This window comes from Achroia grisella, unplaced genomic scaffold (genome assembly GCF_030625045.1).
Source record: "Achroia grisella isolate CSIRO2021 unplaced genomic scaffold, CSIRO_AGI_Agris_v1 utg504, whole genome shotgun sequence".
NCBI lineage: Eukaryota > Metazoa > Arthropoda > Insecta > Lepidoptera > Pyralidae > Achroia > Achroia grisella.
In genome coordinates this window covers 23,522-1,144,754 of record NW_026712899.1, presented here as the reverse complement: position 1 = coordinate 1,144,754, position 1,121,233 = coordinate 23,522, and the positions used below count along the sequence as shown (strand labels likewise).

Genomic DNA, 1,121,233 nt, shown 5'->3' with positions numbered 1-1,121,233 from the left:
GTACAAGTGATGAGGCCAAAGGCCAATTCTTATGTATGTTTATTCATTATGCTTTCATTCGTGTTCTAAATTTAAATCTTATCCATAGTCCATATCATTGCGTAATTTCTTATTGAGTGACATTAAAAAATCATAGATACTTTATTTTTTATTTTAACAAATTTAAATGGCCAGAAAGGTACTATAACTTCACGTATCTATTTTAGATGGTACAAACTAATAAAAATAATGTTCCACATATATTTCTTAACATTAATATAACATAGCCAATTTAAATTAGCCATTAGCCCGAAGCGGCAATTTGCGTTTTTTTTTTATATTACGATGGTGGCAAACAAGCATATGACCCATCTGATGGTAAATGGCAATAGCAACACAAATTGTCATTTTGGTCTACACAATCTATAAGTACTAATAGTATTAATATACTTACTCGTAATAACACTTTTTCTGTGTTAACCTATAATAATATTAGAAATACGTAAAGTATAAGATTTTTTTATACTACGTAGGTGACAAACAAGTATAGGGCCCATCTGATGGTAAACGGTTACAGTAACTATGTAATATTATCCATTCTGTTAGCCTATGGACGCCTGAATTATTAGAGGTATCACGTCCGCGTTGCTGACCTTTAAGAAACCTTAATATACGGTAGTTTTTGACATATCATAAGAGTCTATAATAGACTTATATGAATAAAGATATTAGATTAGATTGATACCCATAATAAAAAACCTCATGCAGTAGTTTCATGAGAAAATCTCAGAACAAATGTTGGGGGTAATCTGAACAAATTTAGTGTCAAATAGGGTATTTATCGATAAATCTTATAAGCTATATAACATCACGCTATGACTTATAGTAACCGAAATGCTATGAAAACTTTTTCGTAAAACGGGGAAAATGTGATACAGACAAAATTGACAGCTAGTTGCTAACACACATATTGTTATTAAAAAGATTAATGATTAGATATTATTTTGTAATTAATACAATACGACAAAAATACAAAATAGTTGACTTGCATTAGCAACTAAAACTTTCTACATGAATGAATATTTTTAGAAGTTACTCTATATGCTTATATAAGTTTTAATATTAAAAAAATGTTTTCGTTCTACTTAATTTTTAAAATTCTCTACATAGTTAGGTATATTATCAGCGAATATCAGACATCTCCTCGGGATACAATTAGTTAATTATATTCTACTTATATATTATAAAACGTAGGATTTAAATACGATATTTTTTGTTTATATACATATATAAGGTAAAAAATATATTGTATTTAAATGTCTACTCTACAAGATATGCACAGCCAACATTCTCTCTTCTAGTAGTCTAAATTACATATATTATTTAATTATATAACAGATTACTAATAATTCTCATTAGAACCAGATTAATGTTTGTCACAATTTTGTGACTATGCTACGTCACAAACTATACATCGTCACAAAATGTTAACATTAAGGACTATTTTGTAACTACTATCATCATATCATTTGACAGTTGCAATTGCTAACTACAATAGCAAATTTTCGTTTTAATGTTACAATATTGTGACTATTTCACGTACATAGTCACAAAATGCTAACATTAACGACTATTTTCTAACTACTACCATCATATCATATGACAGTTGCAATTGCTAACCGTAATAGCAAAATTTCGTTTTAATGTTACAATATTGTGACTGTGTTACGTACGTACACGGTCACAAAATTTTAACATTAATTACTCTGTGACTACTACCACTATATCATTTGACAGTTGCAATTGCAAACCGTAATGTCAAAATTTCGATTGAAACTATTGCCATTCCACTCGTGTAAGTGGAAATGAAAGAAGAACAGAGATAGAACGAGTACTGAAGAACCTACATTGTAAGTTTATTGCGGACACACTACTCTGAATACATTACAATTTAGAAATGTTAATAACATTATAAACGCGTAAGTTTGTGAGTACCTACTCACAAACTAATAGATGTTTGTTACTCTTTTACGCAAAAATTACTGAACGAATTTTGATGATACTTTACAGTAATATAGCTTATGCATCAGAATAACACATAGGCTATATTTTTTATTGAACGCTCACAGCTAGTCATTATATAATTAGACCCCTGTTACAATTGAGAATTGTTAGTAATAAACAGCGTTATATAATTAAAACTAAGTTTGTTTTCTTACAATAAACAAATTATCACAAAATGTTATCTTATACATACATATATTAATATAAAAATATTCTTATATATTGTATAAAAAATAGCTTTTCATTCTAATATAGTACATTTTATTAAAATTTTACCAATATTAGTTATACATATGTTGTTACTAACATATAGACCAGTATGTAGTCGTGATTAAAAAGTATTGTTATATGTATTTATTAATAGTTATTAATAAATATAATAATATTTTTTATTCAATCACTGAGGCCGATTATAATCAGCCTATTAGATCCTACATAAATCGAATAAAGCACCAGGTTTAGCACATAGCCTTACTTCCTAGGTTAAGTTAAATACCTAAGTTAGGGAATTATAATAAATTACATTTATTTAAATTCAATATAAGGTAACCAATTTCCACCCAGTCTAATTCTTTCAAACGATAATTAAGACAGTTGTTTTATAAAGATTAGTGAATATGTAATTAGAAAAAATAATGTTCTTTTTTCTAATTACATACATAACCAATACAAGCAATCAAACATACTTGAATACAAATGTTTGTACTGTGCGAGGAATCGAACCCATAAACGTCGGAAGTAAGGCGGTGTACTAAACCACAAGACCACCAAAGCCATCGACATATATGTATATTACCATTATTTAAAAAATCATTTTTATCTGTAACATTTATTTTATCATAAGACATTTGGACAAAACAACGCATGAAGTGGACGCATGAATTTTGTACAAAGTATAATTTAAAAAAATGTTGAAAATGGAATATTACTTAGGAGTAAAGGCACTATTCAATTATATGAATGAGAAAAATATAATAATTATTAAATACTTTTTTCAAGAATAGAGTATTTAGTCGGGATTCATAAATACGCGGCATTGTTTATGATTTTGATTGATTCTCAAAATGATTTGGGCGCGAATATGTGCATACTGAAGATTATAGATGTTTTAGTTATATTTTGTTATAACACAGTGGACAAACGAGCTTGCGGCTCACCTGATGGTAAGTGATTACTGCCGCCCATGAGCACCCGCAACACCAGAGGAATTGCAAGTACGTTTTCGGCCTTTTAAAAAGGAATAAACTCTTTTCTTAAAGGTTTCAATATCGTATCGGTTCGGAAATACCACTGCTGGAAGGTGATTCCACAATGTGTTATATTATTTTATTTTATTTAGTTACGATGAGCATTTGTGAGATCACAAATATAGTGCGTAAACCTGACCACCGCTACTGGAAGTGTTATCTTCTCCATTGCTGATCAAATGAGATGAGTCTACACCCATAATGCGACACGTGCGCGAATTTGCAGGCAGTTCAGACCATGTGATCTCACCAAAGAGTAAAGTAAATATACCAAAAGGGTCTCACACATATTAATGGTAGTGGAATTTAAAAAAAATATATAAATCCATTAAGTAGTGAAATAGACTTCCGCAAAATGACACCTAATTTGATAAAATATATATTTTAACTAGTTTATACTTTTGAATATTGTATCATCATTATGTATTGTTACCATCACTACCTACTTTAATTTTGTTGTTATGCAGTTCATCGTCTTAATTTTTTTATTAATCTATTATACAACTATGTTATTTAATATAAATTGACTACAAATAATTAAAAACTTTATATTAGAAAGATTTAAGAGTAATGTTTCTCTTCTTTTATTATTTAATTATTCAGAGCATCAACCAACATGGCTGCTATAATATAATTGCAGAAATGGTCGTTATTACATTCATCAAAACTTATAAATACGTTAACAGAAGTAGAAAAAAATACCTAATGATTGTCATACATCTTAATATATAACGGCGTAATACATCGCCCTTTGCCTGCCTATTGAGAAAGAGAAAAAATATATAACAATTATAATTCTCTAAAAATATTATCTCATGAAATATACTTATCACAGATCACAGTACGTAATCACGTTGTCACTTCACAGCTTTGTCACAAAGATTTCTTGTAAAAATTGTAAATTTGGCAATTGCCGTTTGCCCCATTTGTCTGCTATGAGACGAGCGCAGAAGTCAGGCGCGAGGCAAGCCGCCACCACCAGCATGTTCAGTAACCAGAAAGTCAGCGAGGATAATAATCTTGTGTACGTTCCCAGTGGATCCGCGTCTGATGGTCTGGAAATAAAAATAAATAAAACTAAATTACATCGAAGATAATCAACTTGTTGGGAAATAACTTTTATTGCAAAAAATCTTTTACAAAACTGAAGAATTTATGAAACATATTCTTCCACGCGCAATTGTGAGTTCTTCGCGCGTTCTATTGCGCTGATTTTCCCGTAACTATTTTTTGTATTCATCTTTCTTAATTTTTTTTAATTTAGTTAGTTATTGCACATTTTTAATTTTCCAAAGACACGTTTAAAGTTTATAAAATATTAATAACGCTCTAATTTTGTCTTTGCTCCATAGTGTAATGTCGGCCATTTTGCAATGATAATTAATTGTTACAAAATGGCGCTAAAAGACGTACTCTTGAAAAACGTGGGAATGCGTGCTCTTGCTCGTTCTCTTTGTCTACATTTACATGCTCCTTCTATCCTGCTCATTCTTCTTATGATAAGTTTGCTTTTTTTTAGTCTTTCTTCTTTTTAGCGGTAGACTAAAAAAATATTACAATTCTAACGTGCTTACAGTAAGTTTATTTGCTTAAACATTATTTCTATTTCTACTATACTAACTTTTCTTACAGTTTATTAATTACATTCCGGGGCGTTCTATATTATTAAATATATAGAAATTCCATATGATTATCATTTTCCATTAAATGGCTAGTCAGCTAGTAGTAATTTAAATCTTAATAATATTATAATCGCGAAAGTTTGTAAGTATGGATGTTTGTTACTGTAAAAACTACTGAACTTTGATGCAACTTTACAGTAATATAGCTTATGCATCAGAATTTTTTATTGAAATTTAATGCGGATAAAACCGCGGGCACAGTTAGTTTAATATTAAGTTAGTACTTACATGCGCGGTACTGTTGCATATACAATGTCGAATGCTGCATACACGACTATAGAGAGCAATGTGGTGGCAATGAAGAAGGCGGTGTGGTAGCGAGCCTGAAGCCACAGTTTCAGGCTTACCACCACAATGGTCAGGTGGAACAGTGCTGCGCCGTATGACCTGCAACCACACTCAATTACATACCACATTGCAGTTTCACCACACGTAGGTTGTAAAAATTACTTTGTATCTTTAGAAAAAGTCAATGGGGTTTTTATAGAAATATGTATTCAATTTTACAATAAGACACAAAAGGAAAAACTGGAATTACCTTTGCAGTACACCACAAGTAGACTGTAAACATTAGTTTGTATGTATCGTCTAGAGAAAGTGGGGTCTTTTATGGGAATAGATATACAATTTTACAAAAAGATACCAAAGGTTATACTGGATAAATTCATAATATCTGTTAAATCATATTTATTGAGTAAAGCCTATTATTCACTAAATGAATTCTTAATGACAAATGTGCGTGACAATGTTTTCATTTAATTTTAGACATAGACACCTATATAAATACAAAGTGTAAATGAAAAAAAAAGAAACTCATTTGAGTTTAATGCCAGTTCTTCTCAATTGACTCTGTATACTGAACTGTTCACTAAATTTCACAATTTTGAGGTTAAAATGCCGCTAAAGTAGGGAGTCGGCTCTGTTAACTTTATAGGCTCGCTATTTGACGTTTTAACTTTATCGGACCGCTATAGAGTGTTTATGAATAACGTTTTTCATTATCAGAGGTATATCATAGGTTTATAGAGGGTTTATAGAACTGATTGCTAATGAACAGTTATAAGAGCTTTATAGAGCGTATATAAATAGAGATTTTTATAAAGCCTTTATAGCACTGTTATAGTGGGCTTATAAAGGCTTCTTAAGTTTTATGAATAACACCGTAATTCATTATCATCTATAAATATCTGTGGGGGGATGGAGGGTACACAAACAAATGAAGAATAAAAAAAAAATACTTACGTTAAATCTATGGTTTTTGCATCAGCACTGATGACCGAACCAATGAACACTAGCCACGTGAACGTGTATATAATTACTGAGTGATAACACGCGGCTACGACCCACGAGAAGAAATTGGTCCACGTCATCAGACTGTTCCTACTGATCTCTCTGTATAATGTCGGATTCCTGCAACATTAGTATTATTTTCAACACACTTGCTCGTAATCAATCGATAAAATCGATCGAAAACCAGTGAAATTAGATCCACTGATCTAATTTCATCGGTTTTCGATATATACACATAAAGCGGTTCATTAAACACGGGTGCGTTATAAATGCAAATAGTGAAGTTATATTCCATAACCAATCGCACTATTTTTTTTTTTTATCAAATTTCGAAACAGCCAATAGGCAGCGCACTCATTTAAAAAAAGTGAAACGGCGGGAAGTTTAAAGCCGGAACGCGGAAAACTTGAACGCGGAAATTGAAAAACATCGTACGATATACGTGCGTATTTAACACACTCGGTTGTATTACGCCCTTGCCTTCGGCTTGGTCTGAAATTCCGCTTCGTGTGTTATAACCACCATAACACACTTATATTGTAATATACTATTTTATTGGTTGCCATTGATGACTCCAGGTAAACTAGTGCAGTACTAAATTAATATTAGCACTCACTACAGATAATATAATATTACATAATAGTAGCTATTGGCCGTCCAATGGTCGAAATTTGACCATAATAAATTTAAGTACACAATTTATAAATTTAAATTAATTAATAAGTTCCACTGTAAAATCAGCGTTTGGGCATTGCAACCTAGACACAAAGCTGAGTGAAAACTCATTTGGTCGCAGCTGTATTATTTAAATTCATAAACATATAACATCATAAACTTATAATTCTCTCTATTATGAATTAGAAGTTTATGTAATATTATGTATGTTATTTACTTGTTATATGTTTTGATATGAATGTTTTGTATACGCCAAATAATTATATATTTTTTCTTGCTATTCTATTCTACAAATTGAAGTACGTACTCTAGTAGTAAAGCTGCAGGCCACCTCTGTTCCGTGACCGAGAGAATTAGGCACGGGACCGATGTGAAAAACAAATTATAAAGCGTCAGGTACATAGAGTTGTATATCGATTGCGTTGAGAACATACTGTATATTTGAAAAAATACCTGTGGACAAAGAATTATGTGTTTATTTATTCATTAATTTCACTAGTAACTAGTAGGGATTTGTCTGTTCCAGCTCGCTGCTCTCGCTGCTGAGTTTTCGACGCTTCGTCTGCTTCAGCTATATAAAAAAATTTTTGGAGGTCATTGAATCCATATCTCGCATCCATTTTGCTGTATCTCTTCCCGTTTCATAGATAGCCCCAACGCTACGTTGTCTCTACGCTCACTTCAATGTGCCATTATACCTTATCATTAATCACTTACTATGACTCACAATGTGCGCCCTCATTATCAACTCAAACTCAGGATTGGGTCCATAAATTACACCACTTATTATTTTCAATTCTTTTATTGTTATAATTATATCAAAAACAAACGAACATACCACACGAAAGTGAATCACTAGTTATCATTACACAGTGGGTTGTCGCTGAATGTATTAATGAATTCTGACATGACATCTGAGTACGTAGCGTTGGGGTGACATTTGCAACGGGAAGAGATGCAGCAAAATGGATGCGACAGATGGTTTCAGCGACCCCCAAAATTTTTATTTTAAGCTGAAGGAGGACGAGTCGAAAAGCCAGCAGCGAGAACAGCGAGCTGGAGCAGACTAATCCTTACTACTGGGAGCGTTATTGTTACTTGTTTACTACACTTATGCCTGTTTTCTCCAATGACCATCTAAATTTAGGGGTCACTTAACGTTAGTTTAGGGTCTTTAGGTAACACCTAACATTCTAGTAGACCTCGATTCATCTAGTAGACCCCAACTGTTTCTTGTTAAGAGTTGTCACCCTGTTTACTCTCTTACTATAGGGGTAATGGACATGAAACTAATCGAGTGGTTGTTTTAGGAGAAGAAATACAAGGTAAAATTACTTCATTGGAGGTTGGTGAAGGTTTCATATGCTTAACCGCGCAGACTTTATAATTTAGGTTTTTAGAGGGGGCGCTCTCAACATTAAAACCAACCATGCAACAATGACAAACAATTGTACAGAAGCAAAACATACAGAGTACACTGAGCTGTTTCTTATAACAGACATAAATACGATTACTGTGACCCTAATGGGTAAACTAACTACGTAAAATTATGGTAGGGAGGGATGGTAGGGAAAAATGGCAATAGGAAAAACTAAATCAAATGGAAATAGAAATAGAAATAATCTTTATTCAAATAAACTCATTACAAGCACAATAGTCATATTTTGATTCTATCACTCATTCGGAATGCAGATTCATCACAAGAAGAATGAGCAAGAAACCTATGTGTTGCTCTTTTGAATAGTTTCTTTTTTTAATAATAATTACAGTATAACAAGTAAGAGGCATACGATAATCAACATAGAAATCGTTACGCACTCATTATTAATGTAATCACATAATATTGTCAGTGCTATGGATTTTAAATTTTTCTATAAAAACATTATTGTCATTAACGATTTCTTCAATTTTATAGTAAGCTTTTTTGTAAAGACATTTAAATCTTTTTTCTGGCAGATTTATAACAGACTCTGGTATTTTGTTGTAAAACCTTACGCAATTGCTATAAAACGAATTACTAACTTTAGTTAAACGACATTTAGGTAAAATCAGTTTGTTATTGTTGCGTAAGCTTTTATTAGTGAAGTCACTAACTCTTTTGAAATTGTCTATATTAAATAATTGTATATAAATGGAAATTTAAAAAAGTATATTTCCACGCGGAGAACCAATACGGCTACTAATGCACGTACAGTGGAAATGGCTGGAGTCGAAAATGATTATTAAATATGTATGGGAACGAAGGCTGACTTTTGGCTAGGCATGGACGGAACCCACTAGTACTTCTGGGTTTCTGATGTCTCGTCTGACCGTCCAAGGCCTTGCAGCACTTCGTCACTGCCAAGTCTCCGTTCTATCACAGGGAAGTGGACTGTTTTCCTCAAACCAAAATGATAAGGGTAGTAAGTAAGACGACTAGTATGTCACACATAAAAAAGGCCCAGCGTGGGTATTTTTTTATTATTTGAGGGTTTGGGCTGTTGTCAGGTGCTAAGACTGGTGACACTGCGACCTGCATCTATTGTACTGACCCTTTTTCAAAGTTCGCTACCTAGACCCGTCAGGGACAAGAATAAAGGATATTCTTGGAAGCGATGGTTTTTATCTCTTTAGGATAGAGTATACTTTCCAAAGAAGAAATTTTATTTATACATGAATTGGCTGCAACCATATATGGGATGTGTAGTGGCATTTCCTATTCTGCTTGGCAAAATCTGCAGATTATTGTAAAGCTAAGGCCTGATTTCGCCATATGTTTACTTATTTGCAGTGTCCAGTGAGGGCCCTAGTCATAATGCATGCGTAGGTATATATAAAAGGGCCCTCCCTCGCCTCAAAGACGTGGTCAAATTAAAAAATAATTTATTCATGTAGGACATTTTAGCCGCTCATGAACGTACATTTTTTTATATTATATTTTTGTTGCTACCGTCCAGTATATAAATCCAATTGAGAGGAACAGGTTAGAAACTCAATTGAATTACTTTTTCTTTTTAAATGACTGTTTATTGACAATGAATATTTATATAGGTTTCTATGTCTAACATTAAATGAAAAGTCCGTGCATGAACAAGTGGCAATAGTTCTTCATGCACGGGCTTTTCACTCACTATCATCATTCATATAATATGGAATGATGAGCGATTTAACAGATGTTTAACAGGTCTTAGCGGCTGATGAGAGCGGGGTGTAAGTATATAAGATGTGTAAGATAAAAAGATTAGGTTTCTATGTCTAACATTAAATGAAAAGTCCGTGCATGAACGACATGCAGTAGTTGTTCAATATTACATTTACGTAATATGGAACATTTACATAACAAACGTTGATATAAGATGTAACTATAAAGACAAAGAACGATAACTATAGACAACTGACATAAAACGATAACCACATGTCCGTCCACAGCGACACATCCAAGCAACATCAACTCACCATAATATTGCCGAAAACTAAATTCTTATAATTAAAAAAATGTATTAGAGTCGCTAATCTTTGATAGTACCAGTGACCAAGTACTAAGAGTATTTTCTTCACCATTGAGAACTTTGTGAACGCGAAATCGGCGCATCTGAAAATTTTGTTCACTTCTATTATGAACTAGTCGTGACTAGCTTTTACTATATTAAGAACTAGCGACCCGTCCTGACTTGCTTCGGATTTCTCGACTTACTCTATATTATAACACGCATATATTGTACATACGAACCTTCTTCTTGAATCACTCTATCTATTGCTGAAAACTGCATTAAAATCCGTTGCATAATTTAAAAGATATAAGTGCACAGACAGCGGCTGCGACATTAGATAAAGAATAATATCCCTGAACAATTTACACAGCGCCATCTAATCCCAAGCTATGCAAAGCTTGTGTTATGGGTACTAGACAACTGATATAAATACTTAGATCTTTTTTTAAATACATATATAATATATATAGAAAACAGCCAGACTGATACAAACAATCATATTCATGAATACAAATGTTTGTAGCGTGCGAGGAATCGAATCCGCGTCCATTAGAATTAAAGCAGTGTTCTAAACCGCTAGACCACCAAGGCTTTTTATGTAATACGCGACAGTTACAATTTCCATTAAGTAGGCCGTGACCATTGCTAACCGAGATAATATTTATTATATTAGACACGCACAACTCGTCCGCTCCGTTCGCCGGCTGCTTGTATAATGCCTTTTTTGTCCGAGTCACTGCTCAATGGCCGCCATCTTGTGCCCCCCTACTCTCGAAAAATCAGAAGTGATACCAATTGTGAGCTCACCTGGCAGCTTGGTGTCCTTCCTTCCCGAATATACCAAAGCCAACGTGCGCCTCCTGAATCATAGATATGTCGTTCGCGCCATCTCCAATAGCGGCCGTGATTGGCCGCGAAGGACTGTGTTTTATTAATTTTACTATCTGTGGACAACATTATGAAAGTACAGTGAAACATATTATTTATTCTAAGACCTAATCTGTACTTCACATTCAAGAATTAAAATTTGAATTTAAATAATCTACTATTTATTTTTAATTTCTTAATTCTAACCTATTAATCAAATTAGCAAACGTGTGACGATGCTCCACAATGGTGGATACGCATTTTTTTTGCTTTGTTATTATTGAATATGGGTTTAAATTTATCTCATTTTGTTTGATTTTCTTGTTCGCTTTTTTCTTTATGTAATGATTTGTATTGTGCTATTTCTATTTATGTTATAATAATTTATATGCTGCTGTGAGCATCATCATTATTGTGATGTGATGTGTGTTTGTAATTAATATTATTCTATACTATTAAAATTAATAAATTATGTTTCTCTCTTAAGACTAGCGAGATCCATAGCACAATCTCAATATTGAAAGGCGATCATAATATAAAGCACTATAAAAAAAATCTTTCTATGATATTAAAAATGTACAAATTGTTTAATTTGTCTAAAGTAATTTCATTCATAATGTTCAGTAGTCATTATCATTATTGTAGATAATATTAGCGTAACTTTGTGTAGAAATTGTATGGTAAAGACTATTAATATCACACAATAAAAAAAATCGTACATAATCCATTTATTTATGATGGAGTTTACAAGTAGACTAAGCTGTACGGTATAAGGATCTTTGCCTGTTCCATCATTGAAAAGGAGATGGACGAATATGGAAAAAAAAATATGATGGCGTGAGATGTGAGATGTATTTCACATTTGTAAGAAAAACAAAACAACATCACTGCTCTATGTTTGATTCCATATTCAAATTTTATAATTTTATTTTTAATAAACCTAATGGCCTTACTCGGTAACAAAATGTATAATTTTGTTTTAGCATCAAAAATAAATTAAATATTTAAGTTGCCTGCAAATAGATACAACGAGTAATATCGGCTGTATTATATAGTATTTCATGTAGCTAACGCAGCGGGATAAAGTTATATAAAAGATATATATAAACATAGTTTACCTCAGCCTTTTGTATAGGGGACAATCTACAACAAAGCACAGCATCGCACTTCACAGATATATCAGCGAAGATGGGAGCTGATGGCGTACCGAGTATGACGCTCATGCTCGTGCCGTCCACCACTAGCGTCAAGTCCTTATAGGTTTGTTCTTTTGTGATGCGTTTACATTGATCGAGTTGATCATGGAGGGATTCTGCTGTGACGCCGATGAGGAACATTCTTCTGTCATTTTCGGATATATGCCCGCAGGATTGGGCAACATTTATGGCTGTTTCCACCTGGTGAAAATGTAAAATAAAATCAAAAGTAATTTTTTAATGTAGGACATTTTAGCCGCTTATGAACGAAATGCTTTTTGTATTAATATTTTTCCCTACCGTCCAGTTCAGTATACAGATTCGATTAAGAAGAACTGGCAAGAAACTCAATTGATTTTTTTTTCAAAACCCAGTTTGTTTATATACACACTTATATAGGTATCTAACATTAAATTAAAGTAAACAAATGGGTATGTAATGGGTGAGCTGCGATTACTAGTACTACTAAAAAAGTAATATTAAAGTTACTTACCTTATCACCTGTGAGGACCCAGGTCTTGATGCCGGCTCTCTTGAGAGCGGCCAGCGTGTCGGCCACGTCGTCCTGCAGACAATCCTCGACGGCGGTGGCGCCTACCAGCGTCAGTTCCGCTTCAAACTTACTGAACCTTTTGGTTACTTGTTCCAGGTGACTAGCGCTCGACGATATATTTTGTCCCGCTGTCAAATGTTTATTTTTTAGTTCTATTGTATACTACCGGCCATTTCGGCCGCTTGATTTTGTGTATTTTTTTTAATAAAGTAAATAAATTTTCAAAAGTAAATGTTGCCTAAGTTACTCCTTATAACGTTATCTGCGTTTGAAAGTCCTGACAAAATTGGTTCAACCGTTTCGGATTAGCAAAAATAAACAAACAGAGAGACAGAAAATTAAAACATATATAAATGTAATTTAATAATGAGTGAATAAATACGGCTACGAGCAAAACAGTTGTCAGGTTACTTTCAATGTTCGCGGGTTTGATTCCTAGCACAATACAAACATTTGTATTCATAAGTATGATAGTTTGTATCGGTCTAGATGTTTTCGATATATTATGTATGTATTTGTAATAATAATATTTAAGTATTTATATTAGTTGTCTAGTACCCATAACACAACCTCTGTTTAGCTTGAGACTAGATGGCGCTTAATTGTACTGGCTTATTATTATCACTCAACTATTCAAACTAACAAACTCTTCAGCTTAACATTATTATCTATACATCTATACATATAAATAAAATTGGAGTGTCTGTTTGTAATATTGAAATAACCGTTTTTTACAACAAGCATATGAATATAAATATGGCACATACACCAAAATAATATTTTTTACAATTTTTGTCTGTCTGTCTGTCTGTCTATTTGTTCTAGCTAATCTCAGAAATGGCTGGACTGATTTTGACGGGACTTTTATTGGCAGGTAGCTTATATAATAAGGAGTAACTTAGGCTACTTATATTTTAGAAAAATGAAGTTAAATTCCACGCCTACTAAGTCGCGGTACAGCTAATGCATAATAAAAAGGTATAACTTACATTCAGCAACCTCAGCATATTCCTCGGGCGATATTTTCCTGTACGCGACAGCCAATGTTCTAAGACCTCTGTTTGCGAATGAATCTATATCTTTATTTACGTCTTCGATTATGACAGAGTCTTTGCACAGTGGCAGGATTGCACTTTCGGCACCCTTGCAATACAACCATATCTGTAACACGATTATTTGTATTATCCTATATATAAAATTCTCGTGTCACAGTTTTCGTTCCCATACTCCTCCGAAACGGCTTGACCGATTCTCATGAAATTTTGTGAGCGTATTGAGTAGGTCTGAGAATCGGCCAACATCTATTTTTAATCCCCCTAAATGTTAGGGGTAGTCCACCCATATTTTTTTTTTATTTTAAGGCAAAACAACGTTTTGCCGGGACAGCTAGTTATTATATAAATGCCAATTTGATATTATAAATTACTACGTTATACGTTATCATCATCTGCTTCTTCCTTATCCCATCCCATTCATTTGGGATTGTTTTCTTCTATTCATCTTTATTTATTTATTTATTCTTTATCGTACACAAAAAAATTACAAATATATAATTTATATTCATTCATTCATAATTTAAGAGCTACGCTCTTGTCGATGGAGCTCTTGCCACTTTCCGCGATCTTCCATCCATAATTTATATTAAGTAATAATAAATATATATGTACAACAGGCGAGCTTAACTCTATAAGAGTTCTGTTCTAGCAAACCCTGAATGGAATGGAGCATTAATTACCAGCGGGCAGTGTGTGTACAATACAATGATGTACGTACAATGATGATGATGATGATGAGTGTGTGTACAATAGTAGGAGGAAATAGTATAGTTGTTTCTATTAAGAAATAATGAATATGTTGACATATATACAAAGTAACTCATATAATTAAAATCAAAATACATACATATCTGTATATAACAATACATATGTATACATCTGTATATAATAATACATATGATAGATATGCATGTATTTTGATTTTAATTATATGAGTTACTTTGTATATATGACATACATCTTATTATTTTTTTCTATTCATCTTGCCGTGTAATCTTTAACACAGTCCATCCATCTCTTTTTCGGCTTACCTCTGCCCTCATACCCATCCACATTCATATAACACCTTCTTTAAAATTAGGTGAAGAATCTTCTATCTATATTCCTTTTAAAATACGCATCAACATTAACTGATTATTATAATTTAGTAATGATTTTTTTATATAGTTAATGTGAACACAAGTCTCCCTTGATCAATGAACGTCACATAATGTTATACACTGCGGCCACGTCATAAGACATGACAAGTATAGGATATACTCCAACTAATCCACCAAGGGAAAGTTTCTTGAAAAAAAATCTCCGCCAGTAGGTAGACGACAACTTTGGCCGAAGAACTTGCGAGAATGGTTTCGCTGCAGCAAAACGCTATTCAAAACAGCTTCAGAAATTAAAATTACCATAACGTTGCCCAACCTTCGGTAAGTGTGGAACGCAAAAAAGAAGAAAATCTAAAATATAAACACTTACATTTCCGTCTTTGTCTCTGACTATAATAGACATCCTCCTTCGTTCCGAAGTGAACTCTATTATTTGTAACTTCTCGTACATTTCTATATCTGTACCAATCTTTACCAACAAGTCGTTTCCGTGTTCACCCCAAAATGACACTCCGAACCTACTTGCTGCTTCAACTAAAGCCTTCTCATCAGGACTGCTACCTTGATATTCAAATTTATTATTCTCATTTAATTCTTCACTTTCAATATTATTAATTTCTACACTCTCTTGTATGTGGATTCCGTTTTTATTGGTCTTTTTCTTGCCTCCAAAGAACTTTACCTTCGGTTGGTTCTTGGCTGTAACGGTATCGGTAAATTGAGCCATGTTTTCGTTAGATATTTGCACGCAATGACAGAGAGCGAGTATCGTTAAGAAGAATTTGATGTCTGTCTGAAAATATGAAGTAGATATGAATTTCCTTACTAACATTATATCTATAAAACATATCTTAGATATAATAATAATATCTCAGAATAAATCACACAGCCCCATCTAGTCCCAAGCCAAGCAGAGCGTTGTGTTATGATTTAGTGGTTTAGGACGCCACTTTACTTCCAATGGGTTTTATTGGAAATAAAGTTCTAAAAGCGTCCTAAACGGTGCCAACATTTGTATTCATGAGTATGAAAGTTTGTACCAGCTTGGATGTTTACCTTGTATATATTTTGTTTTTAAAGGATGATAATGGAATGGTGCACCCGCTTGCGCTAACGGTTTACGCTGGCGGGGCACCAGTGGAGGATGATAAGATGAACATGAAGTCAGATCAGTTAGCCCAACGTGACAAATTCGCCGGGAATGTATCACAATGGTTTCAAGGGGGAACCGCGTGGAGGTCGATCTGACATGGTGCATTTTTAGCAATGGGATCATTAGTTACTAACAATCCACTTCCATCTACCTTGTATTAGGTTTGTCTTTGCAAAGAATATATCATAATACAATTAAAGAATTATATCATAATACAAGCTCTACTTAGCTTGGAACTGGAGGACGTTATTATTATTATTCAATATCACTAAATTTTTTACAACTGTAAATAAGATATCCAGTACATAAGCCATTAAAAGCTTTGTTGTTATAAAAATGCAAATAATTGCACATTACTCCGAATTGTGACTTATGTCCACAGATAAGATAACTGACAATACCAATGTAAATAACAAATATACAGAGATCTACAATTATTCATCAATATTATCTGTTGTACGACTATAATGCAAGCAATTCACTAAATATGTACCTATATAATGTTACAACATAAACACATTATGGTCTTGCTGAACCTGAATTCGAAATTAGTGGTAGAATAAAAAAAGAATAGTCATAACTACCTATTTAGTTTATTTGAATAGAGATTAGTTATATTTCTATTGTTATTATGATTTTATTTCTTAAAAATACTTCTTCTATATTAATATTATAAAGAGGAACGAGTTCATTTGAGTTTGCTCAGATTGAGTTTGATGGACATAGGCGAGAATAATTATCATATGAGAGAATATTTTTAAAAACGTTAGAAGATCTTTAACATTTTTGTAAATATTCTCTCTTAATATGTAAACTTTTATAATGCAACCCAACTTATGAAAAAAATACCAAAGAAAAATGTTCTTATATCTCGTAAGCTGCGGAAATTATTACATATCGAAGCCACACTGTCACTTTGCCCCTATAATAGTCTCTTAAACACTTCACTTCATCACAGTAATAGGTTTTGGGACTTCCACTCGCACATAGCTAATGTTGTAAAAAGTAATTTAGGTTATTTTTATTATTGAAATTTCATTTTTAATTCCACGCGGTCGATGTCGCAGTTAACAGCTAGTTTGCGTATAAATTTCAAACTTTAATGTGTATTAGATTGTAATATTAAGTTATCTGTGGTCGAGATAATGTAATCAATATAAATGATCATACAAGATTTTCCTTAATGACAATCTTTTGGACAACAAATAGATATGTTTAATGCAATATTTGGATTATCTATTGTTTTAAGCTTAACAAATTAATTATGCAGTTTTTCCTTATATGTATAGTACAAATATAAGTGCTACATCGTCGCTATAATCTGATATGTCTATATACATCAGTTGTCTAGTACTCATAACACAAGCTCTACTTAGCTTAGGTCTAGCGCAATCTAGAGGCTCCTACTCACTAAAAACTCCAAAGAGGATTTTCTCCAAGTAAAAAAAAGGCTACGTTGTGTGAATTATGTAAGAGTGTAATTTATATTAATTCGCTTTTTTTATAACATATGAGGCAAAGGGGCTTGAGGAATGGATGGTACGATATTACCGCCGCACATGAACACCCACAACATCAGGGGACTTGCAATTGAGTTAACAAATTTTACAGATTTGCATAGAGGAAGGAATTAGAAATGGTAACTCCTATTTCTAATTCCTTCCCGAGAATGGGTGGATGGTATGTTTGAAAGGTAAATTATTTCAGTGTGTTACACTAATCTGTATATAGGTATATTTCCGCCTTTTTGCGTATGGGCTATGTACACACACCGTTTTTTTTTGTAACTGTATTGTATTGTATTTTGTTGACAGACCAATGTAATAGTGTAACTTTTTTTTGTCGTTAACATTACAGTGCCTTGTGTGTTTGGCTTTAACGTAAATAAAAAAATAATCAATCTATTTGTAAGCAACACATTATCGTAATATCACGATAAGCATGCAATATAAAAAAAAACTGAATGTAATGTTACGGGAAATTTGATAAGGTGATAACACCAAATATTCATACCATAGAGTACATCATACGATCAGGAGCTGGCCAATTACGGTTTCTCATTTATTCAATTATTATCTGTACTTACGTCAACATGATGCAATAATCTAATACTAATAAAATCGGTAACAATATTCAGCCAAACCACTGTCTGAAGATAGAAGCCATGAGACCATGTGTATTGTATATTTGTTATAGTTTAATATTATATTTAACTAGCTTTTGCCCGCGGCTTCGCTGTCGTTAATTTATGTGGAATTTATCAAAATCCTTTCTTAGGGGATGCCTACGTCATAGTAGCTTTATGCATACAAAGTCTCAGCCCGATCGGCTTAAAATTGACAAAGTTTCATACAAAGTTTCATCCCCTATTTTATCCCCTTGGGGGTAGAATTAATCAAAATCCTTTCTTAGCGGATGCCTACGTCATAACATCTACTTGCATGCCAAATTTCAGCCCGATCCGTCCAGTGGTTTGGGGCTGTGCGTTGATAGATCACTACGTCAGTCAGTCACCTTTGAGTTATATATATATATAGACTAGCTGTACTCGCGACTTCGTCCGCGTGGAATTTTACTTTATTTTTGTAAAATAAAATCATTTTTCTAAAATAAATTATTATTATTAATTATTACGGAACAGCTAGTTATTAATATTATTTAAATATTTATCAGTAATATAGATTTTTTTTTTTATGGATGATAATGGAATGGTGCACCCGCCTGCGCTAACGGTTTACGCTGGCGGGGCACCAGTGGAGGATGATAAGATGAGCATGAGCTCAGGTCAGTTAACCCATCGTGACATATTCTCCAAGAATTTATCACGATGGTTTCTAGGGAGAACCACGTGGAGGTCAACCTGACATGGTACATTGCTAGCAATAAGATCATCAATCCACATTACTAACAATTACCGTTCCCCCTAAAACATATTGTTTTTTCTTTTTTTTTTAAATTCTAATATAATATTAGATAGATCGACAGATATATCTAGTATGATGTGATAATTCCTAGATCATGGTTGCCTACACAGCGTGGTTTTGCCAGAAAATAATTTCACCACCTGAAGCAAGATTAGATTACATTTTATTATATCATTGCACGTGACACAAGTACGTTTATCAGATAAAATAACAAGTATTCGGCATGTTTATCTTTTCGATCTATATATAAAGCTGCAGAGTTTGTTTGTTTGACGCGTTAATCATTGGAACCCCTAGTCGGATTAAAATAAATAACCCTGGACAATTAACACAGCGCCATCTAGTCTCAAGCTAAACAGAGCTTGTTTTATGGGTACTAGACAACTGATATAAATATTTAGATTTTTATAAATATCTAAATATATATAACTCAAAGGTGACTGACATAGTGATCTATAAACGTACAGCCCAAACCACTGGACGGATCGGGCTGAAATTTGGCATGCAGGTAGTTATGACGTAGGCTTCCGCTATAAATTCAACCCTAAGAAAATTAACGGATTTTGATTAATTCTATAACAAAATCTGCTGTCTCTCACATATGGGGATACTAACCTAATATAGATTACTATAGAAAATACAATATGGGATAAAAGTTTGTATGAAACTTTGTCAATTTTAAACCAATTGGGCTGAGACTTTGCATGCATAAACCAGACCGATACAAACAGTTATACTCAAGAATACAAATGTTTGCACTCTGAGAGAAATCGAACCCACGACCATCGGAATTAAAGCAGTGTGCTTAACCGCTAGACCAACGAGGCCCTCATATATTATTGTTTACTAGCAGAGCCGGCCACAGAACCGTAGCCACAGGCTAAAGTTCTTGAATGAAATAATATTGCAACTATAAATTGAGATGTAAGCTATCCAATCTTTCAAATTGGATCAAGTTGCACACAATGTGCAAATCAAATTTGCAACCGGTTTAGAAGTTTAGCTGTCCATCGCGGACAAACAACGTGACACGTAATTTTTTTATATAAAGATGTATATCGAGTAAACGTATTTTCTTTCTTCTTTCTAATTCTATATAGTAATGAAACAGACTACTACGAAATAGTACCTAATTTGATAGAGTATAAGAAATATTTTCAAATAATGATACCGACCTGAGCAACATTCGCTTCGTCTGACGTTTCCATGTCATACAGAACTGATTGCCTCTCTTCGTAAATGTGCCCTCTGATAGAGCACGCTTTGAAAATCATCTGGTTTTTAGTTAGGGTGCCGGTTTTGTCTGAGAACAGCACCTCGACCTGGCCCAACTCCTCGTTCAGGTCGGATGTGTTGGCTACAGCTGGATTACCAGTTTCGCTGCATTCAAGATCTTTATCCCAACCGATATAAAGAGAACCTGGGGAATAAGAAACTTATAAATAAGTAATTATTATTTATTTTAATACCACAGAAAACACATCATGTAAATTGGCCTGCATTAAAAACTTTATATATTAATTTGACGTCCAAGGTGGTATAGTGGTTTAACACACCGCTTTACTTTCGATTGTCGCGGGTTTGATTCTCGCACGGTGCAAATATTCGTACTCATGTATATGATTGTTTGTATCGGTCTGGTATTTACAAAAAAAAAATCTAAGTATCAGTTACCTAGTACCGATAACAGTAATACTGCTTGCCTTTGGAACTGGATGACATTGCCTGAATTGTCCAAGGATATTCTTATATAACTCATATATAAAACTAGCTTTTGCCCGCGGCTTAGCTCGCGTTAACTTATCCCCTTAGGGGTGGAATTTATCAAAATCCTTTCTTAGGGGATGCCTACGTCATAGTAGCTTTATGCATGCAAAGTCTCAGCCCGATCGATTTAAAATTGACAAAGTTTCATACAAACTTTCATCCCTTATATTATCCCCTTGGGGGTAGAATTAATCAAAATCCTTTCCTACGTCATAACATCTACCTGCATGCCAAATTTCAGCCCGATCCGTCCAGTGGTTTGGGCTGTGCGTTGATAGATCACTATGTCAGTCACCTTTGAGTTATATTTAGATTCTTGTATCACAATGTTAGTTACCGTACTCAGCCGAATCGGCTAGACCGATTTTTATAAAATTTTATATGCATATTCAGTTGCTGTGCTAATCGGCTACTATATATTTTTCATACCCCTAAGTGATAAGGGTTGTCCACCCCTAATTTTATTTTTTATTTTTGGGACTGCTATTATTATTTTTTATATTGTGCATTAAAAATACATACAACCCTAAATTTTCACCAACTCCTAATTTTTAATAGCGATTTAAATTAAAAAGCAAAAGAACGTTTGTGGGGTCAGGCAGTATTATATATAGTTATATAATTTGTTGGTTATACTTACCAAGAAACTTGTACAATTCAATAGTGACATATAAAGACATCGGTATGATGTAATAGTACAGCAAAAGGAACGAAAACAAATCCTGCAACACGAGCTTCACTTTTGAATAATCCACATATTCTCCCAAGTACAACGTGTGCTCAGGATTATTTCTCTCGATCAGTATCTTGGCGGTCATGGATGCTGCGATCTCAAGCAGCAGTAGCAATATGAAAAACGCAAGGAACGCGTTCACCGCCGACTCGCAAGATGAGAACTTGTTGCTTGTGAATTTTGAGTTTAACGCTAATTTCGTTTCCTCTCCTGAAAATAATTATTCAGATGAATATGATGATGATACTTTAACGCACAAATACAATATTAAAACTACTATATTCAAATGGCTTTTGGAAATGTAATAATACACTAGTAATTCACTTTAATATAGATTATTTAGTAAGTGCATTTCATGCCTGCTGAGTAGGCCAAATAAATGATTCTATTAGCTTTTGCCCGTGGCTTCGCTCGCGTTAATTTGTCCCCTTAGGGGTGGAATTTATCAAAATCCTTTCTATGGTGATGCCTACATCATAGTAGCTTTAGGCATGCGAAGTCTCAGCCCGATTAGTTTAAAATTAACAAAGTTTCATCCCCTATTTTATCCACTTGAGGGTAAAAGTAATAAAAATCCTTTCTTAGCGGATGCCCAAATTTCAGCCCGATCTGTCCAGTGGTTTGGGCTGTGCGTTGATAGATCACTATGTCAATTAGTCACCTTTGAGTTATATATATTTAGATATTGTGATGTTTAGATCAAATCAAATCAAAACAAACTTATTTACGATAAATATAGGTGTCCACTAGCTGTCTTTGTACAATATAATGTACCATTATGTTTTGGTTCTTTAGGCGTTCAAAATATAAAAATATAAAAAAAAAATCATTATTAAAAACATTTGTCGTCAAAGCTATATTGTGTTTAACAAGATATTATATCTACCATATTTGACACAATAAAGTATATTATAAATCTATATATAAAAAGGGAACTTAACACCAAAGGGCGTTTTCTACCAGTCAACCATAATGCAAACTGAGAAATTAGTAAGCCGCACATTTATAGTTCACAAACATACCTATGTGGAAACATTTCGTCATACATATATCATACACATAACACCTAATTTGTCAATAATACATATCATTTGATATACATAAAACAAAAATGATATACATTATAATAATAATAGAAATAATAAAAACACTCAGACTGACACGAATGTCTGTATTGCACGGGAATCGAACCCGCGACTCGGAATTAAGACTATCAAGTAATAAATCAACTAATGTTACCCGTAATTTCGGTTGCTTTTTTGAAATACATGATAATATATGTTTCATCAAATCAAATTACATTCAGCTGTTTATTCGTGAAAATATATCAACAAGACAGATAGACAGACACACGTGACAAAGGTTTAAAGGTTTACTTCCAAAGATAGTAGTCGGTAATATTTAACGTACATAGGTATATGTTATCTAGTTTATTTAGATAAACAGTTTCTACTGAATAGTTTTTCGGACAAGATAAAGTCCGTTAAGATCTGAGTACCTGACTATATATATATATATCATAATTTCAAGATTACAGAGACTATTTATAATCTTAGATCGATAAAATATAGTAGCCAAGAGTCTGCAAATATATTTTGGTAAAAGTGCTCAGAATTATCTATTGAAAACTGTTTGCTCAGTGGTCGAGTGGTTTACTCAAGATTTTTCATCCATGATAATGGAATGCACCCGTCAGCACTAACAGTTTACGGGGCACCAGTGGAGGATGATAAGATGAGCATGAGGTCAGGTCAGTTAGCACATCGTGACAAATTTACCAGTATGGTTCCAGAGGGAACCGCGTGGACATCAACCTGACATGGTACATTACTACTAATGGGGTTACTAGTACACATTCCATCCCTGAAGGTTTGATTCCTCTCAGTACACTAATATTTATATTAATGTGGTTTTGTTGGTATCGGTCTGATTTTTGTAGGTAGATAGTATTTTTGTATTTACTTAGAAGAAATGTATTTAAATATTTCTATCAATAGTCTAGTAATCATTATATGCTCAGTTAATTGATTATTTTTAAATGACTTTCAATTGTGCATGCCTAATTAGACAAAACGTATTACAATCTCAACATATGTAGACTTATGTTTGTCGCAAAATAAATTTGAATTGATTTGAATATACACTTATTTCAACATAAAAACTTAATGTATTTGTTAGCAAAGAAAATTAACACAGATAAAAAAAAATTCAATAATGTTGTGTAGGTACGCTGGGAGTGCCCTACACTACCGTTTTTTTACTACTATGGTGCCAAACAAGCATACGGCCCATCTGATGGAAAATGGGTACCCTAACCTATGGACGCCTGAGACACCAGGGGTGTCACGTGCGCGTTGACGTCCCTTAAGTAACCTTAATATATCCTTCTAGAAAACCCCATGCTGTAGTCTCGTGAGAAAATCTACACGGCGAACAGTCATCTCTTTATTTTCTCCCTTGCCTTATCATCTTTCACACAGTCCATTCATCTCTTTTTCGGCCTTCCTCTGCCCTTATAATCATATCTTATATAATACTTTCTTAAAAATATTCTCTTCATTTCTACGCATTACATAACTATACTAAAAAAAAGGTATATAGGTAAGCTAAAGTACAAGTCCTCCTTATTCAATGTCGGGTAAAAGTAAATTAAAAAAGTAATAGTTCAATAAATTTACATTACCTGTATAAACAGCGCACCCAATTGCCCATTCCGTGTTTTTAACTCTGGACCCTCGTAGCATTAGGTTGTCAGTAGAAAGGGCCATGGGTTCGTATCCCGGGATTGATAGAGATCCATGAAAAGAATATAAATTTGCTTCCGGATTTGGCACTGTTATGCTCATTCCTGGAGGCAACATGTCTAAAAAAACATTTTGATTATAAATTCTGCGATTATATTTAATATTAGGTATATTAAATATAATCGCAGAATAGTAGGGAATATAATTTAAAAAAAAATGGGATATTTGGCTCTTTTTAAAATTATTGTTTAACTAGCTTTTGCCCTCGGCTTAGCTCGCGTTAATTTATCCCCTTAGTGGTGGAATTTATCAAAATCATTTCTTAGGGGATGCCTATGTCATAACATCTACCTGCATGCCAAATTTCAGCCCGATTCGTCCAATGGTTTGGGCTGTGCGTTGATAGATCACTATGTCAGTCAGTCGCCTTTGAGTTATATACAGATTTCAATTAGATTTAGTCCTTTCGAAACAGAATTAAGAGAAACCGATTCAATCGATTACAATATCAATAGATTACAGATTACAACAATGTTATTGTGGAATACAGGTCACTTAGTTAGACTGCAATGGCCAACTTGGAAATCGCTTCACAGACTGCGAACCCAGATGGGCCGCTGCAGGTACAACTTGGTAAAATGGGGTGACGCTTCAAGGGAGGCTTGTGACTGTGGAGCGCCATCCCAGACTATGTGCCCAACATCCTGCACAAAGGAAGATCTAAAAAATGTGACAGAATGCGCAAAAGTCGTCGCAACGTTCTGGGGAAAATATATTTAGTTGCCGTTGAAACGAAAGAAGAAGAAGTTAAACTTATTATATTTATTTATAGAATAGAATAGAAGATTAGCTATATTTATATTGCGAATACTAAAGTCTAAAGTGTCACTTCGTTTTATTGTTTCTTTCGATTCCCTTCCTGGCCCTAGTGAGTAGTGTTCTCATAATATATATGATGTACCTACGTCCTACATGAATCACTGAATCACTGGCAAGAAATGCCAGGATTAACACATTCAAAAGACCTAATATCGGGTTTCTCGACCAAATACTCCAATAGATTACTGCTATTGAGTAAAAACAACATATGCATGATGACTAGGGCCCTCACAGGACACTGCAAATTAAACATATGGCAAACCTAGGCACAACAAAAGTCTGCAGATTCTGCCAAACTGAAGAGGAAACGCCGCTTCACATCCTATGTGGTTGTAGCCCACTCATGCATAAACGAAATATCTCCTTTGGAAAGTTTACACTCTTTCCCGAGAAGATAAAAACGATCGCTCCTAAGAATATCCTTCAATTCTTGTCCCTGACGGGTCTAGGTAGCGAACTCTGAAAAGGGCGAGCACAATAGATCTATGTAGGTCGCAGTGCTACAGGTGCTACACATCTGACAATAGCCCAAACAACCCAATAAAAAAATACGTCCTACATCTTACAACAATTCCTAGGTTTACTAACAATTACAACTTTGCTTCAGGAAAGGGTCTTATGAAAGCAAGCAATTTATTCCAAAAATCTAAATACCTGAACTACACCCGACCAGGGGCGGCGGCACCCTCAAGGTCTTCAGATTGGTTTCCCCATCCAAGTTAGCAGTGGTGACGTAGCATCGGCCCTTAGTGCCCGCAGCACAGAGCAGCACGAGATCAGCCGGCACCTCGCAGCCTCGCTTCACGCGGACCAGAGTGCCGGGACCAATTGTAGAGTTGCGAACCTCCTTTGCAACACCATTATGAATTACCTCCACTGTTGAAGACGAGAACATTATTAATTAGTGTTGGAATGTCATTTACTTTATAAAATAGAAATTGTAATTTAGCGTTAGGGTTGTCAAATACTACTTTTTTATAGTTCACAAAAGAAAAAAAAAGGGATTTATACTTTTTATGAGATACAATAATAATGGCCTATGTGTCTATTATAGACGATTTATGTCGTAATGGTCCGTGAACAGCTTCTTTCGTGGCTGTATACACCGATACGAGAACGGCATGGCCTACCACAGGCCCGACAAGGGAAACTATTGGCAGTAGTCTGTACTGAGCCGCCTAGGTGGCGCTTCCGTCTCTTGTCAGCAAGCCTTTGAAGCCAGGCATCATCGCAAACCCTTCGACCCTCCATTACGCGTTTGCGCCAATCTGATCTATTGGTTGCGAGCTTTTCCCAGCCACGGTGGTCTATTTGAAATGTGGCCATGTCACGTTTGGCGCAATCCTTAAAGCGAAGCAAAGGCCTCCCTACATCTCTCTTTGCATTCGCTATTGCACCGAGCAGAACGCGTCGTGGTAAACGAGAGGGTTCCATTCTGTGCACGTGCCCTAGCCAACGCAGACGCTTCTGTTTAAGAAATGCAGTCAAGCTAGGCAGCTGTGCGATTTCTAGAATCCTCTCGTTGGTTACCCTGTCACGCCATGAAATGCCCAAAATTTTGCGTAGACAACGCATGTAAACAGACCAACATGAGATACAATAGTTAGCACAAATTATATGACTAAAGAAAATATAAGAACAGCTAATCTTAATCTTAATAATATTATAAACGCGAAAGTTTGTGAGTATGGATGTTTGTTACTCTTTCACGCAAAAACTATCTACTGAACGGATTGTGATGAAACTTTAGTCATAAAGCTATATTCCTGTAAAGTTGCATACAAATAACATATAGGCTATATTATTTTTTATTTATATATTGAAATTTAACTCGAGTGAATCCACTGGCACAGCTAGTATATTAATACGTGAAGCAAAAACTTGATACCCTTTTATACGAACATTGCGCTGACGTAAGTGTATGAAATTTCTTATACATATAGTTTATATAGAGAAAGAATGCAAAATGCAAATATTTTTTTTTAATTATGAATAAAAATACATTAAATCAATAAAAAAACATTACATTTACTACAATGTATTTGACACACACATGCATATATATTCATTTATTTATTGTTAAAATCTGCGGTCAAATTGCGAATAGACAAATTTTTATTATATGGCCTTAAAAAATACATACAAGCCTAAATTTTCACACTTCTATAACCAACCCCAAATTTTTTATAGCGTTATTAATTTAGATGGTAAAACAACGTTTGCCGGGACAGCTAGTCGTAGTATAAAAAAAGGTACCAGCTGCCACTCACCGTTCTGATTGTTGACCTTGTTGTCGGCCTTGTGCCGCAGCCAGTCCTCGTAGCCTTGCTTCACAGCTGTCACCAGCACCATGAAGCTGAGGGGCGCCACGCTCGTCACCGGCGACACCGGGCTGTCTGCACCATACACACAACTCACACACTGTCGATTCACAACCTATTTATTATTTTGTAGTATTATAACAACGCAGTATCCACCCATCGGTGGCCATATGTCTTTTTTCATAACAATTAAATTCAAAGTTTGTTGTATATTGTATTGGCTAATCGGAAATGTATTTTTTATTCTAAATTTAGATTTAGAACTAGCTGTACTCGCGACTTCGTCCACGTGGAATTTAACTTTATTTTTCTAAAATAAAAGTAGCCTAAGTTACTCCTTATTACATCAGCTACCTGCCAATGAAAGTCCCGTCAAAATCGATCCATCCATTTCAGAGATTAGCCGGAACAAACAGACAGACAAAAGTTGTAAAAAATGTTATTTTGGTGTATGTAACCGTATTCATATGCATGTAGTAAGAAACGGTTATACATCAGCTACCTTCCAATAAAAATCCCGTCAAAATCGGTCCAGCCATTTCAGAGATTAGCCGGAACAAACAGACAGACAGGCAAAATTGGAAAAAATGTTATTTTGGTGAATGTAACCGTATTCCTATGCATGTAGTAAGAAACGGTTATTACAATATTACAAACAGACGCTCCAAATTTATTTATATGTATAGATTGTAGTTCTTTTATAGTACATTCTTTGTTTATACTTCAATGTCTTGACAACCGTTCCTAATATATATCTCCATATTTCTAGTTTTTTCTGCATTTTCTTTTTATCTATATACATTTTATTAATATTATAAACGTGAAAGTTTTTATGGATGGATGTTTGTTGCTCTTTCACGTAAAAACTACTGAATGAATTTTGATGAGACTTCACAGTAATATAGTTTATATATCAGAATAACACATAGGTTATAATTATAAAAGATATTATGTTAATTGGGAGAAATATAGTGATAAATATCAAGTAAGTGTTATACTATTGTTCAGCTATAAAAATGAATCTAAAGTTTCAACTTTTTACATCAGATTTTATTTCAATTTCCTGTTATTGTATTTTTGGCATTTACACGCATTTAATTATTATTTATCACCAGTTTGGCTGGCTACTTATCTTGAGAACTGGCAGGAATCTCACATGCTACATGTAAAGTGGTACGAAACCCGACTAGCACATTTTTTTTAATCAGTTATGTAACATCCAGACATCTCTATTTGTAGATTTGGAAGCAAGATAGGAGGCAAAGGGCCTCCTATCATACTTCCTTATTACCATGAAATATAATTTATAAAATAAAAAAAAAAATACTTATTTCATTATTTAATAATTTCCGAGATATTACATAAAAATATTGTGCGTAAACGGCTAAGCATTAGTTTCAGTTAGCTTTGTTATGATAAGATAGTATAGATAATGCTCTGTATGAAATTCGTGGAAGCGAATTAAGCAAGGACGCGGATGTATGTGGTTCATATAAGTGTGAGTTATTGAAATATTGCACCACCTGCATGACCTGTCACTTTTCAAAAACAAACCATCTTACTAATTATTTAACTATTTTCATACTGGTGAAACCGCGGGCACAGCTAGTTTTAAATAATAATCCTGAGTCTTAAGGTTAAGCTGAACTATAGAGTATATGTACACGTTTTTTTTTAAATGTTAAAGAAATTTATTATTCAAATGGCTCAAGTCAGTTTATATTTCGAGTTCTAGCAAGAATAATAATAATATCTCAGGACAATTTATACAGGGATTTTTTTATTTAGTCCCAAGCTAAGCAGAGCTTATGTTATGAATATTTGTGATACTAGACAACTCTCGGTTTGGAAGCATGACAGGAGGCTCTTTGCCTTTAAAAATAAACAAATGAATTTGTATATAGTTTGAAAAATTGTGCTGGTAGCAAAATAGATTATATACTTACTGTAAGGTTTCCTTTAAACTATTTTGCTAAATTAGTTATTATATTATCCAAATATTACTATTTTAACACTTAATAATATAAAACTACAAATATTTGGATACTAATAATTTACATAATTATGTTTAATATATCTTTATTTATATTTTTTAGAATTAGAAAACGTCTGTGTCATAGCACCAGAAACTTTTACGAGAAAATAAGTAAATATTATTCCAAGTTCCAGATCTTTAGCGCTAGCGCGGCTGTTGTGTAGCACATATATATAAAGTTTTCTTTTTGTATATATTATAAGAGATACATCATTATTACAATTCATATAGTTACATACATAATTACACTAGCGACCATCCGGCATGATCCGTGTGTAACATTTGTAGTGATTTCTATTTATTTCCAAAACAAAATAGTGCCTGATGTTACAAGCTGTTTTTGTATATTAGTCTAGAGCTAAGCTAAGATAATATTAATTTAAATTCACTATATGATAAAAAAACATTTATTTTGGTCATAAAATGAGATTTAAGTCTTAGACTTTTATACGAGTAGTTTAAGAGGAGAAATTCTGAGAACAGGAAATGTGCATTTCTACCTGTTAGTATGGCTGGCTTGAATTCTTCTAACTATACAACAGCTGTTTTGAATTTCCAAGTAGAATACAATTTCTACTATTTAAATAATATAAATCTTGGAAAAAAATTATAAAAAAAAATCCAATGTGATACTTCAGGGTTAAGTTAGAAATAAAAATTAACATCATAAAGTTCTACCAGGTTTGAACAGAAAAAAATATTTATATATTCTTCATTGCACTTTAAAATACATAATTAAAATATAAATTTGAAATATTTTTGCTAAGGAGACCCTATCTCTAAAAGAGATGTCTTCCATTCATCCTAAAACAGCGTGACCCAGGAAGTGGAGTGTGGGTCACAGAGCAAATAATTATTGTAAGAAAATATAAAGGTAAAATAACATATAATTATCATGAAATTTTTAAAACTGAATATTACAGCGTTTTTAATCTTTTTAATTTAATTTCATCATACAGAGATATTTTATTTTGTTTCAGTTTTTACATTGTTTTGTTATTGCTCGCTATATTTGTGTTTCGTGTTTGTTGAATGATTACCGAATAATCATATATATATACCATATATACTCGTATAACTCAAAGGTGACAGACATAGTGATCTATCAACGCACAGCCCAAACAGGGACGGATCGGGCTGAAATTTGGCATTTTAAACAATCGGTAGATGCTAAAAAAATAAATTCATTGATAGTATTGTTTGTTATTACATTTCCAAAAGCATCCAATTGAAATTCAAATAAGAACATTGTATTTGTGCGTTAAAGTATAAATAAAAAAATATTATTGATTTCTTCCGCTAAGAACAGATTTTGATTTCTTCTACCCCCAAGGAGATAAAATAGGGGATGAAAGTTTATATAAAACTTTGTTAATTTTACACTGATCGGGCTGAGACTTCGCATGCATAAAGCTACTATGACGTAGTAATCCCCTAAGAAAGGATTTTAATGAATTCCACCCCTAAGAGGATAAATTAACGCGAGCGAAGCCGCGGGCAAAAGCTAGTAAAATATAATTTAAAAATACTAAATCAGCGAGATACCAACTAAGGGAGCCCTTCTTTAAATAACAATTAATTATTAATGAAGATCATGTATATGTATATATTTGTATAAATTCACTATTACTGTTACTTTACTCTTGTTCATATATTAATTTTATATTATCTGTTAATTTTATAATGTGTTGCTTTTACGTGATATCAAATTGTTCAAAATTTGTTTGTTGTTATTTGTCAAAGCCTGTCAGTGGTTTAGTATGTCGATTATATTGATTCTATTTATGTATAGTCAGCCTTGGTTTTCCTTTAATAAATATAAAAATAAATGTTATTTTATTTTTTATTTTATTTACTTGGTGTAATCTATATTTTGAATAAAATTACAAAATACTTATATTCTATATTGAATTCTGTTGCTGAACAACCGGTGTCACGGCCGTCATTTAAGTATACGCTTTACGTAACATAAAATCATGAGACGCTGTAGATAAAATATAAAATTGAATACATCAATCATCAAAATCTATCAAGTACTTTGTCTGGGCGCTCCGGCCGTCTAATGACATACAGACACACATATCTATATCATGAAGGTTATATACAATACACTCCTTTTTTTATTGTTGTGCGTGCAGATAATCTATATATCTACTTATACCACTCCTTTACAAACTGATTCATGACGAAATATTAAAACTATAATACTTCTTATAGCATAGGGACAAACGAGCTTGCGGCTCACCTGATGGTAAGTGATTACCGCCGCCCATAAGCACCCGCAACACCAGAGGAACTGCAAGTGCGTTATCTACCTTTTAGGAAGGAATAAGCTCTTTTCTTTTCTTTTCTCGTTTCAGTATATTCGACACTATACTTTCATACTTTTTAGTTACGGGCCTTTTAAGATAAAAGAATAAGCTCTTTTCTTGAAAGTTTCAGTATATGTACACATACAATACATGTACTTTTTAGTACATATTAATATTTATGCATATATTTTATATTATTGCCTGTGTGATTACAGAAGTACAATCTTTGACTCATTTAATAATGTTTAAACTATAATTTATAGTAAGTATAGTTGAATTTCAACCACTGGACGACTACTAGTATATATATATATTGGAGTGTCTGTTTGTAATATTGAAATAATCGTTTTTTACTACATGCATATGAATATAAATATGGTACATACACCAAAATAACATTTTTTTTCAATTTTTGTCTGTCTGTTTGTTCCGACTAATCTCTGAAATGGCTGGACCGATTTTGACGGGACTATTATTGGCAGGTAGCTGATGTAATAAGGAGTAACTTGGGGTACTTTATTTTAGAAAAAATCTTTTTTTTTAGAAAAATAAATTAAATTCCAATATGACTGTGGATGGATGTAAAGGGAGGGGACGCCCTAAGAAAAGATGGATGGATTGTGTGAAATATGAATAAAAGAAGAGTATGCTCAGATATGACGACCGATAGAGAGCAGTGGAAGAGAATGACATACTGCGCCGACCACAAATAATGACAAGGCAATGATGATGAAATTTAATTCCACGTACATATATATAGATATTGTGCACTTTCATACCAATAACGATTGCGATGACTGTGACAATGAGGAAGTAGAAGTTGACCACTCTGCGGAACTGCTCGGAGAGGTTCTTCGGTATGAACATGAGGAGGCTGTACTTGGATGTTTTGATCTTGTTGTGCTTTCTCCTGTCTGCGAAGTCCACCTCACCCACTGTGATGAGGCGGGTCTCCGATTTGTTGGATACCTTATTTCCCTGTAAATAAGTGTACGGGTTAGTATGTAATTATAGAATAAACAATTTTGTATAGACCCACTTATTTCTTTAATCTACTGTTCATTCGGAAAGCTTATACTATAGAATAGAATAGAACATTCTTTATTCAAATATACTTTATTTATTTATTTATTTATTTTAGGTAATCAACAGTTATACAATTTATAGACAATTATTACTTAGTTAGTAAAGCCAATAACAGATACCTCATGAATTTATCTTTAATATTAAAGTTATATTTAAATTGGTTATATAAAACAGTTACACACTTAAACATTTAAACAGGTCAGAACCAAAGATACTTAACTATTCAAAAGTACTTAAATTTAAGTACTTTTGAATAGTCCTACTTATTTTTTTAATCTGCCGCTCATTCCGAAAACTGTCTCACAACAAAGACAACAATCAAGAATTGGCGCGGCGTGTTGCACTATTAAATAATTTTTAATGAATAAAAATAATCTAATTACATAAACTGAGTCTGAATACAAACTACCAATTAGCACTAATTTATTAGAGAAAAAATATTAAAACTTACTAATATTACTAATGCGAAAGTTAGTGAGTACGAATATATGAATGGTTGTTGCTATTTCTAACTACTGCACGGATTTCGATGAATCTTTACATCAGAATAACACATAGGCTATAATTATACACATATAATATAAGCTATAAATAGGCACAACTAGTAGACAAAAAGATTAAATTAGTAGTAGAGATTAGAGCAGACCAGTCCCTACAAACAGCGCCCGTTCACGAGTATGACGGTTGAGCCTGCCATCACTGCGCTCGACCATATTTTAGTAAGTATAATGACCCAGCCTACCACGCGTCTACATGTCTGGACTTTCAGTGAGCATGACTACTCAAGACACTCGACCACGTCATATAGTACATATTTAAATTAATATGTGGTTGTAAGCTGTACCACAGATAATATAATATTACATAACTGTACCAAGCCTGTAACTTTATATCCAGGGTCGTTGTAAAAAAAAGAAAAAAAAACACGTGATTGTTTTAAAATTATCATGACTTTAGATAACTAAGGCATTCAAAAGCATTTAACTACCCGTAGAACTCTTTGATCATGGAATAATCCACAATACATATACATTAAAAAACAAATCGCGTAGACCTACTATGTAATTACGTTACTACATTAATACTAATAAAATTGCATGCGCACAGCCGTGAGAATTTTTGCATGAGACATTGAAAACCAATGTGTTTTCTTTATAGAAATCAATATCAATTAATTACAATAGCAAGGTCTACAGCTGATGTCCCGTTTCCATCATTCAATATGAGGATATCTGTGACTGTCTGTGACTCACGGTGTCACTCACCGTTCAAAACAAATCAAAATATCTTTAGTCATGTACGTCTATCAAAATATCTTAGTCATGTAGGTCTATTACAGACTGTTATGATATGTCAAATCTATCGTCAATTCGGAGTGCTTTCGAGCTAAGAAGAATTGACAAGAAACTTAGCTCTTATTCTTTTCAAATGAGCTCGTACATGATTGCAAATATACAGATCCAATTTGAAATTAAAACAGAGATTATATTATTATAATGACAACCAGCACATGTTATTGCAATTTTCAAAAAAGTAAATAATTGTATCAGTAACCCTAACCCAAACAGACCAGTCCCCACAAGCAGCACTCGCTATAATTTTCACGCGGGTGAACCATGGGCACAGCTAGTACATAATATCTCACCAGGGGGGAAGGGAATTGTTAGTAATGGGAACTAGTAACTCCCATTGCTAGCAATGTACCATTTTAGGTCGACCTCCACGCGGTTCCCCCTGGAAACTATCGTGATAAATTCGTAGTGAATTTGTCACGATGGGCTAACTAACCTGACCTCATGCTCATCTTATCATCCTCCACTGGTGCCCCGCCAGCGTAAATCGTTAGCGCAGGCGGTTGCATCATTCCATTATCATCCATAAAAAAAAATACCTCACCACGCCTACCCAACGCGCTAGGCGGTGCCCTCAGTCTAAAGTCGTATCCGTCAGACGGGAGTTGGCTTTCAGCAGCTCCATAAATCCTTCCGCGTGTTTAGAGTGCCATCTACACTCGCCCCCTACCGTCCTATGAAGCTGTAAAGGCCAGCTGCGGCGAACAGCATTAGAGTAGTCCAAAAAATGCATCATTTCCCCCGGTTTTGCTACATTTTTTTACAGCTCCGCTCCTATCCGTCGTCTGTTATATACCTTTCTCGATAAGCATGCTATTCAATACTAAAATAACTTCCAAATCGGTTTAGTAAATCCAGAGATTACCCCTATCCTACCCCTCTTTATAATATTAGTATAGATAATTATATAGTTGTTATCAGGTTTAGTCTATAGATATAGATAGATATAGATAGCAGAAGATGGATATATTTGCTGACGGTACATTCATCGTATTTCCGGTAGATAAGACTCTTTAAAGCCTTATCCATTGATAAATTACATGTTATTTTACAGTTACAATTACTAGGCGTATCTTTTTTTATATATGATGTCGGAATAATGACTGTGTTGACGATATGTATGACCATCACTACGGAAATCACGTTATATGTGATACCGGATTAAGATGACATGCTTCTTATCCTGTAACTGCCCAATCGCACTTACAAAGCATGCTGTTTGGCGGCTGAAATCCAGGGATGTTAGGGCTCCATAACCGTAACCGAAACTATCGGATATCCGATATAAAAAAATATTCGTAACCGTAACCGAATCCGAAATAAAAGTTTCGGATAATATCGGATAGGGGCGAAGCGCAATTGAGACACGTTATGTAACCATTCTATTAGCTATTTGCATTTTGCTTTAGAAATTCCTAAAAAAATTATATCCGTAACCGAAATTATCCGAAACTAACGGATAATCCGAAATAATTTTATATCCGTATCCGTATCCGGTATAATAATGATTCCTATATCCGAAACCTATCCGTATCCGAAATTTCATATCCATAACAACCCTGCTGAAATCGGTAAAACTGAGGCACCGTACGCTGATGACTTTTTACAAAGTTTACGCTAGTTTAACTGTTGACATGAATATTACAAACGAGTTACTATATAAGAAAACTAGCTGTACCCGCGACTTCGTCCGCGTAAAATAGTGACCTTGAGCAAATAATAAAAAATATATATTAATAATCTAACCCAATAAAAAAATTTCATCGTTCTAGCTTCAAAAATGAAATTTCCATACATAATTCCATACAATTCAATCAACAGCCAAAAACTAAGTTTCAAACTACTATCTTTAAAATGAAGATACTTCCATACATACCATACATACATTACATCTTCAACCCCTTATAACCCTTTTTCTTGTTTTTTTTAATGCTACTTATATTAGTGTCATCATGTACCAATGATAAGATGTCGCTATACTGTAACCATTTATGGCTGAGTCCTGTGGCGGTAGGTACTAATATTATCTCAACAGCCTAAAAAATGGGTTTCAAGTTTCTAGCTTTAAAAAATGACAAACCATACAACATTTTAACTCCCCTTTTGACCCTTACAACCCATTTTCGTTAATTATATTTAATCAATACGCAAAAAAATAAGATTGAAGCTTAAACTTTTAAAAAATTCCTCTTTCAGTCTCTTATAACCCTTTTCAGCATTAAAAAGTTACCTATGTCCTATCTCAAGATCTAGACTTTAAAAATTTCATTTAAATCAGTTCAGAAGTTTTGGCTTTTAAGACAGACAGACAGAGTCACTTTCACTTTAATAATATTAGTAAGGTATTTATTAAATAAACTGACCCAAAAAAGCGTAAGAAAAAAGCTTCATCGTTCTAGCTTCAAATATGACGAATTTCTATAAAATCTTTTATCTGCTATTTTATTTTACCCCTTGAATGGAGACAATGTGATATTTACAAATTTAAATGTCATATTTATTTATATTTAATAAACAGTTTAAACATAATAAAATTGGTGGTCCAGTATGGCCAATAACATAATAAAATTTTGTTAAATCAAAATAATAGATATGATATTCTAAATTGCAAACTATCCCTCTACTTGAAAAAAATCTCTGACTCTACTGGCCAGAATGGAGAAAAGCGTATTCCGAACCTGAATAGCTCGGATGGAACGGTACAAAAACTGTTGTTCATAAATTACAACATTTTTAATATTATATGTTGTTTTATTCTTCAAAAATATTAATAATATGTTCTTACACTCTTGTAAATCTATTATAGGCTATACCAGGATTATAATTATGTATTTATAAAATAAAATTGCAGAGCAAACGTTTATTCATTTAAATTCAAAGGAAAAATTGACAAAATCAGTTGCGCTGCTTATACAAATGACATATATGTTTATTTATGACATATGAGCGTTAATAAGTCGCATATTTATACAAGTACTGGTGTATTCAGAGAAAAAATTTTTGGGATGATTTATCAAATCAATTGAACCCAAAACAATGGTTGTTAGAATTCTTGCCTGTTTGACTGTGCGTTTGTATGCGCTAACGTCAAAAAATACGGAAATGAAGAACCACTTCATTTCCGTATTGAAATCGCTCACGAATATCACATACGAGTGTGACAAAGTCACATTACAAAACTCTTCGTTTATACTAAACCAATGTCGAATCGATAACCATCTTTATTTGGAAATGGTCAAGAAAGTTCGCCACAGTTTGCCCGTATATCTATTCTAATCCATTTTATTGATATGTAAGGATGACCACTTAACAATTTTTGCTGAGAGAAACTAAAAAGGCGTCTGCGGAATATGCTCAGCTATTTCATCAACCAGTTTGAATAACAGTGGGATTATCAGAGCAGGATATTGTAGACTAAAAAATTAAAAGATGTAACTGATATAACATCGATATAATGTACAGTGCAATAAAAATAAATCTGTTAAACATATATCATTATAAAATTTCAAAATAATGTGTAAATTTATCAAATACTTCAATGACCGATTGCCAGAAAAGAAAAGAAGAAGAAGAAGAATCAAATAGTTCGCGGGGCAATTGCCGGTAAAAAATTGTCAAACAAATCTTATATATAAAATTCTCGTGTCACAGTTTTTGTTCCCATACTCCTCCGAAATGGCTTGACCGATTCTCATAAAATTTTGTGAGCGTATTGAGTAGGTCTGAGAATCGACATCAACCAACATCTATTTTTCATCCCCCTAAATGTTAGGGGTAGTCCACCCCTAAATGTTTTTATTTTATTTTTTAGACAAAATTATTAGTTTCTATTTTTTTTATGATACAACATACAAAAATACATACAATCCTAAATTTTCATCCTTCTATCATCAACAATTTTTATAGCGTTATTACTTTATATGGCAAAACAACGTTTGCCGGGACAGCTAGTACCATTATAAAAATTTTAAATAATATATGTATCAAATAGTTCGGGGGCAAAGCCGGTACACATTACGGTGATGTTCATGTCAGTAGACGGCTGTTACCAACTTGCTACATACCACCAGGTGAGGGATTACCAATATTTACTATTGTCTACCATATAACTAGTATAAAAAAACAAAATTTCATCACAGTTTCCATATTTTTTTAAGTTTAATAATTATGAATAACTAGAAACTTCGTCTGCGTAACACTTACTTGACATTTATCATTACATTTCGGCCAATTTAAATAACATCTTTTTAAATTATAACCTATATGTTATGCTGATATATGAGCTATATCACTGCAAACTTTCATCAAAATCCGTTCAATAGTTTTTGCGTGAAATAGTAACAAACATCCATCCATACTCACAAACTTTCGTTTATAATATTAATAAGATATAAAACACGGAATTTCATAACAATCCACGTTGTTTTTTATTGTTTAATAATTATGAGATGATATAATGAATCAACATTACCCTCATGTCCTCCTTGTAAAATTTACATGTCAAACGAATAATAAAATTACGTAGCGACTTCATAGTCAGTCGTTCAGGCTGATGGCCACGGCGCGGCGGACAGTAATGACAATACACATCATGTTGCCACCGTGCGAAGGCATGCATCTGGTCACGGTAACCAATAAGTGAAGGTAAATTAATGCTCAACATACGTATATATTATTATGTCACCTTTAATTATTTATACATTATGAAAAACGTACAAGTATAGGATCAGCATCGTTTACAATTATACGTTTACGAGCGGTCTACTGTATGAGGAGTCGTGACTCATTAAGAGAGAAAAGAGGTAAATATTCTCACCGTTGCTTCTCAATTTATATACTTAAATATTCAATATATATATAAAATTCTTCACTTATTCCCAAAAAACAGCAATATTCAATAAATTAATACTAGATTTAAAGACTAACTTGCTGTTCCTAAGTATGATTTAAAAAAGTCAATGGGTCTTTTATGGGAATGGGTATAAAAATTTACAATAAGATACCAAAGGATATACTGGAATCTGTTAAATCATATTTACTGAACAAAGCCTATTATTACTCACTAAACGATTACTTGAATGATGATCTTGCAGGACAATAGTTGTTCATGCACGGGATTTTCATGTCATGTTAGATATAGACACCTATATAAATAAACATTGTAAATAAGTTGTTTGTAAAAAAAAAATAGAAATTCAGTTGAGTTTCTTGCAAGTTGTTCTAATTGAATTTTTATACTAAAACGGACGGTAGAGAAAACATTATAACATAAAAAATTGGACGTTCATAAGCAGCTAAAATGTCCTACGTGAATAAATGATTTTTGAATTTGAATTTATAATACTATTTGTTTATTATCTTACTAATATCACAGATAACATAATATTACATATTAATATTATAAACGTTAAAGTTTGTGTGTAGTGATAGATGAATGTTTGTTACTCTTTCACGCAAAAACTACTAAACGGATTTTAATTAAACTTTACAGTAACATAGCTTATACATCAGAATAACATATAGGCTATAAATTTCACATGGTGAAACCGCGGCCACACCTTGTAATATTATATGTTAGTGGTCATTCTATTCTCTCAAATGAATCTGTATCTTGTAAACATACAAGTTCCATTTGAAAAGAATACGAGTTGAGTTTTTTATCAGTTCTTAACTCTAAAGCTCTCCGACCTGACGGTATTGGACGGACGGCCGGACGATTGGACATATCATAAGAGTCTATAATAAACCTATATGAATAACGATTTAAATTAATAATACTGAAACTAGTTAATTCGTGTGCACTACGTTGGACCGTAAATATTTCCGATATCCATTGAAACGTTTTTTTAAAAGTCTTTTCATTTCTCGGGTTAATATATAGCCTATGACATTGACAAATAAAAGGGGATAGGGTATTATTAAAAATGACGATAGTAACCCCATTGCCAGTATACTGTCTGGTCGAACTTCAATTGTCCGCCTTTGAAAACATCATGGTCAATTTCTGGTATATTCGGCAGGATGGGCATACTGACCTGACATTATCTTACCATCCTTCACTAATGCCACGCTGGTGTATGCCATCGAATAGCTAGCCATACTCGCCTGCGTATAGCGCAAGCGAATGCACCATACCATTATCATCCATAAAAATAAACCATTATATATGCTTCTTGAAAAACCCTATGATATATTCTCTAGAGAAACCTCAGCAGGTATTGTAATCCATTGCACAATTTGAGTGTACGGGTGAATAATACTAAATACCGTTCACATAGACATGGAAATTCATCCTAAACACTGTTTAAAATCACAAAATAATGCTCGCCATTAACAGTGAAATTCATCCCTACACCTTAGAATCATTGTGAGATTCTAAGGTTAGTCACCTTAGAACTTCATAATAATTCTAAGGTGAATAGAAACTATGTTTCATCCCTATACCTTTGTAGGTATAGAGATAAAACATAGTTTCTAGTAGGACTAACCTCACAATGGTTCTAAGGTGTAAGAATTCATTGCACAGTCTGAGTGTGCATTGGTGAATATTAATGAAAAATACACACCGTTCATCATAGACAGGGAAACTCATCCTAAACACTGCTTAAAATAACAAAATACTAAACGCTGCTCGCCATTAACAAGGAAATTCATCCCTACACCTTAGAACCTATTGAGATATAGGGATGAAACATAGGTTCTAAAGTGTGAGGATGAATTTCCTTGTTAATGGCGAGCAGTGATTAGTGTTTTGTGCAGCATAATACTGCATATCATTGATTATTTTATCTTATCAACATGTTATTGTTAACGATCGATGACCTCAATAAATTGATACCGGTTTAATGTATACAGATTGTGTATCTGTTTTGGATTATTAATAACCGATTTCAAAAAATTAAATGTTTACAAGTTGCCTGGATTTTATTACATTCGTTACTTAAATTCACCCTTCTAACATCAACCCCGATTATATAATAATAATCTCAGGACAATTCACACAGCGCCACCTAGACCCAAGTTAAGCCGTCCGAGGAATCGAACCCGCGACCATGTGTTAAACTGCTAGACCATATATCATATATAGTATTAGTATGTCATTTTGAATTGCAATAGAGAATTATTATTAAATAGTAATTTTGATTGATATTGTAAGATAAAAGCACATCTTGTATATAAGTGGGTCATGTCTCTTGACGTCGATCAGTATTATTTCCGGGAAATCCTTCAACGTGACATCCGAAGATAGTGACCTATCAACTTAAATGTGAGTATATGTTCAGGGCCGCACCGCCCATGTGCGAAGTGTGCAGCGCACAGACGCCAAGGCAATAGGGGTGCCGCACCATTCTTTTTTTTTAGTTGAAACTAACAAAGGTAGCAATAATTATTTCAGACCATATGCCATCTATTAAAGACATTTATGATATTATTGGTTTCAATTTTTAATTAAATAAATTCAGTAGCATAAACTATAGCAAATAGCAACACCAACTTTTAGATCAGTACTTTTTTCTTGAGGCAAGTGCTTAGTTATTTATTTAATATTATAATAATAAAAAATATATATTAATAATCAAAAATTTTCAAACTATTTCCATACATACCATACATACATTACATCTTCAACCCCTTATAACCCTTTTTCTTGTTTTTTTTAATGCTACTTATATTAGTGTCATCATGTACCAATGATAAGATGTCGCTATACTGTATTTTAATATTATCTCAACAGCCTAAAAAATGGGTTTCAAGTTTCTTTCAATTATTTTAATCAATACGCATTTTAAAAAATTCCTCTTTCAGTCTCTTATAAATTCAGTAGCATAAACTATAGCAAATAGCAACACCAACTTTTAGATCAGTACTTTTTTCTTGAGGCAAGTGCTTAGTTATTTATTTAATATTGTAATATTCTTTTGAAAATTGGTGGTCCAGTTATAGCCAATAACATAATAAAATTTTGTTAAATCAAAATAATAGATATGATATTCTAAATTGCAAAACCATTCTCTGAACAAATAATAAAATTTAATAATGTTGTTTCTTCCAAGGAAACGTATTGACAGATTTTTAATTGTGAAAAAATAATAGGCGCTCAGTGATAGGTATTTATAAAATAAAATTGCACACTTTATTCATTTAAATTCATGTATGTGGTCGTTTATTTATGCGCGCGTCTGTAGGTATATGTAAAAATGTAGATATATACACAATTATAAAGTAGACTTTCCAAAATATCTAATTTTTTAGTTAAGCCATTATTATAATAAGTGTGTATTCAACCGCATAAAGACCAATAAACTATTATGCTATTATCGTGAATACAAATATTTGCACTATGAAGAGATTGAACTCACGATGATTTAAATAGAAATAGAAATAATCTTTATACATATAAAATAATCTTTGTACTTATTATAAGCATTTTTGAATAGTCATAAAATATTTATATACACAACACTAATTTGGCAACACCGAGACCAATAAACTATTATGCTATTATCGTGAATACAAATATTTGCACTATGAAGAGATTGAACTCACGATGATTTAAATAGAAATAGAAATAATCTTTAGACATATTTGTACTTATTATAAGCATTTTTGAATAGTCATAAAATATTTTTAGTAATTTTATTTAAAAAAAATAAATAAAATTACTAAAATATTTGTAGACTGAGGTATTCCTTATGACATTAGCTATCTACTAGTGAAAGACTCGCCAAAATCGGTCAAGACATAACAGAGACTAGCAAGAACAAATAGAAAGACAATTTTTTATTTTTTTAAGTACCTAAGTACCATAGATATACACGTTATACGAAAGGTTGTTAATTTGAAATTACAAACAGCCATTTAAATTTTATTTATTTGTATATCTATCTAATAAATTTTACAAGGTAATATGATAATTTATGATCCTTCAATGTTCATAAAGTTTTAGGATTACACATATTATTATACCTATAGTTAGTAGGTATACACAGATAGTAGTAACGCTTATAGTTTTTTTTTTATGGAAATGGCAAACAATGAAATTGCCCATCTAATGGGCGGTAACCATCGTCTACATGAACAGGACTACGGACATTACGTTATCATGTGACACCCTTTATATCACTCATGCCTTGCCAGCCCAGAGAACTAAAATGTAATTTGTTACTATTCTACTTAATAATTACACTATTTAATCTAAATCCTACAACAATTATAGTTTTTTTCGTACTAGTCTAATGCTGTTGACCGCAGCTGGCCTTTACAGCTTCACCGGACAATAGGGGGCGAGTGCAGATGGCACTCCAAACCCGCGGAAGGACTTATGGAGCGGCTGGAGCCCAACTCCCGCCTGACGGATACGACTTTACTGTGAGGGCACCGCTAGGGGTTCGAACCTCGGCTCAGGCCGTCGTAATTTTGATCCCCGTTTGATTTGGACGGGGGATCGATCATAGCGTATAGTTTCAATGCAACCCAACATTTCCTGCGATTAAAACTTTCAAATAAACAAAGAATATTAGTACATACGATAAAATTATACACAGCTAAAAGATTTCTGAATTAAAGATTTATTTATTAGAATAATATATACCTTAGATATATGATAGAATAGATATATTTGGTGAAATCAACATGAATGACCACAAATGAAACCCCGTGCAGATCGTCCTGATATTGTACATAATTTGTTGGCAGTAGTCCTTTTACTAACAATTCCTTCTAGATATGATTTATGTTCATTGTAATAATAATTTTACAAACACTGTTGACGAATAATGAATACTAAACAAGAGGAAAGTGGACCTCTAATGTGGCTAACAGCATTAAAGTAGTCCGAAAAAAGACTAATAAAATTGGGGCATGAAAAAAGACTAATAAAATTGGGGCACGAATTGCGTTGGTAAGTTAGTCATAAAAAATATATATAGAATAATCATCGAAACAATTTCCGCGTGGTAACACTTGGAATTTCTTAAAATATAGGTAGTAACACTAGTAACTTACATTACAGCAAAAGAAAATGAATCCCAAACACGAACATATCCAGTGGAATAGCGTACGCGTGCCCTCGTATATTAGAACACCACAATCTCGCATTGTATCGAAAACACAGTCACATCACTACACCTGGATGCGCTGAAACCGGTAAACTTGAGTGTCACGACAATGAAACTGACTGCTCTCTCTGATAGCAAAATACAATATCTTATCAATATGATACCAATAAAACATAGATATTGACGGGGTGACGTAAACTTGGATATCAAAAAGATTTCAATATTTCGCGTTAACTATTTTTACAAATCTATACATATAAATAAAATTGGAGTGTCTGTTTGTAATATTGAAATAACCGTTTACTATATGCATATTAATATAAATACGGTACATACACCAAAATAATATTTTTTACAATTTTCGTCTGTCTGTCTGTTTGTTCCGCTAATCTCTGAAATGGCTGGACCGATTTTGACGGGACTTTTATTGGCAGGTAGCTGATGTAATAGGGAGTAACTTAAGCTACTTTTATTTTAGAAAAATTCTTTTAATTTAGAAAAAAAGTTAAATTGTACGCGGATGAAGTCGCGAGTATAGGTAGTTAGTAATAAGGCGCCAAACTTGCTGTACTATTCACTCCAGAAGCAGTATTAATCCATATTTAAAAAGTATTCGCTTTTAAATATTGACGGCCTCGGTGGTCTAGCGGTTTAGCACACCGCCTTACTACCGATGGTCGCGGGTTCGATTCCTCGCACGGCACAAACATTTGTATTCATGAGTATGATTGTTTGTATCGGTCTGGGTGTTTTCTATGTATGATATGTATGTATTTACGAAAAAAATCTATGTATTTGTATCAGTTGTCTAGTACCCATAACACAAACTTTAGCTACCTTAATTTGGGTCTAGATGGCGCTGTGTGAATTGTCCTGAGATTATTATTATTATTAAATATAGAACGCGTATATAGTTACCTACACATAGCTATTCTATTGTTCGGTATAGTAAATACTTTTAAACTGTTGTTCGGATATGGAGTAATAACCCCATTGCTAGCAATGCACCAAGTCAGATTGACCTCCATGCGGTTCCCCCTGGAAACAATCATGGTAAATTATCATCCTCCACTGGGGTCCAGTGGAGGATGATAAAGCCAGCGTAACGGTTAGCGCAGGCCCGTACCATACCATTATCAATAAAAAAAAGTGCTTTCTTCAAAAATCGCCTGAGCCCGAAAAGAAAAAATAGTGTTACTATTTTGAATATGGAACGCATAGACAGTTACATCACTCATGCGATGGACCGACCAAATCAAAGCAGCAATAGGCGGTCCACTCCACGAGTGTACCAGAATGGCAGACAGTAGAGACAAATTATATATATATTTTATTCTTATTATCATTATTTTTCCTTTTTTTTTTCTCCTGTAAGTAATATACTCACGCACATACACACAACACACACATTAATTAGATATTGGGAAACACGTTCTGGTATTTATTGCATGTATATATAATTCTAAAATAATTCACCACAAAATAATTAACCTAATTGTAAAATAGTCAAATGAAGTGTACATATACTGGATATATTTGGTATCCGCGCTCCCAGCCCTCAAGATACAGGCCTGACCTAGTTTGGGGACTACAGATAATAGAAATATATAAAAATTGTATTGTATTGTAAACATGTAAATGTAAATCTATATACAAATGTAAATGTTAATCTATGTAAATAAATAAATAAATAAATGGCGAGCTGTCTTACGGCGGATGACGTCAGCCTCACATCCCACTATATAATGACCACGACCGTTTTGTCAAGAACATAGGGCTACAGAGTAGCCGCTAGTCTAATGTTCGGTATAATAAAATTTAAACTGCCCGATTATCTTTCACGAAACTAAATTTCTCCTACTTTCATGATAAATGTCTATGGATATCCATATTTATAATAGTGCAGTAACTTGAAACAGTCATGCTCGCTATAAAGTTCAAACTTGTAGCGGCGCGGTGGGCTGCGTTAACCTGCCCTCTAATATGGTTGAGTGCAATGATGGCTGGCTCATCTGTTATACTCGTGACTGGGTACTGCTTGTGGGGACTGGTCTGTTCGGGTTACGAACACTGATTAGACTATTTGCTTTTGCAATAGCATATGCCAGTGGTCACTCTATTCTCCCAAATTTGAATTTAAAAATGAATCTGTATTATTGTAAACATGTACATTATTTTGAAAAGAATACTTGCTGAGTTTTTTGTCATTTCCAACTGATGGTAGATTTGTCATATCATAAGTCTGTAATTGACCCACATGAATAAAGATATTTTGAATTTTTGTAATTGTGTGTGATTAGTAATTTATCACGATGGTTTCTAGAGGGAACCATGTGGAGGTCAAACTGACATGGTGGTACATTGCTAGGTATCAGTTGTCAGTCCACATAACAACAATCTTCTACAGACCTCAGAGTAGACTTTGACAAAAAGTTAATATCAGTCTACTTAGGGTACAGGTAGGCGAAAAGGACTCTTTAGCATGACAGATGTTGGTAATAAATATGCTGTATTAATAATAATTTACAATGAAATTACATTAATAACTCTATTTTACAATTCACAAGCCATATTCAAGTGGTAATTCCAATCTTAACAAAGGTGTTATTAAACTAAGGAATGTAACAATAATATTCTTTGATTGACTTTTTAATGTTGACAGAAGTGTTGCCGTGTGACATGGGTGCATTATAAAGTATGGTCTTGATAATACAGGGTGTTCTTGTTGAGTGATCACAGAGTAGAAGTCCTCTTTTTTTATTCTGAAATAAAAAAATGAATTGTTTCATTGATATGTAATTGACTTTATTTATGATTCAAGAGCCCGGAATAGATTAAGGTGCCTATTTCCTTCTGGTAATAAGGACTCCAAACTTCTAAGATGGTTAAGATAATTGAATTATTAAGTTTAGTTTGAAAGTCTCAATTCTTTGAATTCTATTTTACATGTTTGTGAGGGTGCTCCTCCTCAACACACTCTTGGAACCACAGCTGACTTTCACTTCGTCATAACACAACATTCTTAAGCATCTTATAAGTTTGCATGATGGAGGAAGAAATTGAAGAAAAAAGCCTCTTGTATTTATACTGTTACTAGCGGCTTGTACTGTTACTAGCTCCTGTCTGTGACTTAATACATATAATCATAATTGACTGGGATAAAAAGTAGTCTATATCCTTCTCCATCATAAATAATATATGTATACCTAATTGGCCAATTTTATAATAAGTACTTAATCAGTTAAGGTTTGACAGTGTAACAAACTCACTTACACACTTATAGAAATATCAAATGGAAAAATAAAATGGATATTCAAAATAAATATTTTTTTGTTTGAGTATTTTACTCTTTTAGATTCATTAGATTCTTTGTTCAAGCTGCCATCTTGCAAGCATACACATGACTACTACCACCTGATTGGTAAAACATTGTCTTATGTGTTAGAACCTCGAAATTATGTCCCAAAGATTAATGATTAAACAATAACCATTCCAAGTTTTCCAATGCATTACTGGTAACTCACAGCCATCTCATTCAGTTTAAACGCTATATAAAAGGAATAAATTTCTAACTTACACAATAAAAGACATTGTTCTAATTTCTTCCAATGTTAAAAGAACTCCCGACGAATTCCAAATATTGAAACTAAAGGATGGTACACCATAGCTCAGGTTATAGAATATAATGAATACAGCTTTAAGTAAAGTGCTTGTATTCTCTCCTTCATGTGATATGTACGCTTCTTTTTTAATATAACATTTGTGTTTTTCTTCATCTTTACAAAATATCCATCCATCGCATAATTTTTCGGATATATCACAGAATTGTTTCGCTGAATAAACAAATTCTTCAGGAGTTATTGTAGCCGAATCCATTTAGTACCGAGTACTTTTTTCGATTTTATTTTTTACTAATGGTTGTAAATTGTACAAGGAAAACAGATTATAATGGCAATTAATATGTAGAGCTATAAACTTATAAATTACAAATATATAATAAAAATAATATTATTTAGTCATGAATTAAGAGAATTTAAATAAATTTACAATTTATACAAAGTAAACAACAACAAACAATTTATATTCAGCCATATTGACATTAAGTCATTACTAGACATTGGCATTGATAGTTACATATAAAAATTTGACAGCACACGACACGTGATGTATACAGAGGAAGTAAATAGTACTTGAAAGATTTGTAAATTGAGTAGTGACCTGTGACTACCAACGAAAGCAAGTGTGTTTTGTTTGAAATTTAATTTTATTTAATTTTATTTACTATAAAATAAACTATCATTGTAATTCCTCAGTTTACTAATTCAGTTGGTAATGTTTACAGAGTACCTTTTAAATTTGTTGTACGGTCGTTTATTGCTTCCGTGTCTAATTAAATATCTAATTTAATTACATTACTGCTACTTATTCGCAACCTAAATAGTAGAGGCACGTAATTTTTTTAGGGAGAGCACTGGCGTATTTTGTCTAGAAGCGACATATTACAATAATTTACGTTTTTTTAGAATAAGTTTGGTGTCAAATTAAGTAAAAATTCAAATTGAATTTTAAATATTCGACAGTGCTGTAACTATCTATAATTTTTAGTAAGTTTATATTGTAACTGATCATGTTCTCTAAGGCGGGAGTTCCAATCAATTTAATAGATTACACATAATTAGTATTTTTTTTAATAATTCGTACAAAGTTTTCGTGATCATTCCTCTAACATAAAGGTGAATACAAACTTGCAAAAGAGATTGGTAATAATGGGGACTATTGTCCCTATTGCTAGTAATATATAGTTAGATCTGGTCTCCACATGGTCCCTCCAGGAAACCATTGTGGTTAAATACAGAATTTGTCAGGATCGGCTAACTGCAACATAACCAGACTACAGTAATTCTAATTAGCCCTGCTAGCATATACGGTTAAAAAAGGCAGGTGCACCATCCCATCATTATGTATTACAAGAAAAAATAACAAAATTACCTTAAACCATATAACAACATATAACTGTTAGTTGACTTCAATAAATTAAAAATAAAAAACAAAAACAATTACTAAAAATATGTTAAGCATAATATTTTTTCTTACAACTTATTTCAAACCATTTTCATGCTGATTTAAATATAACTTCTTTAGACAAGATTGCATAACTTTATAAAAAATATAATATAAATTACAGCAATATGAACACACTGAAGCCAAACTGGTTCTCGGAGACGTGTGAGATGTGGCCCGGTGCCACCTTCTCATTTGAAGTTAAAGAGTTGCTGCACGAAGAAAAATCCCAGTATCAGCAGATCCATGTGTTTGATACCACACACCTGGGGAAGGTGTTGGTTCTGGATGGGATTATACAGTGTACCCAAAAAGATGAATACTCATATCAGGTTTGTATATCCTTACTAATATTATAAAGCTGAAAGTAGGGATGTTTTTAACGATTTTATGCAAAAACTACTGAAATTAAGACATTTTGTACACAGATTCTTGGAGGTATTAGAATGAACACAGGATACTTTTTATTTAAAAACTTGTATCTACATGTAAATGCTAATAAGATAAATAAAATTTAAGTGCCTATTTATAATGTCAAATTAACAGCATTCACTTACATTTCTTTTTATTTATAACACTTTATTGTACCAACATAGATTGGAATTTAATAAAATTAAAACATAAAAAAAACTAAGTACAAAAGGCAGTCATCATATTCTTCTTCCTTATCCCCTTTACTTGGGGTCAGCATAATATGTTTTTCAAATATCAAAAATCATTTACTCATGTACTTAAGTCATTTTAGCTGCTCTTGAACATATTTTTTTTTATTATATTTATTCTCTTCCATTCATGTATCCTGTATGCAGTTAATCACATTATTTACTTCCTTTCTTACCATATCATCTTTCACACAGTCCATTCATCACTTTTTCGTCTTACTCTGCCCTTATAATCACACATTCATATATAACATCTCTTCATTCCTACGCATTACATGCCCATACCATGATAGAGGATTACTCTTCGGCCTCTCTGACAAAGTACAAAAGGCAGTCTTATCGCTAATGCAATCTCTTCCAGACAACCTTTAGAAAGAGAGTATTTATAATATAAAAAATAGAGTATATGATGTATGTGTTAAAATATAAAATTATATACACTTATGTATTTGTTCTTGGTAATCTCTGAAATGGCTAGACCCATTATGACGGGACTTTCACTTACAAATAGCTAATTTTAGAAACAGTAGCTTAGGCTACATTTGTTTCAGAATTATTTGTTTTATAAAAGTTAAATTTAACACAGATAAAGTCATATGTATGTATTGCTAGCTTAGCTATGCAAGCTAAGCTAAGCTAGCAATACATACATATATAACATACAAATTACATTGTAACAATGTTGACTAACAATATTATCAAATCTATTGACAGAAAGCAAATATTTGAAATGGTGCTCCTTATTTGAAAAGTACTTAAAGAATCTGAACATATAATTGTTAATTAACAATTTAATGACAAACAAACACTCAAACAATACACTTAATTTTTCTATAATACTGTATGTGGTACTATAATAATAATGGTATTAATATTATAAATGCGGATGTTTGTTACTCTTTCATGTAAAAACTACTAAATAAATTTTAATTAAACTTTAGATACAGTATCATCATCTGCTTCTTCCTTATCCCATTTATTTGTCGTCGGCGTAATATGTTTTTCGCTTCCATTCATCCCTCTTCGCAGTCATCGCGTTATTTACTTCCTTTCTTACCATATCATCTTTCACACAGTCCATCCATCTCTTTTTTGGCCTTCCTCTGCCCTTATAACCATCCACATTCATTTGTAACATCTTTCTTAAAATATTATCCTCGTTCCTACGCATTACATGTCCATACCATGATAGACGATTACTCTTCAACCTCTCTGACACCGGTGCCACTTTCATACTTCCTCTAATGTATTCATTCTTTATCTTATCCATTCTTGTCACACCACACAAACAAACACAAACTTTAGATACAGTAATATAGCTTATACATCAGAATAACACATACGCTATAAATTTCAACAGGGTGAATCCGCCGGCCAATCTAGTTTATAATAATATTTTTATATTTCAAATTATAATGTACTTACTTGCTGTGCCTGAGGTTTCACTCGCATTAAATTTATAGCCTGTGTTGTTCTGATAACCTATATTACTGTAAAGTTTCATCAAAATCTGATCAGTTTGTTTTGCGTGAAACATTAAGAAATAAACATCCATCCATACTAACAAACTTTCGCATTTATAATATTAAAATGAGATAATGTAATATTAAATATTGTATTTACCTGTGCAGTACATTTATTACAGGAAATGATATCATTTCTGCCTTTGTGCTGCCACAAAAACCCTGAAAAGGTGCTCATAGTGGGAGGTGGCGACGGCGGCGTGGCGCGCGAGGTCGCCAAACATCCTAAAGTTAAAGAAATTGTTCAGGTAAAAGTCTTCTTTTATGTATTTTTTTAAAGATATTGAAGTATCTTATTGACTATTCCATTCATACTTGTTAACCTCGGGGAAAAGAACTGCTTGTAATATGGACATACCCCATTTCTACTATGTCAGGTTGACCACCACGTGGTTCCCCCTGGAAACATCGTAATAAATTCTTGGTGAAATGATAGGCTAACTGACCTGACTTTATGCTCATCTTATCCACTGATGTCCCGCCAGCGTAAACCGTTAGCGCAGACGGATGCACCATTCCATTATCTATACATCTATACATATAAATAAAATTGGAGTTTCTGTTTGTAATATTGAAATAACCGTTTTTTACTAAATGCATATGAATATATATAAGGTACATACAACAAAATAACATTCTTTATCATTTTTGTCTGTCTATCTGTCGATCTGTTTGTTCCGGCTAATCTCTGAAATGGCTGGACCGATTTTGACGGGACTTTTTTTGGCAGGTAGCTGATGTGATAAGGAGTAACTTAGTCTACTTTTATTTTAGAAAAATAAAGTTAAGTTCCACGCGGACGAAATCGCGTGTACGCTTAGTCATCCATAAGAAAAAATGTATTAGATAGATATGTAGTAGGTATTTACAAAAAATTAAATATGAACTTGCGTTATCAGTGAGTGAAGCGTCAATTAATGTCAAATATTGTTGCTATCTTATGAAGGCATTACAAGATAAGGACCCTACTTAATACTCGTGTACTGTGTCATTAAAATTATTAAAATGATAACATTATCATTTAGGGCTTAGTTAATAATTTGAATTTTTTTCTAATAGGTCCAGTTGGCTTCATAAAGATTTTATGTTTCAGGGTCAAATATATTTTTAGAATTATCTCAGCATATAAATTTTAATTTGTAACATACTTACGTTAATCTTCAATATATAAATTTCAATAAAAAAAATATGACCTATATGTTATTCTAAGTTTCATCAAAATCAGTAGATTTTGCGTGAAAAAGTAACAAACATCCATACTTAGAAACTTTCGCGTTTATAATATTACTAGCTTTTCCCCGCGGCTTTGCTCGCGTTAATTTATCCTTAGGGGTGGAATTTATCAAAATCCTTTCTTACGGCATGCCTACGTCATAGTAGATTTATGCATGCAAAGTCTCAGTACGATCGGTTTAAAATTGACAAACTTTCATACAAACTTCCATCCCCTATTTTATCCCCTTAGGGGGGAGGTTTAAACAAAATCCTTCCTTAGCGGATGCCTACGTCATAACATCTACCTGCATGCCAAATTTCAGCCCGATCCGTCCAGTGGTTTGGGCTGTGCGTTGATAGATCACTATGTCTGTCACCTTTGAGTTATATATATTTAGAAGATTAAGATTAAAACACTTGACATTTATCGTACGTATATCGTATATTTGGCGCAATTTACGTGATATACTTTTAAATAATAGCCTATATGATATTCTGATGTCTAAGTGTTGTATGAGTCTGCTGTGACCCACACGATCTGGATGCTGATGTATAAATTGTAAGCCCGGGCTGCTTTCCAACTTGATATATTGAGTACACGATGATTGAGTGTGGACTGACGCTTGCTTGTGAGTATTTGGTGTACTGAAGGGAAAATGGTATGTGTGGGCGTTATATGGACGCGGAGCCGTGTAAAATGTTGACAGCTGTACGGTGACGCACCGTACATGTGTATAAGCTATGTTACCGTAAACTTTCATCGAAATCCGTTCAGTAGTTTTTGCGTGAACGACAAACATCCATCCATCCATACTCATGCACTTTCGCTTTTATAAGATTTAAAATTTGTATGACCAATAATTGTGATCTTAGTATCAACTGCTTCCTGCAAATAAATTCATTTCACTTCACACATTTCATTTAAAAATCTTAATAATAAATAATAAGCGACTACATTTATTTTGAGATAAGAAATAACTGAACCGCACACTATATGCTACTCTTAACCGCACCTCTATGCATCGCACAAACGCTATGTACGAAATTAAAGATTTTATTTTTATTTCGTTAGGTTGAAATCGACGCAAAAGTTATTGAAGTTTCCAAGAAGTACTTACCGTTCATGGCAGTTGGTTTCGAGAGCGAGAAGCTCACACTCCACGTGGGGGACGGGTTCGAGTTCCTGAAAAGTCACGAAGCTGAATTCGACGTCATAATAACAGATAGTAGCGACCCCATAGGCCCGGCTGTCCACCTGTTCGAGGAGAACTATTTCACGCTTATGAAGAAAGCACTAAAACCGGGCGGCATTGTCTGCTCGCAAGCTGGTACTGTATGGAATGATCTAGAATTAGTGACGAGTACACTGAGGTACTGTAAGAACCAGTTCGCAGTAGCTGCCTACGCGTACGCCTCTGTACCAACGTATCCTTCAGGGCAGATAGGTTTCGTTGTCGGATCGTTGGATAAGGACGCGAAACTCGAAACGCCGCAGTTGGTGTTCTCGAGAGAGGACGAGAAGGCGATGAACCTGAGGTACTATAATAGCGAGGTACATAAAGCTGCATTTGTTCTACCAACGTTTGTTAAGTATCAGCTGGCCTGAACTGAAATCTTATTTTATCCTAGTACCTTATGGTGTACTTAAATATGCATTTTATTGTCAGTTATAGCTATATATCAAACTAGGTTATTCCTTAGAGCAAACAAAAAGTGTGTGGTGGCAAAAGTTGTATGTTGCAATAAATACATGTGATGAGAAAAAAATGTTAGGAAATTAATCATATTTAACTATATATTACTAACTTTTGCCCGCTCGCGTTAATTTATCCCCTTAGAGGTGGAATTTATCAAAATCCTTTCTTAGGGGATGCCTACGTCATAGTAGCTTTATGCATGCAAAGTCTCAGCCCGATCGGTTTAAAATTGACAAAGTTTCATACAAACTTTCATCCCCTATTTTCTCCCCTTGGGGGTAGAATTAATCAAAATCCTTTCTTAGCCAAATTTCAGCCCGATCCGTCCAGTGGTTTGGGCTGTGCGTGGATAGATCACTATGTCAGTTACCTTTGAGTTATATATATTTAGATAGACTAGCAACTCACCCCGTCTTCACAAGGATGCAATGCTGACACCAAATATACCTACCTACTAAAGGATGTCCTTATAAACAGTTTACAGGTTTTTTGTCATTAGTACAAACATGTCTTGTTTAGCAGCTCCGGCCGAGCCGGTACCGCCGCACCGCTATGTCTCTGCATTTTAAATCTATAATACCTTCGGAAATATTCATTTAAATTACATTCTACAAAGGACCATATTGATCGCGACAGCGACTTTGTTTTATACTATGTAGTGAAGAATATAAATCTCTTGTGACATTGAAAAAACTAATGATTACTAGCCGCGAGGAATCGTACCCGTGACCTCGACATCAGAAGTAGAGGGGTGTGGGAACTAGACCACAGAGGCCGTCGAATTTACCTCCAAAGTTTTAGAATTACATTCCAGAATTAGCTTTAGAAACGTTGCGGTTTCTCATTGCATGCTCTAAGGAATTCCCTGAATCTCTATACGTGCCTTTAAATTAAGACATAATATATATATTATTATGAAATACATTCCACTCTTATGTGTAATACCTGATAGTTTTAATATTATTAATGTAAAATAGACTGATTTTACAGGAAAATATGAAATTGATATTAAAATAATGTATCAACAAAATTTGTATACAATATATGTATTTAAAAATATAATTAAATTTTTAAAAGAGATTTGAATCTCGTCATTTTATCGGTTTATATGAAATACTTGTATAAAAAAATTATATTGTAATATTGTTAAATTGTTATTGTAATTGTTATCTAAAGTATATTGACATAGGGTTTACTGTAATCCCATTGAAATTTTATGTGCCTTTGTGAATTCAACTTCATTCCAATATTTGTTTTATTGGTGTATATGATATATAGTTTATTCGAAAATAGATTTAAACTGTCTATTTTCAAGGTTCTTTTTTTATTTTAAAATAACAGAAGTGTTTGCTCATTATTGTGATAAAAAGATTATAATTCCATATTTTTGTACAAGATTTTTTTTCATATTTTAAGATGTTGAATCGGGAACAATAAATTTATATTTTTTAAAGATATTGCTTTATTTCTTAATAATAATAATAATCATTATAATTATAATGATTAATCTCAGGACAATTCTCACAGCGCCGTCTAGACCTAAGTTAAGCTAGCTAAAGCTTCTGTTATGGTTACTAGATAAATGATACAAATACATAGTTTTTTTTATCGTAAATACATACATATTATAGATACATAGAAAACACCCAGACCGATGCAAACAATCATACTCATGAATACAAATGTTTATGCCGTGCGAGGAATCGAACTTGCAACCATCGGAAGTAAGGCGGTGTGTCGCCGCTTGACCACTGAGACCCTCATTTTAATAATACAAACTACAATACAATAAATCCAATGAATTGTTCAATTAGGTAGAAAAAAATTTTGTTTGTCTGATTCAAAATTAAGGTACGGATTAAAAGCATGTCAGTGGTGGGAACCGTCCTCGCAAACAGCATCTGTTCACTGTCCACGAGTATGACGGTTGAACCAGTCCAGATTTTATAAGCTGGTACACCTCATCAGTTATTTTTAAACTTTCGTGTTTAATATACATTATTTAAATTATTAACCGGGTCTTAACACGAATAATTTTATGGCAAGTAAAGGTGAAGCCTCTATTGATCGCCACTATCATCCACGAATGGTCCGGGAGGCGATTGAAATTAAAAAATGTCCCAATTTCAACAGAGAGGATGGCTTAAAATTATCTTCTGCGTGAATCCAGACATACATAAATTTAAGCAAAGTTCAGTAGCATCAACAGTCGATAAGTGTACGAATACCGTGAACGCTGAGTGTCGTGAACTTTTCTTAAACAATCTAGTGACGGTAGATGAAGAAAAAAACTGCTGTCACCTATCTACATTGACATCGCTGTTGCTCCAGTCAGCTCGTGACCACGGCTAGTGCAACCTAGTCGAAACGTCGAGAGGTAAATACCTTTATTTGCCATAAAATTATTCGTGTTAAGACCCGGTTAATAATTTAAATAATGTATATTAAACACGAAAGTTTAAAATTAACTCTTTTCTTGAAGGTTTCAATATCGTATCGGTTCGGAAATGCCATTGCTGGAAGGTGATTCCACAATGTAGTTGTGCGAGGCAAAAAGTTTCTAAAAAACCGCACTATGAGGTGTTACCTCATCAGTGTCATTCTTGACTCCCCTCCGATCGATCCCCCGTCACAACACAGCCAACGGTTTAGCAGCAGAAATAGATGAGACAGTACCTTCTTCGACAACTTTATACAAAGTGTAGCAGCACACATGATTAGTGGAATACAGCTACGCGCCAACTGCCGGCGCAACGCGATCGCCGTGCTTATAAACCCGGTGCGAGCAGGAGCGCACTAGCATTGCCTTCTCACTTCATGAATGGAATCGCCTGTTTGTATAGTATACTAGCTGTATTCCACTAATCATGTGTGCTGCTACAAAAGTATAACTTGGTAAAATTAATAATACAACGAATATAGAAGTATACTATTTAATTCTACTAATTATCTACACTGGACACGTATGCTCGTCTCTTTTGGTTGCCTTCTCGCTCCGCGTCCGTTAACGCTGAGAATACGGCGCCATTTTTCACTTTTTTTAATATCTTTTTGTCGTGGAACGGATGTGTGTGTACTGAGATCCTGAAATATTAATTACACTATTAAACCTGGTATTTTTTTAAGATTATTACACTATTTTTTTATTGCCGGTAGATTTGACATATCATAAGAGTCTGTAATGGACCTACATGAATAGATATTTTGAATTGAATTTGAATTTATTGAGGCTATTGTCAGGTTCTAAGACCTGTAAGACTGCGATCTGCCTAGATCTATTCTGCTCGTACTTTTTCAAATTACCTAGATTAGATTAGTTTGCTATTGTAAACATGTACAACATTTATTTCAAAAGAATACGAGCTGAGTTTCTTGTCAGTTCTATCTAAAAATCATTCCTAACTGACGGCAGATTTGATATCATAAGATTCTGTAATAGACCTACATGAATAAAGATATTTTGAATTGAAGATCGGTCAATGACAAGAATTTAAGTATATTTTGTTAAGTGAAGAATGTAATTATTTATTTATTTAACTTCAATGCACACAATATACAAAATATAGTAAAGTACATTTGGCGGACTTAATTTAATGGCATTTTCTATCAGTCAACCATAGGTGGTGCAGAGAATAATTATCTCTTTAGGATAGAGCGTATACTTTCCAAAGATATTTCGTTTGTGCATGAGTAGGCTACAACCACATAGCATGTGATTCTTCACTTCCATATCTTCTTATCTTATATCATACATTGACAATAGCATAATTGAGGGTAATGGGATTGTTAGTAATGTAGATTAATGCCCCATTGCTAGCAATGTACCATGTCAGGTTGACCTCCACGCGGCCTTGAAACCATCATGATAAATACTTGTGAATTTGTCACGATTTTCTGATAATAAATGTTATTATTGTATTGTATTGCCGCAAACTTTTATCATATATACATATGATAAAAGGTTTGTGGCTTCGCCCCCGGAAACACGTTATCTTATATTCCCGTGGGGAAAATATAGATATGGAACCACGGAGTGACATCACGTCGTCACGGGACGTGACTGGTGGCCCGACAGCGTAAACCGTTAGCGTAGGCGGGTACACCATTTCATTATCATCCATAAAAAACCGTTAACGCAGGTGGATGCAACATTCCATCATCATGTATTAAAAAATAGTGCACCTCTGTAGTACGATGTCTCCCCTGGTGACAACGTGCGCGGGACACTTGATGCTGCTGACGTAGTCCACGCAGCGCCACTGCCGCGTGTTGTTCCTGTTCGTGTGTTTCAGGTAGTACACGAACCGGTTCAGTATCATCTGCAACGAGCCCTGGTTCGACACCGTGTACTGCATCACGCTCACGTCTGTCGACCGTTCGTAACATCTATGAATATGAAGACAGATAGACAGACAGACACAGGTCATCCCCGTAGAGGGGTGAAGGTTAGGGCTTCGGGGCGGGCCCCTTTGCCCCGGCATCGACTTCAAGTGCAGCAACCCTCGGGTGACAAGGTATAACACCCTCTTCAGGAGGGTTACTAAATTAATTTATAGGGATTTAAAAGAAGTCGCCGGAGCCGTAGTAGTTACGGTAACGAATATGAAGACAGACAGGTAATTCTCACCCCCTAGGGGGGTAACGGTAGAAGTCTCCTAGAACAGGTTACTAAACTCACTTATGCTAGGGTCTTAAAAGAAGAGCAGGATATTATATAGCCTATAGACGTACTCGTTATATGCTCTATCCAACACTAAAAGAATGTTCTCAATCGACCATTCAAATTATTCACGAACATTCAAACTCACAAACTTTATCTCTTTATAATAATATAAATTGTTTAAGTAATAGATTATTTTAAGATATTACTAATTTATTTATTAGATTACTATGTTACAAAAATAATCTATTTGTGTATTCCTGAATTATTATGTGTATTTTTCCCAAAAATTTTCAACCCTCCTGATCCTATAATTCTGTTCCTAAATGACTAAATCATACTATAAAAAAAAACTAGAAAATGGCTAATGGGACCACAAATTTCCGGAGCCAAAGAGAAAAAAAATATCTATTTTATGTACAGAATGTCAGATCCCTGTATACTTTTTTGTTCTATTTATTTTTAGGACATGCAAAGAGAACTATGCCCATACAGCCAAATCTGTTTGAAACAGTGCCGGAATTCTATTTTTATGAGTGTAGGCCACTTTATTTCCGCCGCATTTCTACAATAATAATTTTCTCTAATTTAATTGTTTAACTTTTATCCTCTGAAATCTGCCGCCCCTAGGCCGCGGCCTATATGGCCTATTTATAAATCCAGGACTGGTTTGAAATTTATATGTACATTTAGTCATTAATAGGTATACTTACTGCTTGGGTCAACTTTTTTACAAGTAACAACATTCTCTATCTTGTCGCTGGTCGGTTCGTTCGTTGACATGATTGTGTCGTTAACGTTATATTCCTCTGCGCCGTCACCGTAATGCTCTTCAACTGTTATCTCTTCTAATTTAGTTGTGCTTACAATATCCGATACACTGAAACAATTAGTCCTTGATATTTGTATTTACAAATAAAATGTAACGGCGACTGTACCGAGTAATTTGAATAATAATAACTCTAATATACAATCTAATACTAATGACTATTCACACAGCGCCATCTAGTCCAAAGATAAGCAAAGCATGTCTTATGGGTACTAGACAACTGATAGATATATATTGTTCATACATACATAATATAGATCCAAAAATAAAATAAACCAGATCAGTATAAACAAAATAACTCTATGCATAGACAGGATTAGTAAAAGCCTTATTGCTTAAAACAATTCCTTATAAAAAACCTTGGAGTGCAAAAAGATGTCATATTTTTCTTTATTAGTTGTGTAAAAACATACTTAGATTTGGATTCCACACTTTTTGGTTCGGCTATTTCGAAATAACAAATCTCTTCATCCATTGAGTCCACGGTTGTATTGTTCAATAGGCGCTCTTTTGACTCCGAATTTGTGTGCATATTCTGAAAAATATTTCTCATAAATATTTAGCCATATACAATTAGGTGTCTATGTCAATCTCACTAAAAGAAAATAATGATCATGCAGACATGGCTGTATGGGACAACTTCTTTTGCCTATCCTTTAAAGAATAAACAGAACAAAAAAAAACCAAATAATAATAAAAATTCAAGGGACAACTGTCGACAAAAAATAGGATTCAAGATTACAATACGTTTTTTAATGACAAACAAGTTGACGGTTGACGGTAGATCTAGCATTTAGCTGGTACAGTATTAGAAATATACTTCAAAGAGTTTTAAAAAAATAATTTGTAAAAGAACGGAAATACCTCATGGGCACAACTAGTGCAACCTAGTCAAAACGTGGAGAGGTTAATAGCTTTATTTACCACACCCTTTTAATCATGTTAACATTATGTAGTCGGGCATTTTCCCGCCAAATAGCAGCTTAGCGCGGGTAATTTTTAAATTTTGCCGCTATAATTTTGGTTTGGACTTTCGGCAAAATATTGATATCTTACGATCTATTATATATTTTTTTGACATTTACAAGTTTCCTGCACGTTATCACTTTGTGGTACAGACCGAATAAACTCATCTCCCCATTTTGTTATAAAAAAAGGATATATTTCCATAAAAAAAAATATTTCAAAACAAAATGTATTTATAATAACTAAATGCGAAACTTCTCTTATTTTTAGTCAATGGTACAGTAATCAAGTTTATGCTTGCAAGATTTCAACATAAAGAATGAAACTGTAATTAATCTATAGAAAAAAAAGGCATGATTATTTACCATATCCTCAAGTCCTTTAATGTGTAGCTCCCGTCCAGCTTGTATTAACTCACTGAGGTGGTCGCAGGGCACCAGCACTTCTCCTGTATATATATATTCAAGTATGGACCTTAATGTTGTGTAGGATATTTTCTAAAACAAACACAAATGTTGTACATATAGTAGTTACTTCATTTGATGCCAAAAAAAAGAAAGTAAGTATAAAAATTATTCAATGTGTGTAGCTAACTCCTTGATAGGGTTTTATACTATTTTTAAATTTAATAATTATATTTTTTTTTTTTGCAAAATGCTAGTGTTGCCTATTATGAAACTAAAAAACAGGAAACGAGTGGGATAATGGAAAGGAACAACATATTATTGTTACTTTCTATTATATATCGCTGTCATATTAGTCGCATTTTATTTTATCTCCGTATTTTCCTTATTAAAACCCTCAGCACCTCTCACTCATCAGATACATTAGAAACAAACATAAAAAAATATATGTAAAATAACAATCTATACACATATATTAAAAAAAAATCCTGACATAAGGTAAACATAAACAAAAATATGTTCTATAATAATAGTATAACTTAATGAACAATTAAAAATATATGATTTATTTGGCTATTAACATATACCAAATAATATGCCAAATAAATTACTATTTTGTGTTTTGTGAAACTGTTTTTTACCCATTTCATTACTATTCTAAACAAAACAATATCAATACTGTTTAAATAAATGTGTAAATATATTTTTATATATAAATCAACAACCTTGACATGTCTCTTTATGTGAGCCAATATATACAATATTTAATATTTTATTTTGTATTAACTAATATAGTATATCAATATTAAATAGAAAAATTACATTTTTCAAAATTAGAAGCTAGAATTGCTTCCTTTTATATAAGTCAATTAAATTAACCGCGCCGTCTCAATCATTATCTAAATAATTTTAAAATGATATATAATACTTCTGTGTAGATTTAAAACATTAAAGGAGAAAATAATTTAAACAAATTAAAAAATCTTTAAATGCTGGTATTGTAAAAAATGTATATTTTGAATACTGCCTCATAATTTTTCTATTCAACCAATGATATGTCAGTATATATAAACCTTTTTTAATTTTGTAATTAGATGTTACCTTTGTCCTCATCTTGTTTGTATTCAAATTCGAAACCTTTATTAAATGACACATAATTACACAATTTAACAGAAATATTAAATTATAAGTTTAAAAGTGTGACTTCATGTATATGGAATTAAAATTTTGTTTCTAATTAAAATAAAAGTAGCCCAAGTAACTTTTTATAACATTACCTAACTGCGAGTGAAAGACCTGTCAAAATCAAGTGAGCCCTTTCAGAGATTAGCAAGAACATACAGACAGATAGACAAAATTTTGAAATTTATTTAAACACATCAATTTTATTTATTTGTGTAGATTTTGTTGATTTTTAAACAGGACATGCCAAGAATTTATATGTCGTTTATTTCCCATATAAATTAATATTGCTATTGAAAAATAGGGGTTGGTGATAGAAAGGTGAAAATTTACGGTTGTATGTATTTAGAGCCACCCTTAACCCTTAGGGGTATAATAATTAGTTATAAACCTATTCTCAGACCTACTGAATATACATATAAAATTTAATCAAAATTGGTAAAGCCATTTTGGAGGAGTATAAACACAAAACCTGTGACAAGTGAATTTTATATATTACTAGCTACTCCCTACTCCGGCTTCGCATGGATGTACATGTATTATACATATAAACCTTCCTCTTGAATCACTCTATCTATTTAAAAAACTGCTTCAAAATCCGTTATGTAGTTTTAAAGATTTAGGTATACATAAGGATGGACAGATAGAGACAGAATTTGTTTTATACTATGTAATTATATTAGATATAGCAGGATTGATGAAATAATCTTATATATAAAATTCTTGTGTCACAATGTTAGTTACCATACTCCTCTGAAACGGCTTGACCGATTATGAAATTTTATATGCATATTCAGTAGGTCTCAGAATTGGCTACTATCTATTTTTCATACCCCTAAGTGATAAGCGTTGTCCACCACATATTTTTTTTATTTATTGGACAAAATTTTTTATTTAATGTTTTTATTGGCCATAAGAACCAGTTAGCTTCAAAACTACAGGATATAAATAACTGTCCATCTAGATTAAAAAGAGCTCGCCTTGCCAACACCTAAAGAAAGTAAATGAGATGGCACCTTACTGGAGGGGCCTCATCTCAAAAAGCCAATAACTTCAAAAAATCTGATTATAGCCGGAAGGGCTGATCGCAGATAGAGAATAAAAAAAAAATATATTTTTATTGTGTCATTAAAAAATACATACAACCCTAAATTTTCACCCTTCTATCACCAACCCCTATTTCTTTATAGTGTTATTTATTTATATGGCAAAACAATGTGTGCTGGGACAGCTGGTCAGAATATAAATACTTACATTTAAAAATATGACAGGATGTGTACATGTCATAGAACTGAGAATATCTTTTATGAACGGACTAGCGAGGGCCATTATAACTTGATGCACTTTGACAAAATGGCCGTCCGCAGCCAGGGTCATATCCACAAAGTCTCCATTCTGAAATACAACAATAATGAATCTATAAATAGTATAAACAAGACACTGTTTTCGTATCTCTTTCTATGCTTCTTCTAGACCAATGATTCCCAAAGTGGTCTGTATCAACCCCCAGGAGTCTATGACAAACTGCAAAGGGTCTACGACAGTAGTCATCTTGTTGTTTTTACTTTATGTTTTTAACACTAAACTCAACTAAAGTTAGAAATTTCAATATATAACAATAATAACAAAAAAATCAATACCAGGTAAGAATGGGAGGGTCTACCCAAAACCGAAAAATATGGCAAAGGGTCTATGACAACAAAAAAATTTGGAAAGCTCTGTTCTAAAATATCCAATTAGTTATATAGTTCTCTGTTATTTCAAGGACTTCTTTAAGAAGGTTTATATGTATAACTACAGCAATAACTCGCACCGTTACTTCTAAATTTCTAAGTTTTGTATACATTAACATATTATAAATATATCCTATGTCTCTCTGAAATAGACTATGGATTTTCACTTTGTTTACACTAGAAGTGACGATTTCTGCCCTAACTATAAAAAAGAAGTTTTCTACAAATGCGAAATCTACAAGTAGTGTAGTACTAGTAATGTAAATCAGGATTTCAATGAACCTTCTTTTCTAACTTTACCCTATTTCAATCCCGCCTTTTTAAAGTTCCTCTCCGCAATTGAAATGTATAATTATATCTTAAATTAATACTTAATTTATAGGGTTTCCGACCAAAGCACTTTTATTTACATAAAGATTATGCTAATCTATCTTCATAATAAATTACAAATAAATACATTACGAATTTAAAAGAAATTAACCTGTTGAAGAGCACTCAAGCCGTTGCAAATATTCGTCGGAAACGCATCCCATGACAATGAAAAATGAGATTGAGCCATAATTAACACTATTTATAAATACTACAAGACTAAATAAAATTGTTATAATATTTTTAATTCTTTATTTACAAACATAAATAGAAATCATTTAAAGTATAAAACACAAAGTAAAGCCTAAAATTGACTCATAGACTGACAGTGGGTATTAACACTGACATCACAAATACAGAAGTCATTCTAATTACTATGTCAATCAAACAGTTAAAAGTATGGCTGTATGGGCACAGATAAACAGAAAAAAAACGGATGGTACTAAAGGTCAGTCTATGAGTCAATTTTAGGCTTTACTTTGTGTTTGCTTTACTAAAAATAAAATTATAATTTACGTTTATACCTAAACTATTGGAATTATATTACATACATCATTAATAAACAAATCACTGATATCGAAACCACTGAAATCGAATGTCTATTTATTTTGTGGCGAATTAATTATAATCGCGCGGTAACACCGTTGCCTAGTTACGACAGAAGAATAAAATAACAGGCCTGTCATTCGAGACCGAATCATCTTTCATATATATATATTCATTGTAAATACTTCTATATTATAAATATGTAAATAGTCACGACTGGTTTCTCTTAACCTCTTTCTTTCACGCTGTTGCTACAAGAACACAACATAAACACAAATAATAGCGGTAACAATATAGACGCTAAAATTTATTTATTCAATTAACACAATACAAACTTACAGCTAATTGCCGACACGATTATATTTTAAAACTATTAAACTTTACCATGTAACGACAAAAACATTCTTATTTTTTTTATTACAGAATTCAAATTTATTTCTATAAAATCGACAAACTGGAGGGGGCCGAGGAACAGAACTGCAGCTGATGGGTACATTACAAGTATTCTCCTGGAAAATCCTATTTTTCCAACATATAAGTTCAGACACCAATAATAAAAATAGTATTCATGGATATTAATAATGATGACATCTCATAAAAGCTGAAGTTTCTAGTTTTCATATGACATATTATTTTTAATAAAATGTTGTAGACTTTCACTTAAAACGTTCGAATGCAGCGGTAGCGCTCGAGTCGATTTGGTTTCCCGAGAGTGTATTTCCCCATTAGTTGGCCCTTTTTAGGGTTTGTAGGAATCTAAATTACAATTTGGCTTAGTTTTTTTCTCTTTATCTATAGGAATTGCTACAGCTGCCGATAATACATATACAACTGTAGGATAATACCTACATTTTGGAAGCATGAAACAGGGTAGAAATAAAGTAGATAACAGTAAATAAAAGTATATTTACAACTTAACAGTTTAGACGGGTATTTAAAAAACGTAATATTAATTTTTATAAAAATATATATACGAGATGTTTACAAGGTTCGACGTATGCTATAAAAGAATTGTAAGATTTCTTATTACATAAAATGCGCCACGCGTGAACGCACGTCATTTTATGTATTCAATACTGTACCGGTAGATGCAGTTTCGAGACCTTGTGATCAATGTCATCAAGTAAACATTATTTTCTTACAATATTATAAGTAGTTATTTCTAGAAAGAAATTTATAACGTAGTTTTTTATAACTTATATAATACAATTACTTTTTTGAGTATACAATTGTTAATTCTACGTGTTTATTTGTAAATGTCGGTGTTTCCCAATTAGTAGTACGCGTACCCCCAGGGGTACGTGGAGTAGCATCAAGGGGTACATGCTGCTATCAGTAAAAAAAAGAACAATCTCCAAAATATTATTTTATAATCATTCATCATTATCGTAAAAGCACGGAGCACCGAGCAGCGTGGCCCACCGAGCGCTATCCCGCATCTTGTCATTCGGCTGCTCCGCCACCGTTCCCAGTACGGTTTTTGTCGTCATTATGTGATTGCTACAATAAGGGGTACTCATGGTTTGAGGACTTTTTGAAGTGGTACGCAGCAAAAACTAATTGGGAACCACTGGTCTATGTAGTTACTTAAATCACAGAGTAATGCTTCATCAGCGAATTAATTCAGGTTCTCGAGAAGTCATTGCAGATATGAAGATACCCACATGAGCACTGATGTCTTCATAGACTATTTAGGTTCATCGTCATGTTCCATGAGCGTGTCTCCATAACTGTCTTGCTTATTTTTCTTTATATCTTCTCCTTTCTTCTCTGCATCTAATATAGCTGTGAAAACTGCACCGTTGCGCACTTTTTTCAAGATTCTCGAATCGTGAAAAGGATGTATATGCGCTGCTATCCTAAAAACAATAATAATGAGTATATTAAAGATCTTTATAACAGACTAGCTACTCGTCCCGTCTTCTACTACATACTATAAAATAAAGTCGCTATCGCTGTCTGTCCGTCCGTATGTATGCTTAAATCTTTAAGACTACGTAACGGATTTTGAAGCGTTTTCTTAAATATATAGTGATTCAAGAGGAAGGTTTATATATATATAACACATGTACACCCGGGCGAAGCCGGGGCGAGTAGCTAGTAATATAACAATCTCAGGACAATTCACACAGCGCCATCTCGACCCATGTTAAGCTAGTTAAAGTTTGTATTATGGGTACTAGATAACTGATATAAATACACTTTTTTCACAAAACTGATATAAGATTTTTTTTCGTAAATACATACATATTATAAATAGGACACTGATACCTGACTGATACAAACAATCATATTCATGAATATAAATGATTGTGCCGTGCGAGGAATCGTACCCGCGACCATGTGAAGCAGTGTGTTAAACCACTAGAACACTTAGGCCGTCAAAAGTGATGAAGTACCTTTGTACAACCACGTTGTCCGTGGTGACGATGGAGGCAGGACACCGCGACCGGATGTAGTCAACACAGCGCCACACACGCCGCGTCGAACTTCCGGTGCCCTTCCCGTTATATCGCAGGTAGTACAGGAACCGGTTCAGTATCAGTTGCAACGAGCCTTGGTTCGACAACGTGTACTGTAGCGTCACATTATCTACAACAAAATATAGTTAAACTAACCGAGCCCGCGGTTTCACTCGGTAAATAAACTAGCGTTAAAAAAAAAGTAATTCAATTGAGTTTCTTGCCAGTTCATCTCATTTAGATATATATACCGAACTGGACGGTAGGGAAAAAAATAAAATATTATCGTAAAAATTTGACGTTCATAAGCTGCTAAAATGTCCTACATTAATAAATATAAATAATTTTTTAACATAAATGATTTTTGAATTTTAATTTTAATTTGAACGTGTACTCAGGCCCTCATCACTGGGCGCACTGGACACATGCCCAGGGCCCCTCGATGGATTGGGGCCCCTTAATCTAGTACAGTCCCTACTCCATTACCAAACGATAACCGATAGCTACTCTACTCTCGCCTCAAAATCAATCTTCACAAATGCTTATCGACTATGGTCAATTTGTTCGTTTTTGTTATTTTTTTATAAATGTAGGAAGAACTTAAACCCCACATCACATAACTTTTTAAAATTATTTTTGCTTGGTTTGTTTTGAAGGTAGGGCATTCCTATGTACATCTCTAAAGAGTCATGTTCAAAAGTGACTTTGTCTATTCTAACAAAATAGTTTATTATTATGGCAATAGGACCCATTATCCTAAAGTGCCCAGGGCCTCTAATAGGTGAAACCTACAACAAAATATAGTTGAAATAGCAGAGCCCGCGGACCCCTCCGATCAATCTCCCGTCCAAATCAAACGGGGATCGAAATTACAATGGTCAAGGCCAAGGTTTACCCTCGAGGGGCACCGCTGGGGGTCAAACAGGATATAGCCTTCAGCCGCTCCATAAGTCTTTCCGCGGGTTTGGAGTGCCATCTGCACTCGCCCCCATCCGGTGAAGCTGTAAAGGCCAGCTCGCGGTTTCACCCGCGTCACATTTCTAGCCAAAGTATTATTCGACGTCGTATACTGTAGCGTCACATTATCTACAACAAAATATGGTTGAACTAGGTGCGGCCTGCGGTTTCACCCGCGTCACATTCATAGCCTACGTGTACATTAATAATGAGTGCGTAGCGACTTCTATGTTGATTATCGCAGGCCTCTTACTTGTTATACTGTAATTATTTATATAAAAAAAACATCTATTAAAAAGAGTCACTCATTCTTCTTGTGATGAATCTGCATTCCGAATGAGTGGTAGAATCAAAATATGACTACTCAAAAGTGCTTGTAATGAGTTTATTTGAATAAAGATTATTTCTATTTCTATTTCTATATACTTCCGATGGTCGCGGGTTCGATTCCTCATACAGATTTGTATTCATTAGTATGACTGTTTGTATTGATCTGCGTTCTGATCTGTTTCTATGTATATTATGTATTTACAAACAAAAATATTTATGTAGGTATATTTGTCAGCTGTCTCTGGATACTCTAGTACCCATAACTTTATTTATTTATTTATGAGTTTGGGACTAGAGAGTGATGTGTGAACTGTTCAGGGATGCTATTATTAATTATCTTTACATATAAATAAAATTGGAGTGTCTGTTAGTAATATTGAAATAACAGTTTTTACTGCATGCATATGAATATAAATACGGTACATAGGTATACCAAAATAACGTTTTTTACAATTTTGCCTCTCTGTGTGTCTGTCTGTTTGTTCCGGCTAATCTCTGAAATGGCTGGACCAATTTAGACGTTACTTTTTTTGGCAGGTAGCTGTTGTAACTTAGGCTACTTTTGTTTTAGAAAAATAAAGTTAAACTCCACGCGGCCGAAGTCGCGGGAATAACTAGTTATTTTTATAAATATAAAATAATTATTTATAATGGAATGATATAAATAAATTGGATTGTTTTAAAAAAAATAACTATAATATATATAATGGTATACCTAATTATCTACATTTATTTATCATATTTACCGTTATCTTCCTGCGTACTGCTCTTTGCCTTTTCGTGCACAGGTTTTGTTGTGGCTGCTCCCTTTTCAATATTGCTTGTTTCAAATGTCTCAGAATCTGATAGTTCATGTACACTTTCGTTGTCAACGTAAAACGTGTCATCATATAGGGTACTGAAAAGAATACGTACTTACCAGTATATTTAAAGATACATATATTTATTTATATACTCAGATATATTACAGAAATGACAATTAACAGTTATTAGGACTCAAAAGTTTGTCTTATTAATTATGCAATCTTTTCCAGACAAACTTTGGGTAGAGGAGAAAAGACAAAAGGTGGTAGGTGGCGCTAGAATAGTAAAACATTAATAATAATAGCAATATCGTTACATATACATGTATGTATTGTTAGCTGAAACTTCCGCTGGAGGCGCCACCGTCGTGCGACGCGTCTATAAAAGGCTGCAAAACCAGACGTACGGCTCCCCCTCCGATCGATCCCCAGTCCAATTCAAACGGGGACCGATGTTACGACGGCCTGAGCCGAGGTTCGAACCCCTAGCGGTGCCCTAAGACTAAAGTCGTACCCGTCAGGCGGGAGTTGGCCTTCAGCCGCTCCATAAGTCCTTCCATGGGTTTGGAGTACCATCTGCACTCGCTCTCTATCGTCCGGTGAAGCTGTAAAGCCCAGCTGCGACCAATAGCATTAGAGTAGTCCGAAAAAAAAAGCGTGCGGCTTAAACCGCGGGCACAGCTAGTGTTATATATGCCTGCTATATGTTCAAATTTTTAATTACTTTCATCTTATAAAATTTACTAAGTAAATACAAATAATTTAGATGAGAATTCAAGTCTGGGCTCGATTTTACTGCAAGAATAAATGACTTACTCATAATTATTGCCTTTCATAACACTGTCTTCAATTGCAGTCTCCTGTAGAGGGTTAGTTACTGTACATTCAATGTTTGTGGCTTCCCGTTCAGTCTTTCTACTCATATTTGGCATGACCAGTGATGTGTTTATACTGCTTCCCACATTCTGTAATATAGATAGGTAATTTTGTGAGATATAATAAGAACGAGAATCTTATACAACACCCTGTAACTGTACTAAGATAAAACCTAACCTAACCTAACCTAGACCCAAGCTAAGCAGACTACTAAGTTATGAATACTAAATATTTGATTCAAATACTTATATACATTTTTTTGTATAAACATACATCTGTATATAGAATAGAATAGAATATTCTATATACATTCTCACTTTCTGTAATATAGATAGACAATTTTGTGAGATATAATAAGAATGAGAATCTTATACAACACCCTGTAATCCCTACTAAGATAAAAAAAAAATAATAATCATAGACAGTTCACACAGCGCCACCTAGATCCAAGCTAAGCAGACTACTATGTTATGAATACTAAATATTTGATTCAAATACTTATATACATTTTTTTGTATAAACATACATCCTGTATATAGAAAACACCTAGACTGACACAAACAAATGTTTGCAAAATGCAAGGAATAGAACCTGCAACCATCAAATGTATAGTAAAACACCTAAACTGATATAAACATTTCAGTTTGGGTATTTTTATGTATATTATGTATAAAAATATAACTTATGGGTGTATATAGGTATGAGGATGTCAGGGTTTTTATGGTGTGAGTTAAAGGTTGTTTTATTTGGTAAACTACACAAAACTTTATGCCGAACAAATTGTGTGTACTAACTGCAAGGAACATACTACTTAACCTATTGGTTCAGTTGACATATTTATAAAATAGCGAGCGAGCGGACAGCCGCCAATACCCCAGATTGGTCGGCCTGTTCCTACAGTTGTGGCATTGTTTGTAGTGATTTCCACAAACTAAATATTTATATCAGACCTGTTGTACCCATAACACAAGCTCTGCTTAGCTTGGGACTAGATGGCGCTGTGTGAATTTTCCAGAGATATTATTACAGAAACTTGTCATACCATATTTTCAAGGCCCTTTATCTTCAATGCGGTCCCAGCCTCCATGAGGCTTTCAATATCCTCTTGTGCAACAACAACTTCTCCTGTGTACACATACTCTAGAATAGAGCATAGAGTTTTGTGTGATACATTCTGAAATGAGATATTAATAATGTATGAGTACCCTACAAATATCTTTAACAAAGGTTGTAAATTCTAGTTATATTCCACATTCATTTAAATGTACATAGTACAAATAAGCTTGCTGGCAACACCAGGGGAATTACAATTGTGTTGCCAGTCATTTAAGAGGGAATAAGCTCTTTTCTATGATGACATAAGGGTGGTAGCGAGACCATCATGCAGAAGGAAAGCAATGTACAGAACATGGAGTCTATTGGAGGAAACCTATGTTTTTAAATAAGCTGATGAACTGAGACAGTGAAATAGCAATAACAATATTAATTACACAATCAATGCAAAGGCTTATAAATAAATAAATAAAAATATAAAAGCTCTTTTCTTGAAGGTTTCAATATTTTATCAGTTCAGAAATACCATTACAAGAAGGTGGATCCACAATGTTGCTGTGCCTGGTATAAAATATAATGGTATTTATTTGGGAATTATGTATTTTTTTCTATTAAGTGTTAAGGACAAATAATTTTATTCTTAAATTTATTCAAGCTTTTAATAACAGCTATTATATATATAAAGCCAAAGAAGTCGAAGCAGGACATTATAGGCAATTTTCTTTGTAAATTCACCAATATACTTGCATTTTGGGGTCAGCCGTCTTAAGGGAAACCAGTCCTGTGCTATACTTGTCTAATTTTGCTCTCAATCAAATTATAGCAACAAGTAACAAGTAAATGTGAAATGAGCAATGACATAATGTACTTACATTTAAAAATATAACAGGGTGTTGACATTGTATTGATGTGATGAGTGCTTTAAGGTATGGACTGGCAAGTGACAGTACAAGCTGGTGGACCTTCACATGATGCCCGTCAGCTGCCATGGTCATGTCCACAAATTCTCCATTCTGAAACATGTAGTATAATTTTATCGTTGAATCTGGAGTGCCCTCTGTAGATAGTTAATGTAAGACCACATGTAAAATCTTTCAAGATGGTGTATCACTGCTTGGAAGGTCAGCCCCTGCATTTACAAAATTGTCATAAACAGTATTGTGACATGGTCTTGTGTGAAAAGTGGTCAAACTCAAAAATTATGGGGGGAATGGGATTGCTGGTAATATCACAGATAACACAATATGGTAATATGAACTATATACTGCATCATTAGCAAGGAAACATCAAATAAATTCCTGGGTAATTTCCAATGATGAACCGATTGACCTAATCTCATAATTATCCATTAAAAAAAACTCAGAAATCATTTATTCACATTTTATACCTTTATACCTTCTTGGCAAATTATATTACTATTTATTATCAAGAAACTCCACTGGTATATATTATTCTTTTACAGATTCATTCATTTTACATTTTTTTTTGTTTAATTTGGAATGCAAAATCATTTGGTAATTGTTCTTGCAGCATTTTCTGTACAGATGAATCATAAGATCTTAGGTGAACCTATTCCAGTCTTAAAATTCAGATAAATCATTGAAGGATAGATTTAAGTAGACCTTAGGATGAAGAATCTTACTTGCTGCAGTAAACCTAATCCCTTGCAAAAATTCTTTTGATACATATTCCATGATAGGGTAAACTTTGTTTGTGTCATCGCGCTTGCAGTTAATTTAGTACAATGTAAGAATATACGCCTATATTTCAAAATTACTGTAAGAATTTTTAAACTAATTATTGAAATATTTGAAAACATAAACTTCTATAACAGCACAGATTAGACTTCTGACATGTTTTCTTTACTCTTTGCTTTTGATCACAGATAACATAATATTACTTACATCTGACAAATTACCAGCTCAGAGTAGATTGTTTTATCGAGGACTAGAAAATGCTAGGACCAAGTATCAAAGAAATATCCAAGAGAAAATGTTATCTTTATATTATAGTTTATGCCATGAGCAAGTAATCACTATGTTACGATTACTTGTATAACTATACCGTCGTGTCGTGATACTCGTGGCCTAGTAGTTGCTACCAAGCTGCATTAAGGAGTATTGTTAAGACTACAGTGCCGACCGATACATTAAATAAAAATAAATTGATATTTGCAACTGTGGTGATGGAAATAACGAAACAAGGGTGGCATCTAACTCTCCACAGTCGCAGCTAATAATCTAATCATAAAAATAATGCCTTCTAAGGCGGTGGACTTAGAAACCGTACCTTACTCTGGGTGGATTCTTCACGATGGGTTGATTAATTTTATACTCATACTATCATTTTACAATGATGGCCCGCCAGAATAATTAGTTTTCGAAAACAGGAGGTACATTCCATCATCACACGATTAAAACCAACTAAAAAGCATGTTCAAATTATTTATTGTAATTAAAACACGTTATTTAATATTTATTTACATTAATAGAAATTTTCTTACTAAAACAACCGAGTCTATACTCACATAGAAAAATAATAAGTCAATTTTACAATTAACATCCATAAATATTACAACAGTTATGACTATTGCCAGATAATGATATCAATTTAAAAACATTTTAGATTAGAAAATAATGAATAAATAGTAATTTCACTGACAGTAGATTCTGAGGGCCATGTTAAGCGTACCTCTTTGGGGATAAATGGGAATCAGTCATGACTTTATTCTTAAATAACTTTAGTGTTTCAGTTATAGCACTATCAACATCCTCACAATGCATTGTTAGTGTTATTTATTCTTCGATGGCTTCTCGAGTTTCTAGACACATCAATTGTTCTGTGTTTTATGTGAGCACAGGAATTCCTTCCATACATTTATTCGGAATCTTGTTCCATTTCCGTTATTGTTTTAGGTCCCATATTAGTCTGCCTATTTTTCTTTAAATCTTCACCTTTCTTTTCTGCTTCCGGAATAGCTGTGAAAACTGCACCGCTGCGTACTTTTTTCAATATTTTGGAGTCATGGAATGGATGTATATGTGCTGATGCCCTAAAATATAATACCATTAATTAGACAATGTATAGTCAATAAGGACAAAAATTTCGAAAAAATGATTTTAGTGAATGTGAATAAAACAATTATATGATGAAGCTATCATGACAATAAATTAATATTTGTAAAATAACTAATTATAATTTATGGTTGCTTGCTGGTTTTTTACGCTTTGTGGCTTATACCACACTTACGGGCTGAACCAAGTAAGTGCTGTGTGTGTGTGTGTTATTATTACTAATATTATTATTATAATGTAAACATTGCTTTCTTAGGGGGATAGACAACAGATACAAAGTTTTTTTTTACCTTTGTACAACTACATTGTCTTTGGTGATGACGGAGGCCGGACAGCGTACTTCGTTGTAGTCTATGCAGCGCCAGCGACGAGGCGCCAGGTTGTCTTTACCCCTCTTGCCGATGTACCTCAGGCAGTACATGAAGCGGTTCAGTATCAGTTGCAGCGAGCCTTGGTTCGATAATGTGTAGAGTAGTGTGCCATCTATAATATAATACAAATAATCAGACTCAATAGCTGCCTTTGTACAAGTTCTTTCACACACAGGTTTATCTTCCCGCGCTAAAACGTTACATGTGAAAATCAACGCGCGCGTCTTAGCGCAGGAAAATCAACGTGCGCATTTTAGCGCGTGAAAACATCCCGCGCGTTTTAGCGCGGGAAAATCAATGAGTGCGTTGTAGCGCGGACAAAGCAACGCGTGCGTTATAGCGCGGGAAAATCAACGTGCGCGTTTTAGCGCGGGAAAACATGGCGCGCGTTTTAGCGCGGGAAAATCAATGAGTGCGTTGTAGCGCGGACAAAGCAACGCGTGCGTTATAGCGCGGGAAAATCAACGTGCGCGTTTTAGCGCGTGAAAACATCGCGCGCGTCTTAGCGCGGGAAAATCAATGAGTGCGTTGTAGCGCGGACAAAGCAACGCGTGCGTTATAGCGCGGGAAAATCAACGTGCGCGTTTTAGCGCGTGAAAACATCGCGCGCGTCTTAGCGCGGGAAAATCAATGAGTGCGTTGTAGCGCGGACAAAGCAACGCGTGCGTTATAGCGCGGGAAAATCAACGTGGGCGTTTTATCGCGGGAAACCAGCGCACGCACTCATGTGTGATTGCATTCATCTATTTTCTGTGCTCACACTTTCGCGCGTGACTATACTACGCATATGTGTCATGTTCTATTTTCTTCTTTCCTAATGTAAACACAATTTATTCGAGTTTGATATTTTATTAAGTTAATTATGGATATAATATACCTTTTATATTATATCCTTTCTTCTTGTCAATTTTACGTGGAGTTTTAAAATAATACTTCTCCTCCTGGCTTGTACTTGTGATTGAATCAAAAGTTGAAGGTTCATTGGCACTATCTTTATCTTCTATTTCATAAGTCTCTTCAAGCAGCGTTCTGAAATAGTTTACATAATAATCTTATATATAAAATTCTCGTGTCACAGTTTTCGTTCCCATACTACTCCGAAACGGCTTGACCGATTCTCATGAATTTTTGTGAGCGTATTGAGTAGGTCTGAGAATCGGCCAACATCTATTTTTCATCCCCCTAAATGTTAGGGGTAGTCCAGCCCTATTTTTTATTTTATTTTAAGGCAAAACAACGTTTGCTGGGACAGCTAGTATAGTATAAAAAGATTGGGCGGTAGATAAAGCTAGATGTATGTTTAAGAGATTTGTTAATGGGTGATAACGGTACAGTGAATCCGTTTGGATGACGAGGCACCAGTGGGAGATGATAAAATGATCATGAGGTCATGTCATTTAGCCGATTGTGACAAATTCACCAGGAATTTATAATGACGGCTTCCAGGGGGAACCGTGTGGAGGTCAGCCTGACATGGCGCATATTTTTGATAGTGGTTTATTGCTAGTAATAGAGTTATTAGTTCACATTACTAACAAACACGCTGGAACCTAAGTGGTCCAGAATAGTGCGGTTTTAGAGGAGTTTCCTGCTGCCTACACTTAGATTATGGAATGAACTTCCTGCCGAGGTTTTCCCACGAGACAACAGCATGGGGTTTTTCAAGAAGGGTATATTAAGGTGTCTTAAGGGTCGGCAACGCGCACGTGATACCCCTGCTGTTTCAGTGACAGTTGCAACTTACAATCAGGTGATCTGCTTGTTTATCATTCCTGTCAGATAATAATTCGATATAAATAACTTACTCTTCTTCACTCATCTCCTTGTCATCACAATCTTCATTTGCAGAATCAGATGCCTTTACATTAGTTGATATATGCGGCAGTACCAGAGATGTATTCATACTGCCCATCTGTAAGTTGATTTGCAGTTTTATCTAGTTATATTTACTTATACTTTTCTAATTATCTAGATATCTAGTTTTTAATGTACAAATCTATACATATAAATAAAATTGGAGTGTCTGTTTGTAATATTGAAATAACAGTTTTTTACTACATGCATATGAATATAAATATGGTACATACACCAAAATAATATTTTTTACATTTTTTTCTGTCTGTCTGTTTGTTCCGGCTAATCTCTGAAATGGCAGGACCGATTTTGACGCTACTTTTTTTGGCAGGTAGCTGATGTAATAAGGAGTAACTTGGACTAGTTTTATTCTAGAAAAATAAAGTTAAATTCCACGCGGACGAAGTCGCGGAGTCAGCTAGTATTAAATATGACAATTGCTCATTATTGTGTTGCCTTTATAATTGACAGCCTCGGTGGTCTAGCGGTTTAGCACACCGCCTTACTTCTGATAGTCGCGGGTTCGATTCCTCGTACGGCACAAACATTTGTATTCATGCAGCGTGCTAAACCGGTAGACTGCCGAGGCTCACATATAGATAAAAGTTTTGTGATATATTAATACATACCATATCTTCGAGGCCTTTTATCTTCAGCGCCTTGCCAGCTTCAATGACATTGCTGATGTCCTCCTGTGCCACAACCACTTCACCCGTGTATACATATTCCAAAATGGAACATAGTGTTTTGTATGATATATTCTGGAAAATAAAGTTTCAATATATTACCAACTAGCAGTTCCCGCGACTTCGTCCGCGTGAAATTTAACATTATTTTTCTAAAACAAAGTAGCCTAAGTTACTCCTTATTACATCAGCTACCTGCCAAAAAAAGTCCCGTCAAAATCGGTCCAGCCATTTCAGAGATTAGCCGGAACAAACAGACAGACAGACAAGTTTTGTAAAAAAAAGTTATTTTGGTGTAAAATATATGTCAAAACAACGCCAGGACAGCTCACTATATAATGTTGGATGTTTTTAGTGCACTAAGGTAATATTACTAAATTATTTCAAGTGTTTTTTATTAACATTGGATGTTTTATTAAATATCCATAACAACTTCTCCATTTAATAATTAAATGGAGAATAATTTAATCAATAATAGTTAGCATTATTAGAGATTTAGAATTATCAACAAACTGCTTAATATGTAATTTGTTGGCAAATGCCATAACTTTTTAAAAAAATCTTTTACATACACATAACTTAGTTATAAACAAAATAATATAGTCATTGTCTATAATGTAAGTGCATGCTATTGCTCAGTTCAGCCAGGGGCAGATCTACCTAAGGGCTTTTTGGGCTGCAGCTCAGGGTTCCGAGGGTACAAAGGGCCTCCAACCCACAGAAACAATATTTAGAATATAAAAAAAAATGTTAAAAAACCTATCATAAGGTTGGCAACCCTGAAATCATTAAACCAATGTAAGTGCGTATCTATCAAAAGAAACGAGGAATTTGTTTGAATAATCACTTGTTTTTGGTCAGTGTATTTTTCTAGTTGAGTAATGTAATTAAGTAGGCCCCTAAGTATATTTAGCCCAGGGCCCCACAAATTCACGATCTGCCCCTGAGTTCAGCTAATAATTGAGGTAAGGGTATAAAATAATAAGTATTCTCACATTTAAAAATATTACAGGATGCGGACATTGAATTGATGTGATGAGAGCTTTAAGGTATGGACTGACGAGGGACAGGACAAGCTGGTGGACCTTTACATGATGCCCGTCTGCTGCGAGGGTCATGTCCACAAACTCTTCATTCTGAAATAATACAAATTATTATAGGTATATTGGTAAGGAAGGACATCATCAGTATGTAATGTGATAAGAGCAAAAAATGGCACCAATATAGCCACAAATATTTTACTAACTAATGTCATATATAGAATAGAATAGAAAGTATTTTATTCAAGTATGTAAACTTAATTTAAGCATTGTTGAATAGTCATCACAAATTTTTTAATCCACCACTCATTCAGAAAGCTGTCATATTGCATGAAGAATAAACAAGAAACTTGTGTGTAGCTCGTTTAAATAACCATTGCAACTTTACATTTTTAAGTTGAAATATGTCAATATAACCAACTAGCACTAATTTATTAGGGTCAAATATAAATACACTAAGATTAAACCCATCATAGTGATTAGAGCAGACCAGTCCCTACAAGCAGCACTTGTTCACGAGTATGATGGATGAGCCAGCCATCACTGCGCTTGGCCATGTTTTAGTGTGCCCAATGACCCAGCCCACCACAACATTTTAGTGAGCATGACTACTCAAACCATTTGAACATGACATAGCTACTTAAAATTACCATATGGTAATTATAGTAATATATAAGGATATAAAGATGCATTTCCTTATTAGACATGTATTTATTTTACATATAATTAATTAATTAAAATTATTATTATGGATTAAAACACGTTTATACTTTAGAATCATGTTTATTAATATGAATGTTTGTATTGAGGTTTACATAGAATGATTATGTTTAAGTACCTCACATGTTTTACTTTTTTGATAATAAGTTATTTTGAGGGTGACAATAAAGGACACATACAATTATTGTTATACAACAATTATGATATGTAATAAAATTTAACATAATGTAAATTGTTATGAAGAAATGAAATAAAAAATGTGGCAATCAATACAAAACAGCTATCAGCTATATAAAACAATATAGTTATAATAAAAAACAAGGACTATAATAAAAGATATATAAAAGTTTCTAACATATATACATATCATATTACTGTCTCTAGCACTGAATCAAGTAGATCCTGTAATATAAGTTTATTTTGTATTGTTTAATATAGATATTCTAAAAAAAAAAATATTCACATTAGCAGATATAGTTGAAAACTATCTTTTGCCTGTGTCTTCGCTCGCGTTAATTTATCCCCTTAGGGGAGAAATTTATCAAAATCCTTTCTTAGGGGATGCCTACGTCATAGTAGATTTATGCATGCAAAGTCTCAGGCCGATCGGTTTAAAATTGACAAAGTTTCATACAAACTTTCATCCCCTTGTAATACTACCCATTAATCAAAATCCTTTCTTAGCGGATGCCTACATCATAACATCTACCTGCATGCTAAATTTCAGCCTGATCCGTCCAGTTGTTTGGGCAGTGAGTTGATAGATCACTATGTCACAGAAATGGCGCAAATGTTTTCGTCTTTTATAAAGTAAACAAAGGATTTAATATAAATAATAATAACAATGTTACTAGTGACTTTTTTTAAATTGGTATTATCACGATAATATAATAAAAATTCATATAGTAGATAGTTAATTATAATTTTATTGTATTATTAAATGAATTTGTTTGTTATTATTGGCGCCAATAGTTAACTTGATATTCGTGTTTGATATACTCATAATATTTTGATTGGAGGACACCTGTATTTTGTACCTTAAATTGTTGTCCTTATTCCGCCTGTTTGAAGATACTCCGTTATACAAAATTAAAAGCAAAAATCAATGATATAGGTTAACTTACTTGTTGTAGCGATCCTAATCCAGTGCAAAAGTTCGTCTGATACGCATCCCACGACAAAGTAAACTTTGTTTGTGACATAGCTGATAATTTAATTCATTAAATCGGGACACAATAATTTGATTTTCAAGTCAATAGTGGCAAAATATCAATTGTTGATTATAATTATGATTTTGTTTGGTTTCTTTAAAATGTACTCTATGGATTTTCGAAGTCCTTCAAAGAGTAGAGTAGTTTTATAGTTCAGAGACAATTTCTATACTCTATGTTTCAGAGTACTTTTTTAATTTATGTAGCTTAGTGATGTTGAATCAATATATTGAGAAATAAACGCAATCAAAAGCGTTCATTAACTGAATATCGCAATATGTACGTGGTATTTTGACTATAGACACTTTTAAAAAGATTTTTTGTAGTTGACTGTCATGTAATTTTTTAATTTTTCGTCTAGTATTATTAAGGCTTCTGATGCTAGCCTCTGTAAGTGTAATTAATTCTAAAATAATGGGGGTGTTAAATTGTGCAATAGTGATCCATTGATTCTTAATTCCTGGAGAATTCGCTAAAATGAGCTAACTGACCCAATTTCATGCTCAGACTATTGTCCTCCACTGGTGCTCCAGCGTATACAGCTAGTGCAAAGGACTATTGCATTTTTATCCGTTAAAAAAATAAATCAAATTAGAGGGATATATTCTTTTAGTTGCTGTATGATATTTGTATAATTAAAAGAACCAAAATAAACATGATCACATTTTATTTAATACTAACACCCTTTTGTGTCAATGTATTATCTTCATAAGTCTCAAGAACATCAGCCAAGTGCTCGTTGTCGCGCGGTTTCTTGAACTGCCGTCGTTTTTGTGAAACCTTTTTCCGTTTAGGGGCTATAGGTTTCCTAGGACCATGATCTTGCATAGACTTAATACCTTGTTTCTCTAAGTATTCCTCAATCTTTGCGTCATCCATGGCATCGACAGCTGTGGCGCGCCATAATTTTACGAATTCGTCATCTACCTGTGTGTTGAATGAAATGATTAAATTCTGTAAGTTTGAGAACAAATATATTATGCAAATTCATGAATTTCAACATACATAATTTCTTTCTATATTTATTAAGCTCACACGAACTTCATCTAAATTTAGACTGTTTAATTTTATTTTAAATTATGTGATAATATTGTCGTAATAAAAAAAAAATAAACAAATAAAATACCAACAGTGTTAATAGTACTTACATCTAATGTAGCAGTTTTGTCGTTATAAAATAATATCTTTTTCTTATCAGTAGATCTGGTTATGTATAATATTTCTTGTGCCAAATTCTTCAGGGCCCTCTCGCAGTGTGGCAGGGATTCCTGTACATCCTCTAACAGTATCCCTCCCAGGCCCTTTAGATCTTGTTGTTTCAACAACCTACAAATAGTAATAACGCGTCTATGTCAGTCAAAGACAGAATATTCCTAGAAATACTGATTCAGAGACAGACCGTCAAAACAAATATGTAATTATGTATAGAGACCTGATGTATTAAATCTACAATTACACTGTATGTGTGGTAATACATATTAATAATTTTAAAATATTTAGCAAAGACGATTCATTATTTGTTAATGTTGTTTAATTTTTTAATGTCCATATGTCACACATACAGTGTGTGGACACTAAAAAAATAATCCGTTACATAGTTCTGTTGAGTTTAGTAACTATTCAATTGATTAAATTCAAAGATTGGCCATACATTTACCTTAGTAATGATTTTTTGTCTTTAATTTTGTACACCGGTTTAAATATGTATTTCCCATCTTGTGTACATTCAATTTTAGGATTGTTCTGCAGGGCTTCTGATTGTAACCACTGAAATAAACAAGTGCCATTAATACATATAATAATAAAAAATTGTAATTGCTACTTTTGAATAGGAAATTATATTTTAACCAAGGTCAGAAAAGGATGATGCTACATATAAAGTGACAATAAAAAGCTCAGGACAATTCAAACAGCACCATCTAGTACCAAGCTAAGTAGAACTTAGTTATTGTATGTCCATCAATATATGTATATATTTTTTTATTATTAGTACACATTACATCAGTGGTTATAAACAAGACAATTAACAGCAATCCCTCCATTAAGCTCAAGGCTTGTGTCGCAGGAATCAATGAATGAATATATTTCCATAGTCGATAGATTTTCAAAACTATTATTACTTTATAATAATTTAGGTGAGATATTTATATATTATCCATACAATTGTCACAAATAGGAATCTTTAGAGAAATAATAGTACACCTTTATATTGGGGAGACATTATGATTGAATTGTCTACTAACTTCCATTCTAATAACAACTAGTTATTCGCCCCAGCTTCGCCCAGGTGTACATGTATTATATATATATAAACCTTCCTCTAGAATCACTCTATCTATTAAAAAAAGTGTTTCACAATCCGTAGCATTGTTTTAAAGATAAGCATACGTAGGAACGGACAGACAGTGAATTTGTTTTATACTATGTAATAATAATTAACATTAGATACTTGCCTGTTTTACTTTATTCCCAACATCCAATTGATTGGTCTCATCCAATACTTCATCTAAAGTTAACGGATGGTCATCACCATCCTGGTGCCTGGCTCGCATGTGTCTAACTATCCGGGCCAATACTCCAAAACGGTAGCTGGAGCTACCAGCCATTGTTTTGTAACTGGAATGATAAAGTATATATATATTGGGAGGCTTTTACTCGAGGGGGCCACATAATAAGAAAAATTAAATAAACTAAAAATAAAAGTTATATGTTTGAAAAATATGTGTTAAGTGGATGTTAAAGCTATAATAATAATAATAATATATATTTGGGTTTCAACAAAACTTTTGACAAAATTGCAATAGCATAGTTGGTAACTCTATTCTCCCTAATTTGAATTTAAAAATCAATCTGCATTTTTGTAAACCTCTAATAGCTCATTTGAAAAGAATAAGAGCAGAGTTTCTTGTCAGTTCTTTTCAGCTTGAAAGTACTCCGAACTGACGGTAGAGTTGACATATCATATGTCTGTAATAGACCTACATGAATAAAGATATTTTGATTTGAGTGGTGTTAGATTTAAGCCATAGTACTATACTGTAAAAGATTGCTTTAAGTGCCATTTATGTAAGAATTACATTGGTCTACAGTATTTATTATATCAATATAACTATGTTTCTAGAAGGTAACAATCAAATACGTAATAAATAATTAGTTTCTCTCAAAGTGTGTTTGAATGTAATAAAAAACTTACTTGGTGGCATCAAGTTTTGGTCCAGAGAGGACTGAACTCGATGATTTGGATTTCTTTTTGCTGTCATCTTTGAATTGGGAGTCATCCTTTGACTTTTTCTTCTCAACACTAGAACATAAACATATAAAGTAACAATTATAAGTGGTGCCAAAAATACAATTATTATGAAGAACTCTATTTTATGTGTATGCAGTAAATCAATAATTGTTATGATATATTAATTCAAATATAATATTACATTTAATAATCAGGTAAATAAACTTATTAAAAGAAAAAAGTAATAATATTTGAAGTAGTCTGAAATATATAAGTTTCAGACTGGTAACAAAATACAATGTACTAGTTATAAAGCTATAAATTGTAAAATTGAATTCAGTTTTAATGTTCTAACTCAGTTTTCTAAGTCCAAATGTTGCATTCATCGGTGATCGTAACACTGGTGCAGGAGAATACGACATCGGTATGAGTGAGGGAGACAGCGGTAATGGGTTCAAGGAGTCCACACCAAGAGGGACACGACGCGACAACTAGTACCCGAGCAGTATTCATAGAAGGATGTAGCTACGTACGTTGGTGTTGAAAGTGCCTTTTTCTTAAAAGCCTCCCGTTCCCGTAGCAAAGCTGGATCCATTTTTTATTTAAGAGAAGCTCAATCCAGTGTTATTTAAGGTCAGTTATTACACATTATTTATACAGAAATATAATTATGTTTTACATCGTTAGTAGCTTTCACTCCCAATCAATGCGTTTCACAATCAAAAACAAAACATTCACGCGCTGACATTGACAACACAGTAATGAGTGACATTTCATCTTTTTACTTTTAATATAAACATGTACCGGGCTGTGGATTCCTGCACTTTGAGTAGAAAGAATTCATATAATACGACCACAAACAACATATCGTCTACACATGAATACGATTCATGAGTCGGTATTCGTATTTTTTTAATGAAATGGTCCTCGTCGTCTCCTTCAACGGCATGCATTGGCGAACCAGTGGAAGATGACAGGATAAGCATGTATTCAGTCAGTCTATTATGGAGAATTCATCTAAAATTAACCACAATGGCTTCCAGGGTTATTATTTTATAACTGCAGGGAGGTCGACCAGACAAAGTACATTGCTAATAATGACTACTCTTGTTTCTAATAATGCCCCTTTCTCCCAAAGGGGCATTATGTTGTTTATTTAAATTTTTATCTTATACCTATATAAAATTCTCGTGTCACAGTTTTCGTTCCCATACTCCTCCGAAACGGCTTGACCGATTCTCATGAAATTTTGTGAGCGTATTGAGTAGGTCTGAGAATCGGCCAAAATCTATTTTTCATCCCCCTAAATAGTCCACCCCTAAATTTTTTTTTTATTTTAAGGCAAAACAACGTTTGCCGGGACAGCTAGTACATATATAGAATCCCTATTATACCATACGTTACCATAAGAAATAAACACTCGTGGACATAATTATACAGAACTAGCTAGTTTTAAGCTAAACAGAACATTGTAAGTACTATGGGTGCTACACAACTGAATGATACATTTAAATCCATTTAGGTGTTTTATTTACAACATAGACAATACGCATTTTTTTTTCTAAATGAATGAATATTGATGATGCTCCCGCCAGTGCATATACTGGCGAGGCACACAGGGGACGACTGAATAAATAATTCTCAATTGTAACCGATCAAAATAGGTGTAATGGCGATTTTCTATAAATCATTTGAGAGTTACAGATGCGTGTTAAGTTGCGCATTTCGAATGGCGGATACGTACGATACCCCCGAGGAAGTTTACCTGCAAGGAACATTGTTAGTCATGGATTCATTAGTTCGCATTACTAGCAATCCCTTTCCCTTAATACGCAGATCTAGACAAACATGACATTTTTAATATGTTCTACTTGTACAAAATAATTCAAATGTTTATATTGAGAGGAATAGAATCCGTGACTTGTGAAAAGTAATGCAGAGTTCTAATAAAAACTTTTCCATTTTTTAAATCGGTAAAAAATAAAATTTGAGATCAAGATCGCGGCGCGGCGGACTGTACTGGAGGCTGTTGAACAAGACAAGTTAGGCAACTTCGGACGCTGTCACATGTTACAATAATATATTCTGACCAGTCTAATAAGGCAAAGGCAGACATTTACACGGCTATACCATTGCACTAACCTTCGCAGAGCGTACGGACGTCGGTTAGGTATGTAATGTTATCTTATCTGTGGTAATCTATCTATTTATTGCCTTCAAATATATTTTTTTTGATAGTTTTTATATTTAATAATCTGTAGAATTATTTATTAGCAAATATAAAGATGCATTCGTGATTATACAAACTATTGTATAATAGATATTATGTAGTAAAAATTGTTTATCGGAAACATGTTGTAATGACTATATTATAGTGTTGTATTAATTTAGGCACATATATATATATTAAAAAACTTATAAACAATGCCGAAAGGATTAAGATGGTTCGATACTTGAAAAAATAATTGCAAAGTTGTTTTTTTTTTAAGTCTCGACTGTAAGAATTATTGTTGGAGTAAATGGTAGTATGTTTATGAACATATATATGTACATATTGTGAGATTGTTAGTATGCGCGACCAATTCGATGATCCATTGTGAATTATAATGAAGTAGTACATACTTATACTTACAGAAAAAATATTTTTACTTGTTGGAAAATCATTTTTATGTATAAGTTAATATTAATCTATACAATTGAAAAGTCCGTTTGTAATTTGACTTGACGGCTTCGGTGGTCTAGCGCTTCAGCGCACCGCTTTCCGATGGTCGTGGGTTCGATTTCTCGCACGGTGCAAACATTTGTATTCATGAGTATGATCGTTGGTATTAGTCTGGGTGTTTTCTATGTATATTATGTATGTATTAACAAAAAAAGATTCTAAGTATTTATATTAGTTATCTACTACCCATAACACAAGCTCTATTTACAGTGGGACTAGATGGCACTGTGTTAATCGTCCAGTCTTATTTATTTAATTTCTAATTAACAGCTATTCACTAAATGTATCTTGAAGAAAAAATTACTGTCTATCTGTGTTCTTGTAAATCTCTGACGCGTGTAGCGATCTAGGCGTCTATTTTGACAAGATGAAGATTTGTACTGTTTTCCCAGTTGAATAGTTATTTGGCAGTGTCCTGGGTTTTTAAAATATGCGCACCTCTTAATTACCTCGCGACCTCGACGGCGTGGAATTATAGAAAAATAAAATTGAGTAAATAAGTGTTTCTATAGATTCCAATAAGTGCAATTATGTTTAATAACTTTCGTGTTTAGGTAGATACTTCATACGATATTTTCCCCAGTTTTATACGGTATTTTTTTTTCATTCGACTAGTTTAATGTTTTTTATATTATTTTTATTTACAATAGTATCTGTGTTTTTAGTAACACGGAATTCCAATACAATTTTATTAATATAATTAAATATAAACGCAAAAGTTTGAGAGTATGGATGGTTACTCTTTGAATGGATTTTGTTGAAACTTTACAGTAATATAGCTTATAGGTACAATCACAATAACACAGCTTATAAATTTTGTGCGGGCACATCTAGTAATTTTATAATGGTTGTTACTAATGTTTATTGAAATAAAAATTCACACGAATAGATACGTCATTCATTGTATTGCAATTAGATTGCATTGCAGATAGACGATAGTTTATTATCGTTTATATATCCTCTATAAAAGTTTTAAAATTAAAATTCAAAAATCTTTTATTCATGTAGGACATCTTAGCCGCTTATGAACGTAAAATTTTTTACATTATAATTTTAATTTTTCCCCTACCGTCCAGTATATAGATCCAATTGAGAAGAACTGGCAAGAAACTCAATTGAATTACTTTTTTTTTAAAACCAGTTTATTTACAATGTATATTTCTATAGGTGTCTATGTCTAACATTAAATGAAAATCGCGTGCATGAACAACTATTACCATGCACACTCGTCATTCAAGTAATCGTTTAGTGAGTAAGGCTTTGCTCAGTAAATATGATTTTTTTACTAACTTAATATGACTTTAACTGAACGATATAAGAAAAATATTTATTTGGTGACATATGGACAATACCTTCAAAATTTAATCTATGTGAACAATTTCTTACGCATATGCCGGATAAAACTATTGTTAATACAGAATAATACGAAAATTATATTGTTCACAATAATAAAAATTATTATAGCTTTTTTTTTTCGTTTCACAAGTTCTTTTTACCTACTTACTCATATTTCTGTTCAATGCTTCTAACAGGGAAAACCGACGAGACTGGTTCATGTTCATTCTTAGCGTGTTTATATGAATAAATGCAGATTTGTTGAATGGATTCCAAATTCTTGAAACCCATGTTTTTTCAAGTCAGGTGTCAAATATTATTCTTTGACATCTGACTTGGAACTTATTCATCACGCTACGACTAATAGGAGCGGAGCAGCAATGAAAGTGTGGCAAATAATTTTCAGTATTTCCGCTGAGTGCGCTGCGTAAACGAAGAATAGAATAGAAAATCATTTATTCAAATAAACTTAATTTAAGCACTTTTGAATAGTCAACATTTTTTAAATCTACCGCTTATTCGAAAGCTGTCTCATCATAAGAAGAATAAGCAAGAAACTTGTGTGTTGCTCTTTTAAACAATCCTTGTAAGTTCACATTTTACAAGTCGAAACGTGTGAATACAAACTACCAACCAGCACTAATTTATTTAGGCTCAAATATAAAAATACAATAAGATTAACTAGACTAGTCGGTTTCGATTTAATAAAAGAAGAACCTCAAATATTGGTCGATTTGCTAGTAAAATATATTGGGAAGTGTCAGAGATTATATATAGATGCAGCGGTACTTTATTTTCGTTGTAAAGGTATTGTTGGTAATGTGACCTAATTACTCCATCATACATTGCTAATGTATTAAATCAGGTTGATCTCCACGCAGTTCCTCCTGTAAACCATCGTAATAAATTCTTACTGAATTTGTCACGGCGAGCTAAGTGACCTGACCTCATGCTCATCATATCAGCGCAGACGCACCAGTCCATAATAATCCATTAAAAAAACTGTATTCCACATCTGGTCGTCTCGGCTGCCTCGAACAGAAAGTAGACCGTTCCCTTTTTTTTCGAACTGCCCTAATGCTGTTGGCCGCAGCTGGCCCTTACAGCGTAATTTATTGGTCAATAAAGTTTAAATAAATAAATAAATTAGGTCAGAATAATGCTACTGCTAAATCAAGTAGTTACCTCAAAGGACTCATTGATTAATTGATACTACAACCGATTTTTTTATGTATGACCCGCTAGTGCACCCGCTTGCGCTAACGGTTTACACTGGCGGGGCACCAGTGGAGGATGATAAGATGAACATGAGGTCAGGTCAGTTAGCACATCGTGACTAATTCACCAAGAATTTATCACGATGGTTTCCAGGGGGAAGTCAACCTCACATGGTACATTGCTAGCAATAAAATCATCAATCCACATTACTAACAATCCCTTTCCCCCTTACTACAACCGATTTTTTTTTTCGAGGATGAGAATGGAATGGTGCACCCGCCTGCGCTAACGGTTTACGCTGGCGGGGCACCAGTGGTGGATTATAGGATAAACATGAAGTCAGATCGGTTAGCCCATCGTGACAAATTCACCAGGAATTTATCACGCTGGTTTCCAGGGGGAACCGCGTGGAGGTCGACCTGACATAGTATATTGCTAGCAATGGGATCATTAGTCCACATTACTAACAATCCCCTTCCCCCCACTACACTACAACCCCCTTCCCCCCCCTTACACTACAACCGATTCTCCGTGGGTACTTCTTTAGAGTTCCTAGTACGACTACGTACTCGTCGAATTAGTTCATGTGATTTGTCTAATTTATTAGGTTTAGGTATTTCTGTAACTGAAACTTGGAACATAATAATAAATCATTTAATTAATTTAAAATTAGATCCGGGAAGTATAGGAAACTATTGTTTACCAGTGTTATCGCGACCATGCCCCTCTTCCGCGAAGAACATACTGGGCACGTGCCCAGAACCCCGCGATGGTCTGGGGCCCCCTAGTCAAGTCTAATCTAGTCCCTACTCCATTAGAATAGAATAGAAAATCATTTATTCAAATAAACTTAATTTAAGCACCTTTGAATAGTCAACATTTTTTTAAATCTACCGCTCATTCGGAAAGCTGTCTCATCACAAGAAGAATAAGCAAGAAACTTGTGTGTTGCTCTTTTAAACAATCCTTTACTCATTTATCCTTTTACTCATTACCAAACGATAACCGATAGCTACTCTACTCTCGCCTGAAAAATGCTTACCGACTATCCGGTCAATTTGTTCGTTTTTGTTAAATTTTTTTATGGTCCGTGTGGAAATTAACATTATTTTTCTAAAATAAAAATAGCCTAAGATACTCCTTATTACATCAGCTACCTGCCAAAAAAGTCCCGCCACAATCGGTCCAGACATTTCAGAGATTAGCCGGAACAGACAGACAGACTGACAAAAAATGTTATTTTGGTGTATATACCGTATTTATATTCATATGCATGTAGTAAAAAATGGTTATTTCAATATTACAGAGACTCCAATTTTAATTATACCTCTGTATAGATAAAAATTGCGCTACAATTTGCCAAACTGAAGAGGAAACGCCACTACACATCCTATGTTGTTGTAGCCCTATCCTAAGGAATTAAAAACCATAACCACGCTCCTAAGAATATCCTTCAATTCTTGTCCCTGACCGGTCTAGGTAGCGAACTCTGAAACAGGGCGAGCACAATAGATCTATGTAAGTCGCAGTGCTACATGTCCAAGCTACTGACAATAGCCTAAACTATCCAATAAAAAACTACAGTGTGTTAATTTAACGGTGGATTAATACATATAGTTGATTATCTATACATTTCATCATCATTATCTCTACATATAAATAAAATTGAAGTGTCTGTTTGTAATATTGAAATAACCGTTTCCTACTACAAGCATATGAATATAAATACGGTACATACACCAAAAAAACACTTTTTTCAATTTTTCTGTCTGTCTGTCTGTCTGTCTGTTTGTTCCGGGTAATCTCTGAAATGGCTGGACCTATTTTGACTTTTATTGGCAGGTAGCTGATTTAATGAGGAGTAACTTACTCTACTTTTATTTTAGAAAATCAAGTAAAATTCCAAGCGGACGAAGTCGCGGGTGCAGCTAGTCTATCTTATATTCGTATCTAAACCGATTCGCAACGGATTTGTGTATAAAATTGTTATATTGTTTCAGATTACAATGCGGCGTCATGGCTGTTTTGTGTACGCTGTCCATTTATTAATATTAGTTAATTGGTAAGTTTTATAAATTATTTATCTAAATTACTAGCTGACGTCGCAAACGTTGTTTTACCATATAAATTAAAATCGCTATTAAAAAATAGGAGTTGGCGATAGAAAGTAAAAATTTAGGGTTGTTAATTCCACATAAAAATATAACAAAAAAGCACTTAGGGGTATGAAAAATAGAGCAGGCGAGATCACCATTCCATTATTCTAGAATAAGCTAGAATATGTTTAATATATTCGATTCAGACGAGCATGGCAATATTTGTTCATGTACGGGATTTTCTTTTAATGTTAGACATAGACACCTATATAAATATACATTTTGAATAAACTGGGTTGAAAAAATCAATTGAAATTCTTGCCAGTTCTTCTCAATTGGAGCTGAAACTGAACTGGACGGCATGGGAAGAATAATAATATAATTAACGTTCATAAACGGCTAAAATGTCCTACATGAATAAATTATTTTTTAATTTGAATTTCAATTTGTAAGTGTGGTGTGGGGCGATGAAGAGCCAGTATGGAGGTGGTCGTGTGACAATGGCAAGTGTGTGAAGACCAGGAACGGAGCCAATTCCGAAGCCACCCTCACTCTGGAGGCCTGCAAGATGTTCTGCGACGAATATGGTTCGTTTTAGGCTTACTTTAATTCTATTTCACTTTCATTTAAACTTTTATTTATTATAGCTGTGCCCGCGAATAACTTTTTCTATGGATAATTTTCCCCATTTGCAACATTTTTCAATGATGCTTCGCTTCTATTGGTCGAGCGTAATGTTATATAGCTTAAAGCCTTCCTCGAGAAATGGACTATCCAACGCAAAAATAATTCTTCAATTAGAACCAGTAGTTCCTGAGATTAGCGCGTTCAAACAAACAAACTCTTCAGCTATATAATATATAGATTCCACAGATTTCATTTTCCAAAGACTTGAGATTTGTATTTTACTAGATACTCGCCTATACTGACTACCTCGGTGGTTTAGCAGTTTAGCCTTTCCTCCATTGATCGCGGTTTCAATTCCTCGCACGATGCAAACATTTGTATGCATTTGTTGATGATTTTCAATATGTATAATAAATGTATCATTACATAGTATAAAACAAAGTCGCTGTCGCTGTCTGTCCGTCCCTGTTATGCTTAAATCTTTAAATCTACGCAACGGATTTTGAAGCGGTTTTTTAATAGATAGAGTGATTCAATAGGAAAGTTTATATATATAATACATGTACATCCAGGTCAAGCCGGGGTGAGTAGCTAGTTTACAATAACATGTAACGTATAGGTATATCTAAATATTTATATCGGTTGTTCAGTACCCATAACACAAACTCTTCTTAGCCTGGGACTAGATGATGCTGTGTGAATTGTACTGAGATATAATTTCTTATTTAATTGGCAGGTCTTCTGTGGCCCAGACCTACTGGTGACATAGATCTCGGCAACCTTCTGTCAAAAATAAATGTAGATAACATTAGAATCAACTCACTGAGTCGAGGAGCAAGCGATGATCTCACGGAGGCTGCAAAACAGGTACTAAATGCATACTAAGTACTGATTATAATTATTACTAGCGGTTCCCGCGGCTTCGTCCGCGTGGACTTTAACTTTCTTTTCCTAAAATAAAACTTACTTCTTAATAAAATAAAAGTTACTTCTTATCACATCAGCTACCTGTCAGAAAATATCCCGTCAAAATCGGTCCAGCCATTTCAGAGATTAGCCGGAACAAACAGACCGACAGATAGACAAAAATTTTTAAAAATGTTATTTTGGTGTATTTTATTGAACCGTATTTATATTCATATGCATGTAGTAAAATACGGTTATTTCAATATTACAAACAGACACTCCAATTTTATTTATATGTATAGATTGCTGTTCTGTATGTTGGCTAGAGTTGCCAACCGTCCTATTTTCCTACGACATGTCCTAGTTTTTGAAGTTTTTTTTTACTACTATGGTGGCAAACAAGCATACGGCGCATCTGATGGTGAATGGTTACCGTAGCCTATGGACGCCTGAAACACCAGGGGTGTCACGTTGCCGACCCTTAAGAAACCTTAATATACCCTTCTTGAAAAACCTCATGCTGTAGTCTTGTGAGAAAACCTCGGCAAGAAGTTCATTCTACAGTCTAAGTGTACGCGGGAGGAAGCTCCTCTGTCTGAGACCACTTAGGTTCCAACGTGTGGGGATGAATTCTCTGTCGATGGCGAGCGGTGCGATGGTAAAAGGTGGCCCTAGGCATCATGTCGAACAGACACACAATACAAACATTTGTATTCACGAGTAAGAATGGTTGTATTCATCTGGATGTTTTCTATGTATTTTGTGCATGTATTTACAAAGAAAATGTATCTATGTATTTATATCAGTTGTCTAGTACTCATAACACAAGCTTTGCTTAGCTTGGGACTACGTTGTGTCGTGTTGTGTGAATGATCCCAATGCTACGTTTACATTCAGCCGCTTCCCCTGCCACTCGCGCTGCCGGAAATATTGCCGGGCGACAACTAAGCGAGAGGGCTGAATGTAAAAACACGCTGCCACTCGCGCTGCCAGTCCTTTGACTCGCGCACGAAAAACCGACAATCAAGGGAGAGCCGGGCAGCGCGAGTGGCAGCGCCAATGGCATGGGAAGTGTTTCCACTCGTGTTTACACTCTCGCGCTGCTCACTTCCGTGCTTACTTCCCTGCCCACTCTGGCTGAGTGTAAATTGGGCATAAGGGATTATAATAAGTTAGTTAAATGAAATTTTCTTTACAGAGATTTATAAAACAAGTCTCCCTGGTTGCACCGAAAGGAGTCAAATTGAAAGCAAGTGGAAAATCTGTTAATATAAACCTTATTAATGAGCAACCCAACTTACGAGGTTTGTCAATTTTATATACTTAACTTATACATATATTTATTTGGTAGTTCGTAGAAATTTTTCTTTTTTTTTCATTTGTACGTGTTTTATTATTTTTGTTCATTTTTATGGCCGATTGTAATTGTGAGTCATTTAATTTTATATTAAAAAAGCCAGACAAAGTCGCATATATCAGCTAGTTTGTATTTCTCACAGCTTTTTCTCTCGATATGGACGAGAGCTACGACCTCAAAATCGGATCGCCTGCCAAGGACCAAATCAATGCAACGGTCACAGCAAAGACATTCTTCGGCCTCCGTCACGGGCTCGAGACACTGTCGCAGCTGTTCATATACAACGACCTCACCAATCACATGTTGGTGAGTGGACTCAGCATTATTTCTAACAGATATTATTTAAAATAGAATAGATTAGAATTTTTTTTTTTTAACAAACTTACGGCTCGAGACACTGTCGCAGCTGTTCATATACAACGACCTCACCAATCACATGTTGGTGAGTGGACTCAGCATTATTTTTGACAGACTTTAAAATAGAATAGATTAGAAAATGTTTTTTTTTAATAAACTTACGGCTCGAGACACTGTCGCAGCTGTTCATATACAACGACCTCACCAATCACATGTTGGTGAGTGGACTCAGCATTATTTCTAACAGATATTATTTAAAATAGAATAGAATAGAAAATTGATTTTTTAACAAAACTTAATAGAATAGAATAGAAGTAAGTTTTATTTTTAATTTGAATTTAAGCACTTTTGAATGGTCATATTTACCGTTACATTCGGAAAGCTGTCACAGAAAGTACGAACAAATAACGTGCGTGTTGCTCTTTTAAATAATTGTTGTAACTTTACATTTTTAACTTGAAATGTGTGAATACAAACTACCAATTAGAACTAATTTAACTTAGCTTGGGTCTAGATGGATTGAATTATCATGAGACATTATTATTGTAAGTTACTTCAATGATATTATTTGATATGATAATTGTAAAGTAACACCGTGATAAAGTTTTATTTCAATATCGGGGACCGCGCTCCGCACACCTCATGCGCCCCGTTAATTTTACGTGTTGGCGATCCAGTGCCAGGGCCGTCTTTCACCTATTAGAGGCCCTGGGCACATTAGGATAATGGGACCTCTATGACTATAGTAAAGCAAAGTTCGAATAGACAAAGTCATTTTTAAACATAGCTCTTTAGAGATGTATATGAGGATGCTTTACCTTCAAAAGAAACCAGGCAAAATTAATCTTAAAAAGTTGTTGTGATTGTAGTAATAATTTTATAATATTAATTTATGTGGGTATGTTGCACAGTTTGTGTTGCTTGAGTATATAGAATTACCTCATTAAAATAAAATCAGTTCGAGAATGATCTGACGTTTTACAACATGGTGACAGCGGTGGGATTCGAACCTACGCCCTTTCGGACTGGTGGCTAAAACCAGTTTTGACGTTTTACTACAATGATGAGGGGTCAAGTTCTTGTTAGACATTCGGACTGGTGGCTAAAACCAGTTTTGACGTTTTACTACAATGATGAGGGGTCAAGTTCTTGTTAAAGACATTCGGACTGGTGGCTAAAACCAGTTTTGACGTTTTACTACAATGATGAGGGGTCAAGTTCTTGTTAAAGACATTCGGACTGGTGGCTAAAACCAGTTTTGACGTTTTACTACAATGATGAGGGGTCAAGTTCTTGTTAAAGACATTCGGACTGGTGGCTAAAACCAGTTTTGACGTTTTACTACAATGATGAGGGGTCAAGTTCTTGTTACACATGTTAACTATCGTGTGACGCACCATTAATTAAAAATGGTAAAGTCAATAATCATGTAACCTGAAACGGAACGTCAGAGGCCAGAGCCAAAGTAATCTATGTGACATTGACAAGTGGATGACGGACGATTGAACGGAGGCAGCGGGAGTTTTGGAGCGAAAGTGTTGATATTATTATAAAAACAAATAAGAGATAGATAATTGTGAATATTGTAGGCATTGAGGTGTTTCTCTCCCTGACTAACCGGCATTACGCCTAAGTCGTCAGGATACTAGTGATTTTAAAACACATTTATAAAAAAATAACAAAAACGAACAAAATGACCATCGTCGGTAAGCAGTTGTTAAGACTGATTTTCAGGCGAGAGTAGAGTTGCTATCGGTTATCGTTTGGTAATAGAGTAGACTAGGGGGCCCCGATCCATCGCGGGGCCCTGGGTACGTGCCCAGTGTGCCCAGAGGGGAAGATGGGCCTGTCAACGGACAGTGCTCTCTAGCTCTCCCCGTACCACTTTAAAATCTAAATATTAAATACAGAATCAACTGCTTAACTAAAAAGGACTGTATAACAGCTTAATGTTACGATGTTATGGAAAGCAAGTCTCGAGCATCCGTTAAGGTCTTAATTATAGTATTTCAGTTAAGTACACGTATGTAATGTTTTCTAGGTTTGATGGGAGAAATCTCTTTTTAGAGATACGTTCTTGTACATTTGATTTACCTTATTACTGTTGTTTTTACCTATGTGTAGAATAAAAAAAGAATATTTAGTATTTATGTTCGTAATCGTTATGTATCTCTAAATTAGAGTACCAAGATCTGTAATACACAAGTTAGCAACTGCGCTTTTTCTCTTCACCACTGGATGGTCATCACTGGAGAATTATGTTAATATGAGTGTGTTTTATTCAGGGATGTTAGGGAGCTCCGTAACCGTAACCGAAACCATCGGATATCCGATATGAGAAAATATCCGTTAACCGTAACCGAATCTGAAATAAGTGTCGGATAGTGTCAGATAGGGGCGGAGCCTAATTGCGACACGTTATGTAACCTTTAAAATACACCTACACTTGTAATTCTTTAAAAAATTAATATCCGTAACAGAAATTATCCGAAACTAACGGATAATCCGAAATAATTTCATATCCGCATCCGTATCCGTATCCAGTATAGTAATCATTACTGTATCCGAAATCTATCCGTATCCGAAATATCATATCCACAACATCCCTGGTATTATTACAATACAGTTAAAAGATGACGAACAAACAAACATTTTACATCACCTAAGATCCACAATAAAGATACTTGTATATTTGTGTCCCAGATGGGATAGTCAGAGGCATTAGCAATAGTAGATTTTGTGGTGAATTCAAAACAAGATGACAAGTATTTCAATTGTTGAAGTTTTATGTACAATTCTTTTTTTCTATGTCCTTTTTTGGAAAGAGAGATTGTCGTATTTTCGTGTCATTATATATTTAGGAAAATTATGCATTAACAATTTTTTTCTGTTCAGCTTTTATGTTAGTTTTTTACTTTCCTAAAACAAGCCGTTCACACATATGTATGTACTTATTCTTTATCTTTTTTTTCTTGTTATATGGTACTAACACATAATACAAAATGAAGGCATGTTGCTAAAAGTACTCAAATTTCAATTATTCTTCTCGAAATCGATAGAATTTATTGTGTTAATTAAGTATTTCATTTTAAATATTTTTTTATAACAGATTTTTTTTAATTATCATATTCATATTTTAGTATTTTTTTAATGCCAGAGTTTATTTTTACCACAGATAACATAGTATTTTTACTAAAGTTCCTTGATTAAGTCGTATAATCGTGACCTCTGCAATAGCGATCTATGTTTTTATTTTATTAGATTTTTTTTATAAGTGCATTTTTGTATTGTAAATGTCAAGGATATTTAAACTAAGCATGACTTTTGTTGTAAAGGTTAAATAGAGTCCTCTACAATTGATACAATCAATATAAAAGGGTAACAGATATATTATTAAATATTTATGCTGTGGTAAAAACAAAAAAATGTAACTTTTTTTTTATAAAATGTTACGAAAGAAATATAACTCTAGAGAAGGCGGGAAACGTTAAACTTGGCGGGCGCGTTTTTTCTTTTGATTTAAATTTTATACATATTTTTCATTATTTAGTGATTGTGATACTGTATTTAGTTCTTTAATATCTATTATTTAGTTTGTTTATTGTAGTTAGTATAAATAGTTAGCTGTTTTATTGGTAAGTTTTTCGTTTTTTCATTTCTATGGACGATCCCCCCGACCCGGGGGGATTTGTCCCTCCGGCTTCTAACTATGTTACAATTTCATGCGAATCGGGTATGGAAACCGATACGTCTTGTTCAAACCGATCGATAAAACGCAGTCGGTTACAAAGATTTTGTAAAAGTTGTAATAAACGGAGAAGAAAAAATTCTTCAGATAAAATTACAGATTGCCACTGTACAGATGACATAAATGATGGCATTGAAATACAAAAACCTCTCACGGAAGTGATTTTCACTGCACAATCTGTAAATTTAGATCCCCCTCATCCACCCACATCTAAAGAAACAAATGAAAATAATAATATTTCTGAACCAGTAGCAAGGAAAATGTATGAACCCACAGACCATGCCCCATACTTAGTTCATGTAGTAAGACAAGAAAAGTCTCCAAATGACGGTACTACACTTCACCCTGTGACATTTGGTAAATTCCTCAAAAAACAGTATTTTAAAAACATTATTAATGGAAGTGTAAAACGCATTGGACGAAATAAAATTGCATTATCTTTCTCAGTTTACCATGATGCTAATACATTCATTAATCATAACAGTTTAAATGATTACAAATTACAGGCTTTTATACCAACATTTAATATTACACGTATGGGTCTGGTACGAGGTGTTCCGAGTGATTGGAGTCCAGATGAAATATTACAAAATATTTCTGTTCCTATCGGTTGTGGCAATATACTTAAAGTAAGACGGCTAAATTACAAAGTTGTTGTTGATGGCTCTCCCACTTGGAAACCTTCTCAGACAGTAGTAGTCACATTTGATGGTCAGGTACTACCAAAAAGAATATTCATGTGTTATAATGCATTACCAGTGGAATTATACACTTATCCAACTATACAATGTTTCAATTGCTGTCGTTATGGTCACACTAAAATTCAATGCAGGTCAAAGCCACGTTGTTTTAAATGTGGTCAAAATCATACAGGAGAAACATGTGATGTTGAAGATGCTTTTTGCTGTTTATGTTCAGGAAATCATTTTTCTACTAGCAAATCTTGTCCAGAATTCAATAGACAAAAACAAATAAAGTTATATATGGCTGAAAATTGTATTTCATATGCTGAGGCCTCAAAATTGCACCCTGCTGTTACAAAGCCTTTTGCTGAAGTCCTTTCCACGCCATCAGCACATGGAACATCATTCAGCACTTTAAAAAATATATCTGAATCAAAAACTTATAATGATACTGCTTTTAAACAATCTTATAAAAAAACCGTATTCTTAAAACCTAAATCTCCTCATCCATCCTATGTTGGGTATGATAAAGTTGCCCATGAGAATATTATAAAAGATTTTAATATGCCCTCCCCTTCTAATGGCTGTGCGCTTAACAGTCAGTATAAAAATGAAAGTCAATCTAATATTAAAGAAGTTATTATTTCATTAATCAACTTACTTGTAAGTTCTAATATAATACCGTCCCACGTTGCCCCATTTATAGAAATATTCAAAAATCTACTCCATAATGGATCAAGTAGTCCAATGGAATTGCAGAAGTGTACTTAGCAAAAAAAGTGATTTAATTCATTTAATCAATAAATATCAACAACCACTTGTTATTGCACTAACTGAAACTTGGCTTAAACCTGATTATAATTTCAAATTATCAGAATACTCTTGTATTCGAGATGATAGGCCAGATGGGTATGGTGGGGCTGCCTTACTCATCAATAAAGCTACTCATTTTTCTTCTATTTCTTTACCTCTTTTTGACAAAAACAATATTTCTATGGTTGCTGCTGTTGTCAGCGATATTTGTTTAGTCTCCCTTTATATACCTCGTCCTTCCTCTTCAATTATTGCATATTTAAATGAGTTATTTTCAATTCTTCCTAAACCTTTTTTAATTATGGGTGATTTCAATTGCCATCATCAAGCTTGGGGCAGCTCCTATTCTAATTACCATGGTGAGCAATTGTTAGGCCTTCTTGATTCCCATAATCTGTGTGTTTTAAATGACCCAGTACCTACTCGTATTACTGCTCCCACTGAAAGAAATAGTGCTGTAGATCTCTCTATTTGTTCTTCCAATTTATCTTCCTCTCTATCATGGTCTATCCTTTCATCTGCATATGGGAGTGACCATTTTCCTATTATCATTTCATTACCAATTCATAAAAAACATCCTCGAAAAAGAAATTATTTTTACAAACATAAGTTAAATAATAATAATAATTGGGATAAATTCCAAATTGGTGTACAAAATAAATTATCATCTCTCCCTCCTATTACTTCTGGTAATGAATCGGACTGTTCTGAAGCCCTCAGCAAAATTTTGATACAAGTCGCTGATGAAGTTTTTCCTGTAAACAAACATAATAATAATAAAATTCCTTCTCCACCTTGGTGGGACCATGAATGTACTACAGCTATTAAATCCAGGAAACTGGCAGAAAGATTATATTGTAATGATATGAGTTCAGAAAACTTCACCAATCTATCTGCCCTACTAGCCTCCACCCGGAAACTTTTAAAGAAAAAGAAGTCAGAAGGATGGAAACGTTTCTGTTCTTCTATTTCGCCTCATACTCATCCTTCCCTTGTATGGCGTAATATAAAAAGATACAGATCTGCTTTCCAAGATTCTCCTTTTTTTACATTATCAGAGACTACAGCTAACGAGTTTCTAGATCGTTTAGCACCACCCTACGTATCTCATATGGATCCCATAACGCGGCCACTTTCCACCAATAAAAATATAAACTCTTCAGCTCTTGACAGTCCTTTTACATTTACGGAACTTAAAACCGTTCTGTCTCATACGAAAGATTCATCTCCAGGAAATGACCACATTCCATATTCATTTTTAGCGAATATTAATGATGAATGTATGTTGTATTACCTTAATCTCATAAATTCAGTAATGTTAACTGGGAATATTCCGTCGTCATGGAAACATCACACGGTATTGCCAGTTAAAAAACCCAACAAACCTTCCGATGACAGTAGTTCATATCGTCCTATAGCTCTTTCCACAGTTCTTTTAAAAATTGCTGAAAATTTAGTAAAAACTCGTTTAGAGTGGTATGTCGAAAGTAAAAAACTATTAGCTGAAAGTCAGTATGGGTTTAGAAGGGGTAAAAGTACATTAGATGGAATCAGTCTGTTCGTTTCAGATATACGTTTGGCATTCTCTAAAAATCAGTCGGTAGTTTCAGTTTTCTTAGATATTAACTCTGCGTATGACAATGTCAATATTAACATATTATGGAAAAAGCTTTGCGATTTGAATGTTCCTCCCATACTTTCTAACTTTATTATTAATATTTTGACGGAAAGATCCATTAGCGTTATATTGTCTGATTCTAATATTTTGTCTCGAGTTGTATGGAAGGGTCTCCCGCAGGGATCACCACTCAGTCCTCTTTTATATAACATCTATACATACGACTTAGAGTCATATGTAAATCAAAACAGTGAGAAAGTCGTTGTACTTCAATATGCGGATGATTTATTGATGTATTTTATTGATCATTCTGTTCAAAAAGCGTGTTCTTTAATTTCCACTTCTTTAGAAAAATTAAAATTTTGGATGGATTGTAACGGTCTTGAATTGTCTGCGGCTAAGAGTGCAGTTGTTCTGTTTTCTAGAATGCGAGTTCCACCCCCTATAAATATCTGTTACAATAATCAGTGTATCCCAGTAAAGACAAAAATAAAATTTTTAGGCATAATTCTCGATTCTAAATTATCTGGTTTACCACATTGTGAATACGTTTCAGCTAAATGTGAACGACTTCTTAATATTCTAAGATGCCTTACGGGTGTGTGGTGGGGATCCCATCCATTTCAATTAAAACTAATATATAATGCTCTCATAAGGAGTGTTATGGATTATGGTACATTTATTTTGGAACCTGCTAATGCTACAGCCCTAAAAAAATTGGATAATATTCAAGCTAAAGCTCTAAGGATTATATTGGGCGCCATGAAATCTAGTCCCATTAATGCGATGCAAGTAGAATGTTGTGATCCTCCATTGTATTTAAGGCGTCAGTATTTATCTGATAAATTTTTATTTCGTATTTTACAGTTTTCTAATCATCCTCTGATCCCTAAATTGCAATCGCTCTCTGATCTTGTTTCTTCGTCATCCTATTGGTCTCATAAATCTCTACCTTGCTTAGTAAAAAGTTACAGAACTTTTACTGCCATCCGAGCTCCCACTCATCGATCTCCCTGTCTTCCATTATTTAGTTCAGCATATGAATCTTTAACTTTTACCCCTGATGTTCATTTTGATATTAACATAGAAAAAGAACATCCTAATGTAAATGCAATGTTTAATCAAGTAGTAAACTCTAAATGGGAAAGCCATCATCAAATTTATTGTGACGCATCGAAACACTCACATACAGGAAATGTTGGTGTAGGAATTTACCACTCACAATATCATATAATTCAGAAAATTAAATTTCCACCAGAGACCTCTGTTTTTACTGGTGAATGCTATGGAATTTTTAAAGCAGTAGAATATATTAAAATTTTTAATCTTAAGCAAACTGTTATATTTACGGACTCTAAAAGTGCTCTTCAAGCTCTAATTAAATGTCCATTCAAATCATCTAAACAGTATCCTCTAATTTTTGATATCCGAGATATGTTGAATAGCATTCGTCTCAAAGGACATATTGTATCTTTTGTTTGGATTCCGGGTCACTGTGGCATTCGGGGCAACGAAAAAGCAGATTTGCTTGCGAATGAAGCTATATTATCTGGAGATCTTTTTCCTTATAAAAACTTTTGCCATGATCTGACTGCCTTGTCTAAGTCTTGTCTTCATGATTCATGGAGTCAAGATTGGACAATAAGTAGCAAAATTAAAGGGAAACAGCACTGTTTAGTCCAACCGTTTATAGCTCTTAAACCGTGGTTTTTCAAATTACATCTTGATAAAAGATCAACTAGTGTTTTGATTCGTATGCGAATTGGTCATGTTTGCAGCCCTGAACATTTAACAAAACTACGTATAAAAGACAATAATATCTGTGAATGTGGAGAAGATGTGGGTGATCTAAATCATATTGTGTTTTCCTGCTCCTCTTACGATCGTTCTTCATTTATAGAGACACTCATCTCATTAGAAATTCCTTTTCCTTCATCCATTGTATGCCTATTAGCTCATCCTAATCCTATAATTTATAAATCTCTTGCGTCTTTTATTTCCCATAATAACATTAAACTTTAAAACCCATGATCACTAATTCCGAGTATATTCAAAATTTAACCCGTTCCTTTCCATTATCCCGTCTCGTTTCCTGTTTTTAGTGGCATAATAGGCAACACTAGCCTCTTGCCAAAGAAGAGAAAAAAAAGAAATATAACTCTAGTAAATTTATTTCTGATGCCAATATAGGTCAACAAACACTAAGACTATAAAAAAAGGTTATATTTTCAATGAGTGATGGGATCATTGACATTTTTAGGAATGTATTGGTACAGACAATATTGTACGGTTTAGAGAAACAGTGTGGCGAGATTATACCGATATAGATAACCGGTTCGAGTCCGTTAACCTTCCCGAATGCATATTTGACTCGCATAATGATAATGACATGATATTTGTAATCTTATTATTGTGGTCAATGTACTTTAAGATGTTCAGATCGAGTTTAATAACAACAAACTGGTTTTAACTATGTGTAATTTATGGGAATTGCGTAAGGTTTTACAACTAACTGCCCGAGTCTGTCCTCAATCTGCCAGAGAAATTAAAAAGTCTTATGAAACACTTTCTTTGTGTGTTTATAAATGACAATGTTTTTGTAGAAAAAAATGTAGTGCTGACAATATTATCTGATTGCACAAAGATTAAGTGCGTAGTGGTTTCTATATTAACTGTCGTATGCCTAATCCTTGTTAATTTATATATACTTAGAATAACCTAATTTATATCATCTTCCGAGTTATTCTTAAAGTTATTGAAGTTTTTAGTGACCAATATAGTTTTAAAGAATAATTGCAATTGCTGTTATCCGCTACTTTGATATATTATATAACTTTTTTTTATTAAAATAAATAACATTTCTAAAATATATGTATGTATTATTACAATCTTAAAGAAATTTGACCATAACTGAGTGAAGATTACATATACGCGTGTGTCAAATTCATGGTAGCGTGTGTTTTAGGGATTTTTTATGCATACTATATTTTTAAAATTATATCCTACACTCCTCAATATACCTATATTATATGTGTGCGAAATTTCATACTTCTCCGACCGCGCAATGTTCATAATAAGGGGTTTTTGATTCACGTATTGATATATATATATATAGATACCTAATTTTTAGTATATTTTTGTTATTTAATATAGGTACGATGTGATTGTCATCGTGACATTTGGTGTACAAAATATAAAAAATAAAATAAAGAAAAAAATATAGATATAAAAAAATATAGATAATTTAAATTGTTAATAGAACTTATTTACCGTATTTATGTATAATTATTGAGTCTTTTCTTTTAGCTTGTTCGTGATGTGACCATAACAGACAAACCCGTATATCCATACAGAGGCATCCTGCTGGATACAGCCAGGAATTATTACACACTGGATTCAATCAAGAGAACTATTGGTAATTGAATTAGTATGTTTTTTTTAATCATTTTAACGGCCTAGCGGTTTGGAACATAGCCTTGCTTTCGCGGGTTCGATTCTCCGCACGATACAAACATTTATATTCATGAATATGATTATATCGGTTTGAGTGTTTTATATGTATAATATGTATGTACTTATATATGTACACACACATACACACACATATACACATACATACATATATAAATAGAGCAGATATAGATAATACGACTTTTTTTTATTTTAATAATTTTTTTTATTACATTTGTAAATGAAACTTGACAGTTATACTTGGTTATATATCGTCGGTTAAATAGAAAAATGGCAGTATTCAAAATGTAAATTTTTTACAAGTCAAGCATTTAAAGTTTTTTTTTTTAATTTATTTAAATTATTTTCTCCTTTAATGTTTTAAATCTACACAGAAGTATTATATATCATTTTAAAAGTATTTAGATAATGATTAAGACGGCGTGGTTAATTTAATTGACTCATATAAAAGAAGGCAATTCTAGCTACTAATTCTGAAAAATGACATTTTTCTATTTAATCGACGATATATTATCTTATCTGTGGTTATATCTTCTCTTAACCTTCTACAGATGCCATGGCCGCCGTGAAACTCAACACCTTCCACTGGCATATCACTGATAGCCAAAGTTTCCCGTTCGTGTCTGGTAGACGCCCCAACTTGTCCAAACTTGGAGTTCTTAACCCGAGAAAGGTAAAGTAGTATTTTAGGAAAATATCTAAATTTTGAAATTGTTAATGATATGTTCTCTTATCTGTGGTTCATACGGATGCTAATGAATGAAAAAATGAATAAAATAATGAATGATTTTAGAAATAGAAATAGAAATAATCTATATTCAAATAAACTCATTACAAGCACTTTTGAATAGTCATATTTTGATTCTACCACTCATTCGGAATGCAGATTCATCACAAGAAGAATGAGCAAGAAACTTGTGTGTTACTCTTTTGAATAGATGTTTTTTATATATATAAATAATTACAGTATAACAAGTAGTATAATTTAGAAGTACGTATCATCCTCAACTATCTAACATTATCGGATTATCTTGCATCTTGATCTTGATCTTGATCTTGCAAGAAAGCTACACAGCTTTTGGTATAAGCGAATCTATTTATGACGATAATATTGTGTAAAATATTCCTCTGACAATATATTTTTAAACTAGTATATATTTATTGTAAGGTAGAATCGAACTTACTACTCTTTAGAATGTATGTTGTAATTAGGGTTCATGATTTCTCGAGCTTTTCAATTTCTCGGGTCTCGAGAATTCTCGAGGTCAATTTCTCGGGTCTTCTCGGGTTGTCGAGAAATTTACATTTACGTACGTTTTCTCATATTATTTGGTTCCAATAACGTCAAAAAATTCAGTGGTTTTCCTCTCAAATAAAAGTATCAAATTAAACTTTTATTTAAAAACTTTAATATTATGAATAAATTATTATTTTTTAAATAGAGAAATAATATTAGGTCCTTACATATAAAATTGGCGTTTTGTCGTACTGGCCACTTTGATCTCAAATATCCTCTTTTTTACGAATTCTATTTCCAAATTTATACAGCTATTCACTTTGGGTCACTCATCTACTCGTTGTACACCAACGACATCCCTAAATTCTCCGACTTAAAAGTCGAAATATCACTGTTTGCCGATGACATGCCGATGACTGGCTCTCTTTACATCCGCCAAGTCCCGTGCGACAATAGCCAGACGGCTTCAGAAAGCCGTAACGATACTGGGCGAATGGTTCCGTCGGTGGCGCATAGAAGTCAATCCCAAATAAAGTGCAGCAGTGTACTTTAGCAGGGAATTCGATTCTATGAATCACCCGATCGAACTATTCGGCCAAAACATCCCGTGCGTTTCGAAAACGAAATACCTCGGCGTTAGCCTAGATAGGAAACTAACGTTTCGTCCTCACATCAAGCGTGTCCGCGACCGAGCCGCCTTTATACTAGGGCGACTCTATCCTTTTATTAACAAGCACAGTAAAATGTCGCTTCGCAACAAGCTGACACTATACAAGGCTTGCATCCTTCCCATCATGACTTACGCTAGTCTCGTATTCGCCCACATACCCTACTGTTTAATCAACCGACTACAAATCATACAGAATAGGTTTCTGCGTCGAGCCACCGGTGCGCCGTGGCTCGTTCGCAGTGTAGACCTCCACCGCGATCTTAATCTGCCCTCCATCAAGCAGTTTATGAAGGAAGCGTCTCGACGCTACTTCGACTCTGCCCAATCCCACCCTAACCCGCTTATAGTCAGTGCGGTCGACTACGCACCAAGGAGTAATATCAGACATACGCGACAACGTCGCCCGAGGCACGTTCTCATTGACTCCGACGACCCCATAACGGCAGGTAACCTCTCCACCGGCCCACCCGTTCTACTCCGACCACACTTTTACACACACACACGATACCGTCCTCGCCGACGAAGACGACGACCTCAAACATATTCAACCGGGCGCCTGAAATTTTAACGGAAAATTACGATGGCCTGAGCCGAGGTTCGAACCCCTAGTGGAGCCCTCAGACTAAAGTCGTATCCGTCAGGCAGGAGTTGGCCTTCAGCCGCTCCATAAGTCTATCAGCGGGTTTGGAGTACCATCTGCACTCGCCCCTAACGTCCGGTGAAGCTGTAAAGGCCAGCTACGGCCAACAGCATCACAGTAGTCCGAAAAAAAAAAAAATGGGTCACTCACAGCATACAAAATGAAAAAACTTAAAGTATCACGTTATTTACGAATACGAGTTCCGCTGTGGCACCAGTGCTACACGGTGCTAAGTGGTCTCACAAAAGAAAACACGTGCATTTTTAGTTCCAACGTTTTCGTTCTGGAAATTTTGACCTGCAAAGCAATCTCGGTGGGCGGCCGGAATCCAAGGTTGATAATGAAGAATTGAAGGCTATTGTGGAAGCGGATCCATCGCAAACCCGTCCGAGTTAGCTGCAGGCTGCGGTGTTAGTGACAAAACTGTTTTAATCCTTTAGCAAATTGGGAAGGTGAAAAAGCTTGAAAAGTGGGTCCCTCATGAATTCAATGGAGTAAATCGACAAACGCGCGTAGCCTGCTGCGTTACATTAATCAACCGGCATAATAATGAAGGGATTTTAAATCAAATCATTTCCTGTGATGGAAAGTGGATCTTGTACGATAATCGGAAACGCTCATTGCAATGGCTAAACCCTGGCGAACCAACCAAATCCTGCCCCAAGCGAAAATTGGCTCAAAAAATGTTACTTGTGAACGTTTGGTGGACTATTTCCGGTGTTGTTCACTTCGGCGATGTGTATTGTCAGCAATTGAGAAACCATGATGGAAAAGCTAGCTGCTAAACAACCGAGGCTGGTCAAACGCCAAGAACGCTTGACCAGATACTGTACAACAGACAGTTACCAAATTAGAAGAGCTTCAATTGGAATGTCTAAGACATCTACCGTACTCCCTGGATCTTGCTCTAATAGATTACCATTTTTTTTTTCAAAATTTGGATAACTTCTTGCAAGGGGAAAAATTAAACTCCGATGGGGCAGTCCAAAGTGCAAAAACAAAAGGCAAAAGTGCATAAATAGAAATGGTACCTATGCACCTAGATTAAATAAATATATTATATTTTGAAAAAAAAATACTTCAGGTTATTCCCTTACAAAACGCCAATTTCAATTTTTCAGGACCTAATTGTTCTTTTAGACTTATTTATAATGACATATATTATATATTTATAGTGACAGCACCATTTTTGGCTGCTTATTTAGAATTTTTTTTCTAAATAAGCAGCCAAAATTGGTGCTGTCAACGTAAGCAAAAATAGTTTCTACAAAATAAAAAAAAAACATGAAAGAAAACAAAAACCTTTATATCTTAAATTATTGCGCCTCCACGCAACAGAACAAAGGGCAATTTAATTTCTATATAGGTACATGATTTCTCGAGTTCTCGACTTTTCTCGAGCTTGATTTCCCGGGAACAAAACCCATGAATTTCCCGGGAATTCTCGAACCGAGAATTCCCGGGAATGAACCCTAGTTGTAATAGTAAACTACTGGACTGCGATGCTCTCTTAAACATTTACGCGTATAGTGTTCCCAATAAAATGTAAAAGTTACGTATATTATATGCATACTTGCTGTGCCCTGTTTCACTCGTTAAATATCAATATAAAATATAATCTGTATGTTATTCTGATGTATAAGCTATATTACTGAAAAGTTTCATCAAAATCCGTTCAGTAGTTTTGGTGTGAAAGAGTAATAAACATTCATACTTACAAACACTCTCGTTTGTAATATTATTAAGGTATACAAAGAAAAAATATGTATTTATATCAGTTGTCTAGTACTCATAACACAAGTTCTGCTCACTTTAGGACTAGATGGCGCTGTGTATTGTTCACGGATATTATGATTATTGTTTTAGGTATACACGAAGGAAGATATTAGTGAAGTGGTACAATATGGTTTGGAGCGAGGCGTGAGGGTGCTACCCGAGTTCGATGCCCCGGCGCACGTAGGCGAGGGTTGGCAGGACACTAACCTTACCGTTTGCTTTAAGGTAAGACGACAAGTAACATTCATATAACAAAAAAGAAATAAGTTTCTTCAATTATTATATTTAACAAATAAATCTACCATGATTTCGAGATGAGAAGAATTAACAAGAAACTCAGCTCGTATTCTTTTCAAATAAATGTTGTACATGTTTACAATAATACATATTAATTTTTAATTCAAATTTGAGAGAATAGGGTGACCACAAAAACGTGCATATATGTAATTTTATCAGTTGTATACTACCCGTATTACAACAAGCTCCGCTGAGAATTTTTCCTTAGATATTGTTATAGTATATATAATGAATATATTTACAAAAGACTGTACTAATGTGTTCCCATTTCGATTTGAGGTAAATTCGATAGAGTGTTGGAATTGCTTAATTTGAATATAAGTATAAAAATCCTTACTTCCTTACATAATATAATATTATAAATGCGAGAAGAGAGTAATAAACAATAAATAGATTGAATGTTATAATATAAACATCACAAAACAACAAAATAAAAAAAATTAAAATCAAACCAAAAGTGACCAACCGTATTGCTATCAAATTTAGGCGCTTACCTGTTATGAAGATGCTGTAATAAACTAGTTAATTTATTGCGGCCTAAGAAAGTCGTTTCTTGAATTAAATATGCTGATAACTGTTGGACAAAATCTGGAGTTTATATCATTCATAATGACAAATAAGTTTTAATATTTGGGTACTAATACTAATTAACAAGTTGGGATATATAACCATAAATTTAATTAAATTGCTTATTAAGATTCACGTAAAATACTGCTTTCTCAAATACCTATGTAAATGTTCATACTGTTTCCATTTAACACGTGGTTTAAAACCCTTTTGAAACCTTTTGGAGTAAATGTTTTTATAAGGATTTCGTATAGTATACACACAAATTAATAATTAGTGTTTTATTAACTGTTTCTTAATTTTAGTCTTTTATCGAATGATAATTAGCAAATCCAAAATACATTTTTTTTCTTCTTCTTTCTTTCAAAACACATTGTTGGAAATTCGTTATGTATTTAGTAGTTATATGTTTTTAACTAGCTGTTTTCGGAACATCGTACGCGTTTTTTCTACTCGTAGAATAAAATATTATGACAATAATTTTGTCGTGAACTGATTTAAATGAAACAATACTTATATTATTATTTTTTCAATAATTTTGTATTTTTCGTGAATTTATAATGAAACGAATACTTAAGCAGCATATTAATCGGTTGATTAGTTTCTGAGATTAACATGCACTGACGTACCGACAAATAAATATATTTTTTTATAAACTACTTTCTTTGATAACATGTATAATGTACCGGCACGGCTCGAACGAATACTAAGCAGCATATCGGTTAATTAGTTTCTGAGATTAACTTGCATAGACGACATACGTACATATAGCGACAAAAAACAAAATTTCTAAATAGGTACTACTTTTTTGAAATAACCTATAATGTACATGTAAACGACCCGTGTCGTTGGTTTACTATTTTATAGTATTGGCGGGTTTTTGAATATTCTATGATTACATTTAAATAATTACCAATTGTTCGCCAGGCTGAGCCGTGGAAATATTATTGTGTGGAGCCGCCGTGTGGCCAACTGAACCCCACCAAAGAAGAATTGTATGAATATTTGGAGGACATATACAGCGACATGGCCGGTAAGATGACCTAAACGTATGTCTATATATATCTATACTTTATAGATATAGAGGTAATCTTCATTCAAATAAACTCTATACAAACACTTTTGAATAGTCATATTTTTTATTCTCCCACGCATTAGGAAGACAGATTCATCACAAGAAGAACGAGCAAGAAACTTGTGTGTGTTGCTCTTTTGACTAATTACACAATAACAAGTAAGAGGCATGTGATAACCAACATAGAAACCGCTACGCACTTATTTTTACTGCAATCAGATAATATTGTCAGTGCTATGTATTTTAAGTTTTTCTACAACAACATTATTATCGTTAACGATCTCTTCAATTTTATAATACGCTTTTTTTACAAAGGAAGTGTTTTATATCGTTCGTTCGGTCGTCATTTGAATCAATTTGATAAAATCAGTTTGTTATTGTTACGTAAGCTTTTATTAGTGTAATCACTAACTCATTTGAAATTGTTTATATATTGGTCATTGGGCTCCCTAAAATATGGTCGAGCGCAGTGATGGCTGCTGATCCGTCATACTCGTGAACGGGTGCTGCTTGTAGGGACTGGTCTGCTCTAATCACTATGACTGATTTCCTCTTATTAATTGTTTAACCAGTTGTGTATTCAGTATTTTTTCTATTTGAATATTTAATTAAATTAGTGCTAATCGGTAGTTTGTATTCACACACTTAAACTTAAATTGTAAAGTAAGAATAAAATTACTTAAAAGAGCAATACACAAGTTTCTTGGTTGTTCTTCTTGTGATGAGTCAGCTTTCCGAATGAGCGGTAGATTAAAAAAAATGTGATGACTATTCAAAAGTGCTTCAATGTAAGTTTGTTTGAATAAATAATTTTCTATTCTATTCTATATTTTCTGGCATACATGATATTGTCGTAAATATATTGAGTTGTATTATCTTATTGACATTAGATATTGGAAGCAACGAGAATATAATCAGTAGGTTGATAACCGATTTAGTTAAATAGTCACAAGCATTTAGTAACTGAACTCGTGTTATCCTACCCTTACCTATGTTTTTTGTAGACAGTTTAGTATACAACAAACACTAAGTTTTAAGTGAAGCTTATCACTTACACTTAGTAAAAACTGCACATAAATCAGTTAAGCCATTGTGTGCTGTGTGTGTGGTTTTTGAAATCACTATACACAGACAAACAGAAATTTAAGTAATAATTGTTTTAATTTCTATTATGTTTATAAAGTCTTACAGGTTTTTTTTATATATCTTAGGCGTTTAGACTTTATTAAAAACTGCACCCAGATCAGTGAAGACGTTTCTGAAATCAGCGCATTTAGTATATTTACTTTACTCTTTGAATCAGCGCGTACAAATGTACAGACATTTTATCTTTTTTTTTTATTAGGTCTACAAAACTGGATGTCTTACAGAGTACATAACTTAATTTTTACACACACAAAATGACACTACAATAATAAAGAATCTAAATATATATAACTCTAAGGTGACTGACATAGTGATCTATTAACGCACAGCCCAAATCACTGGACGGAACGGGCTGAAATTTGGCATGCAGATAGATGTTATGACGTAGGCATCTGCTAAGAAAGGATTTTAATTAATTCTGCCCCCAAGTGGATAAAATAGGGGATGAAAATTTGTATGAAACTGTCAATATTAAACCGATCGGGCTGAGACTTTGCATGCATAAAGCTACTATGACGTAAGCATCCCCTAAGAAAGGATTTTGATAAATTCCAACCCTAAGGGGATAAATTAACGCGAACGAAGCCGCGGGCAAAAGCTAGTTATGTTATAAAGCTTCTTGCTAAATTATTATTTTAAGTTGTATTATGTTAATAAAGTATCTTCGTAATAGGTTTTCTTGTCTAAATATATATTCTTCAATGAAAATACAGCGATAAAGTACCCAAACAATAGTTCTTCTCATATAACTATTATTTATAATCATGTATACTCGTAAGCTCATTGAAAAAGAATAAGAGTTGAATTTCTTGTCAGTTCTTCTTAGTTCAAAAGCAGTAATCTAATAATAATAATAATAATCTCAAGACAATTCACACAGCGCCATCTAGACCCGAGTTAAGCTAGCTAAAGCTTGTGTTATGGGTACTAGATAACTGATACAAATACATACATATATATATTTTTCGTAAATACATACATATTATACATAGAAATCACCCGGTCCGACACAAACAATCATACTCATGAATACAAATGTATATGCCGTGCGAGGAGTCGAACCCGCGACCATCGGACGTAAAGCGGTAAAAGCACTCGGAACTGATAGTAGATTTGACATATCATAAGAGTCTGTAACAGACCAACATGAACTAAGATATTTTGATTAGATATCAGTAATCAGTCTTATGTTCATAATAAACACAAACTACTATCTATCTATATTATATCTGCTCTCATTACTGTCGATCGATCCTTCGCTTGATGTTCAACTGATAAGAACTGATAAGAGTCGGTTGCAATATATCTAGTTTATTTTTTTTGTAGTAAACAAAACGCAAAATTTTTATCACAATTCGTGTGAAGAGATAGTAATCGAGAGATATACATTTTGTTTTGTATTTGTTATATATTAGATAGATACACTTGTTTATAAAAATTAACAATAAATGCACCTACATAATTATACAAGACTAGCTGTACCCTCGACTTCATCTGCGTGGAATTTAACTTTATTTTTCTAAAATAAAAGTAACCAAGTTACTCCTTATTACATCAGCTACCTGCGATTAAAAGTCCCGTCAAAATAGGTCCAGCCATTTCAGAGATTATCCGGAACTAACAGACCGACAGATAGACAGACAAAAATTGTAAAAATGGTATTTTAGTGTTACATACACCAAAATAACATATTTATATTCATGTGCATGTAGTGAAAACGGTTATTTCAATATTATATTACAAACAGACACTCCAATTTTGTATATATGTATAGATTAGTCATTTTATAAGACGATTGAAGTTTTGTTAATTAAAGGGTTTTTTTATGGATGATATTTGTGCACTCGCCTGCGCTAACGGGATACACTGGCATCAGTGTAGAATGATAAGATGAGAATGAGGTCAGGTTGGTTAGACCACCGTGACAAATTCACCGGGAATGTATCACGATGGTTTCCAGGGGGAACTGCGTGGAGGTCAACCTGACATGGTACATTGTTAACAATGGAGTTATTACTCCACATTACTAACAATCCCCTTCCCTTATAAAACAAAGGGGTTAGAAAACTCGACTCAGGGAAAGTTAGATATCAAAACATGTTGTCTGTTAAAATTCTTTATTCGACTGTTCTGTACACAAATATTATTAAAATTATAAAATTCTTAATAATAACAAATACAATTTATGAACTACAAAGGTATGTGGCTACTACGGCAAATTATATATTATAAACTATATATTGCAGATGTATTCCAACCCGATATGTTCCACATGGGCGGCGACGAGGTCAGCGAGAAGTGCTGGAACTCTTCCGAGGAGATCCAGCAGTTCATGATACAAAACAGATGGGGCCTCGAGAAATCATCATTCTTGAAACTTTGGAATTATTTCCAGAAGAAGGCACAGGATAAAGCTTATAAGGTAAGCAATATAAATATAGTCATAAAATATGTGAATATATGTTTAACGTTATCTGAACGACGATATTAATAACGAGCGTGCATGGCAATAGTTGCTCATGCACGGGATTTTCATTTAATGTTAAACATAGACACTTATATAAATATACATTGTAAATAAACTGGCTTTTAAAAAAAAGTAATTCAATTGAGTTTCTTGCCAGTTCTTCTCAATTGGAGCTATATACAAAACTGGACTGTATGGAAAATAAGATATATTAAAAAATTTGATGAATAAATGATTTTTGAATTTGATATTCAACTTAATGTCCATTAAGGAATTTTTATTCGAAGGGTTTTGGTACTAAGCATGTCAAATTGTCATTATGTGTATGCTGTATGTAGAATGTTACATGATGGTATGTAATGATTTTTTTGTTGTCTTTATGAATACAGGCCTTCGGTAAGAAACTGCCGCTTATATTATGGACCAGTACTCTTACTGATTACAGCTACGTCGATGATTACTTAGACAAAGACGAGTATATTATTCAGGTAATTTATACTAATTATTTAACTTCAGAACGATTACACCTCAATTAAGACATTGTGAGTGGCGCAGGTATTTGTACGTATCCGTATTAATAAATATATTATCTTATATATAAAATTCTCGTGTCACAGTTTTCGTTCCCGTACTCCTCCGAAACGGATTGACCGATTCTCATGAAATTTTGTGAGCGTATTGAGTAGGTCTGAGAATCGGTCAACATCTATTTTTCATCCCCCTAAATGTTAGGGGTAGTCCACCCCTAAATTTTTTTTCTTATATTAAGGCAAAACAACGTTTGCCGGGACAGCTAGTATGTATATATATTTTCCCTTGTGTCACTTAAATTATTATTTTAAACTGGTCTAATACCTGCCCGGTCATAATGTGTTAATAATAAATCTCAGGACAATTCACACAGCGCCATCTAAACCCAAGTTAAGCTAGCTAGAGCTTGTGTTATGGGTACTAGACAACTGACACTGACAACAAATATATATTTTTTTCGTCAATAAATACATAGAAAACACATAGACGATACAAAAAATGATACTCATGAATATAAATGTTGGTACCGTGAGAGGAATCGAACCCGCGACCATCGGAAGTAAGGCGGTATACTAAACTGCTAGACCATCGAGGTCTAATTAGATATTGTGTATGAATTAGGTATGTTTGTAAACTATAACGCTCCGCTTACTACCTTCTCAGTTTGCCTTATGGTTGACTGGTAGAGAACGCTCTTTGGTGTTAACTTCGCTATATACCAAATTATGTATTTTTACATTAAGGTTTAAATCTTTATACATAAAAATTACGTGTTACGTTGTTTGTCTGCGATGGACTCCTAAACTGCTGAACCGATTACAAATATGATTTGCACATTGTGTGCAATTTGATCCAACTTGAAAGATAGGATAGCTTACATCTCAATTTATAGTCATAATATTATTTTATTGCCTTAGCAACGGAAACGCGTGGCCGGGTCTGCTAGTAGAAAAATAAAAATTAAAGCATAAATTTATTGGTTTACAGGTATGGACGACAGGCGTGGACCCTCAAATTAAAGGGTTACTGAATAAGGGTTACCGCTTGATCATGTCCAACTACGACGCGCTGTACTTCGACTGCGGGTTCGGTGCTTGGGTTGGCAGTGGTACGTTATATATTATTATGCTAGCTGTATCCGCGACTTCGTCTACGTGGAATTTAACAAAACAGTTAATTAGAGACTTTTTCTAATGTAAAAGTAGCCTAAGTTATTCCTTATTACATCAGCTATCTGCAAATAAAAGTCCCGTCAAAATCGGTACAGCCATTTCAGAGATTAGCCGGTACAAACAGACAGACAGACACACAAAAACTGTAAAAAATGTTATTTTGGTGTATGTACCGTATTTATATTCATATGCATGTAGTAAAAAACGGTTCTTTCAATGTTACAAACAGACACTCCAATTGTATTTATATGTATAGATTGATATGTGTTATATTCAACTCAAACTGAAGAGCATTTGTTACTAACTTATGTCCGCAACTTTGTTTGGGTTTAAAAGTTAAACGAAAAGAATAGAAAATTATTTATTCAAGTCATTTTAAATTTAAGCACTTCTGAATAGTCACACATATTTTCTGTAATCAACCGTTCATTCGGAATGCTGTCTCATCACAAGAAGAACGAGCAAGAAACTTGAGTGTTGCTTTTCAATAAAAAAAATTACAAATACATGGTATTTGACACACGCAAATAAGTATAGCTTTTGACAATAGAACCTTAATAACTTTCAGCGACAATTAGTTATTTTCACAGGTTCTGGGATTATAGGAGAGTGAATACACACTTAGTGATTACTTACTTAGTGAGTTTCTCGGAACCCTCGCTATGAGAGATTAGTTACCAATTTACTACGTAATTTACATGTTTTTTTCTTTATCTCAGGAAACAACTGGTGTTCTCCATACATAGGATGGCAGAAAGTTTACGATAACAGTCCGGCTGTTGCCGCTATGGAATACAAGGACCAAATTCTGGGTAATAATTTATGTATAAGTTTTTTAAACACTAGCTATTATCCGCGATTTTGACGGCACGGAATTTTACTTTATCTTAATATAAAAAATAATTTTAATATACAATACTCCTTATTTTTCCTTCGTAGTAGTATGTAATATTATGTTATCTATGGTAGTAGTGATACAACAAATAAATTAAACATTTCATTTTCGAGAAAATTTGATAGCTTTTTTATAATTAGCTAAAACATTATTAATATATATAGAAATAGAAAAATAATAATAATAATAATCTCAGGACAATTCACTCAGCGCCATCTAGACCCGAGTTAAGCTATCTAAAGCTTGTGTTACGGGTACTAGATAACTGATACAAGTACATATATAATTTTTTTTTTCGTAAATACATACATAATATACATAGAAAACACCCAGACCGATACAAACAATCGTACTCATGAATACAAATGTTTGTGCCGTGCGAGGAATCGAACCCGCGACCATCGGACGTAAAGCGGTGTGCCGCTAGACCACCGAGGTCGTCAGTCAAAATATAACGCGACTCACGCAAAAACTACTGAACGGATGTTAATGAAACTTTACAGTAATATAGCTTGTGGCTACACTTGTAATATTTTTGTCAACACTCGACACCCTTCTATTAGTTTACGTCTTAACTTATGTTACTTACGTTAATATAGATTTAAATTCAGTGTGAAGTCAGTCCACGTTACTCCGCGTCGAATGTACGCGTTACTAATAAGCCATGTAGCACACTACCAAATAAACTTACTAATGTACAATAAATAGTACAATTATTATACCGGAATACTCATTACTTAGATACAACAATAAAAAAAATGTAGCAACACTTCATCACATCATAGATAACTATGGAATTACGCTTTTGTTATTTTTGGGACTATAATAATGAAACACTTTTTGAACTTCAACGGTCGGGCATTCATTCAAGAAGGAAGATGTCAAGATAGAACCGTACTGTGTTGTGTTTTTACCATAGAGAACAATATTCCACAGATATATATTTCGGATACTTATTGCTATAACTTAATAACCATCGACCTACAAGCTTATTGAATCGGGCGATGAATCCGGTGGTATGAACAGCAGTCTTATAATGATATGGTGTGGGCGCAGGAGGAGAAGCAGCGCTGTGGTCCGAGCAGTCGGACAGCGCCACGCTGGACGGGCGACTGTGGCCGCGCGCCGCCGCGCTCGCTGAGAGACTGTGGGCCGAGCCCGAGCACGACTGGCACCACGCGGAGTATCGCATGCTGCATACCAGGTACGTACGCACGCGACCAAGCTGCATGATAGGTACATACGCAGGCGACCATGCTGCATGTTAGGTAAGTACAAACGCGAGCATGCTGCATGCTAGGTAAGTACAAACGCGAGCATGCTGCGTACTAGGTATGTACGCAGGCGAGCATGCTGCGTACTAGGTATGTACGCACGCGAGCATGCTGCGTACTAGGTATGTACGCACGCGAGCATGCTGCATGCTAAGTAAGTACAAACACGAGCATGTTGCATGCTAGGAAAGTACACGTGCGAGCATGTTACACGACAGGTATGTACGCACGCGAGGTTGCTGCATGCTGCATGCTAGGTAAGTACAAACGCGAGCATGCTGCATGCTAGGTTTATATGCACGCGACCATGCTGCATGCCTGGTAAGTACGCGCGCGAGTAATCTGCATTCTAAAGAGTACACGCGAGCATGATTCAAGCTAGGTAAATATTCACGCAAGTATACTTGCTAGCTAGGTAAGTACGTATACGAGCATGTTGCACGCCAGGTATGTACGCACTCGATCATGCTGCATGCCTGGTAAGTACGCACGCGAGCATGCTGTATGCTAGGTCCGTACGCACGCGAGCATGCTGCATGCTACGCATGCTGTACATACGCACGCGAGCATGCTGCATGCTACACATGCTAGATATTCTCCCAAGCGACTTCGCTCTAAGTTTTCCGTTGGCATACAATGCCATTCAATCAGTCACCATTACGCTAATTTTATACTTGTCCCAATAAGTATATAATACTTACTGTAAAAATGAGTAATGAGAATATGATAAACCAAACTGGTTGAAAAATATCTTCGTACATGAAATATACAAATCAAATTTTAATTTTAATCTCTTTATACTACAGGGAACGCCTAATTCGTATGGACATTCAAGCAGAATCACTCCAGCCGGAGTGGTGCTACCAGAACGAAGGTTACTGCTACAACTGACAGTCTCAACAACTCAGCAATGACAGCCCTCGCCGTCATACTGGGCCAACCCGGTACAGCGTTCAATTCCCCGCCCAAACATCTCTCGCCATCTGTGCCATCCTGTACCGAAGAAATGTCGCAATAATCATGTAAAGTGCTTTCTGAAACAAAATTATGAGTCACTGTGATTACTTTAGATGAATAAGGTTTCTTTATAATTGAATGCACTAGTATAAAAAGTAATTTTGACTAAATATACAACAATATACAGCATATTAAATTACGTAAGGTGTTTTCGTTAATCTGTGTCGTTCATTATAGATGTAGTTACGGTATATTATATAATTCAAATTTGTGATTTCAAGAATGGCGGCGCGACTTAGATTTTTTTTAATAATGCTTTATTCATGACCATGGATACAAGTCCTTCAGTCGAATACATTTTTATAAACATCTATAATGTTGCCAGTTCTACTTGGAACTCGTATATATGTTTTTATGATGATAATACTATAATAGAAATCACCAGTGCAATAAAATAAGATAAGCATGAAGTCAGACCCAATAGAATAGAAATAATCATGTGCAGTTATGACTTCTTGGTACTATCACAAGTAAAAGTGTTTATATTTATCATGTAAGATCACAAATATTCAGTGCGGAAACGTGACTACAGTTTTATACCAGTGTTGATTATTCGGCGGTTTGTTGAATCGCGGTGTGGTCACGAAATTAAACAAAATAATTAAGCATTTCTTCCTTGTTTCCCGCACATTTCTTGAAATCACGCGAAGTGAAATAATTAAAAAAATATGGTCACACATTATGGTTGTGTCTCTTGAAATAGATATAGGTACTTTCTAGATCTATTATATTCTATAATTTGGAAAGCCTAAATGCCAATAATACTTATGCATTGTGTCTGGTTCACGATCAATATTTACTCGCTGCCTATTTCTATCGTATTTACAATTTCGCCATTTTTTATCTAAATCACTTTCTATTTTTATAGTATTATAGTAGAATCATGTTTTGAATCGATCTTGTAATTTTAATTATTAAAAAAATAAGTAAGAAACAAAACGTTGTAGTTTAATTTATCCTGTTCCGTATGTAGGTATATATAGAAGTGAATGTCTATGATTTACTTCTTTAGTCGTAAATACGTATATATTCACGACTGTAATAGATAGGGTGGACAATGTCGGCATTGTGCGCAAAGCACACATGGTCGTGTCCTTCAGGATATATTCTCAGGATATTACAGGCTCCACTGTGGAGATCTAAAGAGCGATTACGTCATTGCGAACGTACGGTCTGGCGTTTGTGCACAGACGGTGGGTTGGACCTGCAGTCTCTGCAGGCGGGGGCGGCATAAGTGATCTAGAAATGAATGTAGGTTTTGTCTATCCCTTTCCACTTTCGCCCGCAGCTGCATTATAGGATCTTGGCCTGGATCACGGCCGGTCCACTTACAGTGTCATATGCAGCGACCGGTCGATCTCTACTCCTAGGAAACGTACTGTGCGTTCCCATTTTATGGGCTGTCATTTTAGAGTGAGGGGCGTCGAATACAAGTCCCGGTGCTGGGACAGCAGCGCCACTGTTTTGTTGATGACAATATTCCTAGTAGTTCATACAGAAAACAAAAATGTGGTACCTATATAAAGATTCCTTGTCTCGCGTACGTTTGGTAACCCAGCTACAGAATACTTTGTGATTGATAATACGTGCTGATTTTTATATTTAGAAATAGAGTTAAGCCAAAAATTGTCATCTCTATTTTATTTATACCTAATTATCTACATCGTAATATATAAAAATCATTCATTTACACTGAAGTTCACGGAGTAACTTAAACAGAGCATAATTATTTCTGGCAACATTAACTACGGTATCTGTTGCCAGGGCCGTTACAATACTTACTAAATAGGTATCTGTTACACTGTTCTTGTCGGATGTCAAATTTGCGATTGTCATTTATGTCAATCTGTCACTAATACTTGATTACACAAACCTTGCACTTTTACTTTATTTACAAATTTTAATTATTTAGTTCATGTTAATTGCTGTAAAATTTCACAAATTTAATTATTCAAGATGAACTGCTGTGAGAATATTTCTATGCCGAGTTGTGTTTGGTTTGAGAGTGGAGAAAAACGTAATATCTTGGCATCTATATTCGCTGGACTTTTGGTTTGTTACATTTCTTTTCATCATTGATGATTCATAGATTTATTCTATATATATAATCAAAAATCTTTAATGATTGTTTTGAAACTTAGTTTTCATAGTTTAATAAACAGTACGAGGTAATATGTTTAATATTTATTCATGCACACATCAAAATACCAAGTGAATGAAGAGTTCTAATGTATACACTTTGTAGAACAATGATTGACATAATTACATATTATGAAAGATTTTATTCGTGTTATCCACATAAATCCAGCATTTTTTATACTTGTTACATCTTTTATTTATCGTTTTTTGTAGGTTTGAGTAATTTCACAAGTACTGCAAAATATTGAATAAAATTGTAGGCTGTAACCAGTGAATGAAGTTCTTTTTCTTTTGTTTGAACCTTTCTATTCAATAGTGGTATTGGTAGCACTTCCATAACTTATTCAAAAGTATAAAATTCGCAAAAGAATCTTTGTGTGAAGTAGAAACATGCTAGTTTCTCACTCATTTTTCTGGTAAAGAGTTTGCATTCCAAATGAGTGGTAGAAAAAAAAATACTATTCAAAAGTGCTTAGATTCAGCTTTAATAAAAATTATTTATATTCCTATTTAACAGTAACAGTACTAGAGAACCTTGCAATAATAAAATACAATTTTAAGGATGTGGTAATGCTTAAAATTGTATTTTTGCTCGGCTGAGTACCCACTATAATGAGCTAGCTTACTCAATAATAACCCCCAAAATGCATCAAAATAACACATATACTGAAGTTGAAAAACTCCAGTATATTCCTAAATTTACGCCAGAGCCCCTCATTAAACCAGAAGTCATGCACACAATGCAGCCAACTGCAGACTTGCATTGTCATCTGTCAACCAATCCGATTATAGTAAACATACTGATTGCAGATATACAAGGAACAAAAAAAAACTTCAGTTGTTCTGTTTGTGTTCCAGTTCTTCTCCGGTTGGTGGTTTATCATTGATGCAGCATCAGTGTACCGCGGCAACCTGCCAGATGCCGCTCATGTGTGTGGGGTGATGGCCACACTCTCGCTGATCATGGTCAATTCAGTATCTAATGCTCAGGTAATTGCTGTATTTCACATTTTGAGATGAACTTCTTAGCATTCCATGTGTGACCAGAGCGGGAACACAACTATTATTTCATTAAAAACTAGCTACTCGCCCCGGCTTCACTCGGGTGTACATGTATTATACATGTAAACCTACCTCTAGACTATTTATAAAAAAAACCGCTTCAAATTCCGTTGCGTAGTTTTAAAGATTTTAGCATACATAGGGACGGACAGACAGTGACCGCGACTTTGCTTTATACTATGTAATAATGAAGGGTCGGCAAAGTGCATGTAACAGCCATGGTGTCTCAGGCGTCCATTAGGTAACCATTTACCATCAGATGGGTTGTATGCTTGTTTGCCACTATATAATAATATAAAAAAAACATTGTTGCTGACAGCTGGTCTGCTATATTTGTTATTTTAAATAAATAATCGATCTCAATATTTACCATAACAATCATGCAAATTATAAGAAAGTTTTGATATTTGTAAGGGATATTCTTGAATGTTATAAAATTGTTAAATTTAAATAATGTATGTGACCTCCATTGTATTGTATATTGTAGGTGCGCGGCGAGACATACACAGGGGGCTGCATGGGGCCCCGCGGGGCGCGGCTGTGGCTGTTCCTCGGGTTCGTGGTCGGATTCGCCTCACTGATCGCCTCCTGCTGGATACTCTTTGCAAATTACGTCCATGCCGGTATGTGTACAGTATACAGTTTACACATTTTTTACACACTTACTATAATAATAGTAACCTAGAATATTCACACAACGTTATTTAATCTCAATCTAAGTAGTGTTATGGATACAACTGATATATATTTATATATATTTGTAAATATATATATATATATAAGATACATAAAAAACACTCAGAACAATACAAACATACTCAAAATACATATGTTTGTTCCGTCTGAGGAATCGAACCCATGACCGCCAGAATAAAGGCGGTATGCTAAACTACTAGACCACCGGGGCCATCAAGGTTGTGAAAGTGAAATTAATATTATTAATTGTTACCAGGCGGCAACAAAGCGTCATGGCCTGGAGTGAGTTTGTTCCTGCAGAACGCCCTCATCTTCGCCAGCTCCCTGGTCTACAAGTTTGGTCGCACCGAAGATCTCTGGGGTTAATCGCTCCATTCACAATCTCCTTAAAATTCAGTCCATTCTGTTTACAACAATGTTTTTTATACTACATTAGCAGTAACACTCCTCATATACTCCCGATGCCTCGACTAATTTAAACGAGTATCTAAATTACGACGATCTGAGCCGAGGTTCGAACTAACGGTGTCCTCAGGCAGCAGTTGGCCTTCAGCCTCTCCATAAGTCCTTCCGCGGGTGTGTAGTGCCATCTGCACTCGTCCCCTATCGTCCGGTGAAGCTGTAAAGCCCAGCTGCGGCCAAAGCATTAGAGTAATCCGAAAACCCGGACTCCTGATAACACTATGTACAACCAAACATATGTATAATGTCTACTCAAGTATTACCTTATGTAGGATCGTTCGATGAAGCTGTAAAGGCCAGCTGCAGCTAACAGCATTAGTATGGTTCTAAAACAGAAACTCCTAATGTAGTATAGAAATACCGGACATTGATTTAAAAATGTATTAATGAAAAGTATATAAAATTAATATATAAATACTGTGAAATTACATGTGAGGATGTGAGGCCTGATATCTTTGTCCTCTGGATGGACAATAGTATGATGTTCGTAGTGCTGTTCATGTACACAGGCTGTCCCAGAACTCAACGCACGCGTTTAAAAGGAGGGCCTTTCAAAGTCGACAAATTTTGAAAATTTTTCATAGTTTAACAAATAGTCTTAATTCTAGAAAACTTGGGGCAATTGTGTCATTATTTTTGACTGTGGTCCTAGAAATGTTATTTAGGGTTACGGTTCCAAAGTTTAAACGAACAAAAATAATAAAAATTAACCACAATAACCGAAAAATGGTTACATTTTGACCAAATTTCTAGGTTTTTCTTAAATGCCCATAATTTTCAAACTGCATGGATAGATTTTTTTATTTTTTTTCTCATGATGGTTGCAATCAATGCTCTCACCCCGTTTCGGCTTCACGTTGAGTTCTGGGACAGCCTGCATAGGCGACGGTTAACACTTACCATCAGACAATTCAACTTGTTTGCCATTTAAAAAAAAAAATATTTATAAAACTTATAAATTAATACTTCATAATATTCAGCAAGGTTTCGGAACAAATTTATGTGACTAGTTTTTAGAGCGTGTAATATTACATATACCAATATGTGGATATGATTTGTATTCTATCATTAATTGAAAATATATTTAACACGTTAAAGACATGCCCACCGGTGGGGTCACTCCGCAACGAAAATTTACACGTCGGGACCGCGAGATCACCCGTGCTCACTTTAATTGAAATAAATCTCGTGGCTAAATAATGTCCACCTCGAATTATTGTACACTAAAATAATATTAAAAAAACAATATACGTAATTAAAAAAAAAGCCGGTCCCTATGTGAGAAATAAGATTTTTCAATGAGGTCTTCAACGTGTTATATAGTAATAGGGTAGTGCGTTAGTGAAATTCAGCAGCTGGTATTATTCCGAACAATTCCTAACTCCTTTTCACACAGCGCCATCTAGTCCCAAGCTAAGCAGAGCTTGTGTTATGGGTACTAGACAACTGATATAAATCCATGGAAACATTTTTTTTTGTAAATAAATACATATTATATATAGAAAACACCCAGACCGATACAAACAATAATAATAATATAATACTAGTTAGTGAAGTCGGAGTGCAGAAACTTAATTTTGAATTATGAATCTCTTTTTAATTGTAACTAACGATAGAAACATTATGTGCAGTTACTGTCCTAATCGATAATGACAAGTAACTCCAACAATTGTGAAAACCCTTGAGTTAACTATATCAAAACATGAATTTGTAAACGCATCCTATCAGATATTATTGTTATAAAATTATTCATTGGTGAGATGTCAATCTGGTTTATAAAATATACCTTACTAGCTGTTCGTGAATCCGCCTACGTGGAATTTCACTTTTATTTTTTATTAAATATAATATAATATTTAAAATATAAGTTGCCTAAGTTACTCCTTATTATATTAGTTATCTGCGAGTGAAAGGTCTGTTAAAATCGGTCTAGCCGTTTCAGAGATTAGCAAAAACAGACAGACAGACAAAAAAAATGATTGATCTAATATGCTTATCTTATTGTCTCCCTTTGGTGCCCCTGGTGCCCCGCCAGCGTAAATCGTTAGCGCAGGTGGGTGCATTACATTATCTTCCATCAAAAAAAATGACTTCTCTATCTATCTATTTATAGGAGTTGAGATATTTCGTATATCAACATTTAGTTTATCATATACCGAGGGAAAAATATATGTTATTTTTATATATGCCTCTGCCTCCTCTATTTGTCTAGTGTTGTGATTGCTTTTAATTATTATTTTAGTAGGAATATGTATCTAAAGTTTTTCTAACTGTAGAATTATAAAAGATGATTGAAAATATGAGAAATTGGGAGAAAAGAAGAAAGTTCTATGTGTAGTTAACGAATTATTGTAATAAGTATTTAGATTTATATACTAACGATTATATATAAAAGCAAATAGACTTTTGTTAGACTACAGTTTTTTAATAAAAAATATGTTGAAACATACAACTTTAATAATTTTGTGTTAATAAAAAATGCAATCTATATATTGATGTATAGAATTCAGATTCATTTTTAAATAAATTATAAAAAAAAAAATACATAAAATTGCCCTTTAATATTTCGATACAAATAATGAATTTACCTTGAAGAAGCCACAATATAATAATAGCTGAAATAGTGTTATCGATTGATTTTTTAATTAAATTAATATTTTGTGCGTATGATTAGGAAAATCACGGGATCTTACCACATTAAAGAACTGCAGTGGGTTCTATACTAGAACGTGAATCTATTAATAGGCATCTACCAGATTTGTCTGGGCAGGAAACACGAGCGGTGATGGAGAGTGTCGAAGTATGTCAGCAAAGGCCTTAAACTTACACCCGGGTCACAGGTCCCGGGAACTGCTCAGAGTTTCCCTCTCTGCCACACGATGGACCTCGCACCCGCACAGTGAATGCATGGAATACTAAGAAGTTCGTCTCTCTTTTTAGATTTCCCGATATTTCGATAGAGTTGTAACTCTATCGGAATATCGGGAATTCTAAAAGTTGTAACTGTATCTGTGGTAAACTGATCGAATAAAAATAAATAAATCGTGGTAAGATTCTGTGTATTTACTTAATTTAAGTATAAATAATGACCGATTCAAAATTAGAAATTATATAACATTTTGTTATCTTTCATTACATATATGCAACAGTATGTTTTTTTTTATATAATTAATGAACCAAATAATGTAGGTACTGATGTTAAAACTGATTTTTATTATACAATAAAACACACTATATACAAAATCATTTAATTTAAATTCTCACACATTCCCAATAAGGATCATACATAAAAGAGATAGGCGTATATTTCCGTTTCTATTCTTTGCACACTGCTCGTATTTTGTATGTTAATTGAATAACGCCTGTTATATTCCTTATAACTAAATTATATGTATGGACAGTCATATGTCAAAAACATATCTAACATATTATAATTTATGTAATTCATTAGTAAATCTTTGGAATTGTTCAGTCAAAACAGACTTTATATAGTACTAAAATATTTAAGTACCTATTATTACATGTGACTGTATATTTAGGGTTTGCATAGACCTACTACAGTGCTTTCCGTGAGCGTACAGGGTGGAGAAATTTGGTGAGTGGAGAGGTATGACCATCCCCCTGAAATATTGTATGCGTTACAATATATTAGGTACTAACCCTGGAAAAATCACATCGAGGCTTAAAATATAACTAGTCTTCCTGGAACGAAGCAAATCTGACTACACCCCTACTCTCCAGGTAAGTTAAGTACCTACCCCCAGATGCCTTCTGTTTATATTCAAACCAAGGTCTGAATTTCAAAAATGCAATGTTCTTTTTAACAGAATGTACCCCAAGATATTGGTCTTTCGTCTGCGCAAACCCTATTTATTACCTAATTTGAAACTAAAAAACTATTTCATACAATTTGTGACTGAGTATATGACAAATATGAGTTTCGAAACTACAACAGAACTTTGTTACTACGCTATAATAAACTAGATGTTTTAATGTTAACTAAAGATAATAAAAACAAAATAAGTTAACTACAGATAAAAAAAAACAAAAACTGAATATGCTCCGTTCATATTGACTTGATGCGTGGAGTTAATGTTTTATAATCTATATCATATCATAATTTATTTGCAAGACATATATTTGTTTCATGTAATATATTGTATGCTACAATCTAAAATTTTATAAAGATCCAATCCAAATATTATGTTCAATATTATTTGAACATTGTTTAGATCAGTGATTCCCAAAGTGGTATATATCGACCCCCAGAGATCTATGACAAACTGCAAGGAGTCTACGACAGCGGTCATCTTGTTTTTACTTTATGTTTTTAATACTAAACTTACTACAGTTACTTTACTACAGTTAGAAATTTACAAAAATTCATTACCATGTAAGAATGGGGGTCTACCCAAAACCGAAAAATATGGCAAGGGGTCTACGACACAAAGTTTGGGAACCTCTGGTTTAGATGAATAATAATAATTACCAAATCTAGCTACAGTATTAATCATATATTATATTGTTGTTGGTAATGTACTAATATCATCTTATCTGTGGTAATATTAAATTGTCATCGATTTGTCATTCATTTCAAGTCTCATTAATCGAGTAGTAGCATTACTTCAATAAATAATGTTTAAATTTGTTTTGAAATTGCCTTTTGAAAAAGCATATATTTTAAATCGCTCGGTATTTTATTATATACTTTTCATATATTATCGGGATCTTTAATAATATTGTGGTAAATGTCTCGTTTTTTAATGTATATATAATCTGTGAATGTATTATATATAATCTGTGACGGTTTACAGTTGCGTTCATTTCAACGAATGCCACCAAAACGTGGCGTTAAAATAAAAATATTTACGTCTAAATGATTTGATTCTCCTCATAAAACCCATCTCCCGTGACACACGTTCTGCTGCCTTGTCCATTAGGCAGGCATAGTTCATTTGGCAGACACTGCCCGTTCCTGTACTGGCACACGTTGGAACCTGGTGGACAGGCGTCAGGAGCCACCGCCAGGCCGTACAACCTCGTCGGCTTCGATGTTTCAACCCGCCCCTTGATTTGGGTTGTAATGTCTATGTATTCTATCTGTAAACTAAAAAATAAAGGTAGTTATAGTGGTTTAGCAATATAGCACACCGCTTTAATTACAATGGTCGCGGGTTCGATTCCTCGCACAGTACAAACATTTGTATTCATGAGTACCTATTGTTGTTTGTATCGGTCTGAGTGTTTTTTATGTATATTGTGTGTATTTACAAAAAATGTATTGATGTAAGTATTTCTATCAGAAGTCTGGTACCCATAACACAAGTTCTGCTAAGTTTGAGACTATATAGTGCTGTATGAATTATCCTATTATTATTATTGATACCTTATTTCTCAGAAATGGTAACGCATGAGAGCTAATATGAGAGTAAAATAATATTTGGATGTCAACTGGGCCTCCCCAGGGAATATATGAAGCTTAGATGGAAGCACTATTCCATTATTATCCATAATTAATGAAATTGCAGGTACGCTCTTTCACTCATGAATCGACTTTCACGCAGGAAAGAACGTGCATGTAAATGTAGACAAAGAGAACGAGATAGATCGCACATTCCCGCTCGTGCGTGCTTTCGCGCCATTTTATTGTTATTAATTATCTATGCGCAAAATGGCGGATATCTGACTATATAAAACATGGCAAATAAAGACAAAATATTATTAGAGTTATTGATAATTTATAAATGTTTAAAGTGTCTTCGGAAAATAAAATCAGTGGATTAAAATTTTAAATTTTAAAAATTAACACGAATCATAAGCTCTATCACGCGCGAAAGACTGAACACAAATGATAGTAAAATGCAATCACTCGATTGTTCTCACACGCGCTAAATCGGGTCGGGTCGGTAAACGCGCATGTGACACCCCTGGTGTATCAGGCGTCCATAGGCCGTGGTAATCATTTACCATCAGATGGGCCGTATGCTTGTTTGCCACGTACGTGGTATAAAAAAAATCGTGCGTGAAAGGTGTCGTGTAAAGACAGCTATTGGCTGGTTTAATTTATACTATTACATAAAATAGGCATTAGATTAGTATTCCTTTGTAACCTGCGTTGGAGTCCGCCATAGACAACTTCATTAAAAGCGATCATTCAAATGAAAGGCACTTAAGCGTGCCGAGAAGCAGTAAATAAAAACTTGTAATAATCTAATTAGTGGGCGCGTCTTGTCTAATGATTCACAAAGAATTTATCCGATTGTCACGTTGAATTGTAATTATTAGATTGAAATGGCATTCAGGATTACTGTCTACCTGACGCCATATTTAAATAAAACTGACATCACGTTATCATGGATGAAAATTGCTTATATTTATTTATATTTTAAAAGTATAAATAATAGTGTGTTCACCCAATTTCAGAGACCTTTTTTTACGAGGACAAATGAAAAAACAATATATTATTAAACATTATAATTGTCTTGAATTGTTCATACGAATGAGCTAGAGATAGGTCCTTTTTTATTTTGGTGAAAATCGAGTTTTCTGTTGCATTACACTATAGTCAAAATTTCATCTATTTTAAATAGTTATTGTAGAAAACTATGAAAGTAGCACGTTTTCTACGTTGATAATGTTATTATTCGTTAAGGTTTTATTTTATTTAGCTATCTTTATGAATGCTGTCTCGTGCGTGGTGGTGGCCCCACTGAAAATCAACGTTGTGGTAATAGTACTATATGTTGAGTTCGAGTTACATTTAACATTACTAGGTTTAACTTTGAAGATAAATATAGTATAAAAATTCATGTTAAATTCTACTAATACTGATGTAATGTAATGTGTGTTAATCTGTGCTTAATTTGGGACGAGATATCACTATGTGAGTCTTTATTGTGATATTGTACTTACGTTCTCCAATCTGTCCAATAGAATTTATTTCCACTTATGGCCAGTCCGAAGGGATACGTGCAGTTTGTAGCAATTGTTACTCTTTCCAACGTATCGATCCCCACGCACTTGATAGCCGAAAGACCGGCATCAGCGTAGCACAACCGATCTCTCGACCAGTCGATGGCCAAGGAATTGGGCAGTTTTACATCACTCTGGTCGAGGAACACGCCTCGTTGTGAACCGTCCATGTTTGCCCACTCGATTTTAGCGCCCAAGCGGTTCCAATCAGACCAAAACACTTTGCTGAAAACAAACGAGTGATTTAATAATTGCACTATCCAATTTTCACTTCCGAATTTGTCGTTTTTTAAGTTACAGAGTTTCACTATCTGTTTGGTTTAATATAAATGGAGGACCCACCGCAACACATTATTCATCTGCGCTAATAATTCTTTTTCGATCATCATTAATTTTAACTTTTTCTTTGCTCGACTGATAAGAGTAGCAACGTGATATTTAATACCCTGTAACTTTCTTCAAGAATTTCGCTATATTATGTTAAAAGTTATTTCAAATTCTACCGGTGGTTTCAGAGATAAGCGCGTCCAAACAAATAGACTCTGTAAGTCTAAATATATTTGTGCAGTTTTGCAATACTTACCCTTTCTCCGGGTGTACGGCGATACCTCTAGGATTAGTGATACCGTTCCCAGAGAATAACACTTTTCTGACCTTCGTATCAATGTTAGCAACTTCAATGGTATATTTCTTTGAGTCAGTCCAAAATATATTTCTCGCTGTCCAATCTACTGATATACCTTCGGGTGCTTTAACATCTGCAAAAATTATAAGTTTTAAAGTAGGGGCAATAGGTACTTGTAACAATCTGACTTCTACTGTGTTCGAAAACATATTTTTTCCTATTTCTTCCCATTTCTTCTAACCACAAAGTATTCTTCCGCTAGCTTAGGTTACTGATACAATCAGTTGTCAGTCATTTGGCTTTTTAAGAACCACCCTCTTCGAAAGATGCGCTAATTGGAGTCCATCAAAACATTAGTTACATTCGGACAACCTGACGAACGACCTTAGAAGGTAGATGTACTTTGTTACAGAACAGACGATTTTCAACTTTTACACAATAGCAATTTGTTCGCTTATACATTTGCACAAATACACGCATTTAGGACCTTAGTCATAATTATAATTGTAAGACTTACCATTTGGTAGGAAATAATTGAATCCGGAACCATCGTAGGCTGCACTTTTTATGCTGTTGCCAATAACATCACCCCAATATATGGTTCCTCTTTCACAGTCTACGTCTACTCCGACCGCTGTTTGGTAGATAGCACTATTTATTGGGGTCGGATATTGTCTGGTGTTCGTATGGAATGGTACGCGATATACCGAGGCGCCATCGCTCACTACTAAGAAGTTGCCATTTTGTCTTGGGTTCAGTTGGCAAACACTTCCATTTCCATTGTATCCTGAGTTGCATACGCATTCGTATGCATCTCCTCGCTTCAGACACGACGCGTGACTGTCGCACCAATTCGGAATTGTTCTACAGTTCTCCTCCAGGGTGCAAGTATATCCATCTCCTATATAACCTTCTCTGCATTGGCATTGATATGTACTTTCGACTGGAGTGCATATAGCGTCAATGCTGCAATCGTTGAGTTCATTGCATGTCTCGAATCTTTGAGCTGGTGAACATTGAGTCACACCGTCACCATCGTATCCGTCGTCACAATGGCAGTAATGGACATCGATCTCCGCATCGTACAGGCACGTTGCGTACTGCACGCATTGCGCTCCGTTACATAACTGTCCGGGTATGCAAGCGTCGTTTTGATCCTTAACGTAGCCCTCGATGCATTGACAAATGTATGCATTACTGTTGACATCGAAGGTGCACCCTGCATTGTATTCGCAGTCGGAGTCGTTGGTACAGGTGAAGATTGGACTGCATTCGTAACCATCACCGCGGTAGCCGCTGTTACACATACACAAGTACTGTCCGTTCGGCGTGGCCACACAGTGGGAGTACGGTCCACATCTACACGTGTATCCTGTTCGCTCGATACATTCGTAAGCGTCTCCCTCGTATCCTTCAGGGCATACACAGTGTCGTGACTCTTCTGATGAGTCGTTGCTGGGGGAAGTACAAATCGCGTTTGGAGGGCAGTCGCCGTCATGTGAGCATCTAACTGAAATATACAATATATTGTTAAGAAAATAAAAATAATGTACACACAATTACTAGGTATATAATATTTTAAAGTAGTATATACCTAGTAATTGTGTGAATAGAGATTTATTCAGTAAATAAAATATAAAAATGTATTTAAATTATAATGGTTAACACTAGAAAATTACCGAGATAAAAAAGTGACATATTTTATAAAAATGTTTAGCTCATAAACAGTTATCTATAAATAACTAAACAAGCGACATAGTTTTTGAAGCTTCTTAATATTGTCTTATAGATAATAGCAGTCTTTAGGTTCTACACAAGCATCTCGTATAATAAAATTTTTCTTATTTCTAATCCGAAAGTTATAATAATTTCCAATTTAAGCTAAACACTCATTATTCTCACCTCAGTTTTGAGTCAATTATATCAATTAGGGAATACTAAATCTGTATGAAGTCGATGAAATTTGTGTGAACAATTAAATTAAGTATCTGTTTATAAATATTTCTAACATCCTGAAATAGTTAATATCAGAAATATCAGAACCATAGTGTGGTATTCATATTATATTATTTATGCATAAACACGTATGTTATTAAGTAAGTAATGGATGGATTTTCTACAATACATTTAAATAAACATGAACGCATATAAATTAAAATATAATGTTAATAAAATTGTTTAAATATCAATATGCGTTTATCTCTGCAAGAGATCTTTGCTAGCCATTTGACAAAGACATTAGAGGTAATTAGCTAGTAGACCACGAGTCTTCCAAAGACATAAATATTATAGAATATACTAAGACTGCATTGTTGTAACTACAGACGAAGTCACGGGCTTAGCTACTAATAAATACAATCGGTGATATTAAAAATAATACTTACGTGAGGAATCGTATCCATCTGATTTTTCTGTAGCTGGTACATAACTGTCAATCCGACACAGTTCGTTATTAAACTCGCGGAATCTTGTGTAACCCGTTGGGCATACGCAGCTGATGGAATCGCAGTGAGGAAGCACAAAAGTCTCATTGTAAAGTGATTCAGTCTCTGTATATATTGTAGGTGTTGTCGTACGTTGATCTTCAGTGCAATAATAACCGTCGCCAGAATATCCTGCGTGACATCTACATTCATAACTCCTCGTGTTTTCCGATATAACACAAGAAGCGTCAGGGGAGCACGCGTTGTTACATGGGATCACTGGCCAACACTGTATACCGTTACCGGTGTAACCAGCGTTACAAACACATGTAGGATCTCCTAAATAGTTTAATGTACACTGAGCATTAGCATTACAGTTCTTATCTTTGCACGGCGATGGCGCCTGACAACTGAAACCGTCGCCTTCGAAGCCATTTCGGCACTCACATTGAAATCCTCCATCCTCGTTTAAACAGTCTGCATTTACGTCACAGTTGTGAGATCCAGCAGCACATTCATCAATATCAATGCACGCAATGGTATCCTCGATGTAGATGTCTGAGTAACCTGATTGACATTCACAAGTGAACGTGTCGTCTTGTACCACACAAGTGCTATGCGGACCGCAAGTATTTTGTCCCCCTGTACATGGATTTTCTAGTCCTATGGGTGTTACTTTATTACTCGTCCCGTATCTAACTATATTTTCGGCGATCTCATAACCCAGATAATTCTTCGTGATTATCAGTGTGGTCTGCTTTTTGTCTTCCTGGCTAAAGGGCGCAAAACGACAAGGACTGTATGTAAAACTTTGGGACACTGTTTGCTCGTATTCCTGAGATGTACGTCTATCTTTGAATTTTCGAGTCGACTGCGAGTGAACGAGACCAGGTTCGTCAATCGTATATTGTTCTTGGAATTCAGATATATCCAGTTTCGTATCGTTTAAGAGAGGAGGTAGCGTTCCTTCAACAAATACTCTGATTGTGATCTGATCAAATACATCATGACCCAAGTATTCTTGATTAATTGTAACCAAATTATTTGTTCCAGGGAAATAAATATTAGCAGTGTGATTAAATAATGATCCTGTCAATTGGTAACCATTTTTAGCGCCTCCGATAGTTTTAGCGAATAGCCAACCGATCGTAGTATCTAAAACAGTTAAGAACAGTAGAGTATTTCCAATAATTGGTGGTACTTGGGTCAATGCAGTATAGGATCTGCCATCAGAGACCACTACGTAAGCCTGTATGTCAACATCTTCCAGGTTCACACCGTTTATGCGACCGTTCAATTTCCCATGTACTCTAAGGGGCACGTCATCTTTAACGCATGATTTTCCATTACCATAAAATCCTTCATTGCATTGACAGCAGATGCCGGCTTCATAGTCGACACATCGGGCTCGCGTGTGACATAGGCTCGGTCCACTCTGAGCACAAGTTTTAGATTCTTCCTCGAAATCGAAATCAGTTTGGTTGTATTGATCTGGAATTGCGATTTCGCCCTCAAGTGGTATATTTCCAACACGAAAGACGTATTTTCCAGGCTGTTGGGTGTTTGACCATCTGAAATAAAGAACCTGAATAAAATGATGACTATGGTGCTGTTTATGTATACAGGCTACAACTAAAACTTAACAATAAATGAGTCATTAGCTTGTTTGCCATTCCAATTACATAAACATAATAGTTAATTAAATATTTCTCTCTTATCATAGTCCCCTAAGTTACTTTCTATCCGGTTTATCCCGGTGTTAAGAATTTGCTGTGGCAATGAAGTGTTCACTATGTAATTTGTGATAATCGTAGATTGATATATGACTGTTCTTCGGGAACTTTTATTATTTCAGTTACTTTGCACAGATTTATTTAATAGTAAAGATACTTACGCGACTACATTGCGAACTTGATCACTCCCAGAATTTCTGATTGTATAAACGCGTCCATCTTCAGAAACGAAACCTACTTGCGCTTTAGCATCTGGCAGGCTCAACTCTTCGGGTTCTCTTTGTATCCACTGTATTTCCCGATCAGGGTACAATAGTTCCACGAAACTTTCCGTACCATTGCTGATCACAGCTATTTGGAAGCTGTTCGTCTGTTTTTGTATATCCGTACTCTTGAAAGTAACATCGAGCCAAGTGGCAATGAAAACGCTGGTAGGTTTGAAGTCGTAATAGTCGTGGAAATTGTCTTGTACGCTTTCTTCCGCTTTGGATAGTACATGAGATTCATCTGTTTCTCTATAATATACCGCGCCCGATTCTGAAGTGTCTACGTTAGTGTAGAATGCCGCTATGGACGGATATGGCAGTGGGAATTCTGCATTTAGAAACGATGGAATATCAGCTCTGAAGGAAATTATACCGAAGTTGTTTACCTGTAATTAACATACACAAATATTTCAGAATGAATAATCATTTTATATAGCTTAATAAAAGTTATGTCTGTCCTTAATATATTATATATAGATTGTCATTAATGAAGATAGAAAGATAAAAGTTTTTCTGTGGCTTTTTTGAGTTAGATTAATTAAACAGAAATTTGTATTTTGCTTTTACTTGGCACAGCTAATATAATTATATGTTCATTCACAATTTGGTGTTTTTAATGGTTTTCAACGATTACATCAATGGACAACATTTTTTTTTACCACGTAGGTGGTAAACAAGCATATGATGGTAAACGATTACCATAGCTTATGAATGCCTGAAACACCAGGGATGTTACGTGCGCGTTGCCGACCTTTAAGAAACTTTAATATGGCAGGTAGTACATTCCACAATCTAAGTGTACGCGGGAGGAGGCTCCTCTAAAACCGTACTGTCCGAGACCACTTAATTTCCAGCGTTTGAATGAATTCCCTGTCGATGGCGAACGGTGTGATGGTAAAAGGTAGCCGTGGCCATCATGTCAAACAATTCTTCAACGTTGAAATGTACATGTTAGAAATTTAGATCTATCATAAACACAATCGGGAGTTCAAGACCTTTTCGTGTATGATAAAAATGTCGGAATTAGATAATGCTATCAACTGGTCAGTTCTTACAGACGTTTACATAAATAACGATGTTTTACAACAATATATCCTGATCTGCTAATTCTGGTTGCTCTCCAATGACCTCTGGCTTGATGATTAGATAATTCAATAATAGTGTCCTATTATTTTAAACGACCAATTCTTATATTTTGTGAATCTCGGTAACTTATATATAAAATTCTAATGCTAGTTACCATACTCCTCCGAAATGGCTTAAGCGATTTTTATGAAATTTTATATATTCAGTAGGTCTGTGAATCGGCTACTATCTATTTTTCATACCCCTAAGTGATAAGGGTTGTCCACCATAACAATTTTTAATTTTTTTTATAATTTTTCACCTTTATACAAACAACATGTATTTTTAATAGTGATATTAGTACTTAAATTTATATGGCAAAACTACGTTTGCCGGATCACCTAGTGTTATATAAAGACGAAGTTATTGTATGTCACGTTTTTTTTACGTATAATAATGAAATGATGCACCCACCTGCGCTAACGTTATACGTTGGCGGGGCACCAGTGGAGGATGATAAGATGAACATGAGGTCAGGTCATTTAGCCCATCGTGACAAATTGACTAGGAATTTACCATGATGGTTTCCAGTTCCCTAACTGCATGGAGGTCAATCTGACATGGTACATTGCTAGTAATGGGGTCATGAGTACACATTACTGTCAATCCCCTTCCCCCGTCTCTCACGTTATTTTTATCATAACATATTGTTTTGAAGACGGTTAAATTAGGCTAAACATCTACGTGTAATCTTGTACTAAAATGCAGCGAAACAATATTTGCAAAAGATAGCGGCGCCGCGGCTCGGTGTTTCGGTGCAACGGACGCGTGTGGGTTGTATCCCCCGATACACTCGCGGTCACTGACAGCGAGACACCGAAACTAAATTTCGCGGCCGAAATTCAATTCGGTTTCGGACATATCCGATATTTCTTTTGACCTTCTAAAATGGACTTTCGTAGAATAGACTGACTTTTTGTCGTTTTTTCTCTACTTCGCCTTGTTTATTAAATGTGTGGTGCAATAATTTACAAAAATAATAATTGAATATTGCATTATGTTTACCTTTACGACTGGTATCTCAGTTGGGATTGGCAGAAAGTATTTTTAACTGATGACGTTGTGATGAAATAATTTGGTTTGTTACCGGTGTTTCCCATTACAGTAGAGTTACTTGAAAACTTCAATTACAACACAAAATATTAATTATAGTTAAAATTATTACATTATTTCGTTTGTAAATGCATATAAAATATATAAAGAAAACACTCAGACAATAATAGAAGCAGTAATATTTATGGATATAATATATTGTAACACGAATTTGTGAAGAATGTATGAATCAGGGACGTTAGCTCCGTAACAGTAACCGAAACTATCGGATATCCGATATAAAAGAATATTCGTAACCGTAACCGAATCCGAAATAAGTTTCGGATAATATCGGATAGGGGCCGAGCCTAATAGAGACACGTTATGTAACCATTTTATTAGCCATTTGCATTTTACTTTTGAAATTCCTTAAAAAAATAATATCCGTAATAAAATTATCCGAAACTAATGGATAATCCGAAATAATTTCATATCCGTATCCGGTATACTAATTATTCCTACATCCGAAACCTGTCCGTATCCGAAATGTCATATCCATAACATCTGTGGTATGAATATTTCTTACTCATGCAAAAACTACTGGACAGATTCGAAAAAAATTCAGCACACCGACAGGCTATTTTCTAGATGAACAGATACTAGAACATTTTAACCGATTCGCGCAAGTAGAGGGACATAACATGTATCTGATAGACCACTTTCCAGATCAATAGATACTAGGACATTTTAACCATAGCCATACACGCAAGGACAAAGCACGCAACGCATAGGAACATAACTAGTATAAAATATTATACATAAGTGATTGAAATGTAAAACGTAACGTCGATGGTTTAAAAAAAAAAATAAGGTGTGTACGTACTGGTGTGTGTGTAATGTACTGGTTTTAGCAGGCATTAAAATAACAATTGTTTACTACATGCATATGAACATAAATACGGCACATACACAGAAAAAACATTTTTTTACAATTTTTGTCTCTCTGTCTGTCTGTCTGTTTGTTCCGGCTATTCTCTGAAATGACTGGATCGATTTCGACGGGACTTTTTTTGGCAGGTAGCTGATGTAATAAGGAGTAGTTACTAAAATTTATCTTTGTCATCAAGTTGTGTCACGTAATAAATAAATATATCACCACAAAATATTCTCCTTCTCAGATAAACAAAAAGTGTTCAAATTAATGTTAATATATGTGTAAAATAAGAGATGGATTATCAAAAAAATTGTAGTGCAGTAGATGAATATAAACTTAGTTCTTATAATTACAGTTTTATTACTTAAATAATAGTTTTCTGCATCTCAATGGTAGATCTGTCACCAAATAAATCGATTATCGATCCCTGACTGCGACTCCTTTTTATTTCTTATTTTGTCCCAATACAGTAGTTACATTTTATTTCATTCAGTTACTAACCAATTTAATACATCCATTTATAATTTTAATGAAAATATGTTCAAAGAAGCGGAGACAAATCATCGCGCTCTTATAAATTGACCAGTCCGGCCTCAACGATGGAAATGCAACTGCCCTACGTTTTACAAAAAATATATGTGCAAATATATAATCGGATTAGCCATACGCTTAAAGCTGGCCAACCGCACCAGAAGCAAAAAAGGAGGCGCCCTTCAAAATCCAAACCAGCGCTGATTATTCAGTAATTATTATTTTTAACAATAAAGACTGCTAGAAATTTTATTAAAATATATTTATACTACCTGCAAAAATCCTTGGGGGAAGCATATCTCTAGTTAAGTAGTAGGAACTTTATGAAATTTTCTAGTGACTTCATATGATTTATTGGTGATCTCTTTATATTAGTTAGCTTAAATAATTATTAGGACAAACCTATTATAATGCATACAAAAACATTTATTTGGAACTAGACCCTATCATTATTTTAGATGATTGATTGTGGAATTGATTTTATATTGTTTGGTGACAAATCTACTATTTTGCGGGCAAACGCTATTATTTAAGAAACATAAAACTAATTAAATTGGCGATTGCTTAAATAAATACAACAATTACATTACTACTATAGTAATAATTACATTGAAATAAAATATTAACTTACGAAAACTGTCTCGTATGTTTCTCCATAGAAAACAATGGGCACTTTCAAGGGTATCTCTGGAGACGACACTTGGTTTCCTCTGGGCAATCTCTGGTCCAGTCCAGACCCGTAAGTGTAGAATTGGTCTCGCGTGATAGCGCAGGCGCATGTCGCCAGGAGAAATACTCCTGCGTACGTCCACATTGCGACACAACCCAACAGATACTATTGACGTTTACAATCTTGTGTTGCCCACACAGAACAAATAAGTCCACTAGGTGCACCTCCTAAAACCACCAAATAACCATCGAATCATCTCTTTAAAGATACCACTATTAAATTTGATTTAAAACATTTATTAAATTTTATTTGTTCACATTCACGTATTAAAAAGCTAAAAGTAAAACATCTTTACGTAGTACTAAATGCTTCCACTGTCTGTTCAAACTCAGCAACGGATTTTAATGCAGTTTTTAGCAATAGATAGAGTGATTCAGAGGAAGGTCTATGGTTTATATGTATAAAATATGTACACGTACACCCCTGGGAAGCCAGGGCGGGTAGCTAGTACCTATATATATATTTAAGTTTAGGAAACAACACAATATCAGAGCTGCAGAATTATCTGTAGCTTTATGCTTAGTTGGTTACCTATTCACCTTTGCGGTACATAATTCCACCTGCATTTTTTTGTACCATTTATTTTTTCTGTTGCTACATGTATACTATGTGTTTATAATTGGGGAGTAAAGAATTTATCTATCTAAATTAAACTTGTGTTTAAAAAAATGCTTATTTTTTATTAACAAAAAAATATACAAATACATTAAGAATTTACTTACATTATTTAAATTAATTACGTATAGCTCTTAAATTGTATGTTCATTTGAATACTAAATTAACCACGAAACTGTTCAAATGAATGATTTCTCTATCTATTTTTAATTTCTAATCATTTTTTGGTTTTCCAAGTGCACTAAAAATTCACAAACCACCAGATATCAAATTAGACCATCAATGGGGTCATCAAAACCACCAGTCTTAGTGGTAAATCCACTAAGGTGGCAACACTAATTGGATCCACTGGAGACACACATTTTGAATATAACGCCACTATAAAACAGAAATAGATGAAAACTCTCGTTCTCGCGTCCACTTTCAACAACTTTTGCTTTTAAATAACGTCGCGGCGTGTGCAACTGCTATTTAAGAGATATGCTATTGTTATCTATATTAATATATAAAAGCGGAAGAGTTTGTCTGTTAAAACACGCTATTCATTCGAACAATCATATGTCTGCTTGAAGCGATCTTCCACAATTCGTTTGTCCAGAATTTTTAGAACACAACGACTTTGGAAATCCCAGCATAAGTATTTTCTTGTGTATATAAGGTAAGAGGGTTTAAAAAATCGTCTACACACCTTCCTTGATATATGGGCTATTAAAAGTTTTTCAAATCTAACTATTCGTATTTTTTTTTATTTTTTCTCGAGTTTTGTGAGTTCGCTGTTCAAACAAACTCTTCAGATCTATTCCAAATTAAATTAATAGAAATTTAAAAAAAATCCTCTGTCTAACATTCTAGAGGTTCATTTCCTTCATTCATGCTCTTGCTCTCTCGGTGGAGCTCTTGCCACCTTCCACAATCTTCTGATAGAAGAACCTTTTAGCTGTTGATACGACACGACTCCAACTTTTTCCTTCATTTGCTTGATATAGCTGTGTCTTGGGCTTCCCCTTCCTCTCTTTCCATCTATTTTTCCTTCTATAATACTATTAATTAGTTCGTCATGTTCTATCAAGTGCCCCAACATGTTTCCCCGCCTATTCTCAATAATATTTATGATCTGCCTCTTTTCTTTAACTCCTTCCAAGTACTTCTTTCTAGAGGTATTTTTAAATAAGTAAGTATTTATGAGGCTATACATTACAAAGAATCCTTCCTCTTATAATCTTCAAAATCATTATCATAATTAAAATATTATTTATTGTTTTTTAGTATAATGTAGATTTGTCTTACATTTAAAATATAATAAAAATGGCACTCAAGTTACATAGATACAAGTACTAATTGTGTGTACTAATCTCAGAATACAAAATGTTTAATTGAAAATTAAAAAAATATTTCTAATGTTTTAAATTTCTAACTTACTAATATTATAAATGCGAAAGTTTGTGAGTACTGTTTCACAAAAGAACTGCTGAACGAATTTTGATGAAACTTTACAGTAAGTAGCAGTAGCTTATTTATCAGAATACCACATGGGCTATAATTTAAAAAGATATTATGGAAATTGGGAGATGTACAATAATAAGTGTGATACAGACGAAGTTACTAGGGTCAGCTAGTAAGAAATAATTTTTAACTTTCATTCAATGAATCATATTAGTAACGATGTAATCAACATCAAACTGAGACAACACAATTAGCAGGAATTACCGACCAGTGGTAATAATGAACAATGACCACCGGGTTCCCTTATCTGTGTGTTTGTCTGTGCCCATTAATATTGTTCCTAACACGTAAACTCTTGTATTGTTGATTATTCTTGTTATCTTTAATAATAACATAATTAGACTAACTGTTACTAGCAGTTTCATTCGTAGTTTAATTAATATATAAGCTGTGCCCGCAGTTTACCGCGTGAACTTTATAACCTATGTGTTATTATGTATAAGCTATATTATTGTAAAGTTTCAACAAAATCCGTTCAGTAGTTTCTGCGTAAAAGACTAACAAACATCCATCTATCTATGTATCTATGATGACCTCGGTGGTCTAGCGGTTTAGCACACCGCTTTACGTCCGATGGTCGCGAGTTCGATTCCTCACACGGCACAAACATTTGTATTCATGAGTACGATTGTTTGTATCAGTCTGGGTGTTTTCCATGTATGTATAATATGTATGTATTTATGAAAAAAAAATCTATGTATTTGTATCAGTCATCTAGTACCCATAACACAAGCTTTAGCTAGTTTAACTTGGGTCTAGATGGCGCTGTGTGAATTGTCCTGAGATTATTGATATTGATATCTATCTATACACACAAACATTCGCATTTATAATATAAATAACATAAGACTAGCGATACGTCCCGGCTTCGCACGGATCGCAAATCTTTGAATTTCTAGGCTCGCTATAGACTATAACACGCATATATTATACATATAGACCTTCCTCTTGAATCACTCTATCTATTGTTGGAAACTGCATTAAAATACGTTGCGTAGTTTAATAGATCTAAGCGAACAGACAACGAAGGCGACTTTATTACTATGATGGTTATTATAATAAAATAGTTAGAAGAATAAATAGCTACAAGAATTGTGTTGATGGTCCAGCTCGACCGCATTGCATCACCCACCAGGTCTATAATTTCTCTTTCTCTTAAAGTTAATTCTTCAGAATTGTTTATAATACTTTAAAATTCTGCTAGAGTTGGGGAATCAAACATAGAATAGAATAGAAAATCCTTTATTTAAATAAACTTGACACACTTGAGCACTTTTAAATCATCATCATCTCAGCCCGGAAGACGTCCACTGCTGAACAAAGGTCTCCCCCAAAGAACTTTTGAATAGTCATCACATTTTTTTCAATCTACCACTCATACCGCTTGTAACTTGCGTGTTATGAAAACGTAATAGAGTTTTTCAAATCCTAATATAAAACTGATAAATTCCAGTCTACGGAACACCGTACAATAATAAATCATATAATAAGTGTATAAATTATTTATTCAGCAGCATGTATCATTGTACATAATGGTTATTATAATAAAATAAGTTAGAAGATTAAATAGCTTCAAGGATTTAGTGTTGATGCTATGAGAAGTGGTGTCGACATGGCCACAGTCTCGACAGATCGAAGTGTGCTAAAGTTTCAGAACGCCATCAATTAATAGTGTACAAGGGAAAAGAAGAAAACCTACACCATCATACATACACATACTTAATATAATATTTTCGAGGAGATTCTAAAACACATACTCGTGAAGGAGTGCTGCTTGTAGGGACTGGTCTGCTCTTATCACTACGTCTGATTTAATCTTAATGTGTATTTATATTTGACCTTAATAAATTAGTGTTGATTGGTAGTTTGTATTCACACGTTTCGATCTGTAAATGTGGAACTTATAAGGATTATTTAAAAGAGCAACACACAAGTTTCTTTCTCGTTCTTCTTGTGATGAGACAGCTTTCCAAATGAGCGGTAGATAAAATTAAATAATTATGACTATTGAAAAGTGCTTAAATTAAGTTTATGACATAAATGTATATATTTCAATAAATTATTTTCTATTCTATTATAGTCTAAACTAACCGAAAAAGGGCGTGGACTTAATGTTCTGGAAATCATAATGTATGTATATAAAAAAAAGTATGTAACATAAAGTACTTACAACGGGATATATCTTTCATTTAATAATCATTGCATCATGAACAATACTATCAATTATCATTCTTATTATCATACTAGCTTTTGCCCGCGGCTTCGCTCGCGTTAATTTATCCCCTTAGGGGTGGAATTTATAAAAATCTTTTCTTAGCGGATGCCCACATTATAACATCTACCTGCATGCCAAATTTCAGTTCGATCCGTCCAGTGGTTTGGGCTGTGCGTTGATAGATCACTATGTCAGTCGCCTTTGAGTTATATATATTTAGATTAACTAAGTGTATAGAGCAAACAAGTGGTACATATTTGGTATTTTAATGAAAAAATCATAACAAATTATACACTTAAACCTTCTACAGAAAATACTCTGTTGATTGACGAAAATCCTTTCATTAGATTTTGAGATTATCGCATACATACAAACGTAACTTGTTTTAGAACAGATATAGATAGACAATTAATATATTCATATACAAGAACGTTTTTCCTTGCAGTAGTAATGTTCGATTGTTCTAATGTGATGGGCTGCATTCAAATTGATATAAATCATAGATTTAGATAGTGCGTGCGTCAGTAAAATTGTTATTATGTTCGTATATTTAAATTCTCATTTGGATCGGGTTTTTTTTATTTAGAACGCAATAATTCAGTAAGTAAGACGGAGTATTGACACGATTTGGAGCCGTTCTTGTTTTTTTTTATACTACGATTGTGGCAAACAAGTATACGGCCCACCTGATGGTAAATGGTTACAGTAGCTTATGGACGCCTGAGACACAAATATGTTAGCGCTTTAATGACACCCTCGGTGGTCTAGTGGTTTAGCACACCGCTTTACTTTCGATGGTAAAGGGTTCCATTCCTCGCAGGGTATAAACATTCATGAGTATGATTGTATCGGGTTGGGTGTTTTCTATGTATATTATGTACTTATTTACAAAAAGAAATATCTATGTCAGTTGTTATTTATTTATATCAGTTGTCTAGTATCCATAACACAAGCTCAGCTTAAATTGGGACTAGATGACGCTGTGTGAATTGTTCTGAGATTATTATTATTAGTATTATTATATTATGTATTTATTTACAAAAAAATATCTATATATTTATATCAGTTGTCTAGTATCCATAACACAAGCTCAGCTTAAATTGGGACTAGATGACGCAGTGCGAATTGTCCAGAAGTATTATTATTATTATTAGAATCAAAAGAGTCACTTTTTGAAATATGACAAAAAATGCAGAAATAGAAATAATCTTTTTCCGAATAAAGTTCATATTTGAATATTTTTTTATTGGTATGTGAATAGTGCTACTCATTCGGAAAGCTGTCTCATCACAAGAGGAACGAGCAAGAAACTTGCGTGTTTCTCGGTTCAATAATTTGAATGTAGGTATATTATTATTATATTTGTGCCATTTGCTATCACCGTAGCTACAGACGGTGTCTGCATCTCCGCGTCTCGGCCTGCTCCGAGTTATGGCTCCTAGTTCTACAAATAACATACAATTTGCACGTTCCAACGATTCCGTTGCCGCTGCATCGCTGTTATTTTCAGAACATTGGGTTATTCAAAACATTCACATGACACAGAGTGCGTTACTTGTGCGCTAAGAATCTGTGATCATTTTATTTTAGTTGTTGCAGATGTTTCTCGCCGATAAACAGTATTGTTACGCTCTAGATTTGTTTCTATTTTTTTTTTCGGACTACTCTAATGCTGTTGGCCGCAGCTGGCCTTTACAGCTTCACCGGACGTTAGGGGGTGAGTGCAGATGGCACTCCAAACCCGCGGAAGGACTTATGGAGCGGCTGAAGGCCAACTCCTGCCTGACGGATACGTTGTTTCTAGTATACTAACTTCGCAAACGTTGTTTCGTCATATAAATTTAAATCGCTATTTGAAAAATAGGGGTTGATGGTAGTAGGGTGAAAGTTTAGGATTCAGTGTTTATAAATGTGTAAAAAAATGTTAGGGGTGGACAACCCTTATTACTTAGAGGTATGAAATATAGATAGTAGCCTATTCTCAGACCTACTGATTATGCATATAAAATTTCATAAAAATCGGTCAAGCCATTTCGGAGGAGAGGAGGAGGTAACTAACATTGTGACATGAGAATTTTATATATAAGATTCTTTTATCTTTTGTTTGTGTGGTTTAGTGATTTTACTTTAGATGGTCGCGGGTTCGATTTCTCGCTCAGTGCAAATAAGTATTCATGAGTATGATTGATTTTATCGGTCTGGGTGTTTACTATGTATGTATTAAGTTTACAACAAAAATATATATGTAAGTATTTGTATCAGTTGTCTAGTACCCATAACATAAGCTCTCCTTACCGTTAAACTAGATGGCGCTGTGTTAATTGTCCAGAATTATTTATTTATAAAGAAACCTATTCATTTTTAATATTGCCAACAATATCTTAAACCTTTCAATTGTCACGCCATTGGTTTCTAATAAAAATAAAATCGAAATTAAAATAACGTAGCACAAGATTGCAATTTCACTTGAAATTCCCCTGGTGTCGCCGGTGCTTATGGGCGGCGGTAATCACTTACCATCAGGTGGGCCGCAAGCTCGTTTGCTCTCGATACTATAAATAAAAGATTGTACATTGATCAAAAATGATAAATATACATCTACAGTAAATATAATTTATAAAGGGACTCTTTTTTAATAATATATTTCAGTTGTTATATTATATTTTTTAAGGTTTTTAATTTTAGGTTCTTTGTTGTATAATTAAGTTATGTATGTGTAGTATGATTTGTTTCAAAGGTTTTTATTTATACAAGAATATAAATATATCATAATAGCTCTGCCTCCGACTTCGTCCGCGTGGAACAGTGATCTTAAAAAAATATATTGATAAATGTAACCCAAAAACTCAAAGAAGAAAGATTCACTGTTCTAGCTTCAAAAGACTTAAGGGTCTTTTGAAGCTAGAACAGGGTAAATTTTTTACAAATTTTGAATGTCATATTTATTTATATTTAATCAACAGTTGAATAAATATCGAGCTTCTGGCTTTAAAAATGGCGATACCTTCATACAATCTTTTATCTCTCCTTTCAACCACTTATAAATCCATTTTTCGCATAAAAAAGTAGCCTATATCCTTTCTCAGGGTCTAGACTATCTGTGTACCAAATTTGATTTAAATCGGTTCAGTAGTTTTGGCGTGAAAGCGAGACAAATCGATAGAGTTACTTTCGCATTTAAATGTTTAGTAACGATACTCATATAATTGTAAGATGTAATAGATTTGTTACTAAAATAACAATGAACTAATAAATAACTATAAAAATATGTGTATGATTTTAGTATTGCATTTATAGAGTGATTGTGGAGCAACGACCTGTTTACAATCGAAAACAATTCGTGACAAAAATACATACAGTGCGGACAAATTAATACACATTTTGAGTCTTTCGCTAATATTATAAAATGCATGTGACAGGTTCACTTTGGCAAGTTGCCTTCTCGAAGTAATTCATATTGTGTACTAGCTGTGCCCATGGTTTCACCTGGAATGCTTCTTTCAAATAAAACTCTTCAGGCATCTCTATACTACGTGTTATTATCTCCGACGGCTTCGGTGGTCTAGCGGTTTAAGGCAAAACTTTACTTCCGATGGTCGCGGGTTCGATTCCTCGCACGGTGCATTTTATGTTTTCTACGTATATTATGAATGTTATATATTTACAAAAAAATCAAAGTATTTATATCAGAGGTCTAGTACCCATACCACAAGCTATGCTTACCGTAGGACTATATGGCGTTGTGTTAATTATCTAGGGTTATTTATTCTCATGTATAAGCTATATTACTGCAAAGTTATATCAAAATCCGTTCAGTAGTTTTTGTGCTAAAGACTAATAAACCTACATCCTATCTGTGTACCAAATTTGATTTAAATCGAAGTATTTATATCAGAGGTCTAGTACCCATAACACAAGCTATGCTTACCGTAGGACTATGGCGTTGTGTTAATTGTCTAGGGTTATTTATTCTCATGTATAAGCTATATTACTGCAAAGTTATATCAAAATCCGTTCAGTATTTTTTGTGCTAAAGACTAATAAACCTACATCCGTCCAACAACAGTAAATACATTTACATACACAAACTTTCGCGTTAAGAATATTAGGTAAGATGTGGTCACATTTTTTCTCTACATATCTTATAAATAGAGTAGGTTTACTTTTTAACTATATACAGATAACCTTTTTATCAATACTATACAAGTAATTTACGACATCCACATGACATGTATTAGAAGAGTTTATGTACGCACTCGCACTGGTTTTTTTATATAATTGGAATAGAAAATAATTGGACCACCTGACAGCAATCTGCCACGTCACATGTGGCTTCATGTCAATTTAGTTTCCAGGAATGGCATATGGCGAATTACAGTAGGCATCCAGCCGGCAAAAAACAAATGTTTTTAAATTACATTTAAGTTATTAATAAAATAATCTATTTTGAGTTACTTAGTATATTAAACTATATACATAACTGTACTTACTATACTAAAGACGGATGACACCATTCGAAGCTAGAACTAAAATGTCTCAGAAATCGTAATGCTAACTACAGTTGCCCTAACAACTTATTTAGCAATAAAATATTGTTATATTCATATTAAAACTGTACAGTTTTAATATGAATATAACAATATTTTTTTATACTATGTTACTACAAAAATCAAATAAAAGAACAAGGTAAACAAAAAAAAAACTTCTGTTTAAGTTAAGCAATAAAAATAATTATTTGGTTTTCAATAAAAATAATGTAAAAAGACTGAAAAACCGGACATCGTTTCTCTTTGGCCGGACACGCATTCAAAAAGATTGACTATGTCCGGCTTTATGTAGACTCCTACACTTTATACAATAATACGTATGTATAATGTCTACACTTGCTTTACTTCTGATTTTCGCGGGTTCGATTCCTCGCACAGCACAAACATTTGTATTCATGAGTATGATTGTTTGTATCGGTCTGGGTGATTTCTATGTATAATATGTATGTAAAAAAAATCTATTTATTTGTATCTGTTGTCTGGTATCCATGACACAAGCTCTGCTTACGTGGGATTAGATGGCTCTGTGTTGATTGTCCAGGATTTATACACAATTATTACCAAGTACAGCAATTTTCAACCAAATTTTTTTCATAATTCGGCATAAAAAATACATTAGTATTTTTGCCTGAATTTCACTCTTCTACCATTAATTTCTAGGTTTAATAGCCATATTAATATATATGGCAAAACAACGAGTGCCGGTCCAGCTAGTATACCTCTTAAAAAGTGATATTATAAATTACATTTTGAAACAAATTCCAAACGTTAACATTTTCTAAGTATGTATTAAAAGATTTCATCTTTAGATATTTCATGCCTACTTTAGTATACGGTTTTGGTCGGTACAGAGATACCATAAAATGTGGTCAGAGTGCCTCCAGAATAGACTGCACAAGTACTTCGCAGGCCGCTGCGGTTCTCACAAATAAACACGGCTTAGCTGCTTTAGAATATGTTCATTAGTTAAGTTGCCTACGAAACATTTGTCTAAAACTAAGAAAATTAAATGAATAATAATAATAATATTTCAGGACAATTAACACAGCGCCATCTAGTCCCAAGCTAAGCAGAGCTTATATATATTATTATAAATACGGTATTTAAACTAAAATAACATTTTTTACCATTTTTGACTGTCAAACAATCATGTATGTTACAAATCTCTGAAATAGCTAGACGAATTTCGACGGGACTGTTTTTGGTAGGTAGCTGATGTAATAAGGAATAACTTAGGGTCCTTTTATTTTAGATAAATATTTTATTATAAATACATGATCGAATGATTATAAATTGATTAAATTACAGCTAGTCGACAATAAAAATATAACGAAAGAAACAATTTAAAACGTATATATACAAAAAATATAATAGAAGTTTTTCATATATACTTTAGTTTGGCTTTTTGTATATATTATATTTTAGCTGTATTACGTACACAAGCATGTAGTGACTGCAATTTTTAATTAAAGTTAGTACTTAATAATAGTTTTAAACCTACCACCATATAAGTTGAAATTTATTGTGTCGTAGCGGTCAGGAGGAGCGAAATAAGCCCGTTTATTTATAGGTATCTAATGATGACAAAGTGCCGTCTTCATCTTAATAGTTACTAATAACTTCACGATGGTCAGCCACTTTTATATTCTTGTAGTTATATTAAACAATGATAATAGTATCTATATAATTATTTTTATAATAATCTTTAAAAAGAATACAATAACAGAGGTAAAATATTTTAAATTCACATCAAAATATATATAAAAAGTCTAAAAGTTCCAACCAATATTATCAACAGAATCTGAACGAACGGTAGATATAGTCATATAAAATAATTTCACAATGGTCAGCTCACTGTTTAGTGTCATTTTATTTTTCGAGTTTGGAAACTAAGGTCGCTGACTTGTTCATGCATATATAATTGTATTTCAAAATGACAATAAAATCGTAGAACATGTGTTTATAAATAATTTAAAACGGATGGATACATATAAATAAATGATTTCACGATAGTCAGTCATTTTTATAACCTTTTTTACTATATGCATATGAATATAAATACGGAAACCTAAAATATTGTAGCAATTTAAGTTTTTATAATAATCTGAACGAATGGAATAGTCATATAAATGATTTCACCGATAGTTTGAGCCATTTTCCTCTTGTAGTATCGAGTTTGGAAACCTCTCTGATTGTAGCAATTCAAGGTTTTTATAAGAATCTAAACGGACGGTTTCGATGGGATTTTTTTAAAAAACTGATTCCAAAAATAAAGATTTGTCTGCCACTTTTATACTCTTCTAGTTTAGACTTTAGAAGTCGCGGGGACCTCCTCCAAGAGCAACAAAAATATAACTTGAAACAATTTAAAACGTATATATACAAAAAATATAAGGAGACAGCTTTAAGCTGCGAACGAGCAACATTATTATCTGATAAAAAACAAATTGTTATGACTTTTTAAAAAGTGCTTAAATAATTTATTTGAATAAATGATTTTCTATTTATTGTATTCTATTCTTAATTGTAGCAATTCAAGGTTTTTATAAGAATCTAAACGATGACAAAGGGATTATCATAAAAGTTACTAATGATTCCACGATGGTCAGCCACTTTTATATTCTTGTAGTTTCGAGTTTGGAAACCTCCCTAATAGTAGCTATATAAGATTTTTATAATAATCTGTTAAAAAGACGGTAGGGATCGAGGTAAAAATGATTTTAAATGCTCACCACTTTCAAATATATATAGTGTCGAGTTTGGAAACCAATATTATCAGTAGAATTTAACTATTTTATAAGAATTTTAACGGACGGTACTTTCGTCATAAAAATGATTTCAGATGCTCAGCCACTTGTCATGCTGTTGTAACTTGTAGTTTCGAATTTAGAAACCTCCCTGATCGTAGCAATTCATGTTTTTATAATAATCTGAACGGATGGAAGGGATAGTCATATAAATGATTTCACGATAGTCAGCCATTTTTATCCTCTTGTAGTATCGAGTTTGGAAACCTCTCTGATTGTAGCAATTCAAGGTTTTTATAAGAATCTAAACGGACGATAGGGATCGTCATATAAATTATTTTACGATGATTAGCCACTTTCATCCTCTTGTAGTTTCGAGTTTGGAAACCTCCCTGATTGTAGCAATTCAAGGTTTTTATAGGAATCTGAACAGAGGGTAGGTATAGTCATAAAAATGATTTCACGATGCTCAGCCACTATCATCCTCTTGTAGTGTCGAGTTTGGAAACCTCCCTGATAGTAGCAATTCAAGGTTTTTATAAGAATTTTAAGGAATGGTAGGGACAGTCATAAAAGATGACGTGCACAAGAAGTCGCTAGATGAAAAGATTTTTAGTATTCTTTTGAAAACATCATGTTTGCTAAAATACTATCCTGATCATCTGGATGAATAAGGATCTTCGTGCGTTGGTTTTAGAAGCACTTTACCACGCGATTCCACACTGTGGTTGTCCACAGTGTGGAATCACCTTCCAGCTATGGTATTTCCGAATCGATACGATATTGAAACCTCTAACAAGAGAGGTTATTCCTCCTTAAAAGGCAGACAACGTATTTGCAATTCCCCTGGTGTTGCAGGTGCTCATGGGCGGCGGTAATCACTTACCATCAGGTGAGACGCGAGCTCGTTTGTCTCTTATGCTATAAAAAAGAATTGAAACTCAATTTGAATGGAAATTTATGGTTGTTATGTGACTATTGTTATTACATACACGTACGTACATACATAACTAATATATACCATTTCATATATTAAAAACTGAATATATTCAGTTAAGTATTAAAAAATGCTATATATAAGTATTTTTGAATAAATAGAAACAACATACACTGAGACCGATACAAACAATCATACTCACGAATTTTATAATAATGTTACGCAAAGCTAGTATGCGAGAATCGCTGACAAACATTGTTTATATCTTATATTTTATATAATAAATTTATATTAAAAAAAGGTTAGATAGTTTTACAAATTCCGACTGTAGAATCCGTAATTGGAAAACATTTAAACCAATAACAAATCTATACATATAAATAAAATTGGTGTCTCTGTTTGTAATATTGAAATAACTGTTTTTTACTACATGCATGTGAATATAAATACAGTACATATAACAAAATAACATTTAAAAAAATTTTTGTATGTCTGTTGTACCGGCAAATCTCTGAAATGGCTGCACCGATTTTGACGGGACTTTTTTTATTGTAATAAGGAGTAACTTAAGCTACTTTTATTGCTATATAAATTGCAAGCGGAAGTCGCATGTACAGCTAGTAATATATATGTAAGTGTGTAGTTTTATTCATCGAAAGAATCAGAAAAGGCACTTTAATTAAATTAAATTAGTTAAGTATTAATTATTTAAACATGAGTATAAATGGTAGTGGTAAATACTACGACTTGTTCGCTTGACCTCCTAGCTCGCAGGCTCTGCTCGTGAGATCTAATCTCTTGCCAGCAGACGCCATTCTCCGGGGTAAAAATTCTTTAGAACCTCTCTGGTCTATATATTGCATATATCTTTACGTTTATTTACTAGTAACATTACTTATATGTAGTATGTGATATATATGATTGTTTTTCCATTAAAATAGTAGTCAGATTTCTGTTTGTTTAATACATGATTTTATAACAACATGTCACGAAACTTTGCAACTGTTGTTGTTTGTGTCATGTTTTACAAATGAGTTCACAAAATGGTTTATTTAATAAATATGTTTTAATTCTCCAATGTTTTCCTATAAAACTTCGACACGAGTTTTAGATTATGCAATCATTTAATAATAATGATAATAATCACAGGACAATTCACACAGCGCCATCTAGACCCAAGTTAAGCTAGCTAAAGCTTGTGTTATGGGTACTAGACAACTGATACAAATACATAAATATAATTTTTTTTCGTAAATACATTCAGTATTATACATAGAAAACACCCAAACCGATACAAACAATCATACTCATGAATACAAATATCTGTGCCGTGCGAGGAACCGAACCCGCGACCATCGGAAGTGTGTTAAATCGCTAGACCACCGAGGCCGTCAAATATACTACATAAATTTCTGTTAACAAAATCTACCCAAAATTACTCATAGTATTACCACAGATAACATAATATTGTATTACTATGTAATGTAACATTATCTGTGGTATTACATACTTCCATTTTACTTTCTACTGCACTTTTTATTGTCTAGCCTTATCTAGCGTATATTGTATGCATCTATATAACTTAGATTCTAAACAAATGCTTGTAGTACTGGTAATCTATTTTGTTTGTTATTAAAAAATAATTAAACCTTTTCTATTTTTCCCAAATACATGTGGCATATGTATTTGGGAAAAATATATTTATATGACATGACATGTGGATGGTAAGTAGTTGTTCATACACGGTATTTTCATTGAAAGACAGATTTAGACATAGACTCAGACACCTACATATATAAGTATACAACATAAAAAAAACAGGCTTATAAAAAAAAGAAATTCAGTTGAGTTTCTAGCCAGTCTTTCTCAATTGAATGTATATAGTGAACTGGACGGTATGGAAAAATGTTAATACAAAAACTTGACTTTCACGACGTACATGAATAAATTATTTTTGATTATTTTGATTTGATAAATGTTATCGCACATTTATGATAATTCTTTTAGAATAGAACATGTTCTGCATGCCACAAAAATTGCAACATATGTTCAGTGGTAACAATAATAATAAGTTGAAATTAATAACAATAATATCTCAGGACAATTCACTCAACACCACCTAGTTCCAAGCTAAGCATAGCTTGTGTTATGGGTACTAGACAACTGATATGGATGCATTTTTTTTAAATGTATACATATCATACATAGAAAACACTCAGACCAATACAAACAATCATACTCACGAATACAAATATTTGTACCGTGCGAGGAATCGAATAGAAGAATAGAATAGACAATCATTTATTCAAATAAACATACATTGAAGCACTTTTGAATAGTCATCACATTTTTTTTAATCTACCGCTCATTCGGAAAGCTGTCTCGTCACAAGAAGAACGAGTGAGAAACCTGAACTTGCTCTTTTAAATAATTTTATTGTTACTTTACAATTTAAGTTTAAGTGTGTGAATACAAACTACCGATTAGTACTAATTCAACCCCCCTCCGATTGGTCCCCCCGGTCCAATTCAAACGGAGATCAAAATTACGACGGCCTGAGCTGAGGTTCGAACCCCTAGTGGTGCCCTCAGACTGTCGTAAAGTCGTATCCGTCAGGCAGGAGGTAGGTTGGCCTTCAGCCGCTCCATAAGTCCTTCCGCGGGTGCGAAGTGCCATCTGCACTCGCTCCCTAACGTCCGGTGAAGCTGTAAAGGCCAGCTGCGGCCAACAGTATTAGAGTAGTCCGAAAAAAAAGCTAATTCAATTAAATAATGAAATAGAAAAAATATCGAACTCGCGACCATCGGATAGTAACGCGGTATGTTACCACTAGACCATCGAGAGTAACAATTAACATCCAAGAATGCTCTCAAAATATGCCACGCATAAAAATAAAACAGCATAGATATTTTTTCTTTTAAAGTATAATTAAATGTGCCAAGTATTTGGCAGTTGCAGAGAAATAAAGTTTGTCAAAAATAAACGTACAGGCGCACGCCATCAGACAAAGAGACGGCGTCGCGCTGCTGTCAAATGAACTGCCGAATTATCCATTTTTCTTGAAACAAAAAACATCTTTCATTACTTGCCTTCCTTCTGGAAATAATAGCGTTTAATTTATTTCAATTTGCGGCTCTGTTTCCACAGAGACACCAAGAGTGGGTGACATTCGATATTTATATTTATTAATCCACTAGCTGTACTCGCGACTTCGTCCGAATCGAAATTAACTTTGTTTTTCTAAAATTAAAGAATTTTTCTATATTTAGCGGATGCCTACGTCATAACATCTACCTGCATGCCAAATTTCAGCCCGATCCGTCCAGTGGTTTGGGTTGTGCATTGATAGATTACTATGTCAGTCACCTTTGAGTTACATGTATGTACTAGCTTTTGCCCGCGGCTTCGCTTGCGTTAATTAATCTCCTTAGGGGTGGAATTTATCAAAACTCTTTCTTAGGGGATGCAAACGTCATAGTAGCTTTATGCATGCAAAGTCTCAGCCCGATCGGTTTAAAATTGACAAAGTTTCATATAAACTTTCATCTCCTATTTTATCCTTTTGGGGGTAGAATTAATCAAAATCCTTTCTTAGCGGATGCCTACGTCATAACATCTACCTGCATGCCAAATTTCAGCCCGATCCCTCCAGGATCCCTCCAGATCCAATAATAGCGTGAAATATCTTATCACGTGTACAATTTGTTCCAGTATTTTAAAAAATTGTAATAAATCTATATATCTAAATGTGAGTTCTTCTCATCTCGAAATCATTCCGAACTGACTGTAGATTTGACATATCATAAGAGTCTGTAACAGAGCTACATGAATAAAGATATTCTGATAATGATAATAATATTTACTTTCATGAATTTCCGACTTCCCGTGAACATACAGTGAATCCATAATTTCTCTTGTATAAATACAGTGCATGTAGAGTTTAGTAGGTAACAGTAATCAACGCACAACATTCCAGTAGCAGTGTTACTTAGCACATAAAACGCAAATCGCATTAGTGAAGGGTTGTGCGATGCGACATTTGACGCACGACGTCGTTGCGGTGTCGTGTATATAGTCTAGGTGACGAGCGGTAGCGTTTATTATATTGAATTTGTTTTGATATTTTTTAATAATGCCAGTTGCCTGCGAATTTAGCGAAATATCACTATTTTAAATGTCTGTAGGCATAGCATATTTGTTTTTTTTCCGTACTACTTCAATGCTGCAACTGGCGTTTACAGCTTCACCGGACGATCGGGGGCGAGTGCAGATGCACTCCAAACCCGCGGAATGAGTTATGGAGCGACTGAAGGTCAATTCCCGTCTAAGGGATACGACTTTAGTCTGAGGGCACCGATGGGGGTTCGAACTTCGGCACAGGTTGTTGTAATTTCGATCCCTGTTGAAATTGGACGGGGGATCGATCGTAGACGAATTGTTATGATATCAAAATATACTACTGCTACCTGTGGTCTGTACGAATGTTTAATCTATATTGTTTGTAATCACGAATGTTTAATATTCTCATCCGTCATACTCGTGAACGGGTGCTGCTTGTGGGGACTGGTCTGTTCAGGTTGTGAACACTGATTAAATTTTTTGTTCTTTGCGATAGCATATGCTGGTGGTCACTCTGTTCTCCCAAATTTGAATTTTAATAATTATGTATTATTATAAATATGTTCCACTATTATTTGAAAAAAATACGAGCTGAGTTTCTTGTCAGTTCTTCTCATCTCGATATCACTCCGAACTGACGGTAGATTTGACATATCATAAGAGTCTGTAATAGACCTACATGAATAAAGATATTTTGAATTTGAATTTGAATTGTCTATGTAATTCTCTGTTCTCTATGTAGGTAATTAAAAATAATAAATTTGACATCCGTTATTAACTGCGCAAATATCTTTTAATATTATTGTATATACCTATGTTAGACACTATTTTCCGTACTTAGCCTCTTATCAGTATTTTTTTATATTCTCTACACAAATAAATAAACCTGTTCGTAATTTCAAATTAACAGCTTTGCACTAAACGCATATGAAGGTATATAAAGTACATGAAATTTATTTAAAAAAAGTGCCTGTCTGTCTAACTGTCTGTTCTTGTAAATCTTTGAAATGGCGGGACCGATTTTGACAGGACTTTCACTCGCAAATAGTTTATAGATAAACTCGAATCGAATTTTGTTCTGTCATGGAACACTTCAAACATATGTTCTTCTAATCTACAATTCTATTCTATTCTATTTGAGATTTTTTTATAGCACCCAAACCCATCTGCGGCTTACCTGATGGTAAGTACCGCCGCCCATGAGCACCCGCAGCACCAGGGGAATTGCAAGTGCGTTGCCGGCCTTTTAAGAAGGAATAAGCTCTTTTCTTGAACGTTTCAATATCGTATCGGTTCTGAAATACCATTGCTGGAAGGTGACTCCACAATGTGGTTGTGCGAGACAAAAAGTTTCATTCATTCATCCAGATGATCAGGATGGTATTTTAGTTCCTGGCGGGTGGTACGGTGGTGAAACTCAGCAGCTGGTAATCCTCGGAAAATACGAACAATTCCTCAGAACACTCTCCGTGATATATGCGGTAGAAAATGCACAGAGATGCAATATCTCGCCAATAGTCTGTCTGTCTGTAACAAAGACGTTGATTAAAAATGATTCAGGCTGCTCGGTTCTGAATGTTATTCTAAAAATTTTTTTGTGAATAACATTGCGACCTGTCGCCGCTTATGACTTGGACAGCATCGTAAGTGGCCGCTCGTAAACAGTTTACGACGCGCCATGAGCGGTCGAGATTAAAATCATGCATTTATTTTATTCGTCATTATTCTGAAATTGTACCGGGATACGCGTGGCGAGCTCTCTGACTACAATGGCGGACGTTATAACATAGTTGCTCTGTTTATAGCTCTCGTGATGATCTGGTTTACATGTTGTTAGTACTTTCATATCGTATTCATAATAGACATTAAAGTTACAATTTATTATTCTGAAATTGCATACTGACCGTATAATCATTGTTGTAAAGTTCGGTGATCTAGTGGTTTTAGGTAATAAGGGACCGCTTTATGTCCGATAGTGGCATGTTCGATTCTGACATGAGAGAAGTTTGTATTTATGACTATTCTGAACAAGATAGCACTATCTGAATGGTCTGATTTTTTATTGATGATAATGTCATGGTGCACTCGTCTGCGCTAACGGTATACTCTGGCGGGGCACCAGATGGGTATGATAATATTAATGAGATCAGCTTATTTAAACCATGGTGACAAATTCACATACATCAGGAACATATCATGATGGTTTTCTGGGGGAAAAGCGTTATGGTATATTGCTAGCAATAAGTTCATTAGTCTACATTACTAACAAGCTCATTCTTCCGGATTGTTCACGATTGTATTCGATTGTAGTTATTGACGACCTCGGTGGTATAGCGGTCTAGCGCACCGCTTTACGACCGATGGTCGCGGGTTCGATTCCTCGCACGACACAAATATTTGTATTCATGAGTATGATTGTTTGTATCAGTCTGGGTGTTTTCTATGTATAATATGTATGTATTTACAAAAAAAAAGTATCTATGTATATGTATCAGCTGTATAGTACCCATAACACAAGCTTTAGCTAGCTTAATTGGGGTCTACATGACGCTGTGTGAATTGTCCTGAGATTATTATTATTATTATGCAAAAATTCTAATCTGGCTTCTGTCATACAGTTGACGCTAGTTCAAAAGTCATTATTACCCAAAAATTGTAAATATTGTAATAATTAGTAAATTGAAACTGCAAATAACGTAGATATTAGACAGCGTACATTAGACGACGGTCTCGATGGTCTAGTTTAGCACACCGCTTTTCTTACCATAATGGCGGGTTCGATTCCTCATTTTAATTTTTAGTTCATGACTATGATTGTTTGTATCGGTCTGGGTCTTTTCTATATATATTATGTAAGTATTAAAAAAAATGTACCTATGTAATTATATCAGTTATCTAGTACTTATAATACAAGCTCTGATTATCTTGAGATAACATGGCGCTGTGTGAATTGTCCTGAGACATATCATATAAATTATTATTAATAATAACTTATTTAGTAATAATAATAAAGATATAAATGACTATAATATAATAATAATATAATAATATCTTTATTGTCTAATATTTTTACAAATACAAATAATTTATGAAGAATTACCTACCTCTGAATTCAGGGAGAATTCAGAGGTAGGTATAGAAAATACCTGTGTTTCAGAAGTCAGTGTCCTCTTCCAAATTCTATGCCGTCTTCTCTGGAATTCATTATGTTTATTTTAATATTTCCTGCTGGATTCATCCCGACTGACTTCTTGCTTATGTTATCATTCCCCAGCGTATATCAGAAGGTTGAAATACCATGTCATCATCATTCATAAAAATTGTATAGTAAATTTACTTCTCTCAATCAATAATGCAAGGTTCATGACCTGGCGAAATTCTGATAACAGTGCGATCGTTCAACTTTTAAGTTAATATAAGATATTTTTTTAACTATAAAGGTCAACACATTACTGATAAGTCTAACGTTTTGGTCATATTACGTAAGTTAATGCGTTAGTTTCATCTTTATAATTTCGAGTGGCTTGGTAGTCTTGCGGTGTAGACACTCTGCATTAATAATAATAATGATAATCATTTATTCAGCATAAAAAAGAGTACAGAGTAAAAAAGAAAACTTAAAAACTAATAATTCGCTGCTGAAAAGGCTTCCACTCAGCTGGTGCCGCAGCGTGTCACTACAGCGCTGATTTTCAGTGGAGCCACTTGAAAAAATAAATAGCTTTCGTAATTTAAATACAGTGGACCCGCGGTAATCCGGCCTCTGTCTAATCCGGCCCCCCTTGTAATCCGACATTGTCTATTATTTGTTATTGAATATTACTTTGACAATATACTTCAGAGTGCATATACATACATACATATATAACATAGAATCTTATCACTGGATCTGTAATTTGTCGGATTACAAGATACTCTTTTGTAAAAAATTCCGGACTATAAGCAGAGGACCCTTAAGCAGCACTCTATAATCCGACAAATACGATGGTCCGACACTGCCCCGCAAAACGTTTGTCGGATAACCGGGGGTCCACTGTATATGTATATAATATAAAGAATCATCATTGGATCTATAATTTGTCGGATTACAAGGTACTCTTTTGTAAAAAAATTCGGACTATAAGGGGTCTTAGGCAGTACTCTATAATCCGACAAATTCGATAGTCCGACACTGCCCTGCAAAATGATTGTCGGACTACCGGGGGTCCACTGTATATAAAATGAAAAATCAGTTACATGGATGAATTATAAGTATGTGTGATAAATAGAAGAAAAATATATAAGGATAAAAAAGTGTTGATAGAAACACTTTTGTGTAATATAATATAGATTGAATATATTTATTTAATCAATATATATGTATATATAACTACTGTATTTATTTGCCACGTTTAAGATTTTTGTACTTTTAGTAAATATTTTTTAAAATGATGATGTTTATCATTACTTTCAGATGGTCGCGATTTCGATTCTTCGCACCGTGCAAACATTCATGAACATTATTGTTTGTAATGGTCTGGCTGTTCTATGTGTATTAAGTACGTATTTACCAAAAAATTAAACGAAAAACATAAATATGATTTTCATTATACCGGTTATATAGTTACCTAATATAGTATTCGTCATACTTGAGAAAGGGTGATGCTTGATTATTTCCTTTAAAAAAAAAATGCAAAATGACACGCTGGTGGTATATTATACATAAATGGATTTAAAAATGAATCTACATTTTTCTAAACATGTAGAAGCTCATTTGAAAAAATAGAGCTGTGTTTCTTGTCAGTTCGGAAGCGTTCCGAAGTATAGTCCGGTAAAAAAAAAAAATAATAAAAAAAAAATACCCGAATTACGACAAAAATTGAACTGTGAAATTAAACAATCAACAATAATTAAACAAAACCTGGACTATAACAAATAGTGAACTTTGAAAATAGTGTTAAAATAAGATTTCATATAATTGTATATGCAGTGTAAGAATTCATAATGTAACAATACAACACAATGTAATGTAAACTGTGAAATTAGTAGTAGTGTAAGATTTATATAATTGTATATGCATATTGGTAAATGTAACTGGCTCCTAATAAAGATAGGTGACACTGCATGTTGTCAACTCACCCGGCCGGCCAGCGGTGGTTCTGGGCCAGACGGATAAGGTCTGCCTCGGTGCCACTGTTAGGTAAATTGTAACATCTCGGCTGGAGACTCTTCTGGAGTTGTACAAAAGTGGAAATTAAAGAAATATAATAATATTAAAGTAAATTAAAAAAAGGCACGGACGTCTATGGAAAATTTAATTTAATTTAAAAAAAATAGACCTACATGAATAAATATATTTTGAATCTGATTTTTATACCCATTCAGCAATTTCTAACAATATTCACGCCATCTACCGTCTGTTATGATAATGTATTCTTTTAAATCTGCAGATAACTGGACGTTTGATAGCACACCGTAATCTCGTCTCGCTGTGAGCGGAGATATGACTGTCATAAAACTGTTTACTGCCAGGGTCCACTCCACGCGGGGTTGCCAACTTCAAATTATTAGGAGGGGAAAGTGGATTGTTAGTAATGTGGATGATCTTATGTACCACGTCAGGTTGACCTACATGCGGTTCCCCTTGGAAACCACGTGATAAATTGATGGTGAATTTACCACGAAGAGCTAATTGACCTGACCTTATGCTCATCTTATCATCCTCCACTCATTTTTTCGGACGGTACAAACATTTGCATTCCTAAGTGAAAATATGTATTGATATGCGTGTTTCCTATGGTAAGTATGTATTTATAAGTAAAAACTGTATCTACGTATTTATATCAGTTGTCTAGTATCCATAACAGAAACTCGGCTTGGCTTGAACTAGAGGGCGCAGTGTGAGTTATTCTGGGAAAAAATATTTATTTAAATTTTTTTAAGTTTTAATAGTTTAATTTTTTTTAAAGGTAGCTCTTCGTTTCTTGACCCGGTCGACTTTTAAGTATACTGGTTTCCTACTTTGTTAATCCTTTACTAGTAATCCATTTAAAAGATTTTTAAAAGAGCAACACACAAGTTTCTTGCTCATTCTTCTTGTGGTAGAATAAAAAAATGTGACAATTTCGATTAAAACAAAGATTATACAGTTTCAAATAGATAAAGAAATAGATTCTATATCTATTTGAAACTACCTCATGTCAGTTCATTGTCTAATATTGAGCCAGTTATGGCTTACAGAGGTCAAATAATTTGACCCTTACAATAAATATTGATCAAACTGGACCCCAAGACGCCCATCCCAGATTAAAACTAAGATGGTTAATTGAAAAGGGCCATGTAATAACATTAAGTTTCATAGTCGGTCTGCTTCACCTCTGCTGACTGCCCGGGGACTAGTTGGCCAGTCGTAATGATAATGTCAATGACCCCACAACCTACTTCATTCGTTAATGGGTGCAGTGTTTATTTATATTATGATTGTTGTCTCAAAATAAACTCTTTGTCGGTAGAAATTCTTTTATATTCCGAGTTCCACATTCAGCGGCTTTAGTGACATAAGAGATTTATTTATTCAATTAACACAATATAAACTTGCAGCCAATTGCCAACACGTTTATATTTTAAAACTATTATACCTAACTATATACACTACTTAACTATAGAATGATAAAAACATTCTTGTTTTATTTATTACTAGTTGTACACGCGACTTCGTCCGCGTGGAATTTAACTTAATTTTCTAAACTTAAAGTAGCCTAAGTTACTCCTTATTACATCGGCTACCTGTCAAAATAGGTCCAGCCATTTCAGAGATTAGTGGCAACAAAAAGACAGAAAGACAGACAAAAATTGTAAGAAGTAATTTTGGTGTATGTACCGTATCTACATTCACATGCATGTAGTAAGAAACGGTTATCTCAATATTACAAACAGACACTCCAATTTTATTTATATGTAAAGATGTAACTGTTAATTATATCGTACGTACGTCAAGATATATATAATATTGTATAATCAATCCAATCATCCACGTTTGGAATGAAAAGCAAATATAATTTGAGCAAACGTAAATAATGTAATTTCAACACGGAATCGTAAAAGAGAAGTGAAGAGTAATTTACTCTGTTCCTCTGTGTTTTATATCATTACTAGCTGTCTTGGTAAACGTTACGTTAATGTAAATTAAAATCGCTATTAAAAAATAGGGGTTCATGATGGAAGGGTGAAAATTTAGGATTGTATGGACTTTTAAGCTACCTTATAAAAGTGAATCCTAAATTAAAATTTAGGGTTGTATGTATTTTTGAAGCCTCAATATAAAAAAAATCAATATATATTATATATATATAAATCAATATATCGTTAATTTTATTTTTTGGACAATGTCCAAAAAATAAAATTAACGTTAGGGGTACCTCTATCACTTAAGGGTATTAATAATAGAGAGAAGCCGATTCTCAGATCTACTGAATATGTCTATAAAGTTTCATAAAAATCGGTTTTTCGGAGGAGTATGGTAACAACAAATGGTACAAAGTGTATCTCGGTGAAAAGAAATTTAATTTAAAGGAATATAATCGATTTAGAAGCAACCTTTATTCCCATTCCATTGCACTTGTGTTTTAGTTGCAAAGCTTATTGCTAAGTAAATAAGATCGTATTTGATTTGAGAGCATTGATAAGAATACCTGCGCTGATATTTGCACCAACGCCTGATGAAATTGACGGACTCCCGTCCTAAACAAACGAACAAAACACACCAGACGGGGAAAAATTCGAAACAAACGGCGTATGAACAAAAGTTTGGCTGACCCAAATACTAAACGCGATGTCCCTATAGACAAGCGATGCGATGCGATATCAAGCGACTTCAAGACAAATGTTTTGTACTTTAATGATACCCATTTGTTTATTAAGCAATATTGAAAGGTGTTTTAGACATGTAGCAAAACATACTGCAATCTTACCCTTTCTCAATTCGCTACCAGGGCACATCAGAAACAAAAATTTAAGGTTATTCTTAGGAGCGATTATTTTTATCTCCTCAGGATAGAGTGTGTAGTTTTTAAAGGAGATTGATGTATCTTTCTAACTTAAATGATATCACGGACATCACATAATAACGTGATGTCCCTGCTTCTGTTCATGTATGTATATTACCTAAATGCCGTTTAACTAAAGTTAGTAATTCGTTTTATGGCAATTACTTTAGATTTTATAACAAACTAACAGAGTTTGTTCAAAATCTGAAAAAATATTCAAATATCGTATAATATATTTCCTTTATAAAAAAAAGCATATTATAAAGTTAAAGAGTTTGTAGACGATAATAATGTTTTTGTAGAAAAAACTTTAAATTTATAGCGCTAACAATATTATCTGATTGCACTAAGAATGAGTGCGTAGCGGTTTCTATATTGAATATCGCGTGTCTATTACTTGTTACTATATAATTATTAATTTTAAATAATATCTATTCAAAAGAGCAATACACAAGTTTCTTGAGCATTCTTCGTGGGATTTGCGTTCGAATAAAAAAAAATGACTATTCAAAAGTGCTTGTACTGAGTTTATTTGAATAAAGATTATTTCTATATAGGCCACGGTTATCATTTACCATTTATATGGACCGTCAGCTTGTTATTCCTGTTATATAAAATATGTTGCATAAAGTATGATTCTAAATGAATTGTAGTTTGTGAACGTATAGTTCTTCTACACGATATGTCATATATAAATATTGCATGTAATATGTATGTAAAGACTAAATGCAAGACAAGTGTTTGGGACTTCTTTGCAAGTTGCTTTATCTGGTGATATATCAAACCTTTTTATACTTTTTGTGCGACTTTTTGATCGTTCCCTCACTGCTGAGGATCGCGATTTTATACGGTCTTGTCGCGCTTCACAACAGTCGCGCGTCGCGTCGCGTCGCGTCGTATAGCATCGCCTTGCCAGTCCACGTGGGACAAGCGATTTTACCGAAGTTTCATCGGTCATTTGTACCGTAGGTACTTGTTTATTTGGCCCGATAAAGTATTTTTCATTTAAACAAAATTACCTTTTGATCTAAAATTGTTTTTTCTACATTTCCCTACAGTTGTCTGTTGAATATTTATTTTATTTATATTAATCTTCTCAATAGCATATTTTATCGTTCGTAACGAGGTAAAAATATTACCAACACGTGCAATAAATACGCGCATATTATTTTCACATAGAAGAAACGTTTTAATAAAACATGTAGATAATTTAGGATAATTACGTTGATACCGTTATGGTCTAATGGTTTACTATTCCTATTTAGACCATGGGTTCTAATCAGGATTATATATCTTATATATAAAATTCTCATGTCACAGTTTTCGTTCCCATACTCCTCCGAAACGGCTTGACCGATTCTCATGAAATTTTGTGAGCGTATTGAGTAGGTCTGAGAATCGGCCAGCATCTATTTTTCATCCCCCTAAATGGTAGGGGTAGTCCACCCCTAATTTTTTTTTTATTTTAAGGCAAAACAACGTTTGCCGGGACAGCTAGTATTTTATATTTTAATAATAGTAATTCATACAGTGTCATTTAGTAAATGTAGAAATATAAATATATTTCATTTATTTATTTTACTTATAGGTTTATATATAGAGTGTGGCCCACCTCTAAATAGATTTGTATTTATTTGACTTCTATTTTATGATGCGGAGTTAAAAATACAAATTTTCACCCTTCTATCATCAACCCTTGTTTTTAATATCGATTTTAATTTATATGGCAAAACGTTTACGGGGTCAGATAGTCAAATATACCAAATATTTAATTATCCGCATCGAAATTCAATTTAGAGCATAAACTTGATTTAAATACATACATTTGCTACATGTATTATCTGTGGAAATCATCCAACACTGGATGATACTCTGTCTCCGTCATATGCCAAGATCTGTGGTGCTGACTTGGAGAGGTGCTGAGACCACTTGTAGTCACTCGACTGTACCGTTTGATGTGAAGTGCTCGCGAACTAATAGATTGAATGTTACATATGAAGTACGAGGTATTACAGTTTAATAAACACGAGTATTTAAAGCAAGTGCACTTGAGAATTTATTTATATGTCAAAGACAGTAGTTAGTAAATTGTATTATTAATATTATAAACGCGAAAGTTTATGAGTATGGATGGATAGATGAATAGATGTTTGTTACTTTTTCACGCGGATACTACTGAACGGATTTTTATGAAACTTTACAGTAATAGATAGATAGATAGATAGATAATTGATTTATTGCCAACATAACACAAATAATACAATTTACAATAAGACACAAAACAAGAAATAAATTGGATGTTTGTTACTCTTTCACGCAAAAACTACTGAACGGATTTTTATGAAACTTTACAGTAATAGATAGATAGATAATTGGTTTGTTGCCAACATAACACAAATAATACAATTTACAATAACACAAAATAAGAAATAAATAATAACACGGAAGTTGGCAATAGGAGCTGCCTCAGCTGTTGCTGATATAAGCACAACCTTAGTGAGGTGCACCTATACAGCTATGGTTTTCAGGCAGCCCCCATTACTCATAAAAAAATATATAGTCTATACATCAGAATAACTCATAAGCCATAAATTCCGAGCGAGTGAAACCGCGGGCACAGCTAGTAATAATAGCAGGTAATAAACAGTTTATAGCGTATAGTGGGAGATACGGCATAATAATAGAATAGAATAGAATAGAATAGAATAGAATAGAAAATCATTTATTCAAATAAACTTAATTTAAGCACTTTTGAATAGTCAACATTTTTTTAAAACTACCGCTTATTCGGAAAGCTGTCTTGTCACAAGAAGAATAAACAAGAAACTGGTGTGTTGCTCTTTTAAACATTCCTTGTAAGTTCACATTTTACAAGTCGAAACGTGTGAATACAAACTGCCAACCAGCACTAATTTATTTAGGCTCAAATATAAAAACACAACAAGATTAAATCAGTCGTAGTGATAAGAGCAGACCAGTCCCTACAAGCAGCACTCGTTCACGAGTATGACGGATGAGCCAGCCATCACTGCGCTCGACCATATTTTAGGGAGCCCAATGATAATAATAATAATACCCCTGGACAATTCACACTACGTCATCTAATCCCTAGGTAAACAAAGCTTGTGTTATAGGTACTAGATAATTGATATAAATACTTAGATTTTTTTTTTAAATACTATAATTTTTTATTTTTTATTATGTGGCATCAAAAATACATACAACCCGAAATTTTCACCCTTCTATCACCAACTCAAATTTTTAATAGTGATTTTAATTTATATATTAAGATTTATATTACTTTGTGTCTGATGATGGAATCACTGATAACAAACATAACAAAATTACAATATTGTCGTACGAGTTCATTCGACAAAGTTAGATAACTAATACATTCACAAATAAACAGACATTCACTAATAATGCGACCTCCGTCAAGACTCGAACCCCTGTCATATATACCCGGGGCGGTAATTTGGGGAATTATTCATGCGACACACAGATCAGCTGTTAATGACCCCCTCAATGTTTGAACCCCTGATACAGTGGCATTAAGACCCGCTAAATGACTACGCATCATTGTAGTTCATTTATAAGTTGAGTATTTACTAATTGATCTGATTTGACGGCCTCGCTGGTTCAGCAGGCTTACTACCGATGGTCATGGGTTCGATTCCTCGTACGGTACAAATATTTTTATTCATGAGATTCTTTGTATCAAGCAAGCTTTAGCTAGCTTAACTTGGGTCTAGATGGCGTTAGAAAATTAATAAAAAGAGGTCTAAGTTCGGTCCTAAGTCCGTACTTAGGACTGAACTTAGACCGAACTTAGAAAATATTTTTCCTGTATTAATTTAATTAATACAGGAAAAACATTTTCTCTCCTTTCTGGACGGAGCTCTGACTACAAAGATATTGTTTTGAAATTGTGTGTAGTCAGAAACGACACATTGTTGTTTAGGACCCATGATATAAACTCTGATTTTGCTTGGGACTGAGAGTGCGCTGTGTCAATAGGTCTGGGTGATTATTATAATTTTATTATGGTTTTTAGGAACAAATACTATATTTAACATGTATCGAAAGAAAAGACAAAAAAAGAAAGTGAGTAAATATTTTTTTTTCTATATAATACTAGACAATAAAACATACACAAAAGGTGCGTTCTGACCGATATATCTATATATAATTAATCGTGAGATATATTATAATGAGATTGATTGGCAGTTTTGTATATTCATTTATTCTTATTTATATTTAAATAGAAGTATTTTTTACCTATTGTTTTTATGTACATTTCTGTAAATGCGCTCTGCTATATTAAAATTCTAAAAACATATATATTTTCTGCAATTAATAATTACTTTATTATTATAAATTACTGTTAGTTTATAATTAAATTTCGCAAAAACAAACTGTAGCCGCAATATTCCACGGCAAGCGCCTGATGCTATCTACCAGGCAAATAGTTGGGCTTACATTTTCAATTTACGTATGAAAGGTGACGTCGAGACATCGCCTGCGGCGAATGGAAATTAACCCGGTCTCGCGAGCTTTAAATCCTTAAATATCTGCTGTCTCTATCACACGTATACAGTTTGAATCTATTGAAAAAGGATGGGACTATTAAAATTTTCCTCAATTGGAAAATGGGAGGATTCAAGAGTAATTGGAAATACCTTTGCATCGAGTGCGCCTGAGGTTCAGCAATGGAGATCGCTGCCTCGACTTGTATTTACTAGTCTTTTGTATGAATTTAATCAGATTCTCTTTTCGTAGTACAGCACGGTTAATTGGAATTTATATTGGAGTATTCATTGTGCTTTGATTGATATCATTTCTATATTGGAAGAAGTTATTTTGTTGTTCAAATCGGCGTCTTTTACATTCTATTGTGAGCCCCTCGGTATAACTTATATATTAGAATACTAAGAATATAGTAACATTGGGGGAAAGACTACTGTTAATAATATAGTTTAACGATTTTATAGCTAACAATGTACCATGTCAGGTTGAACTCCACGCGATTCTTCCTGGAAACCATCTAGATACATTCCTGGTGAATTTAGCACGATGAGCTAATTGATCTGACCCCATGCTCATCTTATCGTCCTCTGGTGCCTTGCTACCGTAAACCACAGGCGGGAGCTCAAGTCCATTATGATCTATTAAAATAAATACTAGTAACAGCTAATATGCTGTTGTTCTGGAGACGATACGATTTTAGGATACTGTTTCTGCTGCTTGTTGAATTTTATACTACAACATATATTTACACACGTGTAGTATACCTATATATATTCCCCTCCGATCGATTCCCCGTCAAATTCAAACGGGGTTCGATATTACGACGGCCTGGGCCGAGGTTCGAACCCCTAGCGGTGTCCTCAAACTAAAGTCGTATCTGTCAGGCGGGAGTTGGCCTTCAGCCGTTTCATAAGTCCTTCCGCGGGTTTGGAGTGCCATCTGCACTTGCCCCATATCGTCCGGTGAAGCTGTAAAGGCCAGCTACGACCTTAGAGTAGTCCGAATAAAAAAACCAATTTCATATGTTTTTAATGAAAAAAATATTATCTAATGATTTGGTTCTGTTTTAACATTATTTATTGCAAAGAAGTTGTATCAAACAGTTATATAGATCCTTTTTTAAGTAGAAAAATTCGCAACAAAGTTGAGATTTCGTTGAAGTTATGAAATGCAAATGGAAGGTCTGCAATACCTAAGGGTCCATTGATAATTATTACGGCTTTCCCGTCTTACTTCGAAGCAGTTGAGCTCAACTTCGGAGCAGCAACGATATATAACTCACTGAAAACCAGATATGTTCACATAGAACAATAAATCTGAGTCGAACCAATCCAGTGCCTATATGTATATGTATGTAAAAAAATGATTATTTTTAATTACCTAAATGTTAAATTAAGTTCAATTATCATCGTCTGCTTCTTCCTTATCCCACTCTTTTATTAGGTAGAGTGATTCAAGAGGAAGGTTTATATGTATAATACATGTACACCCGTGCTAAACCGGGGCGAGTAGCTAGTATGTATATAAAATATGATTATTTTTAATTATCTAAATGTTAAATTAAGTTTAATTATATATACTTTTTATTTTATTTTGTTTGTTTTTGTTTATATTGTAACACATTTTTTCTTTCTTCATATAGCGTTTTGCATTGCAGAGCGCTTACGGCCCGCTAAGAAAATGTTTGGACAGCACTGTGTAGAAATATCCACAGGGAGTAAGGGATTATGGGCGTATTAATTAAATGTTGAAAGTATGCCCCACGTGAGGCAGGTACGCATTCGTTTCTGTGCTCCCCGAATTATGTGTTATACCTACTTTATGCTTTGTACGTGTGTTACATTAATTTTCCTTTTGTGAGTGAGGATGCAGTATTTACAATAGTTACGATCTGTCTGATGATACGGTGATAATAATATTAAGGTGATATGGCAATAATAATGATAAGGTGATACGGTAATAATAATAATAGGTGATACGGTAATAATAATAAGGTTTCGGCCGGTAAATGTGGTATTACGGCTGGCAACGGCAGTGAAATAGGGTAATATAAATAAAATTACTTACCAAAATTATAGTGATGTATTTAGTGGTAGCGTATATGACACAATGTAGCAAAAAAACAATATAATAAAAAATATATGTCAAAAATTGTATATAAAAATATATGGTTTAAAAATAGAAATATCTATAAAAAGAGGTCTGTCGCCAACATGGCACGCCCCGGTGCAGAGCACCAATCTACAGTGGCGACTGTGCGCAGTTTTCTTGGGTGCCCTGGCCAGCATATTTTTCATCCCCCTAAAATGGTAGGGTAGTCTCTAGGAGTAAGGGCAACACTTTGCGCACTGGTCTTTTCAAGATTCCCATGCTTCCCCGGATCTCCACCACCCTGACCACTCCGTCAGGACCGGTGAATATCTATAGAAATACGGCCTTTGGGCCAGGTTCCTCGCGGAAGATTTGGATCCGCCACCAGAACTGGATCTCCCACTTTGAATTTGGCTTGCGTCGATCCGGCCTTTCGTGGAATCAACGTGGGTAGGTATTCATGAAGCCATCTAGCCCAAAACAGCTCCGCTAACCGCAGTACCTTCCTGTGGTCTAAGCGACGGCAAAGATCTGCATCGGTGCGGGGACGGACCAACTCGGTTGATGGTGTGCCCAATAAAAAATGGAAGGGTGTGAGGGCCTGTAGTGTCTCCGGCTCTACTGGTACGTGTGTCAGCGGGCGAGAATTGACTACTGCTTCCGCTTCCAGAAGTAGGGTACTCAATACTTCCTCTCTTGGAGCTTGTTCTTTCAGGGTTACGGAAAGCGCAGACTTTATTGATCGCACTAAGCGTTCCCACGCACCTCCCATTGATGGTGCCGCTGGACAAATGAAGACCCACTCTATTTTATGGTTGGCCGCGAAGTCGAAAACGTCTGTGAGTTGGTTGGCTGCGCCGACAAAAGCCGTGCCGTTATCTGAGATGATTCTCGCTGGACATCCTCTACGGGCAATAAATCTTCTTAGGGCCATGATAGCAGCATCTGCGGAAAGGCTTCCTACGATCTCCAAATGAACGGCTCTGATGGTAAGGCATGTGAATAGGGCTACCCAGCGTTTTTCTCGTCTGCGCCCAACGGCAACTTCGACTGGGCCGAAGTAATCAAGACCGCAGAAAGAAAACGCGCGCTGATGATGGGATAACCTGTCTTCAGGAAGATCACCAAATTGAGGCGTAGATGGGAGAAGCTTGTTAATCCTACAGAAACTGCATTGTTTGGCAACAGACCTGACACTTGGGCGTAAAGCTATTATATAAAATTTGCCGCGCAGGAAGTTAACGACGGTCTCGATATTACCATGACCAAATTTCCGATGATAGTGATCGAGAAGGAGTTTTACAATTGGATGTCGACCGTCTAAAACAATAGGGTTAATGTCCTGCGCGGGAGCATCTAATACAGCACGAATTCTTCCATTTAAACGGATATAACCGTCTTCTCCCAACATCAACACAAGGCCTCTAAGCCTCCCTTGATTAGTTGGGAGAAGACCCGCGGTAAGACTCAAGAATTCGTGTTTAAATGATTCCATTGAGTATATAAAAATAGGTGCCTCTCGGCCTCCAAGATTTCTGCGGCCGAAAGAGGTTTCAAAACTTTGAAGGAGACCTTGGAGGCAGCACTCTTTAATTTTGAATTTGGAGGTTTTTTCAAAAGCGACCGAAATATTTTAGCACAATGATGTGCACGAGCGGTTGCTCTAACCAACCGAACCCAACGACCGAAATGATCGTGATTCGCTACGATCGGAGATGACATTTCCGGATGTTCGGTTAGCTAAAATGTTAACGCGTGTTCGGGTTTTAGTTCCTCAATTACTAGTGGAGCAATGAGCGCAGGCTCGCGAGGCCATTCGTCTGGTGGAGACAAAGGAAAATCTGGGCCAGTATACCATCGAGAGGAAGAGGAAAGAGAGTATAGACCGCGTGTAGCATCATCTGCTACATTTAAGGCCGATGGAACATAACGCCAATTGGCAACGTTTGTAGTCTCTAATATTTCTCCTACACGGTGAGCAACCAACGGCTTAAACGTGCGGGCATCGCTACGCAACCACTTTAAAACCGTTAGGGAATCCGTCCAGAAGAAACTTTTTCTTTCGGGGGTGGTATACTCCGAAGTAAACTCTGGATAATGCTAATTTATAACTGTTTGGAATTGAGATGATATCAGGTCACCAGAGCAAACCAGTCTCAAACCTACCTGACGGAAGACGTTGGGTGGTTTCATTTAAAATAGCCAAAGCCCGCTCATCGTTTATGCTGTGGAAGTCCTTTTTTGTAATGCCAATCGAATCGAGATGATAATGTTCTTTTATTAAAGATTCTAAATCGGAAACCGAGCTATGATGGATAAACTCCGCGGATTTACCCGGAAGCCTACCGAACATTGTCCATCCTAGAACGGTTTGGACAGCCACAGGTTGGTTACGAGAACCGCGTCGGATGCCATGCGGTAATGACAAATGCCAATTGTCAATACCAATTATTAAGAGAGGCTTGGCTTCCTCGTAAGACAGTTCTTTTACCAAATCCTGAAGATGTGAGAACTTTACAACATCTACAGTACGAATTGTTTGGCATGCTACACCCAAATTAGGTATTGAGCGAACCCGTTCTAAATTAAAGATTTTGTCAGAGTGTTTGCCTTTGATGTTAATATCAATGTAGGTTACTACAGAATCTTTCGCCAAGCCGCCCACACAATTATACTTGAATAGTGCCTTTCGGCCCTTGTGCACCGATTGTGTCGGCTACTATTTGGTCAATCAGAGTAACTGTAGACCCGTCATCCAATAAAGCGTAAATATCCATCTCACCCTTTGGTCCAGTTACAGTTACCGGCAGCACTTTAAGAAGTGAGCGCGAAGGAGAAGGCGTCTCGCATGGTATCGCACTGCTGTCGTGAGCGTGGGCCACAATTACTGGTGCGACTTCACTCTCCGAACTTACTTCACGTTCGCCAGTTGTTGTTGAACTGTAATGAACAGAATTTGTTAACTGTTTGTGAAGTTAATCATGATGGTAATATCCACCTTTGCAATTTATTACCCTGCAGTTACCTTTGCAAGTCCTATAATAATGTTTGCCCCGCTTGAGACATCTTTGACAAACTTTATTATTTTTAACCCAATCCCATCTATCATTAACAGAAATATTTTTAAATAAATCACAATTTGAGACTTCATGACCATTCTTTTTACAGTATAAACAATAAGCAATAGAGGGAGAATTTGAGGGCCTATTGTTATTAACTGCGGCCGTAGATGGAGTAACTTTGCCTTTTGACAACTTACGAGCTATGGAGTTTGAGGCGGTGGCATAACATATGTCAGTCGGACTTTCGTCTGAGCTGATATTAGTCGTGACATGCATGCGAGCCTTTTCTATGGGCTTAGGGCGCGAAATGTCATCGACAATGCCAAACCTCAAATGAACTCGAGACTGATGTGTGAGAAAGGCGGAAAGCAATTCTAATTTATATTGGAACCCGGTATCGGCATTTATGAATGCATAATCAACCCATTTCTCACGTATCAGTGGAGTTAATTTAAGTAGCACACTATGCAACAACTCTGGAGAGGCGAGGTACTCCACAGAACCCAACATCTTTATGGTGTGGACACAGTTGCGTACCACACAAGCTAACTGGTGGAGTTCCTTGCCACCGTCAGATGCCGACAGCTTGGACATGGCCTTAACTTCTGATACTAAGTGACGAATCAGAAGCTCAGGTTGACCAAACTGCTCCTGCAGAGCCTCCATGATTTCCTCTGGGTCTTGCGACAAGGCCAGGAGGGAAATGACAGCATCACGGGCGGCTCCTCGGAGTATTATTTAATCGACCTATATTTTCCGTCGCCGAAAACATATTTTTGGAATTTAGATATGAACTTCTAAATGTTAACCAATGAGTGGGTGACGTGCCGGAAAATATAGGCAAGCTATACCGTACCTGGGTTAATTTTTCCACTGCTACAACGGGCGAGGTCACTTATGACTTCAGCCAACTTCAGGAAGTCACTGGGTTGGTTTTGTAAAGTGGTAGGTACATGTGAGCGGTCATTTTTATTTTGGTTACAAATAAATTCGTTTTGTGTACCTAACGTGTGTGTCTGTGTACAAGGATTATGAACGTGAGAGGGCGGCTTAGATTGAAACGCGCCAGCTTCATTTGTAGCTCCCAGTGTCGCAGTAATGCCTGGCTGAGGCACACCGTAGCTGTAGTTTTGGGTGGAGGTTACGCCGTGGGCACTTGATGCTGCCACTGCGTACGGTGCGGGCGCAGAAGGAAGCGCGTGCTCGCGCGTCGCAAATAATATATTTGCAACGCCTGGCGAGGCAGCGCGCTTGCGGCCGCATCGTAATGATGCTTCCGGTACTTCCAATGACGGTTGGACAGATGCGATGTGGGGCGCGTGCTCGCGCGTCACGGCACCGGCACTGATGCCAGTGACACAGACGCCAGGCGAGACCACACGCTCGCAGTCTGTGGCCAGCATTGGGCAGGAAACACCAGGCACTTGTGGCGCAGGTGTGTGCTGGGACGGCATAATCTGTCTCTCAGACAAAGATGCGTTAGTATGAGATACCCAATTTTCTACTTTAGAGCTTCTAAACGACTGTGAGTGCAAGCTGGCAGCTTCATCAATAGCCGCTAATTCAGCCTCTAATTCTAAGTTAGCTACCATACGGTCCCGATCGGCGGCGGCTCGCTCGCGCTCGGCGGCAGCGCACTCCCGCTCTGCGGCGGCACGCTCTCGCTCAGCGGCGGCGCGGTCTCGGTCGGCCTCAAGTTCGGCTAAGCGACGTGCATGTAGTGCTTTTGCCGCAAGACGTTGAGCTCGGAGTGAGGTCGATGAGTGATGGGAGCCGCGATGTAAACCTTGGGGATTAATAACACGTGAAGCGCTAGCGGATACCTCTGAAGGAGGGATATCTAGATCCGTTGGGGCGCTTTGTGCCGCTGCCATACCTCTTGTCAACACCATTTGTTGAAATATTCGGAAATAAATTATATAAATTTTTGTTGTATATAAAATATTTGATATTAGCTGGTAATTACACCGGTAGAAGGACCAATATTACGGCTGGCAACGGCAGTGAAATAGGGTAATATAAATAAAATTACTTACCAAAATTATAGTGATGTATTTAGTGGTAGCGTATATGACACAATGTAGCAAAAAAACAATATTATAAAAAATATATGTCAAAAATTGTATATAAAAATATATGGTTTAAAAATAGAAATATCTATAAAAAGAGGTCTGTCGCCAACATGTGGTATACGCCATAAAGCTAAAAACAACAACCTAAAGTTGTGAAAATGAATGAATGAATACTAAGAATAATAATAATAAAAATCTTGGACAATTCACGCAGCGCCATCTAGTCCCAAGCTAAGTAGATCTTGTGTTATGGGTATACTACAATTGATATAAATACATACATACATTTTTTTAAATTCATACATATTATACACAGGAAACGCAGAGGTCAATATAATAATCATAGTAAAGAATGCACGCAATATCACTTCGTTGCCGTTTGACCTCCTAATATGACATGTAATTTATGAACCTATTAATGGAGTTATGAATTTTTTTTTATCACAAGAAATAATCCTGAACAACTCATACTCGACATTTGTCCTAGAAATTTTGCTCACTCAATCTGCTTTAAAATTATTAATGGAATAAAAAATATGACTATTCAAAAGTGCTTATAGAAATAATAGAAATATAAATAGAAATAATCTTTATTCAAATAAACTCATTACAAGCACTTTTGAATAGTCATATTTTGATTCTACCACTCATTCGGAATGCAGATTCATCACAAGAAGAATGAGCAAGAAACTTGTGTGTTGCTCTTTTTAATAGATGTTTTTTTTTATATAAATAATTACAGTATAACAAGTAAGAGGCATGCGATAATCAACATAGAAGTCGCTGCGCACTCATTATTAATGTAATCAGATAATATTGTCAGTGCTATGGATTTAAAGTTTTTCTATAAAAACATTATTATCGTTAACGAATTCTTCAATTTTATAGTAAGCTTTTTTGCAAAGGAACTGTTTTATTTGACATTTAAATCTTTTTTCTGGCAGATTTATAACATACTCTGGTATTTTATTGTAAAACCTTACGCAATTGCCATAAAACGAATTACTAACTTTAGCCAAACGACATTTAGGTAAAATCAGTTTGTTATTGTTACGTAAGCTTTTATTAGTGCAATCACTAACTCTTTTGAAACTGTCTATATTCATTCAGTTTATTTGATTAGAAATACTATTTCTATTAAACAGAACTTATAAGTGATAGAAATATTTTAATATTTTACTTCTATGCAAAACACCCATTACTAGCATAAACATACTCATCGTTTTTATTACATGGTTTGTACCCTGCAAGAATTAAACTCGCGACCATCGGAAGTAAGGCCGTATTTAAACCGCAAGACCACTAAGGCCACGTCAAAATTGACAATGTTCTGATGGTGTTTGAGTTAACACTACACCATAAAGTTAGTGTTAATATGGCATAAGTCGCAGATAAAGCTCTGGTCACTACATTAATCGAGTACAACTTGTAATATAGAGCGATGTAAACACATCTGATGGCCGAAATTTACATCTAAAACAGTAGATTTCGTTTGTATGTCCCAAGTTGTGAGTTATCCTCAGCTGATGTCCAAATAATAAGCTGTAGCGGAAGCGATTTTCAATATGGTAATATTGTTTTTACACTTGTATTAAATGTCACACTATTGTGTCAACCGGTAGAGATCTGAATATATTTTTGGATATTTTTGTTGCAATTGTCTTTAGTTAGTATTTTTTTATTTACAGACAATAGAATGGTGTATCACCATTCTATTATATATATATATTATTAAATTCAATTCAATTTTAAGCGGATAAAGAAATCTTTTAAAAAAGAATCATAAACAATATTGTAACTCTATATTCCATGTTCCATATTTAAAATTTGTAAATTTATTTTTAAACAATACCTAATGGTTGCAATTGCAAACAGATCTTAATTATTTACTAATGAAATTAAATAACGATCAAGAATATTGAATTTAAGGCTGAAGAAAAAATATCGAATAATTCGTTTGTACTTTTGCTGAAAATGAAAACTTTCAGTTTAAAATAAAATTATTTTTATTTACTGACGTTAACGTCACTTAATAAATAACAATAAAATACATATATATTGTATGCATTGCTTTCTTGATTTAATTATTTTAGAAATATGAAAGCGTAGCGGTTTTTGTATTGACTGACGCATGCATTCTTATGTAAAATGTGAATACTATAACTATCAGATGGCAATTGTAAGTAGCTATGACGTAGTCTAGTGTTTTGAGTAGTCATGCTCACTAAAATGTCAGTACTTGTGGCGGCGTTGTGGGCCGGGTCATTGGGCTCCCTAAAATATGGTCGAGCGCAGTGATGGCTGGCTCATCCGTCATACTCTTGAACAGGTGCTGCTTAAAAGGGACAGGTCTGCTCTAATCACTATGACTGATTTCCTCTTATTAATTGTTTAACCAGTTGGTTATATATTCATTCATTCATCATTTGAGTATTTATTTGAATTAGTGCTAATTGGTGGTTTGTATTCACACACTTAAACTTAAAAATGTAAAGTAATAATAAAATTATTTAAAAGAGCAACACGCAAGTTTCTTGCTCGTTCTTCTTGTGATGAGACAGCTTTCCGAATGAGCGGTAGATTAAAAAAATGTAATGACTATTCAAAAGTGCTTCAATGTAAGTTAATTTGAATAAATGATTTTCTATTCTATTCTATTCTTCATATAAAATTATTATTAATTAACAAGAGGCTAATGGAGGGATAATGGAAAGGAACCGGTTAAATTTTGAATATACTCGGAATTAGTGATCATGTGTTTAAAAGTCTATTTTTGAAGTGTCAACAATTTTGCTTTTTTATATGTGTATTATTGTATCCGCTATCGCTACAGCCTTTTATTTGACCCACAGGATTATAGGGTCAAAACATCCACGTCATTAAGTTGGTCACCGGAGTCCGCAGCGACATAAACGCGGTATCAAACTGTTTTATTGCACTGGAGGCATGATTTAATGAAATCTTTAATATTGAAGATAAGACGCCCCGCGACGCCGCTCGTAAATTGCCCCCGGGCAATCTGTTTAATGCTTTCTGTACCAAACAATGCCAGTTGCCTGCGAATTTAGAGAAATATCACTATTTCAGACGACTGTAGGCTATGACAAACATTTAACGCTATATAGACTATATATATGAAGAACTAGGTCTTGGTAAAGTGTCATGATCATCTGCTTCTTCCTTATCCCATTTATTTAGGGTCGTAATATGTTTTTTACCGAGAGTCGTTGGTTCAATTCTCACACGGTCCAAACCATACTAATAAAAGTATGTTTGTATCGATATGGATGTTTTGTTTGTAGATATATTATGCATTTACAAAAAAAAAAAAAAAGTATTTCTATCAGTTGTATTGTCGAGGGTTCGATTCCCCGCTCAATGCAAATATTTTGTATTCATGAGTATGATTGTTTGCATCAGTCATGATTCATGACTATGCAGGTACATTTTTTTAAATGATAATGTAATTTACAGACAAAAGTTTGCGCTGGCGGGGCATCAGTGGAGGACGATAAGATGAGCATGAGGTCAGGTCAGTTAGCCCATCTTGCTCTTTCTTCTTGTGATGAGACAGATTTCCGAATGAGCGGTAGATTAAAAAAAAAGATAACTATAATTATTCAAAAGTGCTCAAATTAAGTTTACTTGAATAAAGGATTTTCTATTCTATTCTAATATGTTGTCTGAAAAGCGGTTATTTGAAAATAAACATAAGCTGACAAATGACAGCCAATTTTTTTTATTTATAAGATATAACCAACTTTATATGGTAGGTAGTTGTGACGATGGTGATTCCCTCCCATGTCATTGTTTTGCACATCAATATTAATATAAACAACAGCTAACCCCAGGAACCTCTCAATATTCATAAGTGGGATCCCTGTACGGCAATTCAAACTAATTATAAATAGAGTTAGGGTTTGTACATTTATGAGTGACGGGACGTGGATCGCAACCGGCGCGGCGGTCGTAAACTATACTGACTGGGGTTCTGAGTCCTGACGACTCGGGGGTTGATAGCTCTGGCTTGAGTGACAGCGTTTCTTATGATTTAATATATGATGGCCCCAGTAGTGCAGCGGTTTAGCATACTGCCTCATTTCCATTGGTCGCGGGTTCGATTTGTCGCACGGTACAAACATTTTTATTCGGACTATTCTAATTCTGTTCGCCGCAGCTGGCCTTTATAGCTTCATCGGACGATAGGCGAGTGCAGATGGCAATCCATACCCGCGGATATGGAGCGGCTGAAGGCCAACTCCCGCCTGACGGATACGACTTTGGCCTGAGGTCACCGCTAGGGGTTCGAACCTCGACTCAGGCAGTCATAATTTCGATCCCCGTTTTAATTGGACGGGGGATCGGGTATAGTTGTAGTATTGGGCTGGTTATTTTCTATGTACAAAATTCAAAATTCACAATATCTTTTTTCATGTAGGTCTATTACAGACTCTTATGATATGTCAAATCTACCGTCAGTTCGGAATGATATCGAGATGAGAAGAACTGACAAGAAACTCAGCTCGTATTTTTTTCAAATAATAGTGGAACATGTTTATAATAATACACAGTCATTAAAATTCAAATTTGAGAGAATAGAGTGACTACCAGCATATGCTATCGCAAAGAACAAAAAAAAAATCCTGAACAGATCATATTTTATAAAGCATATTATTATTACATACGAAACCAAATTCTTATAACTTGCACCATCTCTAAATCTGCATGACGAAGCTGCTAAGATAACGTCCATTCAAAAGGGCTATAGGTGAACCTCAGCCAAATGTCACCACACCTGGATTTGCGTGGCCATCGTAACTAGATCTACGAAACTTAGATGGTATACCCTTATGACATGTTCACCCTTTAAAGGGCATGTTCACATTTATACCTACATTTAATTCCGTAATTTTACAGTAGTTGTTAGGTTATATGAATAAACTAGCTTTTGCCCGCGGCTTCGCACGCGTTTATTTATCCTCTTAGGGGTGGAATTTATCAAAATCCTTTCTTAGGGGATGCCTACGTCATAGCTTTATGCATGCAAAGTCTCAGCTCGATCAGTAAAATTGACAAAGTTTTATACAAACTTTCATCCCCTATTTTATTCCCTTGGGGGTAGAATTAATCAAAATCCTTTCTTAGCGGATGCCTACGCCATAACATCTACCTGCATGCCAAATTTCAGCCCGATCCGTCCAGTGGTTTGGGCTGTGCGTTGATAGATCATAGATCACTATGTCAGTCAGGCACCTTTGAGTTATATATATTTAGACATTATTATAAAATTGAAGAGTTTGTAAATGATAAAAATGTTTGTGTTGAATAAACTTAAAATTCGTTACATTATTATCTGGTTGCACAATACTGCTGATATTATTATATGACAAAGAATCAGTGCGTAGTGGTTTCTATGTTGATCATCGCATGCCTCCTACTTGTTACTGTGTATTTATTTCAAATAACTTTTATCAAAAGAGCAACACGTGTATTTATTTCTTGACCTTCTTGTGATGAGTCTGCGTTCTGAATGTCTGGTAGAACAAAAAATATGACTAATTAAAAGTGCTTATATTGAGTTTATTTGAATAAAGTTTGTTTCTATTTTTTTAGATTAGGTGAATCTAGATAAATAATTACGAAAAGAAGTATACTTTTCTTTTATACTATGATGGTGGCAATCAAATATACGGCCCATCTGATGGTAAACGGCAGAAGTAGCTTAATTCTCGTTACTAAATAGATTTTTATTATTACATTTGTTTTAGTCTTCAGTAATTATTAACTAGCTGACACGAACATATACGTTTGCGTCACATTTTCCACGTTTTACTATACTTTTCATTGCAGCTCCGGTCCCAATAGTCATAACGTGATGTTATATAGATTATAGCCTATGATAAATGGTCTATCTAATACTAAAAGAAGTTGCAAAATCGGTTCTGTTATTTCACAAAATTTACCTCTTTATAATGTTATATCCACAAGGACATACTGAAAATCTGTGTTTTGGTCCTTGACTCATTCTCCACATTGAGATATGTGCAATTTTGTATTACTGCAGCACACACATGCAGGTTTGTTCTTATTGTATTGTTTAAATAATCTGTATTGTATACTATTTGTAATTATATGTATATACTATATGTGTATCTACCAATATAGATGATTTCTAAGTATATTTTATTTACGAGCGCAGTAGTATTTTAATATAAAATAAAATATATTCAATGTGAACGTGCCTTTACAGTGGTGTCAAGTCCCACTGGTGGGTCGGAAGTAAATCATGATGTTGGGATTGGTTCTCTCGCAGATATCAATTTTTAAACATGTTTGGGTCCGCAGTTGCTGGTCTCTGTCGATGTGTAAGCACTTTATAGTGAGTTTTGCCCACCTGTTCGTATAAAGACTTTTTGCTTATATAGCAATATTACAAGTCGAGGAAAATCACGTTTTATTTTTAAACCAGCTATACATGCGACTTCGTCCGCGTGGAATTTGACTTTACTTTTCTAAAATAAAAGTAGGCTAAGTTACTCCTTATTACATCAGCTACCTGCCAATAAAAGTCCCATCAAAATCGGTCCAGCCACTTCAGAGATTAACCGGAACAAGCAGACAAACAGACAAAATTGTAATAAATATTATTTTGGTGCATGTACCGTATTTATATTCATATGCATGTAGTAAAAAACGGTTATTTCAATATTACAAACAGACACTCCAATTTTATTTATATGTATGGATTATGAATAGTTTTATCTTGCAAAGTAAGGGCATGTTTAGGGATCCGTGTTTTGGAATTACAAATTGAAGTGGAATGTTCTGAAATGGAATCAAACATGCGCCTAAAGTAGCATTTTGTTTATTCGGTTGTTTGGGCTATTTCGGTTGTCAGGTGCTTGTACCTGTAGCACAGATAATATAATATTACCTACCTGTAGCATACCAACTTACATAGATCTATTGTGTTCACCCAAAAGTAGCAATTACAAATAGAAATATTCTTTATTCAAATAAACTTATTATAAGCACTTTTGATTAGTCATACTTTTTATTCATTCTACGACTCATACGAAACGCATAGTCATCACAAAAATATTTTCATATTTAAGATTTTTTTTGTGAATACAAACTGCCAAATGCCAGTATTAGTTAACAGAAGTTCTAATTAGATTGAATTTGAAAAAAGTAGATCGAAAACATATATACATAGTATAAAATAAAGTCACGTTACATAGTAAAAAATAAAGAGTGTTTCATGAGTAAGGTTTATATATATGATACAAGTACACCCGCGCGAAGCCAGGGCGAGTATCTAGTAATTTATAAATATGTTTCGATAATTTTTTTTCAATCTGAACCTCAAATTAACATATATATGTAATTATATAGTTTTTAATGAGCTATAAATGAAATGAAATGAAATGAAAGTAGCTATTATTGATAGGCAAGTATAAGTAAATGAACTGTGAATATATTCGAATATACATTTCGGCTTTGTTTCTATTTAAAGTGGCGACGGTGGAGGCATGACAAATATAGCTACATCAGATCGATCGCTGCTTGCATCCAATGTGCGATAGTGGTCGTATTCTGTGATAAAATCAACATTAATACCTCACGGATATTACTATTAATGTTTTTTTTTTATTTTTTACATTTATTTATAGACTTATTTTTTATTTTTTTATTTAATATTTTACGGCTCTGGATACAAGTCCTTTTTAGCCCAACATAAAATACAAAACCTTAAAAAAAAATTATCATTTCTTCCCAGTGTTGGAAATACATTTATATAAAGTCTTGAATAGTGGCCTTGATAAGATCTCTTCTAGAGACTTCGGTACTTCATTAATATGCTCTTGAACATAATACGATAATGCCAGTTCCATCGTATTAATGTTGCTATCTATTATTATTGCTATTAATATTAATCTTATTAACATTATAAATGCGTATATTTAGAGGTATGGATCTTTGTTACTCGTTCACGCAAAAACTACTGAACGGATTTTGATGAAATTTTACAGTATATATAGCTTATGCATCAGAATAACAAAGGCTATATTTCATATTGAAAGTTAACGCGAGTGAAAGCGCGGGCACAGCTAGTATATTATATAGTATATATATATTAGTATGTAGTACTAATAGTAATATTACTACCGAGCATTAAGGCTTTATAACTATGCCCAAAAGATTAAGACAATACACAATTGGAAACTTTTTGAGGGCAGATTGCGTTCGTTTCTATTGGAACAGTTTTTTTTAATGTTGATGAATATGTTAGCAGTAAAGATTGTATAATTTCAAACACAATATATGTATATTGTGTTACTGAATAAATAAATATCTCTTTATTAAAAAGAGCAACACACAAGTTTCTTGCTCATTCTTCTTGTGATGAATCTGCATTCCGAATGAGTGGTAGAGTCAAAATATGACTATTCAAAAGTGCTTGTAATGAGTTTATTTGAATAAAGATTATTTCTATTTCTATTTCAAAAAATAATAACCATCATTATTTCAGCCCGGAAGACGTCCACTGCTGAACAAAGGCCTCTCCCAATTAAATAATAAATATTACTAGTTACTGTGTTGCGACTACTGCAGGATATCACGTGATCATGTGACCCCATGATATGCAAATGCAAATTCAAAATATCTTTATTCATGTAGGTCTATTATAGACTCTTATGATGTGTCAAATCTACCGTCAGTTTGGAGTGCTTTCGAGCTGAGAAGAACACACAAGAAACTTAAACGTATTCTGTTCAAATAAATGTTGTACATGTTTACAGTAATACAGAGTAATTTTAAATTCAAATTTGGTAGAATAGAGTGACCACCAGCATATGCTCTAAACCTCCACTGGTACTCCGCCAGCGTAAACCGTTAGCGCAGGCGGGTGCACATCCGACCTGAACGAGGAGTTGGGCCAGGTCGAGGTGCTGTTCTTCGACAATACCGGCACCAGATGCGGCCAACAGCATTGGAGTAGTCCGAAAAAAAACTTGAACAGTTCAGAATACTGCCGCCCACTCGTCCTAGTGTCAATTAGCATTAGTCAGTCGTGCGCCGTGTTAATGCACCTTTATGGAGAGTTCGAGATCGCGCCACTATGTTTCTGAATACAAATTTAATCATTTTGTTTAACATTCTAGAAGTATTATACATATAAAAGACTTGCCAAAGTTAATTGACAATTTAATTTTTGCATTACAATTAATATATGTAATGACCAAAACGAAACTATAGCGCGTTTTAGAATTGACACAGCGCCATCTAGTATTTCATACTGTAAACTATTACGGCCAATACTTATTACAATTTATACACATTTATACTGGTCTAGCGGTCTACCGCCTTGCTTCCGATAGTCATGGGTTCGATTCCTCGCACGGCCTGTTTTCTGGTTAATTCGTAGTGAATACGGCACGACGGGCTGACTGACCTGATTTTAGCCCATTACCTTCCACTAACGTCAATCCAGTATAGAGACTCAGTGGTCTAGCAGATTAACGCATTGCCTTACTTCCGATGGTCGCGGGTTCGATTCCTCGCACGGCTCAAACATTTGTATTCATGAGTATCATTGTTTGTGTCGGTCTGAGTGTTTTCTATGTATAATATGTATGTAATTACGAAAAATATATATCTATGTACTTGTATCAGTTATCTTGTACTCGTAACACAATCTTCAGATAGCTTAACTTGGTACTAGATGGCGCTGTGTGAATTGTCCTGAGATTATTATTATTATTATTCTCGTTGTACATTATAATAAACAATATTAGTGAGAAGTAAGGATATTAGTAAGGAAGTAAGGATATTCTATGTATATGTATGAATTTACAAAAAAATATCTAAGTATTTATATCAGTTGTCTAGTACCCATAACACAAGCTCTGCTTACAGTGGCGTTGTGTTAATTGTCCAAGGTTATATATCTAAATATATATAACTTAAAGGCGACTGACATAGTGATCTATCAACGCACAGCCCAAACCACTGGACGGATCGAACTGAAATTTGGCATGCAGGTAAACGTTATGACGTAGGCATCCGCTAAGAATTTTGATTAATTCTACTCCTAAGGGCATGAAATAGGGGATGAAAGTTTATATGAAACTTTGTCAATTTTAAACCCATCGGGCTGAGACTTTGCATGCGTAAAGCTACTATGACGTAGCCATCCCCTAAGAAAACATTTTGATAAATTCCACCCCTAAGGGGATAAATTAACGCGAGCGAAGCTGTGGCCAAAGCTAGTAATTTATATATTATTAGCTGTGCTCGTGGTTTTACTCGCATTCAATTTATAGCCTACATCTTATTCTTATGTATAAGCTATGTTATTGTAAAGTTTCATCAAAATCCGTTTTTGAGTGAAAAAGTAAAAAACATCCACATATTAAAACGTACGCGTTTATATTATTAATAAGATATATTTTTCAGGTATATAAATATAAAAAACATTGACCTTCCAACACAATTATACACAGTCATTGAGTCTGTATGGTACAGGTAATAAGTCTAAAGGGACACACGTCCAGACAAATTGTTACACATCGTTGCACGCAGGATGTGCGTCATATGCATTCTCTATATACAGGTTTAGTTATAACAACTAATTAAATACATATATATATATATAATATATGTCATTATATATTTTTTGTGGTTTGACATATAAATTAAAATAGCTATTAAAAAATAGGGGTTGATGGTAGAAGGGTGAAAATTTCAGGTTGTATGAATATTATAATGCTCCTAAAAAAAAAAATTTGACCGTAAAGTAAAAAAAATGGACAACCTATATCACTTAAGGGTATGATAAATAGATAGTAGTCGATTCTCAGACCTACTGGATATGCATATAAAATTTCTTAAAAATCGGTCAAGCCGTTTCGAAGGAGTATGGTAACTAACATTGTGACACGAGAATTTTATATATATAATTATATGTTTACTAAAAGATGTGACGTCGTCGTTCTGCTCGAAAATGCAGCGCCACCTATTTTTAACCATCTTAGAACTTATTAATATATACGAGTACACACAAAATTTCATCTAAATCAATCCAGCCGATGGAATGAAATATAAAATAGAAATAATCTTTATTCAAATAAACTCAATACAAGCACTTTTGAATAGTCATACTTTTTTATTCTACCACTCATCACAAGAAGAATGAGCTGAGTTAAGTAACAAATACATGAACAACGAAACATACACATACAATATACTTATGTAAACATAATAAAGAGGAGAGATATGATTTTAAAATAGAATATGAATTCTTTAAATTTGTGCTAAAAAATAAAACCAATCTAGGTCAGATTAATATAAAAATATAGGCTGACAAATCACAATTTAGTTTAGATAAGTCTTGTCAGTTCTTCTCAGCTCGAAAGCACTCCGAACTGACGGTAGATTTGACTACTTACTCTTATCATATTGTTCCGTATTCCGAACCTCCTTAGTCTAAGCAGGTTGTATCACCGGATTGCTTACTGGAGCAAAGGGCGCTCGGTAATACTGGCCACATATAAAAACATGTGGCCACTTAAATTTCATAAAAAGAATAAAAAAAACAATTGAAAATAAGAACTGGAATTAAAAGGACGCTCCGTATTTTTATCTATATAAAACAAGATAATTAAGTAATTATTTAACACAATATAATTGTTTTTGATGAAAATATACACTGTAGAGTGCGTGCCACTAAACAGTACTACACATCGGGACGTTCCTGAGCAAAGGTGAGTAAGTTTGGTGTTACATTGCTTACTTTGGGGTGTTCGGAGTGTGGAAGACGTTCTTCCAGGTCGAAATCGTATTTTACTTCCTTTTCCATTAATTATTTTCTTTTCAATAAATACAGTCCACTCTCTCTTTTATATATTAATTTATAAGGATTCGTAATCCAACACATATCATAAGATTCTATAACAGACCTATATAAATAAAAATAGTATAATTTAATTTATAACGGTCAGAAAATAACTTAGATGTGAAAATCAACGGGCCGAATAAAAAGTCTAGTAAAAATTACATTTACGAAGCAATAACTGAATGCATTCTCCACTAACAAATCTAATTTACTCGATACTACGATGTAGGGTGTGAACTGGGGACCGTCATTCAGCACGTCATTCCGGTTCACTACGCACTTGAACGAGTGAAAAATTTCACTTCAAGTATCATTTGATGACCGAAAAATGAAAGGCTCTCTATATATAATGTTGGGATTTTTGTAACGTTGAAGTATTTTGTATGACATCTGGGCTGAACATGTCGGATAATTTATGCAGTATGTTTTATTTATAGTTAAACAATTCAATAATATTAAACAACAAACAAATGAAACTAATATAATAATTAACAAAATTTCAAATTAATAGGTTTTCACTAAATGCATGAACGTATGTATGGTAGTTACATCAAAAATTTTATTAAAATAAATGTTTTGTTTGTTTGTCTGTCTGTTGATTTATATTATTTTGTATAATTCCGCTACGATTTATCATGTAAGATCTAGTGGTGGCCCGTGAAGAACTGGTGACCCGTGACACAGATTCTTCGGATACCTAGTACAGGCACCAGTTCTCCACAAAACTGCATTTTTGCATGGAAATTTACATAACTTAATCAGCATGTGTGAGACCACAAATATTCGGTGTGGGAACTTGACTACCATTACCACCTTCTCTAATGGTGATCAAATTCCGACCGTTATTGAGTCTATACCCATATCGCGACACGTGTTTCGCCTCTCAACGAGACATCTTCAGACGTTGAACGTTCGGGTACAGCTCGGAAGCCTAGTGAAGCGGAGTTATCAAATGTGTCTGATGAGTGAGAGGTGCTGAGGGTTTTAATGAGGAAAATACGGAGATAAAATAAAATGCGACTAGTATGACAGCGATATATAATAGAAAGTAACAAAAGGAATATGTCAAAGAATATTATTATAAAATTTAAAAATAGTATAAGAACCTATCAAGGAGTTCGCTACACCTAGTGTTGACTCATCGGTGACAAAACCGCCACTCACCTCCCTAATTACCTAATATCTTTTAATATTAATATTTTATTAGACGTATAGTACAGTATTGTAAGCCTCGGAGAGAGCCTGGAGATGTGTAAGTCAGACTCCAGACTCTCAGAAGGAATAATAAAAAGTTAAAACATCATTTACATTGTAAGTACCTTTTTTATTAAGTTCCTGATATTTCGGCAGTGTTTCAACCGCCATGATCACGGGTAAACTGAAGAGCAGCGGGTAGATGGAAAATAAAATATTTTATATTCGTCTACCTCTACATGAAGTCGTTTATCTCCAATTTTATTTATATGTATTTATCTATACATATAAATAAAATTGTGGTGTCTGTTTGTAATATTGAAATAACCGTTTTTTACTACATGCATATTACTATAAATACGATACTTACACCAAAATAACATTTTTTACAATTATTATCTGTCTGTCTGTTTGTTCCGGCTAATCTCTGAAATGGCTGGACCGATTTTGATGGGACTTTTATTGGCAGGTAGCTGATGTAATAACGAGTAACTTAGGCTACTTTTATTTTAGAAAAATAAAGTTAAATTCCACGCGGACGAAGTCGCGGGTACAGCTAGTAAATAAATAATTTCCACTCAATTCGGTCGAAAATTTTTCATCCATCTAAAGAAAATAAACAAGTATCCTTAACTTCCTGTAACAAAGCTCTAAATATTCCGACGACTGCCTAGTGTCATTGTGTGCCCAGAGGAGAGGAGGGTATTTGATTTAGATAAGCAGTGCAGATAAGGTACTATAGCGTCGCAGACGTCTGCTCCCACGTGGGGAGCTTTGGTAGCGCATAAAATAGAAACCTCGTGTCGAATCAATATTAACTGCGTGTATTTTAGGACTCTTCTTATTTTTACAGATTCATGCTTGAATAATTTTAGATTTAAGTATAAAATGGACTTGATGGGAAGTTGGAATGGTTTAGTAAGTCAGTGAAGAGATTGTACGTCTATTAGATATGTTAACAAAATATATTATATTAAACTATTTTAAAGATTTAATTAGTCCTCTTGTAAATCATTACATAAAATAAAACAGAGTCGCTGTCGCTGTCAGTCTGTCCCTATGTATGCTTAAATCATTAAAACTACACTATGGATTTTGAAGCGGTCTTTTTAATAGATAGAGTGATTCAAGAGGAAGTGTCTGTTGCACACTTGACATCTTCAAAATCAACGAAATTCCTATAGAGCTATAAAAAAATATTTATGTGAATATTCAAGGGGAATATAATTGGGTTCACATATTAGTGAATAATGACATTAAACAATATTGGCACTAGTTTAAAGTATGATGTAGATGGAGCTCTTATACCGAGGATATCTGGCGAGCGGCCAATTCACGTCTGACCTGACTTGCAACCTCCTCAAGTTTGAATATATTAACTTTATTAGTGTATTTAACAAGTTTTTGTGGATAGAAAATGCTTGGAGAGTTAAATTGAGTGCTTCTTATTTATGGCTAGTAATTCGTTTCACCAGTGCAAATCACACTGGTGAAACAATAAAATAATAATGTTGAAACAACAAAGAAAATTTCTCTATGTTTCTTTTAAAATGTTATATCTAATACATTACTATTATGACCTCGTTGGTCAAGTGATTCAGCACGCCGTCTTACTTTCCGATGGTCGCGGGTTAGATTACTTGCATGGTGGAAACATTTATATTAATGAGTATGATATAGTATAATTTTGTCCCATTCGGTGTTAAGACCCTTGGTCCATGGAGTACTAGCGTTAGAAGGCTTTTTCTGGAAATAGCAAAAAGGTTAGTCGACATCACAGGAGACCGAAGAGCTGGCAGCTACCTCGGACAAAGAAGTCTAGCTATTCAAAAGAGGAACGCTGCCAGTATCTTCGAAACCTAGCCTAAAGCTGCCTTGCCTATTATTAAACTCCTTTTAATAAAAATTTTAGTTATTTTATTAAAAATTTAAGGTTTTTTCATTTTAGGTTAATAATGTTAGTTAGTTGTAAAATTTTACTTACGATTATGATTGTTTATATTATTCTAGATATTTTTAATGTATAAAACAATATCTTAATATGAAAAAAAATTATCTAAGTAGTTATGGCAGTTGTCTAGTACACATAACACATGCTCTGTATAGTTTGGACCTTGGGTTGTCTCTAGCACTACGCACATCATGTTATCATGTCATCCCTATACCCATAACACCCCTTATCCGTTCCAATTCCACAGGACTGAAATGTGATGCCTCTTTTCCTTTAATTAAAAGAACTACAACCAAAACAAACATAACATTGCTACTGTTTTCATCATCATCTGCTTCTTCTTTATCCCATTTTTTGTGGTCGGCGTAATATGTTGTTCTATTTCATTCATCCCTGTTGGGAGTCATCTTGTTATTTACTCCCTTTCTTGCCATATTATCCTTCAAATAGTCCATCCGTATCTCTGTCCTTGTCCATCTACATTAATGTATAACATATTCCTTAAAATATTATCTTCCTTCTTGCATCATTTCTGTTCGTAGTCATTTCGTTATTTATTTCCTTTCTTGCTATATCATCTTTCAAATAGTTCACCATTATCATTACATAGTATAAAATAAAGTCGCTGTCGCTGTCTATTTGTCCCTATGTATGCTTAAATCTTTAAAACTACGCAACGGATTTTGAAGCGGTTTTTTTTAATAGATAGTGCGATTCAAGAGGAATGTTTATATATATATATATATATATGTATATATATATATATATATATATATAGAGCGAGTAGCTAGTATATTCATATATAACACTTTCATTGAAATATTCTTTTCATTCTTGCATTACACGCCTCAATCCATACTCCACTGTTGTATAAAAAATGTTAGAGTTATATAAATGGCATCTGAAAGTGTAAACCACTGAATAAATTCGTCGGAGTCCATTAAAGTGTCAGTCAGGGTGAGCGGAGGCGAGCTCCGTGCGGATTCTGCGAAGACATAGATATTAGGACCCTTTTTATTTCGTGAAATTTAAGCGTGTCAGCTGACGGCCGGCCCCGGACCAATGGACACCGTTACAATACGAGCGAACCGTGGAATATTTAGTTATACTTTAGGTGATGAGGGTTATGTATAACGTCGACTATTCTATACTTTGACAGCCTCGGTGGTAGCGGTTTAGCACACCGCTTTACTTCCAATGGTCGCGGGTTCGATTCCTCGCACGGTGCAAACATTTGTCTTCATGAGTATGATTATTTGTAAAGGTCTGGGTGTTTTCTATGTATAGTATGTATGTATCTACAAAATATATCTAAATATTTATATCAGTTGTCTCGTATCCATAACTAACTCTGCTTGCCTTGAGACTAGATGGCGCTATGTCAATTATCCAGGATTATTTATTTATTTGAAGTGCTTAAATAATAAATATATGTAATATACATACTTTTCATATAGACTAAGCAAACATTATGCTCCAGAGACATAGAGTCCATTTTTATTGAACATGTTTTATTTAATATTAACTGACCCCGTGACTTCATCCGCGTGGAATTTAACTACATTTTTTAAATAAAAATAGCCTAAGTTACTCCTTATTACATAAACTACCTGCCAAAAAAAGTCCCTTAAAATCGGTCCAGCCATTTCAGAGATTAGCCGGAACAAATAGCCAGACAGACAAAAATTGTAAAAAAAATATTTTGGTGTATGTAGTCATATTTATATTCATATGAATGTAGTAAAAACCGGTTATTTCAATATTACAAACAGACACTCCAATTTCATTTATATGTATAGATGTACCAAACATTTATGATTCAAAGTTCTAGAGACGTTTTATATTGAACATGTTTTAAATTAATCTACGAAACTTTTTCAACAGCGATACTAACACAGCTCCGATGAATATCCCGAGACTTTTATGAACTTTTTGATTAAATACAATATTGAAAATATCTAAAGGTGCCCGTTCAGAGATCTAACATTTTTAATCAACATTGCGGGCACATAAACCGCGACACCGTCAAAGTAACCGCCTCTCGCCGCAATATACTATTTTTCCATCAGCATTTCACCTATAAAAGTTTAATATTAACTTATACCAGGGTTGCCAAGCCCGAATTTAAAAAACCAGGATGGAAAGTTTAAAACACCAGACATATCCAGTTTAAAAACAACGCAGTAATAGTGTTGCAATAGTTATATTAAAATGTGGTAAAATTCAAATATTTTCTTTTTTAATAAAAAGTATTTGATAAAATTATATTGTAGACAATCAGTAATCAAGAGGCGTGTATTTTAAAAACCAAGGACGCTGACAAATAACTATTCAGGACTTCTCAGGACACTTCAAAAACTAGGATATGTCCCGGGAAAACAGGACGGTTGGCAACTCTATCTTATACGAAAGTAGTCCTGTGGTTTTATTAAATAGTTTACGAATTCGGTGCTCTGTCGCTGAACTTTCTATCAGTTACATCATAATTATCTACCTGCTGTACTCGATGTTTAACTTATATTAAAATGTGTTTAACTTTTAGCATACCGGTTAAATTTTAAAGTGACTGCCTCGGTAGTCTAGCTGTTTAGTACACCGCCGTATTTCCGATGGTTATGGGTTCGATTTCTCGTACAAATATGATAAATAAATAGTACTAATATTTGACTTTTTGAGTATGATTGTTCCCTTGATTGTTGAGTGTTTCCTATGTATATTATGTATGTATATATGAATAAGAATAATTCATTTCTGCTAATAAAATTATATTTAAAGAATGATTAATTAAAGATGGACATTTTTCAGCGTATACCGACAGGATGCTCCTGTGCGGCGCTGGTTATCAACCGGATACTTTTCTATAATTTTTGAAGGTAAAATAGAATAGAATATAATAGAAAATGATTTATTCAAATAAACTTAATTTAAGCACTTTTGAATAGTCATAACATATGTTTTGTATCTACCACTCGTTCGAAAGCTGTCTCATCACAAGAAGAACGAGCAAGAAACTTGTGTGTTGCTATTTTAAATAATCCTTGTAAGTTTACATTTAGAAGTCGAAACGTGTGAATACAAACTGCCAACCAGCACTGATTTTTTTTGGGTGAAATATAAATATACAATAAGATTAAATCAGTCGTAGTGATAAGAGCAGACCAGTCCTTACAAGCAGCACTCGTTAACGAGTATGACGGATGAGCCAGTCATCACTGCGCTCGACCATATTTTAGAGAGCCCAATGACGCCCACCACGCCACGCTACATGTCTGGACATTTCAGTAAGCATGACTACTCATTCCACTCGAAGAAAATAAATATAAACTAGGGTAGTACAACACATATAATCTATAAAAAAATATAATTCTCATCTTATACTATAATTACATAACAGATAAAATACTGTGCTATGTTAAATTGTTTAGTACCCATAATACAAGGTCTATTTTGTCTGGGACTAGATGGCGCTGTGTGAACTGCCTTGACTTACTGCTATATCATTATTCATGGTTATTTATGTGTGTATAATATACATATAATGGTATTCCGTTATGTTATGTGTATAACATATATCCTCAGATATATGTTATACACATGACAAATAATATATATATATATATATGGGATAGTCAACTGAAATTTGCATCGTGGTGAAAACATTACGTATCTTAATTTCAATCTAATGCACAAACCCCAGATTCAATCAGAAAAATAATATGCCGTACAAAATATTGCTTACATTAGACAAGTTCGAACTCACGACCTTTGTGGTAAACCATGACTATAGGGGGAAAAGGATTGTTAGTAATGTGGGTTGATAACACCATTGCTAGCAATGTACCATGTCAGATTGGCCTCCACGCGGCTTCCCCTGGAAACCACGATGGGCTAACTGACCTGGCCTCATGCTCATCTTATCATCCTCCACTGGTGCCCCGTCAGCGTAAACCGTTAGCGCAGGCAGGTAAACCATCCATTTCATTCCATTATCATCCATAAAAAAAAACTATCACTATATATTATTACTATCGGTAAATACATCGTTCTTGTCTCATTTTCACTATTAAATAAAACTGTACCGTACAATATCGTTTAAGGAAGCGGGAATTTGTAATAGTCAATTGTACAAGCAATTTGGGCTCTATGCCAACTCTATGCGTTTTTCTATGACCAATTCATGTAAATGGAACAATTTTCTTCCGTGATATATGATTGTGGTTTATTATTTATAGTAATGTCCTCTTTATTTGTATATATATTTATTTAAACTGGTAGTCGCCGAGTGTTCTAAATATTTGACAGTCGGTAGCCATCTTGTTTTCCTGTCAAACTTCAGTCATTCTTGACTGTATATGGGTGTATGGGCAGTTTCCTTTGCCTTTGCTTTAAAACATAAAAAGAACAAAAAAAAATGACTTTAACATAGTCAAAAGTATGTGATTCAAAATGTTGCCTAGGCGATTTATAAAAAAAAAATAGTTTTTTTAATTATTTCTTTAGTTAAATTGTGCCAAATTTCATAGTCATTCGTTTGCGTAATTTTCGTACTAGGGAATAGAATCTTTTAATTTATGATTGATTTATTAAAATATATTGATAACAACATACCAAGGAGTGATATGTGAACTGTAGTTACTATATCTCAATTTAGAGCAGTATTTTATTTTCAAATTAATGGAGTAACAGCTATTTGTCAATATATAATTTTTATGCTTATATTTAAAATTATTTTTATAAAGTACAACTTCACTCGGTGATTTATTAAATAGAATATACTCTTCATCTCCCTTTTCCTGATGCTGCTACAAAGAAACATCCATATAAATAATTATGGCCGTCATAGCTGCTAAAAACCTAAACAAAGTCGCCTTTTAAAATAAGCTACAGGCCCGTAGTGACTATATATTTTAAGTAAAAGTATGAGTGAAAACTATTAACTCTCTCAAGTGAGTAATAACCACCTTTTTTATCTACTTAACGATAGTTCCAACAAATATAAAAGCCACAAACTTGGGGTTACTGTATGTTCCTATAGTTTTCCACTTTTTTTTTACGTCCCTTTTGTTTTATTATGTAAATAGAATGGTGCTCACTTCGACAGCGGGATTGGAATCTAGTTGGCACATTACGTATCTATTTGAAGGATACAATGTACCTTACTTTACATTATATCTCATGTTTTTTTATATTTGATATCTATATTAATAATAATAAAGTAAAACACCCAGTAAGCCACTTTATAAAACATTTATATACTTATTGAGTGCACAGAATCAACAGAATTAGCTTTAACTATTGTGCATTGCGTTAGTTTTAGTGTATTTATCTATATTTAACGTATATATATCTTATATATAAAATTCTCGTGTCACAGTTTTCGTTCCCATACTCCTCCGAAACGGCTTGACCGATTCTCATGAAATTTTGTGAGCGTATTGAGTAGGTCTGAGAATTGGCCAACATCTATTTTTTCATCCCCCTAAATGTTAGGGGTAGTCCCCCCCTAATTTTTGTTTTTATTTTAAGGCAAAACAACGTTTGCCGGGACAGCTAGTATATATATATATATCTGTTCAGGCGCGGTTGTACTATATTTGGCCCAATTCATTATTTTAATATAGCAACGTCCTGTAACGTCGGGTTTTCAGCGGACCAAAGACAATATGGCAATCGTTAACTTTAATATTCGAAATTCGTCAACATCGTATACATATTATCATACGCAACTACAGTAAACTACTGTAAATTAAAAACTAGCCAGAAACTTCGATTTTTAATACACCATCAAGACCCTTCTCCTTCTTCTTACTAAAAGGCGCAAACAATATCTATATATTAATTTATTCAATATATGTCTTACATATTTGTGTGTATAAGAGGTATATAATTTCATTATATATTGAATACATATATACAAATAAGCTTATTTAACGCTTGTGTTATGGGTACTAGACAAATGATATTTATAAGTACTTAAATACATTTTTTTTAATACATACGTCATATATGTATAGAAGACCAGACTGATACAAAGAAATTCATCAATACAAATACAAATAAAATATGTACCATGCTAGACATTGAACCCATTGATAATAAGGCTAAACTGCTAGATCACAGAGGACTATAATTTAACTTTAAAAATATTTTTAAAGATATTGCTCTAAAAATATTTTTTTTCAAAAAAATCTTCAAAAAGAGTGTTGTTATAAGTTTGACGTCTGTAACATCACAGCTCCTAAATGAATTTACTGATTATAATAAGTTTTTTTTAAACTGACACAATTGATACGGTTCTGAGTACAATTTACTAGAGTTTATTTAATGGGGTTTAATTAAAATGAATTAGTATATTCATAACGTACATAGTTTGAAGCATAAAATAAAAGATGTCAGATGTCTTTAGAAAAAATGAAGGAGGAAAATCACTATCGAGTTGGGAATTGAACACGTAATAGGCTACGTATAGGTAGACAGCCACGCGGGTTACGGGGGATTTCGCCCACATAATGCAGTGGGGCGGATAAACGCGGTAATGTTACCACTTAACTACCACATTCTTACCTAAACGTTTCGTTTTTTTTCTATCGATTAGAAATAATAATAATAATAATAATCTCAGGACAATTCACACAGTTACTGAAGAAACCTATTTATTAACTAATTGGCAGCCCGTATTCACTTAAAAATGTAAATCACAAAATCTATAAAGAAAAACACGCAAGTTTCTTACTCGTTGTGATAAGTCGGCTTTTCTACTGATATGTATATATATATAGAATAGAACAGAATAGAAAATCATTTATTCAAATAAACTTCATTTAAGCACTTTTGAATAGTCATAACAATTTTTGTTTATCTACCTCTCGTTCGGAAAGCTGTCTCATCACAAGAAGAACGAGCAATGACTATCCAAAAGTAATTATAGTAAGTTCATTTGAAGTAACATTGTTTCTATATCGAGTATGCTATTGTTATAAGAATGCGAACTATGTAATAAATCTATTTCTGTCTATCCTTTTCTTTCACGCTATTTTCTACATGTCAAAGAGAGAGAGAAAACACTGTAACAGTTGAAATAGATATGTGAATTTTAGTTTATATGAATAAGATGGGGATGGGATGGGGATGGTTTTGTGGTCTTCTTTAGCACTTGCATCACGTGTCACACAATCACCCTCCGCATATCGCATTTCGATGGGTTGGTTTACGTGCTTCGAGTGGCCGGTACCAGATAGTTTCATCATTGGTTTTATAACCAAAACTATACTCTTTATAATCGAATTTTTAAAAAAACTGTACTTTTGTTATAATGTTGTGGGCGATAGAATCAAAGGACTGTATATAATAATAATAATAATCTCAGGACAATTCACACAGCGCCATCTAGACCCGAGTTAAGCTATTTAAAGCTTGTGTTATAGGTACTAGATATCCTATACAAGTACATAGATAATTTATAAATTTATAAAAAAATTATGTTTTCGTATATTCGTACATATTATACATAGAAAACACCCAGACCGATACAAACAATCATACTCATGAATACAAATGTTTTTGCCGTGCGAGGAATCGAACCCGCGACCATTGGACGTAAAGCGGTGTGCTAGACCGCTAGACCACCGAGGTATGTGTGATATAAATTAAACAATGGGTAGAAAATAGTAAATACTTATAATGAAGGTAACAATAGTAGCCAAGGCAAAAGTGACAATAAAAAACATGACAACTCTATAGAGAAAATACATTTAAAATTGGTAGAAAAACAAATATAGTATATAAAAATGTGTAGAGTTTGCAATACATGTACAAGCTCATTTGATAACAATAACAGCTGAGTTTCTTGTCAGTTGTTTGTTTGTCTACGTAGCTGGAAAACGTCGAGATAAGCTATCAAATAGACGGACAGACAGACAAACTTTCGGCTTTATAATGTTAGTTAGAAATTACATATTGATATATTCTTAAAGATAAAAAAAAGTTTATTATATACATCAAAATATGGGTATAACAAGTGTTACATTAACCACGACGTTGGTTGACAGAAACAATCTGATATCTTTAAATAAAATTGTCTTGACCCGTGCCTCTCTATATATTATTATGCCCAATTTACACTCAGCCCGAGTGGGCAGGGAAGTGAGCAGCGCGAGAGTGGAAACACTTTCCATGCGGGGGGAGGGGATTGTTAGTAATGTGGATTGATAACCCCATTGCTAGCAATGTACCATGTCAGGTCGACCTCCACGCGGTTCCCCCTGGAAACCATCGTGTTAAATTCCTGATGAATTTGCACGATGGGCTAACTGACCTGACCTCATGGTCATCTTATCATCCTGCACTGGTGCCCCCTGGTGCAAGCGTAAACCGTTAGCGCAGGCGGGTGTACCATTTCATTATCAACACAAAAAAAACACTTCCCATGCCATTGGCGCTGCCACTCGCCTTGCCCGGCGCTCCCTCGATTGTAGGTATTTGCGCGAGTCAAAGGACTGGCAGTGCGAGTGGTAGCGTGTTTTTACATTCAGCCCTCTCGCTCAGTAGTCGCTCGGCAATATTTCCAGCAGCGCGAGTGGCAGGGGAAGCGGCTAAATGTAAACGTAGCATTAAAAAAATAATAAAAAAAATTGCTAAGCCCATAAAATATAACTTTATATTTAACTTTTAAAGGATACATACTTATCGTTGCCAAGGACTATGTACGAGAGTAAAGTTAACGGATGAAATAAGAGTTATAGAAATGTTCAAGGATCACGGCACGTGGCACAGGGTCCACAGACCCTAGATAAGGAGATCGGCGGATAGGGTTGCAGGGTCTAAGTACGGCCGCCGCTAGGGTGTCCACACTCACATTAATAATATCTCAGGACAATTCGCACAGTGCTAGTGTATCATTTAGCGAAAGCTAAGCTAAGCATTAGAATAAAAAAAACTGCCGACGCGACACTTACATCGCTGAACTTCAGTTAACCCGTGATCATGAATTAATTAAGTCTAGTAAGATAAACTAAACATTGTATACTTTTGTTTTATTTGACAACCTCGGTGGTCTAGCGGTCTAGCACACCGCTTTCTGTCCGATGGTCGTGGGTTCGATTCCTCGCACGGCTCAAACATTTGTATTCATGAGTATGATTGTTTGTAGCGGTATAGGTATTTTCTATGTATAATATGTATGTATTTACGACAAAAAAACTATATATTTGTATCAGTTATCTAGTACCCATAACACAAGCTTTAGCTAGCTTAACTTGGGTCTAGATGTGAATTGTCCTGAGATTATTATTATTATACTAATAACTGTACAAACTGTGTCACTCCACCTTACATTTTACTATTGTTATTTAGTATATAAGATCAATATGCGAATGTACATTTCGTTAGTTCACATGTATCCGTTAATATATTGTCTCAACCTGCGTCTTCATAGGAGTAAGGGATTGTTAGTAATGTGGATTATTGAACCAATAACTAGCAATGTACTTTGTCATGTTGACCTACCCGCGCTTACCTCCGGAAACCATTGTGATAAGTTCCTGGTTAATTTGTCACGATGGGCTAACTGACCTTACCTCATGCTCATCTTATTATCCTTCACTGGTGCCCCGCCAGCGTAAACCGTCAGCGCAGGCGGGTGCACCATTCCATTATCACCTGTTGTAACTGGCTGATTAGCCAATCAGATATGTATTTTATATTCTAAATTTACATTTGAATTTATAGTTCTTTTATATTACATTCTTGTTTTCTGATACTTCAATTCCTTCTTTCTATTCCTAATTGTCAGTATATTAATATATTAATATATTTTCACCGTTTACCTAGTCTTTTTTCTTATTACTACAACATCATCCATTAAAAATAATACATCGTCTAAACTCAATATTGTATTACCATTCCACAATACTGATAATAAAATATTTACTCAACGGATACATAACTCTGTCTAAATAATTTAATAATAACTTGACAGGACAGAGAAAAATTTACTTTGGCCGTTTTTCATCTGAGATCTGAATTTAAAATATTTAAAAGAAGAAGTGAAGTTGGTACAAACTCTTCGATTCGTAAAATTGCAATGAAACTCGAAATTAGCCCCTCGCGACATTTAATTGCCCGAAAGTTTTCGCTCCACGTTTTTCCATAGAGAATTATGGACACATTACGGTCGCAAGCTGCCGCCTCTCTTTTCCTTGACGTGGGGCACCTCTATTTTAAAAAGATATAAACTCAAAGGGGGAATTTCATTCTGCTATTTTCCGAGTTACTGGCGTTTCGGCAGAAATGTTTCAGTTTCGGTTTTGCCGCTATTATTTTTAACGTTTTTGTTATTTATTCTAATGGCGTTTAAGTTTTATGCATACCTACACTTGTTGGCAATATTTCAGACGGCATGGATACGTTTGGTTTATTTAATAATGAAATGTATAGCGTATTGCATTTTGAAATATGTTTTGTTTGTGAATGCAAAGTGAAATAAACATATTCACAGTTATTGTTGAACTAAATAAAGCATATTTAAATTTGAATGAAAATAGTATTCATACAAAAATAATACTTATTGATAGTTTTATGTTAGTTTATGTTATGTACGTTTATTTAAAAGATATTTTTTTTATATTGTAGACTAGCCCGCGACTTCGTCTGCGTGGATTTTAACGTAATTTTTCTAAAATAAATGTAGCCTAAGTTACTCCTTATTACATCTGCTACCTGCCAAAAAAAGTCCCGTCAAAATCGGCCCAGCCATTTCAGAGATTAACCGGAAAAAACAGGCGGACAAACAAAATTCTGAAAAATGTTGTTTTGGTGTATGTACCGTGTTTATATTCATAGGCGTAAAAAACGGCTATTTCAATATTACAAACAGACACTCCAATTTTATTTATAAGTATTTATATATAAGATTATATTTATTTATACATAAGAGAATAAGAAAGGAATAGAAGTACGTAAATACAATCTCTTGAAACGTAATGTTTATTTGACCTCTGCGGCTCAGTGAATAGAATGACACATTCGAGTCTGACCAAAGTCACTACGCAAGTCATCGCGCGATATCCCACTGAACACAGTATAATGGAGTTGGCCAGATGATTTGTCGGATCAATCCCTATTTTAGGAAATTGGATTTGTAGATGGTCCCCGATAGCGCCCGGCCCGGGGGTAGGACAGGGGGGTGAAATAAACGGTAAAAGTTTACTGGCCCCGTTATCACTGATTTGCCTATATCGATTTTGTTGCGTCTTACGGATCTGGGCTTATCTCTTTTTTGTTGACGATAAAAGTGGATTATCGTATAAAGATTTTATGAGGCTGTTCGGTGGAAGCTTCAATTATAACAGTGTGAGTGTTTAAGTAGAAGTATTTAATACCTTAGACTGGTGCTCCTCACAGCAAATCGATTAAAATAATAAATTTAAGTATTTTACTATAAAAAATACTACATGACATTGTTGCCATCATGTTTGTGAGGAGAAATAAATAAATCATATTAAAAAAAAAATCATATTTGTACTTATTTCTTTTGTAATTAGAATCAATCCTTAGTAATAATATAAATGCGAAAGTAACTCTGTCTGTCTGTCCGTCTGTCTCGCTTTCACGCCAAAATCACTAAACCAATTTAAATGAAATTTGGTACACGTTTGGTATACTCTAGACCCTGAGAAACGACATAGGCTACATTTTTATGCCAAAAATGGGCCCCTTACAAATAATTTTTTTTTTAATGGGAGATAAAAGTTTGTATGGAAATATTGTATTATTTAAAGCTAGGAGCCTGAAACTTATTTTCTATGCTGTTGATTAAATATAAATAAATATGACATTCAGAATTTGTAATAATCTGACCCTTAAAAAAAAAAAATATACGTAAAATAAAATAGGGGATGAAAGTTTGTATGGAAAATCGTTACTTTTACAGCTGTCTGTCTGTCTGTTCTTGCGAATGTCTGAAACGGCTGGTCTGATTTTGACGACACTTTCACTCGCAGGTAGCTAATATTATAAGTAATAACGTAGGCTACTTTTATTGTAGAAATTTTTATTTATTCTAATTCCACACAAAAAATATTTGTGAAATGTCTGTCTGACTGTCTGTTCTTGCTAATGTCTGAAACGGCTGGACTGATTTTGACCAAACTTTCACTCGCGTATAGCTAGTGTTATATAATAATAATAATAAATTTATTTCATTAACATAGATGTTTTACAATTTTTTTTTACATAGCAATAATCACATATTCTTATTTATATATTTCCTTAAGCTGCATAATTAAATACTTGTGATAGGAGATCACGCGTGTGTGTGTGTGTGTATGTATGTGAGTGTATATGTGTGTGTGGAGATATAATAACTTAGAATTAGGAATAACTTAGGCCACTTTTAGAAATTTTATTTATTCTGATGCCACGCGGGCAAAGTTATTTAGTACAACATATAACAATATATCTATGTTTGGTAAAATAACATGTAATTACGGGCGTATTGTTACTCAGTATCTAAAATTGGTAACAAATACTCATATAATAACGTATCAGTGACACAAATAGGCCATTTGCCCTGGCATACTGCTGGTTTGTACAATATAAGCTGTTATGTTGCCCCAATTATTGGGGACGTATGATGGCAATGATCGGGTTAAATTCTAGCCATCACAACAGTGATTCCCAAAGTGGTCTATATGGACACCAGGGGTCTATGACGAACTACAAGGGGTCTACGACAGCTGTCATCTTGTTGTTTTTCTGTTTTTAACACTAAACTCTATTACAGTTAGAAATTTACAAAAATCAATACCAGGTAAGAATGGGGTCTACCCAAAATCGAAAAATATGGCAAGGGGTCTAAGACACAAACAAGTTTGGGAACCTCTGAGATACAACAGCTGTAGCTATGACGACCTCGGTGCTGGACCACCGAATAATAAGTCTGTAATATTTTTTTTTATGGATGATAATGGAATGGTGCACCCGCTTGCGCTAACGGTTTACGGCTGGGCATCAGTGGAGGATGATAAGATGAACATGACGTCAGGACAGGTAACCCATCGTGACAAATTTATCACACCAGAAATTTATCACGATGGTTTCCAGGAACCGCGTGGAGGTCAACCTGACGTGGTACATTGCTAGTAATGGGGTCATGAGTTTTTTTTTTCTCTCTCTGGCAACACTGCCGATAACAGTCTTTGTCAGTTGGCTCTTAGTTATTTATTGTTTTTAAATTATTATTTGTGAAATAACGATACTAGTGTATAAAATCAGTGAGTTTTGGTCATAAGTAACGTCGATTATTGTTGGTGTGCAAATCTGTGATTTACAATACAATTAACAATACTATTAAAGTCAAATATTATTGAATATTTGACTTTAATATTATTGTTTATTTATAAACGGATATAGTAATAGTGAAGATCGGTTGTTGTTGTTGAGGAGAGTTTGAATTTGAATTTAATAATAATAATAATAAAGCCTTTTATTTCCATAACCATCCAGAAGTTTGTACAAATAAAAAAAAAATAAAAATAAATTTATGTATTTTTTTTTTATCTCTTTGTTAGTATTATAGTATTGTATTATAATTATAATTATATTATTTGTGGATATGGACCCCTCTTTGGGTGAAGGCCTCCTCCATCTTTTTCCAATATACTCTCGTCTCGTTTTTTCCTATAGCTAACCAGTCTTTTCCTATATAGTCTACAATATCAATATCATATCATAATTTGTATTTACCATTCAATTATTCGTGTTAAGCCCGGTTAAGAATATAAACTAATTACCAACAATTGCCTTCCCTCTTATGTAGATCACATAGGAGGTAAGGGGATTGAACCCCATTGCTAGCAATGTCAGGTAATCTCCTATCAGGTTGACTTCCATGCGGTTCTTGGAAATCATCGTGATACATTCATACTGAATTTGCCACGATGGGTGAACTGACCTGAAATAGAAATAGAAACAGAAGCAGAGGCAGAAGCAGAAGCAGAAGTAGAAGCAGAAGCAGACGCTGAAGCAGAAGCAGAAGCAGAAATAATCTTTATTCAAATAAACTCATTACCAGCAATTTTGAAAAGTCATATTTTGATTCTACCACTCATTTGGAATGTAGATTCATCACAAGAAGAATGAGCAAGAAACTTGTGTGTTGCTCTTTTGAATAGATGTTTTTTTTTATATAATAATTACAGTATAAGAAGTAAGAGGCATGCGATAATCAATATAGAAATGATGAGCCTGATCTCATGTTCATCTTAATATCCTCCACTGGTGCTCCGTCAGCATATACCGTTAGCGGCGGCGGGTCCACCATTCCATTATTATTCATAAGAAAAATATATATACCTACATATCCCCTGGGAACTGAGGCGCTCGAGTATTTATTCGGAAAGCACAAAACATTTAAGAATAACCAAGTTACAGTAACCGGTAGCCATATGTTACCAACTGAAATGTATTGTAATACACTTATATCATACCCCAAGACAGAGGGACCCCTTAAAATTACCCGGGTACGTGACGCGACAGCAAATTGTGCCCGGGTTTTTAATAGTTTCCGTTTCCCGAAACGGCTGAGTTACGGGTACAAATAGTGTGAGAGCCAGAGCCTAATTTCGTCAATTGTTTTCTCTCGGATGAAAATTTCTAAGTGGTTATGATAGTTATATTATAAAGCCATTGAAAGTCAGCTGCTGTTCCGAGAGTAGGTTGAGTTGGTTGCCACAATTTTACATGTATATAAACCAATGCTAGTAATAGTATTAATGAAAATAAACAATTATCCCAAAGTAGTGAAGGGAAAAATGGCAAATACATATTAAAACCTTTGAAAAAGGGTTGTAAGGGGTTGAAAGAGAAAAGTTTGTGTCTTTTCTCTTTCAACCCCTTACAACCCTTTTTCGCATTAAAAAGTAACCTATGTCATTCCTCGGAGTCTAGAATATCAAATTTCATTTAAATCGGTTCCGTAGTTTAGACGTGAAAGCGACACAGACAGACAGAGTTACTTTCGCAATTATAATATTAGTAAGGATTAAGATTACAGCTCTTTTATCTAGTAATTTAGGTTAAGAAAAAAAAAACAAGGATTATTGTATTATATTGCATATTATTTTAAATAAAAGAATAGAGTGACAATTTTTTAATAGAGTGACATAGACAAAAATGCCATAGAGTGGTCTGTTCAGAAAAAGTTTCATAAAAAAAAAACAATACCTATAGCACGCAACATGATTAACATTAATCAGTAATTCCATCAGCCATTTTTAATTAAGATATTATAATTCCCGTAATTCTGATTCACAAATGACGTTCTCACTAATTAAATAAACTGGCCGCGACATCAACTTTTGAACATTAAAAAAAAGGGAAACGCATAGTCGACTCCTTGGGGTGGCGTAAAGTTGACTTTTGTTTCTCTTTAATTGCACCCCGGTGGACGCGGGGGTGAGCACAGTTAAAAAGTTAATTAGCTTTAATTTTAACTGCGGGGGATGTTTGGATCTAGATAATAACGATCGCCACAAGAGAAACGCAAGTTCTAAGTTTTGGAGGTAATCTACTATAAAGTATGACAGTAGTCCGTAATAATTAATTACTTGTCCCTAGTGTTCTTAATTTAAATAAAAATAATGGAAAATATTTAATTCCTAATTTAAATAAATTACGAATCTACCACGAAGTGTGGTAGTAGTCTGCAATAATTATTTACATATGTCCTATGCTCGTTGCTCATTTTATTGTAGAAAAAAAAAAAAAATTCTCAATTTAAATAAATTACAAATTTACCAAAAACTATGGCAGTAGTCTGCAATAATCATTAACTTATGTCCCATACTCGTATGCACAATATAGATATTGCTGAAAAAATATTAGTGTCCTTTATTTGAAAAAAGACTGGAAAATATTTAATTATTAATTTAAACAAATTTCGAATCTGTCACGAAGTATGGCAGTATTTGACAACAATTTTTTACCTGTGCTCCATATTCGTTTGCAGATTATATAGAAAAAAAAATTGTGTTCCTAATTTGAATAAAAAGTAATAAAATATTTAATTCTTAATTTAAACAAATTACGAATCTGTCACAAAGTATGGGAGTAGTTTACAACAATTTTTTTACCTGTGCTCCATACTCGTTTGCACATTATATAGAAAAAAAAAATTGTGTTCCTAATTTGAATAAAAAGTAATAAAATATTTAATTCTTAATTTAAACAAATTACGAATCTGTCACGAAGTATGGCAGTATTTGACAAAAATTTTTTACCTGTGCTCCATATTCGTTTGCAGATTATATAGAAAAAAAAAAATGTGTTCCTAATTTGAATAAAAAGTAATAAAATATTTAATTCTTAATTTAAACAAATTACGAATCTGTCACAAAGTATGGGAGCAGTTTACAACAATTTTTTTACCTGTGCTCCATACACGTTTGCACATTATATAGAAAAAAAAATTGTGTTCCTAATTTGAATAAAAAGTAATAAAATATTTAATTCTTAATTTAAACGAATTCTAAATTAACACAATTTTTTTCTACAACATACTTTGCAAGCTGTATTTTAGTTTGAAAGATCAAATTGCTGAGAACAGTGAAGAATCTCATGCGTAGGCAACGCATAATATGAAGGCAACTCATAATGACGTCATATCGGTATTTCTATTCGTGTACTAAAAAATCTATACCAGTTTTTTTTTTAATTACAGAAAAATGTTGCTAACTTTATTTTTAATTCTAAAGTAATTGAACAAGAAAAATGCGCATTGTTTTATAAGCTCTACATTCCAGTGCAATAGCTTCCTTGTTTTCATTCTCAGTAAATTTTAATTAATATGCAAAGGAATATTGGTATAAATAAAAATGGTCTTCCTCTTTGGGCGGGAATTTTGCTTTTGTATAACTGCATATTTGTTTTAACTGTTCAAATCCACTTAACTGAATAAATTAAATATCATAATACAGCGCAGAGTAGAATTCTGTTAGGTTAGGTCGCTTTGTACCTGTTTGTTTTAACAACACCCTCGTGTGGTAAATGGATACACTCCGTTTCTGCTGGTCGCGGATTCGATAAGTAGAATGCAAATATTAGACTGTTTGTGCTAGGTGGAACGATGACATACGTAGGGTAGTGGGTAGTAACTGGATGAGAAGGGCTGAAGATCGTGCCCAGTGGCGTGCCGTGGGAGGGTCCATGTCCAGCAGTGGACTGCAGTGGACTGATGATGATAATTGTTTGTATTAATCTGGGTGTTTATTATGTATTAGTGGTTGCCAAGTGGATTAAATTACAATTTTGAACATTACTAAGATTCTAATGTCAAAGACTTCTAATCAAATCAAAGTGATAAGGATGACCCACCACAGCAAATAGAAAGAAGAAAAAGAAAGAAAGAAAAACATTTATTGACAACCATTATTGATATGAATATACATTTACACATTTTGACATTGGTACATTTAACATAATATATGTATGCACACATACACACATACATATATACATACACATACGTAGAACAATGATAAAAAAACATCTATAATATTTATATACACACATGTGTGTTGGTTGGTTGGTTGGTTGGTAGGTTGGCCACGTGGCTGACACTCAGCATTTGCCGTGACAGCTAACTGTCACGGCGCTGGTATTCTGTGCCTGCCATTAGTTTTGCAATTTTTTTATGACGATGAAAATTTTCATACACTCCTAAATTTTCACCCTTCTATCACCAACCCCTATTTTTTAATAGCGACATTAATTTATATGGCAATACAACGTTTGTTGGGTTAACTAGTAGACATATAAGTACTACATTCATACACTTTTCTATGTAGGTACTTTAAATCACCCTTTTCAATGTCGGCTAAAAACGTACGTTTGAATATACTGGAAGTGGTCGTATTTTTTAGAAAAGTAAAGTTACATATATACAATGTGATTGTGAAGGTTTTATTCTTCTGAATATTGAGTAGGCACCGGAAACAGTTTGCGTTCGTCTTCCTTGTCTGTGGTCCAATGTATCCAAGCGGAGCGACAGCGATAAGCGGAGCGACCTTTTAGCGGTTTAACACGGTTCAGTTATTGTTATATGATATTTTGTTAAATTGTATTAAATTTTAATATACATTTTATATCTTAGTTACTTAAATGAGAGAAATAAATACAGGAACAATAACATCGTTGGTACAAAGATAAAAAAGTCGTATCGTATATTCTGAAATTAATTTAATTATTGTCTATATAATTACTATCTATAAATTATAATTATAATTAATTATCTAATTATGGATATAATTTATTGGACGATACTTCTACTTGATTTCACACAATTGGTACAAGTCATTTATGAAATATTTGACTTCTGAAGGCTAAATAAAACAATTGTGTTTCAAAAGTCAATGTCCTCTTCCATATTATGATGTATTTATGAGTGAATTCAAAACTATTGTGAAATAGTAATTGCATATCAGCACGTTGGATAGTAGATAGCAGATGCCAGTGTACGTTAGCTAAGTCATTTATCTAACGATACGTAAGTCACGCAGTTGTTAATATATATATGTTAGAGTTCACATCTATATTGTAGAAAAAAATCGATATTTTAAAAATATAATAAAAGAAGATAGTTTGTGTTTAGTACTAATGAAGTATCCAATGTAAAGATTATTACAACTATTGTAAATAGCGTCATCTAGTATTTATAGACCGACCTACTACACTGACTTCGGTCTATAGACACTGAGGTCGGTAGTTGAATAATCCTCTTTGGTTGGGTGAGTCGCGGCATTCAGTCGACGAGCGCAGAGCGTACCGGTTGTGATTTGGATACTAAAGTGAATTGTATTAGGAATGAGTTCATCTCTGTCTTAGTTGGGCCTGGGGGGAAGCTGCAAGTAGTGAAGGTGAGTGTTAATGCATTCTAAAAGGGCCTTTTAAACCTACACTCGTGTCACAAGTCACGGGCGCTACTTGGGGTTTCCCTTCCGGTAGCCGGCTTCAAAGGCTAAGTCGTTATCTTTTATTAGTGCTTCTTACATATAGTCTTAGTAATTAGTCTAAGGTAGAGTAAATCAAGATGTAACAGTCAATATACAAGTTCCAACCTACTGTGTATGTTTACACTCACCACCGCTGCTGCTATATCACACTATATATATACTACTGTAGTATATGTAAAATTTTAAAAAGTTAATATATTTCTGTAAGCCTCTTGTAACTTGCGCCGCAGTGCGAGGGGGTTGGCACCAGATGTCGCATGGGTGACAATAAATTTTATCGCCTCTGTGCGTATTCTCTGCACTACAAAACCGTAAGCTCAGATCTGATACATAAACGGAATGGTATACTTTATTTAAATCGATATACCGCACCCTTATACTCAACTGACACAACTCATACTCATACCATCCTGATCATCTGGATGAATGGCGGTTTTCTATAGTGCAGTTTTCTAGAAACTTTTTGCCTCGCACAACCACATTGGGGAATCACCTTCCAGCAATGGTATTTCCGAACCGATACGATATTGAAACCTTCAAGAAAAGAGTTTCTTTTAAACTTTCGTGTTTAATATACATTATTTAAATTATTAACCGGTCTTACGAATATTTTATGGCAAATAAAGGTATTTACCTCTTTCGACGTTTCGACTAGCTTGCACTATGGACATGAGCTGACTGGAGTAACAGCGATGTTGATGTAGATAGGTGACAGCTGTTTTTTCTTCATCTACCGTCACTAGATTGATTAATTATGCATTGTAAATAAACTGGATTTAAAAAAAAGTAATTCAATTGAGTTTCTTGCCAGTTCTTCTCAATTGGATCTATATACCGAATTGGACGGTAGGGAAAAAAATTATAAGGTAAAAACTTGACGTTCATAAGCGGCTGAAATGTCCTACATGAATAAATGATTTTTGAATTTGAATTTAACGAAAGTTCGCGACACACAGCACTCACGGTGTCCGTACACTTATTGAGCTTATTCCTTTTTAAAAGGCCGACAACGTACTTGCAATTCCCCTGATATTGCGGGTGCTCATGGGCGGCGGTAATCACTTACCATCAGGTGAGTCGCATGCTCGTTTGTCCCATGTGCTATAAAAATACAATTTTTTTTAAATATTTTTGCTTCATTGACCACTAAAATTCTTACAAAAACCTTCTCTCCCAGTCAACCTTTGGGATGTGCAGAGATACGGCTAAATTTAGTGCAATCGACTCGAAGTTAAAATTAAGTTCAAAATTATCTTCATATTTTGGGAATCCGAATTGAAATAGAAATAATCTTTATTCAAATAAACTTAATATGAACACTTTTGGAATAGTATTTTTTTTTATTCTACCACCTTAAGATTTTCAAAATGTTGTTTTTTTGGATGATAATGGAATGGTGCTCCCGCCTGCGTTAACAGTTTACGTTAGCGGGGCATCAGTATAGGATAAGATGCATGCAGCATGATCACGAGGTCAGGTCAGATCTAATAATTTCAGCCCGGAAGACGACGACTCTAAACAAAGGCCTCCCTTAAAATTCACCACGACGCGACGATCAGCCCTGCGCTGCTCGCAGCGCCAGCGATCATAAATAAATGATTTTCTATTCTATTCTATTCTTAATAAACTCTATTCTATACGCTAAGTACTCGTATGATGGTAATACACGGGTATAATAACACTCGGTATCATTAGACGGTCATAATTCGCAACAAACACCCAACGTAATCGGGTTCCGCACTGATTTACAACGGAATTTATCGCCGTAAGTCACTTTACTGCAAAACTGCCTACGTTAAATTTTTATAGGCTATCTTCTAGAATTTTTATTGGAGACAATAAGGGGGCATAATAAAATGAGAATGATGAGCTCGCCGCGAGTAACCGACTCCGGCATAACGACCGTAAAATTTTTTCCATAAACTTTTCTTTATAATTTATTATTACATATCTTTGAATATATTTCTAAGATTTGTATAAGTGGGTACTTGGTAGGCTTCTTTCGTGTTCCATCATATTGGCTTCTGAAGTATAAAACTTACTTTTACCTGCGACTATGTCTCGTCATCGACTGACAGGAATAAGAACTGTTATTTGTTTGTATATTTAAATACATAGGTATCTCAATTTACCCCAAAAAAAAGTTCAGTGAAGCAAAAGAAATGTTTGTATAAGTTTTGTCATCATTTGATTAGCAATAAAGCTCGTTTAATCATACATTAGTTTAACTATAATTCGCATATGTATCTAATAAGTCTGAATATGACTACTAAAGTGCTAGGAGTCAAATTTGGCACTGAGGATAGCGGTGGGACCTTTCGGCCCATTAAACCAGTCTCGGCCGTATCGATTGCGTGCCATAAAATATGTCCCTTGGAGGGTCATATTCAGCGTAGCGTCGAGATTACGAGTCGATATATGCATTACATCGGTGCATTTGCAAATGGATGCTGTTGGTTATAGATCTACACCTGACACTTCGGCTCACAGATCTGAAACTTTGTCTATTTTGTTAACAATTTAGTACTATACGTTAGAATAAATCTTAATCAAATTTGACTCAAAAGTACATCATAATAAACAAATATACCACTTTGATCAGATATTTTTCTCTAAAAAATGACAACCGAAGTCATAAGTAAGAGTTAGTTTGGTGTAAGATAAAATTGTTTGTATTACATTGATGTCAATGCAGATACAAATATCATAGATTAGGGGCGATTACGATTGGGTTGTTAGGAATGGGACCGCCAGGTCCCATTGCTAACAACCCTATTGTAAAGGCAGCTGGAGCTGGCAGCTACCTTGGACAAAGAATTTGTCTATTCAAAGCGGGAGCACTGCCAGTATCTTCAGAACCTAGACTGAAGGTACTTCTTTTAATAATATATTTTTAGGTTTATTATTCTAGTATATATTTTATTATTTCTGTATAAAAAATACCACAAAATCTAAATTGTAAAATACAGTGCCCAATATGAGCAAAACATTTCTTAATGCCCACGAGTTGAAAACGACACATTTGCATAACTTGCATCGAATGCGCATATACGCGAGTAATAACGTGATTATGCCAATAAAGTAGTGGTAATCCTAACAAAGTGAGGGTCGCAATAAAAAACACAGGCTAACACCACAGATAACATATATTGCTAACACTAATAAAGTGCGGGCCGTATCATTTGCAGCGATCTCACGCCGCTGAATAAAGTTGTACCACACTTGTACTGTATATTTAACCTTTTTAGACACTTTTTAAATAAAGTCATTATAACTCACTAGCTGACTAATAACTTCGTCTGCATCACACTTACTTGACATTTATATTGTACTAGCTACACGCCCCGGCTTCGCTCGGGTGTACATGTATTATATATATATCTATAATATATAAAGCTGCATTACGGTGACTCACTGATTGACATAGTTGTTCTCCCAGGAGTGCCGGGGGGTCGTGACGATGTATGGAGGAACCGTACCTCTCACTAGTATATATATATGTCTATATTTCTGTAATATATAATCTTATATAAAAAATTTTCGTGTCTCAATGTTACATACTCCTCCGAAACGGCTGGACCGATTTTTATGAAATTTTATATGCAATTTCAGTTGGTCTGAAAATCGGCTAATATCTATTTTTCATACTCCTCAATGATAAGGGTTGTCCATCCCTAAAATTTTTATTATTTTTTCGACAATTTATGTTTTTTATTATTTTTTTATAATGAGTCATTAAAAAATACAAACAAACCCAACTCCTATTTTTTAATGTATATGCCAAAACGACGTTTGCTGGGGCAGCTTATATATAAATATATATATATTTATCCGTGTAGTCACTTATGCCCTTCACAGAAGAACAGCGCTGTTGAAGCAAGTTATTTGGCGGTTTTTTTCTTCAAAATATAGTAAAAATATGTACAAAATGTGTGACAAGATTATTCGTGGTATACCCATTTAATATTCACCCTCGCTGATGCTGGAGCGAGGTTCAGGTGAGGCGAGGTAATACTTACCGGACTAACTATCCGGATAAATTGTCCAGCACGCACGCCCACCTCGGCCTCCGTAGGCGTTTTGTTTAGTTTTAAGATCGAACTGTCACAAGTATTTATTGTATCTTAGACGGCAGAGAAAAAAATTATAATGTAAAAAAAATTACGTTCATAGTCTGCTAAAATGTCCTACATGAATAATTTTTTTTTAATTTGAGTTTAGAGATACGAACTAGAATGTGTTATAGATAGATAAACGAAAAGATTTATTTTTCTGCAGGCACGTAGTTGTGAGTGCAGGAAAATTATAATATAAAAAAATTTACGTTCATAAGCGACTAAAATGTCCTACATGAATAAATTATTTTTGAATTTGAATTTGAATTTAGAGAAACTAGAATGTATTATAAATAGATAGATAAAAAGTTTATTTTTTCCAACTTCACATTATCTATAGTCACTGTCCTACAAAACTCCTGTCGGGGTTTATCTGCAGGCACGTAGTTGGAGGTGCAGGAAAATTATAATATAAAAAAAATGTCGTTCATAAGCGGCTAAAATGTCCTACATGAATAAACGATTCTTGAATTTTAATTTGAATTTAGAGATACGAACTAGAAGGTGTTATAGATAGATAGATAACAAGTTTTATTTTTTCTGCAGGCACGTAGTTGTGAGTGCAGGAAAATTATAATATAAAAAAAAATATCGTTGATAAGCGGCTAAAACGTCAGACATGAATAAATTATTTTTTTATTTGATTTTAGCGATACGAACTAGAATGTCTTATAGATAGATAGATAAATAGATAAAAAATTATTTTTTTCCAATTTTACATTATCTACATTCACTACCCTGCCAAAACTCTTGTCGGGGTTTGTCTGCAGGTACGTAATTCTCTTTTTATTTAGTAAATAAATAAATATAAAATAATATATAAATAACATTGGACAATTAACACAACGTCGTCTAGTCTCACGGTAAGTAGAGCTTGTGTTATGGGTACTAGACAACTGATATAAATACTTATATTTTTTTTTATAAATACCTACATAATATACATAGAAAACAAACAATCATACTCATAAATACAAATGTTTCCACCGTGCAAGAATCGAACCCGCGACCATCTGAAGTAAAGCGGTGTGCTAAATCGCTAGACCACCGAGGCCGTCGTTTACTAAGTAGGTATATATGTTATTTAAATAATATTTTAACATATAAAATATTATCGATGTAAATGTTCCTAATACCTGAATCAATTTGAGATTTTTTTTAAAAGTGGAAAGATATATTTTCCTAATTTTTTTGCCCTTTTGAGTACAATCTGTCCATATTTGGTTGTTTAGTAGTGTGTTTGTTCTCGTCATGCCATGCTCGGTATGTGTCAAACACATCCTACGTCAGATTTATTCATGAGATCCTGAGTTATTTTTTATTATTCAAATTCAATTCAATTTCAAAATATCTTTATTCATGTAGGTCTATTACAGACTCTCATGATATGTCAAATCTACCGTCAGTTCGGAATGATATCGAGATGAGAAGAACTGACAAGAAACTCAGCTCGTATTCCGTGTAGATCATAATAACTTGTAGACATTTTCCTAGAATAACATATAATATATTAATATACTAAACTCTAAATATAATTTAATAAATTTAAAAAATAATATACTTTTTATCCCGGTCAATCGCAGCACGGGCGAATTCGCACAAGTTGGCAGATAATAAATTGGACGTTTGGTATATCTAGTTATCTAGGATTATCTAGGATTGTTGGTTTTTGCGGAGAGCAGCTTTTAGGAGGCGGAGTGTAAACAGTGCGAGAGTGCGTGCGCTTTAAGTTGAGGCGAGCTTTCAAATCCTGAGAAATCGCGAAGGCTTTATGCATCTTTCGACACGTCTCGGTGATTGGTGCAAGTGATAGACTCTTTAGACTATGGATTTTAGAAAACGGTGTGAAAAATATTGAATTATCGTATATTGAGGGAGAGAACATAATATGTGCATCTTTCGACACGTCTTAGAGATTGGTGCAAGTAATAGACTTAAAGAGTCTATCGATTTAAGAAAAGGGTGTGAAAAAAATATGATTTATCCTATATTGATTGAGAGAACATATCATAATAATATTTGAAAGATTTTTAGCCCTCTCTGGCTAAAAATCTAAAGTAAGATTAAACATTTTTTTTTAAGTAGAACAGGCAAGTCTGTTTGTTTAGTTTAGTCTAGAAAAGAGGCTAGTACAATGAGTACTATATTATATTTATAATATTAATTCTATTAACTTCTTTTCTCAATCCGTCACCGTTTAGGATATTCATCTTTGGAACTCCTTTCTCCTTTCTATTAGATCGGTTCAATCCCATTCTATTTTCAAAAAAATTGTAATATCTCACTTTTTTTCTGAATAAAAATCTTTTTGAAATTCATAATTTGCTCTATAGTACATGTTGTTTATTGGAAAGTCTAACAAATACATATAGGTTCACTTCAATTATTTATTTCATAATATTTAAACATTGAACGCTGTATTCTGAATATATCGATTGTCATTTGTTTTCCTGATCTTCAATATTTTGTTACACCGCTAATTATATCGACATTTTAACAAATACATATATCTTATATATAAAATTCTCGTGTCACAGTTTTCGTTCCCATACTCCTCCGAAATGATCTTGACCGATTCTCATGAAATTTTGTGAGCGTATTGAGTAGGTCTGTATCTTTCATCCCCCTAAATTTAGTAGTCCACCCCTAATTTTTTTTTTTATTTTAAGGCAAAACAACGTTTGCTGGGACAGCTAGTATATATATAATTACGATTTAATTAACAAAATTGGTGTTTTTATAATTATTTACAACGAATACATCCACGCACCTCGTTGAGATTCACACACATGTTAATATTTTAATACTTATAACGTTGTAAAAAAATGTAATAGTAAGTTTAGTTATATATTTTACTAGCTTTTGCCCGCGGCTTCGCTCGCGTTTATTTATCTCCTTAGGGGTGGAATTTATCAAAATCCTTTCTTAGCGGATGTCTACGTCATAACATCTAACTACATGCCAAATTTTAGCCCGATCCGTCCAGTGGTTTGGGCTGTGCGTTGATAGATCACTATGTCAGTCAGTCACCTTTGAGTTATATATATTTTATTTATTTATGTATAATACACATTTGTATTTATATATAGATACATTCCATATTTCTGTTTCTATAGTGCGTCATCTATCTTTTCTTTACTCAAAGTTTCGATCTCCCATGTTGTCTGTAGGAAATTTCTTAAATAAATTTCTTATGTAAAGTTTTTTTTATTATGGTCGTGGTTGTCTGTGGTCTAACGGTTAAGCACATTCCGATAGTTGTAGATTCGATTCCTCACACGGTACAAACATTTGTATTCATGTATATGATTGTATTGGTCTGGCTGTTTTCTATGTATATTATGCATGTATTTATAAAAATCTAAGTATTTATATCAGTTGTCTAGTACCCATAACACAAGCTCTGCTTACCGTGGGACTAGATGACGCTGTGTTAATTGTCCAGGGTTGTTTATTATTTATATATTTTTCTCGTTCGGCTCTCCTAGTAATTTTTAACCAGGCACATCTGTCCAGGTAACCTGCTTATTCCAGTAACTCGTATATGAAAAACATATTCAATTCAATTAAATTTATTTACTGGAACATGTGTACATAATGGTCTTAAGATTATAATAGTTTCAAACATACCCTGCCGTTTCCGGCATGTAAAATCTTACAATAATATTTATAGAAATAGAAATAGAAATAGAAATAATCTTTATTCAAATAAACTCATTACAAGCACTTTTGAATAGTCATATTTTGATTCTACCACTCATTCGGAACGCAGATTCATCACAAGAAAAATGAGCAAGAAACTTGTGTGTTGCTCTTTTTAATAGATTGTTTTTATATAAATAATTACAGTATAACAAGTAAGAGGCATGCGATAATCAACATAGAAGTCGCTACGCACTCATTATTAATGTAATCAGATAATATTGTCAGTGCTATAGATTTAAAGTTTTTCTATAAAAACATTATTATCATTAGCGAATTCTTCAATTTATTTATCTTATATTACATTATTATATTTAAAATTATTAATAATATTCAACTTTAAGCGTATAATATCACAATACTAGACAATAAACAACAATTTGCATCAGAAGCTCGCCATCACAATAGCAATCAATGGCTTTAAGTTGTTTTTTTATTTTATTCATGGACCGCATAGCGGAATATATTTCACTTTGATTGGACATCAATGAATTAGCACTTGAACGGTTAAGTCCTTGTATTGAGCATGCTTTATTTGTGTCTATTTTGAAGGTTGTAAAATTTTATGGAGCCATATAATCGGTGTAAATAGAACTCTACATCCAACTATCTATTCGAATAAATGGAATAGAAGACCAGTGTTAACTAAATATCTATATAAATTAATAGAATTGATGTGTCTGTTTGTATTAATTCACATCACACTATATATATAAGATACTTCAAATCACATTTCGAGTTAACAACTTTTAAATAAATGTATATGAATATATATAGGGTATTTATATGGAATAGAATCGTGGAGTCCGTTGGGTGAGGGCTTTGTGCAGCAGTGGACGTCTTCCGGGCTGATGACATAGAACCGAACGAGTGGTAGATAAAAAACAAATTGTTATGACTATTCAAATGTGCTTAAATTAAGTTTATTTGAATAAATGATTTTCTATTCTATTCTATAGAAAAGTTAAAAAAAAAATGTTTTCTATCCGTTCGTTTCTCCTAATCTCGATAAGCAGCAAGCTCGTTTGTCTCCTAATATACTGGCTGTGCCCGCGGTTAGACCCACGTGAAATTTATAACCTATATGTTATTTCATGTATAAGTTAGCATATATTACTGTAAAGTTTCATCTAAATCCGTTCTGAATTTTTTGCGTGAGACAGTTACAGACATTATTAAGATAACATGTATTAATCAATTCAATAATATGTGTTTGGGAAACTACTCTGCTACCAAAATGTTAGGGAAAACGCTAGGTCACGTACCTGTATGGTTCTGCGGATTTATTGGGCTTCAGGGTCTCGAAGATATCTTCGCTAGCTTTCACACACTTTCACAGTAGGTTTCAAAGTTTCACAGTTCTAATTTATTTTAATTCACAACACAATGCGCGCGCGCGTCAAGGCCGCTGTACGGTCCGTTTGTTACTAGGTGAGGGAGGGGAAGGCAAAGCGCGGGAACACAAACTACCGGGTAGATTTTAAACAATATGTATCGGTGCCAAGCAGGGGCGGGCGACTAGTATGCGACAAATTTGTTGAACATATTAATAATTAGTTTTATACATAACATAGTTATATAAATATTGCTATCGACCCCCAATCTCTTAGTAATTTCGAAAAACTATAACATAGTAACTAATTTGATGCATGTATTATTTATATAATTAATTATTTGCTGTAAATATTTCTCTCGAACCCCAGCAATTTTCTTTTCACAATATTTTTATATCTATTTAAAGTATTACTTTATACATTTATAAAAAGTGTAAAAATGTTAATAAATTCGCCAACTGCCACGTTTGTTTCTGTTAAAATAGCCGCTGGCGTGGAGCTTTTAAAAGTTTTGAATGTGTAAAATATGTCTCTTTTAAAAAGGTATTTTTAATGTTACGAGTTAAAATATGGTACGTACATTTAAAATGGCCATTTCAAAGGTGGAAAATGTGTTAAATTAAAGTTGATGGATCGCAGGGATGAAGATCCTTCCTTGAGGCAGGGTAAAATAGCAGTCGTAGGTAACGAATATCTGAAATGGTAAAGTTATCTATACATATAAATAATAAGGTGTCTGTTTGTGATATTGAAATAACCGTTTAACGAAATAACCGTCCAGCCTTTTCAGAGATTAGCCGAAACAAACAGACAGACAGACAGTCAGACAAAAATTGTAAAAAAAAATATTTTGGTGTATGTCCCGTAGTTATATTCATATGCATGTAATATGACGGGACATACACCAAAATATTTTTTTTTACAATTTTTGTCTGACTGTCTGTCTGTCTGTTTGTTCCGGCTAATCTCTGAAAAGGCTGGACCGATTTTGATGGGAGTTTTTTTGCAGGTAGCTGATGTAATAAGGATTAATTGAGGATACTTTTATTTTTGAAAAATAAAGTTAAATTCCACGCAGACGAAGTCGCGGTTGCAGCTGTTTTTTAATATAATTGTAATATAGTATAATATATATCTTATATATAAAATTCTGCTGTCACAGTTTTCGTTCCCATACTCCTCCGAAACGGCTTGACCGATTCTCATGAAATTCTGTGAGCGTATTGAGTAGGTGTGAGAATCGGCCGACATCTATTTTTCATCCCCCTAAATGTTAGGGGTAGTCCACCCCTAAAATATTATTTTTTATTTTTTAGACAATTTTTTTAGTTTCTGTTTTTTTTATAAAAATACATACAATCCTAAATTTTCACCCTTCTATCATCAACCCCTATTTTTTATAGCGTTATTAATTTATTTGGCAAAACAACGTTTGCCGGGACAGCTAGTATATATATATAAAATTAATAAAAATTATTAATTGTATATTCTAATTTTTATTAATTTTATTTTTTTAAACATTAAATCACAGATTGATGTAGTCCCGCCTCCCAAACTACCGTGATCAGGAGTCAGTTCCTTCTCAAAACAAGGATTACAGTCCTTGTTTATAGGAATTTTAATTTATTAAAAATTATTTATTTTGAATTTTATTTGTGTGTATGTGTGGGTGGGTGTGTGTGTATGTTTGTGGTTATATGTGTGATGAGAGCGTATGTATTACAGGGTGTGTGTATGAAATTGTTAGTAGCCTAGAATGCCTGTAGAAGTGATATAGATATCTTGCCACATTTTTTTTTTAATCTAAATTTATTTTGGGGATTTTGTTTTTAAACATGTCAACCCCATTATAATAAACTTGCCGTAACATTTGTTAAAAATTATAAACACAATCAAATAATTACCAACTGAGTGGGATATATTCATCTTGCAACTTGGACCACAGCTTCATCCGGATAATGCAGATTGATTCGGCTCAACTCTAAAGAGACAAATTCGATTTGCGACCAAAGTCAGGTTCGAAGCGAGATATATGCGAGATTTCGCGTTACCGCCTAACACCGATTGTGGGTCGGTTACGTAGTGTCGTATGCTGGGGGAGAGTGAAATGAAAGGAAAATCTGCAGGAAAACCTCGTGATGTCATTTTTCGTTGGTGATTTTCTTTTTTCGTTCAAAATAAATGTCTTGATGTACAGTAAAAAGCTTTCTGTGTCTATTTATTTACAAACTAGCTGTACTCGCGACTTCGTCCGCGTGGAGTTTAACTTTATTTTTCTATAATAAAAGTAGCCTAGGTTACTCCTTGTTACATCAGCTACCTGCCAATAAAAGTCCCGTCAAAATCGGTCCAGCCATTTCAGAGATTAGTCGTAACAAACAGACAGACAGAAAAAATGGTAAAAAATGTTATTTTGGTGTATGTACCACCGTACTTATATTCATATGCAAGTAATAAAAAACGGTTATTTCAATATTACAAACAGACACTTCAATTTTATTTATATGTATAGAAAAGTGATAGGTATGAAAACGTATAAATAACAAAGAGATAAATAATTTACTTACCGTTTTTCTTCGATTACTTCTTAATTGAACGCTCGAGTTCTACCTTGGTTGTGATATGATGATGTGATGATGTGATGATGTCATGTGTACAGACGACGGGTACCACTAACCATCAGGTGGGCGGTCAGATTATTATATACAGGTACATAAAAAAAAAATCTCTTTATTATAGGAATATTTAACCTTCTATAATTTAGATAAATCTTGACTTATTTCCAAAAAACAGCAATATTCATAATATTAATACTAGATTTAAAGACAAACTTGCTGTCCCCAAGTATCGTTTAGAAAAAGTTAATAGGTCTTTTATGGGAATAGGTATAAAAATTTACAATAAGATACCAAAGGATTTGTTGGAATTATCCTTAAATAAATTCAAAACATCTGTTAAATCATATTTACTGAGCAAGGCCTATTACTCACTAAACGATTACTTGAATGACGAGTGTGCATGGTAATAGTTGTTCATGCACTGAATTTTCATTTAATGTTAGACATAGACACCTATATAAAAATACATTGTAAATAAACTGGCTTTAAAAAAAAAAAAGTAATTCAATTGAGTTACTTGCCAGTTCTTCTCAATTGGATCTATATACCGAACTGGACGGTAGGGAAAAAAAATAAAATTAGAATGTAAAAATTTGACGTTCATAAGCAGCTAAAATGTCCTACATGAATAAATGATTTTTGAATTTGAATTTGAATTTGATAGCGCAATATATTTTTTAATAATTTTATTTAATTCAGGCTACATGACCCTATATATCTATGTATTTTTATCAGTTATCTAGTACTTGGGTCTAGATGGCGACGTTTGTCCTGGTATTAATATTATAATAATAATAATCTCAGGACAATTTTCATTGCGCCCTCTTGGCCCAAGTTAAGCTAGCTAAAGCTTGTGTTATGGGTACTAGGTACTCGCCCTGGCTTCACACACCTGTACATGTATTATATATATAAACCTTATATCTATTAAAAAAACCGTAGCGTAGTCTTAAAAATTTAAGCATACATAGGGACAGACAGTGACAGCGACTTTATTTTATACTATGTAATGATATAATGATTGACGCGTAAAGATTTCGAATAATTGCTAAATGGACTTAAATACCTTACCCTAAATGAATTTAAAACGTTTGAGTTGAGTTTACCATTAACTTATGCACCAATAGATCACAATGCTCTTCAAGTAGAAAACAATATGGTTGCTTCACAAATATAGTTAGATATAAAAGAAGTGCCATTATCCGCTCAAACCGCGACGAACTCACCCAAATGCTGTGTAATCGATATACTTGTGCACGAGAGCATGCTAAATTCCGTTTTTGCGAACCGAATACAGTAACACGACATCCTATTTATTCGGTCCACGTACCTCTGTCGGAGTAATATTACCCGGATGGGCCTTAAAAACAAAACTTGGCCCACTACACTAACGTGCTTTCTATTACCCACTTTTGTACCGTGGGGGAGGCAATTGTTATTTGTGGGGGGAATGAGATTGTTAGTAATGTGGAGTAATGGCTCATTGCTGGGAATGCACCATTTTTTTTCGAATTATTCTAGTCCCACTACACTAACGTGCTTTCTATTACCCACTTTTGTACCGTGGGGGAGGCAATTGTTGTACGTGGGGGGATTGGGAAATAGAAATAGAAATAATCTTTATTCAATTAAACTCATTACAAGCACTTTTGAATAGTTATATTTTAATTCTACCACTCATTCGGAATGCAGATTCATCACAAGAAGAATGAGCAAGAAGCTTGTGTGTTGCTCTTTTTAATAGATGTATTTTTGTATAAATAATTACAGTATAACAAGTATGCCTCTCGCATGCCTCTTATGCGATTGTTAGTAATGTGGAGTAATGGCTCATTGCTAGGAATGCACCATTTTTTTTCGAATTATTCTAGTGATTTTGGCCGTAGGTTTTTCAGCTTCAGCAAACGATAGGAGGCGAGTGCAGATGGCACTCCAAACCCTCAGAAAGACTTACGGAGCGGCTGAAGGCTAACTCCTGCCTGACAGATACGATTTAGTCTGAGGGCACCGCTAGGGGTCCGAACCTAGACTCAGGTCGGTGTAATTTCCTTCCCCGTTTGAATACTTCGGGGGATCGATCGTAAGGGGCAATTTTAAACGTCAGTTGGTTGACCTCTATGCTCTGACTTCCTAGAAAATATCTGTTAAGTTTCTGGTGAATTTATCATATTGCGCTAACAGACCTTAACACAATCATTTTATGAATCTCCACTAGTCTCCCGTAAGCAAAAATTCGAACATTTTAAATTGAAGTCATATACAGACGTTTTTAAAATACAGTTATTTATAGTCGACTTTACTCAAATTATTACAATATATTGAATGTACTTAACAAATAATACTTTTAAATTTTTTGTTAAGTACATTCAAAATATTTTTACATGATACTACAAAATTAATCTTTTTCAATGGCTTACCGAGAGTTATTCAAATTCAAATTCAAAAATCATTTATTCATGTAGGACATTTTAGCCGCTTATTTTTTCCCTACCGTCTAGTTCGTTATATAGATCCAATTGAGAAGAACTGGCAAGAAACTTAATTGAATGACTTTTTTTTAAAAGCCAGTTTATTTATAATGTATAGGTGTCTCTGTCTAACATTAAATGAAAATCCCGTGCATGAACAATTATTGCCATGCACGCTCGTCATTCAAGAAATGAATGAAATGAATGAAATGAATGAAATGAATGAAATGAATGAAATGAATGAAATGAATGAAATGAATGAAATGAATGAAATGAATGAAATGAATGAAATGAATGAAATGAATGAAATGAATGAAATGAATGAAATGAATGAAATGAATGAAATGAATGAAATGAATGAAATGAATGAAATGAATGAAATGAATGAAATGAATGAAATGAATGAAATGAATGAAATGAATGAAATGAATGAAATGAATGAAATGAATGAAATGAATGAAATGAATGAAATGAATGAAATTAATGAAATTAATGAAATTAATGAAATGAATGAAATGAATGAAATGAATGAAATGAATGAAATGAATGAAATTAATGAAATTAATGAAATTAATGAAATTAATGAAATGAATGAAATGAATGAAATGAATGAAATGAATGAAATGAATGAAATTAATGAAATTAATGAAATTAATGAAATTAATGAAATTAATGAAATTAATGAAATGAATGAAATGAATGAAATGAATGAAATGAATGAAATTAATGAAATGAATGAAATGAATGAAATTAATGAAATGAATGAAATGAATGAAATGAATGAAATGAATGAAATGAATGAAATTAATGAAATGAATGAAATGAATGAAATGAATGAAATTAATGAAATTAATGAAATGAATGAAATGAATGAAATGAATGAAATGAATGAAATGAATGAAATGAATGAAATGAATGAAATGAATGAAATGAATGAAATTAATGAAATTAATGAAATTAATGAAATTAATGAAATGAATGAAATTAATGAAATTAATGAAATGAATGAAATGAATGAAATTAATGAAATGAATGAAATGAATGAAATTAATGAAATGAATGAAATTAATGAAATGAATGAAATGAATGAAATTAATGAAATGAATGAAATTAATGAAATGAATGAAACGAATGAAATTAATGAAATTAATGAAATTAATGAAATTAATGAAATGAATGAAATGAATGAAATGAATGAAATGAATGAAATGAATGAAATGAATGAAATGAATGAAATGAATGAAATGAATGAAATTAATGAAATGAATGAAATGAATGAAATGAATGAAATGAATGAAATGAATGAAATTAATGAAATTAATGAAATGAATGAAATGAATGAAATTAATGAAATTAATGAAATGAAATTAATGAAATGAAATGAAATGAAATGAATATTTATTGCTTAAAATGTGGTACATGTGTGGTTTTTAAGATCTTTAGAACTAGTTTCACACATTTTGTCATTTCTGACATGCAACAGACAAAACAGATGTCAATTTTGGTTATTATTCGTTAGTCAATATTAAGTACGTACATTATTTATAATATGAGTATGTCAACTTCGTATTAATGAAATATTTATAAATTATATTCATAGATATACATACAAGGCAAAGTCAATATGTTGAGTCTTTGAAACAATGGCTTACAACTTGTTCTAGGCGAAACGTCAAAAATAGCTCGTAGGCATTTTTTTTGACAGACAAAGGCTCTGTTTATTTCTACAGAGTTACCCCACAAAATCAATCCATATCTTAGCCTGGAAGCAACATAGCCGTGATAAGCAAGTATAGCCGTTTTGCTACCAGCAACCTTTGTTAACCGCAATAAAGCGTAACTGAATCTGTTTATTTTATTACAGACTGTTTCGACATGTTCTTTCCACGTACAATTTTTGTCTAAAACAATTCCCAGGAAGGTTATTGATTTTGTTTCATTAATAATTTGACCATTATGAGTAATGACGAGATCATGAGTATTATTTGCATATTGATTATGAAATTGTATCATATGTATTTTATTTACATTTACTTTTAAATTATTGTTTGTCAGCCAACTTATAATATCATTTATTGTATTATTTATGTCATTGTTATATAATGTCAGATTTTTCGGAGAGTCAGGAATTATTAAAGCAATGTCATCAGCATAGAGATTACACATATGTTTAGTTACATTTGGCAGATCATTTATATAAATCAGGAAAAGAAGTGGTCCCAATATACTACCTTGTGGTACTCCTACACTGTTTACTTTTATATTAGATTTATATGTCTTTTCCTCCTTATTTTGATTAATTGTCGTTATTTCTACATATTGGGTTCTGTTATTTAGGTAGTTTTGTAGCCATTTCTGGGCTAAACTCTTAATCCATATTTTTCACATTTTTCTAGTAATATTTTTACTTGTGACTTCGTTATTGTTTAAAATATTTATATTGAAATCACCTGTTATTATGACTTTTTTGTTTATTTTAGTTCTAAGTTTTGCCATTAATATGTCCAATTGTGTCAGAAATTTGTAGGGATTTGACATTTGATTATCCGGAATCCGGTATATGCAAAAAATTAATATATTATACTGTATCAATTCTATTCCACAACATTTAAATATGAATTCTTTAGTAATGTCTTTTAAGAATAGGATTTGTTTGTATTCTATATCATGTCTACATAAAATACATACACCACCACGTTTCTTTTGTCTAGAATAGTGATCGGCGAGTTGAAACCCATGAAGTTGAATATTTGCTTCTGTACCGCATTTAATAAAAGTTTCACTCAAACATAATACATCTACTTTTTTTTGCTTTTGTGCCAGTTCTTCGAGTGTAATCGTTAGTAATAGTCTTTGCTCAGTAAATATGATTTAACAGATGTTTTGAATTTATTTAAGGGTAATTCCAATATAACCTTTGGTATCTTATTGCAAATTTTTATACATATTCCCGTAAAAGACCTATTGACTTTTTCTAAACGATACGATAGTTGTTAATTATAAAACGTGTTACGGATATATTTAGAATTTTCCAAAACGAAACTTCTTTTGCAAGTATTTTACAACGCAAACTAAATGTTAAATAATTTTCAAACTCATTGTGAATAATAGAATCGCGGTCGGCTTCATTAGCCAACTTTCAGTGCGAGTTGAACTCTTAGTCGGCCGTTTTTTTATTAATTTCTACCGGAACTTTGGGAATTAAACACCTAACAGTAATGGAGGATGCGAGATCTTGCTCTTTTTCGTCTTAAAAGTTATTCCAGATTATTCACACGGGAATTAAACGGCTGTTACTACGGGACTTGTACTTGTATTTAACTGCAGTTGATTTATAACCTTTCTTGGAGCTAACTAACTCGAAAAAAGGAGCTTCTATGTTCAGTAAGGAGGAATTATGTTATTTTCTCATTAGTGTTCTTTAGGTTAATTTAAATGAAAATTTAAACGTTACAACGACATATTTATACTGTAAAATTGAACTTTATTTATTTCAGAAACTAAAATAATAATGAGAAATAAAAAATTTAATTTTTATATTATGATGTATTACAAAATATTGTATTATTTATTTAAGTAATTAAGTGGCTATAGTTATAATAAATACATATTTATTGTAAATGTATGCATAATATATCTATATAAAACACTTCGATCAAATCAAACAATTATACTCACGAATACAATATATTTGTATTCTGCAAGGAATCGTATCCGCGACTGTCGGAAGGAAGGCGGTGTGATAAGCCGTTAAACCACAATTTACATAGCGCACAAGTTAGGCAAAGCTTGTGTTATGGGTACTAGACAAACGATATCGAACCTTAAATACTTTTTTTGTGAATACTTACATAATATACATAGAAAACACCCAGACCGATACAAACAACCATACTCATGAATACAAATGTTTGCACCGTGCGAGGAATAGAACCCGCGACCATCGGAAGTAAGGCAGTAAACCACTGTATCATCGAGGTTATCAATAACAGAGCAACAGCAGCTTGAAAGTGAGTTGTTAATGTACAATATTTATCAACAGCAGTAATTGACTAAAAACACAATATATACAATTCTGAGATAAGCCATAATTAGGTACACGACAACATTACGACTGTCTCAAACTGAACAAGCAAAATGGCTGACTAAATCCAATTAATACGACCCATACATCAGGCTTAGTCCGATAGAGATCATATAACTACCACCAAACGAACCACATTTAATAATGTTGCCACGTCACATAATTCCCAAGCAATAAGTACAAAATGCGGATAAAAATAATACGAGCAATACAGGAGACACGCCCGGCCAGGGAGTCGAACCTGGCACGTGATGGGAAGACAAAACACCTATTGACTCGTAACTGATGTTGATGACTAAGTTAAAAGCAACTCTATTACCGAAGCGTAAGGTTACTAACTCACATGTAGGTGATATAGCTGAAACATTGGACGTGATACCAAAGAAAACTACGGAAATAATAACAAAACCAATACGTAAGGGTCGAAATAGTGTTTCAATCCGATTTGACGGGCCTTTGGCGCGGTGACACAACAAACAAGACCTTTTCTGGGTTCGATTCCTTCCGTTTGTACGCTTTATAAGTTTATTGGAATAAAGATTAGTTCTATTACTATTCTTCACACATACACAGGTCCTAACTGATTGTTAACTTATATTATATTGATTATATGAATATACCTAGCTGTCCTGACAAACCTTGTTTGACTATATAAATTAAAATCGCTATTAAAAATAGGGGTTGACGCTAGAAGAGAAAGAAAATTTAGAGATGTATGTATTTTTAATGCTACATTATAAAAAAATGTTAGGGGTGGACAACCCTTATCACCTAAGGGTATGAGAAATAGATAGTAGCCGATTCCCAGATCTACTGAATATATAAAATTTCATAAAAATCGGTCAATCCGTTTCGGAGGAGTATGGTAACTAACATTGTGACACGAGAATTTTTTATATAAGATGTTTAAAAAATAATAAAAAAAAAACTCTGTTCTGTTTGCAAACAGTTTTTTTAACTTAATCGCTAGTTCTTTATTTTTCCTGATGACTTAAAAAAAGGTGATACTTTACTGTTTTCTCTTTTTTTCACATTAGGAAAATCTTCATCCGACTTCACGTAACTCAGGAATTAGGGTCTCACGAATGAAAAAATGTTTTTTATTATCTGCCGTAGCTTCAAGAGAGTTAATAAAAATGTAATATTATATTACTAGCTGTGCCCGCGGTTTGCCTGCCTGAAATTTACGGCCTATATGTTATTCTGATGTATAAGCTATACCACCGTAAAGTTTCAACAAAATTCGTTTAGTAGTTTCTGCGTGAAAGAGTAACAAACACCCATCCATACTCACATACATAATTAATTATATATAAGCACTTATAATATCAATAAGATTACACCAATCTGGTTAGAAACCTCTAGGGTTTCTCACCCCGCCTTACACTCAAAAGGTAGTGAGATGAAAATCGAAAAACACAAAAAGAAACTTAATGTACTAATATCTCCGGTGAAAGAATCACAGATAATAAACCAAAAAAAGAGAAGGGCATTGTAAGTAATATGGACTAATGACCCCAATGTACCATGTCGAGTTGACCTCCACGCGGTTACCCTCGAAACCATCATAACAAATTCTTGGTAAATTTGTGTCGATAGGCGAACTGACCTGACCTCATGCTCATTCTATCATCCTCCACTGGTACCCCGCCAGCATAAACCGTTAGCTCTGATGAGAGCAACATTACATTATCTATACATATAAATAAAATTGGTGTGTCTGTTTGTAATATTGAAATAACAGTTTTTTACTAAATGCATATGAATATAAATACGGTACATATACCAAAATAACATTTTTTATAATTTTTGTCAGTCTGTCTGTCTGGACCGATTTTGACGGGACTTTTTTTGGCAGGTAGCTGATGTAATAAGGAGTAACTTAGGCTACTTTTATTTTAGAAAAATAATGTTAAATTCCACACGTACCAAGTCGCGGGAACAGCTAGTCATACATAAAGAACAAAGCAAAAATAAACTGAGAAATGGCGGAAGGTTTGTTTGGATGCCATATTGGAATACTTCATATTATATTAATCTTCGATTCCAGAACATGAAAGAGCAATACGCAAGTTTCTCGCTCGTTTTTCTTGTGATGAGACATTATTCCGAATAGGCGGTAGATTAAAAAAAAAAGTGATTAATTAAAAGTACTTAAATTTAAATGTATTTGAATAAAGAATGTTCTATTATTTTTTTTATATATAATACATATATTCTAAAGAAACAATATCCGTATTTATAGGGTTAACCCAATAAGTATTTCATAATGAAACTTTTTAAATCGCTGAAAGGTAAATCCAACCTATATATAAAGTAAAAGGGCAATCTTTTTACCACTCGATAAGCGTTATGAGCTAAGCAGCTGCCACTTTAACAAATTATTGGGAGATTTTCGTGGAAAAAAGTTGTCACCCCCAAAAAAAGAGGGTAAACGCTTTTGATAGCTTGATTTTCTTGGGGCGCGTGGAGAATGTTAAATTACAAGCGAAATGAAAGATAATAGCGCCCCTCTTAACGGGCCGAAGTTATTTTACTTTACATGGGGAAAAAAGTTTATATCCCAAGATTCTGAGATTGCACCTCTAGGGCGATGTGAAGTTGCCAGTTTCCGTTTATTTATTCATGGGTTTTGTATAATACTGAGTGTTATAGCTACGTATAACACTCCGAGTTCGGTTCTAAAACGCTTTGCGTAGATTACGTCGGTTCAATTCGGATAATGGTCTGGAAATTCAGTTACAATGTTGGTGCTCTTATAAATGTCAAAGTTAACCGTAGCCTGTTGTGTGTCATTGTTTACAGATCGTTCGATCCATGACGTACCCCACCATTTTCCTAATTGCTTACAGTGAAACTGCAGGTACGTGTGCTGTTGATTTCTGTTGCTACAAGTGCTGTGTAGTATTTATTGAAAGATTATCGGGATCTTACCACTTTTTATCTATTATCAACGAGTTGAGATATTTCGGCTGTGTCACAACCTCTATCTACACAAGTAAATTGGTGGTAATGCTGCGTTTTTTTTACTTTCTTAATTTTGCATATAACTAATGACCTCGTCAAATTAAAAAAAATATGTACAGTATGTATATAATATGTTTTGAGTTATTATTTGGTATAAAATGTATTCATTGAACCAAATTTTAACAAATAAAATTCGTTCTTATTTTAGACATACTATACATATAAATAAAATTGGAAGTCTGTTTGTAATATTGAAGTAATCGTTTTTTACTACATGCATATGAATATAAGTACGGTACATACACCAAAAGAACAATTACAATTTTTGTCTGTCTGTCTGTTTGTTCCGGCTAATCTCTGAAATGGCTGAACCGATTTTGACGGGACTTTTATTGGAGATTTACCGATTTTAACAAGGAGTAACTTAGGCTACTTTTATTTTAGAAAAATAAAGATAAATTCCACGCGGACGAAGTTGCGGATGCAGCTAGTCATGAACAAAAAACATTGAACTTTGTTTTTATTCTTGATTGGTCAAAATCACGTGTACAGAAGGAAAGCTACAAGTTAACCTTATGCAGTTATATGTTAGCTAATTTTATGTAGTGAATAAATTAAACTATTTAAAAACCTTGTAATAGATATAGGTCTCTCTTTATTACTAGAAACCGAATAACTCGAACTAACTTCTCTTATCCGTTATTTTTAAAGTCATAAAGTATATGTATTATACTTGGAACAATGGATAGAGAGATCGACAGCGACTTTATTTCATACTATAATAATAAAATAATAATAATGATGGAAACATTATTATGTATTATTATATTTATGATGATGGTGATGATGATGATGATTGTATTCCTGATACGTGTAGGTATAGTGACATTTTGTGATGAAATAAAATATCTAATTGAAATTGAACAATTTATTGTGAACTAATACAAACGCATAGTAGAATTTAGGATATATATTTATAATATTAATCTTACAATAACAAAACATTGACAATATAAAGCGATAACGTCTTCATTAACATTTGATAAAGCCATAATGATTGCAATCAAGTATTAATTAGTCAAATACAAACATACAGTTGGGCATACCGATCCAAAGTCACAATATTAAACATTAAAGCTATGACATGGCAAATCAGACAACAGTCTTAGATCTATAGTCGTTGAAACAGATATTAATATATCACCATGAATATTTAATAATATTTTACTTTCAGTAACGGCAACTCTTGACTTTCATTCTGGTGATCGTGTTTTCTACGAAATTTCATACTTAAATAATATACTTATAAACAATATTAGAAATTATGTAGATTTTGTTAAAAATTAAAATAAATTTATTAATTTTGATAATCTTAAAATGGAGTCATGTAGTAATCCAAATAGGACTGAGGTGATTCAATTATGGGCATAAGAAAATATAGTATATATTCCAGGATATGACGAAATTGTAGACGGGGAAGACCGAGGAAGACTCTTAATTGCTTTTGGAGTTTGCACAAAAGCATATCGACAGTGAAATTTAACGTCCTCTTACGAAAGTAAAGGCAGTCGATGATGATAGTATAAAAGTACAAAATGAGCGGAAGTACAAGTATTAACTCTAACGGTATGGCATTCGTTGCATCATACATTTGTATTTACAATAGTGTTACAATTATCTAACTTTTGCTAAGTTTATCTTAGACTTTTTAGAGCACAGAAGCTTCAGGTTTAGAAAAATACAGTGGTAACCTCATCGGATTAGTGCCAAGCTTATAATACGAGTACATCTAGAGTACAAAAGCAGTCTCCAGATTAAATTCGGTAACGTAGCTTATGATATTAAGGTTTTATATTACGTGATTATTATATTTTACAAATTTATCACATTAAAAGTCACTAATTTCAGGGTCTGTGTCAGCGTATTTACAAGTGAAAGGATTTCGAAGCCAAGAACAGAAGGAGCGATCGCTGTGTTGCTTGTATTTTGCTGTTGTGTGTTTCTTGGCGTGGGCTCGGGCCACCGCAGCACGTCTTGTAGGATAAGAATCCAAAGACGATGCATCGGAATCTCTTGGAACTGAGTCATATCCAGATTCTGCCCGTCTTGATGTTGCCGCAGGACTATGTTTTCCTGTCCTCGGCGTTGATTCATGACCGCTATCATAGCCATCTGGTTTCGAACTAGCAACCACCCTCGCAACGCTTTTATCTCCTTTTTCGTTCTTATCCATACGAGGTTCAGAAGTAACTACTGGGGGTGATACTTCAAGATGTAAGTTTGATTTTAATTCTCTAAATGTATCTGTAGAGGGCGCACCATTACCGGGTACCCTTTTTTCTTCACGTAGGTTAGGATCTGATGCCCCATCTGGATGTCTCAGTGAAGCTATACGAGCATCTGTTATGTCGTTTCCTCGATATCTCTCAAAAGGACCATAGGATTCATTATTGGTTGCCTCTAAGTCTTGATATGCACAATCGCCTACTGCACTACCTGGCCTAGACATAGTTCTTTTACAACTATCACATATTTTATCACTAGGTCTGTATGCGGGCTCGCTATATACAGAGCCATCGCCATGATATTCCTCTGTATCTCGAACATTCGAAAGCGATAAGGATTGAAAGTGAGGATTAATTCTTGAAATAGATAGGTCATCATCCAGTATATGCCGAGAACCATATAATTCGGTTAACCCCAAGAGTTCGTCAATCCTTGATTTAGATGATTCATGAGGATTTAAATCTACCAGAGGATGACCACATGTATAATTTTCTGGGTAATATCCGAATGTTTGTCTAAGAATAGCTTCTTTTCGAATCTGACGTTCGACTTCACTATATAATGATAACGTATCAGTGAATGTAGATGCTACAGTTAAGTTTTCTTGACTAAGAATTCTAAGTGGATGATCTTCAGAATCTTCTTGATCTACTTCAGGAAGAGGATTTTCAGAAAAACCCATGCAAAAAGCTATATCTTCTTCAGTTACTTGTAGACAACAATCTTGCATTGGTACTGGTTCTAACGGTTCTTCAACTTCAATAATTTCTAAAATTTCATCATCATCATCAACATGACCCTTACTTATACCACGTGAATCGATGTCTCTACTCCGATTAGAAACCATTTCGTCATCCATTCTCATTCGTTCCTTATACTTACTATCTAAACTTTCCATTGATACTTCTCTACTACTTAAACTACTAGGTTGTATAAGGGGAAGTGCAGGAGGAATTTCAGCTAATTCTTCGCTATCATCGTCTTCGTCGATTTCATTTTTAGATGTTTGTTTTGAACTGCTACCTTTTTTAGAATGATGTATATCAGGCGGTCCTACATTTTCTTCTTCAATGGTCATACCTTTGCAGCCAGTTTTTAAACCAGTTCTTATAGTAGATTCTTCGACATGGATACGTCTGGCATCTCTTACCAAAAGTTCCATCCTGTGAGGTGTATCGGTATCATCATGCGTTCGGACTCCAGGATCTTTATGGCTAGACTGTGACTTGTGACTTGGCGAATTATGTCTGGATTTATGTATTTGGGAAGTTTGATTCTCTACCCACTTTCTTATCATATTCTTTTTATGATTATCCATGTATCCATATCCCACAGTTTCGCTACCATGTGCCCCTAGTACACCTATTTGAAGGGGTATAGAATTCGATTGGACAGGTGAAGATTCAAATTGAAGAGGTAATTTACTTTCTTGCATTGGCCCATCAATCCAGGTTTCACGTTTTTTACACTGTGTTTCCTTTATAATGTGCCTAGCTTCGACCAACTTTGACTTCGATATACGTGGTCCATCGATCCATTGTTCATCGCTATTACTTTTTGTGTCTTCTTGAAATTGTTTCGGACAAGTTTTCTTTAAAGGTGTTGATTTCGATGTCGCAGAATGAACAGGAGAACTTTTTGGACTTTGACCTGTCGGTTGTATGGGAGTTTTTAAAGGCGATGATTTAGGAGATGAATGTAATTTATTAACAGGACTTTTTTCCTCAATTACTTTAGACAAAGATGATTTGTGCTTCTGTTCTGCTACTGATCCTCTCAACGCTTTACTCAAAACACATCTATTGTCTCCAGAATTTATATGTGGTATGTACACTGGTGGATGTTCTCCATCAGTTGCATCATCCATTGGACCAACATATATAACGGTATCTGCTGATAAATCACTACTTGATGGGTCAGGTTCACTGCTGCTTGGCTTCGAGGCATCTTCACCGGAACTACCTCCAGAACCAGCGTTATTGTTTGAAGAATATTTAACTTTTCGTCGTCGTAACCGATGTATTCTCGAGGCTAATTGTAGAGTTGTTAAAGTATCAGAGTAATTTTGAACATTTGGAGATACGTGCACTATCATAGCAGTGTGACAAGTAAGGGAACCTAAACATTCTTTTAAAACATGAGTAAGATTGTGATCTCTATATGGCAAGTGTCTTTGTCCATTGAATATAGCAAGTAAAATGTTTCCTAATCCTGATAATGGTATTCCTCCATTAGTTTTTCCTCTTTCTGAGTTTCCAAGATCAATTAGGTGTAGACGACTTCGCCCTCCAGCAACTGGAAAAAAGAGAAAAGGAATTAATATTAACAAATGTACCGGTGCCGTTTTTCTTTTACTCGTCGTCTTGGTCTCCATCCTTCACAAATATTATCCTTTATTTTACTAGAGAATGTAGAATCGTTTAGAATATGTGCAGAACCACATATTCTAAACGATTCAGCTTTTGTATCAGTGTCTGATTTTTAAATAATGTGAATAAGATGTTTGGTTTTCTCTAATATGTTAATGATTCATCACGGATTCAATTTCTTTAGATTTATAAATAAAGCATTTGGTTTTTCCGGACTAACCTGCTCCTTTACCACCAACGCTGTATTGATACACATGTAATGTGTATAGTAAATGACTGTCTTTTCCCTCTTCTCTTGCTCCTCTGGTAGATAAGGCCGCATCTAAGTAGAAGGCTGCTTTTTCAGCACTGTGCACGCGAAGTTCCGATTGATTTTGGAGATGCGTACCAAAAAGTGGGTCATCCCGAAGATATACTCCTGGTGACTGCTCAGTATCTGTTGATGAGGAAATATCATATTAATCTAATATCGCTTTGCTGATTTTTTAGATACAAATATTAAATTTTTTGTAACATAACACATTGTAATATTGTATTGGTAGATTTTGGAATGAATCATATTCTTTGGTGACTAAATTTCCACTACGTTGTCTATGGTAAATATTCTGTAATATAGATTATGTGGATTTATTAAAATACCCTTCATTAGAGAAATTTATAGAACTACATTTAGGGATCACGCGAATAATGATTTATTTATGTAGAATTTAGTATACCATTCTGATACGGTGCTAGTAGGTCTCTGATCTGGTTGGTGTTGGTGCAGAGCTCAACAGCGGAGACCCTCACTGAGAAGCGGGTGCCACATTTGTGTCTCTGTTCAGCTATGCCACGGAAGAGCCACGTAATGGCACACGGGATGGCTCCTAAAGATGCCGAAGAGTCCGGTCGCCCCAGCATTGTGTAGGATTTACCTGTAAATAAAGTACTTATTAAAACACTTGCTCACGACATTCTTGATTGATCTGAAGCCTTTTTATCAGTAGTCTTTAAACAGAACGTAATACGTCATTTGCTACCATATTTTAGACGGCCTCGGGGATTTAGCGGTTTGGCACAGTGTTTTATTTCCGATGATTGTGGGTTCAATTCGTAGCACCTTTATTTTAAATGTCATCTGAAGCCATGATATCGATAGACTTTAAACGGGACGTAATACGTCACATGCTAGTATATTTTAGACGGTCTCGGTGATTTAGCGGTTTAGCACAGTGCTTTATTTCCGATGGTTATCCGTTCGATTTGATTCGATTCGATTCTAACTTTTGTGTACATGTGTATGATTGTTCGTCTGGCTGTTTTTTATGTATTTATGAAAATATATATATAAGTGTATCTAGTATTTGTCTAGTATTCATAGCACAAGCTCTGCTTACTTTGGGACTAGATGGCGCTGATGAATTATCCAGAGACATTATTATTATTATTATTATACATTGCTTAGCGAAACTAACATAGATTAGCAATAAAGGAAACCATAAAGTATTTAGATTCAATATTCTGAATATCCAAAGAAATACGTAATCTTAGACTAAGTTTCATTTACTATCCAAATACCATCTATTGTAGAGATAATAGTATATATTGTTTTGTTAAATTTACTTTGAACATTTGAAATGTGGTATTAATTGAAAGTAGGTTTAAATTATTCAGCGGGTAGGATCAACAGTGTCTAAAATAAGCGGAATGTAGCACTAAGCTCGGTTTTAGTGAGATTTCAACCGCGTTCCCTGAAGTTTCGTTGGAGTACGGTACTCATTCAATTTGCATTTAAACCTCTAATCCACGAGGTAGGGGTAAGAAGTCCACAATACCAGTTAATAAGGAGAGTGACGTTGAAATTTATTTCACCTCAATATAAATGAATACCGCTGCTTTGATTTTATTTGATCATTACTTTAATTGCGACCTCGGTGGTCTAGCGGTCTAGCACACCGCTTTACGTCCGATGGTCGCGAGTTCTCGCACGACACAAACATTTGTATTCATGAGTATGATTGTCTGGGTGTTTTATGTGTATAATATGTATGTATTTACAAAAAAAATATATCAGTTATCGAGTACCCATAACACAAGCTCTAGCTAGCTTAACTTGGGTCTAGATGGCTCTGTGTGAATTGTCCTGAGATTATTATTATTAATTATAGTAAGATTAGTATTAGTGTATTATCAGTCAATTAAAGAAACTGCGTCACACTGCGATAATTATAGAAAACCATAGCCTATAAATGATATCACAGATTATAAATCTTCATAACCACCATTGTCTTTAGGAAGCATCTTATTTTCTTCTGTATATTAAATGTCATGACGAAACATAAGCCTATTTGGTTATTGTTTGTCAACGTTATTATCTCGATCTGTGGGATTAGAAACAACTTCGCCGTTCCCAGATTTGTCGCGGCTATATACACCACTGAGATCATTATGTTGAGAGACAACATCAAAATGATTGGCTATTACTGTTAAAATTAGATCACATGTAAATAGCTTGTTCATTATTTTTTATAATAATTTGAATTATGTATACTAACCATAATAATATAATATAATATAATACATCACAGAAGACCGAAGAGCTGGCAGCTACCTTGGACAAAGAATTAGTCTAGCTATTCAAAGAGGGAACGCTGCCTACTGGCAGCGTTCCTTCGGAACTTTTCCTAAAGGGACGCCTTTTAATAATATATTCTAGTTATTATATTATAATTTTTTATTTTAGGTTCTTAATTGTACAATTAAATTTGAATTTATTATTGCTTTTAATTCAAATAGTAAATATACAGACATTCCTTACTGTTTTTTTTCTTGAAATGGTAAATGTGATTGAATTTTCATTATTTTTTATAAGAATTTGAAAATGATTATTGTTTTTTTAACTGAAATAGTAAACATCTTAAGTTAAGTAATGGTCTATAGTAACCGTCATCTGCTTGTATGAACATCATTATTATCATTACCTATTTTTTTTAACTGAAATGGTAAACATATTAACGGTAAGTGAATGGTCAGTGGTAACCGTGGCAGCAGTTGACTGCCTATATGATTATTATATTGTCCTGAACATCGTATTATTATTAATAATAATTTATTTATATGTATTTGTCAAATCATAAACTTTCCTCTTGAATTACTCTATCTGTTAAAAAAACCGTTGCAAAATCCGTGGCGTAGTTTTAATTTAAGCATACATAGGGACAGACAGCGACAGCGACTTTGTTTTATACTATGTAATGATGATATACTAAATTAAAATTAACAAGTCTAGTGTTAATAAACTAAGAGTTAAGTTTAAACAAAGCCTACGGAAGATGAGTTTATCATGGACCACATTAAGTGAACGCTATAAAATATGTTGGAAGTTTTCATTGGGTACGCTGGGGAGCGAATTTGCATCGAAATGGAAGACTTGAAGAGTGGCGAGATCTTAATTGAAAGTTTGATAAACAACCGTAGTGCAGTCTCAAGGAAACCAAGAATTATCTATGGTATTGAATAACACTAGTACACAATCCTACTAGTCTGTACTGATAATATAAAACTGATGTTTGTATATTTGTTCTCTTGAACGTGATAGGATATACTAGTAAAAACTTAGTTTAAAATTAGAATAAAGTTTATACGTATATCTATCTTTTGCTCGCGGCTTCGCTCGCGTTATTTTATCCCCTTAGGGGTGGAATTTATCAAGATTCTTTCTTAGGGAATGCCTACGTCATAACATCTACCTGTATGCCAAATTTCAGCCCAATTCGTCCAGTGGTTTGGGCTGTGCGTTGATAGATTACTACGTCAGTCACCTTTGAGTTATATATATTTAGATTAGTAAAAATCACGGGAACTTACCACGTTTTAAAACAAAACAATTTACACGTGATCATGGTAGTTGAAACACAGCCGAAATATCCGGAACTCAGCAAATAAATATAAAACGTGGTAAGATCCCGTGATTTTTACTAATTATACATATAAATAATTTTGGGGCCACTCTTATCACTTAGGGGCATTACAAAAAGATAACAACCTATTAATCCATCGGTAGAAAGGTCAAAATCTATAAATGTATGTATTTTTATTTTATTAAAAAGATGAAAAATTAAAATTATGTTCAATAAATAAAATAATAATCTGGAGATTTAACTTTGGAGTATTAATAAAGACAAATAAGTACCAATTCTCAGATCTATCGAAAAAAAAAATATTCAATCAAAATCGGTCATGCCGTTTTGTAGGAGTATGGCAACCATAGACAAGATAACTAGGCAACTAACACTGTGACATGAGAATTTTATATATTAGATTATTATAAAGTTGAATAAAGTTAATAGATTATAAAGCTTCGTATGTTTGTTTGCTTGTACACAAGAGTTAAGATACAGATAAGACAAGACATAATCTTAGGCATGCTTTTGAACTGAAAACGGTCAGAGTACGTTATAACCATCGACTACTAAATTCTACCAAAGACAATAGTCACAATAATAATTATAAATATGTCCAGTGAATGCTTACCAAGGCCTGCGTGTCCAAAGCAGAAGAGGCAACCATCTGTGCCGTTAATGACGGCATGTATTACGTCAGTTAGCGCACTTGAGCAGATCTCCGTCTGTAACAATACATACATACATAAGCATTTCTTTTACATGTACAATAAACTCTACAAAGTCTTCTACCATACTGTCTCACTTACACCTGCCAAGTCGATTTTAGGCAGTAACTTTATTATCTATAACGTGTGTAAAGAAGAAAAAGTTGATTGTCTGTTTGCACTGAATAGGCACTTAAACTATTGCATCAATTTGAAAAATTCTTTTACCATTAGAATCGTACATTAAACCTGATGTACATAGGCGATAGAATAATTTCAAAATGTTAGGAATTTGTATGTAAACATCGATTGTTATAACCTAACTTGTGATCTAAACAATTCTTATATCGCGTACGCACTGAAAGAAACTATTGACAATAGAGCAAAGTGATGTATAGATACACTAGTTTTTATATCAAATGGATGGAAATCAATATCGAAGGCTGTATTTGTACAATTTATGAGTTTTGAAATTTTTGTTAAATACCCGAGCGAAGCCTGGGCAACCGCTAGTCATCCGGTATATACAGTACATTTCCTTATCCTTATGCTAAATCGTCATACCCACGAGGCCTTTATAGAAATAACAAATAATAACTTTTTAACTTTTATAAACATAATGAATGCATTACATCGCAGCGTTACTTTTTTAATGAAATATTTTCTTTTTATTTTATCATCTAAGAACATTCCAAACGGGGGTATAAAAGAGAGAAAAGTTTCCACGAAATACAACAAAGGTGAGTATAATACTCTGAATAATTTAGGCAAATCTGGCACTTACAGCGTGTTTACGTCGTAAGCCGGCGGAGGCGCGCCTTTCCACCGTCGCCACAGATAATTAAAGGGGCTTAAGGTGAGGCCCAGATTATATCTCAGAGTACCATGCTTTTGATTTCATACAGATTTCTATCGGGAAAAATTTACTTGCTAGTGGATAGGCGCGAATGACCTATAGCCACGGGTATACTCATGATGAAAAAGAAACGGACTATTTTATAATTAAAAGTCAATTGAAAAATATGCTCTTTGTCTTCTTTGCTTTGCGCCTCTTTACATAAGTCCACAGTCGGGTCTCCTAATTTTATTGTGCCAGAACTATATTTTGGTTTCCCAGGTTTGGCAATTTTTTCATCTGGGGTTTTATTTCCAACTATTCTAATGCAGTTGGCATGGACTTCAATCTAAGGGCAAGAGGTTCGAACCTCGACTCAGGCCGTTGTAAATTCGATCCTCGTTTGAATTGGACAGCTGTTGTAATCAGTCATATCAGCTATCTAGTATCCATAATACAGCTGCTTAGCTTGGGACAATATGGCGCTCTGTGAATTGTCCTTATTTATAAATATGTTGAACCAGAGTCTGCCCATGAAAAGTCTACAGCTTGGCGACCCTAACTTAAGGGCCGTTCACTCCACACGGAAACATTGAAATTGTTTTGAATGAAAATTTTAATGATCTTTTGAGTCGCTAATTGAAAAAGCTTAAGTCCAAAGTGGTGAGGGAGTGCGCGGTAAATCAATTCAGTTATGACGCCGCGCAGCATTTAATTGTCTGCGTAAATGTTTAATTTGTTTCTCCAGTTCAAATTAATGAATTGTCTATTAATTCCTCTCTAATTACTACAACTTGAGTTATTTTTAATTTGATATCGGAAACGAATCGAGTATAATTATTCAATTCTTAATTTGTTCAGCTCAGATTAAGATGTTCACTATAATCTGATTCTTTCTTATCCCATTCATTTGGTGTTGGCATAATATGTTTTCTCTTTTGTTTATCTATGTTCGCAGTCATCTTATTATTTATTCCCTTTCTCGCCAATTCATCTTTCACACAATCCATCTATCTCTTTTTCGGCCTTTCTCTGCCCTTATAACCATCCATATTATGCAATATATATAATATGCAATACTTTCTTTAAGTTATTAAGTTATGGGCCAGTAATTTGGTCCGTTATCTGTCGAATTAACTTGATCTGTTGTCGGTGTTGATTGGTTGATAATCGGAGAGTCAGTCAGAACTAGAAATAGCTACTGACTTTGTTTTAGTTATATTGATTTCAATAGAATAAAACGAGATATTATGAACAGGTGAAGTGGCATTTCCGCATAATAACAGAAATATAATAAGGTCTCAGGACAATTCATACAGCGCCATTTAGTCCCAAGCTAAAGCAGATCTTGTGTTATAGCTACTAGATAACTGATATAAACATATAGGCACATTTTTTGCTAAATTGCTAAATACATGCATAATATACAGACAAATAATCATACATATGAACACAAATCTTTATACCGTGGTAGGAATAGAATCTACGACCATCGGAAGGAAGTCAATTTGTGGAACCGCTAAGTCAGCTACGCCGTCAAGTAATAACAAAATTTACTCTTTCCTTTTATATGTTACTATACATCTATATGTCTATTACAAATTGTCATTAAAATCTGCAACGGGGAAGTTCATACAATAAATTTATCGCGAATTCTAACGCAGTGCACACCGCAATCCCATTAATATCGTGTAATCCCCATATGTAGTGCGACGCGGCCGTACATTACGATAGCGCGGCTTCATTTGGCCGTATTGTAATTACCCCAATTGTTTGGCATACGAGCGTTTGTCAAATATTTGGTACATTATGGTAATTTACACGAGACTACATTGTGTAGGGACAATACCTACATATGAACAGAGGGAAAGGGGATTGTTAGTGCACTGATGACACCATTGCTTGCAATGGACTATGTCAGACTGACCTCTACGCAGTTCCCCCTGGAAACCATCGTGATTCCTGGATAATTTGTCACGATAGCCTGATCTCATCCTCCACTGGTGCACCGCCAGCGTAAACCGTTAGCCCAGGCGGGTGCACTACTCCATTATCGAATAATTGAGCGTTTGTCAAATATTTGTCAAATCAGTGTTTTGCTCGTGTAGCAAATTGTTCACAGAGCTCAACCCTTTCGTATCCTTGTGGCACCTAATATGTATTTTAATGTTTATTTTTATGTTCTTATTTTATGTGTAAGTTAAAGTGTTGTGTTTTGATGTTCTTTTTTATTATTCTTATGTGTTATTTTCTTTCACCTGTTTATTTTATTTTATTTCTACTCGTAACATCTGGATACGAATAAAGATTTTATCTATTTGTTACATTATTATATACACGTTTCTACACTGCGTTTTTTAAGTATAAGTAATGTATTTTTTTATATTTTCCGAATATTCCGATAGTTTATTATATATTTTTATCGATATAGTACTAGATGAGTGCAATATTTGGAATATGACAGCATTAATATGTTTTAAAACGTACTGAATAATTTAGTTTTATACCTCCCCTTTTTTCATAGTAATCACGGTATTTGACGAAATTCCAGATCAAAATTCAATACATGAATATGTTAGTCATGTTAAATTCTATATTTAACGCGCAGCGGAAATTCTTCCTTATACGACTATGAATAATCCCCAACGAAAAACGGTACGGAATTTCAGTACGCCGAAGTTGGTGATACCCGGGTGCTGTATAAAGAAGGCGTTTAACAATTTAAACATGAAAACTGTAAATTCAGCTCGTCGCTCGTTGGAGACATTTTTCAGGCATCATTTTTATTTAACTAGGAATAGTTTAATGCGGAGTTATGACTGTTACCCGCAAGTTTATCGGAATTTATTATAGCTGTATATTTAGTTCTATTTCTCTTTTCTTTTCCAAAAATTGACCATACAAATTTCGTAAAAAGGGGAGTATGAAATTTCGCAAACATGTAGTTTATATAGAACTAGCTACTCGCCCCGGATTCGCACGGGTGTACATGTATTATACATATAAACCTTCCTCTTATATCACATTATCTATTAAAAAAAACGATCGATTTATCAAGATCTGACATTATTGTAATTCTCACACATCTGTTACACCGGGGATATACTGGTTATTATTTATATAAAAAAACATCTATTCAAAAAAGCAACACACAAGTTTCTTGCTCATTCTTCTTGTGATGAATCTACATTCCGAATGAGTGGTAGAATCAAAATATGACTATTCAAAAGTGCTTGTAATGAGTTTGAAACCGGTTTGAAACCGCACTGTCCGAAACCACTTAGGTTCCAGCGTGTGGGGATGAATTCCCTATCGATGGCGAGCGGTGCGATGGTAAAAGGTAGCCGTAGGCATCATGTCAAACAATTCATCAGAACACAGTCCGTTGTATATTCGGTATGTGAATCTATAATGATATATAGTAAGTACGTTTATGCAAGTAATAGTTACTCTGTGTCTTGGTAATTTAAGGCCAGCAAGAAATTTGTCAATTTGAGTTTACATTGAAAAAGTAGTAAAAAATAATGAACTATAAGTTACCTGTGAATCATCTTGTGAGAATATAGCGTCGAAAGCGAACATTTTCGGCGCCGCGACGCCAACTTTCCTATCCTCAGGAGCTGTGGCTGTGGTCAGAGCATTCTCGCACAGGCTCACTTGCTTCTTGCGCTTGTCCAGCGAGAATGTCTGGTTTCCACTCGTGAATGGACCTTCGCCCGGCGCTGCGACTCGTAGCATCACTTTCACCTGCAACAATCAGAAATGTAACTTTGAGTATTTTTTTTAAGTAAGGCTGGTAAGTATAATTGTGAAAAATATATATTAAGTACCTTACTAATATTATAAACGCGAAAGTTTGTGAATATGGATGGATCACTGGATGTTTATTACCCTTTCATATAAAAACTACTGAACGGTTTTGATGAAACTTTGCAGTAATATAGCTTATAAACCAGAATAACACATAGATCACAATTTAAAAAGATATGAAGTAAATTGGGCGAAATATAATGTCAAATAAGTGTGATGCAGAGAAAGTTGCGGAGTCAGCTAGTGATATATTTATAATAATTAATAATTATTATTATTAATTATAAATATATCACTTATTATATACTCATTATTAATTATAAATAAATAAGTTATGGAACTCGTCACCTGTATCTATCAGAACTGCAAAGTATGGACTTTATACACATACTATAGACATATTTTTAAACGACAAGTAAAAGACTTCTTCATCAATATTTAAATTTCAGTTTATATGGCATTTTAATTTATATTTAGTTTATTCTATTTAACTTTAAAATTATGTATATAGTTTATAATATGTATGTAGTTTATGTAAGTGTATCTAGTTTAATATATAATTATTTTTTATGTACATAAATATTATATCATATAATCATCATCATCATCATCATCGCAACCCGGAAGACGTCCACTGCTGGACATAGGCCTCACCCAAAGATCTCCACGACGATCGGTCCTACGCTGCTCGCATCCAATGCCTTCCAGCGATCTTGACCAGATCGTCGGTCCACCTTGCAGGAGGCCTTCCCACGCTGCGTCTTCCGGTTCGTGGTCGCCACTCGAGGACTTAACTGCCCCAACGGCCATCTGTCCTACGAGCTATGTGCCCTGCCCATTGCCACTTCAGAGTCGCAATTCTTCGGGCTATGTCGGTCACTATTGTTCTTCTGCGGATCTCCTCATTTCTCCTAATCATATAATATTTATCTTCCTTCATCATCATTATATATTTTTTACTTTTTATATATCCTACTCTCCTGTATAAGCTATATTACAGTAAAATTTAATTAAATAATTTTTGCGTGAAAGAGTAACCAACACCCATCCATACCCACAAACTTTCGCGTTTATAATATTAGTAAGATGTATGAAGTTGTTATGAAATATTTTACAACACCAATCTGGTGTTTGTAAACGGAGACAGGAATTACTTTAGTTCAGATATGGTTCGTTAAGTACAGATTTAGTGGCGTTCAGAAGCCGGGAGGCTGCGGCGCGGGATAATAGACATTTGTGCAGTTTGCGGGTTGGCAACACTCTCCTATAATTGTTATGGGCTTTAAAAAATCTCTTTAAAATAATACATTTCAGTAGTTATAATAAAAAAAAAAAATATCTCAAATTCGATATTTTTTTATCGGAAGACCATTCTTTATTCTTTTTCGGAAGACCATCTCGTTACTTAATGGACTTACATTATAATAATGATCTCAGGACAATTCTCACAGCGCCATCTAGATCCACGTTAAACTAGCTAAAGCATGTATTATGAGTACTAGAGAACCGATACAAATACATATTTTTTTTCTGTAAATACATACATATTATACATAGAAAACACTCAGACCGGTACAAATGATTATACTCATGAATACAAATGTTTGTGCCGTGCGAGGAATCGAACCCGCGACCATTGGAAGTAAGACGGTATGCTAGTCGATTATTTTATTTAATTCCGCTACCATTATACACATATATATATATATATATGTTTGTAAATACGTATATTACATATAAAAAAACACGATGCCGCCTATAAATAATCATCATCAAATGTAACTGTTTGAGGAATTGAACCTACAACCATTGGAAGTAAAGCGGTATCCTAAACCGCTAGACCATAATCTGTTCGTTTGACGGTTTTATGACCAATAAATCGTCCATTTGTCGCAGGACATGCAAGTAATCCGAATAATTGATGTACACAATAATATTATATGCAAATCAGAGAGAGCTTAAGTGGCTTAGCTACAGAACTGTCGACGCTTAAGTGCAATAACATAACCCCACTTAGCCGACTGCGTAATGAGCTGACGTGATCCGTGATGCGCATAATGGATACATTTCGAAGTTGTATGTTGTTTATGTATATGTATCAGTCATGTTGGTTACGCCATTTTTAGCATTTTATGCAGCCAGCGCAAGTGTGCATGTATTCACTTCGATAAATTAAAAACTGTTTGACAATCAGACAGTGGCGATTGTGGTGTGGAAATAATCAAATAGAAATAGAAATAATCTTTATTCAAATAAATTTAATATAAGCACTTTAGAAGTTTTTCTATTCTACTGCTTATTCGGAATGCAGATTCATCACAAGAAGAATAAGCAATAAACTTGTGTGTTGCTCTTTTAAATAAATATTGATTTAATTATATTTAATTAACAGCAAGGATTAGGCATGCGACAATCAATAGAAACTGCTACGCACTTAATCTCTGTTCAACCAGATAACATTGTCAGCGCTATGAATTTTAAGTTAGATACTTTCTATAAAAACATTATTATCATTTACAAATTCTTCAATTTTATAATAAGCTTTTTTATAAAGAAAATATTTTATGACACATATGATTTTTTTTTCTGGCAATTTGAGTACAGACTCTGGGAGTTTGTCGTAAAACCTTACGAAGTATTAACTTTCGTCAAACGTCACTTAGGTAAAACTAGTTTGTTGACAATCAAATCAAAATATCTTAATTCATGTAGGTATAGTTATTACAGACTCTTATGATATGTCAAATCTACCGTCAGTTCGGTTCGGTCAGTTGTTGTCAGTTTTTCTCATTCCGAACTGACGATAGATTTGACATATCATAAGAGTCTGTAATAGATCTACATGAATAAGAATTTTTGAATGAATGGCTACACTTATTTGGTAATTATTTGTTGTGTTTGCAATTGTCAGGGCAAGGTTTCAATGACAGTTGTGTTTCTAACATCATACTTGCTACACTTGATGTATAGAAAAATACACATTTAGACGGTTTCTTATATTAGTTACTAGCTGTGCCCGCGGTTTCACCCATATGTAATTTATAGCCTACATGTTATTCTGATGTATAAGCTATATTACTATAAATTTTAATCGAAATCTGTTTAGTAGTTTTTGCGTGAAAGAGTAACAAACATACATACTCACAAACTTTCGCATTTATAATTTTACTAGCTACTCGCCCCGACTTCGCACGGGTGTACATGTATTATATACATAAACCTTCCTCTTGAATCACTCTATTAAAAAAACCGCTTCAAAATCCGTTGCGTAGTTTTAAAGATTTGAGCATACATAGGGACGGATAGACAGCGACAGCGACTTTGTTTTATACTATGTAATGATTAAGATGTGATTAGTTTGTTTAATTAATTTAATACAAACAGTTTAGTAACACAAAGTATTTACTCTTTTGTTTTATATAATTGCTTGAAATTATATTTTAGTTTGAACTCATGCTTGGGAGAGATCACCTACAAATACTAGTTATTACAAGTCAAGGGGTGCTTCAAATCACGATCCCAGTAATTAGTTGGGAATTAATTACTCAAGTTGTCACTCGAAATGTTCACTAGAAGCAGACGCGTCACCCGATACAGTATTTTGAACTGTATTTACTGTCTACATAGAGTTTCTTTTCGTAAATCAAATGAAATTAGAAAATACTAGGTTACGCGTCGGTTACCTGATAAGGTATTTCCAGCTGTGTTTACTCTTTACATAGAGTTTCTTTTCGTAAATCAAATGAAAATAGAAAATACTAGGTTACGCGTCGGTTACCTGATAAGGTATTTCCAGCTGTGTTTACTCTTTACATAGTTTCTTTTCGTAAATCAAATGAAATTAGAAAATACTAGGTTACGCGTCGGTTACCTGATAAGGTATTTCCAGCTGTGTTTACTCTTTACATAGAGTTTCTTTTCGTAAATCAAATGAAATTAGAAAATACTAGGTTACGCGTCGGTTACCTGATAAGGTATTTCCAGCTGTGTTTACTCTTTACATAGAGTTTCTTTTCGTAAATCAAATGAAAATAGAAAATACTAGGTTACGCGTCGGTTACCTGATAAGGTATTTCCAGCTGTGTTTACTCTACATAGAGTTTCTTTTCGTAAAACAAATGAAAACCTTGGATCTTGGAAACCAACGTGATAATTTACTGGTGAATTTGTTACGATGGGCTAACTGACCTGACTTTGTGCTCATCTTATCATCCTCCACTGGTGCCCCGCCAGCGTAAACCGTTAGCGCAGGCGAGTGCAGTATTTTATTATCATTAATTAAAAAAAATCTGTGGCGATTTTCCGTTGGACAACCTAGTGACGGTAGTAGAAAAACTGCTAGCATTATCATAACTGATATCGCTGTTACTCCAGTCAGCTCATGATAATGGCTAGTGCAACATAGTCGATAGGTCGAGAGAGGAAAATACTTTTATTTATCATAAACTTATTAAGCAATAATTTTCCATTGATTATTAAACTAATTTTAGGTGTTTTATAATTTATATTTTTGACATAATGTAATTATTGACTTATTGTCAATAATTACATTATGTCAAAAATATAAATTATAAAACACCTAAAATTAGTTTAATAATAAAAAAAAATTGATTAATAAGTTTATGGTAAGTAAAAGTATTTTCCTCTCTCGACCTATCGACTATGTTATACTACAATTATACTACATTGACAATAAGTCAATTAATTATTGACGTTATACAATTATACTACAAATATACACAACAATTGTATTACAAACACAATACACAATACATAACAATTATATTACAAACTTTCATTTTTTATCTGAATAGCTGACCGGTCCTCAATACAAGAATAGTATTAAAAAACTAAAAAAATCGAACTGTTAGGCGTTACGAAGTTCACGGGGTCAGCTAGTTTCTAGTTTATAATAAAATCCCTAAATAATTTACACAGCGCCATCTAGTCCCAAGGTAAGCAGAGCTCGTGTTATGGCTACTAGACAACTCATTTTATTTTATTTTTACAACACAGGGGACAAACGAGCATCCGCAATACCAGAGGAATTGCAAGTACGTTGTCGGCCTTTTAAAAAGGAATAAACTCATAGATATACTTAGATTTTTTTGTAAATATAGACATAGGAAACACACAAACAAATACAAACACTCATGTTCAATGTTTGTACTGTGCAAGGTATCGGATCTGCGAACATTAGAAGTAAGGCGTCGTTTGACTATCCATTTATCCAACACAGAAAGAATTATTAATTCGAACCAATAGTTTCTGAGATTAGCGTGTCCAAACGAACAAACTCTTCAGCTTTATAATATTAGTATAGGTATATGGTAGGGTGGAAAGGGGGTAGTTCGCACGTGACATGATGGCGACATAACTGATGCGCGCACGTCAATAAACGTATTGTTAGTACTACCCCAAGTTGCATAGTTGATTATTGTGGAATTCCATTATGCCATTAGCTGGTTAGATGTGCTTCTAATTGGAGTGGCATCGTGATTTGAATCATTGATATACTTCTGTTATATTCAGTAAACTAGCTGTACTCGCGATTTCGTCTGCGTGGAATTTAACTTTATTTTTCTTAAATAAAAGTAGCTTAATTTAACTCATTATATCAGCTACCTGCCAAAAAAAGTCCTGTCAAAATAGGTCCAGCCATTTCAGTGATTAGCCGGAACAGACAGACAGTAGACAAACATTAAAAAAAATGCTATTTTGGTGTTTGTACCGTATTTATATTCATATGCATGAAGTAAAAATGGTTATTTCAATATTACAAACAGACACTGCAATTTTATTTATATGTATAGATTATACATTTCCATTGACGACCTCGGTGGCACACCGCTTTACGTCCGATGGTTGCGGGTTCGATTCCTTGCACGGCACAAACATGTATTAATGAGTATGATTGTTTATATCATATATGGGTCTGGGTATTTTCTATGTAGAATATGTATGTATTAACGAAAAAATATATATCTATGTACTTGTATCAGTTATCTAGTACCCGTAACACAAGCTTCAGATAGCTTAACTTGGTACTAGATGGCGCTGTGTGAATTGTCCTGAGATTATAATTATTATTATTCTCGTTGTACATTATCAAGTCTTGTTAAACATGTTTAGGTATTGAAGATCTAGGTGATCTAGCAGTAGTTTATGGTAATATGGACTCTATTCCCAGCAGTTAGCCGTTAATTTTGGCCATTTTGCGTGTAGAAGAGCCGAGATTACTAAAGTAGCCAGCCAAGCTCCTCCCAAAAGCGCAGAAACTTCCTGGTATCTTCACAGGCTTCACGGAGCGACCTCACCGTTCCGAGGATTTGTGTTCGTTGTGTGGCCTGCTGCATTCCAGGATTACGTGAGCAGCCGTTTCTTCGGCTTCAAAGCAGCCCCGACATAGAGGACTGTCTGTAGCACCTATTGTATACAGTGTTTGTTTTAGGGACAGTGGCCTGTAGTCTAGCGGTTAGAGTACACCGTTTTATGTCCGTTGTTCGCAGGTTGGAATCCTCGTACGGTGTAAACATTTGCATTCATGAGTATGACTGTTTGTATCGGTCTGGGTGTTTTCTATGTATATTATGTATACAAAAAATCTAAGTATTTGTATCAGTTGTCTAGTACCCATAACACAAGCTCCACTTACCGTGGGACTAGATGGAGCTGTATGAATTGTCTTGAGATATTATGGAGCACCCGCCTGCGTTACCGGTTTACACTGGCGATACACCAGTGGAGGATGATAAGATGAGCATGAGGTCAGGTCTGTTAGCCCAACGTGACAAATTCACCGGGAATTTATCACGATGATTTCCAAGGGGACCGCGTAGAGGTCAACTTGACATGGTACATTGCTAGCAATAAGATCATCAGTCCACATTACTAACAATCCACTTTCCCATTATTATTATATTAAACTTGTTGAAATACAGTGAGTATCACATAGGAGTTAATTATATTAGACTTCGTCCGCGTGAAAAGTAGAAAAATAAAGTTAAATTACTCTATTTTTCTAAAATAAAAATAGCCTAAGTTACTCTTTATTACATCAGCTACCTGCCAAAAAAAGTAATAAGCTGTGTTAATTGTCCTGGGGTATTTGAATTTATTTATTTAGATTTTGAAGAGACCCGAGTATATATTGATATTTGTAGAGGGTATTATGTTATCTGTGGTACTACTTACTAGATTTATATCGGTCACTGTAAATATAATATTAAGATACACAAACACACAAATAGATACACCTACTCCTTTAAACAAATACCTTTATTGTACAAGGATCGAACTCGAGACTTTTAGAAAGTAAACTGATATGCTAAACCCCAAAACTGAGGTCATCCCTAATTCCAGTCATGTGGCAAAAAGGGTGACGAAATATTAATAGCATAATTCCGCAAACAAATCGATATGTTGCAAATCCAAGGACTGTCAAAAACGCTTTTAAAATTCAATTAGGGAGAGGATTGGGAGGCAATGGTGCGTTGGATAGCAACTCACTTCGAAATCCTCTAAGCTGAGAGGCGGATGGTCGGCTAGCTGATACCGACTCGTCTGTCAGGACCCATATTGTGACAGGCATTAATAATTTAGGGCTGCGAACGGAAGATGTCGCTCTATCTGATAGAGTTTACAATGATATTGCGCGTGCTTCGTTGTAGTTTTAATATAAATTACTAGCTGTGCTGGTCGTTTTGACACGTGAACATAATAGCCCATGTTAATTTGATGTATTTTCTTATAGCACAGGGGGTAAACGAGCTTGCGGCTCACCTGATGGTAAGTGATTACCGTCGCCCATGAGCACCCGCAACACTAGGGGAATTGCAAGTGCGTTGCCGGCCTTTTAAGAAGGAATAAGCTCTTTTTTGAAGCTTCAATATTGAATTGGCGCGGATATACTATTGCGGGAAGATGATTTTAGAATGTGATTGTGCGAAGCAAAAAAATTCTCGTATAAGCTATATTATCGCAAAGTTTTATTAGAATACATTCAGTAGATCTTTCATTATACATACTGTGATAAACATTCATCCTTGCATATACACATAAAAACTTCCGTGTTTATATTATTAGTAAAATGTATAGTAATTCTTTTTTATACTATAACGGTGACAAATAACCATACGGCCCATCTGATGGTAAACTGTTACTACGGTAACGTCTATAGGCTCTATAGGCGTCTATAGGTTACGGCCTATAGACGCTAGAAACAGTTATGCCACGTGCTCGTTGCCGAATCCTTAAGAAATCTTATTGAGCTTCAAAAAGAAATATCTTTTAACTGACATATTTTTGCACAAACATATGTAATCATGAGTATGATTGTTTGTATTGGTCTGGGTGTTTTCTAAATATATTATGTAGGTATTCATAAAAAAAAGTATGCATGTATTTATGTATGTTGTCTAGTACCTATAACACAAGCTATGCTTAGCTTGGGACTAGATGGCGCTGTGAGAATTGTCCTGAGATATTATAGTCTTGGTGGTCTAGCGGTTTAATATACCGCTTTACTTCCGATGGTTGCGAGTTCGATTCCTCGCACGGCACAAACATTTGTTTTCATGAGTATCCTTGTTTGTGTCGATCTGGGTGATTTCTATGTACAATATGTATATATTTACAAAAAAAATATCTATGTATTTGTATCAGTTATCTAGTACCCATAACACAAGCTTAACTTGGGACTAGATGGCGCTATGTGTATAGTCCTGAGATATATTATAGTTAGAAATGATTGATAATATTAATAATAATAATAAAACTCTTTATTATGCATAGAAAAAAAAACAAATAATTACAAAAAGCGGCCTAATCACTCAAAGCATATTAGTGGATTGTAATATCTAGTTATTAGAAGACACAGCACTAGATCAGTGGTTGACTGCCTCTGTATCGAGCTCGGTTGACGAGTAAATCCGTTAAGCCTGATGGACGGACAGCCCTGCCGGTCCGGGAGATAACGCACGGTTGCACCCGTCGACAGTGCAGTGTACAAGTGCCTTTATAACTCCAAGGAATTCTGACATTTGTTACGTTTTAATTCTTATTGATGGCGGCAGTGATTTAGCGCACCGCCTAACTAACGATGGTCGCGAGTTCGATTCGACATCGCCAGTGCAGTGACCATAGAGGCATTTAAAATATAAATTAAAAAAGTAGGTGATTACTAATAAAAGCTTACGTAATGTCAACAAACTAGTTTTACCTAAGTGCCGTTTGACGAAAGTTAGTAATTCGTTTTATGGAAATTGCGTAAGGTTTTACAACAAACTGCCAGAGTCTGTACTCAATTTGCCAGAAAAAAAATCAAATGTGTCATAAAATATTTCTTTGTAAAAAAGTTTATTATAAAATTGAAGAATTTATAAATGATAATGTTTTTGTAGAAAATATCAAACTTAAAATTCATAGCGCTGATAATGTTATCTGATTGAACAGAGATTAAGTGCGTAGCGGTTTCTACGTTGATTGTCGCATGCCTAGTCCTTGTTGTTAATTAAATATAAGTAAATCAATATTTATTTAAAAGAGCAACACACAAGTTTCTTGCTTATTCTTCTTGTGATGAATCTGCATTCCGAATAAGCGGTAGAATAAATAAACTTAACTATTCAAAAGTGTTTATATTAAGTTTATTTGAATAAAGATTATTTCTATTTCTATTTCTTTTTATACTATTAATTTATATGTATGTTAGTGTATAAGGTGCATGAATGAATAGAAAATAGACGAGAAAAATTGTTGGGACACTTGATACGGCACGATGTTTTCATGAAAATTATTATTGAAGGAAACATAGAAGGAAAGAGGGGGAGGTGAAGACCAAGGCACAGCTACATCAAACAAATTAAGGAAACGATGGGAGTCGTGTCGTAGCAAGAATTAAAGAGCATGATGGAAGATCGCGGAAAGTGGCAAGAGCTCCACCGACAAGAGCGTATATATCTAAATATATATAACTCAAAGGTGACTGACATACTGATCTATCAACGCACAGCCCAAACCACTGGACGGATCGGGCTGAAATTTGGCATGCAGGTAGATGTTATGACGCATCCGCTAAGAAAGGATTTTGATTAATTCTACCCCCAAGGAGATAAAATAGGGATGAAAGTTTGTATGAAACTTTGTCAATTTTAAACCGATCGGGCTGAGACTTTGCATGCATAAAGCTACTATGACGTAGGCATCCCCTAAGATAGGATTTTGATAAATTCCACCCCTACGGGGATAAATTAACGCGAGCGAAGCCGCGGGCAACAGCTAGTATAAAATAAATATTATAATAGTATTCTGCACTCCTTTTCTATGTAAACTATAAATGTACGAAATCTCATACTCCTCCGTCCGCACACACACACATTTTCATAAACAAGGGTATAAAGTTTTTCTTCATGTATAGATATATAGATAAATAAAATAAAACATTCTGTATTTATGTGTAAGACTTATTGTATTGGCCTGAACCTTTATGTATGTGTGCATAAACGTGTAGATCTGTTCCTTAAGACATATCTATTTCTAAATAAGAGCGCATGCCATCAAAAGTAAAGCCATGTATAAAGTACAGGCAAAGTCGTAGTACACTCGCTAGTTCGTTATCCAAATTCATTATAACATGATTATGTAGATGTCATGCTATTTGTTACGGAATGACAAACGGTCTGTGAGATTTACAGAAAAAACAAATACAGTCGTCGGCGAAATGAGCCTTCGCGGCGGCCATTTTTCTTTCTTCTTCCGTTAACATAAACAACGCAAGGACAAAACTCATTTGGTGCTGTGATAGGGACTTAAATTATCTTGTTGCCAAATCTTATGCGAATATTTTTTTGTAAAAAAGTATAAATTATTTGGCGGGAATTCGAGGATCATTTGTTATGTCAAGATCGGTTTGCGGTTCTGCGGATTTGCGGTATATAACTGTAATTCAAAACTTTATGTTAAGATACGTGATATACGTGATACGGTTAAGGTAATTAAAGTACATACTTAAGTACTTTAATATATGTATGTTTGGTTTGGTTTGGTGTTATCTCCAAAAATACATATATGTTTTAATATATGTATTTATATTGGTGATATAATATCACCAATTAATTCAAACCAAACTTACCGATATTAATATTTATATAAATATATATTTATCATAAATATTTATTTCCCTTTATAAATAGTTTTACTACCTATTTCTACAACATTATATAAATAATAAAATAATCTGATTTCAGTAGTTTATTTAATATAATTAACCATTGAAATACTTTTATGAATGACTAGCTTTTGCCCGCGGCTTCGCTCGCGTTTATTTATCCCCTTGGGGGTCGAATTTATGAAAATACTTTCTTAGGGAATGCCTACGTCATAGTAGCTTTATGCATGCAAAATCTAGCCCAATCGGTTTAAAATTCACAAAGTTTCATACAAAATTTCATCCCTTGTTTTATCCCCTTGGAGGTAGAATTAATCAAAATCCTTTCTTAGCGGATGCCTACGTCATAACATCTACCTGCATGCCAAATTTCAGCCCGATACGTCCAGTGGTTTGGGCTGTGCGTTGATAGATCACTATGTCAGTCACCTTTGATTTATATATATTTAAAAAACCTCATAGCTATAGTTTCAGTTTGTCTCACCTGATCGACCGAATATATATAAAGGAGAAGAATCTGTTTGTATAAACGCGCTTATCTCTGGAACTACCAGTATGATGTGAATAAATAAATTTAATTTGATAGTTTAATTGATAAGCTGTACTTTTAAACATTTCGGTGTGACTTTTAGAAGCTGAACAAATACACAAGTCAGAACTAATGCTAGGAGTTGATGTAAGAAGTTGAGCGACTGATAAAAAGAGGTGACAAGATGGGCGGCAAGTGGTAGATTTTTCTTTTAATTTAAACATCAGGGCACAGCAAGTTTATCATAAACTAAAGTTAGCAAATATAATAAATCACTAAGTATATCCACAAACCCTAAACATTCCGGAAAACATATTACATAATAACCAACTAGAATTAAAGATATCGTAACTATTCGAATTAGACACTTGGGGACTGTTAATTAAACCGGTAATAACGTAAAACTTTTCCGGTATCTCATGACTATTGATATAGAAACACACGTTATCAAAGGGGAGGCGAAGTTACTCGTATATTTGCGGTTTGCCCCCAGCACTTCGGCAGTGTTCCCGTTTGGGCGATACTTTCATGAAAATTCTAAGTGCTTCGGCGTTCGGGGTGCATCGATCGCGATGCGCGGGCGTTCATGCATAAAATTAAACCGGTGTAATGAAATGGCTATGTGCTAAGCTGAGAAATTCCTATAATAAACTCGGGGCGCAGCCGCTACGCTGGGTTGTCGTGGAAAAATTAGGTGAAGCGAGGAATTATTAGCGCTTCAGGGGAGATATGCGTAGGTAAGTATAATATATTGCTAGCTAGCTGTATCGTTTAGATTGTTTTAAGATTTTGGTAATAATAATAATAATAATAATTTCGCAATAAGTCCGCAAATTTTTGTCTTCCACTTAAAAATTATCCATCCTCATCATTCATAATTTATACTGTCATTGTTTGGTGATTTTTACCCGCAATGATCAGTCTATTACCCCATCAATGGAGGATATATAATATATATATATATATAAAAAAATAATAATAATAATCTCAGGACAATTCACACAGCGCCATCTAGACCCAAGTTAAGCTAGCTAAAGCTTGTGTTATGGGTCCTAGACAACTGATACAAATACATAGATAATTTTTTTTTTCGTAAATACATACATATTATCCATAGAAAATACCCAGACCGATACAAACAGTAAAACTTTTTCGTATACTATATAACAATGAAATTTTAGTTTTAAACTAATTCAAATCTATTGATTTACAAAAATACTCGCTTACACTTCACTAAATAGGTTCAGTTTGTAGTAACAATAGTGTGCTTAGCTTAGTTATGTCCTCACTTATTTATAAGTATTACGACCTCGGTGGTCTAGCGGTCTAGCACACCGCTTTACGTCCGATGGTCGCGGGTTCGATTCCTCGCACGGCACAAACATTTGAATTCATGACTATGATTGTTTGTATCGGTCTGGGTGTTTTCTATCAATATTATGTATGTATTTACGAAAAAAATATCTATGTATTTGTATCAGTTATCTAGGACCCATAACACAAGCTTTAGCTAGCTTAACTTGGGTCTAGATGGCTCTGTGTAAATTGTCCTGAGATTATTATTATTTCCGCAGTTTCACAATATACATATATCGGTTATTTTATAGCGATCACACAGCTTATATCACCAAGTCACATGCTTACACAACTGTATTTTATTATTATTATATTGATTAAACTGTTGATTAGACATATAATAACATAAAAAAATAGAAATAGAAAAATGAATTTGCTTGTTTCAATAGATACGTTACTCAAACAGTTTCATCTAGTGAATAAATTAGGTCGGATGTGAAATTTGACACTATTATTATGTTATTCCACGATACGAAGACGTTGACTGTATCCTTTAGTATCCATAATAGTAATTACAAACTACTATACTGTATAATGACAAACATTTCAACCCTTATCAAGAAAGCTAACAAGCCAAAGTTGTAAAGCTATAATGAGCGGCCTCCTTATCCGTCGTGTTCCGACCCTGTTTACGATCTGTCAATCCATCAGGAAACGCTATAAAATATTCCGTTTTCTTATGGAAAATTGGGGACAAATTTGTCCCACAAAATGACGTTCTGTCACTAAAGCCCACTGGTTTATAACCTCACGCGGATTTATCGAGGCGCACAGCGTTTGCTTTGGCGTAAATCTAACATAAAATATGGGACAAATTCGGGTGGTTTACATTGGTGTTATCTGTTTAAGGGTGCCACCTGAGATGATGGGCATGCACAGTAAAATTGATACTTTGGAATTTACGGCGTGTAGTAATTTGATAGGAGTTTTGTATTAAGTGTTATGGTAGATAACAGAAAGTTTCATGTCAACAAAAGAGAGGAGTAAGTAAAGTAAGCTGGGCTAAAGTAATTTTAGTTTATAAAAAAAATATGACGTTTCTGATGACAATCAATCAGCACTATGGAGATCATGTTATCAAGTGATATGCATGCATGCAATGTTACGCATTGTCATTCCATAGGAGGATGAGGTCTTCATTTAAGGGGATGTGGATTTAAAGGATAAGTTCTGTAAATTCACTGCCTAATCTGCGTCCTACAACTAAAATACAGCTCGCAATTGAAGCTGCTGAAATAGGTGAAACTAAGGTACCTATGAAGATAACTTTTTACAGTCTAACTCAGTGTAGAGAGGAAGGAAATTGTTAGTAATGTGGCCTAAAAACTCATTAGCAATGTCAGTTTGCTCTCCACCTGGAAACCATCATGATAAATATTCCTCTACCCAAAGATAGTCTGGAAGAGATTCCTTAGCGATAAGACTGCCTTTTGTATCAGTTTATGTAATTTATCTCTCTCAATCTAATTGTTTTCTGTGTCTGGTGCAATAAAGAGTATAAATAAAAAAAATTACTACGATGTGCCAACTGACCTTCATCTTATCATCCTCCACTGGTACCCCGCCAGCGTAAACCGTTAGCTCAGTCGGTTACACCATTCCATTATCATTCATAAGATAAAAATAAACTTTAATATAAATTTCTAATAAAAAAACACAACCAACAATAGACACTTGGAATTCATAAAACAAAATACTATTTCGGGCGGGAAACTGTTACGCAAGTGCAAATATCCCATGGGACATAAACAAAGAGAGCTTGTTATAAACGTGCCATGCCGTGCATGTTTTTACGTTGCTATGTAGGGCTGTGAACACTGAAATAGATGGTGTAACAGCACCTATATTTGGGATGTCTATTTTTGTCATATAGATGAATTTATAGATGATAGCAATATATAGCAAGTATAAGTTTATTTGCGGACAACGTTATAATTTATTTTTCATACTGCTCTCTTGATATATGATAGCGTAGCGGCTTTTGTATTGATTGCCGCATGCATCCTCATGTAAAGTGCGAATACTGTAACTACCATATAGTAATTTTTGTAGCTGTGACGTGGTCGAGTGGAATGAGTAGTCATGCTCACTAAAATGTCTAGACGTGTGGCGGCGTGGTGGGCCTTCATTGGGCTCCCAAAAATATGGTCAAGCGCAGTGATGGCTGGCTCATCCGTCATACTCGTGAACGAGTGCTGCTTGTAGGGACTGGTCTGCTCTTATCACTACGACTGATTTAATCTTATTGTGTTTTTATATTTGAGCCTAAACAAATTAGTGCTGGTTGGTAGTTTGTATTCACACGTTTCGACTTGTAAAATGTGAACTTACAAGGATTGTTTAAAAGAGCAACACACAAGTTTCTTGCTTATTCTTCTTGTGATGAGACATCTTTCCGAATAAGCGGTAGATTTAAAAAAATGTTGACTATTCAAAAGTGTTTAAATTACGTTTATTAAATGATTTTCTATTCTATATTATGAGGATCTAGGACCCTATTTATTTACAATCACGTTTTTATTCTATATCATTCAAATGATAAACAGGCTGACAGTTCACATGATAGTAACTGGGAGCAGTCGTCTATCTTACTAATATTATAAACGCGAAAGTTTGTGAATATAGATGGATATTTGTTACTCTTACACGCAAAAACTACTGAACGGATTTTGATGAAACTTTACAGTAATATAGCTTATACATCAGAATAACACATACGCTATAAATTTCAACAGGCTGAACCGTGGACACATCTAGTTGATACATAATTTGTTGTAGTGTAAAAACTTATTAATTCTAATTACCAACTCTTGATGCTGGGCAACCACTAGGCAGTACTCTATTTGATGAAGTTCGCTTATTTATTTATTTTCGGAAAACCAAGGCTATTTGCAAACATAGTTATAAACATAATTAAATGATAACGGCCACTTATAGGTTTTCACGGATAGAAACGTAATATAAAATAAATTACAGTACTAACACGAGAGGCGTGTTTGTGTTATAAACACTCATAAAATCTTATATCAAACAATAACAATCCACTAAATTAAAACATATGCTGAAATTAACAAACAAACATTTTTGAATAATGGAAATGCATATAAGTAACATTAAATTCAATACTTATAACTCAAAGAATTGCCTGCTCATCACGGCCCTCGCTAAAGATATTCTATCGGAAAACAAATCAATATCTAATACCCTACTTAATCTATTGAAGTTATTACTTGCTCGCCACATATAATTGTTTTGCCTATAGTTATATAGTTAGATGATATAAAAAACAAAGAGTAATATTAAAGGAAAGAGTGTAAAAAACTGCCATCCCTGTTTACCAGGGAGGGTATTACTAAGTGCGAGGTGATCTATGAATTATGCATGCTTCGTTACTGTTATTTCGCACTTGAGGGATATCAGACAGTGTTAGATCAATGTACGGCCCATGTTTGACCTATTTTTGTGAAATTTATCACCAAAACGTAGCACAATTTTGGTGAAATTTGTAAGATTGTGAACTACATATTACAGTGGACCCCCGGTAGTCCGACAATCATTTTGCAGGGCAGTGTCGGACTATCGAATTTGTCGGATTATAGAGTACTGCCTAAGACCCCTTATAGTCCGAATTTTTTTACAAAAGAGTACCTTGTAATCCGACAAATTATAGATCCAATGATGATTCTTTATATTATATACATATACAGTGGACCCCCGGTTATCCGACAAACGTTTTGCGGGGCAGTGTCGGACCATCGTATTTGTCGGATTGTAGAGTGCTGCTTAAGGGTCCTCTGCTTATAGTCCGGATTTTTTTACAAAAGAGTATCTTGTAATCCGACAAATTACAGATCCAGTGATAAGATTCTATGTTATATATGTATGTATGTATATGCACTCTGAAGTATATTGTCAAAGTAATATTCAATAACAAATAATAGACAATGTCGGATTACAAGGGGGGCCGGATTAGACAGGGGCCGGATTACCGCGGGTCCACTGTATTTGATAATATTGGGTGTAAAATCTTTTTATTTAAATAATTTATAGGTACTTACACATATTGTGTCTATTATAAAGACTTGCTTTATGAGTTTGTTGTAAGTAAGTTTGTTCTTCTTTCACGCAGAATTAAAAGTCCTAAATTTCATTCAAATCGGTGCCGTATGCCGGTAGATCACAGTCTAGATTAGCACATATTATGCACAGTTAGTATATTATTTCTCACTACACTCTTCATTATTTCTTTTTAGCACCAGTTCAGTAGGTGAACAATGATTTTGTTTATATCACACCAATAACCAGACTAAAACCCAATGAATTTTTTTTTGTATTATTAAATTTTTGTAGTTAAATTTGCAACTTCTAATGACATAGTACATAAAATTGAACGTGATCGTGAAATTACACATATTTTGACGGCCTCTATGGTCTAGCGGTTTATCACACCTTACTACCGAAGATAGCGAGTTCGATTCCTTGCACGATGCCAAACATTTGTTTTCGTGAATATGATTGTTTGCATTGACCTGAGTGTTTTGTTTGTTTATTATTTCTATCAGTTATATAATACCCATAATACAAGCTTTGTTTACCTTAGGACTAGATGGCATTGTGTAAATTCAAACTCATTATTCTTATTATCGTTGTTATCCCATTAACACAGATTTTACTAGTTTTTTACGCTATATTGCGTATACCACACTTACGGGCCGAAACCAAGTAAGTGCAGTGTTATTATGATTATAATTATATAAGTTTTAATTAATGTACTTCAATAACGAAATTCACTTATTAATTGCGGTTAAATCATCTAAGAAATCCTCTTAAAGCCTTATGAGTCCAATTAACGTTTGGTTTATATTAAATCAGAGCATACGCCCCGATCGCTACCCGGAATGAATTATGTAAATCGTTCTTAGTGGTTAACGTCGTAATATTGTAAGCGACACTCTGCGCCCCTACCCTTATGGTATATGCTATAAAGCGAAGCTGGAAGCGACAGTAACTAGGGAACTGTAAATCAAAATACATATTGTGTTTAGTCAGGAACATAAAAATATTATTAATTATTAGACGAGTGAATGAATTATTTAATGAAAATCAATCAAGTGAAACAGATGAACGAATGAATGAAAGAATAATAAATTAATGCTTTAATGTAGATTAAATCATTAATTCAGTCAATCAGGAACACCTAGAAAGATATTACTAGGAGAGTGAGTGAATTATTTAATAAAGATCAATCAAGTGAAACAGATGAATGAATGAATGAAAGAATAACAAATTAATGATTTAAGATTTTAATTCATCTTAATTATGAATGAATGCACAAAAAACTTAGTCTTTACCTTGTTATTGAAGATTGCTTTGTATTAAATGAGTTACAACATTTACAATATTGGTAATAGTTTAGTGTACACTAGCTATGACTTCGTCTGTTTTTCGTTCTCATGATGCAGTCTATCTTCAAGTCAAATATCTTTCATTAATTAATTAACACATTTACTCATTTATCACTCATTTACTCATTCACTCAATTGTTCATTCATTCAGACCTATGGTAAGGCAATAATCAGACGTACTCGCATTTATAATATAAGTATCGATAGCCTGTTCCAGATAACATTACCCTTATGCTTCAAGTGTGGCCTGAATTCTTACGACTCGATGGTATCTCACGGTATAAATTCAGGGGACGCGGTGAGCGCCGCGGGGCGCCGGTTCAGGTGAAAATTATCAAAGGGGAGCGCCGCCAGATTTAAACCAAACATTGGTGTGGGGACTGCTCAACAGGGGGGGATGATGGATGTACCTTGTGACTGTGACTAACTATTGGCGTACGATTGTAGATTTGTTTTTAAGATCTGTAAAAACCTTGAACGCTTATGTGTACTATAGTATACATATATATAGTGTGGAATCTATAAAACATTTTGCGGATTATGGGACGGTACATTTCTGGTGCTTTGTTATTATTATGATTATAAGTAAGTAATAGTACAAGTATTTCTACGAGGATATGCGTGCGGGTTGGATTCTCTAGTTTAACGGTATATATGTAATTTTATTTTTTCTCTGAACGTCGTGGTCAATAGCCGGTTCGCTATTGACCATGGTCACTTATAGATTACACAGAATAACAACGTTGTGACAGTTAGCTGTCACAGCATATGCTGAGTGTGGGCCAGACTGCCAATTATTAACATACAAGTGTTATTTAATGTATTTTTAATTGTATGTAAGTAGTTGACAATAAATTTCTTTCTGCAGCAATAGTTAGCCGATTTTATAAAAAAACAATCAATCACTATCAGTAACTCACATAGGCTGTATTTTAATGTATTGTAAATTGTATTAACAATATAAATACATTTAAATTATATAAACAAACAAATATTACATTTACTAAAACAGCAGATCATATTATCATGTTAAACATCTCGTTTTAAAATGTATACATTTGTAAACAGCAAAAAAAAGCTTAAAAAATATAATACAATAACTAAAATATATTATTAAAAGGGGTCCCTTTAGGTAAAGTTCCGAAGATACTGGCAGCGTTCCCTCTTTGAATAGCTAGACTAATTCTTTGTCCAAGGTAGCTGCCAGCTCTTCGGTCTTCTGTGATGTCGACTAACCTTTTCGTTATTTCTTTGAAAAGTCTTATAGCGCTAGCGCTTTTTTTAATTTTAGGTTGTAGTAAGTATTATATAAATGTCAATAAAAGCAAAAATCTAATCACAGTATTTACCAGAATGTAATAATAATTTATAACACTACTAACCCTAAATATGCTACAGCAATAATACCAAACCCTCCCATCCAAATTCATCTAAATAGAGTGACGAAATTTTTCAATTCACGAAAATATTCGCGAAAGGGGCGCAATTTAATTACGATTTTCCCAAATGAAACGGGTTAAGTCTGGTGCAATAAAGAATTAAATCAGTGGGAGCCCGTGTTTCGGCAGCTAAGTCGTAGCTAGGAAATTGATAGTTGGAAGAGGTTGAATTTAAACAGCCTTGCATCGCCGCAAACGGCCCATAAAAAGTCGAGCAGGCTAGGCAGGCTCGAACGGTAATTCAATGGGCTGGTTCTGTGGTGGTGTAACTTTTAAATTATTATAAAATTAAAGAATAATGAAAGGCTTAAAAGACGCAAACGAAAGACACAAAAATGAAATATAAGAATATAGTTATTATAAATATTTAGATAATAAAAAGAAAAGAAAAAATATCTTTATACATGTAGGTCTTTTACAGACTCTTATGATATGTCAAATCTACCGTCAGTTCGGAATGATTTCGAGATGAGAAGAACTGACAACAAACTCAGCTCGTATTATTTTGAAATAAATATTGTACATGTTTACAATAATACAGATTCATTTTTAAATTCAAATTTGGTAGAATAGAGTGACCACCAGCATATGATATTGAAAAGCAAATAGTTTATATATATAATAATATTTTGTTTTATAAATAATATACATAGAAAATACCCAGACCGATCACCACATACAATAAAGGAATATATATGTTTGAATCGAACTCGCGACCATTAGAAGTGGGGCGGTGTGCTAAACTGCTAGATTTAGTATTTATTGAGCAGTAAACAAATATATTTATTTATTTGTTATAGGAAAACCAGTGAAGCTGTAAAGGCTAGCTGAACGATCAACAGCATATATATAGTATAACATATATAACACTGGCAACAAAAAAAGACTGATATTGTCCTTTTAGTTAAATGGCGAGTGAAACCGCGGCGACTGACTAGTGTTAAATTGGGATGGCGTGGACTGAATCCTAAATCGACACAGCACTAAGTAATCGTAAGCTGCTATCAACGAGATGACTCGGTATTCCTCAGATTTCTTTGGAGTGTTTACGGGCCATAAATTTAAAAGGGTCGCAGATATTTTTTAGCGTTCCCTATGGAAACTGCTAAAACAATTTCTTCAAATGTGGATGTGGTTTATGTACGGGTTGAATCCATAATGTACATATATGTATGTATATCTTTATATATAAAAATTACGTGTCACGTTGTTTGTCCGCGATGGAATCCGATTTTTTCCATTGTTTTGAAATGAATTGATTTGCACATTGTGTGCAATTTGATCCAACTTGAAAGATAGGATAGCTTACATGTCAATTTATAGTCGCAATATTATTTTATTCAAGAATCTTTGGATATTTGTTACTCTTTCACGCAAAAACTACTGAGCAGATTTTGATAAAATTGTATAATAATATAGCTTCTATATCAGAATAACATATAGGCTTTAAATTTCACGCGAGTGGACAGCTAGTATGTATATATTCGGTAATAATAATTTATATGGATACATTACTTCTTCATATAAATTTTGCATATTTGATGGTCGCGGGATCGATTCCTCGCACGATACAAATATTTGTATTCATGAGTATGATTGTTTGTATCGGTCTGGGTGTTTATTATGTATAATATGTATTTATTTAAAAAAACAAAATGCATCCATGTATTTATATCGGTTGTACAGTACCCATAACACAAGCTCTGCTTAGCTTGGGTCTTAGCGTTGTGAGTATTGTCCAAAAAAAATATATAAACACTTTGACAAGAGCCAAGTTTTTATATGTAAGTACGGATGGACATTTATTATGTATAATAATATAATAAAAAAAATACGCCACATTACAGGAGTAAAATGTTATTATACACTGAACATATAGATACTGAATCTCCAATTTTGTAAACATGTATAAGCTCATTTCAAAAGAAAAAAGAGCTGAGTTTCTTGTCAGTTCTTCTTAACTCGAATGCACTTCGAACTGACAGTAGTTTTAACATATCATAAGAGTCTGTAATAGACCTATATGAATAAGATATACTAATTATGATTTTCGATTTTGATACTGAGTTATTACCTCAATTTTGATCGTTTATATATGTCACTAGCTACTCGCCCCGGCTTCGCACGGTTGTACATGTATTATATACCTTCCTCTTGAATCACTCTATCTATTAAAAAAACCGCTTCAAAATCCGTTGCGTAGTTTTAAAGATTTAAGCATACATAGGGACGGACAGACAGCGACAGCGACTTTGTTTTATAATATGTAGTGAAGTAACATTAAAATGTACTCGATTTTTTAAATCAGATAATGCCGAACCCTTTTTCATGAACACGCCTCTTACTTGGCCGTTTCTCTAAATAGGTACGATAAAATTTTACTTCAGCATTTTACTTTAATGTGTTTAAAGAGAGCTCTCCACCTGTTTTTATTTTTGCAACGAACTGTGAAAGCTTGGAAAAAATCTTGCATTTAATGCAAGTCCTGTTAAGTGAAATAAGACTGAATACAAGTATTTAGTACTGGCTGTGCTCGCGTGAAATTTATAACCTACATATGTGTTATTCTGATGTATTTTATTACATGCATATGAATATAAATACGGTAAATACATCAAAATAACATTTTTTAAAATTTTTGTCTGTCTATCTGTTGTTCCGGCTAATCTCTGAAATGGCTGGACCGATTTTGACGAGACTATTTTTGCAGGTAGCTGATGTAATAAGGAGTAACTTAGGCTACTTTTATTTTAGAAAAATAAAGTTAAATTCCAAGCGGACGAAGTCGCTGATATAATCATAGTAGCCATAAGTTACAAAACTCCATCCAATATCTGTCATTCAGTGCCTTCATCACTTACAAACTTCAATTTGAAGTTCCCCTTACCACGGATAAAGTAGTAAAAATCACTATTACATAAAGTAAAGCCCGATTTGAAATAGTGACTCGTTAAAACTGCAAGTGTGGACTGACGGAGTTATAAATTTAAATCTGAGTCTGGCAAGTTGTGGCAACTTTGGCCCAACTTGCTGCAAATTGGATTACGTGGCTGTACCTACGTTAGTGGCTAGTTTGACACGTAGCCCGTTTAAGAATTTGTACACTGGCAAATATGCGACAATACTAAATTGTATTTAACTTTAAACTGTATATATTTATTAAGCTGTGCCAGCGACTTCGTCCACACGGAGCAGTCTTGACAGCCCCGGTTGTCTAGCCATTTACCACACCGCCTTAATTCCGATGGCCGCGGGTTCTATTAATATTTGTAATCATGAGAATGACTGTTTGTATCGGGGTGTTTTTTATGTATAATATGTATGTATTTCTATCAGTAATCTAGTACCAATTTTATAAATAACTAGCTGTCACGGCAAACGTTGTTTTGCCTTATAATAAAAAAAATCAAAAATTTCATGAGAATCGGTCGAGCCGTTTCGGAGGAGTATGGGAACGAAAACTGTGACACGAGAATTTTATATATAAGATGTTACTATGACTGTACGGCGTAATCATTGTTTTTTTTATATATTTTTAAAACAACATCGTGTATCAAATAATATGTTCTTAAAATTAAGACAAATAAAATGTTTATACACTATTAGTATATAACAAAGTCGCTCCTCCGAAACGTAGCTCGTTCCCATACTCCTCCGAAACGGCTTGACCGATTCTCATGAAATTTTGTGAGCGTATTGAGTAGGTGTGAGAATCGGCCAACTTCTATTTTTCATCCCCCTAAATGTTAGGGGTAGTCCACCCCTATTTTTTTCATTTTAAGGCAAAACAACGTTTACGAGGACAGCTAGTTTTATATATAAGATAATTAGACTATAGATTAATATAAGAATGACATTTTAACTTTATAAAAGAAGGCTTAACTTATGTCCAGTATAGTGGCTCTATGTTGGATGGGACAAGCTTGTGAAATTTAGTAATTTCACAAGCTTGTCTATATTGGCCTTTAGGAATACCAACACATACAGAAACAGAAGAAAGTGACTACTTTTCAGTTGTTCTTTATTTCAACAGATATATAAATAATTTTTATTCACATAAACTTGTTAATAGTTATATAATATACTAGCTGTGCCCGCGATTTAACCGTGTGGAATTTAACTTCATTTTCTAGGATAAAAGTAGCCTAAGTTACTCCTTATTACATCAGCTACCTGCCAAAACAAGTCCCGTCAAAATCGGTCCAGCCATTTCAGAGATTAGCCGGAACAAACAGACAGACAGACGACAATTGTAAAAAATATTATTTTGGTGTGTGCAACGCATTTATATTCATATGCATGTAGTAAAATACGATTCTTTCAATATTACAAACAGACATTCCAATTTTATTTATATGTATAGATTTGGAATTTACCACTCATTCGGAAAGCAGATGAATAAGAACGAGCGAGAAACTAATGTATCGCTATTTTAAATAAATGTTCAACATTAATTAATATATAGAGGAGTTTGTGTGGGAATTACATATAAAATAACGATAAAAAAATACCTATGTCCTTCCCCATGCCAAATACTACATAAGTGCGTAAATTTCATCATAAACGGTTGATCCGGGAAAGCGTAATAAATATAATATCTTGACGTTTATATTAACCAGACTTTAGCTTCCAGTGGTGAGTGGGCATGCTTAGTGCTGCAAATACTTTGAACTTAGTTTACAGGGAAACTAAGTTAATTCTGGTATTCAGTTAGTTACCATGAGGTGTACTGAGCTTGTCAAATGTAATTAAATTAAGTGAAAATACTATTTATATATCTATCTGCCTATCTTATCGCCAAAACTCTTAATAGCAACATCCACTGGTTGGGGGAAAGGGAATTGTTAGTAATGTGGATTGATATTGCTAGCAATGTACCATGTCAGGTTGATAATCACGCGGTTCCCCCTGGAAACCATCGTTGTGAGGTACATTGCTAGCAATGGGGGTTACTAGTTCTCATTACTAATCTCCTTCCCCCTCACGTTGTTTGTCCTCGATAAACTCCTAAACTACTGAACCGATTGCAAATTTGATTTGCACATTTTGTGCAATTTGATCCAACTTGGAAGGTAGGATACCTCACATGCTATTTATGTAGCTGTAACACTGTGAACTACATAGATCTACTGTGCTTGCCATTTTTTCATAGTTTGCTACACAGACCCGTCATGGACAAGAGTTGAAGGATATTCTTTGGTGCAATAGAAATAGAAATAATCTTTATTCAAATAAACTTAATATAAGCACTTTTGAATAGTCAAGTTTTTTTATTCTACCGCTACAATAGTGTATATTTATGTATATATAATGACTAGCTGCTCCCGCGACTTCGTCCGCATGGAATTTAACTTCATTTTTCTAAAATGAAAGTAGCCTAAGTTACTTCTCATTACATTACCTACCAAAAAAAGCTTCATTGATTTCCACTTCAGAGATTAGCCGGAACAAACAGACCGATAGACAGACAGACAAGAATTGTAAAAAATGTTATTTTGGTGTATATACTGTATTTAAATTCATATGCATGTACGGTTTTTCAATATTACAAACAGACACTCCAATTTTATTTATATGTATAGATTATTACAAATCCAGTTGCTTCATGACTGAAATGGGTAATATAGAGTTCATATTTTACTTTCTACTGTCTGATCCTTCCTTGGTATATATTGTATGGTGAGTATTTTATATTATATTTATAATAAAAGAAGAAATTTTCTTAATTATTTAAAAATAGTGTAAATTTTAACACTCATCTATAGACTTTAAATTCCAAGTGATCGTTATTCAAAATCGGAAGGAAAGAAAAGGCAAAACATTTAAATGGCGCAGGGAGGTGAGTGCCTCATTACGGCATCCCTTGCTTGAAGGGTGTTTGGAAAAACTCACCGTCTCAGAGCAGACAATCGTTAAGGACTGTGCATACTGTATGAGCATCTGACTCTTAGGACAATATTTACCACTTTTTTCATGTAGTCACAGCACACAAGCAAATGGCGGAACTCATAGTGTTAGAGTTCATATCAATATTGTAGAAAAAATCCGATATTTTAAAAAGATATTAAAAGAAGGTAGTTTGTGTTTAGTACTAATGAAGTACCCAATGTAAAGATTATTACAAATATTGTAAATAGCGCCATCTAGTATTTATAGACTGACCTATTACACTGACTTCGGTCTATAAATACGGAGGTCGGTAGTTGAATAATCCTCTTTCAATGGGTGAGCCGCGGCATTCAGTCAACGAGCGCAGAGCGCGCCGGTTGTGTTTTGGATACTAAAGTGAATTGTATTAGGAATGGGTTTATCTCGGTCTTAATTGGGCCTGGGGGGGAAGCTGGAAGTAGTGAAGGTGAGTGTTAATGCATTCTAAAAGGGCCTTATAAACCTACACCCGTGTCACAAGTCACGGGCGCTACTTGGGGTTTCCCTTGCGGTTGCCGGCTTCAAAAACTAAATTGTCACCATTAATTCGTGCTTCTTAAAATAGTACGAACCGTCTTTGAACCGATATTACTGTAAAGTTTCATCAAAATCCTTTCAGTAGTTTTTACGTGAAAGAGTAACAAACAACCATCCATACTCACAAACTTTCGCGTTTATAAGTAAGATATATTTCATTAATTGTTTAACCAGTTGGTTATATATTCAATATTTTTTCTTTTGGAGTATTTAATTGAATTAGTGCTAATTGGTGGTTTGTATTCACACACTTAAACTTAAAAATGTAAAATAATAATAAAATTATTTAAAAGAGCAACACGCAAGTTTCTTGTTCGTTCTTCTTGTGATGAGACAGCTTTCCGAACGAGCGGTAGATTAAAAAAAATGTAATGACTATTCAAAAGTGCTTCAATGTAAGTTTATTTGAATAAATGATTTTCTATTCTATTCTATTCTATTCTATTAACGTGCAATGAACCCGTACATCAACGATGGGTTGCTTTGAGCACACAGGTGTTTGCGCTAACAATCCATCCGTAATCTGTAATCAGTTCTATCCCACGTGCTGCCTAGTGCGTACAGCCTGTTACAGCAAGTTTTGAGAGCGATTACGTGACTAAGCACAAAATGGAGGACACTTCTTCAGCGCCGCAAATTAAACAAGTTTTCAATTTGAACTGCTCACTTCCAAAGTTAATTATTAGTTAAATGTTGTTCTAGTGCTTGCCACGGGCCAGAGGTTCGTTTTGTTTTGCACTGCAACCGTTTAGGGTTAGGCGGTTTTAGTTTACTGTTAAAATTGTTGGTTTAAATTTTACCACTTGCCTTAAGACCGTTGAAATTCAGCGCTGTATCTTTGGCTGCAGCAATATACTGAGCGGATTCTTTTAATAATAATGATAATATTATCTCTGGATAATGCACACAGCGCCATCTAGTTTCAAGGTAAGCAGAGTTTGTGTTATGGATACTAGACAACGGATATAAATACTTAGGTTTTTTTTTTGTAAATGCGTATTTAATATACATAGAAAATACCCAGACCGATCAAACAGTCATGCTCATGGATACAAATTTTTGTACCGAGCGAGGAATTGAACTCGCGACCTTTGGAAGTTGTGTGCTAAACCGCTAGACCATCGAGGTCGTCTTTATTTATTTAGCACATATTTTATAGTAGCATAATGGTTCTTAATTATTTTATGTTTGTATGGCTGTATGTGTGTATGTACGTGTATGTATGTATACATGCTGTCAAATTAATTTAATCTATGCTATTTGTACTGCATGTTAATATCAATAACATATATATATATATATATATATATATATATATATATATATATATATATATATATATATATATATATAATACTTTTCATTACATAGTATAAAACAAAGTCGCTGTCGCTGTCTGTCTATCCCTATGTATGCTTAAATCTTTAAAACTACGAACCAGATTTTGAAGTGGTTTTTTTAAATAGATAGAGTGATTCAAGAGGAAGGTTTATGTATATAATACATGTACACCCGTGCGAAGCCAGGGTCGGTAGCTAGTAAATAATAAACGGCAATACTTAAGGCCTTAGCCAGGCAAAAATGAGTTTAAAAGATGCATGAGGATCATGAATCTGATGGTGCATATATTTATTATTAGACAAGAATTCTAGTAAGAAGAATTACACTCAGAAAATCCCAAATGAACTTTGACGAGACTAAATTTGATTAGCCTGAAATGAATGGGGGCAGTTGTCAACTTTCCTTTCCTTCATTAAAGGAGTTATACTCCGTAACTCAGTAGTTGGGTAAGCTGGCATTGTGCAAGTTTCTGCAAAAAAACTACGTGACGTGAGTGGCGAGGACGTAAGTTTAGGGCGGCCGAATTAGGCGACAAGTTGTTACCGACCTTTTGACGGTAGTCCAAGTCACAAGTGGTTAGAGAGTTAACTATTCAACGTTTGTTTTATGTTTTAAAGAGTTTTACCGGATTTTAATATTGATTTAGTTGGCTTTTTATTTACTAAGTAAACAATAAGAGTGTATAGCAAAAATAACAATTTCAAAATTGAACTGAATTGAATGAAAAAATGCTTGTGAGTTGAGTTAATATTCATGAATTATCATGATTTTATGATGATATTTGATTTTTATTTCACTGTATATATTTTTATTTACTTATACTGCTTTACGTCCGATGGTCGCGGGATCGATTCCTCGCACGGCACAAGCATTTGTATTCATGAGTAGGATTGTTTGTATCGGTCTGGGTGTTTTCTATGTATAATATGTACGTATTTACGAAAAAATTATATATCTATGTACTTGTATCAGTTATCTAGTACCAATAACACAAGCTTAGCTAGCTTAACTTGGGTCTAGATGGCGCTGTGTGAATTGTCCTGAGATTATTATTATTGTTTGGTTTTATTTGTTGTTACAACGCCTTCCAATGCTCGAATCGAACTCGCCTCGAGTTCGATTCCTCGCACGATGTAAATTTGTATTCATGAATATAATTCTTATTCTTTTGCGTACAAAATTGGCGGACTTAATGCCTGATATAATTTTCTTCAAGAGTCATTTGTCGCGCTGATCAGAGATAAGTTGGTGCAATTTATTAAGTAATATTGAAATATAAAGTGGATTAATACTCAAAAATAATATGTGTATATATAACAAAGATTATCGTACAAATTAAATATATTAAACTATAAAAAATAATCATAAGATCCTACCAGGATTATTTATTATAGTTTAATATATTTAATTTTTTTTTTTATAACACAGGGGACAAACGAGCATGCGGCTCACCTGATGGTAAGTGATTACCCCCGCCCATGAGCACCCGCAACACCAGGGGAATTGCAAGTACGATGTCGGCCTTTTAAAAAGGAATAAGCTCTTTTCTTGAAAGTTTCAATATCGTATCGGTTCGGAAATACCATTGCTGGAAGGTGATTCCACAATGTGGTTGTGCGAGCCAAAAAGTTTCTAGAAAACCGCACTGTGGAGGACCGCCATTCATCCAGATGATCAGGATGGTATTTCAGTTTCTGGCGGGTTGTACGGTGGTGAAACTCAGCAGCTGGTATTAATCCGAACAATTCCTCAGAACACTCCCCGTGATATATGCGGTACAAAATGCACAGAGATGCAATATCATGCCGCAAAGCCAATGGGTCGAGTCTGTCAGATAGACGTTGATTACCAATGATTCTGGCTGCTCAGTTCTGAATGCGGTCATTTGCATGATAGTCTATGTTATGTATACACATTATGTCTCCAGAAAGTGGTTTGTCTGAATACTGTTACGGAGATTTCGAATCCTAATGGGTTTACTTTTTGTTACTTTACAAATAACCCTGTTTAACCCAACGTTAAAATGACGCTTACAGTTTGTGTTATAGACCAATATGTTATAACAAATGTTGTAAGGGAGTTGTTTATTAGCGTAGTTAGTTTCCAAACTTACGGCACTTACCTCAATATTTGTGACGACGTTATTGCATTCGCGTACGAGTTACGACTAAGTGATTTAGTTTAGTCATAAAAAAGTTTTAGTCATAAAAAATCATCGTTCATCGTTTGGCAGAAAACTCTCAAGTTCTAAGTGGGTGTAAAGCAGTTCTGACATTATTTACAATGTGTACAGTTTAGCTTTGTTTATTTATTAACTAGCTGTACTCGCGACTTCTTCCGCATGGAATTTAGCTTTATTATTCTAAAATAAAAATAGCCTAAACCTGTCTGTCTTTTTTTGGCAGGTACCTCATGTAATAAGGTACCTGCCAAAAATAGTCCCGTCAAAATCGGTCCAGCCATTTCAGAGATTAGCCGGAACAAACAGACAGACAGGCAGACAAAAATTATAAATAATGTTATTTTGGTATATGTATCGCATTTATATTCATATGCATGTAGTGAAAAACGGTTATTTCAATATTAGAAACAGACACTCCAATTTTGTTGATATGTATTAATTAATTGCATGCCGCTATTCACACAGCGCCATCTAGTTACATATTAAGCAGAGTTATAGGCACTAGACAAATGATAAGAAAATTTTGATCTATTTTTTTGTAAATACATAAATAACATTGTTGCATAAATTAACAGTTGTTTAATGGCTTTACTAATATACGTTCAAATGGAGGTTGAATGGAGTTAAACAGACTTTGTTGGCAACACTGATCCTTACGCACCGTGTGATTAATATATGTAAAAAAAATGTCTTTAATTTTATAGATTCAGGAGGTTTAGGTAGTGGACTTAAACAGGCTTTGTTGGCAACACTGATCCCTACTCACCGTATCATTAATATACGTTTAAAAATTTTCTGTTTTTTAGTTTCCGGAGGTCAGATAGGGGACTTAATCATTGGTTTGTTGGCAACACTGATATTTTTATTCAATTTAATTTATTTTCAAGTGGATCAGGTAGGAGGCATAATCATTCGTTTGTTGGCAACACTGAACCTTACGCACCATACACAAGTGGTGTAAGATTTACGCGACTAAAAACTTACGTCGTGTGTTTTTTAGTTTCAGAAGGTCAGATAGGGGACTTCATCATTGGTTTGTTGGCAACACTGATATATTTATTCTTTTTATAGTTTCAAGTGGATCAGGTACGGGGCTTAATTATTGGTTGTTGGCAACACTGATATATTTATTCTTTTTATAGTTTCAAGTGGATCAGGGAGGGGGCTTAATCATTCGTTTGTTGGCAACACTGAACCTTACGCACCATACACATGTGGTGTAAGATTTACGCGACTAAAAACTTACGTCGTGTGTTTTTTAGTTTCAGGAGGTCAGATAGGGGACTTAATCATTGGTTTGTTGGCAACACTGATATATTTATTCTTTTTATAGTTTCAAGTGGATCAGGTAGGGGGCTTAATCATTCGTTTGTTGGCAACACTGAACCTTACGCACCATACACATGTGGTGTAAGATTTACGCGACTAAAAACTTACGTCGTGTGTTTTTTAGTTTCAGGAGGTCAGATAGGGGACTTAATCATTGGTTTGTTGGCAACACTGATATATTTATTCTTTTTATAGTTTCAAGTGGATCAGGTACGGGGCTTAATTATTGGTTGTTGGCAACACTAATATATTTATTCTTTTTATAGTTTCAAGTGGATCAGGGAGGGGGCTTAATCATTCGTTTGTTGGCAACACTGAACCTTACGCACCATACACATGTCGTGTAAGATTTACGCGACTAAAAACTTACGTCGTGTCTTTTTTAGTTTCAGGAGGTCAGATAGGGGACTTAATCATTGGTTTGTTGGCAACACTGATATATTTATTCTTTTTATAGTTTCAAGTGGATCAGGTAGGGGGCTTAATTATTGGTTGTTGGCAACACTGAACCTTACGCACCATACACATGTGGTGTAAGATTTACGCGACTAAAAACTTACGTCGTTAATAAGTTGGCTCATACATTTGCGGGCGCAATTTGCAGGCTGCGTTGACACGCCTGTCGAGTAACGAGCTCTGTTCGCGTAACTTGTGACGAATACCAACCCTGTCGCCATATTGGGTACACTCATATGCAATATTTAATACTAGCTGTATGTTAGTAGCTAGTATCTTAAAAAAATCATCTTTTTTATAGTTTCAGGAGGTGCACCGTATAATTATATAGTATAAAACAAAGTCGCTGTCGCTGTCTGTCCCAATGTATGCTTAAATCTTTAAAAGTACACAACGGATTTTGAAGTGTTTTTTTAATAGATAGAGTGATTCAAGAGGAAGGTTTATATGTATAATACATGTACACCCGTGCGAAGCCGGGGCGAGTAGTTAGTCACTACATAGTATAAAACAAAGTCGCTGTCGCTATCTGTCCCTATGTATGCTTATATCTTTAAAAGTACACAACGGATTTTGAAGTGTTTTTTTAATAGATAGAGTGATTCAAGAGGAAGGTTTATATGTATAATACATGTACACCTGTGCGAAGCCGGGGCGAGTAGTTAGTCACTACATAGTATAAAACAAAGTCGCTGTCGCTGTCTGTCCCTATGTATGCTTAAATCTTTAAAACTACACAACGGATTTTGAAGTGGTTTTTTAATAGATAGAGTGATTCAAGAGGAAGGTTTATATGTATAATACATGTACACCCATGCGAAGCCGGGGCGAGTGTTAGTCACTACATAGTATAAAACAAAGTCGCTGTCGCTGTCTGTCCCTATGTATGCTTAAATCTTTAAAACTACACAACGGATTTTGAAGTGGTTTTTTAATAGATAGAGTGATTCAAGAGGAAGGTTTATATGTGTAATGTATGTACACCCGTGCGAACCGGGGTGAGTAGCTAGTTATTAATAAATTAGCTTCTAACATATGAAATTGGCGTATTGAAAGAAACGTCCAGAACGAAAACTTTGGAACCAAAAACGCACTGTTTTCTTTTGCGACTCCACCGCCATACACATCATTAATCCTTCGACCCGTTTCTGCAGCACTGGTGCCACGGCGGAACTCGTACTCGTAAATAACGCGATATTTTCAGTTTTCTATTTTGTAAACTGAGTGTTGCAAAGAAAAAACCAAAATGGAAAAAACATGTGGATTACGGTTTTCGAAAAATAAATGCATGAGTAAATGGCTGTATAAATTTGAAATTGGAATTCCTAACCAAAGAGGAGATATTTGAGATCAAAATGGCCAGTAAATGGCTGTATAAATTTGAAATTGGAATTCCTAACCAAAGAGGAGATCAAAATGGCCAGTACGACAAAACGCCAATCTAAATATATATAACTCAAAGGTGACTGACATAGTAATCTATCAATACACAGCCCAAACCACTGGACGGATCGGGCTGAAATTTGGTATGCAGGTAGATGTTTGGATGCGAGCAGCGCAGGACCGATCGTCGTGGAGATCTTTGGGGGAGGCCTATGTCCAGCAGTGGACGTCTTCCGGGCTGCGATGAAGTTGATGATTCTTATTCCCTATTCAAATTATATTAAATTTACGATATATATCGAAGAACACAAACAATAAATTAAATAATTCGTTGACATACGTTTTGATTTAGAAACAGCTAGTCATTTATATGTAGCCGACTGTACCATCGTTACAGTGGTTTATGCGGAGGGACCACTTTTATAACTGCACGGCGCCTGACCAATGAAGGCAGTAAAGTCATTTTCGCGGCATCCGCTGACCAACCTATTGTTAAACTTACATTCTGTCCTTTATACGAAGACCTCGGTGGTTTAGTGGTTTAGTATGTATACCGCTTTGCGTCCGATGGTCGCGGGTTCGATTCCTCGCATAGCACAAACATTTGTATTCATGAGGTATGATTATTTGTATCGGTTTATGTATAATATGTATGTATTTACGAAAAATATCTATGTATTTGTATCAGTTGGCTAGTCCTATAACATAAGCTTTAGCTAGCTTAACTTGGGTCTAGATGGCGCTGTGTGAATGTCCTGAGATTATTATACAGTAGAAGGGTTCAAATATATACCGCTATTGAAGTCTTGATGATCTAGCAGTTGAACACACCACTTCGCTTCTGATGGCCGGGTTCCATTCCTCGCACGGCACAAACATTTGCATTCATGAGTATGATTGTTTGTGTCAATCTATGTGTTCTATATATATTTATATATATATTGTGTGTATTTACAAAAAAATAGGGTTAATATTGGGTATGTATGGAATGTGAACATATGTATATTGGAGATGTAAGAAGTCATGCTTACGTACCCTAGAATTTAAATTATAAGCTTAATATAGCTTATAATTTAAATTCTAAAGTACAGTACATCAAACCCCGTTCAGTAGTTTTTACTTCAAAGAGTAACAAACAATCAATGAATACTCACAAACTTTCGCGTTTAATATTGTTACTGGAGCGGGAACAACTACTATTTTAATAAGAACCAAATACTAGTAAAAATGTGTATTCTTCCCAAAAGGGCTCACAGCGAGAAGTAACAAAACAATATTAGTTCGTCAAAAGTGACATATAAAAAATATAAAGTTTAATAAAAAGAATGGTAGACAAGCTGCCAGTAACAGATATAGTAAGATAACGTCGCTGCTTGAAACGTTCCTTCAGATAGTAAAAACTTATTGAATAACCTAACAATTGAATGAATAAACAAGGTTACTACAACATTAAAGTGCAGTGTCGCCATTAATAACTATAAACTGGCGGACACGAAAACTTCATAACTATGGTTTATTCAAATTTATCGTTCTGCAGTTTAATAAGCTTGCGTATCCTGCCCTCGGGAGAGTCCGTTGAACTTTGCGGTCACAGTTCGCTTTTGCTAACTAATAATGCACCTAGCTTTGTTACATTTATTTTCTTTCATGTTCACTTGTGGCACGTGGTGTAAATAGGCGGTATTTACGTGATGTTTAGTTTACGCATTTCGACGGTTTTATTGTTGCTTGGTGAGAGTTTTTGATGTCCTTTAATGTTGACTTTCATTGTACTCAAAATATGGTATCTATGAGAGAAGATTATTATCTGAAATCGCGGAGAGTATCACGGTCTAGTGGTTTACCATTCCCACTTATAGATCACAAAGGTAGTAAAATCAAAATTTGGCAACACTAAGAGAAGAATATTATCTGTAATCGCGGAGAGTATCACGGTCTAGTGGTTTACCATTCCCACTTATAGATCACAAAGGTAGTAAAATCAAAATTTGGCAACACTGAGAGAAGATTATTATCTGTAATCGCGGAGAGCATCATGGTCCAGTGGTTTACCATTCCTACTTATAGATCACAAAGGTCGTAAGATCAAAAACTGGCATGTAAATATAATTTTTAAACCAAACTGGCTTTTAGAATATTAATTCAGTTGAGGTTCTTACAAGTTCTTATATTGCATCTGTATACTAAACTAGGCACAGTGTAGAATCAAATAAAAAAAATACTGGTAGACTATAATAATGAAGCTTTCTACAGTTTAGTTCAGTTATAAATGTATAAACCATTTCCAAATACGAAGGGTCCGAACTGATATGATATCCCCGGCGCATCCCTTATCTGTCCCCGAACCCCCGACCCGACTCTGCGGGCGGTACATAAAAATGCACTCGGCCGCCAGCGACAGGCCGGCCTTATCGATTGCGACCCGCAATTGGCACGCATTGACAACCACTGAATGGTACAGAAATTATTATGCTATTGGTAAAATTATATTAGCTTTAATAAAAGCGCTGTGAAACTGAAAGTCGTATTGGTTAGACTTGGACAAGTGGAAAAGTTAATAGGTTCGAATCCGGCCGACACAAAAATGAGGTCGTGTGTCAATTTATATTTCTGACTTACTCTCTGGTGTTAGTAGAATCAATAACAAATAAAATTAATTTGTTTCCCAGAGACTAGCCTCCAATTAGGCTCGATATATATTATTCTACAGTAATAAAGACTATATTATGGTTAAATATTATTTTTTATAGTATTTTGGTTTTTATATAATTGGGGACGTTTGTCCCCTACAAACGAGCTTGCAGCACGCCTGATGGTAGATGATTAACTGCCTATGACCACAAGCAACACCAGGGGAGTTGCAAGTCCCTTGACGGCCTTTTGAGTAGAAATAAGCTCTTGAAGGTTTCAACACCGTATCAGTTCAGAAATACCATTGCTTGAAGGTGATTCCACAATGTGGTTATATGGCAAAAAGTTTCTAGGAAAATTGCACGGTTTAGGACCGCCACTTATGGAGATGATCAGGATGATATTCAGAACGAAATTATCAACACCCGAGCAAGATGAATCGGGCCTCTATCTATCTATCTATCTATATATATATATATATATATATATATATATAACTCAAAGATGACTGACGTAGTGATCTATCAACGCATAGCCCAAACCACTGGACGGATCGGGCTGAAATTTGGCATGTAGTTAGATGTTATGACGTAGGCATCCGTTAAGAAAGGATTTTGATTAATTCCACCCCTAAAGGGATACATTAACGCGAGCGAAGCCGCGGGCAAAAGCTAGTTTTTCTATATAACACCAGTAGACCCGGTCACGCATTGTTTTTTTTTTTTTCAGACTACTCTAATGCTGTTGGCCGTAGCTGGCCTTTACAGCTTCACCGGACGTTATGGGGCGAGTGCAGATGGCACGCCAAACCCGCGGAAGGACTTATGGAGCGGCTGAAGACCAACTCCCGCCTGACGGATACGACTTTAGTCTGAGGGCACCACTAGGGGTTCGAACCTCGGCTCAGGCCGTCGTAATTTCGATCGATCGGACTGCTGTGGCTAAGGTTCTTGTACAAAATAATATTGCGACTATAAATTGAGATGTAAGCCATCCTATCTTCCAAGTTGGATCAAATTGCACACAATGTGCAAATCAAATTTGCAATCGGTTCAGTAGTTTAGGAGTTTATCGAGGACATACAACGTGAGGGGGGAAGGGGATTGTTAGTAATGGAAACTAGTAACTCTAATTGCTAGCAATGTACCATATTAAGTTGTCCTTCACGCGGTTCCCCCTGGAAACAATCGCGATAAAATACTGGTAAATTTGCCACGATTGGTTAACTGACCTGACCTCATGCTCATATTATCCTCCACTGGTGCCACGCCAGCGTAAACCGTTAGCGCAGGGAGGTGCACCATTTCATTATACACAAAAAAAACCTGACACGTAATGTTTATCTATACGTCTATACATATAAATAAAATTGGACTGTCTGTTTGTAATATTGAAATAACCGTTTTTTACTACATGCATATGAATATATACACGGTACTTACACCGAAATAACATTTCTTACAATTTTTGTCTGTCTGTCTGCCTGTCTGTTTGTTCCGGCTAATCCCTGAAATGGCTGGACCGATTTTGACGGAACTTTTATTGGCCGGTAGCTGATGTAATAAGGAGTAACTTCATTTCATTCATAATTTAAGAGCTTCGCTCTTGTCGGTGGAGCTCTTGCCACTTTCCGCGATCTTCCATCATGCTCTTTAATTCTTGATACGACACGACTCCCATTTTGTCCTCAATTTCTTTGATGTAGCTATTCCTTGGTCTTCCCCTCCCCCTCTTTCCTTCTATTTTCCCCTCAATAATAATTTTCATGAAATCATCGTGCCGTATCAAGTGCCCTAACATTTTTCCTCGTCTATTTTATATGGTGTTCAATATTTGTCTTTTTTCTTTTACCCTGTGTAGTACTTCTTCGTTTCTTACTTTATCCTTCCAGCTAATTCTTTCCATCCTCCTCCAACACCACATTTCAAAAGCCTCCAGTTTGTCTCTTTCCTTTTGATTTAATGTCCACGTCTCACACGCATACAAGGCTATACTCCAGATATAGGTTTTAATAAATCGTTTCCGTGAGGTCTTTGATATTTTAGCGCGTAAAAGGTATTTTTTGTTGTTAAATGCTTTTTTTGCCATGGCTATTCTTGTTACAATATCTGTGGTACATCTGGAGTCGCTGGTGATTAAACTGCCTAGATATATGAATGTGTCTACCTGCTCGAACTGTGTTTTGGTATTTCTTGGATTATTTTTATTACGGGTCTTGACTTTTGTTATTCTCATTGATTTAGTTTTCTTTATATTTATTTTGAGCCCATATGTATATAAGGAGTAACTTAGGCTACTTTTATTTTAGAAAATAAAGTTATATCCACGCTAGTGTATAAATACAATTCGCACAGGCGTGTCACCCAGCACTTAACATTCAGAATAAACTACTGCCGTTTCGCGTTTAAAAATATTGTATATCAAATAATATACGATTATTGTAATGATTATTACTAGAACACCGTTGACTCCAAGCTATTTATTGGGCTAATTGAATTAATAGTAAGCAGTCACGAGACGGCCCTCGGAATCCACTCCCGGTAATGCACCCAATGGGTTATAAATATGGTGTTTAATGGGTCATGGGGTTTCCTTTATGGTGATATTGTCATCACTCCCCGTAAATAACGTTTGTAGGATACGTTGTGTATGAACTTTTTTTTTAATAATAATAGTGATGAGTGCGTAGCGACTTCTATGTTTATTATCGCATGCCTCTTGTTATACTGTAATTATTTATATAAAAAAAAACATCTATTAAAAAGAGCCACACACAAGTTTCTTGCTCATTCTTCTTGTGATGAATCTGCATTCCGAATGAGTGGTAGAATCAAAATATGACTATTCAAAAGTGATTGTAATGAGTTTATTTGAATAACGATTATTTCTATTTCTATTTCAATAATATATATATTTCTCCACAATTTCATACATAATATAAAGTGCTGCAGAGCCTTTGAGACATGTAAATTTCCATTCCAAAATGAACTATTGACAACATTAGCGGAGGTTACTTCAACTTTCTGAGTTTAAAGTGAATGTTATTATTATGAACTAGCTGTTCCCGCGACTTCGTCCGCGTGGAATTTAACTTAGTAGTACCATTTGAGTAGTAAATTGTAAGAGGAGGGAATTGGTACCTAAAATATAGGTTTTTAGTTAGTTTACGGTTATATATTTAAGGAACAATGTAAAACGTAAATATTTGATGAAAAATAAGTTTTTTATTGTTTATTTATTTTATTTGCCTTATATTCTGAGTTTTATCATTATTAATCATGTTACAAGCTCATTGAAAAATAATACGAGCTGAGTTTCTTGTTATTTCTTCTCATCTCGAAATCATTACGAACTGACGGTAGATTTGACATATCATAAGAGGCTGTAATAAACCTACATGAATAAAGATATTTTGATTTTATTTGTAGCTTATTTTTAAAAAATACGAGCCGAGTTTCTTGTTAGTTCTTCTCAGCTCGAAATCATTCCGAACTGACGGTAGATTTGACATATCATAAGAGCCTGTAATAGACCTACATGAATAAAGAAATTTTCGATTTTATTTGTAGCTTATTTTTAAAAAATACGAGCTGAGTTTCTTATTAGTTCTTCTCAGCTTGAAAGCACTTCGAACTGACGATGAATTTGACATATCATAGAATAGAATAGAATAGAATAGAAAATAATTTATTAAAATAAACTTAACTTAAGCACTTTGTATAGTCATAGTTATTATTCTTTTAATCTACCGCTCATTCGGAAAGCTGTCTCATCACAAGAAGAACGAGCAAGAAATTTGCGTGTTGCTCTTTTAAATAATCATTGTAACTTTACATTTCCAATTCGAAACGTGCGAACATACCACCAACTAGCACTACTTTATTGGTTTCAGATATTATGTACACAATAGGATTAAAAGTCGTACATAAGAGTCTGTAATAGACCTACACGAATAAAGATATTTTGATTTTATTTGTACAACGCCATCTAGTGATTACCGGAGTAAACGAAAAATGTGTGTATAAAATGAATTGTCCATATAAATGCAGTAGTAAAAACTTTTCACTTCAAACGTAATATGTGAGTAACATATTTAGAGGTGGCCAGTGCCACTAAAGTTTGTTGCTCCATTTGTTTTTCAGCAATAACCATAGTTTTTAATTAATATAATTATGACATGCCACCGTGCAGCGGGGCGGTGTAATGTGCTCTATAAATATGATAGCGTTACTGTTTATAGCTTGTATTAACTTAATTATTTAACTATTTTGTTTTTATTGAACGTATTACTAATTAAAGTGCTTAAATCTTGGTATTAAAGGGGCAGTTTTATATCATTTTTAGGGTTCAGGAAAATTAAAACGGAACGGTTTTGTCTGTATATCACAATGCTGGAGTTCAGAAACACTTATAAACATGTAATTTTGAATATTTTTAAATATTCTTAGTCCAATCATAGTGGAAATAAAAAAATATAAATAATATTTTGACAGTCCTGATAGTCTAGCGGTTCAATACACCGCTTTACTTCCATAGTCGCGGGTTCGATTCCTCGCACGGTACAAAACATTGGTATTTATCAACCTGGTAGTCTGGCGATTTATCACACTGCTTTACTTCCGATGGTCGCGGGTTCGATTCATCGCACGGTAGAAAAATTTGTATTCATGAGTATGATTGTTTGTATCGGTCTGTGTGTTTTCTATATATATTATATATGTATTTACAATCATCAGTATTTAAATCAATTTTCTAGTATCCATAACACAAGATCTGCTTAGCTTGGGACTAGATGGCGCTGTGTAAAATGTCCAAGTATTATTATTATAAGTTAAAAAACGAGATAGGGAGATACGAGATCTCTGTTTGTCCTATGGTTCACTGGGAGAAAGTGTCTTAAGGTGTTAAGTCCGACATGTGTACCTTTATTTATGTATTTGTGCATTAAAGTTTTAATAAATAAATAAATAAATAAGGCTTACATACTACGCAGACGCAATCTATAATATAGTTCCGAGCCACGTATCAAAAATAAACAATAATGGAATCATAAATATTTCTATGAATATATTTGATATATTACACACATACTCGGTATCGCGAAAGCTTAGCGTGAATATGAACTATTCAAAGGACAAAAGCGTCATTTATGTCGTATGTAAAAGTTGTATAAAGCTTTTATGTAAAGCTCAGTTTTTCTTCTGTATTCGTGCGCGGCGTCCGTAACCGACTAACGGATATTTTATCAACTTCACATTGATTTAAAAGGCCTTTTAGTTAACTTACAAACTTAACAGCAAACTCGATTGACTCAATTGGGTTTTATAAGCGGTGACGTATTTTTTTACTAAGAAATTTTTTTTTATGGATGATAATGGAAAGGTTCTTCTATCAGCTGGCGAGGCACCAGTAGAGTATGATAAGATATCAGGCCAGGCCAGTTAGACCATTATGGCAAATTCATCAGAAATGTATCACGATGGTTTCCCAGGGGAACCACATGGAGGCCATCCTGACAGTGTACTGCTAGCAATGGAATTATAGGTCCACATCGACGACCTCGGTGGTCTAGCGGTCTAGCACACCGCTTTACGTCTGATGGTCGCGGGTTCGATTCCTCGCACGGCACAAACATTTGTTTTCACGAGTATGATTGTTTGTATCGGTCTGGGTGTTTTCTATGTATAATATGTATGTATTTACGAAAAAAAAAATCTATGTATTTGTATCAGTTATCTAGTACCCATAACACAAGCTTTAGCTAGCTTAACTCGGGTCTAGATGGCGCTGTGTGAATTGTCCTGAGATTATTATTATTATTATTATTACTAACAAGGATATCCTTACCTTTATTAAGAGGTTCGGGCTGTTACTCGGTGTTGTAACTGGCTAATCAGAAATGTATTTTTCATTCTAAATTTGTATTTTAGTTCATAGTTCTTTTATATTACACTAGCTTTTGCCCGCGGCTTCGCTCGATTTAATTTATCCCCTTAGGGGTGGAATTTATCAAAATCCTTTCTTAGGGGATGCCTACGTCATAGTAGCTTTATTATTAGCTACAAAGTCTGTCTCAGCCCGGTTTAAAATTGACAAAGTTTCATACAAACTTTCATCCCCTATTTTATTCCTTTGGGGGTAGAATTAATCAAAATCCTTTCTTAGCGATTCCCACGTCATAACATCTACCTGCATGCCAAATTTCAGCCCGATCCGTCCAGTGGTTTGGGCTGTGCGTTGATAGATCACTATGTCAGTCACCTTTGAGTTATATGTATATAGATTCTTGTTCTGATGCATCATTCATATGTCAATACTTTCTAAATATTCATATTTTCTCCGTATACCTAGTTTTCTTCGTTTTAAATAAAATAAAATAAAAATATTCGATGTTTAGACCTGTAACACTGCGACCTGTAGATATATTATGCTCATCCTTTTTTAAAACGTGCTGCCTAGGCCTGTCAGGGACAAGAATAGAAGGATATTCTTTGAAACAGTGGTTTTTATCTCTTCACGGTAAAGTGTATACTTTCCTATAGAAATAGGTTTATTTATTTATTTATTTAACTTTAATACACAAAAACAATGTGTATATATGGCGGACTTAACACCATGCGGCGTTATCTACCAGTCAACCATGAGTGGTGCAGAGAAAGATTATTGGCGGTGAACTAATATGAGATGAGAAATGTTTATGGGCTAGAACTGTTAAGGATGTGATGTGAATCTCTAGATTTTGTATCTCTTACTTCTCTCTACTCTTACCTTCCTTATACGTTTGTCTCTCTTATTCTGGTATATGTGTCTGACTTGTTTCTGCTATCAAACAGCTTCTTTTGCACCCCTAAAGTTAAAAGAGTTCTAGCCAGCAAATCATTTTAAGGTTTACCATAAAATCATCAAATTTAAAATAAAATTATTTACTTCGCAACTTAATCGAAACGCCTAGAGTGGTAAATAGAAAATTTTATTCAATTTCGTAAATAAATTCTCTCGTTTAACTACCTTAATAATGTGTGCTAAACGTGAATTTATTTGAATACGCAGAACGGTGAGTAATTATGTAAAATAAAGGAAAAGGAATTAAAAATATACCATGTAACGATATAAAAAGCTTTATAAACAGACATACACAATTAGCTATAGTTAAATTTATTTGGTAATGTAGATTAAACCTCTATCGCTTATTGACTTGAGACTTTTAATGGAGAGATTTTTAACTATTTTTTTTTTATTTTATTCAGGGTTACCAACATTTTTCTTTTGATATTTGTACAAAAACATTTTTTTAGAATAGTATAAAGTGACGACTAATAGGTATATACGACTAATAGGTGAAGTGAGACGTTTAATGGGTATTTTTTTATATTTTATTTATTAGGGTTGCCAACATATATAGGTACATTTGGACAAATAAATAATCGCCTTTGTTTCAGAATAGTTTAAAGTAAGAATTAATTTAAGGTGACGTGACACGTTTAATGGATAGTTGTTTAACTATATATTTTTTTTATTTTATTTAGGGTCATCAACAATTTACATTGTATCAAAGAAAAAGAAATTAAAAATATACCATGTAACGATATAAAAAGCTTTATAAACAGACACACACAATTAATTAGCTATAGTTAAATTTATTTGGTAATGTAGTATTCCCCTTGGATTGAACCTCAATCGCTTATGACTTGCGCATAAATGTTAACCGTCAATTAGCCATTGTGGGTCGGCGGGACCCGGTCTAATTAATTTCGTGGACATTTGCGGCACTCATAAGCTTATCAAATGTACATTCGGTCGGACAATGGCGGTATTCGATTTAATGGATCCCAATATAGGTAATTTTCAACACAATAAAAGCTATTCTCTGAAGTTTAATTGTAGCTGGGTAAAGGTAAATATGGATTATTTGATTTGTAGGACAGTTCATATGCATTTTGGTTATCAGCGGGATGAACAATTCAATTTGGAAAACGTTTTGTTTACATTTAAAGTATACATTAGAGAAGACCGAAGAGCTGGCAGCTACGTTGGACAAAGAATTATTGGCTAGTAGTTGATGTAATAAGGAGTAACTTAGGCTACTTTTATTTTAGACAACAGTTGCCAATAATATTATTACCTGGACATATTATAATATCTAACTGTATAATACGCAAATAAATAAATTTCATTTCATTTCATTTCATTTCATAGAAAAATAAAGTTAAATTCCAAGCGGACGAAGTCGCTGATATAATCATAGTAGCCATAAGTTACAAAACTCCATCCAATATCTGTCATCCAGTGCCTTCATCACTTACAAACTTCAATTTGAAGTTCCCCTTACCACGGATAAAGTAGTAAAAATCACTATTACATAAAGTAAGGCCCGATTTGAAATGATGTTACACTGAATACAAACCAAAACATTAAAAATGGAGTCATTAAAAATCCATAAAGCATTATACGATAAATCAACGAAAAATTTAAACACGATAATTATAAAACTGATAAAAAAAGTCAAAGGGTTAAAACGAGTATGAAAATGCCGGAAACGCAAAACAAATTTCGATTGATTCAATCGACGCGCGTCGAAGCGGAAATCACTCAATCGGGTTATAAGCGGGAATCAATCGAGCGGCAATTAGAATAAAAAAAACAAGACTGAAAGTGTTCAATCTGAAAGCTGTGACCTGGAACATTAAGAGGTGGGGCTGCGAAAACGGCGATTTTAATTTTTAAATTTAAAATACATACATAGTGTTAATTGGTTTTTATTTTTTTATATATAGTTACTTACAGAGTTAAGTGTTTATAAACCACAGTAAACTCATTTATTTATAGTATCTCTTATACTAACAAACACACACAAACTACCACTACAGGGGAATTGCAAGTGGGTATAGCATCCTGTAAAGTAACATGTTCAATTCCTGGCGAAACTAAACTAACTAACCTGACTTGAAACACCTATCATCATATCATCTTCACTGGAGCCCCGCCTGCATGTACCATTAGCGGATACACCATTCCATATCAATCCATTAAAAACTGCTAAATAAAAAAAATAAAAATCCAAAATAATTTATTCATTGAAGTAGAATTAGTTGCTTAAAAACGTAAAGTATTTTGTATTAACATTTTTTTTATATATATAGGATAGTTCAGTGTCTAAATTCAATTGAGAAGAACGGTTAAGAAACTCAACTCAACTCATAAATACCGGGTGGATGAAATGGAGGGAGCTCTCTGGGGTACTCTGCGATAGAAGAATGCCCATTTGCACCAAGGGCAGAGTATATAAAGCGGCAGTGCATGCGGCCATGACGTACGGCTCTGAATGCTGGGCGCTGAAAAAGCACCAAGAGCAGAAACTCAATGTCGCAGAAATGAGAATGCTAAGATGGGCTGGTGGCATAACAATGCTGGATCACATCAAAAACATCCACGTTCGAGGTAGTTTTAAGGTGACTCCCATACAGGAGAAGATTTTAGAGAGCCGCCTAAGGTGGTACGATCATGTCATGCGGCGACCATCAGACCACATGACAAGAACAGTGCTTGACATAAGTACCCAGCCCAGAAGACGCGGCAGACCCCGTCTCACATGGATGTCCGTTATTGAGAGGGATATAAAAAGCGCCAAAATAATATCCCAGACGACACAGGGTAGAACGTCCTGGCGAAGACTGACCAGACGGGCCGACCCCAAATAAATGGGACCAAGGCCAGGCAAAAGAAAGAAGGGTAAGAAACTCAACTGAATTTGTTGTTCAAATAATCCGCTATTCGCTGGCTGTATGGCCACACACGTAAAACGAAGGAATGGCCGATAATTTGAATGAAAACAAGCGAGGGTAAATTGAGTAATGAGCCTGTGGTGGAGTCCTCGCGACTGGTTTACTAATTACCACCATTGTTTTAGTATAGTTTAAAGTGACGACTAATTTAAGACGACTTGAGACTTTTAATGGAGAGCTTTTTAACTATTTTTTTTTAATTATTCAGGGTTACCAACATTTTTGACATTTGTACAAAAACATTTTTTTAGAATAGTATAAAGTGACGACTAATGGGTATATACGACTAATAGGTGACCTGAGACGTTTAATGGGTAGTTTTTTTTATTTTATTTATTAGGGTTGCCAACATATATACATTTGGACAAATAAATAATCGTATTTGTTTCAGAATAGTTTAAAGTGACAATTAATTTAAGGTGACGCGTGGACGTGAGACGTTTAATGGATACTTGTTTAACTATGTTTTTTTAATTTTATTTAGGGTCATCAACAATTTATATTGCATCTATACAAATAAATAATATGGAAGTATTTTTTAGTAATTTCAAATCAACAGCTTTTTACTAAATCCATATGAAAGTATATACGGATTCATATAAAAAAACTAATTTTGAAATTTTTTGCTTGTCTGTCTATTTGTTCTTGCTAATCACTGAAACTGTTATATTGATTTTGACGAGAATTTTGTTTTTGACGCAGATAGCTAATAATGTGTGAGGAGTAACTTAAGGTACTTTTTAATTAGATTTTTTTAAAATTCTAAATTAGGTTAATTTCACCCATACACACATAGCAAAAACGTCACCATAAGAATTCGATCAGTTTTGGCTAACAACTAGACAAACCCTCTATTTGAAGTTGGTTACAAACTTAAATGTTAGTGTAATGTTCGGTTTTTGAATATTTTCGCATTCAGTTCGATAACTGCGATACGAACGGCGAACACTCTAATGGGGGGTTAAAATGCAGCAGACAAAAAAAATAAACGGCCCGCTGACAAAGTGCCCGCCATTGTTTGTAGTTAACCCGTCGCGCGCCGGACACAACGCCGCCACTGGCACTCGGGTTATGTTTATTTATTTATTTATTTATTTATTTTCGGAAAACCAAGGCTATTTACAAACATAGTTATAAACATAATTAAATTAAAATTCCACGGATAGAAATGTTGCAAATACATTTATATATTTTTTTATGGATGACTAGCTATGTCCGCGACTTTGCGTGGAATTATGACCTTGACCAATTAAAGAAAGAATATTCAGTAATCCAATCCAAAGACAAATGAAAAGTCTCATTGCTCTTTCAATGTTCGTTACAGATTCAAAAATGACGATACTTCCATACAAACTTTCATTTCCCCTGTCAATCACTTATAACCCTTTTTTCGCTTTTAAAAGTAGCCTATGTTCTTTCTCAGGGTCTTAACTAAATGTGTACCAAATTTCATTTAAATCGGTTCAGTAGTTTTGTCTTGAAAGCGAGATAGACAGACAGAGATACTTTCGCATTTTCATAGCAACGGAATGGTACACCCGCCTGTACCAACGGTTTACTCTGGTGGGGCACTAGGGGACAGTAGAGGATGATAAGATGAGCATGAGATGGTGGCAAACAAGCATACGGCCCATCTGATGGTAAACGGCTCCCGTAGTTTATGGACGCCTGGAACACCAGGGGTGTCACGTGCGCGTTGCCGACCCTTAAGAAACCTTAATATACTCTTCTTGAAAAACCTCATGCTGTAGTCTCTTGAGAAACCTCGGTCGGTAGTTTATTCCACAATGTAAGTGTACGCGGGAGGAAGCTCCTCTGAAACCGCACTGTCCGAGACCACTTAAGTTCTTGCATGTGGGGATGAATTCACTGTCGATGGCGAGCGGTGCGATGGTAAAAGGTAGCCTTGGGATACAGTCCTGGATTTATAAATAGGCCATATAGGCAGCGTTCTAGGGACGGCAGCGTCCTAGGGGCGGCAGCGTCCTAGGCGCGGCAGCGTCCTAGGGGCGGCAGATTTCAGAGAAAGGACGGTCACTCGATTTCAAAGGATAAAAGTCAAAATTAAATTAGAGATAGATATTATTTTAGAAAAGTGTATACAGGGGGCCCCGTAAATATAGTGCCCTACACTAATCTATACATATAAATAAAATTGGAGTGTCTGTTTGTAATATTTAATAACTATTTTTAAATTTTACGGAGCAAAAACTCCAAATTAATGGAAAGTAAAATGGCCGCCGTGTTGCAGAAACAGAAAAACTGATGGAACACGATAAAACCACAAATTACACGGCTCGGACGAAGTGAGAATAAGTGAAATACGAGTCACTACCGTCCGAACCGTCCGAACGCGCGTTATTTGCAACAAAAAGACGCAGCAAAAGCGACGTAACTTGTTGAAATTAACGCGACGCCAAATGGATTTCGTCAGACGCACTTTAGTGTTATGTTTCTTTGAGTTATTATTCATTAATGAAGTATTGACTTACATGATTATATATTAAAAAAATATATTGCTGGTCGCAATCCACGGACGGCCTCGGTTGTGTAGCGGTTTAGCTCACCGCGTTACTTCGGGTCGCGGGTTCGATACTTTGCATGATGCAAACGTTTGTATTCACAAGTATGATTGTTTACATCAGTTAGTACCTATGTATGATTTTTACATAAAAAAAATGTATTTAAATGTGTTTATCAGTTGTCTAGTACCCATAACACAACGTCGGTTTAGCCTGCCACTAGATGGCGCTGTGTAAGTTGTCATAGAGTGAGTAGTAATAGCTAGTATTATTATGTTTAACCACGAAACATTAAACTACTAAAAAGATACTACTAAGAAAATTTCGTCTGTCTGTCCGTTGTTTGCTAATCTCTAAAACGAATACGACTGGACCGATTTTGACGGGAGTTTCACTAAAATAGCTAATGTTATTAGATGCGATTTAGGCTACTTTTCTTTTAGGAATTCTAAATCTTTCAGTAATAGTACTGAAAGATTTAGAATTCCTATCAATTTCGAAAATCAATATCGAATTCCGTCAAAATCGGTCCAGTCGTATTCGTTTTAGAGATTAGCAAACAACGGACAGACAGACGAAATTTTCTTTTTAAGTACCATATATACTTTCCTATGGATTTAGTAAAAAGTTGTTAATTTCAAATTACAAACAGACCTTCAATTTTACATATTTGTATTTAAACTTTATTTTTCTAAAATAAAAGTTGCCTAAGTTACTCATTACATTAGCTACCTGCCAATAAAAGTCCCGTAAAAATCGGTATAGTCGTTTTAGAGATTAGCAAACAACGAACAGACAGACGAAATTTTCTTTTTAAGTACCATATATACTTTCCAATGCATTTAGTAAAAAGTTGTTAATTTCAAATTACAAAAACAGATGCTTCAATTTTATTTATTTGTATATATTATTACTAAATTGCTCGTTTAAAATATTAATAACATAGTTGTGTATTTAACAAACAGAGTGCGTAGCGACTTCTATGTTGATTATCGCATGCCTCTTACTTGTTATACTGTAATTATTTATATAAAAAAACATCTATAAAAAGAGCAACAAACAAGTTTCTTGCTCATTCTTCTTGTGATGAATCTGCATTCCGAATGAGTGGTAGAATCAAAATATGACTATTCAAAAGTGGTTGTAATGAGTTTATTTGAAATAAAGATTATTTCTATTTCTATTTCAAACATATAATAAACATGGCAGTATCGATTATCTTGACCCATTTATCGTCCCCAGCACTGGGGGTCCACAGAATGGGGTCCATTGTCTCACATTCCGGGCCGGCTGGAATTTCCATCTGTACAATGGTAGCCAGATATTTTCATAAAGAGGTGACCCGTATTGTTTTTATCACAAAAGGTATGATAATTTTGATGGTAGGCACTTTGGATTACAGTTTTAAAGGATTTTAGTATTTACTAGCTGTAGCCGCGACTTCGTCCGCGTGGATTTAAACTTTGTTTTTCTAAAATAAAAGTAGCCTAAGTTACTCTTTATTACATCAGCTACCTGCCAAAAAAAGTCCCGTCAAAATCGGTCCAGCTATTTCAGAGATTAGCCGGAACAAACAGACAGACAGAAAGACGGACAAAAATTGTAAATGTTGTTTTGGTGTATGTACCGTAATTATATTCATATCTATTCCAATTTTAGACACTCCAATTTTATTTATATGTATAGACAACGTTTATTACTAGTACTGGAGTTTGTACTGTGTGGGTGTCGCAAGTTTTATTTCGTTTATAAGTGTATGGTGATATTGCAACGCGAAGAAAGCTTTAATGTGAGCATGCATCGAGAATGTTGGAGAACTGAATGGCAAACGCGTCATTCCGAACTTGCAGAAGGTAAAAGAAAATGGGTTTCGCAAGCTTTGTTTTAAGCTTCGAGCTTTGTTTAAAATGGCGAGATAAGGTAGTGATATTCCAATGCGACGAAAGCTTCTATGATGTAAGCATGTATCGAGAATGTCGGAGAATTGAGTGGCAAAGCGCATCATTCTACCGAGCACTATTGTAATCTTATTTGTTTTTATATTTGACCCTAATAAATTAGTGCTGGTTGGTGGTTTGTATTCACACGTTTCGACTTGTAAAATGTGAACTTACAAAGATTATTTAAAAGAGCAACTCACGCGTTTCTTGCTCGTTCTTCTTGTGATGAGACAGCTTTCAAAATGAGCGGTAGATTAAAAAAAAAATTGTTAAGACTATTCAAAAGTGCTTAAATTAATTAGAATAGAAAATCATTTATTCAAATAAACTTATTATTTGAATAAATGATTTTCTTTTCTATTCTATTCTAAATGTGAAATTCATTGGGGAAGGCCTATATGCAATAGTGGATAGACACAGGTTTCTCTTCATCTCAGCCCGGTAGACGTCCACTGCTGAACAAAGGCCTGCCTCAAAGATCTCCACGACGATCGGTCCTGCGCTGCTCGCATCCAATGCCTCTCATGCAATCTTGACCAGATCGGTCCACCTTGCTGGGGGCCATCCCACAGGTTTTTACTGACGGTTAATATAGACGGATCGAGAATTCAATTTTTTAATTATATTGTTGTTATTAGTATAATAAATGATCGTCATATACAACAAAAATAACAGTTGGCTCGTACCCATAACACAAGCTCTGCTTAGCTTAATCTACTTTCTATAAAAACAGCAACAAAAAGGAACAAATAATAGTACAACACTAACAACTCACAAATTGATATGTTACCTCTCATTATGTGCACATCAAAGGGAAAAAACTAGGTCTGTAGTTCGTATCAATAACAGGACCCTTTCATGTAAAAATCATCTATACTTGAGGGATGTTCTGAGACAGCGGCGCGAGTCATAAGCGACGCGATAAGCGGACTATAACGCTGTAAGCGTATATATTTCAAATTCAAATTCAAAAATCATTTTAGCCGCTTATGGACGAAAATTTTTTTACATTATAAAATTTTCCCCACCGTCCAGTTCAGTATACAGATTCAATTGAGAAGAACTGACAAGGAACTGAATTGATTTTTTTTTAAAGGGAAACGTTATATTGTTTTAAAAATAGAAATAAGAGTGAAATATTAAAAAACAATTATGTTGCTTACAGAATGCTATTATTAGCGATTATTATTATATTATTAAAAACGGCCTGTATTTTATGTAGATATAGCCGCGGGATATAGCTAGTATGTAATATATAAATTCTTACAGAGAGAAACGGGTGTGTAATATTGGAATCTATAATTGTTGATTATAATCAAGATGAAGATAATCATTGAGCCACAGCACATTCATTTTTGTCCAATGTCCGAACATATATTACGACAAGTAAATTTCATTTTTTTTTTATTTCAGTACAATTCACACAATGGCATCTAAACCCAAGTTAAGCTAGCTAAAGCTTGTGTTATGGGTACTCGACAACTGATAAATATACATAGATATTTTTTTTTTGTAAATACATACATAATATATATAGAAAACACCCAGACAATACAAATGTTTGTGCCGTACAAGTGCTCATCCGTCATACTCATGAACGTGTGCTGCTTGTGTGGACTGGTCTGCTCTAATCACTATGACTTATTTTCTCTTATTAATTGTTTAACCAGTTGTTGTATATTGAATGTTTTTTCTATTTTATTATTTCATTGAATTAGTGCTAATCGGTGGTTTGTATTCACACACTTAAACTTAAATTGTAAGTAAGAATAAATTATTTAAAAGAGCAACACACAAGTTTCTTGCTTGTTCTTCTTGTGATGAGACAGCATTCCGAATGAGCGGTAGATTAAAAAAATGTTATGACTATTCAAAAGTGCTTCAATGTAAGTTTATTTGAATAAATGATTTTCTATTCTATTCTATTCTTTTATGTTACGTTAAACTTTGACCAAGAAAAATTAAATCATGACAATGAATGATCCATTTAATTATGAGATGGTAATACTGTAAGTCTACAAACCGCTGTGCGCTTATCACTTAGACCACAACGAGTAAAAAAGGGTCCAATAATCAATAAGGAGTTTAATCCCGCGGGCATCGGCCGCCGATCTCATTGGCCGGTACAAATAGACACCGAACAAGGTACGTAGTGGGGGGTACAGTATATTACTAGATACGAGTGGGCGACACAGTTCCCCTCCGATCGATCCCCCGTCCAATTCAACGGGGATCGATGTTACGACGGCCTGAGCCGAGGTTCGAACCCCTAGTGGTGCCCTCAGACTAAAGTCGTATCCGCTCCATAAGTCCTTCCGCGGGTTTGGAGTGCCATCTGAACTCGTCCCCTACCGTCCGGTGAAGCTGTAACGGCCAGCTGTGGCCAACAGCATTAGAGTAGTCCGAAAAAAAAGCAACACACTATATTGTACATTTTTCTGACAAACAGCTCAGGGCAGCAATGGCAGACAGTAATGATAGAGGAAATATTATTGGTTATATGTGGTAAATAGTTGGCGGGGTTAGAGAAATTGCTGACAATTTTCTTTAACTTTAAAACGGATAAGGTTAAATTGGACGGTATTTTGCAGTGGGTACTTGATTGCGATTGGAATCACTCAGATATTTGTAACGTTTAACACAGCTTACTTTTGAAAGAGTGTATAGTTTTTTAAATTTCCGTTTTTTTTTAATTTTGCTAATGTGTATAGATAGTAGTACTTATTTGTTTTCTATGGAATGATAAACATGAATAAAAATTCATTACTCAAATATACTTATATTTTTATGTCCGATTTTTTTTTATTGTTGCCAGTACGTATGGATATTAGTACTTTTTTTTTTCTCCGGTATGGTAAACAAGAATATAATAGAATAGAAAATTCCTAATTCAAATACATTTCAATTTAAGTATCTTTGAACAGTCGTAATTATTTTTTTAATTCACCGCTCTTTCGGAAAACTGTTTCATCGCAAGAACGAGCAATTTACGTGCGTTATTTAACTTTGTGTTTTAAATAATTATTGTAACTTTACATTTTTATATTGAATGTGTGAATTAATACAAATTGAATCAAAATATATTAATAATGCGTATTAAACTGGAAAGTTTAAGGAACATCGGTTCTAATTGCAAACATTTGTTTTTTTTTAGAAAAATGTTAGGATTAATATTTTGGATTAGTCTAGCTGTGCGTGCGGTTTCAGCCGCGTAAAATTTATAGCCTATGTGTTATTCTGAAATATAAGCTATATTACTGTAAAGTTTCATTAAAATCCGTTCAGTAGTTTTTGCGTGAAAGAGTAACAAACATCCATTCATATTCACAAACTTTCGCGTTTATAACATTAATAAGATATTGAAAAGAAAAAAATGATGACCTCGATAGTCTAGCGGTTTAGCACACCGCTTTACGTCCTATGTTCGCGGGTTCGATTCGCACGGTACAAACAATTATATTCATGAGTATGATTGTTTGTATTGGTCTGAGTGTTTTCTATGTATATTACTTATCTAATTACCAAAAAAAATTTTTAAGTTTTTATATCAGTTGTCTACTACCTATAACACAAGCAGAGCTTATTGACATGATGCTGTGTTAATTGTCCAGGATTATTTATTTATTATTTATATGACTTAGAATGGTATGACAGCGACACACAAGTTTCTTGCTCATTCTTCCTGTGATGAGTCTGCGTTCCGAATGAGTGGTAGAATTAAAAAAAATGTGACTATTCAAAAGTGCTTATATTAAGTTTATTTGAATAAAGATTATCTAGGTATAAAAATTTACAATAAGAAAAAAGGAAAATTGGAACAAAGGATATATTGGATTTACCCTTAAATACATTAAAAACATCTGTTAAATCATATTTACTGAGCAAAGCCTATTACTCACTAAAAGATTACTTGAATGACGAGCGTGCATGGCAATAGTTGTTCATGCACGGGATTTTCATTTAATGTTAGACATAGACACCTATATAAATACCTATACATTGTATATAAACTGGCTTTTACAAAAAAAAGTAATTCAATTGAGTTTCTTGCCAGTTCTTCTAAATTGGATCTATATACCGAACTGGACGGTAGGGGGAAAAAATATAATGTAAAAACTTGACGTTCATAAGCTGTTAAAATGTCCTACATGAATAAATGATGTTTTGAAATTTGAATTTGAATTTGAATTTGAATTTATGTTTGAAACCCAGTTCGCCACTTAGGTATAAAGGAATAGACTTTGAATTTATGACATGTTATGGAACCCATTAGGAATAATGGAAATATTGTTTCATACATGTCCGAGGATTCAGTAAATTAAGTATACATAAAGCTGACCAGTCGATAAAGTCCCAAATAATAGTAACCACGAGTACAATATCGTCCCTCGCACTCCTGGGACCGAGGCAATAGCATTAAGGCCTAATACAGGAGATTGTTTTGACGCACGCCCTGGGAACGTCACGTTGTTGTTCAAACTTTTATTGGATATATTCGTATTTTTATTAATAAAGATATATATAGAAAAAGATAATGTATTTTCATAACTATTTCTTTTTTATTTTGCTTTAAGAAACTCTAATATGTTATTCTTGAAAACCTTATGCGAGACTACATCTCGTGAATATCGAGGTAGATAGTTCAATATAGAATATAAGTGTACGCGGGAGGAAGCTCATAATACATATATAATATACATAAAAATATACCGTAGTATCGAATCCGCTACCAATGGAAATAAAGTGACGTGCTAAACCGCTACACTAGGCCGGTTCTTAGTAACTAAGACCGAAATGTTGCTTACAGTTTTTGAGACCACCATTTCACTTTATTAATACATACATAATATATATAAACACAAAGACCTATACAAACAATCATACTTATGTATACAAGTGTACCGTACGAGGAATCGAACACGCTATTATCCGAAGTAAAGCTGTACGCTAAACCGCTAAACTATCGAGACCGGTTCTTAGTAAATAATTACATTTCTCTTATCAATATACTCATGTATACAAGTGTACCAGACGAGGAATCGAACACGCTACTATACGAAGTAAAGCTGTATACTAAACCGCTGAACTACCGAGGCCGGTTTAAGACCATTTCACTTTATCAATACATACAAAAAAACACAGAGACCGATACAAACAATCATACTCATGAATACAAATGTACCGTACAAGGAGTCGAACCCACTACCATCGGAAGTGAAGCTGTATGCTCAACCACTGGACTACCAAGGCCGGTTCTTAGTACATAAGACCTAAATGTTGCTTTGCTTATCGTCGCATGCAGTTTTTGCGACCTCCATTCCACTTTATCTGCAACTGGATGGCTCCTTGAATTGCAAATTGTGTCCTCAACCACGTATACGGGGGCTGTTAATTTTTTACGACTGTATACAAAAGCGGCGAAGTTTCTAGAAATTCCCGTTGTATTGTACCAAACGTACTTAGGAACCGTGCGCCATGTGATTTTCAGTTAACTCGCCGGAGATTGCTTTTTTAACAGTTTACATAAAAACCAGGTATAGTTATCAGTTCGTTTGTACTTCTTTTATAACAACAACTAGTTTTTGCCCTCGGCTTCGCTCGCTTTAATTTATCCCTTAGGAGTGGAATTTAGCAAAATCCTTTCTTAGGGGAAGCCTACGTCATAGTAGCTTTATGCATGCAAAGTCTCAGCCCGATCGGTTTAAAATTGACAAAGTTTCATACAAAGTTTCATCCCCTATTTTATGCCCTTGGGGGAAGAATTAATCAAAATCCTTTCTTAGCGGATGCCTACGTCATAACATCTACCTGCATGCCAAATTTCAGCCCGATCCGTCCAGAGGTTTAGGCTGTGCGTTGATAAATCACTATGTCAGTCACCTTTGAGTTATATATGAAGTATAGTTATATGAGAAGATTAACGCAATGTTAAAGCTAATTCTGCTGATTCTGTGCACTCAATAAGTATTAATATAATTCTCGAATATATCATGCGAAGGGTAAATAAAATAAACAGTCATCGTATCTGATCATCATGATTTACATACGACCTTGCTCTTGATGGAAAAAAAAGCGTGATTATTATATTACGCTGATAAAATATTTTAATGTCCATTTTATCTCACTGCAGCTGCATCTTGTTAGCGTATCACTTATCACATTAACCCTGCCGCTGGCGCGCCGTGACTGCGACCACGCGTAAATAACAAGCGTTAAAGTATTAACCTGCAAAGTCCATCATTAACCGCATAACGAGCAAATAAAAGTAATTTTTTTATTTAAATAAGTTATTTACTTTTGTATGGCTTTAATTTTAGAGTCCTCAAGTTGTTATATTATTCAATTAATATAGAGTTTTTGTAGTACCATTTGACCAAGTTTGTAATGTATTCGGTAACATAAGAAGTAGCTCTAACTTTAAAAAAAGAATTATAAAAATCGGCGAATGTGATTATTATTAACTTCTTCTTCTAAATAAATAAAAATAAAAATAAAAGAGCCTTTTTATTTCTTGCTTATTACAAAATTATGGTGTTAGTAACTTAGAAATATATATTAATCACTATTTGTTAATTTATAATTATTCAAGTATTTTTATTATTATTATTATTATTATTTACTATATGTATTTATTATTATTTATCTATTTGTTACTAATATGTATTTGTATATTTACATATATTTAGTTATCAAGAACCCCACTTTGGGTAAAGGCCTCCTCCAAAGGTGTCCATTTGTCTCTGTTTTGTGCTACTAATAATATGAAAGCGTAGCGGTTTTTGTATTGATTGCCGCATGCATTCTTATGTAAAATGTGAATACTATAACTATCAGATGGCAATTGTAAGTAGCTTTGTCGTGATCTAGTGTTTTGAGTAGTCATGCTCACTAAAATGTCCATTCAAGGCGTGGTGGGCCGGGTATATATATAATATGGTCGAGCGCAGTGATGGCTGGCTCATCCGTCATACTCGTGCTGCTTGTAGGGACTGGTCTGCTCTAATCACTATGACTGATTTCCTCTTATTAATTGTTTAACCAGTTGGTTATACAATTAATAAGAGGAGACATATATTCAATATTTTTTCTATTTGAGTATTTAAATGAATTAGTGCTAATTGGTGGTTTGTATTCACACACTTAAACTTAAAAATGTAAAGTAATAATAAAATTATTTAAAAGAGCAACACGCAAGTTTCTTGCTCGTACTTCTTGTGATGAGACAGCTTTCCGAATGAGCGGTAGATTAAAAAAAAAATGTAATGACTATTCAAAAGTGCTTCAATGTAAGTTTATTTGAATAAATGATTTTCTATTCTATTCTATTTATTTTAATGTCCAGTTTGAGCTAGCTACTCGTTTGATATCATCTTCCCAGCGAGTCAAAGGTATTCTTTTACTTCTCTTGCCTGGTGGGCCACTCAGAAGAAGTTAATAGGTAAGTTTATATTTTAGTCTTCCAAGAATCATATTGCTGAATTAATATAGTGTTTATGTAGTACTGTTCGGAATAGCATTAGCTTTAAAATAAAAAAAGAATTATCACAATCGGTCAATGTAGAAAGAAGTTATGAGGTAACACATCATTACGTAGTATAAAATAAAGTCGCTGTCGCTGTCTGTCCCTATGTGCATACATAAAAATATAGTTATACTAGCTGACCCGTGCAACTTCGTTTGCATCACGCTTACCATCTATATTTCGCCCAATTTCTTTAATATGTCTTTAAATTATAGTATAAGCTATATTATTTTGAAGTTTCATTAAAATTCGACGAGTAGTATTTGCGTGAAAGGGTAACAAACATTCATCTATTCGTGCTCACAAACTTTCGCCTTTATTATATTCGCGATATAAGATTTAGTAATAATTCAACATTTTATTCGTGACTAGCTACTCGCCTCGGCTTCGCACGGGTGTACATGTATTATACATATAAACCTTCCTCTTGAATCACTCTATGTATTAAAAAAAACCGCTTCAAAATCCGTTACTTACTTTTAAAGATTTAAGTATACATAGGGACGGACAGACAGCGACAGCGACTTTGTTTTATACTATGTAATCAGCTACTCACCCCGGCTTCGCACGGGATATACATATATTATATATATAAACCTTCTTGAATCACTCTATCTATTAAAAAAACCGCTTCAAAACCGTTGCGTAGTTTTAAAGATTTAAGCATACATAGAGACGGACAGCGACAGCGACTTTGTTTTATACTATGTAATGATTAAGTAATTTATACAAATTATCTTTTTTTTATATATTTTGTGATTAAATATTATATTTTATATTCAAAGTAAATAACCTGAATACAAAACATAACTCAAATATAAGTAAATATTTTAAGTTGCCTATTGCAGTAGTGGACGTCTTCCGGGCTGCGATGATGATGATGATGATGATTGCAGTAGTTTCATCGTGATTAACCCTTTCCAAATTCTTTTTCTAGAATTACAGCCAGTCTATACTGATAAAATATTCAACCCTTCCATTACTATTCGAAATAACGGGAATACATAAGGAATAACTCAGTACGTGTCCGTTGTCGATATCCTGCTTGCGTCTGGTTCGTGTCTAGGGATTCCAGTCGTGATTCCCGCAGTGCGGCTCGTTAGTCCCTGTCTTATGACATTAGCGGTTGTCCGACGGGCACGTCCTGCGATCGAATGGTCTGTTCGACCGCCCTTGCCCATTTGTAGGGTTGTTACACAACTACTATTTTAATAAAAACCAAATACTAGTAAAAATGTGTATTCTTCCTCGGCTCACAGCGAGAAGTAACAAAACAATATTAGTTCGTCAAAAGTGACATATAAAATAGATATTGTAGTGTATGTGGAAACACCAGCAGTTTATTATCTATCGTCTCGAGCCGAGCGTACACGGACCGCCGTGCGCAAGAGGGGACAGATTCCCTGCGCAAGCGCCGCGGAGCAAAGACGTGGAGCTGTGGCTAACGAGCCGATATTATGTCGATAACAACTTACATACAAGAAGACATAAATAACAAATAAGTGAACACTACAGATATAATAAATATAAAGATTATAAAAAGAATGGTAGACAAGCTGCCAGTAACAAGAGTTATATACTATATAGTATGTTCAACGCTGTAGGGTTATATACATGTTCAACAAAGGACAATTATCTAATAGTTTGCGTATTCTTAAGTTTATTTTATAGAAATAAAACTAACTATTACGTAATGTATATATATTATCTAATTGACGGCATAGGTGGATTAGCAGTTTAGCACACCGCATTGCTGATGGTCGCGGGTTCGATTCCTCGAAGTTACAAATATTTATATTCATGATCTTAAAGTAAAATTAGTAACCTACTCTGAACAATTTTTATGTGTTCTCTGTTTTTATATTACCTATGATTTTTCACATCGAACTTCATTCTTCCGGTTTTTTGTCTATTATAGATCTCGTCTTTTCTGTTTACGTTTTTAAATAAATAAATTGATAAGTACAATGTATGTAAATCATTTCCACAATTGTCATCAATGAGTAATGAGTATTATGTGTATATCACTTTGGGTGTATTCTATGTATAATATATATATATATTTACATAAAAAATATATGTATTTGTATAAGTCATCTAGTACCCATAAAGCTTGTGTAGCTTTAGGTAGCTTCACCTGGGTCTAGATGGCGCTGTGTGTATTGTCCTCGAATTATTATTATTAAATAAATCATAGTGATATTGTAAAAGCAAAATTTATATAGGACGGATATAATTTTATTGTTATGTACGTGTTTAAATATATTATGATTTATTTTATCGAATTGGGTGTTACTTTTCGGTCGTCCATTTCACTATTATTTTGTTTAATTCAGTTATAATTTACATGTGTGAACTCAAAAATGTTCAAGTAAGGTTTCCGCACTGAATATTTGTGGTATCACATGTTAATTGTAGCGAAATTAAACAATCTAAATATATATAACTCAAAGGTGACTGACATAGTGATCTATCAACGCACAGTCCAGCACACTGGACGGATCGGGCTGAAATTTGGCATGCAGGTAAATGTTATGACGTAGGCATCCGCTAAGAAAGTATTTTGATTAATTCTACCCCCAAAGGGATAAAATAGGGGATGACAGTTTATATGAAACTTTGTCAATTTTAAACTGATCGGGCTGAGACTTTGCATACATAAAGCTACTATGACGTAGGCATCTCCTAAGAAAGGATTTTGATAAATTCCACCTCTAAGGGGGGGGATACATCTGTGTACATGTGAACCCAGTACCGCTGAGGCCATCTATGCGCGGTAAGCAACCAATAAATGTTATCATTTATGCAGGTAGTTACTGCGTAGACTTTGTTACTGCACCGTCCGCATTATATATGTACACCTTCTTTTGTATTTCCACTAATATTTAATTTTGTATAAGTTTATGCTTTTAGTTCTCATGTTAAGTGAATTATTTGTAATTCTTAATGAGAATAAATATCTAAAACCTAAAAAAAAAAAAAAAAGGGGATAAATTAACGCGAGCGAAGCCGCGGGCAAAAGCTAGTATAATATAAATCCATTAAGTAGTGATATTATGATTTGATTTGGATTAAGATTAGGATTTGATAGTCATTAGAATTTGGGCTCTGAAGTTTATATTCTGTACGGATTAGTTAGTTCCAACTTAGATGCTATATTTGCAGGTCGGACTCTCCGCAACTCGATTAATAACAAATTAAATCACCAGCTAACTGCTCTCGGATATCGTCCAGCAAATTCACAAATTCAAATTCAAATATCTTTATTCATAGGTCTATTACAGACTCTCATGATATGTCAAATCTACCGTCAGTTCGGAATGAATAGAATAGAATAGAAAATCATTTATTCAAACAAACTTAAATTGAAGCTCTTTTGAATAGTCATCATATTTTTTTTAATCTACCGCTCATTCGGTAAGCTGTCTCATCACAAGAATAACGAGCAAGAAACTTGCGTGTTGCTCTTTTAAATAAGTTTATTATTACTTTACATTTTTAAGTTTAAGTGTGTGAATACAAACTACCAATTAGCACTAATTCAATTAAATATTCAAATAGAAAAAATATTAAGTATACAACCAATTGTCTGAACACTATCTGAACAACTGACTTTAAATAGGAGGTCCTTTATCTGAGGAATCTTTTTCAACGACCGAAGTCGGTAAGCTTGGACAGGAACAATAATGTCTGACTCACGGCGCGTTTAGCCAGCGATCTTATATATGCTAACAACACCTATTATTTATGTACGTAGTATGTATAGGTTAACAATATATGTATAACATAACACATCACATCATTTTTAATCTATTTATATATTGTATAATGTTTTGTAATTGTATAATTGTTTAAGAGCTCGATGTGTAATATATAAACATTCACGTATATATGTATGTAAGTATGTATTTAATTATAGGAGCCAACAGAATATCAGCGCTGCAGACTTATCTGTAGCTTCATGCTGAGTTGGTTGCCTCTTCATCATTGCGACACATAAAGCCACCTCCATTTTTATTTTATTTTGAAAATTATATTTCTGTATTATTTAATTTGTATACTTTATTTCTATTTATAAAATGTGTCTCATGTATGCTATGTGTTTGTAATTGTTGAATAAAGAACTTATCTATCAATTGGTTAAACAATTAATAAGAGGAAATCAGTCATAGTGTAATCACTATGACTGATTTCCTTCCAGCCGTGATGATTTCGACATGAGCAGAACTGACAAGAAACTCAGCTCGTATTCTTTTCAAATAAATGTACATGTTTACAATAATACAGATTCATTTTTAATTCAAATTTAGGATATATACCATACATATGAAAGTCTTTCTTAACTTATTCCATTATGTTCCTGTATAATGTGGGCAGAGTTTTACCGTGTCGCTAATTGGTAGAATCTAATGAGACAGCTGATGATCAGTAATGAGCTCGTACAGACCCAACCGGCTACCTGATCGTTATCGGACCCTCATTAACTTGACTTTCCGGCTTTACTCACTTGAAAGAATCTTTGCTATTTTAAAGCTTAAGTTTTCTTGTCAATTTACTAATATACTTAATATACTTGAATGACGAGTGTGCATGGCAATAGTTGTTCATGCACTGAATTTTCATTTAATGTTAGACATAGACACCTATATAAAAATACATTGTAAATAAACTGGCTTTAAAAAAAAAAAGTAATTCAATTGAGTTTCTTGCCAGTTCTTCTCAATTGGATCTATATACCGAACTGGACGGTAGGGAAAAAATAAAATTATAATGTAAAAATTTGACGTTCATGAGCGGCTAAAATGTCCTACATCAATAAATGATTTTTGAATTTGAATTTGAATTTGAATGTATTTCGTAAGTGTGCGAGTGAGTATGCGAGTGATGTGAAATTATGTTCAATTCTATTGTAACAAGATCATATACACCTTATATATTTATTTTTCTATTAATTTTAATATCATTCATATGTATGTTAGTCTTTAAGGTATATTTTATGGGCCAATAGCAGCCAGAAATTAAATAAATAAATAAATAAAGTATATAGATACCGTAATTGATTATGAAATCATTCCGAACTAACGGTAGATTTGACATATCATAAGAGTCTGTACTAGACCTACATGAATAAAGATATTTTGAATTACGAATTTTATAAATATAGACGGCCGCGGTGGTTCAGTGGTTTAGCTCACCGCTTTATTTCTGATGGTCGCGAGTTCGATTCCTCGCACGTTGCAAATATTATTATTCATGAGTATGATTGTTTGTATTAGTATGTAATATTATATTATCTGTGGTATTAGTGTGGGTGTTTTCTATATATATTATGTATCTACAAAAACAAATATTTAAGTATCAAATCTGTTGTCTCCATAATTCAAGCTCTGTTATGCTAGGTGCTAGCGCTGTGTGAATTGTCCAGTGTGCAGGGTTATTATTAAATAATGAAGTTGCAGATGGTCGCGAGTTCTATTCCTCGCACTGTACGAAAATTTTTATTCATGAGCATGATTGTTTCTATCAGTGTGGGTGTTCTATATCTACAAAATCTATATTTACATTATGTATATATTTACAAAATAAAATATGTAAGTACTAAATAAGTTGTCTAATACCCATAATATATGCTCTGCTATGCTAGGGACTAGATAGCACTGTCTGAATTGTCCAGTATCAAGGGTTATTATTAACTAATGAAGATGCAGTACGAGACGTTTTGATATTACCCTGGGCGGTTTTATAGTGGTGCTGATATATTTTTGATAAAAATACTATCGTTATATGATTATGTAGCATATCGGAAAATATAATATGTCTCTTTCTATATCATTATCTCTTATCTATCACAGATGATTTGACTGTATCTGTGGTCCACCAGTATACTACTCTTCGTTACTTCCTTCAATTCAAAGTCAAATTTACAATATCTTTACATTTTAAATTTGACTTCATGTAGATCTATTACAGACTCTTATGATATGTCAAATCTACCGTCAGTTCGGAATGATTTCGAGATGAGAACTGATGAGAAACTCAGCTCGTATTCTTTTCAAATAAATGTTGTACATGTTTACAATAATAAAGATTCAGTTAAATTCAAATTTGGAAATTACTTACTTCATACAATGATTCGATACAATTGATATTTAATAGAATTATTTTCCGGAAGTCCATTTCACTACTCGATGGATTAGATTATTTTGTTTAATTCCGCTGCAATTAGCACGTGTGAGACCCCAAATATTCGGTGTGGAAACTTGACTACCGTTACGACCTTCTAATGGTGATCAAATTCCGACCGTTTTTAAGTCTACACCCATATTGCGACACATGTTTCGCCTTCCGCCTATTATTATTTCATTGAATTAGTGCTAATCGGTGGTTTGTATTCACACACTTAAACTTAAATTGTAACTAAGAATAAATTATTTAAAAGAGCAACACACAAGTTTCTTGCTCGTTCTTCTTGTGATGAGACAGCATTCCGAATGAGCGGTAGATTAAAAATAAAATTGTTATGACTATTCAAAAGTGCGTCAATGTAAGTTTATTTGAATAAATGATTTTCTATTTTATTCTATTCTATTCTGAACGAGGCATGATCAGGCGTTGAATAGAGTTCCGATATAGCTTGGACGCCGTGTTTAAACCTGCGTTCAAGGCTAGGCTTCCAAGCTTATGTACATAAACTTCATATCTCTCATGCTAATTATAGCGGAATTAAACAAAATAATATCAATCATCATCAAATTCAAATTCAAAAATCATTTATTCATGTAGGACATTTTAGCCGCTTATGAACGTCAAGTTTTTACATTATATTTTTTTTTCCCTACCGTCCAGTTCAGTATATAGATCCAATTGAGAAGAACTGGCAAGAAACTCAATTGAATTACTTTTTTTTTAAATCCAGTTTATTTACAATGCAGAGGTATATATATAGGTCATAATTATGTAGTGCAATACAATTGAATTAGAAATTCATAAGGTCAAAACGAAAGGTAAAAGTGGACTTACCTTCCCAACTCCAGTGGGTTCCTTCACACCCAATCTCCGCAGTAAAGCTGGTGGTGGAAGTGGCGGTGCCTTGTGTATCGCTGAGCTGAAGCCGCTTGATGCATCATCTTCTCGGCGTCGCCTCTCGCGGTGGGGTGACCCTCCGCTGCATTTCGTTGATGTTCTGCTGACAAATTACCATAATTAACAATCATTTTTCACTATTCGACTTCGTTGGATTCAAAGTTTTGACGACCTCGGTGGTCCAGCGGTTTAACATACCGCTTTACTTCCGATGGTCGCGGGTTCGATTCCTCGAACACAAACATTTATGTTCATGAGTATGATTGTTTGTCTGGGTGTTTTATATGTATAACATGTATTTACGAAAATGAATCTATGTATTTGTATCAGTTATCTGGTGTCCATAACACAAGCTTTAGCTAGCTTAACTTGGACTTGGCTAGCTGAAGTTGGCTCTGTGTGGATTTTTTAATAAATAACATTTATAAAATAAATGCCTTAGCCTTTTGAATAGCCTTAGAATTGCCTTTGCCTTAAAACAGAGGTACTGTTTTATTAATTCTTTTAATAATATTGATAACCCTGAACAATTCACACAGCGCCATCTAGTCCCAAGCTAAACTGAGTTTGCGTTTTAAATACTAAACAATTGATACAAATACTTATATACATTTTTTTTTTGTAAAGTAATACATAGTATACATAGAAAACAGCCAGACCAATACAAACAATCATACTCATGAATACAAATTTGTGCCGTACAAGGACTCGAACCCGCGACCATTATAAGTAAGGCGCAAGTAAAAAATAGCACGTAACGTTACAAAAGGCTTTTGTAATTGAAAAAAGAGCAGAAATACATTTATTTTAAAGTCAACGTCGTGCCCAAAACTGCCCGAAGCAGTCGAAGCAGGATGGATGAGTTTTACGTGACGTCCCCGAAGCAAAGGCCCTTTTACATTTTTCAAAAATTCGTCTCGCGTGCTTCGTGTAGAGATGTATAGGTTGGTTGCACGTTGGGTATTATTTCTCGACGTTACCCCAATGTATTGTTATGCAATGATATTTTTGTTATGTTGCAAATATTACAGCTTGCTCTGAAAATTAAGTAAGAATAATAGTTTTTTAGATCTGCTCAATTCGACGACCTCGATGGTCTGGCGGTCAAGCACACCGCTTTACGACCGATGGTCGCGGGTTCGATTCCTCGCACGGCACAAACATTGATTAACAAAAAACAACAATGATTACGTCGTACAGTCGTAGTAACATCTTATATATAAAATTCTCGTGTCACAGTTTTGTTCCCATACTCCTCCGAAACGGCTTGACCGATTCTCATGAAATTTTGTGAGCGTATTGAGTAGGTCTTAGAATCGGCCAACATCTATTTTTCATCCCTCTATATTACGGGTAGTCCACCCCTAATTTTTTTTTTTAATTTTAGGGCAATCGTTTTCCGGGACATCTAGTATTCTAATATAAAGACGTCTATAGACTGATATTGAACTCATCGGATCATTCATCATATTCGCGAGTAATAATATCAAAAATGCACTGCAGTATAGTCTGACTTTTCGTCGAGGCAGTCGACAGTGCTGAAGTAAGGGGGTGAACAGACGAGTGATGGATGGAGTTTACGTGAGGGGGCACCACGTCGTGCCGTATTTTATTTTAATGCCATCGACAACTCTTAAAATTGAAAATTCTCCCTGTATTGCAGATAGGGTTGACAACGAAAACAAACTTATTATCAACCAACTGTACTCGCGATTTCGTCCTCGTGGATATTAACAAAAAAGTTAATTAGAAAATTTTTCTGAAATAAAATTAGCCTAAGTCACTCCTTATTACATCAGCTACCTGCCAAAAAAAGTCCCATCAAAATCGGTCCAGCCATTTCAGAGATTAGCCGGAACAAACTGAGAGACAGAAAAAAATTGTAAAAAATGTTATTTTTGTATATGTCCCGTATTTATATTCATATGTATGTAGTAAAAAACGGTTATTTCAATATTACAAACAGACACTCCAATTTTATTTATATGTATAGATTTAAAAAAGACATGTTATAATTTAAATAATCTAAATTAAATATTGTAATGAGTGAAAATTGTGATTGGTACAGTTTATGCTGTAAATAATATAAATGATGTATTGGAGTAACTTGAAACAGTAATGCTCGCTATACAGTTCAAACTTGTGGCGGCGTGGTGGGCCGGGTCAAAATAGTTGAGTGCAATGATGGCTGGCTCATCCGTCATACTCGTGAATGACTGTTGCTTGTGGGGACTGGTCTGTTCGGGTTACGAACACTGATTAGACTATTTGCTTTTACAATAGCATATACTGGTAGTCTGCTCCCCCAAATTTGGACTTAACTGAATCTGTATTATTGTAAACATGTACAACATTTATTTGAAAAGAATACGAGCTGAGTTTCTTGTCAGTTCTTCTCATCTCCAAATCATTCCGAACTAACGGTAGATTTGACATATCATAAGAGTCTGTAATAGACCTACATGAATTTGATTTTAAATATATATTATATATACGAAAATAGGGGATTGTTAGTAATGTGGACTAATGACCCCATTGCTTGCACTGTATCATGTGAGGTTGACCTCCACGCGGCCTCCCCTGGATACAATTGTGATAAATTCCTTGTGAATTTATCACGATGCTGTCACTTTATTTTTACATAGTTCACTGGTACCCTGGTAAACTGTTAGCACAGACAGATGCACTATTCCATTATCATTTATAATATATATATTCTCTAATACTTTAGTAGATTAGTACTTAGACATATAACAAACAACTGCAAAAATATTTTCAACTTTTGCGATATCATACTCACTAATTTTAATTACTTATTTCCAATTAGATGCTTTGTAATATTATTCTAGTTTAACTAAATCATACGTGACGTGCTGGTTTTGACAACCCTATTGTAGGTGACATTCCGAAAGGTAGGATATACAGTGAAAGTATTACGTGATCACTAGTAATATTAAATTAAACTAGTTATTAGAAAAAATATAATAATAATAATAATCTCAGGACAATTCACACAGCGCCATCTAGACCCAAGTTAAGCTAGCTAAAGCTTGTGTTATGGGTACTAGACAACTGATACAAATACATAGAAATATGTATTTTTTTTCGTAAATACATACATATTGTAAATACATACCTTATGGTCGCGGGTTTGATTCCTAACATGACAAAAACATTTTGTTCTCATGAGTATTGTTTGTAACGCTCTAGGTGTTTTCTATGTATATTATATTTATATTACAAAAAAATTATTTATATCTATCAGATGCCTAGTACTTATTATTTCTATGTATATTATGTATGCATAGAAATAATGCGCACATGTTAATTTCAGTTGATAATATTATTATTAACTGAAATTAACATGTGCGCCATCATTATCATCATCACCATTTTTTATGGTTGTCATTGCTTGATGATTTTCACACGCAATGACGTCTATAACCCCATCAAAGGGAGATATAGAAAATATATACATAAAGAATAATAATCATCTCAGGGCAATCCACACAGTGCCATTTAGACCCAAGTTAAGCTAGCTAAAGCTTGTGTTTTGGGTACTAGATAACTGATACGAATACATAGATATATTTTTGTCGTAAATACATACATATTATACATAGCAAACACCCGGACCGATACAAATAATCATACTTATGAATACAAAAGTTTGGGCCGTCCGAGGAATTGAACCTGCGTCCATCGGAAGTAAGGCGGTGTGCTAGACTAAAAATCTAAGTAATATTTCAGTACTCTAGTACCAATAACACCTGCTTTGCTTACCTTAGCACTTGGTGACGCTGTGTAAATTGTATTGAGGGTATTATATCCTCCCTCCAACTCTCCCCCTCTCCCCCTAACTCCCCCCCCCCCTCTCGTGTACTACTTAGTACTTACACGCTAATAACATTGTAATTACTTGCAGGATTCCTATGAAACCGTTCCGATACAATGAACTTTCTATGCTGTACGAGCAAACGTTGCAGAATGCGAGTGGCGTGCACACCTCGCGTGCCAAGTCCCCCATGCTTTATGGGGGCAGAACTATTAACATTCTTATATGGGAATGTTTAGATAACTGTTAACTTTCGTTGTCGACTGTTTTCGGTTATTGTATACAACCATGGAAGAGTTTCGGTTGAAGTTCAGACGGGTATGGTAGGAATCGAAATTTGTTATCGCTGATAAATAGATATTTGTTTGTATTTGTAGTCGATGTAGTCGATGATGACCTCGGTGGTCTAGCGGTCAAGCACGCCGCTTTACGTTCCATGGTCGCGGGTTCGATTCCTCGCACGGCACAAACATCATGAATATGATTGTTTGTATCGGTCCGGGTGTTTTCTATGTATAATATGTATGTATTTACGAAAAAAAAAAATATCTATGTATTTGTATCAGTAATCTAGTACCCATAACACAAGCTTTAGCTTTAACTTGGGCCTAGTGTGAATTGTCCTGAGATAAAAAAAAATATATAATAATAATAATAATATTTGAATTTTGTTTACCTTTATTATCATCAAAAATGATTCATTTATCCGCAGAAAGAGTATATAAATACTTGTGTGCCACTGTTCTGGATTTACTGGAAGACATATCTTCCAGAGATAAGTCCACCTATGGCTACATTTTACCATCACACCGCTCGCCATCGACAGGGAATTCATTCCCACACACAAAACCTAAGTGGTCTCGAACAGAGTGGTTTAAGAAGAGTACACTTAGATTGTCTTGTTAGAACTTCCTGCCGACGTTTTCGCACGAGACTATAGCATGAGGGTTTTCAAAAGGGTATATTAAGGTTTTTAAAGGTCAGCAACGCACACGTGACACCCCTGGTGTTTCAGGTGTCCAAACCGCTTCAAAATCCGTTGCGTAGTCTCAAAGATTTAAGCACACATACGTACGGACAGACAACGACAGCGACTTTATTTTATGTAATGAAGAAGATACAATATTTTTGAATCACTCTATCTATTAAAAGGAACCGCTTCAAAATCCGTTGCGTAGTCTTAAAGATTTAAGCATACATAGGTACGGAGTACGGACAGACAGCGACAACGTCTTTTATACTATGCAATGAAGATAGAATTTTCCAAAAAATTCGATTAGATATGCAAGAATGCACAATAAAATTCCCGAAACAGTAAAACGAAAGTCACGAAACTTCAGAACGGATCGTTTGGCGTTCGTGAGGTGGCTACCGATCGAAACTTTCTAATTGTCATGACGGAATTATAATATTCTCCTTCTGACTTCCAGACAACATAATTGATGTCAAACTATATTCCATTAACTAGTAAATTAACTGTAGGTATACTGTTCACGTGTTAATTTCAGTTAATAATAATAATCATTATCATCATCACCATTTTTTATGGTTGTCATTGTTTTATGTTCTTCACCCGCAATGATAAGTCTATTAAAGTGAGAGAAACCAGTAAATTAACTATAGACTTTCTGTGCACATGTTAATTTCATTAATAATAATAATAATTATCATCATCACAATTTTTTATGGTTGTCATTGTTTAATCTTCTTCACCTCGCAATGATAAGTCTATTAAAGAGAGAGTGGCCAGTAAATTAACTATAGACTTTCTGTGCACATGTTAATATCCGTTAATAATAATAATCATTATCATCATCACCATTTTTTATGGTTGTCATTGTTTGATGATTTTCGACCGCAATGACAAGTCTATCACCCCATCAATGGGAGATATAGAAAATATATATATAAAGAATAATAATAATCTCAGGGCAATCCACACAGTGCCATCTAGACCCAAGTTAAGCTAGCTAAAGCTTGTGTTATGGGTACTAGATAACTGATACGAATACATAGATATATTTTTATCGTAAATACATACATATTATACATAGAAAACACCCGGACCGATACAAATAATCATACTTATGAATACAAAAGTTTGGGCCGTCCGAGGAATCGAACCTGCGATCATTGGAAGTAAGGCGGTGTGCTAGACTATTGACATCGTTAGCAATATTTTTTAGTCAGCGACCTCAGTGGTCTAGTGCTTTAGCAGACTTACTTCCGACGGTGGATGGGATCGACTCCCCGGAATGCTCGTATTCATGAGTATGATTGTTTGTATCGGTCTGGGTTTTTTCTATGTATATAGAAAAAAGTGTATTACTCTCATCATAAAGGCGAGAGATACAGCTTTATTTATTCAACAGATGAAGCCTTCTAGCTTCATACAAAAACTATCCCTGTTGTACATATGATTTCATGAAAGACATGCATAATATTCGTTTGGTATTAGTCAGCGTACGAAAACTGCTCGAATCCAGAAACGTAGCAATATCAAAGCACGCCAGTGTCTGTACGTCGGCTGATTTCACGGGCCGGTTGCTTCGCTGAAAACAACCCCGAAAAGGTCGAGTCTTGACATTTGATAGAATGTTCCTTGGGGCATGAGTGAGCCGCTTTTGGATCGTGTTTTATTATTTTCGATAGAATTATAAAGTGGAATGTTTCGGCTATGATCATTGAGATTGGTTGTGATACAACGAGGAGTCAAATTCAAAAATCATTTATTCATGTAGGACATTTTAGCCGCTTATGAACGTCAAGTTTTTACATTATAATTTTTTTCCCTACCGTCCAATTCGGTATATAGATCCAATTGAGAAGAACTGGCAAGAAACTCAATTGAATTACTTTTTTTTTAAAGCCAGTTTATTTACAATGCATAGGTATTTATATAGGTATCTATGTCTAACAGTAAATGAAAATCCCGAACATGAAAACTATTGCCATGCACGCTCGTCATTCAAGTAATCGTTTAGTGAGTAATAGGCTTTGCTCAGTAAATATGATTTAACAGATGTTTTGAATTTATTTAAGGGGTCTACCCTCTTTAGACGGGCAAAGATAAGGCTATTTTCACGAATTTTTTTGACCGGTATACGTCATAAATATGACATAAAAACTGTTAGGCCTAAAAAATACACTATTTGATTACACAAGTTTTTTTTTATATTTATTTTAATCATTTTTATACATAAAAATGAATATTGCTGTTTTCCAAAAAAAAAGATGAGTGTGCGCTGTTGATGAAATATCTGGAATGGATATTTGAATATATAAAAAAAATAATAGTTTTAGATTCAGTAAGTAAATGGCTATAGCGCATATCATACGATTTTTTTTTTAAAAAAATGACAAAATGGCAGCTATTTTTCGAAAAAGTACGAAAAATCACGTTTTTTTCGTCGTTCTTTGCCAAAAATAAATAGTTAAACTCAAAATTTCAAAAATCGTATGATATACGCTATAGCTATAGTCATCAAGAACATGTGGTTAAATTTGATGAAACTTCGGTTGAATAATATAGGAGATTTTATCATCAAGCTGCGTCCAAAAACATCATTCCGAGAAAAACGCGTTTAAAGTTTTCTGTAACGAAAAATCGTGAAAAAAATCTTACTTACGTCTAATCAGCGATGTCTGCACCATACATTATGCCTTCATCTTCTTCATAGTGCACATTTTCATCCAAAATAGCCTATGCCTTCGTTTCGTTCTGTTTGCTTACTAAGACATCATTTAAAACGGTTTGCAGTGATGCGCGTTCTGTCAAAGTCAGCAGCAAACTGTGCAGAGTCGGGCCGATTTTGACGCCCATTACTTCCAAGATTTTTAATACTGGATGAAATCCTTCGTTAAAAATACAAGCAGCTGTTTGACAAGCTATTTCAACAATTTTTTTTCCGCAAAAGTGTGTGTGGGATGCCATTGACCAGACACAGTTGTTGAAAGATTCGTTATTATTCTATTTGTACCGACATCTTTCAAGCAGTTCTTGTTTTGTGAAATCGTCGTAGATCGGTTTTAAAACTTCTCGCTGTCCATACTATATATATCTTTATCACAAGTTTTACACTTTAAATACTCTTGCAACGTAGAGAAAACCAGGAAAAACTGTATAATACTGTATTCTAGACGTTTGATCCATATTATCGAATACTGGTATCTTCCGATTGTTGTAACTTCGACGCAGATGCACTATATTAAAGCACATAACTTGTATTTGCCTTTTCAAGACAATCATGTAAGCACTCCATGAAATTTCCGCTTTTTCGGAGAGCTCGAACATGGACGTCTCCAAATATAGCAGTTTGATTAACACTTTTCTTGTCCATTTCGGTAATCACGAGCACAATAGATTTGAATTTTTCAAATACGACTAATATAGTTCTAATGGAACGTTATCTAAATGTTCCTAACAATAAGACAATTCGCGCCATCACTAATACATCGTCCAAAAGTACAGTTAGACTACATCTTTATAAATTTTCAGTATGATACTTTTAAATATGTATACTTTCGAAAAATAAAAAAAAAAAAAAAATTCGATTTTTTCAAAACAAAGAAACTGTAATTCCAATATATCCTTTGGTATCTTATTGTAAAATTTTATACCTATTCCCATAAAAGACCTATTGACTTTTTCTAAACGATATTTACATGAAAGTTTGTCTTAAAAGAGAACAATATTGAATAATATTGCTGTTTTTTTGAAATAAGTCAAGATTTTTAATGAACATATATTATTTGAATATATAAATTGAGAATCAATATATATTTGCCTCTTTGAATTTCTCTTTTAATGAGTCACGACTCTTCATACAATAGATTGCTCGTTAGTTAGAAGAGTAACAAGCATCCATCCATACTCACAGGATGGATGTTTGTTACTCTTTCACACAAAAATTACTTTTTGATGAAACTTTACAATAATATAGGTTGTACATCACTAGCTGCGCCCGCGATTTCATCCTGTAAAATGACGATACTTCCATGTAAACTTTCTTCTTCCCTTTCACACCTTACAACCCTTTTTTCGAATTAAAAAGTAGCCTATGTCCTTTGTCAGGGTCTAAACTATTTGCGTACTAAATTTCATTTAAATCGGTTCAGTGGTTTCGTCGTAAAAACGAGACAGACAGACAGACAGAGTTACTTTCGCATTTATAATATTAGTAAGGAGTAAGGATAATAACACATAAGCTGTAATTTACAAAGATATTATGTCAATTGGGTTGCAAGTGTGTGTGATGCAGGCGAAGCTGCACGGGTTGACTAGTATAGAATATACTTTATTTGTAACATATTGTATGTTAAAGAAAAGGCATCATTACATGGCATAAAATAAAGTCACTGTCGCTGTCTGTCCGTCCCTATATATACTTAAATCTTTAAAACTAAGCAACGGATTTTGAACTGGTTTTTTTTATAGATAAGAGTGATTCTAGAGGTAGGTTTATATTATAATACATGTCCACCCGGGCGAAGCCGGAGCGAGTAGCTAGTAAACAATATATTAAAGAACACATGTATATTTAGAATAAGGCGGCCTTATTGCTGAAAGCAATCTTTTCAATACAATCAATGTATATTTTAAAAACATGTAGCAGTGCTACAAATTCAGAGGATTTTCGTGGTGTTTTTTTACATGGAGCATTTTTAATATACCAAATGACCTTTTCTAAAGATTTACGTAAATATAGTTAATAGATGTACTTTAAAAGAAACAACAGTTCTTGCCAGTTCTTCTCAATGTTCCTAACAATAAGACAATTCCCCATCACTAATAATCCCCTACATTATCAGTGAGTAACGTGAACTGTATTACATGCAGGCAGCGCTGCGGTAGGAAACTAGTATTAATATAAACAACAAACTGTAAGCAAAGACAGCGTAATTAGTATTATAAGTCTTCTGCGAAGCTCTACAGCTGCGTATATTTAATGAAATTATGCTTTAATTAGACATAGAAAGAGAACAATATTGAATAATATTGTAATTTCTATTTGACCACAAAACTTTTAATTGGACTATATTTTGTGGATATATTTGGTATCAATATATATTCCTTTTAATTTTGAGCTTTTAAGGAAACTTGATTCTATTAATAATCAAATGTATTGTTATATTAATCTCTTACTTAATTTTTTTATTTATTTTTTTAATGTGTTGTTTGAGCTATTGTCAGGTGCATGTAGCACCTGTAGCACTGCGACCTATATAGATCTATTGCTCGCCCTTTTTTCAGAGTTCGCTACCTAGACCCGTCAGGGACAAGAATTGAAGGATATTCTTCTAGGTCAACAAATTTTATAGAAATAAATCGAATTTCATAAATAATAATTATTGTTTTTGATTGTTTAATAGATTTAGGAGTATAAAAAGTTAGTTTTAAATCAGTGACTTTGTACAAATTCAGAGGATTTTCGTGGTCGTTTCTTTTAATTAGGTTATTTTTATTTTAGATGTTTTTGTTTTAAATTTTTCCATTAACATTTTTGAAATTCATGTAATTAGCTATAGTTTTACCTTTAATGTCTTTGAATTAGATAATTGAAAATTTTTTTTTTGTCTTAATCACAATACTTTTCTTTAAAACAGCTGAATATTTTGGCTCCAGCGGTTTGTGTTGCCATTAGCCACGACTAATACTTACATAGATAATAAACATTACACCTTCTACAATAATAGATGACTTAAACAATCCACATGTTGAAAATATATTCACAACTGAGTAGCGTGACGCGTTATCAAAGTATCCATATTGAATTTTTTTAATTAATTACATTTTAATGGCGTTAAATGGCGGCAAAAACGTTTTATTTACGTTCGACTAATAATACCATAGACCATAATACTTACATACGTTACTCCTTCTATAACAATATACAACTATATACAATCCACATGTTGAAAATATATTCACAACCGTGTAGCGTGACGTTTACACTAGATTTACACAACAAAATTAACTCTCATAAAATATCAAAGCGTTCATATTGTAATTTTTTAATTCATTACACTTTAATGGCGGCAAAAACGTTTTATTTACGTTCGTGATTTGAATTATGTGGCATATTGTAATTGCGCGTTTTTTCGAGGGTTGTTCCCGTAACATATAAATTATGAGAAGTGGAACGGTAACGCGCTATAATACATATTTTAGCGCGATAAGCCAGCGATCTATGACGCGTGGTGCTTTTTAATTTTACTCAGTCATGGCTACCCGCCCCGGCATGCTTTTTTTCGGACTACTCTAATGCTGTTGGCTGCAGCTCGCCTTTACAGCTTCACTGGACGATAGGGGGCGAGTGCAGATGACACTCCAAACCAAGGAAGGACTTATGCGGCTGAAGGGCAACTCCCGCCTGGCGGATACGACTGTAGTCTGAGGACACCGCTAGGGGTTCGAACCTCGGCTCTGGCCGTCGTTTTATCGATACCCGTTTTACGTTACATCGATACCGGAGGGGGCTCCGGCACGTGTGTATATGTTGCCATTCAAGAGGACTAAGATTTTCATGCCTCTTATCCTCCGGCTTCGGTGGTCCAGTGGTTTAGCACACTGCTTGACTTCCAATGGTCGTGGGTTCGCACGGTACAAACATTTGTATTCATGATGTATTATTTGTATCGTTCTGGGTGTTTTTTATGTATGTATTTTGAAAAAAAAAGTCAAGGGACTTACATCAGCTACCTGCCAAAAATAGTCCCGTCAAAATCGGTCCAGCCATTTCAGAGATTAGCCGAAACAAAACAGACGGACAGACAAAAATTGTAAAAAATGTTACTTTGGTGTATATTATAATATATTTATATTCATATGCACGTAGTAATAAACGGTAATTTCAATATTACAAACAGACACTCCAGTTTAATTTATATATATAGATAAAAAATTATTACGCCACATGTAATGTCGCTCAAATATTACTTGAGCACCTTTTGTTTCTGTGACTAGACGATTTTTTATTAGCAACATTGTGGCAATGAGCCAAGTAGCTGAACATTTTAAATAAAATTTGGACCTTACGCTATTCGGTTTATAGTCCATTATGGAGGCGCATGTTGAGTTAACGGTAATGGCCATTGTTTGAAATGATGTCAATAAATGTACAAGCTTTCAAAACTGTCCAAATAACGCTTTGTCTAGTAACGGACACGTTCGAGTAAGTTGATTTTCCATTTGCCTTGTATGGGGCGTGTTCAATTTCGTACACATGTACCTGTACGATTTCGTACGTGTGTACGAAATCGACGTAAATTTTGTTTAGTTAAACAGATTAACAATACATAAGTGTACAACTTTTTATGATTAAATTTTGTATTGAAATATTAAATCTATTATATGCTTTAATATAATATTTTATGTATAATATATGTGTAATCATGAAACCATGTATGATATAATATATATCACTACAGTGAAAACTTCTATTAAAAGCCTTGCCGTGTATCAAATCGCAGCGGGAGCCTAAGAATTAAAATAAATCAAAATATATATATATAGTTAAAAAAAAACTGTGAAACGAAAAAAAAAATTGTTTAAATTGGAATTATACAGCACCATTATATATGCTAATAAATTATCTGTATAATGTACAGTTATCATTGCCTTGCCTTTACCCATTATTTGTGGTCCGCGCAGTATGTCATTCTCTTCCACTGCTCTCTATAAATTATTCTTTTGTTCATAATCTTTCACACAATCCATCCATCTTTTCTTAGTACATCCATCCATATTCAATATATTTCCAAAGACATCCTCATTCCTCCGCATAACGATAATCAATCTGTTACCTCATTTGTAATATACACATTCCTTCTTCTGTCCTTCCTGGTAACCCCATACATCCGTCTTAACATTCGCATTTCTGCCACATGCACTCGCCTTTCGTCCATCCCCTTTACGGCCCAATATTCAGATCCATACAAAATTACAGGTCTTATGATGGATTTATATACTTTACCCTTTAGTTTCAAGGGCATTCCGGGGTCGCATATATATGTATCGCATTATCTGTATAATGTACAGTACTTAATAATAATGAGATCCATAGATAATTCGTTTCATTTGTAAGTTGTGAATGATTTTGGTTGTAAGGCACGGATTGGAAGGGCAAACATAGCGCCATCTAGTCCCACGATAAGCAGAGATCGTGTTATATACCACACAACTGATATAAATACTTAGATATTTTTTTTAAATACTTACATAATAATGTATATTATTAAAAATAAAAATAAAATATATTAAACTATAATAAATAATCCTGGTAGATCTTATGATTATTTTTTATAGTTTAATATATGGTAGACTACTATGGTACTCACGGTAGACCATATGATTATTTATTATAGGTTAATATATTTAATTTGTACGATAATCTTTGTTATATATACACATATTATTTTTGAGTATTAATCCACTTTATATTTCAATATTACTTAATAAATTGAATACAAATGACTTTGAAGAAAATTATATCAGGCATTAAGTCCGCCAATTTAGTACGCAAAAGAATAAGAATTATATTCATGAATACAAATTTACTGCGAGGAATCGAACTCGAGGCGAGTTCGACCATCGGACAACAAATAAAACCAAACAATAATAATAATCTCAGTAAATCTAGCGGTGTGCTTGTGTTATGGGTACTAGATAACTGATACAACTACATAGTTAATTTTTTTTTTCGTACATACATACATATTATATATAGAAAACCACCGATGAATCATACTCATGAATACAAATGTTTGTCGTCGAATATATAAAATATAATTAGTACGTGCGCGTTGCTGACCCTTGAGAAACGTCTCTCGAGAAAACCTCGGCAGGTAGTTCATTCCATAATCTAAGTGTACCCGGGAGGAAGCTCCTCTAATACTGCACTGTCCGAGATTTAGGTTCCAGCGTATGGGGATGAATTCCCTGTCGATGGTAAAAGGTAGCCGTGAAAGTATATTCGCACACAAAGTAATGCGAAGTCTCGTCTCAAGCTAAGTGCCTTGATACCGCCAGAGTGATTAGGATCATCGACAATTCTCATATCACGTCTTTAAACCAAGTCAAAAAGAGCTGGTATCCAGGTACCACCTGCCCAAAGATGAAAGCATTCATCCTGATTATCTGGATGAATGGCGGCTCTCCACAAAGCGGTTTTCTTAGAAACTTTTTGCCACGCACAACCTAAATTACCAGAATCACCTTCCACCAATGATATTTCCGAACCGATACGATATTGAAACCTCCAAGAAAAGAGCTTATTCCTTCTTAAAAGGCCGACAAAGAACTAGCAATTTCCCTGGTGTATTTTCTGTATTTAGATTTGGATTAATACAAATCATTAGCAAATAATAGGGACATACGAGCATATAATTCGTTGTTCTCCCAATGGACGTCTACTATATATATATGTATACATATATATATATATATATATTACACGTGGACTGGTACATACCAACACGCAACATCCGTATGAATATTTTATATGAGAAATTGCTGACATCCTACGGAACCTCGCGTACTCGACGTGCGGCCTAAGGCTGTGGACACACGAGCTACTTTCACTGTATTTTAATATTTTGTTTTTGTATGAACATTTAAAGAGCATGATGGAAGATTGTTAAAAGCAGCAGTTCCACTGACGAGAGTGTAGCTCGTAAATTATGAATGAATGAATTTATTTATTCATTCATGAATATTGTACATTGTGTTTGTTGATATTAAGTACAGATTTTCAGGTTCGGCATCGGTAGTCTAGCGGTTTAGCTACCGTTTTACTTCCGATGGTCACAGGTTCGATTCCTCTCACGGTACAAATATTTGTATTCATGAGTATGATAGAGAGATAATAGTAATAATATCCAGGGACAATGTAGTTAAATAAAAATAAAAAAAATATTCATGAAATAATAAACACAAAAACAGACAAACTTTACATTTACCGCCACAATCGTAATGCAAAATTCACGTGTTTCAATGGACAATAAATTTAACGATATGTATCGTTTTTTAATTATCTAGACACAACGCCATCTAGATTTTAGCTAAATATACTGCAAACACTGTGTAAACACATTTTGTAAATAATAATACCAACTACAATAATACAAACAAAATGAATAATACAAATCATGAATACAAATGTTTGTGTCTAACATGGAATGGAACCCGCATAACAAAATAAAGATTTATTACAAATGTTTGTGTCTATTCTGGAGCCCGCATAAAAAAGAAGTGACTAAACAACGGATAAAAATATTTATACACATTTTGTAAATAATACATAGGAAACAAATGTTTGTGTCTATCGAATGAAACTTATACAATAATACAAACAAAATGAATAATATAGGTCGATAAATGAGAAGTGAATACAAATGTTTGTGTCTATCGTGGAATGGAAACTGCATAGGTCGATAAATGAGAAGTGAGTGAATACAAATGTTTGTGTCTATCGTGGAATGGAAACTGCATAGGTCGATAAATGAGAAGTGAGTGAATACAAATGTTTGTGTCCAATGGAACCTGCATACATCGAAATTAAAGCGGTGTATTAAACCGTTAGGCTTCCGAAGCCGTCAAAATAATCATCCGATAAAAAATATATGCGTCTCGTGTGTCCTAGCCTCAAGTCGAGTAAATGTTACCATCTAGCAAAGTGCCTGAACATGTAGTGTACTTACTAATGTAATATTGTATGATACGGTACATGAATATAGAATAACTGACATATTAAGTCCCACCGCTGGGATCTGTATCGTAAATAAACGTAAGAGTAGATTTATAAAAAAAAAAAAATTTTTTTATACTTCGATGGTGGCAAAGTCATATGGTCCTTCTTATAATAATAATAATATTTCAGGAGAATTCACACAGCGCCATCTAGTCCCAAGCTAAGCAGAGCTTGTGTTATGGGTACTAGACAACTGATATAAATACATGGATACAATTTTTTTGTAAATACATACATATTATACATAGAAAACACCCAGACCGATACAAACAATCATACTCATAAATACAAATGTTTGTACCGTGCGAGGAATCGAACCCGCGACCATCGGATAGTAAAGCAGTGTGCTAAACCAATAGACCACCGAGTCTGTCTGCTTTATGGTAAATGGTTAGCGTAGCCTATAGGGGTGTTACGTGCGCGTTGCTGACCTTTAAGAAACCTTAATATACCCTTGAAAAACCCCATGCTGTTGTCTCGTTACAAAACCTCGTCAGAAAATCACCGATCTTTTTGGACACGCTTCACCTTTCCTATGGAAGATAGATAGATAGATAAAAAATTTTTTCACGTTAAAGGCACACACACACACAAAAGGCACTGTAATAATAAGAACAAAAATAAAACAGATATACATGTGTATATCTCCACTTGGTTACCCCTGGATACCTTCATGATTAATTTCTTATGAATTTGTCACGATTGGCTAACTGACCTGACCTCATTCTCATCTTATCATCTTCCACTGGTACCCCGCCAGCGTAAACTCTCTCAGCGCAGTGATAGAGAAGTCTACACCGAGTATATCAATACTTAGTAATTTTAGTTTATTTACTTGAATGCTAATAAAAATAGATTTTTTTAGTGATGACAGAATGTCTTTCCAGTATACACTATACCACCAGGATGATAAGATGAAAAGACATTCAACTGGGTGACGACAAGATTCATTCATTGCTAGCAATGGGGTTCGAGTCACAACTATCCCTCTTGAGTTTTTTAAGGGATGTTTGTGACTATACGCTGGCCGGGCACCAGTGGAGGATGATAAGATGAACATGAGGTCAGGTCGATTAGCCAATTGTGACAAATTCATAAGAAATTAATCATGAAGGTATCCAGCCGTGACCACACAGACACATTCTTATATGTATATGAATATATATACTAGCTGTCCCGGCAAAAGTTGTTTTGACTTAAAACAAAAAAAAAATTTAGGGGTGGACTACCCCTAACATTTAGGGGGATGAAAAATAGATGTTGGCCGATTCTCAGACCTACTCAATACGCTCACAAAATTTCATAAGAATCGGTCAAGCCGTTTCGGAGGAGTATTGCAACGAAAACTGTGACACGAGAATTTTATATATAAGATATAGTATATGTATATATCAATAATAATTTCACTCGTGTGAGGCCTGAATGGCTCGCTAGTGACAATTAAATATTTATTTAAACATATACTGACCTCAATAAAAACACTTTATAAGGTCAAAAGGCATCATTTTATCATAAATAAAATGTCATTTCGATATTCTAACCAAAAAGATGAACTTTAAACTTGATCTGTTATTTTACATGTCTTATCTAAAATTGAATTATATGTAAAGAGAGGGGACGCTTATGGATTGATTGATCAATAAAAAAAATATCAATCATATACCGACAGAGAGCATCGAGATAAACGCAACCACGATATCGCCGGTCCAATAATACAGCGTATTAATAAAACATCTAAAGTATCATCATAACATCGTTGATATTGTGTTTTTTTGTTAAAACTCTTCATTAGACAGATCACAGTATTGTTGCGTGCCTCCTTTATGGAGAATCGCTTTTTTCAAACTTATCCGTTTGGTGCAAGTTACAAGAGATTGTAGTTTATTATTTCTGTTACTTATTTTTATCCCTAATCTCTTTTTTTTCGTTTGTTGTTTATATTGTATTTTTTACATTGCACTGAATAAAATATTTTTCTTTCTTTCTTTCTTTCTTTCTAATCACCTACTTGCAACCCATGATATATTTTTTGTAAGCACAGAGCAAGAATACACGAACATTACTTAGTTTAACTTTTGATCCTAAAATAATGTAATTTATTGAATCAAACAAGAAGATATTAGTGTAGTAATTTTTTTTGTCACACTTATTGTAAAGCAAAATACTGCGTAGTTAAATAGGAATCATTCGTGCGTTTTGCATGATTTTTGTGTAAAATATTCATCAGACATTTTATTCAAAAGTGCACGTATAACACAAGGCTGTATCAATGAAACTGGGTTAAAAGTATCCAACATATCAATCTGGGATATAATCTATTTATATATTTAAATTTAGTCACAACGATGTCTCCAGTTATTTTTGCGTCATCATAATCATCACCCACCTTCGGAAGACGTCCGAAGGGCGGACATAGGCGCTATCGTGGCAGATCTCCACGACGATCGGTGCCGTGACCACACAGACAATTTTTATATATTAGTACTAGCTGTCGAGGCAAACGTTGTTTTGACTTAAAACAAAAAAAAAATTTAGGGGCGAACTACCCCTAACATTGCGTCTTCCGATGTCCGATTCTCAGACCTACTCAATACTTTCACAAAATTTTAAGTTTTGCGTAAATGGGGACGATATGGATCCGAGAACGACTTATATATAAGATTATAAAATTAATTCATATGTATGTTAGTCTATAAGGTATTTATTGTATGGGTGTAGTAGCTTGAAGTAAATAAATAAAATAAATATACATGTACAAGCAAATATCATTTATCATGTGATGTGTTATCAATTATAAAATATATTTAATACAGATGGTTCTTGATCTATTCCTCATCTAAAATTGCTTATATTAAGTTTATTTGATTGATCAATTAAAAAAAATATCAATCATATACCATAAATATCGAGATAAACGCAACCACGATATCGCCGGTCCGTAATACACCGTATTAATAAAAGAGTTGGTCCGTCCGTCCCTTTGTGTACAAAACTCTTCATTAGACAGATCACAGTATTGTTGCGTGCCTCCTTTATGGAGAATCGCTTTTAATAATATATTTCAAGTTGTAGTTTATTATTATATTTTTATCCAATCTTTTTTTTATTAAATTTGTTGTTTATATTGTATTTTTTACATTTGATAAAATATTTTTAATCACCTACTTGCAACCCATGATATATTTTTTGTAACTTAAACAGAATACACGGACATTATTTTTTAACTATTGATCCTAAAATAATGTAATTTATTGAATCAAACAAGAAGATATTAGTGTAGTAATTGTTTTTTGTGCTTGATGGAAAATACTGCGTAGTTAAATAAAGGAATCATTCGTGCGTTTTGCATGATTTTTGTGTAAAATATTCATCAGACATTTTATTCAAAAGTGCACGTATAACACAAGGCTGTATCAATGAAACTGGGTTAAAAGTATCCAACACATCAATCTGGGATATAATCTATTTATATATTTAAATTTGGTCACATGTCTCCAGTTATTTTCGCGTCATTACTGTGAATAAGATGTGTAATGTCGCTATAAGTGCAGCCATTTTGACCAGATTATAGTGCTGGACGTTCCCACGCTGAATAATTCGTCCGTGGTCGCCCCTCGAGGACTTTACTGCCCCAACGGCCATCTAGTTTTGCGTAAATGAGTAATATATAGATCCTCATAAATTTATGTAAATTGGAAGAAATATTGATAAATGTCAGGTAAGTGTGATGCAGCCGAAGTTGCGAGGGTCAATGAACAATCAATATAATAACAAGAAATATCCCATTTATGTAATGTGTACAATTATAAAATGTATTTAATACAATTTGCCCGCTTCAAGTTTATAACTTAAATAGCTGCCATAGTAATTATTTATATAAAAAAACATCTATTAAAAAGACAAAAAATTAGTTTACAAAGTTTCGCTGCCATTCTTCTTGTGATGAATAATATATTTTAGTCATCATATTATATTTTACCAACATATTAATATTAAATATCTTGTTTAGCGAATGTGTACAATTATAAAATGTATTTAATACAATTTACCCGCTTCAAGTTTATAACTTAAACAGATACCGGATCAGGATTTTCGCTATAAACGTTATACGTAACGCACATGTATGACAGCCATTGTGTGCTTGATGGAAAACTTTTGGTAAAGGGTGAGCCGATTTTCGTATTGTGCTCGTCATAGCTACCCACCACAGACAAAGGAATAATTTGTTCAAGCTCCTACCGTTATGAATGAATGTTTTTATGTGTAGTTTGTGATAATATCAATTACTGTGAATAAGATGTATTATTCTATTTATTCATTTTATATTCGAAGTGAACAATTACGATTTTATAAAATTGAGGAATTCGTTAAGGATAATAAATTTTTTTATAGAAAAACTTATATATAGCACTGACAATATTATCTGATTATAATAATGAACGCGAAAGTTTGTTGATTATCGCATGTATTACTTGTTATACTGTAATTATTTATATAAAAAAACATCTATTAAAAAGATTTTGATGCTCATTCTTCTTGTGATGAATATAGCATTATATATTAGAATCAAAATATGACTATTCAAAAGTGCTTGTAATGAGTTTATATTTAGTATTTCGTACTAAGCGGACGTCGTAATAAAGCATTTTGCAAGAAATATACTAATCCTATTAATTTTCGGAAGGTAAAGGTAAGGTAAATCTATAGGACATGTCCAGCCTAGTGTATGAATGAATGTTAATGTGAACATATGAAACAATTTGGTAAATAAATTATTATTCTTATTTATTCATTTTATATTCTTGAATAGATTTTGATGAAACTCTACAGTAATATAGCTTATATATTAGAATAACATATTAATATTATAAACGCGAAAGTTTGTGAGTATGGATGTATGTTTGTTACTCTTTCACGCAAAAACTACTTAATAGATTTTGATGAAACTCTACAGTAATATAGCTTATATATCAGAATAACATATAGGTTTCATGCGGGTGAAATCGCTCAGCTAGTTATTATTAAATCACACAGGAGTGAAATTTACCATTCGCAATATGAGGGAATAGAATTCCATACATTACAGTAAGTGGTGTACAGTCGAGTTTACCCCACCTAGGGCCGGGCGATAATTTATTTCCTACAATCTTTTCCTCGACTCTCAGTTTGACATTTATAAAATAGGAATCGTAATCTAGCGTTAGGGTTGACAGATACGACTTTTCTATAGTTCACAATATAAAAAAAAAAATACATTTTATTAAAGAAAATATAAGATGTCAAAAACAGCTAATCTTAATGTTAAAAATATTATAAACGCGAAAGTTTGAGTATGGATGTTTGTTAGTGTTTCACGCAAAAACTACAGAACATACACATTTATATAACAATATATATATATATATTTCTTACAATCGTTTCCTCAACTCTCAGTTTGACATTTATAAAATAGGAATCGTAATCTAGCGTTAGGGTTGACAGATACGACTTTTTTATAGTTCACAAAATAAAAAAATATACCTTTTATTGAAGAAAATATAGAAACTATAGATGTTAATCTGGTATATAAAATGTTAAAAACAGCCAATCTTAATCTTAAAAACATTATAAACGCGAAAGTTTGTGAGTATGGATGTTTGTTAGTGTTTCACGCAAAAACTACTGAACGGTTTTTGATGAAACTTTACAGTAATATAGCTTATACATCAGAATAACATATAGGCTATACATTTATATAACAATATATATATAATCCCCTAAGTTACATTTTTACCCCCTTAAGGGTAACATTTTTACAAACTTTGAATGTCATATTTATTTGTATTTAATCAACAGCCTCAAAAATAAGTTTCAAGCTTCTAGCTTCAAAAATTACGATTCTTCCATACAACCTTTCATCCCCCTTTTTAACCCCTTACAACCCTTTTTTCGCATTAAAAAGTAGCCTATGTCCTTTCTCAGGGTTTAGACTATCTGTGTACCAAATTTCATTTAAATCGGTTCAGTCGTTTTGATGTAAAAGCGAGACAGACAAACAGACAGACAGAGTTACTTTCGCATTTACTTTTTTAATATTAGTAAGGAAGTAAGGATATAATACTCAATTTTTACTAGTAAAAGAACAATACTTCTATCTTCTTAAAATTATATTATATTTTCTATATAATACTTAAAATTATGCATTTTGAACGTATAATAAAGTAGACAATAGAAATTTCGTGTGGCAGCCCTGAATTTAAGGCATGGACCACTGAAAAGAGGTTGTAAAGAAGAGTTTCCACGTGCTACAAGGCTTAGTTTCCGAGTTACGTACGGTGCTTTTTATTCCGGACAGATTTAGTAGTCGACACGTGTATGTAATATTTACTATTTTGTGAAATATATATACGAAGGTAGGGCTGGCGTTTTGGTTTATTGTTAGGTTATATCGGACAGTACATCTATATGTTACAGTAATAAGCGTGAGAAGGGTGTTCATTATTTATTTTTAACTAACCATCCATCCCAGCTTTGTACAGATGCAATGCAAATCTTTGAAGTTGTTTTCTTCTTAATCTTTGAAGAACTGACAGCGCGTTGATTTAAAAAAGTAAAACGGCGGGAAAGCAACAGTGTGTATCACAGTTACAAATGAACAAAATATAATCTCATGATTTTTAATCTGTTCCCTCGCATTGAAAAACGTCGTACGATATATTTGAATTCCAAATTCAAATTTAAAAAGTATCTGTTCTCATTTGTAATCGAATTCGAGAAGCAGTTTCTAACGAGCATTTAAAATTGGAATGTACTTTTAAATAGTCTTGCGCATAATAATTTGCGACTGGGAACTGAACATTTAGTTCGCAGCTCTCTTTCTACGTTAGTTAATACTAGTTCATTGGCTCTCGCGTCAGATAAAAATAGTAGGCTGGTTTTTTTCCATTGTCATAGATGACAATAGTAAATAATTTCCATATAAATGGAATAAGGTAGAAGCAGTCATCATCATCTGCTTATATATTTTTTTAAATTAAGGATTTTAGAGTTTTATTAAATTAACTAATGAGCGAGAAATCTGCGAACTTGTTGGAGTGCTCTACCGAACTAGTTCGTTTGCGAACTAAACAAAAGTAGGTTACTTTTAAGGTATCGAGAGTTACACGTATATTGATTGAAAGGGAAACATTTCGCGCTCTTGTAATTGATAAAATAAAAAGTTCGCGAACATAACGTTCACGTATTCAACATTACCGAATAATGAGGGGTTCCGTACAAAGCCCGCGTGCCCGCGCGGGAGCGTCGCGAGAAAATATTGCGTTACAGGAAACGAATACAAATACGAATAAAAATAAATGTACGAGAGGAATTCCGTAGCGAGGAAATGAGAAAAACCATATTCCTGTTCAACCCCAATTCGGTAGGGTTGACACTTGCCAGATTCGGCTGGCGTGTGCTAAATCGAATCGATCTTTGTACTCGATAGTGATGTTAAATCGAGTAGTATATAATTACTTTTTTTTGTACAACTAAATATACTAATGGTTCAATGATTATACTTTACTGGCTACTTGCCCCGGCTTCGCACGGGTGTACATGTATTATACATATAAACCTTCCTCTTGAATCACTCTTTGTATTAAAAAAAAACTCTTCAAAATCCGTTGCGTAGTTTTAAAGATTTAAGCATACATAGGGACAGACAGACAGCGACATCGACTTTGTTTTATACTATGTAATGATGATTAAGCTATTATTGTAACACGGTATTTCGCTCCTTTATCAAAAACAGAGAAATCTAAATATATAACTCAAAGGTGACTGACCTTTATCAAAAATAGAGAAATTTGGCTATATATATATATATAAATATATATATGTTATATGAAACTCAAATCGGTGACTGACATAGTGATCTATCAACAGTACAGCCCAAACCACTAGACGGATCGGACTGAAATTTCATTTCACCCAGGGTCATTCATACTCCAAATCATACCTCAAACGGCAGGACAAATAGATGTTATGACGTCAGGTATCCGCTAAGAAAGGATCTTGATTAATTCTACCCATCAATCAAAGGATAACACATCATACATCATTCACAACCTCAAACATTTCAATCAAACATAATCATCATCACCAACATTCCCATACCTCTATCATCAAAATTCTCATACCATCATCATATCCATACCATCGTCATCCAAACCACCAACGTCTTTATTTTGTTTCCTTTTTTTCTTCGTTTTGTTATTTTGTTTAATCTTTCATTTGTTTATATGAAACTTTGTTTTGTCCAATTTTTATTTTGTTGTTACAAATTTGTTTTATTATACTAATAATGTTATATATCTATAAAAATGTATATATTACAAGAGAATTCAATTTTACTGAGACTTTGCATGCTTAAAGCTACTATGACGTAGGCATCCGCTAAGAAAGGATTTTGATAAATTCCACCCCTAAGGGGATAAATTAACGCGAGCGAAGTCGCGGTCAAAAGCTAGTACGTTTATAAAAGAAAAGCTTTTCATTTATAATAAGTACTAAATTTTTTTCTATCACATTGATATTATATAATTTATACAAAGTAATAAAAATAAGTAAGTATAAAAAAAAGTTACGTACTAGATTTTTTTTTGTTTATTTTAATTATTTATTTATTTAATTAACACAATATATGAGTTCCTTGCCACTTCTTAACTAAAGCAACAGCCGTAAGTATGGTGAAAAAAACAATTTTAAAGCGCATAAGTATTAATAAATCATCCAGGAAGTTCGTATAGTGTCATATAGTCCCAAATTAACCAGAGTTTGTATTGTGGGTAACAGACAACAGTTATAAATACATAAAAATAGAAATAGAAATAATCTTTATTCAAATAAACTTTCGAATAGTCGAACCCGCTTGTTCATCGGATTCAACACAAGAAGAATAAAGCGGTGTGTTGCTAAATAAATATTGATTTACCGCTACAATCAACATAGAAACCACCCACTTAATCTCTGTTCAATGAGTCGTCGATATTATTTTAATAATAATAATAATCTCAGGACAATTCCATCTAGACCCAAGTTAAGCTAGCTAAAGCTTGTGTTATGGGTACTAGATAACTGATTCAAATATATAGATATATTTTTTCGTAAATACATACATATTATACATAGAAAACACCCAGACCGACACAAACAATCATATTCATGAATACAAATGTTTGTGCCGAGTGAGGAATCGAACCCGCGACCATCGGACGTAAAGCGGTGTGCTAGATCGCTAGACCACCGAGGAATAACTGAGAATTACCATTTGTAATCGATAGATAAAATAATTCGATACTAATTTTTAATGGACGTGATTAAAATGTGTGGAATGGTACATGGTAGGGGTCGTATGAGTAACTGGGCTCAGCTCCCGGACTCCAGCTCTGCCTTATATCAGATTGTGGCGGCGTACTGGGATTAACTGGGGTGGTCGAGTCCCCGTTCAATTACATGTGGCAATGGCAATAAAGATGCCATTGCCATCGTCTTCTTGACGGCCGCAGTGGTGTAGTGGTTGAGCACACCGCTGTACTTACGGTGGTCGCAGGTTGGATTCCTAGTACGGTACAAACGTTTGTATTAATGAGTATGATTGTTTCTATCTGGGTGTTACTAAGAGTTAGCACATTTTTATATATTTACTAGCTGTCCCGGCAAACGTTGTATTGCCTTAAAATAAAAAAAAAATGTAGGGGTGGACTACTCCAAACATAACAGGGGATGAAAAATAGATGTTGGCCGGTTCTCAAACCTACTCAATACGCTTACAAAATTTCATGAGAATCGGTCAAGCGTTTCGGAGGAGTATGGGAACGAAAACTGTGACACGAGAATTTTATATATCAGATTCTTGTACTATATTGTGTTGTGTTTACAATTTTTAGAATTATCATATTTTTTATTATCACTTTTTCAATATTACCGTTCGTTAACTAAAACATAAGTATTTATCATTTTTTATCAGTTATTTGATTAATCTCACACATACAGTCCATTTATTCTATTGCCCACACTGGGTGTTTCCTATGTATATATTATATATGAATTTACAATAAAATGTATCTGTGAAAATCTGTGTGTATCAGTTGTAATCGAACCCACAACCATCTGTAATAAGGCGGTACGCTACCGCTCGACCACTGAGGTCGTAGAATGTCTACTACATTCATAGATATTTTTATACCATATATACAATATATATTATACTAGCAGATTAGCGCAACTTCGCCTGCGTTTAATTTCCCCACCTTTTGCAATATTTTTCATTGCTGCTCCGCTCCTATTGGTCGTAGCGTAATGTTATATAGCTTAAAGCCTTCCTCGACAAATGGACTATCCAACATAAAAAGAATTTTTCAATTCGAACTAGTAGTTTCTGAGATTAGCGCGCCCAAACAAACTCTTCAGCTTTATAATATAAGGATAATAATAAATATAGGTTTTTTTTTAAAACTACTATGGTGGCAAATAATCATACGGCCCATCTGATGGTAAATGGTCACCGTAGCCTATGGACGCCTGAAACACCAGGGGTATCACGTGCGCGTTGCCGACCCTTAAGAAACTTTAATATAGGATATATTAAGGAAAAACCCCATGCTGTACTCTCGTGAGGAAACCTCGGCAGGAAGTTCATTCCACAAACTAAATGTAAAATATCTTAATAACTACAGTTTTGCTTAACAATACGTAATAAGTTAGTTGTCGGAGCAGCTGAGAAGGGTTCTCTAACCACGATTTAAACAATAGCATCTGAGCTTATTACGTGTTCCGCCCAAACACGAGTGTTCTCTGTCAGTCTGTCATATCTCACGCAGCTCGAGAACTCGCGGCGCAAACAAATAAATACAATTTAATTGTTACCATTGTTCCAGTGGGAAGCTGTGAACGATGACGGCGCTACTCCATATGGTATTCGGGTAACTTCTACGGGTTTGTATTGTAATTGAATAGGTTTAATTCTAGGTAGTTATTTCAGTATAAGCAGTGAGAAATTTATACCAAAGTTACTTTGTTCACTTATTCATTCTTTTTGATAGTAATAGTTACTAATATATACCAATAATCATACTCAGGATAAAAATGTATGTATTGTCCGAAGAACCGAACCCGCGACTATGAATATAAAGCTGTGTGCTAACCCACTAGACCACCAAGGGCATCAACTATGAATTTATTAACCCTACAAGAGTGGGTGGAAAGGAGATTGTTATTAATGTGGACTGATGATCCTATTGCTAACAATGTACCACATCAGATTGACCTCCACGCGGTAAATTTCTGGTGAATTTGTCACGATGGGCTAACTGACCTGACCTCATGTTCATCTTATCATCCTCAACTGGTGCTCCGCCAGCATATACCGTTAGCGCAGGCGGGTGCACCATTTCATTATCATATACAAAAAACAAAAAAGTCCTGCTGCTTGGTGGTGTAGTGTAGACTGGACAGGTACATTGCCGTGGTCGGTGCAGCACGCAGCAGAAAGTTGGGCCCAGGGTGCAGTGCCACAACGGTTCCTAATGACCCTCTTTGTACGCCTTCTTCTTCTTTCTTTTCGTATATACAAGACGGTTACCACTAACAATCAGATTGGCCGTCAGCAACGACAGTTAGTCATGAATCTTTTGTCTGTTTTAACAAAAAAAAAACAAATATCAACGATTTTATGATGATACTTTAGATGTATTTATGTCAACGAAAATGTTGCACTGAGCACTGAGGGCGTCAATTTTGAAATTAGTTTTACTCGGGAATGTTTGTTTTTTAAATTCGCGATAACTAAGCGATTTTTAATCTCTCTTTTTAATGATTTTTAAATGTAAAATTTATTTATTTTTAATTATCAAAAGCATATAAGTATGTATTTATGTTTTTTATGTATAATATGTATTTATGTATTTACGAAAAAAATATCTATGTATCAGTTATGTAGTACCCATAATACAGGCTTTAGCTAGCTTAACTCGGGTCTAGATAGCTCTGTGTGAACTGTCCTGAGATTATTATTAGTAATTACTTTCGGTTCATATCTACAGGAGTTTATTTAAGTATTTTTTGTTTTCAACATATATAAAAAAAAAACTAAATCAAAAATAATTTATTAAAGTTATTATTTAGCCACTTATTCCACTTATTCCATTATCATCCATAAAAAACCCACTAGAGCACTGAGGGCGTCAATTTAGTTTTAGTTGCGAATGTTTGTTTTTTAAATTCTCGCTAACCCTACGAGAGTATAATTGTATATGCAGTGTAAGAATTCATAATGTGTATTGTTACATTATGAATTCTTACATTGCACAATGTAATGAAAACTGTGAAATTAGTAGTAGTGTAAGATTTATATAATTGTATATGCATATTGATAAATCTAATCCTCCAAATAAAGATGGGTGACACTGCATGTTGTCAACTCACCCGGCCGGCCAGCGGTTATTCTGGGCCCGACGGATAAGGTCTGCCTCGGTGTCACTGTTAGGCAAATTGTAACATCTCGGCTGGAGTTGTACAAAAATGGAAATTAAATAAATATTATAATATTAAAGTAAATTAAAAAAGGCACGGACGAATATGTCTGTGGAAAAATGTATTTAAATATTCATTCATAATTTAAGGCACGGACGAATATGTTTTTCTGTTATTATATAGGAAAAATGTATTTAAATATCTATGATCTGTCTCTTTTCTTTAATTCCATTCTATTCCATTTAAATATAAAAAAAAAACACCCTACGAGAGTGGGGTTATACCGCGATTGCAATTCAAAACGCTGGCGTTTTTATTTCTATGTAAATTTACATAATGATATTTTTGTCGTGCAACTTGCGGTGGAGATTTAGTGCCGCAAATCTCGCGGGGTGCACCGTCTCCGAAGGGTTTACGATTGTAAATCACATCTGCTGCAGCGCAGCCCTGAGGCGGATAGCTGACAATGTGCGGGATATAAGGAGAAACGCGTATCGATTCGTTTATTGGATACCCACCCGACCCGGCTTCGCTCGGGTGTATATGTTTTGTTGCAAATAAAAATGCGTTTTTTTTAAATCATCATCATTATTACATAGTATAAAACAAAGTCGGTGTCGCTGTCTGTCCGTCCCTATGTATGCTTAAATCTTTAAAACTACGCAACGGATTTTGAACCGGCATGTCCTGTATATCAATGATAAGTACTGAGCGTCAGATCATGTTTTACAATACGTGACAGAGCACTATACGTCTAGCATGAATCTTCATTTCTCGCGATAAACTTTTTGCTTCCAAATGGATTTTCGGCGAATTCTGAATTTAATAAAACATTGTTATGACTATTCAAAAGTTTATTGAATAAATGATTTTCTAAGAAAGGATATTGATACCACCCCTAAGGTGATAAATTAACGCGAGCGAAGCCGCGGGCAAAAGCTGGTTTATATATATATATATATAAGAAAATTATTACTGTATTTCCGTACAATATATAAAAATACATACATCAAGGTACATATGTGCATACAAAAAACTAGTGTTCAAACTGACTGAAAGCATTTTCACGCGGTGATTAAAACGAGACGAGGGAAAGCAATGACGTAGGCAAATACACTGCGGGACAAATTACTGGCGCAACGGACAATTTTTTACAACGCAAAGTTTGTTATTGTGTAATTATTTATATAAAAAAAACATCTATTCAAAAGAGCAACACACAAGTTGCTCTTTCTTCTTGTGATGAGTCTGCGTTCGGAATGAGTGGTAGAATCAAAAAGTTTGTTATTGTGTAATTATTTATATAAAAAAAAACATCTATTCAAAAGAGCAACACACAAGTTGCTCTTTCTTCTTGTGATGAGTCTGCGTTCGGAATGAGTGGTAGAATCAAAAATATGACTATTCAAAAGTGCTTGTATTGAGTTTATTTGAATAAAGATCATTTCTATTTCTATTTCTTACTATAGTTACTTCGGTTACAGTCACTAACGTTTGTTTACTGTATTCACTATATTCTCCCATCATGGAAATTAAAAATGAATCTGTATTATTGTAAACATGTACAGCATTTATTTGAAAAGAATACGAGCTGAGTTTCTTGTCAGTTTTTCTAATCTCGAAATCATTCCGAATTGACGCTAGATTTGAGATATCATAAGAGTCTGTAATGAATACATGAACAAAGATATTTTGAATTTAATTTGATCTGTCGGGCTCAGGGTTCGATTCCTCGCACGGCACAACGTATTATACGAGAAAATATGTACGTATTTGCGAGAAAAAAATATATTCTCTGTATTTGTATCAGTTCTATACCCATCTCATATATCTAGTACCCATAACACAAGCTTTAGCTAGCTTAACTTGGATCTAGATGGCGCTGTGTGAAATGTCCTAAGATATTATATATTATATTAGCTGTGCCCACGATCAAATATGAACAATTTTCCCCGTTTTTGCAACAGTTTTTACTTCTGCTTCGCTTCTATTGGTCCTATCGTAATGTTATATAGCCCAAATCCTTCCTCGACAAATGGACTAACCAACAAACAAAAAAAAACAAATCGAACCAGTACTTCCTGAGATTAGCGCGTTCAAACAAACAAACTATTCAGCTTTATAATTTTAGTATAGATAAAAAACTATGTACATTTAGGTACATACTCGTATCGTATATACATGTAAACAGCTAGTATTCAGTATTCAAACTGACTGTAAAATAGCTTTCATTTTTACACTGCGTAACAAATTATTGGAACACCCAACAATTTTTTTAAAACGCAAGCGTATAAACGTTGGTAAAAGCATATTTGGTTGCTTTTACCAACGTTTGTTTACTGTTATTGAGCCGTAAAAGTGTACGCGACTCGTTGTTCTAACGATTTCAACTATAAAGAACGTACATTTTGCACGGCTATAACGCCAGGTGCCAGTGTTTGTATTAAGCGATTTTTAATCTCTCTTTTTAATGATTTTTAAATGTAAAATTTATTTACTTTTAATTATCAAAAGCATTTAAGTATGTATCTATGTATTTACGAAAAAAATATCTATGTATCAGTTATGTAGTACCCATAATACAGGCTTTAGCTAGCTTAACTCGGGTCTAGATGGCTCTGTGTGAATTCTGAGATTATTATTAGTAATTACTTTCGGTTCATATCTACAGGAGTTTATTTAAGTATTTTTTGTTTTCAACAAATATAAAAAAAACTAAATAAAAATAATTTATTGAAGTTAAGTTTTTTTATATTAATATTTTTTCTTTACCGTTCAGTTCAGTATACAATTGAGAAGAACTAGCGTAAATACATACATAATATACCTAGAAAACACCCATCCGATACAAACAATCGTACTCATGAATACAAATGTTTGTGCCGTGCGAGGAATCGAACCCGCGACCATCGTAAAGCGGTGTGCCAGACCGCTAGACCACCGAGGTCGTCATCAATATTATTTTTATTCATGTATTTGTAAGTTCAATTTAAAATTTTACGGACTATAATACCTAAGAGACAACCTAAAAGACAAACGGATACGAAGCAATTTGCTAAGATTATCTAACTATTTAATCAAGATTTACTTGCTGGCTATGTTTCTTTCTTCATAAATAACTACTTTCCATTCTTTTATTTGCGTTTAATAAATGGTACAGCTTTGTATTCTTAATTTATTTGCTGTATAATATGCTATGTATATGTTTCTTCATAAATAATTACTTTCTATTCTTTTATTTTATTTCAGGACAATTCACACTGCGCCATCTTGTGTCAAGCTAAGCAGAGCTTGTGTTGTGATCTAGATCAGTAATTCCTAAAGTAGTCTATATCGACCCACAGGGGTGTATGACAAACTGCAAGGGGTCTATCACAGCGGTCATCTTGTTGTTACTTTCTGTTTTTAACACTGAACTTGACTACAGTTAGAAATTTACAAAAAAACAATTATAGGTAAGAATGGGGTCTATCCATAACCGAAAAATATAGCAAGGGGTCTACGAGATAAATAAGTTTGGGAACCTCTGATCTAGATACTAGACATTTAATAATAATAATAAATACTTACAATAAACATAAAAAACAACCAGAATATAAATGTTCCGTGCAAGGATTGAAACCCGCTACCATCGGAACTAAACCACTAGACTACCGAGGTCTTCAGACTAGAAAAATAAACTTAAGAGTTAACTAAATAAACTTAACATTAATACTAAAGAGTATCTCAAGTTTACTTATGAATAAGTGATAATACTGTGTGGAGTTCGAATCCACGGCGAAGCAAAGTGGCCGTATGTATAAACATAAATTATTCCAAAGATAAAAGCTGCAGTGCTAAGTTATTTACCGACATAACACAGAAGTTCTGTAGAGATGGCCTAATAGACATATTGATTGATGTGAACTTTCTGAAATATAACTGAAAAGTCAATCATTCAATATTAAGTAACTTGTGGGGTGGTACTATACGAGGGTTGATGGCAGTTTGATAGAGGTCGTACTGACTAAAGATATTTGAATATAACTGAAATAAACTCTATTATTATTAAAATTAAAGTTCAATTTTGAACAATTTTTTCATATAAATTTACTATGTTTTCAATTTTAAAATTAAAGTTTGTTTTGTCACTATATTATATAAAACTATCTATCCGCCCCGGTTTAGCACGGGTGTACATGTATTATATATATAAACCTTTCTCCACTAGAATCAATCTACCTATAAATAAAAATCGCTTCAAAATACGTTGAATAGTTTCAATGATTCAAGCATACATAGGGACAGACAGCGACAGCGACACATTAATGATAAATTAACTTACTTTGTTTTCGTCTTTCGCGACTATTGCATCTACTTCATACGGCTCGTTGGTTATAGGTAAATTAATGAACTTATTGAAATTTGATGAAGTTGATGAATTTAATGCAGTTTGATGAATTTAATGAAGTTTGATGAACTTAATGAAGTTTGATGAATTTAACGAAGTTTAATTAATTTAACGAAGTTTAATTAATTTAATGAAGTTTGATGAACTTAATGAAGTTTGATGAATTTAACGAAATTTAATTAATGTAATGATTTTTTAATAAATTTATGAAGTTAATGATATTTAATGAAATTCACGTCTTATCTATTCCGTATTATTTAGTACCCATAATACAAGCTTTAGCTAGCTTAACTTGGGTCTAGATGGCGCTGTGTGGATTATCCTGAGATTATTATTATCGGAAGTAACGGTGTGTTAAACCACTGGACCACCGAGGTCACCTTAAACACAATAAATAAATGCAAATATTTAAATAAACTAGTTTGTTACATAAAAAATATTGTAAAGACTAGTTAATGTTTTACACCATCACTTATGCCTTTCATAAATTATAAATGATGATTATGATGTTATCATTTATGTATTATTTATATTATTACCCGGGTCTTAATATTTGGTGAATATTTTTTATGGCAAATAAAGGTTAAGACCCGGCTAAAAATATACACGAAATTTTAAAAATAACTGTTATTTATGAAAAAAATATTTTAGCAGACTATTTAATGTTTTACATCACCACTCATAAAATTAATAAATTATAAGTGATGATGATGTTATCATTGATGTGATTAATCATAAACCGTTTCGCTTTTCAAACTTCATCCTATTCAAATAGTGATTTATTATACATATTAAGCCATAATTTACACAGCTTTTATAATATTCGACTTGTTGCTTTTGCGTAGTCATGCTGATTGGTAAACCGTTATCGGTCTGGCGGCGGAACTGATTCGTATATTTATTAAATACTGTTTTTATTCACCCTAAATAAACAGAATATAGAAAATACACTAGTTTAGAGTTCAATAAATGGACGAAGGAAACGAATACTCATTCAATCAATTAATTGTTAATTGATTAAAACTGTATAATATAAATGTAATAAATGTAAATATATATAATCCTTACATCCTTATATAAATATATATAACTCAAAGGTGACTGACACAGTGATCTATCAACACACAGCCCAAACCACTGGACGGATCGGGCTGAAATTTAGCATGCAGGTAGATGTTAAGACGTAGGCATCCGCTAAGAAAGCATTTTGATTAATTCTACCCCCAAAGGGGATAAATTAACGCGAGCAAAAGATAATTCATATTATAAATGCTAAAGTAACTCTGTCTATCTGACGCCATGCCAAAACTACTGAACTGATTTAAATAAAATTTGGTAGATAAATAGTCTGAGAAAACCCTGAGAAAGGACATAATCTGTCTATCTGTCGCGTTTTCACGCCTAAACTATTGAACCGATTTAAATGAAATTTGGTAGAGATATAGTAAGGACATACTATATGCTACTTTTTAATGCGATATAAGGGTTGTAAGGGTCTTAAACGGGATATAAGAGGTTGTATATTAGTATCGTCAGCTTAAACCCCAGAAAAAGGACATAGTCTACTTTTTAATACGATAAAAGGGTTGTAAAGGGTTTAAAGGGGAGGTGAAAGATTGTATGGAAGTATCGTAATATTTGAAGCTAAGCGTAAAAATATGTAATGCGATTAAATGTCACATGTGGATGGAGTCGCGGGCACAACTAGTAAAATATATTCACTAGAAGTATATTTTACAGATACATCAAGAAAATTGAAGACAAAACTGGAGTCGTGTTGTATTAACATTTAAAAAGAAAGATGGAAGATCGTATAAAGTGGCATGAGCTGCACCGAGCATGCTTCTTAAATTATGAATGAATGAATAAGTGCAATAAAAAATACTTACATATTTAATGCACTTGTTCATTCATTCATTATTTAAGTGTGAAACTATTTTTTCAGTTCACATTTAAAGAACTTGACGGACTTTTATAAGGTTCACTGAAAGATAGTTAGATATTTTTTAAAGAAATTAAGATTTACTGTACACCCAGATATGTTAATTACCTACGTATATATATCTAAATATTTTTCTCTTAGTGGCAAACTATTGTAAAACGTATTTCGACCATAACTTATCGACTGCTAAAACATGCTGAAATTTTTACTTTCTTTTATTATTCAAATAACCTTAATATAAACATTATTTTTCGGACTACTCTAATGCTACTCTAATGCCGCAGCTGACCTTCAGCTTCACTGGACGATAGGGGGCGAGTGCAGATGGCCCTCCAAACCCGCGGAAGGACTTATGAAACGACTGAAGGCCAACTCCTGCTTGACGGATACGACTAGTCTGAGGGCTACACCGCTAGGGGTTCGAACCTCGACTCAGGCCGTCGTAATATCGATCCCCGTTTGAATTGGACGGGGGATCGATAGGAGGTGAATATAAGCATTTTAGAACCTTCCTTTTTTAAATCTGCTATCACATTCGGAATAGTAGGGTTGAGCAAGAAACATGACGGGTTCTCTTTGAACCCTAACTTTGTTTATAAACCGTGTCAATCTAAATATATATAACTCAAAGGTGACTAACTGACATAGTGATCTATCAACGCACAGGCCAAACCCCTGGACGGATCGGGCTGAAATTTAGCATGCAGATGTTATGACGTAAGCATTCGCTAAGAAAGGAGTTTGATTAATTCTACCCCCAAAGGGATAAAATAGGGGATGAAAGTTTATATGAAACTTTGTCAATTTTAAACCGATCCGGCTGAGACTTTGCATGCATAAAGCTACTATGACGTAGGCATCTCCTAAGAAAGGATTTTGATAAATACCACCCCTAAGGGGATAAATTAACGCGAGCGAAGCCGCGGGCAAAAGCTAGTGTTACGTATAACTAATCTGTGCCGGATACGGATATAATACTTTCTCTTATTCTCGTTCTTTCCCTTGTGAAGTTTTTGTACTGTGTGACATGTGTTTTCAAGTAAATAAATTCTGCACGTGTATTATCTAAAAACTGCACGTTAATAACTGTTGAAAATAAGAAATTTAACTGTAACATTTCAGGACTTCAAGTACATACGTAGTTGCAGTGAATATACTGGAGTACGACAGCGGTGCTGCCCTGGAGTATTTGTCAAACAGTGTCACGGGCAAAGTCGGCAAACACGCTTGTCTAATGGGAATGCAAATTCGTCGTCCATTCGACGCTACTGTTGGCTTGCCTAGATCCTATAGGTATTTTCGAATGCAGATTTTATTTATTTATTCAATTAACACAATAGTAAAATATAAAATGTAAAAAAAAAATCTAACCTTAATATCTAGGCTCATTATGTCAACACTACTTATTAATATAATACTACTAAATACTTTTCGGTACTCGTTGTCTATCAACTATCTATATATATATATTTGTAATTATAATTGTAATGACTGTTTGTACCAAAATAAATTAAAAAAAAAAAAAACAATATAAACTTACAGCTAATTGCCGATACGTTTATATTTTAAAACTATTAAACTATATACACTACTTAACTATATAATGACAAAAGCTATCCTATTTTATTTATTACTAGTTGTACCCGCAAATTAGTCCGCATGGAATTTAACTTTATTTTTCTAAAATAAAAGTAGCCTAAGTTACTCTTTATTACATCAGCTATCTGCCAAAATAAGTACAAAGTCAAAATCGGTCCAGCCATTTCAAAGATTATAACAATGTATGTATTTAAAAAAAAAAAATGTTATTTTGGGTATATTCATATGCGTGTAGTAAAAACGCTTATTTTAATATTACAAACAGATACTTCAATTTTATCATTTATTATTACTGAAGTTATTATTATTATAAAAAATATTAATAATATATTTATATTGATTATATATTGATATATACTCTTATCTATATATAACTGCACAAAAGCTATCCTATTTTATTTATCTCTAATGTGGATGCAAATGTTCATCCGCGTTGTTTACGATTATATACAGCTCTAGAGTTAACGCCTCGTTGAAAACACATATATATACACACAGACACATATATATATATACATACACAGTATTAATAGGAGTTTTATTGGAATCACAAGTGTTTTATGTAACCAACAAACAGACAGACAAAAATTGCATAAAAATCTATACATATAAATAAAATTATATTCATGTTTGTAATATTGAAATAACCGTTTTTTCCTACATGCATATGAATATAAATACGGTACATACACTAAAATATTTTTTTTTTATAATTTTTGCCCGGAAACATCTAGTAAAATACATGTAAATCCTCGCAGCAGATTGATGTTTAACTGGTGGTGATACATTGTGACTGAACAACTCTTATCTGAACATATAACTGTACAACACACTCTCCGCTCCGCACATTGCATCTCTAATGTGGATGCAAATGTTACATACTACAACCGTTGTTTACGATTATATACATCTCTAGAGTTAACGCCTCGTTGAAAACACAACTATTAATAGGAGTATATGGGAATCACAAGTTTTTATGTAACTGGCAGACGAACTTACTTTAGGTATGTGAAAACCGTTGCATATATATATCGATATAAATAAATAACATTAGAGAATTAACACAACGCCATCTAGTTCCACGGTGCGCAGAGCCTATTTCAGGCGAACATTTATGTATCAACGTGCCATTTTTCCAAAAAAATGTTTAATGACCCTAGTCATTGACGTGCCATTAAATAAATATGACTTTTTGAAAAATCTAAAAGTATCCCACAGAGAAAATAATAATAATATAAATACTATCAAAACTCTCTTTAAAGTAGTGAAATAATATTGTTTTTTCATTACAAAATCTTCTATCATTTTTGATTGTTCATTCGTCTAATGTACGCATAAAATTTTACTGTCAAATTAGTGTGATGACACAGGTTCTTCGTTGCTGTACAGGCAATGACCACAAAAATTTTCGCATGGAAATTTACATCAAGACTTGTACGATGTTATAGTTTTATCATATATATGCATGCTGTCCCGGCAAACGTTGTTTTGCATTAAAATAAAAAAAAATTAAGGGTGACTACCCCTAACATTTAGGGGGATGAAAAATAGATGTTGGCCGATTCTCAGACCTACTCAATACGCTTACAAAATTTCATGAGAATCGGTCAAGCCGTTTTTGAGGAGTATGGGAACGAAAACTGTGACACGAGAATTTTATATATAAGATTATTATTATTATTGCCATTATAAAAAAAAAACTATTTGACTATTTACAAATAAGTTTATAACTATAATTAAATAGTTGAGAAATACGTATATTCTTGTAATCTGTAACTATCTCTATATAGGTACAGAATACAAGGTCTTTATAAAAAAATAAAACTGCAGAAAACTGTCAACGTGTACACGTAAGCGATTTTGAACTGTAAATCAAATGAATAAGCTCCATATTTAAATGCGGCACATCTAAGACTGCTCGCTTACAGTTCTGAGATGAAGCCAATATTTCAGGACGACAATACCTGTCAGCGGCACTCGCAACTCAATTACGACAATCCACCATCACTAATATGCATGAAAAATTCAATATAGAAAAAAATGGCGTTTATTTTGTCAGACAATACCAGTTTACAGGGGAGAAGGGGATCGGTAGTAATGTGAATTAATAACCCCATAGCTAGCAATGTTCCATATAAGGTTGACCTCCACACGGTTCCCCCTGGAAACCATCGTGATAAATTCTTCGTGAATTTGCCACAATGTAAATATTTATTTAATATTATGTATTATATATAATTATGGACTAGTTTATAATATTTTTATACATTGTTATTTTAAATGGTGTACCTACATTCAAATTTTTTATTTTTATAAAAAAATCTCTGTTTCATCTCTGTTTGCCCATTGCATCTATGTCCGCCATATGCATCTATATTTGTGTATTTAATAAATAAATAAATTTATACTTATATAATTAAATTGAAATTTGGTGCAAGCACATGGTATAAGGATATATGTAAGGAAAAGAGAAAGGGAGAGGCATCGACGGCCTGAGCCGAGGTTCGAACCCCTAGCGGTGCCCTCAGACTAAAGTCGTATCCGTCAGGCGGGAGTTGGCCTTCAGCTGCTCCATAAGTCCTTCCGCGGGTTTGGAGTGCCATCTGCACTCGCCCCCTATCGTCCAGTGAAGCTGTAAAGGCCAGCTGCGGCCAACAGCATTAGAGTAGTCCGAAAAAAAAAGGTAGAGGCATTCCGTGTGAGGCAGCCGAGATGACCAGACGTGGTACCCAAATTATAATAATTTTCTATAATTTTGTGACTATAAAACAAAATAAAAATCAATTACCGCTGTATCGGCGTTTGATGTTTTCTGAAACTTCCAAATAAAAATAACAGTCCGTACCCGTACATTTTACCTGTATCCAAAACCAAAAACTGCATTCGTTAAAATTACCTGTAACAAGAAATTATTGATAAGTAAATGTAATTCATGAAAGATAAGTAAATAATTTATGAACGCAGAATTAGGAACTGCTGAAGGTTTGTGGTAAACGCAGCAATACATATGTATCATATAATACATATAAACTTTTCTTTAGGAACCTGTACATATTACATATTGATAACAACGCCAAAGTAAGGTACATTTTCATAACTTAACTTAACTTAGATATGCCTGCAGTTGCGAACGCGTATTGGAATATTATGATGTATAAGATAACCTAAATGCCGTCTACACAAAGTTAGTAATTCATTTTATGGTAATTGCGTAAGATTCTATAATAAACTGCCAGAATCTACGCTAAATCTGACAGAGAGGCAATTCAAATTTGATATTAAACAAATGATATGAAAAAAAACCTATTATAGCATAGATCAATTTATAGATGATAGCAATATATAGTAAGAATAAGTTTATTTGCGGACAACGTTATAATTTATTTTTCATACTGCTTTCTTGATATATGATAGCGTAGCGGCTTTTATATTGATTGCCGCATGCATCCTCATGTAAAGTACGAATACTGTAACTACCATATAGTAATTTTTGTAGCTGTGACGTGGTCGAGTGGAATGAGTGGTGATGCTCATTAAAATGTCCACACATGTGGCGGCGTGGTGGGCCGGGACATTGGGCTCCCTAAAATATTTATCGAGCGCAATGATGGCTGGCTCATCCGTCATACTCGTAAACGAGTGCTGCTTGTAGGGACTGGTCTGCTCTTATCACTACGACTGATTTAATCTTATCACATTTTTTTTAATCTACTATTTTGTTTTATTCGGAAAGCTGTCTCATCACAAGAAGAACGAGCAAGAAACTTGTGTGTTGCTCTTTTAAATAATTTTATTCTTACTTTACAATTTAAGTTTAAGTGTGTGAATACACTATCGATTAGCACTACACATTCAATTAAATAAACAAATAGAAAAAATATTGAATACACAACAACTGGTTAAACAATTAATAAGAGGAAATCAGTCATAGTGATTAGAGCAGACCAGTCCCTACAAGCAGCATCCGTTCACGTGTGTGACGGATGAGCCATCCATCACTGGGCTCGACCATATTTTAGGGAGCCCAATAACCCGGCCCACCACGCCGTCACATATACATATCATACATAATAACCATTCAGACAAAGAATGATACAATTTTTTATACCGTGCCTGAAATCGAACTCGCAACCATCGAAAGTAAGGCAGTGTGCTAAACCACTGAACCACAGAGGGCGACAAATGAAAATGACTTCCAACCCTTAATAAAATATAAACATATTGGATGCCTAACATTGCTATTAAAGTGTATCCGTCAAAGCTGAGTTGTCTTTCATGACGCTCCATAAGTAAAATCCACGACAGGTTATGAGACAGCCATCTGCACTCGCCCCATTTTGTTACGTCTTTCCATTATGGTCTAAGAGGGTAAAGGTAGCGGCCAATTTTAGCATTTATAACTCAAAGTGTCTGAAAAAAACACACAGCCCACCACGGACGTCACATATACATATCATACATAATAACCATTCAGACAAAGAATGATACAATTTTTTATACCGTGCCTGAAATCGAACTCGCAACCATCGAAAGTAAGGCAGTGTGCTAAACCACTGAACCACAGAGGGCGACAAATGAAAATGACTCCCAAAAAACCACTTAATAAAATATAAACATTATTACGATTGCGCTAACATTGCTATTATTGTATATGTAATTTTCCTCAAAGCTCAGCTGTCTTTATGACGTTCATATTAAAATCCACGACAGCATTATGAGACAGTTCCGCACCTTGAGACTCATTTCTCTTCAGTTTTGTTACTCTTTCCATTATGGTCTAAGAGGGTAAAGGTAGCGGATACAATTTTACGATTTATAACTCAAAGGTGACTGACATAGTGATCTATCAACACACAGCCCAAACCACTGGATTTATCGGCGTAATATGTTTTTCTCTTACATTCAACTTCATTCGCAGTCATCCTGTTATTTACTCCCTTTCTCACCATATCATCTTTCACACAGTCCATCCATCTCTTTTTCAATCTTCCTCCTGGATATAAAAAATGATTATTTTATGTTTATTTTTATTTATCTACACGGTAAATTAAGTTTAATTATATGTACATTTTGTTTGCTCTTTTTTTTCGTTTGTTGTTTATTTTGTATATTGTATTTTTTACATTGCACTGAAAAAAAAATTTTTCTTTCTTTCTTTCTTTCCTCTACCCTTATAACCATTCTCATTCATGTGTAGCATCGTCCTTAGGATATGATCTTTATTTCTACTCATTACATGTCCATACCACGATAGACGATTACTCTTTCTCTCCGACACCGGCGCCACTTTCATACTTCCTCTAATGTATTCATTCTTTATCATATCCATTCTTGTCACACCACACATCCATTTCAATATTCGCATTTAAGTTGCATGCATTAAGGATCCGTAATGCACCTAATAATATAATTAAAATATTATAAATTAGAAAATGTAATATCGTATTAAATTCCAAATGTATCAAATGCAAAAATAAATTGTACAAAATTATCATAATAGAATAGAAAATCATTTATTCAAATAAACTTACATTGAAGCACTTTTGAATAGTCATTACATTTTTTTAATCTACCGCTCATTCGGAAAGTTGTCTCATCACAAGAAGAACAAGCAAGAAACTTGCGTGTTGCTCTTTTAAATAATTTTATTATTACTTTACATTTTTAAGTTTAAGTGTGTGAATACAAACCACCAATTAGCACTAATTCAATTAAATACTCAAATAGAAAAAATATTGAATATATAGCCAACTGGTTAAACAATTAATAAGAGGATCAAGAATCAAGATTCAAGATACATGATATCAAAACGCTAAACTTTTGTCACTCGAGCCCAGTAGAGTCTTATAAGATGACTTTCATTTGTCTTCAATCGGGCGGAAACGTTGACTGCTATTGCAAATGTTTTATTAAATGTCAGCTGATAATATCCAAGCACTTCTCAACAAGATTTATTTATTTGCTAGCTGTACCCGCGACTTCGTCCTCATGGAATTTAAACTTCATTTTTGCAAAATAAAAGTAGCCTAAGTTACTCATTACATCAGCTACCTGCCAATAAAAGTCCCGTCAAAATCGGTCCAGCCATTTCAGAGATAAACCGGAACAAACTGACAGACAGACAGGCAAAAATTGTAAAAAATGTTATTTTGGTATATGTACCGTATTTATATTCATATGCATGTAGTAAAAAACGGTTATTTCAATATTATAAACAGACTCTCCAATTTTATTTATATGTATAGATTTATTTATTCTTTATTGTACTTAAAATTGTACAATTTGACGAGCTTAATGCTATATGGCTTTCTATACCAGCTAACGATTAGGTAAGAACAGAAAGCGGTTGATGGACAGTATTGTGTATTTTTTAATGTATGATTATGGAATGGTGTAACCGTTCTGTAATGGTTTACGCTGGCGGGGCATCAGTGGAGGATGATAAGTTGAGTATGAGGTCAGGTCAGTTAGCCCATCGTGATAAATTCACCAAGAATTTATCACGATGGTTTCCAATGGAAACCGCGGTAAACTCGACATGGTACAATGCTAGCAATAATATCATCAGTCCACGTTACTAACTGCTCATTCTAATTACAGCAGATGACTTTATCACGATGGTTTTACTACATGGATTTCAACCTGACATGTACATTGTGATTATTATAATAAAATCATTAAAATCCGTCATACTCGTGAACGAGTGCTGCTTGTATAGACTGGTCTGCTCTTATCACTACGACTGATTTAATCTTATTGTATATTTATTTATATTTGACCCAAATAAATTAGTGCTGGTTGGTAGTTTGTATTCACACGTTTCGACTTGTAAAATGTAAACTTACAAGGATTATTTAAAAGAGCAACACACAAGTTTCTTGCTCGTTCTTCTTGTGTTGAGAGAGCTTTCCGAACGAGCGGTAGATAAAAAAAAATTGTTATGTTTATTAAAAAATGCTTATATTAAGTTTATTTGAATAAATGATTTTCTTTCCGAATGAGCGGTATATTAAAAAAATTGTGACTATTCAAAGGTGCTTAAATTAAGTTTATACGAATACAATTACTTAAAAAAAGTATTTCTAAAAGTCTACACTTTTTTTTCAAACATTAACACAAAATGTTAATTTTATTCGCAGCTAAACGATATAGCTGTATAAACGGATACACGAACAGACGGAATTCCCTTTTTTCGCTTCATCTGCGTTATCAGACGATTCTAATGCCGATAAAAGCGTTGCCAAGCAAAGATTCTCGCTGAGATACTTTCAAAAATGCCTCTCATTTGATTCCGATAAAAAGGAAACGATGTAAGTACCTATTTAAACAGACTAGTAGGAAGAGGGTTTCATGGCGTAATCACATTTTACCTATATATGTATTATGACAGCCTCGGTGGTCTAGTGGTTTAGCATACCGCTTTACTATCCGATGGTCGTGGGTTCGATTCCTCGCACGGTACTAACATTTGTATTCATGAGTATGATTGTTTGTATCGGTCTGGGTGTTTTCTATGTATAATATGTATTTATTTACAAAAAAAATGTATCCATGTATTTATATCAGTTGTCTAGTACCCATAATACAAGCTCTGGTTAGCTTGGGACTAGATGGCGCTGTGTGAATTGTCCTGAGATATTATATTATTATATTCTATATACTCGTATATATTTGGTTTTTTAGTACTAATCATATTTTTAAATAATAACTCTGGACAATTCATGTCGGCTACCGACATTTTTATTATTTTTAAAAATTTTCGATCAATTCTTTTATGTCATGTTATTTGATATACTTCAATTTATTTTTGACTAGCTTTCCGCTCGCGGCTTCGCCCGCGTGGACATAGGATATATTGGTTATCGCGCGTTTAAAGATCCGTGTTCAGTAGAAATAGAAATAGAAATAATCTTAATATAAGCACTTTTGAATAGTTATTTTTTTTTATTCTACGTCAAATACATTTAAAAGAGCAACACGTAAGTTTCTTGCTCATTCGTCTTGCGATGAGAAAGCTTTCCGAATGTGCGGTAGATTAAAAGAAGAGTAACTGTGACTATTCAAAAGTGCTTAAATTAAGTTTATTTGAATAAAAGATTTTCTATTTTAAATACATTTTTTGTCTGTTTGTCTGTTTGTTATTATTAATATCCGAAACGGCTGAACCGGAACTTTTACTCGCAGATATCTAATGTTACAGAGTTAGTTAGGCTTATTTTAGATATATCATTCATTTTCATAAAACACTCGTGGCGAAGTCGCGGGTAACAGTTAGTCAAATATAAAAACATCATATTTTTTTATATTTGTGATTGAGAAGCAATTAAATACTTCTTTTCTCTTCTAATTATTAGATTAATCGCATTAAGAAGAAGCGCACAAGTGACAATTCTTCTGTCTCAGACATCTATAGATTATATCTCGAATGCTTGATTACCAGCATTCTGTTGCTTGTGTGGACTGGTCTGCTCTAATCACTATGACTTATTTCTTCTTATTAATTGTTTAACCAGTTGTTGTGTATTGAATGTTTTTTTTATTTTATTATTTCATTGAATTAGTGCTAATCGGTGGTTTGTATTCACACACTTAAACTTAAATTGTAAGTAAGAATAAATTATTTAAAAGAGCAACACACAAGTTTCTTGTTTGTTCTTCTTGTGATGAGACAGCATTCCGAATGAGCAGTAGATTAAAAAAAAAAATGTGATGACTATTCAAAAGTGCTTCAATGTAAGTTTATTTGAATAAATGATTTTCTATTCCTGTTATAAAAAATACGTAAAATCGCGGGTCAAAACTTGTATTATAAAAATTAAACATTAAATCTTCGTTTAGCGAGCATAAACATGTCTATTCGGTCTGATACGCTTTAGCTGTTGCGTGATGCGATACGAATGGCGTACTAACGTTAGTGGGTTCTTTTCCCCGCTTTGCACTCATTAGGACATTATTTCTGAACGCTCCGCTGGCGAATATAGCAACGATACTAGATGTGGCAATATAGAAATAAAATAAATATATCTCTACGACTGAAATCACAGATGGGGCAGACAGAGACATTATAATAAGGATGTATTGCAATACTAGATATCTTATTATTAATATTATAAATGCGAAAGTTTGTGAGTATGGATGGGTGTTTTTTACACTTTCACGGAAAAAAAACCGAATGGATTTTGTGGAAATTGTTGAGTGATATATATCAGTAATATATATACGAGTGAAACTGCGGGCACGGCTATTGTTATAAAAATAATAATCTCAGGACAATTTACACAGCACCATCTAGTCCCAAGTTAAGCTAGCTAAAGCTTGTATTATGGGTACTAGATACCTGATATAAATTAAAAATTAAATTACGGGAGATTTGACATATTATAAAAATCTTTAATAGACCTACAAGTGATAATGATATTTTGAATTTGAATTTGAAATACATATTTTCATAAATACATATTATATAGTTATATAGAAAACACGTTCGACTAGGTTGCACTAGATACAAAAATCAGAGAGATACTCATGATAAAATTACAAATATTTGTATATTAAACACGAAAGTTTAAAATTAACATATTATATAGTTATATAGAAAACATTCAGACCGATACAAAACTCATGAATACAAATATTTGTGCCGTGCGAGGAATCGAACCCGCGGGGGGCGGTGTGCTAAAGTCCTACACCACCGAGGCCGTCAAATAATAGTGTAATATAAATTAGTGTATAAATATGTATGTGTGTACATTATTTGTATATATATATTTATGTTTGTTAATAATAGTTGAGAATGTTTTCTTTCTTTCTAGTGTTTAAATGTAAAATTCACTTGTGACACCGCGACACTGACGCTTCCAGTGTCAGCGCGTGTGTCGGCGAGTGTCGCCGCACGCGACATTACCAACACAGTACATCACTCTGGCGCGGAGGACATTACATTCGTTTACGTTTCACTTCATTACCCTGGCCACCGGAGTGGCTGCGGGGATGTTTCTTTTTTACACTATTTATCTTTGTTTTTCTATTTCCTGTGCGACACTAATATTAATGGGGAGAAAGAACAACTTTTGCAAAGCATACGAGCTGAGTTTCTTGTCAGTTCTTCTCATGTCGAAATCATTCCGAACTGACGGTAGATTTGACATATCGTAAGAGTCTGTAATAGACCTACATAAATAAAGATATTTTGAATCTAGAAAAAGATTGTTAGTAACGTGGACTGATGATATTATTGCTAGCATTGTACCATGTCGAGTTTACCGCGGTTTCCATTGGAAACCATCGTGATAAATTCTTGGTGAATTTATCACGATGGGCTAACTGACCTGACCTCGTGTTCATCTTATCATCCTCCACTGGTGCCCCGCCAGCGTAAACCGTTAGCGCAGGCGGGTGCACCATTCCATTATCATCCATAATAAAATATTTATTATTATTAGGATTCTGTATAATTAAAAGCAATTGGATTTTAAATGTCCCTTCGTATTGGGTGTATAATTACAGGTACTTCATTTTAGGTACGTTACTGGAATAGTCTTCATTCCAGTAACGTATCCTTATGTATGGTAGTGAAACATGGATCATAACCCAGAAGAACATGCCATCCAAATTGGTAAACTGAAGGTGATGAGTTGACTGTGCGGCTAGGCTTAATCAGGTTCGATAAAATTCTCAATGCGTTGTATTTTCGGACTAGATAGCGCTGAATATTGTATATATTTGGGTTATTTATTAGGTTTTCTTAAGTTTAAATTCAGCAAATTAAATATGAACCCTGTTGGGCACATCAAGCAGAAGAAAAGAGAGGAGGGCGAGTTCGTTATAATCTATATATATATATATATATATATAAATAAAATTGGATTATCTGTTTGTAATATTGAAATAACCGTTTTTTACTACATGCATATGAATATAAATATGGTACGTACACCAAAATAACATATTTTTCAATTTTTGTCTGTCAGTAAATCTCTGAAATGATTGGACAGATTTTGACGGGACTTTTATTGGCAGGTAGCTGATCTAATAAGGAGTAACTTACGCCACTTTTATTTTAGAAAAATTAAGTTAAATTCCACGCGGACGAAGTCGCGGGTACAGCTAGTATGATTATAAGATTTAACAACACGTAATAATAATAATATTTCAATTTTTTTTGACAATTCACACAGCGCCATCTAGTCTCAAGTTAAGCTATATAAAGCTTATGTTACGGATACTAGATAACTCATACAAATACATAGATTTTTTTTTGTAAATACATATTATATACATAGAAAACACACAGACCGATACAAACAATCATACTCTTGAATACAAATGTTTGTGCCGTGCGAGGAATCGAACCCGCGACCACCGGACATAAAGCGGTGTGCTAGACCGCTAGACCACAATAAAGTCAATCGTAATTAACTGAATGAATTTATTATATTATTATTATTTGTGTAAATGGACACACATTGTGACATTAACCCTTAATTGTTCCATATAAAGTTTTACAATTATACAACGAGTTCCCGGCCAAGTGTAATCTGTGGATATTATGCTTTGGCCTACTTTTACCCCTGGCGTACCCTCTAATGGGTAATGTCGTGTTGCATGGTAATTAATACTCGGGCACTATTTTATTTCATTACTTACGAGACAGTATACACGTATATTAGAGTCATAAGTCTCTTGGCGAAGTTGCTGACTTTCGCGATGGAAAGCGATAGGGTACAGTCGACTTCATAAAGGTTCATTAAAATAATAATAATAATAATCTCAGGACAATTCACACAGCGCCATCTAGACCCAAGTTAAGCTAGCTAAAGCTTGTGTTATGGGTACTAGATAACAGATACATAACACATGGATATTTTTTTTTGTAAATACATACATATTATACATAGAAAACACCCAGACCGATACAAACAATCATACTCATGAATACAAATGTTTGTGCCGTGCGAGGAATCGAACCCGCGACCATCGGTCGTAAAGCGGGATGCTAGACCGCTAGACCACCGAGGTCGTCAAAATACATAGACGTTACATTATATACAAAAATTTAACAAACATCTTTTAAATGTTCTACTGCTTTTTTATATTTATATAGGTAAATAACAATATAAGTTAAATATTATAAATAATATGACGGCCTCAGTGGTCTAGTGGTTGGCACATCGCCATACTTCCGATGGTCGCGGGTTCGATTACTTCCTCTAGAATCATAAATATAAGAAAATACCTGACCTCACGGTGTAAAGTCTGCCATATGAATCTATATTAGTGTATTTGTGCATTAAAGATATAATCATTATCATCGCTGTCTGTCCGTCCCTATATATGCTTAAATCTTTAAAACTACGCAACGGATTTTGAAGTGTTTTTTTTAATAGATAGAGTGATTCTAGAGGAAGGTTTATATATAATACATATACATCCGGGCGCAGCCGGGGCGTAGCTAGTATTAAATAAATAATTACACATATACTCAATAATTAATAAGAGTATATGTCTTGATTAACTACTAACTTCAGGGTAGACGCTGTCAAAAATTAGTTACATAAATTATGTGTAACGTGATTTATGTCTGTTCGTTTGTTTTCAATGTCTGCACGCTAATTTTAGTTCGCGGAATGCGAAATAGCTTTTGCCATTGTACTAATTTCCATTACAATGTATTTAACAACCATTTCAAGGTTTCAAGTGTATTTATGAATTTATAATGATTTGGAATTGAAACATTTTGTTTATTTGAAAATTATTTTATAAATTAGAAACATTATCTATTCAAATAAACACTTTTGAATAGTCACATTTTTATTCATTCACCACTCATTATTCATTATTCAAATAAATTTGATATAAGCACTTTTGAATAGTCACATTTTTATTAATTCACCACACATTATTCATTATTCAAATAAATTTGATATAAGCACTTTTGAATAGTCACATTTTTATTCATTCACCACTCATTATTGATTATTGAAATAAACTTGATATAAGCACTTTTAAATAGTCACAATTTTATTGATTCACCACTCATTTGGATAGTAAACTCATCAACTCACAAGAAGAACGAGCAAGAATATTGCGTGTTGCTATTTTACATAAATGTTCTTCAATTTTTAATATTAATTATTTACTTGAGTAACAAAATAAATCAGTAATTGTAATTAGAGCAGACCACACTCTACAACACTCGTTTACACAAAAACACTTCAACCATTTATAAAAATGAGAAGTTATTAATACCTTAGATAACTGCAGTATTTCATTTAGAAAGTAAAGAATTCGATTTCCAACTTATTTCGCCATTTGCTGTCTCAGCGTTATTGCAACCGAGATAAATGTTAAACAGCCCTACCGTCTCAATTAAGCGTTCAAGAAAATATTTAATTAAAAATTTCATCAAGTGAAATGCCGTTACGATCCTCCCGCGGTGCTCTATTGTCGAGACTTTTTAAAGATTAATAACGAGACGGTCACAAAGATGGAGACATTAAACCTTTCTAGTAACAAAAGTGCTTCTCGAGATAAAATGAACACGAATGTCCGGCCCCTAAACCAGCTCATTGCATAGTGGTATTCATATAATATTAATAATTTTGATCGAAATTAGACCTTAATAATAATACAATAAGATCTTTGAACCAGCAGATAAAGAGACACCAATTAAAGAAAAAAGTATGCTTGTGTGTCAAATATACGAAAGAATGTGTAATGTTTTTTATGCATAATTAAAAAAAAAATATTAGCTTTCTGCACTGCACTCTATAGTCCTCTAGGTTATTGCATAGCAGTATTCATATAATATGTATAATTTTGACCGAAATTAGACCTTAATAATAATACAATAAGATCTTTGAACCAGCAGATAAAGAGACACCAATTAAAGAAAAAAGTATGCTTGTGTGTCAAAAGAATGTGTAATGTTCTTCTATGCATAATAAAAAAAAATATATATGATTCTGCGCTGCACTCTATAGTCCTCTAGGTTATTGCATAGCAGTATTCATATAATATGTATAATTTTGACCGAAATTAGACCTTAATAATAATACAATAAGATATTTGAACCAGCAGATTAAGAGACACCAATTAAAGAAAAAAGTATGCGCGTGTGTCAAATATACGAAAGAATGTGTAATGTTTTATATGCATAATTAAAAAAAAATATTAGCATTCTGCACTGCACTCTATAGTCCTCGCTCGCGTTAATTTTGGGGTGGAATTTATCAAAATCCATTTTTATATTTTAAACGTTTGGAAGATGCCTACGTCATAGTAGCTTTATGCATGCATTAAATAATCGATAAATTGATTTTACGTCTCTGTGTTTTTTTTAGTAAAAAGATAATAAACATAATGATTATCATAACTTTTTTTTATTTTATCTATATTTTATAGATCGGTTTAAAATTGGTAAAGTTTCATATAAACTTTCATGCCCAATTTTATCCCTTTGGGGGTAGAATTAATCAAAATCCTTTCTTAGCGGATGCCTACGTTATAGTATCTACCTGCATGCCAAATTTCAGCCCGATCCGTCCAGTGGTTTGGGCTGTGCGTTGATAGATCTCTATGTCAGTCAGTCATCTATCAGTTATATATTTAGATGTACGTATTATACAAAAATCGACGATAATCATTATCATCATCATTTCGGCCCGGTAGACGTCCACTGCTGAACAAAGGCATTTCATTATTCATTATTTGAGAGAATAATGAAATGGCGATAATAATGAAACATTACCGAAAATCTAAATTTATATTAACGAAACTAATTAGTAGTACAAATATTTCAATAAAGCAAAATTGCATGCGCTTACACCAGATATTCTACAAAGAAACTCTAACTTAGAGGTAGCAATTATTTTAATTGATTCGCCTACGTACGATGTTTAACCGCTCACTTTGGAGCTCGTGTCTAAAGGCAGGCAGTAATTTAAAAATACTCGAAATTTTTTAAAAGATTTGTAAGTAGTAGCGAGAGTTGGGGAGGCCGGGAGGGGGAAGGGGTACGCACCTGATGTAACGTCTTTCATCCTATGAATACAAAGCGAATCGTCTCTGAGACATTTTTATACGCTGTTTGATTTACACTAAAGATATATATATATAGTCTATATTCTTATATAGAAGTCTTATTAGTCATTGACATCTGCTTATCGTACAGCACATCGTCTTCCTTCTATTCAGAAAAATTGGAAGAAAGGAGTTATTAGTAAAGGGAGATAGTGATCTTAATGCAAGGGGCTACGTCAGGTCTATATCTACAGTAGCCTCTTCCCCTTGTTGTGATTAAAGCTTGATATATTTACCACGATGCGCTAATTGCTTGAATACACATTCAACCTATCATCTTCTACTGCTGCCTTTACTAGCATATGCTGCACTTGAAGACAGGAGCATCAACTTAGTATCTATAAACTTATTCTCTTCTGTGGACTCAGGACGACAGGGCGACGGTCAAAGTTGGTCCGGTGAGCGAAATTAATTTTTATTTATTAATAGGATTCCTTTAGCCGGCTGCACAACTGTAGTCTGTTTTGCCATCAGGCCTAAAAGATCGACGCTGAGGTCGAAGCAGTAGGCTCGGGTAAGTAGCATTTATTCTAGGCCCTTAATGTTAGTCACCTAATGACCAGAACCTAAAATCAGTAGTGTTTACCCTGCTGCCACAGACTGAGACGTTAAATAATATGCAGCTTACAAGAGGAATACCACAATTATAATTTTAGTAATTACTGTTTGTATTTTCTGTATTTGGGGTTGCTTTTACGAAAATAGTTCTTTAATTACTTTTTATTTCTTAATCTTGATCAGAGATGTCTTTGATAAAACCATTATGGCTTAATGTAGCTCTAAAAAGCGGAATCTGATATGACAGAATTAAACTGGGACAAAACAGCCATAACTCAATCAGATGACCTCGTCGCCGACACGGATTTACTTACTAAAACAAGAAGACATTAATTCATCAATTTCCGTCCGTTCCATCAATCAAGGGTCTCAAAGGGCATATCGAATGATTCCCTCTGGAGGTGGACTTTTTAACGAAATTAAAATTCCATGATTTGGGTCCCTAACAAGCTCGGTTTGAGTTGAGGGCTGCTCAAATCATCGGTTCTCGCTTCTGCTTGATTACATTATGTAAATTGCGAAGCCCCTCCACCTTGTCATCTACACCGCGCAGATGTAAAGCCGATGGAATACTTGTTAACTATTATTCTAAAGTCGAAATATTTGTCACAGTTTAGAATTACTTTACCCTTATTCTTTGTCATGAGGTGTCTAACATCTCCGGATCTAGGAAACATCCTCAACAAGGGTCTGGTTGTTTAAATGTCTTCTCATAAATTTGTCGTATGTTGGTTTAGACATCTTTGAGAATCAAGGGAATCTGGTTCGATATAAATATTGGTAGTAGGTTTCATTTTATTTTCATTAATATTTGGAACGTTATACATTTAGTATAACGTTTATAACTATTTGAAATTTTCCAAAATATAAGAACATTGTATTTAGTATTAGACTCAATGTTCTTATATTATAATTTGTTGTGTTAGTAAATAGACCAATTGCCAGCAATATCTATAGCTCAATCTCCACTTCATCTCCCTGGCCATTACTGTTGTTAATTTCTGTCAAATAAGTACGATGAGCTAATAGACTTGAGTTTATCCTAATCCCATCATCATGTGCGACGCCAGCGTATACCATTAGCCCAAGTAGGTGCAAAATAATCATATTTTCAACTGAAATAATAATTCTAGTATACAAATTTCCCTTTATGTATTTATCTACAGTTATTTTATAAGCTAGTTCACGTAAGTGCAATATTATCTGTGGAGCGAGTGCCTGTCACTTCCATGCACACTAAGTATATCTGCAATACTTTCAAGACATCTGTAAGTAGGTCTCGTCACCCTCGCGTTCCCAACAGTGCGATGCTACATTACGACTACCAGTAGCCATGTCTCCGTTTAAAACATTTTGTATCCAGGATATATTAGCAATAAAAAAATAGCTGTTAAAATAGTACTTTTTTTTAAGTAACTCGAATCGCAATATGACAATTCACATGATATTAGTCCATCATGAGATCGTATATCATGCGTTGTCGTTGTGAAGACCTTAGATGTCATGCCTCCGTACTCTGGAATTTCATTATGATATCTCACACTACAAACACACATTGCTTGTATTGTGGAGAAAATAGCAGAAACACCATGCAGACAATTTTTTATAAAATCGATTTCACTATAATGGTTTACTATCATCCAACCTCACTATAATTGTGATAAATCAATCTAGCAGTAATACATAAAAAGAATAGAAAATAATTTATTCAAATAAACTTAATTTAAGTACTTTTGAATAGTCATAACAATTATTTTATCTACCGCTCGTTCGGAAAACTTCTCATCACAAGAAGAACGAGTAAGAAACTTGTGTGTTGCTCTTTTAAATAATTGTTGTAAGTTTACATTTACAAGTCGAAACGTGTGAATACAAACTACCAACCAGCACTATTTTTTTTGGGTCTATTATAAATATACAATAATATTAAATAAGTCGTAGTGATAAGAGCAGACCAGTCCCTACAAGCAGCACTCGTTCACAAGTATGACAGATGAGCCAGCCATCACTGCGTTCGACCATATTTTAGGGAGCCCAATGTCCCGGCCCACCACGCCGCCACGTGTCTGGACATTTTAGTGAGCATGAACTCATTCCACTCGACCACGTCACAGCTACTTAAAATTACTATATGGTAGTTACAGTATTCGCACTTTACATGAGGATGCATGCGGCAATCAATACAAAAGCCGCTATCATATATCAAGAAAGCAGGGGCATAAATAAAAGGATTTTGATTTTATTATATACGCAATGTTTTAAGTAACATTTGGCATGTGCAGATGGATGGACTTAAATGGATGAAAAATGAAGACAAGAGTAGACAATGTTCTACCGAATATACAACGGACTGTGTTCTGATGAATTGTTTGACATGATACCTACGGCTACCTTTCACCATCGCACCGCTCGCCATCGATATATATCTCAGACAGAAAGCACACTTAGATTGTGGAATGAAAATTAAGACTATTTTTTCATATATTAAGGTTTCGTTGACACCCCTGGTGTTTCAGGCGTCCATAGGCTACGGTAACCGTTTACCATCAGATGGGCTAAATCTTGTTTGCCACCTAAGTGGTATAAAAAAAAGACAATCCATTATTTAAAAATTATATGGATAAAAAGAGAATAAGTGATATGATAGCTGATGGAGATAAGTGAAAAAGAAAAAATACTATTTTACAAATTGATGATATAAAAGACTATATATATATAAGTGCTTAAATTAAGTTTATTTGAATAAATGATTTTCTGATTCTTGGTATCAATCTATGTTTTCTATTATATATAATATGTATGTATTACGAAAAACAAAATTATCTATGTATTTGTATCAGTTATCTAGTACCCATAACACAAGCTTTAGCTAGCTTAACTTGGGTCTAGATGGCGCTGTGTGAATTGTCCTGAGATTATTATTATTATTATATACCAAGGCAAAATATCCAAAATATGGTACAATTGTCAATTTTGATAGTAAGTAAAAATCTTAACGAGCTGTAGTTTATTGTCTGATGGTTACATTTAATTTAGATCATAGTGATCATTTTATAGTCAGTGACACTATTCATCATTCAGAACGTAAGAAATTTATAACATAAAAATAGCAAACTTTACAACAGCTGAGTCCGACAGCCGATAGTTGATATCTCTGTCGTCGAATCTATTTCTACCTTTGCATCATGAGGCTTTAGTATTTTTAGTTTCTACTCGTATATTTCTATTTCAATTCTGGTGTAAAATAATGCGCAACAAAATTTTACGAGTTTAGCTTGCTTTTAACGGGGGTATCTTTAGAATTGCTATTTATTTTAAATGTAGTAAGGGAAAAGTCAATCTTTTAAGTGTTTTAAAAAAAGGCTTGTATCTGTCCGTTACTTTTGAATTAGAAATTGCTCTGATACATCACTTTTGGGCTTTTAACACTAACTTTTTATTAGTCACGTTACCACAGAACATCACTCTATATCGTAGAACAGATGTGATAATTCCGTGATAAGCTGTTAGAGAATATCACGATTAGAGATTTTTGCTGTCCTATAGAGAGCAAATGCACTTATAATTAATTTCTTAGTAACCTCTTTAATTTGTCTCCTCCAAGATGAACTACTCCGCATTAAAAGAGTAAAAATTTATGAAAATAGGTAGATATTTGAACAGACGTCTTTTTAATATAATATTTTGAATATGGATGGAGAATATAAAAACTGCCAGTGACTCTCATTGTAGGACTAACAAAAAGACTTAAAAAATTTGTGACCGAGACTGGTTCTACTTTATTTCCTTTATGGTTAAACTTAGTACTTATCACCGAAGGATATACTGAAATACCCTTAAATCAATTCAAAACATGTGTTAAATTATATTTATTGAGCGAAGTCTATTGTCGAAGTCTATGTCACTAAATTACATACACAATAAACGATTACTTGAATGGCAAACTTGCAGAGCAATAGTAGTTCATGCACGGGATTTTCACTTAATGTTAGATGTAGATAACTGCACAATAAAAACTGGCTATTAAAAAAAAACAGTTGAGTTTCTTGCTAGTTCCTATTAATTAAATCTGTATATTGAACTGGACAGTAGGGAAAAATTATTAATAAAAAAAATGGGTCCATAAAAGACTAAAATGAAAATGACATGTATAGATTATTTTTTATTTGATTCATTTGATCACATTTGTCATACGTTGTGGAAAGTAGATTTTTGTCTTTTGTAAACATATTAATATTTTTTTATTTGTCATCCATTTGACATGTCATCTAATATTTTTATAATATAAGTTAGATTGTGATCCCAGAAGACAAAGCAACTGAAAGTTAAAGTGTAACCTCACAGTTCATCTCGTTATAACATTACGAAAATGTAAGTTCGACGTTTCAGCATAAACTCTTCTCCGGTGACTTTCGGGAATTCGTTAAAAAGTGCTTCGGCGCTGAGGTATAACTGGGGCCCCCGGTACCCCGGGGCGCATATTAACGATCCCGCGTTCATGCTACGTGCTCTGCTGCTATTCATGAATTCTAATTCTGCTGTCGTATCGCGTTCAAACTTGGCGGCTTAATCCGAAAAACTACCTGATAGTGTTCGAAATTACAAATTTTGTGGCCAGCTAGGGAATTGAAAGTGGCGGTTGTTTGGAGTGAATATTTGCTTGATATAGCAAACTCATCTTTATGTGCATATTTAGAAGTTCTATTTAGATTTGCAGATTAATCCGCTAGACTGAAAGATAGTGAGATTTTTTGTGCTGTATTTGAATTTAACGGCATGCCAACATTGGTTTTTTAATAAAAGTGATGAAATGTGGTGACGAATATCATATAAGAAAGAAGAATATGTCATGGCATGTCTAAATAATGTACTTTATTTTAAAGTAAACTGAATTTTAAATACTTCTGAATAATATTTTCTTTCTTTGGAACTTTTTAAATACACATGCAGCCAAGAACGACATTAGATAGATATAGAAGAGATAAATTAAACTATAATAATATTAATACTTATATAATCTAAATATATATAACCCAAAAGGTGACTGACATAGTGATCTTTCAACGCACTACCCAAACCACTGGACGGATCGAGCTGAAATTTGGCATGCAGGTAGATGTTATGACGTAGGCATTTGCTAAGAAAGGATTTTTTTAATTCTACCCCGAAGGGGATAAAATATGGGATGAAAGTTTATATGAAACTTCATCAATTTTAAAACGATCGGGCTGATACTTTGCATGCATAAAGCTACTATGACGTAGGCATCCCGATCAAGAAAGGATTTCGATAACTTCCACCCCTAAATTAACGCGAGCGAAGCCGCGAGCAAAAGCTAGTAATAATATAAGGTTATAAAAAAACTGAACTAAAACTAGAACGTAGAAAGACATCTGAAAATAAAAATAAAACAGAACCACTCATTATATTTGTTTATGCAAATAAGTTAATATAAATAAAGCTCAATTACTTTTCCTTTACAAAATTTGCAAATCAGATCCATTTTACACAGAAAAAACACCTTGAAGGAGTGATGGAAAAAAACGAGTCAAGAGTTATAAATCATTCGAAGAACGGGGCGCGTCTGTCAAAACGGAGAGGTAAAAAATAGTATCTGCGAGTGCGACCGTCTACATATCAATCATACTGAGATTGGATCACGTCTGGGCCCCTATGCGGTTTCCACTGGAATGAAATTAGTAGATTGTCTGGAAACGGGCAGGGTTCGTGGGTCTCGAATTTATATTTATATGTCAGTATGAACAGCCTTATTCGGGAAATCTAGGCGTAGTGTTTTGATCTGCGAATTTCGACAGCAATTTTAATAATACCTATATTTTAGATATTGTATTATATTTTTTAAGCTTTTTAAATTTAGATTCGTAGTTGTACAATTTAGAAACATGATATACGACTTTTAAGTTGTAATATAGGTTGATAGTCTACTTGATATTTATAGTAATAGAAATAAATAGACATAGAAATAATCTTTATTCAAATAAACTCATTACAAGCACTTTTGAATAGTCATATTTTGATTCTACCACTCATTCGGAATGCAGATTCATCACAAGAAGAATGAGCAAGAAACTTGTGTGTTGCTCTTTTTAATTTATTTTATTTTATTATTGTTACGTAAGCTTTTATTGGTGCAATCACTAACTCTTTTGAAACTGTCTATATTCTTCCTGGCATAGATGATATTTTCATAAATATTAATTGAAAGATGTTGGACAGCAATTGAATATAGTTTATTTAGTAGTATGGAGGGAAATTTGATCTTATAATTATGTATAATTTTTATATTAATTGTCTTAACGATTAAGAACTAATTACAAGAACAAAAAAAATTGTCAGGGAAGAAAAACACTAAATGACATACACACTAAACAATTACTTGAATGACGAATGTGCATGGCAATAGTAGTTTATGTACGGGATTTTCACTTAATGTTAGATATAGACTAGAAGTACACAATGTATAATATACTGGCTAAAAAAAAAGAAATTTAGTTGAGTTTATTGCTAGTTCTTCTCAATTGAATCTATATACCTACTAGAGACGATAGGGAATAAAAAATTAACGTTTATAAGCAGCTAAAATGTCTTACATGAATAAATTATTTTTGATTTAATTTAATTTGATTGAAACTCAAATGAAAAATGTGTAATTTCATAAAAAAAGCAGCCAGGCTAGCGTGATAATAGTAGGTCTAATCGTGTTATTATGAGAATAAAAATGAAAATTTTCTATGTATAATATGTATGCATTTACGAAAACAAATATCTATGTATTTGTATTAGTTGTCTAGTATTCAAGACACAAGCTTTTGTATTCATGAGTATGATTCTTGGTATCGATCTGGGTGTTTTCTATGTATATATAATATGTATGTATTACGAAAAACAAAATTATCTATGTATTTGTATCAGTTATCTAGTACCCATAACACAAGCTTTAGCTAGCGTAACTTGGGTCTAGATGGCGCTGTGTGAATTGTCCTGAAATTATTATTATTTACTATCACGGTAATTATGTATAAGCTAGCTACTTTGCTAGTAGCTAGTTACTTTGTGTAATAAAAAATATATTGTGTTGTTCTTTTATAACGTTACTACGTACTTAAGAATACTTCTTGCTACTTGATACTGATACTAATTGGCGCTGAAATCAATACCAAAACAAATCTTGTCCCAATATCGTCCCAACTAATAGTAACGGGCCAGGTGTTCCGGACATCAGCCGGGCAATACATCGGAACAAATGGACGGACGTGACACGAATACGGGCAATTGTATATCCGCACCGTTACCAATTTATCCGGATATAGATCTATTTGCAACAAGGATTCTTTGATGTCTTAAAGGTGGATACTTCGATGACATAAAGGTGGATTCTTCGATGTCTTAAAGATGTACTTTTTTATGTCTTATAGGTGGATTCTTCGATGTCATAAAGGTGGATTCTTCGATGTCTTAAAGGTGGATTCTTCGATGTTGGTATTTTTAGTGTTTATACAAAATGAGTTTGATATTATACAATTACATCCGATATAAATATCGGCGGATAATTACGTGAGGGACATCTTGAAAGCAATCCCGGGCGGGACGGAAACGTCACGGATGCGTGTAGAGGCGCGGATATTGCGGCGTAGAGCGCGGACCAGCGAGCCGGACGCGACGCCGAAAGGCACTGTCCACACCGACGAATTACTTTTCTTTTATATATTACTAGTATTTACATAACCTAATTGTACAACTAAGATATAAAATTAAAAAGCTTAAAAAATATATAATATGATGACTAAAATATATTATTAAAAGGTCACGGATGCGTGTAGAACGTTCGGAAGATACTGCGGCGTTCCCGCGGAATAGCTAGACTAATTCTTTGTACAAGGTAGCTGCCAGCTCTTCGGTCTTTTGTGATATTACATCTGTGTGTTTGAGGAAATAAAGCAAAATTGAGTCGCGAATGGAATACCCAACATACAGTGATGAATACATTTTTATATCCGCGATACTCGTGAACGGGTGCTGCTTGTGGGAACTGCAGGGACCTCCACGTGGTTTCCCTGGACACCATTTCCACGTGGAGGCCGACCTGATATGGTATTTTGCTAGCAATGGGGTTATTAGTCCACACTACTGACAATCGCCTTCTTCCATACATTTTCATATTTGTTAATTTTTATATAATATATAATATTTTTATATATTATATACCAGCTGATCGAGCAAACGTTGTCTTGCCATATAAATTAACATTGCTATTAATAAATAGGGGTTGGTGGTAGAAGGGTGAAAATTTAGATTTGTATATATTTTTTAATGCCACAGTGTAAACAAATTTAAAATAAATATTTGTCCAAAAAATAAAAAAAACAAATGTTAGGAGTGGAGAAACCTTATAACTTAGAGGTATGAAAAGTAGATAGTAGTCGATTCTCAAAACTACCGAATATGCATATAAAATTTCATAAAAATCTGTCAAGCCGTTTTGGAGGTATATGGTAACTAACATTCACAATATTAGTTACCATATACCTCCACGAGAATTTTATATATAAGATGTAAACACTTAAAAAAATTGTTGCAATGTATTTCACAGTTGAGTTTTATTTGTATTTGGTGTGGACGTGTCCTAATAAAAAACTGGCCTTATTTTGAGCCAACAGCCATTACACGATAGAAGTACCTCCTGTTGATCCACCTGCTTCATTCCAATATCTTTGTTTTATATAGATTTACGATATATTCATAACAATTTCTAATTTTCTATAGATAAAGCCAAAATCAACCAACAAACTTTTAGTCAATACTGTTATCGTAAATTCGAAAGTATGTTTTTCTGTCTGATTATTACATAATCACGTCTAAACTGTGACGACCTCGGTAGTCTAACGGCACACCGCTTTACTATCCGAAGGTCGCAGGTTCGATTCCTCGCACGGCACAAACATTTGTATTCATGAGTATAATTGTTTTTATCAGTTTGGTTATTTTTTTTATGTATAATAAGTAGGTATTTACGAAAAAAAATCTATGTATTTGTATCAGTTGTCTAGTACCCATAACACAAGCTTTAGCTAGCTTAAATTGGGTCTAGATGGCACTGTGTGAATTGTTCTAAGATTATTATTATTATTATAAACTATTGAACGAATTTTAATGACATTTTACATAAACATATACTTTATCACGTTAGTTAAAAGACATAGGCTGTCTTATATCTAAAAAATAATAACCTGGAATATAGATGAACTAGGGACGAAAGTTTGTGTACACGAAGTCGCGCGTAGCAGCTAGTGTTGCATATTATGAGCTATTATGGACAGAAATTCTATCAATATGGTAAATATATATATTATATCAATAGGTCAAGATCGCTGGAAGGCATTGGATGCGAGCAGCGCAGGACCGATCGTCGTGGAGATCTTTGGGGGAGCCCTATGTCCAGCAGTGGACGTCTTCCGGGCTGCGATGATGATGATGATGATGATCAATAGATTTTAGGTTTATACCATGTTTCCTAAGAAAAGTAATTTGGTCACATGAATCTCATTTCATGAGTGGCATTTGATTTTCAACCTAGAACCTATGCAGTTAGTTCTGTAATTGCAATAGTAGTGTGTATACTCATTTTTGATACTTGAGTATTAAACCAAAATAAATGCCATGAGCTTGAATTTGTATAGAATAGAATAGAAAATCATTTATTCAAATAAACTTAATTTAAGCACTTTTGAATAGCCATAACATTTTTAATCTCCCGCTCATTCGGAAAGCTGTCTCATCACAAGAAGAACGAGCAAGAAACTTGTGTGTTGCTTTTAACAATCCTTGTAAGTTCAAAATAAAATTACACAATTCACGAACCACCAAAGGTAAAGCTAAGCTTGTACACGATTCTAAACAACTAATAAAATTTTAATTTTGAAGCTCCAAAATATGTAGATAATACCCAGATCAATGTCCAAGTTTTTAACATACAGGAATCGAACGTATGACCACCATATAGTGTAAGCAAACTACCGCTAGAACAGCGACACAGTAAAATTTCACTATAATGCAAACATTTTATCGTCAACATATGCCAGATGAAGCTGAATGGAGATAAGGCAAAATATACGACCCCGCGAACCGTTGCAACTGACAGCGGTTTTTTCCCCAAAACTCTAGAAAATTATGTATTTCACACGTGCCCCAGAAACGGGCACACGACCCGAATGGAAATGAGTTTTCAATTTCTAAGAACGACCCGTATTGTGGAATTAAAAAAAGGAAAATTAGAAATTCTGTTTGGTGACAACCCTGACAGCAACACCGGGTGGAGGTACCTTACTAATCCATACATATAAATAAAATTGGAGTGTCTGTTTGTAATATTGAAATAACCGTTTACTACGTCCATATGAATGTAAATACCGTACATACACCAAAATAATATTTTTTACAATTCTTGTCTGTCTGTCTGTTTGTTCCGGCTAATCTATGAAATGGCTGGACCAATTGACGGGACTTTTATTGGCAGGTAGCTGATGTAATATAGAGTAACTTAGGCTACTTTTATTTTAGAAACATAAAGTTAAATTCCACGTAGACGAAGTCGCGTGTACAGCTAGTATTATAATATACTAGCTGTGCCCGCGATTTCAACCATGTGAAATATATAGCCTATATGTTATTCTCTTGTATAAGCTATGTTACTGTAAAGTTTCATCAAAATCCGTTCCGTAGTTTTTGCGTGAAAGAGTAACAAACATCCATCCATCTATACTCAAGAACTTTCGCGTTTATAATATTATTAAAATGTATGAATAATGCATGGAAAGACAGTGTGATGACACTAATATATTAAACCGCTAAATCACTGAAAGAAATATAAATAATCTTTATTCAAATAAACTCATTACAAGCACATTTGAATAGTCACATTTTTTATTCTATCATTATTGAAATTACTACAAGTTTTTGAACTGCGTCAAAAAACTTTTTAAGTTAACATTAAAAATCTCCCACGTATGCTCTAAATCAAACGAAATAAGTTTCTCTATGCAGTTCTATACCCTTGCCGTAGCCCGTCGCCACGCAGCCCTCTGTTCACCCCATAATTCATCCCCCGGCCGATAATCGCCTCATAACTTATATTGAAATGCACCTTTGCATCGCTAATATCCATGTGCTATAATGTTGGTTTTGGAATAAAAATTTATCGCCCATTTAACGTTAGGAGAATGTGCTGCGCAAAACTGCATCACAGTTTTCTGCTAATACATATATCTTCAGGAGAGTTATGTTAAATTAGGTATTTGGGGGATAACTCCGCCCCCCTCTATCCCCCACTGGGGTTGGGGTAACTGCCTTGAGGGAGGCAGTCACCCCAATCCAAAGGCCCCGGAGGTGTGCTACACGCGCACACCTCCGGGGCCTTTGGATTGGGGTGACTGCCTCCCTCACGCCTCCACAATGGAGTAGGGCGAAATAGGTCGCCCCTAACGAGATGGGGCCTGCCCTACAACATCTACAGGGCGGGCAGTCGCCGTCGGAGCTGGGGTGGAAATGCACATGCGAATCCCCTGGTTCCGGCATAGGCACTCGTAGGTACACCGTGTGGTTTTTGGTGAGTACAAATCTCACACACCGCCCCGCCCTCCCTCCGGCGGGGTGATGGTCTTATGAAGATTTTCCACACGTTAAAAGAAAAAAGGTATTTAGGGGATAACTCCGCCCCCCTCTATTCCCCACTGGGGTCGGGGTAACTGCCTTGAGGGAGGCAGTCCCCCAATCTAAAGGCCCGGAGCTATGCCCGTGTACCCATACGCCTCCACAATGGAATAGGGCGAAATAGGTCGCCCTAACTGTAAACGAGATGGGGCCTGCCCTACAACATCTACAGGGCGGGCCGTCGCCGTCGGAGCTATGCTGGAAATGCACATGCGAATGAACGATGCCGTGGGAGGTACTCTGTGTAAAAACCATATGTATATGAACTTTAATGACTTGAACTTTGAATTTGTAATTTCTTCTTCATTGGTGTCACAATGTAGTTTGTGACGTTTTTGTTACTTATAAGCCACTGCACATCCTATGTTTTTTTTTTCAAGGACAATTCACACAGCGCCATCTAGACCCAAGTTAAGCAAGCTGAAGCTTGTGTTATGGATACTAGATGACTGATACAAATAAATAGATATTTTTGCTTCGTAAATACATACATATTATACATAGAAAACATCCAGACCGATACAAACAATCGTACTCATGAATACAAATGTTTGTGCCGTGCGAGGAATCGAACCCACCACCACGGAGGTCGTCAAATGAAAAAGAAAAAGATAATTCCTTTCTCGTGACCTTAAAAATATTGTCCCCAGCGCAATTTATTATTTATTGTACACATTGCTTTTTGCAGCGTATTTTCATATAAAATAACGTTGTTTGCAGATCTCCCTTGTGGGAGCTACGAGGCGACATGGTGATACTGCTAACAATGTACGCCGCATTACAGAAACATCCCGGTGGAATCTGTCTTCTGTAAAAGTTTAAGGTTATTTCTTTATTGTTAGTCTGCGAACCAGCCAAGCGTGTAGCTATAGTGCATGCGCCTGTATTTACATCTAAGATAAGTATTTTAAATCTAGACAAACATTACCAGGAGTTACTTAAAGTTTTTACTTTATATACGAAGGTTTTGAAGATTATTTTAACCCTGATTTAGAAAATAATCTAAGATAATATTAAAATAACGATTCAATATAATAATTACTAGGTACTTTTTATTTAGAATTTTTATTTTAGAAAATAATTATTACTAGCTTTGCCCGCGACGTCGTCCGCGTGGATTTCGGATAATGAATAGCATTTTTAAATATTTTACAAATAAGATACACATGTATAAATATTTTAATAAGCTATAATGTCGAACTTCTATACAAACTTTGAAAGTTATATTTATGTATATTTAATCAACAGCCTAAAAAATAAGTTTCAAGATTCTAGCTTTAAAAATGACGATACTTCCATACAACCTTTCACCTCCTCTTACAACTCCTAGCAAACCTTTTTGTGCACTAAAAAGTAGCGTATGTTATTTCTCAGGGTCTACTACCTGTGTACCAAATTTCATTGAAATCGGTTCAGTAGTTTTGGCGTGAAAGCGAGACATATAGACAGAGTTACTTTCGCATTTATAATATTAGTAAAGAAGTAAGGATTACAGTTTTAAACAATTGGCAGAAGATAAATTAATTAAATGAGCATACGCAATTTCGTTTTCCCATTTATAGAACTATAAACTATTATATTTCCTATGAAATAGCCTATTTAAGTTACAGATTTATAATAATAATAATAATCTCAGGACAATTCACACAGCGCCATCTAGACCCAAGTTAAGCTAGCTAAAGCCTGTGTTATGGGTACTAGATAACTGATACAAATACATAGATATATTTTTTCGTAAATACATAGAAATATAAATTATCTATATTCAAATGAACTTAATATAAGTACTTTTGAATGTCACATTTTTTTATTCAACCGCTCATTCAGAATGCAGATTCATCATAAAGAGAATGAGCAAGATACTTGTGAGTTGCTCTTTTAAATAAATATTGTTTTAATTACATACATATTGTGCAAAGAAAACACCCAGACCGATCAAAATCATACTCATGAATACAAAAGTTTGTGTCTTGCGAGGAATCGAATCCGCGACCATCATTACATAGTATAAATCAAAGTCGCTATCGCTGTTTGTCCGTCCCTATGAATGCTTAAATCTTAAAAATTAGGCAACAGATTTTGAAGCGGTTTTTTTAATAGATAGAGTGATTCAAGAGGAAGGTTTGTATATGTAATACATGTACACCCGTGCGAAGCCGGGGCGGGTAGCTCGTTGGAAATAAGGCGGTGTGGTAAACCTATAGACCACCGAGCCGTCGATTTATATAAAAAAAAGAAGGTTCTAATTAGGTATTCTGATCACAGAGCGACGTTAGATCAAAATAATGAAATTCCATCACTCAGGGTGGCAATTCTCGGTTGATTTTAATATTAATATTCGCGGCTTCATGAACATCTAATAGGGGAAAGATCTGGGGACAATATGCTGTACCCTAATTGATGAATTTTTATGACGTCTTTTATTTATCGGCTACTAGCTACTCGCCCCAACTTCGCACGGGTGTACATGTATTATATATAAACATTCCTCTTGAATCACTCTATCTATTAAATAAAATTGCTTCAAAATCCGTTGCGTAGTTTTAAAGATTTAAACATATATAGGGACGGACAGACAGCGACAGCGACTTTGTTTTATACTATGTAATGATTTAAGTATTGAATGAGAGACAGGCTAATGAGAACTTATAACACTTATTCAAAGAAACATTCATCAGTTGACATATTTAGTAATAGTTATTGCAAATTTCGCAGATGTCTCAATAGTATTATAAGTTCTAGTTGAATCAGTACGGGTTTTATATAGGTAGAATTTTAAGTTGTTTTTTATGTTTTGTTAATTGTTAATTATAAGCACAAATTTGTCACATAAATGTCGTAGTTGCCTATAATTAAGCTTGCGCTTAGTATAAATAGATTGTAATGTAATATATATAATGTAACAGTGTTAGAGTAAACCTTGTTGGTGACCTAAATAAATAAATAAATAAATAAATACTGTTCAGATGCGGTTGTACTATATGTGGCACAAATATTATTTTTTGTACAGCAACCCGCAATGTCGGTATTTCAGTCGACCAGAGACAATATGATAACCGTTATAAGTTCATATTCGAGCAAGAAACTTGTGTGTTGCTCCTTTAAATAATTTTTATCTACCGCTCGTTCGGAAAGCTGTCTCATCACATGAAGAACGAGCAAGAAACTTGTGTGTTGCTCCTCTACAGAAAGCTGAAGAAGAACGAGCAAGAAACTTGTGTGTTGCTCTTTTAAATAATCCTTGTAAGTTTACATTTACAAGTCGAAACGTGTGAATACAAACTACCAACTAGCACTAATTTATTAGGGTCAATTATAAATAAACAATAAGATCAAATCAGTAGTAATGATCAGAGCATACCAATCACTATAAGCAGCACTCGTTCACGAGTATGACGGACGGAGTAAACGTAATGGAAAACACCGATATTAAATCGAATCAATTCGATAGATGCTACCCGATATATATTGAATTTGAATATATAAATTTGTTGGCAATTCAAATTCTACGAGTATGCGATATATTGTCGGCCTCAGTGATTTAGTGGTTTAATACACCGGTTTACTTCCGATCGTCGCGGGTTCGATTCCTCGCACGGTACAAACATTTGTATTCATGAGTATGATTGCTGTATCGGTCTGGGTGTTTTCTATGTATAATATGTATTTAAAAAAAATGTATCAATGAAATAGAAATAGAAATAATCTTTATTCAAATAAACTCAATGCAAGCACTTTTGAATAGTCATCTTCTGTTTTTTATTATACCACTCGGATTATATCATTCGGAACGCAGACTCATCACACAAAGAAGATCGATGTGTTTTTTATATAAATAATTACAGATAACAAGATATGATGTGTTGTAAAAAAGGGGAGTATGAAATTTCGCAAACTTGTAGTTTATATAGAACTAGCTACTACTACTACTGATCTTATCCATGTATTATATCAGTTGTCTAGTACCCATAACACAAGCTCTGCTTACTGTGGGACTAGATGGCTGTGTTAATTGCTCAGGGTTATTATTTTTAACTTTATTTATTCAAATCAAATCAAATCAAATCAAATCAAAACATCTTTATTCAAGACTACAGACTCTTTATCATCATCATCTCAGCCCGGAAGACGTCCACTGCTGGACATAGGCCTCCCCCTATAGACTCTTATGATATGTCAGATCTACCGTCAGTGCCTCTGACTATTACATCTAACATAACAACCCTATACCTACAGTGTACACCTTGCTTTCTTTGAGTTTAGATTGTGTTTGTCAATTTTATTTATTCCAACTTTTTTAGTATTAAAAAGTTTATTTTTTCATATGCGTTCAATTAGAAATGAAAACATACCATTCACACTTGCCGCCACTTTAATCCAAGTTACAATAAACAAATCCCAATACAAAAGAGGTGAGTTATAAACAAACAGTTCCGAGTTTGTGATCTTTCGTTAGCTCGTATCGATTTGTACGGGAGCGACTCGCGTTGACCAGAATGGAGATGCGAGATGCTAAAAATAAAACGTTCCTGCAGCTGAATTTTATGGGGAACACTTATTGTGAGATTAGAGACTTGTTTCGTAGTTTGCTGATACGTACAGACGATTTACAGAGTAGAGTTTGTACAGAATCATCTGCGTAGACACCTATTTCAGGTACTTATATAAATTTAGTTTTTTATATCCTTATAGATAACAGAATGGTGCTCCCGCCTGCGATAACGGTTTACGCTGGCGCGCCACCAGTGGTGGATGATAAGGTGAGCATGAGGTCAAGTCAGTAAGCACATCATGGTAAATACACCATGAACGTAAATTCGTACCCATAACACAAGCTTTGTTTACCGTGGGACTAGATGGCGCTGTGTTAATTGTCGAATGGTGATTATTACATATAATTAAAATAGCCAAAACTATATTTTTTACATATATATATACGTGTAAAAGTACTAAATTGTTCCACTGGGCTTTACCATATTCTATGCAAATATATCGCTTGCTTTTAGTGGCACCAATTCGTAAAAAGAGAGAGGGCACTACTTAAAATATTAATAATTATAACAAAACAACGATAAACAAGGCAAAAATAAATACGATACAAATTAAAAATTGGACATAAAATCTTATAATAAAATCTATTATAAACGCGAAAGTTTGTGAGTATGGATAGATGTTTCTTACTCTTTCACGTAAAACTACTGAACGGATTTTGATGAAACTTTACAGTCATATAGCTTACACATCAGAATAACAAATACGATATAAATTTCATGCGGATGAAACCGCGGGAATTGTAGAATATAAAATACAGATCCACGACAGTCGAAGTAATAGTAATCAGCAGTTTTTAATACGCAAAATTGACCAGGATTGTAGTAGAAATGATATCAAGCTCTTAAAATTTATTTTGGTGACTGTACACAGTATTATTATCATTCGTGCTGTCAAAATGACAAAGAACAATCGTCAATCAGTTGTCAAAATTGAAAGTGGTAATTTGACGAAATTATCTGGTTGATAACGCGTTTTTTTTATATACTGATAAAATGAATTGATTGAAAGCTGTAAAATAATGTAGATAAATTAAATGTGTGGCATTTGTAGAAATTACCGTCACTCCATTCGTCATCAGAAGGTAGATTTTCTCACGAGACTACAGCATTTCAAGAAGAACATAAAGGTTTCTTAAGTAAGAGTCTGCAACGCGCACATGATACCCCTGATGTGTCAGGGGTCCATAAAATGTACAACATTTAAAAAAAAAATACGAGCGAAGTTTCTTGTCAGTTCTTCTCATCTCGAAATCATTCCGAACTGACGGTAGATTTGACATATCATAAGAGTCTGTAATAGATCTACAAATAATATGAACTGAGTTTCTTGTCAGTTCTTCTCATCTCGAATTCATTCCGAACTGACGGTAGATTTGACATATCATAAGAGTCTGTAATAGATCTACAAATAATATGAACTGAGTTTCTTGTCACTTCTACTCATCTCGAAATCATTCCAAACTGACGGTAGATTTGACATATCATAAGAGTCTGTAATAGACCTACATAAATAAAGATATTTGTGAATTTGAATTTGAATTCATCCATAGGCTGACGGTAACCATTTACCATCAGAATATAAGGCCTGTACTAAACCTACATCAATAAAGATATTTTGAATATAAAAAAAAACCATTTACCATCAGATGGGATTATGCGAAACGAAACACAGGTAAAGAAACTTAGGACCCACTGCCTTTTACTGTTTGAAAGGTAGGTATATAGTTCATAGAGTGTTTTTTTTTCGGACTACTCTATTGCTGCTGCGAAAGAACTTATGAAGCGGCTGAAGGCCAACTCCCGCCTGACGGATACGACTTTAGTCTGAGGGCACCGCTAGGGGTTCGAACCTCGGCTCAGGCCGTCGTAATATCGATCCCCGTTTGAATTGAACAGGAGATCGATCAGGTTTAACAAAATGAAGCAACTATAATAACATACCTCGGCACCTCCTTCGCGGGGCTGGACTGCGTTTCCTGGTGACTGACTGAAGCCATAGCTATATCTGTTGGCTGTCTGTACTCATCTCTTTAAAGTCTATCCTTCATTCACTTTGTGAGTTACTTTATGTTATAGGAACATGGCGAATTGCTGCAATAGAAATATTTAACTTTATACTTCACTAAATATAGTAGATGTATATAAATATTTATGCCAAATAACTTAAATATTTAAACTAATGTTAATTTAAGTACAACACAATACTCAACTACAGTTACTTTAATTATGCACATATTTGTAATAACTATATATATTTATGTTACATATAATTAGTGTACTAGATTTTGCTGAACAGATGTTTATGTCAACTTATTAAATTGAATAGTAAATTTAACATTAATTACTAATAATAACATTTTAGTAAAATCCTATTTATCAATCATATAATGGAGTGTACCCGCCTGCGTTAACGGTCTATGCTGGCGGGGCACCAGTGGAGGATGATATGAACATGAGGTCAGATCAAGCCCATCGTAACAAATTAACTAGGTATTTATCACGGTGGTTTCCAGGGGACCGCGTGGAGGTCAACCTAACAATCCCCCCCAAAATAAGCAAAAATTTCAGATGACTTTTCACTTGATTGATTTAAGAATTTAGGATCACAATAATGAATATGTTAGCTCTCTTACAACCTAAATTAATTACATACATATATATTTTATATTAATATTACATTCAAATTACTCTAAAGATAAATTTTATTGATTTAAACTTTTATCCACAAATTTATAAATTAAGACAGATTGTTTAAATTTATTCTTTCAGCAGAGTTTCGGTTGATGGCTGGATGTTTGTTACTCTGTGATAGAATAACTACAGAACGTTGTGTATTAATGCTTCCGATATTTCACTTCGGCTGTGGAATATAGCTAGTTTATACAATAAATATATATAATTAATTTACGGGATCCTACCACGTCTTATTTTTATCGAGTTCCCGATATTTCGGCAGTGTTTCAACCGCCATGATCACGGGTAAACTGAATAAGAAACTTATGCCGTAATATCAAGTCGATCTCGTGATTTTTACTAATTATTATACGTCCACTAGCTGTCCCGGCAAACGTTGTTTTGCCATATAAATTAATAACGCTATAAAAAAATAGGGTTTGATGATAGAAGGGTGAAAATTTAGGATTGTATGTATTTTTGTATGTTGTCATAAAAAAATAGAAACTAAAAATTTTGTCTAAAAAATAAATAATAAATTTAGGGGTGGACTACCCCTAACATTTAGGGGGATGAAAAATAGATGTTGGCCGATTCTCAGACCTACTCAATACGCTCACAAAATTTCACGAGAATCGGTCAAGCCGTTTCGGAGGAGTATGGGAACGAAAACTGTGACACGAGAATTTTATATATAAGATAAATATAACTTTTTCGGGTATGTAAGCGCAGGAGCTTACAAAGTTTTTGGCTAAACTTAAACTGCTCGAACTGGTGACCTATATAATTTTACGTGACAATAAAGCTAACTTCTAATTAATTAAGTAATCATGCCTAATAAAGCTTAGTACACACGAGGCGACGCATTCGTTCAGGCTATAAAACTGGCAACTGCGCCCGCCGTTAAATCTACCGATTTCCTCTAGATTTATTAGACAAGTTACAGAGATGCAGAGTAATAATATAGAACAATTAAATGAAGCTCTTACCGCGCCGTGATCGGTACTGAAGTGCTATTTCAGTATTGTTTGATATTACTGGTTTATGATTCACTTGAACGGGAAGGGAAAGTGACTTTTTTTTTAAATATATTATAATGAAATGGTGCATCCACCTGCGCTAACGGTATACGCTGGCGGGACACCATCACTTATCAACCTTCACGGTTGATAAGATGAACATGAGGTCAGATTAGTTAGCCCATCGTGACAAATTCCCCAGAAATTTATCACGATGATTTCCAAGGGGAACCGCGTGGAGGTCAACCTGACATGGTACGTTGCTAGCAATGGGGTTATTAGCCCATTACTAACAATTCCCTTCCCCCCAGGGAAAGTGACTGACAGACTACATAATTCAGTTTTTATTGCAATGAAGTTTACGGTAGGACTTTTTTTTTTATTAATAATTGGATTGCGCTTGGTCTTACCTCATCTGATGGTAAATGATGGTAAGACCTAGGATGTAGCGCGCTAACCCAGAAGATATCTATTCACCATAGACTTGAAGAATCCGGGGTTGTATTTCTTCCCGTTTTGGTGTTACTTTTAAGAGAAATGTCTTACAATTTCTTCAAATTTAACGTCCATCTGTGATCTAGGGGTTTAGTACACCGTTTTACTTACGACGGTTGCAGGTTCGATTCGTTGAACGATTACAACATGAGTATGATTGTATCGGTCTGGATGTTTTCTATATACATTACTAGCTACTCGCCCCGGCTTCGCACATGTATTATATATATAAACCTTCCTCTTGAATCACTCTATCTATTAAAAAACAACTTCCGTTGTGTTGTTTTAAAGATTTAAGCATATAGGGACGGATAGACAGCGACAGCGACTTTGTTGTATACTATGTAATGATTACATAAATTGTAATAGAGTAATCCTATATGCCTACCCCCGTAATGCATGCTGTGCTTACCTATAATTATGAGAACAGTTAGTTTAAGAACATTAGAATTGTATAGACTGATAACAATTTTTTTATTGCTGTATCTTATGTTGGTAATCCTTAAAAATAAATAAATAATGCACTCTCTAAGGCAGTAAGTGAGCGGTGTTTTGTGAGGACGTTAAAAATTTATTGGTCCTCATGGCTTTGTGCTTTTATTGTTGGCGTCACACCGACTGGTTATAATTAAAATGGCATGCCGTAGAAGCATCGAATACATTAAGTTCTTTGAAACACGTGTTCAAAATTGTGACAGCCTATGCTGCAAATAATATAAATGACGTAGTGGAGTAACTTCGAATGGTCATGTTCGGATAAAGTTAAAATTTGTGGCGTGGTGGGCCGGGTCGATGTGCTCCCTTATGGTTGAGTGCAATGATGGTTAGCTCATCATACTCGTGAACGAGCTGCTTGTGAGGACTGGCTTGTTCAGGTTACGAATTGTGATTAAACTTTTTGCTTTTGCAATAGCATATGCTGGTGGTCACTCTATTATCCCAAATTTGAATTTAAATGAATCTGTATTAAACATGTACAACGATTATTTGAAAATTTCATTATTCAGCTGTAATTTGTTTTTTTTTGGAAAAAAAATTGTATATTTTTGAAATTGTCGCACTTAACAGTCAAATGGCCCCCTGTGGGCCAGGGCCCCACGTTGAGAAACACTGATTTAGAGGGTTGTAACTATTTGCAGCGATGACAAACGTTACATCTTAGCAATGCCATCAAAATAAATAACCCTGGACAAGTAACACAGCGCCATCTAGTCTCACGGTAAGCAGAGCTTGTGCTAGATAATATATTTTGATACATTTTTTTAAATACATACATAATATACGTAAAAAACACTCAAACTAATATTTAACCATCATACTCATGAATACAAATATCTGTATCTGCAGGATCGAATCTGCCACCATGGGAAGTAAAGCTAAACTACCTAAATGTCGTTTGGCTAAAGTTAGTAATTCGTTTTATGGCAATTGCGTAAGGTTTTACTTCGTTTTATTCGGAATTTTGAATTTTGAATAAAATACCAGAGACTATTATAAATGTTCCAGAAAAAATATTGAAATGTCAAATAAAACAGTTCCTTTGCAAAAAAGCTTAATATAAAATTGAAGAATTCGTTAACGATAATAATGTTTTTATACAAAAACTTTAAATCCATAGCACTGACAATATTATCTGATTACACTAATAATAAGTAAATAAATTCAAATTCAAAAATCATTTTTTCAAAAAAGAGCAACACACAAGTTTCTTGCTCATTCTTCTTGTGATGAATCTGCATTCCGAATGACTGGTAGAATCAAAATATAACTATTCAAAAGTGCTTGTAATGAGATTATTTGAATAAAGATTATTTCTATTTCTATTTCAAACACTACACCATCGGGGTTGTCCAAAATATAAGTACCATCATAATACCATACTTACTAGTAGCTTAAGTAAGTCAAATAAGCATTAAGCAGACAAATCTGCAATGACCTATTCGTTAGAGGCGACCGGACCCTGCAGTGGGGCTTGGGGTCGGCAGTAGAATCCTAATGCCTGCTTATCATTCCGGGCGGCCAAGTTTCATCCGGACAAGTTTAATTAATTTATGAATTAAAGCTGAACCCTACCTATCCCTCAAAATTTGAGATGCCCCACTCTTATTGCGTCTTGGAGAAAATTTCACTACGATTTTCTATTACTGTGTTATGTATAACTTCATAGATTTAAATTAAAGTACGTTTAAATAAAATATCTGGCTTATATGCCAAAATACGCTGGTGAAGATGATGAATAGATGAATGCTGTGTCATCTGATAACATATTTATATATACCTAGTTCATTGATTGGGATCAAGGGAAGCTTAAATAAAAAATCTGGATTATACGCTGGTGAAGATGATGAATTTATGAATGCTGCGTCATCTGATAACATATTTATATATACCTAGTTCATTGATTGGGATCAAAGGACGCTTAAATAAATAATCTGGATTATACGCTGGTGAAGATGATGAATTTATGAATGCTGTGTCATCTGATAACATATTTATATATACCTAGTTCATTGATTGGGATCAAGGGACGCTTAAATAAAAAATCTGGATTATACGCTGGTGAAGATGATGAATTTAGGAATGCTGCGTCATCTGATAACATATTTATATATAACTAGTTCATTGATCATCAAAGGAGGCTTAAATAATGATATTTTGAATGATTCATTGGTTAACAAACTGTAACTTACTCGGGTAGTGCCACGTTATGCAGCATGTATGTAATAAATGATTTTGACTTCGAATCCACTTTACCAAATTTTAGAATTTGAATTGAACCCGCGACCATCGAGAGTAAAACGGTATGCTAAACCACTAGACCATCGACCCCGTCGTTAGGGATAAGTCTATTTACATAAAACCTATTAGAGACTATACACAAACAATATAACTAAATTCTATTGCTTCTTGAGTAAATAACGTAAATATATTACTCAGTCCGGTTAAAACGAGATAGTTCCACTTTGAACCGGTTCAAATCCAAAACCAGGGTATGCGGTTAGCGGCGACCCGGTCGTGTCACTTGCGGGGTGCGCAAATAAGATACCACTTTAGGATCCTATTCTGATGTCGGGTATACAAGTGGCATATTGGAATGTTGAAACATACATACCAAAGTTTGACAACTACTTTATATTCCACTAGTCATGGACCCCGGCATTGTACACTATCAATTGAAATAATTAATAAGAAAACTATAACTTCATTTAATGGCGATTATGAAAATTTATTCAAATATTGTTTTGACGACCTCGGTGGTATAGCGGTTTAGCGGTGGTACACCGCTTTACATCCGCGGGTTCGATTCCTCGCACGGCACAAACATTTGTATTCATGAGTATGATTGTTTGTATCGGATTGTTTGTAATAATAATAACGGATTCACACAGGGTGTTTTCTATCTATAATATAAATACATACATATTATACATAGAAAAAAATATCTATGTACAAATGTTTGTATTTATGTATTTGTATCAGTTATCTAGTACCCATAACACAAGCTTCAGCTAGCTTAACTTGGGTCTAGATGGCGTGTGAATTGTCCAGAGATTATTATTATTATTGTAAAATATTACCCGTGCATAGTAAGGTTAAATATTTGATATCTTTGGAGCAGTATAGTAACAATTAACACAAAATTGTATTAAATAATATCTATAATACGAGAAATAACACGCAGAGTAAATTTATTCAAACATGATCTATCAATTATGACGGGGAAAGTACCACGAGGTTTTTGGATCCAAAAATATATAACAATTTAGATGGGTTACAACAAAATTCTAATTTAAGTAGACCAGTACTGAAGTCGAAATTAAAAAGAGCACTTTTAGATAAAGATTGTAATATAAATTATACATAGATATTGCTAAATTTCTGTAAAAACGTGTATTTATGTGTATAGATGTATATAGGTAGGTAAGTATTATGAAAACTGAGTTATATCTTGCCAACAAACTGTTCTACAATTTGGCGAGTCAATGTGTAAGAATAAATTTACGTATCTTTATTAAATATTTAAAAAAATATAGGATAGAATAGAATAGAAATTTCCTAAATAATCTAAAATTTAGCCACTTTTGAATAGTCATTTTTTTTATGGCTCATTTGGATTAGTCGTATAAAGCGTCGTGGTCGTGGTCGTGACTTCGAATCTAATGACCACCATAAAACTATCAAAATATATAGGTTAGAATAGAACAGAAATTTCCTAAGTAAATTAAAATTTAGCCACTTTTGAATAGTCTTTTTTTTTATCTATCGCTCATTTGGATTAGTCGTATAAAGCGTCGTGGTCGTGGTCGTGACTTCGAATCTAGAGAACACCATAAAACTATCGTGTGTCAAATAACACCAATAACAAAGTAAATAGATCACCATAAAACTAAAGAATAGAATAGAAATTTCCTAAGAAATTTAAATATGACTTTTGTGTCATCTATCGCTCATTTGATTCGTATAAAGCGTTCACAATCATTAAAACTATCGGAAATAACACCAATAACAAAGTAAATAGATCCTAAAGGTGAGACTTTTGTGTCATCTACTAGGTTACAATGTTCTTATATAAATGTTCTTGGTAGCTTTGATGCTGAAAATGGTTTAGAAATTATGACAGTATAGTTTAGAAGTTAATATTGATGTTACATAATACATGGACGGTACGTAAACACTAAAAATTAAGCCTGTAAAGGTAGAACTTTCTCACTAAGCCCTTCCATCAAAGCTCGTCGACGCAAAAGCTTTCAAGTAAGTGATTTAATATTCTTTGTGGTCCTCTCGGTAACTTGTTAATAATTTTTGGCATTTTTATTAGAGAACTGTTATATTATATTATGTTGTAATAAAGAAACATGGATAATATAAAAAAAATACATATTAAATTTGATTCCATAAAAATATGAAAGACCTTTTTGAAAGAACTCACAGAGGAATGGGAGAATAGTTCCCAAAATCGTATAAGAAACTTGGTGAACAGCATGCCAAACCACGTAAACGCAGTAATGGAAGCACGAGAAGGCAATACAAAGTATTAAAATTCAAGAAAATCATATTATATACATATTGTACATGAATGTAATGTTTCCTATTTTTGTGTGATCAACGGTTTTTTTTACTTTATGTAATTCTTAATAAATAAAATGTAGTAAGGTATAGTTTTTATTACTTTCGTTTAAGAGGTATATTGTCTATTAAACACAATTTATTTCTTTAAGCTAGCATTCTTAGTTTCCGAAATATATAGGTCTTTTTAAGTGACCCGAATTCATAGCTCTCTAGTGTATGTTAAATTAGATCACATGAGCGATAAGATCGCCTTTTGTACCCATATATTCTAAATATTGTTTTTGTTTTGTATATATATATATATGTTGTTATGGTGCAATAAAGAATAATAAATAAACAAATTCCCAAAAAAATACAAAAATCTAATATCATTTTTAGAGTACTAGCTGTGCTCGCGGTTTCACTCGTATGAAATTTATAGAATTATATAAATTATCCTGGACTAGCCGACCCGCGCAACTTCGTCTGCGTATCATTTCACCAACTTTTGCAATATTTTTCATTGCAGCTCCGCTCCTATTGGTCGTAGCGTGATGTTATATTAACTATAGCTTAAAGCCTTCATCGACAAATGGACTATCCAACACAAAAATAATTTTTCAATTCGAGCTTGTAGTTCTTGAGATTAGCGCGTTCAAACAAACAAATTCTTCAGCTTTATAGTATTACTAGCTGTTGCACGCGGCTTCGCTCGCGTTAATTTATCTCCTTAGGGGTGGAATTTATCAAAATCCTTTCTTAGGGAATGTCTACGACATAGTAGCTTTATGCATGCAAAGTTTTAGCCCGATCGGTTTAAAATTGACAAAGTTTCATATAAACGTTCATCCCCTATTTTATCTCCTTGGGGGTAAAATTAATCAAAATCCTTTCTTAGCGGATGCCTACGTTATAACATCTGCCTGCATGCCAAATTTCAGCCCGATCCGTCCAGTGGTTTGTATAGTGTTCACTTATTTGTTATTTATGTCTTCTTGTATGTAAGTTGTTATCGACATAATATCGGCTCGTTACTATAGTCCACGTGTTTAGTTGCGCCTTTGCGCACGGCGGTCCGTGTACGCTCGGCTAGACTATAGATAATAAACTACTATTACGGTTTGGGCTGTGCGTTGATAGATCACTATGTCAGTCGCCTTTGAGTTATACATATTTAGAAGATTATTATTGGTATAGATTATCGGAGAACACCACGTTGCATTCAAATATTATCATCCATTTGTGTCAAATATAGAGTTCCTACATCAACCGTTAGCAATGCCTCTAATTACGCCACCGGGAATCAGACACAAGGTATGTTTATATATATCGAGTCATTGGAAATAAATTTTCAAAGGCCGTTCAAAATGCAATTCACCAGCGTACACAATTAACTACACTGGACTACGCCAAATAAGCCCGCGTCACTACACTACGCCACACTACACTACACTACACACCACTACGCTACACTACGCCAAACGCCAAGGGAGCGTACACACGTGGTTTTACGATTATTACACTTTATAAAACAACAGCCGGCTGGCGGGTTTATGGATTATAAATTTCATTAGCGCATGTTGTTGGGCGATCGCGTTTATTGCTACCGTACACACGGTTGCCAACGATGGTGAACAATATAATATTTGGGAGACAACTGAATCGATAGTTGTATTAGGCGGGAGTTGGCCTTCAACCGCTTCGTATGTCCTTCTTGTAGTTTGAAATGTCATCTGCACTCGCGTCACCTAACGTCCAGTGAAGTCGTAAAGGTTAGCTGCGGCCAACAACATTAGAGTAGTCCAAAAACAAGATTGTTGTAAGTCGTAACTGGAGGAACCCACTATCGCACTTTATTGTGTAACTTCTAACTTGTTCTAACTAATCTTCCTCTTGAATCACTCTATCAATTTAAAAAAAAACGCTTCAAAATCCGTTGCGTAGTTTTAAAGATTTAAGCATACATTAGTGACGGACAGACAGCGACCGCGACTTTGTTTTATACTATATAATGATTAACAGCACTGTTGTTCAATGTTGTCTAAATAATTAGAGTGGATACCCTATTTTATCCCCTTGGGGGTAGAATTAATCAAAATCCTTTCTTAGCGGATGCCTACGTCATAACATCTACCTGCATGCCAAATTTCAGCCCGAGCCGTCCAGTGGTTTGGGCTGTGCGTTGATAGATCACTATGTCAGTCACCTTTGAGTTATATATATTTAGATACATGTACACCCGGGCGAGTAGCTAGTTACTTATATAATATTATTTATTTTCATATCCACTAATATGTATAATATCAATCACACGCATGTTCACAAACAAAGCAAAGCATTCACTCGATAGTTCGGCAAACAAATTTGTTTGCCGAACATTCGAGCAGTGTGTCCGCTCTCCCTCAGTACATGCCCGGCAGTTTACAACTATGATTTACATAGTTTTACACAATAATTAATTGATTGCTTGTTTTATTTTTTCTTTCCAACAAATTGTTTTTTTGTTTGCGTCGAGATTTATTGACTTTTTCAGGCCGTGTTTCCGTTTTTGAATGAAGTGAAAATACAACGTTGCTTTCTTCGTCATATGCATTTGTATTCATGAATATGATTGTTTGTATCTGTTTGGATGTTTTCTATGTGTATAATGTTTGTCTATGATCATAATTTTTTAATTGTCTATGTATCCTATGTATGTGGTCTATGGCATTACTTTTTAATTGTCAATGTATATACAACTAGCTTTTGCCTGCGGCTTCGCTCTCGTTAATTTATCCCATTAGGGATGGAATTTATCAAAATCCTTTCTTAGCGGATGCCTACGTCATAACATCTACCTGCATACCAAATTTCAGCCCGACCCGTCCAGTGGTTTGGGCTGTGCGTTGATAGATCACTATGTCAGTCCTTTGAGTTATATATATGTATATAAGATTGATTTTATTAAAGTATAATAATGATAATTTATATATTAAATATATTTAAATTCTTCATTTATTACTTATAGCGAGATATACCTATACAAAAGTATATATAAAGATATATTTATTATAAACTAACTACTCGCCCCGGCTTCGCACGTGTGTACATGTATTATATATATAAACCTTCCTCTTGAATCACTCACAATACAAACAGTATTAAATTTCATTTAAATGTTTTTATCAGCTGTATACTACCTATAACACAAGCTCTGCTTAGCTTGGAACTAGATGGCGTTGTGTGAATTGTTCATTAAATTATAAAATGTGAACTTACAAGGATTGTTTAAAAGAGTAACACACAAGTTTCTTGCTTATTCTTCTTGTGATGAGACAGCTTTCCTAATAAGCGGTAGATTTAAAAAAAATGTGGACTATTCAAAAGTGATTTAATTAAGTTTATTTGAATAAATGATTTTCCATTCTATTAATATTATTATTAAAACTACCGTCATTTCTAAATTTAGTTTCAATCAAATCTATACAAATGTAGACTGGAAATGATATCATAATACCAAATCTCAACCGTATGCCGTAAGAAATAAAGCACATTAAAGAATGCAAATTCAATGACACCATTTGTTTGTCACCTTTATCAAAGCCAACCTGATAATGAGTTCACGGTGCTTTAGCTTGGAATTTTGTTTGTATGGCCCACTCATGGTAAGATTATGTATGTATGGATTACATCATTTTCAAAACATCGCCGTAATACTGCATTATGTCACTAACTGATTTTGATCTTAATTTAAAACTGGGAGTAATAATTTATTATTTGATTTTGATTGAAATAATGGAATGGTGCATCTCTTGTGATACCGGTTTACGCTGCCGGGGCATCAGTGGAGGATGATAAGATGAGTATAAGGTCAGGTCAGTTAGCCAATCGTGACTAATTTACCAAGAATTTATCACGATGGTTTCCAGGGGGAACCGCGTGGAGGTCAAGCTGACATGGTACATTGCTAGCAATAAGATCATCAGTCCACATTACTAACAATCCCTTTTCCCTCCCATTGAACCATTAAAAGAGGAAATTGAAGAACGAGAGTTTAAATATATTTCAAAGCAAAAAAAATTAAGTATAATCAACAGGTATAATAAAAGTATTTTTTTCTACTAATATACTAAATTTCAGAAATGGTCATTAAATTTAACATGCTTTTTCTCTGCCTACCTGTCTGACAGGTCTGCTCTTATCACTACGACTCATTTAATCTTATTTTTCATGCAATATTTTGACACTAAAGAATCAGTGCTAATTGGTAGTTTGTATTCACACATTACAACTTAAAAATGTAAAGTTACAACAATTATTTAAAAGTGCAATACGCAAGTTTCTCGCTCGTTCTTCTTGTGAAGAAACAGGTTGCCGGATAAGTAGTTTAAAAAAATTAAGTATAACTATTCAGAAAGAGCAACACGCAAGTTTATTGCTCGTTCTTCTTGTGATGAGACAGCTTTGCGAACGAGCGGTAGATAAAAAAAATTATTCAATAGCTCGTTCTTCTATTCTATCTAATTATGTTGAATTTCGACTACTAGGCGATCACTAGTTAGTACACATATAGATTGTAAAACCGGTCCGGACGTTACCGATTAACTAGAAAAAATATAAAATATACAACAACTAAGATAAAAAAACCAGTTGTTATTGACTATTCAAAAGTGCTTAAATTAAGTTTATTTGAATAAATGATTTTCTATTCTATTCTATTAAAATCTGTTGTGTAATTTAAAAGATATAAGCAAATAGATAGTGGCGACGATTTTGTTTATTACTAAGTAAAGTTCATGAGGTCCCTTATTGTTTCTCGCTCATTGCTTGTTGGCTCTGAGTCGTATATTTAAGATAAGGTGTAAATGTTGAAGAATCTATTTGTATTTATTCAAGGTTTTTATCTAGTATAGCAATTACATGAAGTGCTGAAGTAGGTACGCACTTACTCTAATTGTAAGGCAACAATACATTATAGGGGCGATTGGCTCATAAAACGAACATCGTAACATGGGGATGAACATGGGGATGAACTCGATGATGGATCTCGATTCGGCTTCTCATCTGTAAGGTTTTAGATTGATTAAAGTGCGTCGATGGTACATCAGAGCATACGAGATGTGTGCAATTCTGCTTAATCAGTAAAAATACTACTAGTATTAGTAGAATCCTATATTATGTACTAGTTTTTTTATTACAATTATTGTGATTAGGTATGTTTTCATTGGTTAAAGTATTTTTTTTATTATATCTATTTCGATTTTGATAAAATGGTAATTATTGTGGTGAAAGTGCTACTGCTTTTAGTAAAAATAATAATAATATTTATTGCAGTTATAGGTTGTGTTACATAATTAAGTTGTACATAATAGTCCATACAATTGAACATAATAATCTCATAATAATAATAATCTCAGGACAATTCACAGAGCGCCATCTAGACCCAAGTTAAGCTAGCTAAAGCTTGTGTTATGGGTACTAGACAACTGATACAAATACATAGATATTTTCTTTCGTAAATACATACATATTATATAGAAAACATCCAGATACAAACAATCGTACTCATGAATATAAATGTTTGTGCCGTGCGAGGAATCGAACCCGCGACCATCGGACGTAAAGCGGCGTGCATAACCGCTAGACCACCGAGGTCGTCTAAACATACAAGTGTAATGGTGCCATCTGAACTAGTATAGAATTATACTATATCTTAGATGTCACATACCTTCCCAGGGTGCATAATATTTCATTTGCTTTTGCTTTTACACAACACAAAAACATACATACTACTTAACATAACATTAAGTACATATTCACATTAAAATCCAAATTACGCAAATACCTTTCCCAGAACTAGTGTAGGCTCCTGTTATCCTTGTAGTATTATTCCTCCACCCAACCACCTCTATGTATCTGAATTTCCCTATTGATTTGTATAAATTTATAATTGTATGTGTATTTGTATGTATGTATGTATGTATGTATGTAGGTACGTACGTGTATGTAGTTATATTTATATATGTATAATTATTTATTCATATTATGTATTAGTTTATAAGTATATTCGCATATGTATTTATATTTAATCATATTAAAGTGATCTTCTTTTTATTTTATTTTTTTTAGATTTGAATTTGAATTTCTTAATGCACCGCCTACATGAATCTCTGATTGCCCTATGGTTGACTCGGAGAAAATGCCTGAAGGTGTTAAGTCCGCCATGTGTACCTTTATTTATGTATTTGTGCATTAAAGTTTTAATAAATAAATAAATAAATAAAATATTCGATAAAAAAAGTAAATTCAGTTTTGTTTATTAAAATATTTAATTTTTGATACCATGGGAATGACTCTGGTGAAAATATTGATTTTAGTACACAAAGCATTACTTTTTTTAAACTGCCATGAATAAAAAAAAATATTGCCATGTTAGGGATGTTTTCATTGGTTTCAGTAAATAGTTTTTTTATTACATCTAAGTATTTCGATGTTGATAACACTATAATTATTTTGGTGATAGTGCTACTGCTTTTAGTAAATTCGGTTTTGTTTATTAAAATATTTCATTTTATGATACCATGGGAATGACTCTGGTGAAAATGCTACTGGTTTTAATAAAGTCATATTTTTTATAATTATTACTATTTATTCGGTTTTCAAACCAAAGGAATTAATCTGTATATTTTTTTGGTATAAACCGATAATTAACAAATGGATATTATTTTATTTTAAATATAAAATTCATTATATTCTAATATTTGATTCTATTTGATTCATTTTATTAATTTATTATTATTTTATTTTTACTATTCTATTAATCTATTATTATATTCAATTTATTATTAATAACCATTTGATTCAGTTTATTTTGTAGTTTGCATTGAATTTTGAAATTTCTTACACAAAATATTCCTTTTTTAAGCTTAAAGAAGAAATTCAAGGACATACTTATATTTTCCTAGTATTTTGTCATTTTCCTATTTCTTTTATATATAGCAATGTGATTATCTAAATAATATATGTATGTTGTTAGTCCGTTGAATATTTTATTGTTACATTTTGATCTTTTTCAAGTTTACGTTAATTGTGATGATTCTTAATAATTTATGTTTCATTATAGCTGGTAGTGTTTTTTTTATAAATAAAACTAAAGATAAATTTATAATTGTGCACGACACACGTTTTTTATATTATTTATGTTTTTTATTGTACATTATTTGATAGAGACAAACATTGTACATTGTCATTACTCTTCTGTTATCTCCTTTATTTTTGATACGTATTTATTTTAAGTATTTTGTCATTTTCGTGTTACTCTTTTTCTCTATTTGTATGATTTTCTAATAGATATATATATTTGAATATGTTATTGCTATATTTTTGTCTTTTATGTTAATTGTAACGATTTTCCATATTTTATGTTCAATTCAGGCTGCTAGTAATATTTTTTATATATAAACTAAAGGTAAATTTATAACTGTGCACCATGCACCTTCTTTTCTATCTATTTCTGTTTTTTATTGTACATTATTTGATACAGCAAAACATTGTATATTGTTATTATTCTTCTGTTTTATTTTTGATACATATTAATATACTATTCCTTCATAAAAATACGAATTTCCATATTTATATTTACCAACTTAATATAAGTACAGTCACTTCGCTCACAATAATAATATTTTTTTACATCAAAATTATAACTCGCCACTATAAGAGGGGTAGATAGAGTAACCAGCTATATCAATTATATCTATTTACTTAAAATCACATAATTAAGTTTATATTAATATATTTTTATATTAGTAAACTTACTTGTGCGACCGTATTTATTGAATTTTCCTAATTATGGGCCTTATACGTTTTAAAACGTAAGTTGACATAAAAATCTGTTCTGTTTTTAATTATACAAAGTGATGTGATCACAAAATTAAAATGAATAAATATTAAATTAAATTTATATTACAATACCACTAAAAATATTTTTTAATCATTCGAAATTTAAATTCTATTGTATTAACCAACCTTATAGGTATAAACATTAAACACACTAACAACTCAACAAATAAATTTAACACTTAATACACACTCAGCACACGAAAATATACGCACGAGGGTGAAATTCCTGAGCGTACGAAACACATGCGTCACCCTTGGCGGCTTCCGCGATACTGAAGTTCAGTCTCATTTCACTGTATCTAGTGCATCTCGTGGTAGCGTAGTCGTGTACTCGCTTCCTCGCATTTCTGGGCGCCTAGTACTCATTGAGATGCCGATGGGGAAAAACTGGGGTTTTAAGGGAAACCACGTGGTTCGGCTGAGTGGACGAATAATTTTTATGGGCTTTGAATTGTAATGGATGATTTTTATAGTAAAAATGTATAACATTGTTATTTTTTTTTTAGTGCTGATAACAACGTTGCGTAAATTGCAGTTTTCTGTTCTAGTTACAAGTTTTGTATTGTATTTCAATTGTGTATTAGCTTTTACCCGCGGCTCGCATTGAATCAAAAATATGTTTTCTTTTTTTAAATAAAAAGTATCTTATATTGATTCTAATATTGGAGATACATGTGTGCAAAATTTTATGATGATCAGTTCAGTAGTTTTTGCGTAACTGCGTTACAAACATCTATTATCTATTATGGGATACAATCATTTATTAATATTAATTATTCTATGTAATTTATTTATTCGTAATATATATTTATTATTTTGTGCATATTTTAAATCTTTTAGTCGCTGTATGCTTAATGCTTAAATCTTTAAACCTACGCAACGGATTTTGAAACGATTTTTTTTAATATATAGATAGATTCAAGAGGAAGGTTTATATATATAATACATATACACCAGCTAGTTTAAAAGATATAAGCTAACAGACAGCCGATGTGACTTTGTTTTATACTACGTAAATATTTGTAAAACTTTTTCGGCTCCGAAATATCCTATTACCTAAGACATTGCCGTTAAAAAACGTATAATTACTCAGTGCTGAGATTTTATAGGGTCACAGTAATTTGAACGGTGAGTCGTACTTTCGTAGATGGTTGGATTTCGGACAAATATTTCCCTCTATAATTAAACGGAAACCTGCCGGTAGGGTGCGTCTCATTTGCAATCCTTTATCGACCTCTTTAGAAACTCCTCTTCGATGTAGAAATGCTTCCTTGATAAAATAACAATGAAATACTATAAAATTTAATATGGTAATGATCATTACGACTAGTTTAATCTTATTGTGTTTTTATATTTGAGCCTAAATTAGTGCTGGTTGGTAGTTTGTATTCACACGTTTCGATTTGTAAAATGTGAAATTACAAGGATTATTTAAAGGAGCAACACACAAGTTTCTTGCTTATTCTTCTTGTGATGGGACAGCTTTCCGAATAAGCGGTAGATTAAAAAAAATTGTTGATTATTCAAAAGTGCTTAAATTAAGTTTATTTGAATGATTTTCTATTCTATTCTGAACATTCTCGTTGGAACTAGAAAACGGAAATATTTCCAGATATATATTACTTCCATTAAAACTTACGTAAAAACTACGTACTGTATTTTTCATCACAGGTGTTCTGTTTCAAATTCAAATTCAAATTAAAAAATCATTTATTCATGTAGGACATTTTAGCCGCTTATGAACGTCAAGTTTTTACATTATATTTTTTTTCCCTACCATCCAGTTCGGTATATAGATCCAATTGAGAAGAACTGGGAAGAAACTCAATTGAATTACTTTTTTTTTTTAAAGCCAGTTTATTTACAATGTATTTTTATATAGGTGTCTATGTCTAACATTAAATGAAAATTCAGTGCATGAACAACTATTGCCATGCACACTCGTCATTCAAGTAATCGTTTAGTGAGTAATAGGCTTTGCTCAGTAAATATGATTTAACAGATGTTTTGAATTTATTTAAGGGTAATTCCAATATATCCTTTGGTATTTTATTGTAAATTTTTATACCTATTCCCATAAAAGACCTATTGACTTTTTCTAAACGATACTTGGGGACAGCAAGTTTGTCTTTAAATCTAGTATTAATATTATGAATATTGCTGTTTTTGGAAATAAGTCAAGATTTTTATGAACGTATATTTGAATATATAAATTGAGAAGCAACGGTGAGAATATTTATTTCTGAAGTCTCCAGTTCATTACTTAATAGATTATTGAATGATTGAAATGCTATTGTTGTATTTTAAATTAGGCAACGGTAAATTGAAGTTTTAAGCAATAGAGTGATTCAAGAGGGAGATTTATAAGTATATTAGATATATATTATTATAGAACAAGCCGAGAAATTCAAAGAAATGTAATACAACCGTGCGAGGTCTATATAATAAAAATCAAAAACGGGACTACCTACATTATTGATCAATAATGCAACGGTGCGTTCCAGAGACCTTTCGGAAGATATTTTGGAAATGATACTGAAATCATATCAAAAAATTTTGTAAAAAAATTTAACTTGTAAAAAGAACTGTATGTTTGTTCTTACTAATCTCTGAACCCGCTGGATCGATTGTGACGGGACTTTCGCTCGCAAATAGCTAATGTTACAAGGAGTAACGTTGGTGTCTTTTATTAAAAAAAAAATAGTTAAAAATATGTAAAATTCCAAGCGAACGAAATGTCTGGTACCAGTTAGTGTACAATAAAAATATTATGTTTGATATAGCATACGAAACTTGAATGTATAACCGGTACATTATATCATAATATTAAACATTATGTATTGCTTTCACTATTCAGGATTTCGAAGTTAATTCCACCATTATATTGGCAGGTAAGTGGCACAACAAAGCCTGACTGTGCCTCTAATTGGGTATACAATATCGGTGCCAATATACCATCAAGTGAACATTGTTGCTTTGTTGTACTCCCAACTATACTCTCAAGAGATTAATATTTATTACATAGATGCTATATACCGTGGCAGTACCCAAATATATTACTTACAATTTGTTACTCAATTAATCAACATGGTGAATAAATTCTTCTGGGTAAGCGCTACATCCTAGGTCTTGCCGTCATTTACCATCAGATGAGGTAAGACCAAGCGCAAATCTATTATTAATAAAAAAAATCACTTTATTTTCAATTATTTTTATTATTTCATCTTTTTTATAGAATAGGTGACAAACGGGCTTCCGGCTCACCTGATGGTAAGTGATTACCGCCATATAAGCACCCGCAACACTAGAGTAATTGCAAGTGCGTTGCCGGGTAGAAGGAATAAGCTCTTTCCTTGAAGGTTTCAATATCGTATCGGTTCGGATATACCATTGCTGGAAGGCGATTCCACAATGTTGTGCGTGGCAAGAAGTTTCTAGAAAACCGCACTGTGGAGGACTGCCATTCATCTAGATCATATTAGGCACATTGATTGAAGTAGAAAAAGTATAATCCATCACATTTAAAATAAGTATTGTTGCTAAGTAACAGTTTGTATGTAACGTGCAACTGCAATCGGAATGAAGTAAATTATATTTACTACTATATATGTAATCCACTCAAAATATCTCTATCAGATCAGAGGTCCATCCAGATCCATATCTTTCGGATTGTAGACCCCCAGTCTTACCTGGTATTGATTTTTTTTGTAAATTTCTAACTGTAGTAAAGTTTAGTGTTAAAAACAAACTAAAAACAAAATGACTGCTGTCGTATACTCCTTGCAGTTTTTCATAGACCCCTGGAGGTCGATATAGACCACTTTGGGAATCACTGGTTTAGATGATCAGGATGGCATTTTAGTTTATTTTCTCTTTATTTCCAATTTCCATTCAATATCTACTTACCTGCTTTGTATTTTTAGTAACACTCCCTTTCCTAAGGTCTGGATGATATTGCGTCCGCGATAACATCGCATCTTTCTTCAAACTTTCGTAGTTCATTGTATCTTATTTTAATGTTGGTGTAATATAGCATTATCATCCATCTATACATATAAATAAAATTGGAGTGTCTGTTTGTAATATTGAAATAACCGTTTTTTACTACATGCATATGAATATAAATACGGTATATGCACCAAAATAACATTTTTTATAATTTTTGTTTGTCTGTATGTCTGTCTGCTTGTTGGGGCTAATCTCTGAAATGGCTGGCTGGCTTTTTGGCAGGAATAGAATAGAAAATCATTTATTCAAATGAACTTAATTTGAACACTTTTTAATAGTCAACATTTTTTTTAGCTGTAAATGATGTAATAAGGAGTATCTTAGGCTACTTTTATTTTAGAAAATAAATTTAAATTCAGCTAATAAATAATTAAGTCAAATCTACCGTCAGTTAGGAGTGTTTTAGATCTAAGAACTGACAAGAAACTCAGCTATTATTCTTTACAAATGAGCTTGATATGATTACAAAAATATATATTAATTTTTAAATTCAATTGGGGAGAATGTTATGACCACCAGCATATGCTATTTCATTTTATTTATTTAGTAAAAAGAAAGCATATTTTGTGCACTAGCACACCTATATATATAAAAGTATATTTGTGGATGATTTCTATGTATATTATGTATGTATACTATATTTATAACGGACTCTCTGGTGATGGAAACACCGGTAACAAACCAAGATTAATTCGGAGACCGCGGCAAGCAGTTTCAGTGGAGTCTACACATATTAAATGAGTCCACCAGACCGTCGACTATTGAGCTCCAACTACCCCATCTGCAATAACAGCCGTGAAGAACAGATAGAAACTACAATAAAGTTTTTATTATACAAATAAACACAAACATTACTTGACTAATTTTATTCTCCAACTGAACTCAACAAAGCCGGGGTCACTCAAATAGCCAGTTCTGATTTCAATCAAAGCAAAGCCCCACAGAGAGTTCCCTTTGCCTCCCCTAAAAAAAAATAAAAATATCAATGGTGCATTAAAGTGGGTTGAATTTGTTTGCATTATTATTTACCTGTTCACTGACTCGATTAATCTACGGCCCTCGGAACGTGACCTTAGAAATGCAACGGTTTCAAACACTCCGCACTGATGTACAGACCAACTTACGTTTGCTATTAAAATTGTAACTAACAATCTAATATTGTGAGGGTTAAGATTGAAATTCCAATGGTAGATGTAATACGAGGGAAACTAGATGTGACTACACGGTTATGAGTATTGCTATTAAAATTGTAACTAACAATCTAATATTGTGAGGGTTAAGATTGAAATTCCAATGGTAGATGTAATACGAGGGAAACTAGATGTGACTACACGGTTATGAGTATGAAGGGTGGACATAGTACGACTGCAGGATGCGTCCCGCCCCTGTAATTTGATAATGTTTAAGTCGTGGGAACTCTAATGTTTTTAAACAGTTTTTTTATGAACAGATAGAAAGCAAAATCGATAGTCTTAAAGATAATAATAATATTAACTGATATCAAAAAATGTGATGTGCTTGCGATTTCACCCGGGTGAAATTAATAGTCAATGTGTTGTTGTGATATATATGACCTATATAACTGTAAAGTTTCAACAAAATTCGTTCAGTAGTCTCTGCGTGAAAAAGAAAGAAACATCCATCTATACTTTCGCATTTATAATAATAATAATAAAATATATTATTATTAATCATGACAGAAAGATAATCATAGGGACAAGACGGAAAAAGGGGTTGTACCCCTCATCCGCTAGGTGGAGGCTGACAGTCGTCGACATTTCAGCCCTGAGTAAGCGCGCGTATATATACCCGCGCTACTTAAGAAGTCGACACCGTCCTCGCCGGCGAAGACGATGACCTCAACTACACTATCCAGCATAATCTATCAGGCGCTCCACACCGGTGTTCCCGTTCTCGCCTCAGATTGATTCCCCGTCCAATTCAAACGGGGATCTAAATTGTGACGGCCGCAGCCGAGGTTCGAACCCCTAGCGGTCCCTTCAGACGTAAGGAAGGAGTTGGAGGTTGGAGGTTGGAGGACCTTCATCCGTTTTATAAGTCGTTCCACGGGTTTGAAGTGCGATCTGTACTCATCCCTTATCGGTCGGTGAATCTGTAAAGACCAGCTGTGGTCAATAGATTTAAAATAGTTCTAAAACTAACCCTAATGAGAATAATGGTCCATTTATTGAGATGGGTCCCCGTCGAAGCTGCGAAAGATTCCTTGAGCACACCCGTGGCTTCAGCAATGAGAAGCAGAGGTACACCTTGGAATTTTAGCTAGTAGGAATGCAGCATTATTTTTAAACTTTCGCGATTAATACACATCTTAATAATATTATAAACACGAAAGTTTTTAAGTATGGATGTTTGTTACTCTTTCACGTAAAAAAATACTGAACCGATTTTGATGAAACTTTACAGTAATATAGCTTATGCAACAGAATAATACATATGCTATATTTTATATTGATATTTAACGCGGGTGAAAGTGCGGGCATTGCTAATTATAATTATAGTTAAATGGGTTTTAACATGAATAATTTTATGGTAAATAAAGGTTACCACTAAGCTAGTGCTGGTCGAAACGTCGAGAGAGGTAAATATTCTATTTACCATAAACTTATTTTTATTAATACTTGTTTAATAATATTAATATCGGTATTTCGTATTTATTACGCTTGAAGCGGGTGGGTCTTCATAACGGATTACCACAAAAAAAAAAGATAAAAAAGAAAAAAGATGTAATTAATAACAAAACCCAAACTTACAGATATTTCATTAAGGGTCCTCTTCAAGTCGTCTTCCAAATATCCAATCCACATTTTTCAATTATCACTGACACAATTATTCTATTCACTCGAAAATAGCTCTTATAACAACTCGATAAAATCAATATTGCCGTATATATAGGGTCATGTCATGTTGCATCATTACTCGAAGCTCGTTCATAAAGTGAAGCTTATTAAGTGACCTTTCCGTTTAGGGTTCCGTATTGAAACACGTAAAACGGAACTTTTGAAACATTGGTTTTACTTATATTTTTAACTTATAATGGAATTGTGCACCCACGCTAACGGTTAACGCTGGCGTGGCACCAGCGGAGGATGATAAGATGAGCATGAGGTCAGGTCAGTTTGCCTATTGTAACAAGTTCAGCAAGAATTTCTCAGGATGGTTTCCTCGTAGAGATCTATATTGCTAGCAATCATCAGTCCACATCACTAACAATCACCTTTCCTCCCACTAGTGTAGGTTTTTTTTATGGATAATAATGAAATGGTGCACCCGCCTGCAAATTCAGCAAGAATTTATCAGGATGGTTTCCTCGTAGAGACCTATTGCTAGCAATGCGATCATCAGTCCACATCACTAACAATCCCCTTTTCCCCCACTAGTGTAGGTTTTTTTTATTGATAATAATGAAATGGTGCACCCGCCTGCGCTAACGATGGCTGGTAACGCTGGCGTGGCACCAGTGGAGGATGATAAGATGAGCATGAGGTCAGGTCAGTTAGCCCATTGTAACAAATTCAGCAAGAATTTATCAGGATGGTTTCAGTTGATACATTGATAGCAATAAGATCATCAGTCCACATTACTAACAGAAATAACAAATTCATTACAAGCACTTTTGAATAGTCATATTTTGAACTTTATCAGATTCATCACAAGAAGAATGAGCCAGAAACTTGTGTGTTGCTATTTTTAATAGATGTTTTTTTTATATAAATAATTACAGAGTAACAAGTAAGAGGCATGCGACAATCAACATAGAAATCGCTACGCACTCATTATTAGTGTAATCAGATAATATTGTCACTGCTATGTATTTAAAAATTTTCTACAAAAACATTATTATCGTTAACGAATTCTTCAATTTATAGTAAGCTTCTTGCAAAGGAACTGTTTTATTTGACATTTAAATCTTTTTTCTGGCAGATTTATAACAGACTCTGGTATTTTATTGTGTTGCCATAAAACGAATTACTAACTTTAGCCAAACGACATTTAGGTTCAGTTTGTTATTGTTATTGATAATCATAACAATGATGGATAATAATGAAATGGTGCACCCGCCTGCGCTAATGGCTTACCCTGGCGAGATCAGTCATTTAGCTCATCATAACCAATTCCCCTTTCCCCCTAATCCTTTATTTATCATCATCATCATCATCGCAGTCCGGAAGACGTCCACTGCTGGACATAGGCCTCTCCCAAAGATCTCCACGACGATCGGTCCTGCGCTGCTCGCATCCAATACCTTCCAGCGATCTTGACCAGATCGTCGGTCCACCTTGCGGTCTTCCCACGCTTCGTCTTCCGGTCCGCGGTCGCCACTCGAGGACTTTACTGCTCCAACGGCCATCTGTCCCACGAGCTATGTGCCTTACTTATATTGAATTTATATTATTTTGTTTAATTCCGCTGGCATTAGATAACTTTTTTATTTGTATAAAAACACACACATACAGAAATATAAAAAAATAGATGCACAAGATAAATTTTTTATTTGTGTAAAAACACACACACACACAGTGAACAGAAATAAAAAAAATATATGCACAATTACATTAATATGCGTGAGTACAATTCAATTTGCATTATTATATTCAGTGCGGAAACCAGACCGGAAAGTTTGTCCGTCTGTCGCATATTATTTCAGAGTTAGTAATGCATTTGAAATTTAGATGGCGGTTAACCACTTCTATATTATTATTATTAATTTGATCTAAACAGAAAATGAGTAAAGTTAGAAATACAATTTTAGGATTTCTTATCAATAAATTTTTTATATCACACCCCTCGTGATATAAAAAATTTAGTTCAAGAAGACACTTATTTTTATATCGCGTAATTTTCGGGTTAGATGTTAAAGAAATACCATTGGTATTTTAGTTGTTGCTCTGAAGACATCTGATGTAAAAAAAAATTATAATAAATTGTATGTTAACATAAGGGAAATAAAAAACAAAAGAAAAAAAAACATGGTACAACAGGTACCATAGTTTTTTGTGAAATCATCAATCACATCACACATACAAAATTTGTATGGTCGGTTTAGAACTATATTTAAAATTAACTATCATCGGCGAGTTTGTCTGCGTGTAATTTAACCTCCTTTTTATTAATATAAATAAAAGTAGCATAAATTACTACCTTATAACATTATCTATCTGTGAGTGAAAGTATTGTCAAAATCGGTTCAGCCGTTTTAGAGACTAGCATGATTAAATAGACAAACTGTAATTTTTTTGTAATTTATTTTTCGATGTAACCACAGTATACACATTCATATGCATTTAATAATTTTATTTATTCGTATAGACCAGGAAATACAAATCACATATTGTATTTCATTATATTAATTGTACGGAACCCTTGGTATGTAAGAGCGACTCGCAATGTATCGACTTTTTGAGGGCTGTATTAACACTGACCAGTTTTGGTCATATAAGGACAATATTTTTTATACGAGGTAGTTATAATATGTACTTACTTGTAACTAGCTGTACTCGCGACTTCGTTCGAATGGAATTTAACTTTATTTTTCTACAATAAAGGTAATCTGAGTTACTCCTTATTACAACAGCTACCTGCCAATAAAAGTCCCGTAAAAATCGGTCCAGCCATTTCAGAGATTAGACGGAAAAGACAGACAGACACAAAAATTGTAAAAAAATTAATTTTGGTGTATGTACCGTATTTATATTCATATGCATGTAGTAAAAAACGGTTATTTCAATATTACAAATAGACACTCCAATTTTATTTATATGTATAGATACGGAACCTTTCTTGTGTAACAGCGACTCGCAATGTACCGACTTTTTGAGGGTATTAATACTGACCAGTTTTGGTCATATAAGGACAATGTTTTTATACAAGGTAGTTATAATACATACTTGCTTATAATGACTTATGTTGCACTTAACTGCTTACATACCTGAAACAAATATGTTTTTTATTAAACAACAACATATAACAATACTAGCTACTCGCCCCGGCTTCACACGGGTGTACATGTATTATATATTTATTTATTTATTGACATCAAAAACTAAGCGAGCCTTACAGCTTCCCAATGTGTGAGCATCACTTAGGAAAAATTATACAAAAATATAAAATATTAATAAATACAAATATATATATATTAAAACAATAACAACCTACAATTTTACGTACCTCGGTGGTCTAGGGGTATAGCACACCGCATTACGACCGATGGTCGCGGGTTCGATTCCTCGCACGACACAAATATTTGTATTCATGAGTATGATTGTTTGTATCGGTCTGGGTATTTTCTATGAATAATATGTATGTATTTACGAAAAAAATCTATGTATTTGTATCAGTTATCTAGTACCCATAACACAAGCATAAGCTAGCTTAACTTGGGTCTAGATGGCGCTGTGTGAATTGTCCTGAGATTATTTATTTATTTATTATTATTTATTGTTATCAAGAACTAAGCGAGCCTTACAGCTTTCCAATATGCTCACTTAGGAAATATTATATTATACAAAAAATAGAAAATATTAATAAATACAAATATATATATATATATATATATATATATATATTAAAACAATTACAACCTACAATTTAAAGTATTATTTATGAAAACCATTGCCATTCTGCTATAAACCTTCCTCTTGAATCACTCTATCTATTAAAACAAACCGCTTCATAATCCATTGCGTAGTTTTAAAGATTTAAGCATACATAGGGACAGACAGCGACAGCGACTTTGTTTTATACTATGTAATGATAATGAAGACGCGCTTAGGAATTTCACGGTTTTTTAATAAAAGAATAGGATAGAATAGAATAGAATAGAAAATCATTTATTCAAATAAACTTACATTGAAGCACTTTTGAATAGTCATTACATTTTTTTTAATCTACCGCTCGTTCGGAAAGCTGTCTCATCACAAGAAGAACTAGCAAGAAACTTGCGTGTTGCTCTTTTAAATAATTTTATTATTACTTTACATTTTTAAGTTTAAGTGTGTGAATACAAACTACCAATTAGCACTAATTCAATTAAATACTCAAATAGAAATATCCTTTATTCAAATCAATAGTAATATAAACACACTTTCAAATAATGATATATATTTTTTAATATACCGCTCATACAGATATCTTCATCACCAGAAGAATGAGAATTTTGTTTTTTTTTAACCTCTGAAACGGCTGCACAGATTTTGACGGGATATTCTCTCGTAGATAGCTAATCTCATAAGGTATAATAGAATAGAATAGAATAGAATAATATTTATTACAATCACACATCACAACACAACAATGACGATGCTTACAGCAGTATATACTATTATAAGATATAAATAGAAATCTATACATATAAATGAAATTGGAGTGTCTGTTTGTAATATTGAAATAACCGTTTTTTACTACATATTTTTATTTTCTTTTGTTTGATTTTCTGTCACAATTTTTTTCTCATAATGATATGTATTGTATTTATTACCAGCTGCACCCGCGACTTCGTCCGCATGGAATTTAACTTTATTTTTCTAAAATAAAAGTAGCCTAAGTTACTCCTTATTACATCAGCTGCCTTCCAAAAAAAGTCCCGTCAAAATCGGTCCAACCATTTCAGAGATTAGCTGGAACTAACAGACAGACACAAACACAGACAAAAATTGTAAAAAATGTTATTTTGGTGTATGTACCGTATTTATATTCATATGTATGTAGTAAAAAAAACCATTTCAGAGATTAGCTGGAACTAACAGACAGACATACAGACAAACAAAAATTGTAAAAAATGTTATTTTGGTGTACGTACCGTATTTATATTCATATGTATGTAGTAAAAAACGATTATTTCAATATTAAAAACAGACACTCCAATTTTATTTATATGTATAGAAAATTTCTGACTAACACATCAACTCAAATAAAACCATACAACAAAACACGAATAGCTTTTACAGCAATAACGAAACGTGTAACGTTTACAGTCCCACAGGAGAATAGAAATCTGACAATCGCCAAAAATGCAAGCAATATATTCATACAATAACCGGTATAGTCCACAACAGAAAAGGTGTCTTTACACGTACGCAATTTCGCGCGCGAATCGACTTTCGCACGGGAAAGAATATAATAGAAAAGAAAATCATTTATACACTTAGATTGTGGAATGAGCTTCCTGCCGAGGTTTTCCCACGAGACTACAGCATGGGGTTTTTTAAGAAGGGTATATTAAGGTCGACAACGCGCACGTGATACCCATGGTGTTTCAGGCGTCCATAGGCTACGGTAACCATTTACCATCAGATGGGCCGTATGATTATTTGTCACCATCGTAGTATAAAAAAATCAAATAAACTAACATTGAAGCACTTTTGAATAGTCATCACATTTTTTTTAATCTACCGCTCATTCGGAAATCTGTCTCATCACAAGTTGAGCATGTAAATGTAGACAAAGACTCTTTGTCTATATTTACATGACATTACAAAAGATTATTATTGACATTACAAACATTACAAATTCCTTCAATCGTGCGTGCTTTAGTGCCTTTTTGTAATTAATTATTGTAAAATGGTGGACATCTAACCATGGTGCAAAGACATAATTAAATATAAATAAATAGATATTTTTTTTTGTAAATACATAAATTACATAGAAATACCCAGACTGATACAAAGTATCACACATATGAGCACAAATATTTGTACCGTGCGAGGAGGAATCAAATCCGCGACCATCGGAACAGTGTACTAAAACCGCTAACCACTTAGATAGTACTCTACAAACATTTGTATTCATGAGTATGATTGTTTGTATCGATGTGTGTTTTCTATGTAACTTACACACTGTTCCGCAATGTTAAGGTAAGTAAAAGGTAATTCAGCAATGTTACTACAATAAATAATAATAAAAAATAAAATTTTAAAAGAAAGTGAAATGAAATGAAACATACAGGTAAACGCGTGAAAGAGTGAATTCAAATAATAAAATGCAATCACGATTGCGCGCGCGATTGGCTTTCCCGCGCTGAATCGCGCGCGCTCCAGATCGTGTCGTGTAAATGTAGCGAATATTCCAGAAGTCCCCACAACGAAGGGCGGGTGTACTGGGCTGAAGATAATTTCAAATTACCTCGGATATTACAGTAAATGCCTACGGAATTTTTGCCACTCACTTCAAAATCGTTGTGACAGACGAGACGGTGAACGATTTGAGCTTTATTGATTTTCGATGTTTGTTTATTTGCGGATTGCCTTGAAAAGTGGCACGCGATGGTTTCAGATATGTCTGTGTAGATGTTAGTGAAAGAGAGGAGACATGCGAGAAATTTAATATGATTTTTTTTATAATATATAGCAATATTCTTAGATTATTGAATAAATTTGGTACAAAGTGCTTAAAAAGTGCCAATATGTACATGCAAATAGATTTGACATATCATAAGAGTCTGTAATAAACCTACATGAATAAAGATATTTTGAATTAGATTTTAATTGATATATAAATAAATATAATTTAGATTTTTTGATTCGACTATATGAAATACAATGCATAATAATAATATCTGATGAAAATTCACACAGCGTCGTCTAGTCGCAAACTAATCAGGGCTTGTGTTATCGGTACTAGACAACTGATACAAATACTTGAACATTTTTTTTTGTAATATGTACATAATATACATAGAAAATACGTAGATCGATACAAACAAACATACTTATGAATACAAATGTTTGTACTCTACGAGAAATCACACCCACGTGCATCGGAAGCAAAGTCACTAACCTTTGTCATCACAAACTTTTATCCACACAGACAGACACTTTTGTATATATAACAATATAGATTATTGGACGCCCCAGCTTTGCTCGGATGTTCATCCTACCAATATTTATTTCGTACGAAAAATGAAACTCGTGACCCTCCGAAAAAAAGCAGTGCTCTAACCACTAGACCACCGATGTCAAATTTGGTTTGAAAATACGCCCTGTTTGATCCAATTCAGATATCGTTATATCAGAATCATGGACGGATAGTGGAAAACTCGTATTTCCCATTTCCAACGTAAACCGACGTTTGCTGTCAACCTCTGTATTTAACCGTCAGTTTGCGTAACATTACGTGAATGGGCTGCAGGCGCGATGCCCGGGGCGTCTCTCAATAAGGCACGCATCAGGCTCGCCTTTCATACATCCTCGAGTGCAAATAGCCTAGCGTTCTAATTCCAAAATGTCCGTGGGCCATAGCTACGGAGCTATTTTTTAAAGTACAGGATGTACTTTATTTGTAACTAGCTACTTACCCCGGCTTCGCACGCCTGTACATGTATTATACATACTAACCTTCCTCTTGAATCACTCTATCTACTAAAACAAAACCGCTTCTAAATCCGTTGCGTAGTTTTAGAAATTTAAGTATACATGTCTGTCCCTAGACAGACAGCGACAGCGTCTTTGTTTTATACTATATATATATAAACAATATATTAAAGAACACGTAAATACAATAAGGTGCGCTTATTGTTGAAATCAACCTTTTTAAGGCAACCTAGGTAAATGGATTCAAATTTCGAAACAAGAATTTTGTGCTGTCAATTGATACTTTTTTTTCCTATTTTCTTAATCAGTTTTACAAACTGCCAGTCTGTTTTAAATTTCGCATATAAAAGATTTAAATATCTTTTTTTATAAAAAATGCTTAGGTATTATAAAATTGAAGAGTTTCTGAATGACAATAGTGTTTTTGTATAAAAATATCTAATTTAAAATTCATAGTGCTGAAAACATTTTTCGGATTACATGCACGTCTGGACATCGATCCAGACATGCATGTAATCCGAAAAATGTATGACGGGACTTTCAGTCGAAAATTGCTAATTATATAAGGAGTAATAGAGTCTACTTTAATTTTAGAAATTTTAATATAAAAACGAGGTACACGCGAACAAAGTCAGGTAACAGCTAGTAAGTGAATAAAGTCATGCATGACCTATTTGCAGTATTCTCAAAATTGACATCTGCTGTTTCCTGTGCAATAAATTAACTATAAAAGAAAAAGTAAAGAAAACTGAAACGTAACCCTTTCAGTGAAAGGTAAACTGGCTACATTCTCAAATAGCCGGGATTGAATTACACGTTGAAGTTTATTGAATTACTTAAACTAGAGCGGGAATTACTTTACTCGTATTGTTTGCAATTGTATTCAGTGAGGCGTATTTGTTTTTTATACTACTATGGTGCTAAACAAGCATACGGCCTAACTGATGGTAAACGGTTACTCTAGCCTATGGACACCTGAAACATTAGGGTTGTCGCATGCGTATTGCTTACTCTTGAGAAACCTTGATATACCCTTATTGAAAAACCTGAAATCAACCCGAAAACCTCGGCAGGTAGTTCATTCCACAAACTAAGTGTACGCGGGAGGAAGCTCTTCTGAAACCGTACTGTCCGAGACCACTTAGGTTCGAGCGTATAGGGATGAATTCTCAGTCAATGGCAAGTGGTGTGATGGTAAAAGATAACCATGGGCATGTCGAATAATTCTTTCTAATTTATTTATGATATATAGTTAGATAAAACACACATTGCCTATATACACAGATAACCAAGGATAAATAAAATAAGGAAAAAAAATACAAAGTTAGGAGCAAGTTAGTCAGCAATAGGAGCTGCCTCAGCTGTTGCTGATATAAGCTCAACCTCAGTGAGGTCATCTATACAGCGCTGATTTACTGGTAGTCCCCGTTACTCATTAAAAATCACATTCCAGTTTAGTTTTAAAAATTGATTGATTGAATATGAAATGGCAAAACAAACTGATGGTCCGCATACGCTGGTAAGTGGTAATATTATTTTACTATACCGTCTAATTTCTTTTGACACGTAGAATTAATAATTGTTATGAAATTCCTAATCACAAAGAGGTTTGGTTAAGAAATTATTTCTCATACAATCTCTTACAAGCTCTTATCCTCTGTTTCAACCCTGAGTTGTATTATCAGCAAAAAGTAGCTTATGTCCTCTGCCAGGATCTAATCCATCTCAATAGGGGAGAACGGGAATTGTTAGTAATGTGGACTAATTTATTTATTCATTTATTTCAGGCAACTAGGCCCATATTATAAATACCTTATAGACTAACATACATATAATATAATTTTAAAAACTAATACAATAATATTGTCTGTGTGATCACGGCACTGAAGACGGCAATTTGCCACGGTAGCGCCGATACACCACACCTTTCGGCCAGTAGTCCTCTTTCATGAAGGTGGGCAGCTAATAACCTGATGACTAGCAATGTACCATGTCAGGAACCTCCACGCGGCTTCCTCTGGTATCATCATCAAATTCTTGGTCAATTTCCCACGATGGGACCTAACCTGTCTTCATGCTCATCTTATCATCCTCTACTGGTGCCCGCCACGCTGATCGGTGCACCATTCCATTGTTATCCATTATAAAAATTCATCGATGTATCAACATTTGTGGTAACAGACGTAAAGATATAGTTACTTTTATATTATTATTACGGGGTTATGAACCTATTCATCCCGAACACACGTCCATGTCCACAGTAACAGAAGCAAAACGCATGAATCACTTAACGTCGGCCGTCTAAATAGCCCTAAGTAGATATACGCATTAGTTAATATCAAGATTAATTCTGATATACGATTTTAACCTCTATCCACTTACATTCAAGAGCCAATCTAATGTACATTGACTCAATCATTACGACGCTTGATTGATTCGTGGTTAATGGCTCAGATTTGTGCAGTGTTGCCAACTTATGTATTTATTCCACATCCAAAAGGCAAAAACTCTCCCCAAAAGTGAGGTTTAAAACTCCCGAATAAGCAAATGCCCACTGATTTTTATAAGTATAGTTATATAAGTTATTTCTACTCATGTAAAGTAAGATGTTATAAGGATATTTCACAATTAGCAAGTAATTTACTATACAATGTTATTAACAAACATATGCCAATTCTCATCAACTTTAACAGTTTCTCCTCTAGGATGCACCGATTTTTCCTCACTTGCCTTAAAATTGCTCCCATAATTGGGTGTTTCCTCTAATCTGGTATTACTCAGTTTATGGCTAGCTGAGCCTTTGTTCTATACAAGTAAGACACGTTCGTTTGCGATGCAAATTGATTCTGGTTATTTTGATGTACATTTCAACGTCGACTGACGATGGATATGTTGTGGTGCTGTTAAAGTGGTTAATGGACTTAGTTTGATGGAGTCTATTGATAAAGTTATGTTTCGTTTCTTGATATAATTACGTAACTGGATGAATGATAATGGAATAGTGTACTCGTCTGCACTAAGGGTATACGCTGGCGAGGCACCAGTGGAGGATGACCAAGTATTTATCATGACGGTTTCCAGGGATAACGGCGGAGAGGGCAATCTGACATGGTGCATAGCTAACAATGGATTCATAAGCCACATTACTAACAACCCCTGTTCCCTCAGGTAACTGGTATTATTTTTAACTCTGTATGGGGTGAATCATCAATAATATTTTCCTCTTTTTTTTAGTCATTCACTCTTGACAGTTTTTTTTATTTTTATACCACGTAGGTGGCATCATCATCATCGTATGCTTGATACGGCCCATCTGATGGTAAACGGTTACCGCAGCCTATGGACGCCTGAAGCACCAGGGGTATCACATACGCGTTGCCGACCCTTAAGAAACATTAATATACCTTGAAAAACCCCATGCTAAAATCTTGAAAAAATATCTGCTAATATGCGAAAAACCCCATGCTGTAGTCTCTCGAGAAAAACTCGACAGGTAGCTGCTCTGAAACCGCACTGTCCGAGACCACTTAGTTGTGAAGAATGGTCGTGGCTTTGATGATGGTATCTCTCTCTCGTTGTCCTCCTTGCTGACAGTTGGGGATCAGCGTTCCTGATACCTTTACCACTCTTGGCGGTTTTACGTCGTCTCAGGTAAATCCATCGTCAGTAGATCCTGCTGGATGGTTCTTTTTCTTTTTTCAGGATCTGCTGAAATCCTGTTGTTTGGAAGCCGAAGGGCATCGCTATTGGGATACAATGCACAGCGGTGTATATATATGGTAAGGTAATTTGGTTTTGATTGTTATCTTTGATTTTTGTTTGAATGTTTTGTAATATTTGTTATTTATTTTGTATTTATATTATTCATTTATTATATGTAGAATTTTGTTCTTATTTTATTTATGTATTTTGATCTTATATTATTATTTTTGTTTTTATGTTTGAATGTTAGTTTGTAATATTTGTTATTTATTTTATATTTACATTATTCATTTATTATATTATTTTATTTATGTATTTATTTATTTATTTATTTCTGTTTTAATTGCTTTCCTTTTTATTTTTTTCTCTTTTTAATTCCTTTTTCACTTCCTTTGTTTGATTTTTTCTTCTGTCTATTTTTTTTTTCGTATTATTTTTGTTGGAATGGTACTTTGTAATATTTGTTATTTATTTTGTATTCACATTATTCATTTATTATATGTAGTATGCTGGATGGTTCAAACCCAGAAGGTCGATGAACATCCTTTGCCTTTGGCAATAACCGTCACTTTTAATTGTTCTAGTTATATAATCTTCATTACAGCGCAATGTCTGTTCATATTTGAATACTATCGATCATTAAGAATATAAGTATCGTACATCCACCCCACTTTATCGCGTCATGCCGGGAATGTTGCAAATCCGGGCGCATTTGTAAAGGACCCCGGATTATCGGCCCCGGGCAAAAACAAGAGCCATAGTCGGCAAACATAAATTTCCAACAATGATTCATGATTCTCGGTGTACGCACAAACTTTTTGCCTACTCAATTAATAGGCGCGGACTTTGGGCTGTGAGGCCCTGTAGTAGGTGTAGATTTATTGCACTCGATGTACCTGCCACTTCATTACAATGAAATGTTGAAAAGAACATCCAATATTTCATAATGAATTACTTATTCCAACTATCTACATTTTCTTTTCCAAGTTTACAATGTTTAAATTACTGTCTTTCTAAACTATTGGCGTTAAAACATTTTAATGACGACCTCGGTGGTATAGCGGTCTAGCACACCGCTTTACGTCCGATGGTCGCGAGTTCGATTCCTCGCACGGCACAAACATTTGTATTCATGAGTATGATTGTTTGTATCGGTCTGGGTGTTTTCCATGTATAATATGTATGTATTTACGAAAAAATAAATATCTATGTACTTGTATCAGTTATCTAGTACCCATAACACAAGCTTTAGGTAGCTTAACGTGGGTCTAGATGGATCTGTGTGAATTGTCCTGAGATAAAAAAAAATGATATTGTAAATGCAAAACTACTAAACGGATTTTGTTGAAACTTTACAGTAATATAGTTTATACATCTGAATAACAAATAGACTATAAATTTTACGCGGGTAAAAGCGCGGGCACAGCTATTATTACAATATATTAATAACTAGCTACCCCCTACGGCTTCGCACGGGTGTACATGTATTATACATATAAGCCTTCCTCTCAAATCACTCTATCTATTAAAAAAAACCGCTTCAAAATCCGTTGCGCAGATTTAAAGATTTAAGCATACATACATAGGAACTTACAGACAGTGACAGCGACTTTGTTTTGTACTATGTAATGATGATAATATTCACCCTGGACAAACTACACAGCACCAAATAGTCCGAAGCTAAGCACAGCTGGTTTTATAGGTATTATACAACTGACAATGCATTAGGTTTTATAGGTATTATACAACTAACAATACACCAACTAACAATACACCAGGTTTTATAGGTATTATACAACTAACAATACACTAGGTTTTATAGGTATTATACAACTAACAATGCACCAGGTTTTATAGGTATTATATAACTAACAATACACTAGGTTTTATAGGTATTATATAACTAACAATACACTAGGTTTTATAGGTATTATACAACGAACAATACACTAGGTTTTACAGGTATTATACAACTAACAATACACTAGGTTTTATAGGTATTATACAACTAACAATACACTAGGTTTTATAGGTATTATACAACTAACAATACACTAGGTTTTATAGGTATTATGCAACTAACAATACACCAGGTTTTATAGGTATTATACAACTAACAATACACTAGGTTTTATAGGTATTATACAACTAACAATACACTAGGTTTTATAGGTATTATACAACTAACAATACACTACGTTATTATATTATATTATATTGACTGAAAATAAATTCAGAAATGATCCTAAGTTAATCAGAACTTGTTTTATGGGTAATAAACAACTGATACAAATACGTAGATATTTTTTGTAAACTTATACATAATATACAGAGGAAACACTCAGACCAATACAAACAATCATACTCATGAATACAAATATTTGTATTGCACGAGGAATCGAATCTGCGATCATTGGAAAGTATGGTTATGTGCTAAAACGAGGCCGTGTTGTATACTTATGAAACGTAACTAAATACAATAAGTTTAAATACAAAAAGCAATTCTGTTAATCGAAACGGTGACCGTTTGTTACTGTCGTGCTACCGGTAAATGGACAAATCAGATTATTTCACCCGCTATAAGACTCTAGATAACGCACGTTTAGCTGCAAGTCATGAGCGGAAGCGGTAATGGTCGAATATCTTAAAACGAACCGATATTGTAATACAGCAGATGTATTAATGAGATAGCGTAGAAATATGAAATCTATATATTTTGACGACCGCGGTGGTATAGCGGTCTAGCACACTGCTTTACGTCCGATGGTCGCGGGTTCGATTCCTCGCACGGCACAAACATTTGTATTCATGAGTATGACTGTTTGTATCGGTCTGGGTGTTTTCTATGTATAGTATGTATGTATTTACGAAAAAAAAATCTGTGTATTTGTATCAGTTGTCTAGTACCCATAACACAAGCTATAGCTAGCTTAACTTGGATCTAGATGGCGCTGTGTGAATTGTCCTGAGATTATTATTATTATATTAATACGTGGAACAGAAACTTTGTACCCCTTTTTACGAAAATTGTGCGGAGGAGCATGTAATTTCGCATTATCATTATTACAAGTACAAAACAAAGTCGCTGTCGCTGTCTGTCTGTCCCTATGATGCTTAAATCTTTAAAACTACCAACGGATTTTGAAGCGGTTTTCTTTAATAGATAGAGTGGAAGGTTTATATGTATGATACATGTACACCCGGGTGAAGTCAGGAAAGAGTAGCTAGTAGTTCATATAGAGAAGGTGTGCAGAATACTAGTATTTTTTTTTAATTATATGTAAAAAATACATTCATTACTACTTATTGACTAACTCACGACTACTCGTTTGTTTATTATTAAAGTCTATGGTCAAATTGATCTATATTTGCTCTAAATTGAAATAAATCTATATAAAATATATTTATATTTGACCCAAAAAATTTGTGCTGGTTGGTAGTTTGTATTCACACGTTTCGACTTGTAAATCTAAACTTACAAGGATTATTTAAAAGAGCAACACACAAGTTTCTTGCTAGTTCTTCTTGTGATGAGATAGCTTTCCGAACGAGCGGTAGATAAAAAAAAATGTTTAAATTAAGTTTATTTGAATAAATGATTTTCTATTTTATTCTATTGAGAACAGATTATATATTGATGTACGGAATAAACTTGATAGGTCAATCTTGAAACTCGTTATTCTCCTACCCCGTAGGTTATAGAGAAAATTAACTTATATTTACAGCAACGTCATTGAGGTTTTCACGCAAAATTAACATCATTCCGCAAAATTAAAATAATTGTATGTAATATTTATTTTCCACTAGGTGTTCCGCGTGAAATTATAGCCTATATATTATTCTGATGTATAAGTTATATTACTGTAAAGTTATATCAAAATACGTTCCGTAGTATTTGCGTGATAGAATAACAAACATACTCACAAACTTTCGCGTTTAGAACATTAATAAGATTTGCAATCATCAGCTCATGACTTAGACCACATAAATGTACGGTAGCTATAAATTAAGAGATTCCTGCTAAGTCCCCATCAGTTGGCGCGCCCCGCGGCGTTACTCACAGTTCTCTAAGCGAAGACATCGGTCCACTTGAGTGGAAATTATCTCAGCTACATTATCCCCATTTGGACATTTTTCTTTTACTCCCGATGAGCAAGTTAGGGGCTTGCAATAAGGTGATTTATAGGTGACCTGCAGGTTTGGAAGGATATGGAAGGTTTTATTGTTATTTCTTTATTTAATTGGTATAATTATAATACACATATCTTTAATTATATACTTTATTGCACTTTATAACATAAGTTTTGAATATATGTTATAAGTTTTGTTTACAAAGGAGGACTATCTCTGAAAGAGATCTATTCCAGTCAATACAAAACAGCGTGACACAGGAAGTGGTGTGTGGGTCACAAGAGTGCAAATAATATAATTAGGAAAAGATAAATTAAAAATTAAAACTAAAGATTAACGTCAAACGTGATATATAACTACAAATACAAAGTACATGTAAATACAATATACAAATATATTTATGTACTAACAATATATATATTTATATACATAAATATTCAATACAAATATATAAATAGAAATAAATAAATAATAAAAAAAACCTAATAATCAGATATACATGAATAAAAATTAATTCATACGATTAATCTTATTAACATCATAAACATGAAAATTTGTAAGTAGTAATTTGGATGTTTGTTACTCTTTCACGCAAAAACTACTCAACTGATTTGGATGAAACTTTAAACTAATATAGCTTATGCATCAGAAAACATATAGGCTATAGATTTCACGCATTTATTATTCTACCTGACATCCTCGGTGATCTTGCGGTTTAAAACCCCTTTAATGCGTATGGTCGCGGGTTCGATTTCTCGCACGGTACAAACATTTGTATTATTAAGTATGATTATTTGTATCGGTCTGAGTTTCGCCTAGGCATATGTAAGTATTTACGAAAAAAATATCTTAGTAAATGTTTGCACTGTGCGAGGAATCAAACACGCAACCATCGGAACTAAAGCAGTGTACTAAACCACTAGATTACCGAGGTCGTCAGTTTATATCTTTCACTTTTATCATGTGCTTACAGACAGATTCAGTTACAATCTAAATATATATAACTCAAAGGTGACTGACTGACATAGTGATCTATCAACGCACAGCCCAAACCACTTGACAGTATGGGCTGAAATTTGGCATGCAGGTAGATGTTATGACATAGGCATCCGCAAAGAAAGGATTTTGAATAATTCTACCCCCAAGGGGATAAAATAGGGGATGAAAGTTTGTATGAAACTTTGTCAATTTTAAACCGACCGGGCTGAGACTTTGCATGCATAAAGCTACTATGACGTAGTCATCCCCTAAGGAAGGATTTTGATAAATTCCACCCCTAACAGGATAAAATAGGGGATGAAAGTTTATATAAACCATTTTTTACACACACTAAACAAAAGTAAAACAGCAAAAACTGTTTAATAATAATACTTCTTAACGCGAGCAAAGCCGCGAGCAAAAGCTAGTTCTATTAATGTGTATGTACTTAAACAATATAAATAACTGGCTATTTCGGTAACTCTATGAATTTTAAATGGCAGCAATGTTTTTTAAAACGCTTTTAATGGACTGCATCGTAACATATAAGCTATAAAATTCATGTGAACATTACAATGGGATGTCTTCATTGTCTCTACACTGTTGAAGCTTAACGCGTACTCTGTAGTTAGTTGTGGTCCAAGTCATAAAAGAGCAGCGGAAAGCGATTCTCATGAACTAATATGCAAATATCTTTTAAAGATATATAAACATCGTTTCTTAGATTAGTGCGTATAAGATTAATTTTTGTACTAGCTTTTGACTCCGCTTCGCTCGCTTTAATTTATCCCCTTAGGGGTGGAATTTGGGAAAAATGATAGCTGTAAATAATACTTAACTTTTGAACGTAACACCAAATTGTTCATTCATTCATAATTTAAGAGCTGTGCTCTTGTTGGTGGAGCTCCCGCCACTTTCCACGATCTTCTATCAGTCTCTTTAGCTGTTGATACGACACGACTCCAACTTTTTCTTTAACTTGCTTGATATAGCTGTTTCTTGGTCTTCCCCTTCCTCTCTTTCCATCTATTTTTCCTTCCATAATGTTGTTAATTAGTTCGTCGTGTCGTGTCAAGTGGCCCAACATTTTTCCCCGCCTATTCTCAATAATATCTATGATCTGTCTCTTTTCTTTAATCCTCTCAACCACTTCTTCATTCCTTATTTTATCTTTCCAGCTAATTCTTTCCATTCTTGTACCAAATTGTAGTCACAATAAATTTAACACAACATCTTATAACTTGGGTCGTATCGGACCGCGTTATCGAGGTCTATTTTGCAAATTTAATACAGACATTACCATCTGAAAGACGCTATGCTAAGTCCGTAGTATTAGAGTGATTTGTACCTCTTATCTGGAACTCTTTATCTAAATTAGATGTGTATTGCTCTCTTGTTTCGTTTGTACGATTTTTAGTGGCTATAGACTATTTAATGTACAGAGTATACACAGATGTATAGAGTCTAGACAGATTTATTTTATTATCTGCATTCTGAATTGCAATTTATAACTAACGATAAATAAAAGACGTTTAAAATTTATTATATGTGTTGGTATGTTAAAAGATCATGAATTTTATATTAATAACTAGCTACTCGCCCCGACTTTGCACGGGTGTACATGTTTTATATAAACCTTCCTCTAGAATTACTATATCTATTAAAAGCAACATCAAAATCCGTAGCGTAGTTTTAAAAATTTAAGTATGTTGGAAACTCCAACAAAAATAGATTAAAACTTTCCTAATTATTTACTTCATAATATTATATATTATATGTAACGCTGTGTTCTAATAACTACGATGGTCATTTGTTTTTAATGTGCTTCAATATTTTGTTACACTGCAAATTATATCGACATTTTAATAAACACATTTAATTACGATTTAATTTACAAGTTGGTGTTTTATAATTAACGACGTCGGTGGTCTAGCGGTCTACCACACCGCTTTATGTCCGATGGTCGCGGGTTCGATTCCTCGCACGGCACAAACATTTGTATTCATGAGTATGATTGTTTGTATCGGTCTGGGTATTTTCTATGTATAATATGTATGTATTTACGAAAAAAAAATTATCTATGTATTTGTATCAGTTGTCTAGTACCCATAACACAAGCTTTAGCTAGCTTAACTTGGGTCTAGATGGTGCTGTGTGAATTGTTCTGAGAATATTATTATTTATTACAACAATTATGACAACGAATACATCCACGGACCTCGTTGAGATTCACACAAAGTATACATAGGGACGGACAGACATCGACAGAGACTTTGTTTTATACTATGTAGTGATATCATATAATCTTGATAAAAATTTGCAGTTTTGTAAATTTGATTTGTCCCTTGACGACGCCGTGTAATGTATGACACGGTTATGTATAGCTGACCCGAGTAATTTTATCTGCATTTAATTTCCCCACCTTTTGCAATATTTTTCATTGCTGCTCCGCTCCTATTGGTCGAAGCGTGATGTTATATAGCTTAAAGCCTTCCTCGACAAATAGACTATCTCGACAAAATGAATTTTTCAATTCGAACCAGTAGTTCCTGAGATTAGCGCGTTCAAACAAACAAACTCTTCAGCTTTATAATATTAGTACAGACGAACTCCTTTATACGGTTTTTTTTATTATTACGCTCTTACTTTTCATAGACTATTAAGTTCATGCCCTTTTTTGTTTATTTATAGATTTTTTTTTTACCTTTCACCTTCTCCACGAAATTTTTTTTTTTATTTTATTTTGGCACAGTAACAGTCTATACATATACAAGTAATATAATATAATTATATGTTAATAAAAAAGACCAAACAGTGCCGAAACTTAAAAATATTGTTTTAAATGTGTATGTTTTTTCACTTTCCCCTACACACTACTAATTGACGGTGTTCTGAGCAAAGCCTCAGAGCACTTTAAACAGGAAATAGAAATAGAAATAATCTTATTATTCAAATAAACTCATTACAAGCACTTTTGAATAGTCCTATTTTGATTCTACCACTCATTCGGAATGCAGATTCATCACAAGAAGAACGAGCAAGAAACTTGTGTGTTGCTCTTTTTAATAGATGTTTTTTTATATAAATAATTACAGTATAACAAGTAAGAGGCATGCGATAATCAACATAGAAATCGCTACGCACTCATTATTAGTGTAATCAGATAATATTGTCAGTGCTTTGGATTTAAAGTTTTTCTATAAAAACATTATTATCGTTAACGAATTCTTCAATTTTATAGTAAGCTTTTTTACAAAGGAACTGTTTTATTTGACATTTAAATCTTTTTTCTGGATTTAAATTATCCAATTGTAGTACTTATGAACTTTAAATAAAGTTTATTGTTGTTATATTCAAACAAAGACTCCACAGTCCAGAGTATACCATTATGTTGTTTAATCAGTTGTGAAATGTAAATTGTAATACGAACCGTGACTTCGATGTGAACCAGCACTTCCGGTCATGATGGTCAAGTTACCCCAACTTATCAAAGTATAAGATTGATATGGGACAATGTTTATAGCATTATTTTACCGTTTAACATAGTTTTGAGCATAAACCAAATCAAATTCAATTCAAATTTAATCCTGTAGGACATTTTAGCCGCTCATTATCAAAGTCAATTTTTTGTATTAATATTTTTTCCCTACCGTCCAGTTTAGTATACAGGTTCATTTAAGAAGAACTGGCAAGAAACTCAACTGATTTTGTTTTATATAATTATTTTGTTTTTATATATTTATTTTTTAGTGAACCAACGAGCTTAATGCCGTATGGCATTCTAGCTAGCATTATGGTATATTTGTTTGTTTGTTTGTAACACTTTATTGCACAATAAATACATTTAAATTAACTAAAGATACAACGATCTTAAATAAAATATAAGATGTACAATGGTATATAACAACTAGAATATTAAATAAATATTTAAGTATAATATATAAATACATATACCTACATATATATAAAATAACTAGCTGTCCCGACAAACGTTGTTTTGCCTTAAAATAAAAAAAAAATTAGGGGTGGACTACCCCTAACATTTAGGGAGATGAAAAATAGATGTTGGCCGATTCTCAGACCTACTCAATACGCTCACAAAATTTCATGAGAATCGGTCAAGCCGTTTCGGAGGAGTATGGGAACGAAAACTGTGACACGAGAATTTTATATATAAGATAATGTATTTGATTCTTATATTATACTTATTAATATAGATACCAATAATGCAAGAATACATATTTTACATTGGCCTTTACCCTCCGTGGTACTGTCCATTCGACATTCACGACTTTCCATCAAGTACTTTTTTTTATCTTGTGGACTATCACCATATTCTATTGTGACTTAAAACCTAAATCTAACCTAAAAATAACCTTTCAGTCATTGTTTTAATCTGTTTGCGATAAAGACATGTTTAGCAAATATTTGTTAGTAGTGTATCGGTTTTAATTATGGTTTTACTACATTGGAGTGGCGGTGTGTATATATATATGTTCATTCATATATACATACTGCAAAATTAATTTAATGTAGGTATGCTAATGTTGCATTTTTTTAAATTTATATTATTATTATTATAAAAATAACCATTAAATATTTCTTAAAAATAAATTTTGAAAACGGAACGTCGGACATACAGAGGCGACGTTATATTGTTTCTTTTTTTTTAATCTCAGGAATCGCTGGCTCGAATTGAAAATTTCTTTTTGTGTTGCATAGTCCATTTGTCGAGGAAGGCTTTAAGCTATATAACATTATGACTACGACCAATAGGAGCTGAACTGCAATGAAAAATATTGCAAAAGGTAGGAAAAGAAACGCAGACGAAGTTATGTGAGTTAGCTAGTATATATCCTGAAAAATGTATACTTGAAACGATTATAAAATCTAAGATCTATATACTTATAACACTCAGATGGATAAACAATTATACATGTCACTGCAATTGCACCGTGCTAGGAATCGAAGCCGCGGCGATCGGAAGAAAAGCAATGTTAACCGCTACACGGCGGTGGCTAATGATGTAAAAAATGCTACTAATGATATTTTTAAACGGTAACATCTATTACAATATACATGTTCAATATTTGTAATCTTTAAAATTATGATGTTAATATACATAAAGAATATTTTTGTAGTCAAATACGGCGTCATTTTCGGGAGCGTGTAAGCGAGACCGTTCCGCTCGATGCGCTGACGCCCCTCGGTTCCAAAGTTCATAGATGAGTAACTGTACACTTATTAATAAGGAACCACTATTTTATATGAGTTCAAGTTCAGTGACATTGTTATTGTACAGCCATTGTACTTAATTAGTTCCAAGGATTATTTAAAAGAGTAAAACACAAGTTTCTTGCTCGTTCTTCTTGTGATGAGACAGCTTTCCGAATGAGCGGTAGATTAAAAGAAGAACTATGACTATTCTAAAGTGTTTTTATTGAGTTTATTTTAATATTTTGACGACTTCGGAGGTCTAGCTGTTTATTACACCGCTTATCGACCGATGGTCGCGGGTTCGATTCCTCGCACGGCACAAACATTTGTATTCATGAGTATGATTGTTTGTATCGGTCTTGGTGTTTTCTATGTATAATATGGATTTACAAAACAATATCTACCTATTTGTATCAGTTACTAGTACCATACTACTACCCATAACACAAGCTTTAGCTAGCTTAACTTGGGTCTAGATGGCGCTGTGTAAATTGTCCTGAGATTATTATTATTATATAGATTTCCTGTTGAGAAACTCTTTTGATATATTTAAAGTTTTCTTGTATTCTGTAATCAAAACTATAAAAACAAAATTATATTATGTCACTTCAATCTATCTTACCATTCAATACATGTGTGTATATAATATGAACCTTTTAACTTAGATGATAGGTGTTTTGTCATTTACGTCTATTTCCAGAAATTTTCGTACAATTCTACAGGTATTCAAAATGACGGCCTTTTGAAAGGTGGTGTAGAGTGATTTTTATATAATTATATGATGTAGGTGATTACGTATGATAACTGTGGATGAGAGAACTATCGGTATTGTATAAACTCCTTCCTGTTTCCAGGTTCTTGTTACTTCTTCCTTTAGGTCTGCATATTATTATTATTATTATAAAAATAACCATTAAATATTTCTTAAAAATATATTTTGAAAACAGAACCTCGGATATCCAGAGGCGATGTTATATTGTTTCTTTTCTTTTAATCTCAGGAATCGCTGGCTCGAATTGAAAATTTCTTTTTGTGTTGCATAGTCCATTTGTCGAGGAAGGCTTTAAGCTATATAACATTATGACATGACTAATAAGAGCGGAGCTGCAATGTAAAATATTGCAAAAGGTAGGAAAAGAAACGCAGACGAAGTTATGTGAGTTAGCTAGTATATATCCTGAAAAATATATACTTGAAACGATTATAAAATCTAAGATCTATATACTTATAACACTCAGATGGATAAACAATTATACATGTCACTGCAATTGCACCGTGCTAGGAATCGAAGCCGCGGCGATCGGAAGAAAAGCAATGTTAACCGCTACACGGCGGTGGCTAATGATGTAAAAAATGCTACTAATGATATTTTTAAACGGTAACATCTATTACAATATACATGTTCAATATTTGTAATCTTTAAAATTATGATGTTAATATACATAAAGAATATTTTTGTAGTCAAATACGGCGTCATTTTCGGGAGCGTGTAAGCGAGACCGTTCCGCTCGATGCGCTGACGCCCCTCGGTTCCAAAGTTCATAGATGAGTAACTGTACACTTATTAATAAGGAACCACTATTTTATATGAGTTCAAGTTCAGTGACATTGTTATTGTACAGCCATTGTACTTAATTAGTTCCAAGGATTGTTTAAAAGAGTAAAACACAAGTTTCTTGCTCGTTCTTCTTGTGATGAGACAGCTTTCCGAATGAGCGGTAGATTAAAAGAAGAACTATGACTATTCTAAAGTGTTTTTATTGAGTTTATTTTAATATTTTGACGATTTCGGAGGTCTAGCTGTTTAGTACACCGCTTATCGACCGATGGTCGCGGGTTCGATTCCTCGCACGGCACAAACATTTGTATTCATGAGTATGATTGTTTGTATCGGTCTTGGTGTTTTCTATGTATAATATGGATTTACAAAACAATATCTACCTATTTGTATCAGTTACTAGTACCATACTACTACTCATAACACAAGCTTTAGCTAGCTTAACTTGGGTCTAGATGGCGCTGTGTGAATTGTCCTGAGATTATTATTATTATATAGATTTCCTGTTGAGAAACTCTTTTGATATATTTAAAGTTTTCTTGTATTCTGTAATCAAAACTATAAAAACAAAATTATATTATGTCACTTCAATCTACCGTCTTACCATTCAATACATTTTTCCAGTCACAAATAGTTTTACTACATATTTCTACAACATTTCAAATTCTATTTCTTCTGCTTGTAGGGTCTGATCTGCCAGTACTAGCTGTTCCCGCGACTTCGTCCGCGTGCAATTTAGCTTGTGTTATGGGTACTAGATAACTGATACAAATACATAGATATTTTTTTTTTCGTAAATACATATTATACATAAAAAACACCAATATCGATACAAACAACCATAGTCATATACAAATATTTGTGGCGTGCGAGGAATCGAACCCGCGACCATCAAAAACGAAATATATATCATATCGTGTTGTCTATATAGAAATCGTACAAAAACCGAGCCCGGTGATAAAGTAATTTTCTCGTCTGCTGGTTATTATTCATCTCAGCGAGGGGACGTGACAAGCGCAGTCGGAGGCTCACGCTAACTTGGTTACGCGCTGTGACGGTGAACTCGGTCTAAAGGTTATTAAAGATCGCATTCGTATCTCCCGCGGGATGCTGCGAAATGATATTATTAATGTTTTTAAATGAATTTAAACTATTCTAGCCTAGCCTACGACAGCCTCGGTGGTCTAGTGGGATAGCACACCGCTTTACTATCCGATGGTCGTGGGTTCGATTCCTCGCACGGTACAAACATTTGTATTCATGAGTATGATTGTTTGAATCGGTCTGGGTGTTTTCTATGTATAATATGTATTTATTTACAAAAAATAAATGTATCCATGTTTTATATCAGTTGTCTAGTACATAACACAAGCTCTGCTTAGCTTGGGACTAGATGGCGCTGTGTGAATTGTTCTGAAATATTATTGTATATTATTATTATAGCCTATTATAGGATTGATGAATTTATAGATGATAGCAATATCTAGCAAGAATAAGTTTATTTGCGGACAACGTTATAATTTGTTTTTCATACTGCTTTCTTAATATATGATAGCGTAGCGGCTTTTGTATTTATTGCCGCATGCATCCTCATGTAAAGTGTGAATACTGTAACTACCATATAGTAATTTTAAGTAGCTGTGACGTGGTCGAGTGGAATGAGTGGTCATTAGTTTCTTGCTCGTTCTTCTTGTGATGAGACAGCTTTCCGAACGAGCGGTTGATAAAAAAAAATTGTTATGACTATTTAAAAGTGCTTAAATTAAGTTTATTTCAATAAATGATTTTCTATTCTATTCTATTCTAGTCTTCACTAGCTGTACCCGCGACTTTGTCCGCGTGGCATTTAACTTTATACTACTTATTGTAAGTACACGGTTTTGACTAGGAGCGTGTTGTTTGGTACAAAACTGGATTGATCAATACGAACAACCACATTTATGAATACAAATGTTTGTACCACGCGATATCTGTTATTTTTAATTGTTTCACTGGCATTATTGGAATAAGAATAGAATAGAAAATCATTTATTCAAATAAACTTACATTGAAGCACTTTTGAATAGTCATTACATTTTTTAATCTACCGCTCATTCGGAAAGCTGTCTCATCACAAGAAGAACGAGCAAGAAACTTGTGTGTTGCTCTTTTAAATAATTTTATTCTTACTTTACAATTTAAGTTTAAGTGTGTGAATACAAACTACCAATTAGCACTATTTCAATTAAATACTCAAATAGAAAAATATTGAATATATAACCAACTGGTTAAACAATTAATAAGAGGAAATCAGTCATAGTGATTCAAGTCATCACTTCACGCGCTCGACCATATTTTAGGGAGCCCAATGACTCGGCCCACCACGCCGCCACATGTCTGGACATTTAGTGAGCATGACTACTCAAAACACCAGACCACGTCATAGCTACTTACAATTGCCATCTGATAGTTATAGTATTCACATTTTACATAAGAATGCATGCGGCAATCAATACAAAAACCGCTACGCTTTCATATTTCTAAAATAATTAAATCAAGAAAGCAATGAGAAAATAAATTATAACGTTGTATGCTAATAAACTAATTATTTACTTGATATGTTGTCATCTATGAATTCGCCTATCCTGTACTAGGCTTTCCCCTTTCAACTCTTTAAAAGCCTTTCTCAGGATCTCGACTATCTGTTTTCCGTTCCGTAGTTTTGGCGTGAAAGCAAGACAGACAGACAGACAGAGTTATAATACATTAACAATATTAGTATTTTAATTGAAGATTATATTGTATTCTTACTATATTCGGAGATAGAAATAAGTACTTTCAGAGCAGGTGTAGCCCAAGAGTGTTTCCGTTGTGCAATGCAACAGTTGTGGACGTATCTCTTTGAACTAACGGCAACAGTGGGTGGTAGCTGTCAATCAAGGGCACACAGCTGCCACTCCCGCGCAATAGTATACAGTTTTGCTTGTCGACAAATGATTCAGTGCATCTGAACGTTTGTTGATACAAAACTGTATGTTGTTTGGACGTTTTCTTGTTGTTCTGTTCCGATTTGTACGGAATATACTCGTTTTATCTTATACGCAGTCTGGCCATAAATACGGTTACATGGAAACTTTCTTTTTTTTTTTAACTTTTTAATTATTTTGAATTTAGAACACATATGTATATTTTTTAAAAATTTTCGATTTTGCGCCATTTCCCACGAAACGGATTGACCGATTTTTATGCAATTTTATATGCGTATTCAGTAGGTCTGAGAATCGGCTATCTATTTTTCATAGGGTATGTGGTAAAGTTTGTCCACCCCTAACATTTTTATTTTATTTTTTCGGCTTTTTCATATTTTCATTTTTTTTTTTTCATAATTTTCCTAAGTGACAAGGGTTGTCCACCGCTTATTTATATTTTTATAAGGAAAAATACAAATCTTTGAATCATAAAATACTTTTTATATGGTGAATATAAACACGGTAAAAATAACATTTTTTTACAATTTATGTCTGTCTGTCTGTCGGTCTGTTTGTTCCGGCTAATCTCTAAAATGGCTGGACAGATTTTGACGGGACTTTTTTTGGCAGGTAGCTGATGTAATAAGGAGTAACTTAGGCTACTTTTAACTTATTAACTTAACTTAGGTTACTTTACGCGGACGAGGTCGCGGGTACAGCTAGTAATAAATATGTATAAACGTAATATTTTTATTTGCCAAACGATTTTCAACACTATAACAACACAATAGCCGTCTTTGTCACGAAGCCAATCTCCGGACATAAGAAAGAACCTTAAAGAGCTTTGTTTACAAGGCGTTCCCTTTGTAAGATAAAAGCGTTATGTTTGTTTGTGTGCAAACTACACGTAAACTAACGGGCTCTTTGTACAATATCGTGATCCCATTGTGATTATATTATTCACTAGATTTTTATGTCTTTTGTAACGTATTTAGAGTAGTTTTTGATGTCTTATGCAACGTTTACATTCAGCCGCTGCCCCTGCCACTCGCGGTGCCGGAAATATTGCCGGGCGACAACTGAGTGAGAGGGCTGAATGTAAAAACACGCTGCCAGTCCTTTGACTCGCGCACGAAAAACCGACAATCGAGGGAGCGCCGGGCAGCGCAAGTGGCAGCGGCAATGGCATGTGTGTCCACTCGTGTTTACACTCTCGCGCTGCTCACTTCCCTGGCCACTCGGGCTGAGTGTAAATAGGGCATTAACAATTAGGTTGAGTTAATAATAATAATAATCTCAGGACAATTCACACAGCGCCATCTAGACCCAAGTTAAGCTAGCTAAAGCTTGTGTTATGGGTCCTAGACAACTGATACAAATACATAGATAATTTTTTTTTTTCGTAAATACATACATATTATACATAGAAAATACCCAGACCGATACAAACAATCATACTCATGAATACAAATGTTTGTGCCGTGCGAGGAATCGAACCCGCGACCATCGGTCGTAATGCGGTATGCTAGAATAACCCAATAATAACCCAGTATATTGTACACAGCGGGTAATGCATAGAGTTACCAGATTTTTTTTCAGCCTATAGGAGCCAACCCTTAACTAACGTGTTAAGGGTTGGCTCCCCGTTGGTAAAAATGACAAGACTTTTTTTATATGAAAAAAAAAATCCTTTTATAACATCGGTAAACATTAAAACGTATTTATTTTTTAATTTGGGATTGATATTTTCCAGGAAAATATAGAAAATTCATTTCGGTCACCAGTGACCAACGCGGCGCTGTGGGACAAAAAACACATTTTGTATTCGCGTGCACCGCGAGGTCATGATAGAGTATTGTTGTTGAGCGTCGATCCGGTCATTCTAGTACTACAAAAGTATGAAAAAATCACGCGCCGGCGCTTAACACATCTCTAAAGTGAGGTCGCGGGTGACCTACGCGGCGCAAAGATCCAGACATTATCGGCTGTTCAAAATCTACCCTGTAACATCGTAAGCACAGATTATTATATTAGAGTCCGTTAGTTTTCTGTTCCCGAGCCTCCCTTACCTAGTAACAAACGGACCGTACAGCGGCATTGACGCGCGCGCGCATTTGTTGTGAATTAAAATAAATTAGAACTGTGAAACCTACTGTGAAACTGGAAAGCTAGCGAAGATACCTTCGAGACCCTGAAGCCCAAGAAATCCGCAGAACCATACAGGTACGTGACAGACATAGTAAATTCCCTAACGTTTTGGTAGCAGAGAGTAGTTTCCCAAACATCGGCCTTATTACAAAAAGATAAACCTTGTTTAGCACTAGTAATAAACCATTCACCAATGTATTCCTTATTACAAAATGAAGTTTATCTCTAAATCGTGATTCGTCTATGGTCTAAAGTTAGACCTGCGATGCCCCTAGTTTAACAGTGGTCTAAATGCAAAAAGTCAAACTCCATTTTAAAAATTGTATTGTAAGTTGTTTTTTTCGAAAAATATTTTATATAAATTAAAAATATATTAACTAAATATATTGAAAGCTAATTTTACGATAATAAAAATATATAAAAGACGTTATTTATTATTTTTTCACTCATTTGACTTTGAAATAGTGAACATTCGAATCGATCCAATAAAAATATCCCGCCGTTCCTTTTCTCCGTATAGGACTCCTACTTGTAATTTAAAACTGATTTTCAGTCTAATAGTACATTAACAAATATTATATATTAATGAAATAGTTATAATGAAGACATAGATAAATGGAAATAAATTTATTTTTAGTTCATACATTTTTATTTGAAGTAATATTATTTTTGATCTTTTCAGTTTACTGGTAAATCGGAACGTAATTGTACGCTAACAGACATGAGTGACTGATTTCTGTACTACTAGTACTAAGTAGTCCTCTGTTAGATCTGAATTCGTAATAGTTAGGTTTATTCCAAGTATTAACTTTAGGAATGGTTTAAACCACGACCATTTAGACCACGTTTCGTCCGAGTTTTAACAGATTTTTTGTTATAAGACCGTATGAGGACTATGAGGTCACCGGTGACCTACATGTTAGCTTGTTAAATAGGGAAAATCGTACGTTAAAATTAAAATTGTATAGTGACATTCTTTTTTTTTTAATATATGTTTCTAAGGAACAAGTCAGTTTTAAAATATTTTTAATGGTTTTAATATATTCATAAAAATCAATACAATTATAATCGTAATTAAAAACGGTCAACAACTCGCTTTTTATTGAATTAGGGGTACGAACGTTGCGTGCGTGCGTATTTTTGTCTAGAATAGATCGATTTAATAATAAAAAACGTGTGTTGATTCGTTAAATAATTTGGTCCCGCCGGGACATTTTAAACTGTGTGAAAATACGGGACGTCTGGCAACGCTAGTAATGCACACAGCGCCATCTAGTTCCAAGCTAAGCAGAGCTTGTGTTATGGGTATTTTTTTATTGGCTATTAATGGCACGCATACCCGCCTGCGCTAATGGTATACACTAACGGGGTACCAGTGAGGGATGATAAGTTCAGGGGGAACCGTGTGGAGGTCAATCTAACATGGTACGATGGTAGCAATGGGGTTACAAGTTACACCTTGCCATACTGTACTAGTATTTCTAGTACGTTTATTTTTTACTAACTGTGCCCGCGGTTTTACTTGTGTGAAATTTATAGCCTATATATTATATACTAATGTATATTACTGTAAAGTTTTATCAAAATCTGTTCAGTAGTTTTTGCGTGAAAGAGTAACAATACATAAATACATCCATACTCATCTACTTTTGCTTTAATATTTGCTTTACCAATTGTAAGTAGCTTTCAGAGTAGTCATGCTCACTAAAATGTCCAGACTTGTAGCGGGGTGGTGGGCCGGGTCATTGGGACGTCCTAAAATATGGTCGAGTGCACATGGCTGGCTTATCCGTCATACTCGTGAACGGGTGCTGCTTGTAGGGACTGGTCTGCTCTAATCACCATGACTGAATTCCTCTTATTAATTGTTTAACCAGTGGGTTATATATTCAATATTTTTTTTTCTATTTGAGTATTTAATAGAATTAGTGCTAATTGGTGGTTTGTATTCACACACTTAAACTTAAAAATGTAAAGTAATAATAAAATTATTTAAAAGAGCAACTATGTCTTGCTCGTTCTTCTTGTGATGAGACATTTAACGAGCGGTATATATATATAAAATGTAATGACTATTCAATAGTGTTCAATGTAAGTTTATTTGAATAAATAATTTTCTATTCTATTCTATTCTATTCTAAAATAAAATGTTTGCATGTACAAGAATCTAACCTGCGACCATTTGAATGGAAGGCTAAGTTTAATCGCTGGACCTCCGCGGTCGTCAATGTTTTTACTACAAAAGCCGCATAATAGCCACAAAATTGTTGATAGCCCGAGAAAACATTAGACCAGTAGGGTTTCCAACTGTTTGGATATAATCGGGATGTCCTGATTTCAGATTTCACAGGATCTGGTTAACAGCTCACGGCCTATCGATAAGTATCTATAGGAATAGCACGTGCTTGTGGTCACTCTATTCTCTCAAATTTGAATTGAAGAAATCGAATCAATTGAATTGAAGAATCTGTATTATCTGATATATAATCTGTATATTATGTATATGTACAACATTTATTTGAAAGAATACGAGCTGATTTTCTTGTCAGTTGTTCTCATCTCGAAATCATTCCGAACTGACGGTAGATTTAACATATCATAAGAGTCTGTAATAGACCCACATGAATAGAGATATTTTGAATTTGAATATAGTAATAGTAATAATATCTCAAGACAATTCCCACGGCACCACCTAGTCCCAAACTTAGCCTCAGTAGTGTAGTGGTATTAGCTTTACTTCCGATGGTAGCGGGTTCGATTTCTCGCACGGTGCAAACATATTCATGAAGCATGATTGTTTATGTCGGTCTGGGTGTTTTCTATGTGTATTACGTAAGTATTTATATCGGTTGTTTAGTAGCCATAACACAAGCTCTCTTACCGTGGTATTCGACGCGCTGTGTTAATTGTCCAGGGTTATTTAAATAATAAAAAGAGAAAATATCTCGACCTGGCTCACGAGGTGACCGAAATGTGGGGGGTGATGTCCACCGAAATCATTTCAATCGTTATGTCGGTGAACGGTCTTATCCCAACCAGTCTGGAACAACATCTCAGACGGTTGGGATTCCGGGGCGGCTCACTCCCGGGAAAGATGCAGAAAGCGGTGCTCTTAGATTCTGCCTGCATTGTACGCCGGTTTCTCTCCCTGGGGCCCTGAACCCCGGCCGACTGTGCTTCTGCCGGGGGTAAGTTGCCATCTCCTCTCCTTAAGAGGGGAGATGAGAATTTTTGTAAAATAATAATAATAAACCATTTATTCAGCTATTAATTATTTACATTATTATGCGGAGGAACGAGGACCATATCTTGTGGAAAGTGTATAATATGAATCTGGATGGATGTAAAGGGAGGGGATGCCCTAAGAAAAGATGGATAGATTGTATGAAAGATGATATGAACAAAAGAAGAGTATGTTCAGATATGACGACCGATAGAGAGCAGTGGAAGAGAATGACATACTGCGCCGACCACAAATAATGGGATAAAGGCAAGGCAATGATGATGACATTTTGTATTTCTTAACATTTATACACATATATGTGTATCTGTTTGTTAACAAGCATAGGCCTCCCCTAACTGTCTCCAGCGGTCTCTATTGTTAGCAGTTCTTGCCCAAGTACCACCTGCCACCACTTTGAAATCATCTATCCATCTTCTATACGGTCTTTCTCTTCTCCTTCTCCAGGGTTATTTATTATTAATTTATTTATTTATTTATTTATTTATCCCGCAAAATGAATCACCAGAGTTGGTCACCGTACAGCAGGCCGAGATATCAAGTTGTAAACGTGTTAAATTTATGATTAATAAAATAACCATTAATGTGGTTATCGCGACCATGTCACTGGTTTAGAGACGGTTTAAACGGTTGTTAACAGTATATTTAACCGTTTAAGATAACTGTGAACACTAATTATATTCGTTGTAAAAAAATATTACTAAATCTTTTACAGATAAAAAATCCAGAAACTGAGCATAGAGTTGATTAAATATAGTAATAAATACACTATCACGATTAAAATCTATATATATATATATATATATATATAAATAAAATTGGAGTGTCTGTTTGTAATATTGAAATAACAGTTTTTTACTACACGCATATGAATATAAATACGGTATAGACACCAAAATAACATATTTTACAATTTTTGTCCGTCTGTCTGTCGGTCTGTTTGTTCCGGCTAATATAAAAAAAAATCATTAAATATTACACGCCTATGAAATATCGGGCTTCAAATAAATCAAGTCTTCCCCCCTACCCTTAAACACCCCCCCCCCTCTTAAATAAATGTTAAATCATTTTTGAAGTATACAAAAATGAAGTTAAGTGCATAATGGGCTGAATTTGAATATTCTTCACATAATAGAAACGTAAAACACTTCATAACATACAAAAAACAGCGGCCGGAACATTCTTTCCGTGGTCGGGTATGAAATACTAGCTGAGCCTGCGACTTCGCGTAGTTATCAAAAACACTTTTTTTTTTTCGGACTACTCTAATGTTGGCCGCAGCTGGCCTTTACAGCTTCACCGGATGATAGGGCCGAGTGCAGATGACACTCCAATCCAAGGAAGGACTTATGGAGCGGCTGAAGGCCAACTCCCGCCTGACGGATACGACTTTAGTCTGAGGGCACCACTAGGGGTTCGAACCTCGGCTCAGGCCGTCGTAATTTCGATCCCCGTTTGAATTGGACGGGGGATCGATCGGAGGGGAATATCAAAAACAGTACATTCATATTTGTTGGGTAACTTGAAGCATTTTGACGGCCTCGTGGTCTAGCGGTCTAGCACACCGCTTTACGTCCGATGGTCGCGGGTTCGATTCCTCGCACGGCACAAACATTTGTATTCATGAGTATGATTGTTTGTATCGGTCTGGGTATTTTCTATGTATAATATGTATGTATTTATGAAAAAAAAAATTATCTATGTAGTTGTATCAGTTATGTAGTACCCATAACACAAGCTTTAGCTAGCTTAACTTGGGACTAGATGGCGCTGTGTGAATTGTCTTGAGATTATTATTATTATAATAATAATTATTATTATTTATGCAGTGCACGCAACGGAAGCCCTCAAATATGAATAATTTTTCCCGTTTTCGCAACATTTTTTACTGATGCTCCGCTCCTATTGGTCATAGCGTAATGTTATATAGCTTAAAGCCTTCCTCGACAAATGGACTATCAAATACGAACAAAAAATTTCAATTCGAACCAGTAGTTTCTGATATTAGCGTATTCAAACAAACAAACTCTTTACCTTTATAATCATTGCATAATATAAAATAAAGTCGCTGTCGCTATCTGTCCCTATGTATGCTTAAATCTATAAAACCACGTGACGGATTTTCAAGCGGTTTCTTTTATTAGATAGAGTGATTCTAGAGGAAGGTTTATATGTATAATACAAGTACACGTGAGCGAAGCCGGGGCGAGTATCTCAGTATAATTCACCCATTTTACAGCGTATCAACGGATTCGGAAGCGGTTTTTTTAATAGATAGAGTGATTCTAGAGGAAGGTTTATATGTATAATACAAGTACACGTGAGCGAAGCCGGGGCGAGTATCTCAGTATAATTCACCCATTTTACAGCGTATCAACGGATTCGGAAGCGGTTTTTTTAATAGATAGAGTGATTCTAGAGGAAGGTTTATATGTATAATACAAGTACACGCGTAAGCCGTTATATCTAGTACAGTATAATTCACCCATTTTACAGCGACAACGGATTCTGAAGCGGTTGTTTTAATAGATACGAATTCTAAAAATATGTATAATACAAGTACATGTGAGCGAAGCCGGGGCGAGTATCTAGTACTGATAATTCACCGTTTTACGGTTATCAAACATTCAAAGCGGTTTTTTTATAGATCATTCTAGCAGGAATTTATATGTATAATACAAGTACACTGAGCGAAGCCGGGGCGAGTATCTAGTATTGTATAATTCACCCGTTTTACGGTGTATCAAAGGATTCTGAAGCGGTTTCTTTTATTAGATAGAGTGATTCTAGAGGAACGTTTATATGTATAATACAAGTACACGTGAGCGAAGCCGGGGCGAGTATCTAGTACTGTATAATTCACCCATTTTACAGCGTATCAACGGATACTGAAGCGGTTTTTTTAATAGATAGAGTGATTCTAGAGGAAGGTTTATATGTATAATACAAGTACATGTGAGCGAAGCCGGGGCGAGTATCTAGTACAGTATAATTCACCAGTTTAACAGTGTATCAAAGGATTCTGAAGCGGTTTTTTAATAGATAGAGTGATTCTAGAGGAAGGTTTATATGTGTAATACAAGTACGTGTGAGCGAAGCCGGGGCGAGTATCTAGTACAGTATATTATTTTAAAATGAAGCAATTAAACAAGTGTTTAAGCTACTTTAAAAACGTAAACAGCCAGTTACACTATCACGCTATACAGCGATTAGGGGGTGATCAGAATTAATAAAGGAAGTGGGTACAGCCGGGACACCCATTGATTGTGAGTTCAGAGACGATTATGTTGTTATCTAAATAGGGTAATTTAATCAAGCCCTTTGATAAGAGGTTGTTGACCTTTGTTCAGTAAGTTTCGATTATTTTGATTGAAAACATAATTGGTTGGAGTTTCAGTTTGTTTTTACGATCAATTTTAATATTGATATATATACTGTGTTTGCGGTTTCATCCACGTTAAATATCAATAAAAATATAGCCTATTCTGATTCATAAGCTATGTTTCGTCGCAAACTTTCTAGATTAATTTTATCGTTAGTTTTTTTTTTATATATACCCTCAATATCGATGTTTATTACTCGCAACGCATAGCAATAGCAGTCGTACAAGCTGCCATGCACCACGCCCAGTTGTATCTCTGACTACGGCGCGAGTGTATGTCTATCGTTTCGAAAATTATCTCTGCATTCAACCTCACCTCACGTCTTCAAAGACCGGATCTACCGAAGGTGGATGTTCATCGAAGGCATTAGCAGAACAAGGTACGTGTATTATATTTGCTATTGTCAACGAGTTTTAGAACATCGATTTATTCGTATACGTAATAGTCCCTATGTAGCATAAAGCCACCGCTATTTCGGATTGGTGCGAATGCTACAAGCTATATTACTGTAAAGTTTCATCAAAATTCGTTCAGTAGTTTTTGCCAGCTAACACTTGTGTTATGGTTAGGTACTAGATAACTGATACAAATACATAGATATATATTTTTAGTAAGTACATAAATATCATACATAGAAAACACCCAGACCGATACAAACACTTATATTCATGAGTACAAATTGTGCCGTGGGAGGAATCGAACCCGCGACCATAAGTAAGGCGGTGCTAAACTGCTACACCATCGAGGCCTTTAATAGTATGTATAAAATACAAATGATTACTGATATTTAAGTATTAAAATTAAATTATTATTTGCAATAAAAATAAACAATAAATTAGGTACCTAATATTATAGAAAATGTGTTCACAAATAAAGTTTATTACAAAATACTTGCAAGACGTTGATGAGTTTAATATAAAACATCCGCTTGTCTTCCACGTTGCAGTGCCTAACAGGTGCGTACTATGTGTGTGAAATAATTCATTGATTAATCAATTGTGTGATGTAACGTAAATAGAATAGAATAGAAAATCATTTATTCAAATAAACTTACATTGAAGCACTTTTGAATAGTCATTAAATTTTTTTAATCTACCGCTCGTTCGGAAAGCTGTCTCATCACAAGAAGAACGAGCAAGAAACTTGCGTGTTGCTCTTTTAAATAATTTTATTATTACTTTACATTTTTAAGTTTAAGTGAATACAAACCACCAATTAGCACTAATTCTAATGAAATACTCAAATAGAAAATATATAATATAACCAACTGGTTAAACAATTAATAAGAGGAAATCAGTCATAGTGATTAGAGCAGGCCAGTCCCTACAAGCAGCACCCGTTCACGAGTATGACGGATGAGCCAGCCATCACTGCGCTCGACCATATTTTAGGGAGCCCAATGACCCGGCCCACCACGCCGCCACAAGTCTGGACATTTTAGTGAGCATGACTACTCAAAACACCAGACCACGTCATAGCTACTTACAATTGCCATCTGATAGTTATAGTATTCACATTTTACATAAGAATGCATGCGACAATCAATACAAAAACCGCTATACTTTCATATTTCTAAAATCAATCAATTAAATCAAGAAAGCAATGAGAAAATTAAATTATAACGTTGTATGCTAATAAACTAATTATTTACTTGATATGTTGTCGTCTATGAATTCGTCTATCCTGTAATAGGCTTTCTTACACAAAAATTGTTTAATATAAGATTTGAATTCTCTTTAAGATTTAATGCAGATTCTGGCAGTTTATTATAAAACTTACGCAATTACCATAGAATGAATTACTGACTTTGTGCAGACGGCATTTAGGTAAAATTAACTTATATATTGCGTAAGTTTTTACTTGTACAGTCTTTGAGTTTTTTAAAACTCTCTAAGTTCTTCCGTGTATACATGATATTTTCATAAATGTATTGTGAAGTAACGGTGAGGATATTTGATTATTTAAAGCACTGACGTAATGACTCTAGAATAGAATAGAATAGAAATAATCTTTATTCAAATAAACTTAATATAACTTAGCTAACTAGCACTTTTGAATAGTCAAGTTTTTTTATTCTACCTGCTCATTCTGAACGCAGATTTATCACAAGATGAATGAGCAAGAAACTTGTGTTCCTCTTTTAAATAAATATTGATTTAATTATATTTACATTAACAAGGATTAGGCATAAATAAATAAAATATTAATATATACAAATCAAAGCTATTGTAATCAATGAATGACCGACAAATTTAGAGACAAGAGACTCACAAAATGGACCTTATAAGAGCAACCATAAATCAATGACCATCCATATTGGGACACTTATTTGTCAACGCTAAACTCGTGAGAGATGATGTCTTAATAGAGAATAATGTCCGTGGACCGACAAACGTACCCGCATTTCGATAGCGAGTCTATTGAGATCAATTTTCGATGGCCCAATTATTTGGACATGGGTGATACGCTCATTGGTATATCGTTAGTTATTGGTAATAATCTATACATATAAATAATTGGAGTGTCTGTCTGTAATATTGAAATAAACGTTTCTTACTACATGCATATGAATATAAATACATACACAAAAATAACATTTTTTACAATTGTAGTCTGTCGGTCTGTTTGTTCAGGCTAATCTCTGAAATGGCTGGACCGATTTTGACGGTCCTTTTTTGGCAGATAGTTGATGTAATAAGGAGTAACTTAGGCTACTTTTATTTTAGAAAAATAAAGTTAAATTACGCGGATGAAGTCGCGGGTACAGTTAGTATAGTATAAAATGAAGTCACTTCCGTTATCTGTTTGCTTAAAACTTTTAAACTACTTTATAGGTTTTAATACAGTTTTTAGCAATAGGTAGAAATATTCAAGAGATAGGTTTTTATATATAATACATGTACACCCGTGCGAAGCAGGGGCGAGTAACTAGTAAATTATATTTTAATAATAGTAATCAAATAAATAAATAGCAATAAAAACTTCCTTCCACATCCTCCCAAATCTGCAGATCACCTACAAATCACCTTATTACAAGTCCCTAACTTACTCATCTTGAGTAAAAGATAGAGTGATTCAAGAGGAAGGTTTATATATATAATACATGTACACCCGTACAAAGTCGGAGCGAGTAGCTAGTATATTATATAAAATAAACGTAAATAAAAACAATGCATTAAATTAGAGATGAAATCATTATATATATAAAAAAGGGACAACAGAATAACAAATTAAAAAAAAAGAAGAGTCTTGTTATATGCGTTTATAACATTATACATTATTCTTCTTTGTGAATATTCATTGTCTATAGTCAGCTCACAAGGAACGAGCCACAGTTATGATGCCGATGGAATTGCTATGGATTCTTTCCAATTTGGTATAATTTTTCGGATGGGTTCACCAAAATTAGTATACACGTTATACAATTACTCTACACACAGAAGCAACACATAGAGTAATCACAATAAAATTGTAATTATTCTGTTACACCTTCAAGAAAAGAACATTCTAATTCTAATTCTAAAATCATTTATTCATGTAGGTATTCATTTATCTAATTCTAAAATCATTTATACATTTTAGCCGCGTTTTTAATATTATATTTTTTTCCCTACCGTCCAGTTCCGTATATAAATCCAATTGAGAAGAACTGGCAAGAAACTCAATTGAATTACTTTTTTTTAAAAGCCAGTTTATTCATAATGTTTATTTATATAGGTGTCTATGTGTATTAAATGAAAATCCCGTGCATGAAAAACTGTTGGAGCGTGCATCGCTCGTCATTCAAGTAATTATTTAGTGAGTAAGAGGCTTTGCTCAGCAAATATGATTTATGAAATTGAATGAATGATGAAAATTTTTATAGAAATTCGTCATATTTGCACGATTAAAACTTCTAATATGAATCGTTAGAATTAAACTCTTTATTTGGCTTTTATGTATTTTTTCGCGGACGAAGTCAAATATATATATATAACTCAAAGGTGACTGACATAGTGATCTATCAACGCACAGCCCAAACCACTGGACGGATCGGGCTGAAATTTGGCATGCAGGTAGATGTTATGACGTAGGCATCCGCTAACAAAGGATTTTGATTAATTCTACCCTCAAGGGGATAAAATAGGGGATGAAAGTTTGTATGAAACTTTGTCAATTTTAAACCGATCGGGCTGAGACTTTGCATGCATAAATCTACTATGACGTAGACTTCCCCTAATAAAGGATTTTGATAAATTTCAACCCTAAGGGGATAAATTAACGCGAGCGAAGCCGCGGGCAAAAGCTAGTTTAGTTAAAAAGTTGCTGCGTGATTGCCTTAATACGTGTCTTAACGTCCACTATGATACCAGTTCTACTCAAGACACCCCAAACGTGTTTAGTGGTTGTTATAGAAATAAAACAGCAAATAGCATCACATCCGACGTTCCACTAAGTACAGTTGAAACATTAACAATTCAAACACTTTCGTGAGCAATAAATTAAGTCGCGGCGTTCACTTCAGTTCGTTGGTAATCTCAAAATGGCGGCGTCCGTTATACTTCTGCATTTTATCACTAAGTCATAAGAGACTAGCGATATATATAGCGATATAATAAAGTGAAATGCATTTGGAAGTATAACATCTCAGCTGAAGTAGTTAGCCGAACTGGGCGATAGATATTGGTATACACTGAAATGCATTTGGAAGTATAACCTCTCAGCTGAAGCAGTTAGCCGAACTGGACGATAGATATTAGTATACACTGAAATGCATTTGGAAGTATAACCTCTCAGCTGAAGCAGTTAGTCGAACTGGGCGATAGCAATAGCGTCATAAAACTGTTACTTTGAAGACGTAGGAGTCCTTGAAGTGGTCGCCGTAGCCGGAACGGCTAACAGTATCACCATCATCACTTCGTATTTTACCTGAGTACATCGCTGAACAACTAGCGATATTGGTATAAAGTGAAATGCATTTGGAAGTATAACATCTCAGCTGAAGTAGTTAGCCGAACTGGGCGATAGCAATAGTGTCATAAAACTGTTACTTTGAAGACGTAGGAGTCTTTGAAGCGAGTGCCGTAGCCGGAACGGCTAAGATCACTTCGTATTTTACCTGAGTACATCGCTGAACAACTAGCGATATTGGTATAAAGTGAAATGTATTTGGAAGTATAACTTCTCAACTGTTAAGCTAGCTAAAGCTTGTGTTATGGGCACTAGATAACTGATACATATACATAGATATTTTTTAGAAAACACTCAGACCGATACAAACAAAACATGAATACAAATGTTTGTGCTGTGCGAGGATACGAACCCGCGACCATCGTTCGTAAAGCGGTGTGCTAGACCGCTAGACCACCAAGGTCGTCACAATATTTGCAAGCGCAGATATACAAAAATAATTTTGTTACCTGTCGATTTAATAATAGAATCATTTTCTATTCAGAGAATCAATTTCTGACTATTTTAAAACAATTATGATTCCGCTACCTCTCGCGCTTGGGCCACGCTCGCGCAGTGTTTCCCTAGACTTCCCGTGTGCCACTTCCTGGAGTACTCGCAGCCCTGTTGTTTGGCATTTGATGTCACTTGTATGGAGCTAGCATTGCACTTTAAATACCTACTTCAAAATAAAATAGGATTTGAAATATAAAACTACTAGCTGTGCCCGCGATTTCGACTGCGTGAAATATATAGCCTATACGTATTCTACTGTATAAGCTAGTACTGTAAAGTTTTTCAGATGTCAAAATCAGTTTAGTAAAAAAAATAATTTAAAAATTAATTATAAAAAAAAAGGACACATACCGGCAATCACGAAAAATTTATTAATTCATAATCACACAAAAATAAAAAAAGAATAAAAATAAATCGCAAAACAGAAAAAAATATTACAAAAGGAAAAGGGAAGGAAACGAAAAAAAAAGGATACATACCAAGAACCTAGTCCTACTAGTGCTATTATAATATAAATTTATAGTTCTTTTATAGAGATAAAAGAACTATAAATTTAAATACAAATTTAGAATTTGAAATACATTTCTGATTAGCCAAATACAACAATTATTGTTGTATTTATTTACCAATACGTGAATGTGGTAATGAACTTATGAAAGTAACGAATTTTAACAAAATAATCATGGTAAATACAAATTTAGAATAATAAATACATTTATGATTAGTCTGATAGATACAACAATTATTGTTGTATTTATTTACCAATACGTGAATGTGGTAATGAACTTATGAAAGTAACGAATTTTATCACTACATATACATACATATTATATCTATACAAATTTAAAATTTGAAATATATTTGTGAATAGCTGTGCCCGCGACTTCGTCCGCATATTGTAGTGACCTTGACCGAATGAAGAAAAAATATTCAATAATATTAACCAAATAAGTCAAAGAAAAAAGTTTCATCGTTCTATTTTTCATCCCCTATTTTATTTAGGGTAATATTTTCACAAATTTTGTATGTCATATTTATGTATATTTAATCAACAGCTTAAAAAATAAGTTTCAACCTTCTAGCTTTAAAAATGACAATATTTCCATACAAACTTTCATCTTCCTTTTCAACCCCTTACAACCCTTTTTTCGCATTAAAAAGTAGCCTATCTCCTTTCTCACGATCTAGACTATCTCCGTACCAAATTTTATTTAAATCGGTTCAGTAGTTTCGGCGCGAAAGCGAGACAGACAGACAGAGTTACTTTCGCATTTATAATAGTACGGACATGTCAGATACAACAATCATTATGTTGTATTTATTTACCAATACGTGAATGTGGTAATGAACTTATGAAAGTAACGACTTTTACCAATATACTCTTGGTAAATACAAATTTAGAATAATAAATACATTTCTGATTAGCCTGACAGATACAACAATTATTGTTGTATTTATTTACCAATACGTGAATGTGGTAATGAACTTATGAAAGTAACGACTCTTACCAATATACTCTTGGTAAATACAAATTTAGAATAATAAATACATTTCTGATTAGCCTGACAGATACAACAATTATTGTTGTATTTATTTACCAATACGTGAATGTGGTAATGAACTTATGAAAGTAACAACTTTTACCAATATACTCTTGGTAAATACAAATTTAGAATAATAAATACATTTCTGATTAGCCTGACAGATACAACAATTATTGTTGTATTTATTTACCAATACGTGAATGTGGTAATGACCTTATGAAAGTAACGACCTTTATCAATAAACTCGTAGTTCCCTTATTCAATCACATGAACCATTCAACTGCCCCTCCGAATCGAAGCTGCGATGATTTTTCAAAATGACCAATATTCACTCCCCCGTGTGTTGGGAATGGTTTTAAAGATTTCCCCCACTAAATCATCACCCTTCACGGCAACCATTTGCGAAATACTCTTTGACTATTAAATGTCGATTTTTCACATTCCAAACGCCCCAGCACCGTTGTAGGAAACAGTCGATTTCTTGGGGCGTGGGGTGGAAGGACTCGTTTGTTGCGATGCTATTGGAAACTCGGATATAGAGAATTTCCGAAATGCTCTTCTTACAGTTCCTTGCATACAGTCTTATAAGTTAAAATTTAATAATAATAATAATAACAACTTTAAGTCAGGTACGATACGGGACAATCATAGCAATTAACTTTTAGGTTTTTTTTTTCTGTTTTTTATTTTTTTTGTATTGTATATTTACCATGTAATTATTAATGTAATTAAATTTATAAATTCAATTATTTATGTAATGTGGTGCAAAAAAAGAGTATAAATAACATAAAAAAAAAATAACAACTCTAGAAAATTCTTACTGAACTATCTAGAGCCGAGCTAAGTTGAGCTTATGTCGTCGGTACTAGATAACTTGTATAAACACTTAAATATATTTTCCTTACAAACTGTCTTATAAGTAAACAATATTAGTAACCTTTGTTAGATATATCAACTCTATGTACTAGTAAAAGTATGTATTATAATAAAATAACAACTATATAACATTAATTTAACTATGTCTCTAACACAATTCACTTTAGCAATTAAAATACAACCAACACATCCTGTGCTCAAAGACCGAATGCCGCAGCTTACAAAATTCCTCTCTTTTATACAGAGAAGATATAAGTGTAAGGATATGAGTTACATGCAACTAGTTTAACGATACCGAGTAATAATGAAACTACCTTCTTTTAATATAAAATATCAGATTCTTCGAAAATATCCATGTGAACCCTAACATCTTAAATTAACTTAAATTAATTAAATAACAATAACCTTGGACAATTTACACAGCGCTACTTAGGCGCAAGCTAAGCAGAGCTTGTGTTATGGATACTAAACTATTATAATATGTAGATGAATCCGTTTATCGTATCTCCTCAGTTTCAAGACACTCTTCTTGATGTGAAGCCAAATCTCGAGGTCCTTGGCGTTGATATATCCAGTGACGTTCTGTTTTCATTTGGAGGACAAATAAAATATCAAAAAAACTTGGTGTGCTCAAGATTAAATCAGTCGTATCGCTTGCAATTATACAAGGCGCAGATCCGGCCGCATATGGAATACTGTTCTCATAAGATAAAATCAGTCGTAGTGTTCACGAGTATGACGTATGAGTTAACCATCACAGCGCTCGACCATATTTATAGGGAGCCTAATGACTCGAATACGGTTGTCATACCAGAAATACCTTGACCTTCAGAGAATAATACAGCAATATCTAGCCAAGTAGGGGTTGTTAAAAAACTCGTAATGGAGGGTAGATAAAATTCTTACTAAGTTGGCCATAAAGCCTAAAACAAAAAGGTAAATGGACGCACCAAAGACCTTACTTACTTGTTCTGTATTAATGCGGTAGCACACATGTTGTATAAGCGACTAGCGTTTTTTAATTTTGACGACTATTATTCGCTACGCTATCAAAGCTTTAGACGCTAAAGCACAGCTTTATTTTCCAGTAGTTGCTAGTATATCTGGTGAAGCATTTAAAAATATATGATGGTCATGAATTCGATCCCTGTAAATTACAAATATTTATATTTATGTCAGTTTGTATTGATATTTTTCTATATTGAATCGTATATAAAGTTTTGTTACTTTCAATTTGAGGCTGTACTTATAATTTGATTGTCAGATCAATAAATATTTAATAATATGTAGTATTTATCATAGAATTATAAAAAATATTAGAATTATAAGAAATATCTATTATTTTCATAGAAATTTATATATATTTTGCCTTATAAATTAATAATTGTGTAAACATATGAAACATATGAAAAACATATGTACGTACATATGAAAAAATATATATTCTGTTATGGGTCTAGATAATACGGTGAGCTGTAGCCAAAAAATTACCTGCATGAACTATTTTCAAAAATAACAATATCTCTGGATAACTTACACAGCGCCATGTAGTCCCAAACAAAGCAGAACTTCTCTTATGGGTACTAGGCAATCTAAATATATATAACTCAAAGGTGACTGACGTAGTGATCTATCAACGCACAGCCCAAACCACTGGACAGATCAGGCTGAAATTTGGCATGCAGGTAGATGTTATGACGTAGGCATCCGCTAAGAAAGGATTTTGATTATTTTTATCCCCAAGGGGATAAAATAGGGGATGAAAATTTGTATGAAACTTTGTCAATTTTAAACCGATCGGGCTGAGACTTTGCATGCATAAATCTACTATGACGTAGGCATCCCCTAAGAAAGGATTTTGATAAATTCCACCTCTAAGGGGATAAATTAACGCGAACGAAGCCGCGGGCAAAAGCTACTTCACTTTACAACAGTTTAGCTATCAGCATTTTTGCAAAATGGAATATTACCAACAAAATTCTAACTCGCTTCCGTCCACACAGTGGACTAACCCCAAAACGGCCTGTAGTTCATCCCGGCCCACAGCCGTGATACGTAACTTGACAAGCTTAATTATTAACGAGAATTGATGAAGTCCCACAGGTACAGGACCTACTTTGTGTGTAACATACATTCCCTTTATGTACTTAACAGAACGCAGTGTAGATACCTACACCGGTTGTTCCAATTTTATAACCAGTGGGCAGATTTTGATGTTCAACTTTCACGCTTAACTTGTGTAAGTCTTTATGGATGAAACCGTCACGGATTTTAATGTAAATTATAGAATGATGTAGTAATAATAATAATAATATGAATTGAAAAAGCTGAGAAAACAAAACATATTAATAATAATAATAATCTTCATCACATAACTCATCCATGCTTGGGTAAGGCCCGCGTGTTTGAATATATTACCCCCTTAAAAAGGGAGATATAATATATATGTGATAATAATGTTCAATCTACCCTGTAACATCGTAAGCACAGATTATTATATTAGAGTCCGTTAGTTTTCTGTTCCTGCGCCTTTGCCTCCCCTCCCTTACCTAGTACTGAACCGACTGTACAGCGGCCTTGACGCTCGCGCGCATTGTGTTGTGAATTAAAATAAATTAGAACTGTGTTAAACCTACTGTGAAACTGGAAAGCTAGCGAAGATATGTACCTTCGAGATCCTGAAACCCAAGAAATCCGCAGAACCATACAGGTACGTGACAGACGCTTCCACCTATTTTTTCCTATATATATACATAGTACTTTCCCTAACATTTTGGTAGCAGAGAGTAGTTTCCCAAACAAATAATAATCCCAGGACAATTCACACAGCGCCATCTAGACCCAAGTTAAGCTAGCTAAAGCTTGTGATATGGGTACTAGACAAATGATACAAATACATAGATATTTTTTTCATAAATACATACATATTATACATAGAATACATCCAGATTGACACAAACAATCATACTCAGGAATACAAATGTTTGTGCCGTGCGAGGAATCGAACCCGCGACTATTGGACGTAAAGTGGTGTGTTAGACCGCTAGACCACCGAGGTCTACAATAATAATAATCCACTCCTCTACAATAGAACTATTACAAAAAGCCGTAATTCTCAACACATGCGGTATTGTAAGGAAATTTCATTCGTCTTCACTATTAACATCATCACATAACTCATCCACGCTTGTCTAAGGCCCGCGTGTTTGAACGTATTACCCCCGTAAAAAGGTAAATATAGAATAATATTAATAATAATAATAAAATAATACATGCTTTTAGACAACTCATATATATACTTTTTTTTTGTAAATTGTTACAAAATATACATTTTGGAAATATTCAGCCCAATAGAAACAATCATATTCATGAATGCAAGTGTTTGCATAGTGCCAGATATTGATCCCGCGATCATGAGAAGTAAGACAGTGTCTAAACCGCTACACCATCGAGACCATCGAATCATATCATATATGGAAACCATGAATGAGCAGGGACAGAGGAAATGATTAGTATTTTCGAGAGCTTGAGCTTCAGCTGTACCCGAGACTTCGCGTGGAATTTAACTTTATTTTTCTAAAATAAAAGTAGCTTAAGGTATTCCTCATTACATCAGCTACCTGCCAAAAAAAGTACCATCAATGGTCCAGCCATTTCAGAGATTAGCCGGAACAAACAGACAGACAGACAATAATTGTAAAAAATGTTTTTTTGGTGTATGTACCGTATTTATATTCATATGCATGTAGTAAAAAACGATTATTTCAATATTACAAACAGACACTACAATTTTATTTATATGTATAGATAACTACTGTTTGTTGTGAAAATAAAGAGAGAGAAAAAAGCAATAAGGATGCTCGCACAGTAGACGCGACGTGGCGTTTCGTGTGCAATGATTTAAGTAAACACTGTCACCCCACAAAAAGAGATATCCTTTTTGTAAATTACTTAGTAAAAGACGAATTCCAGGAACGATAAGAGTGTACGTCGCAGTTTTGACTCTGTACTATTGTCTAAGTTATAGGCGAAGTACAAAAAATACTGCTTAATATAAATAAAAATATATACCTTCACGACTTTTAACTCAGATGGGGTGGGGTAACTTAATACTTAAAACTTCATTGCATTAATATATTGATGTTTATATTATTCATATTTATATATCAACTACCTACTCGCCCCGGCTTCGCGCGTGTGTACGTATTATATATATAAACCTTCCTCTTGAATCACTCTAAAAAGAGCAACCCACAAGTTTCTTGCTCATTCTTCTTGTGATGAATCTGCATTCTGAATGAGTGGTAGAATCAAAATATGACTATTCAATAGTGCTTGTGATGAGTTTATTTGAATAAAGATTATTTCTATTTCTATCTTTTAAAAAAACCGCTTTAAAATCCGTTGCGTAGTTTTAAAGATTTAAGCATACATACTTCCAGAGGTGAGGTAAGGTGAGGTTGAAAATTAAATTGACTGTAATTTTAATACCAATCTCTGTGAGCTTATGCCTTGTACCATGGAATATCATTATTTACAAGGCTAGAAGGTTAATTTTTGCATACTAACGTAAATAAATTAAATACACTTATTTTAATACGATTATCTGTGAGCTTATGCCTTGTACCATACCTGCCTAGCCCCCCACGTCACCTCAGTGAGCTTATGCCTTGCACCATACCTGGAATACCAGTATTTGGAAGGCTAGAAGGTTATTTTTTGTCAACATAAATAAATTAAATACACTATAATTTTAATTTGAATCTCTGTGAGCTTATGCTTTGTACCATACCTGGAATACCAGTATTTGGAAGGCTAGAAGGTTATTTTTTGTCAACATAAATAAATTAAATACACTATAATTTTAATTTGAATCTCTGTGAGCTTATGCTTTGTACCATACCTGCCTATCCCCCCACGTCACCTGGCGGCAGCGCTCCTAATAATTTATTACATTTCTTAAAAGCCATTACCAAGTGACATCGTCAATGGACCGGCACTCCGCCCTTCGCAATTAGCATGAATTTTGTACTACGCTCGCATACTGCAACACAAATGTATTTTGTTATTGATATGCTGTCAAAGTCCGCCTCAGTCACGACAGCGGTCTAGCGGTTTAGCCACCTTACTTTCAATGGTCGCGGGTTCGATTCCTCGGACGAAAACATTTGTATTCATAAGTATGATTGTTTGTATTGGTCTGACTGCTTTTTATGTATATGTATGTATTTACGAAAAAATGTAATGAGTATTTCTACCAGTTATCTAGTACTCAAAACATAAGCTCTGCTTAACTTGGGTCTAGATGGCGCTGTCTGTATTGTCAAAGATTATTATTATTATAACATAATAGCAATAGGAATAATCTTTATTTAAAAAAAAATTTAACATTAGAACTTTTGAAGAGTCATTTTTTTTATTCTACCACTCATTTGGAACGCAGACTCATCACAAGAAGAACAAGCAAGAAGTAACTATCTCACTAACATTATAAACGCAGGAACCAGATTACGTGGATCACAGCAGACTCATACACCTGATGTCTCAAGCGTCCATACGCTACAATAACCATTTACCATCCGATGGGCCGTATGCATATTCGCCACCAGTTTAAAAAAAAGAAACAAGAAAACTCACCCTGTTGACGAGTTGACTCCATTTTATTTACGATCACTTTCATAAGTGCTACGTAACCGAGTTACGGCACACTATTTCTTATAGTGAAAAATGGAGTAGAGGATGCGAGGGAGCGGCGGGTATTATTGTTGAAACGTTAAACTGGTTTGTGATTTAACTGTAAGTTATGGGGTTTGTACGATGTCTTGAAATTCAAGTGGTTGGAAGGTACCAAGTAAAATTGATGATAATTAAATGAATATACTTAATGGAGTAACAATATTATTTTATTTCCTGTTTTTGAATCCATTTTTTGAAAACATTTTCAATCAATTTTTCTAGAAGAATGTATACATATAAACAATTTTTATTCTACAAGTCTGTCTAGGGAAAGCCCTGGAACCAATCCATGGAAAGTTGTAGAAGAAACGTTGTTTTGTTACTGTGTTACTTTCTTTGCGGTTTAGTATATATATATATACCGACTAACCCTGTATACCTATATATATGTGTGTATATAAATTATCAAAAATAACGAATTCAACATATTGAATTGTATAGATAAAATATATATATGTTTCATACCAACCAATAAGTAAACATGTATATAAACAATAATATTCTTTAGATATAATAAAAAAGTCTCCGTGGTTGTCTGTTCTATGTTTCAACTACGCAACGGATAATGCAGTTTTAACTAATAGATAGAGCAGTTCAAATTGAAGGTTTATGTGTATAATACATGTGTATCATGTGTCTAGAACAATCCGGGAAAATCAAGGATTTGTCATTAAATAAATGAGCTTTTCTTGAACATTTCGATTCCACAAAATGCGTGAAGAAAGTTTAAAAACGCACAGTAAAAAAATTAAATTTGAATTTACGAAAAATGTATTCATATTCGTTTAAAACTGTGTTATTCAAGTCATTAAATGACAAAATTACTATCCATTTCCCGCTCATTATCATCTCCCGTTTTCTACACAATTGAGTATTTAATACCGGTATATTTACAGACTTTAACTACTCAGTTAATTGAGACCTGTTCCACACAGTATAATCTGACTCAGAAGTAGATCAACCTTATCTGTAGATAATGTTGTTCCATTTTTAAATACAATTGAGTATCTGTAAGTAATGATGTTCTACTTTTAATTACAATTGAGTATCTGTAGATAATGATATTCCATTTTTAAATATAATTGAGTATCTGCAGATAATGGTGTTCCATTTTTAAATACAATTGAGTATCTGTAAGTAATGATGTTCTATTTTTAATTACAATTGAGTATCTGTAGATAATGATGTTCCATTTTTAAATATAATTGAGTATCTGCAGATAATAATATTCTATTTTTAAATACAATTGAGTATCTGTAAGTAACGATGTTCTATTTTTAATTACAATTGAGTATCTGTAGATAATAATGTTTGTGTGTGATGTTGTACGTGATGATTAGATGATGTTATTTATACCACGCTCGGTATAATTAATCGAAATAAATAAACGAATCGGATCCGCGACTATCGGAATTAAGGCGGTGTGCTAATAATCGTATCGTAATTTATAATGAACTAGCTAACCACCTCAGCTTCTCACGGATATACATGAAGCCTTCCTCTTGAATGCTCTATCTATTGCTAAAAACTGTACTAAAATCTGTTACGTGGTTTAAAAGATCTTACGACAGCGACAGCACCTTCATTTTATACGATGTAAAGATGTAAACCTACCTAAATATTTTCCCGACAATTTAATTTTTTGCACTGCGTTGGGCTACTGTGTAATATGTTTGTCTGTGTCCCACTTCAGTTGTGAGATTAACGGACGCGTTCACGACTAAATTAACATCTACCACGAATCGATAAGAATCAACTCGATAATGCATCTAAATCGATTCGATCGTCCAGGCCCATAATAGAGGCCGTTAACTTGTCTCTGGAACAGTTGCAGACTTAATTTGTTTCGTACCGGTTTGTAAGGCTAAAAGGAGAATTAAGTTATGGTTAGCTCTATTGAGATAATATATTTTCGATGCGAAATAATGTTTTGGGAAATAGGGTCTCAGGTTCGAACCTTAGTAAGTTAATTACAATGTCAAATTTGGCAATTGTTACTAGCTGTGCCCGCGACTTCATCCGTATCCCTCCAATCGATCCCCCGTGCAATTCAAACGGGGATCGAAATTACGACGGCCGAGGTTCGAACCCCCCAGACTAAAGTCGAAGGTTCGAACCCCTAGCGGTGCCCTCAGACTAAAGTCGTATCCGTCAGGCGGGAGTCGGCCTCCAGCCGCTCCATAAGGTCTTCCGCAAATTTGGCAATTGTTACAACTGTTATATATTCTACTAGCTGTGCCTGCGACTTTATCGGTAAACCTCCAATTGATTCGCCGTCCAATTCAAACGGGAATCGAAATTACGACGGTCCGTGCCGAGGTTCGAACCCCCCAGACTAAAGTCGTATCCTTGTAGTCCTTCCTTGGTGAAGCTATATTCACCAGCTGCGGCCAACTGCTTTAGAGTAGTCCGAAAAAAAATTGCAGGTTTAATTTGTTTCGTACCAAATTATAAGGTTGCTAAAAGGAGAATTAAGTTACGGTTAGCTCTATTAAGATAGTATTATATATTTGATGCGAAATATTATTTTAGGAAATAATGTGTTATGTTCGAACCTCAGTAGGTGAATAGGTCGCAAATTTTTGCGATTGTCACAACTGTTATTTGATCTACTAGCTGTGCCCGCGATTTTGTCCACATAGATTAGTAATCATGGACAGCATTTTTAATTATTTAGACTAATTATTTTACAAATAAAACATGCTTGACATCATTCTAGGTTCAACAATAAAGAATTACCATATAAACGTTCATCCCCTATTTTATTTTACCCCCTTAAAGTATTTTTTTTACAAATTTAGAATGTCATATTTATTTATATTTAATCAACAGCCTAAAAATAAGTTTCAAGCTTCTAGCCTTAAAAATGACGCTACTTCCATAATAACTTTTTACCTCCCCTTTCAACCCCTTACAACTATTTTCTAGCATTAAAAAGTAGTCTATGACCATTTTCAGGGTATCTGTGTATCAAGTTTAAATGAGTTCACTAGCTTTACCATGAAAGCGCGACAGATAGACAGAGTTACTTTCACTTATTATTAGTAAAGACGATGAACCAATACAGTAACATTTTAGTCTTTTTTTTTAAGTAACGTTTAGTAACTGGAACGGTAAACATATTGAATGCTAACTGCTTTTTAGCACAGGGTAATTAATTTACTGGTATATATTTACTAATTATGTTTTTTAATTAAAAAAAAAATTGTATGTAAATTATAAAAATGCTCATATATACATACGAATGACATAATGTCCGTATCCTTTTGTCCTGTACGATATAAACAATGCCGTTCACACTGTATCGTTCACAATACTCATAAAGGAACGACCCCGGTACTTGCCTGACATACGTATGGGAAAGCAATACCATCTTCCATCCACACTAACAAACAAAAAACCAAACCAATATATTTCTTAACACTGTGCAATAAGACCGACGGTACAAAACACGAAGTGTAACCACATCTTGGTCCAGGTGTATTCAGTTTAATTGTTTTTTCTCATCCTAATGAGGCACAAGTGGTCGACAATGGCTGTCATTGTGTCATTGACTTTTAGACATTTTTTTTTATTATTCTCTCCCGTTAATTTATCTCTTTTTACAAATTTCAAACGGATGTTAGGACGAGAACAATGCATATGAATTTAATCATCACTCACCGCTACAACGCTTGATGAACTACTTATGATCATTATCATTTGACTTTTTGTTGATTTCTCTTTGTTTTCCAGTGCGTTATGAAGCCTTTTGTACTTTGTTTCCTCTTGAGTAGGCCAAAATTAAACATTGGTAATATTTGTAGCGAAAATTAGCACATTTTCAAGTTTAGCGTTTTGAATTGAAACTAACTATAATTAACTAAAATTACCTGCCGAGGTTTTTCAAGAGACTACAGCATGGGGGTTTTCAAGAAGGGTATATTAAGGATTTTGAAAGGTCGGCAACGCGAATATAACTATAATTAACTAAAATTACCTGCCGAGGTTTTCAAGACAGCGTTTTTCAAGGGTATATTAAGGTTTTTTAAAGGTCGGCAACGCGAATCTAACTATAATTAACTAAAATTACCTGCCGAGGTTTTTCAAGAGACTACAGCATGGGGTTTTTCAAGGGTATATTAAGGTTTTTGAAAGGTCGGCAACGCGAATATAACTATAGTTAACTAAAATTACCTGCCGAGGTTTTTCAAGAGACTACAGCATGGGGTTTTTCAAATGCATATTTTTTTGAATCGGCAACGCGAATATAACTATAGTTAACTAAAATATTTTTTTAATGACTACAGCTTTTTTCAAGAAGGGTATATTAAGGATTTAAAAGGTCGGCACGGTCACGTGATGCTCCTAGTGTTTCAGGCGTCCATAGGTTACAGTAACCATTTACCATAAGATGGGTATAAAAAAACAGAAGTAATTTTAAATATTTTACTAGAATAGAAAAATCTTTATTCAAATAAATTTAAATGCACTTTTGAATAGTCATTACTTATTTTATTAATGTACCGCTTTTTAGGAAAGTCTTATCACAAGAAGATCGAGTAAGAAAATTAAGTGTTGCTCTTATAAATAATTCTCAAATTAATATATTTATACTACTACTAAACTATTATATTTATTATAAACTATTATTGGTACTTGCACTAATTCATGATTATTCAATCTTTGATTAATTAATAAATTATGGTTTAATTTATTATTACGAACTAGTCAGATGACAACCTAATCTATCTGTTCTCTTACAACTAGTGATGTGATTTAAATTATCGACTTACTAATATAATCACAGTATATCCGTCATACTCATGAACGGGTGCTGCTTGTAGGGAACTGGTCTGCTCTAATCATTATGACTGATTTGCTGTTATTAATTGTTGGTTGTATACTTAATATTTTTTCTATTTGAGTATTTAATTGAATCAGTGCTAATTGGTAGTTTGTATTCACACACTTAAACTTAAAAATGTAAAGTAAGAATAAAATTATTTAAAAGAGCAACACGCAAGTAGTTGCTTGTTCTTCTTGTGATGAGACAGCTTTCCGAATGTGCGGTAGATTGAAAAAAAGTTATGACTATTCAAAAGTGTTTCAATGTAAGTTTATTTGAATAAATTATTTCTGTTCTTCTATTCTATTCTATAAAGTATGTAGTTTGCTAGTGTCACGTCTTAAAGGTAGTTGTACACGATTGATAGTCATTCAATACGATACCCACAAAGAGCGGGCTATCCTCAATCAGTCCACACAGAGCTGTATGCTAACTCTGCTCCCGTGTCTACCTGCATTAGCAAACAACTCACAGCCTGCATACACACCGGTCAGAAGACCGTCTGGCTCGTTAGCGAATACCAAACAAATTTGATTACCTAACGAGGTAGACTCAGGTTCGCCGGGTCGTCAAAGACGAAGGAGATGGAGTTCTGTGCAGTTGGAATAAGGTTGTTTTTGTAATGGCTGTCGCTGTTGGGAATGTGATACGGTGTGCCTTTTGGTTTTTTTATTGTCCTCATATTAAGTGATTATGGTATTTGTATTAATAAGGAGTCCATAAATCAATACTTTGATATTTTTTATATATACATACCTGAGCTGATAATGGGAGAAAGGGTATTGATAGCAATGGGGACTGATGATCCTAACAAGTGGTATATTGTTAGGATCAGTCTCCATTACTAACAATCGCTCCACCTCCACGTCCGTCTCCATGCGGTTTCAATGAAACCCATCATAATAATTTCCTGGTAAATTTGGTGGTGGACTAACTGATCTGACCTAATGCTCATGCTAGGGGGGAAAGGAATTGTTAGAATTGTGGATTGATAACCCCATTGCTAGAAATGTACCGGGCTGAAATTTGGCATGCAGGTAGATGTTATGACGTAGGATTTTGATTAATTTTGATTTGAAACCGATCGAGCTGAGACTTTGCATGCATAAAGCTACTATGACGTAGGCATCCCCCAAGAAATGATTTTGATAAATTCCACCCTTAAGGGGATAAATTAACGCGATCGAAGCCGCGGGCAAAAACTAGTTCAGTTAATAAAATTCAAACAAATAAAACAAAAGTGATTCTGAAGGGGAATGACTACGAATATTTTTTAATTCAGTGTACATTTTAATATAATATTATAAATGCGAAAGTTGGTGAGTAAGTAAGGATGTTTGTTACTCTTTCAAGCAGAAACTACTGAACGGATTTTGTTGAAACTTTACAGTGACGTAGCTTATACATTACAATAACATATGGGCTATAACTTTCACGCAGGTCAAATCGCGGGCACAGCTAGTAATAAATAAATAAATTTAAACAATATTTTTTTACTGTCTACTGAAATACACATTTTTAAACCCAATGTACATACATACATATATAAACAGACACGGGACAGTCGACATGGCATCTGACTCGCAATTAACCGACATTGTTCTGCATAAATCTTTATTTGTCTGTCTGGTGGGGTGAACACTGTCAGGCGTCATCACAGTATGTACTCGTCACTCGTTTTATTACTAAACTAGCTGTTCCCGCGACTTCGTCCGCGTGGAATTGAACATTAGTTTTCTAGAATAAAAGAATTTTTGTGAAATAAAAGTAGCCTAAGTTACTCCTTATTGCCAAAAAAGGTGCCGTCAAAATCGGTCCAGCCATTTCAGAGATTTGCCGGAACAGACAGACAGATGAAAATTGTAAAAAATGTTATTTTGGTGTATGTACCGTATTTATATTCATATGCATGTAGTAAAAAAACGGTTATTTCAATATTACAAACAGACTCCAATTTTATTTATATATATAGATTTGGGATGGGTTTTTTTCTGTATGTTGTGTATCTGGGTAATCACAAATGTATATTGTATATTCTAAATTTGTATTTGAATTTATAGTTCCTTTTATTGTACACTAGCTACTCGCCCCGGCTCCGCCCGGGTGTACATGTATTATATATACAAACTTTCCTCTGGAATCACTCTATCTAATAAAAAAAAACGCTTCAAAATCCGTTGCGTAATTTTAAAGATTTAAGCATACATAGGGACGGACAGACAACAACAGCGACTTTGTTTTATACTATGTAAGATAAGAAAAAAATAAGAAGAAATTAAGATAAGAATTGATTCTTTCAACAATCGATTCAACTTTTAACATCTTTTTCTTAACATTTTCAGTTTCAGTTTCTTATATAAATCATACAGCCATTCAACAATGAATTACATTAAAAAAAATATATACAGCAATGAGTTACATTAAAAAAAAAGTTGATAACTCTATTAAAAGTTTTGTCAGACTGCCCCAGGACTGAGTAAGACGTCAGATGTCTCAGCAAAAGTGACACACCGCGGGGAGGGGTTGAGGTGAGAGGGACGAGGGGTGGCGCGGTCCGACACGGAAACTCGATAAATTTTAAAGTGCTCACACCCTCGTGCCTGCAGCCATGCGCCCTGCACGTGGAGATAAATCGTCTAGAGTGGACTTCATATGTGTGAATAGAATAGAATAGAAAATCATTTATTCAAATAAACTTACATTGAAGCACTTTTGAATAGTCATTACATTTTTTTTAATCTACCGCTCATTCGGAAAGTTGTCTCATCACAAGGAGAACGAGCAAGAAACTTGCGTGTTGCTCTTTTAGATAATTTTATTGTTACTATACATTTTTAAATTGAAGTGTGTGAATACAAACTACCAATTAGCAGTATTTCAATTAAATACTCAAATAGAAAAAATATTAAATATACAACCAACTGGTTAAACAACTAAATAGGAGGAAATCAGTCGTAGTAATTAGAGCAGACCAGTCCCTACAAGCAGCACCCGTTCACGAGTATGACAGATTGGTATTCTAGTAGAATAAAAAAATTGTACAGTACAACGTGTATCGAATGCTTCTAAATACATTAAATTTCTCAACTTAATATAGAATCATGACCTTAGTCCGCCAGAATGATTGCTATTTCCCATCGTACATGGACAGGCAATTTATTTGGTATTCAATAGAATAAAAAAAATGTACAGGACAATGCCTGTCAGATGGCAGTAAATACATTAAATTTCGGAACGTGGGTACTCACAAATTGAATTTCTACTATTCTATTTGTCCCAAAATCAAATTGGTCCGGATATAATGACATCTATTTGGTAACGATCACTGCCCAAGTGTGCATCGTCTCTCAATTTTACAATACAATTACTTGGGGGAATGTGGACTGATGATCTTATTGCTAGCAATGTATCATGTCAGACCTTCACGCGGTTCCCCTGGAAACCATCGTTATAAATCCTTGGTGAATTTACCAGTATGGGTTAACTGACCTGACCTTATGCTCATCTTATCATCTTCCACTGGTGCCCCGCCAGCGTGAACCGTTAGCGCAGGCATCATTCCATTATCATCCATAAAAAAATACAATTACTTTTACATACAGAAAATGTAGTAACCTCTGGTCTTCTTTCTTCTATTGGTCTTGAAATCATGTATAATATAATAATAATAATAATCTCAGGACAATTCATACAGCGCCATCTAGTCCCAAGTTAAGCTAGCTAAAGCTTGTGTTATGGGTACTACACAACTGATATAAATACATAGATATATTTTTTTCGTAAATACATACATATTATACACAGAAAACACCCAGACCGATGCAAACAATTATATTTATGAATACAGATGTTTGTGCCGTGCGAGGGATCGAACCCGCGACCATCGGACGTAAAGCGGTATGCTAAACCACTAGACCACCGAGGTCGTCGAATATTTACATACATATATACAAAAATCCTTATTTCCCTTGGTGTTTATGTAACACTAGCTGTGCCCGCGAATTCAACTGCGTAAAATGACATAACTTCCATATAATCTTTCATCTGCCCTTTCAACCCCTCCTAAACCCTTTTTTCGCAATCGAACGTAGCCTATGGCCTTTGTCAGGGTGTAGACTATCTCTGTACTAAATTTTATTTAAATCGGTTCAGTAGTTTTGACGTGAAAGCAAAACAGACAGACAGTTACTTTCACATTTATAATATTAGTAAGGACTAACATTTTCATTTCAGCAGGAATTAAAATTTTAATTTATGTGACAATTAGTCATTTTAGTTTCTCATAGCACGCTCATTTGGCGACGCAACTAATTGTACATCCCGGACATCAAACCTGCAGCTGCCAAATCGACTCGTTTTCGAAACTTCATTAATATTGCGCAAACGCTATATTGTTTGCTGTATTCGACCTTTTGCGTCAAAAATTACGACTATTGTAACATGTAATGCGATCATTACATTTTCACTATTGTAAACGTTACATGTAAAAAAAAAACTAACAATATACCTACGTCAATCATTGACCAACTAGCATGCACCGTTAGCAATTACCAAATGTAAAAAAAACTACTACTATTATTTCATACTACGATGGTGGCAAACAAGATGGTGATGGTAAACGATTACCGCATATACGCCTGAAATCTGTGTGTGTGTTTAAAAAAAAAAACCCCATGCTGTAGTCGCGAGACTCGAGAATTCCACGGAAGAGATGCCCACGGCCACCTAGTTAATTCATCACACACGCTGGAACTAAGTGTCTCGGACGCGGTTTCAGAGGAGCTCGTACCCTTACATGAAACTACCTGCTGAGGTTTTCTCGAGAGACTACAGCATGGGGTTTTTCAAGAAGGGTATATAAAGGGTCGTGCGCACGTGACACGTGCCTCATCACAAGCAGAACAAGCAAGAAACTTACGAACTATATTAGTAACATTATAAACGCAGCAACCAGATTATGTGGGGATGAATTCCTGTCGATGGTGTGTTCTACCGAATATACAACGGACTGTGTTCTGAAGAATTGTTCGACATGTTGCCCACGGCTACCTTTTACCATCGCACCGCTCGCCATCGACAGCATCCCCACACGCTGGAGCATCTCTTCACTTAGATTGTGGAATGAACTACCTACCGAGGTTTTGTCTCGCGGCTACAGCATGGGGTTTTCAAGAATTGTAAATTATGTTGTTTTTAAGGATAAACGCACACGTTACACCCCTGGTGTTTCAGGCGTCCATAGGCTACGGTAACCATTTACCATCAGATAGGACATACGCTTGTTTGCCACGTAAGTGGTAAAAAAAAGTGAAAAGGACCGAGCTGGTATCCAGATGCTCCTGCCCAAATATGTGAGCAGTACACCATAACTGTAGCGTAGTAAGTAAAGTTACACATGCAAAGACGCAGGTGACGGCATGTATTGTATGTATGTCATTGTAATTCACATTTGACGTGAGACAGTTTAAATTTTTACGATAATTGAGTACAGAGTCGGCGCGTTAGCTCGTAAACCAACAAAGTAAGTCGTCACAATCTCCACTAATTAGATCAGGGTGCAGTTTTATCGGCTTTTTCCGTCTGTTTCCAATTAAAACGCAATAATTCATTAGGCAGCCGCCTTTGGGTGAGTTCAGTTTCATAATTTACGGGCTCGTTAATTTCTTGAGGTTCACAATGGCTTTTTGTAATTCGGTTTTTGTACTGAAACTGTGACCAATGACAGATGCCAGTTTTGTTTTATTATATAATAAAACCATTTTCAATTTTGGGTTAAACCGCCACTTTGTCTGGGTGTAATTAAATTTTTATATTTAAATATATAAAGTTTCTAAAATAAATGTAGTCTGTGTTAATTTTTATGATATTAGCTATCTGCGAGTTATCTTAGTGAAAGTCCCATCAAAATGGGTGCATTTCAGAGATTAGCAAGAACAGACAGAGAGAATATTTTTTTTTTTTGATGGAAGTACCGTATGTGCTATAATTTGTATTCAAACTGATATTTAAAAATTACAAACAGACACTCCAATTTATTTATTAGATAGACATTTTGTAGTTTTAGTTAAAAGTACTCTTGATTGAGTTAATAACTGAAACCATATAAAATAGAAAAGTATTTTATACAGCTTCAGTTATTTATATTATTTTATGTTACTACAGATTTTTTTAACAAGATTACGGTGCTGCAAAAGAACAATGGTGACCTACCTGACAATGTTATCTGATTGAACAGAGATTAAGTGCGTAGCGGTTTCTATGTTGATTGTCGCATGCCTAATCCTTGTTGTTAATTAAATATAAGTAAATTCAATTTTATTTAAAAGAGCAACACACAAGTTTCTTGCTTATTCTTCTTGTGATGAATCTGCATTCCGAATAAGCGGTAGAATAAAAAAAACTTGACTATTCAAAAGTGCTTATATTAAGTTTATTTGAATAAAGATTATTTCTATTTCTACCAATAGATAAAAAAAACAGACGTTAAATCTGTATAAAGCCTTCATTTCCATTATTATTAACTATCTGACCCGCGTAACTTTGTCTGCATTTCATTTCCCCACCTTTTACAATATTTTTCATTGCAGCTCCGCTCCTATTACAGAATAATAATATAATAATCTCAGGACAATTCACACAGCGCCATCTAGACCTAAGTTAAGCTAGCTAAAGCTTGTATTATGTGTACTAGATAACTGATACAAATACATTGATTTTTGTTTCGTAAATACATACATATTATACATAGAAAACCGACAGACCGACACAAACAATCATACTCATGAATGTTTGTGCCGTGCGAGGAATCGAACCCGCGACCATCGGACGTAAAGCGGTGTGCTAAACCGCTAGACCACCGAGGTCGTCGTATTGGTCGTAGCGTAATGTTATATAGCTTTCTTCGATAAAGAGACTATCCAACACAAAAATAATTTTTCAATTCGAAGTAGTAGTTCCTGAGATTAGCGCGTTCAAACAAACAAACAAACTCTTCTGCTTTATAAAGAGTGTTCCAAGTAGAGACGTCATCTGTGACCGCGTGGATATTAAAATATTAAAGTAACGCAATGAATTTCAAGTTTTAATTAAAACCGTGAAGTGTGGCGGACAGCCGTCTACTCTGGTCGGTATTGTTTATGGAAATTGTAATATTTTAATGTGCTAAGTACTTTTAGACTTCAGAACAGTCGTGTAAAAGGACAGCCATGTATTTTTTCTACAAGGCTCGATATACTGTAGTTAGGGTTGCCTACTTTTTTTGACAAAAAAACTTGTAAATTGGTTCGGATAGGAAAAAAATAACGTATTAGGAAAAAAAAGTATTTTTATATTTATATATTTAGGTATATATTATAATTACATTTTAACTTATGTCTTATAATTTATTTATGTACCATTTATGTATGTCTATATATTTATATATTTATGTATGTCTATTGATAAAGTTAATATCATTAGAACAATATTTTAATATCTCCTCTTTTCGTACACGTATGTAAATTCTAAATACACGTCCTACAACATTTTCAGGTTTGCTGGAATTTTTTTAGAGATAAGCTGCATTAATTTAAAACTTTATTATGTGTGTGTGTATGCAAATTTTTTTTGCAAAAAACGTCACAAATCTCATTTACAAAATAAAAGTGTAAACTGATTTGGTTTGGAAAAAAATAACGTATTAGGAAAAAAAAGTTTTCTTCAATTTTTTTTTCAATAAAAAACGTATGTAAACTGGTTTGGATTGCCCAAAATAATTTTGTATTAGGATCAAAAAAAAGTATTTTTCAATTAATATAAATATATTTAGTAATTTGTTATATATGTAAGATCTGGTATTGATACCGGACGAATCATCGTGACAATTGTAAGATCCGCTAATAATGTCGGGGTTTGATGCCGGCCCGTGACTTGTGACACGGGTGTAGGTTTAAAGGACCCTTTTAGAATGCATTAACACTCACCTTCACTACTTGCAGCTTCCCCCCAGGCCCAACTAAGACCGGGATAAACCCATTTCTAATACAGTTCAATTTAGCATCCAAAACACAACCGGCACGCTCTGCGCTCGTCGACTGAATGCCATGACTTATTCAACCAAAGAGGATTATTCAACTACCTACATAATTTATAGACCGTCAAATAGCAGAGAAGCGGGGGTAATGGTTATCTTATGACAAATAACTTAGTTCGGTCTATAAATACTAGATGGCGCTATTTACAATATTTGTAATAATCTTTACATTGGGTACTTCATTAGTACAATACACAAACTACCTTCTTTTAATATAATTTTAAAATATCGGATTTTTCTACAATATTGATGTGAACTCTAACATATATTTGTCCCTGATAAATGGGCTTTATAATAATAATAGCAATGAAATGAAATGAAATGATATTTATTCAGTAGATGTTAAAAAAAAACTCAATCATTGCTACAATTCCAAAAAATAAAAAAAAAAGTATATTAATTACCATATAAGTACATTTGTAATACAATTACAAATTACGTGTGTGCGCGTGAGTGTATGTTTGTCGAAACATCTACCGAATAGGTCCGTGCTGAATGTTACGACGGCCTGAGCCGAGGTTCGAACCCCTAGCGGTGCTCTCAGACTAAAGTCGTATCCGTCAGGCGGGAGTTGGCCTTCAGCCGCTCCATGACTTATTCAACGAAAGAGGATTATTCCATCTGCACTCGCCCCCTATCGTAGACGGTCATTGTAGTAAAGGCCAGCTGCGGCCAACAGCATTAGAGTAGGCCGAAAAAAAAAATGCTCAGCATAATGCTGCAGCGGCTGGAGCGCTGCAACGCTGTTTTTCAGCACAAGATCTGGGGTGGTTTTGCTGTGTTAACACGATTTATGATATACTAAATATATAATAAGTTGATATAAACTAATATACATAAATATATTTAGCTAAAATAGAGATAGTACACAAATATAATAATAATAATAATCTCAGGACAATTCACACAGCGCCATCTAGAAAGTTAAGAATAGAATAGAATAGAATAGAATAGAATAGAATAGAAAATCATTTATTCAAATAAACTTACATTGAAGCACTTTTAAATAGTCAAATAGACATTACTTTTTTTTTAATCTACCGCTCATTCGGAATGCTGTCTCATCACAAGAAGAACAAGTAAGAAACTTGTGTGTTGCTCTTTTAAATAATTTATTCTTACTTACAATTTAAGTTTAAGTGTGTGAATACAAACCACCGATTAGCACTAATTCAATTAAATACTCAAAAAGAAAAAAATATTGAATACATAACCAACTGGTTAAACAATTAATAAGAGGAAATCAGTCATAGTGATTAGAGCAGACCAGTCCCTACAAGCAGCACCCGTCACTGTATGACGGATGAGCCAGCCATCACTGCGCTCGACCATATTTTAGGGAGCCCAATGACCCGGCCCACCACGCCGCCACAAGTCTGGACATTTAGTGAGCATGACTACTCAAAACACCAGACCACGTCATAGCTTTTCACAATTGCCATCTGATGTTTATAGTATTCACATTTCACATAAGAATGCATGCGGCAATATATAAAACCCGATACGCTTTCATATTTCTAAAATAATTGAATCAAGAAAGCAATGAGATAAACAAATTATAACGTTGTATGCTAATAAACTAATTATTTACTTGATATGTTGTCTAAGCTAGCTAAAGCTTGTGTTATGGGTACTAGACAACTGATACATATACATAATTTTTTTTTGTAAATACATACATATTATACATAGAAAACAACCAGACCGATACAAATAATAATACTGATGAATACAATTGTTTGTGCCGTGCGAGGAATCGAACCCGCGACCATCGGTCGTAAAGCGGTGTACTAGACCGCTAGACCACCGAGGTCGTCAAATACCAAGGCGAATAGAATTTTGAAAATCGGATCAATAGTACCGGAGATAACTGCGAACATACAAACCTACAAACATTACCTCTCTAATATTAGTATACATTATATTCATTTCTTTTCTACCTTTTCTAAATCGTCACTATAAATATAAAATCGTGAAACTTTATTAAAATCTTGCAAAGCATTGGAAAAGTTCGTTCGGTAGCATAAATCACGTTTGAAGAAAACTTTTAACCTTCAGTACCTACGGGAAAACTTTAAGCTTTCTTTTATTACTTAAATACCAACTGAGTTGGTAGGCAGAGCTTTGTGAAGTTTTTTAGGTACTGTTAATATATTTTTGATGTCAAGAATTTTACGAACTTTGGACTATTTTAAATATAACATTTGTGTAGGTAGATATTTTATCTAAATTTATAAATATTTTTAAATTAATACTTACACAATATCTTACATCGAGACATCTTACTGCATTACCCCTTATGATGAGTACTATCGCGTTTATGATAATGATAATCTCAGGACAATTCATACAGCGCCATCTAGTCTCAAGTTAGACAATCAATCATACTCATGAATACAAACGTTTGTGCCGTGCGAGGAATCGAATCCGCGACCATCGGAAGTCGGGGACCATTGGTGTGCTAAACTACTAGACCGCGGAGTACGTCAGCGTTTGTCTGTATTGTTCGGATTAAAAAGTAGCCTTTCTCGGGTTCTAAACTATCTGTGTACCAAATTTCATTTAAATCTGTTTTATAGTTTTGGCGTGACAGCGAGACAGACACACAGACAGATACTTTCGCATTTATAATATTGGTAAGGATTCATTGAAATATTATCGGTATTATGCTGGGCCGCGCTGGTATAGCGGTTTAGCACATCGCTTTATTTTCAACGGTCGTGTATTAGAATAGAATAGAATACAATAGAAAATCATTTATTCAAATAAACTTAATTTAAGCACTTTTGAATAGTCATAACAATTTGTTTTTTATCTACCACTCGTTCGGAAAGCTGTCTTATCACAAGAAGAACGAGCAAGAAACTTGTGTGTTGCTCTTTTAAATATATTACATTTACAAGTCGAAACGTGTGAATACAAACTACCAACAAGTACTAATTTTTTGGGTCAAATATAATCATGCAATAAGATTAAATCAGTCGTAGTGATAAGAGCAGACCAGTCCCTACAAGCAGCACTCGTTCACGAGTATGACGGATGAGCCAGCCATCACTGCGCTCGACCATTTTTTAGGGAGCCCATTGACCCGGCCCACCACGCCGCCACATGTCTGGACATTTTAGTGAGCATGACTACTCATTCCACACGACCACGTCACAGCTACAAAAATTACTATATGGTAGTTACAGTATTCGCACTTTACATAAGGATGCATGCGGCAATCAATACAAAAGCCGCTACGCTATCATATATCAAGAAAGCAGTATGCAAATTAAAATAAAAATTATATTATTATTATATTCCTTGCACGATAGAAATATATACCTAATATGTGTATTAATAATTATTTAAAAAAAAAATATTGAAAGTATGTTTTAGATTATAGAGAAATATCTTATTTTTCTTTCATTATACATTATATCATTTGCTTCTACCCATAACACAAGCTCTACTTAGCTTGGGATTAAAAGGAGTTGCTACATAACTATGATATTAATAAAAAAAATTTTGTTTTAATTATTCAAACACATGACAAAGTATCTACTAATATAGCTGTATAATAAGTATCACGACTTAATGTTCCCTGAACGAAGTTAAAAGAGCAGAAGAAGAGATAATCTGAGTATTAACTGGCAACAAACGGTGGGTACCAGATAGAGGCGAGGTAGGAAGCGGAAACAAGTATTGCGCACATTTGTCAAAGTCCTCCCTGCGGAAGTGGTGCATAAATAAAGTCCAGTTAAAAAATATGTGAATGCCCTACCACGGGTCCACGATAAACTCTACACTACTTTTTTTTTATTGGGGAGGGTTTTGTGGATGATAATGGAATGGTGCACCCGCCTGCGCTAACGGTTTACGCTGGCGGGGCATCAGTGGAGGATGATAAGATGAGCATGAGGTCAGGTCAGTTAGCCCATTGTGACAAATTCACCAGGAATTTAACACGATGGTTTCCAGGGGGAACCGCGTGGAGGTCGACCTGACATGGTACATTGCTAGCAATGGGGTTATCAATCCACATTACTAACAATCTCCTTCCCCCCCTATTGGGGGGGTTTGGGGGCTATGATCTGTAACACATCGACCTATAGATATCGATGTATAGCTCCATTGTGCTCGCCCTTTTTCAAAGTTCGCTACCTAGACCCGTAAGGGACAAGAATTGAAGGATATTCTTAGGAGCGATGGTTTTTATCTCCTCTGGATATAGTGTATACTTTTCAAAGGAGATACCGCCATTCATCCAGATGATCAGGATGGTATTTCTGAGATACCATCCTGATCATCTGCTTGAATGGCGGTCTTCCACAGTGCGGTTTTCTAGAAACTTTTTGTCCCGCACAACCACATAGTGGAATCACCTTCCAGCAATGGTATTTCCGAACCGATACGATATTGAAACCTTCAAGAAAAGAGCTTATTCCTTTTTAAAAGGCCGACAACGTACTTGCAATTCCCCTGGTGTTGCGGGTGCTCATGGGCGGCGGTAATCACTTACCATCAGGTGAGCCGCATGCTCGTTTGTCCCGTGTTATAAAAAAAAAATTTCGTTTATGCATAAAGTTAAAAAAGTAAAGTAAAGTTAAAAACATAAAGTAAAAACAACAAGTTGACCGCTGTCGTAGACCCCTTGCAGTTTATCATAGATATAGTCTGTCTGTTTGTTTGTTCCGGCTTATCTCTGAAATGGCTGGCTCAATTTTGACGGAACTTTTTTTAGCAGGTAGCTGATGTAATAAGAAGTAATTTAGGCGACTTTTATTGTAACAAAATAAAGTTTAATTCTACGCGGAAAAAGTCGCGGGTACAACTAGTATATCATACTCGTACAAACAGAAAACTCCCAGATCAATACAAACAATCATGAATACAAATAATTGTACCGTGCCAGGAATCGATCCCGCGACCATAAGAAAGTAAGACAGTGTGCTCTAACGTTATGCCATCGAAATGTCTTAAAACGTAGTTTATTTGTATAAATTAAAAAAAATAATATAATAACAATAAAAGAAAGTCGGTGGTCGATGGTACGGGCCATGATCTACTGCACATTTTTACGAAATAAGCCTTAAAATTGGCCGTTAAAATGAATCGCTGTCTTTTTCGTGTTTGTAATAACTAGTTCCACGTCGGCTTGGTATAGTTGCTTTTAACCATATTTCAGGCTGCCAAATACTTGTTTTGTAAATTTAATGGTGTATAAGTTTTGTTAATTTATATAGAAACTTTAGTACTCGAGCTACATACTAGATGGCGCTGTGTTAAAAGTAGACGGCGATATAGTTTCGTTGTATTACAGTGTATATATGTACGCTATTTTCCCCCTCCGATCGATCCCCCGTCCAATTCAAACGGGGATCGAAATTACGACGGCCTGAGCCGAGGTTCGAACCCCTAGTGGTGCCCTCAGACTAAAGTCGTATCCGTCAGGCAGGAGTTGGCCTTCAGCCGCTCCATAAGTCCTTCCTTTGGTTTGGAGTGCCATCTGCACTCGCCCCTAACGTCCGGTGAAGCTGTAAAGGCCAGCTACGGCCAACAGCATTAGAGTAGTCCGAAAAAAAAAAAACCCTCCGATCGATCCCCCGTCCAATTCAAACGGGTATCGAAATTACCACGGCCTGAGCCGAGGTTCGAACCCCTAGTGGTGCCCTCAGACTAAAGTCGTATCCGTCAGGCAGGAGTTGGCCTTCAGCCGCTCCATAAGTCCTTCCTTTGGTTTGGAGTGCCATCTGCACTCGCCCCATAACGTCCGGTGAAGCTGTAAAGGCCAGCTACGGCCAACAGCATTAGAGTAGTCCGAAAAAAATAAACCCCTTTTTAAGTTCAACAATGTAACATCGCTGGTTGTTTTATTTATTATCACCAGAGGACGCTGTAGTAGTCCAGAGTTTAGTGTTGGGTTGTACAAATGGTATACAAACGCGAGTTTTCCACAATATTTTGTGAATACACCCAATAACGTTCATTTACACTTCGTTCCATTTTAATTTCATCGCGATACAATTTTATGAAACATCGATCCACGTTCAATACAAACGGGGATCGGAATTATGACGGCCCGAGCCGAAGTTCGAAGTCCTAACGGTGCCCTCAAATTAAATTCGTATCCGTCAGGCGGGAGTTGACCTTCAGCCGCTCCGTAAGTCCTTCTGCGGGTTTGGAGTGCCATCTGCACTCGCCCCTATAGTCCGGTGAAGCTGTAAAGACCAGCTGCGGCCAAAAGTATTAGTATAATCCAAAAAAAAAATATTTTGAACTCAGATGGTAAGTTGTTCATGTTTATGGTACTTGTCATCAGCTAGTTTGTTTCCCATTTCAATTTCCAAAAGACAAAAGACTACTATAGAAGATTACAGAAGATAATATGATCAGAAAAAAGGCCAGTTCAGTTAGTCAATCGAAACAAATTCACCAGGAATTAACTACGATGGTTTCCAGGAGGACCGCGTGATGGTCAAACTTATAGGCACATTACTAATAATAAGATCAGGGGGGAGAAAATTGTTAGTAACTTGGACTGTAGACCCTGTTGATGTCAGGTTGACCTCTACGCGATTCCCCCTAGGAACCATCATGATAAATTTCTAGTAAATTTGTCGCGATGGGCTAACTGACTTGACCTCATGCTCATCTTATAAATCTCCACCACAGAGGGGTGTACCATTCCATTTGTATAAACAAAAATAAGCCTAATATTTCTTTAATTCCTACCACTCGAAATCGTATAGTTTTTTCTTCTTGCGGATGATAATGGAAGTGAGTCGAGTGCACCATCTCGCCTGCGCTGTTTACGCTGGCCGGGCACCAGTGAAGGATGATAAAATGACCATGAAGCAGGTCAGTTAACCCATCACTATTATTGTGTAATTATATTTGACCCTAATAAATTAGTACTAGTTGGTTGTTTGTATTCACGCGTTTCGACTTAAAAAATGTGAACTTACAAGGATCATTTAAAAGAGCAACACACAAGTTTCTTGCTCGTTCTTCTTGTAGAGACAGCTTTCCGAATGAGCGGTAGATTAAAAAAAGTTATGATTATTCAAAAGTGCTTAAATTAAGTTTATTTGAATAAAGGATTTTCTATTATGTTCTATTCTATTCATAGTGGTATATTCACCAGGAATCTTTCACGATAGTTTCCAAGGGGAAACAGTGTGGAAGCCTGATATGGTACATTGCTAGTAATGGGGTTATTAGTGAACATTATTAACAATCCACCCATATATTTAAAAACACACCGTCACCGTACACTTCCGACCAAACATGCGCGACAGCTTATAACCACTTGATTAAATGAAAATACCACGGGACAACAGAACTGTCCGCGTACACTTGATTGATTTATATACTGGCGACGGCACATCGCACGCACGTGGTTTAATTAATTTAGACCGCCCTGGGGTTCGAGTGCCGTTATTCGATGGGTTTTTTCGTAACTGGCCACGTTTTAATTGGTATTTGCTTAAACGTTGCAACTGATCGGATCTTTAGTTCTTTTTTCAAATGCAAATAATGGTGCATTCGCCTGTCCTAATGGCATATCCTGGAATTGCTTAAAGATTGCAACTGATCGGATCTGTAGTTCTTTTTTCAAATGTTAATAATGGTGCATTCGCCTGTCCTAATGGCATATCCTGGAATTGCTTAAATGTTGCAACTGATCGGATCTGTAGTTCTTTTTTCAAATGCAAATAATGGTGCATTCACCTGTCCTAATGGCATATCCTGGAATTGCTTAAACGTTGCAACTGATCGGATCTGTAGTTCTTTTTTCAAATGCAAATAATGGTGCATTCACCTGTCCTAATGGCATATCCTGGAATTGCTTAAACGTTGCAACTGATCGAATCTTTAGTTCTTTTTTCAAATGCAAATAAAGGTGCATCCGCCTGTCCTAATGGCATATCCTGGAATTGCTTAAAGATTGCAACTGATCGGATCTGTAGTTCTTTTTTCAAATGTTAATAATGGTGCATTCGCCTGTCCTAATGGCATATCCTGGAATTGCTTAAAGATTGCAACTGATCGGATCTGTAGTTCTTTTTTCAAATGTTAATAATGCTGCATTCGCCTGTCTTAGTGCATATCCTGAAACTGCTTAAACATTGCAACTGATCGGATCTGTAGTTCTTTTTTCAAATGTTAATAATGGTGCATTCGCCTGTCTTAATGCATATCCTGAAACTGCTTAAACATTGCAACTGATCGGATCTGTAGTTCTTTTTTCAAATGTTAATAATGCTGCATTCGCCTGTCTTAGTGCATATCCTGAAACTGCTTAAACATTGCAACTGATCGGATCTTTAGTTTTTTTTTAAATGTTAATAATGATGCATTTACCTGCTTTAATGGACCTGGAGACTGGTAAGAGATGCATTAAGCCAAGACAGTCAGCCCATCGTGATGAATCCATAAGAAGTTAATCACAAAGGGAATATCATGGATGTCAACTATGATATATGGATAGCAACGGTGACATCAGTCCTTATTACTAATAACCCTTTCCTGATCTCCAAGTTAATATTTATGCATAATATGTATATATTTACGAAAAAAAATTTATGTATTTGCATCAGTTGTCTAGTACCCACAATACAAGCTTTAGTTAGCTTATCTTGGGACTATTACTATTAATATAGATTGTCAAATTTTGTTTTTTCAATCAGGTATTGTCATTTGGTTTATTAGCTATACTTAAAGTGATAAACATACGGACGACGTCATAAATTGAGCTATGAAAGTTGTGACATATTTTGAAAGAATTTGCATATTAATATATATAAATACATTATGGATATTACTCATTATAATAATAATCTCAGGACAATTTACACAGCGCCATCTAGACCCAAGTTAAGCTAGCTAAAGCTTGTGTTATGGGTACTAGATAACTAATACATATACATAGATATTTTTTTTTCTAAATACATACATATTATACATAGAAAACACCCAGACCGATACAAACAATCATACTCATGAATACAAATGATTGTGCCGTGCGAGGAATCGAACCCGCGACCATCAGTCGTAAAGCGGTGTGCTAGACCGCTAGACCACCGAGGTCGTCAAATTATAATAAAATGAAGTAAAACTTTATTCCCCGATCGTATATAAGGAAATTCCATGTACGAAAACAGCAGTAAAGCCAAAATGAATATCGACACGAACGTAAAACAAGATGATCTGCTCGTACTAATAGATAGCAACATGTTGGCAATAGGCAATGAACCGAAAAACTCTCTTCCCAATGTGCTTAATACGTCTCGAATGACGTAACAACTAGGGTTGCCAACTCCTCCAATTTAATGGGGATGAATAAGTCCGAGGTTGATGGAATAAAAATACTTTATTTAACAATATAATTTCTGTGTATTTCCCACCATATTTTTATTCAAGAAAACATATTTTCTTCTTATAATTATATGGCAACGGAATAACCATATACAGACTAAACAGGGGATGTTCCTATTTCAGTCGTACAACCCCTTGTCCCGCCAACTGAGTATACGGGATAATTGGTACAATTGGTATCTTCCAATCCCGAGACTGGAGTGATATCACTTATCAAAATTTGACCCCTGGGGACATCTCCATTGTCGGAACAGGAGATACTTGCGATTACAGGGTCCAAAATCAGGACATGACTTGCCCTTTTTTGGTCTCGAATACGAAGCATCCCAATTATTAACGTATGTGTATTGAAATGGCACCGATATCGGAGAAATTAAAGAGTAATCGTCTATCGTGGTATGGACATGTAATGCGTAGAAATAAAAATCATATCTTAAGGAAAGTGTTACATATGAATGTGGATGGTTATAAGGGCAGAGAAAGACTGAAAAAGAGATGGATGGACTGTGTGAAAGATGATATGGTGAGAAAGGAAGTAAATAACGAGATGACTGCGAACAGAGATGAATGGAAGAGAAAAACATATTACGACGACCCCAAATAAATGGGATAAGGAAGAAGTAGATGATGATGAATTATATTGACATTTCTGTGAGATATTGGACAAAATTTCTTTAAATAAGAGAAAGAGAATAACATATTTTAAGTAAATACAGTTTATAAAATGTGTACAATACATATTTTTATTATATTTTCCTGTCATTTCTCGCCTCATTGGTTTAACAATTTAACAAACAGCTTTACATCTGATGTTTGCCGGTTCGATTCCTCGCACCGTATAAACTTTTGTATTCATGAGTATGATTGTTTGTCTGGATGATAACTATGTATATTTTTAATGGATGATAATGGTATGGATCAACCACCTTCGCTAATGGTTTACGCTGGCGAGATACCAGTGGAGGATGATAGGTAAGCATGAGGTCGAGGTCGTGGTAAAGTCGTGGTAAATCACCAGTAATTTATCACGAAGGACTGAATCCTTCGATGTGGAGCCGTGTGGATGGTGTGTGTGGTGATGTGTAGTGTGGTGGATGGGGAACCGCGTGGAGGTCAAACTGATATGGTACATTATTAGCAATGGGGTTATCAGTTCACATTATTAACAATTATAACAATATGTTATGTAATTATTTACGGAAGTACAGTTAGCCCATCGTGCTAAATTCACCAGTAATTTATCACGAAGGTTTCAGGGGCAACCGCGTGGAGGTCAAACTGACATGGTACATTATTAGCAATGGTCATTAGTCCACATTAGTAATAATTCCCTTCTCCCCTAATTATGTATATTACGTAATTATTTACGAAAAAAAGATCTATGTATTTATATCCGTTTTCTAGTACCCACAACACAAGCTCAGCTTGACTTGGGATTACAAGGTGCATTTTTTTAAATTTATTTTTGTTTATTTGTACACATTAATTCAAAGGTTGCAGACAAGACATTTAACAACAATCCCAGCATTAAGCTTAAAGCTTGTGTCGCAGGAATCAGAAATTCTTAATTACAGAAACATTTCTAACAATTTCTATCATTAAATGAAATGTTTTGCTGATGTCCCAATTTTTTGTCCCGTAAACTTGGTTATCCGAGTTGGGCAGCGTAGTTGGGACGTTATAACAATAACTGTTACAAGATATAATGTATATCGTTATCTCGAACATAATCATAACCGTTATCTCGAATTGGTCCAGTTTAGTGCCGTTTGAATAATTGTATTTATCATTAGGACTACCATTGTCGAGAATTAGGATGGCCCCGGTAACGTAGCGGTTTAGGACAACGCCTTACTTCCAAGGGTCGCGGGTTCGATTCCCGGAACAGTACACATATTTGTATTTGTGCGTATGATTTTCTGTTTTGGATATTTTCTATATATTATATACTAGCTGGACCCCTGACTTCGTCCGTGTGGACTTTAACTTTAGTTTTCTAAAATAAAATAATTTTTCTAAAGTAAAAGTAGCCTAAGTTACTCGTTATTACATCAGCTACCTGCCAAAAAAAGTCCCGTCAAAATCGGTCCAGCCATTTCAGAGATTAACCGGAACAAACAGACAGACAGATAAAAATAGTAAAAAAAAATATTTTGGTGTATGTACCGTATTTATATTCCTATGCATGTAGTAAAAAACGGTTATTTTAATATACACATAACAGACTTAATATATACATAACAGACACTCCAATTTCATTTATATGTATAGATTGTGTATCAATATATTTAAGTACTTCTAGCAATAGTCTAGTACCCATGACTATATACTTTGCTTACCTTGAGACTAGATAAAGCTATATGAATTATAGTCATCTATCAACAAGAGGTTTAGTTTGGGACTAGATGATGCTGTGTGAATTGTCCTGCGTTTATTATTATTATTTAATTTGAATTGACGCCAAGGAGTAACAAAACGCAATAAAAAATAAATGATAGTCAATTAATAAATTCAAATTCATTTATTCATATAGGACATTTTAGCCGCTTTGACGAAAAATATGACGTTCAAATTTTTACGTTATAATTTTAATTTTTTCCCTACCGTTCAGTTCGGTATATAGATCCAATTAAGAAGAATTAGCAAGAAACTCAATTGAATTACTCAATTGAATTGCTAGACCGCTAGACCCCCGAGGTTGTCACTATGATTAAATATAGATATGTGAATTTCTTGTCTGTTCTTCTCACCTCGAAATCATTCCGAACTGACGGTAGATTTGACATATCATAAGAGTCTGTAATAGACCTACAAATATATGATATAATAATTTTCTTGTTTTTTCACTTCTATTTTTCATCTCGAAACACACTTATATATCGAACTGAGAGGTAGATTTGACATATCATAAAGAAGTCTGTAATAGATCTACAAATAATATGAACTGAGTTTCTTGTCACTTCTACTCATCTCGAAATCATTCCGAACTGACGGTAGATTTGACATATCATAAGAGTCTGTAATAGACCTACAAATAATATGAACTAAGTTTCTTGTCACTTCTACTCATCTCGAAATTATTCCGAACTGACGGTAGATTTGACATATCATAAGAGTCTGTAACAGACCTACATGAATAAAGATACTTTGAATTTGAATATTGAGAGAAATAGCGACACAGGCGACTTCTTACTATTGCTACAGACGGCTACGAGATATGAAGTTATATATCAATTTACTAAGAAATGTAATGAAATATTTATTTTCAGACAATGCAACGAACTTAATAAATAAGTCATGACAGTAATACGAGTGGGCAGAGAGATATCTTATTACTGAGCCAGCCAAAGAATATTTAATTTATCGTTGGAAAATTAAACTTTAGAGGCAGCTTGTTATTTTGTTCATTAAAGCTTTTGTTTGCTTCATTAACAACTACCTACTCGCCCCGGCTTCGTCTGAATGATATCATTACATAGTATAAAACAAAGTTGCTGTCTCTGTTTGTCCGTCCCTACGTATGCTTAAATCTTTAAAACTACTCAACAGACTTTGAAGCGGTTTTTTTAATAGATAGAGTGATTCAAGAGGAAGGTTTATATATATGATACATACCCGTGCGAAGCCGGGGTGAATAGCTAGTTATAAATGTACCCGGGTGTACATGTATTATATATATAAACCTTCCTCTATCTTTTAAAAAAACACGCTTCATAATCCGTTGTGTAGTTTTAAAGACTTAAGCATACATAGGGACGGACAGACAGCGACAGCAACTTTGTTTTATACTCGTAATATGTTTGAATTGGAATACATGCGTATTCAAAATCAAATTCATAAATTATTTATATATAATAGAAACATAAAAAAAATCTGTCTAATAAATTGTGCTAAGATGATTTAGTTGTTTCGCTGCTGACTGTACCTATAGACTGGAACAGTTATCTATATATACATCCACTTATAACTATAGACGTCTTATAACAATATGAAGTCCGGGATGTCGTATGTACATAGATTGTCACTGTCCATCAAAAATAAAAAAAAAACGACGTATGAGGTACTATAGGCATCTCATAACAATGTGACGGCAGGATGCTGTATGTATATAGACTGTCACTATCTATGAACAGAGCAATTAGCGTATTTGCCATTGAAATAAAATAAAGAAATTGAAGTGTATGTATTGCTTGTGGGGACTGGTTTGTTCGGGTTACGAACACTGATTAGACTATTTGCTTTTGAAATAGCATATGCTGGTAAACACTCTATTCTCCCAAATTTAAATTTAAATGAATCTGTATTATTGTAAACATATACAACATTTATTTGAAAAGAATACGAGCTGAGTTTCTTGTCAGTTCTTCTCATCTCGAAATCACTCCGAACTGACGGTAGATTTGACATATCATAAGAGTCTGTAATAAACCTACATAGATATTTTGAATTTGAATTTGAATTTGAATCTATCTAACGTCCTAAGCATTTAGTTGTTTCGCTGCTGACTGTACGTATAAAGTCGAACAGTTATCGATGAACTACGACCAAGAGCTGCTTGAGACGCCGTGATCCCATTGTGAACGTCCTAAGCTATTGTCCGTACACCACTCGAGCTGCAGCACCAGAAATAAAAGAGTACGATAAGAGGAACAAAGCCTGGCTTTTCTCAATTAACTAAAATGTTAACGAAATTGTGTAATGGAGAAATTCGATTAAATTAAAAGTGGAAACCAGTTCTATTCCGAATAATCTATAGTATGGTTTATTATATATAGACTAGGGTCCTCACAGGACACTGCATATTAAACAAGCATATGGCTAAACTAGGTCTATCTAGGTCGAAGAGGAAACGCCACTACACTTCCTATGTGGTTGTAGCCCACTCCTGCAGAAACGAAATATCTCCTTTGGAAAGTTTACACTCTTTCCCGAGGAGATAAAAACCATCGCTCCTAAGAATATCCTTCAATTCTTGTCCCTGACGGGTCTAGGTAGCGAACTTTGAAAAAGAGCGAGCACAATAGATCTATATAGGTCGCAGTGCTACAGGTGCTACAAACATCTGACAATAGCCCAAACAACCCAATAAAAAAAGAGTTTATTATACATAAAGCTAGAAGCTTTATCATTATTTCAAATTTCATCATTTTGACTAATACGAGTGCTGCTTGTAGGTACTGGTCTGCTCTTATCACTACGACTGATTTAATCTTATTGTATATTTATATTTGACCCTTATAAATTAGTGCTGGTTGGTAGTTTGTATTCACACGTTTCGACTTGTAAATGTGAACTAACAAGGATTATTTAAAAGAGCAACACACAAGTTTCTTGCTCGTTCTTCTTGTGATGAGATAGCTTTCCGAATGAGCGGTAGATTAAAAAAAATATTATGACTATTCAAAAGTGCTTAAATTAAGTTTATTTGAATAAATTATTTTCTACTATTCAAAAGTGGCAGCAAACTTTATTTGAATAAAGATTATTTCTATTTCTTGTGATGAATCTGCATTCCGAATGAGTGGTAGAATCAAAATATGACTATTTAAAAGTGCTTGTAATGAGTTTATTTGAATAAGGATTATTTCTATTTCTATTGCTATGTAGCATGAGCAGTATAATATACATCCAGAACACCACTAATTCGTTGTCATTCCTGAAGACTAAAATGTAATGCTGTTATTACACGAAATCCTATTGGTACACTACCTAATCTGCACCCTACAACCAAAAAAAATAAATAAGATAGAGAAATCTATGGAAACGAGTTTGAACAATGTCTAAAGTTAAAAATTTAGGGACTTTTGTACCATCTAAGTACATGTCAGTCCCATTGTACCCTAAAAATAATCACTCCATTACCTCACCAGTGAACAAATTGCGTTAACCGCACCGTCAGAAGGATCGGCTAAAACAGTTTGTATGGCACCAACATCTTATATATTTATTTCATGGTCTGACGTTATTCCATGTAGACTCTCGTTCCTGACATACTCCATCAGCAAATGATATACATCCTCTCTCTCTTGTACCACATACTTCACAATTTTGTGAATTGCTTTTTTTCATCAGGTATGCAAACTTCGCTGATGGATAATGTCCATGTTACTATGTGAGAACGTGTACCCTTCACATAATTGCACCAAGGCACCCGGAGAGGTTCTTTCTGTATTGTCTTGTACCAAATGTGATGAGATATACTATCAAAATAGGTTTTCCATTTCTCAAATACAATTCTTTTGAATTTATGCATAACTTCGGAATAATAAGGAGCTATCTGCTGTTGATCTGACATTTAAGACTGCTGATTTGAACAACGCATCTGCTTCCTCATTCCCTTTTATTTCTATGTGTGATGGAATCCACTGAAAATTCACTTGCACATTATTTTTTTTTTTTATAACACAGGAGACAAACGAGTTGCGGCTCACCTAATGGTAAGTGATTACCGCCATGAGCACCCGCAACACCAGGGGCATTGCAAGTACGTTGTCGGCCTTTTAAAAAGGAATAAGCTCTTTTCTTGAAGGTTTCAATATCGTATCGGTTCGGAAAATTCAAGGTGATTCCACAATGTGGTTGTGCGACATTGTTCATCCAGATGATCTAATTACACCAAAATATTTGTTTCAGAATTGTGTATGCTGTCGTTACACCAATGAACAATGTCTAAAGTTCATAATGGATCTGTATAATATAGATATCATACTTGGAAAAACAATATATTGTGTATCAAAACGTTGACATTGCATTTTTTGCAGCCACTCATACCTCAGCGTAGAATAAATAACTAGAGCCTGGATTTTAATATGTCATAAACAATGGAAACTACCTTAATATTCTCATACCATTCAAAAATATCGAACCCTATTAAAATAGTAATACGATTCATAATAGAACTGATATCAATTTCACGACTGCAAAATTGCTGTGGTCGGCGAAAATATACGACTAAGTATTATATGTAGTTAAAGTTAATAAATCGTAGATTGTAACTCTTTATTCCATTGGTATAAGGTTGAGGATCGTTTAGCTGTGGTACGTGATGAGTGCAGATGTAATTTGGTGGAGCTGAAGTGCATTGCTGTCCTTGCTGAAGCTTTATGTCTCGGCAAGATGGGAAGCTTCTTAGCGCTTCTCAGTAAAATGCTTTCCTGGTAGAGTCGTGCTACCAAGGTATATACAGATCGACATACTTATATTACTTTTCTTATAATATACTAGCTGTACCCGCGACTTCGTTCGCGTCGAATTTTATTTTATTTTTCTAATATAAGCCTAATAATATGTAGCCTAAGTTATTCCTTATTACATCATCTACTTGTCAAAAAAAGTCCCGTCAAAATCGGTCCAGCCATTTCAGAGATTAGCGGGAACAAACAGACAGACAGACAAAAATTGTAAAAAATGTTATTTGGGTATATGTACCGTTTTTATATTCATATGCATGTAGTAAAAAAAGTTTATTTCAATATTACAAACAGACACCCCAATTTTATTTATATGTATAGATATAGAAAGTGTATTATTTTAAAATGTTCGTTAAGTTAATTGAAAACTATATTAAACTTATATTTAGTTATTCTTTAACTATAATAATAATAATGCCTCAGGACAATTCATACAGCGACATCTAGGTACTAGATAACGGTCAATCGAATCAGTTATGGTGTTTTCTAGTATATATATATATATATACATATATATATATATATACATAGAAAACACGCAAACTGATACAAACAGTCATACTCATGAATACAAATGTTGGTACCGTACGTGGAATAAAACCCGTTACCACCGGAAGTGAGGTGAGGTAAACCACTAGACTATCAAGACCATTAACGGAGACTTTAATAATAATTAAAACCAATTAATTTGCATTAATATGTGAATTATGCATTAGTAATACTTTGATCGACTCATTAAATTTAATTAAAACTGATTAATTCACAATTTTCACCTCTTCATAATTTTCTACATTAAAATTAATTATTTTTTTTAATATATTAATAGAATCCCAACTGTTACTTAAATTAAAAACTGTTCTTTTAAAAAAAAGTAGACAAACCAGCAAATATAAAATGAATTTGATAGCCACCTCAATTCTTGAGAAATCAGATCCAAATTACCAGACAAACATACAGATTTCCGGTCTACACGATTTTAATATTTCATTATAGGTAAAGATTTAGATAAATAAGATTTCTTGTTTAAAAAATTATCACAATCTATTTATACCTGAACATGAAAGCTATCCGTATTCCTTTGAAACCATTTTATTCATTCGCCTTCCATTGAGTGCAAACAAAATGTTACTTACAGAAATTTCTGGAAACACGGCTTACCTGAAAAAAGGGCAAATTAATTAGATAGGAGAACTCCTGTCACTTGTTAATTAGGTCAACGGAGCGTGGGGTCTTCATTTAATTACTAAAAAGATTAAATTTTACGTTTCGCAGAGTTATGGCTTTTAAATGCAAATTGTTGGCTGGGATGCTGGTGACGAGGACCATACACACGCAGTCGAAGTTTAACGAACTAATCGTAAGTTTAATTAATTAAATGACGACCTCGGTGGTTTAGCGGTCAAGCACACCGCTTTACGACGCGGTGTACGGTCGCGGGTTCGATTCCTCGCACGGCACAAACATTTGTATACATGAGTATGATTGTTTGTATCGGTCTGGGTGTTTTCTATGTATAATATATATGTATTTACAAAAAAAAAATATCTATGTATATGTATCAGTTATCTAGTACCCATAACACAAGCTCTAGCTAGCTTAACTTGGGTCTAGATGGCGCTGTGTGAATTGTCTTGAGATTATTATTATTATATTATTAGATTATTATTATAAATAATCACGTCAAATAGATATTATTATTATTGCATTTTATATATACAATTTTATAAATATACAAGAATGAAATTAATCAGATTGAGTGCAGACTCATCAAAAGAAGAATGAACAAGACTCTTAGGTATTGCTCTTTTAAATAAACGTTGTTTTAAGTAAACACACATTAACAAAGAGGAGGCATTAGACAATCAATATAGAAATTACTACGGGCTCATTCTTTGTGAAAGCTGATATTGTCATCGGAAGAAAATTGAAGTTCATGTTTTTTTTTACAAAAATACTATTTTGTCACTGTTTGTTTGTTATCATTTACAAATACTTCAATTTTATTATAAGCTTTTACACAACTTTATATCGTTTTTTGGCAGATTTAGGACAATTTTTGGCGTTTTGCTGTAAAACTTTACGTGATTCCCATAAAACGAATTCCTAACTTTAGTTAAACGACATTTACGTAAATTAAAAGTTTAATTAAGTAAGTGTGCTAAATAACTATAAAAGAATTTATTTATTACTGTATATAATGCAATAGAAATGAAACAAATTTGTGTTTAAAAATGAGTCTGTATAGTAGTAAACATGTACAAGCTCATTGGAAAAGAATAAGAGATGAGTTTCTTGTCAGTTCTTTTTAGCTCACAAGCATTGGGAACTGACGTAAGATTTGACATATCATAAGAGTCTGTAATAGACCTAATTTTTTTTGTTTATTTTTTATTAATAAATAACTTTATTAAGAATACCTACATGAATAAAATTTTTTTTATTTGTTTTAAGTTGTTATTTTTTTTATTGGGGAGTTTGCGCTATTATCAGGTGCTTGGACCTGTAGCAGTGCGACCTACATAGATCTATTATGCTCGCCCTTTTTCAGAGTTCGCTACCAAGACCCGTTTGGGACAAGAATTGAAGGATATTCTTAGGAGCTATGGTTTTTTTTTATCTTCAAGATAGAGTGTAAACTTTCCAAAGGAAATATTACGTTTATGTATTAATGAGCTTCTGCAATAGGATGTATAGTGGCGTTTCTTTTTCAGCTTGGCAAAATCTACATATTTTTGTTATGCACGCACAGACCTACGGTTGCCATATGTTTATTCAATTTGCAGTGTTCTGTGAGGGCCCTAGTCCATGATGCGTATGTTGCTTTTATTCAGTCGCAATAGTCTTTGATACACGTTACGCCCGTGTGTCATTTAAACAGCCTTTGATAGAATATTTATTTAGACTTCATATCAATTCCCCTTTGTCGAGCTACGAATACCGGAATTTGCATTCAAATAAACTCAGCCGAGTGCCACGTAATCTCCAGGTATGCGGTTACATGAAAGTACGTTTTCTTTATGGATTACCGTTAATTAAGGATAGAATACGTATACAAGGGCCTCCCCTCGGTATTGTTAATATAAAATTCTCGTGTCACCCTGTTAGTTACTATACTCCTCCGAAACTCGTGGACTTGTGAACGGGTGCTGCTTGTGGGGGCTGGTCTGTTTGGGTTACGAACACTGATTAGACTTTGCTTTTGCAATGCATATTTTAGCATATGTTGGCGGCCACTCTATTCTACCAAATTTGAATTTAAAATTGAATCTGTATTATTGTAAACATGTACAACATTTATTTAAATAATACGATTACGAGCTGAGTTTCTTGTCAGTTCTTCTCATCTTGAAATCATTCTGAACTGACGGTAGATTTAATATATCATAAGAGTCTGTAATAGACCTACATGAATAAAGATATTTTGAATTTGAATTAAAAAAAAACGACCGATTTTTATGAAATTTTATAGGCATATTATATAATTGATAAGAATTGTCCACCCTTAGTATTTTAATTTTATTATTTGGACATTTTTTATGTGACATTAAAAATATATACAACCCCAAATTTTCACCCTTCTACCATCGATTTTTTTTTATAATGTAACCTTAAAATACATATAACCCTCAAAATTTCACCCTTCAATTATCAACCCCTACTTTTTAATAGCGATATTAGTATTTTAATTCATATGGCAAAAAATGTCCTCGGGGTCTAGTATTATATAAAGATTATGATGATTTTGTATAAAGTACTAAAGCCGTAAATAATTTATTAATTTTGTTATCTACTACCTCTGTTAATAAGACTGCTTCTTCCTTGTCACATTTATTTGTGGTCGGCGTAATATGTTTTTCTCTTCCATTCATCTCTGTTCGCAGTCATCACGTTATTACTCCCTTTCTCACCATATCATCTCTCAGACAGTCCATTAATTTCTTTTTCGGTCTTCCTCTGCCCTTGTAACCATCCACATTCCTATGTAACACCTTCCTTAGGATATGATCTTCATTCCTACGCATTACATGTCCATCCCACGATAGACGATTACTCTTCAACCTCTCCGACACCGACGCCACTTTCATACTTCCTCTGATGTATTCATTCTTTATCTTGTCTATCCTTGTCATACCACACATCCATCTCAATCTATACATATCGACGACCTCGGTGGTCTAGCGGTCTAGCACACCGCTTTACATCCGATACGGGTTCGATTCCTCGCACGGCACAAACATTTGTTGATAACATGATTGTTTATATCGGTCTGGGTGTTTTCTATGTATAATATGTATGTATTTACGAAAAAAAAATATCTATGTACTTGTATCAGTTATCTAGTACCCGGAACACAAGCTATAGATAGCTTAACTTGGGTCTAGATGGCGCTGTGTGAATTGTCCTGAGATTATTATTATTATATATTTGAATTATTTCAAACATATAATTGCATGATTGAACGACAAAAGTTTCTCTACGAAAAATCTTGACGCAGTATTTAGCAGAAGCAAACTTGAGAGAGATTTAAAACCTTTTAACGTTACTTTAAAGCACATCCAAACTTGTTTAACCATTTCCGTTGCGTTTTATTCAACCGCGAAACCTGAAATACAATTGTATGTAATAGTATTTTGCATATATCTATATCAATCATCATATTACATAGTATAAAACAAAGTCGCTGTCGCTATCTGTCTAAATATACATATATAACTCAAATATGACTGACTCACATAGTGATCTATCAACACACAGCCCAAACCACTGGACGGATCAGGCTGAAATCTTGCATGCAGGTAGATGTTATGACGTAGGCATCTGCACTTCAAATTTTTACATTATAATTTTATTTTTTCCCTGCCGTCCAGTTCGGTATATAGATCCAATTAAGAAGAACTGGCAAGAAACTCATTGAATTACTTTTTTTTTTAATGCCAGTTTATTTACAATGTATATTTATATAAATGTATATAACACACATAGTGATCTATCAACACACAGCCCAAACCACTGGACGGATCAGGCTGAAATCTTGCATGCAGGTAGATGTTATGACGTAGGCATCTGCTACGAAAGGATTTGGTTAATTCTACCCCCAAGGGGATAAAATAGGGTATGAAAGTTTGTATGAAACTTGGTCAATTTTAAACCGATCGGGCTGAGACTTTGCATGCATTATAATTTGTGAAAATGCTTCATCATTATTATATACATACTAGTTGACCCGCGCAACTTCGCTCCTATTGGTCGTAGCGTAATGTTATATAGCTTAAAGCTTTCCTCGACAAATAGACTATTCATTACAAAAATAATTTTTCAATTCGAAGGAGTAGTTCCTGAGATTGACGCGTTCAAACAAACAAACTCTACAGCTTTATAATATTAATTGCTATTCGCACCGACTTCGCATGTGTACATGTATTATATATATAAAACTTCCTCTTGAATCACTCTATCTATTAAAATAACCGCTTCAAAATCCGTTGGGTACTTTTAAAGATTTAAGCATACATAGGAACAGACAGCGACAGCGACTATGATTTATACTATGTAATGATACATCAGAATACATAGTGAAACCGCGGGTATATCCAGTATATTTGGTTTTAAGTATTCCAGCAGTGCGATATGCAACTCTGCATTGAGTTTCAGTCGAATAAAATGAAAGTTTCGCCTCGTTCCGTTTGTTTCTAACTTCGTCTCAACGTCAGTATGATTTATCGTTCTGTACTAGCTATGAGAGATTTCTATTATTTCTATTTCTGTGGTCGAGCGCAGTGGTGGCTGGCTCATCCGTCATACTCGTGAACGAGTGCTGCTTGTAGGGACTGGTCTGCTCTAGTCACTATGTCTGATTTCCTCTTAGTTGTTGTGTATTTTATATTTTTTCTATTTAATCGGTAATGTCTAGTCCGGATCGGTTTTACAATCTATATGTGTACTAACTAGTGATCGCCTAGTAGTCGAAATTCAACCACAATTAGAATAGTTATAATTTATTCAAAGAAACTTGCATTGAAGCACTATTGAATAGTCATCACATATTTTTAATCTACCGCTCATTCGGAAAGCTATCTCATCACAAGAAGAACGAGCAAGAAACTGCGTGTTGCTCTTTTAAATAATTTTATTCTTACTTTACATTTTTAAGTTGAAGTGTATGAATACAAACTACCAATTAGCACTAAATCAATTAAATACTCAAATAAAGAATATATTAAATATACAACCAAATGGTTGAGTTACAAAATAAGAGTAAATCTGTCGTAGTGATTAGAGCAGACCAGTCCCTACAAGCAACACTCGCTAACGAGTATGACGGATGAGCCAGCCATCACTGCGCTCGATCGTATTTTAAGGAGCCCAATGACCCGGCCCACCACGCACCCACATGTCTGGACATTTTAGTATAGTCTAGAAATTTCGTGCGAGTGAAACCGCGGGTACAGCTAGTGATAGACCTTGACAGGATTCGCAATAATTTCTATTTATAATCAAACCAGTCTGAACGCGATGTAGTGAAACTACATTGTATGTTTTACGTTCGTCTTGATAGATTTTATATATCTCATTACGAGATGTTTATGATGGGATTGATGAGAGATGAACTGGGATCAATAGTATTATTATCTTCAGATTATTTTTTAACTGGCTACCCAACCTGACTTCGCACGGGTGTACATGTATTATATATATAAACGTTCCTCTTAAATCACTCTATATTTAAAAACCCCTCTTCAAAATCCGATGCGTAGTTTTAAAGATTTAAACATACATATGGACAGACAACGACAGCGACTTTGTAGCGACTACGTAATGATTTGTACAGTCACCAACAAAAATATTAGAGAATGAGCTGGCAGGTGATTGTTAGTAATGTGGACTGATGACTGCGTAGCTTGCAATGACCATATCAGGTTGACCTTCTCGCGATTCCCTCTGGAAAGTATCGTGATAAATTCCTGGAGAAATATTACTCAGTAGTGGAGAAAAGTGTTTTATTCTTTGTTTTTTTTTAATATATATATTTTGATTATCTCTAAAAATAAATGAATAAATAAATAAAATAGAGACAGCATGTGTAAAATAATGTGAGTATTTTTTTAATGATTTGGAACACTGATTAGACTATTTGCTTTTGCAATAGCATATGCTGGTGGTCACTCTATTCTCTCAAATTATAATTTAAAAATGAATCTGTATTATTGTAAACGTGTACGTAAAAATACGAGCTGAGTTTCTTGTCAGTTCTTCTCATATCGAAATCATTCTGAACCGACGGTAGATTTGACATATCATAAGAGTCTGTAATAGACCTACATGAATAAAGATATTTTGAATTTTGATTGAATGATAACAGAAGGGTGCACCAGCCTGCGCTAACGGTTTACGCTGACGGGGCACCAGTGGAGTAATGTTTAGTTTCTGGCTGGTAATTAATGTACGCATTGTTAATTTAATATTTTCCGTATGTCCGTAAACAAATGTAATTACTTTTCTAAATTACAGTATCATACTACAATAGAATATTAAATACTAATTACAAGTACGTCATGAGCACAAAGACATGTAATTTCCGTCTCACTGATAAATTACAGTGTAATTTATAGCTTGTTATTGTATCCAATCATGAATTTGATGGCCATTTCATGTCTTTATTACCTACTAGCTGTACCCGCGACTTCGTCCGCGTGGAATGTAACTTTATTTTTCTAAAATAAAAGATATTTCCTAAAGTAGCCTAAGTTACTTCTTATTATGTCAGCTACCTGCCAAAAAAAGTCCCGTCAAAATCGGTCCAGCCATTTCAGAGATTAGCCGGAACAAACAGACATAGTAAAATTATAAAAAAATGTGATTTTGGTGTAGGTACCGTATTTATATTCATATGCATGTAGTAAAAAACGGTTATTTCGAGATTACAAACAGACACTCCAATTTTATTTATATGTATATATGACCATAAATTACAATTGGCTGTTGTATTATGGTCTTAATGAGAGACCAAATGTGAAGAATAGAGTACAAATTACGTTTACAAGTACTATAAATTTTATTTATTTTTACTTAAGAACACAATAACTTTAAAAAATATAATATACTAACTAAAATTTGTACAAAACTATTTTGTAATTATTATCATTACATATTACATAGAAAACACCCAGACGGATACAAACATTCATACTCATGAATACCAATCTTTTTATCGTGCGAGGCATCGAACCCACGATCTTCGGAAAGTAAGATGAATTACTAAACCGCTAGACAACCGAGGCCGTCAAATATAATAATAATATCTCAGAACAATTCAAACAGCGCCATCTAGTCTAGATTTTATAATTGATTTGTTTTAACAAATCATTATTTAGTATAAAATAAGTCGCTATCACAGTCTGTCTGTCCCTATGTATGCTTAAATTTTTACAACTACGCATCGGATTTTTTTTAATAGATAGAGTGATTCAAGAGGAATGTTTATATATATAATATATTTACACCCGTGCAATCTCGGGGCAAGTAGTTAGTTATTATTATGACAAATGATGAATTTAATATATTTATTATTAATTGTTGAATATCCAGATACACGACTGGACAAAACCACAATGTTTTATCACATTATCATTACAGAATATATTAATATTATTTTATTTAATGCTGTCAACATTGAATTTAACATGTGTGAGACCACAAATATCAGTGCGGACTTTTAGCATCGATATTGGAAGCATTGCGACCAAACTGCGACCAAATAATCAACATAATTTACAATAAACAAATTTTTTTCTGGTTTATATGTGTAATATTTGATTATGTATAATTATTTGATTATTATATTATATTATTGTGTATTCGTATGTATGTATATATATGTAAATTTGTGTATGTGAATATATTTTTATTAATTGTTGAATACATAAGTGTATACAATTTTTATGTTTTATCACATTATCATTTTTTTTTTATTAAATTATCTTTATTTCCAAAGGTTGTCTGTCAGAGATTGAATTAGCGATGAGACCGCAAATATTTGTACCTTTAGTTTTTTTTTTTTGTTTTTAATTCGTTCATGTCCTTTATATGTTGGTGCAATAAAGTGTTATAATAATAATAATATGTATGAATTTACGAAAAAATCTATGTATATATTGGTATTCATTGTCCAGTACCCATAACACAAGCTTTATCTAGGTTCTAGATGGCGCTGTGTGTATCAGCCTGTATGTTATCTACATCGCCAACAAAGATTGCCAAAATTCTTCGGTATAACTTGAAAATACTGATTGCGTGCTATTCTGTACTAACTCGAAATGTAATCTTGATTTTGTACCACTGATCCTTACTAATTTTAATTTATTATAAATGCGAAAGTAACTCTGTCTGTATGTCTGTATGTCTTGCTTTCACGTCAAAACTACTCCACGGATTTAAATAAAATTTGGTATACAGATAGTCTAGACCCTGAGAAAGGATATAGGCTACTTTTTAAAGCGAAGAAAGGGTTGTAAGGGGTTCAAAGGGGAGATGAAACGTTCTATGGAAGTATTATCATTTTTAAAGAATCTTGAAACTTATTTTTTTTCTGTCTTTGACTATCAATATGACATTCTAAGTTTGTACGAATATTACCCTTAAGGGGTAAAATAAAATAGGGGGTGAAATGGAAGTTGCTCATTCGTCCTCTATTCCTTGCGAACGAAGTCGCGGGCACAGCTATTTACTATATAAAGGTAACAATGGGCGGCCTTTTAGCTAAATAGCGATTTCGTCCAGGCAACCTTAGGATAGAGAGGAGTTATATAACTGTCTGGTCGAGGTATAACAATTAGTTATTGGAAGTATCTTCATTACATAGTATAAAACAAAGTCGCTGTCGCTGTCTATCCCTATGTATGTTTAAATCTTTAAAACTAAGCAACGGAATTTGTTTTTTTTAAATAGATAGAGTTATTCAAGAGGAAAGTTTATATATAATAAATTATATAAAATTAATTTTTAAATGTTTTGTAGGAAGATTTTGTGAGTGGATCACACGCATACACTCTCAAAATAACACAATAATGGCACAATTACGCTGGGAATAGGAATTAACCTAGATTCAACTAGATTTTCAGTTTATCGATGAGTTATTCATGTTGTAACCGGTTCATTATTACTGTACATTCATTACTAGCTGTACCCGCGACTTCGTCTGCGTGGAATTTAATTTAATTTAAAAATAAAAGAATTCTTCTAAAATAAAAGTAGCCTAAGTTACTATTTATTACATTAATTACCTTCCTAAAAAACTCCTGTCAAAATCGGTCCAGCCATTTCAGAGATTAGCCGGAATAAACAGACAAACAGACAGACAGACAAAAATTGTAAAAAATGTTATTTTGGTGTATATACCGTATTTATATTCATATGCATGTAGTAAAAAACGGTTCTTTCAATATTACAAACAGACGCTCCAATTTTATTTATATATATGTATAGATATATAGATTACTGTACTATATTCATCATTACTGTACAGTATTAGTTCCGTTGTTAATACAATTAGATAATGGTAGATTCTGGTACGTGGTGATGCGGCTCGAATGCTCAGATGGTAGGTGAGGTTGTCTTCAGCAGATTACAGGGTTGTAGAAATGATAGATTTCACTTGATAGTCTCGAATTTAATGGCAAATATACTATTTATTACAAATTTGGTGGAGTGAACAAAATGTACGTTAGATCGATCGGTTGATTTTTTAAGTCTGTTACATTACGTTGCATATTTAAATTGGATGGGTGTGCGCTCCAATCAGAACGCTCCTTTTGTGTTGCGTTTTGTTACTGCTTGGTACGCGACAATTCTGTTTTTATTAGATACTAGCTGGCGCGGTGAACTTCGTATCGTCTAACTGTCGATTCTTCCTGTGCAGTACGATTAGATGAGATTCGTTGCTATTCGGGCTCTTCTATCTAAATATTTTCGCCGCCTTATTAATGGACCTTGCAGACCTTAGACTTGGCTGTTGAACATTATGGAGGCATATCTTATAAAAGGCATGTTAAGTATAAATGAGTTACAATCATACAACACTTATTAAATTTTTCTTTCAGATTTGTAGTAATATTATAAATATATATCAATGAGACATTTACATTTCAAGTGACATTTATTACTGATTTCTATACTAAACAATTCCCGGGACCTCTCCACTAACATTTGAACTTTATGGTATGGTATTAAAGTTCAAATTGACTTTTAATTATCATTAAGAATTGTTTGTATGGGATTACAGAGAACTGTTGTTTTTAGGCATTTTAAGACAATTTTTTAAATTTTTCTCTCCGTAAGAACCATCGTACCTCAAGGAATATTCTAAAAAAATAATTATTGGTTCGGTAGTTCTCGAGATTAGCGCTTACCAACACATTTAGCGATTCATTTTTATATATAAGACTAGCTGTACCCGCGGTTTCGAATTGGGTATGCATTTTGAATAACATTGAGGTACATAATGTTATAAGTTTGTGATGCAATTGGCATGAAACTAAATTAACTTTCAATTGTAAAAATAACAATATCTCAGGACAAATTAACTTAATACAAGCACTTTTGAATAGTCGCATTTTTTTATTCTACCACGCAGACTCGTCATAAGAAGAACGAAAAAGCAACTTGTGGTTTGCTCTTTTGAATAAATGTTGATTTAAATATAAAAACATTAACAAGGATTAGGCATGCGATAATCAACGCTACGAATTTTATGTTAGAATTTATTTATAGCTAATAAACTCTTCTATTTTATAATAAGCTGTTTTACAAAGAAAGTGTTTTATAAGACATTTGAATCTTTTTTCTGGCAAGCATCAAGAAAAGCAGGGTCAGTTTGTTTTATGGATACTAGACAATTGATAGAATTAAAAATACAATTTATTTTGTAAACACATACATAATATACATAGAAAACATCCAGACCGATACAAATAATAGTACTCATGAATACAAATGCTTGTTTCGTTCCAGGAATCGAACCCGTAACTAAACAGCTAGACCACCGAGGTCGAATCCAGATGGAATATAAATGTGGTAAAAAATACAAGTCTGTATCAATCATATGCCAAAAATAACCCGAAACTACGGAACTCCGTCCGCCGCTACACGTAGATAATCCTTAACAGTTATTTTCCTTTAATAAATCAAAATGCAGATTGTACTTGGCACTTTGCATCCGATAATCCATAAATAATGTCTATATATTTCCACTTAAAAATATGTTTACGCTTGAATCCCTTGTAGGGATGTAACTAAAATGTACCGTGACATGACCAGTTTAACAAGACTTCTCAAAACAACTCTGAACTCCCCCCTATCGTATTAAAACATAGAACAGAGACGCGCAGAGAAGATCAAGTCGAACTGGTGATATGTCTTACTATAAATACACTGAGATGCATCAACACTTCTGTTATGGTTATGTTTATAAAATTGATCCTTATGTTTATGAATTTAATGCACATAATGGTCTGTAAGACGTTCCCGAGGTTGATGGCAATGGTAGTTTTTGGTAGCTTTTTAAATAGATGACGAGAGATGTAGACAGACAGCTATCACGGGGCTCTAATAGGCGTAACATCCGAAAATAAATAAATTACATTTAGCGGTGTATTTGTAATGTGGACGAGTTTCTTAAATTTTTCAAGTCAATGTTTGTTTGTATGTTGATGATTATGGAATGGTAATACCATAGCGCTAACAGTATGGGAATAGAACTGTAGGTAATAAATAACCTTTACTTCATTTATGTAAACTCAATATAACTCAATATCTTACTGATATTACAAACGCGAATGATTGTGGATATGGGCGGATAGGTACATTGGATGTTTGTTACTCTATCATGGAATAATTACTGAACGGATTTTGATTAAACTTTACAGTAATATAGATTATACATCACAATAACTCATACGCTATAATTTTCATGCGGAGAAACCACGAGCACAGCTAGTTATGCAATATAGAACAATACTAATTGAAATATTTTGAGAAACTATTTTGATATCATATTTAAAATTATTTTTTTGTATTCTTGAATCAAAATTATAAAACAAAATTATATATTTGTCACTTCACTGAAATTCACTGTCTCTACTATTACCATTAGAACATTTATCCCTTTATTAATATTTTCTATTTATTTATTTTATTTTATTTATTTATTCGACGACCTCGGTGGTCTAGCGGTCAAGCACACCGCTTTACGACCGATGGTCGCGGGTTCGATTCCTCGCACGGCACAAACATTTGTATAATATAATATGTATGTATTTACAAAGAAAAAATTATCTATGTATATGTATCAGTTATCTAGTACCCATAACACAAGCTATAGCTAGCTTAACTTGGGTCTAGATGGCGCTGTGTGAATTGTCCTGAGATTATTATATATATTATTATTTATTCATTTATTTCAGGCAAATAGATATATATTATAAATACCTTATAGACTAACATATATATATTTAAAAACTAATATATTGATATGGTCTGTATGGTCACGATACTGATGACAGCAATCTGCCACGGTAGCGCCGATATACCACACCTTTCGGCCAGTAGACCTCCTTCATGAAGGTGAGCAGTGTGGTAATAATATATATATATATATATATATAATAATAATAAAGGTTGGTGAGGACCAGTGCCAGTTTAACTACATATTTCTAAATTCAAATTCGAAATTCAAAATATCTTTATTCATGTACATAGGTCTATTACAGACTCTTATGATATGTCAAATCTACCGTCAGTTCGGAATGATTTCGATATGAAACTCAGCTCGTATTCTTTTCAAATAAATGTTGTACATGTTTACAATAATACAGATTCATTTAAATTTACATTTAGGAGTATAGAGTGACCAGCGCAACAAAATATAATACATATATAACTTGGTTTTTGTCAAAATATATCGTTGTGTTCAAACAGTTTGTGAAGCTAAATTATGCAGATAATTTGGTGAGATACATTATTACGCTCTGCCTAATATTATGTTCCACTTCCCACCCAACACGCCGCTACGTCAAGGGAGCGTCGCAAAACAACCTAAAAATAGAACTACCCCATTAGCTGTCAGATTTATGTACAGAATTTGATAAATATTCATCTAGAGAAGTTGAGGCGTACATTTTTTTAAATAATTGAAATGACAAACAAGGTGACGTTTTATCTGATGTTAAGGGTATTTTCAATATATATCATGTAAGTATTAGAGAAATAAAAACAAATGTATGCAAGTAATTTTATCAGTTGTCTAGTACCATCGCATCCCCTATTTAAAGTGTTTTCTATGTATATTATGTATGTATATCCGTGAGGAATTTAACTATATTTTTCTAAAATAAAAGTAGCCTAAGTTACTCCTTATTACATCAGCTACCTGCCAAAAAAAGGTCCGTCAGAATCGGTCCGGCCATTTCAGAGATTAGCCGGCACAAACAAACAGACAGACAGACAGAATTTGTAAAAAATATTATTATGATGTATGTACCGTATTTATATTCATATGCATGTAGTAAAAAACGGTTATTTCAATGTTACAAACAGACACGCCAATTTTATTTATATGTATAGATGTATACAGTTGTTATGCCCTATAAAACTGGAAGACAGTATGCAAAGCAAGTTGCTTTAAGATAAGATGTTATTTTACTAAATAAAGTAAATATAATAACTTCTATAACAATTAGACATTCGCAACACACGTCCGTTCCGTTCGCGGGCTGCTCATATAATGCTCTTTTTGTCCGAGTCATTGTTCATAGGCCGCCATCTTGTCTCCTCACTAAAAACCGGAAGTGACAACATAAGATAGTGTAAAATTTCTTTTAGCAAATAGATTTGTTGACTAAACAAACATTAAAAGCAAGAAAACAAACAAACACACTTGAAGACACGTGCGTTCTTTTTTATCATATTTCTGACACTTTAACTTGAAAACGATAAAAGTTACGAGTTAAAAAAAACAACTGATGGGTAACATGTGTGATTATGGTTTCACACCATTCCGATCACCTTTTACAGTTACCCAATAAGTTATGCAACTTAACCGTTGTTTTATCTTAATTTTTCAACATTTATGAACATTTTTTTTAAAGAATTGTTTTTTTTTAGTATTGGTAATACATATATATATATATGTATATCTATATGTATTCTTCGCCGGCCTCGGCGGTCTTGCGAATTAGACCGCCGCCTTACTTCCGATGGTCGCGGCTTCGATTCCTCGAACGGTACAAATATTTGTATTCATGAATGTGATTATTTGTATTCGACTGAATGTTTCCTTTATAAATTATTTATATATTTATAAAAACAGGGGAATTAAATATTTATATAAATTGTCTAGAATCCAGCAAACAGCTTTCGAGTTCTTTTGACGCTAGAAATATGAGACTCTTTTCTTCCATTTTCTTTATACTAATAATAATAATAATAATAATAATTAATATACATAAATTTTTGCTATTATTAATTTTTTTCTCGGATTTCACCGGTAATTTTGATATGTACGGGCCTAAGCCAAGTACCTAGATGATTATTATTATTATATGAGAACAAGTGACTTGGTAAAAAACCCGTCTTTGTCTCTACAAAACCAGCTACAGCTGAGAAATAATATATATACATAATAATAATAATAATAATCTCAGGACAACACAAATACAATCACACAACGCTGTCTAGACCCAAGTTAAGTTAGCTAAAGCTTGTGTTATGGGTACTATATAACTGATACATATACATAGATTTTTTTTGTAAATACATACATACTATTCATAGAAAACACCCTTAATTCGCTATTTAACAATTACTGGACCAACGATATGGAAAGATCGCTGGAAGGCGTTACATGCGAGCATCACAGGACCGATCGTCATGGAGATTTTTGGTAGAGGCCTATGTCCAGCAGTGGACGTCGTCCGGGCTGCGATGATGATGATGATGATGACTTTTTAACAATTAATCACTATTCCATGCGGACTAAGTCGCCGGCACAGCTAGTCAGTAATAACGAAAGGACCAGTCCTCACAATCAGAGGTATTAAAGGGTCATAAATAAATAATAATAACTTAATCTAATTATAATAAACAAACTGTAAGATCATCTATTATAATTCAACTGTCAGAGTAATTCAAAGTTTAAATGATTGTTTGTGGCGATCTTAGAAATGTAGAGCTGGGCTCGAAATTTATTTAAATTAATGTAAAAAATTAATGTCAATTATTTATATTATTTATTTGACGGCCTCGGTGGTTTAGTGGTTTAACACTGGATGGTAGGGGATTCGATTCTTTCACGATATAAACGTTCATTCAGTAATACTATTTTTATGTGTGTGAATGTGTTCAACGTGCATACATAAAAGAAGAAAAAAATTGAGTATTTCATGGAAATAGTAATAGAAATAATCTTTATTCAAATAAACTTAATATAAGCACTTTTGAATAGTCATGTTTTGATTCTACCACTCACTCGGAATGCAGATTCGTCACAAGAAGAATGAGCAAGAAACTTATGTGTTGTTCTTGTTGTTTGTTATATATGTTTTTTTTTTATAGAAATAATTACAGTATAATTATCCTAACTTAATCTAATTACAATAAACAAACTGTAAGGTCATATATTATAATTCAACTGTCAGAGTAATTCAAAGTTTAAATGATTGTTTGTGGCGATCTTAGAAATGTAGAGCTGGGCTCGAAAATTTCTAATTGACAAAATAATTATTTGGAATATATACTTAATGATAATTATTTATATTATTTATTTGACGGCCTCGGTTGTTTAGTGGTTTAACACTGGATGGTAGGGGATTCGATTCTTTCACGATATAAACGTTCATTCAGTAATACTATTTGTATGTGTGTGAATGTGTTCAACGTGCATACATAAAAGAAGAAAAAAATTGAGTATTTCTTGGAAATAGAAATAGAAATAATCTTTATTCAAATAAACTCATTACAAGCACTTTTGAATAGTCATATTTTGATTCTACCACTCATTCGGAATGCAGATTCATCACAAGAAGAATGAGCAAGAAACTTGTGTGTTGTTTGTTATATGTTTTTTTTTATAGAAATAATTACAGTATAATTATCCTAACCCAATCCAATTATAATAAACAAACTGTAAGATCATATATTATAATTCAACTGTCAGAGTAATTCAAAGTTTAAATGATTGTTTGTGTCGACCTTAGAAATGTAGAGCTGGGCTCGAAATTTATTTAAATTAATGTAAAAAATTAATGTCAATTATTTATATTATTTATTTGACGGCCTCGGTGGTTTAGTGATTTAACACTGGATGGTAGGGGATTCGATTTTCTCACGATATAAACGTTTTTTTATTAAATTTACACAGAGCTATTTAAATGCTTCCAAGGTATACAGCTGTGTCTTGAGTTTTTTTTATACTACTATGGTGGCAAACAAGCATACGGCCCATCTGATGGTAAATGGTTCCATGGACAAGTACCAGGGGTGTGTCAGAATAATATATAATAATAGAGTACTAGACAACTGATACAAATACATATTTTGTTATAAATACATACATAATATACATAGAAAACACCCAGACTAATACAAACAATCATACTGAATAGAAATGTTTGTAATGTGGAAGGAATCGAACCCGCGACCATTGCAAGTTAGGAGGTTTATAAACCATTTAACCACAGAGATGGAAATATAAATTGTTACACTGTTTTAGATGTCAGCTTGAACCGACTACCTCCCGATCCAAGTCGAGGTAGTAAACTGCTAGTAATGAGGACTAATGCTTGTAATGATTGTTAGTAATGTGGACTGATGATCCCATAGCTAGCAATGTACCATGTCAGGTTAACCTCCACGCGGTTCTCCCTGGAAACCATCGTGATAAATTCTTAATGAATCTGTCACGATGGGCTAACTGACCTCACCTCATGCTCATCTTATCATCCTCCACTGGTGCCCCGCCAGCGTAAACCGTTAGCGCAGGCGGGTGCACCATTCCATTATTGCCCTTTAAAAAAAAACTGCTACACAATAACACTCTCCGCGACGCTTTATTCACACAAAATTGAATTTAAATTATATATAAGTGGAGGTCGTGATAAACTCGACGAAGTCAAATTGTCTCTCCATCAGTTGTGACGTGACTACATGAAATTGCTTTCTCGGATTGTAACCTCGATGTCTCTACAATATAGAAATCGTCTCACGGAGCAGCATATTGACGACCCCTATGGTCTAGTGGTTAAGCACTCTGCCTTCGTTCCAAAGGTCGCGGGTTCGATTTCTCGCACGGTACAAACATTCGGATTTTGCGAAGACAAAGATATTAGGACCCTTTTTATTTCGTGAAATTTAAGCGTGTCAGCTGACGGCCGGCCCCGGACCAATGGACACCGTTACAATACGAGCGAACCGTGGAATATTTAGTTATACTTTAGGTGATGAGGATTATGTATAACGTCGACTATTCTATACTTTGACATACTTACAAAAAAAATATCTATGTATATGTATCAGTTATCTAGTACCCATAACACAAGCTCTAGCTAGCTTAACTTGGGTCTAGACGGCTATGTGTGAATTGTCCTGAGATTATTATTATTATTATTTTCTGTGAGAGGAACAATAAAGAGTTTCATTCATTCCTTCAATAGCACTAGTATATCCACGTTGCTCTACCTACCAACACGTGAAATACAATGAAACGGTTTTGATTACAATACTATATGCAATTTTGCTATCTGCATTGTCCGTCTGTATATTCAGACGGTACAGGATGATTCGATGCGAATTAAATTTACACACATTTAAATATTTTATACATGTCCACGCCAAGTTTACCAACGGACGGACCGGAAACTGAGACTGCGCTGTTTGCTGACAGTTGGTATTACATGTTATATGATATTGTAAGTAGCTACAATTTTGCTTATTCTTTTTTGATTTTTCTTACTTATTCTTCTTGTGATGAATCTGCATTCTGAATAAGCGGTAGAATAAAAAATCTTGACTATTCAAAAGTGCTTATATTAAGTTTATTTGATTAAAGATTATTTCTATCTCTATTTGTTTTTAAAATCCCGGAGACTAAATTGACAGGTGCAAATGTCAAATTTTGAAATAGTGTTACCAGCTGTAGCGGGGTAGTGGTGTACCTGCGATATCGATTTGTTTAATCGGAAACTTTTATTTTAACATATTAGTTTTAAAGCTTTAAATGACGTTTCTAGATTTCAACAGATTTTGAATATTTACGTACTTATACTAGTAGTATTTCTATTACTATATTCGTATTATACAGCATAAAAATACATTTTTGTCGTTTCCGTACAAAAAGTAGTTTTTACAGAAAAATGTTTTTGGCAAAAAAATGCCAAAAACCGAGTCTGACGGATGTTAGAAGTGAAATAGAACTCATTTAGATTTTTTTTTCAAATTTATTGTTTCTCTGTGTGTCTGTTTTTACTACATGCATATGAATATAAATACGGTACATACATCAAAATACATTTTTTTACATTTTTGTCTGTCTGCTTTCTGTCTGTTTATTCCGGCTAATCTTTGAAATGACTGGCCAATTTTGACGGTACTTTTTTGGCAGGTAGTTGATGTAATAAGAAGTAACTTCGGCTACTTTTATTTTAGAAAAATAAAGTTAAACTCCACCCGGACGAAGTCGGGAACAGCTAGTAATAAACAATAATACAGTACAAAACACTTATTTTCTTTAGTTAAGTCAGCGCCATCTATTGTTATACGTGCGAGTCACTTCACTCTCGAGTCAGACATTCCCTCGGGAACTACAAGTTTTACAAGTTCACCGTAAGACGGAGCTAGGAAGCAGACGATGCTTTCAGGAAATTCCTTCAAATGGATTTTATCTGCAAAAAGCAGACTGTAGCGTGGTTTTGCCGTTCCATTTTTAAGGGTTGTTTACTAGCTGTGAGTTCGGTTTTACTCGCGTGAACTTGATATTTTATAGTATATATGTTATTTTGATGTATTAGCTATATTTTTGTTTCAGTAATAATTGGTAACTAATGTCTTAAATAATTAATAAAAACACGTATAACAATGTATATGGAAGATCGAGCAGATAACGAGTGGAACTCTCTCCCAGCATCTATGTTTTCTGCCTCTTACAACATTGGGTCTTTCAAATCAGTTTCAAAAAAGTTACATTTTTTTATTTTATTATATATTTTATTACTAACATAGGATAAGTTATGTCATTAAGCTGTTACTAACACAATGGATCATGTTGTCTGAAATAAAAATTATTATTATATTATTATTATTAAATCTAGAGTGAAGGCACTATTTGAGCTTGCGTGTAACATCTTAGACCACATCATCACTTAACTTCAGGTGAGATTGCGGTCAAACGTGCTCAAATTTAGAAATAAAAAAAACGGAATGTACCTAACACAGGCATTGCTATGCTTACTAGGTTATTGTAATTCAATTTGTTTTTTAAAGATATGAACAATTTTTCATTTTCATTATTGTAAAGTTACATTAAAATCCATTCTGTAGTTTTTGCGTGAAAGACTAACAAACATCCATCCATTCACACTTAAAACTTTATTTATTCATTTATAATATTAGTAAGATTATGGATATAAATTAGATGAGAGAATATTTAATATTTTATATTAAATATAAAAATTATTATATATTTAATAGCTGTCCCGGCAAACGTTGTTTTAGCCTTATAATAAAAAAAAATTTAGGGGTGGACTACCCCTAACATTTAGGGGGACGAAAAATAGATGTTGGCCGTTTCTCAGACCTACTCGATACGCTCACAAAATTTCATGAGAATCGGTCAAGCTGTTTCGGAGGAGTATGGGAACGAAAACTGTGACAAGAGAATTTTATATATAAGATATAATACCATTCTGGGTCAGGTATGAGAATAATTTCTCTGTTACAAATTGGATCTCTGAAAATCAATGGTTTGCCTGGATATGACGTCGCATTTAGAAATTTACAAAGGAATGAGGTATTTTTTTTATGGATGATAATAGAATGGTGCATCCGCCTGTGCTAACGGTTTACGCTGGTGGGGCACCAGTGGAGGATGATAAGATGAACATGAGGTTAGCTCAGTTAGCCCATCGTGACAAATTCACCAGGAAGTTACCACGATAGCTTCCTGGGGGAACCGCGTGGAGATCAACCTGATATGATTCCCTACCTCCCGAGAAGATGTATTTGTTAGGGACATGTTAGAAAGCTAGATCTCTGAGGACAGTATAAAGTGGTGGAGAAGAATAAGGAAACTAACCCCACCGGGGGGGAAAGGGGATTGTTAGTAATGTGGACTCATGACCCCATTAGTGGCAATGTTACGTGTTGACCTCCACGCGGTTCCCCCTGGAAACCATCGTGATAAATTCTTGGAGAATTTGTCACAATGGGCTAACTGACCTGACCTCATGCTGATCTTATGATCGTCCACTGGTGCCTCGCCAGCATAAACCATTAGCGCCGGCGGGTGCACCATTCCATTATCAATCATAAAAAAACCCCATCACCACGAGAGATATTTAGCTGGGAAAAGAGAGATTCAGAAATTAACACTACATCTCAAGAATTGGTGCTACTTTTCTGACAACGAATTTATGCAACCACCTGTTGCTGAAATGTTATTCCAAGGAAGTACTTGCGTAATTGGGCACAAGGTAACAGGTTCAAAATGACGCCGGTCATGCTGACATGTTGTAAAAGCTGGGTGAAGAAATTTTAATTCTTTACACATGATTAATCACAATGTAATAATTAAAAATATATAAAAATGAACTTTACTGCTAAAATTTTAAAGTCTTATATCCATTTTTTTTTCATTTTAGCATTTGGTCGAAGAAATTAAATTGTGGTTTATAGAGTCACAAGTATGACAGGAGTAAATCCACTATTAATCTGAGATTCGCTCATCCTAACACAGATTTGACATTAATATGTCCTATAAGTTAGACCTACAATGAGAGTCACTAGCAGTTTTTATATTCGTTTATCCATATTTAAAATAGTTCTTTTTTAACTTTTTATAAAAATCTTATTTGACTCCGAATTTATTAATTAATTTACTCAAAATAATCTAACCGAGAAACACATCACTACATAGTATAAAACAAAGTCACTGTCGCTGTCTGTCCGTCCCTATGTGTGCTTTAATCTTTAAAACTACTTAACGGATTTTGAAGCGGATTTTTCTAATAGATAGAGTGATTCAAGAGAAAGGTTTATATGTATAATACATGTACACGGCAAGTAGCTAGTATTATATATAAAGATATATGTAAAAATTAAATGTTTTTTATTGGCACTAGTTATTGAAAATTAAATAACATATCATCTCAACTACCACAAACAATTATATTCTCGAATTATACTCATTACCCGATAAGTACTAAATAAAAGAAGTCACGTACAATAATTTAATACATAAACTAAAATAATTCAAGTTATAAAATACTTTATTTAGCAGTGAAGTAAATTCAACACAAAGCTGCAAGAGTTAGTAGTTCAATATTATTCTGAAAAATAAATCATAACACTTCTAAAGGTGGGTGTACACCGAGCGCGCGATTAGCATTCACGACGCGGCCACCTCGTGACAGTTACGACTGTGTCAAAGGCTCAAAGAGTCCGACACGTGCGTCAATCCGGCTCACGAGTTGCGCCACTGTGAGCGGAATACGAAGCGGTCGGTGTTGCCAACAACATTTTAAAATGTCCACTAAATGGAGCTGCCGAAACACCCAAAACAGCCACATTTTTAAACCTATATTAAAGAGTTCACTACAGCTGTGATGGTATACTGGTTCTTGTAAGGACGTTGTCATCACTAATATGGTTCAACTTAGCTCGTCTTACTTTCAATGAGAAATTATACTATTCTTTGTGCTTGACTGGCTCTTGTTTTGTGGTTGACTGGTAGAAAATTGTATTAAGTACGTCAAAAGTACTTTTGTGTTATTAATAAATAAAAATATAAAATATATATTTCCCAAAGTTTCATACTTGGATTATACACGATTCGGATTCCTTCAGAGTGAAATTAAATCTATTAGGCTACCATTACATTGCTTTGCATAAAAAAAAGAAACAAAAAGAAATAAGACTATTTTTAGTTGCTAAATATTATATTTGCAGAAACTATTTCGTCATTGTTTAGTTAATTTATTATTCAACTTAATATTTCAATATAAATCATATCAATATCTTATTAATATTATAAACGCGAAATTTTGTGAGTATGGATGCGGATGGATGTAAAGGGAGGGGACGCCCTAAGAAAACATGGATGGATTGTGTGAAAGATGATATGAATAAAAGAAGAGTATGTTCAGATATGATGGCCGATAGAGAGCAATGGAAGAGAATTACATATTGCGCCGACCACAAATAATGGGATAAAGGCAAGGCAATGATGATTTTGTGAGTATGGTTGGAAAGAAGGATGTTTGTTATTCTTTCACGCATAAATGGATTTGAGCTTATGGTGATGTGACGTGATCCCGGCAGATTTCGACCACGGCGGTTTTGTCATTGATGTGCTCGCATGTGAATTTTGTAGCCAATTTTATTTGTGAAAATCCTTGCACATTGCGAGCACGAGAGCGGTGTGCTCTCTAATACTCACATAATTATAGGCAACATATAGCCGTCATATAGGTGGTTGGGCTTATACTTATACATCAAAATAACATATAGCCTATATATCTAAATATATATAACTCAAAGGTGACTGACATTGTGATCTATCAACGCCCAGCCACTGAACGAATCGGCCTGAAATTTGGCATGCAGGTAGAAGTTATGACGTAGACGTAGATTTTGATTAATTCTACCCCCATGGGGATAAAATAGGGGAAGAAAGTTTGTATGAAACTTTGTCAATTTTAAACCGATCGGCTGAGGCTTTGCATGCATAAAGCTACTATGACGTGATGTATGATAAACGCGAGCGAAACCACGGGCAAAAGCTAGTAGCCTATAAACTCCTTTTACAGCCTATATGTTATTAGGAAACCGCAGCATCGCTAGTTATTATATCACAAAAGTTAACATTACCAAAGTCAAATATTGATTGATTTATATTTCTAAATTGTAATAATTATTTTGTTGAGTTATCAATTGACCCACTAAAACCTAATGATACAATTTTCTTATCAAAAATAGGTTCAAACCCCTGTTCTAGTGGAAAAATCAGCTAAAGTGGCAACACTGAAAGCACCTCGCTCATTGGTGGTCGTCACCGCGGTGATTTGTTTTCCCGCGTAAATCCGACGCCGCGCCGCCGGTGTGATCGCACCTTTATCGAATCCTGATTAAAAATAGAAAGTTTGCTTTTCATTACGCTTTTAACCGACTATACGAAGCCAAGGAAAATGAAGGTTCATGACTTTAGTAGTATGTATATTATATATTTTAACAAGTTCCCTTGTTGGTTTGTGTATAAAACTCGGTGTGCAGACTACATTGAATTTTCAAATTCAAATTCAAATTCAAAAATCATTTATTCATGTAGGATATTTTAGCCGCTTATGAATGACTAATTTTTACTTTATAATTTTTTTCCTACCGTCCAGTTCAGTATATAGATTGAGAATTGAGAAGAACTGGCAATAAACTCAATTGAATAACTTTTTTATTAAAGCCAGTTTATTTACAATGTATATTTATATAGGTGTCTATGTGTAACATTAAATGAAAATCCCGTGCATGAACAACTATTGCCATGCACGCTCGTCATTTCAGTAATCAATTAGTGGGTAATAGGCTTTGCTCAGTAAATATGATTTAACAAATGTTTTGAATTTATTTAAGGGTAATTCCAGTATATCCTTTGGTATCTTATTGTAAATTTTTATACCTATTCCCATAAAAGACCTATTGACTTTTTCTAAACGATACTTAGAAACAGCGAGTTTGTCTTTAAAGCTAGTATTATGGTTATGAATATTGCTGTTTTTTGGAAATAAGTGAATGTTTGTGTACATATTTATATTTGAGTATATAAATTGAGAAGCAACGGTGAGAATCATCATGATCTGCATCTTCCTTATCCCATTTGTGGTCGGCATAGTATGTTTTTCTCTTCCATTCATCTCTATTCGCAGTCATCTCGTTATTTACTTCCTTTCTTACCATATCATCTTTCACACAGTCCATCCATCTCTTTTTCGGTCTTCCTCTGCCCTTATAACCATCCACATTCATATGTAACACCGTCCTTAGGATATAATCTTCATTCCTACGCATTACATGTCCATGTCATGATAGTCGATTACTCTTCAACCTCTCTGACACCGGTGCCACTTTAATAAGCAACAGTGAAAATATTTGCCATATAAAAAATACAAACAATAATTTGCGCATACTCGAAACATAGTTTCCAGTGCTGATTTTCAGTTGGGCCCACATGTAGGACATTTTATACACATATGAACGTAAAAGTCATAACGCAACTAACATTATAGTTAAATATGATCTCCAAGCAATAATATAACACACAGCCGCAGAGAACAATGAACATAGCACGGAGCGTGGAGTGGGGTTTTTAATGTGATTGGCGCTACATCCCCGTCTCGCGAGCCGCGTCACTGCATTATTAATGCATCCTTTACGCCGCTCACACACAGCCAGCACGGACGACGAACAATTAGATTAGAATCTCATCTAGACATTATTGATTGTATTGTTAACTAGCAGTTAACCCATGACGTCCATTTTTAAGTTTTTTTTTTATGTAAATAAAAAAATAAAAAAAAAAATTGTTGCGACTGAAAATCTCTGCATAATCGGTCAATTTTTTGGACAGTTTAGTAGAAATGAACAACAAACAGACAGACAATTTTTTTTTAAATATTTAATAATGTTGATATCTCACATGATTTCATAGGTATTTATTGAGACATCACAAACATAGACTTCATTTTATTTATTTATTTATTTACTAGCTATCCGCCTCAGCTTCACACGAGTATTGTGTGCTCCCTCTAATATATTTGAGTGCAATGATGGCTGACTCATCCGTCATACTCGTGAACGGGTGCTGCTTGTGGGGACTGGTCTGTTCAGGTTGCGATCACTGATTAGATTTTTTGATTTTTTTTTTCACCTGGAGGTCACTCTATTCTCCCAAATTTGAATTTAAATGAAATTGTATTATTGTAAAAATGTACAACATTTAAAAAAAAATACGAACTGAGTTTCTTATCAGTTCTTCTCATCTCGAAATCATTCCGAACTGACGGTAGATTTGACATATCATAAGAGTCTGTAATAGACCTACATGAATAAAGATATTTTGAATTTGAATTTATTATATATACAATCTTCCTCTAAAATGACTCTATCTATTGCTAAACAACTGCATTAAAATTTGCGTTGCGTAGTTTAAAAGATATAACCGAACATACAGCGACCGCGATTTCATTTTTAAGGTGGTCATTACACTATATAAACTAAATTCTTTGACAAAATAAGAACCATTCCTGTATATATTTGATCGAATTAGGTGTTATTTTGCTCAGCTCAGATCAGCTACCTGCCAATAAAAGTCCCGTCAAAATCGGTCCGGCCATTTCAGAGATTAGCCGGAACATACATACAGATAGACAGACAAAAATTGGAAAAAATGTTATTTTGGTGTACGTACCGTATTTATATTCATATGCATGTAGTAAAAAACGGTTATTTCAATATTGCAAACAGACACTCCAATTTTATTATGTATAGATTGATAGCCATTTTTTAGTATTAAGTAAAATAAGTCTGTACTTTTGTTGTTCGGTTGCTGCGTCTGTATGTCACGGATCCGCTTCGCAACTAATTATTTCGTTGCATTTAGGAATTCCCTTTGCCTCGTCAAAGTGAAAATATTGCAATAACTCGTAGCAACAGACGGATAATAATGTTTTATTAAAATACCGTTGTTAGAAGGCAAGGACATGCATTAATATGTATAATAACTACCTACCCGCCCGGTTTCGCACGGGTGTACTTGTATTAGACACATCAATTCTAAAACGGGTGTACATGTTAGACTTTCTATGTTATATAAAGTATATAATATAACTTCTATTGCCAACTTTCTATGTTATTATTTATTTCTTATTTTGTGTCTTATAGTAAATCGTATTATTTGTGTTATGTGCCAACATATAGAAATAATAATAATAAATATAAAAATTATCCATCCTCATCATTCATAATTTATACTGTCATTGTTTGGTGATTTTTACCCGCAATGATCAGTCTATGACCCCATCAATGGGAGATATATAATATATATATAAAGAAATAATAATAATAATAAACACATGCCGAATAGTCAGAAAATTTCTATCTTCATCACATAACCCATTCATGCTTGGCTAAGGCCCGCGTGTTTGAATATATTACCCCCGTAAAAAAGGAGATATAATAAATATATATATATATACATATATATATAATAATAATAATAATCTTTGTCTCCAACAAAAACTTTTTACACAATACAACTATTGCTAACTAAGTAACAATAGACCCAATCGTCCTCTCAACTACAGGTGTCATACCGAAACACATGCATCAGTCACTAAATACCCTGAACTTGCCCCCTAATATATACCGCCAACTACAGAAGGCTGTAGTTCTAAACACATGCCGCATTGTTAGAAAGTTTCTACAGACAGATTAGGCCTACATTTGTATTATGGTATATCCACCTAAGATAGAACATTGTTATGTACTTGGCTTAGGCCCGTACATACCAAGATTACCTGCGAAAGTCAAGAAAAAAATAATAATAATCTTTATTTGTCCTAAACAAAAACTTTTCACACAATACAACTATTGCCAATAGAATAATATAATTAAAAACTAATGAATGAGACAAAACGGTCTATAACTCAGTGAGGGCAGTGAGTCCACCCTCTCTGCTATTCTGTTATAGCCTTTATCAGTAAAATAATACACTATGAGATCAACGACGACGATAGCATATCAAGTTAAGTTCTAAAGTAGAACCAACAAGTAATAATAAAAATTGACAATAACAAACTTAAATATATATAATCTAAACATTATTCAGGATTAGTTACAACATTAAATAAATTCTAAGAATTATTCAGGGTTATTTTATCATATATACCATGACGCAGACTTGCGTGTACACATATATGTCGACACAACTTAGTAAATTACAATACTATGAAACGAGGGATTGCTCTTGCAGCAACCATTTGCTACATTTGCGCTTAAATATTGGTAAGGATCTATCTATTTATTTAAGATCTATCTATTTAAATATAATTTATTCTTATATTATTTAGCTCCAACTTTATATAATAGAATAAACTCAAAATTGATAGATAGGGAATGGTAACTGGATGTACTTCATACAGGTTAATGACCTAGTGACATAATGTTATGTTGAGACTTCAATATTGTATCTGTTTCTTCTTTTTTAATATACTCTGTTTTTTTGTAATTTATGTTGTCTTATAAAATGTGTATGCGTATATCTGTTGATGTAAATAAATTTATTTATTTATTAAATCGCCCTTTTGAGTGACTCTATCTATTGCTCAAAACTGCATTAAAATCCGCTGCGTAGTTTCAGAGATCTTATATGGTCTTCTAAAATGTGTATGCGTCTATCTGTTGATGTAAATAAATTTATTTATTTATTAAATCGTCTTCTTGAATCACTCTATCTATTCCTCAAAACTGCATTAAAATCCGCTGCGTAGTTTAAGAGATCTAAGCGTACAGAGTTCATTTTCTACTATTGTATTTGTAATGTATAAATAAATGAATATTTTTTATAACGCCAAAAACTTTGAAAGCGTCATACTTGTTGAAATTTTGATATTTCGTCGATTAAATAAAAAAATGGCAGTATTCAAAATGTACATCTACTACAAGAGTTTCATTCAAAGTTTTTAAATTTATTTAAATTATTATTTATTCCTTCAAAGTTTTAACAAAATTTAAACACAGAAATAATATAATATATCATATTAAAAGTATTTCAATAATGATTAAGATGGCGTGGTTAATTTAATTTATACATATAAATAAAATTGGTGTGTGTGTTTGTAATATTGAAATAAACGTTTTTTACTACATGCATATGAATATAAATACGGTACATACACCAAAATAACATTTTTTACAATTTTTGTCTGTTGTCAATCGGTCTGTTTGTTCAAGCTAATCTCTGAAATGGCTAGACCGATTTTGGCGGGACTTTTTTGGCAGGTAGCTGATGTAATAAGGAGTAACTTAGTCTACTTTTAATTTAGAGAAAAAAATGTAAATTCTACGCGATCAATGTCGCGGTAACAGCTGGTTGACTTATATAAAAGGAGACAATTCTAGCTTCTAATTTTGATAATAGACATTTTTCTATTTAATCGACGAATTTTGTTAATTTCAGTTGCGTCCTTCACCATTCTAGATATATAAATAAATATATATATGTAACTATATACGGTACTTACAATAAAAAATATATAAATAATTTTAATCTATCTATTTATTCTTGCTAATCTCTGAAACGGGTGGACGATTTTGATGAGACTTTCTCTAACAGATAGCTTAGTAACTATATATGGTAGATGTTTACATGAAAAAAAAAATATATAAATTATAATCTGTCTGTTTATTCTTGCTAATCTCTGAAACGGGTGGACGATTTTGATGAGACTTTCTCTAACAGATAGCTTAGTAACTATATATGGTAGATGTTTACATGAAAAAAAATATATATAAATTATAATCTGTCTGTTTATTCTTGCTAATCTCTGAAACGGGTGGACGATTTTGATGAGACTTTCTCTAACAGACAGCTAAGTAACTATATATGGTAGATGTTTACATCAAAAAATATATAAATAAATTTTAATCTGTCTGTTTATTCTTGCTAATCTCTGAAATGGCTGGACGATTTTGATGATATTTTCCCTAATAGACAGCTAGTGCATGACATGAATTTAAAAGTGACGAAATTATTTTTTATAGGATCAACTAGCTATCCCAGCAAAATTGTTTTGCCTTAAAATAAAAAAAAAATTAGGGGTAGACTACCCCTAACATTTAGTGGGATGAAAAATAGATGTTGGCCGATTCTAAGACCTACTCAATACGCTCACAAAATTTCATGAGAATCGGTCAAGCCGTTTCGGAGGAGTATGGGAACGAAAACTGTGACACGAGAATTTTATATATAAGATTTAAAAATCTCGAAATTATCTATTACGGGACGTAATTCAAAATAAACTTATTTTGAATTCCGTCATATTCATTAGTTGCCATACATACATACACATACATACATTAATTGTTCACCATTAACACACATACATCCTCAAAAGACTATGCTCCGTAAAGATATGCATCATTCAATTAGGTATGAGACGATAAAGAGCATGGCCCTATTGTCTCAGTGAAAGCGAGGGCATCTGCGCGGAATGTTGGCCATCAGTTCAATAATTTCTATTGTCTGATGTGAATATAACATCATATATATATATGTGACGGCATCGGTGGTCTAGCGTTTTAGCACACTGCCTTACTTCCGATGGTCGCAGGTTCGATTCCTCGTGCGGTACAAACATTTGTATTCATAAGTATGATTATAATGATATGAATTTATTATAAAGCTGAGAAGTTTGTCTGTTTGTTTGTTTCAACGCGCTAATGTCAGGAAGTACTGGTTCGAATTGAAAAAATCTTTTTGTGTTGGATAGTCCATTTGTCGAGGAAAGTTTAAAAAAAAATTTAAGTCACGCTCATCATTGAGGGGTACTCACGTAACCTATTTTTTAAAAAAATCTTTTGTCATAATTTTTTATATATTAAAACATAGATGTTGACCGATTCTCAGACCTACCCGCTATGCACACAAAGCTTCATAAAAATCGGTAAAGCCGCTTCGGAGTAGTCTGGCAACAACACAGCGACAAATTAATTTTATATATATTATATTAGATAACTTCCTAATTTTTTTCTTAGCATTATATTAGAAACTTCATATTTTTTTTAATAATTATACACCTGTACAGCTTAAGTCATGGTGATTATTTTGTTTTTCATGTATGATAACGGTTCACCCTCCTGCGCTAACGGTTTACCCTGGCGGGGCACCAGTGGAGAATGATAAGGTGAGCATGATGTCAGGTCAGAGCCCATCGTGATTCAATAACCAGGATCGTTTCCAGGAGGAACCCATCTAACATGGTACATTGTAATCTGCCAGAAAAAAGATTTAAATGTCAAATAAAACAGTTCCTTTGCAAAAAAAGCTTACTATAAAATTGAAGAATTCGTTAACGATAATAATGTTTTTATAGAAAAACTTTAAATCTATAGCACTGACAATATTATCTGATTACATTAATAAAGAGTGCGTAGCGACTTCTATGTTGATTATCGCATGCCTCTTACTTGTTATACTGTAATTATTTATATAAAAAAAAATATATTAAAAAGAGCAACACACAAGTTTCTTGCTCATTCTTCTTGTGATGAATCTGCATTCCGAATGAGTGGTAGAATCAAAATATGACTATTCAAAAGTGCTTGTAATGAGTTTATTTGAATAAAGAGTATTTCTATTTCTATTGCTAGCTATAGGGCGACTGAACTCCATTACCAACAGTTCCATACCCTCACGATAGTTATTAAATCTATTTTTACCAAGTCCACGTTTTCAAAATTCTGTTTAATCCCTCGCCACTGGCTAACGAATTTAATTTAACTCCTAACAGAATTTGTCTTACAAACCAATTCCTTTGCGTGATTGCTCAAAGTTATCACGAGCTGATAAAACCGTTATTAATAACTTTGTGAAAATTTCGGCTCATTTCACGAAGTGCTGAAAGGTTCTGAATATAATTATTGTGAGTTACTCATGCCATGATATAATATTTAAACATAATTTTATTAGCTGCATTATACACGAAGCTGTTACGAAATGTTATTTTTATTTATTTATTTATTTATTTTAGGTAATCAACAGCTTATACAATTTATAGACAATATATAGTATTACTTAGTTAGTAAAGCCAATAACAGATACCTCATGAATTTATCTTTAAGGGGGTCTTCCTATGTGATGGGTTGAAAAAATCGATTTTTTTTTTCATAAATTGCTCCCTTAACATGTCTAGAATACGGTAGTAAAGCGATTTTAGAAAATTCGAAGTCGTTTTAAAGATACAGCAGGTAAAAGAAAGAGCGGTTCGGATGAGTTGGCAGTTAGAGACCGGGCCTATTGTGTACCGTCGGCTTTATACCTGGCCTCCCTTTTATTAATATATTTGTTTATACAAGTTTAGACACGTTTCTACAGACTTAAACAGAAATTTCTATTGTTATAGTATTTTACCGAAGTTAGCAATTCGACGCCATCCAGATTCGCTTGAAGATATGAGAAAGGAAGTTTACTATCACAAATGTTCTTCTGATGAAAACCCTCAGCATCAATTTTGTCCATTGGTGTAAATGGCGTAAGGCTGAAGCTAATAATGAACTGGACCAATTTCATCACGATAAACCACCTCTAATTCCGCAAGTCCAAGAAGCTTCAAACCGGTTTTCGAAGATTTATCGAAAGACGAATTATTAATTCGTTGTTTAAGCAGAGACACAAAACAATAACGAATATTTGAATTCTTTGATTTGGACTTTCGCTCCTAAACATCTTCATTCTATTCCCAAATTTGTTGAAATTGCTATCTACTTAGAAGTTATTATCTTTAATGAAGGTTTTCAAGGTATTTTAAAAGTTAATTATGGGATGCCCTGTTGGTCGTGAAGCCCAAGCGTATGTTGAGAAACGGGATGTCGTTAAACAAGCCAGGATTGACTCAAGAGCTGAACAATCTGCTTTAAAAGAGTTTCACGAGGAAGAGGAAGGAATACTCTATGGACCAGGCATCGCCGATTGAGAATATTTTAATAGTTTTTAACGGACTTGAAACTTTATTTTTAAAACTGTGTTTTTCAAACTTTCCTCCATATCTCAGAAACGGCTGGACCGAATTACTTATTTATATATTATCAATCGAAAATTTTCAAAACTTCGATTTTTTTATAGCAAAAAACAAAAAAAAAAAACGCCTAATTTGCAACTTTTATTTCAAATGTCTATCAAAAATCCAATATATTCATTTGATTATAGGTCATTCCGTGCTTTTAAGCCTACAAATTAAAACGCCGTTTTTTTTTTTTTTCAGATAAGCCGATCAGCCGGAATCGTGGAGGAAGTGGGAGCTCTTTTTTTCGAGGCGGGGGTGTTCAGAGCGCTGTAACTCTAGTTTGACTGAATATTTTTAGCTGAAATTTTATATTTATACTATCCAAATATGTGTTAATAAATGATAAAAAACTTGAAGCTCTAAATATTTACTGGTCATAGAAAAAAAATCCTAAAATATCCCTAAAAAACAGGCCGTCACATAGGAAGACCCCTTAATATTAAAGTTATATTTAAATTGGTTATATAAAACAATTTTTAATTAGGTAGAATCAAAAGTGCTTGTAATGAGTTTATTTTAAATAAAGATTATTTCTATTTCTGATCTCCTATCACAAGTATTTAATTATGCTTACAAAGAGAACCCAGCCCCGGCTTAAGGAAATATATAAATAAGAATATGTGATTGTTGATATGTAAAAAAACAAAAAATTGTACATCTATGTTAATGTTAATGAAATAAATTTATTATTTATTAAATTTATTATTTCTATATAGAATTTATATATAAAACTGTTTGTCTACAATACCACGCTATTCTAAGTAACTATTTATTTACTTATTTATGTATATAACTTCAATGCACAAAATACCAAGGTAAAAGTACATATGGCGGACTTAAAGCTTTACGGCATTTTCTACCAGTCAACCGCAGGTAGTGCAGAGAAAAACTGTAGACGGTGCAAATATTATTACATAGTGTAAAACAAAGTCGCTGTCGCTGTCTGTCCGTCTCTATGTATGCTTAAATCTTTAAAACTACGCAACGGATTTTGAAGTGTTTTCTTTAATAGGTAGAGTGATTCAAGAGGAAGATTTATATATATAATACATGTACACCTGTGCGAAGCCGGGGCGAGTTGCTAGTAGCCAATAAGAAAAATAATACCTATGTCACAAGTAATATATGTTTACTAAAAGTAAGTACATGTAAACATACATATACAAATACATATAATATATATAAAGCTATAGATAAATATTAATAAAATACATACGTAAATCGAATATACCATATCACATACTTAAGAGTCTGATAATGAAATAGCAACAGCAGATAGAACATAACCAAAAATATCAAATTCAAGAAACTATAAAGTAAAAAAGGTGCACAATAATGAGTTGACACAAACGCAAAAAAAATTCGGTATAAGCTGTTACTTAACACTTAGTGATACGAGTATTTATCATACATTCTCCTTGCTTCTGCTGGACAAATTGTGCCTCCTAATCAATAAACCGTATATTACTAAATTACTTTTGTATTTAGACTATTAATTCTAAATGCAAAAGTAACTCTATCTGTCTGTCTGTCTGTCGCAGTTTGACGCCAAAACTATGGAACCGATTAAAATAAAATATGGTACACAGATAAGCTAGACCTTGAGAAAGAACAGACTAAAAAGGGTTGAAAGGGAACATGAAATCTCGTATGGAAGTATCGCCATTTTTAATGCTAGAAAAATGAAAGTTATATTTTGGGATGTTGATTTAAAAAAGTTTCCACAGACAACGATCCGTATCTTTGTTAATTTTATCTATCTCTCTTAAAATCGATTAGCACTAATTCAATTAGATACTCAAATAGAAAAATATTGAATATACAACCAACTGGTTAAACAATTAATAAGAGGAAATCAGTCATCGTGATTAGAGCAGACCAGTCCCTACAAGCAGCAATCAATATGATTACCACAATATTGTGTAAATAAAATTTTCTATCTGTCTGTTTTATTACCGGTGGCGTGCCCCACTTACACTATAAATATTTAGGCTCACAAGCGAACTAATTTTATTAATTTTAATCGTCGCCATCGCGTGCTGACATACATTAACTCTCACAAAACATAGCAGTCAATAAAATAGCCAAAAACTATATGAGTTCCGCCCTCTTTAAAGTGTCATTAAACCGCGTATAATGCGATAAGACTTTGTTAATGAGGTACGTTAGTATAATGTTTTCGGTTATTATTAGGTTACAAAAATGTACACTTTTATAACGGCTTGTTTGGATACTTAGGGGAGGGGAGTATGTCCACGCAATATTGGCCGTACAGCGGTTTAGGACACTGCGGGTTCCATTCCTCGCACGGCACAAACATTTGTATTAATATCGAATGGTTTCTCAATTATCAACATATTACTATTAGTCTTTTTCTATATTACATAATAATAATAATCTCAGGACAATTCACACAGCGCCATCTAGACCCAAGTTAAGCTAGCTAAAGCTTGTGTTATGGGTACTAGATAACTGATACAAATACATAGATTTTTTTTTCTCGTAAATATTATATATTATACATATAAAACACCCAGACCGATACAAACAATATGATTGTTTGTATAGATCTGGGTGTTTTCTATGTATGTATTTACAAAAAATATATATATCAATGTATTTATATCAGTTGTCTTGTACCCATAACACAAGCTTTAGCTAGCTTAACTTGGGTCTAGATGGCGCTGTGTGAATTGTCCTGAGATTATTCTATTCTTATTCTATGTTAATGAATTTGTATTATTGTATTTTGTTAAATCTCGCATCGTAGTCTGGTCGCCGTACAGCCAACACTAGGCTTCCAAACTTCATGCAAACTCTTCTTGATGACTATTATGATTTAAATATTTATGAATGGAAATGTTATTCATTTTATTTTTAATTTAGTTTTATTTTCTATATATTTTCAAATTAATTTAATTTGAATTTATCGATAACTTTTGGGTATTTTCAGTCTAAATTATTAAATTTTTATTTGGTTGGATTTTAATTGTAATTTATAATATAATATATAGTGGGGTATATCATAAAATGTTTATAAAAGAAAACTCTCAAATTCAAATTCAAAATATCTTTATTCACGTAGGTCTATTACAGACTCTTATGATATGTCAAATCTACCGTCAGTTCGGAATGATTTCGATATGAGAAGAACTGACAAGAAACTCAGCTCGTATTCTTTTCAAATTACAATAATATATATTTTTAAATTCAAATTTGTGAGAATAGAGTGACCACCAGCATATGCTATTGTTAAAGCAAATAGTCTAATCAGTATAGTATATTATATATTATTCCCTAAGTATTGACTTTTTCCTGAAAGTAATGAAACTATTAATAACTGAATCGGCAGCCGATAACACGTACCCTTCTCGGGCCGCTTTTATCAATAACTTTCGCGGACCTTTAATATTGTAGGGGCTCTCTCCAGTGAAGATATGTTGAATATTTTATTTGGGAAGGTAAAGAGGCTGACAAAGAAATGCAAGTTAGATCGCGGCCTAAATAAACTGTGCTTCTACCATGCATTCTCGATACAACCATATATACATACATAAAATAATCGATACATACAAAGATTGGCTGGTAAATAATGCTACTATTATTTATATGCTACGATTTTAATATATGTCATGTAAAAAAAAATTACGTTCATAAGTGGCTAAAAGGATATTTTAGGCGAGCGAATGTTTTAGTACAAAAAGATATTAATACAAAAAAAAATTACGTTCATAAGTGGCTAAAAGGATATTTTAGGCGAGCGAATGTTTTAGTACAAAAAGATATTAATAAAAAAAAAATTACGTTCATAAGTGGCTAAAAGAATATTTTAGGCAAGCGAACGTTTTAGTACAAAAAGATATTAATACAAAAAAAAATTACGTTCATAAGTGGCTAAAAGGTTATTTAGGCGAGCGAACGTTTTAGTACAAAAAGATATTAATAAAAAAAAAATTACGTTCATAAGTGGCTAAAAGGATATTTTAGGCGAGCGAATGTTTTAGTACAAAAAGATATTAATAAAAAAAAATTACGTTCATAAGTTTTATACTAAATAAATATTTTTGATTTTATATTAATACAAAAAAAAATTACGTTCATAAGTGGCTAAAAGGTTATTTATTTTATATATAAAAAGATATTAATAAAAAAAAAATTACGTTCATAAGTGGCTAAAAGGATATTTTAGGCGAGCGTATGTTTTAGTACAAAAAGATATTAATAAAAAATAAATTACGTTCATAAGTGGCTAAAAGGACATTTTAGCCACTTATGGCTTTTATTATTATATATGATAAAAATAAAAGCTTTTATGTACTACTGTATGTTAACTTCACAAAATTTTTGCATGTGTTTTGTAATAACTGTGTTCCTGTTAGTTTATATTTATTAATTCATTGTTTCTTTTTTTTCCATCTGAATGTCAACACTCTATCATGATGTGACATAGGCCTCCTCCAAATTTTTCCATAGTATTCGCTCTCTGAGTCCAACCTCTTCCTGCTACCTTCCTAATGTCATCTTCCCAATGACAACATTGGCTCAACAAATAAATTAAATTAAATCAAAAATAATTTATTCATGTATAATAAAAAAATACGTTCATAAGTGGCTAAAATGTCCTTTTAGCCACTTATGAACGTATTTTTTTTTTGTATTAATATTTTTTTCGTACCGCCCAGTTCCGCATACTGATTCTATTGAGAAGAACTGGCAAGAAACTTAACTGATTTGACTAGAAATAGAAATAGAAATAATCTTTATTCAAATAAACTCATTACAAGCACTTTTGAATTATATTTTGATTCTACCACTCATTCGGAATGCAGATTCATCACAAGAAGAACGAGCAAGAAACTTGTGTGTTGCTCTTTTTAATAGATGTTTTTTTTATATAAATAATTACAGTATAACAAGTAAGAGGCATGCGATAATCAATATAGAAATCGCTACGCACTCATTATTAGTGTAATTAGATAATATTGTCAGTGCTATGGATTTAAAGTTTTTCTATAAAAACATTATTATCGTTAACGAATTCATCAATTTTATAGTAAGCTTTTTTGCAAAGGAACTGTTTTATTTGACACTTAAATATTTTTTCTGGCAGATTTATAATAGATTTTAATAACCAGTTTATTTACAATGTATATTTATATAGGTGTCTATGTCTAACATTAAGTGAAAATCCCGTGCATAAACAACTATTGCCATGCACGTTTGCCATTCAAGAATAGTTTAGTGAGTAGTGTTTAATAGGTCATCAGTTCTGTGGTTCTATTTATTTTGATATTCACAAATAATTGCTTTCATTCTTAAGTCATCTCGATTGACGCAGTCGTACCATCTGACATAAACCGCACACTTGGCATGTTAGAGGAAGCATTTTATTACACACCAGCTGTTCCCGAGAATTCGTCCGCGAGGAAATTAACTTTATTTTTCTAAAATAAAAGTAGCCTAAGTTACTACTTATTACATCAGCTACCTAAAAAAAGACCCGGCAATTTAGGAAACTCAGTTTAATAGTTCTCTCAATAATATATATAAAGTTCAGCATTATTAAAATGACGTAAGTTTATTTCTAAAATAGTATAGTTTAGGGGGGTCCGGCGGGGGGTTGGAACCACACTAAGTGTCTGGCAATGAGCAGCGCAAGTTATAATAATGCTACGAACAATATATGAAAATATGGAGTTTCTTAAAATAATGAAATTGATGTGAAATTTTTTACACCTTTGTTATCTGTTACCTGCCAAAGGAACCACGATCCAGGTTTCATGTTTGGTGATCGTTCTTACCTATGTTGGGGACACACATACAAGAACTTTCACGTTTACTAAAATGACGTATGTCTGGCAGTCGTGGGCTCTTGGGATATAAGTTATCATTTATTACATCAGCTATCTGCCAAAAAAATGCCGTCAAAATCGGTCCAGCCATTTCAGAGATTAGCCGTAATAAACAGACAGACAGACAGACAAACAAAAATTGTAAAAAAATGTTATTTTGGTGTATGTACCGTATTTATATTCATATGTATGTGGTAAAATACGGCAATATTACAAAGAGACTCTCCAATTTTTATATGTATAGATGTACACATAAGTGGATGTTTCTAGAAAGACGCCCCATCTCGACTCGAAGTCACATCGTTTCCAGAGTTAGGGGTCCCAAATGGTAATACAGGGTCGACCCGGCCTGAGGCGCCGACATTATTTATTTAATACACTCCAACTCGTAGCAATAGTTACATAATTGTTTCTATACAATTTAGCTGGAAATTTCCCAAACTTCCTTTGTGGGTATAAAGGCATTATGATCAAAAAGGATGTTAATTTATATAATTTTTTATACATTTTGGAATACATTATTACGTATCAATTACTTAGATATCTCATGACTCACGAAAATAAATTGACAAATAAAGAACTTATGTTATAGATATTACAGATTCTGTTTCTGAACTGGAGCTATGATGAAGGGAATAAAACGACCTAATATTACATTAACATATAGAAATAGAAATAAGCTTTGCTTATAAAACTTAACACGATCACTTTCGAATACTCATACTTATTTTATTCTACCACTCATTCGAAAGGCAGACTCATCACAAGAAGAATGAACAAGCAGCAACATATTGCTCCCTGAAATAAATGTTACTTTTAGTAAATACACATTAACAAGGAAGAGTTACGCGACAATCAATATATAAACCGTTTCGCGAACATTCTTTGTGCAATCAGATAATATTGTCAGCTCTATGATTTTTAAGTTTTTCTACAAATACATTATTATAGTTAACGAACTCTTCAATTTTATAATAGACTTTTTCATAAAGGAAGATAGTTTTCTTTTCTACAAAAACATCATCATCAGTTATAAACTCTTCAATATACAACACTAACAAACTTATGAGCACCCGGACAAAACCAAGCAGAACCACTAGTCTAACGAATAAAAGGGTAGAGACACACTGTAGTTGTTTTCTAGCATGCACCTTAAATGGCTTTATGACTAATGGAAATAATGAAGAAATATCTTCAGTACCGAGTAATAATTTCGTGGAAACTACGCTTTCCTAAGTTTCATGTAAGCAAGTAGTTAAATTAACGTACATGTTTAATGTTGTTTTCTTGTTCATTGTCTTGCTTAGTCGCAAAACTATTGTAGCCTGGATTAAGTACAAGCATATTAGTGTAAATAATGGTGTGTTCTGCATATGTTAGAGATTTGAGTGGTGCAAGAGACTTGGCTACTACAGACAAGTTTATATAGTCATTATTCTTATCTGAATCTTTATTCAAAATGTAATGATTATTTATATTTTTTTGAAATGGTGGTTCATCATTGCCTTCCTTTATCCTATTATTTGCGGTCGCCGCAGTATGTCATATTCTTCTACTGCGTCCTCTCCCTTTCCATCCATCCACTTTCATATTATACATACACTTTCCTTAAGACATGATATTATTATTATTTGAAATGTTGGTTATAGTTATGTAATTTTAATAGTTATTTTTTGTATAAGGTTTCTTTGTACAAAGTTATATTTCTATAATTCAATATTTTTAATATCATCATCTGCTCCTTCCTTATCCCATTCATCTTAGTTACTTCTTAATAATTTTATGATAGTTTAACCTGATTGGATAAGACATTAATCGTGATCACCATCATCGCAGATATTTTCTAAATTAGTGATCACGTAGAAGAAATATCAAGTAAATTTACTAGCTTCGTGTGTAAAAAAAAACAAGGAACTGATAATCAAGTGGCAATATATCAAGTGACCCTGGAGGACATAGCAGTAGCTACATAACGTACATAAATGCTCGGAGCGGTGAAGTCACTTCGTGAAACTTGTGGAGATACCAGGAGGCTTCTAAGCTTCTGGGAGGAGCATGGCTGACTACTTTAGTAGTCTCGGGTCTATACGGGACGAAATACTAAATGCAGCTAAAAGAGTTCAACTTACAGTACATTACATATAAAAACATCAATTTTGCATAGCAACGGCAAAGACGGGTAAGTCTCAAGTCAAGTTAATATTTGATACGCAGTCGAAAACTCACGCAGGGTTGTCAACTATAAAACATTTAGCCTCGTACGAAGATGACAAAAATCTCGTATTTTGATTCAATTTGATTGGCCAATCTAGTACATCAGCATCTGATTCTCGAGGGTCTAATTTTCGCACAAACATTTACAAGAAGGAGAATTATTTAATGGGTTTATTACTTTTTCTAATCTTGCCGTTACAATTTGATTGGTCAACCTATTAGCATCTGATTCTCGAGCTCGTACAAAGAAGGATAAAAATGGGTTTATTGCTTTTTCTAATTCCGCTACCATTAGGCTCGTAAAAAGAAGACAAAAATCTTGTATTTTGTTACAATTTGATTGGTCAACCTAGTAGCAGCAGCATCTGATTCTCGAGGGTCTAATTCTCGCACAAACATTTACAAGGAGGATAATTATTTCATAGGTTAATTACTTTGTTTAATTCTGCTTCCATTAGCATGTCTGAGACCATAAATATTTAGTTCGCAAACCTGACCACCGCTACTAGAAACGTTGCGACCTTCTCTATTGGTGATCAAATTCCGACCGTTGAATCTGCACACATTGTCACATGTATTTCAACACTGAAAAAAACATTATCAGGTTTTGAATAGAGCTCTGATATAGCTTGGAAGCCTAGTTTTGACTGTTCGTCGAGCAAACTGCGACTTCAGGTTTCAAAACTGAATATTTGTAGTCTTATACATGCTTATTGGAGCGGAATTTAACAAAAGGAGGAACAAGTCCTGATGTCGAAGATGACTAATTTTGTATATATTTAGTCGAATTAGGTATAATTTTGCGGAAGTCCATTTCACTACTATCTGGATTTATATTATTTTGTTTAATTCCGCTACAATTAGCATATGTGAGTAATATTCGTCGTGGAAGACGTAAGACTACCATTACGAGTGGGTGTAGACTCAATAACGGCCGGAATTTGATCACCATTAGAGAAGGTCGTAACGGTAGTCAAGTTTCCACACCGAATATTTTTGGTCTCACACATACTAATTATAGCGGAATTGAACAAAATAATATAAATACATCAAGTAGTGAATAATCTTTTGGAGATTTTAACATAATAGTTTTAATTGCAAAATCAATAAAAATTACACTGGTAGAGATCTCTCTTAGAGATAAGTCCAACTATATATTTAAGTTTAGAACTGTATTTAAAAGTGCAATAAAGAATATATAATTTTGTTCCTACACGAAGATTTTCATCAGATTGGCATCCTTGGACTCGAGGACGATGCCTACAGTTTGAGAACGATTATTTTCATGACCCAATAAAACTGGAATATACCAATTTATTTACTTCACTTATCAAGAAGCCGTACGTATATTTACCACTGCCATTTCGTGTTAAATTAACTAGTTTTTACACGCGTCTTCGTCTGCAATATCGGGAAATTTCTATGAAGTGCGATTACAATGTAGGTAGCTACTGTTTTATATCTGCACAATATTGCAAAATTCTACCAGTGGAATAGAATCATATAGGACTGTCCATAGTGCAAGAATGCGAAAACTCAAAAATTATAATAATAATATTTCAGGACAATTCGCACAGCGCCATCTAGTCCCAAGATAAGCAGAGCTTGTATTATGCGTACTAGACAACTGATACAAATAAATAGATACTTTTTTTGTAAATACATACATAATATACATAGAAAACACCCAGACCGATACAAATAATCATGCTCATGAATACAAATGTTTGTACCGTACAAGGAATCGAACTCGCGACCTTCGGAAATAAAGCGGTGTGCTACCGCCACTAGACCACCGCCGTCTGTATATTGTACCAAGTAATATAACCATAATGTGTATACGGCATCCGGTCTAGCGATTAAGCACACTGCCTTACTTCCGTTGGTAGTGGGTTCGATTTCCAGCACGACAATGAAATATATAATAATAAAAAATATATAAATGAGTATTATTAGTGTGTTGTCTCTTTGTACATCATGTACATTTACAAAAAAAAGCATTTCTATCAGTTGTTAAGAAGTCAGAATAGCTAAAAGCTCTACTTACGGTAGTTTAGTACTAGGTAGCGCTGCGGGAATTGGCCTGGGTATAATTATTCCTATATAAGAATAATAATACTTAACGTGAATAAAAAATACTATATTTTTTACTATGTAGTTTAGTAGATCCACTAATAGTGAAAAATAGCAAAATAAGTGACGTCACCTGCGACAAAGACTATAAAATTTTAATTGGCCTTACACGATCACAAAATAAAACCTTATCCCACAATAATAAGATGCATTTTGCAATGAACACCACAACATGCCTTACGTCATTCATTAAGATTATATTCAATTAAAGGCTCCGTCATTATTTTCTTAGCTTCCATTCATATAAAAATATAATAAAAATGAATCATATAATTAACATAGTCCAATGTAAGATTGAAGGAGTGTCTCGTTGCTTGAAGAGCGAACTCTATTCACTGCCAGACCAGAGAATTAAGTAAACAAAAATGTTTTGTGACCTAGCAATGGGATTCAATGGGAGTCACTCAGGGAATGAACAAATTAATTCGCAGCAAAGTGGCTTCCAGCTTTATTAATAGCTGTTGCCGTGACTTCGTCCGCGTGGAATTTAACTTTAAATTTCTAAAATAAAAGGTTGACGACCTCGGTGGACTAGCGGTTTATGTCCGATGGTCGCGGGTTCGAATCCTTGCACGACACAAATATTTGTATTCATGAGTATGATTGTTTGTATCGGTCTGGGTGTTTTCTATGTATAATATATATGTATTTACGACAAAAAATTATCTATGCATTTGTATTAGTAATCTAGTACCCATAACACAAGCTTCAGCTAGCTTAACTTGGGTCTAGATAGCGCTGTATAAAATTGTCCAAAAAAAAAAGAAAAAAGTGCCGTCAAAAAAAGTCCCCTGCCAAAAAATGTCCCGTCAAAATCGGTCCAGCCATTTCAAAGATTAGCCGGAACAAACGGACAGACAGACAAAAATTGTAAAAAATGTTATTTTGGTGTATGTACCCGTATTTATATTCATATGCATGTAGTAAAAAACGTTTATTTCAATATTACAAACAGACACTCCAATTTTATTTATATATATAGATTAAATCAAACTGAGGACCTCGTCTTTTTATAATTCAAAAGGAAGACCCAACTGATCCTCTTAATTTTTTAATTTAACATTCATCTCCTACAGTGCCGCCATAATGAGATATTTTAAATTTAATTTCCCTTCTATTACTCTATTATATGACAGCCTCGGTGGCTTAGCGGTTATAGGACACCGCTTTCCTTCCAATGGTCGCAAGTTCGATTCCTCGCACGTACAAAAATTTGTATCCATCAGTATGATTGTTTGTATCGAGTGTTTTCTATGTATATTAGGTGTTTATAAATTACGTGAGATGTTTAAGGGGGGGAGGGGGTCGAGCCAAATCTGATCTAATCTTACTTTGGAGAGAGGGGGGGTCTCGGCAAATATCACCCAATTTCTTTTCTGATTGTTACACAAAAAAGCAGCCAACTCAGCATAATGCTACAGATAACTCTGCAGCGCTGATATTCTGTTGGCTCCATATTTACTACTAGCTGTTCCCGCGACTTCATCTGCGTGAAATTTAACTTTATTTTCTAAAATAAAAGTAGCCTAAAGAACTAAAAGTATTTTGTTTGTATTCATTTATTCTGATAGGTTCAAACTAATACATTTACATCCTGCATCATCCCCATGGGGGTTAAATTTATGAAAGTCCTATTTAAGCAAACGTCTTCATCATAGTAGCTCCAATCTTTAATTTCAGTTTAATTAGTCAAATACAAACTTTCATCCCCTGTGTTATTCCGTTAGGGATGGAATTTATCAAAATCCTTTCTTAGGGGATGTTTACGTCATAGTAGCTTTATGCATGCAAAGTCTCAGCCAGATCGGTTTAAAACTGACAAAGTTTCATACAAACTTTCATACCCTATTTTATCCCCTTGGGGGTAGAATTAATCAAAATCCTTTCTTAGCGGATGCTACGTCATAACATCTACCTGCATGTCAAATTTCAGCCCGGACAGTCCAGTGGTTTCGGCTGTACGTTGATAGATCACTATGTCACTCACCTTTGAGTTATATATATTTAGATATAGTACTTCTATGCGTGTGTGTAATAGTTTTTTTACAGATTTAATAATTTTTTTATGCATAATTTAAAAAAAAGATTACCATGCTGCACTCCTTCTCTATACAAACTACTAGCTAGTCGCCCCGGCTTCGTACGGATGTACATGTATTATATATGTAAACGATGGTTAATTTTTTCATAGATAGAGTGATTCAAGAGGATGCTCTTGAATCACTCTATCTATTAAAAAATTAACCGCTTCAAAATCCATTGCATGATTTTGAAGCGGTTTTTTTAACAGATATAACAATAATAATAGTTTATGTTATGTTTATAATAATAATAAATATTAGTTTTAGAGATTTAATTACACATATGGAGGGACAGACAGCGACAGCGACTTTGTCTACACTATATAATGATATGTGTGCGAAATTTCATACTCCTGAAATTTTCGTAATATTAATATTAATTTCGTAAATGGATACAAAGTTTTGGCTTTACGTATCAATATAATGATGTAAGTTTTGAATTCTTGAAATCTTTGTAACATATTGGTTGACTACTCCAATTTAGCATTCAAATACTACTTTATTTTAACTGATACCAGAAACTTTCTGTTTCATTATACATTTATTTTGACTTTCCGGATATTGAAATACCAATAACAATTAAAATTAATCCGAGAAACGGCGCCAGTAGTACGTTCCCCTTTCTGTTTTTAATTCATTTTTTCATATTCACATCATCATCATCACACAATCACATTTTTCATATAATATTATATTTATAAGTTATATTTGTGACTTACTTTCCGGTAATGTAAACACCGATAACAATTCAAATTAACCGATAACAATTCAGATTAACGATGGATTTCCCGCTCTGTTATATTCAAATATACTCGGTGTCATAAGAGCATGTTATAATTACTGCAACATTGACGTTTTTTTTTATGAGTTGATAATGAAATGGTGCACCCGCCTGCGCTAACGGTTTGCGCTGGCGGGGCACCAGTAAAGGATGATAAGATGAGCATAAGATCAGGTCAGTTAGCCCATCGTTATAAATTCACCAGTAATTTATCACGATGATGTCCAGGAGGAACCGCGTGGAGGTCAACCTGATATGATATGTAGGCAATAGGATTTTAAGTCCACATTACTAACATTCCCTTCAACTTTGACAGTTGACATTGTTACTATCTACCCCATCTGGGTTAACAGTCGAAATGATACTATCATTGTCTATTGCTTTTCCACCATTCAAGGCTCAATAAATCAGCATGTTGTTTTTATAGTACAATATTTTTGTTATCTATACATATAAATAAAATTGGAGTGTCTGTTTGTAATATTGAAATAACCGTTTTTTACTACATGCATATGAATATAAATACGGTACGTACAAATAAGATTTTTTACAATTTTTGTCTGTCTGTCTATCGGTCTGTTTGTTCCAGCTAATCTCTGAAATGGCTGGACCGATTTTGATGGGGCTTTTTTTGGCAGGTAGCTGATGTATAATGTAATAAATAACTTAGGCTACTTATATTTTAGAAAAATAATTTTAAATTCCACGCGTACGAAGTCACGAGTACAGCAAGTCAAAAAATAAAAGGTAAACCAAAAACCTTGATCTTAAATGCCGGGTCTGGCCAAACCCCGGGTTATCTAGACAGATTAGTTCCAATCGAGGGATTACTCACTCCGGATTAACCTTTTTTTAGACTAATTGCCAAGTGTTTCCAGGCATTGTTCAGATAAGACAACGTTTGTAATTTATAATACATGCCCATTTCTTAGTTTCGAGGTCATTTTATTTATTTACTAGATGTACCCGCGTCTGCGTACAGTATATTTTTATTTTTCTAAAATAAAAGTAATCCGATTGCATCAGCTACCTGCCAAAAAAAGACCCATCAAAATCGGTCCAGCCATTTCTGAGATTAGCCGGAACAACCAGACAGACAGACAAACATTGTATAAAATCTTATTTTGGTGTACGTACCGTATTTATATTCATATGCGTGTAGTAAAAAACGGTTATTTCAATATTACAAACAGACGCTACAAACTAGACAAAAATAAAGTGAAATTTCACGCGGACGAAGTCGCGGGTACAGGTAGTATATGTATATAGTAACTGATAACGGTAATTATCTTTTTTTTATTACAAATGAGTTTGCTCTTCTTCTTATCTCACTTGATGGAAAATGATTGCGAGATTTCGTACGAAACGTGCTTCTCCAAAAGATATCATATCTTATTCACCGTTTAATTGAGAGTTCGAGGTTGTATTTTGCCGGGAAAATAAGTAAAGGATTTTTTAACTTATCACTAGTTGTTCCACGCAACTTCGTCTGCATCAGACTTACTTAACAATTATCATTACAATTCAGCCAATCATCATCATCGCAGCCCGGAAGACGTCCACTGCTAGACATAGGCCTCCCCCAAAGATCTCCACGACGATCGGTCCTGCGCTGCTCGTATCCAATGCCTTCCAGCGATCTTGACCAGATCGTCGGTCCACCTTGCTGGAGGGAGGCTTTCCCACGCTGCGTCTTCCGGTTCGTGGTCGCCACTCGAGGACTTTACTGCCCCAACGGCCATCTGTCCTACGAGCTATGTGCCCTGCCCATTGCCACTTCAGAGTCGCAATTCTTCGGGCTATGTCGGTCACTCTGGTTCTTCTGCGGATCTCCTCATTTCTGATTCGATCACGCAGAGTAACTCCAGCATAGCTCTCTCCATTGCCCTCTGAGTGACTCTGAGCTTGTTGATGAAGCTCATAGTTAGCGACCACGTCTCTGTTCCGTAAGTCATCACTGGCAACATACATTGGTCGTCACCTTCGTCTTGAGACACTGCGGAAATATGGACGAAAAGATATATCGGAGCTTCCCGAACGCTGCCCATCCGAGTTGGATTCGACGATTGACCTCTTTCTCGAAATTGGATCTACCTAGCTGGATAGTTTGCCCTAAGTATACGTAGTGATCGACAATTTCGAGTGTAGAATCTCCGATTTTTACGGGAGCAGGTACGACATGGACGTTTGACATAATTTTCGTCTTGTCCATGTTCATTTTAAGACCTACTCCTTGTGAGACTCTACTGAGGTCAAGCCAATTCAGCCAATTATATCTTTAAAATATTTAAAATCTTTATAAATATAACTTAGATATATATGTATATCTAAGTTATATTATATATGTTATATAGGATGCTATTCTGATGTATAAGCTATATTACTGTAAAGTTTCAACAAAATGCGTTTAATAGTTTTTACGCGAAAGAGCTGCAAATATCTAAACATCCATACTCACAAACTTTTGCGTTTACATAGAAAACTTATATCTACATAGAAATCACTCTGACCAATATAAACAATCATACTCATGAATACAGATGTATCATGCGAGGAATCGAACCTGCTACCATCAGAAGCTTAACATATAACTTGCATTTATGTAATGTTAGACATTGCTTTCTTGATTTAATTGATTGATTTTAGAAATATGAATCGTAGCGGTTTTTGTATTGATTGCCGCATGCATTCTTATGTAAAATGTGAATACTATAACTATCAGATGGCAATTGTAAGTAGCTTTGACGTAGTCTAGTGTTTTGAGTAGTCATGCTCACTAAAATGTCCAGACTTGTGGCGGCGTGGTGGGCCGGGTCATTGAGCTCCCTAAAATATGGTCGAGCGCAGTGATGGCTAGCTCATCCGTCATACTCGTGAACGGGTGCTGCTTGTAGGGACTGGTCTGCTCTAATCACTATGACTGATTTCCCCTTATTAATTGTTTAACCAGTTGGTTATATATTCAATATTTTTTCTATTTGAGTAATTAATTGAATTAGTGCTAATTGGTGGTTTGTATTCACACACTTAAACTTAAAAGTGTAAAGTAATAATAAAATTATTTAAAAGAGCAACACGCAAGTTTCTTGCTCGTTCTTCTTGTGATGAGACAGCTTTCCGAACGGTAGATTAAAAAATGTAATGACTATTCAAAAGTGCTTCAATGTAAGTTTATTTGAATAAATTATTTTCTATTCTATTCTTAGATTAAACCCACCCTTGAAATAAAGAGTATATAGGCACATAAAAGGTCGTTTCACAATTTGTGTCTGCAAATATGAAAGAGTTAAACCAAGTTTAATTAAATACTAGGGATGCTTGCGTTTAATTTGAAGCAATAAACTTTAACTATAGTAACTCTTTGTTTAGGAGTAACAAAAGGTACCATACGGTTATATAGCAATTAATAGCACTAATTATGACATTTATTCTCGACGGAATGCGTGGGTAATATACAAACACTTTAATACTTTGTCACAGTGGAATTATTGACAAGTACTAACAGTCTTATGTATTAGCAAATGAATTGTTAATGTGACAAGGTAAAAAAAACCAATTCACACAGCGCCATCTAGTCCCAAGTTTGGCTACCTAAAGCTTGTTTTGGGTACTAGATAACTGATATAAATACATAGATTTTTTTTCGTAAATACATACATATTATATATAGGAAACATCCAGATCGATACAAACAATCATATTCATGAATACAAATGTTTGTGCCGCGCGAGGAATCGAACCTTTTTATTTTTTTTTTCGGACTACTCTAATGCTGCAGATGGCACTCCAAACCAAAGGAAGGACTTAAGCGACTGAAGGCCAACTTCCGCCTGACGGATATGACTTTAGTGTGACACCGCTAGGGGTTCGAACCTCGGCTCAGGCCGTCGTAACATCGGTCCCCGTTTGAATTGGACGGGGGATCGATCGGAGGGGGAATCGAACCCGTGACCATCGGAAGTAAGACGGTGTGTTAGACCGCTACACACTATAATACTAACCTAACTCTAGTCTAGACCAAATTTCTCCAAAAATAAATATATAATTTCATATCTTATGCGCGAAAAACTCATTTTCCACAATTCCTACATTACTGTACATGATATATCTTAACGTCCGTACTTCTCGCAATTCCGTAATTCCAATTGCTTAATAAATAAGAGCGAAAATTGTATAGCAAAACGTGTACAGGGTGAAGATCGTGAAATTAAACATTATCATACGCTTGACATTATCTGATAAATTACTAGGATGTTACAAAAAAATCTTGTTTTTTTTATCTCAAATAATATTACTTTATATGTGATATATTTCATATTTCGTTTATTAACCAATGTAAAAAACTTCTTTATATATGGCAAGTCATAATATACATACAAACATACATACAGTAATTAATCTTATATATAAAATTCTCGTGTCACAGTTTTCGTTCCCATATTCCTCCGAATCGGCTTGACCGATTCTCATGAAATTTTGTGAGCGTATTGAGTAGGTCTGAGAATCGGCCAACATCTATTTTTCATCCCCCTAAATGTTAGGGGTAGTCCACCCCTAATTTTTTTTTTATTTTAAGGCAAAACAACGTTTGCCGGGACAGCTAGTAAATATATAAATTCAATCCAGTTACAATTACATTAATAATAACTAATAACATAATATGTTTCGTAGTCATAATTACGATATAATTATAGGTATTTAGGTCTAAATACTCTGTAATATTATAGAAAGGATGTTTTTCAAAAAATGATTTTAATTTAGTTTTGAATTTTTTTGGGGGTGGAATTCTCTTATGTGCATAGGTAGTTTATTATACATTTTGATTTTTATACTAATGCCTTGTTTATATTTTATCAGATAAATTCGAATTCAAATTCAAAATATCTTTATTCATGTAGGTCTATTACAGACTCTTATGATATGTCAAATCTACCGTCAGTTCGGAATAATTTCGAGATGAGAAGAACTGACAAGAAACTCAGCTCGTAATTTTTTTTTAATGTTGTACATATTTACAATATTTACCTAATTTTAGGTTGGTACCTAAAAAATGTGTGCTTATATAATGTTGCGAAAAATAAACAAATTACAAATTATGTATCTATTTGCTGTGCCCGCGACTTCGTTCGTGTGGAATAGTAATCTTGAATAGCATATCCAATCATCATTACATAGTATAAAATATCATATTTATTTATATTTAATCAACCGCCTAGAAAATAAGTTTCAAGCTTCTAGCTTTAAAAATGACGATACTTCCATATCTTGCATCCCCTTCCCATCATCCCATCCCTTGCATTCCTCTTTCAACAATTTACAACCCTATTTTCGCAATTAGAAGGTAGCCTATATCCTTTCTCTGGATCTATACTATCTGTGTATCAAATTTCATTTAAATCGGTTCAGTAGTTTTGGCGTGGCAAGAGAGACAGACAGTCAGACGGAGTTATTTTTGAATTTATAACATTAGTAAGGAAGTGAGGATTACTAGGTCAAGGGTGTTCAATCCGCGGCCCGCGAGTCGCTTGCGGGCCGCCAATGTGTTTTCTGCGGGCCGCTTTACTAGGACTTCCACTGAAGTCCTAGTCACTAGGATTTCAGTGGAACAAGTGGCAGTAGTAGATAGAATTAATAAGAAGATTCCTCCCGCATACACTTAGATTGTGGAATGAACTTCATTCCGAGGTTTTCCCACTAGACTACAGCATGAGGTTTTTCAAGAAGGCTATACTAAGGTTTCTTAAGGGTCGGCAACGCGCACGTGACACCCCTGGCGTTTCAGGCGTCCATAGGCTACGGTAACCATTTACCATCAGATGGGCCGTATGCTTGATGGCCACCATCGTAGTATAAAAAAAAGAGAAATTAATAAAAAAAAGTTTGTAAAATAGAATAGAAAATAATTTATTCAAATAAACTTAATTTAAGCACTTTTGAATAATCATTACATTTTTTTAATCTACCGCTCGTTCGGAAAGCTGTCTCATCACAAGGAGAACGAGCAAGAAACTTGCGTGTTGCTCTTTTAAATAATTTTATTCTTACATTACAATTTAAGTTTAAGTGTGTGAATACAAACTGCCAATTAGCACTAATTCAATTAAATACTCAAATAGAAAAAATAATAAATATACAACCAACTGGTTAAATAATTAATAAGAGTAAGTCAGTTGTAGTGATTAGAGCAGACCAGTCCCTACAAGCAGCATCCGTTCTCAAGTATGACGTGTGCACTATTTCGATTTCTCTTTTAGATCCACCTTATAAGGCATGGCAGCCATAAAAATGCCTGTATCTAATTAGCGTTGTCTCCTGCACTATACGAGTGCGAATAATCGTTTTATTGACGATTCATTCCATTTAACGTTGTATTTAACGTGGCAAACGTTAACTTTAAACGTTTCAGTTATAAAGACCAGTCGTTTTAACTAAACGACTAAGGAATAAAGATGACGGTGATGCTAAATAAGATATAATTATTCATCATGTTATACTAGTTGTGACCGCGGTGATGCTGGCCACCAGTCGTCGAAATTTGACTATAATTTATTTAGCTTTCAGTAAGACTATAGAGAAATAATATTAATGTATTCTCAATTTGAACACAGACTTTAACAATAAACAATATATTATCTTAAATATAAAATTCTCGTGTCACAGTTTTCGTTCCCATACTCCTCCGAAACGGCTTGACCGATTCTCATGAAATTTTGTGAGCGTATTGAGTAGGTCTGAGAATCGGCCAACATCTATTTTTCACCCCATAAATGTTAGTCGGGTAATGGGTAGTATTTTTTTTATGATTTTTTTATGATACAACATATAAAAATATATACAATCCTAAATTTTCATCCTTCTATCATCAACCCCTATTTTTTTATAGCGTTATTAATTTATATGGCAAAACAACGTTTGCCGGGACAGCAAAGTAGTAGTATATATATATATATATATATATATATATATATATATATATATATAATCGGTGACTATCTAACTGCCGATCTTTTTTTTGATTTCAGAGAGATACTTAGCATTATTTTCTCCATCGCTAAGTATCTTTTATTTATGAGGCTCATTGTTAGAGACCACATCTCTGTGCCATATGTCATCACTGGCATTTATAAAAATGTATATATATATAGAATGTGTGTGTATGATAGTCAAATAAGGGATTGAAAAGTGTGTGTAATATTGTTGGAAGTTTTTTTAAAGATGAAGTTTGAAACTTATTTTTGAAGCTAGACAATTGAAACTTTTTTATTGGGTTAGATACTTTTCATTATTTTGTCAAGGTCGGTATTTTACGCAGACGAAATCGCGGGTACAGCTAGTATATATATATATATATATATATGCATGTGTGTGTATGTGTCAAATACAAGGAAGTGTGTGTAATATTTTTTTATTTATATAAAAAATTTTTTGTACATAATTAAAAAAAAAATATAATTATTTATCTTTAATCCTTCTCGATAACAAATTATTAACATGATTAAATAAACCCGTTATAAATAACAGAAATAATTTTATAGTAACTAAAGTTAGAAAGAGGTAAATATTATTTATCTCTCTCGACGTTTCGATTAGGTTGCACTAGCTGTGGTCACCAGCTGACTGGAGTAACAGCGATGTCAATGTAGATAGACACCGGTAGTGTGAGAACAAATAAAAATCGTTATGGAATATATTTTATTTTAAAAAGAACTGAGATTTAGAGATAATAATTAGACCAGTGTGTGTGTGAAGTGTAGTTTTTTTTATTAGGGTTTTTTAATGAATGAAAATGGATTGGTGCACCCGCCTGCGCTAACGGTTTACGCTGTCGGGGCACCAGTGGAGGATGATAAGATGAACGTGAGGGCAGGTCAGTTAGCTCATCGTGTCAAATTACAAGGAATTTATCATGATGGTTTCCAGGGGAAACCATCGTGGTGGCCAACCTGACTTAAGGGGTTGAAAGTGACTTGTAGTACCCTGCATAGATCTATTATGCTCGCTTTTATTTAAGAGATCGCTGCCTAGGCTTGTCAGGGACAAGAATTAATGGTTATTCTTAGGAGCGGTGGTTTTATCTCCTCAGGATAGAGCGTAAACTTTCCAAAGGAGATATTTCATTAATATCGACAGGGAATTCATCCCCACATGCTGGAACCTAAGTGGTCTCGGACAGTGCGGTTTCAGAGGAGCTTCCACCCGCGTACACTTAGATTGTGGAATGAACTACCTGCCGAGGTTTTCTCGAGAGACTACAGCATGGGGTTTTTCAAGAAGGGTATATTAAGGTTTCTTAAGGGTCGGCAACGCGTATGTGATACTCCTGGTGTTTCAGGCGTCCATAGGCTATTGTAACCGTTTATCATCAGATGGGCCGTATGCTTGTTTGCCACCTAAGTGGTATGAATAAAAAATATTGTATGAGCGGGGTAACCACATAGGATATGACGTAGCGTCTCCTCTTCCATTACGAAAATCTGCAATTTCTTGTTAGACTAATAGTTAGTAAAAGTAACTCCAGCTTCCCAGTGATGCATCTTCCTTTTGCCTACAAAACTAGTTCCCGATATTAGTCGTAACATACGAGTACATCCTTCACAGAGTTTACGAATCAACAACTGCGGATGTATGTACGTTTATTACGTGAACTTAAACGCTACATCACAAATACATGCCAAATGAGGGTTGCTAACTTGAAACTAATTTTGTAGGATTCTTAATACTATACTAATAACGCTACAAAATAAAAGTCAGTATTATAGTCTGTAGTAATACTTGACGGCCTCGATGTTCTAGCGGTTTTTTTTTTTTATATTTAAATACATTTTTCCACAGATATATTCGTCCGTGCCTTTTTTAATTTACTTTAATATTATAATATTTATTTAATTTCCATTTTTGTACAACTCCAGCCGAGATGTTACAATTTGCCTAACAGTGACACCGAGGCAGACCTTATCCGTCTGGCCCAGAACCACCGCTGGCCGGCCGGGTGAGTTGACAACATGCAGTGTCACCCATCTTTATTTGGAGGATTACATTTACCAATATGCATATACAATTATATGAATCTTATTCTATGGTATATTGGTCTAGCGGTTTAGTACACTGCTTTGTTTCAGATGGCGACCATCATGATCATGGGTTCGATTCCTCGCAAACATTTGTATTCATGAGGAGATTTGTTTGTATCGGTCTGGGTGTTTTCTATGTATATTATGGATGTATTTACAAAAAATATATATCTATGTATTTGTACCAGTTTATCAGTTGTGTAATACCCATAACACAAGCTGTGCTTAGCTTGGAATCAGATGGCGCTGTGTGAATTGGACCCGAGATATTATTATCATAACTAGCTGTTCCTGCGGCTTCGTCCGCGTGGTCATTAACTTTATTTTTCTAAAATAAAAGTAACCTAAGTTACTCCCTACCTGCCAAAAAAATCCCGTCAAAATCGGTCCAGCCATTTCAGAAATTAGCCGGAACGAACAGACAGACAGACAAAATTGTAAAAAATGTTATTTTGGTGTATGTATGTTATTTATATTCATATGCATGATGTAAAAAACGTTTCTTTCAATATTACAAACAGATACTCCAATTTTATTTATATGTATAGATAAACACATAGAAATTCATACAGTAAACCCCACAATATATCTCTCGTAATTAATAATTATGAAGTGTATTATGCAGATAGACAACCCTAACTAGACAAGTCTGGAGTCACAGCTCAGTATAAATTACTCGACTCCCATCACATAAATGCGAAAGTCTTGCTTAGGGTTGCCACAAATATTTTAAATTTTCACAGGACGTCCTAATCCTGCCTAATTAATTTAACCGATTCCAAAAAAGAATGAGGAGACATTCTCAATTCAACTGTTTTTTTATTTGTAACTTCATAACTCCGTCATTTTTATTTCAAAGAGTATACTTACAGATTCGTCCCGTCTTTTTATGAGTTATTGGAGTAATTTTTTTAAAAAAAATTATGTTAGAACTGATTTCTGAGTAGGTTGTTTTTTGTGCCATAACATTTGAGAATCGATTACTCGATTCAGAAACAAAGCTGATGAAGTTATAAAGGTTGATAAATTTTATTTAATTATTTAATATATACATATTTATATATATTAATATTTATTCTAAATACATATTTATATATTATATATACATTCTGGTATTTCAGCCGTTTAGTTGTAAAAATGTAACAAACAAACATTCCATTATCATCCGTTAAAAAAAAACATACACAGTCTGCAATATTTATTCTAAATTTCACACTCTTACAAAATATTATTTGTGATAAAAATATCATATATACATTCTGGTATTTCAGCCGTTTAGTTGTAAAAATGTAACAAACAAACATTCCATTATCATCCGTTAAAAAAAACATACATAGGACACCCCTAGATAAATGAGTTTGAGTGCAATGAGGGCTGGCCCATCCGTCATACTTGTGAACGGGTGCTGCTTTTGGGGACTGGTCACAGGTTGCGAACACTGATTAGATTTTTTGTTTTTTTGCAATAGCATATGCTGGTGGACTCTATTCTCAAATTTGAATTTAAATGAATCTGTTTTGTAGTGAACATGTACGTAAAAATACGAGCTGAGTTTCTTGTCAGTTGTTCTCATCTCGAAATCATTCCGAACTAACAGTAGATTTGACATATCATAAGAGTCTGTAATAGACCTACATGAATAAAGATATTTTGAATAAAAATATCCTGTAATTGCAACTTGAATATGGTAACACTAGTTCACTTCCGTACCGATTTCAGTTAGCATTGTATCACTGTAGTCTGACTAATTCAAACATTAATACACGTATTTGTAGTTAGTTAACTAATTATTTATACATATAAATAAAATTGGAGCGTCTGTTTATAATATTGAAATAACCATTTTTTACTACATGCATATGAGTATAAATATAGTACATACATACACCAAAATATTTTTTTTTACAATTTTTGTCTGTCTATCTGTTTGTTCTGGCTTATCTCTGAAATGGATGGACCGATTTTGACAGGACTTTTTTTGGCAGGTGGCTGATGAAATAAGGAGTAAATTAGGCTACTTTTGTTTTAGAAAAATAAAGTTAAATTCCACGCGGACGATGTCGCGGGTACAGCTAGTAATAAATATAATTAACTCCTATGTGATACTGTATTTCAACAAGTTTAAATATAATTATAGGGTAAAGGGGATTGTTAGTAATGTGGACTGATGATCTTATTGCTAGCGATGTACCATGTCAGGTCGACCTCCACGCGGTTGCCCCTGGAAACCATCGTTATAATTTCTTGGTGAATTTGTCACGTTGGGTTAACTGACCTGACCTCATGTTCATCTTATCATCCTCCACTGGTACCCCGCCAGCGTATACCGTTAGAGCAGACTGGTGCACCATTATATCTCAAAACAATTCATACAGCGCCATCTGGTCCTAAGTTAAGCAGAGCTTGTGTTATGGGTACTAGACAACTGATATAAATACATAGATATTTTTTTTGTATATACATACATAATATACAAAGAAAACATCCAGACAGATACAATCATACTCATGAATACCAATGTGTGTCGTGCGAGGAATCGAATCCATGATCTTCGGAAAATAAGGTGATGTACTAAACCGCTAGACAACCGAGGCCGTCAAATATAATAATAATATCTCAGGACAATTCAAACAGCGCCATCTAGTCTACATATTATACTTGATTTGTATTTTGTCTGAAGCGGTTTTTTTAATAGATAGAGTGATTCAAGAGGAAGGTTTATATGTATAACTAGCTTTTGCCCGCTGCTTCGCTCGCGTTAACTTATCCCCTTAGGGGTGGAATTTATCAAAATCCTTTCTTAGCCGATGCCTACGTCATAACATCGACCTGCATGCCAAATTTCAGCCCGATCCGCCCAGTGGTTTGGGCTGTGCATTAATAGATCACTTGTCAGTCACCTCTGAATTATGTATATTTAGATACATGTACACCCGTGCGAAGCCGGGGTGGATAGCTAGTCAAGTATAAAATGTAGACTATATGTATCATAAAGGTGTATTATGTACGTTCTATAAAAGAGAGTGGTTTGCGTTGCTCTGCCTTATGCATGCTGCAGTGTGTACTCAGCCTTATTGGATATGTACGCTTATATAATTTTAACGTACAACAACCTTAAACATGGCTTTATATACCAAAACACAATGTTTTTTTTTGTTTTTTTTTTAGAACACAGGGGACAAACGAGCATGCCGTTCACCTGATGGTAAGTGATTACCGCCGCCCATGAGCACCCGCAACACCAGGGGAATTGCAAGTACGTTGTCGGCCTTTTAAAAAGGAATAAGCTCTTTTCTTGAAGGTTTCAATATCGTATCGGTTCGGAAATACCATTGCTGGAAGGTGATTCCACAATGTGGTTGTGCGGGTCAAAAAGTTTCTAGAAAACCGTACTGTGGAAGACCGCCATTCATCCAGATGATCAGGATGGTATTTCAGTTTCTGGCGGGTGGTACGGTGGTGAAACTCAGCAGCTGGTATTAATCCGAACAATTCCTCAGAACACTCCCCGTGATATATGCGATAGAAAATGCACAGAGATGCAATATCTTGCCGCAAAGCCAATGGGTCGAGTCTGTCAATGTACAAGTATGTTTAGTTTTTATTGGGTTGCGAACACTGATTAGACTATCTGCTTTTGCAATAGCATATGCTGATGGCTACTCAATTCTTCCAAATTTGAATTGAAATGAATCTATATTATTGTAAACATGTATAACATTAATTTAAAAAGAATACGAGCTGAGTTTCTTCTCAGTTCTTCTCAATTCGAAATCATTCCGAACTGACAGTAGACTTGATATATCATAACAGTCTGTAATACATAATAAATGAATAAATGATTTTTGAATTATGAATTGTGATTTTTTTGTAATTAAAAAATTATATTTTCACGATTAAACTGAACATCTGTAAAATGTTAAGCGTAAATAGATTGTATAACGCTGGTGAACATAGTGCATGTAGTATCTACAAAAAACTGTCGAAGTCACAGTTGACAGTTAGTATTTCTTTAAAACTAACTCTCTCTCCAGAAAGCAGAACCACAAATGTGTATGTCATATGTATATATACAATACAAACGTTTCTTAATGATTCTTTCAGTGCATGCCAATTCTAATTTGCTCTGCTTCAATTGTTTTAAACGAGTTTGCTTCAATAATTCGTCTCGCATTTGGGAAGTAGCAGCTATTGTTTTTTGCTTTGCTAGTTGCCAAGACGCTGTTGTTGAGTTGCTGCAACTCTAACTGTATTAGTAATCTATTAATAATAATAATAATAATAATAATAATAATAATAATAATAATAATAAAGACATTTATTCAGCATTACAGTATTCTTAGATGCTATCTATCTTATATACTATACAATTTAAAAGCTAAAAGCTAAAACATACTAGTAACGCTGAATGTGACTCCCACTCAACATTTATACTGCAGTATATATATACCACAGTGCTGATTTTTAGTGAAAGTACAGTATTGGAACCATGACATGTTAGTCCTATGGAATCATAATCAATGATGTCATTAGAATCCATGATAATCCGATGCTGATCTGGTGACGTTCATGTATATACTGCCCACCGTCATGAAGGACTACTGGCCGAAGAGTGTGGTGTATCAGCGCTACCGTGGCAGATTACCATCATCAGTATTAGTACCATAGAGACAATTTTATTATTATTTCTTATGTATGTTAATCTATAAGGTATTTGTGATATGACCATAGTATAACAGTGCCTGAAATAAATAAGTAAATAGTGGTACTCATTTGCCATTAAAAATTATTCTGGCTAATCGGAAATGTATTTCATATTCCAAACATGTAGTTAAATTTTTCTATAGTACATTCTGATTTTATATACTTCAAAGTTCTGTTGTCAATAAATGTTTTCTATACTTAATCCATTCGTTTTATCTATACACAAATAAAATAAAACTACAAAAAAAAATTATCTGTATTTTTGTATTGTACAAGCCTTAGCGTAAGCACTCCAAACTGACGGTAGATTTGACATATCATAAGAGTCTGCAATAGACCTACATGAATAAAGATATTTTGATTTTGAATTTGAAAAAAGATAATTAGAGACTTTTTTTATAAGAAAAGTAGCCTAAGTTACTGCCTGTTACATCTGCTTCCTGTCAAAAAAAGTCCCGTCAAAATCGGTCTTGGCATTTCAGAGATTAGCCGGAACAAACAGACAGATAGACAAAAATTGTAAAAAATGTGTGTGATTTGATTAAAATTACAAACAAAATAGAGTCGTACATCTGTGCCACTTGTTTCCGGCTTGTTTTTAGTATGTTATACATATATTTATATTGACGCTTACCATCATCATCTTTCATCATCTGTATTACTATTATTATTATATGTATGAAGGTATCCGCAAAATACCAGCGTCGTGGTACCCCGTCACGGCATATGCTGAGCGGATACCTATTTGGTACTATGTAATTGATACAAAACCAGTATGTAATTTAAAATTTAAAAATTATTTTTATTCTTGTTATGTTCCAAATAATATTTTCTTTCTTTCTTTATATAAATTTCTCGTGTCACAATGTTAGTTACCATACTCCTCCCAAACATCCGAAAGGCTGAAAATTTAAGAGTTATACCTATTTTGTAATACCACTATTTAAAAAAAAACAAGTTCAAAAAATAAAACATAAAATTACTTAGGGGATAGACAACCCTTATCACTTAGTGGTATGAAAAATAGATAATAACCGATTCTCGGTCCAACTGCATATGCATATAAAATTTCATAAAAATCAGTCAAGCCGTTTTGGAGGAGTATATAGTAGTGTATGTAGAGGAGTGTAGTAGTAAGACTAGCTATCCGCCCCGGCTTCACACGGATGTACAAGTATTATATATATAAAAAAACCGCTTCAAAATCCGTTGCATAGTTTTAAAGATTTAACCATACATAGGGACAGGCAGCAACAGCGACTTTCTTATATACTATGTCATGATGATTCAATATACATATATATAAAGCAGGAAACACATTACACCCCTATCTGTGTCTGCAGTCGGGTAATTAAATATTCCACCTATTAGTGTACTAGCTGGCCCGGCGATCTTCGTATCGCCTAACTGTCGATTCTTCCTGAGCAGTACGATCAGATGAGATTCGTTGCATTTCAGGATCTTCTGTCTAAATATTTTTGTATGGGATTACAGAAAACTGTTGTTTTTAGGCATTTTTAGGCAATTTTTTAAATTTTTCTCTCCGTAAGAACCATCCTCGTACCTCAAGGAATATTCTAAAAAAAGAATTATCGAAAGTTCTCGAGATTACCAACACATTTAGCGATTCATTTTTATATATAAGAAGATATAAGGTCTGAATCGTGCATATTTTAGCTCCGTAGTTGGGTAACTTCGTTAGACTATGCTACCTGCGAGCTAAGATCGAATACCCTCTAACCACATAACTTAGTAACTTAAGAATCTAACAAGAGGTAATTAACATGTACTCCAAACTTAATGAAATTGTTAAATCATATAATAAATATATATTTTGGAGAAATAAAGTTAAATTCCATGCGGACGACGTCGCAAGTACAGCTAGTCATATAATGAAATCAGATATAAGACGACCTGGTGTCTAGCAGTTTAGCACACCGCCTTGCTTCCGATGGTCGCGGGTTCGATTCCTCGCACGGTGCAAATTGTATTGTATTGCATTTGTATTCATAAGTTCGTATAGGTCTGGGTGTTTTCATATGAAACAAAATCGCATTCGCTGTCTGTATATTTAAATCTACATAACGGATTTTGAAGCGGTTTTTTTTAATACATACAGTGATAGGGAAGGTTTATATATATAATACATGTACACCCGTAGGAAGCCGGGTGGGCAGCTAGTTTTATGATATACAAAATTCTCGTGTCAAAGGTTACGTGTTCATACTACTCCGAAAAGACTGGACCGATTTTGATGAAATTTCATATGCATATTCAGTATGTCTAAGAATAGGTTTATAACAAATTTTTACACCCGTAATTGTTAAAGGTGGATCACCTAATTTTATTATTAATTTTGTTGAAAAAAAATTTTTTTTTATTTATTTATAATGTGGCATTTAAAATACATACAACCCTAAATATTCACCCTTCTAATCATTAACCGCTATTTTTTAATAGCGATTTTAATTTATATGGCAATACAACGTTTGCCGTAACAGCTAGTATATCTGTATATCTATATCTATATACATATCTATATATATATCTATATCTATATCTATATCTGTATCTATATCTATATCTACATCTATATATAATAATAACCTGGATATATAAATACCAATACTTTCCCACCATCAATCATCTCGGTCATCTTAAAATTGGCTCGCAGCGAACCGCGGTACAAACAAAGGGCTGCGACTTTACGACGTTAGAAAGCAATACGTGATCTCCCGGCCTCGCTTGTGTGGATCACTGATAGTTATCGCACAATAGACGATTAGGAGCGATAGCTTGATTGTATCTGTATTTGTAGTCTTCACTTGGCGTGCGGTACAAGAACACAAGTGGGAGCGGAACTGTTCAAGTGTTTTTCAAAATTCAAAATATATTTATTCATGTAGGTCTATTACAGACTTTTAGGAAATCTACCGTCAGTTAGGAATGATTTCGAGATGAGAAGAACTGACAAGACTAAAAATTATCTGTATTAAAATAAATTCCCAAATTAATAATAATAATCACAGGATAATTCACACAGCGCCATCTAGATCCAAGTTAAGCTAGCTAAAGCCAGTGTTATGGGTACTAGACAACTGATACAAATACATAGATATAGATTTGTTTTCATAAATACTTAAATATTATACATAGAAAACACCCAGACCAATACAAATATTCATACTCATGAATACAAATGTTTGTACCGTGTGAGGAATCGAACCCGCGACCATTGGATGTAAAGTCAAATAAAATATTTACATAGTCTATTTTCAGTTCATATTTTATTAAAATCTCATAGAAATGGAAATAATCTTTATTGAAATAAACCTAATATAAGCACTTTTGAATAGTCACATATTTTTGAGTTACATCAATTCCGTTTAGTAATTTTTCCGTGAAAGAGTAACAGATATCCATCCCTACTTACAAACATTCGCGTTTTTTTTATAATATTAACTAGCTGTACCTGCGACTTTGTCTGCGTGGAATGTTATTTTATTTTTCTAAAATAAAAGTAGCCTAAGTTACTCCTTATTACATCAGCTACCTGCCAAAAAATCCCTTCAAAATCGGTCCAAACACTTAAGAGATTAGCCGGAACAAACAGACCGACAGACAGACAGACAGAAATTGTAAAAAATGTTATTTTGGTGTATGTATGCCCTATATTTATATTCATATGCATGTAGTAAAGAACGGTTATTTCAATATTACAAACAGATACTACAATTTTATTAATATGTATAGATGAGATTTATTTCCATTCCTTTTATGACTTGCACCACACTCGTATAAGGGCTCGACTCGCCCGTCTGCCGACAATACCCTTAGCTTAAAGCGAAAAATCCCTCATTGTTCGCGAGACAAATTACTTGCATTGAATAATATATAAGATACGTCTCGTCTAAAATATTGCAGCCATTGTGAACTCACAACTTGACCTTAAGGCTCCTAAATTATAAATCTTAATACATATCGCATTACGATTCAACTTTCATTGGGATTTAAATATTATTTTACTACCTGCCTACACCAGCTTCGCACGTGTGTACATGTATTATATATATAAACCTTCCTCTTAAATCACTCTATCTATTAAAAAACCGCTTCAAAATCCGTTGCGTAGTTTTAAAGATTTAAGCATACATAGGTACAGACAGCGACAGCGACTTTATTTTATACTATGTAATGATATACATATAGTTAATTAATATTATAAACGCGAAAGTTTATGAGTATGGATGTGTAGATGGATGAAAATGTTGATTATTATTATTATCCAAAAATTCTCATCTCCCCTCTGAAGGAGAGGAGATGGCAACATTATTATTATTATTATTACTAGCTAAGCTCACGGTTTCATCAGGGTGAAATTTATAGCCTATGAAATGAAATGAAATTAATATTTATTGCTTAAAATGTGGTGCAATTGTGGTTTTTAAGGTCTTGATAATTAGTTTCACATTTTGTCATTTCTGACATGCAACGGACAAAACAGATGTCAATTTTGGTTATTCTACCTATATGTTATTCTGATAAATAAGCTATATTGCCGTGAAGTTTCATCAAAATCCGTTTAGTAGTTTTTCCTTGAAAGACTAACAAACATCCATCTATACTCACAAAGTTTCGCATTTATAATATTAGTAAGATTAAATTATCATTACATAGTATAAAACAAAGTCGCTGTCGCTGTCTGTCCGTCCCTATGTACGCTTAAATCTTTAAAACTACGCAACGGATTTTGAAGCTGTTTTTTTCATAGATAGAGTGATTCAAGAGGAAGGTTTATATGTATAGTACATGTACACCCGTGTGAAGCCGGGGCGAGTAGCTAGTAGAATATAAAACAAAGTCGCTGTCGCTATCTGTCTGTCCCTATTTATGCTTAAATTTTTAAAACTACGCAACGGATTTTGAAGCGGTTTTAATAGATAGAGGGATTCAAGAGGAAGGTTTATATATATATAATACACGTACACCTAGGCGAAGCTGGGTCGAGTAGCTAGACTATCTATAAATAAGACGAAGGCAATTTAGTTGTTAAAAAAATTTGCAACATTATAACATTCATATAGACTCGGTATGTTTTTCAATCAATGTAAATGGATTAGAGCACTCCACTTAACTTGTGTTACCATCTAATTTAGTTGAAACAGTAATTTTTAAACTACTACGAACCCTTGGGTTTCATATAAAAATTTAATCGTCCATCCTATATATTATTTTATTTATTCTTGACTACCTACTCGCCCCGACTTCGCACGGGTGTACATGTATTATACATATAAATCTTCCTCTTGAATCACTCTATCTATTAAAAAACCGCTTCAAAATCCGTTGCGTAGTTTTAAAGATTTAAGCATACATAGGGACGGACAGACAGCGACAGTGACTTTGTTTTATATTCTACTAGATACTCGCCCCGGCTTCGCTTACATGTACTTGTATTATACATATAAACCTTCCTCTTGAATCACTCTATCTATTAAAAAACCGCTTCAAAATCGTTGCGTAGTTTTAAAGATTTAAGCATGCATAGGGATAGACAGATAGCGATAGCGACTTTATTTTATATTCTACTAGCTACTCGCCCCGGCTTCGCATGGGTGTACATGTATTATACATATAAACCTTCCTCTTGAATCACTCTATCTATTAAAAAACCGCTTCAAAATCCGTTGTGTAGTTTTAAAGATTTAAGCATACATAGGGACAGACAGCGTTGTTGAATCCTACCATTGAGTCCATTCCCGCGACCCTGGTACTATGACGGCGAGGAGGAATATCGTGGGGTTCTTGGTGAGTAGAAGTCTTAGTAGGCCGTCTCAGGGGCTGAACGGTCCCCTGAACGGACGGGCCGTTCAGCCCCTGAGACGGGCGGGTCTCCATGAGGGATTTTACGCACGGAAAAAAAAGTTGTTGAATCCGACCATTGAGTCCATTCCGACCCTGGTACTATGACGGCGAGGAGGAATATCGTGGGGTTCTTGGTGAGTAGAAGTCTTAGTAGGCCGTCCCAGGGGCTGAACGGACGGGCCGTTCAGCCCCTGAGACGGGCGGGTCTCCATGAGGAATTTTACGAACGGAAAAAAAATGTATTGAATCCGACCATTGAGTCCATTCCCGCGATCCGGTCACTATAACAGCGAGGAAGAATATTGTGGGGTTTTTAATGAATTGAAGTCCCAATACCCGTCCGTACAACCCCCGAGACGGGCGGGTCTCCATGAGGGATTTTAAGTCGTTAATATTTTGTTTATTTTTTTTAAATTGCTTAATAAGTTTTGCCTAGATTATGAAGTAACATAATAATTATTTTTTAATTAGTATTTTTTAATGATGCGTGGATTTTCATTTGTAATGTAATATGTTACATTTGAACATTCTTATTGAGATTATATTTTTTAAATATTTAATAGTGTACGTATTACTATGTAATTACTTAATTTTTTTACTACGCACGGAAAAAAAGTTTTTGAATCCTACCATTGAGTCCATTCCGACCCTGGTACTATGACGGCGAGGAGGAATATCGTGGGGTTCTTGGTGAGTAGAAGTCTTAGTACCCGTCCGTTCAGCCCCTGAGACGGGCGGGTCCCCATGAGGAATTTTACGCACGGAAAAAAAATTCAAAATTCAAATTCAAAATTCAAAAATCATTTATTCAAGTAGGATATTTTAGCCGCTTATGAACGTCACATTTTTACATTATAATTTTATTTTTTCCCTACCGTCCAGTTCGGTATATAGATCCAATTGAGAAGAACTGGCAAGAAACTCAATTGAATTACTTTTTTTTTTAAATGTATTGAACCCGACTGTTGATTCCATATGAATTGCTTACACTGCGTTAAATTTTACAGGCTACATTAACATATTACCTAGAGTCGGGGCGTGTTTCGATATGACTCCATTTTCGCATCCGCCGCGCAATCAACGCGTTAAATCGTTGAAATTACCAACAATTCTGCCGTTTATCAAAACGGTACATAAACGTGGCAAATGGAACAAGCTATTGAGTTATTGCGGTGGAGTTTTTATTTTAAAATCTGATAAGTTCTGAGTACATGATTATAAATTAAAAAAAAATAAAATATCTGATTTATTTAAATTCATTTGGCCCTTTGTGATGATATGTAGAGTACGGTTAGGGTACCTGCGGTTCTATCTACGTAAATTCAGATTACAGTATGATCTACCTGAATACCAAAATTCATTCAAAACTGTCCAGCTGTTAACTTATCTTAATTGACAACGATAAATACAAACTTATAATATTTGAGGGACTAAGCATATGATCCATTGATCTATTAGACACGTAAGTTATTTTGTTAAGTTTTAATAAAACGGAGCAGCTATACGTATGCACACATGTCCGTGACGTCACTCCAACTTCTTTACTTCAATAATAAATAACAATTCTTTTACTTCAATAATAAATAGTAGCAAAATAAAATAATACAAGTGAAAGGGAAACCGCAGAATCAGTCGCTTAATATAGGTTTCCCTTATATCGGGTTATTTTTATCACAAGTCCTTAAACATATGCGATCACCTTTCTTTATCCAAGCATTTCTTAAAAGGAGATATCTCTCCTACACTTATTTATAATTTTCTCTTTCAATATCATATAAAACAAACATTGACCAATGTTTATTTATTTATTTATAAACACACAAAACAGATTACAATTAATGTAAGATTTTGTAGTTAGGAGCCGTTAGTTTGGTACATAACTGGATTGTAATCCAAAACTATGTTTGCCTAAAAACTAAATTAAATAGAGATAAATATTATGATTTAATAATATTACAAATGCTAAAGTTTGTAAGTATGGATGTTTGTTACTCTTTCACTCAAATACTATAGAACGGATTTTAATGAAACTTTACAGTAATTTAGCTTATACATCTGAATAACATATAAGTAATAATTAGATAGTTTTAAATTTGACGCGATCATCATTTATACGTAATAATTAGTAAAAATCACGGGATTTTACCATGTGGTAAACATGATAAAATCCCTAGTGAAAAGATTTTTACTAACTATACGTATAGGTTTTAAATTTTACGCAAGTGAAATCGCGGGTACAGTTAGTGTTTAATAAAAAAGAAACAACCACTGCAAAAATCCCTCAAATGGGTTGAAGCTGAAAATCAGTGTTTTGTTCCCTGAACAATGTTCCACGCTGAGCATCGACCTTTTTGTATTGCTACAGATCACACATAAAACACAATTTTATAAATCTTATGTTGTATTATGTATTTTTATATTCTTATGAACATGTTATGTGTGTGACTAGTAACAAACAAATAAACGATATAGATATATCTAGATAGATAGATAAATCTGAATGACATTTAGTTAGATTCATAATTAATATCTAGAATATATAATTAATAGCTAAATTTTTGTTGCTAGCTGTACAACTTTTAGCGCAGCTTAAGATTCATCCGGCAGCTGGCTGAGTTCGTAGACTTGTGAGTTGATATTATCTGGTTTGCTATATTAGCCACGAATCTGATTGAATGCCAACAGGTTTGAAACGTACACAGCTTCTCTTCTATATACCACTAACTACTAATAGAATAGAATAGAAATAATATTCATTTAAATAAACTTAATATAAGCACTATTGCTTATTATAAGGATTCTACATTTAAAAAGAATAAAATATATTTAATAATTAAATAACCCTCAACAATTAACACAAGCACATGTAGTCTCACAGTGGGCAGAGCTTGTGTTATAGGTACTGGACAACTGATATGAATACTTAGATATTTTTTTAGTATATAATTTTAATATTATATACTAATGTCCCTGAACAATTCACACAACGCCATCTAATCCCAAGGTAAGCAGAGCTTGTATGCATACTAGTATTCAGTTATCTGTGGTAATAGATAACTTGCGCCGTGCAAGGAATAGAACGCGCGACCATATCAAAGCGCCAGACCATCAGGGTCGATAAAATAGAAGAAAAATATTTAAACAGTAATTAAAATTTTAATTTATTCGCAACGAAAGTACACTGGCCATGCTCCCTCTTTTAAAATGTACATGACACAATAATTGCACCCGAATAAAGCCGGGGCGTGTCGCTAGTTCACAATATATTTGCTCCCAACCAAAACTCCCATCAGGAGCATTTAGCGATCAGACATATTAATCACTTATGTCATAAACGAAACGCGCCTTGTAAAATATTGGTGCCGGAACAAAAAACCATGGAGCCGCTCAGCGAGGCCGCGTATCCAATTTGTAGATTTATCGCTAAAATTCAAAAACAGATGTTAACAGCAAAAACGTATCGGCCGCACTTGTTAATTGCAGCGGCATCCGACCCAGAGCGATCGTAAATGTTTTTAATAGTAATGTAAAATTATATAACTTTATAACCTTATCATTAAACCCTTTTAAATGTATTAAAGGTTAAGTGATTAAGCCATTCACTAATTTGAATTAAATTTCTAACAACTTCATCTTGAATACATTTACTAATATTTAGAGAGAAATGATTTGATTTTTGTATGTATTGGATAAATTCAAGAAATAATTTTGACGACGGCCTCGGTGGTGTAGTGGTTTAGCATACCGTTATACTTCCGAAGGTCGCGGGTTTGATTCCTCGCACGGCACAAACATATATTCATGAGTATGATATGATTGTTTGTATCTGTCTGGTTGTTTTCTATGTATAATACGTATGTATTTACGAAAAAAAATATCTATGTATTTGTATCAGTCATTTAGTATCCATAACACAAGCTTTAGCTAGCTTAACTTGGGTCTAGATGGCGCTGTGTGAATTGTCCTGAGATTATTATTATTATTATTACTTTTACTATTTTAATTATCAGGAAGTAATATATTCCACGCAGACAATTAAATTTTTGATAAAACTTTTTATAATAATATATCATAACGTAAGTTAATAATACTTTAACAGAATTCATGCGAATGTGAAAATTAAATACGACGACCTCGGATACGTCCGATGATCGCAGGTTCGATTCTTCGCACGGCACAAATAGTTGTATTCACGAGTATGATTGTTTCTATCATTCTGTGTGTTTTCTATGTATAATATGTATATATTTACGAAAAAATGTAATTATCTATGTACTTGTATCAGTCATCTAGTATCCATAACACAAGCTTTAGCTAGCTTAACTTGGGACTCATGAGTATGATATGGTTGTTTGTATCTGTCTGGTTGTTTTCTATGTATAATACGTATGTATTTATGAAAAAAAATATCTATGTATTTGTATCAGTTGTCTAGTATCCATAACACAAGCTTTAGCTAGCTTAACTTGGGTCTAGATGGCGCTGTGTGAATTATCAAAAAAATAAAAATAGTATTAATTAATGAAGTAATTAATATTTTAATATATACTTATCTGTGTTATATTTTAAGTATTAAGTATTGGATTAAGGACTTGCAGTGTACTGTAACATTGCTTATAGCTATTTACATTGCTTGATGATCCCACTCTCAAAGTAGCTACGTTAATATAGTAATAAACGTTTCTGTATATAATATTACCTTATCTGTGGTAATATTTTCTCCATATTTTAATACTCCATGTAAAAATAGATGACTTAATGGGAAACCCAATAGCCTTCATATATACATATATACATATATATATATATATATATACAAAAAAAACATATATATATATATATATATATATATATATATATATATATATGTGAACGTATTTCACACACACACTCATATATCATAATACATATACACTTACAATTACAAAAAAAAACATCTTATATTATTTATACATATATTGGCAACATGGCGACAACTGAGCGATAGGCCGTGACAGCTAAAAACACGGCGCTGCCATTCGCGCTGCCAGTCCTTTGAAGGCACAGAAAAACTGTGATTTCAAAAAAATCGGGGAAATAATATCGGCAGGCGACGATTACACGCTCAATAAAGTTAACTCTAGTGAAAAAGTCCGGACTTGCTTAGTTCGGCCGCATGTAATTTGGGCATAAAAGATGCAGAGGACTATACACGCAGGGAAACTTGGCTATAAATCAAAAAAAGGTCGATTGTACTTCACTCGGGGACTCCAAGAAGAATTCTTAGATTTTATGTCTCATTTTGTTTTCGTAATGTACAGTAATTTTGAACAATTTACTTTTATAATTGAGATATTTATGTAATTGTACAGTTACAATTAAATATATAATAAATTAAATATCCCACTTTTAATATAATAATATTGTACTAGATTCCAAACTAGCTATTCCCGCGATTTCGTCCGCGTGGACTTTAACTTTATTTTTCTAAAATAAAAGTAGCCTAAAGAACTAAAAATTATTTTGTTCGTCTTAATTTATTCGTTCCATTACGTACTGATAGGTCCAACATTTACATCCTGCATCATCCCTTATTTTATCGCAATGGGGGTTGAATTTATCAAAATCTTATTTAAGTACGTCTTCATCATAGTAGCTCCAATCTTTAATTTCAGTTCAATCTAAGAAGATTTAGACAAACTTTCATCCCCTAAGTATCACTTTGGGGGTAGAATTAATCAAAATCATTTCTTAGCGGACGCCTACGTCATAACATAGCATACAGCAGACATAGCATGCCAAATTTCAGCCCGATTCGTCTAGTGGTTTGGGCTGTATGTTGATAGATCACTATGTCAGTTAGTCACCTTTGAGTTATATATATTTAGGTTCAAACAAAATACAAAACGTTTCTGAATTACTGTACAATCGAACGAGATTACGTTTGTATTAGTTCCTAAGTGTGCCACTAGATGGCGCTGTTTAGTTATTATACTTTTTTCTACATCACGCTATTTAGATTTTTTTTTGAACATATATAGTCTTTTAATAATTATTAATTAAATAATATAACAACCACTGTGGAAAGGTTTCCATAGTTTAATTTATTTAACTACCCTAATCAAAGTACACCCTTCGGGATCCGTGGATAAGTGTATTAAATTACTGAAAACAAAATCATAGCATCATTTCAAATCAAACGTCAAATTATATATAAATTATATTATATTAATTGAAAATAGTTAATTATATTTGTATTATAAATCAATTAACAAGAAATACATAAGTTGCGCCGGTTATAGAAAAATTGCGAGGTAACAGATTGAGCTGGTATGGGCATGTTATGCGGAGGAATGAGGACCATGTGTTATGGAAAGTGTATAATATGAATGTGGATGGATGTAAAGGGAGGGGACGCCCTAAGAAAAGATGGATGGATTGTGTGAAAGATGATATGAATAAAAGAAGAGTATGTTCAGATATGACGACCGATAGAGAGCAGTGGAAGAGAATAACATAGTGCGCCGACCCCAAATAATGGGATAAAGGCAAGGCAATGATGATAACAAGAAATACATTAGTTTCCAATAAATGCGAGCAGTTTAAAATAATGATACATTAGTTATGATTTCATACTGATCTAATATTCAATTATCGCACTATCAAGTAACTCGGTATCATGAAATATGGAAGCTAACTCGAAACAAAGCGGGTGAAATGTAGGCAGCGGGTCGGCTTTGAATTATTGAATATGATATTCACGTGCTTTCATTGTTTTCATATTTTAATCTTTTAAGCGTGAACTAGATGTTTTATCTTTTATAAAGAACTAGCTTTTGGCCGCGGTATTGCTCGCGTTAATTTATGCCCTTAGGGGTGGAATTTATCAAAATCCTTTATTAGGAGATGCTTACGTTATAGTAGCTTTATGCATGCAAAGTCTCAGCCCGATCGGTTTAAAATTGACAAAGTTTCATAAAAACGTTCATCCCCTATTTTATCCCCTTGGGGGTAGAATTAATCAAAATCCTTTCTTAGCGGATGCCTACGTTGTAACATCTACCTGCATGTTAAGTTTCAGCCCGATCCGTCCAGTGGTTTGGGCTGTGCGTTGATAGATCACTATGTCAGTCACTTTTGAGTTATATATATTTAGATTTATCAGTTTACAGTCTTTTTACGAAGTTGCCTGGAGGTTGTCTTAATCTTCTATACCTGCTTTAGCTACCGGCTTCGGGTGTACATCATTACATAGTATAAAACAAAGTCGCTGTCGCTATCTGTCCGGCCCTATGTATGCTTAAATCTTTAAAACTACAACGGATATTGCTGCGGTTTTTTTAATAGATAGAGTGATTCAAGAGGAAGGTTTATATATATATAATACATGTACACTCGTGCGAAGCCGGGGCGAGGATTCTTTTCGGACTACTCTAATGCTGTTGGCCGCAGCTGACCTTTACATCTTCACCGGACGATAGGGGGCGAGAGCAGATGGCACTCCAAACCCGCGGAAGGACTTATGGAGCGGCTGCAGGCCAACTCCTGCCTGACGGATACGACATTAGTCTGAGGGCACCGCTAAGGGTTCGAACCTCGGCTCAGGCCGTCGTAATATCGATCCCCGTTTGAATTGGACGGAGGTTCGAAAGGTTCTTTGCCGGTCTGATAACTTCTGTAGCCAACTTTTCTTTCAGTATTGGCTAAGTTTTATTGGCAAAGTACGAATTAACCCTCTAACCCCACGTGCGAGGATTTAACGGTTTGATTTGTTATTTCCAAGTTGTTTAAACTTGCGAAAAGGCCGCGCTGCCTTTACTCTGATATTGCTGTTTCAAAAGATTTAACTTCTGCTCTAGTGTGATTCTTATCTGAGAATTTGAGTGATGATTGAGTAATTTTGACGGCGGTGTCGCTAAATGTTGGAGTTCTGTTGGTATTATGCCGCTTTTGGTGAAACTTTTTAATTATTATGAACCGTACTTAATAAAACAAAAATTTAATAGGGATAAAGTCATAATAATAATAATAATCTAAGGACAATTCACACAGCGCCATCTAGACCCAAGTTAAGCTAGCTAAAGCTTGTGTTATGGGTACTAGACAACTGATATAATTACATAGATTTTTTTTTCATAAATACATATTACGCATAGTATATTTTTTTTCGTAAATACATACATGTTATACAGAGTAAATACCCAGACCGATACAAACAATCATACTCATGTGTACAAATGTTTGTGCCGTGCGAGGAATCGAACCCGCGACCACCGGACGTAAAGCGGTGTGCTAGACCGCTAGACCACCGAGGTCGTCAATCGAGGTCATACCTAGTACAGCCAAAAGTATGCTAGACAGAATTATTTTATTCAATGTATGTGGCTATAGCGAACAAAATTATCAAAACTAGCTATACTCGCGACTTCGTCCGCGTGGAATTTAAGTTTTAATTTATCTTATTACATCAGCTACCTGCCAATAAAAGTCCCGTCAAAATCGGTCCAGCCATTTCAGAGATTAACCGGAGCAAACAGACAGACAAAAATCGTATAAAATGTTAATATGGTGTATGTATTTATATTCATATGCATGTAGTGAAAACCGGTTATTTCAATATTACAAACGGACAATCCAATTTTATTTAAATATACGGATATGTGGCTATAGCAAACATTTTTATTAAAAATATTGGTATCAAAGTCTTTTTTATAAAAAAAATTAATAGCAATAAATTTCTACTTACTTCTTTAATATTAATATTAAAGTAAAGGAACGTGCTGACATTGTTAGACTTTCTATTGAGTGTTGTACAGAAATCTCATGTATAGAACTAGATAATTATATACTTATATGTGTTTATAGGCCTCCTAATAGTGATTATAATGTATTTGAAGAGATGGAGGATATATTAAAAAAAGTATTTAATAGCAGTAAAAAAATCATTGTGTGTGGTGATTTTAACGTTGATATTCTTTGTGATACACCCACATGTACAAAAATTATTAGTTTATTTCAGTCTTTTAATTTGAGTAATGTCTTTCAGGAACCCACTCGTGTAACCGCTACGACTGCTACTTGTCTTGACAATGTTTTTTGTAACTGTGAGTATATTGAAAAATTAATAATAAATAAACTTCCTTCGGATCACTGTGGTCAAGTTGTTAAGTTTAGTAATCAGACTAAAAAAAATACCAATAATAAAAGATCAAAAAGACAAATAAATGCTTACAATATTAATAAATACAAAAGCACGGTTAAATATAAGTTAGACTTAGAGTTACAATCTGTCAGTCTTAATAATCCTGATATTCTTTACACCAAGTTAATTAGTCTTTTGTCAAAAGAATACCAGAATATTTTCAAGAAAAGAGAATATTGTGTTAAATCTAAATTTACAGAATGGGCAACAGTAGGAATACTTAAAAGTAGAAACATTTTATTTGATTTATATGATCAAAAAAAATATAGATTTGATGACAAATTTACAACTTATGTGAGAAATTACTCTAAAATTTTCAAACAAGTTTGTATTGCAGCTAAATCTAATTTTATAAATAAACAAATTAATCAGTCCTCTGACAAAATTAAGACCATCTGGGGAATTATAAACAAAGAAACTGGACGGTCTGAAAAAGCCTGCAATCAATTCTCATTAAATTATGACAATAAGTTAATAACAGCAACAAAAGATATAGTTCATATTTTTCAAGATTTTTTTGCTAATATTCCGATTGATATTACATCTTCTCTAGACTCATCTCCAATTCGAGCAAAAACATTACTGGAGGCTAATGTCAGCCCTTGCTCTTTAACATTTAAATTTTCACATGTCAGCCCTTTTCATGTCATAAAAATATTCAAACAGTTAAATTTAAAAAATACGGAAGATCTCTGGGACATGTCAGTTAAAGTAGTTAGTACATTCATAGATATTGTTGCTCTTTATCTAGCTACTATTTTCAATAAATGTGTTGATAATGGCGTGTTTCCTCAATTAATGAAATTTAGCAAATTAATTCCACTCTTTAAATCTGGAGATAGATTTGAGCTAGGCAACTATAGACCAATTTCTATTTTGCCAGTTCTAAGTAAAGTATTTGAAAAGATTATGTTTAACCAAATGTTAAAATACTTCAGGGATAACGGACTGCTTCACAGTCAGCAATATGGTTTCACTGCCGGCAAGTCTACTACTGATGCAGGCGTAGCGCTTATTACACATATATTCGAATCATAGGAAAACTCACAGGATGCTCTCGGCGTTTTTTGTGACTTGTCGAAGGCGTTTGATTGCGTAGATCATGAAACACTTTTGTACAAGCTCAAACATTATGGTATTAGAGATAATGACCTAAGTCTAATGAAAACTTATCTAGAGGATAGGGTGCAAACTGTAGATATTGATGGTGTAAAGTCTAAGGGAACTAATATAAAAATGGGCGTTCCTCAAGGTTCAATATTAGGCCCGTTTCTCTTTTTAATTTATATAAATGACCTTCCCTACATGGTAGAGAAAGTTGCAGATATAGTGTTATTTGCGGATGATACTTCGTTAGTGTTTAAAATTGGTCGCCAATGTAATCAATTAGACGATGTAAATTATGCTATCTCTGCTATACTAAATTGGTTCACATGTAATAATCTATTATTGAACTCCAACAAAACTAAGTGCATTAAATTCACGCTGCCTAATGTAAAACAAGTAAATACGCAGCTATTGCTTAATGATGAAATAGTAAATTTTGTTAATGATACAGTTTTTTTAGGAATAACAGTGGACTCGAAGTTACAATGGGGGCCCCATATTTCAAAATTAGCCAGTAGACTTAGTTCTGCTGCTTATGCAATTAGAAGGATAAGGCAATTAACAGACGTGGCGACGGCAAAACTTGTATATTTTAGTTATTTCCATAGCATTATGTCATATGGCATATATATAAATACTATATTTATTTTACAAAAGAGAGCCATACGTTCTATTTATGGTATGGGTTCTAGAGAGTCATTACGTCAATGCTTTAAACAATCAAATATCCTCACCGTTGCCTCACAGTACATTTATGAAAATATTATGTATACAAGGAAAAACTTAGATAGTTTCAAGAAACTTAAAGACTGTACAAGTAGAAACTTACGCAATAAAAATAAGCTAATTTTACCTAAATGCCGTCTACACAAAGTTAGTAATTCATTTTATGGTAATTGCGTAAGATTCTATAATAAACTGCCAGAGTCTACGCTAAATCTTACAGAGAGGCAATTCAAATCTTATATTAAACAAATGTTATGTAAAAAAGCCTATTATAAGATAGATGAATTTATAGATGATAGCAATATATAGCAAGAATAAGTTTATTTGCGGACAACGTTATAATTTTAATTTTCATACTGCTTTCTTGATATATGATAGCGTAGCGGCTTTTGTATTGATTGCCGCATGCATTCTTATGTAAAGTGCGAATACTGTAACTACCATATAGTAATTTTTATAGCTGTGACGTGGTCGTGTGGAATGAGTAGTCATGCTCACTAAAATGTCCAGACATGTGGCGGCGTGGTGGGCCGGGTCAATGGGCTCCTAAAATATGGTCGAGCGCAGTGATGGCTGGCTCATCCGTCATACTCGTGAACGAGTGCTGCTTGTAGGGACTGGTCTGCTCTTATCACTACGACTGATTTAATCTTATTGCATATTTATATTTGACCCAAAAATTAGTGCTTGTTGGTAGTTTGTATTCACACGTTTCGACTTGTAAATGTAAACTTACAAGGATTATTTAAAAGAGCAACACACAAGTTTCTTGCTCGTTCTTCTTGTGATGAGACAGCTTTCCGAACGAGTGGTAGATAAAAAACAAATTGTTATGACTATTCAAAAGTGCTTAAATTAAGTTTATTTGAATAAATGATTTTCTATTCTATTCTATTCTATTCTACCTAGGCAGAATTCTATCCCAATTTAATTTTTGTGGCTATAGCGAACAATTTTATTGAAAATGTTAATCTGTATTAAAATCATTTTTTTTTTATATTAAAAAAGAAATAATAAAAAAACAAGGTTTTGTCGTTACTTTTACGCCACAAATAAAAAGTATAATAGCAAAAGTGTGTATATTTATTGTATTAAGTTGTAAATAAATCAAAGAAATGTGTGAATTTTTCACACGTAAATTTCTTGCTCATTCTTGTGATGAGTCTACGTTCCAAATGAATGGTAGAAGAAAAAAAATATCACTATTTAAAGGTGCTTATATTCAGTTTATTTCAATAATCTTTATCATTACATAGTATAAAACAAAGTCGCTGTCGCTGTCTGTCCGTCCCTATATATGCTTAAATCTTTAAAACAACGCAACGGATTTTGAAGCAATTTTTTTAAATAGTTAGAGTGATTCAAGAGGAACTTTTATATGTATAATACATTACACTAGCAACAATTAGTTTTATTTCCTTCTATTCCTTATTTCCTCGCAGATTTGTGTTACAAACCAAATACGAAGAGAAATTCGGAAGGTATTTATTTTAGTAATAAAAACACATATTCGTGTTAAAAATATTTCAGTTACTCGATAAAAGCAGTTTCACGGGCAAAATGTATTTACCGCACGCGTGCCCCAGGTTACCAAGTCAGTGAAAAAAACGTTTTGCCCACTTTTTTCTGGCTGCAAGCACTGGAAACAATGTTGGCGAACAATTTGAAAATATTTTAAATTTACAGCCGCCGACTTTCATCGGACCTTTGATGTTGCTCTCCTCAAAGTCTTGTTACGTTTAATGAACTCTCGTGTAATGAAATGAAACATAACCACATTGCTCCTTTTTAAAGTATCATTAATTATAATAAATTTTATATTTCATATTCAAGTTGCAATATTTATAGATAGATATAATACTATATAGAAAAGATACAGTAATAAAATTAAAAAAAATAAGTGTGTTAGAGTTCACATCAATATTGTAGAAAAAAATCTGATATTTTGAAATGATATTACAAGAAGGTAGTTTGTGTTTAGTACTAATGAAGTACCCAATGTAAAGATTATTACAAATATTGTAAATAGCGCCATCTAGTATTTATAGACCGACCTACTACACTGACTTCGGTCTATAAATATGGAGGTCGGTAGTTGAATAATCCTCTTTCGTTGGGTGAGCCCTTGTCTAAACAACTAACATTTTATTTCGGACTACTCTAATGCTGTTGGCCTTTACAGCTTCACCGGACGATGGGGGGCGAGTGCAGATGGTACTGCAAACCAAAGGAAGGACTTATGGAGCAGCTGAAGGCCAACTCCCGCCTGACGGATAGGAATTTAGTCTGAGAACACCGTTAGGGGTTCGAATCTCAGCTCAAACCAACTAACAAAAATAATCGTTTAAAGAGTAATTGCTTTTATACGATAAGTGTTTCTTAATATATAGTGTCAGTTGTATTGAATAAAGATATTTTGCTTCTTTGATTGTTTAATTCAACATTGGTCTACCTGTAGGTGGAAAATTATAGAAAACTGTACTGAAAATAATAATAATCCTGGACAATCGAAACACGCCATCTAGTCCCACGGTAAGCAGAGCTTGTGTTATGAGTACTAGACAACTGATATAAGGACTTATATAATTTTTTTTAAATACATATATAATATACATAGAAAACACCTAGACTAACACAAACAATCATACTCATGAATACAAATGTTTACACGTTGGGAGGAACCCGCGATAATCATTAGTGCTGGTTGGTAGCTTGTATTCACACGTTTCGACTTGTAAGTGTAAACTTACAAGGATTACTTAAAAGAGCAACACACAAGTTTCTTGCTCGTTCTTCTTGTGATGAGACAGTTTTCCGAACGAGTGGTAGATAAAAAACAAATTGTTATGACTATTCAAAAGTGCTTAAATTAAGTTTATTTGAATAAATGATTTTCTATTCTATTCTATCGGTAGTAAAGCATTGGCACACCGCTAGACCACCGAGGTCGTGTCTACTGAAAATATAAGCTGTTTATTATCCTACAGTATACAGAAGCACGGATACAGTGCCAGTATGTATATTATATATTCATCTGATGTACGAGATTACACGAGGCAAGTTTTATTGAAAACGACAAAGTTACCAAACTGAGCGCGCGGAACTCGCACGTTAGGATAGTGATGCGATTTCAGATCTTCATTCGATTTGCAATTATCGATTTATTACTTAATGGATTTATACTTCATTTAATATTACACATAGACACCTATATAAGTACAACGTGACTTATATTACGTGAGTAACTTAAGAAATGAACTTCAATAAAATAACACCTAATTCAGAAAATATATACGACTAGCCGTATAAGCTATATTACTGTAAAGTTACATCACAAACCGTTCCGTAGTTTTTTCGTGAAGGAGTAACAAACATCCATCATTACTCTTAAATTTTTGTAATATAATTGTGTTGATGTAAACCTCGTTGGTGATCTAATAAATAAAAAAAACTGCTCAGTATGTAGACTAGACTTTACATAGATATAAATAGAATCTGCATACATGTATTGGGAAGGAACTGGCTTCTGTCATACGGCTAATGCTAGTTCAGAAGCCAGGACTACACATAAATACTGAAAGGATTGATATTGTCTGGAATGTAAAAAAAAAAAAATACCTCTGCAGATTCTATTTATATGTATGTAGAGTATAGTAAAATTAACCTTCATTGCCGTTCTGACTGCACTCGTTAAATGGTTGCTCTCAATCGACTACAAGGTGAGTAACATCACTAAACCGTTCCCGTGACACACAAACGGCTTGCATACATTTTTAATGGCGTTCGAGGCTTATAACGTTTGATGGAAAAAATTGTTAAAATATATATGGAATAAGAAATAGAAACTGCATAGAAAGGGGATTGTTAGTAATGTGGACTGATGATCCTATTGCTAGCAATGTACTATTGTGACCAATTATGATGATGATATGATATGATCACGAGAAGCACTAATTATGATGGACGACTGAGGCTTTGAAGCCGGCTACCGCAAGGGAAACCCCAAGTAGCGCCCGTGACTTGTGACACGGGTGTAGGTTTAAAACGCCCTTTTAGAATGCATTAACACTCACCTTCACTACTTGCAGCTTCCCCCCAGGCCTAACTAAGATCGGGATAAACCCATTGCTAATACAATTCACTTTAATATCCAAAACACAACCGGCACGCTCTGCGCTCGTCGACTGAATGCCGCGGCTCACGCAACGAAAGAGGATTATTCAACTACCGACCTCCGTATTTATAGACCAAAGTCAGTGTAGTAGATTAGTCTATAAATACTAGATGGCGCTATTTACAATATTCGTAATAATCCTTATATTGTGTACTTCATTAGTACTAAAAACAAACTACCTTCTTTTAATATTTTTAAATATCGGATTTTTTCTACAATAATGATGTGAATTCTAACACTATGTAGGTTAATCTCCACGCAGTTCCCCTTAGAAACCATCGTGATAAATTCTTAGTAAATTTGTCACGATGGGCTAACTGACCTGACCTCATGCTCATCTTATCCTCCACTGGTGCCCCGCCAGCGTAAACAGTTCACGCAGGTGGGTGCACCATTCCATTATCATACATAAAAAACCCGTTGTGACTGCACTCGTTCAATGGTTGCTCTCAATCGACTATAAGTTGAGTCACATCACTAAACCGTTCCCGTGACACACAAACATCTTACATACATTTTTAATAGCGCTCCAGGCTTATAACGTTTGATGGAAAAAAATTGTTACGAAAGAACTCTGATTCTTTTTCTGAGTTGCTTGTCTTACAAATGTATTGTGAACACAATCACTATACGCTTGTTATTTTTGTGTATAATGTAAAGTTGTATGGATTTTTTTATATGATTACAAACTTCCGATGCTGCTCCTTAACATGTTCAGATATAATGTAACTTTAATGTACTTTATCAGATATTTGATAAGAAAAAAATGAGTTATAAGGAGGAATATATAGAATAGAAAATCTTTTATTCAAATAAACTTAATTTATTTTGAACTAGCTACTAGCCTGGCTTCGCACGGGTGTACGTGTATTATATTTATAAACCTTCCTCTAGAATCACTCTATCTAAAGATTTAAGCATACATAGGGACGGACAGACAGCGACAGCGACTTTGTTTTATACTATGTAGTGATAACCATTGTTATTTTTTTTAATATACTGCTTATTAGGAAAGTTGTTTCACAAAAAGAAACGAAACTTGTAAATAATTGTAAACGTATTGTTCTTGTAAATAATTGTTACAACTTTACATTTTTAAGTTGCAATGTGAATACAAACTACCAATAAATAAAATAAATAAGTTAAGTAAAAATATTAAAGATAAAATCGCAAGATGGAAATCAGGGAAGGTTTATTTAGATGTTGGTTATATGCTACTTCTATTAAATTTGATATTACTACAAAATTAAATTAAATTAAAAAAAAAATTAAAATAAAAAGTGTTACATTTTTAATTTACGTAACACGTACCGTTAAACGTTAGTTAACATTCAAAGTTCACAATTTCAAACGGCACACAATTAAACTTTATCTATTTTTTTAAGGTATTTTTACACGTTGATACCATAGATATAGGTACAGCATATGTGTATGAGCCGAAACGTAGCAACCCTGTACAAATGAACTCATTAAAGGGTAACCTAATGGTTGTAGATGGGGTGACGATCTTGAAATGTGTTATTACTCAATGAATACAGGTAGTATGTATATCTAAGAAGTTTTATTTGAAAAAAATTACGATACTAACTATTTATATATCTCATATATATATACATATATATAATCATTATATATATAACTCAAAGATGACTGACTGCCATAATGATTTATCAACGCATACCCAAACAACTAGACGGATCGGGCTGAAATTTGGCATGCAGGTAGATATTATAACATAGGCATCCGCTAAGAAAGGATTTTGATTAATTCTACCCCCAAGGGGATAAAATAAGGGGTGAAAGTTTGTATGAAACTTTGTCAATTTTAAACCGATCGGGCTGAGACTTTGCATGCATAAAGCTACTATGATGTAGGCATCCCCTAAGAAAGGATATTGATAAATTCGAGTGGAATTTATCAAATTAAGGGAATAAATTAACGCGAGCGAAGCCACGGGCAAAAGCTAGTGTATCTATATATTAGCTAACCGGACAGACGCTGTACTCTCTTAACTATGACGAGTGACTCTATGCATTGTACATATATGGCAGTAGTAGGCAGACATTAAAAAAAACTTAAACGATCATATTAACTTCTCGAACATTCCATGCAACTTTCTTAAATTTTCTTTCTTCAAGAACCCTCTTTAAGAAAGACAACGAGAAAAGATTTTTCGAAATCCGGTGCAGCTGTTCTCGCGTGGTACCGTGACCAAGGGGAATAGGTATCCATTTATGTATATATATATAAAGATAATGTTCCAAATTTAAAATATATCTAAGAATCAAATCTTACCTTTAATGATAAAAAGAAATATTGGCTATTCTAAGGGCTAACGCTGCCAATATCTCGGTAACACTGCCTAGATATGCATCTTGCGTTACAAAGATTGTTTTTTCTTTATGTAATTGTTTGTGACCTATCTAAAAATTTAATTAAAAGTATTTGCCCAAAATGTAACACGGCGTCTGAATGTAAACGTCAAAGCGAAACCTTGAGTGCCTGCACCGGTCGCGATAAATCAAAGAAATCGCTGGGAAACTCCGAAAAACTGCTAATGGCCCTTACTTTGATTGTGGCGAGGTTACTTTTTTATGAAAAAGAGTCATGTAAAGGTCACATAACAACGTTGAATTAAAGGCTAAACATTTATAAAACCTGCATTAATCTAACTAACTGCCACGATTCTATGTAAGTTATTATACACAATTACGTACTTTGAATTGCTGATGGAATATTCTAGAGTGTAATGCTATTACTGCGCAGTTTTTGCTTAATACACTCACTACTAATAATTTTGTACTGGATGGTAAACCCTTCTTCATTTATCAAATATATAGTAACAACTAGCTTTTGCCCACGGCTTCGTTCGCGTTAATTTATCCCCTTAGGGGTGGAATTTATCAAAATCCTTTCTTAGGAAATGACTACGTTATAGTAGATTTATGCATGCAAAGTCTCAGCCCGATCGATTTAAAATTGACAAAGTTTCATACAAACTTTCATCCCCTATTTTATCCCCTTGGGGGTAGAATTGATGAAAATCCTTTCTTAGCGGATGCCTACGTCATAACATCTACCTGCATGCCAAAATTCCGTGCCTGATCCGTGGATATTCCTTACCACTTAAGGGTATGAAAAATAAATAGCCGATTCTCAACCTACTGAATATGAATATAAAATTTCATAAGAATCAGTTAAGCCGTTTGGGCGGAGTATGGTAACTAACATTGTGACACGAGAATTTTATATATAAGAAGATACCCAAGAAGATATTAGTTTCAAGCTAAGCAGAGCTTGTGTTATGGGTACTAGACAACTGATATAAATACATAGATACATAATAATATACATAGAAAATATCCAGACCAATACAAATAAATAAACATTAATACAAATATTTGTATAGTGCGAAGAATTAAAGTAAAGTAGAATAGAATAGAATAGAAAATCATTTATTCAAATAAACTTAATTTAAGCACTTTTGAATAATCATAACAGTTTTTTTTATCTACCGCTCGTTCGGAAATCTGTCTCATCACAAGAAGAACGAGCAAGAATCTTGTGTGTTGCTCTTTTAAGTAATCCTTGTAAGTTTAAATTTACAAGTCGAAACGTGTGTATACAAACTACCAACCTGCACTAATTTAATAGGGTCAAATATAAATACACAATAAGATTAAATCGTAGTGATAAGAGAAGACCAGCCCCTACAAGCAGCACTCGTTCACGAGTATGACGGATGTCATAACTGGTGTGCTAAACCGCTAGAATACTGAGGCCGTAAAATATACAAGCTATTAAATTACACAGTTTCTTTAATATGTGCTCATTTCTTAATTAAAAAGAAATCGAGGGTGCAATAGTGAAAAAGTATCTAGAAACTTCGGAAGCAAAATATAGAATAAAAAACTAGTGAGTACATAAAATATTTAGTGGTATACTTTTTGTAATTTCTTTCTCAGAAACAATAAAAAAATGTAATATTATAAAATTAAAAAAATTGAAAATGAAAAAATTTTCCAGAAACTACCACTTTCAGATTTAGATGTTCTAAAAACCTTAATCATAATAATATATAAACGTGGAAGTCTGTGAGTGTGGATGCATGTTTGTTCGTCTTTCACGCAAAAACTACGGTATAAATTTTAATGAAACTTTACAACAATATAGCTCATAAATCAGACTAACACATAGGCTATAGATTGACGCCAGAGAAACCGCGGGCACAGTTAGTGTAAAATAAAACAAGCGTTTTAAAATCTAAAGAAAAGAAAGAATATATATATATATTTTGACGACCTCGGTGGTCTAGCGGTCTAGCACACTGCTTTACGACCGATGGTCGCGGGTTCGATTCCTCGCACGGCACAAACATTTGTATTCATGAGTGTGATTGTTTGTATCGGTCTGGGTATTTTCTATGTATAATATGTATGTATTTACGAAAAAAAATATATCTATGTATTTGTATCAGTTGTCTAGTACCCATAACACAAGCTTTAGCTAGCTTAACTTGGGTCTAGATGGCGCTGTGTGAATTGTCCTGAGATTATTATTATTATTATTATATATTCTTTATTGCACTTTTAAATATAGTTCTAAACTTAAACATATACAAAGTGAGCAAAGCAAAGGTGGTCTTATCTCTAAGAGAGATCTCTACCAGTCAACCCAACAATGTGGCATAGTTAGTAGTGAGTAGGTAACACCTGTGCAATTAACAATATTATGTTGAAATGTCCAAAAGTTGAGAAAAATAAAAGATTTAATAAAATATATCTTATCGATTAATGAGATGAAATCTTCACAAAAGCATTAGATGAAGTAGACAGATTAAATGTAGTCGTAATTCGAGTATTGTCACCACAATATCTCTGTAGTGATCTCAATTGACGTAGGACTAGATATGCGTATCAGGTGCCTCAGTGGATTGTCGTATCAATCGAGACAGATTGAAAGGCTCGCAATTAATTACTGCCGTGCAAGCTGTAGTGTTCTATTATGTTGTATTAGTAATTGACCTATTGATTTTGGATATACGAGTAATGTTGAAAATACGGGCAGATTTGGAGCCAATGTTGGTTTAGTAGCTTTGGTGTATGTTGTGATTGTTGAAAATATGGGCAGATTTGGATCCAACATTGGTTTAGCTTTGTTGTTTTTAGATTCTATGTCAATAATATTAATGGACTAATAAGTTGTATTAGTAATTGTATTATTGATTTTGGATACACAAGTAATGTTGTGATTGTTGAAAATACATTCAGATTTGAAACCAACATTGGTTTAGATTTGATGCTTTCAGATTCTATATATCAATAGTAATAAATTACCTTATATGTCGTATTAGTAATGGACCTACTAATTTGGATATACGAGTCATGTTGTGATTGTTGAAAATATGTGCAGATTTGGAGCCAACATTGGTTTACTAGCTTTGGTGAACGTTGTGATTGTTCAAAATATGGGCAGATTTGGAGCAAATATTGGTTTAGTAGCTTTGATGGATGTTGTGAATGTTGAAAATACGGGCAGATTTGGAACCAACATTGGTTTAGTAACTTTGGTGTATATTATGATTGTTGAAAATACGGGCAGATTTGGAACCAACATTGGTTTAGTAACTTTGGTGTATATTATGATTGTAGAAAATACGGGCAGATTTGGAACCAACATTGGTTTAGTAACTTTGGTGTATATTATGATTGTTGAAAATACGGGCAGATTTAGAGCCAACATTGGTTTAGCTTTGTTGTTTTTAGATTCTATGTCAATAATATTAATGGACTAATAAGTTGTATTAGTAATTGTATTATTGATTTTGGATACACAAGTAATGTTGTGATTGTTGAAAATACATTCAGATTTGAAACCAACATTGGTTTAGATTTGATGCTTTTAGATTCTATATCAATAGTAATAAATTACCTTATATGTCGTATTAGTAATGGATCTACTAATTTGGATATACGAGTCATGTTGTGATGTTGAAAATATGTGCAGGTTTGGAGCCAACATTGGTTTACTAGCTTTGGCGAATGTTGTGATTGTTCAAAATATGGGCAGATTTGGAGCAAATATTGGTTTAGTAGCTTTGATGGATGTTGTGAATGTTGAAAATACGGGCAGATTTGGAACCAACATTGGTTTAGTAACTTTGGTGTATATTATGATTGTTGAAAATACGGGCAGATTTGGAACCAACATTGGTTTAGTAACTTTGGTGTATATTATGATTGTAGAAAATACGGGCAGATTTGGAACCAACATTGGTTTAGTAACTTTGGTGTATATTATGATTGTTGAAAATACGGGCAGATTTAGAGCCAACATTGGTTTAGCTTTGTTGTTTTTAGATTCTATGTCAATAATATTAATTGACTAATAAGTTGTATTAGTAATTGTATTATTGATTTTGGATACACAAGTAATGTTGTGATTGTTGAAAATACATTCAGATTTGAAACCAACATTGGTTTAGATTTGATGCTTTCAGATTCTATATCAATAGTAATAAATTACCTTATATGTCGTATTAGTAATGGACCTACTATTTTGGATATACGAGTCATTGTTGTCGAGTGATTGTTGAAAATACATATATGCAGATTTGGAGCCAACATTGGTTTAGTGGCTTTGGTGTTTGTTTCTGGTAAATTGTCTACCATTCTTTTTACTATATAGACTTTGTATTTTTGATATCTGTTTATTATATGTCATTTTGACTAGTTGTTACTTCTTCGCTGTGTATATTTTCCTTTTGGGAAATATACAAATTCATTACAATTATTAAAGATTTTTACTAATAAGTCGTTGTGTTCTCACTCCAGTCACAGTATTTTAGACTCTATGTCTATAAAAATAAATTGCCTAATACAATAAAAAAAGGGAAATAAGTATAACTATTATAATTTGTTAGTATTATATGTCAAAACAACTGCTGATCATTGAAGCATATTATGCCGTTGATGAACATTTGAAACAAAATAATAAAAAAATTAAACTTTTAAAAACTAAATTTCATGTCTATAGTTTTTTTTACATGGGGTGATTTTACTACTAACCAGCTATTCTCAGTATTCTGGGGTAATTTCGAAACATGCCATGCAACACAGTAGACCTTCCTTCTTTTAAATAAATCTTAGTTATTTCAAAATGTACAACACATAGAACTACTTTGGGGTAAATATTTTGGAATAATTTATTATGCTTATTTGCAGTATGTTTCTTTAAAAAATGGTCAAAATCCTTCTTCAATGTTTATCATTTCATTACCTATATATAAATGTTTACAACCGCTTATCCAAAAAGGATATTGTTCCATATTTTTTTGTCCTTTCAACAAAGGTCATGCGGCTTAAGTTTCATTGTACTTAGTGTTTATTCTTAAGTTTTTCCTTATTCTGTCTGTAAGCATATACGTATATATATATATTTAAAATGTCCGTCCGTTTACTGGCCCAATAAATTAATAAACTAAACGACGATACTTACAAAATTCAATTCAATTCAAAATATCTTTATTCATGTAGCTCTATAGACTCTTATGATATGTCAAATCTACCGTCAGTTCGGAATGATATAGAGATGAGAAGAACTGACAAGAAACTGAGTTCGTATTTTTTTCAAATAATAGTGGAACATGTTTATAATAATACACAGTCATTAAAATTTGGGAGAATAGAATGACCACCAGCATATGCTATCACATGTACAAGCCGCAATAACTCAATTACTCGGTCATGTTACAACAGTTGTCAATGATATAGCAGTTTTGTTTAATTAAATTTCGTACGAAATCCTATTTCGTATTCAATTAAACTTTTTAATTACTTTTTAAAACCTTAGAAGGATTATCTGCTAGGGTCTCATCAACGAGCCTTGGGTGTGTTATCTGGGAAGCAATGGTAAGCTCAGTAAAAGGTTTTATTTATTATTTAGAGGAAGTGACGAAAATTATTAAACATGTGTGGATCATATTCGCTGAATAATTATTCATAATAGAAAATAGATAATTATTAGAACAGAATAGAAAATAATAGAAAATCATTTCTTCAAATAAATTTACATTGAAGCACTTTTGAATAGTCATAATTTTTTTTTTCAATCTACCGCTCATTCGGAAAGCTGTGTCATCACAAGAAGAACGCGAAAGAAACTTGCGTGTTGCTCTTTTAAATAATTTTATTCTTACTTTACATTTTTAGGTAAGTATGTGAATACAAACTACCAATTAGCACTAATTCTATTAAATACTCAAGTAGAGAAAATATTAAGTATACAACCAACTGGTTAAATAATTAATAAGAGGAAATCAGTCGTAGTAATTAAAGCAGCACCCGTTCACGAGTATGACTGATACTAATAATAATAATTATATATATATAGATATACTCTATGTGTATATTCTATAATAAATTATTATTAATATTAATAATAATTCACCCTGTTCCAGCTAGCCTTAAACTAAGCAGAACTTGTGTTATGAATACTAAATGAGTGATATAAATACATTTTTTTTTTTCTAATGCGACGATCGCACTGTAATGCAGCACCAAAATCAGATAAGGATCAAAGCTCTGACCTAGGTTTGGGACTAAAATTAAAATAAATAAAATTACAATTTTGTAAATAAAATAAAACAATAAATAATGATCGACGTGCCGCGTTGGATTACAATGATTGTTTTTTGTCATTGTTTGTAATAGTCGTACTTAAGATATATAAATCAAATAAACTTAATATATAAAATGAAAAAAAAAATGTAATCGACTTAATTAAGTATAAATATTCTAGAAATGAAGTATAAATGAATATTGTTTATAATACTGAACAAGTTTTATTTCATTTTTAACATTATTCAGATTTATAATTCATCTATATGACAAAAGATGGGCGCCAAAACAGCCAGGCGTAAGGAAAGTTTCCCCAAAAACTGATATATTATCAAAAGACGCTTTTATATTTTATTAACCTTCCAACAGAGAATATAATTTGACAGTCACTTTTATAAATTCTCTGAGCCCTCTTAAAAATCACGACGGAATTCTTTGGGCGAGCGTGTCACCCGACATATTATTAAGTGAGGATTTATTGGCCGATGCCAAATTATGTTGCTTGACGTTAAGAATTATGTAAAATTACCTTTAGACTTCATAAATCGACACTTATGGCACTTTATGCAGAATTATGTTATTACGGTCCCTTTCAACAATAAATTACTTGTAATAATGCAATGAGCAGATGTGTGTGCATCGGTTATTGGCCATCTCCGGTGGCTACTAAGATACTCAGATGATATTAATATAATATCATCTGAGTATCTTAGTAGTTTATGTATATTTAATTATTTAATGGATCAACTGATTTTTATATAAAAATAGATGGTTATATGAAATCGGATGTAGGTGATAGTTTCTTCAAAATTCTAAATTCATTCCTTTGACGACCTCGGTGGTCTAGCGGTCTAGCACACTGCTTTAAATCCGATGGTCGCGGGTTCGATTCCTCGCACGGCACAAACATTTGTATTCGTGAGTATGATTGTTTGTATCGGTCTGGGTTTCTATGTATAATTTGTATGTATTTAAAAAATATCTATATATTTTTATCAGCAGTCTAGTGCCCATAACATACATGTATGTATTTACGAAAAAAAATGATCTATGTATTTGTATCAGATATCTAGTAACCATAACACAAGCTTTAACTAGCTTAACTTGGGTCTAGATGGCGCTGTGTGAATTGTCCTGAGATTATTATTATTATTCTTCTCTCTATCGTCTCACACTCTCAGCTTATTTATTATTCCTAAAAAATAATTTATGAAGTAAATTAGAGTTGAAAGTTTGCGCATTCTCGTTTAACAGTTTATTTTCTGTAATGAACAAAGTAAGAACGTATTAAAATATCCGTTAAAAAATGTACACGAGCCTTGTCTATGTCGAATGATAAAAAACATTTTAGTATTTCTATGTACTGGTCAATTAAATGAAATCAAAAATCATTTATTCATGTAGGACATTTTAGCTGCTTATGAACGTCAAGTTTTTTTTATATTAATATATTTCCCTACTTTATATAATGTGGTGTGAACTAATCCTAAGATTAAACCTATTAAGCTGTTTCTAAACAACTACCTACTAGTTGTATTGTAGCAATAGTAGTCTAACAGTTTAGTAGGTCGACCTCCACGCGTACTCCCTATTAAGCATCGTGGTTAATACAGGTATAAATCGTTACGACGAGCTGACTGACCTGACTTAACTTCAAACTCATCCCGGTACTCCGCCGGACTCTGCTGTTAGCGCAGGTGAGTGAACAATTCTATATTAATCCAACAAAAAAAATGGCTGACTTTGCAAGCTTCCCGTAATATTTAATGTATTTAGTTTTAATCGATTCCTAAATAAAATAGGGTTTTCAAAATATTTCGCGAAGTCATGGGTACACCAGAAATATATATTTATAGAATATTCATACTTTTTCTATTGGATAGTCAAGAAAAGAAAAAAATTAAACGTTCCAAATTCAAATCTCCCTCCAATTCTTTGTCAGCCATGGTTATTTGTAAGTTCTGTACAATGTAATTAGATTCCAAATATGAAAGTTATTAATTTTCTTCAACATTATTATTTATAATTGTGAAAGGGTCTATTATAAGAATCGAGCGTTACAATAAGGCACCGCCATTGCAAATCATATAGGTACACTAGTCAGAATGTATATATATATTTATATATAATTTTTCTATTGGTTACTCGAGAATAGAAAAGATTGAAATGTTCCAAATTCAAATCGGGGAGATTTGTAATTTTTTGTTTGCTATCTGTAGTTCTGTACAATGTCATTAGATTCTAAATATGAGTTATTCAACTTTTTCAACATTGTTATTTATAATTATGAAAGGTTCTATTATAAGAATCGAGTGCTGATACTCAAGAAAATAAATTGAAGTTCCATATTCAAATCTCCCGCCAATTTTTTGTTAGTAATCTGTAGTTCTGTACAATGTCATTAGATTCTAAATATGAAAGTTATTCATCTTTTTAAATATTGTTATTTATAATTATGAAAGGTTCTATTATAAGAATCGAGTGCTGATACTCAAGAAAATAAATTGACGTTCCAAATTCAAATTTCCCGCCAAATTTTTGTTAGTAATCTGTAGTTCTGTACAATGTCATTAGATTTTAAATATGAAAGTTATTCATCTTTTTCAACATTGTTATTTATAATTATGAAAGGTTCTATTATAAGAATCGAGTGCTGATACTCAAGAAAATAAATTGACGTTCCAAATTCAAATCTCCCGCCAAATCTTTGTCAGCAATCTGTAGTTCTGTACAATGTCATTAGGTTCAAAATATGAAAGTTATTCATCTTTTTCAACATTGTTATTTATAATTGTTAAAGGTTCTATTATAAGAATCGAGCGTTACAATAAGGCAGCGCCATTGCAAATCATATAGGTACACTAGTCAGAATGTATATAGATTTATATATAATTTTCTTTTCTATTGGTTACTCGAGAATAGGAAAGATTGAAATGTTCCAAATTCAAATCAGGGAGATTTGAAATTTTTGTTAGCTATCTGTAGTTCTGTTCAATGTCATTAGATTCTAAATATGAAAGTTATTCATCTTTTTCAACATTGTTATTTATAATTATGAAAGGTTCTATTATAAGAATCGAGTGCTGATACTCAAGAAAATAAATTGACGTTCCAAATTCAAATCTCCCGCCAAATTTTTGTTAGCAATCTGTAGTTCTGTACAATGTCATTAGATTCTAAATATGAAAGTTATTCATCTTTTTCAACATTGTTATTTATAATTATGAAAGGTTCGATTATAAAAACTTGTCTATTGGATACTCGAGAATAGGAAAAATTGAAACGTTCCAAATTCAAATCTCCCGCCAAATCTTTGTCAGCAATCTGTAGTTCTGTACAATGTCATTAGGTTCAAAATATGAAAGTTATTCATCTTTTTCAACATTGTTATTTATAATTGTTAAAGGTTCTATTATAAGAATCGAGCGTTACAATAAGGCACCGCCATTGCAAATCGGCCCACTCCTCATTAAACTTGGCAGCTGCTTTCAGGGTCCATCGCGTATTGTTCGCACAAATCTTTGAACGACAATGCCTCAGTACATTCTATATATATATATTTCTATATATGTATATTACAACCCTTAGAAAATTTACCGTATTTTAAGGTATTAGTATATATATTTTTATTCTCCTCGTAAAATATAATAAGATGAGTCTACCTCTTCGAGTCTAATAAGATGTAAAACCGTTTGTATTATTAAACTAAGGAGATCAAAATGCGAAAGTATATATATATATATATATATATATATATATCTGTTTATTATCTATTCTATACAGTACATGGCATACTAGCCATTACCTATGACTTTGTCTGTCTTTTTTTTTAATAACATATAGCCTATATTGTTTCTCATATTGCAATGTCTCTTCACGTAAAACTTAATCAAGATACGTTAAACCGATAAGTTCTGAAGGTGTAACTGACAGACAGACATACAGATATATTTTCACATTTATATCATTAGTATGCTTGGATTCGAAATTGGAATTATTATATATGTTTTACATCTACCATATCTTCAATATATCTCGCGGTAGATTTAATTTACTGCTTTTAATATATTATATTAAAAGCAGTAAATTAAATCTGGCCAGTTGTGAGGTTTCAGAATTATTGGGACACATAAAAAAATAAAATGTTTATATATATACATATATGTATACATAGGTGTCTAACAATGTCTAGCAACCGCTATACTACAATAGTCACGGGTTCGATTCCTCGTACTGTACAAACATTTTTATTCTTGAGTATGATGAAAAAATTTAAAAATGAAAAAAACATGATTTGAACAAGTATTGGTCTAGGTTTTTTTTTATATTTTTTATGTCATCATCATCATCTTTTCAGCCCGGAAGACCACTGCTGAACAAAGACCTACAGACCTCCACGTATTATGGATATTTTTCCAAATATCAGTTGTCGAGTACCCGTAACACAAGCTCTACTTAGCCTGGGACTAGAGGCGTTGTTTGAATTATCCAGGATTATTATTACATACCTGTGGATGGTTATAAGGGCAGAGGAAGGCCAAAAAAGAGATGGATGGACTGTGTGAAAGATGATATGGTAAGAAAGGAAGTAAATAACGCGATGACTGCGAACAGGGATGAATGGAAACGAAAAACATATTACGCCGACCACAAATAAATGGGATAAGGATGAAGCAGATGATTATTATTACATACCTATATAGGTTGTTATATAACTTTTCTTTTCTATACCTTACTCCATTCGTAGCGCACAATCACTACCCATTTTTAAGAGCTCGGTTAAATCCCATTACCTCTCCACTTACATCTCCCTGTATTCCTTCTTGCTATGTGTCTTGTTTCTTTGCATATAACATTGTTGTTTTGTACTTGTATTTCTGTGTATTTATATATGTATGTATATATTTTATATATAGTATATATAATGTGTGTTATTTTCTAATATTTATTGGTATTATTATCCTATGCCTATTATTACGTTTATATATATATTCTTCCATTCTATTCATGCGCCACCTACCACTTTTGTTGTATTTTCTCTACCTAAAGGTTGTCTGGAAGAGATTGCTTCTAGCGATAACACCGCCTTTTGTACTTCCATATCTCTTTTCTGTATAATTCTTATGTATTAATTCTATTGGTGCAATAAAGAGTTTATAAATAAATAAATAAATTTTCTGGATAAGCTATTATTATATGTGAACAGTACAGACCTCGCAAAAACACTGCCGCCTACAGGGCGCCACCTACACGTATTTTTTTAAAATTAAATTAAAATTTCTATTATTATTTAATTACTACAGTTCATACAAAAACAATATAATTTAAATCGCATGTCCAGACATTCGTGACCAACCAAGAGTTGGGTATCAGTTTTTTCTTGTTTTCAAAGTTACAGTAACCGTTTGTTTAACACCTCGAGTCGGTTTACGGTTAAAGTACGGATTATATCTTGATTGATATAACACCACAATAAACTGCATAGTTTTCAGTTAATTAAACTGTTTGAATAAATAAATAATTATGTATTTTTTAAGAGAATATTGAAATAATACCTAAATTTAAAGATACTATATAGAATTAATTTTATTTGGTTAGCATTTTTCGTTTCGGAAATTTAGAAAACCTATAGTTTTCTAAATCTAGTCCCAATTTAAACAGACCTTATGTTATGGGTACTAGACAACTGATATAAATACATAGTAACTTCATTTATACATATAAAATTGGAGTATCTGTTTCTAATATAGAAATAACCGTGTTTTACGTTATGTTGTTGTGTACCATATAGTACACAACCATATACCATATAGTTGTGTAGTACGCATATGACTATAAATACGATACATATATCAAAATATAATTTTTTTATAATTTTCGTCCGTCTGTTTGTTCCGGCTAATGTCTGACTTTTTTTGACAGGTAGCTGATGTAATAAGGAGTGACTTAGCCTACTGTTATTTTAGAAAAATAAAGTTAAATTCCAGCACAGCTAAAGTACAGCTAGTACATAATATATATAGAAAACACCCAGATCAATACTCATATAATCATACTCAAGAATACAAATGTTAGCACTGTGCGAGGATCGAACCTGCGACTATCAGATTGTAAGGCTAAACTGCTTGACCATCACGATAAATATAGACTACTGTTATCCTAATACATTTCAAAATCCAGATTAAAAACATAGTAATATAGTAATAATAATCTCAGGACAATACACACAGCGCCATCTAGACCCAAGTTAAGCTAGCTAAAGCTTGTGTTATGGTTACTGATAACTGATACATATACATAGATATTTTTTTTGTAAATACGTACATATTATACAAATAAAACACCTAGATCGATACAAACAACCATACTCATGAATACAAATGTTTGTGCCGTGCGAGGAATCGAACCCGCGACCATCGGCCGTAAAGCGGTGTGCTAGACCGCTAGACTACCGAGGTCGTCAGATTAAAAATAAAAAAAAACTAGAATTGAATGGAACAACTGACATTTTCTATGCAATACTTTTTATATTTTTTATCTGTGTCCCAAACAATTCTGAAACCACAGAACTGGGCCATCTGGAAAAACGTAGTGAATACACATCGAGTGATTGACAGAATGCCAACAGCACAGAGCAAAATATACAAATTGTTTTAATAGTTATTTCTACGGTATATATATTGACTAGCTATTTGCCCCGGCTTCGCCCGAGTGTCATCATCATCATCTCAGCCCAGAAGACGTCCACTGCTGAACAAAGGCCTCCCCCAAAGATCTCCACGACGATCGGTCCTGCGCTGCTCGCATCCAACGCCTTCCAGCGATCTTGACCAGATCGTCGGTCCACCTTGCTGGAGGCCTTCCCACGCTGCGTCTTCCGGTCCGCGGTCGCCACTCGAGGACTTTACTGCCCCAACGGCCATCTGTCCTACGAGCTATGTGCCCTGCCCATTGCCACTTCAGTGTCGCAATTCTTCGGGCTATGTCGGTCACTCTGGTTCTTCTGCGGATCTCCTCATTTCTGATTCGATCACGCAGAGAAACTCCGAGCATAGCCCTCTTCATCGCTCTCTGAGTGACTTCGAGCTTATCGCCCGGGTGTACATGTATTATATATAGAAACCTTACTCTACAATCACTCTATCTAAAAAAAAAACCGCTTCAAAATCCGTTGCGTTGTTTTAAAGATTTAAGCATCCATAGGGACGGACAGACAGTGACAGCGACTTTGTTTTATACTATGTAATGATACTAGCTGACCCCGCAAATGTTGTTTTGTCATATAATTGCTATTAAAAATAGGGTCATAAGCTTTATTTCCAAGGGTCGTGGAGTCGATTCCTCGCAAGGTGTAAACATTTGTATTCATGAGTATGATTGTTTGTATTGTTCTGAGTGTTTGCAATGTATATTATGTATGTATTTACAAACAAAATATCTAGTACCCATAACACAAGCTCTGCTTACCGTGGAACTAGATGGCGCTGTGTAATTGTCTAGGAAAGAGAAAGTATGACTTTCTAGAAAGTCATATTTTCTCTTTCCTGGAGTCTTAACTTCTCTTCTTAACCGCTTTCTGTTTTTACCCAACAGTTAGTTTGTAGACCAAATAACTGTTGGGTAAAAACAGAAAACGGTTGAAGGGCAGTCATCGGAAAAGACACGTTGTAGGTACCAATTTCAAATTCAAAAATCATTTATTCATGTATGACACTTTAGCCGCTTATGAACGTAATTTTTTTTATATTATATTTTTTTCCCTACCGTTCAGTTCAGTAGATCCAATTTAGAAAACTGGCAAGTAAAATAATTGAATTACTTTTTTTTTAAAGTCAGTTTATTTACAGTGTATATTGATATAGGTGTCTATGTGTAATATTAAATGAAAATCCCGTGCATGAACAACTATTGCCATGCACGTTCGTCATTCAAGTGATCGTTTAGTGAGTAATAGGCTTTGCTATCAACACGACTCTATGAAAATAAATGGATACATTCCAGCAAATTGAATTCGGCCAAAATATTCAGCGATCACTAATCGCCATGTTTTATGCAAATGCAATTAACGTTGAATATCGCAAATAATATAAACTGGACGGCTGTTCGTGTAGGTCAGCCACTACGAATCAAATGTCATATTAATATTGCTTCGTGTTTATTATGAATTTTGTATATATTTAATTATGGTCGGTCTCAGTGGACTAGCGGTTTGGCACACCCCTTTACTTCTGATGGTCGCGGGTTCGATTCCTCGCACGATACAAACATTTGTATTCATGAGTATGATTGTTTGTGTCGATCTGGGTGCTTTTTATGTATTTATTTTAATTGTCTTGTACCCATAAAAAATTCAAAAAAAAAATCAAAATATCTTTATTCATGTAGGTCTATTACAGACTCTTATGATATGTCAAATCTACCGTCAGTTCGGAATGATATCGAGACATAACAGAAGTTCTCCTTAGCTTGGGACTAGATGGCGCTGTGTGAATTGTCAAAGGAAGCATATTTTTGTTCATTATATTATTTCAGCATTAGTGCTTGTTAGTGATTTGTATTTGTTTATTTGAATAAATAATTTTCTATCACATTATATTCTACTTATTAGCCGGAACAAACAGACAGACAGATGGACAGACAAAAATCTAAAAAGTGTTATTTAGGTGCATGTACCGTATTTATATTCATATATATAAATAAATAAATAAATAAATAAATGCGTGTAGAAAAAAAATAGTTATTTCAATATTACAAACAGACACTCCAATTTTTTTTATATGTATAGTTGTATTTTATTGGTTGACAATAAATTTCTTTCATTCTGATATTGATATGAAAAATATTGATATAAATCACAAATCTTTAATCTCAAAATAAGTAGACGAAGACAGAGGCGACAACTAGTCCGAATATATAATGCAACTGTATATATTAAACGGTAGGCTTGTCTGTTTGTACATTTATATGTACATGTATAGTACAACAGTAACCATACAGAAGGGCACTCTCATTACTATGATATGTTCAATAGCTACTCCATCTACGGTCATCTTATAAACTTGATGTACCCAAGGGAAGAGGATTATTGGTAATCAGAACCAGTTGCTAAAAGAAATAAAATGTACATATAATTAAACTTAATTTACCGTGTAGATAATTAAAAATAAACATAAAATAATCATTTTTTACATCCATATATGTACTGAAATCGCTCCACTCAGCTTTCATGTATGTCCTATGTGAACATACAGCTGGTTTACAGTGGCACCAAAAATATATATATAAAAGGGGGAGAGAGAGGGCACTATTTAATAATAATAATAATAATAATCTCAGGACAATTCACACAGCGCCATCTAGACCCAAGTTAAGCTAGCTAAAGCTTGTGTTATGAGTACTAGACAACTGATACAAATACATAGATTTTTTTTCGTAAATACATACATATTATACATAGAAAATACACAGACCGATACAAACAATCATAATCATGAATACAAATGTTTGTGCCGTGCGAGGAATCGAACCCGCGATCATCGGGCGTAAAGCGGTGTGCTAGACCGCTAGATCACCGAGGTCGTCTTTCATTACCAGATAAAGATGGTTTCCAGGGTAAGGTTGATATCCTGGTAACCATTCTTGGTGTTTTCGCCACTATCTAACTGCTAACCTGATCTGACCTGACTTCATGCTCATCCTGTCATTCTCCACTGGTGGGACACCAGTGAAGAATGACCCCACCAATATATACTTTTTAAAGTAAGCGGGTGCACCATTCCATTATCATCTATAAAAAAATTGTCGTCTTAATTCGTTAATCTAAATATGCCTCGGTAGTCTAGCAATTATAGTACACCGCCTTACTTCCGATAGTCACAGGTTCGATTCCTCACACGTTATAATCATTTGTATTCATTAGTATAAGTGTTTGCATTGAGTGGTTCTTTTTGTGTATGTATTTTTTTTAATGATAATGTAATTGTTGTCGTTATACGCTGGCGGGGCACCAGTGCAGATAGGGTGAACAAGAGGTCAGGCCAGATAGTTCATCGTGGGGAATTTACCTCTATCGTCCAGTGAAGCTGTAAAGGCCAGCTGCGGCCAACAGCATTAGAGTAGTCCGAAAAAAAAACCTTTATTTGAAACCGACCAATAAACCTTATGTAGTGTTTTGGTTACCCTTAGGGCCTTGTGGTTTTAACACTAAATTATTATATTGGTATCTATTAAAAAAAAGTTAAAGATCGCACCAAAACAGTCGCCTAACATTCTGATTGGTATGATATTGTATGATTTAGAATACATAATCCTCTTTATCCTAATATGGATGACATACAAACAAAATTACGAACAGGTCCTACCATACATACTAATATAAATACAAACGTATATCTGTCAGTTTGTTAATCTTTACCGTTTAAACTGCTATATAGATGTTACAGAAAATAGAAATTATGTAGGATTTTATGATAAGGATGTACATAGGCTTTTGTTTTATATTAAAAATGTACGTTTCTATAAAAAAAAATACTATGAAATCATAGGAAATGACTAGTATTTCTTTTTATATAAACTAAAATGAGATTGGATATTTTTTTTTTAAGTTAGTGCATTTATTACTATTGTATATGACTACTTCCAATCGGGCCGCTGGTAGGTACGACAATTCCTTATTTTTTAATATTTATATTTTATATTGGTTGCTTTGGTTTTATTATTGCTATTGCTCTCATATAATTTATTGCGACATATATTTTATAATATACTATTACATTTACATATTGCGCCTTTAATTATCACCATCGTTGGCTGCACCGAACCCAGCGCTCTATACACGGTCCTACATAATTATTATCTATGCATTAAAAAACATGTTTGTTAATTTATAGCCTATTTGTTATTCTGATGTATAAGCTATATTACTGTAAAGTTTCATTAAAATCCGTTGAGTAGTTTTTGCGTGAAAGAGTAACAAACATCCATCCATACTCACAAACTTTCGCGTTTATAATATTATGTAAATAAGACTAGCTGTGCCCGCGAGTTCTTTCGCGTGGAATAAAGGTCACTCTTGGATAGAATAAAATGTTTAATAATGTAACCCAAAAAGGTCAAAGAAAAAAGTTTACCAAATGTTTAATCGGTTCAGGAGATACATTACGGTAAGAGTTGGAATTTAACTGTATTTTTCCAAAATAAAAGTTACTCTAAGTTACTCTTTATTACATCAGATACCTGCCAAAAAAAGTCCCGTCAAAATCGGTCCAGCCATTTCAGAGATAAGCCGGAACAAACAAACAGATAGACAGACATACAAAAATTGTAATAAATGTTATTTTGATGTATATACCGTATTTATATTCATATGCATGTAGTAACAAACGGTTATTTCAATATTACAAACAGATACTCCAATTATATATATCTCTAAAATGAGAGAGATTTCAGTAGTCCCTACTATTGACTTGTCGACTCAGTCAATCAGTCACGTGGACAAATAGTTTAATATATAGATAATAACTTGGTAAATAAATAAATATTTAATTTCATTAATTTTACAATTATAATTGTATTTGTACGTAGTAAGCATGATTAGTAATTTTTTTTATTATTTATTTGTGTATTTATTTTAAAACACAAAGTTTGATACCGTGGACCCCGCACTATAACCTGTATAACGGGAGTCCACAGTTCTATTATTATGATTGGGATTTATTAAGAAATGTGTTGATTATTTTGCCCCTAAAATAATCTATATTTCTTTCATATAATACTATAAGAAATCCTGGTCAATATTACAAGGATAAAACACGAAGAAGTTATTTACACTAAAAAGAAAAATAACAGTAAATACACATAGTTACGTACTTTCATCGGTCTTGTTTACAAATATAGCGCACTCACCTCAAAACTGCCGGGTTAATCCTCTGCTCTCGTTTCCTCCTTCTACACTCACTCTCCACTCTCTTATCACTATCACGTATCGTATGATACCTCGGCTGATAACTTTCTAACTGCGAGTATAAACGCGCGCGTGGCTCAGGAAATGCCCCTCGGATCGACATATCGACACGTTCGTGCTCCGCCGAGGTTGGGGCGATACTGCCGTAACTTTGGACCCTTTCGACGTACCCGGGTCGCTTCTCGTCAACGAAGGCAACCCGGGGTGGTTTCGGTTGCATCAGACTTATCTTCTTTTTCTTAGCTGTTGATGTGACGTAGAAGAAGTAGCCGTTGCGATCCATTTTGGGAGCAGTCGCTTTTACCTGTAACGAATTAGCATTAATTACTGACCTACAATTTTTTTATATATGTTAATGGAATGGTGCACCCGCCAGCGCTTACGGTTTACACTGGCACCAGTGGAGGATGACAAGATGAGCAGGAGGTCAGGTCAGTTAGTTCATCGTGGGAAATTCACCGAAAACTTATCATGATGACGAATTTAACTTTATTTTTCTAAAATAAAAGTAGCCTGAGTTACTCCTTATTACATCAGCTACCTGCCAAAATTGTCCCGTGAAAATCGGTCCAGTCAGAACAGACAGACAGACAGACAGACAAAAATTGTAAAAAAGTTATTTTGGTATATGTACCGTATTTATATTCATATGCATGTAGTAAAAAACGATTATTTCAATATTACAAACAGACACTCTAATTTTATTTATATATTAAGATGTATAGATGATTTGTTATTACAATAAGAATCATGTCAGTCCAAATTAACAATGATGTTAAAGAAACAAAGCTCCTTAAAAATATAACGGGCTGTTATCTCCTTTTTTTAATTCGTTAAAAATTACAATGCTTTTAATTTAGTTAGATAACTCACATTCTTCTCTGATATAATAATAGAAACAATAATAGAATAACTTTTATTCTATTATTGTTTCTATTTTTGCTTTTAATCACACATGAATTTATGGGATTTTGTTACTACATAGATATATTGTAATGACTCGAATTTGTCCCAAAAATAACTCGAACTAAATAGGTGTTAAGTTTACGAGTGCTCTGTTTGGGAAATGGTTATAAAAGTTACGGCATTCCTCGTTGTTGTTACAAAGTCTGCAAACCAAACTGGGCGGCGCGGCGTACATTGTCAGTTATTTGATAACACTAGCTTTTGCAACGGTTTTGTTCACACAGTTTATTATATTATGTATATTTAAATACTTCCATTTTTTAACGTAGCGTTAAATATACATAGAAATATTATATTTTGATATACCATATACTACACGTTGACAGCCCTGTATATGGGTACCAGCATATTGCATGGACTCTAGCTCTACTATATACTACACGTTGACAGCCCTGTATTAGTACCAACATATTGCATGGACTCTAGCTCTACCATATACTACACGTTGACAGCCCTGTATTAGTACCAGCATATTGCATGGACTCTAGTTCTACCATATACTACACGTTGACAGCCCTGTGTTAGTACCAGCATGTTGCATGGACTCTAGCTCTACCTTATACTACACGTTGACAGCCCTGTATTAGTACCAGCATATTGTATGGACTGTAGCTCTGCCATATACTACACGTTGACAGCCCTGTATTAGTACCAACATATTGCATGGACTCTAGCTCTACCATATACTACAAGTTGACAGCCCTGTATATCGGTACCAGCATATTGTATGGACTGTAGCTCTGCCATATACTACACGTTGACAGCCCTGTATTAGTACCAGCATATTGCATGGACTCTAGCTATATCATATACTACAAGTTGACAGCCCTGTATCAGTACCAGCATATTGCATGGACTCTAGCTATATCATATACTACAAGTTGACAGCCCTGTATCAGTACCAGCATGTTGCATGGTCTCTAGCTCTACCATAGCTCAGTATGCGTGCCTTGCGCCGTTCCACCGGTGTTACCATTTTATCGGTCATTTTTACATTTTATTATAATTAACAGCCACCACAAGGCCACGCTTATTTGTTGTCGCGCCATATTTCATTTGTAGTAAAACACGAGTTATAAATTGTATGTTATTTTTATGGCAACACTGTTAAGATGGTGATCAGCTGTTATGGCATACAATAGTTTTAATAATTATGTATATTTATACATAACAATCCAATTTATTCTATATTTACTGCCTCGAACTCGGTAGTTTTGTGGTTTGGCACATCGCTTTAATTTTGACGGTCGCGCGTTCTATTCCTTGCACGGCACAAACATTAGTATTCATGAGTACGATTGTTTGTAACGGTCTGGGTGTTTCTATTTATAATATGTATGTATTTATAAAAAAAAAATATGTATTTGTGTCAGTTGTCATTATTACTATTAAGATTTATTATATACATATATATATAACTGAAAGGTGACTGACATAGTGATCTATCAACGCACAGCCCAAACCACTGGACGGATCGGGCTGAAATTTGGCATGCAAGTAGATGTTATGACGTAGGCATTCCCTAAGAAAGGATTTTGATCATTCCACCCCTAAGGGGATAAATTAAGCTAGTTTTATATATATACAATTGTAAGGAAACAGGCTGCTATAATGCAAAGTAAGGGTTGAAAGAAATTGAAAGTGGGGATGACAGTTTCTATGAAAATCGTCATTTTTGCTAACTGGTGTAAAAAAAGTGTAAAAAAAAATACAATTTAGCTGGTAAAATATTACATATTATATATTTAATGTTCATTTGATTGATTATCGACTTTTACTACCTGGTGTATAAAAGTGTAAAAAAAAAAATACAATTTATCTGGTGTTACATATTATATATTTATTGTTCATTTGATTGATTATCGACTTTTAAGAGCATTGTGCTAGTCGGTCGGTTCATGCCGTAATGAACCTTATTCCTGATTTACCTTCAAATGTTTCCGTCTGTTGGTTGAATCTATATAACTGTGATATACAGTTGCAAAGAATGGGTGACATCAAATAATAATAATAATCTCAGGACAATTAAGACCCAAGTTAAGCTAGTTAAAGCTTGTGTTATGGGTACTAGATAACTGATACATATACATAGATATTTTTTTTTTGTAAATACATACATATTATACTTAGAAAACACCCAGACTGATACAAACAATCATACTCATGAATACAAATGTTTGTGCCGTGCGAGGAATCGAACCTCTTATTAATTGCGACCATCGGTTATATATTCGTAAATTGAATTAGTGCTAATTGGTGGTTTGTATTTACACACTAGACCGTTAGACCACCGAGGTCGTCAATCTAATTTATTTAAAAACTTAAGTTATGTTATTTAGTTATAAATTATCATAATGCTAATGTATAGGACACGATAGTTTGTTTGAATGCAGTAATATCAGAAACCTCTCTGTTGAAAAGAAATAAAATTTTTACCATGCTTGAGAAAGTTTATATATTACTAGCTGAATCGTGCAACTCGGTCTGCGTTTCATTTCCCCACCTTTTGCAATATTTTTCATTGCAGCTCCGCTCCTATTGGTCGTATCGTAATGTTATATACCTTAAAACCTTCCTTGACAAATGGACTATCCAACACAAAAAGAATTTTTCAATTCGAACCAGTAGTTCCTGAGATTAGCGCGTTCAAACAAACAAACAAACTCTTGAGCTTTATAATATTAGTAGATACATATATATATTTAACAGCCTAGACGATCTAGCAGTTTAGAACAGTTTTACTCCCAATGGTCGCAGGTTCGATTCCTCCACTCCACGTTGCGAACATTTGTATTCATAAGATGATGGTTTGTATTCACCTAAGTCTTTTCTATGTACTATATATTATACAGGTAATTTGTTTCTTTTCTATGTACTATATATAATACACGTAACAGAGTTGCGTGTCTGTATGTCACATCTGTCAGCGCACATTGCGATTTTATCGCGCCTCCGGCCCGTGGCGTCTTTCTGAATGTTAACTGGCCGCTCAATGCTGGCAAAGGTTCTATCTGCGACATCTCTGTAAGAGGAGCCCCACTTTGATACAAGCCTCGGCCCCCGGCTATTTTTCTGTGCGATTTAGATTACCGTCTGACCGTTTTTAGTGTTTAACAAAGGACCTGCTACTGTTGCAGTTTTAACCGTTTTAATGGCGAATTCGGAATAGTCAGCATATGCTGGTGGTCACTCTATTCTCCCAAATTTGAATTTAAAAATGAATCTGTATTATTGTAAACATGTATAACATTAATTTGAAAAGAATACGAGCTGAGTTTCTTGTCAGTTGTTCTCATCTCGAAATCATTCCGAACTGACGGTAGATTTGACGTATCATAAGAGTCTGTAATAGACCTACATGAATAAAGATATTATGAATTTGAATTTGAGTAATGTCTGACACAAAGGTTTTATATTTCGCAGTTTTTGTTCATTCAATTTTAAACTGCTTTAATATATACATCTAGTCCCAAGTTAAGCAGAGCTTGTGTTATGGGTACTAGACTACTGATATAAATACATAGATATTTTTTTGGAAATACATACATATATCTGGTACGTCGCCAGCGTATACCGTTAGCGTAGGCGGGTTCAACATTCCACTAATATATATAAGTATACATAGAAAATACCCAGACAAATATTTCATCATACAAATGAATACAAAAGTTTGTACCATGCCTAGAATTGAACCCGCGGCCATCGGAAGTATAACGGTGTGCTAAACCGCTAAACCACCGAGGACGACGATCTTAATCTTAAGTTGTGAGTATGGATGTTTGTTACTCTATCACGCAAAAACTACTACACTGATTTTTATGAAACTTTACAGTAATATAGCTTATGCATCAGAATAACACATAGGTTTTATTTTATATTGAAATTTAACGTGGATGAAACCGCGGGCGCATCTAGTAAATATATGTACATATATGTTTATCTGCATTACATCCGGAGGACGGCCCGTGTCAATATTTGTACCTGATGCAGACAAACCGAACAAAGAATACTTGTATGCAGATATTTATAATGCAGGTAGATCCGAATGTTTTAATTGTACAGTTCCGAGGTATGATAATATTCTATTTGTTCAGGTAAACTCATCTATATATCTGTACATATAAATACAATTAGAGTGTCTGTTTGTAATATTGAAATAACCGTTCCTTACTACATGAATATAACGGTACATACACCAATATAACATTTTTTACAATTTTTGTCTGTCTGTCTGTTTGTTCCGGCTAATCTCTGAAATGGCTGGACCGATTTTGACGTAACTTTTTAGCAGGTAACTTAGGTTAATTTTATTTTAGAATTCCACGCGGACGAAGTCTCGGGTACAGCTAGTGCTCTATATAAAACAGTTTTAATTACCTCTATCGCGATTGTAATTAGGTATATTTTCATTCTCATCCGTTACTCGCTCCGTGAGCTGTGAATCGTCTTTAATATTACCCTCGTAAAGGGGTATGAACACGCGATAAATATATTAACAATACAACAGTATGAAAATGCATTCACTCGCTCTGCTACCAGCCCCTAATTAATGGACCCCTTACAATGTCAGCTATCTGTTAATCTCTTTTTTATACTACGATGGTGGTAAGCATACGGCCCGGCGGATGGTAAACGGTTGCTGTAGCATATAGACTCCTGAAACACCACGAGTGTCGTATTTCAGCTAGCCGTTAATCACTTTTTGTAATACTATGGCGGTAGACATACGGCCCATCTGATGGTAAATGGTTACTATAGCATATAGACGTATAAAACAAAAAGGATGTCACTTGCGCTGACTCTAAAGAAACTCTTCTTGAAAAACCCCATGCTGTAGTCTAGAATAGAAAATCATTTATTCAAATAAACTTACATTGAAGCAGTTTTGAATAGTCATTACATTTTTTTAATCTACCGCTCATTCGGAAAGCTGTCTCATCACAAGAAGAATGAGAAAGAAACTTGCGTGTTGCTGTTTTAAATAATTTTTTGTTACTTTACATTTTAAAGTTTAAGTGTGTGAATACAAACCACCAATTAGCAGTAATTCAATTAAAACACATGCTGTAGTCTTTCGAGAAAACCTTGGCAGCTTCATTCCATAATCTAAGTGTGCGCTGGGCTAGATCTATGTAAGTCGCAGTGCTACAGGTCCAAGCACCTGACAATAGCCCAAACAACCCAATAAAAAAAATAAGTGTACATCAACTATCAACTCCCATATCTGTAAACTACAATATATCATCATCTGCTTCTTCCTTATCCCATTTATTTGTGGTCGTCGTAATATGTTTTTCTCTTCCATTCATCTCTGTTCGAAGTCATCTCGTTATTTACTCCCTTTCTCACAGTCTTTCACACAGTCCATCCATCTCTTTTTCGGTCTTCCTCTACCCTTATAACCATCCACATTCATATGTAACACCTTCCTTAAGATATGATCTTCATTCCTACGCATTACATGCCCATACCACGATAGACGATTACTCTTTAACCTCTCCGACACCGGCGCCACTTTCAAGATACATGTAGGAATAAATGGAAAGTCATCTTATTGTTAGTCCTTACAATAGTTAGTCCTTATAATTGTGTCCGCCAGTTAGGAGTGCAAAATTATTATTCCCTTTAAAAAACTGTACATGAATTATATATATATTATATTTAACCTATAAATCTTACAGCAAAGTATATATATATATATGTTTAATGTTTATATTTATTTATGTTATTTTATTCTTTCTAGTATATCTATATGTAATTGGTTTGTATTTATTAGTTGTAATATTGTTTTAATTATTATCATTAATATTTTAAATAGTTTGACGACCTCGGTGGTCTAGCGGTCTAGCACACCGCTTTACGTCCGATGGTCGCGGGTTCGATTCCTCGCACGGCACAAACATTTGTATTCACGAGTATGATTGTTTGTATCGGTCTGGGTGTTTTCTATGTATAATATGTATGTATTTACAAAAACAAATATCTATGTATATGTATCAGTTATCTAGTACTCATAACACAAGCTTTAACTATCTTAACTTGGGTCTTATTGTCCTGAGATTATTATTATTATTTGATTATTTGATGTCACCCATTCTTTGCAACTGTATATCACAGTTATATAGATTCAACCAACAGACGGAAACATTTGAAGGTAAATCAGGAATAAGGTTCATTACGGCATGAACCGACCGACTAGCGCAATGCTCTTAAAAGTCGATAATCACTCAAATGAACAATAAATATATAATATGTAACACCAGATAAATTGTATTTTTTTTTTACACTTTTTTACACCAGGTAGTAAAAGTCGATAATCAATCAAATGAACATTAAATATATAATATGTAACACCAGATAAATTGTATTTTTTTTACACTTTTTTACACCAGGTAGTAAAAGTCGATAATCAATCAAATGAACATTAAATATATAATATGTAACACCAGATAAATTGTATTTTTTTTTTACACTTTTTTACACCAGGTAGTAAAAGTCGATAATCAATCAAATGAACATTAAATATATAATATTTAACACCAGATAAATTGTATTTTTTTTACACTTTTTTACACCAGGTAGTAAAAGTCGATAATCAATCAAATGAACATTAAATATATAATATGTAACACCAGATAAATTGTATTTTTTTTTTACACTTTTTTACACCAGTTAGCAAAAATGACGATTTTCATAGAAACTTTCATCCCCACTTTCAATTTCTTTCAACCCTTACTTCGCATTATAAAGCAGCCTGTGTCCTTACAATTGTATATATATAAAACTAGCTTAATTTATCCCCTTAGGGGTGGAATGATCAAAATCCTTTCTTAGCGGATGCCTACGTCTAAAAAAATCTATGTATTTGTATCAGTTATCTAGTACCCATAACACAAGCTTTAACTAGCTTAACTTGGGTCTAGATGGCGCTGTGTGAGTTGTCCTGAGATTATTATTATTATTATTAAATAGTGCCCACTCTCTCTCCCCCTTTTATATATATATTTTTGGTGCCACTGTAAACCAGCTATGTATGTTCACCTAGGATATACATGAAAGCTTAGTGGAGCGATTTCAGTACATATATGGATGTAAAAAATGATTATTTTATGTATATTTTTAATTATCTACACGGTAAATTAAGTTTAATTACATGTACATTCATTTTTCATTGTTGTATTATGTAGGTATATTTATCAAACCGTACATAAATATTTTTATAGAGTTAATTATTGATCGTCACATTTATTGTATATATTATTTCCGTACTGTTATATGTTTAAAAAGACTTATTGTCTGTGTAACGCAAAAAATATGTTTGTGTACTCTTAGATGTATATATATTTGTATTGATTTTGTTATACTTAAATAAAGATGAATAAAGAAAAAAAAAAAAATACATGTACATTTTTTTTCCGTTTGTTGTTTATATTGTATATTTTACATTGCACTGAATAAAATATTTTACATTCTTTCTTTGTAACGTATAAGTGGTACTATATATAGACGACAGTTACCATTTACCATCAGGACCGCTTTGTTTGCTATTCAAATTACGAGAAATAACTCTGTATTTAATAATTGAACTATTTCAATTTTCGGCACCAAAACCATAACTTACAAAGTAAGCTGCTAACCAAATTAGGTGAGACATGAGTACCCAGTTAAATCACTTTGGACGAAGTAGCTCTCCAGTGAAGTAGTGGTATAAAGTAAATAACATACAATATTAAATATGACCTTAATATGTGAGATGAAATGAAATGAAAATTCTTTAATGTTCTCCTCACAGAAATAGAAATAGAAATAATATTTGTTCAAATAAACTTAATATAAGCACTTTAGTATAGTCACATTTTTTTATTCTACCGCTCATTCGGAATGCTGAATTCAAGAAGAATGAGAAAGAAACTTGTGTGTTACTCTTTTAAATAGATATTGTTTGAATTAGATTTACATTAACAAGGATTAGGCATGCGACAATCAACATAGAAACCGCTAAGTACTTAATCTCTGTTCACAGAATAAAAACAAACATATGTATGAACATACAACCTGAGCAAGAAAAAGAGGCAACAACGGGCGGCCTTATTGCTGAAAAGCGATTTCCTCCAGGCAAACTTAGGATTGAGATTACCATTAGAGTTGAGTCTGGTCGAGATGTAACTATATTTTTTTTTACCCTGTACAATTCACACAGCGCCATCTACACCCAAGTTAAGCTGGCTAAAGCTTGTGTTAAGAGTACTAGATAACTGATACAGATACATAGACTTTTTTGTAGATACATAGATATTATACATAGAAAACACCCAGACCGATACAAACAATCATACTCTTTAATACAAATGTTTGTGCCGTGCGAGGAATCAAACCCGCTACCATCGGTCGTAAAGCGGTATGCTAGACCGATAGACCACCGAGGTCATGTTATAAGAGAGTACTTCCAGTGCACCGACGTTGAAGACGCAAATCCTTTGTACCGACCAACGCCACAGAGATTTTGTGTTGCCAAGACTCTTTGATATGGATTTATTATCGACAACCTCGGTGGTTTAGTGGTTTAACACGCTTTACTTTCAATGGTCGCGGGTTCGATTCCTCGGACGGTACTAACATTTGTATTTACAAATATGATTGTTTGTATCGGTATTGGTGTTTTTAAGCATATTGAGTATGTGTATAAAAAAATCGAAGTATTTATATCAGTTGTGTAGTACCCATAACACAAGCTTTGCTTACCGTGGGACTAGATGGCGCTATGTTAATTGTCGAAGAGATTATTAAATAAAAATGAAAAAAAAAAACAAAAATGGCTCTACTTTAAAAACCGGCTTCTCTTCCAGATCTTCACTAGAAACTTAATTCGCAACAAAATGCATTCCTACGGTATTGATTTATTAACTCTAGACGTATTAAAAAAGCTAAGTAGACCGAAATCCCCTGAGCAAAGTCGGGACGTCGCTACTATACAGGTACGAAGACTCTAGACCAGAGGTCCCCAAACTTTTGTGTCGTAGACCCCTTGATATTTTTCCGTTTTGGGTAGACAACCAATCTTTCCTGTTATTAATTTTTTGTAAATTTCTAAGTTTAGTAAAATTTTGTGTTAAATATATAAAGTAATAACAACAAAATGACCGCTGTCTCTACGACAGTCATGCGGTATGGTGATGTCCACCAAAAACACCCTCGAAAGTGCCCGATCCATCACCACGATATCAGGTTTGTTCGCAAGAACGGTCCTGTCCGTGATGATGGATCGGTCCCAGTGGAGCCTGACGCTGTCGCTTTCGAGGACCGGATGGGGCTCGTACTTATAGTACGGCAACCTCTCATTCGCGAGGCCGTACTTCAGAGCTAGTTCTTGATGGAGTATTTTGGCTACCTGGTTGTGTCTGTGCAAGTGCTCGGTGTTGGCAAGAGCTGAACAACCCGAAAGCACATGTCTGAGTGACTCTCCGGGATGGCGACATGCCCGACATATGTCCTCAGTGCCATCCTTCAGAATGTGTTATTATTATTATTATTTATTTTTTCTCAGCTTTTGCTGATTTTCTCCACACTTACGGGCCGAAACCAAGTAAGTGCAGAGTGTATATATGTGTGTGCGCGTGTGTGTATGTGTGAGCGTGTGTGTACTTATTGTGTGGCTGGTGTGACTGGTGTTATATCATTTTCATCGATTTCGAGAAATTTTCGGACTGTACGACAGGTATTTAAGATGGCAGCCTTTTGAAGGGTGATGTAAAGTGTTTTTTGTATATCTAATTGTTTCAGGCTATGATGTAGGTGATTGGGTATGATGCCTGTAGATGAGAGGACTATGGGTATTATATAAACTTTTTATTATTATTATTATTATTATATGGACCACTTTGGGAGTCACTGCTCTAGAAGGTACAATAGCAATATGGCGCCGTAATAATGCCTACCTGCATTTTGAAACACGTTGCGCCCGAAATCAATCAATTTCACCAATCTCCCCCACGTAAGCTGATTGACTTTACGCGATTTTACAATGAAAACCAACGCAAAACAATCGCCAATGGTAATAATGGAAATCGGATTTGATATATTATAAATGTATATTTTTATTACTAAATTATAACTCAGGACAATTCACACGGTCCTATGTAGTCACAAGCTGAGCAGAGCTTGTGTTCTGGGTATTAGACAGCTATTAGAATAAATAAATACTATTTTTTTAAATACATAATACTTTATACTATTTTATACTTATTTATTATAATTTTTTTTTTAATTAAGTAATACATGTAACACTAGCTGTACCCGACTTTGTTCGCGTGGAATTTACTTTGTTTTTCTGAAAAAAAGTAGCCTAAGTTACTCCTTATTACATCAGTTAACTGGCAAAAAAACTCCCATGAAAATCGGTCCAGCCATTTCGGAGATTAGCCGGAACAGACAGACGGTCAAAAATGATAAAAAATGTTATTTTGATGTATGTACCATATTTATATTCATATGCATGTAGTAAAAACGGTTATTTCAATATTACAAACAGAGATTCCAATTTTATTTATATGTATAGATAGAAAACATTCAGATCGATACATTTTTTTTGTACTACTATTGTGAAAAACAAGCATACGGCCCATCTGATGGTAAATGGTTACCGCAGCCTATGGACGCTTGAAACACCAGGGGTGTTACGTGCGCGTTGCCGACCCTGAATATAATTATACTTATGATTACAAATGTAGCGCGTGAGAAATCGAACCCGCGACCATTTGAAGTAAAACGGTGTACTATCTCAAAATATCTTTATTCATATCTATATCTAGGTCTATTACAGACTCTTATGATATGTCAAATCTACCGTCAGTTCGGAATGAGTTCAAGATGAGAACTGACAAGAAACTCAGCTCGTATTATTTTCAAATAAATGTTGTACATGTTTACAATAATACAGATTCATTTAAATTCAAATTTGGTAGAATAGAGTTGTAACGATTGCCCCTTTCCCTAATAAAATTTTTGGATAATATTTTAACCTCTTCTTCTAATTAATTGGATAATATAATAATTATTTAAATATATAGATCAGAAACGAGAACACTCAATCATTTGGCCATATAAATAATAATATGTGATCGTCTAATCGGAGGACCTGTTGTGTATGTGTAGTAACTATAGATTCTTTGATTGGTATATGATGGAGTAATAACTACAAGATAAATACATATCTCGATAATACAAATTATGATACAAAGTATATGTTATGAATAATAATTATACAGTAAATAATTTAAAGTGAAATCTTTATGGTTTTAATAATTAAGAAGGCCCCCTAAGGGGCAGAGGAGACTGGCTCCATCCACACGCCAAGTCTCAAGTGGAAGACTTACCAACTAACTTGTTCCTTCCCCCTTGAATATGGAATATGCAAAGTAGGATTGCGATATACACCATTTGAAGGTGAGATGGGATGAGTATTCTCAGCACCAAAACAAGTTTAGTTTATATTATTAAATCAACATTACAAGTGGCTTCACCAAGCTTGTGATGCTTCAAGTAAATAAATAAAGATATAGTTGCCAAAGGCAAATCGAACTGAATTCAGGATCACTCACGACACAGAAGCTTACTTATGGATATTGACCCCTTCAGTTCCATGAGGCGATAGAGAAGCCGTCAAAGAGACTGCCGACCTCGAAACTAAATCCCAGCATCACTCAGTCACAGAGCCCACCTAATGGGGAACACCTTTAGTGTGACAGTGGAGATCAGACTGAAGATACGAGTCGTAACAGAAACTGGAGGTATCAAAAGCCAGAACTTACTAATGGATCCCAGTATCCTTTCAGCCCTATAATGTGACATTGGAGATCACCCGTAATGCAGAACGATAAATAGTAGAGTGGTATGATAGCCATGCCATCAACACCACAATATTGGTCAATCCAATATATAATGTTGATAATTGCTATATTACAATCATAGCATGTATAATTTATAAATTTCATTAACACCAAGAATACTCAGGAAATAAGGATTGTGTATTCGTTAATCAGAGCTAGACTCTGTTATGATTGTTTATATTTAAATAAGATTACAACAAGCAAAGTAATCATTATATTAGTGAGATATTATAAGCGAGGACTATAAGTCCCAAATCTAAATAGAGATATCTGAATGATCCACATGATGAACCAACCAGAATATAATGTTTAGTTTATAGAAGGACTGCAATGTCCAAATATATATCAGTAATTTGATTAATCACATAGTGAAATAATCAGAATAATAAGATAATAATGTCAAAGGTCTATGACATGGATTATTAATGTATGAACATCCACTAGGTAGACAGTCGATGTGATACAGGACCGGAGTCCTTATATAAAGGCCAAAGCTTTTGATGAAATGATTAGCCATAAAATGGATAATCATAAGTATATATAGATTGAGGACCGAAGCCCATAGAAGTGATTATATTTACGTATACATAAACATATATATATAATATGTATATATAAATTAAGGGACTAAGAGTCCTAATATGATTAAGTTGAGTTCACTGAAATAATTTATTTGTTTATATAAACTTCTATTTTATTGAATACTATAATAAAAATATCTTAATTAATAAAGAACCGAAGTCTAATAAGAATTAATATCTACCGGTTTAATTAGTTATTATACTTTTATATGTATACGCTTATTAAACCCACTAATTATGATGACGATTTAGGCCCTCATACTGGCCACTGATGGTTCAGGGAGAGAACTACAAGTGGTGCCCGAGACTTGTGACACGGGTGTAGGTTTTATACAATGCACTAACACTCACCTTCACTACTTCTGAAACTCCCAGATCTCATCTAATAAATCCCCCCAATGTCTACAATTTTCACAACTATATATTCTAATTAGGCAATTCCACTATTTACGGAAAGCATAATACGTCTCTATATCTATAAGGGAGACATATTGAACAGCATTGCTATTGCTTCAGCTGATTAATATCGAAAATATTGATTACAGATTAATTCATCTATTATATACATATTTGTGCAGTGTAATAATTTGTATTATATAATAAATGTGATATGTGTCCTAAATCTTTACCTACATAACACCATATGTCCAAGGTAGCAACATATCTCTATATTGATACACCACACATATAACGCACATATAGTAAAGTTCAGGGTGTGAGACCTAGATAACCACATAGTTATCAACTAAACTGAAGTCCCTATTGGTTGTAGAAATTTCCACAGGGATCGTGGTCTAAAACCTTCATTACGAGCTTTGACCCATCTCTCCTCAAATGATGGAACATGTGACTTCATCATAGATTCATCGATCTGAGCCTCTCTCTCCTCCTGATGAAAACTTCCACAACTAATTCAGAAATTATACTTCCTTACTGAAGCCTCCATAGAGATTTACGGATCATAATATATCATCAAAAACTCTTGGAAAATGTCACTTCAATAGTTCAATCATCGATACAAATATTTTCCTCCTTCTAGTGAAGCCTTCAGTAATCAAGAACTCCCCATGCGACACCTTTTGTAGAATGTATATAATTGTAGTATGGGTAAGTACTAAATCCCAACCAGGCAGTATCCTTCTATTTGAAATAGCAACCTTGCATTACTATCACAAACAAAGAACACTACAAAGCTAGTTATTCAGTGTGAGTAATAAAATATTTGAAATAAATAATTAATAGATGAATTTAGTAAGGGAAATATTTACCGTTGGCAAGTAATTGAATTATTAATAGCTACACAAGTGCAACAAAGTTCTATTATAACTCCATTAGATTACTTTTATTTATTTAAAGTAAATTTGCTATTACCTGAATTCTTATTGTAAATATTAAATTACCTATAAACGCTGAAGATTTTAACATGAGGAAATTCCTTAACATCTAACAAGAAAGTACCAAACGCTGTATAACGTATATGCCTAAGAAATAAATAAATTAATATAAACCGATACACGAATTTCTAGAGACTATAACGTACGTAAAGATTCAATTATTCTAATATATATTTTACCCATTGTATGATGTACAATTACATAGGATTTAAGCACATAGTAAAACACACAATTTATAGAAAAGGAAATAAACACATGTAGAACCTAAAGAAAATAATTTTATAATACTAACATGCACAAAATAAAACAATAATATAAAAATAATAAAATCACACAAATTATAAAAAAGTAAATAAACATATGTAATACCTAGAGAAAATGATTTTATAATACTAACATGCACACAATAACTCAATAATAGAAAATAACAAAATTATACACATGTATGTCTGCATAATAATTTACATGCGCTACACATGTAACTCGAACCCGCGACTTCAGGAAACAGCATACATTAAGCCACCAAACCATAGAGGCTCTCAATCTTATTATAACTTTAATATCTAACATTTAAACAAGGCTTAGATTATGGCCATAAGTCGACTTAACATACATCTAACCGAGTTTAATAATCCTATTATTTGCAATTATAAATTTATCTGGAAGAACACATCCTAAATATTATCTTCTCAATATATTTCAGACTGCCTCATTTAAAGTAAAAGAATTAAATCACTTACCGAGATGCTCGACAGGAACCAATAATAAAATAATTAATTAAACACTTGCTCACCTCACGGTCACTCCCGATTCATCCCTTCTAACACCCATATTGGCTATTTATAGACATTTTTGTTTACCAATGTGTATGTGTTAATAATGATATACATTAGTGTGCGTAAATCAAAGCTATCGTTTTGAGCTGATGAATTCTATGAAATAAGATTGAAACATTTTTTATTTAATATTATTTTTGTATTGTTTTTACGTAAAATTATTTAATATATATTTATTAAACCATATGATGTTTCTATTTATAATTATTTTATTTTTTAAATAATCTAGTTTATAGAAATTAAATCAATGTTTAGTTAGTGAATTAAAGTCCTAAAATGAATTGTTTTTAAAATCTAATACAATTTTTGAACTAAATACTTTTAATATACTTATGGGTATAGGTGAACCGTCACAGAGTGACTACCAGCATATGCTATTGCAAAAGCAAATAGTCTAATCAGTGTTCGTAACCCGAACAGACCAGTCCCCACAAGCAATACTAAGTGTTTCCTGGAGGAATATTATGTTTAATTTGTTTTAATTGTAATAAAAAAAATAATTACACTATATTGTACACAGATTTTAATAATGACGCCACAGAATATTCGAGAAGAAGTGCAAAATTGTATATAAAATAACATCAATTTTTTTTTATTAAGTATTTTACGGCCCTGGAAAATTCCTTTCAGCCAAAAAATTAATTTTAAAAAAATTTTGAATTTTTATAATTTTATTTTTTAAATATATTAAATGGCTATTTGCGATCGCAAACACAAAGTATATGATAATACTATCAAATAGATATACTAGCTACCCACCCCGGCTTCGCACGGGTGTACATGTATTATATATGTATATAAACTCCTCTTGAATCACTCTATCTATTAAAAAAGCCGCTTCAAAATCCGTTGCGTAGTTTTAAAGATTTAAGCATACATAGAGACGGACAGACAGCGACAGCGACTTTGTTTTATACTATATAATGAAGTGAAATACTTAACGATTAACTCGTAAGTTAAAAGGCATTAGACCTGATTTCGTTACTTTAATAAGGGAGGGAGACTGAAATTAGATAAGTGATGAAGTGGTACATCGAGCACTGAGCACTGAGCACTGAGCACTTATCACCGCTTGAGGTGAACTTAACACAATTAATTTCATCTGAACTACTCGTAGTTCTACACTCTGTATATTTATTCAGGTGAGTAATGAGCTGTGATTTATTTAATCATTGATATAGTAAACACGCTGGCGGTCTGGTAATGACAAATGGTAACAGTAGCCGTCGCAAGTGGCCGTAATTCGTTGTTAATAATAATCGACGACCTCGGTAGTCTAGCGGTCTAGTCTACCTTTACGACCGATGGTCGCGGGTTCGATTCCTCGCACGGCACAAACATTTGTATTCATTTATGATTGTTTGTATCGGTCTGGGTATTTTCTATGTATAATATGTATGTATTTAAAAAAAAAAACTATGTATTTGTGTTAGTTATCTAGTACCCATAACATAGCTTTAGCTAGCTTAACTTGGGTCTAGATGGCGCTGTGTGAATTGTCCTGAGATTATTATTATTATTATTATTAATATAGAATACTAGCTGTACATGCGACTTCGTCCGCGTGGAATTTAACTTTATTTTTCTAAAATAAAGCTCGCAAATTTGATAAATATTCATCTAGAGAAGTTGAGGCGTACATTTTTTTAAATAATTGAAATGACAAACAAGGTGAATTTTCATCTGATGTTAAGGGTGTTTTCTATATATATATCATGTAAGTATTAGAGAAAAAAAAAACAAATGTATGCAAGTAATTTTATCAGTTGTCTAGTACCATCGCATAGAAAACACTTTAAATAGGGGTATTTAAAGTGTTTTCTATGTATATTATGTATGTATATCCGTGAAGAATTTAACTATATTTTTCTAAAATAAAAGTAGCCTAATTTACTCCTTATTATATCAGCTACTTACCAAAAGAAGTCCCGTCAAAATCGGTCCAGCCATTTCAGAGATTAGCCAAACAGACAGACAGACAAAAACTGTAAAAAATGTTATTTTATGTGTATGTACCGTATTTATATTTCAATATTACAAACAAACACTCCAATTTTATCTGTCTATTATTACTAGATTCACTACTGGTACATGATTGATCAATATAAAATATCAAATACAAAAAAATTCGTGATCTCGCAATAATATCTACATTTCTACTCAAAAACGCATTCCCTCCCATAGCTCGAGAACAAGCCCTCAATCCATTATTGGAATGTAATGCCCCATAAGCTCAAGTTACAATGCATCGTCTTCAAGTTCACGGCGGCCCCTGTTCGGTGTGCAAACATAAAGAAAACGAATTAATCTATCACGACTCGGATTGAACCAACCCCCGCTGATTGCATATACATTTTATTCAATGCTCTGGTGCGGTATTCCGCCCTTGAGACACATTGTACCTTGGCTATTTAGTTTTATTTTATTTAAAATATATATAAATCAAAGGTGACTGACATAGTGATCTATCAATGCACAACCGAAACCACTGGACGGATCGGGCTGAAATTTGGCATGCAGGTAGATGTTATGACGTAGGCATCCGCTAAGAAAGGATTTTGATTAATTCTACCCCCAAGGGTATAAAATAGGGGATGAAAGCTTGTTTATTTATATAAATTCAATGCACAAAATACCAAGGTAAAATTTCATATGACCAACTTACCGCCTTACGGCATTTTCTACCAGTCAACCGCAGGTTGTGCAGAGAAAAATTAATATACATTATTTAAATCACTCCCCAGTTTTAACACGAATAATTTTATGGCAAACTAGCTACACTCGCGACTTCGTCCGTGTGGAATTTAACTTTATTTTCATAAAATAAAAGTAGCCTAAGTTACTTCTTATTACATCAGCAACCTGCTAAAAAAAGTACCGTCAAAATCGGTGTAGGCATTTCAGAGATTAGCCGCAACAAACAGACAGACAGACAAAAATTGTAAAAAATGTTATTTTGGTGTATGTACCGTATTAATATTCATATACATGTAGTAAAAAACGGTTATATCAATATTACAAACAGGCACTCCAATTTTATTTATATGTATAGATTGAAAGGAGTTGGTATAATTGGAACTCGAAATCATACTTTCCGTATAAAGATTTGCTCCATATATGTATGTAAGGAGCACTTGTATAAGATGATGACTTAGGCTTTGAAGCTGGCTACCGCAAGGGAAACCCCAAGTAGCGCCCGTGATAGGTAAGTAATTACCGCCGCCCATGAGCACCCGCAACACCAGGGGAATTGCAAGTACGTTGTCGGCCTTTTAAAAAGGAATAAGCTCTTTTCTTGAAGGTTTCAATATCGTATCGGTTCGGAAATACCATTGCTGGAAGGTGATTCCACAATGTGGTTGTGCGTGGCAGAAAGTTTCTAGAAAACCGCACTGTGGAAAACCGCCATTCATCCAGATGATCAGGATGGTATTTCAGTTTCTGGCGGATGGCACGGTGGTGAAACTCAGCAGCTGGTATTAATCCGAACAAATAAAACAAAACTATTGCTACTTTACCAATGTACTCTTACAAGATGTATAGATAAAAGTCGTTGTGTTCCCGCTCCAGTCACACAAACTAATAAACGTTTTCTGAACTTCATGACCGTGTGTAGCAATAACAATACAACCCCTCGAAGCAGTCCAGCTGCAGTTTTTTAAGTGATTTCTTTTATTGCGAGGCGGGACTCGAAAGTACCGAATATGAAAGGCGACAGCGAGTGAAAAGTACTGTTTTATGATCGAACTATACGACGTAATGAAAGATGATTAAATTAATGCTATCCACCTTTTTGACCACAGATTATGTGCACAGATGTAAAATTAAAGAACCTCCATGTTCAATATATTTAAAATCAATTATAAGTATAAACGACCGAGTTAAATTTAAAGCATTAGTTATCGTTTGTACCGTGATGTTAAAAGCCAAGTCTATGTAATCTAAATATATTTCAAAGGTGACTGACTGACATAGTGATCTATCAACGCACAGCCCAAACCACTGGACGGATCGGGCTGAAATTTGGCAAGTAGGTAGATGTTATGACGTAGGCATCCGCTAAGAAAGGATTTTGATTAATTCTACGCTCAAGGGGATAAAATAGGGGATGAAAGTTTGTATGAAACTTTGTCAATTTTAAACCGATCGGGCTGAAACTTTGCATGCATAAAGCTACTATGACGTAGGCATCCCCTAAGGATTTTGATAAATTCCACCTCTAAAGGGATAAATTTTGTATAAATCTTCTTAGATTTTATAGGCCCTAATTTTTACACACGCTAAAAAGTAAAGCCGCAAAAACTACACCTAATTAATAATAATACTTACTACAACGCGAAGCCGCCGGTAAAAGCTAGTAAAAACATATAATCTTTGACATTCGCATTGCCGGTCTGCCGGGCACAGTTTTATGACAGCGGACAGTTTAAGAGCTGGGCTTAGAGAAATCCTATGTAATCCTCTTTTACTGAACACAGAATAACTAAGGCTGAATTTCACCGATCATAGTATAAACGCGTTCAAGGAAACGGAGTTCTGCGTGAACTCGAAAAAAAGAACGACGTTGATCTCGTTTTACTTTAAATGGAATTCACCAGTGTTATACAGATCGCGTTTACCAAAATGAAGTTTAGATTTTCATTCGTTCACAGTGTTACACGCTCATAAAATAATATTTGATGCAATGGGTAATTTAAATAAAATAATTCTATGAAATATTTGTAATTCAATCATGTGATAATTAGGATACGTTTTTTAGTTTTTAATTTAATAAGTACCGTCGACTACAAAATATAAAACAACAAAATTTACCTATAAATAAGGTAAAACATTATTTTATTGAGGATTTTTTTTTACACTACTGGCAATTATCTTTTTATTCCCGATATTATATTGTCAAAAATTTGATTGATGACTGTTCTACAACTGGCCGCTGCTTCAAATACGTTTAAAGAGTTTCGATAAACACGTTTATAAATTCTGATTTCCTACAGTTAGGAAATCAGAATGTATAAACGTGTTTATCGAAATTTGTAGTGGTGAAATGCAAAATGAAGCTTTGAACACGACTAATCGTTTTAACGGCGTTCAGTTCGAACTAAACGCGATCAGTTTCTTTAGTGAAATCCGACCGAAATGAAGATGGAAGGGCTATATCTAGCACTTTCACCATTAGATTAAATATAACATCATATGTTTTCTTCTTATGGATAACTAGCTACTCGCCCCGGCTTCGCACGGGAGTACATGTATTATATATATAAACCTTCCTCTTGAATCACTCTATCTAAAAAACCGCTTCAAATTCCGTTGCGTAGTTTTAAAGAGTTAAGCGTACGTAGGGACGGACAGATAGCGACTTTGTTTTATACTATGTAATAATGAATGATAATAGAACTGGGCTCCGCGAGTGTCTGCCAGGGCACCAATGCAGGATGATAGGATGAGTATCATAAAGTCAGGTCAGTTACCACATTGCCCTTTAACAGCGGTCTTAGTCTGTTCATGGCTTGAGATCACGAGGAACTTACTTCTAACTTCAATGTGTTATCGCTAGCTCCGGATATAGATGGCGCTGGAAGCAAGCACCAACGCCAAAGCAGAATTAATTATTAAAATTACCCGTAGTTGTAATATTGTGAAACTAGATGGCGCTAGCGGCGCACTCGTCCCCACTAGTACTACTTTACCTATTAGAACGCCATCTTATAATGCAGATTCTTTTTGTTGAGCATTCATTCCGAAACCGTTGAAGTGAAAGGTTAACAGTAGATTCCAAAGTTTGTTACATTATATTCGAAGATTGGTATTTAGATATAATTATTACAGACAAATTCCAATAAGATTCAACGTATCCTATAATTGTTTAAATTAATTTGATTAAAGAAACTAGATAATTGAATATAATATTATACCTACATTTATTAATATTTACATTAGAAACTTTTAGAATTAAAATCAAAACGTGAATAAATAAATATATATATATCTGTAATGTGTTTAACTCTTTGTTAAATGCTATTAGATTAAGTACTAAACGATGCAGTTATAATTTTATGTGTTACAGTGCACCACAGAGATGCTGTAAGTCATCACTGGCAACACACATTGGTCGTAAACCTTCGTCTTGAGACACTGTGGAAATTTGGACGAAAAGATATATATCGCTTCCTGAACGCTGCCGGGTTGGATTCAACGATTGACCACTGACAGTATCACAAATCTGTTTTTTTTAGAGGAAGGTAATGGAATGGTGCTCCCGCCTGCGCTAACGGTTTACGCTGGCGGGGCACCAGTGGAGGATGATAGGATGTCATGAAGTCAGATCAGTTAGCCCATCGTGACAAATTCGCCAGGAATTTATCACGATAGTTTCCAGGGGAAACCGCGTGGAGGTCGATCTGACATGGTACATTGTTAGCAATGGGATCATTACTCCACATTACTAACAATTCCCTTCTCCCTGCATAAATCTGGTTAATTTAATTTTTTTTTTATACCACTTAGGTGACAAACAAGCATACGGTCCATCTGATGGTAAACGGTTACCGTAGCCTATGGACGCCTGAAACACCAGGGGTGTCACATACGCGTTGCCGACCATTAAGAAACCTTAATATACCCTTCTTGAAAAACCCCATGCTGTAGTCTCTCGAGAAAACCTCGGCAGGTATCAGGTTCATTCCACAATGTAAGTGTACGCGGGAGGAAGCTCCTCTGAAACCGCACTGTCCGAGACCACTTAGGTTCCAGCGTGTGGGGATGAATTCCCTGTCGATGTCGATTTAATATCAAATTAACGAATTTTCTTTTCTACGTACTGTTGTAGTTATCTCCCCTTTACGATATTGTATTGAGGTCTAATGGTTAGTTAAGTTTATATGGTAGGAAATGATGGCTCCATAAAATACGTCAACTCAGCAGTAATCACGTTAGTAAAGCTATTATACGACTAATAACTACATTATTTCGCGGCTCTGCTCGTTTGATATAATAAATATATGAAAAGTAAAATATTTTTATAGATTACGTTATTTTTTAGGCTGTTGATTAAATATAAATAAACTAGCTTTTGCCCGCGGATTCGCTCGCGTTAATTTATCCCCTTAGGGATGGAATTTATCAAAATCCTTTCTTAGGGTTTGCCTACGTTATAGTAGCTTTATGCATGCAAAGTCTCATCCCGATCGATTTAAAATTGACAAAGTTTCATACAAACTTCCATCACCTATTTTATCCGTTTGGGGGTAGAATGAATCAAAATCCTTTATTAGCGGATGCCTACGTCATAACATCTACCTGCATGCCAAATTTCAGCCCGATCCGTCCAGTGGTTTGGGCTGTGCGTTGATAGATCACTACGTCGGTCACCTTTGAGTTATATATATTTATAAGATATGATGTTTGTAAAAAATTTACCCTTAAAATAAAATAAGGAATAAAAGTTCGTATCTTGAAACGCTTATACTTTCTTCTTCTCTTCTTCTTTTCTCTTTCTTTCTGATTTTACTTTTAGGTAAAATTATTAAATAGTTTATGCTATCCAAGATCATCATTCTATGCGGACGAAGTCGCGGGCACAGCTAATCCATTATAAAAATATTTATGCACACAATTTTTTTTATTTCTAATGTTTTATTGCACTAACTTTAAACGTAAGTACATTGACAAATAAAACAGTAGATTGAAAGAAGCAGGTTCAGAACTCGGTTTTATAACTAACGTAATCTCTTCCACACAACCTTAGAAGAGAGAATATTGCTAAAAACTGAAATAAAAACATATAATAAATATGAATAAATACGAAATAATAATAACAATGAACGTCTGAAAATACCTCAAAGTTCAATCGTAAATATCATAGCATGAAATCCAGCCAATGAACTTAACTAACTACTACCAAATTCTTTGTATTTATTCATTGAGGCATTATTTCCTATACGACTAGAGAAGAAGTTGTTGAACAATCAATTGCAGCGTAATTGCCGCAATTATTTATGACATTTTGCAGATCAATACTCGCAAAAGTACTGCCTTATGATGTGAACGGGATATTTACCATGATAATATTATTTATGAATTTTCAATATTTTGACATTTGTTACAATGGTTTTATTGTCACGGTTGTTTAAAATTGTACATTAATAATGTACAATTATAAAACAGTTGCTAATGACACTGGCAGATAATGCTAGCGTCATATACTAAGGGTATATTCCATTATCATTCATTAAAAAATACTTCACTTTAGCAGAGAATCACAATCCCTTACTGTGGAAACCATATAAAGAAGAAGAGGGAAGAGAACATGTAAGTGTATAAATCGACGGCCTCAGTGGTGTCGCGGTTTAGCATACCGCTTTACTTCCGATGGTCGCAGGTTCGATTCCTTGTACGGTGCAAACATTTGTATTCATGAGTATGATTGTTTATATCGGTCTGGCTGTTTACTATTTATCTTATTTATGTGCTAACCAGCCTGCCATCGTGCCATCAGCATGAAATTTATAGCCTATATATATTATTCTGATGTATCAGCTATATTACTGTAAAGTTTGCGTGAAAGAGTAACAAACCATATTCACAAACTTTCGCGTATATAATATTAATAAGATTAAAAATAATCTAAGTATTAGATCAGTTGTCTAGTACCCATAACACAAGCTCTGCTTACCGTGGGACTAGATGGCGCTGTGTAAATAATCCAGGGTAAATTATTTATTCATAAATGATATCAACATCATCTCTAATACAAAATACTCTATAATACTTCAATGTAGTTAACTAACGATTCTGGGTATCAAATGTAGTAAACACGCAATCGATCAGATTTACTATAATTAACGTATTGTGCGATGTAACAGTAGTTACGTTTGCAACACTATTCGAACTGAACACGGAGTTCTGTGGAACAATCGATAGTTACTGTGTAGATATGAGGAGGAGACAGGAGCCAAACAATGTGTGACGGTCGGTAGGACGTATAGTTAGGATTACCTTTCATCTAACACGATGTAGGTGATAATACATCAATGTATCGCAACGTGATTCCTTATCTATCTTATGTAATACAAAGTGAATACAAATGATTGCTATTTGAGTTTTTGTATTCTCAGACCTACTGAATATGCGTATAAAATATCATAAAAATCTGTCAATCCGTTTCGGAGGAGTATGGTAACTAACATTGTGACACGAGACTTTTTATATATAAGATTGTTAAAATCCAAAATATATGGATGTAACGATGTTCTTAGACTCAGTTATTTAGACACTGAATCACCAACGAAAATCTTTTAATCATTATCTATACATCTATACATATAAATAAAATCGGAGTGTCTGTTTGTAATATTAAAATAACCGTTTTTTACTACATGCATATAAATATGGTACATACACCAAAATATCATTTTTTACAATTTTTGTCTGTCTGTCTGTCGATCTGTTTGTTCCGGCTAATCTCTGAAATGGCTGCACCGATTTTGACGCGACTTTTTTCGGCAGATAGCTGGTGTAATAAGGAGTAACTTAGGCTACTTTTAATTTAGATTTTATTTTTGTTTAGAAAAATAAAGGAAGCGAACAGCCAGTCATTAATAATATTGATGACTAGCATTTCAGAGATTAGCCGAAACAAACAGATCGACAGACAGACAGACAAAAATTGTCCGTATTTATATTCATATACGTAGTAAAAAACGGTTATTTCAAGATTACAAACAGACACTCCAATTTTATTTATATGTATAGATAATGATTCAAAGATTCTAGTTTCGGCTAACGAAATCACGAGAGGCAATGCGTGAATATCTTCGGATTACTTAGAATTCCATGACGAGATGAATACAAACAATGATGCTGCACTGTACACCCCATAAATCATAAGATACGAAAACGAGAGCTAATGGCTCGTGGGATGTCTTCATTATTGACCGACGTGCAGTAGGGATGTACTTTAGTGACTGTATATATATACATATTAAAACATCAGAAGTGGAATCTAAATATATATAACTCAAAGGTGACTGACATGGTGATCTATCAACGCACAGCCCAAATCACTGGACGGATCGGACTGAAATTTGGCATGCAGGTAGATGTTATGACGTAGGCATCCGCTAAGACAGGATTTTGATTATTTCTACCCCCAAGGGGATAAAATAGGGGATGAAAGTTCGTATGAAACTTTGTCAATTTTAAACCAATCGGGCTGAGACTTTGCATGCATAAAGCTACTATGACGTAGACAAACCCTAAGAAAGTATTTTGATAAATCACACACCTAAGGGGATAAATTAACGCGAGCGAAGCCGCGGGCAAAAGCTAATAATGATATAATTCTACAATAACAAAACTATCACATCATTCATTCGTCTTCACTATCACATCGAACAATCAGTGAACAAGTCACAATACACATTAAACAAGTACATGATTCCCAAAACACTTGAAATAATAACATCAACTCTAAACTGTACAAAGAGTTCGTTTCGTCTGAGAAGTAGCTTTAAATCGGATTTAGAAATAATATAGAAAATGCATTTCCACCAGAGAAGCGACAAGTGTTTTGACACGGCGCGGCGGTGTAGGTAAAACGTTGTCTAATCTTCTTCTAAACTGTAAATGTAACTCGTGTAATATTATAATTAAATTTTGTCTAAATACTAGCTATATTCTTAAAACACAGGGGACAAACGAGCATGCGGCTCACCTGATGGTAAGTGATTACCGCCGTCCATGAGCACCCGCAACACCAGGGGAATTGCAAGTACTCGTACATTGTCGGCCTTTTAAAAAGGAATAAGCTCTTTTCTTGAACGTTTCAATATCGTATCGGTTCGGAAATACCATTGCTGGAAGGTGATTCCACAAGGTGGTTGTGCGTGGCAAAAAGTTTCTAGAAAACCGCACTGTGGAGGACTGCCATTCATCCAGATTATCAGGATGGTATTTTAGTTGTGGTACGGTGGTGAAACTCAGCAGCTAGTATTAATCTGAACAATTCCTCAGAACGCTCCCGTGATATAATTTTAAACCAATCGGGCTGAGACTTTGCATGCATAAAGCTACTATGACGTAGGCATCCCCTAAGAAAGGATTTTTATAAATTCCACCCCTAAGGGGATAAATTAACGCGAGCGAAGCCGCTGGCAAAAGTTAGTACTTCAATATATCTCTTACATATATGAAATTAATATAATTGCTATATATTGTACTTCAATATATCTCTTACATATATGAAATTAATATAATTGCTATATATTGATTGAGCCAGTAGATTTTTTTTTTTATACTACTATGGTGGCAAACAAGCATACGGCCCATCTGATGGTAAATGGTTACCGTAGCCTATGGACGCCTGAAGCACCAGGGGTGTCACGTGCGCGTTACCTTAAGAAACCTTAATATACCCTTCTTGAAAAACCCCATGCTGTAGTCTCGTGAGAAAACCTCGGCAGGAAGTTCATTCCACAATCTAAGTGTACGCGGATGTACAGCAATCTCTTACATATATAAAATTAATATAATTGGTATATATAGCCAGTAGATGTAGAAGCAACATCATAACAGCACTTGTATAGCTGTATTATCGCGAACTAATTTTCAGCTCGTCGATCAATTAGGGGGTCATAGTTTTTGCTTTGCAGTTGGGGGCAGAAAAGAATAAAAACAAAAAATATCGCAGAAACGTCACACGCATCAATATTACAAGATTTATAATATTGACTTTTAATAAACACATCTTTAATATTAGACATAGACACATATATAAATACTATGCCTACGGCTTCGCTCGCGTAGTAGTAAGTATTATTATTATTAGGTGTAGTTTTTGCGGCTTCACTTTTGTTTAGCGTGTGTAAAAAATTAGGGCACACAAAATCTTAGAAGATCTTTAATCTCCTATTTTATCCCTTAGGGGTGGAATTTATCAAAATGCTTTCGTATGGGATGCCTATGTCATAGTAGCGTTATGCATGCAAAGTCTCAGCCCGATCGGTTTAAAACTGACAAAGTTTCATACAAACTTTCATCCCCAATTTTATCCCCTTGGGGGTAGAATTAATCAAAATTCTTTCTTAGCGGATGCCCACGTCATAACATCTACCTGTATGCCAAATTTCAGCCCGATCTGTCCAGTGGTTTGGGCTGTCCGTTGATAGATCAGTATGTCAGTCAGTCACCCTTGAGTTATATATTTAGATACATTGTAAATAAACTGGCATTTAAAAAAAAGTAATTCATTTGAGTTTCTTGCCAGTTCTTCGCAATTGGATCTATATAATGAACTGGACGGTAGGGAAAAATTATAATATAAAAAAAATACGTTCATAAGCGGCTAAAATGTGCTACATGACTAAATGATTTTTTTAGTTAAATTTGAATTTGAATTTATACAGACTGTCTCGTTGACCTGGCGAACTTCGTATCGCCTCGGAATTAAAAAATTTAGACGTTTCTGAACGCATCCTGTTGTCCTGTTTCATGCTTATGAACAGTTCGTATGGGACAAACAAATTCAGTTGTCTAGTACCCATAACACAAGTTCAAGGTTAGCTTGGGACTAGATGGCGCTGTGTGTATCTCGGGATATTATTATAATAACTCAAAGCAATTAGAAATAGAAATAGAAATAATCTTTATTCAAATAAACTCATTACAAGCACTTTTGAATAGTCATATTTTGATTCTACCACTCATTCGGAATGCAGATTCATCACAAGAAGAATGAGCAAGAAACTTGTGTGTTGCTCTTTTTAATAGATGTTTTTTTTACATAAATAATTACAGTATAACAAGTAAGAGGCATGCGATAATCAACATAGAAGTCGCTACGCACTCATTATTAATGTAATGTAATGCAAGTTGTTTGACGGCTGAAATAAGCAAGAGAGAAAACGCAAACGACTTTATACAAAGTCGTACATACTTATGCCAGTAGAACAGGTATAAAAACAGAATAAAAAAAAAACAAAAATTCAAAATATCTTTATTCATGTAGGTCTATTACAGACTCTTATGATATGTCAAATCTTCCGTCAGTCCGGAATGATATCGATATGAGAATTAGGCATTAAAGTATGTTATAATATTCAGTCTGCGTCTGTTATCGCAATTGTGATTATGAAGTTCGCAAAACTCGGGACCCCACCCTCGTATTTGCTCTTCGTTTCCTAATTTCTTCGGCTATAGATAAATATTAAGAATATACTATACCTACATTGTACAAGAAACGTATGATGAGGGAGAAAGGGACTGGTAGTCGCATTAAAATCATTTACCCTTTTTTTACCTGGGGAAAATTTTATGGAGACCCGCGTGCTCAACTATAAGCCATAGGCCCCATGTGGTGACTCTCTGGCAAGTATTATAGTTTAGGAATTACCAGAGGTGGAACCTACACATTGTACAAGTAACGTATGCTGAGGGAGAAAGGGACTGGTAGTCGCATTAAAAGCATTTACCCTTTTTTTTATCTGGGATAAATCTTCATGGAGACCCGCGTGCTCAGCTATTAGCCATTAGCCCCCATGTGGTGACTCTCTGATAAGTATTATAGTTTAGGAATTACAGTATAAAAAAAAAAATGCCGAATTACGACAAAAAGTGAACTGTGAAATTAAACAATCAATAATTAAACTAAACCTGGACTATAACAAATAGTGAACTTTGAAAATAGTGTTAAAATAAAATTTCATATAATTGTTACATTATGAATTCTTACAAATGAAAACTGTGAAATTAGTGGTCGAATTTATATAATTGTATATGCATATTTTTAATCCTCCAAATAAAGATCACTGCATGTGTCAACTCACCCACCTGCTCAGACTATTCGCTCGATCAGATTATCTCCATTGTACAAAAATGGAAATTAAATAAATATTATAATATTAAAGTAAATTAAAAAAGGCACGGACGAATATGTCTGTGGAAAAATGTATTTAAATATAAAAAACAAAAAAAAGTTTAGGAATTACCAGAGGTGGAACCTACACATTGTACAAGCAACGTCTGCTAAGGAAGAAAGGGACAGATGGTCGCATTGAAAGCTGATTACCCTTTTTTTTGCCTGGGATAAATCTTCATGGAGACCCGCGCGCTCAGCTATTTGCACGATCAGATTATCCTCCAGAAATCTGTCGGTCTGTTTATTCCGGCTAATCTCTGAAATGGCTGGACCGATTTTGACGAGACTTTTATTGGCAGGCAGCTGATATAATAAGGAGTAACTTAGGCTACTTTTATTTTAGAAAAATAAAGTTAAATTCCATGCGGACGAAGTCGCGGGTGCAGCTAGGCTGTAATAAAATACATATTTGGCGTCCTCCATATAAAGTTTCCCTTACAAAAGGTTAGATAAATATTAGAAATAAGCGAGCAACAGTTTATCTCGTCACAAATCAACGTCACAAGCACATGGCCCAACTTATAATTGGCATTAGAACAATCAACAAGACAAACTCTGATTAATTAAACCGTGTCGCAAATTAAACAGAGAAGAAATGGGGTGACTGGGCTGGAGGGGAGATTGGATGACGAATAAGAGTCGTGTGGGGACGTTATGACGATGACGTCAGGGTTAGATGTACTTTGATTGTGGATAAGCATTACCTCATGACTTTAATCCTAGATGAGTTATTGTATACAGATTATGATAAACGTAACTTTTGATATTACATTACTTTGTTGAGGATATATAAGAAAATCAGTGATTGCTGTTAATGTTTTGCGGCCTCGATGGTCTAGTGGTTTTGCATACCGCTTTACTTCCGATGATCGCGGGTTGGATTCCTCGCAAGGTTTAAACTTTTGTATTCATGAGTATGACTATTTGTATTGGTTTGGGTCAAATTCCAATTAAAATTCAGATTCAAAATCATTTATTCATGTAGAACATTTTAGCCGATTATGAACGTCAAATTTTTACATTATAATTTTATTTTTTTCATCCAGTTTAAAGTCCGGCTTTTTTTTAAAGCCAGTTTATTTACAATATATAGGTGTCTATGTCTAACATTAAATGAAAATCCCGTGCATGAACAACTATTGCCATGCACGCTCGTCTTCAAGTAATCGTTTAGTGAGTAATAGGCTTTGCTCAGTAAATATGATTTAACAGTTATTTTGAATTTATTTAAGGGTAATTCCAATATATCCCTATAAAAGACGTATTGACTTTTTCTAAACGATGCTTGGATGGGTGATTAGGTGTTTTCTATGTATGTATTAGCCAAAACATGCTTACCTTAGTTTGGGATTGCGTTGTGTGAATTTATTATTTATTTATGTGAAATATTCTTTATTATTATTATTTCTTTATATATATATTATATATATCCCTTTGATGGGGCAATAGACTGATCATTGCGGGTAAAAATCACCAAACAATGACAGTATAAATGATGAATGATGAGGATGGATAATTTTTAAGTGGAAGACAAACATTTGCGGATTATTCTACAAGTGTTTAATATTACAGCTTTTTGGAGAAGGATGAAAGTAAGTGGGTGGAGTTGTAATATCTTGAGGCTAGGATGCTGGGATGACATCTGTGGACGAGATAATAATTGGGAGAGTTTTCACTGTTTCTTATTACTATTATTATTGTAAAGTACAGTATATTATAGTAAAGTTAATTATCCTAAATGTAATAAGATGATAATAAGATAAATTATTGTTAAGTGTTATTTTTTCCTTTCTGTCTCTTCGTATTATGGAAATTCATCTGTTTTATCCTCCATCGGTGTGAATTCACAAGAACAGCATCGTATATTTATTTATTTATTTAATTCGGATTACATCCAAATTGTGTTAGTAAAAAATTGATAAAACTATGTTAGTAACTTATAATATAGAGATACATCGATATATATACGGACGGCACATAGCTCGTTGGACCAATGGCTGTTGGGGCAGTATAGTACTCGAGTGGCGACCGCGGACCGGAAGACGCAGCGTGGGAAGGCCTCCAGCAAGGTGGACCGACGATTTGGTCAAGATCGCTGGAAAGTATCGGATGCGAGCAGCGCAGGACCGATCGTCGTGGAGATCTTTGGGGGAGGCCTATATCCAGCAGTGGACGTCTTCCGGGCTGCGATGATGATGATACACTTAGTTCATATATCTGTGTCCACGTCCAGAAGCACTGGGTCCACAATAGAACGATATCCAAGTGCCTCTGGAGCGGAATCACCGAATTGTTGCTATGCAGTGGAACAGGTTTAACAATTGACGGTATTTCACGGCGGCCCATCGCTTGCAATTATACAAAGCGCAGATCCGGCCGCATATGGAATACTGTTCTCACCTCTGGGCGGGAGCACCACAATACCAGCTAATTCCATTTGACCGCATTCAGAACCAAGCAGCCAGAATCATTGGTAATCAACGTCTACGTGACAGACTCGACCCATTGGCTTTGCGGCGAGATATTGCATCTCTGTGCATTTTCTACCGCATATATCACGGGGAGTGTTCTGAGGAATTGTTCGGATTAATACCAGTCGCTGAGTTTCACCACCGTACCATCCGCCAGAAACTGAAATACCATCCTGATCATCTGGATGAATGGCGGTCCTCCGCAGTGCGGTTTTCTAGAAACTTTTTGCCAAGCACAACCACATTGTGGAATCACCTTCCAGCAATGGTATTTCCGAACCGATACGATATTGAAATCTTCAAGAAAAGAGCTTATTCCTTTTTAAAAGGCCGACAACGTACTTGCAATTCGCCTGGTGTTGCGGGTGCTCATGAGCGGCGGTAATCACTCACCATCAGGTGAGCCACATGCTCGCGTTATATAAAAAAAGACGATTCTATACACTACTGTATTTGTACCTCATCATCTGCTTCTTCCTTATCCCATTTATTTGGGGTCGGCGTAATATGTTTTTCTCTTCCATTCATCTCTGTTCGCAGTCATTCCGTTACTTACTCCCTTTCTCACCATAACATCTTTCACGCAGTCCATCCATCTCTTTTTCGGTCCTCTACCCTTATAACCATCCACACTCATATGTAACACCGTCCTTAGGATATGATCTTCATTCCTACGCATTACATGCCCATACCACGATAGACGATTACTCTTTAACCTCTCTGACACTGTATTTGTACCTATACCTATAATAATAAAATTGAAGTTTAAACGATTGAATAAATGCATCTTTATTAAATTTCCCTTATATATCGGCAGAAACCTTGAACCATTGTCTTCTAACCTCATAGACAACTCTTGGTTCATTGACATGACCTCACAGAATAAACTATAGAGATAACACATGTATACTTGCATGTGTCAATAACGTTATGAACTAAGGTAGTTCTCAGAATAGGGGCGAGTGGGGGACGCGGAGCGGCGGAACGTTAATGCGATAACATCCCCTTTGGGGAGGGAGAGATTTATTAATCAATCTCTAAACATTTTAACGCGGGGAAATTGAAAAATTATAGCTCGACATCTTACTGTTTCGACCCTAGTTTATGGATAGTTGGATATTCATCGTCTAATTCACCATAAAATGTGATTCACCACGTACCTTCAAACTCGTTTACCATTAGACAAATTATAGTGTAGTCAAACAACATATAATCTGTAAAATTATTTAATTAACTGACGACCTTAGTGGTCTAGTGGCAATGGACACCGCTATTCTTCTGATGGTCGCGGGTTCGATTCCTCGCACGGGACAAACATTTGTATTCATGAGTATGATTGTTTGTATCGGTCTGGGTGTTTTCTATGTATAATTTACGAAAAAAAAATCTATGTATTTGTATCAGTTATCTAGTACCCATAACACAAGCTTTAGCTAGCTTAACTTGGGTCCTAGATGGCGCTGTGTGAATTGTTCTGAGATTATTATTATTATTATTAATGTAAATATACTACCAATAATTAATATATTACCACAACCGTTTCAAATACAATGAATGCAATTTGAAATGAATCCATTATTTAAATGAAGTTAAAAAAATGTATAGTTCTCACTTCATCGACTGCAGTAAATCTATCAATACTTAATTATAGGAACTAATGGTAACAAACGATATTGAGTCGACGGGGTTTCAAATAATACAGCAATACTGCTGAATCGTTACGGGAAAAACAAATTCCTGCCATGCAACCCCTACCACAGTTGCGCCCCGCCTGCGCTAACGGTATACGCTGGTGGGGTAAAATGTGCAACACATATGCATATATACATAAGTGTTGTACATTTTTTTTGTAACTATATAAAATTACAAAAAAAAATGTATCTATGTATTTATATCAGTTGTGTAGTACCCGCAACACAGGGTCTGTTCAACTTGGGACTAGATGTATATATTGAGGCAGTTCAAAATTGAATGAATAAAAACCGCGAAATGAAAACCTTCATAAACAAAATGGCGGATTTTACTAATTCAAATTTAAATTTAAAATATCTTTAATCATGTAGCTCTATTACAGACTTTCATGATATGTCAAATCTACCGTCAGTTCAATTGTTTTAATTCAAATTTGGGAGAATAGAGCGCCATGTTAAGCTAGCTAAAGCTTGTGTTATGGATACTAGACAACTGATACATATACATAGATATATTTTATATTATTAACAATTCACATTGTCCTGAGATTATTATTATTATTATTAATTCCTTTCCGATAGTTAACATATAATTATTAACATTATCGTCGTCTCACTATAAAGTCACTCGTTGGCAACTTGCTTCACCTCATCAGATATTACAGAAGTAGGGGTAAAGCAAACAGCCCTGTAGATTTACTGCAAGAGGGTGTTGACAGTGCACTTGTGGTGGGCACCCTGCTATGAACAATGTTGTATTCATTGTCCAGTTGGACAATATGAGCAGAGATGATTTGTGACGTCATCAATATAATGATTTTATCATTGTACTCCCAAATAATATATTTCGATATCTGATAACAATAATCAATCTCGATTGCACATAGAAATTATTTAAAAAAAAAATGCTAATCGAAAGACATCCTTATCGCTTTAAGAATTCTCTAACTTAGTTATGTGTAACTTAGAATTGCTTATTTCTTGAAATAGTCTATATTTTATTATACTTAAAATCATCATCTGCTTCTTACTTATCCCATTTATTTGTCGTCGTAATATGTTTCTTCCATTCATCTCTGTTCGCAGTTATCTCGTTATTTACTTCCTTTCTTACCGTATCATCTTTCACACAGTCCATCCATCTCTTTTTGGTCTTCCTTTGCCCTTATAACCCACATTCATATGTAACACCTTTCTTAAGATATAATCTTCATTCCTATGCATTACATGCCCATTTTTTTTTATAACACAGTGGACAAACGATCATGCGGCTCACCTGATGGTAAGTGATTACCGCCGCCCATGAGCACCCGCAACACCAGGGGAATTGCAAGTACGTTGTCGGCCTTTCAAAAAGGAATAAGCTCTTTTCTTGAAGGTTTCAATATCGTATCGGTTCGGAAATACCATTGCTGGAAGGTGATTCCATGATGTGTGGTGTGCGTGGCAAAAAGTTTCTAGAAAACCGCATTGTGGAAGACCGCCATTCATCCATCTGGATGCTGATCATCTGATCAGGATGGTATTTCAGTTTCTGGCGGGTGGTACGGTGGTGAAACTCAGCAGCTGGTATTAATCCGAACAATTCCTCAGAACCTCCCCATGATGTATACGGTAGAAAATGCAGAGAGATGCAATATCTCGCCGCAAAGCCAATGGGTCGAGTCTGTCACATAGACGTTGATTGCCAATGATTCTGGCTGCTCGGTTCTGAATGCGGTCAAATGGAAGTAGCTGGTATGATGTTGGTATTGGGTTTTAGATTCTGTCGTGTGGTGCGATGGTGAAAGTCAATTGGCAATAGTCCAAACAATTCCTCAGAGGAAAGATAATATATTGATAGACCGCTTTTCTTCCGAAGGTCACGAGTTTCCCCTGGACATCATCGTGATATTTGATGAATTTGCTACGATGGGTTAACTAACCTCATGCTCATCTTATCATCCTCCACTGATGCCCCACTAGTATATACCGTTAGCACACGTGAGTGCACCATTCTATACTCATCTATTTAACAAAAACTATAACAAACGTAATGTAACTAGTTTAGAACATTGTTAAGAAAAAATATTATAACTGTATAAGACTGTTCAAAATCTGCCCTGTATCATCGTAAGCACAGATATTATATTATATTAGAGTCCGTTAGTTTTCTGTTCCCGCGCGTTCCCTTCCCCACCCTAACTAGTAACAAACGGACTGTACAGCGGCCATAACGCGCGCGCGCATTTGTTGTGAATTGAAATAAATTAGAACTGTGTTAAACCTACTGTGAAACCGCCAGTGAAAGTGTGAAACTGGAAAGCTAACGAGGATGCCTTCGAGACCCTGAAGCCCAAGAAATCCGCAGAACCATAAAGGTAAATGACTGATGCTTCCCTAACATTTTGGTAGCAGAGTAGTTTCCCTAACATAACTATATCATAAAGTACAGAAAAAGAGCGCGGCGTAAGGCCCTAAAATTAATATGATAAAATATACACTGCGAATATAAGCGTTCTCACTTATTAAAATGAGATGCAACACTGTTTGCATTGTTGCATTCTATAAGTGTATACTATAATATAGGAAGATGTTCGTAATAAATTCGATATATATATATATTCCATATAAACTTGAAAATTGTCCATGTATATATATGTATGGACATATATAAAAGAAAATTGACCATGGATATATATATATGGATGGCCATATATATATCCATGGTCAATTTTCAAATCCTATGGTAAGCAGACCTTGTGTTATGGGTACTAGACAACTGATAAAAATACTTAGATTTTTTTTTTAAATATATACATAGAAAAGATCCAGACCGATACAAACAAACATGAATACAAATGTTTGCATTGTGCGAGGAACCGAACCCGCGACCATCTCGGTCTTAACCGCTATACCACTGAATACAATAGAATAGAAAATCATTTATTCAAATAAACTTAATTTAAGCACTTAATTTAGTCAACAATTTATTTTTAAATCTACCGCATATTCGGTAATCTGTCTCATCACAAGAAGAATAAGCAAGAAACATGTGTGTTGCTCTTTTAAACAATCCTTGTACGTTCACATTTTACAAGTCGAAACGTGTGAATACAAACTGCCAACCAGCACTAATTTGTGTCAAATATAAATATGCAATAAGATTAAATCAGTCGTAGTGATAAGCGCAGACCAGTCCCTACAAGCAGCACTCGTTCACGAGTATGACGGATTAGCCAGCCATCACTGCGCTCGACCATATTCTAGGGGGCCCAATGACCCGGCCCACCACGCCGCCACAAGTCTGGACATTTTAGTGAGCATGACCACTCATTCCACTCGTAGTAGTTCAAATTCAAATTCAAAATATCTTTATTCATGTAGGTCTATTACAGACTCTTATGATATGTCAAATCTACCGTCAGTTCGGAATGATTTCGAGATGAGAAGAACTGACAAGAAACTCAGCTCGTATTTTTTTTTAATGTTGTAGATAATTTTTTTTTATTTTTAAATACAATTTTCCACAGAGATATTCGTCCGTGCCTTTTTTAATTTACTTTAATATTATTATATTTCTTTAACTTCCACTTTTGTACAACTCCAGCCGAAATGTTACAATTTGCGTAACAGTGGCACCGAGGCAGACCTTATCCGTCTGGCCCAGAACCACCGCTGGCCGGCCGGGTGAGTTGACAACATGCAGTGTCACCTATCTTTATTAGGAATGTTTTGATATTTACAATAATACTATTTCATTTAAATTCAAATTTGGGAGAATAGAGTGACCACCATCATATGCTAAATTTTTTTTTATAACACAGGGGACAAACGAGCATGCGGCTCACCTGATAGTAAGTGATTACCGCCGCCCATGAGCACCTGCAACACCAGGGGAATTGCAAGTACGTTGTCGGCCTTTTAAAAAGGAATAAGCTCTTTTCTTGAAGGTTTCAATATCGTATCGGTTCGGAAATACCATTGCTGGAAGGTGATTCCACAATGTGGTTGTGCGAGGCCAAAAGTTTCTAGAAAACCGTACTGTGGAAGACCGCCATTCATCCAGATGATCAGGATGGTATGGCTATATAAAAAAAATCAAAAAGTAGCCGACCACTCATTCCGAAGCCGTCAAACACAATACGATAACAAGCTTCTATTTGCGTCCCAAAAGCAAACCCCAATTAATTTATCAATTATAATCGAGCACGGATACGTATCGGTCAAATTGACGTGTGCCGACGAATCTGTCCCATTTTGCGGCACGCGACCGCTTTTACGCCGAACTTAAATAAAAGCCTCCTCGTGTAAAGCAAACGACCTGTAATGTTTTTTTTTATTTTATTTATAAAGCTTATGGTTATCATAATGTGGATGCGACACGGGTTATTGTGTTCCGGTTTCAGGGATGAGGTTATGAGAGGGAAATTTCAGGATGTTGGAGTTCATTATACTATCATTTTATATATAATATATATTACGTAAACTGAAGTTAGAAAAAACAGGACAATTCAGTTTAAAAATAGAACGCAGTAGAAATGTAATAGTTAAATTAATTTGTACTGAAATAACGTGAACTATTTGGTTAAAAGATTTTTTCTTTCATTTTAAAATTTAATATCGTATTATTTTTAATATAAATACACAATTACGTAAAAATACCCAGACCGATAAAACAAACATACTCATACAGAAATGTTTGTACCGTGCGAGTAATCAAACTTGCGACTATCGGACGTAAAGCGGTGTGCAAAACCGCTACACCACCAAGGCTGTTAAAAAATATGACTATTTAAAAGTGCTTCATCATCTCAGCCCGGAAGACGTCCACTGCTGAACAAAGGCCTCCCCTAAAAATCTCCACGACGATCGGTCCTGCGCTGCTCGCATCCAATGCCTTCCAGCGATCTTGACCAGATCGTCGGTCCACCTTCCTGGAGGCCTTCTCTCGCTGCGTCTTCCGGTCCGCGGTCGCCATTTAAAAGTACTTATTTTAAGTTTATTTGAATAAAGATTATTTCTATACGCTTGCAGTAATTTTGGATAGTGAACCACTAGCCACCATCCACCATCACGATGCTCTCGTTATTTTTAAACTTTCGTGTTTTATATACATTATTTATATTATTAACCGGATCTTAACACGAATAACTGGCTCATCCATCATACTTGTGAACGAGTGCTGCTTGTAGGGACTGGTTTGCTCTAATCACTACGACTGATTTACTCTTATTTAATAACTCAACCAGTTGGTTGTATATTTAATATTTTGTCTATTTGAGTATTTAATTGAATTAGTGCTAATTGGTAACTTAAAAATAACAAATAACAAAACTTAAAAATGTAAAGTAAGAATAAAATTATTTAAAAGAGCAACACGCAAGTTTCTCGCTCGTTCTTCTCGTGATGTGACAGCTTTCCGAATGAGCGGTAGATTAAAAGTATGATAACTGTTTATTTATTTATTTATTCCTATTGCACTTTTAACAATTGTACAAATTGACGAGCCTAATCCCATATGGAATTCTCTGCCAGCTAACCATTACGTGAGAACAGAAAGCGGTTGATGGGCAGTGGTGGGAAAGGACTAACCTATAATTTTACCTAACATGGGTAAATAGATCTTGAACTATGAACGTGAAGTATGACTATTCAAAAATGCTTAAATTAAGTTTATTTTCTATTCTATTCTATTAAGGAATGTCCATACTAATCCAACACGCGTGCGCTGTTCACGGCACATTTTTCCCCCGAGTGGTCGTAATCGGAGGCACCTGTCGCCGTCGACCACGCCGCCGCTCCGTCACCGGCCAACAGCCGTGCACCATTAAAAAACAACAAACAATATTTTTTTTATAAATTAGTATTACATATTCGACGGTATCAATGGTTTAGCGGTTGAGTTCCGCTTTAATTCCGATGGTCGCGGGTTCGATTCCTCGCACGGTACAAACATTTGTATTCATGAGTATGTTTATTTGTTTAATATTAGTCTGGGTGTTTTCTATGTATAATTTGTATGTATTTAAAAAAAAATATCTATATATTTTTATCAGCAGTCTAGTGCCCATAACACAAGCAGAGCTTACACCGTGGGACTCGATGGGATTGCGCCTTACTTCCGACGGTCGCGAGTTAGATTCTTATTTGTATTAATGTGTATGATTGTTTGGTCTGGATGTTGTCTATGTATGTTATGTATGTATTGGCAATAAATATTAAAGCATTTCTATCACTTGTGTAATATATATAACATAGGCTCTGTTCATCTTGGGACTAGATGGCGCTATGTATATAGTCTAAGGGTGAAAAAATATATATTAAGAGTCTAGTACCTAGTATTTTACTACCCCGGTTTCATCGAAGATGAGTGAGTTCGAATTTGAATCAAAACAAAAAAAAAATAGGCTTGTTTGTTGTTTAAAAAATAAATTTAAACTCTTCTATGACAAAAAACAAATTAAAATTCAAAATATCTTTATTCCTGTAGGCCTATTACAGACTCTTATGATATGTCAAATCTAAAGTCATTTCGGGATGAGAAGAACTAACAAGAAACTCAGCTCGTATTCTTTTTAAATAAATGTTGTACATTTTTTAAATAATACAGATTCATTTGAAATTATAATTTGGTAGAACAGTGTCCACCAGCACATGCTATTGCAAAAGCAAGTAGTCTAATCAGTGTTCGTAACCCAAACAGATCAGTCCCCAGAAGTAGCAAGCACAACATTGATAACAAAACAATCATACTCATGAATACAAATGTTTGTGTCGTGCGAGGAATCGAACCCGCGACCATCGGCCGTAAACGGTGTGCTAGACCACTAGACCACCGAGGTCGTCAAATAGTTGTCAGTAGACAATACCTCTATCTACCCAATTAGGAATAGCTTCCGTAATAACTGCTCTAACAATACTTCTATTACGACAAATACCAGTATAGTATTCTCAGAAATCTATATCCGGCATAGATATCCGGGTATTAATGAGTGTACCATAAGTTCCTATAACGGATATAATTAGATAAGATATAGAATTCTGATCTCTGTGTATCCTAAAGTCGTATCTTTTTTTTTTTTGTAAGATAATGGAATGGTGCACCCGCCTGCGCTAACGGTTTACGCTGGCGGGGCACCAGTGGAGGATGATAAGATGAGCATGAGGTCAGGTCAGTTAGCACATCGTGACAAATAAACCATGAATTTATCACGATGGTTATCCAGGGGGAACCACGTGGAGGTCGACCTAACATGGTACATTGCTAGCAATGGGAGTTACTAATTCCCATTACTAACAACCCCCCCCCCCCCTAAAGTCGTATCCGTCAGGCGGGAGTTGACCTTCAGCCGCTCCGAAGTCCTTCCGTGTTTGAAGTGCCATCTGCACCCCCCCTATCGTCCGGTGAAGCTGTAAAGGCCAGCTGCTGGCGTCGATAGTCGAGCGGTTTAGCACACCGCTATATTTCCGATGGTCGCGGCTTCAATTCCTCGCACGGTACATATATTTGTATTCATGGGTATGATTGTTTGTATCGATCTAGCTGTTTTCTAAAAAATATCTGTTTATTTTTATCAGTTGTCCACAACCCACACAAGATGTATTTTCCTTGGGAACGGATGAAGCTGTGTGACTTGTCCTTATATATTATTATTATAGAAAAAAAGTATAAAAAATACTGAAATATCTACAAATATAACCGTTAACTGACAAGTATGATATAATAATAATAATAATAATCTCAGGACAATTCACACAGCGCCATCTAGACCCAAGTTAAGCTAACCAAAGCTTGTGTTATGGGCACTGAATAACTGAATAACTGATAATAAATACATAGATTTTTTTTTCGTAAATCTAAATATATATAACTCAAAGGTGACTGACAGTGTTCTATCAATGCACAGCCCAAACCGCTGGACGGATCGGGCTGAAATTTGGCATGCAGGTAGATGTTATGACGTAGGCATCCGCTAAGAAAGGATTTTGATTAATTCTACCCCCAGGGGGATAAAATAGGGGATGAAACTTTGTATCAAACTTTGTCAATTTTAAAGCGATCAGGCTGAGACTTTGCATGCATAAAGCACTACTATGACGTAGGCATCCCCTAAGAAAGAATTTTAATAAATTCTACCCCTAAGAGGATAAATTAACGCGAGCGAAGCCGCGGGCAAAAGCTAGTACATACATATTATACATAGGAAACACCCAGACCGATACAAACAATCATACTCATGAATACAAATGTTTGTGCTGTGCGAGGAATCGAACCCGCGACCATAGGAAGTAAGTTGATGTGTTAAACCGCTAGACTACCGAGGCCGTCAAATAATATATAAAATAACTTTGTCCCGACATAAGGTTTTTGGGATGAGTTGCACCAAACAGTCGGGATTAATTGCGCTGCCGAAATACCGCAATAGACACGTTTTCAATTTCATCATAATCCACTCTTGATTTCCATCCAGCATTTTGGGACCTGTACATACATGTACATACATATTTACATAACAAATAACTGACTCGGCGAACGTTGTTTTGCCATATAAATTGAAATCGCTATTAAAAAATAGGGGTTGGTGATAGAAGGGTAAAAATTTAGGGATTTGAATAAAGATTTTTTTTTTCAAATAATAGTGGAACATATTTATGATAAATACAGGTATTAAAATTCAAATTTGGGAGAATAGAGTGACCAGCATATGCTATCGCAAAGAATAGAATAGAAAATCATTTATTCAAATAAACTTAATTTAAGCACTTTTGAATAGTCATAACAATTTGTTTTTTATCTACCACTCAATAAAAAATTTAATCAGTGTTCACAACCTGAACAGATACGTCTGGCTCATACGTCATACTCGTGAACGGGTGCTGCTTGTGGGGACTGGCCCACAAGCAGCATCCGTTCACGAGTATGACGTATGAGCCAGCCATCATTGTACTCAACCATATTGGAGGGAGCACATCGACCCGGCCCACCACGCCGCCACAAGTTTGAACTTTATAGCGAGCATGACTGTTTCAGGTTACTCCACTACGTCAATTATATTATTTACAGCATAGGCTGTATGTATTTTTAAATGGCACATTATAAAAAAATTTGTAGAAGAAATGAAAATAATTTTTTTCGGGTTCACCCCTTAACACTTAGGGGTATAAAAATTTGTTATAAACCTTTTCACAGACTTACTAAAGATATAAATAAAAAAATTTTCAACTTTTGTAACAACTCATCCCAAAAACCTTATGTCGGGACAAAGTTATCTTATGGATACATATGATTACTAGCTACCCACCCCGACTTCGCACGGATGTACCTGTATTATAAATATAATATGAACCTTCCTCTCGAATCACTCTATCTATTAAAAAAACCGCTTCAAAATCCGTTGCGTAGTTTTAAAGATTTAAACATACATAGAGACGGACAGACAGCGACAGCGACTTTGTTTTATACTATTTAATGATGATGATTTTTATTGTCATTTTATAGTTTTTATTAAAATATACTTAAGAATACGTGCGAAATACTAAACCGTAATGCTCGTTGGGACTTTTCTGAGCAAAGATGAGTTTTGACATACTTACTTTGGCGTGTTCGGAGTGGGGCACATGATCTTCCTGGGCAAAATCGTATGTTTCTCCCATCTTTTCTCCTAACCTCACCTAACTTACATATATATAATAATAATAATAATACTCTCAGGACAATTTACACAGCGCCAACTAGACCCAAGTTAAGCTATTAAAACTTGTGTTATGGATACTAGATAACTGATACATATATATAGATATTTTATTTGTAAATACATACATATTATACATAGAAAACACCTAGACCGATACAAACAATCATACTCATGAATACAAATGTTTGTAATGTTGTTTGAACCCGCGACCATCGGTCGTAAAGCGGTGTGCTAAACCGCTAGACCACCGAGGTCGGCCCATATATGTATGCATTAAGATCATGTTCCATATTACTAATATTATAAATGCGATCATCACCATCATCATCATCATTATAAATGCGAATATTTGTAACCATGGACGGATGTTTGTTATTCTTTTACGCAAAAACTACTAAACAGATTTTGATGAAACTTTACAATAATATAGCTAATATATCAGAATATCACATAGGCTATAAATTACACTCCGATGAATCCACGAGCATAGCTGGCAAGAAATTATTAGTAATTAAAATTATGCTGAATAAAAGAAATAATAATATATGCAAGACTAGCTGTACCCGTGGTTTCACTGCATGAAATATATACCCTCTGTGTATGAGCTATATTACTGTAAAGTTTCATCAAAATCCGTACAGTCATTTCATCAACATCCATCCATACAAACTAACTTTCTGGTTTACAATATTAATAAGATGATGTAATTGATTGAATCCCAGATTTCGAGAATTATAATTTCGTATCCGGCCATTATCACGGCGATCGATCAAGTGGACAGACAGACATTAACTCGGCTTTCATAATAAATGCATTGCCGATGAATAATTGCCAGAATAATGTTAAAACACGGATCGCTTCTGTGACTGCATTTTAAATTGGTCGTACTAAAGTTTAAAGTCATTACATTTTTTTAAATTTAATTTCACTTTTAAATTATTTTTTTTCCCGCGGTTTCTCAAATTTATAGCCTATATATTATTCTGATGTATACGCTACACTACTGTAAAGTTTCATGATAATCTGTTCAGTAGTTTTTGTGTGAAAGAGTAACAAACATCGATCCACGCTCACAAATTTTCGCGGTTGTAATCTTTAAAAAATGTGCTAATTTAAAAAATAATCGTTGATCGTAATTTGAGTCTCGATGGTCTAGTACACAGCTTTACTTCCGATGGTCGCGGGTTCAATTCCCAACACGGTGCAAGCATTTGTATTCATGAGTATGGTTGTTTTCTATTCACGAGTATTTTTTTTTCTATTGTTAAATTCTGTGTATTTTTTTTTAATGGATAATAATGGAATGGTGCACCCGCCTGCGCTAACGGTTTACTCTGGCGGGGCACCAGTGGAGGGTGATAAGATGAACATGAGGTCAGGTCAGTTAGCCCATTGTGATAAATTCACCAGTAATTTATCACGATGGTTTCCAGTGGGAACCGCGTGGAGGTCAACCTGACATTGCTAGCAATGAGATCATCAGTCCACATTATAACAGTTCCCTTTTCCCCTTTTCTATATATACTATGCCTGTATGTACAAATACCTAAGTATTTATATCAGTTGTCTAGTACCTATAACACAAGCTCTGCTTACCGTGGGACTAGATGGCGCTGTTAATTGTCCTGGTTTATTTATTTATTAGAAAAAGTCAATGGATCTTTTATGGGAATGGGTATAACAATAAAATACCATAGGATACCACTGTATCCTATGGTATACTGGAATTCACCAGCACTAACCCACCATGTACTAAAAAAATATTTATTTATTTATTTACACAACTATTATTACAGGCCTAAGCCCAATACAATAGTGTATCTACATGTTTGACAGCATCGGTGATCTAGTGGTTTAGAACGCCTTACTTCCGATGGTCGCGGTTTCGATTCCCCGCACGGCACTATCATTTGTATTCATAAGTATAACTGTTTGTATCGGCCAAAACATTTTTCGAAAACGAAATATCTCGGCGTCACCCTAGTATAAACTAACGTTTCGTCCTCACATCAAGCGTGTCTGTCCGAGCCGCCTATATATGCTTAAATCTTTAAAATTACAGCAAAATGTCGATTTTGCAACAAGCTGACATTATTTTTCCGTCCCATCATGACCTACGCTAGTCCCGTATTCGCCCACATACCCTACTGCTTATATGACTGCATCATACATGGTACTGCGTCGTGCCGGTGCGCCGTGGTTCGTTCGCAGCGTAGATCTCCACCGCGATAATATAAGCAGTTTATGAAAAAATATATATGTGTGTCCCATGCTTATAGTCAGTGCGGTCGACTACGCACCGAGGAGATATCCGACATACGCGACAATGTCGACAATGTTCTCATTGACCCCGACGACCCCATAACGGCAGGTAACGGTTTCCACCCTGACCACACTTTTACACACACACACGACACCGTCCTCGCCGGCGAAGACGACGACCTCATACACCTCTTATCGCGCATTTAACCGGGCGCCTGAGCGCGCCTTGCTTATTCTTCTTGGGCGCCCCTGAATCGCATCCCGTCCAATTCAAACGGGGATCGAATAAAAAAAACGGCCTGAGCCGAGGTTCGAACCCCTAGGGTGCTTATATTAAAGTCGTATCCGTAAAGATTATTGGCCTTCATATAAGTCCTTCCGCGGGTTTGCAGTATCTGCACTCGCCCCATAACGTCCTGTGTGAATTGTCCAGCTACGGCCAATATATTGAGCTAAAAAAAAAACAAGTAAAAAAAAAAAAAAAAAAAAAAAAAAAAAAAAAAAAAAAAAAAAAAAAAAAAAATAGTTCGATTCCCCGCACGGCACTATCATTTGTATTCATAAGTATAACTGTTTGTATCGGTCTGGGTATTATCTATGTATCATCATTACATAGTATAAAACAAAGTTGCTATCGCTGTCTGTCCCTATATATGCTTAAATCTTTAAAATTACGCAACGGATTTTGTAGCAGTTATTTTTAATAGATAGAGTGATTCAAGAGGAGGGTTTATATGTATAATACATGTACACCCGTGCTAAGCCGGGGTGGGTGGCTAGTAATATAAGATGTATTTACGAAAAAATATATATGTGTGTATGTGTATGTGTATCTAGTACCCATAACAACCATGACAATGTTATCTGATTGAACAGAGATTAAGTGCGTAGCGGTTTCTATGTTGATTGTCGCATGCCTAATCCTTGTTGTTAATTAAATATAAGTAAATTAATATTTATTTAAAAGAGCAACACACAAGTTTCTTGCTTATTCTTCTTGTGATGAATCTGCATTCCGAATAAGCGGTAGAATAAAAAAAAAACTTGACTATTCAAAAGTGCTTATATTAAGTTTGTTTGAATAAAGATTATTTCTATTTCATAACACAAGCTTTAGATAGCTTAACTTGGGTCTAGATGGCGCTGTGTGAATTGTCCTGAGATTATATATGTTGACCACAGATAATATAAGTTGACGCTGAAAAAAATTACAAGTAAAAGTGAAGTAAAGAAACAAGAGTTAAGAGTGAGTTTTATCCTTGCAGCATCCTGTCTACACGCCGTATCTTATCCGTTGGCGTATCTGCCTTTATCTCACGTACTCCCGTCACGTCCGAATGAAGTAACTGTTAACACAGCTTCCCTAGGCTTATGGTGCACCTGGACCCCAATTAACAACATATAAGTGTATATCTATACATATAAATAAAATTGGAGTGTCTGTTTGTAATATCGAAATAACCGTTTTTTACTACATGCATATGAATATAAATACGGTACATACACCAAAATATTTTTTTACAATTTTTGTTCCGGCTAATCTCTGAAATGTCTGTACTTATTTTTACGGGACTTTTTTTGGCAGGTAGCTGATGTAATAACTTAGGCTACATTTATTTTAGAAAAATAAAGTTTAATTCCACGCGGACGAAGTCGCGGGAACAGCTAATAATATATATAAATAATACATCAAATTTTATTACCTTTCTTCTAACTATATAAATTTGTATGTTTTTACGTCTGTCTAACTATAAAGAAGACATTTTTTTATGGATGATAATGGAATAGTGCACCCGCCTGCGCCACCACCAGTGGAGGAGCCGCGGGCAAAAGCTAGTATTCAGATAATATTCAAAAGAAAAAACGTAGTAAGGCACTTCAAAAACAATTGCTATGAAGAATCAGAACGTCAAAATATCAAATACAATAAAAATACATAAAAAAAACCCTTCAAAATCGTCAATTCGGAGTCAATAGGTGCTTTTACACCACACGTTCTTTCACGCGCGATATAGCACGAGAAAATCAACGCGCGCATCGTGAGCTGTTTTGTATTCACTCTTTCACACGTGATTGTGCGTACGTATATACGTGTTCACTTTTAAAATTTCATACATATTATTCCACTAGGCACATTTTAGATTTATAAACATAAAGTTTACTAATATTATAAAAGCGGAAGTTTGTGAGTATAGATACTCGTAAAGTTTGTTACTCTGTCACACATAAACTACTGAAAAGTACTGTACACATTTTGATAAAACTTTACAGTAATATAGCTCATACATCAGAATAGCCTATAGGCTATAAATTTCATGCAGTGAAACCGCGGGCACAGCTAGTTATACTGTAAATGAGAAAGTTTGTGAGTATATATGACTCGATGGATGTTTGTTACTATTTCACGCAAAATCTACTGAACGGATTTTAATGAAACTTTACAGTAATATCGCCTATACATCAGGAAAACATATAGGCTATAAATTTAAGATGATATCATGTAAATTGCGAAATAAAGGTCAAGTAAGTGTGATGCAGAAGAAGTTACGGAGGTCAACTAGTAACTCTATAATTATGTACTTGCATAGCCAGATTTGCAATGATAACTAATTATTTTAAAAAGGCGTCAAAGCACGCACGTTTGTAGCACACCGCAATAAGCTCACTGGCGTGCACTCGGTGGCGTCTTTCTTATTCTCTGTGTCAAAATTTTTTTTTATTTCTTTTTTTATTGGGTTGTTTGGGCTATTGTCAGATGTTTGTAGCACCTGTAGCACTGCGACCTATATAGATCTATTGTGCTCGCTCGTTTTCAAAGTTCGCTGCTAGACCCATCAGGAACAAGAATTGAAGGATATTCTTAGGAGCGATGGTTTTTATCTCCTCGGTAAAGAGTGTAAACTTTCCAAAGGAGATATTTCGTTTATGCATGAGTGGGCTACAACCACAAAAGATATGTAGTGGCGTTTCCTCTTCAGTTTGGCAGAATCTGCAGATTTTTGTCGTGCCTAGTTTAGCCATATGCTTGTTAAATTTGCAGTGTCCTGTGAGGGCCCTGGTCATTATGCTTATGATGTTTTTACTCAATACAAGTAAAACAACATATTCATTTCCATGCTTATTCTTTCCCGCGAGAAATCCGATTCGCGCGTTATTACGCTCTATTGAGCGTACGTGTAAAGGCACTCGATATAGTCATCGGCACCCGATCGACACATCGATAAAGTTGGTAATCGAGTAATCGCACGCGGTCGGGTCGCGTCTGCCAAACGAGCGAGCAAATTGGTGCGGAATGAAATAAAAAACATTCTCGCACATCCCCGCTAGGGTTGGCTCCTGATTAATGGGGGATTTAGCATCTCTATGGCAACTAATACGATGTACAGTGCAAATATGTTGCGTTTTATTTAAATCTATCGAGTTTTACAATCGGCAGATGTATTAGGTTGGAGCACAGTTGTTTTTATAATAATTGGATACTTCGTCGAGTTTTTTTAAGGACGGTAATGGCATGCTGGCCGACTTTGACGAGCTGGACCGATTTTGACGGGAGTTTTATTGGCAGGTAGCTGATGTAATAAGGAGTAACTTAAGCTACTTTTATTTTAGAAAAATAAAATTAAATTCCAGGCGGACGAAGTCGCGTAGTAGTATGAAATATAACTAAAATTATTTTTACAAATTTTTCTTAATTTAAGTATATATATAAGTATGAACAGTTTTCCGACATAGACCTCTAAAGATTTACATCCTGCCCTGTCCTTTGCTGGACCGGCTATTTTCCTAATATCATCTACCCACTTTCTATTCTGTCTACCTCTATTTATTTTCCCGTAAAATTATAAACAGATGCACTGTCTACATTTTATATAGATGATATGTGTGTAATAGACATGCAGACGAATTAAAGAGGTATGCTTTGTGCCAAAGTTAATCCTCAGCGAGGTGGTTTCAAATTGAAACCAACATCGATACTACACTAGCACGTCCCCTTGCTTTGCGTGTGTAAAACCAAACCACAGCGTTTGAGATCAAAGCGACAATGCGGGAGGGTGAATTTGTCTAGGTGATTCTGACTCGTCGAGTCAAAGACACTAGATATGGCAAAACGAAATCAAAATTTTTTGTATTCGCACGGAAACAACGATATAGTAGTTTTATTCTCAATTTTTAAAGAATAAAACCTAATATTTCTCCTTGTAAACTAATAAAATACCTAAAAATATCTACACAAGTCCATTTTTTTTTATAACACAGGTAACAAACGAGCATGCGGCTCACCTGATGGTAAGTGATTACCGCCATGAGCACCCGCAACACCAGGAGAATTGCAAGTACGTTGTCGGCCTTTTAAAAAGGAATAAGCTCTTTTCTTGAAGGTTTGAATATCATATCGGGTCGGAAATACCATTGCTGGAAGGTGATTCCACAATGTGGTTGTGCGAGGCAAAAAGTTTCTATAAAACCGCATTGTGGAGGACCGCCATTCATCCAGATGATCAGGATGGTATTTTAGTTTCTGTCGGGTGGTACGGTGGTGAAACTCAGCAGCTGGTATTAATCCGAACAATTCCTCAGAACACTCACCGAATTAATAAAAACTCTTCATTGTTCCTCTCCAGAAAGAAAAGTGAGTTTGTGAGTATAGATGTATATTTTTTACTCTTTCACGCAAAACGTACTGAACGGATTTTGATAAAACTTTATCATACTATAGCTTATATATCAGAAATAGAAATAGAAATAATCTTTATTCAAATAAACTTAATATAAGCACTTATGAATAGTCAAGGTTTTTGATTCTACCGCTGATTCAGAATGCAGACTCGTCACATGAAGAAGCAAGAAACTTGTGTGTTGCTCTTTTAAATAAATATTGATTTACTTACATTTAATTAACAACAAGGATTAGGCATGCGACAATCAACATAGAAACCGCTACGCACTTAATCTCTGTTCAATCAGATAACATTGTCAGCGCTATGAATTTTAAGTTCAGAATAAAATATAGGCTGTAAATTTCACACGGACAAAACCACGAGCTTAGAATAGAATAGAATAGAATAGAATAGAAAATCATTTATTCAAATAAACTTACATTGAAGCACTTTTGAATAGTCATTACATTTTTTAATCTACCGCTCGTTCGGAAAGCTGTCTCCTCACAAGAAGAACGAGCAAGAAACTTGCGTGTTGCTCTTTTAAATATACATAGCTAGTATAAAATAAGTACATAAGTCTGTTCCAGTTAAAGTTATATTGACAGAGGCGTAATAAGTGCGGTGTACGGCGACACTGCTCGTCATTACGAGGACGAGGAGGGTCTGCGAACTGGTTTTAATGCGCACTCCATATTGGGACGGGGTGTTAAAAAAAAATTAATAAAGAAATCGACGCTGAATTTGTATGTATTTCTTTAGAGATGTATAGCTGTGCCCGCGTTTCACACGCATGAAATTTGTACCCTGTATTCTTCTGATGTATAAGCTATATTACTGTAAAGTTTCATTAAAATCCGTTCAGTGGATTTTGCGTGAAAGAGTAATAAACAATTATAATTACAAACTTTCGCATTATAATATTAATAAGACTAGCTACTCGCCCCGGCTTCGCCCTGGTGTACACGTATACATATAAACCTTCCTCTAGAATCACTATTAAGAAAACCGCTTCAAAATTCGTTGCACAGTTTTAAAGATTTAAGCATACATAGGGACAGACAGCGACAGCGACTTTGTTTTATACTATGCAAAGATAATGAAAAGCTTGGGATCTGCTTCACTTATTAATATACAGAATTATTTAAAAGATATTTATTGCTATTCATATCAATGAATTGAATACAAAAGATAATGCTCATAGGGGTTGGATGTCCACCACCCCCTCCCTCCATCCCTTACCCCCAGTCGAGGCCTGTCAAAACATTCCACTCGGAACAAACGAACCCGATGTGATGCGGTTGTATGAACACAGATAGGTAGTAATTGTTTACCTTACCCTCTCGTCTGCATAGATACTCATAAAGAGATTAGGGTATCTTAACTTCCAAATCTAACTCTTCATAACACTAGCTGCCTGTACTGACTTCGTCTGCGTTGAAAAATAAACGTAACAAATAGAGATGTGCTAACTCGTAATAACATGACTCGAGTTAAAATTCAGACAACTCGAGTTGACTCGAGTTACCTGGAATTTTTTTTTTTTTGAACAATTCTAATGTTTTTGGGCGCAGCTAGCCTTGAAAGCTTCGCCGAACTTTAGGGGGCGAGAAATGGCACTTTAAAGCCGCGGAAGGCATAATTGGAACTTATGGAACGCATAATAATTTTATTGATAACATAATTGGACGAATATGCGAAAAAAAAATAACAACCTCAAGTCAATATATACCAAAGGATATATTGGAATTACCCTTAAATAAATTCATAACATCTGTTAAATCATATTTACTGAGCAAGGCCTATTACTCACTAAACGATTACTTGAATGACGAGCGTGCATGGCAATAGTTTTCATGTTCTGGATTTTCATTTAATGTTAGACATAGACCCTATATAAATACATTGTAAATAAACTGGATTAAAAAAAAAAGTAATTCAATTGAGTTTCTTGCCAGTTCTTCTCAATTGGATCTATATACCGAACTGGACGGTAGGGAAAAAAAATTATAATGTAAAACTTGACGTTCATAAGCGGCTAAAATGTCCTACATGAATAAATGATTTTTGAATTTGAATTTGAATATTGAAATATTTGTGACGAGTGAAAATTATATGATATGAAATGATCGGAAAATTTCATGTCATTGTCAGTTCGATGACAGAATCATGCTCTCGCTCTTTCACTTGATTCATTCATTTACCAGTTGAATTCTTCCAACTCGAGTTGACAGAATTCAACTCGAGTTAACTCGAATTCACCGCAACTCAAGTTAACACATCTCTAGTAACAAATGTATATGTAAACGATCTTAGTGGTCTAGATGATTAGCACTCTGTACTTCCAAAGGTCAGGTTTGATTCCTTGCACAATAAAACATTTGTATTCATGAGTATGATTGTTTCTATCTGGCTCTGCATATTACACATGTATTTACAAAAACAAATATTTGATTATTCTTGCACTAGGACAATTCATACAGCGCGTTTTAATCCCAAACTAAGCAGAGCTTGTGTTATGGGTACTAGACAACTGATAGAGATACCTAAATTCATTTTTTCTAAAAATCTCTTACTCTTGAATACAAACATTTAAATATGCGAGGAATTGACCCCACGACCTTTTTTTTCCGACTACTCTAATTCTGTTGGCCGCAGCTGGCCTTTACAGCTTCACCGGGCGTTAGTGGGCGAGTGCAGATGGCATGGAGCGGCTGAAAGCCAACTCCTGCCTGACGGATACGACTTTAGTCTGAGGGCACCACTATTAGTTCGAACCTCGGCTCAGGCCATCGTAATTTCGATCCCCGTTTGAATTGGACGGGGGATCGATCGGAGGGGAGAGGGGACCCCACGACCATTGCGAAAATAAGCTCATTTGAAAACAATAAAAGTTAAGTTTCTGGTCAGTTCTCAGCACTCCGAACTGACGGTAGATTTGACATATCACAAGAGTCTCTAATAGACCTACTTGAATAAAGATATTTTTGACATGCGTCTGACTATATCAATTGGAATTGTAACCGTGAATATACTTTTAGTTACTTATTTATAAACATATAAACATATTTATTTATTATAATATATATATTTTCAACGACCTCGGTGGTCTAGCGGTCTAGCACACCGCTTTACGACCGATGGTCGCGGGTTCGATTCTTCGCACGGCACAAACATTTGTATTCATGAGTATGATTGTTTGTATCGGTCTGGGTGTTTTCTATTTATAATATGTATGTATTTACAAAAAAAATATCTATGTATATGTATCAGTTATCTAGTACCCATAACACAAGCTTTAACTAGCTTAACTTGGGTCTAGATGGCGCTGTGTGAATTGTCCTGAGATTATTATATTATATATTATTATTATATAAAGTAATATATGCAAATCAGACAGACGTAATCCCATTACAACAATAAGCATGCTGTTATATTTTAGTAGTTTAGTTTAAGTTTGAAGATAGAACTGCAGTTCTGATGCTGTTCATATTTCAAACTCACATACCGTGTGACAAATATCACATGGCATTCACTAGTGATGTTCTCCGAAGTCGTGAGCTCCATAACCGTAAACGAATATCGGATATCCGATATGAAAAATATCCGTAACCGTAACCGGATCAGAAATAAACGTGTATGTAACCATTTTATTAGCGTGAAACTTATTTTTATACATTTTTTTCTAAAATAAAAGTAGCCTAAGTTACTCCTTATTACAACAGCTACCTGCCAAAAAGTCCTGTCTAAATCGGCCCAGCCATTTCAGAGATTAGCCGAAACAAACAGACGACAGACAAAAATTTTAAAAAGTGGCTTTTAGGTATATGTACCGTATATATATTCATATGCATGTAGCAAAAAACGGTTATTTCAATATTACAAACAGTGTATGTTTGTAATATTGATATAACGGTTCCAATTTTATGTATATGTATAGAGTTATATTTTAATTTTGAAATTCCTTAAAAAATATATTAATTTTTTAACCGTAACCGAAATTAACGGATAATCCGAAATAATTTCATATCCGCATCCGTATCCGGTATAATAATCATTCCTATATCCGAAACCTATCCGTATCCGAAATATCATATCCATAACATCCCTGCAATTCACTCACTCACCGTAACACGTGTTCAACTAACAACTCCCGCCAACAAACAAATGTGAGATCCTGTACCACAGAGTATGCAAGACTGCTAAATATTTGAGTGAATTCCACTCAGTTTACCAGTCGTGCAATTGGTTAACATATTTTTATACAACTGACAGCTAAGGATATGCTGTGTCATTTATGTATAAAATATCAGAGTCTGTTATAAATCTGCCAGAAAAAAGATTTAAATGTCAAATAAAACAGTTCCTTTGCAAAAAAGCTTACTATAAAATTGAAGAATTCGTTAACGATAATAATGTTTTTGTAGAAAAATTTTAAATACATAGCACTGACAATATTATCTGATTACACTAATAATGAGTGCGTAGCGATTTCTATGTTGATTATCGCATGCCTCTTACTTGTTACACTGTAATTATTTATATAAAAAAAACATATATTAAAAAGAGCAACACACAAGTTTCTTGCTCATTCTTCTTGTGATGAATCTGCATTCCGAATGAGTGGTAGAATCAAAATATGACTATTCGAAAGTGCTTGTAATGAGTTTATTTGAATAAAGATTATTTCTATTTCTATTCCTAGTTATGTAATTATATAATTTTATAAGCATATTAGTACGTACTTATATATACATATATACACCTATATATGTTATTTTTCTGTCTTAACCTATTTTACAGTTGTTAAACTGCGCCGCCATACTATTTCTGATCAACGCAACGATTGACTGGTAGAAAATGCCATCAGGCATTGAGTTCGCCAGGTATAAAATTTTTTGTGCAAAATAAATAAATAAATATGCTATTTGTTGCGTGTAATAATACTATGTAGAAATAGAAATAGAAATAGGTAATCTTTATTCAAATAAACTTAATATAAGCACTTTTGAATAGTCAAGTTTTATATTCTACCGCTTATTCGGAATGCAGATTCATCACAAGAAGAATAAGCAGGAAACTTGTGTGTTGCTCTTTTAAATAAATATTGATTTACTTATATTTAATTAACAACAAGGATTAGGCATGCGACAATCAACATAGAAACCGCTGTTGTTAGTAGAGACGATGTATATTACAGATGATAATTGACTGACAATAATATAATAATAATAATAATAATCTCAGGACAATTCACAGAGCGCCATCTAGACCCAAGTTAAGCTAACTAAAGCTTGTGTTATGGGTACTAGACAACTGATACAAATACATAGATAATTTTTTTTTTCGTAAATACATACATATTATACATAGAAAACACCCAGACCGATACAAACAATCATACTCATGAATACAAATGTTTGTGCCGTGCGAGGAATCGAACCCGCGACCATCGGTCGTAAAGCAGTGTGCTAGAACGCAAGACCACAGAGGTCGTCAAATGAAACAATATGTACATAGAAATAATGATCTTATATACTAAATGACAATAGGAAAATGTAAGGTGGGGTGACACAGTTTAGATACAGCAGTGCCTAGTAGACAATATTGTATTTGTCTTACTAGACATTATTAAACCAATAATTATTTTGATACGTATGTTAGAATTCACATCATTATTGTAGAAAAAATCCGATATTTTAAAATATATTAACAGAAGGTAGTTTATTTTTAGTACTAATGAAGTACCCAATGTAAGGATTATTACGAATATTGTAAATAGCGCCATCTAGTATTTATAGACCAAACCTACTACACTGACTTTGGTCTATAAATACGGAGGTCGGTAGTTGAATAATCCTCTTTCGTTGCGTGAGCCGCGGCATTCAGTCGACGAGCGCAGAGCGTGCCAGTTGTGTTTTGGATATTAAAGTGAATTGTATTAGCAATAGGTTTATCCCGGTCTTAGTTGGGCCTGGGGGGAAGCTGCAAGTAGTGAAGGTGAGTGTTAATGCATTCTAAAAGGGCGTTTTAAACCTACACCCGTGTCACAAGTCACGGGCGCTACTTGGGGTTTCCCTTGCGGTAGCCGGCTTCAAAGCCTCAGTCGTCCATCATAATTAGTTGCTTCTTACACGTATAATTAGTAAAAATCTCGGGATCTTACCACGTTTTATATTTATTTGCTGAGTTCCCGATATTTCGGGATTTACTTATTATACGTATAAATAATGTCAAGTTTAAAACAGTATATAATTATTTTGATGTATCTAGGTAACTGTGCCCCATACTATTCTAGATCATAGAGGCTGTATGTTTGCTGTGGATAAACTAAGAGACTGTAAATTCTGCGTGGTATTCCAGTCAGATGCCAAGCTGCTTGCTTTGTAGTGTGTTTCTGTTGTAGAGTGCAGATTAGTAGTGAAATTACATCATACGAGGCACGGCATCTTAATCCTCGGATGTTAAAACGCATGAGTGGTAGCTCATGATAAACGTGATGTTCATAACTGTATACTACGCTTACATCCTACCATCAGGTTGTACATAAAAAAACTATAATGAATCTGTATTATTGTAAACATGTACATCAATTATTTGAAAAGAATACGAGCTGAGTTTCTTGTCAGTTCTTCTCATCTCGAATTCATTTCGAACTGACGGTAGATTTGACATCGTAAGAGTCAGTAATAGACCTACATGAATAAAGATATTTTGAATTTTGAAATTTGTATTTGACGGCGCTGTTAGAATGTCCTGAAATTAAAAAACTCTTCAATTTTATAATAAGCTATTTTACAAAGTGTTATTGTGTTACGATACTAGCTATTCGGTCCGACTTCGCACGGGTGTACATGTATTAAATATATAAACCTTCCTCATGAATCACTCTAATCTTGCGTAATGCGTAGTTTTAAAGATTTAAGCATACATAGGGACGAAGAAACAGCGACAGCGACTTTGTTTTATACTATGTAATGATTTAAATAATTTTTCAATCGAGCTTAATAAAGCTTGCAAAGCTTAAAATTAACAAATAAATATCAGCTGTGTAATAAATTAATGATAGTAACAATGAGCTGGCCGGGAAAATGCCCGCATCTCATCGCCCGGGATTATATCTCGTGTAAATACAAGTACATTCTGTGGGTTTGTCTTACCTACTTCACGTCTGAACTGAGTGTCACTGTTCAGTGCTTTGTGAAACTTCGTTGCAATTATGTTCCGTTGTAATATATACAGAATGTACTACTCACCGAGGTTTTCTCATTTCATTATAATGTATTTTTAATGCTTGTATTACAGAATTAATATTTGTACGCTGGAAACAGCAGAATATGATAAAACTTATCTATAAATATAAATAAAATTGGAGTGTCTGTTTGTAATATTGAAATAACCGATATATATATATATATATATATATATATATATATATATAAATATCCCCTTGGGCACTTTGTGGCTCAGACGTGCCGTATAGGTAGTTTTTTGTTGATCCATTTTCACTTGTTGATCCGGAAGCCTTTTGTTGATCTAATGCCAGCTGACCATATATAAATGTTGATCCGTTTTGAGCCACAACTGTCACGACGAGTAATAATAATAATTAAGCGATTTATACACGATTTTATACAAATCCACCTTTTTGGCATACGACCACTTCTTGATCCAATTCAAACGGGCCAATCAGGGTGCAGCATTTGCCAAGGGCTTCCTCATTGGCACGTTTGGGCTACTATATTATGGCTACAGTAACTTAATAATGTCTAGCTAGTATTTCAAGAATAATAGTCTATCTAATCTAAATATTTATTGAAATCAGTCTGGAGAAACGTGACTCCAGATCAAAACTCAATACTTGTTATTTTTTGGACGGGAATTTTTCCTTGTCATGGAGGTCTTGGGAGTCATGGGGGGTCATGACTCTCCCCCCCCTTAGCCCAGGACTTAGGTAGACCACTAATTGAACTAAAAAATAATGAAACAGCTAAATTTTTTGCACGATCGGAGTGTTGGTGCAGTGGTATTAATTATAATTAAACATTGTTACTTAAAATATAACACTTAAAGTACTATAACACTTAAAGCAAAATAAGACTATTCAAAATACTTTTTCAAAATAAATTACCCTTTGAGTTTTTGTCCAAACCTCAGATATTTTATTTATTTTAGGTATATCAATCATTACATAGTATAGTATAGTATAAAACAAAGTCGCTGTCGCATCTAACAAGTACATAAATAAAGAAAGAAGACTTTTTGGCTCTGAATATATTTCAAAAATCAATTACTTGTGTTATTCAATTTATATACTCGTTCTTATTTCATAGTACTTGTTTTGATCCGAATATATACAGATACCGTAACGGTCTATTAATTATGAATTTATTATACCTAACCTAGATATGTTATTTTGACGAAACTCCGTGTAGTAGTAGTATCCGATAAGGGGGGTATGCGAACCCTAGGTATTATTTCATAATTTCGAAGAAATAAGCCTTTGAATTTCAAATCAACTTACCAAACGGACGCTCAAGGTTCGATTCCCGCCATAGAATTTTTTTTTTTTTTTTTTTTTTTGTTTTTCTTTATTTTATATTTTAAATTAACTATTTTAATAATTAAATGAATTTAATCGAACAAAAAGTTGTCAAGTATTAAATTAATTTTAATTTACATTAACTATTATACTTTCTAAATTGTAAAGCAGCTAACAATTATAGTAAATAATTAACACAACAACATTTCAAATGTATTTTCTTTATTATTACAAAATATTGTTTGTGCATGCTATAATAGTTAATGTCACTTAAAATTTATTTAATATTTAACAACGTTTTTATCGATTAAATTCATTTAATTATTAAAATAGTTAATTTTAAATATTACTTTAAAAAAAAAACAAAAAAAAAGTCAATGGTGGGAATCGAACCCGGGGTGTCTGTGTGGTAAGTTGGTACACAGGTACACTCCTAACTAGTAAAATTAATTTAATACTTAACTACGTTTTTCTCGTATAAATTAATTTAATTATTAAAATATTAAATTAAAAAAAAACAAAAAGAAGTAAATAACAATAGTCAATGGTGGGAATCGAACCCGGGATGTCTGTGTGGTAAGTTGGTACACAGGTACACTCCTAACTAGTAAAATTAATTTAATACTTAACTACGTTTTTCTCGTATAAATTAATTTAATTATTAAAATATTAAATTTAAAAATAACAAAAAGAAGTAAATAACAATAGTCAATGGTGGGAATCGAACCCGGGGTGTCTGTGTGGTAAGTTGGTACACAGGTACATTCCTAACTAGTAAAATTAATTTAATACTTAACTACGTTTTTCTCGTATAATTTAATTTAATTATTAAAATATTAAATTAAAAAAAAACAAAAAGAAATAAATAACAATAGTCAACGGTGGGAATCGAACCAGGGTGTGTAAGTTGGTACATAGGTACACTACCAACTAGGCCATTCTGCTTTTGTTCATTCCTGTGAAAAAACTAGTATACATATAAGTTACACGTACAATTTCAAAGGCTTATTTCTTCAAAACTACTGGCCATTCTGAAATAAAACTTTAGGGTTTGCATATGTAATGTTTGCATATAAAATATGATTAAAGGTTATCAGTGTATTTACACTTTTACTGAACAAACAGAGTTGTTTAGTACTGAAAATATTCTGTGGATATCAATCAATCAATCCATCCATCAATTACTTTCAGTGCACTTATAGCTTTGATCTTTTCCTAATTATTATTATTAAGTTTTAAAGTGGTTGAATTTTGTGTAGAGTGTTTTTATACGTTATTTCTAATTTACCATTTATTTTAAGTTTTTTAAACTCTATTCATCGAGACCAATCTAATGAGTCCAAACACGATATTTCTGCTGTAAGTTTTCGAAGAGTATGTTCATCATCTGATAATACTGGTGCCAGTATGAAGTCAAGGTTAACAGATAACTAATTACTCTTATTTCGTCAAAATCTTTAGATTACGTATAATAAATTCATAATATCGCTACCTATTCGAATCAAAACAAGTATTTTAGGTACTTCATGTACTAGTATATAAATTCATCAACACACAAGTAAATGATTTTCTAAATATATTCAGAGCCAAAAAGTTTTTGCATTTAAAAAATTTTGCTGATACGGAGTCACTATTGCAGGAAATTTTTTAAAAAATATATATCGAGTACTGGTACTATCGACGAATACTTTATCTAGGGAACACGCGGGAACGCGGAACGGCAACATGTTGCCGTTCCGCCACGATACCGTTATAGTGGTAGAAAGAGAGAGACAGTGGAGTCAGCAAATGTATCTACGGGTCGTGGCTGGATCAACATAAGTGTGCAACTAAGTGCGCGTATATATATATATATACACTTGTCTTTAATTCAAAGGAAATATAAATAATGAACGCCTCACATTTAAAACAGTAATAAGTACGTAATATTATCACATGGTAACAGCACGTATTATGGCAAAAATAAACATCGGCTGATTTGAAAAGATTTATTATAGTAATAATAGTAATCTCAGGACAATTCACACAGCTTCATCTAGACCCAAGTTAAGCTAGCTGAACATTGTGTTATGGGTATCAGACAACTGATACAAATACAAAGATTTTTTTCGTAAATTAATATATATTATCTATACATAGAAAACACTCAGACCGTTACAAACAATCATACTCATGAATACAAATGTTTGCAGCGTGCGAGGAATCGAACCCTCGACCATCAAGCAGGAATCAAAGCGGTGTGCTAGCTAAATCGCTAGACTACCGACAACTAGCTGTACACGCGACTTCGTTCGCGTGGAATGTAACTTCTTATATTTTAGAAAAATAAAATTAAATTCCACACGGACGAAATCCCGTGTACAGCTAGTCATCAATAAAAAAAAAACACGTAGGTATCTCTAATATATTATACACTAGCTATTCCGGCGACTTCGTCCACGTGGTTTTTAACTTTATTTTTCTAAAATAAAAGTAGCCTAAGTTACTCCTTATTACATCAGCTACCTGTCAAAAAAGGTCCCATCAAAATCGGTCCAGCCATTTCAGAGATTAGCCGGAACAAACAGACAGACAGACAGACAAAAATTGTATAAAAATAAATTTTAGTATATGTACCGTATTTATATTCATATGCTCGTAGTCAAAAACTATTATTTCAGTATTATAAACAACAGGCTTCAACATCCTCAAGTACCACAAAAAAGATGTTTTTTCTATCGAATAAACCGTTTTTATTAAAAACAAGCTGTTCCCGCGACTTCGTCCGCGTGGAATTTAACTTTATTTTTCTAAAATAAAAGTAGCCTAAGTTACTCCTTATAAATCAGCTACCTGCCAAAAAAAGTACCGTCAAAATCGGTCCAGCCATTTCAGAGATTAGCCGGAACAAACAGACCGACAGACAGACAGACAAAAATTATAAAAATTGTTATTTTGGTATATGTACCTTATATATATTCATATGCATGTAGTAAAAAACGGTTATTTCAATATTACAAACAGACACTCCAATTTTATTTATATGTACAGATTATCATTTATTTATTTATTTATTCATCCAAAATAATACAAATTGTGTAGGATAACGTAATAGTAACATTACAGTAAAATTTTGTCAACAACATAATAGTAACTTAAACATTAAATCTCGGTATATCTATAGACTAGCTGGCCCCAGCGACTTCGTCCGCGTGAAATTTTATTTTATTTTTCTAAAATAACAGTAGCGTAAGTTACTCCTTATTACATCAACTACCTGCCAATAAAAGTCCCGTCAAAATAGGTCCAGCTATTTCAGAGATTAGCCGGAACAAACAGACAGACAGACAGACAAAACTTGTAAAATATGTTATTTTGGTGTATGTACCGTATTTATATTTATATGCAAGTAGTAAAAAACGGTTATTTCAATATTACAAACAGACACTTCAATTTTATTTATATCTATAGATTAAAAAAAGTAACAGTCATAAGGCTAGTCGTATGCCTACTATATATAATAATGTAATAAATTCATTTAAACAGAAATTGCGGCAACATTATTTAAATTTGTAACTTTTTTACTGTCCTTCTCCTTTTTTCACATCTTTCTGTTATATCCCTATAGTTCTCTCTATATTTTCTGTTTTTCTTACTTTCAATTTGAGACTGTACTTATAATTTGATTATCGGATCATTATGTATTTACTTATATATAATATTTATACATTTATGGGTTATATTTACATATATATTTATGTATGTATATTGTTATTTTTTTATAGAAATGTATATTTTGCTTATCTTTATAAATCTTTTTTTGACATTTCTTATTTATATTAGTGCACCGCCAATAATCTTTCGCTGCACCACTCATGGTTGCCTGGTAAATAACGCGGCAAAATATTAAGTCCGCCACATGTACAAATTTTTTTGTGCATTAAAGTTAAATAAATAAATAAAAATACACTACTGTTTAATGAAAATGCGTATTGTCTAGTGCTTTGAGATGTATCAAAATAAGGTCAACAAAAAAGTCCGTGATGGTATATGTCTATCTCTTAAGGATAACCAAAAATAACCATTTTTTATCTTTTACATTTTACGGGAATTTTTTTTATCGTATGTTTCCCTTAAAATCATGTAAACAATGTTATTATGTCATAATCTAAAGAAATAATAATATTTTATAGTGATATATCCACTATAAAATACCAAAAAGTAGCAATGTAATTCGTTACGCGCGAATCAGCTGTTATAAGGTCAAAGGTCGGTGCACCCCGCGTATTTGATAAATAGTGCTTCTCTGGATGTCTTTAAGAGAAAATGGCAGTATGTACGTGTATATGTACAAGTCCTTAAGTGTTAAGTTTTTCAAATGAAAGAAGAATAAATATTTTTAAGTACAGTACTTACGTACATTAATATAATACCTACTTTTTACTTGTATCTATTGTTATTAAAATTAAATTATAAGTTCTTAACTTGACCACGACTATGTGACCCTCTCTTGGCGCCAAAACGAGTGAAAAAATGAACAGCATACGACGACGACGCAGTACCTATAGAGTGGAGCAACTGCTTATTCAGTTTTATTCAACTATTTAGTCCCTCCACCGTTACAATGAATGGAGGCGGATATTACAATGTATGTAGCATTGCGAATATAAAATATCTAGATTAGGTATAATAAATTCATAATTGATAGGCCGTTACGGTATCAGAGCCAAAAAGTCTTCTTTCTTTGTTTTATACTACACTATGTAATGATTGATATACCTAAAATAAATAAAATATCTGAGGTTTGGACAAAAATTCAAAAGGTACTTTATTTTGAAAAAGTATTTTGAAAATACCTATTTTGCATTTAGTATTTGAAATACAAAACACAAAACTATTTTTGTTATTAGAGTGACATTTCTATGAATTCACTGTCGATAGCGAGCGGTGCGATGGAAAAATATAACCGTTTATAAAAATATAATAAATAGCCCTGGACAATTAACACAGACTGATACTGAACTGATATAAATAGATATTTTTATTTTGTAAATACATATAAAACACCCAGACCGATGAAAACAATCGATGACCGATGAGTACAAATGTTTGCACCGTGCGAGAAATCGAACCCGCGACCATCGGATGTAAAGCGGTGTGACCACCGAGGCAGTCGAAATATATAAATAATCTTATGAATTTAATTTATTCTAATTTGTTTGTGTGCGCGGGGTGCGGTGTACGGTGCTCCCCCCTGCCGTTGCTGGAGCTTGCATGTATGGAGCATTGCGAATATAAAATATCTAGATTAGTAAATTCATAATTGATAGACCGTTACGGTATCTATATATATTCGGATTAAAATAAGTATCGCAGTAAGGACCAGTATATAAAGTGATCAACACAATTAATTGATTTTTGAAATATATATACAGAGCCAAAAAGTCTTTGTGTATTCAAAAAATATCTAATTTGTTTCTGTGCGCGGGGTGCGGTGTACGGTGCTCCCCCCTGCAACGGTGGAGTTACTATGTATGGAGCATTGCGAATATAAAATATCTAGATTAGTAAATGAATAAATTAATAATTGATAGACCGTTACGGTATCTATATATATTCGGATCAAAATAAGTATCGCAGTAAGGGCGAGTATATAAAGTGATCAACATAAGTAATTGATTTTTAAAATATATTCATATAAAAAATGTAGCCGTTTGGAGCCAGTCATGCACGAATTATTAGTAAAAAATGTATCGAGTATATCGTACTATCGACGAATATATATGGCCACATCGCAAAATAGAATGCGACGTTGCCATACCGCCTGAGATATACGCAATAGGAGTCAAGTTATTCAATGCAAAAGGTGGAATCAGCAAGTGTTTAGGTTGTGGCGTGATAACAAAGTGCCCAAAGAGGTGTTTATATATATATAATATATATATACACTTTGTTGATCACGCCACAACCTAAACACTTGCTGATTCCACCTTTTGCACTGAATAACTTGACTCCTATCGCGTATATCTCAGGCGGTATGGCAACGTCGCATTCTATTTTGCGATGTGGCCATATATATTCGTCGATAGTACGATATACTCGACACATTTTTTACTAATAATTCGTGCATGACTGGCTCCGAACGGCTAAATTTTTGGTATACACAAAGACTTTTTGGCTCTGAATATATTTTAAAAATCAATTACTTGTGTTGATCACTTTATATACTCGCCCTTACTGCGATACTTATTTTGATCCGAATATATATAGATACCGTAACGGTCTATCAATTATTAATTTATTCATTTACTAATCTAGATATTTTATATTCGCAATGCTCCATACATAGTAACTCCACCGTTGCAGGGGGAGCACCGTACGCCGCACCCCGCGCACAAAAACAAATTAGATATTTTTTGAATACACAAAGACTTTTTGGCTCTGTATATATATTTCAAAAATCAGTTAATTGTGTTGATCACTTTATCTACTGGTCCTTACTGCGATACTTATTTTAATCCGAATATATATAGATACCGTAACGGTCTATCAATTATGAATTTATTAATTTACTAATCTAGATATTTTATATTCGCAATGCTCCATACATGCAAGCTCCAGCAACGGTGGAGACAGGGTCCCCCCTGCACCGTACACCGCACCCCGCGCACACAAACAAATTAGAATAAATTAAATTCATAAGATTATTTATATAATTCGACTGCCTCGGTGGTCACACCGCTTTACATCCGATGGTCGCGGGTTCGATTTCTCGCACGGTGCAAACAATTGTACTCATCGGTCATCGATTGTTTTCATCGGTCTGGGTGTTTTATATGTATATTATATATGTATTTACAAAATAAAAATATCTATTTATATCAGTTCAGTATCAGTCTGTGTTAATTGTCCAGGGCTATTTATTATATTTTTATAAACGGTTATCTTTTTCCATCGCACCGCTCGCTATCGACAGTGAATTCATAGAAATGTCACTCTAAAAACAAAAATAGTTTTGTGTTTTCAAAATAAAGTACCTTTTGAATTTTTGTCCAAACCTCAGATATTTTATTTATTTTAGGTATATCAATCATTACATAGTGTAGTATAAAACAAAGAAAGAAGACTTTTTGGCTCTGATACCGTAACGGCCTATCAATTATGAATTTATTATACCTAATCTAGATATTTTATATTCACAATGCTACATACATTGTAATATCCGCCTCCATTCATTGTAACGGTGGAGGGACTAAATAGTTGAATAAAACTGAATAAGCAGTTGCTCCACTCTATAGGTACTGCGTCGTCGTCGTATGCTGTTCATTTTTTCACTCGTTTTGGCGCCAAGAGAGGGTCACATAGTCGTGGTCAAGTTAAGAACTTATAATTTAATTTTGATAACAATAGATACAGTAAAAAGTAGGTATTATATTACGTACGTAAGTACTGTACTTAAAAATATTTATTCTTTATTGTACATTTGAAAAACTTAACACTTAATGACTTGTACATATACACGGACATACTGCCATTTTCTCTTAAAGACATCCGAGAAGCACTATTTATCAAATACGCGGGGTGCACCGACCTTTGACCTTATAACAGCTGATTCGCGCGTAACGAATTACATTGCTACTTTTTGGTATTTTATAGTGGATATTTCACTATAAAATATTATTATTTCTTTAGATTATAACCTAATAACATAGTTTACATGATTTTAAGGAAACATACGATAAAAAAATTCCGTAAAATGTAAAAGATAAAAATTGGTTATTGTTGGTTATCCTTAAGAGATAGACATATACCATCACGGACTTTTTTGTTGACCTTATTTTGATACATCTCAAAGCACTAGACAATACGCATTTTCATTAAACAGTATTGTATTTTTTTTATTTATTTAACTTTAATGCACAAAAAAATTTGTACATGTGGCGGACTTAATATCTTGCCGCGTTATTTACCAGGCAACCATGAGTGGTGCAGAGAAATATTATTGGCGGTGCACTAATATAAATAAGAAATGTCAAAAAAAGATATATAAATACAAAGCAAAATATATTTTTTTATAAAAAAATAATATACATACATAAATATATATGTAAATATAACCCATAAATGTATAAATATTCTATATAAATAAATACATAATGATCCGATAATCAAATTATAAGTACAGTCTCAAATTGAAAGTAAGAAAAACAGAAAATATAGACAGAACTATAGGGATATAACAGAAAGATGTGAAAAAAGGAGAAGGACAGTAAAAAAGTTACAAATTTAAATAATGTTCCCGCAATTTCTTTTTAAATGAATTTATTACATTATTATATATATTAGGCATACGACTAGCCTTGTGACTGTTACTTTTTTTTTAATCTATACATGTAAATAAAATTGGAGTGTCTGTTTGTAATATTGAAATAACCGTTTTTTACTACATACATATGAATATAAATACGGTACATACACCAAAATAACATATTTTACAAGTTTTGTCTGTCTGTCTGTTTGTTCCGGCTAATCTCTGAAATAGCTGGACCGATTTTGACGGGACTTTTTTTGGTAAGTAGCTGATGTAATAAGGAGTAACTTACGCTACTATTATTTTAGAAAAATAAAATAAAATTTCACGCGGACGAAGTCGCTGGGGCCAACTAGTCTATAGATATACCGAGATTTAATGTTTAAGTTGCTATTATGTTGTTGACAAAATTTTACTGTAATGTTACTATTACGTTATCCTACACAATTTGTATTATTTTGGATGAATAAATAAATAAATAAATAAATAATAATCTATACATATAAATAAAATTGGAGTGTCTGTTTGTAATATTGAAATAACCGTTTTTTACTACATGCATATGAATATATATAAGGTACATATACCAAAATAACAATTTTTATAATTTTTGTCTGTCTGTCTGTCGGTCTCTTTGTTCCGGCTAATCTCTGAAATGGCTGGACCGATTTTGACGGTACTTTTTTTGGCAGGTAGCTGATTTATAAGGAGTAACTTAGGCTACTTTTATTTTAGAAAAATAAAGTTAAATTCCACTCGGACGAAGTCGCGGGAACAGCTTGTTTTTAATAAAAACGGTTTATTTGATAGAAAAAACATCTTTTTTGTGGTACTTGAGAATGTTGAAGCCTGTTGTTTGTAATATTGAAATAACCGTTGTTTACTACTTGCATATGAGTATAAATACGGTACATACACCAAAATAACATATTTTACAATTTTTGTCTGTCTGTCTGTCTGTTTGTTCCGGCTAATCTCTGAAATGGCTGGACCGATTTTGACGGGACTTTTTTTGGCAGGTAGCTGATGTAACAAGGCTACTTTTATTTTAGAAAAATAAAGTTAAAAACCACGTGGACGAAGTCGCGGGTACAGCTAGTGTATAATATATTAGAGATACCTACGTGTTTTTTTATTGATGACTAGCTGTACACGGGATTTCGTCCGTGTGGAATTTCACTTTATTTTTCTAAAATATAAGAAGTTAAATTCCACGCGGACGAAGTCGCGTGTACAGCTAGTTGTCGGTAGTCTAGCGATTTATCTAGCACACCGCTTTGATTCCTGCTTGGTGGTCGAGGGTTCGATTCCTCGCACGCTGCAAACATTTGTATTCATGAGTATGATTGTTTGTAACGGTCTGGGTGTTTTCTATGTATAGATAATATATATGTATTTTCGAAAAAAAATCTTTGTATTTATATCAGTTGTCTAGTACCCATAACATAATCTTCAGCTAGCTTAACTTGGGTCTAGATGAAGCTGTGTGAATTGTCCTGAGATTACTATTATTACTATAATAAATCTTTTCAAATCAGCCGATGTTTATTTTTGCCATAATACGTGCTGTTAGCATGTGATAATATTACGTACGTACTTATTACTGTTTTAAATGTGATGCGTTCATTATTTTTATTTCCTTTGAATTAAAGACAAATGTATATATATATATATATATACACTTACACACTTAGTTGATCCAGCCACGATCCGTAGATATTGCTGATTCCACTGTCTCTCTCTTTCTACCACTATAACGGTAGCGTGGCGGAACGGCAACATGTTGCCGTTCCGCGATCTACCACTATCTTTGTATTCTAATATGCGATGTTGCCGTTCCGGCCGAGACCATGCGTTGTTGCCAAATGTATTCGTCGATAGTAGTAGATACCTATACTCGATATATATTTTTTCAACAATTTCCTGCAATAGAGAATCCGTATCGGCAAAATTTTTTAAATGCACAAAGATTTTTGGCTCTGAATATATTTAAAAATCATTTACTTGTGTGTTGATGAATTTATATACTAGTACATGAAGTACCTAATACTTGTTTTGATTTGAATAGGTAGCGATATTATGAATTTATTATACGTAATCTAAAGATTTTGACGAAATAAAAGTAATTAGTTATCTGTTAACCTTGACTTCATGCTGGCACCAGTATTATCAGATGATGAACATACTCTTCGAAAACTTACAGCAGAATTATCGTGTTTGGACTCATTAGATAGGTCTCGATGAATAGAGTTTAAAAAACTTAAAATAAATGGTAAATTAGAAATAATGTATAAATACCCCTTACGTAAAATTCAACCACTTTAAAACTTAATAATAATAATTAGGAAAAGAGCAAAGCTATAAATGCACTGAAAGTAATTGATGCCTTCCACACAATATTTTCAGTATTAAACAACTCTGTTTGTTCAGTAAAAGTGTAAATACACTGGTAACCTTTAAACCTATTTTATATGCAAACATTACATATGCAAACCCTAAAGTTTTATTTCAGAATGGCCAGTAGTTTTGAAGAAATAAGCCTTTGAAATTGTACGTGTAACTTATATGTACTAGTTTTTTCACAAGAATGAACAAAAGCAGAATGGCCTAGTTGGTAGTGTACCTATGTACCAACTTACACACCCCGGGTTCGATTCCCACCATTGTCTATTGTTATTTATTTCTTTTTGTTTTTTTTTTTAATTTAATATTTTAATAATTAAATTAATTTATACGAGAAAAACGTAGTTAAGTATTAAATTAATTTTACTAGTTAGGAGTGTACCTGTGTACCAACTTACCACACAGACACCCCGGGTTCGATTCCCACCAGTGACTTTTTTTTTTGTTTTTTTTTTAAAGTAATATTTAAAATTAACTATTTTAATAATTAAATAAATTTATACGAGAAAAACGTAGTTAAGTATTAAATTAATTTTACTAGTTAGGAGTGTACCTGTGTACCAACTTACCACACAGACACCCCGGGTTCGATTCCCACCATTGAATTTTTTTTTGCTTTTTTTTTAAAGTAATATTTAAAATTAACTATTTTAATAATTAAATGAATTTAATCGATAGAAACGTTGTTAAATATTAAATAAATTTTGACATTAACTATTATAGCATGCACAAAAAATATTTTGTAATAATAAAGAAAATACATTTTAAATGTTGTTGTGTTAATTATTTATAAGATCTTACTATAATTGTTAGCTTTACAATTTAGAAAGTATAATAGTTAATGTAAATTAAAATTAATTTAATACTTGACAACTTTTTGTTCGATTAAATTCATTTAATTATTAAAATAGTTAATTTAAAATATAAAATAAAGTCAAAACAAAAAAAAATAGTAAAAAAAATCTATGGCGGGAATCGAACCTTGAGCGTCCGTTTGGTAAGTTGATTTGAAATTCAAAGGCTTATTTCTTCGAAATTACTGGTCATTTTGAAATAATACTTAGGATTCGCATACCCTTATCGGATACTACTACTACACGGAGTTTCGTCAAAATAAAATATCTAGGTTAGGTATAATAAATTCATAATTAATAGACCGTTACGGTATCTGTATATATTCGGATCAAAACAAGTACTATGAAATAAGAACGAGTATATAAATTGATTAACACAAGTAATTGATTTTTGAAATATATTCAGAGCCAAAAAATCTTCTTTCTTTATTTATGTACTTGTTAGATGCGACATCGTTTTATACTATACTATACTATGTAATGATTGATATACCTAAAATAAATAAAATATCTGAGGTTTGGACAAAAACTCAAAGGGTAATTTATTTTGAAAAAGTATTTTGAAAATACCTATTTTGCTTTTAGTGTTATAGTACTTTATGTAACTGTTATATTTTAAGTAACAATGTTTAATTATAATTAATACTACTGCACCAACACTCCGATCGTGCAAAAAAATTTGCTTTTTCATTATTTTTTAGTTCAATTAGTGGTCTACCTAAGTCCTGGGCTAAGAGGGGGGAGAGTCATGACGCCCCCATGACTCCCATGACCTCCATGACGCTCCCCCCTGGATCCGCCGTTGCGTCTTCTCTTTATTCGCTCAGTAACGTTGTTACAAAAGAAAAGATTCCCGTCCAAAAAATAACAAGTATTGAGGTTTGATCTGGAGTCACGTTACTCCAGACTGATTTCTATAAATATTTAGATTAGATAGACTATTATTTTTGAAATACTAGCTAGACATTATTAAGTTACTGTAGCCATAATGTAGTAGCCCAAACGTGCCAATGAGGAAGCCCTTGGCAAATGCTGCACCCTGATTGGCCCGTTTGAATTGGATCAAGAACTGCTCGTATGCCAAAAAGGTGGATTTGTATAAAATCGTGTATAAATCGCTTAATTATTATTATTACTCGTCGTGACAGTTGTGGCTCAAAACGGATCAACATTTATATATGGTCAGCTGGCATTAGATCAACAAAAGGCCTCCGGATCAACAAGTGAAAATGGATCAACAAAAAACTACCTATACGGCACGTCTGAGCCACAAAGTGCCCAAGGGGATATTTATATATATATATATATATATATATATATATATATATGTATATTTAATATTATAGTTATTTTTCTGGATGATATCATATTAGTTTATATTTTTAAACTGCAGGTGGAAGGTAAATAAATCTTTTATGGGCTGACATATTCGTCTACCTTCACACATCTTCGTTTGTTCCTACTATTGATTATCCAGTGATTTACTAATTATACTTATAAATAATGACTGTGTGTAACTTAAAACAGTATATATACATTATTTTTCTGTATTTATATATATATTGTTAGGGAAACTACTCTCTGCTACCAAAATGTTCGGGAAAGTACTATGTATATATGTATATATAGGGAAAATTTTGTGGAAGCGTCTGTCGCGTACCTGTATGGTTCTGCGGATTTCTTGGGCTTCAGGGTCTCGAAGATATCTTCGCTAGCTTTCCATAGGTTTAACACAGTTCTAATTTATTTTAATTCACAACACATTTGTGCATTTGCGCGCGCGCGTCAAGGCCGCTGTATGGTCAGTTCAGTACTGGGTAAGGGAGGGGAACAGAAACCGCGGGAACACAAACTAACGGACTCTAATATAATATATATATAGATTTTGAACATATATTAATTATTAAATTGCACCGCCTTATTATCTCTGATCTAAGCGACTGTTGACTGGTAGAGAATACCATCAGGCAAAAGGCTTTTGTGCAAAAGAATAAATAAATAAAATAAATAACTTGGCTGCATCGGAAGCTGGTTCTAAGCATTTATATAATATATCACTAACTTAGCCATGAGTAGGTACTAGTTTAATATTTGGAGAGGAGCGCCCCGTTGACGGGCCAAATCTTAGTTAACTGGAATTGTTTTCTTGTCAGTTAGCAGCTGATGCGAAGTGTGCAATATTGTTTGACGCCGTTAGTTTACACTAGCGAGGGAGGGGCAGCTGCTCAGTTGGCGGACGTATTCTGAATGCCACAGGTTTGGTTGTTTTTTATTTATGATATTTATTTTTTTATTGCATCAGATAGAGAAAAATATAAATTAACATAAACATATATATATGTATATACAAGCATAAGTACAAAAGGCGGTCTTATCGCTAAGCAATCGTTCTTATACCACAAAAATCTGGGAGATGGCGGCCATTGTACAACTTATTTCATAAGATCGTTAAATCCTATTATTTTAAATGTATTTAGTGTACAATAAAGTGTTACAAACGAAACAAACTGGTTTGGTTCTTTTATGGATCTGCGACATTTATTTTTAAATTTTATTTAAACACTTTACTGCAACACTGTATAAAAATTTTTATGAATATAAATATATATATATATATGTATACAATCATAAGTACAAAAGGCGATCTTGTCGCTAAGCAATCTCTTAGAGACACCCTTTAGGTAGACAATGAAGATATGAGAACAGAGTAGGTGGTGCACGTAACAAAACAACTAACTACAACTATATAAATATTACATTCAAATATATATACATAAATATGCACATACCTGCATAGACATACATAAACTTAATAATAGACATATCAGACATGGAAAGTTTGAAGGAAATAAAGAGACTATAAGAAAAGAAAAGAAAACTGTAGCAAAAGATTGACCGCACCGAATAGGAGCGGGAAGCGAGTTTCACAACTTAACAGCCTGGACAGAAAAAGATTGAATAAAAGGAATTGTACTGATTGAAATGAAACTGTGCACCCACCTGTGCTACCGTTAGAGAGTGCACCAGAGAATTATAAAAACACGAGTTTAGGTCAGTTAGTCCATCGTGACAAATTTACCAGAAATTTATAACGATGGCTTCCAAGGGAACCGGGTGGTGGTCAGCCTGACAAGATACATGGAGCAACAGTGGTACAATTGAGTCAACAGTCCACATTAACAAAAATACCCAATAATAATAATTATTATATTTATACTTATACATTTTAAAATCGTATCGACATCGCCTCGTAGCGATGCACCAGAATAAGCCGTTAAAGTTCGAACATAACAAATGATCGTTCCGCATCAATTTGTCTGGAAGTCGTTAAAATCGCGTTTCCTCTTATTAATTTTTGTTCCCCTCCGCTTCGGCACGCACTGCCGACCCGATACGACCCCGTCATACTCGTTCACGCCGGTACGGGGCTATAAGTGTCGCTAAAAAACAACGCGGATCACAGAGTTAGCCTCTGTGATATGTGATTTTTAAAAATTCTTTAGTAAAATAGAATTATATTTACTGCAATAGAAATAGAAATAATCTTTATTCAAATAAACTCAGTGCAAGCACTTTGAATAGTCATATTTTTATTCTACCACTCATTCGGAGCGCAGACTCATCGCAGGAAGAATGAGCAAGAAACTTATGTGTTGCTCTTTTGAATAGATGTTTTTTTACATAATTAAGTACACAATAACAAGTAAAAGGCATGCGATAATCAACATAGAAACTGCTAGGCACTCATTCTTAGTGCAATCAGATAACATTGACAGCGCTATGAATTTTAAGTTTTTCTACAAAAATATTATTACCGTTAACGATCTCTTCAATGTTATAATATATAACAGAATGTAAGTATATGATATATTTAAATAACACCCATGAATATAAAATTTGTAACGAACCCGCGACCGCGGAAGTGAAGCGATGTGCTAAACCACTAAACCACTGAGACCGTCTTATTAAAAGAGAATTTTATTAAAATAATAAATGCGAAACTTTGTGAGTACGGATAGATGTTTGTTATCCATTTCAATAAAAACTACTGAACGGATTTTGATGAAATTTTACAGCAATATAGAATAACATATAGGCTATAAATTTCATGCGTGTGAAATCACGGGCACAGCTAATAATTACATAAACAAAGTTAAACACCATATTACTCGCTCATATATCGTGTTCAAATAATAACATATCCTTTGAACGTTCTAAAACACTAAAAAGATATATGAAAATGCCAGCTAATGCCAACTTACGTGTCATTTGAGTTATCGTTTTAAATTTAATGTCATACTTCGCAACTTGTAGCGTATTTTCCTTAAAGATTCCTACACCCCGAACACCACTACCATGTTTCCTATTGTTAGTTAGAATATCATAATAAATTATTACAGGAATTAAAGTACAAAATTACATTAGTAATTATATTCAAGAAAGTATAACAGGAAAGAGATAAATGTAACATGGAAGAAATACTGGGCACAGAAAGAAATTCTAAAAGGGAACTACAACTTGAAAATGAAAAAGATAATAATGGATTCCTGCATCCTGCCAAGCTTAACTTATGCAAGCCAAACATGAGTATATACGGAAAAATTAAAAAAGAAAGTCCTGTCCTGTCAGCACGCAATGGAGAGAAGTGTACTAAAGCTACGCAAAATACATAAAATAAGGGACACAGTCATTCGCGAGAAGACAAAAATAAAAGATGCACTTCAACATGGCTTAGATAGAAATGGAAATGGGCAAGTCACGTAGCTAGGTACAAAGACAAAAGGTGGACTTACCAACTAACAAAGTGGCAGGGACCGACAGGAAAAAGGCGAGTAGATCGACAGAGGAAGAGATGGTCTGATGACATTAAAGAAGTGGCCGGGGAAAACTGGATGAGCGTGGCTGTGAATAGAGGACAATGGAACAAGCTGGAGGATGCTTTTACCCACATGGGACCATATATATAAAGGAAATAAATTAATCCTAACTTAAAATATTAGTTATAATTGTAATATATGGACAATAAAGCTTAAATAAATAAATAAATAAATAAACAGGAAAGAGAAAAATAGAAAAGATAAACCACCAGTTGAAAATTTAGCTAAAACACAAGGTATAAATGTCAAAACTAGTCAGCAGAAATGCGTGAAAAAAATAAATGGAGCAAGATCATAACTATTTAAAAAGATGACGACCAAATAGAAGGTGGGAGGATCTAATAGTTAGAACAGCAGGGGAGGTATGGACCAGAATCACACAAGACAGAACAGAGTGGAAAAGATTAGAGTAGGCCTTTGTTTGAAGCAAACAGACGACGAAGAACTACCACATGATATCGTAAAAACAGCAAGAAAAAAAAATAATAAAAAAGTCTGATTAATAGGCTATAATAATAATTACATTTAAAACTAGCTTTTGCCCGCGGCTTCGCTCGCATTAATTTATCCCCTTAGGGGTGGAATTTCAAAAAATCAAAATCCTTTCCTAGATTCGTCATAGTAGCTTTATGCATGCAAAGTTTCAGTCCGATCGGTTTAAAATTGACAAAATTTCATACAAACTTTCACCCCCTATTTTATCCTCTTTGGGGTAGAGTTAATCAAAATCCTTTCTTGGCGGATGCCTACGTCATAACATCTACCTGCATGCCAAATTTCAGCCCGATCCGTCCAGTGGGCTGTTGGGCTGTGCGTTGATAGATCACTATGTCAGTCACCTTTGAGTTATATATTTAAAAATAATAGAATTAACGTTTATTCAAATAAACTTCATATGAGCATTTTGTTTTGATTCTGTCACTCTTTCGGAACACAGAGTCATCACAAGATTGAGCAAAAATCTTGCGTGTTGCTCTTTTAAATAAATACACATTAATAAGTAGGAGGTATGCGATTATAATCACAGAATCCGCAAACACTTATTCTTTGTTCAATCAGATAATATTGTCAGCACATTGCACATTGACAAACATTTACCTAACTTTTGATTTCATGTAACATATTAGTTTATTATTATTAGTATTTTAATTTGATATTAGTGTTTTATAATTTTTTTTTTCAGACTACTCTAATGCTGTTGGCCGCAGCTGGCCTTTACTGCTTCACCAGACGACAGGCGAGTACAGATGACACTCCAAACACGGAAGAACTTATGACGGATACGATTTTAGTCTGAGGGCACCGCTAGGGGTTCGAACCTCGGCTCAGGCCGTCATAATTTCGATTCCCGTACAAAAATTTGTAATCATGAGTAAGATTGTTTGTATCGGTCTTGGTGCTTTCTGTATATATTTACAAAATAAATCATCTATGTATCAGTTATCTAGTACTTATACCACAAGTTCTGATCAGCTTGGGACTAGATGGCACTGTGTGAGTTGTCCCGTGTTATTATGGTTTTAGTTCTCACTCGAAACTCGCGTACAAAAGAGTGAGATATCGTTTAAGATGTATTAAAATGGTAAGTGTTAAGGATTTATTCCCCCTACACAAACTTCCGACATCATTTGAAATTCATTCTTCACAGCGACGTGTGATGCAATAAAAATAGCGTCAGATATAAGGTAGTGGCCTGTGTATGATAAATTATGCACCCCTCGATTTAGAGATTGCTCGCTCGATGCATTAACTTGTCCCTTTGATATTTTTTCAGTGATCTTAAATAGGAGTCAAATGTGAATAATATACAGTTTATGTGGTGAATTCACCTTGTAATAACTAAACTTACGGTGCAGAAACGTGGACGCAAACCGTAGGTCTAGTTCACAAATTAAAATCTGCACAGCGGGCGATGGAGGAAGCTCGGAGTTTCTCTAAGGAATACAAACAATACAATACAAACTACCAACCAGTTATTTTTTTGGGTCAAATATAAATAATCAATAAGATTAAATCAGTCGTAGTGATAAGAGCAGACCAGTCCCTACAAGCAGCACTCGTTCACGAGTATGACGGATGAGTCAGCCATCACTGCGCTCGACCATATTTTAGGGAGCCCAATGACCCGGCCCACCACGCCGCCACATGTCTGGACATTTTAGTGAGCATGACTACTCATTCCACTCGACCACGTCATAGCTACTTAAAATTACTATATGGTAGTTACAGTATTCGCATTTTACATGAGGATACGACAATCAATACAAAAGCCGCTACGCTATCATATATCAAGAAAGCAGTATGAAAAACAAATTATAACGTTGTCCGCAAATAAACTTATTCTTGCTAAATATTGCTATCATCTATATATCATCTATCCTACAATAGGCTTTTTTACATAACATTTGTTTAATATAAAATTTTAATTGTCTCTCTGTAAGATTTAGCGTAGATTCTGGCAGTTTATTATAGAATCTTACGCAATTACCATAAAATGAATTACTAACTTTGTATAGACGGCATTTAGGTAAAATTAGCTTATTTTTATTGCGTAAGTTTCTACTTGTACAGTCTTTAAGTTTCTTGAAACTATCTAAGTTTTTCAAAGCACTATATTGAATTTGACTTTGATACAAAAAAGTACAATTTTCTTTTCTGCTACTATTTATTATGTAGGAGATTTCAATAGATTATCATAAAATGAGAACTGTTAGTCCTTAGATAAAACTAATCGCCATTATAAATCGAGAATCCCTAAAGTTTTTATTACATTTTGGGTTCAACTGGAAATTCTTTACTGAATGACTACTATATTTCGAACGTGAAATGGGATTGGAGTAAGCAGTCATCAAAATTTGAACTTCATGGTCTAAGTCATAAGAGACTATTTGCAATATTTTGCAGCTCTTAATTTGTGAGGATGACGGAATATATATCTTGATTTTAAAAAAAAGTAATTCAATTGAGTTTCTTGCCAGTTCAATTGGATTTATATACCGAACTGGACGTTAGGGAAAAAAATTATAATGTAAAAACTTGACGTTCATAAGCGGCTAAAATGTTCTACATGAATAAATGATTATTGAATTTTGAATACCTGTGGTAATCGGTCGGGGTGAGAATGAAACGAAGAAGACGAACGAAAATTATATCTTGACGGTATAGTGGTTCAACGCGTTAGCTTCACATTCCGAAGGTCGCAGAGTCTCAATTAATTTGTCGCATTTTTTTAATGGCTTATAATAGACCACTAGCCTACGCTAACGGTTTACGCTAGCGGGGAACCAGTCTGATAAGACGAGGATGGGATCAGGTCATTTAGCCCAGTTACATTAATCTGAATTTATCGTGATGGTTTCCAGGGGGAACTGCGTGGCTGTCGCATGTCATCGCTACTCATGGAGTCTTTAGTCCACATTACACAATACTATTATTATTATTGTATGTTAAAGAGTTTTAAAATATATATATAGATACTGATATACACAACGTACATACTCGCTTTAAAAAAAATTCAGTTGAGTTCCTTACCAGTTCTTCTCAATTAAATCTTTATACGCAACTAGATGGTAGGAAAAGAAATATTAATACAAAAAACTTGACGTTTATAGACTTCTAAAATGTCCTATATGAAAAATTACTGATTTGATATTTCAAGAAATTTCGTGTACCAGCCTATTTATTGTTCTTTTATACACGAATAGTAATGGATTTGTAAGTAGCACTAAATCCGCTATCATCTTATGACTTGTGCCACTAGCAAACAATGTCATTTCACTTGTTAGGTGGCCGAATTGATTGTCTTCTTTATGGCCGCAGTAAAAAGCGAAAGCAGTAAATGGACTCCACAGTAATTAGTTCCTGCAGAATATTTCACGTTTTATTCGCGAGCACTCTGTTCTTTTAAAGTATCTTACTTGTTAATCGCTCCGCCCGATAATTTATTGCGAAGCGATTAAATAACAATGAAAGTAAAGCTGCACCAATTATTTAAGAGAGCAAACTAAAGTTGCACCAATTATTTAAGAGAGCAAACTAAAGTTGCACCAATTATTTAAGAGAGTAAACTAAAGTTACAACATTTATTTAAGAGAGAGTACAAACTATATAATTGTTTTACAACAATTATATCAAAGAGTAATCTAAAGTTACAACAATAATTCAAAAGAGCAGCACACAAGTTTCTTACTCGTTCTTTATGTGATGAGACAGCTTTCTGAATGAACATAATAAAATAAATATGACTATTCAAAAGTGATGAATGAGTGAGTAGGTGATGAAATTAAGTTTATTTGAATAAAGAATTTTCTATTCTATTCTATACTATTTTAAAACTACACTTACTTATAAGGGAACCTATTTCATCTATTTATATACATAAGTAAATCTGAACTGTCTGTTTGTAATTTCAAATTAACAGTTTTTTTACATGATATAACATACTTGCATCACAAACATATTTGAAAAAAAGTTATCTGTCTGTCTGTTTGTTTTTGTTAATCTCTGAAACAGATAGTTCGATTTTGACGGGACTTTAGCTCGCAGATAGTTAATGTTATAAGGAGTAATTTAATCTACTTTTATTTTAGTTTTTTTATCTATCTTAATGAAAATAATCCAAATGGCAAATCTGTACTGTTATCACTAGATTTTTCTAAAAAATAATAAATGTTTCAAACTTAAACTGTAGTAGTAAAAATATGGCAGGCCCAATAAAAGAAGCGGATGCATTGCGTGAGAATATTTATATTATTTAATTTTGAATTTTTTGTGTGCAAAAGATTAAATTTTTTGCACACAAAAAATTCAAAAAATTCAAAATTCAAAAAAATCCTTTATTCATGACATTTATTTGACAGGACATTTTAGCCGCTTATGAACGTCAAATTTTTACATTATAATTTTTTTTCCCTACCGTCCAGTTCGGTATATAGATCCAATTGAGAAGAACTGGCAAGAAACTCAATTGAATTACTTTTTTTTTATAGGCCTATAATATAAAAGTGTATACATAGCAGACTTAAAACCTGATTACTGGCATTCTCTACCAGTCAACCATCGAATTGATCAGAGACAATAACTTTTTTTTAATTTCAAACCATAATGAAACATTCCCAAATCCGCAATAATTCAATTGATGAAACAGTAAATTACGCAATGATAACATTTAATATCATCGAAATCCGCCAAATCCATGTTCCAAGTGGACTTATTAACGCTGATTTATCACCGTCTCGCCCCGCGGCTCCGCCTGCCATCGCCCCTCACCTTCTGCAGCCATTTGCTGAATCACCCGCAGTTAATAGTCTGTAAATTTATTTATTCAACCTCTCCATGACTGTCTTTATTTGGTGTTAATGTTCTATAGTTTGATATGAATCGGTCCATCATTTGAGAGCGTTAGCATAATCTTCAAGATTCAAAATCATAGGGTAGGAATAAAATATGTATATAATATAGAATAGAAAATCCTATACAATAATAATAATATTCTCAGGACAATTCACACAGCGCCATCTAGTCCCAAGTTAAGCTATCTAAAGCTTGTGTTATGGGTACTAGATAACTGATACAAGTATATAGATTTTTTTTTTCCTAAATACATACATATCATACATAGAAAACACCCAGACCGATACAAACAATCATACTCATGAATACAAATGTTTGTGTCGTGCGAGGAATCGAACCCGCGACCATCGGACGTAAAGCGATGTGCTAGACCGCTAGACCACCGAGGTCGTCGGTCTATATATTCTAATAAACTTAAATTTAAACACTTTTGAATAGCTAGTCATGTTTTTTTTAAACTAATTCTCATTCGAATAAGACCTAAGCTCCAAATAGGCAAATATAATTTACTACCTACTCGCCCCGGCTTCGCACGGGTGTTGTATATATATAAAACTTCCTCTAGAATCACTCAATCTATATAAAAAAAACCGCTTCAAAATTCATTGCGTAGTTTTAAAGATATAAACATACATAAGGAAGGATAGACAGCGACAGCGACTTTATTTTAAACTATGTAATGATTTGTAGAAATTTTTGCATGAACTAAATTAGTAATAGAAATAAACTTTATTCAAACAAACCTAAATTTAAGCACTTTTGATTAGTCACACTTTTATTATTCTAAAAAGCTCTCAGTCAGAAAGTCTCATCACAAGAAGAATGAGCAAGAGATTTGCGTGTTGCTCTTATAAATAATTGTTGTAACTTTAGATTTTGAAGTTGAAATGTGTGAATACAAACTACCAACTAGCACTAATTCAATTAAATACTCAAATAGAGAAAATATTAAATATACAACCAACTGGTTGAGTTACTAAATAAGTAGTAACTATATACAAACCTTATTCTTAAATAACTCTATGTATTAATAAAAACTGCATTAAAATCGTGAGATTTTAGTATATAAGACGAGTTATAGTATATAAGAAGGCAAGAAATTCAAAAATTTGTAATACATCCGTGCGAATCCGGGACGGGTCGTTAGTGTTTTATAAATTAGCACATTCCCCCATTAGCTCATTAAGATGCTTTTGTGATGAGTTCTAGTGGAAACCTCCCGCGGTGGGAGGTGCAGACTCCCGGCATGCGGCACCAGAGCGTGGGCGTTTGAATAATAACTGCAATGATGGCCGATTGTAGACCGATCATCTGTGAAGAGATGTGCTGATTTTGTTGACATTTTTCAGGGTTCCGTAGGCAAATGTGTACGGCTATTATCTTTACCAAAGGACAACAAACTGGATTACAAATAATAATAATTTTTGTAAAGTTAAAAAAATTATTATTTATTTGTTTGCTAAATGGTAGTTTCGAATCTTACTAATAAATAAAAGTACGTGACATGTAGCACCCCTTAGAGATATGCAAATGTTCAAATTAAATCATATTCAATCTTATATATCTATAATATATAAGATATATATATAACTCAAAGTTGACTGACATAGTGATCTATCAACGCACAGCCCAAACCACTGGACTGCATGAAATTTGGCATGCAGGTAGATGTTATGACGTAGGCATTCGCTATGAAATGATTTTGATTAATTCTACCCCCAAAGGGATAAAATAGGGGATGAAAGTTTATATGAAACTTTGTCAATTTTAAACCGATCGGGCTGATATTTTGGATGCATAAAACTTCTATGACGTTGGCATCCCCATAGAAAGGATTTTGATAAACTCCACCTCTAAGGGGATAAATTAACGCGAGCGAAGCCGCGGGGAAAAGCTAGTATACGTAACATGTTTGTAGAAAATCCCGCACGAAGTAATTTGGGCTTCTACTCACCTTTAAACAGGCTAATGAGAACTTATAACACTTAATCAAAGAATCACTCATCAGTTGATATATTTAGTAATAGTTATTGCAAATTCCGCAGATATAGCAATAGTATTATAAGTTCTAGTTGAATCAGTACACTTTTTTTTTAAATAGAATTCTAAGTTGTTTTTTATGTTTTGTTAATTGTCAAATGTCGAAGTTGCCTGTAATTAAGGTTGCCATTAGTATAATAAATAGATTGTAATGTATTATATATAATGTAATTGTGTTGGTGTAAACCTTGTTGGTGACCTAATAAATAAAATTTAAATGAAATGTGTACGGCTATTATCTTTACCAAAGGAAAACAAATGGGATTATAAATGCAGAAAATTTACTGGTTGTTAGGTCGCAAGTCACAATTGTCAATGAGCAGCAAACTCCTTGTTTATAAAACAATACTAAAACCGATCTGGACTCCGGCATCCAACTGTGGGGGACTGCCTCTCACTCCAACATAGAAATCATACAACGATTTCAAAACAAAAAAAAAATGTTAAGGATGGTAACCAACGCACCTTGGTATGTCACAAATGAACAATTGCATCATGATCTGGAGGTAAGAGGTTTTGAAACAAAATCATACAAGGAAAGAATAAAAAATCATCCCAACCGCTAGGAAAGACACTTATGAAAGAGAGCCAAACTAGTCGCAGACTAAAACTCAAAATGCCTCAGGATCTTATCAAATAAACAGTGTACATGTAACTATCTACTCGCCCCGCTTTGCACGGGTGTACATGTATTATACATATATTATATCTATTAAAAAAACCGCTTCAAAATCCGTTGCGTAGCTTTAAAAAATTAAGCATATAGGGACGGACAGACAGCGACAGCGACTTTGTTTTATACTATGTAATTAAGTAGGATGTGTGTGATACCGAGCATGCCATAAACAAGAACCCAACAAACACACAACTCAATGTTCAATTGTGACAGATTGCAGTACATGAAAGCACAAAAAAAATGACAGAAATATTTCAACTACCTCGATGGTGGATTAAACACCGTTACGCTATCATATTTCAAGAAAGCAGTAAGAAAAAGAAATTAAAACGTTATCCGCAAATAAAGTGTTAGGTTACAAATAACAAACGTGCATGGCCATCGCCCTGTTCTCGTATATAGCATTAAATATGAAAGAAAGAAAGAAAGAAGGAAAGAAAGAAAGAAAGAAAGAAAGAAAGAAAGAAAGAAAGAAAGAAAGAAAGAAAAAAGAAAGAAAGAAAGAAAGAAAGAAAGAAAGAAAGAAAGAAAGAAAGAAAGAAAGAAAGAAAGAAAGAAAGAAAGAAAGAAAGAAAGAAAGAAAGAAAGAAAGAAAGAAAGAAAGAAAGAAAGAAAGAAAGAAAGAAAGAAAGAAAGAAAGAAAGAAAGAAAGAAAGAAAGAAAGAAAGAAAGAAAGAAAGAAAGAAAGAAAGAAAGAAAGAAAGAAAGAAAGAAAAAAAGAAAGAAAGAAAGGAAGGAAGAAAGAAAGAAAGAAAGAAAGAAAGAAAGAAAGAAAGAAAGAAAGAAAGAAAAGAAGAAAGAAAGAAAGAAAGAAAGAAAGAAAGAAAGAAAGAAAGAAAGAAAGAAAGAAAGAAAGAAAGAAAGAAAGAAAGAAAGAAAGAAAGAAAGAAAGAAAGAAAGAAAGAAAGAAAGAAAGAAAGAAAGAAAGAAAGAAAGAAAGAAAGAAAGAAAGAAAGAAAGAAAGAAAGAAAGAAAGAAAGAAAGAAAGAAAGAAAGAAAGAAAGAAAGAAAGAAAGAAAGAAAGAAAGAAAGAAAGAAAGAAAGAAAGAAAGAAAGAAAGAAAGAAAGAAAGAAAGAAAGAAAGAAAGAAAGAAAGAAAGAAAGAAAGAAAGAAAGAAAGAAAGAAAGAAAGAAAGAAAGAAAGAAAGAAAGAAAGAAAGAAAGAAAGAAAGAAAGAAAGAAAGAAAGAAAGAAAGAAAGAAAGAAAGAAAGAAAGAAAGAAAGAAAGAAAGAAAGAAAGAAAGAAAGAAAGAAAGAAAGAAAGAAAGATAAATATTTTATTCAGTGCTATAAATATGAAGCTGCTGAGGAATAATAAGCACTTTATTACTAAAATAGAACTATTGCATACAATTTAAAATAAAAGAAATGATTTTTGCTTTATTTGTAGTTCAAGGCAGGAATATTTTGTTGCTGATTTTTTGTTACTAGAATTATATATATTAATATTAGAAATAGTAATAGAAATAATCTTTATTCAAATAAACTAAATACAAGCATTTTTTAACTTCTCATGTACGGGATTTTCATTTAAAATTAGACTCAGACACCTAAATAAACTGGCTTTAAGAAAAGACACTCAGTTTTAGTTTCTCGCCAGTTCTTCGCAACTGAATCCTACAAAACTGAAAGATAGTGAAAAATATTACCTAATTACAAAAAACTTCAAGTTCATAAACGGCTAAAATGTCCACTTCTTCATAAATTATTTTCGAGTTTAAATTTGAATAAACAAATAGATTCAGTAGAAGAAATAGCATAGAAAACAATATAATAATCTTTTAACAAATAGTTATATAAAGTTTCTATTTTCTGTGAATACAAATTACGGCTAGTAATGTAACATTAATGCAAACAAAACCGTGTGTAATATTAGGTTTCTATAATAAAACAAAGGTTATCAAATATGGGCAGGCGCCACACTGCGACGGTAGTCACTAATAATGCGGGTAGCCATAAATAGTGTTACACTAACGACCCAGTTGCAATGTTCATCCATATTTCCTTAGCTTCATTACATAGTATAAAACAAAGTCGCTGTCGCTGTCTGTACGTCCCTATGTATGCTTAAATCTTTACAATTACGCAACGGATTTTGAAGCGGTTTTTTTAACATCTATTCAAAATAGCAAGACACAAGTTTCTTTATCATTCTTCTTGTGATAAATCTGCGTTCCGAATGAGTGGTAGATTTAAAAATATGTCTGTTCAAAAGTGCTTGTAGTGAGTTCATTTGAATAAAGATTATTTCTATTTCTAATATTAATATAAATAATTCTAGTAACAAAAAAAAACTAGTAATAGAATATCTGTTCCCTGCCTTGAACTACAAAAAAAGTACGACTAATTTCTTTTATTTTATTACTAGCTTTTGCTCGCGGCTTCGCTCGCGTTAATTTATCCCTTTAGGGGTGAAATTTATCAAAATCCTTTCTTAGCCTACGTCATAGTAGCTTTATGCAGGCAAAATCTCAGCCCGATCGGTTTAAAATGTACGAAGTTTCATACAAACTTTCATCCCCTATTTTATCCCCTTGGGGGTAGAATTAATCAAAATCCTTTCTTAGCGGATGCTTACGTCATAACATCTACCTGCATGCCAAATTTCAGCCCGATCCGTCCAGTGGTTTGGGCTGTGCGTTGATAGATCACTATGTCAGTCACCTTTGAGTTATATATACTAGTACATATATAGATTGTATACAATAGTTCCATTTTAGTAAAGTGCTTGTTATTCCTCACCAGCTTCATATTTAATGCTATGTGCTTATCTCGAGATAATTTGAAATCAACTCTGCTGTATCTACATAAAGTTGAAGTTACTTTAAAATGAACGCCAAGATGTTTCTGATTCTGGAAAGTTCCGTGGTTTAGTAATTACAGATACCTTTTGCTGTTATTCAGATGCACGTAACTATTTTGTTTCATCCAAGTCTGGTAATCAAAGTTTAGTGTACTGTATTCTTCTGTCTGTGATAGAATTAACAGCTTCTGTAGCGTACGATAATGTGCTGAAGCATACAAAGTCCCTGATTAGATGGTTATTTCAAACCAGTTCTAACCTGCGTAGTTGACCGTACAGTATATTAGTAATTTTTAAAAATTAAAAAATCTTTCTGATTTTTGTTACTGGACAAATGAATGTTGGTGGAACAGCGAGGTGACAAATTGTAAAGTCAAAATAATAGAAAATAATGATTTACATCAGGGTCATAAGTTTATTATGCACCGTGGCTTCAGGTGTTTTTTTAAACAATAAATTACTTGACATACATTCCAGAAATAAAATTTTTTTATTTTTTTTTCACTTTTTTTATTAAATATATTTTAAAAAAAGTTTTTTTTTTTTTGTCATAAAAATATTGTTATTCTATTGATGTATATTAAAATTAATCTGCTTATATCAAGTGTACAAATCCTTAAGTTAATTAATCTTTACTTATTAAATTAATTATTACTACCTACTCACCCCGTCTTTGCACGGGTGTACATGTATTATATATATAAATCTAGAATCACTGTATCTATTAAAAAAACCGCTTCAAATCCGTTGCGTAGTTTTAAAGATAGAGACGGAAAGACAGCGACAGCAACTTCGTTTTATACTATGTAATGATTACACAATAACAAGTAAGAGGCATGCGATGTTGTCTACATGTGCATGATATGTTGATTACATAGAAATCGCTGCGCACTCATTATTAGTGCAATCAGATAATATTGTCAGTACTATGTATTTTAAGTTTTTCTAAAAAAACATTATTAGTGTTTTATATGACATTTAAATCTTTTTTCAGGCAGATTTATAACAGACTTTGATATTTTGTTATAAAAAACGTTAATAAAATTAACGTTTATTAATACGTGAAGCAAAAACTTTTTACCTCTTTTTACGATTATAGCGGATAGAGAATTATGAAATTTCCCACTCTTACAGTCTCTTACCGACAGTTCAGAGTGTTATCGAGCTGAGAACTGATAAGAGATTCAGCTCTTTTTCTTTTTAAACGAACTTGTGCATGATTACAAAAATACAGATTCATTTTCAATTAGGTAGAATAGAATGAGTACCAGCATATGCTGAAATTCAGAGTCTAGTGCGGTTGGTATACCCAATATGATCTAAACTGTATTTTTTTTATTGCAGGGTTCTTTCCTTTTTTATTAATTTTTTTTTTGCACCCGCCTGCGCTAACACACGCTGGGGGGCACCAGTGGAGCATGACGGAGGTCACCTGATGTGGTAAATGAATTTATCACGACGCTTTTCGGTAGAGGTCAACCGCAATATTGCAGCAATAGGGGAATTAGTCCACTTTAATAACAATACTTTGGTCGGTCCTTTGTAAAACTACGACTAAATAGAATAAGCTCTTTTCTACCTGAACAAGAATTTCAGATATCGATCCCAAATGCAGCAGGATTTGATAATCAATAACTTCTTTAACAAGTGTAACCACAACATGGCGTCAGGAAGAAGGAAGCAGGTGGGTTATTATTCATTTCAATACGCCTCCTAGTTATCACATCGTACGCAGCCAACGGGAGATAGCAATGTTTGTTTTACATCTAAATTAATCCGCTACATACATTTTAGACTTACGATTAGCCCTCATAAGGGGATCGTCAGAAGTACGTAATTTTCATAGCAAACACAGATTAGTAGTGTAAATATTTATAACTAAGTTAGATGATACGGGGTAATTAAAAGTTATTTATTTATTTATAGGTTGCTATAAGTGTGGTAAAATTGTATAGGTTGGGTTTAAAATAGTCGTGACAAATTCATCAAGAATTTAAATTCATTTATTAATATTTATTTATTTATAGGTTTAAGTGTGTAAAATTGTATGGTCAAAATAGTCTGAGACATGACACTGGTATTTTGCTATAAGTGTGGTAATAGGGTTGGGTTTAAAATAGTCTGAGACATATAGTCATCACTGGCACAGTTTAATTTAAATTCATTTATTAATATTTATTTATTTATAGGTTGCTATAAGTGTGGTAGAATTGTATAGGTTGGGTTTAAAATGTCTGAGACATATAGTCATCACTGGCAGGCTTGTTTAATTTAAATTAATTTATTAATATTTATTTATTTATAGGTTGCTATAAGTGTGGTAGAATTGTATAGGTTTGGTTTAAAATAGTCTGGGACATATAGTCATCACTGACCAGCCTTGTTTAATTTAACATTTATTAATATTTATTTTATTTATAGGTTGCTATAAGTGTGGTAGAATTGTATAGAAAATAGTCAGACATATAGTCATCACTGGCAGGAATTTAATTAATTTATTAATATTTATTTATTTATAGGTTGCTATAAGTGTGGTAGAATTGTATAGTAAAATAGTCTGAGACATATAGTCATGGCGGCTTGTTTAATTTAAATTCATTTATTAATATTTATTTATTTATAGGTTGCTATAAGTGTGGTAGAATTGTATAGGTTGGGTTTAAAATATTCATTAGTCAAAAATTTAAATTCAATTAAATCATTTATTTATAGGTTGCATGTGTGGTAGAATTGTATATTTTTAAAATAGTCTGCTTATGAACGTCAAGTTTTTAATTTAAATTTTTTTTAATATTTATTTTATTTACAGGTTGCTATATAGAATCCATAGGTTTGGTTTAAAATAGTCTGGGACATATAGTCATCACTCAAGGCTTGTTTAATTTAAATTTTTTTTAATATTTATTTTATTTATAGGTTGCATAAGTGTGGTAGAATTTATATAGGTTTAAAATAGTCTGAGACATATAGTCATCACTGGCAGGCTTGTTTAATTTAAATTAATTTATTAATATTTATTTATTTATAGGTTGCTATAAGTGTGGTAAATTGTATGAAAACTAGACATATAGTCATCACTGGCACGCTTGTTTAATTTAAATTCATTTATTAATATTTATTTATTTATAGGTTGCAAGTGTGGTAGAATCGTTCAGTCTGAGACATATAGTCATCACTGGCAGGCTTGTTTAATTTAAATTCATTTATTAATATTTATTTATTTATAGGTTGCTATATGTTTTGAATTTGGGTTTAAAATAGTCTGAGACATATAGTCATCACTGGCAGGCTTGTTTAATTTAAATTAATTTATTAATATTTATTTATTTATAGGTTGCATAAATGTGGTACAGTCTGATAAGTTGGGTTTTAAAATAATCTCAGACATTAGTCATCACTGACAGGCTTGTTTAATTTAAATTTATTTATTTTATTATATTTATATTTATATATATACATCGTTTAGTTATTCAGTAACACAATATACTTTAGATAACAACAATATTTTGAGATTATTCTTGAATAATTGTATATTGCACAAGGTATCTCGTTACTTATTATATACTAACTGTTCCCGTGACTTCGTCCGCGTGGAATTTAACTTTATTTTTAAAAGATAAAAGTAGTCTAAGTTATTCCTTATTACATCAGCTACCTGCCAAAGAAAGTCCCATCAAATAGCCATTTCAGAGATTCGCCAAAACAAACAGACCAACAGACAGAAAGACAAAATTTGTAAGAAAATTTATTTTGATAATATATTCATATGCATTTAGTAAAAACAGTTATTTCATTTTACAAATTCAATGTCAATTTTATTTATATTATATATTAAAAAATCGTTTGGCCAAATAAATAGAAGAAGGAAGAAGAAGAAAAACATTTATTGACAACCATTATTGATATAAACATACATTTTGACATAGGTACATTTTACATATATATGTATACACACAGACACACACATATACATCAATATATATGTATATACAACATACACACGTAGAACAATTACAAAACAACATCTATAATATTTATATACAATGGTTGGCAACATGGAAACTATCCATTCAAACGGGAATCGAAATTACGACGGCCTGAGCCGAGGTTCGAACCCCTAGTGGTAAAAAGTCGTATCCGTCAAGGAGTACTATAGGCGGGTTTGGAGTGCCATCTGCATTAAAACAAAAAAAACGGTCAACAGCATTAATAGTCGCCATCTATATTTATCGTATCGTCAGAAGTACGTAATTTTCATAGCAAACACAGATTAGTAGTGTAAATATTTATAACTAAGTTAGATAATATTTTGCTCGTGTAATTAAAATTTATTTATTTATTTATATAAGTGTGGTAAAATTGTATAGAAAAATAATCTGAAATTTTGACATTGGTATATTTTACATATATATATGTATGCACACACACACATACATATATATGTATATACAACATACACATGTAGAACAATTACAAAACAACATCTATAATATTTATATACAATGATTGGCAACATGGACACTCAGCATTTGCTGTTACAGCTAACTGTCACGGCGCTGGTATGGGGTTAATAAGTTTCTTTTGTTAGTTAGATTATGTGATACTTACAGCATTTAAAGCTTCTATTTCGTGGGCGCTGAGCTTGTATGACGCGTCAGACCCTACAAGTCGCAGATTGCATCTGAAATGAACAAAAAAAAAATGTTATTTACTCTGTCAAATACTAAGTACATATAAAACAATAAATAAATGTATTCAAAATAACAGTTGGCCTCGCCCACTGTAAACGCCAGCTGAGGTCTACAGCATTAGAGTTGTCCGACAAAAAAAAACAACAAAAAAAAGTATACAACATATTAATAAAAAACAAACAAATATTCATAACAAAACGTCAATCTTTATATGTATATAAAAATTACGTGTCACGTTGTTTGTCCGCGATGGACTCCTAAACTACTGAACCGATTGCAACTTGAAAGATAAGATAGCATCTCAATTTATAGTCGCAATATATAAATATATTCTGCCGAGTCTGCTAGTATATATATAATTACTAGCTGACCGCGACAAACGTTGTTTTGCAATATAAAGCGACTCTACGCTTTTAAAAAATAGGGGTTGGTGATAGAAGGGTGAAAATTTAGGGTTCTATGTATTTTTAATGCCACACTATAAAAAAAAAAATATTGCCCAAAAAAAATGTTAGTTGATTTGCAATATAAAGCGACTCTACGCTTTTAAAAAATAGGGGTTGGTGATAGAAGGGTGAAAATTTAGGGTTCTATGTATTTTTAATGCCACATTATAAAAAAATAAAAATATTGTCCAAAAAAAATGCTAGTTGTTTTGCAATATAAAGCTACTCTACGCTTTTAAAAATAGGGGTTGGTGATAGAAGGGTGAAAATTTAGGGTTCTATGTATTTTTAATGCCACATTATAAAAAAATAAAAACATTGTCCAAAAACAAAGTTAGGGTTGGACAACCCTTATCACTTAGGGGTATGAAAAAAATGCATATAAAATTTCTTAAAAGTCGATCAAACCATTTCGGAAGAATTGTATATACAAACATACTATTTATTCCCTCTTTTACTGGCAATGATGATCATTATGATGATAATAATAAAATAGAGCTGATACACATAAAACTTTTCCCCTCCGATCGATCCCCCGTCGAAATTACGACGGCCTGGGCCGAGGTTCGAACCCCTAGCGGTGCTCTCAGACTAAAGTCGTATCCGTCAGGCGGGAGTTGGCCTTCAGCCGCTCCATAAGTCCTTCCTTTGGTTTGGAGTGCCATCTGCACTCGCCCCCTAACGTCCGGTGAAGCTGTAAAGGCCAGCTGCGGCCAACAGCATTAGAGTAGTCCGAAAAAAAAAAAACTTAAACCATGCCGTGCACTGTTCTGTCATCTGGTGTTTTGAGTAGTCATGCTCACTAAAATGTCCAGATTTGTGGCGGCGTGGTGGGCCGGGTCATTGGGCTCCCTAAAATATGGTCGAGCGCAGTGGTGGCTGGCTCATCCGTCATACTCGTGAACGGGTGCTGCTTGTGTGGACTGGTCTGCTCTAATCACTATGACTTATTTTCTCTTATTAATTGTTTAACCAGTTGTTGTATATTGAATGTTTTTTTTCTATTTTATTATTTCATTGAATTAGTGCTTATCGGTGGTTTGTATTCACACACTTAAACTTAAATTGTAAGTAAGAATAAATTATTTAAAAGAGCAACACACAAGTTTCTTGCTTGTTCTTCTTGTGATGAGACGGCATTCCGAATGAGCGGTGGATTAAAAAAAAAAATGTTATGACTATTCAAAAGTGGTTCAATGTAAGTTTATTTGAATAAATGATTTTCTATTCTATTCTATTCTGTATTTCAACCGCTCTATAATTTCCGTTACGTGGATTTGCAGATGTATACCAAATGTGGATATGCAAGTATATATATATAGGTGGATAATGAAAAATTGTGACCTAAATTATAATACGCAGTACATTTGGTAGCGTGCGAGTTGGCACGATATAGCCTCTTTAATTATAAACATTCATAAATGTTGGTAAGTGAATTTGTGAATGTATGGCCCCGGGCGAAGGGCGCGGCGCTACTATCAGCGGTTATACCCCTTTTTGCCTGAAATGGTATGGTATGGTATATGACGGCTTTGGTGGTCTGGGGTTTAGTAAACCGCCTTATTTTCGATTGTTGCAGGTTCGATATTTCGCGCACAAAACTCTGGGTAGTTTCTATGTATATTATGTATGTATATACAAATTTATCTATATTAGTATTTATATAAGTAGCATTTAGCATCCATAACAGAAGCTCCGCTTAGATTGAGAATAGATGACGCTGTGTGAATTGTCCTGAGATTAATATTATTGAACTCTTAGTTATAATAATTTAATAAGAATGTAGACAAAGATGGACGTACCTTTTTTTATCTAATATGTCCAAAGATAAGAAACCTATGGAAATATTAAATTTGATGACCTCATATAAAAAGAAATATTATGTTATATGTATCAACATATGTTCAAAATGTTAAGATATCTGTAATATAATGACATGCAAAAGATTATAATAAACAAGTAAATGATGGGTTTATTGTAATGCATAAAAGAATGTACATATAAATATCTGTTTACCCTACGGTTGACTGGGAAAAAATGCCTCAAGGTGTCAAGACCGCATGTGCACCTTTATTTGTGTATTTACGCATTGAAGTTTTAATAAATAAATAAATGAAATTCCTACAATTAACAGGTATCAAAAAAACTTACACCAATTTAAAAACATGAAAATCAATACGAAGCGTCCCAAATGATATATACTGACATTATTTCGTTTGAAACAGCGCGGTCACGTGATCGACGTCGTGTGGAAAAACTAAAACAAATATATATATTTCGACTATCGCTTAATTCAGTTATTCAGGTCTATGAACACTGTTACTTGATAAGAGATTCCTATATACCCTGGTGGTGTTTTTAATTAGGCTATTATTCGTTGCTAAAGAAAACTTGTAGCACTGCGACCTACATAGATCTATTGTGCTCGCCCTTTTTCGGAGCTCGCTACCTAGACCCGTCAAGGACGAGAATTGAAGGACATTCTTAGTCGCGATGGTTTTTATCTCCTCAGTATACAGTGTGTACTTTCCAAAGGAGATATTTCATTTATGCATGAGTAGATAACCACATAGGATGTATTTTTGTTGTTGTAGAGGCGTTTCAATCGAAAAAAACATTTACTTGGCAAAATCTGCAGATTTTTTTTAAAAGCTTTTTTATCTCCTCAGTTGGAGATATTTCGATTATGCAACCAACCACATAAGTTCCGTTTCCAAAATCTTGTTTGTATGGTCTGGTTGTTTGATATTATATATTTTTTTAGGTATGTACCTCAATCAAACTCGATTTTTGGCAATACATTCAATCGATGGCAATACATTTGCCAAAACATTTACGTTCCGCACTACTCTGTTTATTACAGCATTTGTTAATTATTCTGAAGATTCAAGAAAATTCAAGAATTGAAGGATATTTTTAAAAGCGATGGTTTTTATCTCCTCAGGATAGAGGGTAAACTTTCCAAAGGAGATATTTCGTTTATGCATGAGTAGGCTACAACCACATAGCCAGTATACAGATGTATAGTGGCGCTTCCAAAATCTTGTTTGTATGGGTCTGGTTGTCTGCTATGTACCCTCAAATGGGTTAAAGCTGAAAATCAGTGTTTTGTTCTTGAACAATGTTCCACGCTGAGCTTCGACCTTTTTGTATTGCTACAGATCACACATAATAACACAATTTTATATATCTTATGTTGTATTATGTATTTTATATTCCTATGAACATGTTGTGTGTGATTAGTAACAAACAAATAAACGATATATCTATCTATGTATATTTTTTTTGATTAGGTCAATCAAATCAAAAATAATCAATAATAATTTACTTTTGTTACATTTTAGCCAAAATCTGCAGATTTTTGTTAATGTCCTCAACTTAAGCCTAAGTTTGCCCCTCAATCAAACTCGATGGCAATACATTCAATCGAAATTTTGTCAAAACATTTACGTTCCGCCCTACTCTGTTTACTCTATTATTACAGCATTTGTTAATCATTCTTAAGATTCGAGAAAATTCAAGAATTGAAGGATATTCTTCGGAGCGATGATTTTTATCCCCTCCGCATAGCGTGTGTACTTTCCAAAGGAGATATTTCTATTATGCATGAGGCGGCTTTCTTGCTGCTAGATCGTATATAAATGATCGCTGGCAGTGAGACCGCGGTACGTGCAGGTAAGACAAATACTCTCATTTCCTGCGGAGAGCGCGGCGAGCGTCCGTGCCTCGACAAATAATATCGTACCGTCCGCGGGAGGCCTTATTCGGGAAATAATGCCTTTGACCTCACCAACGGGATTCGTTTATATTGCCTTTCTATCTATAATGTATCCTTTTTAATCCTCGATGTACCTTTGATATCGTTCACGTGGAAATCACTTCGTTGAGATATATTTTTATAATAAAAATCAGTCAAGTATGCACCGGGATGGCATACTTCCGTTCCGTAGCAGAAATGAAAGATTCTATTAAATTAGTGGTTTAGTACACTAACTGAAATTTCGATGTTCGTAGGTTTTAATTTCTTTTAACAAATGTTAACGATGTTTTCTTTTGTCATTTTTATCAATTTTTTTTTTTGCAATTGATTACATTTTGTGGCATAAAAAAAAACCATAACAACTCCATAACGTCATCTAATCCCAAACTAAACAAACCTGTACTTATAAAAACTTTTTTGTAAAACTTTTCGTAAACAACTAAAATGTCCTACAATTTCTACATGAATAAATGATTACACATTTCATTACATAAATATCACCCAGACCCATATAACCAATCATACTCACACTTATTTGTATCGTGCGATTCGAACCCGCGACCATCAAAAGTACGGCGGTGTGATAAACCACTAAACTATCGCGACCGTCAAATAAATAAATCAATATTTTTAATTTGTTTTTAAACTGTAACATATACTAAACTACAAGTCTATAATAATGTCAAACATGAAGTTTGTTTTGCGATTTTTTCTAAGCATCCGAAGGTTGCTTGAAAGACTTTATTCAGCTATAAGGCCGCCCATTGTTGCCTCTTACCGTTAACAATGTTGTATGTTCACACATATTTATATACTAGCTGTAACCGCGACTTCGTCCGCGTGGAATTTAACTCTATTTTTCTAAAATAAAAGTAGCCTAAGTTACTCCTTATTACATCAGCTACCTACCAAAAAAGTCCCGTCAAAATCGGTCCAGCCATTTCAGAACTTAGCCGGAACAAACCGACAGACAGACAGACAAAAATCGTAAAAAATGTTATTTTGGTGTATGTACCGTATATTCATATTTATTTATTTAATTTAAAAATAACAATGACTTACAAAATTATGACTGTGTACTAAAAAACATGAATGCTTTGTACGCACACAGGGCCGTATATAATACAATAATTACTTATCTGCTACTTTTATGACAGGTATACAAATCTTATTACAACTTACTTTACTACTTTTTAAACAAGCCATATGCATGTAGTAAGAAACGGTTATTTCAATATTATAATCTGTTTATATCACTCCAATTTTATTTATATGTATATATAAATATTTGTTTGTATGGGACACAGTCACCTAGATACATCAAAATAATAATTGCATTTAATAATGTCTAGTAAGACAAATTCAATATTGTCTACTACGCACTGCTGTATCTAAACTGTGTCACCCCTCACCTTACATTTTCCTACTTTTATTTAGTATATAAGATCATTATTTCTATGTACACATTGTCAGTTTATCATCATCTGTAATATACATCGTCTCGACCAGCAACATCTTAATAATAACCCGCAACAGTTTGTATTCTATAAGGAGAGTAATAAAGAATTTTCATTTAATTTCCCTTCATTTTAGCTTACAGGGTATTTTCAGTAAAAGCTTGTTTACGTTTTTGTTCAGTCCACAGAATACAGCTACGAAGCGTCAAAACTAACGGCGTAAAGTTCAGCCAAGCACCTTATTTATGACATTTATACCGTAAGAAATGCAACTTCTTAGTTCTCAAACTGAAAAATGACTAACAACATATATATAAACATACATACATACATACATACATACACGGCTATAAAAAGATCTAGTGATTTAAATCTTTTTGTAGCCGTGTTATTTAGTATCCATAACACAAGTTCTGCTTAGCTTGGGACTAGATGGCGCTGTGTGAATTGTCCCGAGATGTTATTATTCTCTTACTAATGTTTTAAAAGCAAAAGTTTGTGAGTATGGATGGCTGGATGTTTGTTAGTCTTTCACGCAAAACCTACTGAACGGACGAACTTCTTTTGTTGCAACTGTACAGTAATTATACACGCGAAAGTTTGTGAGTATAGATGAATGTTTATTACACTTTCACGCAAAAATTGCTGAACGGATTTTGATGAAACTTTTCAGTAATATGACTTATACATCAGAATAACGTAATTTTTAAATATAAACGTATTGGCAATTAACTGTCAGTATATTGCGTTAATAAAATAAATAAATTAAATTAAAAAAAAATAACACATAGCCTATAATTTAAAAAATGTAAAATGGGCGAAATCTAAATATGTATATATATATATAACTCAAAGGTGACGGACTGACTGACATAGTGATCTATCAACGCACAGCCCAAACCACTGGACAGATCGGGCTGAAATTTGGCATACAGGTAGATGTTATGACGTAGGCATCTTCTAAGAAAGGATTTTGTTAAATTCCACCCCTAAAGGAATTTAATAGGGGATGAAAGTAGAGGCAAACTATCAAATTTGTGGGTATTAACTTGAGAGTACATTGCTTCACTCATAGACAGTTTTATGTTGCTTACTCACGAGTAAGTTCACCCAATAGCTTAATAGTTTTAGCGCCTAATGACAGATTAGTTGAGAATATTGTGTACAAACAAGTTTTGTAGGCCCTAATTTTTTACACCCGCCGCAAAAACTATACCTAATTAATAATAATACTACTTATCGCGAGCGAAGCCGCGGGCAAAAGCTAGTATAATGATAAATGTCAAGTAAGTGTGATGCCGATAAGGTTTCACGGGTCGGCGTAGTAGGTATTATATATTACAGGTCGGTACTATATATTATTTGAATGAAAAATATTAATATGTTACTCAGCAAAACAATACAATATGACATGTAGGCGGAGAAAAACTAAGCCTGTTTTGATACAACACTATATATTGTCAATCATTCATATTCGTAACAATAAATAGATTACGGACCAACCTTTCACCGATACAACCGTGACATACGATTACACAAGTGCAGTTTGCATCGAAACAAACAATGAAAAGGTATAACTTGTAATATTTCTTGACATCTATCTTAAAATTCTATACAATGCTGTATTATAAGTAAATAAGATTGGAAATCGTTTGGCTACTGTTGCGACTATTGTTTCATTGTAATGCAAGACATAGCAAAAATGTATCATATTTATTTATTTATTCATAACAATAATTATTGTGTCGAATTTCAAAGTACAAAATTAAATCTAAATCTAAAATAACAATGTCAAAATAATAATACCAATATCGCAATATTTTGTCACATTATTCAGAATAATTGTATCCGGCTCGAAGGACCAATAACTATGTACAAATCATATATATTTGATTATTTATAAACTCTTTATTGCACTAATAGAACTAATACAAAAGAGTTATACAGAAAAGAGATATAGAAGTACAAAAGGCGGTGATATCGCTAGATGCAAGTCTCTTACAGACAACCTTTAGGTGGAGAAAATACAACAAAAGTAGAATGGAAGAATGTATATATAAAGCTAAATATATATATATATATATATATATATATATATATATATACCTTCCTTTTGATGGTAGTATCTCAATAAATATTAGAAAATATTATATATATATATAAAATATATATACATATATATAAATTTGACGGCCTATATCTAGCGGTCTAGCACATAGTTAAATTACGCTTTACGACCGATGGGCGCGGATGCATTATCGCACGGCGCAAACAATTGTTTTCATATGCAGATATGATTGCTTGTATCAGCCTGGGTGTTTAAATTATTTATTACTGGGTCCAATTTACACGGGTGTACATATATTATATATATATCTATATATATAAACCTTCCTCTTGAATCACTCTATCTCTTTAAAATACCGCTTCAAAATCCGTTGCGTAGTTTTAAAGATTTAAGCATACATATGGACAGAGAGCGACAGCGACTTTGTTTTATATTATGTAATAGTTAAATTACTAGCAAAACGCCCTGGTTTCGGTCGGATGCATTACAAATCTTTGCCATCAAAACAATAATAATATATACTATATGCAGATATATAGAGATTGCGTTAGGGAAAGTTTTAATTATTTATTAAGGTAACAATTTACTGTGTTTTTGTTTACTCTCAAATTGTCAGCCCATAACGGCTCTTACTGAACTTTTACAGCTGCAAAAATAACTGCTTTCGGAGGGCGTTTGTCAAAATAGTTTCTCGGTAACAATCTGCCACGGTAGGGAGATACGAAGCTGTTATTTTAAAAACTGATGATATATGTAAACTAGCTGTACTCGCGACTTCGTCCGCTTAAAATTGTGACGTTGACCAAATAATGAAAAATATATTTAATGACCTAACCCAATAAAAGCTAAATGAAAAATCTTCAAAAATGATGACACTTCCATACATAACTCTTTCAACCTTTTATAACCTTTCTATCACATTCAAAAGTAGCCTATATCCTTTCTCAAGGTCTAGACTGTCTGTGTAGCAAATTTCATTTAAATCGGTTCAGTAGTTTTATCGTGTAAGTGATACTGACAGACAGATAGACAGAGTTACTTTCGCATCTATAATATTAGTAAGGATATGCGTCTGTTGTAATTCCTAATGATAAACAGCATCTGGCAACCTACTTGATAGTCAATATACATCGAACCATCCAGATCGAGAAGAGATGAGAATAACAGTCAGACTCACCAATAGAAATGTTAATACCGTACAAGGAATCAAACCTACGACGATCGGAAGTGAAATGGTATGCTAAACCACAAGATCACCGAGGTACAATTTATAAAGGGACCCCTTTTAATAATATATTTTAGTTATTGTATTATATTTTTTAATTTATAAAGCATATTGATATAACTTGATAACTTAAACTGTCTGGCTCATACGTCATACTCGTGAACGAGTGCTGTTTAAGGGATCTGGTCTGCTCTAATCACTGATTTTTGTTTGATGTTAATATTATTGTGTATTTATATTTAAGTTTAATAATTTACTTGAAAAATTGAAACTTGTAACGATTTTATTTAAAAGTTTCTTGCTCGTTCTTCTTGTGACGAACAGCTTCCCGAATGAGTGGTAGATTAAAAAAAATATTGTGACTATTCAAAAGTGCTTAAAATAAGTTTATTTGTATAAAGGATTTTCTATTCTATTCTAAATCTATAAAAGTGTGTATAAATGTTATATATATTGTTATGTATATGTATCAGTTATCTACTACCCATAACACAAACATTTGTATTCATGAGTATGATTGTTTATATCGGTCTGGGTGTTTTCTATGTATGTTATATATATTGTTATGTATATGAATTATCAAAAAAAAGCTTTAGCTAGCTTAACTTGAGATTCATCAAAAAAAAAAGATTCACTCTATCTATTAAAAAACACCGCTTCAAAATCTGTTGCGTAGTTTTGAAGATTTAAGCATACATAGGGACGGACAGACAGCGACAGCAACTTTGTTTTATACTATGTAATGATATAATTATTAATATAGTCAAAATTCTTAAATTCTTAAATCATTACACACCAATTTACACATCGCTAACCTTGAACCAATAACAGGGATGTCGCATACAGTTGAAAAACATGACATATCGGTTTCACATTAGGCCCGACCTTGGGGTGCTGAGTTTATTTTTACAACCCCCGAGGCGACAGACTAATGCCTATATGCCAATATGACGACATTGATACTTTGAGCAGATCTCATAAAGCGAAGATAGATGCGTGGGCTCTGAAATTGGAGATCTTATACATTTGTCAATCAAACTGGTTTCTTGCATGAAATACCGTTTAATTTGAAACTTAACTGAGGGGTGATTTGGTAGAGTGACCGAGTAGTGTAGTCTTATTTTTAATGTTTCTTTTTACAAGCTCGTTTAACACGAAATATTAATATAGTTAAACAGATTTCAACACGAAATATTTTATGGGACACCAGCTGTTCCCGAGACATCGTCCGCGTGGAATTTAACTTTATTTTTGTAAAATAAAAGTAGCCTAAGTTACTACTTATTAAATCAGCTACCTGCCAATAGAAGTCTCGTCAAAATCGGTCCAGCCATTTCAGAGATTAGCCGGAACAAACAGACACACAGACAGACAAAAATACATACAATAAAATAAAAACATAAACAAATACAATTTTTTATATTACAAAATAGAAAGTAAGTATTTAATTCATAAACAGGAAAAACTCCATATAAATAATTGCGAACCATTACTGCTTTTTTTTTACACTACTATAGTGGCAAAGAAGCATACGGCCCATCTGATGGTAAATGGTTACCGTAGCCTATGGACGCCTGAAGCACCAGGGGTGTCACGTGCGCGTTGCCGACCCTTAAGAAACCTACCCGTAATATATATCTTATATATAAAATTCTCGTGTCACAGTTTTCGACTTGACCGATTCTCATGAAATTTTGTGAGCGTATTGAGTAGGTCTGAGAATCGGCCAACATCTATTTTTCATCCCTCTAAATGTTAGGGGTAGTCCACCCCTATTTTTTTTTTATCTTAGGGCAAAACAACGTTTGTCGAGACAGCTAGTATTCTATAAGACTCTATAAACCTTAATATATACATATATTCTTGAAAAAGTATAAAAAAATAATAGGCAGTACTTACTTACTGTGAGTGTGTGAATAATAATAAAAAAACCAGCAAAATCTGAGAGAAAATAAAAAAAAAATAATAATAATGTCAGGACAATTCACACAGCGCCATCTAGACCCAAGTTAAGCTAACTAAAGCTTGTGTTATGGGTACTAAACTACTGATACATATAATACATAGAAAACACCCAGACCGATACAAACGATCATACTCATGAATACAAATGTTTGCATCGTATTATTTTTAAATAAATGTTGTACATTTTTAAAATAATACAGATTCATTTGAAATTTAAATTTGGTAGAATAGAGTGTCCACCAGCATATGCTATTGCAAAAGCAAGTAGTCTAATCAGTGTTCGTAACCCAAACAGATCAGTTCCCAGAAGTAGCAAGCACAACATTGATAACAAAACAATCATACTCATGAATACAAATATTTGTGCCGTGCGAGGAATCGAACCCGCGACCATCGGCCGTAAACGGTGTGCTAGACCACTAGACCACCGAGGTCGTCAATAATAGTTTCGCCTTTGTAATCTAATACAGTAATGTATGCATTAGTTTCTAACTAAAATGGATTCGTGCGCCGCTCGATTTGTTTGCATCCATGATGGTGTAATTTCATCATAATCGTGACGAGTAACTGATGTCGCGAAGTTAATGATGACGGCGCCATGATTTCGTTCGCTTGGTTTATTACTGATTTCCACATATATAATATTACCAAACAGGTAGGAAACAGCAAAACCAAAACAAAAAGGTTAGTCTCCACTTATTAGCAAAGGTTATGGAGTCGAGGAATTTCAAACATCTAGATTATTACTAAATAACTGGCGGGGCGGAAGGGCATTGTTAGTAATGTGGACTGATGATCCCATACAGCATACCATGTAAGGATGACCTCCACGCGGTTCCCCCTAGTAACCATCGTGATAAATTCTTGGAGAATTTATCACCGTCCACTGGTGCCCCGCCAGCGTAAACCGTTAGCACAGGCTGGTGCACCATTCCATTATCATCCATAAAAAAAACCCTATCATGCTTCCACGTTTCTTCCTAACGTAATGACCGGAGATCCACGAAAAATTGCATTTAGAGGATCGATAGCTGCAGAGTGCAAATATAATCTTTGACACCGCAGAATAGTTCAAAATCTAATCAAATTGCTATAGGAAGCAACACAGATGCTGAATTTGTCAATATAGTTCTATTATATACTAATGTTGAAATTGTCAATATAGTTCTATTATATACTAATTACCAATGCAGTACATGAGGGGACAATACTAAAATAGAACTGGGCAGGACGCGTGGGTAGAATGCTAAACAAGAGTTGGGATAGACCCTACAATTTGTTGCTTAAGGTCAAGGTCTTTATGAATCAGAAGATCTCGTATATGGTGGTGGGAATAAATAAATAGTTTTGACAAAACTGACAGTCTTTGAGCAACTCAAATTAACTGATAAAAGAAAAGTCGAAACAGTTGTACTTCAATTACGGAATTTATTTGAAATAGAAATAGAAATAATCTTTATTTATTTAAACTCAATATAAGCACTTTTGGAACATTTCGGAACACAGACTGATCACAAGAATAAATTAGAATAGGAAATAATTTATTCAAATAAACTTAATTTAAGCACTTTTGACTAGTTTTCATTTTTTTTATATACGGAAAGCTTCATTACAAGAAGAATGAGCAAGAAACTTGTGTGTTGCTCTTTTAAATTACTTACAATAAACTTATTCTAAAATTTAGAATGAATGACATATTAAATTAGTAATTTAAACAATGTAAATTAAATATTGTAATGGGTGAAAACTGTCATTGGTACAGTTTATGCTGTAAATAATATAAATGACGTAGTGGAGTAACCTGAAACAGTCATGCTCGCTATAAAGTTCAAACTTGTGGCGGCGTGGTGGGCCGGGTCGATGTGCTCCCTCTAATATGGTTGAGTGCAATGATGGCTGACTCATCCATCATACTCGTGAACGGGTGCTGCTTGTAGGGACTGATCTGTTCAGGTTGCGAACACTGATTAGATTTTTTTATTTTTTTTATATAGCATATGCTGGTGGTCACTCTATTCTCCCAAATTTGAATTTAAATGAAATAGTATTATTGTAAATATGTACAACATTAAAAAAAAAATACGAGCTGAGTTTCTTGTCAGTTCTTCTCATCTCGAAATCATTCCGAACTGACGGTAGATTTGACATATCGTAAGAGTCTGTAATAGACCTACATGAATAAAGATATTTTGAATTTTTTGAAATAACCATTGTAACTTTACATTTCCAATTCGAAACGTGCGAATACAAACCACCAACTAGCAATAATTTATTAGGGTAACATATTAAATACACAATACGATTAAAATAGTCGTAGTGATTAGAGCAGACCAGTCCCTACAAGTAGCACTCGTTCACAAGTATGATGAAGAACGAGCAAGAAACTTGTGTGTTGCTCTTTTGATTAAATGTTATTTTAAAAAATTACAGTAACAAGTAGTAGCTATGCAATATTTAATTGTATAAGCATTTGCTAATAATGCTCAGTTGAAACATTAGGAAACGAAATTTGTGGATAACTCCTGAACCAAAATTGCGAACCAAACAAATTACAAAGTAACTGCGAATTGTTACCAAATGCGTTACATGATAAAGTCTAAACTCGCTCAACGTAAGACACGCAACGCTGTATCTCGTCACATAGCCCAAACCACAAATGACCTATTCCTCAAACAATACGGCCAGAAGTGCTCTCTTGTGATATCCGATATTTCCTATATCATTAAGTATTACGCTCTCATCATATTGGAAGAGATCTATGAATTCTCCGGCAGATTATTGTTCCGTTTGGGTTTTGGTAATAATAGCCTTAGTAATTCGTTTCCATCGAGAATATTCGATAGCCATTGTCAGTTATTTTGGATGTTATTTCAAATCATAGTCATCTATAGATCGAATAACATTGCTAAACCTTTTTCGTATCAGAAAAGGAAATCTTTCTAAACGATGGAAAGTAATAGATGGTTCTCGTGTACACTGTCTTATTGTTTGCTTGTCCGTCTGTACGTCGGGACTATTTATTTATACATGTTTATCTTTGTTATATATAGTGTAAACAGTGCATATATTGATGCATTATGCTTGTTTGTTTATAGTATACCTGTCATGCAATAACCTGTTATCATATACATGTCGTCCGCCTGGAATTTAACTTTATTTTTCTAAAGTAAAAGTAGCCTAAATTACTCCTTATTACATCAGATACCTGCTAAAAAAAGTCCCGTCAAAATCGGTCCTGCCATTTCAGAGATTAGCCGGAATAAACAGACAGACAGACAGACAAAAATTGTATAAAATGTTATTTCGGTGTATGTACCATATTTAAATTCATATGCATGTAGTAAAAAACGGTTATTTCTATATTAAAATCAGAGACTCCAATTTTATGTATAGACTAGCTTTTGCCCGCGGCTTTGCTCGCATTAATTTATCCCCTTAGGGTGGGATTTATCAAAATCCTTTCTTAGGGGATGCCTACGTCATACTAGCTTTATGCATGCAAAATCTCAGCCCGATCGGTTTAAAATTGACAAAGTTTCATACAAACTTTCATCCCCTATTTTATTCCCTTGGGGGTAGAATTAATGAAAATCCTTTCTTAGCGGATGCCTACGTCATAACATCTACCTGCATGCCAAATTTCAACCCGATCCGTCTAGTGGTTTAAAATAGGGGATGAAAGTTTGTATGAAACTTTGTCAATTTTAAACCGATCGGGCTGAGACTTTACATGCGTAAAGCTACTATGACGTAGGCATCCTCTAAGAAAGGATTTTATTCCACCCCTAAGGGGATAAATTAACGTGAGCGAAGCCGCTGGCAAAAGCTAGTGTTTTAATATATCTACATCTATTTAAATGGGTGCACAATTGATTCATAAGACATTATTCATGCATGTATCAGTGTACAGTCTATGGACTTTAACATCGATATATCTTCACACTTCTATGCTACCAACTACCTTCAGGACCTTGCGAATGATTCTTATGAGTAAGCAGATAAGATAGTATTTCGCTTGGCATAAGAGCAGGTTTGTGGTGACCAGTTCTCTGGAACATTTCTCAACGATTTATTACTTAGATTTAATACTTGGCTATTGTGCTGGCCAAGAGATGCTGGCGTGATTCCATTGATTCCGTAAATTGACGAGATAATGTTCCTACGTTCGTGAGATTTATCATTCAAACTGTACGTTTACTGTGTACAAAACAAAAGTCGATATATCCACAGTTTTTATATACTTTATCGTTTTTTCTGATTTGTTTTTAATCATAATAGTAATAAATGGGTACTAGATAACTGGTATAAAACATATAATTATATTATATATATAAAAACTTAGTCTAATATAATTTGTATATATGTAATTTATATAATCAATGTTAAGTTACCATCAAGTAACTCCACACTTCCCGAAGGTTGACTGGTATATAGCATATAGCATTCAAATTTTGAATGATATAAGATTCAAATTTTTTTATATTATAATTTTTTCCCTACCGTCCAGTTCAATATATAGATCCGATTGAGAAGAACTGGCAAGAAACTCAATTGAATTACTTTTTTTAATAAAAGTTACAATGTAATATACATTGTAAATAAACTGGATATATAGGTGTCTATGTCTAACATTAAATGAAAGATTCATTCTTGAATATTATAACTTTTAAATTTGTGAAACGGTATTATAATATTACTAGCTAAACACCCCGGCTTCGCACGGGTGTACATATCTTATATATAAAATTCTCGTGTCACAGTTTTCGTTCCCATACTCCTCCGAAACGGCTTGACCGATTCTCATGAAATTTTGTGAGCGTATTGAGTAGGTCTGAGAATCGGCCAACATCTATTTTTCATCCCCCTAAATGTTAGGTGTAGTCCACCCTTAAATTATTATTTTTTATTTTTTAGACAAAATTTTTAGTTTCTATTTTTTTATGATACAACATACAAAAATACATACAATCCTAAATCTTCACCCTTCTATCATCAACCCCTATTTTTTTATAACGTTATTAATTTATATGGCAAAACAACGTTTGCCGAGACAGCTAGTATATTATACATATAAACCTTACTCTTGAATCACTGCATTTATAAACCGCTTCAAAATCCGTTGCGTAGTTTTAAAGATTTAAGCATATAGGGACGGACAGACAGCGACAGCGACTTTGTTTTATACTATGTAATGAAGTAAAAATAAAGTTATATATTTATTTTTATTATCACGCCGTAATATACATTGTTGAATATTATTAACTTTGTGAAACAGTGTTACTGCCTAATAATTCTTGAAATACATAATTTATAGCTGTATAAAGTCAGGTAGAGTGTAGCTGTATACATGCGGTTGCATATTGCGGTTCCATTATCGTGATCAGATGCGATCAGCAATCATTCGATACTCGTATGATCGATGAGGTGGGTTCCAATTAGAGATGTGTCAACTCGAGTTGCGGTGAATTCGAGTTAACTCGAGTTGAATTCTGCCAACTCGAGTTGGAAGTATTGGACTGGTAAATGAACGAATCAAGTGAAAGAGCGAGAGCATGAGTCTGTCGTCGAACCGACAATGACATGAAATTTTCCGATCATTTCATATCATACAATTTTCACTCGTCACAAATGTTTCAATATTGATTTGAGGTCGTTATCATTTATTTTTTCGCATATTCGTCCGGTTATGTTATCATTAAAATGATTATGCGTTCTATAAGTCCTTCCGCGGCTTTGAAGTGCCATTTCTACTCACCCCCTATGGTTCGGTGAAGTTTTCAAAGCTAGCTGCGGGCGCAAACATTAGATTTGTTCGTAAAATTAAAAAAAAATAAAAACAAACAGTTTTTTTCCAGGCAACTCGAGTCAAAAACAAAAACAAACAGTTTTTTTTTTCCAGGTAACTCGAGTCTGGAGGGTGAGGCTGGGTGTAGGCGCGCGTGGTGTCCGCGCGCGCCACTCGAGGAGGAGGCTGCAGAGCCTGCGCTGCCGGGGTCGCGGTGGACTGCTATGTCGATACCGTGACCCTGGCGCTAGCAGCCAGCGGAGAACACCAAGGGGTTTTAGCCAGTAGGAGTCCGGCAGTACCCACACGCTTCCCCCGGGGCGTACGGGTCTCAATGACGGATTTCCCCTTGTAAAAAAAAAAAAAAGGTAACTCGAGTTATGTTTATTCCGAGTTAGCACATCTCTAGTTCCAATCCGGGCAACATTACTGACTGCCATTTTCCCTTTTGTGTTGATAATGTATTATTGATTTACATCTAGATAAATATTATATACCGTCTTGTTTCATAATAATAGTAAACGTAAGTTTTTTTATGGATGATAATGGAATGGTGCACTCGCCTGCGCTAACGGTATACGCTGGCGGGGCACCAGTGGAGGATGATAAGATGAGCATGAGGTCAGGTCAGTTAGCCCATCGTGACAAATTTACCAAGAATTTATCACGATGGTTTCCAGGGGGAACCGCGTGGAGGTCAACCTGACATGGTACATTGCTAGTAATGGGGTCATGAGTCCACATTACTAACAATCCCTTTTCCCCCAGTAGACGTAAGTTTTTTTTGTGGATTATAATGGAATGTTGCATCCACCTGCGCCAACGGTTTTCGCTGGCGGGATGACCTAACCTCATGCTCATCTTATCATCCTCCACTGGTGCCCCGCCAGCGTAAACCGTTAGCGCAGGCGGGTGCACTATTCTAATATCATCATTAAAAACAATCGGAACGCAGACTCATCACAAGAAGAATGATCAAACAACGACTCTGTCAATGCAACGCAGATAAATAAATTCAAATTCAAAAATCATTTATTCATGTAGGACATTTTAGCCGCTTATGAACGTCAAGTTTTTACATTGTAATTTTTTTTTTTCTACCGTCCAGTTCGGTATATATATCCAATTGAGAAGAAGTGGCAAGAAACTCAATTGAATTACTATATATCCAATTGAGAAGAAGTGGCAAGAAACTCAATTGAATTACTTTTTTTAAAGCCAATATATTTACAATGTATATTTATATAGGTGTCGTATAAACAAGTATTGCCATGCACGCTCATCCAAAAGTAATCGTTTAGTGAGTAGTAGGCTTTGCTCAGTAAATATAATTTAACGGTTGTTTTGAATTTATTTAAGGGTAATTCCAATATATCCTTTGGTATCTTATTGTAAATTTTTATACCTATTCCCATAAAAGACCTATTGACTTTTTCTAAACGTAACTTGGGGACAGCAAGTTTGTCTTTAAATAGAGTATTAATATTATGAATATTGCTGTTTTTGGAAATAAGTCAAGATTTTTATGAACATATAGGATATTTGAATATATAAATTGAGAAGCAACGGTGAGAATATTTGCCTCTTTGAATTTCTCTCTTAATGAGTCACGACTCCTCATACAGTAGATCGCTCGAAAATAACATTATATTTTCTGTGTCAGCGTCAACCAATGACCCATCTTTACGGGTCCTTTTGCCTCCTTCAATTAAGTACTTTTTAAATGTATTTATGTAACTTGATTGACAGCAATAAATGATTCTTTTTCTTAAAAATAAATAATGACTTGTGTTGGGAAAATTGGCTCCATTGTGTCTGGTGAGCAGACTACTCTGTTCTCGTACAGAGTAGACAAATGTGCCTCATACCCGGCGACGCTCGCAGCACAATACTGACAACTGATTTATTAACATCTGTGACTCCCAGACGTCGTAATGGATGCTGTTAGAGAGTTCAATTGAGGATCGTACACTGCAAATATTGTTAATACTATTTTAAACTTTTTCACAGTTGTTTCCATCATAATCTATACATATAAATAAAGTTGGAGTGTCTGTTTGTAATATTGAAATAACCGTTTTTACTACATGCATATGATTAATATGGCAATGAAACACACACCAAAATAACATTTTTTTACAATTTTTGTCTGTCTGTCTGTTTGTTCCGGCTAATCTCTGAAATGGCTGGACCGATTTTGACGGGACTTTTTTTGGTAGGTAGCTGATGTAATAAGGAGTAACTTGGGCTAGTTTTATTTTAGAAAAATTCTCTAATTAACTTTTTTTTTAATTCGCTGGAACAGCTAGTAATTAATATTATTATAGTATGATACATAGTTAACTATCAGGGTCTTATATAAATTATATATAAATATATTTGTAAATAGTCTGCCTTACGTGTAATTACATATAATTACATTTTAATTACAATATAAAAACAACCAATAAAAAAAAACATTAAACAAGACTATATTTTTAGTCCTTTGCGAAGCTATGAGTGCAATATCAGAATTTATCTAAATATACGTCACTCAAAGGTGACTGACATAGTGATCTATCAACGCACAGCCCAAACCACTGGACGGATCGGGCTGAAATTTGGCATGCAGGTAGATGTTATGACGTAGGCATCCGCTAAGAAAGGATTTTGATAAATTCCACCCCTAAGGGGATAACGCGAGCGAAGCCGCGGGCAAAAGCTAGTGTAAATGTACAAACATTTTACTGTGAAACTTAGTATAAATATTATTTATGGGAATAATTAAGAAATTTATTTAATATTTTTTAATTGCTTAGATTTATTACCACAAATTTATATTTATTACATTTGTAATGTCTCATTATATTTTTATAAACGTGTTTCAATACTGGCCAAGTATCTATAAACAATTTTTTCTTACATTTTATTATGGTCCTTCCGTTCACATTGTTTTAAAGTATTAAATTAATAATTATAATATTTAATAATAATGTTTAAAATAAATTACGTAAATCCAACTTGTTTAATAGTTAATTTCGAGTTCCATCTACTTAAACTTTCACATTATACAGTCAGCGCCATCTAGTTGAATTTAAGAGAACTAAACTACAAACAACATTGTCTTGAATTAGCGCCATCTGTAGACTTATTACAACATTAAAACAAAGCAAACAGAATAACGTTGCTCTCGTCACATGCAAGATGGCGCTAGTATCTAATTGTGTTCACAAATTTACAATATCAACTACACTCATCCATCACACTTTTGTTTGTCTCCCTGCCAAATCTGGTAGGAGCTGGTGCAGTTTTAGATACACTGAGCAGAAACTCCGAGCAGTTCCCCTGACTTCTGACCCGGTTTGGGTGCACCACTCATGTTTCAATAAATAAATAAATAATAATTAACCCTAGACAATTAACACAGCGCCATCCTGTCCTATGGTAAGCAGAGCTATGTCATGGGTACTAGATAACTGATATAAATACCTACTTTTTTTTAATGAAAATACCGTCTATAAACAATCATACTCATGAATACAAATGTTTGTACCGTGCGAGGAATCGAACCCGCGACTATAGAAGGTAAAGCGTTACGCTAAACCGCGAAACCACCGAGGTCGTCAAATATAAACTAAATAAACCTACTTAAGTAAGTAAAAAAACTAAAAAAATTAACACGTAACGTAAAGTGAAGTTATATGAAGTCGAGACATTTCTGTAGGTACCTACTATCTGTTTATTGTATAAGTGTAAGGGATGCATTCCAACACGTCGCCGTGTATTACACGCTATTGCAACCCCCCTAGTGTACCTACAAGGGGTGCAAACGTAAGGCAGTGCGTGTTAAGTGCTTACACAGAGCTTATTTGTACACCACAATTAGACCCACACTATCGTCAACAATCGTACTAAAAGCCACTACCAGGCCCCTCCTCCCTACTGGGGACACTGAGCACGTGCCCAGGGCCCCGCGATGGATTGGGGCCCCCTAGACTAGTCTAGTCCCTACTCCATTCAAATACAAATTCAAAATATCTTTATTAATGTAGGTCTATTACAGACTCTTATGATATGTCAAATCTACCGTCAGTTCGGAATGATTTGGAGATGAGAAGAACTGATAAGAAACTCAGCTCGTATTTTTTTCAAATAATAGTGGAACATGTTTATAATTTATCCGCCACTTAAATAAGGAAATCACTAGTAAATATAAATATTATAGAACTCCAAGTGATCTCAAATGAAAGAAATTTATTCTATTCAATGAAAACTATACCACCGATGATCATGGGTTCGATTCCTCGCACGGCACAAACATTTGTATTCATGAGTATGATTGTTTGTATCGGTCTGGGTGTTTTCTATGTATAACATGTATTTACGAAAAAAAAATATCTATATATTTGTATCAGTTATCTAGTACCCATAACACAAGCTTTAGCTAGCTTAACTTGGGTCTAGATGGCGCTGTGTGATTTGTTCTGAGATTATTATTATTATTATATATGTTTTATATATCTCCCTTTTAACAGGGGTGATACATACATAATACATAATTATTATTATTCATAGCATCGTCTCACACTCTCAGATTTTGCTGGTTTTTTTTTTATTTTATTTTTTTTGTAACCAATCTTGCCGTAAAATATTCACTTAAAGTAAGTAGGGCATTCAAGCCCACTATTAATTCAAAGGAAAGAGCGGGGTCGGGTACGTAGTCGACATTGAAAACGGTTAGACTGCTTAATATTTCAGGTTCAATCTCCTTTAGGTCCAGCATTATTACGGATCGTATATGATCCGTTGAGAGGAACTGTTGATAACAAGGCGTAAATAATTTATGTAAGTGCTACAAACAGTAACGAAACATTTTGACGGTCTCGGTGGTCTGGTGGTTTAGCAACCGCCTTACTTCCGATGGTCGCGTGTTCGATTCACGAAAAAAAATCTATGTATTTGTATCAGATGTTTAGTACCCATAACACAAGCTTTAGCTAGCTTAACTCGGGTCTAGATGACGTTGTGTGAATTGTCCTGAGATTATTATTATTATTATTATTATACATCAGATCTTCATTAAAATTAATAGCGCCTTTTTTATTGTAGTTGTATTCATAATCTAAGTCTAGACGAACGCCCACAAAAATAACTTATTCAACAAATATAAAATAGTTATTTTTAACTTTCTAATATTAGTACATTTTGATTATACTTAAACGAATACGAATATTTTTTTCCGTACAAATAAATAAAATTGATGTTTTTCATGTATAATTTTTTTCTTATTATAGATAACTAGTTACGCGCCCCGGCTTCGCGACCATCGGACGTAAAGCGGTGTGCTAGACCGCTAGACCACCGAGGTCGTACACATAGTTTACACTTCACGCGGGCATCGTCGCGGTATCAAACTAATGTTTTATAATGCAGTGCGAAATCGTTAATGTGCTCCCACAGCCGCGAGTTTGTTAGTGAGACACGTCCCTAACAATTATAAAGTGCACCCTCACCCCTGCATTTTACCGCTGTTTGCATCAACAGGGGGAGTTAAAGGTGAACTGCATTGATGGGTATTTAACTCGCATTGCGTTACTAAAGACTGTACGTCTGTACACGACTGTACGAAAATAGACAGACAGTTGAAGTCAATACGGTCGTTGAAAAATCTTATATCTCACATAGGGCCAGTGGCCAGTCTCTCGGTGTTTTATAAGATACACTTTGACGAGTGCGCCCAGGACAGAGGATATTGAAACCTTCAAGAAAAGAGCTTATTCCTTTTTAAAAGGCCGACAACGTACTTGCAATTCCCCTGGTGTTGCGGGTGCTCATGGGCGGCGGTAATCACTTACCATCAGGTGACCTGCGTAATTTGATCTTGCCTTCTCCTTTTTACCACCGAACTACACGACGAACACTAGGACTTCATTCGTACGTCGTGGAAATTCCGCACATTCGCACTGAGCGGTTCCCATCGTCCTTCCTAATACGCACTGCCACAGAGTGGAACACACTTCCAGCTTTTGTGTTCCCGGAATAGAATAGAATAGAATAGAAAATCATTTATTCAAATAAACTTACATTGAAGCACTTTTGAATAGTCATTACATTTTTTTTTAATCTACCGCTCGTTCGTAAAGCTGTCTCATCACAAGAAGAACGAGCAAGAAACTTGCGTGTTGCTCTTTTAAATAATTTTATTATTACTTTACATTTTTAAGTTTAAGTGTGTGAATACAAACCACCAATTAGCACTAATTCAATTAAAATATTGAATATATAACCAACTGGTTAAACAATTAATAAGAGGAAATCAGTCATAGTGATTAGAGCAGACCAGTCCCTACAAGCAGCACCCGTTCACGAGTATGACGGATGAGCCAGCCATCACTGCGCTCGACCATATTTTAGGGAGCCCAATGACCCGGCCCACCACGCCGCCACAAGTCTGGACATTTTAGTGAGCATGACTACTCAAAACACTAGACCACGTCAAAGCTACTCACAATTACCATCTGATAGTTATAGTATTCAGATTTTACATAAGAATGCATGCGGCAATCAATACAAAAACCGCTACGCTTTCATATTTCTAAAATCAATCAATTAAATCAAGAAAGCTATGAGAAAATAAAATCATCTTAGAAATCCGGAGAAATACAACCCCGGATTCTTCAAGTCTATGGTGAATAGATATATTCTGGGTAAGCGCTCTACATCCTAGGTCTTACCATCATTTACCATCAGATGAGGTAAGACCAAGCGCAATCCCATTATTAATAAAAAAAAAAAGGACTGGCATTTTTTTTATTGTTAACTAGCTACTTCGTCCGCGTGGAATTGAACTATATTTTTCTAAAATAAGAGTAGCCTAAGTTACTCCTTATTACATCAGCTACCTGCCAATAAATTCCGTGAAAATCGGTCCATCCATTTCTTCATTCAGTTATTTTTGTAAAAAATGTTACTTTAGTGTATGTACCGTATTTATATTCATATGCATGTAGTAAAACACGGTTATTACAATATTACAAACAGACACTCCACTTTTATTTATATGTATAGATTATTTGAGGCTATACCAAATGAACTAAGTCTGCTATATGTAGGGTTGCTATCTCTAAAATTTAGAAATAAACCTCGGCAAGACGTGTGAAAACCCCGGATTTTAGAGTCCAGAACCTGGACATTTCTACAGGTTTTTTTTAACAAAATCAGTTAAGAATATCATAAATCACTTTTTTTATTTATTTTCAGACCTTGAAATTGAATGTAGTAATTTTTTATCATCATGTACCCAACAAAACAGAATCTTACTACAGTTTGTAACAAATTGTTTTAATAATTTATTTATTTATTTATTCATTTGCATTCCATAGTGTTACAATAATGGTTGACATAATTTTATTATAAGAGCACCATGGACCCTGATGGGCGCAGCAAGCTACAATGAGATACAGTGGATTTTATATTTTATTTTCTGATCGGTGTGTATATATATATACTGATTTTATAATTTATAAGTTATCTATCAAATATACATTAACATTATTATAAAAAAAAGTTTTTTTTTAGGTTTTTAAAAAAAAAAACTAACTCGTTTATCATAATCAATCAGTTAACTTTAATGTTGTTTGGGTCACAACTGGGGGAGTTAAAGATCTTATATCTAGCGTTGCCAGACGTCCCGTATTTCCCGGGACGTCCCGTATTTAGGCTTAGTTTAATGTCCCAACGGGACTGACACTGTCCCGTATTCGAATCGTGCTCCGTTTTTTATTATTACATCGATCTATGCTAGACAAAAATACGCACGCACTCAACATTCGTACCCCGAATTTATTAACAAGCGAGTTGTTTGATCATTTTTAATTACGATTATAATTGTATTGATTTTTATAAATATGTTAAAACCAATAAAAATATATTAAAGTTGACTTGCTCCTCAGAAAAATATATAAAAAAAAAAGAATGTCACTATATAATTTTGTCAATTATTTGTCCCGGGTAAAAAACTAAATTCCCGAATTTTTTGCCTATTTAAGCGTTGGCCCCTTACAGGCTGAAAAAAAATCTGACAACTCTACTTATAATATATCCCACATAGGGACCGGACCATTTTTTTATTGTTATCTCGCTGTTCCCGCGACTTCGTCCGCGTGGTATTTAACTTTATTTTTATAAAACATTGTTTAATAAAAATAAAGTTAAATTCCACGCGAGATAACAATAAAAAATGGTCCGGTCCCTATGTGGGATATATTATAAGTAGAGTTGTCAGATTTTTTTTTATTTTTCCTAAAATAAAAGTAGCGTGTAATAGTAGTAGTCCATCGTAGATGGAATAAGGAGTAACTTAGGCTACTTTTATTTTAGAAAAATAAAGTTAAATTCCACGCGAGATAACAATAAAAAAATGGTCCGGTCCCCATGTGGATATATTATAAGTAGAGTTGTCAGATTTTTTTTTATTTTTCCTAAAATAAAAGTAGCTTGTAATAGTAGTAGTCCATCGTAGATGGAATAAGGAGTAACTTAGGCTACTTTTAGTTTAGAAAAATAAAGTTAAATTCAATGCGGACGAAGTCGCGAGTGCAGTTAGTTTTACCTATGACTCCACACTAAGATATGCTTGTGTCGTGGAAGTCAAAGCAAGTTTACCAGTCAAAGTTACATTTGTACGGCAATCAGAGAGATGATAATAATTTTGCATTTATATAATACTAGCTGACCCGGGCGACTTCGTCTGCATCACACTTATCATTATATGTCCCCCATTTACATAATATATTTTTAAATTATAGTTACTCTTAAGGGTAAATTTTTTGAAAACTTTGAATGTTACATTTATTCATATTTAATCAACAGCCTTAAAAATAAGTTTCAAGCTTTTAGCTTCAAAAATGACGATTGTTCCATATCATCTTTCATCCCCACTTTCAACCTCTTACAACATTTTTTTCGCATTCAAAAGTAGCCTATATCCTTTCTCAGGGTCTTGACTATCTGTGTACTAAATTTCATTTAAATCGGGACGGTAGTTTTGACGTGAAAGCGAGACAGACAGACAGAGTTACTTTCGCATTTATAATATTAGTAAGGAGTAAGGAAGTAAGGATAAATAGTATATTTTATTTATATAATATAAATAATTATAGTAATACTGACCAAAGATAATAATAAATATATAAATAATAGTCCGTCACACTCGTGAACTGGTGCTGCTTGTGGGGACTGGTCTGTTCTTGTTACGAACACTGATTAGACTTTTTCTCTTGCAATAGCATATCGCAAATCTAGTACAATACTGGTGTAATTCAGACATTTGAAATTTTTGAAATTAGACTATAATTCCACAGTTATAAAGTGGACTTTCAAAATTTTGTAATTTTTGAGTTAAGCCAGTATTATAATAAGTGTGCGATATACTGGTGGTCACTATATTCTCCCAAATTTAAATTTAAAAATGAATCTGTATTATTGTAAACATGTACAACATTTATTTGAAAAGAATACGAGCTGAGTTTCTTGTCAGTTCTTTTCATCTCGAAATCATTCCGAACTGACGATAGATTTGATATATCATAAGAGTCTGTAATAGACCTACATGAAGAAAGATATTTTGAATTTGAATTTGTAAACATGTATAACATTTATTTGAAAAGAATACGAGCTGAGTTTCTTGTCAGTTCTTCTCATCTCGATATCATTCCGAACTGACGGTAGATTTGACATATCATAAGAGTCTGTAATAGACCTACATGAATAAAGATATTTTGAATTTGAATTTGTAAACATGTATAACATTTATTTGAAAAGAATACGAGCTGAGTTTCTTGTCAGTTCTTCTCATCTCGAAATCATTCCGAACTGACGGTAGATTTGACATATCATAAGAGTCTGTGACCTACATGAATAAAGATATTTTGAATTTGAATTTAATAATGATAATAACAAAAATTACGGTTGTATATCTGTTTGGTAATGTATGTGTGTGACACATACACTCTCACACTAGATAGATAAGGTACTTATCTGTTTATTTCAGTGCTTACGGTGCATACATATGTTTTGAATGGTTATTTCTAACTTCAAGTTCGACGAACGTGCAAATCCACCGTGATCTGAACAAGGGCTCGTTGTTTAGAATCACCGTCACCCACAGCAGATCAAAAGCACCGGATGCGTCGGTTGGATGCTGGGATGTTAGCGAAATATTTGCAGGTCTGTGTTCAGCGCTCGGTACAAATATAATATCAATGGTAGACTGTATTGAGGATATACGTAGCTGTACACGCGACTTCGTCCGCGTCGAGTTTAATTTTGTTTTTCTAAAACAAAGGTAGTATAAATAACTTAGGCTACTATTATTTTCACATCACATTAACTACCTGCTACTAAAAAAAGGTAGTTAGTAGTAGATTAGTAGGTTTTTCTTTTTGTGTATGATAATGGAATGGTGCACCCGCCTGCGCTAACGGTTTACGCTGGCGGGGCACCAGTGGAGGATGATAAGATGAGCATGAGGTCAGGTCAGTTAGCCCATCGTGACAGATTCATTAAGAATTTATCACGATGGTTTCCAGGGAGAACCGCGTGGAGGTCAACCTGACATGGTACATTGCTAGCAATAAGATCATAAGTCCACATTACTGACAACTTCGACTAACGCACTATTGAAGAGCTAATAAAATGGGTACATGAATAATCATTTGCAAGCATTCAATGATAAAGCTATTTTCGTTCTGTAGATGCATAGGGTTGCCACAAATTAATAATAAAAAAAATCAAAATCAAAATAACATTCAAAGAATTTGTATATAACAAACGATCTATAGCATGTGATGAATTGATGACAATCTAATTATTTAGATTAGCAAGAAAGTATTTATATTAAGAGGTAGTTTATTGATTAAATAGATTACTCAATCAAAGGTAAACATATAAATAAAAACAATACTTCCCCGGTTTATCCAAAGTTTATCCAAAGTTTTTCGAATTTTGCTGCCGTTGACCCCGTTTGACAAGATGTCGAACGGGCAAGAATTTCACAAATTAAATCTTGATGAAGTCTTTAACAAACACTGGTACTAATTAATTATCACTTATTATATTAAATTTTATTAAAATACACGATTATTTATTAGTAAAATTAAATTAAAATATAAATAATGTATCAGCTGTTTGTTTTGACAGCCGACCGCGGTGTTGCCCTCCGGAACCCTAATACTAGGTACGGTCGGACAACCTCCTCGTATGTTCCAGCCATTAGGAGATTTCCATCCTGTGGATACGTCCGCGGGGAACGGTGGCCGAGCAATGGTTTGGTTCTGGTATGCCCTGGGCGGGATAGTAGTAGTTCCTTCGGGATATTGCTACTATGTCGCTGGATAGCCGGCGACGGGGAGCGCCGCAGGTTGGGACAATGGACCCAGGTGGGGCCCGTCCCGGCCGTTAACCGTCGCGTTGGTAGCCCGCTCCTGCTATGACTCTAATATTTAATTGAATTTGTCACGATGGACTAACTGACCTGACACCTCATCCTATCACCCTCCACTAGTTCCCCGTTAACTTTCCATAAATATAAAAAAAAAAATACTATAAATAACAAGCAATTGACAACCCTGATAATTATGAGCACGTGTTAGGAGCTAATGGTGCGAGTGGCTCGGCAGATCAAACGCCGCACCGGACGGACCGGACGCCGCACTGAACTAGCACTACTACTACAGGTATTGTATACTGGCGAATTGATATAACGGCCATCCGTTTCCGGTCAATGTGACTGTGACGGACTGTGACAAAGGGGCTGTTCAAGTATTACGTAAGCAGATTTATCACTATTATTTACCCCCTCTCCCCCTTGTCAGCAAAAGTAAGCAAAGCTCTTACCCCTCCCCCCATGCTTACGTAAACATTTCTCAATTAATGTATTGTTTTTTTAGCAAAGACAATGTGACGGTTGCCATTCGTGTAAAAAAGTAAATTACGACCGATGACGTAATCATCATACAGACTCCCCCACCCCCATGTCATCCAAAATAAGCAAAGAAAAGACCCCCGCCCCCCTATAGTGCTTACGTAATACTTGAACGGCCCCAAAGTTCTTGTCACAGTTGTTAATATTAGTTCTGTGATGATAGGTGCGGTGGTGAGAGTAAACACACACAGTAGGGTGTAACTTGTATATTAACTGTTACATCTTGAATTACTCTAGCTTACACTAATTACATAAACTATATATATGAGGTACTGCGTGACCTACGTGTCGTAATACAAAACGTACACTGGCACAATCTACTATCGAACGTGCTGATTTGCATCACTATATCACAGTTCTAGTTGTGTGTGTATTCTTATTTTATTTATGAACTTCTCATTCTCTTGTAGAGTATTCAATAATCTTATTAATATTATAAACGCAAAAGTTTGTAAGTATGTATGGATGTTTGTTACTCTTTCACGCAAAAACTAGTGTACTAGCTGTACTCACGACTTCGTCCGCGTGAATTTAACTTTACTTTTCTAAAATAAAAGTAGTCTAAGTTACCCTTTATTACATCAGCTACGTACCAAAAAGTCCCGTCAAATCGGTCCAGCCATTTCAGATATTAGGCGGACAACCAAACAGAGAAAAGTTTTTAAAAATGTTATTTCGGTGTATGTACCGCATTTATATTCATATACATGTAGTAAAAAACGGTTATTTCAGTATTACAAACAGACACTTTTATTTATATGTATAGATGTACTAATGTTAAAATGTATTAAAATAGATAGTAACACATAATTTCAATAATAAGTTTTCAGTCAGGATGGCCGAGCGGTCTAAGGCGCTGCGTTCAGGTCGCAGTCCACTTCTGTGGGCGTGGGTTCGAATCCCACTTCTGACAAATTTTTGCTCAAAGACAATTATATAATTTGAACATATCTTTATTATGAACTTGCAGTATATGGGACACAGTTACGTAGTTACATCAAAATAATAATTGCATTTAATAATGGCTAGTAAGACACATCCAATATTGTGTACTAAGCACTGCTGTGTCTAAACTATGTAAAAGAAAGAAAAGAAAATTGTTTATTTGGTACACTGAAAATAATTTTTAAATTTTAATTTACATTTTATCGGTTTATATTAATTTTATAGTACCAAATAGGTCTCCGCTCAGCATATGTCGTGACGGGGTGCCACGACGCTGGTACTCTGCGGATACCTTCATATATAATAAGTCTAATAAAATAATAATAATAATACACATACATACATAGATCTAGGCGGATAACACAGAGTAAACATTTGCGACATACTACGATATATAAATAAACATCAAACATAACTACACACTGAAACATAAAATAAACATAATATTCTGGTGACACTAGTAGGCTGACACCTTGCATTACCCCGCTTTTGGAGTGCACACACATCACGGCACAGCTTTCTGAGTGAGGAGGAGTATTTTTTTTAATTTATTTTTAAAAACTGTGTCACCCCACCTTACATTTTCCTATTGTCATTTAGTATATAAGATCATTATTTCTATGTACATATTGTCAGTTTATCATCATCTGTAATATACATCGTCTCTACCAACAACATAGTATTACCCGCAACACAGTATAAAAATGATAAATAATGATATTGTTCTCAGGACAATTCACACAGCGCCATCTAGACCCAAGTTAAGCTAGCTAAAGCTTGTGTTATGGGTACTAGATAACTGATACATATACATAGATATATATTTTTTGTAAATACACACATAATATACATAGAAAACACTCAGACCGATACAAACAATCATACTCATGAATACAAATGTTTGTGTCGTGCACGGAATCGAACACACGACCTTCGGTCGTAAAGCGGTGTGCTAGACCGCTAGACCACCGAAGTCGTCGATTATTATTATACTTTTATTCAGTATTAATTAAAATATGAAGACATCCAGTAACAAATGATTATGTTATAGAAACAGATAAGCAAGTACAGTGCATCATTGTCATCATCAGTTTCTCGTTGTTCTTGTGATGATAATCATGTAAGAATGCATTTATCTTGATAATTTATTATGTCATTATGACCATACAAATGATAAAATAAAGTAGTCTAAGTTACTCCTTATTACATCAGCTATAGCTGCCAATAAGAGTTCCGTCAAAATCGGTCCAGCCATTTCAGAGATTAGCCGGAACAAACAGACAGACAGATAAAAATTGTAAAAAATGTTATTTTGGTGTGTACCGTATTTATATTCATATGCATGTAGTAAAAAACGGTTATTTCAATATCACAAACAGACACTCCAAATTTTATTTATATGTATAGTGATTAGGTAAAAATGAACTCGTCTTCCTCTCTTCTCTTCTGCTTGCTGTGCCCAACAGGGTTAAGGACCCTAACCCTGAAGGATTGATCTATTTTTAATTCAAATACCCACCAACTGCTTACTGTAAATTATAAAATGTAAAGCTTAAAAGTTATCAATATTATAAACATGAAAGTTTGTGAGTATGCATGATTGTTTGTTACTCTTTCACGCAAAAACTACTAAATGAAATGAAATGATATTTAGTCAGTAGAAGAAAAAACTAAACAACAACTAACACACATAAAACAAACAAAAAAAACAAACAGTGCGACAATTACAAAAAAAAGGGATACAAATTGCGCGCACATGTGTATGTTTGTCGAAGCATCTACTAAACGGATTTTGATGAAACTTTACAGTAATATAGCTTATACATCAGAATAGCGTATAGGCTATAAATTTCAAGCGAGTGATGCCGCGGGCAAAGGTGGTAGTTATATAAAATCACGTCTCTCTTCTCATCTGCATGCTTCCCTATAGGTTGCTTAATTTTTTAATTTAAATACCTACCAACTGCATACTGTAAAGTTATGGAATGCAAAACCTAAATAAATAATATATTTAACACGACATATATTTAAAAGAGCAACACACAAGTTTCTCGCTCATTCTTCTTGTGATGAGTCTGCGTTCCGAATGAGTGGTAGAATAAAAAATGTGACTATTCAAAAGTGATTATATTAAGTTTATTTGAATATAATTTCTATTTAAAAAAAAAAATATATAATATGATCACTAAAATATATTATTAAAAGGGGTCCCTTTAGGCAACGTTCCGAAGATACTGGCAGCGTTCCCTCTTTGAATAGCTAGACTAATTCTTTGTCCAAGGTAGCTGCCAGCTCTTCGGTCTTCTGTGATGTCGACTAACCTTTTCATTATTTCTATTTCTATTTCTGGTATTTTTATTGTAAATACATCCAAATCCCTAAGACTATATACGTGTACTTTCAACCGATTTGCCGTACCGTTTCTCCCCTCAAATCGATCACCAACTTGCTATTCAAGATGTCTGCATTATGCGACTGCCGAGCTCTCTCAAGAGGCCATTTGGCGTATTGTTTCTTTAAAAAATTCTATTCTATTCTAAAAATAGCAACTTCAACGGATAAAAGTAAACCGTTTCTTAAGAAAAGACTATATTTTATAAGGCGCTGAAGCTATTGGGCTGAAGTTATTAGTAGTTTTATTTTATACCAATAATATCTCAGGATATATCACACAGCGCCATCTAGTCTCATGCTAAGCAGCAGAACTTGTGTTGTGAGTACTAGACAACTGATATAAATACATAGATATTTTTTTTGTAAATACATACATAATATACATAGAAAACACCCAAACCGATATAAACAAGTCATGAACACACCGTCTTACTTCCGATGGTCGCGGGTTCGATTCCTCGCACGACACAAACATTTGTATTCATGAGTATGATTGTTTATGTACGTCTGGATGTTTTCTATATATACTATGTATGTATTTACGAAAACAATATATCTATGTATTTGTATCAGTTATCTAGTACACATAACACAAGCTTTGGTTAGCTTGACTTGGGTCTAGATGGCGCTGTGTGAATTGTCCTGAGATTATTATTATTATTATAATTTAAACTAATTATGGTCCATCTAGTCGATGGACCATAATAGTGTATATAAAAAATGACAAATGGTAATTTAAAGTCTGTTATATCTTAAATGAGGCATGTGCAGTCATGTTGACAACAATGTGGCCGGCTCGTGGCCGCTAAATAGACTCGGTTGGCCGGTAATCCTGATGTTTGCGCTCATAAATTGACCTGAGCGAGTCCAAGTGATAAGAAAATATCTGATGTGTCTGATGAATAATAATAATAATCTCAGGACGACTCACAGCGCCATCTAGTCCTAAGTTAAGCTAGTTAAAGCTTGTGTTACGGGTACTAGATAACGGATACAACAATATATTTTTTTCGTAAATACATACATATTATACATAGTAAACACCCAGACCGATACAAACAATCATACTCATGAATACAAAAGGTTTGTGCCGTGCGAGGAATCGAACCCGCGACCATCGGACGTAAAGCGGTGTGCTAGACCGCTAGACCACCGAGGTCGTGAATGAGTGGTATTCAGAGTTTTATAGGGAAAATATGAAGATAAAAGAAAATGCGACTAATATCACAGCGATATATAATAGAATGTTACAAAAATAATATGCCAAAATAATATATTTACAAAATTAAAAAAATCTATACATATATAATAAAAGTGGAGTGTCTGTTTGTAATATTGAAATAACCGTTTTTTACTACACGTGTATGAATATAAATACATACACCAAAATAACATTTATTACGATTTTTGTCTGTCTGTCTGCCTGTTTGTCTGCCTCATCTCTGAAATGGCTGGACCTATTTTGACGGAACTTTTTTTGGCAGGTAGCTGATGTAATAAGGAGTAACTTAGGCTACTTTTAGTTTAGAAAACTAATGTTTAATTTCACGCGGACGAAGTCGCAGCAAAAGCTAGTAAATAATAAATAAATAACCCTGGACTATTAACACAGAGCCATCTATTAGACCCACGGTAAGCAGATGTGTTATGGGTACTAGACAACTGTTACTGATAAATACTTTTTTTTGTTAATATATATATATAATATACATAGAAAACACCCAGACCGATACAAACAATCATACTCAATTGTATTCATGAGTATGATTATTCGTATGCGTTGTGAACCGTGCGAGGAATCGAACCTGCGACCATCGGAAGTTAACAAGTGTGCTATAAAAATAAAACTACAACATTGTTAATGTTGTAATTTTATTTTTATATTTATTAGGTAAATAGAAATACAAGAAAAATACCAGACTAACGGAAATTTATTAGAAGAATCAATAAGTGAAATAAAAACAAAATAGTACAAGAATGGAACTACAAAATAAACTTAAATAATTATATTATTTGCACTCCTGTGACCCACACACCACTTCCTGTGTCACGCTGTTTTGTGTTGACTGGAAGAGATCTCTTTCAGAGATAGTCCTCCTTTGGAAACAAAACTTATAACGTATATTAAAAACTTGTATTTAAAAGTGCAAATGAATTTTTTTTTGTGGATGATAATGGAATGGTGCTAAGATGAGCATGAGGTGAGGTCAGTTAGCCCATCGTGACAAATTCACCAGGAATTTAACACGATGGTTTCCAGGGGGAACCGCGTGGAGATCGACCTGCCATGGTACATTGCTAGCAATGGGTACCAATTTGGAATATACAAACATTTCTGATTACCCAGTTACACCAGCTAGCAATAGATTTGTTAGTCCTGCTTGTAGGGACTGGTCTGTTCAGGTTACGAACACTGATTAGACTTTACTTTAGCCATAGCATATGCTGGTGGTCACTCTATTCTCCCAAATTTGAATTTACAAATGAATCTGTATTGTAAACATGTATAACATTTATTTGAAAAGGATACGAGCTGAGTTTCTTATCAGTTCTTCTCATCTCAAAATCATTCCGAACTGACGTTAGATTTGACATAACATAAGAGTCTGTAATAGACCTACATGAATAAAGATATTTTGAATTTGAATTTGAACTTATTACTAAAAATCCTCTAATCCCTTCCGCTCTAGCCTGTGAACTTGGACCACACTCGCATTTCGACGCACGTGTGTATTCTACTGTGAATTTTCCATCATCGAAATGCAGCGAGATTTACATGTATTTGTTAGTCCTTATTACTTAAAATCCTCTTTCCTATCCGCTCTAACCTGTGAACTTGGACCACACTCGCATTTCGACGCACGTGTGTATTCTAGTGTGTTTGTATTTTCCATCATCGAAATACAGAGAGTTTTACATGTGCCGGCGTGCATTAAATTTTTACTCGCATTACCGCGCCGGTCAAAGCGAAATATTTATTTTTAACAAGCCCAGTTAAAACGGGGTTGGTGCATCTGGTGCTGTGACGACGTAATAATGGCTTCTCATGAATGTATTCAGTAGCTGAAAGGTTTATAGTGCGGTAACTGTTGAATTAAGTAAATTGTATACCATTATATACTACGTTAAGAAAACATCAAAGTCCCATCATTATAGGTATGTTGGAAATATGTGAGAACAATTTTCTAGATGATTTCAAGCTGTTTCGCAAACTATTGTCGATGTAACATTTATTAATGTTTTAGTAGGTTAGACTCTCCGCACATTGCTCAAACAGATTACCATTTTTTTTTAATTTGGATAACTTCTCGCAAACGAAAAAATTCAACTCCGATGGGGCAGTCCAAAGCGCCTTCAAAGATTTTATTGATTCCCATCCGAATGGTGTTTTTAGTAAAGGGACCAATGAACTAACTTTGAGATGGCAAAAGTGCATAAATAGCACATACTATGATTAAATAAATATTATATTTTGAAAAAATCGACTTTAGGTTACTACACTTACGAAACGCCAATTTCATATGTTAGGACCCAATATATGGTACTTTTTTACATGTATTCATTTATATATTTTGTTCATATATATTTACAGTTTTATATATATATATATATATGTATTTGTGTATGTGTTTACATTGTCTTACTTTTAGTATATAATTTTTATGACATAGTATATTTAGTATATTGATCTTGTCTGTGTGGTCAAGGCACTGATGACGGCAAACTTGGCAGTTTACCGTGGCCGGTAGTGCTGATACACCACACCCTTCGGCTAGTAGTACTCCTTCATGAAGGTGGACAGCATGTGGGGATATAAGAAAAGTGATTATCAACTGTAAGTATCGTTGTATTTATAAAGTTATCTTATTAATATCACGTAAATCCAATAGAAAACCATCATGCCCATGAAGCTGACACTTATAAGTAACTTTCAATTATCATACACACATATATACTTGTACATATTCATTATTAGAATAGAAAAGAAAATCATTTATTCAAATAAACTTAATTTAAGCACTTTTGAATAGTCAACATTTTTTTAAATCTACCGCTTATTCGGAAAGCTGTCTCATCACAAGAAGAATAAGCAAGAAACTTGTGTGTTGCTCTTTTAAACAATCCTTGTAAGTTCACATTTTACAAGTCGAAACGTGTGAATACAAACTACCAACCAGCACTAATTTATTTAGGCTCAAATATAAAAACATAATAAGATTAAATCAGTCGTAGTGATAAGAGCAGACCAGTCCCTACAAGCAGCACTCGTTCACGAGTATGACGGATGAGCCATTTATAGATATTATATATTTTTATTAGATACCCTTGTTGTGAATTTGAAATAAGCTGTAACTGCACTAAGAGAATATGGAAGTCCTAAATAATATAGGAAGGAAGCAACGCCGGTATTTCAAGGAAACGAGCATTAACTTCCGTCCCATATTTGCAATTCGCATGAATATAAATATTTACACAAGGAACAAACATGTCCTGCTGCAGACTGGGTCACCAGTTACCATGTTCAGGAGTAGATCTTTTATTTATAAATATTGCAAGGACCCTTCTTTCGTACACTTTTTAAGCAATGGAATCGTAAGCTCACGGCCCGCCTTATTGTAACTGACAATCATTGTGTATACACGAATAACAACGTACATATATATAGGTAATATAATATAATAATATTTATTATTAAATTATTAATTCACACAGCGCCGTCTATAAATCAAAGTTAAGCTAGACAAAGCTTGTGTTATGGGTACTAGTTAACTGATACAAAAACAAATTCAAATTCAAAAATCATTTATTCATGCTGATTTATTTAAATAAATAAACACTCTGCCTTACCCCTGATGGTCACGGGATCGATTCCTCACGCGATGCAAACCTTTATATTCATGAAAAAAGGTATTTTGTGTGTATTGTGTAAGCATTTACAAAAAATCCCTATCTAAGTATTTATATCTATTGTCTAATATCCATAACACAAGCTCTGCTTAACTTGGGACTAGATGGCGCTGTGTGAATTGTCCTATGTTTTTATTATTATTATTTCTTATTTAAGTATTTCTCTCAATTGTCATAACACAAGCTCTGCTTAACTTGGAACTAGATGGCGCTGTGTGAATTGTCCTAGGTTATTATTATTTCTTAATTAAAGTATTTCTCTCAATTGTCTAGTTCCCATAACACAAGTTCTGCTGGGCTTGGGACTAGATGGCGCTGTGTGAATAGTCCAGGGTTATTATTATTATCACCACATTACAATAAGAAAATAACTCCTACCTTATTATTTTGACGGCCTCGGTGCTCTAGCCTTACTTCCGATGGTCGCGCGTTCGATTCCTTGCACGGCACAAACATTTTTATTCATGTTTGTATCGGTCTAGGTGTTTTCTATGTATAATATATGTCTGTAGTTACGAAAAAAAATTATCTATGTACTTGTATCAGTTATCTAGTACCCACAACACAAGCTTTAGCTAGCTTAACTTGGGTCTAGATGGCGCTGTGTGAATTATCCTGAGATTATTATTATTAAATACTTATTGTATGGGTATAATGTTATAATGAAATAATTAAGTAACATGAAGCAGCAGTTTAATTATGACCAACCAACAAAATACTGGCAGTAACCAGACGCCGCACTTGTAAGACTGCAGTTAATAATCTGTAACGTGATGCACGGTATTACATACCAGAACATTCTTTGGAATTTAGTGAATAGCAATTTGAACTGTTCAGACTTGTTGAATATAGTTATGTATCATTGGAATGATATCGATATGAGAAGAACTGACAAGAAACTCGGCACGTATTATTTTCAAATATATGTTATACATGTTTACAATATTCATCATCATCATTCATCATCGCAGCCCGGAAGACGTCCACTGCTGGACACAGGCCTCCTCCAAAGATCTCCACGACGATCGGTCCTGCGCTGCTCGCATCCAATGCCTTCCAGCGATCTTGACCAGATCGTCGGTCCACCTTGCTGGAGGCCTTCCCACGCTGCGTCTTCCGGTCCGCGGTCGCCACTCGAGGACTTTACTGCCCCAACGGCCATCTGTCCTTACAATCTGTGTTTACAATAATACAGATTCATTTTTAAATTGAATCAGGAAGCAAGTAGTGACTACCAGTATAATATAATTATAAAGTATTATTAGTTGACCCCACAAACTTTGTTTTGTCATATAAATCGGTATTAAAAAATAGGGGTTGGTGATAGAAGGGTGAAAATTTAAAGTTGTATGTATTTTTTAATGTTAAATTATAAGAATTTAAAAATAAACAAATTAATCGAAAAAATAAAACACTTTGGGATGAACTACCTTAAAACTTAGGGGTATAAGAATCATTACATCGCTGTCTGTCCGTCCCTATGTATGCTTAAATCTTTAAAACTACGCAACATATTTTGAAGCCAACAGCATTAGAGTAGTCCGAAAAAATAATTTTATGCAGTTTCAGCAATATTTAGAGTGTTTCAAGAAGGATCATATTTTTGTTTTTGTTTTTGTGTACTGCAATCTGTCAAACTTGAACATTGAGTTGTGTGTTTGTTGTGTTCTTGCTTATGGCATGCTCGGTATGTGTCACACACATCCTACTTCATTACATAGTATAAAACAAATTCGCTGTCACTGTCTGTCCGTTCCTATGTATGCTTAAATCTTTAACTCGGCACGTATTCTTTTCAAATAAATGTTAAACATGTTTACAATAATACAGACTCATTTTTAAATTCAATCAGGAAGGAAGTAGTGACCACCAGCTTAATATAATAATAAAGTATCATTAGTTGACTCCGCAAACGTTGTTTTGTCATATAAATCGGTATTAAAAAATAGGGGTTGGTGATAGAAGTGTGAAAATTTAAAGATAATAAAATTTAAAAAATAAACGAATTTGTCGAAAAAATAAAACATTTTTGGTACGAATCACCCTAAAACTTAGGGGTATAAGAATCATTACATAGTATAAAACAAAGTCGCTGTCGCTGTCTGTCCGTCCCTATATGCTTAAATCTGTAAAACTACGCAACGGATTTCGAAGCGGTTTATAGATGCAGTGATTCAAGAGGAAGGTTTATATGTATAATATACTAGCTGTCCCGGCAAACGTTGTTTTGCCATATAAATTAATAACGCTATAAAAAAATAGGGGTTAATGATAGAAGGATGAAAATTTAGGATTGATTATTTTTGTATGTTATCATAAAAAAATAGAAACTAAATCCCTAAGTATGCTTAAATCTTTAAAACTACATAACGGATTTTATAGCGGTCTTCTTTAATAGATAGACTGATTCAAGAAGTTTTATATGTATAATACATGCATAATATTGTAGAGAAACACTGATAAATTTAGAGGTTTCTAATGCGGTAAAAAACTACGCAACTGATTTTGTAGCCAACAGCATTTGAGTAGTCCGAAACAAAGAGATCGAAATTTTTTTTTTCTCTTTATTTATTTAGGAGCTTAGCACAATAGTGAACATGTTAGCTCCGTGTTGTCTTCTTAATCAATTACATAACATCTACACTTTAAATTACTATAAAAACAAATCTACTTTTATCTACTTATCTATTATATATATATATCTTATACTATCTGACGACCTCGGTGGTCTAGCGGTCTAGTGCACTTTACAACCGATGGTCGCGGGTTCGATTCCTCGCACGGCACAAACAATTCTACTCATGAGTTGATTGTATGTATCGATCTGGGTGTTTTCTATGTATAATATGTATGTATTTACAAAAAAAAATATCTATGTATATATGTATCAGTTGTCTAGTACCCATAACACAAGCTTTAGATAGCTTAACTTGGGTCTAGATGGCGCTGTGTGAATGTCCTGAGATTATTATTATTATTATTATTATCTATTTTATCTACAAATTTTTCAAAATATATTTAAATGATGACAGACTCCTATTAGTTATTTAATACATTATTCATACACAAAGCTCATTGTTTGGGGGACGTGACACACGATACCGCTGAGACAGACGGACAGACGTATCGATTCCGACCACATGCTATATTATAATAAGCGATCGTGATGAACAGACGTGACAAATGACATCATTCAAGTACTAATATATAATAATAATCTCAGGACAATTTACACAGCGACCATTACCATTTAGACTGAAGTTAAGTAATTAATAACATTATCTGTGGTTTAACTGTCAGATTGTTTGGTATGTATTCATATAGTGTTTAGGTATTGTGTATGAGTATGTATTTGTATATCATATTATATATTCCTTATTTGTATATGTATGTATGTAAATGTATATATATGTTTATATTTATGTATTATTGTAAATGTAATAGTATAAATATTATTATATCATTTTTTATGCCTTGATTTTTAAATTTTTTTTTGTTATGATTATTTTTGCACCGCCAACTATTTTTCTCTGTACTACCTATGGTTGAATAATATATTAAAGTTATATAAATAAATAAATAAATAAATTATCGAAGGAAAAATAGATGGAAAGAGAGGAAGGGGAAGACTGAGATACAGCTATATCAAGCAAGTTAAAGTTGTGTCGTATTAATAGAAGTGATAAAAAGACTGATAGAAGATCGTGGAAGGTGGGAGCTCCACCGACAAGAGCACAGCTCTTAAATTATGAATGAATGAAAGATATATAAGAATTAAAATTCTTCAGGTACCTTACCTATTAGGATAGTGTACACTTTCCTTCGGGGGAGGCATAGGGGTGGGTATCCTCCTACCTCCCTTCATCCCTCCCGAGACACTCATCGTATTCTCCCAGTTGTCCACGAACTGTGAAAAAAAAACAATATTTTAAGATACTCTAATGAATGAGCTGATTGTTACTGGGTTTTTTTTCTTTTCAGAGTCTACCTCCCCTTCGCTAAAAGTGTACCGACTACTTAGTTAAACTTATAGCTAGCTGGGTAGAGGATCCGGGATAAACTACTCCCGGATAATAATTTCCAGGCTTTGAACTGTTCAATTTTTGTCAGACATTTATTTAATCTATATGAGATACATTATAATATGACTAACTTTTGCACGCGGCTTCGCTCGCGTTAATTTATACCCTTAGGGGTGGAATTTATCAAAATATTTTCTTAGAGAAAGCTTTATGCATGCAAAGTCTCAGCCCGATCGGTTTAAAATTGACAAAATTTCATACAAACTTTCATCCCCCATTTTATCCCTTTGGGGGTAGAATTAATCAAAATACTTTCTTAGCGGATGCCTACGTCATAACATCTACCTGCATGCCAAATTCCAGCCCGTTCCGTCCAGTGGTTTGGGCTGTGCGTTGATAGATCACTATGTCAGTCAGTCGGTCACCTTAGAGTTATATATATTTAGATAAAAACAGTACTTTTTCTATATAGCGCTGGGGACAAACGAACATGCGGCTCACCTGATGGTAAGTGATTACCGCCGCCCATTAGCACCCGCAACACCAGGGATATTGCAAGTACGTTGTCTATTAAAGTAAGTGTTACAAACATAAGTACCATCTATAGCGTAGCTGTAACTTATAAGTATTCTAAAGATGCCGCTTAAATTTACAACTAAAATAACAACATATCTATGTATTTATATCAGTAGTTTACTCATAACACAAGCAGTGCTTACCTTGGTACTAAGAAAAAAAAATCTATAATAATAATAATTTACTTTTTTAATTTTATATTTATATTATGTATGATGTATGTATATGTATTTATATTATGTGTGTATTTATATGTATATATGGATATATATGATATATTATATATGATATATTACTATTGTTATTTCTATCTATTCATTCCATCTACGCCATCCACCACCTTCTGTCTTTTCTCCTCTACCCAAAGGTTGTCTGGAAGAAATCACTTTAGCGATAAGACCGACTTTTGTACCTAGCCTACATTTCTGTGTATTATGAATATTGTTTTTTATTGTATTGTTTTTGAGGTGCAATAAAGAGTTATAAATAAATAAATAAAAAAAAAAAATGTCAACTACAGAAGGCTGTAATTCTAAACACATGCCGAATTATCAGAAATTTTTACAAACCGATTAGACCGATATTTTTAGTAGATATGTTCACCACAAAATATTGCTATGTACTTGGCTTAGGCCCGTACATACCGGTACCGGTAAAATCCGAGAGAAAATTAATAAAAGTAATAATAATCTCAGGAGAATTCACACAGCGCCATCTAGACACAAGTTAAGCTAGCTGAAGCTTGTGTTATGGGTACTAGACAACTGATATAAATACTTAGATACTTTTTTGGAAATATATAAGTAATATATATAGAAAAGGTGAAGGGGATTGTTTGCAATGTGGACTCATGACCCCATTACTAGCAATGTACCATGTCGGGTTGACCTCCACGCGGTTCCCCCTGGAAACCATCGTGATAAATTCCTGGTGTATATATCACGATGGGTTAACTGATCTGACCTCATGTTCATCTTATCATCCTCCACTGGTGTCCCGCCAGCGTAAACCGTTAGCACAGGCGGGTGTACCATTCCATTTACAACCATAAAAAATATACATAGAAAACACCCAAACCGATACAAACAAGCATACTCATGAATACAAATGTTTGCACCGAGGAATCGAACCCGCGACCATCGGTAGTAAAGCGGTATGCTTAACCGCTACACCACTGGGATGATATGACAGGATAGTTAGTATATATTGTGTTTCAACACACGTACAGCTTATTTCGTATCTCTATCACTAGCGACTAATAATCATGGTGCGAGATGAATACAAAACAGACAATCTAATACAAACAGTCGTCATCAGCCGTAAACCGAAGCAGTAAGGTTCAGAATGCCGCAGTTCAGCTGGCTCGTGGTGGTGTACCTCGAGACATATCCTTCAAAGAGAGGTGCCATTGTAATAGTCCTCAAAGCCTCTAGCTGTTGTTGTGATGCGCTAAATACAGCGCTGGTGTAAAAAGGGTTTTTGCTGGATACAGTAATGTAATGAAGAAACTCTGCGTAGATAGTATGTAATATTATATTATCTGTGGTTTTATACATAAAACTATCTACGCAGAGTTTCTTCATTTGATACATAAAAACGTTGAGAAGTAGAGACAGACAAAATTTAGGATAATTAACTATATAGTTAAGTTTCGCACGGATATATAAATATAATAATAATAATAATAATAATCTTAGGACAATTCACACAGCGCCATCTAGACTCAAGTTAAGCTAGCTAAAGCTTGTGTTATGGGTACTAGATAACTGATACAAATACATAGATATTTTTTTTTTGTAAATACATACATATTATACATAGAAAACACCCAGACCGATACAAACAATCATACTCATGAATACAAATGTTTGTGCCGTGCGAGGAATCGAACCCGCGACCATCGGTCGTAAAGCGGTGTACTAGACCGCTGGACCACCGAGGTCGTCAAAATATGGAATATCTAAAGTAATCAGTAATTTTAATTATAACTAGCTGTTCCCGCGACTTCGTCTGGAATTTTGCAACATTACTTTATTTTTCTAAAATAAAAGTAGCCTAAGTTACTCCTTATTACATCAGCTACCTGCCAAAAAGTCCCATCAAAATCGGTGCAGCCATTTCAGAAATTAGCCGGAACAAACAGACAGACAAAAAGTGTAAAAAAAAATATTTTGGTGTATGTATCGTATTTATATCCATAGGCATGTAGTAAAAAACGGTTATTTCAATATTACAAACAGACACTCCACTTTTATATGTCCTTACACAGGAGATATATGTAAATGATGGCTGGCTCATCCGTCATACTCGTGAACGAGTGCTACTTGTAGGGACTGGTCTTCTCTTATCACTACGACTGATTTAATCTTATTGCATGATTATATTTGACCCAAAAAATTAGTGCTTGTTGGTAGTTTGTATTCACACGTTTCGACTTGTAAATGTAAACTTACAAGGGTTATTTAAAAGAGCAACACACAAGTTTCTTGCTCGTTCTTCTTGTGATGAGACAGCTTTCCGAACGAGTGGTAGATAAAAAACAAATTGTTATGACTATTCAAAAGTGCTTAAATTAAGTTTATTTGAATAAATGATTTTCTATTCTATTCTATTCTAAAAAATAAAGGCAACAACATTTTCCCGGACGTATCAATCCAGCAACACTACGTCCAATAGCCACACAGTTACAGCACTTCGCTAGATTGGCCATTCTCATTTTATCACCTCCATACCTAACTATTCTCCATTTATAAATATTTCAACAAACCGCCGTGAACTTGAGGCCGTCTCTGATTAGTGGACTACCCAACTTAGAACCTCAAGGTACAGAGTTCAATTCTGAGCGACACAATTTTTTATGTGTCCATTCAACAACATCGACAGTTGACAGCGTCTCTGACTGCTCCGTCTGGGATTACAAACGTGATGTTTAATTGTATTACTAGCTGTTCCCGCGACTTTGTCCGCGAGGAATTTAACTTTGTTATTCTAAAATAAAAGTAGCCTAAGTTACTCCGTATTACATCTGCTCCCTGCCAGTAAAAGTCCCGTCCCGTCAAAATGGGTACAGTCATTCCAGAGATTAGCCGGAACAAACAGACAGACAAAACCCTTATGAAACCTTAATATACCCTTCTTAAAAAACCTATGTATCTTTACAGTATTATAGCTTATAAATTAGAGTTTAATGTGGGTGAAACCGTACGCATAGCTGATCTTCTTCTATCTAAATATATATAACTCAAAGGTGACTGACATAGTGATCTATCAACGCACAGCCCAAACCACTGGACGGATCGGCCTGAAATTTGACATGCAAGTAGATGTTACGACGTAGGCATCCGCTAAGAAAGGATTTGATTAATTCTACCCCCAAAGGGATAAAATAGGGGATGAAAGTTTGTATGAAACTTTGTCAATTTTAAACGGATCAGGCTGAGACATTGCATGCATAAATAAATATATGCATAAATACCGAACTGGACGGTAGGGAAAAAATAAAATTATAATGTAAAAATTTGACGTTCATAAGCGGCTATAAGCTCCCACATGAATAAATGATTTTTGAATTTTTTTAATTTGAATTTTTGAATAAAGCTACTATGACGTAGGCATCCCCCAAGAAAGGATTTTGACAAATTCCACCCCTAAGGGGATAAATTAACGCGAGCGAAGCCGCGGGAAAAAGCTAGTTGTAATATAAGTTTAGATGTAATGACAACCCTAATAGACTGCCAATGTAACGACCTAACTCAGCAACGCTGGATTATCTTTTCGGCACAGATTGGCTTAACTCAGTAGGGTTGTCAAAGGGACCGACGCAGCATCGGTGTATTACTCACCGTTGTACCGTCAAAGAGATACCTCTGTCTGGGTACTTGAATTTTGTTTATTTATTTGGGTCAGCTTTGCGTGGACTGTATATATAAATGTTATCATTACATAGTATGAAACAAAGTCGCTGTCGCTGTCTGTCCCTATGTCTGCTTAAATCTATAAAACTGCGCAACGGATTTTTTAATAGATAGAGTAATTCAAGAGGAAGGTTTATATATTTATATTTATAGTTATATATATAATACATGTACACGTGCGTAGTCGGGGCTAGTAGCTAGAAATATTAAAAACACGAAAATTTGTGATTATTGATGTTTGTACTCTTTTACGCAAAAACTACTGAACGGATTATGATGAATATTTACAGTAATATAGATTAAGCATCAGAATAACACATTTATTTAAATTTAACACGAATGAAACAGTTAGTATATAATATTTTTATCAGAGCTTCGTCGTGGTGCTCTGGAATGGCATGGCAACATCTATAAAGCATTTTACGAAATAATTTACTGTTTTACAGACCCTGAAAGATGCACAACATCTTTTAGATAGATAGATAAATTCTTTATTCACAATTACAGACACATAACATACATGAGATACAGAAACAACACGAATTAATAAAAGAAATGTAGCTGACATTATGTGCCGCAAAATTGAAAAGGTAGCCAACTTAGCATAATGCTACAGATAACTGTGCAGAGTTTAGAGTCTGTAAAGTGTTTCATAAAATGCGTAGCCATATTCTTAGTATCAAGCTTTGTTTTTTTTTCATTTGTTATTTATATTGTATTTTTTATTTTACATTGCACTGAATAAAATCTTTTTCCATCTTTCTTTCTTTCTTTCTTTCTTTCTTTCTTTCTTTCTTTCTTTCTTTGGAGTCTTGAATACATGTGGACTACTACAGATTCATCATTCCGCTCCGTATGAGATGCAGATCTTATCGCATCGCGATTCTCGGCGACCTACTGACTCAGATTTGCAGTATACAAACTATATAACTACCCTACATACAAATATGACCTTACAATTAATTTACCCTTATATTTATTTATATAGGGGTAGTAGTAAAGTAAATAAAGCTGAAAGCTATAGAACCGCACGAAATGTGTTGTGTTGCACAGTATAGTGCTAGCTAATCTGTACATATAAATAAAATGTCTGTAATATTGAAATAGCTGGCTATTAATCTGAAAAAAGGAGACGTAACATAAATAATTGTGTAAACTATCTTATAAAAAAAAAGTAATTCAATTAAGTTTCTTGTCAGTACTTCTCAATTGGATCTATATATATTTGACGACCTCGGTGATCTAGCGGTCTAGCACACCGCTTTACGACCGATGGTAGCGGGTTCGATTCCTCGCACGGCTCAAACATTTGTATTCATGAGTATGATTGTTTGTATCGGTCTGGGTGTTTGCTATGTATAATATATATGTATTTACGAAATGAAAATTATCTATGTATTTGTTTCAGTTGTCTAGTGCCCATAACACAAGCTTTAGATAGCTTAACTATCTAGGGACTAGATGGCGCTGTGTCGATTGTACTGAGATTATTATTATTATATTGAACTGGACGGTAGGGAAAAAATAATATAAAAAATTTGACGTTCATAAGCGGCTAAAATGTCCTACATGAATAAATGATTTTTGAACTTTGAATTTTTGAGTTTTGTTGAATATTCATAACGTACGTGCTCTCCAGTTAAAGTTCTCATTGGGCGAGGGTAAAAAATTAATTCTTATAAATCAACATACAACTTAATTGAAGTGCAGGGGTGGAGTGTGCTCTCGGGGAGCTTCATTCAACCCTGGCAGGCCTGGTGACATGTTTGTGCATAACACTGACAGTTTACAGCCGGTATATTAATTAACTAGCTTTGCCCGTGACTGCGTCCGCGTATGTGACTTTGGAAAGTATAAAAAATTGTAAAACCCAAAAAGTCAACGAAAAAAGTTTTTATCGCTCTAGTTTAATTTCCATACTTTCATGTAATTCAAAAATGTTCCCCTTAAGGGGTGAAATAAAATAGGGGATTTTATTTCACCCCTTAACGGGAACATTTTTGCAAACTTTGAATGTCATATTTATTCATATTTAATCAACAGCCCTAAAAGTTTCAAACTTCTAATTTTAAAAATGACGACATTTCCGTACAACCTTTCATCTCCCCTTTTCAACCCCTTAAAACTATTTTTTCGCATTAAAAAGTAGTATATGTCCTTTTTCAGGGAATAGACTATCTGTATACCAAATATCATTTAAATCGGTTCAGTAGTTTTGGCGTAAAAGCTCGGCAGACAGACCGATAGAGTTACTTTCGCATTTAAATATTTAACCGAAAGTCACTCGCATAAATTGTAGTGTCTGTTTGTAATATTGAAATAAACGTTTTTTACTACATGCATATGAATATAAATATAGTACATATACCAAAATAACAATTTTTGTCTATCTGTCTGTCTGTTTGTTCGGGCTGGACGTATTTTGACAGGACTTTTTTAGGTAGCTGATGTAATAAGGAGTAACTTAGACTACTTTTGTTTTAGAAAAAATCTTTTATTTTAGAAAAATAAAGTTAAATTCCACACGGACGAAGTCGCGGGTACAGATAAAACTGTCCTTAACTATTTAACTCGATGTGTCGCGGTTGCAAATTGTTAGAAAATGAAAATATAGTGGGACCCGGTTAAAATTGGAATTCCAGGCAAAATGAGGGTCTAATGGGGCCCGGACACCCGGACACGCGGACAACCGGACACCCGGACGATACAGGTATGGATATTACTATTATTTGGTCTGTTTGGATGTAAGGAAAGCACTTTTCTTACAATTACATTAATTTTAACTTTACACACACATACATACACAATACACAACATATATACACTTATGTATCGGTGTTCAAATGACGGCCTCAGTGGTCTAGTGGTTAACACACCGCTATACATCCGATGGTCGCGGGTTCGATTCCTCGCACGGCACAAACATTTGTATTCATGAGTATTATTGTTTGTGTCCGTCTGGATGTTTACTAGTATCAGACCTGGTGTTTTCTATGTATAATATGTAATATTTACGAAGAAAAATATATCTATGTATTTGTATCAGTTATCTAGTACCCATAACACAAGCTTTGAGGGGGGAAAGAGGATTGTTAGTAATGTGGACTTATGATCTCATTGCTAGCAATGTACCATGTCAGGTTGACCTCCACGCGGCTCCCCCTGGAAACCATCCTGTTAAATTCTTGTTGAAATTGTCACGATGGGCTAACTGACCTGACTGACCTGACTGACCTGCTCATCTTATCATCCTCCACTGGTGCCCCGCCAGCGTAAACCGTTAGCACAGGCGGGTGCACCATTACATTATCATCCATAAAAAAAACACAAGCTTTAACTAGCTTAACTTGGGTCTAGATGGCGCTGTGTGAATTGTCTTGAGATTATTATTATTATAAATTGAGAATAGATTAATATTGTTTGTCTATAGTCTCACTGAATGTTAAATTAATTATAGTCGAATTTCGACCACCATGAATAAAATTACATTACCTTCAAATTCAGATTTTATTTAATTAAAAAATGTAACGGTAGTTATCTCAAGAATAATGAATAAAACCAATAAATTTTCTTTACCATTCATTGCTAGCTAGGCCTTCTCATTTCAACTCTATAAAATACCATCTAATTCCCATCCAATTTTCCATCCCCTTTGAGCGGGAAGTACGGAAAAGGACCAATATTCTACAGTAATGAGGTATTGGCGTTTTAAAATTGGAATAAAATAGAATAGAATAGAAAATCATTTATTCAAATAAACCTAATTTAAGCACTTTTGAATAGTCATAACAATTTTTTTTTATCTACCGCTCATTCGGAAAGCTGTCTCATCACAAGAAGAACGAGCAAGAAACTTTTGTTGTTATTTTACATTTTTAGGTTGAAGTGAGTGAATACAAACTACCAATTAGCACTAATTCAATTAAATACTCAAATAGAGAAAATATTAAATATATAAATAACTGGTTTTTTATCTACCGCTCATTCGGAAAGCTGTCTCATCACAAGAAGAACGAGCAAGAAACTTTTGTTGTTATTTTACATTTTTAGGTTGAAGTGAGTGAATACAAACTACCAATTAGCACTAATTCAATTAAATACTCAAATAGAGAAAATATTAAATATACAAACAACTGGTTGATAACTATGTAAGAGTGAATCAGTCGTAGTGAATAGATGAATAGATTCTATCAGTTGTCTAGTAATGGGTACTGACACTAGCTCTGCTAACGTGAGATATTACTATAACTTTAATATGTAACTGTAACTATTTTAGCGGCAAAGAATAGTAATGGCTCACGAGGTGACCGAAATGTGGGGGGTGATGTCCACCGAAATCATTCCAATCGTTATGTCGGTGAACGGTCTTATCCCAACCAGTCTGGAACAACATCTCAGACGGTTGGGATTCCGGGGCGGTTCGCTCCCGGGAAGGATGCAGAAAGCGGTGCTGTTGGATTCTGCCCGCATTGTGCGCCGGTTTCTGTCCCTGGGGCCGTGAGCCCCGGCCGACTGTGCTTCTGCCGGGGGTGTGTTGCCATCTCCTCTCCTTAAGAGGGGAGATGAGAATTTTTGGGAAAAAAAAAATATAATAAATTTATTTCATTAACATAGATGTTTTACCATTTTTTTTTTTTCATATCAACAATCACATATTCTTATTTATATATTTCCTTAAGCCGGGGCTGGGATCTCCTTGTAAGCATAATTAAATACTTGTGATAGGAGATCACGCTCTTCTAGGGTTATTTATTATTATATTAAAAATTTGTTTCTACTGTAAAAGACTGTGTGCGTGTGTATGTGTGTATGTAAGTGTGGAAGGGTGTTGGGTGCAAATGTATGTTTATTAAAATATTATAATCATTGTATATATATTACATTGTGACTACATTCCTCAGGACTACAGTCCAATTGCTCATAGACCATGCTGTCATCCAGAACTGTAATAATAATATTTCAATCAAATAATTACTTTAAAATCTGTCGTTTAGTATCATCGACCACGATACCACGATATGGGCAAGGCGAAATCGAACGGCGAACGAATGTGTACTTAGAGGAAACCAAACAAAGTTGCAATTCACTCGATATTCCAAGTATGCACATAAATCCATAACAAACATTCGCAGGTGGCGTCCTATTTATTGGACCGGGCGATGTTTCAATATTTTCGATATTTCCCGCCATCTTACTCCCAATGCCTACTTTTGTTCTAATTCCGGTATAAGTTATTTTCCTTTTGCGATGTTTTTAATAAAAAAATATTAATATCAGTGAATGCTGAACAAATTTATTATTACAATAACAAAATCGTGGTACGTTTCAATACCACTAATTATAAACGCGAAAGTTTGTGAGTATGGATGGATGTTTATTACTCTTTGACAACCCCGATGGTCGCGGGTTCGATTCCTCGCACGGTACAAACATAATACCATGAGTATGATTGTTTGTATCGGTCTTGGTGTTTTCTATTTATAATATGTATGTTTTTACAAAAAAAATCTATATATTTGTATCAGTTGTCTAGAACCCATAACACAAGGTTTAGTTAGCTTAACTTGGGTCTAGATAGTCTAATTTTCTTCGTTTTTGCTGATTTTTTCTGCGCTTTGTGGCGTAGATTATTATTATTTTCACTATTGTAGCATTTTCTTATTTTTACTAATATTTTCACTGTTGTCCCATTATCTCAATTTTTTCTGTTTTTTTTACCACACTTACGGGCCAACGAATAAAAATAATCTTTATTCAAATAAACTCATTACAAGCACTTTTGAATAGTCATATTTTGATTCTACCACTCATTCGGAACACAGATTGATCACAAGAAGAATGAGCAAGAAACTTGTGTCTTGCTCTTTTTAATAGATGTTTTTTATATAAATAATTACTGTAATTATATCAAGTAAGAGGCATGCGATTTAACATAGAAATCGCTACGCACTCATTATTAGTGTAATCAGATAATATTGTCAGTGCTATGGATTTAAAGTTTTCTATAAATTAAAACTTTTCTAAATTCATTTATCTAGAGTTACCTATTGTATAATTTCTATATAAAAAGTAAATGTAACTGGCAGCCTACAAACATGTGCGTTGCCATGTCCGCAAAACATTAATAAAAAAAGAAAGTTGAAAAAATAAAAAAAAATAATTAACAGAGACATTAACGCAACATTGCATTTTTATTTCATAAACTAGTTTTATAAATATAATAAATTACTATCAACCATCTTTCAAATCCTTCTGGGTTCTTATCAAGGTATCTTTCAAGGTTTAAACACCTATATTTAAGTAAACCCCATTCAATTTGCAACATAAAGCACTTGTTCGCTGTATTATATGCTTATTGCAAATAATTTCCCCCTATTTACTTAGACGTGTCAATAAAGCGATGTATTTATATTTGTTCAAAAATCTGCACGGAGAGCAAATTCAGTACTTACAAACGAACGCAAATACTTATCTATATGTATATAGGGAGAGGGAATTGTTAGTAACAGAAATGGATACATTTTTGTTACTAACAATTCTCTAAATTATGATAGAAATTTTCGATGGCTTGCAGTATTTAGGATTAAAAGGCATCAAATTATGGTATGAGTTTTCGGGCGTCCATAAATTACGTGAGTTGTTTAGGGGGGGAGGGGATCGAGTTAAATCTCATCTAATCTTTCGTTGGAGAGAGGGGGGCTCTCGGTAAATATCACGCAATTTTTTATCCGATTGAAACAAAAAAAAAATTATACTATTTTGGTCCATTTAATCCAGATTGTACATGCTTATTACGCTTATAACTCTCAGCAATATTGATTGCTAGTCTTAACTAGTCGTAAATAAAAACACGATTTTTTTTTCCTTTTTACAATAACAATCCAACGCGTTTACGTAAGAAACCCACATTATGAAATATCTCAATGAGATTAGGGGTTGGGGGAGGGGGTTGAATAAAAACTCACGACATCTCACCATACAGAAAATTAAAAAAAACTTTATATTAAATCAAATATAAATAACTTTATTCATGTAGATGTATTACGACTTTTCGGATGAGTCCATGCACCTACATGAATTTCAGATTCAGAATTATTACAGACATTCGAGATTGTCAATAATGCAATATCAGGTTAACCTCCACGTGGTCCCCCTTGGAGACCATCGTGGTAAAAATTTTCTTATCCATTAGAACGTTAAAAAAAATATCAAAGTTAAAACAAGTTGTCATCTAGCTTTATATATAAAAACTAGCTTTTCCCGCGACTTCGTCCGCATGGAATTTAACTGTATTTTTTTAAAATAAAAGTAGCCTAAGTTACTCCTTATTACATCAGCTACCTGCCAATAAAAGTCCTGTCAAAATCGGTCCAGCCATTTCAGAGATTAGCCGGAACAAACAGACAGACAGACAGAAACAAAAATTGTAAAAAAAAATATTTTGGTATATGCATTATTTATATTAATAAGCACGTAGTAGAAAACTGTCATTTCAATATTACAAACAGACACTCCAATTTTATTTATATGTATAGATTACGTGTCACGTTGTTTGTCTACGATGGACTCCTAAACTACTGAACGATTGTAAATTTGATTTGCACATTGTGTGCAATTTGATCCAACTTGAAAGATAGGATAGCTTACATCTCAATTTATAGTCGCAATATTATTTCATTGCAAATTATTTTGCAATGAAATAATATTGCGTGCATGGCAATGGTTGTTCATGCACGGGATTTTCATTTAATATTAGACATAGACATCTATATAAATATACATTGTAAATAAACTGGCTTTTAAGAAGAAAAAATAAGTAATACAATTGAGTTGCCAGTTCTTCTCAATAGGATCTACATATATACTCAACTGGACGGTAGGGAAAAAATTTTAATATAAAAAATTATACGTTCATAAACGGCTAAAATGTCCTACATGAATAAATTATTTTTGAATTTGAATTAGAATAAAAAATTTTTTTTTGTCTATTCCGTTAATTACCTTGTACGGTTCTATGCATGCATAAAGTTAGAATGTTGCCCGAATAAAATAAATAAACAATGTTAGTTTTGTACCTACTTTGTTTATGTTCGCCGGCTTTTTCAAAGTAACCTGCGGTTCAATGACTGAATGTTATTCTTGCACCTTGATGGACTTGGATTCTATGTAAACACAGGGGGCTGCTCGCTTATGTTTATGGTATGCGCAGGCGCAACTATATGCTATTGGTTTGCTATTGAAACTTTGAACTTTTGTTCCACATATAAAAAAATATTGAATATGTGTTTCTTTAATGGGTGAGAATGGAATTGTGCACCCTTCGATGTCAACAGGATAAACTCTGGAATTTTGAATTAAGTTTGAACTTTTGTTTCGTATGTAAAATCAAAGGATATATTAGAATTACCCTTAAATAAATTCAAATATCTTTTAAATCACATTTACTGAGCAAAGCCATTACTCACTAAACGATTTCTTGAATGACGAGCGTGCATGGCAATAGTTGTTCATGTACGGGAATTTCTTTTGATATACATTGTAAATAAACTGGCTTTTAAATAAAAAGTAATTCAATTGAGTTTCTTGCCAGTTCTTCTCAATTGGATCTATATACCGAACTGGACGGTAGAGAAAAAAAATTATAATGTAAAAACTGACGTTCATAAGCGGCTAAAATGTCCTACGTGAATAAATGATTTTTGAATGTTGAATTTTTAAATAATATTGAATATAGGTTTTTTTAATGGGTGAGAATGGAATTGTGCATCTACCTGTTCCAAGTGAACGCGCTCGGGGATACTAGTGGAGGATGATAAGGATAAGCGTATTTAGGCCTGTTAGTCCACCGTGAAGATTTCACTAGGAATTAATAAAAATTGGTTAAAATAAAAGTAGCCTAAGTCACTCCTTATAACATTAGCAAAAAATTCCCGTCAAGACAACCCCGACGACCCCATAACCGCAGGTAACCTCCCCACGGGACGGGCCCACCCGTTCCACCCCGACCATACTTTTTCACATACACACGACACCGTCCTCGCCGGCGAAGACGACGACCTCAAATACACATTATCGCGCATTCAATCGGGCGCCTGCGCGCCTGGGCGCTCCACACCGGCGCCCCCCTAATCGATCCCCCGTCCAATTCAAACGGGGATCGAAGTTACGACGGCTTGAGCCGAGGTTCGAACCCCTAGTGGTGCCCTCAGACTAAAGTCGTATCCGTCAGGCAGAAGTTGGCCTTCAGCCGGTCTATAAGTCCTTCCGCGGGTTTGGAGTGCCATCTGCACTCGCCCCCTAAAGTCCGGTGAAGCTGTAAAGGCCAGCTGCGGCCAACAGCACTAGAGTAGTCCGAAAAAAAAACGTCAAGACATCGCTCCAGCCATTTCTGATATTAGCAAAATCAAACTTAGAGACAGATAAATATTTTTTTTAAAATTCGTGAACAGCTGTTACTTTAAAATTACAAGCAAACACTAGCTTTTGCCCGCGGCTTCGCTCGCGTTAAGAAGTATTATTATTATGTATAGTTTTTGCGGCTTTACAGTACTTTCATACAAACTTTCATCCCCTTAGTGGTGGAATTTATCAAAATCCTTTCTTAGGGGATGTCTACGTCATAGTAGCTTTATGCATGCAAAGTCTCAGCCCGAACGGTTTAAAATTGACAAAGTTTCATACAAACTTTAATCCCCTATTTTATCCCCTTGGAGGTAGAATTGATCAAAATCCTTTCTTAGCGGATGCCTACGTCATAACAAATTTCAGCCCGATCCGTCCAGTGATTTGGGCTGTGCGTTGATAGATCACTATGTCAGTCACCTTTGAGTTACATATATTTTGATTTTAACGGTAATTGTGTTTTCATAAATATGTAAAGTTATATAACTATAATATAAATATATAAAAATTATAAAATATATAAATCACTTGAAAGAGCAACACACAAGTTTCTTGCTCGTTCTTCTTGTGATGAGACAGATTTCCGAATGAGCGGTAGATTAAAAAAATAAGTAATGACTATTCAAAAGTGCTTCAATGTAAGTTTATTTGAATAAAGATTTTTCTATTCTATTCTATTGCAACTATTTCACTAATCTTTTCACCTTTATTACTAAAGGTATCCACTACATTATTCCAGATGGATAAAATTATATCATTACCTAGTATAAAACAAAGTCGCTGTCGCTGTCTGTCCATACCTACGAGTATGTATGCTTAAATCTTTTAAACTACGCAACGGATTTTGATGCGGTTTTTTTAATAGATAGAGTGATTTATTATGCAAGAGGAAGGTTTATATATATAATACATGTACATCCGTGCGAAGTCGGGGCGTGTAGCTAGTACTCTATAAAAGTATATCCCTAGTAAAATCATAATATAATAATTTTAACGCTTACAAAATATAAAATGTGAAATAAATACTGATTATGAGCTTCGCTGTAAAACGTAATTTCGGTGCATTCGATAAATCGATGGGTATCTCAGTGAGATGCGAGTTCAGCTCGTTTGAATTTCACGAGAACCGTCTATACATATATTCAGCTTTAGCTATTTCACAAGTTTAAAATGTAAATTTTAGACCTTTGAGACTAACAATTTTAGACTGCAATTTATTGCAATCGACTGGGTGATGGGAAATTATATACCTACTAAATTACTAGATATATCCTTTTTTTTAAGTAATATCAATTGTTGGTCTGGATGTGACCTTTGCCTATCCACACGTTGTCACGCCCATGCCTCAGTTAAGATAATATACAACCTATCTTTACTTCAAATTTCATTAAATTCGTTCAGCCATTTATCTCCATTACATAGTATAAAACAAAGTCGCTGTCGCTATTTTTCTGTCCCTATGTATGCTTAAATCTTTAAAACTACGCAACGGATTTTAAAGCTGTCTTCTTTAATAGATAGACTGATTCAAGAGGAAGTTTTATATGTATAATACATGCATAATATTGTAGTGAAACACTGATAAATTTAGAGATTTCTAATGTGATATCGTAAATAAACACATCTTTGCGCATCTATTACAAACGTTGGCAGAACCCCACGAGATGAATCAAAATAATGTACTACAGTATTGTACACATTAAAAAGATTAACAGAAAAGTCCAGAATGGTATATCTCTATCTCCTAGGGATAACCCACAATAACCATTTTTATCCTTTACATTTTACGGGAAATAATGGCTTATTTACGAAGTAATTTAAGCACTAGAGCGTTATTTTTTTATACAATTAAGTACCTTAAATACATTGTCCATTTAATATAGATCAATATGGCCATTTACAGCAAGTAATTTAAATTAATATTTCCGAAGATATTACAGATTTAAAATACAGAGACACTCATCATCGCAGCCCGGAAGACGTCCACTGCTGGACATAGGCCTCCCCCAAAGATCACCACGACGATCGGTCCTGCGCTGCTCGCATCCAATGCCTTCCAGCGATCTTGACCAAATCGTCGGTCCACCTTGCTGGAGGCCTTCCCACGCTGCGTCTTCCGGTCCGTGGTCGCCACTCGAGGACTTTACTGCCCCAACTTATCTGTCCTACGAGCTATGTGCCCTGCCCATTGTCACTTCAAAGTCGCAATTCTTCGGGCTATGTCGGTCACTCTGGTTCTTCTGCGGATCTCCTCATTTCTGATTCGATCACGCATCATCTTTCAAGACTAACCTCTCAACAAAACATGTTTGTACTTATTTGAATAAAAACTATAAACGTTGTTTATAAGGACATTCTGTAGTAGGTAGGTATATTTAGTATCATAATTGCACCCGTGCGAGGTGGGCGGGTCGCTAGTATGCTATATAAATACATAATATAGGTACTTAAATACAAAACAGTCATTAAGTTGTTAGAAAATAAAGACACAGATGGTTGCACTTTTGCATTTACAACATTAGTACGACTATAATTAATATATTTCAAATGATTTTCCCCTTCATGAAATAGACACCTAATATTAACGCTCTGAAAAAATTGTTTCAGCAGCAAAAACCGTGTAGTTGGTACAACCAACAAATGTGGCTTAACGACATAGTTCCCGCTAACGAGAGTGGCCGCGGCTGCAACCCTACAACCCTACAACGCTACGTACAACCCGCCCGATGTAAATAAGTACCTGCAACTGGATTTCACCCTGTTACATACACTAACGAACGGTTTTTGAAAAGCTGATCAAAGGTTCGTTCCTTTCTGTTAACATAACTGAAGTTTTTATGCAGTGAACAGATAAATGATTTTATGTATGTACTAGCAGTTGTCCCGGTAAACGTTGTATTGTTATATAGAAATAGAAATAGAAATAATCTTTATTCAAATAAACTCATTACAAGCACTTTTGAATAGTCATATTTTGATTCTACCACTCATTCGGAATACAGATTCATCAGAAGAAGAATGAGCAAGAAACGTATAATGTAATCAGATAATATTGTCAGTGCTAAAGTTTTTCTATAAAAACATTATTATCGTTAACGAATTCTTCAATTTTATAGTAAGCTTTTTTTGCAAAGGATCTGTTTTATTTGACATTTAAATCTTTTTTCTGGCAGATTTATAACAGACTCTGGTATTTTATTGTAAAACCTTACGCAATTGCCATAAAACGAATTACTAACTTTAGCCAAACGACATTTAGGTAAAATCAGTTTGTTATTGTTACGTAAGCTTTTATTGGTACAATCACTAACTCTTTTGAAACTGTCTATATTCTTCCTGGCATAGATGATATTTTCATAAATGTATTGAGAAGCAACGATAGTATAACATATAGATAGTGTAACAAGCAATATAAATTAACTAGCTTTTGCCAGCGGCTTCGCTAGCGTTAATTTATCCCCTTAGGGGTGAAATTTATCAAAATCCTTTCTTAGGGGATGCCTACGTCATCGTAGCTTTATGCATGCAAAGTCTCAGCCCGATCGGTTTAAAATTGACAAAGTTTCATATAAACTTTCATCCCTTATTTTATTCCCTAGGGGGTAGAATTAATCAAAATCCTTAGCGGATGCCTACGTCATAACATCTACCTGCATGCCAAATTTCAGCCCGATCCGTCCAGTGGTTTGGGCTGTGCGATGATAGATCACTATGTCAGTCAGTCAGTCACTTTTGAGTTATACATACTTAGATATTGCTACTAAAAGTAGGGATTGATAGTAGAAGATTTAAAAATTTAGGAATATATTTATAATCCCACATTAAAAATATAAACAAATTTTTAGAAATAAACAAAAATTTTGTTCGTATGTGAAAACAAAATTTGGAGTGGCCCACCCTTATCATTTAGTGGTATAAAAAATAGACGAGTCTATTCTTAGACCTATCGAGAACACGTATAATATTTTATCAAAATAAGTTCAGCCGTTTCAGAGAAGTATTGCAACTAATACTGAGACACGAGAATTTTATGCATATAGTTAGAAAATCACTATAACTTTTGAAAACCAATTCCCAGTCAATAACTTAATGGCAACAAACAAATCTATACAAATAAATAAAATTGGAGTGTCTGTTTGTAATATTGAAATAACCGCTTTTTACTACATGCATATAAATATAAATACGGTACTTACACCAGAATAACATTTTTTACAATTTTTGTCTGTCTGTTTGTTCCGGCTAATCTCTGAAATGGCTGGACCGATTTTGACGGGACTTTTTTTGGCAGGTAGATAATGTAACAAGGAGTAACTCAGGCTAGTTTTATTTAAAAAAAATAAAGTTAAATTCCAGGCGGATGAAGTCGCGGGTACAGCTAGTAGTAAATAAATTTATTTCTCTCTTATAATTTTAAAATTCGAACATTGTATTATATAATTATAGAAAAAAATCTAAAGATTTGGCAGTATGGGCCATTCTCTTCGCCTCTCAGAATTAGACGAATTTTAAAACAACAATTATAAAAAAAATATGATTACATACGAGTATTATGGTGATTATATGGTACAACATGTTAATAAAGGATTTGCAAGTAACATTATTCTTTGAATATAATCCATCAAACTCAAAACAAATAAATATATTTACACAATATTATTATGCATTTAAATATATTACAGTATTTATTTACTCTCTTATTCTCTTCAGTCTCTACATATTATTATTTCTTTTCATTACGTGTCAGGATTTTGGCGCCAAAGCTATTTTACTTTTTTAATATGAACTTTCTAGGCAAAGAAACGATATTATACAGCTATATAGACAGTACTAAAATTGACATATTCATATATATTATAACATTATGATAATATGAATTTATTATTAGTGGGATATTTAAACCTATTATACATTTTAAATTAGAATCCCAACAACTTGTCCCGTTGATTGATTGATCCTCCACTAAACATATAGGGCAATATAAAATTCATAACCCTTCGCGAATAGGAGATCCAATTTAAAGTTTTTTTGTTTACAATAAGGGCCCCATTTTTCCGTGAGTTCATTGAATGGTACAAGCGACCCCACTCAATGATTGACGTGTTAACACTGCGCGTGTGCAGGGCTGATGCACCAAACATTTTTTATTATATTTTAAATTGTTTATATAAATTAGTTTTCTTAAATTGTTTATTGAAAAAGATTTTAATTACTTTTTTAGTAAGGTTTATAATGAATGATTGTTCGATATTCTATAAGTTTTTAATGTAATGTAATTAAAGAATATAATTAATACGTTAATACAGAACTTGTATATAGATGTTAGGTATCATACCTGTTGAGGTCGCCACTATATCTAGTATAGTATCTGTATAATTAAATAGTACTTTTAGTATAAAAATAATGTAGCACATATATTTCACAATGATTGTCTGTAGAATGCAAATTGTTTACGTAATATAGTTCCGAAATGAATACTAGATGGCGCTGTTAGATTTCTAAAACTCGATATTATTCCGTTTTCATCAATTGATATATAGGATTGTAAAATCCTATTATTGAGTACCCCTCTGATCGATCCCCCGTCCAATTCAAATGGGGATCGAAATTACGACGGCCAGTGCCGAGGTTCGAACTCGTAGTGGTGCCCTCAGACAAAAGTCGTATCCGTGAGGCGGGAGTTAGCCTTCAGCCGCTCCATAAGTCCTTCCTTTGGTTTGGAGTGCCATCTGCACTCGCCCCCGTCGTCCGGTGAAGCTGTAAAGGCCAGCTGCGGCCAACAGAATTAGAGTAGTCCGAAAAAAAAAATTAATGAGTATTTTGTAAAACAATTTTTTGTTATCATTATATATTCTTTCCCTCGTATTATATGTGGTGTTTCATTTCGAGGGTTTTGGGCTGTCTGAATATCGCGGCACAAGTGTTCAATACTTTTATATAAAAAAAACCCTAGAATATTATTAACAGATAATCGAAAAAATGAAATAGGCATATGTACTGGAAAAGGATACCTTTTTGGACTTAAAAATTACCAAGTTATTGTAATTTAAGTTTTCACTTAGCGTAACTTGAATAGTTTAATTAGTTTTAACTTAGATCACATATTATCACATGGTATAAAACAAAGTCGCTGTCGCTGTCTCTGTCCCTATGTATGCACAAATCTTCAAATCTACACAACGGATTTTGAAGCTATTTTTTTTATAGATAGAGTGATTCAAGAGGAAGGTTTATATCTATAATACATGTACACCCGTGCGAAGCCGAGGCGAGTAGCTAGTATAGTATAAGAAAAAGTCGCTGTCGCTGTCTGTCCGTCCCTATGTATGCACAAATCTTTAAATCTACACAACGGATTTTGAAGTGATTTTTTTTATAGATAGAGTGATTCAAGAGTAAGATTTATATATATAATACATGTACACCCGTGCGAAGCCGAGGCGAGTAGCTAGTATAGTATAAAATAAAGTCGCTGTCGTTGTCTGTCCGTCCCTATGTATGCTTAAATCTTTAAATCTACACAATGGATTTTGAAGCGATTTTTTTTATAGATACAATGATTCAAGAGGAAGGTTTATATATATAATACATGTACACCCGTGCGAAGCCGAGGCGAGTAGCTAGTATAGTATAAGAAAAAGTCGCTGTCGCTGTCTGTCCGTCCCTATGTATGCACAAATCTTTAAATCTACACAACGGATTTTGAAGTGTTTTTTTTATAGATAGAGTGATTCAGATATATATATAATACATGTACACCCGTGATTCAAGAGGATAGGTTTATATATATAATATTTTTTTTTATAGATAGAGTGATTCAAGAGGAAGGTTTATATATATAATACATGTACACCCGTGCGAAGCCGGGGCGAGTAGCTAGTAATACCATAATAGCACATCCCTAGCAAGCCTGTCCTAAACATAAAGCCACATATACACACGCTCATTCATCGTCCGCGAACGCAAGCTGTCACAGCGAGCGATGCAAAAATCCGACAGTGTAAACACGACCCAACTATTGTTCCAAATTTCAATGCAGCTATTGTAACGGCCGGCATCGCTCCCGGGATGCTGATGCTGCACTGCAAAACTGTGATTTCCTTCAAAAAGGACGGGAGCCAGTCGAAACCGAGCTTGGTTTCGACTATGTGAATAAATTCTATATGTTATACACTATTTTAGCATTTTTCCAAAAATTATAAATGGTGTTCTGTGATTTAGAACAAATAACTATAAACAAAAATTACCTCGGACCTTATTTGCAAAAAAGCGATTCAGAAGCAATTTGGGACAGATTAGAAAATAACAAATATTGTAGCCGATATTGACGTTGGTTTCTCCAAGTTCAAGTCAACTCAAGAACACATATTGAGACAAAAGTGATTAACACAATTAAATTAAAACTATATTTATACACATATAAATATATAAATATAATATAAATACATATATAAATATAGTATATATAAAAAACAAAAAATATAATAATTAAAAAAAAAAAAAATAATAATAATAATAGTATACATATATATATATATATATATATATAAACTTCTGTAACCAATATCGCGTGCCGTGGCAACCAGTATTATATATAACTCTTCGCATTATAATAATTGAATCATAGTGTATGTCTTGTTGGTAGCTCAAATAAATAAATAAATAAATAAATATTTGCATTTTTGGACGGACTCGGTGGTCTAGTTGTTTAGCATACAGCTTTACTTCCGATGGTCGCTGGTTCGATTCCTCGACACATTTTTATTCATGAGTATGATTGTTTGTATGTTTTCTATGTATATTATGTGTATAATATGTACAGTATATATTATTATATCAGTTGTCAAGTACACATAACACAAACTCTGCTTACCGTGGGTCTAGCGCTGTGTTGATTGTCCAAGGTTATTTATTTCCCCTCCAATCGATCCCCCGTCCAATTGAAACGGGGATCGATATTACGACGGCCTCAGCCGAGGTTCGAACCCTTAGCGGTGCCCTCAGACTAAAGTCGTATCCGTCAGGTGGGAGTTCGCCTTCAGCCGCTCCATAAGTCCTTCCGCAGGTTTGGAGTGCCATCTGCACTCGCCTCCTATCGTCCGGTGAAGTTATAAAGGCCAGCTGCGGCCAACAGCAGTAGATAGATAGATAGATAAGTTCTTTATTCAACCATTACAAACACATAGCATACATGAGATACATTTTATAAATAGAAATAAAGTTTACAGATTAAATAATACAGAAATATAATAATACAAAATAAAATAGTAGTATATTACAGTAGAGTAGTCCGAAAAAAAAAATTATTTTAAATAGTAATTATTTATCATAATAACATTTAGAAGAAATCAATCTGTTCCACTTTGAATATTAGCAATAGTACCATTCTTTCAATCAATAGGATACGATCTCTATACTGATCAAACTTTCTTTATCGCAATAGATCGTAGAGTATGCCTACTAGGGAAACCACGTTAAAAAATGCGCCAAGTACATTACCTCATAGGTGGAGCGGAAATGTGTGAATATTACGAAGAATATGAATGTTTCAACTTTTAAAACCGCGATATCTCGCGAATGGTGATTCGTACGAAAAAAAGTATTAGGACAATTTCTGTAGAGAATTGTATGATCTACAACTTTTGTCTAACCTATTTTGACGATAATATTTTCGGTTTTAGAGAAAAATAGAAAAAACCTGATTTCTTGACCTCAAAGGTCTTGGACCTTGAAATTATTTAAGGTCCAAGACCTTTTTTTGCAGAAGTAGGGTCGAAGAGAATTTTTGACATTTCATTTGTAATTGTTTATTTAACGTCAATACCAATTTTCAGCTCTATGTGAATTTTGTCTAACTTAAATTTTTATTTTAACTGGACTACATAGTATGTAGAATTTATTCCCATAACTGAAAGAAATAAGTAATATCACAGATATCATAGTAATATAGAGATACTCAACTTTGTAGAAAGTGTACTTTGTTGTGGCTAATCATCATTGCCTTGCCTTTATGCCATTATTTGTGGTCGGCGCAGTATGTCATTCTCTTCCACTGCTCTCTATCGGTCGTCATATCTGAACATACTCTTTTTTTATTCATATCATCTTTCACACAATCCATCCATCTTTTCTTAGGGCGTCCCCTCCCTTTACATCCATCCACATTCATATTATACACTTTCCATAAGACATGGTCCTCGTTCCTCCGCATAACATGCCAATACCAGCTCAATTTGTTACCTCGCAACTTTTGTAAACTAATCTCAAGTAAATATGTAAACACTTTTTTTTATAAACCTTATGAGTCTGTGGTCTGCTTATCGTTTAAACAATAAGTATATATATATATCTATTTAACGACAGCTACAAAACATGTATTTTACAGTCTAGTGCAGTGTTTCCCAACCTTTTATGTGGCCCACGTTAGCTTATCCAATATTCTTATGCCCCTCTATGTAATTTATATAATTTTTAATATTGAATTGTTCATTTTAATGAAACTTTAATGTTAAATTTTATAAATTACTAGAAAATCTGTAATAAAACACAATAAACAAATTTTCAAAACTTGTAATAAATAACTGAAATTCACATTTTAAATAATTTTAATAAAGATTTCTCTATATTAATTTACTAGCTACTCAACCCGGCTTCGCACGGGTATACATGTATTATATATATAAACCTACCTCTTGAATCACCTTATCTATTAAATAAACCGATTCTAAATCCGTTGCGTAGTTTTAAAGATTTAAGCATACATAAGGACGGACAGACAGCGACAGCGACTTTATACTATGTAACTATGCAATTATTATATGTATATAATGTGATCCTTGCGCTTGATGCTTGTAGCATAGAGATTATTTCAATTTATTTCATTTTTTATTATTATTTATTCAAATTTAAAATTAAAATTGAAAAAAACTTCAAGTCTCCACTTTGTTTGTTGTTTGTTTGTCAGTATTGCATTGAAATGGGCCAGAGCAAAGGGTTAATGTGGTTAGAATCCAGTTCCGAACTTAAAATGGTGTACAGTCAACTTTCCTTCCTATGTGGCATGGTGGGGCCCATGGGGGGCAAGTTGTTGGGAAACACTGGTCTAGTGTAACCGTGAAATGTACTTTTAGTGTCCACAGAATTACCTGTCGCCACGAGGTCGTAAACCCGATTCGCTTCACTTGTGGTGGATTCGCCACACGCCACCGCAGTTGTTCCTTTTAACGCAGCGTGAACGCAGCAAAGTCGTCGCGGGCACGCTACAAAATCGCAGTTGTTTTAAAATAGAATGACAACGGATAAGTTTATATGTTGTGACATATGTGGCGATTTGTATTCACACTAATACAGTTAGACAAATTCTTAATGAGTACATTTATCGAGTGGCGACCGTGGTTTGGAAGACACAACGTGGGAAGGCCTCCAGCAAGGTGGACCGACGATCTGGTCAAGATCGCTGGAAGGCGTTAGTTTCGAGGAGCGCAGGGCCGATCGTCGTGGAGATCTTTGGGGAGGCCTTTGTTCAGCAGTGGACGTCTTCCGGCCTGCGATGATGATGATGATAATGATGATGATGATGACATTTATTGGTCACAGTTTTCTACATTTTATTAAAGCTGACATAGCACCAGTGGAAGATAAGATGAGCATATGTGTCAGTTAGCCTATCGTGACAAATTCACCAAGAATTTATCACGATGGTTTCCAGGGGAACCGCGTGAAGGTCCCTGACCTAAAGTTCATTTTATCATCCTCCACTGGTGCCCCGGCAGCGTAAACCGTATAGGCGAGTGCATCATACCATTCTCATCCCTTGAAAAAAACAACTGTTGGCAACCGAAAACTTATTGTTATGATATTTTTATTATTTTTAAATTGATATCTTAGAACGGTAATTTTATATGTCATGTTATTTGATATAATTCACATTATTTTCACAGACATCACAGAAGACCGAAGAGCTGGCAGCTACCTCGGACAAAGAATTAGTCTAGCTATTCAAAGAGGGAACGCTGCCAGTATCTTCGGAACTTTGTCTAAAGGGACTTCTTTTAATAATATATTTTAGTTATTATATTATATTCTAAGGTCTCTAATTTTAGATTCTTTGCTGTATAATTAAGTTATGTATATATATCATATTTATTTATTGGGAATTACTTAAATCATATTTAAAATCCCAAAAGAAGATTTACAAGTTTGTCGACAATATTTGAAATTATAATAGTTTTGGAAATAACTATTATAGTAGGTCTTATTTTTATACTAGCTTTTACCCGCAACTTCGCTCGCGTTAATTTATCCCTTTATAGGTGGAATTTATCAAAAATCCTTTCTTAGGGGATACCTATGCCATAGTAACTTTATGCATGCAAAGTCTCAGCCCGATCGATTTAAAATTGACAAAGTTTCACACAAACTTTCATCCCCTATTTTATCCCCTTGGGGGTAAAATTAATCAAAATCCTTTCTTAGCGGATGCCGACGTCATAACATCTACCTGCCAAATTTCAGCCCGATCCGTCCAGTGGTTTGAGCTGTGCGTTGATAGATCACTATGTCAGTCACCTTTGAGTTATATATATTTAGATAAGTAAAGTCACATTGTACTACATTGTTCTTTCGACAGTTCGCAATTGTACATTATTATACGCATACAGTCCACCGATCCTTTACAACGATTGATGTGTGATTGATTATAGCTTTATAAGCTGTATTCCAGCTTGAATGATATAGTAAATGTACTGTTTGTAGTGGCATGACAGTCATCAGAATGGCAATAACAATCAGAATATACCATCGAATGTTCTAGATCAGTTTCAAATTCAAATTCAAATTCAAAATATCTTTATTCATGTAGGTCTATTACAGACTCTTATGATATGTCAAATCTACCGTCAGTTCGGAATGATATCGAGATGAGAAGAACTGACAAGAAACTCAGCTCGTAATTTTTTTCAAATAATAGTGGAACATGTTTATGATAAATACAGTTATTAAAATTCAAATTTGGGAGAATAGAGTGACCACCAGCATATGCTATCGCAAAGAACAAAAAATTTAAGTGTTTCCCAACCTGTATAGAGACATGTCCCATCCTAGCCTTTCTAAAAAATTCTCATGCCCCCCTCCTATATAATATACATAATTCAAAATTCAAAAATCATTTATTCATGTAGGAAATTTTAGCCGCTTATGAATGTCAAATTTTTTACATTATAATTTTATTTTTTTCCCTACCGTCCAGTTCGGCATATAGATCCAATTGAGAAGAACTGGCAAGAAAATCAATTGAATTACTTTTTTGTAAAAAGGCAGTTTATTGACAATGTTTATTTATATAGGTGTCTATGTGTAACATTAAATGAAAATCCCGTGCATGAACAATTATTGCATTAGAAATTTAGAACATGAAAAATATAATTATTCACTTAATTAAAAATAATAGGTTTTAGAATGAAATCACTAGTAGTAGTGTTAATGAAACATAAGTAAATCAATACATAACGTAATTTTTCATCTCATATTCCAATGATTTGGATATTTTATTTCATAAAAAGATCATTTTCGACGAATTACTCCCTTAACAAATAAATAAGGAATTTTTAAACTCACATTCATAAATAATTTTTATAAAAAGTTCATTTTCGAATTGCCATCAAATTGCCCCAAGTGGGGTGTGGGCCCCACTTTGAAAAACACTGTTCTGTATAATATCAGGAACTTAATTGAATCCCAGCCGCAGAACAATACTATTCTCATCTTATCTGAGCTCGGTGCGAACTAATCACATAGTTCACTAGTTCGAACGAATGAAATATACATCCGTTCAACTCAAATGGGACCGTTTACATACTATACAGTTCTCAGAAATTATATGTTTAAATGCAGTTTCGTATCTACTAAACGTAAATAATATTCAGACCCTGATACTGAGAAACAATTTCGTTTAACGAAGTACCAATATTATATTTACATACTAGCTGTACCCGCGACCTCGTCCGCGTGGAATTTAACTTTAATTTTCCAAAATAAAAGTAGCCTAAGTTACTCCTTATTACATCAGCTACCTGCCAAAAAAGGTCCCATCAGAATCGGTCCAGTCATTTCAGAGATAAGCCGGAAAAAACAAACAGACAGACAAAAATTGTAAACAATGTTATTTTGTATTCATATGCATGTAGAAAGACGGTTATTTTAATATTACAAACAGACACTCCAATTTTATTTATCCCTTTCAGACCCAAGATTTTTTTTCTTTCATATTAAATATATTTTCGTGTTTTATGCTGAAATAACTCTCGTGTTTTACGAAAAAAATAATAAAAAAATTCTATACCAAACCATAGTTCTTAAAAGTACATATCACGATCGTGAGTTCTAGGTCTCACTTCCACCTACGTACGATCGTGACTTCAAAGTTAAAATAAAAATAAATAAAAAACTTCATAGTTATATGGATGGTTTAGGAAGTAGTCATTAGCCCGATATATTAGGATTGTTTCAGTATGTATTATGATAGATATTATGTATATTAGGTTTGATTTTGAGTGTAAAAATATTTATTTACGTAAATAAGTTTTTTTTTTTATATTCACTATAGCGATAGAAATAAAACTACAAATTAATCACAGAAGTTATTCATTCCTTTGTATTTTATAAATCACAGTCAAGTTACAATTAACTTAATTTTCAGAACAAAAACATTCAAATATTCTTTTACAAATCAGTACAGTACTAAATGACCATTTTAGCTTATATTTTACTTAAATGTATTAAACAAAAACAAAACGTCCTTTAGACAAAAAAACAAAACAAGATAAATCTTTTACAACAATTTTTTTTCAGTCTTTAATCAGGAACTTAATTTAAGACATAGTAGTTAAAAGTCTTATTTATTATGGTAAAGGTTAAAACAGTCTTTGTCGCGACTAAGGCACAAGTAAACATTGCATTTGCGGCATCTTATTTTAGAACGAGAGGAACAACTCTCCAATCGACATTTACGTGGAGCTTTTATATCATCAAATACAGGCAAGTGATCATAGCCATCATATCTCATTCCGATCGAGGGATTGTTTGCTGGTCTATATCTGCTTGACAGATTTACTTGTACTTCAACTAAAGGAGTTGATTGGAGACGGTCTCTGTCAGGGGTGTTCATAAAAGTTTCAGCGATTTCAAACCTGAATGCAAGTAAATCCTGAATACGATTTTTTGGAATACCTTTGGCTAAGGAATCGCATCTGTAAAGACGCCAAGCGTTTACTACAGCTAAGTCCATAAAATAGAGTATTACTTTTAAAGTCCACTTACGGGTCTTCACATATGTCCTATAGTACTCCATAGATTGGTCTAGGACATCAACTCCACCCATGAACGTATTATAAAACATTACAATTTTTGGAGCGTCAACATCGATGTAGTATTTCGCGTTCTTATCGTATCGTTTTATGTTATTTATCGCCGTACCACCAGTACAGTTTGACGCTGTAAGAACTGCTTTACTGTCCTTCCATTTCACCAAAACTATGCCATTGGACACTCTTTGGTCAATGTCTCCCCTTCGCATCTTTTTGTCTTCTTTGAAGCTTATCTGTTGTCGTTCTGGAATACGATTGACCATGATTATTCCTGTCCCATGATATCCAAGTCGTTTCAGTTCGTCCAACAAAGGAATGGTAGTAAAGTATCTGTCAAAAAAGATACAGCTTCCAGGAGGAATACTCTGAATGAGGCGGAAAACTACAGCCGGTCCAAGTCCAAGGGGGTGCGAAAGTACAGGATTGTTCCTATAGTAAATTTCGAAATCTATCATTAGCCCTTCATTAGTGGTAACAACAAAATTTTTAAGACCCACTGGGCGCGGTTTATTTTTCACTAGTTGCCTAAGGTGGCACTTTCCTGTGAAAGGGATCATTTGTTCGTCGACAGAAAACCTACCAGGTGTTCTTAAGATTTTATTACATCCTTGTTTTACTGCGTCAATTACTGGTTGCACCTTCCAGAGAGGATTATCCCTGTAACCAGCAGGCGGAGTATCTGATTCCACTACATGTAGATTATTACGCAGCAACATAAATCGGTCTCTGGTCATTGCAGACACTATTGCTTCAATGCAAATTTTTTGTCTCCAATACATAGCAATTCTAGGATAAGATAAAATTCCCATCATTAGATGAATACCGTATAATTTTTTAATTTCTGGTTTAGTGCAGTTTAATATCCTGCCAGTTTTTCTCGTATAGTACACATTTGTACAGACTGACATTTGTTCAAAAAAATCATCATTGTAATATTCACTAAAATATTAAATAGGCGACCGAACTATATTCGGTTCTGGGTGGCCAACGTAATCGTGAAATGTATCAATAAACTTAGTTTTTTTCCAAATGCGTTTACGCCGAGGAATTTCTATTTTTACAGGTTTTTTTCGTTTTTTGGACGGACCTGCCTCCGCATTATCTTGAAGGCTAGTAGCACTTCTTTTTACGCCTAGTTGTGAACGTGTGAGTTCAGGAACGCCAAATTCTTTGTCTGATGCAGTTACCTCATTTTCCGCCACCGGTGGGACAAATTCTTCCTCATCGGCATCATCTAATTCTAGATCCGAGCAGTTGCCATCCTCCAACAAGCTTAGTACGAGGTCGTCAGTTAACGGTAATCCTAAAAAAAACAAAATATTAAGAAAAAATAAACAAGATCACCATCGTGCGTAAGTACAATTACAACCCAGAGCTCACGATCGTACTATCAGAAATTTACAATGCAATATATTTATAATTAGTAGTATTTTAGTTTTAATTCTACATATTTCTAATAGTTTAATCTATTAAGTATATAATAAAACGATAATATGAAATAAAAAACACAAAATAGTAAATAATTTCGATAAAACTTACTGCGTCCTGTTCGGGGGTCAAGGAGCCAAGCCATCTTTCCGGCACGCACGAGACTACTGCACCACCTAACCGCTAAAATGATTTCTTATTGGCTGGTTTAGAAACTCGCTATTATGTTATTTCGGCTTCGTGTGTAAAAATGAATTGTGCGCGGTTTTAGAATTTTTTAAAGTTACAACTTACGCCCGTATAGCTCAGGTCTGAAAGGGTTATATGTATAGATTACTAGCTGACCCCGCAAACTTTTGCCATATAAAGTAAAGTTGCTATTAAAAAATAGGGACTGGTGATGGAAGGGTGAAAATTAAGGGTTGAATATACACTTTTTTAAAACATTTTTATATAAAGATTCATAGAATAGATGTTAAGAATTTTATTTACAGCGTTATAAATACATTAAAATCACTCACACCTCGCTGGTCTAGCGGTTTAGCACACCGCTTTACTTCCGATGGTCGCAGGTTCGATTTCTCGCACGGTGCAAATATTTGTATTCATGAGTGATATTGTTTGTATCGGTCTTACTATTTTCCATGTATATTATGAAAAAATATCTAAGTATTTATATCAGTTGTCTAGTACCCATAACACAAGCTCTGCTTACCGCGGAACTAGATGGCGCTGTGTTATTTGTCCAGGGTTATTCACTTTTTATTCTCAAATTTGAATTTCATGCATATTTCTTGACACTTTTTTGAGTAACCTATAAGTTTTTTAGTATCATAAATATTTATACGTATAATTAGTAAAAATCACGGGATCTTACCACGTTTTATATTTATTTACTGAGTTCCCGATATTTCGGTAGTGTTTCAACCACCATGATCACGGGTAGACTGAAGAGCAGCGGGTAGATGGACAATGAAATGTTTTTATGGGCAGACATATGCGTCTACCTTCACACGTCTTCGTTTGTTGCTACTACTGGAACTCGCTCGATATTCATCTCGGCAAACTGTACTCACAGTATCTTTACGTACATTTAATACACTTTTTGATCGCGTATTTTGTTTTTGTTTAATTAAACCAATCACTGGATTCCAGGCATTAGAGAGCCTATAGCCGTCTTCTCGATTGAAATTTTTATATTTCTGTATTTTCATATGTCTGCCCATAAAAAGATTTCATTTTCCATCTACCCGCTGCTCTTCAGTCTACCCGTGATCATGGTGGTTGAAACACTACCGAAATATCGGGAACTCAGTAAATAAATATAAAACGTGGTAAGATCCCGTGATTTTTACTAATTATACGTATAAATAATGACCGCGTCAAGTTTAAAACAGTATCATAAATATTATCTATATCTACTACTGACGCTACATGTATGTCTGTATGTATCAATTGACTCATTCTTCCAATGAAAAGCGCTTTAATTTGAACATTATTATTATCCCAGAAGCATATCCCAAGTCAAGCAGGCAATTGTTTAATGAACAGTGTCGGCAGATTTGCCGCAGTCTGTCCTTGTGTTAATCAATTAACAGCAACAAAACAATTGTTTTCTACACCAGTTACAGAGATGTGTTCATATTAAAATCATTTAAGATTAAGAATGTTTTTTTTCTATTTTATTATTTCATCGAATTAGTGCTAATCGGTGGTTTGTATTCACACACTTAAACTTAAATTGTAAGTAAGAATAAATTATTTAAAAGAGCAACACACAAGTTTCTTGCTTGTTCTGCTTGTGATGAGACAGCATTCCGAATAAGTGGTAGATTAAAAAAAAAAAAATTATGATTATTCAAAAGTGCTTCAATGTAAGTTTATTTGAATAAATGATTTTCTATTCTATTCTATTCTATTCTAAATGCTGTACAATAAAAATAAAACTGCGTGGAGCAATTTCAGGGTAGTCAGTTTTTTTTTTATTTTTATTTATTAAAACTTTAATGCACAAATACATATATAAAGGTGCAGATGGCGGACTTAACACCTTGAGGCATCTTCTCCCAGTCAACCATTGGACAAACAGAGATTCATGTAGGCGGTGCATTAACAAAATTTGAAATTACAATCTAAAATAATAAAAATAAAAAGAAGATAACTTTAGTATCTAAATATATATAACTCAAAGGTTGACTGACGTAGTGATCTATCAACGCACAGCCCAAACCACTGGACGGATCGGGCTGAAATCTGACATGCAGGTAGATGTTATGACGTAAGCATCCGCTAAGAAAGGATTTTGATAAATTCCAACCCTAAGGGGATAAATTAACGCAAACGAGGGGGGCAAAAGTGAGTCTAAATACAAGATCGTTTGAAAAGAATAAAAGCTGAGTTTCTTGTCAATTCTTAGCTCGAAATCATTCCGAACTGAGGGTAGTTTTAATACTATAAAAGTATAAGACCTACAAGAATAAAGATAAGTATTTGTATGTAAATTTAAGTATTTGTATCAGTTATCTAGTACCCGTAACACAAGCTTTAGCTAACTTAATTTGGGTCTAGACGGCGCTGTGGATTGTCCTGAGATTATTAGCTTTTTGTTGACTAGCTACTCGCGACGGCATCGCATGGATGTACATGTATTACGTACATACTATAATAAACCTTCCTCTTGAATCACTCTATCTATTTAAAAAACTGCTTCAAAATCATTTAAAAGTTTTAAAGATTTAAGCATACATAGGGATAGACAGACAGCGATAGCGACTTTATTTAATACTATGTAGTCTCCACCCCGACCACACTTTTACACACACACACGACACCGTCCTCGGCGGAGAAGACGACGACCTCAAACTCGCAATATCGCGCATTCAACCGGGCGCCTGCGCGCGCCCGGACGCTCCACATCGCCCCTTCGATTGATCCCCCGTCCAATTCAAACGGGTATCGAAATTACGACGGCCTGAGCCGAGGTTCGAACCCCTACTTGTATCCGTCAGGCAGGAGTTGGCCTTCGCCTCTCCATAAGTCCTTCCGCGGGTTTGGAATGCCATCTGCACTCGCCCCCTAACGTCTGGTGAAGCTGTAAAGGCCAGCTGCGGCCAAGAGCATAAAAAAAACTATGTAGTGATGATGTTTTGATGTTTTCCATAGCCATACGATCCTGTATATATATCTGCAGTTGTGCACGTAAAAGATTTCATCTCAACACTGCGATTATTGCATCGCAGTATTATTCCGATGCCGTATAATAATTTAGCGTCAATAACTATATTGTGCTGCAGTCTGCAACCATTAATTCACAACTATCCCCTTGGTACAGAAATGTCTATAACTGGAACGATTGTTCGATTCGATTGTGAAGCCAATTGTATGAGTTATGATAAAGAAACTCGTTGTTCTTATACAGACTCTTGACGACCTCGGTGGTATAGCGGTCAGCACACCACTTTACCACCGATGGTCGCGGGTTCGATTCCTCGCACGGCACAAACATTTGTATTCGTGAATATGATTGTTTGTATAGGTCTGGGTGTTTTCTATGTATAATATGTATGTATTTAGAAAAAAAATATCTATGTATTTGTATCAGTTGTCTAGTACCCATAACACAAGGTTTAGCTAGCTTAACTTGGGCCTAGATGGCGCTGTGTGATATGTCTTGAGATTATTATTATTATTATATTGTTACCATAAGGAAACACGGGGCCCGTGCCCAGGGCCCCCATTCTCAGGGGGCCCCCCGAAGGACTGATAATTTTTGTCACACATTTATTCTCTAAAGATTTTTGTAGGGCACACTACACTTTCTTCACAAATGTTATCAGAAGGTATTTACAAGGCATATACTACACCGACTGCCGATTACTACGCCTATTTCTATGGTTTTACCTAATTTTTTTTACTATCCAAAAGGGCCCCGAATTCTTATGTGCCCAAGGGCCCTAGCCTAGTTTGAGACAGCGGTGCCCGTGAGTGTAAAAATGTACTGACATATAGTATATATTCATATATATAGCTATAATGTACTAACAGCTGGAGTAAAAGAATAGAATAGAATAGAAAATCATTTATTCAAATAAACTTAATATAAGCACTTTTTTATAATCAACATTTTTTTTAAATCTACCGCTTATTCGGAAAGCTGTCTCATCACAAGAAGAATAAGCAAGAAACTTGTGTGTTGCTCTTTTAAACAATCCTTGTAAGTTCACATTTTACAAGTCGAAACGTGTGAATACAAACTACCAACCAGCACAAATTTATTTAGGCTCAAATATAAAAATACAATAAGATTACATCAGTTGTAGTGATAAGAGCAGACCAGTCCCTACAAGCAGCACTCGTTCACGAGTATGACGGAACGAGTGTTAATTATAATGAAACTGAGTCACTTTAATGCTAGTATAATAAATGTATAATAAATTACAAAGTAGTTCAAACACTTACACAAATAAGCTACGTCAGAGAAGAGTTTGTTACCAGAGGAACAGGCGTTTTTATACATAAAAGGAGGCTGCAATAACTAAATATAATTAGCAAAAATTGTGTTACCCAAATAATGTGGAAAACCTAGCCTGTGCAGAACAAAAGTCTGCAGATTTTTCCAAAGAAGTGGAGAGGAAGAAAAGAGGAAACGCCATTACACATCTTATTTAGGTGTAGCCCACTCATGCATAAACGTAATATCCTTTGGAAAGTTTACTCTATCCTGAGGAGATAAAAACCATTGTTCTTAAGAATATCCTTCAATTCTTGTCCCTGACGGGTCTAGGCAGCGAAAAAAGGGCGAGCACAATAGATTTTTGTAGGTCGCAGTGCTACAGGTCCAAGCACCTGACAATAGCCTAAATTCCACAATAAAAAAAAGTCAATTGGTAGATGAACTAGTGTTTAGTATAGTATATGACACTATTCAAAGACATCTGTGTCCGAAGTCCAATCCAATGCTCAAAGCGGTGCTTGCAATTTTAGTTGAAAATTAGGATTGGACGGTGAAGTTTGTTCATTACATCTGTGCCATCTGATGCTTCAAATTCAGACTCTGTATTATATATTTTGGACAGTGATACCAGATATAGGAGTTTCCACCTTTTTGGGGGCATACATTAGTGGAAGGAAAAATTTACTTAGTGGCGCTTGGCGGGTTTTAACAAGTCTGTATGTCAATTTATTAGGTATTTTTTTCTACCACCCCCGATTTTTTAAGGGATTTTGGGCAAAATTTTGAAGGAATACCAGGCAATCATTTGACAACACGTGATTATATTTTTGTGTTATGGGTATATTTCCCAGACCAAATATTTTGTAATGTTAGTCAGATTTTCTGACGGAAATAAAACAATTATTTCCGTAAATTATTCTGTTCCAACTTTTACTTCGGCGGTCTAGCACTTCACCTTATTTCCAAAGATCGCTGGTTCGATTCTCAGATGAATTTCTATGTTTTTGTGTAGATTATGTACTAGATGGTTTATGCCCATAGTGTAAACTCTGTTTAGTTTCAAATTAGATGGTGCTGTATCCTTCTGGTTTAATATTTCCATTTCATCATTTCAAAACCCTTATTTAAATAATACATCAAAGAGTTCAAAGTGATTTGGTTCTTCTAAATGTCAACTAATAACCCAGCAGGTGGTACAGTCAACCACACAGTATGCGTACAGTCGTATATATTTTCGTCGTATTCCGTATTGCTAAGGTCCATAACAGGTCCAATAAGTGTTTTAACATGGACTGTACGGTCTGTACCGACCCTCACCCTTGCAGTCGGACTGCGGCCGCGTGCACCCTCAGCCCCAATCCAAAACAATTCAACGGTATGCTTAACTATATTGATCTACTCACAATCACATACGTGCAATATTTGAGCAGTGCTTTTTTTTAATCTATACATATAAATAAAATTGGAGTGTCTGTTTGTAATATTGAAATAAACGTTAAAAAACGTTTATTTCAATACATGCATATGAATATAAATACGGTACATACACCAAAATAACATTTTTTACAATTTTTCTCTGTTTGTCTGTTTGGGCTAATCTGGAGATAGATTTGAGCTAGGCAACTATAGACCAATTTCTATTTTGCCAGTTCTAAGTAAAGTATTTGAAAAGATTATGTTTAACCAAATGTTAAAATACTTCAGGGATAACGGACTGCTTCACAGTCAGCAATATGGTTTCACTGCCGGCAAGTCTACTACTGATGCAGGTGTAGCGCTTATTACACATATATTCGAATCATGGGAAAACTCACAGGATGCTCTCGGCGTTTTTTGTGACTTGTCGAAGGCTTTTGATTGCGTAGATCATGAAACACTTTTGTACAAGCTCAAATATTATGGTATTAGAGATAATGACCTAAGTCTAATGAAAACTTATCTAGAGGATAGGGTACAAACTGTAGATATTGATGGTGTAAAGTCTAAGGGAACTAATATAAAAATGGGCGTTCCTCAAGGTTCAATATTAGGCCCATTTCTCTTTTTAATTTATATAAATGACCTTCCCTACATGGTAGAGAAAGTTGCAGATATAGTGTTATTTGCGGATGATACTTCGTTAGTGTTTAAAATTGGTCGCCAATGTAATCAATTAGACGATGTAAATTATGCTATCTCTGCTATACTAAATTGGTTCACATGTAATAATCTATTATTGAACTCCAACAAAACTAAGTGCATTAAATTCACGCTGCCTAATGTAAAACAAGTAAATACGCAGCTATTGCTTAATGATGAAATAGTAAATTTTGTTAATGATACAGTTTTTTTAGGAATAACAGTGGACTCGAAGTTACAATGGGGGCCCCATATTTCAAAATTAGCCAGTAGACTTAGTTCTGCTGCTTATGCAATTAGAAGGATAAGGCAATTAACAGACGTGGCGACGGCAAAACTTGTGTATTTTAGTTATTTCCATAGCATTATGTCATATGGCATACTGCTATGGGGTAAAGCTGCCGATATAAATACTATATTTATTTTACAAAAGAGAGCCATACGTTCTATTTATGGTATGGGTTCTAGAGAGTCATTACGTCAATGCTTTAAACAATCAAATATCCTCACCGTTGCCTCACAGTACATTTATGAAAATATTATGTATACAAGGAAAAACTTAGATAGTTTCAAGAAACTTAAAGACTGTACAAGTAGAAACTTACGCAATAAAAATAAGCTAATTTTACCTAAATGCCGTCTACACAAAGTTAGTAATTCATTTTATGGTAATTGCGTAAGATTCTATAATAAACTGCCAGAGTCTACGCTAAATCTTACAGAGAGGCAATTCAAATCTTATATTAAACAAATGTTATGTAAAAAAGCCTATTATAAGATAGATGAATTTATAGATGATAGCAATATATAGCAAGAATAAGTTTATTTGCGGACAACGTTATAATTTTAATTTTCATACTGCTTTCTTGATATATGATAGCGTAGCGGCTTTTGTATTGATTGCCGCATGCATCCTTATGTAAAGTGCGAATACTGTAACTACCATATAGTAATTTTTGTAGCTGTGACGTGGTCGTGTGGAATGAGTAGTCATGCTCACTAAAATGTCCAGACATGTGGCGGCGTGGTGGGCCGGGTCAATGGGCTCCCTAAAATATGGTCGAGCGCAGTGATGGCTGGCTCATCCGTCATACTCGTGAACGAGGGCTGCTTGTGGGGACTGGTCTGCTCTTATCACTACGACTGATTTAATCTTATTGCATGATTATATTTGACCCAAAAAATTAGTGCTTGTTGGTAGTTTGTATTCACACGTTTCGACTTGTAAATGTAAACTTACAAGGATTATTTAAAAGAGCAACACACAAGTTTCTTGCTCGTTCTTCTTGTGATGAGACAGCTTTCCGAACGAGTGGTAGATAAAAAACAAATTGTTATGACTATTCAAAAGTGCTTAAATTAAGTTTATTTGAATAAATGATTTTCTATTCTATTCTATAATGGCTGGTCCGATTTTGATGGGACTTTTTACTGTCTCATATATACTATCTTACTATTTACAATTTTTGTCTGTCTGTCTGTCTATTTGTTCCGGCTATCTCTGAAATGGAGGGACCGATTTTGACGGAACTTTTTTGGCAGGTAGCTGATGTAATAAGGTGTAACTTAGGCTACTTCCATTTTAGAAAGATAAAGTTAAATTCCACGCGGACGATGTCGCGTGTACAGCTAAAATGTAGTAATTTTTTCTTACTCTCAGCTGATAAAGAGAATGCATAAGAAAAGTATTTCAAAACGAGGTAGGGCGCGAAAACTGCGAATAAATAAACTCGCTTTCACATTTGTAATGTTAGGACAAACAGACAGACTGCCATAAATAATGGAGTTCAATTAATTAATTACATGCTTGAACCGATTTGATGTGTCATTAGTCATACTGCTCGGACATATAGATAGAATGTTATGCGGTCTGTAATAATATCATTAATCACTTTGATAATATTAGAGGGAGGTGGTTAGTAACAGGAAGTATTGGCACTGTTGCCAGCAATGTACCATGTCAGGTTACCTTCCACGGTACCTAGGAAACCAAAATGGTGGATCAATCACAATGCGCAATTTTAACTTCACTACCTAATTATTTTTTTTTAGCAAAGAAATCATTTATTTGAATAAACTTACATTGAAGCACTTTTGAATAGACATAACATTTTTTTTTAATCTACCGCTCATTCGGAATGCTGTCTCATCACAAGAACGAGCAAGAAACTTGCGTGTTGCTCTTTTAAATAATTTATTCTTACTTACAATTTAAGTTTAAGTGTGTGAATACAAACTACCGATTAGCAATAATTCAATGAAATAATAAAATAGAAACAACATTCAAAATTAATGAATTTAAGCTGTGCCCGCGGTTTCAGCCGCATGAATTTATACTCTACATGTTATTCTAATGTATAAGCTATATTACTGTAAAGTTTCATCAAAATCCGTTCAGTAGTTTTTGCGTGAAAAAGTAACAAACATCCATACTCACAAACTTTCGCGTTTATAATATTAATAAGATTGTTTAATTCCGCTACAATTAGCATGTGTTTTTTTAAATATCACTAGCTATATCCACGACTTCGTCCGCGTGAAATTTAACTTTATTTTTCTAAAAAAATAGTATAAAATAGCCTGTGTTACTCCTTATTACATCAGCTACCTGCCAAAAAAAGTCCCGTCAAAATCGGTCCAGCCATTTCGGAGATTAGCCGGAACAAACAGACAGATAGATATTGTAAAAAATATTATTTTGGTGTATGTACTGTATTTATATTAATATAACAAGAAACGGTTATTTCAATATTACAGATACTCCAATTTCATTTATATGTATAGAATAGTATAGATGTATAGATTATATAAAATCAAAACTTAAAAAAAATGTGTGTGTGATGTTAGATGATTTGGTCACGTTTGTGGTACCTCGGTACCTCAGTACCATTGTCAGTTTTTAATGGATAAGAAACACACACGTCCATAGAGAGGGACGGATACTCTTTGGATCTTCCAAAGAGTATCCGTATCCACACGTAAAACAAGGACTCCCTCGGTACCTATTACTACCACTTTCGCGTTTCGCTTTGTATACCTATATCAATTTAGTCTCTGTATATTAGCTGTCTCTGGTCAAAATCTAGTTATTAAATTCATGACTAAATTAATAAATTATTCATTGCAATTGAATTTTTTTTATATATAATATGTGTAATGTATTTTTTTTTTATTTCCGTTTTATATTAACCGTAGCAGCGCACATGTCAACAAACTGCTATAAATATAACTACGTCATTAATTAAAAATAGAATCAGAATATTTTCGAATAATCACGTAATTTTCCTAGGGAAATTTAAGTATCACTATTGCCGTGTTTTAATTAAACTATATTATTTTTATTATGATAAAAAATATAAATTCTGAACGTAGTGATTATTTACTTAGTGTAATACATAGCGCCAGAACTACCTACTTACCAAAAAAATATTTTATTAGGTTCAAAGACCTTTTTTTTATATTTCTAACTATCTAGATAATTTACAAAACAAATTATTTTAGTATTCCATTTAATTGCATAATCTTTGCTGTTACTACCTATCGATGACTTTTATTTTGTACAAAATTATTACTTTTAAAAACTATTATTACAGACTAAATAATATAAAAATGTCTACTCACCCAAAAGAATACGTTCTAATTTCGAACACTACAAATTCATTCCAAAACTAAATTTAAAAACACAACACAAAACACCAATCACTGAATTTAAATTTGGAATTTCAAACTGTCAAACCGAACGCGCGCATTTTGAACATCGGAACAAGTTCAGAAACGGGAATATTCGAGAAACACACGCGTACTCCCTGCGAACCACGCGCGGACTACGCTCCGACGGGAAGAGTCGGGAGTCGGGAATCGAGATTCAAGAGTCCGGAATTGCTCGGGATGCATAACAAACGCTGAATACCATTCTCTAAAGCAAAAATTTGCATTATTACAATGATTGTTGACTCAAATCGTAGCAGAATTTGTGGAGATATGGTTTATTTTTGCAAACTAGATACTGAACTGGACGGTAGGGAAAAAATTATAGTATAATATAAAAAATTTACGTTCAGAAGCGACTAAAATGTACTACATGAATAAATGATTTTTAAATTTGATGAATTTCAATTTAAACTGTTCTAATGTTGTTGGACGCAGCTCTGTTATAATTAATATATTGTCACGACTGTAATGCGGATGAGGTAGACAGAAGTACCGTGGACTGTCAACTGTGGTAAACATCGTGAACCTAATGTAGCAAGGGGACGAGGTTTAGACTCATTTCCGGACTACTCTAATGCTGTAGGCCGCAGCTGGCCTTTACAGCTTCACCGAACCATAAAGGGCGAGTGCAGATGGCACTCCAAACCCGCGGAAGGTCTTATGGAGCGGCTGAAGGCCAACTCCTGCTTGATAGATGTGATTTTAGTCTGAGGGCATTGCTACGGGTTCGAACCAGCTCAGGCCGTCGTAACTTCAATCTCCGTTTGAATTGCTTATAATCTATATGAAGTTTATTTGAATAAAGAATAATTCTTCTATTTCTATTGCCTTTACCGTGACTTTGTCTGCTTTGATATAATCACAGATAATACATATTAATATACAAAATATAGTCTATCGTTTTGTAAAATTACATAAAATCCGTTAGTCGTGAAAGGTAGACGAATACACTTTCCCGTTTTATACCACAGGAACGGCAATCAAGCATACGTTCTGCCTTATTCGTAGCGACCACCAAATATGTACTTAGTACAGACTGGATATGAATTTCTGAAACAAGCAGAAGCATAACCATTGGCAGGAGTCGCTTAACTTATTATGTACTTAGTATAATAATTATTGTCACATCTCATTCTTAAAACCGCATGTTTTATATCTATTTTATTATTATCACAACTACGCCTATAGTATACTGCTCCGTGATACCATAAGGCAAATTGCATTGAGGTAGGTCAAATGACAAAAACCGCTATCTGTAAAATTTACGGAACAGCGCCATCTCTGAACTAGATGTAACACTAAAACATTCTACATAGCACGTACGTCTACTTTTGAACATGTCGGAAAGATGGCGCTGATTGCCTCAGACTAAACGAAAACCATTCTATAATGTTAAATGTTATAATAAATGAAATGAAATTGTATTTACTTGATAGACGCTTATACACATGACATTCAGAATTAGAGTAATTTTACTATAAAATGAACACAAACATAAAAGTTATTTTTTTTCAACATAATTTATGAGTAATATTATTTGTTCCTTGCGGTGATGAAGAGAACTGCTAGCTTTTCCTTTCACTGCAAATTTTTTTACCATAATACTACTAAAATATCATAATCTAAAGATGACTGGACGAAATTATGGATACCCACATATATAATAAATAAAAAAGAAAATTGGATAATGGGACAATGGTATTTTGTTAGAATAGACAAAGTGATTTTTGAACATGACTCTATAGAGATATGCATATCTCTATGCTACCTTCAAAACAAACCAGGCAAAAATAAGTTTGTATACTCCAATTTTCGTCTCACCTTTTTTTTTACTTTGAGAAAATCCCTCATGGAGTCCCACACGGCCCCGGAGGTAAATACTGTAAGACTCCTACAGAAAAAACTTCAAGGTATACCGACGAAGTATCTATTGCCGGAGTCGCAAGATCGCAGCTGTCAGTCCACCGCGACTCAGGCAACGTTGGGCCGCTTTGGTGTTTTTTTTCGACTACTCTAATGCTGTTGGCTGCAGCTGGCCTTTACAGCTTCACCGGACGATACGGGGCGAGTGCAGATAGCTCTAAACCAAAGGAAGGACTTATGGAGCGGCTGAAGGCCAACTCCCACTTGACGGATACGTCTTTAGTCTGAGGGCACCGGACTAGTCTAGGGGTTCGGACATTGGCTGAGGTCGTCGTAATTTCGATCTCCGTTTGAATTCGACGGGGGATCTATCGAAGGGGACCGCTTTTGTCCTTTTATTTGGGGGGTTAACCCCCACTCTCTCTCTCTCTTCACTCCTCTTTACTCTCTCGCGCGCCACCATCAACTTCCATCTCTCCTATTTCAACCCTTATGCACCTTACTTTCTAAGCTGATATTGAAGGTAGGATTAAGGCAATCTGATATTGAAGGTAGGATTAAGGCAATGAAATTGCAGTGTAAGGAGCGTGACCTTAGACTTGCGAAGTGATGTCCGTAGTTTTTCTTAACCACCTATATAGGTTAAGGTTAAAACTTATCATCAGGCAAGCAGTCAGCTTGTTTCCCATTATAATTACATAAAAAAGTAATCTATACATCTATACATATAAATAAAATTGGAGTGTCTGTTTGTAATATTGAAATAACAGTTTTTTTACTACATGCATATGAATACAAATACGGTACATACACCAATATAACATTTTTTATCATTTTTGTCTGTCTGTTTGTTGGGACTAATCTCTGAAATGGCTCGACCGACTTTGACGGGACTTTATCATTTTTGTCTGTCTGTTTATTCCGGCTAATCTCTGAAATGACTGGACCGATTTTGACGGGACTTTTATTGGCAGGTAGCTGATGTAATAAGGAGTAACTTAGGCTACTTTTATTTTAGAATAGTAGAATCAAAAAACTTGACTATTCAAACGTGCTTATATTAAGTTGATTTGAATAAAGATTATTTCTATTTCTATTTCTATTCCTATTTAGAAAAATAAACTTAAATTCCACGCGGACGAAGTCGCGAGAACAGGTAGTAATTACATAAAAAAGCAAATAATATATATAATTAATGATAATTTAAATGACTCACCCAGCTTATCAGAGTCACATTCTCTGTAGTGTAACTAAGAGTTAGTGTATCTAACATAAATTGAATACATTTAGGTACAGAGTTATCAACGTTTGTGTTTAAACCACTACATACTATAATACAAAATTGCTGTCGCTGTCTGTCCGTCCCTATGTATGCTTAAATCTTTAAAACTACGCAACGGATTTTTTAAATAGATAGATTGAATCTAGAAGAAGGTTTATATATAATACACTAGCTGTTCTCGCGACTTTTCGTGGAATTTAACTTTATTTTTCTAAAATAAAAGTAGCCTAAGTTACTCCTTAGTACATCAGCTACCTGCCAAAAAAGTCACATCAAGATCGGACCAGCCATTTCAGAGATTAGCCCGAACAAACAGACCGACAGACAGTCAGACAAAAATTGTAAAAAATGGTATTTTAGTGTATATACCATATTTATATTCATATGCATGTAGTAAAACGCGGTTATTTCAATATTACAAACAGACACTCCAATTTTATTTATATGTATGTGGCACCGATGTCAGAGAGGTTAAAGAGTAATCGTCTATCGTGGTATGGGCATGTAATGCGTAGGAATGAAGATCATATCCTAATGACGGTGTTACATATGAATGTGGATGGTTATAGGGGTAGAGGAAGACCGAAAAAAAGATGGATGGACTGTGTGAAAGATGATATGGTGAGAAAGGGAGTAAATAACGGAATGACTGCGAACAGAGATGAATGGAAGAGAAAAACATATTACGCCGACCCCAAATAAATGGGATAAGGAAGAAGCAGATGATGTATAGATGTACACCCGGGCGAAGCCGGGGCGAGTAGCTAGTAAACTATAAACGTTAATCTGCTTTATTGATTACGTACTATGTAGTTTATGAGGAATTTCCTCCTGCGCTCACATTCCATAACCTTCTGACAAAGAGGAAGGGAATTGTTAGTTATAAGGCCTATTAACCTCATTGCTAGAAATATAACAGATTGACTCCACGCGGTTCCCCCTGGAAGACATCATGATAATGCCTGGTGAATTTGTCACGATGTGCTAACTGACCTGACCTCGTGCTCATCTTGTCATCCTCCACTGGTGCCCCGCCAGAGTAAACCGTTAACGCAGGCGGGTACAGCACTCCATTATCATCAATAAAAAAAAACGTTATGGAATATACTCATAGTCTTTTAAAATGGTGTCCGTTTACAATCAGTTATCAATCTTGTTATATTTGACAACAGATTGCCGCGAAAATGAGTAAACATTCATAAAATAATGACAAATTTCAAATTCAAATGTAATAGTTTGTTTATTTTTAATTATAACAATATTTATGGCCAGCATTTGTTAATAATAATAATAATCTCAGTACAATTCACACAGCGCCATCTAGACCCAAGTTAAGACAGCTAAAGCTTGTGTTATGGATACTAGACAACTGATACAAATACATAGATATCTTTTTTTTTCTTAAATACATATATATATTATATATAGAAAACACCCAGACCGATACAAACAATCATACTCATGAATACAAATGTCTGTGCCGTGCGAAGAATCGAACCCGCGACCATCGGACGTAAAACCGTGTGCCAGACCGCTAGACCATCGAGGTCGTCAGATTTGTCGTTGTTGGTTTGTAGATTTTATTTAAAATTTTCAAATAATTTTGCACTCGAATAATTATTATGGCTAGAATTAATTATAGTTTAACTGCGGCATTGGATACAGTAAATATATATTTAGAAATAAGCAATATCTTATATATAAAATTCTCGTGTCACAGTTTTCGTTCCCATATTCCTTCGAAACGGCTTGACCGATTCTCATGAAATTTTGTGAGCGTATTGAGTAGGTCTGAGAATCGGCCAACATCTATTTTTCATCCCCCTAAATGTTAGGGGTAGTCCATCACCAATTTGTTTTATTTTAAGGCAAAACAACATTTGCCGGGACAGCTAGTTATATATAAATTACTCCATCATGCGCCATCCACCACCTTCTCTTTTTTCTCCTCTACCCAAAGGTTGTCTGGAAGAGATTGCGCTAAGACCGCCTTTTGTACCCATAATCTAAATATTGTTTTCGTTTGTATATATTTATTTTATATAACTTCAATGCACAAAATACCAAGGTAAAAGTACATATGGCGGACTTAACGCCTTAAGGCATTTTCTACCAGTCAACCATAGGCTGTGCAGAGAAAAACTGTAGACGGTGCGAATTGAAACAATAGGTCAAACAAAAAATTATACATATACTAAAAGTAAATACATGTAAACACATGCATATACATACACAAATACATATATATATATATATACGTTTTTTTATTATTATGGTGCAATAAAGAATAATAAATAAATAAAAAAAAAACAAACAATACATTACAATGCATTACTAGATCTGCCAACTGTACGCACGCACGCACCAATGCATTAGAAGCATTAAGTTCAGTTCTATTTTCGAACGAGTTGTGGACCGATATGCGCATGACCGGCCTATCTGATTCCGCCTCTAGTCTACAGTTCAGTCCACACGCCGCAGCCAAGAGCGCGGTCGCGCGCCGCCCGCGACCCGTTGATAAATAAAAAAAAAAACGCGCACCGCGAGTGCGTTCTCTCGTTCCGTTCCATATTCAAATTGTAACTAAAGTGTGAGTGGTGCCATCTGTTATTCAAATCCGAAATGAGGCGAAACGTAAAGGTTTTATTCCTCGTTGGGGCGGTGTGGATTTTCTTCCTGTTTTACTACATGCAGCCTGATTCGACGCAATCGAAGGTAAGTGTTGGAACGGTGCCAGGTTTGGTGCTTTGTTGTTGTAAGCTGATCAGCTGATAGGTTACGGACCTCTGCAGTTAGCCGGCGTGCATTGCGCATGATCCGCCCACGCGATGCGACTGCATTGAGAACTCACGATTTTGTTATCGAATGGGATTTTTTTTTTTAATTTAAAATAAAACACTTTGTTTAGGAGTCGCGAGTGAAAGTTTTAATTTCTCTTGTTTTGAAGACAATTTCGTTTCACCTTGACCCGGAACGCGACCGACTCCAACGAGATACAGTTAATTGCAAAATAATGACCTAAGAACAATGTAATAATTCATAAATGGTTTTTTTTATTCTCATTGTCTGTTTTATACGTATTTGCAAATATGTTTCGGTACGTTTATCATCGGGCTGGCCCTATGGTTAATTGGAATCCGTCAAAAAAAAAAAAAAATTCAAAAATTCGTCGTTTTGTGATGTTTAGTTTTCATTAGAGATTAATTCAAACTTGCTTCCATCCTATATGTTTATAATAGGATGACTGTATGTTTTAATTTATATCTGTTATATTATATATGTATATGTTAGTTTAGTTTATACTAGTTGCCCCACGCAACTTCGTCTGCATCACCCTTACTTGACTTTCATCTTTATATTTAGCCCATTTACATAATATCTTTTAAAATAATATCCGATATGTTATTCTGATGTATAACCTATATTACTGTAAAGTTACATCAAAATACGTTCAATAGTTTTGCGTGAAAGAGTAACAAACATCCATCCATAATCACAAACTTTCGTGTTTATAATATTACTAGCTTTTGCCCGCGATTTCGCTCGAGTTAATTTATCCCCTTAGCGATGGAATTTATCAAAATCCTTTCTTAGGTGATGTCGTCATAGTAGCTTTATGCATGCAAAGTCTCAGCCCGATCGGTTTAAAGTTGACAAAGTTTCATACAAACTTTCATCCCCTATTTTATCCCCTTGGGAGTTGAATTAATCAAAATCCTTTCTTAGCAGATGCCTAAGTCATAACATCTACTTGCATGCCAAATTTCAGCCCGATCCATCCAGTGGTTTGGTCTGTGCGTTGATAGATCACTGTGTCAGTCAGTCAGTCACCTTTGAGTCAATTATATATTTATATTCATCATCGCAGCTCGGAACACGTCCACTGCTGGACATAGGCCTCCCCCAAAGATCTCCACGACGATCGGTCCTGCGCTGCTCGCATCCATTTATTTATTAAAGTTGAATAATTATATTTCATACATAAATTAAGAAATTGTATGATAAAAACTTACCTACTTACCTTGAGCGAAACAAAACCAGTCTTAAATCCTTAAGTTCATAGTCTATTTATATATTTATATACATATATATTATTATTATATACTTATATAGTATAATAACTTAAGAAAGATTTTACATATGAATGTGGATGGTTATAAGGGCAGAGGAAGACCGAAAAAGAGATGGATGGACTGTGTGACAGATGATATGGTGAGAAAGGGAGTAAATAACGAGATGACTGCGAACAGGGATGAATGGAGAGAAATACATATTACGACGACCACAAATAAATGGGATAAGGAAGAAGCAGATGGTGACCTGTACACTATTTATATTGTAATGTATAGTTATATTGTACTAGCTACTTGCCCCGGCTTCGCACGGGTGTACATGTATTATATATATACACCTTCCTCTTGAATCACTCTATCTATTAAAAAAACCGTTTCAAAATCCGTTGCGTAGTTTTGAAGATTTAACATTGGGACAGACAGCGACAGCGACTTTGTTTTATACTATGTAGTAATGTATAAATTGTATATAGTAACATTACAATTTTTTTTACTATTTACGAGATTATTAACGGAAATATATATTTTTGAATACTAGTTGTATCGTGTGACGCCATTCGTTTGGTATTCGGCCTGCTATAACGACCATATTACGTAATTATAATATTTAACACTAGCTCGCCCGAGCAACTTCTACTGATCACACTTACTTGATATTCATCATTATATTTCAGCCAATTTAGATAATATCTTTTTAAATTGTAGGCTATATGTTATTCTGATGTATAAGCTATATTACTGTAAAGTTTCATTAAAATCCGTTCAGTAGTTTTTGCGTGAAAGACTAACAAACATCCATCCATACTCACAAACTTTCGCGTTTATAATATTAATCAGATAAGATCGTACATCACGCATCCATCCTAGTTATTTTAATATAATATATCTAAAAACACATACTTTCAAATAAAAAAACCTATTATATATATAAAATAAAGTACAGTATAAAATAAAGTTACTGTCGCTGTCTGTCCCTATGCTTAAATCTATAAAACTACGCAATGGATTTTGAAGCGTTTTTTTATAGATAGAGTGATAAAAGAGGAAGGTTTATAAATATACTAGCTTTTGCACGCGGCTTCGCTCGGGTTATTTTATCCCCTTAGGGGTGGAATATATCAATGTCCTTTCTTAGAGGATGCCTACGTAAAAGTAGCTTTATGCATGCAAAGTCTCAGCCCGATCGGTTTAAAATTGACAAAGTTTCATACAAACTTTCATCCCCTATTTTATCCCCTTAGGGGTAGAATTAATCAAAATCCTTTCTTAGCGGATGCCTACGTCATAACATCTACCTGCATACCAGATTTCAACCCGATACGTCCAGTGGTTTGGGCTGTGCGTTGATAGATCACTATGTTCAGTCACCTTTGAGTTACATATATTTTAATGTACACCCGTGCAAAGCCGGGGCGAGTAGCTAAAGAGAGTCATGTAGAGTTAAATAAAGAGAACAACAGCTCAAGCTGCCAGAGGCAGTTGTTATAAGTGTATATTCACAATACTTTCAAAATGCCATTAGACAGACAGTGGTCTAGAGACGTGAGAATTGTTCACGTAATACTATATAATTGTAATACAAGACTGCACAACAACCTTACATCGCCTACTTTCTGTTATATTAATTTAAAACCACCAAAAAAAATTTCACGAGTATGTAAAAAAAAATTTGTACTGGCTTTTACCCGCGGCTTCGCTCGCATAACTTCATAGTGATAGATGGCGCTGAATTAGCAAAATTTTGTTATTTTTTGTTTTCTATAAAAAAAAATGTTTTTTTTTAAATAAAAAAACTGTCCAATGTTAATTCTAATACCTGCAGGAACATGTATACAAAATTTCATGAAGATCGGTTCAGTAGTTTTTGCGTGAATGCGTAATAAACATCCGTACTTTCACATTTAGAATATTATATAAGTATATAGATTACCATGGTGGCAAACAAGCATACGGCCCGTCTGATGGTAAACTGTTACTGTAGCCTATCACATTTAAAACACCACAGTTGCCACGTGCTCGTATCCGACCCTTATTGAGAAACCCCATGCTGTAGTCTCTTGAGAAAACCTCGGCAGATAGTTCATTCTATAATCTAAGTGTACGCGGGAGGAAGCTCTTCTGAAACCGCACTGTCCAAGACCTGGGTTCTAGAGTGTGGGGATGAACCCTGTGGGTTACTAACTGTGTAAAGATATCACTGAGCAGCGTACTTAAATTGGAAATCAGAGTTGAGAGCATGCTCAAGGATGATATAAAAATAATAATCTCAGGACAATTCACGCAGCGCCATTTAGACCCAAGTTAAGCTAGCTAAAGCTTGTGTTATGGGCACTAGATAACTGATACAAATACATAGATTTTTTTTTGTAAATACATATATATTATACATAGAAAACATTCAGACCGATACAAACAATCATACTCATGAATACAAAAGTTTGTGCATGTGAGGAATCGAACCCGCGACTATTGGACATAAAGCGGTGTGCTAGACCGCTATACCACCGAGGTCGTCGTAATCTCAGCGATTTGAATTTCATATAGTAAATCACATTCTGCAATCAGTGTTGCAAAGACGAAATTGCACTAAATGCATGAATTGAGTAAAAATGTATTACAAAATAATTAACAGTGAGAAGCGATATTGAGCCATATGTTTCTTATAATAAAAATCAATATTTGTTTGCAAGTTTTGTTAAGTGCAATACTGTTTATCAGATTGAAAAAAAATTCTATAATATTCCAAAAAACAATATGTTTATCAGATTGACGCAAAATTAAAAATGGTAAAGTCAATAATATTAACCTGAAAAACGTCAGAGGCCAGAGCCAATATAACAGATATACATGACGGACGATTGAACGGAGGCACGGAGCGAAAAAGTTGGAGTGTTTATATTATTATAAAAACAAATAAGAGATTTTGTGAATATTGTAGGCATTGGTTGTTTCTCTCCCTACTAACCGTGTTACGCCTAAATAGTCATACTAGTATTTTAAAAATATAACAAATATACATAAGTACGGCCGTCGGTTTTGTCCTTGTGCTGGTTGGCCCTAGTGTTATAAATAGTATAGTAAAAAATCTAAGTTACTTATTACGTTAGCTACTTGCCAAAAAGAGTCCCGTCAAAATCGGTCCAGTCATTTCAGAGATTAGCCGGAATAAACAGACAGACAAAAATTGTAAAAAATGTTATTTTGGTGTATGTACCGTATTTTTATTCATATGCATGTAGTAAAAAACGGTTTATCAATATTACAAACAGACACAACAATTTTATTTATATGTATAGATGATATTATATAAAAGTTTTGAATATAAATAGTTGCAATTAATCACACGTAGTTAATTAGTGATCAGATAATGTTTACATCGTTGCTAACTGGTTTCCACTCGGTTTCGTTCATTGGTTTTGTCAACATTTGAATTAGTTGTTTGCTGTTTGGTGTATGACAAACAACTGCCCATATGTGTTTATATATATACATATACGAGTATAGGTGTATATGTTTACATATATATGTATACAATACCAGAGACATCATACAGATTTTGTTTTTCATTTATTTTTTTATGTGAATATACATTTAGTAAAAAGCTGTTAATTTTAAATTACAAATAGACACTACAATTTTATTTATTTTATGTGACGGCCCCGGTTGTCTAGCTGTTTGTTTAGCACACCTTACTTCCGATGGTCGCGGGTTCAATTCCTCGCACGGCACAAACATTTGTATTCATGAGTATGATTGTTTGTGTTTGGTCTGTGTGTTTTCTATGTATAATATGTATGTATTTACGAACAATACATCATGTATAATTGTATATGTACCTATAACACAAGCTTTAGCTTAACTCGGGTCTAGATGGCGCTGTGTGAATTGTCCATAGATTATTACTAATTTGTGGAGTTTAAGTAAAAACTTATTACACAAAAAGTATTTGAAAACGTTAACGAAGTATCTAATCGATTTTGCATCCATTCCGTGATTTTGGTGGCATACAAAAATCTTGATACAATTTGTAATAGTAAGAAAAAGACGCAATGATATTAATAGAGGGAGCCAGATAGTATTTGCTGGGTTCAGCTGAAAGATGGGTACTCCGATCGATATTGCTCTGTGGGGGCGTGCGAGGGAGAAAACAACCCTATTGACACGATTAATTCATATTTTAGATTATTACTACCAACACACTTTAACTTTCGTTCGTAGTTTATAGAAATAGAAATAATCTTTACACTAAGAAAAAACTCTACGCCTTATTATGGAATTTGCGTTAATAGTTGAAGAAAAACTTCGTACCTTTCTACAAGAATGGCGTGGATGGCAGAGTATGAAATTTTGCACACTTATAGATATAGGGAAGGAGTGCATTATGCTAATACTTGTTTTTAAATTATACATGAAAATATATTAAACTACCTTTTGCCCGCGGCTTCGCTCGCGTTAATTTATCCCCTTAGTTGTGGAATTTATCAAAATCCTTTCTCAGGGGATGCCTACGTCATAGTAGCTTTATGCATGCAAAGTCTCAGCCCGATCGGTTTAAAATTGACAAAGTTTCATACAAACTTTCTTAACTATTTTATCCTCTTGGGGGTAGAATTAATCAAAATCCTTTCTTAGCGGATGCCTACGTCATAACATCTACCTGCATGCCAAATTTCAGCCCGATCCGTCCAGTGGTTTGGGCTGTGCGTTGATAGATCACTATGGTAGTCAGTCACCTTTGAGTTATATATATTTAGAAAAAAAAAGTATTTATGTCAGTTGTCTAGTACCCATAAAACAGGCTCTGCGTACCGTGGCACTAGATGTCGCTGTGTTAATTGTATAGGGCTATTTCTTTATTTATAACTAGAGTAGTCATTGTACACGAGTAATATGTTGTTTGGGCTTTCTCGGTTCTGTAGAGCATCAGAGATAGAATAGAATATAATAGATAATCATTTATTCAAATAAACTTACATTGAAGCACTTTTGAATAGTCATCACATTTTTTTCAATCTACCGTTCTTCTTGCTTTGCTTTTCTTGTGATGAGACAGCTTTCCGAATGAGCGGTAGATATAAAACAAATTGTTATGACTATTCAAAAGTGCTTAAATTAAGTTTATTTGAATAAATTATTTTCTATTTTATTTTCTATTCTATTCTATTCTATATATATATATTTATTTCGATAATTTAGCATTCCCTCCAGAGGAACACATTAAGCAATTAAAACTTTGGCCGTATCAAATCGCGCTGAAGTACTAATATATTTATATTAAAAAAAAATGTTATAATAAAAACAGTAGAGACAAATAAAATTAATAAAAAAATAGAGTAGACATTGTGAATACCTGACGCTACTCTACTTTAGAGCGGGCAGTTATGCACTTTTTATGGACAATAGCTAACGGTCAATGACACTAAGTTGGCAGTGGCGACAGCAACGTTATTTCGGCTACCATTGTCGGATTCCTCTATTGTATGCAACAGAACAAGTGGTATACAGTTCGAGTTAACCTCACCCACAATTAAAAAAAACGTATGCATGAATTTTTCTTTTTTAAATCGTTTTTTTACAGCGACGATTTAAAAAAAAACTTCATCGTATCACATTTTTGTTTATTTGAATAAAGATTTTTCTATTCTATTCTATTGCAACTATTTCATTAATCTTTTCACCTTTATTACTAAAGATATCCACTACATTATTCCAGATGGATAAAATTATATCATTACATAGTATAAAACAAAGTCGCTGTCGCTGTCTGTCCGTCTCCATGTATACTTAAATCTTTAAAACTACGCAACGGATTTTGAAGCGGTCTTTTTAATAGATAGAGTGATTCAAGAGGAAGGTTTATATATATAATACATGTACACCCGTGCGAAGCCGGGGCGATTAGCTAGTAATATTAATAAGGTAAGATTGTTTGAGATGTCAGCCAGTTAAATCGAGGTAGTGAACATCATCTCCATACCATCATCATATCCATATCATCATCATAAAAACTACCATCATCTTCATTGTTTTGTTATTTATTTTGTTTTGTTTTCTTCTTCTATTTTTGTTGTATATTGTTCTGTTTGTTGTTCCGTCATCTTCTCTATTATATTAATAATATAGTTATCAAATCACATATGTAGGCATGTATACCACAAATGTACAGTGGAAATTTTTCATTTATAAATAGATATAAGTTAAGTATATAATAAAATTTAAGCGTATTTACATAACCTAATTGTAACTAAGAACCTAAAATTAAAAAGCTTAAAAAATATATAATATGATGACTAAAATATATTATTAATAATATTATATTTATAAAAATGTATATATTTCAATAACGATACTCAAATTACACTTATATTAAAACCATAACTTTGTAAATCCATATAAACTCTGCTGAAGCGAGCGTAAATCACAGCCGCAAACGCTAAAGCTATAGAGTACACCAAAGAAATTCATTAAAAAAAAATACCAGTAACCAGTAGATCTGTTAAATTTGGTCATACATTATTTACGGAAGCATAGATTTCTCTCTAATTTGTCATTAAAACAGTCATTAACCGCCTGTATTTACACTACGTAACAAACGTTTCGTATATTAAACTGCAGTTTTAAGTAAAGTTAACTTTTATACGGTTAGAGAATCATGACCTAGTTAGTTATTTAAAACCCCGACATGGACCCCAAAACGTCATCAGAAGAAGCAGCTTCGCTCTCGGATATTACTGGCAGTTTTTACTCTACTGTTACTCTCCGATTGATCCCCCGTCCAATTCAAACGAGGACCGATGTTACGACGGCCTGAGACGAGGTTCGTACCCCTGGCGGTACCCTCAGACTAAAGTCGTATCCGTCAGGCGGGAGTTGGCCTTCAGCCGCTCAATAACTCCTTCCTTTGGTTTGGAGTGCCATCTGCACTCTCCCCTATCGTCCGGTGAAGCTGTAAAGGCATGAATCTGTATTATTGTAAACATGTACAACATTTATTTGAAAAGAATACGAGCTGAGATTCTCATCAGTTCTCATCTCGAAATCATTCCGAACTGACGGTAGATTTGACATATCATAAGAGTTTATAATAGACCTACATGAATAAAGATATTGAATTGAATATGAAATAAAAATTTTAATGTATTTTTTTTATTCTATCGCCACATTGAGAATGCAAATTCAGTAATGACGACTCACTAAGGACTGTTCAAAAGTGTTACTCCCAAACTTTTTTTTTTATATTTCTTTTTAAATTTAGGAACTTTTGTACCATCTAAGTACATGTCAGTCCTATTGTACCCTAAAAATAATCACTCCATTACCTCACCAGTGAACAAATTGCCTTAGTCGCACCGCCAGAAGGATCGGCTAAAACAGTTTGTATGGCACCAACATCTCATATATTTATTCTATGGTCTGACGTTATTCCATGTAGACTCTCGTTCCTGACACACTCCATCAGCAAATGATATACATCCTCTATTGTACCACATACTTCACAATAATTTCATACGTAAATTACAAAACTTTATGTTTAGTAAATATATATGTTTGTGGTAACGAAAAGGAAAGGTGGAGTGGTGACATTGCTTTCTTACTGCGTCACTGTACCGAATTAATGTACGTCTATTTTTATTGCTCATCTCGGAAACGGCTAAACTAATTTTGACGGGACTTTCACTGGCAGATAGCTAATGTTATGAGGAGTAACTAAGGTTTGTTTTAATTTAGAAATATTATATATTTTATAAAGAAAAGGGGTTAATTTGCAAGCGGACGAAGTCGCAATAAACAGTTAGTTAATTATCCCTTGACACTGGAGGATGATATAAGGGCAGTGGCGGGACCAACATGGAGAAGGATGCTATTGGACAGAGGAGCCTGGAGTCTTTTGGAGGAGGCCTATGTTGTGGTACAAGCTGATGATTTTCAGCACAAAGGCTAAAAATAAAAATAAAATAAAATAAATATCCCTAACCCTGTGGGATCCCTGACGGATTGGTAGCGGACTTTGAAAAAGGGAGCGCAGTAGATCTATACAGTGTTACAGGTCTTAGCACCTGGCAATAGCCCAAAAACCTCAATAAAAAAAAGTTAATTGTAATTTCCATGTTGCTGACATACTGGCCATATGTTATAATATATATAACATATGGCCAGTATGTCAGCAACATGGAAATATGTATAATAACTTTATATATATTATTGCACTGAATAAAATATTTTTCTTTCTTTCATTCTTTCTGTTATAATATATATAAAGTTATTATACATCCTATTTACATTGTAATTGCTATTAAGAATTTTATTATATGCTAGCTGCCCGCGACTTCGTCCGCGTGGATTTTAACATTATTTTTCTAAAATAACAGTAGCCTAAATTACTACTTATTACATCAGCTACCGGCCAATAAAAGTCCCGTCAAAATCGGTCCAACCATTTCAGAGATTAAAAAATTCGTCAATAATAATAATAATCTCAGGACAATTCACACAGCGGCATCTAACCCAAGTTAAGCTAGCTAAAGCTTGTGTTATGGGTACTAGATAACTGATACATATACATAGATTTTTTTGTAAATACATACATATTATACATAGAAGACACCCAGACTGATACAAACAATCATACTCATGAATACAAATGTTTGTGCCGTGCGAGAAATAGAAATAATCTTTATTCAAATAAACTCATTACAAGCACTTTTGAATAATCATATTATGATTCTACCACTCATTCGAAACGCAGATTCATCACAAGAAGAATGAGCAAGAAACTTGTGTGTTGCTCTTTTGAATAGATTTTTTTTATATAAGTAATTACAGAGAGACTACAGCATGGGGTTTTTCAAGAAGGGTATATTAAGGTTTCTTAAGGGTCGGCAACGTGCACGTGACTCCCCTGGTGTTTCAGGCTATGGTAATCGTCTACCATAAGATGAGCCGTATGCTTGTTTGCCACATACGTGGTGTAAAAAAACATCTCGTGGCAATTATAATTTCGTTACCAAATAAACAGTTACGGTGAATATTTATTCAAATCTATCGAGAAAGTAATTTTCTATTTCTTGCCTGATTATGCGTGATGTTTTTAGAATGCAATGAAGATTAGGCTTTTTTGTAATCGATCTATAAATAGTATTCACGCATTGACCTCGGTGGTCTAGCACACCGCTTTACGTCCGATGGTCGCGGGTTCGATTCCTCGCGGGTTCGATTCCTCGCACGGCATAAACATTTGTATTCATGAGTATGATTGTTTGTATCGGTCTGGGTATTTTCTATGTATAATATGTATGTATTTACAAAAAAAAATATCTATGTATATGTATCAGTTATCTAGTACCCATAACACAAGGTTTAGCTAGCTTAACTTGCGTCTAGATGGCGCTGTGTGAATTGTCTTGAGATTATTGTTATTATTACTGAACAAAGACTATAACTCACTAAATGAATACTTAAATGATTTTCACTTAATATTACACATAGACACCTACATATATATTCAACACGTAAAAATAAGGGGTGGAAATTTCTGTAGAAATTTGTTATTTTTGTAGCTAAAATAAAAACACTTTATTTATGGCTGTATTTAGGTCAGATTATTTAATAATCAAGGTTCACTATTCAACGCGGACGAAACGCGGGCACAGCTAGTATAAGCTACGTTTACATTCAGCCGCTTCCCCTGCCACTCGCGCTGCCGGAAATATTGCCGGGCGACAACTGAGCGAGAGGGCTGAATGTAAAAACACGCTGCCACTCGCGCTGCCAGTCCTTTGACTCGCGCACAAAAAACCGACAATCGAGGGAGCGCCGGGCAGCACTTGTGGCAGTACCATATTCATGGGAAGTGTTTCCACTCGTGTTTACACTCTCGCGCTGCTCACTTCCCTGCCCACTCGGGCTGATTGTAAATTGGGCATAAAAGAAAAGTGAAGTAAAAAACTAATCCTATCAGCTTCTGATTCATTTTCTGTCGTGTTCCATAAAAGCAATCTCATCTCTCGCCACGAGTTTAATAGACCTCTTATCAGTCCTTATCAGTAAATTGGCTTCCCCTGTTTAACAGTAAATATTGATAACAGTTATCTCTATAATAGCATCACACTTGTAGTAGGTTATATCAATACTACTTAAGCACTTAAAAAATTACCAGACGGGGATACCAGACTATATTACTAACAATAGAGAGATAAATTACTAACAATAATATCCCTGGATAATTAACACATCGCCATCTAGTCCCAAGCTAAGCAGAGCTAGCTATGGGAACTAGGTAACTGATATTAATACATTTTTTTTGTAAATACATACACACTCATTCCCCCTGGAAACCATCGTGATAAATTCCCGCTGAATTTGTCACAGTGGGCTAACTGATCTGACTTCATGTTCATCCTATCATCCTCCACTGGTGCCCCGCCAGCGTAAACCGTTAGCGCAGAAGGGTGCACTATTCCATTACCAACCCCTAAAAAAATATACATAGTAAATACCCAGACCTATACAAACAAGCATACTAATGAATTCAATTTTTGTAGCGAGGAATCGAACCTGCGACCATCGGGTGAAAAGCGGTGTGCTAACCACCGAGGCCGGCAAGGAATCAGTTGAAAGATTTTATCAGATTTATTTGCCCTGATTTGCGTATACTGTTATTAAGTAGAACAGAGGAAATAACGGCCTCAATGATGTAGCGGTTTAATACACCGCCGCCGAGGAATCGAATCCTATTCGACGGGAAGTTTCCGGGTTCTATTCCTGCGCGGTACAAACATATGTTCTCATGAGTACAGTAGTATAATTTTTGACAGTTCTGTAATTGATTCTAATTTGTAAGCGGCCCGCGATTACACCATCCGGGATATACCGTGCTACACCGATATAGAAACCTAATCCAGTCTCAATAGGTCACTGGAACACCACGATTAGAGGTCTAAAACAATTGAAATTCACAATAGGTTTGACAATTTATTATGGTACAAAGTCGATGGTAAGGAAAGAAAGAAAAACAGTTATGTAGCTATATGTATATTAACAAATAGAAATAGAAATATTTCTATTTCTATAATCTATATATTAACTGGCTACCCACCCCGGGTTCGCACGGGTGTATATGTATTATATATATAAACCTTCCTCTTGAATCACTCTATCTACTAAAAAAAACCGCTTCAAAATTCGTTGCGTAGTTTTAAAGTTTTAGGCATACATAGGGACAGACAGCGACAGCGATTTTATTTGATACTAGCTTTTGGCAAAAGCTAGTCTATCATAAAGATTGGCAACATTTAAGTTGACAAAAGTACTTAATGTCTCTGTATTAAGTGTTGTATATTTTGAATTGAATTGAAAATATAATTAGTGGCAGAAAAATTAAAATGATTTTGCCATTGGGCTACTTTTGGCTTGGTACTAAAAAAAACATCATAAAAATTTGAATGCGTGGAGACCCTACAGGGGTCTCTCTTAATGCATAAATTGGTGAATGATTCTACATCATGAGGAGATGGTTCCTCTAAGTTCCCTTGGGATCAGGGGATCACAGCAATAGAAACCAAAGCTATAGTATTCAACTATTATATTTTATAACAAATTTTTCGGTGCGTGAAATAATATATATTTGTATTGTTCAAAATGACGCGGATGTCTTATTAAAATGGAGGTCGTTTACTTTGTGAATATTTAGGGTTCCCACTCGTAATCTATACATCTATACATATAAATAAAATTGGAGTGTCTGTTTGTAATATTGAAGTAACCGATTTTTACTACATGCATATGAATATGAATACAGTACATACACCAAAATAATATTTTTTACAATTGTTGTCTGTCTGTCTGTTTGTTCCGGTTAATCTCAGAAATGGCTGGACAGATTTTGACGGGACTTTTATTGACAAGTAGCTGATGTAATAAGGAGTAACTTAGACTAGTTTTATTTTATATTTTTTTTTATTTAAAAGTTTTTAATTTTTGGTTAAATTTCATGCGGACGAAGTCGCGGTTAGCTAGTTTCAAATAAATATTGTACATGTTTATATATACAGATTCATTTAAATTCAAATTTGGAAGAATATGGTGACCACCAGCATATGATATTGCAAAATCAAAATGTATAATTGTAGTTGGTGGAGGTGGCAACCCTATGGGTGCCTGCAGTGCGTGTAAAGTCATGCCACACAACACTCCTAATTGATTCTGAACACGTAGACCTTATATACAGAGCTTTGCGTCCGATAACACTACGCTAATATTGTCACGACTGTAATGCGGATGAGGTAGACAGAAGTACCGTGGACTGTCAACTGTGGTAAACATCGTGAACCTAATGTAGCAAGGGGACGAGGTTTAGACTCATTTCCGGACTACTCTGATGCTGTTGGCCGCAGCTGGCCTTTACAGCTTCACCGAACGATAGGAGGCGAGTGCAGATGGCACTCCAAACCAATTATGGAGCGGCTGAAGGCCAACTCCCGCCTGACGGATACGACTTTAGTCTGAGGGCACCGCTACGGGTTCGAACCTCGTCTCAGGCCGTCGTAATATCGATCCCCATTTGAACTGGACGGGGGATCGATCGGAGGGTAACAGTAGAGTAAAATCTGTCTGTAATATCTGAGAGCGAAGCTGCTTGTTCTCATGATGTCGGGGTTTCGGGCTGAAGGCCAACTACCGTCTGACGGCACCGATAGAGGTTCTATCTTCTGCTTAGGCCGTCGTAAGTTTGATCCCAGAATCATTGTCGAAAAAAAATATAATAGTTTCGTTGAAAAATATATTGGTTTACAGTTTAATACGAAAAGTATTACTAAATGAGAGCACAAAAATGTTTTTCATGTATGTTCGTCTTGTTTCATTTCAAATATAGCAATTCAAATTCAAATTCAAAAATCATTTATTCATGTAGGACATATTAGCCGCTTATAAACGTCAAATTTTTACATTCTAATTTTTTTTTCCCTACCGTCCAGTTCGGTATATAGATCCAATTGAGAAGAACTGGCAAGAAACTCAATTGAATTACTTTTTTTTTAAAGCTAGTTTATTTACAATGTATATTTATATAGGTGTCTATGTCTAACATTAAATGACAATTCAGTGCATGAACAACTATTGCCATGCATGCTCGTCATTCAATTAATCGTTTAGTGAGTAATAGACTTTGCTCAATAATAATACTAGTGTATGGAGATACGTGAATTTTAAAAATATGTCTTTGTAATTTCACATAAAATATAGAACTAATCGTCTAGAATAAAAAGTTACGATTCCACAAATCGGTAGCGGTTTAGTTACAATTTATAACAGCTGGTAACACTATTTGAAAATTGGATATTCAAAAAACACCCTTTAGCTTTTTATTTCATTCAAGACCAAGTTTATTCCCCTAAGATCGAACCCCCGTTCAAGTCAAACGGGATCGAAACTACAATGGCCTGAGCCGAGGTTTGGACCTCCTCCTATGGCCTGTCTAGCGGTCTAGCACATCGCTTTATAACCGATGGTCGCGGGTTCGATTCCTCGCACGGCACAAACATTTGTATTTATGAGTATGATTGTTTGTATCGGTCTAGGTGTTTTCTATGTATAATATGTATTTACAATATATATATATATATATATATATACATATGTATCAATTATCTAGTACCCATAAAACAGGCTTTAGCTAGCTTAACATGGGACTAGATGGCGCTGTGTGAATTGTCCTGAGATTAATATTATTATTATGATTATTATATTATACATAGAAGAGTAAACAATTACAGCAAAACACATATCCAAAATTAATTTCTGTTAGATTACTAATTAATAATTAGTTCTGGGCGGCACAGGTCTGATTATTAATTAGTTATCTAACATTCTTTATTCTAAAATCAATAGAAATAGAGATAAAAATAATCTTTACTCAAATAAACTTAATATGAGCACTTTTGAATAGTCAAGTTTTTTGATTCTACCACTCATTCGGAATGCAGATTCATCAGAAGAAGAATGAGCAAGAAACTTGTGTGTTGCTCTTATAAATAAATATTGATTTAATTATATTAAGGCATGCGACAATCAACATAGAAACCGCTACAATGTGCCTAATAGGCACATTGTAGCGGTTTTGACCAGTATTATAACAGAACTAGCTGTTCCCGCGACTTCGTCCGCGTGGAATTAAACTTAATTTTTCTAAAATAAAAGTAGCCTAAGTTATTCCTTATTACATCAGCTACCTGCCGACAGACAAAAATTGTAAAAAATGTTATTCTGGTGTATGTACCGTATTTGTAATCATATGTATGTAGTAAAAAACGGTTATTTCAATGTAACAAACACACTCCAATTTTATTTATATGTATGTATAGATGGGTATGTCTGTCTGTCGAGCAGTCGCGTGACGTCACATAACCTACATAGCATCGTTAGATAATATTTTTCAAAAGATGCTAATCTCGCGGTAACATTAATATATACATGTGTTTGTTAAGTGGGTCACTACAATCATTATGTGTAAAACATAGTGAGTATGAATGTAAAAAATTTAACAGTCTATTGCCTACAAATGGAGAATTACACAATTTGTATTCAAAATAGGCTTTCACGAGCACTGATTAGACTTTTTGCTTTTGCAATAGCATATATTGGTGCTAGCTTATATGCATAGCATATATGCTTTCGAGATGTGCTGTTGGCGCAAAATGTTAGGAACATCATGGACCGAGCGTCGCACTAATGCATCTGTTTTGGAACAACTGGATATCAGAACCCGTCTCTCTACTGTGTGCTTCCAGCGTCTGCTAACTTTTTTCGGCCACGTGGCCCGCCGAAAACCAGATAATTTTGAAAAAAATATAATGTTGGGCCACGTGGACGGTAGAAGGGGCAGAGGTAGGGCACCTGCACGTTGGACTGATGATTGTACGAGAAGCAATCAAACGAAATATACAGTCGGCGGTCCATTTAGCACAGGATAGAAATGCCTGGAGAGTATTGGTTGGAAGGAGCATTCCTGGTGGTCACGACCCTCAGTCTTGAGGAACCGACAAAGAAGAAGAAGAATATTGATGGTCAAACTCTATTCTCCAAAATTTGAATTTAACAATCTGTATCATTGTAAACATGTACAACATTTATTTGAAAAGAATACGAGCTGAGTTTCTTCTTGTTTTATAAGGTTAAAACTTGTGGCGTGGTGGGCCGGGTCGATGTGTCTAATATGCTTGAGCGCAATGATGGCTGGCTCATCCGTCATATTCGTGAACGGCTGCTGCTCGTGGGGACTGTTGTATTCAAGTTACGAACACTGATTAGTCTTTGTTTTGCAATAGCATATGCTGGCGGTCACTCAATTCTCCAAATTTGAATTTATAAATGAATCTGTATTATTGTAAACATGTACAACATTTATTTGAAAAGAATACGAGCTGAGTTTCTTGTCAGTTCTCATCTCGAAATCATTCCGAACTGACGGTGGATTTGACATATCATAAGTCTGTAATAGACCTATATGAATAAATATATTTTGAATTTGAATTTTGTTAAGAAACTCTTTTGATATTAATATATTTAAAGATTTCTGTATTCTTGAATCAAAATTATATAATTGTCACTTCAATCTCTACCATTTTACCGTTACATTTTTCCAGTCACAAATAGTTTTACTACATATTTCTACAACAGAATTGAATCCCATTCCACATTATCAATAATCACCTTCTCCGTTAAAAATAAAGATAATAATAATAATCTCAGGACAATTCACACAGCGCCATCTAGACCCAAGTTAAGCTAACTAAAGCTTGTGTTATCGGTACTAGACAACTGATACAAATACATAGATAATTTTTTTTTTCGTAAATACATACATATTATACATAGAAAATACCCAGACCGATACAAACAATCATACTCATGAATACAAATGTTTGTGCCGTGCGAGGAATCGAACCCGCGACCATCGGTCGTAAAGCGGTGTGCTAGATCGCTAGACCACTGAGGTCGTCGATATTTTGAATTTGAATGCATTATAACTATTTATAATTTTCTAGTTTACCTATATCCGGAAATTGTGTAACTTTGTTTATATACACGCGTTAGTGCAAACGAGTCTGTAAGATTCTTTAGTCGACGCGTCGCTTGAGGCGCCTCCAACATTCAAAATTCGTCACATTTTTGCAATTATAATGACTATGCTTATTACACAATATAGCGGTAGTCTCAATGACAGCGGTGTCATGAGCGGAGCGATTTACTCGCTGTTAAATAACTAGGAGTGGGGAAGGAGATTGTCGATTAATAATAACCCCATTGCCAGCAATGTACCATGTCAGGTTGATCTCCACGCGGTTTCCCCTGGAAACCATCATGTTAAATTCCTGGTGAATTTGCCACGATGGACTGACTGACGTGACCTCATGCTCATCTTATCATCCTCCACTGGTGCCCCGATAGCATATATAGGAGTTGTACTAATAATTTACGTTCATTAACGGCTAAAATGTCCTACATGAATTAATAATGTTTGAATTTGAATTTGAATAATTATAATAGAAAACAAAATAACTGAAACAACCATTATTTTTTTCACTTTATTTTGAGTATTATAATAATTTAAAATTTTATTCCAAATAAAAAAATAATTATTACGGTAATTTAGTACTAATAACGTTATATAAACTCTTTTTATAACCAAAATCTTTCCCCCATTTAACAAACAATAAAGCTGAAATACCTTTATATTAGAGAAACCCAAAATCCGCTCATAAAATCGCCATGGTCGCTGTCGATCCGACTGCAACCTTATCTCAAAGCCATCGGGTACCAAACAGAGCGGGTCGGATGCAAAGTGAATATAGTTACTCAACGTTTGTTTAATCAATAAATTGATGAGATGCAGGCCACAGATCACGGAGATCAGTGGTCCAGCACTGGAACAAATTACCGTATTTATTTCCCAAACTATTGCTTAGACAATTCATTTAGATTCATTCTCTCTTTCTATTATTTCACTGATTGTTGTTGCAGTGAAATACTGTAATTGTAAACTAGTTTCTTCCTGTGTCTTCGTCTGCAATCATGATCCTGAAGGTTTAATAGGTTGAAACTAGTTTTCTAGTTTTAATTTCTTATTCTATTATTTGACTGATTGTTTTTGTCCTGTGTCAGTGAAATCATGATCTGAAGGTAATTAGTTTTCTAGTTTTAATTTCTTATTCTATTATTTCAATGATTGTTGTTGCAGTGAAAAACTGTAATTGTAAGCTAGCTTCATCCTTTGTCTTCGTCTGCAATATCGTGATCTTCCAGCATGGGGTTTTTCAAGAAGAGTATATTATGAGCAACACACAAGTTTCTTACTCATTCTTCTTGTGATGAGTCTGCATTCCGAATGAGTGGTAGAATAAAAAAATGTGACTATTCAAAAGTGCTTACATTAAGTTTATTTGAATAAAGATTATTTCTATTTCTAAGGACGGCCTCGGTGTTCTAGTGGTTTAGCACACAGCCTTATTCCGATGGTCGCTGGTTCGATTCTTCGCACGGCACAAACATTTGTATTCATGAGTATAATTGTTTGCATCGGTCTGAGTGTTTTCTATGTATAATATGTATGTATTTACGAAAAAAACTATATCTCTGTATTTGTATCAGTTATCTAGTACCAATAACACAAGCTTTATTTAGCTTAACTTAGGTCTAGATGGCGCTGTGTGAATTATCCTGAGATATTATTATAACTATGGGATGGCAACGTGCACGTGACACCACTGGTGTTTCAGGCGTCCATAGGCTACGGTAACCGTTTACCATCAGATGGGCCGTATGTTTGTTCGCCACCATAGTGTAAAAAAATATGACCAAATAAAATATATCCTATTTCCTTTCTTATCCAAAGTGCTTGATCAAACTATTAGGTCTTAATAAGACCAGATAGCAAGACAAACGGGCTCATTTTGGCTTTTATATTATTATTTAATATTAGTAGAATTTATAACTACATTTTTTTTTATAGGAAAAACTTGCTGTCGCATCTGTTTAGAAAAAGATACGCCATGGGGATATAAAAAATAGAATAAGATACCAAAGGATTGTTGGAATTACCCTTAAATAAATCCCCCCATTGTGTTAAATCATATTTACTGAGCAAAGGTATTATGATAAACGATTTTTGAATATTTGTGCAGAATAGTTTCACACAATTGTTCATTTAATGTTAGACAAAACATATAAATATACAGTTAGTAAATATTAAAAAAAAGTAATTCATTATTTGTTCTTCTCAATATGAGTATATACAATTATTACGTATTAATGAAAAATTTATAAATTATACATGTAAATGATTTTTAATTAATTTGAATTTGAACACTGTATGATAATATTAGTAGATTAGCCATCTAGTAGTTCTTTCTTGAATTTATTTCGACATAAATTTACAATTTCACTTAGCAATTTATTATATATTTTAATCGCGATGGCGTGACAGTTTGAGCTGCATAATGACGTCTTTATAGATGGTAACATCAATTTGTCTAAGTGTCTTGTACTGTATTTACTGGGAATATCTTGTCTCCATTTGAACAGTTCAGGATGCAGTCTTACAAATTGGCATATTTACAAGGCAAATGATGGTATACGCTGATGAGGCATCAGTGGAAGATAACAATTTCACCAGATTTGTCACGATGGCCTATTTTTTTTTATTGGGTTGTTTGGGATATTGTCAGATGTGTAGCACCTGTAGCACTGCGACCTACATAGATCTATTGTGCTTGCCCTTTTCAAAGTTCGCTACCTAGACCCGTCAGGGACAAGAATTGAAGGATATTCTTAGGAGCGATGGTTTTTATCTCCTCGGGAAATAGTGTAAACTTTCCAAAAGAGATATTTCGTTTATGCATGAGTGGGCTACAACCACATAGGATGTGAAGCGGCGTTTCCTCTTCAGTTTGTCAGAATCTGCAGATACTACGTGCATAGGCCTAGTTTTGCACGATGGCCTAACTGATTTGGCCTCATACTCATCTTATCATCCTTCACTGGTGCACCGCTAGCGTAAATCGCTAGCGCAGTCGGGTGCACCAATCCATTATCATCCATAAAAAAACTATTAAGCTTTTTTCCTATACTACAATAAAATCTCTATAGAAAATGAATTTGATTGTAACAATGCAACAGTTTCACAACCGATCTACCATACTCACATTAGTTTCACTCCAATGAAACCATGGGGAAAGTGTGGAAAACTGACTTCTTGCTGGCACCATGTCACGTTACCTGCCTTGATTTCACTTGTAATTTCCCATAAAAGTCACTAAGTTGATGTAAAAAATCGAATTAACCTGTAGTTCTCGATTAATAACGCACGGTCGAACTCGAGATCGATTTCAGATGAATTGTACCGATGAGTTACATTCACGATTTAAAACGAAAAGGCGTAGTGCAAATTAATGTAATTGTAATGAATGGATTTAAGACAAATAGCTTTCTATTAAATCTGTCAAAGTATAAATATATATATAACTCAAAGGTGACTGACATAGTGATCTATCAACGCACAGCCCAAACCACTGGACGGATCGGGATGAAATTTGGCATGCAGGCAGATGTTTACTTAATTTTTTCGACATAATTTTTTATTTTCATTTTTATTATATTATTATTTAGGATTGGAATTATTATTTTTTATTATATTAAAATACATATTTTTCATCAAACCCCTATTTTTTATAGCGTTATTAATTTATAGCTATAGGGACAGCTAGTATCTTGTATATAAAATTCTCGTGTCACAATGTTAGTTACTATACTCCTCCCAAATGGCTTGATCGATTTTTATGAAATTTTATATTTTAGAATTTATATATAAGCCACCTGTAACATTTTATTTATATATACATATATATTTTATTATTTATATCAGAGAATATTGTCAGACGATCTGTCTGTCTGTCGTGATATCACGCAAAAACTACTTAACCGATATAAATAAAATTTGGTACACATATAGTTTAAACCCTAAGAAAAGCCATAGGCTACTTTTTAATGCGAAAAAAGGGTTGTAAGTGGTTGAAAGAGGACATATAGGATTATATGTATGACTGGTTGTATGTAAGTAACGTAATTTTTAAAAATAGATGGCTTGAAACTTATTTTTAGGCTGTTGATTATATATATAAACAAACAACCTCGATGGGCTAGTGGTATAGCCTACCACTTTATTCTCCGAAGATCGCAGGTTCGATTCCTCGTACGGTACAAAAATTTGTATTCATGAGTATGATTGTTTGTATCGGTCTGGGTGTGGGACTAGATGGTACTGTGTTAATTTTCCAGGGTTATTTATTTATTATTAATGTCACATTCAAGTTTTGTTAAAACTTATCCATAAGGGGGTAAATAAAAATGCATTCCACTATTTCACACGGACGAAGTCACAGTACAGAGCTAGTCGCAATATGAAAACGTTGCCTAACTCTCTATAATCAGAATATGACATTCATATCAGTTTTAATGAGTGTACAAGCTTGCAAATGTCGCAAACGCTGGGAATCGGGCCAATGTGCGCGGAGCAAGAAACTGTGCATTGTTAATTCCGATGGTCACGTGATCGAGATCTAGTATTGCATTGCATCTTACCTCACTATATATGTTTTTATGAATGTTAATGAAATATATAAAATAAGGAATGAAGAAGTGCTTGAAATAGAAATAGAAATAAAAATAGAAATAGAAATAATCTTTGTTCAAATAAACTCATTACAAGCACTTTTTAATAGTCATATTTTGATTCTACCACTCATTCGGAACGCAGATTTATCACAAGAAGAATGAGCAAGAAACTTGTGTGTTGCTCTTTTAAATAGATGTTTTTTTATATAAATAATTACAGTATAACAAGTAAGAGGCATGCGATAATCATTATTAGTGTAATCAGATAATATTGTCAGTGCTATGGATTTAAAGTTTTTCTATAAAAACATTATTATCGTTAACGAATTCTTCAATTTTATAGTAAGCTTTTTTGCAAAGGAACTGTTTTATTTGACATTTAAATCTTTTTTTCTGGCAGATTTATAACAGACTCTGGTATTTTATTGTAAAACCTTACGCAATTTCCATAAAACGAATTACTAACTTTAGCCAAACGACATTTAGGTAAAATCAGTTTGTTATTGTTACGTAAGCTTGAAAGGGTTAAAGCAAAGAGACAGATCATAGATATTATAGAGAATAGGCGGGAAAAAATGTTGGGGCACTTGATACGACACGACGAACTAATTAATAACATTATTGAAGGAAAAATAGATGGAAAGAGAGGAAGGGGCAGACCGAGACACAGCTATATCAAGCAAGTTAAAGAAACAGTTGGAGTCGTGTCGTATCAACAGCTAAAAGGACTGATAGAAGATCGTGGAAGGTGGCGGGAGCTCCACCGACAAGAGAACAGCTCTTAAATTGTGAATGAATGAAATGTAATGCTCGGCCGCTCGGCTCCTGACTGAAAACTTATTATTGAAATTTTTTTTTTTTTTTTCTCAGGACAATTCACACAGCACCATCTAGACCCAAGTTAAGCTAGCTAAAGCTTGTGTTATGGGTACTAGATAACTGATACAAATACATAGATATTTTTTTTCGTAAATACATACTTAATATACATAGAAAACACCCAGACCGACACAAACAATCATACTCATGAATACAAATGTTTGTGCCGTGCGAGGAATCGAACCCGCGACCATCGGACGTAAAGCGGTGTGTTAGACCGCTAGACCACCGAGGTCGTCGTTATTATAAATTATGTGTTGCTATCTATTTTAATATGTCTACGTACATAAGTATTATTTTTTTTATTAATGATAATGGAATTGCATCTGCCTGTGCTTACGGTTTACGCTGGCGGGGCACCAGTGGAGGATGATAAGGTGAGCATGAGGTCAGGTCAGTTAGCACATCGTGACAAATTTACTAGGAATTTATCACTATAGTTTCCAGGAGGAACCGCGTGGAGGTCGACCGGTACATTGCTAGCAATGGGAATTACTAGTTCCCATTACTAATAATCACCTTCCCCCCAAACCATGTATTTCACATAATGTTTATAAAGATCTTATCAATGAAACTAGCTGTTCCCACGACTTTGTCCGCGTGGAATTTAACTTTATTTTTCTAAAAAAATATTTTTTCTGAAATTAAAGTAGCCTAAGTTACTCCTTATTACATCGGCTACCTGCCAAAAAATGTCTGGTCAAAATCGGTACAGCCATTTCAGAGATTAGCCGGAACAAATACACAAACAAAAATAATAAAAAATGTTATTTTGGTGTATGTACCGTATTTGTATCAATATGCATGTAGTAAAAAACGGTTATTTCAATGTAACAAACACACTCCAATTTTATTTATATGTATAGATTACATTGTGGCGGCGTGGTGGGCCGGGTCACAAACACAGTGACAAAAATAATAAAATTGTTATTTGGTGTAATCACTATGACTATTTATTAATTGTTTAACCAGTTGGTTATGTATTCAATATTTTTTTCTTTTTCAGTATTTAATTGAATTAGTGCTCATCGGTGGTTTGTATTCACACACTTAAACTTAAATTGTAACAACACACAAGTTTCTTGCTTGTTCTTCTTGTGATGAGACAGCATTCCGAATGAGCGGTAGATTAAAAAAAAAATGTTATGACTATTCAAAAGTGCTTCAATGTAAGTTTATTTGAATAAATGATTTTCTATTCTATTCTATTCTATTCTATTCTATTGTATAAGCGACTTTGTTCGCTGTCGCTGTCTGTCCGTCCCTATGTATGCTTAAATCTTTAAAACTACGCAACGGATTTTGAAGCGGTTTTTTTTAATACATAGAGTGATTCAAGAGGAAGGTTTATATATATAATACATGTACACCCATGCGAAGCCCGGGCGAGTAACTAGTTAATTATATAATACAATTAATTTTGAACGGCTTGTTAATTATGCAATGTTTCAAATATTTGCTCACACGCGTGTTAGAAAGTGAACTGGTTCCGACAAAAGTACTGTTGCTGTTGCCGTCTCGTATTGATGCTGTTTAACACTGCAGCGCTAATCGTGATGTACACAAGATAACAAAGGGCAAGCAGTGGCAGACTTATTAGTCTAGTCCAGTCCTTCTCAAAGTTTTATTAACTATGACACGTTAATAAAACTTTGAGAAGGACTAGGATGGAAACTTTGGGAAGGATTAAGTAAAGTTTTCGACTTATATAGCGCCATCGTGTCCACTCATATAGCGCCTTCTATCTAAGTTAAACTTATTAGTCCAGTCCAGTCCTTCCCAAAGTTTACTCAAGCGCGTCATAAGATAATTTTTTTTTAGATACGTCCACTTTTTTTTTTGTCTCAGGACGATTCATATAGCGCCTTCTATCTAAGTTAAACTTATTAGTCCAGTCCAGTCCTTCCCAAAGTTTACTCAAGCGCGTCATAAGATAATTTTTTTTTTAGATACGTCCACTTTTTTTTTTGTCTCAGGACGATTCATATAGCGCCTTCTATCTAAGTTAAACTTATTAGTCCAGTCCAGTCCTTCCCAAAGTTTACTCAAGCGCGTCATAAGATAATTTTTTTTTAGATACGTCCACTTTTTTTTTCTCAGGACGATTCATATAGCGCCTTCTATCTAAGTTAAACTTATTAGTCCAGTCCAGTCCTTCCCAAAGTTTACTCAAGCGCGTCATAAGATAATTTTTTTTTAGATACGTCCACTTTTTTTTTTGTCTCAGGACGATTCATATAGCGCCTTCTATCTAAGTTAAACTTATTAGTCCAGTCCAGTCCTTCCCAAAGTTTACTCAAGCGCGTCATAAGATAATTTTTTTTTAGATACGCCCACTTTTTTTTTTCTCAAGACGATTCATATAGCGCCTTCTATCTAAGTTAAACTAATTAGTCCAGTCCAGTCCTTCCCAAAGTTTACTCAAGCGCGTCATAAGATAATTTTTTTTTAGATACGTCCACTTTTTTTTTTTTGTCTCAGGACGATTTATATAGCGCCTTCTATCTAAATTAAACTTATTAGTCCAGTCCAGTCCTTCCCAAAGTTTACTCAAGCGCGTCATAAGATAATTTTTTTTTAGATACGCCCACTTTTTTTTTTCTCAAGACGATTCATATAGCGCCTTCTATCTAAGTTAAACTAATTAGTCCAGTCCAGTCCTTCCCAAAGTTTACTCAAGCGCGTCATAAGATAATTTTTTTTTAGATACGTCCACTTTTTTTTTTGTCTCAGGACGATTCATATAGCGCCTTCTATCTAAGTTAAACTTATTAGTCCAGTCCAGTCCTTCCCAAAGTTTACTCAAGCGCGTCATAAGATAATTTTTTTTTAGATACGCCCACTTTTTTTTTTCTCAAGACGATTCATATAGTGCCTTCTATCTAAGTTAAACTAATTAGTCCAGTCCAGTCCTTCCCAAAGTTTACTCAAGCGCGTCATAAGATAATTTTTTTTTTAGATACGCCCACTTTTTTTTTTCTCAGGACGATTCATATAGTGCCTTCTATCTAAGTTAAACTTATTAGTCTAATCCAGTCCTTTCCAATGTTTACTCAAGCGTAAAGGTTTCTTTTTTTTATCTCGCGACAATTCACACAGCGCCATCTATCCGAGTTAAGTTGGCTAAAGCTTATGTTATGGGTACTAGATAACGGATACAAGTACATAGTTTTTTTTATAAATACATAAATATTTTATACATAGAAAACACCCAGACCGATACAAACAATCATACTTATGAATACAAATGTTTGTGCCGTGCGAGGAATCGAACCCGCGACCGCGAATGAAAGAATGGGTGTATCCTTCCATATACATATATTAAAAAAACATACAAAAATCATTTAACGGCGTCAGTGGTCTAGAGCAGTTTAGCACACCGCTCTAATACCGAAGGTCGTGGGTTCGTCCGTCCGTGCGTCCTCGCACGATGCGAACATTTGTATTTATGACTAACTGTATCCGCGACTTCGTCCGTGTGGAATTTAACTTTATTTTCTAAAATAAAAGTAGCCTAAGTTACTCCTTATTACATCAGCTACCTGCCAAAAAAAGTCCCGTCAAAATTGGTCCATTTCAGAGATTACCCGGAACAAATAGGTAAACAAAAATTGTAAAAAAAATATTTAGGTGTACATACCGTATTTATATTCATATGCATGTAGTAAAAAACTGTTATTTCAATATTACAAACAGACACTACAATTTTATTTATATGTATGTTTGTATATACCTTTTTCCTGTAGTTTAAGAATATTAATTGTAACAATCTGACATTTTAATAACTCCATTGCGAGTTATGGTGTAAATAATAGTGTATTTAGTGTGAAAGTATGGCAATCTGATGCCTTAACCTAGGGCTTTCTCTATTTAGAACTGCTCTCAGTTGGGTACTTTCTACTTTAATGTGTTTGAAATAGATGGCAAGTGAGAAGTGGTGCAAATTGATGCTCATACACTACAGGATACTTCGACGTTACATGTAGCCGGTAAAATTAATCCTTGTAATCTTTTTGTCCGCGTGGAAAATAACTTTATATACTAAAAAAAGATTTTTTAATAAATTAAAGTAGCCTAAGTTACTCTTTATTACATCGGCTACCTGCCAAAAAAAGTCTCGTCAAAATCGGTCCAGCCATTTCAGAGATTAGCCGGAACAAACAGACAGACAGACAAAAATTGTATAAACTATTGCATGTAGTAAAAAAGCGGTTATTTAAATATTACAAACAGACACTCCAACATAGTATAAAACAAAGTCGATGTCTGTCCGTCCCTATGTATGCGTAAATCTTTAAAACTACGCAACGGATTTTGATGCAGTTTTTAACAATAGATAGAGTGATTCAAGAGGAAGGTTTATGTGTATAATACATGTATACCGGGGGGAAGCGGATTGCTAGCAATGTACCATGTCAGGTTGACCTCCACGCGGTTCCCCCTGGAAACCATCGTGATAAATTTCTGGTAAATATGTCACGATGAACTAACTGACCTGACTCCACTAGTATCCCGCCATCATCGGATCAATCGGAAGCAATTTTTAACTAATCTAAAATAGTTTATTTACATAATCGACAAACAACACTTGTACATGGAAACTATCACCTACTTACATATATAGCACTGAACGCCATATCATTATGTTATAACCGTGATACTATATATATAAGACTAGCCTCTTACCCCGGCTCCTGACTGGGCATATATGCATTACTATACATATAAACTATAGAATCACTCTATCTATTAAAAAAACCGCTTCAAAATCCGTTGCGTAGTTTTAAAGATTTAAGCATACATAGTGACTATATATATGTAATGACTAATGACTATATATTATTTTAAGTTTCGGATATAGAACTGAAGTGTTATAGAGGTCATAAAATGTGATAAAACAAAATTTATAAATGGTCAGAAATATTTCTCGAATCAACTATTGTATTTACGACTGCCGCCAACACGCGATATTGAAATTAATTCATATAAATTTAATGTCGGAATTTGTTTGACAAGGACATAGTTAAATTATATATCAGCCTTCCATAGGTTATTCATTTATATTGTGTTTACTGACTGATTTAATCTTATTGTGTACTAGCAGTACTCGTGACTTCGTCCGCGTGGAATTTAACTTTATTTTCTATAATAAACGTAGCCTAAGTTACTCCTTATTATATCAGCTACTTTCCAATAAAAGTCCCGTCAAAATCGGTCCAGCTATTTCCGCGCTTAGCCGAAACAGATAGAATAAAAGTAGCCTACGTTACTCCTTATTACATCAGCTATCTGCCAAAAATAGTTACGTCAAAATCGGTCCAGTCATTTCAGAGATTAGCCGGAACAAACAGACAGACAGACAAAACATGTAAAAAATGTTATTTTGGTGTATGTACCGTATTTATATTTATATGCATGTAGTAAAAAACAGTATATATTATTATTTCAATATTACAAACAGACGCTCCAATTTTATTAATATGTATAGATTTTTGTATTGGTCAAGGACTATCTGTCTGTTTGTTCCGGCTAATCTCTGAGATGACTGGAGCTGATGTAATAAGGAGTAACTTAGGCTACTTTTATTTTAGAAAAATAAACTTAAATTCCAGGCAGATGAAGTCGCGGGAATAGCTAGTATAAAATATAGCGCTGTGTGAATCAGCGCCATCTAGTCCCAAACTAAGCAGAGCTTGTGTTATGTATATTAGACAATTGATGCAAATACACATTTTTGTAAATATATATGTAATACTAGCTGTCCAGGCAAACGAAGTTTTGCCTTAAAATAAAAAAAAAATTTAGTGGTGGACTACCCCTAACATTTAGGTGGATGAAATATAGATGTTGGCCGATTCGCAGACCTACTCAATACGCTCACAAAATTTCATGAGAATCGGTCAAGTCGTTTCGGAGGAGTATGGGAACGAAAACTGTGACACGAGAATTTTATATATAAGATATGTAGGTACATAGAAACAATTGTAATGATATAAATAATTATAGTAATTGTTGGAAACTATTTTTATACCTTTTTTATTATCTATGTTTTTTTATAATATTATATTTTTTCTATATGACATAAGTCAATTTAATACAAAAAATATTCTACAACTACAACGGTTCTCTCTTACTTTTTGCTCGTCAACTCCATCTGTAATAATATTACACACTATTAATATTTATCACACATTGGTGGTGAATTCATCTGTTAATATTATACTCATATCGAATTCACCACCAATGTGTGCAATGACCCACTAGGCCAGTGGTACTAATTCACTAATAAACAAAAAATTCTACTTGTCTCACATTAATAGAGCAATTGTAATTAGTGATTTATCTCGTGGACATGCAACAATGCAAGACGGTACCGTGTGACTAGGGTTGCCAACTTATCTTTGACAAAAAATACGTATAAACTTGTTTGGTTAATAAAAAAAAAGTATTTTTATCAATTTTTTTTTTTGCATTAAAAACGTATTTTTGTGTGCTTTTAACACTAGAACTCTAACAAATGTCACAACTCACAACTGACATCTAACATTTCGTTCAGTAATAAATCGTTAAGTACCCATAATGAGTGTTTTTTTTTAAGTTTTAAAACCACTAGTTATGATGACGACTTAGGCCCTGATGCCGGCCACTGATGGTTCAGGGAGAACCCCAAGTAGTGCCCGAGACTTGTGACACGGGTGTAGGTTTAAAGGGCCCTTTTAGAATGCATTAACACTCACTTTCACTACTTGTGGTGTCCTCCCAGTCACAACGAATAAACACCTCAATGCCTACAATATTCACAACTACATTTTTTTTTTCGGACTACTCTAATGTTGTTGGCCGCAGCTGGCCTTTACAGCTTCACCGGACGTTAGGGGGCGAATGCAGATGGCACTCCAAACCAAAGGAAGGACTTATGGAGTGGCTGAATGCCAACTCCTGCCTGACGGATACGACTTTAGTCTGAGGGCACCACTAGGGGATCGAACCTCGGCTCAGGCCGTCGTAATTTCGATCCCCGTTTGAATTGGACGGGGGATCGATCAGAGGGGACACAATTACATATCTCTTATTTCTTTTTATAATAATAAACACTCCAGCCTTTTCGCTCCAAACTCCCGCTACGTCAGTTCCATCCACCTGTCAATCTACTTGTCAATGTCACAAAGATTATTTCGGTTCTGGCCTCTGCCGTTTCGTTTCAGATTACTCTCAATGCCTTAGATAAAGAAATATGATTATTGACTTTACTATTTTTAATTAATGGTGTTTCACACGATACTTAACTTATGCATCACAGTAAGGGTTGAAAATAATGTATTTTTTCATACTTGATGTAAAAATAAAAAGTAAGATACGTTATTATAAAGTATGAAATAGAAATCATCTTTATTCAAATAAACTTAATATAAGCACTTTTGAATAGTCAAGTTTTTTTATTGTAATACTGCTTGTAGGGACTGGTCTGCTCTAATCACTATGACTGATTTCCTCTTATTAATTGTTTAACCAGTTGGTTGTATATACAATATTTTTTCTATTTGAGTATTTAATTGAATTAGTGCTAATTAGTAGTTTGAATTCACACACTTAAACTTAAAAATGTAAAGTAATATTAAATTATTTAAAAGAGCAACACGCAAGTTTCTTACTCGTTCTTCTTGTGATGAGACAGCTTTCCGATTGAGCGGTAGATTAAAAAAATGTAATGACTATTCAAAAGTGCTTCAATGTAAGTTTATTTGAATATATGATTTTCTATTGTATTCTATTCTACCGCTTATTCGGAATGCAGATTCATCACAAGAAGAATAAGCATGAAACTTTGTGTGTTGCTCTGTTGGTTGGCAACCCTACGTGTAACCGTTACAAAATAATGAAAGTGAACGTTTTAGCCACACCGTACACTGGGTTTGTTATTTTAAGTCGGTAGATACCAATGTTTTTGCCAATGTACTCTCAACTTATATAATTTGATTGTCTGCTAAAATGTAAGTTATCAGACTGACTTGTAGTCTCATCTTGATGTTAATTGTGTGAAATTGCAATTTATTTCAGTTTGGCAACATTTTGAAAGTGAATCTGTGCTGTAATAACAGTTAGATTGGGTAAATGAATACTAAAATCTTAACTAGTATTATTATATGTCTTGTTGCTGTTTGTCTGTTTGTTATTGTGTGTGTGTGTATGTCTTGTGAAATTATTGATAGTCTAGAAACGCCTATAGTAGTGCTATTACCGTATCAATAATTCTGTCTGTTCATAATCTAATGTTAATAACCATTTCTTTAGGTTTTTTTTGGCTATATGGTGTGTTTGACAATGAACATTTATTTGTTTGTTAATTTTATTATATATATATACACACATTATTATTATTATCGCAGCAAGTGTAATATTTTTTAACAATCAATTTGGGTTAACACGAACTCCATTCAACATTTGCCAGTAATTTTGTATTATATAATATAATATCTATATAATTCAGGTCTCAGCATTCTAGACAATTTTTTAACGCTAATGATCCGTAGCAATACAAATGAGTATAGCTTGGGATTGGTTTCAGTCTCAAAAATAAACTAACTTAAAATGGCCTGCTTAAAATCTAAATATATATAACTGACTGTGACTGACATAGTGATCTATCAACGCACCGCCCAAACCACTGGACGGATCGGACTGAAATTTGGCATGCAGGTAGATGTTATGACGTAGGCATCCGCTAAGAAAGGATTTTGATTAATTCTACCCCCAAGGCGATAAAATAGGGGGTGAAAGTTTGTATGAAACTTTGTCAATTTTAAACCGATCGGACTGATCGGGCTGATCGGGCTGAGACTTTGCATGCATTGATGACGACCTCGGTGGTCTAGCGGTCTAGCACACCGCTTTACGTCCGATAGTCGCGGGTTCGATTCCTCGTACGGCTCAAACATTTGTATTCATGAGTATGATTGTTTGTATCGGTCTGGGTGTTTTCTATGTATAATATGTATGTATTTACAAAAAAAAATCTATGTATATGTATCAGTTATGTAGTACACATAACATAAGCTTTAGCTAGCTTAACTTGGGTCTAGATGGCGCTGTGTGAATTGTCCTGAGATTATTATTATTATTATATAAAGGATTTTGATAAATTCCACCCCTAAGGGGATAAATTAACGCGAGCGAAGCCGCGAGCAAAAACTAGTAAATAATATTGTTTTCGATGCAAATATTTATACAGGCCTCGAGCCTTCAATGAATATAAGGCCTTTTAAACAAATAACCTAGGTATTTGAGAGGTTTTTACACTGTATTTTTTTATGCCAAACAAAACACGGTCGTTACAAAATAAACAAAGCTGTGAACTTGTATCTACTGTACCCGCGACTTCGTCCGCGTGGATTTAACTTAATTTTTCTAAAATAAAAAAAACTAAAATAAAAGTAGCCTAAGTTACTCCTTATTATCTATCTGCCAAAAAAGTCCTATCAATACGGTCCAGCCATTTCAGAGATTAACCAGAACAAACAGACAGACAGACAGACAAATATTGTAAAAAATGTTATCTGTTACCCGACTTCACCGTGGGATAATAATTGATGTAATGAATATATTCGGTGGTATTTCAATGATTCCTTCACCTACTATACTACTAAGCTATATTACTGTAAAGTTTCATCAAAATCCGTTCAGTAGTTTTTGCGTGAAAGAGTAACAAACATCCATACTTACAAACTTTCGCGTTTATAATATTAACTAGCTGTGCCCTCAGTTCTACCCGCGTTAAATTTCAGTATATAAATTCCAATAAAAATATAGCCTCTATGTTGCTCTGATGTATAAGCTATATTACTGCAAAGTATCATCAATCAGTTCAGTAGTTTATGCGTGAAAGAGTAACAAACATCCATCCATACTCACAAACTTTCTCGTTTATAATATTAATAAGATAAAGTGTTAAAGTTAATGGAGTGCACTAACTACAGTTTATGTAATCCACTTTCGTTGTGGGCTCTGTGCCGTGTGATTATGATTACTGACCTACGATGCTGACCATCGTATAACGGATCATGTGGCTGATATAGTCTACACAGATCTACTCTCATCACTGGATGTGACAACTTTGTGTGTAAATTAACTCGTAATCTTTGACGGCCTCGGTGGTCTAGCGGCTAAACCGCTTTACTTTTGATGAGCGCAGGTTCGATTCCTCGCATGGTGCAACTATGTGTGTAAATTAACTCGTAATCTTTGACGGCTTCTGAGGTCTAGCGGTCTTAGCACACCGCTTTACGTCTGATGGGCGCAGGTTCGATTCCTCGCACGGTGCAAACATTTGTATTCATGAGTATGACTGTTTGTATCGGTTTGGGTGTTTCTATGTATGATATGTATGTATTTACAAAAAAAAATTCTACGTATATATGTAGTATCACTTATCTAGTACCCATAACACAAGCCATAGCTAAAGCTAGCTTAACTTGGGTCTAGATGGCGCTGTGTGAATTGTCCTAAGATTATTATTATTATTTGAGTATTTGAGTATTTAATAGAATTAGTGCTAATTGGTGGTTTGTATTCACACACTTAAACTTAAAAATGTAAAGTAACAATAAAATTATTTAAAAGAGCAACACGCAAGTTTCTTGCTCGTTCTTCTTGTGATGAGACAGCTTTCCGAACGAGCGGTAGATTAAAAAATGTAATGACTATTCAAAAGTGCTTCAATGTAAGTTTATTTGAATAAATGATTTTCTATTCTATTCTATTATTATAATAAGTACGTATATATATTTTCAAAATTAAACTTAAGACACATCCAGAGTCATATTTGCATCAATGTATAAAAAGTTCAAATGATAAGTAATCGTAACGCAGATTAGATTGCGTAATAGTAAATGTTAGACACGCACATCAATTAAGTGACTTATATAGATGTGCCCTCCTCTACTCTCGGACATTCGTATATTAACATTCTTTTAACAACCAACCAGCACTAATAAAAAAAAAAAAATTGAAGTATTCTAAACAACAACACTTCTCATCTCGAAATCATTCCGAACTGCCGATAGATTTGACATATCATTAGAGTCTGTAATAGACCTCCATGAATAAAGATATTTTGAATTTGAATAATTCATTAGAGATTAAATATTAAATACACTATTAAGTAACTAAGATTAAATCAGTCGTGGTGATTAGAGGAAGCACGCAGAGCACAAGCAGCACTCGTTCATGTGTGTGACGGATGAGACAACTATCACTGCGCTCGACCATATTTTAAAGAGTCGAATGACCCACCACGCCACCACATGTCTGGACGTTCTAGTGAGCATGACTACTCAATGTATTCGACCACATCATAATCAAAATCATTGGTGTGACATCTATACATATAAATAAAATTGGAGTGTCTATTTGTAATATTGAAATAACCGTTTTTTACTACATGCATATGAATATAAATACGGTACATGCACCAAAATATCATTTTTTGTCTGTCTATCTGTTTGTTCCGGATAATCTCTGTCTGGACCGATTTTCACGGGACTTTTTTTGGCAGGTAGCTAATGTAATAAGGAGTAACCTTGGCTACTTTATTATAGAAAAATTCTTTTATTTTTGAAAAACTAAAATTAAATACTACGCGGACGAAGTCACGTGAACCACTAGTTTTCTATAAAATAATATTTCTATATTCTAGATATAGAGAAAGATAAAAACAAACAACCAAGTGTAAAAAAACACAAGCTCTGCTTACCTTGGAACTAGATGGCATTGTGTGAAATGTCCCAAATATTATTACTAAAAAGATTTTAAATAAAACAAAATTACTTAAATTTAAAAGCACAGATAATCTGCATTATTATAGTATGGTATTCATCTATGGTTTTTCTCCATAGACAGATAACAAGTACAACAATAGAATAAATATAAACTTTTTTCACAACTTACATTTGTAGTTATAAAAATATATTTATCGTAGAATAGAACAGAATATCATTTATTCAAATAAATTTAATTTAAGCACTTTTGAATAGTCATTACATTTTTTTTATCTACCGCTCGTTCGGAAAGCTGTCTCATCACAAGAAGAACGAGCAAGAAACTTGTGTGTTGCTCTTTTAAATAACCCTTGTGAGTTTACATTTACAGTAGATTTTTTATCTGCCGATATTTCGACACTGTTACTTAGCCACCTGTTGGAATATTCTCGAAACTAATTCGTTCCAATTACACTGTATTGCACTGTTTCATCGCTTTTTATACTAATTATACACTAGCAATATACTGATTGGTTATTTCGTGGTTTGACGACCTCGGTGGTCTAGCGGTTTAGCGCACCGCCTTACTATTTGACCCAGGTTCAATTCCTCGAGCAAACATTTGTATTCATGAGTGTCATTGTTTGTATCGGTCTGGGTGTTTCTATGTATAATATGTATGTATTTAAAAAAAATATCTATGTATTTGTATCAGTTGTCTAGTTCCCTCCGATCCGAATTATGATCGATCCCCCGTCCAATTTAAACGGGGACCTATGTTACAGCCTGAACCGAGGTTCGAACCCCTAGCGGTGCCCTCAGACTAAAGTCGTATCCGTCAGGCGGGAGTTGGCCTTCAGCCGCTCCATAAGTCCTTCCTTTGGTTTGGAGTGCCATCTGCATTCCCCCCTATCGTCCGATGAAGCTGTAAAGGCCAGCTGCGGCCAACAGCATTAGAGTAGTCCGGAAAAAAGTTGTCTAGTACCCATAACACAAGCTTTAGCTAGCTTAACTTGAGTCTAGATGGCGCTGTGTGAATTGTCCTGAGATTATTACTAGTTATAAATGTTTGTACCGTTTGAGAAATTGACTTCGCGACTATTGGGGGTAAGGCAATATGCAAGACCCAAACCCAAGACCACCAAAACTGTCATGCCAATGAAGCCCTTTGATTCTCTGCCTACCTCATACAGTATCCAGACTTCAAGATACATAGAAAAATACAATTCTGATGAAGGTCATCAAGTAATATCATGTACATTTTACAGTTATGATCACGACATTGTAAAAAATGTCGTGATCAAGTCACGTGTCGTGTTTGAAAAACAAAGATGTTACGTTTGGTCGTGTTCACAAGTCGTGGATATATCACGACCCCACGACCTAGGTAAAAGTCAGCTCATATAAACGGAACATTTATTCAAAAGTTCAACACACACGTTTCTTGCTCATTCTTCTTGTGATGAGTCTGCGGTCCTAATGAGCGGTAGAATAAAAAAGTGACTATTCAAAAGTGCTTATATTAAGTTTATTTGAATAAAGATTAAATCTAATTTCACAATTAAAAATTCGGTAAAATATGTAACAATAAAACTAAAGAGTCGACTTTGCAAAGTTTATATTAGTTTTCGTTAAGCCAGATCGGTACTAGGTGCGCATTATGTATATATATATCATACAATCAAACTGCACTATTAGAACAAGACGAGCAATTTTTGAAGAATTTATAAATGATAATAATTTTTTTGTAGAAAATATCTAACTTAAAATTTATAGCGCTGACAATGTTATCTGATTGAACAGAGATTAATAGCGGTTTCTAGGTTGATTGTCGCATGCCTAATTCTTGTTAATGTAAATCCAATTAAAACAATATTCATTCAAAAGATTTATTAAATATATATACAAAAGATTAACACACAAGTTTCTTGCTCATTCTTCTTGTGACGAGTCTGCATTCCGAATGAGTGGTAGAATCAAAATATGACTATTCAAAAGTGCTTGTAATAAGTTTATTTGAATGAAGATTATTTCTATTTCTATTTCAAGTCGTGTGGATGGTGGATGGTGGGTATTGTTCGCGGTGCACTCGGCGCCAAAACATCGCAATTAATATAACAATGGCCATTGAAACAGTTAACTAGTTAAGGAAATTATCTCATACCCCATTTGCTGAGATTAGCTGCTGTTGCAACTCATTGTCTAGACTATAAAATTCGTTTCACAACTCGCTGTCTGTATAACTTTATATGTCGGACTACTCTAATACTTTTGTTTAAGATATATTACATACATACACACACACACACACATAGTCTTTTACAGTAGAATCAAATTCTTAATATAATAATAAATAACCCTAGAAGAGCGTGATCTCCTATCACAAGTATTTAATTATGCTTACAAGGAGATCCCAGCCCCGGCTTAAGGAAATATATAAATAAGAATATGTGATTGTTGATATGAAAAAAAAAAAAATAAAACATCTATGTTAATGATTATTATTAATATATATATATATATATATGTATATTTATTATATCTCCCTTTTTACGTAATATATTCAAACACGCGGTATAGGAAGATATATAAGTGTTTAGTATGACGGCTTTTTGTAATAGGTCTATTGTAGAGGAGGGGATGTGCAACGTGTCTGTTTGTTCAGACTTTTTGGTATTTGGACTTTTTGGATGACAAAACTATGGATATGTGGTGTGTGCATATCACAGGAATAAAAATTAACAGAGTGATGTACATCATGAAAAGACCCACAACGATACCATATCACAAAATATACCATCCAAGAGAGACTCTGCCAAGAGAGAACGACTGAAGATGTACAAGGTATATCCTGTTGCAATCTCTTCCAGACAACCTTTGGGTAGAGGTGAGAAAACAAATGGTTGCAGGTGGCGTTGGAATAGAATAGTAAAATGTTTATTTAGACACGCGGTAGCGTGTCAAGCCGAGTTTCAAGTAAGATAACTGGCGAGCAGCACTGTGTGTATATTTATACGAACCATTTGGAGCCACGTTTGACCCCCTCATAACTCAAAAACTCTTTCACATAAACCTGTCAAATTTCGTTCATATATTGAGACTTGCGAGATAAATATGTGTTCCAAATTTCATAAACATATCTCAAATGATTATTTAGATATTAACGTCCAAATATCGTCATTTTTATCACTGATCAACTATAGATCAAAATTATAACCCACTTCCAGATGACCTAGGAAGTTCAAATTTGGCATGGAGATAGGTAATTAGGTGAATATAAAGGGAAAAATCTAAAACTGGCAAATTGTTATAATTTTATTATAATTTTTCACTTTAATTGATTCTATTTCAACTTATATTGGACGATTACTAAAATTCTATGAAAACGTCGATAGCCACCAATTAACATTGATCCCTGGCAAAAATAGCTCATCTTGTACTGGACGGAAAGTAATATTGTATGAAAACATCAATTAACTTTGATCCATCACTGGCCAAAGTTAATTGGTGGATCCATTTAGATCTCACCTCTTTTGTCGTAGAAGTCCACAATCAAGGCATATATCATAATATTAAACTCGGCTATCATTTCACATTTATGTTTTGATGGGATAATAATTACACAATTAATAAGTAGCTATTCCCGACGACTTCGCACTGGTATAAATGTATTATTCTTTGCGCCTTTTAGTTAGAAGAGGGTCTTGATAGTGTAATGGTAATCGGAGGGTCCTGGCTAGCTTTTAACTTACTTGATAGAGGTTTATAGTGATCGCGTATGATAATGCGTATACGATGAAATGAAATGAAAAAACAATATTCTATAATATATACAATCCGTTTATATGAAGACATGCAAAATTTTATATTAGTTAGACAATTCTGTCTTTCAGATAGATATTACTTATTATATTATGGTGTAATGGTAATTATTATATCTATATTATTATTTAGTCATTATATGTCAATTATTAACTTACTATTATATTAATATTACAGTGATTGCGTATGATAATGCGACAATACGATCTATAGCGTATTGTCTCTGGCCCGTTGAAATACCGACGTTTCAGTATTGCAGTATCAAAAATACAATTTGGGCCACACATTAGTACAACCGCGCCTGAACATACCCCCGGCCTTGGAAGCACTAGCTTTCAACGTCTGCTTAGAATTGCAATTAACCTCGCGTTAGGGGCATATCGAGCTGCAAATCTCTCTTCCTTCCTTTGGTTTCTACTTGAAGTTTTACTGCACATAATATAATATAATAATCTCAGGACAATTAATAATAATAATAATATATATTTTATTGACACCAATCTAAGTAGTTACAGTTATTCTCCTTATAAACTATTACATTTTTGTTAAATACACATCATACATATAATTTACCAGTAGCATCTATACTAGGCCGAGCCTATACTATAAGGTAGTATCATAGATACCTCCTTCTTCCAGCGACAAATAGGTAAAAATTAAAATTCACACAGCGCGATCTAGATACTAGATATTTTTTTTAAATACATACATGTTATACATAGAAAACACCCAGACCGATACAAACAATCATACTCATGAATACAAATGTTTGTGCCGTGCGAGGAATCGAACCGGCGACCATCGGTCGTAAAGCGGTGTGCTAGACCGCTAGACCACCAAGGTCGTCAAATATAAACCTTTTTCTTAAATCACTCTATTTATTGTTAAAAACTGCATTAGAATCTGTTGCGCAGTTTAAAAGATCTAAGTGAATGGACAGTGGAAACAACCTAATTTGATATTAATAAAAAACTACATAAAGATGAGTAACACATATTTTACATATGTAAACATTATGTACCTATATAAATATATACATACATAACGACTCACCAGAGTGATAATAATGTATATTATATATATAATTATTTGATGTATACTATATTATTATATTATATTATTACGTATTCATATGTATGTATGTATATGTAAATTTGTGTATGTACTATATTTTGTTTACATAAGTGTATATAATTTTTATGTTTCCACTAACGCGCCACCTACTCTATTTTTTTTGTAAATACTCTTTTTCCAAAGGTTGTCAGTAAGAGATTGCATTAGCGATAAGACCGCCTTTTGTACTTAGTTTTTTTTGTTTTTAATTTTGTTCACGTACTTTATATGTTGGTGCAATAAAGTGTTATAATTAATTAATTATATTATATTTTTTTCGCTACCGTCCAGTTCAGTACTATATACCGAACTGGACGGTAGGGAAATACAATTGAGAACTGGCAAGAAATTAAATTGAATTACTTTTTTTAAAAAAGTTTTTTTTTAATGTAATTTTATATAGGTGTCAATGTCTAACATTAAATGAAAATCCCGTGCATGAACAACTATTGCCATGCACGCTCATCATTCAAGAAATCGTTTAGTGCGAAGCCTTTGCTTAGTAAATATGATTTAACAGATGTTTTGAATTAATTTAAGGGTAATTCCATATCCTTTAGTATATTATTGTAAAAAAGATATAAGCAGTAAATAAATATGTTAATGTTAAAAAGATGTGCCTGCGTTATGTTTAAATTAAAAACATGTATAAGTATTTGTAGACCGACGAGTTAACTATCGATCAGCATAACGAGTGACATAATCGAATCGCTTTCATTCGCAATCGTAAATCAAAATGTACGTAACCTCTTCACTTCACAGCTTAATGTATAGCAAATTGTTGATTGCATTATAAATTGAACTTAAAATGGAATACCATTACCGTCCTAATTATGTAAAAGCGATTACGCGTAACAGTTACAGACAGTCATCTCGTGAATTTATACAAATAAATAAAGTTGATGAGTCGGTTTGTAATTATATAGTATGTATATATATATATATGGAAGTAAAATAATAATAATAATAATAATAATCTCAGGACAATTCACACAGCGCCATCTAGACCCAAATTAAGCTAGCTAAAGCTTGTGTTATGGGTCCTAGACAACTGATACAAATACATAGATATATTTTTTTTTTCGTAAATACATACATATTATACATAGAAAACACCCAGACCGATACAAACAATCATACTCATGAATACAAATGTTTGTGCCGTGCGAGGAATCGAACCCGCGACCATCGGTCGTAAAGCGGTAGACTAGACCGCTAGACCACCGAGGTCGTCTCGTGAATTTATACAAATAAATAAAGTTGATGAGTCGGTTTGTAATTATAATGTATGTATATATATATATGGAAGTAAAATAATAATAATAATAATAATAAAAAATAATAATAATAGGGCCCTGAACCCCGGCCGACTGTGCTTCTGGGGATATGTTGCCATCTCCTCTCCTTAAGAGGGGAGATGAGAATTATTGGAAAAAAAAAAAAATAATCTCAGGACAATTCACACAGCGCCATCTAGACCCAAGTTAGGCTAACTAAAGCTTGTGTTATGGGTACTATACAACTGATACATATGCATAGATTTTTTCATTAATACGTATTATATATAAAACACCCAGACCGATATAAACAATCATACTCATGAATACAAATGTTTGTGCCGTGCGAGGAATCGAACCCGCGACCATCGGAAGTATGGCGGTGTGCTAAACCGCTAGACCACCGAGGTCGTCTATATACCGTACTTTTTTCAGTGACATTTTATTTACTGAACAGCTATAGATCACTTACCATCAGGTGATTTGTCATGTTAAAAAAAAACATCTAACTATATATATATATATATATATATATATATATATATATATATATATGATATATAGATATATGACCTATATAGCCAAACATTAACAAATTAAAAAAATACAGAAGATTTTTGTTTATTTAGTATCGTTTAGAAAAAGTCAATAGGTCTTTTATGGGAATAGGTATAAAAATTTACAATAAGATACCAAAGGATATATTGGAATTACCCTTAAATAAATTCAAAACAACCGTTAAATTATATTTACTGAGCAAAGCCTATTACTCACTAAACGATTACTTGAATGACGAGCGTGCATGGCAATAGTTGTTCATGCACTGAATTTTCATTTAATGTTAGACATAGACACCTATATAAATATAAATTGTAAATAAACTGGCTTTAAAAAAAAAGTAATTCAATTGAGTTTCTTGCCAGTTCTTCTCAATTGGATCTATATACCGAACTGGACGGTAGGGAAAAAATAAAATTATAATGTAAGAAATTTGACGTTCATAAGCATCTAAACTGTCCTTCATGAATAAATGATTTTCGAATTTTTAATTTTGAATTACGAATATTGAATTTTTAATTTTGAATTGTGAAATTTGAATTTTGTGTTTTGAATAGATTTTGTAGCATTGTTTTTCTTCCTTTGCAGGTATGTGCTGATGAAATGAGTGCCGTGTAACGACTGAAATGGGAACTGATGTAATGTATCCTACCAGAATATGAAACTAAAATTCTGCTTGAAAAGGATTTTCATCACGATTGGTTTTAATTATAGATTTTCATTTTAATTATAAAAAATTCAATCATTACATAGTATAAAACAGTCGCTGTCGCTGTCTGTCCGTCCCTATGTATGCTTAAATCTTTAAAACTATGCAACCGAATTTTGAAGCCGTTTTGTTTAATACATAGAGTGATTCAAGAGGAAGGTTTATATATATAATACATGTACACCCGTGCGAAGCCCGGGCGAGTAGCTAGTTATATATAAATTTCACGTTGTTTGAATTCGTTTCAAATGAGAATTGTTAGCAACGGTTTTATATGTATAAGCTAATCACGGCTACTTAACCGGAAATTAACCACGTTTATTTTAGAAAAATGGTTCAAGTTTTTAATTCAGAAGGTAACTTAGACTACTTATTAATAAAAAAAACCACACGGACGAAGCCGCGGGTAGCAGGTAGTATTCGATGTAAAATCGGAACTCATCCTCAATTCAAATTCCTAATTATTTATTTACATGTGTATATTAAGAAACATTACATATGTATAACATATTTCAAATAAAATCTATATAATACGAGCTGAGTTTCTTGTCAGTTCTTCTCATCTCGATATTATTCCGAACCGACGGTAGATTTTACATACCATAGAGTCTGTAATAGACCTACATGAATAAAGATATTTTGAATTTGAATTTGAATCTCATTCCACATTATATAGATAGATAAATTCTTTATTCACAATTACAGACACATAACATACATGAGATACAGAAAAAACACGAATTAATAAAAGAAATGTAGGTGGCTTTATGTGTCGCAAAAGTGAAAAGGTAGCCAACTCAGCATAATGCTACAGATAACTCTGCAGCGCATCATATACAATCTCCTTCCCCGTGAAACGATAGCCGAGTTCAATATTATGATATATACCTTGATTGTTGACTTTTACGACAAAAGAGGTGAGATCTAAATGGGTGCCAAGTTCAATGGTCTGTCCTGAAATGTATTTATAACAATATAAAAATCATTTCTTCTTATAACTTAGGATAATATATTGTAGCCTAAGGTCTGACTTGGCTAGTTCTCATATTTTCCTTTATATTCACCTAATTACCTATCTGCATGCCAAATTTGAACTTATAGGTCATCTGGAAGTGGGTTATAATTTTGATCTATAGTTGATCAGTGATAAAAATTACGATATTTGGATGTTAATATCTAAAGAACCGTTTGAGATATGTTTATGAAATTTGGAACACATATTTATCTTGCAAGTCTCAATATATGAACCAAATTTGATAGTTTATGTGAAAGAGTTTTTGAGTTATGAAGGAGTAAAAGTGGCTCTAAATGGTTCGTGTAAATATACACACGGTGCTGCTCGCCAGTTCTCTTACTTGAACTCGGCTTTGACACGCTCCCGCGTGTCTAGATAATTTAGTAGTCTTCAAAATGTATTTAAATTATATTTATATGTATTAATTACTGATCAAGAGAGAGTTCAATCACTTAAAATCGTGTGCAGATTGTGACACCAGTGTAGGTCAGGCACGATGAATATTTTTTGCGGCCCTGTCCGGCCTGTCACTCAACAACGTCGGAATCTATTCATAATAATCTATACATATAAATAAAATTGGAGTGTCTGTTTGTAATATCGACATAAACGTTTTTTACTACATGCATATGAATATTAATACGGTACATACACCCAAAATAATTTTTTTACAATTTTTGCCTGCTTTCTATTTGTTCCGGCTAATCTTTGAAATGGCTGAACCGATTTTGACGGGACTTATATTGGGAGGTAGCTGATGTAATAAGGAGTAACTGGGTGGGAAAGGGGATTGTTAGCAATGAGAACTAGTAACTCCCATTGCTAGCAATGTACCATGTCAGGTTGATCTCCACGGGGAACCGCGTGGAGGTCAACCTAAAACCCTGGAAACCATCGTGATAAATTCTCGGTGAATTTATCACGATGGGCTAACTGACCTGACCCCTCATGCTCATCTTATCATCCTCCACTGGTGCCCCGCCAGCGTAAACCATTAGCACAGGAGGGTGCACCATTCCATTATAATACACAAAAAAAATAAGGAGTAACTTAGGCTACCTTTATTTTAGAAAAATTTTTTTTAGACATATAAAGGTAAATTCCACGCGGACGAAGTCGCGGGAACAGCTAGTTGACTATAAAGTTCATAGTTCAATGCGCAATCGCAGGTGTAATCCCGGATTACAGTTGAGTGAAATTTAATTGGATACTTTTTTAATTTAACTGCATACAAATTAGAACCCAATTTTGATTGGTAATTACTATCAAAATTCGATTTACTCTTAATTTGACGGCCACAATGGTCTAGCAGTACGACATATTGCTTTACTTCCAATGGTCGCGGGTTCGATTCCTCGCACGGTGCAAACATTTGTATTCACGTATATTATTGTTTGTATCGGTTAAGATGTTTTCTATGTATATTATGTAGGTATGTATTTGCAAAAAAACATTTAACTATATATTTATATCAGTTGTCTAGTACTAATGGAACCAGATGGCGCTAGTGATACGTGGTGCAATTTGACTCACCCCTCCTTCCAAAATCACGTGTATTTTTTATTCTCTAAAAAGAACCTACCATCCTGATCATCTGGATGAATGGCGGTCTTCCACAGTGCGGTTTTCTAGAAACTTTTTGCCTCGCACAACCACATTGTGGAATCACTTTCCAGCAATGGTATTTCCGAACCGATACGATATTGAAACCTTCAAGAAAAAGCTTATTCCTTTTTAAAAGGCCGACAACGTACTTGCAATTCCCCTGGTGTTGCGGGTGCTCATGGGCGGCGGTAATCACTTACCATCAGGTGAGCCGCATGCTCATTTGTCCCCTGTGTTATAAAAAAACCTTGAATTTTTTACATAATTATTCATATCTCTGTTTAATTTATCTTTAAACAGATGTATGAAGCATAATCTGATTTTGTTCTAGTATACTCAAAGTACACTACACGTCGCTTTTTGGTTTAGAGATTACTTAGTACCCTCACAACCCTTGTGGTAACTACACCCTTAAACTTTGTAATATTTTGTGATTTTTGCCAACCCCCTACAGGGGTGGGCTAGCTTTTAGTTTCACACGGTTAATGGCCAGCGACTAAGACCCGGCTAACAATGTAGATAAAGAAAAAACAACTTAAATAATATAACTGAGAAATCTATACATATAAATAAAATTAGAATGTCTATCTGTAATATTGAAATAACCGTTTTACTACATGCTTATGAATGTAAGAACGGTACATACATCAAAATAACATTTTTTACAATTTTTGCCTGTCTTTCTATTTGTTCCGGCTAATCTCTGAAATGGCTGAACCGATTTTGACAGGACTTTCATTGGGAGGTAGCTGATGTAATAAGGAGTAACTTAGACATCTTTAATTTAGATTTTTTTTTTAGAAATATAAAGTTCAATTCCACACGGACTAAGTCACGGGAACAACTTGTATTTTATAAAGCTTAAGTTGTGAGATAGCATTCTAAAAAGGGGTTGAAACTCCAATAATCAAATTTAATTTTGATTAATTTTGAAATTTAAAAAGGTCCCATTTACACTCGTCGAAGACGCGACTTTGTCCGCGATTCTTAATTCTACATAATCAACACTCGATGTAATAAACTATTTACATATACCAGTTGTATACGCAAGTTTGTGTGAACTACTTTTTATTCAGAGTTGCATGTATTGCGTTCGATCAACTGGTTACCTTTCTTATAAATGCTGTCGACCTTCACACGGCCGCTCTTGGCAAATCAGGCCCTCTCTCCACACTATTGTACCATTATTGCAACTGGTTTATGATTAGTAATTAAAACCACTATACTATGTTACCGTACCGTAACTACCTATTAACTTTACGACGGTAATTCCAGACGGGGTAGGTAGAGATATCGTTACAGTTAATAATCGACCTATAACCGGCAAACTAAACATATTTTTAATTTAATGAGTCAAGGGAGAGACTGCAAACAAATATAACACTAACATATATATTTATATGTATATAATATATATATATTTTGGTTTTCGGACTACTCTAATGCTGTTGGCCGTAGCTGCCCTTTATAGCCTCACAGGGCGAGTGCAGATGGCTCTCCAAACCCGTGGAAGGACTTATGGAGCGGCTGAAGGCCAACTCCCGCCTGACGGATACGACTTTAGTCTGAGGGCACCAGTAGGGGTTCGAACCTCGGCTCAGGCCGTCGTAATTTCGATCGGTTGAATTGGACGGGGGATTGATATCATTATAACATAGTATAAAACAAAGTCGCTGTCGCTGCCTGTCTCTATGTATGCTTAAATCTTTAAAACTACGCAACGAATTTTGAAGCGGTTATTTTAATAGGTAGAGAGATTCAAGAGAAAGGTTTATATGTATAACTTTTGCCCGCGGGTTCACTCGCGTTAATTTATCCTCTTAGAGGTGGAATTCATCAAAATCCTTTCTTAGAAGAAGAAGAACTGGTGAGAAACTCAACTGAATTTCCATATTTTTAAAAGACAGTTTTTTACATTGTGAACTTATGTAGGTGTCTTTGACCCTAATAAATTTATCGCCTTAGGGGTGGAATTTATCAATATCCTTTCTTAAAGGATGTCTACGTCATAATAGCTTTATGCATGCAAAGTCTCAGCCCGATCGGTTTCAAATTGACAAAGTTTCATACAAACTTTCATCCCCTATTTTATCCCCTTGCGGGTAGAATTAATCAAAATCCTTTCTTAGCGGATGCCTACGTCATAACATCTACCTGCATGCCAAATTTCAGCCCGATCCGTCCAGTGGTTTGGGCTGTGCGTTGATAGATCACTGTCAGTCACCTTTGAGTTATATATATTTATATATATGTACACCCGTGCAAAGCCGGGGTGAGTAGCTAGCAGATTATTATGTAGTTGAATGATCATCGCCTACACAACTGTCAGACACTACATCTAAGTAATTACACCTGCAAGAAACAAAATTACACCAATAAGCTTTCGTCCATCAATCACGACTTTCTAGTTCTGCATTGTGTGAGTTCAATATTTAATGGATATGCTAAGTTTAATACTTAATCATAGAGATGTGCTAACTCGTATTAAACATGACTCGAGTTAACTCGATTTAAAATTAAGTCAGGTCAAAAAAAAATTTTTTTATTTCAGGTAACTCGAGTCAACTCGACTAAGTTTAATACTTAATCATAGAGATGTGCTAACTCGTATTAAACATGACTCGAGTTAACTCGATTTAAAATTCGGTCAGGTCAAAAAATTTTTTTTTTATTTCAGGTAACTCGAGTCAACTCGACTAAGTTTAATACTTAATCATAGAGATGTGCTAACTCGTAATAAACATGACTCGAGTTAACTCGACTTAAAATTCAGTCTGGTCAAAAAAAATTTTTTATTCGAATAATTTTTTTTTTCGATTAATTCTAATGTTTTTGGGCGCAGCTAGCCTTGAAAGCTTCACCGAACTTTAGGGGCGAGTAGAAATAGCACTTAAAAGCCGCGGAAGGACTTGCAAAAAAAAAAAAAAATGATAACAACCTCAAATCAATATTGAAATATTTGTGACGAGTGAAAATTGTATGATATGAAATGATCGGAAAATTTCATGTCATTGTCGATTCGATGACAGAATCATGCTCTCGCTCTTTCACTTGATTCATTCATTTACCAGTTGATCTTCCAACTCGAGTTGGCAGAATTCTACTCGAGTTAACTCGAGTTGACGCATCTCTACTTAATCATACCATTATAATTTTATTTGTTGTATTTATCGAGTCGTGGCGTAGTAGTTTATAGTTACGTGCCATTGGACCGGAAGGTTATAAATTCGAATCTGCTTGGCATTATTGAAGCTGCTTGGCTTGGTTGTGGCCTGGGTTCCCACCAACATGCTGCCCACCGTCATGAAGGATGACTACTGGTCGAAAGGTGTGGTCTATAGGCAGATTGCCGTCGTCAGTGCCGTGACCATAGAGACAATTTTATTTACATATTTTATTATTATTTCTTATGTATGTTAGTCTATAAGGTATTTATAATATGGGCCATGTAGCCTGAGTTAAATAAAATAAATAAATAAAAAAAATCGTTTTGTTAGTTTTATATTTAGTTGTATTTTGTTTTAGATGTATTTTGTATATATATATTATTAAATTCAAATTCAAAAATAATTTATTCATATAGAATATTTTAGCCGCTTATGAACGTCAAATTTTCTCCATACCGTCCAGTTTAGTATATTGAGATTGTTGTTGTTGTTCAACAACTAACAATTGAGAAGAACTGGCAAGAAACTCATTTTATTTTGTATTTATCTGTTTTTATTTTTCTATATTAATTACTAAAGTGCACCTTACTATCTCTGATCAACGCGACTGTTGACTGGTAGAGAATGCCATCAGGCATTAAGTCCGCCATCTATACAATATTGTGAGCAAAAAAAATTCACGCAAATGAACCCGCGGTCGCAGCTAGCTCCAATACAACATCGGAATTGTTTCTTCTTATCTAATGAGCCTACGTTCAAATTCGCACTTTCATTTTGCATCACGCGGTGCCCTCTCCATATAATATACTAGCTGACCCGTGCGACTTCGTCCGCATTCCATTTCCCCTTTTGCAATATTTTTTAATGCAAAGGTTGTAAGGGTTGAAAGGGGAGACGAGAGGTTGTATGAAGCATTATCATTTTTAAAGATAGAAGAATAAAACTTATTTTTTAAACTGTTGATTAAATATAAATAAATATAAATTTCAGAGCTTGGATGATATAAAATAGATGATAAAAAGTTTTTATTGTAATTCGTCACTTTTGAAGCTAGATCATGAATAATAATAATAATCTCAGGACAATTCACACAGCGCCATCTAGACCCAAGTTAAGCTAGATAAAGCTTGTGTTATGGATACTAAACAACTGATATAAATACATGGATGCATATTTTTTTGTAAATAAATACATATTATACATACAAACAATCATACTCATCAATACAAATGTTTGTACCGTGCGAGGAATCGAACCCTCGACCATCGGATAGTAAAGCGGTATGCTAGACCACTAGACCACCGAGGCTGTGAAATGAAACTTATTTCTTTTTGGGTTAGATTATTCAATTTTATGCTATCCTATGGCACGCGGATAAAATCGCGAGCACAGCTAGTATACTATAATAGTGTGTCATGTTTATTATTATTATATCATTTTCCATTTGAGTATTTAATTGAATTAGTGCTAATCGGTAGTTTGTATTCACACACTTAAACTTAAATTGTAAAGTAAGAATAAAATTATTTAAAAGAGCAACACGCAAGTTTCTCGCTCGTTCTTCTTGTGATGAGACAACTTTCTGAATGAGCGGTAGAGTAAAAAAAATGTGATGACTATTCAAAAGTGCTTCAATGTAAGATTATTTGAATAAATAATTTTCTATTCTATTCTATTTGTTGGCGACAGACCTCTTTTTATAGATATTTCTATTATTAAACCATACATTATTTACAATCTTTGACATATATTTTTTATTATATTGTTTTGCTACATTGTGTCATATATGTAGAATATAATAATATATATAGAATATACACTAAATACATCGTTCAAGTTTGGTAAGTTTTATTTTACCCTACTTCACTGCCGTTGCCAGCCGTAATACTATTCTTTTGACTGTATGTGTATCCAAAATCCTATATTGACTCTCAAACAAGATGACTCATTAATTGTTCTACAGAATGATCTAATTGTTTGTTACTGTCATCATTATCATTACATAGTATAAAACAAAGTCGCTGTCGCTGTCTATCCGTCCCTATGTATGCTTAAATCTTTAAAACTGCGCAACAGATTTTGAAGCGTTTTTTAATAGATAGAGTGATTCAAGAAGAAGGTTTATATATATAATACATGTATATCCCGTGCGAAGCCGGGGTGAGTAGCTAGTCATTACATAGTATAAAACAAAGTCGCGGTCGCTGTCCCTATGTATGCTTAAATCTTTAAAACTACGCAACGGATTTTTTAAATAGATAGAGTGATTCAAGAGGAAGATTTATATGTATAATACATGTAGCGTGCAAAGCCGGGGAGTAGCTAGTAATCTTATGTATTTTAGTACATAAAACTATATATAGTATATATCGATCTGTCTCTCCAATGGGTCATTACCTTGGTTGCCGTTCTAGATATACAATTCAAAATACAAAAATCATTTATTCATGTAGGATTTTTTATCCACTTATGAACGTCAAGTTTTTACATTATAATTTTATTTTTTTCCCCTACCGTCCAGTTCGGTATATAGATCCAATTGAGAAGAACTGGCAAGAAACTCAATTGAATTACTTTTTTTTTTAAAGCCAGTTTATTTACAATGTATATTTATATATGTAGGTGTCTATGTCTAACATTAAATGAAAATTCAGTGCATGAACAACTATTGCCATGCACACTCGTCATTCAAGTAATCGTTTAGTGAGTAATAGGCTTTGCTCAGTAAATATGATTTAACAGATGTTTTGAATTTATTTAAAATTCCAACATATCCTTTGGTATCTTATTGTAAATTTTTATACCTATTCCCATAAAAGACCTATTAACTTTTTCTAAACGATACTTGGGGACAGCAAGTTTGTCTTTAAATCTTGTATTTAAAGACAAACTTGCTATATATAGTATAAATTATATATGTATATATATATATATATATATATATATATATATATATATATATATACATATATAAAACAGCACAGTAACCGGTATGTATAAAAAGTGATATAAATCTACAATAACGACGCAGATCTCGTAACTAGCCGGGTAATTGTTCCTGCGCTTTTACTTTTTGTATCCGTTTGTCAGGGTTGCCACCTTTAAAATCCGGCCTCAGTGGTCTAGCGGTGGAGTTCACTGACTTCCTTCTATTGGTCGCGGGTTCCGTTCCTCGCACGCACATTTGTATATATGAGTATGATAGTTTGTTCTGTTTAGGTGTTTGCTATCTACCTATCGTGTGAGTTGCCTATGGTGAAATAATTGATTTAAATGGTAACATTTATGTTTCTTTATTCATTAAGGTTTTAAGAGTAACCTGAGATGGAACGTCAGGGGCCAGAGCCGAAAAAATCTTTATGAGCAATTAAAAAAAAAGAGTTGTCAGTCAGTTTAACTTTTGGTAAACAAACCAGTGGACTAGTTTAAACAAAGACTTATATTTTTAACAGCATTTTTAACTCTATATTCGCTTTATTAATCATTTTTGAGTATGTATAAAAAAAAATTAAGCATCGACTAGAGTCGAAACACGTGTCGCAAAATGTGTGTAGATGAGATAACGGTCGGAGATTAATCACTAGTAGGGAAGGTCGTAACGCTTCTGGTGGCTGTGATCAGGTTTCCGCACTCAATATTTGTGCTCTCACATGCTAATAGCAGAATTAAACAAAACATTTTGTTCGTACAACTCTAATGAAATAGAAATAGAAATAGAAATAATCTTTATTCAAATAAACTCATTACAAGCACTTTTGAATAGTCATATTTTGATTCTACCACTCATTCGGAATGCAGATTCATCACAAGAAGAATGAGCAAGAAACTTGTGTGTTGCTCTTTTTAATAGATGTTTTTTTTTTTATATAAATAATTACAGTATAACAAGTAAGAGGCATGCGATAATCAACATAGAAGTCGCTACGCACTCATTATTAATGTAATCAGATAATATTGTCAGTGCTATGGATTTAAAGTTTTTCTATAAAAACATTGTTATCGTTAACGAATTCTTCAATTTTATAGTAAGCTTTAATACTTGCGCGGAAGGACTTATGGAGCGGCCAGTCAACTCCCGCCTGTAGGATACGACTTTAAACTGCACCGCTACGGGTTCTAACCTCGACTCGGCCGTCGTAATTTCGATCCTCGTTTGAATTGGACGAGGGATCGATCGGAGGGGTTTTTTTATATTAAAATTTGACCGCGTTTAACCGCAATCTCACCTGATGTTAATTGATGATGCAGTCTAAGATTATAACACGCAAGCTCAAATAGTACCTTCACTCTTGACTTGAAAGACCCGATGTTGTAAGAGGTAGGAGAAATAGACGCTGGTAGAGAGTTCCACTCCTGCTGCTCGCATAAGGAAAGATGATGCAAAATGGTTACTTCGAGCAGCAGGCATGTCTTTTTTATATTTGTAAATAAAACTGGCTTTTAAAAGAAAGTAATTCAATTGAGTTTCTTGCCAGTTCTTCTCAATTGGATCTATACACCGAACTGGACGGTAGGGAAAAAAATTAAAATTATAATGTAAAGAACTTGACTTTCTTTAGCGGCTAAAATGTCCTACATGAATAAAAGATTATTGAATTTGAATTAAAATTTTTATGGATGATAATGGAATGGTGCTACAGCCTGCACTACCGGTTTACGCTGGCGGGGCACCAGTAGTGGATGATAAGATGCATGTGGTCAGGTCAGTTAGCCCATCGTAACAAATTCACTAAGAATGTATCACGATGGTTTCCAAGGGAAACCGCGTGGAGGTCAACCTGACATAGTACCTTGACAGCAGCAGGGATGTCAACAGTGTATGGGTGCAGACGCTCTGTACGTCTTGCTGTACGTTGATGGAACGGTGCTGGAGGAATGAGGTTGAAGTTGGGATAAACAATACAAATGCATTAAGTAACGAAATGGACTTCCTCAAAATAACATGTAATTCTATAAAATAGTTCCTCAAATAGTTGGCAACCCTAGCGTCTCAAGTTCCCCACAGTTTGCAGCACTTGATTGTTACTAGAATAGCTTCGTATCCATTGTTTGCAGGTTCGAGTTCTAATTGGATTTGGTTTTGAATTCAATTCTCAATTTGCAAGAATGCCAGTTATGTCTATTGACTGCGAATTTGTTAATGATATGGCTGTATTCAAAATGCATAACATATCAATACCTAGCTTAGCTAACTTAGTCTGTACAGACTTACTTGACATTTATCATTATATTTCGAAAAAAATTACATAATAAATTTTATTAATATAGACTATATGTTATTTTTATGTATGAAATATAACTAAAAAAACAATAATAATAAAACTCTTTATTGTGCATAAAAGAAACAAATAATTACAAAAAGGAAATAAAAAAAGAAGGATATGCAAACAATCTCTTACAGACAACCATTATTGTAGAGTTTCATCAAAATCCGTTCTGTAGTTTTTGAGTTTGTGAGTTTGGATGGATGTTTGTTACTCTTTCACGCAAAAACTACTGAACGGATATTGTTGAAACTTAACAGTAATATAGCTTACATATCAGAATGGCATATAGATTATAAATTTTACGCGAGTGAACCCGCGGGCACAACTAGTATAACATAAGTACAACAAATCTATACTAATACTAGCTGTCCCGGCAAACGTTGTTTTGCCTTAAAATAAAAATAAAAATTAGGGGTGGACTACCCCTAACATGTAGGGGGATGAAAAATAGATGTTGGCCGATTCTCAGACCTACTCAATACGCTCACAAAATTTCATGAGAATCGGTCAAGCCGTTTCGGAGGAGTATGGGAACGAAAACTGTGACACGAGAATTTTATATATAAGATTATAAAGCTCACTACTGGTCTGGATAAAAAAATATTTTTGTGTTGGATTATCCATTTGATACAATAGAACCGGCGCTGCAATGAAAAATATTGCATAAGATGGGAAAATGAAACACAGACGAAGTTGCGCGTATCAGTTAGTACAGCCATATACATCATCATCTACTTCTTCCTTATCCCATTTATTTGTGGTCGGCGTAATATGTTTTTCTCTTCCATTCATCTCTGTTCGCAGTCATCTCGATATTTACTTCCTTTCTCATCATATCATCTTTCACACAGTCCATTCATCTCTTTTTCGGTCTTCCTCTGCCCTTATAACCATCCACATTCATATGTAATATCTTTCTTAAAATATTATCTCCATTCCTACGCATTACATGCCCATACCACGATAGACGATTACTCTTCAACTTCTCCGACACAGGCGCCACTTTCATACTTCCTCTAATGTATTAATTCTTTATCTTATCCATTCTTGTCACACCACACATCCACCTCAGCATTCGCAGACGTCTTTCATCATTTACGGGCCAGCACTCTGATCCATACAATACAGCTATATATATACATACATAAATAACAATACCATACTGTTGCAAACACCAGGAATTCAACGTACACTTCGCATCTGACTTTTATAGGTCCCATTAAGTGAGTTAGATCGTGATTTCAATGCTTATAAAGCAAATTGCCCCATATTAGCAATGATATAAAGTTTATTTTACTAATAAATGCTATATCGGGGCCCTGAGCACGGTTCGTGACTAGTACTAGCGTGGCAGTTAGCTTTCCAAACTAGTTTTAATATCCGAACCATTTCCAGTGAAACCCCGTATTGGATAAAAGGAGATAGATTTCTACGCGAGACACTACGACTTATGCACTTATGTTCAAATTCCGTCTCGCTGGTTCGATTCCTCGCACTGCACAAATATTTGTATTCATGAGTATGATTGTTTGTATCGGTCTGGGCGTTTTCTATATATGATATGTATATATAAAAAATATCTATGTATTTGTATCAGTTGTCTAGTACCCATAACACAAGCTTTAGACAGCTAAACTTGGGTCTAGATGGCGCTGTGTGAATTGTCCTGAGATTATTTTCTATATATGATATGTATGTATTTACAAAAAAAAATATATATGTATTTGTATCAGTTGTCTAGTATCCATAACACAAGGTTTAGCTAGCTTAACTTGGGTCTAGATGGCGCTGTGTGAATTGTCCTGAAATTATTGTTATTATTTTGTAAAATACTAGCTGTACCCACGACTTTGTACGCGTGGAATTTAAATTTATTTTATAAAATTAAAAAAAATATTCAATTGAGTTTCTTCCGAGTTCTTCTCAATTGTATCTATAATATATACTGAACTGGACGATAGGGAAAAAATTATAATATAAAAAATCTGACGTTCATAAGCGGCTAAAATGTCCTACATGAATATAACTTAATATACATAATGATTAACTTAAGCTACTTTTATTTTAGAAAAATTAAGTTTAATTCCACGCGGACGAAGTCGCGGGTACAGCTAGTTTATAATATTACTGTGATTGCTACAATATGTGATACGCAAGGTAGATCTTTTTTGAAATGGTACACAGTAAAAACTAATTGTGAACCCACTGTTCTTATATGTTTATCGTACGGAACCCATCAAATAAACTTTTAACTCTTTCTTGTCGAAATAAAATTATAATTTAACTAATTATATAACTAATGGCGCCACATCTGCAGGCATCTGATGATGATATGAAGCCGTTTGATAACATCACGTTTAGAAATATTTTAACATGCAACGTGCCACATAAGTACACAAATATGATTCAATAGTGGTGAAGTGAATTTACATTATATTAATTTCAACAACAGAAAGTATGTAGATAGATAGATATATCTATCTATAAACTGACTTTAAAAAAAAAAGTAATTCATTTGAGTTTCTTGCCAGTTCTCAATTGGATCTATATACCGAATATAACCGATACGGTAGGGAAGAAATTAAAATTATAATGTAAAAATTTGACGTTCATAAGCGGCTAAAATGTCCTATAAATAAATGATTTTGAATTTGAATTCGATTTTAAAGATTATTAAATCGAAATATTTGTTCCCAAAGGTTTTGTATGTTTCTTACTATTGTATTAACATAAATTAACTAAAAACATTAGTATTATATTTGAATATTTTATTAAATGAAGTCTCTCAAATAGTCTAGTCAAAGCCAGAGGTTCCCAAACTTTTTTGTGTAGACCCTTGGGGGTCGAGCCCATTGCAGTTTGTCATAGACCCCTGGGGGTCGATGACCCACTTTGGGAATCACTGGTCTAAGTTATAAGGGCGTGTGTAATATAATGTCTGTACGTACGTCATCGTAACCAGATATCGGTTCCCTCCGGATCACGTTCATAGATATTTTTAGTTGAGCCTCCTGGTTATTTATAAGATAGGGTCAGACTTCAACCTTCCTTAGGGGTGGGCGGATCTAGGCGTATGTCAGTTTATTAGTGGGAAGACGAGATAATAAACATATTTGTTTATATAATACTAGATGTCATTCTGTCCGTCTGTCAGTTTGTTCCGGCTAATCTCTGTAATGGCTGGACTGATTTTGACGGGACTTAGCAGGTAGCTGATGTAATAAGGAGTAACTTAGGCTAATTTTATTTTAGAAAAAAAAAATTTCACGCTAACGTGGTCGCGGGTACAGCTATATTAGCTATATATATATATATATATATATATATATATATATATATATATATATATATATACATACCTACTCAAAAACTATATGACCATCCTACCCTTGGGATAGTCATGGCTCAGATAAATGTCGTGCGTCGATATATCATTTGCGGGCAGTGCACATATATTATATATTATATATATTGCCGTCCTAAACACACTGTTCTGGGGCAAGTAAACAGCAATAAGATAATCCACTTCGTAAACGGTAGGCGACCGCGCGAAAGCTGTGGGAATTCTGATAAAAATCATCTATTTACGCAATATGTGGTTAAATATAAAGCAAGTTATAAATAACCAAAAATCAAAATCAAAAATCATTTATTCATGTAGAACATTGTTGCGGGTGAATGATAAGATGTTGCTGGTCGAGACGATGTATATTACAGATGATGATAAACTGACAATGTGTACATAGAAATAATGATCTTATATACTAAATAAAAGTAGGAAAATGTAAGGTGGGGTGACACAGTTTAGATACAGCAGTGCCTAGTAGACAATATTGAATTTGTCTTACTAGACATTATTAAATGCAATTATTATTTTGATGTATCTAGGTGACTGTGTCCCATAGACATTGTAGCCGCTTATGAACGTAATTTTTTTGCATTAATATTTTTTTACTACCGTCCAGTTCAGTATACAGATACAATTGAGAAGAACTGGGAAGAAAGTCAACTGAATTTCCATATTTTTTAAATTTTAAAACATAGAGTATTTACACTGTATTCTTATGTAGATGTCTATGTCTAACATTAAGTAAACATACATATTTATGTTTGACCCCAATAAATTTATCCCCTTAGGGGTGGAATTTATCAAAATTCTTTCTTGAAGGATGCCTACGTTATAGTAGCTTTATGCATGCAAAGTCTCAGTCCGATCGGTTTAAAATTGACAAAGTTTCATACAAACTTTCATCCCCTATTTTATCCCCTTAGGAGTAGAATTAATCAAAATCCTTTCTTAAGGGATGCCTACGTCATAGTAGCTTTATGCATGCAAAGTCTCAGCCCGATTGGTTTAAAATTGACAAAGTTTCATACAAACTTTCACCCCCTATTTTATCCCCTTGAGGGTAGAATTAATCAAAATCCTTTCTTAGCGGATGCCTACGTCATAACATCTACCTGCATGCCAAATTTCAGCCCGATCCGTCCAGTGGTTTGGGCTGTGCGTTAATAGATCACTATCTCAGTCAGCTCTGATTTATATAAATTTAGATTAAGTTACCTGAAATAAAAATCAGAAAGCGTCATGAGCTAATAACGATCGCTGTGGCGAATTTACTAATATACATAAAATACTATATTCAAATTCAAAATATCTGTATTCATGTAGGTCTATTACAGACTTTTATGATTTGTCAAATCTACCGTCAGTTCGGAATGATTTCGAGATAAAGATGTTGAGGATGATGAGAAGAAACTATATACTTATAACCTTTCTAAATATTGTATTTTATCTGACCGTATAACTATTCTTTTATATATATATAAATATATATTTTTTTTTAAATAAAAAAAAAATAAAAAAAAAAAAAAACTATACTACGACTCCGCAAACTCCGTTCCGTCTCAAACAACGGACAGAAATTCATTTTTGTATATATAGATAGATAAATAGATATAGATAAGACAGCAAATGAGTAAATCTAATTTCAAACACATATATTTGTTTGCATATTATGTACATTTTTGAGGTGCGTGTAATACAACCGGAAATTCTAATGCTGCGATAAAAAAAACTGCAAGAAATGATATGAATGTAATGTAACATGTAGATTAAGACAGTGCTGACAAGATAATAGCAGCTACGTAACTATTACATTACGGCTTTCTATCCACACCTCAACACACGGACGGAGGCCCTACCATTATAAATATATATATATATATGTAAACTAGCTGATCGCGCAAAAGTGTATTTGTTATATAAATTACAATCAATATTTTAAAAATAGGGGTTGGTGATAGAAGGGTGAAAATGATTAATACTAATTTAAAACATAAATGACCATTAAATAAAAAAAATGTTAAGAATGAACAACCCTTATCACTTAGGGGTGTGAAAAATAGATAGCAGCCGATTCTCAGACCTACTAAATATAACAACTTATTAAAAAAAAAAAAAAGAATGCCTAAAAAATTAAACATAAATGTTATTAGGGGTGAACAACATTACATACCCCTAAGTGATAAGCACTTAGGGGTATGTAAAATAGATAACCGATTATCAGACCTACTAAATATGCATATAAAATTTCATAAAAATCGATCAAGCCGTTTCGCAGGAGTATAGTAAGTAATAAAACTTGCACAATTAAATATACAAACCTTTTTTTTTATTTAAATATATATAGTTTAAATTTATTAATAAATACGTAAATTAGATGTTATTATTATATATATAATTATATATATACAATTTAATAATTACATAAAAACGAATTCGTCCTCCTGTCTTCTCTTCCGTTTGTGCCCAACAGAGTCCAAAAAAATTATGCAAGCAAAGCTTAAATAAATAAAAAAAAATATGACACTAAAAATTGTCGCGAATAATCTTCGAACCCACAGTAGGGGCTGGCTGCCGTTTAAACAATAAGCTCACGTGACCACTCAATGGCAAGGTCACGACATGTCAACGTGCCATCTGTTGACCTCAGTGTTATTGACGTGCCAATTGTATGTTTGTATGTGACGCTATTGTATACTGAACATCGGGTGAAATATGAGCGGATTGTTTAGGAGATTTCATTCAGACGAGTTAAAAATATTATATAACTGGTTGACTCAGCAAACGTTGGTTTATTATATAAATTACAATCGCTATTGAAAAATAGGGGTTGGTGATAAAAAGGTGAAAATTTTAATGCAACTATAAAAAAATAAAAAAAAATGTTCAATATAATAAAAAAATGTTAGGGATGGACAACCCTTATAACTTAGGGGTATGATATATAAATAGATAGTTGTCATTTCTCAGACCTGCTGAATATGCATATAAAATTTCATAAAAATCTGTCAAGCCGTTTGGGAGGAATATGATAACTAATAATGTGACACGAGAATTTTATATGTAAGACTAGCTGTAACCGCGACTTCGTCCGCGTGGAATTTAACTTTATTTTTCTAAAAGAAAAGTAGCCTAAGTTACTCCTTATAATATCAGCTACCTGCCAAAAGAAGTCCCGTCAAAATCGGTTCAGTCATTTCAGAGATTAGCCGGAACAAACACACCGACAGATAGACAGACAAAAATTGTAAATAATGTTATTTTGGCGTATGTACCGTATTTATATTCATACATATAAATAAAATTGGAGTGTCTGTTTGTAATATTGAAATAACCGTTTTTTGCTACATGCATATGAATATAAATACGATATATACACCAAAATAATTTTTTTTACCATTTTTTTTGTCTGTCTGTCTGTTTGTTCCGGCTAATCTCTGAAATGGCTGGACCGATATTGACAAGACTTTTTTTAGCAGGTAGCTGATGTAATAAGGAGTAATTTAGGCTACTTTTATTTCAGTAAAATACAGTTAAATTCCACGCGGACGAAGTCGCGGAAATAACTAGTACATAATATAAATGGAAAACACCCAGACCGATACAAACAATCATAGCCAGGAATAAACGTGTTTGTACCTTGACAAATTGAACCCGCGACCATCAGAAGTAAGTGTGCTTAACCGCTAGACCACCGAGGCCCTCAAAGTCAAGTTACTTACGTAATTGGAATGTATGTATGTACATAATGTTGTATGTTTGAGGCCATGGGCAGTACGTCCGGATATGTCTCGAGGTACCATTATACTTGCGAAGTCTAAGAAGATGTTAACGATTTTAACCGGTTAAAAATGCATTTTACGTTATTAACGGTTAATTAAACATTATACTTACTTTCAGTAGTTAGAGTCCAAAAAGGATTGACCAAAAACTAAAGATATTTTTTTTTATATAAAAATCTTTCTCAATAATATATTTTTTATTATACTGATTATAATGTAATGGTGCACCCGCCTGCGCTAACGGTGTACGCTGGCGGGGCACCAGTGGAGGATGATAAGATGAACATGAGGTCAGGTCAGTTAGCACATCGTGACAAATTCACCAAGAATTTTTCACGATGGTTTTGCCATGGGAAACCGCGCTGAGGTCAACCTGACTGCAATAGTTGTTGCACCGGATTTTCATTTAATGTTACACATAGACACCTATATAAATATACATTGTAAATATTCTGGCTCTAAAAAAAGTAGTTCAATTGAGCTTCTTGCCAGTTCTTCTCAATTGGATGTATATACCGAACTGGACGGAAGGGAAAAAATCTTATATATAAAATTCTCGTGTCACAGTTTTCGTTCCCATACTCCTCCGGAACGGCTTGACCGATTCTCATGGAATTTTGTGAGCGTATTAAGTAGATCTGGGAATCGGCCAACATCTATTTTTCATCCCCCTAAATGTTAGGGGTAGTCCACCCCTGAATTTTTTTTTTAATTTTATGTCATAACAACTTTTGCCGTGACAACTAGTTATAATATAAAAAAATTTACGCTCATAAGCGACTAAAATGTCCTACACGATAAATGAATTTTTGAATTAGTACACTGGCGGTCCTCCAACTTAGCATACGTTTAAATAATTCAGTGTTTACTTGCGTGTCGCACTACATTTGGTATTATTCGGTCGCCATGTTCCGATCGCGCTCTAAATAATAAAACTCGTTTTATTATTCTGTTTGTAGAGATGAAATACAGGCCGCGTAATGTTCACATGTCACGTAGTGTACCAGGTCACTGGTTCTCAAACTGTGGACCGCAAAATCCAACATAGGGCCCGAGAAAGTAAATTTTTAAAGTATCAGATTGTTCTAAATTTGAATATAACAAACGGTTGAGTTTCTTACTTCTTCTCAACTGAAATAGCTAGTCAAACTGGATGTAAATATTTACCTACATATCAAAATTGACAAATATAGTTTTTAAATTATTACTGAATAGTATTAAATATAATAAATAATTGGTGAGTCTATTAGTAAACTCTTATACTTTGAACTATTTACATTATTTTTATTATACACACACCGCACAGACAGTTATATTACCAATAATATTGCTCTTTTTATTTTATATTTATTTCAATTATTATTTTCACGCACCCTCAAATTGGTTGAAGCTGAAAATCAGTGTTTTGTTCCCTGAACAATGTTCCACGCTGAGCTTCGACCTTGTATTGCTACAGATCACACATAATAACACAATTTTATAAATCTTATGTCGTATTATGTATTGTCTATTCTTATGAACATGTTGTGTGTGATTAGTAACAAACAAATAAACGATATATCTATCTATCTAAATGTGTTTAATTATATTACAATAACTAAAGATTATTCAGCTCCTATTACAGTTCCCCCACTCCTACTAGAAGTTAGAAATTATTATGGCAATTGAATAGAGATTTGGTGCTAATCCTGACCTGGATGTACGAGTCTGCAGCGTCTCCGGAATTCTTGGATTTCCCTATTAATATTAACAGAAGATCCTATCTTTAAATTCGCATTATATCACCTAGGTACAGCATCTTCCTACATTTTATAATGAATAAGTTTATATATGCAGTCTATTATTTTTGTGACCCGACAATAAACATTAAATGCCCCCCGGTCAACAAACGTTGAGAACCACTGTGCTATACGGATTTTGTACGTTTTCCACTGTTTAAAATTCATTGCGGCCTTATCTCGACAATGCAGACATTAATGTTAAGGAAATAAAGCAGGTGAAAGTGAAATGTTCCTTCACACGTGTCGTGTTCAGGAAGGACGGGTTTCTCCTTTGAACATCGTCATGCCAGGTCATATGAACGAACATACATATATATATAAATGTTAGAAAGGCACTTACAGAATTAAAGTTATTTTCATTTATACCATAACAATTATTTTATGTATGACTAGCTATACACGCGACTTCGTCCGCGTGGAATTTATTTATCTAAAATAAAAAAAAAACCTAAAATTAAAGAAGCCTAAGTTACTCCTTATTACGTCAGCTACCTGACAATAAAAGTCCCGTCATAATCGGTCCAGCCATTTCAGAGATTAGCCGTAAATAGTAAATAGCCACTTTCGGAATGACAGCACAGCAAAGTCCCATCTCGGTTATCGTTGGTGTGATATTGAGGCTTATTCCTGTAGCTCCGATGGTGAGGGTTGGCTTGATTTAGGTTGGTTGAGTACCAGCTCCACACACCCGGACAACAGACAAACAAACAGACATTGTGAAAAATGTTATTTTGGTGTATGTACCGTATTTATATTCATATGCATGTAGTAAAAAACGGTTATTTCAATATTACAAACAGACACTCCAATTTTATTTATATATATAGATAATGGAATGGTGCACCCGCCTGCGCTAACGGTTTACGCTGGCGGGGCACCAGTGGAGGATAAGATGAGTATGAGGTCAGGTCAGTTAGCTCATCGCGGTAACTTCGCCAAGGATTTATCATGATGATTTCCAGGGGGAGCCGTGTGGAGGTTAACCTGACTATGAACATGGTACTTTGCCAGCAAAGGGGCCAACAGCGCACTTTACTAACAATCCCCTTCTTATCTTATATCTCCCCTTAAATTAGAGGCACTCATCTCCATTCAGAACCGGTGGCATGTATTTTAACTGTTACGAATTATCTTTCATCATCATCATCATCATCGTCATCACAGCCCGGAAAACGTCCACTGCTGGACATAGGCCATCCCCAAAGATCTCCACGACGATCGGCCCTGCGCTGCTCGCATCCAACGCCTTCCAGCGATCTTGACTCGTCGGTCCACCTTGCTTGCACCTTGCCGCGGTCGCCACTTGAGGACTTTACTGCCCCAACGGCCGTCTGTCCTACGAGCTATGTGCCCTGCCCATTGCAGTCAGTTTGCAATTCTTCGGGCTATGTCGGTCACTCTAGTTCTTCTGCGGATCTCCTCATTTCTGATTCGCTGAGTAACTCCAAGCATAGCCCTCTCCATCGCCGTCTCTGTGCCGTAAGTCATCACTGGCAGCACACATTGGTCGTATACCTTCGTCTTGAGACACTGCGGAAATTTGGGCGAAATAATCCACTATATTCAAGAGATGCTTTTCAATACATTTATGAAAATATCATCTATGCCAGGAAGAATATAGACAGTTTCAAAAGAGTTAGTGATTGCACCAATAAAAGCTTACGTAACAATAACAAACTAAATTTACCTAAATGTCGTTTGGCTAAAGTTAGTAATTCGTTTTATGGAAATCGCGTAAGGTTTTACAATAAAATACCAGAGTATGTTATAAATCTGCCAGAAAAAAGATTTAAATGTCAAATAAAACAGTTCCTTTGCAAAAAAGCTTTTTATAGTAATAAAATTGAAGAATTCGTTAACGATAATAATGTTTTTATAGAAAAACTTTAAATCTATAGCACTGACAATATTATCTGATTACACTAATAATGAGTGCGCAGCGATTTCTATGTTGATTATCGTATGCCTCTTACTTGATATACCTACTGTAATTATTTATATAAAAAACAATCTATTAAAAAGAGGAACACACAAGTTTCTTGCTCATTCTTCTTGTGATGAATCTGCATTCTGAATGAGTGGTAGAATCAAAATATGACCATTCAAAAGTGCTTGTAATGAGTTTATTGGAGTAAAGATTATTTCTATTTCTATTTCTAGATATCTGAGTTACATTTGGTTACTATTGCGTTTAAATTAGAGTCACTCATCTCCATTCAGGGCCGGTGACATGAATACAACCGCCTAATACAAATTATATAATACATAACGGTATGTAGGTGAAAGTATTGTCGGAGTAGCCTTGGCATCGATTCTCTTCTTATTGTATCGGAACGGAGGTGCGAACTCGATACTAATCGATATATGTATCGATTTATATATATCTATATATGTATAATGTTATATATAAAATTCTCTTTAAGTACAGTTATTCAAATTCAAAATATCTTTATTCATGTAGGTCTATCTACCGTCAGTTCGGAATGATTTCGAGATGAAAAGAACTGACAAGAAACTCAGCTCGTATTTTTTTTTTAATGTTGTACATATTTACAATAATACTATTTCATTTAAATTCAAATTTGGGAGAATAGAGTGACCACCAGCATATGCTATATTTAAATAAAGCCAAAAAATGTAATCAGTGTTCGTAACCTGAACAGACCAGTCCCCACAAGCATAATGGTAATAGTTACCATACTACATACTCAAATAGCATACCGATTTTGATGAAATTTTATATGTATACTCGGTAGGTATGAGTATAGGTTGATATTTTTTATACCCGTTTTTTATGTTTTGGTCAAATTTTTTTATTTTTATTTTTGTGATGTGGCACTACCTACACACAACCCTAAATTTTCACCCTTTTACGAGTAACCCCTATTTTTTAATAGCATTTTTTTAGCTATATTAGTGGCACTTATAATATTTAATAATCGATAGATGTGTCGGTGTATTATCTATATTTATATATAAAAATTTCGTTGTTTGTCCGCGATGAACTCCAAAACAACTGAACCGATTGGAAATTTGATTTGCACATTGTGTGCAATTTTTTTTCCAACTTGAAAATAGGATAGCTTACATCTCAATTTATAGTCGCAGTATTATTTTCTGTATGTATATTTACAAAAAAATGTATTTATATCAATTGTCTATGTTGATTATCGCATGCCTCTTACTTGTTATACTGTAATTATTTATATAAAAAAAACATCTATTAAAAAGAGCAAGACACAAGTTTCTTGCTTGTTCTTCTTGTGATGAATCTGCATTCCGAATGAGTGGTAGAGTCAAAATATGACTATTCAAAAGTGCTTGTAATGAGTTTATTTGAATAAAGATTATTTCTATTTCTATTTCTGTCTAGTACACATAACACAAGTTCACCTTTTCAATGCCGCTGTGTGAACTGTCCTGAGATATTATAACTACAATTTTTCTCTGTCACTATGTTTTTGAGTATCTTAATTAACAGATTTCCAGATACCACTTGCATCGTGGGAAGGGCATATAGAATATACTAGAATATAATACACAGTTAAAGTTTAGACAACATCTATTTTATTGTGCATTGAAAGATATAATTCACAAGCGAGTGCAGAAAATAATTACCTTGGAATCGATCCCCCGTCCAATTCAAACGGGGATCGATATTACGACGGCCTGAGCCGAGGTTCGAACCCTTAGAGGTGCCCTCAGATTAAAGTCGTATTCGTCCTTCCTTTGGTTTGGAGTGCCATCTGCACTCGCCTCCTATCGTCCGGTGAAGCTGTAAAGGCCAGCTGCGGCCAACAGCATTAGACTAGTCCGAAAAAAAGCGAACAATATAAAAATAATTTATTCATGTGGGACAATTTAGCCGGTTATAAACATCAAGTTTTTTATATTAATTTTTTTTTCCTACTGTCTACTTCAGTATACAGATTCAATTTAGAAGTATTAGTCACATACTGTTTTTTTCAATTTTTTTTTTTTATTTAAAGTATCTTTTTCATTGATTGTGAAATCTATACATATAAATAAAATTGGAATGTCTGTTTGTAATATTGAAATAACCTTTTTTTATTATTTATTTTATTAAGATAAGTACAGTTATTTTTACACATTGACTCGCCAAACTGTAGAACAGTTTGTTGGCAAGATATCGCTCAGTATTTAATACTACATTATATATACATTTTATACATCTATACACATAAACACAAGTTTTTACAGAAATTTAGCAATAATTACACACAATTACATATTACTACATGCATATGAATATAAATACAGTACATACACCAAAATAACATTTTTTACAATTTTTATCTGTCTGTTAGCTCCGGCTAATCTCTGAAATAGCTGAACCGATTTTGACGGGACTTTTTTTGACAGTTAGCTGATGTAATAAGGAGTAACTTAGGCAACCTTTATTTTAGAAAAATAAAGTTAAATTCCACGAGGAAGAAGTCGCGGGTACAGCTAGTACATAATAACTGTTCTCGTTGCACTGGTTCGCATGATACTCACTTGTTATCTACACTTGCACTTTCAAGTGCACGCGCCAGTGCTTACCACACCTAGCTGCCACTTCCGTGCAGTAATTGGCCGTAACACGGTATATATAGTATATGTTATATAAATAACAGCAGTTAACATCACGACTGTTTTCGAAGATTCTGAACTGGGATAACTGGGAGAGAAGAAGAAAGAAGAAAGAAGAGAACTGGGATAATAGTCAGACTATCCTAGTCAGAAATATTATGAAGTTGTGACTGACTTATGTCTAAGTAAAACATAAGTAATTGTTAGTAATGTGGACTTCTTGGCGAAATTGTCACGATGTGCTAACTGACCTGACCTTCTGCTCATCTTATCATCTTCCACTGGTGCCTCTCCAGCGTAAAACAATTGGCTCAGGCGGGAGCACCATTCCATTGACGACCTCGGTGGTCTAGCGGTCAAGCACACCGCTTTACGTACGATGGTCGCGGGTTCGATTCCTCGCACGGCACAAACAATTGTATTCATGAGTATGATTGTTTGTATCGGTCTGGGTGTTTTCTATATATAATATGTATGTATTTACAAAAGAAAAATATCTATGTATTTGTATCAGTTATCTAGTACCCATAACACAAGTTCTTGCTAGCTTAACTTGGGTCTAGATGGCGCTGTGTGAATTGTCCTGAGATTATTATTATTATTATTATTATTATTATTATCAATATGAAAAATATATAATACCTACAATTCAGAAGCCTTTCTTTATAAAATTAATCTTTTGTTTTTGGTCAATCCTTTTTGGACTCTAGCTACTGAGAGTACCAAGCACAATGTTTAATTAACCGTTCATAACGTAAAACCATTTTTAACCGGTTAAAATCGTTAACATAGGTACATCGAGACACATCCAGGCTTACTGCCCGAGGCCTCAAATGTATAACATAAAGAGTATTTATAAGTTAAAATTAGTATAAATAAGTTAAAATTTCCTGCATATAAATGGTATAAGACAGAGATAATCCTAAACTGGTTTTCACCATAACAAGTACGGTATCTAATGATTTCATACTCATTTAGAAAGTCCCGCAAAACTTGTTGGTTATTCGAGTAATTATTGGAAAACATACCGGACACCAGCTTCCTTGGACGCAAATGGTACGCGATAAGTGCATGGCCCTATCTAATCTGATATTCATGGAATATGCTAGCTCGTTCGTGCAACTTTGTCTGCTTCAGTTAATAGAGAGGGCTTTCGGACTACTCACTTTAATGCTGTTGGCCGCAGCTGGCCTTTACAGCTTCACCGGACGTTAGGGGTCTGGTGCAGTTGGCACTCCAAACCAAAGGAAGGACTTATGGAGCGGCTGAAGGCCAACTCCTGCCTGACGGATATGATATTAGTCTGAGGGCACCACTAGGGGTACGAACCTCGGCTCAGGCCGTCGTAATTTCGATCCCCGTTTGAATTGGACGGATACGACATTAGTCTGAGGGCACCACTAGGGGTACGAACCTCGGTTCAGTCCGTCATAATTTCGATCCCCGTTTGAATTGGACGGGTATCGATTAGGAGCGCTCGGGCGCGCGCAGGCGCCCGGGTGAATGCGGGATAATGTGTGTTTGAGGTCGTCGTCTTCGCCGGCGAGGACGGTGTCGTGTGTGTGTGTAAAAGTGTGGTCGGGGTGGAACGGGTGGGCCCGTGGGGAGGTTACCTGCCGTTATGGGGCGCCCGGGTGAATGCGCGATAATGTGTGTTTGAGGTCGTCGTCTTCGCCGGCGAGGACGGTGTCGTGTGTGTGTGTAAAAGTGTGGTCGGGGTGGAACGGGTGGGCCCGTGAGGTTACCTGCCGTTATGGGGTTGTCGGGGTCAATGAGAACGTGCCTCGGGCGACGTTGTCGTGTATGTCGGATATTACTCCTCGGTGCGTAGTCGACCGCACTGACTATAAGCGGGTTAGGGTGGGATTTGTGTTTGAATTGAGACTTAATAGAGAGGGTTTACTTACCCTCTGTATTAGGGGAAAGGGGATTGTCAGTAATGTGGACTCATGACCCCGTTACTAGCAATGTACCATGTCAGGTTGACCTCCACACGGTTCCCCCTGGAAACCATCGTGATAAATTCATGGTGAATTTGTCACGATGGGCTGACTGACCTGACCACATGTTCATCTTATCATTCTTCACTGGTACCCCGCCAGCGTAAACCATTAGCGCAGGTGGGTGCACCATTCCATTATCATCCTTAAAAAAAACTATAATAATTTCAGGACAATTCACACAGCACCATCTAGACCCAAGTTAAGCTAGCTAAAGCTTGTGTTATGGGTACTAGATAAGTGATACATATACATATATTTTTTTTGTAAATACATACATATTATACATAGAAAACACCCAGACCGATACAAACAATCACACTCATGAATACAAATGTTTGTGCCGTGCGAGGAATCGAACCCGCGACCATCGGACGTAAAGCGGTACGCTAGACCGATAGACCACCGAGGTCGTGTTTGACCGGAGATTTGAATAATGTTCAGCTTTATTTCAGTACCTGTAAATGAAAAGCAGATCATATCCAGATCTTGTTACGGACAGGCGATGCCTATATTGAGCAGTGGATGATGATTGTTTGTAATATATTCAGGCAGGATGTTTATAATTGCTTATCTAAATGTCTAACTAGATTCTACCCGTTACTTTGTCCGCTTTTTTTTTCATTTATTTTTTGTCCGTAAATACATACATATTATACATAGAAAACACCCAGACCGATACAAACAATCATACTCATTACCAACTACACATATGTATACAGTTTTTAATATAAGTGTATTTTTTATTTTTATTTTACAAATGTAACAATATTATGTGATGTAAATTATTGTGATAATAATAATAAATAAATAAATAAATAATCACATTCATGAATACAAATGTTTGTGCGAGGAATCGAACCAGCGACCATCGGACGTAAAGCGGTGTGCTAGTCCGCTAGACCACCGAGGTCGTGCTTGACCGGAGATTTGATTTTGTAGTGCTGTTGATCATCGACTTTTGCCAATCGATTCCTTTTACAAGATTAGGATCTTTGTTATTTCCATATTGCAAATTATCTTATTCGTAACTGCAATTACATTATATGGACGTGGTTTTTCGGAGGAGGGACTAGCGACTCCATTGCTGGTAATGAATTTTATTTATTTACTAGCCCTTCCTGCCACTTCGTCCGCGTGGAAATGAACTTTATTTTTCTAAAATAAAAGTAGCCTAAGTTACTCCTTATTACATCAGCTACCTGCCAAAAAAAGCCCTGTCAAAATTGGTCCAGCCATTTCAGAGATTAGCCGGAACAAACAGACAGACAGACAAACGTTGGAAAAAATGTTATTTTGGTGAATGTATCGTATCTACATTCATATAAAAAATGTTATTTCGCTGTATGTATCGTATCTACATTTATATACATATAGTAAAAAACGGTTATTTCAATATTACGAACAGACACTCCAATTTTATTTATATGTATAGATGTATAGAATAGATCCAGACAGAAAAAAAAATAAATATTGTTTTATTTGTTCAATTACCATACGTAATTTCATATACATTTAGCTAAAAGCTGTTAATTCGAATTCACAAACAGACACCGCAAGTTTGTTTATTTGTATATATGATAGTTATTCTTACACGCAAGTACAACTGAACAGATTCAAATAAAATATTATATATATAGATCTTAACCTACATTATTAACGCACGATATTTTTTGTTTTTAGTCTTAGTAGATTTCACTACCCAATTTTACACTCAAAAGGTCGTGCGTTCAATCATTTGTTTATCTCATTGCTTGATTTAATTATTTTAGAAATATGAAAGCATAGCGGTTTTTGTATTGATTGCCGCATGCATTTTTATGTAAAATATGAATACTATAACTATCAGATGGCAATTGTGAGTAGCTATGACGTGATCTGGTGTTTTGAGTAGTCATGCTCACTAAAATGTCCAGACTTGTGGCGGCGTGGTGGGCCGGGTCTGACAGCCTCGGTTGTACTAGTGGTTTAGCACACCGCTTTTCTATCGATGGTCGTGGGTTCGATTCCTCGAACGGTACAAACATTTGTATTCATGAGTATGATTGTTTGTATCGGTCTGGGTGTTTTCTATGTATAATATGTATTTATTTACAAAAAAAAATGTATCCGTGTATTTATATCAGTTGATTAGTAGTATTAGTACACATAACACAAGCTCTGCTTAGCTTGGGACTAGATGGCGCTGTGTGAATTGTCCTGAGATATTATTTTTATTATATAATCTATACAGCCATCGGTATTGATTTCCAATGATCATGATTAGCATGACAAACAAGTATTGGCTAACTATCATCATTAATTATATAGTTATAACATTCTATTCATAGGTTCATTAACGGAGCTAACAAAGAACACAGTTCATCGGTTTAATGAAGATATTTTAGCTTAATGAATAGCTCCATTCTGTAATGTCAGTGGCATAATTAAAACGAAGGCAAGTAACAATGAGCTGCGGAAGTTAAATAATAGTTTTTTAATAACATAATTATAACAAGCTACTGGCCTCGGCTTTGCCCGGGTGTACATGTATTGTACATATAAACCTCTTGAATCACTCTATCTATTAAAAAAACAGCTATAAAATCCGTTGCGTAGTTTTAAAGATTTAAGCATACATAGGAACGGACAGACAGCGACAGCGACTTTGTTTTATACTATGTAACTGGCTACTCGCTCAGGTGTACATGTATTATACATATAAACCTTCCTCGTGAATCACTCTATCTATTAAAAAAACCGCTACAAAATACGTTGCGTAGTTTTAAAGATTTAAGCCAATATAGGGACGGACAGATAGCGACAGCGACTTTGTTTTGTACTATGTATTGATACAGATTAAAAGTTTACAGATAAACTTCAAAAATATATAATTTCTGAACGTTCTGATAAAATATTTCGTGGCGTCAAATGAAAATAAAGTATAACTGTCTGACAAAATATTGTTTGATTTATTTAAAAGGCTTTTTTTAATAGACGTATGTACGTATTGACAGGTTTTTTTATAGATGTATGTACATATTGAGGCCGTTTGGCCTCGACATTCATAATTGTGGAGACGTTCATGACCTTTTAGACGTAATAAAGTATTTAATATCTTTATAAATTTGACTCAATGAAATATTAAAATAACATATGGATAAAACTTAGTGAGTCTACAAGAAACAATCGAGGGGAAATTATTTATGTATATTTACTAACTATCCCGGCAAACGTTGTTTTGCTTTAAAATAAAAAAAAATTAGGGGTGGACTACCCCTAACATTTAGGGGGATGAAAAATAGATGTTGGCCGATTCTCAGACCTGCTCAATACGCTCACAAAATTTCATGAGAATCGGTCAAGCCGTTTCGGAGGAGTATGGAAACGAAAACTGTGACACGAGAATTTTATATATAAGATAAATTTGTCATAGTTCTCGCTATTAAACCCAGCTTTCTGATCTAAAGCTTTCTGATTATACACTAAGATTAGCTAGGAGACTATGTGATAGATATGTGTGACTATAGTACAAAAGGTTTTGTTCAATACAATACATAGAAAATTACCCAATCCATATACAATCATATTTGTAAACACAAATGTTTGTATTGTGCAATCGAATCCACTACCATTAGAAACTGAAGACAGTATACTAAACTATTATACCACGGAGGTCCTAAACTATGTATTATTGTAATTTTAATTTATGCCCAATTACACAAACTTTCTTAGTTTTACAAAAATCACCGAAATATTATTACATTCAAATTCAAAATATGTTTATTCATGTAGGTCTATTACAGACTCTTATGATATGTCAAATCTACCGTCAGTTCGGAATGATTTCGAGATGAGAAGAACTGACAAGAAACTCAGCTCGTATTCTTTTCAAATAAATGTTGTACATATTTACAATAATACAGATTCATTATAAATTCAAATTTCGGAGAATAGAGTGACCACCAGCATATGCTATTGCAGTTTTGTCAAAAGCAAGTAGTCTAATCAGTGTTCGTGTATATATAGCATTAAAAACCAATTTCATTTAAGTATTTTTTAAAGTGACGACCTCGGTGGTCTAGCGGTCTAGCACACCGATTTACGTCCGATGGTCGCGGGTTCGATTCCTTGCACGGCACAAACATTTGTATTCATGAGTATGATTGTTTGTATCAGTCTGGGTGTTTTCTATGTATAATATGTATGTATTTACAAAAAAAATATCTATGTATATGCATCAGTTATCTAGTACCCATAACACAAGCTTTCGCTAGCTTAACTTGAGACTAGATGGCGCTGTGTGAATTGTCCTGAGATTATTATTATTCATTATTATATTACAAAAATTCTCATCTCCTCTCTTAAGGAGAGGAGATAGCAACTTATCCCCGGCACAGTCGGCCGGGGTTCAGGGCCCCAGGGAGAGAATCTGGCGTACAATGCGGGCAGAATCTAAGAGCGCTTTCTGCATCTTTCTTTTTAGTGAGCCACCTCGGAATCCCAACCGTCTGAGATGTTGTTCCAGACTGGTTGGGATAAGACCGTTCACCGACATGACGATTGGAATGATTTCGGTGGACATCACCCCCCACATTCGGTCACCTCGCGAGCCAAGTCGAGATATTTTCTCTTTTTCTCAGTTTCGGCTTTCACGAGGTTCTCGTTATTATTATTATTTTTCAAATTACACATGTGACTTTTATTAATACTTTTTCTGTGTCTGGAAAAATAAATTGATAGCCCATCTAGTTGTAAATGTTCAACTTTTTATGTAGTTCTTTTAATTTTTTTTTTTTTTTATATTTAAATACATTTTTCCACAGATATATTCGTCCGTGCCTTTTTTAATTTACTTTAATCATAATATTTATTCATCCACTTTTGTGCAACTCCAGCCGAAGACGTCCACTTTGCTGGACATAGGCCTCCCCCCAGATCTCCACGACGATCGGTCCTGCGCTGCTCGCATCCAATGTCTTCCCGCGATCTAGACCAGCTATATGCCCTGCCCATTGCCACTTCAAAGTCGCAATTCTTCATATGTAACAATACACATTATGAATTCTTCTGCATATACAATTATTGAAATCTTATTTTAACGATCAAAGTTCACTATTTGTTATAGTCCAGGTTTTGTTTAATTATTGACGAAAAGATATATCACAGTTCCTTTTTGTCGAACGCTTTTTTTTTTTCCCATCCTTTTTTAAAAAAAAAAAAATTCGACCCTCAGAACGTTGGCTGCCAATTGCCCCTTCCTTACCACAAATTACACTAGTTACACCATCAGCTGTATAAGGCCTTACCTGTTTATGGACTGAACCACATTCCTCTACACTTCTAAATATATCAATGAACTTTAAAAAGAAATAACATCTCACTATATATTTTACCGGATTACTAAGAAGCTCACAATATATCTTACCCAATTATTGGTTTTTCGCCAAATCTGAAAAACAATTTGCTAAAAAGTATTGCGGCTTGATGATTCTATATTGATTTGTATTAAATTCTGTGTAAATAAATACATTAAACAAAACTTTCTGCAAGATGTAGAATTTATCATTAATTTTAAGATGTTTGAACTCGGTTTTGTTGTACTAGATGAATTTGTCTGTCTGAAAGTATTATGAGTATCGGATAAGTTAAAAAGTGCCTTTGTGGGTGTGGAATACAGGCCACTTATTTGTTTATAACTATTTTATATGCTTTATATTTCGAATAATTTTCCAAAATTATATTCTAAATTGTCACTACTATCTATTGTTCCTTTTCGGTTTCCCTTCCTGGCCCTAGTTAGTAGTGTTTCTTTATAATATTAATATATACAATATATATATATATATATATATATATCCTACAACTCCCTGGTTTCCTTTATCGCCCACAGTGGTCATAACCTATGAAACATGAATGCGGATGGTTATAAAACAAAATTTGAGAATTATCCTAAAATAGACTGGGTGTAAGAGGGAACAGAAATTGTCTTTATTCAAATGAACTTAACTTTAAATAGTTTTGGAGCGTCATGCACTTTATTACAGGCTAGCTGTACACGCGACTTCATCCGCGTGGTATTTAACTCTATTTTTCTAAAATAACAGTAGCCTACGTTACTCCTTATTACATCAGCTATCTGCCAAAAATTGTCCCGTCAATATCGGACCAGCTATTTCAGAGATTAGCCGGAACAAAGAGACAGACAGACAAAACTTGTAAAAAATGTTATTTTGTTGTATGTACCGTATTTATATTCATATACATGTAGTAAAAAACGGTTATTTCAATATTACAAACAGACACTCCAATTTTATTGATATGTTAGATTTGTTTGATGCCTATTCTTCTCTATTACATCTAGTAATAGAGAAGAATGGGCAAGAGAAGAATAATATTAAGAAACAGAGACTATAACTACACTCAAATTGTATCAACATAATAAACTGGACGGTAGGGAAAAAATTAAAATTGTAATGTAAAATATTTGACGTTCATAAGCGGCTAAAATGTCCTACATGAATAAATGATTTTTGAATTTGAATTTGAATTGTTGGAAGTATAACAAATCATACCGATTCCAAGTACAACGCGAGGAAGGAAGGAAGATATTGAACAAAATCATTGTGAATGTATTACAGGAATAGAATCTTAAATCTGTACATATAAATGAAATTGGAGTGTCTGTTTGTAATATTTAAGTAACCGTTTTTTATTACATGCCTATGAATATAAATACGGTACATACATCAACATAACATTCTTACAATTTTTGTCGGTCTACCTGTCTGTTTGTTCCGGCTAATCTCTGAAATGGCTGGTCCGATATTGACAGGACTATTTTTGGCAAGTAGCAAATGTAGTAAGGAGTAACATAGGCTATTTTTATTTTAGAAAATAAAGTTAAACTCCACGCGGACGAAGTCGCGGGAACAGTAGTTGCTAATATTTATGAAAGCAATAATTAGACGAAAGATAATTTAATTTGGCTGGTATATCTGTGGTAACAGTTACGTCATCGCATTAGTAGAAAAATATAAGCAGCAGACTATTTATGGGCAATACCAGAAACATTTATGGTAATTACACTGGACCATCGCCGTCGAAGTGTGTTTGACCACATTTCAGCCTTGACACGTCAAATTGAATTATTCACAAATTTAAGTTGAAATTATGTTAATAAGGAAATTAAGTTTCGTTACTTTGTCAAGTGTTTTGCAATTTAATACGCATAAAAGTTTTGAGACATAATTTTGTGTCGTCAATTTAATGATATCATAAGACTTAATAATAACAGGATTTTCTTAGATGATTCTACTTTTTGATATTATATTTTTAATAGCATAGAAAGTAAACAAGGGTTAGGAGTGGGATACGGTTTCACCATGCGGACACGGTAATAGTTTCATTAGAACTATGTAGGGATGATAATAATAGAGTTCACCATGAAAAGAATATTGGGGGTTTGGGCTATTGTCAGGTGCTTGGACCTGTAGCACTGCGACCTATACAAATTCATTCTGTACGCCCTTTTTCAGAGTTCGCTACCCGTCAGGGACAAGAATTGAAGGATATTCTTATCTCCTATTTTTTATCACCTTAGGATAGAGTGTAAACTTTCCAAAGAAGATATTACGTTTATGCATGAGTGGGCTACAACCGCATAGAATGTGTAGTGGCGTTTCCTCTTCAGTTTGGCAAAATCTACATATTTTTGATGTGCCTAAATTAGTCATATGTTGTAACTTTACTAATACTTTTCGTCAGAGATTATTAATTAATAGCATATATGAATGAAATACTGACATAGATTTGGTATTTACACCATATTCCAATCAAATAAATGCATTTAATTTCATTCTATCTCCATTACTCGTAGGTCCGTGTAGGTAAGTATAAATAGGTAGGTTGCAGTAAATCTATAGGATATACGGCAAAATGTAATTTCCCTTATTGCGATTATAGCACCTTGCATCATGGTTTATTATTCCTATCTCCATGCCAAGCAGTATTCAATCTTGCATCCGACACTTTTAGATTCAAATTCAATTTTACAGTAAGTTTAAGTACATTTACTTCGGTTCGTTAGATTCGAAACTTATTGGCTTAACCAATGTTATGGTATGTTTGTGGTCACCGGTCCGCTGCAATATAACTTGCTAGCGATTCGTTACATTCTTTTTGCTTGCTATTGTTGTGTATGATTTTAGTTTTTCTAGTTTTACAGTAATTGATGGTGTCGAGAAATCAATTCGATCATTGTTCGCAGCAAATCGATTTTATGAATGCATATAGTTTTTTATCTTATGGCAATATATGCAATTACTTTATTTGGAAAACCAACACTACTAGTAACATTTTCAAATATGTGGATAAGCAACAGTTAGCTTAAAATAGATATAAAATAGACTTCGCTCGCGTTAATTTATCCCTTAGGGATGGAATTTATCAAAATCCTTTCTTAGGTGATGCCTACGTCATAGTATCTTTATGCATGCAAAGTCTCAGCCCGATCGGTTTAAAATTGACAGTTTCATACAAACTTTCATCCCCTATTTTATCCCCTTGGGGGTAGAATTAATCAAAATCCTTTCTTAGCGGATGCCTACGTCATAACATCTACCTGCATGTCAAATTTCAGTCCAATCCGTCCAGTGCTTTGGGCTGTGCATTGATAGATCACTATGTCAGTCACCTTTGAGTTATATATATTTAGATATAAGCAAAATAAATATTTTCCACGATCCTAACTACAAAATAACGGCATCAAAAGTTTTACAATATCTCCAAAATAAAATACTTAAAGTTAACAATAATTAATTAAATAGCAAAATATGAAATATCAAATAAGCTGTTGTAGCACCTGATGCCGAAAGAAATACAGCATGCGTACCTTCGAACTCCTGTAAATTATTTAATAATAACAATACTTACAACATTCTTGACTGCCCGAACATAACAGAGGTAGAGATCATCCTCTCGCTACCTGGTGGACAAGCATGAGTATAGTAGTCGAGACGAAAAGAATTCACGACCCGACAATCTAGGATAGATTGACCTAGTACCGTGGGATAGTGCAAAAGAGAAGAACACGAAAACCTCTTGATGATAATAATTACATATGTTTCTTTTCTTTCAGTGTTTTCATCACCAGATAATTAGTCATAAATAGCCGCACCTCACATACAGTGGGATAGTGCAAAAGAGAAGAAGACGAACACCTCTTGACGATAATAATCCTTTCTTTCTTTTCATTCAGTGTTTCCATCACCAGACAATTAGTCATAAATATTTATTGTTATCCATTTTTATGTCAGGCATTTTCAAATAACAAGGTCGTTAAATCTCAAATTGGACTATATTATTCAAACCATATTCTCAAATATGAGATATTACGACGGCTTGAGCCGAGGTTCGAACCCCTAGCGGTGCCGTCAGACTAAAATGGTATCCGACAGGCGGGAGTTAGCATATGTCCTTCCTTTGGTTTGGAGTGTCATCTGTACTCGCCCCCTATCATCTGGTGAAGCTGTAAAGGTCAGCTGCGGACAACAGCATTAGAGTAGTCCGAAAATAAAACCAATACAAATAATTAATGCAAATGTTTGCACCATGTGGGAAATAGTACTAACGACCCACAGTAGTAAGGCCATGTGCTAAACAGCTAAACTGCGGAGTTCGTCAAAATAATATTAACATTATGTTTTAATTGTTACAGGAAGAAAACATAGCGCTCCGACTTATCAAGCAGCATCCAGAAGAAGAAGTAGAAAGCAGTCCAGCGTCTCCAGAAGATGCGTATGGGACGGGCAGTACGGGCCGGACGTACTTCGACGAGGGGGGCTATGTGGCGGGGGGAGCGAAGGACGCGGATCCGTACGTGAGGAACAGGTTCAATCAGGCTGCGTCCGACACACTGCACAGCAACAGAGCTATACCTGACACCAGAAATGCCATGTAAGTAATAATGTTTAATATTTTGACTGTAATGAATTAGTGCTAGTTGGTACTTTGCATTCAAACATTTCAACTTAAAAATGTAAATTACAACGAATATTTAAAAGAGCAACACTTAAGTTTCTTGCTTGTTCTTCTTGTGATGAGACAGCTTCCCGAATGAATGAAGATTAGATAAAATGTGATTACTATTTACAAAAATACTTCGTTGTAAATTTATTTGAATTAATTTTCTATCTTGTATATAAAATTCACATGTCAAATGTTAGTTACCATCCTTCCCCGAAACGGCTTGACAGATTTTTCAAGGTCCTCCACCGTTCGTTTCTTCTAGAAACTTTGTGCTACGCCCACATTGTGGAATCCAGTAATGGTATATCTGATCCGATTTTGAAATCTTCAAGAAAAAAGTTCCTTCTTAAAAGGTCGGCCACTCACTTGGCCCCTGGTGTTGCGGGTGCTCATGGGCAGTGGTAATCACTTACCATCAGTGAGCCATTTGTACCTTACCTTTTAAAAATCTTTACATAATATTCTTACATCCAGATTGAAATGACTGTCTCATCATCTCTATATCAACTTACTTGTTACAAAGTTAAAACATCTAATAGCTACTTAGTAGTTTATGGTATTTGTTGACTCTATATAAACATTGCTCTATGGGCATCAATAAACGGTTTTATGGGCCATAAATCTTTCATGCAAGTTGTGGATGTAACACTTTATATCCAACGTCATAATGATTTTAATTACTCCTATAATATATATGTACGAGATGTGAGTACAGTATCGCAGTGTTATATTTTTTACTAGCTACTCGCCCGGGCTGATATATTGATAGTGTGATTCAACCTTCCTCTTGTTTCACTCTATCAATTAAAAAAGCCTATTTTTAATATTTTAAGCCTAAAAATGAATATTTTTAAATCCAAATTTGGAGCAATAGAGTGAACAACAACAAATGTTGGTAAACCGTATAGACTTCAGTGAAATACCTTCCCACTCTACTGAACACATCTAACTGTCTGGAAGCTGTTTTAGCTTTATCTTCCAAATGACCGTAAAACGTCACTGGATCAACGCCAAGGATCTAGAGATTTGGCTTTATATCAAGAAGAGTGTGTTGAAACTGGGGAACAGCTGGAGTCTTTTTAGACAGATAATATTATTTCCTGATAATGGCGTAAATTGTACAATCCCACAATTATTGCGACCGGTCATTAATTTGTCATTGGCATCTGACCTCTGCCCACGGACTCGCTAACAAGCCCAAGGCAGGTCACACACGCCTCGAGAACATGCCACACGCCCATCTGTTGCGTACATTTCACCTCAACGGTCAAACACCTGCCTTATACTGTAGTGAACCAGAAGTGGATTTTAATAAATACAATTATATTATTACTATCTGACCCCGATGATGTTATACCGATACGATATTGAAACCTTCAAGAAAAGAGCTTATTCCTTTTCAAAAGGCCGACAACGTACTTGCAGTTCCCCTGGTGTTGCGGGTGCTCATGGGCGGCGGTAATCACTTACCATCAGGTGAGCCGCATACACGTTTGTCCCCTGTACTAGAAAAAAAAACGTTTTTTACCATATAAATAAAAATCGCTATTAAAAAATATAGGGTTGGTGATAGAAATGTGTAAATTGTGTATTGTACGTATTTTTATTGGCACATTATAAAAAACTAAAATTAAAATACTGTTAGGGTTGGACAACCCTCATCACTTAAGGTTATGGAAAATAAATAGTAGCTGGTTCTATCTCGATGCACTGAATATGCATTATGCATTATGCAAAATTTCATAACAATCGGTCAAGCCGTTTCGGACGAGTATGGTGACTAACATTGTGACACGAGAATTTTATATATAAGACTAGCTTCTCGACCCGGCTTGGCACGGTTATACATGTATTATATATATAAACCTACCTCTGGATACACTCTATCTGTTAAAAGTAACCGAATAAAAACCGATGCGTAGTTTTAAAGATTTAAGCATACATAGAGACAGACAGCGACAGCGACATCATTTTAATAATGATTTTGATGTATGAAGGAACAAAATGATAATAATGTAGTATCTACTTTATTTAAAAGCATGGCAAAGTCGAGCAACACCACGGGTTGTAACTAGTGATATAGTAATTGAAACAAACTCGAGATTATTATGTTATTTTATTTCGTATGTTATCTTTGAACTTTCAAGGAGATGGGTGCAGTGCAGTCATCAATCGCTTGTTAACTTTCAAAATATATTGCTATTTTGAAATGTTTATTAACAACCTTGGTGGTACAGTGGTTTAGCTACCTCGCATTATAACGCTTAGGTTCGATACATACACGATGTAATAACATTTTTTAACTCGAAGAATACTGTAAAACATTCGTATGCGTGTGTACACCAGTATCACTAATTTGATTAGTGGGTGTAGCAGTTTATCGCACAGCTATAATTCCGATGGTCGCGTGTTCGATTCCTCGCACGGTACAAACCTCTGTATTCATGAGTATGATTGTTTGTTAACAAAAATGTCTGGGAGTTTTTATGTGTTTACAAAAATATATATTTATGTATTTATGTCAATTGTGTAGTATCCATAACACAAGATCAGCTTATCTTGGGACTAGATGATTCTGTGTAAATTGTACAGGGTTATTACACTATTATTATTTCAGATATGAAAGCGTGATGCCCATACTCCTTATCTATATATTAATATATCTCAATCTTATTATTAATATTATAAATGCGAAAGTTTGTAAGTATGGATGGTTGTTACTCTTTCACGCAAAAACTACTGAACTGATTTTTATGAAACTTTACAGTAATATAGCTTATGCATCAGAATAACAAATAGGCTATATTTTTAACTATAAATGCGAAATTTCATCAGTCCGCGCAAAAGTCTTAAAACAATTACAATTTTCGGGGTACCTACAACAGTTTTGCTACATATTACGCATGTTTCAGGTGTCGGCTGAAGAAATACGACGAGGATCTTCCGCAGACGAGCGTCATCATTACCTTCCACAACGAAGCCAGGTCCACACTACTGCGCACTATCGTCAGGTACTAATTTTTTTTTTTTGAGGGTTGATAATGGAATGGAGCACCCGCCTGCGCTAACGGTTTACGCTGGCGGGGCACCAGTGGAGGATGATAAGATGAACATGAGGTCAGGTCAGTTAGCACATCGTGCAAATTCATCATGTCAGGTACTATTAGAACGACCACAGATCAAAAAAATGTAGATAGTAATATACGGTAATATAGTAATGTACGAGTCAAGAATATAGAGTTATAGGTTAAAATATAACATCTGCTTACCCCGTACTAGACCTGGCGTGATGTTAATAGAAGTTATTAACTTTGATATTAGTAACAATATCTAGGTAAGAGAGAACCTAACCTACAGTAGTGGGGGGATAAAGATTGTTAGTAATGTGGACTGATGATCTTATTGCCAGCAATGTACCAAGTCAGGTCGACCTTCACGCGGTTCCCCCTGGAAACCATCGTGATATATTCCTGGTGAATTTGTCACGTTGTGCCAACTGACCTGACCTCATGCTCATCTTATCATCCTTTAAAAAAAAACCTACAGTAGTAAGGCTTAGGCTTAAGGATAAGGCTTGTCAGTAATGTGGACTGTCAAGTGAAATGTCAAGTTTACCCCCACGTGATTCTTCCTGGAAGCCATCGTGATAACGTGGTGAATTTGTCACGTTGTGCCAACTGACCTGACCTCATGCTCATATCATCCTACGTTGGTGGCCTGCCAGCGTAAACCGTTAGCGCAGGCAGGTGCAACATTCCATTATCATCCATAAAAAAAACCTACAGTAGTGGGGGATACCTACAGTTGCTAGCAATGTACCATGTCAGGTTTACCACTACGCGATTCCCATGGGAATCATCGTGATAAATTTTTGGTGATGACAGTTTCACCAGATGGGCTAACTAACCTGACCTCATGCTCATCTTATCATCCTCCACTGATGCCCCGCCAGCGTAAACCACAAATTACCATTCCATTATCATCCACAAAAAAAACCTACACTAGTAGAGGAAAGGGGATTGTTATTAATGTGGACCGATGATCTTATTGCTAGCAATGTACCATGTCAGGTTTACCACCACGCGGTTCCCCCTGGAAACCATCGTGATAACCTGATGATTTTGTCACGATGTGCTAACTGACCTGACCTCATGCTCATCATATCATCCTCCACTGGTGCTAGCGTAAACCTTTAACGCAGGACGGTGCAACAGTCAATTATCATCCACAAAAAAATCTAAAGTAGTTTCTAATTTCACGAAACAACTGCGCCTAGGTTTATCATTTGCCTACAGCTTTCACTGGCAGCTATTACAGTTTAATCTCACCTGTTCTGTAACCTAACAATCTAACAATCCATTGTTAGGTAATTTGTGCTTTCTTCTGTTTACGCAAGCTTTTTTTAAATATATCATTATGTGTATATAAAGCTATTACTTACACGCCTAAGGTCTGCATGACGCCACTAAATTTAATAATATGCATATATAAATAATAATGTAACCAACCCAATATTTTTATTAGTTTCTTCGTGTTAGATCATAAAAATATTATTTGTTACGTAACACTAGAATTTGAATTTATGTATTGTTTGTCTATTCATATATATATATATATATATATATATAAATATCCCCTTGGGCACTTTGTGGCTCAGACGTGCCGTATAGGTAGTTTTTTGTTGATCCTTTTTCACTTGTATATATATATATATATAAATGTTGATCCGTTTTGAGCCACAACTGTCACGACGAGTAATAATAATAATTAAGCGATTTATACACGATTTTATACAAATCCACCTTTTTGGCATACGAGCAGTTCTTGATCCAATTCAAACGGGCCAATCAGGGTGCAGCATTTGCCAAGGGCTTCCTCATTGGCACGTTTGGGCTACTACATTATGGCTACAGTAACTTAATAATGTCTAGCTAGTATTTCAAAAATAATAGTCTACCTAATCTAAATATTTATAGAAATCAGTCTGGAGTAACGTGACTCCAGATCAAACCTCAATACTTGTTATTTTTTGGATGGGAATCTTTTCTTTTGTAACAACGTTACTGAGCGAATAAAGAGAAGACGCAACGGCGGATCCAGGTGGGAGCGTCATGGAGGTCATGGGAGTCATGGGGGCGTCATGACTCTCCCCCCCCCTTAGCCCAGAACTTAGGTAGACCACTAATTGAACTAAAAAATAATGAAACAGCAAATTTTTTTGCACGATCGGAGTGTTGGTGCAGTAGTATTAATTATAATTAAACATTGTTACTTAAAACATAACAGTTAAAGTACTATAACACTAAAAGCAAAATAGGTATTTTCAAAATACTTTTTCAAAATAAATTACCCTTTGAGTTTTTGTTCAAACCTCAGATATTATATTTATTTTAGGTATATCAATCAATACATAGTATAGCATAGTACAGTCTGTCTGTCTGTCTGTTTGTTCCGGCTAATCTCTGAAATAGCTGGACCGATTTTGACGGGACTTTTTTTTGGCAAGTAGCTGATGTAATAAGGAGTAACTTACGCTACTGTTATTTTAGAAAAATAAAATAAAATTTCACGCGGACGAAGTCGCTGGGGCCAGCTAGTCTATAGATATACCGAGATTTAATGTTTAAGTTGCTATTATGTTATTGACAAAATTTTACTGTAATGTTACTATTACGTTATCCTACACAATTTGTATTATTTTGGATGAATAAATAAATAAATAAATAATAATCTATACATCTATACATTTAATAAAAATTGGAGTGTCTGTTTGTAATATTGAAAAAACCGTTTTTTACTACATGCATATGAATATATATAAGGTACATATACCAAAATAACTATTTTTATAATTTTAGTCTGTCTGTCTGTTTGTTCCGGCTAATCTCTGAAATGGCTGGACCGATTTTGACGGTACTTTTTTTGGCAGGTAGCTGATTTATAAGGAGTAACTTAGGTTACTTTTATTTTAGAAAAATAAAGTTAAATTCCACGCGGACGAAGTCGCGGGAACACCTTGTTTTTAATAAAAACATCTTTTTTATGGTACTTGAGAATGTTGAAGCCTGTTGTTTGTAATATTGAAATAACCGTTTTTTACTACTTGCATATGAATATAAATACGGTACATACACCAAAATAACATATTTTACAATTTTTGTCTGTCTGTCTGTTTGTTCCGGCTAATCTCTGAAATGGCTGGACCGATTTTGACGGGACTTTTTTTGGTAGGTAGCTGATGTAATAAGGAGTAACTTAGGCTACTTTTATTTTAGAAAAATAAAGTTAAAAACCACGTGGACGAAGTCGCGGGAACAGCTAGTGTATAATATATTAGAGATACCTACGTGTTTTTTTATTGATGACTAGCTGTACACGGGATTTCGTCCGTGTTGAATTTAACTTTATTTTTCTAAAATATAAGAAGTTAAATTCCACGCGGACGAAGTCGCGTGTACAGCTAGTTGTCGGTAGTCTAGCGATTTATCTAGCACACCGCTTTGATTCCTGCTTGGTGGTCGAGGGTTCGATTCCTCGGACGCTGCAAACATTTGTATTCATGAGTATGATTGTTTGTAACGGTCTGGGTGTTTTCTATGTATAGATAATATATATGTATTTACGAAAAAAAAAACTTTGTATTTATATCAGTTGTCTAGTACCCATAACATAATCTTCAGCTAAAAGATGAAGCTGTGTGAATTGTCCTCATATTACTATTATTACTATAATAAATCTTTTCAAATCAGCCGATGTTTATTTTTGCCATAATACGTGCTGTTACCATGTGATAATATTACGTACGTACTTATTACTGTTTTAAATGTGATGCGTTCATTATTTATATTTCCTTTGAATTAAAGACAAATGTAAGTATATATATATATATATACTTACATTTGCACACTTAGTTGATCCAGCCACGATCCGTAGATATTGCTGATTCCACTGTCTCTCTCTTTCTACCACTATAACGGTAGCGTGGCGGAACGGCAACATGTTGCCGTTCCGCGTTCTACCACTATCTTTGTATTCTAATATGCGATGTTGCCGTTCCGACCGAGACCATGCGTTGTTGCCAAATGTATTCGTCGATAGTAGTAGATACCTATACTCGATATATATTTTTTCAACAATTTCCTGCAATAGTGAATCCGTATCGGCATTTTTTTTAAATGCACAAAGATTTTTTGGCTCTGAATATATTTAAAAATCATTTACTTGTGTGTTGATGAATTTATATACTAGTACATGAAGTACCTAATACTTGTTTTGATTTGAATAGGTAGCGATATTATGAATTTATTATACGTAATCTAAAGATTTTGACGAAATAAAAGTAATTAGTTATCTGTTAACCTTGACTTCATGCTGGCACCAGTATTATCAGATGATGAACATACTCTTCGAAAACTTACAGCAGAAATATCGTGTTTGGACTCATTAGATAGGTCTCGATGAATAGAGTTTAAAAAACTTAAAATAAATGGTACATTAGAAATAATGTATAAAAACCCCTTACGTAAAATTCAACCACTTTAAACTTAATAATAATAATAATTAGGAAAAGAGAAAAAGCTATACATGCACTGAAAGTAATTGATGCCTTCCACACAATATTTTCAGTATTAAACAACTCTGTTTGTTCAGTAAAAGTGTAAATACACTGGTAACCTTTAATCATATTTTATATGCAAACATTACATATACAAACACTAAAGTTTTATTTCAGAATAGCCAGTAGTTTTCAAGAAATAAGTCTTTGAAATTGTACGTGTAACTTATATATATACCTACTAGTTTTTTCACCATAACAAACAACACCAATATGGCCTAGTTAGTAGTTTACCTGTGTACCAATTAATAATAATAGTAATCTCAGGACAATTCATACAGTTTCATCTAGACCCAAGTTAAGCTAGCTGAAGATTATGTTATGGGTACTGATATAAATACAAAGATTTTTTTCGTAAATACATATATATTATCTATACATAGAAAACACCCAGACCGTTACAAACAATTTAATAATAAGTTAATAGTTTAATAAGTACGTACGTAATATTATCACATGGTAACAGCACGTATTATGGCAAAAATAAACATCGGCTGATTTGAAAAGATTTATTATAGTAATAATAGTAATCTCAGGACAATTCACACAGCTTCATCTAGACCCAAGTTAAGCTAGCTGAAGATTATGTTATGGGTACTGATATAAATACAAAGATTTTTTTTCGTAAATACATATATATTATCTATACATAGAAAACACCCAGACCGTTACAAACAATCATACTCATGAATACAAATGTTTGCAGCGTGCGAGGAATCGAACCCTCGACCACCAAGCAGGAATCAAAGCGGTGTGCTAGATAAATCGCTAGACTACCGACAACTAGCTGTACACGCGACTTCGTCCGCGTGGAATTTAACTTCTTATATTTTAGAAAAATAAAGTTAAATTCAACACGGACGAAATCCCGTGTACAGCTAGTCATCAATAAAAAAACACGTAGGTATCTCTAATATATTATACACTAGCTGTTCCCGCGACTTCGTCCACGTGGTTTTTAACTTTATTTTTCTAAAATAAAAGTAGCCTAAGTTACTCCTTATTACATCAGCTACCTGCCAAAAAAAGTCCCGTCAAAATCGGTCCAGCCATTTCAGAGATTAGCCGGAACAAACAGACAGACAGACAAAAATTGTAAAATATTTTATTTTGGTGTATGTACCGTATTTATATTCATATGCATGTAGTAAAAAACGGTTTTTTCTATATTACAAACAGACACTCCAATTTTTATTAAATGTATAGATGTATAGATTATTATTTATTTATTTATTTATTCATCCAAAATAATACAAATTGTGTAGGATAACGTAATAGTAACATTACAGTAAAATTTTGTCAACAACATAATAGCAACTTAAACATTAAATCTCGGTATATCTATAGACTAGCTGGCCCCAGCGACTTCGTCCGCGTGAAATTTTATTTTATTTTTCTAAAATAACAGTAGCGTAAGTTACTCCTTATTACATCAGCTACTTGCCAAAAAAAGTCCCGTCAAAATCGGTCCAGCTATTTCAGAGATTAGCCGGAACAAACAGACAGACAGACAGACAAAACTTGTAAAATATGTTATTTTGGTGTATGTACCGTATTTATATTCATATGCAAGTAGTAAAAAACGGTTATTTCAATATTACAAACAGACACTCCAATTTTATTTACATGTATAGATGTATAGATTAAAAAAAAAAGTAACAGTCATAAGGCTAGTCGTATGCCTAATATATATAATAATGTAATAAATTCATTTAAACAGAAATTGCGGGAACATTATTTAAATTTGTAACTTTTTTACTGTCCTTCTCCTTTTTTCACATCTTTCTGTTATATCCATATAATTTGAGACTGTACTTATAATTTGATTATCGGATCATTATGTATTTAGTTATATATAATATTTATACATTTATGGTTTATATTTAGATATATATTTATGTATGTATATTGTTATTTTTTTATAGAAATGTATATTTTGCTTATCTTTATTATCTTTATAAATCTTTTTTTGACATTTCTTATTTATATTAGTGCACCGCCAATAATCTTTCGCTGCACCACTCATGGTTGCCTGGTAAATAACGCGGCAAAATATTAAGTCCGCCACATGTACAAATTTTTTTGTGCATTAAAGTTAAAGAAATAAAAAAATACAATACTGTTTAATGAAAATGCGTGTTGTCTAGTGCTTTGAGATGTATCAAAATAAGGTCAACAAAAAAGTCCGTGATGGTATATGTCTATCTCTTAAGGATAACCAACAATAACCATTTTTTATCTTTTACATTTTACGGGATTTTTTTTTATCGTATGTTTCCCTTAAAATCATGTAAACTATGTTATTATGTCATAATCTAAAGAAATAATAATATTTTATAGTGACATATCCACTATAAAATACCAAAAAATAGCAATGTAATTCGTTACGCGCGAATCAGGTGTTATAAGGTCAAAGGTCGGTGCACCCCGCGTATTTGATAAATAGTGCTTCTCTGGATGTCTTTAAGAGAAAATGGCAGTATGTACGTGTATATGTACAAGTCCTTAAGTGTTAAGTTTTTCAAATGTACATACAGTAAAGAATAAATATTTTTAAGTACAGTACTTACGTACATTAATATAATACCTACTTTTTACTTGTATCTATTGTTATCAAAATTAAATTATAAGTTCTTAACTTGACCACGACTATGTGACCCTCTCTTGGCGCCAAAACGAGTGAAAAAATGAACAGCATACGACGACGACGCAGTACCTATAGAGTGGAGCAACTGCTTATTCAGTTTTATTCAACTATTTAGTCCCTCCACCGTTACAATGAATGGAGGCGGATATTACAATGTACGTAGCATTGCGAATATAAAATATCTAGATTAGGTATAATAAATTCATAATTCATAGGCCGTTACGGTATCAGAGCCAAAGTCTTCTTTCTTTGTTTATGTACTGTTAGATGCGACAGCGACTTTGTTTTTATATTACTATGTAATGATTGATATACCTAAAATAAATAAAATATCTGAGGTTTGGACAAAAATTCAAAAGGTACTTAATTTTTAAAAAGTATTTTGAAAATACCTATTTTGCATTTAGTATTTGAAATACAAAACACAAAACTATTTTTGTTTTTAGAGTGACATTTCTATGAATTCACTGTCGATAGCGAGCGGTGCGATGGAAAAAGATAACCGTTTATAAAAATATAATAAATAACCCTGGACAATTAACACAGACTGATACTGAACTGATATAAATAGATATTTTTATTTTGTAAATACATATATAATATACATATAAAACACCCAGACCGATGAAAACAATCGATGACCGATGAGTACAAATGTTTGCATCGTGCGAGAAATCGAACCCGCGGCCATCGGATGTAAAGCGGTGTGACCACCGAGGCAGTCGAAATATATAAATAATCTTATGAATTTAATTTATTCTAATTTGTTTATGTGCGCGGGGTGCGGTGTACGGTGCTCCCCCCTGCCTCCACCGTTGCTGGAGCTTGCATGTATGGAGCATTGCGAATATAAAATATCTAGATTAGTAAATTCATAATTGATAGACCGTTACGGTATCTATATATATTCGGATTAAAATAAGTATCGCAGTAAGGACCAGTATATAAAGTGATCAACACAATTAACTGATTTTTGAAATATATATACAGAGCCAAAAAGTCTTTGTGTATTCAAAAAATATCTAATTTGTTTGTGTGCGCGGGGTGCGGTGTACGGTGCAGGGGGGACCCTGCCTCCACCGTTGCTGGAGCTTGCATGTATGGAGCATTGCGAATATAAAATATCTACATTAGTAAATTAATAAAGTCATAATTGATAGACCGTTACGGTATCTATATATATTCGGATGAAAGTAAGTATCGCAGTAAGGACGAGTATATAAAGTGATCAACATAATTAATTGATTTTTGGAATATATTCAGAGCCAAAAAGTCTTTGTGTATACCAAAAATTTAGCCGTTCGGAGCCATTCAGTCACGAATTATTAGTAAAAAAAGTGTCGAGTATATCGTACTATCGACGAATATATATGAGCGCATCGCAAAATAGAATGCGACGTTGCCATACCGCCTGAGATATACGCGATAGGAGTCAAGTTATTCAGTGCAAAAGGTGGAATCGGCAAGTGTGTAGGTTGTGGCGTGATCAACAAAGTGCCCAAAGAGGTGTTTATATATATATATATATATATATATATATATATATATATACATATATATATATACTAACTGTCCCGGCAAACGTTTATTACCATAAATAAAATAAAAAATTAGGGGTGTACTATCCCTAACATTTAGGGGTATGAAAAATAGATGTTGGCCGATTCTCAGACCTACTCAATACGCTCACAAAATTTCATGAGAATCGGTCAAGCCGTTTCGGAGGAGTATGGGAACGAAAACTGTGACACGAGAATTTTATATATAAGATTTTTTTCATTAGTGCATTTATTTCTTAATCCGTAAAGGTTTTTTTTTGTGACAATAAGATTGAAAATTAACTAAAATACAATTTATAAAGAACATCAAGATCTAATAATTGTAATTTGAAACAATTTCCGTGCAATTATTATCTAAACTGTCGTTCCCATACTCCTCCGAAACGGCTTGACCGATTCTCAATTAAAATTTTGTGAGCGTACTGAGTAGGTCTGAGAATCAGCCAACATATATTTTTCACCCCCCTAAATGTTAGGTGTAGTCCACCCCCGAAATTTTTTTTTTAATCTTAAGGCAAAACAACGTTTGCCGGGACAGCTAGCAATTCTATAAAAATCTATGGAGTTCTATAATATGTTAGAATTCACATCATTATTGTAGAAAAAATCCGATATTTTAAAAATATATTAAAAGAAGGTAGTTTGTTTTTAGTACTAATGAAGTACCCAATGTAAGGATTATTACGAATATTGTAAATAGCGCCATCTAGTATTTATAGACCAACCTACTACACTGACTTCGGTCTATAAATACGGAGGTCGGTAGTTGAATAATCCTCTTTCGTAGCGTGAGCCGCGGCATTCAGTCGACGAGCGCAGAGCGTGCCGGTTGTGTTTTGGATATTAAAGTGAATTGTATTAGCAATGGGTTTATCCCGGTCTTAGTTGGGCCTGGGGGGAAGCTGCAGGTGGTGGTTGTGAGTGTTGATGCATTCTAGAAGGGCCTTTTGAACCTGCACCCGTGTCGCAGGTCACGGGCGCTACTTGGGGTTTCCCTTGCGGTGGCCGGCTTCAAGACCTCAGTCGTCCATCATAATTAGTGCTTCTTACAAATATAAGTATAGTTCAATTCTTTTTAGCGTTACATACCAAGAAAACAAAACGGTGTCTGTTACTAATATACAAAAACATACAAGTATTGTATGTTTTTGTATATTAGTCGGACAGTCCGTGACATTAACATACGTGTTATTTTGCAGCGTCCTGAACAGAAGTCCAGAATACCTCATCAAGGAAATCATCCTAGTCGACGACTACAGCGACAATCGTAAGTTGAACATATATATATCATACATTTCAAATTTTATCAAAATTATATTTGATTATGAAAGTTTCAACTCCCTTTAGAATGTTATCTCCCAACTAAAACTTTATAAAAAACTACCTGTTCTTGCGCTTCGTCCGCGTGGAATTTGACGTTATTTTTTTTCTAAAATAAAGTCTAAAGCCTAAGTTACTCCTTATTACATCAGCTATCTGCCAATAAAATTCCCGTCAAAATCGGTCCAGCCATTTCGGAGATTAGACTTACAAACATTGTAAAAAATGTTATTTTGGTGTATGTACCGTATTTATATTCATATGCATGTAGCAAAAAACGGTTATTTCAATATTACAAACAGACACTACAATTTTATTTATATGTATAGATGTATAGATAATAGTTAAAACAATTTATGAATGCAATTGTCTTTACGATCTATCTTTTTTTTTTTAGAATAGAAAATCATTTATTCAAATAAACTTACATTGAAGCACTTTTGAATAGTCATTACATTTTTTTTAATCTACCGCAATCTTATCAATTTTAATCAAGTATATAGTACATATACATATAGTAAATTATAAAGCTATAATCATCATAATTAAAAATTTACGTATATGGACTTTTGTTGTCTGACATAAATAAATAATTAATATAATTTTAAGAAACATATTAAATTTAAACTTAAAGCGGCCCATTCATATAACATTTTAATATATTATTTTCAAATAGCAAACACTATTACAATTTTATCAAAAGTAAATAGTCTAATCAAACAGGAACCCGAACAGTCCAGACCTCCATAAGCAGTTCACGAGTATGACGGCCGAGCTATACTTACTGAATGATTATAAAACGTATACATTAATCAATACTCGGTACCTGGAATAAGTATCATTACAAGAAATCTTGTGTATTCTTGAAAGTGTATCGATTTCTGAGTAACAATAGCTAAACACATCTATACATATACATAAAATTGGAGTGTCTGTTTGTAATATTGAAATAACCGTTTTTTACCATATGCATATGAATATAAATACGGTACATACATCAAAATAATATTTTGTACAATTTTTGTCTGTCTGTCGGCCTGTTTGTTCCGGCTAATCTCTGAACCGATTTCGACCGCTGGACCGATTTTGACGGGACTTTTTTTGGCAGGTAGCTGATGTAATAAGGAGTAACTTAGGCTAATTTTTTAAAGTTAAATTCCACGCGGACGAAGTCGCGGGAACAGCTAGTCATATTATATTTTTATTAACCCCTGTGGATGCATACATACATACATACATACAAGAATGCACAGTTTGTAGTTACTCACAATTATTATCATTCACACTCTACTAACGGTTACACAAACATTCCAGCTCAACATTTTTATAATTCGGCCGCAATTATTATTAATTAAAGAACTGGGCAGTGTAGGTATTTCTTATAAGATATATATACACTAGTACAATGAACCAAAAACTAAAAAAGGTAGTTATTAAAAATAAAATTCACAACTAAGAAAATAAATTCTACAAAAACAAATACTTTCAATTCGTTAATTAAACTAGCTACTCGCCCAGACTTCGCACGGGTGTACATGAATTATATATATAAACCTTCCTCTTGAATTACTCTATCTATTAAAAAAAAATTTCAAAATCTGTTGCGTAGTTTTAAAGATATAAGCATATATAAGGACGGACAGACAGCGACAGCGACTTGTTTTATACTATGTAGTGATACTGTAGCTACTATTAATACCGAAACTACTAGACTTATCATATGAACATCTAAAACTGTAAAAAGTCAAAATTATGAAAATTTAACTTTGTATAAAGTTATGTGTACCATGAACTTGCGACCCGCATATTGACCATGTCTGTTCTACCATTTTAATGGCATAATTGTTAAGTTTTCTCATTGATTGTTAATGAAACAATAGTGTTGTTTACGATTCACTTTTTTATATGTACGACTTATATGTATTCACATTAAAAAAAACACTCTATATATGTATATATCTCAATATTATAAACGCGAAAGTTTGTATGGATGTTTGTTACTCTTTCACGCAAAAACTAGTCAACGGATTTTGATGTAACTTTACAGTAATATAGATAATACATCAGAAATGTATAGACTATATTTTGTAGTGAAATTTATATATTGAATTATAACATAGGTGAAACCGCGGCCACACATATAATATATAAACTTTTTGCCTCGCACAACCACATTGTGGAATCACCTTCCAGCAATGGTATTTCAGAGCCGATACGATATTGGAACCTTCAAGAAAAGAGGTTATTTCCTTTTTAAAAGGTCGACAACGTCTTAGGGGATTCCTACGTCATAGTAGCTTTATGCATGCAAAGTCTCAGCCCAATCGGTTTAAAATTGACAAAGTTTCATACAAACTTTCATCCCCTATTTTATCCCCTTGGGGGTAGAATTACTCAAAATACTTTCTTAGCCGATTCCTACGTCATAACATCTACCTGCATGCCAAATTTCAGCCCGATCCGTCCAGTGGTTTGGACTGTACATTGATACATCACTATGTCAGTCACCTTTGAGTTATATATATTTAGATTTCTAAAAAAATGTATATGAGTTATTTAGTACCTATAACATAAGTTCTGCTTAGCTTGGGACTAGATGGTACGTACTATGTGAATTGATCAGAAATGTTATCATTACATAGTATAAAACAAAGTCGCTGTCGCTGTCTGTCCCTATATATGCTTAAATCTTTAAAACTACGCAACGGATTTTGAAGCAGGTTTTTTTTTAATAGATAAAGTGATTCAGGTTTTTTAATAGATAGAGAAGTAGGTTTATATATATAATACATGTACACCCGTGCGAAGTCGGGGCGAGTAGCTAGTAGCTAGTAATTATATAATTGCCATCAACATTTGCCTCAGCAAACATACTACGGGAATATTAAAAAAATACTTTATTGTTTATGACTTTTAATCATATAGTATTTTTTTTTATAATAAACATATCTACAATTTGTACTAGCTGAGGACGGGGCTTCACTGCGAGCGATCCGCAAGGTGCACGTCATCAGGAACTCCAAACGCGAGGGCCTGATGAGGTCCCGCGTGAGAGGAGCGGACGCAGCCACCGCACCAGTACTTACGTTCCTGGACTCGCACGTGGAATGCAACGTGCACTGGTTGGAACCTCTCCTGCAGAGGATCAAGGAGGTAAGACCATTTCTAAATACAGCCTATAATTTTTTCCTAGTCTGTAGTCAATTTGCTAGAAAAAAAATTCAAATGTGTCATAAAATATTTTCTTTGTAAGAAATCTTATTATAACATTGAAGAATTTATAAATGATAATAATGTTTTTGTAGAAAATATCTAACTTAAAATTCATAGCGCTGACAATATTATCCGATTGAACAGAGATTAAGTGCGTAGCGGTTTCTATGTTGATTGTCGCATGCCTAATCCTTGTTGTTAATTAAATATAAGTAAATCAATATTTATTTAAAAGAGCAACACACAAGTTTCTTGCTTATTCTTCTTGTGATGAATCTGCATTCCGAATAAGCGGTAGAATAAAAAAACTTGACTATTCAAAAGTGCTTATATTAAGTTTATTTGAATAAAGATTATATCTATTTCTATTTCCTATTATTTTTTCGACTATTGAGAAGCAATATATGCAATTTTTGAAATATTTTTTTTATTAAACCAAATGCCATGTTTAAGTAAATAAGTGATAACCTACATTTACATAAACGGTTCAATTGAATACAATTCAAAATATCTTTATTCATGTAGGTCTATTACAGACTCTTATGATATATCAAATCTACCGTCAGTTCGGAATGACTTCGAGATGAGAACAACTGACAAGAAACTCAGCTCGTATTATTTTCAAATAAATGTTGTACATGTTTACAATAATACAGATAAAGAATATTTCTATTTCAGCTAGTAATTGTAAAAAAACAGTTCAGCAAAATAGTATGCACCTTGCAAGTGTGTATATCATCATTACATCTTTCCGTAGTTGATGAACTGACCCAGTCGCAGGTTCACATCCAGTAATGTATTTTGAATGACACCCGTGATTTATGACCACAACCGGATTACCACGTAGTAGTGGAGTTACATGTAATTCAGAAACATCATTAAACAATTGATTGTTATGTTTACGACGTCGTTGTTGTAGTTATATTTGATTACTGGAGTGGATTTAGAAAGCAGGTGATTTAGGTATCGTTTGAATGTGATATATTGATTTTTGTATGATATAGAATTGAAAGAATAGAATAGAAAATCATTTATTCAAATAAACTTAATTTAAGCACTTTTGAATAGTCATAAAAAAAAAATTTTATCTACCGCTCGCTCGGAAAGAAGAACGAGAAAGAAACTTGTGTGTTGCTCTTTTAAATAATCCTTGTAAGTTTACATTTACAAGTCGAAACGTACCACCAACCGCACAATTTTTTTATTTTATTGTTACTTTACATTTTAAGTTTAAGTGTGTGAATACAAACCACCAATTAACACTAATTTAATTAAATACTCAAATAGAAAAAAATATAATTATACAACCAACTGGTTAGGCAACTAAATAAGAGTAAATCAGTCGTAGTAATTAGAGCAGACCAGTCCCTACAAGCAGCACTCGTTCACGAGTATGACAGATGAGCCAGCCAGCGTTCGACCATATTTTAGGTCTACTCGACTGTATTCTGAGCTCTTCCAAAGAACCGGCCTGCACTTTTTAGCATGCCTGACATTACTCTTTCAGAATGTAATATATTTTATAAATGTATGTTGGGTACATACGAGAAACTCTACGTTAGGATATTATTTGAGATGCGAGTAACAGTAGGTACTTGGTTCTGAACCAGTGTTGCCAGATATCTGGTATTACTTACCTATTTTTGCATTTAAGGTTTTAAAGCAAAATTTCTCTATCGAAAATAGTAGATTTTCTTACGACCTTTTCTTGAACAATTACTTCATTTTTTATATTCCCATCGGTGCGGTGTGCCAAACTGATTAGGTTTTAGTTTCAGTCGCTTCAATGGGTTTGTGAAACATGCGACCGTTTCTAAGACAGCCAGTTCCTTGTGTTTTAGTAAATATTATTTCAGGCGTAAACATACGACAAAAGTATATTTTGAATAGCCATCACTTTTTTTTTAATCTACCGCTCATTTGGAAAGCTGTCTCATCACAAGAAGAACGAGCGAGAAACTTAATAAGATGATCATGAGGTCAGGCATAGACAATCTTTTGTCTCAAACACAGCAGACGAAGTTGTGGGTAGCTAGTTATAATCTGTACATATAAATAAAATTGGAGTGTCTGTTTGTAATATTGAAATAACTGTTTTTTACTACATGCATATGAATATAAATACAGTACGTACACCAAAATAACATATTTTACAATTTTTGTCTGTCAAAAATCTCTCAACCGATTTTGACTGGACTGTTTTTGTCCGGTAGCTGATGTAATAAGGAGTAACTTAAGGCTACTTTTATTTTAGAAAAATAAACATTAAATTCCACGCGGACGAAATCGCGAGAACAGCTAGTTAAGAAATATATTTATTCCCACAAATTTCCCTCATCACCACAAAAACTACCAAAATTTAGGGTAAAACACCTTTTCTTAGACACCCAGTTCCTCGTGGTATACCAAATATTTTTTCAGGCGTAAATATACGATAAAAGTATATTTATTAAGAAATATGTATGTGCCCCAAATTTCCCTCATCATCACAAAAACTACCGAAATTTAAGGTAAAACATCTTTTCTTAGACCACCAGTTGAAAAAATATTTGGTAAATCACGAGTTACCAAATATTTTTTCAGGCTTAAGTATACGATAAAAGTATTTTTATTAAGAAATAAATTTATTCCTCCAAATTTCCCTCATCACCACAATATCTACCCAAATTTAAGGGAAAACCTCTCAACGTGGTATCTCTGTTGGAAGCTCGCCCCGCCTCGTTGGTTGGCTGTACGTGGCCGGTATGATAATGTCAGTCAACTGCTGGCTAGGGACTTAGCTAACCACGTGACAGCAATCCTAAACATTGGTGTAGCTGACGCGGCTTGAGTTATTACATTCATGCAATATGTAATTGATGTATCTTAAGAGGATTGTATATTTGAGAGAGACCATACAAATTCTTCGCCTGTGGATATTTCTGTCTCAAGTAATTCACAGCATCGCTTAGACAAGGTTTTAGTTTATATAAATAGACAAAAAACTAATAGAAATAATCTTTATTCAAATAAACTTAATATAAGCACTTTTGAATAGTCAAGTTTTTTTATTCTACCGCTCATTCGGAATGCAGATTCATCACAAGAAGAATAAGCAAGAAACTTGTGTGTTGCTCTTTTAAATAAATATTGATTTAATTATATTTAATTAACAACAAGGATTAGGCATGCGACAATCAACATAGAAACCGCTACGCACTTTATCTCTGTTCAATCAGATAACATTGTCAGCGCTATGATTTTTAAGTTAGATATTTTCTACAAAACCATTATCATTTATAAATTATTTTATAAGACATTTGAATATTTTTTCTGGTAAATTGAGAACTGTTATGTTAGAGGGAGACCATACAAATTCGTCGCCTCTGGATATGTCTGTCTCAGCTAATTCACCACTGCTTCGCTTCGCAAGCGAAGCGTTGCTTAAAGAAATAGAAATAGTCATTATTCAAATAAAAATATAAACACTTTTGAATAAATATATTTTTTTATTCTACCACTCATTCGGAATGTTTTTACAAAAATATCTAACTCAAAATTCATAGGGCCGACAATATTATCTATTTGCACAAAGATTGAGCGTTAGCCGGGTTGCTATGTCGAATGTCGCATGCCTAATCCTTGTTAATGTGTATTTACTTATAACAACATTTATTTAAATGAGCAATACTCAAGTTTCTTGCTCATTCTTCTTGTGATGAGTCTGCGTTCCGAATGAGTGGTAGAATAAAAAATATGACTATTCAAAAGTGCTTTTGTTAAGTTTATTTGAATAAAGATTATTTCTATTATTTAGCGATGTGTAAATTGGTATGTAATAGAAAATTCTTTATTCAAATAAAATTAATTTAATCATTTTGACTATATTAATGATGATATCATTACATAATATAAAACAAAGTCGCTGTCGCTGTCTGTCCGTCCCTATGTATGCTTAAATCTTTAAAACTACGTAACGTTTTTTTTAATAGATAGAGTGAATCTTTGTTTTCGGGACAATTCACACAGCGCCATCTAGACCCAAGTTAAGCTAGCTAAAGCTTGTGTTATGGGTACTATATCTGATACATATACATAGACTTTTTTTTGTAAATACATACATAATATACATAAAAACACCCAGACCGATACAAACGATCATACTCATTAATACAATTATGTGTGCCGTGCGAGGAATCGAACCCGCGACCATCGGACGTAATGCAGTGTGCTAGACCGCTAGACCTCCGAGGTCGTCAAATATTTCTAATATTCTATGAACATTCAACAACAATATTATATTTAGGTTCAATTGACCCGTATAACCTCAATAACGGATCTTAACTACAATCTCTAACCGGTACATACAAGAAATAACTTTGCATAAATATTTTGTATGTATGTCGGTACAAAATATCACGTAAACTGTAGTCATTTATCATTAGCTAATCAATTTAGCATGCCGCATCCGTAGACCATAATATACCTAGTCAAATGTCAGATGCCGTCATACCAGGGTTATCAATCACGAAATATTTATTTATTTAAATTTATTTATTCAGATAACAGAGATCCAATTTGTTAGTAACAATTGTACTTAGCCTATGTTAGTATAGTAGCCTATGTTAGTTAGTATAGTTCCAAAAAACAGCAATATTCATAATATTAATACTAGATTTAAAGACAAACTTGCTGTCCCCAAGTATCGTTTAGATAAAGTTAATAGGTCTTTTATGGGAATAGGTATAAAAATTTACAATATGATACCAAAGGATATGTTGGAATTACCCTTAAATAAATTCAAAACATCTGTTAAATCATATTTACTGAGCAAAGCCTATTACTCACTAAACGATTACTTGAATGACGAGCGTGCATGGCAATAGTTGTTCATGCACTGAATTTTCATTTAATGTTAGACATAGACACCTATATAAAAATACATTGTAAATAAACTGGCCTTAAAAAGAAAAATAATTCAATTGAGTTTCTTGCCAGTTCTTCTCAATTGGATCTATATACCGAACTGGACGGTAGGGAAAAAATAAAATTATGATGTAAAAATTTGACGTTCATAAGCGGCTAAAATGTCCTACATGAATAAATGATTTTTGAATTTTGAATTTTGAATTTGAATTATATCAAAAATTACATATTATCATTTAAGGGCCACCGTAACAATTTGGGTCTAAAAACAAAGTATTGGGCTGTCAAATTTATTGCACAGTATTTTTAGAATGCTGTTACTGCTGCCCCGCAGTCTGTGCAATAGAGAATTGATCCGTTTGCGTCTGATGGCATACAGGATACGTCTGTTGATGCTGCTGCAAACATTGTGGATGCACTACAAAAGCGCGGCAAACGCAAGAACATTCTGAAAACATTATTTTTAAACATTTAACTATTTAGCCTAAAATTTAGCCTCGTAGTAAAGAAGCTAGTAATCACGTATCTATACATATAAATGAAATTCTGTCTGTTTGTAATATTGAAATAACCGTTTTTTACTACATGCATATGGATATAAATACGGTACATACACCAAAATAACATTTTTTACAATTTTTGTCTGTCTGTTTGTTCCGGCTAATCTCTGAAATGACTGGACCGATTTGGACGAGACTTTTTTGGCAGGTAGCTGATGTAATAAGAAGTAACTTAGGCTACTTTTATTTTAGAAGAATAAAGTTAATTCCACGCAGACGAAGTCACGGGAACAGCTAATAATAAATAAGGACGGAGGAAAACGAAGCTTGTGTTATAAACTTAAACATTAATACATAACGTACATAGAAAATACCGAAATCGATACAAACAATCATACTCATGAATACAAATGTTTGTGCTGTGCGAGGAATCGAACCCGCTACGCTAGACCACCATATATTAGCTCAATATGCATTATTAGCTTTTTCAACATCTCCTTAGCTCTAAAATCTTGTTATTGTGCAATGAATATTTTAGGGTTGTCATACATTAAAAATAATTTAGTAATAATTGTGTTACCAAAACAAAGAATTCTGAATTTTTGTCATCCCTGACTATCACGTTGATCTCTGTATGTGACCCCAGTGAAGGAAATTGAAACAAAATGAAGATACCACGGCCTCGGCGGTCCAGCGGTTTAGCACACCGCCTTACTTCCATGGTCTCGGGTTCGATTCCTCGCACGGTACCAACATTTATATTTGTTAGTATGATTTCTTGTATCGATCTCGTTGTTTTCTATGTATATTATGTATGTATTTACAAAAAAATCTTTGTATTTGTATCATAACACAAGCTTTAGCTAGCTTAACTCGGGTCTTGATTATCTATTTTGTAATAATATTAACTTAGCGAGACATCAACTAAGTGAGCCCTTCTTTAAATAACAATTAATTATTATTGAAGACCATGTATATGTATATACTAGCTTTTGCCCGCGGCTTCGCTCGCGTTAATGTATCCCCTTAGGCGTGGATTTTATCAAAATCCTTTCTTAGCGGATGCCTACGTCATAACATCTACCTGCATGCCAAATTTCAGCCCGATTCGCCCAGTGGTTTGGGCTATGCGTTGATAGATCACTATGTCAGTCACCTTTGAGTTATATATATTTAGATTATAACCAAGACTTAAATATATAAGATATATTGAAATAAAAAACAAAAAATAGATGGTGCCGCGCTGTGTGAATTGTTAAATGAGGATACAAGTGTAATTAAAGTTTTGTGATGACTGTTTACCATTATTAACCTTAATTAGTAGAGATCATTGTAATTTAATTGCAATTACTCTCAGTGTGGTGACGGAGCATGCCCTGGATCAGTAAGAGGCTACTGGAGTCACTAATCATCATCTAAATATATATAACTCAAAGGTGACTGACATAGTGATCTACCAATGCACTGCCCAAACCAATGGACGGATCCGGCTGAAATTTGGCATGCAGGTAGATGTTATGACGTAGGGATTCTCTAAGAAAGGATTTTGATTAATTCTACCCCCAAGGGGATAAAATTGGGGATGAAAGTTTGTATGAACCTTTGTCAATTTTAAATTGATCTGGCTGAGACTTTGCATGCATAAAGCTACTATGACGTAGGCATCTCCTAAGAAAGGATTTTGATAAATTCCACTCCTAAAGGGATAAAATAGGGTATGAAAGTTTGTATAAATCTTTTTAGATTTTAGACTGATTGAACTGAAATTAAAGATTGGAACTACTATGATGAAGACGTTTGCTTAAATAGGATTTTGATAAATTTAACCCCCATGGGGATAAAATGATGATAATGCAGGATGTAAATGTGTTAGTTTGAGTACCTAATGGAACGAATAAATTAAGACGAAAAAAATAATTTTTAGTTCTTTAGGCTACTTTTATTTTAGAAAAATGGCTGAAGTCGCCGGAACAGCTAGTTCATTCATAAATTAAGAAGCACTCGTTTTGGTAGAGCTTGACCCACTCTCCACAATCTTTTTTTTGGACTACTCTAATGTTCACCGGACGATAGGGGGCAAGTGCAGATGGCACTCCAAACTCGCGGAAGGACTTATGGAGCGGCTGAAGGCCAACTCCTTCCTGATGGATACGACTTTAGTCTGAGGGCACCGCTAGGTTCGAACCTCGGTCAACTGTCTAGTATCAAGCTTTGCTTAGTTTGGGACTAGATGGCGCTGTGTCAATTAGAATATCTAGATAATGCCGCATGGTGTTAAGTCCGCCATATGTACTTTCAATTATGTGCATTAAAGTTTTAAATAAATAAATAAATGAATATCTAGTCCCAAATTTAGTATATTATGAGTACTAGCAATTGATAGAAATACTTATGTAATTTTTTTTAATGCAAACTCTCTCTCTCTCTCTCTCTCTCGTAGCTCTTTTAACATATATTAGTCCACTGCTGGACGTATGCCTCTTGTATAATTTTCCACTTAGTTCTATCTGTCATCCTTGTCCAGGTTCTGCCGTCTTCTGGCAGTTGATCTGTCTATGCTTCTGCTTCCCATCCTAGGAATTGAACTGTATTTCCATCTAAATGTACATCATACTTAAAATTTAACGACTTATATTTAACTTAACACTTCCTGTTAAGTAATAAAAAAATTTAAGTAAATAGGAAACCCGTGAAGAGCTACATTATACAAATATTTATTTAAACCAGACCGGAAGTTGAAATATTATTATAATTTGTATAGTAAATGTATAATTACACTTGTGCATACGCACTTGAATCAACAAGTGCTCGTCAAATGCCACTCCTTGGCATGTAGACCGATGTATTGCCATCACGTGCCATCTAGTGGCATATCACGGTTATGTAACTTAGTAAATAAAAACGACGACGACCTCGGTGGTCTAGCGGTCAGCACACCGCTATACGTCCGATGGTCGCGGGTTCGATTCCTCGCACGGCACAAACATTTATATTCATGAGTATGATTGTTTGTATCGGTCTGGGTGTTTTCTATGTATACTGTGTATGTATTTACGAAATAAAAATTATATATGTACTTGAATCAGTTATCTAGTACCCGTAACACAAGCTTTAGCTAGATTAACTTGGGACTAGATGGCGCTGTGTGAATTGACCTGAAAAAAAAACATGTAGCTATTTTTGTATGGCAATAATAATAACATATAATTTATTGAAGGCCACGGTGGTATAGCGGTTTAGCACATCGCTTTAATTCCAGTTGCCAGTTCGATTCCTGGACGGTATAAACATTTGTATTCATGAGTATGATTGATTGCATCAGACTGGGTATTTTCTATGTATTTACAAAAAAATGTAACTGAGTAATGTATGAGTTGTCTAGTACACATAACACAAACTCTGCTTAGGTTGGGACAATGGTTATGATTATGAGTTACGGGTACGAGATCTGATACATAGATATTTTTTTCGTAAATATATACATATTATACATAGCAAACACCCAGACTGATACAAACAATCATACTCATGAATACAAAAGTTTGTGCCGTGCGAGGAATCGAACCCGCGTCCATCGGTCGTAAAGCGGTGTGCTAGACCGCTAGACCACCGAGGTCGTCAAAAACTACAGAACATAGTCAACCACATCATCATATGCACAGACCGTTAATCTGATCGATGTATTGTTATCGATTATGGATTATGGATACTGAGTCTTTCCGATTAATCTGCGTTATGCACATAAAATGAACGGCAAACCTCGTTGGGTAATGTATCTAACCACTAGCGATTCTAGTGCTAAAAAATGATCGATTGTCATTTCTGATCTCATTAAACTAGATGATATTCAAATGGCAATGGCATAATAAAAATAATAATAATAAAAACCCAGCAAAAAGGCTGAGAAACGAAACATACAAATAATAATATAACAATCTCAGGACAATTCACACAGCGCCATCTAGACTCAAGTTAAGCTGGCTAAAGCTTGTTATGGGTACTAGATAACTGATACAGATACATAGTTTTTTTTTTCGTAAATACATACATAGTATATATAGAAGACACCCAGACCGATACAAACAATCATACTCATGAATGTTGGTACCGTGCGAGGAATCGAACCCGCGACCATCGGTCGTAAAGCGGTGTGCTAGACCGCTAGACCATCGAGGTCGTCAGTATAATTCATTTATATATACATTATATATAACCTGCTTGTAACAGACAAGCAGGTTGTCGTCTTGTCGTCGTGATATCGTAGCGATATTCAAATTCAAATCGCTATTCATGTAGGTCTATTACAGACTCTTATGATATGTCAAATCTACCGTCAGTTCGGAATGATTTCGAAATGAGAAGAACTGACAAGAAACTAAGCTCGTATTCTTTTCAAATAAATGTTGTACATGTTTACAATAATACAGATTCATTTAAATTCAAATTTGGGAGAATAGAGTGACCACCAGCATATGCTATTGCAAAAGCAAGTCTAATCAGTGTTCGTAACCTGAACAGACCAGTCCCCAAAAGCAGCACTCGTTCACGAGTATGACGGATAAGCCAGACATTATTGCACTCACCTTTTATCCCCTATTTTATCCCCTTGGGGGTAGAATTAATCAAAATCCTTTCTTAGCGGATGCCTACGTCGCAACATCTACCTGCATGCCAAATTTCAGCTCGATCTGTCCAGTGGTTTAGGCTGTGCGTTGGTAGATCACTATGTCAGTCACCTTTGAGTTATATATATTTATATATAAAATTCTCGTGTTACAATGTTAGTTACCATACTGCTCCGAAATGGCTTGACCGATTTTTATGATTTTTTTATGCATGTTAAGTAGGTCTGGGAATCGGCTGCTATCTATTTTTCATACCCCTAAGTGATGAGGGTTGTCCACCCCTAACATTATCTTTTGGGCAAAATTTTTTATTTACATTTTTTATTATGTGTCATTAAAAAATACAACCCTAAATATTCACACTTCCATCACCAACCCCTATTTTTTATAGCAATATTAGTACTTAAAATGACAAAACAACGTTTGCAGAGACAGCTAGTACTTACATAAATACCTTAATTCTCCAGATTGATTCATACATACATACATACAATATTTTATTATTGTTTCGTATCTAAAGGACTATAATTGGTTGAACATATGCATTTAACTATTTACACTGAAATGTCAATATTATTACATCGTTACACAATTTCATTACAAGGCTGAAAATTCTCTAATCAATAATATTTGCATTGCTCTGTGGCTGATATGCACTTTCGTTTACCAATACCTTATTTGTAAATTAAACAAACACCTGTACACAATGGATGCTACAGACAGTCTCCTTTGTCGGGGCTGCTCTGAAGCTGAAGAAACAGCGGCTCACGTAATCCTGGAGTGCTTGCAGTGGCCACACAACGAAAACAAATCCTCGGAACGGTGAGGTCGCTCCGAGAACCCTGCGAAAACACCAGACTTCTGCGCTTTTGAGAGGAGCTTGGCTGGCTACTTTTGTAGTCTGGCTCTGCACGCACAACGGCCCGAATGAGAGTCTAATTGGACTCCAATAGTCCAACATACATTTACATTTTTACCATGTTTGTATCATATCAAAGACAGCCTCGGTGGTCTAGTGGTTTAGCACACCACTTTACTATCCGATGGTCGTGGGTTCGATTCCTCGCACGCCACAAACATTTGTATTCATGAGTATGATTATTTGTATCGGTCTGGGTATTTTCTATGTATAATATATATTTATTTACAAAAAAATGGTTCCATGTATTTATATCAGTCTAGTACCAATAACACAAGCTCTGCTTAGCTTGGGACTAGATGGCGCTGTGTGAATTGTCCTGAGATATTATTATTATTTGCATTCGTCTGTGGCTGCTATGCACTTTCGTTTACCAATACCATATTTGTATCATCTGTGCTCCGTTGTGTCATAACCACATACCATAGTCTATGCACAACTCTATGTAGGAAATTATAAAGTTGGAGATATTTTTTTAAGTTTTCTTAGTAATTCTTTTTACTATAGGCTACTGAACAGAATCAGTTGCAACTATTTATAACATAAGATGTGCTTAGCGTGAGACTAGATGATGTTGTATGAATTTTATTGGATTATTAATAAATATATATTACTAGCTGTCCCGGCAAACGTTGTTTTGCCATATAAATTAATAACGCTATAAAAAAATAGGGGTTGATGATAGATTGGTGAAAATTTAGGATTGGATGTATTTTTGTATGTTGTATCATAAAGAAAGAGAAACTAAAAATTTTGTCTAAAAAAAAATTAAAAATTTAGGGGTGGACTACTCCTAACATTTAGGGGGATGAGAAATAGATGTTGACTGATTCTCAGACCTACTCAATACGCTCACAAAATTTCATGAGAATCGGTCCAGCCGTTTCGGAGGAGTATGGGAACGAAAACTGTGACACGAGAATTTTATATATAAGATTAATAAATATATATTATTAATAATATTCAAGAAAAATGAAGAGACAAAGAATTATATAATAGGAAAATATTGTATTTTCGTATTATATAAGTTTGCAACAAGAATAAAAAAAAAATCTCTGAAGAGAGCAAGTAGATAATATTATCATATAACGAAGTTCTGTCACTAGTCGTGAATATACTTACTTAAAAAAACACTTATTGAAGAGCTACGCTCTCTATTTGACTCATCATCATCTGCTTCTTCCTTATCCCATTTATTTGTGGTCGTCGTAATATGTTTTTCTCTTCCATTCATCTCTGTTCGCAGTCATTTCGTTATTTACTCCCTTTCTCACTATATCATCTTTCACACAGTCCATCTCTTTTTCGGTCTACCTCTACCTTTATAACCATCCACATTCCTATGTAACACCTTCCTTAAGATATGATCTTCATTCCTACGCATTACATGTCCATACCACGATAGACGATTACTCTTCAACCTCTCCGACACCGGAGCCACTTTCATACTTCCTCTGATGTATTCATTCTTTATCTTGTCCCTCTTTGACTCAAATATAGAAAAAATATATAAAAAAAAAATCTTCCTGTATCCACTACTCAACAATTCCTCTCAGTCACTCAAAGGTTGACTGGAAGAAATCTTTCTCTTGGGATAAGTCCTCCTTAAAATATAGATGGGTACAGCATTTATTTTGTAACTGTGTCGTTTTATACATAATCTGTCCAGTAAAGAATTAAAAACAAACAAACTGTGAGATGAGATAAAATTCCTGGCTATTTTTTAATTCATGAAAATGGTACAATAATTTTCTTAAATAAATAAGATTCTTAAATAACCGTCGTTTTGTCTCTGGTTCGCTGAAAACCTTTTTTTTTTTATTTAATAGTTTACGGCTAACGCTGAAAACCGACGTTGTAGTGTTGCAATTTCAAAAATATATTTTGGGCCACACATTTGTACATTATTATTTTGTTTTTTCAAACAACTGAGGGATCTAAACTTTATTTGTATGTGAAATATTGCATTACATAATATTTTCTCAAGTTTGTTGTTTGCGTGAGGAATGTGTTTTGCATTTTCCTTATTGTGTAAAATTTTATTTGTATGTTGCAATATAAAATATGGCATATATATCCCAATATGCATAAACATGATGTAACCCGACTAAAAATGAAAGCGTTCAAATGTAGGTAAACGCGAATAATCAATGGTTAGCACTGAATTTTGTTACATTATACCTGTGTACAGAGAGCGTGATAGCCTTGTGGTTTACTACCTTGACTCAGACTCCAAAGAGCATGGGTTCGGATCTCACCGATATCAAAGAACTGCGTGCAATTTTACATTTCTAACTAACTCGCCGGTAAACTAAATTAATTCTACAGTAAATAGAAATAGATTTTTTTTATTCAAATAAACTTAAATAAAATATAAGCATTTTTGAATAGTGAATTTTTTTTTATTCCGCAATAGCTTTTGCGTAAACTAAATGTTAATTAACAGTAAACTATAAGTGTGCGAAGGGTTCGTAAAAAGGGTTACAAAGTTTATATATATATATATATATATATATATTCATTCACTATGTATATTCATATGAAATTGTTAATGTAAGTTACATCTTAAATAAAACAATTCAATAATCATTGATGAATAAATGATTATTGAATTACTAATATTATAAATGCGAAAGTAACTCTGTCAGTCTGTCTGTCTCGCTTTCACGTCAAAACTACTAAACCGATTTAAACAAAATTTGGTACACAGATAGTCTAGACCCAGAGAAAGGACATAGGCTACTTTTTAATGCTAGAAAAGGGTTGTAAGGGGTTGAAAGGGGATATGAAAGTTGATATGGAATATTGTCATTTTTAAAGCGATAAAACTTTTTTCTTTTGCTTTTTTGGGTTAGATAATTGAATATTTTTTCTTTATTTGGTCACTACAATACTGTTGAGAAACTCTTTTGATATTAATATATTTAAAGTTTTCTTGTATTCTTTAATCAAAACAAAATTATATATTATGTCACTTCACTCTCGGCCATCTTACCAATAAATACATTTTTCCAGTCAAAGTTAGTTTTACTACATATTTCTGCAACAAATACGCGGACAAATTCGCCGGCACAGCTAGTAGTAAGTTAATATTTTGCTCTGTCGTTAAGTTCAATATATATAGGTCCTTGCGTGAACATTATTCCAAATTTCTTTAATAGTATTCAAGATATGATATTATATAAACTCCATGAGATTATATGAATATTTATTATATGTAGTTTAAATTTATATTTTATTTATATGTAATCCATAAACTTATATATTTTATATTGGTATATTAGTATTTTTATATATTTGCATCTGTATATATATGTACTATTTTTCTGTATCTATTTGTTATAATTTGTTTTTCTTTTTTTCTTTCAATTAATTATTAAAGTGCACCGCCTTATTATCTCTGATCAACGCGACGGTTGACTGGTAGAGAATGCCATAAGGCATTAAGTCCGCCATGTATACATTTTTGTGTGCAAAAGTATAAATAAATAAATAGATTCGATTGAGAAGAACTGACATGAAACTCATCTTGTCGATCTAAACATGACCTTACACTTATAGTGTAATATACCCATAGCTCGCCAGTCACTCTCCGCCTTGTTACTCGACCAAAGTGAACGGGAGACAGACTATTGTGTAAGCGGATCATCTGTCCCTTCTCCTCGCTCTCTCATGAATAATACTTAATATTACTTAGTTATGAAATATCAGAACTGCATTTATATTATACACTAGCTATTCCCGCGACTTCGTCCGCATGGAATTTAACTTTATTTTTCTGAAATAAAAGTAGCCTAAGTTACTCCTTATTACATCAGCTACCTGCCAAAAAAAGTCCTGTCAAAATCGGTCCAGCCATTTCAGAGATTAGCCGGAACGAACAGACCGACAGACAGACAGACAAACAAAAATTGTAAAAAATGTTTTTTCGGTGTATGTACCGTATTTATATTCACATGCATGTAGTAAAAACGGTTACTTCAATATTACAAACAGACGACTCTCCAATTTTATTTATATGTATAGATGTATAGATAAGAGAAGCATAACATTTCTTTCGTGTTAGGTGTCCGCTTACTTTTATCTGTGCATCTATTGCGTTCTAATTTATCATAATCTATACATATAAATAAAATTGGAGTGTCTGTTTGTAATATTGAAATAACCGTTTTTTACTACATGCATTTGGATATAAATACGGTACGTACACCAAAATATTTTTTTTTACAGTTTTTGTCTATCTGTCTGTCTGTCTGTTTGTTCCGGCTAATCTCTGTAAAGGCTGGACCGATTTTGACTGGATTTTTATTGGCAGGTAGCTGATGTAATAAGGAGTAACTTAGGCTACTTTTATTTTAGATAAATTCATTTATTTTTAATAAAATAAAGATAAGTTCCACGCGGACGAAGTCGTAGGAACAGCTAGTTAGATATATGTATAGAAACATTATAAGTAACATTGTACTGCTACCAACTGCACTAATAACGTTGTATACATTGCTCGCATACATATTCACAGACTCTTATGATATGTCAGGTCTACTTTACTCATTAATCTGTAATAGTTAATAATCATCTGGCAATTCTTTTGTGGACTCCCGCGATACAGGTTCCCTTAGTGCGGGATTCAATGTATAAATAACTTTATATATCTTAGAAATAGAAGTAGAAGTAGAAGTAGAAGTAGAAGTAGAAATAGAAATAGAAATAGAAATAGAAATAGAAATAGAAATAGAAATAGAAATAGAAATAGAAATAGAAATAGAAATAGAAATAGAAATAGAAATAGAAATAGAAATAGAAATAGAAATAGAAATAGAAATAGAAATAGAAATAGAAATAGAAATAGAAATAGAAATAGAAATAGAAATAGAAATAGAAATAGAAATAGAAATAGAAATAGAAATAGAAATAGAAATAGAAATAGAAATAGAAATAGAAATAGAAATAGAAATAGAAATAGAAATAGAAATAGAAATAGAAATAGAAATAGAAATAGAAATAGAAATAGAAATAGAAATAGAAATAGAAATAGAAATAGAAATAGAAATAGAAATAGAAATAGAAATAGAAATAGAAATAGAAATAGAAATAGAAATAGAAATAGAAATAGAAATAGAAATAGAAATAGAAATAATCTTTATTCAAATAAACTCATTACAAGCACTTTTGAATAGTCATATTTTGATTCTACCACTCATTCGGATCGCAGATTCATACGAGAAAAATGAGCAAGAAACTTGTGTGTTGCTCTTTTGAATAGATGTTTTTTTATATAAATAATTACAGTATATACAAGTAAGAGGCATGCGATAATCAACATAGAAATCGCTACGCACTCATTATTAGTGTAATCAGATAATATTGTCAGTGCTATGGATTTAAAGTTTTTCTATAAAAACATTATTATCGTTAACGAATTCTTCAATTTTATAGTAAGCTTTTTTGCAAAGGAACTGTTTATATGACATTTAAATCTTTTTTCTGGCAGATTTATAACAAACTCTGGTATTTTGTTGTAAAACCTTACGCAATTGCCATAAAACGAATTACTAACTTTAGTTAAATTTAAAATAACTATATAAATTAAAAATATAACATTGTTAAAAAAGATCAAGATCACTTTTATATATATGTATAATTAGTAAAAATCACGAGATCTTACCACGTTTTATATTTATTTGCTGAGTTCCCGATATTTCGGCACTTTTATATAAACTGTATTTATAAAAGCAGATATGATACAAGATTTCATAATGTAATAACCCCTTCTGCTAGGACTGAACTGAACTGAACGAAATTTACAAAGAATAATATTAATAAAATATACATTGTAAATAAACTGGCTTTAAAAAAAAAAGTAATTCAAGTGAGTTTCTTGCCAATTCTTCTCAATTGGATCTATATACCGAACTGGGCGGTAAGGAAAAAAAATTAAAATTATAATATAAACAATTTGACGTTCATAAGCGGCTAAAATGTTCTACATGAATAAATGATTTTTTCATTTGAATTTTAATAAAACTTAAGAAGGATTTGCCATCCTTCTTAAGTTTTATTATATATACAACAATAAATACCAGTTGAGCTAGTTTTACGAGCTTGCACTCTTAGCATAGGTGTGATGGGATGATATGGGACATGTCACACGTTACAATATGTAAATTTGTTTAGTGACGGTCAAATCATAGGTCACATACACCATTGTATGATCTGTACGTAGAGCTGTCTCTTACATTTAGCTTAACCACAAATAATTAACTTAAACTTAACTATAATTTCATAATGGTTTGCAGTTTTAACAACTTAAAAGTTTAAAAAAAAATGGGAATTTTTTTTTTAAACTTTTAAGTTTTTTTTGTCACAATTTTTTGTGTAAATATTTTAACAAAGGATTTCTAGTAACAAGGGATTAGATTGTAGGCGTTGTGTAATTTTTTTCAAAGGGTATTATTATTATTACACCCTTAAATTTTATAAAATTTTATAATGAGCAATATGTACAAAACTCGCAAAGTAAGGCAAAGTCACGGCAAGCCACTAGTTAAATACAAAGTGAATCTATTAGGTGGCAGCCCTAGCACGTGTAATATTTGACGAGACGAAGCTCAACCCGGACCGGACCGTGACATTAGCGTCGTATCGGCCGCGGGACCTTGACACCTGCACAATGAAAGTCTCATGATGAAGGTCCACTGCCATACTAGTACGTCTGTGTGACGTCACCATGGTGCCCATCGATTTACTTATACTAGTGTATATGCAAATAAAATTGCGGGCGAAACTGCGGGAGTGTATTCCCGCAGTTTCGCCCGCAATTTTATTAATTTAAACAACACCCAGGCCGATATATATATAGTATGATTGTTTGACTCATGAATACAAATATTTGTACCGTGCGAGGAAGCGAACCCGAGACCATCGGAACTTAAGGCGGTATAATAATAATAATGTCAGGACAATTCACACGTCATCTGGACTCAAGTTAGGCTAGCTAAAGCTTGTGTTACTTGGGGTACTTGATACTGACACATAGATTTTTTTTCGTAAATACATACATATCATACTCACATATATACACACTCATATATATACACACAAACAATCATACTCATATATATAAATGTTTGTGTCAATCATTGGTAATCAACGTCTATGTCACAGACTCGACCCATAGGCTTTGCGGCGTGATATTGCATCTCTGTGCATTTTCTACCACATATATCACGGGGAGTGTTCTGAGAATCTGTTCGGATTAATACCAGCTGCTGAGTTTCACCACCGTACCACCCGCCAGAAACTGAAATACCATCCTGATCATCTGGATGAATGGCGGTCCTCCACAGTGCGGTTTTATAGAAACTTTTTGCCACGCACCCTGTGGGATCACCTTCCAGCAATGGTATTTCCGATACGATATTGAAACCTTCAAGTAAAGAGCTTATTCCTTTTTAAAAGGCCGACAACGTACTTGCAATTCCCCTGGTGTTGCGGATGCTCATGGGCGGTGGTAATCACTTACCATCAGGTGAGCCGCATGCTTAGTTTATGTTATAAACAAAAAGATTTAACATATCATTAATCTGTAATAAACCTATATGAATAAAGATATTATGTTCTGATTTAATTCAAACATTGGTTAATAAAGCTATTAAGATTTTGATAGTTATCTGCTCTATCCGTTGAACTTTCTCGATCGATTCATAGTGCAGAGTTACCTAACTCAGCAAGCGTCAGTCAAAACGTGACCTCCAACTAGGGTTGCCAACTTTTTGTGACAAAAAAAAACGTATAAACTGGTATGGGCAGGAAAAAAATAAAGTATTAGATTTTTTTTAGCATTAAGGGGGTCTTCCTATGTGACGGCCTGTTTTTTAGGGATATTTTAGGATTTTTTTTCTACGACCAGTAAATATTTAGAGCTTCAAGTTTTTTATCATTTATTAACACATATTTGGACAGTATAAATATAAAATTTCAGCTAAAAATATTCAGTCAAACTAGAGTTACAGCGCTCTGAACACCCCCGCCTCGAAAAAAAGAGCTCCCACTTCCTCCACGATTCCGGCTGATCGGCTTATCTGAAAAAAAAAAAAAACGGCGTTTTAATTTGTAGGCTTAAAAGCACGGAATGACCTATAATCAAATGAATATAAAAAAAATTGGATTTTTGATAGACATTTGAAATAAAAGTTGCAAATTAGGCGTTTTTTTTTTTATTTTTTGCTATAAAAAAATCGAAGTTTTCGATTGATAATAGTTCATTCCATGCGTTTACATATATTGAGTGTGCCCTGTAAATTTCAAGTAATTCGGTCCAGCCGTTTCTGAGATACAATGGAGGAAAGTTTGAAAAACACAGTTTTGAGAAAAACGCGTTTAAAGTTTCAAGTCCGTTAAAAACTATTAAAATATCAACTTACTCTCAATCGGCGATGCCTGGTCCATAGAGTATTCCTTCCTCTTCCTCGTGAAACTCTTTTAAAGCAGATTGTTCAGCTCTTGAGTCAATCCTGGCTTGTTTAACGACATCACTTACGCGCCGCTCAGAGCGTAAGATTCGCTTTTCATCCCGTTTCTCAACATACGCTTGGGCTTCACGACCAACAGGGCATCCCATAATCGACATAACTTTTAAAATACCTTGAAAACCTTCATTAAAGATAATAACTGCTAAGTAGCTAGCAATTTCAACAACTTTGGGACCAGAATGAAGATGTTTAGGAGCGAAAGTCCAAATCAAAGAATTCAAAGATTCGTTATTGTTTTGTGTCTCTGCTCCTAAACAACGAATTAATAATTCGTCTTTCGATAAATCTTCGAAAACCGGTTTGATAGCTTCTTGGACTTGCGGAATTAGAGGTGGTTTATCGTGATGAAATTGGTCCAGTTCATTATTAGCTTCAGCCTTACGCCATTTTTGGTGGGTAAAACGGTTTCCACTAAACTTTCTTTTTTTACTACGACCAGGATGAACATTTCCACTCGTACTTCCTTTCCGTCCACTCATTATGAAAAAAAATAATTTGTAGCTGTTGCTCTCTTCGAAGTTCAACCAAGACTAAAATAACTTCGGTAAAATATTATAACAATAGAAATTTCTGTTTAAGTCTGTAGAAACGTGTCTAAACTTGTATAAACAAATATATTAATAAAAGGGAGGCCAGGTATAAAGCCGACGGTACACAATAGGCCCGGTCTCTAACTGCCAACTCACCGCTCCGAACCGCTCTTTCTTTTACCTGCTGTATCTTTAAAACGACTTCGAATTTTCTAAAATCGCTTTACTACCGTATTCTAGACATGTTAAGGGAGCAATTTATGAAAAAAAAAAAATCTATTTTTTCAACCCATCACATAGGAAGACCCCCTTAAAAACGTATTTTTATGTGCTTTTAACACTAGAGCTGTGACACATGTCACGACTCACAATTGACATCTAACATTTCGTTCAGTAATAAATCGTTGAGTACCCATAATGAGTATTTTGTTTTACGCATCACAGTACATGTTGAAAATAAAGTATTTTTGCATAGTTTATGTTAAAGTATAATATATAATAACCAAATATAAAGTCGGATACGTTATTATTAAATATCGTGGTATGGACATGTAATGTGTAGGAATGAAGATCATATCCTAAGAACGGTGTTACATATGAATGTGGATATAAGGGTAGAGGAAGACCGAAAAGTAGCTATGACGTGGTCTAGTGCTTTGAGTAGTCATGCTCACTAAAATGTCCAGACTTGTGGCGGCGTGGTGGGCCGGCTCATTGGGCTCCCTAAAATATGGTCGAGCGCAGTGATGGCTGGCTCATCCGTCATACTCGTGAACGGGTGCTGCTTGTAGGGACTGATCTGCTCTAATCACTATGACTGATTTCCTCTTATTAATTGTTTAACCAGTTGGTTATATATTCAATATTTTTTCTATTTGAGTATTTAATTGAATTAGTGCTAATTGGTAGTTTGTATTCAAACACTTAAACTTAAAAATGTAAAGTAATAATAAAATTATTTAAAAGAGCAACACGCAAGTTTCTTGCTCGTTCTTCTTGTGATGAGACAACTTTCCGAACGAGCGGTTTATTAAAAAAATGTAATGACTATTCAAAAGTGCTTCAATGTAAGTTTATATGAATAATTGATTTTCTGTTGTTTTTTATTCTATTCTACTCTAAAAAGAGATGGATGGACTGTGTGAAAGATGATATGGTGAGAAAGGGAGTAAATAACGAGATGACTGCGAACAGAGATGAATGGAAGAGAAAAACATATTACGCCGACCACAAATAAATGGGATAAGGAAATTATTATTAAATATAGTTGGCAACCCTATCTCCAACAGACCTAAAAACTGCAGTTCACACACGAATATCGGTCATGGCAACACCGTCTAACATATCGTGAGACACAATTTGCTATTATTTCATTGGAAATAATTGTTTTTTTTCTGTGACAAAAGTGACTCGTAATTGTTAGTTGAATTCATTTGAACAGACACTTGGCTGTCTGCCAGATGATACGAAGTTTGTATGAACTAACAAAAGATGTTGTGACAAGTATTGCTTTTGTTTGTGAGCTAAAATGAGTAATTTATTTTAATTGGCAAGACAAAGAATGAATGGAGTAGAATTTTTTGGTTCAAATAAACTTGCTTGTAAAAATTTTTCAATAAATATTGACCGCTCATTCAGAAATCTGTCTCTACTAGGCACATTGATTTTAGAAGAAAAAGTCTAATCAACACATTTCGGTATAGGTTCAATTATAATTAGTGTTTAGTATTTTAACAGCTTTAATTTTGTATATGTTTTTTGCTACTATAGTTCTATTGTTTACTCGTCTGTATATTGTTTTATATTATGTATGTTATTTAAATGTAGAGTGTCTTAAATGTAATGGATTAAGGGACCGTATTAAGCACATTGATTTAATAATAATATAATAATCTCAGGACAATTCACACAGCGCCATCTAGACCAAAGTTAAGCTAGCTAGAGCTTGTGTTATGGGTACTAGATAACTGATACATATACATAGATATTTTTTTTTTGTAAATACATACATATTATACATAGAAAACACCCAGACCGATACAAACAATCATACTCATGTATACAAATGTTTGTGCCGTGCGAGGAATCGAACCCGCGACCATCGGTCGTAAAGCGGTGTGCTTGACCGCTAAACCACCGAGGTCGTCATAATTAATTTAAGAAGAAAAGGTATAATTCATCACATTTAAAATAAGTCATGTTGCTAAGTAACAGTTTATATGTAACGTGCAACTGATCGGAATGAGAACAAATTATATTTGCTGCTGTATATCTGTAATCCACTGAAGATCTCCATCAGTCTTATCACAAGAAGAATGAGGAAGACACTCGCGTGTAGCTCTTTTATTGTTACTTTACAATTTAAGTTTAAGTGTGTGAATACAAACTGCCAATTAGCACTAATTCAATTAAATACTCAAATAGAGAAAATATTAAATATACAACCAACTGGTTAAGCAACTAAATTAGAGTAAATCAGTCGTAGTGATTAGAGCAGACCAGTCCCTACAAGCAGCACTCGTTCGCGAGTATGACGGATGAGCCAGCCATCACTGCGCTCGACCATATCTTAGGTCGACTCAACTGTTCTTTTAAATAATTTAGTTGTTGTTGAAACGTTCAAATACAAACTTCCAAGTAGCAGTAATTCATTAAAAAATGAAATAATAAATACAAACTGGTCGAATAACTAAATAAATGTAATAGAAAATATGAATTATATCTATAAACTAGCTATTCCTGCGACTTCATCCGCGTGGGATTTAACTTTATTTTTCTAAACTAAAAGTAGGCTAAGTTACTCCTTATTACAAAAACCTGCCAAAAAAAGACCCGTCAAAATCGGTACAGCCGTTTCAGGGATTAGCCGGAACACACAGACAGACAGACAAAAATTGTATAAAATGTTATTTTGGTATATGTACCGTATTTATATTCATATGCCTGTAGTAAACCACGGTTATTTCAATGTTACAAACAGACACTTAAATTTTATTTATATGTATAGAATATGTTACATGCATATGAATATGCAATACACGGACCGGAAGACGCAGCGTGGGAAGGCCTCCAGCAAGGTGGACCGACGATCTGGTCAAGATCGCGGGAAGGCATTGGATGCGAGCAGCGCAGGACCGATCGTCGTGGAGATCTTTGGGGGAGGCCTATGTCCAGCAGTGGACGTCTTCCGGGCTGCGATGATGATGATGATGATGATATGAATATGCAAAGAAAGTTGCATGGTGGTAAACATACATAGGGGAAATACGAGGCTCAGACTCCTGGTTTGGTTTACGACAGTACATAAATTTTAATGTATCATTAATACATAGGGATCGGTTGAGTACCGGTCTCTATCAAACGTCCTTTTTGAAAACCATGAGTTTATTATTAACTTGCGGACCGTCCCGACCTCTGGTTAAAGAATATATATAATATATACAGCCCACGTCAATCTGAACTAAGGTACCCTTAAGATGGTGAGAGTTTTTTCAAATTAAGCCAATACTTCCTGAAAATAACCGACACAGACAAATACACAAAATTCGAGCCCTTTTTTTAATATTGAATTAAAATATTAATATACAAGTAATTTTAAGATGTGTATATAAGTTATTAAAATATACATACATAGTGATGACCCGCGATTTTGTCTAGTTTTTTTGAGATAAAAATCGGTGTAAGATCTATAACTTCACTAGTTAATAGAAAATCATAACTGATCATATTATCACTCAATAGCCACAGGAATTCATATTTGGAATCTATTTTTTTTTTACTACCATAATATTTTTTTTTATACACCGTATTGCACCGTGTTTACTTATAGAAAAGATAAATATTCATTTAAAGATATTTAACTAGACTTCTAGCCAGTCTTTACGCAATTTCTTCCAGACAACCTTTAGGTAGAAGATAAAGATAATCTAAATATATATAACTCAAAGGTGACTAACATAGTGATCTATCAACGCACAGCCCAAACCAGCGGACGGATCGGGCTGAAATTTGGCATGCAGGTAGTTGTTATGACGTAGGAATTCGCTAAGAAAGGATTTTGATTAATTTGACAAACTTTCATCCAGGGATGAATGTTTGTAAATTTCAAACCGATCGGGCTGAGACTTTACAAGCATAAAGCTACTATGACGTAGGCATCCCCTAAGAAATGATTTTGATGAATTCCACACTTAAGAGGATAAATTAACGCCAGCGAAGCGGCGGGCAAAAGCTAGTAATTTATAAACCTTAATATTTATCGAGCTCTGTCTATTTATTACAGGATCCGACGCGCGTGGTGTGTCCAGTCATCGATGTGATCAGTATGGACACCTTCCAGTACATCGGAGCGTCGGCAGACCTGCGCGGCGGGTTTGACTGGAACCTAGTTTTCAAGGTAAGTTAACTAGTCAATACTCCAATAAACTATTGAGTAAAAACAATATATGTCTCAAGACTAGGACCCTTAATGGATACTGCAAATTAGATAAACACATGGCCAATATACGTCTCTGTTTAAAAAAATGCAGATTTTGCCATGTAATGCAAACACGAATTCATGGGTGGCGGTAATCACTTACCATCAGGTGAAAAACCAGCTTGAGGCAAGCTTGTTTTTCCCCTATGGTATAGTAAACACTAAGCGTTGCCCGCAATTTTGAATGCGTGTCATTATGAAGTTTTACTTATGGAGATGGACACGTTCAAACATACCCAGCGAAATATGCTTGTCAAGTGTTCACCTCAACATCAACAGTTGACAATGTCTCAGACTGCCTATGACAAAGGGTAAGAGTCATTCACAAACAATAGAGTCACAAACATAAGAGTCGTTCCCACGCTGCGGTCTTCCGGTCCGCGGTTCCCACTCGAGAACTTTTCTGCCCCAACGGCCATCTGTCTTACGAGCTATGTGTCCTGCCCATTGTCGGGCTATGGCGGTCACTCTGATTCTTCTGCGGATCTCCTCAATCTCTCGCGAAACTCCGAGCATAGCCATTGCCCTCTGAGTTAGCGACCACGTCTCTGTGCCGTAATTCATCACTGACAACAGACATTGGTCCAAGATACACCTACGTATTCTTATAATCTCAGTAGGTACATACAGTTTACCTCAATGCAATACAGTTCACAAGTTCGATGAACCATATAAGCTGCAACTCTGTGGCTACCATCGTTATGACGTAATCTTTATGTAGTTTATGCCTTCAAACGGCAAAAGCAACCTAACATTTCGATGTGTGACAAATATACATAATATTGAATATATTGCTTCGGAATTCTTGTCACTCCTTATATTTTTTATTAATTCCTGTCTACTTTGACAGTTGATTTTCATAAGCGACTAAAGTGACCTACATCAATAATTCACATTTTTTTTGCGCTTATTATTAAAGTGCTATTGGAGACATAGACTTCTAGTCTCTCTTGAAAGACTAGAAGTCTCTGACTCTCCTATTACGCACTAAACGATTACTTGAATGACGAGCGTGCATGGCAATAGTTGTTCATGCACTGGATTTTCATTTAATGTTAGACATAGACACCTATATAAATGTACATTGTAAATAAAAATCTCTTAAAAAAAAGTAATTCAATTGAGTTCTCAATTGGATCTATATACCAAACTGGGCGGTATGGAAAAAATTAAAATTATAATGTAAAAAATTTGACGTTCATAAGCGACTAACATGTCTTACATGAATGAATTATTTTTGAATTTAAATTTCAATTAAAGGTTGAAAAGCAATGAATAATCCTTATAAATGATAGCGCATGAGGGGTAAAATGGACGTAAAGATATCATTTATGATATCCATGTCTACAGGTGATATTTACAACTTTATTGTAGTTTCATAATCCATGAAATTACATCAATCAATTTATAGTACCAAAATAATCTAAATATATGTAACTAAAAGGTGACTGACTGACATAGTGATCTATCAACGCACAGCCCAAACCACTGGACAGATCGGGCTGAAACTTAACATGCAGGTAGATGTTACAACGTAAGCATCCGCTAAGAAAGGATTTTGATTAATTCTACCCCCAAGGGGATAAAATAGGGGATGAAAGTTTGTATGAAACTTTGTTAATTTTAAACCGGTCAGGCTGAGACTTTGCATGCATAAAGCTACTATGACGTAGGCATCCTCTAAGAAAGGATTTTGATAAATTTCACCCCTAAGGGGATAAAATAGGGGATGAAAGTTTGTATAAATCTTCTTAGATTTTCGACTGATTGAACTGAAATTAAAGATTGGAGCTACTATGATGTAGACGTTCGCTTAAATAGGATTTTGATAAATTCAACCCCCATGGGGATAAAATAAGGGATGATGCAGGATGTAAATCTATTAGTTTGAACCTATCAGTACCTAATGGAACGAATAAATTAAGACGAACAAAATAATTTTAAGTTCTTTAGGCTACTTTTATTTTAGAAAAATAAAGTTAAATTCCACGCGGACGTAATCGCGGGAACAACTAGTTTTATATTGTGTACGCCTTCGCATGGTATTTAATAGTTTTCAAATATCACCGAGGTGCACTAAAATGGTGAACGGACTGGTGTTGAGTGGTACAGTATACCGTCACTGGATTACCTTGACGGTTGGTACCGTTTATACTGACTGCAATGGTCATATTATACCCACTCTGTATGTCTGTTATACCGTTAAATATTTGACGTTATTATGCTCATTTACAATACATTTCTTGGATGAAATCAAATCGAAAATCATTTATTTATGTAGGACATTTTAGCCGCTTAGGAATGTCAATAATTTTTTTCCTACCGTCCAGTTCTGTATACAGATGCAATTGAGAAAACTGGCAAGAAACAGTTTTTTTTTAAAGTCAGAATATTTGCTTTTTCTATTTATATAAGTGTCTGTGTATAACATTAGTGAACAGCAACTCTGACAATATATAATATTAACTTAAGTTGACTCACATATTATAAGATATGTATATATTCAATTTATTAATACATATATATATAACTATCCTTTGTTAATTTATGATTTCTAATCTGGATGGAAAGGGATGTATGAAAGATGATATGTAAAACAAGTCAGTAACCTTAGATACAAACAACAATACACCACCCCAAAGAGATTCTATTCTTATAATTTTTCATAATTCTTCGCATCATTTGATTTAATCTGATCATTTTCTAATGATGCGAAGAATTATGAATAATTACTAGAATAGAATAGAACAGAAAATCATTTATTCAAATAAACTTGAAGACAAAACATTGAAGCACTTTTGAATAGGCATCACATTTTTTTTAATCTACCGCTCATTCGGAAAGCTGTCTCTTCACAAGAAGAACGAGCAAGAAACTTCCGTGTTGCTATTTTAAATAATTTTATTGTTACTTTACATTTTTAGTTGAATTTTTTTTTTCGGACTTCTCTAATGCTGTTGACCGCAGCTGGCCTTTACAGCTTCACCGGACGATACGCGAGTGCAGATGGCACTCCAAACCAAAGGAAGGACTTATGGAGGTCGCTCCATAAGTCCTTCCTTTGGTTTGGATTAAAGGCCAACTCTCGCCTGACGGATACGACTTTAGTCGGCACCTCTAGGGGTTCGAACCTCGGCTCAGGCCGTCCTAATATCGATCCCCGTTGGTATTGCACGGGGGATCGATCGGAGGGGCAGTTGAATTGTGTGAATACGAACTAATTACAAATTAATTAGAGATAATATAATGCTGATGATATAATTTCTATTTTAAACTTAATAGTAATTCAATATGCATAATATAAAAATCATCATGATTTGGCATCAATGACCTTACGTACGTTCTCTTTTTGTCGTGACATCAAAAACATATTTAGCATTGATTTGGAAATGAAATTGAAATGTGAACCGAACGACTGTATGATTTGTTTATGTATATACATAATACGACCATTCGTCAATTCATCATGCAATGATTTGGCAATAACACTAGCGTCTCAATGATCCATGCTATTACGATTTATTCGAAAGGCTATACTTGAGACATTAAGCAGATCACTTGATGTAATATTTAGTACCTCAATAATAAATATTATTCCCCTTCCTGGACTCTAAAGATATGTCAGATCTACCGTCACTGGGGGGAGGGGCATTGTTAGTAACGTGGACTAATAACCCCCATAAATATCCTCACCGTTGCTTCTCAATACATTCATGAAAATATCATCTATGCCAGAAGGAATATAGACAGTTTCAAAAGAGTTAGTGATTGCACTAATAAAAGCTTACGTAACAATAACAAACTGATTTTACCTAAATGTCGTTTGGCTAAAGTTAGTAATTCGTTTTATGGCAATTGCGTAAGGTTTTACAATAAAATACCAGAGTCTGTAAGAAATCTGCCAGAAAAAAGATTTAAATGTCAAATAAAACAGTTCCTTTGCAAAAAAGCTTACTATAAAATTGAAGAATTCGTTAATGATAATAATTTTTATAGAAAAACTTTAAATATATAGCACTGACAATATTATCTGATTACATTAATAATGAGTGCGTAGCGATTTCTATGTTGATTATCGCATGCCTCTTACTTGTTATACTGTAATTATTTATATAAAAAAAACATCTATTATAAAGAGCAACACACAAGTTTCTTGCTCATTCTTCTTGATAAATCTGCACTCCGAATGAGTGGTAGAGTCAAAATATGACTATTCCACCATCGGAATTCGGACCATCGGAAGTAAGACTTGTGTGCTAAAGCACTAGACCACCGAGGTCGTCAAAGATAAGATAAATATAAAGATATTTTTAATTGAATTTAATTGATAGGTCTGGTACTAATAACCTCAAACATTCCAGTGGGAGTATCTATCCCATGCTGAACGCAGCGCCCGCCTCAGCGACCCCACGCAAGTGATCCGGACCCCAATGATAGCTGGTGGCCTGTTCAGCATGGATCGCCAGTACTTCAACAAGCTGGGCAAGTACGACATGAGGATGGACGTCTGGGGCGGAGAGAACCTGGAGATATCCTTTAGGTAATCTTTAATTTATTTATTTATAATTGCACATGCATATACATTATTTATATGCATATGCATTACATACTGGTCAAGATCGCTGGAAGGCATTGGATGCGAGCAGCGCAGGACCGATCGTCGTGGAGATCTTTGGGGGAGGCCTATATCCAGCAGTGGACGTCTGCCGGCTGCGATGATGATGATACATAAATTTACATATAATAAATCAATACACATGGACTCTGTTTAAAGAGTATGAAAATTTAGTAGACGACTCATTCCCAAAATTAAATTTAAAAATTATGTCTATTGAAGTGTCTACTTAGTAGATAGATATATCGTTTATTTGTTTGTTACTAATCACACACAACATGTTCATAAGAATATACAATACATAATACGACATAAGATTTATTATAATATTTAAGCTCAGCGTGGAACATTGTTCAGGGAACAAAATACTGATTTTCATCTTCAACCCATTTGAGGGTACGTGAAAATAATAATTAAAATAAATATATAATAAAAAGAGCAATATTATTGGTCTGTGCGGTGTGTGTATAATAAAAATAATGTAAATAGTTCAAAGTATAATTTGATATAATTTTAATTGAGTGGTAAGGATTAAACTAAAAAAATATGAAAGTATTAATAAGAGAAAAATATTAAAAATTATTATATGAGATTGCAACCGCTAGCCAAGAAATTTCTGTGGAATGCCTAAAATTTGTTTTTTAGTAAGTATGCTTTGTGATGTTTTTTAAAACTCTGTACGGTAGTTAAAAATTCTTTTACTGTATAGTAACTTTTTTTTTTAATAATTCTATGAAATTTATTTTAATATTCACTATTCACTTTTAAAATTGATATAGATCTCTTTAAAACTAAATGTTAGTCCATCCGAATAACCTTTTCTGTTTGTGCTATACCATTCAGATCGTGACATTTAGGGTTATATCATTATCGTTGATTTGTCGTTTAGCACAGCACCCCGCTTTGTGATAGGCGCGGGTTTGATTCCCGCGCAATACAAACATTTCTATTGATTACTATGTTTGATTGCATTAGTCTACCTTTTTTCTACGTATGTGTTGCAAAAACATATATTCAAACATATGTATCAGTTATATATTGAGACGGGACGGCCTCTGTGCTCTTGTGGTTTAGCACACCGCTTTTAATCCGATAGGCGCGGGTTCGATTCCTCGCACGGTACAAACATTTGTATTCAGGAGTATGATTGTTTGTATCTCTATCTGAGTGTTTTCTATATATATTATAAAGCGTATTTACAAAATAAATGTATCTAAATATAAATATATGTTAGTTGTTTATTACTCATAATACAAGATCTTCTTAACTTGCCACTTTATTATAATAATTCAAATTCAAATTCAAAATATCTCTATTCATATAGGTATATTACAGACTCTTGTGATACGTCAAATCTACCGTCAGTTCGGAATGATTTCGAGATGAGAAGAACTGACAAGAAACTCAGCTCGTATTTTTTTTAATAAATGTTGTACATGTTTACAATAATACAGATTCATTTAAATTCAAATTTGGGAGAATAGAGTGATTTCACTCTATGTATGACGGATGAACCAGCCATCATTGCACTCAACCATATTAGAGGGAGCACATCGAGTTTGAACTTTATAGCGAGCATGACTGTTTCAAGTTACTCCACTACGTCATTTATATTTTTAAATTGTACTTCTAAATATTACAGGGTTTGGCAGTGTGGTGGATCTCTCGAGATAGTGCCATGTTCCCGGGTAGGGCACGTGTTTAGGAAGCGTCACCCGTACACCTTCCCCGGGGGCTCGGGGGCGGTGTTCGCGAGGAACACCAGGAGAGCAGCCGAGGTGTGGATGGATGATTACAAAGAATTGTACTACAAGTCACAGCCGTTAGCGAAGCAAGTTGAATATGGAGAGTAAGTATTCACTGTGGATGTAAACTCGCTGGTTTAGCGATTTAACACACCGTCTTACTTCCGATGGTCGCGGGTTCGATTCCACGCACTGTACAAACATTTGTATTCATGAGTATGACTGTTTGTATCGGTCTGGGTGTTTTCTATATATGATATGTATGTATTTACGAAAAAATATATCTATGTATTTGTATCAGTTATCTAATAGCCATAACATAAGTTTTAGCTAGCTTAACTTAGGTTTAGATGGCGCTGTGTGAACTGTCCTGAGATTATTATTATTACTGCTGCTTTCAGACACTTTCTTTCTTTTCTTTGCGATTATCGCGGGAAAATCAGGGCGCGCAATGGTTGTAATTGGATTTTACTATTTAATGTGTAGATTCTTTCGCGCGAATTTTAATTTTTTATTCCACAGATATTATTTCCTAAAATAACGTTTAAAATTTTAAATTGTCAGTGACTAGTTACCCACCCCGGCTTCGCGTGTACATGTATCATACATATAAACCTTCCTCTTGAATCACTCTATCTATTAAAAAACTGATTCAAAATTCGTTGCGTAGTTTTAAAGATTTAAGCATACATAAGGACCGACAGACAGCGACTTTGTTTTATACTATGCAATGATAATTATGTCTTTCTTCTATAGTCAGATGTCTGCCTTTTGCAATGATATTTAATTATTAGAAAAAGGCGCTAAATCACGCATAATTTAACAAGACTTGTGCATTCTTTGTCTTTGTCTACATTTACATACACATTATTTCCTGCGTGAAAGAACATTCGTGTAAAACTGTTAGTCCACACAGCGCCATCTAGTCTCAAGTTAAGCTAGCTAAAGCTTGTGTTATGGGCACTAGACAACAGATACTAATACATAGATAATTTTTTTTTGTAAATACATACATATTATACATAGAAAACACCCAGACCGATACAAACAGTCATACTCATGAATACAAATGTTTGTACCGTGCGAGGAATCGAACCCACGACCATCGGTCGTAAAGAGGTGTGTTAGACCGTTAGACCACCGAGGTCGTTAGTGGGTTGTAGAATAAAATAATATTATTTAAGTGTTCTTATGTTGTTGTGGTGGGGTTCTTTTGTGTTGAAATGGTGTGTTAAATAATAAATAATATGTACTTTTGTAGCAGAAGAATTCTATTGTCTTCTTATATTTTCTTTTACAATTATGTCAATCGGTATTTGAAAATAACTACTATTATAAAGTCGTAATCGATGAGGAGGCTGTATATACTCGTACCATATGTATTATTAAGTTTCTTTAAACCAAGATTAATTGTATCTTTATTTTTATGGTGATAAGTTTCTAAAAGTCAAAGTATGCATCCATATAATAACATTATTACAGATTAATTATCCACAGTAATAGAAACAATATCTAAAAATCCAATGTTAGTAGAAGCAACATATAAAAGGAAGTAATAGAAATAATCTTTATTCAAATAAACTCATTACAAGCACTTTTGAATAGTCATATTTTGATTCTACCACTCATTCGGAATGCAGATTCATCTCAAGAAGAATGAGCAAGAAACTTGTGTGTTGCTCTTTTGAATAGGTGTTTTTTTTATAAAATTATTACAGTATAACAAGTAAAATAGCTACGCACTCATTATTAATGTAATCAGATAATATTGTCAGTGCTATGGATTTAAAGTTTTTCTATAAAAACATTATTGTCGTTAACGAATTCTTTAATTTTATAGTAAGCTTTTTTGCAAAGGAACTGTGATATTTGACATTTAAATCTTTTTTCTGGTAGATTTATAACAGACTTTGGTATTTTATTGTAAAACCTTACGCAAGTGCCATAAAACGAAACAAATGGATACTACCTTACCCCGGGACCCACTCGCCCTTCTGACGCTTTTATTTCTCTGTATATCTCTATCGCTTCAACGAACTTTAGCACATGCAATACCACGATAGAGGGGAAAGGGGATTGTTAGTAATGTGGACTTATGATCATATTGCTAGCATATTATATAGCTACCATGTCAGGTTGACCTCCACGCGGTTCCCCCTGGAAACCATCGTGATAAATTATTGGTGAATGTGTCACGATGGGCCAACAGACCTAAACTCATACTCATCTTATCATCCTTCTCTGGTGCCCCGCCAGCGTAAACCGTTAGCGCAGGCGCGTGCACCATTACATTTCATTCATTCGCAATTTATGTAAGAGCTGTGCTCTTGTCGGTGGAGCTCCCGCCACCTTCCACGATCTTCTATCAGTCCTTTTAGCTGTTGATACGCCACGACTCCAACTGTTTCTTTAACTTGCTTGATATAGCTGTGTCTCGGTCTTCTCCTTCCTCTCTTTCCATCTATTTTTCCTTCAATAATGTTATTAATTAGTTCGTCGTGTCGTATCAAGTGCCCCAACATGTTTCCCGCCGATTCTCATCCATAATAAACAAATACTGCGACAAAAAAGTATTTATTTTCTTCTATAGTTTTTTTTTTATTTATTTAGGACTAACAAACAGTAATACAATTATATATATATACAATGAGTGATGAGATGAAAGATAAATGTATCACCAACGACGTTAATCACAGTTTACTTAAGACAATCTTATATATAAAATTCTCGTGTCACAGTTTTGGAACCATCCCAGTATGGGAACGAAAACTGTAAAACGGCTTGACCGATTCTCATGAAATTTTGTGAACGTATTGAGTAGGTCTGAGAATCGGCCAACATCTATTTTTGATCCCCCTAATGTTAGGGGTAGTCCATCACAATTTTTTTTTTTATTTTTAAGACAAAATTTATTGTTTCTATTTTTGTATGATACAACATACAATCCTAAATTTTTTTATAGCGTTATTAATTTATATGGCAAAACAGCGTTTGCCGGAACAGCTAGTAATTATATAATCATTCAAATTTGTTTAGTGTAGTGGTGAATTTTATACAAAGTTACAAATATCGATTTAAAATGCAACCTATTTATTAATATAAAGAAATATAATGATCACTATATAAGTTCATTTAAATGTTGACAACCATATAGTCGGTTAAATATGGTCCCTAAACTCAATCTTTCTGTTACCTCAGTATATCAGAACGTGTTACCCTCCGGGAGAAACTGCACTGTAAACCGTTCCGCTGGTACTTGGAGCATGTGTACCCCGAGCTGCAGGTCCCCGCCGTGCCAGGTGGAGAGCTGCACGTCATCAGGCAGGGGACGCGTTGCATGGACACCATGGGACACCTCATTGATGGAACTATTGGTAAATTTATTATATCTATCTTCTTAAATATATATAACTCAAAGGTGATTGACGTAGTGATCTATCAACGCACAGCCCAAACCACTGGACGGATCGGGCTGAAATTTGGCATGCAGGTAGATGTTATGACGTAGGCATCCTCTAAGAAAGGATTTTGATTAATTCTACCCACAAGGGGATAATATAGGGGATGAAAATTTGTCAATTTTAAACCGATCGGGCTCAGACTTCGCAGGCATAAAGCTACTATGACGTAGACATCTTTTAAGAAAGGATTTTGATAAATTCCATCCCTAAGGGGATAAAATAGGGGATGAAAGTTTGTATAAATCTTATAAGATTTTCGACTGATTGAACTGAAATTAAAGATTGGAGCTACTATGATGAAGACGAATGACGATGAAGATGTTCGCTTAAATAGGATTTTGATAAATTCAACCCCCATGGGGATAAAATAAGGGATGATGCAGGATGTAAATGTATTAATTTGAACCTGTCAGAATAAATTAAGACTAACAAAACAATCTTTAGTTCTTTCGGCTACTTTTATTTTAGAAAAATAAAGTTAAATTCCATGCGGACGAAGTCGCGGGAACAGCTAGTCCTATATAATAGTAAATAATTTGCTTTCATAATTGTCATTTTCGATGGGATGGAAAGAGATATAATCATCGTAGTGAATGACGCTAAAGTATTATACAAATGGGTTTTTTTTGTGGATGATAATGGAATGGTGCACCCGCTTGCGCTAACGGTTTACGCTGGCGGGGCACCAGCGGAGGATGATAAGATGAGCATGAGGTCAGGTCAGTTAGCCCATCGTGACAAATTCACCAGGAATTATCACGATGGTTTCCAGGGGGAAGCGCATGGAGGTCGACCTGACATGGTACATTGCTAGCAATGGGGTTATCAATCCACATTATTAACAGGGGACTGTTCCCCGCTATACAAATGGTTTTTTTTTTATGGATGATAATGGAATGGTACAGCCGCCTACGCTAACGATTTACGCTGGCGGGGCACCAGTGGAGGATGATAAGATGAACATGAGGTCAGATCAGTTAGCCCATCGTGAGAAATTCACCAGGAATTTATCAGGATGGTTTCCAGGGAGAACCGCGTGGAGGTCAACCTGACATTGGTACATTGCTAGTAACGGGGTCATGAGTCCACATTATTAACAATCCCCTTCCCCTCTTACCATCAGGTTAGCCGTATGCTCGCAATGCTAGCAATGGGGTTATCAATCCACATGTATGTTTCCCGCTATACAAATGGGTTTATTAATCCACATCACTAACAATGACCTCCGGTAAGGTATGTACCCGTGCCACAACGCGGGCGGCAACCAGGAGTGGCGGCTGGAGGACGGGCAGCTGCGGCACGGGGCGCTGTGCGCGGCGCTGCCGGCGCGCGGCCCGCGGCCCGTGCTGGCCGCGTGCGGGCCGCACGCCGACCAGCGCTGGCGGCGGCGCGGCGGCCTGCTGCAGCACGCGCGCGGCCCGTGCTTGAGCGCCGCCGCCACCGCGCTGCTGGCCGCCGCCTGCGACGAGGCCGACCCCACGCAGCAGTTCGTCGTCTGAGGACCGATCGCCGCCTAGCGATCGCTGATATCTCATTTCTAGCCTATCGTTGCGTCGTAGTCGCATTTATGAAGTTTCAACACAAATTATAACATTTGTCTTACTGTACGAATGTTATGTTATGAAATATTTAAATTTAATACATTACCTATAGCATTAAGTTTAATAATACATAACTGTACTTATATCCGAAAAACATCACAGTAACTTTATGCCAGAAACACAAAAAAAAAAAGAAAATATTGTCTCTGACACAGTAAAAAATGTTCTACTAATAAAATCTAAAAAAAATACACACGACAATGCTAGCTGCATTATATAAAAAAAAAAACAAAATAACAGTTTATAAAAACTGAAATGTTATGTAACTCACGTCAGGTATTAAAATATTTTATCACCAATTAGAAAGTTCTTTCAAATTAAGAAAGTAACTTAAAGTAAAGGAAAAGAAATTCAACGTTAATAATGCATTACACGTTAATCGCTTGTCCTTTTCATACGAACTGTTGTCCTAATGTGAGAAATAGTGACAAAACACTGTAATATTTGAAATATATGTAAGTTTTTAGGGATATTTAGAGGTGACGGTGGGCCCGAGTTGAATTTGTCGCCAGTAGTTGTGGTATAAACGTAACTACTGATAAGCAATTGAACTTAGTCATTGAAAGAAAGACTTGAAGATACTCGCTTTAAATTCGAATCAATACTTATTATATAATTGAATAGTATGAGGCACCAATATATGTGTGGTGTGACAAGGATGGACAAGATACAGGGGGCCGTTCAAGTATTAAGCACTATAAGGAAAGGTGGGGGGAGGGGGGGCTTGTCTTTACTCATTTTGGATCACATGGGGAGATTTTCAGTTTAAATAGTGATTACGATCCGCAGAACAAACAAAGTGGACAACTAACCATGGGCATGAACAAGCTCAGTGTCACTCAGAAGATAATGGAGGGGGCTATACTCGGAGTTTCTATGCGTGATCGAATCAGAAATGAGGAGATCCGCAGAAGAACCAGAGTGACCGACATAGCCCGAAGAATTGTAGAACTGAAGTGGCAATGGGCAGGGCACATAGCTCGTAGGACATATGGCCGTTGGGGCAGTAAAGTCCTCGAGTGGCGACCACGGACCGGAAGACGCAGCGTGGGAAGGCCTCCAGCAAGGTGGTCCGACGATCTGGTCAAGATCGCTGGAAGGCATTGGATGCAAGCAGGGCAGGACCGATCGTCGTGTCAACAGTGGACGCATTCCGAGATGATGATGATGATGAAAGATTACGTCATCGATAATTATTTACTTTTTTACACCACCCTCACATTGTCTTTAATAAAAAATAGAATACATTAATTGAAAAATGTTCACGTAAGCATGAGGGGATGGGGTTATAGCTTTACTTACTTTTGCTGACAAGAGGGATGGGGGAGTAAATAATTGTAATAAAATTGCTTACGTAATACTTGAACAGCCCCAAGAACGAATGCATTAGAGGAAGTATGAAAGTGGCGGTGATATGGTAAGAAAGGAAGTAAATAACGAGATGACTGCGAACAGAAATGAATGGAAGAGAAAAACATTACGCCGACCACAAATAAATGAGATAAGGAAGAAGCAGATGAAGATTGAGGCACCAATAAGTCGGAACACTTCCTGGAGTGGGTGCCAAACTATCTGTAAATATTGTTTTAATTTTTAAGACTAAGCATTACATTCCAGAATCGCTTATTTTATTTGTAATACTATATATATAGTAATGCATGAGAAGAAATATAATGAGGGCGTCAAAGTATATTATAATGACCGTGCTGTTCATACATATAGATAATGGGTACAACCAGTGGCGGCTTTAGGGGATGGCGAACAGGGCAATTGCCCAGGGCCTCGCGTAACACTAGAAGCAAATTTTAAACAACCGGTGAGTGGCATTTTGCCCTAGTGGCGAGTTTCAAAAACTTACTACTTACTTACTTAAGGACTAAATGTCCTTTAATCGCAAACGAAAAAATTACCAACACTAAAATTTACAATTAAAAAAAATGTGGAATAAGACATAGATCAGCGGAAAATTTCCGCATAATTATTCCCATCACATACTTTTCACTTCCCCTCCGATCGATCCCCCGTCCAATTCAAACGGGGATCGAAATTACGACGGCCTGAGCCGAGGTTCGAACCTCTAGTGGTGCCCTCAGACTAAAGTCGTATCCGTCAGGCAGGAGTTGGCCTCCAGCCGCTCCATAAGTCCTTCCGCGGGTTTGGAGTGCCATCTGCACTCGCCCCTAACGTCCGGTGAAGCTGTAAAGGCCAGCTACGGCCAACAGCATTAGAGTAGTCCGAAAAAAAAAAGAAAAAAACTTTTCACTTAAGACAAAGGGCCTCACAATGCCCGGAGCCTCGCAATTGGTAAGGCCGCCGCTGATTCCAATTTTCTATCCTATAGACAATCAGCATGTTTGCCATTCAAGTTAAATTAAAAAAATATTCCTAAATGATCATATGTACCTAGCAATTTGAATGCCGGATCTGTCTGCCTAATCTGTTCGGAGATTCTTATCTCTTTCCGTATAAACTTTACCAACCAACATCAGCCAGTGGACACTATTTATTTTAAACTAATATACCTTCCTATAGAATAATTCTATTAAAAAAAACCGCTTCAAAATCCGTCGCGCAGTTATCAAGATTTATGCATACATAGGGACGGACGGAAAAGAGCAAAGAATCACTCTTAATAACACGCGGCAATATTTCTCCGTTAAATCGGGGTCCGTGTATAAAGACAGCTATATATTACCCGATACCCGACTAATTTAACTAAATAATACCTAACTAATTGACTTTCCATTCCATCACGCGACAGATCAGCCCTACACATCGGATGTCATTATACATTTTAATATATTTCTATTATTTGATTTACAAATTCGAATCTTTTACTCTCGATCTGTTGTTATTTTTACCTAATTCTAAGTTAAATTATAATATATTATATACATAAAAAATGTGAATATGTCTTCAATATAAATATATTGTATGTAATAGTTACCAGTGTAATGTAGGTATATAAATATATGAATAAGTGCCGGGAATGTGGAATGTGATTATATTATAGGGTAGTAATGGTACATCACTTAAAAAGGGTTAATGTAAAGGGTCTACCAAGAGGAAAGCCGGGAAATATACTAATGAAACTGAACCATATTTACCAAGAAATAAATTGGAAATTAGAATACATTATTTTCATGTTTCCACTTTACTTGTTTGGGTAAGTTATTTAATTTCATGAACTTGAACAATAACATCAGAATATCGACTTGTTGGACTCTTTACAAATAACCTTTTATGTACAGTGTACACAATATAATAATTAGTTAGTACAATGCACGTGTGTGCGAGTATCTATTTCACTCGATAAGTTTTCATTAATCATTACAAAATTCATATATCGTTTTCATTATCTCATACTGTACATCACTATTCAAGTAATCAAATAATTTATGTACTTATGTCGTTACAAAATCACAAAAATCATGATTGAGCATGTCATTCTGCTTTTGTAACATCATCATGTTAATTGAGTGTGCTCTACCCATAGATGGATTACTATTGATTCAGTTTTCATAGATTGTGAAGCGCTCTCCATCGACAGTACTCATCCTCACAACTTAGAAGTTTAGACAATGCGGTTTCATAGGGTTGCCCTGTCATCCTCTCTCTGATTGATAACCTCTGATTTTCCATAGATACTACATCATTTGGGGATTTTCAAGAAGAGTACCTTTATTTACGTTTCACATAAGTCGCTAAAGCGTTTCAGGCTACGATAACCGTTTGTCGTATGCTTGTTTCCAGCACTCTAGTGTAAAAAAATATACACATAGGTTCACTATTGAAATATAATGAATATGCACACTCATTGTAACAACTCGAATTATTTGAACGCTATTGTGATATCGACAAGTTAAATATCTAAGACTTTAAATAAGTACAAGTACATCACATAGCTTCAGATTTATCAATATTAGTATAATGAATTGTTATAAATAATATATTAATAATAAGACAGACAACTATGTAAAATGGAGGCCTATCACGTTCGCTTATGAATTATAGTAACTCAATAATTATAGTGTAATATCCCTTACTAAATACTCGATCACGTAGGTTAGTTTTTGTACGGTAGTAGGCGCATTAATTTCAAAAAGTATTAATTATATGTAAATACTAATTATAATTACACAACAAAAATCGTTACTTGAATAATTAAATGATTCATTATTTCAAACTCATTAAAACTAGACAATATACCTAATATAATATCGACCATAAACGATAAACGAGTATAATGAGCTCAATATATAAATTTTAAGTTTTTAATTATATTAGTTTATTATATAATTCACAGTTTACTGGAGAATTGTAAGAAAATATAGCATTGAAGTATTAAGTCGCCAATTATCCGTAATTAATGAGTTGTTAGCTTATGAATTATTTAATGATATTTTTGATGAATAATAGTAAACGCTGTTCTCACAAGTTTCATTAAAAAAAATTACGACAAGACATGTTCCACATAGAAGTTAGAATTAAGCTATATGAATATATTGTTTTATGTATGGATACTTCAAATCGATATGTTTTGGGTGCTTTATTTAACAACAGTCCTGTCAAATATTAACTATTGATATAAGATATAAAGGAATTATTAAATAGCACTGTACATGTGCTATTTACTTTTGGTATTTTCATACCGTTATAAAATCGTCTGTCACCTTCTCAATTTTTGAGAACAAAGTATTAATTTAATAAAAAATATTAAATACTGGCCTATTTTATGTAGAATTAGAATAAGTAATTAAATTGTTTATATTTTTGTTTCTTACGTGACATTCCACTACAGTTTAATATCTTAAGTATATTGTAGTATTGAATATGCTGTATCTATATAACCTGATGAAATGTACTTAATACAATGTAGAATAAATAATATACAAATATATTTAGTGCGACACCTAAACAGATTATAAGGAATATTAAATCTAGATAGAAAGAGCACAGTATATTAAAAATAATAGAAATTACAATGTAAACTTTCCATTCGTTAGTTGTGTACTTACAAATTAATTGCTTATGATTTGTCGTTGTTTTTATATTATTTTAATTAATATGGCATTGTGACTGCCCTAGTCATATTTTGTTGAAATGTATTAATACTAATTTTGTTCAATAAACGCGTGATTTTATTTTAGTGAGAGCAACATTTGATAAATAAAAGACATTATAAGAATCATCTTTTTATTTTGTAGAAAAATATCACGTCCCCATAACCTAAAGAATAAAAATATGACATCAGAGTAAATTTAACATGAAATAAATTTATTCAGAATGATAATTCGGTTTCTTAAAATTATATAGTAAACTAAATATCACACACCGTATTATGTTCTAATTTATATTATATTTACTAAACTAAAACGTGTATATACACACGGGTAAATACAACGGCAATTTAAGAAGGTCTATACATTTTATATATGAAAATTCAAATATAAAATATATTAATCAGAGAGAGAGAGAGTGTATACAATATATACTTATTTCTGTAGTTAAATTACAAGCTTAATTTATAGCAGTGAAATTACAGGCGAAGGAAGATACAATGCAGTCCTCCAAGTACTATGTTAGACGTTTCCCGTTCTTTCACTATCATATCTCGCATACAAACCTAAACTTAAAGATTTGCATCGGTATAGACTCTCTTAAATTTACTTTTGTACTGCGTTTATATGTAGTAGCACTTAATGTCAGTCGATAACGAATTAGATTTTTGGAGGGAAATATGAGTAGAAATGTAGACTGACGTAGTTACGTCAACTAAATCGTTGACTTAATGAAAATTGATTAAATAACTGACAAACTTGTTTGAAATAGTTTAAGGGTCTATCCATCGAAAAAATATGTTTAAAACCAAAATAAAATATTATAAATATGAAAGTCTGTCTTTCATTCTATTCATTACATTTTCACGTAGAAACTACTGTACCAGATTCAAATTGATTTATGTAATAACCTAATTAAAAAAATAATTTACTTTGGCGAAGAATGTAGATACTTTATGTTACAAAAAAAAACTTGAAAGGGATCACAGAGAAAATCAAAATTAATCGTTTCTACATAATTATTTTCTAGTAGTTTCCAGTAAATACTAATAATACACAAACAAACCCGCAGAAATCACTTAGTTTCTAATAAATTCAACATTTCTATGAACTGTAGGAATACTCTTATTGCTCACAAACAGAAATTTAACCTTCATAAATTTAACAATCTTACATTACATTACCAATTCATAAAAATAATTTATATTACGCAATATTAGCGACAAGACCGATTTTTAAATAGTTTGGGTAAGTCTCTTAACCAATTATGTACTTTAATATGTATTACAATTAACATGCATACATATTAAAATACAGTCATAAAGGAACTTGAAATGCAATATACGAGTAATAATAAAGCTAAAATTATCAGATTCATCGTTAATCATCATTTAATTCATCACCTTTCACCATCTCTGACTTGACAAAAATCAGTCATTCAATCATTGGAGATTTTCTACTTAATCTTATTTATAACTTATTTTAATTAAAAATTATTCTTATATACTAGCGTACTTAATTATAATTAAAGTCAATATGTTTAAATTGATTTAACACCGTTGTTGTAAAATCTGCTTATTACAAAATGTGAATACAATAATGATAATTCACATTGTATTCATTAATCGTATAAGATATGATTATCATAATCATTACTAAACATTAGGAATCAATTTACATTTTCATTAATTTATCCACTATTTAAATAAAATCGTTTATAAGAATTAGAAGATGTTCTCTTCGCGTGGCATGTGGTTTAAGTAAAGTTTTAATCACTTTATAGGATTTGTTCTTTATCAGAATCATTAGGTGCACAGACTAGAGTCCAACCCAGAGTTTGCATAAGTTTAGTTATTGCAAGGATAAGTAATCAATTTGAAAATAAAATACAGCCTCTACTCTCTGATAAAGTAAATGTCTATAAGTGAAAGGATTTTTTTAAAATCTATGTATATGTTTTGACTTATCGCTTACACAGGTATGTTGAACATAGTCCTCTTTCTTCAATAAGAGACAACCGTGACAAATATGTATATTTTATGGAATTATATGCTATAAGGATTCGGATTTCATTACTTACTTCATCACATAGTATAAAACAAAGTCGGTGTCGCTGTCTGTCTGTTTGTACCTATGTATGCTTAAATCTTTAAAATTACGCAACGGATTTTGATGCTGTTTTAGCTATTCGCCCCGGCTTCGCACGGGTGTACATGTATTATATATATAAAACTTCCTCTTGAATCACACTATCTATTAAAAAAACCGCTTCAAAATCCGTTGCGTCATTTTAAAGATTTAAGCATAGATAGGGACAGACAGCGACAGCGACTTTGTTTTACACTATGTAATGATAATAATGGTAGTGATAATAATGGTAGTGATAATGATAATGATGATATGTAGTATAGTGATATCATTGGCGTGAGATGCTCATCTTGTTCTTGATGAAGTTGCCAATGAGCCTGATGCCTCTGAAGGCGTAGTTGGGCGAGAGCCTCTGCCGCAGCAGGTAGTACGCGGCGAAGTTCATGATCAACAGTATCACCACCAGGACACCGAAGTCGAACCAGAACGACACCCCCGCCATACCAATCAGTCTCACGAAATCGCTGAAATGCAATTTATATATATTACTAGGTATATACCGTGGAGTTGCTTGTGTTAATGATATAATCATAACAAAATCTTATGATTATAATCGCGAAAGTGTGTAAATATGAATGGATGTTGTTACTCTTTCACGCAAAAATATAAGAACGGATTGTGATGAAACTTTAAAATAATATAGCTTATACATCAGAATTTATTATAGCCATATAATAATAATAATAAGAATAATATAGCTTATATATCATTATAACACATAACCTATAATTTACAAAAGATTTTTTTTAAATTAGGCGAAATATAAATAAATGTCATGTAAATGTGAAACAGTATTATATAATACACAGGAAAATATTGAAATAAATATTAATAAATAAAAGATTATTACATAAGAAACTTGTAAATTAATTATAAAGCTTATTGAAGATACAATTTCGAAAGACATAATAACGATTAAAGATCAATCAAACTGTATAAGGAATAAATAATATTTTACTTCAGTAGTTAATGTTAATATTAAATAGTTGATTAACGAAAATATATTTAAGAATTCAAATAAGAATCATATAGAATTATATGGTTCTTATTAATTCTTATTAAAAATGTGATTAAGTAAAATATTCTCTGAAGCCAATATTTATCCTAAATTATTAATAGAAGAAAAGTTACAAATTTTCGTTGGGAAGTTTGATTTAGTCGACACGAGAGGTATTGACGATGGATCTACTACTACTAAAAATCCCCTCAGCCCGAATGGCATCTTCCAAGAAGCATGGTCAGTGTCAAGGTTCAATGGTGATAATGATGATGATGATGGTGATGATGATAATGATGTGGAGGTGGTGGAGATGATGATACTTACGCGACGTTATTGTACTGGCAGTAGTCTATATCATCAGGACACACGAGATCTTCCTTCCTCTCTCCATACACGGCGGCCACCAGCCCCTCCATCCCGTACCGCAGGTAGGAGCACGACCTCGCCAGCTTCCAGATGATGGGCGGCGGCAGGTCACCGTCGCCCAATCCATACACTGCCAGCAACATTAGGGGCACGCTCAGCGCAGGGCCCAAGAATACCGAATTCTGACAACAAATATATATGTATATACTACCTATTAGCTATACTACTAGCTACTCGCCCCGACTACGCCCGAGTATACATGTATTATGCATGTAAACCCTCCTCTTGAATTTATCTATCTGTTAAAAAAACCGCTTCCAAATCCGTTGCGTAGTTTTAAAGATTTAAGCATACATAGAGACGGACAGACAGCGGCACCTATTTATTTGAACCTATCAGTGGAACGAATAAATTAAGACTAACAAAATAATTTTTAGTTCTTTAGGCTACTTTTATTTTATAAAATTAAAGCTAAATTCGACGCGGACGAAGTCGCGGGAAAAGCTAGTTTACTTATAATAACATTTATTTAGTCCTTTTCTGTCAGAAAAAACATTAAAAAAAATTGGTATAACTCACAACAACACTCAGAGTAGATGATATGACCGTTCCCATAGATTCGGATATCAGAGCAACTGTGACGCATATAGTTGCGAACATCAGAACCCTGTGCAGCTCCAGCGGCTGCGACGTGATGGGATACGTGAGCACCAAGTATAGAAGACTGAAGAAGATGGTAGCGGGTGTTCTGGAGACGACCAGCGCCGCGTAGTACGCCTTCAAACCGTACCATCTGTTGAAGTACTCCCTCTTGACTAGCTGCACCTCTTTTGGGACTGAAAAGAAAGAAAGAAAATTGTTTATTTTATTAATACAATTTACAATAAGACACAACATAAGAAATAAATAATAAAATACAATGTAAATTGGGGCTGCCTCAGCTGTTGAGCACATTTTCAGTAAATAAACGTAATATACACTTTTGAATAGTCACATTTTTTTTATTCTTCCGCTCGTTCGGGAATTATTTACATTAATATACGTAGTAGACATATTTGACGGCCTCAGTGGTTAGCGGTTGAGCACGACGCTTTAATTCTGAAGGTAGCGGGTACGATTCTTCGCACAGTACAAGCATGTTCATGAGTATGATTGTTTGTGTCGGTCTGAGTAATATCTATGTTTGTATTTTAAGAAACGGTATGTCTAAGTATTTGTATCAGTTGTCTACAAATAACACAGGCTCTGCTTGGGACTAGATGGCGTTGTGTGAATTGTCCTGGGATATTAATAAAAAAAAAATTAAAAAATAGTTTATTAACAGATACAACAAAAATCTTATCTTTCTATCTAGTAAATACTAATCTTATAAAAGGAAAAGTGCCTTAGCTTGGAACTAGATGGCGTTGTGTGAATGTCCTGGGATTTTAGTAAAGAAAAAAAAAATTGTTTTTATTTACAGATACAAAAAAAAATCTTATCTATCTATCTAGCAAATACTAATCTTATAAAAGGAAAAGTGAGTTATTCTTTGTTTAATTCCAAGAGATTAATTTCGAATCATTCATTAAAATAATAAATCCAAAAAAACTGCAGAATTTCTTCAAAATTTCTTCTTTAATATTTGCATAAACTCATTATATCTTAGTTAGCGGTTTAAATTTAGATAATAGTAGAAATGCAATTAGATATAAATGCGAGCGAGGTCTAATGTAAAAACTAGTAAATATTAAAAAAACTTACATGCTAAGAGCACTGGCATCATGGGTATGTACAGCATCGCTATTATACAAGCGTAGCAGAAGCCAAAATTGAAGATAGTCTTGGAGGCATCGTAGCCCATGTTGCAGAATAGGAGCCCTATTATAGCCCCCAGGAACAAATGCATGCACACCCGTAGCCATAAATAGCCCTGCAATCAAAATAGAATAGAATAGAATAGAAATAATACAATTTACAATAAGACACAACATAAGAAATAAATAATAAAATAGAATATAAACAATTTACAATAAGACACAACATAAGAAATAAAATAGAATGTAAATTAATTTACATTCTATGTTATTATTTATTTCTTATGTTGTGTCTTATTGTAAATTGTATTATTTATTGGGGCTGCCTCAGCTGTTGCGCATATTTTCAGGTACAGCGCTGATTTTCAGGCTGCCCGCATTTCTCTTTAAAAAAAAACTAAGATGCGGGTTTTTTAACTATATACAGATACATATATATAGCTATATGTGTAATTTTCCTGCAATTATTGTCATTTTTCGCGGCACTACACCTTCAACATACCACAACACACCTACACTATAAATGTATATATACGTCCCTATAAAGTCTTAATGTTGGGGATATGAAAAAATCCTGCCCTCTGGCGGACGCGGCGCGCAACACTAGTGACAGATTCGATCGCGGGAACGAACAGCGGTTACGGCGGTCATATTAAAAACTTGGTGCAAATTGGCGGATTTTTGGTGTATTTGGGGTGAGTATAGGGACAATTTTATATATTATTTATTATTTCGTGTACACAAAAGTGATTAGATAATAGGCATCGGCAGAGGTATATTTGTAAACGACCTGAACCAGCGACTTTAACGCGGGGTGAAGAAAAGGTGACGAAATTATTACCACCGAATACCACTAATATATATAAAATTAACACTATATACATATATACTAGCTGGCACAACTTCGTCTGCGTTTCATTACCACCTTTTGCAATATTTTTCATTGCAGCTCCGCCCCTATTGTTGGTAGCCTCCTATACCCGTTGTAAGCACAGATTATTATATTAGAAATAGAAATAATCTTTATTTCAATAAACGTAATATACACTTTTGAATAGTCACATTTTTTTTATTCTACCGCTCATTCGGAATGCAGACTCATCACAAGAAGAATGAGCAAGAAACTTGTGTGTTGCACTTTTAAACAAATATTGTTTTAATTAGATTTACATTAACAAGGATTAGGCATGCGACAATCAACATAGAAACCGCTACGCACATTCTCCGTTCAATCACATAACATTGTCAGCGCTATGAATTGTAAGTTAGATATTTTCTACAAAAACATTATTATCATTTATAAATTCTTCAAGGTTTTTTACAAAGACATATAATATAAGACATTTGAATCTTTTTTCTGGCAAATTGAGTCCTTTAGTTTTTGTTCCCCCACTTTCGTCCCCAACCTAATAATACCTAACTTAATTATAATAATTTGTCCTTTAATATATTGTTTATAGCTTTTTCTTTACTGTGTGTTACAAATAAAGTATATTCTAGCTATTTTCCCTAATAATTATTATTCAATAAGATAATAACCTTATTTCTAACAGTCTGTAACAACATCCGCCGCAGCAGTATGTGGAACTGCTGGCACGCGGTGCTGCCGTGCTTGAAGTTGTGTTTCTCCACGCCGCCAGAGTTCAGCTGCTCCAGCTCCATATCCTGGGAGTGGTCTGCCTCCTCTTCTGTCTGCCGCCACTTCTGACACCGGCCGTTGTCTATTGCCGTCACCATTCTGTCGGTGTGGGGACCATATTCTCCGCTAGATACTTCTATAACTGAAATTGGAAGTTATTGGTCAAGTTACAGCAAAGGTTGGTGTTTAGAGAAGGTCAGCCGAGCAAGAATTTCGTTGATAACGGAATGGTGCACCCGCCTGCGCTAGCGGTCGTAGTAAGCATGAGGTCAAGTCAGTTAGTACACTTACTTCGGACGGTCGCGAGTTCGATTCCTCGTACAGTACAAACATTTGTGTTCATGAGTATTGGCCTGGGTGTTTTCTATGTATGTTTGTATTTACAAAAAAAAGCATCTAAGATTGTTTTTTTTTGTTAGCTTGGAACTCGATCACGCTGTAAGAATTATTCTGTTTTCTTATTATTACTTGTAATTGCTGATTAAAAATTTCAATTAGAGAATAGAACATTCTGGTTTTTACTGTATTCATCCTAAACTAAGCTTTATTCTATATTGTTATAACTATGTATGGAGATTGATAAGAGTGAGTAGCTGTCTGTCCGTCCCTATGCATGCTTTAAAACTACGCAACGGTTTTTTTTAATAGATAGAGTGATTCAAGATGAAGATGTACACCCGGGTGAAGCCGGGGAGAGTAGCTAGTATCATATAAAAGAGTCTGCAAAAGACCTGCATGAATGAAGATACTTTAATTTCGATTATTATTAAGAACAGCTTTGTAGGATATTGTAAACATTAGGTACCAGAGTACCTAGTTCCCACACTTCAAAAAGTTACAACAGTACTAGAGCATACTCACCGAAGTCTGCCGGATTGTGCGTGGTAGGACAGGGCACTTGGAGCTGCCGCAGGAAGGGCACTAAGGCGGCAGCGGAGCCCTGGTAGGCGCAGCGGCCGCCTGCTACCACGTACACCAGGTCGAACTGTGCGAACAGCCGCGCAGACGGCGTGTGCACCGAGCACACCACCGTCCTCCCACCGCGGGCCACCCGCTTCAGCAACGACACGCACGTAGAAGACGACACGTCGTCCAGACCACTGTCACACACATTCACGTTACAGTGTTGCCAGACGTCCCGTATTTAATAATAATAATAATAATACACCGGCCGACCGTACTTCTGTCGGGGGGGTTGCCATCTCCTCTCCTTAAGAGGGGAGATGAGAACTTTCGTAAAATAATAATAATCTCAGGACAATTCACACAGCGCCATCTAGACTCAAGTTAAGCTTGCTAAAGCTTGTGTTATGGGTACTAGATAGCTGATACATATACATAGATATTTTGTAAATACTAAACATCCAGACCGATACAAACAATCATACTCATGAATACAAATGTTTGTGCCGTGCGAGGAATCGAATCCGCGACACAGCCGGGGGTAAGTCGGTCTTAAGGAAAGGCTCCTTAAGAGGGGAGATGTGCTCAGACCACAGCCGGGGGTAGCCCCTCTTACCGAGGTCGTTTCCCACACAGCGCCATCTAGACTCAAGTTAAGCTAGCTAAAGCTTGTGTTATGGGTACTAGATAGACGTACATAGATATTTTGTAAATACTCGTATTTTTGAATACAAATGTTTGTGCTTAGAATAGAATAGAATAGAATAGAAAATCATTTAGAATAGAACAGAAAATCATTTATTCAAATAAACTTACACTGAAGCAATTTTGAATAGTCATTACATTTTTTTAATCTACCGCTCGTTCGGAAAGCTGTCTCATCACAAGAAGAACGAAAAAGAAACTTGCGTGTTGCTCTTTTAAAATTTAAAATGTCCCGGCGGGACTGAGTCTGTCCCGTATTCGAACCGTACTCCGTTTTTTATTATTAAATTAATCGATTAACCCTAGACTAAAATACTCACGTACGCAACTTTCAAACGTTTGAAAGTTGCGTAATTTAATAAAAAGCGATGACTGTTTTTCATTACGATTACAATCGTATTAATTTTTGTAAGTATGTTATCATTACATAGTATAAAACAAAGTCGCTGTCGCTGTCTGTCCGTCCCTATGTATGCTTAAATCTTTAAAACTACGCAACGGATTATGAAACTGCTTTTTTAATAGATAGAGTGATTCAAGAGGAAGCTATATATGTATATATAATATATGTACACCCGTGCGAAGCCGGGGCGAGTAGCTAGTAACCAATAAAAATATGTTACAGCTGACTTGCTCCTCAAATATATATATAAAAAAAATAATATCACTATATAATTTTCTTTTATTTGTCCCGGGTAAAAAAATAATTTGCCTATTTATGCATTTACATTATTTAAATTATTAACCGGGTCTTAACACGAATAATTTTAAGTCAAATAAAGGTATTTACCTCTCTCGACGTTTCGACTATTCTAACGTGTTAAATTATTTATCGCTTTTTAGCGATAAGGCCGCCCATTGTTACTTTGTCTTGTTTATTTAATTATATATTTTTTTTCATTTTATACATAATTGTATATGTAATTGTTTTTTCTGTGAGAGGAACAATAAAGAGTTTCATTCATTCATTCATTCATTATTTCAACGTGTTAAGACCCGGTTAATAATTTAAATAATGTATATTAAACACGAAAGTTTAAAATTAACTTATGCATTTGCCCCTGGTAACTAGGAACATGGACCTGGTGACCCGTGATACAGGTTCTTCGGATACCTAGTACAGGCACCAGTTCTCCACAAATCTGTATTTTTGCATAGAATTTTACATGCCTCAAAGGCTCTGCAGCACTCTATATTATGTATGATTCTGTGAAGAAAAATAAATATATTATATTATAATAGAATCACATTTATAATACATAAATTAATTTCATCAAACAATGACGAGTTCGCTACCTACGAGCGACAAATATTTATTTTTATATGTAACTAGCTGTCCCGACAAACGTTTTTTGCCTTAAAATAAAAAAAAATTAGGGTTGGACTACCCCTAACATTTAGGGGGATGAAAAATAGATGTTGGCCGATTCTCAGACCTACTCAATACGCTCACAAAATTTCATGAGAATTTCGGAGGAGTATGGGAACGAAAACTGTGACATGAGAATTTTATATATAAAATATAACTAATTAATATTTGTAGGACTTAGTTTAAATAAATTATGTTTATAAAGAAAATACATTTACATATGATTGGTACCACAAAACCTTGCTACAATTTATTTCTATATTTGGTACAATAATATAAACTCGGTTTAGTTTATAACTCTGAGTTATACAAGGTTATTTATTTATATATTCCAAGTTTAAAGCATGGACGTTCCGTGCACTTTGAATTAATTTATCTAAATATATAAATAAAATTGGAGTGTCTGTTTGTAATATTGCAATAACCGTTTTTACTACATGCATATGAATATAAATGCGGTACATACACGAAAATAATATTTTTTACAATTTTTGTCTGTCGGTCTGTTTGTTCCGGCTAATCTATGAAATGACTGGACCGATTTTGAAGGGACTTTTTTGGCAGGTAGCTGATGTCATAAGGAGTAACTTAGGCTACTTTTATTTTAGACAAATAAAGTTAAATTCCACTCGGACGTAGTCGCGGGAACAGCTCGTTATTAATACGAGTATTGCTAAATTTCAACGCGGAATCTTGCCTTGTATTTGTTTTAATGTTTTGAATGAATGAAATGATAAATTTGAATGAGATAAATCATTTATTCATTTAACTCAGACGTGCCTACTCCTTCAAACCTTTGTACCTAGACTGTTTCATTATAACCAATATTAGGCACATTCGATTTAACAAATTTCATATTTAGGTAGTCACAATCCCAACAATGATTAGACTATTTGCTTTTGCAATAGCATATGCTGGTAGTCACTCTATTCTACCAAATTTGAATTTAAATTAAATCTATATTATTGTAAATATGTACAACATTTATTTGAAAAGAATACGAGCTGAGTTTCTTGTCAGTTCTTCTCATCTCGATATTATTCCGAACTGACGGTAGATTTGACATATCATAAGAGTCTGTAATAGACCTACATGAATAAAGATATTTTGAATTTGAATTTAAATGAATGTTGGTTATTTCATAATTTTAATCAAATTCAGTCTCCATTTATATTTCATTGCTATTGAATATTTTAATAATTATTTACCTACAGATAAAATTATTATTATTGTAAATGAAAGTCATTGATATACCTTATTTGAATTTGTCGTCAAAATAACGTACGTCATTTGTTAAGGAAATTTCTAGATGTAACAGACTTGTTCTATAATAATAATTTGATATTACACACATATTATTTTCCACTAGCTGCTCCCGCGACTTCGTCCCTGTGGAATTTAACTTTTTTTTCTAAAATAAAAGTAGCCTAAGTTAGTCCTTATTACATCAGCTACTTGCCAAAAAAAGTCCCGTCAAAATCGGTCGGAAAAAATATTTAATTATTACAAAATGGCGCTAAAATACGGACAATTGGAGTGCCTGGCAATAGTTGTTCATGCACTGGATTTTCATTTAATGTTAGACATACACACTTGTATAAATATAAATTGTAAATAAACTGGCTTTAAAAGAAAAAAGTAATTCAATTGAGTTTCTTGCCAGTTCCTCTCAATTGGATCTATATACCGAACTGGACGGTAGGGAAAAAATTTAAATTGTAATGTAAAAATTTTACTTGAAAAATTTGTTATTCATAAGCGGCTTAAACGTCCTACATTAATTTTTTAATTTTGATTTTAATTTAATTAAAATTTTTAATTTTAATTTTAATTTGTATTTGACAAAAAAACGCGGGAATGCCCGAGATGGCGGCGCGCGCGTTCTTTCTCGTTCTTGGTTTATATTTCACTCTTTTCTGTGTGAAAGGCGATTTCCACGTAAAAGAGCGTACGCGTAAAGGCAGCTATTGTCACACTACGTCACACTTTGTGGACCTCATCAACATGCTACATAATGTATATATGGACCCCAATACAGCAGGGATACTACCAGCTGCGGATTTTCACAACCGTACCACCCGCTAGAAACTAAAATACCATCCTGATCATCTGGATGAAAGGCGGTCCTCCACAGTGTAGCTTTCTAGAACCTTTTTGCCATGCACAACCACATTGTGGAATCACCTTCTGCAATGGTATTTCCGATAAGATATTGAAACCTTTAAGAAAAGAACTTATTCCTTTTTAAAAGGCTGACAATGCACTGGATATTCCCCTACTGTTGCGGGTGCTCATTGCCGCAATGATTTACCATCAGGTGAGTCTCATGCTCGTTTGTCCCCTGTGTTATAAAAAAAGGAGAACTTACGTAGTAGGTTCGTCGAGGAATATAACTGGAGGATTGTTGAGCAGCTCGAGGGCGATGGACAGCCTCTTCTTCTCACCACCAGAGAGCCGCTCCGTCGGCGTGTTCTTCGCTTTACCCAACCTCAACAGTTGTACAATCTCGTCCACCTTAAAATAACATTTAAACAAACAGTGAGACGATACTACAGTTAAAAAACAAACAGTAGACGAACTTAACTTAACAGGGTAACCCTGTCAAGTTAAGTTCACTAAGAAAGTGAATTTAGAATGCTCCTGACTAGACGAGGAAAAATGTTAGGACACTTGATACGGCACGATGATTTCATGAAAATTATTATTGAGGGGAAAATAGAAGGAAAGAGGGGGAGGGGAAGACCAAGGAATAGCTACATCAAACAAACTGAGGACAAAATGGGAGTCGTGTCGCATCAAGAATTAAAGAGCAAGATGGAAGATCGTGGAAAGTGGCAAGAGCTTCACCGACAAGAGCGTAGCTCTTAAATTATGAATGAATGAATGAATGAATATTTTATATTATTGGTATGCTAGGGTTGACAAGCCAAAGTTTAAAAAACCAGGATAGAAAGTTCAAAAAACCATTACTATCCAGTTTAAAAACAGAACGCAGTAATAGTGTTGCAATAGTTATATTAATATGTAGTAATATTCAAGTAACTAATATTAAGTTTTTAATAAAAAGTATTTGATAAAATTATACTGTTGACAATCAGTAATTAAGAGGCGCGCGTATTTTAAAAACCCAGGACAAATAACTATTCAGGACTTCACAGGACACTTTGAAAACTAGGACATGTCCTGGGAAAATAGGACGGTTGGCAACTTTAAGGCTATATGTACGTTCTAATTGTAATCCAATATTTAGTCAATTATATGAATATGCATATGCTATATTTTTTTTTTTTATAATAATTTATTTCTCCTCACAAACATGATGGCAACAATACATGTAGTATTTTTTATGGTAAAATACTTAAATTTATTATTTTAATCGATTTGCTGTGAGGAGCTGGTGTCTGAGATAGGCATAACCTGTAATACAGATCACCAGGCCCCCAACCGAAAATATATAAGTTAAACAAATTATGATGCTTATACTACACTAAATAAATTATAATTATACAAAATATGCCGTGATACATTGAAAAATATAACAATAAATTAAGAAGAGGGTACAGACACCAATCTTATTAGTAAAGCAATCTCTTTTAAATAACCTTATCAAAGAGAGTATTGCTAAAAACAAAGTGTCATGTCAAATGAAATAAAACCATACACTTTGTTTTCCAAACAACAGGCAGTTAGTCAGAAGGTCGAGCTAGCTAAATGTGATATGTTATGATAATCGAGTTTAAATTGCAAGAATTATGCCACGGCATATGACAATTATAAGGTTACGTGGGTTATATTTGGATATGTAATCATACTAATTTACAATACGGCGCCACAATAACAAAACTTTGTTATTTACTCTATGATGTACCTACATATTACTGAAAAATATTGAACCTAGTAATTTTTCAAATAATCTTATGAATATTACAAATGTTTGTGAGCATGGATGGATGGAACGCTTGTTACTACTGAATGGATTTTAATGAAAGTTTATAATAAAATAGCTAATACATCAGAATAACACATAGGCAATAAATTTGGCTATAGAATAATGTGCTTTACAAACGGAAAGTTTTCTGTCCAGTAGCTACGTTCAAAGCAACTACGCAAAACAATTTTTTTTTATTTATTTATTTTTCCACACTTACATCTATTTTTACAGGTCTTAGCCTAATACAATAGTGCAGCAAACATTATTTTTTAAATTAATTGTAACTTATAATAAATAAAGCGATCTTCGTGAACTCATTCAGAGAACAAGAGAATAGATCTATTTGCTCCGTTATATGATTTAATGTACGCAGTGCTCTTGTGACCGGTGCTTTGCCTAGTGTGTGGCCCCGCGCGGCACAGCCAGCAGTTGTGGTCGAAATTTGTTCAAAGTGTCCAAATAAACACCAAATAACTGTTGCCTGGAGTAAATGGATTGTTAATAATTTGGAGTAACAACCCCAATGCTAGCAATGTACAATATCTGGTTGACCTCCACAGGGATCTCCCAAAAAACCATCGTGATAAATTCCTGGTAATTTGCCACGTTATGCTAATGCTTCGTGCTCATCCTAGCATGCTCTACTGGTGCAACTCCAGCGTAAACTGTTAGCTTAGGATTAGGAGGGACATTATTTTATGGAAGATAGATAGATAGATATATCGTTTATTTGTTTGTTACTAATCACACACAACATGTTAATAAGAATAGTACGACATAAGATATATAAAATTGTGTTATTATGTGTGATCTGTAGCAATACAAAAAGATCGAAGCTCAGCGTGGAACATTGTTCAGGGAACAAAACACTGATTTTCAGCTTTAACCCATTTGAGGGTACGTGAAAATAATAATTGAAATAAATATAAAATAAAAAGAGCAATATTATTGGTCTGTGCGGTGTGTGTATAATAAAAATAATGTAAATAGTTCAGAGTATAATTTGATATAATTTGAACTGAGTGGTAAGGATTAAACGAAAACAAAGAAAATATTAATAAGAGTAACATAGAAAAAAATTTATTAAAAATCTTTACGTGAGATTGCAACCGCTAGCCAAGAAATTTGATAATGGAAGGTGCACCCGCCTGTAGTAACGATTTACGCTGGCGAGCCACCAGTGAAGAATGATAAGATGACTATGAGGTCAAGTCAGGTAGCCCATCGTGACAAATTCAACAAGAGTTTATCACGATGGTTTCCAGAGAGAACCACGTAGACATGGTACATTGCTAGCAATAAGATTATCAGTCCATATTACTAACTATTCACTTCCCCCCCTAAGAATACATTAGTTTATTATCATCTATTACAAAAATGGTCACGTACCACGACAACTTTTTTTTGTTCAGTAATAGCACTACCAAGCTTCAGGTCTGCGGCGATGGACATCGCCTCCAGCACGGTGATGTAGGGCTGCAGCAAGTCCTCCTGCATTATGTACCGGGACAGTTTCCTGAACTGACGAAGATTCCGAGGTTCACCATTGGTATATATATGGCCGCTGGCTCCGTTCACTCTGAAATTATAATTGCATATGTTAAGTTCAGTAAAAATTACAGATAAAAAAAACATGCTCCCTTCTCTAACCTTTTGCTGACTGGTGTCAACTCGAGTAACTCACTCGAGTTGTGCTGAATTCCAGTAAACTCGAATTGAATGCTCCTAGTAATAACTCGAGTTGGAACGAATCAATGCCGGGTCTTAAGAGGAAATCCCTTGTTTGGGACATTTTCGAATCGCCAGTGAGTGGACGTCTAAAATGTTAAGAGTTTAAGGGTCGGCAACGCGCATGTGACACCCCTGGTGTTTCAGGCGTCCATAGGCTACGGTAACCGTTTACCATCAGATGGGCCGTATGCTTGTTTGCCACCTAAGTGGTATAAATAAAAGAAATGCTCGGATTCATTTTAAATATGTAAGAAATAATAATATGGTTCGGTATAGCTGTCAAGGCCAGCCACAGCCAACAATATTGCAATAGTCTAACTATTGCAATATTGTTGGCTGTAGCTGGCTGTAAAATAAAAAAAAACAGTATTTCCTTCCTAACTCGAATTGAACCTGAATTTCAGCTCAACTCGACTTGCATATTAAAATATTTTATACATTGTGCTTAGCTAATATTTATACTCTGGTTCTTCTGTCTTTCTGTTCGACGGCGACGGTAGTCCAGCTACTTTGCGATAGTCTCACGTTAGAATGAAATAGAATAGAAAATCCTTTATTAAAATAAACCAAATTTAAGCACTTTTGAATAATCATAACATTTTTTTTAATCTACCGCTCATTTGGAAAGCTGTCTCATCACAAGAAGAACGAGCAAGAAACTTGTGTGTTGCTCTTTTAAATAATCATTGTAAGTTTACATTTACAAGTCGAAACGTATGAATACAAACTACCAACAAGCACTAATTTATTAGGGTCAAATATAAATACACAATAAGATTAATCGTAGTGATAAGAGCACACCAGTCCCTACAAGCAGCACTCATTCACGAATATGACGGATGAGCCACCCATCACTGCGCTCGACCATATTTTAGGGAGCCCAATGACCCGGCCCACCACGCCGCCACATGTCTGGACATTTTAGTGAGCATGACTACTCATTCCACTCGACCACGTCACAGTACTAAAAATTACTATATGGTAGATTCGATTCCCTGCACGGTACAGATATTTGTATTCATGAATATGATTGTTTGCATCGGTCGGTCTGTGTGTAGCCTATGTATATATTATATTAATTTTCTAGTACTCATAACACAAGCTTTGCTAACTAGGGACTAGTTGACGGTGTGTGAATTGTCCTGAGACATGATTATTATTAAGTGTGTATAGAATGTCTGTTTGTCTAGTCCCTATAGTACAGTTTTAACACTACATGACACAAATTTAGGTATTAAATTTAAATTCAAATTCAAATTCAAAAATCATTTATTCATGTAGGACATTTTAGCCGCTTATGAACGTCAAATATTTCATATTATAATTTTTTCCCTACCGTCCAGTTCAGTATATAGGTCCAATTGTGAAGAACTGGCAAGAAACTCAATTGAATTACCTTTTTTTTATTTACAATATATATTTATATAGGTGTCTATGTCTAACACTAAATGAAAATCCCGTGCATAAACAACTATTGCCATGCACGCTCGTCATTCAAGTAATCGTTTAGTGAGTAGGCTTTGCTCAGTAAATATGATTTACCAGTTGTTTTGAATTTATTTAAGGGTAATTTCAGTTAAATAATAATAGTATTATATTCCATTAAGTAATAATAGTCGTGTCAGAATGTAATTAATTACAATGTAAGGTCCGTCACTCATTGTCTCGTTTCCTGGTAGCGACTGCGCAAATAATATCTTTATGCCTTCACAATACGTTTAATTTGAGTTTAAATAACTTAATGCACTTACGGTTTAATGATACCTAGTGTTAGTTAAATAATCCTGAAGCAGTTTATTACATCGCACAAAGATCTCATGGTGGCAATTTTATTACATTATCTCTACAATGATACCACTTTGTGACAGGTAATTATTGACTAACATAATAATTACAGAATACGCAGTTTTGCCCGCGACTTCGTCCATCATTTGTGACAAAAACTGTTTATGTGACAAAACATGTTTATGTAACAAAACATGTTTATGTGACAAAAATTACGACTGGTTAGTCCGTTAAGTTTCAAGAGGTTTTTTTTGTGAATGAATATGCAATTGGAAGTGGGAAGAGGATTGGTAGTAATGTGGACTCTTGACTCCATTACTAGCAATGTACCATATCAGGTTGACCTCCACGCGGTTCTCCCTGGAAACCATCATGATAAATTCCTGGTGAATTTGTCACGATGGGCTAACTGACCTGACCTCATGTTCATCTTATCCTCCACTGGTGCCCGCCAGCGTAAACCGTTAGCGCAGGCGGGTGCACCATTCTATTATCATATATAAAAAAATGCAATTCGAGTACAGTTACCATTTACCATCGGATGTACCGTATATATAGGAATATTTATTTGTACTTTTGTACGTTTAGTATAATAATACAGGTTATTTAAACCAATGTTATACAATAAGGGTAAAACGGCATGTGTGTACTACAGCATTACAAAATCATACTCCATGTACATAACTCAGTATGATTTTCTAGGCTATTCTATGGAGAATCATTCAAGGAGTACCGTATACTTAATTATCACGGTTTTGCTATAAAAAATGTTAATTAATAATAATAATATCTCACACTCACTCTCTCAATTCACACAGCGCCATCTAGACCCAAACTAATATAACTTAATAAATAATAAAAATAAAAAATAAAATAATAAATACAAAAAAATAGTATCTATGTATCCAAACAAAACAAATCAAAATATCTTTATTCATTTAGGTCATTAATATAAATGTTTGTGCCGTGCGAGGAATCGAACCCGCGACCATCGGTCGTAAAGCGGTGTGCTAGACCGCTGTACCATCGAGGTCGTCAATTATTATGTAAACGCTATTTATATATTTCTTTTTAAAATAAATATAGAGCAATTAAATCTTAATCAACAATCTAATGCAACAAGCAATGTAGAATATCAATTAGCACCATGTCAACCAATTATGCGTACATACCAGTTTACCTTAACCTCTAGAGGTTACGCCTGCAAACCCATTCTATAACAACCATATTTTATCGTAGCATCGAATTTGCTACGTTTTTTTTATAACACAGACAAACGAGCATACGGCTAACCTGATGGTAAGGGGGGGAATGGGATTGTTAGTAATGTGGACTAATGAACCCATTGCTAGCAATGTACCATGTCAGATCGACCTCCACGCGGTTCCCCCTGGAAACCATCGTGATACATTCCCGGTGAATTTGTCACGTTGGGCTAACTGATCTGACTTCATGTTCGTCTTATCATCCTCCACTGGTGCCCCGCCAGCGTAAACCGTTAGCGCAGGCGAGTGCTCCATTCCATTATCATCCTTTAAAAAAAAAAACCTGATGGTAAGCATCTCGTCAAGGAGTGTCCGAGGTTTGGTCCCACGAGGCTCGACCATGAGATGGCCTGTAGCATGGTTCGGGTCTCAGAACCATTCCATCTCCCATCCATCATCAAACATCAATCAACCATCGACACTTTCACATCACACATATCATACATCATTCACAACCTCAAACATTTTAATCAAACATAATCATCATCACCAACATTCCCATACCTCTATCATCAACATTCTCATACCATCATCATATCCATACCATCGTCATCCAAACCACCAACGTCTTTATTTTGCTTTTCGTTTTGTTATTTTGTTTAATCTTTTGTTATTTGTTTTGTTTTATCTCTATTGTTGTTTTGTTTTGTTCTTTTATTTCTGTTTTATATTGTTTTGATTGTCTTCGTATTTTTTTTTTATTTTTGTTGTTTTTGTTTCTTCGGTAATTTTGTCTTATGTTTTGTTATATAAATAATTGTATATATTTCTAAAAATGTATATATTTCAATAATTATATTCTAATGACACCTACTAAAATCAAAACTTGCTAAATCATAATAAACTCTGCTGAAGCAGAAAGCATTGAGTACAACAAAGATATTGTATATTTAAAAAAAAAAACCTGATGGTAAGGGAGGAAGGGGATTGTTAGTAATGTGGACTCATGACCCCGTTACTAGCAATGTACCATGTCAGGTTGACCTCCACGCGGTTTCCCCTGGAAACCATCGTGATAAATTTCTGCTAAATTTGTCACGATGGGCTAACTAACCTGACCTCATGTTCATCTTATCATCGTCCACTGGTGCCCCGCCAGCGTAAACCGTTAGCGGAGGCGGGTGCACCATACCATTATCATCCATAAAAAAAAACCTGATGGTAAGTAAGTGATTACCGCCGCCCATGAGCACCCGCAACACCAGGGGAATTGCAAGTGCGATGTCGGCCTTTTAAAAAGGTCCTTTTTTCAATATCGTATCGGTTCGGAAATACCATTGCTGGAAGGTGATTCCACAATGTGGTTGTGCGAGGCAAAAAGTTTCTAGAAAACCGCACTGTGGAAGACCGCCATTCATCCAAATGATCAGGATGGTATTTTAGTTTCTGGCGGGTGGTACGGTGGTGAAACTCAGCAGCTGGTATTAATCCGAACAGTTCCTCAGAACACTCCCCGTGATATATGCGGTAGAAAATGCACAGAGATGCAATATCTCGCCGCAGAGCCAATAGTCGACACGAGGATGAAGTCAATATTATCAGCTATTATTACGTAATTTATCAACGTCTTGGAACCTAAGGTCTGGTCCAACAGAACTCGTAAGAATGTGCATATCTAAACGCGATTCTATACCTAAAAGCAATCTCGTATAAGTAAATAAAAAAATATAGAAGTAGAGACACGGGTAGAGACTGTAAATGCTGACTTACCTGTATCCAGCGAGGATATTCAATAGAGTGCTTTTCCCAGCTCCCGAAGGCCCCAGTATGGCGGTCAGCTGACCAGACTTGAATTCCCCGTTGACTCCGCGCAATATTATTTTGGGGTCTGAAAAAATAAATATTGTATCTCAATACCATGGAAATTGTCCAAAAAATTCTAACCTACTTCTTATCAAATCAAATCAAAAATTAATTTTATGACCTCGATGGTCAAGCGTTCGGTGGTCAACTTTGCTTTGTATAAATTTTGCAGAGACTATTTTGTCAAATTGACAGCCTCGGTGGTCTAGTGGTTTAGCACACCGGTTTACTATCCGATGGTCGCGAGTTCGATTCTTCGCACGGCACAAACGTTTGTATTCATGAGTATGATTGTTTGTATCGGTCTGGGTGTTTTCTATGTATAATATGTATATATTTACGAAAAAAATATCTATGTACTTGTATCAATTATCTAGTACCCGTAACACAAGCTTTAGCTAGCTTAACTTGGGACTAGATGGCGTTGTGTGAATTGTCCTGAGATTATTATTATACAATTCTTTGTTTGTGTGTGCCTTTTAACGTGAATAAAAACTTTATCTATCTATCTATCTATTATTATTATATACTTTTTTATGACGACTTCTTTAATCTACCCGTGATCATGGCGGTTGAAACACTCCCGAAATGTTGGGAACTCAACAGAAATAAATTAAACGTGATATGATCCTGTGATATTTCCTAATTGTATGTACAAAAAAATTAATGTATGTAAGGTACTAAGGTCTTACGGAGATGCATTCTAATCTACCGACAATTTGGAATGTAGATCGTAGCCTAGAAGTACTGCCAAGGAACTCTGCTCTTACTCTATCAGAATGTAGTTTAATGTTCCAGATTATAACATAACTGATGAACATTAAAAATTAATAATAACTGTTTATTACGCACAAAAATATTTACTTAACTGAAGCCGGACAAAGAAATTTGGTCCAAAGTTTTAGATTACAAAAACTATCCTGATTTGACATAGATTGTTTTTTCACAGCTCCACCGAACGATAGGTGAGTGCAAATGGCACTCCAAACCTGCGGAAGGACTTAAGGAGCTCCTGCTGAGGGTACAACTTTAGTCTGAGGACATCACTAGAGGTTTAAACTTCGGCTTGGGCCGTCGTAATTTCAATCTCCGTTTGAATTATAGGGTACACCCATAGGGGTTTTTTCAAACGGAAACGTCAATTCAAACGGAGATTGTATTAAGATAGTGTAGTATAGAGGAATTTTTATTTTAAGTAAAATAGAGTATGGATTGATGCACCCTCCTGCGATAACAGTTTACGCTGGCGGGGCACCAGTGGAGGATGATAAGATGAACATGAGGTCAGGTCAGTTAGCACATCGTGGCAAATTCGCCAGGAATTTATCACGACGGTTTACAGGGAGATCCTCGTGCAGGTCAACCTGACTGTGCAATGCTAGCAATGAGATCATCAGTCCACATTACTTACAAACCCTTCCCCCTGCAGCCCACAAGTGTAATGGAGGGGCCAGTCATCATTATACATATATACATATTCAACCATATTATAAAGAGCATAAGGACTAAGTATTTCCGCATCTCCATTGACCTTATATGTTACTGCTATTATATCCGCATTTCCGAACATCTACATATATGTATATGTATAGGAAGGTAACAACAAGGTATCAGAACTTGTCTCTCTAATGCGTGCTCCCAGCGTCTGCTAACTTTGTTTGGTGACGTGACCCGTCAGGGACCAGATAATTTGGAAAAATGTATAATCCACGTGGACGAAAGAAGGGGCAAAGGCAGGACACCTGCGCAATGGACTGATTCAAATTCAAATTTAAAATATCTTTATTCATGTACGTCTATTTTCAGACTCTTATGATATGACAAATGGTAGATTAGTTTTGAATGATTACGAGAGAAGAACTGACAAGAAACTCAGCTCGTATTCTTTTCAAATAAATGTTGTACATGTTTACAATAATACAGATTCATTGCTAAATTCAAATTTGGGAGAATAGAATGACCACCAGCATATGCTATTTCAAAAGCAAAAAGTTTAATCAGTGTTCGCAACCTGAACAGACCAGTCCCCACAAGCAGCACCCGTTCACGTGTATGACGGATGAGCCAGCCATTATTGCACTCAACCATATTGACCTGGCCCACCACGCCGCCACAAGTTTGAACTGTATAGCGAGCATGACTGTTTCAAGTTACTCCACTACGTCATTTATATTATTTACAGCATAGGCTGTAACAATCACAGTTTTCATCCATTACAATATATCAAGCGAAATATGCAGTCGGATATCCTCTCGACACTAGCTAGGGATGCCTGGAGAATATTGGTTGAAACATTCCTGGTGGTCATGGCCCTCAGCTTTGAGGAATCGACAAAGATGATGTAGAAAGGTCACAGCATTTCAACATCTGCGAGTAAATCTTTCGACAGAAACATTATTGTGTTGAGAAATATTTGTTACAAAGTAACTACCTATATATAATATTTCGTATCAATCACAGTGTCGACATATTTGAGTACCCGCACGCCTAATAAAGTTTCGTGGTTTTATGATCCCTCGGTTGCGGTAAAGCCTGCCATCGACCACTCTTTCGAACGGATGTTATCTGGATGAATAATCATAGAGTATACAGTTCCGATTTAGACGATTCTTTTTCAAATACAAATTCAAAAATCATCTATATATGTATAACTCAAAGGTGACTGACAATGATCTATCAACTCACAGCGCAAACCACTGGACGGATCGGGCTGAAATTTGGCATGCAGGTAGATGTTATGACGTAGGCATCCGCTAAGGAAGGATTTTGATTAATTCTACCTCCAAGGGGATAAAATAGGGGATGAAAGTTTGTATGAAACTTTGTCAATTTTAAACCGATCGGGCTGAGACTTTGCATGCATAAAGCTACTATGACGTAGGCATCCCCTAAGAAAGGATTTTCATAAATTCCACCCCCAAGGGGATAAATTAACACGAGCGAAGCCGCGGGGAAAAGGTAGTTTATTCATATAGGATATTTTAGCCGTTTATGAACGTATATTTTTTTATATTATATTTCTTTCCCCACCGTCCAGTTCAATAGATCCAATTGAGAATAAAATTTTCTTTGTTAACAATAAAATATATTGTTTGACGGCCTCGATGGTCTAGCGGTTAAGCACACAGCTTTAGGCGCGGGTTGAGTTCCTTGCACGGTGCAAAGATTTTGTATTCATGAGTACGACTGTTTGTATCGGTTTAGGTGTTTTTATTATTAGAAAATAGTATTTACAAAAAAAAAATGGTATCTAAGTATTTATGTGAATTTAACTTTATTTTTCTAAAATAAAAGTAGCCTAAGTTACTCCTTCTTACAACAGCTACCTGCCATAAAAGTCCCGTCAAAATCAGTCCAGCCATTTCAGAGATTAGCCGGAATCAATCAAACCGACAGATAAGACGGACAAATTGTAAAAAATGTTATTCTGGTGTATGTACCGAATTTATATTCATATGCATGTAGTAAAAAACGGTTTTTTCAATATTACAAACAGACACTCCAATTTTATTTATATGTATATACCTCTGAAGGAGTGAACATCATTACACCGAACGAGAGTTCCTCCAGGATCGATATCCCTCCTTGAAATTTGGAAATAAATTTATACTCTTAAATATAAAACTCAGAGGTTCATATTGTCAAAAGTCATCTGACCTCAGTCTCACTATTTCAGCGCCAAGCAGCTTGCTATGTAAGCTATGTTTCAGTAGTACGTTGCAAATTGGACAGTATATGATAAGAGGCACCAGCTTAGTCCGTGGAGTCCTAAGAGCAAAGAGCAACACGCAACTTTCTTGCTCTTTCTTCTTGTCATGAGACTGCTTTCCGAACGAACGGTAGATTAAAAAAAATGTAATAACTATTCAAAAGTGCTTCAATCTTACATTGAAAAGAGGGCCATTCGCTCCATTTATAGCATGGGTTCCAGGGAGTCTTTGCGAGAGTGCTTTAAGGAATCAAATATCCTCACTGTTGCTTCTCAATATATTTATGAAAATATCATGTATGCCAGGAAGAATACAGACAGTTTCAAAAGAGTTAGTGATTGCACTAATAAAAGCTTACGTAACAATAACAAACTGATTTTACCTAAATGTCGTTTGGCTAAAGTTAGTAATTCGTTTTATGGCAATTGCGTAAGGTTTTACAATAAAATACCAGAGTCTGTTATAAATCTGCCAGAAAAAAGATTTAAATGTCAAATAAAACACTTCCTTTGCAAAAAAGCTTACTATAAAATTGAAGAATTCGTTAACGATAATAATGTTTTTGTAGAAAAATTTTTAAATACATAGCACTGACAATATTATCTGATTACACTAATAATGAGTGCGTAGCGATTTCTATGTTGATTGTCGCATGCCTCTTACTTGTTACACTGTAATTATTTATATAAAAAAAAAAAAACATCTATTAAAAAGAGCAACACACAAGTTTCTTGCTCATTCTTCTTGTGATGAATCTGCATTCCGAATGAGTGGTAGAATCAAAATATGACTATTCAAAAGTGCTTGTAATGAGTTTATTTGAATAAAGATTATTTCTATTTCTATTGAAGCACTTTTGATTTTATTTTTATGAGGAAAATAAACTTGGAGAATACTCGAAGAAATTCTTTAACTATTTGAAAGCTTTTTTCTAGAGTGAATCAATGTTAGAATAGGACAACTTCTGTCAGTTATAATTGTGAATTTTTTATCACAATCTTACATTGAAGCACTTTTGATTTTATTTTTATGAGGAAAATAAACTTGGAGAATACTCGAAGAAATTCTTTAACTATTTGAAAGCTGTTTTTCTAGAGTGAATCAATGTTAGAATAGGACAACTTCTGTCAGTTATAATTGTGAATTTTTTATTACAATCTCACATTGAAGCACTTTTGACTAGTCATCATATTTATTTGAATAAATTATTTATATATAATAAATGATACGTATGAGTTGTATCACGGATGTAACATGATAACGTGATATCTGTAGTGCTGTTCATGTATATAGACATATTACCACCATAAAAGTATATGTTTTCAGTTTGTTTTTCTAATTCCATTAAAAAAATACAACGAAATTTAAAATTCGATTTCTACTCAAAATCCGTCTTAGAGAATGTTTAAGTCAATTCATATAGTCAATCATAACTTAGGAATTGGTATAGAGAGGTAGGTTTTGTCCAATAGAAAATAATCATCACAATTGGACATCTCTATCTCTACGTTTGATATGGTCGAGGCTGACGTATGTATATTGGCATCATCAGTGCCTGACTTACATGGCAATGCAATATTCATACATTGATGCGAAATTTAATCCATACAATCATAAACATAACTAGGTGTTGGTAATAAATATTATAATATATCATTACATAGTATAAAACAAACTCGCTGTCGCGGTCTGTCCCTATGTATGCTTAAATCTTTAAAACTACGCAACGGATTTTGAAGCGGTTTTTTTAATAGATAGAGTGATGCAAGAGGTTTATATATATAATAGATGTACACCCGTGCGAAGCCGGGGCGAATAGCTAGTTATGTATAAGATTTGCAACACGAAAAGTACAAGTACATTAGTATTTTTAAGTACTATCAGTTGTAAAAAGAATCGTCAAAACCCTTATCACAAAAGCAATAAAAATATATATTATTTATAATGTTATGACAGCCTCGGTGGTCTAGTGGTTTAGCACAACGCTTTACTATCCGATGGTCACGGGTTCGATTCCTCGCACGGTACAAACATTTGTATTGATGAGTAGGATTGTTTGTATCGTATGTATTTATGAAAAAAAAATTATCTACGTACTTGTATCAGTTATCTGGAACCCGTAATACAAGCTTTAGATTGCTTAACTTCGGACTAGATGGCGCTGTGTGAATTGTCCTGAGATTATTATTATTATTTTGGATGAGATGGAGGTAGGGGAATACTACCTCCATCTCATCCAAAAAATAGTATTGCTTATGCAGTCTCCTCAGTCACAATATTTAACTGTATCTCTACAATCGTATAAAAATAAACATAATCTAAATATATATAACTCAAAGGTGACTGACATAGTGATCTATCAACGCACAGCCCAAACCACTGGACGGATCGGGCTGAAATTTGGCATGCAAGTAGATGTTATGACGTTGGCATCTGCTAAGAAAGGATTTTGATTAATTCCACCCCCAAAGGGATAAAATAGGGGATGAAAGTTTGTATGAAACTTTGTCAATTTTAAACCGATCGGGCTGAGACTTTGCATGCATAAATCTACTATGACGTAGGCATCCTCTAAGAAAGGATTTTGGTAAATTCCACCCCTAAGGGGCGAGCGAAGCCGCGGGCAAAAGCTAGTTTATTATATTTTTCGTCAGCAAAACCTGATAGGTGTCTGATAACAGCGCTTGTAACAATGGAATCATTGCAGTTGCAATATCCCACGGAAATTGCACTCTGTACGTTTTGCAACGAACAGCACTTTGTAATACAATGCGCATAAAATTATATTTCCAAATATTATCCAGTTCAAAAGAAACTGTGAGTTCTTCCGGAGTTTTAAGTATAAGTCTTTTTTATGAGCGTGATATTCAAGAGTATGAAGTTTCAAATAACTCGGAGTTACAGTTAAAATAATTGATAATTGAGAAGCTCAGTCGGTGTACAGAATCTGGATACTATAAAATTTATGTAATATTAAAGTAAAGGAACGTGCTGACATTGTTAGACTTTCTATTGAGTGTTGTACAGAAATCTCATGTATAGAACTAGATAATTATATACTTATATGTGTTTATAGGCCTCCTAATAGTGATTATAATGTATTTGAAGAGGTGATGGAGGATATATTAAAAAAAGTATTTAATAGCAGTAAAAAAATCATTGTGTGTGGTGATTTTAACGTTGATATTCTTTGTGATACACCCACATGTACAAAAATTATTAGTTTATTTCAGTCTTTTAATTTGAGTAATGTCTTTCAGGAACCCACTCGTGTAACCGCTACGACTGCTACTTGTCTTGACAATGTTTTTTGTAACTGTGAGTATATTGAGATATTAATAATAAATAAACTTCCTTCGGATCACTGTGGTCAAGTTGTTAAGTTTAGTAATCAGACTAAAAAAAATACCAATAATAAAAGATCAAAAAGACAAATAAATGCTTACAATATTAATAAATACAAAAGCACGGTTAAATATAAATTAGACTTAGAGTTACAATCTGTCAGTCTTAATAATCCTGATATTCTTTACACCAAGTTAATTAGTCTTTTGTCAAAAGAATACCAGAATATTTTCAAGAAAAGAGAATATTGTGTTAAATCTAGATTTACAGAATGGGCAACAGTAGGAATACTTAAAAGTAGAAACATTTTATTTGATTTATATGATCAAAAAAAATATAGATTTGATGACAAATTTACAACTTATGTGAGAAATTACTCTAAAATTTTCAAACAAGTTTGTATTGCAGATAAATCTAATTTTATAAATAAACAAATTAATCAGTCCTCTGACAAAATTAAGACCATCTGGGGAATTATAAACAAAGAAACTGGACGGTCTGAAAAAGCCTGCAATCAATTCTCATTAAATTATGACAATAAGTTAATAACAGCAACAAAAGATATAGTTCATATTTTTCAAGATTTTTTTGCTAATATTCCGATTGATATTACATCTTCTCTAGACTCATCTCCAATTCGAGCAAAAACATTACTGGAGGCTAATGTCAGCCCTTGCTCTTTAACATTTAAATTTTCACATGTCAGCCCTTTTCATGTCATAAAAATATTCAAACAGTTAAATTTAAAAAATACGGAAGATCTCTGGGACATGTCAGTTAAAGTAGTTAGTACATTCATAGATATTGTTGCTCCTTATCTAGCTACTATTTTCAATAAATGTGTTGATAATGGCGTGTTTCCTCAATTAATGAAATTTAGCAAATTAATTCCTCTTTAAATCTGGAGATAGATTTGAGCTAGGCAACTATAGACCAATTTCTATTTTGCCAGTTCTAAGTAAAGTATTTGAAAAGATTATGTTTAACCAAATGTTAAAATACTTCAGGGATAACGGACTGCTTCACAGTCAGCAATATGGTTTCACTGCCGGCAAGTCTACTACTGATGCAGGTGTAGCGCTTATTACACATATATTCGAATCATGGGAAAACTCACAGGATGCTCTCGGCGTTTTTTGTGACTTGTCGAAGGCTTTTGATTGCGTAGATCATGAAACACTTTTGTACAAGCTCAAATATTATGGTATTAGAGATAATGACCTAAGTCTAATGAAAACTTATCTAGAGGATAGGGTGCAAACTGTAGATATTGATGGTGTAAAGTCTAAGGGAACTAATATAAAAATGGGCGTTCCTCAAGGTTCAATATTAGGCCCATTTCTCTTTTTAATTTATATAAATGACCTTCCCTACATGGTAGAGAAAGTTGCAGATATAGTGTTATTTGCGGATGATACTTCGTTAGTGTTTAAAATTGGTCGCCAATGTAATCAATTAGACGATGTAAATTATGCTATCTCTGCTATACTAAATTGGTTCACATGTAATAATCTATTATTGAACTCCAACAAAACTAAGTGCATTAAATTCACGCTGCCTAATGTAAAACAAGTAAATACGCAGCTATTGCTTAATGATGAAATAGTAAATTTTGTTAATGATACAGTTTTTTTAGGAATAACAGTGGACTCGAAGTTACAATGGGGGCCCCATATTTCAAAATTAGCCAGTAGACTTAGTTCTGCTGCTTATGCAATTAGAAGGATAAGGCAATTAACAGACGTGGCGACGGCAAAACTTGTGTATTTTAGTTATTTCCATAGCATTATGTCATATGGCATACTGCTATGGGGTAAAGCTGCCGATATAAATACTATATTTATTTTACAAAAGAGAGCCATACGTTCTATTTATGGTATGGGTTCTAGAGAGTCATTACGTCAATGCTTTAAACAATCAAATATCCTCACCGTTGCCTCACAGTACATTTATGAAAATATTATGTATACAAGGAAAAACTTAGATAGTTTCAAGAAACTTAAAGACTGTACAAGTAGAAACTTACGCAATAAAAATAAGCTAATTTTACCTAAATGCCGTCTACACAAAGTTAGTAATTCATTTTATGGTAATTGTGTAAGATTCTATAATAAACTGCCAGAGTCTACGCTAAATCTTACAGAGAGGCAATTCAAATCTTATATTAAACAAATGTTATGTAAAAAAGCCTATTATAAGATAGATGAATTTATAGATGATAGCAATATATAGCAAGAATAAGTTTATTTGCGGACAACGTTATAATTTTAATTTTCATACTGCTTTCTTGATATATGATAGCGTAGCGGCTTTTGTATTGATTGCCGCATGCATCCTTATGTAAAGTGCGAATACTGTAACTACCATATAGTAATTTTTGTAGCTGTGACGTGGTCGTGTGGAATGAGTAGTCATGCTCACTAAAATGTCCAGACATGTGGCGGCGTGGTGGGCCGGGTCAATGGGCTCCCTAAAATATGGTCGAGCGCAGTGATGGCTGGCTCATCCGTCATACTCGTGAACGAGTGCTGCTTGTAGGGACTGGTCTGCTCTTATCACTACGACTGATTTAATCTTATTGCATGATTATATTTGACCCAAAAAATTAGTGCTTGTTGGTAGTTTGTATTCACACGTTTCGACTTGTAAATGTAAACTTACAAGGATTATTTAAAAGAGCAACACACAAGTTTCTTGCTCGTTCTTCTTGTGATGAGACAGCTTTCCGAACGAGTGGTAGATAAAAAACAAATTGTTATGACTATTCAAAAGTGCTTAAATTAAGTTTATTTGAATAAATGATTTTCTATTCTATTCTATTCTATTCTATGCTTCAATTTAGGTTTCTGACTAACTCACCCGCGATAATAATAATAATAATAATCTCAGGACAATTCACACAGCGCCATCTAGTCCCAAGTTAGGCTAGCTAAAACTTGTGTTACGGGTACTAGATAACTGATACAAGTACATAGATATTTCTTTCGTAAATACATACATATTATACATAGAAAACACTCAGACCGATACAAACAATCATATTCATGAATACAAATGTTTGTGCCGTGCGAGGAATCGAACCCGCGACCATCGGACGGTGTGCTAGACCGCTAGACCACCAAGGTCGTCAAATCGATAAATACATACATAATTATAAAATTAATATTTTTTTATATCTTCCGCAAAAAGTTTATTATTTGTCTGTGACAATAATTACATAATATATTTAAATCAAAATATCAAAATATCTTTATTCATGTAGGTCTATTACAGACTCTTATGATATGTCAAATATACCGTCAGTTCGGAATGATTTCAAGATGAGAACTGATAAGAAACTCAGCTCGTATTCTTTTCAAATAAATGTTGTACATGTTTATAATAGTACAGATTCATCTACTATCAGGTTTTTTCTTATTACCCAAATTTACAATTTAATAATTATATGACGCACAACTTCGTCTGCGTCGTTTCCCGTTTTTGTAACATTTTTTTTATTGTAATTAGGCTCCTATTGATTGTAACGTAATCTTATATATATAATTCTCGTGTCACAGTTTTCGTTCCCATACTCCTCCGAAACGGCTTGACCGATTCTCATGAAATTTTGTGAGCGTATTGAGTAGGTCTGAGATTCGGCCAACATCTATTTTTCATCCCCCTAAATGTTAGGGGTAGTCCATCCCTAATTTTTTTTTTTTATTTTAAGGCAAAACAACGTTTGCCGGGACAGCTAGTAATATATATAATAATTAAATTAGTAATAATATAATATATATATATTATTACTTGTTTATGTGTTGTTTGGGCTATTGTTTGTAGCACCTGTAGCACTGCGACCTACATAGATCTATTGTGCTCGCCCTTTTTCAGAGTTCGCGACCTAGACCCGTCAGGGACAAGAATTGAAGGATATTCATAGGAGCGATGGTTTTTATCTCCTCGGGAAAGAGTGTAAACTTTCCATAGGAGATATTTCGTTTATGCAGGAGTAGGCTGAGGCCGTCAACCGTATGTGTTCATAGAACAAACACTTATCTTATTATACAGATTACTTTTTAGGTTTTAGACGTGTATTCTCATTACTTACTGTTAAATACATAAAATATTTACCATACTGTAAATTAGGCAAATTTAATAATAGTAGTGAGCAACACTTTTGTATTACTGGTAACACTGTATAAAGTACTTTACTTCCTTTTTTTTATAATTATATAGTTCGCTACTGAAATCTACGCCGTTCTATTAACAACTCGTTTTACTAAAATCTTTTGCCAAATACCAAGCTTGCCGTAGAAAAGATTTCTCCATTTCAAAATTTTTGAACATCATTGTTATTCTGTTAAGCCTGGATTCGTTTGTTATTTGATTTCGAAAAAAAATATATAATTTACAACCTTGTTCAATATCTATATACATAAATTTTTAATTTAAAGAATGAGAAAATATCTGATTTAATTATATTACATTACTAGTGAGCAATAGCACAAAGCGTCCCAATAAAACAGCAAACACCTGATGGAAGCTATTACAATTATCAGGGAAAATTACGTACTTATTAATAGTACAGATAATATATTTTAATAGTTACTCGACGCGCTTAGAATGGGAGCCAAGGATCGAAACCAATTGCTTTTGTGAACACTTAAATGTTTTTGGTACTAAATACAATTTTAATAGGTAATTCTGATATAATCTATACGTATAAATAAAATTGGAGTGTCTGTTTGTAATATTGAAATAACCGTTTTTTACTACATGCATATGAATATAAATACGGTACATACACCAAAATATCAATTTTTACCATTTTTGTCTGTTGTTTGTTCCGGCTAATCTCTGAAATGGCTGGACCGATTTTGACGAGACTTTTTTTGGCAGGTAGCTGATGTAATAGGGAGTAACTTAAGCTACTTTTATTTTAGAAAAATAAAGTTATATTCCACGCGGACGAAGTCGCGGGAACAGCTAGTAATTAATATAAATTATAGTAAATATTTTACTACTTACTTAAGGGTATGGTTGTATGGATGTTTGTTACTCCCACGCAAAAACTACTGAACGGTTTTTGATGAAACTCTACAGTACTCGTAATATGGCTTATAAATGTGAATAACTTTATAATAGGCTATAATTTAAAAATATTGAAGTAAATGTATATAGTTTTAATAGTCTATATGATCGAGTATGGAATGTCTGTCCGTCCTTATGTATGCTTAAATCTCTAAAACTACGTAACGGATTTTGATGCGGTTTTTTTAATAGATTTCAAGAGGAAGGTTTATATATGTAATACATGTACACCCGTGCGAAGCTGGGTGCGTAGTTAGTTACAAATAAGTGTAGAAAACATATAAAAGGACGGACATTCTACCAGCATCAGAAAACCATACAACTTTATCTGTGTATATACCTACATATTGTACCTACAAGTTATTGTTGTTAAGTTACTAACAATAACAACTAACAACTATAGATTTTGATAATAATGTTATTTTTTGACGTCGTGTATGACTGTATGTGTCGAAGTGGTTGCCCTGTGACCGCGAGCTCTCATTTGAATTAAAATTAACTGAATCACGAACAAACATAGTGAACGTAGTTATACATATATATATGTTTATGTAAGGTGGTTATAAAATTCCGATATATAAACTATATTACTGTAAAGTTTCATCAAAATACGTTAAGTGGTTTTTGCCTGAAAGAGTAAACGTCCATCCATCAATTTATATATATAAATTTTTGTATGACGTCATGTGTTGTAATAAATTTACAACACATGACGTCATGGGAACAGTATTGAACTAACTGTTCCCGCGACTTCATCCACGTGAGATTTTATTTTATTTTTCTAAAATAAAAGTAGCTTAAATTACTCCTAATTCCATCAGCTACCTGCCAATAAAAGTCCCGTCAAAATCGGTCCAGCCATTTCAGAGATTAGCCGCAACAAACAGACAGACAGACAACCATTATAAAAAATGTTATTCTGGTGTATGTACCGTATAACATATGCATGTAGTAAAAAACGCTTATTTCAATATTACAAACAGACGCTCCAATTTTATTTATATCTTTATGAAATAATATAAATTGTGGTTTTATTTCATAAAGATTATTACTTATTTCGCACACTCAGATAATGTCTAACATGCAACAAACAATACAGATATATATGTACATATATCTGTATAATATATAATAACTCAATTGTACTGAAATTCGGGAAATGCGTAAAACTCTAAACCACGTATGAGCAAGGCCATATAGCCGAAGGTCGACTTATTTCATTATCATTCACAACAAAAAAATAACAACTTTACGCTAATATTACGAAGAATGCTAGTTTTGTAACATTTAAACATACACTAGCTACTCGCCGTATAGTAGCCGAGTCTCGAACCTACTCAACATTTCATACAAAATCTTATAAAAATCAGTCAAGCCGTTTCGGAGGAATATGGTAACTAAAATCGTGACACGAGAATTTTATATATAAGACTAGCAACATGTATATATAAACCTTTCTCTTGAATCACTCTATCTATTAAAAAACCGCTTCAAAATCCGTTGCGTAGTTTTAAAGATTTAAACATACATAGGGACAGACAGCGACAGCGACTGTGTTTTATACTATGTAATGACTTGTAATAAAAACACAAAGTTTTATGATACTCTACATTTTGTAACATCTGATTACAATAGTTTTATTTCCACTTAACCTCCATGCATTCAAAATTCAAAATATCTTTATTCATGTAGGTCTATTACAGACTCTTATGATATGTCAAATATACCGTCAGTTCGGAATGATTTCGAGATGAGAACTGACAAGAAACTCAGCTCGTATTCTTTTCAAATAAATGTTATACATGTTTACAAAATTCAGAATTGAAAATATCTTTATTCATATAGGTCTATTACAGACTCTTATGATATGTCAAATGTACCATCAGTTCGGAATGATTTCGAGATGAGAACATCTGACAAGAAACTCGGCACATATTCTTTTCAAATAAATGTTATACATGTTTACAAAATTCAGAATTGAAAATATCTTTATTCATATAGGTCTATTACATTCTTATGATATGTCAAATATACCGTCAGTTCGGAATGATTTCGAGATGAGAACTGACAAGAAACTCAGCTCGTATTCTTTTCAAATAAATGTTATACATGTTTACAAATTCAAATTCAAAATATCTTTATTCATATAGGTCTATTATCTTATGGTATGTCAAATCTACCGTCAGTTCTAAATGATTTCGAGATGAGAACTGACCAGAAACTCGGCTCGTATTCTTTTCAAATAAATGTTGTACATGTTTACAATAATACAGATTCATTTAAATTCAAATTTGGGAGAATAGAGTGAACAGCATATGCTATTGCAAAAGCAAAAAGTCTAATCAGTGTTCGTAACCTGAACAGACCAGTCCAAGCAGCACCCGTTCACGAGTATGATGATGATATTATATTAACAATCTACTAGTGTTGCCACGTCTTTTATAATATACCACAGTGGGAGGAAAGGGTTTCTTAGTAATGTGGAGTAATGACCTCATTACCCAAAACCTAATAACTTAAACTTAAAAAAACATCACCTAATAACCCCATACTAGCAACGTACCATGTCAGATTGACCTCACTCGGTTCCCCTGGAAATCATCATGATAAATTCTTAGTGAATATGTCACGATGTGCTAACTGACCTGACCTCATGCTCATCTTATCATCCTCCACTGGTGCCCCGCCAGCGTAAACCGTTAGCGCAGGCGGGTGCACCATTCCATTATCATCCATAAAAAAATATACCACAGTAACGTTCCAAGCATGACGGAATCATTATCAGGTATAAAAACTCTTTCACTAAATCAAAAGTGGCACATTATTTCAACTGAACATAGGTTAATAATGTATGTTATTCAAATCGGGCGCCATCGAAACTGACCCCTACGTGCCCCTACTAACTGTATAAATGAACTACATGTATATTCTATTATAAAATTAGAAAAACAATATTCACCTATACATCTATACATATAAATAAAATTGGAGTGTCTGTTTGTAATGTTGAAATAACCGTTTTTTACTACATGCATATGAATATAAATACTACATACACCAAAATAACATTATTTACAATTTTTGTCTGTCTGTCTGTTCCGGCTAATTTCTGAAATGGCTGGACCGATTTTGACGGGACTTTTTTGGCAGGTAGCTGATGTAATAAAAGGAGTAACTTAGGCTACTTTTATTTTAGAAAAATAAAGTAAAATTCCTCGCGGACGAAATCGCGGATGCAGCTAGTTTTAAAATCAATATAATGAAATTAACAGGGAAATAAAAAACGCAACCATAATCAAATCGGATCAAAATATCTTTATTCATGTAGGTCTATTACAGACTCTTATGATATATCAAATCTACCGTCAGTTCGGAATGATTTCGAGATGAGAATAACTGACAAGAAACTCAGCTCGTATTTTTTTTTTTAATGTTGTACATGTTTACAATAATACAGATTAATTTTTAAATTCAAACTTCGGAGAATAGAGTGACCACCAGTATATGGTGTGCATGCATTAGTTCCTGGGGACTATAATAGGGCTCCACTTCCGCAACATAGGCGTAGCCTATGCCTCCAAGCCGATCTTCAATTTTGAATTCTGCTACGCTTGTATTGTAGGTAAAAGTAAATAACGATTACAGCTATTACTTAATGTGCGATACACAGACAGACATCTGGTGCAATATCGTTTATTGCCTGCCTACATTCTATAAAGGCGGTGCATTCACGTGACCGCGCGCGCGAGTCGATCGACTAGATGCGTATTTAGGTCACAGGACGGTCACGTGACCACAATTTATTACAAGCTCCGCTAGTGTTGCACCCACATCTGTTTATATAAACGGTCGATTTTATCTTCGATTTTATTATAAGATAAAATGTTATCTTTCCTAATATAAAATGGGAGTGTCTGTTTGTTGCTCTTCTTCTTACCTACTCAACTTGCCGGTAATTTGGTATATGCATTTTATCACTTTAAATTTGTTTCGATAATACGAATTAATTCGTAACCATCATAGTTATCTATATATCTGTATTAAAAAATTCAAATTCATTTATTCATGTAGGTCATTTTAGCCGCTTATGAAAGTATTTTTTTTATATTATAATATTTTCCCTACCGCCCAGTTCGGTATATAGATCCAATTAAGAAGAACTGGCAAGAAACTCAAGTGAACTCCTTTTTTTTTAAAGCCAGTTTATTTACAATTTATATTTATATAGGTGTCTATGTCTAACATTAAATGAAAATCCCGTGCATGAACAACTATTGCCATGCACGCTCGTCAGCGTAATAGGCTTTGCTCAGTAAATATGATTTAATAGATGTTTTGAATTAATTAATCATAAATTTAATTGAAAAATTAAAATTTGAAAATAGAACGCTTTTAATTGATAATACTTTAACGTAATAAAAAGATTGTTGCTGGCAGCGTGCCCACCATTCTATTTACAAACATTATATTGATATCGCCTTCTTAATATGTGACGTTTGACTTCTTTATGAACCGTCTTGAGAATACACATCTGTTTAAATATGCAGTTTTTTCTTAATTAATAGATTGTTAAGTTGTGTTCTCTATTTACAAAAGTAATAAGATATTCTTCAATTAATCGCGTTCTATTTTCAAATGTTATATTTAAATTAATTTATGTTTAATGATTATGAATAGTAAAATTAATCGCGTTCCATTTTCAAATATTAATTTTTCAATTAATTTATGTTTAATGATTGTGAATAGTAGAATTAATCGCGTTCCATTTTCAAATATTAATTTTTCAATTAATTTATGTTTAATGATTGTGAATAGTAGAATTAATCGCGTTCCATTTTCAATTAATTTATGTTTAATTATCGTAAATAGTGTAAATAGAATATGTAACTGAGCAACATCACTAGTGAGAGACTTTCTAAACACCCGTTCGCCCTATAAACCCACAGACAACTATGTCGACACAACCACTTTCCATAGATTCAGTTTCTGCACGTTATCCTGCACGTGCATCATATTTTGTACATCTATACATATAAATAAAATTGGAGTGTCTGTTTGTAATGTTGAAATAACAGTTTTTTACTACATGCATATGAATATAAATACATACACCAAAATAACGGCAGCACTGCGCAGGCGGGTGCACCACTCCATTATCATCCATAAAAAAAACAAATTATGTGCCAAAAAAATAACAAAAAAATCTAATGACAAAAGGCGTGCCCAGGTCAGTACACTGTATCATCAGTATTATTTTTACCATAGGAATCACATGTCATGTAATTGACGGTTTCAGTTATTACGACCTTCCGGAATTGTACGTGGAAGTGGAACCATATAACTTATCTGTGGTAAGTAAGTAAGTAAGTAAATAAATAAGTGAGTGAGTGAGTGAGTGAGTGAGTGAGTGAGTGAGTGAGTGAGTGAGTGAGTGAGTGAGTGAGTGAGTGAGTGAGTGAGTGAGTGAGTGAGTGAGTGAGTGAGTGAGTAAGTAAGTAAGTACGTAAGTAAGTAAGTAAGACATTTATTTGCATTACAGACAAGATAAGTAAACAATTAAACCACAGTGATGGTATCAGCACCGCAGCTTTTTTACAGTAGGCATACAAATTTTTATTACTAAAGCCTAACAATTACATACATATGTCATAACAATTATATTCTAATTTAATATTTAACGATTATTACACAATGTTTTTACAATTATTACTATTATTATCATTATTACAATTATTATTCTTGTTACTACATTACGTTACATTTTGTAAGAAAGTAGAATAAAGAAATAGAGGATGCGTATCCAAAAGCATGTGAAAAGCTTATTCAGGACCTTTCATAAGCTTTTTGGCTTGTTTTGATAATTACGGAATCTCTTAAAAATAAAGTAGAAATAAAAAAAATTAAATCTTATATATAAAATTCTCGTGTCACAATGTTAGTTACCATACTCCTCTGAAATGGCTTGACCGATTTTTATGAAATTTTATATGCATATTCAGTAGGTCTGAGAATCGGCTACTATCTATTTTTCATACCCCTAAGTGATAAGGATTGTCCACCCCTAACATTTATTTTTTATTTTTTGGGCAAAATTTTTTATTTATATTTTTTTATTGTGTCATTAAAAAATACATACAACCCTAAATTTTCACCCTTCTATCCCCAACCCCTATTTTTTATAGCGTTATTAATTTGTATGGCAAAACAACGTTTGCCGGGACAGCTAGTTGTATAATAAATATTTCTACACTTCCAGATTAGTTTAACAATATCGGAAGCTGTTTTAAACAACTTGCAGTATCATAGATATCCTGAAACATGGTTTGATTTAGTTTGCTCTAAAGGTACGGTTTTGTTTTTGACAAAAGGTCATGAAGACAATATATTAATTTTATAAAATAAATATATGTATATCTAAATATATATAACTCAAAGGTGACTGACATAGTGATCTATCAACGCACAGCCCAAACCACTGGACGGATCGGGCTGAAATTAGGCATGCAGGTAGATGGTATGAGGCAGGCATCCGCTAAGAAAGGATTTTGATAAATTCAACCCCCAAGAGGATAAAACAGGGGATGAAAATTTGTATGAAATTTTGTCAATTTTAAACCGATCGGGCTGAGATTTTGCATGCATAAAGCTACTATGACGTAGGCATCCCCTAAGAAAGGATTTTGATAAATTCCACTCCTAAGGGGCTAAATAAACGCGAAAGCCGCTTAAAGCTAGTAGTATACATTTTTCGATAGAAATGTATTTTTTTCTACTCCAACGTTTTTTTCTGCTTGAAGTAACTATATTTCGCAACTAGGTACGTTAATTTTTTTATATAATAGGCAATAAAAATAACTAGGTGCGAATTCGTTGTCGACATGATGATGATGCTGATGATGTCTTTAAATAACAGTAGATATATATAATAAAAAAGGGGATAAAATTTTGTATAAATCTTCTTAGATTTTGTAGGCTCTAATTTTTTACACACGCTAAACAAAAGTAAAGCCGCAAAAACTACACCTAATTAATAATAATACTTACTACTACGTGACCGAAGCCGCGGGCAAAAGCTAGTATGTATTGCATTGCAAACTGATAATCTTTATCACAATGTCAAATAATTCAACAAACATCGTAGCTACGTGGGTGAGTGTATCAGTATTTCATAATTAACCTTGATTCATTATTTATTTGATAATTTTTACTGTACTTATTTAGATATAAAAGTTGTAAAATATACTAATTGTATTCGACGGTGATTACAAAGCCTGTGTTAGACTACTAATTTATTTATTTATTTATTTAACTTTAATGCACACAATATAATATATAGTAATGATAATATACAAATGAATGTGGATGGTTATAAGGGCAGAGGAAGGCCAAAAAAGAGATGGATGGACTGTGTGAAAGATGATATGGTAAGAAAGGAAGTAAATAACGCGATGACTGCGAACAGGGATGAATGGAAGCGAAAAACATATTACGACGACCACAAGTAAATGGGATAAGGAAGAAGCAGATGATGATGAATATAATATATAGTAAAGTACATTTGGCGGACTTAACACCATGCGGTATTTTCTACCAGGCAACCATAGGTGGTGCAGAGAATAATTGTTTTCGGTGCAAAATTATAAACATAAACAAAATGCATTATCATCATTGATGGCAATTAGTAGTCTAACACAGACTTTTCACGAAATTTCATTTCATTTAATGTTACATATAGATATATAAGTAAACGATGTAAACAAGCTGGTTTATCAGCTACCTGCTAATAAAAGTCCCGTCAAAATCCTTCCAGCCATTTCAGAGATTAGCCGAAACATACATACTGACAGACAGACAAAAATGGTAAAAAATGTTATTTTGGTATATGTACCGTATTTATAGTCATACTAGCTGCGTAGTTTTAAAGATTTAAGCATACATAGGGACGGACAGACAGCGACAGCGACTTTGTTTTATACTATACTAGCTACTCGGCCCGGCTTCACACGGGTGTATATGTATTATACATATAAACCTTCCACTTGAAACACTCTATTCTATTAATAAAACCGCTTCAAAATCCGTTGCGTCGTTTTAGAGATTTAAGCATACATAAGGACGGACAGACAGCGACAGCGACTTTGTTTTATACTGTGTAATGAAGCATGTAGTAAAAAATGGTTATTTCAATATAACAAACAGACACTCCAATGTTTATTTATATGTATAGAAGCATGTCAGCGGGGAGGGTCCTCATTGTTAGCAAGGGGCACTAGTAGCCCTAATTATATAATAATGTTTCTGTAGAAAATATCTAACTTAAAATTCATAGCGCTGACAATGTTATGTGATTGAACAGAGATAAGTTTATTTGAATAAAGATTATTTATATTTCTATTTCTATTTCCTATTACTAGCAATACATATAATTAAATCAATATTTGGTCTATTTAAATTACATAAAAAAGAAAGTAGGTACTTTTGCGATGATAACGATCTCATATAAAAAAAAGAAATTATTACACCAAATTATTAATTTTAATTGCTTCATTTAAATTTACTTTCGATTGTTTTTATTGCACAATGGTGTCCCACTATGTAAAAAAACGAATCCACGAGTGTCATTGACCCTTGCCGTTATCAGTGGGTTGAATACGAAATTCTCATTCTGTACTTCCGGTACAACGTTTATTTTTAAAATACAGTGGACTCGCTTTACTGATAACGATCTAATCCGGCCCCCTATAAAAAACATTGAAATTATTTATTATTGAATTATTAATTTTAATTGCATATACATACATACATATATAACATAGAATCTTATCACTGATCTGTTTTGTCGGATTACAAGATACTCTTTATGTAAAAAATTCGACTATAAGCAGAGGTCATTGACCTCTATAATCCGTTATACGATGGTCCGAATACCCTGCAAAACGTTTGTCTGTACTTCCGGTCCAACGTATATTTATATAATATAAAGAATCATCATTGGATCTATAACCTGTGACATCGGATTACAAGTTTGTAAACGGTATCAAATTTTGTAAAAAAAAGGACTATCAATTGGGTTTCTTGCCAGTTCTTCTCAATCCGATCTATTCGATACCGAACTGGACGGATTGTCGGAAAAAATTAAACTTATATAAGTAAAAAACCATTGTTCATTTAATACTAGCTGAACCTGTGACATCGTGTCCCTATAACATTTTTTGTATGAATCTGCATTCAAATAAATAGAAAAAATCAATTCAATTGAGTATTCCAATTGCTTGTAATTGGATCTATATACCGAACTGGACGGTAGCGGAAAAAATTAAAATTATAGTGTAAAAAACTTGACGTTCATAAGCGGATAAAATGTCCTACATGAATAAATGATTTTTGATTTTAAATTTGAAATGAAACTCAGATAATTCTGAAATTAACACACACAGACAGTAAGACAAATATTCAAAAAATAATTATTTTCATTCTATTACATTAAACTCCTCACTAATAGTTATTCTCGTGTATCTTTCATATACAGACAGCAATGTTACGTTACATTTTTATTATATACTGACTTTGCCTGCGGTTTCCCCACATAACGTTCATAGCCTACTAGCTATTCGCCCCGGCTTCGCACGGGTGTACATGTATTATATATATAAACGTTCCTCTTGAATCACTCGTATGTATTAAAAAAACCGCTTCAAAATCCGTTGCGTAGTTTTAAAGAATTAAGCATACATAGGGTCGGACAGACAGCGATAGCGACTTTGTTTTATACTATGTAGTGATGATGATGATACAACGAGTCCATTACTATTCCAATCAAGAAATCCAAAATGTGTATCCAGCCGGGAAGGCTGAAACTAGCGAGTGTGGTGTACTCAGACAGACTTTATACCAGTGTAAGTAATACGGTGAAATGAGTCATAAAATAGTTGACCTTATATGATGTGGCGTACAATGAGAATATTCGTTACCGGTATGTGTATAAGAGTGCCAAGTGACGCTTTTTCAAGGTACTCTGTACTGTGTATCCTAAACTACTAATATCAAAGTTCTTACCTAACTGTTATATAAATCTTGACTATCCTTATACTGATCCTTACTAGTATTATAAATGCGAAAGTAACTATGTCTGTCTGTCTCGGTTTCACGCCAAAACCACTGAACAGATTTAAATGAAATTTGGTATATAGATAGTCTAGACCCTGAGAAAGGACATAGGCTACTTTTTAATGCGAAAAAAGGATTGAAAGGGGAGGTGAAAGGTTATACGGAAGTATCGTCATATTTCGCGGACGAACGAATCTCTACTTTTTAATTGCGATATTAGTGCTTTAAATTATATGGCAAAAGAAAATAATGTTTGACGGCCCGACAGTACAGATATACATATAATGAAACAATTAAAAACAATAACGGACGATAGGGACAAAAGGGAATTCACTGTCACAACAGCTTCAAACGGAGACACGGTTGCACTATCGGTGTCCGCTCGTATTAGGAGTGAAACTCAAATTAATAATACTAATAATCTAATAATCTCAGGACAATTCACACAGCGCCATCTAGATCCAAGTTAAGCTAGCTAAAGCTTGTGTTATGGGTACTAGACAACTGATACATATACATAGATATTATGTTTTTGTAAATACATATATGTTTGGGAAACTACTCTGCTACCAAAAGTTTAGGGAATTTACTCTCTGTATATATATAGTGAAAAATGAGTGGAAGCGTCAGTCACGTACCTGTGCGGATTTCTTGGGCTTCAGGGTCTCGAAGATATCTTCGCTAGCTTTCCAGTTTCACAAAGGTTTCACATAATATTTTAATTCACAATACAATGCGCGTGCCTCATGGCCGCCGTATGCAGCGCAATTAGTACTAGGTAAGGGAGGGGAGGCAAAGGCGCAGGAACCACCGACCATCAACGGACTCTAATATAATAATCAACTGATGTCGATGTTAATTTTTTGAACATATATATTATATATTGAAAACAAGTCAAGGTCAAGAAATGCGTGCTTTTCAGCGGCATTCCTTACTTGTAATTTCTTCTATATTCCGTTATATTGGAATTCGGCCATGGGTTGCATGATCTTGTTTGGTTGTGGAAAACACCCAGACCGATACAAACAATCATACTCATGAATACAAATGTGCCGTGCGAGGAATCGAAACCGCGATCATCGATGGTAAAGCGGTGTGCTAGTTCGCTAGACCACCGAGGTCGCAAATTAATAATATTGTTACATGTTTCTACGGCTACTGCCTACTGCCGACGGCATGCAGCGCAATTATACTTAGTCAGTATAAAAGTACTACCAACCACCGACCATCAGTCACTTAAAGTTGAACCAACTTGATGTCTGATTAAATTTTTTTAATTCGCTAATGATATATTGTATATGTGCTATAAACGTAGTTGTTGTGGTTTCCTTACTTGTAATTTCTTCTATATTCTTTTATATTTAACATTCGGCATGCGGTTGCATGATCTTGTCTGGTTGTGGCAAACCTGTCGCAATCTTTACCAAGATGGAACATGGTTTCTGGAGTAGTGTTAGCGCACGGGCAAGTGATACTATTATTTTGAAGCGGTGAAGGCATTGTTTGTGATATCCATGACCGGTTAAAAATTTTAATTCACAACACAATGCGCGCGCGCGCCAAGTGTTTGTTAAGCTAATGGGGGGAATAGGAACAAAAACTAACGGACTCTAATATAATAATCTGTGCCTACGATGGTATAGGGTAGATTTTGAACAAAGAAACTATTGTGATCTGGGCACCATTTCTCGGTATATAGGCTATTGTTGGGGTTTTCATAAAGAGCAACTCAGAATACGTTATGCAGAACCTGCCTGTATTGTGTCTGTAGTACTTACTCTTCCCGATGTGCACGGTGTAGGTGAGGTCCTGGAAACTGAGGTTGACCGGAGGACGTTGCGGCAGGTGGGACAGGTGCTCCCGGCCGATGGCGCGCCCAGAGCTCGAACCTGACCCCTCCATGTTGATTAACGAACTCATTCGCGCATCGCAGTCAGCACTGAAACAAACAATCATATGATATACCTTTATTACATTACTAGCTGTGCTCTCGATTTCACCTGCTTGAAATTTATAGCCTATGGTTTATTCTGATCTATCTGATATATAAAATTGTCGCGTCACAAATTCGTGTTTATTATTCTCCGAAAAGACCGGCTTGACCGATTTTGATGAAATTTTATATTTACCCAAATTCAGTAGATCTGAAAATAGGTTTATAACTAATTTTTATGCTCCTAAGTCTTAATAGGCTTTTTTTTCGGCAATTTTTTTTATTTTTATTTTATTATGATTTAGCATTGAAAAATACACACAACCCTAAATTTTCACCCTTCTATCATCAACCCCTATTTTTTAATACCAATTTTAATTTGTGAGGCAAAACAACGTTTTGCCGGGTCAGCTATATTATAAAATCTGGAGATTTTGTCAAGCTAAAGAGGAAACGCCACTACACATCCTATGTGGTTGTAGTCCACTCATGCATAACGAAACATCTCCTTTGGAAAGTATACACTCAATCCTGAGGAGACAAAAACCATCGCTCCTAAGAATATCCTTCAATTCTTGTCCCCACGGGTCTACGCTGCGAACTTGGAAAAGGGCAAGTACGACAGATCTATATGGTAACAATGTCACAGATCTTAGCACCTAACAATAACCCCCATAAAAAAAAAGATATATTATTGCAAAGTTTCATAACCCCCAATAAAAACCTATATTATTGCAAAATTTCATTAAAATCCATTCAGTAGTTTTTGCGTGAAAGAGTAACAAACACCCATCTATCCACACTCACAAACATCCGCTTTTATTATAAATTCATTTTTTATTATAAATCTTTGCATTAATTTTATTTTTCATAGATGATAATGGAATGGTGCACCCGCCTGCCATAAAAATAACTCATTATATTTTATTTTCTAGATCTATACAATTATGGAATGCAAAGTTTAAATAAATATATAAACTAACAATCCCCTGCACCTAATTGTATATATTCTTATGATAAAATAACTCGTAACCGACCTCCTCTCTTCTCTTCCGCTTGCTGCGCTCAACAGGGTCCATAATTGACCTACTTTGAAATGTACCTGTCTATCTATCTACTGTACAATTATGGAATGCAAAGCTTAAATAAATAAATAAACTAACAATCCCCTGCACCTAATTGTATATATTCTTATGGATGATAATGGAATGGTGCACCCGCCTGCGCTAACGGTTTAAACTGGCCGGGCACCAGTGGAGGATGATAAGATGAGCATGAAGTCAAGTCAGTCTCTGGCAATTTACTGAAATTTACCACAATGATAACCATGTGGAGATGGGCATGGTACTTTGCTGAGATCATTGGTCCAAATTACTAACAATCCCCTCTGAATCTAATTGTATATATTCTTATGGATGATAATGGAATGGTGCACCCGTTTGCGCTAACGGTTTACGCTGGCCGGGCACCAGTGGAGGATGATAAAATGAGCATGAAGTCAAACAGTAAGTCCATGGTAGCAATTTACTAGAAATTGACCATGATGGTTTTCAAGGTTACCTTAGAAGTCAACCTGACATGTTACTTTGCAAATCATTAATCCAAACAACTTACAATCCCCTCCACCCAATTGTATATAAATACAGAACCAATGAAGAAAACAAGAAGCCTCTGGAGACGGGTGATCACAATTGAGATGGGATAAAGCACGAAAAGTAGTAACAGTTTAAATTTACAAATAATAATCTCAGGACAATTCACACAGCCCCATCTAGACCCAAGTTAAGCTAGCTAAAGCTTGTGTTATGGGTACTAGACAACTGATACAAATACATAGATATTTTTTTTGTAAACACATAGAAAACACCCAGACCGATACAAACAATCATACTCATGACTACAAATGTTTGTGCTGTGCGAGGAATCGAACCCGCGACCATCGGTCGTAAACCGGTGTGCTAGACCGCTAGACCACCGAGGTCGTCTGTTATCTATTAATGAATTGTTTAATAAACAATTATTATTATATTAGGAGGTACTGTTGTGCATTCGTCATCAAATTCAAATTCAAAAATCATTTATTCATGTAGGACATTTTAACTTATGAACGTCAAATTACAATCATCCTTTGAAATTACAATTGTATGTAAATTAAACGAGATACAGATAGTATCTAATAAGTTTCTTATCTTAATCTAATTGTTTAAATCAATAACAACATAGTAAGGTTACAATGTTATTATTGATATAAACAATAATTGTTGTTGTTTTCACTAACTGACATTTTACCCTTCTTGTATTGTCCCCGTCAGTAAATTGACACTTCCTATCTTCGTTAAAGTTAACTGTCAAAACATCAACATCAGTGTCGGAAATAACGTCGTTTATTTGAATATTTTGTCTTGTAAACATAGTTTTTCCTTGACTAGTACCAATTGACGGAATGCCGCACTGTTCACGTTCAAATTTAACATTTACTAGTGAAAAAGCAGCCACAAATCTACATAATTTAAATTTGTCTTGTAGTTCCTCCGCAGAAATAACACCCACTGAGGTGACCCATCCGTGACCTTCTATTATTCCGAATATTATATAATCTTAAATCTACTTCGCAGTTATCATTGCGTGTGACGTGTACTGTGACGTGGTCGTGTGGAATGAGTAGTCATGCTCACTAAAATGTCCAGACATGTGGCGGCGTATAATTGACCCTAAAATATGGTCGCGCGCAGTGATGACCCATACTCGTGAACGAGTGCTGCTTGTAGGGACTGGTCTGCTCTTATTCTCATTGCATATATTATATTATATAATTTCGACTTGTAAATGTAAACTCACAAGGATTATTTAAAAGCAGTTTCTTGCTCGTTCTTCTTGTGATCATTATGACTATTCAAAAGTGCTTAAATTAAGTTTATTTGAATAAATGATTTTCTATTCTATTCTATTCTATTCATTATCATTACATAGTATAAAATAAAGTCGCTGTCGCTGTCTGTCCGTCGCTATGTATGCTTAAATCTTTAAAACTACGCAACGGATTTTGAAGCGGTTTTTTAATAGATAGAGTGATTCTAGAGGAAGGTTTATATATATAATACATGTACACCCGTGCGTAAGTCGTGACGAGTAGCTTGTAAATTATATAGTATTCATAATACTTCAGAATTCATTGTTATTTCTGTGTTGTCTCAGGTTAACGTAAATAAAAATGAATTGGTGAATGTACATTGTACATATCGCATATCTAGTACAATACTGGTGTAACTAAGAAATTTGAAATTTATGAAATTAGACTTTAATTCCACAGTTATAAAGTGGACCTTCCAAAATTTGTAATTTTTGAGTTAAGCCAGTATTATAATAAGTGTGCGATATATTTGCATCACTTCAGAACAGTTACCCTGTATGAAAGAAAATATTTGATAAAACATCAACTAAATTCTAATAAAGATTAATATTGTCATACATGTTGTCTGTACACGTTGGAATCTGTATTACATATCTTTTTTTATTGTCTATGTTTTTTATAATAATTATTTTGTTTATATATGACATTTAGTTAGTAAAGAATTTGCAACTACACCTGTGCCGTTTTTCTACTGTCACCTCATCACCTCATCACACTCGTCTTTGATCTCTCCTTAACTAATAGAAATATAATTAAATACTTACATAATATACATAACAAAAAACCCAGATCGATACAAACTATCCTACTCATGGATACAAAATATTTGCACCGTGCGAGAAATCGAACCGGCGACGATTGGATATAAAACGGTGTGCTACACCACTAGACCAACGAGGTCTTAGAAATAGTCGTCAAGTATAGAGCTATGTACTAGCAAATAAAGATAGTCAGAGAAACAGGTACAAACAGGCTTCCATGTTTGTAAGTTGCATCAATGTCAATCATCATAAATAAGCTAACGCACAGACGCACGCTCTTGCGAAATACCAAAGAATGGGTAATTAATACTCCTCACCATATATATAAGTTAGGGTTGACACCACAAATAAAAAAAAAACAAAATTAAAGTTGAATAAACTAGGACAATGAAGGTATATAAAAACAGGACCCAGTAATAGATAAATAAATGTGTATGAAAATTGTATCTTATTTTATGAAAGTTTGTGGGTACGGATGGATACATGGATGTTACTCTTTCACACAAAAACGTTTTGATGAAACTTTACAGTAATATTTCATTCAAATTCCAAATTCAAAATATCTTTATTCATGTAGGTCTATTACAGACTCTTATGATATGCAAATCAGTCAGTTCGGAATGATTTCGAGATGAGAAGAACTGACAAGAAACTCAACTCGTATTTTTTTTAAATCGAAATAGAAATAATCTTTATTCAAATAACTTCATTACAAGCACTTTTGAATAGTCATATTTTGATTCTACCACTCATTCGGAATACAGATTCATCACAAGAAGAATGAGCAAGAAACTTGTGTGTTGCTCTTTTTAATAGATGTTTTTTTATATAAGTAATTACAGTATAACAAGTAAGAGGCATGCGCGATAATCAACATAGAAGTCGCTACGCACTCATTATTAATGTAATCAGATAATATTGTCAGTGCTATAGATTTAAAGTTTTTCTATAAAAACATTATTATCGTTAACGAATTCTTCAATTTTATAGTAAGCTTTTTTGCAAAGGAACTGTTTTATTTGACATTTAAATCTTTTTTCTGGCAGATTTATAACAGACTCTGGTATTTTATTGTAAAACCTTACGCAATTGCCATAAAACGAATTACTAACTTTAGCCAAACGACATTTAGGTAAAATCAGTTTGTTATTGATACATAAGCTTTTATTAGTGCAATCACTAACTCTTTTGAATCTGTCTATATTCCTTCTGGCATAGATGATATTTTCATAAATGTATTGAGAAGCAACTGTGAGGATATTTGTTTCCTTAAAACACTTATTCTTTTCAAATAAACAATTAAATAATATAGCATTGGAATAACACATAGGCTACAATTTTCATGCGGATGAAACCGATGGCATAGCTAACATTTAATTATTTAATATTCAAATTCACAAATCATTTATTCATGTAGGACATTTTAGCCGCTTATGAACGTCAAGTTTTTACATTATATATTTTTTTCCCTACCGTCCAGTTCGGTATATAGATCCAATTGAGAAGATCTGGTAAGAAACTCAATTGAATTACTTTTTTTAAAGCCAGTTTATTTACAATTCATAGGTATTTATATAGGTGTCTATGTCTAACATTAAAGCATTTAAATAAAATTGTTCGCATAGCAAACTAGTTATTAGAAGGCAAATTGTAACCTTTAAATCCCGGGTCTCTACTTAAAAAGTATTCGGGACGTCCCAAGATACTACAAAAATTGAGACATGTCCTGTTAAATCAGGACGATTGGTAAATGTAGTATACGTGTTCTCGTGCACCCTTCTATGGTTATACATACTGACCATTTATTCTTTGACTCAAATCGGGACATTGGTTTATTTATAGCAATTAATATGTAGACAGTCAATGAGGAAATAAACAATTTCTTAAAGTTTTATTCAGAAAAAGTTAAGTATTATCGGATGAACAAATTTGCTTTAATATAGCTAATAAAGATATTAAGTTTTTTTTTCGGACTATTCTAATGCTCTTGGCCGCAGCTGGCCTTTACAGCTTCACCAGATTTTAGGGGGCGAGTGCAGATGGCACCCCAAACCAAAGGAAGGACTTATGGAGCGGCTGAAGGCCAACTCCTGCCTGACGGATACGACTTTAGTCTGAGGACCGCTAGGGGTTCGAACCTCGGCTCAGGCCGTCGTAATATCGATCCCCGTTTGAATTGGACGGGGGATCGGAGGGGTGGTTTTAAGTAAGACTGAAACTCTTGGCACGTTTTTTTATATTCACCCTAATCATCAACAATAATCAATATCACAACCGGCTCGACTACACAAATTTTCGCACATTTTCCGGGAAAACGGGACAACTTTGCGTCCCTGAGTTCATTTTGGGGACACCAGGACTTGTGATTATAAAAAGGGACAGTTCCGTTTAAATCGGGACGTCTGGTCACGTCAGTTATATACAACGCAAGACAATTACAATCAATTACTAGTGACCCATCCCGGCTTCACATGAGTGCAATTGTCAATGTGGCGTCATTTAGGTCACAGCCTCAGACGCTGGGCTGCGGTACGTTACTCACAGCATCATCCTCTTCTGGCCGGATAATGTTTCATTTGTCTTTCGGTTCTTAACTTTGCTTTGTAAAAATTTTGCAGAGACTATTTTGTCAAATTGACAGCCTCGGTGGTCTAGTGGTTTAGCACACCGTTTTACTATCCGATGGTCGTGGGTTCGATTCCTCGCACGGTACAAACATTTGTATTCATGAGTATGATTGTTTGTATCGGTCTGGGTGTTTTCTATGTACAATATGTATTTATTTAAAATAAAAAATGTATCCATGTATTTATATCAGTAGTCTAGTACCCATAACACAAGCTCTGCTTAGCTTGGGACTAGATGGCGCTGTGTGAATTGTCCTGAGATATTATTATTATTATTTTACAAAAATTCTCTTCTCTCGTAAGGAGAGGAGATGGCAACTTATTATTATTATTAAATTAAATTATTTACTGATGTATGAGTACATGGGTTTTTAGTCTTTGACTGGTCATTTCTTTTCTTTCCATTGTATGTCAGTTCACATTTTTATTACACTTAGCACAAAATTTGCAGATTGATGTTAAGTTAAACTACTTAACATCAATCTGCAGATTTTGACAGAAAAGTAACGCCACATCCTGTGGCTGTAGCCCTCATGCATAAACAAAATATCTCCTTTGGAAAGTATACACTATATCTTGAGGAGATAAAAACCATCGCTCCTAAGAATATCCTTCAATTCTTGTCCCTTCTGGGTCTAGGTAGCGAGCTTTGAATAAAGGCGAGCACAGTAGATCTATACAGGTCCTGATAATAGCCCAAACACCCTAATAAAAAATATACACATAGTTTATTATCGTCTATAAAAATCTCAAAACATTTTTAGAATATCATCATCATCATCATCATCGCAGCCCGGAAGACGTCCACTGCTGGACATAGGCCTTCCCCAAAGATCTCCACGATGATCGGTCCTGCGCTGCTCCATGCATCATCCAATGCCTTCCAGCGATCTTGACCAGATCGTCGGTCCACCTTGCTGGAGGCCTTCCCACGCTGCGTTTAGAATATCCATCCTAGGTATATATATAATTTTTTCTAACTAATCTAAAGCTGTAGCATCTTTAACGAACGATAGGAGAAAACAGTGGGAATGCACTCCGCACCCGCGGAAGGTATTATGGAGAGGCTGAGGAGGAGGAGGCTGCTGGCCTTTTCCTGCCTGAGGGATACGACTTTAGTCTGAGGACACCGCTAGGACACAAACCTTGGCTCAGGCAATGGTTATTTCGATACGTTTGAATTGGTCGGGGAACGATCGGAGGCAGTTTATATCCCAGTAGTGAACGCGCGACTAGTTCAGCGGAATATTTTCACGTTCTTTTTTAATTTTTCATTAATACTATTGACCGCAGCGTATTGTTATACAGCCTTCCTCAATTTGACAACAAAACAAACATACTCCTCAGCGTTATAATATTAGTACGTAATAATTATATGTATAAAATTATTTTTTTTTCTAAAATACAAGTAGCCTAAGTTACTCCTTATTACATCAGCTACCTGCCAATAAAAGTCCCGTCAAAATCGGTCCAACTATTTCAGAGATTAACCGGAACAAACAGACAGACAGACAGACAGACAAAAATTGTAAAAAATGATATTTTGGTGTACGTACCATATTTATATTCATATGCATGTAGTAAAAAACGGATATTTCAATATTACAAAGAGACACTCCAATTTTATTTACATGTATAGATGCATGTCAGTGGGACTAGTACCCAGGACTAGTAGCCCTATTACTAACTATACATCGTGCACCTACCATCAGATCTTGTCTAACTCCAATTACATAAAAAAGAAGTACTTTACTTATAACGATCTCATCTAAAAAAAGAAATTATTGTTTGTAAAACAGACACTCCAATTTTATTTATGTGTATAGTTGTATAGATAAAAATTGCGATATTGTTATTGAAGTACTTGTGTAGCCATTAGTGTCTAATAGATGTTAGTGTCGGTTGGTTGGCTGCAATCCAAATTACAGTATAGTAGACGGATGCGGACGAGTACATAGAAAGTAAGCAGATACGCATTACCAACGCTGTGTACTCACTTGTTCCTGGATCATATAACCGTCCATCTAATATATGTAACATTATAACAGAGGATTGTTAAAATTGTGGACTCTTAACTCCATTGCCAGCAATGTACCATGTCTTACCTTGACCACTACTTATATGTTACCATGACTACGCGGTTCCCCTTGGAAACCATCGTGATAAATTCACCTGGAATTTATCACGATGGTTTGGCTAACTGGCCTGACCTCATTATACTATCATCCTCCACTGGTGGTAAACCGTTAGCGCAAGCGGGTGCACCAATCCATTATCATCCATAAAAAAAATGTGTAACAATTGTTTGATGACGCGAGCAAAGTGTAACATTCACACACTAATGTCTGCAGATTTTTGCCGCCTTGCCACGACTGCCAATGGGATCGAAATTACGATGGCCTAAGCCGAGGATCGAACCCCTAACGGTGCTCTTAGACTAAAGTCGTATCCGCAAGGCGGGAGTTAACCGTCAGTCGCTCCATAAGGCCTTCCTTGGTTTGGAGTGCCATCTGCACTCGCCCCCTATCGTCCGGTGAAGCTGTAAATGCCAGCTGCGGCCAACAGCATTAGAGTAGTCCGAAACTAATATTACATTCGTAGGTTCGCCTGTTTTACTCGTGTTTTCTGCTCTGATAACTATGACAGATTTATTTTGTTACTCAAGGGATTGTTGACTGTACAGGGAGAGAAACACGATCAGTTAAATGAGTGACAGGACATGTCCCGGGAACTACTCCATGAATTTTGGAGAGCATCTCGAAATGTTTAACAAATTTATATTAATAAAACACGTGTATTTGGCAGATCTCTTAAAAGTTATTGACCTAATAAACTTATCTAAAATTATGAAACAAAATCTTTATTGAAGGTTACTATACCACAAAGATCAAAAATAGAGGTTCCAACCAAAGTAGTGCTTCATATTTCCAACGGGTCAATTGTAGGTGATAACATTGTTTTTAATTGCGTAATAATTATTATTAAGTGTATGAAATTAATATTGAGCTTGAATGGAGTCTGGCTATTGCCCCTAATTAAAAAGGAATTAACCATAATTCCAAAGGAATGCACGTGAAGGTTGATGATAAGGTACATTGCCGGCAATGGATAGCATATATTGGCCATTAGGGGCTGTTCAAGTATTACGTAAGCAGATTTATCACAATTATTTACCCCCCATCCCCCGTTGTCAGCAAAAGTAAGCAAAGCTCTTACCCCCTCCACCCATGCTTACGTAAACATCTCTCAATTAATGTATTGTTTTTTTTAGCAAAGACAATGTGACCCTCACATTGTCTTTGCCATTCGTGTAAAAAAGTAAATTACGACCGATGACGTAATCATCATACAGACTCCCCCACCCCCATGTCATCCAAAATAAGCAAAGAAAAGACCCCCCGCCCCCCTATTGTGCTTACGTAATACTTGAACGGCCCCTTACAAGAAATCCCCGTGCGGTATTGAACTTTACTAACGGAACTAATCAATCAATCACAAAATTACATTAGGATGTGATGACATGCCGAGCCATGCTCCGCTGAGGTTGGGCCATATCCCGTAAGTTTCCACATAACCTTAAGAAGCGATTTATAAAAAATGCCACGTCAGACTTTGAGATAAGTATCAATTAAGTTTCGTGCTCACATAGTGGCGTTAGCGGCCGGCGGGGAACTGTGTCAAGTTCAAAGTAGGTACCACTCGACGCTGCACGCAGAGCCGCGCCGGACCGTGCCGAGCCGCCTGATAACATATCATAACTACAACTATATCTACATACACTTCATGAGTATGATTGTTTGTATCGGTCTGGGTGTTTTCTATATATAAAATGTATGTATTTACAAAAAAAAAATATCTATGTATTTGTATCAGTTATCTAGTACCCATAACACAAGCTTTAGCTAGCTTAACTTGGGACTAGATGGCGCTGTGTGAATTGTCCTAAGATTATTATTATTATTATTATATACACTAACATACCTATATCATCGTTTACGCAAAAGGTTAGCTTAAAGTTGCCAACCAACCTTTTTTCTCAGGACATGTTCTAGTTTTTCTAGTGTCCTGGAAAGTCCTGAATAGTTATAAGGCGGCGTGCTGGGTTTTTTAAAGTTTTAAATTTAATTACTTGAATTTCACTTCACCTATTTTTACTACATATTAATTTAACTATTACTGCGTCCTGTTTTTAAACTTCATAGTCCTGATTTTTTAAGTTTCAATCCTGATTTATTACATTTGGGCTTAGCAACCCAAGCTCAATACTCGTATGGCATTCATTTAAATAGAAATAATAGTATTTTCTATACTAGCACGTATGTATATCTAAAAGTAGATTTATATTTGTCGTGACGTGTCGTGTCGTGACATAATGACCAATTTTCATACATAGATTTCATTTTCTGACGCCTTCTGATGATAATTTGAATCGATACTGCCGTAGATCTAGGAAAAGTGTATCTTCCACGCATCACAATACAACACTGGCGCTTGTCCATTTGTCTGACGTGTAATTTTCGTTTTGCTCAATAAGGTATATATTATTAGTAATACTACAGATGTATTATATATGACTCCTTTATTTCTCTTTTAACACGACAACCCTTTGTTATATGACTCGACTCGACATACCGACAGACCATAGACCAAGTAATTAATCATAAACATAGACACATATTTTTATGGCTCTGAATACACAACAGTAATGACGCCCCGTTCTCACACCATCTGCTCTGACTCATCCGAGATAGTTTCTGATGAAACACAACAGAAGCCGTTACAACACATTACGCATTACTAGTATCTATATTACCATACTAAATGTACTACACCTATACCATTCTGACGCTTCATGTCACGACAATAAAACAAATATCTAAACAAATATGTAATGGTCTGCTCTTATCACTAGGACTGATTATCTTATTGCATATTTATATTTGACCCAAAAATTAGTGCTTGTTGGTAGTTTGTATTCACACGTTTCGACTTGTAAATGTAAACTTACAAGGATTATTTAAAAGAGCAACACACAAGTTTCTTGCTCGTTCTTCTTGTGATGAGACAGTTTTCCGAACGAGTGGTAGATAAAAACAAATTGTTATGACTATTCAAAAGTGCTTAAATTAAGTTTATTTGAATAAATGATTTTCTATTCTATTCTATTCTATTCTAATATAAATCTACCTTAAAGCTCCATTAACGGGCTCCTACCAGAGCTGGGCAGAGAGAAATTCGAACGGTGAATGAGTGTTAACGTACGTCGACAAAGAGCCCTAAAACCCTAAAACAGCTGAGTTACAAGTCCAGGGAACTGCTCGGAGTTTCCCTCTCGGCCATACGATGGACCCGGCCCAGGCAGTAAACCCATGGAAATTGGTTGACTAATGTCCATACTGTCAGTATTGTGGACTCTTGACTCCATTGCCAGCAATGTACCATGTCAGGTCGACCTCCACGCGGTTCCCCCTGGAAACCATCGTGTTAAATTCCTGGTGAATTTGTCACGATGTGCTAACTGACCTGACCTCATGCTCATCTTATCATCCTCCACTGGTGCCCCGCCAGCGTAAACTGTTAGCGCAGACGGGTGCACCATTCCTTTACCATCCACAAAAAAAAACCCAAGAAGTTACGATGGGATCCGACGGTGACGCTGAGTCCATGGAATGCTAAGAATTTAGTCCCACAAGTACTGAATAGTCATTGTTTTGATGCTACTGCGACATACTAATTGCGAACTTAGTCAAGAATGGGCATGGGAAAATTAGTCAAACCAAAACAATAATCTATATATCATACATAGTGTAAAACAAAGTCTCTATCGCTGTCTGTCCCTATGTATGCTTAAATCTTTAAAACGACGTGACGTTTTTTTAATAGATAGAGTGATTCAAGAAGATTTGCTATTATCACTATGACTGATTTAATCTTATAATAGCTGTACATGCGACTTCGTCAGCGTGGAATTTTACTTTATTTTTCTAAAATAAAAGACTTTTTTTTAAATTCAAATTCAAAATATCTTTATTCATGTAGGTCTATTACAGACTCTTATGATATGTCAAATCTACCGTCAGTTCGGAATGATATCGAGATGAGAAGAACTGACAAGAAACTCAGCTCGTATTTTTTTCAAATAATAGTGGAACATGTTTATAATAAATATAGTTTTTAAAATTCAAATTTGGGAGAATACAGTGACCACCAGCATATGCTTTAAATATAGGAAGCCTAAGTTACTCCTTATTGCATCAGCTGCCTGCCAATAAAAGTCCCAGTCCAGCCTTTTTAGAGATTAACCAGAACAAACAGACAGACAGACAGACAACATTTAAAAAAATGTTATATTGGTGTACGTACTGTATTTATATTCATATGCATGTAGTAAAAAACGGTTATTTCAATAGTACAAACAGACACTACAATTTTATTGATATGTATAGATAACTGTAATGATGCCAATTTTTGTCAGTCTTTTAAATTTTGTTCTAAGTATTATACATACAGTATATTCTATAATACTTGTTGAAAGAAATGTCCTAGATGACCCTGAAAATCTAGAATCGGAAGACGTGTGGAATGGCATTCCACCACATAATAGAGGAACGAAGCAAGATGACATTGGCACTTCTTATGGTAAATCTTCTTCTATATTCGAACTACTCTGATGCTGTTGGCCGCAGCTGGCCTTTACAGCTTCACCCGACGATAGGGGGCGAATGCAGATGGCACTCCAAACCAAGGAAGGACTTATGGAGCGGTTGAAGGCCAACTTCCGTCTAACGGATACGACTTTAGTCTAAAGGCATCGTTAGGGATTCGAACCTCGGCTCAGGCCGTCGTAATATCGATCCTAAATAATGTCGATTGGACGGGGAATCGGAGGTGATAGTAAATCTATGGGAAAAAATCTCAAACATAGACAACTATTAAACGACCTCACAAATCTCGTAGAGCTCTGCGTGGCTTAATTTAGCAACGGTCACGGAACATTCATTATATATAGATATGTATATGTTCTGGTCCACCGCAGACGCATATCGTCCGAGCGATCTACAACTATTGCTTAATGTATTGCAAAGAGTTATGATTTGATAAATCTTCAAACAGTTGTGCAACACAGTAATGGTGAAGCAGACACAGAGGTATGTAATGTGACTGATGAATGAAAGGTGCTGAGGGTGTTAATAAGGAAAATATGGAGATAAAATAAAATGCGACTAATAGAACAGGGACATATAAAATAGAATGTAACAATAAAGAATATGTCAAAGAAATATGATTATCAAATTCAAAAATAGTATAAAAACCTAACAAGGCAAATGGCAATAAACATTTCTCTAATTAAACACATACGTATATGATTTATTTGATACGTCGAGGTGCATTGTGTTAATCTTTTTGATATTTTGTATGGATCTGAATGTTGGGCCGTAAAGGGGACGGACGAAAGGCGTGTGCATGTGGCAGAAATCCGAATGTTAAGATGGATGTGTGGGGTCACCAGGAATGACAGAAGAAGGAATGTGTATATACGAGGAAGTTTGAAAGTTGAGCCGGTTATAGAAAAGTTGCGAGGTAACAGATTGAGCTGGTATGGGCATGTTATGCGGAGGAACGAGGACCATGTCTTATGGAAAGTGTATAATATGAATGTGGATGGATGTAAAGGGAGAGGACGCTAAGAAAAGATGGATAGATTGTGTGAAAGATGATATGAATAAAAGAAGAGTATGTTCAGATATGACGACCGATAGAGAGCAGTGGAAGAGAATGACATACTGCGCCGACCACAAATAATGGGATAAAGGCAAGGCAATGGATGGTCATACACAGGATGACATTAACAGTCTCATCGATTCTCAGAGGCCACACTTTGTATTAATTTATGCAATTTTTATACAACCATTTAATTTTAGTTTAAGTTTAGTTGATTGGGCACCTTGCTTTGTACTGCATACATACAGTACTTACTCGTAATTAATAACAATAATCTCGGGACAATTCACAGAGCGCCATCTAGACCCAAGTTAAGCTAGCTAAAGCTTGTGTTATGGTTACTAGACAACTGATACATATACATAGATATATTTTTTTTGTAAATACATACATATTATACATAGAAAACACCCAGACCGATACAAACAATCATAGTTATGAATACAAGGGTTTGTGCTGTGCGAGGAATCGAACCCTAGCTACCGCCGCTACCCGCTGCTAGACCGCTAGGCCACCGAGGTCGTCATTACTGTAATATATGTATAGTACATGTGACAAGAGTACACTGATACCTATTTTAGGATATCAGAGTCCTCATGTTGTATTGCACAACTTTCTGCCATTTGATTACCTAGCTAATGAACTTCAACTATTACGTACTCTCCTTTTAATTTTGTAATAATGTGGTTGTACAAATAAAGCATTGTTATTTTTTTTTCTCAGCTTTTGCTATTTTCTCCACACTTACGGGCCGAAACCAAGTAAGTGCAATGTGTGTGTATGTGTGTGTGTGTGTGTGTGTATGTGTGTGTGTGTGTGTTATTATAATTATTACTATTATTCTCTCTATCGTCTCACTCTCACAATTTTTGCTGGTTTTCTTCACACTTACGGTATTAAATAAGAATAAATAAATATATAGGAAAAATCTCAACCATAGACAACTACTAAAACTACTAAACGATCTCTAATTACATAGATATATTTTTTCTGTAAATACATATATAATACAGAAAACAGCTAAACTAGTTCAAATTGCAAATTCAAATTCAAAATATCTTTATTCATGTAGATCTATTACAGACTCTTATGATATATCAAATCTACCGTCAGTTCGGAACGATTTCGAGATGAGAAGAACTGACAAGAAACCTAGCTCAAACAATCTCAATACTCAATACAAACAATCCACAAATGTTTGCAACGAGGAATCGAATCGACCATCGGAAGTAAATTGCTGTGCTAAAAAGCTAAATCACCGAGGTCTTTAAGGTACGATTAATTGATAAGTGGGTACATAACCATACAATTATAGTCATTGTTCATTCACCTGTACGTCCGTGACCTAACCACTCAACAGGTAAGAGGTGCCTCTCATTGCACACAGACTGTAGTGTGGAGTACACTAGAGTCTGTATGCACCGAGATTTATCTCTCGATTATATTTCTTAAACAAATGTACAGACTAGGGAACATTTTCTGTATAGATTCTTATCATTAAATAGATAGATAAAATCTTTATTTATATCAACTGAGTCACATTTCATATTATAAACAAATATATATATATATATATATATACCTACATATAATCTAGACACCTATATAAATAAACTTGGAGTGTCTGTTTGAAATATTGAAATAACCGTTTTTTACTACATGCATATGAATTATGAATATAAATACATGCACCAAAATATTTTTTTTTACAATTTTTGTTTTTCTTTTTTGTTCCGGTTAACTCTGAAATGGCTGAGCCGATTTTGACGGGACTTTTTTTGGCAGGTAGCTGATGTCTTATTACATCAGCTACCTCCCAAAAAAAGAGTAACTTAGGCAACTTTTATTTTGGGAAAAAAGAAGTATAAAAATAAATTCCATGCGGACGAAGTCGCGGGAACAGCTAGTCTTATATATAAATATATTATTGCAAAGTTTAATTACACATTTAATTATATATAATTAATAAAAATCCATTGCGTATTTTTTGCGTGAAAGAGTAACAACCGTCCATTCGTACTCATAAACTTTCGTGTTTATTGTTAATAAAAAGATAGTCTTATTCGAAATTAAAAAGAAAATTATCGAGAAACTGGCCTGTTCGGATTTAAAGAACTGTAACAATTTTAAAATTTTACTAGCTACCCACCCCGGCTTCGTACGGGGTCGTAGTATACATAAATATCTTCCTGTTGCATCACTTGCATCACATTACCTATTATTGAAACAGCAGAATGATTATCGAGTGCCATCACGCCATGTATAGGATATCTTTGCACAATCGAGTCACTATTCAATAGATAAAAGGACACAGTGGATCACATGGCAACGATGCCGCGGACGAACTAGCAAGGAGAGGATCAGGTATGGCGGTAGCAGGCCCTCTGCCACTTCTACCACTCCCCTTCTCACAGATTCGAGCATGGATACGTCAGAGATTCACAAAAATACAAAACCAAAGATGGACCCAAACCACTGATTATAAACAATCGAAGATTGCAATTCTAATAACAAATCCACAACTCACAAAACGTCTATTAAGCCTAAATAGGCAAAGCCTCAAAATAATGATAGGGACAAAAACGGGCCACTGTTCCTTAAACAAATATCTGCACAGAATCGGTGCTACTGACAGTCCCTTTGTCGGGGTCGCTTCGAAGCCGAAGACACGGCTGCTCACGTAATCCTGGAGTGCGCAGTAATGGCCAGAGTCCTCGGAACGGTGAGGTCGCTCCGCGAAGTCTGTGAAGACACAAGGAGTCTTCTGAGCTTCTGGGAGGAGCTTGGCTGGCTACGTCAGTAGTCTCGTCTCTACACGCACAACGTCAACGAATCCACATTATATTACATTATGTCATATGGCATACTGCTATGGGGTAAAGCTGCCGATGTATATACTATATTTATTTTACAAAAGAGAGCCATACGTTCTATTTATGGTATGGGTTCTAGAGAGTCATTACGTCAATGCTTTAAACAATCAAATATCCTCACCGTTGCCTCAAAGTACATTTATGAAAATATTATGTATACAAGGAAAAACTTAGATAGTTTCAAGAAACTTAAAGACTGTACAAGTAGAAACTTACGCAATAAAAATAAGCTAATTTTACCTAAATGCCGTCTAGACAAAGACAGTAATTTATTTTATGGTAATTGCGTAAGATTCTATAATAAACTGCCAGAATCTACGCTAAATCTTACAGAGAGGCAATTCAAATTTTATAAAAACAAATGTTATGTAAAAAAGCCTATTGTAGGATAGATGAATTTATAGATGATAGCAATATATAGCAAGTATAAGTTTATTTGTGGACAACGTTATAATTTATTTTTCATACTGCTTTCTTGATATATGATAGCGTAGCGGCTTTTGTATTGATTGCCGCATGCATCCTCATGTAAAGTGCGAATACTGTAACTACCATATAATAATGTTTGTAGCTGTGACGTGGCCGAGTGGAATAGTAGTCATGCTCACTAAAATGTCCAGACATGTGGCGGCGTGGTGGGCTGCGTCATTGGCCTCCTAAAATATGGTCGAGCGCAGTGATGGCTGGCTCATCCGTCATACTCGTGAACGAGTCCTGCTTGTAGTGACTGGTCTGCTCTTATTACTACGACTGATATAATCTATTATTGCATATTTATATTTGACCCAAAAAATTAGTGCTATTTGGTAGTTTGTATTCAAACGTTTCGACTTGTAAAATGTGAACTTACAAGGATTATTTAAAAGAGGAACACACAAGTTTCTTGCTCGTTCTTCTTGTGATGAGACAGCTTTCCGAACGAGTGGTGGATAAAAAAACAAATTGTTATGACTATCCAAAAGTGCTTAAATTGAGTTTATTTGAATAAATGACTTTCTATTCTATTCTATTATTGAAAGATGCATAAAATGTTGCGTAGTTTAAAAGATCTAAGCGAATAGACAGCGAACTTAATTTTATACCATATAATGAAGTCAAAATGTATGATACATATTCATACATTTTGACATCTTTCTTCTTGAAATATTAAATAAATAGTTGATCGAGTAATGTGGATACAGGTTACTTAGTTTTATAAATAAAGATTTATACTTCGAATAGCAAATTCTAAAATGTCAGCTCCCTATTGTTTCTTTCGGTTTCCCTTCCTGGCTCTAGTTTGTAGTGTTTTCTTTGAATATATATAATACTAGCTACTCGCCTCGACTTCGCACGGGTGTACATGTATTATATATATAAACCTTCCTCTAGAATCACTCTATCTATTAAAAAAAACCGCTTTAAAATCTGTTGCGTAGTTTTAAAGATTTAAGCATACATAGGGACGGACAGACAGCGACAGTGACTTTGTTTTATACTATGTAATGATACATTTTACGACAATTTCCTGCTTTCCTTTAGGTATCCTAAAAACGCACAGTCATAGTGATACGAGTCCCACCCGTTCACGAGTATGACCACTGAGGCGTATCTAACAGCGTAGCAGATACATTCACTTACATGTACAACTTTTTACTAAATCTAATTACCAACCTATTAGAAGGACAGATCTACTGTTATTTTTTTCAAACGATTCTAATGCCACAAGCATTGCTAATTGGTTATTTTAAATATAATAAATTTATATATATCTGTATATAGTAAAAAAACCCGCATCTTAGCTTTTTTTATGAGTAATGGGGGCTGGCTGAAAACCAGCGCTGTATAGGTGCACCACCTCATTAAGCTTGTGATTATATCAGCAACAGCTGAGGCAGCTCCTATTGACAACTTTCTATGTTATTATTTATTTCTTATTTTGTGTCTTATTGTAAACCACAGATAATATAATATTACATTGTAAACTGTATTATTTGTGTTATATTGGCAATAAATCAATTATATATCTATATTTCTATCTAATTGTATAATCAAGTGATTTGCGTGGCATTTTGCAATATAGTTTTATAATATCAGTAATTTATTCAACTCAGACAATTAAAAATACATACATGAAAATGCTTTCAGTTGTTATTGATCGTTTGTCAACTGCAAACATAACGTAACTGTTGCTATAGACAAAATAAACTATACTAACAAGTACCGAGGAAAATAGCACACGATTGTAACTCTGATGTAGTGATTTTGAAACAATATTATAGATGTGAAATGATAACATTGTAAAACCACAATATCTAAAAGTAGACCGCGAGCCAGCGACGTGCGAGCAGCATGCTGTATTCAAACCTCCACAGCGGCAGCGTCGCGGATTTTTTTTTATGGATCACTAGCTGTCCCGGCAAACGTTGTTTTGCCTTAAAATAAAAAAAAATGTAGGGGTGGACTACCCCTAACATTTAGGGGGATGAAATATAGATGTTGGTCGATTCTCAGACCTACTCAATACGCTCACAAAATTTCATGAGAATCGGTCAAGCCGTTTCGGAGGAGTATGGGAACGAAAACTGTGACACGAGAATTTTATATATAAGATAATGTAATGATGCACCCGCCTGCGCTAACGGTTTACGCTGGCGGGGCACCAGTGGAGGATGATAAGATGAGCATGAGGTCAGGTCAGTTAACCCATCGTGACAAATTCACCAAGAATTTATCACAATGGTTTCCAGGGGGAACCGCGTGGAGGTCAATCTGACATGGTACATTGCTAGCAATGGTGTAATTAGTCTACATTACTAACCCTTTCACCGAAGTAGCACACGAGGTCTCGGATACGAATCCTCGCACGGTACAAATTTTTATATTTTTGAGTAAGATTATTTGTGTGGTAGTTTTTTAGGTATATCATGTATGTATTTTCAAAAAAAATATATCTAAGTATTTATATCAGTTATCAAGTACGCACAAAACAAGCTTTGCTTAGTTTGGGACTAGATGGCGCTGTGTAATGGCTTATACATGAGAATAACTTATACGTTATTTTCACGTGTGTGCAACCGCGGGCGTAGCTAGTAAAGAAATATAAATATTCAAATGTGCTTAAAATTATATGTATATAGATTACATACATTCTGTTGTGCATGTTAAATGTTTAGAATGAATGAATCACTGCTCAAATCAACGCGTGGCCGTGTGCTCGTTATGTGTATATATATATATATATATATATATATTGGTACTATATCTGGCGCCTGGCCGCGGACCGCCGCGTCGCTTGACCCAATCATCAAATACACACCAATAGAATAGAATAGAAATCATTTATTCATATAGGACACTAGCTTTTGTCCACGGCTTCGCTCGCGTTAATTTATCCCCTTACGGGTGGAATTTATCAAAATCCTTTCTTAGGGGATGCCTACGTCGTAGTAGCTTTTTCTTTAAAGGATTATAATGGAATGGTGTACCCACCTGCGCTATCGGTTTACGCTGGCGGGGCACCAGTGGAGGATGATAGGATGAACATGAAGTCAGATCAGTTGGCCGAATGTGACAAATTCACCGGGAATGTATCACGATGGTTTCCAGGAGAAACCGCGTGGAGGTCGATCTGACATGGTACATTGGTAGCAATGGGATCATTAGTCCACATTACTTACAATCCCCTTCCCACCTCATAGTAGCTTTATGCATACAAAGTCTCAGCCCGATCGGTTTAAAATTGACAAAGTTTCATACAAACTTTCATCCCCTATTTTATACCTTTGGGGGTAGTATTAATCAAAATCCTTTCTTAGCGGATGCCTACGTCATAATATCTACCTGCATACAAAATTTCAGCCCGATCCGTCCAGTTTGGGCTGTGCGTTGATAGATCACTATATCAGTCACCTTTGAGTTATATGTATTTAGATTTTAGCCGCTTTTTTCCCTACCGCTCAGTTCGGTATATATGTAGATCCAATTGAGAAGAACGGACAAGAAACTCAATTGAATTACTTTTTTTTAAGAGCCTTTTATTTACAATGTACATTTATATAGGTGTCTATGACTAACATTAAATGAAAATCCAGTGCATGAACAACTATTGCCATGCACGCTCGTCATTCAAGTAATCGTTTAGTGAGTAATAGGCTTCGTTCAGTAAATATTATTTAACAGATGTTTTGAATTTATTTAAGAGTTATTCCAGTATATCCTTTGGTATCTTATTGGAAATTTTTATACCTATAAAAGACTTTTTCTAAACGATATTTGGGGATACTCATAATACATAGATATAACAAAAACAATAAAGCATAAAGAACAAACGTGCACCATAATAAAAATTACAAAGCATTCCGATATGATGTTTTGTTTGCCATTACATAGTATAAAACAAAGTCGCTGTCGCTGTCAGTCCCTATATATGTTTAAATTTTTAAAAGCTATCTATCTATCTAAAAAATGGGTCATTTTCGTTGTATTGTACATATATTTATGTTCATTATCAGTGTTGAGCCGTATCGTAACATTACGCAATGGTCACGCAGATAAACCAGTCAAGGCCGCAAGAAACCGATATCATTTCATTACAATAAAACGCCAAAATTTGTTTGTTTGTATATTTGTTTGTTTGTCAGCGTTTAATCTATACTTCATCATCATTACATAGTATAAAACAAAGTCGCTGTCGCTGTCTGTCCGTCCCTATGTATGATTAAATCTTTAAAAGTACGTAACGGATTTTGAAGCGGTTATAATAGATAGAGTGATTCAAGAGGAAGGTTTCGATATATATATATCATGTATATATATACATCCGTGCGAAGCAGGGATGGGTAGCTAGTATAGTATAAAACAAAGTCGCTGTCGCTGTCTGTCCCTATGTATGCTTAAATCTTTAAAACTACGCAACGGATTTTGAAGCGGTTTGTTTAATAGATAGAGCGATTCAAGAAGAAAGTTCATATATTTAACACATGTACATCCGTGCGAAGCCAGGGCGAGTAGCTAGTAATATTATTACTAGCTACTCGCCCCGGCTAATATTATAAAGCTGAAGAGTTTGTTTGTTTGTTTGAACGCGCTAATCTCAGGAACTACTGATTCGTATTGAAAAAATATTCTGTATTGTGTAGTCTATTTCTCGAGGAAGGCTTTACGCTATATAACATTACGCTACGACCAATAGGACCGGAGCTGCAATGAAAAATATTGTAAAGGGTGGGGAAATGAAACGCAGCGAAGTGGCGCGGAGCGGAGTTGCAGCTAGTATTAAAATAACTGGATTGATTTTGATGAAGGTTTCACTACCCGACGTCAACATGTAGACTATAGAATTAGGAATTAGCGTCAATGCATAGGTTTCAGACCTTCTACTGTTATTTAAAGACATCATCAGCATCATCATCATGTCGACAACAAATTCGCACCTTGTTATTTTTATTGCCTATTGAATAAAAAAAATAACGTACCTACCTAGTTGCGAAATATAGTTAGTTCAAGCAGAAAAAAACGTTGAAATACAAAACATACATTTCTATCGAAAAATATATACTACTAGCTTTTGCCCGCGGCTTCGCTCGCGTTAATTTATCCCCTTAGGGGTGGAATTTATCAAAATCCTTTCTTAGGGGATGCCTACGTCATAGTAGCTTTATGCATGCAAAGTCTCAGCTCTCGGTTTAAAATTGACAAAGTTTCATACAAACTTTCATCCCCTATTTTATACCCTTGAGGGTAATTTAATCAAAATCCTTTCTTAGCGGATGCCTACGTCATAACATCTACCTGCATGCCAAATTTCAGTCCGATCCGTCCAGTGGTTTGGGCTGTGCGTTGATAGATCACTATGTTATTTTGATGTATGTATCGTATTTATATTGATATGCATGTAGTAAAAAAAGGTTATTTCAATATTACAAACAGACACTACAATTTTATTTACATGTTCTATACATACCAATACAAATAATACAAATATTCAATATCAGGATTCCATTACGTGTTGCTACAAATTTTGTAATGATCTACAAGTACTGCGCAAATTTTTTGCCCATTCTTCTTGTTATGAGTCTGTGTTAGAAATGAGTGAATGAGTGATAGAATCAATATTTATTTTATTTATTTATTTTTATTTATACACTTTATTACACCAGAACAGAAAAATATTAATTAATATAAATATATATATACAATTATAAGTACATAGGCGGTCTTATCGCTAAACAATCTCTTACAGGCAACCTTTAGATAGACGGTGAAGATATAAAAAATGTAGGTAGTGCAAATAACAACACACTAATATATAAATAATACATGCAAATATACATAAATATAAATATACATATATATGTATATACCTACATACATAAATTTAATTTTTCTTTTTTTTTAATAATAATAATCTCAGGACAATTCACACAGCGCCATCTAGACCTAAATTAAGCTAGCTAAAGCTTGTGTTATGGATACTAGATAATTGATACATATACATAGATATATATTTTTTTGTGAATACATACATATTATACTTAGAAAACACCCAGACCGATACAAACAATCATACTCATGAATACAAATGTTTGTGCGGTGCAAGGAATCGAACCCGCGACCATCGGTCGTAAAGCACTGTGCTAGACCGCTAGACCACCGAGGTCGTTATTTGCTTAGTTTATTTGAATAAAGATTATTTCTATTTCTATATCTACTAACATAGAACTGTAATCGTTAGAAAAAACAGCGTCCAATTCAGAACATGTTCTTCTGATCGTATGGTGAAAAACATAGTTAAATTTAGAACGTCATAATTGAAATCGATTGTGACTAAAAAAACGCGAACTAAAATAGAATAAGTGAGAAAATTGTAATTCACAATGGACACACGTGGTATGAACAATGTCCATTTAAATTACAAATGCTGGATTGCGTGCAGCTAAAAGCTGTCACTGCAGCCATCTGTACCTTAGTGCAACGTTACAAAACATTACATTGAAGCGTTTGTAAGTAATTGTAAATTGCAATCATTAAAAATTACGAACGACGAAATAAAACATCATTTGATACGCAATTTTGTTATTGCAATAGCATATGCTGGTGGTCACTCTGAATGAATCTGTATTATTGTAAACATGTACAACATTTATTTGAAAGGAATACGAGCTGTTTCTTGTCATTTAATACAGGCTTATTGCATGATGCCTTGGGACGGACCGGTAACCCAGCCGCGTTACGACGTCGTTCCCGCAATAGGACTTGTATCGTTGAATGAGAACATAAAATACTTGGTTAATAGACTTAGTTTACTATTGGTATGAAACGCGCCCAGAGGACGGGTAGTAGAATAGAATAGAATAGAATAGAAAATTTATTCAAATAAACTTAATTTAAGCACTTTTGAATAGTCAACATTTTTTTAAATCTACCGCTTATTCAGAAATGTGTCTCATCACAAAAAGAATAAGCAAGAAACTTGTGTGCTGCTCTTTTAAACAATCCTTGTAAGTTCACATTTTACAGTGGCGTTTCATAAACATATTCTATACATTTTGAATAGAGCTGAGTTTCTTGTCAGTTCTTCTCATCTCGAAATCATTCCGAACTGACGATGACGGTAGGTTTAACATATCATAAGAGTCTGTAATAGATTTACATGAATAAAGATATTTTGAATTTGAATTTGAATTTGCAATAGCACTATGAACAAAGTGGCAATGCGCTGAGCATTTTTGTTGCAATGGTAGCTGGAGTAGATGTGTTCTAGAGTGGAGACCGCGAATTTGCAAATGTAGTGTAGGACGCCCCGTAGCTAGGTGGAGCGACGACATTCGTAGGGCTGCTGGTAATGATTGGACGAGAAGGGCTGAAGATCGTGCCCAGTGGAGCGCCTTGGGAGAGGCCTATGTCCAGCAGTGGACTGCAGTGAGCTGATGACGATGATGATACGTTGATAAAAATAAGTTTGAAACGTATTGTTGGCGACGGACCTTTTTTTATAACATACCCTTTTTAGTATTCGTCCAATATAAGTAATTAAAGTGAAAAATTATAATAAAATGATAACAATTTACCAGTTTCAGATTTTTTCCTTTATATTCACCTAATTACCTATCTGCATGCCAAATTTGAACTTCTTTTTGGGTTATAATTTTGATCTATAGTTGATCAGTGATAAAAATGACGATATTTGGACGTTAATATCTAAATAACCGTTTGAGATATGTTTATGAAATTTGGAACCCATATTTATCTCGCAAGTCGCAATATATGAACCAAATTTGACAGGTTTATGTGAAAGAGTTTTTGAGTTATGAGGGGGTCAAAAGTGGCTCTAAATGGTTCGTGTAAATATACACACGGTGCTGCTCGCCAGTTCTCTTACTTGAAACTCGGCTTGACACGCTACCGCGTGTCTAGATACATGTACACCCGGCCACAGCTGAAATATAAACCTTCCTCTTGAATCGCTCTATCTATTAAAAAAACTGCTTCAAAAGCCGTTCTTCAAAAGCCGTTGACAGTAGTTGTAAAAAAAACTTTAAGTCCGTTGCGTAATTTTACATATGGGACACACAGACAGCGACAGCACCTTTGATACTATATATGTACGACTAGGCCTATCATGAATGCATTACAAATATATGAATTCCTTAGCTTGTTTCATTGTTTATTTGAATAAATGTTTTTCTATTCTATTCTATTCTATTCATAACAATATAATAACTAGTAGGTATCCTTTATCAAGGCATTAAATTCTAACCGACTCAATTAAATAATAGCTCGCATAGATATTAAATAGATTAATTGTCTGAGTGCTACTTAATTAAATTGTTCATAGGATATTAGCGCAGTACTACAATCGATTGCAATTATATTACCAACTAATTGTTTCCCGCGGCGTTGCCTGTAACTCTATAATGAAACTTTCCCTAGCTGAAATACTTGTTTCCCGCGGCGTTGCCTCTAATGTAAGTCTATAATGTAGCTTTCCCTAGCTGAAATGTTTCTAAAAATCAGTCAAGTATATTTTAAATTCAAAATTTACTTAACTAATTTAAAAAATATATAATATGTTGTCTGTTTACATATTACCTAACTGTTGGATATTTAAATCCGTCTCCCTAAGATTGTCTTGAACAGTTTAATTTTTCAGCAGTAAGGCCTCCTTATTGTAAATGTTATTTAATATATTATTTATTTCTTTTCTTTACTGCATGTTACAAATAAAGTTAGGACATTATAAGACGCCTCATTGTAAACATACATGTGTTATTTAATATATTATTTATGTCTTATTTGGTTAGTACTATGAAATTAATTTAAACCTATATAATATAACTTAAAATTTAAAAAATATTTTTATTATTGCTATGTACCAAATAAACAATTTTCTTTCTTTATTTAAAATATTTATTACATTAAAGATTCCGTGACTGAAAAACTAGCACCATCCACGGTCGCCTCCACTAGTAACCGTTTACACTATAATAGGTTGTTGTACTCAACAAGTATTTCTCAATCTTTTTTATTTAATTTATTAATACGAAGATCCAAAATATCCTTCGGTATCTTATTATAAGCGTTAATGCCAAAGGTTGACTTGATAGAGTGATAATGCGCATATTAAATCCGTTATTTGTGTAACATTTTGTGGGAACTAATAAAGTCATACAGATTCTTTATTTGTAACTAACTACTCGCCCCGGCTTCGCACGGGTGTACATGTATTATACATATAAACCTCCCTCTAGAATCACTCTATCTGTTAAAAACCGTTTCAAAACCTGTTGCGTAGTTTTAAAGATTTAATCATACATAGGGACGGAGTCGGACGGACAGACAACGACAGCAGCTTTGTTATAATGATATGTGGTTGCAAAGATTGCGTTTGCGAGATTTGAAATCGTAAATTACGAATACTCCGCGGAAACGCATTTCCGGAACAAAATGATAATATCGTATTACTTAGATAATTGTGTTTTTTTTTTACTTATTAGCCAATATATACCGACGTAGTTTAACTACATAACCACATACATTTACATTATGGTAATAACAATTGTTAACAAACGTAAAATACGATTTTTTTAATTTTTTGTGAATCGTTTTTTATCTTCAGCTGATAGCGTTTTATTTGCTGATAATTTAATTGAACGTGTGCAGTGATTTCTTCCTTATTGAACGACATTATGTCTGTTTTAATATCTTATCATTATATAGTATAAAACAAAGTCGCTGTCACTGTCTGTCCGTCCCTATATACATAGGTTAGCTTAAATCTTTAAAACTACGCAACGGATTTCGAAGCGGGTTTTTTTTATTAGATAGAGTGATTCTAGAGGCAGGTTTATATATATAATATATGTAAACTTGTGCGAAGCCGGGGCGAGTAGGTAGTTAATATTATAAACGCGAAAAGTTTGTGAGTTGGGATGGATGGATGGATGTTTGTGGATGATAATGGAATGGTGCACCCGCCTGCGCTAACGGTTTACGCTGGCGGGGCACCAGTGGAGGATGATATGATGAGCATGAGGTCAGGTCAGTTAGCACATCGTGACAAATTTACCAACAATGTATGTAATGATGAGATATTAAAACAGACATAATGTAGACACAAGGAAGAATTCACTGCGCACACTGAATTAAATTAAAAAAATAAGATCATTAATTTCATCACTAACCACGGGCCCAGTTTCCCCCTTGATATAAAACAAAGTCGTCATATCGTCATACCTGATATACGCTAAAACCATGAGCACAGCTAGTTATTAATAATTTAATATAACTCAAAGGTGACTGACTAACATAGTGATCTATCAACGCACAGCCCAAACCACTGGACAGATCGGGCTGAAATTTGGCATGCAGGTAGATGTTATGACGTAGGCATCCGCTAAGAAAGGATTTTAATTAATTCTACCCCCAGGTTATAAAATAGGGGATGAAAGTTTGTATGAGACTTTTGTCAATTTTAAACCGATCGAGCTGAGACTTTGCATGTATAAAGCTACTATGACGTAAGCATCCCCTAAGAAAGGATTTTGATAAATTCCACCCATAAGGGGATAAAATAACGCGAGCGAAGCTGCGGGCAAAAGCTAGTGAGTGTATATACTTCCACCTTATATCATGTTTTATAACGCGTAGGATTTATAAAATCGATTAGTTTCGCTACGTTATTTTTAAACTTTCGTGTTTAATATACATTATTTATATTATTAACCGGGTCTTAACACGAACTAATTTTATGGCAAATAAAGGTATTTACCTCTCTCGACGTTTCCACTAGGTTGCACTAGCCGTGGTCACGAGCTGACTGGAGTAACAGCGATGTCAATGTAGATAGGTGACAGCAGTTTTTCCATCTACCGTCACAAAAAAGTTCAACGAAATTTTACGACACACAGCACTCACGGTATCCGTACACTTATCGACTGTTGATGCTACTGAACTTTGCTTAAATTTATTTATGACTGGATTCCACGCAGAAGATAGTTTCGCTACATCATCCTCGAGTGCATTTAAACAATAATAAAAAAGAGGGGAAGTGACATTGTAACTAATGTACCATGTCATTGATAAATTCCATGTAAATATGTCACGATGTGCTAACTGACCTGACCTCATGCTCATCTTGTCATCCTCCACTGGTGCCCCGCCAGAGTAAACCGTTAGCGCAGGCGAAGAAACGGCGGCTCACGTAATCCTGGAGTGCTTCCAGTGGCCACACAACGAAAACAAATCCTCGGAACGGTGAGGTCGCTCCGAGAACCCTGTGAAGACACCACACTTCTGCGCTTCTGGGAGGAGCTTGGCTGGCTACTTTTGTAGTTTGGCTCTGCACGCACAACGGCCCGAATGAGAGGCTAATTGCGGAGACTGGATTCCAACATACAATACAATACAAAGGGAAATAAATATGAAGTAGATATAGTAATATACAAAAACAGAGATACACACGAACAGATACTATAAACTTGGATTCGTTCTCCAATTACTGAATGTCACCATACATATATAAATATATATATGTATATCTCCCGCAATTAAAGTCATTATGCGATAAAGTCCAAAGTCAAACGCTGAATTAATATTCATTCTAACCTAACTGAACTTTATGTAACAAACTACTCGTCTGTCTATGTCAACTATATATATATATACATATAAAAACTAGCTGTGCCCGTGACTTCGTCCGCATGTTATAGTGACCTTGACCGAATGAAGAAAAAACATTCAATAATATAACCCAAAAATGCCAAAGAAAAAAGTGTCATCGTTCTATCTTTCATCCCCTATTTCATTTACGGTAAGATTTTTACAAATTTTGAATGTCATATTTATATATATTTAATCAACAGCTTAAAAAATAAGTTTCAACCTTCTAGCTTTAAAAATGACAATATTTCCATACAGACTTTATTCTTCCTTTTCAACCCCTTACAACCCTTTTACCGCATTAAAAAGTAGCCTATGTCCTTTCCTGCGGTCTAGACTCTCTATGTACCAAATTTCATTTAAATCGGTTCAGTAGTGTTGGCGTGAAAGTGAGACAGACAGACAGAAAAAAAATCACACAGCGCCATCTAGTCCCAACATAAGCAAACCTGTGTTATGGCTACTTGACAACTAATACAAATATATAAATATATATATATTGTAAATACATACATATTATACACTGAAAACAACCAGATCGATACAAACAATCATACTCATGAATACAAATGTTTATGCGACATGCGAGGGAACTGAACCCGCGACCAGAAGTAAGGGCGTGCTAAACCACTAGACCATCGATATGTATCCGGAATGATAAAATATATGATGAATTCATTGTAATTAATATAATTTGAGGGACTGCGGCAAGATTACTATTGGTGATAAAGTTAATGAAATATAGTGATAACAGTGCTCAATGAACAATCTAATAAAATGTTATTTTAAATGCCAAATTGGACAGACCTTGACCTACACTAGATATCAAACGTAGTGGTACACGCATAAGTAATACTTTAGACTAGCTGTTCTCGCGACTTCGTCGGCGTGGAATTTTATTTTACTTTTCTAAAATAAAAGAATTTTTCAAAACTAAAAGTAGCCTAAGTTACTTCTTATTACATCAGCTACCTACCAAAAAAAGTCCCGTCAAAATCGGTCCCGCCATTTCAGAGATTAGCCGGAACAAACAGACCGACAGACAGACTGACAAAAAATGTAAAAAGTGTTATTTTGGTATATGTACCGTATTTATATCCATATGCATGTAGTAAAAAACGGTTATTTCAATATTACAAACAGACACTCCAATTTAATTTATATGTATAGATGTATAGATAACCAAAACTGTATTTGTAGGTAGTTTTGTTATACAACACCTTTTTGTGACCACTCTGTGAAGGAAGTTAGTTCTGAACTTCTCACATTAACAGAGTAACTATAGTGGTGTCCAAGTTAACAACGTAGAATAAGATAAACAAAATATATTTCTAATCAAGATAAAATAATATAAAAACACATTTAATACAATATAGATGAGTTATACGGATACATCAATACGACGACAGACAGATGACAAAACACACTCTCTTTTCATATATACATACATACTTCATCTGCCATACCAGTCAGTCTAATCATCGATTACAAATCTCGTTCTAACATACTCCAATGCTGTTGGCCGTAGCTGGCCGTTACAGCTTCACCGGACGATACGGGCCGAGTGCAGATGGCACTCCAAACTAAAGAAAGGACTTATGGAGCGGCTGAAGGCCAACTCCCGCCTGACGGATACGACTTTAGTCTGAGGGCATCGCTAGGGGTTTCAACCTCGGCTCAGGCCGTCGTAACATCGATCCCCGTTTGAATTGGACGGGGGATCAATCGAAGGGATATAGAGCCACAAACTACCCAAATCGCTAACGGTTTATGATGGCGGGATACTAGTGGAGTCAGATCAGTTAGCCCATCGTGAAAAATTCACCAGGTATTTATCGTAATCGTTTCCAGGGGAACCGCACAATAAGTATCTATTTTCTTATGGATGATAATGGAATGGTGCCTGCGCTAACGGTTTACGCTGGCGGGGCACCAGTGGAGGATGATAAGATGAAATGAGGTCAGGTCATTCAGCCCATTGTGACAAATTCACCAGGAATTTATCACGATGATTTCCAGATGGAACCGCGTGGAGGTCAACCTGAGATAGTATATTACTAGTAATAAGGTCATGAGTCACACATTACAAACGATCCCTTTCCCCCCAAATAAATACCTATGGGGGGGGGGGGGGGTTGAAGGGGATTGTTAGTAATGTGGACTGATGATGTTATTGCTAGCAATGTACCATGTCAAGTCGACCTCCACGCGGTTCCATCTGGAAATCATCGTGATAATCACGATGTGCTAACTGACCTGACCTCATGCTCATCTTATCATCCTCCACCGGTGCCTCGCCAGCGAAAATCGTGAACTAATGGTCATATTGCTAGCAATATACTGTGTCAGGTTGACCTCTACGCGGTTCCCCCTGGAAACCATCGTGATAAATTCCTTGTGAATATGTCAGGATGGGCTAACTAACCTGACATGTTCATCTTATCATCCTCCACTGGTGCCTCGCCAGCGTAAATCGTTAGCGCAGGCGGGTGCACCACTCCATTATCATCCATGAAAAAAAAACACCTATAAGGTTCATAATAAAGCATCAGTACTATACTTTAGGTACATATTATGATACAGCACATAACATAAATACATTTAATAAGGATAAATTTGTAACAATTACATTTTCCCAAAACATTGAAGCGTTGTATGTATGAACATATTATAGCACGAATGTATTTCAGCCTAAACATTACAACAGTAAACGAGTGAGTTTCATATGTTTTGAAAATTGTAAATACGCATCAATTTTTCGCAATATTTATCTGCCCATAAATATTGTAATGTTTTTACGTTTACATTCAGCCGCTTCCCCTGCCTACGCGCTGCCAGTCCTTTGACTCGCGCACAAAAAACCGACAATCGAGGGAGCGCCGGGCTGCGCGAGTGGCAGCGCCAATGGCATGGGAAGTGTTTCCACTCGTGTTTACACTCTCGCGCTGCTCACTGCCCTGCTCACTCGGGCTGAGTGTAAATTGAGCATATATCTACTGGGCACATAATTAAATATTTCCATATTAGGTTCCTATTCATTATTAAACAGAAATACTAGATATACTATTATGTATATATATATATACTAATTATGTTTATAATATAGTCAGTTATGACTAAATGTTTGTCTAATTCAAAAGAGCAACAAACAAGTTTCTTGCTCATTCTTCTTGTGATGAATCTGCATTCCGAATGAGTGGTAGAATCAAAATATGACTATTCAAAAGTGCTTGTAATGAGTTTATTTGAATAAAGATTATTTCTATTTCTGAAAGTATAACGCTACCATATTATCTACATTGCCAGCTGCAGGCGAAAAAAATTGGTTTTACATAAATTACATATATTTTTGTATGAAAATTTAGTGACATTAATTCTATCATTGTCGTAATACATACAAATATTACAAACTATAGCTTGTACAGGAGTACTATAAAATTAGTGGCAATCTATATCTATACAAATAAATAAAATGTATATGTCAGTTTATAATTTCAAATTGCTTGCTTGAAATGCGTTTGAAAGGTACATGAAAGTAGATAGGTACTTAATTTTTAAAGAAATTGTATGTTTGATCTAGCTAATCTCTGAAAAGGTTTGACTAATTTTGACAGGACTTTCACTGGCAGTTAGTTAATATAATAGAGAGTAACTTAGGCTACTTTTATTTTAGAATTTTTATTTATATAAGAAAATGATATCCCCGCGGCAGTCGCCGGCAACAGCAATCAAATGAGTATCAACTAAATCAAACTAAGTATCAACTAAAATTAGTTGATACTTAGTTTTTTTTACTTATCAAATTCTGTACGTATTTACGCAACGATTGTACGGGTTTGCTTAAATTTAATAAGTATGCAATGAGATCATATTCTTTTAGATTTGTTTATTGGCTTTTAATTATAATAAACACACTGCTACGATTACACCAACCTACTTAAATTGTAAAATATCCTAACAAATCCACTTAAAGACCTCAATATGGAAGAGGACACTAACTTCTGAAACACAGGTATTTTCTATACCTCAGAAGTCAGGGAGTTCATGAATTATTTGTAAAAAATATGTGAAATAAAAATTATAATAATAATAATAATCTTAGGGCAATTCACACAGCGCCATCTAGATCCAAGTTAAGCTAGCTAAAGCTTATATATATAGATACATTTTTCGTAAATACATATATATTATACATAGAAAACACCCAGACCGACACAAACAATCATACTCATAAATACAAATGTTTGTGCCGTGCGAGGAATCGAACCCGCGACCGTCGGACGTAAAGCGGTGTGACCGCTGACCGATTTGACGACTTCGGTGGTCTACCACCAAGGTCGTCAAAATTATAAATTATAATCAAACAAAAATCTTATTACAGCCATCTAATAATATATTTACTTTATAAAAATTTGCTTAAGAAATTAAATAGGTAGTTATTTGACGAATTAAAACAACTAAGTACCAATAGTTTTAAATTTTTCACGTTGCACAAAATTTGTAGGAAAAATTGCTTGATCTACAACCCAGGACAGATTGCCCTGGCGCCGCAACATTATGACAAGCCGACCTCACAGTGGTATAGTAAATAAATAAAAGAAAGTGAAAATAACTTACATTTATTTTATAAAAATATATTACATATTTTTATGATATGATCATTATATAAGTACTCCATCATACGCCATCCACCACCTTCTGTCTTTTCTCCTCTACCCAAAGGTTGTCTGGAAGAGATCGCACATGTATTTTTCTATTCTTTTCTTTTTAAAAATAAAGAGTAATAAAAAAAAAAAGAAAAAAATTTACAATGATCATTAAAAAACATGTATTTTTCTATCTTTTCTTTTAAAAATAAAGTGGGAAAGTGCAAAGATTCATATACTTTATCTCCTATAAAGTATATGAATCTTTGCGTAAATGTTATGCTTATAATAATTGTTGCCGATGGCAAAATTTTTGATAGTTTTTATGTTTTTTATATATATTTGAATTTTATACTTTGACGTTCTGTTTTTATATACCGTTTGTTTTCTTATGCCATATTAATGGTCTTTATATTTTTGCTAGCGAGCTGATTACACATATTTTACCTCGCGTGTCTCATTTTAAACCAGCCTTAATACAGTCCTTCCGTAACAATGATCATTAAAGATACGTATTTTTTTCTTTCTTTTCTTTTAAAAATAAAGTGGGATAATGCAAATAATCATAAACTTTATAGGAACATAAATGTTAATATACTTACAATGATTACAAAAAAACGATTTCTTTCTTTCTTTTCTTCTAAAACTAGACAGTTCTATAGTAAAATTAGTAAATACCTTCACAGTTTCAAACTAACATGTATTTCATTGACGAATATGATCACCCGCGATGTTATGTCAGCTCGTGCGCACGTGTGTACATACGTCACTCAACGACGGCGTTGTATCGCGAACTAGTTGAACATTTGGTTGTATGCTGGAAGCCTAATGCCAGCGGACTGCACATTACGGCACGCACCGCAACTAGGGCTGCCACTAGAATGCCCCCCTGGGAATCATCGATTTTTTTATGGGCTAACTGACCTGACCTCATGCTCATCTTATCATCCTCCACTGGTGCCACGCCAGCGTAAACCGTTAGCGCAGGCGGGTGCACTATTCCATTATCATTCACAAAAAAAAAAAAACGCTTATAGGCAAAAAATACGAGAATTTATTTTTTTGCCGGGACAAATGATCAAAAGGCAAATTGTCTAGGGTAGATCGATCGATTTAATAATAAAAAACGAAGCACGATTCGAATACGGGACAGAGTCAGTCCCGCCGGGACATTTTAACCTAAGCCTAAAATACGGGCCGTCCCGAGAAATAATAACGCTGCCACCTACCATCCTTGTATGGGTATGGTAGATCCTATAATATGGTCTATGACAGACAGTGTAGACCATTGGGCTCGGGTTTTTTTATGTATGTCTAGCTGTTGCCGTGACGTCGACCGCGTGGAATTTAACTTTATTTTCTAAAATAAAAGTAGCCAAGTTACTCCATATTACATCAGCTACCTGCCAATAAAAGTCACGTCAAAATCGGTCCAGCCATTTCAGAGATTAGCCGGAACAAACAAATAGACAGATGAAAATTGTAAAAAATGTTATTTTGTTGTATGTACCGTATTTATATTCATATGCATGTAGTAAAAAACTGTTATTTCAATGTTACAAACAGACACTCAAATTTTATTTATATGCATAGAGGTATAGATAATGGAATGCTATTTCCGTCTGCGCTAACAGTTAACGCTGGCGGGGCACCAGTGGAGGATGATAACATAAGCATCAGGCCAGTTAGGCCATCGTGACAATTTACCAACAATTTATCACGATGGTTTCCAGGGGAACTGCGTGGAGGTCAAGCTGCCATGGTACATTTCTAGCAATAAGATCCCCTTTCCCTCCTCTAGGGCTCTGTTACAACATCGAGTATCATTCTCATACTCTTTTGAATCAAATTAAAAAAAAGGTAGATAGATAAAATATTATTTGGGTTAAAGTAAACACAAGGTCGTACAGGAAATGTAAAGGAAAAATGGAGAATGTTCTTCACTCTGTTTTTTTATCTGTCTCAGAACTTTTTTAAATGTTAGCCGATTTATATCATTTTTATCATTTTTATGATTTCTTATTATAAAGCTGGTTCCTTTCATAAGGATCCATATAAAATTTGACCAAAATCTGACCAATAATTTTTGAGTTACCTACATGTATAAAGATATGTTGAATTTTGAGTAATGCGCCCTGGACCTGGACATACTATATGTGTTATTTTTTATCTAATTTTAACGTGTCATCTAGCTGTAATGGTAACTGCCTCGCCAGCCTAATCTCCCACTGTCATTAGCAATCATTAAAATAAACGTTCAGTTCCATAAATTTATCTCTCCTAGTGACGCTATCACTGTTTTTAAATTGAGTGTTATCACTCAATTGAATTTTAATAATTTTTACATTACTTCCTGTTTTGATGAACGATTATGTTTGTGGCGCTATATAACATAATGCAGTAAGGTTGGCAGCCCTGGGCCGCTCACCGCTCGCTCCAATGTCACAGGCTCGCAGCACTTCATTTGCAGTTAGTTATTTGTTGACTGACCCAGAGCTACGAGTACCATCATTCCTCTCAAACTAGCATCTACATTACATTCCAGAAAATTACCACAATTGTGGATATACATTCAGGCGGGAGTTGGCCTTCAGCCGCTCCATAAGTCTTTCGGGTTTGGAGTGCCATCTGCACTCGCGTATCGACCGGTGAAGCTGTAAAGGCCAGCTGCGGCTAACAGCATTAGAGAAGTCCGAAAAAAAATTTAGGAGTAATTTCGGGAATTGCGTCCCGGGAATTTGTAGGAACAAATTCCCGTGCAGTTCCCTATTTGGTTACTATTCTCCAATCAGATTACAATCCACCTTTCTCTGAGTGTGGCCGTCATGTCGATGCAATCTCAAGGTCTACCAGTTACTATGAACATGCTCGTACTTTCACTAGCGTTCAGATTGCCTCCACAATAGAGCGCATTTGACAATACATACTAACTAAAAGAACTAAAGATGACGTTTTCAGAATCGTTTTCGAGTAATCATCTAATTATCTAAGAGTAATTTCAGTTATATAACTACGTACCCAGTAGGTAAATAAAGATTTTTTTAATGATGATAATGGAATGGTGCACCCGCCTGCGCTAACGGTTTACGCTGGCGGGGCACCAGTGAAGGATGATAAGATGAACATGAGGTTAGGTTAGTTAACCCATCGTGACAAATTCAGCAAGAATTTATCACTATGGTTTCCTGGGGGAACCGCGTGGAGGTCAACCTGACATGGTACATTGCTAGCAATGAGATCATTAGTCCACATTACTAACAATCCTCTTTCCCCTCTAAATAAAGATTAATTAGAATATAGTTTGTGAAGTCTTAGAATTAATCATTTGATAAATTACGTCATACTCGTGAACGAGTACTGCTTGTAGGGACTGGTCTGCTCTTATCACTACGACTGATTTAATCTTATTGTATATTTATATTTGACCCAAATAAATTAGTGCTGGTTGGTAGTTTGTATTCACACGTTTCAAATTGGAAATTTAAAGTTACAATGATTATTTAAAAGAGCAACAAGCAAGTTTCTTGCTCATTCTTCTTGTGATGAAGCTTTCCGAATAAGCGGTAGATTAAAAGAATGATAACTATGACTATTCAAAAGTGATTAAATTAAGTTTGTTTGAATAAATGATTTTATATTCTATCTACCTCACTAAACCTTTCGACTAATCATATCCAGTAGGTTGACCACGGTCAGTGTAGCCTAGACCCCTGGACCCTAACTCGACAGACTGAAGGAACTGGAATTACTAGCAATATCAGATTGACCTTCATGCGATTCTCTAATGAAATCATCGTGATAAGTTTCTGGAGAATTTGTCACGATGTCCTATCTGATCTGACCTCATGCTCATTTTATCATCCTCCACTGGTGCCCCGCCAGAGTAAACCGTTAGCACAGGTGGGTGCACCATTCCATTATCATTAGATAAAACAAAGTTGCTGTCACTGTCTGTCCGTCCCTATGTATGCTTAAATCTTTAAAATTACGCAACGGATTTTGAAGCATTTTTTTTAATACATAGAGTGATTCAAAAGGAATGTTTATGTGTATAGTACATGTACACCCGGGTGAAGCCGGGGCAAGTAGCTTGTTACACAGTATAAAACAAAGTCGCTGTCGCTATCTGTCCTTTCGTATGTATGCTTAAATTTTAAATATTACGCAACGGATTTTGAACTGGTTTAATAGATAGAGTGATTCAAGAGGAAGGTTTATATATATAATACATGGACACCCGTGCGAAGCCGGGTTGAGTAGCTAGTCCTGAAATTAAAAAAAACTCGTTAGACTACGCAGTAATATCTAGTCTCCTGAGATCCTGCTCATCCTATCACCCTTCAGTGCCCCGCCAGCGTAAACCATTAGCCCAGGCGGGTGTACCGTTCCATTATCATCAAATAAAAAAAATTGAATTACGTAGTAATATCCAGTCTAGATACTAACCGTGAAAGTTTAATTAGAATGAGTATTTTATTCATGTTAGTTACATCATTATATTGATCGAGGTATTTGAATTGAACAAATTTAAATAAGTATATATTCTTTAAATTAAATGTCAATAGACAAGAGCGCGTCTCGTCACTGAAGGTTCCGCCGATATATTCTTTATACTCTATAGTAGCTGGTCGTGTATTTATGGTTTTATTTTTTCGGACTAGACGTTTGGTAGCCGCAACGTGACAGAACAGCTACACTGCATGCTATGCATCCTAGACCCATGCCACCAACATTGCTTTTCTTTAAATATTATAATGAGTTTCTTGTCAGTTCTTCTCATCTCGAAATCATTCCGAACTGACGGTATATTTGACATATCATAAGAGTCTGTAATAGACCTACATGAATAGAGATATTTTGAATTTGAATTTACAGCCAAAAATACAATTAGTTCAATTATTGACGACCTCGGTGGTCAAGCGGTCTAGCACACCGCTTTACGACCGACGGCCACGGGTTCGATTCCTCGCACGGCACAAACATTTGTATTCATAACTATGATTGTTTGTATCGGTCTGGGTGTTTTCTATGTATAATATGTATGTATTTACAAAAAAAATATATTTATGTATATGTATCAGTTGTCTAGTACCCATAACACAAGCTTTAGGTAGCTTGAGACTAGATGGCGCTGTGTGAATTGTTCTGACATTATTATTATATTTTATACATATTATAAAATTGAACCCCAATACCAAAGCAGCCGACTAAAAGTAATCAAACGCTATCAAAGTGGCCAGACTATTGAGCAAGGTTTAAGGTCAAACTGGCATTATGCGCGAAGATCAATGAACGAATTTATATTGTGTGCGCTCCATTACCCACAAATGGTCACTGCCCACTCACATCACGAGTACTCGTACTGTTTGGCCATCAACCGAGTTATAGTTCATTCATTCAACATGTGTAAGCGAAGGAACTGTATTATTATGCTGGTGATTATAATCAAAATAAAATAAAATAATAACCCTGGACAATTAACACAGCGCCATCTAGTCCCACGGTAAGCAGAGCTTGCGTTATGGGTGCTAGACAACTGATATAAATTTATATATAAAAAATTATAAATTTTACATATTCATATGTAAAGGTTGAGATTTATTAACAAGGTATAAGTACATTTTTCGTGTGGCAACAATAAATAAATATTATAATATGGGCTAAAAAGGACTTGTATCCAGAGCCATAAAACATATTGATAAAAAAAATAACATTAGGACAATTCACACAGCCCCAAGCTAAGTTTATGATATGTAAACACTTAGTTAATTTTTTTGTAAATACATACGTAATAATATACATAGAAAATACCTGGTACAATCATACTCATGAATACAAATGTACTATGTACATGTAACGAGGAATCGAACCCGCGACCATCGGATGTTAAGCGGTGCGTTAACCACTAGACCACCGAGACTGTCAATTTGATTTATAGATAGTGTGTTTCAATGATCTAGTTGATCATAGAACCAACAATAATTTAGATTCCAGATACGGTTTGCAGTAACATCCTTGTAGGCTAGAGTTGCCAACTGTCCTGTTTACCCAGGACATGTCCTAGTTTCTGAAGTGTCCTGCAAAGTCCTGAATAGTTATTTGTCAGCGTCCTGGGTTTTTAGAATATGCGGTCCTCTTAATTACTGATTGTCAACAGTATAATTTTGTCAAATACTTTTTATTAAAAAATGTATATGTAGTGTAACTGATTATATTAATTACTTGAACTTTACTACAATTTAATATAACTATTGCAACACTATTACTGCGTTCTGTTTTTAAACTGGATAGTCCTGGTATTTAGAACTTTTAATCCTGGTTTTTTAAATTTGAGCTTGGCAACCCTATTGTAGGCATTATTTACAATGTAACCTTATGGTTGTGTCATGAGTTTATGGTGGTTCATTGTACAGCAATGAGAGCGACACAACTCACTCGACCATCCAACATAATTGAGGAGTTTAAACCATAAACAATTCAATTGTGACAGACTAAAAATAGAACCTCAACGTTTCATAAATGTAGAAGAAATGCAGTGGAATCTGTAGCTCTTTTGTAGTCGTGACCACCAAATTTAGATAATAGTGGATGATATAGCCAGGTCGTCGTCGCCCATTGCCACTTCAGTTTTGCAATTCTTAGCTCGTAGGACAGATGGCCGTTGGGGCAGTAAAGTCCTCGAATGGCGACCGCGGACTGGAAGACGCAGCGTGGGAAGGCCTCCAACAAGGTGGACTGACGATCTGGTCAAGATCGCTGGAAGGCATTGGATGCGAGCAGCGCAGGACCGATCGTCGTGGAGATGGCAGCGTTTGTTCAGCAGTGGACGTGTCCCGAGCTGAGATGATGATTCTTATATATTAAAATAATGACAAACTATCATAAATCTAAAATATGCATGTGAGCACAGAGGATTTACAAAGATTACTTCGCTGAAAAGATTTTTGGTCATCTTTTTTAAGTTTACATCAATATGACAATTATATAAGGATTCATAAATAGTTCTCGACCGAAATAAATATATAAATAATTTCATAGTTAAATTATCTTCTCCAAAATCTTTACAAATAAAGTCTCCACTTAAAATATATTTTTTGCTTTAGTATCTATCTGTTTAATAACAGAAATATGTAACCTCGTCTACTTGTGAAAAATATTCCCAGGTTGTTTGTATGAAATTTTTTTTTCGGACTATCGGATGCTGTTGGTCGCAGTTACTCTACAGCTTCATCGGACGATAGGGAACGAATACAGATGGCACTCCATACCCGCGGAAGGACTTATGGAGCGGCTGAAAGCCAACTCCTGTGTGACGGATACGACTTGAGTCTGAGGGCATCGCTAGGGGTTTGAACCTCGGCTCAGGTCGTCCTAATTTCGACGTCGAATTTGAATTGGACGGGGGATCGATCGGAGGGGCAACCGAGGGCGCTGATGTGGAGCGCCCTACCCCGCGCAGTCTTCGAGACCTCCCGTAATGCATTTTTATTGTATAAGTTATTCTAACTTACTATATCCATATAACATTAATTATCATTGTAATTTGTATAGTTGCTGTTTTTCTTTTTATTTTATTTTTTAGTTTTGTTCTTTTTTTAAAGTTTGTTAAAGTTAGTAATTCGTGTTATGGCAATTGCGTAAGGTATTACAACAAAATACCAGAGTCTGTTATAAATCTGCCTGAAAAAAGATTTAAATGTCATATAAAATACTTCCTTTGCAAAAAAGCTTACTATAAAATTGAAGAATTCCTTAACGACAATAATGTTTTTATAGAAAATCTTAAAATCCATAGCACTGACAATATTATCTGATTACACTAATAATGAGTGCGTAGCGATTTATATGTTGATTATCGCATACCTCGTACTTGTTATACTGTAATTATTATATAAAAAAACATCTATTCAAAAGAGAACCCACAAGTTTCATGCTCATTCTTCTTGTGATGAATCTGCATTCCGAATGAGTGGTAGAATCAAAATATGACTATTCAAAAGTGCTTGTAATGAGTTTATTTGAATAAAGATCATTTCTATTTCTTTTATGACGTTATTGTTATTATAATTATTATTATTAATGTATGTATTGCATACGTTTATTCCTTGCTGAGTGCATTGGTATTGTACTGTAATACTCACCGAGAGCATGGAATTTAATAAATAAATAAATTAATTAATTAAAACAAGCAATTAAGTGACGATAAATTCTATGATTATTTGTGAGTTTATTGAGCAGTACTGTGACTGCGGTCAACATTTTGAACATTAAAAACATTTCGTATTTCTATTCAAATGTAATTAAGTATCGTCATTTACTTACTATTTACAATTCAATCACTGTAATATTCCATTAAATGTTGATAGGTCCGCCTATTAATTACGAAAGCCGGTGCGTGCCCTCTATTACGTACAAGGCATAATGTTTGACAACAAATTACATACACAACTAGTGTTGCCAGGTCCGATTTGTTAAATCGGTATATGAGGTCAAAAAAATCGAGATTTAGGATTGCAGATCGGGACAGTAAACGAAAAACAAGGGGTTTTTAAGTCTGCAACAGTCTGCTCGCTATAAAGTTCAAACTTGTGGCGGCGTGGTGGGTCAGGTCGATGTGTTCCCTCTAATATGGTTGAGTGCAATGATGGCTGGCTCATCCGTCATACTCGTGAACAAGTGCTGCTTGTAGGGACTGGTCTCTTCAGGTTGCGATCACTGTTTAGATTTTTTGATTTTTTTTTCAATAGCTAATGCTGGTGATCACTCTATTCTCCCAAATTTGAATTTAAATGAAATCGTATTATTGTAAATTTGTACAACATTTAAACAAAAAATACGAGCTGAGTTTCTTGTCAGTTCTTCTCATATCGAAATCATTCCGAACTGACGGTAGATTTGACATATCATTAGAGTATGTAATAGAACATGAATAAAGATATTTTCAATATTGAATTTTTTTAATTTTCTGCGTTTAATTTATTGCGTATTAAACTACTAGTGCAAGTATAGTACTATATTAATTACCTAAATAAAGTATGTATTTAATATTACATAACAACTAACAAGTAACCAGCCTAGTCTAGTCTAGTCTTAATCAGACATTTATCGTCCCGATCAGGTACAAATCGGGACGCGTCCCCAGACCCCTGAAAATCGGGACGTCCCGCGCAAATCGGGACACCTGGCAACACTGTACACAACCAATCATTTGTAAGTTTCACGTATTTACGTAGTATATATTTACGTCGCAGAAATATTTGTTGATAAATTACAGTTGTAGTGAAGCAAATATTATAAATTACCTAACTATTTACTTTTCAATTTACTATGAGCAAACATTTGCTAACGTTAATAATTCAGGTACTTAACTTTATTATTCTATTTATTTATTTATTTATTTCGGGACAACAACAGCTTATATTACTAATTTATAATTTACAATTTTATTAATCTTAGCCAAAATCCACGACATAATTAGAGACACATTCTAAAACAAAAGTAGCCTAAGTTACTCCTTATTACATCAGCTACCTGCCAATAAAAGTCCCATCAGAATCGGTCCAGCCATTTCAGAGATTAGCCGGAACAAACAGACAGACACGTTTCTCGTTATGGATGACTAGCTGTACTGGCGACTTCATCCACGTGGAATTTAACTTTATTTTTCTTAAATTAACAGAATTTTTCTAAAATAAAAGACAGATAGACAGACAAAAATTGTAAAAAATGTTATTTTACTATATTTATATTTATATGCATGTAGCAAATTTCAATATTACAAACAGACACTCCAATTTTGTTTATATGTATAGATTATGGTATGGTGCACTCGTCTGCTCTCTGGTTTACGCTGGCGGGACACCAGTGGAGGATAAATGGAACATGAAGTCAGGTCAGCCCATTTTGGCAAATGGCAATTTACCACGACGGTTTCCAGGGTATAGGACATTGTTGACTACATCCGGACTGAAAGCAACCTGACATTGAGGGTGACGCAGTTGGAATCGAGCCACAACGCGAGCTTCAAAGCGTTCGTGGCCCTGGTCCCCACCTACATGCTGCCCACCTTCATGAAGGAGGACTACTGGCCGAAGGGGGTGGTCTATCGGTACCGTGGCAGATTGCCGTCGTCAGTGCCGTGACCATAGAGACAATTTTATTTACATTTTTTATTATTATTTCTTATGTATGTTAGTCTATAAGGTATTTATAATATGGGCCATGTAGCCTGAATGAAATAAATAAATAAATAAATAGGGTTATTAGTCCACATTACTGACAATTCCCTTCCCCTCTATATCTGTCAGTCCATTCTTTAATTCCACCTGCTAAATATTTGTGATTAGTTTTGACAAATGAATTAACATGCGTGTATAATAATAATAATAATCTCAGGACAGTTCACACAGCGCCATCTAGACCCAAGCTAGCTAAAACTTGTGTTTTGGGTACTAGATACCTGATACATATATATATACATCATATATATTTTTGTATAATATGTATTATACATAGAAAACACCTAGACCGATACAAACAATCATACTCATGAATACAAATGTTTGTGCCGTGCGAATCGAACCCGCGACCATCGGTCGTAAACCGGTGTGCTAGATCGCTAGACCAGCGAGGTCGTCAAAAATTAATATCGTATAAAATAATGGACAGAAAATATATTGTTTGAACCTCTCATACAGAAAAGAAAGTATCACGAACTATTATCATAGTACTAGATTATATTATCTGTGGTACTAGTAGCAGCGACTACATCCATCAACATACAAATTAATACACACATATCTAGTATGCTTAGCAGCCGATATAAATACTATATTTATTTTACAAAAGAGAGCCATACGTTCTATTTATGGTATGGGTTCTAGAGAGTCTTTTATGCCATGATCCGGAAAAACCGTATCTTTATTCATCAAAAGTGCATAACGGTTTCTATGTTGATCGTCGCACGCCTAATCCTTGTTAATGTAAATATAATTAAATCAGTATTTATTTAAAAGAGCAACACACAAGTTTCTTGCTCATTCTTCTTGTGATGAGTCTGCATTACGAATGAGTGGTAGAATAAAAAAACTTGACTATTCTAAAGTAAGCACTTTTTAATAGTCAAGTTTTTTTATTATTTGAATAAAGGTTGTTATATTAAGTTTATTTGATTAAAGATGATTTCTATTTATATATTTTCTATTTCAGAATGCGCTATAGTTCCAACAGCATTCTGAAAACATTGATGAAAAAATTTTACCTACCATTTACACAATATTTTGTTAGTATACTTGTGAGGCAAAGATTATAACCACTGTTAGTATAGTGCTACTAAATATAATATAATAAAATTTGAATTTTACTAACATTAGATTTAAAATATGTAAATTACTAACAAATGGGCCATTGATGCCATAATAAACACATTTATTTTTATTATTATTACTAATGTTCTGATTCATGCCTAATTCGAAGTTTTACGACCACTATCTCTAAAACAAATACAGCTACAGACAAACATATACCAAACACGTATATGTACCACGGAATTATAAGGGACAAATGCAAAGGTTTCTGATGAAAGTAATGCATTAAGGTCTGCTCGTAATACAGATCATATGTGATCTTCGACAGGAGTCCACTCTCTCGCAAACGTAACGTAACCGTATGTAACCGTTCATACACTGGAAACCCCTTGTACAAGTAAACTGCAAATATAACCTTACTGATAGGCTTGGGGAAATAGTAAATCGATGGTGTCCCCCACGCATTATAAAACTCATGCTTGTAATACAAATATATGTTGCTTATAGTCAATGTGAATACACCTTCGTACTGACTAACCATGTTGATACTTTCCAAAAGATCATCACACCCATCTATTTCGTTCAAATACGGCTTCATCCCTTCGGCCAATTGAAACGTTTCTATAGCCGGACACACGCAAGCCTTCACGTTATAAGAACGTAAGTCTTCCTCCTTGGAAATCTGATAATCCTTCGCGGGATGCGTGCTCAAGCTGACAAGGCTCGACTGATAGTACGAGTTGACAAGAAACGCGAACCAAATCCACGAAATGAAGAAACATCTTATTGGAAACCTGCCATGTATCACGTGTCCGTGCTGAAAGAAACTGTCCCACATTTTTAACATTACCGAATGCTTGTCCTTTACTGAAAATAATGCAAAAAATAATATGGAATAAATTACAAACGCCAATGTAAGCAACATCCACACGGTGAACTCGAACTCCAAATACACGTTCTTCCAACTGGCCACGTCGGTCGCTCTCTTCACCATGATGCGAAGATCGTCTACGTATGCGAGATGCGACCAAATGTAGTCGAATGCATTCGCTCTAGACTCTATGAGCATCATTCCGCCTAAAATAATATCAACTTTGTTGAACTGCAGCAGCGCCAGAGGGCCCACAACCGACATGTCATCACTAACTGTAGTAAAATTTTCTGCATCATCACTGTAAACATATTGAACTTTAAAATGTTCCAATTCGCTGATGATCTGGAACATGTACTGTTCAATGCCCGTCAGCTTTGTTGTGTTCTTGTTGGGGTCGATGCTGTACGGTGGCCAGTGTGGTGCCCCGATAGTTATCGTGCAGTTACGGAGACCGGCGACCAGCTTGTTTGGGAATAAATTTGTGACCGCAGGCTGCCTGCACTTTCCGTATTGGATAATTCTGGCGTATTTTTTTCCACATCCGTTGTTTTCAAACGGATCGTAGGTGTACAGATCACAGTCGCCCGTCCCGTTCACGATCACAACATTTACAACGTGAAACTTTAAAAGAACATTGAATACATGTTCAAGTTTAGTGTCAAATGTGCTGATTATGATAAGAAACCTGGCGTAAGGGTTCCACTGCGGCTCTCGTGTGAAGTTAGTAAATTTCTCGACGAGCTCCTTGGCGTGTTTTGCAAAAATGACGTAGCCGACGTTTTGGACTGTCTTTAACCTCTTCGCTTGCGTCCTGGAAATGAGCGACACGTGCATATTGTTGTTGACTACCTGCAGCACTTGATTGTCGTCAGAATTTATATCAAAGTAGGTAATCTCTTCACCTTTTGCGAAATATTGTTCTGTGACGTTGACGATACAATCTAGCAAGTGTTGTTTATCTTGGTTAATATGAAGCATGTGGTCATTGGATGCAGAGCTACTGCTAATGAACATCAACACTGTGATCGACGCCAACATTTTGTACACTGTGCTTGTAAAACGTTTATGCTATTCATATGAACTGTAATTAAGAGTCATCATTAAGGTGCAAATCAATCATCGCCATATTCCATTAAATGTTGATACGTGTGTTACGATGGTGACCGACTCCGCACTAATTAAGTTCATGGGCTCACAAACAACTGATTGCACTCACCCAATAATTACATCTATAAAACACTCGATAAACTATTGTTAGATAACACAATATTAGAAATTTGTTTTAACTTCAGCTATACATACATACGTTTATGTTATAAAAAGTAATTATCTCCCCTACATAATTAAACGTATACAATACTTATATACCTATTCGTTGTTTTTATCCTTAAAGTGTTGTACCTACTTTATTTTTATTGAGTTGTTTGGTCTATTGTCAGGTGCATGGAGTTGTAGCACTGCGACCTACATAGATCTATTGTACTCACCCTTTTCAAAGTTCACTACCTAGACGCGTCAGGGACAAGAATTGAAGGATATTCTTAGGAGCGATGGTTTTTATCACCTTAGGAAAGTGTGTAAACTTTCCAGGAGATATTTAGTTTATGCAGAAGTGAGCTACAACCACATAGTGGGGTTTCCTCTTCAGATTGGCAAAATCTGCATATTTTTGTTGTGCATAGGACTAGGTTGGCCTGTAAGGTCCTAGTCATTATGCTATGTTGTTTTTACTCAATAGCAGTAGTTTATTCGTGTATTTGTTATAGTGTTGTACCTAACTTTTCTGACACCATTTCCCCTATTAAGAATACTAGAGATGAAAGATTGGAACTTATATTCTATTCAATTTTTATATTTTCTTCTTATCTCAAAGAATGCTTTTTTTATCCCTGGTCTTTCGCTCCTTTCTTAGTATATGTCATATAGATATTAAACCTTATTTCCACCAGATCTTAGTCTATCATTATCAATTCCTTTACTGTAATATTCGTTCTCTGAGACTATCCAAACTGAAAAGTCCATTGATTTTTTTTTGTCTTTTATTATTAATATATATTGTACATATAATTATTAAAATTATTTTACTTGACATTTTAAACATACTTTATCGTATGTATTGTTAAACTTATTATACAATTGTTAGGGTTCAAATGCATATAACATTATTACCCGTTAAACTACTCATATCTTCTCTGTATAAAAGGGAGGGTTTTTGTAGGCCGCGGCATTCGGTCTTTGAGCACAGGATGTGCTGGTTGTACTTTAATTGCTAATGTGAATTGTGTTAGAGACATAGTTAAATTAATGTTATATAGTTGTTATTTTATTATAATATATACTTTTACTAGTACATAGAGTTGATATATCTAACACAATGGAAATACCAGAAAGGATATTTTTTCTATCTATCAACTGTCACTATCACAATATAATTTCAAATACTTAGTCCGGCTAAACACGTTCAATTCACGGTGTTGCAGCTGCTCACTTACCATCAGCTGAGCCGTATGTTTGGTCCATACACTATAAAAACATGCACATAGGTACATATCTATATATGTCCAAATACTGCTCGTAACAATGTGGTGGGGGAATGAGCGACGTGTGGGAACTCGAGTCGTGTAGTAAAGGAACTTGTAAATGATTACACAAAACGATATCAGTCAGTCACTTTAATAAATAACGTCAGGTAAAAAAATCACAATATTTCCGACAGCTTTACATAATTATGATGACAATGTACAAGCCACCTATAAATTACACTGGTCAACACAAGTTTTGTTTCCTTCATTTTTTCTGTTTTCGAGTATTTTAAGGCTCGAGTATGGAGACAATACTGAGAGTTTGCTGATAGCTTACATTTTATATATCTATGTACAGTTTTATCATTTTGACGAAAAATATCCGAGTTCCACGTAAATATTCGATATTTTACACATACCTACACACTTACCGCAAATATAGCAGAAATAATCGTAATTAATTACACAACATCTTATCCCCTCCGATCGATCCCCATCCAATTCAAACGGGGATCGATATTACGACAGCCTTAGCCGAGGCTTGAACCCTTAGAGGTGCCCTCAGACTAAAGACGTATCGGTCAGGCGGGAGTTGGCCTTCAGCCGCTCCATAAGTCCTTCCTTTGGTTTGGAGCGCCATCTGCACTCGCCCCCTATCGTCCGGTGGAGCTGTAAAGGCCAGCTGCATTAGAGTAGTCCGAAAAAAAACAACATGTTATTGACGAAGCCATATCGAAAACAACAATATATATTTCAGTGTTCAATAAAAAATCTCATTTACTAAGTTGAACATAGTAAATGTGGGAAGTTAGCTGTAACTCAAAAACAAGCGCTGTATGAGAAAATGTTTCTATATACAAAGAATTAACGTTAATTCGAGAAACAGAAAAAATCGAAAGAAACAAACATTTTGTGTTCTATTGGCCAGTGTTATTATACCTTATGATATAATCAGTTTATGAGATAAATAACTATTACTAAAACGAACATATAGCAGGCACAGTTTCGATACTACCATTACTAACATTAAACCGCGTCTTAAAATTGCATATATACTTACTATATACATAAATTATATAAAAGAAAATATTGTATTTATTATTATTATATTAAGAGTTACCGCAGGATATAGTTAATTGAAAATAAATTACGCTGCAACATATAATATACTAGCTGTTCCCGCGACTTCGTCCGCGTGGTATTTAACTTTATTTTTCTAAAATAAAAGTAGCCTAAGCTACCCCATATTACATCAGCTACCAGCTAAAAAAAGTCCCGTCAAAATCTGTCCAGCCATTTTAGAGATTAGCCGAAACAAATAGACAGACAGACAGACAGACAGATAGACAAAAATTGTAAAAAATGTTATTTTGGTCTATATACCGTGTTTATATTCATATGCATGTAATATAAAACGGATATTTCAATATTACAAACAGACACTCCAATTTTATTTATATGTATAGATGTATAGATATGTATATATGTTTTTCCCTTGTATCACTTAAAATACTTATTTCAAACGGGTTAGTACCCGTTACCTGCCCCCCTCATAATGTGTTAAATTTCTCTCTAACGAGTGACTTGATTATAAAGATGTCTTCTAGTTGGATTGTTACTCTTTAAAACGCGATTTTATGTGCTAATATATATATATATAAAATAGCATATTATGACCGTCAATAACATATAGTTCAATTTAGAGGCAATTTATATGTATCCGGCTCATATAGGACCAAAAAATTACCCGTAACCGACGAACTTGTATCAATAGATAGATCAATGTAAGAAACAGGTATATATAAATTGGAGTATTTGGTGTACCATTGTATCTACCTCAACGAGAGACAGGCGTAAAGATATGTATGTATACAGACTGGCATATACAATGGACAAATAATAATTATCATTACATAGTATAAAATAAAGTCGCTGTCGTTGTCTGTCCGTCCCTATGTATGCTTAAATCTTTAAAACTACGCAACAGATTTTGAAGCGGTTTTATTTAATAGATAGAGTGATTCAAGAGGAAGGTTTATATATTTAATACATGTACACCCGTGCGAAGCCGGGGCGAGTAGTTAGATAATAAAACATCTCAGTAAATTACGGTTATGGAATAATAATTAGGTAACAATAGCAGTAGCATATTCAAAATATAAAAATAACTTGACTTTATATTCTAAGGCTGAATTTCACCAATCGTAGTATTAACAAGTTCAAGGAAACTAAGTTCAGCGTGAGCTCAAAAATCATCGACATTGATCTCGTTTTAGTTTAAATGGAATTCACCAGCGTTATATAGATCGCGTTTATCAAAACGAAGTTTAGATTTTCATTCGTTCACAGTGTTACACGCTCATAAAAATAATATTTGATGCAATGGGTAATTTAAATAAAATAATTCTAAGAAATATTTGTAATTCAGTCATGTGATAATTAGGATAAGTTTTTTAGTTTTTAATTTAATAAGTACCGTTGACTACAAAATATATAACAACAACCATTATCTATAAAAAGGTAAAACATTATTTTATTGAGGATATTTTCTACACTACTGGCAATTTTCTTTTTATTTCCGATATTATATTGTCAAAATTTTGATTGATGACTATTTGACAGGTCACAGCTGCTTTAAACACGTTTAAAGAGTTAACCGTAGGAAATAGGACGTTCAGAATTTATAAACGTGTTTATAGAAATTTGTAGTGGTGAAATGCAAAATGAAGCTTTGAACGTTTAAACGTTTTAATCTTGTTCAGTTCGAACTAAACGCGATCAGTTTCTTTGGTGAAATCCAGCCTAATATATATTAAACTCTGTTGGTATTTCTGTCGGGTTGTAGCATATAAAACAGTGATAGTAAGGTAGACAATACACAGTTGCACAATGTGTTTGTTGCTAGTAGTAACCAGTAATACCAATCTACCACCGACATACCCTTCATTGTAGAAGGTTTTTCACAACACTTGATCGAGTTAATAATTATTACACATTTGACTATAGTACTAGTATAACACCTCTAAAAGAACATATAACAATCCCATAAATTTCAGAGTTGTCCAAAATAGAGCTGCAAATTCAGAAATATTGTGGAGAATTTGAAACCGTGCAAATAAACACCTTCAATATGCGTGATATTTGACTTTATTTTTCTAAAATAAAAGTAGCCTAAGTTACTCCTTATTACATCAGCTACCTGCCAATAAATGTCCCGTCAAAATCGGTCCAGCCATTTCAGAGATTAGCCGGAACGAACAGACAGACAAAACAGAACACTGCAATTTTATTTATATGTATAGATGTATCTAGACAGGCGGTAGCGTGTCAAAGCCCATTATATATTACAACACGCAGCGCAAAATTCTTTGAGAACATATAAAAATTAAATTAAGCTGCATGCGTGATGTGACCCTGTTTAATCCGACACCAGGTGTGTATAAGTTACGTTGCAACTAACAATTTAAAACAAATACCCATCACACCCCAAAATAATCAGTAACAAACACACTGATTTATATATCTGTAACCGATCTCAACATGATGATTAGTGATAATCGCCCATATATATATATATATACAGGATGTCCCAGAACTCAACGTCAAGCCGAAACTTTAGCTTGACGAAAAAGAAGAATCTAGAAATAGAAAAATCAGAAAAGAAATCTATCCCCTGCAGTTTGAAAATTATGGACATTTGAGAAAAACGTAGAAATTTGGTCAAACTGTAACCATTTTTCGGTTATTGTGGTTAATTTTTATTATTTTTCTTAATTTGAACTTTGGAACCGTAACTCTAAAATAACATTTCTAGTCTCTACTCGTAAACTAAAATAACATTTCTAGAATCACAGTCAAAAATAATGACACAATTGACCCAAGTTTTTTAGAATTAAGACTATTTGTTAAACTATGAATTTAAAATTATCAAAACTTACCGTATTTGAAAGGCTCTCCTTTAAAAAAAATTACTAAAGTGCCTTGGCAAATGCCTTTAAAAGATCGCATAATTTTCAAACTTTCTATTTTTTCTGATTTTTCTCATGATGGTTACAATGAATACTATTACCCCGTTTCGACTTGACGTTGACTTCTGGGACACCCTGTATAAAGAACAGCACGGATATCACGTTATCATATGATACCGTGATACTCATGTCTTGTCATTCCAGATGACTACGGTCATGCCTCCGTACAACCAGAACACATCTTAAAAAGCAAGCTGATACCAAAGTACACGATCATATAAAGCAAACTGCTTGTCAATAAGTCAGAATATACATTTCGGTACCCCTTCTGCCGAACCCTATATAAAAAATTAATAAAAGAGCGTGATACCTATATGTACTTACACGGTCATTTGTTAACTATTTCTAAACATCCTTCCTTGTAGTTAAGATTCATAACTAATTAAATCACAGTGGGCGCCGTGAACATTATCACGTTATCACATATTTTGTGATTTTAAATATAGCAACACTTACATTGAATCTTATCTACAAATAAGGAGATTAATATAATTTACAAAACTGTATGTACCAACATACAGTACCTATAACACGGGAGCACTTAGATTGCACAACTCTGTAATAGCAATAAAATAATTATTTATATAATGTATCCGCATTAAATTAATAGATAGCGATCAATTTAATATGCACAGCGACCCGTCAACTAAATATTTATTACAATATTTAATAACAAACAAATACAGTTTCTTCTCCATCAGGAATAGGTATTCATCATTTCAAATACAGCTGATTTTTACACTGTTTCATTTTTGACTTGTTTATCAATTATAAACCGTAGAACATAAATTGCGTATATAATTATTAAATATTAAAAAAATTGTCATTAAAAGTTGCCAAGAGAATTAACTCCCTTATTCATAAAAACACCAGCCATTTTATATCTTTTCTACTTTTCTTTCAAACTATATCCTCCATTTGAAGAAGAGGTTTTTACTTTTCATGAATAAGGGGCAAGTATTTACAATATCACCTCAACCCAGTTAAAAAAATGAGTCCGAACAATAAAATAATATTACATATAAAAATGTCAGATTGAAATGTAAAATAAATAAAATCCACTGTCCAACTGCGGTTTGTGTTGAATTACAAATATAAATACAAACAACAGTTGGGCCAGCACAGTTCATGTCGCACCACACGCATCTACTGAGAAGCTCTGTAGCTCGGAGATATCACCGGCGGTGCACGGAGACATCACCGGCGGTGCACGGAGACATCACCGGCGGTGCACGGAGACATCACCGGCGGTGCACGGAGACATCACCGGCGGTGCACGGAGACATCACCGGCGGTGCACGGAGACATCACCGGCGGTGCACGGAGACATCACCGGCGGTGCACGGAGACATCACCGGCGGTGCACGGAGACATCACCGGCGGTGCACGGAGACATCACCGGCGGTGCACGGAGACATCACCGGCGGTGCACGGAGACATCACCGGCGATGCACAGCAGCAGCGCCGGCTCGAGCCGCCCGGAACAGTCCGTTGGACATGGCCACCACCGGCGAAAACAGCCGCAACGGATACTCACTGCCGGCCAAAATCACGTTCATACGGTAACACATAACAACAGCAAATACAGCCAGATTACTCCAAAATATGATAGTCCAAGGAATCGTTAAATAGAAACTACTCATATTAGCAATGAACTAAACCAGTGTTGGTCAAAAGTTGATTTGTTTGACGACTAAAATTAATAATTAAAAATCAAAAGCTAAAGATTATGGTATAGATATAGTAGAATATGGTAAGTATTGATTAACCATCAATAAATAAAAAAGAAGTCGATATTATTAAAATTAAAAATATTTATCGTTACTTTATCATCATCTACATAACCATCATCATCGACATCAGGATTATCTTCATTATCACCATCATCGTCATCATTATCACCATCCTCGTCATCATAATCACTATTACTACTATCATCATCGACCGCGTCATCATCAGCACTGCTTACAGAAAGAAGTGAGATAGTGGTAGCCATGCAAACAACTTTATACAATATGTATTTCGGTCAAGTCACTTTTATGTACAACTGAAAAATGTAAGTTTCGTAAATTCCTTCAAAGAAGATATTCAAAACCTTACACAGCTTACAGTGCCTTTAAATTGATGATTAATTAATTAATTGATTAGTTTATTAATCAGACCATAATAAGTTAATGATTATGATTAGCGATTAACGTCAGTAATCATGATTACGATTGCTATTTAAACCTGATTAGTTTAATCAAAATTTATAAATTATTAAATAATAAGTGATACCCTGAGAGCGTTAAAAATTAGCACAGGTAGAAGCAACTTTACATTGATCATCATCATCATCATCGCAGCCCGGAAAACGTCCACTGCTGGACATAGAGACCCCTAAAGATCTCCACGACGATCGGTCCTGCGCTGCTCGCATCCAATGCCTTCCAGCGATTTTGACCAGATCTTCGGTCCACCTTGCTGGAAGCCTTCCTATATGCGTCTTCTGGTCCGCGGTCGCCACTCGAGGACTTTATTGCCTCAACTTTCCATTATCATGCATTAAAATAATAAATGAACCAACCGTTACATACAAAAGTTAATAAAGATTGTAAAGATAACTGACCTGCCTATGACGGGGGTGGCCTCGTTGCCACTCAGAATGAACACGGGGAAGAATATCGAGAAGACGCAGCCACTGCAACAATATAACTTATAATATTTATCCGTCACCAAATTTAAAAAAGCAAAAAACAGTGGTTCTCCAATTTAACATGTTGCCTTATTTTTATGGTCACTGATTCGACTCCCGCACAACATTAATTATCATTACATAGTATTAAACAAAGTCGCTGTTGCTGTCTGTCCGTCCCTATGTATGTTTAAATCTTTAAAACTACGCAACGGATTTTGAATCGGTTTTTTTTATAGATAGAGTGATTCAAGAGGAAGGTTTATATCAGGGATGTTATGGATATGAAATTTCGGATACGGAGAGAGTTTGGATATAGGAATGACTACTATAACGGATACGGATACGGATGCGGATATGAAATTATTTCGGATTATCCGTTAGTTTCGGATAATTTCGGTTACGGATATTATTTTTTTAAGGAATTTCAAAAGTAAATTACAAATAGCTAATAAAATGGTTATATAACGTGTCTCTATTAGGCTCCGCCCCTATCCGATATTATCCGAAACTTTTATTTCGGATTCAGTCACGATTATGAATATTTTTTTATATTGGATATCCGATAGTTTCGGTTTACCGAGCTCCCTAACATCCCCCGTTTATATGTATAATATATGTACATCGGGGTGTAATATCAGTTATATAATAATACTAGATGGCGCTAAGCTTGTTGTAATTGCAAATCTTATATATAAAATTCTCGTGTCACAGTTTTCGTTCCCATACTCCTCCGAAACGGCTTGACCGATTCTCATGAAATAAAAACGCGATCGAAAAGTGTATTAAATGTACGTAAAGATACTGTGAGTACAGTTTGCCGAGATGAATATCGAGCGAGTTCCAGTAGTAGCAACAAACGAAGACGTGTGAAGGTAGACGCATATGTCTGGCCATAAACATTTATTTAACATCTACCCGCTGCTCTTCAGTTTACCCGTGATCATGGTGGTTGAAACACTGTCGAAATATTGGGAACTCGGCAAATAAATATAAAACGTGATAAGATCCCGTGATTTTTACTAATTATACGTATAAATAATGACCGCGTCAAGTTTAAAACAGTAGATAGACAGAGTGACTTTCACATTTATAATATTAATAAGAATAAGGATAGGATTCCTTATATGACTATTATAACGATGACCATAAAGACTTATGAGGACCCACTGCACTGTGCTAGCTAACATACCGAGATTTCATATTTAAGATGCTCTTATGTTGTTGAAAACATTTACTGTAATGTTACTATTATGTTATCCTACACAGTTTGTATTGTTTTGGATGAAGAAATAAAGATAACACAGGTAAGTACCTTATAATATAGGACTCAGGTATCTGCGTGAGGACGGCCAGTGGCAGTCCAAAGCCGAGGAAGTACGGCCAGTTGGTCTCGATGAATGTGAGCCGCTTGTGCAGCTCCCAGCCCATGTTGAACCACTTGTACTCGAAGGAGTACAGCGAGTACAGCAAGCACATGTGCACCAGGCACAGCAACTCGCCCACGTATGCTATTGGCAACATATTCACCAACATACTCTGCCCATGTAACACAACATACCATATATAGATAGATAATTGATTTATTGCCAACATAACACAAATATTACAGTTTACAATAACACTAAGATGTACATCTAGTTTTGGTTCAACAAGAGTACACTTTGCAAGTATTTCATAGGTGAAAATAAAACAAGTAAAAAATTTATTTTATTTTAAAAACATATTTTTCGTCGGAATGGATTTTTATTTGCTAAATGTGGAAGTTCGTCTAATAATGTAATCACCTTCGAACAACTTTCATTTTGCATATTAAATTTGAGTTAAGACGGCAGATAATGTTTTTACAGAAAGTGCTGCACTGCTCCAATAATCATTCCCTAGTGGAAATAGATATATAGATAGATAGATAAGTTCTTTATTCAACAATTACAAACACATAGCATACATGAGATACATTTTATAAATAGAAATAAAGTTTACAAATGCCCCGCTAGCGTAAAAGTTAGCGCAGGCGGATGCACCATTACATACATACATCATACATAAATCATAAAATAATATATCTATGAAGTTACAGTGCATACATAATTTATTTATAATTACTTTATATAGGGCCAATTATAAAATACGAAGTAGATAAATGACGTAGTTCTGATATAAAATAACATTAAATTCAAAAATCATTTATTCATGTATGCATTTTAGCAGCTTAAGAAAGTATTTTTTTATATTACACTGTCCAGTTCAGTATACAGATTTCATTGAGAAAAACTGTATACTGGCAAGAAACTCAATTCAATTACTTTTTTTTTAAAGCCAGTTTATTTACAATGTATATTTATATAGGTGTCTATGTGTAACATTAAATGAAAATCCCGTGCATGAACAACTATTGCCATGCAAGCTCCTCATTTAAATAATCAATTAGTGAGTAATATAATTTAACAGATGTTTAAATTTATTTAAGGGTAATTCAAGTATATCCTTAGGTGTCTTATTGTAAATTTTTATATCTAAAAAAAATGCATATAATATAAGTAACGCTTGAGAATTTGTCCTTTTTTGTAGTGAGAATTTTATCACTACAAAAAAGGACAAATTCTATAAGTTTATATCATTAAAGTGTGGATATAGACTATGTTTACTAAAGAATGTAATAATCACCTGAACTAAAAATAAAGCTTGCACCAGCAAACTGAACAGTGAGTCTGCAATAATTTTGCTCACACTGGACATAAACTGCGGCCGCCCGCGTCGATGCCGGTACGCGGAGTCGGCTATGTCCTGCACATTTCATACATACATAACAATTATTATAATATTCGACAGCCTCGGTGGTCTAGTGGTTTAGAATACCGCTGTACTATCCGATGGTGGCGGGTTCGATTCCCCGCAAACATTTATATTCATGAGTATGATTGTTTGTATCGGTCTGGGTGTTTTCTATGTATAATATGTATTTATTTAAAAAAAAAATGCATCCAGGTATTTATGGACTTGCTTAGCTTGGGACTAGATAGCGTTGTGTGAATTGTCGTGAGATATTATTATTATTATTATATATATATATAATAACATAATTATTATTATTATTATATATATAATATAATATAATATTAATAATAACATACATCTAAATCTCTATCAAGTAACCTAAGTGTCATTGTCATATTTTTTAATTTTTTTAATAACAAAATAATGACACTGAGCCATCTAGTCCCAAGCTAAATAGAGTTTGTACTAGATAACTGATATAAATACTTACATGCATTTTGTTTTAAATACAAACATATTATACCTATAAAGCACCCAGGATAAACAATTATACTCATATATGTTAAGTTTGCACCATGCAAATTCAAATACAAATTCAAAAATCATTTATTCATGTATATTAGCCGCTTATGAACGTCAAATTTTTTTTCCCTACCGTACAGTCAAATCAGCAAGAAATTGAATCAAAATACTAAAAAATATAATACAATTTCATAGATTAAGAATATAGTGATATTTTTTTAATAAATTACTAAACGTATATAGTATTATTACAAAGTACAATTATTCTAAATCTAAAATAATTTTTTTTTACTATCCTTTCAGTTTCCTTCCTGTTTTTAGTCCATAAACTTTTTAAAATTATAATCATCAATGCATAGTACTCATTTAATTTGTTTCTTATAAAACTTAAATGAAATGTACACTTACTTGAAACCATAAACTATTGACTAGCTTGCTCAGCAAGAACAGTGGTAGCACCCATATCATCCTGAAGGTCATGGAGAGGAACGGCTTCATCCAGCTCCACACATTGTGAGCCACGCCGGGGTCGTGGCCAAACACAACTGTCACTAAGTACTTGACGGCCGGCAACAGTACATACTCAAATACGAGTATACTGAGCAGAAATATAAACCCATTGAGTATACACGACTGCAGCACCCTTGTAAGTACTTTGGATTCCCTGAAATTTGTGTAATTTATTAAGTTGCCAGTAATCATAATGCATTACAAATAATCACTCTTAATACATATCAATGTAACGTTCATACTTCTTCATCCAGCTATCTACACATATAAATAAAATTGTAGTGTCTGTTTGTAATATTGAAATAACCGTTTAATACATACATATGAATATAAATACGGTACATATATCAAAATAATATTTTTTACTATTTTTGTCTGTCTGTCTGTTTGTTCCGGCTAATCTCTGAAATGGCTTGACCGATTTTGACGGGACTTTTTTTGGCAGGTAGCTAATGTAATAAGGAATAACTTAGGCTACTTTTATTTTAGAAACATAAAGTTAAATTCCACGCAGACGAAGTCGCGGGAACAGCTGATCAGTCATAAGAACACTGAAAGTTTAAAATACTAGTGTAGCTACTGATCTACTTTTTCTTTTTATGTAAATATATACTTTCTTAATTTGCAAAATGGCACAATACCATACATTATTTTTAAACAGCTCAGTACAAAATATTTTGTCTTATGACTCGCTGAAGTGCAAGCAAATCCACAGTAAAAAATATCAACTAATGCATAATAATATCTTATATATAAAATTCTTGTGTCACAATGTCAGGTACCATACTCCTCTGAAACGGCTTGACCGATTTTATGACATTTTATATGCATATTCAGTAGGTCTGAGAATCCGCTATCTATTTTTCATACCCCTAAGTGAAAAGGGTTGTCCACCCCTAACATTATTGTTTAATTTTTTGGGCAAAACAATGTTTGCGGGTACAGTTAGTAATACCTATATTTAATCATTATATTCATAATTGTAATTATATCAAGTGCCATCTATTTATAGCTATCTTAATCAATAAATTACTGAATAATGCATATCATACAATTAGGTACCTAAGGATTTCATTACATACATTTTACATAATCATAATAAATTGAAATATATACAACTACAATGTACAAATTTGTAGAGAGTGTGGGTATTTTCATCATCATCATCATCAGCCTGTGTCTATCCCCTGATATAGGCCTTTCCCAAAGACTTCCACCATATGCACTCTTCCGCATCCATCCACTCCCACCACCAATACATAGGGGGTATTTTAGTCACTATGATTTTGAGGTTAAAAGGATTGCTCAGTATTTATTCAAAGGCAGCACCTGTTGATGGGATGTGACAGAAATCGAGCAGAGAGGGAACTACTTATTAAAACTTTGAAAGTCAACAAATTGATGTGGTCACTATTCAGAGTATACAGTCAACCCCAGGTAATCCGGCCACCCTTGTAATCCAACATGGTCTATTATTTATTATTGAATATTTTTTTTACAATCTTCGCTAATGCATGACAAGTTAGAACAAGTTTGAACTTGTATGCATCACCAATGTTGTCCTATTGTTCTGATTATGATTGCTTAGTTTCAATTTGACTACTTACATATGATGAAGACAGTGCAGTATAGCACATGTTCATTGTTTACTGTTTATTCATTGTGTATTACATGTCAGGTCAGAAGCGAGAGCACAAAACACTGACTATTACAGAAAAATGTGATATTTTAGACCATCTAAATTGTAACGAGTCTTTTAGTAGTTAACATATATAATGAACTATGATTTGTAGGTACTTCAGAGTGCATATATAACATATAGAATCTTATCACTGAATTTGTAATTTGTTAGATTACATGGTACTCTATTGTAAAAAATCCAGACTATAGGGGACCTAATATTTTTACAAATAGAATGGAGAGAAAAGAAAGTTATATCTTTTTAATCTAAATAATAGCATTGCAGTAACTATAGAAATATATTCAATAGTAAAAATATAACAGAACCTTCTTCTAGAACGAGAAAGAATTATTAAAGAAAGAAGTACAGTGATAATACAGATGAGAAGCAAAATGTTTGGTATTGTATACATGCTATGTCATGTAATGTATGGTTAATGACCCACGTAAATTACAATTTTAATTACATAATTACAGTACAAAGTACAGAAATAATGATTTGAAGACTCACTGGTTCACTTTCGTCTGTTTTTGTCTGGATTGTGTGTTTCCGGAGTCTACTCGCGGCGAGCGACTCAGTGCCTTCTCATTTATTTCTTTATCTAAGTATAAAAGTACAGTCACTCCTCGTAAACTGTCTATGAAGCCTTTAATTAGTGACACGGAGAAATTCTGTAAATTTTAACAATAAACATAAAACATTTTGTTTGATCAATAACAAACACAAAGAACAAAGAATATTGTTAGAAAAACTCACTGTTATACTTTCCATTTTGTGCCCTTGCCCGCTATTTCGTTATCTATTACTTCATTGTTACAAAGACATAATTTATCAACTTTATTCACATCTTTTGTTTAATTTCAATTGACATTTATTTCTACAATCTGTTGGTTGGTTGAAAGTTTACGTCACATTCATATACTTACACACAATTACGATTTGACGTTTTATTGACATGGACAGCTGACATCAAATAACACATAATCTGACATTCAGTGTTACCAAAAACTGTTCTATCTTGTTAATTAGAATAATTTAGGATTTTATATCCGTCGACATAATTGTATTCATTAATATTTTTTTATAAGCTGGTCTTACTTATCAGTATATATGTAACCTGTAATTATAACTTTAAAATGCTGATTTATTCCGGTAAATTTAATAATATTCTATCCCTAAAGGTATTAGTCTTTATTTAATCTCTGTTTTCTCGATAGTCTGTGGTATTCTTGTTTATTACCTGTGTGATGTGATACGTGAATTTTATGAAACAAATAAATATAACTCGATTTCTTTATACTTTAAATTAATTAATAGATCTAAATTGTTAATTTCTCGATTATTTAATCTAATGAAGTAATCAAGATGGACAACTCTTACATTCTCAATAATCTAAGGTTAGTACTTTATACTCACGAATGCAAATACTACCTACTTAATTTATCGTTGACCTCAAAATCATACGTAAATAATACTAACTATATCTTGCAATAACAACATATATTTTGTATTATTTTGAATGACTAATATCTAAAATTAGTTGCCATTTAACTCTCATGCTACATCTGGATCTGTTTAAGTACCTACTTGTTATGTAGTCAACAATTTATAAGTAGGTACTAAGTTTCCTAGAAAGTTGCCCTGCCGCTTCTATCTAGGCTTACTATGTAGAGACATGACGAGTGTCTGGACTGGGGTCATACATATACTGCTGTCGCTGTAAACATGCTGTACTTGTGTAATTAATATTTTGTGTTACAATACAACAAAGTCTCCACTGACCAAAATAGATTCTTTATTTTAATAGACTCTTTGTTTCTCAATTAATGCAAGTTTTCATATTACGTCCATTACTCGAAGTTGTTTATATATCAACATTTGTAGGAGTCTCCATTATTATTATAAAGTATTTAACATGACTTCAAAAATATTAAAAAGTATATTATTTTATTATAAACTTAAAACTGAAGGTTTATTTAGATAATATGAATAAACAGTTTAACAACATCACTATTGAAGTTAATTCCTAGAATTCTAGTTGTATAAATAAGATAAAAATCCTCTATTAACTATAACTATAATGCCATAACAACAAAACCACACCTTAAATGGTTTTACTTCCTGTAAAGTTGTCTTCTAAGACACAAAGCAAGATTAGAAGAGGAAGTTGTTGTAATGTACATAAATATTATAGATATAAATTGTTCTTAAAATAAAATTAATGATGAATTATTTAAATTTGAATTGTAATAAAACAGTATGAAAGATTAATTTTGTATAAAATTTATATAATTTATTTGTTTAAAGAGTTCCATAACTAAAAGATATGTTATGACCTCATTTATTCATCTGTCACTTGCTAATAGTGCTGTAAGTCTGAACTTTTCTATACAATTCAACAATTCAATCCAATACAATATGAGTGTAGTAGAAATAATCTTTATTCAAATACACTTAATATAAGGACTTTTGAATAGTCATATGTTTTTACTCTACTATTCATTGGGTACTCAGATTCATTACAAGAAGATGTATTATAAAACTTACATGTTGCGCTTTAATATTTAATAAAAAATTATATTTTTTCTAAGTAAATACACATTACCAAGGATCAGCCATGCAACAATCAACATAGAGACAATACAAACTGAAAAACTACTATTTAAATATTATATACACATTTCTATTTGAAAAATGTGAACTTACAAGGATTATTTAAAAGAGCAACACACAAGTTTCTTGCTCATTCTTCTTGTGTTGAGACAGCTTTCCGAATGAGAGGTAGATTAAAAAAGTATGACTTTTTAAAATGGCTTAAATTAAGTTTATTTGAATAAAGTATTTTCTATTCTATTCTATAATATGTATGTTCCAATTTCTATTTCTTGGAATGGACATTATCAGTGTCATAAAATTAATAAATTAACATACCTAATGGGCAGCTAATCCCTAATCATTGAGACCTTGAGTTGCAACATTCAATATGATAATGTCTCAGTTAACCATATTATTTGTTGGCACTTATCATTATTATTTACCTACCAACTAAATTAAATTAAATGTGGTAAAAGTTACGAAAAGTTTATTATTTACCTACCAACTAAATAAAAATGAGAGCAATGTGGTAAAAGTTAAATAAAAGTTGAACTGTAAAGTTTTTCAGCCCCTTTTTTTAATATTATGAATGTAATTCCATTCAATTATTACGTAAGCACTATGGGGAGGATCTTTACTTTGCTTATTTTGGGCACATAGACGGTGATTACGACTTCACTAGTTGTATACTTTTTTCACGAATGACAACCCTCACATTGTCTTTGTTAAAAAACAAGACATTAATTGAAAAATGTTTACATAATTATGGGGGGAGGGGGTAAGAACTTTGTTTACCTTGCTGACAAGGGAGATGGGGGGGGGGGGGGGGAGCGGGGTAAATAATTGTAATTAATCTGCTTACGTAATACTTAAACAGCCCCTAAGTTTAAATGCTTGTTGTCTGTCTAGACGCGTCTTGAAAAAGTTTTAAATATCTTAAATATACAAGTTACAAACATAGGATACTTTAAGGGTATATCAAAGTTTTTCTTAGTATGTATGTATGTATGTGTATGGAATGGTGCACCCGCCTGCGCTAACGATTTACACTGTCGGGGCACCAGTGGAAGATGATAATATGAGCATGAAGTCAGGACATTTAGCCCATCGTGACAAAGTCACGAAGAATCTATCATGGTTCCCAGGGAGAACCGCGTGGTCATCCCGACATGGTACATTGCTAGCAATAGGTTCAACAGACCACATTGGTAATAATCCCCTTCCCCCCGTATATCAATATTAGTTAAGGGTCGGCAACGCGCATATGACACCCCTGATGTTACAAATTCAAACTCAAAAATCATTTATTCATGTAAGTCATTTTAGCCGCTTATGAACGTCAAGTTTTTTATATTATAATTTTTTCCCTATCGGCAGGCGTGCAGGCGTTACTGTACAAAAGTAACTGTATACCATCAAATGGGCCGTATTTATTTATTTAATTAACACAATATAAACTTACAGCTAATTGCCAACAGGTTTATATTTTAAAATTATTTTTACTACTTAAACTATATAATGATAAAAATATTCTTATTTTATTTGGATGTGTATCTTGGACCTTACCTAAAAATAAATTTAATAATTGCAATGCTCTCATAGTGGGAGTATTGCTAGCGTAGCTTGTGTGTACCGACGCGGTTGCAAACAGTCGAACACGACTACGGGTGACGCTTCTCACGTAATTCGGTGGAATATTGTATGCTTCATTACCATAATTTCACGTGTAACGTCGCAAGTTGTAGCTAGTGTCTCATCAATCTAGTGTAGTTGTACCTACCTATTATCGTACATACCTATCTGTTGAGTAATCAGACTTAATCTACCACACGGAATAGGCTTAAGGAGGTTTAGTGGGTACCAGGCGGTGGTTGGTGGCTGCCCACTATCAGTTATTGTAAGCCGCTCGAATATATCTCAGCTTAGCTGTTATCTAGCGACAAGAACAGGGAGCGAAGACGTAGCTCTCCCTTAAAATGGAACTTGAAGCGCCACGTACAGCAATAGTCTTTGTAACATTAAAATAACGGCGCGGAAGGACTTATGGAGGCTGAAGGCCACTCCCGCCTGACGGATACAATGGTAACTCCAGCTTCTTCATACCCATTCTTAAGCTTGTAGTTCGTTCTGGCACACTTTGTCTCCATCTGACCAACCAAAGGTTTAAACTTTTTTACTTGGGAAAATAAGTCATGCATATACAGATGTAGTTCTACCACTTATTACTCGAGAGCATTCTCCAGCAGCTCTGACAATGTAAACTAACGCAACTAAGTCACTGCATGATCCAGTTGCTCAAACAGTAACTAATGTGCGGTCAGCCTTAAGCGCAAAGTTCAGTAACTCATTAAAAGTATTAATCAACAACGTCACAACGGCACCGCGCCGCCCGCGCCACAAAGGAAGCTGCCACACTCAGTTCGCGGCCGCTTGTTGCGCGAAGCACGCGCATCCACTCACCAGTGTGACGTGACCTAGTGGGTGACAGATAGTTATACACCAGCCATGAAAGTGGACAACGAACTGAACCAGGCGGCGCCCGCCGACACTAAACCTATTGTGGCCGACAGGAACGGCAGCCACTGTCTGCTGAACATCGTGCCCGCGCAGCCCAAGACCCTCACCCACCTGCCGAAGAGACCGCCGGTGGACCTGGCCTTCACGGACCTCACATACAAAGTGCAAGAAGGAAGAAAGAGCAGTAAGTCTCATTTTACATTTTTACATTTATCATTTTTCTAGAATCAAATATTCACATTTTGTTTACGAATTGTAGTTTCTTTGTTTTCTTTCTTTATTGTGATTGTAGAACGTGTAATTAATAAATACGGATGCATGGTAGGTATATAGAACGTCGTCAAGTACAAAACAAGATATACATTATCTGACTCTAACGATGTCAAACTATTTAGTTAATTAACGCCTTCACCTAAGTTGATCTATTATGACCTCAATATTGCATTGAAGACATTACAATGATTTTTAAACAAACGTAGATAGGATGTTTCAGCTTGACTGCCCTTCTATATAATTATTTATGACGTTTCTTTTTTTTTATTTTTTTTTCAATCTCAAAACCGTTTATATTAATTAGCTTTATAATATTACTAGCTCTATTCGCACGGGTGTACATGTATAATACATATAAAACTTCCTCTTGAATCACTCTATCTATTAAAGAAATAGCTTCAAAATCCGTTGCGTAGTTTTAAAGATTTAAGCATACATAGGGACGGACAGATAGCGACTGCGACTTTGTTTTATACTATGTAATGATTATTTGCACAATTTCACCCACTCAACACTTCCTCGCTGTATTGGGTTGACTGGAAGAGATCTCTTTTAGAGATAAGTCCTCGTTTGTTAACATTATTTGGGTATATGTATGTATTTACAAAAAAAAATATCTATATACTTGTATCAGTTATCTAGTACCCGTAACACAAGCTTTAAATAGCTTAACTTGGGACTAGATGGCGCTGTGTGAATTGTTCTGAGATTATTATTATTATTATATATAAGAAAATGTATTTAAGTGCAATATCGTAGTCAGGTTTTATATTCCGTATGTACGCCTAACATAATGTACGATTATGTAGATTTTATTGAACTTTGTTCCTATTATCCACTAGCTGTTCCCGTGACTTTACCCGCGTGGAATTACCTTTATTTTTTTTAAATAAAAGAGTGTTTCTAAAATAAATGTAGTCTAAGTTACTCCTTATTACATTAACTACCTGCCAAAGAAAGTCCCGTCAAAATTGGTCCAGCCATTCCAGAGATTAGGCGGAACAAACAGACCGACAGACAGACAGACAAAAATTGTAAAAAAAAATTATTTTGGTGTTATGCGTGTAGTAAAAAACGGTTATTTCAATATTACAAACAGACAGTCCAATTTTATTTACATGTACAGTTACAACCAAGCATACATCCGCGCATTTTCATTAATATGTAATTACACGTAGAAAATGTTTTTTTCCACGTGCATTATAGTATGGACTGTAACGTTAAACGCTGCGAAGAATCTGTGCAATAGTGTAAAAATTGCAAAAGTGCGGTTTTGCAACTCGTACGTTAGCGATCTGGCTAGGATCGTCCGCCTCACTAATTACAACATGGCACAACACACGTAAGACTATGTAGTCTTGCGAATCTTGCGCAGACCTCTATAGTTTACGCTATTTACACAAATACAATATTCAATACTAGCTACTCGTCCCGGCTCCGCACGGACATGTATTCTATATAAAAACGTTCCACTCGAATCATTCTATCTATTAAAAAAACCACTTCAAAATCCGTTGCGTAGTTTTAAAGATTTAAGCATACATAGGGACGGACAGACAGCGACATTGTTTTATACTATGTTATGATATGTATGTTTTGGACGTATACTTTTAACCTACTTCGATTAAACAATGAACCAAAATATGGCTTATTGAAATTTGTGGTAAAATATTGGTGAAAGTGATAACCGTTTTAAAGTAAACAACATATGTATATCTTCGACAACATTCTAGTACATTATATGTATATATATTCAGTCAGTGGACGTCTTCCGGGCTGCGATGATGATGATGATGATGATTCCAGTATATAATGGCATTCAACATATCTTCGACAACATTAACGTCTATTAATGATAATGTATTACCTAAATAATCCGTAAAATTGTATGTTTTTATTGTTTTAATATATATATTTTAAACTAAAAACAAATATAATATAAAAATAATTTAATTACATTATTCATATATCATATTTTTGTATAATTTTTCCTATGTGAGAATATTGGGTAACTGTAAGGCTCGCTTAGTTTTGATGTCAATAAATCATTACATGGTATAAAACAAAGTCGCTGTCGCTGTCTGTCCTTATGTATGCTTAAACTTTTAAAAGTGCGCAACGCAAAATTTTGAAATGTTTTTTTAATAGATAGAGTGATTCAAGAGGATGGTTTATAGGTAGGTATATATATACATATATATTTATTATATCGTACAAAATTCTTACTAGATAGTAATATAGAAATCTTTATATTGCTACACGATTTAATGAAATCCTGTACTTAGGCAGTGTTAATATTCGTTAATAACAACTAAGTACCTGTCAGTAGCCTTCATCTGTTGAGTTCGTCGACCGGTTCCAATTAAGAAGGCATCAAATCAATCGACTTATGACTTCACAAATAACAAGAATCTCGTACATTTATCAATGAATAATAACACAAGTACAGATATATTCAAATTCAAAATATCTATATTCATGTAGGTCTATTACAGACTCTTATGATATGTTAAATCTACAGTCAGTTCGGAATGATTTCGAGATGAGAAGAACTGACAAGAAACTCAACTCGTATTCTTTTCAAATTTATACATGTTTACAATAATACAGATTTATTTTTAAATTCATATTTGGGAGAATAGAGTGACCGTAATTGTAAAATATATAAATAAATATATGCTATTGCAAAAGCAAATAGTCTAATCAGTGTTCGCAACCCAAACAGACCAGTCCCCACAAACAGCACCCGTTCATATATATGTCATATACCAAACTTTGCAGACAATGATAAACTTTTCAATTAATTCAATGAACTCTAGTTAATGTAAAACATTATCAAATTATAATACACTAGTGAACCGTCCCGATTTCGCACGGCGGTTGCATTACAAATCTTTGAATTTCATGGATTGTTCTATACTATAACACGAATGTATTATACATATAAATATTCGTATTGTATCACTCTATCTATAACTGATAACTGCATTAATATCCGTTGAGATATTAATGCAGTTATCAATCATCATCATCATCTACTTCTTCCTTATCCCATTTACTTGTGGTCGGCGTAATATGTTTTTCGCTTCCATTCATCCCTGTTCGCAGTCATCTCGTTATTTACTTCCTTTCTTACCATATCATCTTTCACACAGTCCATCCATCTCTTTTTCGGCCTCTGCCCTATAAGAGCACCATCCACATTCATTTGTAACATCTTTCTTACAATATTATCCTCGTTGCTACGCATTACATGTCCATACCATGATAGACGATTACTCTTCAACCTCTCTGACACCGGCGCCATTTTCATTTATGCAATGCAGTTATCAATATTAAATATAATAATAAATATTAATAAAGTTAAAAGATATAAGAGAACAGTACTAAGATTAGTTCCCAGTTAGTAGTGATCTCGGTTTAAATAACTATTATTAGTTATTTAAACCGAATATTATAATTTTGTGGATCCTTTAGTAGACCTTTATCCACTAAATCAGACCTTCAAATATATATAATAACTAGCTTTTGCTCGCGGCTTCGCTCGCGTTAATTTATCCCTTTAGGGGTAGAATTTACCAAAATCAATCATCAAAACAACATCTACCTGCATGCCAAATTTCAGCCCGATCTGTCCAGTGATTTGGGCTGTGCGTTGATAGATCACCATGTCAGTCACCTTTGAGTTATATATATTTAGATTTAGATAAATTTTATACTATGTATAAAAACCTTAAAGAATTATACACCGAAACCTTCCTCAGGAACTAGTCTATTGATTGATGAAAACCGCATGACAACCGTTACATTCCGCTGCAGATAGACTGCGAATTGTTTTATTCTAGTTTGTATGTTTATAGAAGCAATAAATAAAAATCGTCGGTAAAGCAAAACTGCATAACCCAAATAATGAACGATTGCAAAATACATTTGGGTTTATTGACCGGCCTGGTAGCTGTAAAGTAAATCTACTTACCTACTTGATATATTTTTTACTAGCTGTACCCGCGACTTCGTCCGCGTAATGACCCTATTAAAGCCAAATAAAGTCATCGTTTTAGCGTCGACAATGACGAATTAACGTAAAAAGTTTCACCTCCTATTTTATTTTATCCTCTTAAAGGTATTTTTTTTTTACAAACTTTGTAATATTCATATTTAATCAACAGCCTCAAAAATAAGTTTCAAGCTTCAAAAGTGACGATTCTTCCATACAACTTTTCAACCCCCCTTTCAACCCCATGCAACCCTTTTTACGCATTATAAAGTAGCCTATGTCCTTTCTCAGGGTCTAGGCAATTTGTGTACCAAATTTCATTTAAACAGTAGTTTTGACGTGAAAGCGAGACAGACAGACAGACTTTCGCATTTATAAATAAGTAAAGTAAGAATTAAGTAGGGATTAGTAAAGATAAGGATTTATTCTACAATCCAATGAGTAATGAGTTCTTAAAAATATTGCGAGATATTGGAATTATTTTCCGTAATGAATGCACGATGGAAGTGATGGAGATATTCAGTGGATTACAGATATACAGCAGTAAATATAATTCATTCTCGTTCCGACCAGTTGCACGTTACATATAAACTGTTAGTTAGCAACATTACTTATTTTAAATGTGATGGATTATTATACCTTTTTTTCTTAAATCAATGTGCTTAATACGGTCCCTTAATCCATTACATTTAAGACACTCTACATTTAAATAACATACATAATATAAAACAATATACAGACGAGTAAACAATAGAACTATAGTAGCAAAAAACATTTACAAAATTAAAGCTGTTAAAATAATAATGACTAATTTTAGTCGGACCTATACCGATTACAGATATAAAGCAGTAAATATAATATGTTCTGGTTCCGATCAGTTGCATATAAACTGTTAACTGTTAGTTAACAACATTGCTTATTTTAAATGTGATGGATTATACTTTTCTTAAATGAATCTGCCTAATAGGAGCCGCCGTAAATAGCTAGTATAAAATATTCAACTATCAAAATACTCGTTATCAACAACTCGTACAATCCTTGTATTATGCTTATCTCGTCCGAAGGCCGAAGGTCGTTCGTAATGTTACACACAACATACCTATATTGTGGTGTTGTTTGTAATTTATCGGTGTTACATGATAAAGGATAATAAGAATAATATTTGTCGACGCTCGTAACCTCTGCCGCCGATTAAAATTCCGAAAATCCAGAAATCTCGCAGAGATCATCTATACATATAAATAAAATTTGAGTGTCTGTTTGTAATACTGAAATAACCGTTTTTCATTACATGCATATGTATATAAATGCGGTACATACACCAAAATTTTTTTTATATTTGTCTGTCTGTCTGTCGGTCTGGTTGTTCTGGCTAATCTCTGAAATGGCTGGACCGATTTTGACGGGCCTTTGCAGGTTGCACTTTTGTACTTTTGTTTTACAAAAATAAAGTTAAATTCAACTCGGACGAAGTCGCGGGTACAGATACTTTTAAATACGAATAGGTATGTACGTAATAAAATGCGCATCGGATTTTTTTTATAACACTGTTGGACAAACCAGCGTGCGGCTCACCTATTGGTAAGTGATTACCGCCGCCCATGAGCACTCGGTACACCAGGGAATTGCAAGTACGTTGTCGACCTTTTAAAAAGGAATAAGCTCTTTTCTTGAAGGTTTCAATATCGTATCGGTTCGGAAATACCATTGCTGGAAGGTGATTCCACAATGTGATTATGCGTGTAAAAAGATTGGGGTTCGTTCTGTGTGATTGTCTTATTTGACATTGTCTAGCTCTTGACTATACAAATATATTAGCAGCAATTTTAAATACAAAATACACTGCTGAATATCACATATCGCCATTTAGACCAAACTAAGTATGTCGAGCACATACATCATAACCCGTAATTAAGGATCGATAGAAACAATCATACTCATGAATATAAAACCCCCTCCGATCGATCCCCCGTCCAATTCAAACGGGAATCGAAATTACGACGGGCTGAGCCGAGCTTCGAACCCCTAGCGGTGCCCTCAGACTAAACTCGTATCCGTCCGGCGGGAGTTGGCCTTCAGCCGCTCCATAAGTCCTTCCTTTGGTTTGTAGTGCCATCTGCACTCGCCCCCTATGTTCCGGTGAAGCTGTAAATACCAGCTACGGCTAACAGCATTAGAGTAGTCCAAAAAAAAAATTATAAAAATGTTTTTACCGTGCGAGGAATCAAACCAGCGACTATCGGATGTAAAAGGGTGTGCTAAACGGCTAGACCACCGGGGTGGAAATAAATGCATATATCTATACTAATATTATAAAGCTGAAGCATTTGTTTGTTTAATTGAACACGCCAATCTCAGGAACTGGTTGTGTGAATTGAAAAATTCTTTTTGTATTGGATAGTCCATTTGTCGAGGAAGGATTTAAGCTATATAACACACTACGACCAATAGGAGAAGAGCTGCAATGAAAAATATTGCACAAGGTAGGGAAATGAAACGCAGACGAAGTTGCGCGATCAGCTAGTCACTGATATTTCGTGTAGCTAGCTTAGCTCTCAAGAACTAATTGTATGGTAGTTAAAGATATTTGTTTACTAAATTAAGTAATACTTAATTCAAATTCGTTACATGTTAATGACAAACTCGTTACATCTTTTGTTTGTCTCTTAACTTTTCCTAATGATTTCTGTTTGTTGATTATTTAAACAATACACTTACAAATTAAATAAATAAAACGTTTATCTACTTAAATATTTATAATATGATTAAGTATTTATAATTAAAGATAACGAAGATAACGATTAGAAACTAACACATTGACGGACTAGGTGGTCTAGCGATAAAGCACACTGCCTCACATCACATCGCGGGTTTGATTCCCCGTACGATACTAACATTTGTTTCCATGAATAATATAGTTTATATAATATAACTAGCTACTCGGATATACATGTATTATATATATAAACCTGCCTCTTGAATCACTCTATCTATTAAAAAAACCCGCTTCAAAATCCGTTGCGTAGTTTTAAAGATTTAAGCATACATAGGGATGGACAGACAGCGACTTTGTTTTATACTATGTAATGATGATACTACTGTATTGTTTTTAGTCATTTAGGTATTTTCCATGTATATATTAAAAACTACAGCATGGGGTTTTTCAAGAAGGGTATATTAAGTGTTTCAGGCGTCCATAGGCTACGGTAACCATTTACCATCAGATGGGCCGTATGCTTGATTCCCACAATCGTAGTATAAAATATATATATATATATATATATATTAAAAAAAAACAGTTTACTTTATAATATTATTTTTATGTTATAGTACAGGGTCTGCTTAGTTTATAAACTGAGGGAATTGTCTGAATTTAGTCTTCAGTTGTTATTTAATTTATTATTATTTTTGATAGTTAACTTCTTCATCTTCTTCATTCTCGCCTCTTCCCGTTACTCGGTCGGCTTTCCTAATCTTGAGGTGCCATGCATTTCGCTGGTGAACATCGTCATTTGAGAGGCCCAACTCCTTCATGTCCCTATGGACATTAGTCAACCAGTTGGTGGCCTGCCTCATCCTCTTTTTATTGTAGCCATGGAAAGTTTCCACTTTCATAATGTGGTTTTCGGGGTTTTTAATATATAGTTCTACATTCCTTTTTGAGAGTTACCTTTTTTTTCGGACTACTCTAATGCTGTTAGCCGCACCTGATCTTTACAGCTTCACCGGACGATAGGAAGCCGTAAAACCAAAGCAAGGACTTATGGAGCGGCTGAAGGCCATTCCATTGACGGATACGAGTTTAGTCTAAAGGCATAGCTCTTTGAACCTCGGCTCAGGCCGTCGTATTTCGATCACCGTTTGCATCGTCCAATGCAAACGGTGATCTAATGACGTGTTGAGCCGAGCTGGAACCTCACTATTGGTTCACCGAATAAAGTCGTATCCGTCAGGCAGATGGCACTTCAAACCTTCATAAGTTCTTTCGCGGGTTTGTAGTGCCATCTAAACTCGCCCCCTATCGTCCTGTGAAACTGTAAAGGCCAGCTGCGGCCAACAGCATTAGTTCTGGGTATAGTTATTAAATCTATACAAACAAATAAAATAGAAATGTCTACTTGTAATTTTAAATTAAGAAATCCTCACTAAATGCATATATCGATCGATCGGAGGGGAGAGTTTACCTAAAATAAAGATAAACACCAGCAGTCTATCGGTGTACAACAATTCATTCAAATTCGTCCAACCGATTCAGTAACAATAACATAAATGTTGTTGAAAAAATAGGATTAGGTAAGTATTATTAGGATTATGAAAGTAAGATAAGAACTTATAAATACATACGAGGTAAAATCAACATTTTGTTATTTGATAAATGATATTATATTTGGTGGGTAAAAAAGGGAAACTAAAGAAAAACCTCGTGTCGTCCCGCGTGTAGGTCTAATATACGCGTAGCCGTTTCCCTTTAAAAACTCACAACATTGCGATGATTTTCACTGGATGATGTACTGATAAGATGATTGCGCGGGGATCGCGGCTGATGGATCCGTTTACATTGTTTCACGGAGAATATGCTGATCTGCGTGTGCTTTTTTTTTTTAGCGGTTGATAATGGAATGATGCGCACCCACCTGCGCTAACGGTTTACGCTGGCAGGTCACCAGTGGAAGATGATATGATGAACATGAAGTCAGGTCAGTTAGCCCATCGTGATAAGTTCACCGGGAATTTATCACGATGGTTTCCAGGGGGAACCGCGTGGAGATCAACCTGACATGGTACATTGTTAGCAATGGGATCATCAGTCCACATTACTAACAATTCCCTTCCCCCCATCTGCGTGTGCTCGACGTGATGTACAACGATCGACTCTGTGTTTGTTGATGCTACCCCCAGAGATGGTGGATAAAAATAGGAGTAGGATGTAGGCAAGTAACACATTGCAACTTGGTAAGAAATAGATTTATATCTACCAATATTAGTATTATGATATATTTTCTTATACATAAAATTCTCGTGTCACAATGTTAGTTACCATACTCCTCCCAAACGGCTTGATCGATTTTTATGAAATTTTATAAGCATAATCAGTAGGTCTGAGAATCGGCTACTATCTATTTTCATTCATTTCATTCATACCCCTAAGTGATAAGGGTTGTCCACCCCTAACATTAATTTTTTATTTTTTGAGCAAAATTTATTATTTATATTTTTTTATTATTATTTTATAATTTTTATTTTTTATTATTTTTTTATTTATTATTTTTATTTTTTTCATACCCCTAAGTGATAAGGGTTGTCCACCCCTAACATTATTTTGTTATTTTTTGAGCAAAATTTATTATTTATATTTTTTTATTATGTGTCATTAAAAAATACATACAACCCTAAATTGTCACCCTTCTCTATCATCAACACCTATTTTTTATAGCGTTATTTATATGGCAAAACAACGTTTGCCGGGACAGCTAGTTATTTCATAATATTTGCCCATAGCCTTGACTAGTCAGTCGGTCAATACATACATTTTTTTATATAGTATTGTTTGAAGTGTGTATACATATGGTTTATTAACTAAACTTTATTGAATACATACCGGTTTTCTGCGCATTATTCAAATGTAAAAACACCGTATTTTTGTTTCTTTATATCCAAAATGTAAGAGAGGATTGCCTCGGTGGTCTAGTGGTTTAGAAGTTACCTTATGTCCGATGATCGTGGATTTGATTCTTCGTCACAGTACAAAAATTTGTATCCACGACTATGACTGTTATATCAGTTGTATAGTATTCATAATACAAGCTCTGCTTAGCTTGGAACTAGATGACGCTGTGTTAATTGTCCAGGGTTTTTAATTCGTTATTATTTATACCCCGGCTCCGCACGGGTATTATATATATAAACCTTCCTCTTGAAACACTCTATCTAAAAACAACTTTTTAAAATCCGTTGCGTAGTTTGAAAGATTTAAGCATACATAGGGACGGACAGACAGCGACCGCGACTTTGTTTTATACTATATAACGATTAGTTAACACAATTGAAACTGCTGAATGGTTATATAATATCTAAATTGTCAATAGCAACCCATTTCCAATGAGGATTGTTACCAAATGACCTCATTAGTGTGTAATTATCTTATTATTGCAATTCATTAGCAATTGGAACTTCCTAATCGAGTATTTTTATGTAGTTATAGTCTTTGAATAACAAATATTTGCTTGTTAAATTTATATTCAATTTCAAAATATCTTTATTCATGTAGGTCTATTACAGACTCTTATGATATGTCAAATCTACCGTCAGTTCGGAATGATTTCGAGATGAGAAGAACTGACAAGAAACTCAGCTCGTATTCTTTTCAAATAAATGTTATAATGTTTAAAATTTCATAATTCAAAATATCTTTATTCATGTAGGTCTATTACAGACTCTTATGATATTTCAAATCTACCGTCAGTTTGGAATGACTTCGAGATGAGAAGTGACAAGAAACTCAGCTCGTATTCTTTTCAAATAAATGTTATACATGTTTACAATAATACAGATTATGAGTTCACATTACTAACAATCCCCTCCACCCCTCTCCATGCCAATGTAGTTTTTTTTTTTATGAATGATAATGGAATGGTGCACCCGCCTGCGCTAACGGTTTACGCTGGCGGGGCACCAGTGGAGGATGATAAGATGAACATGAGGTCAGGTCAGTTAGCCCATCGTGACAAATTCACAAGGAATTTAACACGATGGTTTCCAGGGGGAACCGCGTGGAGGTCAACCTGACATGGTACATTGCTAGTAATGGGGTCATGAGTCCACATTATTGACAATCCCCTTCCCCCCTTGCCATTGCAGTTTTTTTTTAATGATAATGGAATGGTACTCCCGCCTGTGCTAACGGTTTACGCTGGCGGAGCACCAGTGGAGGATGATAAGATGAGCATGAGGTCAGATCAGTTAAAAAATGGGTGTCAGTGTGTTCTGGTTATAATGCTAGCCATGCATACCGGACGGTACTCGAATATTTAGAAGTGGGTCAACATGAACCAATGTATATAACTTGCAGTACATAGATATGGAAGTAAACAAGAGCGCCCTTGCTCTATCTGCTGACAGGCCGGGTTTCAATCTAGCGGTGACGCATCAAAATCGATAGAAATATAACTAATGTGACCATTTATTCCTTGACTTAAAACGGGATATTTCTTTATTTATGTAAATTAATAGACAGGCAATGAAAAAAACAATTTCTTATATCTTTATTCAGAATAGAAAATCATTTATTCAAATATACTTACATTGAAGCACTTTTGAATAGTGATCACATTTTTTTTAATCTACCGCTCATTCGGAAAGCTGTCTCAACACAAGAAGAACGAGCAAGAAACTTGCGTGTTGATCTTTCAAATAATTTTAATCTTACTTTACATTTTTAAGTATAAGTCAAATAGAAAAAATATTGAATATACAACCAACTGGTTAAACAATTTATAAGAGGAAATCAGTCATAGTGATAGCAGAGCAGAGCAGTCCCTACAAGCAGCACCCGTTCACGAGTATGACGGAAGAAAAAGTTAGTTTAAAAGTTAAGTATTTTCGGATGAATCAATTTGTATTAATATAGCTAGTGAAGCTTTTAAGTAAGACTGAAACTTTTGGCATGTTTTTTTATATTCACCTTACTTAGCAACAATAATCAACATCACACAAATTTTCACGGAGTTTCCAAAAGCGGGACAATTTTGTGTCCCAGAGTTCATTTTAGGGACACCGGGACTCGTGATTATAAAAAGGGACAGTCCCATTTAACACGGGACGTCTGGTCACGCTAAATAACTGACACTTGTAATCGGCTTAAAACTGGATCGTATTGCAACATCGCCTAATAAATTATGTTAATCATTATCACATTATCACAAATGGGTTTTATTGATAATGTGGCTTTTACACTATTACACTGGTTCAACTAATTTGTGGAGCACAACCACAGAATATCTATTTTAGAGGTTTTTTTTGTGAATATCAATGTAATGGTTGATCGATGTCATCCATGCAATTTTAACGGTCCCGGTGATTTAGCGGTTTGACACACCGCCTTGCGCCGAGGGTCGCAGGTTCGATTCCTCGCACGGCGCAAACATTTGTATTCATTAGGGAGTATGGAATAAAATTTATTACAGAATAACGGTACAGAATCTTATAGTGAGTAAGCCTGCTCTGGCCTAACAACTACTGGATCGTCTTCAGGAAACGTTTAGGTTACTACCCATGTAGCGCCGAGGTAGGATATAGAAATCTAGGGTTCGCCAATCGCCTATATAATTTTATTTGCAAGATATTTTTTTTATATAAGATATAGCGTAACAAAGACGTAGATATAAAAGTAAATCTCATTCCACAAATGTCAGTGTCAATGACATTATATGTAGATAAGATATACGTTGCACATCCAGAGGACTCCATTGTACTCACAAACACCTACTTGTCGTGTTTCTTTGTGTTATATCTATACAGACACTTGAGTGTTTACCGCTGCAACGCAACGTGGCGATTGTTTTATCTGACAATTTCAAAACAAACAATTAAATTTATAAATTGTTAGCCGTTACACGGGACTATGTCTGGTTTATTTCAGACTAGCTTTTGCTCGTGGCTTCGCTCGCGTTAATTTATTTATTTAGGGGTGGAATTTATCAAAATCCTTTCTTAGGTCCCTATGTCATATGTCATAGTGGCTTTATGCATGCAAAGTCTCAGCCCGATCGGTTTAAAATTGACAAAGTTTCATATAAACTTTCTTCCCCTATTATATGCCTTTGGGGGGAATTAATCAAAATCCTTTTTTAGCGGATGCCTACGGTATAACATCTACCTGCATGCCAAATTTCAGCCGGATCCGTCCAGTGGTTTGGGCTGTGCGTTGATAGATCACTACGTCATGTCAAAAATTGAGATATATTTAGTTTGCCGTTTAGTGATGGAAATCTGGCCATCTAGTTCCCAAGTTAAGCAGAGCTAGTTATTATTTATAGATAATAAAAAACTGACAGAAATACTTAAACACATTTTATTTGTAAATACATAATATATTCGTACACAGAAAACAATCAGTGGTTTTGGTGTCATATTCATGTTTTGCAGCGTGCAAGGGAGGAATCGAACCCGCGACCATCATAAGCGTTGTCCTTAGCCACTAGATCACTGAGGCCGTAATTAGCAATCAATTGTCCGTGTTTGACCTGGTGAACAACAATAACATCAGCCTCATGTCCTTGTTTCTGTACAAACAGAATGAGGAATCTGACTAGTGCCAATGTTTTCCGTTTGCCTGCACATCGCAAATAAAATTTCTCTTTTTCACACATTTCTTTATTGAGTGTGAATGAGGCATTGAATGAACATAATCTAAATATGTACTTTCACAATACTACGTAAGGGTTAATGTTTAGGGAATCGAGTATTTTTGTCCTCGACGGCGAAGATGATGACCTCAACCACACCATATCTCCACACCGGCGCCCCCGGTCGCCCCTCCGATGGATCCCCCGTCTAATTCAAACGGGGACCGATGTTACGACGGCCTGAGACGAGGTTCGAACCCCTAGCGGTGCCCTCAGACTAAAGTACTTTAGTGTGAGGGCTCCGCTAGGGGTTACTTTAGTCTGAGGGCACCGCTAGGGGTTCGAACCTCGGCTCAGGCCGTCGTAACATCGTTCCCCGTTTGAATTAGACGGGACTCAGACTAAAGTCGTATCCGTCAGGCGGGAGTTGGCCTTCAGCCGCTCCATAAGTCCTTCCTTTGGTTTGGAGTGCCATCTGCACTCGCCCCCTATCGTCCGGTGAAGCTGTAAAGGCCAACTGCGGCCAACAGCATTAGACTAGTCCGAAAAAAAAGGTGTTTTGGGGTATGTTGAAGGTGTAGTGCCGCGAAAGTGTCAATAATTGCAGGTAAATTAGACAAGGTTTATAATATAAATTCATACGTATGTTTATCTATATGGTATTTCTAAAATTGGCGTAGTTGCCTGAAACCTAAATTTATATAACTCAAAGGTGACTGACATAGTGATCTATCAACGCACAGTCCAAACCACTGGACGGATCGGGCTGAAATTTGGCATACAGGTAGATGTTATGACGTAGGCATCCGCTAAGAAAGGATTTTGATTAATTCTACCCCTAAGGGGATAAAATAGGGGATGAAAGTTTGTATGAAACTTTGTCAATTTTAAACCGATCGGGCTGAGACTTGAAAAGATTTTGATAAATTCGACTCCTAAGGGGATAAATTAGTGCGAGCGTAGCCGCGGGCAAAAGCTAGTGAATATATAAAATAGAATTTCACTTTGTCAACGGTATCTGTATATGTGTAGTATTGCACACAATCAGTTATCAATATTCGTGTTAATGTATTGTATCATCCGACCTTCGATATTTTCAGTAATACTTTATGTTCAACCTTATCAGCCTTATTCCTATCTTCTGTACATAATTAATATTTTAATAAACGGATATCGTCGGTTAAATATAAAAATGTATTCAAATTGTACAATTTTTTTACAAGACAAGCATTTCAAATTTTTTATTTTTTTATTTATTTAAATTATTTGTCCCTTTAAAGTTTTAAATGTACACACAAGTATTGTATATCATTTTAAAAGTATTTGGATAATGATTAAGACGGCGTGGTTAATTTAATTGACTTATATGAAAGGAGGCAATTCTAGCTGATTTTGAAAAAAGACATTTTTCTATTTAATCGACGATGTATTAAATAAAAGACGATGGACCCCCAACTCACGTTACGCAACGTCTCGAAATACTAGTTAGTGCATTAAATGCATCCGCACCTTTCTAATGTACCGCGTTATTGAACAGTTAATATACAGTTTGCAATTGCAAAACAAATGCTTCCAGACTCCAAACTTAGTTTGCCCACATCTGCTCCTCTGTCAATGTCGATAAAAATATATAATAAACTACCGGAAGATTTGAAAAAGATAAAATATACATAACCTAAAAAAAAATACTAATAAAAAAATGTTATTATAATGTCAACGAATATTTGACAGATAAATTATAAAGTCAGTATGTAATAATGATGTATACAGATCGATTAGAAAAATAATATATAAAATAATTAAATTCTGTTAACGCCACTGTATCTTATTGTAGCTTACTGCGCCCATCAGGGTCCATGGTGCTCTTATAATAAAATAAAAAAAAAAATCAAAATATCTTTATTCATGTAGGTCTATTACAGACTCTTATGACATGTCAAATCTACCGTCAGTTCGGAATGATATCGAGATGAGAAGAACTGACAAGAAACTCAGCTCGTATTCTTTTCAAATAATAGTGGAATTGTTTATAATAATACACAGTCATTAAAATTCAAATTTGGGAGAATAGAGTGACCACCAGCATATGCTATCGCAAAGAACAAAAAATTTAATCAGTGTTCGGAATCTGAACAGACCAGTCCCCACAAGCAGCACCCGTTCACGAGTATGACAGATGAGCCAGCCATCATTGCAACACTATGAAATGCAATTGAATAAATAAATAAATACTAGCTCATTTGAATTTATACATATGCAGGCAACACTTAAAATGGTGGATTATATATCCGATTATTAAAATACTATCTACTCGCCCCGGCTCCGCACGGGTGTACATTGTACACATAATTGTACGTACATTCCTAAAATAAAAGTAGCCTAAGTTACTCCTTATTACATCAGCTACCTGCCAATGAAAGTCCCGTCAAAATCGATCCAGCCGTTTCAGAGATTAGCTGGAACAGGCAGACAGGCAAAAATTATAAAAATGTTATTTTGGTATGTCATGTCAAGTCATGATAATGTAACATATACAGAAAAACCCTATAGCAAATTAGAAATACATATAATTTCAATTTTTTATATTCTCATAAGTTTGAACCAACGATATATAAAACTGTTATATAAATGTTATTAATATTATAAACGCGAAAGTATGTGAGTATGGATGGATGTTTGTTACTCTTTCAACTGAACGGATTGTGATGAAACTTTACATCAGAATAACATAGTTACATGTAATATAGCTTATACATCAGAATAACATATAGGGCACAGCTAGTATGTTATAAAAAAAGTGTTTTTTTTTATTGTGATCTAAGGATTTTAATAATACCAATGTTACCAACCTATGATGCATGATTCTTTATTTCCTTAATACATGGTGTACATATACACTAGGGCGCTGGCGGCGCCGCGACGCACGTGTCACTAAGGTGTAACTACCTCATAAGGCACATCAGTTTTGTAACATCCTATTATTTTGTGATGTGTATTATAATCTGTTGCGATCCTCGATAAGAACAGGTAGTCGATATCTTATCGATATTACACGTGCAGATACCGGCTGGCGTCCGATACATACATACATGTTATTTAGTTACATTACCTACGACCGGTTGGCGCAAGGGCCGATATATACATGTTATTTGGTTACGTTACGAGTATCTACGTTTTATAAATATAGTAGCTACTCGCCCCGGCTTCGCACGGGTATACAAATAGAAATAGAAATAGTCTTTATTCTTAATTCTTTAAAACTACGCAACGGATTTTGAAGCGGTGTTTTTTTTATAATAGATAGAGTGATTGAAAAGGAATGTTTCAATATTTCAATAGGTTCAAGTGTATAGAAATCACGATAACCCATACAGACACACATAAATAAAGGCTTGTAAAGATCGTAATAACTAAATACCGTTCTTTTTGCGTAACATCGCCGTCAGCGTCGGTCCGAGCAGCACAGCACCGACTCGATTACCTGAGCGTGGCCGTGACGACAGTTTCCGACTTTCAACTAGGTAATACGCAGCCGTGGTAGGGCTGCCACTGTATGTACTTTGTGAGCCATATCCAGTGAGTACACGACTGTCAAGTAACGGGACCTTACTAGGGATGTTATGGATATGAAATTTCGGATACGGATAGGTTTCGGATATTGGAATGATTATTATACCGGATACGGATACGGATGCGGATATGAAATTATTTCGGATTATCCGTTAGTTCCGGATAATTTCGGTTACGGATATTACTTTTTAAGGAATTTCAAAAGTAAATTACAAATAGGTAATGGTTACATAAAGTGTCTATATTAGGCTCCGCCCTTATCCGATATTATCCGAAACTTTTACTTCGGATTCGGTTACGGTTACGAAATATTTTTTATATCGGATATCCGAAGTTTCGGTTACGGTTACAGAGCTCCCTAACATCCCCGCTATACACATCTAAACGAGTATCGTATGGAGAAAATATATATACTTTTGGTTTGTAATGACCTTAAAAAATTTGACACCGGTTTTAAAAATTCTTTCAAGTATAGAAACTACATTCTAAGTAGCAAGGCCTCAACTTTATTCAAAACTAGCTACTCGCTCAGTCTTGGCCCAGGTGTATTATATATATATAAACCTTCCTTCCGCTTCAAAATCCGTTGCGTAGTTTTAAAGATTTAACCATACATAGGGACGGACAGACAGCGACGACAGCGACTGAATATAAATAAAATTGGAGTGTCTGTTTGTAATATTGAAATAACCGTTTTTTACTACATGCATATGAATATAAATACGGTACATACACCAAAATAACATTTTTTTCAATTTTTGTCTGTCTGTTTGTTCCAGCTAATCTCTGAAATGGCTGGACCGATATTGACGGGACTTTTTTCTAAGTTAGGCTACTTTTATTTTCGAAAAATTAAGTTAAATTCCACGCGGACGCGGGAACAGCTAGTCAGTAATATGAAGGATACAAGCAGACTATTTACTTACAAAGGGTTCGATCTGTACAGCTATAAACGATTGCACATCGGTATATAATGTTTGTGTCCTCTGTTGTGACTGCTTGTCTTTTCACAGTTGCAATGACAACAATATACGTCAGAAGATGTTTGTGTTCAAGGTGCTAATTAATTACAACATTGTAACAGTCTCCAGATCAGAGGCCAATCCATTGCGTTTACCTAATTATCGACCGACATGTCTGCTACAATTAATAATATGCTTCAACTAATAATAAACACCGACCGACCTATTGAGAGCGCAGTCTCTGGTACAAACCACAGATAATCATTTTATATTTACCTCACAATTGCAAAATCGATATATTTAAAGCTCAAAAGAATATATATCTATAAGTCATATAATTTCAAATTGGTCTATGTTAGAAAAACGATTGTATTTTTACATTTATCTTCGTCATCTGCTTCTTCCTTATCCCATTTATTTGGACTTCGCACAAAGTTTTTCTTCTCTTCCATTCATCTGTTCGCAGTCATCTCGTTATTTACTCCCTTTCTCACCATATCATCTTTCACACAGTCCATCCATCTCTTTTGCGGTCTTCCTCTGCCCTTATAACCATCCACATTCATATGTAGCACTTTCCTTAAAACAATTATAGTGTTATGAATGAAATTCGTTTTGCAAAGAATCGAATTTCTACTAACTAATATGTAGATCTTAGACAAAGAATAGTTTAGTATTGGTTTACGCTTTTATAATTCATATAGATTTCATGAATTTGTCATACTTTTTGGGAATAAATAGGGATCGATTCTAATGGCAAGGGACTAGTGAAGATTAATAAAATGAAGCATGATGTGACCACACTCAGTGTAACGTGACTAATTCACCAAGACATAATCACGATTGTTCCTATCAAATTTATATCCTAATCAAATTAAAATATCTTTATTCATGTAGGTCTATTACACATTACTTATGATATAAATGTACCTGTCTAAGACGTTAGGTATTGTTGTTTATAAGTGTATGCAACCTCTTTGCTACATTGTATTATATTATTAAAAAAAAAGAACATAGAGCGCTCGAATTTTAAATTTGTCATTCTTAAGTGAATCATTGGAGGGAAAATACAAATCCTTTACAATAGTACAAAATATTTGTTTTATTTACATGAGGACAAAAGTATAGTACAAACACTACCGTCAGTTCGGAGTGCTTTCGAGTTAAGAAGAACTGACAAGAAACTCAGCTCATAGTCTTTTCGAATGATTACAATAATACAGATAAATTTCTTAATTTAATTAGAGAAAATGTAGTGACCACCAGCATATGCTATTGCATTTTTCAAAGGAAAATAATCGTTGGCCGTAACCTAAACAGACTAGTCCCCACAAGCATCTATTTTACATATAGAAATAGAAATAATCTTTATTCAAATCAACTTAATATAAGCACTTCTGAATAGTCAATTTTTTTTATTCTACCGCTTATTCGGAATGCATACTCATCACAAGAAACTTGTGTGTTGCTCTTTTAAATAATTATTTGATGAACTGTATTATAAAAACCTTTTTGTCTGTTTCATATAATTTATTGCTAATTATTCTTATGTTAATGTATCAATCCGGGGGCCATCTAGGGCGCTTGTATCAGTTTCCGTACTCGAAAGATATCTTCCGTATTATCACATATTAATTGTGTGACCTCAGTTTGGTTGCTATAAGGTAAACGGGTCTATCTATATAAGCTTTATCTTTCGCGTCGTCGGTACATCTTGCACACGTACCACATATGTCAAGGCAGGTAAAAGATATGTTTATTTTTTTATTTTGAACAAAGCTAATAGTGGGTAATAAATTGTTACTGTTGGTATCTATTTTGGATTTAACGCCTCTAACGGTTCACATTGGTTAGAAAAAAATTGCTACTTCTAAAAGATTATCCTCATCGTCTGCTTCCTCCTTATTCCATTTATTTGGTATCGGCGTAGTGTGTTTCTCTTCCATTCATCTCTGTTCGCAGTCATCTCGTTATTTACTCCCTTTCTCATCATATCATCTTTCACACAGTCCATCCATCTCTTTTTCGGTCTTCCTCTGCCCTTATAAACATTCATATGTAACACCTTTCTTAAGATATGATCTTTATTCCTACGTGCTAAAAGAATATATCTCAATAAAAGGCCTCCAGCAAGGTGGACCGAAGATCTGGTCGAGATCGCTGGAAGGCGATGGAGGCGTGCAGGACCGATCGTCGTGGACATCTTTGGGGGAGGTCTTTGTTCCTCTAATGACTTTGAGTACACAAGAAGGCGTCCTAATGTTGACTTTATTAGCATATCCGCTAATAAAGTCAACATTAGCAAGTGCTAATTGTTACCCAATGGCCATAAAATTTTTTAACAAGTTACCAGAGGAATTAAACCATTTAAATAGAAGCAAATTAAAATAAGAACTATATAATTGGTTGTCATCTGCGTGTTTCTATAATGTAGATGAATACCTTTCCCAAATGGTAAATGGTAAAAAGTGACCATTCAAATTGACAGCTGTCTGTTGCATGTCAGAAATGACTAAAAGTGCGGAACAAAATTTATGATTTAAAAATACCACAACCAATGTACCACATTTTGTGCAATGAAATTTCATTTCTTTTCGGCAGTGGACGTTTTCCGGGCTGAAAATCTATATTATATATAAATAACCGTTTTTTACTACACGCATATGAATATAAATACGGTACATACACCAAAATAGCATTTTTTACAATTTTCTTCTGTCTGTCGGTCGGTCTGTTTGGTAGGGCTAATCTCTGAAATGACTGGTCCGATTTTGACTGGATTTTTTTTGGCAGGTAGATGATGTAATAAGGAGTAACTTAAGCTACTTTATTTTAGAAAAGTAAATTCCACGCGGGCGAATTCGCGGGTACAGCTAGTATTATAATATATATCGACATATACAAAAGTCAATTAATGAGTGATTGTAATCTAATCTATTAAAAACATGGAAATATTACGGCATGTTATTTAATTGACTAATTATTTATAGTTACTACTGATATGACGCATAAAATGATTCTACCGGATGTACATATGTATGCAATAGAACTCAGCTCGCGAGTCGATGTCAATGTAGGTATTAAAAAAAATTACTATTTATTTTGTTAAATTTATTATGTTTAAAGTCCACGACCTAATTTCTTAGTGGTATTTTGTTTAGAATGTCTGATTAAGTGGATAAAGGTATTCACTAAATTGTAAAATAATTATTAAAGAATAATTGTTATTTAAACTGAGATCGCTTTTAAATCAGGATCTAATCTTTAGATCGTATAAAATGAAATCACTTCTGCTGTCACCTAAAGAACACCTATACGTCTATATCTATACATCTATACATATAAATGAAATTGGAGTGTCTGTTTGTAATATTGAAATACCCGTTTTTACTACATGCATATAAATATAAATACGGTACATGCACCAAAATAACATTTGTTATAATTTTTGTTTGTCTGTTTACTCCGGCTAATCTCTGAAATGGCAGGACCTATTTTGACGGGACATTTTTTGGCAGGTAGCTGATAAAATAAGGAGTAACTTGGCTACGTTTATTTTAGAAAAGTAAAGTTAAATTCCACGCAAACAAAGTCGGCGGGAACAGCTAGTATAAAATATTTGTTAGCTATCAAACGTCCCCTGATTGAGCTGCCGGTATCACGCAACGCTGACATGACTGACTGACATGGCAATTATAGACAGCCAATTACATTCACAAGTTTCAAATGTCTATTTATCTGTATGTAAACATATGTCATATTATTTATAGTTGTAAAAATTATTGGTATATATAGATGTATGTTTTTGACGTATACGAAGGTATATATTGTTTATATTATTAACCGGGTCTTAACACGAATAATTTTATGGCAAATAAAGGTATTTACCTCTCTCGACGTTTCGACTAGGTTGCACTAGCCGTGGTCACGAGCTGACTGGAGTAACAGCGATGTCAATGTAGATAGGTGACAGCAGTTTTTTTATCTACCGTCACTAGATTCACACAGCACTCACGGTATCCGTGTTAAGACCCGGTTAATAATTTAAAGAATGTATGTTAAGTACGTATGTTTGACTGGAAATAATAATTACCCTGGACATTAAGCGATTTAATAAATAGATCCCTCTCAGTTGGTAATTATTTGATTGTGTTTATAATTTTTAAGAATTATTACGATTAGTTTGTAATAATGGGGTTGACACGTTAAAAAACAAAAAGCACAAAATAAATTAAAAAAAAAAACCCTAGACATTAAATGCTACAGGATATGTAGTAAAGTTTTCCTAACAAACAACATTAGTATATTAATGTCAATAGGATGTTTTTTTATTTGTAAGTTCTGATATGATGTTTTAAAATAATAAAAAAATACGGTTCTCGGCTATTAATCCGATTGTCCCACTCAACATTTTCTTAAAAATATAGGCTAAGAAATACAAATAATTTTGCAAATCCGTGTATTGTTATGAGACTACTGTAGTGAAACGAACTCTTCAGTGTACGTTGATTATTGAAATTGTAATTAGGTCCTTTTCTATTTTCCTCCATAACATCCACATTGTCAGTGTGTAATGTACTAGTACAATAATAGATGTATATTTAACTTTACTTGTAATAACAGTCAAGTACTCTGTGTAACTATAAATTATTCATTTCGAATAAATTCGGAAAATATTTATCTCTTATAATTGACAATGATATACAAAAGACAAATTCATGTGATAAGTGCAAAGGTGAACAACCGATCATTGGCACGTGATCACGTGCTACACCACTGTTACCTCGAACAAAAGGATGCTTACAGCTTCCGGGATGACGATACTGTATTTTTGATACCACTTAATGTTTCACGTTAAAAAACCGACCGCTGACCACCTTGTGAGATGTGATGAATGTCGCCTACAGATATATATAGCATCAAAGAAATTGTAAGAGTAACTTCTGCTTACGAGAGATAATTTCAAGATATTGACTTAAAAATATTGATAATGAAATGGTGCTCCCGCCTGCGCTAACGGTTTGCGCTGGCGGGGCACCAGTGTAGAATGATAAGATCAGCATAAAGTCAGATCAGTCAGCTCATCGTGACAAATTAAACAAGAATTTCCCCTGATGGTTTCTAGGAGCAACCGCGTCAATATAACATGGTACTTTGCTAGTAGTAGATAGGGTCATTAGACCACATTACTAACAATTCTTTCCTCCCCAACTGATAGGTAATCAGTTTACCTAGTTGTAAAGCAGTTGCAGTGCTGTAAGTTGATGCCAGATGTTTTCCAAGGTCCATAGTTATGGTATCTATTATATAGCAGACGATTATATTCTAGCTGTTGTGGTTTCTGTACTTGCATTTGATTTTACATATGTAGCTGTTCACGCGACTTCGTCCGCGTGGAATTTAACTTTATTAGCCTAAGTCTGTTTGTTCCGGCAAATCTCTGAAATGGCTGGACCGATTTTGACGGAACTTTTTTTGCAAGTACCTGATGTAATAAGGACTAATTTGGCTACTTTTATTTTAGAAAAATAAAGTTAAATTCCATGCGGACGCGTGAATAGCGACTCAGTAATATGAAGGGTACAAGCAGACGATTTACTTACAAACGGTCCTGTCTATGCAGCTATAAAAGATTGCACATTCGCGACGTATTGCACGAAGTCGCGGGCACAGCTAGTCAAGAATAAGAACTAAGGTGGAGAAGAATATATTATGTATTGTGATTTATCAATATATATAAAAATTATTTGAAAGAGCAACACACAAGTTTCTTGCTCGTCTTTTTGTGATGAGACAGCTTTCCGAATGAGCGGTAGATTAAAAAAAATGTGATACTATTCAAAAGTGCTTCAATGTAAGTTTATTTGAATAAATGATTTTCTATTCTATTCCAGTAACGCGTACGCAACTGCGAGTATTTCCTAATGATGAAATGTATACGTGCATGTACGTAAACCCACTATGAACAACGTTGTTTCTTAGTTGCCTCTAAACAAACAAACGTAAAGCAACACGTCAGCAGTGAATAGTGTACTCCTATATTCCAAATATACTGCATCCAACAATAACTCGGACGTATTCCCCTACAGTTGTGTATGCGCAAATACTGGAGTCACTTCTTGTATCATTGAAAATACCCAATGCGTAGTGTTCTCTCATTTCTCACACAGGGATTAACTAGCTGTACTCGCGGCTTCGTCCGCGTGGAATAGACGACGAATAACGAATATCCATACAAACTTTGAATGTCATATTTATTTATATTTAATCAAATCTAAAAAGTAGGTTTGAAGCTTCTAGCTTAAAAAGTGTTGACACTTCCATACAATATTTTAACTCCCCTTTCAACCCCTAAGGACCCTTTTTTTGCATTAAAAAGTAGTTTATGTCCTTTTTCAGAGTCTAGACTATGAGTATATTAAATTTGATTTAAATCGGTTCAGTAGTATTGTCGTGATAGCGAGACAGATAGAGATAATTGGAGTGTATGTTATATATATTGAAATAACCGTTTTTTGCTACATGCATATGAATATAAATACGGTACATGCACCAAAATAACATTTTTTACAATATTTGTCTGTCTGTCTGTTCGGGCTAATCTCTGAAATGGCTGGATCCATTTTGACGAAACTTTTATTGGCTGGTAGGAGTAACTTAGGCGACTTTTATTTTAGAAAAATAAAGTTAGATTCCACGCGGACGAAGTCACGGGAACAGCTACTTATAACTATAATTGAACTTTAAACTGCAAACAGCGGCTAACGGTCAGTCATATATATATATATATATATATATATAAACACCTCTTTGGGCACTTTGTTGATCACGCCACAACCTACACACTTGCTGATTCCACCTTTTGCACTGAATAACTTGACACCTATCGCGTATATCTCAGGCGGTATGGCAACGTCGCATTCTATTTTGCGATGTGGCCATATATATTCGTCGATAGTACGATATACTCGACACTTTTTTTACTAATAATTCGTGACTGAATGGCTCCGAACGGCTAAATTTTTGGTATACACAAAGACTTTTTGGATCTGAATATATTTCAAAAATCAATTAATTATGTTGATCACTTTATATACTCGTCCTTACTGCGATACTTATTTTCATCCGAATATATATAGATACCGTAACGGTCTATCAATTATGAATTTATTAATTTACTAATCTAGATATTTTATATTCGCAATGCTCCATACATGCAAGCTCCAGCAACGGTGGAGGCAGGGTCCCCCTGCACCGTACACCGCACCCCGCGCACACAAACAAATTAGATATTTTTTGAATACACAAAGACTTTTTGGCTCTGTATATATATTTCAAAAATCAGTTAATTGTGTTGATCACTTTATATACTGGTCCTTACTGCGATACTTATTTTAATCCGAATATATAGAGATACCGTAACGGTCTATCAATTATGAATTTACTAATCTAGATATTTTATATTCGCAATGCTCCATACATGCAAGCTCCAGCAACGGTGGAGGCAGGGGGGAGCACCGTACACCGCACCCCGCGCACATAAACAAATTAGAATAAATTAAATTCATAAGATTATTTATATATTTCGACTGCCTCGGTGGTCACACCGCTTTACATCCGATGGTCGCGGGTTCGATTTCTCGCACGATGCAAACATTTGTACTCATCGGTCATCGATTGTTTTCATCGGTCTGGGTGTTTTATATGTATATTATATATGTATTTACAAAATAAAAATATCTATTTATATCAGTTCCGTATCAGTCTGTGTTAATTGTCCAGGGCTATTTATTATATTTTTATAAACGGTTTTTCCATCGCACCGCTCGCTATCGACAGTGAATTCATAGAAATGTCACTCTAAAAACAAAAATAGTTTTGTGTTTTGTATTTCAAATACTAAATGCAAAATAGGTATTTTCAAAATACTTTTTAAAAATTAAGTACCTTTTGAATTTTTGTCCAAACCTCAGATATTTTATTTATTTTAGGTATATCAATCATTACATAGTAATATAAAAACAAAGTCGCTGTCGCATCTAACAGTACATAAACAAAGAAAGAAGACTTTGGCTCTGATACCGTAACGGCCTATGAATTATGAATTTATTATTTATTTATTTTTAATTCGGAATTACATCCATATAGTGTTAGTAAAAAACTTATAAAACTATGTTAGTAACTTATAATATACATATACGTAGATAAATTTAATTCATGTACCTGTGTCCACGTCCAGAAGCACTGGGTCCACAATGCAACGTTATCCAGTGCCTCTGGAGCGGACAATCAGGTATATTAGCAACAGTTTTTAGGATGCTGTTTGAGCTCCCCGAATTCTGGACATCAGTGATGCAGCTCTTTTACGCATTATGGCTTGAAAATATCTACCCGCGCTGCTGCAAACATCTCTGATGCGCTACAGAACCGAGGGAGCCCCAACAACATCCTAAACCCATTATTATACTGTATACGAAGAGCGTTGTATGCCCTCTGCGTATACCCAAACCATAGGCCGCACGTGTAAAACGACTGACAATACGCTTTAAACAACGTTGTCTTCACGTCGTTATTACACCGTGCAAACCTACGGGCCAGCATATTACATCGGACCGACAACGCTCTTCGTTCCCTCTCTATGTCATAGTCATCATTCAAGTCCCCCGATACAATGTGACCCAGGTATTTAAACCGCGACACCCGATTCAATGGTGTGCCATAAAGACATACCGCCGGCATACTTCTCTGTGTGCTATTTTTGCCATGAAATATCATGACCTCGCTCTTTTTAACATTGTATCGGAGGCCATGTGACTCCGCATATTCTTCACACGTCTTCAGCAGTCGACGAAGTGCACTAATCGATGGACTCAGCAGCACCATATCGTCCGCGTAACTTATACTGTTAATCATGTTTCCATGTATGGAGCATCCGATCCTGGCACTGCTAAGCCCATCAATCAGGTCATTCACATATAAACTGAAGAGTGCAGGAGAAGACAGTCCCCCCTGTCTCACCCCACACCTCAACCTATACTCTTCCGAGAACGAACCCGACCTATTATTATACCTAATCTAGATATTTTATATTCGCAATGCTACGTACATTGTAATATCCGCCTCCATTCATTGTAACGGTGGAGGGACTAAATAGTTGAATAAAACTGAATAAGCAGTTGCTCCACTCTATAGGTACTGCGTCGTCGTCGTATGCTGTTCATTTTTTCACTCGTTTTGGCGCCAAGAGAGGGTCACATAGTCGTGGTCAAGTTAAGAACTTATAATTTAATTTTGATAACAATAGATACAAGTAAAAAGTAGGTATTATATTAATGTACGTAAGTACTGTACTTAAAAATATTTATTCTTTATTGTACATTTGAAAAACTTAACACTTAAGGACTTGTGTGTGACATATACACGTACATACTGCCATTTTCTCTTAAAGACATCCAGAGAAGCACTATTTATCAAATACGCGGGGTGCATCGACCTTTGACCTTATAACACCTGATTCGCGCGTAACGAATTACATTGCTACTTTTTGGTATTTTATAGTGGATATGTCACTATAAAATATTATTATTTCTTTAGATTATGACATAATAACATAGTTTACATGATTTTAAGGGAAACATACGATAAAAAAAAATCCCGTAAAATGTGAAAGATAAGAAATGGTTATTGTTGGTTATCCTTAAGAGATAGACATATACCATCACGGACTTTTTTGTTGACCTTATTTTGATACATCTCAAAGCACTAGACAATACGCATTTTCATTAAACAGTATTGTATTTTTTTTATTTCTTTAACTTTAATGCACAAAAAAATTTGTATATGTGGCGGACTTAATATTTTGCCGCGTTATTTACCAGGCAACCATGAGTGGTGCAGCGAAAGATTATTGGCGGTGCACTAATATAAATAAGAAATGTCAAAAAAAGATAAGCAAAATATACATTTCTATAACAAAATAACAATATCCATACATAAATATATATGTAAATATAACCCATAAATGTATAAATAAATACATAATGATCCGATAATCAAATTATAAGTACAGTCTCAAATTATATGGATATAACAGAAAGATGTGAAAAAAGGAGAAGGACAGTAAAAAAGTTACAAATTTAAATAATGTTCCCGCAATTTCTGTTTAAATGAATTTATTACATTATTATATATATTAGGCATACGACTAGCCTTATGACTGTTACTTTTTTTTTAATCTATACATCTATACATGTAAATAAAATTGGAGTGTCTGTTTGTAATATTGAAATAACCGTTTTTTACTACTTGCATATGAATATAAATACGGTACATACACCAAAATAACATATTTTACAAGTTTTGTCTGTCTGTCTGTCTGTTTGTTCCGGCTAATCTCTGAAATAGCTGGACCGATTTTGACGGGACTTTTTTTGGCAAGTAGCTGATGTAATAAGGAGTAACTTACGCTACTGTTATTTTAGAAAAATAAAATAAAATTTCACGCGGACGAAGTCGCTGGGGCCAGCTAGTCTATAGATATACCGAGATTTAATGTTTAAGTTGCTATTATGTTATTGACAAAATTTTACTGTAATGTTACACAATTTGTATTATTTTGGATGAATAAACAAATAAATAAATAAATAATAATCTATACATCTATACATTTAATAAAAATTGGAGTGTCAGTTTGTAATATTGAAAAAACCGTTTTTTACTACATGCATATGAATATATATAAGGTACATATACCAAAATAACAATTTTTATAATTTTTGTCTGTCTGTCTGTCGGTCTGTTTGTTCCGGCTAATCTCTGAAATGGCTGGACCGATTTTGACGGTACTTTTTTTGGCAGGTAGCTGATTTATAAGGAGTAACTTAGGCTACTTTTATTTTAGAAAAATAAAGTTAATTCCACGCGGACGAAGTCGCGGGAACAGCTTGTTTTTAATAAAAACTGTTTATTTGATAAAAAAACATCTTTTTTGTGGTACTTGAGAATGTTGAAGCCTGTTGTTTGTAATATTGAAATAACCGTTTTTTACTACTTGCATATGAATATAAATACGGTACATACACCAAAATAACATATTTTACAATTTTTGTCCGTTGGTCTGTTTGTTCCGGCTAATCTCTGAAATGGCTGGACTGATTTTGATGGGACTTTTTTTGGCAGATAGCTGATGTAATAAGGAGTAACTTAGGCTACTTTTATTTTATATAAAGTTAAAAACCACGTGGACGAAGTCGCGGGAACAGCTAGTGTATAATATATTAGAGATACCTACGTGTTTTTTTATTGATGACTAGCTGTACGAGAGATCCGTGTTGAATTTAACTTTATTTTTCTAAAATATAAGAAGTTAAATTCCACGCGGACGAAGTCGGGTGTACAGCTAGTTGTCGGTAGTCTAGCGATTTAGCTAGCACACTGCTTTGATTCCTGCTTGGTGGTCGAGGGTTCGATTCCTCGCACGCTGCAAACATTTGTATTCATGAGTATGATTGTTTGTAACGGTCTGGGTGTTTTCTATGTATAGATAATATATATGTATTTACGAAAAAAAATCTTTGTATTTATATCAGTACCCATAACATAATCTTCAGCTAGCTTAACTTGGGTCTAGATGAAGCTGTGTGAATTGTCCTGAGATTACTATTATTACTATAATAAATCTTTTCAAATCAGCCGATGTTTATTTTTGCCATAATACGTGCTGTTACCATGTGATAATATTACGTACGTACTTATTAAACTATTAACTTATTATTAAATTGTTTGTAACGGTCTGGGTGTTTTCTATGTATAGATAATATATATGTATTTACGAAAAAAATCTTTGTATTTATATCAGTACCCATAACATAATCTTCAGCTAGCTTAACTTGGGTCTAGATGAAGCTGTATGAATTGTCCTGAGATTACTATTATTATTAATTGGTACACAGGTAAACTACTAACTAGGCCATATTGGTGTTGTTTGTTATGGTGAAAAAACTAGTAGGTATATATATAAGTTACACGTACAATTTCAAAGACTTATTTCTTGAAAACTACTGGCTATTCTGAAATAAAACTTTAGTGTTTGTATATGTAATGTTTGCATATAAAATATGATTAAAGGTTACCAGTGTATTTACACTTTTACTGAACAAACAGAGTTGTTTAATACTGAAAATATTGTGTGGAAGGCATCAATTACTTTCAGTGCATGTATAAATTATTATTATTATTAAGTTTAAAGTGGTTGAATTTTACGTAAGGGGTTTTTATACATTATTTCTAATGTACCATTTATTTTAAGTTTTTTAAACTCTATTCATCGAGACCTATCTAATGAGTCCAAACACGATATTTCTGCTGTAAGTTTTCGAAGAGTATGTTCATCATCTGATAATACTGGTGCCAGCATGAAGTCAAGGTTAACAGATAACTAATTACTTTTATTTCGTCAAAATCTTTAGATTACGTATAATAAATTCATAATATCGCTACCTATTCAAATCAAAACAAGTATTAGGTACTTCATGTACTAGTATATAAATTCATCAACACACAAGTAAATGATTTTTAAATATATTCAGAGCCAAAAAATCTTTGTGCATTTAAAAAAAATGCAACGGATTCACTATTGCAGGAAATTGTTGAAAAAATATATATCGAGTATAAGTATCTACTACTATCGACGAATACATTTGGCAACAACGCATGGTCTCGGTCGGAACGGCAACATCGCATATTAGAATACAAAGATGAGAACGCGGAACGGCAACATGTTTCCGTTCCGCCACGCTACAGTTATAGTGGTAGAAAGAGAGAGACAGTGGAATAAGCAAAATCAACGGATCGTGGCTGGATCAAAAGTGTGCAAATGTAAGTATATATATATATACTTACATTTGTCTTTAATTCAAAGGAAATATAAATAATGAACGCATCACATTTAAAACAGTAATAAGTACGTACGTAATATTATCACATGGTAACAGCACGTATTATGGCAAAAATAAACATCGGCTGATTTGAAAAGATTTATTATAGTAATAATAGTAATCTCAGGACAATTCACACAGCTTCATCTAGACCCAAGTTAAGCTAGCTGAAGATTATGTTATGGGTACTAGACAACTGATATAAATACAAAGTTTTTTTTCGTAAATACATATATATTATCTATACATAGAAAACACCCAGACCGTTACAAACAATCATACTCATGAATACAAATGTTTGCAGCGTGCGAGGAATCGAACCCTCGACCACCAAGCAGGAATCAAAGCAGTGTGCTAGCTAAATCGCTAGACTACCGACAACTAGCTGTACACGCGACTTCGTCCGCGTGGAATTTAACTATATTTTAGAAAAATAAAGTTAAATTCAACACGGACGAAATCCCGTGTACAGCTAGTCATCAATAAAAAAACACGTAGGTATCTCTAATATATTATACACTAGCTGTTCCCGCGACTTCGTCCACGTGGTTTTTAACTTTATTTTTCTAAAATAAAAGTAGCCTAAGTTACTCCTTATTACATCAGCTACCTGCCAAAAAAAGTCCCGTCAAAATCGGTCCAGCCATTTCAGAGATTAGCCGGAACAAACAGACAGACAGACAAAAATTGTAAAATATGTTATTTTGGTGTATGTACCGTATTTATATTCATATGCAAGTAGTAAAAAACGGTTATTTCAATATTACAAACAACAGGCTTCAACATTCTCAAGTACCACAAAAAAGATGTTTTTATTAAAAACAAGGTGTTCCCGCGACTTCGTCCGCGTGGAATTTAACTTTATTTTTCTAAAATAAAAGTAACCTAAGTTACTCCTTATAAATCAGCTACCTGCCAAAAAAAAGTACCGTCAAAATCGGTCCAGCCATTTCAGAGATTAGCCGGAACAAACAGACAGACAGACAGACAGACTAAAATTATAAAAATAGTTATTTTGGTATATGTACCTTATATATATTCATATGCATGTAGTAAAAAACGGTTTTTTCAATATTACAAACAGACACTCCAATTTTTATTAAATGTATAGATGTATAGATTATTATTTATTTATTTATTTATTTATTCATCCAAAATAATACAAATTGTGTAGGATAACGTAATAGTAACATTACAGTAAAATTTTGTCAATAACATAATAGCAACTTAAACATTAAATCTCGGTATATCTATAGACTAGTTGGCCCCAGCGACTTCGTCCGCGTGAAATTTTATTTTATTTTTCTAAAATAACAGTAGCGTAAGTTACTCCTTATTACATCAGCTACTTGCCAAAAAAAGTCCTGTCAAAATCGGTCCAGCTATTTCAGAGATTAAACAAACAGACAGACAGACAGACTGTACTATGCTATACTATGTATTGATTGATATACCTAAAATAAATATAATATCTGAGGTTTGAACAAAAACTCAAAGGGTAATTTATTTTGAAAAAGTATTTTGAAAATACCTATTTTGCTTTTAGTGTTATAGTACTTTAACTGTTATGTTTTAAGTAACAATGTTTAATTATAATTAATACTACTGCACCAACACTCCGATCGTGCAAAAAAATTTGCTGTTTCATTATTTTTTAGTTCAATATATATACCTAAGTTCTGGGCTAAGGGGGGGGAGAGTCATGACGCCCCCATGACTATGACCTCCATGACGCTATCCGCCGTTGCGTCTTCTCTTTATTCGCTCACGTTGTTACACACAAAAAATAACAAGTATTGAGGTTTGATAGTCACGTTACTCCAGACTGATTTCTATAAATATTTAGATTAGGTAGACTATTATTTTTGAAATACTAGCTAGACATTATTAAGTTACTGTAGCCATAATGTAGTAGCCCAAACGTGCCAATGAGGAAGCCCTTGGCAAATGCTGCACCCTGATTGGCCCGTTTGAATTGGATCAAGAACTGCTCGTATGCCAAAAAGGTGGATTTGTATAAAATCGTGTATAAATCGCTTAATTATTATTATTACTCGTCGTGACAGTTGTGGCTCAAAACGGATCAACATTTATATATGGTCATCTGGCATTAGATCAACAAAAGGCCTCCGGATCAACAAGTGAAAAAGGATCAACAAAAAACTAACTATACGGCACGTCTGAGCCACAAAGTGCCCAAGGGGATATTTATATATATATATATATATATATATATATATATATATATATATATGTACATGATATATGACTAATCACACTATGTACTACGGTTAGTTATCTACGCTTAGTGCAAAGTCCATTTGCATATATTTAGGAACCTTCATTCCGTTACTTTATACATATATCCTTTGAGATAAGATTGAAAAATATTATTCCTTTACAAATGTGCCTAAAATGATCTTGTGTCAATTGTTTTCTAGAATATACTCGGACTTTGTTCATTCGAATGCCCGTTTTAAATAAGTATTATAATTGTATACTCAAGTTTTTTTTTACATATTTATATATGTATCAAATGACGGCATCGGCAGTTTACGATATACCTTCCAATGGTCGCGGGTTCGATTCCTCACACGATACTAATATTTGTATTCACGAGTACGGCTGTTTCTATCGGTCTCAATGTTTTCTATGAATAATAAATAAACCGCTTCAAAATCCGTTGCGTAGTTTTAAAGATTTAAGCATACATAGGAACAGACAGCGACAGCGACTTTATTTTATAATATGGAATGATATAATTATTTATTACAAATTCAAAATATCTCTATTCATATAGGTCTATTACAAACTCTTATGATATGTCAAATCTACCGACAGTTCCGAATGATTTCGAGATGAGAACAACTGACAAGAAAATCAGCTCGTATTCTTTTCAACTAAATGTTGTACATGTTTACAATAATACACAGTAATTTTTGAACTTACATTTAGGAGAATAGAGTGACCTTGACTGTAGTTGTACAGTATCCATAAACACACTCAGTTGTGTGAATTATACTATTTAATAATTATAAGAACCTATAAATCTAAATATATATAACTCAAAGGTGACTATCAGACGTAGTGATCTATCCACGCACAGCCCAAACCACAGGACGGATCGGGCTGAAATTTGACATGCAGGTAGATTTTATAATATAGACATCCCCTAAGAAAGGATTTCGATTAATTCTACCCCCAAAGGCATAAAATAGGGGATGAAAGTTTATATGAAACTTTGTCAATTTTAAACCGATCGGGCTGAGACTGTGCATGCATAAAGCTACTATGACATAGACATCCCCATAGAAAGGATTTTGATAAATTCCAGCGCTAAGAGGATAAATTAATGTGAGCGAAGCCGCGGGCAGAAGCTAGTACTTTATATTCCAATATATTGTGCATGTTTTGGTTGAAATAATTAATTTTAAATTCAGTATGCGTTAACAAAGCGACTCAGAAATCATTGCAAAATGGAGTTTGCCCGCGCGATGAGTAAGATATCACACAAAGGATTTTAATGTCAGCAATGAAACGAGTTCATACATCACCATACATTAAACTGCTATCAATATTATATTATTCTAGCAAATGTTGTTTTACCATATAAATTTAAGTACTAATATCGCTATTAAAAAATAGGGGTTGGTGATGGAAGGGTCAAAATTTTGGGTTGTAAGTATTTTTATGAAACATAATAAAAAAAATTAAATAAAAAAATTTTCCCAAAAAATAAAAGAAATACGGTGTAATAGCGGTGGACAACCCTTGTCACTTAGGAGTATGAAAAATAGATAGTAGCAGATTCTCAGACCTACTGAATATGCGTATAAAATATCATAAAAATCGGTCAAGCCGTTTCAGAGGAGTATGGTAACTAACATTGTAACACGAGAATGTTATATATAAGATATATACCTACTTAGTGATTACAAATTAGATTACTCTTGGCACTTAATATAGATTTGATTTGAATTCAAGATTAAAATAAAAAAAATCACGTGCTACCATGTATTTGACACACACACACACACATAGAAGTATAGTCTTTAATTCATTCATTCATAATTTAAGAGCTGTGCTCTTGTCGGTGGAGCTCCAGCCACCTTCGTCTTTAATTATAGAACCTTAATAATGTAATTAAAATATTTAATTAAAATTAATTATGGTCTACCACAAGTTTCTTGTCTCATTCTTCTTGTGATGAGTCTGCATTCCGAATGAGCGGTAGAATAAAAAAAATGTGACTATTCAAATGTGCTTATATTAAGTTTATTTGAATAAAGATTATTTCTAATTCTATCTCTACTAGTTAAATGAAATGATGATGATAACGTGTTTTTTTTTATTTATTGTGTTTATTATCCCATTTTTTTTTAAATGATGATATTAACTACTTGAGCCACGATTTGATACGGCTAATATAACGTGATGTTACATAGTGTTTCCTGTGTGTGTGCAGATGAGAAGATTATCCTCAAGTCTGTGTCCGGGCGGCTGCGGTCCGGCGAGCTCACGGCCATCATGGGCCCGTCCGGCGCCGGCAAGTCCACGCTACTCAACATACTCACCGGATACAGGTCAGTCGATAGTAGTCGATACCCATATCTTAATCTATACATATAAATAAAATTGGAGTGTCTGTTTGTAATATTGAAATTACCGTTTTTTACTACATGCATATGAATATAAATACGAAGCATACACGAAAATAACATATACACCAAAAAACCACTTTTTAAATTTTTTGTCTGTCTGTCTGTCGGTCTGTGTGTTCCGGCTAATCTCTGAAATGGCTAGGCCGATTTTGACGGGACTTTTTTTGGTAGGTAGCTGATGTAATAGGGAGTAACTTAGGCTACTTTTATTTCAGAAAAATACAGTTAAATTCCACGCGGACGAAGTCGCGGGAACAGCTAGTCTTAAATATTATAAATGTGAAAGCAGTCATGTTTGTTACGCTTTCACGCAAAAACTACTGAACAGATCATCATGAAATTTTGTACACATGGTCTTGGAAGTATTACAATGAACATAGGAGGATACTTATTTTGATGATTTTGATGAAACTACAGTTATATAGCTTATGCGTCAGAATAACACATAGCCTATATTTGTATTGAAATTTATCGCGGGTGAAACGGCGGGCTCAGCTTGTACACTATACCTATTGTATTATTTTTATTGAAATCTAGACAAATCTAGAGAATAGAATTAAATCATAAAAATCTGGAGAAACTACAGCACAGAGTTTTTCAAGATTATATTAATGTTTCTTAAACTGAAGAGGAAACGCCACTACACATCTTATGTGGTTAGCCCACTCATGCATAAACGAAATATCACCTTTGGAAAGTTGATATCCTGAGGAGATAAAAACCATCACTCCTAAGAATATCCTTCAATTCTTGTCCCTCACGGGTCTAGGTAACGAGCTCTGAAAAAGGGCGAGCACAATAGATCTATGTAGGTCGCAGTGCTACAGGTGCTACAGGCACCTGACAATAGCCCAAACGACCCAAATAAAAAGGGTCAGCAACGCGTGACACCCCATTTACCGTCAGATTAGCCGTATGCATGTTAGCCACCATCGTAGTATAAAAAAATGTATTGCCTTCAGATGAGCCGTATGCATGTTAGTTAGTAGAATAAAAAAAAAATATTGCCTTGGAATAATCGATTGTCGCAAATTTTTGCATAAGGAAGGAGAGTAGCGGCTCAGCTTATCAATATTATATATTTATAACTACAACCCAGAACATCCGCATGGCAAGTACTATTTATTGATAAAATTATATCGACGTGATCTATAGTATAATGTGATAAACAGATTAACATTGCAAAATAATCAGTATCGTTATTTACTTATCGATACGTTTGAAGTTCCGGAATCGAATCCTGTAGCAACCCCTGTGGTTGAGGTGGTGTGCAATGTCATATGTCTGTATGTCACGGTCGAGTTGCCAACTTCAGTCGTCTAGTTGAACTTTGAGACTGTTGTTTATGTTGTGATAAAATTATAATCGCGTTGCATACAAAATATGGAATAATAATATTATTAATTAGAAATAATATAACATTGTTGTTCAAGGAGAAATCGGTTAATGTAGTTGTTGGAAATGTTGAGTCTTATATGTTACTAGATGTGCCCGCGACTTCGTCTGCGTGGAATAGTGACGCTGACCAAATTAAGAAATAATTTAAGCCACAAAAGCAAGAAATGGTTGATCGTTCTAGCTTCAAAATTGGCGAATTTTCATAACAACTTTCTCCCCCTGTTTTTTTTTTAAGTACAATGTTTATAACCTTTGAATGTCATATTTATTTATATTTAATCAACAGCCTAAAAATAAGCTTTAAACTTTAAAAATGACGATACCATCATACAAGTTTTCATCACTCCTTTCAACCTCTTACAACCATTTTTTTCCAGGCCTATGTCCTTTTAAAGGGACAAAACTATCTGTGTACCAAATTTTATTGAAATCGCTTCAGTAGTTTTGGCGTGAAAGCGAGACAGACAGACAAAGTTACTTACACATTCATAATATTAGTAAAGATATACTAGCCGCTTTCCGCGAAATCGTCCATGTGGAATTAAAATAAAATAAATTTCTAAATTAAAAGTAAGCGTAAGTTACACGACAAAGTAAATTGCTTGATACAAACATTTGCATTCCCTGTGTGTGAGTATGATTATGTGTGTGTCTGTATGTATGTGTGTGTGTGTGTGTGTGTGTGTGTGTGTGTGTGTGTGTGTGTGTGTGTGTTGTGTGTGTGTGTGTGTGTGTGTCTGTGTGATAGTCCTGTGTGTGTCTATTAGTGTCTGTGTGTGACATAAGATGTGTGTGTCTGTAGTGTGCACGTGTGTGTGTCTGTATGTATGTGTGTGTGTGTGTATGTGTGTGTGTGTGTGTGTGTGTGTGTGTGTGTGTGTGTGTATGTGTGTGATGTCTTGTTATGACGCTGTCGTCTATAACTTGCTGCACTCGAGTGGGGCCGGGCGGCGTGTAACGTTGCACAACGCGACTCCAACTAAACTATGTCACTATGACATTTACGACACATGTATATATGTATATGTTACTTTTAAAATAATACAACCGTTAAATTAAAGTAATGTTATGACTACAATATATACTGTAGATATCAGCTTTGATATATCAAAAATCCTAACTAATATATGATCGGTTAAATAGAAAAATGGCATAATATTCAAAATGTACAATTTTTTTCTAAGACATGCATTTAAAGTTTTTAAAATTATTTAAAATATTTTTCTCTTTAATGTTTTAAATTTATTTTTAAAAGTATTTAGATAATGATTAAGACGGCGTGGTTAATTTAATTGACTTATATGAAAGGAGGCAATTTTAGCTTCTGATTTTGAAAAATGACATTTTTCTATTTAACCGACGATATTAAATATGAAATTGAGTTTGTTTCGCTTTCTGTACTGTAACTGGTATGTTTTGTTACTCAAGTACTATAACTATTCATTTATTTATATCTACTTTGCTATGTGGAAGTATGTATTGCTTGTTTTGGGATGGAACTGACTCATGATATACAGCTCACGCTAGTTTGGGAGCAAGGACGGAATCAAACTACACTGATCAAAGTTTGAATTAATAAATAAGTGTTCCCACATAATTCTTTATAATGGATTTTTGAACAACATTTAATTAAAAGATCAACACGCAAGTTTCTCGCTCGTTCTGCTTGTGACGAGTCAGCGTTCCGAATAAGTGGTGGAATAAAAAAATGTGACTATTCAAAAGTCCTTAGTTAAGTTTATTTGAATAAATATTATTTGTATATCTATTTTACGCTGTCACTTATCATTAAAAACGTATACCTATATAGCATTCGTGTTGCAGACCCTACTGCATACATAATAATAATCTCAGGACAATTCACACAGCCCTATCTAGTCCCAAGTTAAACTAGCTAAAGCTTGTGTTATGGGTACTAGATAACTGATACAAATACATAGATAATTTTTTTTTGTAACTACATACATATTATACATAGAAAACATCCAGACCGATACAAACAATCATACTAATGAATATAAATGTTTGTGCCGTGCGAAGGATTGAACCTTCGACCATCAGAGGTAAGGCGGTGTGCTAAACCGCTAGACCACCGAGGCCGTCACAACAATATCAAGATTATTTTATACTATAGATATTTCCTTGTTGCCAATCTGGATTCAGTGTAATGTAGGTACATAGAGTATGATAGTGTAACAAATAGCAAAATGTACGTCAGCAACGCAATAACATTAGTAACCGGACCTTCCTTATCATCATGGTTATATCTGGGTCAAGCATCCGATTGCAGCGCACGAGACCTTTGGTAGCCGCCACGTGACGGAGCTGGCCACTGCACGCTCATCCTAGACCCCTCCTCATATGCCACCAACAATGCTTTTCGTTAACTATTCTAATGAGATTCTTGTCAGTTCTTCTCATCTCGAAATTATTCCGAACTGACGGTAGATATTATAAGAGTCTGTAATAGACCTACATGAATTTTGAATTGAAAGCTGTTGGCCGCAGCTGGCGTTTACAGCTTCACTACTTTCATATAGGACATTTTAGCCGCTTATGAATATGTAATTTTTTTTGTACTATATTTTTCCCCTACCGTCCAGTTCAGTATATAAATCCAATTGAGAAGAACTGGCAAGAAACTCAATTGAATTACTTTTTTTTAAAGCCAGTTTATTTACAATGTATATTTATATATATAGGTGTCTATGTGTAACATTAAAAGAAAATCCCGTGCATGAACAACTACTGCCATGCACGCTCGTCATTCAAGTAATTGTTTAGTGAGTTAGGCTTCGCTCAGTAAATATGATTTAACAGATGTTTTTAATTTATTTAAGGGTAATTCCAATATATCCTTTGGTATGTTATTTAGTAAGGAGCTCTTCAAGTATTAGGTAAGCAGATTTATTAACGTAAGTTCAATTATTACAATTATTTACCCCCCAACCCCCTTGTCAGCAAAAGCTCTTACCCCCTCTCCCCATAATTACGTAAACATTTTTCAATTAATGTATTGTTTTTTTTTAATAAATACAATGTGAGGGTTGCTATTCGTGTAAAAAAACAATGTATACATTGTATAATGTTATAAATATACAGGCTTTTAAAAAAAAAGTAAATCTATTGAGTGTCTTGCCAGTTCTTCTCAATTGGATCTATATACCGAACTGGATGGTAGGGATAAAAAATAAAATTATAATGTAAAACTTGACGTTCATAAGCGGCTAAAATGTCCTACATGAATAAATGATTTTCGAATTTACTATTCCTCATTAATATCAATGCCTTCCCCCCAATATATCAATTAAAATGTATGTGGCATTATGGCTTGTTGTACAAGGCAATTGTGATTACTGGTAATTAAGGCCGGCCTTATACAGCTAAAGGGCAAGAGATCAATGTACTGTGTATACACATCGTTGCTCATATTGAAATTAAAACCAATTAGGGACTAGGACAAAACTGTATACTGAAATTGCTTTTATAATCATTGACAATTTTTTTTTATTTTTTTTTGCAATACAGTCATATATCATACATAGCAAATATATAAAATACAAGTTTCTACTTATTTTAGGTACCAGGGAACAATTTAAATTGTAAATATTGGATGCAAAAAAAAAAATATTATTATAGCAATAGGAGCAACACACAAGTTTCTTGCTCATTCTTCTTGTGATGAGTCTGCATTCCGAATGAGTGGTAGAATCAAAATATGACTATTCAAAAGTGCTTGTAATGAGTTTATTTGAATAAATATTATTTCTATTTCATAAGAATTTATACATCTTTAGACTGTTTATCCTTATATTGAAACATTTTCTATATAAATTATTAAATATACCTTTAAAAATGTGAAAGGTTGTGAGTATAGATAGATGTTTGTTAGTCTTTCAGGTAAAAACTGCTGAATGGATTTGAGTGAAACTTTACAATAATATAGCTTATACATCAGAATAACACATAGGCTATAAATACACATAAATGTGTAAATTGTTCGACTATAACTTTAAAAAAAATTTCCTTGCTTGCTTGCTGTGCCCAACAGGGTCCATAATTAGCCTACTTTGAAATACACCTATATATCTATCTACTGTATAATTATGGAATGCAAAGCTATAATAAATAAATAAAGAAAAAAGTACAATTTCCATGTTTCTTTCCTGTAATACAATATACAAAGTAAAAAAAAAAGAGAGTTTACGCGATTTTCAGTAAAACGATAAGTTCTATGATAAAAATACCGCAGACAAAAATTGTAGATTATAAAATTATCTATAAAATAATTACACATTTGCTTATAGATAATTTAATACTTTTTTCCTAGGAACCACCGTTCCTGTATTTATGTATGATTGACCGGACTACAACCATACAGAAATTTTTGCCTGTGGGGTAATACTTTTTTCCTACGAGCCACCGTTCCAATAATTTTATGTACCTTCGAATATTTAAATAGACCGCACTGCAATCATATCGGGCGGATGTAATCACGTACTAGCTGCGTCCTATTGTTTGTTGTGATGCGCGCCGCGTACACTAATAGTCGTGTATACATGTAATTTGAATTTAATACCGATCACATACAACTGACATTCTGACTCTAAAAACTATGTAATAACAAATAATTACATAAAAAGTCTATATCATACTATACTCAATTATATTTAGACCGATATCGCAGGCTTCGGTGATCGTCTCGTTCAGTTCCCAGGCTCGTACAATCATCATGAATTTTTAAAATAAAGAATGTACATCTTTGGAAAAATAATGCAATCTTGTACCTTCTCTGCAAACTGTGAGAAGGATTATAACCTATCCATTGACCTGTTCTTTGTGCTCAACATCCTGCACAAAAGAGGATCTAAAAATTGCGACAAACAAATGTCGTCTCTACATTCTGGGGAAAATACATTTAGTTGCCATTGAAACGAAAGAAGAAGTTAAAACGGTAGACTTTTGTCGCCAGTATCCGAAATAAATGATCTTACATCACCCAGTTAGTATTGCATCTTAATATTAAAAACGCGAAAGTTTTTTAGTATGAATGTTTGTTAGTCTTTCACGCGAAAACTACTCAACGGCTTTTGATGAAACTTTACAGTTATGTTAATTGGGCGATATATATAAGTGGGTCAGCTAGTAAGAAAATAATCCAGTCAATCACTGCACCATACATACCTCCTCCGATCGATCCCCCGCCCGATTCAAACGGAGGGATCGAAATTACGACTTCCTGATCCGAGGTTCGAACCCCTAGCGGTGCCCTCAGTCAGCCGCTCCGTAAGTCCTTCCTTTGGTTTGGAGTGCCACCTGCTCTCGCCCCCTATCGTCCGGTGAATTGTGTGATTAGAGTGGTTGAAAAAAATAAACCATAAATACACGATGAGCTACTATAGAGTATAGAGTATAGTTTAACTAACGAATTAGTCTGCGCAGTGACATATTGAGCCTTTATATGGAGTTAAGGAAAATACGTGACAACAGCCGCAAACAGTTATCTTCCATTCCCATGGGAAATTCCAAAGACCCAAATACACGTATATTTAGTGACACGGACAGGTCAAGTGATTAAATATATAATGTATAATAGTTATGAAGCTACCTTTGTAATACAAAACTGATTGCTTTATTCTCTATTCTGCTTTGACGACTCTAAAATGCAATCTAAATAAGGTAATGTAAAAGTGCCCTTAATTTCTTAGATAATAACTAGCTGTGCCCGCGGTGTTACTCGCGTTATATTTCAATATTAAATATAGCCATTGTTATTCTGATGCGTAAGCTATATTACTGTAAATTTTCATCAAAATCCGTTCCCTATTTTTTGCGCGGTAGAGTAACAAACAATCATACAAACTACATTTAAATATTTATATCAGTGGTCTAGTATCAATAACACAACTTCTGCTTAGTTTGGGACTGGATGGTGTTGACTAGGACTAATTGAAATATCCAGGGATATATACAAACAATCATATTTATAAATACAAATGTTTTGCGCCCTGTAAGGAATCGAACCCGCGACCGTCGAATGCAAAGCGGCTTGCTAAAACGACCACTGCGGCCTGCAATATATATTGAGATTGTGAACATAGTCACCATCCGAGTTGGTTTCATTGATTGTTATAGAAATGAATGAAGATACCAAATGTGTTAGTATTGACTCACGCTTGACCGGTTTCCAAATCAACATGTGTGCAACAGCCAACGAGGTGCAGAGTGGATAGTACGGTGGTACGGTACCAACAAACCGGTAGAGAGTCTACCGTCCTTGACCACATATGATAATGATCAACACTGAATTTTTATGTCTAATTTATTGTTCACTATATAGGTATTTTTTTAATATAAGGCCAGCCTTCTCGCTGTACGTAATGCTATATAAATTTATCTTATATATAAAATTCTCGTGTCACAGTTTTCGTTCCCATACTCCTCCGAAACGGCTTGACCGATTCTCATGAAATTTTGTGAGCGTATTGAGTAGGTCTGAGAATCGGCCAATATCTATTTTTCATCCCCCTAAATGTTAGGGGTCAACCCTAAACCCTAATTTTTTTTTTATTTTAAGGCAAAACAACGTTTGCCGGGACAGCTAGTATACTATAAATACATATACGTTAGATATGAGCAGATATGATCGTTGCATGCTGCGTCCTAAACTCAAGTTATCCTGCATATTGACCAATTGAATTAGAGATTAAAATATCATTTATTATATTTAGAGGTAGAATAATGTCATTTTCTTTTTATTAATAAAACGTTTTTTTTTTTATTTCAATATATAGGAAACCTAATATATATATATAGTAAACACAAGATATATATAGCTCTATAAGTACATTGAACTAAAAAACTAGAAGAATAATTATATTGACTAGTGGTCACTTAGTAGTCGAAATATGACCATAAATAATTTAAATTATAAGTTTGAACATTATTAAGGTTATATTGTCAAAGATTATACTTGTAATGCGTGTGTTCAAATAAAAAAAGCACATTACAAATACCATGTAGATAGTGTGTGTAATGTGTTTTTATTGATTTAATGATTTTTTAGGCATAATTAGAAAAAATATAATTTTTCTCTCTTTCTCTATATATAGACAATAAGTGTATTAAATTGCATATAATTTCATTCGCGTAATTTTCGTAAAAAGAGGTACAAAGTTTTTGCTTCAAGTCTTATTATAACCATTGGAGACAATGTGCCTATAAAAGTGAAATAAGTCTAAAAGAAATCTCGTCATTTAATAATTTTGATATTGTTAGATTAGGGGAGTATTACATAAGCAGATTTAGTACAGTTATTTACACCCAACCCCCTTGTCAGCAAAAGTAAAGAAAGCTCTTACCCCCTCCCCTCATGCTTACGTAAACATTTTTCGATTAATGTATTATTTTTTTAACAATGACAATGTGAGGGTTGCCATTTGCCTAAAAAAGTCAATACGACCGATGACGTAATCATCTAGACTCCTCTACCCCCCATGTCATCCAAAATAAGGAAATCAAAGACCCCCCCCCCCCCCCCCCCCCATAGTGACCCTTGAACGACCCCTTATATATGTTACTAATTGTATTTATTTGTTGTCAGGACCTCTGGAATGGAAGGCAGCATCACAGTGAACGGCATGGAGCGGAACCTGTCCAGCTTCCGCAAGATGTCCTGCTACATCATGCAGGACAACCAGCTCCACGGGAACCTCACCGTGGAGGAGGCCATGGAGGTGGCCACCTCGCTCAAGTTGCCCAGCACCACCTCCAGGACAGTCAAAGAAGAAATGGTACGTTGCTATCATACCAACTTAGTGCCACTTCTTAAATTTATGTACTTACATGTCTTTATATATAAAAATTACGTGTCACGTTGTTTGTCCGCGATGGACTCCGGAACTACTAAACCGATTGCAAATTTGATTGACACATTGTGTGCAATTTGGTCCAACTTGAAAGATAGGATAGCTTACATCTCAATTTATGTATAGTCGCAATATTATTTTATTCAAGAACCTTAGTTACAGCAACAGTTTAATCTATACATATAAATAAAACTGGTGTGTCTGTTTGTAATATTGAAATAACCGTTTTTACTACATGCATAAATACCGTACATACACCAAAATAAAATTTTTTACCATTTTTGTCTGTCTGTGTGTTCCGGCTAATCTCTGAAATGGCTCAACCTATTTTGACGGGACTTTTTTAGCAGATAGCTGATGTAATAAGGAGTAACTTGGTTATTTTTAGCTTACAGCTCAATTTATAATCGCAATACTATTTTATTCAAGAATCCTAGCCACAGCACCCGTGGCCGGGTCTGCTAGATCTGCTAGTATATAAGATATCTTTATTAATATATATACATTAACACTTTTTAATAGCATTTAATTTTCCTTGAAACTATAAACGGCACATTCGTAGTACCGGCTCACTTAAAGCAAATGAGGAAAAAATATCATATCATTTTTATAGAAACAACATTAATGTTTTTATATAAATAATAAAAAAAACAATGAACACAACACATAAAACAGAATATGGATATTAGAGTTAAGTAACAACAAATTAGAAACACCACAAGTTAATACCAACTGCTGAGTTTCACCAACGTACCACCCGCCAGAAATTAAAATACCATCCTGATCATCTGGATGAATGGCGGTCCTCCACAGTGCGGTTTTCTAGAAACTTTTTGCCACGCACAACCACATTGTGGAATCACTTTCCAGCAATGGTATTTCCGACCCGATACGATATTGAAACCGTCAAGAAAAGAGCTTATTCCTTTTTAAAAGGCCGACAACGTACTTGCACTTCCCCTGGTGTTGCGGGTGCTCATGGGCGGCGGTAATTACTTACAATCAAGTGAGCCGCATGCTCATTTGTCCCCTGTGTTATAAAAAAATCACAAGTTATGACAAAAGAGCAAGCCAGCCGATTCTGATTTGTCATGCTCGAGAACATGTGCCACTTTTAGGGACATATCTACTCTCGTCACTGTTACTAAATTAATAAAAACTCAAGATAATTCAACGTCACCTGGTTACCCAGAATTGTTTTTATGGGTATTACACTCAATTATATGACAACTGATATATATAAATACATTTTTTTAAATACATAGTAAACACCCAGACCAATACAAACTTGTGAATACAATTGTTTGTACTGTGCAAGGAATCGAATCCTCGCTAGTTCGATTGGATGCTGGCCATTTCTTCAAAGTTTGGACTAACTTAGCCATACACAGGCCTTGTATCACTGTGGTATTCGGAGTTGTATAAGGGGGCGGGGAGAGGGTGTTTTTTTTAATTTTTTGTCCGTCCCTCCTCCCCTGGTGAGATGTCGTGAGATTTTATTCAACCCTCTCTCCCAATCCCCTAATCTCACGTGAGATTTTTCAAAATGTGAGTTTCTTACGTAAACGCGTTGGATTGTTATTGTAAAAAGAAAAAAAAATGCTTCGTGCTTTTAGTTACGACTAGTTAAGACTAGCAATCAATATTGCTGAGAGTTATAAGTGTAATAAGCATGTACAGTCTGGATTAAATGGACCAAAATAGAATATATTTTTTGGTGTCAATAAGAAAAAATCGTGATAAATATCGTGACCTCTCTCCAACGTAAGATTAAATGAGATTTGACTCGACCCCCTCGATGTGTTGTACATATAAACCTTCCTCTAGAATCGCTCTAACTATTAAAAAAAAACGCTTCAGAATCCCTTGCGTAATTTTAAAGATTCAAGCCTATATAGGTACGGACAGACAGCGACAGCGAGTTTGTTTTATACTATGTAATGATGATGAAGGTGGACAAGAGCGGTGGCCGTCTGTACACATCAAGTGAGAGTGTGTCAATTGTAAAATGTGTAATGTGTAAAGCTATTGTACTTACACTTACACAGTTGACACAGCGCTCGCACTCGCGGTTGTAAATAAATATATTGTGGACCTCTTGATTCCATTGAAATAGAAAGGTGACCAAACTTAACAGCATGCTAAAAGAGAAAAGATTACCAATACCAAAAAATTTAAATAATATTATTGTTGTTTTTTTTTTCATATATATATATTATATATCTCCCTTTGGTGGGGTAATAGACTTATCATTTGCGGATAAAAATCACCAAACAATGACAGTATAAATGATAAATGATGAGGATGGAGATTTATTATTATTATTATTATTATTACACCGGTGCGATGAACTTACAATATTGTTGGATATATTTCGTAGATATAGTTGTACCGTATATAGTGACAGGCGACCCGGGGTCAACCCGTACCGTATATCTCCATCACTACTTTTATTTCATTCTGTTATCTAAACAATGAATTTACAATTAGCAAACAATGCAATTGTATACAACACACTTTGTTTTTATGACTGGAACAGCCAACAAGATGGCGACCTACCTTAAACTTTGTAACTCACTAAAATGAATAACATCACTTTCTTGATATTTATCATTATATTTCTCCCAAATCACATAATATATTTTAAAATTATAGCATATATATATGTTATTCTGATGTATAAACTATAGTACTATAAAGTTTCATCAAATTGTAATTGTAATTAGTATAAGTAAGTTATCTGTGGTATAAGTAAGGAGCCAACAGAATATCAGCGCTGCAGAGTTATCTGTAGCATTATGCTGAGTTGGCTGCCTTTTCACTTTTGCGGCACATAAAGTCACCTACATTTCTTTTATTAATTCGTGTTTTTTCTGTATCTCATGTATGTTATGTGTCTGTAATTGTGAATAAAGAATTCATCCATCCATACTTAGAAAATTTCTCGTTTTGAAATATTAGGAAGATATTAAAAAAATGTACATAAAAAAGAAGAAGAATTTTATATATCATGTATTGGTATTGGACAAATACATGATATATAAATAGAATAGAATAGAATAGAATAGAAAATCATTTATTCAAATAAACTTAATTTAAGCACTTTATATATCATGTATTGGTATTGGACAAATACATGATATATAAAATTTCATACAAGACCTCACCTTTCCTTTTTTTATATATACCACATTGAATTAATATATTTGAATTTCAGATCCACGAAATCCTGGACACGCTCAGTCTCCTGGAACACCAGAAGACGATGACGTCCAACCTGTCCGGCGGACAGAAGAAGCGGCTCTCGATCGCGCTGGAGCTGGTGAACAATCCGCCAATCATGTTCTTCGACGAGCCTACGTCGGGCCTGGACAGCTCGTCGTGCTTCCAGTGCATTTCGCTGCTGAAGGACCTGGCGAGGGGCGGGAGGACCATCATCTGCACCATCCATCAGCCGTCGGCGCGACTGTTCGAGATGTTCGACCAGCTGTACACGCTCGCAGACGGACAGTGCGTCTATCAAGGCAGCACCGGACAGCTGGGTGAGACACGCATCACTTATTTTCGTGATCTATCATCATCAATCTAGTCTTGAGGTCCTGGTGGTGTAGTGGTTTAGCGTGCTGTTTTTACATTTGATGGTCGCGGGTTTTTTTTCTTGTGGATGGTAATGGAATGGTGCACCCGCCTGCGCTAGCGGTTTACGCTGGCGGGGCACCAGTGGAGCATGATAAGATGAGCATGAGATTAGGTCAGTTAGTCAGTGGTAAATTCACCATGAATTTATCACGATGGTTTCCAGGGGTACCGCGTGGACGTACATTGCTAGTTTGCTAGTAATGGGGTTATTAGTCCACATTACTAACAGTCCCCTTTTCGCCCATGGTCCTGGGTTCGATTCCTGGCACGAATCAGACATGTGACTGATAGATACTGATACATATATAATACATAGATTTTTTATTGTAAATACGTACATATTATATATAGGAAACAACCAGACCGATACAAACAATCTCATGAATACAAATGTTTGTGCCGTGCGAGGAATCGAACCCGCAACCATCGGTCGTAAAGCGGTGTGCTGGACCGCTAAACCACCGAGGTCGTCTAATGCTCAATACGCTTGGTTTAACATAATATATAAAACCTATAAAAAAGTACTATTTAATATTGTGACATGATGTTTACGCTTATCTTTATTTGACCCGTGTCTATGAGTCATTCCGCGTTACTGCGGAGTATAAATGCAATCTGTAACCACATCCTACAACCCTTTAATTCTCGGGATGATAACCGATGAGTAACTAACCCCACTTTGTTATTTTGTCATCCTGAAGATAAAAAAGGTTCACGTTCCACATATTTTGAAACTGTCATAAGAAAAAAGAAAAAGAAACCCAAAAAAAACCCTACATTTGGCTCTCTTTTCAATAAAGTTAATCCTCTCCTGAAGATGCGACACCCTTCAACAACCACAATATTGTGGTTGTTAAAGGGTCGGCAACGCGCACGTGACGGCCCTGGTGTTTCGGGTGTCGACTACGGTAACTGTTTACCAGCATGAGCGGTGTGCTTGATTACCACCATATCAAATCAAAAGTCATTTATTCAAGTAGGACATTTTAACCACTGATGATGGTCAAGTTTTTTGTATTAATATTTTTCCCTACCGTCCAGTTCAGTATTCAGATTCAATTGAGAACAACTGGCGAGTGACTCAACTGATTTCCTTTTGTTTCAAAGCCGGGTTAGTTACATTATATAAGTGTCTATGTCTAACATTAAATGAAATGTATCAAGAAGTTACAAAGTCGTCACGATCGTAGGGCGCCCGGCGCTTGTATAAAATGTAGTATTGTTTTAAATGTAGCAGTAATTAACGCAGTCAAGGAAGCCGGTAAGTGATTTGCGTAACGAGTGGTCGCTGCAACGATACCACAATAGCAGATGTGCAATTAAAGCTAATCGTAGCGTGAAATCAACGGACAAAAACGTGCATTCTACCATCTGACCCGCCTGATCGATGTGTAATACATAAACGTATCTATTTATTATTAATTTTGGTTATGACATGTGTACACGCAGATAACCGGCTAAAATGTCCCACATGATTACTTTTGATTTGATAATCTTAGGGATACAAGCTCATATTGACATAAGATGTTGTTATTGTATCTTAAAATTACCTTCCCTTTCTTTATTTTTTATTAACAGTAATATATTAATAATAGTAATAGTAATTAATAGTAATAATAGTAAATATTAAAAAAAAACATCGTAAACATAGGAGGCGAGTGCAGATGGCATTCCAAACCAAAGGAAGGACTTATGAAGCGGTTGAAAGCCAACCCCTGCCTGATATATACGACTTTAATCTGAGGGCACTGTTAGGGGTTCGAAACCCACTTCAGGCCGTTATAATTTCGATCCCCGTTTGAATAGTCGTGGGATCGATCGACGATGCGTCAGTGTGGAGAACGTGGTTGATTGCGTTGTATTGTCTGGTTGAGGTCGTCGTCTTCGCCGTCGAGGACGGTGTCGTGTTTTGTTCAAAATATGTTGTTGATACAATGTGTCTGTCTGTATGTGTGCAGTGGACTGGCTGGGCAGCCTGTCGCTGCAGTGTCCGTCGTACCACAACCCGGCGTCGTTCATCATCGAGGTGTCGTGCGGCGAGTACGGCGACCACACCGGCACACTCGTGCGAGCCATCGACAACGGCAAGAACGACATCAGGCACGTACCACACATACGACATAATTATATAAACACTTCACGCACTCCATGCAACCTATTACACTATGCTAGCTGACAAAACTATATTCACTACATAAGTTACTAATATATAGTATTTTAGATCTTGTCTTTTCCTACACGATTTGTGTGGTTTCTGATGAATGAGTAATAAAATTTAATACTTCATTTAGAAGCAGTTTTGAGTAGACTCAGCCTAAAAGAATATAGATAGTTAAAAATCTTGATTAAAGTTATGAGGTTTGAAACAGAAAAACTTAATCTATAATATGTATAATTGTTTTACTTACCTTGGTAAGTCAAATCTGGTGCCTCTCAGTATGTATAAAATGTAATATCTCTATAACGATTATATTCAATTGCTTTTAAAATTACAATTCATAATATTATAATTAATTCAGGTGTACTTTGTGTGATACGACGGTGTATTGTTAAAACTAACACGTGTCTGCACAAACTTTCACCCCTTCTTCAATATTTTATGGGAAAAAAGATGCTATGATCGTCCTCTTAAAGCCTCTTATCAAATGTCATTAAAGTTCGATCAGACGTTTACTTGTGAGGAAGGTAACAAACAGATAGACAGACACACTTTCATATTATACGCATTATAATGGTATATAATGTATAAATCTACGCAGAAGTTTTGTCCAAACATATAAACGTGAGAATGTGTTGGTGCGTGGTAGGAATGGCAATAAACCTACGCAGAAGTTTTGTCCAAACATATAAATGTGAGTATGTGTTGGTTCTGGGTGCAGGAATGGGAAGCCATTCCCGGCGTCGAAGGTGCCCGACTACAACAACAAGAAGGACATGGAGCAGTCGCTGAAGCCGGAGCTGAACAAGAATGAGCTCGCAAACTTGCAGGACAAGTTCAGGGACGAGCCCTCCGCCGCCGACGGGAACGGACACGGCAACCTGCGGAACGGCATCCTGCAGTACGCCGCCGCTGAACTCGCCAAGGGGAAAGGTGACATACACATCATCTCTCTCTCTCTCTATCTCTATCTCTCTCTCAGCTACCTGCTAAGAAAGGTCCCGTCAAAATCGGTCCAGACATTTCAAAGATTAGTCGAAACAAACAGACAGACAGATAAAAATTGTTATTTTAGTGTATGTACCGTATTTATATTCATATGCTTGTAGTAAAAACCGTTATTTAAATATTATAAACAGACACACCAATTTTATTTATATGTATAGATGTATGTGCCATCATTGAGTCGAAAATAATTAGAATCGCGTAAATACAATGTGAACTTGAGAATGCGAATGCGTCAGATAAACGAGGCCAAAGGTCCGTCAGCAGCGACGCGACGTTTCCTGTTCACTAATTATTCATTTATACCATTAGATAATTATAAATTCATAGCCAAGTAATTATACGGTTTCTTTAGTTGCTTACACTCGCGTCACTCGATAATCTATGGTTATTTCAATATACACGTCCAATGGCATATTACAGACTAGCTGATCCCGCTACTTCGTCCGCGTGGAATTTAACTTTATTTTTCTAAAATAAAAGTAGCCTAAAGAACTAAAGATTATTTTGTTCGTCTTAATTTATTCGTTTCATTGGGTACTGATAGGTTCAAACTAATAGATTTACTTCCTGCATCATCCGTTATTTTATCCCCTTAGGGGTGGAATTTATCAAAATCCTTTCTTAGGGAATGCCTACGTTATAGTGGTTTTATGCATGCAAAGTCTCAGCCCGATTGGTTTAAAATTGACGAAGTTTCATTCAAACTTTCATCCCCTATTTTATCCCCTTGAAGGTGGAATTAATCAAAATACTTTCTTAGCAGGACATTAGGGTATCTTCACGATAATAATTTAGTATTAGAAGTTTCGGAAATGTATACTAGATGTCGTTGCTTCATACATCCGCTACACAGTGTTAGTTTTTATGTTCGTTTAATAAATTAACCATATTCTTATATATTTAATATACCACTAAGTACAATAATATACTTTAGCTTCATTTCATCCGGGTCATTGGGCTCCCTAAAATATGGTCGAGCGCAGTGATGGCTGGATCATCTGTCATACTCGTGAACGAGTGCTGCTTGTAGGGACTGGTCTGCTCTTATCACTACGACTGATTTAATCTTATTGCATATTTATATTTGACACAAATAAATAGAATTAGGATTACGATGTACTAAGTATCCTTGGTCAACGAAATTGACGTCCTCTATGGAGGTTGAATAATAAAAGTTTACTAACCATAGCGTCTCTGGTTGCAGGCGAGGGTCTGGTGGTGCAGGTAGAGAAGGTGGAGCTGGAGAAGCAGGACAACGCAGCGGTGGCGCTGCTGGGAGACGAGGGGGGCAGAGCCCCACGGTACGCGACGTCTGAGCTGCGCCAGTTCTGGGTGGTGCTGAAGCGGACGCTGCTGTTCAGCAAGCGCGACTGGACGCTGATGTACCTGCGGCTGTTCGCTCACATCCTGGTGGGGTTCCTGATCGGCGCGCTCTACTACGACATCGGCGACGACGGCAGCAAAGTGCTGTCCAACCTCGGGTTCCTCTTCTTCAACATGCTGTTCCTCATGTACACCTCCATGACCATCACCATCCTCAGCTGTGAGTGACACGCTGTTTACTATTAGTAGTTTTTTTTTCTTTGTCCATCTTGCAATCATGTAGACGAGCCTTTCCCAAAGTGGGCGATAACGCCCCCTTGTGAGCGCTGCAGGCCTAAAGGGGAGCGTTGAGAGCCCCAGAAAAAAGAATTAAGTTTATTCACCGCTAATATAGCCCACAATAATTGATTAATTAAATTTGAACTTGTAGTGATTTTTAAGTAGGTGAAAAAATGGGGGCGCTACAAAATAACTTATTCTCAAAGTGGGCAGTAGACAAAATAAGTTTGGGAACCCCTGATGTAGATTGTGAGCATATGTAATAAGAAATACGTAATGGCTAATGGCAACAGAAACCGCCGGAGTCAAAAGAAGAGAAAAAAAAGAAATCGTGGTTTTACCACATTGCGTAATTAAAAAAAAATACAATGGCTTTGATTTTTTCCTACACACGGAAATCTATTTTCGTTTCTAACTTCGGTTTTATTCAGTTTATTTCTGAAGGTGACTGATATTGTTGAAGCTATTATACTATAGTTTTATATGTCTCTATATGACCAGCCTGCCCGAAAACCCGACTACTATAATTCTTAAATGGTAAATCTAATTATTAGGTATAATGTTTTGTTATACCATAATAAATTAATAAAGAAATTCAATATAACAGTCATGTATATATATAGGGTTAGTGAGTTAATCTAGGATAAAGTTTGTTTATGTAACTTATACGCTTATAGTTGGTTAATCAACGTACTTAACTAAAAAACATTTACTAGTTTTGAACATTTAAACAACATTTAAACATTTGACTAGCTGTGCCCGCGGTTTCACTTGCGTTAAATTTCAATACAAAATATAGCCTATATGTTATTCTGATGCATAAGCTATATTACTGTAAAGTTCCATCAAAATCCGTTCAATAGTTTTTGCATGAAAGAGTAATAAGCATCCATACTCACAAACCTTCACGTTTATTAAGATTTTATTGTATTTTATTAATACTAATAAAATTACACTTATTTTGAAGTAACTGTTATTCTGGCGTATGTGCCCCGTTATTTGTTATTGTTTCAATAGTTCAAATCGTGTGTTGTATGTTTACAGTTCCTCTAGAGATGCCTGTGCTGGTGAAGGAGCACTTCAACCGCTGGTACTCGCTCCGCTCCTACTACCTGGCCATCACCGTCTCTGACATACCGTTCCAGGTCTATATCAGTTTTGTTATATTTACATCCCACTGTTTTTCATGTGGTAATAGGCTATTGACTGGTCATTGTAAGATATGGATGCCAATCAGAGATAAATATTGAATTAATGATAATAATCTCAGGACAATTCACACAGCGCCCTAGTTCTCCCTAGATCCAATCCAATCTAGACCCAAGTTAAGCTAGCTAAAGCTTGTGTTATGGGTACTAGATAACTGATACAAATACATAGATATTTTTTTTCATAAATACATACACATTATACATAAAAACACCCAGACCGATACAAACAATCATACTGATGAATACAAATGTTTGTGCCGTGCGAGGAATCGAACCCGCGACCATCGGATAGTAAAACGATGTGGTAAACCACTAGACCACCGAGGCTGTCAAATAATTAACCTATATATTGAACAACATATATAGTTTAATTATTATATTTTTTAAAACTCATATAAATAAGCCGGTCGGTGGTAACTGATGTGTGTGTGTGTGTGTGTGTGTGTGTGCAGGCCGTGTTCTGCGTGGTGTACGTGGTGATCGTGTACCTGCTGACGTCTCAGCCGGCGGAGTGGGCGCGGTTCGCGATGTTCCTGTCGTCGTGTTTGCTGATCTCGTTCGTGGCGCAGAGTGTCGGCCTCGTGGTGGGCGCCGCCATGAGCGTGCAGGTACTCACCACCCAACTTGTGGACATTCTCATTCATTCTTTTGATTTAAATTCGTTTACATGATTCAAGAAAACCGAGGTTTTCCAAGAAGGGGGAAATGAAGTTTCTTATAGGCCGGGAACGCACATGACACTCCAGCTGTCTCAGGCGCGTCCATGGGCTACGGTAACCGTTTACCATCTTGCCACTATCGTAGTATGAAATAAAAACACAATTTCCACTGTAGAAATATGAAGATGAGTTAATTGTGACGTGACATAAGCGTCGTAATGCACGTTGTCGGCGCCCGACTCACAGTCGCGTTTGCTGCCGACACGTAGCGTGTTGTAACGTCTTGCAACGTGTTCTGGTGTGTTGCAGCGCGTTATACCGTGTTGCAGAATGTTGTAGCGTGTTGCCATCTCCTTTCAATTCTCATGATCGCAGCCGGCACGTGTAATCACCGGCCACCGTTACCTACGAATACACAGGGTGGTAACCTCTAAAGAAGGCCACTCCACATTTAATCAAGAAAACAGGTTAACACAATCAGGAAAACACAAATAGGTTTTTATGGAAGCTAATCAAGCAGGATTCTTAATTGTAAGCGGCGTATATTTAAATAATTAGAATTTAATAAGTAAGCGTATTAAAAATTCTGTGTTAAAAAACTACCACATGCTTGTTAGCAACCATAGTATTATAAAAATAACTCAATCACCGACCATCAATACGTGATTAACGTCACAATTTTTACAACAAAACGTAATAACATAAATTTCCGTCATTTAATATAGCAAAGCAACAAGACCAACACTTAGTGGCTCCGCCACCCTGCTTAACCCATGTTTGGTCCTTCGAGCTGGATCATTTGTATTAATAACACGTGATGTGTGTACAACAGAACGGTGTGTTCCTGGCGCCGGTGATGTCAGTGCCGTTCCTGCTGTTCAGCGGGTTCTTCGTGTCGTTCAACGCCATCCCGCGCTACCTCCGCTGGATCACCTACCTCTCGTATATCCGCTACGGGTTCGAGGGCACAGCACTCGCCACGTACTCCTTCGACAGAGCCAAGCTGCAGTGCCACCAGGTGGGCCCCCACACACACAGACAAACACACACTCGCCTCTCCGACCTACTCCACCAAATGAAGCCTACTAGGATATCTTTATTAATGTAGGTCAGTTATAAACTCTTATGATATGTCAAATCTACCGTCTGTTCGGAGTGCTTTCGAACTGACAAAAAACTCAGCTCTTATTCGTTTGAAATGAGCTTGTAAACGATTACAAAAATAATAATAATATCCCTGAACAATTAACACAACGCCATCTAGCCCCAAGGTGAGCAGAGCTTGTGAAATAGGTACTAGATAAGTGATATTCTTTTTGTAAATACATGCATAATATACAAAGAAAACACCCAGAACATATACAGATTAATTTTTAAATTAAATAACCACTGAAACTCATTGTTTGTATTGTGTTTGGTGCAGGTATACTGTCACTTCAAGAACCCGACGACGACCCTGGAGGAGCTGGACATGCTGGAGGCGGACTTCGCGCTGGACATCGCCGCGCTGTGCCTCATCTTCGTGGTGCTGCGTATATCGGCCTTCCTGTTCCTGCGCTGGAAGCTCAAGTCCACCAGATAGACGCCACACCGGCCGCTCTATTTATATTCATAATGTATCATATAAGACTAAAAACAAAGACAGGTTCTATGTTTTAAGGTTCACGGTAGCGACTGTTTCACACCAAACATATACACTAGCACGACACGCCGGTGTGGGAGGGTCGCGGCCGTGGCGGTAGTTAAATGTCACGTATATTCGCAGTCATTGTGATAGTCGACGCTAATTCGAATAAATAGGATTTACTGCGTCCTTGAATTATAAAATCGCGGCGAGTTGCGGGACGTTGTAATTGAAAACATGACAATTGTAATGAAACTGTAGTCGCTCACTGAAGTGTCGCGATTTACAAGCGACGCCTGTAGATATGTTGTAGTCACAAACTTGTGGACGGACTCCTGACATTGTGTATTGTATGTACATAGCCGTGATCATCGTCGCAGTTAATTCATCATCATCACCCATTCGGAGGTCACACTCGTAATCGTAACAGTGTGGCATCGCTCCGGTTATAATGTTAACCATTCCTGATTACAAACTGTATATGTGATAACTATGTGATATGGTACATTTGCAACGAATTAATTTTCATTAGTGACGGACGATATATTCTGTATTAAGTAATGAAGACGACAGATTTATAAATTATACAATTAAACGAGTGGCCTTACTTTACAATAGAACGTTAACACTGTCTCATATCACTGTATATTGTTAATTTATGTAAAAAAAGAACTGAAACTGGCCAAAATGTCGAACAATGTTATATTGCTAAAAGATCTGATGTATTTATTTAGCGATGGTGCCGCTAGTGGAGTGTTTGGTCACGTGTCTTGCCTCACGGGCTTGCCTTATGTAACGCCACACGCCTCGGACGGCGCGGACGGCCACCGCCGCCGTCCCTGTCATTTGAATTAGACTAATCAGGGATCATGGTAATTTCTATTTGTACTTAGTTATTTTTATTTGTTAGATGAATTTATATGGTCCAATATTGTGGTTAGATGTTAATATATATAGATTTTATGATGTTTTGTAATATTTCATTTTGTAATAAACAGTTTATAAAATTCATATTTGTTTTTTTTTTATTTTGCCGTAAAAAAAGCAATTCATTCCGTCATCGAAACTTTCTAAATAATAATAGTAAATTTATTTTTATATTATATGAAATACAATATACTTATTTCCATTTTGTATTAAAAATCTTTTTTGTTAAAGCACTTTATATTAAAAGTGCTTTTGGACCTTTTTTATATTGGCAAAATTCTTTTTGAATTTTGTTAAAACTTGTGATAATTGAGGATCATGTAACTCTGTAAGATCTATCGCGTGATGGAAACCACAAGTCTCGGAAATAAATTTTTATGATGTCCATGATTCATGTTTTTATAGGCAATATTTATCATTTTCCATCAAAGGAAAGAGACAAGATAGAGGCTATTGCGAGAAATATCGTAAAAATTCTCTGTTAATTAAACAAACGAAACCTTTGAATTATTGATTTACATCTTTATATTTAAAAATACGTGTCTGTGACGTTTGTCCGCGATGAAGAAATAGATAGAAATAATCTTTATTCAAATAAACTTAATGAATCGATTTTTTTAATAGTCAAATTTGATTGGCACATTATGGAATGCAGATGAGTTGATCCAAATGAAGATACCACAAGAAGAATGAGCAAGAAACTTGTGTGCTGCTCTTTTAAATAAAGTATATAAGATATCTTTATTAATATATAGTCCCAGCAATAATATAAAAAAAATTTAGTTAACATTGAAGAAAAATAGATGGCCGATTCTCAGACCTACTCAACGCGCACAAAATTTCGAGAATCTGCTAGTAGTATAGAAAACTGTGACACGAGAATCTTATATATATTAACATTTTTTAATAAACTTGTTAACACATTCATAGTACCGGTTCACTTACGGCAAATGAGGAAAAAATTTGCGACTAAAAATTGAATTTGAGGTATTCAATCTTTAGTCGCAATATTATTGCAAATTATTTTTATATATAAAGAAACTGTCAGCCAAAGCAACGCGTGGCCGATGGTATTAAATAAAAAGTCAAATAAATTCCATTGTTTATTCTGAACCAGCGGTTATAAGTAATTTTGAAATTATTTGGATTGTTTATTTTTATATATTTATATTACAACTAATAATTATAACAAACACTGGAACATATATCACTAACACAATATGTTTTTAACTTTACTTTGATGCGAATTGAATTTAACATTTCATCTAACTTTGGATACATCACACTTATATACTAGCGATACATGTAATATCACATATGATATATATATGTATATAAAGCTCACGCGATTCTCATTATAGTTACAATTGATCATGTTAAGTAGGTACACCTAATTATCTATACACAGGTACAGTTGACAAAAATTTAAACAAACGCTGCAACTTTTGAATGGTCAATTTAATGTACCCGTATTATGGCTACTCGTTGGCCTATCAGATAAGCTATGAGACTGCTCTACTAATGTCCACAAAAAAAAACTTCATATTACACAATAGTATTTTTACAATTATCACATTTTTGTGTATTTACAAAAATTCAAATGATGCTAATAATTACATAGTATAAAACAAAGTCGCTGTCTGTCCGTACCTATGTATGCTTAAATCTTTAAAATTACGCAACGGATTATGAAGCGGTTTTTTAATAGATAGAGTGATTCAAGAGGAAGGTTTATATATATAATACATATATACCCGTGCGAAGCCGGGGCGAGTAACTAGTAATGAATAATTAATTTCAATCTTAAGTTGTGGTTACATAGATAAGTTGTACATATCAGTGAAAATACATTCAAACATACAGGCATAATAGAAGAGAATAAATAATTTATTGAAATAAACTTACATTGAAGCACTTTTGAATAATACACTTGTATTAGTATAGATTTGTTCTGTATTTTCATTTGAGCCCTATGATCTTACTTTATATGCCTTACAGACTAACGTACGTATAAAATAACAATAATTATTATTGTTGTGCTTTTAACAGACTAACGTCGATACATGATTGTATAAAATTTAAATAACAATAATTACAATTGTTAGGAATCAATCCGTGCCTATATTTTTTACCTACTGTAAAACATAAACACATTAAAATACAACTTGTATTATGACAGTGTTAGTAATATAATTATTACAGCGTTGCTTATGTTATTTTTGTCAACTGTATTTTATATACTTATGATATATATTTGCTCTTTATTCTACGTAAGTAGGTACCTTAGTATGCAGCGAACAGGCTACGGCTCTGTCTCTAAATATGTATTCCCTGTACACGGAGTAGGGAGGTCGGGACGAGACGCGGACAGAATTTAACTCAGAATTATATTAAAACTAAATTATGTGAACTCCAACAGAAATTAATTGAAAAATACTTGTTTGTATTTATATTACATGTCACATCCGGACCTCGCTATAAGTAACCTACCATAATTAAATTAAAAATAAAAAAATACTTTTAAATTCTTGGACAACGATAAAATTAGTATTTTTGGTAAATACATTATATAATTAAAACTAATGCTATAAATATGTTATGCTCCCTTATCACTAGTTGAGATCAGCGACACTTGCATCATGTGCGTACTTAAGTACGTGATTAATCACTTACGAGTAAATATTTACATAAAGTGTTTATTCTACAGTTTGTTCACAGTTGCATATTACTGCTACAATGTGATTGATGGCAAGAATGTATGCAACAAAAGTTTAAAATGTTATATAAATTGTTAATTTTGTTATTACTAGAATTCTTTATACAGATCTTTGTTAAATAAGAAACACTGGAAGCCTTATAATATACAATTTAAAATAAAAAACTAGTCTTATATTAAACTTATAAATTATACATTGGAATGTGTACAATTAAATTTAATAAATTAACAAGTGCCTTCGTACGTTCGTTAATTGTAAATAAAGTCATCTAATGTTTGTGGTCATTATCATAATAAATAATATTTAAACAATTAATAATTATATTAAAATAGACAAAACAATATTAATATGTGGAGCCCACACATATATATACATATACACACAAAGCGTATTAAATTTGTTATCTCTTAGGATTATAATTTTTGTCATAAGTTTTATATACTTATTATACAATATTCCTGAACCCTTTCCACTCCAAGCCTTTTTTTCTTTTTATTCCACCACCACGCTAAAATTGCGTTTTTTAACTTTTAGGGGATTTTTCGTATTAGAACAGTGCAAACGGTGACAGTTGTAGAAATCAGCGCTGATGTCACGTTTCGTAGTAAGTGTGAGATGGCTCCATCAAAAATTTTGGTAAATAATCCTACGTTTTTTAAAATTGTCCGCAATAAGAGTCTAGTGGCACTCGACAGTGGAGCTGGTGGAACAAAATCAATGTCGAGTGACACTCGACATTGGAGTGGAAAGGGTTTATATAAACAGATATTTTAGACATTCATCTGCATCATACGATGGATAGATAGAAAGATACTGTTATTGAATAAGACGCCATATCACTTCTGACTGAAATCTCACTGGTTTTCAATCTTAGCAAGAACCACACACAAAGATATCAGATTACAGTGTTTTTTTAATATCTATATACGTTATTTATACCTGTATGAGTACTTACATCTTGTGTACTTACATTATAGATACAAATTGTATTGTTACTTAACTGCGAAATTGCAGCGTTTGGTATATAGTAGGGGTGGCCAACAGGTTGATCGCGATCGACCGGTCCATCGCGACTGTTAGTCCAGTAGATCGTGGCAAGGTTAAAAATATAAATGCGTAGACCAGACTAAAAAACGTTGGCAATTTCCAACTACAAACCTGATTATGCTAAACCAGTGGAAGATGCTCAGACGCAACTCACACTAATATAAACGAAAATAAGTACTAGTTACTAAGAAAAATTTCACATTGATGTTTTCTCTCTTCATAAAATAAAAAAATACTACGTGATTGTATACTGAACTATGCTGTTTTATTAAGTGAAACATTTCAATAAGTATGTAATTAGTAGGTCGGATATGGTTTCAATAGTAAACAGGAGATCTTGAGTCTAATCAAGTGGGATGGCCACCCCTGGTATATAGGTACAAATTATAATACTAGAAGCACCCGAAGCGAACTGTGCTAACTAAACTAAAATTATATATAATATAGGTACTGGCTGTACACATTTATTATAGAATTTTAATATATCATATCATAAATTACGCATCTACTTTTGTAGCGCAAGTGATATAGCGTCATTTTCGTAGACACTGATAAGTCTACCAAAAATGTAGCGAGCCCTGTTTTCTGTCGTCCTAATTTTTTTTATATAATATGCACTACATTTACTATAAAATACTGTCTTAGCACAAATGTCAAACTTTTTTCTCTATATATTTTTTTCATAGTGCGTATATTAATATGACGTGGAGTGGCCTACAGCAGCCGCACGAGCAGCATCCCGAGGGCGGCCCCGGCCGTGAGCCCCACACTCAGCATGGTGGCGATCACAGAGGACGCCTTCTCCCGCTCGTGCGCCTCCACCTCCCTGTTAACCAGAACACACACGAACCCCTCACTCACACTCGCCTATTCATCCTGAGCCACATCATCGACGCAGTAATGAGAGGCGAATTCTCTAAAACGGACAGTGTCCAGCGGTAGGACCAACATGCTGAACTTTGTAAATAATATGAGAAATTTGTATTTTATAAAGTCACTTTAAAATAACTGGTCTACTTTATAATAGACAGTCTACTTGTCAGCGAGTGGCAATGTATACAACTGCACGCTGTGTTCGAGATATGCCGAAACTAAGATTCGAATAAGTAATAAAAGGTATATGTATAATTGTATATATATAATATAAAATTAAAATTTCACCTCATATATTTTTGTTACTGTTGTTGTTGACTGAATAAAAAGTACGCATGGCGTTCTTCATTGATAAATTGCAAACTGAATTAGTGAAATGTTATATAAAATATTAAAATGTTGACGCTGCATATAATGTACGATGCTAGCTCGTATAATATGTACCGGGCGCGAAAGAGGACATCACTGGAGATACAACATGATTACTATTTATTTGACATATTTCACCTTTAAAACCAGACTATATGTATGATCAGTGGCCATACTATTACTACTGTGATATCACCTTCTCTGCGCTATTACTGACGTCCTCGGTGGTCTAGTGGTTTAGCACACTGCCTTACTTCCGATGGTCGTGGGTTCGATTTTCTCGCACGGCACAAACATTTGGATTCATGAGTAATAATAATAATAAACTATTACATTTTTGTTAAATAATCATCATACAGAGAATTTACTAGTCGTATCTATATTAGGCTGAGCCTTTATTATAGATAATGTTAACTTCCAGCAACAAAAAAAATAAGGTAAAAATTAAAATGTTGCAACGGCGCGGGTAGTTTGTATCGGGCTGAGTGATTTCTATGTATAATATTTGTATCAGTTATCTAGTACCCATAACACAAGCTTTAGCTAGCTTAATTTGGGTCTAGATGGCGCTGTGTGAATTGTCCTGAGATTATTATTATTATTACTGTTGTTTGTTTCTATAAAAATCTCTATAGATACCAGTACCTTCGGTGTCGAGTTATGAATGTATATATATAAATAGAAATAATCTTTATTTATTCAAATAAACTCAATACAAGCACTTTTGAATAGTCATAATTTTGATTCTACCACTCATTCAGAATGCTGATTCATCACAAGAAGAATGAGCAAGACACTTGTTTGATGCTCTTTTGAACAGACTTTATTTTATATATATAATTACAGTATAACAAGTAAGAGACATGTGACAATCAATACAAAAACCGCTACGCACTCATTATTACTGCAATCAGATAATATAAAAAAGCAAATCAATGAGAATCGACAGAACTGGGTAGCATAACATCGAACACATGTCGTCGCGTCGACTAATTAATATAATAATAATTAAGATAGCAATTTAAATTTAATTATAATCGTAACTAGAACTCGGCCTGCAGCGAGGGGTTATCTCTGTTGCAGCTGTTTGTATGACATAACACAAGACTGCATGTAAAACGAGTGCCAACAGTTTTAGGCAGTATGTATTAATTGTAATTAAAGTTATTGTTTTCAAATATAATTCATTAATCTGATTTAATTAAATAATTATTAAACTAACTAATCATTATTGAAATAATCATGATCTTTAGTCATTAATTGATTAAATTCATAGGATTTCTTTGATATCAATTCAAGCTCCGAAACAGAATCCTTGAAAGGAGCTGTTCAATTCTTTCGTGGATTTCAGGATACTTATGTTGTAACATGTCAACGGTAGGTTTATATTTTGACGTCGATTGTGACTGTACTTGTATTATAATTTTACTCGTGTCTACCAATTCGTATTGTATTCTTTAATAATATTTTTGTCCAATAATTTACACTATCATTCAGTCATCAGGTGATTTTTAATTCAAACTTGGGAGGATAGAGTGACCACCAGTATATGCTATTGCAAAAGCAAATAGTCTAATCAGTGTTCGTAACTAGAGGAACTACTCGTTAATCATATTTTTTGATTATGACTTTCAATCGTTGATCAAATAAAGTTTGTCGCGGACTGACCTGGTGGAGTTGATCATGATGATATTGGTGAGGTATCCGTTGGAGAAGGCGAACACGATCATGATGATGATGTACTGCCAGTCCCAGGGGAACAGCACGGGCAGGTGTCGGCGCGGCTGCGCGTTGCACACCATCAACATCGCCACGCCCGCCACCCTCGCCACGCTCGCCACGGCTGACACCCACGCCCGAGACGGCTGCTCCACCACAACAATACATCACTTTACAAACAACTTAGCTACAGTTGATTCAACTCCAACACTTCTGTAACACTACTGCTGTTGTATGGCGCACGAGTTGAGTATTGAGACACCCAGCGGGAAAATAAATGAAAGATCAGATTGAATCCATACTCCAATTATCACTACACTAGCTGACCCGCGCAAATTCTTCACGCATGCATCAGACTTACTTAACGTTTATTGTTATATTTCGGTCAATTTACATAATATCATTTTAAACTACATCCTATGTGTAATTCTAATATACAAGCTATATAACTGTAAGGTTTCATCAAAATTCGTTTAGTAGTTTTTGAGTGACAAGGTAACAAACATCCATCTATCCGTCCATACTCACAAACTTTTGTATTTATAATATTAGTAAGTTTTACTATGACTATTTTTTTTAATAAATACAACAATGGAATGCGATTAAGGAACTTCACATAGTGCTGATGTGGGTGTGCGTTGGTGTACCTTTAGAAGGAAGCCAGCGACCAGGCGGCCGGAGTAGTCGCCGCAGTTGAAGATCAAGTAGTTCACCACCGGCACGAAGAATATGTCTGCGGACATTTCACAATATACACATAACACCACAGCACCTCCATAAGAGCAGATACAGATCACCGATTTAGAATGACATTTCGTTGTATTCATACAAAACCTTTGTGTCTACTAATATAGTTATAAAGTAATAATATAGTTCTAATAACAGACAGACATACATCACCGAATACAATGTAAACGGTCGACAAAATACCAAATTTTTGATAATTTATATTTCTAACAATATCGGTAACGAGAGCAATATTTAAAACGATGATATACGTATGAAATAATGGTGAATGATCAATTCATCACATCATTCAGTACATGCGCCACACGCGTTGACGATGACGTTGGGAATCTATTGGTATTATCATTATCAGATTTACAGATAGCAGATAGATTCATATCTATCCTCATAAGACAAAGACACATGCAGGCTGCTGCCACTGTCATGATTGTCAGGTAGCTTCGGAATAGGTTTCATAACGGGTGTTGCTTTATAAACAATCATGTGTTTAAAAAAAATATTAATCATTACATAGTATAAAACAAAGTCGCTGTCGTTGTCTGTCCCTATGTATGCTTAAATCTTTAAAGCTACGCAACGGATTTTGAAGCGGTTTCTTTCAATAGATAGTGATTCGAGAGGAAGGTTTATATGTATAACACATGTACACGCTACCCACCCCGGGCGAAGCCGGGGTGGGTAGCTAGCTGGCTAGTTAATATATTATACGTATTGTTATCTTCAAAGACAGGAACAGTAAACTTTATAATTTAAAAAGGTATCTAAAGCAATTTAATAATTAAACGTTGTTGTAAGCAGTTACCAGACCTCAGGTGTTTTTACAGACGGTTTTGTTATCAGTTAAATGAATATACATGTCGGTTAAAAATATACTGAGAACAATTGAAGCGATTGTAAGAAATAAAACAACAATATATTACGTGCGGCCGCTTTACGCTAAATGTTAAGTTTACCGAACAGCAACAACTACTGATAAATGATACGGTTTACAGAAAACCATGTGATAGAATTACATTTTTCATCATCGTTGCTTAATTGATCTACTCGTTCAGAAACGTTCATGAAATAGGATAATAACCTTATAATTTATAATAGTATATACTTTTGGATCATTCACACAACGTCATTTAGTCTTTTGCTAAGCAGATTTTGTGTTATGGGTACTATACAAGGGGTATAAATATACACTTTTTTTACAAATATAATACGCATAGACAACAGCCAAACCGAAACAAACAATCGCAGGTATCAATACAAATATCTGTACCGTGCGAGGAATCGAACCCGCAACGACAGGAAGCAATACGGTGTGCGAAACCGCTCGTGTAGTGTATGTGGGGTAATAGGGTAATGTCAGCTCACTGTTCCAGTCTGTGCCGGCGGTGGTGGGGTGGGACTCGACCAGCACGGTGACGGCCGGGTACACCGCCATCGTCACCGCGAACACGCTGAACATGCTGAACGCGTACACCCATATCTTCTTCATCACCGAGGTCAGGGAGGCGTCCCGGTGGCGGTTGCTGACGCCGCTGCTGCCGTGCAGCACGTGGTGCGTGAAGAAGTCCACGCGGTGCAGCGCCAGGTAGGACAGCAGCGAGGTGGCCACCACCACGTCCGCGATGATGAAGTACACCAGCGCGCTGTGCAGCGGCGAGACCTTGAAGGCGAGCGACACGATCTGCGCCACCGCCGCCATGATGCCGCCCAGCGACTGCCCGCTCACCACCGCGCCCATGTACTCCTTAGAGAACTTGCTCGCCACGCCGATCAGACCGCCGATGAACACCGCGCTCGCCGCTGACGACACAAACACAAACACAGCCTCCTCAATATCTAGTCTATTGCTGATCATTTGTCTATTAGCAAATAACAAGAACGTAATTGTTAATAATGTGGACTGATAATCTTATTGCTAGTAATGCACCATGTTAGGTTAATCTGCACGCGTTTCCTCTGGAAACCATCGTGATAAATTCTTGGTGAATTTGTCACGATGGGCTAACTGACCTGACCTCATGCTCATCTTATCATCCTCCACTGGTGCCCCGCCAGCGTAAACCGTTAGCGCAGGGGAGCGTACGGGAGCATTGCATCAACCCTTGAAAAAAAAATATCACAAAATATAATTGTGATTCCTGCGACACAAGCCTTGAGCCTAGTGCAGGGATTGCTGTTAAATATTTTGATGTACAATCATTGATGTACAAATAAATAAATGAATAAACATAAATAAATGTATAAACATTGTATACCTATAGAATGTTTATTCACGTAGGTATAGTAGCGTGTGTTACTTCACTATACTCGTATGTATCCTGTATCTATTACATTAGGTATATTAGTTGGTATCGCGTTACTTCACAATGAATAATTAAATGATCTTTGTCCCCGAGCCTTTTAAATTATATTACAAAACACTGACTAATAAGTTCAACTAACTCACGCATTTATGGAACGAGCAGCCGATACATGCTCTCAAATGTCTGTGCAGATGTTACACACACGTGACTCAATTATATGTTATGGATAATAAATAACATATAACTGCATGACTATGTTTTTTATGGATGATAATGAAATGGTGCACCCGCCTGCGCTAACGGTTTACACTGGCGGGGCACCAGTGGAGGATGATAAGATGAGCATGAGGTCAGATCAGCTAGTCCACCGTGAGAAATTCACCAAGAATTTATCATGGGTTTGAAGGGAAACCTTGTGGAGGTACAATGATAGCAATAAGGTCATCAGTTCACATTACTAAGAATTCCACTTCCTTCTGACTATATTGTAGAACCACTGCTCTACCAAGTTTTAAATGGCTGTATTTAGAAATACATACTATTTTTAAATCAATTGTAGTAGCATAAGTTTAACATACATAAATAATATTATAAGTTTCTGCAATACTCATTAAGTTGATTGTAATTATTGTGTAGGTACACTCATGTCTAGTCCATTCCAATTGTGTTCATCTAGACGGCTGCAATTATAGGTATACCTACTAAATATTGGAGATTATGATAACACCATGCGATAACATATACTTTGTTATATATTTGTAATAATATCAAAGTAATGTTTGTTTTAATCAACCAAGTTTGCATATAAGTACCTATATTAGGGTGTCAAGCCAAAATTTAAAAAACCAGGACTAACCAGTTTAAAAACAGAACGCACTAATAGTGTTGCAGTAGTTATATTAATATATAGTAACATTCAAGTAATTAATATAATCAGCTTTTTAATAAAAATAATAAAAGTATTTGATAAAATATATGTATGTATTTACAAAAAGACTTAGTATTTATATCAGACGTTTGTATATAGTATAACACAGGGCCCTCTGCTTACCATGGGGCTAGATGGCGTGTAAAATTATACTGTTGACAATCAGTAATTAAGAGGCGTGCGTATTTTAAAAACCCAGGACGCTGACTAATAACTATTCAGGACTTCGCAGGACACTTCAAAAACTAAAACGTGTCCTGGGAAAACAGGACGGTGGGCTACTCTAGCCTACATATAATACATATGTTACGGAAAATGTTTCCCAACTCTGAATCGGTTTAAACGATATGATGACTATCATGCTAAGTTAGTTAGTAACAGAAATTGTTTTTTCGTAATTAAATATATTCTAGAAACTTTATTGAGTCTCGGTTCACGGAACAGTCTGGTTCGATTCCTCGCACGTTGAAAACATTTGTATTCATGAGTATGATTGTTGTATCGTTGTAAACATGTTGTTTCTATATATGATTGTTGTATCGGTCTGGGTGTTTTCTATATATATGTATGTATTTACAAAAAAGACTTAGTATTTATATCAGTTGTCTAGTACCCATAACACAGTTCTGCTTACCATGGGGCTAGATGGCGTTGTGTTAATTGTCAATTTATTTATTCATAATGTAATGGAGTGATTATGCACTATTACAATATATACAATAAGATACCCATTACACTACATCAGGGTTGCCAACCTTAAGATAATTTTTTTAACATTTTAGACATTTTTTATATTCTAAATATCATTTCAGTGGGGACTGGGGGCCCTCTGTATCCTCGGGGCCCTGGGCTGCAGCCCAAAATGCCCTTAGGTAGATCCGCTCCTGATAATATTATCCTATAATAGTCTTTTACCTATTAGATGCCCTGGAGACAATATTGGCCGCTATGACCATAGTAATGAAGCATTATTGTGTTAGAATAGGTAAAGTCATTTTTGAACATGACTCTTTAGATGTATATAGGGATGCCCTACCTTCAAAATAAACCGGGCAAAAATAATTTTAAAAATTCGTTATGTGATGAGAGGTTTAAGTTCTTGCTAGACATTTATAAAAAAATTAACAAAAACGAATAAATTGACCATAGTCGGTAAGCATTTGTTAAGACTGATTTTCAGGCGAGAGTAGAGTAGCTATCAGTTATCGTTTGGTAATGGAGCAGGGACAAAACAAGACTAGGGGCCCCAATTCATAGCGGGGCCCTGGGCACGTGCCCAGTGTGCCCAGTGGGGAAGAGGGGCCTGCCTATTATAATCTACAGCGCAATAGGGACGAAATTCTACACGGGCTAGTAAGTAAGTACTACTAATTAGGCCCACTGGCTGTGTTATCATAATTGATGTTTTGATAAATGACTACATTGTCCATATCACACGAAACGCAAGTAATGATAGATAACAGACACATCCTCTATCTGGTCTATGATAATGGCGCTGTTTAAAAGTTGGCACCCGCAGTAGATACGAAAATGTGAAAGTAATAACAAAATATATATATCATTACGTATAAAACAAAGTCGCGGCCGCTGTCTGCCCGTCCCTATGTATGCTTAAATATTTAAAACTACGCAATAGATTTTGAAACGGTTTTTTTAAATAGATAGAGTGATTCTAGAGGAAGGTTTATTTGTATAATACAATTGTACACCCGTGTAAAGCCGGGGCAAGTAGCTAGTAATAAATAAGAATAAGTAACAAGTACTATTTCTTCCAACTTGCTTTTATTCTTACTTTAAAAAAAATATATATTGTAGAGATGGATAATTTCTGGTGAATTTATATTTTTCAGGACAATTAACACAGCGCCATCTCGTTCTAAGTTAACTAAAGCTTGTGTTATGAGTACTAGATAATTGATACAAATACGTAGACATATATTTTTTTATACAAATGAATCCAAGTGTTTGTGTCGTACGAGGAATCGAACCCGCGACCCGCGATCAAGTGCACTGCTTCACTTGCTTCTATTAATAAACTATATATAAATGTAATAAGTTACATGCTAGGGGTAATAATTATGTTACTATAAACGATTCCTGATTCCTGCAACAAATGACTTACCAGTCATTATCACAACAGTCACAATGGTAACAATGAAGAATCCATTCTGCCAGTCGTCTGTGTCCACCTGCACCAGGGCCGTGGTCACCAGGAACGATAACATGATCACTATGAGTGACCCTTGTAGTCTACTCTTTATTGATACTCTGCAAACAAATTTATTGTTAGAAAAAGTAAGTCTGTCTAAAGATAACAGTGTGGTCACATCTAGTGAGTGTGGTGCAACTGTTCAGTTTTGATAAAAAGCATTATTGATGCTTATAATTTTGTTATTGCCAAACATGTTCAATGTTTGCCAATAAACTTATTATACTAAAATAAACATAAAATTATAAACATGTTAAAGCTATGTCCTATTGATACACAATGAGCAGTTTGTATTCATAGAAAATATTAAAAATGTATTGCTGAACAACGACTTATTAAAAAAGCAACACACTAGTTTCTATCTAGTTAGTTTCTGATAAGTTTGCATTCTGAACAAGTAGTAGAATTATATATGGATGTTTGTTACTTTTTCACATAAAACTTCTGAAGGGATTTTAATGAAACTTCACAGTAATATAGCTGTTACATCATAATAACATAGGCTATAAATTGCATGCGGGTGAAACCATATTACAGCTAGTAAAAAATATATTACTGTTCAATTGCTTATCTTAAGTTTATATAAACGAGAATTATTTCTATGTCTATATCTATAATAACCATGTCTAAAGTCTAGAATCTATGGATGAATCACTATGGATTTTCAATTATAAGTTGCAGGAAGAAAATCCATAGTGCCATAATTAATTTTATATTGTATGATGTGTAAACAAATGTATCAATCATATATGCTTACAAATGTCCATAGAGTGAATTTAATACTAGGAAGATCAAGTTGGGAATGGCTGTGGCCACATTGAGGTATGATGTGAACTCCGCTTGGAACTGTGTCTTCCTCACTAGCATTGTAAGGTTGCTCGGATTCACATCTCGAAATTTATACATCCAGTACTGAAACAATATTATATGATATTACAAAAGTAAGCATTAAATATCTTTTTATATAATATAAGACAATTAAACATACAGGGGACTATAGATAAATATTGATGTTGATATTTTTGTACATTGAGACATTGTATGAACTTTATGGCTCATAAATTTAAATTCAAAAATCATTTATTCATGTAGGATATTTTAGCAACTTATGAAAATCAAATTTTTATATTATTATTTTTCCCTACCATCCAATTCAGTATATAGATCCAATTAAGAATAATTGGCAAGAAACTGAATTAAATTACTTTTTAAAAGCCAGTTATTTACAATGTATATTTATATAGGTGTCCAAGTGCAGTCAAAACCATTAAGAAACTTAAATGGAAGTGGACAGGACGTGCAATAAGAAGTAAGAAAGAGAAATGGACTAAGGTTGTTATAGATTGGTATCCAAGAGAACAAAAAAGAAAAAGATGACAGAAAAAGAGCTGGGAGGATGATATAAGGGCAGTGGCTGGACCAACATGGAGAAGGCATTGGACAGAGGATCCTGGAGTCTTTTGGAGGAGGCCTATGTCTTGGGACAAGCTGATGATTGTCAGCACAAGGGCTATAAATAAATAAAAATAAATAATAGGTGTCCATGTCTAACATTCAATGAAAATCCTATGCATGAACAACTATGGCAATAGTTGGCACACTCATCATTCAAGTAATTGTTTAGTGAGTAATAAATAGGCTTTGCTCAGTAATTATGATTTAACAGTTGTTCTTAAAAAATTAAGTAAAAAAAGTTGAATGAAACAAAAATCTTCAAGAATCATTTTATATTAATAATTATTTGTTATATGACTGACTGAATGAGATGAAGACACCCAATATGACTGTCTACAAGATACTCAGTATTCATTTCTATTCAAATATATGACAAATTATGTTAATTTATTAATGTATTAATTCTATGCTATAAATATATCACTGCGTTGAATTTAAGAATTGTTGACGTCCATAAAAATTTTTACTCAATAATAAATAATATCCAACCTAAATAATAGCACAAATAAATATTAAACTTAAAAATGTAAAGTAAGAATGAAATAATTTAAACAAGCAACACTCAAAGTTCTTGCTCTCTCTGTTCTTCTTATGATGGTCTCATCATAAGAAGAAAGAGCAATGAGCACAAGCTTTCCAAATGAGTGGTAGATTAAAAAAATGTGATGATTATTCAAAAGTGCTTCAATGTAAGTTTATTTGAATAAATAATTTTCTATTCTTTTCTATTATCTAAATATTATATATTTAGATATCTTAATTTAGTATTTAATATTATCATATTTATTACTTGGTCATTATTACATTCTCATTTATTCAAAAACTTATCTCTGTAGATGAATATTTGTGAATAAATTATTTAGTACATAAATTCTAAGTTTGTTTTTCTAATTTACTTTATTTTATAATAAAGTGGACATTTTATTAGTATATTATGAAAGAGTTTTTCTGACTGATAATATTCATTGTGTGTATCGATTATTAGTGTAGCACATAACTTACATCGTTAGCAGTTATTAAAAAGTTCCAAGGTACGAGAGAAGAGACACCAAATAAATAGAATAGAATGTACACGATCCAATATCGGTCGCGGGGCTGCTCCCGGCAGTCCAGCACCTTCGTACTACACGAGTCGGTCACTAGCTCTCTTTCCTCGGAGTCATCCAAGATTTCTTCTTCATTTTCTATTGTTTCAATAGCGTCGTTGTTCAGGGAACCAGTTGGATCCATCGTTACAACTTCCAGCAGTGAGAGGCCTTGTATTTATACACTAGTAATATCTTGTTGAACACACTCTACGTTGGCTATATTACTATCACAACTAAACTGTGTAGTTTATCATAATGAAATTGAACAACTGTTTTTGTTTTCTTTTTTATTAAATTCGTAATTATTTGTAAACTTTCAGTTTTTGTCTTGGTAATTATCTTGTCTTGTCAGAAGTATGTCAGTGTCAACTGTCAGTGTGACACTAGCGTAGTGATTACTTGCTCAATGAGTGATTCACATAATATCCTTGAGAAATCCACAACTAATAAAAGATAGATAGATAGATAAATATATCGTTTAAAATGGATCGGCCTATTTATTCATTTATATACCTATATTTTTTCTATTTCGCCTACTCTAACTTATACACTGACAATATGATACATTTAAAATTTATGATATAAAAGCGTGAAGTTGTTCAAGTAGACCATCGTGATGAATTAACCACGATGTTTTAAAAGAAGAACAGCGCGTAGGTTGATTTAAAAACACCACATTGTTAGTAAAGGGGAGGTTAATAAATATAGACTAATAATAAATATATAGACTATAAATACAGATAACATTATTACATACTATAATTAACAACCCCTTCAGCACATTAACATATCTATGTGGTTTATGGGACTGCGTTTTACTGCAACATATCCATAGAGACATCATAGGCACAGTACCTCGACATAATAGGGGGAAAGGAATTGTTAGTAATGTGGACTCATGACCCCATTACTAGCAATGTACCATGTCAGGTTGACCTCCACGCGGTCCCCCCTGGAAACCATTGTAATAAATTCCCGGAGAATTTATCACGATGGGCAAACTGACCTGACTTTATGTTCATCTTATCATCCTCCCCCGGTGCCCCGCCAGCGTAAACCGTTAACGTAGGCGGGTGCATCATTCCATTATCATACACATAAAAAAAAACCTCGACATAATTATAAACAGACTCATAATTCACACTATATAGATTTGGTTTGATAGTCATAGTTCCCTCCGAAAGATGTTCCATGTCAATGTTGTATCCGTAAGGCAGGAGTTGGCTTTCAGCCGCTCCATACATACCTCCGGAGGAGAGTGCTCCCTGCACTTGCACACATTCCGTCTTTAAGGGTACACCAAAACCAACCATAAACAATAAAACACATGTATGTATAAAATAAATTTCTCGTTTTTTTATATGTTCTGATATTAAAAAGAAAAGAAGTTATTACATGTTAGGAGTAAGTATAAAGAAATAAATTTATTATTTTCATAACTTATACAAATAAAGCTAAGTATAATAAAAGATATAAAATACATTAAGTGATGTAAAATAGTCTACTTAAAAGAAAATAATAAAAAATAATAAATGTTTAGAAATGTGTCCAAAAGTAAAATATTTGGACGTAGAGGGCAGCAACAGCTACGTATTTGTATATGATTATACGTATATATTCATTCACAGAACAAATATTTCATATTTAATTAAATTATTCTCTACTTATTGTATAATAGGGACGGACAACATAACTTAAAATTAAATTATTGCAACAAGAATCATTGCACAAATAGTCATCGTATTGATTCGTCAAGTTCGAAGTATCCCGCCCGCCATCCGTGTACAGTTCTACATGTACAGTATGTATGTAACAGAAGGCCACTGCAGTCAGGCTTTTCACAGCTCTGTTATTAACAATAAGTCTTCAGCATATACAATTTATTTCAAATACTGAGATCGTACGTTCTGTCTTTACATGTATTTTACAATATATCTAATATATTTTTGTTAAAATATTTTCCTAAATAAAGTATATGTATACGTAAGTACACATGGAAACGTAATAGAAATAGTAACAGGGTAACAGTACAGTCACGACAATAGAAGGCACTCTCTGGATATGTATACGAAGAGAAAGGAAACAATTCTCAAATAAGACACCCACATTCGCATTCAGTCTTTTCATTGCTTTACTAATAACAGTTTTTTAATACCGGTCGTCGACATTGTCAGCAGCAATGACCGATCTCATCAATATCACGGGTCTATTTGTGTATGTATATGTGTGTGTGTGTGTGTGTGACACCACTACATACACTACTTCCCATAACTACATTCCATATATGTATGGACATACACTATACTCGTATATACACCGTAAATTCTAATTCAGTCAATAATTAGTCGGTCTATTACATTCTCTCTGTACATCTACCTATTTAATATTAAACTCATAATGTGAGGTGATCATAATTCACATAGCAGTCTCTAGAGGTTGGCTGTAGGAGCGGCTGGCCTCGGTGAGGGGTAGCGGGCTCGAGTCCGAGTCGTCCAACTCGAAGTTGGTCTCGAGCAGAGCCTCCGAGCGAGCGCGGTGCTGCAGGTCCAGGGGCGGAGACTCCAGCTCCCGGCCGTAGTCCGGGGGGCTGCGGTCGTAAGCGCCCCTGTAAGGGCGCGGGGGCTCCGGAGACTCGTCCTCGTAGTACTGTTGTTGCTCTACACACACACACAACATGCTATTAATGTTTATTACAAAACACACACTACTACTTGACTGGCTCGTTTAATGTATTGCAATTCACATATTACTGGGTCTTCAATACTATGTACTTATATATCTACTAGTGGACACCGCAAACGTTGATTTGGCATATAAATTAAAATCGCTATTAAGACATAGGGGTTTGACAGTAGGGTGAAAATTTAGGATTGTATATATTTTTTAATGCCTATTATAATTTTGTTTAAATATTATCCAACGAAATAAAAATAAAATGGTAAGGGTCGACAGCTCTTATCACTTAGGGGTTTGAAAAATAGATATATTCTCAGACCTACTGAAATGCATATTAAATTTCATAAAAATCAATCAAGCTATTTCGGAGTATGGTAACATTGTGATACGAGAACTCATATATATCAATTTTTTACTGTTTCCACTTAAATACATACGACAATCACAACAGCATTTGGGACAAATATTTTGGTGCGTACGGAAACACCACTAGCTGTAATAATTAGGAATTGACTATTCCATTCATGGATAAAACTCATCGAAACGTAAGGCGAGTTAAATGCAAATGAAGTGAAACTGACTGGGTGCGAGGCTCCTCTGGCCGAAGGTGGTGGCGGGCGCGGGCGGAGGCTGGTCGGGCATCTTGGACCGCAGCTCCATGAGGAACGACAGCTTCGGCTGAGAACCCTGGGTGGGCGTCCCGTAGGGCCCGAATATCTTGCCCTCCTTCTCCAGCTCCCTCTTCAAGTCTAGCGTGTCGTTGGATCGTCCTCTGAGAGGTAACGTGTCCGACGTGAAGTAGTGGTCGGCGGCGGGAGCCAGCCCGTCGTGGTCGTAGGGCCGGGCCGAGCCGAAGCCCGAGTGCAGTATGGGGATCTCCTCGGTGGCCACCGTGGTGACCGAGGGCGCTTCGCTGGCGGACTCGGAGGCGTCCTTGTAGCCCCGGTTCCTGTAGGCGAGGTCGAAGGGCCCGTTGTTGTTCTGCGGCACGGAGTACTCCGGGGAGGCGGGCTTCTTCATGAACGTGCTCTGCTTCAGCGGTATCACGTTGGGGTTGGGGTTGTGCGCCTCGTATATGTCGAAGCTCTGGTTGTCCTCCATCGACGAGTTGAATTGACTCTTCTCCATGGATTCCATCGACGTGGTGGAGGTCAGCATCTTGCGATAGTCGGAGCCTTTGGTCAGTGTTTCAGTGGAGCGGGTGCTCTGGAAAATTATTAAATCAAAAGTTATATACAGACCATATACAAATGTCACAGACATGCAAATCTATAACAGAATATTTTACTGCGAGTCAATTGTACGACCATGCTTTACACATCTCATATCTTATCTCTCATCGTATTTTACATGATAATGTGAATTCTGGAAACAGTGAAATAAATCTATACTTGCTGCAGGTTTAGATGTTTGTATATGTCATAAAAAAATCAACACTCGTCAGCTACATACCGTCGATTTTGAAAGGGGTTGGGAATAGTTAGTACTCAACAACGATAAATTTATAGCCAGTCACAAGACATATATATAAGATAAAAGTAGTACATAAGAATGTACCATTTGCGCCAGCTTCCGCCTGTAGGCGGAGTCTGCGAATCCTCCGTTGATGCTGCCGATGGAACGCACCGAGTGCAGCGACTGACGGATGGAGTTGCGCCGCTCCAGTCTCTGCAGGTGTCTGAGAATAGAACAGAAAATAGAAAATCTTTTATTCAAAATAAACTGAAGCACTTTTGAATAGTCATCACAATTATTTATCTACCGCTCATTCGGAAAGCTGTCTCATCACAAGAAGAACGAAGAAGAAACTTTTATGTTGCTCTTTTTTCAATAATCGTTTTAAGCTTTACATTTTTAGTCGCAACGTGCGAATATAGACTTCCAATTAGCAGTAATTTATTAGAGTCAAATCTTAGGGAACTGTAGCAATGCGGAAATGTTATGAAACGTGTGCGTACTTACCGAAATAAATAGTACTACTGTTGTTAGTCACCACTACGGTGCGGTCTTTCAAGTTGTTATGACTCAGTAATTGGCAATTGTGCTCATCAGACGTGAATACAGGTCGCATTGCATATTATTGGCCGTAGAATTTAATAAAAAGAATTCGTTAGTTTTTTGAGTACGTAATTTTCCACAGGAAGTGTGAAATAGCCAGAGTTAAATTACACGACACAAATGTTAGTGTTGTGATTGTTAGGAATCGCATGTGAGGCCGCACTGCTGGCGTCAGGGGAGGCGTGGGGTAGGGATGTGTGTCACCTGTGCTTGGACTTGGAGTACCAGCAGACGAGCGCGGCGCCGACCAGCAGCAGCGCGGCGGCCAGTACCCCGGCCAGGGCCAGCGTCAGCTCGTCTCCGCGCCACGACAACGGGTCGATGGAGATGCGGGGGTCTGCGGCAGGGGGGCGTCGTAGTCTCGGTTAACGATTACTTTGTTCATTATTCTGGTAAAGTTAGGTTACCAAGAAAAGTTTCTCTATCGGGGGACGAGTTAATCGATAACGGTCAACGGGAGTAGGTAGAACGGTAATATAGATGAATTATATGGAATGGATTAAATCTAAATTGTAGTATTATAAAGTGGAATAGTTCGTTTGATCGTTTGAATGCGTCAATCTTGGGAGCCGCCGGTGTAGTATAATAATGTGGGGCGGCGCGCGGACTCACCGATCTCGCATATGAAGGCGTTCTTCTGGTGGCAGTCGGTGACGTCGACGGAGGAGGCCGCGAACGAGGTGCAGCGCGCGACGTAGTCCACGTGGTCGACCCACACGCGGCCGCCCCCGCCCGCCGCCGCCGCCGCCGCGCGCACGAACTCGTACAGCGCCGCGTACCCGCGCGCGCCCACGTACGGCAGCGACGCGTCGTCCGACCGGCAGAAGTCCCGCGCGCGCGCGTACGGCAGCCGCGCCGCCACGTAGTAGTAGCAGGCGCCGGCGGCGGCGGCCCAGCCGGGCGGACACTTGCCGGCGGCCAGCAGCGAGCGGTTGTCGGCCCTGTAGGGCTCCGCCGCCACGCGCAGCAGCCGCGGGCGGTCGGCCGCGTCCCGCACGCGCGCCGCCACGGCCGCGCTCCAGTTGTAGCTCCAGTAGTTGTGACGCGCGTCCACCACCGCGCGCCACGCCTCCGTCGCGCTGCGGACGCACACGTGTCCAGTGACGTCACCACCCGCCGCACACGTGTCGGTGTCGGTGACGTCACCAGCCGCCGCGTGGCGGGCGGTCGGCGGCGGTCGACGTGGCCGTACGACCACATCGACCGCCGCCGCGCACGCTCCCGAGTACTTCGTGCGTGCGTGTCATTATTACGACATGGCCGACATCCAACATGTACAACGACGACGTGGTTTAAAATTTTTGGTAACTTATAAATAGACTAGTCTCCTCGAAAAATAGAATCGTGGAATAAAAAAAAAAAGGATAACGACATATACCGCGTCCACGATCACGCACAAATGAATGAAAATAAAATATATAGTAATCCCTTACGATGCACGCGCCGACTCACCCGTACTAATTAGCTTACCCTCCCGATCACTCCTGACAGACTGTGCCATATAAAAATAATCCCACTCAATACTACTACTAAATCTACCCAACATTTCTATTCAAATATCATTTTCGCTACTCCAGTACCTATATCATGCAACCCCACAGCACTTATAAACTTAAATTTTATTCAAAATGAGAAACCTAATTAAATTTATATCCAATCGACCGAGTATACCATTCTACTCATACCCTTTATCAATACCCTCCAGACTCACTCCACCCTAAAATACTACCTAATATATAGTCCGACACAGATCAACGATCTTTATTCATATAGGGAACAAGAAATAGAAATAAACACTTATAGTATTATAATAATTAGAGTATTACTTCCATGTCAGTTTGTTATCTCGAAGTTTAATTTACATTTCTTTCCAATTAGTATTAACATATTACCAACAGTAAACCTCATGCGACATTCAGTTGATTAGAATAGAATAGAAAATCATTTATTCAAATAAACTTAATTACTTTTAAATAATCATAGATATTATTATTTTAATCTACCGTTCATTCGGAAAGCTGTCTCATCACAAGAACAAGCAAGACACTTGCGTGTTGCTATTTTAAATAATATTTTTTTAGACCTAAAAGATATCTATTCACCATCCACCATAATCATTGTAACTTTACATTTCCAATTTGAAACGTACGAATAAGAACCAGTAGATTATCGTATCGAGTATATAAATTTAAGTTACGAGTAAGTATGTATGAACCGCAGCGACTGCGGACTCACCTTATGGCAGCGGGGTTATAGTCAATAAAGCTACGCGTCCAGGCCGCCATGCAACACAAACATGCAAATAAACAAATCATTAATATGTAACATGCTACCAACCGTCCAACAATACATCAGTAACATTGTAGAATATCATGAGGTCATAGTTATTTTAAAACTTTCGTGTTTAATATACATTATTTATATTATTAACCGGGTCTTAACACGAATAATTTTATAACAAATAAAGATATTTTGATTTTATTTCTCTTTATAAACGTCGAGAGAGGTAAATACCTTTATTTGCCATAAAAGACACGGTTAATAATATAAGTCATATTTTTATGTTTATTTATTGAAATAGAAATAGAAATAATTTTTATTCAAATAAACTCAGTACAAGCACTTTTGAATAGTCATCAGTTTTATTCTAACACTCATTCGGAATGCAGATTCATCACAAGAAGAATGAGCAAGAAACTTGTGTGTTGCTCTTTTGAATCGATGTTGTTAATAAGCCTCCGTTATGGTTATGTTTTTAACTTAAAAGAGCATTTTTTTTATATTAAAATGGTAGCAAACAAATATACAGTCTGATGATAGACGGTTTCGGCAGCCTATAGACACCAGGGGTGTCATGTGTGCGTTACCAAATCATTGGAAACTTTAATATATACCCTTCTCGAAAAACCCCATGCTATGGTCTCTCGAGAAAACCTCGGCAGGCAGTTCATTCCACAATCTAAATGTACACGGTAGGAAGCTCCTGTACTAATTACAATTATAATTAAACTAACACTGGCATGTTTTTTTCTTCCAAATAAAAACAAAAGCTAAAGTTTTTTTTTGCGTGCATCTTGCAATCTATTGATGTCTATGAGCAGATATAGTGAAAGTTACGTCACAAGCGACTACAGGATGATTCTTAGTCTCATCATTAGTAGAATCATCGTCTCTTCAGATGGTCCTGATTTCTCATCGACCTACGCCTAGTAACCTACGCCTTTTAAGCCGACGTACTCGTATGTTGTCAGGGACTATCAGTTGCATCTATCAAAGTCTTATTTTAATTATTTATTTATTTAATTCAGGCCACATGGCTCATGTTATAAATACCTTATGGACTGACATACATAGGAAATAATCTATACCATATAAATCAAATTGAGCGTCTGTATGTAATATCGAAATAACCGTTTTTTACATGCATATGAATATAAATACATATACTAAAATAATATTTTTTTACAATTGTTGTCTGTCTGTTTGTTCCGGCTGATGTCTGAAACGGCTGGTCCGATTTTGACGGGACTTTTTTTGGTAGATAGCTGACGTATGAGGAGTAAGTTGCGGCGTGCGGTACTCACTCGGCGGAGTCGACGGTGATCATCTCGTAGTCGTTGTCGGGGTTGTAGAAGACGTTGTCGACGTATCTCTGGCCGGGCGTGCCGGCCACCACCGTGGCGCGGCCCGACGGATCCGTCGCGTAGTTGCTGCAACAAACACTACACGCTACAGCCTCCCACGCACCACTCCTACTACTCCTACTACTCCTACTACTCCTACTACTCCTACTACTCCTACTACTCCTACTACTCCTACGAATAGGGTTGTATGTGAAGATGAAAAGTTGTATGGAAATATCATCATTTTTAAAGCTGGAAACTTGAATATTATTTTTATAGGCTGTTGATTAAATATAAATAAATATGACGTTCAAAGTTTGTATAAATTTTGACCCTTAAAGGTCAACCCTAATAGGGTATATAATAAAATAAAATAGGGGAGTAACTTTATATGAAAATTCGTCATTTTTGAAACTGGAATGATGAAACTTTTTTCATGGGGTTACATTATTAAATATTTCATGCCATCCAAGGTGATTATTCCACGCGGCACGCCACACACCTAGCACAGTGTAAGTAGCGACGTGTGCTAGTGAGGGTATCGTGGGGTGGTGTACTGACTTGTAGAAGCCGTTGTGCGCGGTGGTCTGGTAGATGGGCAGCCGCACCCGGTGGAAGCCGGCCACCTGCAGCACGCGCAGCCCGGTGTTGCGATGCAGGTAGTTGTGCGTGAAGTTGGACACCACCTGCCGCAGCACCACCACGTCCGCGTACTGCGCGCGGTGCCGGGTGAAGTAGTTGTTGTGGACGGTCACCTCCTGGTACGGCGACGACTGCCGCCCTGCAGGCCAACCACGACGGGTTCAAACTCCGACCGACTCCTCTTCGTTACAACTTATTCTCTTATTCTCTCTCATTTAAAGAGATGAGAATAAACACTAAACACTATTAATTTAAAAATACGGAAATCGACTACTAATAAACTAGGGATTTTTTCTTCATACGAGACGACACGTATCGATTTAGATAATTAATCTATTAAAAAAAATATCATGTTAAAATGAAATGGGCCAAGAAAACTAATTTCCATAACTTTACTAGGTACGTTTGACAATGAATTGTAACTGAAATCAATATTGATGACAAATTAGCAAGTTATGAACAACAAACACAGCAAAAAGGAAACTGTGAGCCTGCAAACTTAACAAACAATTTTAATGTTTAATGTATTTTAACTAACTAATAAATAATAATGTATAGAAATATAAACCTTTATTCAAATATACTTATATTAATACACGCATATTCGAATAGTCATGTAGTGTGTACAGAAGATTGTAAGTTTATGTGTACATATATATATTCACCTTCGACTTGAAGGCAGGGCAGGTCGTGGTTGGCGTAGAACAGGTTGTTGTGTATCCAGCCGCGGAGCGAGGTGGCCGACCCCCTCGAGTCCGCCCTCACCAGCAGCCCGCCCACGTTCTCCTGCACCAGGTTGTTCTGAAAGTAACCCCCTCACTATATATTTACTGGGTTCTCTGGATGCAGCTTTATGAATGCCAAACTACTATTGTGCGTTAATAAGTAGTTCATTCAATGTGCCCAAAAAAATCTATTCTTTTTATAAAGTCAACGATGGCAAGGAAAACACAAGACAAATCACAGACAAATAATGGACAGAATGGAGAATTTGTTATCATAGTTACCAAATACTTTCAAATTCAAATTCAAAAATCATTTATTAATGTAGGACATTTTAGCCGCTTATGAACGTCAAATTAAGATATTATAATTTTTTCCCTACCGTCCAGTTCAGTATATATATAGATCTAATTGAGAAGAACTGGCAAGAAACTCAATTGAATTACTTTTTTTGTTTTGAAGCCAGTTATTTATAATACAATGTGTATAGGTGTCCATCTCTAATATTAAATGAAAAACAGAGCTGGTGCGGCATGTGAAGCGGCTGAAAAAGCCAAAATATGTAAATATGAATATGATTTGTCCCATTCGGTGTCAAGACCCTTGAAAAGGTTAGGTTAGGTGAAAAGGTTAGTCGACATCACAGAAGACTGAAGAGCTGGCAGCTACCTTGGACAAAGAATTAGTCTAGCTATTCAAAGAGGGAACGCTGCCAGTATCTTCGGAACGTTGCCTAAAGGGACCCCTTTTAATAATATATTTTAGTCATCATATTATATTTTTTTATTTAGCTTTTTAATTTTAGGTTCTTAGTTGTACAATTAGGTTATGTAAATACTAGCAATAAATTTTAAATGAAAATAACAACTATTGCCATGCACGCTCGTCATTCAAGTAATCGTTCGGTTTCGTCAGCTTTGCTGAGTAAATATGATTCAACACTTGTTTTGAATTTATTTAAGGGAAATTCCAGTATATTCTATTGTAACTTTTTATACCTATACCCATAAAAGGCCTATTGACATTTTGTAAACGATACTTGGGGACACCAAGTTTATATTAAAATCTAGTATTAAAATTATGAAATCTAGTATTAATATGATTCTCGGGCACTCACTCTAAACACGAACGTCTGCGTGTTCTGCAGGTCGACGCTGACGGCGGCCTGGCAGGTGGTGAAGTTGCCGTACAGCTTGCGACAGTTGTCCGTGATCTCGTTGCCGCTGATGGCCACCAGCGGGTTCACCTCGCCAACAGACCGGTAAGTGATGGCCCCGTCCCGGTTGTTCAGCAGCTCGCTGTCCGATATGTTGTGCTGCACGTCGCGATCTGTATCATGTCAACCAAACGTCATTGATTACAAGCTACATATTACGTTACAAGTAATAGTATACGTTTCTTGATATTCAATATTTTACGATGAAACGAAAAACGGGTCCTCGTGATCCAATCGGTTTGAACGCCGATACTATCAAGAGAATAGACACTATTTTCACTACCTTTCAAGCGATCAGTTTTGGTAACGAACATTGTATTCTATTATTTCTATGGGTCTCATACATTTTGTATAGAATAAAATATCGTATCAACATTTAAAGAGCTTGATGGAAGATCGCGAAAAGTGGCACTGACAAGAGAGTAGCTCTTAAATTATGAATGAATGAAAATATATTCTTACAACAGGAATATATAAATCATAATCAGGTTTACTTGTTTACCTCAATCAATTATCAGGTAATTCATGATATCAGCATGGTACCTACTGTAGACTTTAGCTGAAAATCAGTGCTTGTTCCTTGGAAAGAACTATAAAAAAATTACAGACTAATCTACGGCCTTTTCAGTACACTAAATTAACATATACGCACTATGTGACATTTATAGTGTACAGTGTTCTTTTTGTTATTTTGTTTCGTTATTTTATATTGCGTGTGCTAAAGATGCAAGTATCATTTATCTACCTACATAGTTCTCTTTTTATGGCAAAACAAACATTTAAAAATATCTTATAATAATAATAAAAATGTACCGGACACGCGGATGAAAACTAGTTTCAATGGGCATATCATGTGATATAGGTATACATATACCGTTATTAACAGGACAGGACAAACAAATGACGCAATGAGACTTACTGAATCCAATCGCAGATACGGGCAGGGTGACGATCTCTGCGATGAAGCCGTGCGCGGCGGCGGCGCCGCTGGCGAACAACTTGACGCTGAGGCTGGCGCTCTGCGTGCGGAACAGTCTCTTCTCGTCCGGGGAGTCGCTCTCCAAGTAGCCGATCTGAGGCGCCGTTATGTTGTATATGTCCCCGTCGTACAGGGTCAACGAGTCGCGTTTCCCGTAATTTATTGTATGGTTGAACAAATTGAATTGAAGCAATCTAAACCCGAACGGCTTAACCCTAAAGGCGCTCTTGAATATTTTGACGCAGTTGACTGGATTATTGTCGTATTTGTAGTACAGGAGCACTCTCTCCTCCACTGTTATCATTTTTGTACTGTCACAAATATCTATGAGGGAGAACATGTGGTAAGGAAGATTCAAGTCCTTCAGTGGAGTGAAACTGGACTCGTCTGATTCTCTACCTTCTCCGTTGAGTGATATGGCACTGATACCTTCCCCCAGTGTGTTGTTGATGATGTTAAATCTCATATGAATCGAGTCGGTGGGTGATATGATATTGATGCCGTGGTGGGCGCATTGACTTATATTCACGTTTTGTATCATTGGATTTTTCATAATACTTTGGACTGCGGGAGACTTTTCGTTGTGCAGTACCCCGGCTCCGACGACGTGCACGTGCAGTAGCGAGCTCTCCTCCTTTCTCATCGTCTCGTGCGTTTGGTGGTCATGAATTCGGTGCTCGTATAATGAATACTCGAATTCTGGATTTGCAAAGCGAATGCCGCCCCAGTATTGTAGACTTTCATCCAGATTTCTCGTCCCGCAATTGATGAATACAAAATTAGAGTCCCATTTGCATTCGTGTTTGTGGCCGTACAATTGTCCGTTCAGTCTGATGGGACAGTCTTCGTATCGATCTTCGGTTCCGACGCACTGTAGAGGCTCAGGCCAGGACCAAATACGCGACAGTGAATTACTGTGGTACTCCACCCGACGGTCGCGGGCGAAGAACACATTTATCGGATCGAACCCTAATTCGCGACATACCACTTGAGCGTTCCTTTCAGTGAAGCGATTATCACACATCGGTACCCATTGCAGAGTTGTCCGATTGTAATATTCCAAAAATCCTTCATTGTTTCGTTCCGATATATTATCATTAATGGTACAATTTCTACCAGTACACAGTCTTATAGAATCTTGAACTATAAAATTTTCTAATTGTCGTTTTTGTTTATGATGTTGGTGAGATAGTGAGTACCCGACGTCTCGTTTCTCGATTCTGTTTATTTCCATATTGTTTAAAGGAGGTAGCGGCTTCATTATTATTGGCATCTGACTGTGGCCCATCGCTTTGAGTGTCCCCATAACCAATATACCAACATTGGATGCAAATTCTAGCGTCACGCCCGGGTTGATAGTGAGTGTGACATCAGGCATCACAGTGATATCACCAGTCACTGCGTATGGAGCCAGTCTGGGTTCCAATGTGAGGTCAGCATTTAAACGTCCACCCAGCTCGTTCATTTCTACATCCGTGACCGGGCCAAATGATGGTGAAAGGCTCGAATCGAAATTATCCTCAAGTAAATACGGCAAGTATTTGGCAATAGCGTGATTATTCCAATCATCAAAATCGAAGATTTGTTTCTTAATTTGCTTCTCATCTGCACTTCCCCACCAATTTTCAGTGACATATAAAGCATTATTGATCTTTGCCGTTTTAATTCCAGCCAATAGAGTGTACAACAAATCATTGTTCCCAAATAAGTTTCTTTTGACTTCCACTTTCTGAATCCCCTTAAAACCTACGACGTATGTGGGTTCTATACTTCTCATGAAAGAACTACGGACTAGCGTTTCTGAATGTCTATTATTTTTAACTTGATTGAATGAAAAAATCGCAGTCACCAACCCCATGATTTCACTCTGACTGTCCATGAAAAATTGCACCATGAATTGTCCATTGTTTCTCTCAATTAAATTACCTTCAATTCTCATTTTCTTTTCCATTCCTCTAATTGCAATGAGACCAGTTTTACAGTTATTATCGGTGAATGTATTTCTTGTGAAATTTATTTCAGTGAAATGACCGTCGACGACTAGAGCAAAGTTCAAATTATTTCTCCACGTATTATTATGCATATAAATTGAATGTGTGAAATTTTCATTATATTGCCACGCATAAGGCAAGGCGACATCGAACCCTCCAAACTTGTTTCTCTCTATGGTGTTATCCTGCAGAATATAATGATACAAATTGTTTGAGCTCCTCAAATCTCTAGCGAAATGGTATATTCCTTTTCCATTATCTGTTATCAAACTGTTGTTGATCATTATAGTTATTTCAGTAATATTACTCTCATGAATATCCCAGAACGGAGTGTTAACATATACTGCTTCTTCCTTATTGTGTGCTATTTCACAATTAAATAATTTAATACTTTCGTTTGCTTTACGTAAGAAGTGATCGCCGAGTTCATTCAAGTATCGGTTGTAATATAGAGCTTTAACACCTTTTGTGTTTCCTTTTATTTTAGAATTAATAACCTGCAGTGTAGGAACTGGTCCTTTCACAATTCTATTGCGAAGATTTTGTACCGGAGCAGTAATTGTACTTACAACTAAAACCACTCCACCTAGTGCAGCAACGCCACTCTCATACACCAATACTACACCAAAGCTGTTACTTGTCGTAGGAAACGTCGATAAATCACGATCAAGACACCATTTAGTACTTCCTTCGTTTATATTTTGAGAATCATAGATACAAATGCTCTCTGTAGAGAAATTGTGTATAGGATTTAAAAGCTGAAGTCCAAGTACGTATCCTGGGTTGCATTTAATGTTGTATGTTTTAACTTTATTCTCTCCGTAATGTTTAGTAAAAACCAAGTGCCTTGTTTCGCCATTCACCAAACTAACATCAGTTTCGTATTCAGGAATCATTATAGGTCGGTAAGTAAATTCGTCCAAGTTCAAATTAGGATCTAAATTGAACCAGCCAGCTATTTCTCTTTGCTGAGAACCAGTCAAATGCGGATTATGTGAAATACCAGCAATATTGTTATTTTCAATCATCGAGCTATATACTTTTAAACCTAGCTGTTTAAAACTTATACCACTTCCTCTATTGTTACTGAATTCTGAATTTCTAACAGTATTTACAGCATCTGCTCCATATAAATCTGAATATAAGATTCCTAGTCCGTCATGGTAATTATTTATTATCCTAACACTTTCCAAGCCGTGGCGAGCAAAGTCCATTTGTAGGGCTGGTTTAAAAATATTAGATGAATAATCCAGAAGACCAGCTTTTTCTATAGTGACGTATTGTAAGTCAGTTCTTTCAGAAATTACACTAAATCTAACTCCGGCCCAACTAGTTTCGTAGCATCTTATTCCGACGTCATTTTCATGTGTGCAGGAATTTTCAAAGTGATTTCTAGTTTCTGCTTTACATTTTGTAATATCGTTATCCAATTCAGTACATTCGACATTTGATAATATTATATCTTCTGTAACACCCGCTGATGGTATCTCGTTGGGTTCTAAATACCAGTCGTCTGGATTTAAAGCTAGACCTAATTGGTTGCAAACTAAACCAGCATTAATTATATTCCATCTGTAATTGCACACTGTGCCCCATTTATCATCTATTCTAACTTGTAATCTACCTTCATGTTGCGTTCGTCCACCTAGAAGTCTTATTGGAACAATGGGCTCCGAGTAACTAGGGGTCGTAGGGGCGAGTTCTGTATCAGATTCATAAATGGTGTCATTACTCATAATTATTTCATCTTTGATAGTAAATGTTATATCGTTTGGGCGTTTACCTCTAGCTTCTAACTTTCCTGCTACCATTATACCTATCGCAGGAGGAAATTTCAATGTTACGCCGGATTGTATAATGAGTTTGCCTCCTGGCCGTATATTGATATCTTTGTCGACGTCATATTCTCCCTGTCTTAGTATTTCTATGCCCTCTACTTCGCCACCAACAATAAATGTCCCTGGTACATTAAATTGTGGAACGTAAAGTGAATTATAATTTATTTGAGTTGCGCCCGGATTGCTACTATGTAATAAATAAGGCATATAAGTAATCTTAGCTAAGTTGTATCTGTCCTTTCTGTGAAATAATCTTTTATAAACCTTTTCTTCTTCTCCAAATCCAAGCCAGTTATATGTGCAATTAAGAACTTTACTCTGATCTTCGACATGAGAGCCTATTTCATATTGAGCTTCTGGATTGTTAATTATATTTCTATAGACGTCAATATTACTTGAAGCCAAAACTATTGTTGCTGCTACTCTGCTTCGGGGTGTCAACCGCGATGCTATACCTTCTAGCGGTTCAAACGCCTCTCTGATTTTATTTTCTCTTAGATAATTTCTCGTAAATAATATGTATTGAATATCGCTATAGGGTGACAAACCAAGATTCACTACAAATGGGCCTCTATTAGCGTAGAAATAATTATGTTGTATACTAAATCTTGCTGGTAGAATTTCGAATTCTTCTAAGTATTTTCCTTCTATTCTATTCATTATAACAATCGCACCATAATTTCCATATTCAAAGTAATTATATTCAACCCTACCAACTATATTCAGAGCTGGTTGTATTTTCAATGGAACTTTCTGATTTTGGTAAAACCTGTTGTGTCCTACTTGTAAATTTAGTAACTTTGGGGGATTGTTATTTCTCCAGCAGGTGGATATGTCTATAGTGCTTTCAGTGCTTGTATTGAACCAGTTACCAGTAATGTTGACCCAACTATCACCACAATAGTTTCCATGTAGTATGCCAACATCAAGATTTTTAAATATTTCAGAGTACTCTATAACAGTTGTTTGATTAATTGGAACATATTCAGTTTCTTGAGTATTGTTTATCCATATTGCAACACCGTAACCTTGGTTAGAGCTTAAAATACTTCTTGATATGTTTCTGTTCCCACCAGTAACAGTTATATTAATTCCATCTCCTTGATTGAATGATATTCTACTTTCAGTTACGTTGACATCGCCTGCACCATTCACAACTTGAAGACCAGCCACATGGTTATTATTGGATATAGACGTACGGTGAATGTGAACTTGAGATCTTAAGTTTTCAATAACAACGCCTCTACCATTATTGTTTGATATTATTGTATCCGTTACATTTAAGTCGTATGTTTTAGTAACACCTGATATTAATCGTAGAAAACCCACAATATCAGTTCTAGTATCAGCACGAAATCTCACAAACATTCGGTTTCTTGTGGACGTAACACTTTGCGGTCGTGTATGGTTTCTTATGCTGAACGACAACAATAGTTTATCTTCTGTGGTTAAACCGTCATAAACGAATATTTCTCCTGTATCGTTACGGTTAGTTAAAATATTGATGAAGCTTAAAGTTAAAACGTGATCAGATCTAGTGTAAAATTTCTGACTACAATCTCTTACCATGTTTGAGTAGCGAGATTGCTCTATGGATAATTGTAAAGGAAACGTTTGGCTCGGAGTTGAAGCCAGTGTACACAAGTCGAATACTTCGCTTCTATCAAATCTCTCATCAATATTCATATCATGCACCACGTACTTGACGCCGTCGCCTCCATTGTCATGTATCAAGCAATTTTCAATCTTGGCCATGCCGTACGTGGAGTTCACATACACGCCATAGCCTCTATTGTTTTGTATCGTGCAATTGTTGATTATGACGGGCGCATTAGGAGAGGTCACGTTTATTGCATTAAACGCAGAGTTGGATATTTCAATGTCTTCCATCACTGGCGGGACTCCTATTACGTCTAAAGCACTGGTTGCATTATTTCCTCTACCCAGGCCTGCGTTTTTAACAGTTACATGCGCAAGTCTAGACATGGACGTGGGGACGTAGAGTGTGTTGGCGGCGGTGAGCACTCGCTCGTACACGGCGTTTTCAAATCGCATTCCTCTCCAATGGCGGGCGGACGTTCCCGACTCGTTGTCGTCGTGGTGCGGTAAACACTGAATGCCTAGGTCTGGGTGGTAATCGCAAACTCCTGAGCCTAGTTGCCTGCTATCCCAATCGCATTGAAATATGTCATGTTCGGTGCCTTTGCAGTTTGGCTCCTCGAATAACAATCTCGCGCGGCGGCCGGGCTGGCGGTCCATCCAATTGTAGAATGATCCACCCATAAAACCTAACTGTCGACATGCCGTCTCCATGTCGTTTATTGTCCAACTGAAAAAAAAAACAAACAGCATTTTCTTAACTATTCCGAGGACATTAAAAAATATTGTGTACAATATATTTTTTTTTTAATACAATTTAAACTACAGATGATACTCACTTTCTTGAATTTGTACAAACTGATCGCCACTGGCCCTTGTGTAATATTTGTACCCGCCCCGCTAGTATAGACGGTCCATCCACTAAACGTATATCAGGAATTGGTTTGGCAGACTTGACTGGCTCTTCTGTACTCGTAAATGTGATTCTGTTTTCATGATGTCCCTAAAACAAAAATAAGTTATTAGCACAACATAAAATACTCGTACTTTTATTTAAAATCTACTTGCACAAACATAGTTACATAGTTCATTCCTACTAGTGGAATGATGAATAATGGAGAAGAATACATTCTGCCATTTTAAAAAAACCGCGCAGACACAATGATATGGTGTAAGGTGTTATCCCCCAAAGTAGACGGCCGCGGCCGCCCGCCGGCCGGCCGCCAGACAAATTTGGACCAAAGAATATTTTATGACTTTACACTAATATTATGTTATGTGTGCTAATACTGAACTTGACTTTTACATAAGCTTCTTTTTAGAATCAATAAGGTTTAAGTTTGTCTAAATAATGAATGACTTAATGTATGTTTACCCGTGATCATAGTGGTTGATACACTGCCGAAATATCGGGAATTCAGTAAATAAATATAAAACGTGGTAAGATCCCGTGATTTTAACTACTTATACGTATAAATAATGACCGCGTCAAATTTAAATCAGTATATGACTTTTATTTATACAGTGCCCAAGTTAATTTCAGTAATCAATTCTATTCGATTTTTTATTAATTTCTTATCAAAACTACAAAACATAGAGACATAGAAGTATAGCAGTAGTAGTAGTAGTAGTAGCGGCGTGCCGCAATGCGACCCCGCTCTATATTCACTCCGTTGCAATTGCGACCCGTATACAAAGCAGTCGACTTTCTACGTGTGCACAATTCTATTGTTCATTTTGCAATAAATCAATCAATTAAATAGACAATAAGTGACAGTTGGCCAAGAGGGCAGCGGCGTCGAGGGGCGCTGCCGGCACCTCAATGGACGGACGTGCAAATTTAGCGTCGGCCTTAGGCAATAAACTACAAAGTATATCGGTCGTAGCATGGCCACTCATGACCCTACCTAATTCCGGCGTCGCCAATTGGAAATAGTTTTCCTCACACCAAACTAAACTAAACAGCGTAACAGGTACGCACCCTTGCACCTTACGCACGTACTTTGAAAGTATATTTGAAAAAAAAAAACTATTTTATTGGCAATTTCTGTTATTGCTATTCTTACATATTAATCAAAATATGTTTCTAAGAAGTTGCCGTAATATGTGTATACTTAACTAATTATTACTGATAATCATATCAGTACACAAACCATTGAATTCAGAGAATTTTTAACATATGTTGACTTTTTTAATACACCGCCCCACCGCCACTAGTACGAGTAGGGAGCCCCGCCTATGAAGTTATAATTACTTTAGTTTACGTCAAATGAACCCAGATATACTACAGTAATCCGCAATACTGCACCCGTATCGTTATAGGTATATCTTGAGTAGAACAATGATCGTCCGCAGTCCTACACAACAGTGACTGTTCAATTAAAAACGGGACGACAACCTGCCATTTGTCAACTGAGATTATAGTCCATATCAGCAAACAATAGGGTTGCCAAGTCCAAATTTAAAAAAAAAACCACGATTGAGAGTTCAAAAAACCAGGACTACCCAGTTTAAAAACAGAACGCAGTAATAGTGTTGCAGTAGTAATATTAATATATAGAAAGATTAAAGTAATTAATATAATCTGGTTTTTAGTAAAAAGTATTTGATAAAATTATAGTGTTGACAATCAGTAATTAAGAGGCGCGCGTATTTTAAAAATCCAATGACCCAGGACTTCGCAGGTTACTTAAAAAACCAGGACGGTTGGCAACTCTAGCAAACGACCGTAGATGTCCACAGTATGCTGTATGACATCACCGGGCTAGGAGCTGACGAGTGTGCGAGTGGGCCGCGAGCACCTACGCGCAAACCCGCCCTCGGCCCCTCGCCCGCACACGTTGGTCGTAGTCCGTCATATGACTTCCTGTGCATTGATGCACCCCATTCACGTGGTCACGAGCGGCTGCCTGCCCTCGCTTGTGTCCGCTGTAGTGCGCGGCTTGTTTGGATGTTTGTAGTGATGTAATTTAATGGTTGCGATCCACGCGCGGCCACGTGACGAGTGGCACACACCCTCTATGTCACTGTTATAGCTAATTCAACATAATCAATCCGGAATTTTGAATAAGCATTTCAAAAATTAAATTGTTATACTGCCAACTGTTATAGTATTGTACATATCTTTTACATAATCGTAAATCAAAGAGCTTGTTTTTATATCTCATTTCATCAACATTGGTATCAAGTTGTCTATGACATAAGTCATAATAATGTAGGTACAAGAGATAGGTGCACATTTACGCGGTAGATGTAATCCTATCCGTGAGATGTAGGACAACAATTGAGAGACATTCAGACGTATCGCCTAATTATTAATATTCTCATATTATCATATACTAATATTGGCTGTGCCCACGGTTTCATTCGCGTGAAATTTATAGCCTATATGTTATTCTAGTGCATAAGCTATACTACTGTAAAGTTTCATCAAAACCCGTTCAATAGTTTTTGCGTGGAAGAGTATATGTATGTTTTAAATAGAAACATTGTAATTTCGAGTTCTTGTAATCGACCATTTGATATCATTATGATATGATGGTTATCACACACATGTCTGTCTGTCTGTACAGCTCGCTGTTCATCATCGGAGACAAATACCAACGCCACGCTACTGGCTTCCTGCTCGCTGAGCATGTTCTACACGCGCGGAATGTATAATGAGGAACTTAACTCCAGCCAACAATGCTGTTACGCATGTACAGTATGTACTGTACACGTTTAGACAATAATATTTGTGATATACCGGCATTCAAGTTTATTCGTCCTTCGACATTTATGACAAATCTAGTCCACAGCGTATCGGACACACATATTGGGTAAGAATGCTTTGAATCCTTTTATAAATTAAACAGCGTTACATTGTAAAGAATTTTGAGCAACATTCATAATATTAATACAAGATTTAAAGACTAACTTGCTGTCCCCAAGTATCGTTTAGAAAAAGTCAATAGGTCTTTTATGGGAATAAAAATTTATAATACTAAACCAATACCAATAGTTGTTCATGCACGGGATTTTCATTTAATGTTAGACATAGACATCTATATAAATATACATTGTAATTAACTGGCTTTTAAAAAACTAATTCAATTGAGTTTCTTGGCAGTTCTTCTCAATTGGCTCTATATGTATACTGAATTGGACGGTAAGGACAAAATTATAATATAAAATATCTGACGTTCATAAGCGGCTAAAATGTCCTACATTAATAAATGATTTTTGAATTTGAATTTATGTACTTAATACAAAAAATATTGTTATGTTACGGTTACTTAAAAATTCATATTGCAAACTATCAAAAGAATAAAAATAAACATGTGGGAGTCGGAATTGCACACCGATACTAATCTGATTTATAATGATTTTGCTTCACAGTGTATTGCACTTGGCCACTGCTGACTTTTTTGCTGAGGATTTATCGTTACTTACTTAATTGTGGGAACGTTAAAAACCATTCTTAGCCGTTTATGGCCATTTGTTACGGTTATATACATGTATAACGTTTTAACGGAAGTTTTTCATACTTTTTTTCTACACATCCAGAGCAGCACTTTGCAAAGTTCCTATCCGAGCTTTATGACAAAGAAAATATTATAGAGTAGAGAGAGTAATTTCCCAACGTTAAAGTGTAATTCCATTCACTTCCACGTTTTAAAGGGATGAAATATAAAAAGTCGATTATAATATTTAAAATTCAAATTCAAAATATCTTTATTCATGTAGGTCTATAACAGACCTTATGACATGTCAAATCTACCGTCAGTTCGGAATGATTTCGAGATGAGAAGAACTGACAAGAAACACAGCTCGTATTCTTTTCAAATAAATGTTGTACATGTTTACAATAATATAGATTTATTTTTAATTCAAATTTTAAACAGACCAGTTCTCACAAGCAACACCCGTTCACGAGTATGACGGATCGGGTGCTGCTTGTGGGGACTGGTCTGTTCAGGACTTAGTGTAGTGATATTGTACAATCAGTATGTATTTACGTGGGCAGCCATTCTAACTGGACAGTCGAAACCAGCTGACTTTTTACAATACATTTTCCTGGAAATTGTGACATGAAGTTATATTGTGTTGGTGGTGTAGTGAAATATAAATACTGTTACGAAACTTTATAGCGGATCATATCGTAGATAATGTTCATTGGCCGGACGTTGTCCGGGGTAACGGAAGAAGTGAGGGCGGGGGGGGGTTGGGGATATGACAGGGTACATTCGAGGTTGCTGTTTGGTTGTTGTAGGTCAGTGTATTGCTGATTCGAGTGAGGGTGAAGTTCTGAAATTATTTTTTAAGAACGGTATATTAAGGGTCGGCAACGAGCACGTAACACCCCTGGTTTTTCAAGCTACGCTAACCATTTACCATCGGATGGGCCGTATGTTTGTTTGCCATCATAGTAGTATAAAAAAAAATATTAATGTTTCATTTAATTATATCGAAAAGAAAAAGAAATATATTTTCATAAAAATAGTTAAATCTCGTGAAGGTTAAACTTTTGAATTATATCCATTTTAACCAGTGGGACATAGTTTATGTACACTTCAGTAACATTTAAATAAGTGTAGTGATGCTGATGTTTAGAAATCACTAAATAACTGTCACCTAAGATTAGGGAGTGAAATATACTTAGGAGTCACCTAAAGGTTGGTGAAAACTATTTGATATATATTCAATTGGTATCGATTTAATAGCGCGCAGAGGTGAGGCTGCAGTTGTTTGTAAAGTTTGTAACACGGAATTGGTAATCTGTGTTACGGGTCACGAAATCACGAGCACGAACGACAGCGTCGCCTCGCGGCGTGCCTTCAGGTTTGTTCACCTCGCAGCTAAGATAGTTACCAACGCTGTTACTACTCCCTTACGCTTGCAGGTCTAGCAGAAATACTCTTGTACAATAATCAATAAACCTTCGTTACAACATTCAGTATTTTCATGCTATAAAATTCTCTTAGAAGAAAGGTGCTACGTATTCGTATCTACAAGACAAGTAAGAGCAAAGTAGGTGGTTCCTGGTGTGGAATCCGCATCCGCAGTGCAACTCCCGACCGTAATGGGACCTGATTACACATCAGGTCCCATTATGGTCGGGAGTATGGTTAATATACACTCGAGCCCTACTGGAGTCTAATTATATATTTTTTAGTTTATTACCGACGGCCTGGATGGTGGTCTAGCGATTTAGCACACCACCTTACTTTCGATGGTTCGCGGGTTCGATTCCTTGCACGGCACAAACATTTGTATTCATGAGTATGATTATTTGTATCGGTCTAGGTGTTTTCTATGTGTAACATTATGTATTTACGAAAAAAATATGCATGTATTTCTATTAGTTATCTAGTACGCATAACACAAGGTGTAGCTTAACTTGGGACTAGATGGCGCTGTGTGAATTGTCCTGAGATTATTGTTATTAAAGCCGAAGCCACTGTTACAAAATATTATCGCGTATTTGCAACTATCCAAATGATATTAACGCGATATTTACGATGACAACATTGTTTATCACTGAGTTACGAGACTGCTATGTGCTGTGGTGAAAATGAACATGGCCTGTCGCCAGTCGGCGACTTGAAACGCGTTAATCGGCGGCAATGCGCGAAATCGCTTACAAATCCAGGTTTTTATACAAAGTGAGTTGGTTTGTCACGCTTTTCACGAGCACAATCAGAGCGCGACGACAGTATCTCTCTCCCGGGCCAAATGTTGTGCCGATGTGCGATTGTCCCGGCTTTTGTAGGTCGCGATGGTTATTGAGGCCCTGTCGCGGATTGAGGGGGCGCCCGGCCGTGAAGTTTCAACTATAGTCAGGCCTACTTAGATTGCATCTGATGACCATGTTCACATCGTACGCAGGACGACATTAATTCATCTCGTTCATTCTCTGACACGACAGAGGCAGATACAGGCCACGCATATATGTAAGCTATAATAGATTTCGCGCTGTTCGGTTTCGTTCGGTCCCAAATTAAACACTAAGGCCTACTACTTCGCCATAAGTATATATAACCAGCTGTGCTCGCGGTTTCACCAGCGTTAAAATTCAATATAAAATATAGCCTATGTGTTATACTCATTTATGAACTATATTACTGTAAAGATTTATCAAAATGCGTTCAGTGGTTTTTGCGTGAAAGAATAACAAACATCCATAATTACAAACTTTCGCATTTATACCTAATATTATTATTTATTTTATTTTATCTTTTCTTACTTTTATTATTTGCACTCCTGTGACCCACCACCACTTCCTGTGTCACGCTGTTTTGTGTTGACTGGAAGAGATCTCTTTTAGAGATAAGTCCTCCTTTGCGAACAAAATTTGTAACTTATATTCAAAACTTGTATTTAAAAGTGCAATAAAGTATATATATACAGATTTTGGAAATTTAATATAGGCAAGTATATAGAGAGTTGGGTATCAATAAATATATTCTGCAACATCAACCCAAACAAAGTTACATTTAAACTACGTACGTCGTCTACAGCTGCGTTTTTGATATTCATCATTTCAGTCCGATTTAAAATAAATTATATTACTAACACTTTTGCACCTTCAATATTGACAATTAACTGTAATCATGTTAAATTGCTGGCAGTTCTTAAACTGAAATCATTATTTAATAATATTCTCATTATATAGGATTCCGTCTCTTATATTTTTTATTTTTAATTTAAAAATTACTGCCAACAAACTGAACTGGTATATTTTTATTGTAGTTCTCGATCGTGTGAATGGGACAGAATATAAAGTAGTTATATGTGAGACGACCCGGGAAAATTTTGTATATAACGGAAGTGCCTATGCGTCCTCGACGACAGAGCACCAGTCATAAGTATCACCAGTTCACTGTATAATCTAAATCTGCCTATAAAAAGATTTAAATCTTGTATAAAACACTTCCTTTGTAAAAAGCATATTATAATATTGAAGAGTTTGTTAACGATAATAACGTTTTTGTAGAAAAACTTAAAATTCATAGCGCTAACAATATTATCTGATTGCACTATGAATGAATGCATTCATTCATGGCTACGATTTCTATGTTGATTATCGCATGCCTCTTACTTGTTATTGTGTAATTATTTATATTAAAAAAACGAATCAAATGAGCAACACACAAATTTCGTGCCCATTCTTCTGGTATAGAATAAAAAATATAACTATTCAAAGGAGCTTGTACTGGGTTCATTTGAATAAAGATTATTTCTGTTTGTAATAATATGCAAGTGTATTATAACTTGCCATAACAATAGTGTTTGTTCTGTAACTTATTGCAGTGATCGGATGCGACACCGACGGACAAACCTATCAGCTGTCACTCTGCACCACATCTTTCCTTGTTTCCCAGCTGTATGTTCATACAATAAAGCTGAGTCGAGCCATTTCAGTAAAAAATATTATTTTATGTTTATTTTTAATTATTTACATGTTAAATTAAGTTTAATTATATTATATACATTTTATTTAATCGTTTTTTTGTTTATTTTTTTTATTATTTTTAAAATAAGTTTAATTATATTATATATTTTATTTTTTTTGTCATTTTTTTTATTGTAACATTGTATGATAAAATGAATAAATATTTTTTATTATTGAATGAAAATCTTGAATCGAACATCGCTTACAAGGATCATGATGACATTGGCTCCACCTCGCTTCCTACACGGTGCAGTTTCCATATAGAGTCAGTCACATCGAATAGGCGTCATATATTATAACAACATACATATATATGAAGTTGATTTATTGAGTTGTTGTTGATAAAATAATATTTTGGTTAAAATCGATTATTCATATATAAATCAATGCTAGTTGGTGGTTTGTATTCGCACGTTTCGAATTGGAAATGTAAAGTTACAATCATTATTTTAAAAGAGCAACACGCAAGTTTCTTGCTCGTTCTTCTTGTGATGAGACAGCTTTCCGAACGAGCGGTAGATTAAAATAATGATAACTATGACTATTCAAAAGTGCTTAAATTGAGTTTATTTGAATAAATACTATTCTATTCCACTTATATTTTAAGTACAGATATGGAGTCAACCAATAAATTACTGTTGTGGACCGAAAATAAAACAAACTACCTCCAGCAAACGGCACGGCCCCGGCGGGGCGCGGCGGAACGGGGCGGGGCATCGAGAAATCATTACGCGGAAGCCACTAGCAGCCTAAATAGGAACTGGTTCTGCAAATAAAACATGTGGCTGCGTTGGATGCGATCAATATGCAACTGAAGACACAATAAATAATATGGATGTATATTTGGACCGTGTGCAGTGCACGTTTATTACGCAAATGCAACTCAGTAGAGTTGGGTAACAGACATGCCCGTGATACAGCGCACTACCAATCCATCTACGTATTTCACCTATAACATATACATGTATATATTTTATATACAGGGTATCATACGTATATATATATTATATACAGGGTGTCCCAGAACTCAATGTCTAGCCGAAACGGGGTGACAGGATTGATTGTAACCGTCATGAGAAAAATATTAAAATTATCCCATGCAGTTTGAAACTTATGGGCATTTAAGACAAACCTATAAATTTGGTCAAGCTATAACCATTTTTCCGTTATTATTTATTAAATTAAATACCTCATTTATTTCCCGTAAAATGTAAATGTAAAGGATAAAAAATGGTTATTATGACTTTTTCTTTGACGTTTTTGAGATGTATAATACTGCAGTAGTAGTTTTGATTTATCTAATGGGGTTCAGCCAGCGTTTACAATGTAAGCGCAAAAAATGTACTTGTTTACGACATCCCATTAGAAACGTCTACATTGATCAGTGTTTGTCTACAATATTATGCATGTATTATACATATAAACCTTCCTCTTGAAAAAACCGCTTCAAAATCCATTGCGTAGTTTCAAATATTTAAGGACGTACGGACAGCGACAGCGACTCTGTTTTATACTATGTAGTGATGATGTATATATTACCCATAAAACTAGCTCTGCTAAGCTTGGGACTAGATGCTGTGTAGATTGTTCTGGGTTACTATTGTTTTTATTGTGTCGTTACGGTTCCGTATCGGATCGGTCGACAGGAAGTGTCACAGCGCCTGACTTGGCACTAACTAGTTACTTATCTATGTTTTGTGATTAATGATAACAATAATCATGTGTGGCGTCAGTCGTGTATAATACTACAGGTAGGTAGTGTGTAGTGTGTAGTGTGTAGTGTGTACCCACGGCGTGTACGAGCACGAGCTGCTTCACTCGGTTATGGAAATTTTGTTATTTTAATAACAAAAAAAACAGTTTAAAACCACGCGTCGAAGTCGCTATTTGATAATTAGATTTAAATACTATATTCTATTGTTATTCTGATGTATAAGCTATATTACTGTAAAATTTCATCACAATCCGTTCAGTAGTTTTTGCTTGAAAGAGTAACAAACATCCATCCATACTAACAAACTTTCGCGTTTATAATATTAGTAAGATATGATCTATAATTTCTTGGATACTGCTATTAGGATTATTAAACCTTTGCGACACCAAAGAAAAATATGGCATTAGTTTCGCCTCATTATGATACAGCGAAGCGTTACACGTGATCCTTGGAGCATGGCGCAGAGAAGTGGTGAACACAGACAACCACACATACATACATACACACACAGCCTGCACAGTCATATCCTAAAAGCTAAAAATAGACGTTATCCCATCATAAAAGGCCGACAACGCAATAGCAATTCTCCTGGTGTTGGGTGCTCATGGGTGGAGGTAATCACTTACCATCAGGTGAGCTGCAAGCTCGTTTGTTAAATATGGTATAAAAAATATTCAATTCAACAAATAGTTACTTAAATATGTATAATAACTCTCAGTTATTATATGTTAGACTAACTGTACCCACGACTTCGCGTGGAAGTTAACTTTATTTTTCTAAAACAAAAGTAGCCTAAGTTACTCCTTATTACATCAGCTACCTGCCAATAAAAGTCGCGTCAAAATCTGTCCAACCATTTCAGAGATTAGCTGGAACGGACGGACAGGGAGACAAAAATAGTAAAAAATGTTATTTTGGTGTATGTACCGCATTTATATTTATATGCATGTAATAAAAAACAGTTATTACAATATTACAAACAGACACTCCAATTTTATTTATTTGTAGGTATAGATATATTTAATTAGCACTTCAAGACAAAACCCTGGTCCTTCAATACGACATTGTCACTTGTTGAACACAACACTTATACTAGGCAAACGAATCTTAGGAAGAATATCTTAGTTTGGAGATCGCAGTGATAACACGCTGTGTGCCATATGCATCGTATAGCACAGAAAAGTTTATAGTGAGCACCGGTGAACAACCGCGTCGCACCATAAAGTACGCGGTGCAGTCACGGTGAGATGGTCCCCGTGGGTCCGTGGGTCCGTGGGTCACGGTCACCGCGCCGGCCCAACTTGTCGACACTACCACACAAGTCACCTGTGCAATATAATATACTGCCTGTATTAGAAACATACAACGCTATCTAGTAAACTAGCACGAAGACACCAATGCTCAAATATGTATGCATATATTTGAGCATTGGTGTCTTCGTGCTTATATGTATGGTCAAATTTGAGCATTGGTGTCTTTGTGCTTATATGTATATATATTTGAGCATTGGTGTCTTCGTGCTTATATGTATATGCATATATTTGAGCATTGGTGTCTTCGTGCTTATATGTATGGTCAAATTTGAGCATTGGTGTCTTTGTGCTTGCTTACTAGACAGCATTTGGTAAATGTTTCTAGTGCAGGCAGTATATTACATATATCGTTTTATACAACAGAAACTAAACAGATCCACGGCAGCATATGACAGAAATGAGTGATTATTTTTTGCGACATTATACCTTTTTGTTTCGTCGATATTACAATATGAAAATTTTAATATAAAAATTGGTATTGATTTTCAAAAACCTACAGGTTCCTTCCACTTAAACTAGCATAGCCTAAAACACAGGAAGCAGCAGTAATATAGGATTTTGAGTTAGCTATTTCTCTGAGATTTTCAACAGTGGCTACCACTACACAGAGATTTTGTAGTGTAATATAAACAGACTGTTCATAACGTTTTATTGTAATCTAAATAATGTAAATTAAATATTGTAATGGGTGAAAACTGTGATTGTTACAGCCTATGCTGTAAATAATATAAATGACGTAGTGGAGAAACAGTCATGCTTGCTATAAAGTTCAAACTTGTGGCGGCGCGGCGCGGCCGGCGCGGCGTGGTGGGCCGGGTCTTTTTTTTTATTAATTTTATTTCTCTCTGTACCTTTTTTATTATCACATTTTTTTTATTATAAATATATTATTATTATTTTATTTGTATTATTGTAAAACAATACGAGCTGAGTTTCTTGTCAGTTCTTCTCATGTCGAAATCATTCCAAACTGTCGGTAGATTTGACATATCATAAGAGTCTTTAATAGATCTACATGAATAATGATATTTTGACTTTGTATTGGTTGGATATGCATCACGTTGCAGGCTGCTCGATGCACGGTGCGGTCCCGGTACGGTCTTATGTTTCGTATGAGTGTGCACACGGCAGATGCGAGCCCGCGGTATTACGTAAGGAGAACAACCACGCGGCCGTCTCGACCCGCGACCGGCGACCGGCGACCGGCGACCAGTCGGAGCACAACTGACGCGCGGTACTTACTGTTACTCCGGGCGGCGCGGCGGGTCACGGCGACCACCACCTACCACCAGCTGAACAATGCCCGTCTCAAACAAATTGTAACGCTAGCGCGTTACAATACATTCGTTGGCATCGCGCGTCTGCCACGGACCACGGTGCGAAAGTAGATCATTCATGTTTTCAATGCTAATATTAATAATCGAATACATAATTATAATATTATCAATACAAATGTATTCACACACTTCAATTTAAAAATGTAAAATAACAATAACATTATTTAAAAGATCAACAATCAACACGTAAGTTTCTTACTCGTTTCTTGTGATCAGCTTTCCGAATGAGCGGTAGATTAAAAAAAAATGTCATGACTATTCAATAGTGCTTCAATGCAAGTTTATTTGAATAAATGATTTTCTATTCTATTATCATTACATAATATAAAACAAAGTCGCTGTCGCAGTCTGTCAGGCCCTATATATGATAAAATTTTTAAAACTATGCAACGGATTTTGCGGAGCGAAGCGGTTTTTTTAATAGATAGTGATTCAAGAGGAAGGTTAGGAATAATACATGTGCACCCGGCCGAAGCCGGGGTGAGCAGCTAGTATTCTATAAATAAGGATAATAATTAACGATATCAAATAAAACAGATATTTTTTTAATAATGTTCTACATGAACGGAGCGTGTATACTTTGTACTTGTACTTTCTTTTATTTTTTTTTACTTTTATATGTTTTGAAAACTCATGATAGTTTAGCTATTGATAGTATTGCAAACGGGTTATATATTATATTTTTAATGACTATTGGCTGTCATCACCATCATGTTTTGTTTACATGAACATCATAAAAATGATTCTTGCAAATGTAGTGATTCATATAAGTAGACAACACTTCACATAAGTAGGTAGTAGTCTGATAAGAATTACAAACAAAACACTACCATTACTAGTCCTAAAAAGGATGTAATATATATGTATACATACAACAATGATATCGAAAGAGCCATGAATCAATAAATATATAATTAATTCCCTTCTTTGTTTAATTTCCTCCTTACAATAAATATAAGGGCTCGGACTAAAGCACCCAATGTTGCACCATCCATATTATAATGCAAAACATACCTAAAACTTTACATAAACCAATATAATCTTAGATACCTGTGCAATAGTTGTTTGCTAAGTGCCGCACCGGAATTAAATCAAAAATTAACCACACACAAAAAAACGTAGTACTGGGGACCTTTTTTTCCACAATTAGGCAATTTTTTTATTTATAAATAATATTTAAACTTTCCCGTAACTATCGTTAACTTTACTGATATGATGACATCGTGATAAACCCCAGAATAAACAGATTATATATATATAACTTGAATCACAAACATTTTCCAATAAGTTAAAGTAGAGAATACAAAATATGTTAATCGGAGTGTGTGTTCATTAGAATGCGTGCATAGGTACTTAGGATATTTGTTTAGGGTGTTTGTGATAACAGATGCACGAGAAAGTACAGTGCATGAGCGAGTCGCCGCGCCGCCCGCGCCGCCCGCGCCGCCCCGTGGAGCGGTGCGGCCGGCCCACCGCACTCTACAGCTAGACGATAACGTTTCATCTTTCACCTTGGGATGAGTCACCTGCTGAGTCACGCGGGCTGTTGACCAAACGGAGACACCATGCAGGTCACCGTCACCGTCAGCGACCGCGTGGGTGCCGGCTCATTTGTCACATGCTCGATTTATTATCGAATAGACAAATTTTATAGCTTTGCTAACGTTGATTTTGAGTTCGAATTCAACTGATATTCTATTACCTTCTAGACATTCAACTCAGTATAATATACAATGAATAGGTAGATAATAAACTGAACAAATAACTAAGAATTACTAAGACAGCAATTTTCAAAAAGAAATATTTAGAACATTATAGATGCATGAAAGAAAATATTCGTAGGTTTTCATTTTTATCTAAATAGATTTACATGAGGTGTGTATTTATGACACGTTTACACTACAGCCACTGTTACAAAATGGAATGAGATGCGAGAATGTCTTCTAATGTCCAATTAGATCCTGAATTTTTAAGTACCTCACAATAAAATACTACATTTGTGATTTACGTAACATAGTCGGATAAGTCGGTATATTTGATAAAATTATTCCAATATTGATGCAAGTACCTATGTAGGTCAAACAAACCATTACCGCGGCGTTACTTAATTTACTTACAGCGTGTGGTGATAATCAAACGATAATAAACAAGACATTCTATGAATGTAACAATAGTTTCTAAGAAATAAGCGTCCGTTATTACAGTTAATTTCTGTGACTCAGGTAAACGGTAACCGTCAAGGTTACGTAATTGACTGAACTGAACTGAACTGAACCGCTCCACTCGACCGTGACCACTAACGTAACGGTGTACCACGCCCGCAACACTCATGCAAACAACTGTTGCTGAAGTGGAGCATAGTTACGGAGACAGCAGCTCGTTACCGACCACCTGCAGGACAACTCCCTTCTCTCGTCCTCTTTAATTTAATTTAGCGAAAAGGAATGTAGTAACGTCAATATTGAGGTCACTATACTCGTATATACAGCGTTCATATGCCTTGTATCGGAACCTTATCTTTTGTACTTGATTGACATGATTTCGTTTTTAAATATAAAAACACCTGTCACGGTCCTTTTGTCTTATAACACACAGGCAGACGTCATTCAGTCGCAGGACATATTAATGTATGAACTATATTACGCATGGTCGGCTATCAACGTACTATACATACGTAGTGTACGAGTATAGTTAAGTGCACACGCAGCACTACCACGCCTGGTTATCTATGTTTACAGATCTTGACACAGTTTTGTGTCTAAGTGGTCCCCAAATCATAATCAGGTACGTACTAATTCACTTTAATTTGGACTTTTTGTAATAAAATTGTATTTAAGGAAACATTGTATCACATGTAACATGTCTCTCGCAGTTAGTTATTCCTTTTTTTATCGTGTGGAAATATCTTCAAAACACCGTCCCCCGTCAGTGGGGTGACGAGGGAGTGTATGTGGGATTCGTATCTATTAAAAAACCACACGGTGTGTCAACGGCCGCGACAGTCGCGGGAGCGCGTTAATCATACATGGCATACCACGGGGAACTGCATGCAGTTTACCTTTGTTCTCTGAATACTAAAGAAACATGCATTTCTTAGACAGATAGGTAAATCCTTTATTCACCATTGTTAAAACAGTGAGCACTGTAGTGCTCAATACCACAGGCGCCATCCTCAACCACCACTGGTCGACGTCAAACGTCGCGTCGATGACGGCATCACACCGTCGACCAGTAGCAAGCACCGCTCATCACGCGATATATATGAGCACCAATAAAAAAGGTGGACACTCCACCCCTGTGTAATATAAAATTTGTAAAGTAGTTGCAATAAACGCTTCAGGAGAAGAGGTCACCAGTTTCATTTAGAACTTACCACAAAACAAATTACCAACCATTTATGAGTACAGAAAAAAAGAACAAATAAAAGAAATGGGGGTGACTATGAGCCGAAAAGGTGAATAAGTAACCAACTCAGCATAAAGTTATAGATATATCTACAACTCTGATATTCTGCCAAACTACTCGTAGTATCACGTGTAGTGAAGCTTCACAGGTTCACAGCGAGTGATGTTTCCCTCTTAAATGTTTCTCAGACGAATGCCGCTGCAGCGAAAGTTGTTGCGGTTAAAGAAGCCCCGATCACAAATTTCACAGATATTTAATCAATTTCTTTATTTTTGGTTCGGTTGGCCGCGCAAATGAGGATGTTGTTTTATTAATAGGACTCCATGACATGAACAATCAACTCGTATTAGATACGCTCGATTTCGAAAATGGTTGTGGTTCATTGAATCACATTTCAGAAACCAAGTAAGTGGTTTGAAATTGACTAAAAACTGAATGGACACGAGGTTGATTTGCAGGATGGTTTAAAAAGATTTAAAATCTTGCACACAAGTTATTGTCATGTTTCTGTGTTTACTGATCTCCATCCGTATTTGTCCTGTCGTATTTATTTATCAATACCATAGCTTAAGTTAAGCTCGTATTTTACACTATCAATATGTTACAATTTCTTTGTGTTATATATCTATTGAATAGAATGCATGCGACAGGCGTCATGAGATGATGTTCATTTCACTCAATGAAAGTACGAGCCGCTATTCATGCGACGAGTGCAGTTTTCACTACATACACATACATACATAACGACGAATGCATTGAAATGTGTTGTAGCATAACATATACATATATGATATTATGTAGTGTACTGATGAGAGGTGTCGTTACCTTACTAATAGTAAATTATAACACTTTTTTATGACACAGGACAATTAATAAAATTATATTGAACAATTATGAATTCAAAGTGAAAATTCAAATTCAAAACATCAGTTACTCATATAGGACTTTTTATCCGCTTATGTCCGTCAAGCGTTTTATGTTATAATTTTTTCCCTACTCGAGATGAACTGGCAAGAAACTCAATTGAATTTTTTTTTAAACATTACATTACGGGTACTCGTGGCACACGTGCTTACATATGTTACTACTGTGATTTATGTGGAGTTTATTGTAGTGGCTTGATTTACAAAACTTAAAACATAGTTATTGAGACACAAACAAAATTGTATGTTAAATATAAAAGACTCCTATAGCCTAAAAGAAATTACAAGTAAGGAAACCACAACAAATACGTTTATAGCATAAATACAATATATCGTTAGCGAATTAAAAAAATAATCAGATATGAACCAACTTTGAGTGACTGATGGTCGGTGGTTGGTAGTACTTTTATACTAACTAAGTATAACTGCGCTCCATGCCGTCGACCCAGTAAAAAATGTACAAAAATATTAATTTGAGTTTCACTCCTACTACTAGCGAGCGTACACCGATAGCGCAACCGCTGTATTGAAAGGAAATCCAATATATAACCACATAAATAAATAAAAAATACAAGAAAGTAGATAGAGAATATAGTTTACTAACAACTAATATTGTAAACACATGTAGGTACAGAGTCACTACAATTTGGTATTTGGCACACAAGACAGACAATCAATCATTTAAAAGTGTATAAATATCTATTATGTAGAAAAATAATTTAAAATCCATTATTCTGTGTCCATTTTTTTTTATATTTTCACAGGGCTTGTTATTTTGTATAGTAAATCTAAGGGTCACGATTTTTTTTTATACCACGACGGTGGCAAACAAGCAAACGGCTGATGGTAAACATTGCCGACCCTAAAACGATACTATATATACAATTTACTCGATCAAAAAAAGTACAATAAGTCATGATTATGAAGTGTAAGTTACAATAAGTATACAATAATTGACGTATCTACTACGTAGTACTACGACGTATCGTGTAAGTCACCTGTCCGCGACGTTTATGTAGTAGTGGAGGGTTGTGGGCCCGCGGCCGTAGCGTCGAGTCTCGCCACTCGCGGAGCCAGTCAGGCTGATTGAATTAGGGACGAGCGGGGGCGGGAGGGTCAGGCGGCGCCCTTTGTGCTCCAGCTGCCTCTCATTAACACGTGACGCGTCGTGACCACATGGACCGCTTACAACATGATTCATCTTCAGCAGCATACCTTTTCTATGCGTAATTAATGAGTGTTAAAATCTTTACTCTACTATACTTTCCAATCAAACTATGTTCAGTCATCAAGGCCAAGATCAAATCATTACACAGTATAAAACTAAGTCGCTGTCGCTGTCTATCCGTCCCTATGTATGCTTAAATCTTTACCACTACGCAATGAATTTTGAAGAGGTTTTTTTTAATAGATAGAGACATTCAAGATTTATACTTAATAAATCAAATTCCATTAAAGTAACAATCTATAAGTAATTGCAATTTCAGTGAATTTAATTGAGTGAACATTTCGACCATAAAGGTATGAAGTTCAAACCACAACAGTGAATGTTCTTATTTATTAATAACTAGCTGTACCCGCGACTCCGTCCGCGTGGAATATAACTTTTCTAAAATAAAAGTAGCCTAAGTTACTCCTTATTACATCAGCTACCTGTTAAATTGGTGTATATATCGTACTTATATTCATATGCATGTAGTAAAAACAGTTTTTTCTATATTACATACAGACACTGTAATTTTATTTATATGTATAAAGTATAGATGTATTGATAATGATGCGACGGTGTTTCCGGCCGTGCTAATGATACACGCTAGCGGGGCTCCAGTGAACGAGTCAACGATAGCAAGACATCAGATTAGTTAGTCCACCGTTGTAATTTCACCGAGAGGTTTCCCAGAGCGACCGAGTAGAGGTAGGCCCCACACGATAAATGGCGAGCAATGAGGTCAATATGAGAATCTAATTGGGATCTCATTTAGAACAAAGATCACAGCATCAAGCAAAGTGAAAACCTCTGGGTGACCGAGGTTACAAATGATACTGTAATGCTACTACCTACTTATATGTAGATATTTATTTTTTATCTCAAAATAAACACATATATTTTGTCAATTTACAGCCAGATATGATTTTGAACCGTGAACAATGTGCCGTGCACTCTGATGTTTTGTATTGTGCAAGTTGTATTTACACCAAATATTTGCGAGCAAACACTTTAGCAGTTAAATAAATCAATATCGCAGGTGAATGGGTGTGATACGTTATCAGCTACGTATCTGATACTATCTCGGACTCGTGGAATTTATCGAGTGGCCGTTATCAGCCGCCCGCCGCCTGCCGCCTGCCGCCACCTACCAAACCTGCTCTAATCACAATTCTATTCAGCTTGTAATTATATACTTGACACATGGGTAACAGCTACATCACTAAGTATTGGATGCGAATTATGTAATAAACATAGTGCCCAATCACAAGCGATATAGTTCTTCTGTGCAGGCAATAGCGTGATACAAGTAAGCTGCTTCACAATCTACGATAATGTGGGGCGAGCGCCCGCGACGCCATCCAGCAAAATTCTACCTACCTTCTTTGTTTACCTGTTTGATTTAATATCTCATTTAAAATCTTAAATTCCGCATTAACAGTCGATAATAATGACAAAGTATGAAATGTTTCACTGTTTTATGTAATTGGATGGTAAACAAGTTGACATGAACAGCACCGCACCACGTGTGACTCATATGATATGCCTCCATATCCTGTATTTTCACTTCTTTATCTCCACTCTTCTATGCCGTTAGCCTGTTAATTACGAAATCCCGCGGTGGTCTAGCACATCGCCTTACTTCCGATGTTCGCGGGTTCGATTCCTCGCACGATAGAAACGTTTGTATTAATGATTGGTATGATTGTTTGTATCAGTTTAGATGTTGTATCATTTGCTTTCGTGGTGTTGGCGCAAAATCTTAGGTATATCATGGACGGAGCGCCGCACTAATGCATTTTGGAACAATTGGGTATCAGAACCCGTCTCTCTACTGCATGCTTCCAGCGTCTGCTAACTTTTTTCGGCCACGTGGCCCGTCGGAAACCAGATTATTTGGAAAAATGTATAATGGTAGTCCACGTGGACGGAAGAAGGGGCAGAGGTAGAGCACCTGCACGATGGACTGATCCTGTACGAGAGACCGTCAAACGAAATATACAGTCGGCGATCCACTTAGCACAAGATGGTAGTCATGACCCTCAGTCTTAAAGAATCGATAAAGAAGAAGAGATGTTTTCGATGTGTATTAAGAATGTATTTAATAAAAAAATGTATCAGTAGTCTACTAGCCTACTACTATAACACAAGCTCTGCTTAGCTTGGGACTACATAGCGTTGTTTGAGTTGTCATTTGATATTATTATTATAATACAGACCTATAACTATAACTAATAACATACTATATTTTATATTAAATTTTAACATTATATACAAGGAAAATAATGAAATAAACAGTATTAAATATAAAGATGACGAGTTACAGATGACAATTGTCATTAAAAGGGGTAAATATCTATATAGGTATAGTTTGCTTTACCTACTTGATGGAAAAAGGTAATGATGTGATATAATTAATATATTATATACAATACCATACTTCAACCGAACCACAACTCAAATAGACTGAGGTACCTACGCAGACAACTTGCAACAAGGAAAAACCAATACGAAATTCCTCGAAGAAGATCAATATGTAATATAAGTAGCTACTCGCCGCAGCTACGCCTGGTTGTACATGTATTCTACATATAAACCGTCCTCTGGAATCAGTCTACCTATTAGAAAAAAACCGCTTCAAAATCCGTTGCGTAGTTTTAAAGATTTAAGCATACATAGGGACGAACAGACAGCGACAGCGACTTTGTTTTATACTATGTAATGATATAACTAAATCCTGACGACTTCCCATCATAAGCAAGGACGTGATAAAAATATTTTTTAAATATTAATTTAGATCATCAATATCTACTAAGTACATAAATAAGTATTACAAATCGATCTTATTAGAAGTTTTTTTTTATTTGTGGTGTATGCACGGCGGCGGCCGGTGCAAATGCACAAATCACTTCCTGAGGATTACATCCATTTTACTTTTATGTTTTGAAACAAAACAAAATCGGTTCGCAACTAGCAATACGGATAAGAAACATAAAAACTCAATAGATTTAAGACCTTTCCTTCTTTTAATAACATATTATTCTGACTTAATGTAATATTTAAAATAAACTACAAATTCAATATATCTTTATTCATGTAGGTCTATTCCAGCCTCTTATGATACGTCAAATCTACCGTCAGTTCGGAATGATTTCGAGATGAGAAGAACTGACAAGTACCTCTTTTCAAATAAATGTTGTGCATGTTTACAATAATACAGATTATTTTTAAAATCAAATTTGAGAGAATAGAGTACAGGTTGCCATAGTTTGTTTGTTTACCAGCACAGTGCTCCAGTAAGTGGATGATAATGCATATATAATGAGAACAGATAATCAGTTACTACAAGATCACACCTCTAAGACATCTGACCGGTGAAAAGAATTTGGCGAACTTGGTATTTGTGATATATGTACGTATATTATACTGTACTGTTTGTTCGTTTATTCTAATTAGAATCTACTTTGATTGAATGGTATTAGTTAGTAGTTACTTTCTTTGTGGTGATGGTATTGTGATCACGCAATCACCCGCCGAGAACGATGGACAGGATGCCAACCGCACCACGATGTATAGGATACATATTTTTGTGATATTTCTCTCTCCGTACGAGATTTTTGTCCTCGATACGAAATGAGAGGACAATGTCAGCAAGATAGCCTAACTTTCGCATATCTAGATACATTGATATAGATAAGTGAAAAAACTAAAGATTCTTTTAAATGGATGATAATGGAATGGTGCTCTCGCCAGCTTCGGCGGTATACGGCAGGTTCACAGTGGACGACGATAAGATGAGAATGATTTAAGACCAGTTAGACAATCGTGATGAAATCACTAGGATTTAACGACGACGGAACCGCGTGGAGGACGATCTGACATAGTATATCGCTAGCAAGATCATTAGACCCCACTGCTAAGAATCCGCTTTTCCTATAAACTAGAGATTCCTTCCACAAGCTATAGCCACTTGTAGTAGGTACTATTCGCGTTGCAATGATTCAAAGTAGTTTCCAAAGTGTGAGTAGGATAAGAGGCCAGACAGAGGCCTTTGTTCAGCAGGAGAAGTCTTCCGGGCTGTAACGATGATGAGTAAATAATGTTGTACATATATAGTTGCATGTGGTGGACTAGGGATGTTTGAGCGACGCTACATGCAGAGTGGAGCGGCGCGGGCGGGCGAAACTACAATACAATTCATGTAATTCGCAGTTTACCTACCTACATGCAAGTGACAGTGGCGCAACCAGTTCAGTTCTCGACTGCAATATAACTTGCACCTTGCACGCTACACTACACCACTACGACAGTAGGTATTGCAGGTATTGCAATACAATATTTCGTTCCCAGATACCTGAAGACGAAACCTATGCGTAAAAATATCTAATATTAATTTCAGTCTGTTGTATTATACAGGTATTGGATTTTAATACACCATCACAAATACATACCTACTTATTTAAGGAGTTACAATACAAGTTTATGAAAATATACGCGTAACTATACTCAAATTAAATCAGATATGAATGGACGTAGTTGCCATACATGCGTACAGGACCACAGTACCACAGTACCACAGGACCACGGGTATGAACTGCACCATAGACATGTGCACGTACCTAACTGTACTCCTATACAGTGACGACCGTACACATACCTACCAGTGTTTACTTACAAGAGTAGACCGCTTGAGAATCTGTTGTTGCATCAAGTTTGATTTGTGTATCGCGTTTCAGTGGAATAATATAATGTTTAAATTTTAAATAACTATATAATTTGATACATAGGTAATGTGTCAGCAGAGTACATACCACTGCGACGAGTGTCCCCCGCACCGTGATGCCGACCATGGGCGCGAACCGCACCTCGACGCCCGCCTCGAGGACCAGCTGCGCGTCCCTCTCCACCAGCAGGTCGTCGCGCAGCAGGTACGGGCTGCCGTCCAGCTTCCACAGCGTGCGGCCGCCGGCGATCACCCCGCCGGCCTGCTCCGTCCACCCCGTGCTCGTGTTCAACACGTACGGGTCCGTGCTCCCCACACCCACCCCGTACTCCTGACCTCCGCATCCACACACCAACGACAACACTATAACGACGGTCGTCCTCCATTTATATTTTGTATCACTGAACTGGCTATGCTTCTTTTGCAACTCCATGTCCTTACAACACTTCATTTTCACTAACTAATCTCAAAAATCATTTCACGTTTGTTACCTAGCGTTCCTCACCTGTCCGCGACTTGTTTTTCGACACTAATCCAAACATTGATTACATTTCTCTTATTATCTCACGCATGCCGATTCGAATCATTTAACGTTGTTTAGTCATAAAAATTAAAATATGAACAAACAATTCGATAACGAAACAAAGGTGGGGCATATAAACAAGTCTGTATAGGTAATACGCGATACCGTGCGAGCGACCGTTGAACAAAGTAGTTTGGCCGGTTTCGTTCAGTCAGTGGAGTTTCAATGCCCTCCTCCCTACCCGCCGTTACCTCAACAAATCCTCAAATCAAAAGCCTCCTCCCTTCCTCTTTCCTAGAGGTTCCGGTGCGCACACAAGCAACTGTCTGATTGGTGGTTTACAGCACACAAAGTTAACGTAGTGTTCATTCGTTCGATCTCATTCATTGAAAGTCATTGTCATTATTGACAATTTATAATTTACAAATTATAATTAAATAATTTCTTTACAATGCTATCACAATATCATTCGAAGATTTCACTATGATCATCATTATATTATTTTGTTATTGTCATAAATTATACAATATTTAATATTTTTCCAACAGGCAATATTTTTTAGATATAGTAACATTCCGATGCAACCATTCAGTTTTCGTTCATTCAATCAATCCTTCATTCCCCCCAGGGGTGTTTGTCTTTCATACAGATGTTTTTGACAATGAACAATTGCTTATGTGTGAGTTGCGGAATATTAACTATTGCTATAATAAAAAAAAGAAATAATTTCATGGGTAATGTACGTATAATATACTTAAACTAATTAAATTAACATTTAAATAATAATGTGACTAAACTATAATAATTTATTTATATAATCATTATTTAAACCATTTATCATGATTGTAGATCGGTTGAACAAAATTACATCTAATATGACAAAACAGTGTGCTGTTTTCTCTTGAGTTCTTGCAATAATATCAACAACATTCAATGAATGAATGTTAACAGAGTATAACATTGAACGACAGTTTATAAAAAAAAATATTCATGGGTTCTTGCTTTTTAGAACCCATTTCAGATTCGATGGTATACTGCTTTATAGAACTAGGTGTTATTT

General features: G+C 34.4%; 18 protein-coding genes and 1 non-coding gene across 25 annotated transcripts; 6 read left to right on the top strand and 13 right to left on the bottom strand.

Annotated features, from left to right (window-relative positions):
* Positions 1–2,447: 2,447 nt before the first annotated feature.
* LOC131846201 (phospholipid-transporting ATPase IF) lies at positions 2,448–44,835 on the bottom strand. The gene is made up of 17 exons (XM_059195448.1): positions 44,490–44,835; positions 32,826–33,024; positions 27,649–27,774; positions 26,033–26,254; positions 24,439–24,618; positions 21,663–21,965; positions 20,431–20,675; positions 15,549–15,971; positions 14,013–14,184; positions 12,964–13,151; positions 12,393–12,671; positions 11,215–11,351; positions 10,373–10,508; positions 7,245–7,390; positions 6,215–6,382; positions 5,201–5,359; positions 2,448–4,345 (listed from the first exon to the last, which is right to left on the bottom strand). The coding sequence occupies exons 1-17, from the start codon at positions 44,580–44,582 to the stop codon at positions 4,153–4,155; spliced, it is 3,369 nt and encodes a 1,122-aa protein (XP_059051431.1). The 5' UTR covers positions 44,583–44,835; the 3' UTR covers positions 2,448–4,152.
* Positions 44,836–46,798: 1,963 nt separating this feature from the next.
* Positions 46,799–48,677, bottom strand: LOC131846197 (ubiquitin-like-conjugating enzyme ATG10). The gene is made up of 2 exons (XM_059195445.1): positions 48,120–48,677; positions 46,799–47,304 (listed from the first exon to the last, which is right to left on the bottom strand). The coding sequence occupies exons 1-2, from the start codon at positions 48,416–48,418 to the stop codon at positions 47,103–47,105; spliced, it is 501 nt and encodes a 166-aa protein (XP_059051428.1). The 5' UTR covers positions 48,419–48,677; the 3' UTR covers positions 46,799–47,102.
* An 88-nt stretch (positions 48,678–48,765) lies between these two features.
* LOC131846195 (spermidine synthase) lies at positions 48,766–54,760 on the top strand. 4 transcript variants are annotated; one of them, XM_059195442.1, is made up of 4 exons: positions 48,766–48,778; positions 49,728–49,935; positions 51,911–52,036; positions 54,076–54,760. In XM_059195442.1, the coding sequence occupies exons 2-4, from the start codon at positions 49,732–49,734 to the stop codon at positions 54,607–54,609; spliced, it is 864 nt and encodes a 287-aa protein (XP_059051425.1). In that variant the 5' UTR covers positions 48,766–48,778; positions 49,728–49,731; the 3' UTR covers positions 54,610–54,760. The 4 variants fall into 4 exon arrangements, with proteins under 4 accessions (XP_059051425.1, XP_059051424.1, XP_059051426.1 ...); XM_059195441.1 differs by having other exon boundaries at positions 48,766–48,782; XM_059195443.1 differs by lacking the exon at positions 48,766–48,778 and adding an exon at positions 48,797–48,871.
* Positions 54,761–57,588: 2,828 nt separating this feature from the next.
* LOC131846194 (uncharacterized) lies at positions 57,589–65,152 on the bottom strand. Its single transcript, XM_059195439.1, has 7 exons — positions 64,956–65,152; positions 63,996–64,136; positions 61,521–61,652; positions 60,603–60,724; positions 60,074–60,240; positions 58,883–59,066; positions 57,589–57,784 (listed from the first exon to the last, which is right to left on the bottom strand). The coding sequence occupies exons 1-7, from the start codon at positions 65,031–65,033 to the stop codon at positions 57,643–57,645; spliced, it is 966 nt and encodes a 321-aa protein (XP_059051422.1). The 5' UTR covers positions 65,034–65,152; the 3' UTR covers positions 57,589–57,642.
* LOC131846191 (nidogen-like) lies at positions 64,297–140,655 on the bottom strand. 2 transcript variants are annotated; one of them, XR_009357670.1, is made up of 8 exons: positions 140,402–140,655; positions 136,044–136,534; positions 134,111–135,720; positions 132,244–133,236; positions 131,685–131,859; positions 131,042–131,326; positions 128,485–129,236; positions 64,297–64,326 (listed from the first exon to the last, which is right to left on the bottom strand). XR_009357670.1 is itself a non-coding variant. In XM_059195435.1 (7 exons), exons 1-7 carry the CDS (start codon positions 140,582–140,584, stop codon positions 129,002–129,004), a joined length of 3,972 nt encoding a protein of 1,323 aa, XP_059051418.1. In that variant the 5' UTR covers positions 140,585–140,655; the 3' UTR covers positions 128,482–129,001. The 2 variants fall into 2 exon arrangements, 1 of the variants encoding a protein (XP_059051418.1); XM_059195435.1 differs by lacking the exon at positions 64,297–64,326 and having other exon boundaries at positions 128,482–129,236.
* LOC131846192 (protein bric-a-brac 2-like) lies at positions 66,887–73,664 on the bottom strand. The gene is made up of 7 exons (XM_059195436.1): positions 73,513–73,664; positions 72,743–72,883; positions 71,860–71,991; positions 70,758–70,906; positions 69,885–70,036; positions 67,789–67,981; positions 66,887–67,248 (listed from the first exon to the last, which is right to left on the bottom strand). Exons 1-7 carry the CDS (start codon positions 73,588–73,590, stop codon positions 67,077–67,079), a joined length of 1,017 nt encoding a protein of 338 aa, XP_059051419.1. The 5' UTR covers positions 73,591–73,664; the 3' UTR covers positions 66,887–67,076.
* On the bottom strand, positions 74,323–80,962 carry LOC131846193 (kelch-like protein 25). The gene is made up of 7 exons (XM_059195438.1): positions 80,740–80,962; positions 78,851–78,991; positions 77,799–77,930; positions 77,121–77,227; positions 76,193–76,344; positions 75,235–75,427; positions 74,323–74,922 (listed from the first exon to the last, which is right to left on the bottom strand). The coding sequence occupies exons 1-7, from the start codon at positions 80,815–80,817 to the stop codon at positions 74,748–74,750; spliced, it is 978 nt and encodes a 325-aa protein (XP_059051421.1). The 5' UTR covers positions 80,818–80,962; the 3' UTR covers positions 74,323–74,747.
* On the bottom strand, positions 81,469–85,088 carry LOC131846203 (transcription initiation factor IIE subunit beta). Its single transcript, XM_059195451.1, has 6 exons — positions 84,589–85,088; positions 84,020–84,127; positions 83,280–83,442; positions 82,484–82,593; positions 81,975–82,152; positions 81,469–81,753 (listed from the first exon to the last, which is right to left on the bottom strand). Exons 1-6 carry the CDS (start codon positions 84,648–84,650, stop codon positions 81,493–81,495), a joined length of 882 nt encoding a protein of 293 aa, XP_059051434.1. The 5' UTR covers positions 84,651–85,088; the 3' UTR covers positions 81,469–81,492.
* Positions 86,095–120,192, top strand: LOC131846202 (chitooligosaccharidolytic beta-N-acetylglucosaminidase). Its single transcript, XM_059195450.1, has 16 exons — positions 86,095–86,225; positions 91,331–91,392; positions 91,880–92,013; positions 92,790–92,920; positions 94,158–94,263; positions 94,459–94,622; positions 104,842–104,950; positions 105,558–105,679; positions 109,420–109,554; positions 111,121–111,226; positions 114,661–114,836; positions 115,271–115,369; positions 116,400–116,520; positions 117,304–117,396; positions 118,536–118,683; positions 119,560–120,192. Exons 2-16 carry the CDS (start codon positions 91,337–91,339, stop codon positions 119,642–119,644), a joined length of 1,785 nt encoding a protein of 594 aa, XP_059051433.1. The 5' UTR covers positions 86,095–86,225; positions 91,331–91,336; the 3' UTR covers positions 119,645–120,192.
* LOC131846199 (transmembrane protein 50B) lies at positions 121,619–124,324 on the top strand. The gene is made up of 4 exons (XM_059195446.1): positions 121,619–121,822; positions 122,768–122,899; positions 123,459–123,594; positions 123,924–124,324. The coding sequence occupies exons 1-4, from the start codon at positions 121,727–121,729 to the stop codon at positions 124,031–124,033; spliced, it is 474 nt and encodes a 157-aa protein (XP_059051429.1). The 5' UTR covers positions 121,619–121,726; the 3' UTR covers positions 124,034–124,324.
* Positions 140,656–233,250: 92,595 nt separating the features above from the next.
* Positions 233,251–753,867, bottom strand: LOC131846200 (kinesin-like protein CG14535). Its single transcript, XM_059195447.1, has 10 exons — positions 753,692–753,867; positions 713,592–713,701; positions 672,797–672,869; positions 581,958–582,319; positions 310,656–310,818; positions 245,917–246,123; positions 241,466–241,559; positions 237,670–237,867; positions 237,174–237,389; positions 233,251–236,879 (listed from the first exon to the last, which is right to left on the bottom strand). Exons 2-10 carry the CDS (start codon positions 713,675–713,677, stop codon positions 234,187–234,189), a joined length of 4,092 nt encoding a protein of 1,363 aa, XP_059051430.1. The 5' UTR covers positions 713,678–713,701; positions 753,692–753,867; the 3' UTR covers positions 233,251–234,186.
* Trnal-cag (transfer RNA leucine (anticodon CAG)) lies at positions 702,377–702,460 on the top strand. The gene has a single exon. It is a non-coding gene; the product is annotated as a tRNA-Leu (tRNA).
* Positions 753,868–759,451: 5,584 nt separating the features above from the next.
* Positions 759,452–890,573, top strand: LOC131846185 (polypeptide N-acetylgalactosaminyltransferase 2-like). The gene is made up of 10 exons (XM_059195427.1): positions 759,452–759,641; positions 838,031–838,269; positions 841,254–841,352; positions 851,362–851,429; positions 854,448–854,635; positions 878,988–879,101; positions 883,544–883,722; positions 885,440–885,646; positions 888,741–888,916; positions 890,237–890,573. Exons 1-10 carry the CDS (start codon positions 759,549–759,551, stop codon positions 890,500–890,502), a joined length of 1,629 nt encoding a protein of 542 aa, XP_059051410.1. The 5' UTR covers positions 759,452–759,548; the 3' UTR covers positions 890,503–890,573.
* A 7,459-nt stretch (positions 890,574–898,032) lies between these two features.
* LOC131846182 (ATP-binding cassette sub-family G member 1-like) lies at positions 898,033–974,733 on the bottom strand. Its single transcript, XM_059195424.1, has 11 exons — positions 974,633–974,733; positions 940,119–940,279; positions 916,013–916,130; positions 910,911–911,100; positions 907,959–908,104; positions 903,475–903,713; positions 902,514–902,755; positions 900,922–901,090; positions 899,758–900,014; positions 899,137–899,360; positions 898,033–898,276 (listed from the first exon to the last, which is right to left on the bottom strand). Exons 2-11 carry the CDS (start codon positions 940,258–940,260, stop codon positions 898,081–898,083), a joined length of 1,923 nt encoding a protein of 640 aa, XP_059051407.1. The 5' UTR covers positions 940,261–940,279; positions 974,633–974,733; the 3' UTR covers positions 898,033–898,080.
* Positions 974,734–985,399: 10,666 nt separating this feature from the next.
* Positions 985,400–987,181, bottom strand: LOC131846204 (uncharacterized). Its single transcript, XM_059195452.1, has one exon. The coding sequence runs from the start codon at positions 987,170–987,172 to the stop codon at positions 985,400–985,402; it is 1,773 nt and encodes a 590-aa protein (XP_059051435.1). The 5' UTR covers positions 987,173–987,181.
* A 6,938-nt stretch (positions 987,182–994,119) lies between these two features.
* Positions 994,120–1,001,749, bottom strand: LOC131846210 (etoposide-induced protein 2.4 homolog). Its single transcript, XM_059195459.1, has 7 exons — positions 1,001,606–1,001,749; positions 1,001,360–1,001,520; positions 999,067–999,322; positions 998,026–998,145; positions 996,674–996,897; positions 995,293–995,364; positions 994,120–994,220 (listed from the first exon to the last, which is right to left on the bottom strand). Exons 1-7 carry the CDS (start codon positions 1,001,618–1,001,620, stop codon positions 994,124–994,126), a joined length of 945 nt encoding a protein of 314 aa, XP_059051442.1. The 5' UTR covers positions 1,001,621–1,001,749; the 3' UTR covers positions 994,120–994,123.
* A 332-nt stretch (positions 1,001,750–1,002,081) lies between these two features.
* On the top strand, positions 1,002,082–1,063,138 carry LOC131846209 (ATP-binding cassette subfamily G member 4-like). Of its 2 annotated transcripts, XM_059195458.1 has the most exons (12): positions 1,002,082–1,002,246; positions 1,006,015–1,006,145; positions 1,041,508–1,041,625; positions 1,050,705–1,050,894; positions 1,054,187–1,054,511; positions 1,056,567–1,056,708; positions 1,057,488–1,057,699; positions 1,058,979–1,059,317; positions 1,060,421–1,060,521; positions 1,061,040–1,061,195; positions 1,062,079–1,062,264; positions 1,062,670–1,063,138. In XM_059195458.1, exons 1-12 carry the CDS (start codon positions 1,002,215–1,002,217, stop codon positions 1,062,826–1,062,828), a joined length of 2,091 nt encoding a protein of 696 aa, XP_059051441.1. In that variant the 5' UTR covers positions 1,002,082–1,002,214; the 3' UTR covers positions 1,062,829–1,063,138. The 2 variants fall into 2 exon arrangements, with proteins under 2 accessions (XP_059051441.1, XP_059051440.1); XM_059195457.1 differs by lacking the exon at positions 1,002,082–1,002,246 and having other exon boundaries at positions 1,005,854–1,006,145.
* A 2,750-nt stretch (positions 1,063,139–1,065,888) lies between these two features.
* On the bottom strand, positions 1,065,889–1,079,569 carry LOC131846186 (equilibrative nucleoside transporter 1). The gene is made up of 7 exons (XM_059195428.1): positions 1,079,164–1,079,569; positions 1,077,464–1,077,618; positions 1,076,620–1,076,765; positions 1,072,632–1,073,066; positions 1,071,170–1,071,255; positions 1,070,472–1,070,668; positions 1,065,889–1,068,387 (listed from the first exon to the last, which is right to left on the bottom strand). The coding sequence occupies exons 1-7, from the start codon at positions 1,079,389–1,079,391 to the stop codon at positions 1,068,276–1,068,278; spliced, it is 1,359 nt and encodes a 452-aa protein (XP_059051411.1). The 5' UTR covers positions 1,079,392–1,079,569; the 3' UTR covers positions 1,065,889–1,068,275.
* A 1,913-nt stretch (positions 1,079,570–1,081,482) lies between these two features.
* LOC131846183 (protein bark beetle) lies at positions 1,081,483–1,120,398 on the bottom strand. 2 transcript variants are annotated; one of them, XM_059195425.1, is made up of 13 exons: positions 1,119,739–1,120,398; positions 1,097,434–1,097,597; positions 1,091,107–1,097,324; positions 1,090,089–1,090,300; positions 1,088,914–1,089,049; positions 1,088,168–1,088,387; positions 1,087,568–1,087,693; positions 1,086,219–1,086,248; positions 1,084,596–1,085,062; positions 1,084,188–1,084,320; positions 1,083,483–1,083,603; positions 1,082,507–1,083,131; positions 1,081,483–1,081,906 (listed from the first exon to the last, which is right to left on the bottom strand). In XM_059195425.1, the coding sequence occupies exons 1-13, from the start codon at positions 1,120,099–1,120,101 to the stop codon at positions 1,081,665–1,081,667; spliced, it is 9,057 nt and encodes a 3,018-aa protein (XP_059051408.1). In that variant the 5' UTR covers positions 1,120,102–1,120,398; the 3' UTR covers positions 1,081,483–1,081,664. The 2 variants fall into 2 exon arrangements, with proteins under 2 accessions (XP_059051408.1, XP_059051409.1); XM_059195426.1 differs by lacking the exon at positions 1,086,219–1,086,248.
* Positions 1,120,399–1,121,233: the final 835 nt, after the last annotated feature.

Excerpts from the sequence above, each read along its gene's own strand:
- LOC131846191 (XM_059195435.1), bottom strand. The coding sequence starts at position 140,584 with ATGTGGACGTACGCAGGAGTATTTCTCCTGGCGACATGCGCCTGCGCT. Across the intron at positions 131,860-132,243 it reads CAATTATTTCCTACCAAATG|ATGTTAAAGCACCCGAAGGT; the intron begins GTAAGTCTTACA and ends TAATTTTTGCAG. Across the intron at positions 131,327-131,684 it reads GCCGTACACCCGGAGAAAGG|CAAAGTGTTTTGGTCTGATT; the intron begins GTAAGTATTGCA and ends GTTTGTTTTCAG.
- LOC131846183 (XM_059195425.1), bottom strand. The coding sequence starts at position 1,120,101 with ATGAAGTGTTGTAAGGACATGGAGTTGCAAAAGAAGCATAGCCAGTTC. Across the intron at positions 1,083,604-1,084,187 it reads TACTCCAAGTCCAAGCACAG|ACACCTGCAGAGACTGGAGC; the intron begins GTGACACACATC and ends TTCTATTCTCAG. Across the intron at positions 1,081,907-1,082,506 it reads CCAGAGGAGCCTCGCACCCA|AGCAACAACAGTACTACGAG; the intron begins GTCAGTTTCACT and ends GTGTGTGTGTAG.
- LOC131846186 (XM_059195428.1), bottom strand. The coding sequence starts at position 1,079,391 with ATGGATCCAACTGGTTCCCTGAACAACGACGCTATTGAAACAATAGAA. Across the intron at positions 1,076,766-1,077,463 it reads AATTCACTCTATGGACATTT|AGTATCAATAAAGAGTAGAC; the intron begins GTAAGCATATAT and ends ATTTGTTTGCAG. Across the intron at positions 1,073,067-1,076,619 it reads GACTGTTGTGATAATGACTG|CGGCGAGCGCGGTGTTCATC; the intron begins GTAAGTCATTTG and ends TTGTGTCGTCAG.
- LOC131846197 (XM_059195445.1), bottom strand. The coding sequence starts at position 48,418 with ATGGATTCGGCTACAATAACTCCTGAAGAATTTGTTTATTCAGCGAAA. Across the intron at positions 47,305-48,119 it reads AGAACAATGTCTTTTATTGT|AATAAAAAAAGAGGACTTCT; the intron begins GTAAGTTAGAAA and ends TTTTTATTTCAG.
- LOC131846209 (XM_059195457.1), top strand. The coding sequence starts at position 1,005,950 with ATGAAAGTGGACAACGAACTGAACCAGGCGGCGCCCGCCGACACTAAA. Across the intron at positions 1,006,146-1,041,507 it reads GCAAGAAGGAAGAAAGAGCA|ATGAGAAGATTATCCTCAAG; the intron begins GTAAGTCTCATT and ends GTGTGTGTGCAG. Across the intron at positions 1,062,265-1,062,669 it reads CCAAGCTGCAGTGCCACCAG|GTATACTGTCACTTCAAGAA; the intron begins GTGGGCCCCCAC and ends TGTTTGGTGCAG.
- LOC131846203 (XM_059195451.1), bottom strand. The coding sequence starts at position 84,650 with ATGGATCCAGCTTTGCTACGGGAACGGGAGGCTTTTAAGAAAAAGGCA. Across the intron at positions 83,443-84,019 it reads CCAAAACTTGATGCCACCAA|TTACAAAACAATGGCTGGTA; the intron begins GTAAGTTTTTTA and ends TTATCATTCCAG. Across the intron at positions 82,594-83,279 it reads TTGGGAATAAAGTAAAACAG|TGGTTACAATCAGAAGCCCT; the intron begins GCAAGTATCTAA and ends TGTTTATTTCAG.
- LOC131846192 (XM_059195436.1), bottom strand. The coding sequence starts at position 73,590 with ATGACACAAACAAAGTTTACCCTATCATGGAATATGTATCAAAAGAAT. Across the intron at positions 71,992-72,742 it reads ACCCTGTTATATTTTTAAAT|AATGTATCACACAAAACTCT; the intron begins GTAAGTACATTA and ends ATCTCATTTCAG. Across the intron at positions 67,249-67,788 it reads GACAACGTGGTTGTACAAAG|GATAGCAGCGCATATACATC; the intron begins GTACTTCATCAC and ends TATTGTTTTTAG.
- LOC131846193 (XM_059195438.1), bottom strand. The coding sequence starts at position 80,817 with ATGTCACAAACAAAGTTTACTTTGTCGTGGGATGCGTATCAGACGAAC. Across the intron at positions 77,228-77,798 it reads TAAAAGGCCTCGAAGATATG|ATGGGCAGTATGAATACATC; the intron begins GTATGTATTAAT and ends ATCAACTTACAG. Across the intron at positions 76,345-77,120 it reads AAGGAGATGAGTGAAGAAGA|AACGCTGCTTGAAGAGACTT; the intron begins GTAAGTTATTTA and ends AAACTATTTCAG.
- LOC131846202 (XM_059195450.1), top strand. The coding sequence starts at position 91,337 with ATGCGGCGTCATGGCTGTTTTGTGTACGCTGTCCATTTATTAATATTA. Across the intron at positions 109,555-111,120 it reads ACCTTACCGTTTGCTTTAAG|GCTGAGCCGTGGAAATATTA; the intron begins GTAAGACGACAA and ends ATTGTTCGCCAG. Across the intron at positions 111,227-114,660 it reads CATATACAGCGACATGGCCG|ATGTATTCCAACCCGATATG; the intron begins GTAAGATGACCT and ends TATATATTGCAG.
- LOC131846210 (XM_059195459.1), bottom strand. Across the intron at positions 998,146-999,066 it reads TCAATAGTTTATGGTTTCAA|GACATAGCCGACTCCGCGTA; the intron begins GTAAGTGTACAT and ends TGAAATGTGCAG. Across the intron at positions 994,221-995,292 it reads GCCACCCCCGTCATAGGCAG|TGAGTATCCGTTGCGGCTGT; the intron begins GTCAGTTATCTT and ends TTTGGCCGGCAG.
- LOC131846200 (XM_059195447.1), bottom strand. The coding sequence starts at position 713,677 with ATGAGTGTCTCGGGAGGGATGAAGGGAGGTAGGAGGATACCCACCCCT. Across the intron at positions 310,819-581,957 it reads ATTAACCCGGCAGTTTTGAG|AACATCAACGAAATGCAGCG; the intron begins GTGAGTGCGCTA and ends ATTTGTCAGCAG. Across the intron at positions 246,124-310,655 it reads AACCCACTGGAGTTGGGAAG|GTGAAAGTGATGCTACGAGT; the intron begins GTAAGTCCACTT and ends TGATTGTTGCAG.
- LOC131846182 (XM_059195424.1), bottom strand. The coding sequence starts at position 940,260 with ATGAGTTCGTTAATCAACATGGAGGGGTCAGGTTCGAGCTCTGGGCGC. Across the intron at positions 916,131-940,118 it reads CACCGTGCACATCGGGAAGA|ACCCCAAAATAATATTGCGC; the intron begins GTAAGTACTACA and ends TTATTTTTTCAG. Across the intron at positions 899,361-899,757 it reads CATCTACTCTGAGTGTTGTT|AATTCGGTATTCTTGGGCCC; the intron begins GTGAGTTATACC and ends ATTTGTTGTCAG.
- LOC131846185 (XM_059195427.1), top strand. The coding sequence starts at position 759,549 with ATGAGGCGAAACGTAAAGGTTTTATTCCTCGTTGGGGCGGTGTGGATT. Across the intron at positions 854,636-878,987 it reads TCCTGCAGAGGATCAAGGAG|GATCCGACGCGCGTGGTGTG; the intron begins GTAAGACCATTT and ends TATTTATTACAG. Across the intron at positions 879,102-883,543 it reads ACTGGAACCTAGTTTTCAAG|TGGGAGTATCTATCCCATGC; the intron begins GTAAGTTAACTA and ends CAAACATTCCAG.
- LOC131846195 (XM_059195442.1), top strand. The coding sequence starts at position 49,732 with ATGAACACACTGAAGCCAAACTGGTTCTCGGAGACGTGTGAGATGTGG. Across the intron at positions 49,936-51,910 it reads AAGATGAATACTCATATCAG|GAAATGATATCATTTCTGCC; the intron begins GTTTGTATATCC and ends CATTTATTACAG. Across the intron at positions 52,037-54,075 it reads AAGTTAAAGAAATTGTTCAG|GTTGAAATCGACGCAAAAGT; the intron begins GTAAAAGTCTTC and ends TTATTTCGTTAG.
- LOC131846204 (XM_059195452.1), bottom strand. The coding sequence starts at position 987,172 with ATGTTGGCGTCGATCACAGTGTTGATGTTCATTAGCAGTAGCTCTGCA.
- LOC131846199 (XM_059195446.1), top strand. The coding sequence starts at position 121,727 with ATGAACTGCTGTGAGAATATTTCTATGCCGAGTTGTGTTTGGTTTGAG. Across the intron at positions 122,900-123,458 it reads ATTCAGTATCTAATGCTCAG|GTGCGCGGCGAGACATACAC; the intron begins GTAATTGCTGTA and ends TGTATATTGTAG. Across the intron at positions 123,595-123,923 it reads TGCAAATTACGTCCATGCCG|GCGGCAACAAAGCGTCATGG; the intron begins GTATGTGTACAG and ends AATTGTTACCAG.
- LOC131846201 (XM_059195448.1), bottom strand. The coding sequence starts at position 44,582 with ATGCGAGATTGTGGTGTTCTAATATACGAGGGCACGCGTACGCTATTC. Across the intron at positions 33,025-44,489 it reads TCATTTTCTTTTGCTGTAAT|GGAAATAAGGTATCCAACAA; the intron begins GTAAGTTACTAG and ends ACTTATTTACAG. Across the intron at positions 14,185-15,548 it reads TCAGAGACAAAGACGGAAAT|ATATGGTTGTATTGCAAGGG; the intron begins GTAAGTGTTTAT and ends ATCGTGTTACAG.
- LOC131846194 (XM_059195439.1), bottom strand. The coding sequence starts at position 65,033 with ATGGCTCAATCTCATTTTTCATTGTCATGGGATGCGTTTCCGACGAAT. Across the intron at positions 61,653-63,995 it reads ATCCTGTCATATTTTTAAAT|AAAATATCCTACACAACATT; the intron begins GTAAGTATTTAT and ends TGTTTGTTTTAG. Across the intron at positions 59,067-60,073 it reads TAAAAAAGTTGACCCAAGCA|ACGTGAGCGTGATGCAGTAC; the intron begins GTAAGTATACCT and ends AACGGTCGACAG.